Genomic DNA, 1153433 nt, shown 5'->3' with positions numbered 1-1153433 from the left:
GGATTCTCCAGGCAAGAACACTGGAGTGGGTTGCCATTTCCTTCTCCAATGCATGAAAGTGAAAAGTGAAAGTGAAGTCGCTTAGTCGTGTCAGACTCTTAGTGACCCCACGGACCGCAGCCAGGCTCCTCCATCCATGAGACTCTCCAGGCAAGAGTACTGGAGTGGGGTGCCATTGCCTTCTCCGTTAAGCACTCTATGAATGCACAAATAGATGGGGAAACAGTGGAAACAGTGGCTGACTTTATTTTTCTGGGCTCCAAAATCACTGCAGATGGTGATTGCAGCCATGAAATTAAAAGACACTTACTCCTTGGAAGGAAAGTAATGACCAATCCAGACAGCATATTAAAAAGCAGAGACATGACTTTGTCAACAAAGGTCCAATTAGTCAAGGCTATGGTTTTTCCTGTGGTCATGTATGGATGTGAGAGTTGGACTATAAAGAAAGCTGAGTGCCGAAGAATTGATGCTTTTGAAGTGTGGTGTTGGAGAAGACTCTTGAGAGTCCCTTGGACTGCCAGGAAATCCAACCAGTCCATCCTAAAGGAGATCAGTCCTGGGTGTTCAATGTAAGGACTGATGTTGAAGCTGAAACTCCAATACTTTGGCCACCTGATGCGAAGAGCTGACTTATTGGAAAAGACTCTGGTGCTGGGAAAGATTGAGGGCATGAGGAGAAGGGGACGACAGAGGATGAGGTGGTTGGATGGCATCATTGACTCAATGGACATGGGTTTGGGTGGACTCCAGGAGTTGGTGATGGGCAGGGAGGCCTGGTGTGCTTGATTCATGGGGTCGCAAAGAGTCGGACATGACTGAATGACTGAACTGAACTGAACTGATGAATGTTATGTTGGCAAGAGCCTACCATATTCGAAAAAAAAAAAAAAAAATCTGCATAAAAAGTGATAAATACCTTCTGATTTTTGTTTTTTTCCTCCCAAAGGTATTGAGTGATGAATCAGGGACAGACATAGCTATAGGCACATAGAACAGAACAGCAAACAAGTTCAGTGAAGACCTAGTCCCAAGGATAATTATCCCAACAGAAGTCATACATAATGACAAACCAAAATAAAACTCTCTCTAGAGCTGAATTCATAGTTTAATAGTCACTTGCCCATGCTCAGTCACTAAGTGGTGTTCGACTCTTTGTTACCCCATGGATTATAGCCCACCAGGCAAGAATACTGGAGTGGGTTTCCTACTGTAGGGGGCCTTCCTGACCAGGAATTGAACCCAAGTCTCCTTCATCTCCTGCATTGGCAGGCAGATTCTTTACCACTGAACCACCTGGGATACCCCTTAAGAGTCACTTACGATTTAAATTCAGTTCACTACTCTTATGGCAGGAGAAGGCAATGGCACCCCACTCCAGTACTCTTGCCTGGAAAATCCCATGGATGGAGGAGCCTGGTAGGTTGCAGTCCATGGGGTCGCTAAGAGTCCGACATGACTGAGCGACTTCACTTTCACTTTTCACTTTCCTGCATTGGAGAAGGAAATGGCAACCCACTCCAGTGTTCTTGCCTGGAGAATCCCAGGGATGGGGGAGCCTGGTGGCTGCCGTCTATGGGGTCACACAGAGTCAGACACAACTGAAGTGACTTAGCAGCAGCAACTCTTATGGCAGAAAGTGAAGAAGAACTAAAGAGCCTCTTGATGAAAGTGAAAGAGGAGAGAGACAAAGTTGGCTTAAAGCTCAACATTCAGAAACCTAAGATTGTGGCGTCCGGTCCTATCAGTTCAGTCCAGTCCCATCACTTCATGGCAAATAGATGGAGAAACAGTGGAAACAGTAGCAGACTTTATTTTTGGGGGGCTCCAAAATCACTGCAGATGGTGACTGCAGCCATGAAATAAAAAGACGCTTACTCCTTGGAAGAAAAGTTATGATCAACCTAAACAGCATGTTATAAAGCAGAGACATTACTTTGCCAACAAAGGTCCATCTAGTCAAGGCTATGGTTTCTGCAGTCCACGGGGTCGCAGAGTCAGACATGACTGAGTGACTGAACTGAACTGAACAATTTAAAAACTCATTGAATTTTAATTTTACTATAGATGGGTTAAAAAGCATTCTATCACAGCTTCTAAATGACCTTTCAAGTGGAAACTTGAAGAGTGTGGTAACAGATACAGAATGAATTCCATTATGGTCTGGTATCTAGTAATTCTGTATTTTATCTACCAAATAAAGAAATTAAATGACCTCAATTAAAGCTAATTAATAGCAAATATAACAAGTTTAGCATTAAACTATTTGAGGATTATAATAAATACATATCTTATCTTCCATCTCACCACCTATTTGTTTAGCCAGAACAGAACATTTCAGTATTTGATTTGAACTCATAAATAGATCTCAATGACTTTGTTACAAATGTGTTGAACTAAATAACTGTCTTCAAAACCTATTTTTGGAGACATCGTGGGTATTTTGGGAGACATCGTGGAAACACTGGGTTGGCAGGGGGAAGAGAGCAGATAAAGAACTAAAAGGTTAATTCATCATTTGAGAATTTTGACAGGTAATGCAAATGAAATGTTGAAACAAGTGAAAAAAATCAGATTTTAAATCAAGGAGAAAGAATAGTTTCAGAAGAAAATTAAGTTGTTGGATTATGAATAAGAAGAAATTTAAACTGTGTCTGAAAATAAAAAGCAAGTTATATAGCAGTTCATCAAAATTTGGCAAAATTTGTTCAGAATTTAAATTTACTTATTTTAACTCAAGCATTATTCTTCTTAGTTGTATAAAGACAGATGATCCACATATCAACTCATGTAAATATGAATGTTTATAAGAGATTTTAAAATGAATATGGTGGGTATTTTAACCAAGAAGCTAAAGCCTTGCAATCTTTGCCATCATCTCCCATTCGTCCACATTGTCTATTATCCCTTAAAGTATACCACTTGAAGGGCTTCCATGGTGGCTCAGATGGTAAAGAATCCACCCCCAATCCAGGAGACTCAGGAGATTCAGGTATGATCCCTGTGCTAGGAAGATCCCCTGGAAAAGAAAATAGCACCACACTCCAGTATTCTTGCCTGGAAATCCCCATGGACAGAGGGGCCCGGCAGGCTACAGTCCATGGGGTCACAAAACAGTCAGGCACTACTTAGCAACTAAACAACAGCGTTTCCCTTGAAAGGGGATCTAATTCATTGAGTTCACCTTCCCCAAAACATATTTATGAAGAACTACTTGACTCATTAAAATATATGCTTGAATAACTTTACAAAACTATTTGACTATGTGCCTGTACAGCTTTAATAAAAACCTAAAAATGAAAACAAACAAATAACTTATTTATGAATGATTAAACATTTCTGATCAAGCCTATGTAAGGCTTTAAGAGATTAACCACAAACAAAGATAAATGAGTATATAATTGTAGTTGAATACACTATAGTTCACATAATGTAATCTTAATGCTATTCATCTTAAACTGAGTCCTTTAAGGGTGAATCACCAATAAATAATGCATCAGTTCAGTTCAGTTCAGTCGCTCAGTCGTGTCCGACTCTTTGCCACCCCATGAATTGCAGCACAGAGTCGGACATGACTGAGCAACTTCGCTTTCACTTTTCACTTTCATGCATTGGAGAGGGAAATGGCAACCCACTCCAGTGTTTTTGCCTGGAGAATCCCAGGGACGGGGAAGACTGGTGGGCTGCTGTCTGTGGGGTCGCACAGAGTCGGACACGACTGTGACTTAGCAGTAGCAGCAGCAGGCCTCCCTGTCCATCACCAACTCCCGGAGTTCACCCAAACTCTTGTCCATCGAGTCAGTGATGCCATCCAGCCATCTCATCCTCTGTCGTCCCCTTCTCATCCTGCCCCCAATCCCTCCCAACATCAGAGTCTTTTCCAATGAGTCAACTCTTCACATGAGGTGGCCAAAGTATTGGAGTTTCAGCTTTAGCATCAGTCCTTCCAATGAACACTCAGGACTGATCTCCTTTAGAATGGACTGGTTGGATCTCCTTGCAGTCCAGGGGACTCTCAAGAGTCTTCTCCAACACCAAATAATGTATAAATGACACTAAAAAAAAGGAAGAACTTGATTTTTTAAAAGTTATTCACCATTTTTTTTTTAAGTTAGATAATTCAGAGAGTGATTTTTCCAGATGTCATCATTTACTGTAGTCTGGTGAGGGGTTTCCCTATACATTTTGACACTAACTCAGAACAATTTTTCTTGTGATGCTCCAGATCAGAGTTGCATATCCCTAATTCCCCAATCTAGAGATATTGACTTCATCATATTTTAATACATTATTCATCCCATCTAATCAGTGGTGTTTGTGACCTGTCTCTTTAGCCTTTCTTTCCTTTTCCCTGCAAATGCTGGCCAGTGTGAAAGTCTAACATCAAAACATAATGAGTGTAATCAAGTGTTGGAGAGAAAAGACATCTGAAAATGATTACCCCTTCTCCCCGCCCCCCACCTAATGTATAGGTTCTTGTGAAAATGTTCCTTCTGTTATTTTTAAGGCTGTCTAATCCTGAAATAGTTTTCTCATTGAACAAGATATGGAAAATAAATACATCCAGGTCACGGTCAACCTGGTCCTTAAAGGCCTCCTAGTTTATTATATTAACTTCAGCCAAAAGATAAATTATATAGTTGTATGAGATCCAAAAGTCACTTTGCTAAAACTGGATATGTGGTGACCTAGAAAACTTTAGACTTTGTCAAATAAGAGTAAATCCCTTTTCTCCCCGTGGTCAATACTCCCTGGATCAAAATAGCCATGATGTTATCCCTGTGCTTCTGTCGGCACTGGCTGCTTTCATTTAATCAGATTCTCCATTGGAACACTATTTTTCCCCCTCTCCAGCTTTGTTTCCTAGAGAGAACTTCTTTTTGGTCTAGATTACTTTGGCATGTATTCTGTCTTTCCATTTGGTAATAGAAGAAACAAAGAGAAATTTAATGGGATGTGCCCAACTCACAGTTCCCATGGTAGTGACTTATAAATATGATGTTTGTTGACACAGTTGAATTCAAATCTAAAGTCACTTTTTTCTAAGATGTGTTGAAGTACTATACAGGAAGTCTAAAATTAAACAAGTTTATGCAATCAGTTTCTTAAGGAGCAACATATTTAATAGTTTTAACCCTATAAGAAGAGTATGCAAATCCGTTAAGCTAAAGGAATGAATCTTTCCTTCATTTAGCCCTTCCTTTTATTTGGCATTATTTCTTTTTATATATATTTTCTTTATTATTTATTATTTCTATATCATTATTATTTATTAGTTTATTTATTATTTATTAATATTATTTCTATATTATTTCTGTATATATATGCTGCTGCTGCTGCTAAGTCACTTCAGTCGTGTCCGACTCTGTGTGACCCCAGAGATGGCAGCCCACCAGGCTCCCCGGTCCCTGGGATTCTCAAGGCAAGAACACTGGAGTGGGTTGCCATTTCCTTCTCCAATGCATGAAAGTGAAAAGTGAAAGTGAAGTCGCTCAGTCGTGTCCGACTCTTCGAGACCCCATGGACTGCAGCCTACCAGGCTCCTCCATCCATGGGATTTTCCAGGCAAGAGTACTGGAGTGGGGTGCCATCGCCTTCTCCGATATATATATATACATATATAAAAAAACATATATTTGCAGTATATGTATATATTTATACATATATATATATTTGCTGTATATGTATTTTTATATATTTGCTGTTTATGTCTTCACTATATATACTTATGTATTTATTTGCTGTGAATACATATATACTTGCTGATAGAGAACAGTGTGGAGTGGAGTTTATTCTCTCACAACTGTGGCCTCCTTGACTCCCTTACAAAGTAGGAAATCCTTACAAAGGGTGTTTATTGTCTCCAGAGGCCCTGTTTATAATAATTTCCATTGTATTAACTTACATCTAATTAGTCCAATCATCAAGGTAAATTCCAAAGCTTCTTTCTAAGTAGATTTAGTTTCTAGACCAATATATCACAACAGAACAATTCATTTTATAAGGGAGTATTTAAGAATTTATGGGCTTCCTTGGTGGCCAGTGGTTAAGAATCCAACTGCCGATTCAGGAGACATGAGCTTGATTGCTTGGTTGGGAAGATTCCCTGGAGAAGGAAATGGCAACCCACTCCAGTATTCTTGCCTGGGAAATCCCATGGACAGATGAGCCTGGTGGGCTATAATCCATGGGGTTGCAAAGAGTCAGACATGACATCATGACTGAAAAACAGCTCTCTAAGAAATTTTTGTGCTATATCATAGGCTTGGCTATCGTTTTGCTCACTAATTTTGTCTTTGTTTCTGTTAGCTATGGATTTAACGATGATTTGGAAGGTGTTGTTGGAGAAATGAATCCTAAGGGATTATTTGAAGTAAGACTAGAAAATTGCGTTTCTGCTTTCTTAAGCCTGGTCAAAATGAAAGAATAAGAATAAAAGAAAAAGTTCAAAAATATTCAATTTTTTCCACTATCCAGAATTAAATATTTGAAAAATATTTGGAATAATGAGAGAATCTATTCCATCCACATATGAACAAGTTGGACTGATGATGATAATCCAATGATTTGCTTGATTTATCGCCTGTGCATCAGCTCTTTAGCAAAAAGACAACGAAAACACTTTGGTCATTGTACTTGATGCAAACAACTCTTGCAAGAGTTACCAGCTGACAGTCTCATGAATACCAACATCATGGAGATATAACGTGTCATAAGCAAGGGTCAACCCGAGGAAAGGGACATCATAAAGTCCACATTTCAGTGAGTGAAGTAATCTTCTGAATTTTCCTCCATAGTCCACAATGTTCTATGAAGTCATTTCTTCCCCTGATATAACTGAAACTTAGGGCACTTTAGAATATATTGTACTCATCAAATCAATTTCTGCACAATGTTTTATTAGCCCTAATGATACTAGTGGAGTGTACATTTAATTGGCATGAGGATTCTGGGAAGTCTAAAGGAAAGGCAGTTCAAAAACACAGAGCTTTTAAAAGGTTTCTCCATAGCATTTTCCTCAGCCATGTGACACCTGGATATAGTAGGTGGTCAATATAGCTTTAAAATAAATCAAAGTGTATTAAATTTGCAACTTAGTGTAAATACAATTGTTTACTTTTTACATGACACCCACTAATAATGAAGTTGAAGTTTCAAAATCTTACATTTAAAAATTTATTCTAAAGGTCCTTTATTGAATGCATTATGGAGAACTTCATAGTGTTTTCCATCAGTGTTCAAGTAGGGGAAAAATCACATGCCCAAGGAAAATGCTACTGAGAAGCCTTTTAAAAGTTCGGTGCTTTTGAGTTGCCTTTCCTTCATAGCTCAGTTGGTAAAGAATCTGCTTGCAATGCCGGAGACCCCGGTTTGATTCCTGGGTCGGGAAGATCTGCTGGAGAAGGGATAGGCTACCCACTCCAGTATTTTTGGGCTCCCCTTGTGGCTCAGCTGATAAAGAATCTGCCTGCAATGCAGGAGACCTGGGTTCAGTCCCTGGGTTGGGAAGATCCCCTGGAGAATGGAAAGGTTACCCACTCCAGTATTCTGGCCTGGAGAATTCCATGGACTATGCAGTCCATTGGGTTGCAAAGAGTCAGACACGACTGAGTGACTTTCATATCCAGGTGCCATGCTAGTACCTGTAAAGGGATAGGTCTGGTACAACTGTCACCCTCCAGGATTTAGGGTTCTGGTGTTTGCTGCTGGAGCCTAAGTCTGCCATTCGACAAATTAAATGCCACACATTTGGTTTAGAGACTCTGGGTACAGAGCTCCTTTGAGGTGCAAAGGATGCTTTGAAATTTGCAAAGTTGTCACATATTTTGAAATTTGAAAGGATGCTTTGAAATTTGCAAAGTTGCCACATATTTATTTGATGTAAATAGTGAAGGATGAGATTTATATGCAGAGAGCTATATAAAACTTCTCAACTGACTTTTAAAGTATTCATCTTGCATAATTTTTCAGTTGAGAACATCAACGATTTGGGAAAACTTCAAGATTACTACTCTACTACTTATGAACAAATAATATTATATTGTTACATTATGAGATAAAATACACCCCAGTGTAAGTCATTTTTTTCATATATTCTTCAGAAAATATCTTCATCTTCTTATGGACAATCTGTTTTACCAGCTTCAATATGATTCAAATTGAGTCAGGTATTTCTCATAAAAGTTCAGGGAATCTCTATCTTTGCATGCAGAGGACAGATGGCCTCTAGGAAATTCATCCATTGTTAGTAATGGGGGTTGAAATACTAACTATGGAAAAGCAACCTTGAAGTAGTCTTCTGTGTGGAGTGCACTATTTCATATGAATCTTCATTCTGAGTGCAAAACTGCAATGGATTTTGGACACTCATTTTTTATATGGGTAAATTTTATTACTCATCCTCTTGATCTTTATAAACTACATAGAGTTTCAAATAAATATGGTTACCATTAACTACTAAATCATAGGAAATTTTTACTTGACTTGATTAAGTGTTAATAACTGGACCTATACATGACTGACGCTGAAGCTCCAGGATTTTGGTCATCTGATGTGAACAACCAACTCATTGGAAAATCCCTGATGCTGGGAAGGATTGAGAGCAGAAGAGGCATCAGAGGATGAGACAGCCGGATGGCATCACCGACTCAATGAACGTGAACTTGAGAGGCCTAGCATGCTGCAGTCTATGGGGTTGCAAAGAGTTGGACACGACTGGGCAACTGAACATACACGGCTTCATTGCATATGTATGCACTGAGGTGGAATTGATCCTCTGAAAAATGGACTGCACAGGTGCCTAAGTCCAATTTTCCTACAATGATGATTCATGCAGTTTTACCATTCCAAAGATCACTGAGGTTTCTGTTAGTGCCTATTTGGGAAAGCTCCTGTTTGGAAGATAACTTGAGGCCAAGTTCTGCCATCATCATATGTTATCAAAAGGGCCTGCAAAAATTTAAACAAGAAGCTGCCCATTCTCCTAAATAGTTTCTCCAAGGGGCTGAAAGAAAACAGCAGTTGAGAAAAAAATCGAAACAAATGTTGGCAATTACAAAAATATATGTAGGTGATTTCAATAAACAAAGACCAAAGGTGAGTATGCTGTTCATCAAACATTTTTATAAAAACAAAAAACCCCCAAAAACCTATATTACTATTTTTCTTAGATGATTTGATCACTTGACTTGTATTCCAACTTCTATATCAAAAAAATTTTTTTTAGTATTTATTTATGTGTTTGTATTGGGTCTTAGTTGCCCCATGGCAGGTGGAATCTTAGTTCCCTGACCAGGGATTGAACCCACGTCCCCTGCATTGGCAGGTGGATTCTAACCATTGGACCACCAGGGAAGTCCCTATATCAAAAAATTTTAACATATTTTTAGTAACTTCCTTTTTTACATTTATCCTTGTATTATGTTATCAGCTATATACATAATATATAGGACATTACAGAGTATCTCATATATAAGTATATGTTATATTTTATATATATCATGCAGTATTCTGTTTATACTCTACAAAAGATATATGTGTATATATATATATATATATATATAAAAAAAATTCAGATAGCTTTACTTTATATGACAATTTCACTGAGTGAGGACCAAATTGTGAACAGGAGACTTGTTTATGATTATCAGAGGCATTAATAACTTGTTAACTTTCCATTATGTCCATGAAATAAGCTGGATTTAGCTTTGCTTACATGGCTGAAATGGTTTTGTCTGCCTGGGAGATTTTCAAGTCTTGTCTCCATTAATACATACATGTATGTAGAGTCATAGGATATATGCTTGGATTCAGACTGCATTTCAAAATATCTCTGTCATCTTCACTAATCATGTCTCTTATCTGATGCTGTTCTTAAGAGCAGAGCTTCAGTGGACAAACACCAAAAGGACCCGTGGTCAGGGTCAGCCCTGGTATTTCCTCACCAGCACATTAGTATGAGAATGCTAGTCTCATCTTTTGCATCAATGTCTTTAAGTATATTTGCAGTTTCTGACATCTGCTGCTGCTGCTGCTATTAAGTCACTTCAGTCATGTCCGACTCTGTGCGACTCCATAGATGGAAGCCCTCCAGGCTCCCCCATCCCTGGGATTCTCCAGGCAAGAACACTGGAGTGGGTTACCATTTCCTTCTCCATCTACCAACTGCCTGATGTTGAAGAGAAAATGATGGCTTTGGCAAAGCTTTTCTTTTCGTTTTTTTTTTTAAATCAAAATAAAATAAACATTCTTTTTATTTGTTTTCTTTAGTATATTCTGCCAATTCTCTGAAGTTCATCAAATATATATTTCCTGCCTGGTTTGACTCTTTCTTGTGTTTCAAACTCTCTGTAGTTGCTTTCACATTCTCTCTTCTAAATATAAATTTTCTAAAAATCTCACTGCTCTTTCAACCTCACTTAATTAGTCATTTTACCTTTCTCTTATGAGCCATAGAGAACTTGTATCAGAGGTTTGCTCAAGAAAAACACATCACAATCAAAGCTGAAGTTCTAAAGCAAAACAAAAAGACCAAAAAAAGAAAAAGAAAAAAAATGAAATGGTGAAATTTGCTAAATAGAGGTGTAGAATAAAGTCATTCTGTGTCTAAATCTTGGATCTGTCACTATGTACGTCAACTTGGGTAAATTACTAAACCAATGAGCCTAAATTTCCTTATCTTTCTTTAGGATCGTAAAAACTATTCTTTCCATCAAGGGATAACCTTGTGAAACTTGCTAAACTATGCTTGGCACCCTACAAGCTGCTTCAGTAAAATTCAATATACATTCTTTTTGTCAAGCACAGTGCCTGACTCTAGCAAAATTAAGGTGAAAAGATACACTGCTATTCTCAAGGAATTTACAATGTTAAATTCCCCCCTTTTCTTCAAATCAGGTACCTTCTCAATGGAATACAGGAATGCCAGTGAGTTCTGCTCTTGAAATCTCATGTTGGAGAAGGTCTTGATGTGAGGTTATTGGATGAAGGTTTATGATTTGGAGAACATTCTATTGCTAGAACTATAAGCACAGATGGCCCAGAGTTCTTTTTAGGGACAGATTTCTGAACCATATCCATGGCAGCTGGTTCATATGACATGGTCTTTACCAGTGGAAGAAGGAATCAGGTGGCCTGGCTGAATTTCAGCTGGGTGGTGCCCCACGGAATTGGACACAATTTAGCATCAATGTCCTGATTTTTGAAACAGATTGTCCTGTGACAAGACTGCCCTTTTCTTCTCAAGAGCAGTTTCATTTGCTACAATGCTGAGCTTGGTTATGTCTTTCTAGCTCAAACTTAACTTCTGTGTGATTTATCGATGCCGTTTGTGTTTCAGATAGATATAAAATTAAAACGGAAATTAAACGCAAATTTTGTTTTAAATATAGCATAATGGGGATGTGGGGCCATGGAGCAAACAAATATTTTAACCCTGCCAGTGCTGCTTGGTTTAAGTTAACGTCGTATTCAACACTGCTGTTTGTCAATTGTTACTGTTGGAGCATACTTAAAGTATGAGAAGCTATAGCTAAATTCATTTCCTGAAGTTTGTTTCTATTTTGTGGGTATATCTAATTCAAGTCTTGATTCATTTAATTCTAGTCTATTCTGTTATAGTTAACATGCCACCCACCCGGCAGTGTGATGAAATTTTTCAGCATTGAATCAAATCTAAATGTCATGTTTTCTATTTCTGACCCTCTTCAATTGAGATCAGTGTGGCCTTTCCTGGATTTTCATCGCTCTCTGTTTCCTTCTTTTGCTAGTTACCATATCAAATCTTATATCATAAACATTTATTCACCTGAAGAAACAGCTCCTTGAGGGCAGGCTCTGGATTCAAGTTGTCTATTTGCAATGCTTAGCACAGGAACACAGGACTCGGCACATAGTGGGGATCAAAAGCATTTACTGAATGAGAGAAGGATGGTGCCAGACTTGGACCTGGAAAAATGAGGAAGTTAAATGATTTCCAGAGGTTTATTTTCTTTTTAGAAAGTAGTGATTTGAAGATTTTTCAAGATTTTATTTGAAAATGTCAGTAAGAAGGAAAATCTTTCTAAAAAGAATTGTTGGTTGTAATAGCAAAAGAAGGAATACGGCAAGAAGACCTATAAAAGTGACAGAGATGAGCCTTTCTAACGGAACACAGGTTTAACTAGGAGGTTGCTGATGGATAAGATTTGGGAATTATTTGACTTAGCAACCAAACAGAGTTCTTTAAAAGAGTGTGCTACCGTATCTTAGTCTCTATAGTGGTTGCTTGTTTTTAGGTCAAAACAAACTAAATCAGCTAGCTTCAGAAATTGACTCCTTAGAAACATTTTTTCAAAATGTTTGAAACACTTTCTTTAAAGAGCTGCTTCAACATTTGATGTGATTGTTCCATTTCAACACAAAGAGACCTAAGTTTCTCAGAGTGCTTAATAAAACCTCAAAAAGCAAAAGACCAATAACACCTGACATTTCTCCCACAGGGCAGTTGATGACTGGGCTCGGACTCTCAGTTTAATGTATTTCTTTTCCTTTTCATCAAGAAAATAGACTAAAGGAAATATTTGTCTTAGTTCCTTCACTTATTTCTCTTTCTTCTATCAGCTCTGGCATGTCATTCTCAAAATGAAGGGGTAAAAACTAAAGCCAAAGGCATCTATTTCCAAGAAAATTAGCCAGCATCAGGAAATTTCTAATGATCATTATTAGCAGCTCTAATGTATTCACCAGTTGGAAGAGTGGGATATGGAAGCTGATTCAACTTTTCAGCAAGATCCCAATGGAATGCCCATTTAAAGAATAAAAAAGTTTTAAAAAATTATTTGTGTACAAAGATCTGGATGTAAAGGGTATAGGTGGTAAAATTTCAAAGTGATGAACTCAACCAATGCCCTATTCCAGTTCTGGACCGTATTTGAATCCTCTTTCCTTTATCAGCCAGGATTCTGTCAAGAAAGAGAAACCACACGAGTTAATTTAATAGGACTTGACATGAAGATCACCAGTCACGTATTAGAGAGGTGAAAAATTCAAATGCATAGGATTATGGATTCACAGAGGGAGTAACTGAAGGAAGTATGTTCACATCCTTGGCTGGGAAAAAAGAGTAAATGACTGGGATTATTAAATTTAGATATGTGGAATCTAGAAAAATGGTGCAGATGAACCTATTTCCATTGCAGGATTAGAGACAAAGAAGGAGAGAATGGACATGTAGACACGGAGGGGAAGGGGAGGGTGGGATGAACTGGAAGAGTAGCATTGACATATGACAGCTAATGGGACCTTTCTTACAGCACAGAGAGCTCAGTTCAGTGCTCTGTGATGACCCAGAGGGGTGGGATTGTGGAGGCAGTGGGAAGGAGGTCTAAGAGAAAGGGGATACATGTGTACATACAGCTGATAGCTGATTCACTTTGCTGTACTGCAGAAAATAACACAATATAGTAAAGCAATTATACCTCAATAAAAAAGAAAAAAATTAGAAGTTAATTGGAGAGCTTTATAGAGTTGGGACCAACACTTAGGAAGAAGAGGGCTTCCTGACTACAACTGGTACCAGCTGGGCACCCAGGGAACTTGGGAGGCCTGAAGGTTACAAGATGAATGAGTTAAAGTCTCAGCTCCTGAGATAACTCACAAGATACTGGGGAAAGTAATCATGTGCATGAAGGCAGCTTGCAAACTACAAAGTACTGCATAAAAGTGAATTTATAATATGGTTGTTTGTGTGCTCAGTCACCTCTGACTCTTTGTGACCCTATGGACTGTAGCCACTAGGCTTCTATGTTCATGGGATTCTCTAGGCAAGAATACTGGGATAAGTTGCCATGTCTTCCTCCAGGGGATCTTCCTGACCCAGGGATCAAACCTAAGCCTCCTGCATCTCAGGCATTGCAGGCAGATTCTTTAGCCACTGAGCCACAAGGGAAGCCCCTTTAATATTGTTATTTCAGTACATTTTAGGTTTGTATTTTTCGTGACTATTCAAATAAGTTATGCTGGGGCAGCCTGAACTTCATGTTTTCTGTCTGTTTTCACACTTCGTGTTAAATGATGGCATTTGAGTTTTGATTTGGAATGTGCAGTAATCAGCTATAATCCTATGCATCACAGTCAGCTTCTAAACCTTCTGACTGGGACCTGGACTTACTAACAGTAATGAAAACATTTCTGAGCCCCTTCCCATCTGTTTTGGTATTCAAGATCCATTTATTCTAACTTTCCTGCTAGAGATTCTGTCCTTGATTCTATGACCTTCTTGGAGAGGAAGCATGGTTGTTTTCATACCTTTTGAGATATTTTAGACTCACTGAGCAGAGACTGAGTCATTGAATATAGGAAAGAAAATACAAGCTGTATTACTCAGTTTCTGATTCTACATTTTCATTTTGTGGGCAAAAATTTGTTTATTACAAACCTGAAGAATCAGAAAACAGTTCATAAAGAGTCTGCAAATTCCCTCTTCTTTCAGGTGGAAAACAGCTTCCTATCGATCCTTCTCAGCTCTTCTTGGACACACAGGTGGCAAAATCATTTGTATTTTGGTTGATTACAAAAGAACGTGAAATTTAAGTATGAAATAATGGACACAGGGAGCACTTCCTCTTAATTTAGAATAACAATCGTTTGCTGCCCCATTTCATCCTAGAAATCAGCTTATTACCATAATGTCACATAATATTCTGCATTTTATCAGAAAAGAAATATTCTACAAATATCTGCAGCCTGGATCTCTCCCTGTAATTAGCTTCTAATTATGCAGCTCACCCTTCTCTCCACTCAAACAGTCCTTGACACTAATTGCATAATATTTCATTGTCAGCAGAATGAGCAACAGTGCTCTCGTCACTGAATAGAAGTTGGATCCTTAATCCAGACCTTTTGTAAAATGAAGTACATTGCCTGGCACCACGGTATTCATAAAGTTTTGGTAGATTTATTGACTATTGTTATAATTAAAATGCAGACATACATTTTAATGATACTGTATATCAAGTATATTTATATGCTTTCTTCTCAACAATTGGTCTCCTGATTGGCCCACTATGTCTCTGGTTTTCTCTTCCTTACATCTTAAAACTATAAATAAATGATGCTAAGATTACTTGTGGAGTTTAATAACTCATCAGAAGCTAAGAATTATAAAGTCTATACTTAAAATATTTATGGTCTTTTTTCAATTATTTTCATCTTCCCCAAAGCAATTCTTTTGATTAATAGTATTAATATTTAATAGTTAACCGTTTTGAATCTTTCCTATATGACAAATAATGTGATAAAATCTTTATGATTATTTCAGTTAATATAACGTGATTATGCCAAAGAATGCTCAAACTACCACACAATTGCACTCATCTCACATGTTAGCAAAGTAATGCTCAAAATTCTCCACGCCAGGCTTCAACAGTACATGAACCATGAACTTCCAGTTAGGTAGAGGAACCAGAGATCAAATTGCCAACATCCGCTGGATCATCAAAAAAGCAAGAGAGTTCCAGAAAAACATATATTTCTGCTTTATTGACTATGCCAAAGCCTTTGACTGTGTGGATCACTACAAACTGTGAAAAATTCTTAAAGAGATGGGAATACCAGACCACCTGACCTATCTCCTGAGAAATCTGTATGCAGGTCAGGAAGCAACAGTTAGAACTGGACATGGAACAATAGACTGGTTCCAAATCAGGAAAGGAGTATGTCAAGGCTGTATACTGTAACCCTGCTTATTTAACTTATACACAGAGTACATCATGAGAAACACTGGGCTGGATGAAGCACAAGCTGGAATCAAGATTGCTGGGAGAAATATCAATAACCTCAGATATGCAGATGACACCACCCTTATGGCAGAAAGTGAAGAAGAACTAAAGAGCCTCTTGATGAAGGTGAAAGAGGAGAGTGAAAAAGCTGGCTTAAAACTCGACATTCAGAATATTAAGATCATGGCATCCAGTCTCATCACTTCATGGGAAATAGATGGAGAAGCAATGGAAACAGTGAGAGACTATGTTTTTGGGCTCCAAAATCACCGCAGATGGTGATGGCAGCCATGAAATTAAAAGACACTTGCTCCTTGGAAGGAAAGTTATGACCAACCTAGACAGCATATTAAAAAGCAGAGACATTACTTTGCCAACAAAGGTCCACCTGGTTAAAGCTATGGTTTTTCCAGTAGTCATGTATGGTTGTGAGAGTTGGACTATAAAGAAAGCTGAGCACCGAAGAACTCATGCTTTTGAACTGTGATGTTGGAGAAGACACTTGAGAGTCCCTTGGACTGCAAGGAGATCCAACAAGTCCATCCTAAAGGAAATCAGTCCTGAACATTCTTTGGAAGGACTGGTGCTGAATCTGAAACTCCAGTACTTTGGCCACTTGATGCGAAGAACTGACTCATTGGAAAAGACCCTGATGCTGAGAAAGATTGAAGGCAGGAGGAGAAGGGGACCACAGAGGATAAGATGGTTGGATGGTATCACTGACTCAATGGACAGGGTTTGAGTAAACTCTTGGAGTTGGTGATGGACAGGGAAGCCTGTCTGCTTCAATCCATGGGGTCACAAAGATTCAGACATGACTGAGACATGAACTGAAGTTCAGACATGAACTGAACTGAATGTGGTTATAATAAGATCCTATTATAATTCCAAATGTTTTCAGCAGTAAACCTGAGTTGGATGTGAAATATAAAATACGACATATGTTAAACAATTGCAAAATAGAGTCTGAAATTCAGAAAAGAAGGAATCATTTGAATAGTCCATTGAGTCAGAATTAGAAACAAAACAAAAACCAAACCAAAAAATCCTTTCAATTTATATTCCTTAGACCTCTGAGGGAATTTTCTTTATTTTCCACCCCTTTGAATTATCTTGCCTTAGGTATTTGTTTGGCTGACTGTCTCTTTCCCACAAGTCCTTGCTCAAATCTTACTTTTGCAAAATGGCTTCCCCTGATCATACAAATATTAAAATTTTGCCAACTCTCCTTCTGTTATTTCTCTGTCCTCTGGTCCTAGTCTTCCTTTCCCTAATAAATCAAGCTCAACTTCTTTATTTACCAGCACTAATTACTTTCTGAAGTTCACATTTAGTAATTATTGTGTTCCTTGTTGGGGCTTCCCTGGTGGCTCAGATGGTAAAGCATTGTTGTCAGCCGGCTGCTCCCACTAGAAGTTAATCTCCTTGAAGCTAAGGATTTGTGTTTGTTGTGCTCCCTTATGTACCCCAAGCATAATATCTGGTAAAATAGTATAATATTATCTATTATCATAATATAATATAATAATATCTAGTATAATTATAATATCTGGAAAACTATATACAGCTAGTAAATATTTGTGGGATGAATAATGGTTTAGCACTGAGTTGGAATTTTAAGGGAGTTTATTGCCAGTGGCTTTTGTGGTTAAGAACCTGCCTACAAATGCAGGAGACATAAGAGATGCAGGTTTGATCCATGGTTTGGGAAGATCTTCTGGAGAAGGAAATGGCAACACACTCCAGTATTCTTGCCTGGAGAATCCCATGGACAGACTAGCCTGGTGGGCTAAAGTCCATGGCATCACAGAGAGTAGGACATGATGGAAGTGACTTAGCAACAGCAACACTGCCAGTAAGTTCCAGCATCTGAAAAGAGAACCATACATGGTCCTAAGCAAAGACAATCATCATCCCTTCAAATATACCAACAGGAAGAGAGGTGCCAAAGCAATGCAGTTTCAGAAAAGGAGTCTTCTCTCTGCTTCCTTCAGGTGTGACAGGAAGGTCCTCAAAATCAGGCTGTCCCCTGAGGACTTCATTCTAATACAGAGCAGGAAATCACTTCTCTTCCTCCCACCGGGATACACACCTCAGACCACTCCACTCTCCATGGCCCTTCCACTTCTCTATCTTTCACATGGACGCTTTTTTGGTGATGGTGCTGTTGTTTATCCTTTACTGTGGCTTTGTGAGCTTGTTGGGATGATCATCTTCATCACTAAGCTAGACCAATGTATCACTTGCTGGACCATAAGGAGCCACATTTGAAACCCACCAAGAGAACTTCACAGCCTCCAGAGATCTTAAACTCAGAGCACATTTCAGCAACTGGACATGACTTTTTGTGTCTTTTTTTGAGACTAGGATAATACATTTTCAGTTGGGCATAGGTATTTGAACAAGAGTAGATGTGCCAGTTTTGAAACTGGATATACAGAAAAAAGAAAGTGTGTGAACGTGGGCACTGGAGAGGGCGCTGGAGAGTAATTGCTTTAAAATAAATTATATTAAAAAATAAATTTTATTGACAGGAAATATAATCAGAAATTTGTAAACAATTTAATATTTATTACTTACCATAAAGTAAATCTCATGTGACCAACACCTAGATCAGGAATTGAAATTACCAGCATTTCAAGCCCCAGTGCTCTATGCCAACTACAGCTTCTTACCAATCCAGCAGTGACCACTCTCATGGCCTCTAATATCATATATTACTTTTGTTTATTTTTGGCTCTAATAAATGGAGCCATGTAGTATGGTTGTTTTTTGTTTTTGTTTTGTTTTGCTTTTGTATCTGGCTTATTTTAAAAAATATTAGGTTTATAAGATTCTTTACATTGTCTCAAATAGAAACAGTTCTTTTCATTGCTGTTTAGCTTTCTATTGAGTGAACATACCATATTTTATTTATCCATTCTACCGTTTATAGATATTTAGACTTTTTTCAAGTTTGAGACTGTGCAAATATTCTTGTTCGTAACTTTTAATGTGCATACACATTTCTACTGGTTGTCTATCAGGAGTGGATTATAGATTTGCTGAGGCATAGGACATGTTGTTGTTTAGTTGTATCCAGCTCTTTTGAGATTCCATGGTCTGTAGCCCACCAGGCTCCTTTATCCATGGGGTTCTCCAGGCAAGAATACTGGAGTGGGTTGCCATTTCCTTTTCCAAGGGATCTTCCTGACCCAGGGATCAAACCTGTGTCTCCTGCTTTGCAGGTAGACCTTTTACCACTGAGCCACCAGGGAAGTCCATAGAATATATACTCCTGTATATATTCAGGTTTGATAGATATGAGTAAACACTTTCTTAAAGGTTGTACCAATTTACACTCCCACCAGCCATGTATGAGAGTTCTATTATTTTACAATGGTTTTGCTAAGCTAAGTTGCTTCAGTTGTGTCCGACTCTGTGCGACCCCATAGATGGCAGCCCACCAGGCTCCCCCGTCCCTGGGATTCTCCAGGCAAGAACACTGGAGTGGGTTGCCATTTCCTTCTCCAATGCATGAAAGTGAAAAGTGAAAGTGAAGTCGCTCAGTCGTGTCCGACTCAGCGACCCCATGGCTACCCTATGGCTCCTCCATCCATGGGATTTTCCAGGCAAGGCTCCTCCATCCATGGGATTTTTTAGCCAGGCAAGAGTCCCCTAAACTGCAAGGTGATCCAACCAGTCCATCCTAAAGGAGATGCCTGAATATTCTTGGAGGAATGATGCAGAAGCTAAACATTTAGAAAAGACACTGATGCTGATTTATTGAAAAACACCATTCTTTCCTCCCATTGATGGACAGGGAGGCCAGGCTCTGCAGTCCATTCAAAGAAAAAGCAACTGAACTGAACTGAGTTTTTTATTGTGATTTTAATTTTCATTTACCTACTGAAAAATAAAGATGAGACCAATTCCTTTTTCCGAGGGGGGATGTCCAACCAGTTAGTCTATTTTGTTTAATTGGTTTGCAAATGTTCTTATATATGCAGATCAGTGCTTTTTTAATATATAAATTGCATATATCTATTCCCAGGCTATAATTTCTCATTTTTAATATTGTTAATTTTAATTATCTTACTAATTTTGTGTTTGATTAAGAAATGTTTGATAACCCCAAGGTCATATATAAATTTTATAATATTTCAACTTTATTTTTTCTTCAGGATGATTTTTGTATTTTATGGAAAATATCTTTTAGTGGTCAAGATATATTTTTTTTCTCAGAATCATATTGATATTTTCCATTAAAATTCCGGCAGCCCACCAAGCTCCCCGTCCCTGGGATTTTGATTGACATTTCCTTCTCAATTTTGAAAGTGAAAAGTGAAAGTTCTCATATTTTAGGTTATTTACCAGGCTCCTCCATCCATGGGATTTTCCAGGCAAAAGTACTGGAGACCTTTATTATTTAATTTAGAACAGCACTATTTATTGAAAAACATTCTTTCCCTATTGCTTTTAACAAAAATCAAGTTTTCATATATCATTTTGTTTAATTGGTCTGACTTTTCATCAGTACTATCTCATTTTAATATTGTTAATTTATTACTACTAATTTTGATTTATGTAGCCCACCAGGCTGATTTTGGCTATTTCCTTTGTCATATTGATAAACTGCAGGTATTGAATTTCTTAGTTTTGATGGGTTATTTATGCCATTATAACGTCTCAGGGATCTTGTTGCTTCAATCATGTCTGACTCTTTGCAACCCATGGACTGTAGCCCACCAGGCTCCTCTGTCACTGAACCCTGGGTGGGTTGCCATTTTCGTCTCTTCCTATACTTTCATATTTCCTGCATTGGCAGGAGGTATCTTTACCACTAGCACCACCTGGGAAGCCAAATTAATTTTTGAAATCTGTCATCTGTGTTTTGACCTTGCTGTTTGTGATTTTTGGCCATATACTTTAAAATTTCAGTTTGGCTCTCAAATTCTTTCAAGAGTTATTCCCCAAGGAAAATATACAACTGTGACTAAAAGAGGCATGTAATCAAGGTACTTCAGTATTATGCTTTACCTTGCTTATTACTTTGTGGAGTCTTCATCTATACATTTAGGTCAGTACAACAGTCTTCATTCAGTGCATCTGGAATGCAGCCTGCACCTCCCAGAAGCATTTGTGAAATCTGTGCAGAGAACACACCACATGGGCAAATAGCTGTGGAGAACTGAAGTAATTTTCATTGTGTACTTAGTTAATTCACTCAAGTAGATAAATATTTTAGAAGATTATTAGCTTGTTTTATTGAATTTTTGTAGCAAATGTGGATGTGTTCTACTATTACATAATATACCTCTTATGAAGGAAGTACTTTAAAGAATATGGTTGAGTCCTTAAGAACTGCACAATGCATTGGATATTCGTGCTTCAAACTATTGAGATGTAAATACAATGTTTATTGCATCAGAACAACTGATTTTTTTCACTCAACGTATAGAGTGGATTTAATGAAACGAGGTTCCTGTGTTATTCTTTTGACAATTCTTATGTATGCATGCTACTGCCTTATCTAAGTAATTCAATACGTTCTTCCCCGTGTTCTTCTCTGCCAATTAATTATCTAAATGCCATTTCAAACTTCAGTTAATATATTAGAACCCTGCACTTCAATTTTTGAATTTCATGTAAAGCACTTAGAACTGTGAGAGAATTGGCATTGAGTAGACAAGTTGATTTAAACTGATCCCAGAAGAATCAGGAGCAATGTGAACTTTATAAAAATTATCTAGAACTTCCTTTTTAATACATGTGTTTCCATTTGGTTACAAAACAAAACCACTGTCATTATAGACATTTTGGAAAAAAAAGAAAAAGATGAAAAAAATCCTTCTGGTTCCAACATATTTAAATACAAAGAGTGTTGACATTTTGATGTAGCTTTCTATCACAGTTGTTTTAGTCGCTAAGTGGTGGTTGACTCTTTGAGACTCTGAGGACTGTGGCCCACCAGGCTCCTCTGTCCATGGATTTCCCAGCCAAGAATTTTTTTTTCTTTTTTTAACTTTTGGATTGAGTTGTCTTTTCCTTCTCCAGGGAATCTTCCCAATCCAGGGCTCGAACTGGAGTCTCCTGCTTGGCAGGTGGACTCCTTACCACTGAGTCACCTGGAAAGCCCCCATATATAGTTACACACATATATATTACTTTATATTTCTCCATTTATAATACAATATCATATTTTATTTCACTAGATGTAAAATAACTTATGTCTATATTTTTTAATATTTTAAACTGAATTCACTTTTTAATTGGATGTAATCTTCTTATTTGAATCTTTAAATAGTTATAGAAGAGAGAAGAGTATAGTTAAAAATTTTAAATCAAATAAGTTAATTAGGAAAATTAACTGCTATATTTTATTTATTTAGGATCATGTGATATTATTAAGAATACAAAATGTAGAAATGAATGGTTGGCATATTTTTCCTTAGTAGTAAATGGTAATGTTTACTTTTCTAGGGTGCATATATTTATACTAGTTCTTAAATCTCAATCATTTTTGTTTATTTCGTATACTTACTAATTCCTTTGTAATTGCATCATTTATTCAAGGATGTATGAAGGATAAGCTATTGTCAAATTCTGCTTATACAGATTTTACCAACTGCCATAATTCAAATTCATATCACCAAGTTTTAATTACAATGATATTCTTCTAATTTGTCTTCACTGATACACTGCACACTCAATTGCCAGATGAATCTTAAAATATACCTTTCATAATAACGTTTGCTGTTATAATTCTTAGAGTTTCCACATTACTTACTGGGTAAAGTCCACTCTGAATCCTGAATATTTTCTGCTCCTGACATCAGTCTAACTTCCTGGATTTCTCCTATATTCATTGTTTCACTACATAATCTCCCATCTGTGCTTCATTTGGCTTGTTACTTAGCAGCTTAGAATGCCCTTTCACTGTTCATTTCTACCTTTGAATACTTAATACCACATAAAAATCTCAATTCTTTTGTGAAGTTTTCTTTATGAGCCTGTAGCATTTGTGAACATGCTTTTACCTCATCCTTAATGGTTTCCCTGATGGCTTGGTGGTAAAGAATCTACCTGCCAAAGAAAGAGACATAGATTCAATCTCTGGGTTGGGAAGATCCCCTGGAGGAGGAAATGGTAACCCTCTCTAGTATTCTTGCCTGGGAAGTCCCATGGACAGAGAGCCTGGAAGGCTATAGTTCTTTGGCTTGCAGAGACAGATATGACTTAGCAACTAAACATCAACGTAATCATATGTAACATTAGGCAACCATATTTGGCAATATCACTTACGATATGAGGATATCACACTTAACCTATAATTGTTCATGTATTTTACATAGTAACCTGAGGGCTATAGAAATATTAAACTGATCCACAATCTTGGTAAATATACCATCTAGACTTTTGAAAAATTCTCTACAAAGTTTCTTTGCCAAGAAAAAGAGATTTGGAACTCTCTAACTCTCAAGGAGTGTCCCTTAAATGGCCAAGGCTGACTGACAGAAGAAGTGGCCACCTTCTACATCTTTATCTACACACTGCAGCTCTTTATCCTTCCCCTGCTTGTAGAAATGGGCATCATGAGCCATTGATAAAGTCTGTCCCATAATCAACTTTAGCCACGGGCACAATGTTTTTGAGTACATAATAGTCCATCCATCACATACACCTAGAAAGTCCTTATTAAGACACAGGCTATTACAGTTTGTGACCAAGTGAAGATTCAGTTCAGTTCAGTCGCTCAGTCATGTCCGACTCTTTGTGACCCCATGAACCTCAGCAGCCAGGCCTCCTTGTCCATCACCAACTCCTGGAGTTTATCCAAACTCATGTCCATTGAGTTAGTGATTATCAGTTGTTAAAACTCAGAATACAAATATATCTCGGTCATAAGAAATGAACGTGATACTCATATTTCAGGGGCAGTTGGCTGGAAGATTTTATACCACATTCTAATTTCTGACAAAGTATAAAATGGCGCTACTTTAGTGGAATGAATAAAACTTTAAATTTATTGTAGCACATTTCTTGTGAAAGTTCAAAGCACTTTTCTGTCTATAATTTCATTCATCTTGACACAAATCCTCTAAGGTGGTAATTGTAATTCCTTCCGTAGCTTCTCAGATTCTTCAATTTAATAGGAAAAGAGCTGACAGGACTGGAAAATAAATAAGGCTTGGTGACTGATATTTGGTAGAAGGAGAAAGAATTCTGAGTCACCAATGGAATTAACAGATATGGAAGCTATGCTAAATAAAAATCCTAGGAGAGATTGACTTTAAAACCAGATGATATTTTATACACATTGGATAATGTATAAATATTGGAAGTATATTTCCAATTTTCTAAAACCTAACATTATGATATAAAATGTCCGTTCATTATTGATTGCAAAGGAAAAAGAAGAAACAATAGTATGGCAGGATTGTGTTGTAAAATATTAATAACCCTGATAAGCACATTCTATAAATACTTAAGTATTTTTGCTACTGTAAGATGAATCTAATTATGATTTTCTAGTGAAACTTTAATTCAATCTGAATGTACAATACAGTTTAAAGATTTTCCCCCTGAAACTTTGACCCTTTATTGCACTCAATTTGACCTACTTTTATGGATTATGGATGAGAAACCTTTCAATGAGGTAGACCTCATGTAAGCATCTTGGATTGGATCAAATTTGTGTCATCAAGTATCAAAAATACATTATTCATTCAATATATACTTGGGGCTTCCCAGGTAGCTCTAGTGGAAAAGAACCCATTTGCCAATGCAGGAGACGAAGGAGACGTGAGTTCGATCCTGGGTTGGGAAGATCCCCTGGAGAAGGGAGTGGCTATCCACTCTAATATTCTTGCCTGGAGAATTTCATGGTGGACTATAGTCAGTGGGGTCACAAAGGATTGGACACAACTGAAAGACTAACATACACATAACATATTTATTAAATGTCTGTCATGTATAACTACCAATTCTTATATAATCTCTTGGAACAAAAACCTCAGTCAGAAATAAAATGACTTGGAGGATTATACTACATGTCTACATCTCCAGACATGTAATATTGGCCCCTGTGAGTACTTTCGTCTGATTAGTAAACTAGGTAGGAAAAGAACTGTGGAGTTTTGCTTTGTTTTTTAACTTAAAGGATTTGTAAAGAACAAGTGAGATAATTCATGTAAAAGTAACTTTGAAATTCTAAAATTATAAATTCTAGTTTTAATTCGCTCTATTTTTTATATTTCATTAGATCATCAAGACAGATGAATTCAGATAGTGATCTCTGTTTTCTTATAGTATTTCTCCATAGAAAATAAACAACCAATAATTTCCCAAGTCTATAGCAAAAAAGAGAAAAGTAATCAAGTGGTAATTTTTGTTTGGCTTCCCAGGTATCTCAATGGTAAAGAATCTGCCAACCAAAGCAGGAGATGCAGATTCAATCTCTGGGTCCAGAAGACGCCCTGGAGGAGGAAATGACAATCCACTCCAGTATTATTGCCTGGAAAATTCCATGGACAGAGGAGCCTGGCGGGCTACAGTCCATAGGGTTACAAAGAGCTGGACATGACTGAATATGCAAGCATGCAATTTTTGTTTTGTTTCACATAATTATTTAAGAAAAGACCTTTTGTCTTACTATATTTCATCCTTTCTGAGGTAAATGTTTGTGTCTTGTTTTTGAATTCTCTTTGCTGTAGTCAAATTCTTGACAGAAAGTAAGTGCTCAGTAAATGTTTTTTAAGTTTAATATATTAAAAAACTCTTAGCAGATGACAGAAACTCTCAGCAATGAGCCAAAGGGTTCTGATAAAAGCCAACTTGACCATAATAGTCATAGATATTAGAAATCATAACTACAATCATGATTTTGCAATAGTGAATATTTTAATAGTATGCTAAAGTTGGTGCAGTCATAATAAATGACAGAAGATACTGGAATGTAGAACAATTAACTGGTGTGCTAAGTGTGCCTGGGAAATTACTAGAAAGCTGAAGAAAGCTGAGCAGTAGAATGCCTCACCCTTCATATCCTTGAAGAATGATATCTTACAGTCTATAAGGCAATGCAGAATTCTTGAGAAATGCAGAGAAACCAAGATAAATGCACTCCATAACAATGAATTCATACATAAACCTAGAGAATTAAAAACATCCTTCAGTTGACAAGCAAATAATACGTTGAATCAGAGGCAGAAGTTTATGTAACTCCATGTGAAGTTCACATGAAAAGTCCAACAAAAATGAAATTCTGAGGTTTTCCCCATGCACATGACATCTGGAAGCTATGTTCAGGTACACAAAGATCTGTGTACAAAAATTTTATCCATGAACTCTGAATATAGGACAGTATCACTGTGGAGTGTGCATGTAAAAATAAGCTGGCAAATTAATTTTGTAATAGATAAATCTTTTTTTTATTTTTTTATATTATTATTATTTTTTTTACTTTACAATATTGTATTTGTTTTGCCATACATCAACATGCATCTGCCACGGGTGTACACGTGTTCCCCATCCTGAACCCCCCTCCCACCTCCTTCCCCATACCATCCCTCTGGGTCATCCCAGTGCACCAGCCCCAAGTTTCCTGTATCCTGCATCGAACCTGGACTGGCGATTCATTTCTTATATGATATTATACATGTTTCAATGACATTCTCCCAAATCATCCCCCCACCACCACAGAGTCCAAAAGACTGTTCTATACATCTGTGTCTCTTTTGCTGTCTCGCATACAGGGTTGTCATTACCATCTTTCTAAATTCCATATATATGCGTTAGTATACTGTATTGGTGTTTTTCTTTCTGGCTTACTTCACTCTGTATAATTGGCTCCAGTTTCATCCACCTCATTAGAACTGATTCAAATGTATTCTTTTTAATGGCTGAGTAATACTCCATTGCGTGTATGTACCACTGGTTTCTTATCCATTCATCTGCTGATGGACATCTAGGTTGCTTCCATGTCCTGGCTATTATAAACAGTGCTACGATGAACATTGGGGTTCTGGTTTCCTCAGTGTGTATGCTCAGCAGTAGGATTGCTGGGTCATAAGGCAGTTCTATTTCCAGTTTTTTAAGGAGTCTCCACACTGTTCTCCATAGTAGCTGTACTAGTTTGCATTCCCACCAACAGTGTAAGAGGGTTCCCTTTTCTCTACATCCTCTCCAGCATTTATTGCTTGTAGACTTTTGGATCACAGCCATTCTGACTGGCGTGAAATGGTACCTCATGGTGGTTTTGATTTGCATTTCTCTGATAATGAGTGATGTTGAGCATCTTTTCATGTGTTTGTTAGCCATCTGTATGTCTTCTTTGGAGAAATGTCTATTTAGTTCTTTGGCCCATTTTTTGATTGGGTCATTTATTTTTCTGGAATTGAGCTGCAGAAGTTGCTTGTATATTTTTGAGATTAGTTGTTTGTCAGTTGCTTCATTTGCTATTATTTTCTCCCATTATGAAGGCTGTCTTTTCACCTTGCTTATAGTTTCTTCTGTTGTGCAGAAGCTTTTAATTTTAATTAGATCCCATTTGTTTATTTTTGCTTTTATTTCCAATATTCTGGGAGGTGGGTCATAGAGGATCCTGATGTGATGTATGTTGGAGAGTGTTTTGCCTATGTTCTCCTCTAGGAGTTGTAGTTTCTGGTCTTACGTTTAGATCTTTAATCCATTTTGAGTTTATTTTTGTGTATGGTGTTAGAAAGTGTTCTAGTTTCATTCTTTTACAAGTGGTTGACCAGTTTTCCCAGCACCACTTGTTAAAGAGATTGTCTTTTCTCCATTGTATATTCTTGCCTCCTTTGTCAAAGATAAGGTGTCCATAGGTGCGTGGATTTATCTCTGGGCTTTCTATTTTGTTCCATTGATCTATATTTCTGTCTTTGTGCCAGTACCATACTGTCTTGATGACTGTGACTTTGTAGTAGAGCCTGAAGTCAGGCAGGTTGATTCCTCCAGTTCCATTCTTCTTTCTCAAGATTGCTTTGGCTATTCGAGGTTTTTTGTATTTCCATACAAATTGTGAAATTATTTGTTCTAGCTCTGTGAAAAATACCACTGGTAGCTTGATAGGGATTGAATTGAATCTATAGATTGCTTTGGGTAGTATACTCATTTTCACTATATTGATTCTTCCAATCCATGAACATGGTATATTTCTCCATCTATTAGTGTCCTCTTTGATTTCTTTCATCAGTGTTTTATAGTTTTAATAGATAAATCTTTTGAAAATAAAAACATTATGTTTATTGTTATGCTTTCAATATTAATTCTGAGATTTCATTTTTCTAAATAACTTGATGCCTAGTTCTATGCAGTAAAATGATGCCTTTTTCAAATGGAAATATATTTCTCCATGTATAAAATAAACAATTACTATTAAATGTTTGACTCCATAACTTCTGACTTACATTTTAAATCTATATGTAGAAATAAGTCCACATTCTCTAGTATGACTTTCAACATCTTCTACAACATACCGCAAGCAGGTATTTCCAGCTCATTTTCCAACACTTACTGCTCTTTTGCCATATTTTTTCTGTCATCCAGAACCGGCTCACAATTTAACAGCTTTAACCAAAGCTCCCTTAACAAAAATGGAAAAACTCAAACAAACAACAACAATAAACAGGATCAGGCACACAACATATGCTATATAAGCTCTTTGACATGACATTTGACTTGTGGTTGCCCTGTATTGGTTTCATACTCTACATTCTGACTTCATTTTGAGTTATAATCAACCATGTTCAGAAGAAACTGACTTGAAGTTGACAAGATACTAAGAAATATCTCTTAGGAAAATTCTCTATAGGATGAAAAATACATCTACAACCAGAGATCAATTCTTCAGTAATAGGAAACAAGTGACATGAGATGCTATGTACAGAATGAGAATGTTACTTACAGGAATCAGATTTAGATAGTTTCAGAGACATTGTGGTGCTAGAAATGATAGGAGTTGGACTCTTGCTTGGTATGGCTATCAGGTTTCTAAGTCTGGGTGACAGGGAGAATTGTATTGCCTTTTATGGAAGTTAGAAATTGAGGAAGAGGAGACCATTTGGTGGAAAGGATTTGACCTGCTGCCTGGACAGTCAGGGAGAAATGGAAGCTGGAGTTTGGGAAAGATGGCATAATTATGTATTTCTAAATCAAAAAGGTTAATCCCCTAAGTGAGTACCAGTTAGCCAGGACCTAAGTTTTGGAACATTCCTTTATCTAAAGGCAACAACAAAATAGAATTACTTCTGGAGGACCCACATTATAAAATACACCCATTAACATTAATAACTGAGAATAGAAGAACCATATATCTTAAGAAAAAATTATAGTTAATGGTTTTAACCTATTCCTAAAAGACTGTAAGAACACTATATAATTACTTTCAAATGGATGAAGACTGAAATTTGTTGTTTTATATTGTGATTTTATTTTGTATTTTCCTAATGAGATTGAGACCCAGGTTTGATCCCTGAATCGGGAAGATCTCCAAGAGAAGGGAGTGGCTACCCACTCCAGTATTTTTGCCTGTAGAATTCCGTGGACAGAGGAGACTGGTGGGATACAGTTTGTGAGTCACAAAGACTAAGACATGACTGAGCAACTGTCATTTTCACAATGAGGTTGAAATGTTCCATCTTCATATGTTCTTATGTGGTTACGAGCAATTCACCTACCTTCTTTTCCTTTTCTTTCTTTTTTATTCCTCCTTCCTTCTTCCTTTCTCTTTCTTTCATCTATTTAAATCTTTTGATCATCTTTGGCTTCCTTCTTTTATAATTAAGTTGTAAGTGAACACACTTTTCAATGGCAAACTCTATAAAAGATTTGTATTCTACTGAGCCCCCATTCAAGGAAGATAATGAAAACATAGTTATTTGGGGGAATTTTCAGCAAAATTAAATTTGAAAAATTTGATGTTTCTCAGGTAACAGGTGTTTAGGGATACTCTGTTGAGAGCTGATGCAAGATCATCCATCAAGGATTGGGCTTCATTTTCATTATGGTGTGGCTCCTGCTTTCAGGCTTGTAATGGCTGATACATCTCTGGGTATCAAACCATATTCCAGGCAGAAAGAAAGGAGAAAATGAAGGACCAAAGGCATGTGACATCCTAATTTGGGTTGCTTTTATCTGGCCATCCTACCCAGTACAAGTCTGCTTATATCTTGTCCAGCACTGGGTCCTGTGACATCCCAAGCTGCTAGAGAATTTCAGGCAGGGCTAGGGTATTTTCAATGCATCTATTGTGGCTCAGGAATCTTTTATTAAAGAACAAGATAGCATCAGGCAGGCAACTGAAGTTGATAGTATTGTATTTATGCAAATATATATCTAAAGGAAGTTCACCACAGAATACTTTGTAATGGAACATTTAATGAGGAAATGGAATTAGCCAATTTTGCAGTGCCTATCACATTGAATTTTATCCTATTAAAATTGCACTTAAAAGATTACTTAATGATTTGGGAAATATTATAATAAATGTAAAATGATACAACAAATAACAAAAATAACCACTATTTTGTTAAAAAATCCCACTTTTTAATGTTTATAAGCAAGTGCGGCAAGTTGTTAATAGTATTTATGACTGTAGAAAAATAAAGTCAAATGGCAATTTTTTCTGATTTTGTTTATTTTCTTATTTTTTCCAATGAACTTAAAATACATTTGTCAGAAAAAAACTCAGTATATAAATTAAACTTAAAGTAGAGACAAAACTAAATATTGGTGGAATGGAGTATACCCTATGGTATCATTGTTAAGTATTAAAAGGAGCAGAGTGGGAAAAAATTTCACATTTGTGTCTTGCCCACTTATTATTTTCTTAGATTTCCATGGCATTTTCAGTTCAGTTCATCACTTAGTTGTGTCTGACTCTTTGTGACCCCATGGACTGCAGCACACAAGACTTCCCTGCCCTTCATCATCTCCTGGAGCTTGCTCAAACTCATATCCATCAAGTTGATGATCCCATCCAACCATCTCACCTTCTGTTGTCCCCTTCTCCTCCAGCCTTCAATCTTTCCCAGCATCAGGGTCTTTTCCAGTGAGTCAGTTCTTCACATCAGGTGGCCAAAATATTGGAGTTTCAGCTTCAACAAATATTGAAATCCTTCCAATGAATATTCAGGGCTGATTTCCTTTAGGACGGACTGGTTGGATCTCCTTGCAGTCCAAGTGACTCTCAAGAGTCTTCTCCAATGCCACAGTACAAAAGTATCAGTTCTTCGGCGCTCAGCTTTCTTTATAGTCCAGCTCTCACATCTATACATGACTACTGGACAAACCATAGCTTTGACTAGACAGACCTTTGTCAGCAAAGTAATGTCTCTGCTTTTTAATATGCTGTCTAGGTTGGTCATAGCTTTTCTTCCAAGAAGCAAGTGTCTTTTAATTTCATGGCTGTAGTCACCATCTGCAGTGATTTTGGAGCCCAAGAAAATAAAGTCTCTCACTGTTTCCATTGTCTCCCCAACTATTTGCCATGAGGTGATGGAACCAGATGCTGTTGAGTTTTTTCTAAATGTTGAGTTTTAAGCCAACTTTTTCACTCTCCTCTTTCACTTTCATCAAGAGGCTTTTTAGTTTATCTTCACTTTCTGCCATCAGGGTGGTACCATCTGCATATCTGAGGGTACTGATATTTCTCCCAGCAATCTTGGTTCCAGCTTGTGCTTTATCCAGCCCAACATTTTACATGATGTACTCTGCATATAAGTTAAATAAGCTGGGTGACAATATACAGCCTTGAAGTACTCCTTTCCCGATTTGGAACCAGTCTGTTGTTCCATGTCCAGTTCTAACTGTTACTTCTTGACCTGCATACAGACTTTTCAAGAGGCAGGTAAGGTGGTCTGGTATTCCCATCTCTTTTAGAATTTTCCACAGTTTATTGTGATCCACACAGTCAAAGGCTTTAGCATAGTCAATAAAGCAGATGTTTTTCTGGAGCTCTCTTGGAAGTTACATGTTCTCAGGAAATAGCAACAAATGGATATGTATTCAACTTGGCTCCAATGCTTATTGACATCCATTATCCAAGGGCTTTAAGATACAGAATGGGTTTGTTTTTCAGGAGGGGTAGAAGTTTGGGAGAGGTGTCACCTCGGCAGGATGCAGTGGGTTTGGTGGCAGAAGGTCAAAAAGGCATAAGGTCATCTAAGACATTTGAATCATTTATGTAGGCAACCATTTATTAGACACCTCTTCATCTTTCTTTTATAACAAATAGTCTAGTATCTGGTATATACTAAGTATTACAAGTGTTTGTTGAATTAATCGATTAATGAGTGAATGTGGGAGGTCCTCTCTAGGATCTGAGGTACATATTTAAGTACAGGACATCAAATGAGGAGAGGCAGAAAAAGCAGATTGAATTGTTCTCATGACAGATGTAGCTAAAAGATCCCTTTATAGGATGCCATATAATTTGGGTATAACAATGGAGCCAACCTTCACTCCAAAGGGTAACAAAGTCATTGGAGAACAACAATCTCTGCCTCAGGGGATGGTGAGTAGATTTTCCATATGACCTGGTTGCCATGGACTCTACCTACTCAGTAGTACAGATTCAACTAGGTATTGAATTAAAGCCAATTTTGCCTGCAAGAGCAAGCTTAAGAGACATCTAGTTTATTTCACAATTTTTACTTGACTCTAAATTACTTTCTCTAAATGAATTTTCTCTCCAACTTTTTCTTAGAGTAGACTTTTACAAATCTATAAATTATTAAGGGAACCACTAATTATTTCATTTGTATGTTAAGGAAAAAAACAAGCATATCTCAGAATCTATTTACTAACTGACTTTTTGGTAGTTCTTATTAATTTCCTTATTTCCCCCATAAACTTTTGCATTAAATAATCTTTTTTGATTCTCAGAATTTATCTTTTTTTAGTTATATTTGCCAGCCTTGAGGCACTCTCACTGACTCTCTTGTTCTTTCTCTGTCTCCTCTTTTAAATTTAATGAAATCGGAAGATATTTAATTACAGATATGTACTAGTCAACTTATACAGAGTTTTACTTATTCTATTATTGGTGGCAAGTAGGAGGCAATCATATACAGAGCACTTTCCACATGGGAAGACTAGAATTCAAGTTCCAAAATTTTCATGAGGATTAATTTGGTTACTCCGGAAAAAAAAAAGTATAAATAGAATGGAACAGAAGTTAAAAGTGGGAGAGAGGAAGAAAGGAAGGAAACTTACGCTTCTGCATTAAGAAAAAGGCTGGACAGAAATATAACGCATGACTAATAAGGAGAGTAACAGAGGAATCCTGAGCTAATGAGAGCGACATGGAGGGGAAGGAGAGGTAAATTCTTTTGGGGAGCTTGACAACTAAATGAAAAAAATCTCAGCCACTATGGCCACTTTTGAACACACTTGATTTAGAAATGGTAATAGCTGTAATGACCCTTTAATTCTATCAGAGATATTTTGGGAGATTGTGAATTCTGTTTCTGCTAACATAGTAACCTATGCTAGGTAGGGTAGAAATACTTTAGACCCAAGAAGAGTCCCAGTGGAAGGTTGGTGTTTGTGCAACATGATGTGCAATAAGGATTAGATGTATTATGAGATTTCCCAAGAAAAAATACTGAACTGTGTTGCCATTTCCTTCTCCAGGGGATCTTCCCAACCCAGGGATCGAACCTGTATCTCCTGCATGTCCTGCATTGGTATGGAGATATTTTACCACTAGAGCCACCTGGGAAGCCATAAAAAAACTTAGGAAAAAAGATAAGTCACCTAAGATAGTTTCCATGTACTGGATTTCCAAGTAAATTTTAACTTTGACTAGATTCAGAACCGTTCCTTGGAATCTTTGGACGTTTACAAGGCATACCCATTATGCCTTCAAACCCAGCACTTTTTTATCCCCTCAAATGAAGGTTTATATATTGGCGATCTTTCATTATGAAATAGGAGTTAGAGTTCTTAGCCTGAGTCATCCTTCTAAAGAGGCAGCTGGTCTCTTTTACCAGCTGATATTACATATTAAATTGTCCCCCAAATATTTCATCAAAATGGCTTGCGGCACACACCCTACATTTACCTCATGTCCCTTTTGTGGCTCATTGTCAATTCACACAATGGGGAAGTCTGGGTGGCAGCTGCAAATTTTCTGGTTTTCAATACACACAGCATGTTTGTCAGCAATTACATCTTAGCCTCTTATTCTGCATTTGTATTCTCAGTACAGAGTACTGATGGCAAATTCATTATTCCAATGATCTGGACTGGGTACTCCCTTCCCTATAATGCACACTGAAGTCCTTCCAATTCACAGATCATTCTAACCATCAGGAAGCAGAGATAAAGAAACTATAGCCTCCATATGTTTTGAAATTCTTTGTGGCTTCCCAAATCTTCTTCCTAAACAGAGCACTTTTTACCTTTAATTTCCAGATAAATTTACTACCTATATTCATTGCCTTCAAAGAGCACTTTTAACATTTTTCGATAGATACATTTAATGGTAGAAGAAAGTAAATACTCATCTATGGGAGACAGAACACAACATAAGATCATGGGAAGGTTGAAAACAATTTAATCCCAAATTTTAGCTTAAAACTATACTAACTTTATGTTCCAACAACAAAAAAAAATAACTTTCCATGTCTTCACAATACTCAAATTACTGCCTAGAGGGTAAAATGATGGTACAAATCTTGTGGGAAATTTATGCCATGAATTTGAGGAGACCTTGGCACATCCTCTCATATGCCTGATGCCTGTGCATTCCAGATTTCTAAAGCAAGGGGAAAGATCCCTCACAAGGAATCAGGACTTATGTTTCTGACTCTTGTGACTCTATGGACTGTAGCCCGCCAGGCTCCTCTGTCCATGGGATTCTCCAGGCAAGAATGTTGGAGTGGGTTGCCATTTCCTTCTCCAGGGGATCTTCCCGACCCAGGAATCAAACCTGAGTCTCCTGCATTGCAGAAAGCAAGGGGAAAGATCCCTTACAAGGAATCATGACTCATGTTGCCTCTCTATATACCCAATAAAATTCCTTTCCTTTTCTATTACCTTCTTGAAAAGCTGCTGCTGCTGCTGTCACTTCAGTTGTGTCCGACTCTGTGCGACCCCATAGATGGCAGCCCACCAGGCTCCCCTGTCCCTGGGATTCTCCAGGCAAGAACACTGGAGTGGGTTGCCATTTCCTTCTCCAATGCGTGAAAGTGAAAAGTGAAAGTGAAGTCTCTCAGTCATGTCCGACTCTTAGCGACCCCATGGACTGCAGCCCACCAGGCTCCTCCATCCATGGGATTTTCCAGGCAAGAGTACTGGAGTGGGGTGCCATTGCCTTCTCCTCTTGAAAAGCTAGCCTTTCTCAATTTGGAGGATATTTGCAACAACCTTGTAAGTTGTTTCTGGTGACCATCTATAGTCTTGTCCCCTAATGACCTTTTAAATTTCAAAATTCCAAATTAATAAAGTGTGTAAATATATATTTAACATAGTTCCTAGGTATGGAGGCTTGAAAGTCAGATGATCCAGATTTGAAACATAGCTCCTTCATTTTCCTGATACATGAATTTGAGTTTCCTAATTAATCTTCAGTTTTCTCACCTATAAAATGGAGGAGAATATCACACCTACCTTTTAGGGTTATTGAAAAATTAAATGAAATCCTATATGCAAAATGCTTAGAATAGTGCCCGGAAATAGTACACAGGATCATTATTATTCCTAGATGAAAAAAAACTGGAAGAAGTTCTAACTACAAGAAAGTTTTTAGTCATTTCCAAAAATTGCAACCACACATACTTGTTTTTAGAACTTTTACATTAATAAATAGTCACTATGTCTTTCCAGATGTCCATCAATTCTGCAAAATGTTGGCACATCTTTCTATATAGCCATTTTCAACAAAAAACCCAAAGCAACATGGTATTGTTGCCATACTCATAGTGAATTCCAAGACAGAAAGCAACATATGCAATGCATAAATTTATTCATTTCTTTCTTCATTCACTCATTCCATACCCATGACCAAGTACCCACAGCAGGTTGCTACATAAGTTGAGTACCACTGAAATTCTATGTATGTGTCCATTTTATTACAACCAACATGGTAATCCCTGGTCTTGGGTTAGAACCTCCGTTTCTACTTTTGGGTACATTTATAAGAGCTAAGCGTTCAAGTCACAACACTGTACTGAATATTTAAGTCATGCTTTGCAAACTTGTCAGCCCTGGTGGCTCAGATGGTAAAGAATATGCCTGCAATGTAGGAAACAAATGTTGGACCCTGCATATGGAAGATCCTCTGGAGAAGGAAATGGCAACCCACTCCAGTATTCTTGCCTGGAGAATTCCATGGACACAGGAGCCTGGTGGGCTATAGTCCATGGGATCACAAAGAGTCAGACACAACTGAGTGACATTAACACTTGCACACTTAGCTGGATCTTTAGTATGCTGAACATTTTTTTCTCTAAGAGTCTGTCTGTTGACTTACCTCCACCGCTCTTCCCAACCTTCCTCTTTTTTAAGCCCTTCAACTCTACTATTATCCCTTTATTCCTTGCCAGTGATTTATCGAGATTTTATGACGTTCAAGGTTATTTACAGTAAACAGTCTCAACAACCTCAAGCCTCTCCTCTCCTTCTCCAAACTGAGTGTATCTGAGTTCATCTTCTCCTCTCAGAGAAGCAGAGGACCCTGTTTGCAAAGGTTAATCCCTTTGCCTAAATTCTTGACCTATTCAAGTTCTTTGTTTCACCAGTTCCTGTGCTTTCTCCCTCTTACCTGGCTTCCTTCCTGGCAAAATCGAACCTTCTTCCCAAATCCTACTGGTCACTAAACCCGATTGCTGTTAGTATCTCAGTAGAAATTTCCTCTTCCAACATCAGTTCAGTTCAGTTCAGTCACTCAGTTGTGCCCGACTCTTTGCAACCCAACGAACCGCAGCATGCCAGGCTTCCCTGCTCATCACCAACTCCTGGAGTCTACCCAAACCCATGTCCATTGAGTCGGTGATGCCATCCAACCATCTCATCTTCTGTCATCTCCTTCTCCTCCTTCCCTCAGTCTTTCCCAGAATCAGGGTCTTTTCAAATGAATCAGCTCTTCGCATCAGGTTGCCAAAGTATTGGAGTTTCAGCTTCAACATCAGTCCTTCCAATGAACACCTAGGACTGACCTCCTTTAGGATGGACTGGTTGAATCTCCTTGCAGTCCAAGGGACTCTCAAGAGTCTTCTCCAACACCACAGTTCAAAAGCATCAGTTCTTCTGCACTCAGCTCTCTTCACAGTCCAACTCTCACATCTATACATGACCACTGGAAAAACCATAGCCTTGACTAGACAGACCTTTGTTGGCAAAGTAAATGTCTCTGCTTTTTAATATGCTGTCTAGGTTGGTCATAACTTTCCTTCCAAGGAGTAAGCATCTTTTTATTTCATGGCTGCAATCACCATCTGCAGTGATTTTGGAGCCCCCCAAAATAGAGTCTGACACTGTTTCCACTGTTTCCCCATCTATTTCCCACTAAGTGATGGGACCAGATGCCATGATCTTAGTTTTCTGAATGTTGAGCTTTAAGCCACATTTTTCACTCTCCTCTTTCACCATATGTTCCTCTTCCAATATAGCCATGTGTTTTCCACCAAAATGATCTAAATATGCAAGTAAAAGAAATTAGAATTATTTTCAAAACACATTTAGCTAGTAATTTCATTACTTAAGTCAATAATTTAGATTATTTTATAATAATTAGATTTAGTTACATGTAGATTTAGCTGTACATCATGGGTAAAATGGCTTTCCTGGTGGCTCAGGTGGTAAAGAATCTGCCTATAATGCAGGAGACCCAGGTTCAATCCTCAGGTTAGGAAGATACCCTGAGAAGGAAATGGCAACCCAATCCAATATTCTTGCCTGGAGAATCCCATGGACACAGGAGCCTAGCAGGCTACAGCCTATGGGATTGCAAATAGTCAGACATGACTGAATGACTAACATATGAGTAAAAATAAAATATTCTGGCTATAAATAATTTCAAAAATCATACAATATTTTCATAACAGTGGTCTGCATAGAAAATAAGGACCAGCTGATTAAGAAGTTTTCATGTTAATCTATTTACTGTGTGCTTTCCTGGGATTTGCATGTGCTAGATATTGTAAAGGATTTATTTTTGTCCTTTAAGAGTTTACCTTTGAAAAATGCTATAAGCTCCTCAGTAGGCCAATGAACTACCATGGAGGAAGTACAAGAAATGGAATTACTTTATAGAGTTATAATTTTCCAGTACTTTAGGCAAGAAAAGAATTGATATTCGATTCTCCCAGGACTCCAGGGAGCAAAAAAAAAAAAAGAGTGTAGAGATGCTGAGGCTACTTGCTTTTAAATATTTAAGTACTATAATCTCCAGGGGATACGAAATGACTCATTAAGTTGGATTTGTTTCAGTTAAATTGTGGTGATTAGATTTCTGAGTCTGTGAATAGCAACTACAGATCCATATATCTCTCTTTCTATTTCATTACTCATTGATAACTTTATTTGATGTTGCTTTGGAATTTATCTCATAAAATGCTATATGTTCTCACGTTGTGTTTTGCTCCTACCACTTGATTCGTGATAACATAGAAAAATGAAGAATCATAGAAAAAATTGTTCTCTCTTTAGGAACATTTCAAATCTACGGACTTTTGAGAGAGAGAAAATGATCATGTTTTAATAAAAACTCTGGTCTCCCATCCAGAATATGCAAAATATTTCTGGTTTCAAAAACATATCTCTAATCTGACAAAGCAGAAAATGATAATTTTAGAAAATTAAATTAATAATATGTTAAAGGAATTCTGCTTGTCAGAATACCTGAAGAAAAAAGAAGAACTTTGAATATAAGATGTTTGAGATATAAAGTGACCTGGCAAATAAAGATATAACATGTAATATAAATTTATAAACCAAATAGGAAACCACTGAGTTGAATAATCTTTCTCAACTGTTAAAAGTATTACTTAATAGAGAAACGAGAACAAGTAGATAAAGCCAAAAAAGAAAAAAAACCCAGAGGTTATGGAATAAAGGCATGTATACCATGGCAATATTTGTCTTTGCTTTTTATACAGAATGATCTAGAGTTTGAGAAGTGTTGCAAATAAAATATGATCGTGAACTAGAGAGAAAATCTTCAAGATTGACATAAAAAGATCTGCTGAACTCAAGGCCTTAGACATGGAGTTATTTTTTAAAACCACAAAAGCTGAGAGGGTGAAGAGTTTTGCAGGAAAGGCTGAGGGAAGGCTGACTGGTTTCCTTCATGTATTCTACCCTCTGTTTAAAAACAACTGGAAGAAAAATATATTTTCTATCTCTAAAAGAAAGATATTATAGTCTTTTATTTTTCTACCTTCAGAAGTTTTCATTTGCTAAGCATTGTAGTTTTCCCTATTGCAAACTGATTGACATTGGGATCACATGATTAAAATGGCACTGCAGAGAAGGCCATGGCACCCCACTCCAGTACTCTTGCCTGGAAAATCCCATGGACGGAGGAGCCTGATGGGCTGCAGTCCATGGGGTCGCACAGAGTTGGACACAACTGAGTGACTTCACTTTCACTTTTCACTTTCATGCACTGGAGAAGGAAATGGCAACCCACTCCAGTATTCTTGCCTGGACAATCCCAGGGACAGGGAAGCCTGGTGGGCAGCCTTCTAGGGGATTGCACAGAGTCGGACACAACGGAAGCGACTTAGCAGCAGCAGCAGCTTTTATAACCTAGACGTCAGCTGGTGCCCTCTTGTTGCTCTCAAAGTCAGGCATCTTCAGATTGTCTTTAGAAGTTCAAAGCCATTCTCTTATTAGCCTCAATTTCTCAGAGTTAGCCCTCTCTTCTGCACCAGACTCCCTCATGCACGTGGCTTGCCTTGTTTTGTTCATGTCAGCCCAGACATAGATCTTAATCTTTTTACATTTTTTCATAGAAAATCAATACATGTAAGGCCTTTTGTGAGGTTAACAGTCCTAACTGAAGATTTAATGATGACAGGAAGGCATCGTGTCTGAGGGTGTGAAGTTTATCTCGAGTCTCTTTCCCATTTTGCCTTTTCTTCTTTTTTAAAAAATTTTATCAAAGTATGGTTTGTTTACAATAAAAGTTACAGGTGTACAATACAGTCATTCAAATTTTTAAAGGTTGTACTCCACTTATAGTTATTATATAATACTATCTATATTCCCTGTTTTATATATCTTTGTAGCTTATTTTATACATAGTAGTTTGTGCCTCTTAATAACCTACCTCTATGGCCCTTTATCCTTCCCTCTTTTGACTTGTAATCACCAGTTTGTTCTCTACATATGTGTATCTGGTTTTTTTTTTTTTTTATTCACTAATTTTGGGGTAATTCACATGTTTGGAGGTAATTAACTAGCCTCTATGTTTTTTCTCTAAGAACTCTATACTCTCCTCCCATAAGAAGGTGTAACAGGAACTGTACATAAACCCCAAGTCAAACTCAGGTTTATATCTCTTAACATTTATCTCCTACCACCAGGTGTAATTCTGACCTATGTTCCCAATTTGTTTGGGAATTAAACATGTCTAGTGCCCAGTGATAAATAATCTGCTTGCAATGCAGGAGACGGGGCTCGATCCCTGGGCTGGAAAGATCCCCTGGAGAAGGAAATGGCTACCCACTCCAGTATTCTTGCCTGGAGAATTTTATGAACAGAGGAGCCTGACAGGCTACAGTACATAGAGTCTCAGAGTCAAACATGACTGAGAACTAACACTTTCACTTTCACTTAGACATATATAGTGGAAAGAGCGTAAGGATGTCCTTTCTGAAATATTTCTTTAATAGGTTATATCATAGACTCATCTTAGTTCTTGAATCAGGAACTTCTAGTTCTTTCTGCTTGTCTTAAATATTTTGTGTTTGTATGTCACAATTTATATCTTTCTCTTGCAATAAGTGCATCTCTGTTAAAATGAATAAGTGAGACCTGTCTAAACATTAAGAAGATCTCCACTTTATAATTGAGCAATCCAAGAAAAGTTGACAAAAAATCCAACTTTAGGTTTAGTTGCCATGGTCCAGAATTTACCTGAGGTTTACCATGCTTAATTCAGAAATGCTGACACTAACATTTTAGAATTTATGATAACCTTGCCTTCACTCAATAGTTAATTGACTATTTTGCCACTGAAATAGATTCTCAATCTAGGATTTTAAGGCTTTATATCTGTCACAGTGTCTACTCTCTTTCCCAGATATAATCATTTTTGTAATAAGGTGTTTTTTTCTTTTAAAATAAATTTTCTTCCGTCCTCCTAGGTACTTCATAATTAAGTCCCAACCTCCTCTACTAGAATAGATTTTAGACATTGAAGCATATAACTCAATTGTGCAATTTAGCATTGATCTCTGGGTTTTGTATGTCTCCAGTAGAATTGCTTAAACTACTTGACATTAAACTATGAAGCCATTCTGTCATTTTTTAGCAATTTCCTGAATAATTTCCAATTTCCAAGCCATTTATACACAGGAAACTGCTGATTAACAAAGGTTGTACCCAATGACGTCAGTAGCTTTTTATCTAATTATGAGCATCCCTTATTATCTTCAATTAAGTATACTGTGACCCTGAAACAACTTTGCATATTTGAAACTAAACTATGGAAAGATGCTAATAGGTATCAGAAGCACGACTCACCTGCCCAACAACTAAGAGTTAAGATTCTGTCAAAATCTCTGCTGCAGAGACATCTGTGGTTAGCAGTGGTTTCTATTTAATAAGAACTGAGGGAGGCTAATACTTTGGCCACATGATGCAAAGAATTGACTCCTTGGAAAAGACCCTGATGCTAGGAAAGATTCAAGGTAGGAGGTAAAGGGGATGACAGAAGATGAGATGGTTGGATGGCATCGCCAACTTGATAGACATGAGTTTGAGCAAGCTCCAGGAATTGGTGATGGACGGGGAGGCCTGGCGTGCTGCAGTCCATGGGGTCACAAACAGTCGGACATGACTGAGTGACTGAACTGAATATATGTTGAAGGAAACATAAATGCAAGAGCGATTATTTGGCAACCACCATGATGGTAACTGTTTCAGGCAAGAAACTTCAGTGGAATCCCAAGCTGGAAGATATAAATTTGATAAGAAACAGGATACTTACATGGTCTTAAAGTGTCTCTTCCCTGTGATACTTCTTAATTACGAAGTAAAAATAGTGACTTTACAGTGAAAAAACCTAACAGATGCCACCATAACCAGGAGATCAAGAGGAACAGTAATGTGGAAAACAGATATAACTTCCACCCTGATGTGATGCACTAAATATACAATCTCACTTTTGTGGTATTGCTTCTCAAAAACACATAAATCTAATCATAAGGAAACATTAGAAAATCACGAAGTGGGCAAAATGCTTTATAATAAATGGCCTGTGTTATTAAGACAGAATGGTCATGAAAGACTAAGGAAAAGATCCCAGATCAAAGGAGACTGAAAATGCATGACAATTAAATTTTTTTATGACAATTAAATTTAAAGGTGAATCTTGGATTAGATTTTGCACACATGCAAAAATACATTTTATCTTTTTTATAAAGAACATTAATAAGAAAATTAGTGAAATTTGAATAAACCCTGTACATGATATCATAGTATTATATCCAAAATTAATTTCCTGATTTTTATCATTGTTAGGCAGTTATATAAGATAGTGTTTTTGCTTTAAGAGAAAACAAATTGAAGAACTGAAGTGTAAAGGGAAATCTCTCCACTCTTAAAAGGTTCTGAACAAATTTATATATGTACATTTTACATATAATATAGAACATATATATAGAGAGAGCCTAAAGCAAACATGGTAAAATGCTAATTTTTGGAAATTTTAGTGAAGATATTATAGAAATCATTTTATGATTTTTTTCAACTTTTTAATAACTGTGAATGTTTTTTGAGTTTGTAAGAATTTCAAGCCTTACATAATCCAGTAAATTTTGCTTTTATTTCTAAGATTTATTAATCAACAGATTTTAGAGAAAAGTTAAGGAATTGAAATGGACAAAACTATGTTTCCAATTCTAGCTGAGCATGGACTAGTAATCTCCTTGAGTTTCAAATATATATAACTGGATTTTTAATATACATGCACTCATTTGTTTCATCGTACTTAATAACTTCACATAGCAAGCATAAGCTGAATCCTGCCTTGTTTTTAAAAGAAAATTGATGGCAAGAAACTGAATAGAGAATGAGTATAATCTCAAACAGCAATTCTTAATCTCAGTTTGGTAACGTACTAATACGGTGCGCTGCAAGTAGTTTATTTCCACAAATATATAGATGCTTACTCCTTGGAGGAAAGTTATGACCAACCTAGACAGCATATTAAAAAGCAGAGACATTACTTTGCCAACAAAGGTCCGTCTAGTCAAGGCTATGGTTTTTCCAGTGGTCATGTATGGATGTGAGAGTTGGACTATAAAGAAACCTGAGCGCAGAAGTATTGATGCCTTTGAACTGTGGTGTTGGAGAAGACTCTTGAGAGTCCCTTGGACTGCAAGGAGATCCAACCAGTCCATCCTAAAGGAGATCAGTCCTGGGTGTTCATTGAAAGGACTGATGTTGAAGCTGAAACTCCAATACTTTGGCCATCTGATGCGAAGAGCTGACTCATTGGAAAAGACCCTGATGTTGGGAAAGATTGAGGGCAGGAGGAGAAGGGGACGACAGAGGATGAGATGGTTGGATGGCATCACCAACTCAATGGACATGGGTTTGGGTGGACTCCGGGAGTTGGTGATGGACAGGGAGGCCTGGCAGGCTGTGGTTCATGGGGTAGCAAAGAGTTGGACACGACTGAGTGACTGAACTGAACTGATAAGGTAAAACTTAATTTGATTATTTTTCTCTGTAGATTAGAGCACAGTTACCAGGGAGTGCTTCCCTGATAGCTCAGGCGGTAAAGAATCCGTCTACAATGCAGGAGACCGGGGTTCCATTTCTGGGTAGAGAAGGCCCCCTGGAGAAGGGAATGGCAACCCACTCCAGTATTCTTGCCTAGAGAATCCCACAGACAGAGGAACCTGGTGGGCTAAGAGTGGGATGTGACTTAGTAACTGAGCATGAGTGCATGCGCCACTCTAGTGATAACACTGATATTTCTGTAAATGTTCCTGAGAGGCCAAGACACTGGAAATTGCATACAATCAGCAGCTGGTCCTCCAATCTGTGATTGACCTATAATTTATCAATCAATAAATATGGCATGTGTGAATCATTGTAGTACTTCATATCTGTGTAAATACTGGTTTTCATAAAAACTTAATAGCATGCATCGGAGGAAGTGTGTCCCATATGTGAACACGGTTTGTCATGTATTTATGAAAAAGATATTTTAAGAATTTCTTGGTTAAAAATACAAATGATTTTTAAAACTATAACTTTGGTTTATAAATATGTCCATAATTTGAATAAGGTTTATGAGGGACATTTCAGTGTTTATAACTTATGTTATTATAAAGTGAGAAATTTATTTTTTATTTACAGATAAAATAATTTTCAGAATGAAAACATTTTAAAGATAATTTGACTACAACATTAACTAGAAGAGATTCTGGGTCATCTCAGTTAATATTCCTGTAATAATTGCAAACAAACTTTGATTTGATGAATACATTATTGCTGCAAAGCTCACACTTAGCTATTTTAAATTAAATGCCTTTGTTTGAATAGAATTGGCTTGGTCAATGGCTACACTATAATGAACTAGATTTCACATTCAAAAGTTAGGATAATCCCTTCAGAACCACAGAGATGATAAAAAAGTTGATTCGTCATCATCAATTATAAATATTGTTGTATAGATACATTTATGTATCAGTCCACTATTTTCCTACTATTTTGTTAGTCATGTTAGCAAACTAAGGTTTGGTTGCTTGCTGCTCACTGGTTGGAAAGGGAAGATGACTTTATTTGGGAAATGGGCAACCTGGAGAGATGACATTCTTATGTCCAAAAACCAACTCCGAAGATTCTGCTCCACTGTGAAAGTTTTAAAAGGGCGTATCAGTTGGGGAGGGGAGTCAGAGTTCTCGGTGGACTTCCGGATGACTCAGCAGATAAATAATCTGCTTGCAATGCAGGAGACACAGGAGACTTGGGTTTGATCCCTGGGTCAGAAAGATCCCCTGGAGGAGGAAAATGGCAACCCACTCAGTGGAGTCCGATTCTTAGTGAGGCTAGGGACTCTAGCCAACCAAGCTCCTCCATCCATGGGGATTTTCTGAAGTGTGTTGCCATTTTCTTCTGCAGGGAATCTTCCCCACCCAGGGACCCATGTCTCTTATGTTTCCTTCATTGCAGGTGGATTCTTTACCACTGGTGCTACCTGGGAAACCAAAGCAATCAGAGTCTTAATTATCTTCCACTGTGTGCAGACTTCCTCCTGATTGTTTGGTGGTGAGGTAACAGAGTGGTGCTCCAGGAATCCTGTGCTCAGCTCAAAATGACCATCCTCCACCTTGGTGAGGACCTCAGTCTCCGCAGGAGAACTCAAAGATGTTTGTATCTTCCTGGAGGAAGAACTGGGATCCTGTCCCAAGACTACACTATTATTTCTTAAGTGCTTCTCCTCTGAAGCATTCCCTCCCTTCCTGGATAAGCAATTGCTTGAATATGCCCTTTGGAGCTCTGGGAAGGTCAAGGAAGTTGAATGAAACTTATTTCCTACAAATAAGAAATGGGAGAAGGTAAGGGAATGTGGGTCCTGAGGGCCCCACAGGGTCCTGCTCGGTTTTATGACTGTGACTCTAGCTTCCTTGCATCTTTGCCTCAACCTTGTGCCCCTCTTCTGTCCTTGGGAACATTCTGCAGTTGCCTGCTGCTCCCTCATTTGCATTGCTGTCATTTTAAGTTCTCATGCTTGAGTGCTGTGAAATTGATGTTGGTTAGTGTTATAAACCTTTTACACAAATTTAATCCAAATAGTAGTCTGTATTGAAAAGTGGTCCAGATTGGCTACTCACTTTCCGATTTTCTAAAATAATTGGAGGGGAGGGATGATTAGGGTCAAGTTTAAAACCTGGAGTTGGGGGTAGGGTGGGGATGGTTATCTAGTAGGAGTAGAGAATTATATACAAGTGGCGATTTCTAAACACCATTGTTTCTCTTGAATCAAATGAGCTTGTAGAAATCAGAGACTCTTAAAGCCAGAATTTCCCCTGATTCTATAAAGGGGAAGATTGAGTACTCTCACAACATCCTAATCACATACACCCTAAACATTGTTTGTTGTAAATATATTTAGTTTCCTTCCATCGCTTTAATACATATATTATGTGTTATTTATTTAACCTTTTAAATTTCTTATAATTTTTAAAGCATTTTATTTTACAGCATACTTGCTATCATGAATTATTATCACGACATTTGAAAGTACATTGTGCAATTAAAAAATGTTAACAACTCAGGGTGATAGGCAAAATATTTCCACTAATGTCATCTCTTTCAATATATTGTCTGTATTACTCACCAGCTGGGCAAATCTGAGTAAACAACTGAAATTTCTATTTCTTAGTTTCCTCACTATAAAATGAGGACATGATTAGTATCCACTTCTAGGGACCCACTGAGTGGACATGTGCAAAGTGCCCAGAACACTGCCTATTGTATAGCAAGTGCCCAAACCAGCAAGTGTTAACCATCATGCTTATCATTATTAATATGCATGGGGTTCTTCACTTGCAAGTACATTCGTCTTCTTTTGTCTAAACTGTTTCTCACGTTGAATAAATTGGGTCATTCTGAATTCAAAACAGAGCTCAATTACTGTATTAATCTTTTCACTTTGTGAAATGAATTAATGAAAGGGGTATCACAACTTACCAAAGAAATTTTTCTCTTTGTTATTGAAGATCAGTAAATTGGGGCTTCCCTGGTGGCTCAAACAGTAAAGAATCCACCTGCAATGCAGGAGACCAGGTTTAATCCCTGGGTGGGGAAGATCCCCTGGAGAAGGGGATGGCAACTCACTCCAATCTTCTTGCTTGGAGAATACCATGGACAGAGGAATATGGCGAGCAGAGTTGAGCATGACTAAGTGACTAACAACACACACATTTTCTAGAGTAGTAGGGTCCTACATATGACAAAGGATTTGTCTTATTAGGAAGTAAAAATAAGGAATATAGAGAGTCAGAATGTTCTTTTTGTTATATTTTCCAGACAGGAATAGATAGGAAAGGCTAATTAAGTGATACTGAAAATACTCATTTAGATAGAGCAGGGACACAAAATCCTAGAGTTCTAAGTGGGTCTTCTCTGACTGGGAAAAAACATTTTATAGTTCTTCAGATTTGGAGATTGGATGAGATGATCTTGTCTTTAGGAAAATGATGGACAAAAATGAAACTTAAATTTGGAACAGCAGAATTCCACTCACTTAGTCATAGAAATTTGACTATCCTGAAAGGATCCTAGAAAATATATAGTTTTATACCTACATCATGTTTTGAGGTGTAATGCCAATCCACATAAGCCCATACCGCTTAGGGTAGACCTTGGTCTTAAAGCTGTGAGTTTTAGCATATCTAAAACTTGTCTTCCATATCAATACCTTTGGGACTGAAATTGTATCAAACTCCTCAGCAGTGAACTTTGTTCCTGATTTCTCACCTGAAAGCAAATGACTTAATTGACCATACCATTTCAGACTTCTTGTTGTTGTTGTTTCAGAGACATTTTGTATATTTATCTTATCCTGACATCTCTTTGGATGAAGCACATAGATAGCTAGTGGAAGGCTGCTATGTAGCGCAGGAAGCTCAGCTCTTTGCTCTGTGATGACCTAGATGGGTGGGAGGGGGGTCCAAGACGGAGGGGATATATGTATACATATAGCTGATTCACTTCATCATACAGTAGAAACTGGCACAATATTGTAAAGCAACTGTACCCCAAGTAAAAAAATATTGAATATGTATATATCCTTCAACCCGGCAGTTTCAGTCCTGGGATTCTGTACTAAATAAATAAAATCATTAGTCCTTAAAAGAAAAGTTATTAATTTGAAGCAAAGGAATTATCTTATCTTTCTCAAAAAGAAATATCTGCATTTGGAAGAGTTATTAGAAGATCTTCTCTCTATCCTTGTGTTATTCTGCCTTTTCACAAACCAAGCATAGAAGGTAAGTTTTTCACCATAATAACAAAGGTAACTACTGTTATTAAGAGCTTCTTACACGTCTATGCACATTGTCTGCTTCGGTTCCTATAATAATCATACAAGTTAGAGATTGTTGTGCCCATTTTATAGAGGAAACAGCTTAGGAAAGTGGCATGACGTGCTCAAGGACACAGTTAGTAAACTGGACCCAGATACTTCTGACTCAAATTTCCATACATTTAATAACTATGCCATAATGCAAAAATCTTCCTTTTTCTAAAAGGCATTTAGAACTAATTTATACACACAACTTTTTAAACTATTTTCTTCACTATTTCTACATGTAAAAAATCTTAATGACTTTTAGTCAGATTGTAAACTTCAAAATAGGAATTCACTCTGATATCTAAAGCCAAGAATTCCTTGTTATAATAATTTTTCTCATTGCTACAAGTAGATTATTGCTTGTCTTTTTAAATTATAGCTTTATTATTTAATATAGATTTAGAGTAAAAATATATGGAGATAGGTAAAAGGAATCTATTCAGTTCTAAGAACAGTATCTGTAAAGTGCAAAAATCAGAAAAAGTTTCTTTTAGCTTTTTCATGATTATCTATGAGGACTTGCAAAAACAAGACTTCCAGGAGAAAGATTAACTCTCCCTTTAGGAATGCTGACTCCAGGAAAGCGGGGAAGGTGGGGGGAGCCTACTACCTGTTTTTGGAGCTTGTGGGTAAGAATGAAGGAGACACAGGTGTTTGATTTTCATTTAAAGATTTCTGAGAATAGCACTTACCTGAAGGATTCATAAGAAGATGGCAAGAAGAGCCCTGCTCTATTGTGCCAGGGGAGAAGATGGAGGCAACCCCATCACTCCCTTGCAGGTCTCCACTGTCCTCAGACATGTGAAAGAGAACTTCAGGATTCCTGTATTCTTATATAGGAACATGAATTTAGGGGAGAAGACAGAACATGTCCCACCTTGGACATTTATGCACTAAGCAAGATAGAGGCTCAATGTGAGTGGGCCTAGCCATTGGTGGTGCTATAAGGAGAGTTTGTGTCTCACTGGGAAGTTTCTACAGATCCTCTAAGAATACCATCCATATGATTAGTAGGGATGCTCCAAGGTGTGGATACCACCAGCAGCCAAAAAAATAGTTTGCACCAGAAGGAGACCCGGGTAACTTGATGGAGCCAACATGGGGCCAGAGTTGCCTCTTCATCACCAATACATGGCCAGGTTAGACAAACGTGAAGATTCTTTGGTTACCCCATTCTCCTTTCTACCACGGCCCCAGAAGAGTTAGATCCCCAAGAGAAAGAAGAAGGTGTGTAACTAATGGAAGTGCGAGTACCTCCACCCTCGTCCACCCCTATGCTATCCACTTCAAGGCCCTGGTAAAGAAGGATGGGAAGAAAGATCAGACTTTGTGTCATCCTCACACCTGTTTTCTCCTTGATCGGAAAGGGGAGTAGCCTTCAACTGTTTGAAACTGAAACCTTAGACATGCCATGATGTCATGGAAAAAGGCTATTACACAGGATTTTGTTAAAGGCAGTGAATGGTGAAAAAGAAAATGTTCATGTTTATATCCTACTGAGCTATTGCCTCAGTAAACCAGGTACAGTCACATGAAATGCAAGTAGCATGGTGTGAATGATTTTACACTGCATTTAGATATTACTAGTAATCTTAGTTAATGATGTATATGCTAAATATTAAATTTAGCAAATTTAATTGATTCAGCCAATGCAATACAATTCAAAGTGTTAAGTAAGATGGAAGGCACAAGTTATATAAGATAAGGCATATCGCTTTCTTTTCAACCTGCTAGGTTTACAATCTGCTGATGCTGGGAAAGATTGAGGGCAAGAGGAGAAGGGGGTGATAGAGAATGAGATGGTTGGTTGGCATCACCAATTCAGTGGACACAATGAGCACACTCAGGCAGATAGTGAAGGACAGGGAAGACTGGCCTACTGGAGCCCATGGGATCGCAAAGAGTCAGACGCGACTTAGTTACTAAACAACAACAACAAGGTAATATATAAGCACTTTTTGAGTTATACAACCAGACAGAAGTCAGTTAACAATACAAATTCAGCCAATATTCATATGAAACAATTTTTCAAATATTACATTTGTGTCACCTTAGGAAAAATTCAATGAATTTCTCATATTTTTTTCAGCTACCTCTTATAATTCTCTTTTGAGTCCATTTTTTGTGTGTTAGATCTGGTGATACCCTTCTGCTAAGTCACTTCAGTCATGTCTGACTCTGTGCGACCCCATAGATGGCAAACCACCAGGCTCCCCTGTCCCTGGGATTCTCCAGGCAAGAACACTGGAGTGGCTTGCCATTTCCTTCTCCAATGCATGAAAGTGAAAAATGAAAGTGAAGTTGCTCAGTCATGTCTGACCCTCAGTGACGCCATGGACTGCAGCCTACCAGGCTCCTCCGTCCATGGGACTTTCCAGGCAAGAGTACTGGAGTGGGGTGCCATTGCCTTCTCCTGATACCCTTCTAGTTATCCCTATTAATAATGTGAGAGTGAACAGAATACCAGTGAAAACAATCAGTATTTGACAGCCTCTTCAAATAGAAAATTTTTCCATCAAGAGCCAAACTGAAAAGGTCAAAATCCTCCTGTTTATTGTTTCTAGAATTTAAACTTGAGACAAAAACTACTCTGATCAATCCTTGCTGATGTGACTATCTGCTTTCATTGTCTTTTTCTCCAGAAGATGCCCTATTAGCCTTGTCCTGGATTTCCTTGATTCTGATGCTTTACCCAGACAACCTCTTACCGCCTTTCATATGTCTTTCTAGTTACTACCCTCTCTCCCAATCAACCTAGACATCTTGTCTTGTCTGAAGCCAGAAATAGTGTCTACTCAGCCTTACTTGATTAAGTTTCTAGGCTTCACTCCTTCTTGGCGGGGACCATGTATAAGAACTTATTGATTTTTTAACAACCTTATAAAGGTATAATTGATATACATAGAATCTTTATTGTTGTTCAGTTGCTAAGTCATGTCCGATTCTTTGCAGCCTCATGAACTGCAGCACACCAGGCTTCCCTGAACTCCATTGTCTCCGGGAGTTTGCTCAAACTCATGTCCATTGAGTCGATGATGCCTTCCAACCATCTCATCCTTTTCGCCTGCTTCTGCCCTCAATCTTTCTAAGCATCAGGGTCTTTCCCAAAGAGTTGGTCTTTCACATCAGATGGCCAACGTATTGGAGCATTAGCTTCAACGTTAGTCCTTCCAATGAATATTCAGTGTTGATTTCCTTTAGGGTTGACTGATTTGATCTCTTGTCTGGAGAATCCCATGGACAGGGAAGCCTGGCAGGCTGTAGTCTGTGGGGTTGCAAAGAGTCAGACATGACTGAGCGACTAACACACACACACACACACACACACATACACAGGGTGAGAAGACAACAAGAGATCTCCTCTCTTAAATTTTGAAGCACACAATACTATATTGTTCTCTCTAGGCTCTATGCTGTGCAGCAGATTTCTAGACGTTACTTACCTAGCATAACTGAAACTTCATACCTATTGAACAATTCTGTAATACTCTCAGTCCACAGATCCTGGCAGCCACTATTGTTTTCTGCTTCTATGCATTTGACTGTTTGAGTTATATAAGTGGAAAGCATGCAGCTTGTTCTTTCATGACTGGCTTGTTTCACTTAACACCCTCAACATCCATCCATGTTGCCACAGATGGCAGGATTTCCTTCCTTTTTAAGGCTGTGTGTGTGTATACAACATTTTATTTGTATATACATAAACCATTTTCTTTATCCATTCTGCCAACAGATACTTGGGTTGTTTCTATATTTTGGCTATTGTGAATATCACTGTAATGCATGCATACAACTCTTACAGATCCTGACTTCTGGAGACACAACCAGAAACAGGATTACTGGGTCACATGGTAGTTCTGCTTTTAATTTTTGATGAATCTCTGCACTGTTTCCCTTAAGTGTTATACCAGAGAGTGAAGGACAGGGAAGCCAGGCACACCACAGGCCACGGGGTCGTAAAGAGTCAGACACGATTCAGTGACTGAACAACAACAGTGTAAGAATCTCTTAACAATCTTACCAACACTTGTTATTTTGTCTATTGTTTGCTTTGATTTGTTTTTCTAAGAATGGCTGTCCTATAAGTGTGATGTAATATTGTACTGTGGTTTTGATTGACATTTTCCTGGTAATGAATGACACTGAGTATTTTTCATATACTCTTGTACCATGTATATGTCTTCTTTGGAGACATGTCATTCAAGTTTAACTAGCAAAAATCCTACCCAGTTTTCCATCTGTGTAGGGCAAAAATCCAGTTCTTCCCTTCTGTGTCTTTCTTTCCTGTGCATCTCTATTTTTACTTACTGACACACTCACACAGGACACTTCACTTCTGACACTTCTAGTTATCAAATCTGAGGTGGTTTTCCCCCCACTCCAGGCAACTCTGTGGCACCTGCCTGGTGTCCTACAATTTGACTCAATATCAATACTGTAGACTTGGAGATAGTGTTAGATTCCACAGGTTAAGTTCTTAGTCCCACAAAACTGCTCCCACCCCATTTAAATGCATTTGTACATAATAGAGTTCCAAGGTTACCCACAACTTTTGTCTGATTTGGCTACAAATCAGAGCTTCCCATAACGCCCTCTTCTGGTTCAATTAATTTGCTAGAGCAACTCACAGAACTCAGAGAAACTTACCTACATTTACTGATTTACTAGTTTATTATAAAGGATATGACAAAGGATATAAATGAAAAATATCACAACATCATTTGTTTATTTTAAAAACTGAATTATTTGCTTTTCTGCTACTGAGCTGTAGAAGTTCAGTATTTTACATGAATAGAAAAAGAAGTCCACAATACATATAGAAACTCAAAAGACCCACAATAGCCAAAGTGATCTTCTGAAAGAACCTAACTAGAGGCATCATACTTCCTGACTTCAAAATAAATTATAAAGCTGCAGTATGATACCAGCATGCTGCTGCTGCTAAGTCACTTTAGTCATGTCCGACTCTGTGTGACCCCATAGATGGCAGCCCACCAGGCTCCCCCATCCCTGGGATTCTCCAGGCAAGAACACTGGAGTGGGTTGCCATTTCCTTCTCCAATGCATGAAAGTGAAAAGTGAAAGTGAAGTCGCTCAAGTCGTGTCTGACCCTCAGCGACCCCATGGACTGCAGCCCACCAGGTCTCTCCATCCATGGGATTTTCCAGGCAGGAGTACTGGAGTGGGGTGCCATTGCCTTCTCCGTGATACCAGCATAAAGATAGATTATATGTGCCAATGGAATGCAATAACAATCCTAGATATAAACCCACAAACACAGTTAACTAATCATTGACAAAGGAGAAAAGAACACACACACAGGGCAGTCTCTTCAACAACCAGTGTTGGTTGAATATCCACCTGCAAAAAGGGGAAGGAAAGAGGAAAGGGAGGAAGGAAGAAAGACGGACCCCTTTTTTTCGTGTGTGTACATCATACACATAAGAACCCCATGAAAGTATGAAAGGGCAAAAAGATAGGACACTGAATGAAAGATGAACTCCTTAAGTCAATAGGTGCCCAATATGCTACTGGAGATCAGTGGAGAAATAACTCCAGAAAGAATGAAGAGATGGAACCAAACAACACACAGTTGTGGATGTGACTGGTGGTGGAAGTAAAGTCTGATGCTGTAAAGAGCAATATTGCATAGGAACCTGGAATGTTAGGTCCACGAATCAAGGCAAATTGGAAGTGGTCAAACAGGAGATGGCAAGAATGAACGTTGACATTTTAGGAATCAGCAAACTAAAATGGACTGGAATGGGTGAATTTAACTCAGATGACCATTATATCTACTACCGTGGGCAAGAATCCCTTAGAAGAAATGGAGTAGCCATCATAGTCAACAAAAAAGTCTGAAATGCAGTACTTGGATGCAATCTCAAAAACAACAGAATGATCTCCATTCGTTTCCAAGGCAAACCATTCAATATCACAGTAATCCAAGACTATGCCTTGACCAGTAATGCTGAATAAGCTGACGTTGAATGGTTCTATGAAGACCTACAAGACCTTCTAGAACTAACACCCAAAAGAGATGTCCTTTTCATAATAGGGGACTGGAATCAAAAGTAGGGAGTCAAGAGATACCTGGAGTAACAGGCAAATTTAGCCTTGGGGTACAGAATGAAGCAGGGCAAAGGCTAATAGAGTCCTGCCAAGAGAATGCACTGGTCATAGCAAACACCCTCTTCTCCAACAACACAAGAGAAGACTCTACACATGGACATCACCAGATGGTCAATACCAGAATCAGATTGATTATATTCTTTGCAGCCAAAGATGGAGAAGCTCTATACAGTCAGCAAAAAAGAAAAGACCAGGAGCTGACTGTGGCTCAGACCATGACCTCCTTATTGCCAAATTCAGACTTAAATTGAAGAAAGTAGGGAAAACCACTAGACCATTTAGGTATGACCTAAATCAAATCCCTTACAAATATACAGTGGAAGTGAGAAACAGATTCAAGAGATTAGATCTGATAGACAGACTGCCTGAAGAGCTATGGAATGAGGTGCGTGACATTGTATAGGAGACAGGGATCAGGACCATCCCCAAAGAAAAGAAATGCAAAAAGGCAAAATGGTTGTCTGAGGAGGACTTACAAATAGCTGTAAATAGAAGAGAAGTGAAGGGCAAAGGAGAAAAGGAAAGATATACCCATTTGAATGCAGAGTTCCAAAGAATAGCAAGGAGAGATAAGCAAGCCTTCCTCAGGGATCAATGCAAAGAAATAGAGGAAAGCAATAGAATGGGAACTGGAGAAAGAAATGGCAACCCACTCCAGTATTCTTGCCTGGAGAATCCCATGGACAGAGGAGCCTGGAGGGCTATAGTCCATGGGATCGCAAGAGTCGGACATGACTTAGTGACTAAACCAAACCAATAGAATGGGAAAGACTAGAGATCTCTTCAAGAAAATTAAAGATACCAAGGGAACATTTCATGCAAAGATGGCCACAAGGAAGGACAGGAATGGGATGCACCTAATGGAAGCAGAAGATATTAAGAAGAGGTGGCAGGAATACACAGAAGAACTGTAAAAAAAAGATCTTCATGACCCAGATAATCACAATGGTGTGATCACTCTCCTAGAGCCAGACATCCTGGAATGTGAAGTCAAGTGGGCCTTACGAAGCATCACTATAAACAAAGCTAGTGGAGGTGATGGAATTCCAGTTGAGCTATTTCAAATCCTAAAAGATGATGCTGTGAAAGTGTTGCACACAATATGCCAGCAAACTTAGAAAACTCAGCAGTGGCCACAGGACTGGAAAAGGTCAGTTTTCATTCCAATCCCAAAGAAAGGCAATGCCAAAGAATGCTCAAACTACCGCACAATTGCACTCATCTTACACGCTAGTAAAGTAACGTGCAAAATTCTCCAAGCCAAGCTTCAACAATACATGAATTGTGAACTTCCAGATGTTCAAGCTGGATTTAGAAAAGGCAAAGGAACCAGGTATCAAATTGCCAACATCTGCTGGATCATCAAAAAAAGCAAGAGAGTTCCAGAAAAACATCTATTTCTGCTTTATTGACTATGCCAAAGCCTTTGACTGTGTGGACCACAACAAACTGGCAAATTCTGAAAGAGATGGGAATACCAGACCACTGACCTGCCTGTTGAGAAATCTATATGCAGGTCAGGAAGCAACAGTTAGAACTGTACAGGGAACAACAGACTGGTTCCAAATTGGGAAAGGAGTACGTCAAGCTGTATATTGTCACCCTGCTTATTTAACTTATATGCAGAGTACATCATGAGAAATGCTGGGCTGGATGAAGCACAAGCTGGAATCAAGATTGCCAGGAGAAATATCAATAACCTCAGATATGCAGATGACACCATCCTTATGGCAGAAAGTGAAGAGGAACTGAAGAGCCTCTTGATGAAAGTGAAAGAGGAGAGTGAAAAAGTTGGCTTAAAGCTCAACATTCAAAAAACTAAGATCATGGCATCCAATCCCATCACTTCATGGCAAATAGATGGGGAAACAGTGGAAACAGTGGGAGACTTTATGTTTTGAGGTTCCAAAATCACTGCAGATGGTGACTGCAGCCATGAAATTAAAAGACACTTGCTCCTTGGAAGAAAAGTTTTGACCAACCTCAGTCACTCAGTCGGGTCCGACTCTTTGCAACCCCATGGACTGCAGCACGCCAGGCCCCCTGTCCATCACCAACTCCCAGAGTTTACTCAAACTCAAGTCCACTGAGTCAGTGATGCCATCCAACCATCTGTTGTCCCTTTTTCCTCCTGCCTTCAACCTAGACAGCATATTAAAAAGCAGAAACATTACTTTGCCAACAAAAGTCCATCTAGTCAAAGCTATGGTTTTTCCAGTAGTCATGTATGGAGTTGGACTATAAAGAAAGCTGGGCACTGAAGAATTGATGCCTTTGAACTGTGGTGTTGGAGAAGACTCTTAGAGTTCCTTGGACTGCAAGGAGATTCAAGTAGTCCATCCTACAGGAAATCAGTCCTGAATATTCCTTGGAAGGGCAGATGCTGAAGCTGAAACTCCAATACTTTGGCCACCTGATGGGAAGAGCTGACTCATTTGAAAAGACCCTGATGCTGGGAAAGATTGAGGGTAGGAGGAGAAGGGGATGACAGAGGGTGAGATGGTTGGATGGCATCACCAACTCAGTGGACATGAGTTTGAGTGAACTCTGGGAGTTGGTGATGGATAGGGAGGCCTGTGCTGCTGCTGTCCATGAGGTCGCAGTGTCAGATAGGACTGAGCAATTGAACTGAACTGAACTGATATATCTGATAAAAGCTTAATTTCTAAAGTATAACCGCTCATTCTGAAACATCTCTCACACATACATATATACATATACACACCACAGAAAAACCTACAAAGTATTTTGAAATCATAGTCATCAATACAGTCTCATATTCACTTGATATAAACAACACTGTAGATTAGAAAATCATATCCAAAATGAAGTCAAGGTATTATTATGTCCAGAAATTGTTATTTAACTCATTTGAGAACATTTTTAAGCTGACGTCAAGCACTGTAATATGATTTTCTTGATGGGAAGGTATAATATGGCAAGCAAAACACTTGAGAATGTTTAGGTATTTTCTCAAATATATTAACATGATGAGATAAAATTTAGTCCTCAAACTGGAAGAGAGCAGTTAAGGTAGCAGGCACTGGCCTGTAATCAAACTAAGGCTTGCTCATTAAATTGTGCTGCAGATAACAATGCAAGTTGATGATGCCCAGCGATCCATGATTGTCACAAATTGCTGTTACTTATGAAACAGAGCAGTAGCTTGAATATTTTCCAGACCAAAGAGAACTGCTTGCATAAGCACATATGCTTACAGGTGTTTGGTGGCTGTTTCTAACTATTTTTAAATGGATATTTTAATACACAGAGCAAACTTTGGATATTTTTTTCCTGCAAATTGACATTGTCAAGTACACCATCACTGACAAGATGGAAACCTGGACTATCATATACATGTGTATGCATGTATTTTGCATCACATTTCCATTGTGGTCATGTATCTCAGTGTAGTAGAATAGGTGTTAGTCACTCAGTCATGTTCGACTCTCTGCGAACCCATGCACTACAGCCCCCCAGGCTTCTCTGACCATGGGATTCTCCAGGCAAGAATACTGGAGTGGGTATTCAATACCAATTAGCAAATGGTACCGAGTTTTAATTCTCAGGATGTAGGTATACCTTAAACCAGTATTCTCCCCACCCTAGTAAAAAATCTTTACCATTCTAAAGAACTCACTAAACATGGGACATGCTGCCTTAAGAGGGATCTTCTCAGCACTTGAAATATTCCTGTATACCCTAAAAATCCACGTAGCTATGATGTTCAATTGCAATTTCAAGCACCAGGTGACGGTTAAGCATGTTTTGGCTGACTCTGAAGTCCCAGTGTTAAAAGCTTAGTCACAGAACACAGCAGCTAGGGGTCTGATTAACTAACCTGTGCCATGCTGGCAAAATTCAGTGTAAATGACAGCTTCTACAGGTTTGCTCGGAACTGGTTTCAAGAGTGCAGAAAAGCAGTCATATGAAACCATGGCTAGAGTGACAACTGGCCTCAGTCTTCAGATTTATATACAGCTGATATTTTCAACACTAGATCACCTGGACAGCAGATCAATCAACTGGTTAGGAGAAATTTCTCTAGCACATACAATATAGTGGACAATCTAGGGAATGGTTCTATGAAGTAGATTTGTGCTATGATTGATGCTCTAACTGATGATAGAGCCTATGAAATGATCATTGCCCTGGTTATATCTTTTTATATAAACTTACACCTCTCCTCAGGCTTCCCTGATAGCTCAGTTGGTAAAGACTCTGCCTGCAGTGCAGGAGACCCCAGTTTGATTCAGATTGGGAAGATCCACAGGAGAAGAGATAGGCTACCCACTCTAGTATTCTTGGGCTTCCCTTATGGCTCAGCTGGTAAAGAATCCACCTGCAATGTGGGAGACCTGGGTTTGATCCTTGGGTTGGGAAGATCCTTTGGAGAAGGGAAAGGCTACCCACTCCAGTATTCTGGGCTGGAGAATTCCACAGAGTATATAGTCCATGGGGTTACAAAGAGTTGGACATGACTGAGCAACAGTCACACTTTCACACACCTCTCCTCAGGAGGCTTATTGTATCTATAAATTTCAGTTTTTTATGTAAATTTTTATTTTATATTGAAATATAGCCAATTAACAATGTTATGATAGTTTCAGGTACATAGCAAAGCAACCCAGCCATTCATATACATGTATCCATTCTCCCCCATAGATTTCACCTTTTAAGTCATCATTTGATGAGTGGCTGAATCCCTTCACTTGACTGAAGCCATGGCAACAGGACTGCTGTTAGTTATCACTCTGCATTGTATATCTAGCACTTAGCAAAGTGTCAGGCACAGCACGAATGCTCAAACATTTACTGAATAAGTAAACTGAATGAATTTAAGTTTTCTGGGCTCCAGTTTCTTTGTATGTATAATAAAGAGAAAGGATTGTGGATTATTCCTTCATGATTCTTACCTTTCAGATGCTTAGCAACTATTTAGAGATAGAAGACATGTGAATGAAACTACTAGAGAAAAAAAAGATACAGTCAAAAGTCAAGTGATTTGGGAGAATAGCACTGAAACATGTACATTACCATATGTAAAACAGATGACCAATGCAAGTTGTATGAAGTGGGGCACCCAAAGCCAATGCTCTGGAACAACCCAGAGGGATAGGGTGGAGACAGAAGTGGGAGGGGCAATTCAGGATTGGGAAGACACATGTCTACCTATGCGGATTCATGTTGATGTATGGCAAAAAACATAACAATATTGTAAACTAATTATCTTCCAATTAAGATAAATTAAAAATTTTTTTAAAAGTCAAGTGTCTCAGGTTACTGACTTCAGAAAATTTTTTTAAATTATGTTAGAAAATAAGATTTTGTAATTTGTATAATGGAACAGATATGGGAAAATATTTCCAGGCTATCAGTAGAGAAATGACAAAAGCAAAGACAGAGGCAAAAATAAAGATGGAGCATGCTGGGGAATGTGAGGAATGTTTTCCATATTTGCATATTTGTTTGATTAAAATCTTAACTTCTTCTATTAATGTTTCTTTCTGTATGTAATTAAATGATGAAGTAAATGTCATAGCCCAGATCTCTGTGATTGGTTTCACCAGAATTATTTAATTGTATTTGCTGGCTCCTGGAAGTTCAGATTACAAACACCACATCTCAAACCTTGGGCAGATCAAATGACAATGCAATACTCTCAGAAGAAAAAAGTGGCCACCTCCATCACTCTGTGTGGAGCAGATTGTGACAACAGAGGTGTTTGCCTCCTTTCAAAGATAAAGGGGAGAGCTATAAGTGCTTGAGAGTCCAAAAGGCCTGCAGATAGTAACAGTTTATAATAGTCTCTGAAATGCCCAGAAGGAGAATTCCAATTGCCTTAAATGATTAGAAGGGAGACTTGAAGCTGGGAAATTCAAAGGCTCTTTATAAAGCCATGGCCCTCAGATTTATTAAAGGATGTATGTGACCCCAGGCACACAATTGTACAAGTAGAGCATCCTTTTTGCTGGTCCACGAGAATATACAGCCACTTGCACAATGCTTTTGACTAACGCTACTAAAAGTAGAAAGGAGGAATCCAAGCGGGAATCAAAGCCAACTAAATACACACACAATAGCAAAGAAGGCTCCATTTGTTTAACATGGAGAGTGAAGTGAGGACTACTCCTTATTTTTAGTTTTTTTTTTTTTTTTTAAAAGGAAAGTCAACAAAGTATTTTTCAACAAGTGAAAGCCCTTGTGTATGTTCCTTAGTTTTGACCAGAGGACTCAACAACAACAACAGGGTACACTTCAGAACAAATTTTAAACTAGAAATGATTAGAAAAGAAAGTACTTTTAGTGAACTTCACACTAATAAATGAACACATTGAACAAGGGTTATAGCAGCTGAGAGCAGAAGGGTGACTGGCATCCCACCCTGAGTGACTGTGGCTTAATGTGGGCTTCGTAGAGTTACTGACATTTTGATGGTTGGAGACGTGGGAGATGGAAAATGGAAAAGACACTGTGAACAAAGATGTGGATGCTGGATGTGGTGGTTTGTTTGGACTACAGAGAGTAGGACAACCTTTTGGGAATGGAAGATGCTTGAGAAAGGTGGAGGGAAAGAAAGATTGATTTAAAAAAAATAAAGATCATGAACAAAATGAGTAAATACCGTAATTTAAAGTCTTCTTCAATATCTGTAGATGTTCTCATTTTTCCTAAATGCTAAGTTTTCCCATCATCTCTAATATCTTGGGGCCCAGTGATTTTCAATCTTGGATTACCTTAAGTTCAGTAATATATCTGACTTTGGCAAAAGCAGACTAATCATGGAGGCTGGCCTAGAGGATCAGAATCGGAAGAGGATTCTGAAAGCAATGCTCTTATTTTACCAGCAAGCCCTCCTTCTCCAGTGGGAAAATCATGTTTGTTTTTAAGTATCATTTTTAGTATCTGCAAATGTCACATACAGATCTTTTGTTTTTACTTCTACAAACCGCACATAGTGTATATTGAGTTAGAAGCCCTTCCAGATTTAAGAGATCTATTTACCCTCCTGCAAAAATATCCTTCATGGATATATGGTATAGACTCACCAAACATCTATCTTCTAATGTAAATATATAAGACAGTGAGTTATTCTCTACATGCTTTTAATATTGATAAAGAAGGCAATTTTTTTCCCCTGTAGCCACTTCTCTTAGAAGTGGCAATATGCACTGTGTCTTCAAACTGAATTTTGACAAATTTAAAAATTTAAATCACACTTTGATATAACATGACAATAACATTGAGTGTTGTTTTTAAGTTCTTTTAATTTTATTTAAGTTTCATGGATAAGTAAAGCATATACCTGTAATTTCACATTATGATGTGCCTTTTTCTATTTATATTTGTTTCTGTGCTGGTTTGTCTATATGCAGTTATAACCCACATACAATTTACCAACTTGCTCTTTCATTTAATGCTGTATTACAAATATTTTTCCATGTTTCTATGGTTTAAAAAATATCTATATTAATGTCAGTAATTAAACTTACTTCATGCACTTTCTAAATGCTTATTTTAAATCTTCCTCTTAGTCATCTTTAAGAATTGACTTTATTCAGTTCAGTTCAGTTCAGTTGCTCAGTCGTGTTCGACTCTTTGTGACCCCATGAATCGCAGCACGCCAGGCCTCCCTGTCCATCACCAGCTCCTGGAGTCCACCCAAACCCATGTCCATCAAGTCGGTGATGCCATCCAATCATCTCATACTCTGTCATCCCCTTCTCCTCCTGCCTTCAATCTCTCCCAGCATCAGAGTCTTTTCAAATGAGTCAGCTCTTCGCATCAGGTGGCCAAAGTATTGGAGTTTCAGCTTCAACATCAGTCCTTCCAAGGAACACCCAAGACTGATCTCCTTTAAGATGGACTAGTTGGATATCCTTGCAGTCCAAGGGACTCTCAAGAGTCTTCTCCAACACCACAGTTCAAAAGCATCAATTCTTCAGTGCTCAGCTTTCTTTATAGTCCAACTCTCACATTCATACACGACCACTAGAAAAACCATAGCCTTGACTAGACGGACCTTTGTTGGCAAAGTAATGTCTCTGCTTTTGAATATGCTGTCTAGATTGGTCATAACTTTCCTTCCAAGGAGTAAGCATCTTTTAATTTCATGGCTACAGTCACCATCTGCAGTGATTTTGGAGCCCAGAAAAATAAAGTCAGCCACTGTTTCCACTGTTTCCCCATCTATTTGCCATGAAGTCATGGGACCAGATGCTATGATGTTAGTTTTCTGAATGTTGAGCTTTAAGCCAACTTTTTCACTCTCCTCTTTTACTTTCATCAAGAGGCTCTTTAGTTTTTCTTCACTTTCTGCCATAAGGGTGGTGTCGTCTGCATATCTGAGGTTATTGATATTTCTCCCAGCAATCTTGATTCCAGCTTGTGCTTCCTCCAGCACAGCATTTCTCATGATGTACTCTGCATATAATTTTTATTTATTTTTGTCTTCATAATGATTAAGTCAAATTCCATTTATTTTTCTAATGACATAATTGTATGTTTATATTTTATCTTTACATTGCTTTCTAATCTCTTCTAAAAAAGATAAGGTGTAAACTCAAAGTCATATGTCTGCTTTTAGTAGAGAAGTTAGTGTTGTCACTCAGTCATATCTGACTCTTTGAGACCTCATGGACTGTAGCCCACCAGGCTCCTCTGTCCATGGAATTCTCTAGGCAAGAATTCTGGAGTGGGTTGCCATTTCCTTCTCCTTGTCTTCTCTTAGGTTATTAGTTAAATTTCAGAATCTGAAACCCTAATTATTTTTATGTTTAAGAAAATTTTGTTTTATTATTTAAACATTTTATTCCAAAATTTTCTCTAGTTATTCAGACTATTCAGTAATACATTTTCTGCTTCTAAGATCATTATTTTACTATTTGAAGCAATAACTATGCACTTTAGTGATTTTGTTCAATAATGAGGACATAATTTCAGTGGTTATCAAAGGCATCCATTTGTTTGTTTGTTTTTAACCTTGGTCCATATCATTTAGGTTTGGAATTTTGGATTAAATGTCTATGTATTTTAGAGAAGGAATTCTTGGGTTCCTATTGCTTTTCCATACCCAGAATACATTGCTGAGTCTCTTGGTTAAGATCTTTTTCCTTTTAGATACCAGACTGTGAACTAACATTGACATTTGCAGTGAAGTCCAACAGGGTCATAATTTTAATGACCTTGAAAGTAAATTTCCTTTGCATGAAAGCTTGAAAAAAGTTTTTTTTAAATCTTTAAAGTTTAAAAATTTCACCAGACTGTAAGTGCTGACTTCTTATGATTGATTTTTCTACAAAGTCAAAAGCACTTTGAATGTTCAATGTTGCTATTTTTTAGTTCACATCATGACCTTGACTATAAAATCTTTTTCATATTCTGTTTTCTTTCTTGGTAATATTTCCCATTAGTTGCATTTTGGCAAAATTAATTGTGATCCCTTGTCACAGCTGTGATACTGTGCTTTATTTCCCTGTAAATGGATAACATTTTTGCTCTGGAATATTGCATTGTGTATACTGGACTTACTTCCAGGGCAAATATTAGTACTGTGATTTTTCATCCTTCTTTCTTTCCTTTTCCCCCAGAATTGTTACATTATTGTAGACAATTTATTTCTCCTTGTTCATGTTTTATTGAAAAATATGACTTCTTCTTAGAGAAAAGGGCAGCGTGGGGCCTTTCTTCAAAATTCTCTTCTTTTGGTCAATTAATAACAGAATATCCTTCCTTCCTATCCCCAAGTTCCTTCTCAGTGTCAGATTCTTTAGTGGTACTTCTGGAGCATAAATTAATAAAATGATTCTAATGAAGAAAGAAGTTGAAAAGTATATCCCTTGAAATCAAGATTGAGAAACACATTTATTTACCTTCTACTGTTACTTATCACAAAGTACTTCTCCATGGTCTTACAGGTTGTTGTTGTTTGGTTACTAAGTCATGTCTGACTTTTTCCGACCCCTTGGACGGCAGCACACCTTGTTCCTCACTATCTCCCGGAGCTTGCTCAAGCTCACGTCCTTTGAGTTGGTGATGCTATCCGACCATCTCATCCTCTGCCACCCTCTTCTCTTTGGTAGAGGTCTTCCATGTGAACAGAGTAAATAGAGGAGTTGATTTTGACCAGCTAAATCACATAGCACTTCCAAATTCAGACACTGGAGATAATTTTGTATTAGAGGGTGGCTTCTAATTAAATTTTTTACTGCATACACTTGCATGTAACTTTATATAAATGGGCCTATACACCTGCTAGAAATGACTGTTGAGTTCAGTTCAGTTCAGTCGCTCAGTCGTGTGTGACTCTTTGCAACCCCATGGACTACAGCATGCCAGGCCTCCCTGCCCATCACCAACTCCTGGAGTTTACTCAAACTCATGTCCATTGAGTCAGTGATGTCATCCAACCGTCTCATCCTCTGTTGTCCCCTTCTCCTCCTGCCTTCAATCCCTCCCAGCATCAGGGTCTTTTCAAATGAGTCAGCTCTTCATATAAGGTGGCCAAAGTGTTGGAGTTTCAGCTTCAACATCAGTCCTTCCAATGAACACTCAGGACTGATCTCCTTTAGAATAGACTGGTTGGATTTCCTTGCAGTCCAAGGGACTCTCAAGAGTCTTCTCCAACACCACAGTTCAAAAGCATCAATTCATCAGTGCTCAGCTTTCTTCACAGGCCAACTCTCACATTCATGCATGACCACTGCAAAAACCATAGCCTTGACTAGACGGACCTTTGTCGACAAAGTAACATCTCTGCTTTTTAATATGCCGTCTAGGTTAGTCATAACTTTCCTTCCAAGGAGTAAGCGTCTTTTAATTTCATGGCTGCAATCACCATCTGCAGTGATTTTTGAGCCCAAGAAAATAAAGTCTGTCACCATTTCCACTGTTTCCCCATCTATTCGCCATGAAGTGATGGGACCAGATGCCATGATCTTAGTTTTCTGAATATTGAACTTTAAGCCAACGTTTTCAATAAGAGGCACATTAGTTCTTCTTTGCTTTCTGCCATAAGGGTGGTGTCATCAGCATATCTGAGGTTATTGATATTTCTCCTGGCAATCTTGACTCCAGCTTGTGCTTCTTGACTGTAGGTGGTCATAAATTTCTCCATTTTCATTTGGCACCCTTTTCCTTTTCTCCTTTCTGTGTCCCACCAACTTTATACTTCCCTGTACAAGTTTTCACTTTTCACTTTCATGCATTGGAGAAGGACATGGCAACCCACTCCAGTGTTCTTGCCTGGAGAATCCCAAGGATGGAGGAGCCTGGTGGGCTGCCGTCTATGGGGTCGCACAGAGTCGGACACGACTGAAGCGACTTAGCAGCAGCAGCAGCAGCAGTACAAGTTTTCATGGTGAAAACCTAGGACACATCCTTCTTTTAAAAAACAGGATGATGTTTTACACACTTATCTGCATCTTTATGCACTCAACACCTCCCAGTGGCAACCTAACCAAGTGGCATGATTTGTTCTTTTTTTGGCTACAAATATTCTACTACTGAGGGCAGGAATCCCTCAGAAGAAATGGAGTGGCCATTATGGTCAACAAAAGAGTCCGAAATGCAGTACTTGGATGCAATCTCAAAAACGACAGAATGATCTCTGTTCGTTTCTAAGGCAAACCATTCAGTATCACAGTAATCCAAGTCTATGCCCCAACCAGTAATGCTGAAGAAGCTGAAGTTGAACGGTTCTATGAAGACCTACAAGACCTTTTAGAACTAACACCCAAAAAGGATGTCCTTTTCATTATAGGGGACTGGAATGCAAAAGTAGGAAGTCAAGAAACACCTAAAGTAACAGGCAAATTTGGCCTTGGAATACGGAATGAAGCAGGGCAAAGACTAATAGAGTTTTGCCAAGAAAATGCACTGGTCATAACAAACACCCTCATCCAACAACACAAGAGAAGACTCTATACATGGACATCACTAGATGGTCAACACCGAAATCAGATTGATTATATTCTTTGCAGCCAAAGATGGAGAAGCTGTATACAGTCAGCAAAAACAAGACCAGGAGCTGACTGTGGCTCAGACCATGAACTCCTTATTGCCAAATTCAGACTTAAGTTGAAGAAAGTAGGGAAAACCACTAGACCATTCAGGTATGACGTAAATCAAATCCCTTATGATTATACAGTAGAAGTGAGAAATAGATTTAAAGGCCTAGATCTGATAGATAGAGTGCCTGATGAACTATGGAATGAGGTTCGTGACATTGTACAGGAGACAGGGATCAAGACCATTCCCATAGAAAAGAAATGCAAAAAAGCAAAATGGCTGTCTGGGGAGGGCTTACAAATAGCTGTGAAAAGAAGAGAAGCGAAAAGCAAAGGAGAAGAAGAAAGATATAAACATCTTTGGAATGCAGAGTTCCAAAGAATAGCAAGAAGAGATAAGAAAGCCTTCTTCAGCGATCAATGCAAAGAAATAGAGGAAAACAACAGAATGGGAAAGACTAGGGATCTCTTCAAGAAAATCAGAGATACCAAAGGAACATTTCATGCAAAGATGTGCTCAATAAAGGACAGAAATGGTATGGACCTAACAGAAGCAGAAGATATTAAGAAGAGGTGGCAAGAATACACAGAAGAAGTGTACAGAAAAGATCTTCACGACCCAGATAATCACGATGGTGTGAACACTGACCTAGAGCCAGACATCTTGGAATGTGAAGTCAAGTGGGCCTTAGAAAGCATCACTACGAACAAAGCTAGTGGAGGTGATGGAATTCCAGTTGAGCTATTCCAAATCCTGAAAGATGATGCTGTGAAAGTGCTGCACTCAATATGCCAGCAAATTTGGAAAACTCAGCAGTGGCCACAGGACTGGAAAAGGTCAGTTTTCATTCCAATCCCAAAGAAAGGCAATGCCAAAGAATGCTCAAACTACCACACAATTGCACTCATCTCACATGCTAGTAAAGTAATGCTCAAAATTCTCCAAGCCAGGCGTCAGCAATATGTGAACCGTGAACTTCCTGATGTTCAAGCTGGTTTTAGAAAAGGCAGAGGAACCAGAGATTAAATTTCCAACATCTGCTGGATCATGGAAAAAGCAAGAGAGTTCCAGAAAAGCATCTATTTCTGCTTTATTGACTGTGCCAAAGCCTTTGACTGTGTGGATCACAATAAACTGGAAAATTCTGAAAGAGATGGGAATACCAGACCACCTGACCTGCCTCTTGAGAAATCTGTATGCAGGTCAGGAAGCGACAGTTAGAACTGGACATGGAACAACAGACTGGTTCCAAATAGGAAAAGGAGTTCGTCAAGGCTGTATATTGTCACCCTGTTTATTTAACTTATATGCAGAGTACGTCATGAGAAATGCTGGACTGGAAGAAACACAAACTGGAATCAAGATTGCTGGGAGAAATATCAATCACCTCAGATATGCAGATGACACCACACTTATGGCAGAAAGTGAAGAGGAACTAAAAAGCCTCTTGATGAAGGTGAAAGTGGAGAGTGAAAAAGTTGGCTTAAAGCTCAACATTCAGAAAACGAAGATCATGGCATCTGGTCCCACCACTTCATGGGAAATAGATGGGGAAATAGTGGAAACAGTGTCAGACTGTATTTTTCTGGGCTCCAAAATCACCACAGATGGTGACTGCAGCCATGAAATTAAAAGACGCTTACTCCTTGGAAGGAAAGTTATGATCAACCTAGATAGCATATTCAAAAGCAGAGACATTACTTTGCCAACAAAGGTCCATCTAGTCAAGGCTATGGTTTTTCCTGTGGTCATGTATGGATGTGAGAGTTGGACTGTGAAGAAGGCTGAGCGCCGAAGAATTGATGCTTTTGAACTGTGGTGTTGGAGAAGACTTTTGAGAGTCCCTTGGACTGCAAGGAGATCCAACCAGGCCATTCTGAAGGAGATCAGCCCTGGGATTTCTTTGGAAGGAATGATACTAAAGCTGAAACTCCAGGGCTTTGGCCACCTCATGCGAAGAGTTGACTCATTGGAAAAGACTCTGATGCTGGGAGGGATTGGGGGCAGGAGGAGAAGGGGACAACAGAGGATGAGATGGCTGGATGGCATCACTGGCTGGATGGCATCACTGACTCGATGGACGTGAGTCTGAGTGAACTCCGGGAGTTGGTGATGGACAGGGAGGCCTGGCGTGCTGCGATTCATGGGGTGGCAAAGAGTCAGACACAACTGAGCGACTGATCTAATCTGATCTGATTCTTGCCTGGGAAATCCCATAGACAGAGGAGCCTGGCATGCTACAGTCCATGGGGTTGCAAATGAGTCAGACACTATTTAACGACTAAACAACAGCAAACAAAACTCATATAAATGGATTCCTTATATTTTTTTTGATCGGCATTTTATCTTGTTTTATAAATTTCTCCAACATTTGAGAGTGTATATAACATACATGTAATAATTTAAATAGCAACAGTAATAAAGACAAAATCTTTGTGTACCCATTAGCACCTTCAAAGCCCTCTCTGGCACCAACACTTCCTGATCACAGCATCCTCTCCCTCTGACCCCATCCAATCTCCAAGGTAACAACTATATTGGGGTTTTGTGTTAAGCACTCCCTTGTTTTTTTATTATTGTATCATACATATATGAATCCCTAAGCAATAGTTTAGTTTTGCTTACCTTTAAGTTTTCTATAAATAGAATTGCATGTATGCTTCTATGAGTTGCTTTTTCTGCCTCACCATTCTATTTGTGAGATTCATCCATTTTCAGGCATGTGGCTTTGTTTATTTGTACTTGAATGATTTAATCCTCTGGCAATTATTTTCCTTTATGGTATGAGGTAGGGACAGAAGAGTAATTGCTTCCCACATTTATTAAATACTCCACCTACCGTTTTGACATTCTACCTTCATTATATATTTGGTTTGTGTATATTTGTCTTACTTTCTCAACTTTATTTCATCAGTCCTTCTATTCTGTTATCAGTATTTCACCATTTTAAGTATGCTGCTCTGTGGTAAATTTCCATTATTCTCTTGAAAAATCTTAGATATGTAGGAATTTTAACCAAAAATAATAGTATTTTGAAATATCATTTTTGTTCTGTGTGGGGGAGCACATTTCTTTTATTTGGGAATCCATTTGTAAAATAAGTGTACAATTTACCTTGAAAACAAGAGTCAAATATGAATATTTGTTTTGAAAGTGAATCTCATATAAAAGTTAAATTTTCATTTAAAAGACTTTTATGGGCTTCTGTGGCATTTGTTTATGTGAAGTGTTACTCAACAAATAATGTACCCTTGTAATTAAATAATAACAAGGAGAGATCATGAATCTAAATGTGATTGAAGTGAACTATTGATAATAATGTCATGAAAAGGTTGAACATGATCTTTGTTGAGAGGTCTGCTTAGTGTCTATGTCTGGCTAGCATCCAGTTCTTGCCAATCATTGGCAATGTTTTTTTATCTGAGCTCATTTAAAAGCACTTCCAAGAGTCCAGACAATAAAGGCTAGATTGCTTAGATGCTATCTCTGTGGTACACAAAAATGAGTCACATTGGATGGTTTCACTCTAGAAAGGCAAGGGTATGTGTGTGTTTGTGCACACATGTGTGTGTGTATGTGTTTGGTCATGTCTGAGTCTGCTACCCCATAGATTATAGTCCGCCAGGCTTCTCTGTCCATAATATTCTCCAGGCAAGAATACTGGAGTGAGTATCATTCTCCTCTCCAGGGGATGTTCCTGAACCAGGGATCAAACCCAGGTCTCCTGCATTGCAGGCAGATTCTTTACCATCTGAACAACTCACTTACAACCCCAAATATTCAGCATTTTTATTTATTCATAGAAATCCAATTATTCTTCATCTTTCTTCTGGATACGTAGGGTATGTCGTTGGCTTTGACGTGAACATAAAATATACAGGTGAAAATGCATAGCAGGACATTAAATATGTGGGTCAGAAGATCCGCAGAGATGTGTAGACCAGGGAATTAAACTGGGGAGTCATTGATTTACTAAAATTTAGTTTACAATAAGGCAGTTGATAACATCAACCAGAGAGAGGCTATAGAATTAAAATAGAAGAGTACAGCATGAAACTCTTCAAGAATATCAAGTTTAGGGTGTGGGTAGTAAAATAGAAACCAATAAAGGAAGCTAAGGAAAAGTTTTCAGAGAAAGAAATATGTGATGAAACCAAGATACAAGAATGCCAAATCTTCAAAATATAAAAATAATTGACTAAAAAAACAGCAGTTAGATTTGAAAATTAGTCAGTCATCTGCTAACTTATCACAAGGCATAGCAGTATGAGGATGTGAAGATAGCAGCTTGAACAGCATAGATGAATGAGTAGAAAGTAAGACATGAAAATATTGCTTTGCTTTCATGGAGGGGACTGGGGGAAGAAGAATGTGACATATAGTACTGTGTGAGGGAGATATGGAGGCAAGAAACACATTTTAAAGGAGTAGAATCTTGAGGAAACATGTAAACGGAGTCAGACGGCATAGAGAGAGAGTGTTAACGACTAATAGAAAAATACAGGACCACTGCTGGAGAAACGGAAGGCACAGTGTTCCATAGCACAGATAGTGAGATTTAAATATGAACAGGAGGAAACATATCTTCACTGTTGAGAATGATTGTGGCTTTAAAAAACATACAATGAGAAGAGCTGGAAGTTGACTACATTTCCCTGTAAAATTCAAAATAAAGTTCTCTGCTGAGACATATAAGGGTGGAGGTAAAATGGACCGCTTCACAATGGTGGTGTAGGTATTATCAGTCACTGAGGACTCTGTGAAAGGAGTTGGGAAGTAACTCAATTTGAGCCAATGATTGTAAATTATGAGATTCCACTTGCACAATCTCAGTGTGTTCTCCAATCATTTTTCATTCATATGAGTGTGGAAGCAGAACTGGTGGAGAGCAGGACTGGCCCAGAGATTGAAATTTGTAGACTAGACAAAGACGGATATCACAGAGATGAACGCATTGCTCAGAGGATGTCCAAGTGCCTGGACATAGGTTAAGTCTGGGGAGGAAGGTATGAAATGGGAAAGATAAGTTGCAGGAACACAGAGAACTGAACGGATAGTAAGGGTCCAGGCAACTGAAGAAGGGGAGAAATAAGAGGATAGGAAGTTTTCACTAAGAGAATGGAATATTGGAATTTAAATTTTCAGATGGTGATAACATGATGGTCATGTAAGAGACTGAGTTTATTAACCATAAAGATGTTTGTAGTTAAAGAGATCAAGAAACTTAAACCATGTCTGTTTCTAGCAGGTTAGCATACTACATATTTCACTAACTCTCCTGCTGAAAGAAATAAACCAGAAAACTCAAATTACTGGATAAAGTATTTTTAAAAAATCATTTGAATACATAAATGAGCTGAAAAACAGTGGTAAATCTCCAAAGGTCAAAAACTAAGTGAAAAAGAAAGTCTGAGAGGTAAAATAAAATGGGGCAGTGAAGTAAGCTTTCCTGGAGGCCACATGCCAACATGGGTTAACGTGAATTTTGGATTCCATGAGTTATGAGACACAGAAATCTGGAGATTAAGCCCAAGAGCAATGAAAATTGATGAAATTCTAAGGAGAATCAGAAGAAGTTATATGTATTACATCTCACTATTATTGTTTTAGTCTGAAGTCATGTTTGACTCTTTGCAACACCATGGGCTGTGACCCACCAGGCTCCTCTGTCCATGGGATTTCCCAGGCAAGAATACTGGAGTGGGTTACCATTTCCTTCCCAACACAGGGATGGAACTCATGTATCCCCTGCATTGGCAGACAGATTCTTTACCATGAAGCCACCAGGGAAACCCCATATATACCTGTATGTGTGTGTGTGTGTATGTGTGTGTATTCTTACAAATAGCTGAGAAAAGAGAAGTGAAAGGCAAAGGAGAAAAGGAAAGATATACCCATTTGAATGTAGAGTTCCAAAGAGTAGCAAGGACAGATAAGAAAGCCATGTTTAGGGATCAATGCAAAGAAATGGAGGAAAACATTAGAATAGGAAAGACTAGAGATCTCTTCAAGAAAATTAGAGATACCAAGGGAAAATTTCATGCAAAGATGGGCACAAGGAAGGACAGAAATGGGATAGACCTAATGGAAGCAGAAGACATTAAGAAGAGGTGGCAAGAATACTCAGAAGAACTATACAAAAAAGATCTTCACGACTCAGATAATCATGATGGTGTTATTACTCACCTAGAGCCAGACATCCTGGAATGTGATGTCAAGTGGGCCTTACAAAGCCTCACTACAAACAAAGCTAGTGGAGGTGATAGAATTCCAGTTGAGCTATTTCAAATCCTAAAATATGATGCTGTGAAAGTGTTGCACTCAATATGCCAGCAAATTTGGAAAACTCAGCAGTGGCCACAGGACTGGAAAAGATCAGTTTTCATTCTAATCCCAAATAAAGGCAATGCCAAAGAATGCTCAAACTGCCACACAATTGCACTCATCTCACACACTAGCAAAGTAATGCTTAAAATTCTCCAAGCTAGGCTTCAACAGTATACTTCCAGATGTTCAAGCTGGATTTAGAAAAGTCAAAGGAACCAGAGATCAAATTGCCAACATCCACTGGGTCATAGAAAAAGCAAGAGAATTCCAGAAAAGCATCTACCTCTGCTTCATTGACTACACTAAAGCCTTTGACTGTGTGGATCACAACAAACTGTGGAAAGTTCTTCAAGAGATGGGAATACCAAACCACATTACCTGCCTCCTGAGAAACCTGTGTGCAGGTCAGGAAGCAACAGTTAGAACTGGACATGGAAAAACAGACTGGTTCCAAATTGGGAAAGGAGTACGTCAAAGCTATATATTGTCACCCTGCTTATTTAACTTATATGCAGAGTACATCATGCAAAATGCCAGGCTGGATGAAGCACAAGCTGGAATCAAGATTGCTGGGGAAAATATAACAACCTCAGATACTCAGATGACACCACCTTACGGCAGAAAGCAAAGAAGAACTTAAGAGCCTCTTGATGAAAGTGAAAGAGGAGAGTGAAAAAATTGGCTTAAAGCTCAACATTCAGAAAACTAACATCATGGCATCTGGTCCCATCACTTCATGGGAAATAGATGGGGAAACAGTGGAAACAGTGACAGACTTTATTTTGGGGGCTCCAAAATCACCATAGATGGTGACTGCAGCCATGAAATTAAAAGACACTTGCTCCTTGGAAGGAAAGTTATGACCAACCTAACAGCATATTAAAAAGCAGAGACATTGCTTTGCCAACAAAGGTCCGTCTAGTCAAAGCTATGGTTTTTCCAGTAGTCATGTATGGATGTAAGAACTGGATCATAAGAAATCTGAGTGCTGAAGAACTGATGCTTTTGAACTGTGGTGTTGGAGAAGACTCTTGAGAGTCCCTTGGTCTGCAAGGAGGTCTAACCAGTCAGTCCTGAAGGAAATCAGTCCTGAATATTCATTGGAAGGACTGATGTTGAAGCTGTGACTCCAATACTTTGGCCACCTGATACGAAGAACTGACTCATTTGAAAAGACCCTGATGCTGGGAAAGATTGAAAGCAGGAGGAGAAGGGGTCAACAGAGGATGAGATGGTTGGATAGCATCACCGAGTCGATGGATATGAGTTTGAGTAAGCTCTGGGAACTGATGATGGACAAGGAAGCCTGGCATGCTGCAGTCCATAGGATCACAAAGACCTGGACACGACTGAGTGATTGAACTGAATTGATATATATATATATATATATATATATTTTATATAAGGACTATTCAAGGACTGAACAGAAGATTTTTGTATTTTAAACAAGAAAACAAAAGAAAAACTAAGAAGCAAGAAACGGCAATAAATTTTCTACAAAGGGAAAGAATAAATTATCTTCAAAGGAATAACGACAAAACAATGGATAATTTCTTAACAGAAGAGTGTAAATCAGATGACAGTGAAGGAAATGCCAAACTCAGAAAAGTTAATTCTTCAGTAACTACTTCCAGATTTCACATAAGACAATTTTCTGTCTTTAAAATGCTTTTAAAGTACCATGTATAATGTTTTGGTTCAGTACTCATGATCATGATTTAAGTTTTATCAATAAGAAAGTTAAAAATGAAAGAAAAGACTTCTATCATCAATTTCATAGATCTAATTCACTGGCAGTAGCTCATAGGGCAATCAGAACTCAGTTTTCTCTTGGCTGTAATGAAATTTTAAATCTGCATATCAAGTCAATGTATAGCATTTTCCTCTAATGAATTAAAATTTTGCTTTTTCCATTGTGGTCTGTTGCAAGGGTCAAGTTGGCCTCTAATTAAGACTATTTTCCTTAGTGTTTTTTTTTTTAATTTTATTTTTAAACTTTACATAATTGTATTAGTTTTGCCAAATATCAAAATGAATCCGCCACAGGTATACATGTGTTCCCCATCCTGAACCCTCCTCCCTCCTCCCTCCCCATACCATCCCTCTGGGTCGTCCCAGTGCACTAGTGTTTTCTTATATTTATAATTGATGAACTAATTCAGTGTTGAAAGTGTTAGTCACATCAGTTGTGTCCAACTCTTTGTGACTCCATGGACTGTAGCCTGCCAGGCTTCTTTGTCTATGGAATTCTCTAGGTAAGATTACTAGAGTGAGTAGCCATACTAACTCAGGGATGATATCAATTCCTTTGTTTTGGTCATCTGATGCACAGAGACAACTCACTGGACTAGTCCCTGATACTGGGAAAGATTGAAGGCAGAAGGAAAAGAGGGCATCAGAGAATGAGATGGCTGGACGGCATCACTGATTCAATGGACATGAACTTGGGCGAACTTCGGGAGATGGTGAGGGACAGGGAGGCTTGCTGTGCTGCAGTCCATGGGGTTGCAAAGAGCTGGACACGACTGGGCGACTGAAAAACAACAAAGCACTAAAAAGTGTTCAGACTTGGTGAATACACTTATTTAGAAAATAATCTGATGATTCTGCTATCATATTAAGAGGTATTTTGTAAACTCTAAAAATTGAATAATTTCCATTGTAAATATTTTCAATTTAACCTAAAGAGATTAGAAAATAGTAGAAATCAAATTCTTTTTTCAAAGTCTTCTGTAGCTTTAGATGTTTTTGTGTTATGATTGAATGGAAAAAATTAAAAGTGGTAATCCTCAGGTTAATGAGAAATAATGAATTAATTTATAAATAAGATGGAGAGAAAAATATTACCTATCCTACCTCATTAGAATTAAATTTTTGGTATCTACAATTCACTAAATAGTGCTCTTATTGTTGAAGTTACATCTTGATTTTCTGAGCCCCCCAAAGGATTGCTTATTCAAAATATTTCCTTCATAAACTTTAATGAAAATAAGCCAACCAATAGAAAAATTTGTGTTTTTTTTAATTTTTGCTTTTCCATTTCATGTAAATTGAAGTTAAAATAGAAATAAATGAACTGAAAAGAAAATATTGACATAACCCTATCTATGACCCAGCTGTTCTTCTTTCCAGGTATTTCCTCGAAACATTTATTGATGTGTAACTGTGGTTTTAGACAGTTGAAATAAGTGCATTTTTTGGTGTGTTTGTGTTGTGATATTATTACTCTGACACACAAACATTAATTATTATGCAAATAAATTAGTGTTTTTCTTTTTTTTCTACTGACTTTCAGAAATGTTAAGCTCATATATCAGTATAAACAGCAGAGGTTGCATAGAACTGGTGGTTAAAAGCATGGCTTCTGGAGACAGACTGCTTGAATTAAATCCTAGATCAGCCACTTGGGCAAGTTATTTAACTTTTGTGTCTGATTTAATTTATTGGTAAGATGGGTATGTTATGTCACCTTCTTCATAGGGTTATTATGAAAATTAAATGAGATGTAAAGTTTAAATTCCTGTAAATTTCTTAGATTAAACTCATGTAAGTCTTCCCTGGAGTAAAGTAAGTAAAAGTATTAGACACTAATATTAATCAGCAGAGAAATGGACCTTTAAATAAAAAGCTGTAAAACATCTGTTGAAATTTTATTAAGGTGCTTGTTCTGACACTGTTTTCTTTCTACAAAAGAGATTGGAAAATAGTAGAAATCAAATTCTTTTATAAAACCATACTATATCTTAGAAAATAATTTCAAGTGTTATTGTTGAATTAAAAAAAAACTAATAATATGTGGTGATGTATTCTCTGTCTGACATCTGGAGAAGAAACAGTATGTATGTGATATTAAATTCACCACAGTCTCCTCCTGCTGAGAGAGACAAGAATAAATGAAACAGAACTTCAGGACTATGTTATTACAGAGTAAATGATCATCAATCAGGAAAGAATTGCTGCTTTAGGGAAAGTTCAGAGATGACCTATCTGGTCCCTTTCAGTCAGAAGATTCTAGGATTCTAATATTCCTTAAGACATGATCCTAGAGTGACTCAATGGCTTTAGGGACAAACATCATTCTCTGATTCACTGTAACCCTTTTGCTGTTTGCCAAACTGGCTGAGCAATCTGTGACTTATTTGTCAAATGAGAGCAGTAAGATTAGCAAAACAGATTCAGTTTGGAAATTATTCAAGCAAAAGAACAAAAAGGCATTCGGAGGAATAATTAAAAAGACAATTCACAGTGGCAGTATAAACTAGGCATTTTAGTGGTATGCTATTTGCGTATTTATATGAATAAGGAATGATGTGGGTAGTAGAGCTCCTTTAAGTTCTTTCCATTCCTAAATGTCTATAGGTTTTTAGATAAACTGGCCGGGACTTGAACTGTATAGACTATGGACTCTTGCTAGGGAAGAAATACTCAGCATATGGTATAGATAAGAGAATGCAGGATTTACATTATTTCTTATTCCACTTTTGCCATTGATTGACTCTGTGACCAGGTACAAGTCACTGAACTTTCATTGATCTGTTTTCATAACTCAAGAATGGGCTACATAATGCTAATTTTCTTTCATTTCTAATTTAACCAATTTTTTAAAATCCACTCCTTTAAAGAATATTAGACACCTATGTTGCTAGCTAGCAACATACCAGACATGATGAATTACGTTGTGATTTATAAGGTATTGTTTCTACCTCAGTTAGGTTAAATTCAAGAGCAAGGCTTCCCTGGTGGCTCATTTGGTAAAGAATCCGCCTGCAGTGCAGGAGACCTGGATTCGATCCCTGAAGGGAACGGCTACCCACTCCAGTATGCTGGCCTGGAGAATTCCATGGACTGTAAAATCCATGGGGTCGCAAAGAGTCAGACACAACTGAGTGACTTTCACTTCCACTTTCAAGAGCAAAGACTGTCCAGAGAGACTAAGAACTAGTAATTTTAGAAATACGAAGACATGAGAGAATGGTGTCTTAGATTTCAAGGAAGTAGGAGATTTGAGAGAATACAGATTATTCAGTGTCATAAGCTGAAGAGTGGCTTGGAAGGTGAGGACGGATCTCCACTAAGAGGTTTGGACTGGATTTCACTTTGGGGCTGTTACTGGGAAATTAGCATAAGAATGATTGTAGTTGGTAAGAAGGGGCAAAACAATACTGGAAAGAGTTAAAGAATAAATGTTCTCAAAGAAAAAGAGAAGGTAGAGATGACTCTTCATAAAAATTAGCCATGTGGGGAGGGAGGAAGGTAAGGTTATTTAAGGAGGAGTTGGGGCTTCTTTGGAGCTTCTTTGGGGCTTCTTTAGGGCTTCCCTGGTGGCTCAGAGGTTTAAAGCATCTGCCTGGAATGTGGGACACCCAGGTTCGATCCCTGGGTCAGGAAGATCCCCTGGGGAAGGAAATGGCAACCCACTCCAGTACTCTTGCCTGGAGAATCCCATGAAGGGAGGAGCCTGGTAGGCTACAGTCCATGGCGTCGCAAAGAGTCGGACACGACTGAGCGACTTCACTCACTCACTCTGGGGCTTCTTTGAAAGCCCTCATTCATAAAATGAATGATTCTATCATTTTACTTAATATTTCCAATTGTCAGTGATTGCTTCCCTCTTTGAGATTTTTACTACCTTTTTTTTTTTTTTAACCAACAACTTAATGAAACAGAGGCATTTTTGTTTTTATATTGAACAATGTTAAAGAATTGTGTCATTGTTACATAGAGAAGTGTGACCATTTTCAAATGACTCTTCAGTAAAAGCATTCTAACAAATGGGACAATATTTGAGGGACCCCTACTTCACCAACTCACAAACGTGCTGAGACTCACAATTATCTACCCTCTGAATTTTCTTATTTTCATTCCCACAATTTTATTTCTCAAATTACACATTAACATATTAACAGATTTATATTGAGAATTTATTTGCTGACTACCAAGTGGGGAGGAAGTAAGTAGGTGAAATTATGAAAGTTCAAGGTGCTCATGTCTACCTCAGAAAATACATCTAAAAAGTCTGTAAGGGCTTCGGAATTTAAAGTATGTAAAACCACCATGTTCAAAAGTAGTATTTGTGTATGCGCAGTTGCCCAGTCACGTCTGACTCTTTGCAAACCATGGACTGCAACCTGCCAGGCTCCTCTGTTCATGAAATTTTCCAGGCAAAACACTGGAGTGGATTCAACCCAGGGATTGAATCTCTTGTATCTCTTGCATTGGCAGGCAGATTCTTTACCACTAGCTCCACCTGGAAAGCCCATGTTCAAAAAAAAGCATTATATTATTTAGCGATAGATTAAACGTCTACAAGCATTTAGGAAAAACAACCAGGAATAAAGATTGCAGCAAATATACGACTAACAGAATAAATACAGCAGCTTTCAGAAAAAGAACCTCATTTCAGAAACAATGTCAGAGAAATGGAAGTGAAAGGCCCAACACATAATATCGAATTAGTATTCCATGGATGCTGTCCCTAGGGCTTCCCTGGTAGCTCAGTTGGTAAAGAATCCACCTGCAATGTAGGAGACCCCTGTTCATTTCCTGGGTCAGGAATATCCCCTGGGAGAAGGGATAGGCTACTCACTCCAGTATTCATGGACTTCCCTGGTGGCTCAGTTGGCAAAGAATCCCCCTGCAATGCGGGAGACCTGGTTCAGTCCCTGGGTTGGGAAGATCCCCTGGAGGAGGGCATGGAAACCTACTCTAGTATTCTTGTCTGGAGAATCCCCATTGACAGAGGAGCCTGGTGGGCTACAGTCCATGGGGTCGCAAAGAATTGGACACGACTGAGCGACTAAGCACACAGTACATGTGATGTCCCTGAGGGTGTTTAAGTGACAAGAGGCACATTCTGTATGGAAATGCAGCTGTTTGATATATGTTAATAATATCAAATATAATATGTTGTTGATTTTCTAAGATAATTGTGTGACAATTTGACCAGAGGGACAGTGGGATGATGAGCTGGTTTTCTCTGAGGATTAAATAGAAGTGGAATCAACACAGAGTAATAATAATTAACAAAAGCATCCTTCATGTACAAATGACAAGGGTTCCTCTTGGCACAGGGTATGTGGTGCAGGTTATAGACTCGCCGGCTCTCTCTCATTAAATTTAAGTGTCGCAGGCAGCACCTCTTGGGGAAAATGTTCCTCGGGGCTGTGGATAAGGAATCTTTCCTTCCTTGCAAAGCAGGGCGAATCCACGTACATATCTTCTGCATACAAGGGAGCATGTGTCTGGGTAAGCGGGCAAAGATGAACACTTTCATAAAATGATCATGTTCTCCAAATGATTTATTTCACATCTCCTCTTGAATTCTTAAGAAAGAAGAATATATATACTGTGTGTTTTTTAAACCTATTTCCCAATGTCATTTGCCAAGTTACCCTAGCAAACAAGTGACACACAACACAGTTGCTTGTGTCCTATTCTGATTTTTGACATTTAGATTTTTAAATCCAAGCTGCTGGTCTTAGACGGTGGCCTGGGTGGGCAACAGGTTAGCTATGTGCAGGCTCAATGAACAACATGCAAGAAAGTAAGCTCCCTAAGACCCTGTAAGTCCAGAGTGAATGCTCAATATAAATGCTTATCCTTTTTGAATCCTGTAGAGAATTGAAGGAATACAATAAGAATCTTCTGTCATTTCTGAATCATTTAAGCCTGAACCCAAATAATACCCCTTAGCTTGAGAATTCTTTTGAATAGGGATCCATCTAACATCTACAAAGGCATCATACTTTTGAGACAAGGGAAAGAATTCTTAGTTTGGGGGACAATATATTTTCTTGCCCCTGAAACATATTCTTGTTAGAGGAGACTAGAACTCACATCTGGATTCCTCTTTGATCAAATAGACACTACTGCTGAGCAGGATCCAGGCTCAAATCCCTGAGGAAATCTCAGAGGGGAGATTCTCTGGGCCAGTGGATGGTGGGTGGAGTGACACTCCTGTTTTCAGCACAAGGCAAACACAAGCCATTTCCCACAATAAGACATAACAAACATAACTGGCAGTCACATGACCACAGATCCTATCACAGAGTCACATGACCACAGATCATCTCAGAAAGTTCCCAAGAAATACTGTGGTCTCTCTGAAAATGTCTAATTCTGCAGAGAAATCTTAAGAAACGTAGGCCTTTCAAGGCTAGCTGCTTATTAAGCAGGACTGAGAGTCTGCACCAAGCATTGGGTTCTTCCAGAGGTTAACAGCCATCTTATAAAAAAAATCCACTGAGAAACAAAAGCTCAAAAACTGTCCTTCAACCCCCACATCCACCTCCAGCTCCCATTTTCCAACTGTGATTCCAACATTCACACCCAAGCATCTTGAAGTTACAACTTGCTTTCACAAGTGCTGAGTATGTGGCCCTATTAGCAACTCTGAGTAAAACAGGCATGTCACTCTCATTGCCTAGCTTTATGCTAGACTTTTAAATCTACTACAAATCCTTTAAAATATATATATATTTTTTGGTGAAAACAGCATATGTTAAAATTTATTAACACGAATAGTTATGATAGGGTAAGAAAAAATTTGCATTTTTAAGGTCAAAGACCAAGAAGTATTATGAATTAAAACTTTGTTTATAAATAAATAAATATTTTTTAATGAAAAAGATTAAAAAAAAAACTTTGTTGGAAATTCCCTGGCGGTCCAAGAGTTAGTGGTAAAGAACCTGTCTGCAATGTAAGAGATGAGAGTTCGATCCCTGGGCCAGGAAGATCCCCCAAAGAAAGGCACGGCAACCCACTCCAGTATTCTTGCCTGGAGAATCCCATGGCAGAGTAGCCTGGTGGGCTACAGTCTGTGGAGTCAGGGTTGCAAAGAATCAGGCATCACTGAAGCAACTTAGCACACACCAACAGTTAGGACTTTCACTGCTGAGGGCCCAGGTTAGGGGAATTAAGACCCTGCAAAAACAGAACACTTTGTTCCTTTAGAACCTAAATTCCTCTATTTTGAGACTCAATTTTTTTACCCTTATTTTTCACTATGAACTGGGGAAGAAGAACCTCATAAAGGGTCATGCTTACATCTCTGTATTTCTGACTTAGCTGGAGCCTGAAAACTAGCATTCATTTATGAGGGAAGTCAGTTACTGCCAGATTAGTTCACTGACATTTGGGACAGGGATGGAGAATTTAAAATGGTTAACCTAACACATTATGAACAGAATCCTTGGAATGAGTCTTAAAGAGCAGAAATGTTATGGTGTTGAGTCAGAGTTTGGAGAAGAATAAAATTTCGTAGTAACAGGTTATGGAATCACTTTTTTCATACAATTTTTCAAAGGTAATTGTGTCTAAAAGCTCCTCCCCACCCCCAACCCAGCCCACTTCATTACATTTTTTTTTTTTTTTTTTTTAGTAGTCATGAAATCAAAAGACACTTGCTCCTTGGCAAAAAAGTTATGACCAACCTAGACAACACATTCAAAACCAGAGACATTACTTTGCCAACAAAGGCCAGTCTAGTCAAAGCTATGGTTTTTTTTTTTTTTTTTTTTTTTTTTTTTTTTTGCATTTTTAATTTTTAATGTCAAGCAAAAGAAAAGTTCCAAAAATAATACAAATAATATCCATATAACCTCTGCCCAGATTTTTCACTTGTTCTTATCATTTCACCCCATTTCTTTATTATTTGTCTGCTCCCACCCAAAAAGTTTTTTCTAAACTCTTGGAAGGCCTGCTGCAGATATCATGGTTTTTATTCTCATGAAGTATCCCACATACTTCAGTACATATTTCTGAATTTCCTAAGAATAGGGATATTCGGTTAATAACTGTAATAGTACAGTTGTCAACTTCAGTAATTTAACATGGATAAAATACTTTTATTAAATCTACTGTCTGTATTCTAATACTGTTAACTGACCCTCAGTGTCCTTTTAGCACTTTTTCCTTCTAGTACAAGATCTAGTCCAGGATCAGATATTGCATTTCATTGTCATGTTGATAAAGTCTCTTTTAATCTGGAACACTTTTTACAGCCTTTCTTTGTTTTTTATGATATTACTTGTTAGGATTTGTCTTACATACTGTGGTGCTCCCATGTTGGGTGGATATATATTTATAATTGTTGTATCTTCTTCTTGGATTGATCCTTTGATCATTATGTAGTGACCTTCTTTGTCTCTTTTCACAGCCTTTGTTTTAAAGTCTAATTTATCTGATACTGAGTATTGTGACTCCTGCTTTCTTTTGGTCCCAATTTGCATGGAAAATCTTTTTCCAGCCCTTCACTTTCAGTCTGTATGTGTCCCCTGTTTTGAGGTGGGTCTCTTGTAGACAACATATGTAGGGTCTTGTTTTTGTATCCATTCAGCCAGTCTTTGTCTTTTGGTTGGGGCATTCAACCCATTTACGTTTAAGGTAATTACTAATAAGTATGATCCCGTTGCCATTTACTTTATTGTTTTGGGTTGAGTTTATACACCATTTTTGTGTTTCCTGTCTAGAGAATATCCTTTAGTATTTGTTGGAGAGCTGGTTTGGCGGTGCAGAATTCTCTCAGCTTTTGCTTGTCTGAAAAGCTTTTGATTTCTCCTTCATACTTGAATGAGATCCTTGCTGGGTACAATAATCTGGGCTGTAGGTTATTTTCTTTCATCATTTTAAGTATGTCTTGCCATTCCTCCTGGCTTGAAGAGTTTCTATTGAAAGATCAGCTGTTATCCTTATGGGAATTCCCTTGTGTGTTATTTGTTGTTTTTCCCTTGATGCTTTTAATATTTGTTCTTTGTGTTTGATCTTTGTTAATTTGATTAATATGTGTCTTGGGGTGTTTCTCCTTGGGTTTATCCTGTCTGGGACTCTCTGGGTTTCTTGGACTTGGGTGATTATTTCCTTCCCAGTTTAGGGAAGTTTTCAACTATTATCTCCTCAAGTATTTTCTCATGGTCTTTCTTTTGTCTTCTTCTTCTGGAACCCCTATGATTCAATGTTGTAGCGTTTAATATTGTCCTGGAGGTCTCTGAGATTGTCCTCATTTCTTTTAATTCATTTTTCTTTTATCCTCTCTGATTCATTTATTTCTACCATTCTATCTTCTAATTCACTAATCCTATCTTCTGCCTCTGTTATTCTACTATTTGTTGGCTCCAGAGTGTTTTTAATTTCATTTATTGCATTATTCATTATATATTGACTCTTTTTATTTCTTCTAGGTCCTTGTTAAACCTTTCTTGCATCTTCTCAATCCTTGTCTCCAGGCTATTTATCTGTGATTCCATTTTAATTTCAAGATTTTGGATCAATTTCACTATCATTATTTGGAATTCTTTATCAGGTAGATTCCCTATCTCTTCCTCTTTTGTTTGGTTTGTTGGGCATTTATCCTGTTCCTTTATCTGCTGGGTATTCCTCTGTCTCTTCATCTTGTTTAAATTGCTGAGTTTGGGAGTCCTTTCTGTATTCTGGCAGTTTGTGGAGTTCTCTTTATTGTATGCGTTTCCTCGCTGTGTGTGGGTATGTAGAGGTGGCTTGTCAAGGTTTCCTGGTTAGGGAAGCTTGTGTCGGTGTTCTGGTGGGTGGAGCTGTATTTCTTCTCTTTGTTCAGTCTCGCTATGGGAGGGAGGAGGGGGATGCTGCAAACAAATGACACTGGCGTGCGCGCCGCAGTGCCTCAGCCACACTGGGTCTGCCCGCTCACGGCGTGTGTAGCCTCCTGCCCACACTGCTCAGGCTCTAGGTTGTTCCGCCGGGAACAATCCGAGGCTGGCCCTGGGTTGCATGCACCTCCCAGGTCCAAGCCGCTCAGGTTCAGGCACTCAGGTAGTCCTCAGAGGCGCAGACTCAGTTGGGGCTGCGTTTTGTGCTCTTCCCAGGTCCGAGCAGCTCAGGTGATGAGGTGTTTGGCGGCGCCAATGCTGCGACTTATCGCCTCCCGCCACTTGGTTATCTGGGTGTAAAACCGCGCACCTTCTCAGGCAGATGTTGACCGTCCAGACCCCAATAAGTTTTAGTTAGCAAAGAAGCCAGTTTTATAGATAATGTCTCTCTGGGGCTGTGATTGCCCCCTTCGGCTCTGGCTGCCTGTCACCGGAGGGGGGGAAGGTTTGCAGCCGGCTACCTCTGTTTAGTCCTTTGTTCCGTGCTTGCGCGGGCTGGCAGTGTCTTAGGTTAGGGCTGGCTTTTCGCATGGTAGATATCCCACAGTCTGGTTTGCTAGCCCAAATTATTTCGCTCAGATAGTGCTCAGGGTATTCAGGCCAGATTCTTACTCTCAGCGATGCAGCCCGCGCGCATCCCCTGCCCAGCCCCGCTTGCTAATGGCGGATGCAGGCGTCTGCGCTGCTTCTCCGCTGGAGGAGTTACCGTAGGGCTGCAATCTGCGAGTTTTAATTGTTTATTTATTTTTTCTCCCTGTTATGTTGTCCTCTGTGCTTCCAAAGCTCGGCACGGATTCGCAGTGAGAAGGTTTCCTGGTGTTTGGAAACTTCTCTCTTTTAAGACTCCTTTCCCGGGACGGAACTCCGTCCCTCCCTCTTTTGTCTCTTTTATTGTCTTTAATATTTTTTCCTACCTCCTTTCGAGGAGTTGGGTTGCTTTTCTGGGTGCCTGATGTCCTCTGCCGGCATTCAGAAGTTGTTTTGTGGAATTTACTCGACGTTTAAATGCTCTTTTGATGAATTTGTGGGGAGAAAGTGTTTTCCCCATCCTACTCCTCCGCCATCTTGGCGCCTTCCCCCTCATTACATTTCTATAAAAGTATTGATTGTGAAAATCACTCCTTGTACTTTTCTTTCAAACTTGTTCATTCCAGGATACTTTTATCAGAAAAAAGCATATCTTCAATGATTTTTAAAATATGCATACATAGAGCTTTACAGTATGGTTTACACAAATTCAATTATATATATTATCTCTTTTTTCCAATTTAAAATATTGCCCAATATATTTAACATAGGTTCTCTATGTTGTAGTATACTGTATATGGATAAATTAATATTTAGATTTGGTTTGTGTGGGGCTTCCCAGGTAGCTCAATAGTAAAGAATCCTCCTGCCAATATGGGGGGTGCAAGAGGCACGGGTTTGATTTCTGGGTTGGGAAGATCCTTGGAGGGGGAAACGGCAGCCCACTCCAGGATTCTCGCCTGGAAAATCCCACAGACAGAAGAGCCTGGTGGGCTACAGTTCATAGGGTTCCAAAGACCCTAAATAACTGGATGACTGAGTACACACACATAGGTTTGTGTATAAATATATAAATATAATGAACAATGTATAATGCACATTATGAGCAGTTTCAGGTATTTCTTTTTTTGAAGAGGAATTTTGACTTAATACTATTTTGACCTTACTTGCTAATTTGAAAAATAATCCTTAAGTAAGATAAGACGCTATTACGAATGTATCCTTGCAATTGGTTTATATACAGTGTCGGTATCAGTGCTACTTTCATAGGAGAGCTTACTCTCTGCTTCTATGCATTTCATTTTTTTATGTTCCAAGTACAAGTGAGATCAAGTAGGTTTTTTCTTTCTGTGTCTGGTTTATTTCACTTAACATAATGTGCTCCAATTCCATTCATATTTTTGCTACAGGCAGAATATTTGTCCTTGTTAAGGCTGAATAATATATCATTGAATATAAATATATATACTTCAATTTCTTTATCTATGTATCCATTGACAGACACTTCGGTGGAATGTCTCCCTTTGAGAAGTCAGGATCTTTGGAAAGAAGATGCTCTTCATTTTACAGCATAACAATGTTCATGTTGAGAGCCTTGAGGGGGCTATAAGGGTGGTAGAATCTATTAAAAAGGATTCACTAGGAGAAGAATTTCAACTCTATTCTATACTTATTTTAGTTATTAGTTAAGGCCTTCCCTGGTGGCTCAGACAATAAAGAATCTGCCTGTGATGCAGGAGACCCAGATTCCATCCCTGGGGCTGGGAAGACCCCTGGAGAAGGGAATGGTTACCCACTCCAGTATTCTTCCCTGGAAAAATGCCATGGACAGAGAAGCCTGGTGGGCTACAGTCCATGGGATTGCAAAGAGTCAGTTTTAAGTGACTGAAAATGAGATAGTCACATGCAGCACATTGACTAAGTATTTGGGTTTGTTATTCTTTTCCAATTAAACACTATTCTCCACCCCCCTCCCATTTTATCCACCTTGAGTGTTCATTTAACAAGATGACAGTTGAAGACTCCCCAGTCTTTGAAATGTAGGTAAAGTTGCCTTGTCTTCTCTTCCGATTGCAATGTATTTCCTTTCAAAGTCCCAATTTCCCCTAAAATTTCTCCTAATTCTGCTGGAGTGTAAGTTGGTAACAGGTAAAATGTGCAGTGAACCAGGGCTTCACTCTCCTGCGCTGCTCAAATCAGTTTCAATTATGAGTCATCTCACCATCTCAGAAGCTCTGACCCTGTTGGGGCAATACATTGAATCAATTATGAAATTTGTCTTAATAGTGCTACATATGACCCCTCCTCCAAACTGTCCCCTGGACCATTAGAAATTGAACAGACATTCTAATAATCCAGTACAAGGTGGTGAATAGTCAACATACCAATACAACTTCAACACAGCCATTCAAGTTCCTAAAAGTCCTCTATTTGACCAACTCAAATTTCTGTTCTGCCTGCTGCTCTCTGAGTACTGCCCAGATTCATTAATTCTTTCTCTCGCTTACATTGCTTCTCTCTTTTTCTCTCTCTCCCAAGCTATCAACTAAAATCAAATCACTCTGTTACAAAACAGTTTGATCATTTTTCCCTTGACTCCTGGTAATGCCCGTGCCCTGGAGGTTTCATCTTTTCCCAAAACTGTTTAAAGCATTCTCCTCCACAAAGAAAAAAAAATTCTTAGGCTAAACATTGAAGTTATAAAATTTTCACCAGCAAATCCTCTTTTCTCCTCTCTTTTCTTATTTAAAGATCAACTCTCTGGATAACATTCAAATTTTCCAAAATAAAATGGTGAGCATACAATTTCACATATCTTTGACTTTGTGAGTTGAATGGACTCTTGTGAGTAGTGAATGGATTGTTAGAAACAGCCAGTTCTAAACATTACCTTGTGAGATGCATGGCTGTTCGTTTCATTTGGATTTAGCAATATATATAGAATGGTAATTATATATGAAGAATTGGCTGAAACAATCTCACTATACATTCCTCATAAACTGCATATACACAGGATTTATTCCTTACTCAATATAGATGCAGTGTTCTTGCCTGGAGAATCCCAGAGATAGGGGAGCTTGGTGGGCTGCCATCTATGGGGTCGCACAGTTGGACACGACTGAAATGACTTAGCAGCAGCAGCAATATAGATAGATGATATTTACCAAGCCTATTTTCAATTATGACTCTGCCTCATGGAAAGAGACAATTCTTCATACTCATATTATTTTCCCCCAGTCTATGACTATTTTTTAAAATGAACTTCAGCTCATTGCTGCTTTGCAGTTCAAATTAGAACATTCATACAGACAAACCTATGAGAACTTTTCTTACCTTTATACATACAAAATGGCATTTTAATGTGAGTGTTTTGTTACCATTGATAAGCACTCAAGAAATATCCACTTGTGTTTTTCTGTTCAGTTATAATAAACTTCACTAGTGATTAAAAAGCTATGAAAGAAAGGACAGAAAGCCAGAACACAGATAAAAGGGAGGAAGGGATAGTTGGGGAGTTTGGGAGCAACATGTACACATTGCTATATTTAGAATGGATAACCAACAAAGACCCACTGTATAGAAGGGTGAACTCTGCTCAATGCTGTGCAGCAGCCTGGGTGGGAGGGCAGTTTGGGGTAGAGTGGATCCATGTATATGTATGGCTTAGTCCGTTTGCTATTCAAATGAAACTATCACAACATTGTTAATCAGCTGTACTCCATATAAAATAAAAAGGCTTTTTAAAAAAGCGCCAATAAAAAAGAGGGTGTGGCTATGAAAGATGACACAAAAGAAATGACTGAAATTATAGGAACAACTGGAGAAGAAAATGGCAACCATTTTCTTGGTTGTATTCTTGCCTGGAGAATCCCATGGACAGAGAAGCCTGGTGGGCTACAATCCATGGGGTCACAAAAGAGTGGGACATGACTCAGTGGCTAAACAACAGCAACAGAGGCACAATAAAACAACTTGACCAAAGTAAAATTTAAAAGCACAACTTGGAGAGGGTGGGAAGATTCGGGAGAATGGCATTGAAGCACGTATAATATCATGTGTGAAACGAGTCGCCAGTCCAGGTTCGATGCATGATACTGGATGCTTGGGGCTGGTGCACTGCGAGGACCCAGAGGGATGGTATGGGGAGGGAGGAGGGAGGAGGGTTCAGGATGGGGAACACATGTATACCTGTGGCGGATTCATTTCGATATTTGGCAAAACTAACACAATATTGTAAAGTTTAAAAGTAAAATAAAATTTAAATGTCAAAAAAATAAATAAATAAAAGCACAACTTGGGGGAGGGCTGCTTGGGTTTGCCCTCTGACTGAAAGGTACTAAGCAGGCTTATTTGGGGCAGTTTAACTTATCCCTCAGTGGTTCAGTTCCTTCACCTCTAAAATAGGCACAAAAATAAGACCTTCCTTATAGATGAAGTAACACAAAATGTTAAGCACGGATTTGGAACAAAAAAGAGCTCAAAAATACTATTCTTCTGGTGCCAATAATAAAAATGTAGCTAGATTATATAAGTATGCAAGTTATGAAGTATAGTTTTGTTTTTTATTAAGAAGAATGCAATTAGCCACAGAATAACCCATGGTTTCACATAGCTGTCTCAGAAACTATAAAGTAAACACTATCATTGTTCAGATACCAAAGCCTTTGACTGTGTGGATTACAACAAACTGTGGAAAATTCTTCAAGAGATGGAAACACCAGCCCACCTGACCTGCCTCCTGAGAAATCTGTATGCAGGTCAAGAAGCAACAGTTAGAACTGGGCATGGAGCAACAGACTGGTTCCAAATCAAAAAAGGAGTATGTCAAGGCTGTATATTGTCACCCTGCTTATTAAACTTATATGCAGAATACATCATGCAAAATGCCAGGCTGGATGAAGCACAAGCTGGAATCAAGATTGCTGGGAGAAATATCAATAACCTCAGATATGCAGATGACACTACCCTTATGGCAGAAAGCAAAGAACTAAAGAGTTTCTTGATAAAAGTGAAAGAGGAGAGTGAAAAAGTTGAGTTAAAGCTCAACACTCAGAAAACTAAGATCATGGCATCTGGTTCCATCACTCCATGATAAATAGATGGGGAAACAGTGGAAATGGTGACAGACTTTATTTTCTTGGGCTCCAAAATCACCATAGATGGTGATTGCAGCCATGAAATTCAAAGACACTTGCTCAATGGGAGAAAAGCTATGACCAACCTAGGCAGCATATTAAAAAGCAGAGACATTGCTTTGCCAATAAAGATCCATCTAGTCAAAGCCATGGTTTTTCCAGTAGTCATGTACGGATGTGAGAGTTGGACTATAAAGAAAGCTGAGTGCCAAAGAATTGATGCTTTTGAACTGTGGTGTTGGAGAAGACTCTTGAGAGTCCCTTGGACTGCAAGGAGATCAAACCAGTCTGTCTTAAAGGAAATCAGTCCTGAATATTCATTGGAAGGACTGATGCTGAAGCTGCAACTCCAATCCTTTGGCCACCTGATTCGAAGAACTGATTCATTTGAAAAGACCCTGATGCTGGGAAAGATTGAAGGCAGGAGGAGAAGGGGACGACAGAGGACGAGATGGTTGGATGGCATCACCAACTCAATGGCCCTGAGTTTGATTAAGCTCCATGAGTTGGTGATGGACAGGGAGGCCTGGTTGCAGTCCATGGGTTGCAGTCCATGGGGTTGCAAAGGGTCAGACATGACTGAGTGACTGAACTGAACTGATCATTGTTCAAATGAAGTAGCTGTTAACGGGAAACATTTTTAAAGTGTAGAAAAACATATAAGCCACAGAACATTGTACCAGAATAGAGCTCATATGCAATCTAACAGAGACATTAATTTCCCTGTGAAATTTAGCTTCCTTTATTGGTTAATTTGCTTCCTTGGCTGCCTTAGAAGAGAATCTCTCTCGGGAAAGACTGCTCTTACGGTTCCTGTCAACATGTGCAGGTGAGGTTCTGTGTCTTCTTTTGCAAGCCCATCACTGCCCAGTAGGGGCAGGTGGATATTCTACCAACCCTGGTTTCTTACCTGGTGCGCGTGGAAGGGCAGATCCACAGTAAGACAACCATTGATTATCCTGTGCAGTGTTTTCTTTAAGATCTCTGCATTGTTTTCAATAAAAGGCTCAAGAGGAAACAGGAAAGTCAAGATCCTTAAGAGTAACCTCATCACAAGCCTCAAATCTCTGTTCTTCTCTGTTAGAGTGGAGCTTTGGTTTGGAAGAACAGTCTAGGTTCAGAATTAGGTCTTGGAAAATGTGTCTTTCTTCCAATGAAATCAAGTATCTGGTATCCAGCTCTGTGTGCTGCCTGTCTACAGGAGATGAGAGTTTCCATCATTGCATCTCAAGATGCTCCCAATGCTCATATTTTTTTCTGTATTGATGCCCTCTTCAATGCATCAGTGGCATTTATTAAGAGCCATCCAGTTCTACAGCCTTGAGTTACTTCTCTCTTGAAGTTCTGAAATGCTAGAGACATTTGACCAACTAGTGTACAGCCTTCCATCTACTTCCTACCCCATTTAACCACTGGTGGAAGTGTTAGCAATCCCTCTGCTATAGCATGCTAGCACTCTCAAAGTCTGCCTTCCACCAGGAACAATGCCCTGACTGCCTTCTGGCCAGGAATTGGTCGGCCTCCAGATTTCATTCTTAGAGCTTGCTTCCCAGGTTCGCTTCTGATACCAGTTATCTTTGGTAGAGTTTCTTCAAATCAAACCTCGTGAGAGGGATTCCTGTGAGGGTGATGTGCCAAGGAGAGCTCTAGGGGAAGGGGTTGAGGAAAGCAGAATGGGAAGAAAGCTAAACAAGGTGGTCAGCTTGGCTGGAAATGGGCCTCATTCTACCTGCTCTCATGAGGGGCTCTAACACAGAAATGATAACCCAGCATTTGTTGCTCCTTAAGACAAAGAAGGTGGCTTTTTGTCTTCTTGGATCAATCAGTCATTAACCTCTGACCTCTATCAGAAGTCATTTACCTCTATCTCAGAGGTTAATCAGTCATTAACATCTGAAATACCAAAGGAACATTTCATGCAAAGATGGGCTGGACAAAGGACAGAAATGGTATGGACCTAACAGAAGCAGAAGATATTAAGAAGAAGTGGCAAGAATACACAGAAGAACTGTACAAAAAAGATCTTCATGACCAAGATAACCACGATGGTGTGATCACTCAGCGAGAGCCAGACATCCTGGATGTGAAGTCAAGTGGGCCTTAGGAAGCATCACTATGAACAAAGCTAGTTGGAGGTGATGGAATTCCAGTTGTGCTATCTCAAATCCTAAAAGATGATGCTGTGAAAGTGCTGCACTCAATATGCCAGCAAATTTGGAAAACTCAGCAGTGGCCACAGGACTGGAAAAGGTCAGTTTTCATACCAATCCCAAAGAAAGGCAGTGATCAAACTACTGCATGATTGCCCTCATCTCACACGCTAGCAAAGTAATGCTCAAAATTCTCCAAGCCAGGCTTCAGCAGTACATGAACTGTGAACTTCCAGATGTTCAAGCTGGATTTAAAAAAGGCAAAGGAACCAGAGATCAAATTGCCAGCATCCGATGGATCAGTGAAAAAACAAAAGATTTCCAGAAAAACATCTATATCTGCTTTATTGATTACACCAAAGCCTTAGACTGTATATCACAACAAACTTTGGAAAATTCTTCAAGAGATGAGAATACCAGGCCACCTTACTTGCCTCCTGAGAAATCTTTATGCAGGTCAAAAAGCAACAGTTAGAATTGGATATGGAACAACAGACTGGTTCCAAATAGGGAAAGGAGTATGTCAAGGCTGTATATTGTTACCCTGCTTATTTAACTTTTATGCAGAGTACATCATGTGAAATGCTGGGATGGAAGCAAAAACTGGAATCAAGATTGCCAAGAGAAATATCAATAACCTTAGATACACAGATGACACCACCCTTATGGCAGAAAGTGAAGAGGAACTGAAGAGCCTCTTGATGAAAGTGCAAGAGGAGAGTGAAAAAGTTGGTTTAAAACTTAACATTTAGAAAACTAAGATCATAGCATCTGGTCCCATCACTTCATGGGAAATAGATGGGGAAGCAATGGAAACAGTGAGAGACTTTATTTTCTTGGGCTCCAAAATCGCTGTAGATGGTTACTGCAGCCATGAAATAAAAAGAGGCTTGCCCCTTGGGAGAAAAGCTATGACCAACCTAGACAGCATATTAGAAAGCAGAGACATTACTTTGCCAACAAAGGCCTATGTAGTAAAAGCTATGGTTTTTCCAGTAGTCATGTATGGATGTGAGGGTTGGACTATACAGAAAGCTGATTGCCTAAAATTGATGCTTTTGAACTGGGGTGTTGAAGAAGACTCTTAAGAGTCCCTTGGACTGCAAGGAAATCAAACCAGTCAGTGCTAAAGGAAATCAGTCCTGAATATTCATTGGAAGGACTGATGCTGAAACTGAAGCTCCAATACTTTGGCCACCTGATGCAAAGAAGTGGTTCATTGGAAAAGACCCTGATGCTGGGAAAGATTGAAGGCAGGAGGAGAAGGGGATGACAGAGGATGAGATGGTTGGATAGTATCACTGACTCGATGGACATGAGTTTTAGCAAGCTCGGGGAGCTGGTGATGGACAGGGAAGCCTGCTGTGCTGCAGTCCATGGGGTCGCAAAGAGTTGGACATGACTGGACTGAACCTCTGACTTTCCTTTAAGAACTGGACTTTAAGAGGCAGCACCCATTCAACCAAGGGCAATTATCAGACAAAAGGTACAACTGTAAGGTCAGAAGTCAACCCTCACAGTGACTGGGCAGTGGGTGACTGTGGTGATCAGGGTGGGTCCTCGTAACATTGGTACCAATTCCACATTGCCAACACCAGGCTACTTCAATCTTCGTTGGTTTCCCCCAGCTCATAATTCCCTCACACCTACAGTTTGTTCTTCGCAGGGGATTGAATTGGGGCATTTCAATATGCTTATCAATAATTTTATATACGATAATTTGTCTGCTCAACTCTGTCTTGGCACTTGAAAGGTAAGAGTTGATTTTTCTCATGCTTTAAGTCATGGTGTTGGACTCTTGCCTGAAAATAATGAGCACGAGGTGATTAATGGAGTTGCAGTCTATGGAGTATTCAGTTCAGTTCAGTTGCTCAGTCATGTCTGACTTTGCGACCCCATGAATCGCAGCACACCAGGCCTCCCTGTCCATCACCAACTCACAGATTTCACTCAGACTCATGTCCATCGAGTCGGTGATGCCATCCAGCCATCTCATCCTCTGTCATCCCCTTCTCTTCCTGCCCTCAATCTCTCCCAGCATCAGGTCTTTTCCAATGAGTCAACTCTTCACATCTATGGAGTATTACTTACTATTAATACTATACTTCTAAGTTTATAATAAATACTTTACTGGTCAAAGACCAACAGAAACTGAATGAAATTGAAAAAATTGAAAATTAAAAATCAATAGGAAAATAAGAATGAATAATGGAAATTCTCTACTGATGGTGAAAGTGAAAGTTGCTCAGTCATGTCCAACTCTGTGCAACCCCATGCATGGACTATACAGTCTATGGAATTCTCTAGGCCAGAATACTGGAGTGCATAGCCGTTCCCTTCTCCAGGGGATCTACCCAACCCCTGGAATGAATCCAGATCTCCCGCATTGCAGGCAGATTCTTTACCAGTTGAGCCACAAAGAACAATCAATAATTTCAGGCAGAAGTTAAAACATTTGAACAAGTGACACAGAAAACCATCTGACGTTCTCTACTAGGCAAACTGTGAGAGATAAAGAATATGAGATTTTGTATTTTAAAAAAATCTAAAAATATCATAAAGACTTCCCTGGTGGTCCAGTGGTTAAGAATTGGCTTTGCAAGGTGAGACACGGGTTGGATCTCTGATAGGTCCCACATGCCACTGCATAGATCCTTACAGCCACAGCTAAGACCTGACACAGCCAACTAGATAAAGAAACAAATATTAAACAAAAATAAACACACTGTACATTTTACAATTGCTTAAATTTGTGTAGTACAACAACCATAAAATGGATTGTTTTTCTTGCATGGAACAAAAGATAGGAAAGTAATCAGAAGTGATTAATTATACTTTTATAGAAAGCAAATAAACTGGATGATGATCTAGAATATATGAGGCAATTGGGATAGAGAATGCAATGTTCCAGACGACTCTGACTGACACACCTGGAAACTAAAAGGAGTGACTATTATTCAGTATCATAGAAGAGGAAAGATTCCAAATACAATCACGTAATTCATGAGTGTTTCCCTCCTGACCTTTTAAACAGCTAAATATTTTAGACAGTGACGCAAATATTCAGTGAGACTCAAATGCATTATTTAGGTGAGCAGGTGTTTGTTTCTGTAATCATTTCAAAACCTCTCAGTGTACGATCAAAGAAAACAAGTTTAGTTCACAAAGAACAGTTTTAATTACCGGGACCACAGTGTAATGACATAAACTTTTATTTAATTATTGTTTCTCCAAGGCCCAGCTCCCATGGATTCCTGTCTCAGTCCTCTAGACAAGAAATTTAAGTGAAAATAGCAAGTGTTATTTTCTTTAAGTATCTCTAAGATACTGGGCAAAGAAGCAGCACCCCTCTTAAATCCACATAGCAAACAGCACTGTCAGTAAAATTACACCCCTGTTGGCAAAGAACACAGCATAGCTTCAATAATTAAGGTCACAGGAGATCAGAGGAGCCATCTTTGACACATAAAGAGCTTAGCTGAGCAGTAGAGGTCAGCTTTAGGAGGCAGTGGGACCCATCACCCCCAAGGTACCACCTTCGAGGTACTTTGAAAGCATTGAGTGGTGAGCACATAGGAGATACTTCCCAGGGTTTCCACGAAAATGCTGGAGGCAAGATGCTGCACACAATCCTTAGAGACCCAGAGATCTCACAGGCAGAGGGCACACCATTTAGGGTTTTCTGCCTGGGAACTACACACAGCAGCTCATGTGATTCAACAGAAAAGAAACTCACTGGAGCAATCAGCACAGGGGTAGGGAGGGAGTGAGGGCCCCCATATTCAAGAGGGAAACAGGAGATCTGGGCAAGAACCAGGGTAGCTGTGGGCACCTGTAGATAGTCTGGTCTCAGACTTGCTGCCTCTATACTTTTCAGCTCTACCTTCAATCCTCTTCTCAATCTGTTAGTGATACAAATTCCAGGAAGCACAACTAATCAGTCTAACTTCAGTCACTTGCTCACTCTTTGGCTAAGGAACAGCCAAGTACCTTGACTGACAGACTGCATTTAGTAAGACAAAAAATAGACTGTATTCAATGGAGTAAAGATACTTCTCCCAAAGGGAAATCAGAGTGTTGTTCTAATATCAGGCATATTTCGGTATGTGGGAGAGGAAAGGTGTTAGAACCACTGAAGTTTAGTTGATTATTAGTACACATAAATTGGCATGGGAGACCAAAGGGAAAAAGTGATAGGAGACTAGAGTCCTCAGTGACCAGTGTGGGAAAGGAGGTCAAGGTCAAAGAAAGAGGAGAGGGAGGGCAAAACAAATTGTGAGTGGAAGAAAAAGATGAACTAGAAACCAATTTTTGTAAGTTCCTGAATGCAAATGTGAAATGTTTCAGGACAGAGACTATGTTTTATTTATATTTATTTTCACAGTTTACCACCCACCCCGCCAATTATATGGTAGATAGATGTTCCAAAAAGGTTTGCTGAATTAATGGTGAACAAGTGAGTAAGTGATTAAATATATGAGCAAATGGATGGACAGATGGATAAATTGAAGATTGGTGGAATAATAATGCTAATTTAGAGAAATTAAAGAATCTACCAATAGACACAGACAGGTATTAAGCTAGGTTGCTCCTGCTAGAACAGAGATTCAATACCTAAGGTAAGACCATTAGGTGAGTTTCAAGGCTTCTTATGACCCACAACTAAATTCCTAAAAATTCTGTAGGTTCAATTCTCTTCAATTCTGTGCATTCAGGGAGCACAGTTGGTCAGTCTCAAGCAACCTGTGTTGCAGAAGATTCGTGATTTTCATGCCACAACTTTGGGAAATGGCCCAAAATACACTTGAATCCTTTCATTTTCTAAAATCATCTATACTTAGTATCTAGCTACTCTGTTTGCTGTTTTCCCCAGGAGGTTTTCTAGAATGAGAGCTAGAATGACCATAGCAGTTCAGTTAAGTCCCTCGCTCGTGTCCCACTCTTTGCGACCATATGGACTGCAGCACACCAGGCCTCCCTGTCCATCACCAAACTCATGTCCATTGAGTTGGTAATGCCATCCAACCATCTCATCTTCTGTAATCCTCTTCTCCTCCTGCCCCTAATCCCTCCCAGCATCAGAGTCTTTTCCAATGAGTCAACTCTTTGCATGAGGTGGTCCAAGTACTGGAGTTTCAGCTTTAGCATCATTCCTTCCAAAGGAATCCCAGGACTGATCTCCTTTAGAATGGACTGATTGGATCTCCTTGCAGTCCAAGGGACTCTCAAGAGTCTTCTCCAACACCACAGCTCAAAAGCATCAATTCTTCTGCACTCAGCTTTCTTTATAGTCCAACTCTCATATCCATACATGACCACTGGAAAAACCATAGCTTTGACTAGGCAGAACTTTGTTGGCAAAGTAATGTCTCTGCTTTTTAATATGCTGTCTATGATCAACCTAGCTTTTCTTCCAAGGAGCAAGTATCTTTTAATTTCATAGCTGCAGTTATCATCTGCAGTGATTTTAGAGTCCAAGTAAATAAAGTCTGTCACTGTTTCCACTTTTTCCCCATCTATTTGCCATGAAGTGATGGGACAGGATGCCATGATCTTAGTATTCTGAATGTTGAGTTTTAAACCAACTTTTCACCCTCCTCTTTCACTTTTATCAAGAGGCTGTAGTTCTTCTTTGCTTTCTGCCATAAGGGTGGTATCATCTGAATATCTGAGGTTATTGATATTTCTCCTGGCAATCTTGATTCCAGCTTGTGCTTCATCCAGCCCAGCATTTTGCATGATGTGCTCTGCATAGAAGTTAAATAAGCAGGGTGACAATATACAGCCTTGACTGATACTCCTTTCCCAATCTGAAACCAGTCTATGTTCCATGTCCAGTTCTAACTGTTGCTTCTTGACCTGCATACAGATTTCTCAGGAGGCAGGTGAGGTGGTTTGGTATTCCCACCTCTTGAAGAATTTTCCACAGATCACTGTTGTGATTGATCCACACAGTCAAAGGCTTTGGCATAGTCAATAAAGCAGAAGCATTTGTTTTTCTGGAGCTCTCTTGCTTTTTCGATGAATGTTTTCAAATTGTACCTGAATCTTGATTGAAAGTGGGAAATAATAAGTTGATCCAACTCCACAGAAATCTTGGTAAAATTGCCACAACTCAGCAAGGATCATGATTATATATTAAAGGTTCTAGACTTCCTATTTCAGGAAAGGAAAAGGGAAAGACTGTGTTTCTCTGATGGCTTAGATGGTAAAGAATCTGCCTACAATTCAGGAGACCTGGGTTCAAACCCTGTATTGGGAAGATCCCCTGGAGGAGATCATGGCAACCCACTCCAGTATTCTTGCCTGGAAAATCCCATGGACAGAAGAGCCTGGTGGGCTACAGTGCATGGAGTCACAAAGAGTAAGCCAGCGCTGAGCTACTTTTCTCAGTAACCTAATCCCATGTAATCAAAACCTGGGGAGTGAGTTTATATGAGTTTTAGTCTTGGAGCAAAGTTTTGCTTGTTACCCTATGGACATTTTTATCTCCTCAGCTTGTGGTGCTTACTTAATATGATATTTTCAGACAGACCAGCTAGAAGTTTGGTATGTTTTCAACAGAATGTACATCTTTCACTTGTCTTCAGAAAAATTTTACATCTGACTTTTAAGTAAGGTTAAGGGGAATACTGTGAGCATTAAGATCACAGTTAACAAAAACGATAATGATAAAAAAGCTACCATTATTGCATGCCCATTATATATCAGGAGCTGTGTTAAGTGCTCTACATAAAGACTGAGGCTCAGCAAAACTCTTTCAGTTCTTGAGGCTCCTATGTTCCAAGCATCAGTCTGTAATCTAGAAAAGGTGACTGAATAATTGCTCGAAATATTTGTATTTCTTTGTATTATTGCATGCTTTGGTTCAGCACATGTTATGGGTCACATGTATACCATTGCAAGAACCTCACCATGCTTTTGAAAAATATAACTTGAAATCATCTTCTTGACATGAAGTAATGGACTAGGCTTAACATTTCAGTATTGGTAATCTGCCTTTTAGGAGTGTCAGAAAGCCAGATCATGTAGATGCAACAGGATGGAAGAGATGCCTCAGAGCCAAAGCAGAAAATGGAAACTAGAGGAGAATGTCTGACTGTGATTTATGCAAAAGTGCACATCCCCGGTTAGGAACTTAACTTTGCCACGTGTGTGATAATAATTTAGCCTTTTAAGGCTGACATTACTCTCTCTCTGATTATTTTTGTTGTTGTATGCTGTAGCATACAGGGAACTGTATGTATGTATAAGATTTGCATATTTGTGTGTATACAATCTGTGTCCCCTGCAGTGGAAGTTTTAACCACTGGACTGCCACGGAAGTCCCTCTATCTATTAGTGAGACATTTTGGAGAGGTTTTATAAGAGAGCAAAGCAAGTTGAATGGCATCCTGTTGCTAGAGAGATAGAGAAGTTGGTTCTAGGTGTGGATGCTCTGAACTGCACCTCTGGATAACAGATGAAGCCGCAGAACATGGGAGATCCTTTGTTATTGGGTCTTGGCATTCTTTGACCACAGTAAATCCTTAACAAATGGAGCGACAGCTATTAGTGCTGCTCACAGGCCTCTGTCTCATTTCCTCTTGGGCTGTGTTTGCTGACAATGTCTTCTGCAGCCACCTTGGACTTGTTTTCTTCTCCTTTTATTCCTCTTTCCCAGCCCTCCTCCAGCTCTGTTCTCAGAGCCTTTCCAGTGGTCCATGATTCGTCCTGGATTTCTGTCCTTTCTCACTGAGTCTTACTTGTCCTTCTGGTCTCAGCTCAAATATCACACACTGAGGGAATTCTTCTTTGCCACCGAGACTACGTGCAATCCCCCTGTTACAGATTCCCAGAGCACAATATGTCTTTATGGATGGAAATTGCCTTACTTATAACTTACATTTATATGCATGATTATCTCTTGTCTGTTTTCTCCCTGTACCTCAAGCCCATGTTCCCCATTCTCTACACAGGCTCAAGGCATAGGATAGGTATTTAAGGAAAAATTGTTCAGTGAATGAATGATCAATCACACATCTCTCAGAAGGGTGATTTCTTGGCTTCCCTTGTGGCTCAGATGGTAAAGAATCTGCCTGCAATGAGGGAGACCTGGATTTGATCCCTGGGTTGGGAAGATCCCCCGGAGAAGGGCATGACAACCCACTCCAGTATTCTTACCTGGATAATTCCTACGGACAGAGGTGCCTGGTGGGCTACGGTCCATTGTGTCTCAAAGAATCGGACATGAATGAATGACTAAGCACAAGCACAGCACACAGAACAGTGAAGAGAAATGAAGAGACAGGAGGGCTTTATATAAGTTATTTGTGATTACTAACTGACTGAGACAACCTTAATGTTTTTTCAGTATGACTAAATTTCAGACAGATTTCTTCCTGACTGTGCACTCTAAAAGTCCCTTTCCTCAGTTTTCATTTCAAATTATCTGTGTTGCCTTCTGCCTCCACCACTTTAAAATGTAGACAGATCTTTTAGCCTCTGACCAGTTTTACAACCCAGGAATGGGTTTAAACCTAAAGCTTAATAAGGACCTGGGAGTCATTCCTTTGCAATGCCATCATGGAAGGACACAGTGCCTCCGTTTCCCAATCTCAGTGGAAAAGTAGGAGCCGAACTTCGATGAGCATCTATTAGCAAACATAGATGGCCTACTCACATTGATCAATCTCCTGAAGTCCTGCAGTCTTTTTCCACCAGCTCACTTCAGTGCTGAAGAACTCTCTCACTTTATGTTTCAGCAGAGTTCAGTCTCTCTCCCCTATTGCCACGGTCTTAAATAAAGTCTCCCAGGCCTGTTTAATTCTATTTTGTGCAGTTTTTCTTTGACATGATACAATTGAGCATCATTTTGGCAGTATCCTCGGCAGAAGATAATATTCTGTTTTGCATGCCAAAAGAATGAATGTGTGCCATTAGCTTTGTAGACTTTCTATGACCAAAGCTGAGAAGTTGGCCAAACTACCTTCCATCCACCCCTTAAACATGAAAGATCTTCAAATGCTAGGGTTGTTTAAAGGATGGCTCTGCTTATAAAAAGACAAACAAAAGACTAATTCACTAAATTTACATCTAAAAATACAATTTTCTGATTTTTAAAAGTGTTTTACTCTCTTAAATATTTTTGGGTTTAGCTGTGTCCTACTACCTATGGCCTTTCCTTGTTCTCCAAATGCTCTTAGATTGCTTGGAATTTTAACATCTATAACTAATTTCACCGAAATGTTTAACTAAATGGGTCAATCACTTAGTCCATCTTAATGAAATGTTAAATTGCTTGTCTTCACTGGAGCATATTTTTCAAAATGGCTTGGTTAGCAGGACAAATCTAATGCTTGACTCATCCTTGTTAGATAACTGGATACTGGAAGTGCTTTTTAAAAATGGGAAGCCAGATCTTCCAAGAGAAGGACAAGTCATTTGGGAAAGTTTTAACTGTAGAAATTAGGAAGTTTGGGCAGAGAACTGAAGCACTGGAGGTGGGCAACCAGACAGATCAGTGGAAGGGCTAAGTAGGTGGGTGGTTTGCATTAAAGAAATTTATTAATACGTGTATTTTGCTCCTTTCGTCCCTTCCCTTCCTTTCTTCTTTCTTTTCTCTCACAAGAGTATTTACTGAACAACTATGCCAGATACTTTTCTAGGCCCTGGGGATACAAAGTGAGCAAAACAGATTAAACAAGAAACTCTACTATCATAAAGCTTACATTTTAATGTAACAATCCTTCTTTCTTTTCTAGAATCTGATTTCAGAGACAGAATCAAAGCTTTTCGTGGGTCTGACAATTCAATTTAATTTTCAGGAATGAGTTTAAACCCAGGATTTAATAAGGACCTGGGAACCCTTCCTTTGAAATGTAATCATGGAGGGAAACAGTGCCTCAATTTCCCAATCTCTGTAGAAAGGTAGGGGTCAAAAACACCAATATAGTATACTACGCATATATATGGAATTTAGAAAGATGGTAACAATAACCCTGTATCAGATCAGATCAGATCAGATCAGTCGCTCAGTCGTGTCCGACTCTTTGCGACCCCATGAATCTCAGCACGCCAGGCCTCCCTGTCCATCACCAACTCCTGGAGTTCACCGAGACTCACGTACATCAAGTCAGTGATGCCATCCAGCCATCTATCCTCTGTCATCCCCTTCTCCTCCTGCCCCCAAACCCTCCCAGCATCAGAGTCTTTTCCAATGAGTCAACTCTTCACATGAGGTGGCCAAAGTACTGGAGTTTCAGCTTTAGCATCATTCCTTCCAAAGAAATCCCAGGGCTGATCTCCTTCAGAATGGACTGGTTGAAAGCATCAATTCTTCGGTGCTCAGCCTTCTTCACAGTCCAACTCTCACATCCATATATGACCACAGGAAAAACCATAGCCTTGACTAGACGAACCTTTGTTGGCAAAGTAATGTCTCTGCTTTTGAATATGTTATCTAGGTTGGTCATAACTTTCCTTCCAAGGAGTAAGCGTCTTTTAATTTCATGGCTGCAGTCACCATCTGCAGTGATTTTGAAGCCCCCCAAAATAAAGTCTGACACTTTTTCCACTGTTTCCCCATCTATTTCCCATGAAGTGATGGGACTGGATGCCATGATCTTCGTTTTCTGAATGTTGAGCTTTAAGCCAACTTTTTCACTCTCCTCTTTCACTTTCATCAAGAGGCTTTTTAGTTCCTCTTTGCTTTCTGCCATAAGGGTGGTGTCATCTGCATATATGAGGTGATTGATATTTCTTCCGGCAATCTTGATTCCAGCTTGTGTTTCTTCCAGTCCAGCGTTTCTCATGATGTACTCTGCATATAAGTTAAATAATCAGGGTGACAATATACAGCCTTGACGTACTCCTTTTCCTATTTTGAGGAGACAGGGATCAAGACCATCCCCATGGAAAAGAAATGCAAAAAAGCAAAATGGCTGTCTGGGGAGGCCTTACAAATAGCTGTGAAAAGAAGAGAAGCGAAAAGCAAAGGAGAAAAGGAAAGATATAAACATCTGAATGCAGAGTTTCAAAGAATAGCAAGAAGAGATAAGAAAGCCTTCTTCAGCAATCAGTGCAAAGAAATAGAAGAAAACAACAGAATGGGAAAGACTAGGGATCTCTTCAAGAAAATCAGAGATACCAAAGGAACATTTCATGCAAAGATGGACTTGATAAAGGACATAAATGGTATGGACCTAACAGAAGCAGAAGATATTAAGAAGAGATGGCAAGAATACACAGAAGAACTGTACAAAAAGATCTTCACGACCCAGATAATCACGATGGTGTGATCACTGACCTAGAGCCATACATCCTGGAATATGAAGTCAGGTGGGCCTTAGAAAGCATCACTACGAACAAAGCTAGTGGAGGTGATGGAATTCCAGTTGACCTATTCCAAATCCTGAAAGATGATGCTGCAAAAGTGTTGCACTCAATATGCCAACAAATTTGGAAAACTCAGCAGTGGCCACAGGACTGGAAAAGGTCAGTTTTCATTCCAATCCCAAAGAAAGGCAATGCCAAAGAATGCTCAAACTACCACACAATTGCACTCATCTCACACACTAGTAAAGTAATGCTCAAAATTCTCCAAGCCAGGCTTCAGCAATATGTAAACCGTGAACTTCCTGATGTTCAAGCTGGTTTTAGAAAAGGCAGAGGAACCAGAGATCAAATTGCCAACATCCGCTGGATCATGGAAAAAGCAAGAGAAAAACATCTATTTCTGCTTTATTGACTATACCAAAGCCTTTGACTGTGTGGATCACAATCAACTGTGGAAAATTCTGAAAGAGATGGGAATACCAGACCACCTGATCTGCCTCTTGAGAAATTTGTATGCAGGTCAGGAAGCAACAGTTAGAACTGGATATGGAACAACAGACTGGTTCCAAATAGGAAAAGGAGTACGTCAAGGCTGTATAACCCTGTATACGAGACAGCAAAAGAGACACCGATATATAGAACAGTCTTTTGGACTCTGTGGGAGAGGGAGAGGGTGGGATGATTTGGGAAAATGGCATTGAAACATGTATAATATCATGTGTAGGGCAAGTTGCCAGTCCAGGTTCGATGCATGGTGCTGGATGCTTGGGGCTGGTGCACTGGGATGACCTGGAGGGATGGTATGGGGCGGGGCGGGGAGGAGGGTTCAGGATGGGGAGCACATGTGTACCTGTGGCAGGTTCATTTTGATGTGTGGTGGAACCGGTACAATGTTGTAAAGTTGAAAAATAAAATAAAATTTAAAAAAAAAGAAAGGTAGGAGTCTAGCGGATCTTCCCAACTCTAGGATTGAACCTGTGTCTCCTGTGTTTCCTGCATTGCAGGCAGATTCTTTCCTGCTGAGCCACTGGGAAGATTTAATTTAGTTCCAGACCAAATAAAAAACAAATGACATCAGTGTATCAGCTCAGTGCTGGGCCTGAAGACTTCCATTAAATTTCCACAGATTTTATGTAAGCATTCATTATCACTCATGAAGACATAGCTCTAACTCCTAGGGATGAATTAAGAGATTATATTTAAAAATATGATAGTGTTTCAGATCATGGGATTTTAAGTAGAGTTCAAAATTATCCCTATTACATTCTGCCCTGTGACCCAGAAGAGAAAGATTGCCCCTGCTAGGGCAACTCTACGAAGAACCTAACATTCAATTGCTTCACAATTTAAATTGTGGTTTCAGCTTGGCTTGTGCTACCCACTGAAAATCAAAACCATCCCAAGAGCATTCTGTTTTCTTATCTTCTTGGACTCTGTACCATATCTCAATTGTACATGAATTACATGAAGCCTTCCTACAGTAAGTCAACTAAAATCACATAAGTTCCTAACATTAAATTTTTATGTTGGAAACATTATAATTGTTTGCTGGCATGGAGGGTGTATTGGAAATTTTAGTGAGTGCATTGCTAGGCATGAATGTGATAAACCAATTCCATGAGCATTTGAGAGTATAATTACTTATGATCTGCAATATTTATTCTCCTCGTAGGGATCATTATGTTTTCCTTTGTGAGCAACTTTATAAATTGTGTATCTGTAAAGGACGAAAGATATTCAAGTAAGTTTATACTTAATTCCATTCAAAATATCTATATTATATTCATTCTCAACTTTACAAAGATACAGATGAGGATTATGTGAAACTAAACACCAGCACAAAAAAAACATTAAGTCTAAACATTTAAAAATTAGTTTGACTTCAAATGATACATGATAGTTTTCCAAGCATAAACTATAAAATATATATGTTACATAAAATGTGAAAATACTAACTTTTCTATAGGTAATTATTACTGCTATTCATTCACTAATTTGCTATTTATTTTTAAAAAATATTTTAGAATGTATTGATTTTGGGGCTAAGCACTGTGCATTCCCAAAAGAAATAATCTCTCCTTTTCAAACAAGGAAGATAACATAATTTGTACGCAGCCAGAAGAGTAGATTAATGAGTATATGTGGAATCTAGGAAAAAGGCACAGATGAACCTATTTGTAGGGCAGGAATTGAGATGCAAACATAGAGAATGGATGTGTGGACACATTGTGGGGGGAGAAGGGGCGAGATAATTTGGGAGATTGGCATTGATTCACGTGCACTCATATATAACATCGATGGCTCGCGGGAACCTGCCGTATAGTGCAGGGAGCTTGGCTTGGTGCTCCGTGATGACCTAGAGAGGTAGAAAAGGCGCAAGGGGAAGGGAGGCTCAGGAGGGAGGGGATATATGTATGCATATAGCAGATTCACGTCATTGTACAGCAGAAACTAAAACATTGTAAAGCAACTGTACCCCGATTTTTTTAAGTAGATTTAAATATACAAGGATTCTAAGGAAGTAAAGTTAAAGAGTATCTGAACTTAATGTGTATCATTATTAGTTCTTTCCAGCTGAAACTATTACAAACAGTGCTGCTCTACATTCATGTACAAATGTGTAGCTGGACATGTATAAGAGTTTATTTTTATTGTCTTTTTTGTTCTAAGGCCTACAATATGAAGTTGAATAAAAACAATGATTTTGAACATCTCTAATATGTTCCTAATTTAAAAAGAGGTTATTCTAATGCTTTGCCATTGAGAATGATGTAGTGTAGGCTTGGGGTATATAACCTTCATCAAGTTATATGTTTCTATTTTGCTAAATTAAAAAAAATCATAAATAGGTACTGGAACTTATCAAATGTTTATAGTTGCCGCTTATTATATGGTTTTAGCTGCTTTAACTTGTTAATGTGGTGAATAGCACCCTCAGGTTAATATTAAAACATTCTTACATTTCTGGGATAAACCCAGCTTAATTGATTTGTGTTATCTTCTTAAACACAAATGAATGTGTTTTGCTAGTATTTGGTTTGGGGTTTTTCATCTGTATTCAAACATGGCCTGTAGTGTTCCCTTTTCCATGTGTGTTGTTTTTGTTTTTGCTTTTTTTTTAAATCTAGTTTTGTTATCAAAAGCTATGACTTCATAGAATAAGTTTAATAGTGGATCATTTTTAAATTTTCTGGAAATTGGTTTAAGATTGGACTGATCTGTCTCTTGAAACTTTGATTGAATTCAAATATGTAAGACACTGGGTCTGGGGTTTCCTTTATGAAGTTATGTTTGTCTAACTCATCTGGGCCTGCCACAACAAATACCAGAGAACAGGTGGCTTAAACAACAGGAACGTATTTCATTACAGGTCTCTAGACTAGAAATCCAAATCAACTGGCCCACACGTCCAGCGAGCACCTGGCTTGTACGTGACCTTCTTGCTGGGTCCTCACATGGCAGGGAAAGAGAGAGAGCAATCTTTCTGTATTTCTTCTTAAAAGGTCACTAATCCCATCATGAAGCCACCAAACCTCACAACCCCATGTAACCCCAGTTTCCTATGAAGGATCCCATCTCCAAATATCACCACACTGGGAACTAGGGCTTCAACATGAATTTGAATGTGACACACTCAGTCCACAGCAATGTTAACTTTTAAAAAATTTATTTAATAGTTGCAAAAGTTATTTATTCTTCTAATCTTACCTAAATATATTTTGATAAAATCATATTTTTGTAGAAGTGTGTCCATTGCACTTATAATTTCAAATTTATTGACATAGAAGTTGCTCTCCCTATTTTATTCTTTTATTTTTAATCACTTTTCTATACACAATTTTCATGCCTAATATTTTGTATGTGACTTTGATCTTATTTCTTCTTTTCTGGATTAGCACAATTAGAGGTTTCTTAAAATTTCATTAATATTTTCAAATAACAAGAAAGATTACACAGCTCTTATAGTCCTTTATTATTTTCTTATTTTCTACTTTATTGACTTCTGCTACTGCCTTTATTTTTTTCCAATATAGTTTATTCTAAGGATATTTTTCAAACATTATGAATAAAACATAAAAGATTCATTGAAAGAGACATTAAGTAAATTTTCCTATCATTTTTATTGGTTTTCTTACTTTCACATGAATTTAGAAGAGAATAGAAAGATGATGACTCTCTCCTGGGTGAATACCTGTACTAGTTGTGAATTTCTTGCCTTTCAATTCCAAAAGCAGTGTGTATTGCTCTGCTTGAGATACTGGAGTTGGAGGGCACTGGAGGGAACACTGCAGAAGGAAGGTATTTTTTCCCTGGATGGGGTGTGGTTTCTTTCCTTTGGTCATTGCAGTGTTAGGCTAAGCCAGTATGATACCCAGTGGAGTTCACCCCCAGCCAGTTTCAGCAACATCCCCTGTGGGCATTTCCCAGCATCCCCAGTAGGTTACTTCCCAGGATTTCTTGTGGGCATTTCTCAGTGTCCCTGTGAATGACTTCTCAGTGAGTCCTGCATGTACTCCAGCCTGACTTCCAAGAAAGTGAACTTCCAAGTCAGAGGTTCATAAGCTTCACTTACAGCCGGCTAATCTGAGATAACAAGTCAAACCTCTTGTATGTGGGAAGGTAGCCATTCCATTCAAACTGTTGAGATCACTCTAGGAACAGTGGGATCAGTTGATCTATGTCAGGGTACAGTAAGAATCTAGGCAGTAAGCTGTGATCCCCACAACTTTCCCATTCCCACAAACCCCTGCCCATCTGAGCCATGCCCAATTCCACCTCTTCTTGGCTATGAAGACCCAGAAATTTGGCTATAGTTTGTAGACTATGACCTTTTGAGTCAACAGATGTGGGAAATAGTTTACATAATCCAATACTCTCGAGAAGTGTCTCAGAGTATTAAGGACATGTAGAGAGACTAGCAGTGGCTCCGAGAATCCAATTATCACCACAATTTTCCCAAACCCTTTAAGTTTTCTAATTTCCCTTCTTGTTGGACCACAAGTTTTACGATTTTGTTGTTTTGTTTTGTTTTTTTTTAAGACTGTCATTAAATGTCTGAGAAGATCAACAAAGGAAAAGTTTTTATAGTAGCAATACAAATAGAAACGCAGTTCTAAACATATAAAGTTAACTAATTTCTACTTTATTTCTCTGGAGTAGGGAATTTGGAATTTGTTTTGCCTCTGGTATGCTATGCTACTACTGAGAACACTGGGTTTTGACTATAATAAAGCATATATTTAGAACATTTAATATTCTATTCATTACATATATCTAATAACATTTCTTTATTTTAATTTTGGCTCTAGTAATAATTTATGAATTAAAATAATCTCATTAAAATGATTTAGAGCAGGATTAGCTCATATTGAATAATCTCAAATTCTGAAACTATTTTCTGTGCTCTGACTCACAGTTAGAATTGGGATTGGATTTCTTTTATCTGAAATGAATTATGTTTCACACATGAATCACTTTCACTAATAATTTTATTTTCCCTAAATCCTATTCTATGAAATCTTCACCAGCATTTTGAGCATAAGTGAGGAATAGCTAAAGAAATATGGGAAATGGAAGCACGGAATAGAGATCTATTTGTGCGGACTCTTGTAGCTGTGTTTCAGAAAAAAATAAACACTGAGAGTCAATATTCCCTGTGTTTTAGTTAAACTGAAACAGGAAGAGCTATTTCTGGTTCTGTTGGCCTGTGGGTAGAAATAGTTAGCAAAGAATCTTTGCAAGTTGTCATGGGAGCAGGAGTAAATTGTTGACCAGAGTTGAAGGTCGGCTCTTGGGGCCATTCAACCTTCTTCTGAGCAGAAGTGCCAGCCTGGTGCTGGCAAATGGACCAGAGAAAGGTCACTGGGCCAAGAGAGACCAAATACAAGCCCTGAGCCAGGCAGCTCTTGAGCTTCAGAGCAGCCCTTGGGAAGAAGCCCTATGCAAACAGTCTCCCACCTTAGACCCCTCAGTGCTTGATTCCTGGAAAAGTTTATCTTGCTTCTCAGCTTGCCTGCAGAGGTAGATGTGCATGACAGTTCCTGAGCATTCATTTCAATATCCTGAAGCTAAAATTATTTTTAGGAATCCAGATGATATCCTCAGGACTCCTTGAGTCTGTGAGGTAAGCTGGACTCTGATCTTTCTTATAGGAACTCAAAACTTTAAAGTGGATATAGTGAAGTGTGCTTCATTGCTCAGTTGTGTCTGACTCTTTGCGACCTCACAGAGTGTAGCCCACCAGGCTACATTCCATGGGGACTCTCCAGGCAAGAACAGTGGCGTGGATTGTCATGCCCTCCTCTTGGGGATCTTCCCAACCCAGAGATCAAACTCAGGTCTCCAGCATTGCAGGTGGATTCTTTACTGTCTGAGCCACAGGGAAGCCCAAATAATAAAGTAGGCAGTTTATTATTATTTATGCAGCAACCCCTGATTCACATGCTCAGTTTCAGTGTGGGCACTTAGGTTGCTCTGGTGTGAAGTTCACTATGATTCTATAACAGGCTCTGGCTCTTAGTTACATTCTGATACTCTTCTTTTTCATAGTCATAGACCAACGCTTCATTGTCAGACCCAAGAATGAGTTCCTGGGTGCCAATGAGGATGTATAGTGATATCAGAAGTTATAGAGAAGAGAGGTCCCTAAAACAGCCACCCAAACACGTGGACTAGTATTTACCCTGCTGGAAAACCAGGACATGTTATTTGCTAGTCACCCATCTCTTCAGAGTCATGTTTTCTTTCTCATAATATGGACTCAAGAAGTGGCATTAATCAGCAATTTTGCTAATCACAAACACATGAGTGATGACACTGACTTCCTGGTTTATTCAAGCTAATGTGTGGAAAGTGTTGGTCACCTGTCTTGATGAACATTATCCATTAAGACAAGTCTCTCCTATTTAGCCTCTGTCATGAGTACCCCACTGAGAGCCATGGGATGCTGCACAAATATGCTGCTTCTGCTCTACTGTTTGTTCAAATACATCTATTACCATCGATATGTGTGCATTACTCCCCAAAAGAAAGTGGGAAGCATGACATAAACGCAAATTTACCTTTTCACCTACGATTCATTAAATGAATATGATCCATGTAAAATTTGGGAAATAAGATACTCATATTTCACTTTAAAAAAACATTATGTAGTAGCATCATAATGCTTTAAAATAAGATTACTATAGTAGCCCCTTCATGGAAGCCAACTTTTGCTATTACCTTTTATTTACCATTTTTCTTCTACTTTGCAGGTATATATATATTTAATTTATCTATTTTAACTGGAGGATAATTTCTTTACAATGTTGTGTTGATACAGGTATATTTTCTTACCAGCTGCTTAACAGGAACTGAGATCTTAAAACAGGAATTTTCTCAGTTGTATTCATTGCCCTTATTTTCACTACCTGCACACAATTTCAAACTTACTCATCTCTGATAAATTCTCTTTTTTGAGAATATGTTTGCTCCTCCAAACCTCTATCCCATTCTCTACTCATCTATAAAGACACAGCTGAGGTTCTTCATCTATGTAAAGTGTCAAGGTAAGAAGGAAATGTCTTCCAGATATAAATAAAAACTAAGAATAATGACATAGTTATTTCCCCAGGAGTAAATTATAACCTTATATGCAAATGCAACTTCTAGCTTGAAGATGCTATATTTTTTAACTGGAAAGATAAATAGAATATAAATTAGGAAATCTATTTTAATAAGTGTCACCTGTGTGTAAGGTCCAATGGAAAGAAAAACTAAGAGACAAAACGAAATCTTGGGAGAGTTTTGTTAATATTCTGTTACTGGAACAAATGAGATTAATGTGTAGGTAAGGCAAGCAGGAGGAGCTTCCCTGGTGCCTCAGCAGTAAAGAATCTGCAGGCAATCCAGAAGACGCAGGTTTGATCCCTGGGTGAGGAAGATCCCCTGGAGGAGGGCATGGCAACCCACTGCAATATTCTTGCCTCGAGAATACCATGGACAGAGAAAACTGGTGGGCCACACTCCATAGGGTCGCAAAGAGTCAGACACAACTGAAGCAATTGAGCACACACGCATGCTCGCAAGGCAAGCAGGAGAGCAAGATGCCCAAGTAAATGAATCCACAAGTCTATAGAGAACAGAAGGGCAAAGCGAAAAGGGACAAAATTATGAAACCAGGGCGAATTTCCAAGAAAGAAGAAAAAAAGAAAAAGCACAATTGTGTGGCGGAAAAATGAAAAATGTTAAAGTATAAAAGGAGATGAATCTTGCAAGCGACTTGCAATTACAGAAGGCAAAAGAGAAAGACACAGGAAATGTTTTCTCTCTCACAGACAGGGAGAGAAAGCTGTTAACAAAGGACAGTCAAAAGGCAGATGCTTTTTATGTGTCTTTCCCTCTCTCTCCTTTTAAACAATTGCAGCTGCTATCGGTTAACCCGAGGGGGTACCATCTGAGTGTGGAGCATCAGACAAGAATAGGCAAATAAATAATTGGAGTGTCTTTTTCTAAAAGTTTAGTTCTACTAAAATTTGCAGCTCCAAATGTTCTCAGGAATTCATAGATATTATTATAGACATTTTAGTCCTTATGTCCTTGAGATATCCTGTTAGCATAGTTTCTAAAACCCAGAAACAGAATGTGCATGTTTGTGCTATTATTATTACTATAGAGTATTTTACATACAATAGTATGTAGTAATGTAACAGTAATTAATGTTATACTGTTTTAATATTGATAGTATAGTATATACTATGGTATATAGTAATATAAGGGCATCCCCGGTGGCTCAGCTGGTAAAGAATCTGCCTGCAATGCAGAAGACCTGGGTTTGATACCTGGGTTGGGAAGATACCCTGGAGAAGGGAAAGGCTACCCACTCTAGTATTCTGGCTTGGAGAATTCCATGGGCTTAATAGTCAATGGGGTTACAAAGAGTCAGACATGACTGAGTGGCTTTTGCTTTCACTTTCATAGTAATATAATAGTAATGTATACTTTTTTACATAAAAATTTATGGAAGAAAATAAGTAACCTTGCTTACTGCTGCTGCTACTGCTAAGTCACTTCAGTAGTGTCCAACTCTGTGCGACCCCATGAACTGCAGCACACCAGCCCTCCCTGTCCATCACCAACTCCCGGAGTCCACCCAAACCCATGTCCATTGAGTCTGTGATGCTATCCAACCATCTCATCCTCTGTCGTCCCTTTCTCCTCCTGCCCTCAATCTTTCCCAGCATCAGGGTCTTTTCAAATGAGTCAACCCTTCACATCAGATGGCCAAAGTATTGGAGTTTCAGCTTCAACATCAGTCCTTCCAATGAACACTCAGGACTGATCTCCTTTAGGATGGACTGGTTGGATCTAGACTATAGAGTCACTTTAACTCTTACAGGGTTTTAGAAAACTAGATATTTGAAATTTATCATACCCAGAAATTATAATATAATATATATAAATGTATATATATATGTTATAAACATATGTCTGAATTGAGTTGCTGTGAGTGGATGAAGCTCTTTGAAGGCAGGTTTCTTTCCAGGCTGAGCTGAGCAGGATGCAACTCTGAGTGGCCCAGAAGAAACAAGACTTAATTCTGGGGCATCATCTCCCACATTAACCATCCTAGTTCTCCCCAGACAGTTTTTATTTTCCATTTTTTTAAAGCGAAAAACCCACAGATTTTCTTCCTTCAAGGCATCTAGGTGTTTCAGTGTTCTGTAGCAAGTATATGTTGGAGTAGGAAATGGCATCCCACTCCAGTATTTTTGCCTGGGAAATTCCGTGGACAGAGGAGCCTGGCGGGCTACTATCCATGGGGTCGCAAAGAGTCAGACATGACTGAGCATGCATGCATGCAGCAAGCGTGGGTGGTCAGCAATCCTGTGTGTAAACCTCCTATATATGTGCATTGGTGCCAGTCCATGCACAATTTTGCCCTCAGTTGTAATGTTTCCAAATTTCTGAAGATATTAATCTTTCATGTGCAGGAAAGATCAACTAGAATTGGACAGGAATTCTTTAAGAAATTCCCAAATTGTAAGTTGTTTCTTATTTTTCAAAATATTTAGACATTTCTAAAATAATAATAAATAATCATAAAAACAAAAGTGAAGATTTTTCTAGGATAAGATCACACTAAAAGTTTCAGAGGTTTTCTATAACAAAGACAACATAATAATAAAGACACAGTTTGTTATTATTATATGCTGATACATTGTGACAAACTGATATGTTTCAATCATATTGAAGATTGTTTTTTTTCCTAATACAGACATTTGGTTATAGAAAACATTATAAGAAAGGCACTCCACAGTGTTTCCTGCTCTTGCTTTCGACTTGCCAATAATGGTGTTATGGATTCAATTATGTTCCCCTAACCAGTCCTGGGTGTTCATTGGAAGGACTGATGCTGAGGCTGAAACTCCAATACTTTGGCCACCTCATGTTTTTAATTGTGCATTAGCAACATTAATTTATAAATGTAAGCCAGGACAAAAGTGAAAGTTTCTCTGCTCCCCAAGTCAGTCACCAGCTTCAAAGCCATGTTAAGGATTCCATGCAAAGACCAAGCACTGAATTCAGTGTTGTTTAATATACTGAAAGTCCTTTTTAAGTCAAGAGATAACTTCTTTAGAGATTGTCTTCTTAGAAACGTTTGCAATAAAAACTATTTGTATCATTTCAAGAGCAATAAACTGGTATGTTCAATGATAGGCATTTTCCACCCTGGCCTATCTTTTGAAACACAGCATAACCCAGAACCCCCAGAGATTTCAACTATATGTGACTACTCAGGAAAGTATTAGTTTGCAATAGTAAAGAACATGCAGGGAACAGAGAGAGAAGGAAGGGAAGGAACAATTGGAAAGTGAGAATTGAATAGAGAAATAAAATAACATAAGCTGCTTGGAATGGGACTAGTGATCGCTGATGAAATCCTTGTGACCTGTAGCAAGTTCTGTCCAAGTCCAGAAAGAGATCAAGTACCAAAGAGAGAGCTGGAATACCAAAGGGAAAAGGAAGGCAAAGGTGAAGTTCTCAGATAAGGCCCATCTGAGACATTATCATATCGTCCACGTGTAGAAGATGAGATAAGCAAGAGTACAGGGCAGTTCCAGGAACGTTTCAGCAAAGAACTAGCTGAGGCTGGATTGCAGGGCCAGGCTTCTGAAAGGCTAGAGATGAGGAAAATCTGAGTATGCACGAGGCACCAGCAGGGTGGGACCATAAAGGGAGACAGTGCTCCACCCTCACGGAAAAGCTGCAATTCAGCACGGCTGCTAAAACGTAGAGGGGTCGGGTATCCTCCATGCTTCTTGAGCAAAAGAGAAGCAGAATATACCATGTCTGGAAAAGCCTCACTGGTGAGGTGAGCTCTCTGGCCTCTTACCTGTCTGGCCTCTGAGATCCTTTAGGAGGGCAGGGCAGCCTCTACAGAGATGGGACTGAGACTGCAGGGGCCTTTAAGGGAATCCATGTACTATGCATTGAATTTTGCCAATTTCAGTACTGGGTGTGAAAGAGTAAAATGAAGAAAGCATCTGAGGTCTAGTCCCTGCTCTGCCACTAAATAATTATGGTATATTGGAAAAGTCATTTAGTCTTTCTGGGGTCTTAAATAAGACCCATTAGAGGGTCAGTGTTTCAGAGGGTTTCTATAACAAAAAAACAACATAATAGTAATGACCCATTAGGGGACTGCATGGAATACTTCCACATGAGCTTCCAGGGCTAAGAGTCTGCTTCTCCTTTGTGTTTTAGCTCCCTTATCTAAAAAAAATGGGTTGAAGATACATGCCTTCTAGACTTGATATGATTTAACAATGTGAAGTCCTTAGAAAAGGCCCTGCTGTTAGCTATCTCTATCATTTCCTTTTGTTTCTCATTACTACCAGTCTAGCTCAAATCCTTATCATCTCTCTGTCGGATAACTTTAATGGGGCCTCCCCGATGGCGCTAGTGGTAACGAATCCGCCTGCCAATGCAAGAGATGCAAGAGACAAGAGTTCAATCACTGGGTCAGAAAGATCCCCTGGAGTAGGGAGTGGCAACCCACTCCAGTATTCTTGCCTGGAAAATTGCATACAGAGAGGAACATGGAGAGTTATAGTCTATGGGGCTGCAAAGAGTCAGACATGACTGAGCACAATAACGATTATCTCCATACCATTTCCCCATTTGCAGTGACTCCAACCAGGACTCAACAACTACAGTGGGGCTTCTTAAAGACCAATCAAGGAGCCTCCTAAAATTCCATGTGTGGACCTGTAACATTCAGGGAATTCTCTGAATGCACACAAAGAGTGTGTATTTCTGAGAAAAGCTCTTTAACTTTTATTAAACTTTCAAAATAATTTCAAAACAAGAGAAGTTACTGCAATGACAAACCTACACACTGCAACTAGAGTATAGCCCTGGCTCATTGCAACCAGCAATGAGGACCCAATGCAACCGAAGTAAATATAAAAATTTTTAAAGAAAATTATTTGACCTCTTTTTTTCCCCCACCAAGTTTCTCCTCTTTTCTTTGCTCCTCTACTCAGGAAAACAACTCTAGGAGTTATAGATATTCACAGTATAGACCCTTCCTCCATATTCTCTTGGGCCCTTTCTGACCTGACTTTCACCTTCATCAGTGGACCAGGACTATTATTGTGAAGGTCACTGGTGACAGTTCCCTAATGGCTTCTCATCTCATCCAAAATAAAAGCCAAAGTTTTGCAATGACCTATAGTGTCCTCTGTGGCCTGGTTCCTCGTAACGACTCTGTTTCTTCCATCCTCTCTTAACCATTCTGTCCACTTCTGCCAAATTGGCCTCCTGTCTGTTCCTCACTGTATTAGGATTGCTCTTCATGCCAGGGCTTTTGCACCTGAAATTCCCTCCTCTAGGAATCCTCAAACTACCACACAATTGCACTCATCTCACATGCTAGCAAAATAACGCTCAAAATTCTCCAAGCCAGGCTTCAGCAATATGTGAACCGTGAACTTCCAGATGTTCAAGCTGGTTTTAGAAAAGGCAGAGGAACCAGAGAAATTGCCAACATCCGATGGATCATTGGAAAAGCAAGAGAATTCCAGAAAAACATCTATTTCTGCTTTATTGACTATGCCAAAGCCTTTGACCGTATGGACCACAGCAAACTGTGGAAAAGTCTTAAAGATATGGGGATACCAGACCACCTGACTTGCCTCTTGAGAAATCTGTATGCAGGTCAGGAAGCAACAGTTAGAACTGGACATGGAACAACAGACTGGTTCCAAACGGAAAAAGGAGTACGTCAAGACTGTATATTGTCACCCTGCCTATTTAACTTATATGCGGAGTACAGCATGAGACACACTGGGCTGAAAGAAGCACAAGCTGGAATTAAGATTGCCGGGAGAAATATCAATCACCTCAGATATGCAGATGACACCACCCTTATGGCAGAAAATGAAGAAGAACTAAAGAGCCTCTTGATGAAAGTGAAAGAGGAGAGTGAAAAAGTTGGCTTAAAACTCAACATTCAGAAAACTAAGATCATAGCATCTGGTCCCATCACTTCATGGGAAATAGATGGGGAAACAATGACAGACTTTACTTTGGGGGGCTCCAAAATCACAGCAGATGTTGATTGCAGCCATGAAATTAAAAGACCCTTACTCCTTGGAAGGAAAGTTATAACCAACCTAGACAGCGTATTAAAAAGCAGAGACATCACTTTGCCAACAAAGGTCTGTCTCGTCAATGCTATGGTTTTTCCAGTAGTCATATATGGATGTGAGAGATGGACTATAAAGAAAGCTGAGTGCCGAAGAATTGATGCTTTTGAACTGTGGTGTTGGAGAAGACTCTTGAGAGTCCCTTGGATTGCAAGGAGATCCAGCCAGTCCATCCTAAAGGAGATCAGTCCTGAGTGTTCATTGGAAGGACTGATGTTGAAGCTGAAACTCCAATACTTTGGCCACCTGATGAAAATAACTGACTCATTTGAAAAGACCCTGATTCTGGGAAAGATTGAAGGCAGGAGGAGAAGGGGATGACAGAGGATGAGATGGTTGGATGGCATCACCGACTCAATGGACATGAGTTTGAGTAAGCTCCAGGAGTTGGTAATGGACAGGGAGACCTGGCGTGCTGTGGTCCATGGGGTCACTAAGAGTTGGACACGACTGAGAAACTGAACTGAACTGAACTGAGGATGATCTTCTCATAGAAACTCACAGCTGATTTCCTCACTTCTCTAAGTGTATCTCAAATTTACCTTTCTGTAAGAATTTCTCTGGGAATCTCAAGAGAAATTTTAAACTTCTTCTTGAACACTTCTTATTCTCTTTCCTTGCATTACTTTTTTCTCCTCAGCATATATCATTTTCTAACATAATATGTATTTTACTTATCTATTTGATTTATCAGATCTTTTGCTTAATAGAATGTAAGCTCCATGGGGGCAAGAATTTATGTCTGTTTTTTTCGCTGATAAATCATCAGAATCAAGAACAGTGGTGGGCACGTAGCAGATTCCTTAGATATACTTGCATAAGAAATCAATAAATGAATCTTATTTTACATAATAACGGCATTTAAATCTGTTAAGGGTGCTTTCTTCCTTGAACCATTTTCTTCACTTGTTTTCCAGAATTACTCTGTTCTTTTTCCTATTTTACTAGTGTTACCGAAAGGTATGTGTGGGTTCAGTTACTCCCCGCTCAAAAGCCAATAAATATGCCAGTTGGAGGGAAGGAAAGTTTGCTTATTTCAGATGCTGGCAATTGGTGGGGGAGGGTGGCAGATATCTGTTCAAAGGCTGACTCCCCCACAATGACAAGCAGGGAGTGAGAGCTTTAACAGACAGACTGGGGAAGAGGCTCTACATGCAGAAACAGCACAAGCATCTCTAAGTCATCTTTGAATTGATCATCAGTGGTCTTACCAGCATCAGCATGGCTGTTTTAGGTACAGCTAATCTTCACTGCGATTCATGGGGTTGCAAAGAGTTGGACATGACTGAGAGACTGAGCTGAACTGAACTGAATCTTCCCTCCCAGGATCCATTTGTTCCCATTTCTTTGCAGCCAGTTCTCGGAATGGTGGCAGCTCATGTCCTGGTATAGTCTGATCATCATGTAGTTAACTTCTCCACCTGGTGTATTAGTATCTATAAGACAGCTCTCAGGATATGGCTCAGAATATTATCCACAGCTCTTGAGAAAGGACTAAAGGTCCTTGACTATGCTTCATGACTACATTATTATTAATTAGTCTCCTTTGACTGTTTTCCTTTGTTTCCACATTTCTCACTTCTCTGATTAAACTTATTCTTTGACTAAAGTTTTCCACAAACAAAAGACAGACAGGAGACATGATCTGTGTGTGGTGGGAGCAAGAACCATATGGTCCGTTTCACTAGCTTTTCTTTTTAGTCCTTTTTACCCCATTTATTTCAAATCCTGAAAGATGATGCTGTGAAAGTGCTGCACTCAATATGCCAGCAAATTTGGAAAACTCAGCAGTGGCCACAGGACTGGAAAAGGTCAGTTTTCATTCCAATTCCAAAGAAAGGCAATGCCAAAGAATGCTCAAACTACCACACAGTTGCACTCATCTCACACGCTAGTAAAGTAATGCTCAAAATTCTCCAAGCCAGGCTTCAACAATATGTGAACTGTGAACTTCCAGTTGTTCAAGCTGGTTTTAGAAAAGGCAGAGGAACCAGAGATCAAATTGCCAACATTTACTGGATCATCAAAAAAGCAAGAGAGTTCCAGAAAAACATCTATTTCTGCTTTATTGATTATGCCAAAGCCTTTGACTATGTGGATCACAATAAACCGTGGAAAATTCTGAAAGAGATGGGAATATCAGACCACCTGACCTGCCTTTTGAGAAATTTGTATGTAGGTCAGTAAGCAACAGTTAGAACTGGACATGGAACAACAGACTGGTTCCAAATAGGAAAAGGAGTACGTCAAGCTGTATATTGTCACCCTGCTTATTTAACTTATATGCAGAGTACATCATGAGAAATGCTGGGCTGGAAAAAGCACAAGCTGAAATCAAGATTGCCGGAAGAAATATCAATCACCTCATATATGCAGATGACACCACCCTTATGGCAGAAACTGAAGAGGAACTAAAAAGCTTCTTGATGAAAGTGAAAGAGGAGAGTGAAAAAGTTGGCTTAAAGCTCAACATTCAGAAAATGAAGATCATGACATCTGGTCTCATCACTTCATGGGAAACAGATGGGGAAACAGTGGAAACAGTGTCAGACTTTGTTTTTCTGGGCTCCAAAATCACGCAGATGCTGATTTCAGCCATGAAATTAAAAGACGCTTACTCCTTGGAAGAAAAGTTATGACCAACCTAGATAGCATATTGAAAAGCAGAGACATTACTTTGCCAGCAAAGGTCCATCTAGTCAAGGCTATGGTTTTTCCTGTGGTCATGTATGGATGTGAGAGTTGGACTGTGAAGAAAGCTGAGTGCCAAAGAATTGATGCTTTTGAACTGTGGTGTTGGAGAAGACTCTTGAGAGTCCCTTGGACTGCAAGGAGATCCAACCAGTCCATTCTGAAGGAGATCAGCCCTGGGATTTCTTTGGAAGGAATGATGCTAAAGCTGAAACTCCAGTACTTTGGCCACCTCATGTGAAGAGTTGACTCATTGGAAAAGACTCTGATGCTGGGAGGGATTGGGGCAGGAGGAGAAGGGGATGACGGAGCATGAGATGGCTGGATGGCATCACTGACTCGATGGACATGAGTCTGAGTGAACTCCAGGAGTTGGTGATGGACAGGGAGGCCTGGCGTGCTGCGATTCATGGGGTCGCAAAGAGTCAGACACGACTGAGCGACTGAATTGAACTGAACCCCATTTATTCCTCAATAACCCAAACTATTAATGTTGGCAAGTCTCAGTGCTATGGTTCAATTGTTGTGTGTTCAGTCATGTCTGACTGTGACCCCATGGACTGTAGCCTGCCAGGCTCCTCTGTCTATGAAATTCTCCAGGCAAGAATACTGGAGCTGGTTGCCATTTCCTACTCCAGGGGATCTTCCCAACCCAGGGATCGAACCCGCATATCCCACAGCTCCTGCAGTGGCAGGCAGATTCTTCACCACTGAGCCACCTGGGAAGCCCATGGGTTCAATTGTGTCCCCCAAATCCATATGTTGCAGTCCTAATCACCAGAGCCTCAGAAAGTGAACTTCCTCAGAGACTGGTTTTTATAGAAGTAGCCAAATTAAAGTGAGTTCATTGGGAAGGATTCTGATCCCATATGACTGGTGTCCTCATTTAAAAAAAAAAAAAAAAAGGGAAATTTGAAGACACACAACACACAGGGAGAACCCCATGAGAAGATTAAGCCAGAGATTGAGGTAACACTTCCACAAGCAGAGACTGTCAGGAAACCACCAGAAGCCAGGAAAGAGGATTCAGTTCTCCATCACCGTGCTTAGAAGGAACCAACCCCACTAACAGCTTGACCCCTGACTTCTAACCTCCGGAAACAATACACTTCTTCTGCTTGAGGCTCCCTATGGGGTGCTTTGTGATGCCAGCCCCAGTGAATGAATACACTCAGGGGTTTCAGGTGTCAAGATTCTTCTCTAGCCACATTCAGTCCCTGGGTGATCTCACTCTTTTGTGTCTTTAAATCCCATCTACACACTGAAGTCTCTCAGTAATTTATCTCCAACCCAGTGTCTCCTCAACTCCTCACAGTTCTCCCCAACTCTACACAACATCAGATTTAACCCATCAAAACAGACCTCATCTTCTCCAGGAACCCCCTTACCCACAGTGTTCTTCATCTCACTTAATGAAAACCTCATCCTTCAAGTTGCTCAAGTTGTTTACCTTGGAATCATTCTGGACTTTTCTCTTTCATATCTTCCATTTATCAGCGAAAAGCTTGATTCTCCTTTTGAAATGTGTTCAGACCACTTCTCACCACCTGCACTACTGGTGCCCTGGTAGCCATATTGTCTCTCCCACAGTTCATAGCAGCAGTCTCCTCATGTGTCTCCATCTTCCATCCTTAGCCCCCTTTCTCCCGCTTCCCAGTACAGCAGTCAGATTGATTGTGACAACATGCATTTCAGAAAATCCGAAATTCTGCATTGTCTCTTCCTCTCACTCCTCAAGCCCTTAACAGTAGCCTGTGAGGCCTCACAAGTTCTGTGCTGTGTACTTAGTCGCTCAGTCATGTCCACACCATGGACTGTACTCTCGAAGGCTCCTCTGTCCTTGGGGATTCTCCAGGCAAGAGTACTGGCGTAGGTTGCCATTCTCTCCTCCAGGAGATCTTCCCAACTCAGGGATCGAATCCAGGTCTCCCACATTGCAGGCAGATTCTTTACCGACTGAGCCACCAAGGAAGCATCACAAGTTCTAGTCCTTGGTAAAATCTTTGACCTTGTCTCCTCCTCAGTCCTTGTCCAGCTCATACTGTTTGGGGCATCCTGCCTTCCTTGCTGTTCAGATGTGCCAGACTATTCCCTCACTTGCTCTTGATCTTGCTTCTGCCTAGAACACTCATCTCCCAGATATCCTCCTGGTACATCACAGTCATTGATGTCTCTTGAAGGAATAGGGAGTCAATTGAGAAGGAATGGGGGTGTCTCTTGAAGGAATAGGGAGTCAATTGAGAATATTCATATTAATGAGATAAAATCAAAACTCTTTAGGGAATTCCCTGGCAGCCCAGTGTTTAGGACTCCACGTTTTCACTGCCAAGGGCCTGGGTTTGATCCCTGGTCAGTGAACTAAGATCCCACATGCTGTGTGGCATGGCCAAGAAAATACATAAATAAAATAAAACTCTAGATTCACATTCAAATTGCACTTTAATGATGCCCAACTTTGATCTTTATAAGCTTCTTGTGTGCAAATAGCATCTAGAATTTTCTGTTTTCACTGCAGTGAGCGTTTTGCATAGATAAGTCACTTAATAAAGATCTATAATTTGTGAAATCAGATATGAAGGAAAGGTACAGTTAGTCCAATTCATTTCAATTTGTATAAACTATTTTCCAATTACTAGTAATTCTAGACTAGTCTCTCCTCATGTAGCCATTTGTTCTAATTGTAGCAAATGAAACTGAGCAAGGTTTTGCCTGTAATGATGATGATTCTTCATTAATAGTTAGGAGCTACCTGATTCTACTTAACCTGATTTTCCTTGTCATTTCTTTAAGTCTTTTTGGTGAGAATTTAAGATGCGTAGCCTGGGATTTTAAAAAATCCCTGCATGGACCTATTCATTTTTTTAAATCATTTTTTTGGGTTTTTATATTTATTGTTGTTGTTGCTGTTTAGTAGCTCAGTCATGTCTGACTCTTTGCAACCCCATGGACTATAACCCACCAGCTTCCCTGTCCACGGAATTCTCCAGGCAAGAATACTGGAGTGGATTGCCATGCCCTCCTCCAAGGAGGAGGAGTTCTAGTTTTAGAGTTTATAGAGTTATAGAGGAGGGATTTATAGTTATAGAACCTTGGTTTTTTCACTGAGCACATGATCTTCCAGAAAAAAAAAAATTCCCAGCGTCTTTTGCAAATAACTCTGACTATAACACTATGTTCTACTCAGGGAATGTTAATGTAAGATATCGGTTTAAGAGAGAATCAGCATGCACTCTTTTTTCCCTTTTCTTCAATGCCTCTTCGTCCGTCCTGCTGCCTAAAATGCAAGTGTGATGGCTGGAACCCTAGCTGCAATTTTGGATAATGAGGAAAAGGGCTATGTCCTAGAAAATGAGGGGTGAGCTAGAAGGGGTTTAGCTTACTGAGGGACTCATGGAGCAGAACCATCATGCTAACCCTTGACATTTTACTTCTGGCCTTGTATTAGAAAGAAATTTCTCTCTTACTTAAGTCATAGTTATTTTAGAACACACTCAAAGTCAAATATAATTCTACCCTAAACATCACAAGAACTATTTAGTTCCTGGAACTTTGGAGCTACAACAAATTGCTGCAAAGAATCAAAACAGTATAAAGAATCAAAACAACAGAAAGTGCCTGCAATGATAATCAAAGGTCTTTATTTTCTATATTTAATTTCTTACAATCATTTTGGAAAAATAGTTGTTTCTCCAAATGTACTTTCACTGAAGAAAGCTGATATGACCTAAGCATTATCTGAGAGACAATGGAAAAAATATTTATCACTGAAAAACAAGTGTTCTATTCAGTTTACACGTTACACATACTTAACACAAGCATAAAGGAAAAGTTCAGTGTCAGAAATAGAGGCCATTCTCCTTAACTGAAGCATTCAATCAGAAGAGTATTTGGCAATTAGACATTCAAATTTGAAAGATTTAAAAATCTCATTCAAAATGAATGCTGCCTAAGAACATGGAAACACACAACATTTTCTGAAAATCTTTTTTTAAAATAATTTTTTTATCTTTGCTTTTGGCATTCTCTTAAATACTCTGAAGTTTATTTAACACAGCATTCTATCTGCTCAACATTCAAATTTAGATGTGCTAATTATCAGCTCCACTCTTCTGCATAGTTAAGTATGTCCTATAAATAAACACATCAATTTTGCTCGATTACTATCCTTCCAAAAAGCCTCATATAATTGGAATTAACCTAGTATTTACTTATCATTAAATATATTTTTATTAGAAAGGATACACAGCACATGAAATCACAGAATTCTCATGAGTTAAAGACAAATTTCAGAACTCACAAATAATATTTACAATGTAAACATCACAGTTATTACATCAGAGTAAAATAAATCACAACATTCACAACACAATGTATTTTATTTGGTTTTGATATTGAAGTAGTTTTCTTGAATTACTTATGTAGAACTCAAAATAAAATTACTTCACTTATTGTTTTCCTTCAAGAATTCTGAAAAAGAAAGAATTGGTGTTTTAAGCATAAAATCATTTTTATTTACAGCCTCTGACTTTCATTTACTGATCCACTCATTTAATAAATATTTATCTTTGCACTTGATCAGCAGCTTTTGAGAGGGGATCACATTTTGGAATATCAAGAGGAACTCTTCCAGAAGAACTTATTGTTGGGAAGGGAGCCGGAATGTGAAGGGGTTCTTTAACTAGTCATAAATAATTACTTATTTGTAATTTTCACAATTGGCTGACCAGCAAAACTTCCTGTTAAAAGAATTTGTCCAATGTCACCCATTCAAAATAGCAAAAAATGGAGGATGGAATCTCTTAAAGGGACAGAGTAATGAATCCTCTGTTATATTTCAGTGCCTATTGTATTTCTTAATTTAATGGAAAAGTCTTATTTGATAAACTTCTTTGAGAATCTGTATGTTACTCTCTTTTTTGAGCATTCGAGGAGTTTGTTTCTCTGAAATGTCTGTGCATGATGAGGAAAGGGCACCTGCAACACCCTTGACCACATATCTCTCTTACAGGGATTTTTCATGCTACAGTAGCAGAGTTGAACAGATGTTACAGAAACTGTAGAATACACAAAACCAAAAGTTTGTCCTCAAAGTCCTTTAGAGAAAAATTGTGACAACTTGATATAGTGATGCTACGAAATTTCTTCAAAGACTTGCCAAGCATTATAAAAATATTTTATGAGCTACTGTAAACATTAATGTCACTCAGGAAAGAAATATGCCTTGTGTCCATGTTCACACAAAAACAATTTTGATGACAACCTTGTCAACTTAGCAAAGGAAAAAAAAATCTATTTGTGTTTTCTCTACTCCAAAAAGGTTTTACAGTGGATATTACTAGAGTCGTAGTATCTGCACTCACTTTATAGATAAAATAAGCTAAATTTGACTTTTACTCCATGAAGTTTATTATGTTTCAAGAACTACAATATCTGCTGTTCACCTGAAGCTATCACAACTTTGTTAATTGGCTATACCCCAATGTAAAATAAAAAGTTTAAAAAAAAAGAAATATAATGAGACCCAGGGTGTCTTGTTATTTTCACAGTAACAAGCCACACTTTAATTTGGTAGTATTTCCTTATACTTAAATGAGATGCTAACAGTCAATTGTGAGACTGGACTTTAATAACAGCAACATGGCTTTACTATCAAAGAGAAAGCCAGTTTTTCTCAGTAGTATGATTCAGTCTCTTTTTTCAATATTTCTTCAAAATGACAGGAATGAGTCTGAGCAAGTAGGAGGTACTGAACTGTTTACTCATTGTGAACTGTCTCTTTCACGCTATCAGAACACTGTATGAATGGTTTCAAGCTCTACTAAGCTGTGATCCACTTAGGTAGAAGCGTCCTTCTTAGATAAGGTCTCACTGGGAGAACATTATGATGTTTTTTACCAAGTGAGTCCTACCTACTTAAATACTGAGATGATTCCTACTAGCATATAAGAACACACAGATATACTCACCACTGGGAAGTTGTCAGCAGCTTTGCTCCAAAGAGCTTTCTCATCATTTTTCTAACTCTTCAAGAAAGTCAGGAGACTCTCCTTCACTGCTGCAGACCAGAAAGAGAGAATTGTGCTTGTGAAGGCTCTTGGATGAGAAAGCTTCTAAAGAAAAGGTGAGGAATGGCCTAGACTGTACAAGGTACTCAGTTAAGTGCTCTGGGGGCTAAACACTTCTGTTTCAGGTGAGTCATTACCTTTGACTGGCTCTTCAGTCTTAAATTGTCTAAAAGCTTTCCTAAAGAATTATAATCTGGTGGGCAAAGAGATCCATCTTGCTTGATCTCACCCAAACAGAATTGTCTTGCATACTCCCCATCTAAATAAAAATAACTGGAATAAAAGAGAGAAAAGATCGTATTTCCTATAAATTGTGTTCCAATATTTACATACCATGGAAAGACAGGTTTTACTGAATCCGAGAAGACAAAATAATTCATGGTTTAATTTGGTAAAATACAGATAATTGAATTTTCAGGTAAAAAGGGAATTCCATGTGGTAACAAATTGCCAGTTAACTGTCCTTCACATGTTTTAAAAAGCAGCACTTTTGATAAAACCTTTTCTTAGACCCAGACTAGATGTCTCTACAGTCATCATTTTTAACCCTGGAGGCACATTAGCATCAACTGGGGAACTCAAAAAATACCAGTGTCCACAGCCACATGCCTAGGGACACTAATTTCCTGGCAATTGGTTTTGGGTTAGGGTCAGACATCAGTATTTTTTATATTCTCCAGGGTAATCTAATGTTAGCTAAGGTTGAGAATTACTGCTTCAAAGGTAGAGAGGGAGATATGTCTCCATATGCAACTACTATTTGGAAAGTCCGTTATAATTTCCCATGTTAGCAAGTTCTCATTTCTTTACCTTCGCTTTCCATTTAGAATTGAGTTCAGGTATTTCTTCACAGCCATTTGTTTTCGAAGGCGTGTGTAGTTGTCAGTGAAGACAGCATCTGAGTGGCGTTTGATTGGTCCCTGGTCTTCTGAGATGCTATTGCTAAGAAACATGAGGATAAGGAAGTCAAACAATAATTTCTTGGAGTCAGATAAAAAGGAATTCCAACACCCAGCTCATTTTCTATCACCAAAAAACTGAAAGAAAAAAGCCTCTAAGCCTAAGGATGGGGGAGCATGGAATAATCCAATGTACTTTGACCTTCACTAGGGTGCCTTTAGACGTTCTGTCCTAACTGAGCAAATAATTTATAAAAAAAAATGAGGGACTAATTGAAATTGTGTTCTTCCATTGGAAGAAAGAGTTCTTTAAAAGTAAACACTTCTTAAAGACACGAATGAATTCTTCTTCATGAAGAGATGCCAATTTAAGTCATGCCATATAAAATTCAGTTATTAACCATTTAAAGACAAAATCTTCCAATGCTTAGCTTGAGCAGGAAGTAAAATACAAACGCTATAGCTGGTCTTACAATTTGCTTCAGTTTAGAATACGTCTTATTTTGTTTTTACTGTGTCTAGTTCAGTTTGTTTGCCAATTTATAAATGATTATTATTTAAGAAAAATAAGTGTGTCTGGAGCCTATGAATATGATATTACTAGGAAACCTTATTTTCTTAATCTATGGGTCTAGTATATTTTATTGAAGCATATAAATTATTTTATAATGAAATTAAACATTATTGAGTTATCAGTTTTGAATAAAATAAATAAGTTGCTTACAGTGAAGATATAATTGTCTAATTTAATAACCATAACATGCTTTTTAATAGTAATAAATTCTCTTTACCTAACTCGTTTTCCAATAAGGGACTCAAGGTACTTTTTGGCAGAAAGTTGACCCAAGAGTCTACTATAGTCACTGGTAAAAACTCCATCAGCATGTCTGACATTTCTGAAACAAGGAAAAAATGATAGTCATTATTTTGTAAATAGTTTGCTAAAAGATTATTTTGGCTCATTAAATAAAAAGGAAACATCAACTTATTTGATAGCTTCTCATTCACACTTAAGTCCAAAAGGAAGTTTCTAAACAACTGAATAAATAATATATTCTAGTGACTTATTTCCAGCCCCAAATTTTGAAAAATTGAAGAAGTTAGCTTTTTAAGGAACATATCTCAATATTAGTGCTTCCTGATAGAATCTGTAAAACTAATTCTTTTCTAAAAAATATTGGTGGGAAGATATATTTATTTTCTATTTATTCATGGTGATTTATTTCTTCTACTCTGAATAAAGATATATGCAAGGGGAAATTATTTTGATTTTAGCAAACCTTATTATCCCTTTTGCTATTTCTTCTGCCAAAAGGTTGTAAACAAAATCTCTTAAGATAGACTCTAAAAATCTATAAACCAAATTTTCCATCCAAATGAATTATACTTCATGCTTTGCCTTCTGGATAGAGTTACTCTGTCTATACTGGAATGTTGCTCTGGACAATATTCTATGAAATGAATAGCTTTTATTATTAGACACCCTTTCTTTGCATAGAAGTGAAACTCTAGCCTTAGAACTTTTTCCATCATGGAATCTCAAATGTTGTAGTTTTACTACTGTTGACATAATTTCTGATGTTAAAAATGTATGCAACAGAATATAGGTGGATGACTTGCTTAGCTTGGCCTGTTACAATCTCTACAAGTACAAATCATGCAAGCATTAAGAGTTTCAATAAATCAGGCTGCATGAAGCCACGACATATGGAAACTCATAGTGCAATGCTATGAGAATAGCTTCATGGTGACACAAAAATAAAATGTTTAGATTTCAAGAAAGTATTTGCTAAAATAAAACTCAGTAAAAATGAACTCACCTGGATACATCATAATAAGGTGTGTCATTTTCAGCCAGCGCATCTTGTAAAATGTCAGTGTCTGCTTTTAATGAAACTTGATCAGGTTCATTTGCTCCTTCAAATGGTATTCTGTCCCCCATCCTGGTAGGAAAGGGTACAGTAAAGTAAAATACAATCTTTTCTCAGAAGCTGGTGCTTACAGTTTTATAGTCATTTGAGATAAGATACTCAAAATCTTAGGAAATATCACCCACTCATAATATGTGGATGGCAAAATTGAATTAATGACTTCTATAGTTTATGAAAGTGTAAATAGTAAAATTCTTATTTATTCTATAAAACAGATGCCATACAACTTTTACAAGCTGTATATAACAGAAGTTAGAGCTACTTAGTTCAGAATTTCAGAACATTAAGCAAAGTATACTTCCTTGGCAATAAGTAGCTTCACTTTGCAAAGTACACAGGTGGAAAGATCTTACACAAAATAGAAACTTTGGAAATTTCTTTATATTCAATATGAAAATTGCAAGCAATTCACATATTTCTTGATGGCCAATATCATGTGTCTCAACATTTCTCAAGATCTGAGTATTAACTATTTTTCTTTCTCTGAGTCCATAAATTTTATTTCAAAGATTCACTTTGGTGTGGTGCATTTCTATATATTGACCAAGTCCAAAGACTCTCTCTGTCTCTGAATAGTCATTCAAACTCAGTGAATTTTGTTTTCAATGTTATGTAATAGCACAATTTTAATGAAGGCTATCCAATGCTTTACTGGAAGGCCGAGAATAGTCCTGCCTATGCATGGACTATGTGGGTCCGTGCACATTTTGAACACCAGCACACTGTTAAAATCATGCGTGTGCATGTTTTCACTGTTACCCTATTAAGACTGTGTTGGCTGCTGGGCACTTGTGTATCTTTGGGTGAGGCAGTTCTTGGTAGTCAGGAGCAAGCAGCCCTCTTTAAGAATGAAGTTTTAGCAATTAATGTAAGCTTCAGCATTCTTGAGATTATTCATCTCTTAACTATTCCGACAGACTAGTTCTATTTAATTATCAAAGCAACATACAATCTGACTTTAAGCAAATTTCACAGAAAACCACTAACAGCTAAGAGATTATTCATTCTATTGAGCATATGCCTACCTTGAACAAAGAATTGGAAATGAGAAAATAAGCAAAGACATGTAAACTGGAAAGAAAAATAAAGCTAATGTAGTTTCCTTTTACTGTTTCCTTCTTTAGCATAAATTTATTTCAAATAAAGCTTTAGAGGTGAGTTGTATTATATGAATTTGAAATATGAAATGCAATGTAGAGAGCAGTAAAACGAAGAATTTGTGGTAAAAACTAAGTACCTTAAAATTCACTCATTGGGGAAGGGTAACTCAGTAGATTAATTATCTCACAATTTTTAACATTGACAAATTGATTCTGCCTAGATAGTCTGTCCAACATGATTTTATACATATTCCACTAATCAACTGTTCATGATTATTTGCTGATTGATCTTGAAAAATGAACTCAAATGAAGTGGGCAGCTAGACACATATTTTTCTATCAGAAACTGAACTGAACTGAGGTGACAATGAGAACAGCTAATTACTCAACTGAAACTGGTTTGAATGAAAGGAAATCCAAGTCCTCTTTCTGCCTTGCTTGGAAATGTGATCCCTCTTACCTATAAAACTAGTCATCAACACTGTCTTTCTGGCCCTGAGAGTGAATTCCAAAACTCAGAACAATCATGTTGCCCTGAAGTTGAAAAAACTTGCTTAACAAGTCAACCAACAGATTTTAATAAAAATACATAGTTTACAAAATTGAGCTGTCTGAAATAACATATCAGAAATTCCCATTTACATGGAGGAAGAATGTTCAACTGTCTGAATTGAAAGAAAGCCTACCTCAGAGCCGAAGGTGCTCCAAAAAGAGGCCACGCCAAGGTCTGGGAGAAGAGCACGCTGAACAGCGTCAGGAACACAAGAAGCTGGGGCTTACTTCTTGTTTCCATTGCAGGACCTGGAAGGGGAGACAATCACAGCTGTAAGTTTTTCCAACCACAGCTGTGCCTGAAAGCTAACTCTGTGTGTCTAGCAGTAATTCCTGAGGACTCATGAAGAGTTTAGAAAAAGCAATTTATATCTTACAGGAAGTGTTTAACTGCAGTATGATTACTTTTTAAATTAAGAAGGTTTTTGGGTGTGTGAACAGTGCTTAGATAAAGATTAGGATCCCTTCAACTTCTGCCTCTCTCTCACTAGGCACAAGATTGAATGCAATACTTTTATAGTACTGGAAACAACCATAATGGCAATTTTCTTATAACAGAGTTGTAACATCCATGTTTAATATATTTTCTAACTATGAAGCAGCTTCAAGAAACTGACATTTCTTCTTCTACTCTAAGTTTTTAGTGCCTGAGTAATGGAAAAGTGGAGTGTCACCTATTTAATAATTTGTGTATATAGGTACATGTATACCAATACATAGATACAGATCAGTAAAATTATTTTGTGTATACATTTTTCCTCTTTTAATTATAAATTTTACTGGGAGCTTAATCTCCTTAAGGAGTTTGGGTCTGAACAAACTAATTCAATTAATAGTGTAAATTAATACCAAAAAATCACTGAGGTTCATATTACCACCAAAATAATTTCTGCCATAGGAGGAAAAATATAACAAATGCAAAGCTTGTATATTTTTACATCTAATTGACTTACACATTTCATTTGTAAATAGGGTGCAGATAGAAACTTCAGAGTTTGATGCCTGTTTCTTGTGCTGTTTGTAAGACTCACAGCATTTAAACTCAGAAGAAAATAAATGTTTTGTAAGTTCACATAATTAACAAATGAAATGGAAAGAACAGCACTAAGTAACAAGTTGAAACTTTCAATACATATGTACCCACTGAACTTTCAGTTAAAAATTTATAAACAAGCCAAAAAAAAAACCCTACTTGAAGGCATTATTTTAAAGTTGGCATTGAGTAAAAAAACAGAGTAAAGCATTTCCAACTAAAGAATTCAGAAAACCCATTCATATGTGAGAAGTTGAGGCATTTCTATACTTAACCAGATGACTTGAGAAACTTGCATTTTTATTGTTGTAAAGAAGGAACACTGTAAAGTTATTTTTCAAGAGAAATAAAAACTCAATATATCCCGAGAAAAGTTCCAGAGTAAGGGGGAGAAAAAAAGAAGAAAAGTAAAGTTTTCACTTACTTTGCCGAATAGTGTTCTTTGAGAGCTTTCTGTTGAGATTATGAGAGCTGTCTCAGGTGTTGAAGTCCTGGGAGTCGACAGTCTTCACGAGTTCTCTTGCCCTTACAGCTGAACCAGAACTTGGTGCTGGCTGAGGTTGGCTACTATTGCCAGCAACTGCTTCTCACTCTACCCTGACCAGCATTTCAAGCCCATCATTTTATAGGGCTTATGCGTTGGGCTGAGCAATCACACAGCTCTCGGAAAGACGTCACAGTAGTACTCTCATGGGATGAATAGGACTTGAAATTCTTATTAAATTGTCATTATGCTTGATTTATATAAATTTAGAGTGAGTAACTTCAAGATGTAAGATATAAAGAGGAAATTTACTTTTCTTTAAACAGAAAAGGGTACTGAGCTTCATGTGAAATATTTTAATCTCTAATTAGTAGTAATGAAATAAAAGACTGATTAGTATTATGCCCAGGGCCACTGGGAATGCCTTTAGAAAATAAGAATTTTATGTGTAGGAACAGATGCAGAAAGCAACAAATACTTAGGCTCATGGGCTTACCAATGTATAATTCTCCTTTATTACAAGTCATCAATTGCCCTAAAGCCTTTTTATTTTTATACTATTCATATAGACTCTGACTTAATCTTTTCTGAGATCTATCTTAATTGTAAAAGCACCAGAAATAGATTTCCATATTCTTTCTATTATTACATTTTCCTTATATTGAGACTAATCCCTGGATAAATTTTCAAAAAGCCTCTAAGACAGTGTGATATGGACACTATTGCATAGAATAGTAGCAGTACTGCTGTTTCATATTGGTAGAAAATGTCATCATTCCTAATGTATTTTCACATACATGATCTCAAATGATCCAAAAAAACTTAATAAATTATCATATTAGATAGCTTCAAAGGGTCATTTTTTTCTTTCTTTTTAAAAGTCATGCTCATCAATTTTTTAAGTTCTTGCCCCATGTGGAATTTTATGTATCCCTGGACATATACCAACATCCATAGAGTTTATAACATTTCCAACTCGTCACTTGACAGGTGATTTCAAAGAACTGGTTGGAAAGCCTTTATGGAGTACTTTGACAGATACTTAATTTCTATTTGTGGGTTTCTAATTCAAAGTAGCCTAGCATACATTCAATCAGAGTTTAACGTAAAAAATACAGAAGCCTGAACAACTTCATGGACAACAAAGTAAAATGCTATCCTTCCTTTTACTTAAAAAAATGGCCGGGATATGTATTTTTACATTTTTCTTTGTAAGTTCCTGAGGGAAGGGGTAACAGCTCTTAAGCCCCCTTTCCTTCTACTTTATGATTTCAGTATCTATTTGCTTCATTCAAATCCAGTAAAAGAATATCCTGCTATGCTTCATCATATTTTCTAACCCAGTTACAAGAAAAATTAAATGAATTAAATTTCAAAATGTCTGGAAATTTGTTTCCCAGTTGACAGCTCTGACTTAAGCCAGAGTTCCTGTGGCTTAATTCCAGGAAATCTTTTTTTACCTGATGGTTACAAGCTAGAGGTTGACATTATTCTCATATGGAATTTTTTTATCTTTAGCTTTTCGTCACCTAATTCCCAGGGAAGCAATTTTATTTAAGAACAGCAACAGCAAAATATGTTTATTGAGAGTCACAGGAAATCCAATGCTGAAGGTAAGCAGAAAAAAACTAAAAGTAAGACATAAAAGTTTGTTTATTACTTGGTCTAAGCGAGCACTTAGCATTCACAGAGTACCCACAGTGGTTTTCCAATGGTGAAGACAGTCTCTCCAATTATAACAATAAATTATAATAATAAAACACAAAATAAAATTAATTCAACCTTAATACCTCTGAATAAAAGTAAACTAAATCAAAGAATTGCATTTTCTCCTATGAATTCAAACTAATAGAAAGCAGAACTGAATTTCAAAATGGGATCATAGCACCATCTGCAGGTTCATAAGTCTTAAATCACAGATTAGATTTTTTTTAAATGTGTGGTGTTTTTTTTTTTCTCTCTCTTTTCTTGAAGGAAATAGATGTAAACCAGAGGTCTTTTATCCAGCTAAATTATGGAATTTTCCAGAAAAATAACCATGTGAAAAAATACTGTAGCTGAGTTTATCCTGAACACTTTGTTACTATAAAATTCAGTAAACACAAAACTATAAATACGAATTTACTGTTTAAATCTGCTTTCCCCCCTACTTTGGCATATCTTTCCACAATGTTCCCACATCTCTAGCAGAACTTATTTCCTACCTAAGACTTTTCATGAAAATGATATTATGAAAAGAACAACAGGCACACACAGACTCATTTCAGTGCCTGAAAGTACATTTTTAAAAGGCTGAAAAATATTCAAAGAAGAAAAATGCTTTGTTACATTTGAAAATTATATGAAACAAAATTTCAGTGCTCATCAATGAAGTTTTATTGGAACACGGAAATGCTTGTCAAATATGTATTATCTGAGGCTGCTTTTGTGATACAGTGGCCAAGCTGCATAGTTGTGACAGAGACCGTATAGCCTGCAAGACCTAAAATGTTTACTATTTGACCCTTCACAACCAAGCTTTGTGGACATCTGGCCTAGAGCCTCCTGTTAAGGAAGATATTTAAGAAGTTGTGTTAAACTTAGCATTCTTAAATCCTTTACATTTCAGTAATTTTACTGGGAAATATATGCATGTGTATATATGTGTGTGTATATACATATATATATATACTTTTAATATACATTATGGATAATATGGCTTCCCTGGTGGCTCAGATGGTAAAGAATCTGCCTGTAATGCAGGAGACCTGGGTTTGATCCCTGGATTGGAAAGATCCCCCGAGAAGGGAATAGTTACCCACTCCAGGATTCTGGCCTGGAGAATTCCATGGACAGAGGAGCCTGGCAGGCTACGGTCCATGGGTTGCAAAGAGTCACACACAACTGAGTGACTTTCACTTTCACTTTCTTGGATAATATGTTTGTATGTAAATGCATATGTGTTATATGCATAATGTATGCATATATCGAACGCCTCCCTCTACTGAATACTCTCCAGTTGCCCCTTTGCATCTGTTCTCTGCTCTACTATGCTCTGTGGTCCTCTGGCTTCTGGTTGGACTTAGCCAAAGGGAGGCACTAGTAGAAAACTAAGGGACTGAAGATTAGAGAAAGAAATGTTCTGAATATTTATTCTCCATAAGCCATGGTTTGGAAGAGACTACATTCCTCTCTCAAGACCCAGAATCTGCACAGTGGCCCCTCTCCTGCAGCCCTACAGGTGCCAAAAGCTCAGGGGCTGAGGCTATTCCATGGGTCCTTTGCCACCTCATTAGTTCTCAACGTATTTACTAAATTCTCCTCAATCCTTATTAAACTCTAATATCTTCATGAAACTCTGTTCATCTAACCTTTGGAGAGAGCCATGTGTGTCCTGCTCAGACCGTATCTCAACGTCACGCTTCAAAGAGTAACTGGAGACACTGAAATTTAGGATTCAATAGCTGCAGGAAATAAGATCTGTCACTGTTTCCACTTTTTCAGTGACATATTTTATTTCCTTGGACTCCAAAATCACTGTAGATGGTGAGTGCAGCCCCAAAGCTAAAAGATGCTTGCTCCTTGGAAAAAAAGCTATGACAAATCTAGACAGCATATTAAAAAGCAGAGACTTTTACTTGGTCAACAAAGGTCTGTATAGTCAAAGCTGTGGTTTTTCCAGTAGTCATGTACAGATGTGAGAGTTGGACTATAAAGAAGACTGAGTGTCAAAGAATAGAGACTTTCAAACTGTGGTGCTAGAGAAGACTCTTGAGAGTCCCTGGATAGCAAGGAGATCAAACCAGTCAATCCGAAAAGAAATCAATCCTGACTATTCATCGGAAAGACTGATGCTGAAGCTGAAGCTCCAATACTTTGGCCACATGATGGAAAAGCTAACTCATTGGAAAAGACCCTGATGCTGGGTAAGATGGAGGGTCAGAGGATAAGTGGGCAACAGAGGATGAGATGGTTGGATGGGATCACTGACTCAATGGACATGAGTTTAAGCAAACTCCAGGAGATAGTGAAAGACACGGAAGCCTGGTGTGCTGCAGTCCATGGGGTCACAAAGAGTTGGATTATAACTGAGCAACTGAACAACAACAACAACAAAACTTTAGAAAGCTTTCTTGTTTTTAAAGTTCTAATATATTAAATTTAAGTTGAGAGAATCCTTGGAATAATCATTGTGGAAGCTCATAGAAAGGTCACTCTAGCCCTGAGCATGTCTGCCGGACTGGTGAACAATTAGTTTTTGAAGGTTGTGAAACAGAGATAAACAAGAAGCCCTTTCAGACCCTTGCTGTTACTCAGGTCCCTCCAGGAAAAGAGGCTGGATCTATTGTGACACATATCAGGAAGAAAGGTCATTGTACTGCCAGAAGCCAAACACCAAACCCTGGTGGGGTCTCTGTGGTGAGCAGTGCAGTGGTCCTGGGAAGGACATCTGAGGCCATCACAGCCTCCACCTCCCAGGGCTCCTGGCGCCTGGTCCTCAGGAAATAGACTCTCACTGTCTAGGAAGCAGGAGATGTGGCTATTTGATAAACTTTATTTTTTAGTTAATCATCATTCTAATATCCTGTATCTGTAGTCATTTCTCTGTACTTCCCAGGCTGAGAGACTGATGTTCTAATTTCTGACTCATAAAACCATAATTTTTAGGTAAAAAGAATGTAAGATAGTGCTGTATCTTATCTGCCAGTTTGTTGTGAGAGATTGTCGGGCTTCGATATCCAAAAGAGGCCTCAGTTTCTATTTCATTTAGGGACACAGAGTTGAAAAGCCAAACTCTGTTTCCTATCTTAGCTCTCAAGGGGAGCAAAGATCAGTGGAAAATAGAGACACTGAGTACATAATTATAAGGTTTATGAAAGGCAGAGCAGGTATTTCTGAGAGCATGATATCAAAGCAGAGATTTATTGAGGGCATGTGCTTTGGCTTAAAAACTAATGGAGAAAAAGAGGGACAAATATTCCATGTATAAAAATAAAACAATAATACATTTTAGAAGAGCTGGAGGTATGACATACATGAGAAATTGGTATGGAACTTCATCTTATGGAAAAGGAGCACCAGTAGGTAGGGGATGATATGAGCTTCTATTTGCTTTGTCTGCTATAACAGATAACTTACTGGGTATAGAAAGACCAGAATGTCAGTCTGCTGAAACTAGTGTTCTAGTTCCAGAGGATACTAAAGCAGATTTCCTGTCCAAAAGAAGAAAGGAAAAAAACAGAGTCCTTGGGATCCAATAAGGAGAGAAACTGCTCTAATCATTTATAAAAATAAGAGTTAGAAATTGGATGCTCTCATCAATTGTAGCTTCTTCTAAGAGATAGTAGGTTTCAAATGTATAAGGACTTCTGTCTTTACAAAGATTCCCCCAAAGTCAATTCATCCAGAAATTGTAATTTAGAGTATAAAAATGGCCAGGGTCTCTCAAAAATCTCCCTCTCAACATTGTTATGTGACATAATAGACATGAGTTTGCGCAAACACCAGGAGATAGCGAAAGACAGAGAAACCTGTCATGCTGCAGTCCATGGGGTCGAAAAGAGTTGGACACGACTTACTAACTGAACAACAAACAACTTTTGTTAATCCAAGTGGCATCAGTCAAATAGCTGGCTTAAGTTACTAAACTAATATGGGTATGGAGAAACTAAATGCTTTATAAAGCCAAATTGAGAAAAATACATCTTCAGATCAGATCAGTCCCTCAGTCATGTCCAACTCTTTGCACCCCCATGAATTGCAGCACGCCAGGCCTCCCTGTCCATCACCAACTCCTGGAGTTCACTCAGACTCATGTCCATCGAGTCAGTGATGCCATCCAGCCATCTCATCCTCTGTTGTCCCTTTCTCCTCTTGCCCCCAATCCCTCCCAGCATCAGTCTTTTCCAATGAGTCAACTCTTTGCATGAGGTGGCCAAAGTACTGGAGTTTCAGCTTCAGCATCATTCCTTCCAAAGAAATCCCAGGACTGATCTCCTTCAGAATGGACTGGTTGGATCTCCTTGCAGTCTAAGGGACTCTCAAGAGTCTTCTCCAACACCACAGTTCAAAAGCATCAATTCTTCGGCGCTCAGCCTTCTTCACAGTTCAACTCTCATATCCATACAAGACCACAGGAAAAACCATAGCCTTGACTAGACAAACATTTGTTGGCAGAGTAATATCTCTGCTTTTGAATATGCTATCTAGGTTGGTCATAACTTTCCTTCCAAGGAGGAAGTGTCTTTTAATTTCATGGCTGCAGTCACCATCTGCAGTGATTTTGGAGCCCAGAAAAATAAAGTCTGACACTGTTTCCACTGTTTCCCCATCTATTTCCCATGAAGTGATGGGACTGGATGCCATGATCTTCGTTTTCTGAATGTTGAGTTTTAAGCCAATTTTTTCACTCTCCACTTTCACTTTCATCAAGAGGCTTTTTAGTTCCTCTTCACTTTCTGCCATAAGGGTGGTGTCATCTGCATATCTGAGGTGATTGATATTTCTCCCTGCAATCTTGATTCCAGCTTGTGTTTCTTCCAGTCCAGCGTTTCCCATGATGTACTCTGCATATAAGTTAAATAAACAGGGTGATAATATACAGCCTTGATGTAGTCCTTTTCCTATTTAGAACCAGTCTGTTGGTTGGTTTCCTATTTGGAACCATGTCCAGTTCTAACTGTTGCTTCCTGACCTGCATACAAAGTTCTCAAGAGGCAGATCAGGTGGTCTGGTATTCCCATCTCTTTCAGAATTTCCCACAGTTTTTTGTGATCCACACAGTTAAAAGCTTTGGCATAGTCCATAAAGCAGAAATAGATGTTTTTCTGGAACTCTTTTGCTTTTCCCATGATCCAGCGGATGTTGGCAATGTGATTTCTGGTTCCTCTGCCTTTTCTAAAACCAGCTTGAACATCTGGAAGTTCACGGTTCACATTTTGCTGAAGCCTGGCTTGGAGAATTTTGAGCATTACTTTACTAGCGTTTGAGATGAGTGCAATTGTGCAGTAGTTTGAGCATTCTTTGGCATTGCCTTTCTTTGGGATTGGAATGAAAACTGACCTTTTCCAGTCCTGTGGCCACTGGTGAGTTTTCCAAATTTGCTGGCATATTGAGTGCAGCACTTTCGCAGCATCATCTTTCAGGATTTGGAATAGCTCAACTGGAATTCCATCACCTCCACTAGCTTTGTTCATAGTGATGCTTTCTAAGGCCCACTTGACTTCACATTCCAGGATGTCTGGCTCTATCTTAGCTTTGCCTAAATAGCTTTAATATTGCATATTTCCCTCATTCTTAGAAACCAATTTGGAGGACCTAGAAAATGTCAGTAGTTTGTAAAATAGTAATTAAATAAACAGCAAGATAAATAATTGGAATAAATTAAACAAGACAGTCACTAAATGTGGAGAATCTTAAACTAGAGAAATATCAAGTGTATCACAAAAACTATACAATATTAGATAGTCTAAAGGTAGTGCCTCTGAGTTGGAGGATAATTGCCTGCTTGCTTGTCTCCTTTTCTGGGGTAAGAGAGGTGAAAGTGAAGATGGTGGGTGGCTTATTAGAAAAGAAAGATATAGGAAATAGAAAATCTTTAAAAAACAATTTTTTTTAACCCTCCTGACAGCCTTAACCTATAAAGAGCTTTTCAAAATTAACCTTGCATCCCTAAAACTTTTCTTCTAAAAAAGGTGTTTATGGCTAATGGAAAAATATATCTGTAAATCAAATATGACTAAATATGCTTTCATTTTTATATAAAGTACTAGCTTTTCAAAGATGAAGAATATTTGTCGTTTTGTTCTTCCTTCCCAATAAGACACCTCACTCTGAAAATGATTTCCTCTGAGAGAAGCCCACTTGTTTAAAATGACTAAACTTCAGCTTCTTTTGAAGCAGAGTAGTTTACTTAAATGTCTCACACATTAGTGCAAAATGCTAAACACTTCATAAAATGGTAACTGAATTTGCCTCTTTCTTTCTCTCTTTTGTTTGTTTTTGGTTGCTCTGGGTCTTCATTATGGTGTGGGAGACTTTCTAGCTGTGGCATGCTATGGGACATGTAGAATCTTAGTTCCCTGACCAGGGATCAAACCAACATCCCCTGCATTGGAAGGCGGTGGATTCTCAGTCACTGGACCACCAGGGAAGTCCCTGCTTATTAGTTTCTTTTTGTTTTGTTTTGTTTTTTAAACATATACTGTGTAGTGGGCTTCCCTGGCATCTCAGACAGTAAAGAATCTGCCTGCAATGCAGGAGACCTGGGTTTGATCCCTGGGTTGGGAAGATTCCCCTGGAGGAGGGCATGGCAACCTATGCCAGTATTCTTGCCTGGAGAATCCCCATGGACAGAGGAGCCTGGCAGGCAACAGTCCATGAGGTCACAGAGTTGGACATGACTGAGCAATTAAGCACAACACAGCACATACAGTCTAATAGGAGACATTGTATTAAGTACAGTATCATTTGATCCAAACAATACTATGAGCTAAGTGTTATTTTCTCCATCTTCAGCAGGGAAAAGAAAATGCCATCTAGAGGAATTAATTAATTGGCACAATATTGTCCTACTAATGAGTGGAGGACCTAGTATTTAAAAGATAGGAAGTCCATTAGTGACTAATGAAATCCTCAAAAACTCTAATGAAAACCCTGGAATTTGTCAAGGAATTTTCAAATATTTATGAAATAAAAATCACAAGATTAAGGAAAGAATGAAAAATATTTATAATCCCATTACACAATGACTATTTCCATTTCTTTCACGTTTTTATACATATATGTTTTTAGTTGTTGAATGTATAACAGTTGTTAAGTATATGTCTATATCTTAGTATTTTGCTATCCTTTCTTGATGCTTAGTCAGATGTTTTCATGATTTTACAAATTTTTATAACTTCATAATATTTTTATAATATTGCACTTTGTGGATATGGTGGCACTAGTGGTAAAGAATCCACCTGCCAATGCAGGAGATGCAAGAGATGCAGGTTTGATCCCTGAGTTGGGAAGATCCCCTGGAGGAGGAAATGGCAGCCACCTCCAGTATTCTTGTCTGGAAAATTCCATGGACGGGGCTATAGTCCATGGGGTCTCAGAGTCAGACACAACTAAGCAACTGGGCGTACACAGACATCCCCCTTAATACAGCATCTCTGGGAGGTGGGAGAGGTGGGTTCTTCCCAATATTTTCTTATATTCTCTTATAAAGAAAGACATGCTGGATATCTTCATGAACGTATATAGCTCTTTTGCTTTCCTTAAATAGCTTCACTGGGATAAAACCCTGGAGTAGAATTGCTGTGTCAACTCTGGTGTAAACAGTCATACAGCTGGCTGGAGAAATTTGAAAGGATGAAGAATAAAACATTTAAGTGGATGCTCTTAATTACATACAAATGCAACAATACTTAAACAGTAGCTGACTAACAGGAGATGTCCAGCTATTCTGCTAGCAGCTCTCAACTTCTCTCAGCTGTGCAACCTTAAATAGAATGATCACCATACAAATGCTCTTGAAGAACATGCTTGTGTGCTCAGTCGTGTCCAACTCTTCGTGACCCCATGGACTGTGGCTTGCCAGGCCCCTCTGTCCATGGAATTTTCCACACAAGAATACTGGAGTGGGTTGCTATTTGCTGCTCCAGGGGATTTTCCCTATTATCTTGTTCTTTAATAATTGAATAGCATTTTGAGTGCAATAGATATGTTGCTCCTCATCTAGACACACACAGTGGAAAGGCATATTCTTTTAAAGTATTTGTCTCTTGTATCACGTCTCTCGTGTCTCCTGTATTGACAGGAGGGTTATTTTACCACTAGTGCCACCTGAGAAGTCCCATATATTTTGTATATTTTATGTATTAAGAAAAATATATTAGAATATGAAAGTGAAAGTGAAGTCATTTCCGACTCTTTGCAACCCCATGGACTGTAGCCTACCAGGCTCTTCTGTCCATAGGATTTTCCAGGCAATAGTATTGGAATGGATTGCCATTTCCTTCTCCAGGGGATCTTCCCAACCCAGGGATCGAACCCAGGTCTCCCACATTATAGACAGATGCTTTACCGTCTGAGCCACCAGGGAAGTCCATATTAGAATATACACACATATTTATATACTTTCATACTATGCTTATATAATATATAAATTATATAAACATAATATATATTATTTATATTAAATATATATGAATTATATTTTATATTAAGAAAAATATTAAGACTATATTTATATAGCTTTAATATATATACAGTCTTAAGGTCTTGGCTAGATTACAAATATAAAAATTTATTATGCATCTTTTGTGTGTGAGTACAGCTTAAGATTTAATATATATTTTATATATAAATATACATAAATGAAAATATGTATTGACTATATATCTTTTATCAGGGTTCCCTGGTGGCTCAGAGAGTAAAAAGTCTGTCTGCAATGTGGGAGACCCAGATTCTGTCCCTGGGTTGGGAAGATCCCCTGGAGAAGGAAATGGCAACCCACTCCAGTATTCTTGCCTGGAAAATCCCATGGATGGAGGAGCCTAGCAGTCTATAGTTCATGGGGTCGAAAAGAGTCAGACATGACTGAGCGACTTCACTATCACTATATATCTTTACAACTACTTAATATATAAAATATGTATGAAAATTTAAGTTGTATCCACACACAAAATACACAATAAATATTTATACTTATGATTGAAACAAGATCTTAGGAAACTTCTGGCCTGACTGGCTATTGCTAGAAACAAAACTTTTAATTTCTTTAAAGCTAACAATACCGTTCGGCAAGGTATCTCATTCATTTGCAGAAGAATACATTTTGCAAGCAATTTCCGTTAGTATATTGTTCCAGGAAACTGCATCACTCAAAGCCAGACTGTCTATGGGTGATTTATTCAACATTTCTTTTGTAATGTTCAAGATAAGCTCCTGATTACACTGGCTTTGAAAATATTCATGTTATGCTTATCAACACACTGACTGAACTTTTTTTCATTTCATTTGGAGTATACGCAAAATTATTTTCTATAAAAATCTTTATCTTTCTTGAAAATACACTTGGCCTTACCTCTGAGCATATATGAAGCGGATTTCTCTTCCAATCAGTTCTAAATCAGCGCCTCAGATTTTATAAGGGGTCCAGTCAGTGGTGCTAGTGGCAAAGAATTCACTTGCCAATACAGGAGACATAAGAGGCATGAGTTCGATCCCTGGGTCAGGAAGATTCCCCTGAAGGAAAGACTGGCAATCCACTCCAGTATTCTTGCCTGGAGAATCCCATGTGCAGAGAACCCTGGCAGACTACAGTCTATATGGTTGCAAAGAGTCGGACATGACTGAAGCAACTTAGCATGCACGCACAAGTCTGCTCTATTGAACTGACTCATGGGACATATGTTTTCTTTTTTTAGGGGACATGCTGAATTTTTTTCATTCTGAGAAGTAGAGAGCACAATCTCCAAACCCATTATCATATATATTTTTGAAAAGCTTATTAATAAAAAGGTATCCATGGACTTCTTTGGTGGTCGAGTGGCTAAGAGTCTGCCTTCTAATGCAGGAAACATGGGTTTAATCCCTGGTCAGAGAACTAAGATCCCATATACTTCTGGGCAACTAAGCCCACACATCACAGCTACTGAGCCTGCATGCCTCAAGTTAGATTCAACCTATTCAAAAATAAGAAAATAAATAAATTTTTTTTTAAAGAAAAAGATATCCATAATGGATTTGCAGTTTCTTTACTTCTGTAAATCAGTGCTTCTCAGTCTTTCCTGGAGCAAAGATCCTTCTGATAAAAGTTACAAATCCTGTCCTCAGAAAAATGCATTAATGCCCACTCACACCTGCTTATGTACACAACTTACAGGATCCCTACAACTTTTCTTTTAATGTTTATTGATCAACTCCCTTTGGGCTTTTGAAACTGTTTAAAAAGATTTGTTCCAGATACTCCAACATCTCTCAAGATCTCTAAAGTGAAGTGAGTGAAGTCGCTCAGTCGTGTCCGACCCTCAGCGACGCCATGGACTGCAGCCTTCCAGGCTCCTCCATCCATGGGATTTTCCAGGCAAGAGTACTGGAGTGGGGTGCCATTGCCTTCCAAGATCTCTAAGATGCCATTTATCTGGATGATACTATGGCATTTCCCCTATGGTTTTATTTTAAGTGATTATTTTTTGTTATAAGGACAATTGCCTAAATTAAGATACATTCTCATAAAACTCTGCAGTAGCTATCCTAAGCATATTGCTTAAGGCTTTGTTCATTTCATCACATAGATCCTGTTTAGGATAAACTTCAAATCAGAAATTACTGTGCCTCTTCTTTGTGAATAATTTGCCTTTATTTTATGAGCACTCTGAATGATATGACTACTTATGTTTCTGTTTTTAAATGTTCATCTATAAAGCTAAAAACCAAATCCATGGCCCTTTGCTGGTAAGTGTTTAGGATGTAAGGCTTTCTCATTTGAGCACTAATCTCATTACTGGCTCTATTTTACTTCTTTTTAGCCCTAACATTGTCATATACTTCTTATCTATGTTACCTTGTTTAAAACCTTTTATAAAAATTTTATGACAGTAGAAAGAAGGAAGAAAAAAGACAGAACAAAGGAAAATGTAGAAAAGTTTTCTTAAATTAACTGTTATGTCCCTTTATTTGCAATTTCCTTCAAAACATGCAATTAATCAAATATTTAATTCTGATTTATATTTTAGTTTTAAAAGGCTTTAGAAAATTTAGGGAAAAAACAAAAAAATGGTAATAAGATGTTGATTTACATGTTGCAAAATCTCAATTGCTAAAACATTTTTTAGTTAAGGAACATGTTTTAAATTTTTATTATTGAAACAATCAAATGTATAGATGAGTAGAGAAAATAGTATCATGAACACTCTTTTATATATCCATTGCCTAGATTTTAAAATTTTGCCATATTTGCTTCTTTAGTTTTCTTCTATTAAAAGTATTTTAGAGTCATTAACATACAAAACACATAAAGACTCTTCATTCTACACAAAGTCAGTATGAAAAGACATACAGACAAGCTTTATGTCAGACAGAAAACAGAGAAATTCATACTAAATAACGTATCAAAAACAATGGCTCTAACACACCCAGGAGATACACATGTATCTGTAGGAAGCAGAAGAGTTTTCTGTAGAGAAACCAGTTTCAGGAGATGATTAGGTAGACTTAGGTTTTGTTCTTATATCTGTCACTTGGCAAATGAGAGACCATCTTCAGGACATCTTATGTCATCCATCTTATATATTGGAGATGATGCGATTGCAAATATAGTCTCGTCATTACTGAAGACAACTGATTCATGCTGAAGGGGTATCTATGGACCCGATGTATTTACAAATCCATCAGAACCACCCATGGCAAGTACATTGTTGATGTTGTTAAAACGAATGGCATTGACTGGATAAATCTGCTCGGTATTCTTTTCTTTCAGCCTTGGATACTTGAAAACAAGCTTCAACTGTACCTCAGGGCTCAGCAGGAGGTATTCAACAGCCACTCTTCAAAAGAGCTAAATACATAATTCTGCTTATTTGAAAATGCTCAAAGCAGTGAGCCTGGTACTTCGGGTTGGACATCTAGCACTGTCACATGGAATCCATGTTCTGGGAGCCCACGTTAATACTTTACTGCCCATCTTGCTCACAGTCAGCCATCTTCAGACAGAGAGAAGGTTCTAGCACTGCAAGGAGTTCTGGGGTTCCACAGATTAACTGTCTGATCCCAATGCCCAGTGACCACCACCGTCATTTCTGGACAGAATTCACTGCATCTGATGGGGCATCATGTGTTCCAACAAGATTTTCTTGATCAGTGTTGGAATCATGCATTTTCAGTCGAGGGTTTAGTCCTCCACTCAAAGTGTGTTTTGGATCGTTGAATGCAGGGAGCGAGCTCCGCCCGTGGCAAAGGTCATGAGGAAGGAGGCTTGGCATATGCAAAGGCGGGTTCGAGCCTCAGGAGTCCCCTTGGAAATTCTCGAGCATCTACCCCCAAAACCAGAGTCTGCCTACTTTCTGCTTTGTGCTCTCACCTACACCTCTGACTTTACGGGGGGCTGTCCCCCACTACCTCTCTCTGAAAAAAGAGTTAGCTTACAGCTCCAGTTAACAATTCCTGGGTGTGACAGTGTTTCAACCTACAAACTCCTTTGGAAGTCCTCTAGCCTGCCTGAATAGGTTTTTCCGGCCACATGTGATTGTTCAGAGCCTCCCAACTGTGAGAGGCAGGAGATGTTCTAAACTGTCTAAACACAGATTCCTTTGAGTAGTTAAAAGATTGATTAGAAATTGTATTGGTGGAGGGTTTTTCCCTTATTGGGCCAATGTTTGCTGCTAAGTCTCCATACCCCTTACCTACTGTGTCCTTGGCAGTGTATTGATTGATATAATGGGTGTATAGAAATGGAAGTAGTAGCCTCAATGTTTGTAACCTTGGACCCTTGAGTTAATTCTTTTCTTGATTGAGCCCACCTCACCTTTGCCCTATAGGAATGCAACTCTATCCAATGCTTTTTGGAGGCTGGCGCCTGACTTTAGAATAATCACCTTTACAGAAAAATAAGTTGCTTAAAATGTTAACAGGCCTCCGGGCCAGAAGGTGATGTAAATCACCTAAACTTTTGCATATGATAAGTTTGCAGGAAGAAAGCCTGGCTTACTGCATGACTCTACCCCTTCCCCCTTTATCCTCTATGCATAACTTAAGGTATAAAAACTACTTTGGAAAATAAAGTGTGGGCCTTGTTCACCGAAACTTGGTCTCCTCATGTCATTCTTTCTCTTACCTTCTGGCTGAATTATTCAGCCTCTTTTCTTCACTGAATTTTCCTACTGAGCTATCCTTATTTCAGCCTCTTTTCTCCATTGAATTTCCTCACTGAGCTATCCTCATTCTATTACTTTTTATATCCTTAATTAACGTTTTATTAAGCAGTTGTTTCCTGATCCTCGCCATCTCTCCTTCGAATACCCTGGATCAGCTGGGGCTGGACCCCGGCAGGTGGCGCCCGAGACAGGCTATTCGAAGGTAAGCTCCCAGCAATTAGGGTCATCAGCCCTATTGCCCCCTCTTATCGGAACAGTCTGGGTTATCAGCCCTCTTGTTCCCCCTCGGAACAGTTTGGGTCATCAGCCCTACTGCTCCTCCCTCGGAACAATCTGGGTCACCAGCCCTATTGTTCTTCCAGTGTTCGGGACGGCTAGGACCCCACTCAGGGTGCCACGGACCCCCCTGTAGAATAGACAGGGCAAGAGGAGTGGGAAGTGTTGAAAGTGTTAAAGAGTTAGACTTAGAGAGAGAAAACGGTTTCTGAAGTTAAAAGGCCAAAGGAAAACCTGATCTTTTAAAAGCTAAAAGCTTTATCTTCTATTATACTTAATTTTCTGACATGGGTAACACTGAATCTAAGAATGGCAACTCTTTATACAAGTAATCTTGAAACTGTTAAAGAGGCTACTGTTAATTTAGATACTTGGGTGAAGGTAAAAAACAACTAAAAACTTATCCTATAAATATGATTAAAAATGTTCTGGACCCTCATCATGAGGCTGTGGGATAGCCTATGGGAGAGGCTATAGCAGTGGATGGTAGTGGGTCTCCACCTTCTGCGCAGATCATATTTTCTGCCCTTGACGAAGGAAAGGAGGGAGACTGTGCTCTACCTCCCGAGGAAGGAGAGGGCTTACAGGACGCAGCGGCCAGGCGCCCTGACGAGCCTCCTCCCCCTCTACACAAACCTTTAAAAATTTATCCAACAATTTCTGATTTAAGGCAACTACCCCACCTCCACTTGCATCTCCCAGGGCCTAGGAATCCCCCAGTTTACATCCAAAGCCTCCCAGAGCATTGCCTAAGGCTGGAAAAGATTTTTTAAAAAAATTCTTTTAAACAAAGGGGCTTTTAAAGAATACACAATATACAGAGCCCGCTCCTTGCAGAAAAACCCCTCAGGGGGGCCTCACCCAAGCAAAAAAAAAAAAAAGAGAGAGAGAAAAATAAAAAGAAAAAAGTGAAAAAGAAAAAAGGAAAGAAAAATAATCGTAATAGAAAAGGATTCTACAAATAAGAAGTGTTTCTCTTATGACCAAGCAGAACGGTAAGGGGATTTAGCAACAGTATTAACCCCTGACGTGCTGGTTGCTCCGATTCCAATGGGAGTGGCTGGCCCCCTACCTGAAGGCATTGTAGGACTTGTGCTAGGGCATAGCTCGCTTTCTTTTCAAGACACTTCGGTGGTGTATGATGTAGTAGATTCTGATTATATTGGAGAAATTAAAGTTTTGATCTCGCCGCCTACCAAAACTGTGCAAATTAATAAAGGTCAAAGAATAACACAGTTTTTGCTTTTACCTTATCAGAAAGGAAAAACCTTGACTTCTCAAGCTAAGAGCCACAGAACGTTTAGATCTAGTGATCTAGCCTTTTGGGTACAGGACATTACAGCTTCTAGGCCTTTAAATTTTTTTTTTTAATTCAAGAAAATAAAATGTCAGGGCTATTAGACACAGGAACAGACGTCTCTTAACATTTCCGGGAAAGACTGACCCAGCTCCTGGCCAACACATACTACTGAAAATGAGTTGGTGGGATTAGAGAAAGTGGTATGCAGGGTGGGAATGCTGTAGAGGAAAAGGTGAGGGAGAGTTTAAAACCTTGAAGAATAGTGAGTTCCCCATTGCTGGAAGTATTCAAGCAAAGATTAGATGGTTGCTTGTCATCTAAAAAGCTATAGACCAGATTTAGGTTACAAAACAATAACTGGAGAAGCTTATAAAGATGTTGTGCGACACCTCTTTACTTGCTTCTCATATTTAGGTCTGCCAAAAGTTTTAAAAACTGATAATGCCCCTTTGAAGCTGCGGAGAGATTGTTTACTAACTTTAAATGATTTCCAAAAATTATTAGGGGACATTAATTGGATATGCCACATTTAAAACTGACTACTGCAGATTTAAAGCCTTTATTTGATTGCTTTAAAAGCGATCCTAATTCCAGTTCTAAGAGAAAGTTGACTAATGAGACAGAGTTGGCTCTTGTTAAAGTAGATGAGACTTTAAATGATCAGTTAATTAGGATTAATATTACCAAAAGATGAGATTAAATTATTCTTGCCATAAAACATACACCTACAGGGTGCTTGTGACAAAAAGGCCCATTGGTTCCATCTACCAGTGACCCCAAGAAAAATAGTTTTATCTTATCCCAGCTTGGTGGCACAATTAATTATAAAAGGAGGAAAAAAGAAGTGTGGAACTTTTTAGAAAAGAAGTAGCAAATATAATAATTTCACTCAATAAGGATCAACTGCAAGTCTTTTACAAAATAGTGATAATTGGCAAGTTGCCCTGATAGATTTCAGGGGTCAAATTTTGTTTCATTTGCCCTCAAGCCCCCACAGTAGTTAAAAGTTCAAAAATGTTAGATTGGCAGTTTGAGGATACCTGTGGAACTTTCCAACCCTATGTAGTTCCTACCCTCCCCTTTACCCTATGGGGGAGGGACGTGCTGTCTCAAATAGGAGATACTCAGAGAAGGGTTTTCTCAATTTCTTAGTTATCAACAGGAGGTACAATTAACAATACTTTATATATTGTTATAAATACATAATATAAATATATTTGCCTAATTACAGTTTGCCTAATTAGGTATGGGTATAAATAAAACATAACAAAGGTATACCTAATTCTATTTATAGATCTATACTTAATTAATTTGTATACAAATTAATATGTATACTATATATGCATATTATATATATACTCTATAATTAAATATATATTGCAGTAATATAATTGTGTGGCTGATATTAATTGGCATGGATTGATGTGCTGTGATGATATATGTTCTATATACTGTATGATTATATTATATATGAGTGACATGTATTATTACAGTACGTTGGTTTGTGTTGGTTGGTATTAGCTGTGTACATGTTGTATTGCTGTAATATATATTAATTAATGTATTAGTTGTAAAGATTAATTCAAGTATATTGATTATGTCAATAAGTTTATACTTGTTGCCATATATAAATACAAATATAAATACATTTTGCATTTAGGTATATCTGTATATCAAAATGAGATAAGGAGGTTATACATTTATTATTTAAATTTATACAGAGACCTAAACTAAACATTAGATCTAAATTAACATATCTCTAAATTTATGTTGTTAAAATGTAAATTTAAAAACATTTTAAAAAATTAATTTGACAACTGCTTGACAATTCCTTTGCCATAAAACCCCCATAGGTGTAATTGGGGTGGCCAGACAAAAAATTGGTTTTATGGCAAAATGGCCCCCTAGAGTGGGTCCATCTTCCCGCTCAAACTAAAAAAGTAGTGGCTTCTTATCCAGGATTGACAGCTACTTTGATATTAAAGGAAAAAAGCGGAGCATTGAATTATTTGGTAAAGAGACATCAGAAATTGTAATTCCATATAATAAGGAACAACTTGATGCTCTTCTAGTGTTTGAAAATTGGCAGATTGCTACAGGAAACTATTCTGGTCAAATTTTTGCATCATTTACCTTCACATGTTTTGCTGAATTTTATATCCAGACATCCAGTTATTTTTCCTGTCACATGTAAACAATCTCCTATTCCAAATGCTCATATGGTTTTTACTGACGGGTCAGCAAACGGTAAAGCCTCCATAGTTACTAAAAATCACCAAAAGGTTTTAGAAACACAGGAAACTTCAGCTCAAAGAGCTGAAATAACAGCAGTCATAGAGGCTTTTGCTATGTTTGCAGATGAGGAATTTAACCTTTATTTGGATTCTCAGTATATTGTCAGGTTGTTTCCACATATTGAAACTGTGGTTTTGCCTGAAAATAAAACTACCATATTTCATTTGTTAACTAAATTACAGCAACAAATTTGGAAAAGAAATAAATATTTTTAATTGGACACATTTGGGCTCATTCCAGATTGCCCGGCCCTTAAAATGCCTTTAATGATTTGGCTGACTTGTTAACCAGAAATACAGTGGTACTGTGATTGAGGAGGCCAAAGCCTCTCACTTACTTCATCATCAATATGCTACTGCTTTAAGATATCAATTCCAGATTCCCAGAGAGACTGCCCGAGAGATAGTGTATTCTTGCCTACACTGCCCCACTGTTTATGATAGTCTACCTATGGGAGTTAATCCTCACGGTCTCAAACCTAATGTACTCTGGCAAATGGATGTAACTCATGTCTCTTCATTTGGAAAACGGTCCTTTGTTCATGTAACTGTAGATACCTTTTCTCACGTTATTATTGCAAGTGCTCGTACCGGAGAGGCGGTTAAAGATGTGATACAACATCTCTTTACTTGTTTTTCATATTTGGGCCTGCCAAAAGCTTTGAAAACTGACAATACTCCTGCTTACACTTCTAAGTCTTTTCAGGAATTTTGTATTAAGTTTCAAATTAAACATAATACTGTCATCCCTTATAATCCCCAGGGACAGGCCATTGTTGAAAGAGCGCATCAAACATTAAAAATCCAAATTCAAAAACTAAAAGAAGGGGAGTTTAAGTATAGTTCTCCCCATCAAATCTTTCAACATGGTCTTTTCATAATAAATATTTTAAATACAGATTTCAGCCGGAACTACTGCAATGCTTCGCCATTGGTGCCCAGAGCAATTGAATGCAAAACCATTAGTCAAATGGAAGGACCTCCTCTCAGGACAATGGAAGGGTCCTGACCCATTATTAACTAGCGGTGGAGGATGTGCTTGTATTTTTCCACAGGATGCAGATTCTCCAATTTAGATCCGGGACAGGCTGATTCGCCATGTTGCAGACCCCCAGACATCCAGTTCCCCCATTGCTTCGATCACAAAAGAGGAGCCTGCAGGAAGGGGAGGCAAGATAAACATCGAGATCCCAGTGAGACTGATGAGGCTGTTGCAGCGCAAACTCCAACCAGAAAATAATTCTATTTATTCTGTTTTGGCTTGTCTACCCTCTCCTTAAGTTTTTCTCTTTACCAAAGATTCTGGAAAACTTAATGTACATATGACTTTCACTGGTGGACCTAATATAGTAACTTGTGAACAATGTGTGCTTTCATCTTGTTTGACCCCTCAATATAATGTTTGCTCTTTTGTGGTGTTACAACGCCCACCCTATCTCATGATACCTGTGACAGTGACTAGCCACTGGTATGACAATTACGGCCTTGCCGTGTTACAAGTACAAGATTTAATGCAACAATGGCGATTTGTGGGCTTACTTATTTTAGGAATATCAGCTTTGATAGCAGCAATTACTTCTGTTACTGCAGCAGCAATATCATTGACTCAACAAGTGCATACTGCCCAATATGTTGATACCATGTCTAAAAATGTTTCTCTAACTCTAGCAACACAGGAATCTATAGATAGGAAATTAGAGATGAGAGTAGATGCCTTGGAAGAGGCAATAATGCATATTGGGACAGAGTTACAGGCTTTAAAAGTGAAAATGACTCTGTCATGCCACGCTGATTACCGATGGATATGCGTGACATCTTTAAAGGTAAACGAGACAGATTATGAATGGGAAAAAATCAAAAATCATATCTCAGGTGTTTGGAACAGCTCTGACATTGGCCTGGACTTAGGGAAACTTCATAATCAAATACAGACCCTGGAACACTCTCGACTGGATTTTACCACCACTGGACCAGCTAATGACTTTTTTCACACTTTCTCTAACTTCATTTCAGGAAAAAACATTCTGTCTAATATCCTTGGATACATCGCTGCTGGTGCTTTAATTTTGCTTCTCATAATCATTCTTCCTTGTATTGTCAGGATTCTTCGGCAGAACATTCAGAAGCTCGCGACTGAGCTGCATCTGGCTGTTTTAAGAAATAAAAAAGGGGGAGATGCGGGGAGCTAGCTCCACCCGTGGCAAAGGTCATGAGGAAGGAGGCTTGGCATATGCAAAGGCAGGATTGAGCCTCAGGAGTCCCCTTGGAAATTCTCGAGCATCTACCCCCAAAACCAGAGTCTGCCTACTTTCTGCTTTGTGCTCTCACCTACACCTCTGACTTTACGGGGGCTGTCCCCCACTACCTCTCTCTGAAAAAAGAGTTAGCTTACAGCTCCAGTTAACAATTCCTGGGTGTGACAGTGTTTCAACCTACAAACTCCTTTGGAAGTCCTCTAGCCTGCCTGAATAGGTTTTTCCGGCCACATGTGATTGTTTAGAGCCTCCCAACTGTGAGAGGCAGGAGATGTTCTAAACTGTCTAAACACAGATTCCTTTGAGTAGTTAAAAGATTGATTAGAAATTGTATTGGTGGAGGGTTTTTCCCTTATTGGGCCAATGTTTGCTGCTAAGTCTCCATACCCCCTTACCTACTGTGTCCTTGGCAGTGTATTGATTGATATAATGGGTGTATAGAAATGGAAGTAGTAGCCTCAATGTTTGTAACCTTGGACCCTTGAGTTAATTCTTTTCTTGATTGAGCCCACCTCACCTTTGCCCTATAGGAATGCAACTCTATCCAATGCTTTTTGGAGGCTGGCGCCTGACTTTAGAATAATCACCTTTACAGAAAAATAAGTTGCTTAAAATGTTAACAGGCCTCCGGGCCAGAAGGTGATGTAAATCACCTAAACTTTTGCATATGATAAGTTTGCAGGAAGAAAGCCTGGCTTACTGCATGACTCTACCCTTTCCCCCTTTATCCTCTATGCATAACTTAAGGTATAAAAACTACTTTGGAAAATAAAGTGCGGGCCTTGTTCACCAAAACTTGGTCTCCCCATGTCGTTCTTTCTCTTACCTTCTGGCGAATTATTCAGCCTCTTTTCTTCACTTGAGCTATCCTTATTTCCCACTGAATTTCCTCACTGAGCTATCCTCATTCTATTACTTTTTATATCCTTAATTAACGTTTAATCAAGCAGTTGTTTCCTGATCCTCGCCGATGCCGTCTCTCCTTCGAATACCCTGGATCAGCTGGGGCTGGACCCTGGCAGTTGAACACACATCCCAGACAGCCCTGGATGCTGGTACTTGAGCCGAACAACCAGAACATCGCAGAGATGCATCGCTGAATTCCGGGAGGAGACGAGCAGAAGCTGGTCCTGGGACTGAACTTCACCAAGGAGACATCATCCTTAGCGGGTGGTTCAGACTGAACTCATGGGCTTCTCTCAGAAGTGACTTCACCGCCATCTCCTCCTGACTTCCCTCAGACGTTACAGTTTTCACCTTTTAGCGTGCATCTCTGAAATGCAAACATCCGTTTCTACAAAATCACGATAACATTTTCACACCTATTAAAATTTACAATAATCTCCTAGTGTCACACTAAAACTAATGTCACCAAACGTGTGTATGTGTATCCGTGTGTTAGTCGCTCAGTCATGTCTGACTCTTTCTGACCCCATGGACTGTAGCCTGCCAGACTCCTGTGTCCATGGAATGCTCCAGACAAGAATACTGGAGTAGGTTGCCATTCCCTTCTCCAGGGGATCTTCCTGACCCAGGGATCGAACCCAGGTCTCCTGCATTGCAGACAGTTTCTTTATCTTCTGAGCCACCAGGGACATCCATATAGACTCTATATTCAAATTACCGAGTTATCCAAATACCTTTTATAACTGCCCCAAATTCTTAATATTAGTCTATATGAGGTAAGCTACTCAAAGTTCCTCTTCACTTCCATTTAACCATTTTGTTCTCCTCTAAATGCCAATATATCTGGGTATCTCTAAATGGTTAAGAAAAACAAAATGATGAAATTGATTGTATTGTGGTCCCATTCAACAATAAGAATTAGCTCAAGACTCTTTAAGTCATTAATAAAAATTATCCTCTAGGAAAATTTCAATTTTCAATATTACTACAAAATAAGATGTCATTTATTACGAATTTTCCAAAGGTTCTAAATATTAATTAAAATCGATATGCATTGGCTTTTAAATATAGGCTAAATGTACCAAAAACCTTACTTATGTATAGCATTTTTAACTTTGGAAATAAAGAGAAACTTCTCTGTCAGTTTTTTTAACACTGCTAAATATTGTCAGCCCTTTAACATTTGATAATGCTCTCTGACTCCCTTTTAAAAAACCAGATTCGATCATAATAACTCATACTGTTCCTTGTATATTTTCTGTTCCTATTGAACATAGTCATACTCTTCATGCATTTTAAAAATGTTAGATATAAATTTTGTTTTAAAAATTTCTTTGAGGAACATTATCTCATAAGCGTTGCCTAATTTTATAAAGCAGCTGTAGATCAGGGATCTGGCCTGTGTTGTTTTATTTTTAAAAGCAAATTTCCAGTAAATGCAGTTTTCAGTTTACACTTATGAAGTAAAAATGTCAAGATGACTCAAAAACAATACGTTAAATTGCAAGTGAACTTTACAGATTTGATTTGGTAAAGATAGCACGAGATTCAGTGAGGCCAGACCCTGCATCTACAATACAACAGGCCTGAGTGAGCAGTCAGAGATCATTCAGGAAGATAACGTCAAAAGGCCAGACCCACACCGCTTATGCAAATACCTTCGGGGCGAATTAACCTAATAGGATGAAACATTTGCCTCAGAAAAAAAAAAAAAAAAGATGTCAAAGCATGTGGGGAATGTTACTAAAGTTGTCTCATCTAATGAGAAATTCAGAGAGGAAAAAAACAATGGAAAAGCACACACTTCAAGGTAGAACTCAGAATAAAAAAAAAATCCCTGCACACAAGTCTCATCACCTACTTCCGCCACTGGATGGCTGTGCTTCCTTCCAGTGAGGTGAACAGAAGTGTCTAAACATAAAGACTGAAATTATCTCAAGCAGCACCTTTGATCTTGATGTTGATTGCACATGAACATCTCCTCATTCAAAGACCTTTGGGGAAAGGGATTGAACTATAGAATTCTATAGTTGTCCAGAAGAAATAGGTTAAATGAAATTGTGGATTTAGCAGAAAAGTTGGAGGACTGAAAGAGAACCTTGGGAAAATGGTCCAGATTTTGAAACTGCAATACAATGTGAAGTGTCTTTTAGCCAACAATTGGCATTGCATATTCTTTTTTTTTTTAATTTATTTTTTATTGTGGTGAAAGTTTCATAATGCTTTATACTAAAGAATCTGCCTGCAATGCAGAAGTCCCCGGTTTGATTCCTGGGAAAATCCTCTGGAGAAGGAATAGGCTGTCCACTCCAGTATTCTTGGACTTGCCCGATGACTCAGCTGGTAAAGAATCTGCCTGCAATGTGTGAGACCTGGGTTTGATCCCTGGGTTGGGAAGATCCCCTACAGGTGGGAAAGGCTACCCATTCCATTAGTCTGGCCTGGAGAATCCCATGGACTGTATAGTCAATGGGGTTGCAAAGAGTCAGACACGATTGAGTGACTTTCACTCACTCACTCCCTCAACCGTATTTAACTGCACAGTTCAGTGGAACTGCGTATATCCACACTGTGGTGCAGCTCTCACCATCATTCATCTCCTGAATTTTTCATTTCCTAAACTGAAACTCTGTTCCCATTCAACATTAACTCCCCATTCTGTTTTTTTTTTTTAATTTATTGATTTTAATTGAAGGCTAATTACTTCACAATCTTGTGGTGGTTTTTGCCATACGTTGACATGAATCATATGTCCCCCTGTCCTGAACCCCTCTCCCACCTCCCTCCCCATCCCATCCCTCTGGGTTGTCCCAGTGCACTGGCTTTGAGTGTCCTGCATCATGTATCGATCTTGGACTCGTCATCAGTTTCACACATGGTAACATACAGGTTTCAATGCTATTCTCTCAAATCATCCCACCCTTGCCTTCTCCCACAGAGTCCGAAAGTTTGTTCTTTAAATCTGTGTCTCTTTTGCTGTCTTGCATATAGGATCGTCGCTACCATCTTTCTAAATTCCATATATACATGACAATACACAGTATTGGTGTTTTTCTTTCTAACTTACTTCATTAGAAACAAACGCCATTCTGTTTCAACTCACAAGAGATTCATGGCTGAGAAAGGGTTGCCATTAAAATCAGCCAACTACTCCCAAAGGATGGTTAACTCTCACCTATCCTTTCATATCATAAGAAAAGCAGAGGCAGGGACATCACTACAGAATTTGGGTGAAGAAATGATAGGCTGTTTCTAATTTTTAGAACCTATGACCTTAGATTTTTACAGCACTATTGTCTAAATTCCAAGATAAGCAGAAGCATTTTTGAAGTGAATGGAATGAAGACCTCTGAAAATTTTCTCCTTCATAAAAACGAAGAGGACACTGATCAAAATTACGAACTTTTTCAATACTCTGGAAATTGGGCTAAATACTTGCAACAACTCAAGGAGTATTTATTCAGGAAAAACAGCACAATCTTGGTAAGAACACTGAACTGTGTGGCATTTTTAACTTACCTACTCCCGTCTCCTTCTTGCCAGTTCTGTCGTAGCTTGAACATCAGCAGCCTTTGCAATCACACTAGCAATGAAGATCAATAGCCTAACAGTCCCTGGAGAAGTCAAAGTGGGTTTTGTCAAAGAGTAATGGATGTGAGTCTCAGTGAACTCCGGGAGTTGGTGATGGACAGGGAGGCCTGGTGTGCTGCGATTCATGGGGTCACAAGGAGTTGGACACGACTGAGCGACTGATCTGATCTGAAACAGAGCTGGACAGTAAAGTGGTAACAGAAAATTTTATTCAGAAAAGCTATTAGCATAGGGGAGAAGAGACCTCACTGGAGAACTAGGCTCAACGCTGAATATAATAACGAATACTCACAATTTATAGTCAAGGAACAGTGTAGGATTCAGTGGGTGGAAAATTACTAGAGGAAACATCATAGTTATGAGGGGAAACTGGCTAGATTGGCCTATTGAGATTCTTAGTTAAGACAGGCCAGAAGACCAAACATTACCTGGGGGGTGGTGGAGGAGGAGGAACCTGATTAGGTACCAACAGTGATCGAATATCGAGAGTGGAGGAATACGGGTAAACTGCCTTAGCAGAAGTCTTGCTAAATTTGGACTATGCAGAGACAAAAACGGAAGCCCAAAAGTCAGTCTATTTGAGAAGAGCAGTGGGGGGAGCCTGAGTAGAATTTAGGCAAGGAGAGAATCTTTGTCCATTTAGAGTTCGACAAAGCCCAATTTGACCTGACTGGCAGCTAACTCCCTGCCAGGGAAAAAGCCCATCTACAAGGCATACCTTTATATTGCCTCATTCAGAGTACACTTTACTCTAACCCTAGTGTTAGTGGCTCAGTCGTGTCTGACTCTCAGTGACCATATAGACAATAGACCACCAGGCTTCTCTGTTCATGTAATTCTCCAGGCAAGAATACTGGAGTGGATTGCCATTCCATTCTCCAGGGGATCTTCCTGACCCAGGGATCGAACCTGGGTCTCCTGCACTGCAGGCAGATTCGTTACCAACTGAGCCACTAGGGAAGCTCAACCCTAACCCTAGCCCTAACCCTAACCACTGTCTAACCCTTTGCTTCAATTAGGGACCCCACTGAAGGACCATGCTAGTTCTGTCCATAAGACTAGCTGAGATTTGTATTGGAAAACCCACTCCTTTTCTTTCTACCGTCTCCTGCTTCCCTGGCTCATTTATATGTTTCCTGAGATCTCCCATTCCAAATTTTTCATACAGATCAGTATTTGAGTCTAATTTCCAATGATCTCAATTTAATTTGGAAGTATTAATGCCAGAAAGACAAGGAGTACTTGAAACAGTGAAATTATTAAGAAGGAAAGAGGGAATTAAACTAAAAGCACTAGTCAAATATTGATTTAAAGAGGGACATTTTCTCCACTTTTTTTTTTATAAGATCTATTTGATGTGGACCATTTTTTAAAGGTCCTTGTTGAATTTTTATAGTACTGCTTCTGTATTATGTTTTGTTTTTTTGGCCATGAAGCATATGAGATCTTAGTTTCCTGACCAGGGGTGGAACCTGCAACCTCTGCCTTGAGAGATGAAATCTTAACCACTGGACACCATGGAAGTACCTTCATTTTGGTAAGCAGGGTGGAGGGCATAGGGACAGGTGGGATATGATAACTGAGAGTTATCATAAGGCCATGTAAAATGAAGAATGGTTCCTCTAAGAAAATTAGGTAAGCAAAAAGGGACACATATGTTAGCCAAGCAAGTGAAACACTTGTCCAGTACAGGTGGAACTCAAGACCACAAAATAAATCTCAGAAAGAGCTGGAAACCAGAGGACTAGAGAGCTGTGGGGAAAACAGGAAGGATTCCCGTTTTCTCTTGTCTTCCCACTTCAGTCATGTTTCTCTGGTAGTCTGCTTTCCTTTTTCTCCTTCCACTTTGTTTATTCACCCTGGTCAGATTTACACAGGCTTCCCAGGTGGCGCTAGTGGTAAAGAACCCGCCTGCCAATGCAAGAGACACAGGAGATGTGGGTTCAATCTCTGGGTTAGGAAGATCCCCTGGAGAAGGTAATGGCAACCCACTCTAGTGTTCTTGCCTGAAGAATCCCATGGACAGAGGAGCCTGGCAGGCTATAGTCCTTGGGGTCACATAGAATCAGACACGACTGAATAACCAACACTAACAGATTTATACTATCCACTTCATCTTTTACTTCTCCATGACCTCTGATTCTAGGTCCTGCAATTTATTTTTAATCCCTGTTTAATACCTATTTTGCTGTAGGACACCAGGCTTTTCTGCTTGAGCATTTGCAGAACGTGACCTGTATCTGAGTTCAGAGATTTGGGTTTATTTTCCCAGTACAGTATACATTGTACAGTGTGCAGTGAGAATTTTAACTTTCACTCACTTCCTCTCTGACTGTAAATTCAAATCCCAGCTCATCTCACTAGTTAAATGATGACTGAGGAACCTCTAGGTCAAGAGCACATTTTTAGTTCAGTGGAGATGTAAGTGGGCTTGGATTTGGGAAAGGGGCTTGTTTTTATGGACTTCCCTGATGGCTCAGAGGGTAAAGTGTCTGGTCTGCAATGCAGAATACCCAAGTTTGATCCCTGGGTCCGGAAGATCCCCTGGAGAAGGAAATGGCCACCCACTCCAGTACTATTGCCTGGAAAATCCCAGGGATGGAGGAGCCTGGTAAGCTACAGTCCATGGTGTCGCAAAAAGTCGGACACAACTGAGCAACTTCACTTTCACTTTCTTGTTTTTATGCTGTCTAGTCAGTGGAGGCTTTAGTTTAATAATCATCAGGTCTTTGAGGAAGTAAATTACAACATAAAATTTTATAATAGCTAGGATTACTTTTCTAGGGCAAACGATTGTCTAATCCTCAAAGAGTATTTATATGGCCAAAGTCCACTCCAGAAAAGTAAATTTCAAGGCCATTTTAGCCATTTTTATATCTTTATTTTGCAAAAGATCTGATCCATTGTGCATTTTTTACTAAGGTATTATTTTTCTAAATTAAACAGTAGAACATTCAATCCATACTAAAGCTCTTACTCACAGTTCATAATTTGTCTTTTAATAGGGTTTAAGAGCATCCTCTACTCAGGTAATGTTTAATCTTTTTTTAATTTTCTTAAAAAAAGGTTTTCAGAGATTTCCACCTCCAGTCAAAATAGATAAAAGGCATAAGATTAATCTTCTGACAACAAACAAGCTATAAAATTGAGCATACTTGGCTACAGGCAGTTTTTAAACATATGAGGGAAGCCTGACAATCACTCCTATTTTTTTTGGAAGATGTATTGCAGAGCAGGAAGAAGGAATGCTAAGCACAGCACACTGGTCTCACCAAGTTGAGGAGAGAGTTCATGGTTCAGGGGTGTCAAGGCAACTACAGGGCTCGGCACAGTTATTACACAGTAGGAACAAACTAGGTCAGAGATCTTTCTGACTTCAGGGTGGATGTGTGTGAGCTCAGCTGTTCAGTCTTGGCCAGCTCTTTGTGATCCCATGGACTATAGCCCACCACGTTCCTCTGTCCATGGGGCTTTCCAGGCAAGAATACTGGAGTGGGTTGCCATTTCCTCTTCCAGGGGATCTTCTCGACACAGAGATTAAACCCCCATCTCCTGCAGCTCCTGCATTGTCAGGAGGATTCTTTAGTGCTGCGCCACCAGGGAAGCCATAAATGCTGACTAGGCTAGCAAATAAACAAGTCATAGTATATGCATTCAATGGAATATTATTCATCTATTAAATAACGAATCCCTAAAAAAAGTAAAAAAAAAATTAAAAATGAATCTTTGAAATATACAACAACATGGATAAATTTCAAATACTTACCTTGAAAGAAAGAAACCAGAGGCAAAATAGCACCTATTGTCTGATTTCATTTGTAGAGAACTTGGAGACAAATAAACCTAATCCATAATGATAGGAAGTACATCTAAGTATGTTTAAGTGTTGGTTGCTCAGTCATGTCTGACTCATTATGATCCCATAGACTGTAGCCCACCAGGCTTTTCTGTTCATGGGATTTTCCAGGCAAAATACTGGAGTGGGTTGCCATTCCCTTCTCCAGGGGATCTTTCCAACACAGGGCTAGAATCCAGGTCTCCTGCATTGCAGGCTGATGCTTTACCATCTGAGCCACCAGGGAAGCCGACGTATGTTAAAAGGTGGTATTAGAAAATGAAGATTGATTGGGAAGGAGTATAAGGGAACATTTTGTGATGATGGAGCTGTTTTCTCTCTTTTTTTTTCTTCCTTTTGGCCAAGCCATGCATCATGTGGAACTTGAGCTTCCCGACAGACCAGAGATCGATCTGGTGCCCCCTACAGTGGAAGCACAGAGCCCTAACCACTGACCTCCAGGGAATTCCCAGTGTTACGTATCCTGAATATTGTGACGATGATGTGAGTGTCTGTGTTGTGTGTGTGCTTAGTTGCTCAGTTGTGTCCAACTCTTTGTGACCCCATGGACTGTAGCCCACCAGGCTCCTCTGTCCATGGGGATTCTCCAGGCAAGAATACTGGAGTGGGTTGTCATGCCCTCCTCCAGGGAATCTTCCCAACCCAGGGATCGAACTCAGGTCTCACACATTGCAGGAAGAGTCTTTACCATCTGAGCCACCAGGGAAGCCTAAGAATGCTGGAGTGGGTAGCCTATTTCTTCTCCATCGGATCTTCCTGACCCAGGAATTGAACAGGGGTCTCTTGCATTGCAGGCAGATTCTTTACCAGCTGAACTACCAGGTAAGCCCTTAACATGGGTGTCTACCTATTTCAAAATGGATCAGATTCAGCACTTAAAATGCAATGAATCTAACTATATATGAATTAAATCTCATAAAGTTAACTCCAAGTATAAATTGTAAATAGAAAGATTTATTTTAAAAAATTTAACTTCAAAATTTTAAAATAAATCTGATTACCCACTGTCCAAACTCACTCAGAAAAATTATTTCCATGTAAATATTTTTTAAAATATTTTTCTATTTTTATTATACACCTTTATTTTAATGGTTACATTTATTATTCATTTTAAACTTATTTTAAGATACATGAGAGAGATATTTTTCTCTTTCACCATCTAGTTTTCCCCAAAACATTTGTGAATCAGTTTTTTCATTTATTAGAAATTCTACCCTCAACTTAAGTAATTTTCCATACCTACTTTGTTCTATTTCTGTATCATTTATTGTATTAAGTTGATTTGTACATTAATTTTCTTCCAAATTTTTTGTTGAATGATTGCTTAAGCTTTAAGAGTATTTTAATATCTAACAGCCCAAATTCTTTCTCATTACTCTTCTTTGTCAGAGTCTTGATGACTTTGTCTCAAGTTTTATTTCCAACATGACTTCCATCTTCATCTAAGTTAAAATACAAACAAAAGCAGATACAAAAAGCAAAGCATAAACCCTTACAGAAGGATTCTGACTGAAATAGGTTGAATGTATAAATTAATTTAGGTATAAAATATCTTAAAATATTGAGGCTTCCTAGCTATAATTAAGGCATGTCCCTCACATATATTCAAATACTTCTTTATATCCCTCAGTGTGTTTTTAGTTTGCTTTATGAAGACATTTCTGGTAGTTTGCTATTAATACTTGCTACCTAAGTTTCAAGATAATTTATATCCTCATTGGGATTATAGTTTTTAATGTTATGAAGTGATACTCTTTATTCTATTCACATAACTTTTTCTGATGTTGATAATAGGTATACTGTATTATATTTTTGCCTTTACCTTTTGTGTATGTGTGTGTGCTGGGTCTTCATTTCAGCACCCTCTTCATTGTGGCATCCGTGGGCTCTCTCTAGCCTTGTGGCCGCAAAACTCTAAGCGTGGACTCAGTAGTTGAGCCACGTGGGCTTAGCTGCCCCAGAGCATGTGGGATCTCAGTTCCCCAATCAGGGACAGAAGCTGTGTCCCCTGCATTGGAAGGTAAATTCTTAACCACTGGACCACCAGGGAAGTCCCTGTCTTTACTTTCAGTTTTTCTGAATCACTTCATTTTAGGCAAGATTTACAATTGGCTTACAGATGGAATTTTTTGATCCAATTGAAGCTATTATTTTGTGTATTTATCTCATTTGTGTTAATTTTGAAGAGAATAGATTTTAATAATATTTATGTCGATTTATTAAATTCATTTTGTTGATATTTTATTTTAAATCTGATATCTGACACTTTCACTTTTCATTATTTCCTTTGTTTTCTATCATTTATCTGTTCTTTGCCTATTTTTCTAAAATAGATACTCTAATTTTACCAGCAGCTGCTAATAAAATTTCTCATAATACACTTATGCCCATATTTCTTAATTTATCAGCTTCAGAAATAAAGCAGTATATATTAAATTTCTGTTTTGTTAGAAACCTTTTCAGCGAGTGATTGTAGTCTAACTCAATTTGATCTATAGAAAAATGAGAATTTGCTAGAAAGCTATTATAGTATTCAGTTAAATCCAGGAAAGACTTCATTACTCTTGCCTTATGAAGGCAAGGAATGTGTCCAGCCTTCAGGAGCTACAAAAACTAAAGATTTCAGATCCGTTGACTATGCCATTTTTTAATTTCTCTCTGTGGATCAGTTTAATTTCTTTCCTATCACATGATAGGAAAAAAGCTTTTACATCTTACTTCTTACAATGTTAACCATCTAAGAGATACTGATCTCTCTCAGGACCCCTACCACAAAATCTTTTGCAAAGGACCACAGGATTGGTTTGATCAGATGCCTTCAAGACCAGTCAATGAGGTTACATTGGATGTGGTGATAGTTCCTGCTATAATCACATGGGTAGGTAGTCAGGGAAAGGAATTTGGTTTTCAGACTAGTAGAGAATTTGCCAGCCAAAAGAGCATGTCCTGCACTCTCACTATGAAAGATAGGCAATCTATCCCTTCTTTTGTTCCCGACACCCAGTAGCTAGTTAATTTTGGTAATTTCTAACTTGATTTTTTTTTTCTTATGTGTAAATCAGATACTATCTGCACTAAAATTAGACACTTTTGTAGCTCTGCAGTTGTTTCTTTTTCTTGTGATTTTCATGCATTACTAGGGTTCTTTTTCTTAATTTCAGAAAGTTTATTTCTAGTTGTTTCAAGACTAGGCAATATATACATTAGGCAAAATTCCAAATAAACCAATAAGACTGTCTACTGGTATCAGAGAACAGAGAGCCAGACATGGTGGGGAGGGAAGTGGAGATCAAAAGGGTGAAGCTTGTCAAAAAAGGCATAAACATCTAGTTGTGAAATAAACAAACCCTGGATATGTAATGTACCACATTGTGACTATAGTTAATTGTACCGTATTGTATATTTGAAAGTTGCTGAAAATAGATCATATACATTATAAAGATGGATATACCCAACCAGTCAATCCTAAAGGAAGTCAGTCCTGAATATTCATTGGAAGGACTGATGCTGAAGCTGAAACTCCAATACTTTGGCCACCTGATACGAAGAACCAACTCATTGGAAAAGACCCTGATGCTGGGAAAGTTAGAAGGGGAGTGGAGAAGGGGATGACAGAGATTGAGATGGTTGGATGACATTACTGACAGAATGGACAGGAGTTTGAGTAAGCTCCGGGAGTTGGTGATGGACAGGGAGGCCTGGTGTGCTGCTGTCCATGGGGTCGCAAAGAGTCAGACACGACTGAGCGACTGAACTGAACTGAACTGAGAGTAGATCCTCAAAGTTCTCATCACAAGTAACTAAATGTGGCTGCAGATGTTAATTAGAGTGGACTATGGTGATCGTTTTGCAGTACATACATATATAAAATCCTTATGTTGTACACTTAAAACTAACATAATGTTAAAAGTAAATTATATCTCAAAAAGTTTATTCTCTAAAAAAATTAATTAAACAATTCTGGAATTGTTTATCTAGTAAGATAAGAATCTAAATTCATGTTTTTAACAACTTATTGTTCATCTATATTAATTCATTAAAAATTCTGTTTTTTTCTTTGTGATCATACCCCTTTTGTGTTACACATTATTAGATAAAACAAGGTTGTGTCTCTAAAATAGTTTATAAAGAATGATTTTTTTCCCCATTTTTTAAAGAATGATCTTGATTGAGTTAAAATACCAAATAAATAGGAAACAGTCACAGGCTATTCAATAAATAAACTGAATCAAAATTGACATCAGTTTAATTTTATTTCATAATCAACTAAATATTTCAAATAAAATAATTACATTAAGAAAAAGCCTCCAGTTTTTGTTTTAATTTCATGTTTTATACATTGCACGTTTACAACATACTCATTTTGATTATTTCATAACTTGGTGAGGGAAGAGGTAATAATTCTTTCAGATGGTTAAATACACCAGAGGATTTCTGCTCTCATTTTCGTTATTTGAGAGAGATGAAGCAGTTTTTAGTCTCAACAAATTCTACACAAAAACCATATACTTTGCTTACCTCGCATATTAGACATTAAAAATGGCATACAAGCAAAGATAGAATTGAATGGCATCACTGACTCTACGGACATGATTTCCAGCAAACTCCAGGAGATAGTGAGGGACAGGGAGGCCTGGTATGCTGTAGTCCATGGGGTCCCACAGACTTGGACACAACTTAGCGACTGAACAGCAACAAGCACAGATCTCTTAAAATTTTATGTGGCTATAACTAAGTTTTTATAAAAAAAAAAACTTACAACAAATTTGCTATCTTTTGAGCTTTTTTTCTCTTTCCTTCCTTCCTTCCTCTATCCCTCCCTTCCCTCCTCCTTCCTCCTTTCAGGTATATTGCATTAGAAAGCATCTATTTATAGACATTTACTATAGACATCATTAAGTATAACTGTCCTTGAGGAACAGTGCAAAATGTAAGCTAAAAAAAAAAAATAAAGAAAATACTATACAGAATCTTTTATTGTGTAAATATCTATTACAGTATTGAGTCATATTCAGACACCATTAGCTGGGACTGCTGCATTGCAGAAACTATCATGAGATCATTTTTCTTCACAGAAAATCCCAATGTTCAGAGAAGAAATAGCAACATAAGCTAAATATTCACTATATCAGAAACAAACTCCAGGTCTTTTGAGTAATAATTCTGGGAACTCATGTCCTTAAATGAAAAAGACCAGCCAGTCATCTCTGGCCACTGAAGCTCTCCCTTTAAAAGGGTGGCTTCTTGTGGAGATGGACTCCTTAAATAATTGTCTGCACCAAAGACCGGTTGGCACAGTTTCATCTGTACAAAGACTCTTCACAGAAGCTGAGGTTCCATAGAGAAGTAAATAAAAGATGATGACTGATGGGTCCATCCAGGAAGGAAGATTCTTCGTGGCTGTAACATCTAATTTGGATAAACAGACTTTCTCTCTACTAGCCCTCCTTTATTTGTCTTTGAAGTTACAGAAAATCCTTAGGTAACAAGCTTTCCCCATTGCTAGATTTAAATGTAAGAAATAAAGTTTATCCCTTAAGAAAAATGTAAACTCGGTACTAGAGTTTGTTTTTAGATCAAATGAATTGGATTTGCTATTGTTTTTATAATACAATGAAAACAGTAAAGAAAGGTCAAATCATCAAGTGAGTAAATCCAAGGATTTTGCCTCAGTGAAGAGGATAACTATTCTTGGGAAAAGAACAAAAGGAGTTGGGGGAAAAATAAGTGTCAGAATTGCACTATTCTGTAACACTCACTGAGTTCAGCTTCCTTTGCTTGATTTCCTCACTTGTCACAAATGAGTGAAATCAAGGAACTTTAGAATCTCCTATGTTCCATCATTTTATGTCCATAAAATCACTAAAAATCCAAGATTGTCAAATGATTCACTTGTCTTTCTAAAGAAAGTTAAATTAAAATCCCTTAAGACAGGAATTTTTTTAAGTTACACAGTAATTTTTCCCACCTTTATAGTCACATTGGACATTGAGTGAAGATTGTAAACCACAAAAATCCAAAGTTTTTGTTTTAGTCTAAAAGACATATATACTGTATCAGTTGATTCTTAGCCAAGAATCACTATCTTTCAAAATTCCCATGTTGAATACAAAATACATAAATATATAACTATTTGGAAAAATATTATTTTTTCGTGTGAGACAAAAAAAAAAAAAAAATCTGTTTTACATTGTGATGTCCAAATTGTGTGTGCATATTTCAGCTTGGAAACTCATTAGGCATTTGGGCCATGTCCTCAAAATTCTGTTTTGCCTATTTGTAATTTCCCTTCAAACAAAACAAGAAAAGAAAAACAAAAACAGAAGCACCCTACTCAGGAGTCCGAGAAAGCCTTTATGATGGACTCATAGGCAGGTGGGGGTGGTGTTGAAACGCCAAGCCGAAGACTGTTACTGGACCAGTGGAAATCCGGACGGCCCAGGCTGTGGGAAGTGTTGATGCTGGAGGAGGTAGTGGATGAAGGGAAAGTCACCAGCTGACTCTCAGTTTCCACAGGAAGTGGTGGGCATTGCAGAAAGGGGTGGAAAGTTGAGCCCCTGAAGCTTGATTTTCTTGGAAAGGAATTGGCTTGTTCCAGGGAAGCTTGTCGCTGGAAAGTGAGGCTTGCCAAGCTGAGATTGCTTCGACGTTCACAGCCACTGTGGCGGTAAAATCCATTTCTGTTGAGGCCGTGGGTATATGAAGATCTGGATCGCCGGCTTGAACTCCACTGCGAGATGGGGGCGCTGGCCCTTCTTCGAGACAGACAGACAGACAAAGCCCAAATAAATCCTCCGATTACAAGTACCGTTGCCACGGATACCGTGAAGGACATTATCACATCCTCTAAAACAAAGAAAACAAATAGGTGATATGATTTACAGATAGGTGTTCAACTAAATATACAGGCAAAATGCAAATGAGGACTATGGAATATTTGATTAACTTAGATTTTGCATTTGGGAGATAGAAGATGGTGTTGGGTGGGTATAAATAAATGAAGCTGATAGGCTTCCATTTATCAAAGAAAAACAATAAAGGATGTAAAATGACATCTTTTTAGCTGTAGCATTCCACATTGCTTACAATATTTTATTATCTTTAAGAAATTAGTAATTAAAAAGTCTCATATTTTGAAAAAAGTCTCTTCTTTATTTAGCTCATAAATTTTTATAGTTGCAAATATAATCCAAAGATTACTTCCTTTTGAATTACAGTAGTAACCAATGTGCCAAAAATCGATAAAGAATTTCATAGTCACATTGACTTTGTCTTTTCCTCTGTCTGCTTTCAAATCCCCCACCAGTGTATCCCACCCTGAAGGCTGCATGATGCCTCACATCCGTTCTCATTCTGAGACAGGAAGTGCTGGGCTAGAACCATCTGGGGGGCTGACTGATTTATGTCTTATTTCCAGAACTCCTGGACTGTCACCTTTATCTTTGACTCATTGATGACATGAGCTATACAGACTGCTGAGCTCTTTCTTGGTCCCCAAGCAGGTTCATGCTCTTATCGTGCCCTTGTGATCACGAAATTCCTATCCCCTGAACCTCCATAGAATCTCTGCTATATACCAGTATCCTCCAATTCACAGAACTTGTCCAGATTTCCTGTTGTAAGGAGGGAAAAATGCCTTTCCCAGATACCTTATTGCTTCTTTTTGTGAACTAAAAACATATTCTTGAATAAAACTGGGTAGCAGAGCCCTGCATTAACTGGAAAGACATGCTGAATATTAGAAGACCCCTCCACCCTTATCATCCACCACACACAGACACACACACCCATGATCTAACCCACAACTCATATTGATTTTCACACTATCCTAAAATCTGTTGTTCTCACGCAAATTCCATACATTTCAGTATATTTTCCCCTGATACCTGGATATAATTTTACAATTTTCTATTTGGAAAACTCAGTATGTGCTGAATTTTAAATACAGTCAACCTACCAACTGAGTATGGTTCATGAAAAAAGACCAGCAGAAAATCCATCAAGCTGACCCCAGCCCAAGTTGCCCACCCACAGAATTGTGAGCTAAGTAAATGGGGTGGATTGTTACACAGAAAAAGCTAATTGATTCAGGGTTCCAAACTCAGCTCTATTCCTAACATTCTGTGTGATTTTTATAAAAATTTATTTAGACTCACTTATTTTATTACTTTCTTCAAATGAAGGAGTTAGATTTTATGATAACTAAAGTTCTCTCCAGTTTGTTAATATGGTCTATGACAGTATGCACCAAATCTATAATATAGAAATAACAAAACAAGCCCATATTAATAATTAAAAAAGGATATTCATTGTTCCTTAATTTTTGGATCTATTTTAGCATCTTTCTATCTTATATTGTCATGTTTTTCTCCTGTAGAAAGACCATATTTGTTATGTCCAATGTTTACAGTTATCACAAATGCTTGTATCAAAATGTCTAAAGCAACTCTTTATGTCAAATCTAGGCAATGAATTCTTTATAACAGGAAGATGACTTCTGAAATACAAGATGATTTATGACAGATCTTCTAGACTCAGGATTGTTCTTCAAAATTGTCTCTCGTCTAATATTGAGTCATGGCCTTAAAGTGAAATCTCTTGAGAATGGAGTTTTATAGAGTTAGGCTTTATCTGGAAAAAGCAATAAGCACAGTCAGAACCTAAGATTAGCCTTATTAATAATACAGTGAAATTCCAAATTAACTTGTAACTATCAGTGCCCCCAAATACTTGGAACTCAAAAAGGGAATTATAGAAAATCTGGGCTGCCAACACAAAAAGGCCATGTAAATCAGGATTTTCCAAAGTTTCTTCTGAAAAACAATAGAGGACAACAAGATGACCAAATAAAAATATACAAAACCATGCCTTCAGCATAATTAGAAGACAACAAATATCCAAACTTCAATTTATCTAAAAAATAAATGATGGAAACTAGAAATCAATAAATTATCTCCTATACTTCCACCACGTTGTCATGGAGAAGAAGGGCAATTCTGGAAATACTATAAAAATAAAATGAAAAGGTATTTTGGTCCATGAGCATGCTGACCAGGAAAGGGACTTATAGGAATGGGAAGAGGCAGTCTTGGAAAGTAATCCTTGCCGTGAGGAAGAGTCCTATCACAAAAGGATCACGCATTTTATGATTCTACTCACAGGAAATGTCCAGAAGACACAAACTACATAGAAAGAAAGTAGATTGGTGATGGTCTAAGGCAAGGGGGTAAGTGGAAGGGAATGGGAGGGACCTCTAAGTAGGGACAGGGTTTCTTTTTGAAGGACAGAAGTGAAGGTGAAAGTTGCTCAGCTGTGTCCAACTCTTTGAGACCCCATGGACTATACAGTCCATGGAATTCTCCAGGTCAGAATTCTGGAGTGGGTAGCCTTTTGCTTCTCCAAGGGATCTTCCCAACCCAGGGATCGAACCCAGGTCTCCTGCATTGTAGGCAGATTCTTTACCAACTGAGCCACAGAGGAAGCCTAAGAATACTGGAGTGGGCAGCCTAGCCCTTCTCCATCAGGGAAGCGCTTTTTTGAAGGACAAAATCTTCTTAAATCTGATGCTGTGGTGGTCACACAACTCCTATAACAAAACCATTTAATTGTATGCTCTAATTGACTATATCTCAATAAAGTTGTTTAAAAAAAAGAAAGAAAAAGGTGCTTTTTGGAAACCACACAATGAAGGAGGAAGGAGGCAAGACTGAAGGGAAACTGGAGGATCCTTCAAAACAAAAGAAAATTTAAAACAAAGGACATGCAATTCCTCCCAACTCCACTCTCTAAAAATTAAAGTCAACCAGCAAAAAGCAACCAACCAAACACACACACACATGCACACATGCACACACAGTCAACCAGTAAAAACACCACATTTTGCTACCCTGAGGGAAGGATGAACCTAGAATGACTCTCAGGCTCTGGTGTGGGCAAATGGGGGTGGACAGGTGCTTACTAGTACCGTTTGTCCAAATAGGGAAGTAATGTGAGACTGCAGAACTGGGGCTGGAACTGATAGTAGGAAGATGTTGAGTTTGCATGTCCCTGGAGTGTGTATTAGGGAATTCAGGGTTAAATAAATATGGAGTTTAAAAGGATGCAAAATTCGGAATCTTCATGCTGCAAGAGAGTTCAACTATCCAAGAAACGTACTTCTACTAAAAGAAACAAATGTGTTTATAGAAGAGAGTTGAGAACAAACTTCCAGGAAAACCAGAATTTAACAGGTGGTGGAGGTCAACACCGGGGAAACACAGAAGGGCTAATTAGGATGGCCCACAGAGATAAGAAAGGTTACTAGCACTGAATCAAAGTGAGAAGAGACTTTTAGGGAGAAGTGATTAGCAACCAGGAGCCCCAGAGAAATTTATCAATTCATTTGTTCACGTATAAAGCACCCACTAGATACCAAGTACTGCTAAGTACAGAGAGAGCTGGGAAGAAAATAGTCTGTAGCAGAGTTAACATTCTAGAAGACTTAAAGTAAGAAAAAGGCCCTTTAGATGGGACAGTGAGTGGGTCATTGGCCACTTTACGCACAGTAGGTTGGGGGTCAGATGATGGAAGGCCCTGAGTACTTCTCCAAGAAGTTCAACCTCTTCCCTGTGGGCAAAGAAGAGGCTTGAGCAGTTACCCATAGGAAGGATAAAGATGGAGCTGGTGTTGATATCTGCAGTAGACTGAAAACAAATAAGCAGGGAGGAGAGGGAAACAGTGATTCGAACATACAACAACAATGGCTTAATCTGGGAAGCTATAGTAAGAATAAGAAAGAATCTGATCGTGGGAGTCTCAAAGTGAAAAGAATATAAAAATTATTCCATAGTATCATACCATCTAATGTCCTAGAGATAAGACATTGAGCAGCATAATGGTGATAAACTGAGGCTTAGAAGCTCTTGCTCCTAAAATCTAAATAATAATGTTATTTTATAGTAGTAATTTGATAATCAGATCAAATTTTAATGTTTTAGAAATTCTATCATCTGCTTACTTTATATTTACTTGCCTTTGCCATTTTATGCAACAGTAGTTTATCAGAGAATAGATTTACTAGATAAAATTTTAATTTGTATTATAATCATTACATCTTTCCTTGAAGTTTTGTGTTGTTTATAATAGCTATCTAAATTCTGGATTTCACTGAAAAATGTTTTAATTGTTCTTGTAAGAGTACTAAGTAAAAATCATAAACTACTCAAATACTTCATAAAACCCAGTCCTTTGTCTTCTTCCAAATAAGTATGTGAATCCAGAAATTTTACTAAATTCGGTTCTTTTGTTAAGAAAAATACCTAATTTTACTATATTTCAGTGAGGTTTAGCAATCTTTGTTTTTGTGAGGTGTATTGCACATCATTTGAATAATTTATTGTGCATTATTAAGTGGTCAGTTGTCTCTGGAAGAGTTTATGCATTAAGTAGTTTATGCTCCAGAGGATCCATAAGTGGATTACCATGATAAACACTTTAATCAAAGACTATGAATAAAGTCACTCAGAAATTCTGTCCTTCTATTTAGAATAGATGAATGAGAGATATACTATGATTCATTTTAATGTTATTGTGTCTTTGAGTAGAAAAATAATGCATTAAGTTGAGACTTAGTTGGTAAACTGTAAGCTCCTTCTAAATATGAACTTCTATCATTCTAAGTTAGAAAGGTTTCACTAAAACTAAGATTAAGAAAATTTTGATGTTGGAATGAATACAGTTTATAAAATGCAACCCTATTTTTATTTCATTATTTTGGTAAACAGTAATATGCATTTCTAATTTGATTAATTTAATATAGGGTCTTGGACACTACTAAGTCTATTACATCCCTTAATTGTCAAACAACCTCAATTAGGGAAAAGCTCTTTATCTTTGGTGTGTTGTAAGAAAATATTAATCTGAAATGAAAATTTTGAAATGCATAAGATTGTATTGATTTAATGCCAGATTTGGTAGCCAGTTACAGATAAAAATACTTGGAGGAAATGTGGTAAAGCAGTGTTATGTATTCTGCAATTACATTTCTGAATCAACAACCTCCACTGGAGAATTTTAAATATCAACAACTTCAGATATAGAATCAGAGATATAATGTTTCAACTAAAACGAACTCTTGCCTCAGCTCAAACTCTTAGTTTTTTTATATTGAAACAGAGTCGTGCTTTCGAATTGTGGTGCTGAAGAAGACTCTTGAGAGTCCCTTGGACAGCAAGGAGATCAAACCACTCAATCCTAAAGGAAATCAACCCTGAATATTCATTGGAAGGACTGATGCTTAAGCTGAAGCTCCAATAAATACTTTGGCCACCTGACATGAACAGCCAACTCACTGGAAAAGACCCTGATGCTGGGAAAGACTGAGGACAGGAGAAGGGAGTGACAAAGGATGAGATGGTTGGATGGCTTCACCAACTAAATGGACACGAGTTTGAGCAGATCTTGGGAGATGGTGAAGGACAGGGAAATCTGGTGTGCTGCAGTTCATGGGGTCACAAAGAGTCAGACATGACTTAGCAACTGAACAAGATTTATGCTATAGATGTGTGTGTCTGTTAGTCGCTCAGCCGTGTCCGATTTTGTGATCCCATGGACTATAGCCCACCAGACTCCTCTGTCCATGGGCTTCTCCAGGCAAGAATACTGGAGTGACTTCACATATCCTCCTCCAGGGGATCTTCCCAACCCAGGGATTAAACCCAGGTCTCCCACATTGCAAGCAAATTCTTTACCATCTGAGCCACCCACTGCACATAAATAAAATATTTATTTTATTTTAATAATTGAATATTGACAACCAACACCAGTCAGGGGACTGTTGCAGTCACTTAGGTATGACATAAAGTGAGAAAATAAATATTAAAGTCTGCAAAGTATTGGGTTGGCCAAAAAGTTCATTTGAGTTTTTCCATAAGATATTACAGAAAACCCAAGCAAACTTTTTGACCAAGCATGCTCTTGCTTTAGGGTCTAAACCTGTGTAACCACTAGAGTCTGACAGAGGATTCTGAATATCTCAGTATATAAGCATGTATAATAGATGAGATTAGACATACTTACTTTATTTCCACTAAATGAAGCTAAAATCTTAAAATCCCATAAAAGCATTTAAAGTTTACAAGAGTTCCTTTACATCGTCTCCGTGCATATGCCCTGTGAGCCCTTCCACCACAGCCTCTTCAGACAACGTGTTCTAAAAGATTAATCTATAGCCAAAATTAGCATAAACTTCATTTCAAGAAGAAATTAGAAACTTTGAAAATGTAAAATCAAGGGGAAACAATTTTACATCAAGTAACAACAATTATAATGCAACTAAAAAGAACAAATGATTGCTTTAAAAATGACAGATCTCCCTTTAAAGGAAAAAAGGAACAAACTCTAACATTAGTAAAGCATGGCATATAACTTAAGTGTTATCCTATTTTATAACTTATGTCTATATACCTACTAAGGGGCTGGCACATTGGTCCTCAAAGAACGACAGCTATTATTACTAATGGATGTATAGCTTTCCTGTGTCATTTGACTCTTCCTAGCCTAATAATAATGGTCACGATAGTGCCTTTCAATTCTAAGATTCTAATATTGAATCTGGTTTTCGATAAATCTAATCCGTACCTAAAATTCTGGCCACTACTATCAAAATTTAGTAAACGTCACCACCTAGTGGCCTTGAGTTGAATTGTTCTAATATCTGAAAAGTGATTTTATCTTTGACAATAAAACATTGATCAATTCACAAAATCCTTTGCAATCTTAAGAATCATTAAGCTTAGCTATTAGACTGCTAGTAGACTCTGCTGTTCTTGGTACCCTAGAGAATATAGCAGGATTGTTCAGACAATAAGATTTTGGCAAAAATTGTTAATTTAAACAACAGCAAGCATTTCCTATGTGTATCTCATCTCCCAGAAAATCCTATTGGGTCTATTGTCAGAACATATCCAGAATTCAGCTTCTCATTATCTGCTCTGCTACCTTCCTGATCCAAGTCACCATCATCTGTGACCTGGACCATTACTATAGCCTTCTCTCTGGTTCCTGCTTCTCTCCTTGCTCAGTTCTCAGTACAGTAGCCAGAGTGAGCCTTCTAAAGTGTTAGTCAAATCACATCACTCTTTTGCTCTAAACCATTCATTTCTCCCAGAGTATAATAAACTCTCCCAAATCACCTTGAAGTTCCACCTTGATCTGTTCCCTGTCATCTGTCCTCCTTCCTACTCTTCCACTGGCTCATTCATCTCCATCCACACTGCCCTCTTTGCCATTCCTTAAACACATCATCTGTGCTCCTGATTTAGAGCCTTGTGCAAATTGTAACCTATTCCTGAAACTCTACTCAGCTGTTTACACGGGTGACTTCAGGTCTTCACCCACATGTCACCTTCTCATTGAGAGCTACCCTAACCACCCTATTTAAGGGTCATCCTGTCCCACCTCTGATGTCTAACTGCCCCCGTTGGTTTTCTTTTTTTCTTTCTAAGTTACTAGAAACTAGACTAACGGGATTGTGAGACAAATGAAAAATCTGGGAGATTTGGAAATAGATTTGGTCAAAAGAATAAAGCATAAGTCATACTATGAATATAATTATTCAACAGTACTGTTAGAGTAGTAGGTAAGTTAAACTATGTTCAAAAGGAACAGGGTAGACCAACAGTTAACCCTTGAATAACACAGGTTTGAACTGCACAGGTCCACTTATACATGGATATTTTTTCAATGAATACATACTAGTGATTTCCTCTGGGGATGATGTAAACAGGGTTGACTAAGAAGTGTCATTATCATTAGGGAACTTTTCAGGTTGGAGATAACGTTCTATATCTTTACTGGGCTTTGGGTTACTCAGGTGTGTATGTCTTTATCAAAATTCAGCAAATATTCAGTTATGATCCGTGCACTTCATTTTTGATCATTTACACATTTTATTGATGTACATTTGACTTTCAAAGAAAAAAAAAAAAAATATTAAATTCTTGTTAATACTATAAATGCTAAATTAACTAGGGGGAAGCATACTGATATCTTCAATTTTCTTGGAAATATAAACTAAGATTGGTTGATAAAATGAATATTATACAAATGTTAATAGTATAATCTAGGAGTAGGTATATGGATATTCACTGCAAAATTCTTCAATTTTTTTCTGTATATTTCTTTCATAATAAATATTAGAAAAGTATATGAGAGAAGGTCATAAACAACTTTAAGGCAACACATTTAGAAATTTAATTCAAATGGGAAAATTCCTACAAGACACAAACTGCCCTAAAGTAATCAAATGATCAGTAGGAAATCTGAATTATCCAATATTGTTAAACACATTGACTTTTCACTTAAAACCTTCTTATTAAAAATACTACAGATAATTACACTGGTGAATTCTTTCAAACATTTAAACAATAAACAATGCCACGCTTACACAACTTTTTCCAAATAATAGAACTTTTTCACTTCCTAACCTGTTTTAGGAAACCTGCCTAACATTGATACCAGAATCTGACAAGGCTATTGTAAGAAAAGACTACTATAAGCAAATTTCTATCATTAACATAAATGCAGAAGTTCTAAAGTCAGGAACCTATTAAAAATTATATTCTTCTAGGCTCTGCCTCATCCTACTGAGCCAATCTCTGAGCATGGAGTTCAGTGAGAGATGAATCATGAAACTTCTGTCTGTGGAACTGATATACAGCAGTTTTAAAGACAAGAATTTATAAACCCTTGTCAATCAAACTTCCTAGGTAACTGATATAAAGCAAGTAATTATCAGGCTGTTAATATGAAATGTTGCATAGATGTCCAAGAGTTTTTAAAATACAAATTAAAAATACACATTTGAAACATAGTATTTGTTTACTATTTGGGAAGAGGGAATATAAAGAACATTGTTGGGGAGCATGCCCAGCCCATAAGCTTTCTCCCTCCTCAACCTCTCTGGAAACAACCTTCTTCCATCTCCTGGGGTAGATCCCTAAGTGACATATTTTTCTCAGGTTATGAAATAAAGTTTTCAGCTATTAACCAAGGTTTGCTGCCCTTGACAGCACTTGATTGCCCAAGAAATCAATTAACAATCCTCCATCTCTTCAGTTATCTTGGAGAGGATTAGCGCTGTTATCAAAGATGCACAGAAAAAAAAGAAAAAAACTGGTGCTCAGAATTACTAACAGGATTATTAAATACTTAGAATAGAAGATAGCCTTGAAAACAAATTGTTTTGCTCCAATCAGTAGACATTGTAAAAGACACAAGAGTGTTTTGGGTTTTCTGTTTGTTTGTTGCAATTTCAAAATACTGAGCGCCTAAAAGACTGAAGAACATACCTTTCATCTATTTCTGCTTTATTGACTATGCCAAAGCCTTTGACTGTGTGGATCACAATAAACTGTGGACAATTCTTCAAGAGATGGGAATACCAGGCCACCTGACCTGCCTCTTGAGAAATCTGCATGCAGGTCAGGAAGCAACAGTTAGAACTGGACATGGAACAACAGACTGGTTCCAAATAGGAAAAGGAGTTCGTCAAGGCTGTATATTGTCACCCTGCTTATTTAACTTGTATGCAGAGTACATCATGAAATACGCTGGACTGGAAGAAACACAAGCTGGAATCAAGATTGCTGGGAGAAATGTCAATCACCTCAGATATGCAGATGACACCACCCTTATGGCAGAAAGTGAAGAGGAACTAAAAAGCCTCTTGATGAAAGTGAAAGTGGAGAGTGAAAAAGTGGGCTTAAAGCGCAACATTCAGAAAACGAAGATCATGGCATCCGATCCCACCACTTCATGGGAAATAGATGGGGAAACGGTGGAAACAGTATCAGACTTTATTTTTCTGGGCTCCAAAATCACTGCAGATGGTGACTGCAGCCATGAAATTAAAAGACGCTTCCGAGATCAGACGAGATCGGGCGCCTTCAGGATGAAACTGGAGCCTATTATACAGAGTGAAGTAAGCCAGAAGGAAAAACATAAATACAGTATACTAACGCACATATATGGAATTTAGAAAGATGGTAACAATAACCCGGTGTACGAGACAGCAAAAGAGACACTGATGTATAGAACAGTCTTATGGACTCTGTGGGAGAGGGAGAGGGTGGGAAGATTTGGGAGAATGGCAATGAAACATGTAAAATATCATGTAGGAAACGAGTTGCCAGTCCAGGTTCGATGCATGATGCTGGATGCTTGGGGCTGGTGCACTGGGACGGCCCAGAGGGATGGTATGGGGAGGGAGGAGGGAGGAGGGTTCGGGATGGGGAACACATGTATACCTGTGGTGGATTCATTTTGATATTTGGCAAAACTAATACAATTATGTAAAGTTTAAAAATAAAATAAAATTGGAAGAATAAAAAAAAAAAAAAAGACGCTTACTCCTTGGAAGGAAAGTTATGACCAACCTAGATAGTATATTCAAAAGCAGAGACATTACTTTGCCAACAAAGGTCCGTCTAGTCAAGGCTATGGTTTTTCCTGTGGTCATGTATGGATGTGAGAGTTGGACTGTGAAGAAGGCTGAGAGCCAAAGAATTGATGCTTTTGAAGCGTGGTGTTGGAGAAGACTCTTGAGAGTCCCTTGGACTGCGAGGAGATCCAACCAGTCCATTCTGAAGGAGATCAGCCCTGGGATTTCTTTGGAAGGAATGATGCTAAAGCTGAAACTCCAGTACTTTGGCCACCTCATGCGAAGAGTTGACTCATTGGAAAAGACTCTGATGCTGGGAGGGACTGGGGGCAAGAGGAGAAGGGGACGACAGAGGATGAGATGGCTGGATGGCATCACTGACTGGATGGATGTGAGTCTCAGTGAACTCCGGGAGTTGGTGATGGACAAGGAGGCCTGGCGTGCTTCGATTCATGGGGTCGCAAAGAGTCGGACACGACTGATCTGATCTGATAATGAACAGTGCTGGAAAAATAAACTGTGGTCCATGAGTCATGCCCAGGTCAACTTGGGCTGCTGTTTAAATACCACAGACTGGGTGGCTTCAACAACAGACATTTATTTCTCACAGTTCTGGGAACCAGGATGCCCAGCATCCAGGTGCCAGCATGACCAGGTTCTGGTGAGAGCCCACACCCTCATCTCAGTGCTAGCACACAGATGGGAAAGAACAGTTATCTCTTTCTCCTCTTATAAAGCCATTAACCCCATCATGGGGGACCCACCTTCTAATTTGATCCCAATTACGCCTCAAAGGCCTTATCTCCAAATAACATTGCATTAGGGGGTTAAGGATTCAACACTGAATGGGGGAGGGGACTTAAATATTCAACCCCAACAAGTAAATTTTCAGAAGCAGTGTGAAGAGGAGAAGTTTTGGAGACCGAAAAAGGGCTATGCATACATGTGACCAGTGAGAGTCCTGAATAAGGGGCCATTACTCCATTTCTGCCTGTGAATGAGCTACAGATTCATTTAGGGAATCCCAGAGAAATTGGTATCCATTTTCAACTTCTTAGGATCCAGATCGGAAAGATGATAAACCCCTCTGAGAAACTCTCGGTCCCTGAAAAGCAGAGTAGGGATGAGGAAGTATTGACTTAGTATATCCAGATCTAAGGGTCTTATATACAGCCCAAATGCCCTCAGGTCCAAGGTTACGGGAGAGCATTCAACATTGTTCTATGCCAGCTGAGACAGATGGAAAAGAGCCAATAGACCAGAAAGGAAAAATCGTGCCATTAGCAAATGTTGCACAGATCATCAGATTTTATGGTAATAATCTTCAGCAGTAAAGGCAAGAAAAAAGGGCAATGCCCCTAAAGCAGATGAGAAATATACATCAGTAGAGTCAACAGAGACCAGAACTTGACCAAGAACCAATAGCCCTCTTGTTCCAACACACTCGGTAGTGTAGAGTTCCCAGTCCTGTCTCATCCCCTTTCCAGCTGTAGAGGAAAGTAAAGGGGGAAGTGGGGAAGCTTGAAGTAGCTAAATTAAAAATAATTAGGTTAAATCAGATCTCCTGCATTACAGAAAGATTCTTTACTTCTGAGCCACTAGGGAAGGTCAAGGTTAATCAGGTCTCTGTACATGGAATTCTCCAGGCAAACTTTTACAGTATACTATAATACTGGAGTGGGTAGCCATTCCCTTCTCCCGGCTAAACTTTTACAGTAACAGCCAAAACTACACAAATCTCTTTCAAGTCATTCAGTTCTCTGCAAACTCTGCTTGCGTATTTTTAACTTCTGTATATTTGCTGATAAGATTTTTTCCTGAATTTCCTGAAATTCTCCAACCATGCCATATTTATCTCACAAACACTAGGCACATTGTCTAATATATAAAGAGTGGTCAGTCAGTGCTTCTGAGTAAACTAATGAACTGGATAGATAAACAGATGAAAGAATGATTTAATAAGATACTGTAAGAAATATGAATGACTACAATGTTCTTCCTAGAATTGTCTCCCTATGTGAACCTTGTCTGATTTATAGAAACAGGTAAGGCCTCACTTTTTTTTTCTAAAAAGGATTTAGGGATCAGGTGGTTCAGACAGCAAAGAATCTGCCTGCAATGCAGGAGACCTGGATTCAATCCCTGGGTCAGGAAGATCCCCTGGAGAAGGGAATGGCTACCCACTCTAGTATTCTTGCCATGGTAAGAGGAGTCTGGCAGACTATAGTCCATGGCATCACAAAGAGTTGGACACAACTTAGGGACTAACACTTTCATTTTTCTAACTCATTCATTGCCATTTTACTGAATATCATCTTGCGTTATTCCATAGCAATATAGACATATGTTGTATACATATGTTTGCATATGTATGAGCACATAATCTCCTCCAAAAGTGTAATCTTCTTTAGGACAGATATAGATTTGATGAAGATTAAATCAGGTGAATAAAGGCAAATTCCTAAACCCATAAATTCTCTAATTTTTCACAATCCTAGCCAAAACCACACATGGTAAGGCAAGAAGTATAACCAAATAGTCTTATTTAGAACTATAAATACGAAAAGACTAACCAAGTTTAATGACACTTGTCTACAATTTCATTAAAGCAGAGTGCAGCAAACTTTAACAGGTTATGTTGCCTGTTTCTTTCATTGGTACTGTTTATAGGGAAGGGAAATGCATCAAAGAAGGCAAAAGTGGGAAATGCAAGTCTTCAGCTGTGTTGTCAGGCCAATTTTATCAATCGCCTTTGCATTAATTACTGTCATGTTTGTACAACATTTAGTAAATTTTATAGGTGATTATCAATAAAATGTAAACTATCATTATTGGTAATAACCTGGTATCTTTATCGAATTTTTCAATATTCTTTAAAGTAAACCAGGGAAATTACATTTGGAAAGCAATTTTTTATGCAGCCTTAGCATAAGTCTGGGAAATTTGTATGGTTTGATGTATAAGTTTTGCTTTTCTAAACTGTTCTTTCCCTATCTTCTGAATTCAAAATGCCAACAAGCAGACAATTGATTTTGGAAGCAATAGACAATGCATTGCACTGCACTTTACCGGATTTTCAAATAACATTTTTTGTGGAGACAGTGGACACGATAGATATCAATTTAGACAGAAAAGGGAGATAAAAATTTTAAAGGTCAACATTTATATTTTAGAAAATGTTTACATTTCATAGATCCACATTTTTGCATTTTACACTTAATATATATATATATATATTTTTTTTACCCCAGAAGAAATAATGGGATCTTCTATATATTTTCCCCACATCATCAAACATTATAATATTATATCTGCATAACATATCTGTTTAGCTTGGTTAATGCTTATCAATGTAACACTCCCTTTCCTGGTTTTCATTATATCCATCTATTTTCCATTGTATTCACCAAGTAAGATAAAGAAACACTCAGAACTATCTTTGGAACAATAAGTTTGAATTCTTTCTCAAGCATAGATTTCTATACTAAAAAAGTATTATCGTAAGATTGGCAAATTGCCACTAAATATTTTGTTTTTCACTGGGGTCATTTTATGATTATGCTCCACGTTTTAATCAGTGGATAATTATTTTTTCCCTTAAACATTTACATAGTCTTGAAAATTTGACTTTGATCTGAAAAAAACATTGATTTGGTAATTTTGCAGGAAGAATTACTTTTCAATAATTTATATATCATTTTTGCAATGATGAATTTAGTGTAAACACATTCTCACTATTTTTTAGCATCTGTTTGGTACATTCACTTTCTCTATAAAGGAGGACAGCAAACTGTATTGTAAGAAACCCATATTACTAACACTCTCACAATTCAGACTTGTCTTTTGGTGTAAAGTACAATAACATTACCAAAAGCATTCTTTACAATATGCAAGTATAATTTACTTTCTTTTTCTTAATTCTTTGAGAATTACAATAGGATAACTACTAATATCTCTCATTTTCAGACATGAAATGAACATAAATGTTGATGGTAAAAAGAGAATTCATTCCCTCCATGAAAGTTTCTGTGATGGTGGAAAACCAGGTAGGTGGTTAGGGGCAGGCAGCACCCCTGCCCATCTTTCACCTGAGAGCTCCCCAAACATACTTTGGAATCACAGCAGAAAGTGTTAAATAGTTCGCGTGGGGAAGTGATCTCTTCACAAACTCCATTATCTCCTTTAAATTTGTTTTCTGGATTTAACCCGACTTCTCCCTTTATTTTTTAAATTTCCCTAAACCCAAGTACCTGCAACAATTTCATGTCTCAGCCCTTCTTCCCTGAGTCTGCAGCCTTGGAAGACATGGATCTTACCTCAGCTCCGTTCTGTTGCAGCTGATTGACTAGAAGTTGTGTCTGAACCCAGCCAAAAACTACTTTTGTACTGTTCCCTTTTTCCCTGTGATAAACTTTCTTTATGGCTGGATGGCATCACTGACTCGATGGACGTGAGTCTGAGTGAACTCCGGGAGTTGGTGATGGACAGGGAGGCCTGGCATGCTGCGATTCATGGGGTCGCAAAGAGTCGGACACGACTGAGTGACTGAACTGAACTGAAGCTTTCTTTATAATGTTATTTGTGATGTTATTTCCACTTAACTTGTTCTGTTACAGTTTTTCCCTCTAATTTCATAATATGATTTTTTTTTATTTGATCATGTCATTACATTCCTTCAGTACATTTATTATTTAGATTCACTTTGGAAATTAAAGAGTATAACACTGACAAGGTAAGTTAAAATTAATCTCTGTAGAAATTCTTAGTTTCATTAAATAAGATACATAATCTGTATAAACATAAGACAAAACAATTTTCCAACAAAATCCACATTAGTATTTTCCAAACAGCAATGACTTTCATTTTTTTTCATTTTATTCTTATTTTCTAATTATCATTTCCTATTATTTTTTTATTATTTTGTAACACCAGCCAAAATCTTGTTGCCCAGATCCTACTTGAATGATTTCACAGCCCACATTACAGACATTTTACATGAACAAATCTTTTTGTACTAAATCTATGAAAACATTAGGTTGTCAATTTAGAGTAAGCAAAATGGCTCAGGGATTTCCAAGGTTTTAATCACCTCTAGGCAGTACATTTCTCCACATTCTAATTTTAAATTAAAAACAGCTAAAGAAAATCTTACCCCAAAAGTTTTCTGGCCATGGGCTCCCTAAACTTGTTGTGTTATTAGCCATAATATCCACAAAGAAGAGAAGAGAGAAGAAAAGCCAGTGTGTCCAGAAGAACTTTGAATCTGTGTCTTTGTAGTTTGGCAGGAGAAAAATAATTTTCACACAACCTCTCATATACTTGTGTTTGCATGAAAGGAAATAAATGTTTCATGTTTCCTGCTTTTATACTCAAATTAGCAACTGTTTTTCTTATCTTGGAATTCCACACAGTTCCTGAGACACAAAACAATTTCCTTCTCGTCATTTCCTCAGCTCAGTTGCTAAGTACCCACCTTTCCCCCACCTCCAAACTGCTTTGGGGACATGAGACTCCTTTTCTGTCCTTTCCTCATCTCCTACTGACATGTGGAGGATGATTTTAAACTCTCAGCTACAACACTTTGGGTTAAATTTGTGTTGAATAAAGAAATAGACTGAAAAAAAATAAGACTGCCTTCCAATGTTTAAACACTATAATATAGTTTAAAAACTATATTTATATAGTAAGTTGGGAGTGGGGGGAACTCTTCAGAAATCCATAGTCTGTTCCAAAGCAATTAATTTTATCCAATACCTATTTTTTATAATTCTCACTTACTAAAATTCCAATTCTTTGGCTCTATTTTGCATATTGATTTTGAAAAGAGAATTCTTTTTTTCATAAATACCTCTAAAATGTAATCTATATTTAATTTTTTAATTTAAAGTGGTGTGTAAGTATGAGAAAAAAAAAACCTTTCTATATTGATGGGCCCTATTTAAAACCAATTAGGGGAAACCTAAATGTAAACATTTAATTACAACGGAATGTTAAGCATTACTTTGTGAGGAGTACGAGGATAACTATGTTTTTCTTCATGATGAAGTGATGACTTTGGTACTGTGTATGACGGTATGAAAATAATTGTACCAATTGGAGAAAGAATAAGACAGAAAGCAACATCAACAAAGAGAGGAGTTATGACAACACTGTGGCTATTCTGGATATCACTATCCAGAAAGTGGGTAAGTGGGCTTTGAGAAAGAATTACATGAGACATCTCAGGAAACATAAGTTAGTTAAAATTTCAAGAGTCTTCGCAAGTTTTACTACTTAAACTGGGTTCTCTGAGCATTGGGAAGGCATTGGAAGAAGGAATAACAGTGCCATACCACTTATAACCACTAAACTGTTAAGAATCTGGTTTCCTCCATCTTTGATCAACTCTAGCATTAACTCTTGTATAATTCTCATTCATCCCAATTGTCATCACAATATGATTTAGTGTGAAGCAATAATCATCTCCATGAAAACTGTCATATATTCCTAAGTAGCTCTAGGAAAATCTGAAAAACCATAATATGAAGTTGATCCCGTATAAATTTTTACAGTCCTGATTCTCTAAAATTAGGTTGTTTCTGCTCATCAAAACCAGTACAATATTGTAAAGTAATTAACCTCTGATTAAAATAAATAAATTTATATTTTTAAAAAAAAAAAAGTAACTAGAAAAAAAAATTTTTATATATTTGCATCAGTTTTAAATGCATTTGAAATTAAAATATAGCCACCTAAAGGAGAATAATGGAATGTTATAGAAAATTTAGAGACTCCACTGTGCAAATATGAAAAGTCATCATTTCTATAATATTCTTGCTAAGGTTTATTTCCATATAATTGAATAAGTAAGATACTCATCTTTTTGCTTAGGAAAAACAAAAAAAAAGGGACTCACATTTTAATAGTTACCTTTACTTTTCAATATTTTTGACAGAATTTATAAAAACATAAAATTAAAAAATTATTTCTGGAAAAACATAATCAGGATGAAAATATGTTGAAATACTTCTGAATTCTAAATTCTTATGGGATTTGTCAATCGTTAGTTTTTTAAAGTATTTATTTATTTGATCTCTAGTTACAGCATGCAAACTCTTAATTGTGACATGTGTGATCTACTTCCCTGACCAGGGATTGAACCCAGGTCCCCCTGCATTGGGAGCATGTAGGCTTAGCCTTAGCCACTGGACCACCAGGGAAGTCCCTTCATTATTTTTAAGTGCACATGTTGTATTATAGGCTACCTGATTCAATACACACTAATTACAAACATGGATATATTTTTGTAAAGAGTTATATAGACTGCATTTGATCTAAAACAACAAACCAGATGAGTGGAGTAGATGAGTCTGGTTTGGTGGAAATGCCTTCTGTGCGGAAGCTGGGCTCACTCCATCTCAAGGCTGGGATACAGTTTGAGACTTCCTTTCATTGTTTCATGTTTAATTATCTAGATTTTCTCCCAGTTTTCACTTTTGCAGATGTTCAGAAGCCAGTCAAAACTCTGAAGGAAAAAAAAAAAAACTCTGAAGAAATTTATTTTCTAGCACTTTATGACCTAGGAATATTTTTCTTTTCTGTAAACAGATGTGTGTAACTTTTGCTCTTATCTGTGCATATAATTTGCTTCGTAAAAGATTCATATTTTTCTTGGCAGAGATCTACAGAAGTGAGTATTTATGTCTATGCCATTTTCAAATATCATGGCTTGTAATGACAAAACAGGAAATTGTTTTTTATCTATAAAAAAATTGTTAAGTCTTTTCTTCTACTGTTTGTTATTTCATAAGATCAGTCTTTAGATCTGGATTCCCCAGTAGTCGTACAACACATTTGGAAGCTTGTTCTTCCTTACAGAGGTGGCTGAGACTGTAAAGAATGTGCCTGTAATGCAAGAGACACAGGAGACACAGATTTGATCCCTGGGTGAGGATGATCCCCTGGAGAAGGAAATGGCACCCCACTCCAGTATTCTTGCCTGGAGAATCCCTAGGACAGAGGAGCCTGGTGGGCTACAGTCCATGGGGTTGCGAAGAGTCAGACATGACTGAGCATACACACTTATTATGTTGTATATGTATACACACATACAATGTTATTAAGAGCACAACAGGCTTAATAACAGGCTCATATTAAATATTTGTTTAATAAGGGAATGAAATAATTCCAAGGAATCCGAAGATGAAAGTGTTACTAAACCAGGCTTGTCTGATGTGCAGCAAGCCAAATGCACAGCAAAGGTTTTTTCAAGAGGCAGCCAAGCAAGTAGATGGGAAAACAAACTTCAAATCCACCTCCCCAAAGGTGAGGGGCTCGGGATATTTACAGGCAGAGTACAGAGTAGTCAGAGGTTCAGGGGAAGGTGACTGAAGGCAGGAAAAAGTGAAGTAATTGCTGCTCTCTACAAGTCTATCTACATTACCTAGGATGCAACATGTTCAGAAAATAGCAGCATTAATGTAACCCGAGGGTGGAGTTTTTGGCCCTCTGACATTATCCATTGGACATTTACATAGGTCCAGTTGAATGGTGAGTGGTCTAGATTAACTTGAGCTGGGCTAGAACTAGTTCCAAGTTGCTGAAAAACAACTTAGGCAATCAGTATTCTGGCCCACACATTAGAGGTGTTATCTATCTGGGACAGTTAAAGGACTCTTGTGACATACTCTCTAAGAAGCTGTGTGAAGCTGGATGGTATACAGTTTGCAAGAACAATTAAGGTGAGCTTGGTTAGTGAGGGTAGGTTATAATTTACTGTTTATTAGACAAGCAAGTTATAGTTTAATGAATCTAATCCTCAGTTTCAAAAGTATTTTGGACAGCCCAGTGGAAACCAGAAACAATGAAATAATATCTTCAAGAGATATTTCAAGAGAAAAAATAACCTGTGTACCCAAGCAACTGATATACTGTGAACCCATTTTTCAAAGATAGAATTAAACTACAGATAGTTTAAAACAGAAATTGAGTGGTTTTATTATTCTAAGAATTACCAAAGAATAAAGATCAGAAAGAAAGAAAATCATTCTAGAGAGCAAATTTGATATAAAAACTGGCAAATATGTGGGTCAACCCAAATGTTTATATTATGAAAATAATAACAATAAGTTCTAAATTATTGAATTATTGGGATAAAAATCAAGACAGAACTAAAAGTCTGTAGGAAAACATAGTCTCTAAGTAAAAGGTACAAAATGAGCTAAAATATTCAGATGACTCACTTGTCCAAAAAAGGGATAAAGATATTGATGACATAGTCTAAAGAAAAGAAAGAAACTCATTTTAACTTTAAATGTAGTATGAACTAAGAAAAAATTCAGTTAGAATTATGAAGAAATACTAAAGCACACCCTTTATAATTCCTTTAAAACATTCCCTTTAGAAACAAGACGAATCTGATCACTATCAATATTTGCATTCAACATTGGACTGCACAGACTTGCCAATACCATAAGAAAAAGAAATATATGATGTAAGAGAACTGGAAAGATAGAAATGAAACTATATTTTTATATAGATTGTATGATTGTCTACATTACCACAAACTAAAAAACTAAAACTGCAAAAGACAAGTTATTAATAGCAACAAAATGCAGAAAAGAAAAACAATTGTGAAAAATTTATATGAAAAATGATAGCATTTATTGAAGGATGTGAAGGAAAACTTTTAAAATGTGGTGATACAACATATTCATAGATGGAGTAATCAATACGGAAACGATGTTAATTTTCAACATACATGTATTTTTCAGACATGTTTTTTAATTCCTTAAAAATTCCTAAGGGCATTCTTTAATAAATATGGCAAATTTATTCTAAAATATATATGAAGGACCAAAGGGCTAAAAACAGCCAAGACACTTAAGAAGAAAAATTAGCTTAGGGGACATATAAAGATATTATGATAGACTTCCTCTGTGGTCCAGTGCTTAAGATTACCTTCCTCCTCCTTCTGCATTATAGGAGTTGCAGGTTTGATCTCTGGTCAGGGAAATCAGATCCCACATGCCATGGGTGTGACCAGAATTTTAAATAAATAAATAATAGCTAATATTTTTTTAAAAGATACTGTGGCTCATTATAATGTGCTGTATTCAGTACAGTAAAATTTTGATTTGAGGGTAGAATGTTGTTGTGGTTGTTAGTAGCTCAGTCGTGTCAGGGTCTTTTCTAATGAGTCAGTTCTTCACATCAGGTGGCCTAAGTACTGGAGCTTCAGCTTCAGCATCAGTCCTTCCAATGAATATTCAGGACTGATTTCCTTTAGGATGGACTGGTTGGATCTCCTTGTAGTCCAAGGGACTCTCAAGAGTCTTCTCCAACACCACAGTTGAAAAGCATCAGTTCTTCAGTGTTCAGCCTTTCTTATGGTCCAACTGTCACATCCATGCAGGAGTAGAATAGCAAACCTATTATGCAGAATAGAGAATTCAGAAATGGATCCTTGATGGATGACAGATCTTGGATCGATACAATCACTGTTAATATTGAAGGTCTTACAACCTGGACATATTTTAATAATAAAACTAATTTAACATGGCATGACTTGCTTTTATTGCAATAATACAGACTCCTGCAATTATCAGTGTTCATTCTTGAGCAATGCCATCATTCAAAAACTCATTCTAAAACTTTTAGGATTGATGGCAAAATTTATCTTAAATTTTAGAAACCAATTTCTTTCTTATTAAAACTAAAAATTTTCCTATTCTCCATGGCTCTCTAAACTTACATTTAATAAGTTGATGCTCAAATTCCCAGTATGTTAGAAACCAGCAAAAAGGGGGAACAAATCATTGCAACATGCAGGTTGGATGAATCTTGAGGGAATCGCAAAGGAATAAGCACACACACACTCACACTCACACATACACACACTCACATACACATGAATGCATGTAAAACTGGGAACATCTAAATAAGATCAATGGATTGTATTAATGTTAATATCCTGATTATAATGCTCTACCATTGGGAAATACTTGGTAAAGTGTACATGGGATCCTTCTTTATGATTTCTTACAACTGCGTTTGAGTCTACAACGATCCAAAAAGAAGGGAAAAGAATTTCCAAACTTTGTGAAAGATTGAAATGAACTATGAAGTGGTTGCTAATGAAATAGGACAGAAATACTAGATGAGGCCTCCAGGAATCAAGTTTCTGTCTCATCAAACCTCAGAGAATCTTGGGATGTAAAAATGCTTGGTTTGAGTAAAAATACAAGCGATGTGGGAATCAAAATAAGTTGATTGACTGTAAATACATTTTTGCAGTTCAATACCAATTTCCCAACAAGTCCCCCAACCTAAGAATACCTGAAAACCAGATAAGCAGGTTCTACCACCTCCCAACTCCTACTCCACCACTACTCCCCTACTCCTCCATCCTGCAAAAAGGGCTGTTCTTTTCTAAAGTGATTCTATATAGTTTCTGGGGAAAACTAGAGCACCTAGTCTGGGAGTCTGTGTTCCAGAGCAAAGCTGATGAATTCTAGCATTTACAGGATTTCACAGAGCTACAGCCGTCTTGTCACCTAAAAACTGGGTTTACCCCTTGGTCAGGCCACAAGATATAACCAAGCCAAAGAGCAGGAAAAGGAAGGATTTATTACTTCCAGCAACTAAGGAGAACACAGGGGATCTTCCCTAAAGCAGTGTCTCCCTGAACAGCAAAACTGGGGAAATTTTGTGCTAATGGTACATGCATATTCATGAACAGGCTTGGACACTGAAGTTAGGAGGGCTAAAGCCAACATCATCCTCCCTTAGATGACAGCTGTTCTGGTGATTGAGTGCTTCAGATAAATCTTTATCATTGAGACATCTCTGGGAGCCTTTACAACTGATTCATTATCTTTGCTTTAGTTACTTCTCTTGTATGCTGCTGCTAAGCTGCTTAAGTCATGTCCGACTCTTTGCGACCCTATTGACTGTTGCCCGCCAGGCTCCTCTGTCCATGGGATTCTCCAGGCAAGAATACTGGAGTGGGTTGCCATTTCCTCCTCCAGGGGATCTCTCTGACCCAGGAATTAGGATGGAACCAGATCTCCTGTGTCTCCTGCATTGCAGGTGGATTCTTTACCTGTTGAGCCATTAAATAAGAGAATGGATATGAATGTAACTTCAAGAAATGTTGACAGGCTATGCAAAATTTGGTTAGTAAAAGAAAAACCTATAACTTTACAAAGTATGATATGCCATGTGCATTTGGCAAATAAAAATGCAAGATTTTATTAATAATAATATTGTTAAATCTGTTAATGTAACAAGGAAAAATCCCCTCTATTATACTGAGAGGATTTTAATGCCATAGTAATTTTTACAAAAAGGCTGACCACTAAAGAATTGATGCTTTCATACTGTGGTGCTGGAGACTCTTGAGAGTCCCTTGGACTGCAAGGAGATCAAGCCAGTCAATCCTAAAGGAAATCAACCCTGAATATTCACTGGAAGGACTGATGCTGGAGCTCCAAAATTTTGGCCACCAGATGCAAAGAGCTAACTCACTGGAAAAGACTCTGATCCTGGGAAAGATTGAAAGTAAAAGGGAACAGCAGAGAATGAAATGGTTAGATAGTGTCACCAACTCAATGGGCACGAATCTGAGCAGACTCTGTGAGATAATGGAGAACAGAGGAGCTGCGTGCTGCAGTCCATGGGGTCCCAAGTGGACATGATTTAGTGACCGAACAACCACCACATACTTAAACTTTGTTTGCTCTATACATTTATTTTACATGAAAATCAGTTGTCTGAGACCAAAAAGGTTTTATAATGGAATACTCAGAAAGCAAGAGAGCTTCAATTTTATCTTTCAAATCATTTTTAATCATAATTAGAAATTTAATTTCTTCTTGCTTATCATGCATAACAGATGTTTACCTCTCTTGTTTTTGCCTATTGATTTCTTTCTTTCATTTAGGTCTCTGAAGTTGAATTTCCTTGTATATTAATTGAGGTGATTATAATATTCATCCTAGAACTGACAAGTGATTTAATGAAAGGCCTTGTTTAAAACGTTCAGATCCCAAGGTCAATGTATGGTAACTATAATTAGTGCCTGACCTATACAAATTCTATTTTTAATGTCTTATAAAATGACTTGTATTAGAAAATCTCTAAGAACTATTCTAGTTCTTATTTTAGCTAATTTTATGGTGATAATTTCCTAATTATAGTGACTTATTATACTGAGTTCTCTGTCAGGCTATTTATCAAGGAGATAAAAAAGTTAAAATGAAACAGTAGTAGTGGACTTCAAGAGTACCAAAATAGGTCTTTGTGACCCCCATGGGATATAGCCCACCAGACACCAGGCAAGAATACTGGAGTGGGTAGGCATTTCCTTCTCAAGGGGATTTCTAACGACTCAGTGATCGAACCCAGGTCTCCTGCATTACAGGCAGATTCTTTATCATCTGAGCCACCAGGGAAGCCTCAAATGGGTCTCCTCAATATCTAAATACACATTTTAGTAGAAATTATTTTATATACAGTGACAAAACAAATACATGTCTTGTAGAAATGGAAAACAATGGTAGTATTTTTTGGTGAATATTAAATCTTGAACATAATTTGCTGTTGTTTCTTACATGTGACAGTAGCATGATTTTATAATTTTGAATAATTTAAAATAAATTTTACTTGAAGATAATGTACTTACGCAAAAAAGGAGAAAGATAGTTGGTGTTATCCCACATGTGGGTAAAATACCTCTATCACATTTACCTGTTCGAGGAGAATTCATGACACATAGAAGCTTATGGCTAACCAGCTTGAATGAATTGTCCAGCAGAAAGTATTCTCAGCAGCATTCTCTACAAAATGTACTTTTTGGTTATAAATAAAGTGTGTCTAAGCTTTGAAATGGTGCTATTAAATTAAGAGAAATATAATACTCTAAATAACTATTATTTTTCCTCTGACATTTGCTTCACCACCTCTTCCCCCTATCTTTTATAGGTCATGAAATTTTTGAAAACAAAAAGCGAGCTGGAACTGGAGTAGTTGTTTTTAAGTTTTATTAAAGGCTCATTTCCTCTTACTTGGTTCACACCCTAAGGGAAGAATTCCAGGGGAGGAAACAGTGGAGAAATGTCCTTGAAAAATCTATGTGTAATCAGTAGAATTGTATGTCCCTGAAAGTGATTTTTTTTAAAATTATGCACAGCTTACATTAGTGGACAACAAATGCCTATACATTCAAAGTTCTCAATGCCCAGAGACTTTCATTTTGTAGCTGAGATTGTGTTATACACTCCCAAGTATAAACTTTTCCTTGAAACAACTCTGGTTTGCTCGTTACTATATCCCAAATTGGCCCTTATCAAAATAATTTCAGATGTATTATATGTAGGCAATGGATATACTCCACAAATATTATATAATCTCTTTTTAATAAAACATGGGAGTTCATTATTAAAGGAGCCTTTAGAGGATTACTTTTGGTGAGATAATGATTTATAATACAAAAAAATCAAACAATAAATGTTATTGTAAAAATAAGATGGATACATACTATATGGGTCCACATTACATCTTTACATAATTTTGTTTTTATGTACTACAAACAGATTTCATTGTGTGTTTTGGTTTGTTAGGCAGATATAAATATATAAATATATATGTACCCACACACATGCACAGATACATGTATCAAGGAAGTTCCCAAGCAGATATGTTTTGTGAACAGCTTCTTTTAAAAAATGTGTGTGAATAACATCTTACTCCCAATTCATTTTGAGTTTTTCTTTAATGTTTTGATATATAAATTGCATGGCATAGAGATGATATCCACTGTGTAGAGTACATAACCTCAGCCTTTTTCAGCTTTAAATACTAAATGCATGAGTACAAAGCATAAAGAGAGCAAGAGATGATGCCATGGAGTAAAAAAAAGAGAAAAAAAACCTGCCATGAATTAGTAGTGTTAAAGAAAACCTTTACATTACACATTGAAGCAAATTAAGTCTCAATTAAAGACAAAAGTGTTAAGTTATTAACATTCATTGTAAAGAAGCTAGGCAAGAGCAAAGATGTATTGTGATGACATAGTATTGTTCTTAGGAATTAAAATTTAAACATAATTTCCACTAATACCCATGACCATGATTATAATCAAAGACTCTAATAATTTATTTTGCCCTTCTACAGTGATTTCAAAGTGGCTAAAAGGAACAGGAAGATCTAAAAGTGGGAAAACAATGCTGTAAAACTACTACAATAGGAAACAACTGTAGGAAAGCTTGTATATCCTATAGCTACCCTATCTAATGTGGTAGTCACATTTGGCTCTTTAAAACTAAATATAAATGATTTAAGATTAAGTTATAAATTCAGCTTATCAGTTATACAAGCCACATTTCTTTGTTTAATTTTAATTTTTATATTGGATTATAATTGATTAACAGTGTTGAATGAGGTTCAGGTATACAGCTAAGTGATTCAGTTATAACATATGTGTATCCATTCTTTTTCAAACTACATTCCCATTTAGGTCATTACAGAACATTGAGCAGAGTTCTCTGTGTTATACAATAAGCCTTTGTTGGTTATCTCTTTTCAATATAGCAGTGTGTGTATGTTAACCCCAAACTCCTAGTCTATCTCCCCTCCAGTCACACACCCCCCCTCTTAACCATAAATTCGTTATCTAAGTCCATGACTTAGTTAGTCTGTTAGTCTGTTTCTGTTTTGTAAATAAGTTCATTTGTATTCTTTTTTTTTTTAATTTCACATATAAGCATATGATATTTGTCTTTCTCTGTCTATCTCACTTAGTATGATAATCTCCAGGTCCATCCACGTTGCTGGAAACGCCATTATTTCATTCTTTTCAGTGGCTGATATATACCAGTGGCTGGTATATATATGTACCACATCTTCTTTATCCATTCATCTGTCAGTGGACATTTAGGTTGCTTCCATGTCTTGGCTATTGTAAACAGCTCTGTAATTAACAATGAGGTACATGTATCCTTTTGAACCATATTTTTCTCTGGATGTCTGCCCAGATATTACTGGATCATAGGATAGGTTTATTTTTAAAGGAACCTCCATACTGTTCTCCATAGTGGCCACACCAGTTTACATTTCCACCAACAATGTTAGGAAGGTTCCCTTTTCTCGACAAACTCTCCAGCATTAATTGTTTGTAGACTTCTTGATGGTGGCTATTCTGACTGGTGTTTTTTTAACACTGAGCTGCACGATTAATCCCTTGTCAGTTGCATCAGCATACTAGTCACATTTCACGTGCTCAAGCTACATGTGGCTAGCAGATGCCACATTGGACACCATGGATATAGATGTCCATCATCACAGAAGGCTTTATTGGACTGTGTTGGCCTACAGTTCAGAAGAAAGTTTCCATGAAACTTGTACTATTTTTAAATGTCTTTGAGGTTATTCAAGTTTTATAAAGAAGTGATGAGATAGAAATATGCTTCTACCATTTAGGTTCCTAAAAACCTAGTTTTAAAGATTATATAATCTCATGAGACGAACACAAAACTTGGTGTCAGATAATTCTGAGTTCTAATATTACCTCTGCTGAGTGATCTTGGATATATTATTGTTACTGTTTGAACCTTTCATCCTTTATGTGCACAACATAATCTTATCGAGTAAAAAGTTTGAAAATATTAGAAATAATGTATGGAAAGTGATTAAACAGTACCTGACATATCAGTTCAGTTCAGTCGCTAAGTCGTGTCCAACTCTTTGCGACCCCATGTACTGAGTCGTCAGGCTTCCCCATCCATCACCAACTCCCAGAGTTTACTCAAACTCAAGTCCATTGAGTCGGTGATGCCATCCAGCCATCTCATCCTCTGTTGTCCCCTTCTTCCTCCTGCCCCCAATCCCTCCCAGCATCAGGGTCTTTTCTAATGAGTCAGTTCTTTGCATCAGGTGGTCAAAGCATTGGACTTTCAGCTTCAGCATCAGTCCTTCCAATGAATATCCAGTGAAGAGAAAAAGTTAAATTTTACATAACCTTCTCCTTCTGTCTCTGTAACTCAGCTTGCCCCTTGCAAAGTCTAGATCACTTAGGTCACATAATCTCAGAAAGTGGGGACTTGGAATACTAGGAACTGGAGTTTATCTCACTCACTCTTGTTCTGCTCTTTGCAATCATCTGGCCCCTGTGAACTTGCTTAATTATGGCTGTCTGTATAAAGGCCAGGCATCTCTCTCCCCATCTTGACTGCTGTTCCTGAGCACGCAAAAACCCTTAGTTTAAACCAGCCTATTAACATCTAGTGTTGCCCACTACAGTCTGTCTATAAAAACCCTGTAATACCTTTGTTCCAGGCTCAGAGCTTGGGGTGTTAACTCCTCTGGGCCCACCGGCATAATAAATCTGAGATCTCCAACTCTCTGAGTGTGTGCTTGGTGTCTAGAGTACTGGTTTCTGCAACATCAGGACTGATTTCCTTTAGGATGGACTGGTTGGATCTCCTTGCAGTCCAAAGGACTCTCAAGAGTCTTCTCCAACACCACAGTTCAAAAGCATCAATTCTTCGGTGCTCAGCTTTCTTTATAGTCCAATTCTCAAATCCATACATGACTACCGGAAAAACCATAGCTTTGATTAGATGGACCTTTGTTGGCAAAGTAATGTCTCTGCTTTTTAATAGGTTGTCTAAGTTGGTCATAACTTTTCTTCCAAGGAGTAAGCATCTTTTAATTTCATGGCTGAAGTCACTATCTGCAGTGATTTTGGAGCCCCCCAAAATAAAGTCTCTCACTGTTTCCACTTTTCCCCATCTATTTGCTATGAAGTGATGAGGAGCAATGGCTGCGCTTTGCTGGAGCAGCCGTGAAGAGATACCCTACGCCCAAGGTAAGAGAAACCCAAGTAAGATGGTAGGTATTGCAAGAGGGCATCAGAGGGCAAACACACTGAAATCATACTCACAGAAAACTAGTCAATCTAATCACAATAGGACCACAGCCTTGTCTAACTCAATGAAACTAAGCCATGCCCATGGGGCAACCCACGGGCGGGTCATGGTGGAGAGATCTGACAGAATGTGGTCCACTGGAGAAGGGAATGGAAAACCACTTCAGTATTCTTGCCTTGAGAACCCCATGAACAGTATGAAAAGGCAAAATGATAGAGTACTGAAAGAGAAACCCCAGGTCAGTAGGTGCCCAATATGCTACTGGAGATCAGTGGAGAAATAACCCCAGAAAGAATGAAGGGATGGAGTCAAAGCAAAAAGAATACCCAGCTGTGGATATGACTGGTGATAGAAGCAAGGTCCAATGCTGTAAAGAGCAATATTGCATAGGAACCTGGAATGTCAGGTCCATGAATCAAGGCAAATTGGGAGTGGTTAAACAAGAGATGGCAAGAGTGAACGTCGGCATTCTAGGAATCAGTGAACTGGAATAGACTGAAATGGGTGAATTTAACTCAGATGACCATTATATCTACTACTGTGGGCAGGAATCCCTCAGAAGAAATGGAGTGGCCATCATGGTCAACAAAAGAGTCTGAAATGCAGTACTTGGATGCAATCTCAAAAACGACAGAATGATCTCTGTTCATTTCCAAGGCAAACCATTCAATATCACAGTAATCCAAGTCTATGCCCCAACCAATAACGCTGAAGAAGCTGAAGTTGAACGGTTCTATGAAGACCTACAAGACCTTTTAGAACTAACACCCAAAAAGGATGTCCTTTTCATTATAGGGGACTGGAATGCAAAAGTAGGAAGTCAAGAAACACCTGGAGTAACAGGCAAATTTGGCCTTGGAATACGGAATGAAGCAGGGCAAAGACTAATAGAGTTTTGCCAAGAAAATGTACTGGTCATAACAAACACCCTCATCCAACAACACAAGAGAAGACTCTACACATGGACATCACCAGATGGTCATCACCGAAATCAGATTGATTATATTCTTTGCAGCCAAAGATGGAGAAGCTCTATAGAGTCAGCAAAAACAAGACCAGGAGCTGACTGTGGCTCAGACCATGAACTCCTTATTGCCAAATTCAGACTTAAAGTGAAGAAAGTAGGGAAAACCACTAGACCATTCAGGTATGACCTAAATCAAATCCCTTATGATTATACAGTAGAAGTGAGAAATAGACTTAAGGGCCTAGATCTGATAGATAGAGTGCCTGATGAACTATGGAATGAGGTTCGTGACATTGTACAGGAGACAGGGATCAAGAACATCCCCATGGAAAAGAAATGCAAAAAAGCAAAATGGCTGTCTGGGGAGGCCTTACAAATAGCTGTGAAAAGAAGACAAGCAAAAAGGAAAGGAGAAAAGGAAAGATATAAACATCTGAATGCAGAGTTCCAAAGAATAGCAAGAAGAGATAAGAAAGCCTTCTTCAATGATCAATGCAAAGAAATAGAGGAAAACAACAGAATGGGAAAGATTAAGGATCTCTTCAAGAAAATCAGAGATACCAAAGGAACATTTCATGCAAAGATGGGCTCGATAAAGGACATAAATGGTATGGACCTAACAAATGCAGAAGATATTAAGAAGAGGTGGCAAGAATTCACAGAAGAACTGTACAAAAAAGATCTTCACGACCCAGATAATCACGATGGTGTGATCGCTGACCTAGAGCCAGACATTCTGGAATGTGAAGTCAAGTGGGCCTTAGAAAGCATCACTACAAACAAAGCTAGTGGAGGTGACGGAATTCCAGTTGAGCTATTCCAAATCTTGAAAGATGATGCTGTGAAAGTGCTGCACTCAATATGCTAGCAAATTTGGAAAACTCAGCAGTGGCCACAGGACTGGAAAAGGTCAGTTTTCATTCCAATCCCAAAGAAAGGCAATGCCAAAGAATGCTCAAACTACTGCACAATTGCACTCATTTCACACGCTAGTAAAGTAATGCTCAAAATTCTCCAAGCCAGGCTTCAGCAATATGTGAACCGTGAACTTCCAGATGTTCAAGCTGGTTTTAGAAAAGGCAGAGGAACCAGAGATCAGATTGCCAACATCCACTGGATCATGGAAAAAGCAAAAGAGTTCCAGAAAAGCATCTATTTCTGCTTTATTGACTATGCCAAAGCCTTTGACTGTGTGGATCACAATAAACTGTGGAAAATTCTGAAAGACATGGGAATACCAGACCACCTGATCTGCCTCTTGAGAAATTTGTATGCAGGTCAGGAAGCAACAGTTAGAACTGGACATGGAACAATAGACTGATTCCAAATAGGAAAAGGAGTTCGTCAAGACTGTATATTGTCACCCTGCTTATTTAACTTATATGCGGAGTACATCATGAGAAACGCTGGGCTGGAAGAAACACAAGCTGGAATCAAGATTGCTGGGAGAAATATCAATATGCAGATATGCAGATATGCAGATGACACCACCCTTATGGCAGAAAGTGAAGAGGAACTAAAAAGCCTCTTGATGAAAGTGAAAGTGGAGAGTGAAAAAGTGGGCTTAAAGCGCAACATTCAGAAAACGAAGATCATGGCATCCGATCCCACCACTTCATGGGAAATAGATGGGGAAACAGTGGAAACAGTGTCAGACTTGATTTTTCTGGGCTCCAAAATCACTGCAGATGGTGACTGCAGCCATGAAATTAAAAGACGCTTACTCCTTGGAAGGAAAGTTATGACCAACCTAGATAGCATATTCAAAAGCAGAGACATTACTTTGCCAACAAAGGTTCGTCTAGTCAAGGCTATGGTTTTTCCTGTGGTCATGTATGGATGTGAGAGCTGGTCTGTGAAGAAGGCTGAGCACCGAAGAATTGATGCTTTTGAACTATGGTGTTGGAGAAGACTCTTGAGAGTCCCTTGGACTGCAAGGAGATCCAACCAGTCCATTCTGAAGGAGATCAGCCCTGGGATTTCTTTGGAAGGAATGATGGTAAAGCTGAAACTCCAGGACTTTGGCCACCTCATGCGAAGAGTTGACTCATTGGAAAAGACTCTGATGCTGGGAGGGATTGGGGGCAAGAGGAGAAGGGGACGACAGAGGATGAGATGGCTGGATGGCATCACTGACTTGATGGACGTGAGTCTGGGTGAACTCTGGGAGCTGGTGATGGACAGGGAGGCCTGGCATGCTGCCATTCATGGGGTCGCAAAGAGTCGGACACGACTGAGCAACTGAACTGAACTGAACTGATGTACTCCTTTTCCTATTTGGAACCAGTCTGTTGTTCCACGTCCAGTTCTAACTGTTGCTTCCTTACCTGCTTACAGATTTCTCAGAAGCAGTTCAGGTGGTCTGGTATTCCCATCTTGTGAAGAATTTTCCACAGTTGTTGTGATCCACACAGTCAAAGGCTTTGGCATAGTCAATAAAACAGAAATAGATGTTTTTATGGAACTCTCTTGCCTATTCAATGATCCAGCAGATGCTGGCAATTTGATCTCTGGTTCTTCTGCCTTGTCTAAAACCAGCTTGAACATCTGGAAGTTCATGGTTCACATATTGTTGAAACCTGGCTTGGAGAATTTTGAGCATTACTTTACTAGCATGTGAGCTGAGTACAATTGCGTGGTAGTTTGAACATTCTTTGACATTGCTTTTCTTAGCGATTGGAATGAAAACTGACCTTTTCCAGTCCTGTGGCCACTGCTGAGTTTTCCAAATTTGCTGGCATATTGAGTGCAGCACTTTCAGCATCATCTTTTAGGATGTGAAATAGCTCAACTGGAATTCCATCACCTACACTAGCTTTGTTCATAATGATGCTTCCTAAGGCCCACTTGACTTCACATTCCAGAATGTCTGGCTCTAGGTGAGTGATCACACCATGATGATTATCTTGGTCATGAAGATCTTTTTTGTACAGTTCTTCTGTGTATGCTTGCCACCTCTTCTTAATATCTTCTGCTTCTGTTAGGTCCATACCATTTCTGTCCTTTATCGAGCCCATCTGTGCTTGAAATGTTTCCTTGGTATCTCTAATTTTCTTGAAGAGATATCTAGTCTTTCCCATTCTATTGTTTTCCTCCATTTCTTTGCATTGATCACTGAGGAAGGCTTAGGGACTTAATTATGGTAGTTATCATTGTTTTCAATTAAGAATTGGGAAGAGAGCAAAGTTGTTAATAGTTATACACAAAAATCACACCTTTGAATAAAGTGTGAGGTTTTATTTGCTAGAAAAAGTGTCTTAAAAGGCCTCAGTTCATATCAGAATCTTCATACCAAAAATGTTTAGGTTCGTGGTAATCACAGGATAGGAGGGAAATGACCAAGCTAGGACAGGAAAATATATAAGCACAAAAGAATCAGTGAGTCAGGAAGAGGATAATGAGAATACGAACTGGTATGAAATGGAAAAAGGAGAGAGGGTAAACGAGAAAGGATACAGACATACCGGGTAGAAAAGGGAAAAATAGTTCCTCTTGGAAATGTACCAGAAAGGAGTGTGAAGCATGATGACATAATCATATAAGGAAGGAAAAATCATCTCTCACTACATGACTGGGAGGAAACAGCTTTTCTATAAAATTATTTTTCTTGCGCTAGAGAAGCCCATATATCTAAAAGATTCAAGAGAAAAAAAGTGGCAAAATTGGTGAAGAATATCTTCTCCTGGTGTCCTTTCAGCCTTAAACAAATCACTCTACACTGATGTGCTGCTGTTTTGTGAAAAACAAAATGCATTCGGTAAACTGATACTTAATCCCTCCAGATTCACTATGTAGTACATATGGAGAGTAGTTTAGCTCTGACAACCAAAATGTGCATCCTCTGAGATCCTTCATCAGAAAGAGGCAACCCAGAAAAGACACAAGTTCCAACTGCAAGAGGAGCATGCATGAAGACTAACACAGTAATGGAGAACAGAACTGTCACAGGTCACTATGGTCAAATGTTTTAAATAGAAAACGAACAAATCAAAAAGATAAAATATCACCACGAGGGAAAGATCTCAGGCATTGTCCATGTATTATTCCATGGGGATAACATTAAGTGCTTGAAATTAAGCAGGATTTTGGAAGAGGAAGCAAGTCACCTCTTTCATAGCATACTGGGGTTTAACAGCCAGAAGTAATAGAAATCAGATCAGATCAGATCAGTCGTTCAGTCATGTCCGACTCTTTGCGACCCTATGAATCGCAGCACGCCAGGCCTCCCTGTCCATCACCAACTCCCGGAGTTCACTGAGTAATAGAAATATGTTGGATAAAAAAAGAAACAAGGTGAGGAGCTTAGAAAATTGTGAGATAGCCCAGAGGCTTCAGACTCAGGAATCAATTTCCATTTGATTCTAAAGAGCCTAAAGTCAGACTATATAAGGCAATAATAAAACCTATTATTATTGTGTATATATACTGAATACCCAGATTGTACCATAAACAGTGCTAGGTATTGAAGATGCAGTGATGAACAAAACAATCACAACCCCAGGCCTTTGACACTTAAAAGCAGTCTGTGTCTAAAAGTAGGTAATTCTATTGGAATTCCTTGGTGGTCCAGTGGTCAGGACTTTGGGCTTCCACTGCTGGTGACCCAGGTTTGATCCTTGGTTAGGGAACTAAGATCCCATAAGTGGAGTTAAGATCCAAGCCAAGTGGCATGATCAAAAAAAAAAAAAAAAAAAATCCTAAAAATAAATAATTGTCTTTCAGGTATATTTTACTTTGTTAGCTTAATAAATTCATATATTCATATTGATAAGGACATTAATTAGGAAAGTCAGCCATGTTAAGGTTCTATTGTGAAATCTATCCACCATCCGATTAAGTACTACAAATATGATATGAAAGTGAAGTTGCTCAGTTGTGTCCAACTCTTTGCGACCCCATGGACTGTCGCCTACCAGGCTCCTCAGTCCATGGAATTTTCCAGGCAACAGTACTGGAGTGGGTTGCCATTTCCTTCTCCAGGGGATCTTCCCATCCCAGGGATCAAATCCCAGTCTCCCACATTGCAGGCAGATGCTTTACTGTCTGAGCCATATACCTACAAAAATATACCTATGATGAAAAAATTTTCCTATTCTTAAGTATTTACCCAAGAGTAAAGCAAAAAGCAAGGGAGAAAGGGAAAGATATAACCAACTGAATGCAGAATTCCAGAAAATAGCAGGGAGAGATAAGAAGGCCTTCTTTAGTGAAGAATGCCAAGAATTAGAAGAAAGCAATTGAAAGACTAGAGATCTCTTAAAGAAAACAAGCAGAAGAGATTAAGAAGAGGTGGCAAGAATACACGGAAATACTATACAAAAAAGGTCTTAATGACCCAGATAAGATTCTCCAGGCAAGAACACTGGAGTGGGTATCCAGGACATCTTCCCAACACAGGGATAGAACCCAGGTCTCCTGCACTGCGGGCAGATTCTTTAATGTCTTAGCCACCAGGGAAGCAACATATTCATATACTAGCATGATAATTAGAAATATAAAGTAATAAATTATTGATAAAAGCAACAATATGAATGAATTGTAGAATCACTATGCTTTGTTTGCTTTGTAAAAGAAGCCAGGCACTAAAGGATGCATATCATATGATTTCATTTCTACAAAATTCTACAAGATGCCAACAAATTTGTAATAACTGAAAGTAAAACAGTGGTTGCCTGGGGAGGGAAAGATGGATTACCAAGGGACACAGGAGTTTGTAGGGCATAATTAAACTATTTTTTAACTTGATCATAAAAAATGTCTTTACATAGGCATTTGTCAAAAGCGATAAAAATGAACAGTTTAAATGTTTATCATATTTGGACAAAGTGTTAAAAAATAAACAATAAAACTAGAAATAAACAACACACAAGATATCAAAGTACCTGTCCGTGTGACACTTTGAATACTCTCTCAAACAATGATTCTTTCAGAGAAAAAAACCTTCGTGACAATTACAGAAATTGAGAGAAAAATAGTTTTTACAGAAACAAGTTGATAACGACCACTGGAGGTTAATCAGAGCATGAAGATTTTTCTCTGAAAATTGGAAACTCAGAGAAAATAACTATTTGTTTTGTGTTTCCTGAATGAACTATATATCTGGGTAACTCCAATTGAGCAAGCAAAGGCTTTCTTACAGAAGAACCCCAGCTATGAAATGTAAAAGAAATGATCAAGTGTTTTTTTTTTTTAAAGCACCATTTTGCAATGCTTAGTGAAAAAATAAATGTCATCATTGAGTAAACCCATCAAAAGAGAGATTAAAATGAAATATTACTGTAAAAGTATCAGGTTTTGTCATCTGAGCCCACCAATCATTTTTCCCCCCAGGTTATTAGAATTAGGTTTTATTGGTAAAAGCAGAGAATTATCAAACCTTAAATACACGAGTGTAATTTTCCATCAAATAAAATGCAGCAGAGGCAGGTTGCCAGAGGTGATAGGATGGGCTTACAGCATCTGGTGTTTCCAACTTTTCTATTTTATTATTGTCAGTGCCAGCTTTCTGCCTGAAACCCCCACCAGTCATTTTTAACTTCACAAAAGGACAGCCAGACATCATGTGTCTCCATACATGAGGGGATGTCAAGCACACAACAGCACTGATGAAAAATTTGTAACCTGAAAGTGTTTCTGAACTTAAAACTTTGGACCCAATTTCCACTTGCATGAACTACGACACTACAAAGAAGTAAAGAGATAAACCCAGGATGCCAGGCATGATGCAAGATAGTTGACCTAGTTTCGGTAAGAAATAATGGCAGGAGAAATCAAGAGGGAGGAGCAGGGCAGTTGCTCCAGATAGAAATCGACTTAAGCAATTCAATAATTAAATACATTGTGTAGATCGTGTTTGAATCCTGAGTCTAAAAAAGATAAAAGGAAATCAGCGCAAGGGGCCCAGATTGGATCCTTGTGTGGGAAACTGTATCCCTCATGCAGAACTAATGATCCCACATGGAGGAACGAAGGTCCCACGTGCCACAGCTAAGACCCGCTGCAGCCAAGTAAATAAATAAAATATTTTTAAAAAATTTAAGAGATGGATACTGAAGTATGGAAGGATGAAACAATTCAATACCTAAGATTTGCTTTAAAATACTTTATCAAAGTATTTTTAGACATGTTAAAAGTTTGGATAAAGCAAAATCTTAAAGATTCTTAAAATCATGTGGTGGGTATATTGGGAGTTCCTTGCTTTTATATTTGTTTGAAATTTTTTCATAACAAAATGTATCAAACCACACATAGAATCTTGTTAATATAACATGAAAAGAAGCATCTGGTTCAAGACAGCAAGTAGCGCACTTATTTGCCTCTCATCCATTTGGCACTCCAATGAAATTAAAAAATAAAGCATGAAAAAGGAATAACTACAAAATGAGACAGATAATAAGGGAGAGTATCTTTAATATAAGAGAGATTCCAACACATTTCTGGAAGACTGAAGGGTGATGGATGGACTCAAACTGACTCAGGTTTTATCAGATTTCTCTTTTATGACCTCAGAGTCTACAAGAAACCAGTTTCAAAATTCTTTGGGAAAATGACATACAGAATGAACAAGTTTCTATAGGAAGAAAAATTTAGGTGTAATTTGGCAGAAACAGAATTCAAATGGCCAATGTGGATATTCACAGCCTCTTAATTAATTTTCACACCCAAACCACTTTACAAAGAGAGTTTAGATTGAAGGGGTTTCTTTGAGAAAGGGTCATATAAATTGACCACAGATGAAAACTGTGACTCTGCCTGAGGTTTCTTCAGAGACTCAAGGCTGTTTAGCAGGATTACTGGAGACAGGGGAATAGCCAGACCTTCCACAAGCAATCGGATTCTGTCCTGATTCTGGGTGACCGCCAAATACCTAGTACATTTTCAGATAAGGGACTTGCAGAGTCTGTAATGGTCTTGTCCATGTCTGTCTTCTAGACTTGGGACAGGCATATGGTACTTCTCTCTCCTGTATATGTTCAAGACATTTCCTAATGACATATTTAAACCTACAAATATTATCTCATAGTTATTTTCTTAGTCCTAAAATGTCCAGTGGAAACAGATAAAATTAATACCAGATAGATATTTTAACTCCCTGATGCATGGAGAAAAGTTCATTCTGGAAGAAAAGGCAGACTGGAAACCCCTAGAACTGAATTGCTTCCCCTTCTCCTCCACCTTCCTCCAAGAGAGTGAACAATACACAATGTCACATACCTGAGGAATTGTCGAGGCAAATGTCTCCATCAGAGACTTGAGAGATGAAAGGCTAGTGATTCTTCCATATCCTCATTTAACATATGAGCAAAAGCCAGATGGGTTACAGAGAATAACAGTAGATTACAGCAACTTTAATCAAACAGTGAAACCAATTACAGCTGCATTTCCAGATGTGGTATCTCTGCTGGAGCTGATAAAAAAGCCTTTTGGTACTTATGAAGTTACTGACCTGGCAATCATTCTTGTTTTCAAGGGAAATTGAAAGCAATTTGCATTTATATGCCAGAGGCCAAAGTATACTTTTCATTACTATTATTTCTTTGTTTTCCACATATAGGATCTTTAGTTGCAGCTTGTAAACTCTTAGTTGCCACATGTGGGATCTAGTTCCCTGACCAGGGATCAAACATGGGCCCCCCTGCATTGGGAGTGTGGAGTCTTAGCTACTGGATTACCAGGGAAGTTCCCCAAAGTATACTTTTAATGGATTATATCCATTGTCCAGCTATCATAATATAGTCCAGGGGAGCATCAATCATTTCAACATTCCACAGAATATCAGGAAGACCCATTACTCTCCTAATATTATTCTAATCTGCCTTGGTGAGCAGGAAGCTATAAGTAATCTAAATTCCCAAGTAATATGCACTAATTACGCACACAAGGCAGATAAATGTTCTAGATGTTCAAGAACTTGCCTCACTGGTAAAGTGTCTAGAAGCCCAGTGATAGGAGGCATATCAAAACATCTCTTCCAGAGAGAGATGCTGCTGCTTCTAGCCCAGCCTACCATGGGGCAGGTTGTGCAATAGTGAGTCTCCTCGGTTATTTTGTTAAGCTAATGAATGAATTTAACGAGGCTGATGGGAATCTTGTTTCCTGTTGCTGGAGAGAGGATTTACACACCTGGGGAGACAGGACACGGAAATGAATGTGAGAGTGTTATCAGTGGGTAAGTGGCCTGGGGCAGCTATAACAAAATATCCCAAACTGGGGGTTTAAACAACAGACATTCATCCTCCCCCAGTTGAGAGGATCCCCTGGAGTAGGAAATAGCAATCCCCTCCAGTACTCTTGCCTGGAAAATTCCATGGACAGAGGAGCCTGGCAGGCTACAGTCCATGGGGTTGCAAAGGGTTGGACACGACTGAGTGGCTGAGCACTAGTACTAGTTCTGGAGAACAGAAGTCTGAGCTCAAGGTCAGTGTCCTGCTTCCTCAAGAGGCTCCAGGGGAGAATCCTTCCTGCCTCTTCTAGCTTCTGGGGGCTCCCAGCATCCCTAGGCTTGTGGCCACATCCCTCCAATCTCTGCCTCCATCTTCATGTGGCTTCTTTTCTGTGCCTGTGTCTCTCCTCTTCTGAGTGCAGGCTGAGGTTTTTGCATCTCCTGTAAGTGGGGGTGGAGATGCCATTCTCTGAGCCTCCCCCAAAGAAAACACTTGTTTCTGTGCTCAGAGCACCTCTGAGGGGGTGTAGTTTCCACAGGGTGAGTTTCTCCAGTTCTGTGTGGACAGCAGAGGTGTCCCAGCATATAATGAAGTCCTCCATGAAGATAATGCTTAGTATGTCAAAATCAAGAAGCGGCATTATAAACACATCATTTAAAGATACGGAGATAAATACAAATTAAGTATAGCTGTAAGTGTTTCAACTTGATGGTTCTGGGGAGGGAAAAATAAAAGGAAGTAATACTTCAGAGGATTTGAATTTCTTTCTGTTTTGCTTTAAATAACAAGGGAGGAGATGTGTACCTTCAGATTGTAGGGTGATTTGGGAGGTTACCTTCAATGGAATCAGATATCCTGGCTGAATCATGTGCAGTATAAGAATAATTATTTGGATTACTCTTTATAGATGCTTGACACAGAAAATTTTCTTTTAATAACACAATATTCATTTACACATTTAGTTTTTAATTTGCTAAGTGTTAATAGGTTGGCATATATTTTTGTGCAATTAGGAAAGTTAAAATTATTTGTAAGATTTATTATCAATGAAAGTGAAAATTAGTCTCACAGTCATGTCCTATTCTTTGCGATCCTAAGGAGTGTAGTCTGCCAGGCTCCTCTGTCCATGGAATTCTCCAGGTAAGAATACTGGAGTGGGTAGCCTTTCCCTTCTCCAGGGGATCTTCCCAACCCAGAGATAAAACCCAGGTGTCCTGCATTGCAGGCAGATTCTTTACCAACCAAGCCACTAGGGAAGCCTGCTAAGTGAAAGTGAAAGTCGCTCAATCGTGTCAAACTCTTTGCAACCCCCTGGGCTATACAGTCCATGAAATTCTCCAGGCTAGAATACTGGAGTGGGCAGCCTTTCCCTTCTCCGGGGCATCTTCCCAACCCAAGGATTAAACCCAGATCTCCCGTATTGCAGGGGGATTTGTTACCAGCTGAGCCACTAGGGAAGCCCAAGAATATTGGAATGGGTAGCCTTTGCCTTCTCCAGAGGATCTTCCCAACCTAGGTATCAAACCCAGGTCTCCTACACTGCAGGCAGATTCTTTACCAGCTGAGCTACCAGGGAAGCCTTATTATTAACAGTAATTTCTAATTTAAATTCCTATATAATAGAGGTAGAAGTGGTTTGATTGCCTTAGAGATGAAGTTGAAGCTTATTTATTGATTTATTTTATCTTCAGCACCTGACATACAGTATATAAGCTAAGAAGTAGTTCCATCTGTCTACTGTGATCAGTGTTTTCTAAATATAACGAGAAGGTATTTTTACCCAGATGCAGCAGCTTTTTAGGTTTTGTTGTCTTGTTTCCATTTAGGGGCAGGGATTTCATCTTTCACTGTATTATCATGACATTTCTTTCCTAGAGTTGCCTGTAGATTGTTCCATTTTGTGGACTTCAAATAGCAAAGTCAACAGAATATCTTATCAGCCATTTTTTGTAAGAAGAAATTACAGTAGTTTCTAAACTTGTCATATCAAAGCCAGCATTGATGTACCTGAACCAGTATTCAGGTCTTATGTCAGACACCAGAGGATAGTCGTTCTTCTCTCAAATTGGCTCTGAACCTGGCTATGCGTCCAGACTTGCTGAATTTATGTAAAGCATTAATTTTCATGCCTTATCTTAGATCTAGAAAATCAAAATGTAGGAGGCTGGGAGTCCAATAAAACCCCATACTTTTAGTAAGATCCTAAGATTATTCAGATATAATAATATTTGGAAAACATTACTATTATATACATCTCAAAAACTTAGAAAAATACCTTCAAGGAAAATAATTTCCATTGTAATCTATTTTCTAACAACTTTTCACAAATTTTTCTAAGCTTTCATTCTTATAATATCCTGTCTGAGTTTCCTCATTTCTGACTTTGTACTAACCTATTCATATTTTGCCTGGAGAGTCCCATGGATGGAGGAGCCTGGTGGGCTGCAGTCCATGGGGTCGCTGAGAGTCGGACACGACTGAGTGACTTCGCTTTCACTTTTCACTTTCGTGCATTGGAGAAGGAAATGGCAACCCACTCCACTGTTCTTGCCTGGAGAATCCCAGGGACGGCAGAGCCTGGTGGGCTGCCGTCTATGGGGTCGCACAGAGTCGGACACGACTGAAGTGACTTAGCAGCATTCATATTTCAGTCAGCATCACTTCGGAAAATTTAGCTCCAAAAGTACAATTTATACTTTATAAAAGAATGCTTCTTTATTTGCATTATGTTTCTCTCCTTTCAAATGATTTCTTTACATGGACACTATGATCACTTTACAAGCAATAGCTTGGACAGAATGATTCTCGAGGACAGTAACTGAAAGCTAATAAGAAATGACAGCAGAGATGGAAGGGAAGAAGATTAACCAAGAAAAAGAGATGAACTTGTAAACAAGCAAAGCAATCAAGAAACAACTGCAATGCCTGAAAATGTAGGAAGAGGGGCAGGAAAGAGACAGGTAGAAGCGACATGAAGGATTTGTTTCCTGGCATTGTCAAGGAAGATTAACCTCATAGGGAATGTCAGAATTTCTGCTGCTGTAGTCAATTTGAGGAGATGGGAAGCAGAGAAAGATAATGGGGTGGAGGTGGTTTCTAGAGAAAATAACAGAAGGACAAAGTGAAAGAGGAAAATACACGTTTTAATATAAAGAGGCTGTGTTTTTGCTTAAGGACATTATCATTCTCCTTGTCACAGAGCCTCAACACTTGTGATTTATCATTGATTCCCCTCTCTTGGTCTCTATAGCCAATCAATTGCTTAGTCATTGTAGCCTTTATCTATGAAATGACTTTCCTATCCATCTTCTTTTCCTTTCCACTATGATTATTTTGGTTCAGATCCCAATTTCCTCCCACTTTTGAACTTCGGTGCTGGAGACGACTCTTGAGAGTCCCTTGGACAGCAAAGAAGTCAAGCTAGTCAATCTTAAAGGAAATCAATCTTGAATACTCATTGGAAGGACTGATGCTGAAGCATCAATATTTTGGGCACCTGATGCAAACAGCTGACTCACTGGAAAAAACCCTGATGCTGGGAAAGATTGAAGGCAGAAGTAACAGAGGATGAGATAGTTGGATGGCATCATTGATGTACTGGACATGAACTTGGGCAACTTTGGGAGATGGTGAGGGGCAGGGAAGTCTGACATGCTGCAGTTTATGGGGTCATGAAGAGTTGGACACTACTTGAAGACTGAACAAACAGCAAGAAACTTACAACACTATTCTTCTCTCTGGAGAAGGAAGTGGCAACCCACTCCTGTTTTCTTGCCTGGAGAATCCCATGGACAGAGGAGCTTGGCAAGCTACACTCCATGGAGTTGCAAAGAGTCAGACACAATGAAGCAGCTAACACATGTCCTTGCCTCTGTTTTCATAATCCTCTATTATGGACTGAATTGTATCACCCCAAAGTTCATATATTGAAGCCCTAAACAATGGGACTATATTTGGAAATATGACCTTTAAAGAAGCAATGAAGGTTAAATGAGGTTGTAAGTGTCCTTATAAGAAGAGAAAGAGCCACCAAGGATGAGTGTGCATGTGGGGACACAGCAAGAAGACAACTGTCTGCAAACCAAGGAAAGAGGTTTCAGTAGAATGGGGTCGCTAAGAGTTGGACTGAGCGACTTCGCTTTCACTTTTCACTTTCACGCCTTGGAGAAGGAAATGGCAACCCACTCCAGTGTTCTTGCCTGGAGAATCCCAGGGACGGGGGAGCCTGATGGGCTGCCATCTATGGGGTCGCACAGAGTCGGACACGACTGAAGTGACTTAGCATAGCATAGCATAGAAACCAGCCCTGCGGGCACATTAATCTTGGAAATGCTCTCTGCTGTTTAAGCCATGCAGTCTGTGGTGTTTTGTTAATGCTTTTTAAACTGCAGCACTCATACTGTTACTCTCTTCCTCGCAAAGAGCTAATGACACCCCATAGGGATTTCTCACCTTGGTTTTCAAAGGCATTCTTCCTGGATTCACCTTTCACTGTCCCCTTGTTTCAGTGAAGTATCATTCCTCACCATTTCTTCACAGGTCAAATAAGTTTTTACTTCCACAGCTTTCACAGTCTGTGCTCCTCTATGAGGAAATGTACTTCTTTTCTCCAATCTCAGTAACAGTCAGGGGTAGGAGGAACCCTACCCAGAGAAGTCCCAGGGAGCCACTTCCATGATATACATGATGACCAGACTGAGTGCACCAGCAGAAAGTCATGGGAACAGCAGCCAAAGCAGCAGAAGGACAAAAATCCTTCTGTAGTTTATCCCTGACCTTCCAGTCCTGCTAACACTTGAGTCTTTGAGAGCGATAAGCCTCTGGTTTTTAACTTGCTTGGCTTCCAGTCATGACATCTGCTTTACTCTCCAGTTGGATTTATCCCAACATCAGCCCTGGCTCAGCAGAGACAATACAAAGAGCATTAGGACAAGAGCTCAATATCTAAGCATCACCTTGGGTATAATGTTGCTCCAGCTCCAGCCTGGGTTGTCCTCGTGATGTGTTTGATTCTCTGTACCTAGATCTCTTTCAGAACCAATAAATTGCTTCCTTGTTTTATGATGATCAAGGTACTGCCCAATACTCAGAGTCCTGTTGTTGTTTAGGTGCCCAGTCATGTCCGACTCTTTGCGACCCATGGACTGTAGCCCACCAGGCTCCTCTGTCCATGGGATTTTCCAGGCAAGAATCCTGGAGTGGGTTGCCATTTCCTTCTCCAACTCAGTCTATTGAAGCCAAAATGACCACGGTTCACATTTCTAGGCATCTCTCAAGCCTCTCTGCCTAAGCCTGTGTTGGTCACCTGGTGTAGACCTGCCAATTGCTTTTTCCCAGACATTCCGGCCTCACCTTAATTCACTTTCAATCTCATCCTGGATTAAGAAATTTTGCTATTCCATCCATCCCAATTGGCCCAGAGTTTTGCTTGTTTATTGTTCCAGGAGAATGGCCCGCTTTCAATTTCAGGCCTGTAAGAATTCATGTTTTTTACAGAATCCTTTGGAAACTTTGGAAACACTCTGCTGGTCTTTTTTTTTTTTTTTTTTTAATAATTTTATTTATTTTTGGCCATGCTGGGTCTTTGTTGCTCTATGCAGGGCTTTTCTAGTTGCGGTAAGTGGGGCTGGGGGCTACTCTTTATAGCAGGGGCTACTCTGCATTGTGGAGCACAGGCTCTAGGCACGTGGGCTTCCGTAGTTGCAGCACACAGGCTTGGTAGTTACAGCTCACAGACTCTAAAGTTAGGGCTCAGTAGTTGTGGGGCATGGGCTTATTTCCTCCACCACATGTGGAATCTTCCTGGACCAGGGATGGGCCCCATGTCCCCTTTGCTGGCAGGCAGATTCTCATCCACTGCACCACCAGGGAAGTCCCACACTCTGCTACTTTTAATGTCTTAATGACTTTTCTCTCATGAGCTATAGCCAGTCTGTGAATAAATTTCAAAATCTTTCCCTTCAAAATACGTTCAGAATCTAATCACTTCTCACCACTCACACTGTCACCATGCTGATGCAGGCAACAACATCTCTCACTTCTTCTAATTCAATGGCCTCCTGATTGGCTTTTCTGCTTTTGCCTTTGATAACACAGTAGCCAGAGTTTTCCTAAAATACAAGTTATATCGTGCTATTCTTATACTCTGGTGGTTCGGACGGTAAAGAATCTGTCTGTAGTGCAAGAGACTTGGGTTCAATCCCTGGGTCAAGAAGATCCCCTGGAGAAGGGAATGGCAACCCACTCCAGCATTCTTGCTGGGAGAATTCCATGGACAGAGGAGGGTGGGGGGCTACAGTCCATGTGGTCCCCAAGAGTCAGACATGACTGAGTGACTAACACTTTCACTTTCATTCTTATGCTCAGAGCTCTCCAGTGAATTTCCACATTGCTCAGAGTAACAGCAAAATCCCTGAAATGACTAACCAGGACTAAAGGATCCTCCACTAAATGGAGGCTCAATCCTCCACCACTGCTCACTGTTTCTCTGGCCTCCTCTCCCATGGCTCTCCCTTTCATTCTCAGCACTCTGAAAACTCCAGCTTCCTACCTATCCCTGGAACAGAACAACAAGTTTTAACCTCGGGGCCTTTGCACTTGCTCTCTGCTCTCCTTGGCATGCTTTTCCCAGTTATGCAATCACTTCTTGATTCGCTTCTTTCAGGACTTTTCTCACAAGTTACACTTTAAAGCTCTCTTTCTTGACCACCCTAACTAAAATTTCAGCCATTTTACTGAGTACAATTTTTATCTTTTCTATTTCATATTTTTCTCCATTATATTTATCATTATACAATACTGCATATATTTTTGTGCATATTTTTTGTCTCCTTCCCCATCTAGAAGATAACTGTTGTATAAAAGAAAAAACGCTTTCTGTTTTGTTCACTGCTCTAATCAGCACAAGGAACATTGCCTGGCCTGTACATAGTAGGCACTTAGTAAATATTGAAAGAAGGAATGTTCTGGGCCCTAACTGCTTATCTTCCCACATTTTGAGCCCTGCCTTTTCTGATCTTACCTCTCATTCTATGCTCATGTCCCTGTCACGCCACGTGAAGGCTGGAAAGAAATCTGACGGCCCTGCTAGGCATTGCAATGCCTTGGCCACCTGAATTTCTTATGGCCAATATAGACAGAGATGGAAATATAATCCACTGGTCCAACAACCGTCACAGTAATAGTCACCCTGGGACACCTTGTAGCTCTGCCTGGAAAGGAAAATTAAATTTATATCCATTTGTAGGCCCTGTTGGCTGCCAGGTTTATCTTAAACCGTAGGCAGAGGAATCACAAAACTGTGCTCAAAAAAAATTCAGGGGCAAAAACTTCAAGATTTAACAGATCCTACTGTCAAAAGTTCTTCCTCTATTTAATCTAAATATTTCATGCTAAAAGTAAATTCATTTCCTCTTATTTTATGTTCACAAAAGATAGGTAATAGAAGGTCTCTCTCATCCACACGATAATCTTTCATGTGCCAAATACTTTTGTCTAGAAAACTTTCCTAAAAGTCATGCAATATGTCTCAGTTCAGTTCAGTTCAGTCACTCAGGCGTGTTTGACTCTTTGCGACCCCATGAACCGCAGCACTCCAGGCCTCCCTGTCCATCACCAACTCCTGGAGCTTATGCAAACTCATGTCCATCGAGTTGGTGATGCCATACAGCCATCTCATCCTCTGTCATCCCCTTTTCCTCCTACCTTAAATCCTTCCGAGCATCAGGGTCTTTTCCATTGAGTCAGTTCTTTGCATCACATGGCCAAAGTATTGGAGTTTCAGCTTCAACATCAATCTTTCCAATGAACACTCAGGACTGATCTCCTTTAGGATGGACTGGTTGGATCTCCTCGCAGTCCAAGGGACTCTCAAGAGCCTTCTCTTATACCACAGTTCAAAAGCATCAATTCTTCAGCTCTCAGCTTTCTTTATAGTCCAACTCTCACACCCATACATGACTACTGGAAAAAACATAGCCTTGACTAGATGGACCTTTGTTGACAAAGTAATGTCTCTGCTTTTTAATATGCTGTTTAGGTTGGTCATAACTTTCCTTCCAAGGAGTAAGCGTCTTTTAATTTCATGGCTGCAATCACCATCTACAGTGATTTTGAAGCCCAAAGAAATAAAGTCTCTCACTGTTTCCACTGTTTCCCCATCTATCTACCATGAAGTAATGGGACCAGATGCCTTGATCTTAGTTTTTTGGATGTTGAGCTTTAAGCTAAAATTTCACTCTCCTCTTTCACTTTCATCAAGAGGCTCTTTAGTTCTGCTTCACTTTCTGCCATAGGGGTGGTGTCATCTGCATATCTGAGGTGATTGATATTTCTCCCAGCAATCTTGATTCCAGCTTGTGCTTCTTCCAGCCCAGCGTTTCTTATGATGTACTCTGCAGGGTAAATAAGCAGGGTAACAATATACAGCCTTGACGTACTCCTTTTCCTATTTGGAACCAATCTGTTGTTCCATGTCCAGTTCTAACTGTTGCTTCTTGGCGTGCATACAGGTTTCTCAAGAGGCATGTCAGGTGGTCATATCTCTTTCAGAATTTTCCACAGTTTATTGTGATCCACACAGTCAAAGGCTTTGGCATAATCAATAAAGCAGAAATAGATGTTTTTCTGGAACTCTCTTGCTTTTTCCATGATCCAGCAGATGCTGGCAATTTGATCTCTGGTTCCTCTGCCTTGTCTAAAACCAGCTTGAACATCTGGAAGTTCACGGTTCATGTATTGCTGAAGCCTGGCTTGGAGAATTTTGAGCATTACTTTACTAGCATGTGAGATGAGTGCAACTGTGCAGTAGTTTGAGCATTCTTTGGCATTGCCTGTCTTTGTGATTGGAATGAAAACTGACCTTTTCCAGTCCTGTGGCCACTGCTGAGTTTTCCAAATTTGCTGGCATATTGAGTGCAGCACTTTCACAGCATCATCTTTCAGGACTTGAAATAGCTCAACTGGAATTCCATCACCTGCACTAGCTTTCTTCTTAGTGATGCTTCCTAAGGCCCACTTGACTTTGCATTCCAGGATGTCTGGCTCTAGGTGAGTGATCACACCATTGTGATTATCTAGGTCATGAAGATCTTTTTTGTATGGTTTTTCTGTGTATTCTTGCCACCTCTTCTTAATATCTTCTGCTTCTGTTAGGTCCATACCATTTCTGTCCTTTATTGTGCCCATCTTTGCATGAAATGTTCCCTTGGAATCTCTAATTTTCCTGAAGAGATCTCTAGTCTTTCCCATTCTATTGTTTTCCTCTATTTCTTTGCACTGATCACTGAGGAACACTCTTATTTCTTCTTGCTATTCTTTGGAACTCTGCATTCAAATGAGTATATGTTTCCTTGTCTCCTTTGCTTTTGGCTTCTCTTCTTTCACAGCTATTTGTAAGGCCTCCTCTGATAGCCATTTTGCTTTTTTGCATTTCTTTTCCATGGGGATGGTCTTGATCTTTGTCTTCTGTACAATGTCACGAACCTCCATCCATAGTTCATCAGGCACTCTATCTATCAGATCTAGTCCCTTAAATCTATTTCTCACTTCCACTGTATAATCATAAGGGATTTGATTTAGGTCATACCTGAATGGTCTAGTGGTTTTCCCCACTTTCTTCAATTTAAGTCTGAATTTGGCAATAAGGAGTTCATGATCTGAGCCACAGTCAGCTCCCGGTCTTGTTTTTGCTGACTGCATAGAGCTTCTCCATCTTTGGCTGCAAAGAATATAATCAATCTGATTTCAATGTTGACCTTCTGGTGATATCCATGTGTAGAGTCTTCTCTTGTATATCTCATCAATTAGCTAATATTCTTTCTGTAGTTGTTGATACTATGATGACAACATGGTGGGGGGGGGGCGGGAAGTAGCTCAGTTGTGTCCAACTCTTTGTGACCCATGGACTATACAGTCCATGGAATTCTCCAGGCCTGGAGTGGGTAGACTTTTCCTCTCCAGGGGATCTTCCCAACCCAGGGATCAAACCTGGGTCTCCCTCATTGCAGGTGGATTCTTTACCAGCTGAACCACAAGGGAAGACCATGATGACAATAAATGCGATTAATTAGGAAAAGTAGTTGGTCCACCGGAGAAGGCAATGGCACCCCACTCCAGTACTCTTGCCTGGAAACTCCCATGGACGGAGGAGCCTGGTAGGCTGCAGTCCGTGGAGTCGCTAAGAGTCGGACCCGACTGAGCGACTTCACTTTCACTTTTCACTTTCATGCATTGGAGAAGGAAATGGCAACCCACTCCGGTGCTCTTGCCTGGAGAATCCCAGGGATGGCAGAGCTGGTCTGGTTTGGACAATGGGAAGCCCCAGCAGAAACAGGAAAACACAAGAATACTGGAGCCTTAGTTCCCCTTACTCCCTCTCCACTTCCTCTGAAGTTACGTGTGCTCCTAACCGCTTACTATTCCTTTCAACACACTGTCTTCCACAAGATCCTCCTTCCACGTTCCCTCCCCTCTTTCTTTGGCTTCAGGATCAGTAATGGCTCTGCGGTTGCTCTCCCCAAATTTCTGTGGGAGGCCTTACGGTTCTACTGCACAGCTTCATTATCTAGCCTTTTGAATTGAAAACAAAAACCAATATATCTCACCTCAAATTATCCTAATCTAATGTGTGACTTCTGATCCTCGTACGGACTCTGACAAATGCAGATATCTACAGTTTGTTCATGTAGACCACTGGCTTTGGGAAAATATTTTGTCACTTTTAATACCCAGTATGGGTCCTCGTTGGTGAAATGAGAACATTTTATTCTTCTTGGCCACAGAAGTTGGTTGGGATGAGAATGTTAGGCATATAACCTAAGCCAGCCCATTTGGAGAAGGAAATGGCAACCCACTCCAGTGTTCTTGCCTGGAGAATCCCATGGACGGAGAAGCCTGGTAGGCTGCAGTCCATGGGGCCGCACAGAGTCGGACACGACTGAAGCGACTTAGCAGCAGCAGCAGCAGCCCATTTGGGGTGGGTTTTAGAAACTTCGCCTCAAACGTTTAGACAGACATAAGTGTGTTATTTTCTAATGGATGAACCAAGATGTATGTAGTCCAAGATTTTGTTAGAGGTAGTCTACAACCCTCCGGGGGATCAGCCTTAGGGTGAAGACAACATGTGGGCAGCAGAAGACAGGAAAGGAAACCAAATCCTTGATGGAAACTTTGGGTGAATCCTGAAACCCATTTTTCAGACTTTTAGGAGCTAGTAAATCTTCTTTATGGGTTTTGTCAGTTTCAGCTTGGTTTTCTGCTGCTTGCATCATAATGTGAAACATGATCACATGGAGACTTGATTTTGATGATTTCTCACAAATTTTTCAGTTGTAAATGGGCATGGATAGTGAAATAAACCAGGAAGAAGAAATTCACAAGTAATTCTCTCTGTTCCTTTCTCCAAGGCTCCTTGAAGTATTTCCAAGAAGCCAATAAAACTGTGTGTAACAGTGAGCTCATTCAGCCATTCTGGAACACTCTTTGTAGGAATCCAATTAAGAAGTTCTTCAATCCACATAATCTTTCCCCACTGCAAACCCATCTACAACCTGATGTCATTACTGGCACAGTTATCTTGTAAACAAAAGCTCCATTCAAAACAGTGCTTAGGAAAGTCACTATCAAAGTGAGAAAGAATGGGGGCCGCCTATGAAATTATTTTTTAACGTATCCAGAAAATGTTAATACTTTTTTGAAAAAGAAGGGAATAAGGACAAAAATAGATGATCTTAATATAAGACATGGGGGTTTCCCTCATAACTCAGTTGGTAAAGAATCTGCCTGCAATGCAGATCTGGGTTCAATTCCTGGGTTGGGAAGATCCCCTGGAGAAGGAAACGGCAACCCACTCCAGTATTCTTGCCTGGAAAATCCCATGGACAGAGGAGCCTGGCGGGCTACAGTCCATGGGGTCACAAGAGTCAGACACGACTTAGCGACTAAACCATCACAGTATAAGACAAAGAAAAGACTCCAATATGACTAGACCTTGACAGAAACCCAAGGGAAATATGAAAAAAAGCACAAAATTGAAGTGAATTTATCAGGGGATTTCAGAGATGTCTACTTATCAGGAGCCATGGCAGGCATAAAACTATATATCCAAACAGAGCCAAATGTACAGTGACCAGAGTGCTTTGGAGTAGCACTTTTTGTTCTACTTCAAAAAAGAAAAGAAAAATGGAATGGAGGGTTGAAAAGAAAGAAAATCAACATTTGAAACATGAGGTTATTCTGTGCTGATGGCCCACTGAAGACCTAGATACCCTGGAGGTTTGGGTAACAATTTTCCAAATGTAAACTGATAATATTTTAACAGTATAGTTGATGATTTGTAGAATTTCATAATGTATAGTGAGATTGATATATTATTCATTTATTTATTCTGCAAATACTTACTGAGCTACCTTTTATTCATCTGTTTTAAAAGCTAGGAATTAATAGACAAAATTTATGCCTTTGTAGCAGTTAGACAGAAAATAAACTAGATAAGTAAGGGAATATACACACAATGTTGGTGTTAAGTGCTGGAAGAAAAAAATAAAGTGGAAAGAAGGATAGAAAGTTCAAGGTAGAGTGATAAATGTTTAAAATCTTACATAGAAAAGAAGTGATTAGTAAACCAGATAAGGTAGGTAACTCACAGCAAGTTGGGGGAGAGAATTGGCCAACAGTGAGCACAGCCAACCCTTGAAAATAAAGAAATGGGTAGTATTTAGAGTTCAAATGGTAATCAAGAGGGGTTTTTTTGTCCTTTGTTTTTTTAGTATGAGATAAATAGCAGCATGTTTCCATATTGATGAGAAAGAACAAGTAAAGAAAAAAAATGATTCTGGGAAGAGAGGAAAGTATTGTTGGCAAGAAGGATGGATTGAGTATGTAAGTGGAGGAACTGCATTATTGAGGAGCTTGAAGAACTCTTGTGTAACAATAGCAGAGAAGTTTGAATATTATATAAGTCACTGATGCAAATAGTGCAGATGTCAGTGGAAGCTATGGAAATTCTCTGGATTGCTTAAGATGTTCAAGAGAAAGAAGAAGAAAGGTTGACAGTTAAAACTTAGGTGTGGGGAAGACTGTTGGAAGTCTGTGGAAATGGGAAATGCATGAAATTTGTATAGGGAAGTGAGAGAATGTGTTGATCAGAGAAGCAGAGTAGTCAGGGGTATGTGGTTCTGTGATCATAAATGCATAGAACAGTTAGTATGACTGGATTTTTCTCCAGCCATACTCAGCACTCTGAGTGCTGGCACCAAACAGGCAGAGGTGCATGGTTCAGCCAAGCGAGTAGGAGAAAATGAGAGGAAAGGTAGTTAAGGATAAATGGAAGGAAAATAAGAAATTGAAATTATTTTAAGAGGGATAAACATAAAAGGGGTGGACAACGAAAAAAAATGGTAGGATCAATAGTCACAAGCTACCACATATGACTAACTGGATGCTATTCATATTTGAAATATTATTTGTATATTTATTATAATAATTATCTGGCAGATGGTACTCAAATGTCTTGCTTTGTTTAAAAAGTGTCTTTTATGACATTTGTCATTTTCTTTCTAGTTTTTCAAGCAATATATGCTCATTTCTGATAACTGCATGCTAAGTTGCTTCACATCAACACTTTGTGACCCTATGGACTGTATTCCACCAGACTCCTCTGTCCATGGGATCCTCTGGGCAAGAATACTGGAGTGGGTTGCCATGTCCTCCTCCAGGAGATCTTCCTGACCCAGGGATCAAACCCAAGTCTCTTACATCTCCGGCATTGACACGCAGGTTCTTTACCACCAGTGCCACCTGGGAAGCCCTTCTGATAACTAAAAACACATACAAAATAAAGTGAAAACAACAACAACAACAGTCACCCATAATCCCTACTCCTCACGTATAACCATAATTGGCATTTTGATTCATTGCTTCCCAGTGTTTACGAATTTATTTATTTATTTTTACTGTTTTAGATTTATTTTTATTTTTGGCTGCACTGGGTCTTTTTTCTCCGTGTGCACTTTCTCTAGTTGCGGTGAGTAGGGGCTACTCTCTAGTCACGGTGCTTGGCTTCTCATTGTGGTGCTTCTCTTGTTGCAGATCACAGGCTCTCGTGTGGACGGACTCAGCAGTTGTGGTGCATGGACTTACTTGCCCTGTGGCACGTGGAATCTTCCTACAACAGGGATCAAACCCATGTCCCCTGCATCGGCAGGCTGATTCCTAGCCACTGAACCAGCAGGGAAGTCCTATATACTTTTAAAAAATTGAAATAAAATTATCTACAGCACTATGTAAGTTTCAGGTACACAGCATAATGATTCGATATTTCTATGCATTACAAAATGATCACTTCAATATGTTTAGTTACCCTATGCTGCTGCTGCTAAGTTGCTTCAGTCGTGTCCGACTCTGTGCGACCCCATAGACGGCAGCCCACCAGACTCCCCCGTCCCTGGGATTCTCCAGGCAAGAACACTGAAGTGGGTTGCCATTTCCTTCTCCAAGTTACCCTATTTGCTAAGTTTTGCTACCCTCCACAAAGATATTACAATAAAATTGACTATATGCCTCCAGCCGTACCTCTCATCCTTGTGACTCATTCATTTTGTAGCTGAAAGTCTGTACTTCTTAATCTCCTTCCCCTATTTTCGCTCATCCTCTAACCTCCCTTTCCTCTAGCAACCATTTGTTTGTTCTCTGTTGAGTCTACTCTGCTTTGCTATGTTTATTCCTTTGTTTCGGTATTTTAGGTTCTGCATACAAGTGAAATCATACAGCATTTGTTTTTCTTCGTCTGACTTATTTCACTTAGGTTAATACCTTCTAGGTCCATTCATGCTGTTTCTAATGGCAGGATTTCTTTCTTTTCTATGACTGAATAATCGTGTGTGTATGTATTTTATATTTACAAATATATATTTATATATTTATCTATCCACAGACACTTAGGTTGCTTCCATATCTTGGTTACTGTAAATCACGCTGCAAGTATCTTCTCTCATCCGGTAGACAAGCTTTTTGCTTTGTTGACAGTTTCCTTCCCTGTGCAAATGCTTTTTAGTTAAATGCAGCCCCATTTATTTTTGCTTTTGTTCCTCTTGCCTGAGGAGAGGTATCTTCGAAAATACGACGAAGGGAAATGTCAAAGAGCTTACTGCTTCTTTTTCTTTTAGAAGTTTTATGGTTTCGGGTCTTACATTTAGGTCTTCAACCCATTTTGAGTTTATTTTTGTATAGGATGTGCAAATGGCATTCCAGTTTGATTCTTTGGCATGTAACTGGCTCTAATAGTGTTTTGGTGGTCTCTTCAGGATTTTCTATCTATCGTATCATGTCATCTGCAGACAGTAATGGTATTACTTCTTACCAAATGGCCTATTATAACAGTCTACAAAAGAATGACCTGAAACATCTTGAGGAAGGCTCCCTCTCTAACACAAAGTCATCATAAGGACTGGCAGTGGCCTTATCAGGGGCAATAAGTCCTATTTAGCTGAGAAACTCCTGGAATTGAAGCAGAAAAATAAATGGGCTGAAAACAAAAGAGGAAGCAGTCAGAGAGTGGAGTGTTAACATTGAGATTATCAGTATCAAATGATTGTTATTGTTGATAGTGACAAAATCAAGGCCATGATCCTGGGAGTGTACGGTTAAAGCAGGGGAAAGACAACACTGGTTTAAGAAGAACAGCTCTTGAAGGAACAATGGGGAGAAAGTGACAAGCTTACACTGGGTAGATGTCATCTTAAAATTCATCAGATATGCTATTTTTTGTGTTCTTTTAAAAAAACAGTCTTAAAATTGTAGCTCTTGAAATTCTAAAATACTATCAATATGAGAGTTAACAGATTTAAAAGACTCAGTGTTTTAAACTGGAGTTCCTATGAGTTATAATTTAAATATAAGTTTGCTTTTCTTTCCGAGTCTGTGTTTGTACTGAATATTGTTTGTTGGAAAACAATCTTTGCTGTCTATTCTATGCACTCGCCCTGCATCTCAGAGGTTGGAAGTATGGGGATTACATTTCCCAGGCTCTTTCCTGGGGAAGGGTGGGGTGGATGAAACATACATTCTGCCCATGCTCTCACATGAGACTTGGAAGGCAAATGGAACGTGGAGAAATTGGCCCTCCAGCAGCTATGACAGTAGTTCTACAGTGACTGACACCAAGCTCCACCACCAGGAGTCAGAGCAGAGGCAGTTGTGATGCCGCTAGCCATTTGCTGCAGCACCTTGACCTCTAGGTGGCAGCAGTGAGTCACCGAGGTCTTTCATGGCAGGTGCAATGAAAGACAAAGCAAGAAGGAAATGGCAAGCCACTCTGGTACTCTTGCCTGGAAAATTCTATGGACAGAGGAGCCTGGTAGGCTACAGTCCATGGGATCACAAAGAGTCAGACACGACTGAGCAACTTCACCTCACCCAGCCTTAGCAAAAATTTTGAACAACTAAATCCCTGTTTCAAAACCTCAAGCTGCTTTGACTTTACTTTAATGAATCCTGGCTGACATACTATTTCATGCCATGCCATGGTCCAGACCTTCAAAGATGAGAATCTCAGACTGATTAGTTGACCTGCCTGGGTTCACATACAGGGATGAAGGATGATATGATTCCACTGCACAAAAGAATTCTAAAGAGACATCACAAGGAGGGGGGAAGAAGTTTACATTCGAAATTAAGGGCCTACTGAAGATAAGAATTTGGAGACCAATATGGCTACTGTTGTGGAATATTATAGTAGGAAAGAGAATTAGGAGAACCATGGGATGGGTCAGTTACTTCTGACAATGAAGACCATAAAGAAAAGAAAAAGATAAGTTTAGAAACTTTACAATCTTAGATCGAGGCATGGTCAGAGGCCAGGTAGCTTCTAGAACTCTTACCCTTGCAGCTATTACAATGCTGGGAGAGCAAAGAATCAGACAGACTTAAATTTGCTGCAGCTTGCAGATTTATAATGTAAAGTGAGTTCAAAGGCTTGCTGGGCCTCTCAAGCGAAAGTGAAGGCCCTGTTGAGAACTGCAGAAGGGACATTTTGGCGGATTTGGTTGAATCCTAGTTCTTTGAACCCCACATCCTTCTGAGCTTTCCTTCAGGTAAACCCCTTCCTCCTTCCCTGTCTGCCCTTCCCCTCTCCTTAGCAGACTCCACGGAGTCTAACTCTTAGACTAACTCCACAGAGGCAGTTACCACTGAGGAGCTCCCTAAGCCAAGCAGACCATTACTGACGGCGTCAAGACAAGGCAAAGCCCCTTTACCTCTAAGAAGCAAGAGCCATTTTGTTTAGTGTTTCCCTGCACTGTGCATAGAAGTTTGTTTCGAAGGGACTTGAGACCATTGGAAGCAGGTGGAAGAAGAGGCCCGCTTACTGAATTTCACTTGTGCAGATCTCTGAAAGATGCACCTCTGGTAAGACCCTGGGTTGCTGCTTTCAATAAATCGACAACACATTTAATTGTGGTAAATCTTTGCCATGGTATTAACACAATTACATAAAAGGGAAAGGATAGCCATATAAAGGATTCACTGTTTATTTCATATGGCCATTGGGGTTTATTTTACAAATACAGGGAACACAGTGATGCGCCCATTGGGATAATGCTGAACTGAAACCAGTTGGCACTTTTTTGCTGTTCTTTTCCACCTCCTATTAATGCAGAGAAGAGATATAGTTGGTCCTGTTGCCATGATGCTTAGGAGTAAGATTCTGTGTAAACTTGGAGGGTCTGAAGAATAGACAGATGAAGAGGACAGACCTTGAGCTCCATGGAGGAGGAAATCAGGTTGCTATTCAGACTGCTGTCTCTCAGCCTGTGATGGCCCCATGGGTTCTATTTTGCTGCTCTCAGAAACTGGTGTTCTAGTTGCAATCAGTTCAATCAGCCTGTTGTAAAGCAGAGTCGGTATTTTCTTTATTTGCCAACTTTAGAAACATCTAAATGTTTAGAATCATGGCAATAATAACTATAACTATAAAAATGACATTAGCTATACTGTACTTTCTGATCGCACCAGGCTCTGAACTATGAAATCTTGCCAATATTAGCTCATTTACTCCCCACAACAGCCCTATGAATGAGATACGCTGTTATAATCCTGATTATGAGTTTGTAAAATCTGAGCTTGTGAGAGGTTAAATTACTAGCTAAAATTCACACAGGTAGTTAATGACGGAGTTGAGACTTAAGCTTAGGCCTTTCTTGTTTCAAAATCCAAGACTTTATACTATTATGATTTCCTTCTGCCACAGACGACCTTATGTCTCACGCTCTTTTTATCCATTAAACATCCCTTGAACCCATGCACTTTCACCACCACCATCACCGTAATGATGAGGGCTATGATCTTTTTAAAAGATTACTATACAACTTCCTAACTGGTCCACCTTTACGCATTTTGGCCCCACTTCTAATCTGTTTTCCATATTGTAGCCAAAGGAAAAGCTTCAAGACTTAAGTGTTATCACATTGCACCACTTCGAGCACTGTAAAGACTTCCCCTAATGATCCATCTCTTTGGGCTGGTTTTTAAGACGTCCACAATCTGCCCTTCGCTTTGTTTTGAGTCTCAGGGGGCCCATTTTCCACTGAAGCTCCTGTTCCCTCCCTTGCTTTCTCTTCTGCAGTCCCATGGGTTTTCACTTCTTCAAAAGCACCATGTGCTTTTCTTCCATGGATCCTTTGCCCTGGAGTGTTACTCTAGACCCCAGTCTATCTGCCTTCCTCTTAGTCCAAGTTTCTTTTCCTGCAGCTCACAGTTCAAAAGTCACTTCCTTAGCAAAGTCTTCCTATTCTTTAAACTAAATTGATTCCTTTCATTGGAGGCTCTCAAAGTATTTGCCTTCTTTTGGAAGCTGGGGTTTTATAATTATTTGCATGTTTTTTTGATCAATGTCTCTCTTCCTGATTATACTGGAAGCTCAGTGAAGGCAGGAGCCAGGTTTGGTTTTGTTCACCATTGTGGCTCCAACAGTTAGGACAATATTCAGGATATGGTAGGTGTTTGAACAATACAGTCGAATAATGAAGCTACAACACACTTCCCTGGGGTTTATGAAAAAAGACAAGCCTTTCCCAAAAGTCGATGATGTGCTTAAGTCCTTCGGTGGAGGATAAAAATGAGCTGAGAGTGGACATTCAGTTCATCAGGCAACCAATGCCAGCCAGAAAGCCCTAGGCTCCTGCCTGTCTGCTCCTGGGAGAAGAGCAGCTAAGTCTAGGGAAGGAGTTTCAGTTGGTGAGTGAGTTGGTTAGATGAAAGCACAGACTGCAAGGAAGAGCTCAGCTGCCCTCTCACCCTCTCCTCCTGAGTGACAGGTCTGCAGCTTGGATCTCAGTCCAGTCATATGCAGGCAGAGGGTGGTAACTGTATGACTAGGCTATGGTGGGTCACCTCGACAAGGTATTCTAGGCAGCCATGCGGAGTGTCACCCTGAGGCAGAGGATATGTTCAGAGTGACCCCCAACACCACCCTCTCCAGGCCCGACTCCCTGCCACAACCAGTTTCTGCAATTAGAGATTCATTCCTTGGTCTCTAAAATATGTAAACACAAGGAAACACATCAGATTAACTCACTAGATTCATTTCAGATATTATTATTTTGTTAGAATCCAGAAAGAAAGGCCTTTGAAGAAAATGCAAAGCTAAAGAGTGGCGTGTTGGCAGTGAGCTAGGGAAAGGCAGACGGCAGAGAAAAACTTTGTCCACTGAAAAGCTCCAGCCTCCCATTCTGCAAACGTAGCTAATGGAAAAAACGATTTGTTCAGATTGAAAATTTGAGAGTAATTATTAATATTCTTGCAACATAGCTGTAATTATTTGTTGCCTGCAGTCCTCTTGGACCTGGGCTTCCTTGTTGGTAAAGAGAGGCTGTGTTTGACTTTGCTTGGAGACCATAAAACCACAACAAAATACATTCTTCAGGAGGCTACCCGGCAACCCCAGATCTCCTCGACACCTTGAGAAGGACTTGTGATGACAGACTCGCCGAGAGCGCGAGGGAAGAACCTGAAGGCAGTTCTCCAGCGTCATCTTGACGAATAACCAAGAAGAAATATCAAGAGGTCGGATGTCTCCTCCGGAAATCGAAGCTTTATAAACCACAAGAACAAAAGCCTATATAGTCTGACCCGTCTCCTTAAATTGCATGCTGCGGAAGAGGTCAGCCGTTAGGATCTTTTTCGAAAGTTGATTGAAAAGGAGCCAGAGAAATGTCCCCAGTGAACCGCATCACTTCCTTCCTGGGACCATCAGCGAACCTCCCCAGCCTTTCAAGATAGGTTCTGCCCTGAAAGGTCAGCCGGGCGGTGGAAATCCCAGGCAAAAGTTAGCAGCTGGGGCAGAGCATCTCCTTCCCGGCGCTCTCGGCCATTTCTTTCCTCCTCGACCCCCCGGGAGGTGGACCTGGTGGAAAGGCTCCCCGAGGAAGAGAGCCGCGGAAAGCCTTTGCCGCTGCAGCAAGACGCTGGAGGCGGCCGAGCATCTCCAGGAGGTAGGGGAAGCCGGGGAGAGAGCCTGGGCGCCTGCCCCCAGCGGTGCCGGGGACCAGCGCATCCCGGGCGCCGGGCGCCGGGCGCGGGGAGGGGCGTGGCGGCGCACGGGCCGCGTCGGGAACCTCCCCGACCTTCCCTAGCCGAACCCCAGTGCGGGGGCGGTGTTGGGGGGTGGCGGGTCTTGGGGAGAGGCCTGAACCCCCCCTCCTCGGGTGCACCCGGAAGGAGGACCCGCTCGCCGAGGGAGGGCAGAGTCGCCGAGCGGCTGGGCGCAGGAGTGAGTGAGCGTGCGAGCGGCCCGGGAGCGCGGCGGCGGGCGATCCGCCACCGGCCCGGGAGCTGGCCCCCGGCGTGCTGTCCTCGGTCACCGGGGCCGCCCGGCGCCCCGCAAAGCCCCGCAGCCGCGCGCTCCGGCTCCCGCCACCGCCGCCGGCCCCCAGCGCGCCCGGCCGCCGCGGGTTCGCTCGCTGCGCTGCCCGGCACCTGGACGAGCCCGAGAGAGAGAAGGTAAGAGAGAGGCTTTGGGTGCCAGCCGAACAAATTGCAGACAGATTGTAAGCAAGTTTGCACTTGCAGGTTCGGGTCGTGCGTGCTTAACGGGAGGGAGAAGGTGGTGATGGTGGCGGTGGTGTGTGTACGTGTGTGGTACTCAGGGAGATACGGAGGTGGGGGGCGTACTGCCAGCATCTCCTACGTACATATCCCTATGAATATCCGCCCCCCAACCCCGACTTGACATTTCCGCTTGTGGCACTTCTCCCGGGGTCCAGAGACGCAGAAGCAAAAGGCAGCCGCCCTCTTGTTGCGATGGTCGGGGCTGCTGCTACTATCAGATGGGAGATGTAGGGCGTTGAACAAATTCCAGGAGCCTCCCTTCCTCCACTGACTATTTTAGGAAGGGCTGGGGGAGGGGACATGGGTAGTGCAGCCCCGAGGGCTTGAAGAACCAAGGAGGCCGGGGCTTCAGACTACTCCAGCTGTCGCCTGCGATGGCAGGCAGGCGGAGCCTACACTAGAGGGCAAGATAACTTTCATCTCCTTTCCAGAAAGACACGTTTCAGACAGATTTTTTGCATCACTGCCAGAGGGAGTTCTGTGAAATGGTGGTTCGCCGAGTGGCAGGTGTATGGCAAAGGGCACGAAAATAATGTAAAATAAAGCAGCTAGTAGCCATCAGGGAAAGAAAGCCGGTTGAGAAACGGGGTTTGGAGGGCTATCTGGGATAACAGATCTGAAGGGCTTCAAGTTCAGGCCCTTTTTCATAAATAGAGTCAGGTTCAGCAGGGGTGCCGGCTGAGGGGGGTGGACTGGAGGGGTGAGGGCGTTCGGGGCAGTGGGGAGACACCAGCTGTGAGGTTTAGCATCCCAGAATGTTCATTTCTGAGCTTTTCGGTTGGGGGTAGAAAACCTGTATGCATCTGAAATTTTTCTGTGCGTGTTAAGAAAGTTCAAAATGAATGATTTTTTTTCCCTCCCTCTTCCTTAATGCTTGTCTATTTTTGTCTTCATCTGAGATCCACTTTTCCAAAGAAAGCATTTGTATGCAAGAGCCAGACTTGTGCAAGAGAAAGTATGATAATTTTCGACTAAGCAAAGGTTGTTAATATGACCCCCATCTGTATAAAATGCTGACTTAACCATGAGTCATGAGGATTCTTCTTGGAGAGGCTTGCTGTTCTCCATGAGGAAAAAGATTAATAGGATGGATAAAAAGTTCCTGACATCACCAGAAAGATGTCATAAAACAACATTGCTATTTTGTCTTGCATTTTTGAGTCTGTTTATTACTTTGTGGCAAATTGAGAACAAAAGTGCCCAATCAATGCTAACTGAATATATTTATTTCACACAGAAGATAAAAGCCACAGTCTCAGACTGACTCAGATAATAATATTGCTAGCCTTTGGAAATACTTGCTCAGTTATTACATTAGAGCTTCACTTTTATCTGTCTTAACTAATGATTTCTTCATAAAATGGTTTATTTCTTTTTTGTTGTAACATTTTTTTTCCCCCACTTGATTCTTCTCTGCAAAGGAGTAAGGATTGGGAAAAGGTAGTTTGCTGTTTAAAAATGTTCAAACATTGCTGTGTTTAGTGGGGAGGGTGCTGCTGTAGGACCTGATTTCTGATAATTATGCAGCCCACACAGCTACTTGGAGGTGAAGGGAGGTGTCACTGAAACCGGATGTGAGAAGCCCATGACTGGGCAAGGTTGGTGACAACTTCTCCTGCAGGGCAGGCGGCACCAGCCTAGAGACTGCAGCCGCACCCTGTGGTCTGAACCCAAGACGCCTCTTTGAGGAAATCTGCTTATCTTCTCTTAAGTGAAGTGAGTGAAATCGATCAGTCGTGTCCGACTCTTTGCAACCTCATGGACAGTAGCCTGCACCAGGCTCCTCGGTCCATGGGATTTTCTAGGCAAGAGTACTGGAGTGGGTTGCCATTTCCTTCTCCAGGGAATCTTCCTGACCCAGGGATTGAACCCAGGTCTCCCCCATTGTTAGACAGATGCTTTACCATCTGAGCCACCAGGGAAGTCCATATCTTCTCTTAAAAGTGTTAAATGTGTCCTTCCTTGTGGTCTAAACCAGTGAGAACTTTTGTTTGGCACAGAGTGCAGTCTAGACTCTAGCCAAGCTGGGGAGGAAGGGGAGCAGATATCTCTGGGCAGGATTTACACTCCAGGCGAACCGAAGAAAGTTCAATTACGATACAGTATCTGTCATGCACGTTTGTTCTTCCAAGGACAGGACCAATTTTTGTTTGTTACCCTGTAACATTCATGAATTGTGGGTGCTTGGTCACGTCTGATTCTTTGCAACTTAATGGACTCCTCTGTCCATGGGATTCTCCAGGCAAGAATAGTGGAGTGGGTTGCCATTTCCTTCTCCAGAGATCTTCCCAACCCAGGGATCAAACCCACCTCTCCTGATATTGGCAGGTGGATTCTTTTGGGGGGAGGTGTAATGTTCATAACAGTGAATAATTACCAGCACTACACACTGATAGCCAGTACACAGATGTTGTAATATATTTGTAGTGACTACAGGATATCCCTCTTTTCCCCAGCCATTTAGCTGTCTTGGTATGCATTAATTAGTACCATAACTAAAGGATGCATAGAGAAAAACAATAATTAAATGTAAAATTAGACACTATGTGACTCACTCCGGCTAAGGACTGATAGAAGGGGGTGTTGAAATGTATTTATTAGGTTTCAAAATTTTTTAATAGTGGATTTTAACAAGAATGAAAGTGAAGTTGCTCAGTCGTGTGCAACTCTCTGCAACCCCATGGACTGTAGCCTACCAGGCTCCTCTGTCCATGGAATTTTCCAGGCAATAGTACTGAAGTGGACTGCCATTTCCTTCTCCAGGGGATCTTCCCAACCCAGGGATCGAACCCGGGTCTCCTGCGTTGTAGACAGACGCTTTACCATCTGAGCCACCAGGGAAGTATTAACAGGAGTGCTGTTGTACATATTGAGACAGCTAATGAAGTGCTACATACAGATGTGAATCTGTGTATGTTTTATGGTCTCAGTTCATCTTCTTTGCCTAGAAATGAGCCATATCATTTCTGGTTGTTTCAGAGGTTGTAACTTTCTGCTGTAGTTTCCTAATACTTAAAAACTTGTTACATTTTCTAAAGATATAGTCTTGTGGCTTAGCAGTGTTTCTTCTAGTGTTGTTGTTCAGTCACCGTCGTGCTCGACTCTTTGTGACGCCATGAATTTCAGCAGGCCAGGCTCCCCTGTCCTTGTCTGTCTCCCCGAGTTTGATCAAATTCACATCCACTGAGTTGGTGATGCTATCTAGCCATCTCATCCTCTGCATACCCCCTTCTCTTTTTGCCTTTAATCTTTCCCAGCATCAGGGTCTTTTCTAATGAGCTGGCTTGTCTTATCAGATGGCCAAAGTATTGGAACTTCAGCTTCAGCATCAGTCCTTCCAGTGGATATTCAGGGATGATACGGAATTCTTTTTTAAGAGCACCAACAGGAGACTGCTTTAGCAGTCAGTTGTCCATTCTGCTTAGAATGGACAGAAAAGTCCATTCCACTCTGTTTGACTGGAAAAGTCAGGTTGTGATGATTCACTCCTGTGCTTTTCACAGGTCTCAGGGTTAAGAAGAGCCCATTGTTCAGACAGGAGGATCCCAGACAGTAGATCGTCTAAATTCCCTCTGCAGCCCACACGATAAATGCAGCAGATGGTATTGATTGGATGTTCTCTTTGCTCCCACAGTACCCTGCATTTTTCCATTACAATACATGACCTACTTTGTTATAATGCTGTTTATATCATCTTTCCCTCTGGTACACAAACTCTAAGGGGGCTTATCTATCTTGTTTACTGATGTTTACCCAGTAGCAGTGTGTCCTTTACATGTGAATTCTCAATGCATTTCTGTATGAAATAATCAATACAGGAATCTCACCTCTCTGCTAGGTGTAGTGGATGTTGCTTGCCACTTTGTAATCTTAGTTCCTTCTCTGGAGAGGATTTGGAGACGGTCTCAGGACTATTAATTGGTCCATGACCCATCGATGTCTCTCTAATTCTCTCTTCCAGTCCCTTTCCACCTCTTCCTCCTCCAACCGCTACAGTATATTGCACCCAATTAAAAACTGTTAATTACCCTGGGGGTAGTGAGCTCACTGATGGTGCCGGACCTTCCTCTGATGTTCTGGTTCTGTAGGTCATGCCCACATGGGCAGGAAGAGGCAGAATTAAGAGTCACTTCCATGTCTTTTTAGTCCAGAGTCTGTGCCTTTCTGCGGACCATCCTCCACATGTCAGGGGGTTGTTGAGGACATTGCTGAGAACCTCCCCACACAGAACCGGCTCAGAATCATCCTGATTGTCAGAACAAAGTGTTAAGTCACTCAATTGTTCCCGACTCTATGCGATCCCATGGATTGTTTCCTCTGTCCCAGAAATTCTCCAGGCAAGAATACTGGATAGGTTGCCATTCTCTTCTCCAGGGGATCTTCCCAACCCAGAGACAGAACCCAGGTCTGCTGCCTTGCAGGCAGACTCTTTACAGTCAGCCACCAGGGAAGCCCAATCAGAGCAAAGCTAAGTTTAAACTCACATCTTCTAACCTCCCGAGCACATATCTTGTAAAACCTCCTTTTATGATCATTGTTTGATTCATTTGAAATTTCTTATCAAATTAAAGGGGCATATTTTCCTCTTTAAATTTAAGTATCAGTAAAAAGCAAGAATATCAGAATTTCACAAAGTAGGAAATAATGTGTGTACATGAATGATGAAAGCAAAATATTTAATCTCATGCCTAAAAAGGGAAGGATGTTGCATCAACATCTTTTACTGTAGGGAGGAACGAGTTTTCTGGGGGTTGCCCTGCAGAGGTAAAGTAATGTGAACATTGTTCAATAAAACAGAAATATGTTTTAGGGGCTAGGATGTGTTCAGGGATGTAGTTGATATCAATGGTTAGGATGTCAAAGCAATAATAGTTGTGATCTCTGTGCCTGCAAAAGGTTCACAGCCTGGTTAGAGGGAGATGAGACTCATTGGTGAGGGATATAAGATGAATCGCTCTTATCAGAGTGTGGATTGTTGATGCAGAAGAAATGGAGGGAGTTGCTGAAAGTGTGCTGCGTCTAGGTGTGGCTTCACACGCAGTGTGGGTCCTGGGTCCAGGAAGCCTTTGGGTTACATTAGCTGAGAGTGTGAAGGAGTCATCAAGAAACTGCTTAGCAAGAATGTGAGGGTATGAAAGGCAGAGTTTGGGGAAATAATAACTTGCACAGCCACTCTAGTGCTGAACTCAGCCCATGGCCCACACAGAATCTCAAGTCAGAACCCTGAGAGTCCTCAAGATCCCCTGAGGACCCCACTTCCCACTTCCCGTCTCCCCTCCCCCACCAATCACCAAGTCCTGCATATCCTGCCTTCTTAAGATGTTTTGGATTTTACTCTCTATTCATTCACTATCCTGTACAGTCTCTCATATGTTTCAGCTGGGTCCCTAAGATGCTTTCCTAACTGATCTTCCTGGAGCTTTATGTTGTTAACCTCAAATACACCCTTTAAAAATGTAGCTAGAATAATCTAAATTGCACATGATCACTTCCAGCTTGGCGTTTCCTGTTGCCTCCTGGGGACTCAGAACCTACTTCTGAGCAGAACACTCAGCCATCTGGCTGCTCCCTCCTTCTCCAGCTTCAGCCCCAGAATGTCACCTGGTCGAGTCCCTCACTATCTGTCTGTTGGTCAAGCTGTTTCATGTGTCCGTGCCTTTGCTCAAGTTATTCATTCTGCCTGGAATGCATCCCATGTTTTTCACCTGATTAACTCTAACACCTTTACCAGGCTCAGGGCAGAAGCTGTTCCCTCCCAGGACACTCTCAGAACCTGCAAATTGGTATACTGCCTATGCTTTATATCCCTTATTTCTGTATTTGCACTTAGCCATGATTTTTTGTTGAATTATCTTTTCTATATTCTAAGCTTCTCAAACAATAGGTTACGTGTTGTATTCATCCTGTTTATCTAGCACTGAACTCTGGCACTCAGAATGTATTAGTTATACTGTGGAAATAACACCAGGTACATGAACTAAAGATGGACTCAAACAGAGAAATTCTGAGCTTAATGTTGTTGTTCAGTTGCTAAGTCATGTCCAACTCTTTGTGACCCTACGAACTGCAGCATGCCAGGCTTCCTTGTCTTTCCCTATCTCCTGGAGTTTGCTCAAAGTAATGTCCATTGAATCAGTGATGCCATCCAACCATCTCATCCTCTGTCATCCCCTTCTCCTCTTGCTCTCAGTCTTTCCCAGCATCAGGGTCTTTTCCATTGAGTCAGTTCTTTGCATCAGGTGGCCAAAGTATTGGAGCTTCAACTTCAGCATCAGTCTTTCCAATGAATATTCAGAGTCGATTTTCTTTAGGATGGACTGGTTGGATCTCCTTGCAGTCCAAGGGACTCCCAAGAGTCTTCTCCAACACCACAGTTCAAAAGCATCAATTCTTCATCACTCAGCCTTCTTTATGGTCCAACTCTCACATGCCTACATGACTACCAGAGAAACCATAGCTTTGACTATATGGACCTTTGTTGGCAAAGTGATGTCTCTGCTTTTTAATACACTGTCTAGGTTTGTCATAGCTTTTCTTCCAAGGAGCAAGCGTCTTTTAATTTCATGGCTGCAGTCATGGTCCACTGTGATTTTGGAGCCCAGGAAAAGAAAGTCTGTCACTGTTTCCACTTTTTCCCCTTCTGTTTGTCAAGAAGTGATGGGACTGGATGCCATGATCTTAGTTTTTTGAATGTTGAGTTTTAAGCCAGCTTTTTCACTCTCCTCTTTCACCTCATCAAGAGGCTCTTTAGTTCCTCTTCGCTTTAAACTTTGCTTTGAGTTCAATGTGGCATCAAAATAAAGACAGAGACAGAAAGAGGGAGGGAGGGAGAGAGGGAACTATTTCAGTATTACTCCACTGAGAAGATGAACATGATTTAGAAGAGCTAGGAGCATGGTGATCTGTAAGGCAATGGCATGAAGGAATCCCTTTTAATTCTCTAATTCTTGATTGATGGTAGGGGCCTTGTCTTAATCATCTGTGAAATCCAGTGCTGAGCAGGGTCTGGCATTGGGTAGCTAAATTAAAATGAATTTCTTCCCTCATTTCTACCTAGTATATCTGTAGCTAGCTAGCTAGACTTCAGAAAGTTATGATCTTGTATTTGGAGAACCTTAATTTGTAACAGTTTAGGAAAGCCATTTGTAAGATCCTTCAGGCATTGCTCACTGTCCATCAGTCTTCAAATTAAGGTAGCTTTGGTATGTGGGCTTGTGGAGTGCTTTTCCCTAGGACATGGAGGCTACTAATGGGCACACAGCTCCAGCAGGACTAAGATCTTGATGGATGAGGGCTGGCTGGTAGTAATTATTTCTTCTCTAAGAATCCCTGGGGGAGCTGCCCACACACAGGTACCTCTCTAGCTCAGAAGCTGTCAAATATTGGGTCCTACTTCCAGTATCTTTGCAAGTAGCCAAGAGAAATCTGTCTTTACCTTCTTACGAGGCAATGCTGTTCACTGCATCGCAGCCCCCGAACTTGTTAAGGGGCCAGTACACTCTTTCTGGCCCCAGAAATGTGCAAGGTAGCAGCAGGTAGGGTGTTTTATATCCTTTTTAAGGTGGTAGTCTAAAAACGATGCTCTCAGCTTATTCATACAATTCAGCCAGGTACCAGTATATGCTGGTATTAATGCTATTTTAAAAATCTGTTGTAATCTGTAATTACAGTGTATTACTTAACCAATTCTTCATAAATATTGCTGGTTTTATGACCACACATTCATGTTATGATGTTTGATTGCCCTCACAGACTCTTCCTATTTTCTTGCTAAAAGTGGACTGCCCCACACAGAGGAACTGTTTTCTTTACAGTTTTGCTATTGCCCTTCTCCCCTGACTCACCCTATTTCCTTTCTTCACCTTCATCATCACAGCCCAGAGATGAGTATGAATTGTAAAAGTGTCATGCTCACATCGGCCCCCTTGGTTTGGCGTCTTAGTTAAATTTCTTTCTCTGTGTACATTTTTCATGCTCCTTCTCTTTCTGTCATTAATTGTCCTATTCATGGCAAGACCTCTTCTTCTGTCAACCCTAGGGTTAGGAAGGGAGAAGGAAATGGCAACCCACTCCAGTATTCTTACCTGGAAAATCCTGTGGACAGAGGAGCCTGGTGGGCTGCTGTCCATAGGGTTGCACGGAGTCAGACACGACTGAAGCGACTTAGCATGCATGCATGCGTTGGAGAAGGAAATGGCAACTTGCTCCAGTATTCTTGACTGGAAAATCCCAGGGACAAGGGAGCCCGGTGGGCTGCTGTCTCTGGGATCTCACAGAGTCGGACACGACTGACGCAACTTAGCAGCAGCAGCAACAGGGTGAGGAAATCCTTGTTCAAAGCACGTGTCTCAATGTCAAGATTTCATCAGCTGCTCTCCTACTTCTGTTTTGCTTCCCCAGTCCAACATGATGAATTAGACTTGACCAAAGCAGAGAATTCAGGAAGAGGTTAGAAGAAAAATGTCCTCTCTTGCTTAGCCCTCAACCCCACCACGGCCTTACAGTTTACTTTAGAATCTTTCTATGGGGAGGAAAAAACGAAATCAAACCCGTTTGTCTCTTTAAATGACAGAGTCTCAAACTCAACAGGGAGGCCTGGAGTGCTGCAGTTCACAGGGTCACAAAGAATCAGACAGGACTTAGCAATTGAACAGGAAATTTTATATTTATCCTGTTTCAGTTCATCAAATTTTAGGAGCTAAGATCTGATCTCATTCCTGAAAAGTGTACAGACAAAACAGAGCAGAGTAGGCGTGCAAAACCGGCTAAAACAACCCAGATAAGAGAACTTGTGAATATTGAGAAATGCTTGGTGTTTTGGGTAAAAGTACTTTTATTTTCATAGGTTGGTGAAAAAAAGACTAGTTTAAAAAGAAAACATAGAAAAACGTGAACACTTCTCCTTTTAGCAGACAAATTTATTGTGTATGTTTCAAGTGTTTGTTTATTTTATCAAGCATCATGGGAATTTCTCACATTTGGCCTGTGCTATGCTGTGCTCAGTAGGGTTCAACTCTTTGAGACCCCATGGACTGTAGCTTGCCAGACTCCTCTGTTTATGGAATTTTCCTGGCAAGAATACTGGAGTGGCTTGCCATTTCCTACTCCAGGGGATCGTCCCAACTCAGGGATTGAACCTGCGCCTCTTGCATCTCCTGCATTGGCAAGATTCTTTAGCCCCGAGCCACCTGGGAAGCCCTCATATTTGCCTACCACTTTATAGATTTTTAAGTATTTTTACATTAGTCATTTCACTTGGTAATGAATCATCTCTTCAAATTAAATAAGCATAGTTCTACTTTTTGCACTTGTGTGACCTATATTGATATTTTGAAAAATATTGAACCTTTTTTTTTTCTATTTGGTTTTCAGAATCCTGAGTTCATCCTGAGAAGACAGTCTTAAAGCAAGAGAAGAAAAAGAAGTGGTTGGATCTCTGGGAGATTTCTTCCTGGACTGCTGTGAGTGCCTGGGACTTGGCAATCGTCTGTCACTTGAAAGAACCGGAGAACTTCAAGTATGTTTTCTGGAGTGGTCTAGGGACACACCCGGCCGGACACAGAGTCTCCCGTGGTGGTTCCGCCCTCAGGGGCAGCCATGGCCGCCTCCAGGGCAGCCTCGCGGGCCCCTCGGGACATCGCCAACGTGATGCAGAGGCTGCAAGGTAAAAAAACGCTTCGAGGGTTTTTTGTTTTATTTTATTAGAGGCTCTAAATTTGCAATACTGACTTATCTCAGATTCTTTCCAAATCTGCTTGCCTTTTTATTCAGTTTTATGAAACTACAGCAAGGGGATAACAATGATGGCTTTTATCCTAATGTTTTCAAACTAGTATCCACGCTATTTTAAGATGCTGTCTTCTTTAAGTAGAAAAAAAGACAAAGCTCCTGTTTTGGTTTTGTGTCTGGGTGAGCGTGACCTTAATGGCTCTTAATCCAGTGTCCATATGGGAATTCCGAGTTATAGGCAACCTATCCTTCAATAAGAGATGAAGACGCAGCGGCATGACAAGGCCCTGATAAGGATATCATGACAGTGGTGAGCAGATAACTGTGTGCCGTAGTCAAGTGGTTCCCTTATCCCAGGGAGAAAGCTCTTAGATATTTAGAAAGTCTGTCAGTAAAAAGAGACAAAGAGATCCAGAGGGGTCGTGTGATGAGATGAGGTCAGTGACTAGTAGCCTGGATGGACTGGAACCATGTCCCTTACCTGTGTTCTTCTCCGACAGCGAACTGTTTTATAGAAGAGAGTTAGCAGTGAAATGTTATGGAAGCTGATAGATGAATTTCTAATTCTGAATTTTCTTTAATACGTGTATTCCTGGAATCATAAAAAAAATCATGGACGCATATATAAAAATATTGCTTCTTTGTCACAGTCATCTCTTCTCTCAGGCTTCTTCACGTGGCTATTTTCAGGATATAAAAATATCCATACTTAGCACGGTTTTGCTCTAATCTTTGTCAAGGGAGCTTGAACATAATGCAGTAGCTTGGCTTTTAGGTTTCCTAGTGTCTCCAGCCAGTGAGCATGTGGCTTGGCACCATAGCCATCACATTAAGTGGGAAAGCCCGACTTTCCTTGCTTATAATGCATTTAATGTGCATTGTGGTTATTTCCAGTTGGGCACTTTTGACTTTCAAATACAGACTGAACTACTACATCTGGGTGTTCATGACCTGGTACACGCTTCCAGTTATAGAAAATCAGGTGATCAGTGGAGCTGAATGTTGTTCTTGCCTGAACAGAGATGGGCAATCTGACTGAAGCAGTCAGATGCAGTTGTGTGGCCCCCACCCGCATTTGTCTGCCTGGGCTGATTTGTGCTGCGTCAGTGCAGGTGGTACTTGTTTCACATTGATTATTGAAAAATCCCACTTGTCCTGCTGGAAAGAACCTGGGTGGATGAAGGACTGATCATTGCTTAGTATGTGCAGAAACCTCCTCCACAGGCTGAAAAAAACCTCCAATTGGGTCTGTCCAGTGCCAAGGATCTGCAGTTTAAGTTGTGTATCTTTTCTTGGGCGGATGGGACACTGAACTTGGAGTTCCAGTCCACTGTCTATGTCTGCCTGTGTGCAAAGGACTGAACCATTTTGTGCCTCAGTAACCTCAGCTTCAAAATGATGGATTGATAAGCAAAAGTGTGAGGAAGATAATTAGGTAATAAAGCAGATTATCCTTTGAGTGATTAAATGTGAAATTTCTCTGGATAAGATACATACTGACAACAGTGGAAAGTTGTAGACAGTAAATTTCAAAACACTTAATTCAGAATTAGATCATGGTCCTATGAACATGCTTCTCTTTATACTTTGGTTTGAATGAAAGTTCTTTTATTAAGGTAGTGGTTGGGGATGAGAGGAGAGAAAAATACATGCCTCAGTGTTTTATTTTATTTACTTTTTGTAGTACAGCAATAAGAATGAACTTAGAGGGCATTATGCTAAGTGAAATAAATCACACAGAGAAAGACAAATGCTATAGGATATTACTTACATGTGGGATCTAAAAAAACTACAACAGACTATGAATATAACAAAAAAGAAGCAGACTCATAGATACAGAGAGCAAACTAGTGGTTACCAGTGGGGAGAAGGCAGAGGGGAGGGGCAGTATAGGGCCAGGAGAGTAAAAGGTACAAACTTATGTATAAAATAAGTAATCTACAAGGATGTATTGTAGCCCACCCGGAAATTAGCCAGTGTTTTATGATAGCTATCGATGGAGTCGACAGTTGGCTGCCACGGGGGTCAGGGGCATGGCAGCAGTGGTCTTGGGAGGCGTGGCGTGTTGGCATAAGTCCTCTTGAAGGAGATCACCATTAGCCCTACCATAGAGTCTGCAGGGATTTCCCTGGTAGCTCAGATGGTAAAGCATCTGCCTGCAATGCAGGAGACCTGGGTTCGATCCCTGGGTCAGGAAGATCCCCTGGAAAACGAAATGGCAACCCACTCCAGTATTCTTGCCTGGAGAATTGCATGGGCAGAGGAGCCTGGTAGGCTACAGTCCATGGGATCTCAAAGAGTCGGACAAGATTGAGCGACTTCACTTCAGAGTCTGCAGACTGCAGAACTGGACTGCCTCAGGCCAAACTACAGGGAGAGAGCACAGCCCCACCCAGCAGCAGAAAATTGGATTTACAGAGCATGGCCCTGCCCACCTGAGCAAGACCCAGTTTTCCCCATAGCCAGTCCCTCCCATCAGGAAGATGTAGTATCACCTTTAAAAATTGTGAGTCACTATATTATGTACATATAATATATAATATTGTATAGTGACTGTGCTTCAGTAAAAATATTTAATTAAGGTAATGTTAGGGGTGAGAGGAGAGAGAAGGGTACTGATGCCTCAGTGTTTTGTTTGTTCTTGTGGGTGGGGACCTAAGTGGTTTTTTTTGAGAGGTGAGTGAAGTATGGGAAAGTCCTGGAGCCCCACCCTCACCCCACCTTAGGCCTGTGATGATAAATGTCCTAATTCACATCTGAGTTTAGGGAACCCCACTTGCAAAAGGTGGACTGTTTTTACCTTGCTTAGCTCTCTCAAGATTGTTGTCAAGCTCAGTGAGATAACAGACAAAAAGTGCTTTTAAAACTGCGAACTCTGTCACATGACAAACTGTCCCATTAGTCACGGAAGAAAATTGGATGAGAAGATGTGAGCCTAGCGGTTTGTCACACATTGGGCTCATCATGCAAATTTGGGGAGGAATGTTAACTTTTTAATATATTCTATACTGTATAAAGCTAGTCATTTTATTACATAATGGACTGTACTTGCTGTATAATTTTTTTTCTTTGTAGTATAAGAGTTATAACATGTCTTAAGGGTACCTGACACATTTAGCACAGTAAATCTTACAATTCAGGAGAGAAAATTCCTTTGCACTAGGTATCATTAACTGTTAGCATCAAGTGCTTCATAAAATAGGTGAATTGGCGACAGGGAAATGTAAGGTCTGCTCAGCTACAAGATGCTACCCATCGAACCTGCATTAGCGGAAGCCAAACGGCAGAGGTGGAAGGAAAGTTGATCAGGAGGACTTCTCTGCTAACCTACGGATCTCCTGGGTTAATTCTGCTGATTCAGCCAGGGAGGTTTCCTCCTCAGCTTAGCTCTCACTTTTTCCTACTGTTGCTCTGAGCCCAGAGAAGAGTCAGCCTCCTCTGATGGAGGAGACCTGTCTTCTGCCAAGGGTATTGAGTAACTGTTCTTGCCTGTTAGAATCTCCAAACCAATGACCAAGATCCTAATACACGAGGGGCCGCCATTATTGCCCAGATAATTAAGACAAATGAGTGAAATTTCTTTGAGAAAAAGTAAATTTCTATTGGGCTTCTCTGGTGTCTCAGATGGTAAAGCATCTGCCTGCAATGTGGGAGGCCCTGGTTCAATCCCTGGGTTAGGAAGATCCCCCGGAGAAGAGAATGGCTACCCACTTCAATATTCTTGCCTGGAGAATCCCATGGGCAGAAGAGCCTGGCGGGCTGCAGTTCATGGGATTGCAAAGAGTGCGACACGACTCTTTTATTATATACTCTTTTATTTCTATTAACTTAAATAGAATCAGAGTTACTATTAATATTTTCAAAGTTCAGTTCCATAAGAACATTCTTCTAGAATCCTCATTACTTTGCCTGGATAGATAATCCACATAACTAAGCGTTTTTTTTCCCCCCCTTCTCGGATTTTATTGTCATATCAGCTCCATAAATAACGAATAAAAAGTATGGAGATTTGAATAATGACACCTTGGCTTTTCTCTCTTACTTATTTAGTTTACATTTATAATTGTTGTCTGTTTTTTTTGTCTTAGTATTTGTTTCCAGTGCTAGGAAATTAAAGCGCATGCACAGATTGTGACATAATAATTTATGATCCTACTGTAGCAGTTCAATATTTCACCTTTGCCAATATTTGTGCTTGTTTGGGCTTAATGTTTTAGGCTGGGATCCTGAATTATGGATAAGCAGACAGACTGCAATGCAGAGTTTCATTTGCTGTTAAGAAAAATGAATGTTTATGTAACTTTCATCAATTTAAATATAAGCATTTTAATATTTAAATAAAAGAAAATAGTAGACACTGGCATAGTATAGGGCATTAAATTTTAATTGCGCATAATATGTACATACATTTTCTGCTCTTAAAAGACTTACTGTGTTGTTTAGTTGCTAAGTCATGTCTGACTCTTTGCAATCCCATGGACTATGGCATGCCAGGTTCCTCTGTCCATGGGATTTCCCAGGCAAGAATACTGGAGTGGGTTGCCATTTAGTTCTCCAGGGGATCTTCCTGACCCAGGGATTGAACCCATGTCTCCTGCATTGGCAGGAGGATTCTTTACCACTGAACCTCCCGGGAAGCCTAAAGGCTGACCAAGGGAATCTGTTTAACAGGTGGCTCATGGAGTCACTTTAGTTTGTGGTGGTGGGTTAGTTGCTAAGTCATTTCTGACTCTTGTGACTGCATAGATTGTAGCCTGCCAGACTCCTCTGTCCATTGGATTCTCCAGGCAAGAATACTGGAGTTTTTTGCCATTTCCTTCTCCAGAGGATCTTCCCAATGCAGGAATCAAACCCGGGTCTCCTGCATTGCAGGCAGATTCTTTACCGACTGAGCTACAAGGGAAGCCCGATCTTCCCAACTCAGGGATTGAACCTGCGTCTCTTACATCTCTTGCATTGGCAGGTGGGTTCTTTACCACTAGTGCCACCTGGGAAGCTACTTTAGTTTATAATCACATCTGAAAAAGTAAATGTTGAACTGTTCAGATCATAAATTTCTTTAAGAGAGTGACAAGAGGTTAAGGCTTTTGTCATTTTCTCTAGGGCTTCTGCATAATGTTTGCTTTAAAAGGGTTTGTTGACTGACTTTTATCAATTACATTGTTTTCATTTGAAGATCATCTAGAAAGATTTTTATATAAAGTATCAGTGTTGATTATTTCAAGGCAGGATAGCATTCATGCAACTTGGAAGAGCAAGAGGTAAATGCCAGAGAAGACCAGATGGGCATGCTAGAGTGTCACACGGAGATCAATTAAAAAGAAGGATTCTTGATTGTAAGGTTAAACTTTGATTTTTTTTGGCTATGCTGGGTCTTTTTTGTCACGAGGGCTTTTCTCTAGTTTTGGAGCGTGGGTACTGCTCTCTTGTTGCAGAGCATGGGGTTCTCATCGCAGTGGCTTCTCTTGTAGAGCACGGGCTCTAGGGTGCGAGGGTTTCAGTAGCTGCTGCCCGCGGACTCAGTCGTTGCACTTCCTGGGGTCTGGAACACAAGCTCGATGGTTGTGGTGCACAGGCTTATTAGGTGCTCCACGAAATGTGGGATCTTTCCAGACCAGAGATCAAACCTCAAACCCATGTCTCCTGCATTGGCAGGTGGACTCCACCGCTGAGCCACAGGGAAGACCCTAAGCTTTGATTTTTAAACATTGTGAATAAATTCAAAGAGAAACAAATAAGAAAGGGAGTAAACACATACTCTTGGAGATGTAGCTCTGAAATTCACTAACTGTTCAAAAAACATAATCATGACCTTCCCCTAAAATTGTTTTTAGGAGCAATGTTAAACTTTTTTGGCTACATATAGTATTTCCTACAGATACTGTTTTTGTTCATTTTACTGTTAAAAATAAAAGACCTCAGACTTAAAAAAAGAAGATGACTGAAAAGTAGAATAACTGATTTTCTTTTGACAACATTAAACATTGGGTAGAGTGTAAAAGTTTGTCATCTTGTAACGATTCTGATTTTTTATAGTGCCTTGAAGATTAAGTTTTATACTTTGTTACTCTGACTTAATGACTCTTCTTATTAAAGTACAAAGTAGTGTCAAAGATCCATTTATCACATCTAGGTTGAACTTCTCCTTTTAATCTTTTTCTTCCTATAATGGATATTATATGGTAGCATCTCAAATTTAAATATAACACAAAACTTGTCACAAAACAGGGATATATCGGAACATATTAGTTCAATAACTATTTGATGAATGAATAGATAAATCATGATCTCTAAATTAAAGAACTGAAAATGAAATTAGTCAAAACATATGTTAAAACAAAGGAAGAAACCATTTAAATTGGATCCTACTTTATTTGCCTCCTTTTAAAAAATCTTTTTTCTGAGTTTTAATCAGAATTGGGTTTTGACCATAAAATCATTTTAAGGACACATGTCCAGCCTGAGTGGGTGACTATATTGACTCCTCAGATACGTACATGGTTTTTGTAACTATAGTGCTTTAAACACATTTCTCCTTCCTAAAGGTATATTACACCCTCCTATTACTTTTAAATGTATCAAAGTGTTTACATTTGTATAATGCCCTGTCCTGAAAGCCTTTCCTTTTGCAGAGCCTTTTTATCCACTATGTATTATGGTGAAAGTGCCTGGGGCCTTCAGGATTTTTAAAGGCTTGTAAAAATATTGACTCTCAAATAGAAAAAGTAAACTGCTAAGTCAAAATTAGCAAGGATTTCAGTTCAGTTCAGTTCAGTCGCTGTCGTGTCCGACTCTTTGCAACTCATCGCAGCATGCCAGGCCTCCCTGTCCATCACCAACTCCCAGAGTTCACCTAAACTCATGTGCATCAAGTCAGTGATACCATCCAGCCATCTCATCCTCTGTCATCCCCTTCTCCTGCCCCCAATCCCTCCCAGCATCAGGGTCTTTTCCAATGAGTCAACTCTTCGTATGAGATGGCCAAAGTATTGGAGTTCCAGCCTCAGCATCAGTCCTTCCAATGAACACGCAGGACTGATCTCCTTTAGAATGGACTGGTTGGATTTCCTTGCAGTCCAAGGGACTCGCAACACAGTCTTCTCCAACACCACAGTTCAAAAGCATCAATTCTTCAACGCTCAGCTTTCTTCACAGTCCAACTCTCACATCCATACATGACCACTGGAAATGCTAAAATTATGTGAACTAGTCAAATGTAAATCCAGCCAATTCAAACATTATTTATGTATAAAGTGTATTTGACATGGGGTATGGGTGCACTTTCTTGCTATTGATACAGTGTGTGGCAGGCCTTTAAACATAAGGGTTTCTAAGGCTTACCAATAAAACATAAAATATTCCTACACTTTGCCTCCAAATTAATTCTCGTTAACATACTACTAATTTCGTTACATTCATGATGAAATTCTTCCTAGACTCTTGGTCTCCCTATCAAATCCCAACTTCTTGGCTTGGCATCCTATTCTAATTCCATCTTAACTGTCTGGCATTTGTCCCCTCTGAATCCCTACCTGGCCCCAGATGTCTGTCAGATGACACTAGCAGTGCTCTCAAGATGTATGATTTTTCTGTCTCCAGCTGGGACAGCGTTGGAAAAGACTACACTGAAAACTCCACTTATCTTCAAGGCCCAATCTAAATACAGTGTCCGCAATGAAGACCTTACTGCCAATACAATCGGAAACTCTCTCCCCTCTTTCTAAATACCTTGTTGCACTCTTATGTCCATTGTTGGTACTCCTTTGCATTATGGCACGTGTCGTGTCTAATCCACCCACTCAGAGGATAAATACCTTGAAGGCAGAAATTAGGTCAAATTCCTGCCAGTGCCCGATACGTTGATTAGCACAGAGCACTTCATAATATGGATGCTTTGTAAGTATTGTTTGAGAGCATATAATACGAATACTTAACATCATACTGATTTTCAGTAGTGGAAGCAGGGCGACCTGGAGGGTCAACTCTCGTAAGTCAGAAGAGATAAGAATGGTTTCGCCTAGATATTAAACAGTGGATAGAGAAGTGGTGAAAATCTAGATATAGTTTGAAAGTAAAGCAGAAAGATTTTGCTGATGGATTGGAGGTAGTCTGTGAGAGAGAAGAGTGCAGGGTAGCCCCTTTGTTTTTCATTTGGAAATGAGGAAAGGCATAAGACTGTTGGGAAGAAGGCTGAGAAAGAACATCAAGAAAGTCACATGTAGTGTCTAATCCACGCACTCAGAGGACAAACCACCTTGAAGGCAGAAATTAGGTCAAATTCATGCCAGTGAATCAATCTAAAATAAAACATTTTAGATGGCTGGTGGACATTCAGGACATTAATTGAGTGTTGATGACTGTAGAGATCAAGAGTGAAGACACAGCTGGGAAAAAAACATTTGGAAATCATAGACACCCATAGGTTTTAAAGCTGTGAGATGGGCTGATACCACCCAGGGAGCAAGAACAGATAGAAAAGAGGTTAGAGAAATAGAACATCCAGCATTGGGGGTTGAGGAAAGCCCCACATATGAGACGGAGAGCTGCAGCCTATGTGATCAGAAGAAAGAAGACAGAAGCCTAAAGGAGAGAGTTCAAGGAGGGAGTGATCAACCGTGTTCTCACCATTAAAGTTCTTAGCATGTGCAGGATTCATTGTTTATAGAATATAAAAAGATTGTGTGTTTTTTATACATAAATATCGAGCCCGAGGTGGTGCAAGGACATATGCATACAGTTTCAAAATCTGTTCTGGAAGAATAAGAGAATGGTCCTGTGTGTTGCCCATAGTTGCTGCTGCTGCTGCTGCTAAGTTGCTTCAGTCGTGTCTGACTCTGTGCGACCCTATAAACGGCAGCCCACCAGGCTCTGCCGTCCCTGGGATTGTCCAGGCAAGAACACTGGAGTGGGTTGCCATTTCCTTCTCCAGTGCATGAAAGTGAAAAGTGAAAGTGAAGTCAGGATACGAGCAATTCCTTAAGTATTAAGGAAATCTAATTCTGTATTGATGTTGAGCCCAATTAAAATTGCATCCTAAGGATAAAATAGCTCTCACTCAGACTCTAGTCAGCTCTCCATCCTCGTGGAGTTGGCGGCCCTGCTGTAAACTGAAGGATTGTCCTCGTGAGAATGGTGCACCCACTGATGCCGTTTTGGATGCCTGTGTGTGACTCTCATGTCTCAGCACGCCTCCTCCACTCCTAATCTCCACTTGCCTCCCTTGGCATTATCTGTCTAGATTCCTTCCACATAACAAAACTAATAGCATTCCCCTCATGTTTTGGAGAAAGTCTTTATGGATTTGGTGTCATCTCTTTTCATTGCTTTGGTCATGGTTGAGTTAGCTCCTCTAGGACTTAGTGAAAATATGATTTTAGGGGTGTTTGCATTATTTGAAACACTGTTATGGTTCTGGGATTTTCCACCAAGACTGAGGTGGTAGGTTGTTGTTATTTAGTTGCTAAGTCTTGCCGTCTTGCCCCACTTCCCCAAGGCAAAGGCAAAGAGAACTTGCATAGCTGTTTCATTCAATAGTGGTCTGTTGTTGTTATTTGATCACTAAGTCATGTCTAACTCTGCGACTCCGTGGACTGTAGCTCACCAGGCTCCTCTGTCCATGGGATTTTCCAGGCAAGAATACTGGAGTGGGTTGCCATTTCCTTCTCGAGGGGATCTTCCTGACTCAGGGATTGAACCCTTGTCTCCTGCTTGGCAGGCAACTTCTTTACCACTGAGCCACTTGGGAAGCCCTTCCCCCAAATGCTGTAACTGAATTTGGGAAACCCATGTTTGCATTTAGAGAAATTCTTTCAGCACTGTGCTGGTAGCTATTTAACCCTTCCTGTGTCGAGTCAGACCTGGGGTCGTGTGTTGCCCTCTGTAAGAAAAGTTCAGATGTCCTTGAACTGAAAACTTTTATGAATGTATAATTTAGGTAATAGATACTGATAAAGGGAAAAATGCTAGACTTTAAATGTCATGTGATAAGTTCCTCGTATATCCTAAGAGCCTTACAAAAATAATTCACACACCCTAGGTTATTATTTTTCTCTTATATTTTCCTTCTAATTGGAGCTAATGGAAATGTTGACATATTTTTTTATGTTATTCACACCTAAATACATATTTCCTGATCTTTGCATGGCATTTTGTAATTTAATTAAGCAACTGTTAATCATAGGATTCAGTTAATCAAGCATTTATTTAGTTTAGAAGTTATATGTAAGAATCTATTTAGTTTTGCCGTGATTCTAAGGAAAGGCAAATAGTAATTTTCTGTTTGTCTTACTCAAATCAATGAATGTAAATAACAGGGAAATGAAGGAATTGACATCTGCCTCAAGCAGGGTCAAAGACAAATGTTTTATGCAATGTTTTTAATTCCTTGGATGTAGTGAAGTCTGCTTTAGTATTTTTTAAATGGTTTCTAGGGTAACCTGTGTTCTTTCCCCCCCCCATTGTTTGTAATGACCTCTTGGAGTAAAAACAAACAACTTCCTTCCTCTACTGATATTAATCTCTCATGTTTAGTAAACATTGGTCTCCACCCATGTTTTTAAAAAATCACTCAGCTTCAACTATACAGTTGTTCTCCATTCTTTTGCTTCCCTTCTCCTCACATGTGTCACCAACATTGTTCACATGACATTTTGAATCTCTTTTATCTGTTTATTCTTTATTATACTGATGACTTGTTTTCAGGACTTATCTTGTGAGTTTTTTGTTGTTGTTGTTACTGATGCTATTACTTTATGAGCCATGGTGTTCATGTTGCCAAGAATTACACTAATTACATACTCATGGTCAGATTTTCATCTTCTTTACTTCTTTGAGAGTTCTCAAAAATTATCTCATTTTATCCCATTGTGGTTGATATGAGCATTCATTGCTCTAGTATTGAACAGAATAATATAGAATTCTTACCCAGAAATCTGGGAGCTAAACTCCACTGTACCCTAGATATTTTGATGACAGAGATCATTCAAAGTACAACTCCAAGTGGGTCTTTTGCCCTGTTTAAAAGCCTACAGTGACTTTGGACTTCCCGGGTGGTCCAGCGGTTAAGACTTTGCTTTCCAGTGCAAGGGCTGTGAGTTTGATCCTTGGTTAGGGAGCGAAGATCCCACGTGCCTCTGGGGCCAAAAAACCAGAACATAAACAGCGGAGGCAATGTTATAACAAATTCAACAACGACTTAAAGAAATACTTGGTAAAAAAAATACAGATAAAAGCCTACACTTTATTATTCAAAATGGATCTCCATATGTGGCTCCTTTTCACTTCTCTTTGTTTCCACTCTCCATTGATGATGTCGTTTCCATCGCCCTGAACCACTTCTAGTTCTCCTCATGTGCCTTCCATCTCACTTCCCTGTCTTTGCATGTTCTCTTTCTCTGTCTGTCTCTTCCCTTTTTCTTTTTTATTTATCTAGACTCTGCTCAGGCTCCATGATTCAGCTCACATGCTGTCTCCTCTGTGACACCTCTTCCAGTACCACCAGCCAAAGTGAAAGGACTCCTCCTTGTCCTCTACTTTCAATATGTTTCTGTTAAATTATCGATTATATCAGGTTGTCATGGTTTGTTTCTTTCTCTCTGTGTCCCATTAGAATAGTCCTGAGATTAGGGATCTTGTCTTAGTCAATTTTGGATCTCCAGCACTGACCATAAAACTTGACATGTAGTAAATCCTCAGTTGTTCATGCCTGCATTTAACAAATAGTTTTTGAGCATCTGCTATGTCCAAGTCCTCTGACAACAGATGTGAATATAACATGGGGGTCCTGTCTTCATGGGGCTAGAGTCTACTGAAGTGACATGATAATTAACAAGGAATTTATAAACTGGGTGATAGATATGATGGGTGAGTATATGTTTGATAAAATAATGAATGACTAAATTAAATTTCCACAAAACGCTCAGATGTAATTAAGTATGTTGACCAGACTAGCAGACCATTTAACGGTCTGAATTATTTTCATGTAATCTTTTGCTCTGCATGTTGACAACACCTTATCCTTGCAAGCTCAGGTCCTTAGATTTATATAGAACTGGTGTGGTTGTTTCGAGAAGGGACCTAGCATTTATAATTTGATGTACTTATTCTACAGATGAAATAACAGAGTTCTTAAGCATGGACTGTGCTGTTGGAGAAGACTCTTGCGAGCCCCTTGGACTGCAAAGAGATCCAACCAGTCCATTCTAAAGGAGATCAGTCCTGGGTGTTCTTTGGAAGGAATGATGCTAAAGCTGAAACTCCAGTACTTTGGCCACCTCATGCGAAGAGTTAACTCATTGGAAAAGACCCTGATGCTGGGAGGGATTGGGGGCAGGAGGAGAAGGGGACGACAGAGGATGAGATGGCTGGATGGGATCACCGACTCAATGGACGTGAGTTTGAGTGAACTCTGGGAGTTGGTGATGGACAGGGAGGCCTGGTGTGGTGCAATTCATGGGGTCGCAAAGAATCGAACACGACTGAGTGACTGAACTGAACTGAACTGAAGCATGGAAAGGGTAAGCTAAGGTCATAAGTAGATATTTGAGCAACTCCAGTGTCTGAGAAAATTGAGGGGTAAGCTGCTTTTCATACATTAGTGCGTATTCCTTCAAGATTATTCTTTTGCATAGTTGCTAATGATCACTGCATCCTTATGGACAGGAGACAAGACTGGCTACTTAATTTTTGGTTTTGTTTTGGTCTATTATAAATAAAAATGTGGGACCCTCATTCAACAGTTATTAAGAATAGCTAATATGCAGCAGAGCTTTAAGTCATGTGTGGGGCCGTCTGAGTGCAGGACCCCAAAGAGTACTCAGTCCACCCCCATGAGGCCAGCACTGGTAGGAGACCGGACGTGGGACCCTTAGGATATTAGGGCCATTGCGAAGTAAAATTAAGAGGTGGAAGAGGGTCAAGAGAAGAGGAAAGAAAAAGTCAAAGACATCCTTTAGCTATCTCAAAATTGTATTTGGAACAGCCTGTAAAAGGAGGACTCTTTCTCTCATCCTCATCTCAACTCTCCCTTGACCAGAACACCAAGCTGGTCCTTGAGCACGAGAGACAGTCAGTCAACTGATCTGTGAGTTAAACATACCGGGGTTAAACATAACTCACAGTTAAACATCTGTGAGTTAAACATACTTCCCATCACTTACAATCTTATCTTTCTGGGTTCAAAATAACTTATCAAAAAGATGATTCATGACCACTTAGTGAACTGATGCTTGCTGATATATTTCCTCAAAAGGAAAGATTGTTTTGGTTATTAATTATTTTAATATCCAGTTTTCTACCAGAAACATTTGGGTTGTCCTGAATAATCATGATGAGAAACTAGCAATAAATTTCTTGTTTCTAGATATTTTCGTGCTAATTATATCCCTTTAATTTCTCTGTTCTACAGTTAGTAGCACTACAGTGAGATTTGTAAGAAATGGGATATAGGGTGTGTAGAAAGATTTGGTGAAAATTTCTTGTCTCTTGACTTCATCTTATTCAGTAAAGTTGTGAAAATTCCCTAACAAGTGCATGGCTCTTGTGTTTACAAGTCAAAAGGCGTGAAAACATGTTGTTTGAAAGCATTGCCAAATTCATAGATCTCATGCAGTGAGAGTAAGATATTCTGAGATAATTTCATGTTCTGATGTTGTGATACTTCTTTATTTTCATAATTGTGGTGGGAAAATACCTATGTATAACTAGTGAATTTAATAAATTAGTGTAAAACATATCTAAATCAGACTGGAGACACATTGTAAACAAATAACACTCTTTTTTAAAAAATTATTTTCCATATTCTTTTCCATTATGGTTTATTGCAGGATACTGAATATAGTTCCTTGTGCTATACAGTAGGGCCTTGTCATTTATTCATTCTGTATACAATAGTTTGCATCTGCTAATCCCAAACTCCCAATCCATCCCTCCCCGACTCCCCTGGGAAACCATAAGTCTGTTCTTTATATCTGTGAGTCTGTTTCTGTTTCATTAGATACATTCATTTGTATCATAGTTTAGATTCCACACATAAGTGATATCATATGGTGCTTATCTTTCTCTTTCGGACTTAGTTCACTTAGAATGATGATCTCTAGATCCATCCATGTTGCTGCAAATGGCATTATTTCATTCTTTTTTGATGGCTGAGTTTATTCCACTGTGTATTAATAATCCAAATGATGTTTCCTTTTGAGGAAATGTGTCAGCAAGCTTTAATTCACTAAGTGGCCATGAATCATTTTTTGATAAGCTGTTTTGAACCCAGAAAGATAAGATTGTAAGTGATGGGAAGGCTCCCAGGTCCCCAGTGTATTTAACCCTTAGACCCATTATTTCTCCATTCATCTGTTGAGGGACATTTAGGTTGTTCCCATGTTTGGGCTGTTGTAAACAGTGCTGCTATGAATATAGGTGCGCATGTATTTTTTTTTTCAAATTGTAGTTTTATCTAGATATATGCCCAGGAATGGGATTGCTGGATCGTATGTAGCTCTGTTTTTAGTTTTTTGAGGAAGCTCCATTTCCATAGTGGCTACACCAATTTACATTCCCACCAACAGTGTAGGAGGGTTCCTTTATCTCTACACCCTCCTCAGCATTTGTTATTTGTAGACTTTTTAATGATGGCTCTTCTGACCAGTGTGAATTAGTACCTCACTGTAGTTTTGATTTGTAATTCTCTAATAATAGTTAACGATGGACATCTTTTCATGTGCCAGTTAGCCATCTGTATGTCTTCTTTGGAGAAATGTCTATTTAGATCTTTTGCCCATTTACATATAGCACTTGTTAAGATTTTCTATTTGGTTTTATAATGTCTATTTTCTATGAAATACATGTGTCTCATCTTTGTGATAAAATGGCTCCTTTTCAAAATAATAGCTCACCACCTCAACAATAATCAGACAGACAAAAAAAGAACGGTATTTCTGATAAATTTTAAACCTTGTATATTTTCTTCTTTTGAAACTTTATAATTTTAGAAAGAATAGTTTCATGACAGCATTCAGTCTTGGTGATACTTTTTGAGTTTAACATGATGATAGCAATGACCACATAAGTATCTATAAATATTTGGAAGATGACCAGTTATATTAAAAATATCACTTTGTTCATTTAACATTGCCTATAAAAAAAATCTTCATTTTTAAAGATTTTCTAGGTGACACTCAAGATTGAAAGCTAAATATCCTGAAAGGGTTATAAAATTTTTGAGGGAAAAATCTTAAAAGATCTTGTCTACCTCTAATTTTTAAAGATAAGTAACTGAGATTCCTAAAGATTAAGTGATTTGTACAAAATCATGCATTTAGTTAAGACAAAATAGGACTTGAACCTTAGATTATCTGACTGTCTCCAGAATTATGAAATTTTATGAATTTTCTTCTCATGATAAAATCATATGACCCATTAATAAGCATTGTCTCTTTAGCTTTGTTCTGAGTTGAAAAGCAAAGCTGATATTTAGTGTGTGTTTACTTCACATAAAACCATGCACTGTATATTTACCTCTAATTAGAGCACTTTTTACAAATACTTGGTGCTGTTGGGGGCATAACTAATGTCTTTCTCAGCTTTGCAAAATATAGTAAATGTTCACCAAGCATCTGCTGAATGGATGTTACATTAGTAAATTCACCTCCTCTCCAGTGAGCCTTTGAAGAGAGAGACATAGAGTCAGAGGGACAGAAAGAGAGGTCTTTAGCTCATCACTTGATTTTAAACTATTGTTTCTATAAGGCTGTTGCAATAGATTCCTCTGTGGGTACTACTGACTTGAACTAGCAAATATTAACTATGGGCTGTAGTTTTGAAAGTAATGTTACTCTCAAGAATGCTTTTTCTTCTGAAAGCTTTGTCATACTAGTTGCTTTGCATTTGTGTGATCTTTTGTTTGTAAAATGCAGTAAAGGATGGCCATTCAGCAGATATTCCATTCCTATGGCAAACGTAATTCAGTACTTCCTGTGTTCCAGATCCTTTGTTAAGCATAGAGGATCTTACTGTGAAATTGACATCCGTATCCTGGCCCTTCCAGGATGCAAAGCTAGTGACCTGCTTGTAATCACAACTGGCACAAGTCACTCTGGACAGGGGACAGAGCACCCCTTGGAAGTTGGTTGAGATTCCTCCTGGGCTGATGCCAGGCATGGGCCCCAGGAGTCTCCCTAGCTACCGCGGTTCTTGTGCTCCGTCTTGGGTACTGGTCCTTCCTCATGTTAATTCTCATGCCAGGTTTTGGGAACTAGGCCACAGTCTGACAGAACTGCCAATGAGTGCCCCTTCTTGCCACGCTCCAGATGGAATGTTGGTTTGTGGAAAACAAACTGTGGCTCCTTCCCTCCAGGAACTGCCAAGTCACAGACGGGGAGGACGGAGGGGTGAAGGATGCTCGCTTCCTTCCCCACACGCATCTGCAGTGCATTTATGCCACAGACTTGTAACATTGCCTTAGTCCTCATTCTACCAGGGAAAGCTGGCTGTGGTTCCACGTCCAAGACTTATAGGAATAGTAATTGTTAATCATTACTTTCCCGAACTTATGGGGAAGGTATGGACTAGTTGAATGGCATACTCTGCCCATTTTATTTAAAAAACCAAGCATTACTCTAAAAAATGCGTATAGCTCCAAGAATGATCTAAGCTGCTGCTAAGTCACTTCAGTCGTGTCCGACTCTGTGCGACCCCTAAGACGGCAGCCCACCAGGCTCCCCCGTCCCTGGGATTCTCCAGGCAAGAACACTGGAGTGGGTTGCCATTTCCTTCTCCAATGCATGAAAGTGAAAAGTGAAAGTGAAGTCGCTCAGTCGTGTCCGACTCTGAGCGACCCCATAGACTGCAACCTACCAGGCTCTTCTGTCCATGGGATTTTCCAGGCAAGAGTACTGGAGTGGGGTGCCATTGCCTTCTCCAAGAATGATCTAAAATACTTTTTAAATAAGTAAAAAGCTCCAAGCCTTAATCGTAACTATAAAAATGTCTTTAAACATCTGCATTTAGAAAAGCAGAATTGTTCCTATGCTCCAAAGTATAAAGAAAGCCTTTCTACCCATAAAGCTATGTGTGGTTCCAACCTGATGTTGGTTTTAATTGGCTTAGTTATTGATGCCTAAGAAAGGGAGTTTTACAAGGGAAAAGTCCAATCAGCCTTAAGTTCAAACCACTGCATTCGCGTGTTGTAATGCAGTTCTTCTTGGCACTAATGTTTCATAACCAGCTACACATTAATGAGGGCTTTTATGTGTTTGTTAAAGATAAATATTTCCCGTTATCTCAAATGGCTTCTATGTGGGTCACATTATCAATGCCTTTACATTTCAAGAGCAATTAGTGCTTTGAAAATAGCCAGTGGCTTTTGTTTCTGGTTTGAGAGAGGAAACATGAGTCTATTTTTCAAAAACATCTTCACTGCTGGTTGGCTACTTAATAACTTATCATAGAAAAATGTGATGTCTAGAAAATACAGAGATCTTATCACTACTTTTTTAGCCACGTGAGCTGAAAGAAATAAGTCCAAGTGGAAAGCTAGTAAGATTGCTGTACTCTAAAAAAAAAATTCTTCATCAGCTACAGTGATTGTTTTCAGCATTTTATCAGTGAGATTAAAACAAAAATTAGATAGGCCTATAATATTTTTCCAAAATTTAGATAGCTTAACTTTCTCAGATTATACAAATAATATGTTTGTTAAGATTCAACCAGCATAGAAAAATATAAACAACAAAGTGATAATATCTCCAGTACACCCAGGTAGATGAGTAGATGCCTGATAGAAGATGACAGCTAGATGTGTCCAAGTGTTCTGGTAGGTCTCCTTCTAAATGTTTGTCAGTGCACACACCCTATAAATGACGACAAATGGCTAAACGCTATGAATACTCTTTATTCTTTGTAGTTTTTTTTAATGGAGCAATATATTGTATATTTCTCCACACATCAATAAGTATATGTCTACATTGACACTGAATAGCTAAATAATATTCCATTTTATTTTTTATTTTAAATTTATTTTTAATGGGAAGATGATTGCTCTACAAGACTGTGTTGGATCCTGCCGTACACCAGCATGCACCAACCATAGGTATATATCTGTCCCCTCCCTCTTGAACCTCTCTCCCACCTCCCGCCAATATTCCATTTTAGATGTGTGCCATTGCTGGTTCAACTCATCCTCTGTTGGTGTCTCGCTTTTCACTATTGTAGGTAAGAATAATAATCCTTTAACATACGACGCTATTCTTTCTGTATTGGATTTTACTTTACAAAACATAGACTAGAGGCTTCCCTGGTGGTCCAATGGTTAAAACTCCACGCTTCCAATGCAGGAGACGTGGGTTTGATCCCTGGTCGGGGAGCTGAGATCCTGTATACCTGGCAGAATGAAAAAGAAGCATGGACTAAATGTGAGACAGTTTTATGCCTTTTAAGAATCAGTTGTATAATTATTTTAGTGAACAAGTTTTCCAACGAATAAGGTGGTAAAAATCTAATGATCATTATCAGTGAATTAAAGTTTGAATATAAGTTGGTGTAATACCCCATTACTGTGAAATATTTTCACATGATGTTCCCAAACATTTTTCTTCAGATATAATCAAACTGCCTAACCCAGAAGAAGAGTTTTGCTCTTCTGGTATCCGCATCTAACTTAAATGGGTGCTTCTGAAAGGAGATTTATGTCAGGAGCTGATGTATCCTTTCCTTTGATCAGACTGATTCCCATAAGGTGAAGGTCAGTGCCATCAGCAGCATTTTATTCAAAATAATACAAATGTGTGCAAAGCAGCACTACCTGTCTTATAATAACACTGAATTTAGTCCCGATATTGCAGAATATAACCTTGAAACTAAGGATGCAGGGCGGAAAAAAAAAAAAAAATCTCCAACTGAGGTAGTGGAGTTTTATTTTCCTTTGCCTTAAATCACCCAGACAACTGCTCAGCTCTCAGTTTTATGCTGTGAGTGGGAAGAAGAAGCTGTGAGAAGTCAGGAAAACGATCAGGGCCGAGATGCTGCAGTCTTGCCTTGTATTCCTTCCAGGGCTCATTTCACCTGCAGGGCAGTTCCTTTAGTCTGACATACACAGATCGTCGTCCCCGGCTGGCCCCGGCCACTGCTTCTCTGTTCTGTCCTGTCTCACAATTGCTCCTGTTTTGTTCTTCAGCTCATGGTTAGTGGCCCCAAAAAGGGGTGCCTCTCTCTCCAAGTTAGCTCCTATGGTAGGACTCATTAAGCCTCTTCCTGGCCTCCCTCACTTCTCTATATCTATCTCTGAATAGTAGCTACTTAAAACTTGATAGATATTAACCAAAAAAAGGAAGCACCTCTGAATCTGGTTTCAGATTCAGAAACAAAATAAATAAACAAAAAAAAAATTTGTTTATTTATATTCTGTTTGTCCCAGAAAGAACTGAAAATAACAGAAGTGCGCACAACCAGTTGCAGTATGTTTTTAAAGGAGAAAGCAAGTCACTGAGAGCCATGGAAAGTACTAATTAACATTGCCTTCCTTCTTCACTTCATGCAGAGCGTCCAAGTTTTTCTCCCGCTGAGGGTTGAAGGAGTCAGGCTGGTGGGAGTGGAGGGTGGAGATGATGCACTGAGTGTCTTATTTCCTGGTTGCTGAGCACCAGACTTTGGCATCAACTGAAGGAACATAATATGAGTGGACAATTGGGGGTCAGGACAACCCAGGACAAAGAACATCTGGATAAACAGAGTGGCTGGGGAACCCTGGGGGTGAATTTACAAAGCCTCTGTAGCCTTTTGCATACACCCTGTGACTGATTGTCAGGATGGAATCAGTAAGGAATATGTACCCCACCCACCTCCCCACCAGCCTCACTCTTTGTTTAGATATTCTCAATTGCCCAGAGCTTAGACCTCATCATATGAGCCGTTTCTGTCAGTGCTGTTTCATTTTTATCCCTACCGGAACTGTTGCTAAATCTAGTGACTTTAGGAGAAGGCAATGGCAACCCACTCCAGTACTTTTGCCTGGCAAATCCCACGGACGGAGGAGCCTGGTAGGCTGCAGTCCATGGGGTCACGAAGAGTCGGACACGACTGAGAGACTTCACTTTCACTTTTCACTTTCACGCATTGGAGAAGGAAATGGCAACACACTCCAGTGTTCTTGCCTGGAGAATCCCAGGGACGGGGGAGCCTGGTGGGCTGCCGTCTATGGGGTCGTACAGAGTCGGACACGACTGAAGCGATTTAACAACAGCAGCAGCAGTGACTTTCAAATCATTTCAGATCATGACTTGTCATCTTGTCCACAGGGGTTCAGGGTGCCCTCGGCCTGTGGCCTGAAGGTCATTGTTACTCTTTAGGTATTCAGCAGAGCCAGATCCTACCAGGATCCTCTGTTCTTTGGAAAAGAAAACCATCTGCATCCTTATCAAGCTGTGGTTTCTCATCTGCCTTAGGCTGATGTCTTTCATCTGCTTCACTTGCTCCTACCATTTGCTTCTCAGTGGCATTGCTTGTTGAAAGTTGACCTTAACATGTTGCTTCTTCTTTGGTTTACCTCAAATGTATTGATCAGCCCAAGGTTAAGGATGAATGCCCAATTTAGGTGAGCCTTGGTTTCTTCAATTAAGTTAACCCTGTACCCAGCTAGGTCTACTATTGTTCAAGGTTCTGACAACTAGCACTATCATCCATAAATTCTCTCAACTGTTAGCAGAGGCTTCTCTTCTTCCTATTTTTAAGCATATAACTGCCTGTTGAACTTCTACCAATGTTCCCACTTTTTGGTATAAGTAAGTGCTTCCTTACTTGGTTCTAAATCATTAGAATATACCCTGTACTCAGTTGAATGAATGAAGCTTCCTCATGTCAGAATAACAGTGTTTTTCTCATTCTTAGGTTCTCTTTGGTGCCTCCTTAGATTTGGAAGGTGACCTTCCCCAAATATCTAATTTTAGGTTTGCAACTTGAAGGCAGTATAATTACAGTGTAAAGTGAAAGCATAGTTTCCATCAAGAAAAGAAGAAAATTATTTGTTCCTGCCCTCACTGGACATTTAGTTATGGACTGAAATCTCATTTTTAGCGTAGCTACCTTTAAGTAAGAGCTTTTTAATTTCATGGTGCATAGATTCATACTCAGACTATCTGAGAACTTCACGATTACTTTTTTCCCTCATGAAATAAAGAGCTATCTAGAGAAAAACTTTTCTCCAGTGCCAATTCTGCCCCATCTCTCAATTTCTATGAGAAATTGAGAATTTAGACTGCCTGAGGTCAAGGCCAAGAAAAAAGGAAAAAACCGATCATGGTAGATAGAGTGTCATTAGTCAGCAGGAAAATGCAGAGACAGATTTTCAGCACATCTATTTGCTGCTTTAAAAAAATAAATAAATAAATAAAACCCCAAAAAACTATTGCCAGCACATAAACACTTCCACTACAAGGGAGAAAAGTCCACAGTTTCACTAATCCTAAAATTTTGCCTCTTATTTTTCAGAGAAGATAGAGGAGACTGAAAAAAGGTTTCTGTTTGGGGGGTTTTTTGTTTTTGTTTTTAACTAGGAAACTAGAAGAAAAAAACAACAAAAAAACCCACACAATTATTGCCATTTACTAGCCACTTACATACAAATTTTTATTTGGATAGTACACTTTATTGTCCTGTGTCTAAAAGAAAACTATGCAAAGGTGAGATTTGTTTGGATGATCAGTCCCTTGTCGCTGCAGTGGTGGCAGCTGCTCCTTGTAGCCTCTCGCCATCTGTTGTCTTGCTTTGTCATCTTTTCAAAGGTTTTTTTTTTGCCACATCAGAGCTGTCCTTTTATGGTTCAACTCTTCACCTCTGTTCCTATATGCCAATTTCAGGGCTTGTCAACTGCTACTACACTTAATATAATGATCAGTCCCAACGTGACTGAGCTTTGCTGGCTCTTGCTGCCACTAAGAGAGACATTTCAAATAGTTGACTGAATCTTTTCAAGTCCCACATTATTTTGAGGTTCAATTCAAGTAGCGTTCTTCATTATCCCAGTAGTTCTTATGTGTCCACTTATGTTATCTTTTACTTTTAACCTACCTGATATCATTCCAGGTATTTAATACTCATCTGTTGACTTCTAGCATCTGACTAGAGTACCTGTGACTAACCTTCAAGGCTATAGAACAAATAGACAAGTTAATGCTTGTCATTGCTTTCTTAGGATGAGTAAGCAATAGAAGACCTATTGGTATGAATCAAATAACATCTGTGAATACACTTGACTCAAGTGAACCCGACAAATGGATTTTAATTCTTGCCCTAGACCAGCAGTAGAAACTCAGTTGTATAAATGATCAGTTTTATAATCAATAGTTTGAAGATTTTTACCGAAGGAATTGACCAAGGTTTTAGGCAATGTTTTTGCAGTTTATTCATCTTTATCTGCAAAGTAAGAGAGAAAACACTGATGTATCTGGCCACGGTAGATAATGTCTACAGCCCTGATTCCAAGATGCATATCTATTTTATGTTTAAAAATAAATTTACCTCTATATTCTTAATGGGAAAGCGTGTTCAATTCTAATGTCTGTTGGTTTACTAACATATCTAGAGCCTCCCAGAGAGGTGCATTTCAATGAGATCCACCATTTCATATTGACATTAAGAACATTAAGAACAAAGTTATTTTTAGTTCTTTGATCTGAAAGTGTTACCCATGTAGGATTGCTCAGTATGTCAATAGAGGGAAGTGGGAGGCGTTCTGGAAAGGTGTGGATGTGCGATAACCTAATGCCATCAGATAAGAAGATCCAAATAGGATTTTAGAACAAATCCTTCCTCTGTGTTTCAAGCACTTATTAGAACAAGTCACAATGATGTTTTCTTTGGCAGGCTTGTAGAGCATTTATCAGCCAGTGGGTTCTCCACTCTAAAATTTATGATGCTTTGAGAGACTCACAAAAGCCTGTACTTAGAGCTTTAAATAAAGTCAAAATGATAGTTTTTCTGCCCTATGAATTTTCATTATTGAAATTATTAAAGGAGCAGTAAACTTTCCTGCTTTTTCCCACAGTTTCCAGCAAACTGTGTTGGTTCTTTATCTCATGTGATGGTTGAAAATCAAATCCCCTGTTTGTTCTCAGTTTGTTTTCTGAATAATGTGGACAACATAGATGAGGCCTCTGACCTCTTACAAAAGAGAATGACATCACTTGAAGTTACTAACTATTCTGCTTCTCTCTGGGACAACACATGTGAACAGCAACAAAACGTCTGGGTTAGCAAGGAAGAGCAGCTAGATGAAGAACAGTACCATTACTTATGTCATAAAATACCCTTGTTGGTCAGTGGAGCAGGACAAGCGATTCTGGACCCAAAAGTGTTGGTGCCTGGAAGCTGCTCTGGCCTAGGGGGATGTCGTGGAGTAAAGGAGGGGCATGTGTCTTTAAATAATGCGTTCACAAAAAAAAAAAAAACCAACATGTTATGAGTATATGTGTACATATTATTGATGCTCTGTCTACCTGATTCTTTTTCTGCATAAAAATAATAGATTCATCTAGACTCTTACAGGCTGTTATTAGCTGTCAACAGTCATGAGTAATTGCTACATTGCCCCTTCCTCTTGTGTTCTACAAGTAGTAAGCTTTCTTTTAACCTTGAAAATTAGGAGTATACCATGATGTTATTTTGAAAATCCTGAAGCTGAAACCGTATTTATTTCAGGAGATATTGCTAAGAGACCATGGGGCTTGTGGGGAAAAAAAAAAAAAGGCAAATGTGAGTTAATTAATGTAATTATTTTAAAAAGAATGATTTTAATATTCTAATGTATGTATTCAGTTTCTGAGTTTGAGTTTCCAAACCTCAGCTTTTTACTCCCTAAGCCCCTGGAAACACTTTCTCTCTCTTACCTTGTTTAAGTACAATAAAAAGGAAGTGTATTTGCTACCACTTCATTAGCTCAGTGACTCTGCTACCAAATTAGTGGGAATTCATGGATTAATTCCTAGTCTCAAAGAAAAATGAATTAATATATATATGAAAGAATTGGGCTTCGCTGGTGACTCAGATGGTAAAGAACTCACCTGCCAATGCAGGAGACATAAGAGATGTGGGTTAGATCCCTGGGTCGGTCGGGAAGATCCCCTGGAGAAGGAAATGCAGCCCGCTCCAGTATTCTTGCCTGGAGAATCCCATGGACAGCAGAGCCTGGCGGGCTACAGTCCACGGGGTTGCAGAGAGCTGAAACACAGCAGGACGGCTAACACACACAAAAGAACTGGGGCTTCTCAGGTGGTGCTAGTGATGAAGTATCTGCCTGCCAGTGCAGGAGGCCGCAAGAGATCTCCGGGTTTTATCCTTGGGTCAGGAAGATCCCCTGGAGTAGGAAACGGCAACCTGCTCCAGTATTGCCTGCAAAAGTTACATGGATAGAGGAACCTTGTGGGCTACAGATCACAGGGTCCCAAAGAGTTGGACACGACTGAGCAACTGAGCACACACACAAACGTAAAAGAATCTTTATCATTTTCAAAGTAAATGATCCTCAATACCATAGCTGTCACAGGGACTATGAAAGAAAAAGGGAGTTTTTCTAAAGGAGGAAAAAACCTTCCATTTGACTGCGATGTGTACTACGTATTCAAGCATGTATTTTGATCTTTTTCTTATGAATATATTCATAATATTTACAGTGAAAGAAAGAATTCCTCACCTGTGGCTATTTTCTCATTAGACATACGCTCTACAATTGGATGATAGTCAATAATATGGTCTTTAGAGCTTATACTCACTCAGTCCTAGCATCACAGGTATCTGGACTGGGCAATCAGATCCAATTCAGCGAGTATTTATCTTGCACTTGCTAAAACACATTTCATAAGGTGTAAAGTTTGAGGCAAAAAGGAAAAGGCTTTACAGAGTTTTAGTTACTGTTAAGATACACGTCTATTTGACATTTAAAGGTAAATTTGCCTACCTATGCTTGGTGGGAAAACATCATTTTGCAAAAAATTTAAATGTCTGTTGGTTTACTAAAAGATCATCCAGATTAGTGCATGAAAACAAAAATCCACCATTCCACATTCAATTTAAGAAAAGCCATCTAGGGGATTCCCTATCAGTCCAGTGGTTGGGACTCCACACTTTCACTGCAGAGGGCCTGGGTTCAATGCCTGGTTAGAGAACTAAGACCCCACAAGCTAGGCAGCATGACCAAAAAAGGAAAAAATTCCATATTATTAAATAAATATCTGTGATTTAGGAATATGGTAAGAATAGTTTTATTGAACTTTATTTCATCTACCAGTTTGACATCCACATTTCCTTGGGCATATGAAGCAGTCATGTTCCTGGCATAGATTCTGAGCAGTCTTTGCCTGTTCCTTTGTCTGCACCTTTATAGAGAACCAGTTTGTTATGAAATAAAGCAGTATTCCTGTATATTAGAAAGTCTGTAATGCCAACTTTACTTAAGGTTGTTAAATTCAACAGGAAGGGAAGATAATAGGAAGGAATATCTCTTTTCCAATTAATTTTTGAAAACTTTGTTTTATACATCCCATAGTTAAGATGATGTCCATGAAACAATCCTATAAAAAGCATGCTTCCTGTAGCCTTTCCTTTCACTCTGCTTACATTTGCCTTGAGTATAGTGGTGGTTTAATCATTAAGTCTTGTCTGACTCTTTGGGGTCTGGACTGTAGCCAGTCAGGCTCCTTTGTCCATGGGATTTTCCAGGCAGAATACTGGAGTGGGTTGACATTTCCTACTCCAGGGGATCTTCCTGACCTAGGAATCGAACCTACGGCTCATCTGTCTTCTGCTTTGTAGGTGGATTCTTTTCTCACTGAGCCACCGGGGAAACCCTTTGAGTATAATTCAACAGTATTAACTTGCAGTATTAATACTTGCAGTTACCAAATGTATTCTAATTTAAATAATTAGAATTCTAGACAGAGAATCAAGTTAAAACAATACTATAAGATTTTTAAAATGAGAAAATAATTGAAAAATATCCCATCATGTCAAGTTGGCCTTAGACAATTCATTCTTCTCTAGGGAAGTTCTGGCCAAAGAAGCACAGATCGAAGGGGGCCATCTTTTTTTATTTTCTGGTTTTGATTGTCATTTGCTCTAGGTACACCTTTCACACCTTTTTGAGAGAGAAGTGCAAGGAATAGTGAAGAAGATCAACTTCAGCCTTCTACCTGTGATGGTCTTGATTAGAGCACTGGGCTCAGCCTTCATCTCATTCCCATGTACAGATGTGTGTCAGGCCAACATCCCCGATTACTTACTTAGGACACAGGGTATTTGAAACGTGAAAGCATAGAATTTTAGAACTGGATGGGGCTGTAAAGAGCGTAGACCCAACAGCGACATCTTTATAGATGAGGCAGCTGTGGCCTTGAAGTCTCAGGCTTTGTTGAAACCTCGACTCTGGGTTAGCGGCTGCCGTCACACCCTCTTTATTGAGTTTCCAGAGTTCCCTGTAGGGGCAGATAAAGAGCCAAGTAGATTTTCCCACAACAGCTCTGTTAACAGATTTCTGTTCCTGTGTTTCCAAATTCGAGAAAGAATATATAGTTTCTGGCAAGGCATTTTGGAATAGCTAGTGGCAGCATTTTTAAGTATTATGATAAAAAGAGATCAGTGATTGCTCATTTATTCATTCACTAACCATTTAATAAACTTATGCAACACTTTTTCAACTAGGGTTGCCAGCAAAGCCATGTGTAAGGGATAACATTTGATCAGAGACCCAAACAAGAGGGATGGAGTCTTGGAATGAGGACGGCATTCCAGGTCATATAAGCCCAAATATAAAGCACCATGGAACAAATGTGTTCAGTGTGTCTGGGATTTAGAAGATGAGGCATGAGGAATTCCCTTGCAGTTTAGTGGTCAAGACTCAGCACTTTCACTGCCATGGGCCTGGATTTGATCCCTGTTTAAGGAAATAAGTTCCTGCAAGCCATGTGGTGTGGCCAAAAATAAGAAAAATAATTATGTCTAAAAAAAGAAAAAACTGAAAATTATATCCCACTATAAACATCTCCCATTGTGAAGATGGGGAGTAGGGGCAGATCATGGACAAAAGTCATCTCTATAGTCTTGAGTGGAAGGTATTGATCTGGCAGAGCCAGGAGCATGGCAATGGCATATGAACTGGATTTGCACACAGGTGATAGTATTTTCAATAGGAATAAATAATAATTAAAAAAAGAAGAAGAGGTATGGAATCAAGTGCTATGCCTTAGAACTGTTCACGGTGAGATGTTGGGAGATCCAGTGGAGAAGTCTATAAAGCAGTTTTACCAAACAGGCTGGAACTTGGGGGAGAATTCAAGGCTGGGGATGGATGTTGATGATTCAGGAGCATATGGATGATGTCTTGCTGGATGAGAGCTACTGAAAGAAGAATGTCAGGGGAGAATGAAGTGATCACTGCTCAGATGGTCCTCTCCAATATTTGAAGTTCAGCCCCCTGCAGTGGGTGCACAGAGTCATGACCCCTGGACCACCAGGGAATTCCCATGTTTGCTAGGTTATATGTTGTGTGGCATCAGATGAAAAGAAGTTCCCTAAATGTTTCATAAATTTTATAAATTTTCAGGAGGAGACAGCGGTGGAAACTGGAAAGGCAAGTAAGGGAAAAAAAACAACAACAACTAAACAATCAAGAGAAGAGGATGACTTGGAATTTAAGCCTGATAGAGTTTTAAGACTAGGGGGGTACCTAGCAATGCCTGTGTGCTGAGACATCATGTAATCTGAATGAATTGCTGGGCTTGGTAAGGTGTAGATGTGGCTCTGACAAGAGTGTTTTCATTGAATAAAAGTTTGACTGGATTAGGCTTGAGAGAGACTGAGAAGGAAGTGGAGGTTGATGTATTAAAAATTCCTTGGAAGAGTTTTTTTTTTTTTTTTTTAAGCACAAGACACTATAGAAATTGATGGTAATAGATGGAGACATGACATCTAAAGGGGTATTTATGTAGTGACTCTTTTTTAGAGGATTTTCAGTAAATTTGCTATGGAATTCAGTAATGTAAAATAATAACTGTTTCTGCTCTGTGTGTGTGTCTGTGTGTGTGTGTGTATATATATGTAGGCCATGCCAGGCAGCATGCAGGATCTTAGTTCTCTGACCAGGGATTGAACTCATGCCCTCTGAAGTGGATGCACAGAGTCCTAATCCCTGGACCACCAGGGAATTCCCGTGTTTGCTATGTTATATATTGTGTGGCATCAGACGAAAAGAAGTTCCCTAAATGTTTCATAGATTTATTTAATATCAGTGTTAAAATAAATTCTAAAGGTAGAATAATCTAACCTCTTCCCAGACCAGTATCCCTTCCTGTAAGGCAGCACATTGCATCTTTGTACAGACCAAAGAGTCCAAAACAAGTTCTTTATTTGTACCAAAGAGAAATCTATCTGGTAACCTTTTGGATGTCCTAGTTTTATCCCACTGGGCCACACCTTGTCCAGCTGCACCTGCTGAACCTGAGGTGACCCTGGTGTCCTTGGCACCTCTTTTACAGCCCGGCACTCCCATCCCCCATCCACTCTTTGCATAATATCATTTTAAATCCCTTCACCAGTCTGACAGCCAATCCTTTCTAATGGCCCAGGTCCCACATACAACGGGCGTAACCATCAGATCTCCTCTATGGATCTTTGTCTCTTCTGAAAAATCCCAGTATTCAGTCACATAAGTCTCTCTGGAATCCAAATAAATAGGAATTGAACAGAATGGGAATGGGGGGAGGAAATGCATGTGTTTCTGATCTGAAATGTTGGTTAAAAAAAAGTGAATGACAAGGTGAGTGGGTGCTTCTTGGTGGGGAGTTTGGCTTATGGACCCAGCGCAGTTGCCTTCTGACCTTCGTGTTTGAGGAACCCTATGTTATATGTGCTGTGAACACATCCAGGTGCTCACAGAGCAATCAAATATAAGTTTCGCCACTCCAGAAGCAGGCGTTTCTAATCCCTGCTTAATAAAGAAGAAAATAAAAGCCCAGAAACTCTAGATAGATTGTTCAAAATCACGTGTTTTGCAAGTGGCAGCATTGACATTTAAATCAAAGTCTGTCCGGCTTCAGAGACTCTCTTAGACTTGACCTGAGTTCTTGGCAATGTGCTTGGATCATAGTCTTGGGGCACCTTGGATGTTTTCTTTTCTCTGTGGGTCTTCAAAGTGTATAATTTCTTTTTAATTTTAAAAAAAATTGAAGTATAGTTGATATACTATATGTGTTTCGTGTGTACAGGAAAGTGACTCAGATTCTTTTCCATTATACGTTGTTGAAGTAGAAGTGAAGTGAAGTCGCTCAGTCATGTCGACTCTTTGCGATCGCTACCAGGCTCCTCCAGGCAAGAGTACTGGAGTGGGTTGCCATTTCCTTCTCCAGGGGATCTTCCCTACCCAGGGATCGAACCCAGGTCTCCTGCATTCCAGGCAGACGCTTTAACCTCTAAGCCACCAGGGAAGCCCCATTATACGTTATTACAAGATATTATATATAGTTCCCTGGGCTAAGCAGTAGGTCTTGTTGCTTATCTGTTTTGTGTATAATAGTGTGTATTTGTGAATCCCAGATTTCAAATTTATCCCACTCCCTTTCCTCTTGGTAACCATAAGTTTGTTTTCTGTCTGTGAGTCTATTTCTGTTTTGTAAATAAGTTTGTTTGTATCTTTTTTTTGATTCCACATATAAGTGATTAAGATGTGTCATTTCTTAGCATGTTTCGTTATATTATACTTTTTATTATGGTATGCTCTTCATGATACTATTTTAATCAGATGTTTTATTTTCTAAGATGTTACATTATATTATTCTGTTGACACCTTCTCTGGGTCCAACTCTATTCAAGGTAGAAGATGCTAAGACAGGAAAAACTCAGTCCCTGACCCTCAGAGGTTGATGAGTCTGTGGAAAAGATAACCCAAATACTTATATAAAGCAAAGCAGGGTGGATGATCGTGAAGAGAGGCACAAATGAGTGCTCTCGCCTCTAGAACTGTATGGGGGTGGGGCGGCCGTGATCAAGTGGGAGACCTTAACATTCTTCATGAAAAAGTTAGAATGTGAGCTGAGTTTGAAAGGATGAAGGAATGCGATTGTTCAGGGGGAGGTGGGGCGTAGCCACAGCTCGAGAACAGCGTGGACAGTGGGAAACTTTAAGATAAGCTAGGAGGCGTCTAGTGATTGAGCTGGAGGAAAAGATGCACATTAGAGATAAATGATAGACAGCTCATCAACAGGAAAGACAGGACCATACTGGCAAAGGTATGACTGTTATGCACCTGGTAACAGGAAACCTTACAGGATTTATTTTTAGGAAAAGTTGTGACTGTAGTATGTATAGGAGGCTCATGACTTTTTGGATTTAGGACTTTTTTGTGTTGTTAAGAGAAGTTACATCTTTAATTATAGTGAAAGTGTTAGTTGCTCAGTCGTGTCTGACTCTTAGTGGCCCTGTGGACTCCCGCCAGGCTTCTCTGTCCATGGGATTCTCCAGACAAGAATTCTGGGGTGGGTTGCCATTTCCTCCTCCAGGGTATTTTCCCGACCCAGGGATTGAACCCAGGTCTCCCACGTTGCAGGCAGATCCTTTACCGTTTGAGCCGCCATTTAACATGTCAGAATAGGTCATGTGCTATGACCTATTTGGAACTGATGGATTTGCCCCATCAGTTTCTTGAGTTTTCTTGCAATCTTAGATCTTGCTTGTTATATCTTCAGGTGACTATTTTAAAATGAACACAATTTGCAAATTTACTGGTGATAAAAAATAAAATTTATTAGTTCTCATTCCCATGGTAAGTGAAACATACTTTTATATATAAAGACTGTAGGTTCAAACTAGCAAGCAAACTGTTTAAATATGAAAGATTGTACAAGGGAAAAAATAATGGATTCAATTAAGATTTGCTAAGCCCTTTATTCTATTTTGAGTTAATGTTCCAGGTGAATAACTGTACTTCATGTTTAGTTAGAAAAACCACACTGGATTGTCACACTGGCCCTTTGCTGTCCCCCTGACATCCCTTAGTGTTGGGAACATGATTCTTGTTTGACTCAAAGCTGTCAAAAATTAATAGCAATCTGAATTGGTGGATAAAATGTTGACTGCAGACTTCTCCGACAAAAAGTCCCCCTTCAGTTCTATTTTTGTACCTTTCAAATTATAATTTATATCATGCACCTCTGTCTGTTTAGATCCATTTGATACCCAAATTCATTTCTGTGATTGATTTTCTAGTAAGAGGATGAAAAGTTTTCGTATTAATGGGTTTTTATTTAAAGCCCATAAAAGCTAAGAATTTGAAATCAGCTAGATTTATATTAAATTTCCTGATAGGAAATGGTTTTCTGAGATTACTAGTTGCCTTTTTTTAGAATACTAAAGCTATTAATAAACCATCTCTTTATTACATCTTCCTTCAATAACACCACAGAATGGCTATAAAATATTCCAAATATCTCTTAAAAAGGACTGAAATTGAAACATTTAAAAACTCTGGGCTTTCCCAGTTTTGCTTTCGCTGTCTATTAGAATAGCTGAGTAACTCTGTTTACTATGTGGCTGTAGAAGGATGTCGGCCGTCTCAGATGTTCTTAAAGGTGGCCACCCTTCCAGGGGCCCAGCTGGAGGAATCTTTCCAGGACAATGCCCCCCACCCTGCCCCAGGCCTATGTGGATGCAGAGTAGGGAGGGAGCTTGTTTAAAACTTGCCTGCGTATCTCCCCTGACCCCCCTAAAATTTACCAGAACTGCAGCAGGAGGAAGCCAAGGCCCGCATGTTGTCCAGGAGCTCGGCTGATACTCTGGTCTGTCTGCTATAACCCACTCTCCCCATCATCTGTAATGACCCCCTGAGAGGATGCTTTTTCCTTCCTCAAGTCTCATCTTGACCTTGCTTGCCCTCCAACCCTGTCAACCACTGGTCAGGATTCTTATTGGCGGTCCAATTTGTATCAACTCAGAGAATGAAGCCATAAAGCAATTCAAACAAGAGAACCTATAGAATAACTCCCGGTTTTCTGTGTGATACTACGCCATAGATAATTTCAATTTTAGAATATTTTATGTATTGCAAATAGTCATCATATATGGAAGTGATCTATTTAATCTGGTACAGTGGTGCTTATGCTAAGTCCCTTCAGTCGTGTCTGACTCTTTGCCACGCTATGGACTGTAGCCCGCCAGGCTTCTCTGTCCGTGGGCTTCTTCAGGTGAGACTACTTGAGTGGGCTGCCGTCTCCTCCTGCAGGGGATCTTCCCAACCCAGGGATCGAACCTGCATCTCTTATGTCTCTTGCATTGTCAGGCAGGTTCTTTACCACTAGCGCCAGCAGTGGAAGGCTCTTCAAGGAACAGATCATGTGATACATTTCTTTGCTTTTATTTCTCAGTGCAGAGTCTCAACATAGCAGTTATTGAAAAGTTCCTGTGATTTGTATTGCTGAAACTGATGTTTTCTTCTCTGCTCTCTGCCTTTAGCACTCAATCTGGCTCGAAGCATCTGTATCTAGAGCAGTGGGTGGATAGTTGGAGTCACAGAGTCTTGACAGCCAACTAGACTGGTTGTCTGTAGGTCGTTAAAGGATTAAAGTGAAGCATTTAAAAATTGTTGTGGCATTTGCATTTCCAGCCCATCCTAAAGGAGATCAGTCCTGAGTGTTCATTGGAAAGACTGATGTTGAAGCTGAAACTCCAATACTTTGGCCACCTGATGCAAAGAGCTGACTCATTTGAAAAGACCCTGATGCTGGGAAAGATTAAAGGCAGGAGGAGAAGTGGATGACAGAGGATGAGATGGTTGGATGGCATCACTGACTCAATGGACATGAGTTTGGGTAAACTCTGGGAGTTGGTGATGGACAGGGAAGCCTGGCGTGCTGTGGTCCATGGGGTCGCAAAGAGTCAGACACAACTGAGTGACTGAACTGAACTGAACTTGCATTTAAGATAGGCGACCAGTAAAATGTTGCTATCGTTGTTGTTGTTCAGTCACCCAGGCGTGTCCGACCCTTTGCAACCCCATGGACTGCAGCACACCATGCCTCTCTGTCTCTTGCCATCTCGCGAGGTTAGCCCAAGTTTACATCCATTGCATTGGTGATGCCATCCAGCCATCTCGTCCTCTGATGCCCTCTTTCCTTCTGCCTTCAATCTTTCCCAGCATCAGGGACTTTTCCAATGAGTCAGCTGTTCACACCAGATGACCAAAACACTGGAGCTTCAGCTTCAGCATCAGTCCTTCCAATGAGTATTCAGGGTTGATTTCCCTTAAGACTGACTGGTTGCTATCATTAGTCCTAAACAAAACAACACAGGCAAACCCAAATTAGTTTGCTTCTTTTATTCAGGGTAACTCTAAATTGCTGCAGTGTCCCCATAATCATAATTTATGGGAGCTGAGCTCCATGTGGCATAAAAGGAATTTCTTCCAGATGGTAAATCTAACCTAAAAAACATTTCTGTAATTGCTAATGGAGCCCTGGTAACTTAGCATATTACACGTTGATTGAGAGAGGCGTTCTAATCTCTCACAGCAATATTGCCACAGCAGATCTTGTATGAGAGAGGATGTGGGGAGGAAAAAAGAAGAAGATATTAAACAAGAGGAACTTGCCCAAGGGATAAAGTTCCCTTTATGCTCCTTTCTGCCTGAATAGCTTACCCCTTAAAAGTAGCACCAGTTAGTACCTTTTTCATTATCTTTCAGGCATCCTCTGCTTTTCTGCCAGTCTTTATTTGGTGTAACTGAATTGGAGCTTCTCTCATCCTGGTCTTTTGAAATGCTCCTTCTTTTCAATGATATCTATCACCGTGAAAATTTGAAACAACCTAAATATCTTATAAAATATAGCCATTCAATGCAACATTGGGCAGCCTTGAGAATAATAGTGTAGGTGTTCTGGTAAAAGACTGTGAAGAAGGATTCTTTTTTATATCTCTCCCTGAGACTTATCAAAGGCAACAAAAAAGAATGTAAAACCGATGGGAAAAATGTTAACTTTAATAACCTTGAAAATACTAGTCATAATCCAACCCTACCCCCACCCTCCAAAAATATCCACCAGAATAGTGACATTTGGATCATTGAGAAGGACTTTGAGAACCAACACACACTTATGCAGAGCTCAAGCAAGGCATGGGCCTCTTAAGAAGTAGGCATTGGGCTCCCTGGTGGTCTACTGGTTAAGAATCCACTTGCCAATGCAAGGGATAGGGGTTCAGTCCCTGGTCCAGGAAGATTCTACCTACTATGGAGCAACTAAGCCTGTCGGATGCAGCTGCTGAGCCCGGGTGCCTCGAGTTTATGCTCCACAACAAGAGAAGCCGCTGCAATGAGAAGTCCAGGCACCACACTGGAGAGTCATCCCCACTGAGAGAGCCAGAGAAAGCCTGTGCATAGCAAGAAGAAGCAGCACAGCCAAAATTAATAAATCTTAAAAAAATTTTTTAAAGTAAGCATCTTTTATAAAAGTAAGTGATGAGGCCTTCCTGCTGGCTCAGTGGTGAATAATCCACTTGCCAATGCAGGAGTCACAGATTCAATCCCAGGTCTGGGAAGATCCCACGTGCCGAGGAACAGCTAAACCTGTGTGCTGCAACTACTGAGCTTGTGCTCTAGAGTCTGGGAGCTGCAACTCTTGAGCCCAGGTGTCGCAACTACTGAAGCTTGCACGACCCAGAGCCTGTGCTCTGCAACATGAGAAGCCTCCGCAATGAGAAGCCCACATACCGCAAACTAAACAGTAGCCCCTGCTTGCTGCATTAGAGAGAAGACTGCGCGACAACGAAGACCCAGCGCAGCCATAAATAAATAAAATTGTCAATTAAAAACAGAAAAGAAATATCCGCACTTAGGCAACACACCTCCAAGTAAAGATGTGTTAAAACATCTAATCAGCAATTTTGCTTCTAGGATTTCATCCCCTGGATCTACACATACTTGTATGCAAAGCTATATTACAGAACTGATGATTATGGAATTTTTGCTATATATATATATCCTAATATACATGTGTCCTAATATATACATTTATACATCCTAATTTCTCCCATAGGGAGCTCCTAATAAATAGTAAAATGTATCCATACCATGAAATATCATGAATCTATTTTAAAAATGAGGAAGATTTGTTTTGATGTAATGTGAAGTTGTGAAAGTGTATGTACTTTTATCCCCAAAGTAATCTCTACATATGTTAAGAGTGTGTGAGCATATATAAATATTGAAAGAAAGTAAAAGTGTTAGTTGCTCAGTCGTGTCCAACTTTTTGCAATCCCGTGGGCTATAGCCCTCTAGACTCCTCTGCTTATGGGATTCTTCAGGTAAGAATACCGGAATGCTTAGCCATTCTCTTCTCCAGGGGATATTCCCAACCCAGGGATTGAACCTAGGTTTCCTGCATTGCAGGCAGATTCTTTACCATCTGAGCCACCAGGGAAGCCCATATAAATATTACATTGTGGTGGCACTAGTGGTAAAGAACCCACCTACCAATGTAAGAGACACAAGAGATGTGGGTTCAATCCCTGGGTTGGGAAGATCCCCTTGAAGAGGGCATGGCAACCCATTCCAGTATTCTTGCCTGGAGAATCCCATGGACAGAGGAGCCTGGTGGGCTACAGTCCATTGGATCACAAAGAGTTGGATACAACTGAAGCAACTTAGCACCCATATTTAACAGTTTATTAAAATTGTGAGGCTAACCAAGAAGCTGTTAATATTCATTGGCATCAAGATAAATTAAGTAGAAAAAGTTAGGTCAAGTATAATATGATTTTATCCGTGGTCTCATTTTCCTTCCTCTCTCTCACTGCCTTTATTGAAACTTCGTACCAAGCACTGTTGTAAGTGCCTCATATGGGTAATCTTATTTAAATCTCACAACAACCTTAAAACCACCCAAATAAAACTTTTATTAACACATTCCCAGTTTAGCCATGAGGATATTGAGGTATAATAGAGTTTAATAATTTGCCAAAAATCTGAAAACTAGTGAATGCCAGAGCCAGAATTTGAAACCAGGCAGTCTGGCTTTAGAGCTTATGTTCATAACTCTTAGGCAGTCATGCTGTCCTATACACATGTACATCCATCACACAGCTTCACACAGAAAAAGCGGTTGGCAGAATGTAGCTTTAGGGCATTTTAATAGAGTGCTTTTATTTGTACTTCTGTATGTCAGTTACACAGTCTGTGGCCGTTATACGATTGTACTGTATTACTCCTGTTTGTTTGTTTGTTTGAATCAGGCCTAGTTCCCTATTATGTACTACAAAAAATCTAAAGCACACGGGCCTGCCTTGTCCTCTGGTGGAGAAATCTAGCGTGTTATCTGTGGGATTTTAAATTTATACTTTCACTGAGAAAATGGCTCTGTGGGCCTCCTGCTGGAACGTGATTCTCTCCTCTGCATCCTAGCTGTGCAACCTTGTACCAGTTACGTAACTTCTCTCTATCTTTGTTTGCTCCTGTATAATATGTGTATCATGAAAAGGATAGGCTTCTTGATTTATTGTAAGGATTAAATGTTTATCAAGTGTCAACTGCCCAGAATAGCAATCAGCATGTTCAGTAAACATCAGCTATTGCATTAGATGGGCACCTAAGTAAGTTAACCTGAATTTACGTTGAACCTGAAAGGATTGGGAGAAAGAGAATGAACGTTGGTCCGGATGGTCCTGGTGGCTCTGCCAGGCTTTCCTGGCTCAGGACTGAGTCTGGGAAGAATGAGATGGGAGTCCAGAGCCTGTGCTTCTCTCAGTCCGTCTCAGTGTCCACTTACCTCTTAGTGTGGGCATCTCACCTCCTAGGATGACTCTAGGCCTAAAGAGATGCAATTTTCATAGGAGATGGCTAGCACAGGCTAAGTATATCAGCCTATGAAGTTGCCTTCATTTGACTGTTTTAGATCCACAAAATTAGCAATTTCACCTGGTTCAGCCTAACAAGTTATCAGTTGCTCAGCTGGAACATTCGTGGGTTTTGCTTTTACTGAGAAAGATAAGACATTAGGTGTTCTTTCTTTCTTTCTTTCTTTCTTTTCATCCCTGCTTTTATTCCCCTACACAGAGCATGTTTTCTGTTTTTCTCCTTCGTTAAGTGGTCATGTCTATTTTCAAGGAAGTTTTGAGTAGTGGAAACATGTTCTTGATGACACCTGACCTCCAATCCATTCCTGTGTCTTCACTCTTTGCCCCAGGGCTCATACATTGTCTAATCCATCCATGTCTGCTCTCAGGAAAGAACCTCATAAATTCAGTCACGGAGAGGAACAAATGGCGAATAGGACCTAGTGCTCTCCTGCAAGAGCTGTGCAGGTTTCAATAACCACCATCTTCCATGAGAAGAGCACAAATCACGGATTCTAGACTGGAAGGCTCTCTGTGTCCTAGGGTTGGAGGCTGGTAGTTGGGATTTGAAAGAAGAAAATTTCTGGAACCTGTAAAAATAGATATAGCCTGTTTCTTAGCCTCTGAGGTCCAGAATTCCCTGGTTCCCCAATTTTTCTGATATAGGCTTTAAGACCACATATTGGGATTGTTGTAGATAAAGTATATAATACTTATAGATTTTATATTATTTTACACAACCCTCACAATAACCTTAGGAAGCTGGGGGGTACTATTATTATCATCATTTTAGAATTAAGGAAATGGAGACTTATAGCAGTTAGGGAATTTGCTCAAGGTCATTCAACTAATAATGGTAGAAAGTCCCTTGGACAGCAAGGAGATCAAACCAGTCAATCTTAAAGGAAATCAACCCTGAATATTTATTGGGAGGACTGATGCTGAAGCTGAAGCTCCAATACTTTGGCCACTGATGCAAAGAGACCACTCATTGGAAAAGACCCTGATGCTGGGAAAGATTGAGGGTGGGAGGAGAAGGGGGTGACAGAGGATGAGATGGTTGTATGGCATCATTGACTCAATGGACATGAGTTTGAGCAAACTCCAGGAGATGGTGAAGGACAGGGAAGCCTGGTGTGCTGCAGTCCATGGAGTCCCAAAGAGTCAGACACAGCTTAGCAACTGAAAAACAAAGAAATGTCACAAGTCTCTATCTATGGCTTGGGGCCATGAGAAATAATGTCAGTTGTGATGGTCCTACAGACTCATCCCCTCTAAGCTTCCTTGATTCTAGGATATGACCATGAGACCATGATGTACTGGAAGCCCTGGCTCATTCTGGTTCTCTACTGAGGACCACTATTTAGAATTTAAGTACAGATAATTCATAATAAATGTTAATATATTCCTTTTTAGTGAAAAATAACTTTTAGATTGGTAAATGCGTTACTAGCATTCATGTGTAGTCACTCAGTCATGTCTGACTCTTTGTGACTCTTTGGATTGTAGCCCACCAAGCTCCTCAGTCCATGGGATTTCCCAGGCAAGAATACATGAGTAGCTTATCATTTCTTCATCTGGCAAGTCTTCCCAACCAGAGATCCAACCCACGTCTCCTGCATTGCAGACGGAGTCTTTATCCACTGAGCCACTGGGGCACGACTTATTTATTGTTATCAATAAAATAGTTATAAAATGTATGATAAGATTTGTAACACTTCAAAAGTCTTCTACTCTAATGAAAGTACTAATTAAATTTTTATAGCCCTCCATGATTTTGTCCATATTTATAGCAAAACAAATCTAGATACAATGATCTGGTTAAAAACATTTAAAATATTGAATGATTCCACCTCCCACAAAGTGTTTGGAAATAATGAAATACATTTGCACTGCAGAATTATGACTGTCAGCAAATGTTGAAAAGGCAGCAATATAAGTGGCCAGTCGTGTTTGAAGTGCAAAGAACCGATGTAGGCATACTTGTGCAGAAAGGAAAGTATAACCTTTGTATTTGGGGTTATTAAGTATTTATATGATGAGTCATAGTTTGTCAAGAAAAGAAGTATAATTTTCTAGAAATTAATAAATAAAAGTATCTTTTTAGACTGATTCCAACTTTAAATTACATTTTGTGCTATATGATTTATATTATTTATGAGTCAAGATAGCCATTTACATTTCAAAAGCCCTTTGAAGCTAGACATTAATAGAATAAATCATCACAAGGTGATATAACATGATTTCCTTTTGAATTTCCTGCTGAGATAACTTCATATTTGCAGCTGTCAGGACCATCATAAATTATAAATTTGATCTTTCTTTTTAAATTTAGCAGTCTCTCTGTGTGTGTCTGTACACACACACACATATACACACGCAAAGATCTTTAAACACTTCTATGGAGTGAGCAGGGCTAGCTAATGTGGAAGAATAGGTTAGTGTTGATGTTATTAATACAAAGAAGGATGTGAGACCTACTATGAAAGTATTTAAGACAAGGGGCTACAGATTTTGAGAGAAAGGAAAGAGAATGCCCAGGTGTGGTATCATGGGAGAGCTTGCCTTTGAACTTGGAGCTGAAGAAGAGGAGTTTTACCAGGTGCAACAGAGAAGCTGGAGGTGTCCAAAGTGGCAGAGCCAACTTGAAAAAAGATAGAGTCAGCAGGCAGCCAGAAAGACAAGCCCAGTCTGTATTCAGAAAGTGTGGAGCGGGTACAGATTGGCAGAAGGAAGCCGCAGTGCAGTGCAACCAGCTCTATGTGGGTTATTGGTGACCTGACCAGAAAGTAGGTTGAGGCCAGGTTGGAAAAAGCTTTGAGTCCTGGGATATGAAGTACAAACCCTGCTAAGCAGTGGTAACCCATTTTAAGGTGGCAGGGGAATGATGTTGTCAAGAGATATGCTCTGAAAAATTAATCTTGTGTTAGTGAGTAGTGTGACGCAGACAGCAAAAACGGGGAATCAGGGAAGACTGGAAGAGATACATGAGAATCAGCTGCAGCATCTGTGCATATCTACACCCAGGCAGTGATTCTGATTCGGTGAGTCTGAAGTGGCCCTGTGGTCTTGATATCCACAGGGACCCCAAATGAGGCTTAGGCTGGTGGACACTGTGCCCTGTTAAGAAACATCGAGAGAAAGTGAGGAGGTGTTTGAACTACAAATGAAATGGGAGTGGCCTGCGGACAGAAGGAATGAAAGCTGTCAAAGGTGACTGAATTTGAGAACTGGGGCCGGGAGAGAGGCTTAGTTTTGGGACTCATCACGCCATACCCGTGTGTTTACACGATCATCTCCTGCCCTGAAGTTGCCCTAGCTCCTCTTAAGATGCAGTGAGCACTCAGAAGTGTTTGTGGAATGGCACGATCCCTTGTAGGCTCAGAGATGCCTGCAGCGATCTAGCCTCTCTCGTGGAGGACCGACTGGGAATTCAGTCAGCTGGAGGCACTGGTTGAACATGGTCGCTCATGGAAGAGCCCTCTCAGACTCTCACCACCCTGTCCCTGTGTGCCCAAAAGTGCTACATCACTAGGCCCATCTGCAGCTAGCCAGGAATTCAATTCATCACGAGCGCCACTTGGGGGACAGTCTCAGGCAGGCAATTCTTTGCACCCTTGGGTTCACCCATCAGTGGCTCCTGAGGCCTCCTGGGACAGCTTTTCAAACACTTACTTTGTGACTGGCTTTGCAAGGGTAGATTTTAGTCAAGTTTACCAAGTGAAGAGAAACTGGTCAGTGAAGAAAGTGACACATTGTTTAAACAGCTAAGAGAAAAGTGACATAGATGTTAATGCATGCCCTGAGTTAGGTGCCAAATAGCCTTTCGCACATTCTGAATGCTACACACACGGGCATCCTAGTTATCCGTGGCTCTGTAACAGGCTACAGAAGCTTCGTAGCAGAGAACATTATGCCCAGGCACTTGGTCGATTAGGAATTTGGACAGGCCTTGGGAGGGATGGCCAGTCTCTCCTTCACCATGTCTGGGTCCTCAGCCAGAAGACTTGAAACCTGGAGGTTGGACCCATCACGAAGCTCTCTGAGCACATCTGGCAGCTGGTTGGCTCTTGGCTGAGACTTTAGCTGGAGCACCTGCCTGTGGCTTCTGCATGTGGCCTGATCAACCTCTGAATATAGGGTCCGGGTTCCAAGGGCAGGAGAGAGAGAGAGAGCCAGGGAAAAACCTTTTTGCCTCTAAGACCCAGACTCAGAAGTCACAGGGCATCACTCCAGATACATCCTGTTTGTCACTGGATGTTTGTCCCTCCTCCAGGGGATCTTCCTGACCCAGGGATCGAACCCAGGTCTCCTGTATTGCAGGCAGATTCTTCACTGTCTAAGCCACCAGGGAAGCCCTCCTCTTTGTCAGAGCAGGTCCTATAGGCCCACCCACTGTCCCGGGGAGGAAAAGTACTCTTTACCTCCTCATGGAGTAGTAGTAGCAAGGTTCTGCAAGAGCATGGAGGATTAGAAATACTGTTGTCTTATTCAGAAGATGCAGTCTTCCTCAAAATGGTGAAAAAAGAGAATATTCTTATGTTTCTAAATTTCAACTGATGGAGCCTATTTAGTGAGAAGCGGCCATGAAGCATCGTTATATTTGTAGATTTACATTTCTCAGTTTTAGGCGTGTGCAGTCAAATGTCTTCTGAAACAAATCAGAATATTAAATAATACCCATTTCTAAAGACTTCAGAGGTTTTTAAGTGGATAACCTAGAAATAAAATGTGCCTCTTACTGTTTAAAAATGTTTGTGCAATTAGTAGTGACAGTGACATAAAATATTGTTTTATGAATAATACATACATTTTATAGAAGAGATGTATTCATACTGCTTAGAGGTCAAAATTATTCATTTTGAAAATTAGTCGGAAAGCAAGGCTATAGACTTCTCAGGGCTGACCAGCCTCAAACCTTCAAAGTAGGGAACCATGAAATCAAAGTCAGAATATTGGAAGTGAAGACTAAAAACTCTGGGACTTCCCTAACCATCCAGTGGTTAAGACGCTGCCCTTCCACTGCAGAGGACATGGGTTCAATCCCTGGTTGGGAAACTAAAATTCCACATGCTGTGCAGCATGGCCAGAAAAGGGAAATATGATAAAATAAGTATTAATAAAATGTTTGCTATGGTTTTGCTGCTGATGATAGCAAATAACTGTTTCTGCTGTCTATGTGTAATAGAAAGGATGACACTTTACAAATACACAGGCATACACAGACACACATATGTGTACCCACAGCCACACCAACCCTGTTTTACATTATAGTTAGTATATTCAGGGAAGGAAAATGCAAGAAGTAAAAGAAAAAGTGGGGCTTATTCCAAGAACTGTTTGTTTCAGTCATTTGCTGTCTATGTGAGGCCTTCTAGTCTTCTTGGAAGTGGATACTGTACAGTGTTAAAAATAAATAAGTTTTATATATATATATTATTGCCCTATTGCTTTGTAAAGCCAAAAAAAAAAAAAAGCCACTCACATCTGTAAGAATGAGATGTGATACCAGGGACTGGAGTTCTTCACTCTAAAGCTGGTCTGAAAAATTGTTATAATGAAACATTTCAGTGTTAGAAAATGATTGTGATCTAAAATATCACAACCATATCATTTTTAGAGTCAGCCATTTTCATGGATCTTGATGAATTTTCTTTACCAGCAGCAGCATACACCGCCTTTCTCAAAATGTGTGTGGTTGTGCCCCTGTTTCTGCCTGCAGACATGGCATTCTAGCTTAGCTGTGTGACTTTTCTAACATTCCTTACAGCTCCCAAGAAAATCCTTCCTATTATTGAACATATACATTACCATATGTAAAATAGATAGCCAGTGGATATTTGATGTATGACTCAGGGAGCTCAAACCAGTACTTTGTGACAACCTAGAGAGGTGGGATGGGGTGGGAGGTGGGAAGGAGGTCCAAGAGGGAGGGGACATATGTATGGCTGATTCATGTTGATGAATGGCAGAAACCAACACAAATTGCAAAGCTGTTATCTTCCAATTAAAAATAAATACATGAAAGAAAAAATCCTTCCTATTGTTGAACCACTTGCAACAGGTTTTATTCTCAAAAAAAAAAAAAAAAAAAAGCATTTCATTATCCCCTGTGATTGTGAATAGCCATCTTAGTCAAGTGAAAGTTAAAGTGAAGTCGCTCAGTCTTGCCCGACTCTTTGTGACCCCATGGACAGCAGCCTGCATCAAGCTCCTCTGTCCATGGGATTTTCTAGGCAAGAGTACTGGAGTGGGTTGCCATTTTCTTCTCCAATCTTAGTCAATGCTTGATTTACTTTAAAGACAAGAGAATACTTTTTTAATGTATGGAAAGTGATGATTGACAGTTTAAAGCTGGCATTTTATGTATCCTCAATTTGTTTTTAAAAGCCCTTTTTGTATGAAAATGATTAGTATAAAACATATTTGCATTGCTCACAATCTGTTTGCCATAGATCTTTTGTTAATGCTCAATTATTAAGTTAAATTGTATCTCCATTTCCTCTGCTTGCTTTGAGTGTTATCCATTAGTCTTTAATATAATTGGACTAAATAGGAATTAGATTTGGGGAATCCCAGAGACAAACCCAGATTTTCTCACTGATTATTTGACGGTCAGCTTTGGAAGACAATAAGATAATTTCTGCAGTTCCTCTAGTTCATTTGGATAGGAAGGTCAAGAATCTGACTATCTATTTTTATACCTGTTATGATCCAAAGTATCCAATCAAAGTTTTTTTTAGACATTTATTTAATTTTATTTATTCATTTGGCTGCACCAGAGCTTAGGTATGGCATGTGAGATCTAGTTCCCTGACTAGGGATTGAACCTGGGCCCCTCCGCATTGGAAACTTGGAGTTTTAGCCACTGGACCACCAGGGAGGTCCCTCTATTTGAAGTTTTGAAAGCTCTTTGGTCTGTTTGTCACTGTGTACTTGGAAATACCTGTGTTTTTTGGGGATAACCTCCATTTTGTAGTAATGATTCTTTAGTTAGCTCTGACAAATTTAAATACCTTTGAAGTTATTTTTATGGAGAAATGACTAGGTGTAGAAGCATGAGCATACCAAGTTACAAAGGATTAGTCATCAAGAACTTAGTATATAATGAACTCTTAGAAATTAATTGATTGAAACAAACAAAAATAACATAATCTATAGAAAAGTGTTGTCCTCTGCCTAACAGAACTCAAAAATCAAGACTAGTGTATGTGCTAATATTTCTGCCATTCAGTTCAGTTCAGTTGCTCAGTCGTGTCCGACTCTTTGTGACCCCATGAATCACAGCACGCCAGGCCTCCCTGTCTATCACCAACTCCTGGAGTTCACCCAAACTCATGTCCATCAAGTCAGTGATGCTATCCAGCCATCTCATCCTCTGTCATCCCCTTCTCCTGCCCCCAATCCCTCCCAGCATCAGGGTCTTTTCCAATGAGTCAACTCTTCACATGAGGTGGCCAAAGTATTGGAGTTTCAGTTTCAGCATCAGTCCTTCCAAAGAACACCCAGGACTGATCTCCTTTAGAATGGACTGGTTGGATCTCCTTGCAGTCCAAGGGACTCTCAAGAGTCTCTCCAACACCACAGTTCAAAAGCATCAATTCTTCAGTGCTCAGCTTTCTTCACAGTCCAACTCTTACATCTATACATGACCACTGGCAAAACCATAGCCTTGACTAGACGGACATTTGTTGGCAAAGTAATGTCTCTGCTTTTTAATATGCTGTCTAGATTGGTCATAACTTTCCTTCCAAGGAGTAAGCGTGTTTTAATTTCATGGCTGCAGTCACCATCTGTAGTGATTTTGGAGCCCCAAAAAACAAAGTCTGACACTGTTGACACTGTTTCCCCATCTATTTCTCATGAAGTGATGGGATCAGATGCCATGATCTTCATTTTCTGAATGTTGAGCCAACTTTTTCACTCTCCCCTTTCACTTTCATCAAGAGGCTTTTGAGTTCCTCTTCACTTTCTGCCATAAGGGTGGTGTCATCTGCATATCTGAGGTTATTGATATTTCTCCCGGCAATCTTGATTCCAGCTTGTGCTTCTTCCAGCCCAGCGTTTCTCATGATGTACTCTGCATATAAGTTAAATAAGCAGGGTGACAATATACAGCCTTGACGTACTCCTTTTCCTATTTGGAACCAGTCTGTTGTTCCATGTCCAGTTCTAACTGTTCCTTCCTGACCTGCATGTAGGTTTCTCTTAAATGCCTCCTAATCAGTTATTCTGTGTCTGTGGTGTGTGTGAGCTGGGGCACCCTAACTTGTGGCCTGATGTGGACCACCTGAGAATCCTCATATGCATAACAATTTTTATTTATTTTGGGTATTTCCTAAAGCTATAGAATAGAAATACATACTGCAAACTGCACACAGCAAGCAGATTAGATTTAACATTAGTGAAGAAAGATGGGTTGGTACACATTTAAAAAAGAAAGGAAAAAGAAATCACAGAAGGAACAATTACATAGCTGACTGACTGGCTACCAGAAAGGCATGCACAGGCATGTTTGTGGATTAGTCAAGGTCCACTTTGTTCTTATTTGGTGGATTATGCAAAAGTTGTTTCTCAGAACACTGCTGATAGTGCTGCAGGACTTATAAGAGAAATTTTGTCTAAACTGGGTATTTTTAAAGAGATTAAACTAACATCAGGTTGCTCACATGTAGGGTAATAATAATAATAATGTTTACCATAGATTAAGTACTCATTGTATTCCAGGCACTTTGCTGTTTGATTTACTCACATGTTGCTCTCTGCCACCCTGTGAGGTAGCTGTTGCTACTTCCTCCATTTTAAAGCTAAGGAAACTGATGCCCAGATAGGTTAAGAAACTTGCTCTGGTCACACAGCTCATAAATGGTGGGAAACCTACATGGTTCTGATTCCAAAGATCATGCTTGTTCCCATGACATTGGACTCTAAAAATGGAGAGACATTTTAGATCATGGCTGATCTATGTGTGGTTATGTGCTCAGTCCTGGCCGACTCTGCAACCCCATGGACTGTAGCCTGCCAGGCTCCTCTGTCCATGGGATTTCCCAGGCAAGAATACTGGAGTGGGTTGCCATTTTCTCCTCCAGGGAATTCTGAACCTGTGTCTCCTGCGTCTCCTACATTGGCAGGCGGATTCTTTACCACTGAGCCAGTTGGGATAAAATATCACTGCTCTCTTGACTATTACTAGCAATTAACATAATGACATAATTATACAGATATTTTAAGAATCTAATGCACTGGATTTTAAACTTCATTTGGATAAGAGTCAAATGAGGAGTGTGGCTAAGCCTCACCTGAGCTGTTCTCAAGCAAGACTGAGAGCTTGGGGACACCACACATTTTTTTTGACACTCTCCAATGTCATCAACAAATATACATATGTGTGTATATATATATATATGATATAGAAGATGTATGTAACTATGACATATAAAACATAGTAGATTTGTCCCTCTTTTTCATTCTTCCCCTGTTTTGTGGCTCAGGTTGTAGTTATAAACTGGTATCCATGTCCACTTTTGCAGGTCATAATCAGGAGATTCTTGCATGCCTGGACCTTCTTGTCATTTGTTACTGAGAAGCTGTAACTGGTAAAGAGATGACTCAGAGCTTGAATAAATATTGTTAAAGTTTTACCTTGGTGTATGTGTGTAAATTTAAAATAATCTGTGGTTCCGTTAGGGGAAACGGAGCTTCAGTGCTAGTCTGAAAACATGTTTGAAAATGAACCCATTCTGTTTCTTAGTAATAGAAGTTAGCCTTCTGGGATAAATGTTATTTTAGGATAAGTGGGTGCTATTATCACAATTAGTTTGCTAATCTTAATCAGTTGTTTTTTTTTTAATGATTGACCTGACTTTCAAACACATGTATTAGAGCACTAGGATAATGAGTTTTTATAGGTAAATCCTCAGCAAATTCATAAAGAGAAATTATTATTTGTGAAAATCCCAAGATTACGTGCTTAACATTTTTTGAGAATGAGCTTTCTAAAAACTTCCCAAAGATTTATTTTCATGTTCAAAATTGGACAATGAGAGTTCAGGCCTATGCAAGGGAAGGGGATCTGTGAGAAATAGATTCCCACCTTTTTCATCCTCTCTCTCTAGTTTAGGTACCTAAAACACCTCTAAGTGCCTCACCCTTAGAAAACTATTCCTGTCTTTTTCCCCATCCCTTATTTCTCATTGCCAGAGGCTACTGAGCAAGGTGTTGTCTAATTAGAGCAATTGACAGTGAGGTGTGAATGACAAAATGCCTACCCTTCCCAGGAGGTGTTTTCATCCCTGAAGTGTTTATTAGACCAAAGACATCCTCCTGCTTCAGAATCTGTGGCTGAGATAGGTTTCACTGGTGTACTTCCTGCCTACCCTAGGAAGCCAGGTGACCTGGAAGACATACAGAATCCAGTTAACACAAAACACCAATGAGCAAATATCATAGAATCAGTTTTAGTTTATAATTTTGGGCGTTTCATTACTCGATTCTCTTTACCTCTGCTCTGCTCCTTTTTTAAGTGAACTCCTCTACGCCTGACAGAAAGCGAGCTGTCCTTCAGTTTTCAGTTCAGTTGCTCAGTCGTGTCCGATTCTTTGTGACCCCATGGACTGCAGCATGCCAGGCTTCCCTGTCCATCACCAACTCCTGGATCTTGCTTAAGCTCATCTCCATCGAGTTGGTGATGCGATCCAACCATCTCATCCTTTGTCATCCCCTTCTCCTCCTGCCTTCAATCTTTCCCAGCATCAGGGTCTTTGCCAGAGAGTCAGTTCTTTGCAACAGGTGGCCAAAGTATTGGAGTTTCAGCTTCAACATCAGATCACATCAGTCGCTCAGTTGTGTCCGACTCTTTGCAACCCCATGAATCGCAGCACGCCAGGCCTCCCTGTCCATCACCAACTCCCGGAGTTCACTGAGACTCATGTCCATCGAGTCAGTGATGCCATCCATCCATCTCATCCTCTGTTGTCCCCTTCTCCTCCTGCCCCCAATCCCTCCCGGCATCAGTCTTTTCCAATGAGTCAACTCTTCGCATGAGGTGGCCAAAGTCCTGGAGTTTCAGCTTTACCATCATTCCTTCCAAAGAAATCCCAGGGCTGATCTCCTTCAGAATGGACTGGTTGGATCTCCTTGCAGTCCAGGGGACTCTCAAGAGTCTTCTCCAACACCACAGTTCAAAAGCATCAATTCTTCAGTGCTCAGCCTTCTTCACAGTCCAACTCTCACATCCATACATGACCACAGGAAAAACCATAGCCTTGACTAGCCGGACCTTTGTTGGCAAAGTAATGTCTCTGCTTTTGAACATGCTATCTAGGTTGGTCATAACTTTCCTTCCAAGGAGTAAGCGTCTTTTAATTTCATGGCTGCAATCACCATCTGCAGTGATTTTGGAGCCCAGAAAAATCAAGTCTGATACTGTTTCCACTGTTTCCCCATCTATTTCCCATGAAGTGATGGGATCGGATGCCATGATCTTCGTTTTCTGAATGTTGAGCTTTAAGCCAACTTTTTCACTCTCCACTTTCACTTTCATCAAGAGGCTTTTTAGTTCCTCTTCACTTTCTGCCATAAGGGTGGTGTCATCTGCATATCTGAGGTGATTGATATTTCTCCCGGCAATCTTGATTACAGCTTATGCTTCTTCCAGCCCAGCATTTCTCACGATGTACTCTGCATATAAGTTAAATAAACAGGGTGACAATATACAGCCTTGATGTACTCCTTTTCCTATTTGGAATCAGTCTATTGTTCCATGTCCAGTTCTAACTGTTGCTTCCTGACCTGCATACAGATTTCTCAAGAGGCAGGTCAGGTGATCTGGTATTCCCATCTCTTTCAGAATTTCCCACAGTTGATTGTGATCCACACAGTCAAAGGCTTTGGCATAGTCAATAAAGCAGAAATAGATGTTTTTCTGGAACTCTCTTGCTTTTTTGATGATCCAGCGGATGTTGGCAATTTGATCTCTGGTTCCTCTGCCTTTTCTAAAACCAGCTTGAACATCAGGAAGTTCACGGTTCACATATTGCTGAAGCCTGGCTTGGAGAATTTTGAGCACTACTTTACTAGTGTGTGAGATGAGTGCAATTGTGCAGTAGGCATTGCCTTTCTTTGGGATTGTCAACATCAGTCCTTCCAATGAATATTCAGGACAGATTTCCTTTGGGATCTCCTTGTAATCCAAGGGACTCTCAAGAGTCTTCTCCAACACCACAGTTCCAAAGCATCAATTCTTCAGTGCTCAGCTTTCTTTATAGTCCCACTCTCACATCCATACATGACTACTGGATAAACCATAGCTTTGACTAGATGGACCTTTGTTGGCAAAACAATGTCTCTGCTTTTTAATATGTTTAATATGCTTTGTAATAAGCTGTTCTTAGGGAAAGACTTTTCCTTCGGCTCATGTTTCTGACTGTAGAGGAAAGAGCTCTGGGGTATCAGTCAGTGAAGAGCATCATCTCTGACTCTCTGTGGCTAACTGGTTCTGTGACTCTGGGCAGGTCACAGACATGAGCTAACTCATACACAGTGCTCGATTCTAGAATTCTTTTATTCTAGCAGTTCTCTCATTCTGTTTATTTGTTTTTAAGCCATTCCTGTCTGAGCAATTCCTCTTGTAAAGGCATATGAAATAAATTGTTTTACAAGAAACAAGTCATCTGCAACTGAACTGAATTGTTCTAACAGCTAGGTAGATCACTGTGTGTTGTGGATATGTATAATTAATGGACCTCACCTTTAACCGGGAAATGAGAAGAAGGGATCATCAATTGACAAAATTGGCAAAAATATGAACAAACACTGGCTTGTAGAAATTTCATTTTATGTTAGTGTTAGTTGCTGATTCGTGTCTGACTCTTTGTGACCCCATGGACTATAGCCTGCCAGGCTCCTCTGTCCATAGAATTCTCCAGAGAATACTGGAGTGGGTAGCCATTCCCTTCTCCAGGGATTGAACCTGGGTCTCCTGTGTTGCAGGCAGATTCTTTACCATCTGAGCCACCAGGGAAGCCCCTTATGTTAGTAAAAATAGACCTTAATTGTTATATCTATTACAGTAAAATCCTAAGTATTGTAATGACAATGGAAATATCACTCAGACACTTTTAAAGAATGTCACTTAGGATGTAGACATTTTATTTTTAAAAATATCGATTTCTGTTTACCTTCTCAGATGCTTAAAGCAAAAAGCCAGTCCAAGATTGTGATTTTGAGGGTACCCTCCGTCCCCATCCTGCCTTATTCAGGAAGTTACTGAGGAGAGTTTTGTGACTGTACCTACAAATATGATAGCCTTTTCACAAGGGCATTGTGAAAAATCTGTTATGAAGAAAAGCCTAGCATTGAATATTTTTTTCAAAAATCCATTAAAAATAACAAGTCAATTGCACCTAGCAAGTAAGGAGGAAACAAATTTAAAAGTGACTAGGATCACAGGTTATGTTTTCCTTTTTTCATTATTTAAGAAAATAAAGCACTGATATTCTCTCTACCAGAGAAAATACCCTTCTGTCATAGTAATTGGTCCAAGACAGATATGGATATAATCAGACAGTTGTATGTCCAAGAACTGTTTCCCTTCTTCCCTCCTGTGGACGCATCACAGTCCCAAATTTTGCAAATAAGTTAGATCACACTGTTTTTCATAAGAAGGGAACACGCATGCTTCGTTCTTTTGTTAGAGTAAAAAAGTATATACATATGAAAATTAAATACATATTGTTCCCTTATACTGCAGCTCTTATGAAATGCCTCCAAAGGACTTTATGTGTACAGCGTTTAACCTCTGAGATGCTGCACACACACGTGTATATGATCCGTTCTTTAAGAAATCTCGGGCCTTTTTTGTTTCTTCATGATGTGTTTTTCTTTCTTCTTTTGGTTTGCTTTTCTAAAATGCCATTTCTAACCTGGAGTTTATTGCCCAGGCTATTAAAAAAGCAAAAATAGTAATGACTACTTTGTTTCCCATTCTTAAGCAATCTCAGAAGACAAGAAAACACATTTCCATTAGTATCTTGGGTTAAGAGGAACCCCCAAACTGAACACATTGTAAGGTAACACTTGCTGGCTAAATTCATTGCAACTAGGTAGCTGAGATAAGGGCTTCCCAGGTGGCACTAGTGGTAAAGAACCCATCTGCCAGTGCAGAAGATGTAAGAGACACGGGTTTGAGTTTGATCCCTGGCTCAGGAAAATCCCCATTCCTGTATTCTTGCCTGGGAAATCCCATGATCAGAGGAGCCTGGTGGGCTACAGTCCATGTGTCACAAAGACTCAGACATGACTGAGCTTCTGAGCACATAGTTGAGATAAATTGTCAGTTGAAAAAAAGAAAAAACAAAAAAACTCTGTATTCCTACATGGTTCCAAAAAGTCCAGATTAAGAAGCAGATTAAAGAAACAATTTGATTTCTGAGTGAGACCCTTCGCGTCTCCTAGTTTACAAACCAAAGGGACAAAAATCCCCTTGTTCATCCCTTCCTGAGACTGGGCAGAGAGATCACACTCAAATCCCTCCAGATCCGGGCCTGATTGTGGGGAGGATCCTGGGAGGCTCTTATACTGCTGTGGGGAGGGAGTTGGTTTGTTTTCCTTTTTAGGGATGTGGGCACCACTGGCAAGGTTTCTTTCCTTGCTACTAGGGACTGAAATATCCTAGACAGTTCTTTATAAATGTGTAGTGTTACCACATAGGGGGAGTCGAAGAGGACCCTTCCTCGTGGGCCTTGGTTCTTGGTAAGGACATAAAAATGAATCTGAGGTCTTACCTGTAGCAAAACAAGTTTATTGAAGAAAGAACAGAAAGAACACCTCAAGGGAGTGGTGGGCCACGCCAAGAGAAGCGCTGGGCCCAGAATGTTGAGTACACAGGGCTTCAAGACAGGGCTTTTACATATTTGTCTACGTGAGTGTGGACTGAGGGTTTTCACGGACAGTTCCCAGTTATGTAACAATAGGCTCTATTGCGCATGTCTTTCCCATAATTCAGTCTGTTATAATCAGATGCATGCAGGTATAGAATATTTATGAACCCTTCATAGGCTCCTGGCTGCCTGAGGTCACTGAGGACACAGCTGTGCGTCACCAGCACATATGCAGGAGCTGGAGAAGTCCCTCTGGCTAGTTTGTATCCACTGTGCCTAGGACGCAGAATCTCTGTGGTTATTTTGTAATGCAGCTCTCATGAGCCACATTGGGGCATGTTTGGTATGGGGTTTAAGAGATCAGTTTGAATCTTTTTCCGGTGGCCGCGCCTCTTTGCTTTGCCTAACTTCCTACCTAACAGCAGGAGGAAATGAATTCCATCTTTTTCAGTTGTCTCTGACTGAAGGAACAATTATAGTCTGGGAGTCTGATCTGGTGGGAGCAGATGGAACACACCTGCCCATCCCGAACATGTTAGCCTTGAAGGAAGAAAAGGACCTGGGGCTATTTCTTTTACTGTGAGGAAACACTCAAGATTCAATATGGTGTCAATCCATTTCCTAGTGATGCTAAGGTTGGTTTCCCCAAGAGGTTCAAATTGACAACTTCATTCTTCCACAATCTTGTTTTTCATGGGCCCTCATGACTCCCTCATCTACTTGACCCCAAATGCACAGGTAACTAGCTCCCTGATTAATCTGTTCTTATGAAAGGAGCTAAAAAAAAAAAAAATTATACACAGAGATGGAAGAGCAGACATTTGAAATCTGAGAGAGTCAACATTTTATAGGCAAGTATTCAAAAGATTTTTGAAAGCATAACAAAAAACATTTTAACATTTTAAAAAATCAAATACCTGCACAATACAGAGAAAGTAATAAATAATACTTGAATTTTTATTTCATTTAGTCTTGAGCAAGAGTGGCTAAAACTAGAAACTGCAAGACTGTATTTTCCACTTATTTTGCTGTGACTTCATGAAAACTTATTTAGTTATTGTTAACAACAAAATAATTGAAGAATTTAGTGGAGTTGTCAGACAGGGTCTAGACAACACTGAAGCAATTACTAGACTTACACTTTTTGTTTTTAAATTATTTCAGTAACAAAATGGTAAATCAGAAGAGTGACAATTAATAGACTGAACTCACTAAAAACACATTTTGATGACAGGCTCAGATCATATTTGCCTCACTTATAAATTAATAAAGGGTTATTTATCTTTCAAAGTAGGGCTTCAAGCCATGTCTCCAACGGCTGCTTTATTAGCATAGAAAACAAAGCGAGCACAATCTTTGCTATCATCATAATGAGTTTTCTATTCCCAAATTGTTGAGCATAAGAATTTGCACTGCTAGGCTTACCTCTAAGAAGTTCCTTGAATTACGTGTGGCTCAAATACTGTCAGAGTATATGAGAATATTCTGGATGCAGCCTGTGTATATTCTTTCTTGTCTCCTATTCTTTTCATTCCTGACTTCTCTTACTAACCTACATTTCTATTATAGATATACAGTTTAGTGTCATTTTTGATAGTGTAATTATGATTTTAAAAAACCTTGAATGTGATCTTTTCCCTTTTAGAAGTTATTTGTTTTTAAATTTTTATTTGACAATATGGCTAGACTATGCCAAGCACTGTTTTGTATCCTTTGGGTACTGTGCTGGGGGCTTCCCAGGTGGTGCTAGTGGTAAAGAACCTGCCTGCCAATGCGGGCGAGATATGAGAGATCTGGTTCAATCCCTGCATCGGGAAGTTCCCTTGGAAGAGGACATGGCAACCCACCAGGTTGCTGATCTGATTCTATAGGTCTGGGTTACAGCTGGACTGTGTATTTCCAACAAGTTCCTAGGTGATGCTGCCTGGGAAAATCCCATGGATGGAGGAGCCTGGTACGTTGCAGTCCATGGGGTCGGTAAGAGTTGGACACGACTTCACTTTCACTTTCACTTTTCACTTTCCTGCATTGGAGAAGGAAATGGCAACCCACTCCAGTGTTCTTGCCTGGAGAGTCCCATGGACGGAGGAGCCTGGTGGGCTGCAGTCCATGGGGTCGCGAAGAGTCAGACACGACTGAGCGACTTCACTTTCACTTTTCACTTTCCTGCATTGGAGAAAGAAATGGCAACCCACTCCAGTGTTCTTGCCTGGAGAATCCCAGGGACGGGGAGCCTGGTGGGGTGCCGTCTATGGGGTCGCACAGAGTCAAACACGACTGAAGCGACATAGCAGCAGCAGCAGCAGGTGATGCTGTGAAGGCACTTTGAGAACCACTGATCTCCCATAATACTGAGACTATGGGAAATAAATAGCTAATTTATTAATGTTGCTTAAGCTTTATTATAATAATTGAAAATATTAGCTTTCAAAAATAGGAACTCTTTGCAACTCAAGATCTTCCTGTTTAAAAATTACCCCTGGAATTCATGCTTATCTCACTGTTGTAATCTCTACTTTTCAAGTAATCGCAAACCTTATTTCACATAGTTTAAAAGCCACTTTGTGAATTGCTGGTTTATGTGAAGTCAAAGTTGATCAGTTGTGTCGGACTCTTTGTGACCCCATGGACTATACAGTCCATAGAATTTCCAGGTCAGGATACTGGAGTGGGTAGCCTTTCCCTTCTCCAGGGGATCTTCCCAACATAGGGATTGAATCCAGGTCTCCTGCATTGCAGGCAGATTCTTTACCACCTGAGCCACAAGGGAAGCCCAAGAATAGCTGGTTCATATCTTTGCTTAACAGCATAATAGGATTTAAAGTTTTTTTCCATTGATTTTATTTAAAATTTTTGCTATTATATTTTTGGCAAATATTTCCGCATATACTCTTTACTTTTAATTATGGTTATGCTTTCTCGAGTATCCAATTTTTGTTTTTATGCAATGAAATCTCTCCCTCTTCTTTTAGTCCTAGAATATCTTTACTTTTTTTAGATATTTAGACCTAGAATATCATTACTTTTGGGCCTAGAATATGTTTCTTCATTTGGTAAACATAGATATTGATAGGTAATTGTTATAGTTATTTTATTTTCTTTAATTCCCTAACCTATTTGTAAATTTCTGGGGGCAAAGTGAGGCTGTAAGTGGATTTTTCTGTTTAATTTGCCCTCTACTTTTCCCTTAACCTAAGTAATCATTCCTGAAGGCTAAGTCATTATTCTCATTTTCAAATGAGCCTAGAGTGTCTTTCAGGATTATGTATTCCATTCCATTCTGTGGTTTGTTCCTTATCTGGTATCACAATATTTTAATTAATTTAGCTATTTATTTTATTTTAATAATTGGTAAGATGAATCTTTTGGTTTCCTCATCAATATGTTTCTTTTCTATAACCAAGGTTATCTTTGTAAAGGAGTCAGATCTCCCTCCTTTTTTTTTTTGTTCCCAGAAAGCAGGAAGGAAGCTATTTCTTGACCATTCAGTAAAGACATCTAAAGTCTTGGATTTTGCAGAAATATCTATATATTCAAGGCGACTGTTATAATAACTGTTTGACACTGGGATAACAGGAGATTTCAGACTAAAGATCATGACCAATGAAAAAATATTCTTTTATTCTTCTCTGTTGCTTCTGCTTCGAGGAATGGTAAAAAGGGAGACAAAGAATTCAACAGAAGCATTCAAAGTACCTGTTGTATATACTTCACTAAGGCTTGTAGAACAATCCACTGATAAAGGTCCTCGGTATTAAAGAAAACCATGAGTTTCAGGACAACAAAAGAATGTACACTTTTATCTTATTATAAAAGAAAGGGAAAATCTGTTCCATTGATGAAGAGTTAACATTTTTGTTCCGTCGCTCAGTCGTGTCCGACTCTTTGCAGTCCCTTGAACTGCAGCACGCCAGGCTTCCCTGTCCTTCACTATCTCCCGGAGTTTGCTCAGATTCGTGTCCATGAACACAATGAACACAATGAAAAGGCAAAAAGAATTAGCATGGTTTGGTTAATATTTAAAATAATGTGTAGTAAACCACAGGTTACTTTACAGTGCCACAAAAATCCAAGAGATTGGTTTTCTACCACTGAGATTATAACCTTAGATGACGAAGAGTCTCTCTTATAGCTGCATTTGTTTGTGAAATTAATATTTGAGTCAGGCCAAGCTCTACGTGATGCGATGCTGTAAGGACACCTTGCTGAAAATGAGCCTGTGGTTTCTCTTCCTGCCTGATGTCCATTTGGCATCCACACTCTTGATAATTCCACTAAGCCTTATCCTAGAGTGTCGTGAATTGGAAATGTACTGCCAAAAATGCTGTTTCAACCATGTTTTTAATATAATTTGAAAGGTGGTGGATTGGACTCAAATTACCTCTGAATCTATATTTTCCTGCTCTGTGTTCCTCTGACCCTTTCTCACCTCCTTCCTATCACAACTTCTTTATTGTTGCTATTTTTTAATGTGGATATTTTTTTTTCTCCATGTTGATATTGTTTCTTCCTGAAAAGAAGTAAAATTGCCCTTGACAGTGCGAACTTACAATAGAAAGGAAGGTCATGCTCCTTGCTTGCTCCAGAGTGAGCAGAGGGAACACATTATTCTCAAACAAACCAGCATCTTTATCTTGTCCACAGCTTTGACTGTTGCTTTTTCCCTGTTAAATAATTTTTTAGAAATCTAAGCGTAGTTGATATACAATATCATATAAGTTACAGGTGTACAATGTAGTGATTCATAATTTTAAAGGTTGCACTACATTTATAGTTATTCTATAATATTGGCTATAATCCCTGTGTGGTACAATGTATCTTTGTAGCTCACTTTCTACCTAATAGTTTGTTCCTTTTACTCCCCTACTCCTCTACTGACCCTCCCTCCTTCCCTCTCCCCTGTGTGTGTGTGTGTGCTGAGTTGCTTCATTTGTGTCCAGCTCTTTGAGACCCCATGGACTGTAGCCTGCTAGTCTCCTACTCTTTATCCATTTATTTTCAGATGGACCCTTAGGTTGTAGCAACTGAAGTGCCTTTTCGCTCTTATCTCAGTGGTCTTAGTGGTAAACTGTCTTTCCACCTGCCCCACAGATTCAAGCTTTTCGAGCAATAAACTAAACGGAGGTTACTATGTATGCATGATGTTCTTCCCCTTACATACATGCCCATGCACACAGACACAGCCATGCTGTTGGGAGGGGGAAATACTTTTACGGGATATGAAGGGGCTAAGTTTACAAGTTCTCCTTGGCTACCTTTGCCTCACCTTCACCTCCCAAATCACTAATAAACCTAGTCATTGCCTTGCACATAATTTGTGTACAATAAATCATGTGTGCAGTCAAATCATTACAGTGATTCTGTGGGGTTTGTGTTACTCTTTTTATCCCCATTTTACGTATGAGTCAGGACTTCCCTGGTGGCTCAGACAGTAAAGAATCTGCCTGCCATGCGCGAGGCCTGGGTTCATTCCCTGGCTTGGGAAGATCCCCTGGAGAAGGGAATGGTCACCCGTTCCAGTATTCTTGCCTGGAGAATTCCATGGATAGGGGAGCCTGGCAAGTTACAGTCCATGGGGTCACAAAGAGTCAGACACAACTGAGCAACTAACACACATAAGTCAACTGAGGCATAAATTGGCCGAGTCACCTTTTTAAGGTCTCACAGTAAATGTGGATGTTAGGATTCCAAATCAAGTCTGTTTCACTTCCAGAGTCCAAAGTTGACTTCTGGGGAAAATAATTATTCCATTTTGCCACTACTGAACTGCAAGGATTTTTTTTCTATAAGTCATGGAAAGAGTCAGCATTCTATATAAACAAATTTTGGGGATTAAGTTTTATCTCACAGTAAACATTGCTTACTCTAAACAAGACAGAAACATGAAGACAGTGTTATTATTAATAATTTTGTAGTGTTGTTTAATGGGCATGAGTATGGCTGCAGCTGATTCTATTTTGCCTTGAAATCCTTGGCCAAAGAATTATTTTAATTTAGCCTGTAGAGATGCATAAGTCTGTAAACATTTATTGCTTGGGGGTCTAATTGCCTTAGGAAGCATAACATGGAATTTTAAAAATACTCTTTGTGGATTCTTGCACTTACATATTGTATAGTTTTTTTTTCTGGATTGGCTTTTTCTTTAACTGATATTTATGTAAGATAATGTAAAATCTCTCCAATATTATTTGCATATATATATTTTTTAAAAACAGTGTGATTCCCTTGGTAATTGGCTATAAAGTATATTTCTAATATAGTAATTATAACTTTTAATATGTGTCCCACAATGGCACTTGGAAAAATCCAGCAAATTCAAAGAACAAATTAGAAATAAACCAGATTATATGCTGTGTAAATATGAATATGAGAAATTAAATGCCAGTGTATTATTGGTCTACAAATTTCTTTCTCTCAAATTCTGAAATTAAAACTTTACATATATATCTAAGGTTAAAACTGGGGACTTTGAATGCATTGAATTATTTTTTTTTCAACATAAGAATGCCTGAATTCTAAACACAGACTGAAAAAGGTGTCATTTTTTTCCCCTTGAAAATGCATCTGAAGCACTTTTTATTAATCAATGTGAAAACTGTCTTTGTTGAAATGTTGGCATTAGGGAGTGGTGCATTTGGTCAGTAAGCAGGGGGTGAGGCTAAAGAATGAGAGGAGAATAATATGCTTTTATAGAGGGGTTGCTATAGGGATACTTGAGGGGAGAGCTTCTGGGGGAGCTGAAAGTTCCCTTGGTGAAAGATGTGTTTAGTTTAGATACTGATTGAATTAGGACAACTCCCAAAAGCCACCATAAAAGGTGGAATATGATAAAAACAACCTTCAAGACTCCTGGTGTGATAAAAGGTACTTTTTGTTGTTGTTGTCTTTCTGTGTGTGTGTGTGTGTATGTGTGTGCACGCTATCTTCTAATAATATTTCAGTCTGAATCCTTGGTAGAGAATATTGGGGTTATGTAAAGTAGATTTTAAAGCAACTCTAAATTAAGCATTGTTTTCTTCCTATCTTATCTGAACCTGAAAATCAAAGAAGTAAAATGAATACTACTGACTTATGCTCATGATTTTGGAAAACCTAAAACCACTATTTATAGTGAAAGCCTGAACTGTGCAATTTTTCTAGGAGTACTAAGATACAAGCCAAATTTTAAAATAGAAATATAGATGATTCATAGGTAAGTATTTTTATGCTTGAAAGTTAAGACATCAGTGTCATAAGTGCCATTTATGACAGAGCTAAATATCTTTCTCAAATTCATGAACAAAAGTTATTCTTGAAGCCTTAATTTCAGGTCAAAAATTTGTCATAGTCTGTTATGACTTAATTTTTTTTTAATTTCCAGTTATTGTCTTTTAATTCTAAGTTTTAAAGTCCCTGACATTTCATGTTTTTATGTGAACCTAATGGAGTTTTTTCATCTTATTTTTTTTTCTTTTTTTTTTCATCTTATTTTTAATTTTATTGTTTTCAGACTTCTTATAAAATATGAGGATGACTCAAAATTCACCTCCTTTCCATTGTGTATAGATACTCGAGGATGATAACCAAATATGCGTCCAACTTTGCTTCTGGACTCCCAACAACTGTTCCTACGTGGTGACCCTCAAAAACATTCTTAGATAGCTGAGCCATTTTCCTTACTAGGAAACAAATGTAGATACAATGTCAAGTCTTATGCTAATACTTGGCTACATGAAATATACCAATTAATTGCTGTTTATATGTGCTTTGGTGATTTCCAAACTTTTTATATAAAACGTACCAGGATGTTTTATAGCTGATTGAAACTTGGGATCTGGTGCTTGGTTATATATAAAAACACCAAAATCTTAGACTTTATATACAGTTATCAAAATATACATTTCCTGTATTTATATCTTTACATTTCTAACAAATAACTTTTATTTAGTTCTGATTGCTCTGAGTTTCCTTGAAATAGTTCAGTTGAAATAGTAAACTTATTTAAATTTATACTAATTTAAAATACTGGATGGTGGGGTAGAAAAAGTGAACCGAAATCTCTTCTACTTTCCCCAAGAATATAATTAAAATAACCATATCAGAAAATTGCAATAGCCTCTTTTTAAATTGGGAGAGTCTTTGTTCTGCTTATTACCTCTTCCTGTGATTTCTCATCGGATTCCCTCCTTACCTCCCTTCCCATCTGTGAATATATGGAAGTCAAGTCTTTCTCTTTTCTACATGTTTTAAACTCATTTACCTTCAGGTGATTTGAGATGTGGCTGGTTTAAGGAAATCTAGAGTAATGGATCTATGGGAAACTAGGAAATGTTAAGTCACACCTAAAAAATATTCAAATTAAAATGTTTTCTTAGAATGTTGCTGGTGAAAGAAAGCCCATTTTCAGCCCAGATTCTTGCCCACATGCCACTATTTGGCAACTTCTTTTTTTAAGAACTTGAAATATAATAAACTTACAATGTGTTAGTTTCAGGTATACAGAAAAGTGGTTAAGATATATATACATACATGTATATTCTTTTTCAGATTCTTTTCCCTTATAGCTTATTATAAAATATTGATTATAGTTCCTTGTGCTATATAGCAAGTCCTTTTTGGTCATCTATATATAGTAGTCTATATATTTTAATCCCAAACTACTAATTTATCCCCCACCCCCACCTTTCCCCTTTCGTAACCATAAGTTTGTTTTCTATGTCTGTGAGTCTGTTTCTATTTTGTATGCAAGTTCATTTGTATCACTTATTTTTTTAGATTCCACATATAAGTGACATCATATGACACTTGTCTTTATCTGGCTTACTTCACTGAGTGTGACAGGGAATCTTTAGGTTCATCCCTGCTGCTGCAAATGGCATTATTTCATTCTTCTTTATGGCTGAATAATATTCCATTATATGTATGTACCACATCTTCTTTACCCAGTCACCTGGTTCCTGGTCAGTGCTGGGTTTAAGAGCTGGGAGAGAGATTATCTGTGGAAGAAGAAATCAGACAGTTGGACAGTGATATGGAGCCAGACAGAGGGCAGGGCTAGTTGTTGGAGTTGTCTGGTCGGAGAAGTAGAAAAGGTACCTAGGCAGGCAGGCAGACTTAGAGGGGAGAAAGGCGGATCCAGCCTTGATTGGTTAGCTAGAGAAACCATTGGGATCATTGAGCAACCATTCAAACTGTTAGAAAAACAGACATCTGAGATGGTTTGGAGACCTCCATGTAATTAGCTGTCTCATGAGAGGTGTGGCCCTTTGCCAGTCTTCGCACGGTTCTCATTGCTGCCACACTGCTAATTCAGTCCTTAGAAAGGTTCCACAGTGGGACTTGGAAATGATGTTCATTTAGAGACAAATAGAGAAAGCAGTATCTCATAGCGATAAAGGGTTTGACTCTGGTGTCAAACAGATATGAAAGCAAATGTTGCCTCCCTCTGTATTCATTGTGTCTGCCATGAAACACAACTGATGGGAGCTTTATTCTCTTTGTTGTTTGAAAGCAGAGGTTCTGGAAACTTAGTAGCTAACAGTGTAGCTGATATATTAATAGCACAAGCTGGCAGGAGCAGCCCGGGCGCTGCTCTTCAGTTCTGGGGCCCTGATTCCCCCAGCTGCCCAGAGTGCTACCCACTGAAGGCTCAGTCCTCAGGAAGGATGTGTCCTCAGTCCCAGGGATTTGCCTCAACTGAGTTGTGCCCCTGCGCAGGGCAGCTCACGCCCAGCCAACGGGTACAGGGTCACGGCCCTTGCCTCCATGTAGGGCACCCCTGAAGCACTACCTCAGCTCTCTGCATCTCAGGTCAGCATCTCTCGCTGCCCAATCCTGCTTCCCCCACACCTTCAAAGTGTTGTTTTTGAGAGCACATCCCCCAAAGCACTTTCTACTGACAAAAATCCTTCTAGAGCCTGTTTTCCCTGTTATCCGGACCCTGATAAATGATGATATTGCAGCAGATACACATATACAGATGGGGAAGGGAAATCATTTGTAGGATCAGGGTCTTTTCTAGTAAGCTGGCTCTTTGCATCAAGTGGCCAAAGTATTGGAACTTCAGCTTCAGTATCAGTCCTTCCAATGAATATTCACAGTTGATTTCCTTTAAGATTGACTGGTTTGATCTCCTTGCAGTCCAAGGGACTCTCAAGAGTCTTTTCTAGCACCACAGTTCGAAAGCATCAATTCTTCCATGCTCAGCCTTCTTTATGGCCCATCTCTCACATGTGTACATGACTAAAGCCATAGCTTGCTGTAAAAATAAACTTGAGGTTTTTTTATATAGTGAGGTTGGGCTGACACCCAGAACCCGCTTGTGACACTCACCAGCTGCTGTCTCACATAGACGCCCCTGCTGCTGGCAGGGTGGTCACAGGTTCCGTGATGGGGAATCTTCCTTTACGGTGAAGGTCACTGGTGTCGCCCTGGTCCAGAAGCAACAGAAAGTTCCAGCACCATCTGGTGTCTGTGTGTGACTTGAACACTGAATGCACGTCTTCCCAAGGGCTCATTGAATGTTATGTGGGGGCTGAATTTCTAGCATCTGCTCCTTAAACTCTGTGCTTTGATCTTCTTTTTCAATTTTACTCTTTTCAGCTCCTATTTTAAATCATTTCATCTCCTTTTCATGTTTAGGGATTTTCACATTAAAATTGTGGGAGAAGGCAATGGCACCCCACTCAGTACTGTTGCCTGGAAAATCCCTACAGAGGAGCCTGGTAGGCTGCACGGCTTCTTAAGAAGACGTGCAGTATAAAGTAGAAGATAAACACAGTTGTGTCAAATGTTTGTGTCTGTGTTTGGCTTGAAAATAAAAGAAAAGGACAATTTAGATCACAGGATGAAAAGAGAAAATAAAGTTAGTAGTGTTTAAAATAAAAGTCCCAAAGTATGTGATTGTAACCCTAAACCCGTTTAAAATGAAGTAATTTAATGGAAAACAAACAAGCAGACTTTGAAGGCACTATCTTGGGGAAAAGTCATATATATTTGGGAGAGCGATATGTTTTTTAAAAGCCTAGACTAAGTATTAGATGTAAAATATATGAGCACTTTGGTCAACTACTATTCCCTACTCAGAATTAAAAACTGTGTTTTTTTTTGAAACAGTAGTACAATTTAATGTTAAAGTAAAGTGGAGAATCCCAGGGACAGAGGAGCCTGGTGGGCTGCCGTCTATGGGGTCGCACAGAGTCAGACATGACTGATGCGACTTAGCAGCAGCAGCAGCAAAGTGTTTGTCTGAAGATAATACTTCAGGACATTTTTTAATATTCACTTTTCTCCTACTGTGCTGGTGTTGCTAAGTGCTCACAACAGGATACAATTTCAAAGTTATGGTAACGTTCTTCCAAAACCAGGAGACAGGCCCCTTTTTACAATGGGGAGTTCATCCAGGGCCAACTTGAAGGTCTTTTCACAGTTCCTGTGCTAATTGGATATAAGGCTTCATCGTGATCACTTGTCCTTACTTTGCTTTGTCACTTTCCTTTATATTTCACTTATCAGGAAACATCTTAGATATAGAAGCAGAATTTTCCCATTAGATGCAAACTGTAAGGACTGGCTTTTATTTTTTTCCACATTCATGTTGCCTTTAATTTCCTTCACTGTGGTCTTTTTTTATCCACTCGCATATTCCATGCCCCTGTTCTTACTTTGCGCTGCATGTACAGAACTTGGGCTATGATGTACTTCCTTTTGAATCTTGTCCTCCTTACTGGACCGTAAGGAACCACAGCGACATCCATCCTCTCTGATTGAACCCATAGTTGGTCAGAGGTGGATGCTGGTACACAAGAGGGGCATACTGACATTTATTAAATTCATGAACCAAACAATCAGTGAATGGATCGAAATTAGGAGTCAGTCTTCCTAAACTCTGGCCATGCTTCTATAACTTTCTTACCCACATTCTAGGTTCTAGATTTCCAGCATATTTCTTAACCCCACCATGCTTCAATGCCTTAATTCCATCTGGACTAATGATACCTCCTCTGTCTGTGTGGCCAGGCTACTTGTGTGAATTTAAATGAGAAGTATACACGAAGACAAGAGTAAATTCAGGTTGTAAAAATATAAGGTATGTTTATTAATTTGCCATGTGATTATCTTCTTTTGCAATGTTTATACCCACAAACAGAGGAATAAAAATAGTAGAGAAAGGCACCAAATTTCTGCCAGAACTATTCACATTTATTGTCTTTGTTTGGAACTAGAAGATATTGAAAGAAGCCCCAGGACGGATGGCCATATGAACTTTGTTGTTTTCGATCTCTTATTATATCTACTGCTTATGTTCTCTTTAGTACTATCATTACTCCTCTGTAGGACACATCTCTATCATGGTACAGTCCTTTGTGCAGAAGTCTAAGCTTCGTTGTTTTCAAATTCAGAATCTTTTGGGGTTTAGAAATACAATCTGGTAGGCATGCTACTCGGTGTGTATCATCCCCAATCAGGGACGGTGACAGCACTTTGTAATCAGAGACATTAATATTTATGCAAAGAAAAGTATGAATTTTAACATTAAGTAGGATAAAGAAAGATTATAAACAGCCTTTCTCTATGGATTTTTCTTCCCCACCAAGTGATTTTTACTAAAAAATATTTGAAACGGAGGCCTCTTTAAGGTTCAGAGCTGATGTATCTGTTACCTTCTCTCCATCACACCCCCATACATACCTAATTAAAATTCCTCATGATAAGAATGCATTTCCTTTCCCCATTGCTTGTCCTTAGAGACTAACCCACAGCCTTGGGCTACTTCCTGGCATACTGTCTGATCTAGGGGTCCTTAGAAAACTTATTTAACTGCCTCTCAAACAAATATATGAAAATTCTCTAAATATTTAAACGTTTTTCTAATTGCTGACTGACATATGCTATGAGTTTCCTTGCCTGACAGTGATAAAATTAAAATGTTATAATGAATGTTTCAGACTATATTTTTAACTAACAAAAACCAACTGAAGCTGAAAAATTACCTTCCTTTTTGTGTTATTTTCTACAATTCTGAAAAAAAAAAAAAATTAAAAAGGTTTAGAAAAGTTAAATAAATCAAACACAATATCAGGATATATACACACCCACTCCCATCACATATGACCAGATTTTCCAGATTTGAATGATAGTACTGCAGACATAGTAGGATATTGTATTCATATTGGAAAAATCATGTAATCCTTTTAGCAAATATGCTAGATTTACTGCATTCTGCCATTTCTTAAATATATCTCAGGCTTAATTTTTGTCTAAATAAATGTATAAACTGTGGGAATAACCCAATATGATCCTGACTTTTGGGTGTAGTTAATTGGACAATAATAATTCAATTGAAACCAATATAAAATTTTCAAATGTTCATATCACTTCATACACATAAATGCAAAGGACACAGCTTAGGCCAGTGATTCTCTGGGGTAATTTTTCCCCAGTAGAGTTTTGACAATGTGAAGATGTTTTTTATTGTCACAACTTGTTGGGTGGAGAGAGAGAGGAGTGCTCTTGGCAGCTAATGAGTAGAGCCAAAGGATGCTGCTAAACATCCTATAATACATGGGACAGCCTCTCAGAACAAGTACTTATCCTGCCCCAACTGTCAATAGTGAAGAGGCTGAGGAATTTCTAATTTGGGAACCAAGATAATTATATTTTTCTCATCCCTTGTGCCTTAGATTTAAACTCAGATGATACTAAATTTTGCAAATGTAACTTTAATAAAACTGGGCTCTTTTAATCTAGTCACTGCTTTTACATATGTGTGACATACAGCTCCACTTCCAGAAATCTTCAGATCAGTTTATCTTTACCAACATGTGCTCGAAAAAAATTGAAGCAGTGATTAGAGCACTCAGTATAAGCAAAGATCCTTAAAAATTCCCGGTACTCATCTTTTTCCTCAATCTCACTCTTTCATTAGCTCTCTTCTCCTCTCCTTCTCTGTCCCCTTTTGTCTATGCTGAACTTGTGTAGAGTAACTTTGGATGCCCTTGTTCCTTGCCACTTTTCTCTGCATGGCTCATCTGATCAGAAAACCAAAGACCCAGCAGATGGAGCCAATGAAGCAAGTCTAGAAGACAGAAGGGTCTTTTATTACAGAAGACAGAAGGGTCTTCTGAAGGAGGTGTGTGTGTGTGTGTGTATCTGTCACACAAGTAAATGCTTTTGCTATGTTAGAAACCACTCCAAAACTTTGAGGCTTGAACAGTCATAATTCATCATTTCTCATGATCTGTGGGTTGGCTGGTTAGTTTATAGTTTAAAAATGAATGGTTTTCTGAGGAGTGCATACATGAGACAATGTGCCAGGCAGTGGGTTACTTTCTAGGGATATAGTGATGGGGGAAACGCTTTCGTCCCAGGATGAATTTGTAAGCAGGTTTATTTGGGGGTGTGGGAAGGAGGAGTTAACAGATGCATCAACTCTGAAGCCTTAGATAGGTCTCAGTTTGCTGGTTTTACCTGGCCTGTGTTCATCTGCAGGGTTGGCCAAACTAGGAGGTCCAAGACGGCTTCACCCCACGTCTGGCAGTTGGTTCTGCTATTGGATAGGGCATTTCAGTTGTTCTCCACCTGGACTCTCATCCTGCCATATAGACCACTTGCTTTGCTTGGTGACTTTAGGACAGAGATACAAGACAGCTAAAATAAAACTATAAGACTTCTTAAGCCCTAGAATCATATGACATAAAGTCATTTATGCTGCATTATTGATCAAAGTCAATACAATGCAAGATCAGATTCAAGGAGAGAGGAAATCAATTCTGCCCTTGAAGGGAGGAAGGACAAAGTCACATTGCAAAAGAGGATGTATTTTGGAACTGGAGACGTTTGTGTCCATAATTTAAAATCTGTGCTCTAGTCACTATGATTTATATTCTTTCTACATCAGAATGCACTCACCCCCTCTCAAGAAATAAAAAATGTCATCCAATTATGTCAGCAAGCTCCAACTCCAGTGTCATGTGATCTTCATCTGGTCCAGACACAGGTGAGCCTCCTCAGATGCAATTCCTCTCAATCCCTAGGCCTGGAAACTAAAAAGAGAGGTTGCTGCTGCTGCTGCTGCTGCTAAGTCACTTCAGTCATGTCCGACTCTGTGCGACCCCATAGATGGCAGCCCATCAGGCTCCCCCATCCCTGGGATTCTCCAGGCAAGAACATTGGAATGGGTTGCCTTTTCCTTCTCCAATGCATGAAAGTGAAAAGTGAAAGTGAAGTCGCTCAGTCGTGTCTCTTAGCGACCCCATAGACTGCAGCCTTCCAGGCTCCTCCATCCGTGGGATTTTCCAGGCAAGAGTACCCGAGTGGGGTGCCATTTCCTTCTCTGAAAAGAGAGGTTACTGCTTCCCATTCATCCGACATGCAGTCTTGAGACAGGGAGGGACCATTGCAACAGATGCTTCTGTTCAGAAAAGAGAAGAATGGAAAGGAGATGGTAGTCATGCTCTGAAGTTATCCTGAAATCCAGCCAGACACAGGTGGCCCGTCCCTTTCATTCAAGAACAAGGGTCATTCCCTGTCTTTTTGATAAGAAGTGGCTTATGTTTGTGGCTGATAGTCTTCTCAGCTTCTTCTTAGCCATATAAATTTGTGGTTCCAAAATCTTCTCTTCATTTTGAATTATCCGGTCCCTTTAGTTCCAACGGGTCGCATTTTTGCTTAACAGATTTGTTGGCTTTCCCTAAATCTGCTTGGAGTTTATCCTGTGCCCTCCAAACCCAAAGTCTGAATTAAACTTTGCATCACGGGCCACTGCAGTTGGCAGTGCCCTTAAGTTTCTCAGAAGCTGGTTTGTCTGGTTGGGATCATCAACCAAGCACTGCCTTAAATCTTTCCAAGTTCTTCACAATGGTCTTACAGTCACATTCTTGATTTACTGTTATCCTGAAGCTATTTTTTGCTTTGCAAATCTTTTTCCACGAGAGACTGACAATGACAGAACAATAATTTTTTCCACTGCACCATATCAAAGGCTTTCTATGTTTCCTCTAAATTCTGTTTGCAAACTTAATAATTTCTTCTTTGGTTCATCTCCCTTTCTTCCAGGACCTTATCGGTTCAGTTCAGTTGCTCAGTCACGTCTGATTCTTTGCGACCCCAGGACCTTATAATGTGCAGTTAAAAAAAGCCAGTTAACAGCTTTCTATAGGAAAATCCCCCTAGCCAGTTGCAAAAGTTCAAGTTACTTCCAATGACAGAATATAAATGCATAAAATATGTGTAGTTCTCCTTCCAGTCCCAGTTGGCAGTTTCCTCACTGTTCTTTCAGCCTTGACCAAGAGTCTCTTTGTGACCTTCAGCCTCCTTCCCCACCTCATCCCAAGGCCAAGGCCACATGTTTTAGATTTCTTTTAAAGCACCACTGACCTCCAGCAACAATTTCTGTTTCAATTAGCCTTTGCTAAACCACCATCGGGATTTAGAGAGTTAACGCAATAATACATATGGTTTCCGCTGGTCCCGTGGGTGGGCTGGGCATTTCCTCTATTGACTGTGCCTGGAAACATTCACTTGGCTACGTTTAGCGGGAAAATCAGCAGGGCTGGCAAGTCCCCTTGTTCACGTGTCTGGCAGTTGGTTCTGGCTGTCACCCTGGGTGCTTTAGGTGTCCTCCAAGTGTCTTTGTTCCTCTAGGTTGCTGTATCACCACCAGGACAGAGTTCATAGAGAGCCATGATGGAGCTTCAAGACCTTTTAAAGCCCAGCCTCTGAAGTTGAATGAAATCACTTTAGCCATGTTATTGATCAAAGCAAGTCTGAAGGCCCAGCCTAGACTCTGTTGTTGTTGTTGAGTTGCTCGTGTCTGACTCTTTTGTGACACCGTGGACTGTAGCCCACCAGACTTCTCTGTTCATGGGATTTCCCAGGCAAGAATACTGGAATTCGTTGCCATTTCCTTCTCCAGGGGATCTTCTTGACCTAGGGATCAGTCCCACATCTCCTCATTGGTAGGTGGGTTCTTTACCACTGAGCCACCAGGGAAGCCCAGCCAGACTCGCTCAGGGTGGGGAAGCTTTCTCTCTATCCTGATAGGAGGAACAGCAAAACCACGTTGCAAAGGGTGTGCTGACCAGAGTGGCAGGAATTTGTGGACATATTTGGTAATCAGCTATAGCCTGGTCATAGCAAACACCTTTGTCCAACAACACAAGAGAAGACTCTACACATGGACATCACCAGATGGTCAACACCATAATCAGATTGATTATATTCTTTGCAGCCAAAGATGGAGAAGCTCTATACAGTCAGCAAAAACAAGACCGGGAGCTGACTGTGGCTCAGAACATAAACTCCTTAATGCCAAATTCAGACTTAAATTGAAGAAAGTAGGGAAAACCACTAGACCATTCAGGTATGACCTAAATCAAATCCCTTATGATTATACAGTGGAAGTGAGAAATAGATTTAAGGGCCTAGATCTGATAGAAAGAGTGCCTGATGAACTATGGACGGAGGTTCGTGACATTGTACAGGAGACAGGGATCAAGACCATCCCCATGGAAAAGAAATGCAAAAAAGCAAAATGGCTGTCTGAGGAGGCCTTACAAGTAGCTGTGAAAGAAGAGAAGCAAAAAGCAAAGGAGAAAAGGAAAGATATAAGCATTTGAATGCAGAGTTCAAAAAATAGCAAGGAGAGATAGCAAAGCCTTCCTCAGCAATCAATGCAAAGAAACACAGGAGAATAGAATGGGAAAGACCAGAGATCTCTTCAAGAAAATTAGATACCAAGGGAACATTTCGTGCAAAGATGGGCACAAGGAAGGACAGAAATGGGATGCACCTAATGGAAGCAGAAGATATTAAGAAGAGGTGGCAAGAATACACAGAAGAACTATACAAAAAAGATCTTCCTGACCAAGATAATCACGATGGTGTGATCACTCACTTAGAGCCAGACATCCTGGAATGTAAAGTCAAATGGGCCTTAGAACTACTAAGAACAAACTACAAACAAAGCTAGTGGAGGTGATGGAATTCCAGTTGAGCTATTTCAAATCCTGAAAGATGATGCTGTGAAAGTGCTGCACTCAATATGCCAGCAAATTTGGAAAACTCAGCAGTGGCCACAGGACTGGAAAAGGTCAGTTTTCATTCCAATCCCAAAGAAAGGCAATGCCAAAGAATGCTCAAACTACCGCACAATTGCACTCATCTCACATGCTAGTAAAGTAATGCTCAAAATTCTTCAAGCCAGGCTTCAGCAATATGTGAACCATGAACTTCCTGATGTTCAAGCTGGTTTTAGGAAAGGCAGAAGAACCAGAGATCAAATTGCCAACATCCGCTGGATCATCAAAAAAGCAAGAGAGCTCCAGAAAAACATGTATTTCTGCTTTATTGACTATGCCAAAGCCTTTGACTGTGTGGATCACAATAAACTGTGGAAAATTCTTCAAGAGATGGGAATACCAGACCACCTGACCTGCCTCTTGAGAAACCTGTATGCAGGTCAGGAAGCAACAGTTAGAAGTGGACATGGAACAACAGACTGGTTCCAAATAGGAAAAGGAGTACATCAAGGCTGTATATTGTCATCCTGCTTATTTAATTTAATGCAGAGTACATCATGAGAAACGCTGGACTGGAAGAAGCACAAGCTGGAATCAAGATTGCTGGGAGAAATATCAATCACCTCAGATATGCAGATGACACCACCCTTATGGCAGAAAGTGAAGAGGAACTAAAGAGCCTCTTGATGAAAGTGAAAGAGGAGAGTGGCTTAAAGCTCAACATTCAGAAAACGAAGATCATGGCATCTGGTCCTATTACTTCATGGGAAATAGATGGGGAAACAGTGGAAACAGTGTCAGACTTTATTTTTGGGGGCTCCAAAATCACTGCAGATGGTGATTTCAGCCATGAAATTAAAAGACGCTTACTCCTTGGAAGGAAAGTTATGACTAACCTAGACAGCATATTGAAAAGCAGAGACATTACTTTGTCAACAAAGGTCTGTCTAGTCAAGGCTATTGTTTTTCCAGTCGTCATGTATGGATGTGAGATTTGGACTGTGAAGAAAGCTGAGTGCCAAAGAATTGATGCTTTTGAACTGTGGTGTTGGAGAAGACTCTTGAAAGTCCCTTGGACTGCAAGGAGATCCAACCAGTCCATCCTAAAGGAAATCAGTCCTGAATATTCACTGGAAGGACTGATGCTGAAGCTGAAACTCTAATACTTTGGCCATCTCATGCGAAGAGTTGACTCATTGGGAAAGACCCTTATGTTGGGAGGGATTGGGGGCAGGAGGAGAAGGGGACAACAGAGGATGAGATGGCTGGATAGCATCAACGACTTGATGGACATGAGTTTGGGTGAACTCCGGGAGTTGGTGATGGACAGGGGGCCTGGCATGCTGTGATTCATGGGGTCGCAAAGAGTCGGACACGACTGAGCAACTGAACTGAACTGATAGCGTGGTCCCGTAATTTTTTTCATGTATAAGTGAAAGTGAAGTGAAGGTCACTCAGTCATGTCCAACTCTTTACGACCCATGGAGTATACAGTCTATGAAATTTTCCAGGTTAGAATACTGGAGTGTGTAGCCATTCCCGTCTCCAGTGGATCTTCCCAGGCAGGAATCGAACTGGGGTCTCCTGTATTTCAGGCAGATTCTTTCCCAGCTGAGCTACCAGGGAAGCCCCTTTTCATGTGTATGTTTAATTTAAAATCTAAACATTGGGTAATTTTAAACTTTTTCATTCTGTTGAAATATTCGATATAACTTAGACCGTACCCATATTATATAACAAAACTAGTGATAATTTTATTAACTATAAATCAATAATTTGGATCATGTAATTTTGATCCCAAAACAACTAAAATTTTAATTTAGATCACTGAATTGAGGCTTTTATTAAATGATTAATGGTTATGTTGCCATCATATCTTTTTGTTGTTTTTTCCTTTGTAGCCATATTGATTGTGTTGAGAAATTCAACCTGCTTATTTCTATTTATAAATTGCTTTCCAACTTTGTTGAGGTGAATATATCTGCATCAGAAATGATGAAAACACTTTATTAGTTGCAATTAGGAACAATATTATTTTAAATATTTGGTTTGTTTTAAATTAACATCTTTACTCTTAGGAGACTTAGACATCATTGTCCTTAAAGCATCCAAAGAGTATAATTAGAGCCTGCAAAAACTAAAAAAGTTAATCATAACTTATTACAAACTGTGAATGTATTAATATATGATACCCTAATGTTTTTGTCAGAGATGGCAGTGTCAGACTTAACAACTGTATCAATTCAAACAGTCTTTCTTCTTGGTATTTCTATATTAAAGATGACATTGATTAAGAATGGATATACCTAGAAATCCAGTATTTTGCTGTTTATGATTGTTCATAACTGTGATAAAAATGTTCATCTTTATGTGCATACCCATGAATGCAATGCTGTGTATCTCAGAAATAAATTCTGATGGACAAATTTGTTATATATACTGAAATATGCTAATTTTAATTACTGTTAACATTTTAAAAGATACCATCTGTTAAGAGGATATTGGCATTTATGTTAATTTTTTTTAAATTTGGTAATGCTAGTTAACAGCTGCTGATGGTTGGGTTCTGTGTACAGTTTTACATAACATATTTATATAGAATAAATTTATTAATATGGTAAAATGAAAATACAGTTAACATACTTCTAGGCAGCAAATTTTTCGTGATTGATTGCAAAGTCTCTCAGTAACCCAGGTCACCTTTTTCTGTGGTCTCTGAGCTTCCAGCTTCATGTGTAAGTCACTTAGGACAAACCATGGTTGTGAGAAATCAGCCAGTCTTTGTTACTATGACTCATCAGGAAAAAAGCTATTGACTATAGTCAGGTGACAGTTTCTGAATAGTCAGATGTAATCACCTTTGCTGCATTAGGCCCATGTCTGCACGTGTCATGATCTTGCCCTGAAACAGCCTAGTACTGAGGAAATATATAGATGGGGCCAAGAAATACAGAAATTGAATATCAGAGCTAGCTCTCTTTATTTTTCACTCATTTTTTAGAGAGGGATATTGCCATGGGATTTGGGGATTATCACACATAACAACATTACCCAGGGCCGTGTGCAGCCAGCAGGTGTCCTAGGTAGACATCTCTCTAACTCCTGAGGACCAGCTGTTATTGAAACAGAGGCAGTGATGGAAGCCACAGGGTTGAAGGACCTAGAGAATTTTCATAACTAGTTTTGTGGTTTTTTTTTTAATCCTCACCGTGTGGCTTTTAGAAAGGAATCAAGTTCAAGCCCTAGGAGAGGGGATTTGGAGCTGCATCTGCTCAGTAACACTCACCTAGACCAAAAGCTGGTCCTGAATCAGAGCGCAGTGCATGTTCCTATCGGGGGGCACCCACCTCCTAACCTGGCTTCTCATCTCATCTCTCCTCTGTGCTGATGCTGCTATTCCATCCAGATATTTCATGATGCATTTGCAGTGGGCGTGAATTCTCATAATCTTCCCTCTCAAACCTGCTACTTTTATCTTCCCTCCTTCCTCCCTTCCCTCCCTCCCTTCTTTTTTCTTTTTATTTCAGAAACTTGTGGCGTCTGAAACTTGGCACTGCCACTGAGTGACCTTGCTGAAAATGCTTAACCTCTGTGTACTTTGGTTTTCTTTCTTTTTGGTTTTTGGTCACGCCAGCGGCTTGCAGACCTGTGCTCCCTGTCGTGGAAGTGTGGATTTTTAACCACTGGAGCATCAGGGAATTCCCCCAGTTTTCTTATTTGTAAAATGGACATTAAAGTAGTTCCTCTTGTAGATTTGTTATAAGAATTCAAAGAGTTAATAAATATTTATTACACAAGACATAATAATTAATTTAAATATAATATGATATATAAATAGATAGGGAAACAAGTACCTGATACATAGGAAGACTTAACCATTATTATTATTTGGGTTTGTTTCCGGTAGGTACTTGAAAGTTAAAAGTGCATGTTTAATGTGATTACAAATAGTGGTTTCTTTAAATTTTATGAATATATCCATATTTTCTCTAAATTTAAAGACTGCTTTGTATTTTCTTTATTCATTCAGTAGGATTTATATGTCACATTTGTGGGCATTGGGAACAAAGGTAATGTCCTCAGGGGTTTATATTCTACCAGGCAGTCCAGGATTCTGACCTGAAGCCCAGGAGAGGTCAGCTCCAGAGATGAAATCTACCTTTCTAGCTAGTTGATATTACATTTCTTTGAGCATCACCTTTAAAAGGTAAGGAATTGAGGTGATATCTTTTTCATCTGTTTTCCTTACAACAATCAGTTTATAACAAACAGTTGACACTCAATAGATGTTGGTGTAGAGAATAAAATTCACCTTTTCCTTGAAAGCGGTTATGCCATTTCAATCATTTAAAAACTATTTTATCTATTTTATTTAGTATTTAGGGCTGCTTCAGGTCTTAGCTGCGGCATCTCTCATTGCAGCCCAAGGCCTCCAGAGCACGTGGGCTCTGTGATTGAGGTGCATGGGTTCAGTTGCCACTGGCATGGGGGATCCTAGTTCCCCAAGCAGGAAATGAACCCATGCCTCCTTTATTGGAATGCAGACTCCCAACCAGTGGACCACGAGGGAAGTCCCCTGGCACTCATCTCCATATATCTCTAATTAAAAAGCCTTCTTGAAGCAGACCTGTTTTTATTTGTATATTAGTTTTCCCTTATTGCATAACAAGTTACCAAACTCAGCAGTTTAAAACGATGTTCATTTATTATCTCCAGATTCTTATGGGTCAGGAGTCTGTGCAGATAGCTGTGCCATCTGCTCATGGTCTCATGAGTCCGCAGTCAGGGTGCTAGGTGGGCCGCACTCTCGTCCGGAGCCTGAATAAGGAAGAATCCACTTTCAAACCCATCCAGAATTCATTTCCTTGTGTGTGATGGAGCTTCTTCTGGGCTCTTGGCTGGAGGCTGCCGCCCTCACCCACTGCTTCCAGAGGCAGCCTGCAGTTCTCTGCTCCAGGACCCTCTCCAGGGATTGGTCACATCTGGGCTGTTTGGTTGTTTACGCCAAAAGGAGAGTCTCTCGCTCCAGTCAGCTCAGAAGGAGTCTTACATGAAGTAACACGTTCATGGGTGTGGCATGCCATCCCCTTTGCTGTCTTCTGTTGATTAGAAGCAGTTCACAGGTTCTGGCTGCAGTTGTTCACACAAAGGTTATGGACTCTAGGATGTGGGAGTTCTTGGAGGTTACCCTATAGTATGTTCACCACACTCCCCATGGGATGGAGTCCCCGAAATGCTTCTATCTTGGTACATTACTGTACCCTTCACTATATACTTTCCTTTTCTTGTTTCTCTCCACCTCTAAATATTTACTTTTATTATAATTTTTTTTTTTCTATTTTGACTTGCCTACCTTTTTCTTCCAGTTTTATTGAGATATAATGGACATGAAGCGCCATACGAGTTTAAGGTGTAGAGTGTAATGGTTTGACTTACACACACCATGAAATGATTATCACAGTAAGTTTAGTGAATATCCCTCATGTCATAGAGATACAAAGTTAAAGAAATTGAAAAAAAAATTATTTTCCTTGTGATGAGAACTCTTAGGATTTATGGTCTTCAAACCACTTTCATATATAACATATAGCAGTGTCAATTGTATTTATCATGTTGTATATTACTGTAGTGCATTGTTCATTGCATTGTAGCAACAATAAAGTACTTAATTTATCTTTTAACTGGAAGTCGCACCTTTTGACCACCTTCATACAGTTCCCCTCCTCCACCACCACTTCTGCTAACCACAAATCTGATTTCTTTTTCTATGACTTTGCAGTCATCTCACATGCTAGTAAAGTAATGCTTAAAATTCTCCAAGCCAGGCTTCAGCAATATGTGAACCATGAACTTCCTGATGTTCAAGCTGGTTTCAGAAAAGGCAGAGGAACCAGAGATCAAATTGCCAACATCCGCTGGATCATCAAAAAAGCAAGAGAGTTCCAGAAAAACATCTATTTCTGCTTTATTGACTATGCCAAAGCCTTTGACTATGTGGATCACAATCAACTGTGGAAAATTCTGAAAGAGATGGGAATACCAGATCACCTGACCTGCCTCTTGAGAAATCTGTATGCAGGTCAGGAGCAACAGTTAGAACTGGACATGGAACAACACACTGGTTCCAAATAGGAAAAGGAGTACATCAAGGCTGTATATTGTCACCCTGTTTATTTAACTTCTATGCAGAGTACATCATGAGAAACGCTGGACTGGAAGAAATACAAGCTGGAATCAAGATTGCCGGAACAAATATCAATCACCTCAGATATGCAGATGACACCACCCTTATGGCAGAAAGTGAAGAGGAACTAAAAAGCCTCTTGATGAAGGTGAAAGTGGAGAGTGAAAAAGTTGGCTTAAAGCTCAACATTCAGAAAACGAAGATCATGGCATCCAGTCCCATCACTTCATGGGAAATAGATGGGGAAACAGTGGAAACAGTATCAGACTTGATTTTTCTGGGCTCCAAAATCACTGCACATGGTGACTGCAGCCATGAAATTAAAAGACGCTTACTCCTTGGAAGGAAAGTTATGACCAACCTAGATAGCATGTTCAAAAGCAGAGACATTACTTTGCCAACAAAGGTTTGTCTAGTCAAGGCTATGGGTTTTCCTGTGGTCATGTATGGATGTGAGAGTTGGACTGTGAAGAAGTCTGAGCGCCGAAGAATTGATGCTTTTGAACTGTGGTGTTGGAGAAGACTCTTGAGAGTCCCCTGGACTGCAAGGAGATCCAACCAGTCCATTGTGAAGGAGATCAGCCCTGGGATTTCTTTGGAAGGAATGATGCTAAAGCTGAAACTCCAGTACTTTGGCCACCTCATGTGAAGAGTTGACTCATTGGAAAAGACTCTGATGCCGGGAGGGATTGGGGGCAGGAGGAGAAGGAGACAACAGAGGATGAGATGGCTGGATGGCATCATCGACTCGATGGACGTGAGTTTGAGTGAACTCCGGGAGTTGGTGATGGACAGGGAGGCCTGGCGTGCTGCGATTCATGGGGTCGCAAAGAGTCGGACACGACTGAGCGACTGATCTGATCTGATCTGATCTGATGGCTTTGTTTGTTTTTGAAGTATAGTTGAAAAGAATAAGTACTATGCTAGTTCCTGTTACACAACACAGTGATTCACTATTTTCATACATTTCGAAGTGATCACCACAATAAGTCTAGTTACCAACTGTCTCCATACAAAGATATTACATAGTAATTAACTATATTCCCCACCCTGTACATTTCATACCTGTGACTCATAATTTTGCAGCTGAAAGTTTGTACCTCTTAATCTCACTCTCCTATTTCTTTCCTCCCCTCAATGCCTCTAAGCAATCACCTGTTTGTTCTCTGTATCTATGATTTGTTTTTAATTCTTAGATTTCACATATAAGTAAATCATACAGTATTTATCTTTTTTTTTCTCACTTATTTCATTTAGCATAATACCTTCTAGATTCATCCACATTGTTGCAAATGGCAAGAAATCATTCTTTTTAATGGCTGACTAATATAAATATGGGTTTATACCACATCATGTTCTTTGTTTTTTATCCATTCATCTATTGATGAGCACTTAGCTTGTTTCCATAGCTTGGGTATTGTAAATGATGCTACAGTGAATATAAGGGTGCATATATCTTTTCTAAATAGTGATATTTTCTAACTATCCAGGAGCAGAATTGCTGGATTGTATGGTAGTTCTGTTTTTAAATTCTTTGAGGAATTTCTATATTGTTTTCCATAGTAGCTGCACTAATTTATATTCCTTCCAATAGTGCGTAGAGTTTCATTTTCTCTACATCCTTGTTATTTTCTCCAATGCTTCTTATTTGTTGTTTTTTTGTAATAATAGGTGTGAGATAATATCTCATTGTGGTTTGATTTGCATTTCCCTGATAATTAGTGATGTTGAGCATCTTGTCACATACCTGTTGGCCATGCATATGTCTTCTTTGGAAAAATATGTATTCAGATCCTCGGCCCACTTTTCAGCTGGATTTTTTTTTTTGATGTTGAGTGATATGAGTTCTTTGTATATTTTGGATATTAACATCTTACGGGATACATCATTTGCAAATATCTTCTCCCATTCTGTAGGCAGCCTTTCTGTTTTGTTGATAGTTTCCTTCACTGTGTAAAAACTCTGCAGTTTGATATAGTCCCATTTGTTCGCTTTTGCTTTTGTTTCCCTTGCCTGAGAATGAGTATTAAAAATATGTTACTAAGACCAGTGCCAAAGAGCATACTGCCCATGTTGTCTTCTGGATATTTACCTTTAGAGTCATTGTGGTAGAGACCATGTCCTGTTTATCTGTCTGCATCCCATAGAAGTTAATTGGTCTCTGTGAAATTTTTTTAACAGCTTATTGAGTTTAATTATTCAATGAGTTTTCAGTAAGTAAATGAAAATAAAGTGAGTGAAAAGTGAAGTCGCTCAGTCGTGTCCGACTCATTGTGACCCCGTGGACTATAGCCCACTAGGCTCCTCCATCCATGAGATTCTCCAGGCAAGAATACTGGAGTGGGTTGCCATTTCCTTCTCCAGAGGATCTTCCCGACCCAGGGATTGAACCCAGGTCTCCCGCATTGCAGGCAGACGCTTTAACATCTGAGTAAACATATGGCTAAAATTTCCCAAATTTTAAAGTATTTGCTGATGATTTTTTTTAAAAAATAGTCAAATTCCTTAATATATTTGGAGCCTTATTGATTTTTCCTTCAAGATAATAATTGGCAAGATGAATTACAAGATAAAATAATCTATATATATTATTATAGATAATTAGGGCTTCCCTGATAGCTCAGTTGATAAAGAATCTGCCTTATATATAGCATATATATTATATATAATAATCATTTCTAGAATTGTGTGACTATGAATTTTTTCATGATACAACTTTCTGACTTGTTATCTAACCAGATAAATTCTTTTTCTTCTAGATGAGCAAGAGATAGTACAAAAACGTACTTTCACAAAATGGATCAACTCTCATCTGGCCAAGGTAAATAAAACTCCCCAGAGTTCTATGTTTATTTAGTTTGAGCCAATAAATTATTAAATTCACAGCATAAAATAGCACTACCACGATCGTTGTCACTCTTAACTAGTCAGTGTTGGCAGTCCTATGAATTTGATTGTCACCTACGTGTGGCATTTGCTAACCTTGCCTTTAGATAATCAACAGATAACCAGAGTAAAGAGCAGTTACTTCATGTCATTTCCATGAATCCTGATGGAATATTTCATCCACTTCTTTCTTCTGTACTAACCTGTGTGCCATACCAGAAAGAGAATTCATGCTAGATTTTTGTTTGTATTTGTTTCTGTTTGGAACAGAAAGAAACAATGAGTGGTCTACCCTGAGCAGAGAATTTTATCTGAAGAGATTGTAATGGTGTCTAGACTCCCCTCTCAAGTGCTTTTATAGAAAAGTAATTATGGGGTCAGGACACTACAAAGACTAATCATTCTGAGATTATGCATACTGATGTTGGATGGTGTCGGGCGACTATGTATTCATTCATTGTGATTATTTTGAACATAAATACTAATGTAAAAGAAATTCCCAGGTAGGTACATTACAATAAAATTAATCTCTTATAATGTTGATGAACAACTGTGTGAACCAAAAAACATTGCATTTGTAAAAATAATGTCGATGATACAATGATTTTCTGTGTTCAGTTAGAGGATCTTTGCTGAGGTGCTACCTGTAGTGTTCAAGGTATAATCCTATTAATATGAGCAATTTTTGACTGGGGACTTCCCCCAAAGCTTTTATCGTTCAGAAGCAAAACATGACAACTAATTTCAGTGGTATGGTACACATTTACTGCTTACTCTGTGTCTTTGCTAGGCTTTGGAGACAGGAAAGAAGATTGCAAAACACTTTCCCAGGCCTTGGGAAGCTCACAGTCCAGCAAAAACTGGAGACTAGCATAACATGTCTAGATACAGGATTCAATAGGCTTGTCTTTTCTAGGATCTCTCTCCAAAAACCTCTTGGTAAGATGGGAATTCTCTGGCCCAGTGGCTGCACCCAGAACCTGCCCTGTGACAAGGCACTGAAGAACTTTGGGGCCCATTTTCTCAGGCTTAGGAGGGTGCCATCTCTCCATGGTCATTACTTACACTAGAGACTGGTCATCTTTTGCAAAATTCTTGCTTTTCCAAACTAAAAATAGAGTTATTGTTTTTTCATATTGTGAAATGGTTATGTGCTTGTTGTAAATCATTTTGATAATAGTCCTTAGAAAAATGTAATGAAAGTACGTGAAAGTGTTAGTCATTCAGTCATGTCTGAATCTTTGCAACCCCATGGACTCCTATCAGGCTCTTCTTTCCATGGATCCATGGACCCTTGTCAGGCTCTTCTGTCCATGGAATTCTCCAGGCAAGAATACTGGAATGGGTAGCCATTCCCTTCTCCAGGGGACCTTCCCAACCCAGTGATCGAACCTGAGTCTCCTGGACTGCTGGTGAACTCTTTACCATCTGAGCTACCAGGGAAGCCCAATGAAAGTAAAAATCACCTTAAATCCCACAATCCTGATGCAACCATTACTGAAGCATTGATCACTGTTTCCCTTCACATGGACATGCATAATTTCATGTAAATGCCTCTAGAGGATACTGTTCTGGATGCCTGACTTCACTCAGCACATCCTCCCATGTCAATAGATACAGAGTCATAGAAACATTTTAATGGCTGAATAACATTTTTATTATAAATATAATAAAATTATAATTACAAACTAGCTATAATAGTTGCCTATTAATGATCACTTAGGTTGTTGCCAATTGGTTAATATTATATAAAATACCACACTAAAAGTCCTTGGGCATGTATATATCTGTACACTTGTGTTATTTTTTTCTACTTTCTAGAATAAATTTCTAGAAATAGGTGGATAGTCCACAAGTATACACATTTATGGGCTTCCCTGGTAGCTCAGCTGGTGAAGAATCTGCCTGCCATGCAGGAGACCCTTATTCAATTCCTGGATTGGGAAGATCCCCTGGAGAAGGGATGGGCTCCCCACTCTAGTAATCATGGGCATCCCTCATGGCTCAGACAGTAAAGAATCCGCCTGCAGTGTGGGAGAACTGGGTTTGATAACTGTGTTGGGAAGGTCCCTTGGAGAAGGGGTGGGCTCCCCACTGCAGTATTCATGGGCATCCCTTGTGGCTCAGGTGGTAAAGAATCTGCCTGCAGTGTGGGAGAACTGGGTTCGATACCTGGGTTGGGAAGATCCCTCGGAGGAGGGCATGGCAACCCACTCCAATATTCTTACCTGGAGAATCTCCATGGACAGAGGAGCCTGGAGGGCCACAGTCCATGGTGTTGCAAAGAATCTGACATGACTGAGTAGAGCACAGCACGTGCACATTTATAAATTTAATAAATAACCAAGAACTTATGAGAATGCCTCTTTCCTCACACTATTAATCACCTTTAAGATTAGCAGTATTTTTAAATCTGAGTGGTGAAAAAGTTTTTAATTATTTTCATACTTATTTTTTAATGGAGTTGAATATCTTTGTGGGAGATTTTAAAGCAGAATTCCTGGGATATACTTATTTACATACTGAATTCTTAAAAAGAAGTTAAAATGAGAATGTGTGCCACGGCACACAGTATACAAAGGGCCTTTGCAGAGAGATTGTAGGCCAGGAGCTCATTTTCTACTTTACTTTTATCACCATTTTTTCATGGTTTCAAATTGCTTTGCATATTTTTGTGCTAAATGGGTATTGGAATACCAGTGTGTATCCTTTTCCATTCTTTTTCTTAGTCCTGCTAGGAGACCTTGCTCCTACTATTTCCTGTCTAAATATCTAAGTCCTACCTTTAATGTTTAGTGCAAAGCTTTCTCATTCGTGAAGTCATTTTTGACCACGTGTGAAACAGTGAGGTGGGCCTCAGCAAATGCTCCAGAATATAAGTAGTTTCCCTGGCAACCATCTCCCAGCACCATCCCTGTGTCCTCTCTGCTATACCTGCCTCTGGTTTGGTGGAATCTGAAATCTCAGCACTCCTCCAGAACCTGCAGCAGGTGGAGAAGTTCAGTGTGTCTTAAGTGATTTAATACTATTTCATATCTCACCTTCCCAACAATGCTGTGAAATCTCTAAGATGTGCTAATTATTGGAATTCACAGTGGAGTATTACTTAGCCATAAAAAGAAACACATTTAGGTCATTGGTAGAGGGGTGGATGGACCTAGAGTATACAGGTTATACAGAATAAGTCAGAAAGAGAAAAATAAATATTATATATTAATGCGTGTATGTGGAATCTAGAAAAATGGTGCAGATGAACCCATTTGCAGGGCAGGAATAGAAATGTGGACGGAGGAGTCTGGTGGGCTGCAGTCCACGGGGTCACTAGGATTGGACACGGCTGAGCGACTTCACTTTCACTTTCATGCATTGGAGAAGGAGATGGCAACCCACTCCAGTATTCTTGCCTGGAGAATCCCAGGGATGGGGGAGCGTGGTGGGCTGCCATCTGTGGGGTCACACAGAGTCGGACACGACTGAAGCGACTTAGTAGTAGTATAGAAAACAGACATGTGGACACGGGGAAGGGGCGGAGGGGTGGGGTGAACTGGGAGGTTGGAATTCACACATATACACTATCACATGTAAGTAAATAGCTGGTGGGAAGCTGCCATATAGCCCAGGGAGCTCAACTCGGTGCTCAGTGGTGACCTAGAGGGATGGCGTGAGGGTGAGGTGGGAGGGAGGTTCAAGAAGGAGGGGACATATGTATACACATAGCTGATACACTTCGTTGTACAGCAGAAGCTAACACAACATTGTAAAGCAACTTACTCAAATTAAAAAAAGAAACCGCAATAGCTCTGGGCACAACACTAAGCACCGTTTGCTTAATAAAACAGCAACAGCAAAGAGTCGTTATCTTTCCTTACTTTATGAGACTAGTAAAGACATCAATCACATGAGGAAAAATAACAATTAATTTCTGGCACTGTGCTAGGTGCTTAACCCAGGTTATTTTATAGTGAACTTCATCATACACCTGGTCGTTGGTGCTGCTGAGGTTTTAATGCAGATGTAAGCCTGAAATCCACTTGGTTTCCCTACTTTACACCATTTTATGTTGATGGTATCATTTGGAAAGACCCAGAAAATTGCTATCTCCACAACTGCTCCATTAGAAACTTACTGCCATAGAAATTTTGTTGTTGTTTTCTCCTCTGTATTTGTTATTTGTTTTCCTGTCTCTTGACAACTGAAACAGTGATGCCCATACTTGTTATCCAGAACTTATCTATAGTGACAGCATAGTATCTTGCCAAAACCACAACTTCTTTGGAAAATATTTTCCTTTTTCTGATTCACTCATAGTCGGAAAACATTTTGAAAATCAAATCTGACCCCATGACCCTGCTTTGACACTTCAGAGTTTTAGGAGGGCTGCAGAGTGCATGTTTACGTCTGTGACTGTCTTGGCAGCTGATCCCATGGTTGCTTGTTCACCCCTCTCTGTTGTCCCCACCCTCTGCTCACCTTTATCCCTATCTGAGTTTCCTCCTATCTGAGTTTCCTGTTCCAGGCTTGTTTCTCGCTCATTCTCCCTCCCACCCTGCTCCCATTCCTGTGTCACCTCCATCTCTCCCACCCTATCTCCTCCTCCATCGCACCTCCACCCAACTCCCTTCCATCTGTATCTCAATCCCCGGTCCCTGTTTTATCCCCATTTCCATCTCTATTTCTCTCTGTATCCCTTCTCTGTAAGAAAAATTATGCAACCTAGGCTTTACAGTATGGTTGAAATCACATTTACATATCCACCCAAATTTAAATGGAAGCACATTCTTCCCTCCCCAATGCCATGTGCTCACTTGCTTCTGAGACTAATGCCTTTCTTGCAACAGAAGCAAGATCAGGTTCATATCTTTGATCTGGCCTCTGGACATTGTAGGGCTTCCCTGGTGGCTCAGCCAGTAAAGAATCTGCCTGCAATGTGGGAGACCTGGGTTTGATCCTTGGGTTGGGAAGATCCCCTGGAGAAGAGAAAGGCTACCCACTCCAGTATTCTGGCCTGGAGAATTCCATGGACTGTATAGTCCTTGGGGTCGCAAAGAGTCGGACATGACTGAGCGACTTTCACTTTCACTTTCTTGACACTGTGTCACTTTGCCTGTTGTCTCTGTGACATTGTGTGATGCTGGAGTGTGTCCATCAGTCTGTCACCCCAGATGTGGACAACATGCACCTGTACAGACACACAGACACACACACCTTAGTTACCTGGGTTCCACAGAAGCATGTATTATGCCCAGAGTCTTATTAAGTCTCTTGGGAAAGCAGCTTCTTAGATTTTTGGTCCTCAGCTCCTACTTACCCTTTTGTTTCCCCCCTTATTTTATTTTTTAAAATTAGGGTATAGTTGCTTTACAGTGTTGTGCTAATTTCTGCTATACAATGAAGTGAATCAACCATATGTTTACATAGACCCTCCTCCCTTGAATCTCCTCCCCTACTCCTCACACCCCATCCGCCTAGGTCACAGAGCACTGGGCTGATCTCCCTTTGCTATATGGCAGGTTCCCATAGCTATCTGTTTTACCTTTTAATGATACACAGATATCTTCCCTAGCCTCTGGTTTTCAGTCATAGAGCAGGCCTCAAACCATACTTAGAATAAAAATGCTTCTCATTAGAGAAGGCACCACAGAGAGGCAATTTGATCTGCCTCGAGGTCTTTTCTTACCCTCTAGAGATTCAGGAGCCAACTTTTCTTCTTCCTTCTTGCTTATTAAATACCAAAGGCCAGTGGTTTGTCCTGTAACTGACAGTCTGCTCCAAGGATGGAGCCCTAATCGCTGTCAGCCTTGAAACAACCTGGTGTTTTGTAATTTGCTGGGTCAGATTGAGTCCGGTTTGGTGTACTGTTTGTGTTCATTTACTTTGTCCAGTAAATATGCAGCCGGCTTAGACCCGCTGTTAGTCAACTGTGGCCATAGACTATGTGGCTTAAACCAGGAAAATGTATTTCTTGAAATTCTGGAGACTGGGAAGTTCAAGATCAGTGTGTTGACTGATTCAGTTCCCAGTTCTCTAAAAAATGAGAAAGGACAAAGATGCTAAATTGGCAGGAAAAAGAAAAGTTTCAACTTTTTTCTAGAATGCAAGTTGTAAATATTTTGCAGGATCTTTATTGCCTGAGAGATTGTATATAAGTCATGAGGATTTTTATGGATTTAAACTAGGATGGTAAACCATCTCACCCTAAAATCTGTGATAATGTCTTACTACTATAGTTCCTTCTTTAAAAGGCAAAGTTTCATAGTTTGTTTAAGCAAACTAAACAAAAATAAATAAAGCTTTTATTTTAAAAAACAATTTACAAGACTTCTTATTTAGAAAGAAAGCTTTGTGTGTCAATTATATTTCAGTAAATTGGAAAAAAACGATTGTATCTGTTTTCTCAAAATCTTTTTTGGAAATTGACCTTTTCCTAAAACAGGTGGTGACAGGTTTAAGAGCTGTAATGTTGAATTGAGAAGCAAGAAAATTTCCTCTTCTGTCCTATGGTCATTTAGTCTTGGCTACATGGGAGATGTTCAAAAGATGCTTCATGGACATGAATTTGAGGAGGCTTTTTATTTCAGTTTTGTTCTAGGCTGCTTTTCTCAGTTGCAAATAAGTAAAGTAATTACTGCTAATTAAATAAAAGAATAAACTCTTTCATGGATGACATTTTATTCGATTGCAACAATTCTTTATAAATATTTTGACAAGAGTATAAAGTGATAGGGTACAAATGAGAGAGCAATCTGTTTTCAAAAAACATGCTTTTCTCAAAACAAAACTTTTATTAAAAGTAAGAAAAAAACCTGATAATTTTCAGTAGATTGTTCAAACTTGTGGATACAGTTATCAGTTTTTTAAAAATATTCGCTGTTTTCAAATTGAACACTTTATGCTTCTGTGATTATGCTAAGCATTGTGAGTCACAAATTGTCGATACAGTGTGATATAACATTAGCAAATGTTAGTGAATTCTGTTTATTTCATATACCTGGTAATTCCTTTCAGGAAGGGAGTTTCACATTTAAACATGGACCCTATAATTTTCTTCCTTTTTAAGAAGAAACCTGACTCTTTCTGTTCTGTCTGCTCTGTCAGTGAAAGAAGGTAGGGTATTTGTTTTTTAATTAGCCCAATATCAATCCATGTAATAGTTTTTCAAAGTTAGATCTTGATTCGGTGCTAGCTATCACCACTCATTGCTAAATATCTTTCTAAATTCCAGGGCCGCTGTTCATTGAACTCTTATCCATGTGCCAGTTACTGTGCCTTTGCTACTTTATCTTTTATTTAAATCTCACATCAATAATCAAATATAAGTATTATTTTCACCACGTTATAGATTGTGAACCCAAAACTTAAAGTTAGTTAATAAGCTCAAGGTCATATAACAAGTAGGTGGAAAACTAGATTTCAGTCCCAGGACTACAAAGTTTGGGCACTAATCACTGTGTTATATGCCCATGCTTCATTTGATGAACAATTCATGTAGCAAATACTTTTCAAGCACCGCTTATGTGCTACAGATTGTGGGTACTATGGTAAACAAAGGCAGTGGCACCCCACTCCAGTACTCTTGCCTGGAAAATCCCATGGATGGAGGAGCCTGGTAGGCTGCAGTCCATGGGGTCGCTAGGAGTTGGACACGACTGAGTGACTTCACTTTCACTTTTCAGTTTCATGCATTGGAGAAGGAAATGGCAACCCACTCCAGTGTTTTTGCCTGGAGAATCCCAGGGACAGGGGAGCCTGGTGGGCTGCCATCTCTGGGGTCGCAGAGTCGGACACGACTGAAGCAACTTAGCAGCAGCAGCATGGTGAACAAAAACAGCTATAATCCATGCTATCATGGAACTGATATGTAGCAGAAGAGACAGCAATTACAGGTGTGTGTGTGTGAGTGAAATCCCATGAGTGGGGAAGTCAAGGGTGTTAGGGAGCACAGGGCAATTGCAACCAACCACTCAAGTAACCCAATGGAGGGCCTTAGGTTTTCAGAGGAAGAAACATCTGGAACCTGAGAAATGTCTTGAGATTGGATAGGTAAAGGAGCTAATGTTTTCAAAAGTTTAGAGTAAGAAAGAGCTTGGTACAGTAAAGGAAATGGAGGAAGCTCAGAATACCTGCAAATACAGGTTTCAGAGATGGGCTGGCGACAGAGAGAACTGAAACTCAATTGAAGGTCAGTCGTTAAACGGGTTCGGATGCTGTGTTATGGGCACTGGGACACATTAAAGAATCTTAGGAAAAACAAATGGTCACTCTGGGCTAAACCCCTCTTTCAGTATCGTTCTCTCTGTCTTTCTCCCTCCCTCCCTCCTTTCTTCTCCCGCTCATCTCTCTCTCCCGCCCCCTCTCTCATTTCCCCACACCCTCTCATATAAACAAGTAAAAGTGAAGTTGGAGTGAACTTGCAGTAAGTCAGATGAGATACGCTGGACTGAAACAGTGCTGGGGGGATGGAGAAAAGTGGATACATTGAAAAGTGTTATCCAGGGGTGGATTTAATACTATTGAGTCATTCCTGGGAAGGTTGGGGGAGAAGGAGTGAAGAATGACTTCTAAATTTCTGTCTTGAACAAATGATTAGGATCATTTACAAAGAGAATATAAGAGACTTTGGGGAAAAGCTAATGGGTTCAACTACAGATGGAGAAATTAACTTGGTAGAGATGGACCCATTTGATTTGGCAATTCGGAAGTCATTAGCCATCACTGGGAGTGACCAAGTCATGGCATAAACCCAACTCTAGCAAATTGATGAGTAAACGAGAGGGGAAGATGTTAGGATCTGAGTGTGTTTTACATGTTCAGGAGTATTAGCTAAAATAGAACATAGGATCGGGTAAGAGCTGTTTCGATAAAGAGTGGTCCTAAGTGTGTGTTTATGGAAGGGAAAGCTCAAGAACTGGTGGAAAGGGATAGGCTGATAAAGAAAGAAGACAAGATTATTTTAAGACACAAGTCTCCTGAGGAGGCATGGTGGGGAGAAAATCTGGAGCACAAGTAGAGGGTGGATATTTCTACAGAGATAAAGAATACTTCCACCAAAGTCCCCATCTCTGAGGCCAGAGTGGTGATGGGAAGGAGGGTGTGGATGTGCCCAAGTTTGAGATGGGGGAGAGAGAAGCACAGAGTGGGGTGGACTTGAATTTGAGGGGATTCCCACCTGAAGACTGCATGCAGGTTTTTTAGGTCTAACACAATAGTCTACCTTTCTGAGCAGACGAATTTATGAAAAACATTTTTTAAACCGACAGTTAAAATGTGCTATACAGAGTGAAGTAAGTCAGAAAAAGAAAAACAGATACCGTATATTAATGCATGTATACAGAATCTACAAAAATTGTACTGATGAACCTATTTGCAGAAGGGGAATAGAGACACAGATGCAGAGAACAGACTTTGGACACAGCGGGGGAAGGAGAGGATGGGAAGAATTGAGAGAGTAGCACTGAAGCATATACATCGTCATATACATATGCATTACCTTACATTACATGTACATTATCGTATGAATTGGGAAGTTGCTGTATAGCAGGGAACTCGACTTGGTGCTCTATGACAGCCTGGAAGGGCGGAATGGGATAGGGAGGAGGGGGAGGTTTAAAAGGGAAGGGGCGCATGTAAACTTACGGCTGATTCGTGTTAATGTATGGCAGAAGCCAGCACAATATTGTAAAGCAGTTATCTTCCAATGAAAAAGAAATTTAAAAAAAGAACTAAATAAATGTGTTCTTTCACATTTTAAAATGTATCTATCATGGTGAATTTCTAAATTTTAAGCAAGATTCAAAAGCTATTGTATAGTGTCACATTGGCCCCCAAAGATGCCAGTTTAAAGATGTGTTTTCCAAAAATATCTCCCCCGAAGTTTTACTTTTAATTAGAAAAAGATATATAAATAATCTTAAAATTAACATTGGCTACACTCTGTCATCAAATGGTTATAGTTTCACTTTTCTGTAAATTTGTCAAATGGAATAGAATATCTATATTTAAATACCTTGGATTCATTCTTTATAATATATGGCTTTGAAATAAATATATGGTTTGACACTAAGTCCTTTGGGAAAAAAGATAGGTCTGAAACAGCCATTGTTTCGTGTTTCTATAAAAGGAGCATCTCTTTCAGGATGCAATAAACAACCCACTCCACATCTGCCAGCCTTAGATCTAAGGAGCTGTGAAGGATAAGAACTGAACACTCTAAGTACCAACTCTCGGATGACCTCAGTCACGAGCATCTCCTTGCTTTTTAGATGAGCTGGGAAAAAAGCACCATTAACATTATTTACATTCTGTGTGAGTTTGCCATAACAAAGTGCAACCTACTGGGTACCTTCAAATGAGAAATTTATTATCTCACCGCCCTCAAGGTTAGGCAGCCATGCCACCCTCTGAGACTCTGGGCAGAATTCTTTGACTCTTCCTCGCCTCAGGTGGTGGCCTGGGGTATATGGGATTCCTTAGTTTGCAGCTGCATTAGTCCAATCTTTGCCCCTGTGCCTGTGTGACTGTCCAAATTTCCCCTTTATATAAGGACATTGGTCATATTGGATTAGGACCCCTCCCCACCATGACCTCATTTTATCTTGATCACTTCTCTGAAGATCCCACTTCCAAATAAAACCACATCCCCAGGTACCTGGGGTTTAGACTTCCATGTATCATGGAGGGAGCACACAGTTCAACCCATAATAGGTTCAATTAAGAGCACATTTTGAGACCAAGTCAAATACATGGACTCCTTTTAAAGGAACACTTTTGACATGCTTTCCATGCTTTTCAATAATCCATACTAGTAATGACTTTGATCGACATCCTCACAGACATAAAATATCACCTCAGTGGCTGCTTTTGTTCTTCTTCAGTTGTCTTTCCATCACTGGTATTAAAAGATAATATGGAAATGTTCAAAATTGAAATTTGATCCTTCGGTTTCTTGTACTCACTTTGGTGGGACTATTAATGAACTAAGATGAGATTAAAAAGACAAAGAGGAAAAAGTAAATGTAATAATACACCCCAGAAACAATTCTTTAGTTGATTTTGTAAAACTAGTTTGGTAATCCTAAACATACTAATGAATTGTTTCCAAATATGCAACTAAAAGATTAAAAAGAAAATTGTCATTTCAAAATAAATGGCATTTATTAAGAGTTGGATATGACTGAGCAACCAACGTTTTGGGCTTCCCTGGTGGCTCAGACAGTAAAGAATGTGTCCGCAATGTGGAAGCCCAGGGTTCTGTCCCTGGGTTGGGAAGATCCCCTGAAGAAGGGAATGGCAACCCACTCCAATATTCTTGCTTGGAGAATTCCATGGACAGAGGAGCCTGGAGGGCTACAGTCCATGGGATTGCAAAGCATCGGACATGACCGAGAAACTAACATTAACATTAATTTGTTAATAACAGAGATGTAGACATAGCAAAGTTTATGCAGATTGCCAAACGTTTTGATAATGTTTATCAAAGTTCCCTCTTTTAGAAATATTTTTTCTTAATACATTTATTCGATAAATATTTTAAAATGTTATTTGATATGCTTAGCGAGATTCTAGATACTGAGACTGCAACAGTGAACAAAACAAGAGGAGTAACCCTTTCACTGTGATGCTTTTATCACATTTGGGGAGAAGGACGGGAGAGAAAGAAAATAGGTCTTCTGTTGAGAATAGACTGAAGAAGACACAGGATGAAGGAAGGAGATAAGGTAGGAGATTGTTGGGTCATTCGGGTGAGAGAGGACTGGCTTGGACCAAGGTCATTGCTGTGGAGGTGGTAAGAAATGGCTGGATTCTGGGTGAATTTTGAAAATAAAGTCAACAATTTGTTGATGAATCAGCTATGGAGTATGAACAGAGATGGGTAAAGGGTAAATCCAGCTTCATCCTGAATAAAACAAATAACTTGAGGAGTATGCTTCTTTTAAACTATATAATGAAAAAGAAAGATTACACATGAAAGTTGTTAAGAGCAGTTTTTCAAGCAGATTTAAAGTTGAGCCGGAGGGCAAAGTTACTGCCTTTGGGATATTTATTCCAAATCGAATTAAATAATTAAGGAAATGGAAATATTTATGCTATCTGTCATAGGAAGCAGTAAAGAATGGGAACCATCTTCTCATTTTTGCCAAACAGAGGTGGAAAATAATCACAATAGTACTGTTATAAAGGGAGAGAAGGATAAACAGATTATGCATAACTTTTTTTTAATTACTTCACTTTGTTTCTGGAGATATTGGTAATGTCTAATTAGATTTTCTGAATAAGATGACAGAACCTTTTAGATGTTGAATGAATTTTCTCTGGCTCTTGTCAGTGGTTATAATCACAGTTTTACTCATCTAGTCCAGCTGTTTCTGCATTTTTAGACAGTTTTGTGTGGTGGGCTTCTTGCCAACCATTGGGGGGTAACTTGCTCCATATCTGCAGGTCAACCTCACTTCCCTTCCCACTCTCCTCTCTGTTCCTGTTGTTGAGTTTATTGTCCCTGCCCATCAGATAACCGGCAGAGCATGTGAACATGCTCAACTGGTCCTGGGATGGGATGTCTCCCCATGCCCTGTTTCTCAGCCTGTCATATAGCTCCCACCTGGAACTCATGTAAACCAGAGGCGGGAGTGATTCATCTCACTCGCTGTAGAAGTGAGAAGCCTTTGTGTAAACAGAAGTGTCGAGGTACACAGAATACACCTTGAGATCCAGCCTTTGCTTTCAGACGTCTTTATATACTGCACAGAAGGCCATCTGGGGAATATCTCAGGCCGTCATTACACATCATGGTCAGCAAGCCTGATCGTGCCCGGCAGCATGTGTGTTTCAACTGGAGCAAAGCATTATCTGTGCTCCAGACTTTTCGTTTAGGTCTTTTCCAGTTCAGTTTTATTGGTATCGCTAGATATGTAGAAATCACAAATTTTAAAGCCTGAGATATGTATTTAGGAGTTTAAAGTAAAATGCTATAAGTTTTATATTATTAAATGCACAGACATGGCCACAGGGGGACATGGTGTGAGTGGGGCTGATTTGTGTCTATTCCAGTGTATATGTATACACATATGCCTCAGTATTTCTATACATTTCAAAATGGTCACTGCAATAATCTAGTTATTGTTACCATAAAAAGACATTATACAGTTATCAACTATTTTCCTCACACTGTACATTTCACACCTATGACTCATTTATTTTGTAAATAGAAGTTTGTACCTCTTATGCTCCCTCACCTATTTTTCTCCTTCCAAAAACCCCCTTCCCTCTTGCAGCCACCTGTTTGTTCTGTATATCTATGAATCTGTTTCTGTTTTGTTATGTTTGTTCATTTGTTTTTGTTTTTTTGTTTTTTGTTTAGATTTCACTTATAAGTGAAATCATACAGTATCTGTCTTTCTCTATCCGATTTACTTCACTCAACATAATACTCTCTGGATCCATCCATGTTGTCCTAATGGGAAAAAAAATCATTATTTTTTATGGCTGAGTAATATTCCATTGTATATTTACCATATCTTAATTCATCTCTTGATGGGCACAAACTAGAATAAATAATTCTAAGATGTATATTGAAATACAAAAGACTCTGAATAGTCCAAACAATCCTGAGAAAGAACAAAACTGGAGGCATCATGCTCTCTGATTTCAAACTATACTGCAAAGCTGCTGCTGCTGCTGCTGCTGCTAAGTCGCTTCAGTCCTGTCTGACTCTGTGCGACCCCATAGACGGCAGCCCATCAGGCTCCGCTGTCCCTGGGATTCTCCAGGCAAGATCACTGGAGTGGGTTGCCATTGCCTTCTCCAATGCATGACAGTGAAAAGTGAAAGTGAAGTCACTCAGTCGTGTCCGACTCTTAGAGACCCCATGGACTGCAGCCTACCAGGCTCCTCCATCCATGGGATTTTCCAGGCAAAAGTACTGGAGTGGGGTGCCATTGCCTTCTACAGTAATCAAAACAGTATGGTACTGGCACAAAAACACACGCATAGATTAACAGAACAGAATAGACAGCCCATGAATTTGAGCAAACTCTGGGAGACAGTGAAGGACAGGGGAGGCTGGCATGCTGCAAGAGTTGGACGTGACCTAGCAATTGAACACATACACACACACAGAGCCCATAAATGAATGCACATTTCTATAGGAAATTAAACTATGATAAAGGAGGTAAGGATATACAATGGAAGAATGACAGCTACTTCAATAAATAGTTTTGAGAAAACTGGACAGCTACATGCAACAAAATCAAATTGGACTACTTTTTCATGTCATACACGAAAATAAATCCAAAATGGATTAAAAGCCTAAATGTAAAACTTGAAATCATAAGATTTCTAGAAGAAAACATAGGCAATCCACTCACTGACATCATTCTTAGTAGGTTTTTTCTTTTTTTTTTGCTTTGTCTCCTTGGACAAGGGAGACAAAAGCAAAAATAAACAAATTGGACTATCAGTTCAGCTCAGTTCAGTCGCTCAGTCGTGTCCGACTCTTTGCAACCCCATGAATCTCAGCACGCCAGGCCTCCCTGTCCATCACCAACTCCCAGAGTTCACTCAAACTCACGTCCATCGAGTCAGTGATGCCATCCAGCCATCTCATCCTCTGTCGTCCCCTTCTCCTCCTGCCCCCAATTCCTCCCAGCATTAAGGTCTTTTCCAATGAGTCAACTCTTTGCATGAGGTGGCCAAGGTACTGGAGTTTCAGCTTTAGCATCATTCCTTCCAAAGAAATCCCAGGGCTGATCTCCTTCAGAATGGACTGGTTGGATCTCCTTGCAGTCCAGGGGACTCTCAAGAGTCTTCTCCAACACCACAGTTCAAAAGCATCCATTCTTCGGCCCTCAGCCTTCTTCACAGTCCAACTCTCACATCCATACATGGCCACAGGAAAAACCATAGCCTTGACTAGACGGACTTTTGTTGGCAAAGTAATGTCTCTGCTTTTGAATATGCTATCTAGGTTGGTCATAACTTTCCTTCCAAGGAGTAAGTGTCTTTTCATTTCATGGCTGCAGTCACCATCTGCAGTGATTTTGGAGCCCCAAAAAATAAAGTCTGACACTGTTTCCACTGTTTCCCCATCTATTTCCCATGAAGTGATGGGACTGGATGCCATGATCTTCGTTTTCTGAATGTTGAGCTTTAAGCCAACTTTTTCACTCTCCTCTTTCAGTTTCATCAGGAGGCTTTTTAGTTCCTCTTCACTTTCTGCCATAAGGGTGGTGTCATCTGCATATCTAAGGTTATTGATATTTCTCTCGGCAATCTTGTTTCCAGCTTGTGTTTCTTCCAGCCCAGCGTTTCTCATGATGTACTCTGCATATAAGTTAAATATCAAACTAAAAATCTTTTGTATAGTGAAGGAAATGATCAACAAAGTGAAAAGATCAACTACTGAGTGGGAGAAGATACTTGCAAATGACATTTCTGAGACGGGGTTAATATCCAAAATATACAAAGAACTCATACAACTCAATATCCAAAAAACAACATGATTGAAAAATGGGCAGAGGATCTGAATAGATGTTTCCCAAAGAAGACATACACATTGCCAGCAAGCATGTGACAAAATGCTCAAGATCGCTAATCAAGAAAATGCAAATCAAAACCATGATGAAATATCACCTCATACCTGTCACGATGGCAATTATGATTTCTATATAGTTTTAAAAATGTGAGAATTCCTTAAATTTTCATTTCATAACAAGTAGTTATGACTTTTTTCCTCAAAATTATTCTCATATTCCTTTTTCTCTTCAGTATTGCAGCTTAATGAAAGTGAAAGTCGCTCAGTCATGTCTGACTCTGCAACCCCATGGACTATGCAATACATGGAATTCTCCAGGCCAGAATACTGGAATGGTAGCCTTTCCCTTCTCCAGGGGATCTTCCCAACCCAGGGATCGAACCCAAGGCAATTTTCTAGGGACATAAAATCAACATGTGGCATAGCAAATATGATCTTCCTATATGAGTGAAAATATGAAAGTAATGGTCGATAAGGATTAAACATGTACTAGAAGGCAATGGCACCCCACTCCAGTACTCTTGCCTGGAGAGTCCCATGGATGGAGGAGCCTGGTAGACTGCGGTCCATGGGGTCGCTATGAGTTGGACACGACTGAGCGACTTCACTTTCACTTTCCACTTTCATGCATTGGAGAAGGCAATGGCAACCCACTCCAGTGTTCTTGCCTGGAGAATCCCAGGGACGGGGGAGCCTGGTGGGCTGCCGCCTATGGGGTCGCACAGAGTCGGACATGACTGACGGGACAGCAGCAGCAGCAGCAGCACTTACAGACTAGTAAACGATCACAAGTCATTCTCATATACACAGTGACAGAGAGTCGATTATTTTTCCCCAATATAGGAATGCTCAGTAAAAGTTATGCCAAAGATCCCTGTGTTCTCTCAGATCTCATAAAGTTGAAGGAGAAATATTTGGTTTCCTTTCTTTAAGTTCTAAGAGTAAAGGAATAGATCTCATTGTATGCATTAAAGGGGCCACAAAAATAAAGGAGGAGGAGGAAAAAATTAGAGAAAAATACTCTGTGAGGTCTGTTCCACTCATGAGTTAGCTACTGAGGGCACAGCCAGGATGTGCCTTTTCCCTGAGTTTCAGAGACTTTAGGCAATCCTCTGACAGCCAAAACTTAGGGCTTAAGCCTAGTTTGAGGAGAGCTTCTAGAAGGGAGTAGCCACAGAAGCCAAGTACCTCTTTCTCTTTTTTTGTTTTCTCCATCTCCCTCTCCCCTCAGTCAGTACATTCCATTCTTTGAGATTCATCATGAATCTCAGATTCATCATGAGTATCTGTAGATTATCTAAATGTGATTTCCAGAGCAAAGTGTATAGTATTTCCAATCACTATACAAAACTAAGAGCTTATTGTAATTTTATCTTAATAAAAAATAGATAGCTATGGTCTTAAAATGTGCCTGGTAGATTTCTGTCTAGTGCTTGAAACTGTACATTGTCAAGCCGTCGGAACAAACCACATTATCTCTGTTTTCCATTAATTCAGGCTCCAGTGAATTACCCTCATTTCTATCTCTTCTTTTTGGCCTCTAGCACCATGACCTGAATCCTACAAAGAAATCAGATTGATGCTGTTAATACTTATATATATGACAAGAGAGGCATTTTAGGTGAGAGGTTTCCTATTAAAAGTTTGTTTCAAAAAGTAAATGCACTGTTGTCACGATAGTAAAGGTCCCCATTCGCTATAGATAAATGGTACTTCATACAAAATGGGAGAGCAAAATTTGTCCAATAATTGCTAGGACTTCTTATTCTAGTATAATCTTTGGTAACATCTTTTGATAAATAAAGTGATCTTACACAGCATGTACATTATGTAAAATTGGATAGAACTTGTAGAAATATGGAGATCATTTTCTGGGATTCATTTTTGTGAGCTCTTTGCAGTCAAAGGTTTGTTTGTTTCCTCTTTTACTGGTTGAGGTATTAAGTCAAGAATTTATTACATACTAGGTTCTATAATTCTGTGTATTGAAAATATAATAGTCGAATATTATGAATAACATAAACATTTTTATTTTAAAGAAAAATATTTTGTCCAGTTTCTAATTAGTCTGCTAATAGTCATCAGACTGCATCTCTTTACTTTGCGTAAGAAGATATTGGTGAAAAAATTTTCAGAAGCGACTCATACATCCTATAGAAGAAGAACATTTTGCTTCATGTCCTTATTTTGCTTCATATTGTTCTCTCTCCAAGATTCCAAAAGGTAACTTGCAGATAAGCATCACATATCTCTGTTGAGGTATCTATCTATCTATCTAACAAGAGGCACTGTTCTTGTTATTATGTATATAAACATATATTCAACTTCCTTGTCCTCCAGAAGTCCATGATCTGAATTCCTGAGGACACAGACTTGTGAATAACTAACTGTAATGTAGTTCGATTATTATAATCTGAACCATTCACTAACACAAAAGAAGTGATTTAATCCCAGTTGGAAAACTGGAAAAGATAATGTAAGACTGACTGTGTCATATAACTGACCAGGAATTTGCTAAATGGGAAAGTAGGAAAGTGAGAGTATTCTAGGTATCTATGTTCTTGAGATAAAAACCACCTGCCGTTTTTCTTTTTTTTTTTTTTCCCATGTACAGGCTAGAAACTTCATTCATTTCTTCAACAAGTTTTTAATGAGTTCCTACTGTGAATAAAATGCTCAGAAACAAGATGCTTCTATGCATTCATTGTAGTCTTGGATTGCCAAGAAGCTGGAGATAATTTTTCTTTACTCATCATATATGCACCTCATTTTGAGAACCATTAGTATGGGCATAGGGCAAAGATCATTTTTTTAAGAAAACTTTATTCATTCATTCATTCAGTCAGCCAGCAATATTTGTTGAGTGCCTGCCTTGTGCTCGACAGTGTTTAGTAGAGAACACTTACCTGGAAAGAAGGATTCAAGAATCATGTCTGTCCAGACAATTTTTTAAACAACAGAGGAGTTGGGATTGGGTTTGGTGAATGGCCACAGTCAGGAAGAAAGGAGAGCGAGAGAGAAGTAGAAGAGGCCTGTGAACCAGGCAGGCTGATCAAAAGGGCTTGGGGAGAAGCAGCTCAAGGAGAGGCCAATAAGGCCTCAACCACCGCCACTGCTGGTGCCAACAAGGCCCAGTGCGGTGGGATGAGGGGTCACTGATTGTTCAGAGGTCAGTGCTGGTCTGGAGGCTGCTTCTAGGAGTGGCAAAAGGGGCAGGGAGCATGTGGAGGACAGGTAGGGATGCAGGAGAACACAAATGAGGGGCAGAGGTGGGATGAAGACAAAGTGTTCTTCAGGGACTTCCCTGGGGGTTCAGTGGTTAGGACTCCGCACATCCACTACAGGGGCCCGAGTTCAAATCCTAGTTGGGGAACTAAGATCTTACATGTCTTGTGACATGGCAAAAAAAGGAAATGTTCTTCAAAGTAACAGAAAGTGAAGTCGCTCAATTGTGTCCGACTCTTTGCGACCCAATGGACTGTAGCCCACCAGGCTCCTCTATCCATGTAATTTTCTAGGCAAGAGTACTGGAGTGGGTTGCCATTTCCTTCTCCAGGGGATCTTCCCATCCAGGGATTGAACCCAGGTCTCCCGCATTGCAGGTAGATGCATTACCGCCTGAGCCACCACCTGTGTATGTTTAAAGGCATAATGGATGGATGCAATTTCTTTTATTTTTGGTGTCCAACTTCTTGGAATCTTTATTATTTCATGAAAATTCCCTGCCTTGTTTAATTTTTAAAGTATGTTTGCAGTTAACACAATATATGAAAACCCTCATTTGTATTTGCTTGCAGAATGTATCATGTGTTTATTAACTTTTCCCCTCGTTATTTCACTGTTATTATTAGGATACAGATGGACATTTTAAAAGACAAATACATATTTTTAATGATGATATATTAGTTCAGTTCAGTTCAGTCACTCAGTCGTGTCCAACTCTTTGTGACCCCATGAACCACAGCACGCCAGGCTTCCCTGTCCATCACCAACTCCACAATTTTGACTGTTATCATATTGAATATTTTTCATTAAGAAAGGCTCATTTTATTCCTAATAATTTTATTTAAGTGCTTAGCATATAAAGTCACTATTACGTTTTTGCTGTATAAATAGTAAGCAGTGTGAATAGTGGAACTTAAAAGACAAAGCTTGACAGTGAAAACTCTGTTATTTTTGAACATGTATTTCACAGCATGAGAACATAATGTATTCAGCTATTCATTTTATAAGAGAAAAATGCATTTAAAATTAGAATTGTACCATTCAGAGCCAGTAATTCATGCAGTCATAAGAGAAATATAAATGTGCCATTATCAGTGGGTAGAGAAAAAATCATGTTTCAATAAAACATTTGGTGATTAAATATCTCTGAAAAAATCTTTCTAGAAAAGAAAGAAAGACAATTGACAGTCAGGTATACAGCATTAGGCTTTTAACATGATCAGGGAGAATTAGAAAATTACAGAGCATGAATCAGCTATAGACTTCTTTGAAATTCATCTTCTGTGAGAAATCTGAGGTCACCTAACTTCTGTTGACCATCAACCTTAAGCATCACTTTTTTGCTTCCTTCTGAGCCAAAAGATACCTTAATCCAAGATTTCATAAACTCTAGTATATGTGTATGTGCTAAATCACTTCAGTTGTGTCCAACTCTTTGCGACCCTGTGGACTGAAGCCCTCCAGACTCCTCTGTCCATGAGATTCTCCAGGCAAGAATACTGGAATGAGTTGCCATGCCCTCCTTCAGGAGATCTTCTTGACTCGGGGATCAAACCTAGGTCTCCTGCATTGCAGGCAGATTCTTTACCATCTGAGCCATCAGGGAAGCCCAGGTATTACGATAACCTTTGTAAAATAATAAAAATTCCCTGTGAATTAAGTATGGGCTTATTTTTCCAGTAGTGGTGTAGATTTGCCCTGATCAGCCTGTACTCTTGAGCTTACAATCCTTTGGGTTCAGTGCCACACAGTGAGAGAGGATTTGCAGGATTTGCCAGCTTGTGAAACAGAACGGTTGTGTCCAGCTAACCCACAGGAGAGTCAATCTGCCACTCTGGCTGAGCTAACAGTGTCCCCCCAGCAGGTCCCTGAGCTAACGAGGTTACATTGGAGAGAATATTCGTAGAAACTTGGCACCTGCCTCAGTCCAGCAGTGTTCTCACTCAGGCAAGGAGGCTGCTCCAGTTTATCTGGGGTACCTCCTGTTCCCTGCTTACATCCTGTTTTAACCCCTCTCTTATCTTTTATGTTAATAGCACCCTCTTTTCCTCCTGTATCCCACACCATCTCTCTCTTGTCAACACTCCCTCTCTATGGACTTCCCATGGTGGTCCAGTGGTTAAGAATCCACCTGCCAATGCAGGGGAGACAGGTCTGATCCCTGGTGTTGGAAGATTCCATGTGGTGCAGAGCAGCTAAGCCCATGGGCCACAACTGCTGAAGCCCGAGCACCCTAGAGCCCTGCTCTGCAACAAGAGAAGCCATCACAGTTAGAAGCCCAGCACCAGAACTAGAGAGTAGCCCCTGCTCGCCATAACTAGAAAAAGCCCAGGGAGTAGCAACCAAGCTCTGGAGCAGCCAAAAATAAATAAAGAATGAAAGGAAGAAAATTTTAAAAAACACTCCCTTTCTAAACAACATTGGTGTGTATATAAAAACCCAAACAGGAGGCTTTTTTAATGTTAAGTTTATCTCCAAAGGTCATTTTTCTCTTTGCTTCTATCAAAATTGTTTGCCAATCACATCCTTAATAAAGGACTTGGACATTTAGACACTTTTCACCAGATTTCACCGCAGTGAGTACCAAATGTCTGCCAAAAAGTGAGAGAAGCATTTTTTGCATTAACTCATTTTTTAAATTTTATAGCGGAAACCCCCAATGGTGGTAGATGATCTTTTTGAAGACATGAAAGATGGTGTGAAGCTACTTGCTCTGCTGGAAGTCCTGTCTGGGCAGAAACTGGTAAGGATGTTTTCTGTGACCAGATTTGTCAAATTATTCCCATTTGGAATTTGGGGAGTGTAGATTGGGGAGCGTAAAGGATGTTACCCATGTAAAAGTTTTTCTCTTTTGTAGTTGGTAATACATAGGAAACACTAGTCTATCGGTCACTTATGGGAGCAAGGAATAAATTTTCTTTCTTGTTCCCGGACACCTGTAGTGGCTTTAAAACATTATGTATAGTAGTAGCAACTTACAAGTAAAGGTAAAGAGGCTTCATCAATAATCAGTTCCGGTTAACTGCGGCATCTGTACGGTATCCAGGAAGATAAGTTGGAAATTAATATCTAACACATTTTAAGTGCTTACTTTCCATTTGGAAAGGATTGTTGGTCCAGTTGTTTCCATAGTATTGAAAATTAAGCTTGAAAGCAACACGGCATTTTTCATCCATTGGTGGCCATTCTCCATCATCAGTCGTTTGTAATGGGAACAGCGTGTTCAGAACCATTTGATTTTATGTTCAGCAGAACTAGCAGAGTGAAAAACAAATTGCCACTGACCTATAAAATGTCTTTTTCTGCATTACTAAAATAATAAAATATTTAGTTCTTTCTGGCTTATGGTTTTTTTTTTTTCATTTTGGAATAGTAGAGAAGTAGTTTGCAAACATAAATTATTTATGTGACATTTCCCATAATTTTTAAAAGGAGCTCAGGAAATAATCTTCAGAATATTGTATAACACACTAGACATAGTGTCCAAAATTAGAGGTACTCATTTTTTCTTAATCTGTTGCATCTTTACAAAGAGCTGCTCGATCATCGTTTCTTGGATAATTGAGGTTTTTAAAGTGTTTTTGCCTGGTCATAAATTTCCAGTTAATTTCATGTAGGAGTCTTCAGCATAGCTTTTATAAATGTAAGATAGTTGTTTGTTGAAAAATACAAACTGATGATTTTTGTGTAAGTCATTATCTACTTGCATTCATATTACAGCAGAGGCTTCTGGTGAGCCATCTCAGCTCACCTCTGATTTAGCCCCGGCAGACCCACACCCTCCATCAGCATCTCAGCTCAAGCTCTGGCAACACCTGTCTGAATTTCTGCCCCCAGGGCTTTTATCAAAGCCACAGATTGCACAAGGCAACCCCGAAGTGTGGGAAAGTTAATGGTTTCAAGGGGATGGGAGTCTGTGAATAAAAACTCCAGCCTGCCATTTGTAGGAGGGACAATTTCAAGGCTTATTTCACACATCAGGGAGTGCTCCATTGGATCCTCAGCAGAGCTGAGCCCCAGTTGCCCACTGAGGAGACCCTCAACAGCACACCGAACTATTATAGATTATTGTTAATTAATTTTTCCTCCTTCCTTCTCTCACTCTCCATGCATCCTCACTCTTGCTACCTGGGATCATCTCAAACAAGACACATGTGACAATCCAATTTGGAATCAACAGATGTATGCATGAGCTAAATAAGCTGGATTAGCATTAGGATGTGAGAGTCATTGAACTGAAACATTTACCTCTTGATGGTCAGGTGTAACTAGCCATCTTTATGTGTCCTCCTGAATTAAGCTATTTACTTATATGAAGGAAACTTCATTATAATTCAAACAAGATTTAAGAAGTGTCTCATTCAAAGTATCATTATAATTGTGCCACTCTACTTGACCAACAGTATACAGAAACCTTGATGGGCATTAACTGCCAAGCTAAATGAATCTAGAGAAAGTATACATTTTGACATAATAATTCTACTTCTGTTTAAGTGCCCTGGTAAGTGCCATGGTAAGAATTTTAGAATCTTGAAGCTAGAAGCAATTTCAGAAAGAATCTCAGCGTTCTTATTTAACATAGAGGAAACTGGGACATAGAAATACAGTTTCTGGTTTAAATTTCAACATTCAAAAAAAGATCATAGCATCTAGTCTTATCACTTTATGGCAGATAGATGGGGAAAATGTGGAAACAGTGTCACATTTCCTTTTCCTGGACTCTAAAATCACTGCAGGCAGTGACTGCAGCCATGAAATTAAAAAGTCACTTGTTCCTTGGAACAATAGCTGTGACAAACCTTGACAGTGTATTAAAAAGCAGACACATCACTTTGACGACAAAGGTCCATCTAGTCAAAGCTATAGTTTTTCATGTATGGGTATGAGAGTTGGACAGTAAAGAAGGCTGAGTGCCGAACAATTGATGCTTTCAAACTGTGCTGCTAGAGAAGACTCTTGAGAGTCCCTGGGACTGCAAGGAGATCAAACCAGTCAATCCTAAAGGAAATCAACCCTGAATTTTCATTGGAAGGACTGTTGCAGAAGCTGAAGCTCCAATGCTTTGGCCACCTGATGCAAAGAGCCAAATTATTGGAAAAGACCCTGTTGTTGGGAAAGATTGAGAGCAAGAGGAGAAGGGGACAACAGAGGATGAGATGGTTGGATGGCACCCCTGACTCTATGGGCATGAGTCTGAGCAAACTCTAGGAGATGATAGTGAGGGACAGGGAAGCCTGGCATGCTGCAGGTCATGGGGTTGCAAAGAGTCGGACATGACTTAGTGACTGAACAAAAACAAAATTAATTAATTTATTTATTTGGCTGTGCCATGCAGCATGCAGGATTTTAGATCCCAGACTAGGGATCAAATCCATGTCCCTGGCAGTAGAAGCATGGTGTCTTAACCACTGGACTTCCAGGGAAGTCCCTTTCATTATTTATTTTTATTAAGCCCTTCAAAATTCTGAATTGCATAAAAGGAAATTACTCTGAAATTATAAATAAATCTTGGTGATCATTATTTAAATTTTGTACAGGTGGGCATTTTGATCCTGGACCACATTAAGATGAAAAGCATCATTTAAGGGGCTGAGTATCTGAGGCATTCTTGTAGAGCTTTCAAAAGGAGAATGTGAACAAAAGCATTTCCCTCAGGAGTGTTAGCAGAATTCAGGAACTCTATAATTATCTCATACGAAGAGCTCTATTAAGAACACTATACTTAACATCATGATTCAGATAGCCTAGGACTCTGGCTTTGACCATGATCTTCTGGGAAATGCAGCCAAATACTTTAATATTCTCTTATCATCAGCATCTCAATGTAAGAGAAAAATCTCAATATCTTAGTTTCTTTTAATAACCTACTGTGACTCTCTTATCTGTGATTTTATTTCAGGTACTAGGGAATTTAAGTTTTTTGGAATTATTATCCTTGGATTTCTCTACATCACTTAATTATTATTTTAGAACATTTACTCTTTGAATGGATCCATGATTATATATCTTTAATCACACATAAAGATAGGAATACTAAATTTAATTTTATACTCAGGTTTTTTTAAAGAATGTGAAGAATTGCCATTGAAAAATTTTAAATAGTAAAAGCAATATGAATAAAGCTTAAGGACTGCAGAGAAATTTATTTCTTATCTATTTTGTTAATCTTCTGTATAGTGCTTTTAAAGACTCCTTAACACTCTGCATTCAAGAAGAGTCTAAAAAGCCACTTAAAAGTACACAGTGGGCATTCTTAGGAAATTGGGATCATCACCTGTGTCCGTCAGATGACTTTGTTAAGCATCAATCGTATATTTATAGTAGAACTTGTGTAACTGGGTTTAGCATTATCTATTGACTGTCCAGCTAACATATCTGGAGTCGCTATTATGGATAAAGCACTGCCTTTTGCCCTCTAAGGAGAACAAAGATAAATGAGGTATGGTTGGTGCCCTCAAAGAGCTTGTAGCCTGGTAGGGAGGATCATTGTGTTAGTTAATGGCAGGTCAATTGTGTTAAAATTGATGCAAATATGAGATAGTTGCCATGGTGTAGGAAGGCAGGAGGATGAGATGAAGGGTTATGTTGAGGGATCTGGCATTCGTTCTTAATTTCTGGGTCCTGACTTGGCTTTAGTTGTAGGTTCCTAGATGCTTTTTATATTTTAAAAGATAATTAATTAAATAACTAAGTGGGCCATGCAAGAAAAGACTAAATTTTTTTAAAAAGTTAAGTATATTTTCTATTTAAATATTTGTTTAAAATCATATCATAGAAATCACCTGTTATGTTACTAACTGGAAATGAAAAGATACTTGGTTTTGAGCTCTAACTGGAAATTGTTTATAGAGTTTTGGTGTCACGGAGAAGAGACCAGTCTATCAGCTCTGCAATCATGGACTTTGTTATCCTCTCAGGCCCTGTAAATGTAATGCTACTAACTTCAATGAAATTATTTTGAGTTTTAAAATGAACAGTGTGGCACATAGAAGTCACTTATTATTTTATCATATTTACTAAACTATGTATTAACTTATTACATTTTGCTAAGTTAAATGCAAGTAACTTCGTATCCTTGTACCAGATCATACTGTTTTGTGCAGAACGTTTTCTTTCTCACATCCCTTCTTTTTAACCTTGGCTCATATAAGGCATGTGGGCTTCCCAGGTGGCACTAGTGGTAAAGAACCCGCCTGCCAGTGCCGGAGACACAAGAGACGTGGGCTCGATTCCTGGGTTGGGAAGATCCCCTAGAGTAGGAAATGGCAACTCAGTCCAGTATTCTTTCATGCAGAATCCCATGGACAGAGGAGCCTGGCAAGCTATAGTCCGCAGGGTTGCAAAGAGTCAGGCCTGACTGAGGTGACTTGGCATGCATGCATATGCACCAGGCATTTGGTTGTTCATACCGAGAAATATCACTGTCAGTGACTTTCATGTTGATATGACTGAAAGAAAATGTGAGTTGACCAACAGTACTTTTCTCAAGACTTTATTTTTCAAAGCAGTTTTAGGTTTATGACAAAATTGAGAAGAAAGGAGAGAGATTTCCCATGTTTCTCCTGCCCCCTTACATGCACCAAGAGGACTTTTCATAAAAATGCTTCCTAACTTAGAGGGGGAACAGTCTCAATAGACAGCATAGGAATTTTGTGAATTTCTAACCTTAGGCATACAGAAACCTTAAGGGTAAGTGCATTCATAAGCTGAGAATGAATGTTTTTTAATTATACACCTTCTAAGTGCTATGGGGATAATGCTCCTGTAGGTATTGGCTAACCTTTATAGAAATTGAGTAATGTTGGCTGTTCTCAAATATTCTTCAAGTATGTTTTGAATCCACTTAAATAGCTTTTTATAACTATCATTTGAATGTGTGCATTTTTATTTATTCTTGTCTTTCTCCCTTTCATAGCCATGTGAACAAGGGCGCCGGATGAAGAGAATTCATGCCGTGGCAAACATTGGCACAGCACTGAAGTTCCTTGAAGGAAGGAAGGTAAGAGAAACAGAGACAAAAGAAGAAGGCGTGGGCATACTAATATTTTCAATGTTGATTTTGGGGGTAGAAATACTGCATGCAATCTATATAACATAAAAGTGTGGTATTATTGTAAAATCATTTTAGACTTGCAGAAGTAGCAAAAAAAAGGCACAGAGATGTCATGTCTGTACTTTGGTCAGCTTTCTCTGATGTGAAAAACTTATTTATATACATGGTACATATATGTAGGGCTTCCCAGGTGTTGCTTGAGTAAAGAATTGGCCTGCCAGTGCAAGAGAATCAAGAGATTCGGGTTCAATCCCTGGGTCAGGAAGATCCCCTGGAGGAGGAAATGGCAACCCACTCCAGTATTCTTGCCTGGAAAAACTCCATGGACAAGAAGAGCCTAGCAGGGACATGAAGAGTTCTTGGAGTCTCAAAGAGTCAAACGTGACTGAGCACACACACACGCAGTACATAGGAAACACTAGTCTATTGGTCACGTATGCATTTGTATAATATGCATAACATATATGTAGCATATATAGCATATACGTAACAGTAAAGCTATCAAATAAGAAAATTAAAATTGATATGATACTGTCAAGTAAAGCATAGAAACTAATCTCACTTCATCATTTTTTTCTCCAGTGTCTTATTTCTATTCCGGGTACAATCCAGTAACACAGCTTGTGTTCAGCTGTGGCTCCTTTGTCTTTTCCATTCTACCACTTGTGTTTCTGTGTCTCTCATGATCTTGATGATAACTGCAAGGCAGTTATTTTTCAGAATGTCTCTCAGTTTGGTTTGTATGATATTTTCTCATGATTAGATTGAGATTATTCACTTTTGACAAGAATTCCAAGGAAATGATATATTCTTCTCAGTATATCATATTAGAAGGGACAGGATTCTATCATGGCTTATTGCTGGTGATCCTACCCTCAACTACTTGATAAAGTCACAGACTGAGTTTTTTTATGGTAAACCCACTACTTTTCCATTTATAATTGAGAAATAACTTAGGGAAGATAATTGAGATTATGCTAATATTCTGCTTCTCCTCAAACTTTTGCTCACTGATTTTAGTATCAGCTGCCTTCAGTAATACTTCTGTGCTGTTTACCTGATGATGATTTTGTTTTCCCCTCATTTCTTTTATACTTATTAATTGGAATTGTTAGGTAAGAAAAAGACAACCTTTCTTCTTCCCCATTTATTTATTCAATTGCTTATTTACTTCATTGTGGACTCATATATATTTATTTTATGCTATAGTTTTAATCCAATATGAGTACTATTATTGTTGTTGTTATTATTATTTTTTGCTCAAATTTTTCTACCTTTGGCCATTAGGAGTTCCTTCATGCTGACTCCTGTACTCTTTTGACATGGGCCCATTCTTTTATAAGCATTTCCTTATTTTCTAGAACTAAAGCTTTTCCAGGTTTATCTTATATTTCCCCTACCCCCGTCCTGGAATCAACCACTTCCTAATGCGGCTTTGTTCCTTTCATTAGTGAATAGCATTTAGAAATCAAGATTTAGGTGCCGTGTGTGCTCATTGCTACTGAGGTTTCATTGCCCCAGGCCCACATACAGATCTAGAGATATGTATGTTTACTGATCTGGGTATACACAGATATCTATGTTTCTCTCTCTCTCTCTCTGTTTAGTTTGTCCTGTTATAGGTGTGTGTAAACCATTACTTCAAACTGACACTTCTGATTTCAGTCCAACACCTCAAGATCCATTTCATGCTGATTCTTTTCTGTTTTCTCTTACAACGAGAAACCTGGCTCTCATCTACAATATATTCTTTTCTTTTTCACCCCTAATATATATACACAAAGTAGATTCAGAGCTACTTTTATTAACCCAAATTGTATAAATAACAGATCTGTATAATAACTAACTGGGTACTAACTGAAGAACAGTATTTGTGTACAGTTCTTTGCATCTTCGGCATTACAATATCCAGTCAAAAGACTGTTGTCCAAATTTCCTTAGATTACTTCTGTTCTCCACATCCCTTTCAGTGTGATTATGTTATTAATTTGTAATAGAATTATGTAATAGAGTTATGCTTCCCTAGTGGCTCGGCTGGTAAAGAATCCGCCTGCAATGTGGGAGACCTGGGTTCAATTCCTGGATTGGGAAAATCCCCTGGAGAAGGGAACAGCAATCCACTCCAGTATTCTGGCCTGGAGAATTCCATGGACTATATAGTCCACGGGGACACAAAGAGTCGGACATGACTGAGCAACTTCCACTTCACTAATAGAGTTATATTCCACTTTGGGTAACCACCATGCACATGCCATAGTTGACTTTTTTATTTTAGAGAATGAGACATTACTATGATTCAAGGTAAAAGTTATACTTAGAGAAGTGGCATTTCGTCCTCATCCCTACTTCTCCATACCCACTCCCCTTCCTTTCACTTCTTTTCTCATCTCTTGTTCACCAGTCTCTCTAGTTTCTGATTTATCTTTTCTATATTTCTTTTGTGAGAATGAGCAGATATATTTTCATATACCACCTTCTTCCTTACATGAAGGTAGCATTCTAGAGATAAACCAATTGTACTTTACCATTTTTGTTTTCCATTATGCCATGGAAATCGCTCAAATCAATTCATAGAGATTGTCCTCATTCATTTTCACATACTATTCCATTGTCTGGATATGGCAGAGTTCATTCAACCACTCTTTTATGAATGAGCATTTAGCTTGTTTCTAGCATTTTTCAAACAGAATCAATGATGCTGTTAATAACTGTGCATAAGTACTTTCATATTATTGGAAGTGCATCTTCTGGGTAAATTTTTAGAAATATGATTGCTGGATCAAAACATAAGTGTATCCTTTGTTTTGTTAGGTGTTGACATATTTCCCTCCAAAAGGGTTGCACTACTCCTTTTAGATTTAGTCTTTTCTAACTTGTGGAAATTCAAGAAGTCTGTGTTTGGCAGTACCAAAATCAGCTTTATGAATGATATCCAGATACTTCTGGAAAAAAGAATAATTCAATTATTTACTTCTTTATGCACTAAATTAATTCATTTACTCCACAAGTGCATAACTGAATACTTTTTGTAAAATAGGAACTCTGGAAAAATAAAAAATTAAAGAAAACTATATTCTGGCTCTTAAATAATCTACATTTTGATGAGTCGATAGTGCAGTGAGTCAGGATAAAGCTCAGTCAGGTGTGCTGACTTCACGCCAAACAGAGAGTCTAGGCACTGCGATGTGCAAAAAAACAATCTTAGTTTCTTGTTGGAAACTTGCTGGAAACATTGTTTCCAGGTCACTCTAACATCATCCTAATGGAGTGTTTCTCTTCTTCCTTCTCTTGCTCAACGAGTTTTTCATGGAAAGCTGGTCGAAGCCTCAGTTAACGGAATAGTTAGAGTTTTCCAAATCATTCTGACGTCTATTTTACTGATATAACAATAGTGTCCTTCTTTGTTCTGGTATGTATTCATCGACAGGGCGAGCATGTCCGCTCTTCTCGTTCTGATGTATATTCTTTGACTAGAAGGCGGAACAAAATTCTTTTTACTAATTAATGGCTTGGAGAAAAATGCAGTAGACCCTGGTTCGATTCCTGGGTCAGTGAAGATCCACTGGAGAAGGGATAGGCCACCCACTCCAGTATTCTTGGGCTCCCCTTGTGGCTCAGCAGATTAAAGAATCTGCCTACAATGTGGGAGACCTGGGTTCGATCCTTGGGTTGGGAAGATCCCCTGGAGAAAGGAAAGGCTACCTACTCCAATATTCTGGCCTGGAGAATTCCATGGACTACAGTCCATGGGGCTGCAGAGTCCAACGTGACTGAGCGACTTTCCCTTTCAATATGAAAGGCATCATTTATAAAGAAAACCAAAAAGTCTTATTTTCACAGAAAACTTCTTTGTACCATCTCCATTTTCACAGAACAAACCTAAGTAAATTTTAGAAAGTAGAGAATTCAGATTTTGAATATTATATTTGTTAAGGGCAAAAAGTAATACATTTGAGTATTAGGACAAAAATCCCAAGTATTTTTTGTCTCCACAAATCTCAAAACCTGTTTTAATTTTAATTTTTATTTATTTTTTTGTTTTAATTTTTAAAAATCTTCCTGAAATACATGGTTTGGGCTTCTTTTTTGTTGTATTTATTTACCCCATTGGCTCACAAAATAATTGACTATGGGATAGAAGGAGTTTTTGAAAATTATTTGGTTCCCTCCCTCTTACTGTTTATTTTTGTTCTTTATAATTTAAGAACTTATATCTCAAACATATTTTCAAGAATTTTTCTTTAATGTTTATATTTGCTTTGTTCCCCATTTAGATTTTTTCTTTACATGATAAATTTTTTTAGTACTTGGGTTCTAGCTTGATTTACAGAATAACAAAGACACTCTTCAAGTTTTTTTTGAAGAAAACCCTACCGTTCTGTTTATTTTCCACTAGTTTACATAAAAAGGGATATGTTAGTATTTAATAAGACTTGTATGACTGAGGAATAGATTCATCACTACTTTCCATGAGTTTTTCTCCATTGAGGGGTCATTTGTGTGATTCATCCTTTCTGGTCTCTGGAATTCTTTAGTCTCTTTGGATGTCTCTCTGTTGCCTGTCCTACAATCTTAGATTATTAAGTTTATTGTACATTTCGTAGGATTTTTCAAGGTAGAGGAGGTAAAACAAACATAAAACCTGTGCTCCTCAAACCCATTATGGAACGGTTTTTAAGAGAAAAAAAATAATTTTGAAAAACATTCTTTCTTCACAAGTTGAGCAAAAGATCTTTAGATTCTATAGTAAGCTGAATATGTAAATGTCATAGTATAATTGGAACTGGGTTGAGGTAGGAAATACAACTTATATATTCAATTGCATTTTAAAAAGAATAATATGTAAGGAAAAAGAAAAAATTTGTCTTCTGTTAAATGCATTAATCTTGTGGTTATTAGCATATGTTATAAATTTGTGGCCCACAGATACTAAAATGGATGTGGAGAAAATTCTGGAGAGGGTGTAAAACAAAACAATTAAAATGAATATAAGAGATTGCAATAGGTTCTGCCATAAAAGATTAAAGAAATATTATTTATAGTTTAATCTTTTATTATTATTAATACAATAAAAAAGTACTACATATCTTATGTGCTAGGTTTTAAAGAAATAAACACCTATGCTTGTAATCTATGGGAATTCTCCTTTTTCTTTATTTTCTTTCTGAACTTGATGAATGAACTTCACTAGTGAAGCAAAATCCCATGGGTATGTCTCAAATTATTTACAGTGACTTTTGTGCTAGCCTTTACCTTACTCTTCTTATACCTAACTAATAACTTTAATTAGTCAAGAGTAAAGTATTTGTGGGATATTTTTGCTTCTGATAATTTAAGAAGATAAACCATTTACAAACTCCTGAATTTTATCATTAATAGCACACCTTATTAAATCCTGCTGAGAATTATTGAACTGGAATCTAAGGAGTACTTTATTTTTTTCTAATTTGTTCAGTGGTTGTGAAGAGGATGAGGAGCAGTTGTCAGTTCTATTCTGTAGACTGACTAAGCTGGGCCTACCATACGAGTCCATTTTCCCGAGACTTAGGAAGTCACATTTCTCATAGTTGGGAAGTCATTAAAATGAATAAGTGAGGACAACTGTAAGCAGATTAATCCTAAATGCTTTTCGGTTGTCAGTGCCCCAAAGCAGGGAACTGAGCCCCACAATCACTTTCTGCTTTACTCTTTCTTGGCTTTCCTTTGTCTTTAAAATGTATTCTGCAAATTATGCTCTGCCTTCACCACCTACATTTTTTACCCACTCTGAACAAATAACGTGGATTTTGAAAGACTATTTATGTATATGTATCATCTTCTCCCTTTGTTTTTCATGTCAGTCCATGTACAGAGGATCACCGGTTAGTACAAATTTTAGAATTTTTAACTCCTGACTTTTATAGGTAAAAGAGAACATAAGTTTCATGCAATTTGGTAACAAACTTCAAAGTAAGTGCATCTTCTTAAAATACCCCTCACAGTTTCTTTTACGTTCCAGTCAACCTCTGAATGTAAAGAATAACCCTTTTTTTTTTCCCTGTCTGGTATTTTGTTAGTAATTCCTTGCATGATGTCATATTTTTTTTTCAACTTCAAACTAGTTTTTGAAATTCATTCTGTAGTTGTGTTGATTGTGTGCACCTAATGAATGCTTGTGGAATTTCCACTGAAACCATATGCTTGTTTGTTTTTTATGTCTCACCTTACTTACTCTTGTGTACCACTGCACAGGCATTGCCAGATGTTGTTGATGTCTAATAAAGTGCTCCTTATTGCATAATGAAACGGTCTGTAATCTTCTAGTACATTACTAGTACACTTTTTCTTTTTGAACAGATTAAATTAGTCAACATTAACTCCACTGATATAGCTGATGGTCGACCCTCCATTGTTCTCGGATTGATGTGGACCATTATCCTGTATTTCCAGGTACTGTCCTTCATCTCCCTTTTCAGTTAATAGAATGTCATGGATGGAGATAGTGGTGCATTTCCATAATGAAGATGCCCTCATTTTCCATACTTCTGTGGTTAATCCTCAAGTTACCAGAAATGTGACCTTCACATGTATATTATTTTTTTTGCGAGCAGGAAAAGGTCCTTTATCCTCTGTTAAAGTGTTATAGATGGAAGTCCCTAAAGACCTCTGGCCTAGATACCCAATCTGAAAAGTGGTCAGGACATGATGGAGATGAAATATTGGTGTAGAAAGACTTCAGGAAATTTTACGTTGTCCTCTGGAAGGAAGAGGTTCTATACTCCTTTTAAATATTGAAGGGAGAAATTAACATGCTAATCTATCCAGGATAATTCTTTTAGCCAATAGATTAGTTTTTAAAGAAAAATATTTTTTAGAGTAGTTTTAGGTTCACAGAAAAATTGAGCAAAGAGGACAGAGATTTCCCTTGTACCCCCTACACCCACAACATGCATAAATAGCCTCCGCCTTAACAAGCACCCGTCTTCAGAGTGGTATAATACTTTTATACCACTATACAGAGGTATACAACTCTACAGAGAATAGTTGCTTTACAATGTTGTGTTAGTTTTGCTGCACAATGAAGCGGATCAGCCATATGTATACATATGTCCCCTCCCTTTTGGGCTTTCCTCTCAGTCCCATATCCCGCCCATTCAGGTCATCACAGGACACCGAACTGAGCTCCCTGCACTACACAGCAGCCTCCCACTAGCTAGCTATTTTGCACTTAACATTGCATATACTTCAATCTAAAACAACAGAGTTCACTCTTGATGTGTACATTCTATGAGTCTGGAAAACCATTAGGTTTTGTTTTTATTCATTCATGCATGTATTTGACAACTGTTCATTACTGGGTCCAAGGTCCCATTTTAGATGTGGTAGGAAGTGGACAGAGGAGTAAGGCATCAGTCGTGTCCTTTAAGAGCCTACATGGTCAGGGGTGTTAAGGATGTTAAGACCCATCAAGCTGGAAAAGTAAAACATCCGATGAGAGAACTGGGATAATGCTGATGTTTTGCTGACTTGCACACGCAGATCGAGGAGTTGACCAGCAACCTGCCTCAGCTGCAGGCTCTGTCCAGCAGCACGTCCTCCGTGGACAGCATGGTCAGCTCTGAGACCGCCAGCCCCCAAGCAAACGGAAGGTGGCCACCAAGATCCAAGGAAACGCTAAGAAGGCGCTACTGAACTGGGTCCAGTACATAGTCACCAAGTAAGTTCCTAGCAGGGGTTTGTTTAAAGAAACCCTTGAAAAACTGAAGTTAGTTTATGACTGAGTACTCATTGCAGTGGTTGCAAAATTTGTGGAGACATATGAATGACTGGCTTGGCTTCAGGTCTCCTTTCATTCTCGTCTTGAGTTAAAATGTAGACAGAAAGCACCCCTGATACTCTAGAAAAATGCTCTAATAAAGCTAATTCCTTCTTCACTCGTGTGATGGGACCCGATTAAGTTGTTTAATCCCTACACTCTGATTAGCATGAGGACTAATTCTATTTAGGTCATTGTTTGGATTTTCTGCTGCTATTGAATAATCTTTCCACAAATAAATTAGAGGTTTAAACGTGATTATCTCTTCATGAGACTACTACGTGCTATTCAGTAATATTATGAACTAAAGTCCACATTCTGAAATAATTATAATTTGTTTTTATGTCCTGAAACTTGCCAGCAATTTTATTTTTCAATGTTTCCTTTGATCTCATCTTTTGTCTGGAATGTAGATTATTTTGTCAACTCCAGCTTATGGACGGGGAATTTGCTTCTAGTTTTGTTTGCCTCAGAGCATAATAAATTTACGTGTGTGTGCATATATGGGATAATGTTGTTATTGTTTAGTCACTAAGTTATGTCCAGTTCTTTGGTGACCCCATGGACTGTAGCCCCCCAGCCTCCTCTGTCCATGGGATTTCACAGTCAAGAATACTGGCATGAATAGCTATTTCCTTCTCTAGGGATCAGACCTGCATCTTCTGCATTGCAGGAAGATTCTTTTCCACTGAGCTACCAGGAAGGCCATATGCATTAACACTGGATATAAAATTCCTACTCTCACAAAGTACCGTCTGATAGCAGTTTCAGTAGAGTTTTCAATTGATCATACCAACATTTTGCAGTCAGATGTGGTCAGTAATAAGATCTATTCACATAGAAGTTGTGTTTTTGTAAGATTTTCCTAATGAAATATAAAGTTGACTCACTTTCTATTTTGCTTTTCATGCCTAAATCTAATCTGAATTTTATGCTCTACTTCTGGAAAATAGTTGTAAACAAGTACTTATCATTATGAAACACTGAGGCACTAAACATAGGGAGTTCTATTTTTAAAGCGTTTGAAAGCAAAAATAAGGAGCGAAAAAAATAAACATAGAGAAGATATAATTAGTGTTACTAGTTTATATAGTTTTGTTTAACTTTTCAAGTGTGTTGGTTGTTTTCTAATTGGGGGTATATTTTGATGATTCAAGTTGCAATCAAAAATATTTCTGAAAGCAAAGCTTTGGCTCTTGGGACTGTAGTAGGGATGAAATGGAAAGCCCTTCCTACATTGCTGGCGTGCTCTTTACATTCCATCCAGAGTGGGCATCACTGATCTATTTTAAGCTTAATGGAGTAGGGAGAAGAGATGTCCTGAGTAGGAGAGGATGGTGATCACGTATATGATGTGACATATATCACGATGCTATCATGATAAAACTTTGCAGTAATGTCAGTATGATAGTCTGTTGTCTGTTGATCCACATGGCATTTAATTATGCAAGCTGAGTGTGTGCTGGCAAAACAAGATTTTAAGCGAACTCTTAAGTTTGCAGAGAAAAAAATTTAAGGGCATTTACCAACTTTTTAGGCTTCCCTGGTGGCTCAGAGTTTAAAGCGTCTGCCTGCAATGCAGGAGACCCGGGTTTGATCCCTGGGTCGGGAAGATCCCCTGGAGAAGGAAATGGCAACCCACTCCAGTATTCTTGTTTTGAGAATCCCATGGATGGAGGAGCCTGATGGGCTGCAGTCCACGGGGTCGCAAAGAGTCGAACACAACTGAGCGACTTCACTTTCACTTTCACTTTACCAACTTTTTATATTAATCAATGTTTCAGTAAGATATATGGTATTTTATAGTTTGTGGAAATTTTAAGAATATAGTAAATAAAAAGAATTGAGTGGTATTATTTCTGCTTTATTTTAGAAACAACTCTAATTAGGCTAATTTTCTAAAAAGAAATTACCAGAGTATTTATCTATTGAATGTTACCTAATTCACCGATCACCTTTCCTCTGCTGCTAAGCTGTTAAGTCACTTCAGTCGTGTCCGACTCTGTGCGACCCCATAGACGGCAGCCCACCAGGCTCCCCCATCCCTGGGCTTCTCCAGGCAAGAACACTGGAGTGGGTTGCCATTTCCTTCTCCAATGCATGAAAGTGAAAAGTGAAAGTGAAGTTGCTCAGTCGTGTCCGACTCTTAGCAACTCCATGGACTGCAGCCTACCAGGCTCCTCCGCCCTCGGGATTTTCCAGGCAAGAGTACTGGAGTGGGGTGCCATTAAACACTCTAGACTTAATCAAAAATGTTGTTCAAAGACATATGTGCAACACTTTTGAAACTGCCTTTATAGTTGATAAGTTACATGAAGAAAAAAAATTATTCATTGTGAACTTGCCTCGCTTCTGTTTTCAACAACAAAATATTACCACCAACTTGAATCTCTTCTTAATTATAGTAATTGGCTTTGAATTAAACCCACTATGAAAGAGCAAAGATTTGTCACCAGTGCTTTGCCCTCAAGGCAATTCTAAAAAGAAGAATTTAAAACACAGTTTGATCAAACAGTTTGATTGGTAGGGTAAATTAATCTTGCTGGTACTTGTGTGGAGTGTAGGCTTTTTTGTGGCTAATTTAGAGAGATGACCACATCCCTCTGCATTTTGTTCATTCTACCACATTTAATGTGGTTCAACCACATTATATTTGTCTGATATGATCTGTGCATTTAAACACAAGCTGCTTGTCATTGTCATTAGAAATGTGTTAGAGGCTTCTTAAAAAAATACACAGAGGTGAATTATTATCAATTGGGGTGTTTTTAAAATGTTCCTTTTTTTTTCCTTTGTTAGGTATTTTTTCTCTCAGTTGAAAAATGTGCTTTACATTGAGGCTTTCAAACGCCTGAAAGCTCTAATCCAGAAAACTCTTAAGTATAGGACCAGAATTTCTACTTCTTAACTCGTTTCCGGTGAGGCAGTCCATGGGGTTGCAAAGAGTTGGACACGTTAGCGACTGAACACACACACATCTTGTTATCCGCTAAAAATTTTGATTATTTTTTTTTCAAAACCAGTTAACTGATACAGAGCTATATCAGAAATCAGAAAACTCTTAAATATGGAACCAGAATTTTCCGCTAAAATTTTTGTTTTGCTTATTTTTCCTGAAGACCAGGTAACTGCTATCGCTGATCGTACATCACCCATTGTGGAGGAGGTTGGATTGAGTCTTTGAGGAAGCGTGCATTACCTGTTTAGAAAGTGACGTTATCATTTTTTTTTAAAGGCAGAGTGGAATAGAAGTAAAAGACTTCGGCCGGAGTTGGAGAAGTGGAGTGGCCTTTCATTCTGTCATCCACGCTGTTCGGCCGGAGCTAGTGGACCTGCAGAAGGTGAAAGGAAGGCCTAACCGAGAAAACCTGGAGGAGGCTTTCACCATTGCTGAAACGGAGCTGGGGATCCCCCGGCTCCTGGACCCTGAAGGCATGTAGAGGGACTCTGGCATTTATGTCCCTCAACTCGGGAGGGCTGCATCCTAAACCCAGAAATGATAGATGCGTCCGAGAGCTCAGAAAACCTTGGAAAGTGAGAAAGAACGGTATCTTTCTGCACAGATTTTCTTTTGGAGAAATATGTGCCGCTGTGCCGGGGTCCAGCCCTGGTGGATCCAGGGAATTCGAAGGGGAGATGGCATCGGCGATCAGGAAACAACAGCTTATTTAAATGTTAATTAAAGATATAAAGAGTGGTTAAATAAGGATAGTTCAGTGAGAAAATTTAGTGGAGAAAAGAGGCTGAATAATTCAGCCAGAAGGTGAGAGAAAGAACGACATGGGGAGACCAAGCTTCGGTGAACAAGGCTCGCACTTTATTTTCCAAAGTAGTTTTTATACCTTAAGTTATGCATAGAGGATAATGGGGGAAGGGGTAGAGTCATGCAGTAAGCCAGGCTTTCTTCCTGCAAACTTATCATATGCAAAAGTTTAGGTGATTTGCATCATCTCCTGGCCCGGAGGCCTGTTAACATTTTAAGACCCTTTCTTCAGAAAACTTATTTTTCTCTAAAGGTGAATAGTCAGGCGCCACCCTCCAAAAGCATTAGATAAAGTTGCATTTCTACAGAGCAAAGGTGTGGTGGGCTATAACAAGAAAGAGAATTAACTCAAGGGTCCAAGGTTACAAACGTTAAAGCTACTACTTACACCAATTATATTAATCAATACACTGCCAGGGACACAGCAGGTAAGGGATATGGAGACTTAGCTGCAAACATTGGCCCAACAAGTGAAAAACCCTTCACCAACACAATTTCTAATCAATCTTTTAACTACTCAAAGGAATCTGTGTTTAGACAGTTTAGAACATCTCATGCCTCTCACAGTTGGGAGGCTCTGAGCAATCACATGTGGCCGGAAAAACCTATTCAGGCAGGCTAGAGGACTTCCAAAGGAGTTTGTAGGTTGAAACACTGTCACACCCAGGAATTATTAACTGGAGCTGTAAGTTAACTCTTTTTTCAGAGAGAGGTAGTGGGGGGCAGCCCCCTGTAAAGTCAGAGGTGTAGGTGAGAGCACAAAGCAGAAAGTAGGCAGACTCTGGTTTTGGGGGTAGGTGCTCGAGGATTTCCAGGGGGACTCCTGCGGCTTGATCCCGCCTTTGCGTCTGCCGAGCCTCCTTCCTCATGACCTTTGCCACGGGCGGAGCTCCTGCTCCCAGCACCGCTGCGTCCTTGTGTCCAGCTCTTTACAACCCCGTGGACTACAGCCCACCAGGCTCCTCTGTCCTTGGGACTTCCTGGGCATTCATACTGGAGTGGGTTGCCTTTCCCTTCTCCAGGGGATCTTCCTGACCCAGGGATCGAACTGAGGCCTCCTGCATTGGCAGGCGGATTCTTGATTTCGGAATGAATATTTCTGGCTCTCAAAACACCGTCTGCCTTCTTGGCTTCCATGTGATGATGGCCAGCATGGAGATCCCTTGTCATTTTCGTGACCCTGTTTCCCCTTCTTGCCTGCTCCTCTACCCAGTTTCATTAGGGTTGCCAAGGGCTCTCCACCTTGTTTCTGTACACACACACACACACACACACACATGTGCCAAGCCACTAGTATCCAGGACACACCTCAGTTCAAGGGGAAAGACCACAAACATCCTAACCCTCAGCTTCAGAGAATACATCAGAGCTGAACTTTTTCCTATAGTGGAATAGGAGAAGGTATAAATGGTTCTTTCAGATTCACTAGGCCAGAGGATCTTAATATTTTCTTTGATGATCAGAAATTGAGTTTGCCCAAATGCAAGCCTAACCCATATATAAAGTAATTATTTTCCTAATGAGAACTCCCCCCTCCCAAATTTTTAGCCAATTTGAATGTATAAACTTGTAGGAATATAGATTAAATAGACCAAATATCAGTATCAATCAATAACGATTGTTTTATGATTTAGTCCCATGTATACTAAAAGCAGGTACTGTAGTAAATCATGTATTAAATGTTGTTTTCTTTCCACTTTTACACTTTATGAAAGTTTTACTCTTCACATGCATTCTCCACATCAATGATCTTATTATTTCTAAAATCCCCTTTGAATCATCTCATGAATTCCAGAATACATTATCTTTGTTTATTTTTAAGTCTTTTGAGTTGTACTACTTCTTAAATCCTACACTGATAATCCCTATAAATTATATTTCAAATCACAAGAAAGAATACAAAATATTAGGGAAGTTTTATATTTTGATTTTCATGGTTTCTGGTTGTTCAGTTTTTTTTGTTGTTGTTGCTCTATAAGTGTATATATCGTATTTGAAATCTCCAAATGTATCCAATCTTACCCTGATTTTGTAATTATTAAATCTGTATAAATATCCTTGTTTGATTTTTACTGATATTTTAGATAAACATCTATATACTTAAAAATGACAATGACTGAGATCTTTTCAGCTCTCAAATTAAGTACTTAAAGAGTACTTAATTGTTCAATGTACAGTGGCTTAGACAGAAGGCTTCACAATGGAGAAGCTGTGTAAGGACTTGGACATAAGGCATCTCCCTCTTTTCTGAAATAAATTAATGCGTGATCATGTATAGTATACAAACTATATAGTCATTTATTGTTCAGTGCTGTGCCTGTAACTTGTTTTACTACCCATTTAGTCTGATTCTGTAATGTACATATTATTGGTATTTTAGTAACTAGACAAAATCTATGCATAATTATATATATATATCTCATATTTCTGATGAGTGTTGAAATTATTTAAACGAAACACATACTACTTTCCCAACAGCTCTTGGCTAAAATGTGTCAGCTTTCTGAGTCATAAAATTTCCACTGTATATTATCCAGACTAAACTGGTTTTCCCTCTCTCCATCTCTAAATAGTATTCTGTCTTTCTTCTGCATTTAGAACACTGTATTTTGGTATATTAGCTAGATTTCAAAGTTTATATTCTTAATATCTTTTAAAATGTTTATTAATTTCTCATATTTGGGTTTGATTTTTTTAGATGTTGACGTGGATAAACCAGATGAGAAGTCTATTATGACCTATGTGGCCCAGTTTCTGAAGCAGTATCCTGACATCCACAGTACAGGCTCTGATGGGCAAGAGAATGATGTAAGTATTTGGTTTTCTGTGAGCATTGATAGCACACTAGATTGATATCACCCACACTTGGGAGGAAATTAGAGGGAAAAATTTATCTGATGTGTTGGCTGAATCAGAGAAAGCATTATTAATAATAACTGCTGGATGTATAATACATATAATATGAATTGAAATCTATGAAAGATAAGAGTGTTGAAAAACTTTATTTTAGCAATTTGACCACTGAATTATTTTTGTATCATCATATTATCTATGCATTTACATCCTGAGTTTCCTTCTTCTGTTCAATCTGATAAAACCCAATTTTGACTTTTAGATTTATTATGTAAGTTGCTTGGAGAAGGGAATGGCAACCCACTCCAGTATTCTTGCCTGGAGAGTTCCATGGGCAGAGGAGCCTGGTGGGCTACAGTCCATGGGATCGCAAAGAGTGGGACATGACTTAGTGACTAAACCACCACCACCATGTAAGTTGCTACTCATTGTAAACATATGGAAGTCAAGCAGACTTATGAAAGTTCTAATTATTCACTGTGCTTAGATTTTTCAGCCACTCAGTGGTTTGAATAACATATTTTTCATAGTGCTCAAATGACATATATTTGTTGTCGTAAATAAAGAAAAACAAAAATTGGGGGGGAAAGGAAAAGAAAATTGTTTGTACCTAACCTTCTGTAGAGAATCTATTCTTAAAAAAATTAATACTTTGGTGTGAGTTCCCTGTATATGTAGACATATAATATATTTAACAAAAATAGAATCCTGGGGCTTTCCTGGTAGCTCAGTGATAAAGAATCTGCCAGCCAATGCAAGGGACCAGGTTCAATCCCTGGTCTGAGGAGATCCCACATGTGACTTCCGTATGTTCACAATGAGTAGCAGCTTACCAGGTGGTGGTAAGCCCATGCGCCACCACTATCGAGTCTGCGCTGTAGAGTCTGGGAAACCGAAACTACTGAGCCCTCACGCCACAACTACCGAAGCCGGGCTTCCCTAGAGCCTGTGCTCCGCAGCAAGAGACGTCACCACGATGAGAAGCCCACACATCGCCACCAGAGAGGAGTCCTACTCTCCACAGCTAAAGAAAAGCCCGCACGGCAGTGAAGACCCAGTACAGTCAAAAACAAGTAAATAAATAAAATTTTAGAACATAGAATCATAGTACACATATAATTTTATTTCCTCAGTGATACAACACCTTTCTCATGCCATTCTCTCTAGAACTTCATAAAGGTGGACGGTAATTTATTCAATATTGATTGTTGAAAATTTCTGGTTTTTTGCTATTATATAAATACTTCCATAAGAACTGTTCTACAACTCTTTCTTAAAGAGGAATTCCTAGACTAAAGAGCATGCAGAGTTTTGTCAAATCCTCTCAGGAGGATGTCTCATTTTACACTCTAGCCAGCACACCAGAATGCCTATATTCTGTCCTTAACAACAATGCATGTTACATTCTCCTATTTTTTAAAAGTACTCTATTAGGTTTTGGGGTTTTTGTTTTTTTAGAGAGAGGTGGATTTACTACTGAATTTAAAACTATTTATTAGGCAAAATGACATCAGGGAAAGTAATAAATGAACTTTCAAGACACGTTAAAAAACAATCTCTCATCTTTACCATTCAGGTCTCAACTAGGATTTACTGTTCAAGTCTTAGCTAGGGTTTTCAGAGAGGTTTAAGATTATAATGAACAGAAACAAGGAAAACAAACAAACGAAAAAATGCACTGTGTTTCTTAGAAACAGATCTAAGGAAGGAAAAGATCAGAGGAACATACCCCAAAGTTTTCAAGTAGGAAAAGGTTTTGCAGTAATAGAAATCTTTGTAAAAGAATTAAATGAAACAGCAGTAACTGGTATTTCCTAGGTAACTTGGGTGAAGTTAATCTGGTATTTGATAGAACTATGTTAGTTATTTTAAAACCTGTGGTTTCAAGAAACTGTTTTCTTTGTTCCTTGCCAAGCTTGGAAGGAACAAATATTGATCACCAGAGTAACTTATTCTACAATAGGCAAAATAATGTTCCTAAGAAGCACCTCTAAACACGAAAGGCTCTCCTTGCAAACTCCAGTGTGGACTGAGTCGTGTGCGTGGTATTCATTTGGTGTTTTCTGAGTTTTGAGAATGTGATTGGGTATGGATGGTGCTCTGTGAATAAGAAGCTGTACGGAGGTCTATTAGAACTCCCTCACAGGGCCCAGAGAAAATCAGTTTTCCATCTGATTGTCATATCTAAAGTTCTTATATTGGCCAGTTGGATTTATTTCTGACCAGATGTCTAAGCTTGTACTGTTTTAATTTCTCTAACATTAATCATCTCTCCAGATCAGTAAACACAGTGGCTGGTAATGTCTGAGAAATAAAGGGAGATACTTATGTTAATGCTCATGAGCAAGGATTTAATGTAAAAATCCTCAGAGATTTGAAATACACTCCTGCTTTAAACTTGTTAATATACTTGACTAAAGAGCTTTATTGTTAAGCAATTAATCTCATTCTCTAGAAGAAAAATTCTGATTTTTCTTTTAAAAACTTCCATCTCTTTCCTAAAACAGAGATGCTTCAAGAGAGTTTCAAAAAATAATTTTGAGGAAAGCGTGTTATAAGTGTTACCCTTTTTTAAATGATGGGTAATGTAGAGTATGAACATCTAAATATGAATATTTTAAATAGAAAATCATTATTTTTTATGATGTATGACTTACTTTTGTTTAATGCAACTTAGTGGCCCTCTCATTCTGTCTAATGAACCTTGAAGATTTTATAGACTATACACATTAGGGTTGATGTCACCCCTTGAAGTCCACACTACTTTTGTACTCAAGTTTTAGTAAATCGTTTTTAAAATTCATTTTAAAAAATACTGGCATCAACATATCTATCAGGCTTTCATTTTCCCTTCTTTTTGATTCTTATATCCCCTTTATGAATGTATTTAAATTAGTTATTTTATAGATACTATTTTAAATCTGATTTTCTGATTGGAAATAGTGCCATGTTTTTCTTACTTCAGTCAGTAAAATTGATAAAGAACTTTTTCCTTAAAAGTATTCCTTGGATAATTAGTGCTAAATTATTAATAAATGCAATAGACCCACTGGTTTATCGCTCTCATTTCTCAAACTTTCAATTATTTATTCACTCATTCCTTCCCCAGTCTCAACAAATGTCACTGACTGTTTTCAGAACCACAGCTCAGCTTAGTTGTGTAGGAATACACAGACGTATATCATGACAATACAGAGAAAAATGTGAATCCATATACCTTTTCTTTACATTGTTCTCCCTTCAAAATATTTACCATTTTAAGACATATGTATAGTATATATATAGTCACATATGACTATTAAAAATTAAAGCAAAACCACCAAATGCCAGAATTCTTCATTGCCTTATTTGATTCAAACAGTTTGATACTATCAAAAGTTGTGAAAATGTCTTAAAATAACTATACCCTTCAAATTGTTGCCTATTTATTTATAGACAGATGCCTCTTCATTTTTTGTGTTTCCTATATAATTTTTGTCCATGATTTATGTTATTTTTCTATATGTTATCTTTTCATGTTGTTAGGAAATACTTCCAAGTTTCCCATCTTTTACAAATTCTATCCAAATTCTTAAGGTAAGATTTAAGTCATCTTGAATTAGTGACTTCTTTCAAACATTCTGCATTCTATATAGCTTGTTAGCCATCCCTTTGCATGTATTTATCTTTTTATATACATTTATTTTAATACCTTAATTCTGTTATTTTCTTTTCCTTTCTAGTAGAAAAATAATATGTGTGTTCTTAAATATTAGTTACAATCTAAGCTACTCCATGGACTTTCCCACTAATCTCTAATTATAAGATGGCATTAATTTCTTTTTAATAATAATAGCACTAACAAAAGGAAAAATTAAAATAATTATTATTTACTTATGTGTGACATGGAAAATAAAAATTAAGTTAAAGCTTTATTTTTTTCATTTTAAAGTATTAATAGGAAATAATTAATTGAAAAAGGTAAGTGTTCAGTTAGCTTGTAACCCTGAGTTTCATCACAACCCTTCTGCTCAATATTGAGTAACATGGTGTAGTAAAGTTCATGGAACACAGTGAGTGCTCAAAAAATATTTGTGGAATTCATGACTAAGAATTCTTTCCCATGTCGAAGTTACTTCCATTTTTCTACCTAGGCCTGAAGTTAAAGATTTATCAACACAACAGACTTTGTGCCAACACTGGGATAAAAAAATGAGAAGTAAAAATTTTTATTTCCTGCTTCATGAAGCATGATTTTAAGTATATATAAGTACACTACCAAACATATAATGCATGCATCTGAGTGAGTGAGTGAGAGAGAAAAGCAAAAGTAGTGAGAATGCTAACAGTTTGGTTATTTGGCGCTTAGATGGTCTCTAGGCAGATAGACCTCCATGTCTTTGAATGTGTGTGGGAGTTACCAATTGAAGAAAACCCACTAAACCAAATGAGTTTTGAAATCTAAATCTAAATGTTTCATTTTCCTTTAAAAGGAGAATGCTAAGTGTATACAGAGCTGCATCCTTTTTACCTTATTGCAATTTGCACTTCCACACCAGAAGAAAAAGTCATTTGTTGAACATACTCTAGTAAAGTTATTTTAAGAACATATTTTTTTCCTCTCAGATGATTTTGTGAAATAATTTCAGTTGGTGAGGAAAAGCTTATGATGAGCCTGTCTTTGGAGAGTCAAAGTCCCATGCTCACTTTGGTGAGCTCCACCAGTGGTCATATTGAGCTCAGGTTCCTTGAAGGTAGAACAAGAGCTTTGTGTTCCTCTGAGCTCAGAAAATATGTCATTAGTGCTGTTGTGGGCATGAAAGTCAACCAATAACAGAACATGCGCCTTGATACCATTCCCTTGTTCATTCAGAAGAGCCATCATGGAAGTGCGGAGACTTTGGAATCCTCCTATTCCATTTTGTCCTCTAACTATGTTACCAATCAGTCATTTATTCCACAATTATCTATCAAGTGACACCAGGTGCCAGACTGCTATGTTAGTCTGGAGAAAAAAAGATACATATGTGTTTTGAAATGCTGGATGGAGGAGGGAGGTGAGACAATGAAATATAATGTATTTTGGGTGAATATTTGAGCTCAGGTTGTTGCAAGATCATAGAAAAATGTTCTCAACCTGTGGTCCCTAAGCCAGTAGCATCAGGTTCACCTGGGAACTTGTAATAAATATACATTCTCAAGATACACTAAGCCAGAAAACCTGATGGTGTGCCCAGGCATCTCCTTCACAAGCTCTCCAGGTGATTCTGCTGCTGCTGCTGCTGCTAAGTCGCTTCAGTCGTGTCCGACTCTGTGCGACCCCATAGACGGCAGCCCACCAGGCTCCCCTGTCCCTGGGATTCTCCAGGCAAGAACACTGGAGTGGGTTGCCATTTCCTTCTCCAATACATGAAAGTAAAAAGTGAAAGTGAAGTTGCTCAGTCGTGTCCGACTCTTCACGACCCCATGGACTGCAGCCCACCAGGCTCCTCCGTCCATGGGATTTTCCAGGCAAGAGTACTGGAGTGGGGTGCCATTGCCTTCTCCAGGTGATTCTAGTGTTCACTAAAGTTTGAGCACCACTGGCAAAAGAGAAACTCATAACTCAGACCTGTGGATCAGAAAAAAGCTTCTTAGAGAAGGGTGCACCTGAGCTGAGCTCTGAGGAAGTCATCACCCAGGGGAAACTGTTCCAGGCAGAAGACGGTTGTCTTTGTAACGCCAGGAAGAGAAAGAGGACACAGACCACGATAGCACTCGTGGTAACCTCTGCTCTGGAGGTGCTGACAAAGAATCTCTGATTCTCCTCAAAACCATGTAAAGGGGGTGCCGTGACCACCCAGATGATGGTACAACAGAAGAGAGGATTTTAAAACATTGCATCTGAATTCACAGAGCTAATACACGACAGGACCAGAGTTTGAAACCAGTTTCGCCTGCCTCCATAGCCAGCACTTTCTCCTCTGCCATTTCACCTGTCTGCAGACAGCCATTTCAACCTGTCATAGGGCTGTGATCCTCAGATGAGATGTTGTAATGGAAAGTTAAGTGCCAAAGAGTCATGTTAAATGTGTCTGTGATTATTCTGGCATTCTTACCTGATAAGAAGTCTTAATGACAGTTTAGGATGTTTTCACTACATCAGTGCTAGAATAGCTCTTACTATTTGTGGAAACACGTATGTAACTCTCCAGTTCTTTTTCATTTTTGAGATGTGAATGGTAGCTTGTATGAATTCATTCAGCAGATGATCTGGTACATATCGTATAGGTTTCATGTTGCCAGGGTTTGGCAATGCCATATTGAGCAAGATAAATGTGCTTTCTGCCCTCATGGGGCTTATGTTATATTATCGCATAATGTTTTTAAACATAATGTACACAAGTAATCCAATGTTACTCTGACTGTAGCTCCTTTAATTCAGTCAAAATTAATCTTATCTTGATCAGTCCTCAGGGTTATCAGTGACCTTGGGTTAAGACGCAACCACAGATCTATTTCCACTCCCATTCCAAGCCACTGCTTTTTCTGAGTATTTTTGTGCTTAGCACATTTCCTCGGGAGCATATTTTCTTAATTAAATTAATGTTTCTTGAGAAGAACAACGGAGGTAGATAATTTCGGTATTCAGTATGATAATTAAGATTTTTTATAGAATTAATTTCTGCTTCTTATTCTCTGGAAAAGGTGAGGGCAGGGAAGGAGAAAGTTTTTCAGAGACATTTGGAGCTTATTAAATATTCAGTGTATCCTAGGATCAGTCAGGCATTAATCAGCAATTAAGTAAATGCACAGTTACTAATAAAATTGTAATGTCTTGTGGTTTCTAGAGAGAAGACAGGCTAATTTTGAAGGAGATGAAAGTTTGGATAGAACAATTTGAAAGAGATTTGACAAGGGCACAGATGACAGACTCAAGTTTGCAGGATAAATATCAGGTAATGTATGGAAGAGATATTTCACTTTTCTTAAAAGCCTTTCATGAGTAAGAGCCACATATGTCATTTAATCTATGTTTAATCTTTCAAGTGATGTTAATGAGAAATATCTTTTAAAAATAATATGCATTATCTTAAGTTTACATATAATTTTTAATCATGTTTCTATGTAAATAGGTAGTTTTTAAAATTTAATGCATTTATATATTGTAATATGTTTGCCATTGTAACAATAATTAGCACCTCTAACATGTGACATTATTATCATTTACTTTTAGTGGGTGAGATGTTTAAGTTCCAGTCTCTTAGCAATTTTGATGATTGTAATGCAATACTATTGTCCATATTCACTTTACTGTGCATTTGGAACTAGGACTTATGTACCCTAAACTTTTCCAGTTTGTATACTTAAATATCCACCCTGTCCCCTCCACCCTCTACCCCCTGGTAACCATCCTTTTGCTCTCTGTTTTTAGGAGTTTGACTTTTTAGATTCCATATATAAATGATATTATACAGTCTTTGTTTTTCTCTACCTTATCTTGCTTAGTGCAGCATCTTTAAGTTTCACCCATGTTGCCCCTTATGGCAGGCTGTCCGTTTTTCTCAGGGCTGAATAATATGCCATTATATATACACACCACATCTTCTTTGCCAATTCTTCCCTTAATGGGCACTTAAATTGTTTCTATCAATTGACTGTGGTGACAATGCTGCAATAAACATGAGGGTGCGTGTCTATCTCTTTGATACGTTGTTTTCATTTGCTTCGGATATACACCCAGAGCTGGAGTTGGTAGTTTTAAATTGTATGTGTCACGTTATATAGAGTTGTGAGGCTTCATCACTTTCCCAGAACTCAGTCTTGTAGACGATCCAAAACACAAAAATCTGGCCACTGTTTTTATGTAACACATGACCTTACAGATGTTACCTCACAAGCAATTCCACCAAAATATGACTTCAGTGGCAAATTGAAATTTTCTATAGGATAAGCTGAATTAAATAAAAATTGCAGCATGAAGAGTTGGCGTAGGTCCCTTAGTAAGATCAGTTTCTCCTGCTACCTGCCTCACTCAGCACTGCTGCGTTCAGGTTGAGTTCAGTGTTGCTGCTGTTGCGGTTGCTCTTTCTCCCAGTTTCATCACACTGTCATCAATTAGATTTCAGCTTCCAATTTCCACTTCCAAAATCCTTTAACAAGTTTTTTTTTTTTTTTCATTGAATTGTGACTTACTCTGCGTAGCACTGACATTTTCTCCTGCTTAAAATATCATTGCATTTCGGTGGCAGAACTGTGGTATATTCTAATCTACAATGTATTTTGACAATTTTTGCTACAAAAAAAAAGGTGAATGATGTAAGAGATGTGAAACGGCAGATGATAAAAGATTTAGCTGTTGGAATTAGTGTGTGACTTTATATAATCATATCTATAAAGTGTGCCTGAATTTAGATGGATGGTTTCATCAATATTATATTTGATGGACTTGGAAATGCAATAAATACATTCTTATATATGTGTTCCTTTTGCTGAAGCTCATTATAATTTTTTTCCCTCAAAAGATAATTTTCTGGGAACATTAAAATGATTAGATCAGTAAATTGAGGCTATAAATGCAAGAACAGAATGAATGTCCTTATTTAGTCCATTAGTGAGCTTCAGTTTTAGCATAAATTATCAAAAAATAAATTCCAAGTTATAAAGTTACCATGGTACAGAAGTTAATTTATAAGAGGAAATCTAAGTATCAGAAAAGTACAAAACAGAAGCATCCCTTTCAGATCAGTCTCTTAAATAGGGTTAGACCACATAGGGAATGTTTTCTTTCATTTTATGTTTATTATGTAATCAGAATCTAATGTTTGTACTTATCAATTAATAGTGCATTTTCCAGTTTTTCTGTATGTAGAATTCTGTAGAATAAAATTTAAGACTGATTATATGTTTTGGTACTTTAAAATTGCCTTAAGTTATAGTGAATGGTAGGTAAAGTTTGTGGTAAATATGTATTCACCATCTCCCCCAAGTGTTCTTCATGTGAATTTACATGTTTGTGTACTTAGTGACTTAGAAGTTCTTTCAAATGTGCTATCTGTTAGATTCTATGGGGGCTATCCTCATGTTCCTTATTATTTTTAATGTTAAAGACATTAAATGCACATTCAGTGACATTTTCAATTCATATGTAGACTTTGAAACATATTTTAGAGTGGGTTAATGTAATGTACAGAGAAGGCGATGGCACCCCACTCCAGTACTCTTGCCTGGAAAATCCCATGGACGGAGGAGCCTGGTGGGCTGCAGTCCATGGGGTCGCGAAGAGTTGGACACAACTGAAGTGACTTAGCAGCAGCAGCGGTGTAATGTAAAATGTAGGGCTTTCATTAAAATCACTAACCTTTCTTAGGTTATATTAATATTAGACTTACAGTTAAGTCTACCTGTTACAAATTTATGTTAACCATACTGTGACAAAAGAAAGATACAATATTTAGTATTTTAACATCATAAAATTAAAGCAAAAGGTTATTACATAAAGTAAACCTCTTTATACAAATTTACTTAAATATAAATTAGGATACCACTAATTCTGGTTTTTTTTGTTGTTGTTGTTGGATGTATACAATTTCTACTTGTAAACTGGTACTTTAAAACAATTTTGATTATGAACATAGATTTATACTCTTGTTTATTATTTCATCATGAGCAGGGACTGGCTTGTAGATTATTTACCTAGGAATGAGAAATCCTGGCCTTGAGTGCTGTCTCTACTACTTGTGTCTGCCAAGTCGCCTCTGGGCTTACTGTGGTAGTAATAACGGGCTTGTCTAAGTTGTAGCATGATGGGAAGCCAGAGACGCTAATGTGCAGAAGGCACTGAGCAAGGGGCCAGGGTCATCATCAGGGCTGGATGAATGCTGGCTGTATCACGATTGTCATTATTATTATCAGCAACATTTACTGAACATTATCCAAATATAAAGGATTGTTATTTAGGAAACATGGTTTCCTTTGCTTTTGCTTTTTTTGACTGACTGCCCTGTTCTTGCTATTTTTCCTCTCTTAGTCATTTAAGCATTTCAGAGTTCAATATGAAATGAAGAGGAAACAGATTGAACACTTATTGCAACCGTTACATAGAGATGGTAAATTGTCACTTGACCAAGCATTGGTAAAACAGGCCTGGGATAGAGTGTCCTCCAGGGTAAGTCCTCTGATAATTCATTTCATCAGGACTTAAGTTAGTTGGGAATACTTTCTATCATCTCTTTCTTCACAACGATGTTACACCAGGTCCTCATGCCTCTGTCTGTGGTCGGAGGTTTTACCAGTGGGATGGTCTTTGTCCTCTTGTCAAGTTTTCCTCTAAGTTAGTGGAAGTGCCTGTTTAACAACTCTTTCCCTGCTTAGCCTGTCTTATTGTAATATCACCATAGACCAGACAACCCACTGAAATCCTGGAAGACCACCTGGGTTACTTCTCCTTTTCTACAATTTAATCCTGGGTTTTTAGAAGTAACTCCCCAAGAATGAGGCCTCACCTTCTCCAAATTCCATAACCAGATTTCATCAACAGTCAATTATCTTCCTGTATTCACCTTTATTTTTATATTCTTTAATTTAAGCTTATCTGCTTACCTGGTCTTGAACTTGAAGGAACATCGCTCTGTAGCTTTCATTTTAATCTTTTGCAAACATTAAGTCCGAGATTTCAAAACCTCTGAAACTTCTATCCCTCATGGGAATATTTGCCTTATACTTATTCCATTTTCACTTTTATAATCCAACTTTTCCCATTAAGCTCTATGAAAGAATAAGTTAGATCCCAACCCATCCCCCCATCATTCCAAGAAGCTGTGAAGCAGTACCTGAGAACCAGATAAGTGGGAGAAATGATGAAATCATTAGAGAATTACATTATTGTAGAAAGAATCCTAATTCTCATTTTCCTCCCGAGATGTCTAGATGACTCTGATTTTTCTGGACCTGTTCTCATTATGTGGGAGATTTTGAAGGAAAGTAGCTGTGTTCTGAACTTTTTCAAAACATTAGATTAGGACACAGATATTTTCTTACTTGATATTTATTAAATTAACCCAAAATTAATAACTTACAGCATTTTGTAGGCTTTAAAATCATTTGGGGGAGTTTTAGGAATTGTCTTTTTCTGTGTTGAGACACTGTCCTTCTACTTTGTATTTCAGCTCTTCGATTGGCATATACAACTTGACAAGTCTCTTCCTGCACCTCTGGGTACCATAGGGGCCTGGTTATACAGAGCAGAGGTGGCCCTAAGAGAGGAAATAACCATTCAGCAGGTTCACGAGGAAACAGCCAACACAATACAACGGAAACGTGAGCAACACAAGGTAAATACTCTGGCTGGAAAACCTTCCAGCGTAACGGTCCTAGTGTTACCAAATCAGGTTTGTTTGCCCATTACTCAGCGAGCCAAAGGCTGAGACACTAAGATTTGCAGCAGAGAAAGGGTTTATTCACAAGGCAGCCAATTGAGGAGAGAGAGAACAAATTTCAGTCCATCTCCCTGAAGGTGAGGGGTTCTGAGTATTTATGGGATAAAGCTGAACATGGGAAAGGTCACTGGAGATAAGAAACGGGTGAGGTGATCCTCATTCTGTGCAGATGTAACTAAGCCACAGACCTCTTCATGGGCTCCATGTTCCGAAAATGTGGCATCAGTGTGATCAGAGGGTGGAGTTTAGGGCCCTCTGACATCAAAAGGTCACTATGCGGACACTCACCCATGGTCAGATGGAGGGTCAGTGGACCTAACCAGTCTTAACCAGCTGGAGCTCAAACTGGACACAGCTGACTCCAAGTTCCTAAATTCAGCTTGGCCAACATCTCTTTGTTAAGGTTGTGTGATAGTTGGAGGACCTACAAATATTATTAAAGCAAACCTGATCAGTGAAGGTAGCTTGCTGTTGATCAGTTGCTAAGTCGTGTCTGACTCTTTGTGACTCCACTGTCTACAGCATGCCAGGCTTCCCTGTCCTTCACCATTTCCTGGAGCTTGCTCAAACTCATGTCCATTGAATCAATGATGCCATCCAATCATCTTATCCTCTGTCACCCCCTTCTCTTACCCTCAATCTTTCGCAGTATCAGGATCTTTTCCAGTGAGTCAGCTCTTTGCATCAGGTGGTCAAGGTATTGGAGCTTCAGCAGGTTACAATTTATTATTTATTAATAGCTAACTGATAATACCCTTGTTTCACTAGTATAGTCTGGGACTTGCGCTGACTCAGGTCTCCCAGGCACCCATTCATTCTGGTTTGGAGATGTCCCCATTTTCCTAGAAATTCTTTGATTTGCATTTCCCTCTTCTGTACTTGTTATGACAATCCCAGTAGATTCATTTCCCGAGTTGTTTTCCAGTAGCTCTGTGTTATTTTTTCATCTGCACTTACTTTTGTTATTTCTCGTGCTGTATTGTTGTCTTTGAAAATATAAGGCCATAGACAGTGTGTATTTACATAATAGTGTAATTGGCCATTGGCTCCAGACCTCATTTCCTCCTCCATTCTCACAGGAAGGCAAACCAAGTCACCAAGTTCTTACGTCCTGGTGCGTAAGAAGTAAGGAGAGGGAGAGGGTGGGATGCTTTGGGAGAATGGCATTGAAACATGTATAATATCATATATGAAATGAGTGGCCAGTCCAGGTTTGATGCACGATACTGGATGCTTGGGGCTGGTGCACTGGGACGACCCAGAGGGATGGTACGGGGAGGGAGGAGGGAGAACAGGATACACGTGTTCAGGTTGGGGAACACGTGTATACCTGTGGCGGATTCATGTTGATATATGGCAAAACCAATACAATATTGTAAAGTTAAAAAGTAAAATTAAATTAAATTTTAAAAAAAGTGAGGATCAGGGTGGGGGGAGGGGTTACTAGTGGCCTTAGAAAGTGGTGGGATTAGGCCTTGATCTCTCAGCCATTTGCGACTTTATTTTCTCATTGCATGTTTTGTGCTTTGCGTAAGTTCTAATACTCTTCCTCTGTGTCTTGTAATAGTACAGTCCTAACTTAAAATGCTGTATTTTTCACTAACATCTCGTTAATGCAACCCTGCATTTTGTGCAATTGAATTTGTGTATCTCATTTACTGAGTCATGGTGGGGGTTAACTGTATATGTGGAAGATAAACCAACAACCAGGTCTCACTTTGTTCTTCTCTCCTGGTTAAACAAGAAAAAGTGAAAGTGTTAGTTGCTCAGTCACGTCCAACTCTTTGCAACCCCATGGACTATAGCCCATCAGGCTCCTCTGTCCATGGAATTCTCTGGGCAGGAATATTGGAGTGGGTTTTCATTCCCTTCTCCAGGGGATTTCCTGAGCCAGGGATTGAACCCAGGTTTCCTGCATTGCAGGCAGATTCTTTACCATCTGATCCACCAGGTGACTTTTTGGTTAAAGCCAGCTCTCAGCCCAACTCCTGCCTACGTTCATGCAGTTGACTGTGGTTGGAGATAAACACACCCCCAGGCACGCTGACTAACCCAAGTGGGCCTTTAATGCTCCCCGGCACTCCAAAGGCATTTTTGGACTCTCTTCCCTCTGCATTTCTGGGACAACTATTTTATACCTTTTCTCCTCAAACCTTCCACACCTCCTCCTTCATCCTTACTCTTAGCTGATGACACCGCTTCCTATTTCTCTGAGAAAATAGAAGCAGTCAAAAAAGAATTTCCGCAAGCTCCCACGACCACATCAACCCACCTACACGCATCTGTGACCGAATACTCCGTCTCCTCTCCTGTTACTATGGATGAACCATCTGTGCTCCGAGCTAAGGCCAGCCCCTCCACATGTACAGTGGATCCTATCCTCCCAGCTCTGTTCCAGAAGATAATTCCTGTAGTACTTTGCTTCTTTATTTTTTCTCTCTCTTTCTCTGCTGGATTTTTCCCACCCACATGAAATATAGTGTCATTATTCTTAATACCCTCTTTCTTAACCGTACCCCTCCTTTCAGCTATTGTCCATTTAAAAAAAATTTTATTGGGGTATAGTTGCTTTACAATGTTGTGTTAGTTTCTGTACAGCAAAGTGGATCCGCTATACATATGCATGTATCCCCTCTTCTTTAGATTTCCTTCCCACTCGGGTCATCACAGACCAATGGATACAATTCCCTGTGCTATACAGTAGGTTCTCATTAGTTACCAATCTTATGCAGAGGCTCAATAGTGTATATATGTCAATCACAATCTCCCAATTCATCCCATTCCTTCCCTTCCCCCTTGGTATCTATATGTTTGCTCTTTACATCTGTATCTCTATTTTCTGCTTTGTAGATAAGATCATCTATCCCAATTTTTTCAGATTCTACATATATGCATGAATATAAGGTATTTGTTTTTCTCTTTTTGGCTTTCTTCACTCTGTATGACAGTCTTTAGGTCCCTCTACATCTCTACAAATGACCCAGTTTTGTTCCTTTTCACAGCAGAGGCAGAGAGTAAATCCCATCGTATATATGCACTGCATCTTTATCGATTCCTCTGTTGATGAACATTCAGGTTGCTCCCATATCCTGGATAATGTATATAGTGAACTACTGTCCATTGTTTTCTTTCTTTTACAAAGTGAAGTTCTTTGAAAGTACTATCTGAAATCTCATCCTTTCTAGAACCCATTCCAATCGTGTTGTCCCTTGCCCATCTAGCCATGGCAGGTTCATGAGGGTGCTTTTTGTTCCTCACTCAGTGGTCAGTTTTCAGTCCTCATTTTACCTTTACCGGAAGCATTTTAGACTCTGAACTACTTTATCCATTTGGTTTCTTAATTTTTTTTCCTGTTCTTTCCAGTGTTTTCAGTTAGCCCACATTTGGTCCAAAATGTCCATGAGTGTATTTGGTTCATGGAACAAATAGTTTAGGACAGGGCCAAATATCAAGGACCTTTTGATGTGGACCAAATGTCTCTATGGACATTTTGGATAGGACCAGATATGACCAGTTATCAAGGACCTTTTGGCATAAACCAGATATTTTATGGTAATTTTGAACAGGACCATATGGTCCTAAAATGGTCTTTCCTTCTCTTTCAACAAATATTTATTGAACTCTTTCTATGTGTAAAGTAGTGTTCTAGGCATTTGTGATATACCCATAAGTAAAACAGACAAAACTTCTACCCTAATATAACTTGCTTTTTCATAGGAGGAGGCAATTAAGAAATAATAAATATGATAAATAAAGGCATTTTATATTAGAATAAAAGATAGAAGGACAAGGAAGGTAAGGTGGTGTTGCAATTTTAAGCAGGGGAGTCTGTGAAACCACACTGAAAAGAGAACCTTGAACATGCAAGTGTGTTCCTACTCAAAGGCCTTTGCCCTTGCCAGCATTTCTGGAATGTTCTTGTCTCTTTGCCTGATATTTTCCAGGCATTCTTCCTCATCTCCTTGGGCCTTTACTGAAAGGTCACCTTTTAGTCAATCCTTTCTTGGCCACCTCTTTGAAAGGACAACATCCTTTTCCCATTCCCTATTCAGTTTTTCTCTTTAGCATTATCTTCATCTCAAATGCTAATTTCATTATTTATCTTATTTATTGCTTGATCTCCTACAGTGTAATCTCAACTCTGTAAGAGCAATGATTATTGTTTGTTTTTTACTCTTGTTAAAAAAAAAGCCTCTAAAAATGGTTTTATAAATATTCAGGCTTTCAAAATTGTAATTGGGTCAATAATGCTAATCATACTTTCTGAGAATTTGTTCCTTGGACTAAGTTTTCAAAATTATTGACACAAAATTATTCAAAATATTCTTGTGCCTGTAGTTAAGCCTCCATTTCCCCCAGTTTTATTTCTATGCACTTTGTCACATTCCTTAAATGCACTTTGAGCATCCTTAATTTTCTCTGTTATATCCTAATGATCTTTTCCCATCTACTTTCTTACCAGAGAAATGACAGAATCACTCTTTTAACAGCAGCATTCTGGTGCTGTGTGAGGATATGACTAGTCAAAGAGGGGAGAAGTGAGAGAAACAATTTCAATGATCCAGGTAGAGTGGCTTGAACAAAGGTCATAGCTATATAGATGGTAAGAAATAGATTCTGAGTATATTTCAAGGGCAGAACAAAGAGAATTTTTAGCATTAGATATTGATTATGAAGGAAGGGGAGTCATAAATGACACTATGATTTTTCAACCAAGCAGTTGGAAAAGTGGAGTTTCCATCAGTTGAGATGGAAAGGCAATGAAGCAGGTTTGGGAGGAAAGATGGAGTTCAGTCTGGGGGAAGGTAAGTGTGAGACTGTTTCCCGCCCCAGTAAATATGCGGAGTGGGTAGCAGGAGATAAGAGACAGGAGGGGGCCAAATAGTCAGAGTCCTTGATATATAAAGGGATGTTAAAAGCTTGGAGACTTAGATTAAATAAATAAGTACAGACAGAAAATTAGTCAAGAGCTGAGCCCTGAGGGAACCCAGTACTAAGTAAGCTTCAGTGCTTATACTTATTGTTGTTCAGTCACCAAGTCATGTCCGACTCTCTGTGACCACATAAACCGCAGCACGGCAGGCTTCCCTGTCCTTCACTATCTCCCAGAGTTTGCTCAAACTCGTGTCCATTGGGTCAGTGATGCTATCCAACCATCTTATCCTCTGTTGCCCCTATCTCCCCTTGCCCTCTATCTTTCCTAGCATCAGGGTCTTTTCCAGTAAATCAACTCTTCACATAAGGTGGCCAAAGTATGGGAGCTTCACTTTCAGCATCAGTCCTTCCAATGAATATTCAGCACTGATATCCTTTAAGATTGACTAGTTTGATCTCCTTGCAATCCAAGAGACTCTCAAAATTATTATCCAGCAACACAGATGGAAAGCATCAGTTCTTTGTTTCTCAGCCTTCTTGATGTTTCAGGTCTCACATCCACACATGAGTACTGAAAAACCCATAGATTTGACTATATGGACCTTTGTCAGTAAAGTGATATCTCTGCTTTTTAATACACTGTTTAGGTTTGTCATAGCTTTTCTTCCAACAAGCAAACATCTTTTAATTTCATGGCTGCAGTCACCATCTGCAGAAAAGAAAAGAAAAGAAAACCTGTCAGTTTCCACTTTTCCCCATCTATTTGCTATGAAGTGATGGGAACTTAACAGTATCTAGATTAGCAATATAAAGAAGCATAGTGGGATGCTCTTCTGTGGGAATGATCTCTGTTCATTTCTAAGGCAAACCATTCAATATCAGTAATCCAAGTCTATGCCCTGACTGATAATGCTGAAGATGCTGAAGTTGAATGGTTCTGTGAAGACCTACAAGACCTTCTAGAACTAACACCCAAAAAGATGTCCTTTTCATTATAGGGGACTGGAATGCAAAAGTAGTAAGTCAAGAAATACCTGGAGTAATGTGCAAGTTTGGCCTTGGAGTACAGTATGAAGCAGGACAAAGGCTAACAGAGTTTTGCCAAGAGATTGCACTGGTCATAGCAAATACCCTCTTCCAACAACATATGAGAAGACTCTACATATGGACATCACCAGATGGTCAACACCATAATCAGATTGATTATATTCTTTACAGCCAAAGATGGAGAAACTCTATACAGTCAGCAAAAACAAGACCAGGAGCTGACTGTGGCTCAGATCATGAACCCCTTATTGCCAAATTCAGACTTAAATTGAAGAAAGTAGGGAAAACCACTAGATCATTCAGGTATGATCTAAATCAAATCCATTATGACTATACAGTGGAAGTGACAAATAGATTGAAGGATTAGATCTGATAGACAAGAGTGCCTGAAGATCTATGGATGAAGGTTCATGATATTGTACAGGAGGCAGTGATCAAGACCATCCCCATGAAACAGAAATGCAAAAAGGCAAAATGGCTGTCTGAGGAGGCCTTACAAACAGCTATGAAAGAAGAAAAGCGAAAGACAAAGGAGAAAAGGGAAGATACACCCATTTGAATGCAGAGTTCCAAAGACTATCAAGGAGAGTTAAGAAAGCCTTTGTCAGCGATCAATGCAAAGAAATAGAGGAAAACAACAGAATGGGAAAGACTAGAGATCTCTTCAAGAAAATTAGAGATACCAAGGGAACATTTCATGCAAAGATGGGCACAATAAAGGACAGAAATGGTATGGACCTAACAGAAGCAGAAGATATTAAGAAGAGGTGGCAAGAATACACATACAAAAAAGATCTTCACGACACAGATAATCACGATGGTGTGATCACTCACCTAGAGCCAGACATCCTGGAATGTGAAGTCAAGTGGGCCTTAGAAAGCATCACTATGAACAAAGCTAGTGGAGGTGATGGAATTCCAGTTTAGCTATTTCCAATCCTAAAAGATGATGCTGAAAGTTCTGCACTCAATATGCCAGCAAATTTGGAAAACTCAGCAGTTGGCCACAGGCCTGGAAAAGGTCAGTTTTCATTCCAATCCCAAAGAAAGGCAATGCCAAAGAATGCTCAAACTACCCCATAATTGCACTCATCTCACACAGTAGTTAAGTCATGCTCAAAATTCTCCAAGCCAGGCTTCAACAGTACATGAACCGTGAACTTCCACATGTTCAAGCTGGATTTATAAAAGGCAGAGGAACCAGAGATCAAATTGCCAACATCTGCTGGATCATAGAAAAAGCAAAAGAGTTCCAGAAAAACATCTACTTCTGCTTACTGACTATGCCAAATCTTTTGACTGTGTGGATCACAACAAACTGGAAAATTCTGAAAGAGATGGGAATAACAGATCACCTGACCTGCCTCCTGAGAAATCTGTATGCAGGTCAAGAAACAACAGTTAGAACTGGACATGGAACAACAGACTGGTTCCAAATCAGGAAAGGAGTACGTCAAGGCTGTATATTGTCACCCTGCTTATTTAACTTATATGCAGAGTACATCATAAGAAACTCTGGGCTGGATGAAGCACAAGCTGGAATGAAGATTGCTGGGAGAAATATCAATAACCTTAGATATGCAGATGACATCACCCTTATGGCAGAAAGCAAAGAAGAACTAAAGAGCCTCTTGTTGAAAGTGAAAGAGGAGAGTGAAAAAGCTGGCTTAAAGCTCAACATTCAGAAAACCAATGATCATGGCATCTGGTCCCATCACTTCATGGCAAATAGCTGGTGGAACAGTAGAAACAGTGACAGACTTTATTTTTTGGGCTCCAAAATCACTGCAGATGGTGACTACAGCCATGAAATTAAAAGATGCTTGCTCCTTGGAAGAAAAACTATGACCAACCTAGACAGCTTATTAAAAAGCAGAGACATTACTTTGCCAACAAATGTCCGTCTAGTCAAAGCTAATGGTTTTTCCAGTGGTCATGTATGGATGTGAGAGTTGAACTATAAAAAGAGCTGAGTGCTTTCTTTTTTTATTTCTTCTGTGATTTGTTGGTTATTCAGCAGGGTGTTGTTCATCCTCCATATGTTGGAATTTTTAGTAGTTTTTCTCCTGTAATTGAGATCTAATCTTACTGCATTGTGGTCAGAAAAGATGCTTGGAATGATTTCTATTTTTTTGAATTTAGCAAGGCTAGCTTTATGGCCCAGGATGTGATCTATCCTGGAGAAGGTTCCACGTGCGCTTGAGAAAAAGGTGAAATTCACTGTTTTGGGATGAAATGTCCTATAGATATCAATTAGGTCTAACTGGTCTATTGTATCGTTTAAGGTTTGTGTTTCCTTGTTAATTTTCTGTTTAGTTGATCTATCCATAGGTGTGAGTGGGTATTCTTCACAGAGCTAGAACAAATAATTTCACAATTTGTATGGAAATACAAAAAACCTCGAATAGCCAAAGCTATCTTGAGAAAGAAGAATGGAACTGGAGGAATCAACCTGCCTGACTTCAGGCTCTATTACAAAGCCACAGTTATCAAGACAGTATGGTACTGGCACAAAGACAGAAATATAGATCAATGGAACAAAATAGAAAGCCCAGAGATAAATCCACGCACATATGGACACCTTATCTTTGACAAAGGAGGCAAGAATATACAATGGATTAAAGACAATCTCTTTAACAAGTGGTGCTGGGAAATCTGGTCAACCACTTGTAAAAGAATGAAACTAGACCACTTTCTAACACCATACACAAAAATAAACTCAAAATGGATTAAAGATCTCAATGTAAGACCAGAAACTATAAAACTCCTAGAGGAGAACATAGGCAAAACACTCTCCGACATACATCACAGCAGGATCCTCTATGACCCACCTCCCAGAATATTGGAAATAAAAGCAAAAATAAACAAATGGGACCTAATTAAACTTAAAAGCTTCTGCACAACAAAGGAAACTATTAGCAAGGTGAAAAGGCAGCCTTCAGAATGGGAGAAAATAATAGCAAATGAAGCAACTGACAAACAACTAATCTCAAAAATATACAAGCAACTCCTACAGCTCAACTCCAGAAAAATAAATGACCCAATCAAAAAATGGGCCAAAGAACTAAATAGACATTTCTCCAAAGAAGACATACAGATGGCTAACAAACACATGAAAAGATGCTCAACATCACTCATTATCAGAGAAATGCAAATCAAAACCACTATGAGGTACCATTTCACGCCAGTCAGAATGGCTGCAATCCATAAGTCTACAAGCAATAAATGCTGGAGAGGGTGTGAAGAGAAGGGAACTCTCTTGCACTGTTGGTGGGAATGCAAACTAGTACAGCCACTATGGAGAACAGTGTGGAGATTCCTTAAAAAACTGGAAATAGAACTGCCTTATGATCCAGCAATCCCACTGCTGGGCATACACACTGAGGAAACCAGAAGGGAAAGAGACACATGTACCCCAATGTTCATCGCAGCACTGTTTATAATAGCCAGGACATGGAAGCAACCTAGATGCCCATCAGCAGATGAATGGATAAGAAAGCTGTGGTACATATACACAATGGAGTATTAGCCATTAAAAAGAATACATTTGAATCAGTTCTAATGAGGTGGATGAAACTGGAACCTATTATACAGAGTGAAGTAAGCCAGAAAGAAAAATACCAATACAGTATACTAATGCATATATATGGAATTTAGAAAGATGGAAACAATAACCCTGTGTACGAGACAGCAAAAGAGACACTGATGTATAGAACAGTCTTATGGACTCTGTGGGAGAGGGAGAGGGTGGGAACATTTGGGAAAATAGCATTGAAACATGTATAATATCATGTATGAAACGAGTCACCAGTCCAGGCTCAGTGCACGGTACTGGATGCTTGGGGCTGGTGCACTGGGATGACCCAGAGGGAGGGGAGGGGAGGGAGGAGGGTGGAGGGTTCAGGATGGGGAACGCGGGTATACCTGTGGCAGATTCATTTCGATATTTGGCAAAACTAATACAATATTGTAAAGTTTAAAAATAAAAAAAAAATTTAAAAAAAAGAGCTGAGTGCTGAAGAATTGATGCTTTTGAAGTGTGGTGTTGGAGAAGACTCTTGAGAGTCCCTTGGACTGCAAGGAGACCCAACCAGTCCATTCTAAAAGACATCGCCCTCGGTGTTCTTTGGAAGGAATGACGCTAAAGCTGAAACTCCAGTACTTTGGCCACCTGATGGGAAGAACTGACTCATTTGAAAAGACCCTGACGCTTACTCCTTGGAAGAAATAGATAGCATATTGAAAAGCAGAGACATTACTTTGCCAACAAAGGTCCGTTTAGTCAAGGCTATGGTTTTTCCAATGGTCACGTATGGATGCGAGAGTTGGACTATGAAGAAAGCTGAGCGCCAAAAAATTGATTTGACTCATTGGAAAAGACTCTGATGCTGGGAGGGATTGGGGGCAGGAGGAAAAGGGGATGACAGAGGATGAGATGGCTGGATGGCATCACTGACTCTATGGACATGAGTTTGAGTAAACTCCAGGAGATGGTGATGGACAGGGAGGCCTGGCGTGCTACAATTCATGGGGTCACAAAGAGTCGGACATGACTGAGCAACTGAACTGAACTGAACTGATGCTGGGAAAGGTTGAAGGCTGGAGGAGAAGGAGATAACAGAGGATGATATGGTTGGATGGCATCACTGACTCAATGGACATGAGTTTGAGTAAACTCTGGGAATTGGTGATGGACAGGGAGGCCTGGCGTGCTGCAGTCCATGGGGTCACAAAGAGTCAGACACGACTGAGCAACTGAACTGAACTGAACTGCATGGGATGATCAAATTTTCAATAGATTTATGGGAAGTCTAGTTTTATTCAATAGATACTTGTTAGGATATACAATTAATTCTCAAACAAAATTCTAGGATATACAATTAATTTTAGAGCAAAATTGTTGGCTCTGCTTTTTAATATGTTGTCTAGGTTTGTCATAGCTTTTCTTCCAAGTAGGAAGCATCTTTTAATTTCATGGCTGCAGTCACCATCCACAGTGATTTTGGAGCCCAAGAAAACAATAATTAATTAAGCAGTTAATAACTTGTAAAGACTTCTGTTCTGGAGTCTATTTGTCTGATATTGATGCACACATATGAGACTTCTTTTATTAGAATTTGCCTGGCTTGTTGTTTTCTGTTGTATTAATTTCAACCTATCCTTGTTCTTAGTGTTCAGGAACATCTCTTTTAAAAAGCAGATAGTTCTGTTTGTCTAATCTGACAATCTCTCACTTTCCATAAGCAAATATGTATTCAATTCACATTTATTTATTTATTTTCAGCTTTTATTTTTTTATTTTTATTTTTTATTTTATTTTATTTTTAAACTTTACATAATTGTATTAGTTTTGCCAAATATCAAAATGCATCCGCCACAGGTATACATGTGTTCCCCATCCTGAACCCTCCTCCCTCCTCCCTCCCCATACCATCCCTCTGGGTCGTCCCAGTGCACTAGCCCCAAGCATCCAGTATCGTGCATCAAACCTGGACTGGCAACTCGTTTCTTACATGATATTTTACATGTTTCAATGCCATTCTCCCAAATCTTCCCACCCTCTCCCTCTCCCACAGAGTCCATAAGACTGTTCTATACATCAGTGTCTCTTTTGCTGTCTCGTACACTGGGTTATTGTTACCATCTTTCTAAATTCCATATATATGCGTTAGTATACTGTATTGATGTTTTTCCTTCTGGCTTACTTCACTCTGTATAATAGGCTCCAGTTTCATCCACCTCATTAGAACTGATTCAAATGTATTCTTTTTAATGGCTGAGTAATACTCCATTGTGTATATGTACCAAAAGTCTACAAATAATAAATGCTGGAGAGGGTGTGGAGAAAAGGGAACCCTCTTACACTGTTGGTGGGAATGCAAACTAGTACAGCCACTATGGAGAACAGTGTGGAGATTCCTTAAAAAACTGGAAATAGAACTGCCTTATGATCCATTCACATTTATTTATAATTACTGATATATCTGAATTTGTTTCTACCATTTCCTTCTATTTGCGCTACTTTTTCTTTCTTTTTCCCCTGCATTCTTCCTGTTTATAAGTTGATGGAAGGAATTTTTAAAAAAATTTTTTAATTAGAGGAAAATTGCTTTAAAATGTTTGATTGAGGGGTTTTGTTGTCGTTGTTGATTTGCTTGCCTATTTTTCTTATACCATGTTTTCCCTCAAACTGTCTTCAAGTTATAAACTGTAGTTGTGTAACGTGATTGTCCTTGAAATTATACCATAGATACCTAATGAAATTGAAAATCAATGTCTTGACCTCCTTTTAATCCATATAAGGAATTAAGAACACTTTAACCGGGTCCTACTCTTCTAACTTGCAAACTGTTATTGTCAAGTGTTAAATTACTCACATTTTTCTACCACTGTGAATGTATTGTTTCTGCTGCTTCTCACTCATGGTAGCGTGTCTCCTGTGTTTGGCGATATTTGCATTCTTCCTTTCGTGTTTGCATTTGCTGTCAACCAGGGACACATCAGCTCTCTTCGAGGGTTCTGGCTAAATGTTGAGTTCTCACCTTCAATATTTCTCACATTATTCAAGTTCCAAGACTTGCACAGTGTTGATATTTGTCCAGGACAATCAGCTTTTTATATATATATAAATTTATTTATTTTAATAGGAGGCTAATTACTTTACAATGTTGTATTGGTTTTGCCATACATCAACATGAATCTGCCACGGGTGTACATGTGTTCCCCAACCTGAACCCCTTCCACCTCCCTCCCCATACCATCCCTCTGGGTCATCCCAGTGCACCAGCTGTGGTACATATACACAATGGAGTATTACTCAGCCATTAAAAAGAATACATTTGAATCAGTTCTAATGAGGTGGACAATCAGCTTTTTCAATGATTTTGTTCATAGGTCTGTGATTCAGTTTTGGGTCATGTTTTACTGAAAATGGGAGACTTAAAGGTTTCACTTACTTCCTGTGAGCCCACTAGTGAACTAAAGTCATACGCTGTGCTCAGCATCTGGTTGCTTTGTAGTGAGACAGCCTTTCAGAGGACCCAGCAGCATCACAGCATCCGTATTCTTTTGTCACATGTAAAAATGTTTTTGTTTGTTTTGATTTCTTGTCAAGATTTTTTTCAAGTCATTAGATATAGAAAACTACAACAGGGAAAGCTTCTTGGAAGACAACTGGACATTTGGAAATTCCAATAGAGTCACAGACTCCCACCCATACATTAACATGTAGTCACACAGAACAAATAAGAGGTGGGAGTGGTGGTGGCTCTAAACTTGCCCTGAAGTCATTTGGGGGAGTTTTGGTCAAGATATAAGCTATAGAACTGTGTCTACAGGTTAAGAAGGAGGCAGACAAGTGATTGAAATACTCAAGGCAATAGCTACTCTAGGATGGTCCGCTGTTCTCTGTGATCAGCTCTTAGATGTCTGTGGTGCCCTCCCACTGGGAACAGGGAACTTGTGAATATCTGTGCCATTACCTACAGACTCAAAGCATCTCAGAAGGTGATAATAGCAAGTACATATCAAGATAGAAATAGTTTGGGGCTGGAATTTTTTTTTACAGTGTAACAAATAACATCCTCTGAACGAAAAGAAAATTAATCCTTTATGTTAACAAACACGTATGAGTTTAGCATCTTAATTTATATATGAAAGCATTCATTTGTACCTATCAAGTGTCTTATGTTTTAGGCTGTTTTCTTGCTTCTATTTTCTCTGATTAATCTACTAAATCTTAGTGTGAAACACTATTAGTTAATTAATTAAAAAAATATATATATATGTTTTTATTTGGCACATCAGGTCTTAGTTGCAGCACATAGGATCTTTGGTCTCTGGTGTGATATGCAGGACCTTTAGTTGTTGCAATAGGGATTTAGTTCTCTGACCAAAGATTGAACCCAGGCCCCCTGCATTGGGTGTGCAGAGTCTTAGCCAGCAGGGAAGTCCCAAAAGAGTGTTGATTTTTCTAATTCATTCTGGTAGGTTAACGTATCTTATTTTTTAGTGAGTGACAATCTGTTGGCTATTTACTCTGCTATTGAGAAACCACCTAAGCTCTAGAAAATATGGCATGAATCTGCTTTCACCTCTCTCCTTCTTTGCTTTTATGTGAGAAATTAGCTAGGAATTGTGAAGGATATGTGAATCTTCATATAAATATATCTTCTGACAATGAAAAACTCAGAAAACAAATCTAAATACATTATGAAAAGTTTTTGGAGTTCTGTACAATCTAGACAGAATCTTTATAAACATCACATTTACTCTTCCCACTGTGATATCTATGGGACAGTCCCTGTGCTTGTTTGAAATCTTCTAACCATAAGAGTGTTTTCATAATATGTTGTAATGCAATTGATTTACTTTAAGATGGCAAGCAAGCATGACTTTAGGGTAGCCTGCACACACTCAGAATAAAATAGAGAATTTAACATTTTTAGTTTTACCTTTAAAGGGTTAAACTAGTTGTACCTAGTTTTAAGCTTTGGAAAACCAATAGATTCAAAATCAGGGAAAGAGAAAAATGCTAACATTTATCGTTTATAGCACTAACTACATCTTCCTTTGGACCATGTGCCTTTAAAATGTCTGAATGCATTGCTGTGCAAGTGTCATGTGTGTTTAAAAGATGCCATAATTATTAGCTACGGCTCTAGCACAGGGCCTTATGGACAAGCACCCAGGCTCCTGTACAAGGTAAAAGCCTGTGCTCTGCAGCAAGCCGCGTATGGCTGTGGCAGCACCATCAAATTGTTGAATACATTGACTCATCCGTGCAGGCTGAAAATTATGCTTCTTAGCTTCCTGTGAACATGTTTCTTCATTTTTTATTTTTTTTAAAAAATTGTGTCTTAGGATCTGCTTCAAAACACAGATGCCCACAAAAGAGCATTCCATGAAATCTACCGGACCAGGTCTGTGAACGGGATCCCAGTGCCGCCTGATCAATTAGAGGACATGGCCGAGAGGTAAGAGAATGTCTAATTTTGAATGAAGTGTAGTTAAAAGGCTTGGTGGATGCTTTTTTTCCATGTCTTTTCTTTCTGAGTTAATTTTTTTTTTTTTTTTTTTGTACCTAGATGCTTGCATTTGGTACATAAAAACTGGGTTCCCATAGCATATGCTGAGAATGCCAACGTTCTAATACATGATTAGTTAAAAAGAGTAAACCAGCATGTACCCACAGCCTGAAAAATCACAGAAATGGTTTCTTCAGAGGCTGTATTTTTATTCAGTACTGTGAGGAACATTATGTAATATTGCAAAAACAGCTTCTAAAAGAAACAGATGAGAGCGATCTTGGCAGGAGAAAGAACTAAATCAAAGACTTCAATCAATCGTGATTTGCCTTTAAACCCAGAGCTAGAAACCAAACCAGCTTTCCTGAGAGTAATTGATCAGCCAGAGTTTAGAAGACCTTGTGCCTGCATTTTATTTAATACTGACGTGTAACAGGTTAAGTAAGCCCCATTCTGTTACTATTAGTTACATTCTGTAAATTCTCTGGTGTTTTGTTTCTAGGTTTCATTTTGTTTCCTCCACATCAGAGCTACACTTAATGAAAATGGAATTTCTAGAATTAAAGTACCGTCTGCTCTCACTGCTGGTTCTTGCAGAGTCAAAGCTGAAGTCTTGGATCATCAAGTATGGGGGGAGAGATTCAGTGGAGCTACTTCTGCAAAACTACATCGTAAGTCTCCCTGCGGCTCTGACAGAGGTCAGAGGTCCCCTGGGTTTAGTATCTAATACCTTCCAGTTTATTGGACATTGTTACTTTTATCTTGAATTTAAACCTTAAGTTACCAGTGTGTAAAATGGGTTTAGTGTAAATCTGTGAGCTTTTCACAGCAATCTGAAATATACACCTGTATTCTTTGGAGTATAAAATGTTTTGCAGCTTTAATCATGTTGAACCAATTTTGATGAGCTTTCTTGATTAAAAAAAGAAAGTTTTTGTATTGCATACAACTGATTGTGAGCTCACTACTGAAGCTGACTTAAAATACTTAAACATTTTAAGCTTTCTAAAATCCAATCATGAGTAGTTTAGGACAATTCTCAATTGTTCAGTGGGAACTAATTTTTTTTTTTTTAAGATTAGTTCAAGCATGCCTTGTTTATGGCCATGCTGTGAGTTTCATTACTTCCTGTGTGCGCCTAGGAAAAGTAAAATTTTGTCTGTGAGCCTGTAAGAACTTAATTTTTGAAGAGTATTTTCTACTTTGGGCTATCAGTATAGATAATCCTGTATGTACATAGACGAGTAGCCCTGCATTAATGAGGGAAGTAGGCCCTACTGTAGTTTCCATTTACATGTAATCAGAGAATTAGAATTATTAACAGGAGTTTATTTCTCTTCAAGATGCTCCTCAATTAATTAGCAACACAGATATGCTCACAAAATCAATAGAACATCTCAGTCCTTTGTTTCATTTGTATATATTTAGAAGTTCTAACCGATAAATTAATTCATTTAAAATATAAGCCCATTTCTAACCTGACTAGTCTCAGTGGTTCTGTTACCAACATGACTGAATATTTATTGAATCACATTTTTACTGAAGTATGCTAGAACCATAATATATTTTGCTACATTTTAATGTTATTTTCTACATGCTAAATGAATAACATGCATTTAAAAAATTTTAACAAGTTTGCAATAAAAATATTTCTCTAGATTTACTATAATTTTCTAGGAAACATTTGTCCAAAAATGTGAAATATGTGACAATATGTTGTTCCCTTATTCATTTTGAATGATTTTGGAAAGTAATGAGAAATCTGATTTTCTTTTTAACTTTGAGCATTTACATTAGTCCTACAAATATTAAATACAGATATACATGTATATTTTCTGGTTTAGTCATGTCAAATGATATACTCTGAGCTCAGTAGATAATTATTCAGGATCCATCTTTGTTCTCGCTATTTAAGGACAGCCGATTAGATTGAAATGCCTAATGAGACTGTTTCACCAGGTTAATGTTCCAACACAAAGATGTTAATAATTCTCTTTGAACTTCTCACATGAAGCATATGTAGCTAAAGAATTATGATTAATGATAAAAAATCAGTACTTTCTACCTACTTCATAAATAGACATTCACTGAGCTGATAATTTTAAACTGTTTTGTAATGTGACTCGCAAAATTATTTGTAAGATTGCTAATAATTCTATAAATATAGCGGGCTTTAATGAATACTTCCTGATATTCTTGTTCCCTGATGAAAGATATGTATTTATCACCTAAGCTATTCCAAAAGAGGTTTAAGATATTCATAGTTCAGTAGTTTTAATAATTAGAGGATGTTGGATATTTTCCACGTGCCAAGTGCTTTACATGTGTCATCTTCCATCTCAAAGATGACCCTATGGGCTCGGTGTTCTCACATTGTTTCATTGATGAAATGGGACTTTTGAATGTTCAAGTCTCATGCTCCAAGTGGCATAGTTAATAAAAAGTGGAATCTGGATTTGAATCCACATCTTTCTGCATCAAAAGCCTTTGTGTTTATGAATTTTATGAGAATTCCCAGGTGACACTAGTGGGAAAGAATGCGCCTGCCAATGCAAGAGACATCAGAGGTGTGGGTTCAAGCCCTGAGTCAGGAAGATCCCCTGGAGGAGGGCATGGCAACCCACTCTAGTATTCTTGCCCGGAGAATCCCACAGACAGAGGAGCCTGGTTGACTATAGTCCTTAGGGTCACAAAGAGTCAGACATGACTGAAGTGACTTAGCATGCACTGAACTTTACTTTCTAACAAATTGGCTGGGAAAAAAAATTTTTTTAAAAGCTGGAAAGTCCAAATAATTGAAATGATATTCTGTAGCTCAGTGAACTAAAGAATGTCATTCACATAAACATCAGTTCCATTTAACGTTGGTCTGTAATTGACAACATTTAACATTTCCATGCTGAAGCCTGTTAGTTACTCTTATACTATAATAGGCAGCATGGTATTGAGGCAGGGTGTGGTTGGATTCTTGGGGAGATTTTTGGGACACACTGGATTATTCAATGTGGCCACCAGTGACATAGGATTGTGTTGGATCAGGACTCAGCTCCTCACTACCTATGTGACCTTATACATAACTTAATGTCTAGAAGACATACTCTTTTCCAAAATTTTAACAATAACAAGAATTCTTCTAAGGAACAAAGACTGACACTTCATTTTTTCCCTTCTATCTCACACGCCACAGAGCTTCTCTCATTCTTCTGGAGTTTTCGGGAAAATCATTCTCTTTAGAAGAGACTGTTTCAAAGTGCATGAAGATTTAGAAAAAAAAAAACATAAAATCGGTTTCTTAAATATAATCCTTTACTTGGTTTCTAAAAAAACATTATTGTAATGAGCCATATGCCGCTACATCATCAAATAAGCAAAGTAATATTTGGGATATAAGATTTCCATAGTTATCTTTTCCTTCATCTGAATTCTCAATTCTATTCTATTTATCTGCAAGAAAAAAAGATACTTTTTTTAAGAGTTGGGAAACTAAAGAATGTGTTTCCTCCTTTAAAAAGTGCCTCTTTCAAGAGGCACTTAGGTACACAGCCCCTAAATGCTCAAAGAATTCTTAGAAAATATTAATACTTCACGAATGCTTGTTGACTAAATTAGGCCACAGGATCCTGGTAAGAGATTACATACTGTAATATAATAAGAAGATGATTGGTTTGGTTCGTGATGTCAGAACTGTTCATGACATAACTGTGTTACTTTACACACGCTCCAATTTTATACTGAAAGAAATGAGACAGTATTTCATTCTTTCACATAGAAGAAAAGCTCTTGGAAGTGTAGATAAAGTGAATGCAGCCTATGCAATATGAACATTTAGTCTAATATTTGTAATGATTTTATTAAAGTCAATAAGCAGTTCTAATGAAAGTACTTCTCACATCTCAGTTGATTTTTTAAAACCTTAAACTGTCTGGTTTAGCTCTCTTTGAGTGAAATTCATGAGCTTTGTAGTTATTATATTTCTCTTTTCATAGTAGAAATTTACTCCCTTCCAATTCTTTGAATTTTGCAGCATAAAGAAATAGCTTCCTTTTCTTGAAGTGCCATCAACTTTAAAAGTCCTTTGACCAACACAGCTTATTTGTTGAACTTGATTTCCAAATGTAAGCTGTATTAAAAAAAATAATAAACTAACCCCATCACTGGTATTTTAAACACACATTTGTGCTTAATTTGGCATTCTTCTGAAGACTTTGTCTAGATGGCTCACAGCGAAAAAGGGAGTTAGCAGTCCTCCTGCTGAAGTGATTCTAATAGACAAAGTAATTCATGTTACTAAGTGGAGTTACTCAGGACTCAGAAAGAAAGGGCAGAAGTAAGTGAAACAATTTTAAAACTAAAATAACAAATAAGGCTTCCTCCTCAAAAATTTATTATTTAGTTTTCCTCCTAGTTGTTCAGTAGCTAAGTCATGTCCAACTCTTTGCAACCCCATGGACTGCAGCATGCCAGGCTTCTCTGTCCTTCACTGTCTCCCAGAGCTTGCTTAAACTCATGTCCATTGAGTCGGTGATGCTATCTAACCATCTCATCCCCTGCTGCCCCCTTCTCCTCCTGCCTTCAGTCTTTCCCAGCATCAGGGTTTTTTCCCAGTTAATTGACTCTTCGCATCAGGTGGCTGAAGTGTTGGAGCTTCAACTTCAGCATCAGTCCTTCCAGTGAATATTCAGGGTTGATTTCCTTTAGGATTGACTGATGTGATCTCCTTGCAGTCCAAGGGATTCTCAAGAGTCTTTGAAAGCATTAATTTGTCACTGCTCAGCCTTCTTTATGGTCAAATTCTCACATCCGTACATGACTACTGGAAAGACTATAGCTTTGACCACATGACCTTTGTCAGCAAAGTGATGTCTTTGTCCTTAAGGAAAACTCAAAAGTACTTTAATGAATTTCTACATTTATAATATTCTTAAAACATTCTTCTCCCCACCCATACCAAAAATTAAACTGGAAATAACTTTTCTCTCTTATTCATTTATAATGAATTTGTAAATCACTCTAGCAAAAGCATGTGTATGTTTTACTGTCCGATGTAGGCACTGCTTTCCGTTTATTTGACACTTTGAGCAATTGTTTTCCCATTAGCTCCTTGAAATTGGGTCCAAACTAAATGGAGACTATTTTTTAAAACTTTGCTGAATATATTTGTTTCTTCAGTTTCTTACCAGGTCTTGAAAATTAGGTGTAATCATCCATGTTTGATGAAATCAGGACCTACTTATTTGTGAAATTATTCAAAGTTTAAATTCCATTAAATTACTCTTTCTCCATTTGGGGAGCAGGCAGAGGTTAAGGGAATAGGACATAAGGCTAAATAATGAGCTAACCAATTCTCAACAAAAACAAGAAAGCCTATTTCACTTATTGGGTAAGGTATTCATCAGGGAATCCCTCATTCCAGATAATTCGCAGCTTTATTCAATATACCCATGAAGAATAGTTACTATGTAGTAAATTCAAACATAAAATGGTATGAAATGTATTATATGTAACTTTTTAAATATAGTCGTGAAATGCTATAAATTTCTATGAATAAAATCTAGGGATGCCTATGAAATTGTTGTATGAATAGTTTTGCATCTGCTCACAAGCATTTTGCATCTTCACATTAAGCATTCATCAGCATCCTATTCAGAACTTCAGCTAGTTTTTGAAGACCAATTTTATATTCTATAGTAGTGACACAAAGTATTTTACTGAGTTTAAATCATAGGAACTAATTACACTATTAAAAGGAATTAAGAAGCCTTTGGTAATATGTTGTTATCTATAATTGCTTTAATTTTCTACTTTTAGAAAAGTAGGAATGATTTTTGAAACAGGAATTATTTCATATTTCCTGGAGTTAGCAATAATAAAAATCACCTGTGTGTCCTCCATTAGTCTCCATTTGCTTATAGTAACTCTAATGCATACGTAAATTGCATACAGATGTTTTAGATATAAGGGCTCCCTGGTAGCTCAGCAGTAAAGAATCCACCTGCAATGCAGGAGACGTGGGTTCAGTCCCTGGGTTGGGAACATCCTCAGAGAAGGAAATGGCAGTCCACTCCAGGATTCTTGACTGGAGAATCCCATGGACAGAGGAGCCTAGCGGGCTAGTCCACAGGGTTGCAAGAGTTGAACATGACTTAGCAACTAAACCACCACTGTATTAGATATAGATGTATCTTATCTTTAATTTTTCTGCTGAGGCTTCCCTGGTGGCTCAGAGGTCAAAAAGCATCTGCCTGCAATGCAGGAGACCCGGGTTTGATCCCTGGGTCGGGAAGATCCCCTGGAGAAGGATTAATAAAAATATGAGAAGATGGATAACATGGATAGGATGTATGATTATTTAGCAATTTTCTACTTGGAAGTATTTTTGTATTTACTTTTCAAGAAAGTGTGCCTTGTGCCAGTTATTTATACTCTGAGATACCTCAGAATCATCATCCACCAGAATTATTGTTCAAAGAGCAACAGAATCCCACAGCTAAGACCCAGTGGGACACTTTCAAATGTTGTTCCAAATTTAGTGCTTTCTAAATGTTAGCCCCACATACTCTGGAGAAGCTTCTGTCTCTTCTAAAAACAAACCCTTGGGTGGAGAAGAAGTGTACACTTTTTCTCAATCTCAATATTTTCTCAATCTAGGGGTGAATTAGAAGCAAAAGTGGGGAATAAAGTTATATTCTCAGGAATAATCAGGTTATTTATTTATGGCAGTTGAATTAAGTCGATGTTTTGAAGAAAAGTGAGGTTGGTAAATTTGGGTAACATAGCCACATACCTGCACTGCAGAAGACTGAATTTGGCATGTCTGCATAAGCCTATATTAGTTATCACCTAACCATTCCCTCTTTTTTCCAGTCTTTTATAGAAAATAGCAAGTTCTTTGAACAATATGAAGTGACATACCAGATCTTGAAACAGACAGCTGAGATGTATGTCAAAGCTGATGGTTCAGGTAAAACACAGAATTTGTTGTAGTATTGAATACAGTAGAATTAGAACCTACGTGTATCTGTACGATTAAACCAGTTTTTCTCTGCAGAATCGTTGTGTGACCATGCCATTGGCCTGAAAAGTCATATTGGATTCAGTTCCCTTGACTTTGTGTTATGCCTTTCCTGTGTGTGTGTGTGTGTGTGTGTGATTTTCTAAGAGAAAGGAAAATAAGTTTTCACTTTCTAAATTGTAATGGTCAAACCTATTTTAAATTCCAATTGTTAAAGGCAAAATTGGACCAACCTGAATATTATAATAAAATGAATGAAAACTTAAGTTTGTGGAAAGACACAATTGTAAAATATGTCTGTTTCATTTTGCAGATATATTTCTCATATTTGCTGAAAATGAACTATAGCATTTATGATTGTACTATATATGTGTCTATCTGAATGCATATAAAATGCAAACAAATCTATGCCATCTATTATTAATATATACCATTTATCAGAAATTTTAAATATTCATTGTCTTTAATTTTTATAAATATCTATGAATAAGATATAAGGTATCCCCAACATTAGCTGAATGTGATTCTAACATTACATCTGTTAAATTTAAAATCCTAAGAAGAATCATGAATGCCCTCCAAATAGACCCTAGAAAAAAGGTGTGGTGGATTTAAAATATAAAACAGGGATTATAACTTATCTGTTTCAGTGGAAGAAGCTGAGAATGTGATGAAATTCATGAATGAAACCACTGCCCAGTGGAGGAACCTCTCCGTGGAAGTCAGGAGTGTGCGAAGCATGCTAGAGGAAGTCATCGCCAACTGGGACCGATACGGCAATACCGTGGCTAGTCTTCAGGCTTGGCTCGAGGATGCTGAAAAAATGCTAAATCAGTCAGAACATGCCAAAAAGGTAAGACTGCTACTTACAACTAACAAGCACAGGCGAATTTGGAAATAGGTGACTTTCACAGCAAACTGCTCTAGGGAGTGTTGTGTGTTTGCATACATGTCACACAAATCCTGACTTTGCCTTAAACGCTGCACTTTCAGGTTAGTAAATTATTTTAGACCAAGAAATGTTCTGCTTTTAAAGCTTAACATTAAGACAGTATTGGACTTTTGCATTCAGAGAGCCGTAACTGATGGAGGGGCAGCCAAACCCAGTGGGCAGCAGAGGGCGCTATACGCACAATAAGGTCTATGACTTAAAGGGCGCAGCCTCTGGATTTCCTAATTTAAGAGAGGATGAAAACAACTTTGGGCTTCCCAGGAATTCACCTGCTAACGCAGGAGACGCAGGAGACCCGGGTTCGATCCCTGGGTCAGGAAGATCCTCTAGCGAAAGAAATGGCAACCCATTCCAGTATTCTTTCCTGGAAAATTCCATGGACAGAGGAGCCTGGTGGGCTACAGTCCATGGGGTCGGAAAGAGTTGGATAAGACTGAGCGACTGAATGCTGATCATTTAAAACAATTTTGGCTAACGTAGCCCTAAATCTGTGTGATGGCATTATACAGATTCAACAGATGGGTCACCACATGTTTGTCTCTCTGGAAGTTTGTTTTTGGATTTTATCAACTGTCATTCAAGGTCTTCTTCTGGGTAGGAGTGATTTTCTTTCCTCCAGTTACAGGTGTGTGCAAGAATTGCTGTCTTTAATATCACTTACATTAAAATATCACATGAAATGGACTGATTTCCGTATATATACTTCTCAATGGGAGTCTGGTATTTTCTCATGGAAAAACAACTTTTATGTAAAACATTAAAATGCCAGACCTCCATTGAGAGGTATAGCACTTATATTAGAATTACTGCTTGCCATTCAAGTTTGGTTCTTTGATTATTATGTTATACAAGCAGATGTATAATTTTTATATGTTTCCCATTCTATATTTCATATAGATTAAGTGCTTTCGTGTACCTGACCAACTGTAACCCACACAGATTTTGGCTTTTCTGATTAGACTGGCAGTGCCCTAGCAGATGTCATATGTGATAATTTCATCCAAGGGTGTTCTCACTGGTTTATGTAGGAAGTCCTCCCACACATGACTTGTGAAATCGATTTTGAATTATGGTGTTCTTGGTTTTCACCATGGTGCATATGTGTGTGTGTGCACACGCACACAATTTGAAATCCAGTGGAAGCTGCTCCATCGTCAAATGTGTAACCCTAAATAAGGAAGGATGTCATTATATTATGTATTCTTGGCCCAGATAATGACTTTTTAAAAATTTTCCTTGAAGAGTTTATCTTCATGATTGTTAATTATCTTCATGGACTGTATTCAGATTTTAAAATTTGATTTTAATATTAAAAGTAATCAGTAAAATCTTTCTTGAGAAAGATATATATATATATATTCCCTAAAGCTATATATTCCCTAAAATATTATACCTTTTATATGACTCTGGCACTGGTATTTACTAGCCTGAAGAATAGAGGCACAAGTCCCTTACATTCACAGAAATTCAGCTTTTTCATCTGCAAAATAGGAATAACAGAATGTGGTCATCATGTTGTTTTGTTTTCAGCAAAATATGTGGCACACATGTTCTTGTGAAAAGGCACAATTTCTAGTTCACATTTTTTAACTTTTTTGTTAAAAATTTCCGTTTTGAAAGAGAGTTAAAATTCACCTTAAAATTTGCACAAATTCTAGAACCAAGGGATTTCTCATGGTCTGGTTACTTTCATATCATCTACTAACCTTTGGTTTATGATTTACACGAGTGTGCATTGTTTCTTGTTTAGGATTTTTTCCGAAATTTGCCTCATTGGATACAGCAGCACACGGCCATGAATGATGCTGGCAATTTTTTAATCGAAACGTGTGATGAGATGGTTTCCCGTGATCTCAAACAGCAATTACTACTGCTAAATGGGCGATGGAGGGAGTTGTTTATGGAAGTCAAGCAAGTATGTTTTTCAAATATGTTTCTGCCTAGAACATGGATGGGTGTGTCATAAATGTCGTGATAAACAGTCTGTTTAGAGACTCTTTACTGTTATAGCATGGGCTTATTAAGGCAGAGTACAGATGTGTTTAGAACTGTTATGTTTCTATCTGGTCCTTTATTCTTTCCAATTTGTAATGAAGGAACATAACAGAAATGTATAGTTTGATTAAGGATTATATTGACATATGGAGCTTACTTACATGGAATGATTCATGCTTTAAATCATAATTCGTTGCTTCTAGGCTAGTTCCTTTCTTCTTTTCACAGTAATTTGACTAACTTCAAGTATATCTAAAATAAGAATCAGGAATCAGAGTCTTTCCTACCACCTAAAAATTCCAGATAGTATGTAGAAATGAAAGTTAAACAAGCTTCCTGAGTCTTGGCTTAATGGTTTTCTGTGTTGCCCCACTCCCTTTTCTGAACAGTATGCTCGAGCTGATGAGTTGGACAGAATGAAGAAAGAATACAACGATTGTGTTACTATCTTGTCTGATTTTGCAACTGAAGCCCATAGGAAACTTTCAGAGCCCTTAGAAGTCTCTTTTATGAATGTCAAGTTATTAATTCAAGACTTGGAGGTGAGCTGGTTTTCTGGAACATAAAGTGAAAAACCTATTCTATTGTGTAAAGAAAGATCAGTGAAGCTACTTAGGTCATTACAAGAACTGTTTCTGTGTCTCCTTGGCATCACTGTGACATGTATGCATATCCTGATTTCTGGTCTCATAAAAAAGCTATCTAAGTTTTTTAAGATGTGTATTGACCATAGAGTAACTTCAAAATAGTTTTTTAATAGAAATTTTCATTTTCTACAACTGAATTTTAGAGTACTAGGGAAAAACAGGTGTCTGGAGATACCTCTACGTAAATGCCTCCAACAATAAAGGATTTACTAAATGAATTGTGCTGTTTATATATTTTGAATACCCTGCAGCTCTCAGAAATGAAGCGGTGGAAGAATATTTAATGATCTGGAAAGACTTTTCCAATATATCATTAAGTAAGAAAAGCAAAACAAAGCGTCATCCTTTTTTGTAAAAATAAAAATAGGTGTAAATACACACAGGAAAAATATTAATTTTGTTTAAGTAATTTTAGCAGAGCCTTGTGGTGGTAGGGGTGTTGGCTCTGGTGTGAGAAGACTATTAAGTTTTCATTATTATCTCTAATTTATAAATTTTTGCAATGTTACTTATTTTAAAGAAGTAAGTTGTTTCATTTTTAAAATCAGAATTGCCCCAAATTGTTAACATGCATTTACCTGATATAATGTTTACAGATTACATTAATATGTATCTTGAAAGTGTAAAGATCACTTCTGCTTATCTTTATGTTAACCTAAGGATTTATGGTGATATTTAAGGAAATTTATTTGTTAAATTCTATTCATTTTATGTATTTTCTTATATTTATTTCTATTTATTTTCTTATATCAATATATCATATATTAGTAATGAAGGAAAGTAATCATTGGACTCTCCAGAAGATTATTACAAGTATAGAGTTTTATTCAGTACATATTGATCTGTATCCATTTGTCAAATCTTGAAATTAAGAGTAAATGCATCATGTGTTAACATAGCTGTTTCAATGATTCATGTAGGATATTGAACAGAGGGTGCCTGTGATGGATGCTCAGTATAAGATGATAACAAAGACAGCGCACCTCATTACCAAAGAGATCTCTCAAGAAGAAGCTAATGAAATGTTTTCAACCATGTCTGGGCTCAAAGAACAACTAACCAAGGTGGGAAAATATTTTTAAAGCATGAAACTCCATTCAGGACCAACATCACTTTCTGCTCGTCTTACTTTTCTGTCACTGCAGACAACTCATTCACTTGTTAGCAGATCCTGTGTTTATTTCTTATTGGGATTCTTCGTCTAGTAACTTTGTCGTGAGCTTTAAAAAATGAAACTATGGAGATGATAACTGAAGCCTTGCCTCTTTCATGTAGAAGTACTAGTACGTGTATTTTAATAGGAAGATAAGCCTCCTCTGGAAGATCAGAGGACCAGTGAGAAGTGATGAAATGGGACACAAGGGGAGAAGAAGAGGAGGAGGAAGACATCATATATTTAAGTGAGAAAGAATTCCAGCATCCTCTTGTATTGGGGTGTATTGATATTGGACATACTTACACGGTCTTTATTACACCATTTCTTTTCACTTGCACAGCCACAAAATAGTGAAATTCTTCCCTCTTCATCTCACAGAGTTCACTTTGGACTTAGGATACATACATTTATGCCACTTCTGTGCAGGAAACTCAAAGAATATGAAATGACCCATAAGTCATTTCTATTCTATTGAGGGGTTTTCCTTAACAGCTTTGAAAGTTTCATTAGGATTTTTATCTATCTGAAGTTGCATTTTATAAAGATGATATTGTTCTCAAAGTCCATTTAAACTGGGTAATTAATACCTGGTTTTTTCCTTAAAAAAAAAAAAAAGGAGTGATTATGTAAGTGAAGAGAAAATTTTGTAATGAAGAATTGGAAAACAAAGGGAAATAAGACAGAAAACCCTATTAATTAGAAAAGGAAATTTAGAAAGAGAAAGACCAATATGAAAATATGAAATCAACTGTGGAGAATTCATTTTAAAAAGGAATAAATGAGACAGGTAGAAATAGGAAGAATCAAGGCCATAGAAAGAAGAGAAAATTTTGTCAAACTGGTATATACTAGAATGGTAATTTTAAATCCTTTCAAATATTCAAGATTATTTATAAGGATTTGGTACAATTTGGAGTCAACATTATCAATTAGATAACCTTCAAGCAGCCTTTAGAGCTGTGTCTTGGGCTGGCACATCTCAGCCTAGCTTGGGTTTAGTGATTTAGGGCAACTTCTGAGAAAGCAAATTGCTCCTTTAGACACAGGTAAGTCATCACACTTTCTTAACTGCTGTTAGATATAGCATCTTGGTAAGATTCCTTTTGTGTCCTGAGAAGATTTAGAATGTATACCAATTATTACACATGTCAGCAGATTCTCTTTATTTTGTTCACTAATTTTAACAGAGTCCTGTGGCAACAGGACAGTGGCTTGCTTTCTATGAGTTTCTCCTTCATTTGGTATATCCAAGAGCATGAGAATAATTACAAGGTAAAGAAAAAAATAAATGATCTACTAACAGATACTTAATTTCCTTTCCTTGGTTTCCAAAAGCATTGGGTTGACCAAAAAGTCCATTCGGGTTTTTTCATACCACCTTAGGGAAAATGCAAATTGTATTTTGGTCAACCATAATACTTTGGGAGCAACTCTAAATAAAACGAGGGGGGCATGAAGTTCTTGCAAGATTGTATGAGTTCCTGGATTTCAACAAATATGACAAAGCAGACATTTGATGGAGATCATCTTCAGGAGCTCATCATGAAGATAAAGACAATGCAGGTGTATGAATTAATAACATTTTAAAAAAAGAGAAGTAACAGATGAGAGCTAGGCCAATTCAGATGAGGGAGAACCAGCCTGAGAACCTTTGTGAATAAATTTGTATATGACAGGAGTGCTTGGTGTGAGTGGGATATCACTGGGGAAAGAGAGGCTAAGCATGGAGCTTGAAGGAGGTTAGGAGAGGCACAGGACCTCCCTGGGAGGAACGCATCAACAATTTTGTAAGTTTGTCTAGAGTTAAGGGGTCAAGTAGTGGAGTTCTTAGAAATGAAGTTGGAAAGTCCAAGTCGGCTTAGATAATGGTCATTCACGACTGTCTTAGGTCAGATTTTGAGCCCAATGTGAAGATGGGTTGCAGAGTTCATAAAATGGAATTTGATGCCATCTGGCTCACTGACATAATTTACATAAGCAAGACCTATCCAAATGAGCAAATACATCCTATAGATGTATTTTCATGAGAAAGCTCCGTAGCATTTACTTGTCTCAGTGGTACAATAGTAGCGCTTTTTTTTACATCAAAATTTAACAATACACAGGAAATATCATTAAAGAGTATCTCCGGAGATCTGTAAGCACAAAACGACCTCATAATGAAGAAAACATTCCTGAGAGCTATGAATAGTGCCCTGAGCTTATGGTCTTTCATGGCCTTCGATGCAATTTGTGGCTTTGTTTTTTTAAAGGTCAAAGACTGTTACTCCCCACTCCTTTCTGAGTCTCAGCAGCTGTTGGTACCGTTGGAGGAATTAGAAAAGCAGATGACGGCCTTTTATGACTCACTTGGGAAAATCGATGAAATTATGACAGTTCTTGAACATGAGGCACAATCTAGTCCTCTTTTTAAACAGAAACATCAGGTAAGGAAATTTTTCTTTCAGGAGACCTAGTTAATTGAATGCATAGGTAGTAACACTGAGGTGCATATAATGATAGAAATTCAGTGATAAGAGAAGAAAACTTTTAATAGAATAGTACTGGCAACTCAAAACAAAATCGCATGGCCAAAGATGAAAAGCCTATGCACTATAGATAGAATAAAAAATGTTATATCTCTCTATATATTTATATATAGGTATATTTACATAGGGGCTTCCCTGGTGGCTCAGTGGTAAAGAATCCGTCTGCCAATGCAGAAGCCAAGGAGATGTGGGTTCGATCCCTGGGCTGGGAAGATCCCCTGGAGGAGGGCATGGCAACCCACTCCAGTATTCTTGCCTGGAGAATTCCATGTACAGAGGAGCCTGGCAGACTACAATCCATGGGTCACAGAGGGTCAGACATGACTGAAGCGACTTAGGCATACCTGCATATTTATGTAGATAAAAACTGTATAGATAAATTTTAAATTGTATATATTTAGGTATGTACAGAAATAAATAATTGCATTCCATTTCTGTCCAGTGTCTATCATCTGTCTTATGGGATCTTTTCACGGCTCTAGGATTAGACCGATCGACATGACCATAGCATTCTGGAAATGTATTTGGAGTGAGAATCGTTCTTCTTTGTCTCAGTTTTAGCAAGCAAATCTGTATGCAGAACAGCCTCCTACTGAGTGTGACAGTTAATTGGCTTATTTAGTTGGTTTATTATAAATGAACTTCAGCAACAGAGGGTGAAACTGATGGGCAAAAGGTTTGCCACTGTATTCATCAAAATAGACTCATGGAAGGCAGGCAGCATCACTTAGCAGAAGGAGCAGAGAACATCTGAAGTGAGTCAGACAGGTATTCAGATCTGATACAGCAAATTACAAAGCCTTGATTAGCTTTATTTTCTCACGTTGAAATGGGAGTGGTGGTACCTAAGTTGAGAACTTGCTGTAGAGATTACATTAAATATTCTGTAATAGGACTAACACATTAGGGCACATACTCTATAACTGGTAGCAATTAACATTATTAGTAGTAGTAATGATAAGTCACAGTGATGATGCCAATGCAGGAGATGCAAGAGATGTGGGTTCAATCCTTGGTCCAGGAAGATTCCCCTGGAGATGGAAATGGCAACCCATTCCAGTGTTCTTGCCTGGAAAGTTACATGGACAGAGAAGCCTGGTGGGCTGCATTCCATGGGGTTGCAGAGTCGGACACGACTGAGTGACTGAGCACACACGCAATGATTATACCACCAAACCCTATTCTAATGGGTTCTCATTGGTTAAAGATTGTCTTTCATTTTGAAATCATAGTGCCATTTCATGTGTTCCCAAATTGCTATATGTCTCCATCAAATAATCCTTTCACAATTAAAATTGTGTTTACTATTTTTAATGATAAAATATGAGTAAGATTTTTCTAGGGCTTGCCTGATAGCTCACTTGGTAAAGAATCCACCTGTAATGCAGGAGACCCCAGTTTGATTCCTGGGTCAGGAAGATCTGCTGGAGAAGGGACAGGCTACCCACTCTGGTATTCTTGGGCTTCCCTGGTGGCTCACCTAGTAAAGAATCTATCTGCAATGTGGGAGACCTGGGTTTGATCCCTGGGTTGGGAAGATCCCCTGGAGAAGGGAAAGGCTACCCACTCCAGTATTCTGGCCTGGAGAATTCCATTGACTGTATAGACTACGGGGTCACAAAGAGTCAAATACAACTGCTCAACTTTCACTTTCACTTCAAGATTTTTCTAACATATGTTACTCTCTTACTTCCTAAATGTTCAAAATGAACAAGTATATCCTTACTCTGTCTTCCCCAAATAAAACAGAAATCTTGCTCTTAATATTTGCATCTAAGTTACCCAAACTGGTATCCATATTACCAGTTTGAACTATTTCTTCAAAGTAATCAAGGATGCTGAAGTGCAAATGGTGTAGATTCAAGTCAAAAAAATGACTGCTTGCCATGGAGCTGAATAATTTCCATGCTGTCTAAGGCAGAAATTGCCAGGATCCCAGGATATAGTCAGGTGAAAAGGCCTATGAGTCACCATTGCTTCTCATCTGCAAATGTGTGACAACTGCCAAGTATTCCCAGGCCCACTAGTCTGCTGTCTTTTGTGTTAGAATCTGGGGTCCACTTGGTAGCTCAGTTGGTAAAGAATCCACCTGTAATGCAAGAATCTGCCTACAATGCAGGAGACCTGGGTTCGACCCCTGGGTTGAGAAGATGCCTTGGAGAAGGAAACAGCAACCCACTCCAGTATTCTTGCCTGGGAAATCCCATGGACAGAGGAGCCTGGTAGGCTACAGTCCATGCAAGAGTCAGACATAATTTAGCAACTAATCCACCAACCAACCTGGGGTCCACCATTTTATTAATGAGGTTGATAGTTTGTGGACCTTAAGAATTCAAATGTTGTATATTTTAGGATATACAAATTATATATACTGCTTCAACTAACTCTGTAAAGTATAATATGCACTGGTATTAAATTTATTGAGGCAGATTATAGCCTGATATGTAGATTGATTTCATTATTGTTTTGTATAATAAATTATGGACCTGTTGGTTGGTAGAAGGAAGGCATGCACCAGGCAGATAACAATTTTGATGCTCTGTCATCCTCTTGATATTAATAAGGTAGGCATGAAATGTAAAAGATTTAAGAAACCTCAGCGTGACATTTAAATGCCTTATATAAAAGGCACTGACTTCAGTGATTGCTTAAAATTGTGCTCTTCTGAAAAGCACCACCTCTCCATACTTTTGGTTTTACTTATTGCTGATTAAAAGCCTAAAAGCTATATAATGCTGTTAATGTTTTGTAATGGTTACTGTCATTCTTTCTTGCCCTTTTAAATACTATTGTTGTGAGTTCCCTTTTCTTGTAGGACCTGTTGGCTTGTCAAGAAAGCTGTAAGAAAGCCATGACTCAAATTGAGAAAGGCAGTCAGAGTGTTCAGAAGTTTGTGAACCTGAGCAACGTGTTAAAGCATTTTGACCAGACGAAGCTGCAGAGAAAGATTGCAGATACGCACGTTGCTTTTCAGGTAGGTTCACTGCCTGCCTTAGAGACGTGGATGAGGAAAATTCCAACATGACTTTAATTACCCCATTTCACGTCTTCACTCTTGACAAACAGCTCATCTACTGAGGTTGGAAACCAATCATTTTACTTCTTTCTCTGTTATTAATTAATATTTAGAAGGATTGATTATTCTCATCATAATGACATATATTCCCTCCAAGTGTTTTTTGAAAGAAACAGTATACTTTAACACATGACTTTTTCAACGACTAGAAATCAATATCCCATTATGATGATGATTATTTTTTAATCAAGAATATGGTAAAGAAAACTGGAGATTGGAAGAAACATGTGGAAACCAACAGCCGCTTGATGAAGAAGTTTGAGGAGTCTCGAGCCGAGTTGGAGAAGGTGCTCAGGGTCGCTCAGGAGGGCCTGGAGGAAAAGGGGGACCCGGAAGACCTGCTGAAGAGACACACCGTGAGTCCATCCCACGCGGGCCCTTGAGGACGTGAGGACATGAGCAGGCCATCTTGGATGAAAACTAAAAAGAGCGTAATGTTCTAATACAGAGAAGGAGAGAGAGACCGGAAGAGAGAGACAGCGAGAGAGGGAAGAAAAAGAAAATGGAGGGGGAGGAGGAGGAAGGGAAGAAGGAAGGGGAGAAAGGGAGGGTAGAGGGGAAATGAGCCAGGAGAAGGAACTTGTTAGATACGAGACCTGAAGAAATGACAGCAAAAAGAACCTCAGAAGCAGTTGATAAGCTGCCCTATAATTGGCCATTCTTGAGCCCCTGGAGTAGCAGATAACCATGGGAGAGATAATTCAGACTCTCCAAACTACTAATTCATTATTTAGCTGAAACACTCTTTCATGACCAACATATGCTTTCTAAGAAAGAAGTTTAGGGGGATGGCTAAGTCTTTGTGCTTATATCATAATTCTGCCATCTCACACATGGAATAGGTACCATGTCACTTGAAGTTTGATAGCTGATCTACAACTTGAGCCTGTATTGTGAAGCCATCTCCCTGTTAATCATACTCATTTAAATTATATCAGTATTGAGAATATGAGTAATCTCTTAAATGGTGTATGGAGATGATTCCCTCTCACAATATATACTTTTTTCCTGAAATTTCAGTGGATATTTATGCAAGCCACACTCTCAAATGATGAATGCAATGCATTTGTGATGCAGCTGATGGATTTAGGTTTGATGTCTATGACCATCCAACATCTCATTCAAATTTATACACCCCTACTTTGCTGTTCTTTCTTTTGAATCACTGCAGCTTCCCAGCATACATAATCCTAAGACTTTATGAGACTTAGCCATGTATATTGGTGCAGGTGTTGTATTCATCTGCCCAGGCTACCATAAAAAAATAAATAAATAAAGACAGGTTGAGTGGCTTAAGCAATAGGAATTTATTTTCTTAGTTCTGAAAACTAAGTCTGAGATAAGGGTAGTAACCTGGCTGGGTTCTGGCGAGGACTCTTCCTGATATGCAGTTGGTTACCTCACTGTGTCCTCACATGGCAGAGATAGGTAAAGGGGAAGATCTTCAATGTCTCACCTTGAAAAAGGGCACTGATTCCTTCATGAGAGGCCCACCCTCAGATATCATCACACCGCAGGTTAGGGCTTCAACATATGACTTTGATGGGATGGGACGGTGAAGAGGGGGCAACACAATTCAGTCCACAGTTTGTGTGCTTGATGTGAATGCAGAAATGGCTCATAATGAACCAGCAAGGCCTGGAACACACTGCAGTGAGGGAGTGAGGGATTGTGAGGTTTAGCCCTGGCTTCCACTCCGCTCTTCTGACTTTTACCAAAGAGGAACTAAAACTCTGTCCCTGTGGGATCAAGTTTTTAGGATCTCCCATTGACTTTCTAGAATATTCTATCAAATTTAAAAACTGGAAAGACTTTTTTCTAAAAAATAAAAAAGTCCTAGTTGAATTTCAGATTCAATGGCTTCTGATTCATCACTGTGGATAATTTTAGTCTGTTCCTGAAAACAAAATGGTAGTCACCCAGAAGGTTTGAAGAGGGCAGCAGCTGGCTAACAGGCTTGTTTAGAAGCGTGACTACTTCACTGGTGTCTGATGCTGCCTTTTATTCTGCCTGACACTCATGACCACTCTGCCCCTTCTCCATGCCAGGAGTTTTTCAGTCAGCTGGACCAGAGGGTGCTCAATGCTTTCCTGAAAGCGTGTGACGAGCTCACTGACATTCTGCCTGAGCAGGAGCAGCGGGGCCTGCAGGAAGCCGTCAGAAAGCTCCACAAACAGTGGAAGGTGAGTTGGGACCACACGGGAAGGTCGTGTATCATGGACGAGGGAAGAGAACATGAGGGCGTGAGGGTTCAATGGTCAGAGAAATTTAGAAACCAGGGAAAGTTATCATAGCTTTTAATACCTTTCCCATTGAAAAAGCTGAGCTTGAATAAAACAGGAATATGATAGAATTTTGCTTTTCCTGTTTTCTTAAAGATTTTTTTTAAATTTTCTTTTGTCTCTGCTTTTAAAAAATTTTTTAATATAAATGTATTTATTTTAATTGGAGGCTAATTACTTTACAATATTGTATTGGTTTTGCCATACATCGACATGAATCCACCATGGGTGTACACGCGTTCCCCATCCTGAACCCTCTCCGCCACCTCCCTCCCCATACCATCCCTCTGGGTCATCCCAGTGCACCAGCCCCAAGCATCCTGTATCATGCATCAAACCTAGACTGGCGATTCGTTTCACATATGATAACATATATGTTTCAATGCCATTCTCCCAAATCATCCCACCCTCACCCTTTCCCACAGAGTGCAAAAGACTGTTCTATACATGTGTGTCTCTTTTGCTGTCTCGCATACAGGGTTATCATTACCATCTTTCTAAATTCCATATATATGCATTAGTATACCGTATTGGTGTTTTTCTTTCTGGCTTACTTCACTCTGTATAATAGGCTCCAGTTTCATCCACCTCATTAGAACTGATTCAAATGTATTCTTTTTAATGGCTGAGTAATACTCCATTGTGTATATGTACCACAGCTTTAAAGATTTTTTTTAAATTTACTTTACGTGTGGTTGCACTGGATCTTCTTTGCTGCATGTGGGCTTTCCCAAGTTGCGGTGAGCAGGCGCTACTCTCTAGTTGGCAGTGCACTCACTTCTCACTGCAGCGGCTTCTCTTGTTGAAGTGCTCAGGCACTAGGGCCCTCTGGCTCAGTAATTGTGGCACACGAGCTTATTGCCTAGTGACACAGGGGATCCTCTGGACCAGGGCTTGAACCCATATCCCCTGCATTGGCAGGCAAAGTCTTTAACCACTGGAGCACCACGGAAGTCCCGCTTTTCCTATTTTTAAGTATTATCAATGTCATTATATTACATAAGAGTATGCTTTCTTTTCCTGATTATTTTTGGGGATGGGAACATCAAGGCATTTAACTTTTTTAGCGACATTTCATAAACTCTTCCCATCTTAGTTATGTTAGATACACTATTGAAATGACAAGAAATGTTTCTTACAATTTCAGTAGCATGGTGTATGAAGTACATCATACATATATGAAATATATATTCTGTATTCATATTTCATATGAAAACATCATATATATACATTATGTATGAAAGTGTGAAAGTGTTTAGTTGCTCACTCGTGTCTGACTCTTGTGACCTCATGGACTGTAGCCCACCAGGCTCCTCTGTCCATGGAATTCTCCAGGCAAGAATACTGGAATGGGTAGTCACTTCCTTCTCCAGGGGATCTTCCTGAGCCAGGGATAGAACCCAGGTCTCCTGCATTGCAGGCAGATTCTTTACCATCTGAGCCACCAGTGAAGTCCTATATATTATATATATTTGTATATAAAGTCTGCAATTATGTACTATATATAGATAGGTATATACATATATGGTCATGTATGGATGTGAGAGTTGGACTGTGGAGAAGGCTGAGCACCGAAGAATTGATGCTTTTGAACTGTGGTGTTGGAGAAGACTCTTGAGAGTCCCTTGGACTGCAAGGAGATCCAACCAGTCCATTCTGAAGGAGATCAGCCCTGGGATTTCTTTGGAAGGAATGATGCTAAAGCTGAAACTCCAGTACTTTGGCCACCTCATGCAAAGAGTTGACTCATTGGAAAAGACCCTGATGCTGGGAGGGATTGGGGGCAAGAGGAGAAGGGGACGACAGAGGATGAGATGGCTGGATGGCATCACTGACTCGATGGACGTGAGTCTGAGTGAACTCCGGGAGTTGGTGATGGACAGGGAGGCCTGGCGTGCTGCGATTCATGGGGTCGCAAAGAGTCGGACACGACTGAGCGACTGATCTGATCTGATCTGATATATACATATAGATGTGTGTGTGTGTATATATATACACACACGTATATGTTGGAGGTGTTCAAGGATTTTGCCATCTGGTTTAGTTTTTTATTATCTGAAACATATAAATGAAAACAATTTATTGGTTAAGGATTCAGTGATGAACAAACCATAATCCTTTCCCCCAGAGAGCTTAGAGTCCAGTAAGGAAGATAATTAGTTGCAAAATAATAAAAGTACAATATATAATAAGTTCCAAAAAGTGTAAGTAATACATTGAGGAAAGCTTTGAAAGAGAGAAGTGGACCACTTGGACAGCAGACAAGAATAAGGCAGGTAATTAGTTTTGAGCTAGGGCCTTAAAAAGCGGCAGAGATCTGGGGGCAGCAGGGAGGAAGAAAGCAAGCTGGAGGGTGTGCCAGGGGCACGCGGGTTCCACTGGGCTCAGTGTGACTGGAGCGTCTTGCGTGGGCTTGTCGCGTGGAAGCCGACTTCAGAATCTGCACGTCAGGGGAAGCAGCTGTAGGTGACGGGACCCTTTGAAGGTGTCATCCTTGGGGCAGACTGGAGGAAGCTATGCTAGCAGCAGACTCACAAGTGATGCTCTAAGGAAATACTGAGTGGTGAATTTCATATGTGTTAGCTGAAGGAGTCATGAGATCTAGACTGGATCACTCTCCATCAGGTTGTGTCACTTTCTGGATTTTGTTTTCTAACCTCAGTAACATAGGCTAAAAATTTCAGCCCTTTGCATAAGAAAAACACAATTAAAGAAATACCTTTTAAAATAGATAACCAACAAGAACCTTCTATATAGTACAAGGAACTATAATCAATACTTTGTACTAACCCATAAGGGAAATAATCTGAACATATATATATGTGTATATATTTATATATATATATGTATTATAATTGAATCACTTTGCTGTACACCTGACATTGTAAATCAGTTCAGTTCAGTTCAGTCGCTCAGTCGTGTCCGACTCTTTGCGACCCCTTGAATCGCAGCACGCCAGGCCTCCCTGTCCATCACCAACTCCCGGAGTTCACTCAGACTCATGTCCATCAAGTCAATGATGCCATCCAGCCATCTCATCCTCTGTCGTCCCCTTGTCCTCCTGCCCCCAATCCCTCCCAGCATCAGAGTCTTTTCCAATGAGTCAACTCTTCGCATGAGGTGGCCAAAGTACTGGAGTTTCAGCTTTAGCATCATTCCTTCCAAAGAAATCCCAGGGCTGATCTCCTTCAGAATGGACTGGTTGGATCTCCTTGCAATCCAAAGGACTGTCAAGAGTCTTTTCCAACACCACAGTTCAAAAGCATCAATTCTTTGGTGCTCAGCCTTCTTCATATTTCAACTCTCACATCCATACATGACCACAGGAAAAAACCATAGCCTTGACTAGATGGACCTTTGTTGGCAAAGTAATGTCTCTGCTTTTGAATATGCTATCTAGTTTGGTCATAACTTTCCATCCAAGGAGTAAGCGTCTTTTAATTTCATGGCTGCAGTCACCATCTGCAGTGATTTTGGAGCCCCAGAAAATAAAGTCTGACACTGTTTCCATTGTTTCCCCATATATTTCCCATGAAGTAAATCAGTTATGCTTCAATAAAAATAAAAAAGAAATAAATACCTTTTTACTTGCTAAATTTGAATTTTTTAAAATAGATGCTTACAGAAATCCAAGCTTTTAAAGATGTCTTTGAGGTTTAACATTATCAAAAATGTACTGTGGAACAGAGACTATAATTGAAGGCTGTATTTTATTTTACATAGACACACACACACATACATTCAACTCTCTGAGATATAATCTGTCCTAGTCTTACCAAAGCCTTAACTCATTTCTCTCATCAGTTATTTCAGTGTTTTATGTTAATCTTTTAAATGCCATAGGAGACAAGTAGGCTAAAAATAAATTGTACAACTAAAGGGAATGATGAAGCTTATACTTGTATTAAAGAAGAATGTAAAACATTTCCCATTGTCAGGGTGCCATTGTTCGTGTGCTGGCTGGCTTGTGTTTTCTTAGTGTATGCTCCACGGAAAAGAGGAGATGATAGGTGGTCAGAGCCGTGGGCTGCTTAATCCTAGCTTTTTCACTAATAAGGTTTCCTTGCGCACCCCCTCAACCCCTGTGTAGTGAACATAATATCTGTCCTTCCTACCACATAGGGCTGTTGACAAAATTTAAAAGGACACATGCCAGGGAGAGGGAATATGGAATCAGTATGTGATTTAGAATCAAATCCAGCTTTTCTACTTAACCTTGAGCCTCAAGGGTCTGATCTTTAAAATAGGAATATTAATACCATATAGGGCTATTAAAGTTAAATAGGATAATCACTGTGGAAACACCCAACTCACAGCAGGCTGAAAAGCTTGGCTGTGGTCCTGGTACTTGGAAAAGTACAAAGCACAGAGTCTCAATGCTGATGATAAGGGATTAAGTCACATTTGTGCTAAGCTATCCAGGTGTCTCAGTGGTTAAGGATATGCCTGCCAATGAAGGAAAGGTCAGAGAGACAGGTTCAATCCCTGGGTTGGGAAGATCCCCTGGAAGAGGAACTATCTCATATTTTCTGCCACTTCAGTGGGAAAGGTACATGATCAGGAATGGTATCCTATTTTCCGGATTCTTCCTATGGCATGCAGGATCTTCAAGCAGAGGCTCCATATCATTTGCTTCATCTGAAGATTGAGGTGGAGAAGAACAGGTTCTTAGCTTCTGTGGAAGAGTGCAGAGCTGAGCTGGACCGAGAGACCAAGCTGGTGCCCCAGGAAGGCAGCGAAAAAATCATCAAAGAGCACAGGGTATGTCCCAGGGAGTCCCGGTGTCCCTTCAAGTATATCACTGATGCTTCCATTTGGGTCTGAAAACACTCAGTAGCGTATATACTTTATACTGCTAGACTAGATGGGAATCAGCCATGAAAATATGGCAGTATTGTGTGGATTCTCACAGAGATCATATAAATGTTTATTGCTCACTAGATCTTCTTCAGTGACAAGGGCCCTCACCATCTCTGTGAGAAAAGGTTACAGCTCATTGAAGAACTGTGTCTGAAACTTCCAGTCCGGGATGCAGTCCGGAACACACCTGAGACCTGTCACGTGACCCTCAAGGAGCTCAGAGCTGCTATTGACCGCACCTACGTGAAGCTGGTGGGAGACCCAGACAAGTGGAAGGATTACACGAGCAGGTAGTTGTGGGTGGCTCCCCCGAAGGACGTGGTCTTTCATAATTATTTTAATTCCGACATCGTTGCAAAACAAGTCATGAAATATGTTTCGTCTTATGCAATGAAGAAAATCAGATGGTATGGATTGTGTACATGCTCTTGTACAAAAATGCTTCATTGAATTTAAAGAACGAGTTGCAGTTAGAAAACTGAAACGGGGCTTCCCTGGTCACTCAGCTGGCAAAGAATCTGCCTGCAATGCAGGAGACCCCATTTTGATTCCTGAGTCAGGAAGTTCCCCTGGAGAAGGGATAGGCTACCCACTCCAGTATTCTTGGGCTTCCCTTGTGGTTCCGCTGGTAGAGAATCCACCTGCAATGTGGGAGACCTGGGTTCGATCCCTGGGTTGGGAAGATCCCCTGGAGAAGGGAACGGCTACCCACTCCAGTATTCTGGCCTGGAGAATTCCATGGACTATACAGTCCATGGGGTTGTAAAGAGTCAGACACGACTGACTTTCCCTTTCCCTTTCAGTCAGAAACAAGAGTGAAACACATTACTTCCAGGTGACCCAGATGTTGTCTCTTTGAATCAGAATTAGGCAATCTCTTTCACTCTCATTTCCTCATGTCCCCGCCAAAGGGACTTCTGCCTCTTTGGGTTTCTGTCTCTAGTGGAGACACATGAGGACAGACTTCAGGTGTACCTTCCTCACTTCCATGTGCCCAGACTCTGAGATGCATTTTCCTCCACCGCTGAGCTCCATCTGCTCTGCTTCCCCTTTGGTTCAAGTGACTGAGCCCAGGGGTAGCCTCTCCTGCCTTGAGCTTCATGTGGCAGGAACCATTGCCAGGAAATTTGTTAATCAGTTTGCTAATGAGTTGAAAGAAATGTGTTAACCCATTTTCTCATCAGTTGATTATCAAATGTCCATGCATAAACTCAAAATAGAAAATGTATTCTAACCCTGGGGATATTTTCTCCCTTTAATAAGAAAATATCTGTTATTTCAGAATTTCTGAGTTCTCCTCTTGGATATCTGCAAAGGAGACCCAGTTAAAGGGGATTAAGAATGAGACCATTGATACTGCTAATCAAGGAGAAGTTAAACGTGCTCTGGAGGTAAGTTCTGGGCCACTTTTTTTGTTACTAGAAAATAACTATTAATAAAAAAAAATAATGGCAACAGTCCAACTGATGTCTTGTTTTCTTTCTATAAAACGATTGACTTCCTGAAAATTGTCTTAAAATAAGTCTCCCCCTGTTACTGTGGAGAGCTGTAGGTAGGGGTGTTCTCTATGGAATCATTGTTAGCTCTGAGATTTAGTCATGCTCAGTGGTGCTTCTAATGCCTCTTTAGCTAATGGGGAATCTTGCAAGGAAAATTGTATGCGTGGGCATACAACACAGTGGAGATCAAGAACAGTCATGGAAAACAAGAACACTGCAGGTTTTTGTACATTTTCAGCCACTCAAAAGCTGGGTTACGGAAGATGAGAGAACTGGGCATGGTCTCTAAGCATCGCTTCTATGTCACTGGCATCCTGGGTTGGATCAGTCCCTGTGAGCATGGGTACCGCCTGATAAACCTAGCCAGGGTGACAGAACCTCAGGCCTGAATCCAGTTTGCAGTCTATGAATGGCACACAGCAACCCTCTCCCTCTTATCTTGGCTCTTGGCTTTGTAGACACATGCTGTTGTCCATGCTCTTTATCTTTCGGTATTTCAAACCACTGCAAGTCACAGAGGTGTTCATGAGAATATGTTGTGTTGTTTAGTCACTGAGTCTTGCGACCCCATGGACCTTAGACCACCAAGCTTCTATATCCATGGGATTTCCCAGGCAAGAATACTGGAGTGGGTTGCCATTTCCTTCTCCAAGGAATCTTCCCCACCCAGGAATTGAACCTGAGTCTCCTGCATTGGCAGGTGGGTTCTTTACTGCTGAGCCACCAGTGAAGCCCTGATAAGAATGCATTTCCCTTCTATTCCCATCCTCTGATTTTCATTTTTTCCCTATTAAATTTATAATCCCTTGACATGCTAAAAGTACTCAACAATACCATGTCCGTCTGTAGACAGATGTCTATGTTTGCTCTTGGTTGCTGTTATAGTACCAAAAAGTTCACATCTCGGAATGAAGAAAGCATTTGCTTCTAAAACCAACTATTTCCTCTCTAGGTACTGGCCCTGTAAGACCCTCTTGTAGCAACACAAGCAGTCAGAGTCCACAGCTCTCAGCTACACAAAGCAGGTGCAGGAGGGAGAGGCAGCCCCAGGCACCATTCCCCTGGTCCCCAGTCCTACAAATGCTGATGCCTAGGGTCTTTCTGGTATCATCTTAGCCAGTCAGTCTTCTCTTCCTGGTTTAGAGCTGAGCTCCTGTTTGTGCACCTTACTACTTCCAAAAACCAACCAAAGTAAAACATAAAATATGAGCTAATGAAGTTAAAATAAATCTTTGTGCTCAGCTGCTCAGTCGTGTCTGACTCTGCGGCGCCATGGACTGTATCCCACCAGGGTTCTCTGTCTGTGGCACTTTTCAGGCAAAAATACTGGAGTGGGGTGCCATTTCCTACTCCAGGGAGCCTTGCTGATCCAGGGATCAAACCTGCATCTCTTGTGTCTCCTGCACTGGCAAGTGGATTCTTTACCACTAATACCATAAATCTTTAGAGCATCCATAATAATATTCACCAAATAAATTCTTCAATAAAAGAAACCCACTAATTTAAAAAAGGACTCTGTCACTTTCTTTTTTTTTTTTTTTTTTTTAAATACACTGTTCCTTCCAGCTCACAGAAAATAAGGTGAAAAAGTATATGTTATAATTTCCAGTTCTGGTGTCACATATTCTACAGTACTTTTGGAAGCATCTTTGTTGTGATCAAGGAAATATCTGTAAATATGTAGATAGTTACGGAGGGAATTTTTTGGTGTACAGAACACTGATTTTACACATCGGGTTTTGGCATTGGGGAAACAGCTCCTTCTAGCATTCATAGACTTCGGTTAAAGACGTGAACAAAAAGTGAAATAAGTAGGCACTGTGTTGGTGAATGAATTTCTGGCTTCTCTGCCTCCGTGTTACAAACCTTCTTAGGTTGAGTTCTTTTGTGCTGGAAAGTTATGATTCACAGTTTTATTTTGCCCATCAAAAGTGTTCTTTCATTCCAGGAGATCAGAAGTGGTATTACCAAAAAAGGGGAGACTCTCAGCTGGCTGAAATCCAGGCTTAAAATTCTGATTGAAGTTTCTTCTGAGGATGAAGCCCAAAAGCAAGGAGATGAGCTGGCAAAATTATCTAGTTCTTTCAAGGCTCTCGGGACTTTGTTGTCAGAGGTAAGCTATTTATTCACACGCTAACAGAAGCTCTGGCTGAAGAGTCTGGAAGGTTCCTTTGGGTTTCAGTTTAACAAATAATTTTATTTAAAATGTGTATTAATTGTTTAAACCAAATGGTTATAACAAACACTTATGTATATGAAGATTGGTGGGGAAGATGAGCAGAATCTTTGCTTTGGTAGTCTGTGCCATTACTGGATATGTTATTAATAGTTCAGGTTCACCGTCTATGTTTAAAGTGCAAAGCTTCTAAATCCATACTTTTACTAGAAGCATTATTTCATGGTCAGTTTCAGGTAAATTACAGAGGTTAAGAACCCAGGTTTGAGAGTCAGACAAGCCCACTGGTAGAGTTTAACTCTGATACCCCATTTCCTACTTAACCATGAGCTTAAAATGGATAAAAATACCCCAAAAGTTAACTTCAAGAATTGAATGCAATACTGTATGTAAAGCACTTAGTACAGTGCCTGAAGTGAAGTGAAAGTCGCTCAGTCATGTCCGACTATGCAACCCCATGGATTATATAGTCCCTGAAATTCTCCGGGCCAGAATACTGGAGTTTTGGGTAGCCTTTCCCTTCTCCAGGGGATCTTCCCAACCCAGGGATAGGACCCAGGTTTCCTGATTGCTGGCAGATTGCTTACCAGCTGAGCCACAAAGGAAGCCTGTACAGTGCCTGGAACAGAGTAAATAACTGATGCTGTGCTGTGCTCGGTTATCTCCAACTCTTTGGGACCCCATGGACTGTAGCCCGCCAGGCTCCTCTGTCCAGGGAATTTTCCAGACAAGAATACTTGAGTAGGTTTCCGTTTCCTATTCCAAGGGATCTTCTTGTCCCAGGGATTGAAACTGCATCTCTTGCATCTCCTGCACTGTCAGGAGGATTCTTTTACCACTGAGCCACCTGGGAAGCCCAAGTAACTGATAGCTAACAATAGCAACACGTTCATGTTGAGCCAGCAGGCTAGTAAAGTCTCTTTTAGGCAAGATCTACTCACTTTAAACTTCTTTATATACATTTCAATGTTTATAGTCCTTTGTATACTATACAAGACCATCTATTTCATTTCTAGTAAGGCCACATTTGGCTTCCCTGGTGGCTCAGCAGTAAAGAATCCTCCGGCAATGCAGAAGCTTCGGGAGATGAGGGTTTGATCCCCAAATCAGGAAGATTCCCTGGAGGAGGGCATGGCAACCCACTCCAGAATTCTTCCCTGGAAAATCCCATGTACAGTGGAGCCTGGCAGGGTACAGTCCATAGGGTCGCAGAGTTGGACACGACTGAAGCAACTTAGCATGCACGCACAAGGCCACATTTACCCTTAGCAATAATATTTTTACTGACCAAGTTGTCCTACGAATCTGATGACTTTGTATTTGGGAAGATAATGTAAGAATGTAAAGTACAGCAAATAGGTATCAGGATTTCTTGAAATTGTTTATAAACTTGCATAGAAAAAATAATCATTTGGCTGACATAGTTCCCTGATTCTGAAAGATCTGAAATTCTCTATCCTAATCTAACAGTTTGATTGATTTTCATGAAAATCTAGGTTGAAAAGATGTTAAGCAACTTTGGAGACTGTGTCCAGTACAAAGAAATAGTCAAAAGTTCCCTGGAAGAGTTAATCACTGGCTCTAAAGAAGTCCAGGAAGAAGCCGAGAAGATCTTGGACACTGAAAATTTGTTTGAAGCACAACAACTACTCCTTCATCACCAGGTAGAATGCCTTTTTACTCTGGGGCATTTATGCAAAGTCGATTAGTTACTGAGAACCAGACAGATAAAGAGTAAGGCTCTCCACTGACTTGAGCGGGGAAGATGGGGAGCTTGGGAAGGAACTCAGTCGAATAGTTAAAAGAACTTGGCACCTCTGTTCTCTTTATTAAATAGTAAATATTTCAGAATATCTTGCAAGAAAAATTCTTAGCCAGTGTGATTTGATGATACCAAAATGCTCAAGGAATATTGTGGAAGGAAAATTGATTTAGCTATGAAAACTTTCATAAAACACTAAATTATCCTTTTCTTAATAGAGAAGGAAAGCATAAACAAACTGTCTCATATTTGAGATGACTATTTATTATGTTACAATCTTTGATCTTCAGTTTACAACTTTGAATACATCCTGCTTTGGGAAATTATAACTAACATGAAGTACCAGTCCTTTCTAAAGAGTGTGCTCCCACAAAGGATTAAAACTGAAGCTAAAGAAGCTCTGGTACATGTATTGATATTTAACAATTTTAATCAGCTTTACTTGTCAAATTCAACAGAAGTGAAAGTATGATTCAAATTAATCTAATGGCAGAATTTTAGCTAACTTAATGTATAGGAAAATGTTAAGTAGTTGTCTATGTAACAATATATCGAAATGGAAGTTGCATTGAAGTAGTTGTAAAAGAGCAGCCTTTAGACTTCAAAAAAGTGCTTAGTGCCATATTGTTCTCAATCTCTGGTGAAAGTGTTGTTTGGGTTTCAGTTTACTTTAAATCAGAGAAATATGAAATTATAGATATTCACAGTAATATGTTAATATTAAAACTCTTCATTTCTTGAACCAACTGCTTGGTTATACGGTGTGTTTACTCTGTGAAAATTCAAAGTTGTATTTTGAGATCTGTGTACCATTTTTGTACATCATACCTCAATAAAATATTTATTTTAAAACACATCTTTCCTCAGATATCTTAGCATATTAATAATACTGAATATACCTTGGGCTTAAATCTCTTCATATTAGCATTTGTAGAACATGATTGATTTTTAAAAATTGGAATTGGGGCCTTGTGTTTTTAGGCAGAATATAGTTCTTCAAGGAGAATTATGTCAAATGAATAGTTTTGCCAGATTCCATCTGGGGTATTGCACGAAATATTACATGTTATCTAAATCTGCACACAAAACACTCAGGCCAAATTAATTATGTTGTTTCCCATTAAAAAATATAAAATATTTATAAATAATGCCCATCTTTGACTATCACAGAGCCTTCATTACCATCTTAACTATCCGTCTTACGTTTAAAATGCAGTTTAGGTTCCTGCTCAGGAGATTTTACCTTTCTGTACCTCCATTATAGCGTGGGTGTTTATGTCCCTACTTAGTTGCTTAAGAGAGTTAACATTTCTATCCATCTGTTGAACAAATGGTTCCAGCAAAAGACAAAGAGAATCAATGCAAAGAAGAAGGACGTGCAACAACAGATCACGCAGGCTCAGAAGGGAGAAGGTGGGCTGCCTGGGCGAGTCCAAGAGGAGCTGCAGAAGCTGGAGAGCACCCTGGACAGTGTGGAGCACAGTCGGGAGAAACAGGACCGCCGCATCCAGGTAGGAGACCGGAAGTTACATTATAGGCTGCATTAACTTCCGGGTCATAAGTTACCTCTCCTACTAGCGGGAGCAAACATTTATATTTCCTGCCTCTGATGGGCCAACGTTCTGTTAAACACTTCCATGAGTGATCTCTTTTAATCATAGCATCAGCTTTGTGAGATGGGTACTGTAATTAACACATTTTTCAAGAGTGGATGCTTAAAAATAGAGAATTTGAGGATCTTCCCTGAAAATCAATAATAAAGCTAGGGTTTGAATCCACTCTTGTCTGAATCCAGAAATTTGTTGCTGGATAATTTCACTTTTCTGGACAGTCCAACAGTCACATCTTTATGATTTGTTGTGCCCTTAACACATACAAGTTAATGTGTTCTTGGATTTTTACTTCCACCTATTGACTGCCCACTACTATTTCCGTGTCTCTTCTTTCTCCCTCCTTCCTTCTCTCTCTCCCTTCTCTCTTCTATCTTCCCTTTATCCTTTATTTTCTTGAGACACATTGAAGAGTTTCTTTCCTTTGTCCCATACCTACATTAAGTAATATCCTTGGATTCATAGGGCTTTGTAGCAGATAGAAAATTTCGAGTCCTGGGCCACATATCCTTTTTGTAGGTAAACTGAGACTCAAGAAGGGAAATTCTTACAGAAGATGTAAGGATGATCTTTAGTCAGTGTAGTCGTTTGACAGTGGAACTGAGAGTTAACTGGAAGTTCACAGCCTAACAAATGAATGAAAATGTGACTGTATTTTGTGAGGCATTCTGATAATTCATAACATGATATATTGTTATTTTTTCAAATTCAGGTCACATTAAGAAAATGGGAGAGATTTGAAACAAACAAAGAGACAGTGGTCAGATACCTTTTTCAAACAGGTTCCAGCCATGAGCGCTTCTTGAGTTTTAGCAGTTTGGAAAGCTTATCTTCAGAATTGGAACAGACAAAGGTATATTGGCAAGACCATATAGTCCTTTGGTACCCTTAATTCCCATGAAAAGCTGTTTCTGCTTCATCATGTCATTAATTATTGTAATTATTCATTTAGTCAATTCTTATTCTTTGTGGTTCACTCTTCAATACATTGGTCAAGTCACTCTGGGGAATGAAAACATAAATAAGATTTAAACATCAAGATGTAAGAGAAAGTTTTCATTCAAGTGGAAAATTATTAGGTTCCTAGTAGATGGAGAAAGTTCTAAAACCTCTTTCTGAAGGCAGTGATATTTTTAACTGAACTTTGAGGGGCAGAGAAGATACAGAAAAGCAGAGTTTGGGGCAGAAAACCAGCATTCCTGTAACAGGAAACACCATGAAGTATTAAAGAGTGAGAAATGGGAATTCGCTGTTGTAAAGTAGAAACAGAGAAGTGAAGTTTTAAAGGAAATTTGCACTGCATCACAAAGATTATTGAAGGTCTCTAGCATTACTCTCTACCCTTAAAGTTTTGTAAGAAAGAGTCACATGACCAGAAGAGCTATACTTTAGGGAGATGAGTTTTTAATCTGGTGTAGAACTTTGAAAGGGTATAAGTCTGCAGTCATGGGTTCTAATTATAAAGTCATCCATTGCTTGTGTACATGAATAGGAACATGAATTAGGGTAATGGGGATGGCAATGGATATATAAGGACAGATATAAAAGGAACAGAGTGAAAGAAGAGAGGATGATACCCAAGGTTCTGAGCCTGACAGAGATAATGGTAGCAAGACAGGAAATTGGGTTAGCTGTTAGTAGAAGAAGATGAACAAGTCACATTTACTATTTGCTGATCTAATTAGTTGATGGCTATCATTTTCTTTAATCACCACAACAGTCCTTAGAGATAGGTACCATTATTAATCACATTGTATAAATGAGAAGATACAGGGTACAAAATTGTTACTGAATTTATCCTAGTTCTTGGAATTACTAATTGGTGAGGCTGGGATTCAAGCTCAAGAGCTCTGAGTCTAGAGCCCATAACCTCATATATAACTGTATCATATTTTCATTAAAAAAACTGATCTGCTTTACTGGTTGTTTCTATATGCTGCTGCACACGCATATGACAGCTGGAATGATTGTTCTCTGTTTCTTTGTTTACTTGTTAATACAGCTTTCATACCTATTGTAATCCTTGAGTGGCTATACTGAGGAACTTGAGGGTTTTCTGTCTGCCACGTGTTTATAGCAATATCGTGTTTAGTCTTCATAACAAGGTTTTACTGATGAGGAAATGGGAATTCAGAGTTATGTGGCTCAAACACCTAGGAGTTATATGGCTGAAGACCTAGCTGATGTCAGAATCCATTCTCTCCTGGTGCTTCCTGCCACCACTCATGTCTTCTTGGGATTTAGAGATAAAGCCTTATGAGAGTATTCTAGTTTTATTTAACTTGGTTTTTATCAGCATCCTTCTGTGCTCCGGATTCCTCTGCACTGTGCTTTCCCCATGTGTAGCTCCCACAGAATGCTCTTAGATTGAATGTGTATTTTTGTTGTTGTTCAGTTGCTAAGTCCTATCTGACTCTTTGAAACCCCATGGACTGCAGCATGCCAGTCTCCTCTGTCTTTTACTGTCTCCCAGAATTTGCTCAAATTTATGTCTACTGAGTTCATGATGTTGTCTAACCATCTCATCCTTTGCCACTCTCTTCTCCTTTTGCCTTCAATCTTTCCCAACATCATGGTCTTTTCCAATGAATTAGCTCTTTGCATCAGGTGGCCAAAATATTCAAGCTTCAGCTTCAGCATCAGTCCTTCCAATGAATATTCAGAGTTGATTTCCTTTAAGATTGACTGGTTTGATCTCCTTGCAGTCCAAGGGACTCTCAAAAGTCTTCAGCACCACAAGTTGAAAGCATCAATTCTTTGGAATGTATATAAGCATTTTCAAACATAACTCTGCCTTCTCCATTTTTTTCTGGGTTCTGAAAAACACCAGGAGGAAAAAACACTATTTTACACTTCTGATTTTATTCATGGGGTTCTGCTGTTATTCACAGTTTCACAGTTGAATCTGCAATGACTCTGAGTTTACATATAGTGATAGCATTTAATAATTTAATAAATGCTTATAACCACAGAATTTAATGTTGTGATAGTACATACTGTATTTTAGGATATTATAAATCTCTCTGTCATAAGCAAGCTGTACTTACTGATCTTTTATTCTTTCAAATTGCAGGGTACTTCTCTGAAGTAATGTTGATAATTTCTATGAGGACGTTAAATCTTTCAAACATGAAGATGCAATAGTATTATGTAGTAACTATCATATATTGCATTTTGTAATAATTCTGAGAGATGCTATGTAAGAAAAGGCAGCTATCATAAGTTTTATTTTACAAAATCATTTACATTACCTATTTAAGAGAGAGGAGTTTATGATCAAAATGTAAACCTTCTCTGATATAATCCAGGAGAAGAAATGAGATGCTAAGTTACTCAAAATTGTCTCTGGGATTACCTTTCCTAATTCAGTATTCAATACATTTACCTGGCAAAATTGAGACAACTAAAATTTACTGATACCTCAAATATATTAAGTTAATTTTTGAATTAAGGCGGTTCACTATTATTGAAAATCAGTGTGTGAACTTCATAAATGGTTTTGTCCTCAATTTTATGTGATGGACATTAAAAAAATGATAATAGGTGCCTGTCAGAGTGCCAGGTACTTAAAAATGAAGTTGCTAGTGAAATGCTAACAGTGACCTTAGTGAGAACAGTTTACTATCTGCATTTTATATAAAAGAGCCTGAAAAATAATTTGTCAAAGTCAAACAACTAGTAATTAGCAAATCCAGAATCCTAGTTCAGGTTTGACTGGTTCAAAATTTTTCTTCTTTCCCTTGTGTAGTATGTGGATATATGGTAGATAAGATTTAACAGCATCAAGATCAGTTTATAGCTCTTTTCAGAAAGCTAGTTAACAAAATGTTTCTTTAAAGATCAATGATACTCTGTAATGACCAAAATATTCTTCAGTTAAACAAACAAGTACTTATAGGCAGTGGTCTAGAGGTCTGTTATCTTTATGACTGAAAAAAAAAAAGCAATCACTGTTGCTGCTGCTGCTGCTGCTGCTAAGTCGCTTCAGTTGTGTCCAACTCTGTGCGACCCCATAGACATCAGCCCACCAGGCTCCCCCATCCCTGGGATTGTCCAGGCAAGAACACTGGAGTGGGTTGCCATTTCCTTCTCCAATGCATGAAAGTGAAAAGTGAAAGTGAAGTCACTAAGTCATGTCTGACTCTTAGCGACCCTATGGACTGCAGCCCACCAGGCTCCTCCGTCCATGGGATTTTCCAGGCAAGAGTACTGGAGTGGGTTGCCATTGCCTTCTCCAGTCACTGTTGACCATGGCCTAACTAGCCTGCAATAAGCTGATATAGGCATGCACAAGTTAATTATTATCATGCAGCTAAGAATTTTAAACAGTAAACACAAACCAGGTGACCATTGAGTCAACGTTTTTTGGGGAATTGTTGGATAAATATGAAAGTCGTTCTCTAACTATGAAGGTCTGGTTGTGGTTTCACTTATATAAAAAGAAAATAATTTAACAAAATGTCTATTTTGGCCATAATGAAAATGTCTGTTTTATTGCTGAAAGTATCATATGCCATTATTCATACATGTTTGAATCTATCTATTCATCTCTCCATCTATTCTGGTGAGACTGTATGTTCAGTTTATTTGAGGGCAGAGTTTAACAGAAGAGGCTGCCTTTACAATTATAATATCTTTTTTTAGGAGTTTTCTAAACGAACAGAAGGTATTGCAGTCCAGGCTGAGAATCTTGTGAAGGAAGCTTCAGAGATCCCACTTGGGCCCAAGAATAAGCAGCTGCTTCAGCAGCAGGCCAAGTCAATCAAGGAGCAAGTTAAAAAATTAGAAGACACCCTTGAAGAAGAGTATGTGCTTGACAAGTCCTAGACTTTCTTCTCTGAGATTGTTTCATAACGCTCTTTCCTGTATATTGTATTCAAAACATTCTTTTAAAATCAAAGTGTTTGTGTATTTCAGCATGTTTTGAGGAAGCAACTTGCAGTTCAAAAGAAAGCATCGGCAATAGAGAATCCAGCATCTATAAGTGAGGGACGTGGTTTTTGCATTGTAAACTGATTCTGTTCATGAGAAAGCCATATCTATAAAATTCAAGTGGCCTTCATACACTGGAAAGGAGAATCTCAAAAAAGAACCAATATTTAAAATAATTTTTTTTACTGTGTTATTCTGCTCTCATAAGTTAGAGGGAAGGGTAGATTTTTGGTTGTGTAGATTCTAGGTCTAAACACATAGACCAAGCATCTCCAACTCCAAGAAGCTCACAGAGTTTACTTACAGTGCCTCAATATTCAAATTGTCACTGATTGTATGCTATTTCCAAAAATTAACTTCAAAAATATATTTTATTTTTAAAGATTTAATGTTTAAATATCTAAAAGAAATTATAGTTTGGCCTGTGGTATCCTGTTATGTACAAAACAGACACACACACAAATTTGGAGGGGATAAACATATGGCCAATAACCAAAATAATATGGCTTAACAGTTCTACTTGAAAGGTTATTTAGTGGCATATCACCAACACATATTGTTTTTAAGGTATAGGGCATAATTTCTAAGATGGGCTTTAAAATGCAAAATTTGTTTTTAATACTATGAATATCTTAATATTTTACATTTATCTAAACTTTAAAATTTGTTAAATAATTTACTTAAAACAAATTGTGACTTAAAACTTTAAATATTATCTATTGGGTAGAAATAGTAAAACAGTTTATTAGAAAGGAAGCTACATCTATCTATATTAGAAATATCCTTTTGAATCTGTATTTCATTAAAAAGTTGCAATATATATAGCTTGCATTACCTGTGCTGATGAGAACATAGGTATATCCAGGGTATACATTTGAGATTGCAATATTATTGAATTTGACAATCATTGATGCCGTTGTATTTTCCTGATGTCTTCAAGTGCCTTTTGGTAAACAGGGAAATTCTTTTTTTTAACCCAAGGACTTAATAGTTGAATGATATCCTCTTATTCTAGTCTTTTTCTAAACTGAAAGCCATAATCTCTTGCTTAGATATGTATAATTACCACATGGTTATATATACATAATTAATATAAACTGGGAACCTATAGCTGGAATTTTATTCACTAGATTTATTACAAATAAAGCCCAAGTTGTCTAAAAGCAGTTAGGGTGCTCATGTACAAGAATTTATAAAGTCTTTTGGAATCAAGATCATCCAGACTCTAAGAATAGCTGAAATTGTGATAGATAGTAGATTGCAGGCTTCACTCTAATAATAGAAACAGTTCCTGCATGACAGCATGAGATTCAGACTACAAGCTCTATCTTGATTCATAGAGATGTATTTTAGAAAGATCTTTGAGTATAAAGCATCACTAAACATCTCTCCTCTAAGAGCAAAAGGACCATATTGACAAAAGTGGGACTGTTAAAAACCTTATGTGCTCTGTAATCAAGGCGGGCAATTTACTAAAATAAATAAAATAAGCTTTGGCTTATTTTACTAAATAAGCCTTGGCAACTACTTGTCACATGCAGTGTTTAACTAGATTATTCCTGGATTCAAACCGTTTGAACCCAGCAGTATTTTCTTCAAAGCACAGTTCCGTTCGTAATACAGAGTAGTGCTACCTCATTCTCAGAGGAGACAGGAAGACTTGAGGACTGACTAATTCACATCAAAGGTGCATTTTTTTCCCCTGTTCTAATAGTTTCAGCTTCGATGTGGTCACAGATGTCTTCACTATCCTTTCACTTGGTGATTTAAAGGGAGATGTATTTTTCTCTATTAAAATACTGCATTTTATTTACTTAATTTGGTTAATTTTAGTATTAAAACCATGGAAATGGTGAAAAACAAGTGGGATCATTTTGGCACTAACTTTGAGACCCTGTCCGTCTGGATAACTGAGAAAGAAAAAGAACTCAATGCCTTGGAGACGTCATCATCTGCCATGGATACACAAATCAACCAAATTAAGGTGACCTGCTCACAAGTTACATTTATAATCCATCTCTAGCTTTTAAGAGCACCTTTCTTATGTTTCGTCAAATGCTATCTGACCCCAGGACAAATCATTCATTGCTATGTGACTCTATTAAAATTAAATTTACACAAAATGCTGAGCTAAGAGGTCTTGACTGATACTGGGCAATGCTTAATAGATGGAATTATGTATTAATACTGACTGACTTATGCATTCAAAGTCATTCTTGTGTGCAATATCATTAAAATGTTTTTATGGTTACATTATTCTTTTCCTTGATTTTGAATTAGCGCCATTAGAGTCCCCTGTTGATGGGTTTATATGCCATGAAATATATTCATCATCTACAACCTTACTATGTAAGAACAAGTCTAAATGTCTAGCTTAAGTATTGGTAGCATTTACCCTCACCAACCACAAAGAAGGGTTCAAGAAATTGCTTTCTTTAGGTGAAGCAATCAGATTCCATTGCTTTAACGCTGGCATTTATGACGCCTTTGGGGGCATGGACCAAGATGATCTGAATGCTGTCCCACAGTTCTCAGATAACCACGTGTATAAGCTATCATCATCCACTTCATTCAAATAGCGTACCAAAAAAAAATGAGCTGAAAGAAATGAATTCTGAGTGTTCATTTCTCTTTCTTTTGTGCTATTTTTACACAACACATTTTCAAACTCCAGCCACTTCTTTTTCTGTCTCAGCTCATTTTTTTGGAATGGGAAAACCCTCTGCCATTTCATTCGATTAAATATAGTAAAATGAATAACAAGGTGAGGGAACGTTTCACATTATGACTCAGAAGAAGTCATTGCCATGTGCATGGTGGGAGGTGCAATATGGTTTAGCTAAGATTACATGCCGGACAGACTGCCTGTCAAACACCTTCTGCAGTCAAGGGCATACGGAGTTTGGTGTCTGCAGTCTAGCTTATGTCCTGCGTGATACACCAGGAAAAACAGATACCCAGCCATTAAAGAATATCCAAGAAATATGTTTAATTTTTAAAACTGTTTGTAAAGATGCCATTTAATCATTTCCACTAAATTCTAAGAAAACAAACAATAGTCCATTTAAATAGTTTCATCTCAAAATTTTTCTTTCAAAAAACTTTGACATAAACCCTTTTAACTAGTTTATCCTTTCTCTAAATTCACTTTTCTATTTTTGAAACCTTAATTCCACAACTTCTGAAATACATCAGTAATCAAAAGTATCACATTGTTACTCTTTAAGAAACAAAATAATCATGTATTTTAAAGTGTATAAGCATTCATTTGTGGATTGCCATGCCATCAAGCTAGAAATACATTTTAATATTCTGATATGGCACTTTGAAAACTATCTAAAAATGAATACGAATAACAGGAAAAAATATATTTGCTAGAAATAAGCAAAGATAGAGTTGAATTCATTGTACAGTGGAATCGTAAGTTCATGCTCTATTTCCAAACAGAAGACTGGCTTATAGGAAATATTCAAAATATGTTAACACTTGTCATAGTATTTTCACTTTAAAACAGTTTTAGGATTAAAATTAATAATGCATTTGCATGTTACCATGAAGATACCTATAATCTCATTTTTGTTCTTTATTACATGCTGTTCCAGATTGACTAATTTCTTATTCATTCCTAATTGATAACTCTAAAATGATAAGAACATTCAGTGGGTTCATCTTCCATCTTCTCTTCTTGGACTGGAATTTTTTCTGCCACAACCCAGCAGCATTATTATATAGTTAGCATCTATGAATTTGTTAATGGCATGTGTTATGCTGAAAACCAAAAATTTTGATCTTTACTAAGATTATTTCACTAAGGTGTTGGAAGAGCCTACTACAACTATTAGCACATAAAAAATTCAAAGTATATTTGTTGAATTTTTGAGTAACTTTTCCAGAAAAATCATCTTAAAAGACAGCAAAACAAAGATTGTATCAATGCTCAAACAACAAGCGTCCATTAGCTATATCACTTTAGTCACAAACATAAAAATACAAACAAATAAATGATGTATCCCTGGCATTAATCTGATGCCAGTTATTTCTGACTGTCTTCTCTAGACAGAAGTTATTCTTACTCTGTTGCTTCACCTGGACAGAAGTCATATATTTTTCTGGGATAACAGTATTTTCTATTTAAATTATTTGGATTGAAACTTGTCAAATTATTTGGCTTTATTTTGATTGAATTATTTGGATTTTTTCTCAGAGAAATAGTTTTTCTCTTATACATAAATAAACATTTATGTTTATAAGAAACTTCTGTCCCCAACACACACACACACATACACACACTGAGTTCTTTCGCAATTCTCAGTACTCTTTCTGTATTGGCTAATAGATAAAATGTCCTCCTGCCCCAAACAGAAATCATAGTCTGTAGGTTCTTGACTGTCAAGTCCCTAGCTAGTGAATAAAGCAGTGATTCCCAGAGTGGATTCCCTGGGTCAGCAGCAGTGTATCACCCCAGAAGTTGTACAGCTGCAAAGTGGGCCTCACCTTAGACCCAGCGAGTCTGAGTCCCTGAGGATGGGGCCAGGTGACCCTAATATATTCCGAATTTGGACATTATTGGCATAAAGATTAGTTGATAAACTTTAAAAGACTGGGTTGAAGCAGAAGCAGAAAAATTTTTTAGCTTGGTAAAATATGAAAAACTAAACTACATTCTAGGAAAATTAAATGTATGTCAATGTTAGCATTCCTATGAGTTTGGGAACATACTGCTTCCCAGGCCAATTGGTCAAAATTCTCAACTCACAGAATAAGAAAAGAACTTTCTGAATCTTCAAACAGACAGTAAGAGTTCCTGGGACACATTCCTGCTGCTTTCACTTCAATCAGGGTGGGTGTTTCTCCTTACTCTCCAGCCAGAGAGCGCACCCACTATCAGCGTGTGTCTTTCCGACTTTGTCTGCCTATCCTTTCCAAACTAGGTCAGGGAACCCATGGTGTGTGTTTGTAGCTGCTCTACAATGGCGCAAATATGTTGCAATGCCAGTTAAGGAAAATTCTGCTGATTTTCTCTCTGCAGATGATTGTATCATTTCAGGAAGGCAAGCTTGCTCAGCCTACCTTGTCATTTTTCTTGTTTTAAATATTAGGTCATGATTAAGGAAATAGAAAGTAAGATCAGCAGCATTACAGGACTAGAAGAAGAAGCTCAGTCTTTTGCTCAGTTTGTTACCACTGGAGAATCTGCTCGCATCAAAGCCAAGTTAACACAAATAAGAAGATACTGGGAAGAGCTCCGAGAGCATGCACAGAGTCTGCAAGGAATAATCCTGGGACATTTATCTCAGCAGCAGAAGTTTGAAGAGAATCTTAAAAAGGTAAGAATTGGCCCATGCATGCTAAAGTTACCTATTTCACATTGCATTTTATAAATCACCCAGAAATAATGGAATGAGGGAAAAAGACACAATTTGCCAGTTCCTTACCAAGTTGTCAGTGATGCTTGAGTGTATAATTTGTATGTAACCTTTTTGGGGAGAATATAAAAATGTCATTATATATTGTGTTCAGAAAGATCTTATGGCTTAATTAGATTTCTTTCATATAGTGGGATACATTGATTTGGGTTTTTTTTTTTTAATTTATTTTATCATCACATTGAAAGTTATCCCAAAAAGATAAGCATGCTGTTTCCCCAGCAACCTTTTCTGCCTTGAAGTATGTCTTACCCACCATATTTTCATATTTTACCAATGTTTTAGATCCAGCAGTCTGTGTCTGAATTTGAAGATAAACTTGCTGATCCAGTTAAAATATGTTCTTCAGCTACAGAAACATACAAAGTTCTCCAAGAACATATGGTAATAGCATGTTTCAACATTTCTTCTTATTTGTCTGCTCAGAAATGTGATGATTCCTGTTTGAAAAGAAAACAGTAAATATTTCTATGACAGTTAAATTGGAAAAAAAATTGTATATTACTTGAGAAATAATATGATCAAATATATTCACTTCATATACTACAAGAAATATAACTATACAAATAAGTTTTCATTAAAAATGTTTGTTAAAAAGTAGTCATTTAAGATATATTTTTCTCATAATTAAAACATGTAACTTTTTCAGATTCATAGCTTTAATAAATCCTGTTACCTTTTGCCAACATTATAAAAAATGAAATGTACAGAAAATATGCATATATTTGCATAGCAGATTTCAGATTTTAACCCAATACACTCAGATATGCAAAGACTATGTACTCACTGATCTTTTCCTCAATGGCTAGCTTTTTTGGTCTGGTCCCTGAACTGGTAATCACTGTGAAAGTGAAGTCGCTCAGTCATGTCTGACTCTTTGCAACCCCACAGGCTATAGCCTCCCAGGCTCCTCCATTCATGGGATTTCCCAGGCAAGAATACTGGAGTGGGTTGCCATTTCCTTCTCCAGGGGAATCTTCCCGACCCAGGGATCAAACCCAGGTCTCCTGCATTGCAGGCAGATTCTTTATGGTCTGAGCCACCGGGGAATCCCCCCACTGTGAGATATGTCGCAAAGCAACAGATGCTTCTGGCAGAATTTAGGGGAAGGAGCAAAGCAAGGGAACATGGCAAAGAAATACTCGAAAGAAGCGTGCTCGTTAACACAAAAAATATGCTGCTGTTGTTTAGTCGCTAAGTACGTCTGACTGTGACCTCATGGACTGCAGCACCCCAGGCTCTTCTGTCCTTCACTGTCTCCCAGACTTTGCTCAAATTCATGTCCAACAAATATATATATGTGTGTATGTATGTGTAGCACATTTATGTATACATACAGTCCTTATCATGTGTGCATGCATGAAAACATATATGTAAACGCAGAGAAGGGGATATAGTAATAACAAACAGTTGACAAAAACACAGCTGGAATGGCAAGTGGAATTTATATCATTTGAATTTTTATGGTAAGAAGTACATTATTTTGTTACTTATACAATTTCTTAAGAAATAACCCCCAAATGAGGAAAAGTAGGAAAATCGGATTTGATGGAATTGTTTTAATAGATAACTAAATTAACAGTTGGAGTACCAGAGAGAATAATGCATTTTTTTTTTTAACCATTTGGATTTCCTAAACCAAGTTGTTTTTCTCTGTCTTGACGTTTTGACCTATAAAATGGGGCTAATGAAAGAGCATACCTCTTAGGGTTCTTCTGAAGAGTAAATGAGTTAACGTACGTAATGTGCATAACACATCTGCCACATTCTCAGTTACCTTAATTGTTGTTATCATGGATTCTTGACGTCAGCTATGTCAGTCATAACTTCCCATAGATATTTTTAAAGAAAATTACAGCATGTTGCATGTACCTCTTAGTAAAGCAGGAATAGTGTTTTTAAATACTTGTGCTGTATCATGAATAACAATTTTCACATATTACCTAAATCCTTAAGGGAAAGTTAAAATTATCCCAATAGACAGGGACAATTTCTTATTTGGGGAATAGTTTCCAATCTCATCTTTGACTTCTGCATTTATGAAGTAATTGTCACTCTGTCTTGCTGTAAATCACACACAGAGACATTTTTTAGTACCACAACTGTTTATTGTGACATTGGGGAAATGTTTGGTGATAACTGGTCTCAAGGGAAAATATGGGTCTCCTTCCTTGATGCTGGGACTTTATTGCACTCTTTCGCCCTCGCGTCAGGATCTCTGTCAGGCCCTGGAATCACTGACCAGCACGGTCGCTGCCCTGTCAGCCAGCGCTCGGAAGGTATCCAACAGAGACGCCTCCATCCAGGAGGCTGCAACCGTGCAACGGAGCTATGAGGGTTTGCTGGGTCGGGCAAAGGAGAGACAGACAGAGCTGGAGAAGCTGCTGGCCCGCTGGCAGAGGTGAGCAGCCTTCCTTCTCCCGTTGGCAGCCAGGGTATCAATAGCTACTCTTTAGTGGAAAATTCTGAACTTTGAGGGATGAAAACAATCATCCCACACGTAAAACTCCTCAACTCATGTGCCTACCATGGGAAGACACCGATCTTCATTATAAGATGAAGTCCCCTAGTTGTGGAAAGGATGCATGTCTGTCTTTACACACAGCACAGATATAAGCACATGAGCAAGTTCATACGCAAATACAAAAGGAGGGGTTTTTGGACTTTCACACCCAGAAAAAATCAACCAACACTGTGGTATTTATCATAGTTACTGAACTCCCCGACTTCAGAAAGGTTTAGTTTTCAAGTATGATAATTTTGCAAGACTTTGTTTCTTATCTGCACTTTCCATAGGCTAGAGAAAGAACTGTCGACCTTTTTGACTTGGTTAGAGCGGTGTGAAGCTATAGCCAGTTCACCAGAAGCCGACATTTCTGCAGACAGAGTCAAGGTGGAGAGTGAACTTCAGTCAATACAGGCAAGTTCAAGGAAGTGTGAGGAGAATGAAATGCTGTTTGTCATGGTTGCATTGTAAAAACAAAATCAAGAACCAAACCCTGTCTCCAACTTAGCTTCTTGTTTTTATTTCGTGATCCTGAAGAGAAGAACAGCCCTGACCTGAAGGACAAATTCATGGTGAACTTTGTGATGACCAATTTCCACAGTATACTAGAAAATCCTGTAGCATAATGTCTGGCACTTGAATATAAATTATCTGGCAGGGGAGTTGAAGGAGAAGTGGGTGGAAACATAGATGAAACAAAGTTGATTCTCAGTGAGTAATTTTTTTTTGGCTGCACTGAACTGCATGTGGGATCTTAATTCCCCAGCCAGGGATCAAACTCATGCCCCCTGCAATGGAAACACAGAGTCCTAACCAGGGAAATCCCTCAGTGAATAGTTTTTGAAGTTGGATAATAGCTATATTCTTTATACTTTTGTATTTGTATAAATTTGGGATAAGTTTAAAAAAAAGAGAGAGAAGTAATACAATGTAGAAAGAAGTCACAGTAGTGATTATTTTCAAGCAAGACACCAAAAAGTGAATAACCAAAGTACAGGAAATAGAAAGACAAAGAATTCTAGCTTATTACATCTTTTAAGAAGCCAACTTTTTAAACTTTAAAGAATCTCTCAGTATTATGGAAACTACAGACAATGCTACTGATTTCTGGAGATTAATAACTTGCTTTAAGTGATGCTATCTGTGCCAGAAAATTCAACAAGCAAAATTGCTTCAACAAAGAGATTTATTGTGTAACAAATTTGCACCCCAACTTTCTCCCTTCCCCTTTTATAAAACACTTAAGAGGAAAATGGATTCTTTTACTTTTCGTAATTTCTCCTCTAAAAATTCCATCAGTGCACGTCTGTAGCTTCTGGTCCTATTCCCCCAACTTCAGATGTTCTCCTACTTTGACTTTGAGGGTTTCCCATGCTCTTGGTTCTCTTGCCTTTCTAGTTTATTAAACTCAGTTTATTAATGCAGGCAGTAGTTCTGCACTAATCTCTCCAAAAGTCCCTGTTCAGAAGTCTCTGGTGACTGTCCTGTCTGGGTAATCCACAATCCACAATCTGGTGTTTATCTTCTTACAATTAGAGTGTGGGGAAATCTAAGAGGGAAAGTCATTGCTCCTGTTCATAAAATTATCTGCCCATATCAAAATGTATTCTTACGTGTCTCTAAATGGAAAACAGGTCTATTCAAGTTAAAGACCTACAAAAGGGGCTGCAGGCCCACATACAGGAACTGTGTCAACTAAGCTGCTCCCTGCCCCAGTCTGAACCTTCCTTGTACATTCCAACCTCCTGGCCTCATGTCCTTCAACTTACTCAGATTCTGCTTTATTATCTTTCCTGGCTTCTGTAGACAGTCCTTCCTCTGATACCTTTAGCAATTTTTCTTTTATCACACATGTGACCTCCCTACAAAGCGGAAAGAGCATCATCTGTGTGCCACGCTACAGCTGTCCATATAGTGCCTCCTGTTCTGTTGTATGAAAATAAAATGAAGAGCCTTTAAGCTCCCTGCTTTGGCCTAATGTCATCTCTAAACCCAGAGACTCACCGTGTTCCCAGTTCCTAGACTTGCACCTCTGTCACTGTTAGATATGCATTGTTTCTCCTCAGCAGTAGTTATTCTTTGATTCTTTTCACCTACTCAGTTTCTTTATTCTGAAAGAAATTCTACAGCTTCTAAATTTGCCTAACTTAATATAACTCAGACTGTTGGAAAACTAATTCGGGTTTCAGAAGCATTTTTAACATTGCATTAGAGGTTGTGCTGTGTGCTCAGTAGCTGAGTCATGTCCGATTCTTTGGGGCCCCATGGACTGTAGTCCTCTGTCCATGGGATTTTCCAGGCAAGAATGCTGGAGTAGGTTGCCATATCCTTCTCCAAGGGATTTTTCCCAACCCGGGGATCGAACCCTTGTCTCTGGTGTCTCCTGCATTGGCACATAGATTCTTTACCCCTGAGCTACCTGGGAAGCCTTGCATTAGAGGTTAAGTGGATCCAATTCTAAATCAAGGGATAAAAACTCTTCTTAGCCTGGTCCTAATGACCTCCATTTTTCAAGAACACAAAGCCTTTGGACAACAACTACCTGTATCATGTGGTCCTTCCTGGTCAGTCTTCTTAGGATGAAATCTGTAATCCACTATTTTTTTCTCAGGTGCTGCAAAATGAAGTTGTGTCCCAGGCTTCCATCTATAGCAACCTATTGCAGCTAAAGGAATCCCTCTTCTCAGTGGCCTCCAAAGATGATGTGAAAATGATGAAACTACAATTGGACCAGTTGGATGAGAGATGGAGAGATTTGCCCCAGATAATTAGCAAAAGGTTGGGGTTCAAACAAACTTCTAGTATTGCTCATTTTTTTAAAACAGTGAGCATATAAATTAAGAAAGCTTAGTTTTGTTTACTTTTACTTAACCCCATTATTTGAGCATAAAGAGAAGAAAACTAATCATAATTTATAAATCAAAGTGCTTAAAACTAGTATTTCAGATGACCCTCAATTCAAAATTTTAGTCTTGCAATCAAGGCAAATGATCAAATTAGTTGAACAATATTAAAGAGAGTAGGATTACTCATGTTTTAATTATTATTGCTCAAGTTGTTTATATATATAGGAAAAAAATGGTAAATAAAATTTTACCTCACATGATATTTCTCAACAGAGGATATGTATTTTTCCCATTCCATTCCAGTATTATAGAGAACAGGAAAATTATTATTATCATATTAAAAGGAGACAACATGGATTAAATCTTAACTGACTGGATGGTTAACAATTGACATCTACATATTTCTAATATGCCAAAAAACAAGTTTTTGTCTTAAATTGGTATTGATTACCCATGTAATGTGGAAAAAAGCAGTTAACCTTTTTAGTCAATTTTTAATTTATTTTTTCAGCAAATATTTACTGGGTTTTAATGAGTAGCACACTCTTCCATGTGCTGAGGTTAGCAATGTAAACAGAGTTCCGCTCTTTAACTCTGTGGAGCTTGTATTTGTTCTGTTGTCTATTCATTCATATATTCAGTTAGCAAATGTTTATTGCATACCTGTTGAGTATGAGACAACCTATCAGACACTGAAACCATAAAAATCAGTAAAACCTGAGGGCAAGTATTATAGATCAGTGTGGGAATAACAAGAAACCCAATGGGAGGGGAGCACAGGATATTACAGAAGCCAAGAGAAAGGACATTTGAATGGGTTCATGAAAGGCTGACAGAAGGTTTTTGGTGCCAAACTCTTGAAAGATGAGTAACTTTCTACAAAATAGAGGAGGATCTGCCCTCCCCAGCCCTCCCAGAAGAAAAGTAAAAGGATTTTACAAATGATACAAATGTATGAAAGCATTCAAAATATACTCTATGCATGTAAAGATAACATGTAGAAGATTTTGTAAGGATTAAAGCATGAAAGTCTATTTAAAGAGTTGAACTTTGGATATGAGCCATCATAACAAGTATATTTTATTAAAGTGTTATTCTTTTTTAATATTAGTTAATTGCCTAATCTTGGTTGTGCTGGTTGTTCTTTGCTGCATGAAGGCTTTTCTCTAGTTACAGTGAGCTAGGGCTACTCTCTAGATACCGTGTGCAGTCTTCTCATTGCGGTGGCTTCTCTTATTGCGGCTCTTGGGCTCTTGAGCTCAGGCTCAGTTAATTGTGGTGCACAGATTTAGTTGCTTCACAGCAGATGGAATTATCTTGGACCAGGGATCAAAAGCATGTCCCCCGCATTGGCAGGCAAATTCTTATCCACTGTACCATTATGGAAGTCCTAAGGTTATCCTTAATGCCAGCCTTGGGCTCTGAAGTCAGATCGCCTATTGTTTGTTGACCTAATTCATTCATTACACAAGCAATGATTGATCCCTGATCCTATCCCAGGTACTTTTCTAGGTACTGAGTTTATAGCAGTAAGCAAAGCAAGACCTATGTCTTATTGGGTGAGGGGGAAGATAAATAGATCATTAATCAAAAGAATGAACAAGACCATTTCAAGTGGTGTTCAGTAATATGAAGACAACAAAATAGGATGACATGGGAGGGGCTGTAGATTGGGTGGCCAAGCAAAGCCTCTCAGGGGACTTGACATCAGATTAAGATCTGAATACTATGTACAAAGCATGTTCGCGGTACTTTGGGGACAAAGCGTACAGGCAGAGGGAGCAAAAAAGGGCAGAGGCTCTTAGACAGTAATGAGCTGGGATACTGAGGAAACAGAGGTGAGTGAAGCATGGGGCAGTGCTGTATCACATGAGGTCAGAGAAGTTGATTACCTGGGATCCCTTGCAGACCACAGTAAGGAGCCTTGGAGTTTTGCCTTCTTGTATGCAACAGGAAATTGCCCCCATGTTTAAGCTTGGCAGGGATGTTCTGATTATATTAAGATAATTTCTGGTTGTTACCTACAAAGTGGATAGTAGGGAGGCCATGGTGGCAGGAAGGACGCTGGTGTGGGAGGCTGGTAGAGGCAAGAGATGAAGAGATTTAGGCCAGGGTGTAGAAATGGAGAGAAGAGCACAGAACATACCGTGACGGGGTGCTGGCAAGATCAACACAGATCAGACGTGGTAGTAAAGACAAGGGGATGAAGACTGACCCGTAGAATCATCTGGGTGGATGGTGAAGACGTCAACTGAGATGGGGAAAATTGGGAGAGAAATGGGGCTTGAGAAGTAGAAAACGTCAAGAGTTCTGGTCTGGCCATGTATGACAGCATTGCTTTTGCCCTTGATTAGAAACATGTCATTTTTTCTGTCCAGATGCGGGGCATTTTAACATTAACACTTTTCTGTACATAGGATTAACTTCCTTCAGTCTGTGGTCGCCGAACACCAGCAATTTGATGAACTGCTGCTTTCCTTTTCTGTCTGGATTAAGCTGTTCCTCAGTGAATTACAAACTGCTTCTGAGATAAGCATAATGGACCATCAAGCAGCTCTTACACGGCACAAGGTAAAGTTTGTTAAGATTGAAGAAGAATTTATTCATAAAACAGAGTTCTTGAATTATAAAGGGATGCAACATTAAAGAACACTGGCAACAATTTAGCTTCTTATTAATATGCAAATGTTTTAATAATTGAGTATATGGTCCCAGGCAACATGTTATGCAGACAAATTAAACACATAAAGCCACTTCAGATAAAATAGGCAACCACCTTAAGAGACTGCTCCTTCAAAGTAGAGCAAATGATTTCTAGAGTGAATGATATGAGAATGTTCATTTTTAAGCTTCTACTTTGCTTTGTTACAGTCCTGAAAACTAATACTGAATTCTGATGCTTTAATGATAGAGTTTTTCTGAATTACCCTTTAGCTTGAAAGTTATTTAAAATTCATGATTTATTTTCCATGTAAAACAGCTGTTGAGGCATCAAAAAATAAAATATTTAATAAGATTCTGACCATCGAGCATTGGGATAGTTGGATATAAGCTATACAATAAGTTTATAACAACATTTAGTAATAAAACATTTAATATTTGTTGAGTGCTAACTCTATGGTCGGAGAAGGCAATGGCACCCCACTCCAGTATTCTTGCCTGGAGAATCCCAGGGACAGGGGAGCCTGGTGGGCTGCCGTCTGTGGGGTCGCACAGAGTCAGACACGACTGAAGCGACTTAGCAGCAGCGGCAGCAGCAGCAACTCTATGGTGGGTTTGCTAATTGGTTTTACCCAAAGGAAAAGTACTTTATCTTACCTTCCTGTTACAAGACAGGGGTGCTATCTTCCTCAATGATTTACATTTCAAAGAAATGGCTCCCCCAGTCCCTGAGAAAGATATTCTGAGTTGAAAAATTGGCCAGAGGCTTTAAAAATATTTATCTCACAAAGGGGCAGAGAGGGAATTTGTACATTTTCTAGTGTAAATGCTCAAAAAAGCCCTCGAAAGTTTAGTAGTCAAGCTAAGGAGAACAGGCCTTAATGTTCATCTATTCCTATACTCCTTCCCTATAAATTGTTGATATTAGCTTTTATTATAATTATAAATACTATAATTTGTATATAAGTATATTACTATTATATGTAAAATGTAAATATATGTGTTATATATAATAGAGCTTAGCTCTAATACATAAACATTATAATTTGCATATAAGTGAATTATTATAATATATAAAATGTAAATTTAAAGTGTTGGCCAAAAAGTTCATTATGAAAAAACCTGAATGAACTTTTTGGCCAACTTAATATAATATGAATCATAGATCATAGAGCTAATTCCATAAATTAGTAATTCTAAATAAAATCTAATGAATTAGTTCTAAAGTAGAGCTAATTCTGTAAATATTTTAGTTATATTCTGCATGTATGTATAGGTAAATAGCTTCCCAGGTGGTGACAGTGGTAAAGAACCCACGTGCCAATGCAGGAGACCTAAAAGGCGTGGGTTCAATCCCTGGGTCAGGAAGACCCCTTGGAAGAGGGCATGGCACCCACTCCAGTATTCTTGTCTGAAGAATCCCATGGACAGAGAAATCTGGCAGGCTACAGTCCATGGGGTCGCAAAGAGTCAGATACAGCTGAAGTGACTTAGCATGCAGCGTGCACATATAGTTTAAAAAAAATTGAAAATTTGGATGATTTTAAAAGTATATAGGTATGATGTATTTATATACACACACATATATATTTGTTGTTGTTTAGTCGCTAAGTCATGTAGGACTTTTTTGTGACCCCCATGGACTGTAGCCCACCAGGCTCCTCTGTTCATGGTATTTCCCAGGCAAGAATACTGGAGAGGTTTGACATTTCCTTCTCCAGGGGATCTTCCCTACTCTGGGATTGAACCCATGACTCCTGCATTGACAGGCAGATTCTTTACCACTGAACTACCTGGGAAATCCATATATAATTCCTTCTAACTGTTTCTATCCATGGAGTAATTATTTTCTGTGGAATGAATTATTTCCAAATGAGAGTTGTGTTTTATGTGAAATATATAGATAAACAAAACAGGAGAAATTTTAAGAATGTTTCTACAAGATTCACCGTAGTTGACCTTTAAGTACTGTGCCATCCGTTGCATTTAAAATGTATCTTGACATCACAAATTTGTATCTGTATGAGTCAAGCACACTGCATCTGGGAAATTACTAACTCTCTCTGCTCTTTCAGGACCACGCGGCGGAAGTAGAGAGCAAAAAGGGAGAACTGCAGAGTCTGCAGGGTCACCTGGCAAAGCTGGGAGCCCTGGGCCGTGCCGAGGACCTTCATCTTCTCCAGGGCAAGGCGGAGGACTGCTTGCAGCTGTTTGAGGAGGCCAGCCAGGTCGTGGAGAGGCGGCAGCATGCCCTGTCCCAGCTGGCCGAATTCCTACAGAGCCACGCCTCTCTGTCAGAGAGTCTCCACCAACTGAGGCAAACAGTGGAAGCAACCCACAGTATGAATAAGAAACAGTCTGACTTATTAGAAAGGGACCTAAACGATGCTATTCGAAATGTGAAAACACTAGAATCTGCTGCCATCAGTCTCGACGGCCTTCTTACCAAAGCCCAGTACCATCTCAAAAGTGGAGGTTCTGAGCAGAGAACATCCTGCAGAGCCACCTCAGATCACCTCAGCGTGGAATTAGAGAGGATCCAGAACCTTCTGGGAACCAAGCAGAGTGAGGCAGATGCCCTGGCAGTATTGAAGAAGGCCTTCCGAGATCAGAAAGAGGAGCTGCTGAAAAGCATCGAGGACATTGAAGAAAGGACTGACAAAGAGAGGCTGAAAGATCTAACCCGACAAGCACTTCAACAGAGGTGAATGGCAACTGCCTGGAAGTCGATTGCCAAGAGTTAATTCCTTTGCTTTTCGTTTGTTCTGGAATTAAATCTTGTGCAAAACTGTAATAGTACTATGTTTAGTTACTTGTTTTTAAAATATTTTGAGGGGACTTCCCCGGTGGTCCAGTGGTTAAGACTCCACACTTCCACTGCAGGGGACACAGATTTGATCCCTGATCAGGGAACTAAGATTCCCACATGCCACAGGGCTTGTATATATGTGAATGAGTGAATGAAAGTTGCTCAGTCGTGTCTGACTCTTTGCAACCCCCTGGACTGTAGCCTGACAGGCTTCTCTGTCCACGGAATTTTTCAGGCAAGAATACTGGAGTGGGTAGCCGTTCCCTTCTCCAGAGGATCTTCCCAACCCAGGGATCGAACCCAGGTCTCTTGATTCGCATGTGGATTCTTTACTGGCTTAGCCACCGTAGGATAAAATTAATGACTATTTTAGCACTTAAGAAGTACTAAAATGTCTTTGTTTTCCTTAAAGACTTTCCTAAAATGGCAACCCACTCCAGTGTTCTTGCCTGGAGAATCCCAGGGACGGGGGAGCCTGGTGGACTGCCGTCTATGGGGTCGCACAGAGTTGGACACGACTGAAGTGACAGGAGCAGCAGCAGCAAGAGCTATATATAAGCCATTTTGAGATCTTATTTACAACAGAGTATATTGATCATATTATCTATTTTTAAGCAGTTTTTAGCTGATAGAAGAAGTGACCCATCTTCTTTAGCAAGAATGACAAGCTGAGGAGAAAGGAAGTGAAGTGGATTTGTATTTTGGTGGTAAAATACGAGGGAATTTTTCCCAGTGGCTTCTAGCCTATGAGAAAGTACTGGAGTGAATTCGTTGGTTGACAGTGAGTGAGAGGAAACTGTGGGTAGAAAATGCAGCAAGAAATGGAGAGGAAGCCTCTGGCACTTGGTAAGTGATACGCTGCCATTTGAGATTTATATTCGTTCACTTAAAGTGGAACCAATCAGCCTGGCAGAGTGGTTCTCCCCAACTACTTTTAACAGTTTGCTTATAAGTATGGAGAAGGCAGAGAAGTAGATTTAAGCAAAGCTGGTTGTTTTGTCAGGAAAGTTTAATAGAGAAGCTAAGAGGTCAAAGGTATTTTTTATAGTAAATTTTCTAAGTAATATTTTACTGTAGGCTTCCTTGCAATCCTATTTTCCCTTCTTACTAGAACTTCTCCCCACTCGTCTCAGCATCACTTTCTCTTCCATTTTTTCAGGGGGCAAAGAAACAGCAGGGATGAGTCATACCAAGACATCCATAATTGATAAGGATTAGATTTAACCCTGTCAAGATCATTGCCATTTGCTTCCTTTTAACCAGAATCAAACATTAAGCTAAAGGCATTGGTTAGGTGATAATGACTACTGAGGTTGTATTCCTCATGGGCAATAAGCTATCTGACTAGTTTAACAACAAATTTACAAAAGGAAATAAGATTTGGAAAGGAAAAATGGCCTCCAGAGTAGGGATAGAAGGAAGAGCCATGTGTGACAAAGGAGCAAAGAATTCACCCAGGAAATGTGCAATAGGATTGGTGCTGCATGGCCCGCCCTAGCCTGCTCAGGCCAAGCTGACCAGGAGATCCTAAAATTGCTCAAGTTGCCCTGGGTTGGTTTCCAGGGCCACTTCAGTACACACAACGCCGAAGTTGTACAGAGGCTACGGAAAATGTTGCCTGGACTAGATCATTTTTTAAATACCAGTCATACCATGCCTAGGTATTACTGGGTGACCTTGAACAAATCGGCTGTCTTATGAAATGGAACTATTGATAATGCCTGTTCCTAGCCACTTTGTTCACCCCACTCCAGTACTCTTGCCTGGAAAATCCCATGGATGGAGGAGGCTGGTAGGCTGCAGTCCATGAGGTCACTAAGAGTCGGACACGACTGAGCAACTTCACTTTCACTTTTCACTTTCCTGCATTGGAGAAGGAAATGGCAACCCGCTCCAGTGTTCTTGCCTGGAGAATCCCAGGGACGGGGGAGCCTGGTGGGCTGCCATCTATGGGGTCGCACAGAGTCGGACACGACTGAAGCGACTTAGCAGCAGCAGCAGCCACTTTGTTTGGGGAATTAAATGGGATAATGCACACAATCATCTCTATACCAAACTGCAAAAATTAAGAGAGTCAATGGCTGCCTCTATGTGGCCACTGTTTACAAATACTCAAATATTAAGGACCCAAAAAACCCTTTCTAGTTGTAATCTTTAAAAAAAAAAAAAAGGTAAAGTTTTAAAAACATACTTATTGTAGAGCTCAGTAAAACTTATTTTTATTTTGAGTGAAATGACTGTGATTTTTAAATATTACTTTAATATGAATCAAACCTCACAGCATGGAAGAATTTCTTACCAATGACCTTGTGATAAGTACTCAACTACTTTACCTCAAATGTTGGCCCTGGTCTTGAAATTCTTATATCATTAAAAGAAAATAGAAAATGAATACAAACTTAATAGAAGTTTGAAGGTCAATGGTAAAAATGACTTCAAATGTTTTCTAAGTTAAAGTCTGAATTATGCAAAATTAACTGTAAAAGCATCTTTATTCATTGATATACATAAATTGCTGTGTTAAAAGCTTTTCTAGCTATTGATATGCATGCTTTATTTATGGAAGTGAAAGTCACTCAGTTGTGTCCGACTCTTTGTAACTCTATGGACTTAGCCTGCGAGGCTCCTCTGTCCTTGGAATTCTCCAGACCAGAACGCTGGAGTGGGTAGCCTATCCCTTCTCCAGGGGATCTTCCCAACCCAGGGATCAAACCCAGGTATCCCGCACTGCAAGCGGATTCTTTACTGTCTGAGTCACCAGGGAAGCCCTTATTTAAAGAAAGGAAATAGTAGTTCAACACTTGTAGTAATCTAATAGTAAAATAACATTTTAATTTGCAGGTTGAGAGTCTTCAATCAGTTAGAAGATGAATTGAATTCTCATGAGCATGAATTATGTTGGTTGAAAGATAAAGCTAAGCAAATTGCTCAGAAAGATGTAGCCTTTGCACCTGAGGTTGACAAGGAGATAAACCGCTTAGAGGTCACCTGGAATGATACCAAAAAACTAATTCATGAAAAGTAAGTAAAAAACTTCTCAGTTTTTATTTCTAACTTCCTATTTATTTTGTGATTGGGCCACTGCCCATTGATTTGAGTTGGTCTGATCAAGAGTTTAATATCTTTTGCCATCTTAGGTATTTGCTGTCTCTTTAATAACATTAAAAATTTAGTCCTACAGAATTTTATTGAGGACGTTTTCTTGAGACAGCAATTACATGTGAAATTCGATACTTGGAAGTAAGAATCGTCAACATTTACAGGGTACCAGTAGGAGAGTCTTAACCACTGATTTTCTTTTTTTGTTTTGTTATATTTGTTTATAATTGAGGTATGATTTACATACAGTAAAATTCACCCTAAGTGTATACCCTTAAACTACAGGAGTTTAACAAACTCATATAGTTGTATAAATATCACAACTATCAAATGGTAGGAGTTACAACACCTGAAATATGCCCACATGTCTCATTGTAATCAATCCCTTCCTCACTTCCAACCCCTGGCAACTGTTGATCAGATTTCTGTCTCTGTAGTGTCTTCTTTCTTAGAATCACACATAAATGGATTCTTTCCAGTTTGAATGATTATAAATAAAGCATCTCTAAACACTCATGCTCACTTTTCGTGTGTACATCAGTTTTTACTACACTTGTTTAAATACCTTCTTTTACTTAGCACAAGTACATTGTGATGTGTATCCATAAAGTGCATTCTTTTTTTTAACAGCTGAATGATATTCCATTTACTAAGTGTACTGAAGTTGATTTTTTCACCAGTTGATAGATATTTAGGATCTTCCCAGTTTGAATTACTACAAAAGCATCTGTAGATGTTTATTTTTTATGTGTACATAATTTTTTATTATACTGTAGACTATTAATGTAGACTTTAAAAAATATAATCCTGCTGCACAAACTATTCTGTGTTATTAAACATTCTCTAAATTGTGATTTGGTAGAGGTTGCATGGTATTCAATTACAAGAGTGTATCACAATTTATTCAGTTATTGGCCCATTTTTAACTTTGGGGTTATTTCTAATTTTTCTCCTATTATAAATAATGGTTTAAAGAATAGAATTGAACCCAAATCTTAGTGCACACCTTTTCCTTTGGAAAAATACCTGGATTAAAAATTGTTTGCTCAAAGGCATTTTAGTCTTTTAAACAAAAACTATTTCATATTTTAGCCATTCTCAGGGGACTCATAGTCAATGAAAATTTGCATAATTTAAATGGAAAAGAAAATCTCATGTGAACTTTAATTATTGGGAAGTATTTTTTCTTTGTTTTGTGTTTTGTCTTTTTCTGTCGCAGGGAGGCAGGTGGGTTTTCTTCCCTACAACATATAACTAGGAAGTAATTAAATCCTAGAAAAAAATTTTTTTAATTAGCAAATTTTTTTTTACTTTTTGGAATTATTTTATTGATGTCTGAGTTCCTTACTAGACTATAAGCTTTTTTCAAACCTAAATATTTTTATTTCATACTGGGGCATAGCAGATTAACAATGTTGTGATAGTTTCAGGTGAACAGTGTAGGGACTCAGCCGTACATACACATGTATCCATTCTCCCCCAAACCCCTTCCCATCCAGGCTGCCACACAACATCGAGTAGAGTCCCATGTGCTATAGTAGAGTTCCTTGCTGGTTATCGATTTTGAATATAGCAGCGTGTACATGACCTTCCCAGACACCCTAACTATCCCTTCCCCCAGCAACCTTAAATTTGTTTTCTGTGAGTTTCTTTCTGTTTTGTAAGTAAGTTCATTTGAAGAAAATTTTTTTAATTTAGCAGACTTTGTTTTAATGGCTGTGGCTAATGGCTGTGTGGATTCTTCATTCGTGGAGAACATTTTGGACACTAGAGTTGTCAGACTGACCAGAATGCTTTTGGCCTCAGTTCAGTAAAAATATGGTTTTCCCTTCATTCCAGCATTTATCAGAATACAGCTATACAGTTATGTATCAGGTCAATCACAGGGAACTCTTCTCGATACTGATATGTGACAATAAATGATGTATTTTCTTAATTGTTATAGCCAGGGTCAATGCTGTGGACTTATTGATTTAATGAGAGAGTATCAGAATTTGAAGTCAGCCATAACAAAAGTCCTAGAAAATGCCAGCAATGTGATTGCAACCAGAACTACTGTAAAAGATCAGGAAGACCTTAAGTGGGCTTTATCAAAGGTAATAATTCATAATATATTTATTTTTTAGAATTTTTAGTAGATTTGTTTTTTACTCATAATGCATTCTCTTTTCGACTCTTGAAAGTATATTTAGAGATAGCTAATTCATGCTGACAAGCTCAACCTTTATTTTTTATGAGTACTTATATCCTAGGATCCTAGCAATTCGAGAAAATTATATATTTTTTTCATTATTATCACTGGTTTCTGCATAAGGTCAACCACAAATTAAATTTCTTAAAGGCAAATGATTCTAAATTCTTGACTTATTACTGGCTGTTTTATTAACTAAGGAAACATTTATGTCCACAGCATGAAGCTGCCAAGAATGAAATGTGTAATAAACAGAAAGATTTGGATAACTTTACCAGTAAAGGAAAACAGTTGCTGTCTGAGCTGAAAAAAATTCACAGTGGTGATTTCATCGTGGTGAAAACAGACATGGAAAGCACAGTGGACAAATGGCTAGATGTAAGCTCATCCCCTCGATTCTATGAATAGTTTGCGTGTGTGGTCATTTCAGTCGTGTCCAGCTCTATGACCCTATGCATTGTAGCCCTCCAGGCTCCTCTGGCCATGGGATTCACCAGGCAAGAATACTGGAGTGGGTTGCCATGCTTTCCTCCAGAGGATCTTCCCAACCCAGGGATTGAAGCCGGGACTCCTGCATTGCAGGCAGATTCTTTACTGCTGAGCCACCGGGGGAAGATGAATAATTTAAATATTTACATTTTTCAATCACATTTTTTGGGCAAAGGATTATTTAGAAATGTGACTTTCATTGTTAACTTTTAATACTAAATTCAAAATCATGCCCTAAAGGAAAATAGTTTACATAGAATTTATACATCGTTAAAAATTTGTTTTGTTAAAACTTATTGGCAGATTTTCTAGAATTTCACATAATAGCTTCAATCATAACATATTAATAACTTTGTCTTTCTTTTACACACTCTGGGGTCATGGATAAAATAGAAGAATAATTTATAAACATCTTTCAGGATATTAAACCATAATAAAATAAAGTAATAAGACTGTGATTGTGCATGAAAAACACTGGAATTTACGTCCTTGGCTTTTAGTTCTTGCTGTCGTTTGTTAGCCGTGTGCCTGTGCTATACGAGAAGATACTTGATTTCTCTGGAGCTCTACATCAATCTATACATGTTTTACATTGCTTTCCAGCACATAAATCCTGTGATTCTGTTACCCCTGCCCTGTTATTTTAGTATCTAGGTTCATAAGTTTAAGCTACAGTGGGTTCCCTCACTTAAGCTAAATTACTGAGGTTAGATATTGATATTTGCATATTATAATGAGATAATTTAGGGACTTGGGAAAACTTTATCTGCCTACACTTTTAAAAAATGGCATTCTTAGGACTTCCCTCGTGGTCCCAGGGTTAAGACTCTGCACTTCCAATACAAGGGGCATGGGTTTTATCACTATAGAGAACTAAGATCCTGTATGTCACATGGCACGGCCAAAAAATAAAAAATAAAATGGCATTCTTAGTATAACAAGAATCGTTAAATTGTCAAACAGTAATAGTTTAACCATGCAGAGTGTGTTGCTCTCTTACGTATTTACTTATTCTATAAATATATCCAAGTCTAATTATGCACACTTTTATATCTCAGCATTGCAAGTAACAACAACAACAACAACAAATTTTCACAAACCTTTGTTTTTCTGTCAGAATAGGAATGAAGCACAGACGTATTTATTACTTCAGTGACCAGAGAGCGTCTTAAAGCTTTGGATTTAATGATAAGGTCTTTCTTTTCTATCCCAGATATCAGAGAAGATTGAGGAGAACATGGACAGGTTGAGGGTGAGCCTGTCTATCTGGGATGACATACTTACAAGTAAAGATGAGATCGACGGATGGTCAAACCATTCTGTTCCACAGCTGACCGAAAGCATCAGCAACCTGAATGACAGCCTTAGAGCAGAAGAATTCCTGAAAGAATTTGAGGTAAAATGATTACAACCTTCCTATGTGAGCTCATGGTACATCATTGACCAGAATATGAAAACAACTGTCTTTTGTAATTGCTTTCAGGACACCTACTATATTCAATATTTTGTAATAACCTATATGAGAAAGTAATCTTAAAAATAGATACATATGAATGTACAACTGAATCACTGCTGTACACTTGAAACTAACACGACATTGTAAATCAACTGTACTTCAGTTTTTAAAAAAAGAAAACAGACCACTGGGGAGAAAAAGTTAATTCTTCCTTTCAAGACAGATATGAGTGTAATAAAACTGTTAATTATCATTTGCTGTTTCCTTGAATGTTGAATAGACTACTGATACGAGAGGGGTTTTCTTTTGTGTGTCTTTACCATTTCTTAATTGGGGCTCTTTTACTTAAAGTATTAATAGACTAGTAAAGATTCATAGAATCTATATTTTGTCCCATTCTTCTGAGATTATGGCACCTTCCTATCAGAGAATCAGATGGAAAGTGTTTGTAACCTAATAATATTTATTATGTATTCTTTCTTCATTCAAACAAAATGTTAACTGAACAGTCACCACGCCCCGATCACTTACGTTAGGTGCTAGATTCTTCCACTGGCTTTTCAGAAATAGAAGAAAAGTGGAGACTGGAGTGTCACAGGCTTCCACGGAAAGTAGGCTTCTAAAGTTCTGGTCATCAATTTAATAACTCATTTTATTCCCATTTCCTGCATTCATGTATTCATCCCTTCATCAGATTCCCAATGAGTGCCTAAAATATGACAGGCACTGTTTTAGACATTAAGAATTTACTACTAAAACAAAGTTACTGCCCTCACGGTATTCACAGTATTTGCATTACGACACATATCTTATGTAAACTGTCAAGAAGTAACTGGGCCATGATGAAAAATGAAGCAAGGTAAAAGGAAATAGAGTAATCAGAGGTAACCTGCCTCACAAAGCATGGGACTGACTGTGCCCTTGGTGAGAGAAGAGAAGTCCACATTCTGTCCTCAGGACTGCAGCCCAGGGCCTGGCACATGCTTGGACCTTGACAGACACATGAAAAGTGACTGCAGTCTGAATGAAATGTAGTTGAATCATCTGTATGTCCTAAGTTATCACCTGTCTTTGACCCCAAGAACATTTTATAGATTATCCCTATTTCTAAAACCAAACAAATAGAAGAAATGATTCAGACTAAAAGTACAGTCAGGAGAGGGATCGCACAGCCTGTTTAGGTGTTATCTTCGATGTTAAATTAATGCAACAGCTCAAACAGTGGTGTGTGCTAGAGTACAGCTTGCACCAGCTCACAAAAGTCAACTGTTACATTTTCAGGAATTTTGCAAGCCAGTGCTAAACACAATCATTATTTAAAATTAAGATGTAGGGACTTCTCTGCTGGTCCAGTAGTTAAGGTTCTGCCTTGCAATGCAGGAGACATAGGTTTGATCCCTAATCGGAGAACTATTATAAGATCCCAAATGCTTCGGAGCAGCTAAGCCCAAGAGCCAGAACTACTGAGCCTGAGTGTTCTGGAGCCCATATGCTGCCACTGGTGAGCCTTCAGGCCACAACTAGAGAGTCCATGCACTGCAAGGAAGGATTCTACATGACTCAACAAAGATCCCATGTGCAGCAATTAAGGCGCCCGTGCTGCCAAGTAACTAAATATAAAAAAGTTAAATTGTAAATAGCTATATCAACCTCAGATACACAGATGACACCACCTTTATGGCAGACAGTGAAGAACTAAAGAGCTTCTTCATGAAAGTGAAAGAGGAGAGTGAAAAAGTTGGCTTAAAACTCAGCATTCAGAAAACAAAGATCATAGCATCCGGTCCCATCACTTCATGGCAAATAGATGGGGAAACAATGGAATCAGTGAGAGACTTTCTTTTCTTGGGCTCCAAATTCACTTCAGATGGTGACTGCAGCCATGAAATTAACAGACACTTGCTCCTTGGAAGAAAAGTTATGACCAACCTAGACAGCATGTTAAAAAGCAGAGACATTACTTTACCAACAAAGGTCCATGTAGTCAAAGCTATGGTTTTTCCAGTAGTCATGTATGGACTATAAAGAAAGCTGAGCACTGAAGAATTGATGCTTTTGAACTGCGGTGTTGGAGAAGACTCTTGAGAGTCCCTTGGACAGCAAGGAGACCCAACCAGTCCATCCTAAAGGAAATCAGTCCTGAATGTTCATTGGAAGGACTGATGCTGAAGCTGAAACTCCTATACTTTGGCCACCTGATGCAAAGAACTGACTCATTGCAAAAGACCCTGATGCTGGGAAAGATTGAGGGCAGGAGGAGAAGGGGACGACAGAAGATGAGATGCTTGGATGGCATCACCGACACAATGGACATGAGTTTAAGTAGGCTTCGGTGGTTAGTGATGGACAGGGAAGCCTGGCATGCTGCAGTCCATGGGGTCACAAAGAGTTAGACACAACTGAGCGACTGAACTGAACTGATATTAGTAAAGAACTGTATTAAAAGTGAAAGCAATAAATTCTTAAAACTTATCACTTCCTCATTACTTTTCAGCAATTATCTCAGTTCTGAAGTAACTGACATTCATTATATAATGAAAATACTGTAGAATATGTGGAACTACATGGTACTTCCAGCTCCTTGTGCTATGGCATCATGTTGTAGCTCAAAATGGTGGTAAATGCTGTAAATCAGGGCCAGTTGTTCAACGAGTCTGGAGGACGCTCCTGCTGCTCACCTCTGGGATACAGGGAGCCAGTGGGCGTCAGCCACATTCACAGTGTCAGATCTGGTCACTCACAGAGATCAGCTTTTTATGTTACTCTCTGTGGTGCACCAGTTAATAAGATTAGTGAACTGGATTCAGCTCGGTGCCTAACAGTTTCGTTGCTGCAGTGCAGGAAATGAAGGGGAGGTATGTGTGTGTGACCCCTTCATTGCCCAGGCTGCTCCTGGGGAAGGCCAGTGGGCCTGACAGGAAATTTCTTCCTGGGTGAAAAAACTGCTTTCTAGATTGAAGACATCAGGAGGTTTGTTAGTGTCTACAAAGCACCACAACACCACATTTCAGTTGAAAGGGACACTTTACTATATGTTCCTTCAGGGGTCCATTGCCTGGAGGAATTCCATGGAGAGTGGCGCCTGACAGGCTACAGTCCATGGGATTGCAAAGAGTCGGACACGACTGAGCAGATAATACTTTCACTTTCGTGGGTCCAGATAAATAATGAAGTTTCCAAGCATCTAATTTGTTCCATGATCATCTCTGGTTATTCTTTCTTCTTCTTGTGTTAGTGTTGACGGGAGGAAAAAAAAGAAGGCAAAAGGCAAAATGTTAGATGTCAATTCCTAATTAACCTGAATTCTGTTTTAACACCCTTGAAATTTCTAATTGAAGCATTTCTTCAATTACTGTAGACTGTATTACATATATTATACATATTATATTACATATATATTACATTATCGGAGAAGACAGTGGCACCCCACTCCAGTACTCTTGCCTGGAAAATCCTATGGATGGAGGAGCCTGGTAGGCTGCAGTCCGTGGGGTCACTAAGAGTCGGACACGACTGAGCGACTTGATATATATGTAATACATACTATATTACATATAGTCTACAGTAATGAAGAGGCACTCCTGAAATGCTTCTCTAAGACTTAAATGCTGCCATAGTAGCCAATGATATTAATGCTAATAAGTAAACGACAGTTAGTCTGCTGAAAATTCCCTCTGACTCAAGACTTTCGGTTAGTGTTTCATTTTTTCCAGAAGTTTTTATTTTCCCCAATAAAAGAGGGTGGGAAGAAAGTTCCGCATACTCCCTCACATTCCCAGTGAAAGTTAATGGTGATATTTTTCCACATTCACAAATAATGAGAATCCTCAGAAAATGGAGCAGAATTTTGGTTTTTGTTTTGTTTTTACCCTGGGTTAAAGTTGGGTCTTTTTGACAGAGTTAATGCTTGAAATCATGAAATGCCAAGTAAAACATGTCATTCATTGTATGACATGTAATTAGTTGATAAGTTATGTTTTTCCCCTTTGTCTTTTACCTGGCAGTCTGAAGTTAAAAAGAAAGCTTTGAGATTGGAAGAACTTCATTCTAAAGTTAATGATCTTAAAGAATTAACTAAAAATCCAGAAACACCTCCAGACCTTCAGGTAAGCACTCCATCAAGTTTGTAATAACTCTATATGCTATTAATATAAATTCTCAAAAAAGTGCATGTATATGTGTGTGTACATTCTTATTGTTATCACTGTCATAATTCCAAGCAGACACATAGACCTTATCAGACATGAGAGTTAAAATATAGCATCTTTAGAATTCCTAGTGCTAGTTCCAACCCAAATATTATAATAAGATTAGTTCTTTTTTTCCTTACTAAATTTTGGAAGTCATAGCATTCAGCTTTCCTCAAGGACCATTTTAAGTCTAGACAGAAACAGAAACCATGTTTATGAATATTGATATCCTAATTCATATTTTTCTAATCCTTCTTACTGAATAATTGCATTTGGAGGGATTACCATCACAATGTCTCCCTTCATTCCTCAAGGCTCTTTAGATGGCATAAATCCACAGGTACTGGAGGCAGGCCAGGCAGACGGGGTTTGACCAGGAACCAGGGATGCTTCAGTGAGGGAGCTTGGGCACAGCCAGCACCAGTTCTCAGGGCCAGCGGTTCTAACTCATTACTCTAAGCTATTTGTTGCTGCTTTCATTTTCTCTACATTTTCTCTCTTCCTATATTGCCTTTCTCCTTTTTCTACTGTTCCTTACTAACCCATCAACCTTGTTTGATCACCTGTACTTTTGCTCTGGCCCAAGACCATTTTATCTATCAGTTAGTTATATCGGTGGATGATATACTTGTACCAGAAGGTTAGATGCTTCACCTGAAGCAAGAATAGGCAAAAGGGGTGCTGATAACCAGCAAAATTAAATCGGAGAGCTTGTGCTTATCAAGGGCATAAACGGACAACAGTTGGATTTTGGCAGAGTGAAGATGGAGGCAGGGTTTTGAGAGAGAGCTACTGTTGTGCTCTGTTTTCTCTCTTTCACACACACATGCACACACACACACTCCTACCCATGCCCATGGAGGAGATGTGGAGGTCCCTGCACCTTACCTCAAAATGGAAAGGATTTCACTGATACTGTCTGGAGAGCATGACATGTGCCCTGTGCAGTTGGCAGACACAGGAGACTAGTATCTAATCCCCCACAAAAAACCTTAAGGGCGGGAGACAGGCTGGCTGACTGCTGATGTGTTTGCCAAGGATACATGATTGTTTTGAGTGGCCTACATCTCAGAGTCACCTGGGGTGAAATGCCAGTGTGTGACCTCTGGCCCGGAAGTGAATGATGAAAGAGAAGAGCTTCAGTGTGGGCATCTCAGGGTCCTGCAGAGAATTTCTGCAGGCTTAAGAGGCTTTCTGGATGATGAACAGGCCTCAGCAGCAGGGAGTTAGAGATCCTAAGGCTGCATAAGGAGGAAGTACAGAACCTGAGAGGAATGTGTTGCCTGTCTCTGGGGAACTTCAGCAGGAGGGGGCAGCAGTGAGGGGAGCCTCAGAAAGCCCCATATGAGGCCTGTGACAGGAGTGAATGTGAACTCACCCAGCCCAGAAAGCAGAGAGGCCAGCTCCCAGCGGTGGTCACCACTGTCCTGCCTGTCCCAGCCTGCAGGTGTCAAAGGCTGTTCAAAGTGGAGGAGTAGGGAAGAAAGACAAAAAAAGGCACCTGGCCCCTTTTTCTGCTGGAGGCTTCATGTTTGCAACATGTCTGAATAGAGGATAAGAAAAAAATCTCTAAGTTTACCTTCAAAGTTTTGATTATTAAATCAGCCTGATGTTCTCAGTGTGGAGTTGAAACTGCTTTGCAGTTGACCAGGATTATAAACCCTTTTATTGTTATGTGTGGGAAAGTCCAGGGCTTCCCAAAATCAGTCATCCAGGGAGGAGAGAAGAATTAACTTCAGTGAATATTTTAAACGGGAGAGGACATGGCTTCATGATAGAATCCCAAAGTGGTGTTTGTTCAAACTACCTCAGGGTGAAAAATATGTGTTTCCCTGGGAGAATGAAGAGCAGGTTTTTGGTCACCAACTTGGTAGCTCTGTGTAGGTCTAGTTCTGTTTTGAAATGAGATCTTGTGGATTTCCTGGAATCTCAGTCAAAACTTCCACTTTAAAAACCCAGTATTAACTATAATCCTCACTGTTTCCATTTCCCCATTACTCAAGATATTTGGCAACTTGAAACCACTGATTTTCCTCTTAAAAAAGTTGAATTAGCATCCTTGGTGAGGCTTCTGTGATTTTTACTGTTAAGCTGCGCATGAACAGAATCCCTACTGAACAAGGGCTCTGGTCTTTACAGATTTTAATGAAATCTCACTTTATGTTTTAGTTTATAGAAGCTGACTTAAGGCAGAAACTGGAGCATGCCAAAGAAATTACTGAAGAAGCAAAAGGAACCTTGAAAGAATTCACTGCTCAGAGTGCACAAGTGGAGAAGTTTATTAATGACACGGCAACTTGGCTGACAAAATTAGAAGAATCGTTGATGAACTGTGCCCAAACGGAGACTTGTGAAGGGCTGAAAAAAGTGAAGGTAAGTCATAAACTATCACTAAGTCTTTACCTTTCAATAGTAATATTAATTCTCCTGCTTTTCAGTGACTATAATATAAATGTAACCTCTGTTATGTTACCCATATTAGCACCAAACCAACTAATTCATAATATAGGAGACAGCAAAGTAACAGATGGAGAATTGAATGCAGGTGGTAAGAAACTAAACACGAATATTCTAAAAATGGAAAGCATGCATTGCTATAGGGCCTGCTCAAAGATTGTACTTGTTAATATATAATACATATTTTTTAGTAAAAAGGTGGGAGCCTATAGAAGAACTGTTTGAATTTCTACAAATTTTCAAACTTGAATGCCTAATAGTTTTTCATCACTTAATTATTTTTATTGGTCAGCATGACTGCTTTCGTACTGAGAAGGATCTATGTTTTAAAAATGGTTGAGAAAATGATATATGTAGTTTGTGCTCTTTTAGCATATTTTCTTACTGTTCTTGAGACTAAGGACATATACTTCTAAAATTTGCTACTGGTGCTTTTGGTATGGCCTGTGATCCTAAAACAAAGGCCAAGTAACCCAGGGAAAAATGTGAATGCAGGAGGCTGACTCTATTAATAGTTTCTAATCAACCAACTAAACCCAAGATTCTGGGCTGGAATCCACAGAAGATCTTTTCAGTTTGTTTTAAATCCTAGACTATAACCCAAATCCTACCTATCTCTCAACAGCTGTTTACAGGTGTAGACAAAATTGTATACATTATTGACTGGATTTCAACAACGTCACTTTCCAAAAAACATTCCAGAGTGTGGTAGATGAGATATTTCTCTTGAATGTAATGAATATCCTTCATGGCATACTTTTATTCTTAGGACATACAAAAAGAACTTCAGAGTCAGCAAAGCAACATCAGTATGACCCAGGAAAATCTCAATAGCTTGTGCCGCAAGTACCACTCAGTGGAGCTGGGGAGCCTGGGCAGTGCAATGACGGGGCTGATAAAGAGACACGAGGCTGTGAGCCAGTCCTGCTCCAAGACACAGGCCAGCCTTCAGGATTCTCTGGAAAAACACTTCAATGGTGAGTTCCGACAGGCCCTAGCATGAGTAGTTTGTTTACAAGACATAGTCCAAACCAAATGCTGCCTAGAAACGGCCAGAAAACTTTCCACAAGAGTAGCATTTTAAATGTGTGTCTGCATTGAGATTTGAGCAAGAAAATTATTGTGGTTGGGCTCTCACTGTTGGCAGGATTCTTCTTCTTTATCCCTAAGAAAGTAGGAGTCTGCCATCTTGATGAATCTGAACTTCATGTGGATTTTCTAAGTAGAGCTCCTTTGTGTGGAAAATGACTCCCACTGCTCTGAGGAAATGACACAGTAAGCTTGGATATTAGGAGAGCCTATAAAACAGCAGGACTGTAATTCAGGGAACTGTTGGTCATTTATGTCCCTGATTGGCCTCCAGCACTGCTGTGCCTCTGCTTTGGTGTCGATGTGTGACGCTCTAAGTCAGCATGGTGGGCAGGGCAGATGGTTCCTCCCTTTGCCGTAGAAATGGCTTTAACACCTCAAGAGCACTGCTTACTCTTACATAGTCAGGCAATTATCTTTCTTCACCAAGAGAAAAAAAACACACAATGGGAAATCAAATATGTCAGGAATACAAATTTCTTTTCAGTCTTACGTCTCAGGTAATTTCTCAGTTCTACCATGAGACATCACGGTTGTAGGTCATACTGTATTATATTCTATACTATTATTAATATTGTTTTCTTTCTGGAACGTGTTGTAAGGCAGGATGTAATGGGCTGATCACCAGAAGTAATTCATTGTGGTCATCCTGGAAGCTCTTTGAATGTTTTCTATGTGTTCCTTATTTTTGTTACTTTCCATAGAGTCTATGCAGTTATTCCAAGAATGGTTTTCTGGAATAAAGGCAGCAGCAAAGGAATCATCAGATAGAACTGGGGACAGCAAGGTTCTGGAGGCAAAGCTCCGTGATCTTCAGGTATGCAAGCTGGTGCTACTTTTTCCTAAATTGCCTTCAAGTGCCTTCAGGTCAGACCTAAACCATCTATTTCCCCAAACCTTCTTTTCTTCTCACTTTTCTTCTTCCCTAACAGAATTAGATTTCTTGGGTCAAAAAGAGATAGGAAGTATGAAAAGTAAGTTGATAAAAATGTTAGAATTTCATTCATGTTGATGTAAGGCAGAAATCAAACCAATATTGTAAAGCAATTATCCCTTGATAATATATAAAATATTGAAATATGTTGAAAATGTATAAATTTTTTAAAAAGTTAAAATTTCAGAATTTCTAGATCCCATTCCTCTCTTTGTTAGTCTATTACTCAGTCTTCGGCAGTCATTCAGAACTACACCTAATTTTAGTTTTTATGGCAGTAAAAGCATAAATAATTGTATCTATTTTACATCATTGTCATGAAGAAGTTTTAAACAGAAGACATGGCTTGTGTTTTTTTTAATAACCTAGCATCTGAATTTGGAGCTAGGATATATTCAAATAAAAGCAATAGATATTGTAGGTTTTAAAGGTGTGACAGACAATGAAAAATGTATAAATTTTGGTAAGGGAGGGCCACTGTGCAGCAACATTAAGAATGATTGTCAGGAGCCTAAGTTCAAATTAAGTTTTGGCCAAGTTTTTCAAATGGTTAATTTGAGCAAAGCACTGTGTTAAGTATTATAAAAATATTTTTTTAAAATTAATGGGGGAAAACATTAATGAGGAATATAAGGATTTTGTGGTTTAATGGGTGATGTGATGGGAATTATGTAGATAACTCATTAGCAGCCAGGGAGGAAGATCATTGTAATACAGGAAGCTGGTTTTGCTGGAGGCATGGTGAATTCAGATGTGGAGCTGGGTTCTTTAAAGCTTGAAATGCAGAGGATCTCCATGAAGCAAAGTCTGAGTGACAGTCACAAATACCTCTGTGGAGCTCAGAGTGGAGGCAAGACCAGCATAGTGGTTCTGGACTTTTTTTGCTCAGTTGAAGCCATGCCCATGTATATGATCTTCCAAGGAAGAGGTGCATACCAAGAAAAGCAGGGATCTGAGCACAGGATTTTGTGTGCAGTGTGAGTCAGACAAGGAGGCAGGGTGGAGACAATTAACCAATTGAAAGATGTCACATTAACCGTTTGAAGGAGTGGAGGCTGGACCAGGTTGAGATGGTGAGAATGGAGAGGGACTGACTGAGAGCAGACCTTGATGAGAGCATCCTTCTTTCCTGCTCGATGTTGCTTGCAGTTGGTCCTCAGCGGTTCCAGTGACTGGCTGGCACCATCCTCCATTCTCAGTCTTGACTGTATCCAATTATATACATCATTCTCACTGAAGCTTATTAAAAGCCTTCTTCCTTTGAGCTGTTTTTCTTCTCTTGCTTTACTTTCTCAGGTCAGAGTTGTAATTAATCCTCCTATGCAGTAGGATCTTTGAATAATAGCAAATGCTTTGTATTACCTTTGTTTCCCGAAACAGAACATTCTGGACTCGGTCAGTGATGGACAGAGCAAGCTTGATGCGGTGACCCGAGAAGGACAAACTTTGTATGCACATTTATCTAAACAAATTGTCAGTAGCATTCAGGAACAAGTTACAAAAGCTAATGAAGAGTTTCAGGCATTTCTGAAACAGTGCCTGAAAGACAGACAGGCGCTACAAGACTGTGCTTTGGAACTTGGGAGGTAAGTTTTTTCAACAGGTATAGATTTCATCATGCACGGACTATTTCTTCAGTGATTTAAAGTAAAGAGGCATTGGGAATAAACAAAAAATATTTTAAATTGTGAGTTTAAATTATAATGTTTTGACTTTAAGTACGTGTTCATACTAGGACAGTAACTGATTGTTCAAACTCTGATGGTATCATTTGGCTTTATTTTCTATACAGAAAAAGAAAGGAATTATATTCACTAATGATTATGAATGACATAAATGTATGTACTTTTTGTCTGTTTGGCTAACTCTAGATATTAGAATTTTGACACCCAAATTTTTGATTATCCAAGTCCTTTCCTCACTGTGTCTACTTCAGTGAGGTTGGAATTATGGCAGAAAACACTTATTATATTTCTCTGAATCAAGATTCCAATCAGGAAGCTATATCAACAGGGCTGGATATAAAATTAGAAAAAATATTCTGTTGCTAAGAAAGGAAAGATGTCAGTATAATCAAAATGCCTTTTTTTGGTTGGAGGTATTTGCCTGACTTTTGTCAAGGTTTCTTAGAGAATTTACAGTGTTTTTTTAAAACTTAAGAACCCTAGAGTCTTGTGCCATATTCAAATCCCTGTAAGATACAAAGACCCAGAGATGACTTTCCTTCCTGTTCCAAGGGCTTCCACGGCCCCATTTTTCCACTGGCCCCAATTCAGGGTCTTTGTAGTAAGATGTAAAGTTAAGTGCACACAGGCATGGAAATGTAATCTTAATTACCAGCTATAATTATCAAGATAGAGTGCTTCTTTTTCTGCTTGGATCTCAAGAAAAATGTCCAGAATTTGTCATTTTGTTACTGAAATAAGTGATTATTTGAATGGGATTATTGTCAAATTTTCTACTCTGCTTGAAAATCCATGAGATCTTAATTGCCATAGACATTGTTGACCTCAATATTATAATTTATTTATTATAATGAACATATAAGAATTTCTCTAACGTGTTTTGTTCTTTTCTTTAGTTTTGAAGATCAGCACAGAAAACTGAACTTATGGATCCATGAAATGGAAGAAAGATTAAGTACAGAAAACTTAGGAGAGAGCAAGCAACACATTCCTGAGAAGAAAAACGAAGTCCATAAAATTGAAATGTTTCTGGGAGAACTGTTGGCTGCAAGGTAGGATGCGGAAGTGGAATAGATGCTTTTCTTACTAGCAAATGTTTGCTTGTCTGGTTGGTTGGTTGGTTGGTTGGTTATTCGGGTTGGTTGTTGGCTGGTTAGATGGTTAGTTGGGGTGGTGATGTTTCTATACCTAGTACACAAATGATTGTATAGTGTTTCCATGGCAGTGTGGTGATCTGGAGAGAGTATTGGGTTGGAGGTAAAGAGCTGAGCTCCACTGCAGTTATATCTCCCTTTGTTCAACAAATTGGACAGGCCACTCATTTCCTGTATTTCTTGATATTAGCTTTTAAACATTGAGAATAATAATAAATACATTTTCCTCCCAGAGGTTATTATAAGGATATAAGGTGATTATAAAAATACCCTTCATTTACAAAATAACACTATAGACCCCAAATTCCATATATTTCTCACAGACTTCAGCCTCCAAGATTATTTCCAATCCACCATATCCTCATAATATTGTTAGTAAAGCAAAAGGTATTGTCATGAAGTCTGACTGCCCTAGAGATTCATTTTCTTCACTGCAGTATTTGTCTTCTCATTGCTTGTCAACTGAGCAAATGTTTCCGGTTCCTTCTCAGGCAGTTCTCTGGCCTGTGCTTTGGACTCCACTTTCATGGCTTTGCTCCCTCAATTCACACTGCACCACTGGCATTTTCAGTTGCTTCATTGAAATTGTTGCACTGGAAGATAGAACACTTTTCACTAGGGGAGGGAAGCTTGGCCCAAAACTCTGTCTGACTGTTGCTTTGGTCCTACCTCTGTGAACCTTTTGGAGAAGGCGATGGCACCCGACTCCAGTACTCTTGCCTGGAAAATCCCGTGGACGGAGGAGCCTGGTAGGCTTCAGTCCATGGGGTCACGAAGAGTTGGACACGACTGAGCGACTTCACTTTTACTTTTCACTTTCATGCATTGGAGAAGGAAATGGCAACCCACTCCAGTGTTCTTGCCTGGAGAATCCCAGGGATGGCAGAGCTTGGTGGGCTGCCATCTACGGGGTCGCACAGAGTCAGACACGACTGAAGTGACTTAGCAGCAGCTGTGAACCTTTACCATGGGGCAAACACGTTGTTGATTTTGTTACTGAATTCAGGTTAAGCTGCTCATACTCAAGAATCTAAGAACGAGAGACAAGTATTGAATAAAAGGAAAGATGGCTTTATTGAGGCACCTGGAAATTCTGGCAAGAAGGTGGACTCATGTCCCAAAGAGCCAATCCCCACTGCTGATTATAGAACAGATTTTAAAGGAAAACTTGAAGGGTGGGCAGGCAGAGACTACAAGCAGAACAAAACAGTTAGCTTTGAGAATCATCTTGAAACTGGTCATTTAGTGGTCTGGTCAGCATCATCTTGATTGTTTTAAGCACAGTTAATCTTCAGTTCTAAGGTCAGTTTGTTATCAGTACCTTGAAGTCAGTTCCTGGAATTGTGCAAGCCACATATTCAGTATTGCTCAAGACAGAGCATCTTATGTCATGACTACAGTCTGGTCATCATGTGCTGTGCTTAGGTGCTCAGCCGTGTGCAACTCTGCGACCCCATGGACTGTAGCCCACCAGGCTCCTCTGTCCATGGGGATTCTCTAGGCAAGAATTCTGGAGTGGGTTGCCATTTTCTTCTCCAGGGGATCTTCCCAATGCAGAGATCAAACCCCGGTTTCCTGCACTGCAGGAGGATTCTTTCCATCTTAGCCACCAGGGAGGCCCAGGAATACTGGAGTGGGTAGCCTATTCCTTTGCCAGGGGAATTTCCCAGCCCAGGAAACAAACTGGGGTCTCCTGCATCACAGGCAGATTCTTTAACAGCTGAGCTACCCGGGCAGTTAGCTTTTTCCCTCTGGTGGCCATTTTAGTGTCTGCAAAACAACTCAAGAATGTGAATCAGACTTTGTTATTTATATCCTTCAGGGAGAAGCTAAATATTCTGTGACTGTTGTCCTAATTGTTAACCGTTTGAGTCTGCTTTTTTGCAACTCAGGGGAGACCTGGGAGACTACAGCTTTTCTACAAACAAGAGACAAGGGACACAGAAGGGCTTTAGTATCTGGGAAGGCCTCACAGAGTCCTGCTCAATTTCAATTTTTTATAAATTGAACCCAATAGTGATTCAATTATAAATTGAAACTCACCCCAACCCAATGGTGAATTTAAATATTGACTCTTGTCTAGGTACAATATAACACGGCCAGACCTATTTCTGTCCTCCTTTTAAACATTTGATATTCTTCTTGAGCTGTTACTCTGATATTCCAGGACCAGATGCTTGGACACTAGGTGTATTTGCTCCCATCTGCTTTCCACCTGGCAGCTTCTCTAGACAGTCCTAATGTGCTCCGCTGGTATCCCAGCTTCTCCAGCTGAGTCACCTGACTTCTTTCACTTGCTGGCCACTTGCTCTTCCCAGTCCTTTGGATTTTTTTTTCATCATAATATTCTGCAAGTACTTTGCATATCTTAGGGGAATGCCCTGTATTTTTAAAAAGAACCTCAGACTTAAGAATCATTGATTTTTATTGTCTATTAAGCAGTTCTTCTTGTGGTAACATGTGATATCTGTCCTCTTGAATTATTATTTAACTAAAGTCATTGTTTAAACCATCTTCATGTCTTACCTTCATGTCTCATGCAGATTACAAGTATCAGTTCAGTTCAGTCACTTAGTTGTGTCTGACTCTTTGCAACCCATGAACTGCAGCATGCCAGGCTTCCCTGTCCATCACCAACTCCCGGAGCTTACTCAAACTAGTGTCCACTGAGTCAGTGATGCCATCCAACCATCTCATCCTCTGTTGTCCCCTTCTCCTCCCACCTCCAATTTTTCCCAGTATTACAAGTATAAGAGATGTACTTTAAAGTATATGTAATGTTGTCTAAGTCTTATATATCTCATTGAAGCACACAGGATTCTGTTTAGATAATAGCTGCTCAAGCAAAAGAAAAAGACAAGGTAGGAAATGGGTTTCCTGTCCTTTTCTGACATTCACAACAGCTTGTGTGACAGCATCAACAGTCTCCCTTCTGATATCCCAGGCATTTCCTGAGAGATATGCTGATTCAGAAATCTGTAAAACAGCATAAAGCCGACCTAGCCATAGAAGATCATGTTTTCCGTTGACTTAATTAACATAACCTCAAACTGAGATGAGCAGAGTTCCCAAGATACAACAAAGAAACCCATAAGTATTCATAAGATGGCCTTTTGAAAGAAGCTTTCTTTGGCACTTTATCTCTGCCAAACATTGTGCTGGATGCTGGGGATATGAGATGAATGTAATTACCATGGCTTCTAGAAGGTGAAAGCCTTGTGGATGGAGACAGACAGGGTGTATGAGGTGAGAGAAAGGCGGAAAGAGGGCACCAGAAGGGGAGTCAGCATCATGCTTCCTGGGGATGTAAGGCCTGCACTGAGATTTGAAGGGCCTCTTAGAAAAGAAATTGAAGAGTGGTTATGAAGGAGGAGTCTTCGTGTGTATACAGCAGGGTGGAGTGCTTAGGGAATTTCAGGGAACTGTTTATGATTAGAGCATTAACTAGGAATGAAGAAAAGTCAGAGATCAGCCCGGAGAGACAGGCCTGGGCCATTTCCTGAAGTGAATCCCTGACAATACACAGGGCTGGGATCCAGGCATAGATAGCACAGACTGAATGAGATCCCTCGATGGGAAGTGACTGCATTCAGATAAACCACAGAGAGCCAGGTAGCCAGGCCTCTGAGGGTACCCAGCACCATCACTGAAAGGCATGTCAGCTGTGCGCTCTGGTCTGGTGGCTGCTCCAATGTCAACAATCATGTGTCACTCCCCTGTGCTCCTGACAGAATTCATTTTTTTTTTTTCCCTGTTTTCTTTAGAGAGTCTCTGGACAAGCTGTCCCAGAGAGGGCAGCTTCTCAGTGAAGAAGGCCACGGTGCTGGGAAAGAAAGCCGCCTGTGTTCCCAGCTCCTCACAAGCTATCAGAACTTACTCCGGATGACCAAGGAGAAGCTCCGGAGCTGCCAGGTGGCCCTGCAGGAGCACGAGGCCCTGGAGGAGGCGCTGCAGAGCATGTGGTCCTGGGTGAAGGACATGCAGGACAGACTGGCCAGTGCAGAGAGCACTGTGGGGAGCAAAGACGCCTTGGAGAGACGGCTGTTACAAGTGCAGGTACGTGGGGCGCCAGCCTGAGGCCTTCCGAAAACTGTTGGATTAGACTCACAGGTGTTTGGGGTGTCCCTGGTGGCTCAGACTATAAAGAATCTGCCTGCAATGCAAGAGACCTGGATTTAACCCCTGGGTGGGGAAGATCCCCTGGAGAAGGGAATGGCTACCCACTCCAGTAGTTTTGTCTGGGAAATCCCATGGATAGAGGAGCCTGGTGGGCTACAGTCTGTAGGGTCACAAAGAGTCGGACATGACTGAGTAATTAACACACACACACACACACACACACACACACACATACACACAGGTGTTTGAGTTAGGTCCTCATCGTTCAACTGTGAGCCTCCTCAGGATTACGTGGGCAAAATGAAGAAAATGGGCAAAAAAAGGATTTGGAGGGATTGTTTTCCTCTTCTGTCAAGGAATATTTTTGTTCTGATAGCTTTAAAATATTTTTTTTTTAAATTTTAGTAAACATTTTTCGCAAATATTATGAATACCTACTCTACTCCAAGCACCATGCAAGTTGATTGGAATATAGAGACAAAAATTAGTTCTTGCTTTCCAGGAGTTCCCAGTTAGTGGAAGAGATCAACCTGTAAATTATTAAATTATTACTTTCAGTACAGCCTGTATGGAGGGGCCCTGATGAAGTATGGAGGAGGCCACAGACTAGCCTGCAGTCCATGAAGTTTCCTTTGAAAGGCAGAAATTACCCAGGCAATAGAAATAGGGATCTGTCAAGTTTTGGACAAGAGTGTCTTTGTTTTCAAAATGACTTCTCTTTACTCTGATGCAAAATTCAATAAAGTTCCACTTCTAGGCTTGTGGTCCAGAGTTTTCCAGAAACTTAAATCAGAGTTGGTCTCTGACTTCCAGACTCCCGGACTTCTAATATTTAAGTAAGGTGTTATAGGGCCATAGGGTCCAGAGTTTGATATTGTTGTTGTTGTTCCATTTTAAGGTAAGGTATGCCTTAGCTTGATTCTCATGGGAAACAACACATCAGAAGGTTTTAGTAATCCTGCTGATGATTATTCATTCTTCCTTCACAGGAAATTCTCCTGATGAAAGGTGAAGGGGAAGTTAAATTGAACATGGCCATTGGCAAAGGGGAACAGGCCTTGAGAAGTAGCAACAAGGAGGGTCAGAAGGTGATCCAGACTCAGCTACAGACCCTTAAAGACGTGTGGGCTAACATCGTGGACTCCTCCGTCCATGCCCAGAGGTACAGAGCCCATTTTTAGTGTGTCTTTGCCTGAGTCAAACCCAGTGACTTAGTAAAATGATGGAGTAGAGCTGAAGGTATCCTGTAAGAGAGTTACCAAGCGTGTTATTTTAGATGGTTGTATGGATGCCTGTATCTGCCTGATTGAATTTTCTATAACTGCAATGGCTGGTTTTGTTTGCTTGCTTGCTTTGTGTGTGTGTGTGTGTGTGTGTGTAATATTTACATCTCCCATAACATCTCTCATGGATTCTGGCACACATGGGCTTAATCAGATACCGCCTCTAAATTCATCAAAGAAAGAATACGTCTTTAATAACTTTAACAACTTTAATAACTTTTTGCTTTTTAAGGAAAGTTAAGTCATTGGCAACTTTTGAGCTTACATACAAATCTTTTTCTCAACTGAAGTAATATCCCTAACAGTGGGCTTACAGAGATGTTGGGAGAGTATGTGATCACCCCACTCTATCCTGACATTTAGAGTAAGGCCAGGGGACCAACCTCCTGCTATGTGTGAACACCTTCACATGGGCAACAGCCAGACCACACGACCCCATTGCATCAGATGCTGATGAGAAAACAGAGAAGATTCTAATTGTTACACAAGGTTTTGTTGTTGTGTTATATTTATGATTCAAAGACTTTCATCTTCCTCCCTCTTCTCAGAGGATCTACAAATAATCTGACTGGCTGGTTGGACAAATGACTTTCAGCAGTATTATACTAATACATATTCCAGAAGTCACATTCTAAAGGTTATATGTACTGTTCAATCACGGAAGAAGTGTGTGCTCAAAATCATCTTCATAAATAGATGAACAGAAGATTAGAGCTCATCACAAAACAAAATAACACTCCAGTTACTCACTGCAGTGTAAACAGTGAACCACGGTGACAGCTAAAAACATGCTTTGTTTACTTTGCATATGGAGGGTAGGTGGTAACTCCACAGAGTCAGCAGGATTTTGAATCTTCATCACAACTCATAATGGTCAGCAAAGAAAAAAAAAATCAGATTCAATAGTTCTATTATTCTATAGATCAGACTGCTGGGGCATGAACTAAACTCCCCAATGCTTGGTAACAGGCCAACTTCATAAAAGTGAATAGCAATACGGGTGAATATTTTCCGGATGTTAGAATAAGATGTTAAATACAGGAAGCGGATTTAAATCCTTGATTCTTCTCTTTCAGCAAGGAATTCACTTTGGAAACTGCATTTTGAGCTGTAGCAGTGCTCAAATTATTGTGCTAAAATAATGAAACAAAGTAGTTTTTGCTCTCTCAGTGCTCAAAAGCTAGGGTAGGATATATTCCAAAATAAATAAATAAATAAAACAACCAAGCCTCTGACTCAGATTGTGTTCCTAAGATGCTGTGGACTGTGGAAAAGAGTAGGGCTTGGATGGCTTCTGGAGAAGTGAGATGGATTTGGACTTTCCAGAAAATTATTTGCAGAAAGAATAGGGCTTTAAGGCATATATGATAAGGTATATATTGGTGCAAAGGGGAGATTTTGAGCAAAAGAAACAATTTGGAAGTACATTCACCACAGATATAACTTCAGGGTCATAGAATTATATGCAAGGGAGAGTGGGAGGGGTCACTGAAGATGAGTTAGAATAGTTTGTAAAGCTAAATGTTGGAGGTATTTTAAAAATGCCAGTCTAGAGAGCCTTTTAGTTGACTATTGGGAGAGCTATTGACTTGACTATTAACTTAGGTGACTATATTTCTAATACTATTAGCATACTGAGCCTTCATCCCTTCACACATTCAACACAGAAGCACTAAACATTATATATTATATCTGCAAGTGAAAAAATCAATCTAATTATGTCATTTACCCAAAAGAATACTTCACATTTTGAATTCCATTATCTTTAATAGGATAAACCAAATCCAAGAAAATACAGAATTAATGTATATTAAATAAAATTTAACTGGTGCCCCCTGGCTGATGTTTTGACAATGTAACATGTATATGTGTCTATTCATTTAGGGCAATTAGCATCTGGAAGACAAATCTCCAGATGCATATGCGACTAAGACATCTTCAAATTTGGGGATAAATTTATTTTTATTTGGAAGAAGCTGTGTTGTAGGTCAGAAGAGTAATGTTTTCCCCTTCACTTGAAAACACTGTTTTCATCACTTACAATACCATTCGGTAAAAGAGCTTACATGGGTGCAATGCCCTCATGGTTGGTTTTTAGTAGAGATGTGATGATAACTTACTTTTGTAATATGTGACATTGGTTCTAGCACTTTAGAATCTGTGATTAGCCAGTGGAATGACTATCTAGAGTGGAAAAACCAGTTGGAGCAGTGGATGGAATCGGTGGATCAAAAAGTAGAACATCCCTTGCAACCACAGCCTGGTCTGAAAGAGAAGTTTTCCCTCCTGGATCACTTTCAGTCCATTGTATCAGAGGCAGAAGACCATGCCGGAGCGCTGCAGCGACTCACAGCAAAGGCCAGGGAGCTCTACCAGAAGACTGAGGATGAGGCTTTCACGGATATGGCTCAAGAGGAACTGAAAACACAGTTTAATGACATACTGACCGTTTCCAAGGTTAGTGCTTTATAGCAAAGGAAAAACGTCAAGGTTCAGGTAAAGAATACACTGTAGGTTAAATTTTAGGGGAATTGGTGTGGAGGTTGTGAGGGAGGCTGAAGAGGGAGGGGATATATATAATATATACATTATGTATATATGTACACGTTATGTGTATATATGTATATATACACACATATATATACAGCTTATTCGCTTTGTTGTATAGCAGAAACCAACATAACATTGTAAAGCCATTATCCTCCAATTAAAAATTTTAAAAATAGAAATAAAAAATGAAACTATATCTTTAGTGAACAGGTATATTACATAAAGGGTCATTTCTCACCAATGGATGCCCATGAATTTTTCTCTCTATGCAATTTTGGGATTATTGTTTATTTGTTCTTCATCCTTCTCCACTCAGAATGTTAATCAACCCATTTCTTTTCTTTGTAAGACTCTCTGAGACTCAGTTGTCAGTTTTGAGTTCTTTTGCTTTTGCTGCCACTTATATTTGTTACGTTAGGTGCAAGTCTATTTACCTCCCAGATTTAAGTCATGTACCAAGTATTCTATTTCTCATTTTAGTAAAACCCTCATTTTTCTGTTCTCCAAGAAATTGGCTCCTTCGTGTAATATGAAGATTTTCTCTCAATTCTATCTCTGAATCATTACTTTCCTCCATGACTTTTCTATTGCATATATGTGAGAATGTTAAAGAAAATAAGGGAGAAGATTTTTTCCTTCTCTTGGCTTCCTTTAGGGAACTCTTGTATTATTAGTACTACAGTTTTTAACATATGTGTTCAGTTCAGTTCAGTTCAGTCGCTCAGTCATGTCCGACTCTTTGCAACCCCATGAATCCCAGCACGCCAGGCCTCCCTGTCCATCACCAACTCCCAGAGTTCACTGAGACTCATGTCCATCGAGTCAGTGATGCCATCCAGCCATCTCATCCTCTGTCGTCCCCTTCTCCTCCTGTCCCCAATCCCTCCCAGCATCAGAGTCTTTTCCAATGAGTCAACTCTTCACATGAGGTGGCCAAAGTACTGGAGTTTCAGCTTCACCATCATTCCTTCCAAAGAAATCCCAGGGCTGATCTCCTTTAGAACGGACTGGTTGGATCTCCTTGCAGTCCAAGGGACTCTGAAGAGTCTTCTCCAACACCACAGTTTAAAAACATCAATTCTATACATCAGTGTCTCTTTTGCTGTCTCGTACACAGGGTTATCGTTACCATCTTTCTAAATTCCATATACATGCGTTAGTATACTGTATTTATGTTTTTCCTTCTGGCTTACTTCACTCTGTATAATAGTCTCCAGACACTGATGTATAGAACAGTCTTATGGACTCTGTGGGAGAGGGTGGGAAGATTTGGGAGAATGTCATTGAAACATGTGAAATGTCATGTATGAAACCCAGTCCAGGTTCAGTGCACGATGCTGGATGCTTGGGGCTGGTGTGCTGGGAAGGCCCAGGGGGATGGTATGGGGAGGTTGGGAGGAGGAGGGTTCAGGATGGGGAGCATGTGATTTTTTTTTTTAAAAATAAAATTTAAAAAAAAAAAAAAGAAAAATTAAAAAAAAAAAAAAAATCAATTCTTCGGTGCTCAGCTTTCTTCACAGTCCAACTCTCACATCCATACATGAACACTGGAAAAACCATAGCCTTGACTAGACGGACCTTTGTTGGCAAAGTAATATCTCTGCTTTTCAGTATGCTATCTAGGTTGGTCATAACTTTTCTTCCAAGGAGTAAGCGTCTTTTAATTTCATGGCTGCAGTCACCATCTGCAGTGATTTTGTAGCCTAGAAAAATAAAGTCTGACACTGTTTCCACTGTTTGCCCATCTATTTCCCATGAAGTGATGGGACCAGATGCCATGATCTTCGTTTTCTGAATGTTGAGCTTTAAGCCAACTTTTTCACTCTCTTCTTTCACTCTCATCAATAGGCTTTTTAATTCCTCTTCACTTTCTGCCATAAGGGTGGTGTCATCTGCATATCTGAGGTGATTGATATTTCTCCCGGCAATCTTGATTCCAACTTGTGCTTCTTCCAGCCCAAAGTTTCTCATGATGTACTCTGCATATAAGTTAAATAAGCAGGGTGACAATATACAGCCTTGATGTACTCTTTTTCCTATTTGGAACCAGTCTGTTGTTCCATGTTCAGTTCCAACTGTTGCTTCCTGACCTGCATATAGGTTTCTCAAGAGGCAGGTCAGTTGTTAGTTTATCTTAATTTTTATTTTGGTAATGATTAAGAGCTATGACTTCAGTTAAAAAGACCTAGAAATTTGAATTCTGGCTTTGACGCTTTTTCGGATGTATGACTTTGGGCATGTTACTTAACTTCTGTAACCTCTAAAGGTCCTTTCTCATAATACAGTTAAATAATATTATCTACATCACATAGCTGTCATGAGGATTAAATGAGCAAATTTATTTTAAGTGCTGAGCAGAATACTGTACACAAAGGCAACACAAATAATTTCTTGAACAATAAGAACAGTTATAATAATAGTAATAATTAAGTGGATTATTAGTGAGGGATGTTAGTCAACATTCATTAAGCATAGATTTTTATTCTAAGCTAGACCAAGTAAAACTTAAAGGAAAATGATTGCTTCTTCACAGTCTTTCAGTAGAATTAAGATTTGATTTTTTTCATTTTGAGATATTAGACATAGAGAAAATTCAAAAATAAGAAAAGAATCTTTTAAGATCATTAAGACACCTGCTGCCTTGTCTGAATAATGATTCGGGTTCTGAATAATGATTACTGTTAAAGTACTCTTCTTTCTCTACCAGGAGAAAATGAGGAAAGTAGAAGAGATTGTGAAAGACCATCTCATGTATTTAGACGCAGTCCAAGAATTCACGGATTGGCTCCATTCAGCAAAGGAAGAACTTCATCGGTGGTCAGATATGTCAGGAGATTCACCAGCCACCCAGAAAAAATTATCTAAAATTAAGGTCAGAAAATAGATGGATGGTATAACTGCATTGGTTCTTGGGTATCACATTTCTGTGATGAAGATTCTGTGGATAAGATTATTTAAAATATTTTATTCCTGTTTTCTATTTGTTGGCATTTATTACCTTGTACCTCATGAATCAAAAATATAGGTAGGAGAAAAAAGGAAATTCAAAACATGGTACACTTGTGAGGAAAATGGACCACTGTCCATGGATGCTTCTGTGTGCAAATGTGCTTATTATTACTGTAGCATCAAGGCCTACAAAATATGCACCAGATTGGTGGGCTGACAAAACCAGATACCATTTTCTAGCACAGTGAAAGAAAAGTTTATAAAGTAACTTGGTTAAAAGTATTTGAATAATTCACTTGTTTTATTCTGCTTTCTTAGCCAACAGTATGACAACATAGTAGAAAACAGCAATTTTAAGGGCATTAAAATAGGTTCCTGTTTATAAGGTCTACTTTAAAAAAAAAAAAAAGAAGTTCACATATCTGAGGGAGCTGGAACAAATATATTTCTATTTACTTGAATATTAAATTGCATTCATTTCCTCTATGTGGAAGTAATAGATTTTAATCTGAGAACCAGGAAATGGTGATATTTTCAATTGTTTAATTGTACATGAGGAAACATTGAAATACGTAGTATAAATGTGGTCAGGAATACAAGACTGGGATTGTGTTCTGACACCTGGAAATCAGAACATAAAAATACTCGTTGATGACAGCAACAATAACTACATTTTGAAAGTTTACTCTTAAATGTTCAGAAAGTATTATCTTATTTAAATCTTACTACAACTGCACAGGTTTTAAATGAGATAACCACAGAAAGCCACTTCTAAAATTCTTATTACCTGTGTGATTCCATAAAATGCTTTGCTGTATTCTTCACTAATATTTTGATTTGTTCCTCCATTCATTCACCCATTCATCCATTTATTCAATGAAGGTTGTACAACCCTCAAGGAACTTGACGTGTGGGAGGGAATGAGGATGCACAAACTGATGCTTATAAAATCATACAGCAAATCTAACCCTAGCTCACGAGTTCAGGCTCTAGAATCGGACCCTGACGCTACACCTTATCCCTGCTGCTTTTCTTAGGGCAAGTTACTTGATGTCCTCAAGCCTCAACCTCTTTCTTCATCAGTAAAAATCAGAGTAACAATAGTACCTGCCTCACAGAGTCATTTTGAGGACTAAATTAGATCATGTGCCTAAAGCATTATCCAGGAGCTAAGTCATAAATTTGTATTAAAATTAACAAAAATAATGGATACATAAATATATAAACATCAGAATAGATTCTGTAGAGAAATCTATTCTTAGCAAGAAATACCACTATTTTACCTAATTAGCAATACATAAGTTTATCTTGTTATCTTTTGGGGTATTTGTGTGCTTTAAGCCTAAAAGTTGCAGTTAAATTGTTGAATTTCTAGTGAGGTTCTCAAAAGTAAAAAGAATAGTAATAAATCAATACTGTGTAAAGGTTGTTTTGAGCTTTCAGCTTAAGTATGTCTGTGAATGATTTATTTTAGTTACTATAAAAATATTTAGTTAACATGCTGAAAGTGAAAGTAAAAGTGAAAGTTGCTCTGCTGCTGCTGCTGCTGCTGCTGCTGCTAAGTCACTTCAGTCCTGTCCGACTCTGTGCGACCCCGTAGACAGCAGCCCACCAGGCTCCCCCGTCCCTGGGATTCTCCAGGCAAGAACTGGAGTGGGAAAGTCGCTCAGCTGTGTCCAGTTCTCTGGGACCCCATGGACTATACAGTTAATGGAAATCTCCAGGCCAGAAAACTGGAGTGGGTAGCTGTTTCCTTCTCCAGGAGATCTTCCCAACCCAGGGATTGAACCAAGGTGTCCTGGATTGCAGGCGGATTCTTTACCAACTGAGCTATCAGGGAAACCTGCATACTGAACTATTTCATACTTAAAATATGTCATATGAAAATATTAAGATACTGAAGTATTTGAAATTGAGGAGGGCTTATTCTTTTGTTGTGATGAGTTAGCTTGATTCCTAGTGGAAGAGAAGTGTCGTTTAAGCCACCACCTCGGGGAAGAAGATGGAAATGGGGTAGAGACAAGCAGAGGACAGAACAAGAACAAGAACAAGGGCAATCCTTGTTCACTTGTCTTGATGTCAACTTAGGGAAAAATAAGATTCACTCATTTATCTGAGTAATACGCCACAGGCAAACATTCAAATCACTATCAAAATAGTTTCACATATTCCAACAACGCCGGATTTCAGGGTTCCCCTTTAGTCTGTTTCAGGATGTTGCAGATTCCTCAGTTTACTTCACCACAAACCTTGACGCTCACAATGATAATTTTCTACTATAATAACTTAGGAGTGGGCGGATGAATTGAATCCGGTTCCTTGTGGCACACTTGCTAAAACTTCCTAGCAGGACAGGGTCCCCCTCTGTACACATTTGGAAACTTGAAGGCCAAGTGACTCAGAGCCTCCTCAGTTGCCATGGTGATATTCCATTACAGGAGCTGATGGATTCCAGAGAGATTGGTGCAAGCCGCCTAAGCAGAGTGGAGTCTCTGGCCCCTGCCGTGAAACGGAACACGACTGCCAGTGGCTGTGAGCTCTTGGACACGGAGATGCAGGCCCTGCGTGCGGACTGGAAGCAGTGGGAAGACAGCGTTTTCCAAACGCAGACCAGTTTGGAGAACCTGGTTAGCCAAATGGCCCTTTCGGAGCAGGAGTTCTCAGGCCAAGTGGCTCAGCTGGAGCAGGCCCTTGAACAGTTCAGTGCCCTCCTGACAAGCTGGACTCAGCAGTTAGCCCTCCTGGAAGGCAAGAACACAGATAAGGAGCTGGTGGAATGCTGGCAGAAGGGCCGGGTAAGTTGGCTCCCTGTGTCTGCTGGGGGGTTATGCTGAAATGTTTGTTTGCCTTTCTTTATTGCTAAACAACAACAACAAAAAATTCCTTGCTAACTAAAAACATGCAACATTCATACTTGGAAAAATAAGTATGAGTCTAATTAAATTTGTAAAGCTGCTCCATTTCCTTTTTTCATAAATCAAAGTACTGTAAAAATATAGACATAAGGGAGAAAGAGGTTTTCTTTCTTTTTACCATAAGAAGCGTTTATGGATAGTGGGAATATTTTACTTTCATTCTTATGATGTAAGAGTTTGTAATGTTGTTTTCAGCTACTCAGTCTGAAAAAAGTGGCCTGTGGGTAGAGGCATAAATAGAGAGTCAGAGCTGTTTTCCTGCCAGGGAATTACTTCCAACAATTAAATGATTGAATTCATAGCTTTGAAAAAAATTTTGGTAATCTCCTAAAATACAGCTAATAGTTTTCACCCTGATTAGCTCTCCTGTGTGTGGATTTGACAGCTGTGTTTGAATTAATCCGTTAACAGAACTCCTAGTCATGCTCACCAGTTGCCTTGTGGACTTTTTTTTTTTAACTAATAGCTGTCCTTTCAGAATGTGAGGAAGGAAAGCATAAAAGGAAGAGTGAAAAATGGGCAGAAGCTTGAAATCTTCTTTCTTTCTTTTACTGTTAAATAATATCTCAGAAAGCCTTTCGATATGTGCAGTTTTAGAGTGCTCTGAATCATGGATGTCCTTAAAAGGAAGTTTAGTAAACTTCTCTGTTTCTATTTATGTTATTGATTTCAAAATATCTCCAGCCAGTAAGAAAGTCTTGCAGTATTTCCAACACTGTATCTGAAACAAATATAGCACCCACAAAATAAAACTTCATAATCATCTCTTATACTATTTAATTTATAATGTTTCTAGGATTTTGTTTTCTCGCGTTTCCTATCCTTTAGGCTTAAGCTCCAGAATAAAGCACAGAAAGTTCTGTAAAACAGGGAGAAGGAAGTCAGTACGTTGTCCCATGTGGTCAATATTATTCACTCTGGTATAAAACAATGAATTATTATGCTTTAGTTCTTTTGTGTTCCTTTTCTTTCTCTTCCATTAATATGATGAATTTTTTTTAACAGAAAGATTTGGTTATATTTAGATTGAATTACTGTTTTGAGCTATCATTTTTTTATTCATACTACTAATGAAAGTAATAGGTGAAACCTATAAAAAACGCACATGATAATGTAAAGAGAATATGGACTTTTTTTTTTTGCTTTAGAAGTCCAGTTACCTTGAAGTTTGTTTAAACAAAGAGAAAAAGGTCATAATGTTTTCATGCAATACATACGTTGTTCTTTAAGTAACACTTGTGACAAACAGAAATAACTAAGGAATGCTGCACTTGTGATCTGTACAAAACACCAACATTTTGGGTTGTACATAATTTAAAGAAATATCCCAATCACTTTTCAAAATATTGTAGTAGCCAATACATAGAGATATGCCTTAGGTGGTCATAGGAATGTAATTCAGAAAATTAAGAAAAAAAAAAGAACATACTGGAACTACTGAATTTATTCAGAATCACTGAGGAAGAAAAACAACCTCGAACTTCCATACTGATTTTACATAACTTGTATATAGTACCTTGACTTAAATTCAAGAGGAAAAGTTAAGACTCTCCTCTTCTATTTTTGGTAGACAGGTGCATGGTAAACTAAGATAACATTTCTCCCTGATTTTACCTGAGAGTGGCCTTTTAAATTTTCTATTTAAAAGAGGACAGGTTTGGCACATTTATACTAATGTTAAAACATTATTAGCATTTCTTGGAATCTCAAGAAGACAATATAGATTATTATTTGTGCTGGTAATCCAAAATTGCCAGCCCTTCGCTTAAATCTCCTTCCAGATTTGGCTCCAAAGTTCATACTTTAGATGATAATACTATATCACCTCCCAATATTCAGATTTCCTTTTATTTTTAATAATGATGTTTTAATATCAAAACAGATAACATTACGCTGTATACCTTAAACTTATACAGTGCTATATGTCAATTATATCCCAATAAAACCAGGAAAAAATAAAAGATAAAAACAGATAATAAATTTTCTCACCACACACAAAAATGGAAATGGTAATTATGTGATGGGATGGAGGTGTGAGCTAATGATCTAGTGATAATCATTTACAATATATAAATGTACCTTATCAACATGTTGTACACCTAAAATTTATACAATGTTGCTTATCGATTGCATTTCAATAAAGCTAAGAAAAGCTTTTAATTTTAAAAAATAATGATAATATTTCCATGACGATGGATGCATAGGACATTTTACAAAATAATGGATTTGCCAGGGTTCTTTGACATTGTTTTGCTGTTTGTTGGAGGCGGGGTTTGTCACTGTTGAAAATCACAGTAATAGACATAAAATTCCACAAGTGTTTATTCTCTATTCCACAATTAAATGATGAGACTCAAGAGATCTTTAAAAAATAAAAATGGATCATCATCTATAGACTATGTTAAATCATGTTGCAAAGTATCTTATTCACTATGTTTGCAAAACTCATATTTTTTTTTAATTTCCAAGGTTATTAACCTTATAGATTTAACAATTTTATTAACCTATAGAACCTCTAAGGGGGAAAAAATACATTTTAAGACTTTACTGAAACAGAATTATACAACCTGATATTTATAAAATGAAAGACTGCCAAAATGCTTTAATTTATGTTAAGTTTAGTGTAGTCAAGTTGCTCAGTCATGTCCGACTCTTTGTGACCCCATGGACTGTAGCCTACAAGGCTTCTCTGTCCATGGAATTTTCCAGGCAAGAATACTGGAATGGGTTGCCATTTCCTTCTCCAGGGGATCTTCCCAACATGGGGATAGAACCCAGGTCTCCCGCATTGCAGGTAGACGCTTTACCTTCTGAGCCACCAGGGGAGATGATTTTTTTTTTTTTTAGTATAAGTTTTTAGTCAAAAGCTTTTCACTTTTCATATCATCTAATTTATAAATGACTGTTTTGAATCTCTGGTTCTTTTTACTTTTTTGGTATGTGGTAAATTTCTTTAGTTCTTATAACATTTTCCCTTAAATAAAAGGTTTAATGTGGTATAAAATAGTAGTTACTAGTGTTTGGAGTTTTGGAGAGAAACTTTCTAATTATTTGTGAATTTCATAAATAAAAACATCGTATACTCCTCTGAAGTCCAGCCACTGACCTAGAAAGAATTTTCTAACCAAGGGAACTTCATCCTTCCTCTGAGAATCATGGTCTAGGTGGAAAAGCCAAGAAGTTCAAGACTAGTGGGGACGCTGGCTGGTGATGAGTGCAGACACAGTGCTGTGTGTCCTCAAGATGATCCCCTAAGAGGTGGGACAGAGAGCAGAGAATCCTTAGAGGAGCCCTGATTTGAGCTGAGTGTTAAGGCTTGATTACAAATTGACCAGATGAGAAAGGTGGAGGAACAGTATCAAGATCCAGAATTACTAAGGAATGAGAAAACACAGGCAACAATTGGAGAACGGGATTCAAAATCAGAGAACACTGTGCCATTCGAGAGTAGACGGGGCGCTGAGAGTCAAGAAGCAGAGGGAAAGAGAGCTGATTAAGAGTTAAGACATACAATAGATCAGACCTCGTTCATCTTGTGTGGAGTGAGAAGTTTTCTGATTCAGATCAGTGGGAGGACAGTGGTGCCATTTTCTAGGACGAGAAATACAACACAGACCTACTTTGTTGAGAGGCCTGGTTTTCCTACAAATCTAGGCCGTGTCTTGATAAATATCTCTGAGAACAGTAATAGTAACAGCAACAGCTATTTGAGTAGTTACTCATCTTCTTGCCCCTCCTCTTTAATATTTTTTTTTAACTTGGAGATAATATTATCTACATAGTCCCACTTAAATAGCCTGCTGTCTTTACTAATTAGGCACTTGATGTGCCAGGAACTGTGCTAAGGATTTGACACTGAAGATCTCACGTGTTCCTTGTGACAATGCTATAAGAAAACTCTGATTGCAAAGCACCTTGTGTAACTCAGTAGACCATGTGGTTTCAGAGGTGTCCTTGTCAAGTCCCAACATTTTGTTTTGGATTTCAGATTTATAATATTGTGATTAATCACGTCTCTCTCTCATCTATTAAATTGTGAGCTCTTCAAGTACAAAAATCACACCTTTAGTTGTTTTGAGAGTGCCAGAATCCAGCAAAATGATTGATAGATACCAGATATTTAGCAGATATTTGATGACTAGGTGAATGAAACTATGAAAGGAATAAATTATTAGTTAAATTAGACCTCTGATATATAAGAAATTCTTAATGTAAAAGTTAACTGTATATATACTACATAAATTCAGTTGCTACATGTATTTTCTAATCCAAGGTTAGTATTGCTTTGCTTTGAAATGATTTCTCTTCACCTTTAAACAGTATATACCCATGCACATCTTCCAATGGCATAGTCAGAATGTTTTTGAACAATTTAGGCTATTCTTGTTTTTCTGTTCCTCGTTCCACTTTAAGTTACTTGACCACTTGAATCATTTGACTATCGGGCAACGCTGGATACTTGAGAACTTAGCTCTTCCTAGAAAAAGATGCAAAATAACCAAGTGCTATCATCTGCCAGTAGGAATCCTGAAAATAGGCCTCATCTCATTACTGAATCTACTGTGTTGGTTCTCCCTCCACTAATAATTTATTATGTGATTTATGCGTGTATCATACGAGGATGTGGAAATTGCCCAGTTTAAGCACCTGCTCCTCTGCCTGGTTATTTCCTGGTAGGAGATACTGGATGCTCTACAAAAAGCAGAGCCTCAGACGGAAAATCTCAAGTCTCAACTGAATGAACTTTGTCGATTTTCCAGAGACCTGAGTACATACAGCGGAAAAGTTTCTGGCTTGATTAAAGAATATAATTGGTGAGCATAAACCTTACGGGCATTCAAAATATTTTTACACAAATAAGAAGTCAGAGGTTTGTTTAAGTTGTGAGTTCAGTAATAATATAAATTAATCTTTAAATATATTATCAAATGGTGTGAGTGTATATTAAGGGCTGTTGATTTTCTTGAACATTATTTTGATCTACTTTATCACTTTTTTTCTCCCGTTAAATGCTTCAAATCATGGTTCCAGTCTTTGTTTGCAAGCATCCAAGGGCTGTCAGAATAAAGAACAGATTTTACAGCAAAGATTTCTGAGAGCCTTCAAGGATTTCCAACAGTGGTTGGTTAATGCAAAGATCACAACTGCTAAGTGCTTTGACATACCTCAAAATATCAATGAAGTTTCAACGAGTCTTCAGAAAATACAGGTAAGAGTGTGATCAATTAATTCTAATAATGGTGCTGAAAATTCTCTAGTGGTCCAGTGGTTAGGACTCTGTGCTTCTACTACAGGGGACATGCATGGTTCAGTCCATGATCAGGGAACCAAAACTCACAAGCCATATGGTCAAAAAAGAAAACATGTAATCACAGTGTCTCCAGGTGACTCAGAGGTGAAGAATCCACCTGCCAGTGCAGGAGACTCGGTTCAATCCCACAGTCAGGAAGATCCCCTAGAGGAGGTTTTTGGCAACCCACTTCAGTAGTCTTGCCTGGAGAATTCCATGGACAAAGGAGCCTGGTGGTCTACTGTCTGTGGGGTCCCAAAGAGTCGGACATGACTAAGTGACTGAGTATGCATCACTGACTTCTAGATCTTATTATAAGCCTCTTAAAGTTTTGCCTAAGAAACTCAGATTTCAGGTAAATCCCTGCTTGAAACAATTGATGCGTAAGTGAAAAGAAACTAGTCCATTCATCTAAATGCATGCTATTTTTATATATTAATAGGGATTTAGGAGATAATAAAAGCTCTTTGTATGTGAGAAACATTGTGCTTGAGCATGCTAGGCAGATTTTCTCATTAATTTTCACAATACCTATAATAGTTACATAAGATTATTATTAGATACAGTGCATACATAATACACTAATGCCTAAGAATATTATTGTACAAATAGGGTAAAAGAATCTTAATCAATTAATATATGCAACAAAATTGTTTATTTCTTTTCTTTGATTTTGTTGAGAAATAAGTAGGAAATTCATGTGTTTTAATGTATAGAGCTTTTTATTGTACCTAATCTCTTCTTTAAGGAATTTTTCTCAGAAAGTGAAAATGGACAGCACAAGCTAAACACGATGCTTTCTAAAGGAGAACTTTTGTGTACTCTGTTGACCAAAGAGAAAGCTAGCAGCATTCAGGCCAAAATTGCAACTGCAAAAGAAGATTGGAAAAATTTTCATTCGAATCTCCACCAAAAGGAATCAGCTCTGGAGGTATATGATAGCCAACCATGTGGACACGTTCTGTGTTGTTTGTTGTTGTTGTTAAAATCCAGTGTATTATATCCAGTACATCTAGATATCCTTGTCAGAGATTTTGGTCATCCCTCTCTGAATATGATTGGATAACTGGATAACTTTAAGAATCAGCTAGTTGAAGTGTGAGCCTCACTGAGGAATGTAATAGCTTCTTGCATGATAGAGGCAGTTATCACAGGCTTGCCTATGCACCAGCCCATCAGGAACAACTGGTTTTAGTTTTAGGCAATATCATTTAATCTTTACTTGAAGTCCCTCATTTGTGAAAGTTGTTCTAGGAGAACTGAACAGAAATATCCATGCAAGGCTGCAAAATGCTATGGATGAGACAGTGTGTTATAACTAATGCAGATACCAAGTACTGAATAGTAGATTTTACGAGTTCAGTATGCAGAGAGACAAAACAATTTGATTTTACCTAGGGATAACATAACTTGAATTTATTATAATCATAATTACCCCACAATGCAATTATTTTTTTTTCTTGAAATAATCTGTTTTGTGTACCAACTCTTCTCTTAGAGGAAAGTTAAGCATCATGGCAAGTATTTTTTTTCTTCCTTTTAAAATGTTTCCTAGCAGAAGAGAGCCTTAATTTAATTATGGCCATAATCAATGAAGGACGGAAAACTAATAATAGAGAATTAATATCTGGAAAGAGAAAATGCATGTTTCCTCAATTCTTAACTAACCAGAGACCATTGTAGTTCTCGACTGTAATAGTGGCTATCGTTTCATGGCAGGCATCCTCCATGTAATAGAGAGTAATAACCATTTTGCAGAGGCCCAGATGGCTCAAGTGGTAAAGAGTCTGCCTGCAGTGAAGAAGCGACAGGAGATATAGGTTCAATCCGTGGGTTGGGAAGATCCCTTGGAGAAGGAAATGGTAACCCACTCCAATATTCTTGCCTGTAAAATCCCATGGACAGAAGTGCCTGGTAGGCTACAGTCCATGGGGTTGCAAAGAGTTGGACACGGTTGAGCATCTGACACAGATTAGAGAACCATTTTGCAGTGCCTAGAAATTCACTGTCAACCCTGCAGGGATCATTAGTGCAGTGTGGCCTGAGCATCTCCTGTCAAAAGCAGTGCATATAGTATAGATAATGAGGTTACCTAATTCAAGAAATGTCCAGTAGGTCAGGGATTGCTTGCCTTCCTGCTTTTCTTATTTTTCTTCCTTCTTTCTTTCCTTCTCTTCTTCCTTCCTTTCTGCCTATCTCCTTTCCTTCCTTACTGTCTTCCTGCCTTTCTTCCTTCACTTATATTAAGAATACACACAATAACACACATAGTAACACTTATTATGTGCCAAGCACTATGTTAGGAATATGAAAGTGTTAACCTTTTCTTCTCCTTAGGGAGAAACAATATGAAAAGAGATGGTTGCAATATAGGTATACTCAGGATGTGGGAATCACTCAAAGAAGGATGAAGCTGACTCTGTGTGGAGAAATCAAGGAAGGTATCCAGAAAGGTGACATTCTAACTGAATCTGGAAACTAAACATTCTTTGAATTTGCCGAGGCCACTGTGCATTTCAGTTAGAAGGGAGTGAATGTGCAGGGCCAGGGTGTTGTTAAGTGTCAACTGTTAGTAGGAGGCTTTGAGATGTTTGGCATTCAAATGAAATGTGGGAAGAGCAACAAACGTAAGACCAAGGATGAAGATTAGGACCTGATAGTAGAATGTCTTGCGTACTAAACCATTTGACCTTGACTCTTGGATAGGATTCCTTTTCTGAACCTCAGAACAGCACTTATTTTCTCGATTTTCCCAAGGATGCAACATGACCCATACCATTCTAGATGCATAGAAGAGACATTAGCTCATCGGTGGCGGTTTAGTCGCTAAGTTGTGTCCAACTCTTGTGATCCTGTGGACTGTAGCCTGTCAGGCTCCTCTGTCCATGGGATTCTCCAGGCAAGAATATTAGAGTGGGTTGCCATTTCCTTCTCCAGGGGATCTTTCCGACCCAGGAATCGGACCCGGGTCTCCTGCATCACAGGCAGATGATTTACCAACTGAGCTATGAGGGAAGCCCCTTTTAGTTCATTACACACAATGAATGTTTTAGGACACTAGGGCTTAATTCTAAGATTGAAAAAAGCTGAATGAAGAATCTACTGGTCTTTCAGAGACAAATATCTTAACTCTCTGGCCATAGTGTAGACCAGAATGGTAAATAGTAAGTAGCTGGAAGACCAGAGAAAGCTTTTCAAAATGGTCCAGATGAAAGAGACAAGGGCCTGAATTAAAGAATTGATAATGGATGAAGGATTTCTCTCTAAGAGAAAACATGGCAGGATTTGATAACTGATGTAACAAGGGGCTCGAGGAAGAAGAAGTTAAGTTTAAGTCTTTAGTTTCTCATTTGGAAGATAGCTTGAATGATGATGCCATTAGGGGAGTCTTGAATATGGTAGAAGAAGTGGTTGGGGAAGAGAGAAAAATTCATTCAGTTTAATAGATATTAAATTCGATGGGCCTGCAAGATAACCAGTGGGTAATGGCCAGGAAAATAACATCGAACATAAGTGTGATGTTCAAGAGAGAGGCTAGAGCTGCCAAAACAGTGAAGGTGAACATTTATCAGGTGCTGTTGTAAGTGCCCGCTTAGCATGTATTAATGTGTTTAGTCTACATCACCACATTTCTATTTTATGAATGAGGAAATTAAAAGACTCTACACTTACTATTAACATTTTTTTTTTTTTTTGGTCCCTAACACTATCTAAAACCTCATAGAATCTAAAGATCCAAATGAAGGACTTTGAAGTAAGTGCTGAGCCTGTACAGGACTGGCTGAGTAAGACCGAGAAGATGGTTCATGAAAGCACCAATCGCCTGTATGATCTGCCAGCCAAGAGACGAGAACAGCAGAAGCTGCAGGTAATGAACCCCTGGCCGGTCTGATCCTCCTTCAGATCAGAGGCAGGGGGGTACCCTGAAGTTAGATGATGCTGTCTTGAGATTGGGTGCACCCTTTCCTGAGTTCAGAGCTCCCGCTTTCCTTTGAGGTGTAATTTGTCCGGTCCTGGAGCCCTACATTGTGTGTAGCTTGGAAATAATAACGCCTTTGGGCCACGTCTATTACTCTCCAGTGCTTGTTTACGCGGTCTTGGGGCCAAAGCTTTGTCTGCTGTGTGCTCTTCCCCAGCCTCTTAATAGTGACTTGCTTGTGCTTTTCAGTCTGTCCTTGAGGAAATAAACTGCTACGAGCCTCAGCTCCGCAGGCTGAAAGAGAAAGCTCAGCAGCTGTGGGAGGGCCAGGCGGCCAGCAGGAGCTTTATGCACCGGGTGTCACAGCTGTCTTCTCAGTATCTAGCGCTAAGCAATGTAACAAAGGTAACGCCTGCCATGTGCTGTGTGTGAGTGTGCGTCCTGGTGGCAGAGCTGGGGCCCGGGAGTCCCGGGGCCCCGGGGGCAGGGCTCTTGCAACCCTGGCCAAACATGTGTGCTGCGTCATCTCAACGTGCTTGTCTGAAAACAGCGAGGGAGGTTTCAAACATCCAAGAGACTTTCTATCTCTATGGTTACACCAAGTATTCCCTTTAATCCTGAAATGGTTCCCAGAGCTCTTATTTTGAAGACTCAAAGCATAAATAGAAGGCAGACTTCAGCGTACTAGGTCTAAAGAGACACAGATTAAATTACTTTCCAAAAAACAGAAATTCGAAGCTGTTTTTAAATTTTAGTGGACTCAACAAGAGTGAGTTTTAAGGATAGTACTTTTTGTTTTCATTTGTCTCAATTATTTATATTTATTACATAGTCATCAAAGATGCGTTGATTGAGAGCTTCAGTTCAGATTCTGGAGCAGAGCTCAAAATTGGCAGTGATTCCCATCACAGAGGAAAGCTCTTTTCTAACAACTTAGAAAAAAAGTAAATGGGATCCGACAGTGACCTCACTTAGAGCATTCAGCAGACGCATCCTGAATTGTAAAGGGCCAGACCACCTTGAATTTTATGGCCTTGTGACATTTGTTCCCTATATTTCTCTTTTGCATTTCAGATCTGAGAATGTAGGGAACCTGCTGGAACTTGGCTTCACCTGTTTGAGTGTGGGCTTACTCCTGGCCTGCTGTTTGCATCCCCAATAAAACATCATTGAGACAGTCATATAGTATTAGCCTGGGAGTGAAGAGACTATGTTTACACCTATCTTTGTTACTTTTTTTGTTTTTAGAAAATCTGGCATAAATTCAGAAAATCTAGAGTAAATTAAGACCATCTTTATATTGCTTTGTATTTATTTAGGTACCAAAAAATCAACAGATATTCAAATGCTTTATGTGCTAAAAATTAATATTTATAAAATCTTCATTGTGTTGGATGTTAGCTTTAATTAATAAATAAAACCATATTTATGGTCCCAATTTAGGGATATTACAAAATCTCAGATAATTGGTTTTTTTTGAATTGGCTATCATGTAGGTCATGTGGGTATGTGGTATTGACCCAAATATGATGATCTGAAAGCAGAAACTACTTCAGTGGGTTTCCCAGACAAGGTGTGAGGAATAAATTAATGAAATTTCTGAAAAGTATCCCCAGTTGTCATAAAGAAGAGTAGCAAGTAAGTTGAGGGGCAGTAAATTGTCATTGTAATCTTTCTGCTTCTTGACCTGATTATTCTCATATTTTTACTCTTTAGAAAGCTATTTCCCATCTCACAGATTAATACAACCTTTATCGTATCTATGCAGAGTACAAACCTATGGCTGATCACAGTTATTTGGACCAGGGGTTAGCTTTACAGTCTGCATAGCTGTAGGCTGTGAAGCCTCTATGGAAGGGACAGCTGGATGACGGTCTCTGTCACTTCTAGGAGAAAGTGTCAAGACTGGATAGGATTGTTGCGGAACACAATCAGTTCTCCCTGGGAATTAAAGACCTGCAGGACTGGATGACGGACACGATCCACATGTTGGACTCTTACTGCCACCCGACGTCGGACAAGAGTGTGCTGGACAGCAGGATGCTCAAGCTTGAGGTGTGTCTTTTACAGGAAATGTCTCTGATTTACAGAATTTGTTTTTCTCAAAATTTCTCAACTCTCCATCTGCCTGGTGTGATAAGAAGCCCAAGAATGGGGACTTCTCTGCTGGTCCAGTGGTTAGGAATCTGCTTTGCGATGCAGAGGTCACTGGTTGGATTCCTAGTCAGGGAACTAAGATTCCACATGCCGTGGAGCGTCTAAAGGCCCACACACCACAACTAGAGAATATGTGTGCTGTAACGAAACAGTCCACATGCCGCAACTAAGACTCTATGCAGCCAAATAAATGAATATATAATAAAATATTAAAAAGAAAAAAAGAAGTCCAAGAATACTCTGCTGATATGATCCTGTTGACACAGGGAGGCCTTGCCTAAGCATTCCTGAATCATTTGAGCCCAGATAGACTTGCCCATCAATACTTTACAAAAAAAGAAATAACAACCCAAAGGTGGTTACGTGCTTGATATAGCCAGTGAATAGGCTAGATTCAAATGATTTCAGACATATCTATTCTAAGAAGATACTTCAATGAAACATTTTATCAGAAATGTTTATCAGAAACATTTCCCATCTTGTTCAATTAACTTGCCTGCTTGTATCAGTTAGTCCATTCTTCTCCCGTCATAAGAAATTTGTTCAATATGAGTTTACGTTTGTAGTAAGGCAATCATTCTTCATTCATTCACCTGCCATTTATATGCTGAGTGTCTTCTAGGAGACTGGTGCTCTGTCTTGATACCAAGGGTTGAAAAATGAATAAAGTATGTCCTCAGGATTTTATAGTCTGAGGCTAGAGGCTGAGGCACAGGAGACAGTAATAGCAGATGGGGCATGCTGATGGAGCTGTGGGCACATAGAGGACCAGAGCTGGGCAAGGACAGATGGTGTTGAGAGTTGGAGCAGATTTCTCAGAAAACCTGAGACTTGAGGATGGAACCCAATGAGCAAAAGCTGAAGAAAGCCAATGGTGTGGTGTGTGAGTCGCTGCTAGCACTTCCTTTCTGCTGCGGCAGAAGCTGATGGCCAGGAGTGGCTGAAACTGAATCTGCAGAGATGGGCAAGCTCCAGATGAGGGAGAGAGATGAAGTTTTACCTTTTAGGTGATAAACACCAGTTTTATAACTTTGAATTCAAGCATCTTTCTTATATAGAAAAAGAAGAGTGCTTGTGAAGAACTTGAAATGTATAAATTTAATATAGACTATGAATTTATCTATTTCTTTCAGTTTGTTGTATGAGAGACCTTAACATGCATAGAGCTCTTCATCCTGTGACCTTTGAGAATTTAGGAATCCTATTGTTGTCTATTTTTTGTTTATTAAAAAACAGTGAACTTAAACTTCAGTGGAAATCAGGGATTATTCATTCAGAGAATAATAAAGATCTGAAAGGCCAAGGCCACTTGGAGACCAGTGGGTGACTGGTAACTGGTTACTGGTTCCTGATACCACCAGCCAGTGACTCTCCTGGCCTCCTGATCAGCCCAAGAGATCCAGGGCTCAACACGACGGCAGATCATCTGCTATCCACAGGGACTCTGAAATATTTAAAGCTAGCGATGTTAAACATACAGATGACAAAGGACTTCTGTATGGGCTTTTACAGGCTCTGTTATCAGTGAAACAGGAAAAAGAGATCCAGATGAAGATGATAGTGACCAGAGGAGAATCTGTCCTTCAGAACACCTCCCCAGAAGGCATCCCTGCCATTCAGCAGCAGCTGGCGAGTGTGAAGGATATGTGGGCGTCACTTTTGTCTGCAGCAATTCGTTGTAAAAGGTTAGTGAAGCCAAAGGGCTACTGCAAGTCATTGCTAAAATATCTATAGAATAGCTTAGTAACACACTGTACAGGGTTCCCCCTATCCTCTCTTTGTGTCTCTTTCACTCTCTCTATTGCCCTGCTCCCTTATTTTTTGCCTCCTTCCTTCCTTCATTCCCTCCTTCCCTTCTTTTCTTTTTTCTTCTTGGAAGAAAAGAAAGTGGCAGGTGCAACCTTGCATTTACGTTGACTGACAGTACTGTGTCTGTGTTTTTACGTAACTATAACTATATGTTTCTTCATGTTGGTGTTCACTGCTTAGAAAACCACAGGATAAATAAATGTTTAATCATGTGAAGATGTATTAGTTAAAACTAAACTGTTTCCTTGGGAAGTAGCCCCAGAACACACCAGTGGGTGGCGGGAAAGAGCCATGAGGAAAAGAGGGCAGTCCGTAAAGGGAGCTGAAATTTACTCCCCCAAAAGGCACTGCGGGAGCCAGTATAGACAGAGTGTCTCTGAAAATTACCCTTGGAGAAACCATGAGTCAGTTTCCTGTCTTTTATTCCTTTTTTGTTTCTCTCCTCTGATGGAATAAAATATTGATACTCTTATTTTCTTGAGTCTTGGCTCAAGAAAAGCCTTGCTTGGGGCATCTCTCCTTTTGCCTTCAGACCTCTTCCTGTGTCTCACGTGACTTGGTTACTGACTCCAAGTTGTATGCCCTGTCCCACTTCTCCACCTGTCAGCCTGGGCTTCACCATCCTTTGCTTTTCAAAGTTGTGCTTTCCAGAGACCCAGGCTTGGATTTGATAAGCCGTGACCATTCAGTCCCCCTCAAGCCTGCCCTGACCTGATCTATGGGCTTCCTGCCGGGGAAGTGGACAAAGCAGACACATGATAGAGATCAGACAGACTGCATGCAGACGGCTTCTCACTGTAGATTACTGACCTTTCAATTACCTTTCAGTCAACTTGAAGGAGCTCTTTCTAAGTGGACAAGTTACCAGGATGATGTTCGACAGTTTTGCAGTTGGATGGACGGCGTGGAGGCCAGCCTGAACGCGTCCGAGAGGCAGCACGCAGAACTGCGGGAGAAAACAGCAGCTCTCGGGAAGGCCAAGGTGGGGCTGGGTTCCACATTCCATTCGTCCTCTGCCTGTGCTTCGGAATTGCCACGGCTATACAGAAACATTCTGGAGAGGGAAATGGCAACCCACTCCAGTATTCTTGCCTGGAGAATCCCCATGGACAGAGGTGCCTGGGAGGCTACCGTCCATGGGGTCGCAAAGAGTCAGACACGACTGAGCAACTACACGCATACAAAACATGCCCATCTATAGGCTAGGGCCGTCCACACAGGCGAACTCTGTTGGGGGAGTTTACTGTAATTTCTAATGGCTTCTTAAACTGTTGTTTGTGGCTATTTCATTAGTGAGTGAAAATGTCCCTTTCCAGGAAAACTTCATAGACCTATGTTTTATGAACTATTTAAAGTTTGGCACCTTGTAATATGTTTTAATCAGGCTTCCCTAGTGACTCAGTGGTGAAGAATCCACCTGCCAAGGCAGGAGATGTATATTCAATCCCTGGGTTGGGAAGATCCCCTTGAGAAGAAGTGTCAACCCACTCCTGTATTCTTGCTTGGAAAATCCCATGGACAGATGAGCCTGGTGACCTACTCTCCATGGGGACGCAAAAGAGTCAGACATGACTTGGCAGCTAGACAACTACAAATAGCTTTTGATATCTTCATCCTTAGGAAGTAAAACTTTTTTTCTGTCACATCTTCCGTTTTTCACAGAAAACCTTAGCTCTACCCTTGTACCTAGCAACCCTGTACTTAACCTTCTGAATTAGTTCAGAAGCCCCGATCTTTGCTCTGAACCACCACCACTGGAGGCTTAATTAGTTCTTCTGTTCTCTGTCTTTCTCATCTCTTGATGAATTTTATAGACTCTATACTTACACTGCTGTCTCTCTCAGTGGATAAAGTTGCTCAATTTTCTTCTTATCCTATGCATGTGGCTCTCTGACACAGAACAAATGCTGAGTAAAGGTTAGCTGAATAACTAAATGGCCTTGCATGACCTATGCCAAGCCATTTAACATTTCTGGGTCTGCTGTTTGATCTGAAAATTCATATAATTATAATTATTGACTTCATAGTATTATGATGATGATTACTTAATTTATTACATCATTCATCTAGTCAACAAATACTTATGGAGAACTTGTTACACGCAGGCGTTGTGCTTGATTCTAGGTAAATAAAACAGACCAAGGTTTCACTCTGGAGGTTGCACATGGACTCATTCGAGAATGACTGAATAAGTAAATGATTATAACTGGTGATGAGTGATATGAAGAAAACACTGCGAGTGATGAGAGAGAGTCATCGGGATTGGGTTGATAAGGACATCAAGGAGTCGGGGGTGGGGAGGGACAGGAAAGGCCTCTTGAAAGAGGAGATGGAGATGATGCCCTCAGGAATTCAGTGCAGAGAAATCAGGTTGGGGAGGAGGTGGGAAAGGATTTCAGATGGGATAATCCGCATGTCCGTAGTCCCTGGGGAGGAGAGAACCTGGTTTGGATAAAAGGGAACTGCAAGAAAGGCTGGCTGTTCCTGGAGCAGAGACTCAATGAGTGGGTGTCCAGGTGACGTGGTAGAAGTGGCAGGGACCAGATCCCATGCTGTTACAAGGATCCAAGCCTGTGGATTTCACACTTGATCCCCACAGCCTGGGGAAGATAATCAGTGTTTTGAACTGGAGAGCAAAATGATCCCCTTTAGAATCTTAAAACCTTTTATCACTCAAGCTGCTGTGTGGAAGGTGGACAAAGGCACAGTGCAGGAACCGGGGGCAGGGAATCTGCCTAGCGGGTATTACAAATGTCCAAGGAAAAGATGATAGCAGCAGGGGCTAGCGGGCTTGCAGAAGACAGGAGGACACATGTCAGGATACAGTGAAGAGATAGAACTAGCAGGATCTCACCATGGATGGAGGGACAAAGGGTGACTTCAGTGTTCTCAAGTGACCAGCTGGGTGAGAATGGTAGGTAGCATTTACTGTTTGACAAAAAGACCGAGCAGAAGGAGGTTTGGTGGTGGCTGGGGATGGATGGGAATGGAGTAGTGTTCAGGAGCCAATTTTTTGACAAATTAAATTTGAGATTTCCAAGTCCACTCAGATAGAGTTCTGGGCCAGATATCAATTACACACACCATTCATATATCTATATAGAGATAGATGGTGGGTAGAGTGTAGACTGACAGATAGATAACCTGAGATCACTTGTCAGCTATGCAGTTAAAATATACTAATTTTACAAGTTAACATCGATGTGATGATATACGCAGTAATTCCTTTATTTTTTTCTTTTAAAATGTTCTCTAGTTATTAAACGAGGAAGTGCTGAGTCACAGCAACTTACTGGAGACCATTGAAGTGAAAGGGGCTGGCATGACAGAGCACTATGTCACCCAGTTAGAATTCCAGGACCTGCAGGAACGATATGGAGCCATCAGAGAGCGGACCAAGGTACGGCTCACCGTGTTCCACGCAGACTCACTGAAAGAGGGGTGTTTGGAGTTGTGCTTATTAAAGACTTATTAGTTTGGGGGAACGACAGGCTTGTGAAAGCAAATAGGACAAAAAAAGCAAAATGAATTTTAATACTTAGAGTACCCTACTGACAAAGCAAACAAAAATCCTCAACTATTGTTAGTATATTGTTAGTATATGAATAGTTCTCAACTAAAAAGTCCTCCAAATGTACCTACTGAAAAAAAATTGAGGAGAGCTTCATAAGGAAGAATCATAAATATTTTCATGTGTCTGGTGATGAAAACTTTCTAAAGCAGGAAAAAATTGCCAATAATATTTATCATTCTTTGCTTAAATCTCACAAAGAAAATAAAAAGAACTTTACAGAGCACAGCCTACTTTATGAGAGTACATGGAAAATTGAATCTACAGTGAATCCAAATTCTCACTCAAGAAACAATATGAAAACCTCAGTTTTCTTCATTAGCAAAAATGTATTTTTATGACAAATAAATTTAATTCATTTTTTTGAATATCCATTTTACATTTCATAAGAATTCAAAGGTCAAGAAGTTAATTCAACGAAATGATCTTTAAGACCCCTTCTGGTGGCTCAGTTGGTAAAGAATCTGCCTGCATTGCAGGAGACCTGGGTTTGATCTCCTGGTGAAGGAAATGGCAACCCACACCAGTAGTCTTGCCTGGAGAAGTCCATGGACAGTGGAGCCAGACAGGCTACAGTCATGGGATGGCAAAGAGTCAGAAATGACTGTGTGACTTTGACTTTCACTTTTTTACTCACATAATGTTTTTTTCTTTACATAAATCTTGACATTTTATTCTTCTAGGAAATGATTCATGTTTTAATGATTTAACAATCATGCTTTTCTAATATTCCAAAAATGAATTCTTAACAGTCCGTGTAAACTGCAGACTGTAGTAATGTTTTCCCATCTTAATCATCTTAAATGCTAACAACAGGAAGCAGTAACCAAGTCGGAAAAACTAGTTCGCCTGCACCAAGAGTATCAGAGAGACTTGAAGGCATTTGAAGCTTGGCTTGAGAAAGAGCAAGATAAGCTTGATCAGTACTCAGTTCTTGAAGGTGATGCGCACACTCACGAGACGGCCCTGCGGGACCTTCAGGTAAAGTCTGCTTCATCGTAAAACAAAGGACTTTTCGTTCTGAATATGGAACCATTATTTTAAGTGAGAAGTCACTATGACCTTAAAGCCTATAAATAGCTGATATATATTAAGGGGCATCCTAGTAAGGTCTGATCTAGAGTGTTCTGGGACCTCAGTAGAGTATGCTAGTCGAAATCATTTGGTAGGTCGTTCAGACTGAGCAGGACTGGGACTTGAGAACTTTGTCCAGCTATAGGGTGGCCTCTGATAGGAATGGCTAGTGGTCTAATTTATGGTGTTAACAGGCCCACCTGCCTGTTTCTCCCTAAAGGACTGAATTAGATGTGGGACACAGCTGCAGGAGTCAACAACATGTGACGCTTCTCAAATTCAAATCGGTGGCACCATCGTAGGCCCTTTGGTTTTAACCCAAATCACCCACACTGCTGAGGATACAGGCCTAGAGTCAGGGACCTAGAAGAAGGAATTCAAGGAGGTAAGAAAAGTACCAGTACTCGGGCCTGCAGGCTGTGATTCAGGGCGAGATGGCAAACCTCATGGGCTAAGTGGTCCTAACCCACTGATTTATTGCTACTGCAGGTAAAGATAATTAAAATAGTACTCCTGCTTTCAAAAAACTTGCATTCTAAAGAAGTTCAGACCCACTGATGGATCATTACAAACAATATGATGAGGACAATAATAGAATGACTCTATTATTGGGGATCTTATGGAAGCATCAGAAAGAGCCCCTAATCTTACCTGCAGCAATAGGTAGCCATCAGGGTGTTCCCAAGAAGGGGAGACCAGACACATAGTAGAGAATGGAGAGAAAGGCCAACAAGACAGCTCTGTGTTGGAACTTAGCGCTCTCAGCCCTCACTGGAATTGGTTCAGGATTGGGCAAGATCTACCCACTGCTCGAACAAGGTGGAAAAGCAGGACTGAGATGGTCATTGACATATAACATTTCTGCCTATTTCAATGGCTCTCAGGGAGAATTGAATAATGGCAGGAGTGCAGGGTTGGGATTAGGAAGTTCAGACTCCAATTCACGGTGAGACCTGGTCCTGGATGACTTTGGGCAGAGAAGAGCTTCCCTGACTCAGTTTTCTCTATAGCATTGTTCTGAGGAAGGATTAAATGAGATGGGAGAAAAATCTTACTTGAACAGTAGCCCATTCGTGAAATAAATATATAGTAGAAGTTGGAAGGGATAAGGCAATGGCACCCCATTCCAGTACTCCTGCCTGGAAAATCCCATGGACAGAGGAGCCTGGTAGGCTACAGTCCATGGAGTCTGGAAGAGTCAGACACGACTGAGTGACTTCTTTCACTTTTCACTTTGATGCATTGGAGAAGGAAATGGCAACCCACTCCCATGTTCTTGCCTGGAGAATCTCAGGGACAGGGGAGCCTGGTGGGCTGCCGTCTATGGGGTCACACAGAGTCGGACATGACTGAAGCAACTTAGCAGCAGCAGCAGAAGTTGGAAGGCTCACAGTTTCATTAGCTTCTTTAAGGATCTCACCCATTTTATTTTTAATAGTAGCATATCCAGGTCTCTTAGGTTTAGCTGTTATAATTTATCTTAGCCAAATGGGCTTTCTTTTCTGTCTGTGACCTCTCCCAGCATTCACTGCAGACTTTCTTGGCAAGCAGATACCAAGCTCTCCAGACTTCTGTGGAGAAACTGGGCCAAGAAGTCACTTGTCATCAGCAGATATGTCTCCTGTTCCAGAAGAAAATATCTCACTTTAGTGTTATTCTGGCCCAAACCAAAACCAGACTCCAACCCCTCATTTCACCGTGTATTAATTCTTACTGACACTGTCTTATTTTGAGTCACCACAAATTTTATAAAGGAAGGGAGACACTAGAGGCCAAAACAGGTGGTGCAGAACGGTGACATTCCACCTGCACAGCAGAACTCCTTCAGGGTCCTAATGTCCCACAGCTGGCTTAGTGATGGGGGGTCTGCCAGCAGTGTGGACCACATTTAAAATTATTTTGTATTTGGGCTTCCCAGGTGGCACTAGTGGTAAAAAGAACCCTCCTGCCAATGCAGGAGACATAAGAGACATGGGTTCAGTCCCTGAGTCAGGAAGATCCCCTAGAGAAGGAAATAGCAACCCACTCCAGTATTCTTACCTGGAGAATTCCATGGATAGAGGCGCCTAGCAGGCTACAGTCCACCAGGCTCCTTTTGTAGTCACCGACAGTTTAATTTGGATCATAGCACATTGAGCTTTTAAAATATTGAGACCAGATTCTAAACTAGTACCTTTGGGGACTTCCCTGGTGGTCCAGTGGTTAAGACTCCACGCTTCCACTGCAGGGGCTATGGGTTTGATCCCTGGTCAGGGAACTAAGATCCCCCATGCTGCAGAGCACAGCCAAAAAATAAAACTAAATAAATTTAAAATATATATATTGAACCATATTTCCCCCTCAGATAAATCCTTGAAATGTGGGATATATAAGAATTTCTCTAATACAGTAGTGATTTGTAGAATACTGAAAACTGCTATAAAATAGGGAAAGGGTGGTATATTGAGATTAACTAGGGCACAGATCAGAATACTGTATCCCGGAACCTGTTCTTTAAATTGAAACATAGACACACCTGTTCATCTATGTAGCATCTATGGCTACTTTGATGCCACAGATGGCAAGATTACATAGTTAAGTAGCTTCAGCAGAGATTGTGGCCCATAAAGCCTAAAATATTTACTATCCAGCCCTTTACATAAAAAGTTTGTCAACTCCTGAATTAAGGAAAGAGATTGTATAAAATTAGCTTTAATTTTTTATAATTTTGAATAAAATTTGTGGTTATTTTGATTAATATTTTACCATATAAATTGCCCTTCTTTTCCAATTACAACATTTTTGTAGTGATATCATAGCTGAGGAAAGTGCATCTATAATCTGAACTACAGAAGATCACTATTTCTGTAGATAAAAATGGTCAGATATCAGCAATTTCATTAGTATTAAAGATTTTTTAAAAATAATATTGTGTTCTAAATAAATGTGAGAGTGCTTTTAACACTCTTGGTGGGATTTGACCTGGCCCCTTTCAACCTTAGATGATCAGATCAAGTAACACAAGGATATAGTGTTTTGCTAACACCTTTAAGGTTATGATTTTTCTATCAAAAATAGCTGATGCTCTTAAAAACTTGGTTCATACAGAATTTGTAGGGTGCATTTCTGGGACTATGCTTTGATGGAGGGAAATACGTTTGTACCTAGAAGTGCCTGAGGGGTGGGGGCTTCCCAGGGGCTGCTAGTGGTAAAGAACCCTCCTGCCAGTGCAGGACACATAAGAGACATGAATTCCATTCCTGGGTTGGGAAGATCCCCTGAGAGAGGGCATTACAACCCACACTAGTATTCTTGCCTGGAGAATCCCAAGGACAGAAGAGCCTGGTGGGCTGCAGTCTATGGGGTGGCAAAGAGTCAGACACCACTGAAGTGACTTAGCATGCATGCACATAACTGATGGGCAGGTGTGATAATTCAACCTTGCAGGTTTATATGCCCTGTACCCTCCAGGGCCAACTTCTCTTAACCATCACATTCCCTAGAACAGCTTCAACAAAGAATCCCTCCATAGCAGAAAGAAGGTCTATTGTTCTTTTCTCAGCTAAAAGTGGAGCTCTGATCCCATTCAGTATCAAATTCAATGTCAAGCAAGAAGACTTAAGCTCTTTAAACAGATTAGGGGCCACAAAACTCCTAGGTTATTAGACTAAACAATAATCCTTTCATCACAGTGCTTTTGCCTCCAAGCTAAAAAGCCAGATTTCAGAGGTTGTTTCCAACATGACTGAGAAAAATACTTCTCGCTATGTGTGTATCTGTGTGTGTGTGTATCTGTGTGTGTGTGTGTGTGTGTGTGTGTGCAGTTTGACTGTTTTAACTGGAAACATTTCAGAATCTCTCTCTTGACTTGGGAAACAGGGTTCAGTGTTAGGTACACATTTTTTGTCGGAATCAGCTTGTTCTTTCCTACGTGAAGTTCAAAAGGGCGCAGGTGGCTTGAGTGAGACATAGTCACCTGTGTGGGTGTCAAATGTGAACAAGGTGTGACAGTCATGCCTTTCCCCTGCAGGAGCTCCAGGTGCGCTGCGCGGAGGGGCAGGCCCTGCTGAATTCAGCACTGCACGCCAGAGAGGAGGTGATACCGTCAGGCATCCCACAGACAGAGGACCGGGCTCTAGAGTCCCTCCGGCAGGACTGGCAGGCTTACCAGCAGAGGCTGTCGGAGACCCGAACTCAGTTCAATAACGTGGTCAACAAATTGAGACTGGTGGAACAAAAGTTTCAGCAGGTAGATGAGTGGCTGAAAACAATGGAGGAGAAAGTGAGTCTCAGAACGGCACGCCAGTCTAGCCGAGTTGCCAAGGAGATGCAGTTACATCAGATGAAGGTACTATTGGTGTGAATTCCTGATGTTTGTCAGAGTAGCAGTTGCCTTGCATAGTTTGTCTCTTCAACTATTTAATAAGTTTTGGTCCAAGGTTTAGATTTTGCAGAATCTCTTTCTACTTGCAAGAAATTTGATATAAATTACAATGGAGTATTCTTCTGTGAGAAATTATTTATTAGAATCCTAAGGTAGTCTATTTTATTGATAATAGAATATAGTTTAATGAAGTATCGTATATTTTTCCCACACTTTATTACCTTGCTTGGTAAAGATACATGAATGCTAGTGTTGCAATAATTTAAGTTTATGGTTCTGTCTTGAAATTGCTCTAATGTACTACATTTTTAATGCAAATTCAGTGCACATGATCAAAATTACGCTTAGGTCTTTGGAATTCATTTTCCTTATTCATCTGTTTTAAAATTTATCTAAGAACAACAAAAGATATAAAAAATATGTGTAATACAGACAGAAAAGCATTCAAACTCGTGTGCAGTTTTATAATGTTATTATAATTTTTATGAAGGTTATACATGATGTGTTTTCAAAATTATATAGAAATCATTCATAGAAATCATTTTCTAGTAAGAATAAATCATAGAAATCATTTTCTATAAGAATATATATATATATATATTTGTCTCAGGGCTTCCCAGGTGGCTCAGTGGTACCGAATCTGCCTGCCAATGCAGGAGACATGGGTTCAATCCCTAGGTCGGGAAGATCCTTGGAGAAGGAAATGGCAACCCACTCCAATATTCTTGCCTGGAAAATTCCATGACGACCCTGGCTGGCTACAGTCCATGGGGTCATGACTTAGGGACTTAGGGGCTAAACAAAATATTTGTCTTACTTAAGAATCCCTCAGATTGAACTTTCCACTCCTACACGGTGTCATTTCAGAAGTGGCATGAAGAAATCACCGCATACAGAGATGAAGTTGAGGAAGTGGGAGCCAGAGCACAGGAGATCCTGGACGAGAGCCACGTGAGCAGCCGAATGGGCTGCCAGGCCACGCAGCTGACGTCCAAATACCAAGCGCTGCTCCTCCAAGTGCTGGTGAGCGGGCCACCCTGGTTCATTGTAGGCCAGCAGACTTCACAACCCAGACATTCTTCCTTTCACTAACTTCCAGTGAAGACACGTGTTCATCAAGAAAGGCACAGGTACAGGTCTTTGATTCACTTATTCCATGTTGTCTCTTCTTTCAAAGGAACAAATAAAATTCCTGGAAGAGGAGATCCAGAGTTTGGAGGAATCAGAGTTATCCTTAAGTTCCTATTCTGATTGGTACAGCTCTACTCATAAAAACTTCAAGAATGTGGCTGCCAAAATTGATAAAGTAGATAAAGCGATGATGGGGAAAAAGATGAAGACGCTGGAGGTAGGCATGCAAATATCAAAGTTGTCTGCCAACTGTTCATTCTTCTTTCACTGAGAGGTTCCCATTTCCCATGTAGAACTGGGAGCATGTATGTTCATCCCTGCCCAGTATGGTTGGTGATCCCTGGTTCCTCATTTCATTCTAAATTCCAAGTTAAGATCGTTTTAAGCCAAGATTGCCTTCCATTTGCTTATGATGTGATGTTATCCCAATGACTTACACACGACTGTGCACGAAATTCTTAACTAAATTCCAGTTTGACACTAAATATTGAAAAAAAAAATCTCTTAACTCATGACACTGTGCCTTAGTCGTGTTTTAACTCAGAACTCTAGGAGCTCTGTTAAGGATGAGAAAAGCATCAAGTTCTTCCCTAAGTCTCTGATTTGGAAATGATGTGTTAATCGAGATTTTAAAAGACCTATGTTGAAGTAAAGAGGCTTCTCTTTGCTGGTGGGCCAAATCTGATTATAAACTTCAAATCTGATTATAATCTTCCATCCTGATTGCTGGTGGGCCAAATCTGATTATAAACTTCAAAAACATATGGTAAGGGGAAATTGGTGAACTCAAGAATGGGACTTGCAAGACTTTTCTTTAAAGGGAAAGCATAATGCCAACCAATTTGAATTTGTTTGTTTGTTTGTCTGTTTGTATTACATTTATTTCCATTCTTTCTCAGGGTTTGCTGAAAGACATGGAGAAAGGCCAGAGCTTGCTCAAATCAGCCCGAGAGAAAGGCGAGAGGGCTCTTAAATACTTGGAAGATAGTGAGGCAGAGACGTTAAGAAAAGAGATCCACGACCACGTGGAGCGGTTGAAGGAACTGACCAGCACTGTGCGGAAGGAGTACATGACCCTGGAGAAAGGCCTTCATTTGACGAAGGAATTCTCGGATAAATACAAAGCACTAACTCAGTGGATAGCAGAATACCGAGATATTCTACATGGTCCTGAAGAACCCAAAATGGAGTTATATGAGAAAAAAGCTCAGTTATCTAAATACAAGGTAGTGTGTTGTTACTGACAGGTGCATGAGGAGGTCACGTAGGACTGAACTGGAGGCACATGATTTCTGGTGTGTGTCACCCTTAGCGGGTACTGGGAGAGGTCCTTAGCATGCCTGTTCTACTGGTAAGGGGTGTGCAGATTTATAAGGAAGCTGCCTGCCAATGCAGGAGACATAAGCAGCACACATTCAGTCCCTGGGTCGGGAAGATCCCCTGGAGAAGGGCATGACAACCCACTCTAGTAGTCTTGCCTGGAGAATCCCATAGACAGAGGAGCCTGACAGGCTACAGTCCATAGGGTCGCAAAGAGTTGGACACAACTGAAGCGACTAAGCACATACACTACTCCAGACTTATTTGTCCATTCAGGTACTATGTTTGTCTGGTATTCAAAGGTTGTATCAGTGGATGGAGACCTATTTGGACAGTGTGATCCAGGTACATGGATCCTTCAGATAAACTTTCTGGCATCAGGATCTCACACCTGTAGATTTTCTCTGTTTTATCTAGAGTCTCTCCTTCATCTTTTGGTACCAAAAGCCTATAAGCACATCTATGGTAAATTCCAAATGAGACTTCATACTCCTAAGAAAATAAATTCTAATTAACCAACTGTAGGTAAAACATTTTAGAAATTAATTTTTGAAAAAATAAATGGTGATATAGATATTGCTATACATGCTGTAGATACAAACATTTCACCTGCTCAAATTTGTGAAACAATTATTAAAGCTTATACATGGGATAGTCTGCTTTTAAAATTTGACCCAAATTGTTTAGCAATGGTCTTTAAGAATTACAGTGTGATGCCTTACCTCAAAGCTTTTCCTGGTGGAAGCTTTTTCCTCCTCCAGCCAATACGTCTATTTCTGCCCTTGGTTTTTCTGCCAAGCCTGACAGTGTGTCTTTGAAAGTGTAATGTAAGAAGCACAACTGCTTCTCCTTTTTTTCTTCTCCCTGAGTTCTTGATATATTTAAATAGCACTTTAAGGCTGTCACAGCAACATTGCAACTGGAATTTGTCTCCCAAACCTCACATCCAACTCAAGCTACAATTGAGTTTACGATTCAAAATCAAAAGATAACACTTCTCTCCCTTCATATAACATTAAGATTTATTTCTCTGCTGAAAGGAATGAGGTGGAAGCCAGCAATATGCATTATGTTAAATTCACCCAAATACAATTCTTTTCTATACTTTTCTCTGCATGTGTGAGGACTATTCGATGCGTTGCTTTTACTCTGAAAAAAACTGTATTAGCCATAAAAGTCATTTTCTCTTTATTATTTTACATTTATTGATTTATAAAATATATAGTAGATCTTTGTTTGAGATAATCATCTTATATATGGCAATGCATGTGTCTTTATTCTCCTTGATCACATGAATGAGCTGGCTCTTGTTTTTTCCTTTGTAATTCAAGTCACTTCAACAAACAGTGCTGTCCCACGAACCATCAGTAAAATCGGTGAGAGAGAAAGGTGAAGCCCTCTTGGAGCTGGTGCAAGATGTTACTTTAAAGGACAAAATCGATCAGCTTCAAAGCGATTACCAGGATCTCTGCAGTGCAGCAAAGGTATGGAAAGATCAGAAGTAGAATAAAATTGTGGTGTTTGCCACAAAGGGAGTCCTGACTGCATTTTATCTGTCAGAAAATGTAGCACTGGTATGGATCAGTATTTTTCCTTTTCATTCAGGTGGGCATTTTTAAATGGCATAGCAACTCTGTGTGTGTGTGTGTGTGTTTTTTTCTGTCCCTAGTAATTTTCTGATGTGTTAAGTCTACCTACTCTATGAGTTGCCCTGGGATTTTTAAAATGTTAAAGTTTTGAGTAGATTTTTGGCTGGAAAGTCACTTCTAACAGGCACCTGGCTTCACAGGAGCACGTCTGCAGTCTTGAGGCAAAAGTCAGAGACCACGAAGATTACAACAGTGAGCTCCAGGAAGTGGAAAAGTGGCTGCTGCAAATGTCAGGAAGGCTGGTGGCGCCCGACCTCATGGAGACAAGCAGCCTTGAGACAATTACCCAGCAACTGGCCCGCCACAAGGTAGGCTTGATCTCTAAGGAGCTGAAGAACACAGGGTGGCTTTGACAGGCGTGCTGTGTGTGTTTGGGGGCGGGGGTGCCGGGGTCCAGCCCCGGTGGATCCAGGGGTTTCGAAGGGGAGACGGCGTCGGTGAGGATCAGGAAACAATTGCTTAATTAAACGTTAATTAAGGATATACAGAGTGGTTAAATAAGGATAGCTCAGTGAGGAAATTCAGTGGAGAAAAGAGGCTGAATAATTCAGCCAGAAGGTGAGAGAAAGAACGACATGGGGAGACCAAGTTTCGGTGAACAAAGCCTGCACTTTATTTTTCAAAGTAGTTTTTATACCTTAAATTATGCATAGAGGATAATGGGGGAAGGGGTAGAGTCATGCAGTAAGCCAGGCTTTCTTCCTGCAAACTTATCATATGCAAAAGTTTAGGTGATTTGCATCATCTTCTGGCCCAGAGGCCTGTTAACATTTTAAGACTCTTTCTTCAGAAAACTTATTTTTCTCTAAAGGTGATTAGTCAGGCACCACCCTCCAAAAGCATTAGATAAAGTTGCATTCCTACAGAGCAAAGGTGTGATGGGCTATAACAAGACAAAGAATTAACTCAAGAGTCCAAGGTTACAAACACTGCCAGGGACACAGCAGGTAAGGGATATGGAGACTTAGCAGCAAACATTGGCCCAACAAGTGAAAAACCCTTCACCAATACAATTTCTAATCAATCTTTTAACTGCTCAAAGGAATCTGTATTTAGACAGTTTAGAACATCTCATGCCTCTCACAGTTGGGAGGCTCTGAGCAATCACATGTGGCCGGAAAAACCTATTGAGGCAGGCTAGAGGACTTCCAAAGGAGTTTATAGGGTGAAACACTATCACACCCAGGAACTTTAGTAACTGGAGCTGTAAGTTAACTCTTTTTTTTCAGAGAGAGGTAGTGGGGGACAGCCCCCCTGTAAAGTCAGAGGTGTAGGTGAGAGCACAAAGCAGAAAGTAGGCAGACTCTGGTTTTGGGGGTAGATGCTCGAGAATTTCCAGGGGGACTCCTGAGGCTTGATCCCGCCTTTGCATATGCCAAGCCTCCTTCCTCATGACCTTTGCCATGGGCGGAGCTCCTGCTCCCTGCACGGGGGTAATCTCTGGATCATAATGACTGTACTTAAAAGACTCAGGTCTGAGTCCCAAGAATGCCTGATAGTTGAGAACAGCTCAATTTAATATTTAAGTGACTGGACAACAGCTGAATCCTGGCATTCAACTTCTGAACACATTGTAGCATATTTCCCAGCTAATAGTTGTTTTTTTTTAATTTCAGAATATAATCTATATGGAGTAATTTATCAGATAAATTATCTTTATTCTAGAAAAGTACAGCCAAAGATAGGATACAGAAATAGTAGTCAAAGAGTCTAAATTCTAGCCAAAGTCTCTTCTTGCTAGTTAGGGGCACGTAGCCTGTCTGAGCCTCCTTTTTTTCTTCTGTAAAGGATGATAATGACATCAGTCCCGTTACATAGTCACTGTGGTCATCAGAGAAGATAACATATCTGAAAGTCTTTTGTAGACCACAAAGTACAGTACCTATATGGGATGTTCATATCTTTATTAATATGTATTTTTAGTAATCATATGTGCCAAATGACAGATATCATATGCTCACAACTTTATGAAGCTATTTTAGTAAGCTTAATGGGAAACTGAATTTTGGTTGTAATCTGGTCAACATCTACTATTGTGTCCTAGGAAAACCAGTTAACCATTCCAGGTTTCAAGATCGGTAGGAGAAAATTTTATTTAGCAAATGCGAACAGAAAAGTAATGACATGATATAGTGTATTTGGTACTGAGTAAATAGCCTCAGTGACCATATGATGTAGTGGTTCCATTCCAGCTTGAAGATAAATTGGTTCTTTTCAATATGGCATGTATAATAACTGTTAACCCAGCACCACTGAGGAAAAAAGTGGTGAACCCTGCACTGCTGGAGGACCATGGTTTCCCTTAGATATCGATGTGTCAGCCTAGGAAACTTTGTGTTGTAATGTGTCCCTAGTCACTAGCATTGTATTGCAGTAAGGAAGTTGGAACCTGACTTGAAAAAGTTGGGTCCTCCTCTCTAAGTCCCCCTCTCTGAGAAAGCTCACTAGAGAACACAGGCGGGCATAGTGTGTGAACTGGAGTCAGGCAGAGACGGGTCCAAAGCCAAGGCTCTGCCATTTACTACTTGTGTGACCTTGAACAAGTTTTATGATCTCTCTGTGCTTCAGCCTCCTCACCTGTAAAACAATAATAATGATAAATATTTATCAGGGCTTATATACAGTCCCTGGGCTATCAGATCTGATCAGATCAGATCAGTCGCTCAGTCGTGTCCGACTCTTTGTGACCCTATGAATCGCAGCACGCCAGGCCTCCCTGTCCATCACCAACTCCCGGAGTTCACTGAGACTCACGTCCATCCAGTCAGTGATGCCATCCAGCCATCTCATCCTCTGTCGTCCCCTTCTCCTCCTGCCCCCAATCCCTCCCAGCATCAGAGTCTTTTCCAATGAGTCAGCTCTTTGCATGAGGTGGCCAAAGTACTGGAGTTTCAGCTTTAGCATCATTCCTTCCAAAGAAATCCCAAGGCTGATCTCCTTCAGAATGAACTGGTTGGATCTCCTTGCAGTCCAAGGGACTCTCAAGAGTCTTCTCCAACACCACAGTTCAAAAGCATCAATTCTTCAGTGCTCAGCCTTCTTCACAGAGCAACTCTTACATCCATACATGACCACAGGAAAAACCATAGCCTTGACTAGACAAACCTTTGTTGGCAAAGTAGTGTCTCTGCTTTTGAATATGCTATCTAGGTTGTTCATAAGTTTCCTTCCAAGGAGTAAGCGTCTTTTAATTTCATGGCTGCAGTCACCATCTGTAGTGATTTTGGAGCCTAGAAAAATGAAGTCTGACACTGTTTCCACTGTTTCCCCATCTATTTCCCATGAAGTGGTGAGACCGGGTGCCATGATCTTTGTTTTCTGAATGTTGAGCTTTAAGCCAGATTTTTCACTCTCCACTCTCACTTTCATCAAGAGGCTTTTTAGTTCCTCTTCACTTTCTGCCATAAGGGTGGTGTCATCTGCATATCTGAGGTTATTGATATTTCTCCCGGCAATCTTGACTCCAGCTTGTGTTTCTTCCAGTCCAGCGTTTCTCATGATGTACTCTGCATATAAGTCTGTTAAGTGGTAAATGTTTTTACTTTTATCAATATAAATATTAAATGTAAATTAGATCTTACACAGTTTAGACATTAAGCTATTATGTAAATCAGATATCATATTATTAGATAAATTAGACATTAGTTAATTAAATTAAAATATAATTAGGCTATTTTAGACATAAATTAGGGCTTCCCTGGTGATTCAGACAGTAGAGAATCTTCCTGCAATGCTGAAGAACTGGTTTCGATCCCTGGGTTGGGAAAAGCCCCTGGAGGAGGGCATGGCAACCCACTCCAGTATCTTGCCTAGAGAATCCCCATGGACAGAGGAGCTAGCGGGCTGCAAAGCGTCAGACATGACTGAGCGACTAAGCACAACACACAGATATAATTTATACCAGAATTATAATTTTTAGAGTTAAAAAATGTATGGACATCTTTTTCACTGGTAATATTTCCGTGGAGCAGATCTCTAACTGAGGTCAGTCTTGTGAATTCACTCTTAAAGGTCACTTCATCATTCTGTGTAACTTAGTCCATTATTGGGGGAAACCTGAAAGGATACATTTTTTATTTAATTTGTTGATATGAAGACACCGAGACATTTATTTCATCGCGTTGATACCAGGACAAATTGCAAAACTCTTTTAAAAACATATTAAACAGTGAGATAATTGATCTTAAACTTTCTGTTTGGTGAATAGAATATTTAAAGACTAAAAATGGAATAATGAGAACTGCGTATTTGTTTCATTTTTGAAGGCAATGATGGAAGAAATTGCTGGTTTTGAAGACCGTTTGAATGACCTTAAAACTAAAGGTGACAATTTGATCAGCCAATGTGCAGATCACCTTCAAGCGAAACTTAAACAAAATGTACATGCTCACCTGCAGGGCACGAAGGACAGTTACTCAGCCATCTGCAGTACAGCCCAGAGGGTAAGTGCTGCTGGAACATTCGAGAATGATGAAGAATTAGGGAGAAAGGCTGTGCAGGCTGAAGGTTTTTTAAAATAGTTTTTATGCTTCACCCTTTGGATGGATTTCCCAGTCTATGTGTACACAGAAATAAAATATTATATATTTGATTAATGTGATGAAGTAGTGAATTTCAGACATTTGGTTTTACGCAATCTCTTTATTCCATGAATTGATTATGAAAAAAAATTTAATATTTTTTGTTTTTATTTGCACACCATCAATACTTCTAATTTGCCATTTATTCTATAACACCAAAATAAGTTTGTTCTGTAAGTCTCACAATAATTATTTTCTTTTTAACCCTTTGTAACTGAGGTGCTACTCTAAGTCAGTATTTCTGTGTATTCGTATAGAAATTGAGAAAAGAAGCAAGTACCAATTTTGAAGTATACTTCAGTGGGTATTCTTCCAATAAAATGGAATCATTAATGTTATAGATATAAGTCTAAGATACATAAGAATTGCCGTTTTTAACAGCAACTAAGTAAAATTAGTGGGTTACTTTTTATTATTCTAGAATTTATAAATGACACTGAGAAAAGTCCACGTATTTTTGTTGCTGGGCTATTGAGTAAGAACTAGAAAAACATAAGTGACACAGGGAAAATTATTTGTGTTCACTGTGCTAATTAAAAAATGTGGGATATTAGTTGATCCCTAGACTTGGAAAATCACTTTCAAACTGTTTATTTAAAAAAAAAAAGAGGGATAAAGGAATCTAACAATAACTACAGAAGATGACGAAGGGGGAAAGGGGAATGAGACAAGGAAAATGACAGCATGAAACTTTCTGGCGAGCTCATTCATTCACTCACTCAACAGAGATTTATTTAACACCGTCTTTGTAGCAGGCTTTTTTTGTGCATTAGGGATATAGCTCAATTTTTTTTTAAAGGTGGTGAATGTTTGAAAGACAAACATATTTTAGAAATAAAAGTTTAAAAAGCAGATGAAATTCTAAGAACAGAGTCAGAGCCTTAAATTTAAGTTTGAAAAAATGTTAAAGAAAACAAAATACCTTTTTCTTTTTAGTTCTGCTTAAAATAAAAATAAGGGATATTCCCAATAGCAGATAAAATGATTAATTTAATACATGAAAGAGAAAAGCAGAATTCAGTTACTGCTTCTGTTGTCTCAATAACCAAAGAAAAGTCAGTCAACCTCATATTCTTTTCTTTCCTTTTTTTTTTTTTTTTGATGAGTAACTTGCTCAAAAAACCATCATAGGTATATTTACGTTGGTTTCAAGGAAACATGTAAGTTTCTCAACACGTCTTTATGGATAAAATGAAAATTGTTTGGCTGGTTGAGGAACTATTAATTGAAATGACATATTAGAAAATGTTGGATTTTTCTGGGTATATAATTTTGGGTTATTGTTGTCCTGGAATATTGCTTCTGAATGAAATGAAGGCATCAAACTCTTCCCTCCCCTGTGTTATAATTTAGTTCCAATTTACCCTACCCCTAAAGAGGAAGCATTTCAGATGAGAGATATTGGTTATCTTTTCATAAACTGGCAGTTTATTGTTACTTTTAGTTCCTCATTTAAACAAAAAGGGCAATTTTATACAATCAGGAGAAGCTGAAAAAGCTTTTGGTTTAGGTTTGACCAATTTACTTCAAAGATTCTATACATTTTAACACATTTCTACTGTTATAGTAACTCTTCCCACCTTCCCTTTCCATAATCAGGATATTAGTGTTGTAATGCATGGGTTGAGAAGTTAGAAACTGGGGCATGGCCCACATGCTTTGCAATGTTTTGGAACATATGCAAACTCCATCGATGTGTGTCCGATGTCAGGGAGCATGGCGAAGGGGGATCCATTTATGGTGGATTTGTTTCATTTGCTTCTACTGATATTTACAGTAATATAAAACAGCTCTCACAACTGCAGCTTGATCATTCTGTCTCAGGTGTACCAGAGTTTGGAACACGAACTTCAGAAGCACGTTAGTCGACAAGACACCCTTCAGCAGTGCCAGGCCTGGCTTTCTGCGGTTCAGCCAGATTTAAAGCCAGGCGCGAATCCTCCTCTTAGCAGGGCAGAAGCTGTCAAGCAGGTAGTTTGTGATTCCTGAAAGTTTATATTACACTGTGATTCATTCATTTGATGGAAACATGTTAAGTACTTGTTGTGTGCAAATTGTGCTAAATATCAAAATATAAATAAGATCTGAACTTGATCCTAGTCAAGTTCACATTCTAGCCAGGAAGATGAACACACAACTAAGGATCAGTCTGGTAGAATAAATAGAGCATGGGCACTGTGCCCAAAAGGTACCTACTCAGTAGGGTCACCATGGATAAACCATTGAATTTCTCTGTGCCTTAATGTCCTAAGTGATTATAGGACTGAAGGTGATGAAGAAATTCAAATGCCATGCCATAATGTACCCGATTTGAAAGAGAAAAGCAAAATTAGCCTCTTCACCTTCTTTGGCACAGAACAAGTTGCTTGTTAAATAATTATCGAATGAATGCTGAATGAAATATTGTCATGTAAAGGATTCTGTGGCATATTAATTTGACATCTACATGCTTAAAATGTTGCTGCTGAGATTTCATCAGAATATTTGAGATATGTTTTTAAAACTTTTGAACTAAGCAACTTTTCTATGTGGTTCAAAGAAAATATTTCAAAGGTATTTAATTATAAAGGTTATTGCTGCCAGATATGAAATAATAGTAAAAATTCAATTTTTTACCTCAAACTGAGATTAAAATAATATGCTTGTTCATTTAGTCCACAAAGAGAATGTGTTCAGTTTATATCCCTCCAAAATATGCCTTTTGGCTTAAATAATTTACATTATTTAAGTCATGAAATGATTCACAGAAATGCATCTATTATACCTTGTAAAGAATAGAATCTGGACAAATCTGGACAGAATCTGGACAAACAAATCTAGACTTTCTTTGAATCAAGAAATGAATTAAAAATTGTCTGCATTCTGCCTTTTCATTAGATTGTGAGTTTCTTAGGCCATTTATTATCTTATGGCTGTTTGTTTCCAGTCTAGTTTATTCAGAACAATCCAGACAAAGCTTGATTTTTCTCCTTTGTTCCCAAAAAAAGAATTAAAAGAGAGGGGGTAAAATATTATTAATCCAATGAACCTTTCCTAGAACAGGAAGTTTCTACGTCTCCCTGCATTAGCCATGATTGCAGAAAGACACTGATCCTTCTAGGGGCCCAGATTCAATGACTGTACAGTTTGGTTTTTGCTTCCCGCCCTTTCTGCACTATTTCTCAAAATAGGCTGCCCTCTTCAGAAACCAGCCAGAGAAGAGAATGAGAGGTATTGGAAACACCAAATCAACTGCTTCGATGGTCTGCAGTTGACTTTGGTTGTAGTCCCAGACACACTGTGTACCCGCCAGGGCCTCCCACATGGTAAACAGTCAATACATATGTAATGATAACGTAGCCCCCACCACCACTAGTCAATGACACTGATTGGATTCCGTAAGAATGTCATCTGTTTTTATGAGGCATGACATGTGAATTTGGGAGAATAAGAAAAAGTCCTATCAGATTTGGCTTCCCAGGTAGCTCAAATGGTAAAGAATCTTCCTGCAATGTGAGAGACCTGGGTTCAGTCCCTAGGTTAGGAAGATCTCCTGAAGAAGGAAATGGCAACCGACTCCAGTATTCTTACCTGGAGAAATCCATGGACAGGGGAACCTGCCAGGCTAGGTTCTTTTCGTCCACGGGGTCGCAAAGAGTCAGACATGACTGAGCTACTAACACTTTCACTATCAGATTTGCCCTTGAAGTTGATTTTAGCAAAAATCTTCTGAAACTGTTTTGTCATTGATAATCAACAAGTTGCTTCCAATGCTTTTAGAATCAGGCAAACTCTGTAAATTTTAAAATAAATTACTATTCTTTTTTTTTTTTTTTACAATTTCAGTACTGAAATTTATTTATTTATTTTTTTTTTTTTAGAGTAGTATCTTGTTTTAAATTCCTTCAAGCATCTCTGATCTTGTTTGTGGATTTTTTTTTTTTTCCTCTAATTTTATTTTATTTTTAAACTTTACATAATTGTATTAGTTTTGCCAAATATCAAAATGAATCCGCCACAGGTATACATGTGTTCCCCATCCCGAACCCTCCTCCCTCCTCCCTCCCCATACCATCCCTCTGGGCCGTCCCAGTGCACCAGCCCCAAGCATCCAGCATCATGCATCGAACCTGGAGTAAATACATTTATAAAATAAAAATCCTGATATCTTGTTCTCTTCTTATATCCAAAAGCTGTTTGGGACAGATAATGTTCTCTGAGTCACAGGTACATGGTGGGGCGCTTTAGGTTAGCAGCTAATGATGCTAATGGGAAGTGAAATACCAGTCAATTTGTATAACAAATAAAACTTTAGGTGTTGCTTTTAACTTAATGGGAAATTGATCTATGCTTATTACATCTACATGAGAATGATGTACCTGGGCAATCCACACAGCTCAGAGAAAAAGACACTAAGGTAAAGGTCAAAAAATTAGGCTGTCTTATTAACTATGATTTTGGAAAATCACCTAATGTTTCTGCAGGTCTACTTTATCCTATACAAATTGCAGTCTATACCTCCTTCCCCATTTATCACACAGATGTAGTAAGAACCACTTATCACCACTTCTGCTATCCACCACCTTCCATCAGGCCATCATCAATTTTCATCTGACTCCTAAAGTAGCCTAAAAACTGGTTACCTACTTCCACTGCTCCTCTCGCCCTTTACTCCATAGTAAGCATGATTTTTTTAAACCTGTCTTGGAACATTTCTCCAAATACCTTCCAGTCACATGTGTGCATGTTCAGTTGCTTCGATTGTGTCCAACTCTTTGAGACCCTGTGGACTGTAACCCACCAGGCTCCTCTGTCCATGGGATTATCCAGGCAAGAATACTGGAGTAGGTTGCCTTGCCCTTCTCCAGGGGATCTTCCTGACCCAGGAAAGGGTACAAATATAAAACTATTTGAACTTACAACTCCTGCATTGGCAAGCAGATTCTTTACCTACTGAGCCACCTGGGAAGCCCACCTTTCAATCACACTTAGAATAAATTCCAAATTTCTTACTACAGTCAGTGAATACTTTGGTTGAATAATTTGTTTTCCAAAAATGAATATTTGCTACTACAGTCAGTGAATACTTTGGTTGAATAATTTGTTTTCCAAAAATGAATATTTGCTAATAAGGAGGCCACTTTTCATAATTGCAGTTGAGATTAGACTGGTGGTTCTCAACCAAAAAGGAGAGGTGATTTTGTTGCCCAGGGGAAATTTAAAACAGTCTCTGAAGACAGTTTTGGTTGTCATAACTATGACTGGTGGGGATGTTCCTGGTATCAGCCAGGGATGCTGTTGAACATCTTGCCATGCACAGGACAGTCCCACAGCAAAGAATGATTTGTCTTCAGATGTCAGTAGTGCCACAGTTGAGAAGGCATAAAAATATAAACTCTGCAAATTGGGATGTATGGTCAGTGTCCCCGTGAGGTCCTCCATGCTTTGGCCCTTGCCTATCTTTTAAACTCTGCTCCTACCTAGGTCCCTCTGCTTTAGCCTGGAGCTTTGCACTTGCTATTACCCATCACCCCCGACTGCCTGGAACGCTCTTACCCCATGGCATGACTTGCTCCCTCTACAACTCAAGGCTCTTTTTCAGAGAGGTCTTGGGGGTACATTCATCCCAAAGTAACAGTGCTTCTTCATTATATTAATACTTCCCTATCCTTACCTTGGCCACTTGATGTGGAAAGCTGACTCATTTGAAAAGACCCTGATGCTGGGAAAGATTGAGGGCAGGAGAAGGGGACGACAGAGGATGAGATGGTTGGATGGCATCACTGACATAATAGACATGGGTTTGGGTGGACTCCGGGAGTTGGTGATGGACAGGGAGGCCTGGTGTGCTGTGGTTCATGGGGTCACAGAATCGGACATGACTGAGCGACTGAACTGAACTGAACTGGACTGAACCCTTACCTTACTCCATGGTGTTTATTTTATCACTACCAAACATTGCACTGCATATTTGTTTCTGTGTTTATGTATTATCTGTCTTTCTCGTGTAAGCTCCACTGGAGCAGCAGTTTTGTTTTGGAGACTGCTGTATGCTTAGCATCTGAAACAGAACCTGCAGGGCCTCTAAACATCTTCAAAGAAACACATTTCTCTGTGCTTCTGTGTGTAATTCAAGGATTCTCCTGGAGATGCCTTTCTTGGGCTTATGAAAAGGGAAAACACTGTGAATTTTCTGCAGAGAAAAAGAGCCCAGCCATGTGCATTTTCACCAAACTCCAGTGAAACCTACAAATGCACAATAACCTTTTATGTCTACAGAATATGCAAAAACATGTTAAGAAAGAGACCAGAGTAGTCTATTGATTCTCTGAAATTGAAAACAAGCTAGAATGTAAACAGAGAATCTGAAACAATTGTGGATGTTTCTTGGGTGTTCCCCTTTCCCAGAACTTACAGACTAATTAGAATAAGAAATGGCTGGTGGACAAATGGCTCCCTGCCAGTGTGCTTTGAAAGCTTTCTTTTGAGTACTTAAATATATGCCATTTATAACAATGGTGAAAACACTGAGTATACCAAGATTATTTTTGAAATGTCAACAAAATACCGCAAATGTACAAATATTTGCTATCTAAATATAGCATGCCTCTCTTGCACTCTGATAATTTTTTTTTTTTTTTTGAGGTCAAACACTTCAGAGCTTTGCAGGAACAAGCAAGGACCTATCTAGATCTCCTTTGCTCCATGTGTGACCTGTCAAACTCTTCAGTGAAAACCACAGCAAAAGACATTCAACAAACAGAACAAATGGTAAAAAGTTAAAAAAAAAAAAAAGTGACATGGGCTATGTCTGTTTGATCATATTCTCTTGCTTGCATGTTGCTGCTGCTAAATTAGATGTGAAAAAAAATTCTCCTTGAATTATTCTTGCTATAATGCTCCTTCAGGCATTATAATAAGTATGTATTGAATTTCAACTGAGTCACAGAAAAATAGGCACACTGTGATACTGACGCCTCTGAATTAGAACTGAAATATTTAGTCCCACTGAACTGCTGAACATTTGTGCCTCTTTCCTCTTCTCTTTTCTCTTCAATTAGCATTCTTCTTTTTTCTGATCATTTTGTTGTTGTTGTTCTTTTCCATCATTTTTCTTTAGGTCATACTTAGTGTGACCTAAAGAATGTATGAAAGGGACTTCATACATATGTATGAAGGGTCATACTTAGTATGAAAGGGACTCCTGACCCTTGCATTCTCTTAGGATAGCAAACATCTGTCAAGACCCTTCTAAGTCAGCGACAGTGGCTGAGGGTGGTGTTGATAAGGACCCTGAAGCTGTATTTGGGCTTTTTGGACAGGGTTGTGATGAACCAGCAGTACCTGTGCACAGCAGATAGATGGCTCCATAGAGGTCATGTGCCTTCTGCTGCTGCCTTAAATTCTGCAACTCAATGTGTTTGGATTAAAAAAAAAAAAAAAAAAAAAGACCCGGTTTTGGTATTTAATTGATTAAATATTCCAGAAGAGTAAAATATTCTAAAGGAAAAAAGAAATTAAGGTAAATAACTATAATATAAATAATTAAAATAGCTTTTTTTACTTTTATATTTTACTATATTACTAGAGCAAGTATGTTTTTATATCTTTAAGAAAGATGATATAGCTTTTATATTTTTTACAGACATGGTTTATTGAAAAAAGTTGCATGATTTCAAAAACCAGTGAAGCAGATCTAAACATATATCCAAAACATTAATAACTCAGTGTTCTATAAGAGGTATCAGCTAATGTGCAATAGAGAACAATATAAGTCTTTTCTAGTTAACCCCAAGACCACATTGATGAGTCTGTCAAACAGATGTGTCTACTGCAATGCCCAATGTGAGAAACCATCAGGGCAGCTTCTGACCTAAATAATTGATAGAACTTCTAAAGCCTCACAGTATTGATTGAAATCATATGGCATAAGTCTTCGACGCTGAAAGTCTTTAGAAAACAGAAACATAAAATCTGTTTTTCTTGGAGCAAATAATTTGGGGGGGATTTATCACTGTGTGTGTGTGTTTGTGTGTGTACCCAAGTATTGGTCTGCGTACATGGACAGGCTGATTCACTGAACATAAATGTTTCTGCCTGTTGCCGCTGACTTTTGCCTCTGTGTTTTCTCCAGATTGAACAAAGGCTTGCCCAGGCACAGAACCTAACTCAGGGCTGGGAGGAGATCAAGCACATGAAGGCTGAGCTCTGGATTTACCTCCAGGATGCCGATCAGCAGCTGCAGAATATGAAGAGGAGGCACTCAGAACTGGAGCTAAACATCGCACAGAACATGGTGTCTCAAGTAAAGGTAGGAATTCACGTGTCTCCAGGGGAAACAGAGGCAACAGCATGGGTGTGTGTCAGCCAATCCTTACACATAGTTAAAGAATAAGACAGAATTAGAACCACTTTCATTTGGTACCAGACGAGTACAGGTCAGAAAGTCAACATTCAGATATTTTTTTGGAGCTCCCATTGGCTACTTGCTTTGAAGGACATTCACTCTGTAGCTTGTTTATGAACAAAGCAACTATAGTTCAGCTGGCAGAACCAGAAGGCTGTATCATTAAACAAACACAGAGCCTTACTATTTATTAGCTTCTCATCACAAAAATTGCTAAAGCTGTAGGACTGTAAATGTATCAATTTATTAAATGTATATTTAGGCACTTCAGTGGTTAGGATTCAGTGCTTTCACTGCTGGGTCCTGGGTTTAGTCCCTGGTCAGGAAACTAAGATCTTACAAGCCACATTGCACAGCCAATAAATAAATGAATATAATATGTAATATATATGTATTAACATAGCGAACTTAAATGTAATAAAATATTTATATATTTAAAATGCAATAGAAAATTATTAAATTAACCTGAATGGAAATCGTACCAGACTTTTAACAAACTTTAAGATTTATATTTTCCCTGTGATAATCAGTAATTTATATTTTCTGCTGGAATGTTGTCTCCAGCAGAAGATATATCTCCTGGAGATAAATTAGATTTTTTTTGAAAACCATGAACCTTAAAATTGTTTAGAAAACTAAGGATACACTTTAAGATAAAATGTTAACTTTTTCTCTTAGTGACTACAATATTGTTCCACATTTATCAGTTTTTCTTTTTACTTTCTGAAGTAACGCAAGAAGATACCACAGTTTCCCTTTGACTCTTATATACTTGGAAATATGTGTTTATGAGAAAGCGTGATGGCTTTCTTTTTGTCCCTCAGTATACATTCTTCAGTTACTTAAAGTGTTCAGAGGTATTGTATCTGTGCTTCAATCTGTATTTATTTGGGGAGTGGGTTATAATGTATTGTTTATTTTATTGTTGTTATCCTTTAGGATTTTGTTAAGAAGCTACAGTGCAAACAGGCATCGGTGAACACTATTACAGAGAAAGTGGATGAGTTGACCAAGAAGCAAGAGTCCCCTGAACACAAGGAAATAAGTCATTTAAATGACCAGTGGCTGGATCTGTGCCTTCAGTCCAACAATCTGTGCTTGCAAAGAGAAGAAGATCTCCAGAGAACACGAGATTACCACGACCGTATGAATGTTGTCGAAGGGTTCTTAGAAAAATTTACTACAGAATGGGATAACTTAGCCAGGTAACAGCGGTTCTCTAGTGGGTCACCAAAATGCTAAGCCAGAAATTCCTTAATTTCTATAAAAATCAAAAGTATCTTTCTTACATTTTAAACATCCATTTTCTATCATGGATACATAAATCAAATTTAAATACTGATAAAACATTATTAAGAGTCTAGTGTGATCGTATGCACACAGAATCACGATTTTCCTCACCCAATATTACTTTAAGCAGTGGATAAAAGGAAAATGTTTGAAAACAGCACCGATTCTACCTGTGACCTCAAGGAATATTTCAGGGCTATTACACTTTGACTTTAAAGTACATCCCAAGAATATTTCTAGTTTTAATTACCTGATATGGGACTCTGTAAATTGAGGACACGAATCCTTCTTGAAAGAAGTTCCATAGGTTTCTTGCCAGTTCTGTGAAGTAACACATTCTGTGTAATTCAGTCTAGTTTTTTCTTGTACTTGTGGTATTCTAGAACTTAGTGAATAATCTGATGGCTCAGATGGTCAAAAGTCTGCCTGCAATACAGGAGACCTGGGTTTAATCCCTGGGCTGGGAAGATCCCCTGGAGGAGGAAATGGCTACCCACTCCAGTATTCTTGCCTGGGAAATCCACGGACAGAGGAGCCTGGAAAGCTGCAGTCTATAGAATCACAGAATCAGACATGACTAAGCGACTAACACTATTTGATTTTATAGCAACTGAACACCTCTTAACTTTTCTTTGAAAAGGATTCCCTCACCACCCCCCACCCACATACACAGAGTCATATATAGAAATCTTTGTGTAATTCTGATCACTATGATTTATTAAAATCTGTACTTTTTCTGCCCAGATTTAGTAATTTGTAGCAATTAAAACTGAAAACATATTTTAGGTGTAATTCAATCTTGGGTTTTTTGTTTATGTGGATTTCTGTTTTAGGGGAAGTACACTACTTTCTGATGTGTTTACTTTTTCTTGATGCTCAACATTTTATTAGTCTTTGGGATAAATCCAGTGTCAGCAAAAGCCTGTATTTCAGACTGACAGTAGCACCCGGGTCTGGTTAACCCACAAACATGACAGACTTCATATGTCCATGGCAACCCACTCCAGTATTCTTGCCTGGAGAATCCCCATGGACAGAGGAGCCTGGCAGGCTACCGTCCGTAGGGTTGCAAAGTGTCAGACAGAACTGGGTGACTAAGAGCAGTACAATATGTCTCAAATGGAAGTCATCATATACTCTCCCAACACTCTTCCTCATACTTCAGAACTAATATTGTTTTGTAAGTGAAAAAGATTCTAAGATTCAGTTTTTCTCATATGTGTCTTGTAGTCAACAGAATGAGAATTCTTTGCATTTCACACTTACTTTCAAAGCTTCTAATGATATATAAAAAATATCTGAGTTATACCAATGAGCAGCTGTTAGAGTCATTGTTTATAGCTTGCTGCTGCTGCTGCTGCTAAGTCGCCTCAGTCGTGTCCGATCCTGTGCGACCCCATAGACGGCAGCCCACCAGGCTCCCCCGTTCCTGGGATTCTCCAGGCAAGAACATTGGAGTGGGTTGCCATTTCCTTCTCCAATGCATGAAAGTGAAAAGTGAAAGTGAAAGTGAAGTCGTGTCCGACTCGACTATTCCCGACCCCATGGACTGCAGCCTACCAGGCTCCGCTGTCCATGGGATTCCACATGGCATATTGTCTACCACTGATTGCTGGAACTTCTCTCAGGAAAGCACAGAAATCACAGATCACTTAGTGCCTTTCAGTGCCATTGTCACGAATGCAGTAGATCAGTGTTTCTCAGTATTTTGTGTTTCCACAAATCATCAAGGGGTCTTGTTACCATGCAAATGCTGTTCTGTTGATGAGAGCCAGAGGAAGAAGCTATAAGTACATGTCAGATGTGATGAGAGGGCAGCCGTAGCTAAAAGATGAAGAGCAGAGAAGTATCCAGGCAAACTATCTTGGTTCAACTTCTGCTATGGAAATATATGGGTCTTATATTCTATAATGGAGAAGGAAATGGCAACCCACTCCAGTATTCTTGCTTGGAGAATCCCATGAATAGGGGAGCCTTGTGGGCTACAGTCCATGGGGCCACAAAGAGTTGGACACAACTGAGTTACTAACACTATATTTCATAGTAACTACAGAATCTCTGTCAATAAGCCATAAATTGAGTAACTCTAAGCTAAGAACACCCACTTAAAGAAGATGGTAATGTGCAATTTAACATGATACAAACAAGCACAGATATGGACTAAAATTAACTTGACTTTATGTGCTTTAATATAGATCTGATGCAGAGAGTACAGCTGTTCACCTGGAAGCTTTGAAAAAGTTGGCCCTGGCATTGCAGGAGAGAAAGAAGGCCATTGAAGATCTGAAAGAGCAAAAGCAGAAAATGATAGAACATCTGAATTTAGATGACAAAGAATTAGTCAAAGAACAGACGAGTCACCTTGAACAACGCTGGTTTCAGCTAGAGGACCTCGTTAAAAGAAAAATCCAAGTGTCCATCACCAACCTGGAGGAGCTCAGTGTGGTTCGGTCCAGGTTTCAGGAGCTGATGGAGTGGGCAGAAGAGCAACAGCCCAACATCGCTGAGGCCCTTAAGCAGAGCCCCCCACCTGACATGGCTCAGAACCTGCTCATGGATCACCTTGCCATTTGCAGCGAACTGGAGGCCAAACAGATGCTCTTGAAGTCTCTCACGAAGGATGCTGACAGGGTGATGGCTGATCTTGGCCTCAATGAGAGGCAGATAATCCAGAAGGCACTGTCTGATGCACAAAGGCACGTGAGCAGTCTCAGCGACTTAGTGGGCCAAAGACGAAAGTACTTAAACAAGGCTTTGTCCGAGAAAACCCAGTTTCTCATGGCGGTGTTCCAGGCGACCAGCCAGATTCAGCAACACGAGCACAAGATAATGTTCCGTGAACATATCTGCCTGCTACCGGATGACGTGAGCAAACAGGTGAAAACATGTAAGAGTGCACAAGCCAGCCTCAAGACTTACCAAAACGAGGTCACTGGACTTTGGGCCCAGGGTCGCGAGTTAATGAAAGGAGTTACAGAGCAGGAAAAGAGTGAGATACTAGGGAAGCTCCAGGAATTGCAGAGCGTCTATGACACCGTTTTACAAAAGTGCAGCCATCGGCTACAAGAGCTGGAGAAAAATCTGGTTTCTAGGAAGCATTTTAAGGAAGATTTTGATAAAGCCTGTCACTGGCTCAAACAAGCAGATATCATTACTTTTCCTGAGATCAATCTAATGAATGAGACTGCTGAGCTGCACACACAGCTGGCCAAATACCAACACATTCTCGAACAGTCTCCAGAATATGAAAACCTCCTACTTTCCCTTCAGAGAACTGGACAGGCCATCCTGCCCACGCTGAATGAAGTGGACCATTCCTACCTTGACGAAAAGCTCCATGCACTGCCCCTGCAGTTTAATGTGATCGTTGACTTGGCTAAAGACAAGTTCTATAAAGTCCAAGAGGCGATGCTGGCTCGGAAAGAATACGCCTCCTTGATCGAGTTGACAAGCCAGTCTCTGCGTGACCTTGAAGACCAGTTCTCCAGGATGAGCCAAATCCCTGGCCACCTGAGCGTCGAAGAGGCTATGTCTCTTCAGGATGGCTGGCGAGCTCTGGGGGGCGAGGTGGCAGGCCTCACCGAAGCCGTGGATGAACTGAACCAGAAGAAAGAAAGTTTTCGCAGCACCGGGCAGCCATGGCAACCGGACAAGATGCCACAGCTCATCACCCTGTACCACAGGCTGAAGCGACAGACAGAACAGAGGGTGAGCTTCTTAGAAGACACCACCAGTGCTTACCAGGAACACGAGAAGATGTGCCTCCAGCTAGAGAAACAGCTAGAGGCTGTGAGGATGGAGCAGTCCAAGGTGAACGAGGAGACACTGCCCGCAGAGGAGAAGCTCAAAGTGTATCACTCCCTGGCGGGAAGCCTCCAGAACTCCGGGATTCTCCTAAAACGTGTCACCAGGCATCTCGAAGATCTCATTTCACATCTCGACCCCGCAGCTTACGAGAAAGCCAAGCATCAGCTCCAGGCCTGGCAGGAGGAGTTAAAACTGCTCACCTCTGCCATTGGCGCGACAGTGACGGAGTGTGAGAGCCGCATGGTGCAGAGTAGAGACTTGCAGACAGAGCTGAGCCGCTCCCTGGAGTGGCTGCGGAGCGTGGAGGCAGCCCTGAGTGGACCACTGTGCCTGGACCCGAACCTGCGGGACATCCAAGAGGAGATCAGAAAGGTCCAGATCCATCAGGAAGAGGTGCAGTCCAGCCTGAGGATAATGAATGCGCTGAGTAACAAGGAGAAGGAGAAATTCACGAGAGCCAAGGAGCTGATCTCCGCCGACCTACAGCGCACGCTGGCTGAGCTCTCAGAGCTGGATGGGGCCCTGCAGGAAGCTCTCCGCACCAGACAGGTGGGTGCCATGGGGCTTCTGCTCCATTTTTCTCACTTTGCTTCTTTGTAAACAGGTGTGGGGCTTCCCTGGCAGCTCACCTGGTAAAGAATCTGCCTGCAAGGCGGGAGACCTGGGTTTGATCCCTGGGTTGGGAAGATTCCCCTAGAGGAGGGCATGCCAACCCACTTCAGCATTCTTGCCTGGAGAATCCCCATGGACAGAGGAGCCTGGTGGGCTACAGTCCATGGGGCTGCAAAGAGTCAGGCATGAAGAGAGCAACTAAGAATAGTAGCAAACAGGTGTGAGTTTTTATGTTCATGGTATTCATTTCAAGTGATTTCCATGTTAATATGACTTTCGTTTTAACACAGGAACACCTTGGTTCTCCCTCTCCTTTTGGAGAGGTAATAAATAATAAAGTGGGTGCTAAATTGCTTCAGTTATGTCCAACTCTGTACGACCCTACGGACCTTAGCCTGCCCAAAAGTTTACCTGCTTTAATACCTTGGCCCATTTTCCCCACATCTGTTCTCAGTCCTTCTGATTCTATGGAATTTCAACCAGCCAAAATATTCCAAGATGTGTATTTTTTTTTTTAATTCATTCATCTGTGGATGGACACTTAGGTTATTTCTATACCTTGACTGTTGTAAATAGCTCTGGTATGAACATGAAAGTGCAGATTTCTCTTTGAGGTAATGATTTTGTTTTCTTTGGATAGATAGCCAGGAGTGAGATTGCTGGATCATATTGGTGGTTGATTTCTTGAGGAGTTTCCATACTGTTTTCCATAGTGGTTATACCAGCTTACATTCCCACTGGTATTGTTATAGTCCTTCCTACCTGAGGAACTGGGTCTTCCCAGGTGGCACAGAGGTGAAGAATCTGCCTGCCATTGCAAGGAGATGCTAGAGATGTGGGTTCACTCCCTGGATCGGGAAGATTCTGGAGGAGGAAATGGCAACCCACTCCAGTATTCTTGTCTGGAAAATTACATGTGCAGAAGAGCCTGGTGGGCTACAGTCCATGGGAGTGCAAAGAGTCAAATGTGACTGAGAACACACATCCTACCTAAGGCATTATTTCACTTTGGTGAATATTCATTCTGCCACATATTGCTAAGCATTATACTTTTTCTTTAGAGAGAGGACATTTCAGAACCATCATAAATTTCTGTTCTATGATCTTTCTTGTTTATTTTAACTGAGATGATAAAATTATAACAAGAAGAGCTGGAGGGAAAGCAGAGATTAATAAAAAACAAATGTCACCAGCTTATCAATTCACTTGCAGACATACCACCATGAGACTGAGATCTGAAAAGAAATGGAAGGTGTAAACTATTTTCGGGAAACACATCGCAAACGAGCGCTGATTGTGTTTGCTCTTGCTGTTTTTCAGACTACCTTGACTCAAATATACAGTCAGTGTCAAAGGTTCTATCAAGTGTTTCAAGCTGCTAACGACTGGCTTGAGGATGCTCATGAAATGTTACAACTGACAGGCAATGGCCTAGATGTGGAGAGTGCGGAGGAGAGTCTCAAAAGCCACATGGAATTTTTTAGTGCAGAGGATCAGTTCCACAGCAATCTGGAAGAGCTTCAAGGCCTGGTAGCCAACCTGGACCCACTCATCAAGCCGACTGGAAAAGAGGACCTAGCACAGAAAATGGCCTCCCTGGAAGAGAAGAGCCAGACGATAATGCAGGATTCACATGCCCAGTTAGAGCTCTTGCAGAGGTACAGAAATTACTTTGTTTTTTATACTCTAGTGAAATGGGTTTTCACATGGAAAATTTGAATCCATAAAGGATGTACATGGGCTTCCCTGGTGGCTCAAATGGTAAAGAATCTGCCTGCAATGCAGGAGACCTGGGTTTGATCTCTGGGTCGGGAAGATCTCCTGGAGAAGGGAAGGGCTATGCACTCCAGTATTCTTGCCTAGAGAGTTCCATGGACAGAAAAGCCTGCTGGGCTACAGTCTGTGGGGTCACAAGAGTCAGAATGACTGAGCGACTAACACACGAAGGAGGTACACCGGGGTTTCACTGAAGGCTTAGATGGTAAGGAATCTGCCTGCAATGCAGGAGACTGGGGTTTGATCCCTGGGTTGGGAAGATCCTCCGGAGAAGGGAATGGTAACTCACTCCAGTATTCTTGCCTGGGAAATCCCACAGACAGAGGAGCCTGGTGGGTTACAGTCCATGGGGTCACAAAGAGTCAGACATGACTGAGCAACTAAGAAGGAGCAGGAGCCCAAGGATGTAGATTATCATGTAAATTCATTCTCTTGAGTATCCCTAGACATGTTGACCTCAGAGCTCTTGCATAGAAATGTGTGATTTTAAGTTGTCTCTTGACTTTTGTTGGATTTTTTTCAAGATGTGCAGCTCAATGGCAGGATTATCAGAAAGCAAGGGAAGAGGTTATTGAATTGATGAATGAAGCTGAAAAGAAATTGTCTGAGTTTTCTTTATTGAAGACTTCTTCCAGTCACGAAGCAGAAGAAAAATTGTCAGAACATAAGGTTAGTTTGCTGTTGTTGTTTTTAATACTCTTGTCATTGTAGCTGTAACAGGTCTTTGCACTGTGGTAGTTCAAGAAACAAGTCAATAAATCCTGGTTCCCACGAGGGCTTCTTAAACAAAAAAAGGATGTGTTCAACCACATTTCAGAGCAATTTTAACTTAATTAAGTGCTGTCACTCATTTAGCATTCCACTGGAAAAGCATAGCTAGCTTTAAAAAGGTACATTCAGAGAAATTTGCTTCTGATAAGATGTGACACAGTAGATTTCAGTAAATACTTTCTGATGTAACTTAGATTACTTCAATTGAAATTCAAAAGTTAACAACTTGAGTTTCACTCATATATCACAGCAATATAAAGTTGAATGTGACATACTTAAATATTAAATTCTGTTCACTTATACTTTTGCTAATTTTAAAAAATGGGATAATGTCATTCAGATAGATAGCATGTCAACTTTTTAATAAGTATGCACTGTACTGCTTTAGAAAACTCACGCCTAACTCAATTACAAATTAAATGTAAAAGTAAGAATTAACAGAGGAAAATAAATGTATGTAGGAACATTTTCTTTTGCAGGTGATTTTGGACTTTACCAAAATCTGTTGAGTTTTTGAAAAAAATCATCTCTCCCTTCAACTTCTTTTCTCCTGTTCCCACTCCAGGCTTTAGTGTCAGTAATAAACTCTTTCCATGAGAAAATCGTGGCTTTAGAGGGTGAAGCTTCAGAACTGGAAAGAACCGGAAATGATGCCAGCAAAGCAGCCATAAGCAGGTCAACAACAGCTGTCTGGCAGCGTTGGACGCGGCTCCGAGCTGTGGCCCAGGACCAGGAGAAGTTACTGGAAGATGCAGTGGATGAGTGGACGAGCTTTAACAATAAGGTAATCACCATTACTGATGGGCTCAAAGTAGTGTCTCCTCACTGATGAGAATGTATCTTGAAAGCAATGTTTTGTCCCCTTTTTGAAATTGGCTTTATGAAAGTAAAAAACCTTTTTTAAAAAAATCTCTTATCTCCATGACTTGAAAACCAAATCATGAAATAAAATACATAATGCAGTGTGCAATTCGGTCCCAAGTCCAGGCCCATTTATTTTAATAAGAAAGAAAGAAACCAAGCAATTGCATATTGAGAGGAGAGCAACCCGATTTTGCCCCATTTGTGGGGTTCCTAGTGAAATTTTCTTTCCTGGCCCTGAAAAAGCACAAAACACTTTGTCTTTCCATGAAATAAGGAAGAAATTTAACTCATTTCTCAAATCATATTAATATCTTCTATTTTTTAAACAAGGTTCAGTGTTTTAAGCCACATCTTCCTTTGTGACTCAAAGGCACATATTCATGTTAACATAAATATTGAGAAGAGTCTTTCTCTTATCTGTTTAGTAAAAAATAAAATTAAACCCTTTTCTATGTTATGAAGTCCCTGATTGCCCTAACATTATTTTGAGATTAAATCTTGAAACCCAGAATAATAGAAGTGGTCTTTTCTTCCATGTTAAGAGAATTGTTCATGTTTTAGCTTCCCAAGGTTTAGAGTTGACACCGTTGTCTCTACTGTGCATCAGTGTTTTAGTGTCAAATGTGGCATTTGTTGCAATAGTCCTCTCTTTTTCATTTTATTTACTTTTGAACTTCATAGTGTGTGCATTTGTCATCAGGTTAAAAAAGCCTCTGAAGTGATTGATCAGCTGCAAGATAAATTACCGGGAAGCTCAGCAGAGAAGGCCTCAAAAGCAGAACTCGTAACTCTTCTTGAATACCATGACACATTCATCCTGGAGCTGGAACGGCAACAGTCGGCCTTAGGGATGCTGCGGCAGCAAGCGCTGAGCATGCTCCAGGATGGAGTCACACCATCCCCTGGGGGAGAGCCACCCACGGTGCAGGAGATCACAGCCATGCAGGACCGGTGCCTGAAGTAACTATACACCTGCCCTCATTCTCTGTTTCTAAACGTGGCCATGACCCAAAGGGGCAAATGGAGTCTTGGGGGAGCTCCACCATGTCGCCTTAAAGACATGGGGATCTATTCCTATCATCCTTGCTATCTAGCACATATCGAGTCATATTAGAAATGTAGTGATGAAGCACACAGATTCAATCTCTACCTTCAGGCAGTTTGCAGTCAAGCAGCAGAGGTAGACAGCTAAAGATACATTTAGGTGAAGTATTTAAAGGAAGCTAAGTGAAATCAAAGCAGAGGCAATTAACCTAGGAGAGGAGTCAAATCAGGCTTCCCCTCAGAAGGGATATTTAAGTTGAAAACTAAGCAGGTTTGAACCAGCCAGTGAGGTAGGAGGAGAGTTCTGAAGACAAGGAAACAGCAAGTAAGCCAGCTTGGTAGTAAGCACTTTTAAGGAACTCTTGGGTGATGGGGTAATTCATGAGAGATGAAGCTTGAAAGGTTAACAGTTGGGAGATATTGAGATTTGGTTTTGATAAATCTTGATTACTCAGTGGCTAAATTGGATAACAGAGACATTAGAGCAAGGATGATACCAAAGTCCAGGTAAATAAGAGTTATTTACTGATAGTGAATGTAGAGAAAGTTAATCTTAATGATATATAACCAGCTGGATTTACTTACTGGACCAAAGAGGAAATGTCACTGTATAGTTCAACTCCTGAATTGACTAATATTATGTGTGCTTAGTTGCTCAGTCATGTCTGACTCTTTGCGACACCATGGACAGCAGCTCACCAGGCTCCTCTGTCCGTGTGGATTTTCCAGGCAAGAAGACTGAAGGGGGTTGCCAGGCCCTAGTAATATATCACTCATATGTATCCCACATTCACCCCTTCAATTATAGATGAATTCAGGATAATCTGACTCCACTTATTCAGACTTTGCAACCAAATTATGTCAATTCAAATAAAGACTTATAATTTGGATGCTGAGCATTATTAGTCATACAATATCCAAAATTTGATTCTTTATTTAAAGGCTAGTCTCTAATAGGCACAAATATTCCAATTATACATTAATTTTTTAGGGCTGATGATTCTGTACCATATAAGTAGATTTCCAAAGAGGAAATTTAAAAAAATCAGACAATCTCCAGGTTATTTTAGACAGGAAAATGGATTGCAGTGTAGTGGCATGGGAGTATGTCAGCTCTCCATTTTCCAGGAATAAATCATTCACTTCACATTAAGTGTATTCTTGTTGTATTTAAAGTCAGTTTAAATGTTACTGAAAATTATCTGGCAGTTTGGGGGAAGTGTCTTTACTTGGAAAAAAATAGAAGGTTTTACTTTTTAACGTCTGTTTTTGACAATATGATGTCATGTACTGGAGGTTTCCTTTCATTTCAATCCATGTCTGCTTTCTCCCCTTAATGTTTCTAAAGCATACAGGAGAAAGTCAAGAAGAATGGGAAGATAGTAAAGCAAGAGCTCAAGGAACGAGAAGTGGTGGAGACACACATCAGTTCAGTAAAATCTTGGGTTCAGGAAACGAAGGAATACTTGGGGAATCCAACAATAGAAATAGATGCTCAACTTGAAGAACTTAAGGTACAAAATTAATTCCCTAGACTCATCATTTAAAAAAACAATGCTAATTTTAATCAGATATTCTTGTTTATATTCAATGAGATATTAAAGTGAAATCTTTTAGAAATGTTTTACGTGAAAGGCTCTTAGTGTTAGTTCATTGGACATTCTTTTGTTCCATATAAAGTGGACATGCTTCTTATTTAGAGACTAAGGAAATGTTTGTTTTTTGTAAATGTGTTTCTCTAATTTTACACTTAATCCAATTTTGAGGAACCATACATATCCTTGTTTCTGTACGTGTAAAAATCAATTTCCTTATCTGGCTCCTAGAAATTTCCTATGTTGATATTTCCTTCAGATTCTCCTAACAGAAGCCATAAATCACCAACAGAATGTTGAAAAAATGGCTGAAGAACAGAAAAATAAGTACCTTGGTCTTTATACTATATTACCTTCTGAACTCTCCCTTCAGCTAGCTGAAGTGGCTTTGGACTTAGGAACTACCCATGATCAGGTAAGCCTACAGTCAAGAAAGAGTAGCTTTCCATTCTTTATTGTCTCAGTACTCTTGTGTAACAGTGCAGGATTTTCAGTCATGTCTTCATGGAAACAGAGTTAAAAAACAGATCAGTATTAAACAATAATATTAAATTAAAGGTTTTATTCATAGGTGAGAAGCATATGAAATGATATTAAATGTAAACAATAACATCAAACATTAAAGATAATTTATATGATTTCCTTAACCTTTCCCCCCAAAAATAATTACTCAAAGAAACAAAGAAAGCAAGATATATTTCATGTATTCAACAAATATTTATTGAGTACCCAGTCTGCCAGGCACTCTTCTATTTGTTATTTTAGTTCAGTGGTTCAGCACGATGTAGTAGATGAAGATATTTGAATAAAAGGAAAACAGTTAAAAATAAAGTAGAATCAGGAATGAGATTTTTATCCAAAATTCATGCTGTAAGGTCCTGTATTTTATCTAGAGGAAGGTCTGTCAGTCTAACTTCCAAACAATCAAGGAAGGGAATGAAACATAATACATGTATATATATATATATTAAATCTTTTCTTTTTAAGGAAAGTGATACATAGCCATTCATAATACTTAGAACAGGGAGATTTTTATATTAGACCTCATAAGGAGGACACACTTCCATGTATTTCATGAAAATAGCTTCAGTAGCATCTGTATGCAAACATAATGGGTTTTAAGACCTTCTTGGTGGCCCAACGTTAAAGCAATTTAGTTAAAACTGGTCAGTAGAAAAAAGAGAAGATAGTTCTAAACTGCTACACAAAATGGAAAGTAGTATTGCACTATGGAAACTGTAACATCATGCAAGTGTGCTGCGCCTTTTGAACTTGCCAGTGTATGATGCAATGTGTTTAAAAATTCTCATCAAAATCCAATTCTACTGTATCATGCATTTGACCTAAATTAAAATGCTATTTTCTGTTTTAAATATTTAATTTACTTATTTGGTTTTTCTTCTTAGACTTTGGAGGGTTTGTCAGGAAGGATGACTTGTCAAGTTCAGATCTTAAAAAAAGAAGTGCAAATCTCATTTTTTTTTAACCCTCTGGATAAATTTCCCTATTATAAAATTATTCACATGCATTCCATTTATGTTAGCACTCAACTTAAAATAATGAAATTTAAAAAAAGGTATTCATTTCTTGATATATTTCCTTGCTACTGAGGAGATTTTACTTTGGCCACATGATGTGAAGAGCCAACTCACTGGAAAGGACCCTGATGCTAGGAAAGATTGAGGGCAGAAAGAGAAGAGGGCGACAGAGGGTGAGATGGCTGAATGGCGTCACCAACTCGATGGACATGAGTTTGAGCAAGCTCCAGGAGATGATGAATGACAGGGAACCCTGGCGTGATGCAGCCCTTGGGGTCACAAAGAGTCAGACAGGACTTCATAACTGAACAACAACCACAAAGGAGATCTGATTTGACAAAACATCTACTTCTGCCTCATTGACTATGCTAAAGCCTTTGACTGTGTGCATCACAACAAACTGGAGAATTCTTAAAAAGATGGGAATACCAGACCACCTTACCTGCCTTCTGAAAAATCTGTATTCAGGTCAAGAAGCAACAGTTAGAACTGGACAGAGAACAAAAACTGGTTCCGGATTGGGAAAGGAGTACACTTGCTTATTTAACTTATATGCTGAGTACATCATGCGAAAGGGTAGGCTGGATGAAGCAGAAGCTGGAATCAAGATTGCTGGGAAAGACATCAATAACCTTAGATATGCAGATGGTACCACCCTTATGGCAGAAAGAGGAATTAAAGAGCCTCTTGATGAAGGTGAAAGAGGACAGTGAAAAAGCTGGCTTAAAACTCAACATTCAAAAAAACAAAGATCATGGTATCTGGTCCCATCATTTCATGGCAAATAGATGGGGACAAAATAGAAACAGTGAGAGACTTTATTTTCTTGGGCTCCAAAATCACTGCAGATGGTGACTGCAACCATGAAATTAAAAGATGCTTGTTCCTTGGAAGAAAAGCTGAGAGAGTCAATTCTTAGGCAAACTGATAAGAAGTCTGGGGTCCTGGAGGAGGAGAAAGGGGCCTGGGGTTCTCAAGGAGGAGGAGGAAAAGACAAACTTAATTTTTTTTTCTCTACATTCCTTAGTCTTAGTCACATAAAATGTTTTTTTTTCTTCTTCTTCTTTAAGCCTAGAACTGATGATTATACAACAAACAACTCAGTTTATTGTGTACTAGGGATTATACAACAATGTATCCTGCTTGAGGACAGTTTCTCCTTCCTGAAAACCTTCTGACTAATCCTGAAATCTTAAAATGTAAATTATGGGAGTGGGTCTAGTAGGATCTTTCTATTGTTAAGTTCTAATCCTGTTATACTAAAATTTAAATTGTGGGAGTGGGTCTGGTCAAGTTTTAAAACTTGAGGCATTTTTTTAATTTATTGTAATAACTGCAAGGAGATCCAACCAGTCCAACCTAAAGGAGATCAGTCCTGGGTGTTCATTGGAAGGACTGATGCTGAAGCTGAAACTCCAATACTTTGGCCACCTCATGCAAAGAGTTGACTCATTGGAAAAGACCCTGATGTTGGGAGGGATTGAGGGCAGGAGGAGAAGGGGATGAGAGAGGATGAGATGGCTGGATGGCATCACCGACTCGATGGACATGAGTTTGGGTAAACTCTGAGGTTGGTGATGGACAGGGAGGCCTGGCATGCTGTGATTCATGGGCTCTCAAAGAGTCAGACATGACTAAGCAACTGAACTGAACTGAACTGAATAAGTAATTTAAAAAGTATATAACTCCCTTGCTAACACTAGTGAAGGGGGCACTCTCCGTCCCACTTCTGATGTCTATGTCCGAACCTTTCTCTGTCCCTTTTTACTTTAATAAAACTCCGCTACACAAAAGCTCTTGAGTGATCAAGCCTGGTCTCTGGTTCCGAAGTTAATTCTTCTTTGGAGATCAGGAATCCGATACTGTTCACTGTAAGCTATCAAAGCTATGACAACCTAGACAGGATATTAAAAAGCAGAGACATTATTTTGCCAACAAAAGTCCATCTAGTCAAAGCTATGGTTTTTCCAGTAGTCATGTATGGATGTGAGAGTTAGACCATAAAGGAGGCTCAGCGCTGAAGAATCGATGCTTTTATACTGTGGTGTTGGAGAAGACTCTTGAGAGTCCCTTGGACTGCAAGGAGATCCAACCTGTCCATCCTAAAGGAAATCAGTCCTGACTATTCATTGGAAAGACTGATGCTGAAGCTAAAGCTCCAATACTTTGGCCACCTGAGGCGAAGAACTGACTCATTGGAAAAGAACCTGATTCTGAGAAAGATTGAAGGCCACGATGGAGGATGAGATGGTTGGATGGCATCACCAAGTCAATGGACATGAGTTTGAGCAGGCTTCAGGAGTTGGTGAAGGACAGGGAAGCCTGGCGTGCTGCAGTCCATGATGTTGCAAAAAATCAGACACGACTGAGTGACTGAACAACAACAATATATTACAAAATGAGCAGCACAGTAAATCTAGTTAGTATTCAAAACTACATATAGTTGTAAAATTTTTTCATGTGATGAAAACTTTTAAGAACTACTCTCTTAACAACCTTCAAGTATACAACATAGGAATGTTAACTACAATCCCCACGCTACTATATATTACATCCCCAAGACTTAAAGATATTTTTAAAGGCCTTTCATTTATGTAAAGGAAATATTTCTTTACCATCTTCTCTTCAACATTATGAGCAAAATATAAATGTTTGTAATCACATTAAATTAAAGCCATTGGAAATGTATAAATATTAGCTGTTATTTTTTCATTTTCCTTTCCACTGGATGTGCTCAGGGTCACACTATAAGATGGTAATTGGAAGTTAGAAAAAGAGTTAACAGGTCATTAACAGCTACTCATGAAAAGGTGCACAGAAGAAAATATGTGTGCCTCCAGTTATCTGGAAGCGTTTTCCGTTTTATGAAGAAAAAGGCTTAGAAGAGTTTGTGTGTTTAGGATCACACAGTAAATGGAGAAGATAGAATTCAAACTCAGCTATCTACACTGCTATCTGTAAACATTTAATGAGTGAATCATTGTACATGTGTTGCTAGTTCCTTTGCTGAAATAGCAGCAGAAAGCGCAGTGAATACATAAAAATAGCAGGAAGTAAGGCTGCAAGGAACACCATGAGAGCTTGTAACTGCACATGGCTGGTTTGAGGAGTACATGGATACCAAAGCAGCACCGATGACCAATAATGCCTTTCGGCAACATCTGAAAATTGAAGTTATTAGTATTAATTATTCAGTTTTAACCATGATTGGTTTTCCTGTTTTTATTGATTGTTTAGATCCAGGACAAAGTAAAAGAAGTTGAACAGAGCAAGGCCATGAGTCAGGAATTCAGCCAGCAAATTCAGAAGATAGCCAGAGATCTCACAACTATTCTAACCAAGCTGAGAGCAAAGACAGATAATTTAGTTCAAGCTAAAACTGACCAAAAGGTAAGGAAGGGAAAGTGGAAATATAAGGGGTGCTATTCAATGCCTTAAAATATTTTGGGTGCATTAGTTTATTTTGAAGATATTAAAAAATAAATAAAACCTTTCTTATCAGGCTTCATCAAAACCAGACAATAAAGGCAGGCGGTTTATAGCTCAGTTTGTGAAGAATTTGCCTGCAATGCAGGAGACCCCAGTTCAATTCCTGGACTGGGAAGATTTCCTGGAGACCCTTCTGGAGTCTGGATAGGCTACCCCCTCCAGTATTCTTAGGCTTCTCTGGTGTCTCAGTCAGTAAAGAATCCACTTGGCAATGCAGGAGACTTGGGTTTGATCCCTGGGTTGGGAAGGTCCCCTGGGGGAGGGCATGGCAATCCACTCCAGTATTCCTGAAAGAGTTGGACACGACTAAGCGACTAAGCACAGCACAAAGAAATTTTATAAATATAATAGTATAATGTATTATCATAGTAAAACTGAATTCATAAATATGCATGTATATGTAGGTAAGAGGGAAGAGTGTCAAAGCCTAAATGATGGCTGAACTTAAGTACATATATACATTTCAAAATGAAGGATGTTCTTGGTACTTAAATCTGTGTTCTCACTCTGCCAATAAGTGAAGTGACTAATCCTTTTTGGGTGGGACAGAAGGAAAATTTTAGCTCTCTCAACCTCCTAGGAAATAAACACCAGTTACAAAACATCCTGCTCTTCCTTTCCAACCAAAGAAACAGAAATGAGCAGATCATAGTAGAATTTTTCTTTACAGTATTTGGCTTTTACAAAAATCATTTAAAATACAATCCTTCTGATTACAGAAAATCTGGGAAAATTTATTTTCAGTAGTCTAATGTGCTTTCTTTTTGATGACCATCCAGGTGCTAGGAGAGGAATTAGATGGCTGTCACTTAAAATTAATGGAACTGGATAAAGCAGTGCAAAAATTTTCTGAACAGAATGGCCAGCTAGGTAAACCACTGGCCAAGAAGATAGGAAAACTGACTGAACTTCACCAGCAGACCATCAGACAGGCTGAGAACCAGCTCTCCAAGCTCAATCAAGTATGCTCTCCAGACTGGCAATCAACATTCTCTATGGCCGAAATTCAATTTTCTGTTTTTTGCTTTTAAAAATAAGTGAAAAAATAATATCAACAATAAGAGTAATTTAAGTGTAGTTTATCTCATATCATGCCTGTATTCCTAAGATTTATTTATACATGTAAACCTGACTTCATATCAAACCATATTATAAATTCATTCACAAAGGTGTTCATATAAATGGACTTTTTTATGAATATATATATGTTTGTCTTTACTTAATCTTTACTGAATTGGTTCAGGTCACGCTTCATCATAATTGTGAGTATAGACTGAACTTTTGCAAATTGAGTATGTTGTTTTTCTGCAGTCAAATATGAGTTAAATCAGAATTTGCAACCAGTAAATTATGATATTGAAAGTTATAATCCCCACCTACCACCTCCTTACTCAGTGAAGGTAGAGTATGAAAAAGGGGAGAGAGAGCTATACAGAGTAATAAGAGATGAAAGTGGAGATTTTTTTTTAAGACAGATTATTCAAGCATATTAGGAAATTGGACTTCATCCTAACATCACTGGGAAGTCTTTAATAGGTTTTCAATAAGGAAATTATTTTTCATGATACCTTTAGATATCATAGATATTATAATGATCAACTGCCAGGATTGTTGTATCCAAAGAGAAATAGAAGACTGATTTCTAGCTCAAGAAGCAGAGTATCCATTTTTTATCTGACTGGTAATGATTTATTTTTCAGGCAGCATCCCATCTAGAAGAATACAATGAAATACTTGAGTTAATTTTAAGGTGGATTGAGAAAACCAAAATCTTGGTACATGGAAAGATTGCATGGAATTCTGCAAGCCAGCTTCGAGAACAATACATTTCACATCAGGTAACTTTAGCAAAAATAGTTTTCAAAAGGTAACTAAGAGGGTAATTTGATTTAACTGGCTAGATTGACAGAAAATTTGGAAGAATGTGATGAAAAATTATTGAAGATGCCAAGAAAAATGAAAGCCAAGGTAGCTTTAACAACTTGTCCTGGGGATTGACAAAAAAAAAAAAAAAGCTACCCATGAATAAGTAAATAAATATCCTCTATCACCTCTAAATTTTCCATTCCCCAAGACCAAAAATAATCATCCATGTAGTATCTTTTTTTTTTTTTTTTTGCAGCTTCTTTGAAACAATTGTACACAGGGATATGGTGGGAAATTCTACCCTTAGGAAGAGATGCAGGGACAGGTGGAAAGATCACAAGCTCTAGACTCAGACTGATGGGAAAACCAAGTCCTGCCACTTAGGGCTGTGTACTTTGGAGCAAACTACTTTGCTTTTTAGAATCCAGTCTTCTCATCAGTAAGATGGAGATGTAAATAATATGCATATTGCAGAGTTGTCACGAGGATCAAATGGTTTAACATATGTGCAATCATCAAGCACAACGCCTGGCACCTGTGGGCTCGGTCAGAGCCTGAATCTCATGCCTCCTCCTTCCAGCGCTTCCGCCTGGTCACAGGGAACTGACCTCCTGCAGGAAGTAGGGGCCAGCTGGAATAAGTCCACACCACATGGAGGCTGCATGACTTCACTTCCTCTGAAGTTTTCTCTTGGCCATATCATCCAGGAAATTATTTCATCTTTTTAAATTTAGGCTTGAGTTAGATATAGGTATCTTTTAGCCCCGTTATCAGGCCATCAAATACAAAATGGTCCTTGTTTAAGTTACATGGATATCCTCAAGTATGTTAGATTTTCTTTTTTGTTCTGATTTATGTATACTCGTGTCTTTTAAATACATCCCCTTTTCCATTTGTGTTGACAGAGTTCTAGATCAAAACCTCATTTTCCCCTTCTGGGAATGCTTTAACGGGCTCCTAATTAGTCTCCCTGTATTTATCGTTCTTCTCTAATCAATCTTGCACTCTCCTCTCAAGAAGTCTTTCTTAAACAATTGCAGAGTTGTTCTGTTTGAGGATCTGCATTATGCATTAACAGACAAGACGTAAGTTACAACTGGTTGTAGACAATGGAAAAATACTCATTAGAGATCTAGAATGCAAACTTAAAGCATTTTCATTGTCAAGTTAACACCATTATTTAAAAGCTCATATTTAAGGAAGCGAGAGCTCTCAGACACTGTTGGTAACTTGGTAAAATCTCTTTGAAAAACAGTTGGAAAATGTATCATGCTCATCAAAACACTACTGCTCTGTAATCCAAAATGTAGGACATTTTTTATATGAGTATTAATAACTATACTGAAATTTTAAAGAAAACTTAAGTAATGTTAAAAAAGGTTTTCTGAATAAATTTTTGGATTTAATAAGATATAATGTAGACCATGAAGGTTTTAATTGACCATGAAGGTTTTCTTTTTAGTTTTTAAAAATAGCCCCTGTTCTCATTCATTTATTTATTTAATAAACGTTTATAGAGTGCTTTCCAAAGCTAGGAATTTTGTTAGGCATTGGAATACAAAGAATATTCCCTGCCTTGCCCCAGGGAGTTGATAATTGAAGGGAGAAAAGAGATAGAGGGGGTTCCCAGGTGGTAAAGAATCCTCCTGCCAATGTGGGAGACCCAGGAGACACAGATTCACTCCCTGGGTTGGGAGGATCCCCTGGAATAGGAAATGGCACCCAACTCTAGTATTCTTGCCTGGAAAATCTCATGGACAGAGGAGCCTGGTGGGCTACAGTCCAGCGGGCCGCAGAGAGACATGACTGAGTGACTAAGCACCAGGAGACAGGTTAGATTAAGGAAGGAAAGAAACTGGGCATCCCGGGTGGCACTAGTTGGAAAGAACCTACCTGCCAGTGCAGGAGATGCAAGAGATGTGGGCTCAATTGCTGGGTTGGGAAGATTACCTGGAGGAGGGCATGGCAACCCACTCCAGTATTCTTGCCTGGAGAATCCCATGAACAGCAGAGCCTGGCAAGCTACAGTCCTTGGGGGTCACAAAGAGTTGGACACAACTGAAACGACTTAGCAGAGAGCAGCATAAGGAAGGAAAAGGTGACTCTGAGCTGAGTCCTGAAAGACACACAGCCTAAAATGCTCTGGAAAATCCCAGCAGAAAGAGGGAGGGGTGCTCTGCTTGGTGCACTCAGGAGGGGCTTTGCTGAGAGCTGGAAAGAGGCCAGAGAAGAGAAGACAAAGACAGGTCTTGAGAGCCTATGGAGTTCTTGACCTTTCTCCTGAAGTCACTCTAAGCCTTTGACAGACATTCTGCAGGCAAGTGACAAGCTCAGACTTACAGTTTAAGAAAGATGACTTAGAAGCCTGTGGAAGACAGATTGATGAAGGTAAGACAACATAGACAGTGGTTTCAATAACCCAGTAGACAGTGACAAAGTCTCACTTAGGAGGCTGAGAGGACAAAAATCAAGGGGCTTTACCTAGCGAGAATTCTGGACTTGGAGGCTTCTGGATTTGGGTAAAAGAGAGAGGAGCCCAGGATGGTTGGCAGGTTTTTCTGACTTGGGCAGCTGGCTGGGTTGGGTGCATCAAGGGCACAGGGGGACAGAGGTCAGGTGTCGGTGGTGACCTCACACAGATGCTCAGGAGAGAACTCAGCCTATATACAATGTTCCAGGAAGTTCTAGCATGTCTGCCTGCCTTAAGAATTAATGAAAACTGCCTTGAGTTTATCCAAAAACAATGCACAGAAAATGCATGTGTTTTAATGCCAGGCGAAAAAGATAGGAAATTGTAGGTATCTTATGATCTCAATCACCTAAAATTATACCCAAATTGAACAGCAGTTATCCTTTACTTAAAGTCATCCCTGGGGTATGGGATTGCGGAATATTTTATCTTCTTTATTTTTCAATATTTTTAAAGCTTTATTATATATGCTATATAATATGTGTATATGATATTGCAAAAGAAAACAATGTACTTTACTTTTTAAAAAAGGGATCTATTGCGAAAGAGTAATGTCCCACCTCCCGTTTCTCCTCTTTACACATCGCATGCCCCAGGAACTGCATGTTTTGTGCCCACTCACCTCTGTGCCTTTGCTTATGCTGTCCCGTCAGCATAAAAGGTCTTTCCTTTTCCTCTCCATCTGTACAAATACAAACATTCTCTGACTTAGCTCAGATGTGACTTTCCAGGAAGCCTTCTCCCAACCCTCGTACAGGTAATAGCACCTCTCATTTCCGGCATCCTTAACCCTTTCTTCTCTCTCACTCTACTCATACAATGCATATTATATGCTTATTATTCCACTCATATGATTGTTAGTCTCAATAGATGACGCTGCCCTGAATGCCAAGGGCTTTGTTTAATCCCAAATAGTTTCTACCCCTTTGTCTCACTTCAAGCATTTGAGTTTTATTTTCGTATCTTAGATCCATATATGCTTAGAGCTTAGCTATAGAATATGAGAGCTGAAAAGCAGCTCTTTAGTTGAATATGAGAAAAGAGAGGCCAGTGAGCTGATGAAGATACCCAATGCCTCAGAGCATCACCACTGCTAGAATATTCCTGTCCTGAGTAGCTTGGGGTGGCAGACTGAGCACTAGCCTTATGGTTCAACACATATGGCCTCAACAGATTGTTTACAGCTCCTGAACTTTGATTTCTTTTTCTCTGCAAAGGGGGTGACAGGAAGTGGGAAGCGGGCACAGGGCTGTGAAGTTTAAACAGAATAAAATACACAACCTACACAGTGTGCACGGGGAAATGTAAATCAAATCTCCTTATCCCTTTCCCAATCTGACGGTCTTTATACCATACTGTAGATTACCTCTTTACCTACCTATCAATGTCCTGGATGTTGATAATTCACTCTAGACCATGCTAGAAGAATCTGAAGATATTCACAATGATCTGGAAGCAATGACCGAGAAATTACAGTACCTCGATAGTGTGTACCATACAGAAACAATGTCTCAGCAAGTGGCAGACCTGGGACGGGAGACTGAGGAGCTGCGACAGGTGATCAAAATTCGTTTACAGAGTCTCCACGATGCTGCCAAGGTAAAAAAAAGAAAAAAGATTATTTAAATGGAAAAGTCTATCATTATGGGCTTCCCAGGTGGCACAGTGGTAAAGAATTCTCCTGGCAATGCAGGAGACACAAGAGATGCAGTTTCGATCCCTGGGTTGGGAAGATTCCCTGGAATAAGAAGTGGCAACCCACTTCAGTATTCTTGCCTGGAAAATTCTATGGACAGAGGAGCCTGGCAGACTATAGTCCAGGAGGTCGCAAAGAGTCCGACATGACTGGGCGACTGAGCACACACATCATTAAAAACAACAATGGCACATCCTTAGCAGTTCAGTGGTTAAGACTCTGTGCTGCCAATGCAAAGGACATGGGTTTGATCCCTGGCAGGGGAGACAAGATCCCCCTTGCTGTGGGGGGATGTTGTGACCATAAAATAAAATAAAATACATAGATACATTTTTAAAGTAAAAACAAATGGTGGCAGGAAGTGCAGGTAGATGCTCACCTCTAGTGAGCCTTCTTGACTATGAATGTTACCCTCTTATGCCTGATGCATGGTGAGGTCACACAATACCATACGTTGGAGTTTGAAGCAGACAAAGGTTTATTACAGGGCCGCGCAAGGAAGCAGATGGCTCATGTCCCAAAACCCTGTAACATCTCGAAGGGTTTCAGCAAAGCATTGTTAAGGCCAAATGAGGAAGGAGTTTTGAAGCATCTGTGATCAGCTCATGCACAATTCTCTGATTGGCTGATGGTGGGGTGACAGGGTGGTGGCTTAACATTATCAGTCCTTAAGCCCCAGGACGCCTGGGGCTGTGTGCTCTTAGTCATCAAGTAGTTAACACCATCCATTTGGTGGGAGATTTTAACACCTGTAAAACAAGTCAGGGAATTTACATCAGATACTATTATCTGGGTACTTCAAAGAGGAGCTAAAATAGAGGGTATAAGGGGAAGGGTCTGCCCCAGAAGGCCCTATAGGGGGTCATGCTATTCCTGAATCTGAGGTTCTTGGATGTCTTGAGGCAGAAAGAATTGAGTGAGAGATAAAGTTATAGGTAAGAAGTGGATTTATTTAGAGAGAAACACACTACACAGAGCATGGGCCATCTTAGAAGGTGAGAGAGAGCCCTGAAATATTGTGGTTCATTTTTATGGGCTGGGAAGTTTCATAGGCTAATGAGTGGGAGGATTATTCCAATTATTTTGGGGGGAAAGAATGGGGATTTCCAGGAACTGGGCCACCACCCATTTTTTAACTTATGATTGACCTCAAAACTGTTCTGGTGCTGGTGCAGGTGTCATTTAGATGCTAGTGTATTACCAAGAGAACATAACGAGGCTCAAGGGCTACTGGAAGTGAATCTTCTGCCATCTTGGACCTAGTTGGTTCGAATCAGTTTTGTCATGTCCTATGGCTATGTCATTGTTTTAATGGTTGTACCCCTCCCCCTTCCCTCTTGTTTCACTGCCTGTTTACATGATAGTAGTCTCCACCTATGACTTTGGACTTCAAGTGCTTATATGTCAACATTGATGTCACTCTTACTCTGCAGGATATGAAAAAATTTGAAGCAGAGCTCAGAAACTTACAAGTTGCTTTGGAGCAAGCCCAGACAACCCTGACTTCTCCAGAAGTTGGACGTCTAAGTCTCAAGGAGCAACTCTCTCACCGACAGGCAAGCAAAAATAATTCAGGGGAAATGAGGGGGGAGCTATATTTTTGAAAAAGAAAGGATAGTTAGGAAAAGTGATTTCTAAACTTATTGTCTGAGCACTGTATGCAGTATTAAAAAAAAAAATTCCTGGGAAAGTTTTTATAACTTTGGACAGACCTGTAATTTAGTTAATATCTCTTGCTTTTGAAATAAACTATTAAAATGTAAAATTTAAAAATATTTTAGAATATATCTTTTAAATGGGAAAAAAATTTTTTTTTTCTTTTTGGCTGTTCTGGGTCTTTGTTGTGGTGTGTGGGCCTCTCTTGTTATAGAGCACAGACTCCAGAGCACATGGGCTCAGGAGTTGAGGCACACGGGCTTCTCGAGTTGTGGCATGTGGGCACAGTTGCCCCCAGCATGTGGGATCCTGGTTCCCTGACCAGGGATAGAACCTGAGTCCCCTGCATTGGAAGGTGGATTCTTAACCACTGGACCACCCAGGAAAAATGTATATTTTATACCTACATACACCTTATATAAATAAATTGATATCAAATTGTATAAGTATAGAATTTTAAAATTTAGAATGTGAACTTGCACTTTCAGCATTTGCTGTCTGAGATGGAGTCACTCAAGCCAAAAGTCCACGCAGTGCAGGTCCGTCAGAGCGCGCTCCGGATCCCTGAGGACGTGGTCGCCAGCCTGCCGCTCTGCCACGCGGCTCTGCACCTGCAGGAGGAGGCCAGCCGGCTCCAGCACACGGCCATCCAGCAGTGCAACATCATGCAGGCATGTGCAGCCGGGCCAGCCGGCCTCTGCAGGCGGTCCCCACACCGCCGGCAGAGCAGCAGCAAATGAGTCATGGGCTGCTTTTCTTAGCGCTTGCGTGGGCTCAGCCATCAGAACACATCCAGAGTGTTAACTCTGACAGCTTGTTGTGATTATATAAAATAGGGACACGAAATGCTATCATTTAGATCACCCACAAATGCCTGGGGCAAGCTCTATTAAAAATATCTTTTGGTGAAAACTATCTTTAAGCAGCATATATATATATATATATATATATTATGAAAAACAACTTGTAAAGGTTAATTTTATATTCAATCATATATTTTTGTTATTATTCATCTGAAAATCATTTAGAACTTTGTAATAAGATTTTACTGCTAAGGCATACTACAGAGTTCGTTTTTTTTTTTTTTCCTTCATATTTCAGCTTATTCAGCTTATTTTATTGCCTGAGAAGTACACTCAGCTATAACTCTTAGTCCCTTCACCTAAGAGACCGATTATTTACTAGGAAGAAATGAAACTATCGCATATCGAAGAAATGAAACTATCTCATATCTGCTTTCAATTAGTATTTCACCTACTTTATCCAAAAATTGTATACATGCCCTCTCATTAAACCACTAATGGTCTATTTGGTCAACTCTTCTTGCATTATCTTATGATTTGTTAGACAGTAAATTGCTGAGTGTAGAAGTCACACTTTGTTGATTTTTTATATTGTATTGGAGTATAGTTGATTTACAATGTTGTGTTAGTTTTAGTTGTCTAGTAAAGTAATCAGTTATACAATATCCACATGTTTTAGATTCCTTTTCCATGTAGGTCATTATAGAGTATTGAGTGGAGTTCCCTGTGCTATGCAGTAGGTCCTTGTGTGAAAGTGAAAGTGTTAGTTGCTCAGTCATGTCCAACTTTTGTGACCCCAGGGACTTTGGCCCAACAGGCTCCTCTGTCCATGGGATTCTACAGGCAATAATACTGGAGTGGGTAGCCATTCTCTTCTCCAGGGGATCTTCCTGACCCAGGGATCAAACCTGGGTCTCCTGCACTGAAGGGAGATTCTTACCATCCGAGCCACCAAGGAAGCCCCAGGTCCTTATTAGCTATCTATTTTATGCATGGGCTTCCCTGGTGACTCAGATGGTAACGAATCTGCAATCCCAGTCTCCCAGTTTATCCCCCATCTTTCCCTCCTTTGTTTATTTTCTACATTTGTGACTCTCTGCTTTGTGAATAAGTTCATTATTTGTACCATTTTTTTTTAGATTCTAGATATAAGTGATCTCATATAATATTTGTTTTTGTCTGACTTACTTCATTCAGTATGACAACCTCTAGACAATCTCTACCTTTGTTGCTACAAATGACATACTTCATTCATTTTTTCTATCTCCTATTCCAGCACTTAGCTGAGTCCCTCACAGAATTTCCTTCACAGAAAAATGAAGTAATCATGTTTTTTGTACTACTTTTCTACCATGTTCTGGACCATAACATTGTCATCTTTAAGACAATAAAGAGAAGAAGGAGGATCTAACCACTTCAGTTCAGTTTGCTTCAGTTGCTCAGTTGTGTCTGACTCTTTGCCACCCCATGGACTGCAGCATGCCAGACTTCCCTGTCCATCACCAACTCCTGGAGCTTGCTCAAACTCATGTCCATCAAGTTGGTTGTGCCATCCAACCATCTCATCCTCTGTTGTTCCCTTCTCCTCCTGCCTTCAATCTTTCCCAGCTTCAGGGTCTTTTCCAGTGAGTCAGTTCTTCGCATCAGGTGGTCAAAGTATTTGGAGCTTCAGCTTCAGTTTCAGTCCTTCAGATGAATACTCAGGACTGATTTCCTTTGAGATTAACTGGTTTGATCTCCTTGCTGTCCAAGGGACTCTCAAGAGTCTTCTCCAGAACCACTATGTTCGGCCAAAGGTGGCTCAGACAGTAAAGTGTCTGCCTGCAACGCAGGAAACCCGGGTTCGATCCTGGGTTGGGAAGATCCTCTGGAGAAGGAAATGGCAGCCCACTCCAGTACTCTTGCCTGGAAAATTCCATGGACGGAGGAGCCTGGTAGGCTGCAGTCCATAGGGTCGCAAAGAGTCGGACACAACTGAGCGACTTCACTTTCAAGACTCTCAAGAGTCTTCTCCAGCACCACTATGTTCAGTCCATCAATAATCTTGACAAAATGTTTTAGAGAGAAGGCTCTGAAACATCAGCAGAAAATTGGGAATTTGAATCATCTAGGAATTTTCCCCATCATTTTTTTGCTCCCTTGACTCATGGGTAAATAGACATTAACACCAGAGTTTGTCAGAAGCAGCACAGAGGCACACACACAGTTATTGGTATCAACAGATAATCGTCTGTGCTTTTGTTTTTTCCTTCAAAGGAGGCTGTGGTGCAATATGAACAATATGAGCAAGAAATGCAGCACCTCCAGGAACTCATAGAAGGAGCTCACAGAGAGATTGAGGATAAGCCTGTGGCCACCAGCAACATCCAGGAACTGCAAGCCCAGATTTCTCGGCATGAGGTAAGACAAGCCAAGTTCAAGGGCAAGGCCCTGGCGTGATGAGAATATGTGATTGGTTTTTAGCATAACATGTTGGGGCATAATATGTTGGGTTCTTGGAGAGCTTCTTTGGCTGTCTTTGCATTTTGAGTGCTATTTTTGCTGATGTTCTCTAAGACCCAGTAGCATGAGTCCTCCACTTAATTCCAAAACCTCTTGATCCAACATTCATGACATGTCTGTCTCCACCATGACCCACTGACTGCTTCCATCAGAATTCTCACAATTCATACACCAAAACACACTATCCTCCCTGTCTTCTTTCTTTATTTATTTATTCATTTGGCCTCTCCATGCTGCATATGGGATCTTAATTCCCCGACCAGAGATTGAACCTGTGTCTCCTGCACTGGAAGTGTGGAATCTTAACCACTGGACTGCCAGAGAAGTCCCTGTACTCCCTGTGTTTACAGATTATAAGGAACAGCAGCGCTCAAAGCCTTGCTGCTTTGATGGCCCTCATTAAAAAGAAGGGATATTTCATGTTAAAGAGAAAATCATTGCTCTTTCACATATAGGTCATTTCACCTCCTTTTCCCAAAATCAGTGAAAGGCTTATATTGTTGGTTTTGATGATTACTGTGTTATGACTCAGCAGCTTTTTCATTTTCAGATATGCCTCCTTCCTTGTATCTTTGGCATACAAGGTCATAATGAATGACCTTGAGGACTTGAACACCTTTGTGCAAACCTGGTCTCAGAGGTCATATACCTCGAGTGTTTCAGTTCCTTCAGGAGAGCAGTGACTTTCCTTTCCTGACTTGTTAAATCCTGTATAGGTCACAATGACTCTTTCCTTGGTGGCTGATTACAGCATCATGAATTTTGGAAAGTTACTAGAGGAGGGTGTGTCTTCTTTCTCTGTGCCAAGGGTAGACATTTAGCTTATCCTCCCATCTACTCTATTTAAACTGTGTTTTCATAAGAGCCCAAACCAAATATCATAGTAAGGTTCTCATAAGATTCAGTTGTTGAATTTTTCGCAATTGTTGTTAAATAATTGTTGGAAAATCTCACTCCCCCCGCCTTGGCAAATGCAGTTCTTTAACTTCTTGTCACAGCCAATGCATCACATTCATGTATGATTTATAAAATAATGTAAATAAATATCCTACCTCCATTTACTCCTACACTGTAGATAATCATCTATGTTAACTATTCATTTCTCTTCTGTCACTGGTTAAATGAAAAGATGTTTTGCAAATACGTGAAAACTATATATAAGGCATACATTAGACTTCATGCTAAGTCGCTTCAGTCGTGTCCGACTCTGTGTGACCTCATAGACAGCAGCCCACCAGGCTCCTCGGTCCATGGGATTTTCCAGGCAAGAGTACTGGAGTGGGGTGCCATTGCCTTCTCCATTAGACTTCATAATACACATTTATTCTGAAACTACTTTTAATCCCACATCATAAGATCCAGAATTTTGTTGCAACAACTTTTCAACCACAGCAAATACTTTTTTTTAATCTATCTGGAATGACAATAATTATCATTACTATAGATTTTTTGTTGTTTTATGTGTTTTAAGACAGTTTACAGTGTTTTCCAGATTATCTTTCATAAAAACCCGATGAGCTTAAGAATTTGTGTGGGTGTGAATTGTCTTCATTTTACTGATAAGAAAACAAATTAATTTTTTAGAATGACTTCTTAAGTTTCCAGATGTAGTAGCTGATAGAAAACAGATTTTAATTTGGTACATTTTGGGGACTTCCCTGGTGGTCCAGTGGTTAAGACTCAGAGCTTCCACTGCAGGGGGTACAAGTTCAATCCCTGCTCAGGGAGCTAAGACTGAAAAAAAAAAAAAAAGAATGATGGTGTAGGAGAATACATGACTTGCCAGCTCTCAGCAGAGTCAGCCATAGACTGTCCTCTGGCTCCTGTTCAATGATCTGTTCATTTTGTCGCGTCTTCTCCCAGTTCTAAACATTAGTGCAGACCTGTGTTAGTCTTGGCATGTGATTTAGAGTGCATTTGCATGTTTATAATGACAGAGTCCTGCATCAGGCTCATTGTTTGTGTAAAACAAACACAGGAAGGAAAGTGCGGTGGAGGGCAGTCGGGGTGGAGGTGGGGTTGGGGGAGTCGTTGGGGAAGCCCGATTTAGAACAGGGAATTCTGGGAGAATGTTTTTTCCTGTTTTTTTTATGTGTGTGTTTAATGGATTTTCATCTTGAGGTGAGGCTAGTTTCCATATAACTTTAACTCATAAAGATGACTAATCATTTGTTTATTTCTAGGGAATTCACTTTTTTCCCTGTAATTTTTCAAATGTTACATTTAATTAAAAAAAAAAAAAAAGTGATCCTGTCACTTTTAAAGCATAGGAAAGACTCTCAGAGCTGCTTTCCATGTGACACAGAAGGCATGCTCCTGGGCGCAGGTGGTTGCCCAGAGAGCACCTTCCCTCAGAGCAGCCACTGTACCCGAGTTCCCACTTGTACACTCATCCCTTGTCTTGATCTTCAGAAATACTCAGTTAAAACTACACATACATATGCTTCCTGAGTGTGGAGAACTCATTAACCCATCCATGCTCCATTTTAATTTAGCGAATTTGACCCCCAACCCACAAAGCTCCTGGGATACCGGCAGGTCTCTTTTTACAGAAGAAGGTTCTAGAGAACTATTTCTTCAAGGGAGTCTCATGGACTAATGATAAAAGGCAGATTTTCATAGGCCTAATAAATCAAAATCTTTTGGAGCCTAGATCAGAACTGCATTGCTAACAAGCAACTCAGATGAGTTTTATACCCAATAATTTGAGATTTAGAAAACGGGCATTTGCTATCAGTGTGCTAAGCAGGGTACTGCCATAGGGGACGTGACCATCCCTGTGGGCATGAATGGTGGAAGGACTGAGACTAACTCTGTTTCTCACAGAGTCCTCAATTTTACCAGATGGGCAGCCGTGGTATGAAGGCTCAGTGGAGTATATGAGGGAAATTTTCATGAATGCACAAAATTTTAGCTGAAAATATAGAATTCAAGGAGTCCAGTGAGCTGGCAGATGACTTCCAAACATGCATGTTTACTAGTTATTATAGAGTATTCATATGTTAGGCACTAAAGCATATGTGATAAATAGCTATTTAAAAATCTTATTAGGGGAGTTTCTTGGCAGTCTGGTGGCTAGGCCTTGGTGGTTTCAATGCCATGGGCCCGGGTTCAATCCAGGGAACTAATATCCATCAAGCTGTGTGACTAGGCCAAAAAAAAAAAAAATCCTATTAGGTTTAACTAAGTATCTGCAACCCTGAAAGGTAAAGAAGTGATGATTTCTACTTTTTAAATCCTAGATTAAAAAATCCCTGTACTTTCTACTAGAAGTCAAGAGGACAGGCTGCTAGCTGAATTCTGCTGGATTGTTTTCCCTTACACCGACACAGTCGGTTTTGGTTGGGAGGGGAAACACAAAGTGACAACAATCACAAAATGGTGTGTTTGTGTGTTCATATACATATACACACAGAAGGCAATGGCACCCCACTCCAGTACACTTGCCTGGAAAATCCCATGGACAGAGGAGCCTGGTAGGTTACAGTCCATGGGGTCGCAAAGAGTCAGACACGACTGAGTGACTTCGCTTTTCATACATATACACATGTATATATATACACATGTATCATTTTGTTATTGTTATTTTGTTTCTGAACTTCAAGTTCAAAGCTGTAGTTTGAATGTCAGGTTCAAAGCTCTCCTTTGAGTGTATACACACACATTGTAAAGACTCACAAAATGTGTACTGTACAAACACTAAAGACAGCTTTTCAAGTGAAGAAGCCAAATAAAAGGAATAGAAAAAAAAGCAGAGATTTTGTACTTTGAGGATTAATATTTTTGTTAACATGAATGTAAAAAAAAAAAAGAATGCTTACATGTTCATTTTTTAATCTTTGAAGTAAAGAAAGTATAAATTTAACATTTTAGGATTACCATTTTAGATTATTTTAGAAGTTTAATAGTATAATATTTGTTTTTTAAGAGCTATGTGCTATTTAGAATACATTTTCAATTAGCTCCTTGTAAAAATTTTAAAACCTCAAAACAATTTTTTTGACTAACAAAGGAAACCAAAAGACATTATAATGGAACAGAACTTCAAGTTCAAAGCTCTAGTTTGAGGCATCAGAAACATTAGAGGCATAATAGAGTACATGAGGGAAATTTTCATGAATGCACAAAATTTTCTTTGGGGAGGAAAATGCATCAAAAATAAGGATTTCCTAAGTAGTCTTTAGCTTATCTGCAAAAAACAACTCGCCAGGGTCACAGGAATTCAGGAGCAGTTTACTTTATGACTCGTCTGTCACAAATGACTGCTCTGTTTGACATATTCGAGATGGTAAGAACCCAGCATTGCATTTTTGGCAGTTTTAGTCATCACATGACCTAATTTCCATGGCATGAACCATCTGGCAATTTCAGATTCCTCAGGCATTTTAAAGAAAGTTGCCGGTCTTTAACGTTACCCAAATGCCAGGCCAGCCCTGAGCATCTCTGGGATTAGAATCCCTGCCGCCTGGCTCCGTGCCTCCCGCCGCGCGGTCCCCACCGCCCCTCCCGGCCCCGCCGCGCTGTGGTCTGGCTCGGGGCGCGCGGCAGGCAGGCTCCGCGCTCGCACCGTCCACATCCTGCCTCCCCGCCGCTCGGTCTGGCGCGGCTCTGTGATTTCATTGGCCAGCCCCGGAGGAAGATGAACGCTTCTAGCTCTGTTTCCTTCTGATGCTGCTGTGACACCCCAAGGCGGGGGGGAAATGTTTCCTCAGGAGCTGGCTCAGAAAATCAAGGGCTACCAAGAGCAGATCGCCTCTTTGAACTCCAAGTGCAAGATGCTGACCATGAAAGCCAAGCACGCCACCATGCTGCTGACGGTGACCGAGGTGGAGGGGCTGGCGGAGGGGACGGAGGACTTGGACGGGGAGCTCCTCCCCGCGACCTCGGCCCACCCCTCTGTGGTCATGGTGAGTAAGGGTCAAGGCCGGCTTGCCAGTGCGCTCTCTTCCTTCTGTCTCCTGGCTAGTGGCCTGAGCTCCTTTCAGGGGGCTTGGTATTAGAGATCTTGCAGATATGAACTGAGGAACAGTCCCCTTAACTCTCTGACTACATTTGGGCCGAGGCCAGTCTTTGACACTGTAAACAGTGGCAGTTGAAACGAAGCTATTTGAGACTCCTTAATTACTTAATGTGCTGAAGGTCAGCCCTGCATTTGTTTATAATTTAGCAATAATGCTCAGAGGCTCTGAGCGTCAAAAAAATTCCTTTGCACAGTTTTCTAGTTTTCTGGGGGAATGGGAGAATCAGGCTACATATATTTGTGTGTGTATGTTTTTCCTGGTAATGTGCTGGGTGGCTAGGTGTGCTTGCTTATTCTGTTGTATAAATGTTTCATAATATATCGAAGAAAAGCTATTATTAGAAGAATAAGATAATAGAAAATCCAACAGTTATCTTTGGATTAAAATAAATTCCATTCATTTCTATCTGCAATGTTATTTCCCCCATCACTGTGCATCCTAAATGAGTTCATTATCCTCTTAATTCACTGTTTTCCAGCACTTACATTTTCACACATATGTACTGTGTCTTCGGTAGTATATAACCAAACCTGACCTCTTTTTGTGATATATTACTTTGGGTACATTTGTCTCTCTAGAATAGTTGGAATTTGAAATACCTACAAAAGACCAAGCCTTAATTCAGAGACCGTTTTTTCATTTGTATGCTTTGTGATTTTTAATCATTATTTATAAAGATACAGACAATCAAGAAAAGGAACATAAGTTAAAGAAATATTTAATTGGCAATGAAACTGCATAATGTGACATGTATCCCCTACCCACGTGTGTTTACAATGGTCCCTAGTGTCATAGTCACTTGAGGACAAAACTTTCAAATAGTAACACAGAATTTGTAAATTGAGATCTCAGTAACTCTAACTTTTGTTGTATGGTTATCTCTGTTTTAACCCGTGCCTGGTCAGGTGTTTTGTTAATATAACTAACCGATTTTCGTGTCCTTTGGGTCACATTCTATGTGACAGATGACTGCAGGTCGCTGTCACACTTTGCTGTCACCTGTCACTGAGGAGTCTGGGGAGGAGGGAACCAACAGTGAGATCTCCTCTCCGCCTGCTTGCCGCTCCCCTTCACCTGTGGCTAATACAGATGCCTCTGTTAACCAGGTACTGCCCACTTGGCATCCCTCTAGCTCAGATCTCTGAACGGATGCAGGACTCCATTCTCTGTTCTTATTAGACTGTGGGTATGGCTCGTAGACTTTGAGAATCACACCATTAGGTGTAACAGTTGCATAAACTGTGATTATCATGTGAGACCCATGCTGGCTTAACCTACTATCTCTCCTGGGCTACTGAGATGAGATGAGCAAAAATTAGGTCACAGAAACGAGAGCTGCAGAAGGGCCTGTTTTAAGGCATTATGGCTTTAGCATCTAACAGCTGTTTGTAATGGAGTACTGCATCCTAATAGAAAATGAAATGTTCATGTCACCTTTGTAAAATAACATGATTCTATTGCTGTTGTTAACATTCATTGAACAAAGTTTTGACACTTGCCAGCTCGGATTTTGAAGATGGAAAATTTATCTTCATCATATAATATAACAAAGACTTCTTCATTATTTACTAGTTGCCAACCAATTTAAAGGCCATCTGTCAGTATATACATTAGTGCCTAACTAGATCTGTGTTTTGAGTTTTCTTATCTGTCGATAACCTTAAGTTTTATTTTATATAAAATGGGGACAACAGCTTCTCATTATGAGGTGCCTTTTGAGTGTACATTCCATTAAATATAGATCATACTAAATTAAATATCTCAAAAATTTTCATGAAAAATATTGGATAGAAATCAAAAGGATGTTTTTATAATAATCAGAATTGTTTAATGCATATTGAATAATGCTTTCTCTTTTTTACTTTAGCCAAAGAACCAAAAACAATTTTTTAATTGCTTTACTATGAAATTACTTGTGTTCAAAAAAGCTGAAATTTATTATCAAGGGAGAAGCATTGACCAGAGCAAATGTTCTATAAGCTATATTACAAACCAATCATATTATTTTATTTTAAAGCAGAAGCATTCAAAATAGGATTTCTGTGATATAGAGAGCCCACCTCCCTCCAAACAAGGAAAATAAAGCAATGAAATCTTTCGATAAAACAATTCTCGTGGTAAAAATCTATGGAGCTCTAAGAAAAGTATCAGTTCATTCATTATCAGCTAGCTAGCTTGCTTGGCATGAAATCTTGTGCTAGGATCCAGAGATATAATAAAGGATGAAACAGCAGTGGCCCCTGCTTTCAAGCACCTTATAGTTGAGTTAGAAAAATGGCCATAAGTTGAATAATAACAAAAGTGTTAGGGGAAATTTTAAAAAAGGAGAAGTTCACAGTATTCTGGAGGATTTGGGAAACTGTTCTCCAAATTCTGATTTTAAAATATGAATTACTCATTCTTTGACGATGTGTTCTTCCCTGTGGCCGCAGATGTCATTAGAATCATAGAAATATGGCTAGAGTCAGCTTTTTATTGTGTAAGAAAATGTATCCTATACGATGGGTTTAATGTTCTTAAAGTTTCCAAGTTGAACAATGAACACTGACTGTTGGACTAACACTATGGAAAGAATATCCCTCTTCTAAAATAATAAATCTCAGTGCTGCATCTTATGAAGTGTCTTTCCTTGTACAGGTGAAAGTCTTCTGTAAATGATGTTGTATGCAAGCATTTTCATTACAGTTGCTTTAACTGTCAAGCTCAATCAAATCTCCAAATTATGAGCAAAATTATGCTTTGTCTTAATCCCATGTTGACCCCCCTCCCAGATCACAGGAAAACTTTGATTTAAATTTTAATATTAACCTGACATAGTATTGTATAAATTATATAAATTAGGGGAAAAAGATCTTTATTTCTTTCATGTCAGACAACTTTACTCCCAGGAAGTTGTTAGAAAGCAAAAGTGTTATGCTTGGTGTTATTCAAACAAATTGACCCCGTCATTCCAGCCACATGCAATTCTCATCGAGTGATGTAAGTCAGAGGAAAATGAACAAATACTGCAACATGGCCAGTGAGCCTGCATTTACAAAACTTTCTCTTGAAGCTGAGGAAAGCGTTTAGAATTCCCATAAGTTCCAGTTTGCAGACACAAAACACCGCACAGAATGTACACAGCTGTTTCTAGGAAGGGCCAAATATAACTGCTTTATAAAATCGCAGCTGTTAAAAAAAAAAAGACTGTGTGCTTGCTACTCTGTAAGTAGATCTCCATTATATAACTAACTAATCTCCCCACAGTCAGTGTGTTCTGTCTCTGACAGTAGTTATTAGCTGAAATGTGATAGCGGTTTAGTTTACTTGAGGAGAGAAATAATGAGACATCCCCAGACTTTGCTGCAGGATTCTTGATCCTATTAAAAGCAAGCCAAGACTTGGGCTCCTCCTCGGAAGAGTTGAGGAAAGTAGAAGTTTGAAAAGAGCAGTATTGTAGTAAGTAGAATCCCTGTCTCCAGTTTAAAAGCTGGGGATGGATCCCAGCTCTTCTGCTAAGCTGCATGTACCTGGAAAGTCCCTCATTTGTAATGGGAAGAAGTGCTACTTAATTCACCACATTGTGAAAGTTAAATGTGATATGGATTCTGAAAGCACATTTTAGCCTGGAAAAGGAATCAAAATGTAGTAGTTTCCAAATTTAATTCCGTAGGAATCTGCTAGATAATAACTCCTTTAATGTAGACGTGTAACCAACAAGAGATATTTCTAGGGATGATTTCCTCACTATAACAAATATTTAGTAGTTACTTATAGAACTAATCAATTTATTTTATTAAATCTATGTAGTCCTCAAATAGATGCAAATTATTAATCTATAAAAGGTGATATTTTCAAATTATTTTAAGAAATTTGAGACACAGAAGCCAGAAAACAGATTTTTTTTGTAACAAATTTATTTTATTTTATTCTTTTGGGCTTTCATTATTTATAATATTTAAAATTTTTACATCAAAACAACTATTTGCTTTTCCTTGTGGACACTCATAGTACTATTAATACCATCCATGTAAGCAAAATAATAGAGTTTAAAGAAGTCTTTTTAGAGAACGTCCCTGGTGGTCAGTGGTTAACATTCTGCATTTCCAATGTAGAAGATACAGGTTTGATTCCCGGTTGAGAAGGTTAGAAGATCTTAAATGCCATGCAGTGCAGCAAAAAAAAAAAAAAAAAAGTGCTTTTACATATACAGTTTTTTTATGAATGTATATGTTATTGTTGTTTAGTTGCTAAGATATGTCTGGCTCTTCGTGACCGTATGGACTGTGGCCCACCAGGCTCCTCTGTCCATGGGATTCTCCACTGGAGTGGCTTGCCATTTCCTTCTCTAGGGAATCTTCCTGACCCAAGGGTTAAACCCAAGTCTCCTGCATTCCAGGTGGATTCTTTATCACTGAGCCACCAGGGAAGCCCAATGAATGTATATACCTGCCTGTTATTTGCCAAACACTCCATGGTATGCTCAGATTCAGACACTTGCACAGTTTTTAAGGAACTCACAGTCTGTGTGAGAGCAGGCACACGGTGACCATGGAGTGGGACAAGTGCTCTGAGGGTGGGAAGCAGAATGTGAAGGAAGGACGCAGGGTAAGTACCTAAACAAGGCTGGAGTTCAGTGGGTCGAGGACTCCCCCCTTTAGTTTTAAAGTAGTATAAGTCAGGTGCAGTTGGAGTGCTCTAGAGTGAGGACAAGTCTTTCAGGCAGAAAGAAGCACATATAGGAAGTTTTTTCAGGCAGCAGGAAGGAAAACGGCCTAGCAAAGCAACTGCAAATAACATCAGAATAATGGGAGAAGCATAGATTTGGCGAAGGAGATGGGGGGAGAAATGAAGCTGAGGGGGATATAGGAAACACACCCTGATGCCACACGAAAGAATCTGAACTTTGTCCAGGAGCTAATAGTTAACCACTGAAGGAATTTAACTAGAAGCTCTGCACAGAAGTGAGCTTTAGAACAGATTCTTCAGTATCAGTGTAGACAGGAGGATGGTGATGGACAAATCTAGAGCCAGGGAAGTGAGGAGGGACAAAAGTTTACACACTCTGGTGTCTGGTCCAGTTATGCAGACTGATGACTGATCACCAGTCATTTACTGGTGATGTAAATGAAAGAAACAGCCGGGGGACTGTGGGGCCCTGACAGAGCCTCCCCACGTGACGTAGGCAGCCTTTCCTCTCTTAGAATTACCGTGCGCATGTGAATGTGGAATCCTGTCTTACCTGGCTTCCGGTTTGCAGAGGAAGCCATGAATCAGAATTCTTACAAAAGCTCCCTTTCTGGTTGAAGAGAAATTCGAAACAATTTAAAACACTGTATAAGCCAAGCTAAATATATGCAGGCTAGAGGCAACCTTCAGGCTGACAGTTTGCAACCTGAGAGTTACGTAGTTATCCCTATAGCGTGAACGTGAACTTGAACCCAACCTGTGCTGTGGCAAAGGTGTAGAACTTCATCCTTACATGTGCAGTCGTGGTCAGGGAGAGAAGGAATGGAGAATAAATCCCAAGTGAGGTGATTAGAAAGATGGATAAAACTTCATCCATTCACTGAAAGATGGACAAAACGTCATTTTTCCTAAATCCATTTCTTATCCTCCATGTGTTTTTTTGGGTTGGTTTGTTTGTTTTGTTTTTTCAAGTATTGAATTTGAAGAGACAATGGGATCAACTTGTACAACTCATTATGTGAGTCTGGAGCTCATAAATATAGCAGTGTTTAAGAATGAGTGCACGAAACAAAAGAGAAAGACTGAATGACGAGAGAGGTCGGAGGAGAACAGAGAGGGTAAAAGGAAAGTCTTTTCCAAGAAGGGATGATCAGTGGTACTGAATTCCAGTGAGAAACCAGGCAAGAGAAGATTCGAAAAATAATCATTTTATATCACAGAAAACAGCCACTGATGATTATGGCCAGAGCGCTTTTAGTGGCCTCACTAGAATCAAGGCTCAGTTGGGTATTTAGAAGTGGACGGGTGAACATATTAAGTGTAAACTACCATCTTCAGAAACTGAATTATGAAGCAAAAGGGAGAAAATGATGGTTACAAATGTGTGTGCAAATTGTATTTGTGTGTAATGAGTCATTATGTTATGATTTGTATAACTTTTAATATATGATACCCTAAAAGAAAAAAACCAAAGAAGGCTGTGTGTAGGTGTTTGCAGACGGAAAAGATTTATTTATATGCTAAGGGGAAAGTCAGTGGAGATGGAGTAGATATTAATGAACCCAAATCCTTGAGAAAGGGAAGGTGGATGAGGTTGTAGGGGCAGGTAAGAGGATTATCTTTACTCAAGAGGACTAGAAAGAGTGAAATAGAGGTGAGTCTGAATATAGACAGACCTTTGAAAATTTGAGAAGTTGCAGAAATATCCCAGTTTGTGTGTGTGTGTACATGTGTGCACACACACATGCATTCTGTAAGGAAAAGTTGGATTGAGTCATAGTTGGGGTTTTCCAAGTGTTTGAAGCAGAACTTAAAGGGGCAAAGGAAACACAGCTGTTGGCAAGAGAATGGTTTGCATCACTTAGTCAGAAATATACTCAGGGTGAATCAGTTCAGTGATGACAGCCTGTCATGTTCAAGGAGGGCAAGTGGGTGAGGATGGATGGATATAAGGTTGTCAGGGATTTGAAAATACCAAGATGATCTGCTCGAGATGAGTGACAGGGTTAGGGATGAAAAGGAACCAGTCTCCATGCTCCAGTGTCATCAGTAAATGTGGAGGACTTACCTGGAGGCCTCAGCAATAAGAAGATGGTAGAGGGTCTCATGGCCACTCAGATATCACTTTATTTAATCCTCGAATCCACCCAGGGTTGTGCAGATGAGGGAGTCCATGCACAAGATGTGAGTGACTTGCTCCAATTCTATGGTGGTGGTGGTGGTTTAGTTGCTCAGTCCTGTCAGATTCTTGTGACCCCCTGGACTGTAGCCCACCAGGCTCCTCTGTCTATGGGATTCTCCAGGCAAGAATACTGGAGTGGGTTGCCATTTCCTTCTCCAGGGATCTTCCCAACTCAGGAATCGAACCTGGGTGTCCTGCATTGCAGGCAGATGATTTACTAACAGAGCTACGAGGATCCAGTTCTCTAGCTACTTAGAAGGTGAATTTCACCTGGGGTCTCAGGTGTCCTGACTCCTCCAGTGTCAGACTGCTGTCTGAACTCATTCTACTATATGACCCTGCTTCTGCCCTAGTATTGACCCCAAGACACCAGGCTCCTTCCTGCTGTTGCCTTGGTTTTTCCCAGGTATCTGGGGCCTTCAGTACTTTTTACCAAGACATCATCAAAAAGGCTCAGGTTTTTAATCTTAAACAGTACAACTGGGAAGTAGTGAAATTTATAATAGTATTTTCTACAATATAAACAGTACTCCCTTCAATTTCTATAAATATATAGATACACAACCATAAAAACAATTAAAAGCATATGAATTATGTATCTTGATATAGTAAATTCTATTATCAATACTAATAAAACATGTCATGTTACTTATTGCCCAAGATATAAAAAATTCAAAAGCCTCCTGTTTCAGCATCCACTTTGTTTCTTGTGTTCTTCCAGGAATTGAATAGAAGAAAACCTCTTTATTATTTGTTTCTTAGAGTAGTTTTAGCCTCCCCATTACCTTTTCCCTTATTAAATATTAATATATTTATAATTTAATTTTATTTATTAACATGTTTAATTAAGACATTTTAAATAACGTATCTAACATATTTAAATTAATTTCTGTGAATAAAGAACTCAAATGTTGAAAATCTGGCTATACCTGAAAAAAAACTTTTCAGAGATTTAAATGTGTTTAAATCAAAGGTTTTTAAAAGTTGTTCAAAACTGATCAACATATTCATCAACATTTCAGGAAATACATCATTTAGATTCTCCTTTTTTTCTGGTTAATCAGTCTTGAAGTGTGTATACCAGTTAAATTCTTTGTATTTTAATTTTGCCAAATATAAAATAGGAATGAGTTTTGGTAACTTGAAATATTGGTAAATTGCTTTTTATATGAATCAACATTTGAAAGCAACAACAGTGTGCTTTGATATGACCTTCTTATCACAAGAGTTTACTAACTTTGATGGTTGTAGCCCCCAGGGCCAGGTATGAATCCTAAAACTTTCCTCTGCATGACAAGCACAGTGACCTAAGCTTTGTCCTCCTCTTGCATCTAACACTGTACCTTGCTCCCACAGGACATCGCTTATTACCAAGCCTTATCTCCTGAGAGGTTACAGACCGATGCTGCCAAGGTTCCCCCCAGCACGCTGCCACCCCAAGAGCTCTATGAACCGGGACTGGAGCCTTCCGCTACTGCGAAGCTGGACGATCTGCAGCGCTCTTGGGAAACCTTAAAGAATGTGGTAAGTCTGCCAGATGTGGGATTATTTAGCCCACGAGACAGAGGAGCCTGGCGGGCTGCAGTCCTAGGGTCGCAAAGAGTCGGACACAACTGTGCACACACGCAAGACACCAGATTTCCTTAGCGATTGTCTTATGAAATTAGTGCCTAATGCTTACACATCCCATGTACAGTTGAATAGCCTCAGTTGGGTCACAGAGGTAAAGCAGTGAGGAAAGAAATGTCGTAATCTAGAAGATAAGGGGTGGGAAACATTTGGTAATATCCCTTTTCTTCTTTAGATCAGCGAGAAGCAGCGCACACTCTATGAAGCCTTGGAACGCCAGCAGAAGTACCAGGACTCCCTCCAGTCCATCTCCACGAAAATGGAGGCCATCGAGATGAAACTCAGTGAGAGTCTGGAGCAGGGCAGGAGTCCCGAGAGCCAGATGGCCGAACATCAGGTAAGAACAGCCATGACTTCAGCTTCTTGCTTGATCAAACTGGTGCACCCTTATTTATGACTGACTGCTCAAGCCGGTGCATAAGAGAGCAGGCTGGCATGTTTCACTGTATCAACTGTTACAGAGTCAGCAAGATTCCAAGTGGTGGTTTTGTTTCCATCATTGCTTTAGGAAGGGATCCAAGAGGGGAAGAAAGAAATTCAGGCGTTGGTGTTGCTTTTTCACATTTATTATTACATAAACTGTCTTTCCTTATTGTTGCCACATTATTTTTATTTCATTTTGAACTATTATCATAAGAATAAAAGGCACCCCACATCTACCCTCTCTGGGTATTGTTTTTTTTTTTAATTAAATTAATGAATTTATCCTTTTTGGCTGCACTGCCCAGCCTATGGGATCTCAGTTTCCTGACCAGGGGTCAAACCCGTGCCCCCTGCAGTGGAAGCACAGAGTCCTAACCACTGGACTTCTAGTGAGTTGTTTAAAGAAACTTAGCCAGTGTGTCCCTGGAGGAGGGCATGGCAATGCACTTCAGTACTCTTGCTGGAGAATCTTATGGACAGAGAAGCCTGGTGGGCTACAGTCTTTGGGTCACAAAGAGTCAGACATGACTAAGCAACTGAGTGTGTACCCGGTACCTTCTTATCACTTAGAATAGCTCTGAGACTTCAGCGGGCAAAGAAGCAGTTGAAGAAAAAGGGTTTCCAAGTTATAATCCTGTGGTTGTCCCAGACTTAAATCATTTATTAAAAGGTACACTGGGAAAAAAAGGAAAAAGATATATTGGATGATGCTTCAGTTTTAGGTGAGAAACAGAGATGAGATGATTACATTAACCTAGCTCAGATACTGTTAGAAATGCATCACTTTATAATGCATGCTAAGTGCATAGGTTAATAATGCTTTAGCAATATTATCAGATTACTATTAACACTTAACTGAGTCCAAGATACTGAGGGGTATCAATATCTTTACAGTCACCTAAATATTCGATCACCACGGCGCAGGAAAATGCTGCCTGCCCTGACCAGATCTCAGAAGCATAAAACAACCCTATCAAAGGCAGAGGGAAACAGAGATACTTTTAGATGCTAATTTAGAGCTGTGAAAACATGGTATGATATATGTGTCTATCAAATAAAGACTGGGAAATTTGTCAGCTCTAAGAATGAAACTGTGTACTCTGTCTTTACTTAACATGATTATAGTTTTAGAACCCACAGTAACCTTGGCATACATTGCCTGTTTATATGTATAGTCCAAGATAAAATTGTACTATTTTACAATAAAGGGCCTTGAAGTATTAACACAAAAGTGGAAACAATTCATCTAGAGACAGTATTGAGAAATAGCTTCTTAAGATAGACATCAGAGTGTACAGGATCCATTTTTACAGGCCTTGTTTTGGTAAAATGACCGTCTGTGGGTCTTTCTGCTATCTTAAAATCACCCACAGTCCATTTGGCTTGGGGAGGGTGCTATAAAAATACGAAATTAAAACTAACCTTTGTTTGCTTGGATCAAGCCGATCACAAGGACTGTCAGGGACTTAGGTCTCTATTACTACCATGCTGTGTTCCCCTGAGCACCACAGTCCTTTTAACTGATACCTCGGTTTTGTAATTGTCAACATCCACTTCATTGTCACCTGAGGGGCCTCTCTGGGTGGCCCCAGTGTGCTTCCCAGGGCTCTGTCTGCCCCTCACCTCTCCAACCCTTCACTGTACCTGTACTAGCCAGAGAACATCCATGCATTTGATTACAGCTTCTTTTAAGCAACCAAAAAGGATTAGGGAGTTTTCCAGGTGGCGCTAGTGGTAAAGAACCTGATTGACGTAAGAGACATGGATTTCATCCCTGGGTCAGGAAGATCCCTTGGAGGAGGGCACGGCAACCCGTTCTAGTATTCTTGCCTGGAGAATCCCATGGACAGAGGAGCCTGGAAGTCTGCAGTCCGTAGGGTTGCACAGAGTCAGACATGACTGAAGCAACTTATCATGCACGCACAAAAAAGATTGAGGAGAAGTTGTCCAAAGGCTTGATTAGAGTGAATCTAAGTGTCACAGGCTTAGTCAGCGTCCCAGTTTACAAAATTTGACTCTCTCTACTTTCAGGTACTTTCTGATCACTGTGTTTGTTCAGGGCTCATCATTCTTGTGTTCCAGGTGACAGACCACAGCTCCCAAAGACCCTTCACTGGGTCCCACAGCACTTACTAACAGAAAGTAGGATCCTGGTGGTCTGCCTTGACCTTCCAGAGTTCAGAATTAAGATGCAAATTAACTCTCAATCACCAGCATCACCCTGCCTCTCAGGCATTAGTATGAAAACACAAACTGAATGTACAGAATTATTATTTTGTTTAAGGGATCTAATGGCGAAAACTCAAAATTGCACATTAATGCTAAGCATTATAAATTAGAAACTATCCTGTGACTTTTCTTGTCATTAAGGCCAACCACATGATTTTCATCCCTTTCTAAATTGAGAGTGGTGATGCTAACAATTATAGCACTGAGGAGATGTAATTCTAATTCAGTGCTTACCCATCATTTGAACTTAACAAGTATATTAATGCTCTAAGGAGAGGGAAGGAAATATAAATAATGTATAATTTCTTGTATCACCACAAATCTAACATTTTCCATCTGACCTACTTTTGCTAACTTTTGCTGTCTGTACCTAAATTCTGCAAATTCTGGGACAGTGCTGCCTACATGGAAAGCTAATGGTATCATAATACCTAAATTGGTTTTTGGCTTCTGGAATGATACTTTAAAAATCCTAAGATATGATAGAATTACTCTAGTTTTTTTTTTTTTTTTTTGCTGCAAAAACACTTTATCGTTTCCATTTGGTCCAAGGCTTGAGAGAGGGCTCCTGAGTGTTAAAAAGCTGCCTAGTGGCTGCAGAGAGGGGTTTCAGGCAGCCCTGACGTTACGGGGACTTCTCAATGGCCACTGGTCTCCAGAAGTTCCTAGTCGTGCTTGAGGGTGAGCCTTTCAAGACATATTTGCCCAACCCAGCCTGGGGACCAGCCAGCCTGCAGAAGTGGTCAGGTGGTCACCCGTGTTCTTGATGAGTTTCACCTCCTCATCTAGAAAGTGATTCTCCAGCAAGTCACAGATGTGGGGGTCTGCACGGGCAGAACCCAGGCCATGCAGATCCCAAAGGGCCTGGCTCAGGTTCTTCTCTGTGAGAAGGGCAGCTTCCCTAGCATCCTGGGTTTTACCCCACTCATCTTGAGACAGCTTCCACACGTCCAGAAAGAGGTCACGGATGCCATACTGATTTTGCATTTTCAAGAGATGCTTTGCACCCTCGCCCTTCTCCTTGGCCAATTTGCAGAAAAAGGTGGCCCATACCCTCCAGAGCCACATCGTCACGGTCGAAATAGAAGCCCAGAGAAAGGGAGGTGTAGGAGACCCGCAGATGCATGTTAACCAGGCAGTTGACGGCGGCCTCCACCTCAGTGGAATAATTCTGACGAATCTGAGAGCTCATGGTTGATCGTTAATAAGGAGTTAAGCTCAACAAATGGTGGCTGGTCCCGGTGATCGTGGACAGCTGAGTGGCTGATGCTAAAGGTTGCGACTGGAAAAAAGGTTGGAGGGTGGTCTGAGGCTGGGGAAAGGGACAACCCTGGATCTGTTCTGTCCAATCACTGTTGAAGCAAGAGACAGATCTATGGGACTGTTGAGCACACTTTGAGAATTACTCTTTTAAAATAAAGAATGTGGGTAAGAGGGGCCAATATGATTTTCGTACTTTCTAAAGGTTAATAAAAATACTTCAATTTTTTTCTTCTCCCCAACATGCTCTGGGAAGTAATGTTTCTTTAAAGAGCTATTCTAATTCCTATGATTTTCCTCTAAACACCTGTCTAAATCTACCGAATTTGGGTGGAGTCTTGTGCCTTTCCTGGTACCCTCTTGAAATTGAACAATAGGTTTAATTTGGAGACATCAGTGCAGTTCATGAGCTGATTTGTGGCTGTTCTGCGTGTTACGGGACCTTCATATCATGGGCAGCTAACCCTTTGTGGGTGTATGTTATCTTTGCTACCCGAACCCAGTGGTAGTTTGGAGGCAGAGCTCTGAGGTTATTTTGGTTCTGTTTCTTTAATATATGTAACTGCTCAAAGTTTGAGATGGACTGAGCTGGTGTAGACAGTTATGAAAGTCACAATGAAATTCATGTTCTCCTTTCTTGTTGAACCAGACGTGCACTCCGTGTTCTCCCCAGAGTCAGTTTAGAAAAGCCCAAGGTACTTTAAGCCAGACTGGTCATACACATGCCCTCCTTGTAAACACAAGTTAGAAACACAAAGAGGAACATTTCATCTCCTCTCCTTAGTTTTGAGTCAGGTGCTGTAGGAAAGGAAGCAGCTGGCCACCAGTTGAAACGAGTTACAGATCAAAGACATATTCAACTGCTGGATTTTTTTGTTTTTTAGATTGAAGTTCACATCACATGAAATTAACCATTTTAAAGTGTACAGTTCAATGACTTTTAGTTCTTTTACAAGGTTATACAATCGCCCCCCTCTATCTGGTTTCAAAACATTTACATCACCACAAAAGGAAATCCCATCTCCTGGTAAGTTTGCCTAGTGGGTCTTGAAGTTAAAACTTAACAACCTTCCCCAAAATATCCACTCTCCCTTGAGAGTAAACTGAAGCATGGACAGAGAGGCTTGACTCTAACAGTATGGAAATTAGCAGTTCTAGGATTCCTAATTCCTTTATCCCTTACTTCAGGACATTCGGATAGCTGCTTACAACATTGTGAGTTTGAAAAGGAAGTAGTTCACGTCACTCTATACCTTATTGGTAAATCCACTGAGATTAAATGAGGAAGATTTTTTTTTTTGGTTGTTTTATGATTCAGATACCTGTTTTGTCTATAATTAATTGGAATTAATTCAACTAGATATGCAGAGTGCCTACTGTGTTCACAGCTGAAATAGACTTTTTCATGAACATATGATTTAGGGGTGAAGTGAATTACCAGCACGTTATACATAACCCAGTGAGATGATTGTGTGTTACAGTGGTGGGAGGTAAATGAAAGGAGACTCTAACAGATCTGTTGGGAAAACAAGGATTTTGAAAGTTTGGAATAGTAACAGGAGTGGGTAGGAGGCACTATTAAACATGTGAGGAAAGGCATAGAATGAGAGAGTGAGAGTGGATGTGGTGTGCATTAGCAAAGGGGGCTCATCTTGTACAGAGAATCAGTGCAGAAAAAAGGACAATAGGTCAGACAAGTTATAGAGAAGCACTTAAAACAGACCAAATGATATGAATTTTATATTTTTGGCAATCAAATACCAAAAATGATTATAAAATAGGAGAAAATAACTTACTGGATGAAAAGCATTTTGAATGTATAACAAGCAATAATAGTCTGTAAACTTATTACAATCCTATGAAAATATCCTAGCAAGTTCTTTGGTAGAGATTGATAAGATAATTCTAAAATATATTGTAAATGTATGAAAAAATATATATTGAAAATGAAAAGAGTTAAGAACCACCAAGACAGCCTTGAAGAAGATGAATAAAATTGAAAAATGAGAGTGAGACATAAAACTATAATAATTATGAGAGTGTTATGTTAGCAAAAACACCACATGAGTCAGTGGAACAGAACTAGAAGCCAGAAACCCCCTCACACTCCATGCCCGACTCTTTGTGACCCCATGGACAGTAGCCTACCAGGCTCCTCTGTCCAAGGAATTCTCCAGGCAAGAATACCTGAGTGGGCTGCCATTCCCTTCTTCAGGGGATTTTCCCAACCCAAGGATCAAAACCGGGCCTCCTGCATAGCAGGAAGATTCTTTACCATCTGAGCCACCAGGGAAGTCATCAGGGAAATGGATTAAAGCTGTGTGAGATACCACTAGAAAGGCTTAAATGGACAAGACCCTCAAACCAGGAGACAGTGGAATGCAATGCAACCCTGAACAGGGTCATCTCCTTCTGCCTGCATAGTCACAATCGTGGAGGGTGTGAGAGAGGCCAGACACAGGACAGTACATCAGGAGTGACTCTGTTTCTGGAGAGCTCAAAACCAGACAGAAGCATCTATGGCTTTGCAAGGGCGCCCCGTGGTAACCTCTGGAAAGCAGAAAGGCTGTAACAGGATGAAGTCCAAGGGGACTGTAGAGTCCTGGGAATGCTCACTTTCTCAGTCTGGGTGCAGGAGCATGAGGAGCTACAGTTTGTGAGAATTCACAGAACTGCACACTTACTGCCTGCACTTTTCTAGATGTATATACATACTTCAGTATCATAGTTTACTTAAACGGGGATTGGACATGATGACATCCTGATATTAGGGAAAAAAGAGGGTCTGTTTTTTGGTTTTAACATCTCTTGACAGCCCACTCTGAGGAGGCGCTTGGCTCACAGCGAAGTCTGCGGAAGAGATGGGAATCATGCAAGTAGGGGTATACTGCAAACTATGAAATATTGGCAACTATAAAATCAGTGATTCTTCACTTGGGTCATGATTGTCCCTCCTGTGGAGGGGCTTTTTTTTTTTTCTTAATGCATCATTGAAATCCCAAATAAGAATTTCTCCTGTCAAGATTCTAGCTAAGGACTTCCCTGGCATCCCAGTGGTTAGGACTCTGTGATTTCACTGCAGAGAGCACGGGTTCCATCCCTGGTGGGGGAAGCTGCATGGCACAGCCACAAAAATGAAAAAAAAAAAAAAACAAGATTCCAGCTAAAGAGCGAATCATAAAATACAAAAAATGAGAAATACAGTGTATAATTGTGATGACTGTTAAACAGGAAATAAGATGCTATTCAAAGACAGCAATAGAGATTTGTTTTGTTTTGTTTTTAAATGAGTAGTCATGAAGGCAATGGCACCCCACTCCAGTACTCTTGCCTGGAAAATCCCATGGATGGAGGAGCCTGGTAGGCTGCAGTCCATGGGGTCGAGACGAGTCGGACCCAACCAAGTGACTTCACTTTCACTTTTCACTTTCCTGCATTGGAGAAGGAAGTGGCAACCCACTCCAGTGTTCTTGCCTGGAGCATCCCAGGGACGGGAGAGCCTGGTGGGCTGCTGTCTATGGGGTTGCACAGAGTCGGACACGACTGAAGTGACTTAGCAGCAGCAGCAGCAGCAGCAGTCATGAAAGGCCTCTCTGAAAATGAGACAGTTAACCTAAGGCTCCATGGAGGAAGAGACCCATCTCAGGAGAGTGAGGAGAAGAGCATTCCAAACCTTGAGGGAATAGGATGTGCAAAGGCCCTGAGGCAGAAAGCACTGGGGATCTTGGAGTGATTGAAGGCAGGGATGCAGTGAGCAAGAAGGAAGCCCGGTACCGGGGGCAGCCAGGTGTGAGAATGCATGAATACTGTAAGGAGTTTGGATTTTATTTCATAGGCAAGAAGCCACAAAGTATTGTAAAGCAAGGGAGTGAGAGGATCTGATTTATCTTTTTAAAGGGGTTTAAGCAGATACTCCACCTAGTAGATTATGAGAGCAATTCAGATAAGGAAATGGTTGTGACTTAGTTGGGAGCAGAGGAGACAAACAAGATGTTTTGGAGGTGAAGGCAGTTGTGTTGCAGGAAGGGGGACCCCTTCCAGAGTCTGAGAGTGGGCTCTTGTCTAACACAGAAATGAACTGCCCGAGGAGACACCAAGCAAATGCTTGGGAAGCGTGTGTTAGCCGGGCCATTCAGAGACAGAGGGATGCAAACTGGACTCCTTAAATTTCCCTCACCACACCCACTCCTATTCTTTGCAAATGTCTCCGAGATAGATTCTTTAGGTAGTTAGGTCAGAGTTTTTTCCTGAGTCTTTTGGGCCTTCGTTGTTCTCAACTCAAAATAATCTGCATGCCAGAGACCTTTTGAAGTGGGAGATTTTGTTCTTCTACCTAAGTGTCTTATAGTGGGAGAAAGGAATTAAAGCCTTGGCAATGGACAAGGCCTGGGAGAGATTGTGAAGAGAGAAAACAGGGTCTAGAAAGTAGCCCTGAGAAGCTTCAAATTTTAGACCTAGGGAGAGGAGAAAAGTAAGGGGAGGGCAACGGCGTAGAAGCAGGTGACAGATTCTTCCTGCCTGTATGATATGAGTTTGCGATTAAAATGTAGCCTTGTTCCAGACTCAGGGAAATTTGGAGTGGGAGGAGTCACGTTGAGGAAGAAAGTGATGAATTTTATTTTCAACACAGAATTGTGGACTCAGAATTAATTGCACATACCACCCCCCCGCACCCCGTCAGATTACAGACGAGCCTGTTGAAAGCCGGATTAATTGATTTGCCCAGATTAATTAATTTTAAGTTACTGATGCAGATGATCTTAAAGTCAGAAACTTCCTGACTTTCAGTCTGGCAATGTCATTTTGAAACTTAGGTTAGAAGGCCCCCTATTTGTTGGTTAAATGACTTCCAAGTGAGCTTGGCTAAGTGCCATGATTCCTCAGTGCAAAAAACTGCACACAGGAGTGTGATTCCACAGTCTTTCCCTCAGGCTCTGATGGATGAGATCCTCATGCTCCAAGAGGAGATCAGCGAGCTGCAGTCGGCCCTCGCAGACGAGCTGGTGTCTGAGTCCCCGGAGTCCGAGCCGGCAGAGCAGCTGGCCCTGCAGTCCACGCTCACCGTCTTGGCGGAGCGAATGTCCACCATCAAGATGAAGGCATCTGGGAAGCGGCAGCTTCTGGAGGTAACAGGCCACCCTGGGGGTGCCCCTCACGTCCAGATTAACTCCTGAGGTTGGGTTGACAAGTATGTCCAGCTACTTACGTGATGACATGTCTATTGTTTCCCACTCAAAAGAAGCTGGTATATTGTGTGTGCACGGCCTCGTGAATAGAGCCCTGAGTCAGTGTGGAGCCATGAATGTGTCTTTTCACCCGTTTCTGACTCATTTCAGGCCTGCAGAACTGAGGCAGTGGAGAGCCAATACTGGGTAGACATGAGCTTTGTGGGGAATAATTGTAGAAGGTTTGCATAATAGTTTGCTATGTTTAAATAAGACCATTTTTATGAATAGCATTGCTAATGCTGTGAAAAATAAATCCTTAGTCACTGGAAGCCAATTCAAGCATGTTAATTCATGAGAATATTCTGGTTCTCATGTTAACTTTAATACTCAATAGATAAATTTTAGTTACACTACCATACATGTTAAAAATAAGTTATTTTCCTTTTGTTGTTGTTGTTCTCTTACCTTTCCTGGCCTTAAACATGTATGATGTTCATATTGTTGATCCTATGAAGTGTCTGTGTTCTTGTATCTCTGGGGTCTGGCAGCTTCTCTAGCACAAAATCAGTTATTGCTATCCGCTTAACATTATTTTATTTAGCTGCAGATTATACCATAATTCAATTAACCTTTGTCCTATTGGTAGGGACACAGGATATTTCCAGTTTTATCTATTTTAAAGCTGATCAAATCATGTGTCCATATATTTTCCTATTTTGGAGAAATTTTAAATCAATGTTTCTACTCTAATCTCTAAACAATTTAATAAAAATTGATTAAAAATAATGGATTCTTAATAAAATAACTTTTAAAATAAAATACTTTATAGTGTCTTAATAATTAACCTTTTAATTCATTGATATTGTCTCCAGTCACTCTGTGAAACCCATGTGGAGTTGTGAAATGAAGTGATTGGCTTGGATTTTTTAAAAAAATACGGATTATTTGCCATCAGTAAAGAATCCTCAGAGACCTATCCAAATTTTTTGAAGTTTTGCCTTTGCTCTAGAAAGCGACAGCACTGGGCCACTCCTTCCTGTAGGAGATCAGTTGCCTGAAACTGCATGGTTCTACCCTTTTCGATGCACCAAGTATGTTCTTCAGTTGCCATGGTCCCCACTACACCCTACAGTTACCCAAACTTTGAAGTCAAGTTACCTACTGTCTTACACCATTGACCAGTTTCTGTCATCCACATTATCTGCCTTGTTCTGTAGGTGTATTATTTAAGAACAGTAACTCCAGGCATACAGTCATTGTAGGAGTTTTTAAAAAATACCAATCCTGAGGCTCACCTCCTGAAATTCTGATTTACCAGTCTGTACCGCGGTCTAAACACCGGGGATTGTTTTTGAAGTTTCACAGGTGGTTCTGGTGTGCAGTCAAGGCTGGGAACCATTGCTCTGTGTGTTGAGTCCTGGTGATTTTGCCTCGGATGACCTGTGTTCCATCCTACTTAATTCATCAGGAGAAACTCAACGATCAGCTGGAGGAACAGAGACAGGAACAAGCCCTGAACAGGTATCGCTGTGAAGCTGATCAGCTGGACCACTGGCTCTTGAGCACGAAGGCCACTCTGGACATTGCCCTGGGGTCACCCAAGGAGCCCATGGACATGGAGGCCCAGTTAGTGGACTGCCAGGTACAAAAATGGTCTCAAAGGAGTATGCCAACATCATTAGGCAGACTTTTCAAAAATGTATCTGTTATTGGCTGTGTCGAGTCTTAGTTGCAGCATGCAGAATCTTTCGTCGGGGAGTACAGGTTCTCTGGTTGTGGTGCATGGGGTCCGGAACATGTGGGCTGTGTAATTATAGCACATGGCCTTAGTTGCTCCTTAGCACGTGAGATTTTAATTCCCTGACCAGGGATCTCGGGGCTTCCCAAGTAGCTCAGTGGTAAAGAATCTGCCTGCCAATGCCTGAGCGACAGGAGATACAGGGTCGATCCCTAGGTTGGGAAGATCCCCTGGAGGAGAAAATGGCAACTCACTCCAGTATTCTTGCCAGGATAATCCCATGGACAGAGGAGCCTGGCGGGCTACAGTCCATGGGGTTGCAAAGAGTCAGACATGACTGAGTACACATGCACGCACACTTGACCAGGGATCAAACCCACATCCCCTGCATTGCAAGGCTAATTCTTAACTGCTGGCCCACCAGGGAAGGTCCCACAAGACATTTTTTTTAACTACAGAAAAGTATAATGGTAACAAACTGGGGCATGGATATGTGATTTTTCACAATCCATATACTTTACATATTTAGGAGAAAAACAATATCTTATAAAAGCTTAAATTAAATCCAGATGTGGGCTTAGTCTTTTGAAAATTTTACCAACAGTATCTACTCTTTAGAAAATTTTCAGCTTCCTGAAGGACATTTTTGTAAAGATTTGGTGTTTTTCAGTCACTCAGTCGCGTCCGACTCTTCGCGGCCCCATGGACTGCAGCATGCCAGGTTTCCTGTCCTTCACCATCTCTCGGAGCCTGCTCGAACTCATGGCAGATTTATTTATTTATTTTTTTTAATTTTATTTTATTTTTGGAAACTTTACAATATTGTATTAGTTTTGCCAAATATCAAAATGAATCCGCCACAGGTATACATGTGTTCCCCATCCTGAACCCTCCTCCCTCCTCCCTCCCCATACCATCCCTCTGGGTCGTCCCAGTGCACCAGCCCCAAGCATCCAGTATCATGCATCGAACTTGGACTGGAAACTCGTTTCATACATGATATTATACATGTTTCAATGCCATTCTCCCAAATCTTCCCACCCTCTCCCTCTCCAACAGAGTCCATTTCGGTGGCTAGTAAGGAATATAAGTACCTAATGCATAGAATTAGTATCAGTGACTGTGGATAAACAACAGAATAGGTGGGCCGTTGCAATTTTGGTTTTAATTCAGAAATATTATTTGGAAAACTTGGCAAAACTGTAGTTATAGGCAGCCAGACTCAACATGGGAAGGTTGTCTTCTGGGGCAGAGAATTTCCTTCCTCAACGTGCGGTCTTTAGCAATTAATGTAAGAGGTAATGACATCAAAGTTTTTACTGTAATATTATTTTCTTACCTCCTTATGGAAACAATCAAGCACACATATAAAGCATAGAGAATAGATGCTGAACTCCCATGTACCAGTCATTGACTTCAAAGAGTATCATCATAGTAGACTTTACACTATGGGTGGGTGAAGTTTGTTTTAAAAGCTTTTTCATTTAACCAACAAGTCTCTAGAACAGTCTAATCTGCAAGGTTAAATATCAGTGTACATGACTTCATACATGTGGGACTGAAGGAAATATGCACAGCCATTAGTTATGAATGCCATCTCTTTTCTTAATACATAGTATATCATTCTGGTCATCCCTTATGATTGAGATTTTTTAACATTAATTATTATAATTTAGGTTTTTTAATTCTTTTTACAACTTATAATTTTAAACTTTTAAACTATTTTATTTATTTATTTGGCCATGCTGTGTCTTAGTTGCACCATGTGGGATCTAGCTCCCGGATCAAGGATCAAACCTGGGCCCCCTGCATTGGGAGCACAGAGTCTTAGCCCCTGGATCACCAGGGAAGTCTGTGGACAATTTATTTATGTGTCTTCAAAGCATTTCTGCCTTGATGGTAGAGAATAGAGAGCCATGTGCGACTGTTTTCTATTTCTTTTATCATCTTTTCTAAAGTTACTTTTCTGAAAAGAGACACGTATTTTTAGCATTGCCTTCTAGGACTTGAAATTACCACATGTACTAGCATTTCAAAATTATGTTTCATCATTACTCCCACCTCTTCCTTTTTGATATCTCTATTTTTATAGTTATACATAAGATGCATAGCTGAGATAATATATTTCAGGACTCTTACAAAGTATTGAAGTGGTACTTTGGCAGTATTTTTCAAAACTCAGAGCCTGTGAAATCACACAAATGCATGACAGTTCCTCATGCAAATAAATCTGGCATCTGAGCCAGTAGTATAATCATAGCTGTGGCTATTATATGGAATTAGGGTCCTGTTATGACTTTTGGGGCCCAGGGTACTTTGTTTCCATGAACCTCTCTCTTCCACTATAGAAATACTAAAAGTTATATTTGTATTTTGTAACTGCTTTGGGTACAGAGGCTAATATAATCCAGGGTGGTTTATCATGGGTGCATGATAAGTTGCTTCAGTCATGTCCCACTCTTTGCGACCCTGTGGACTGTAGCCCACCAGGCTCTTCTGTCCATGGGATTCTCCAGGCAAGAATACTGGAGGGAGTTGCCATGCCCTCCTCCAGGGGATCTTCCCGAAGCCTGAGGTGATATCATTACATATTAATTATTATCATCATCATTTTTTCCTCTGATTTTAAACGAAAGACATTTTCTTGGGCCCCTTGATGTGTTAGGGGCCTTCAGTTCTGTGATAGCCTTGCCTAATGGAAAAGGCAGTCCTGCACAGAATAATATTAGTTCCTCACAAGTAATCCTCAAGAAATGATCCTTTAAGGCCCATTTCATGAAAAGTTTCACTCTTCCTTTTAGTTCTAGGTTTTGGGATCTCACTTATGTTCTTAGAAGCTGATGGTAGTGATTCTGATTTTGTACAATCTTTTCTTATTAATAAATAATTGAATATAAATTAGAAAGTACATTTCAAAGAGTTCAGACTTAAGGTATAGAAAAACAGAACAGTTTCTGTAGAAAATAATATGGTTGTTATTTGTTTTGGTTGACTTTTTTAGTTTTTCTGTTTTTTGGTTTTTGTTTTAAATCTTACTTGGGAAGTGGGGAGATTATTTTCACTTCTTTCCTGGATTTAGCCTCCATTTTAGGAAAAAAACCTTGTAACACTAGAAAGTGAATGTGAAATTCTTAGGAAAACTTTCAGAAATGTGAAGTTAAAAATGCATTATATAAAAGATAAAAACAGGGGACCTTCCCTGGTGGTCCAGTGGTTGAGAGTCCACCCTTCCAATGGAGGGGGCACATGTTCAGTCCCTGATTGAGTATCTAGGATCCCGCATGCCAGGTGACATGGCCAAAAAAAAAAGACAAAAATAATAAAAAGCAAGTAAAAGAGTGTCTGGGACAACTCCCTTTCAAAACATTTTTCTTTGAAAAAAAAAACAGTCCTTATTAAATTGACACAGAGAGTCGATCATGTGATGTCTTCACTATTATTAGCCACAAGCATAATGTGTGTGCATGCGTTACATACATGCTCAGTCACTCAGTTGTGTCCAACTCTATGACCCCCTGGACTGTAGCCCTCAGGCTCTTGGCTCCCTGGGATTCTCCAGGCAAGAATACTGGAGTGGATTGCCATGTCCTCCTCCAGGGGGGTCTTCCCAAGCCAAGGACTGAACCTGGATCTCCTGCATCTCCTGCATTGGCAGGTGGATTCTTTTACCATGGAGCCACCTCTAACACTAAAATAATAGAACAGTCATAATGGGGTAATGCTAAGGCCTGGTCTTTTCTCCTTATCTGTTGGCTATATAAAATGTGCTTCCCATATTTTTTTTTTTTTAATAATATCTAATCTTAAATAAGAGAAAAATTAGGAGGCTCAAAGAATTGTTAAAACCTATATACACTCTTGAAGGTTGTATGAAAACTAGGGGGAATAAAGACAAGGCTGGAGGCATGTTGTTTTGATGAAAGACTTAATGAAGCAGTGGGTTTCTCTGTGAGACGCGGTCTTTGCAGAGGCGCCCAGGCTGTGTCAGTTTCAACTTCATTTCTGTTGTCCTAGAATATGCTGGTGGAAATAGAGCAGAAGGTGGTGGCCTTATCAGAGCTCTCGGTCCACAATGAAAACCTGCTGCTGGAGGGCAAGGCTCACACAAAGGACGAGGCCGAGCAGCTGGCGGTGAAGCTGAGAACCCTCAAGGGGAGCCTCCTGGAGCTGCAGAGGGCACTGCAGGACAGGCAACTCCACATCCAGGTGAGGCTCCAGCCACGCCATGAGTGTGGCGCTACAGAGAGGCTCATCTTTGCACAAGACTGGTCTGCCCTCTGAGCACGGGACACATGAAGGGGATGGCTGGGAAACAGCACATACTTATGTACGTACCTGCTTCACACACATTCTGGCGTAGTTTTTTGTTTGTTTGTTTTTAATATTTATTCATTTGGCCGCTCTGAGTCTTAACTGTAGCACTCAGGATCTTCAGTCTTCGTTGGGATGTGTAGGGTCTTTAGTTGTGGCATGTGGGACCTAGTTCCCTGACCAGGCATCGAACCCAGGTCCCCTGAATCAGGTGCTCTGAGTCTCAGCCACTGGACCACCAGGGAAGTCCCCGGCATAGGTTTCCAAATAGGCTTTGTAAGAGTTGTTTGAATCCAGAGACCTGGAAATTGCAGCATAGGAAAAGAAAATGAAAATAATTACCAAACGCTAGCAGCTGTATCATTGAAAAGCAAATGTTTAAATATAGATTAAACATAGATTAAATCATAGATTAAGATACCCTGTGGCAGTGTTATATTTCTCCTTTATATCTCCTATGTTCTACTTTTCAGATAGACTATTTTATTTAGTGCCCACAAGTTTAGACTTGGCATGTATTCCAGGCGAATTGAACATTTTTACTATCATGCAGTGTCCTTCATGTTTCCTTATAGTGATTTAGAGCTTTTTTTGGTATAATATTTGCCTGGTATATCTTTCACTTTTCTGTTGATTTAACCCTTTCTGAGTCCTTATTTTTTAGATTTGTTTCATATAAAGAACATTTAGGTGTATTTTGTTGGTTCTAAGCACATCTAATCAGAAAACCTCTGACTTTTAAGGAGCAGGTTTAATCTATTTAAATTCTTTGTGATTATTGATACGTTTGAAATTTTATTCTTGCTTTTTTTTTTTCTATTTGTCCTGCTCTTTCTATTCTTCTTTCTCCATTTTAACTTTCGCTTCTAGGTGGTTGAATGCTTTCCTTTGTTTTTTGTCTCTACTTTTTATCATGCCTACCTAATAAATTCTAAGTTATTATTTTATTCTTGTTCCAGATCAACATAAGAAACTCATAACACATTCACTCAGATTTTTCCCCATGCGCTTTGCATACTAGTAGTGTCTAATATTTTGATTTTGTTTGTTTTTCATCTCTACATATTAGAATTATTATCTTACACAAATATTAAGCAAATGTTTATTGCGAAGCTACTGTGTGCCAGCCACTATTCTATATGTTAGAGTGAAGGAGCAAGGGCAAAATCTATCTGTATATTTATATTTCTATATAGTCCATTTTCAGGGCTTCCCTGGTGGCTCAGACGGTAAAGCATTTGCCTGCAATGTGGGAGACCTGGGTTCGATTCCTGGGTTGGGAAGATCCCCTGGAGAAGGCAATCCACTCCAGCACTCTTGCCTGGAAAATCCCATGGGGACGGAGGAGCCTGATAGGCTACAGTCCATGGGGTTGCAAAGAGTCAGACACGACTGAGTGACTTCACTTTCTATAGTCCATCTTCAAGAGATTATGTTTGGGGGAGACAGATAGTAATATAAAATTAAGGTGTGTTATTATATGCTAAGTTAGAAGATGATAAGAGCTGTAGGTGAAATAGTATAAGGCAGATAATAAAGAAAGTTGGGACTGGGTGGATTTGCAGGTTTAAACAGGGTGACCAGCGAAGCCTCCCTCATCTTACGTTTGAAGGAGTGAGCTGTGTAGACATGGAGGAAGAGAATTCCAGGCTCGGAGAGGGGGAAGCAAGGGCAGAGGCTCCCAGGTGGGCTCCTACCTGGTTTTTCAAGGAACCCAGCAACTGGAGTGGAGTGAACAAGGTGAGAGGCTAGAGGGGTAACAAGGGCCTAGGCTGCAAAGGACCTTGTAGGCACCGTGTGAACTTTGGCTTTTTCTCTGGGGAAAATGAGAAACCACTGGAGTGTTTGGGGACAGAAGCGTGACAAGACCAGATATAACTACATGGGGGACCAGGGTGGAAGCTGAGAGACCGGTTAGGAGGTTAGAGGGGATGAGAACTTATCAGGTTGTGGATAATTAGGAAAATGAAAACTCTCGAGGAACAGAACTTGGGGAAGGAGAACTAATTAGGCCATTGGTTTCGTTTTGGACAGGCTAGGTTTAAGATGCCTATCCAGTGTCAGTCAGCTGTTGGAATTCAGCAGACAGATCTAGACTGAACTGTCAGCCTCTAGAGGTTCTCTGTTGTTGTTCATGCCATAAGTCATGTCTTAGTTCCCCCACCAGGGATCGAACTCATACCCCTGCATTGGGAGCTCCGGGTCTTAACCCCTGGACTGAAGGGAAGTCCCTAGATGGTCTTTAAAGGCATGAGAGCCCATGAGATCACCAAGGGAGTGAGGAGAAATAAAGAGGAGCAAGCCCTGGGGCTTTCCAGTGTGAAAAGTTAGGAAGATGGGGAGGAACCCCCAAAAAAAAGAGTAAGAAGGAAATACCAGTGAGGTGGGAAGAAGACCAAGATTTGGGTTTGGGAGACACTTGAGGGTAAGTGAGGTAAGATGAGAACTGGGAACTGACCACTGGATCTGGCAACACGCAGGTCTTCTATGACCCCAGCTACAACTATTTCAGTGAAATAGTGAGGGCAAAAATCACTCTGAAACGGAAGCGAGAATGGAGAGAGGAGTTAGAGAGGAAGAAGGCAGGAAACAGGGGTTTCGCTGTCATGGGAGCAAAGGAATGGAATAAGCTATAAGAAGCGGGTTAGAAGAAATTCATTCCATTTTAAGATCAGAAGAATAATGACATGTTTACAGGGGGACAGAAACAACTCAGTAGAGGAAAAATTGATGAAAAAGAAGTGAGACTGCAGCAAAAGTCTTCTTGTGTAGAAGGGAGAAAATAAGATCCAAGGGGCAGGGGAATGGTCTTGGAACCAGTGTCAGGAGGGAGGGGAGCAACTGTACTTGAGTAGAGATGCTGGCAGGGGACACAGCACAGACAGTATGGTGAGAGCTTAATGCACATTCACTGTGATTGCTTCTATTTTCTCAGTGTAATGATTTTTTTCTGGATTAAACTATGTATTTTCAGTTATTTGCTAATCATATGATTATATGATCTGGAACATCAAACCTAGCCAACAGAAAACTATTAAAAGCAATGGAATATTTTAAAAAAAAAAAATTATTAAAAAAATTAAAATGGAATTCATAACTTTCCTATATATAAATTAAAAGTTAGAGAAATAATATGCAATACATTTCCATCTAAAACATGAACAAAATATAAAATATATGAAATCTCAACACTTTAAAACCTGAGTGGTACCAAAACAAGTGGAAATATAGAGGTTTTATTTTTAGATAGGCGATTTCAAATTTTCCTCTGTTAAAACATGAATTAAAGTTATTCTCAATTAAAATACTAACTGTATGTTTTTGAAATGTGCCAGAATGATACCAGGTAAACCCGGAATAAGGGGTTTCCCCGGTGGCTCAGTGGTGAAGAATCCACCTGCCAATGTAGGAGACACAAGAGTTGTGGGCTTGATCCCTGTTGAGAAGATTCCCTGCAGTGGGAAATGGCTACCCACTCCAGTATCCTTGCCTGGAAAATTCCATGGGCAGAGGAACCTGGCAGGCTACGGTCCGTGGAGTCACAAAGAGTCGATAGGACAGAGTGACTGAGCACACACACACACACACACACACGAATGCCGTGTATCAGCGAATAATCCACTCCAGCGAACCCCCTCCACCCTGGACCAAAATTGTTTACTTCTCTATCAGTTCAGTCGCTCAGTCGAGTCCAACTCTTTGCGACCCCATGGACTGCAGCGTGTCAGGCTTCCCTGTCCATCACCGACTCCCAGAGCTTGCTCCAACTCATGTCTATCAAGTCGGTGATGCCATCCAACCATCTCATTCTCTGTTGTCCTTCTCTATGACACAGGCCTATAATACCTCTTGAATTACATGATATCTTCATTTGTAATAAATTTGTCATTTTCACACGTTATTGTTCATCCAAGGAGCAGAGAGTTCATCCTATATAAATAACAAAATGCTTTCTAAAGAAGTGTTTTATTTAATGTTTAGCATTCTCCAATCCTCACTAATCTTCCAAGGAATGTTCCTGGCAAAAATGGTTATTCTTCTAGTATTTCCAAAATAAACAGCTTACATAGCCCCACCCAAGCAGGAGCCTGGTGGAAAATAAAAGCCACCCTATTTCCTATTCCCTAGATAGGTCAGAAAACTGTTATCAGACCTCAGAGAGTGTAATTACCATTATTTTATTCCTTAGGTCAGTACCTTCGTATCTCAAGGGGAAAGAGAATGAAATTTGATCTATTCCTTAATCATTTTTTGCTTCCTGTGGTCCAAGGGTTAGGTTTCAAAACAGTGAAATCAACCAGAGAAAAATTCATTAACTGAGAAACCAAACCTAACCACAGAGAAAATACATACTAGTCATATGCTTTTGATGCTGCTAAATTTCCTTTTTTCTAAAGCTATGGATTCAATTAGTCAAATAGGAGTCCCTTTCTTCGAACTTGTTTTAGAATCTAACTATGTGTCTATGCATGTAAATGTGGTTAAGCCGCCCTGTAGACCTGACATTTCAATTATTATTTTCCCAAGTACAATTGGTCTCTTTCCTTGGTATGAGGAATTTGAAATCAGAGTTCTCAGTCAACTGTAGTAAACCTGCAGAGAAGGGTGAGTTAGAGCCCTGAGAAGTTTCCACGGGAGTCTCCAGGCTGGGCTGTGAAAACAAACCTTTACTGAAGGGCAAGGCAGAGAGGAATTCACAGAAGAGAGTCAGCAGGTCATGGCTAAGGCCACTGTTTTGTCACCGGGTCTCTGACTAGGGACACCTTTCAGCTTATCCCACTGACTTCTTTGGGGTCATCCTCTACAGATTCCTTTTGACTTTTGTTTCATCCTTGCCTGGAAAAGCCAGCATATCTCAGAGCTTATTCTGGGTCAATGAAGCATCCTCAGATGGGAAAACTCTGCGTCATGCAGAAATGTGTGGGCTTCGATCCTGGAGGAATGCCCGACCACCCCAAACATCCCGCCTTCAGGAAAATCACTGCTTGCCTGAAAGAGGTGCTCCTGGGAGGGTGGGGAGCCTACTGAACACTTGTCATCTATTCTGAAGATCCTGCAAAATGCAGGTAGCATGTTTTAGACCAACCGCGCTACCATTGTTCTATCTGAAGCACATTCTTCTACTGGGGAGCTGGGTCATCTTCAAGGGAAGAAAGCACCTGTGAGCTGAGGTGGTTCAGAATCCGGGAAGGAACGAAGTATAAATATGAATGGTACCTGTAGGTTTCACTGTTGCCTTCACTGCGCCTCAAGTGCGGATACCAAATGATCTCAAACATTTTAGTTTCACCATGAGATTCTATTAAGTAAGACAGAGGGAAACAGACCCCATCTATTTCTCTGTAAGAGTTAGTGTAAAATTCTGGAAAGAAAAAGAAAGGAAGGGTCCCGTGGGCAGTCAGGCGGGGTGAGCTGTTGTGGCTGAACCCCATGCTGAGGTCAGATTTTTTTTTTTTTTGGCAGAGAACAGAGGCCAGGGGGCAGCGGTTCAGTAGGTGCCTCCATGGAAGCACCCCCAAGAACGTTCCCTTCCTATGTGCCTGCCCCCGGCCCCTCCCTGTGCTCCAATCATACTTGCCCCTCCTCTGCTGTCTCTGAGACACCAAGTTTCTTGCCCCTCTGGCCTTTGCTCCAGTGGTTCCATAGGCCTAGAGGCCCCTACCCCATCTTTCAGTCAGTCAATATCAGCGTTAATTGCTCAGTCGTGTCTGATTCTTTGTGACCCCTGTGGACTGTAGCCCGCCAGACTCCTCTGTCCATGGGATTCTCCAAAAAAGAGTACTGGAGTGGGTTGCCATGCCCTCCTCCAGGGGATTTCTCAACCCAAGAATTGAACCCGGGTTTCCTGCATTGCAAGCAGATTCTTTACCATCTGAGCCAGCAGGGAAGCCCCCGTCTTTGGCAACACACAAAACAGCTGTCACCTCTGAAGATGCCTTGCTACCCAGCCTAAGAAACTGCCCCCTACACTTTCCACCCCGTTCTCTAGTTGCACATTCTTTGTCTTATCACCATCCCAGTTTATCTTATCACCATCCCAGTTTATCTTGTCTATTTATTGTCTGTCATCCCAGCAGGGCCTTTGTCTGGCTTCTGAGCCAAATAAATCCCCTCCAATTCCCACCAGTGCCCCAAACAGTGCTTGACACACAGTGGGTGCTGATAAGCACTTAGTGAATGCGTCTTACCAACAAGGTGTAATTTATCCTTTGGCATATAAATACATGTTAGTAGAAAGGTGCTCACTCAGAACTAATTCCATTCTAATACAAAATATTTTGTTTGTTGTTTAGTCCTGTCCAACTCTTTTGCAACTTATGGACCGTAGCCCACCAGGCTCCTCTGTCCATGAGATTGTCCAGGCAAGAATACCGGAGTGGGTTGCCATCTCCTTTTCTAGGGGATCTGCCTGACCTAGGGATTGATCCCACGTCTCCTACATCTCTTGCATTGGCAGGCAGATTCTTTACCACTGAGCCACCAGGGAAGCCCATGCAGTATTTTAGGGCCTGTTAAATTCCATCGGAATAGTCTAGCAGGAATAATAAACCCCTGCCCAGGTAATAGGTAGTTACTTTGGCTTTCTCCTTTAGCCACACTCTGTCGAAGCCAGAGTGGCAACAGATGGCAGTGGAGTCTAGTCCTGGTGGGGATAGGAAAGGGAGTAAGACCTAGAGTTATATTCTTGTGGAAGAAATTCCAGAATAATGTCTGCTGACCACATCAGTCAGCTAAAAAGCCTAGCCTCGACATGGCAGTTCCCCCCCTCCCTTAATATTTCTGAGTATAATAATCTATTTATTGTTCTCCTTCCTGCAAATGCCATAATAAATTCCATGGGTTTTGTGTTACCATTTTTTTTTTAAAATGTGGTTTCACCTCCAAATGGAGTCACTTTGGTTTTATTATTCAGACCACACTAAAGGAGCCATCACTCTGTTTTGGTTAAGATCTTCCTGTGGGTAGTATGACTCTTGATTTCTCCCTCATTAAAAGCAGGGGACAGCCCAGGAGAAGGAGGAGAGCGATGCTGACCTGGCTGCCACTCAGAGCCCCGGGGTTCAGGAATGGCTGGCTCAAGCTCGGAGCGCGTGGACCCACCAGCGACAGAGCAGCCTCCAGCAACAAAAAGTAACGCACTTCCCGCCTCTTTTGCCTGCAGATCAGCCAAGCATGCACCTTGAGAGAAATGTTTTAGAAGGACAAGTTCCTTCTGTGCTGGAGACAGAGGGCCCTTGTATCTTCATTTTGGACAGAAGCAGAACCTGGCTGTTTCCATTTACTTGTGACCACTGGGAAAACTGGTCATTTTAAAGTCGGTTCTCTAAGAAAAGCTTAGTTTTAAAATAGTGTAACTCAATTATAATCTGCCCTCTATTTCTAGCTTGCCCCAATTTGAGTCTATTATATATAATAGAAGCCCCAAGAAGGCCTCTGAGGATTGGTAAATATGCAAAAAGTTGCATTTTTTTTTTTTATGAAATTTGCTTTCAACTCTCAAGTAGATGCCATCGCAAAACAGGATTGCAAATTACTGCCTATGAAGCAAATGAGCTTTGATTACTCAAAGAATGACATCTTTTGATTACTCAAAGAATGACATCTCATTAGTACCTTCACTTTATGGATACGGCATATTAAAATATTTCTCAAAGAGTAGAGACGTTTTCACCAATAGTGAAAAAATAAAACTGAGTCCAGTGGTGATCCAGTTTATCAAGCAAGTGGGAAATTGAAGAGAGCTGTTGCTCTCTGTATCTCTTTCAGCTTGAACAGGGCAGTATTAGATTTTGAAAAGTGAAAGTGCATTTTGGACCACTTGGGGGCGCCATTGCCAAGCAAAATTTTCTTTTCTCTTTATTTTTACCAGCACCACGCCCCCCCACAAGATTATTTAGACATTATTTTATCAAAGCCAAAGAAAGCTACAGGGGACTTGGAGGCACCTCTGAACAGTTACCTAAGCCGCACCTTTTATGAATGTGCTAACTTAAAAACATACTATTGTACCAAAGTTCTCTGAGGATTTTCTAGACATACAACTGTGTTTGGACACAATAATCATAAAGTAACAAAGATGTTTTTATTTTTCCTTTTCCTTGAGCAGGAGTTGGAACAGGAATTGGCAGAGCAGAAGAGCCTCCTCCAGTCAGTAGCCAGCCTTGGAGAGGAAATTCTAACGCAACACTCAGCTGCAGAGACCTCTGGTGGTGTTGGGTATGTTTCTTTCATTCTTTGGGGTTTTTTTGTTAATTCACCAGTTTGTTTTATTTCTTAGATTCCACATTTAAGTGATATCATACAGTATTTGTCTTTCTCTGTCTGACTTATTTCACTAAGCATAATACCCTCCAAGTCTGTCTGTATTGCTGCAAATAGAAGCATTTTTCATTCTTTTTTATGGCTGAGTAGTTTTCCGTGTGTGTGTGTGTGTGTACACACATCACATCTTCTTTAACTATTCATCTGTTAATGGACACTTAGGTTGCTTTATCTGAACATTAAGGTACATGTATATTTTTTAATTAGAATTTATTTTCTCCAAATATGTACCCAGGAGTGGAATTGCTGAGTCTATTGCAGTTCTGTTTTTAGCTTTTTGAGAAACCTCCATATTGTTTTTCATAGTGGCTACACTAATTTACATTCCCCCCAACAGTGTCCATGATTCTCTTTTCTCCGCATCCTCAGCAACATTTGCTACGTATGGTCTTTTTGATGACAGCTCTTCCAACAGGTGTGAGGTGGTGCCTCACTGTGGTTTTGCTTTACATTTCTCTGATGACAGTCTGCTATTCTCTTCTTACTGCTGTTGTCCTGACATTTGAAAAATGGTCCAGTGGTTAGGACTCCAGCTCTCACTTCCAAGGGCCTGGGTTCAATCCCTGGTCAGGGAACTAAGATCTCACATACCCTGTGGACAAAACAATAATAAAAGTAAACATCTTCCTTAAAATTTTATTTTGAACATCTTTTGAAAAAATTTAATCATTTCATTTTTACTTGTAAAACTTGTGTTTTGAACATTTAGTTGAGCAGCATAACTAGTAATTACAATGGCTGACTTCCATTTCCTTTCTGTAGCATATCTGATCAGGGATGATGCTTATTTAATAGTACATTTTTGAAAGTCAAATAATAAATGCATTATAAAACTAGATCATGATGTTTATGACTGAATGATTTTACCTAACTGCAAAACATTTTCCTTACAAGAGCTTATCTATCTTCCTCTAATATCATTCTGAAAAATAAATATATGTGTCTTGTAAGTATCTTGACTTTTTTTTTTTTAATTTGATGGCACCATGAGGCTTGTGGGATCTTAGTTTCCCAACCAGGGATTGAATTTGGAAAGCCTGAGTGAAAAGCCTGGAGTCCTTTTCACTGGTCCACCAGGGAACTTTTCTTGATGATCTATTTCTATAATTTCTATATATAAAGTCATTGAGCTTTGAGTCCTGGTTTGGAGTGAGACTGAAAGTCTTACATGCAGGAAAGTAAAGTGTTGAAAGAAAATTTAAAGGAAGGGGAGAATTTTCAAATTGAAGAGTCTGGTTTAAAAGGTAGGAAGGAAAGGAAACTGAAGCCGAGTGCAAGTGTGCCTGTGTTGAGGCAGGTCTGGGTTTTATTCTGGTTCTGCATGTGTCACCCTGGAAAAGGAACTCAACCCCGAGACTTCATTTGCTCACCAGTAGGATGAGACTAATAATTGACTGCCATCATCACAGAAAGGCTGTGAACACTGTGAAAGTCAATTGAAAAGATACATAGGAGAACTATCTTTAAAATCTAAAACATTAAAAAAAGTTTCAGCAAAACCTCTGTGTTCGTGCAGTATCAAAGGTTGAAATTTGGTAGTAGCATCCTTTGATAACCATCATGTCTCAAATAGCTTTAATCCCGTGGACTCCAGTGATCTCAGTTCTGAGCATTTGTTTGGAGGAAATGCATATTATAAAGGTGATTTTGGAAATACTATTTATAATACCATATAAAAAGACAGAAATTCCTATTAGTAAAAAAAAAAAAGCCTAAGAAAATATTTTTGCCTATATAATCTTAACAAAAATTACGTAGCAATATCAATAACAGTTTGTGATATCAAGTAAAAAATGTGATATAAAATTGAGTGTATAGTATGTATGGGTAAGACCCAGACTAGATGTAGATGATCAAAAGTAACTTTAGTAAGGTCAGCTGTGGGGAGAGTTTTCTTTCCTTTTCTTTTTTTTTTTTTTAAATTTAATTAATGCTGACATAATGTTGCTGACATATGACAAAAGTGTTGACTATATATGTCTATACATCTAGGAAAGAGGAAGATATTCAAGGGGGGGAAAAGGAATAAAAAATATTGATAACAGCTAATAGATAATCAATTTAAAAGAATAGAGATGAATAAGGTTATAACATCTATAATCAGGAACTCCATAAAAATAACCCTAATACTGTAAAAATTGTCTTAAAATATAATGGAATTTTAAAAATTCTTCTGTTATGGTCACGCTTTAGAAATGCTGAGAAGACCATAGCATGTAGGAGGGAGGAGGGAGGAGGGAGGAGGGTTCAGGATGGGGAACACATGTATACCTGTGGTGGATTCATTTTGATATTTGGCAAAACTAATACAATTTGTAAAGTTTAAAAATAAAATAAAATTAATTAAAAAAAAATCTAAAATGAGGAACTCTGTTTCTTCCATGGTCACTAAGTCGAGACTTGCTGCCACTCTGCCTTTCCTGTTTCTGCTTCTTCTAAGATGTTTACTCACCCCTCATGGTTTTCTGAATATTTTTACCAAACTCTATTTTTACAAAGAACCCGTCCACACGTTGCTTCCTCCTCATACATAGAGTCATGAAAAGCAGCTGTAAGAACCTTCTGCAGCTTTCTTGCCATATTTTTTTTTTTTTTCTTTCCTTGGCCTTTAGCTTTGGAAAGGGCCCAGATGAAAGACAAACAACTATAAATTGCTCTTTCAAATCTAAGACTATTTTAAAGAGAAATCTGCGGTTCAGTACTGGCTCTCTGTGTAAGATTTAGTCTAAAGACTGCTTATAAATTCTTTAATTTTTATGCAAATTCTTTAGAAAAATCTTTAAATCTAGTTGATTACAGTTCAGTCATGCCTTTCAAGCCTCGGGTAAATATACCAAGCAAACAAACAAACATAAATTGAATAATACCCAGAAGCTAAAAGAAAAACATGTATATATTTTTAAAAGAACAGAATAACATTTGTGGAGAAAAGAGTATATATTCAGCCGTCAACTTATTAGCTGATTTTCTAAGACTATCAACTGTGAATTGGTTTATGTAAAAATCCCTTTGGGAGCGGCGTGACTTGCTTCATGGTTACCGATTCATTGAATAAAGAAGTACTTTGTGATGTGGGACTTCCCTGGTGGCTCAGTTGGTAAAGAATCTGCCTGCAATGCAGGAGACCCAGGTTTGTTTCCTGGGTCGGGAAGATCCCCTGGAGAAGAGAATGGCAACCCACTCCAGTACTCTTGCCTGGAGAATCCCATGGGCAGAGGAGCCTGGTGGGCTACAGTCCACGGGGTCGCAAGAGTCGGACACAACTGAGCAAGTAAATCATCTCCACCACCACTTTGTGATGTACTGGAGAATTGAAGGGTACTTCCAAGAGTACTAAGGGAATTCAACTGGAAATTAATCAATAAAAATATCAAAGGAAAGGAAGGATATTTTCTATGAAAAGAAAAGCTTGTTCTAATTTAAAACTGATCTGCTTGTGGCATTTTATGTGTCAGTGATTGAATATAAGACTATATAGATATTAAATATCCTCTGGTTTCAAATACTAAATTGTTATATAAACATGAATGAATTTAAAGTGTTACGATAGTCTACCATCTCAAAAGAACACAATAAAGAAATGTAATTTCAGAAGAATTTTTGAAAGTGATTTTTATTTAATTATTTATTTTTGGCTGTGATGGGTCTCTGTTGCTGCTTGGGCTTTCCTCTAGTTGCAGCAAGCAGGGGCTCCTCTCTAGTTTCTTTGCGTAGGCTTCTCACTGCGGTGGCTTCTCTCGTGGTTCCTGGGCTCTAGAGCAATAGTTGTGGCTCATGGGCTTAGTTGGCCCATGGGCTTAGTTAGTTAGTCCATGGGCTTAGTTAGTCCATGGGCTTAGTTGGCCATGGCATGTGGGATCTTCCCAGACCAAGGATTGAACCCCCGTCTCCTGCATTGGCAGGCGGATTCTTTACCACTGAGCCACCAGGGAAAAGAATTTTAAAGCTTTTTTTATTTTAAAAGATTTTTATAAAGCAGCAAATCCAGAGACTAATATAACCAACAAAATTAGAAGTATCAGTTTTATTTTTTAACTTAGTATTACTTTTTTAGATCAATGCATGTTGATACATATAGATCTAGTTTTTTCATTTTAACTGCTTCAGAGTATTTTATCTTGTGATAATAACAACTCACCTGTTTTTTTCTTGATGGGCCTTTACACTATTGCCTTTTTTTTTTTTTTTTTTTTTGCTTTTCCTGGCATTTTTTATTTTAATTTTTGATCATTTCCTGCGACCTGTTGGACCTTAGTTCCCCCCAGGGATGAAGCCTGCACCCCCTGTAGTGGAAGCACAGAGTCTTAACCACTGGAGTGCCAGGGAAGTCCTTACTAGTACTGCTGAACTTGACTTTCTCGCATCTCTTTAAGTGTGTAGGTGAGAAAGATTCTCTAAGATACATCCTAGAAGTAGAACTCTTGCCTCATAGCCTTATAGATCCTTTTTTAAGGCTTTCTTCAACAAACTTACTTGAAGAAACCATTGCATTCAATACTTAATCTGAAATGAGTTGGCTTTGGTGTAGTGTGTAATATTCTGCCAATAAGGTTTTTATTTTTTTTCTTTCAACTGATCAAAAGTTTCCATCAAAATAACAATTACTCTCTAGCATAATACGGCCTTTGGATGACATGATTCTAGTTAGGACTTCAAAATCCCTACATACAAACTAGGACCTACTGAGTCTAGAGTCTCCCAGGTTCTTATCATTGCCATTACCATCAGCGTCAGGCCCCCCTGATTTAGTGGCTGTTTTTATCAGATAGGGTCAGAGGCATTATTCGTCTCTTCTCTAAATTTAATTTTCATACTTCTGCATGGTAAGTACGACCTTCATTTTAAAGATGAGACAGTTGGGGCTCTGAGAAATGAAGCAAATTGCTCAAAGTTACAGATCTAACATTCTGTAATGGAACCCTGATCTGTCTCACCTCCAAACCCACAGTCATCACAGAGGCCACACTGTTGCCTCTTTAAGGATGATACTGCCGTGCCTTCCTTCCACCTTCTGTGCTCCTGCTCCATGTCCTGAAACCTGGTCTGTAGTATTTTCTTTAGACTCAGGGTAAAAACTCTCAATAGACTAGGCAATATTGTTAGGGTTTTTAAATTTATGGGCTCTTTGTCAAAGGCTACTGCTCTGATCATATGCTATCATATCATATTCTAAAAGTTACAATTATTTTTATCTTTAATGCTGAGCTATTTTCAGTTTTTTTTTTTAAATTTATTGTCCTTATGGTTCAATTTTAAGATCAGTAAGAATATACTTGTTTTACTATTAGTCTCAAGTTTTCCATTTTAATTTATATTTTTAAAGTGTAAGCCAATGTCTGAGATAACCTGGTTCCAATTGTAGAGGCCAGATCTAGTGCATGTAATAAATTACCTAGAACTTATTGCCTTTTTATGCACATTGTAAACTTAGATTATTTATTCTTCTAATAGCGAAAAACCTGATGTGTTATCCCAGGAGTTGGGGATGGAAGGGGAGAAATCACCTGCTGAAGACCAGATGAGAATGAAATGGGAAAGCCTACATCAAGAATTTAGCACCAAGCAGAAACTACTTCAGAATGTTCTGGAGCAGGAACAAGAGCAAATGGTACTGAACATTTTGCTTTTCCATATTAACTAACAGAGAAGATTTGCAGCTTATGCTATGGGAATGAATGTAACTGCAGCAATCCATATTTCATTATCAATTCAAAAAGAAGACAGAAAACAAACAACTCATCCTACACTCTTAACAAGCCTGTTTCACATATCCCTTTATAATTATATATTTATATGTAGACATTTATGTGACTGCTAGATACTGTTCTCAGAGAAGATTAATATCTGATGACTCATTAGCAGAAACCATTAAATATCAATGCCCCGCCTCCGCTTTTGTTTCCCACAGCTTTGAAAACTAAGGATATACACATCCAGGCCAGAAGAAATGTTACAAATCTGTCAGTAAATTATCATGTTATCTTATTTTCCATTGCTACTTCCAGTATTTAATCATTTCAGAAGATCTTAATGGGAAACATACTGGGACCTCTGTGGAGCTAAAGGAAGGGAATTCAGAGTCAGTTACAGTGGTCACCGACCCTCTATAGGCCGGTTCCCAAGATGGGCGGGTCCTTGTGTGATGCTGGACTTGATTCCACCAAGCAAACCAAATCCAGTGGAATTAAGTATAGCAACACAAGGTTCCAGATAGATAACAGCTATTAGTTCACCCTAAGCAGAAGCCAGAGAACAGCAGAGAGTCAGAGGAATCCACCCCTTAAAAATCTAATAGGGGAAGGCTATGATGCTCACCACACCTGTGGTACAGTAGGGTGGTGAAGATAGAAGCCTTGTCCCAGATCCCAGGTCAGCTCTGCACTGGCCACTCCCCAGTGGTGGCATCATCAGAGTACATTCTAGGACCTTTACTGGCAATCTTGGGAGCTGCTGTTGTCACTGATCTGGCCAGGATTAGCTTAGGAGCTGGGAGAGACTGAGCTGGGGAGAGAAAGGCTATCAGTAGTTACAGAGCACAGAAGAGGGGAAGGCAGGAGGTGATGAAGCAGGAACTCGGACGGGTGCACCTTGCTCCATTGACCTGCAGGGGGCCGGTCTAGAGGTCAGAATGTGTCCCCCACATCTGCTGGGAACCCTGTATAAATCCTACAGAGCCATTCATTTCTGTTTCCTTTTACAAAATTTTGGGCATTTCATACCTTCTCACTCCCTGTCCAAGAGTCTTCTTTGCTACCATCTACAGGAATGTCTTGCCTGGAGAATTCCATGTACAGAGGAACCTGATGGGCTACAGTCCATGGGGTCACAAAGAGTCAGACATGACTGAATGACTAACACCTTCACAGGAATGTCACCAGCTCTGGTCCTGGGGAGTAGGAAGCCCTCCCTTCCCAGAGGCCATTGTCCTAGAGACAGACTCCACCTGGCACACAGGTCCCTGTACCTTTTGCCTGGACTTGCTACCTCTCTTTGAAAGAACGCTTCTTCACACCCCCGATCAAACATTGCTCAGACTCATGGCTTGAGTTCCCAGTTTCTGATACAGTTCTCCTGGGCTTTACAGCGCTATGCATGTTGTAGGATTTCCCCTTTCCTTTGTTTATGAGGAACACTACAGTCCTGCATCTGGGACTGCAGCCTTTTCTGATTTTTCTAAGTCAAGTAAAAGTGTTGGTCACTCAGTCGTGTCCAACTCTTTGTGACCCCATGGACTGCAGCCCACCAGGCGCCTCTGCACATGGGATTTTCCAGGCAAGAACACTGAAGTAGATTGTCATAGCCTCCTCTAGAGGTCTTATGGACCTTGGAATTGAACCCATGTCTCCTGCATTGGCAGATAGGTTTTTTACCACTAGCACCAACTGGGAAGCCCAGAATAAAAACCGGGGACCCTGTGGCTGCGTGGGCTGGGAAATGAGACTGGGCATCCTGCATGGCAGGCAAGAATTCTATCACTGAACCACCCATACACCCAAATCTTGGGAAGATTAGAAGATTCCTCAGGGTCTCATGACTAAGAAGAGGCAGATCTGGGATGGGGACATAGGTGTGTTTAACTCCAAACTTCCTCCTTTCTCACATTACCTTGCTGGCAAGTTTGTACACTGGATGGTGTAGTACTATTCTCAATTGTAAAAGCAGGCACTTTTATTTATTTACTTTTTCTGGCCTCATGTAGACTAGGTTGAAAGGCATCTCCCTCTCTCAGAGCATTGTTTCTTTGCTCACCTTCACTGCATTTAGCATCTCTGTGCAGAACACCCCACCTGGCTTCAGGATGAGGTATGACTTCCTGCTCCTAGGTACTGTAACACAACTAAGAAACTGTGTTCTACATTTCTGAAAAATTAAGCAGCCAGGGAGGCTCCATAAGCAGGGATTAAAAAGGAAACAAAATTTATTAAAAAGTGGGAAGCAGCTGTAGGGGTGATGTGGAATTTAAGACAGTGGATTACAGAGAGATGTTGGGTGGTGGGCATTCCAGCCACAGTGGGGAATGAAGCTGGTGTGTTTAGAGGATAATGAGTAATCAAGCTGAAAAGTAAGATGAGGATGCTGCTGCTGCTGCTAAGTCGCTTCAGTCGTGTCCGACTCTGTGCGAACCCTTAGACGGCAACCCACCAGGCTTCTCTGTCCATGGGATTCTCCAGGCAAGAACACTGGAGTGGGTTGCCATTTCCTCCTCCAATGCATGAAAGTGAAAAGTCAAAGTGAAGTCGCTCAGTCATGTCCGACTCTTAGCGACCCCATGGACTGCAGCCTACCATGATCCTCCGTCCATGGGATTTTCCAGGCAAGAGTACTGGAGTGGGGTGCCATTGCCTTCTCCAAGATGAGGATGAGATGATCTAAAAAACTATAGGGCACTGAGTTTGATTGGAAACATCATTTAAGAGTTTGAGTGCTAGGTCATAGCATGGTCCTTACTGGGGAGACATTATGCTCTTTCGCTTCAGTTATGTCCAACTCTTTGTGACTCCATGGACTGTAGCCCACCACGCTCCTCTGTCCATGGGATTATCCTGGCAGGAGTACTGGAATGGGTAGTCATTCCCTTCTCCAGGGCATCTTCCCAACCCAGGGATCATCTGAGCCACCAGGGAAGCAACCTAGAGTTTAGGGGGGAAGTAAAGGAATCATGAGAGCCAAGGGATCAATCTAGTTACAGTACTTCGGGTGGATTCTTTTATCATGCATGTGTGCGTGTGTGCGTGCTGAGTCGCTTCAGTTGTGTCTGACTGTTTATGACCCTATGGACGATAGCACACCAGGCTTCTCTTTCCAAGGAATTCTCCAGGCAATAATACTGGAGTGGGTTGCCATGCCCCTCTCCAGCGGATCTTCCTGACACAGGGATTGAACGCAGCATCTTATGTCTACTGTACTGTCAAATGGGGTTTTTTTAACCACTAGTGCCACCTGGAGAGCCCCTAGTTATCATAAGCAGTGTTAAAACCGGGGCTTCCCAGGTGGCTCAGTGCTAAAGAACCCACCGGCCAATGCAAGAGACCCAGGTTCGATCCCTGGGTCGAGAAGATCCCCTGGAGAAGAGAATGGCAACCCACTCCAGTATTCATGCCTGGAGAATCCGACAGACAGAGGAGTCTGGCAGGCTGCACTCCATCAGGTTGCAAAAGAGTCAGACACAACTGATCCACTAAAACAAGAAGTGTTAAAACCAAGATAAGTTGAGAGGAAGGCTATAATGAGAATTCAGGCAGTTTCCCCACTGTTTTCTTTCCTTTTTTGGTCCGTCACGGGAAACATTGCCACTGCTGAATCTGGTTGCCATGTTGAGTGGACATAGTGTATTGTAGAGGTCGTCTTTCTCTAGCAGAGGTTTCCATAAACACAGTTGTTCCAGCATCTGTTGCAGTGTGCATGTCTAAATGAGAACACCTGGACAGAGTACGTCTGGTCCTAAAGAAGCTCTCCTGTCTGCCTCCAGCTCTACAGCAGGCCCAATCGGCTCCTGTCTGGCGTGCCACTGTACAAAGGCGACGGGCAGGCCCAGGATAAATCTGCGGTGACGTCTTTGCTGGATGGATTGAACCAGGTCTTCGAGGAGGTTTCATCCCAGGTGGGGCTGTGTGCTTGGTGTGTGGATCTGGGACCCCATGAGGTTCCCCATCCCCTGAGCTGAGCTGTTGAGACTGGAAAGGCAGATCCCCTGGACCCCTGCATCTCATCCTGGTATCTTTCTTTGACTCCTCAAAATGCTCTAATGACTTCTTTGTCCTTCCCTTTTGTTTCTCAGGGTGGAGGGACAAAGAAGCAGAACATTGACTTGGAGCAGAAGTTGTATGATGGGGTCTCGGCCACCTCTACCTGGCTGGATGATGTAGAGGAACGGTTATTTGTTGCCACAGCCCTTTTACCAGAAGAGACGGAAACTTGCATCTTTAACCAAGAGGTAAGCGTGGCAGCTTGTGTCTGCGGGTATGTTACAAAGCACTTAAAATGCTGACATTGGATAATTAACGTTATGTATAAAGAAGGTGAAGCATAAAACAGTTCTACTAAGGTACAAATGTGTATTTCCAAGCAGCGTAGAGCAGAAAAGAATTGCCTAAGTAGAACAAGCTCTGAAAGATACTTAGTTTTTGTATTTTTGTTTTTTGATTTACGATTAAATTTTTTTACAGTGTTGTATTGGTTTTTGCCCTACAACAATGCAAATCAATCATAATTATACATATATCCCCTCCCTCGTAGGCTTTGAATCTTTATCCTTTTTTTTGTGTATGTAGGAGGCAGAAAACACTGAAGAGTCTGTAGAAGCCTTGTTCTATATCGCAAATATTCTATGATATAGAAATATATGAATTATATATATAAATATATTTGAAAAACAGACTAAAAATAATAATTATGAATTTCTAAATAGCACTTTAGAAAACTCATATTTTCACCAAATATTAATATTATATTTTATTATTAGTGAATGATATAAAGTTTCTGAGAAAAATCTCTCCAGCAGTAACTTGCCTAATGTTTATAGAAGTGTATGAAAGTGGTCCCATCTTGCCTTGGATATAATTATCACTGAATAGTAAGAGAAATGTAATGGGCTGTCTTTGAAGAAATGACTCATATATAAATTCATAGATCTAAACATTGACATGTACTTTCTTATCAATCCCAGACTCTTGCCAAAGATATTAAGGAAATGTCTGAAGAAATGGATAAGAACAAGAACTTGTTTTCCCAAGCCTTTCCGGAGAATGGTGATAACCGAGATGTTATTGAAGACACTTTGGGTTGTCTCTTGGGCAGGTTATCTTTGCTAGACTCAGTAGTAAATCAGCGATGTCATCAGATGAAGGAAAGACTTCAGCAGATACTAAATTTCCAGGTAAGGCATTATCAAGAGGTGTTTCACCATCTTCCAGCTACATTCAACAATAAACAGGATCTTACTGAGATATGATCTAGACCTACTTTTTTTCAAAGGTACAAAATGCATGACCATTACAGAAAAACAATTCAAGGAATTCAAGATTGAATTCAAGGAACAGAAAACAAAATGTTTTATGCTTTTCATTGAGGAAACTAGCCAATCAGACTGAGGACTGAATAGAACTTTAAATTCAACCAGTAAAAACCATATTTCTGGCACATTATAATGCTAATTTCCAGTTGATGTTCAGTTCTTTTCAGTTCAGTCATTCAGTCGTGTCTGACTCTTGGTGACCCCATGGATTGCAGCATGCCAGGCTTCCCTGTCCATCACCAACTCCCAGAGCTTATTCAAACTCATGTCCGTAGAGTTGGTGATGCCATCCAACCATCTCATAAGACCAAAGAAGCATACAGGAAGTGCTGTAACACAGAATCAACCCTAGATACATAATACCGGTGGGGGCCACTAAAAGTGGCCGTGCCCTGATTACTTCTATCTGTGTTAAAAATGCATTCTGTTACTTCCCAGTCTTCGCTCCATAGACCTACTGTCTTTTAGCCCCAGACTGGAGTTTCACTACCAACTGAGTAATTGTGTGCTTAAGTGACTTTTCTTAGGATTACGAACTTCAACAAATGCAAAAGCCACTGATAAACTTTAGGGTTGATTTTCATTTCTAATAAAAAACATCTTTGAGGAATAATCAAGGCTTAATTGAACTTTATTTTTAGCAAACATAGAAGATTTATAAAATAGATTTATGCAATACATGTATTTAGAGCCAAGCATTTGATGTTAAATTTTGATTTTCAGGAAAAAAAGTACTATAAAATGTCAAGTAAATCTACCATTAGCCAGGAACTGGAATTTTCTAGATATCCATCTAGAGGGACAAATTATCCCTGCCTTCCTGCAGTTTGCCTTCTTAAATCTGTAAACATTTGTAGGCATTTATGTATCATTATTCTATTCACAAAAAAATTTGCATGTGTATTACTGACATAATAATAGTATGATAGTTTTATCACCTGATGCAGTATAACCTTAGCTCCTTCTCTAACTTAACTGTCCTCAACTATTAAATCATGTCCATATTAACTGCCTTTTAGGGCTTTGTGTAGATAAAATGAGTTAAAATGTGTCAAATACTTTGCAAAGTATCTGAAACATAGTAAACACTCAGCATGTTTTATTACTATGTTGCTGTTAATAGTAGTACTTATGATACTAGATACAGATCTGAAACCAATGAAAAAGTTAAATATTTGTCCAAGTTTTTCTGCTGCTAAGTCACTTCAGTTGTGTTCGACTCTGTGTGACCCCATGGATGGCAGTCCACTGGGGTTACCCCCGTCCCTGGGATTCTCCAGGCAAGAACACTGGAGTGGGTTGCCATTTCCTTTTCCAATGCATGGAAGTGAAAAGTGAAAGTGAAGTCACTCAGTTGTGTCCGACTCTTAGTGACCCCATGGACTGCAGCCTACCAGGCTCCTCCGTCCATGGGATTTTCCAGGCAAGAGTACTGGAGTGGGTTGCCATTGCCTCAAGTTTATCTAACCATTGAGAATTAAAACCAGGATTTGACTCAAAGATTATTTGTGTATTTTATATTGTTAGGGTGATGGCAAGGGAGATGGAGAAGAGAAAACCTAGTCAAGATATATTTGGAAGGCAAGATCAGTAGGGGAGCACTTATTGATTGTTTGGATCTGGGGAACATGGGAAAGGGGGACAACTGAGGAACTCCGGGGTTGGGGGAGGGTGGGCACTGGCCAACAGTGAGGACAGGTGGGAGCAGTGCTCTTGACCATTGGGCAGGACTGGGTTGCTGGCAGGACCACTGCTGGGGCAACCCTATCAGGTAGAATGAAGATACTCAGGTGAATCATCTCAAATCTGTGGCTTAGAAAAATGACCTACATTGGATCATTGCATCTGTATCCCTTGTGTTGTATAGTATACAGAGAGGAGGGAACATTTCCCTTGGAATCTGAAAACCTGGCATTGATTCTTTGGGTACTTTGTCTTGAATGCAAGATCTGATTGCATGTACGTGTACACAGTGTATGTCTAAAATCAGCGAAACTGGTGTGCAACTTATAGAAACTTGTTTTATTATTCTAAAATTCCTCTTGCATAAAAGAACGCACTGAGTTTTAACAGCTTTCTAGTCTATTGGCCATGACTGAGGTGGGTTAAAAGTGCAAATGGATATATCCCTAGGGCCCATGTTTCCCTTTTTCAAATTGCATTCACTGTGTCTTTGGTACTTTTAAATAGTTCCTGGTAATCACAGACACAGTAAAAGATGAACTAAGTGAATACTCTGGAACTTATTTTGGGTAGAGGACCAAGAGAAGAACAAGTCATCTTGAAATTCTGTTTCAATCACGTTCTCTATTTTTCTTTTGCCAACGAGTTTCTACTTGTTGGTGGCCAGCTCACAAACAAACACTGGTGTTTCAAAATGTTTGTGCTCCAATTTAATTGGGAGAAAGACTTCGAATGTTAATATAATTAAAAGTCAAGTTGTGCGTGCGTGCTTAGATGCTAAGTCATGTCTAACTCTGAGACCCCATGGACTACAGCTCCTCAGTCCATGGAATTTTCCAGGCAAGAATAATGGAGTGGGTTGCTGTTTCCTTCTCCAGAGGATCCTCCCGATTTGAGGATAGAGTCCACATCCCCTTAATTGGCAGGCAGATTCTTTACCATTGAGCCACATGGGAAGCCAAAAGACCAGTCTCAAGTCATTTTATTTTACTTTGCACTGAGCACCTGATACACTATCACCATTCAGTGCTTATTGGAGCTGTAGCCTTGATTTCCCAGTTAACTTTTGAGCATTAGCTTTTGCAAGACTGCTAGTATTACCTTATACCCAACAGACAATCTGAAAGAATGGGTAGGTGTTATGTAGATATATGTTATCTACAAGTAATCACAGTTATTTATCACCTCTTATATATTTTAAAAGCTTTTTTGTGGACTTAAACCAAAATACATTTTCTGGACACTTTTATAAATGAATATTTCAAGTTAGTTAAAAAGAAAAAATATGAAAAGAATTTCTTATTAAATGATCAGGGCAGTACAAATGCTTTTAAAATTCGAGACTTTCTTTGGATCTGTTTCTTAAACAGCTAGAAGGCTGCCTTTTCATGCTCTCCAAGTAATTCCAGTAACTGTAGGAAAACAATTGTGATGTCTATTATATGTGTAGTATATAGATACCTTAATTACCTGCTATATCACAATTGTAGGGCTTCCCAGGTGGCTCTGTGGTACAGAATCCCCCTACCAATGCAGGAGATGCGGGAGACCATGTTTGATCCTTGGTTCAGGAAGATCCATTGGCATAGGAAATGGCAACCCATTCCAGTATTCTTGTCTGGAAAATTCCATGGAAAGAGGAGATTTGCAGGCTATAGTCCATGCGGCCACAAAGAGTTGAACATGACTGAGCAACTGAACACACATCACAAGTGTGGTATTAAGAAATGGTTAAAGCCTTTGGATTTTTATTTTTAATAAAATATGAACATCCATGTGGCTATAAGCACCTCTTAAAGTCTTTTATTTTTGTAAATAATTATTTTGTATTATAACACAAATTATTTTTCAATCTTAAATAGAATATGTTTATGATCAAACTATTCTATCCAGACAATTTGTTGTTGGTTAGTCACTAATTCATGTCTGACTCTTTTCGACACCATCAACTGTAGCCCTCCAGGCTTCTTTGTCTGCAGCATTCCCCAGGCAAGAATACTGGAGTGGGTTGCCATTTCCTTCTCTTAAAGTCTTTTATTTAGCGACTTCCTTGGTGGTCCAGTGAACAAGACTCCAGACTCCCAATGCAGCAGGCATGGGTTCAGGGAACTAACATCCCACATCCCACATAGCATGGCCCAAAAATAAATAAATAAGATAAAATAAGGTCTTTTATTTAGTAACCTTTAAATCAGCCCTGTTCTCTGCTTTACTGTCTGCTTGGCTAATCTCTTCTAGTAATTATTGCAGCTTTCAGAAATGTGAACTTTCTTCTCTGTTACCTGGAGGAGAATATGTTAGCAAGACAGAAAATATGCTCTTAAAAATGTGAAATTGATGTACAGATAATACAAACACCCTCTTCATTTCTTGACTCATGTTATTTGTACTTATCTTCTCATTTAGAGTAACTGAACTAATGTTTTTCTAACATGCATGTAGATAACAGGAACTTGATTTCTTTTGAATCTGTTCAAGTGAATGAGAACATCTCTTCTTGTGCATGCAAACAGATAACTGTGTCATGGTTCTAATGGCCCATGTGAGCTGGCCCTCAACACTGCTGAATGACACAAGCATTACCATAACTCATAAGCACAACCCTTGTTTCTGGCAGCATTTCTTCAGTGCTTTTGTTACAGTTTCTCATTTAGTCTGCAGCTAGGCTTGCAGATAGGTTTGAGTGTTGGTTTGGGCTTCCTTGATAGCTCATCTGCCTTCAATGCATGAGACCCCAGTTCAATTCCTGGGTCAGGAAGATCCGCTGGAGAAGGGACAGGCTGCCCACTTCAGTATTCTTGGACTTCCCTTGTGACTCAGCTGGTAAAGAATCTGCCTGCAAAGCGGGAAACCTGGGTTCAATCCCTGGGTTGGGAAGATCCCCTGGAGAAGGGAAAGGCTACCCACTCCAGTATTCTGGCCTGGAGAATTCCATGGACTGTATAGTCCATGGGGTCATGAAGAGTCGGACACTGAGCAGCTTTCACTTTGAGATAATTATTGCCTCTTAGGGGTGGGGGAGCCTGGTGGGCTGCCATCTATGGGGTTGCACAGAGTCAGACTTAGCAGGATAGTATAGCTTTTCTCCTCCATTGGAGAAGGAAATGGCAGCCCACTCCAGTTTTCTTGCCTGGAGAATCCCAGGGACGGGGGAGCCTGGTGGGCTGCCGTCTATGGGGTCACACAGAGTCAGACACGACTGAAGTGACTTAGCAGCATAGCTTTTCTCTAAATATCATGTTCAGTTTCTTTACTTTTCTTTCTTTTTTTTTTTAAACTGCATAATTCACCTACTAATTTGCTTTAGCCTTGCATTTTGTATTGTAATGCTTCCATGTATCCTTAAAGACTTTCTTCCTTGATGTGATTATCATTCTCCTGAGACAGAATTTTTGCATCTTGGTGACATATGCACATGCTGTCAGTTCCCAGTGGAGAAAATGTGATGAGCTGAACTTCACACTATGATGAGCAACCAGACCATCAGAGACATTTTTAACTAATAAAAAATAGAATATATTTGTTGATATTTCAGGAGAAAAATGTAAAAATGTATAATTCATATTTTTTTCCAGTTTATTATTCCTTTTAGAACTGAGTGTCAAAATTCTGATAGTTACCTCCTTTCTGTACAAAGTTAACTCAAGATAAGCATATTTGGTCATTTAAATGAGTAATGTTTATGAATAGGCTTAGCTAAGAGCTTTTTGTGTTGTCTTTTCATATGTCTTTGGCCACTGTAAATAATGCATATTTTCTAAACTTTTGGATGGCTTTTAATAGGCTTGTGCAAATTCTTTGAAAATAGGAGGAAGAAGGAAGTGAGGGCAGAGAGGGAAGGAGAGGAAAAAGGAAAAACGGGATCATAATTATTCTTAAGAATAATATTTTTCCCCCAAACAAGAAAACATCTACATGTAGAGGTCTTTAGTGCAATGCTTCTGCTGCCATATTTCTGTGTAAATGTGCTCACTTATTACAGAAATAACAAGATTAAAGTTACCAGTATTATTTTTTATTTGTAAACTTTGTCTTCTTCATCTGTGTTGAGTTGGAAATGCTTTGTAAAATTCTTCAAAAGTCAGTTTCAGCACTTGTATAAATTGTTACCAGTTCCTTTTATCTTCCCATAAGATAATGTTGTTTCTTCTGGAAACAATTCAATTCCTACAGCTATATATTATTTCTGAGAATGTGTGTTATATTTATAACCATTTTAAGTTTCCCATTACTCATATTAAGTCTTCCTATTGCTTTCCTCCTTAGAATGATCTGAAGGTGCTAGTTACATCACTGGCTGACCACAAATACATCATTCTGCAGAAGCTGGCGAAAATGTTTGAACAACCTGTGGCAGAGCAAATAGAGGTATTTACGGCTGCAGCTTTTTCCATAAGAGCAAGCACAATGAGTGTATCTGGTTTACTGTGAAATTCCGTATAGCTGATGGAATATGATGACTTACTGTAGCATTTTTTGTTTGTCATTGGTGTTGTTTTTAAGTACCAGGTTTACATCAGATTACACTGACTCTGCCACTTACTTCTGTGCAGCCAGGAAATGTGAGAGAGGAAAAGGTGTCAGTGACAGATGCTGACCTGAAGGCGTGTGAGACTAGACGTGAACCTCAATGACTTTTGATAGGCAGTCAGACCATCCTGGTAGTGGTACAGATGAAGTGCTGTGGATATTTAGAAGATGGGTGGATTACCTCCAGCCAGCCGTAGGATCAAGGAGAAATTTTGTAAAGGGAAATTCGAACTGGACTTAGAAGTTTGGACACACAGAGTTTGGGAAGAAAGATAGTCTAGCAAAGAGCAGAAGAACAGAGGCATAAATGTTAGATCATTCAGGACACTTTGGGAGAAAAGCAAGTGATCCTGTTTGGCTGACTTAACAATGAACCAAAGTGACTGAGGGGAAGTAAAAATGGGAAGAGAAAATCTGAGGCAACCTGTGGAGCCTATTGAATGTCAGAAAATTGGGGCTTGTTCCACGAATGAATGGTCAGCTTTATTGATTTCCTGCTTCATTGGTTAAAACAATAGGCACACACCACAATGTATGTATATTTACTTATTTATAAATCATAAGTGGGTACTGTGTCATAAAGTATACATGCAAATGATCATTTAAAATGCATGTGGTTGAATATAAATGAAAGACATAGTGTTTCTCTCTCAGACCTTCTTATTCATTTCTGAGTACTTACACCCACCTCAGAGACCACTGGCAGCGGAAAGTCACTTGGGATGTTTATAGGGTGAGGATGAGTGGCAGTGTCACCTCCTGCTTCCAGGTGGTTGGCATGGCAACTCCAGGGTCAGGAAGCAGGGTATCCTCCTGAGGCCTCCCATAGCTGCTCTGAGAAGGAATAAGAATTCAAACTGTCACAGTGGCAGTGAAAACAGGGAGGAGACAAGAAATGGCAAGGATGCCACAAAGAATATCCCATTTCACAAGCTAAGTCATTATGAAAACGTGTGTTTTAATAGAATGGCATACCTTAATTCTAGCAGACTGCTAATGGTTCTACGGGTAGGCCCTAGGAAATCCCCTGAAATAGAAATCACCATTTGTTCAATTAAATAATCAAGAAATATATTTTTATCTTTGGAATTTACATTGGTTATATCTGTCAATAGTAGAAGTGTTAATTGTGATCATACTATCATAAATACATACCATAGAAATCACCCCAAATATTTCTCTATAGGAGATCTCTCTTTTTCTCTTTCACCATTTAAAATAATGTGCAAAATTATGTCTGAATATGTATCTTTCTTTACCATAATTTCACCTGTTTTTCTTTTTAAAGAGATCCCTCATTTTTCCCAAATTGAAAAATAATTCATTCATGTCTTATCTCCTACTTGCTGCTGCTGCTGCTGCTGCTAAGTCGCCTCAGTCGTGTCCGACTCTGTGCGATCCCATAGTCGGCAGCCCACCAGGCTTCCCCGTCCCTGGGAACACTGGAGTAGGTTGCCATTTCCTTCTTCAATGCATGAAAGTGAAAAGTGAAAGTGAAGTGGCTCAGTCATGTCCAACTCTTAGCAACCCCATGGACTGCAGCCCACCAGGCTCCTCTGTCCATGGATTTTCCAGGCAAGAGTACTGGAGTGGGGTGCCAATGCCTTCTCCATCTCCTACTTGAAAGGACCTTAATTTTTATGTTTTGGCTTGTAATGTTACCTGATGTAAAAAAAATTTGAGCAGCCCAAAGAATGCTTTGTTTTGAATTTCTAATGTGAAATTTAGGATAGGTATCATTACAAGTAACACCTGTACTATTGGCCAACATAACCAATGTCAATTTCAAAGATAAAAAATTACTCAGTTATTTCATTGAATAAATGGATTATTATTATAAAACTGTAAAAAGTGCTAATTCCATTCCTACCCTCCTTGGGTTGAGGAGGTAACAGTGGCAGAAGGCAAGGGGATATGTTCGTGTTCTGAGTCATGTCATTCCAACCTAGAACAGACCTGTGTCTGAACCCGGGTGTGCAGCTGTCTCCTGGGATCTCCCTTTTACTGTCGTTCTGAGAATCCCCTTCACCTCTCCCTTCTGTTGGGTCTTGTCTTCCCTGAGTCCAAACCACGTCTTTCTCCTTATTGTCTTGCTTCCTTGTTTTATCAGTGTACATCCTTGCTAAGAATGGATGCATGCTAGATATATTTTTCAATTTTTCCATGTCTCAAAGTGTTCTAGTACTGTACTCACATACTATTGATAACTTGGCTCTTTATAGAATTCTTGGTGGACTCTTTAGAGTTTTGAGGCTTCTCCTGTATTGTTTCTTAGCTTCCAATGTTGGCTTGAGGAATGTAAAATTGTTCTGATTCCCAAAGGTCTCAGTGTTCTGAAATTTCATGATGACATGCCTTGGAGAGAGTCTGTTTTATCCTCTGGGCTGAGAACTCAGTGGGCTCTTTTGATGTGGCAACTTCATCCTTCCATTCTGAAACATTTTATGAGAGTACTGAAATATTTTGCATCCTTCTGTTTTATCTGTCTCCCTTTCTCAAAATCCTTTTAGGCACATGTTGGATGTTCTGGTCCAGTCTTCTAACTTTCTTATCAAGGGATGTTTCTCTCCTTGTTTTTTCGTTCTGCTTTCGGAAGACATTTTCAGTTTCAGCTCCAAACTTTTCTATTGACTTTTTAATTTCTACTCTCATGCATTTCATCTTCCTAGAGCTCTTTTTGGTTCTCCAAATGATGTGTTCTTTGGTAGTAGTATCTTATTCTTTTTTAAATCGATGCATTGTCTTCTGTAATCTCTCTAGGTAAATTAATGATTTGGGAGTTGAAGATATTTTGGGAGACTTTAAGGTTTTTGTTTGTTTGTTTTTCCTGCATAATCTATTTTCCTCAAGGTTGCTTTTATTTGTTTGCTTATTTTAGTTTCTATCTTTCATGTTAGAGGCTTTTCTAGGATACATGAACATGCTGTCTCTTCACATTTAGGATGAGGGAGTAATCAGCTGAATGGGAGCTTCATGAATGGATGGGGCTTGATGATTTTGAGATTTATTGAAGGATGATCTATGTGGGCCATTTGTTGGAGAATCCTTGTCTCAGTTTTTTTCGGATCTTTTCATTTTGTCCCACCCACCCTCTTCTGTCTGGAAAATAGAGACAAGGCTTCAGCACTCTAGGAGTTGCAGGAGATCCACATTCAGCAATCATTGGGCATTTGGTCACTTCATCCCCTTGTTTGCGGTCAAGGACTCAAGCGTCTGGTGCCCCTCAGTCCAGAGACTATCTGTCTTATTGGGTTGGCCAAAAAGTGCATTGTAATGGAAGTACCTGAACAAACTTTTCGAGCAATCCAATACCTTCTTCAGAAAATGGAAAGATCCAATGTGAAGTGAGGAAGAGGGTCTGAGAATCTGAGTATTCTTCAAACATCTTTCCACCAACCCACGAATTATATTTAGTACTCATCCTGCATTTCCCGGAGTTCCTGAGATTCCTTTTGCTTTAATCTGGTGATGAAGAACCCCTGCCAGCTTAGAATTCAGCTTTCTCAGATTCCCTAAGTCAATTCCCGTGTATCCTTCTGATTTTCAGCTTGCAAACTTTTGTTGGTATCATCTTTGTTCCTGTTTCCTTGCTCTTGTAGATTTACTGGGGGGGAAACACACCAGAAAACAAGCAAACAAAATATTGGTGACCCAGGAGATAGAAAATAGGACACATGTGTTTTATCTGCCATCTGGAGTCCCTGTTATTTTCCTCCTTCAAAGGCAGCTGAGGTTGCTTGTCTTCCAAAAGCCTTCCCTGACTGTTCCAGAATTCACTGCCTGCTCCCAAGTCCTCTCATAGGGAGAAGCAGAAGCAAGTTTAGTACCTAACTGTATTCAGCCTTGTTTCATTTTCTTCTCTTTCCTCCAGCTTCCTAAGCAGACTGGAAGCTCCTTGAAGGCCAGGTTGAGGTCTTGTCCTGCTTCAGGAGACCTCACTCTGGGAAGACAAGGCTCAGCTCTAGCGGTCACCTTCATGCTTTATTGCTTGTCCTTCTGCTTTACAATGAGTAAGCTCTCCCTGACCATGCTGTAATGTACTTTCCCCTTTCCTCACTGAATCTCTCTCCAAAGATGCTCAAAACTGCATTTCAGAAAAGCAGAACGTGATCCCCTAGAACATCTTAGGCAAATGCCCTTTTTCTAACTTTGTCTTAAAATCATGCTTCTTCTTCAGGTTGCTGTTCACCATTTCCCTTATTTGTTCAAGGAAGCCGTTGTTCTCTCAACCCTCCACATTAAGCCTTTCCAACCTCCTTACCTTGAAAACATCTAATCTGTAGTATAATAAATTGCCTTCTTCCCTTGTCTAGATAATAGAGCAACATCGTTTTTATGTTGCATGGGAAATGTTTTAGGTGGAGAAGGGAGGAACAAGTAAGAAGCCACGATAATCGTATTATGCATGGGAAATTGTTTATGGGAGTTTTAATGACAAGTCATAAATCCTCCATAGGCAATACAGCAGGCTGAAGATGGGCTAAAGGAATTAGATGCAGGAATCATTGAATTAAAAAGGCGTGCTGACAAGTTGCAGATTGAGCAGCCTTCCATGCAAGAACTCTCCAAACTCCAGGTACGGTTTTCTACTAATGGCATTCAGCTTCAATGGTACATCCTAATTGGAAGTCAAGAAAAAATAAAAACTATTTTCTCCATTTTCGTCAGGTTTTCTGTAAAGTTCATGTCATTTAGGCCCTAATTTTTTCCCAAGTAACTCTTAGAACATTTTCTAAAACATTTATCATAAATATTTAGTACAATAAAATAAATGGACACATTTTTAGATTGACTGAAGGGTAGTCTGTGTGGGCTATTTGTTGGAGAACTTTGTGTCAGATCTTTAGGTCTTTTCTTGTATTTTTCTTGTAGTCATATGCTTCTAAGATTTTTTTGTGTGTTATTATTATTCTGATTGTTAAGCACTTTGGTATAATTTATTTGTGGCCTATTGCTTTCTACTCCAGAAAATTTATTAATTGGCAATCTTATTAGGTATCTAGAAAACCGTGTATTGTACTGTAGCCAAAAACAGGTTTTAAGGAAAAAATATTTAAGCTGATACCTTTTAGAACGTGTATTTTCTCAAGTGTTCAAAATTATAGTTTATATTTCATACATGGTTGAATGGAAAAGAGACATTGTTTCAATTCCAGAACAACAAAAAATTAAACTAGAAGGTAGCTGAAATCCAAACCAACTTCCCCAGCATCTTCCAGGAGAAGAGAATAACACTTTGAATTGGTGTTTTTAAATCTGGCACCTAGGCAGATAGCTGGTATCAGATTGGTAGGAAGATAATGAGATAGTAAAGCCAACAAAGTGTAGCCTCTGATAACACAGGTAATTTATATTAAGAAAAAAATGTGCATGTATTAGTTTTTCTCCACTCTTGAGTCCAATACAGGGTCACAAATTCTTTTGAGAAAATAAAATACCTCTTATTTTAAAAGAACATTTTTATTTCAACTGTCTCATTCCATTATCTAAGATTTCATAATGTGATGAGCCCATGGCCCCCACTCTGTCCTTTTGAGATAGTTTTCCGACAGCACTCAAATGTCAGGTGTAAGAGTCAAGCGTCATAGCTGTAAATAGGCATTAAAGTTGAACTTTTCCAGATTGAGCCATTTTGGCTTACTCAACCTTAATATGATACATTAATCAGGTCCATATGGCTCAAATAAATTTTGTTTTTGGTGTATCATCGTCCGCTAAAATGTCTTTCCAGTTAAATAGTTATTTATTTACTCCACCACATTTGGCAAAAAAAACCCCACCAGAAAACATTGCCTTTTTAAGTTTTAAAGTCTTTCTGCTCACTTGAAACTGATGTTTCTGTAGCTCTTTATTTAAGGAATAGTCTCAGATCTGATTATTACTTAAGCAGACCCAATGTTAAGGATACTTTATTCAGTTACTTCAAAATTAGAAAATTTGAGAGTGTGATTAAAAATTAGAACTGCATTCTCCATGACATGTCCCTTAGCTGCAAGAACAGCTTTTCAGCATTTTAAACCTCCATCAATTATTGACATTCTGTGAGGACAGGTGTCAGATGTACCCCGTGTAGAGTGAGTTTGAATTGAACATGAGTTTTATCTGTTTCTTAGGACATGTATGATGAACTCATGATGACTATTGGCTCCCGGCGGAGCGGGCTGAACCAGAATCTTGCCCTCAAGAGTCAGTACGAAAGAGCCTTGCAGGATCTGGCCGACCTACTGGAAACAGGACGAGAGAAGACGGCAGGAGACCAGAAAATTATCGTGTCTTCCAAAGAGGAAATCCAACAACTACTTGATAAACATAAGGTTATATTAAAAAAAAAAAACAAAAAAAAAAACAGAAAATGTCCTTAAATACGTGCTCTTCTGGTTGCCATAGTCCTCATGAGTTTCCTCCTGGGGACAACAAGTGTTGTTACTACATAACCAAACTTGGTAGCCCTGAGATTGTTCCCCCAGTATGTACGATAACCAATCTCAGGTTAGACCCTGTTCCCTTCATAAAAGATGCTTAGTATGCATGTGTGCCGTCATGTCCAACACTTTGTGACCCCATGGACCATAGACTGTCAGGCTCCTCTGTCCACGGAATGCCTGTTTAATTCAGAAACACAACTTGCATTATTAGTAACATTACAAAAATAAAGGTTTTGCCACTTCAAAGACTCAACTTCCCAGACAGTAGAAATTTCTCATAGGGAAACTTTTAAAATTCCCTTGGATTATAGATGGTTAACATTCTACCTTTATGTAGCTCTTTGGTGACTTATAAAGGTAGATTTAGGTTTGGGGGTGGGGGCAGAGAACTTCACTTCGTGCTATTTTTCCCAGAGGTTTTTGTCCAGAACTTTGTGATTTATTAAAGCCTTATCATTTGGCTTTGAAAACAGTGCTTTAAAGTCAGCAGCTGGTTTTTCTCAAATCTTTGACCATAGCAATAAAATATCATCCTGAGTTATTCCAGAGGGGAAATTGGGATCAATGAGTATAAATAACAAAGAAATAAAGCTCAATAGATGAAGAACTCTAAAAGGATAGGCTGCCATTAAACGGATAGCCCTCCTGGCCAGAAGTCCGTCCAAGGCTGTCGGGGGAGACAGAGTTGTGAAACAAGTATCAGCTTTCTGCGAATGTTGGGCTAAGTGACCTCCAGGTTCTCTTCCAACTTGGAGATTCTATGATATAATAACTGTCCGTTAAAAATAATGGTTCTAGTTCCTCTTGACCAGACCATTTTCTGAGGGAGAGCTCTGCGTGAGTGGCTCAGAGTCTGAAAATGGGAAATTAAAACTACCTATCTCTTAGGGCTGTGATAAGGATTCAACAAGTTACTCACTGGAGTGTTTATATTGTCTAGCACATAGTACACACTCAGCAATAGCTGATGTTTTTAATTCCCAGTCGTAGTTCCATCCTTGGTGCTGGAAACAGGAAATGGGATAGCCCTCTCCTATCCTCTGGGGGAGCTTCCCAGGTGGCACTCATAAAGAACCTGCCTGCCAATACAGGAGGCATAAAAGATGTGAGTTTGATCCCTGGGTCGGGAAGATCCCCTGGAGGAGGGCATGGAAGTCCACTCTAGTATTCTTGCCTGGAGAATCCGATGGACAGAGGAGCCTGGTGGGCTACGGTCCATAGGGTCACAAAGAGTCAGACACAACTGAAGTAATTTAGCACACATCCTCTGGGGACATTTCCGTATAGAAAGTAACATTTTGAAATGCATTTGTAGGGCTGTGCCGGAGAAGGCAATGTCAACCCACTCCAGTACTCTTGCTTGGAGAATCCCATGGGCGGAGGAGCCTGGTAGGCTGCAGTCCATGGGGTTGCTAAGAGTCAGACACGACTGACTGACTTCACTTTCACTTTTCACTTTCATGTACTGGAGGAGGAAATGGCAACCCACTCCAGTGTTCTTGCCTGGAGAATCCCAGGGATGGTGGGGCCTGGTGGGCTGCCGTCTATGGAGTCACACAGAGTCAGACACGACTGAAGCGACTTAGCAGCAGCAGCAGCAGCAGCAAGGCCTACAGTTCTACTGCGTGTAGGCATTTTATGAGGGAAATTTAAATATATTGATGCCAATCAGTGTGTGTCCAGTTAAGCTTGGCATTGAGTATAAAGTACAACAGATGCTCTGAGAATTCAAAAGAACAGAGCTCCAGCCCCACCCTGGAGGAAGGAAAGTCGTGACATTGTCAGGGGTGGGCATTGCAGGAAGCAGAACGTGAGCAGCGGCTGAAGGTGGGGGATAGGCGCTGATGTGTCCCAGGGCCAAGGGAGGCCGGACTGTGTGGTGGCAGAAGCGAGTGTCCACCCAGGTGATATGGGGATTAGGAGCTGAGAGGGCCGATGAGTTTTTTAGCAGCTGCTCATGTGTGATGGGTTCTGTTTGGGGGCCAGAGTACCTGCAGCTCAGCATTGTGTAGGTGCTTTGAGTGAGGGGCCAGGAGAGGCCAGTCAGGAGACTAGAGCTCCCCCGTCCCTGCACACGGCTGTGGGTGCCTGGGTGAGTGGAGGCCATCAGGGGAGGACCACTGTTGCCCAGGGATTGGCTGAGCTCCAGCAGCTTCCGGGTTTGAAGTGGTTTTTATCGTTAGGTAGTAAACGCATGAGTTGCTGACCCCTTTCTATCTGAAAAATTGCAGGAATACTTTCAGGGTCTGGAATCTCACATGATCTTGACAGAAACCCTCTTCAGAAAGATCATCAGCTTTGCAGTCCCACGGGAAACTCAGTTCCACACAGACCTGATGGCGCAGGCTTCCACCGTGCTCAAAGGGGCTCACAAGAGGGGTGTGGAGCTGGAGTACATCCTCGAGGTGAGACCCTCCTCTTCAGCACGCTCCGGCTGCATGGCAGACCCGGCAGGCGAGATGTCCTCATTCCTGCGATTTGTCTCTTATGACCCGGAGACATCACAGACTGGGCATCATATGTTGTGTGTGCCCCTTGTGTTTCCTGTTTACATTTAGGTAAAGGCTGTGCCTTTCTATAAGTTCAGTCAGAAGAAGACTGATTCCAGAACGGGCACGGTAATATTTACAGTCTTGATAGACTTGCCTTTGGTATAAATTATTGAAGAAGACTTCACATGATTAAAAAAATTTTTTTTCCAGTTTTAAATAAAATAATTTTAGAATAAGTGATTTGAAATTTCTTCTTAATAGACTGTCTATACTGTATATTCATATTTCTTAACTGTCTGTGTCAGTTTTTTATCTGCACATGTGAAGTATTTAGTTCACTTACTCTGGGAAGTTAACAAGCTTGTTCCTTTCACTTAAGTCATTGGTTTATCCTCACTGCGAGGAAGGATGAAACCATGCATTTCAGATGCCCACTGTGTTCAGATGTGCTGCATATATTATTCTATTTAAGCCTCACAATGGACAAGACTGTTAGTATCATCACCATTTCTTTTAATGTTGAAAGTGAGGTTCAGAGATGTGCAGTAATTTTCCCAGGTCTTACAGCTGCTTAGCTGCAGATGTGGGAGCTGTGCACGGTGCTTTGCAGGGTGACTTTCTGATGACTTCCTTCAAAGCCATCTTTTGCTTCCCAGAGCAAAGCCCCAATGCAGGCACCTCTGACATGTCTTTGAAGGACTCCGTCAGGTGCGTGTGAGGACACAGAAAGGATGCTGTTCCTTAATGAGGGTCTTCAGCTCACACACTGACGTCGTGTTTCTAGACATGGTCCCAACTGGAGAAGGAGCACTGGGAGCTTAGCCGGCAGCTGGAGGTGGTGGAGAGCAGCACCCCAAGCGTGGGTTTGGTGGAGGAGAGCGAAGACCGGCTTATCGACCGGATCGCACTCTACCAGGTCAGCGTCCAGATGACAGTGTGGTGTAAGAAGTTGCCACATCGCTTTTTGAAGCTTTCCCTTGGTTTTAACAGATCTACTCAAACTTTCAATCCAATATTTTGTTAAGTACTTTGACTTTCAGTGTTTGTTTCATAATAGAACATAAAAAGAGCTTTTTCTTTTTTTAAATGAGAGCCCCTTTTGGAAATGTAGCCTTCAGCAAGTGTTTTCCACTTGTTAGGCTGAAGTCTCACTGTCTTGAAATAATTACAGATGGTTGTTTTATGATAGAGAATCAAAAAGCCCCACACCCTTTTTTCTTAAATTTAATGAGAGAGAGCTCTTTTTGAAAATTCATCCTCCACCAAGCATTACTTTGTATTTTTTTGTTGGTGTTACACTATTCTTAAAATAATGATATGTCAATAGTTTTAAGTACCCCCAAAGTTATATACTTAGATATAGAAACATCATGAAGTAGAAACTTCAGTGTAAATAGTTGAAATCTGACTAATGGGTAAGGGGAACATTATGGAGAAATTATAATCTTTAGGGTGAAAAATTGCATTATCTGAACTTTGACCCAGTATTTTCAATCATTTTAGCATTTGAAATCCAGCCTTAATGAATACCAGCCCAAATTATATCAGGTAATAGATGATGGAAAACGACTTCTGATATCTGTTAGCTGTTCAGATCTGGAAAGCCAGCTCAATCAACTTGGAGAGCACTGGTTAAGTGATACCAACAAAGTGTCTAAGGAACTTCACAGATTGGAAACAATATTGAAACACTGGACCAGGTAATACTTCGGCAAATTTTTAAATTACTGCTGCAGTGTTTATAAGGCTGTTGGGCCTCCGAGTTGAAAAAGATGTGGTCCCTCAAGGAACATACCACAGAGTTTGGAAAAGAAAGGCAAACACAAAGCTTCCAATTAGATTCTTGCGTAATTGTATAAACATGTGCTTAAAAAAGGGTGAGGGAGGCAGGCATTATGCAATACATCTAACCTTTGAGCTGTCATCTCCCCTGCCTATCGATGTACATGGGTGGTCACAGTAAATCTTAGAAGGAGAGAAGGAAGAGAGAGTGTGTTTTGAAAAGATAGAGTTTTCCTTGAGGGCAATAGAAGGTAGTCAAGAGAGGTGGAAGGTTGATTTTATATTATGAAATCCTTATTTTTATGCCACCTTTATGTAAGAACTTTAACAATCATCTAATATTTTCTCAGTAGGTAGCCTCAGTGTGAAAGAGTAGGAGAAAGATATTTTTTTATTTTTAGCTTAGAGATGGAAAAACTGAAATGAAGAGACTGACCTACTTAAGGTATGGATATGAAGAGAAGGGAATTTGAGAGTGTCAGCCCAAGGCATGATTCTCCCAAATCCTGACCTGTCTCCTTGTAAAATTAGCATTGGCGAATAACATAGGTTAGCACAAAGTCGGGATTGGATGTTTACTTAATAGGCTTATTATTATCCTTACAGATATCAAAGTGAATCTGCAGATCTAATCCACTGGTTACAGTCTGCAAAAGACAGGCTGGAATTTTGGACTCAACAATCTGTGACAGTCCCACAAGAACTGGAAATGGTCCGTGATCACCTGAATGGCTTTCTGGTAAGCTTAAGAATCTAAAGCATTTGATTCAGTTTTACTGTTTTCAGGCCTTTAGGTAAAACCTGACTTAACACCAGTAAAAAAAGCAGCTGTCAATGGATGTAGTTCGTAAATCAAGCTATAGAGAACTTGTCATTGTTAACTCTGTGTGTTCAGTAATTCTGCAAAATACTAAGCCTCCACATTGCCTCTTTAGAGTAGTGTCTAAGGGAGGTTGGCTTTCATTCAGGGCAAGGGTCTGTTGCTTTTATTTTCCTCAGAGTGCTTAATCGTTACTCTGCTTCAAAAAGGAAAGAAAAAACTTTATGTAATAAGTTAGCCTCTTTCCGTAAATGTAAGGTCTGGCTACTTCATCCTGATTTGACTGCTGGTACTTCTAGGAGTTTTCCAAAGACGTGGATGCCAAGTCCACGCTAAAATCATCTGTTCTGAGCACTGGAAATCAGCTTCTTCGATTAAAGAAAGTGGACACAGCTGCCTTGCGTTCTGAGCTGTCCCACATTGATGGCCAGTGGAATGACCTGCTGACAAATATTCCAGCCGTACAGGAAAAGCTTCACCAGGTACAAAAATAATCATCAGTTGAATTGTTCATAACTGATGTAAGTGGTATTAGATGGAAAAGTACATTTATCTGCTTTTGCTCACAAATTTAAATCAGCTATATCTTGGACACCCTGTCTTTTATGTCTTCCCTTATATTGCATGTTAATATTGCTATACATAAAATAGATAATCAAAAACTCAGCCATTAAAAAGAATACATTTGAATCAGTTCTAATGAGGTGGATGAAACTGGAGCCTATTATACAGAGTGAAGTAAGCCAGAAGGAAAAACATAAATACAGTATACTAACACATATATATGGAATTTAGAAAGATGGTAACAATAACCTGGTGTATGAGATAGCAAAAGAGACACTGATGTATAGAACAGTCTTATGGACTCTGTGGGAGAGGGAGAGGGTGGGAAGATTTGGGAGAGTGACATTGAAACATGTAGAATATCATGTAAGAAACGAGTTGCCAGTCCAGGTTCGATGCACGATACTGGATGCTTGGGGCTGGTGCACTGGGACCACCCAGAGGGATGGTGTGGGGGGGGAGGAGGGAGGAGGGTTCAGGATGGGGAACACATGTATGCCTGTGGCAGGTTCATTTTGATATTTGGCAAAACTAATACAATTATGTAAAGTTTAAAAATAAAATTTAAAAGAAAAAAAAAAAAAGAACCTATGGTATAAGACAGGGAACCTCACTCAATATTCTGTAATGACCTGTATGGAAAGAATCTAAAAAAGAGTGAATGTGTTATCTGTATAACTGACTCTGCTTTTTAGCCGAAGGTAACACAACATAGTAAATCAATGTGCCCCATGCCCCACAAAAAGAAAAGAGTAAATGATTCTACCAATGCCCAATCTATAAATTCCCTGTCTTCCAATGGCTTCTTTATTGTGTTGTGTGTGTTAGAATCCTTGTCTGTCCATGTTTAAATTATTTGTTTTCTCATATATAAAATGAGGGTGACTATGCCTCTCTCAAAAAGTAAGTAGTTACGAAGATTTAATAATAGTATATGTGAAAGTGAAAGTCGCTCAGTTGTGTCTGACTCTTTGCGACCCCATGGACTATACAGTCCATGGAATTCCTCCAGGCCAGAATACTGGAGTGGATAGCCGTTCCCTTCTTCAGGGATCGAACCCAGGTCTCCCGTACTGCAGGCAGATTCTTTACCAGCTGAGCCAGAAGGGAAGCCCAATAGTATACGTAAAAGACCTATAATCTTACCGACAATAGAGCTGACATGCAACAAATAGAATAAGGAAAAGTAAGCAGTTAACTTATCTGGAAATATGCTTCTTAGCCCTGACCTCCCAGCTATTTTATCTGTATCTCTCTTTGAGATTCATCACTATGTAAGCGGTGTGTTTCATATAAATGTCTCATCCCTCCTAATCAGCGGCTGAACATTTCTAGAGGGCAGGAAACAACTCACATTGACTTCTCTATCTTTCTGCACTGCCTAGAAGTCCATAAATATTTTAAATGATTGCTTTTGTCCCCCCAGTCCTTCTAAGTATTTGCATAAATGTTTGACACGTTAAGGAAGATTCAGGATTCTAAGTATATTTTAGTGAAAGACGGAGGAAATTGGCTATACTCTTCGGAACAAATATCAGAGTGCCAAAAATCTAGAAAATGATAGTTTGTCGTGTGGTGGTATTTTTCTTTCTTCGTTGAACATTCCTGAGTCGTAATACACAGAGATTTTACAAGATAATTAATAAAATACATCTGTTGAATGTTTTGTAGTTACATTTTTTAATACTCATAAAACTAGCTATAAAATAAGAAAAATATTTTCTTCTTGCTGGTGTTTTGATTAATTAGGTAGTGTTTATGCAGTGTTTATAGTATTCGATGTCAAGTGAACATAAGAGGACTTTTACTGTTCAGTGTTCACCTGATGTTTAATTTCCAGCTTCTAACGAGGTTAATATCCAAAAATGTCATTAAGAAGTGTTATTCTGTTGGTACTTTAGGAATTAATAGAATTTTAAGTTAACAGAAATCGGTTTGAATTTTAACATTGTGACTCGTTCTATCTCTGACGTGGGCAGCTCCAAATGGATAAACTACCTTCTCGCCACGCCATTTCCGAAGTCATGACTTGGATTTCTCTTATGGAAAGTGTTATTCAAAAGGATGAAGAGAATATTAAAAATTCCATCGGTTACAAGACAATTCATGAGTACCTTCAGAAATATAAGGTAATTAAACATTCTTGTTTGTTTCTGGCTTCTTGTGCTTTAGGACTGCTTTTTTGGAAGAAACTCAAAAACTCAAGTTATAGAAATCAGGTCTGAAAGCGTATGCTGCATACACAGTGACCAGAGAGGTTTCCAATAGTAAGAAAACTGCCTCCCTCGTTATAGGCATAGGAGCATTGTCTGGTATTAGGACAAAATTGTGAATAAGATTTTGTGTCATATTAAGAAGTCATAAAAATAAATACTATAATTTATATATATTATATAGTAGGATATGTAGTTTGTCCAATTCTACTTACTCTTCCTAAAAAATATCTATATTTATACTCAGGTTTTCCCTGATGGCCTAGATGGTAAAGAATCTGTCTGCAATGTAGGAGACCTGGGTTCAATCCCTGGGTCGGGAATATCCTTTGGAGAAGGGCATGGCAACCCATTTCAGTATTTTCACCTGGAGAATTCCATGGACAGAGGAGCCTGGTAGGCTACAGTCCATGGGGTCGCAAAACGTCAGACACCACTGAGCAACTAACACACACACACATATTTATATTCAGTATATCTATATGTTCCAAATTTTCACAAATTTAAATTCTATATATTTATACACTCAAAATGTATTAAATCAATTTATATTCAGTATATTCATATGTTGCATATTTACATATATATTCAACTTCTGAAAATAATAGACATATTAATATATACAGACTGTGCCATTTGGACTAAAATCATGGAAGTGATAATATTCATCTTAAGCTTGCTTAAGGCTTTCTAACTCCTGGTAAAATATAAAAAAGTGAAAGTCGCATCCAACTCTTTGCAACCACATGGGCTATATGGTCCATGGAGTTCTCGGCCAGAATACTGGAGTGGGTAGCGTTTCCCTTCTCCAGGGGATCTTCCCAACCCAGGGATCAAACCCAGGTCTCCCGCATTGCAGGTGGATTCTTTACCAGCTGAGCCACAAGGGAAGCCCAAGAATACTGAAATGGGTAGCCTATCCCTTCTCCAGCGGATCTTTCCAACCCAGGAATTGAACCAGCGTCTCTTGCATTGCAGGTGGATTCTTTACCAACTGAGCTATCAAGGAAGCTGATATGTATAAAATCATATAAGAAATGTATACATATAACCTTATTTTCTTATTTTCTCCTCTCCCTTTTCAGGGTTTTCAGATCGACATTAACTGTAAGCAGCTGACTGTTGATTTTGTGAATCAGTCTGTGCTACAGATCAGCAGTCAGGATGTGGAAAGTAAACGCAGCGACAAGACTGATTTTGCTGAGCGACTTGGAGCAATGAATAAAAGCTGGCAAATCCTGCAGGGTCTGGTCACTGAGAAGGTGAGCCAAGCGTTCCTGGTTGTCTGTGTTTCATGAAAACTCCAAGAACAGGTATACTCGGTAGAGAAAATTCATTCCACAAAGTAGCATGGCTCCACTGGGCATAGGACTGCTTCTGAAGGAATAGATCCTGGAGGTTCTCATTTTAAGTGTTCTTCAACCTTGTTCATTATTTTGTCCCTGTACTCTCTTCTCTTTGAATATTTCATATCATTTTCCTTTATTTAAGGTCTTAATATCTTTTTCCTTTGCTTCAAAGTTGACTTAAGTTCTTTACTTGTTTACCAATAATAGTCATTGATTTACACTCTTTAACATTCATTCTTAATCACAGATACAATGAACTTTTTTTTTTTTTTTAAGAATTCTTAATCTGGAGGAAACAGTGATCTGCCAGTAATGGGATTCTAAAACAAAATTGCAAATTTTGTTATGTTTGTTCAGATTCAGTTGTTGGAAGGCTTATTGGAATCTTGGTCAGAATATGAAAATAACGTACAATGTCTGAAAACGTGGTTTGAAACCCAGGAAAAGAGAATGAAACAACAACATCGCATTGGAGACCAGGCTTCAGTTCAGAACGCAATGAAAGACTGTCAGGTAACTTGTCTGAGTGGCGGACAAGCACCCTTCACAGTTTGATGGCATATGGCAAATTTGCAAGTCATGACAATTGAGAGTTACATATTAAAAAATGCTGCATTTGGTAACAAATTTCTCTGATTACATGAATTATAATGTTTTGACATCTATTAGATTTTTTTCCACCTGTTTTTATAAATTTGAATTTATGAATAGAGAATGGTTCTAACCCCCCATACTGATCATTCGGGCTTGCCAGGTAGCACAATGGCAAAGAATCCACCTGCCAAGACAGGAGACACAAGAGACACAGATTTGATCCCTGGGTCAGAAGATTCCCCTGGAGTAGGAAGTAGCAACCCACTCTAGTTTTCTTGCTTGGAAAATTCCATGGACAAAGGAGCAGGGCAGGCTACAGTCCTTGGGGTCACAAAGAGTATCGGGTAGGACTGAAGCGACTGAGCACGCACACACACACCTCCTTAAGAAGCTCTTCTCTCACCTGTCTTTCCTGTATAATTGGAAGTCAACATTAGAGGCTTGATTGAATTCTGGCTCAACTCCAGTGAGCCAGTGCTTCCCAGGGGACAGTGTTGCCCCCCTACTGCGTCCCATCAGAAAGACCAGACAGCGCCTGCTTATTCCACAGTTAGTGATAAAGATGTTGGTTCAGGTGGAGTGGGTTAACTAAATGTTTTCCAGTGACTTGGGACTCCTTAATATTTCCTTAGGGGTTCTTGTTTATGTGAAAGAAACGTAAGCTATTACAGTTAATGCTGTAATTAAAAAAAAATTCAGTAATTTATGTGTTACAGATTGGCTATGATGGTTCTCTCTAGTATTTCCTAAGGATAGTTGAAGACTAAACTGTGAAGCAATTCTACAGAAATGCTCCTTACCCCAAATGTGTTTTTCTATTTCAGCTTTCAAAAAGAAAGGCCTTTCCTAATGATCTTCCCTTGAAACAATGTTTTTTTTTTTTTTTCAGGGGGTATATGTAAAGAGATATATTTAAGCTCTCAATCAAAGCCTTTTGGTTCAGAAAAGAGCACGGGCTTTTGTACTGGGCTGACAAGCTAATGAAGTGCAATTTTGAGGGTGCATGAAAATGGCAAAGGAAACTATCATGCAGAGAAATAGTTTGAAAAAAAAAAGAACTTCACATCATTAGATGGGTGTGTAGGGACCTCCTTGGTGGTTCAGTGGTCCCACTGCAGGGGACACTGACTGGTTCAGTCCCTGGTCAAGGAACTAAAATCGCACGTACCTTGTGGCATGCCCCACACCCCCACTCACCCCTCTCCCTGCAAAATAAGGTGGTTGTGTAAAAGATGGAAGACCAGAAACAGGCATTAGCTAGTCTCATTGCCTTTCCAATTTTCCAGGGTCCAGTAGTGTTTTTAACTTAGGCTGTCAATTCCAAAATGTACAAGGAAGCCAGAATTTCAGAATTTTACTTTGAAGAATGACTTCCTCAACTAAAGTGTTTTTATTAAAACTAAAACATAATTTCAGAATGAATATGAGAAAGATGAGTGCTTCCAAGTTCCTGAGGAACTTGACTATGAACAGACTGAAATTATAGGTTAGCTTTCCTTTTCCTTTATTTTTCCTTCTTCCTTCTCCTCGTTTATTTTTTCTTGCTTGCTATTTTTTTGTTCTCCTTAATGTACTTTTCTTCTGCCATTTTCCATTTTCTTTTTATGTAATGTCTTCTGTTTAACAGAGAGAGAGAGGAGATTGCTAGATGGAAAATATAGCAGAAACTTGACCAAGTTTTACTCCTTTTCCAACCCAAATTTTAGTCTCCCAGAGGGTCACACCAGGCAGTGTCAGAAAGAAAGCTTCATGTGTGGTTGAAAGGACTTCACTCCGATGCCAATTTATGATTTCAAATGAAAAGTCATTAAAAAAAATAAAATAGCAACAACAAAATTAAAGTAGCCCACAGTTATTTTGGGGTTTCACAGATAAATCACGATAGCCTAACTGGCAGGTTCCATTTGACAGCACCACAAACCATGGTGAAAATTTATTGTCATTCTTGAGAAATTGTTCCTCTGGACCAAAGTATAGAATTCAAGCCAGCATACTTACATTGGTGACTGGATTCAAGCTTTATTTTGTTTAAAAGGTCTTGGATATTTTTTTACTTTTCCAGGAGTAATTTATGAACTCAAACCAACCTAAAAACTGATATTTCTGAATTAACCCAAGTTAAGAATGATTTATTATAGCAAAAAATGTTAGTTTTGGCTTTTCTCTTCATTGATCAGAAACAGAATCATCTTTTAATTATTATTGGAGAGAAATGAAAACATACCTTTGTTTTGCACAAAATATATATTTCATTCCTGTTTCTCTCCTGGGTTGTGCTTTTATGCCAACATAAATGTGCAGGACACTTTTGAGATGTGTTTCTAAGCAATGCATAATTTATTTAATATTACTCACTTAAAAAACTAACATCTATGGATAAATGAGAATAAGTTTAATTCCAGTGGCTGAATTTTAGAATAATACTAAAGACATGTTGGAAGGATTATTTGGTTATGTAATCCTTTAGAGAAGCAGAGAAAAAAAATCCTTAAATAGTAAAGTTGATTATGTTTTCTTCAGTGTATATAGGACCTGTAACCCTACTGATCATTATGTTCATTCTCAGGTTAATTATCAAAGCTGTCAACAGACTGGCAAAACTATAAATCATAAATAAAGGACCAGTTATTAAAAACAAAAATTATCTCTTTAGGCTACTGACTGCAAGAACTTATAATTAATACATCAAGACAAAAATAGCTTCCTAATAATTAAGGAGAGATAAATAAATAAATTTGCACTGAAGCAAGGCAAAATACCAAATGGCTAAATAAAATAATACTCTTACATTTGCCTAGTTTTTAACAGCTTCAAAAGGATTTCATAGATATATTTATCCAATGTTATCTCTTTGAGGTGAGCCAAATGTATTATTATTCCTATTTTGTACATAAGGTCGAGGGCTTCCCAGGTGACACGGTGCTAAAGAATCCACCTGCCAGTGCAGGAGACATAGGAGACTTAGGTTCAATCCCTGAGTCAGGAATATCCCCTGGAGGAGGGCATGGCAACCTGCTGTAGTAATCTTGCCTGAAAAATTCCATGGACAGGGGAGCCTGGTGGGCTACAGTCCATTGTGAGGTTGCAAAGAGCTGGACGTGACTGAGCAACCGAGCACACACACACAGACACACAGAGAGTGATGAAAGGATTGGACCACACAGAAACAAAAACCAAAGGGACACATTAAAGGAAAACAGAGAGCAGGACGTTACCCTGCCCGTACCCATACCAAGACTGATGGAGTGATCCATGTGTGGATCGTGACAGGGAGGTGGAAATCTTTTTCACAGAATTGAGACATTATCCAAGCTTAAAATATTTTTTGGTTTTCTTCATTCCAAGCCCCAAGGCCTACACATCTGCATACCTAGCTCTGGGGATGTACTTTTGAATATGATCATATACTCCATATACTACAGCTGCTCACCTCACCCCAACATAGGTTTACACCTTCTCCTTGATTCCTGTCCAATGACCCACCTTCAGCACTGGGCTGGGAGTCAGTAGGCTCAAAAGTCTTGGGTTCTAACTCCGCTTCTGGCCTTTCTGTGACCTGAGACAGGTTGTATGACTTAAATCTCTCTTGTTCATCCATAAAATGTTGATAGCAGTCTCAACCAGAGAAGGCAATGGCAACCCACTCCACTCTTGCCTGGAAAATCCCATGGATGGAGGAGCCTGGTAGGCTGCAGTCCATGGGGTCGCTAGTAGTCGGACAGGACTGAGCGACTTCACTTTCACGCATTGGAAAAGGTAATGGCAACCCGCTCCAGTGTTCTTGCCTGGAGAATCCCAGGGATGGGGGAGCCTGGTGGGCTGCCGTCTCTGGGGTCACACAGAGTCAGACAGGACTGAAGCCACTTAGCAGCAGCAGCAGCAATCTCAACCTGTCTCAAGGTGCTTTCAAAATTTTCTAATGAATTTAAAACATGAGTTAGGATTATGGTTAAGTATGATCTCTATATCATCATCTCATTTTTTTTTAGAACATTTCATGGTGGCGGTGGTGGTGATGTGTTAGTCGCTAAGTTGTGTCTGATTCTTGTGAACCCGTGGACTGTAGCCCACCAGGCTCCTCTGTTCATGAAACTTCGCAGGCAAGAATACTGGACTGGGTTGCCATTTCCTTCTCCAGGGGATCTTCCTGACCCAGGGACTGAACCAGGATCTCCTACACTGCAGGCAGTCTCCTACACTGTAGGCCGATTCTTTACCAATTGAGCTACCAGGAAAGCCCGGACATTTCATGCTGGCCATTATAAATGCAAATCCTAAGGAAGATGAGGATTTGACTCATGAAAAAAAGCCCACACAACCTTTCTGAATCACTCGAATCAGAGTATTTTAGGGAGAAAGAGAGGTTAATGGAGACTCTGTTTTTTTTCATATGAAGAAACTGAGACCCTATGGAAGTTTCTCACTTGCACAAAGTGACTCAGCTTAATGGTCACAGAAGTGGGGCTAAATCCCAGATACTGGGGTCCAGAGCACCATTCTATTCCATTTCATTCCAGGGGCTAGGACTGTGAGACTTTTCCAATAGCAAGATAAATGAATTTAAGGATGTAAATCATGTTAAGCATTTCCAACATATATTTCTTTCCTTGTAGCTTGTTGAAAAAAGTTCCACATTGCCATTTCCTTATCTATTATATAATCAAATTTTGTATTTTTTAAGTTACACTCACCTCTCATGGAATGAGAAGAGAATTTTTAAAATTTAAAGGTAGGAAGAAGTATCGTTCTGGCGACCCTCTCCTGAGAACAATAAGCTTTTTGGATTAGTAAAAGGTTTTTTTGGATATGAGACTAGCATGGCTCAATTTCAGTGCACCCCAGAGTTCCATAATAGAATAATTTAAAATGATTATTTCTTCATCTTTCAGGATCTGGAAGACTTGATTAAAGCAAAAGAGAAAGAGGTAGAGAAAATTGAGCAGAATGGACTTGCTTTGGTTCAGAACAAGAAAGAAGAAGTATCTGGCATTGTCAGGAGCACGCTTCAGGAGCTCAACCAAACTTGGGCAAATTTAGACCACATGGTAATGTTGCTTGTGGAGAGTTGGCTCCAAGACCGCACTTACCATCTTGTGTCCAAATGTGAATGTGACATGGGCTTTGATTTTCATAAAGTAACTGAAAAAATAATCGCTGAATCTAAACAGCATGTATTTATACTGTTAAGTCCACTTTGTTAACCTTTCAAAAAGAGTCTAGCTTCAGCTGTTTCCTATAATTAACAGTATTATGGACATTCCTTTCTCAATAATCTTATCTATTCGGGGTCTATCGATACCATTTAGGCACAGGTGGTTCTCAAATGTGTATACTCAGGTTGAACTTCTCCCCTAAACTCAGTCAGAGACAGACACAGAGGGAAGTCCTCTATCAACATCTCCACTCACATGGCCAGTAGACATCTCAAACTTCCTGTGCGAATCAACTCCCATCAGTCCCCCTCAAACGCACACTTTTGCCGTCTCGGTTCATGACAGCTCTACCCTTCCAGCAGCATGGGCTGGAACTCTCTTTCTCTCAGACCCACCTCCAGTCCAGCGGCAATCTTGTCGGCCCCATTTCAGGATAGACTAGAAGCTGACCTCTGTCCCTGTCTGTGAAGCGAACAGCTAGGTCTAAGTCAGCTCTTCAGCCCTCAGTTTCCTCATCTGTAAGATGAGTTAAGATTCCATCTACCTCAAAGGTTGTTACCAGGATAAAATGGGTAATGAATTTAAAACACTCAGTTAATATGTTTCCTAAATGGTGGTACTAAATATATTGATCTTTTATCACATATATATATTATATAAATAATATATATACATATTATAATTATAAATATATACATATATACATATAAATATAAGCTCAGATCATGAACTCCTTATTAGAAAATTCAGACTTAAATTGAAGAAAGTAGGGAAATCCATTAGACCATTCACATGTGATCTAAATCAAATCCCTTATAATTATACAGTGGAAGTGACAAATAGATACAGGGATTAGATCTGATAGAGTGCCTGAAGAACTATGAATGGAGGTTTGTCACATTGTACAGGAGGTGGTGACCAAAACCATCCCCAAGAGAAAAATATACAAAAAGGCAAAATGGTTGTCTGAGGAGGCCTTACAAATAGCTGAGAAAAGACGAGAAGTGAAAGGCAAAGGAGAAAAGGAAAGACACACTCATCTGAATGCAGAGTTCCAAAGAATAGCAAGGAGAGATAAGAAAACCTTCCTCAGTGATCACTGCAAAGATATAGAGGAAAACAATACAATGGGGAAGACTAGAGATCTCTTTAAGAAAATTAGAGATACCAAGGGAACATTTCATGCCAAGATGGGCATAATAAAGACAGAAACAGTATATACCCAACAGAAGCAGAAGATATTAAGACGAGAACTATACAAAGAATACACCTATACAAACCATACAAGAATACACTAAAGAACCATACAAAAAAGATCTTCATGACTCAGGTAACCATGATGGTGTGATCACTCACCTAGACCCAGACATCCTAGAATGTGAATTCAAGTGGGCCTTAGGAGGCATCACTACAAACAAAGCTAGTGGAGGTGATGGAATTCCAGTTGAGCTATTTCAAATCCTAAAAGATGATGCGGTGAAAGTGCTGCACTCAATATGCCAGCAAATTTGGAAACCTCAGCAGTGGCCACAGGACTGGAAAAGGTCAGTTTTCATTCCAATCCCAAAGAAAGGCAATGCCAAAGAATGCTCAAGCTACCACACAATTGCATTCATCTCACACACTAGCCAAGTAATGCTCAAAATTCTCCAAGTGAGGCTTCAACAGTACATGAACTGAGAACTTCCAGATGTTCAAGCTGGTTTTAGAAAAGTCAGAGGAACCAGAGGTCAAATTGCCAACATCCATTGGATCATCGAAAAAGCAAGAGAGTTCCAGAAAAACATCTGCTTTATTGACTACACCAAAGCCTTTGACTGTGCGGATCACTACAAACTGTGGAAAATTCTTCAAGAGATGGGAATATCAGACCACCTTATGTGCCTCCTGAGAAATCTGTATTCAGGTCAAGAAGCAACAGTTAGAACCTGACATGAAACAACAGATTGGTTCCACATCGAAAAAGGAGGACGTCAAGTCTGTATATTGTCACCCTGCTTATTTAATTATGTGCAGAGTACATCATGCCAAAGTGTGGACTGGATGAAGCACAAGCTGGAATTGAGATTGCGGGGAGAAACATGAATAACCTCAGATATGCAGAAGACACCACCCTTATGGCAAAAAGTGAAGAGGAACTAAAGAGCCTCTTAATGAAAGTAAAAGAGGAGAGTGAAAAAGCTGGCTTAAAACTCAGCATTTAGAAAACAAAGATCATGTCATCCAGTCCATCATTTCATGGCAAATAGATTGGAAAACAGTGGAAACAGTGACAAGACTTTATTTCTTGGGCTCCAAAATCACTGCAGATGGTGACTGCAGCCATGAAATTAAAAAACACTTGCTCCTTGGAAGAAAACCTATGACCAACCGAGACGGCATATTAAAAAGCAGACACATTACTTTGCCAACAAAGGTCCATCTAGTCAAAGCTGTCATTTTTCCAATAATCCTGTATGGATGTGAAAGTTGGACCATAAAGAAAGCTGAGCACAAAAGAATTGATGCTTTTGAACTGTGGTGTTGGAGAAGACTCTTGAGAGTCCCTTGGACTGCAAGGAGATCAAACTGGTCAATCCTAAAGGAAATCAGTCCTGAATATTCATTGGAAGGACTGATGCTGAAGCTCCAATACTTTGGCCACCTGACGCAAAGAACTGACTCATTTGAAAAGACCCTGATGTTGGGTAAGATTGAAGGCAGGGGGAAAAGGTAATGACAGAGGATGAGGTGGTTGGATGACAACACCGACTCAATGGACTTGAGTTTAAGCAAGCTCCAGGAGTTGACGATAGACAGGGAAGCCTGGCGTGCTGCAGTCCATGGGGTTGCAAAGAGTCGGACACCACTGAGCAACTGAACTGAACTGATAATATAGGTCAAGGTTATATGAGTAACCTTTTAAGCATTTTAATTTAGACTATGTGATCACACGTATGAAAGGCTTAAATTTCAACATTGCTACATTTTTACTTTAAAAACCTATTTTATAACTTTTTGTTTTAATGTATAATTTTTTAAATTTGAGTTTACTTGCAATGCCTGAAACCCCAGTGAAGTTCTTAAATGTTAATGCCTTTTCCATCAAAGGAATATATATTTTATCATGTAAAATAGTATGCAATTATAAGAAGTCTCTGTCTCTTCTGAAAGGTTGGCCAACTCAAGATCCTGTTGAAATCCGTGCTTGACCAGTGGAGCCACCATAAAGTGGCATTTGATGAGATAAACAGTTGCCTCATGGAGTCCCGATACTCTCTTTCTCGATTCTGTCTACTCACAGGCTCTTTAGAAGCTGTGCAAGTTCAGGTGGACAATCTTCAGGTAAGGAGTGAATTGACCTCATCCGTAGCATTCTTTTTAATTAGAGAAAATTTTTTTAAAAAGTGAACAAATTCAAACATCGTGCTGGAATGTTGGTCTATATTGTTTGCATTTAATTATTTTCAAAATATTCAAAATTAATTTTACTTGCTTTATTTGTTACATAATCAAACTTGCCTGTGGATACCAGATTTTGGAATAGCTGGTATATAACTAAATGAGTTTTTAAATTATATAAATATCCTGATGGATGTATTTTATCAAATGACTTTATTCCCAAATCCATCTTCTGTATCTATTATCACTGCCTTTTATGTCTTCCCTTTCTCTTTTTTTAATCCTGCTTTTCTAAACATATTCTAAGGGATTTAAAAGAACACAGAAAGAAAAATAGCAAAAGAGTAAAATTTTAAACCATTAAGTTATTTTCTTTGCATTCAGCAGAATGTCAGTGGTCTGTGCAACGCGTACACATCATCCCCGTTTTCTAGCACTTGCTGCGTTGTTTCCTGTGTGTCTGTTATCATGTCCTTCATCCAGAAGGACATGGCTGTTGTTGGACTTAAAGAGCACAATCTCACTCAGGCCACTGCCCTCAGTTGATTGCTACCCTCATCCCCTATGTTCCTGGGCACTGGGCACTCTTCACCTGCTACTGATCTTTCTCCCGGGGTGGATAGTGCAGCCAGTGGCATGGGCATGGCAGGCCTAAGGGATGAGGGGTCAGCAAGAGCCCAGCATGGACCCTCCTTACCTTGGCTCACATCCCTCACTTGGCAATCAAAGTCTATATGTTGCTGATCTGAGGTGCAGACTTGCTGAGAGAATGCCCTTTTTTCAGGAGAGGCAGGAGGCAGGAAGGATAAAATGAGTTATATATAGTTATATGAAACCTTAAATAATTATTGTAAATACTAAAAATCATTACAACTTATTTTGAGACTAGTAAGTTTAAAAACACATTTTAAACCCTTGAGGAGAAATACCTTTTAATTTAGCCTACTCTGTGTTTCACCTCTTCTACCTTAAGATATGAAAGGACGCGGGGTCTATTCCTCATGTGTTTTGATTTGATGGCAGCCAGAAAGCAGTGTCAGGTAGGGGTGGATTTTTGCAGCCTGGTTTACCTGAGGAGTTTTACTAAGAACTGTATCTGTTACTTCAGCATTTCCTGGGAAATATCCTTCTTCACCGGTTCTTGGTAGAAGACTCCACCAAGCCTATAACCTTGGCGGTTATAGGCTTACTTTGCAAGGAAGAACACTCAGAGCTAGAACTTAGATGGTACTCAGAAAAGCTATGGGGCTTCCTGGGCAGCTCAGTGGGTAAAGAATTTGCCTGCAATTCTGGTGACACAGGAGACTCGGGTTTGATCCTTGGGTGGAGAAGATCCCCTGGAGTAGGGCATGGCAACCCACTTCAGTATTCTTGCCTGGAGAATCCCACGGACAGAGGAACCTGCCGGACTACAGTCCACAGGGTCGCAAATAGTCAGACTGTCACGACAAAGCAACTGAGCATGCACGCGTGCAGAAAAGCTATGATATCTTAAACTGTCATTATCAGAAGTTTCTGACAGAGCAGCTCTCGGTAAGTGATAGAATATAGATCTGGATTTTTATCTTGAGCAGCAAAGAGAACCACGGTGTGCCAGGTTGCACACCCACCAGCCCCACGGCTTCCTCCTGGATGATGAACAGGGGTTCCCTGTGTGAACTTTCCTGGCAGAATTACCCATCCCACTCTGAGGCTCAATTGTTAAGAGTCCCTCCTCACACCCACAAGAACAAACTCATTAAAAAGGAAAAATGATTATCTAAAGGAAACTTACGAAACATTGGGGCAAAAGTCACAGTTTATGTATTTGTGTGTGCATATTTTCATATTGTATGAAAGCAGCTATATTACTTCAAAATTTGATCATTAGCATTTTTAGACCCTGTCATGTCATCTGTGGCCTTTTCTTTGGGCAGAATCTTCAAGATGATCTAGAAAAACAGGAAAAGAGCTTGCAGAAATTTGGCTCTGTGACCAACCAACTTCTAAAAGAGTGTCACCCACCTGTGACAGAAACTCTTACTAATACACTAAAAGAAGTCAACATGAGGTATGGAATATGCTGGTTTTACACTGTTGCTCATTATTTATATCACAATCTAATTATAAATAATGATACAATTAAACCCTAGCATTTTGAACTTGAGCCTTATAGGCTCTATTCTATTAATGTTTTTATTTTCACAAAATGAATTTAAGGAGAAACAAATGTAGTGAAGATGGGGCTTCTCAGGTGACTCATTGGTAAAAAAAAAAAAATCTGCCTATAGTATGGGAGACCTGGGTTCAATCCCTGGGTCAGGAAGATCCCTTGGAGAAGGAAATGGCAGCCCACTCCAGTATTCTTGCCTGGGAAATTACATGGACATAGGAGCCTGGCGGGCTATGACTGCACACACACACACACACACACACACACACACAAATGCAGTGAAGACATTTGGAAAGGAATTATAACTGCAGTATACCCCAAGATTGACCCCTTTTCTACTATCTACCCTTGAAATATGACTGTGAAATATTACTTTTTATTACATTAAATAGAAATGAGACATCTGCATTATTTCCATATTCACATGAACCAGGATCATGAAAAATAAAATAGCAAATAACAGCATTTGGTGAGAGGTGGGAATCAACCCATGAGTGTTGGCTGTCGTTTCCAGATGGAATAACTTGCTGGAAGAGATTGCCGAGCAGCTGCGTGCCAGCAAGGCCCTACTTCAGCTTTGGCAGAGATACAAGGACTACTTCAAACAGTGTGCTGCTACAGTTCAACAGCAGGAGGGACGAACCAACGAGTTCTTGAAGGCAGCCACCGACAAGGACATCGGTGATGACGAAGTTGCCACCTGGATCCAAGATTGCAATGTATGTTCAAGAACTATCGCGAGTTCTCAACTTGCCAGGCTTAGACTTCTCAAGTTTAACAGGGCGAGTGCTGCTGTGTGTAAGCTTTTGTTATGGCTCTATGTGGGACAGCTTTCCAAAAATAATTGTTTCAAATATCAGAGAGCCTGCTAGGTTTTCAGAACACAGTTGCACATGTATCAGAGTTAAAGAGATCCCCTCCCATTGCTTTCTTTTTAAAGACTCATTTTCCCATTTTTCCTAATGGAATACAGTCCATGTGAAAGACTTAAGGATCTCTGTTTTTACAGAGTTGGTCAATATAAGAAATGACAGTATGAAAAGTAATGTTACATCTTTTAAAAATCCACTGTTAAAAGATATAGTCCAGTTAGGGCCATTATCTCTTATGTAAGCCTCAACACAATAATTTCTTCTAAGAACTTAATGGTAAGAAGAAGTCTTTCTCTCCTGATTTATGAGGAGTATACTTCTTTTTAATAGCTTTTTAATATTTCTCTTTTTCACTGCAGCTGCCAATAACCTACTTAAAGTTTTCAGGAATTATTCTCTTGTTTCACTTATCACATGCCTCTTACTGTTTGCCCCGTTTGTCTTTATTTTAATGAACTTATTTCAAAGACCTTCTTATAAACTTTCCCAAATCAGTTTATTAGAATTAGGCAGGTTATAAAAGACACATAAATAAAAGTTTAACTCGTTCTAAGGCCTTCACACAGAAAATGAATAATCCCTTGAAAGCTAGAGTTTAAGTTTTACCGTAAAGTTAATTCAGTGTTTTTTTTTTTTTTTCTACATAGCTCATCTTTATGAGATTTGTCATTTTCCATATTCAGTCCTCCTGAGTTGAGAGATACTTGTTTTACAGTCAAGGGCGCCAAATGATGGCTGTGAATTTTCTGATCTCTCTGTCAGGATTAAAGTTGCCCTTTGTTTTTCCCCTCTCACTGAAGTCCGCAGGCAGGCTCTGCTCTTTCCATCTATCTGTGAGTCATCAGCAACAGGTAGAAGAACCAGTCAGTTGTCATCCCTAAGTGGTAGATGGAACTGAAACAGGGAATTTCCACCAGCTTATAATTTGGAGTATATACAAGGGTCCCACAAAGCATGGAGGCAAGAGATGCTGCGGAAAAGGATGGAATCCACTCTTGCTGCTGCTCACAGAGCCGTGCCCAGGCTTCTGAGCCCACCGGCCAGGGGTGGGGTACTGTAACCACGGTGGTGTGACCACACATACAGCTTCCCCTTGTGTGTCTAATGCTAAGTCCTAGAAGGTAAAATGTAGCACTGGATTTTCAACTTGATATCAATTACATGAAGAGGCAAGGGAAAAGAAAAGAAAAACTGCCAAAATATTTCTAGTTATGGGCTATACTTGTAGATAATTTTTTTTCTTCTTTATGCAAGTTTTTCTGCATTTCCTCTATGTCTTATAAGGAACCTATGTGGCTTTTATAATCAAAATAGCACTTTTTTATGTTAATACACACGTTTTTAAAAATGGAATTCAATTTTTGATTTTTTTCCCCCCTCTACAGGGGGAAGTTATTTAGTGTAATAATTGAACAAATAAGAATGAGTGTCTGTAATTGTTTACAATAATGAGTACACTTAACCTGTTGTTTCATGATGAGCATATTTTCGTCTTCTGTAGGACCTCCTCAAAGGATTGGGGCCGATTCAGGATTCTCTTGTAGTTCTTCATGAGCTGGGAGGGCAACTCAAGCAACAAGTGGACGCTTCGGCAGCATCAGCCATTCAATCCGATTGGCTCTCTTTGAGGCAACAATTACATGCTCTCGAACAGGCTCTCTGCAAACAGCAGACTGTGTTACAGGTACAGAGCTTATATTCAGCGGGTGTTATGAATTAGGCATCCTGTAAAACCTGGCCATAAATAGGAAAAGGAGAACTCTCATCATCAAACAATGCTTCCTTCAAGATCAAAAAATTTAAAAATAAACAAATTTAAAAGTTCCAGTGGGGTCAAGGAAAGCTGGGAGTCTTGCCCTGTTCTCTACCATGTAATTTTGCCCTAAAATCAGTGATTTTTTCCCTTGGTAAAATATGTTCAATTAATAAATGTTAAGTAACTTTAATGTTAACACTCATGTTTACATAAGCTTTTGTAAGAATCAATATATCTCTCTTGATAATGTATTTTTAAAAAACTTTAATTGGTTAATTAATGGTACATAGAAGTAATTCTAAGCTTTAGGAAAATTACATCAATATAAAGAAGAAAGTGTAAATCATGGCAACCTTGTCTTTTTAGAAATGACATCTGGAGAATGGCAATTTGATGCAAGAATATGAAAAATAATTTTAACATCCACTTGCCCTTTCACTAGATTTCTAAATACCAATTTTCTTTTGTGAAACAAAGGCTGGCGTTCTTGACTATGAAACCTTTACCAAGAGTTTAGAAGCTTTGGAGACCTGGATAGTAGAAGCTGAAGAAATATTACAAGGGCAGGACCCTAGCCACTCCTCTGACCTCTCGACCATCCAGGAAAGGATGGAGGAGCTGAAGGTAAGTGTGTTCAAATCCTCATCCCAGATCTAGCTTCTGCTGCTTCTTCTTTTTTTATTTTGGCCAAGCACATGCATTTTAATTGTTTAAAATTGTACTTCCTCTACCAGGGAATCGAGCCCATGCCCCCTACAGTGAAGTCACAGAGTCTTAATCACTGGTGTGCCAGGAAAGTCCCCCAGGTTTATATGCTCAGAAACTTAAGGGTAACTCAGAACTCCTGACATAGGCCTGCCGTTTGTTCCCAAGAGAATTCTTGCCAGCTCTGCTTTCCTTTTCTCTTGAGAGGAGTGATGTCTGTGACCACAGCCAATGTCATGGCCCGTGATGGGGGACCCCAGGAGCAGTGCTATGTCTATCTCACTCTTCTCCCTCCTCCCTCTGGTCCCTCCTCACACCTAGTCCATGACCTCCGTCCATGTTCTTAAACCTTTCATCGCTGCCTTCATCCGCTCCCAGTCAAGTTGCCAGTCTCTCAGGGGCCAAGACCAAGCTTCAACCTCCACGGGCCTCCTTGAGTCTCCCTCTCTCCCTCCAACCCATAATGCTACAATGGTCTTTTCCTTTTGCAGGGATTCACTTAATTATGAACTATATTAAAGTAAGTAAAATAATACAATAGACATGCCCATTTTTATTATTATATTACCCCTCTGCTTAAACCCTCTATGGGTTCCCATTGCTCTCAGGATAAAGATGTGGTGAAGTATCAAGACCAGAAATACCCAGCTTCCACCCTCCGAAGGAACTCATCTTCACCATTGTCCCTGTCACTCTCCAGCCACTTGGGAGCTGCTGTTTCCCAGCGTCTCTGGGCAAGATGTGCCCTGGCTTCCTTCTTCCTGGAATTCATTCCTTATCCCCACCAACTCCGTGCCCACCAGAAGGAATCAGCTCCTGGTCCTTTTGTTCAATGGTGCTCTCAGAAAGCCTCCCCTTCTGTCTATGACCAGGCTACCCAGCAACACACTGTCAGACCCACTGTTCTTTTTCTTCAGTTTCGTCGTATCTTCTAATGACGCTCACGCGATTAACTGACTACTGTTCTCTCCACTACCAGAATAGTGTCTTACACTCTGTGAGCACCGTGTCAGTTTTGTTCACTGCTGATACGTACCCGTGGAAATTCTGGCATCTAGCAGGTTGCTTTTGGCTTTGACAGTTGGAAAGGTTTATTCCCTCTCAGGGTGATAAGCCTTTTTTCAGAGCACATAAAGTGGAAACACTCACAGCCAAAGGTGGCCTGACCTTTTCTTCTTCCTATAGCCAGTTTCCTCGATGGAGTTAAGAATGCCCACAGGAAAAGGCAGGACAGGCAGCTTTGTCCTGTGTGTGGAGGGACAAAAGAGACCAGAAAGCATAAACTGCTTTCTCAGTTGAGTCTCACCAAGTTTGGGGCTGGGGTCAAGAAACTAAAGCTGAAGCTCTTGAGATGACACATGGTAATTTCAGAGCTTAAGTGAGTTTGTGTTGTATCCAGGGAGAACCCATCAAATGTTGCTTATCTGGCTCTCTCACGAGCTGGGTGGTCTTAAGCAATTTCCTTAAAGGGTCTGTGCCTCATATTTCTTGTTGTAAATCAGGAATAGTAGTGGTTCTTACCTTATGGAATTGTTTTGAGGATAAAATGAGTTATTATCTATAAAGCTCTTGCAACAGTGCTTGGTTTATAAGGGCTCAATAAATGTTAGCTATTACTGCTATAACTATTATTATTATTATGAAATAATAGTGGAGCAGATTAACACAGATAAATGACATATAAAGGGTAGGAAATAAGTTTTTTCAGTCATCAACACAATTTTCATCCTTTATCAGTTCAAGCAAGTATTACTGCTGAGTAAATGAAGGAAGTAAATAACACATATAAACTACTAAGCGTTCAATAAAGGACAGCGAGTAGCCATGCAGCAATAGCAGCAGCAGCACTGAAAGCTGATGGGGAGGTGCCGTTTTGCTTTCTGTGCGACTCTGGAGATGGCAAGTGGGTGCCTAGAAACACCGAGGAGACCAAAGACCAGCTTCTCCCAGAAATCAGAAGTTCACTGTCCACTCTGAAAGTCCTCTGCCTTTTCTGACTGTGGTGCTAAACCTACTTTTGCATCTTGCTTCCAGGGACAGATGCTGAAATTCAGTAGCATGGTCCCAGATTTAGACCGTCTGAATGAGCTTGGATACAGGCTGCCCCTGAACGATAAAGAAATCAAAAGGATGCAGAATCTCAATCGGCACTGGTCTCTGATCTCCTCCCAGACTACGGAAAGATTCAGGTAGAGTAACCCAGAGATGTTTTGGCTACTCTGAAATATCTGTACAGATAGTTCATGATTTGTGTATATTTATACATTCTAGTGGAGAAGGCAATGGCACCCCACTCCAGTACTCTTGCCTGGAAAATCCCATGGACGGAGGAGCCTGGTAGGCTGCAGTCCATGGGGTCGATAAGAGTCGGACACGACTGAGCAACTTCACTTTCACTTTTCTCTTTCATGCATTGGAGAAGGAAATGGCAACCCACTCCAGTGTTCTTGCCTGGAGAATCCCAGGGACGGGGGAGCCTGGTGGGCTGCCGTCTATGGAGTCGCACAGAGTCAGGCACGACTGAAGCGATTTAGCATAGCACAGCATACATTCTAGGTCTTTCCAGTGATAACAAAATTTGAACTAAAAGTGGGCAACTCAAATTGTGATACGGCTTCTCATGTTGAATGTACTGAGGAATGTTTAATCTTGTTTTTATCAAAAAATAAAGCTTTTATATATGCTTTACCCTCTGAGCCACCAGGGAAGCCCTTTATATAAGAATATGTAAAAGATATATAATTTTATCATTAAAACATTTTTCTTCAGTTTTCTTTTTATGTTTTAAAACACTTACTACCTCATGGGAGAGCTTTGTAGAGGTCAAATTAAAACTGGAGGCAGAGAATATTTAATCTAGTTTTATGTGCTACAGGCATAAGAAAAAAGCAGCAACATTGTCATTCTTTTTCTTTCGTTCTGTCAGTAAGTTACAGTCATTTTTGCTACAACATCAGACTTTCTTGGAAAAATGTGAAACATGGATGGAATTCCTAGTTCAAACGGAACAAAAGTTAGCAGTAGAGATTTCAGGCAATTATCAGCATCTTTTGGAGCAGCAGAGAGCACATGAGGTAAGTTATGCCAGTACTGTTTTGGCTGATAAAACAGTTAGGCCTTTGGAAGATGCTGCAAAAAATGCCATGTGGAAGAAAGACCTGTACTGTGCGCCGAGTCTGCTCAAATGCATGCAGTGTTTTTGTCGTCTTTTTTAAGCTTGAAGTTTTGATATCTTAATCCCAAAAATGTGATGGGTTATAAGCATGGGACAGGCTTCAATATCCTGCAAGGTATCATGTCAGAATTATGGTAAGGTAATTTCCAAGTTGAGTTACAGACTACAATAATATTTCTGAGGCTAGTTGCTTAGAGATTACACTTTGGTCAAAAATCTCTAATAAATTAAAATTGTGAGTTCTTTAAAAAGCACATACATGTTTTATACTAGAAAATCAAGCTACCAAACATCTCCCAGTGTACTTCCTGATCAAATTGCATTATAATTCTTTCTCAAGAAACATCTACAGTGAATTAGATCTGGAAAGCAAATTAATAAATTTGCTGTTAGTCTCTATTTTGCTGTTTTCTAGTGTAACTAAGTTGCTCCGTGTGTTTATGAAATACACACAAATGGAGATCCAGGATTCCTAGGGCAGAGAAAAGCTAAAAGCTGGAAACTTGCTAATGAGTATGGAGCTTTGGGAGGGGATTGTGAAAATAGTCTAAAATTGATTGTGGTGATAGTTGTATAACTGTAAATATGAGAAAAATTATTGCACACTTTAATCAGGTGAATTATATGATACAGAATTCTATCTCAATAAACCTGTTTAAAAAACAGTGAAAATTTGAAAGTCTTAGTGGTGAAACAATTTTATTGACTTAGCTAAATTGAAAAACAGTGAGTTTATTAAAAATGGTGGATTTTTTCCATTCTTCAACTTTTTAAAAGGTTTTAGAACTATTCTGTCTAAAAATGGACCGTATTCTGCATATAAAATAAACCAGAATACAAATTATGTATTAACTAACTTTATTGGGTGATTTTGAAAGAAAGAAGGGAAACATAATTATACTTTTAGTCACAGTCTTAGTAAACAAAAACTAAACTGTATCTTTAAGTTTATCTTAACGGATAGTTTTTAAAATGTTCTTACCTTGCAGGATTTTTTATATTAATACAGCCTGATTCATCTGGAAGTGTTTTTCATAGTCTTGCTTAAACCAGAATTTTTGGAAAGTTTTTGGAGAACTGGTCAGTAAAATTAGGAACTCTAAATTATGTTTTTCTTTTTTAAATAACAGTTGTTTCAAGCAGAGATGTTCAGCCGTCAGCAGATTTTGCACTCAATCATTTTTGATGGACAGCACCTTCTAGAACAAGGTCAAGTTGATGACAGGTAGGATCTTTGATATTGTATCATAAAGACAGGTTCCAGTAAATTAGTCATTTTCTTTGAGCAGATTAGAGAACATATGCCTAAAGCAAGTGTCCCACAAAGGACCCTCAGTAATTAGAGGAAGGACTTGTCTGAACCGCTGAAATGACTGAGTATTGAATCTTTTTAAAGAACCTCTGTTGTGTTATATGAAGGACATAGAGTAGTTGGAAGTCACCTAGCCAATCTTTGCTAGTGGTCTGGAGGAGGCTGGAATTAAAATAGATCAGAATGAATTGTGTCAGTGATGTGTCAACAGATGCCGGTAATATTCTCATACAGTTGCAGAAATTTTATTCCTCAGAGGAGCACAGAGGTCACTAGTCCATCTCTTTTACTTACAAATGAAAAATTGAGGCCCAGAAACGTGAACTCATTTGACCAAGGTCACATAACTAAGTAGCAACAGAATCAAGCCTAGCCCTCATGTACCTGGTTTTTACTCAGGAAAAGCCAGGTTTCCCTTACCATGATTTGGAAATGGTTTGCTACCTTAAGTCAGATTACACTCAGTCTGAAACCCTGCTTTCTCTTTATTGCTTAGCAAAGTATCTCTGTATTAAAAATGCAGAGTAAAATCTAGCCCCTTTTTAAATTTATGGTATGTGAATTGGCAGCTTCGTCTTGTGTTACCTTTCTTAGGAACAATATTTACTCTACCCAATCAATTTTCTATGGTGATATTTGGAATACAAACCTCGTTTTTTTAATCACATTTGTATGTCTTTTCCATAATTAGGACCAGTTCAGTTCAGTTCACTTCAGGCGCTCAGTCATGTCTGACTCTTTGCAACCCCATGAATTGCAGCATGCCAGGCCTCCCTGTCCATCACCAACTCCTGGAGTTCACCCAAACTCTTGTCCATTGAGTCGGTGATGCCATCCAGCCATCTCATCCTCTGTCGTCCCCTTTTCCTCCTGCCCCTAATCGCTCCCAGCATCAGAGTCTTTTCCAATGAGTCAGCTCTTTGCATGAGGTGGCCAAAGTATTGGAGTTTCAGCTTTAGCATCAGTCCTTCCAAAGAACACCCAGGACTGATCTCCTTCAGAACAGACTGATTGGATCTCCTTGCAGTCCAACAGACTCTAAAGAGTCTAGTTGTGATTATAATTAACTTAGTTCCCCCCTGCCCCCACAAAATAGAAAATAAGTCATTATTTTGATTAAGAGTGTGTTGGTTTTTTTTTTTCATGTTTTGGAACCAATTTTAGTCTTAAGTGGATATTTCTTTGGAAGTACATGAAAGATTTTCATGGTTAAACTTGGAACAACAAAATTTGATGCCATATTTATTCTAGGGAAGCCAAACTTAAATGTGAGCTTAACTAAGAATTTAAGGCCTTTAGAATAAGACATATTCAAATGCAATCAACTTATCTTTTGCTTTATCCTCCCTTCTCTGTGACAATATTATAAAAGCTCACATCATTAAGTAAAATAAAATTTAAAATTCATGTGCAAGCCAACATCTATTAAATTTTAAATGTTAGCAGAGAAAAACACCAAGGAGATGAAAATATGAGGATTGGACCTGAGGATAATTTTGAACGTTGCTAGTGGGAAAAAAAAAAATTCAGATGAGAGCATGTTGATAAATAAGAGAGGTCCTAGATTACCAATGTATTGTGTTTTAAAGGTTTGTTTATACGTTTGGTTTTGAGAGTTCAGGTTCAGCACTGAGCCCAGTGTCATGTTTTGAGTAGTTCCTCATGCTGTCAGATAGCTCCAGACAGCTTGGTTCTACAAAGTGAAGATGAGGCTCCAGAGAGACCCTGAATGCTAGCTGATAGGGAAACAGTATGTATGGTACTCTTACAGACCATCCTCAAGGCCTGGAGTTAGACATTGTCAGAGATGACGGATGCTTGCATCTTTTAAGGAAGTGTCATGAACCTAATTCATCATATTTGACCTTACAGATACATCCACCTATTCTGATACACTCACTGTTTGCAAACACTGATAGTTTAACTGTTATTACTTTTTAAATTCATCATATTTAGTTCTATTGCAAATAGATTATAAACATCAGAATTTTCCTTCAAAAACAGAAGCACTGAATAACACATTTGGTTCCAAAATCAAAGTTTTTAGTGTGTGTGTTAGTTGCTCAGTCATGTCCAATTCTTTGTGACCCTGTGGACTGTAGCCCTCCAGGCTCCTCTGTCCATGGAGTTCTCCAGGCAAGAATACTGGAGTGCGTAGTCCGTTTTCCACGGGATCATCCCTACCCAGAAATGGAACCCATGTCTCTTAAATCTCCTGCATTGGCTGGCGGGCTCTTTACTGTCTGAGCCATCAGGGAAACCAAAGCTTATAGTAGCCCTAGGTAATATATCAAGAATATAGGAGTCCAGAATAATAAATCTAATTCAGATTAGAACCCATCCGCAAGAGGAAAGAAAAGCAAAATGAGTAAAATAGAGAAAGAGCAAGTAATGTTACACTTTAGTACTAAAATGTGTGACTAGCACTATTATCTACAAAGAAACCCAGTCTATTTGATACTGGACAAACCAGTTCTAGAGCCACAGTTGGCTGCTAAAGAAACATAATTAAAAAAAAAAAAAAAAAACTACCAACATTTTTTAAAGTTAGGAAACACAGAGGTAGGAAGAAGCAACTGAAAGTTCTGAGATTAGTCAGCCTGATATTGAGAAAGCTTAAATAAGATTTAATGTCTCTAAGTATATGGACAACCTTTATTCAAAAATGATGATTAGATAGTTTACATTTTTCTAAGAACAGGTAAAGTGGGCTTAAAATGTAGAAGGGATGGTTTAGAATGTGAATAATTTGCTAAAGATTAGGGCTGTCTATTGTGAGGGAAGAGTGAGAGTTTATGGAGTACAGTTTTTCAAGTATTTTTAAACAACATAATTTTATCTAAGTGGTTTATGATTCTAGCTAAAATAACGCAGTTTTGTTCATCCAAAGTGGTTTATAATTGTAGCTGGGGACAGAGGTTGTAAATAAGCTGGTCTCCTCACTTTCTCCTGCAGTGACATACTTAAGATGCTGCCACGTGCTGCATACGTTGTGCTGGGCGTGTCCAGGGGGTCGTTTCCACTGAAGCTGCTGTCTTATGTTCTATCCCCTCTCATGCACTCAGAGTGAATGACAGTGAGCTTACAGATATGTCCACCTGTTCTGACACACTGACTGTTTGCAAACTAATAAAGTGAAAGTGAAGTCGCTCAGTTGTGTCTGACTCTTTGCAACCCCATGGACTGTAGCCAACCAGGCTCCTCCGTCCATGGGATTTTCCAGGCAAGAGTACTGAAGTGGGTAGCCATTTCCTTCTCCAGGAGATCTTCCCAACCCAGGGATTGAACCCGGGTCTCCCGTATTGTAGGCAGACGCTTTACCATCTGAGCCACCAGGGAAGTCCTGGTGGACTGATAGTTTAACTGCTTATTAATTTTTTAAATTACATTCAGTAGAGCTGACAGTAGATCACAGCATGATATATGAAGACCTCTATCCTAGATAGGGCTTCCCTGGTGGTTCAGATGGTAAAGAATCTGCCTTCCGTGCGAGAGGCCTGGGTTTGATCCCTGAGTCAGGAAGATCCCCTGGAGAAGGGAATGGCTACACACTCCAGTACTCTTGCCTGGAGAATTCCATGGACAGAGGAGCCTGGTGGGCTACAGTCCATGTGGTGGCAAAGAGCTGGACACGACTGAGCAGCTTACACTTTTACAACACTTTCGTCAGGATAACAGTGGTTTTCCTTATGTAATTATTTCTTCACCAGGGATGAGTTCAACCTGAAATTGACCCTCCTCAGTAATCAGTGGCAGGGGGTGATCCGCCGGGCCCAGCAGAGGCGGGGCATCATTGACAGCCAGATCCACCAGTGGCAGCGCTACAGGGAGATGGCGGAAAAGCTCCGTAAATGGCTGGTGGAGGTGTCCTGTCTGCCCGTGAGTGGTCTGGGGAGTGTCCAGATACCACTGCAGCAGGCAAGGGCCCTCTTTGATCAAGTGCAGGTAAGGTGCAAAGCAGGCTATTTTTAAACCTCTTCTGTGTGTTCACTGCATGCTTTACCCTAACCCCGGTTCTTCAGGATTCTAGAGTGACACTGGAATGACAACAAGCATTGTTCTCAAATGTCCGCAGAAATATACAAAATGATCCATTACAGAGTCCATATTTAACAGTGAAAGTCCCAGCTTCTTCAAAGACTGCCTGCACTTCACCCCCAACACCCTCTCAGCAGCTCAGTGAGTCCCAGCGTGGATGGAAATGCAGTGGCAAGGACAGGAAAACCTGGCACTGATAATACATATTTTACTCATGAGCCGTTTAAACATGAACCTTAAATATTCCAGAAAAGGTGAAAGGATCAGCCCTGGGTGGGCTGTTTGTCCATTCCCCTTACTTTCACCACCTAGGAGTTTGGAACTCCAGCCTTTTAAATAGAGACCTCCTCATCCTCTCATCGGTCCCTCCCAGTATATTTCGTGGGCTCCTCTTTCTTAAAGGTCATTCTCTGCTTCCTGTCTCCTCCTCGCTTCGCTGGGAAACCCCATCTCTACACATGGCTTCCACTGCTCCCTACCAGGAAAGAAGGGTCACTTTGGTTCTTCTGGTCACATTCACCTCCTGAGCCTCCAACTCATGCATCCAGCCACCTTTTAGCTTTATCTGCATCACAGACATAATATACTTGGTGGGTTCCAATAGCATCTACGATCCCTGAACCAACCACTCTCTATCAATCCACTCCATGTGTCCAAACCAAGGGAAGGTCATCACTGGTCTATATCCATCAGCAACCCTAGAGTCCTTCTAGAGCTCTACTCTCCTTTTTTCTCATGCTTCTTGCATCTTATATCCCTCAAGTCTTCATTCCCACTGCCACTGCCTTAGATTAGGTGGTCATGATTTCTTCCCTAAATAGGCAAGCGCTTCCTAACCTATCTTTGTTATTGTTGTTTAGTCTCTAAATCATGCTGACTCACTCTCTTGCAACTCCATGTACTGTGGTTCACCAGGCTCCTTTGTCCATAGAATTCTCTAGGCAAGAAAACTGGAGTGGATTGCCATTTCGTTCTCCAGGGGATCTTCCCGACCCAGGGATCAAACCTGCATCTCCTGCATTGGCAGGCACTTTCTTCACCACTGAACCACCAGAGAAACCCTAACGTGTCTTAGGGTATCTGATATATGACCTTCTTCCACTCCATTTTCTACCTGATGGCTTAATACTCTTCCATGAATCTCAGTCACTTTTACTATAAAAATCAGTCTTCTCTTCAAGGTCTGGTCTTGCCTTATCTAACACCACTCACTTATAGACATCCTACATTCTAGCCACTGACAACTGAGTCTAGTGTCCTAACTCCTCATAATTTATCCTGTTGAGTGTGTTTGCCCATCCTTATTTCTCTGTGCGGAAGGTGTTCTCTCCCTGACTCCTGGCCTCATCACACCAGATCCTTCTTCATCTGGTTGTATCCCTGTGTCTTTCAAGACTCATGAAGCTTTTGCCTCTTGAAAAAGCCTCGCTGTGCCCTCCAAGTGGGTCAGACATCCCTCTGTGTCTCTTTGCATTAGCCTCATAGAGAAGTCAACTTCATAGAGAAGTCACCCCACTCCAGTACTCTTGCCTGGAAAATCCCATGGACGGAGGACCCTGGTGGGCTGCAGTCCATGGGGTCGCTAAGAGTCGGACATGACTCTAAGCGACTTCACTTTCACTTTTCACTTTCATGCATTGGAGAAGGAAATGGCAACCCACTCCAATATTCTTGCCCGGAGAATCCCAGGGACAGGGGAGCCTGGTGGGCTGCCGTCTATGGGGTCGCACAGAGTTAGACACGACTGAAGCAACTTAGCAGCAGCAGCAGCATAGAGAAGTCTTCCTGTTGCATCATGACTGTTTAAAAGTTGGCAACAGAAACTAAGCCCTGTCTGTGGAATTCTCATTTATTTATATGTTCCTTCACTTGGGCCCAAAGTATAGGGTCAGTAAAGCTTTGGGGGGAAAAAGGCATGTTATGGATGTAGAAATTTAGGATTATTTAAAAACACTTATAATGGGGATATGGTAAAGAGAAGAATGAGAAAGTCAAAAATCTCCGGTTCCTTTCAGTTCAAAGAAAAAGTGTTCCTGCGGCAACAAGGCAGCTACATCCTCACCGTGGAGGCTGGCAAGCAGCTTCTGCTTTCAGCCGACAGCGGGGCTGAGGCCACCCTGCAGGCCGAACTCGCTGAGATCCAAGAGAAATGGAAGTCAGCAAGTGTGTGTCTGGAGGAGCAGAAGAAAAAACTGGCCGGCTTGCTGCAGGTAAGTTCGGCTCTTCCCTCCTATGGGCCTCATGTGGTTTAAAATGCCCTTGTAGTAGTTGTGCTGCTTCCTCAATGTCATTATCCTGTGACTCAAATAATGCTGATCATTACATCAGACCTTGCAGTGTTTTGTCCCCTGTGTCTCGTTTAAGACTTTGTCCTGTCTTGCCTCAACGGGAAAAGTTTCCCAATCTTCAGCAGTTTGTCTTTCAGGAAAATCCCCCAACAAAGTAGTTTTAAATCTAATAAGACCGTCCAAGTGATGAACTCTTGATTCATGGTCAGTGCTAAGCCAGAAGCCATGAGATAACTTTATAAATCCATACAAGAATGCAAAGAGCAGATTCCACTCCCTAATCTAAGACTCTAAAGTGGTTTTCCAGATTGATATCTCTTCTTTTATTGCAAGGGAAAAACTATCCAAGAAGACACTCTTGATTTGATCTTAGCTTATTCAAGCAAGTTGCTGTAAGATAAAATCTCCAGGAGGTATATTAAGCCTGTAGTTGGATACAGACAGCATGCTGATCATACAGAAAGTTTAGGGGAATGTAGATTTATCAGACCTCCCACAATGTGCTTTTCTCCCTCACTTTCCAATTCTTTGCATAAGACACAATTAAATCAGCAGTTGAATGAAGGTATGGGGCTCTAAACTCAGATAAACCCAAGTTAAAACCATAAGAAACGAGGTAGCCTGGCAAACTCAACCTCTCAAAGCCTCAGTTTCCTAATTTGTAGAGTGGGTATGATCACATCTCTTTCATAAGGTGTTCTGAAGATTTAATGAAATAATGAAAGTGAATTATGTATCAAAATACTTGGTACATACTGAGTACTCAACAAATGATGGTAATTATTGTTGATATTATTAACATTTTGAAACCAAACATGACTAAATACCAAAGTTTAATATACATTGATAATCACCAGCACTTTAATGAGGTCATTTATTAAATTTGGCCTGTCTGTTTTTGGATCAAAGGTAATAATAATAAAGTTAATAAAACACATTTTGCTTTTTTTTTCTCTGAATACTTAATGTTTGCACACTCATTTTTTTTTCTACTGAATCTTATTGAATAATATATTACCTTCTGTGCAGGAAGCAATGAATCAAAAATGCCACCCAACATATGTTAGAGAATCATTATTTGCACACACTGCAATTCATCAGTAATACAATATGCCTAATTCTTTTTTCTTCTTTTTTGGCTTTCAGGAAAGGATTAAAAACATTGTAAATCATTCTGTACAGAGCATGTTAATCATATATTTTTTCTTTATTTGTGATTGACTTTTGGACACATTTCTAAGACTGACTAAAATGAGATGTCTGAGTCATTTCATTTTCTTTGTCTGTTATTCGTTGGCATATAAAATATCTGCTTTGATAAATGTTTGCAGACCATAACATTTAGTTACTTCCTTGTAATTCATTTAGTAAAACTCTTGGTTATAGCTTTAGAATCTAATCCATCTTTGGAAAGGGGAATCCCTATTCTCTTGTTAAAGTTGTATTTTTTATTTTTGGATCATACATTAGATCCTGTTTGCCTGAGAAGGAATTTATGGGGCTGAATTCTAATGTTTATACAGTCTCATTTTACTGTATCTTTTCACCACAGCCATGATGCTTACCTATTTTCACTTTTAACTGAATGCTGAGTAAATACGCCAGAAACACAGTCATCATAGTTCTATGCCTGTGTGTTAACCACCTTCACAATTACCTCTTAATTCCGTTATAAAGGATAAAAGCTGACCTTTTCTCTTTTTAGATCAGTGAACATTCCTTGCCCACATGTTGAGAGATTTCAGCGTGTGAGATGATTTAATTGAGAATGTTGTTCAGCTTAAGCAGAAAGAGAGTCTGTTATCTGCCCTAACTGTGTTTAGCATTGATGAACAAAGCATAGCCTGGGAACACCAAGATATTTTAATAAAGGGGAATTGGAACAATTCTGTCCAAAAACAGACAGCTGGGACTTTTGGGTTTTGTTTTTGTTCTTTCTGGTGAATGGGAAGAAGGAATGTGGTTATATACTCTAGGAAGTTCCCTGAAGGAATTTTTTTTTTAAAAATGAAAAGTTTGGGCCAAACTGTCAGTTCATTTAGAAACCAAAAGACATTATGAGCAAGGAGGTAAGGTGGCCATTATGTCTCAAAGAAGAGAGTTGAAATAGCAACTGTGTGTTGCTGTGGTGAAAATAAGGCATCAGGAGAAAAGATAGAAAGAACTCAGACAGGAAGAGACTGGTGATGAAAGATAGTCCAAAGAATAATGTGAAGAGAAATGTAGCAGGATTTGGCACTAGGCTGATGACTAAAAACAACTCAAGTTGTCTCTGCTGCTGCTGCTGCTAAGTCACTTCAGTCATGTCCAACTCTGTGTGACCCCATAGACGGCAGCCCACCAGGCTCTGCCGTCCATGGGATTCTCCAGGCAAGAACATTGGAGTGGGTTGCCATTTCCTTCTCCAATGCAGGAAAGTGAAAAGTCAAAGTGAAGTCACTCAGTTGTGTCCGACTCTTAGCGACCCCAAGGACTGCAGCCTACCAGGCTCCTCTGTCCATGGGATTTTCCAGGCAAGAGTACTGGAGTGCGGTGCCATTGCCTTCTCTGGAACTCAGTAATTTAAGTTGTGGGAGAGGGAGGGGAGGCCAGGAGTGTAGAGTATCAGACAAACTGAAGGAGATTTGTTGAGTTGAATTTAATTGGCACAGAGACCCCAGATGTGGGCTATTTGTAGATAGGGTGCTGTAAAGAATCAGGTCTCCATCATGGTTGCTCTCTCTCTCTTTTTTTTTACTTTTTTGTTTTCTTTTACTCTCCTTTTTTTTAATTACCCAAGAAGTCATCTGTCTGAAAAAAAATTCAGGTAAGAACTGAAGTACAGAGAATAAAAAAAAACTAAATTTTCCCTACGTGACACTACCACTCAAATCCAAATCCTAGTATCTTTCCTAGAGGTAACCTTTGTTACCTTTGGTGTGTAATATTCTGAAACACAACCATAGCATGTATGCTTTCTTTTGTCAGCACCTAGGAGAAGGCAATGGCACCCCACTCCAGTACCCTTGCCTGGAAAATCCCATGGATGGAGGAGCCTGGTGGGCTGCAGTCCATGGGGTCGCTAAGAGTCGGACACGACTGAGCGACTTCACTTTCACTTTTCACTTTCATGCATTGGAGAAGGAAATGGCAACCCACTCCAGTATTCTTGCCTGGAGAATCCCAGGGACAGGGCAGCCTGGTGGGCTGCCGTTTATGGGGTCACATAGAGTCGGACACGACTGACGCGACTTAGCAGCAGCAGCAACAGTAATCTACCACATTCCTTACCGCCAAGTTCTTACCTGTTTTTTTTTTTTTAATTAATTAATTTATTTGGTTTCTCTGGGTCTTAGTTGCTAGATCTTCAATCTTTGTTACAGCATGTGGATATTTAGCTGTGGCATGCAAGATCTAGTTCCTGACCAGGAATCAAACCTGGGCCCCTTGCATTGGGAATATAGAGTCTTATCCCCTAGACTACCAGGGAAGTCCCAATACTCTACCTCTTTACCTGTTACATTCTCCTTCAGAGTACTGATGCGTACTGACATATAAGGTGTACATTTAAAATTGTTGAATTCAAAAAAAAAATAAAAAATACAATTGTTGAGTTCTCTCTCTTGGTCTACTTTTTTTGCTTTAGTTCATACTGTTTATGTATTGAATTGAATCAGAGCCAGGTTTATATTACCTTTACATTTCATATCACTTCTCTTACCTAATATGTATTTTCACCCTGAAAGAGATTCCATATCCTCTTTTCTACCCCTTATAGTGTGTTGAGATAATAGAGACATGAGTGCAGTTATGGGTGGGCTTAGGAGAGAGGCAAAGTAGTGTGTTTATACTCTTACCTCCGTAGACAGATTTGGATGCAAAAACATTTTCGAAAACTGATAATATTCTGTTTTTGTCCTTGACATCTCGACACCTCTTGTTCCCTTGCATTCTCCCACAGTTTTTGAGAGTTTGTGTTATTTCGGTTTTTGTAAGGAACACTGAGACATAACGCCTCACCTGCTTGAAGCCACGCAGATAATGAGAAAAGTTTAGAACTCAGCTCTTCTGTTACTGATGCCCATGGCTATGGATGTGGACGCCTTTGCAGTACTCATCAGTGTAACTTTAATCCATTGTCTGGGAGTTGAGAAGAGAGTTTTTCTTGTTTCCTAACTCCTTATTCCTTAAAATTTCTTTCTCTGGCCATTCTAGGACTGGGAAAAATGTGAGAACGGAATAGCTGATTCTCTGGAGAAACTACGAACTTTCAAAAAGAGGCTTTCCCAGCCTCTCCCAGATCATCATGAAGAGCTCCATGCGGAGCAGATGTGCTGCAAGGTAAACCACTGGACTAAGCTTTTAACTGTCACCTACCTGTGCTTCTGGGCTTCCCTGGTGGCTCAGATGTTAAAGCATCTGCCTGCAATGCAGGAGACCAGGGTTCGATCCCTGATTTGGGAAGATGCCTTGGAGAAGCAAATGGCTACCCACTCCAGTATTCTTGCCTTGAGGGTTCCATGGACAGAGCCTGGCAGGCTATGATCCATGGGGCCACAAAGAGTTAGACACAACTGAGTGACTAACACTTCCACTTTCTTGTGCTTCTAGTGTGATGCCTTTGAAAGCATAATTCAGTTGAGCTTCTGTAATTGTCTACCTGTAGGTGCAAGTTTCTGGTATCTTGCATTAGGGCAGACAACTCTGGTGAAACTTGCTTATTGATTTATTGCAGTTGATGAAATTATAGACTAGTTTATGGATTACCATGAGTGAGTCAATGAAAATGTAAAACACAACATTAAAAGACAGTTAAAACATAGATTAAGAGCAATAAAGACAATCCTTCTAAACCGTCCACACTGGACAGTCATTCAGCAGAAGAGTCTAGTTCACATGTAGAAGAGTGAGGCTCGGCGACATGGAAATTCTGTAGACCGCGGTCCTTGGAGAAACACAACCTGCCCTCTAGGCTCTTTTCTGTTAGAAAAACCAGGAACTGTGTTAGCTGATTTCACTTACTGCATTGAGTCACACAGTCCTTTGTATCTTCAGGGCCCTATCAATTTAGAGATTGTGATCAACACCTCAAATGGCACTTGGAAGCCAATCAGTAGCTAAAACAGGCTGCTCCCTGCACGGGGCACTCAGTGAGACCAACATGATTTAGTGTCTGTAGGATTTGTTCCATTCACTCCTGAGTAGCTAAGTCAAGTGCCAAGACAGCAGTTCTCTGCTGAGCAATATGCAGATCAAAATAAAGTTATCTTTAAAGATGATTTTTCCCTCCAATGAAACATGTCCTCATGTTCTCCAAGTCATTTGTAAATTACTGCACTGGAGTGACTTTGTTTAAAACTTCACACAGATATAAATGATTTAGAAGCCTTTAAGAAAGATTAATTAAAAAAAGAAAAAAGATTTCTTTTTGGCTGCACCAGATCTTAGTTGCAGCACACAGGATCTCTAGTTGAGGCATGTAGAATCTAGTTCCCTGACCAGGGATCGAACCCAGGTCCCCTGCTTTGAAAGCTCAGAGTCTTAGCCACTGGACCACCAGGGAGGTCCCAAGAAAGATTAATTTTTAGAGAAGTCCAGAAATCATTAAAAGAGTAGATATAAGAATTTTTCTTCAGTATTAAAATGTGAAGATGATCTTTGAAACTGAAAAGAGGCAGATTTAGGAAAAAGAAAGGTAGTGTACTTTATGTCATGGATGATAAGGGAGTGAAATATTATCTAGAGATGTAAAGTCAGTACTATGCAAAGATTAAAAAATATTTAAGTCTTTGACTGTAAATCTATGACAAATGATTAAAGAAAACTTTCAAGAGGCAGGAATGGGCGTTTAGTGGGCCCCTGTGTGCCCATAGCTGGCCAGTGTTATCTCCATTGGCATGAACGCAAGCTCCTAAGGACAGTCTGTTATTTCCCTTCTGCAGATGTGGAAAACGAAGCAGCTAGAAATTTAATAACTTTTCAAAGTTGGTAATTATCAGAGTTTCCTGAATCCAAAGGCTATATTTTTATCACACAAACATCTAAAATGGAGTCCATGAGTCTGTGATAGTTGGGCCCTGGTGCTGGTGTTTCTTTTTTAAACCCATACACCAAATCTGATATTTGAGTTTGGGGTGGAGTTGGAAATTGGTATAAAAAGAAGAAAATCTTTACAGTGATATGGCACTTTAATATGACTACAGATATAAACAGAAATGCTGAATATTTAATACTCCCGGATGGTTTGGTCTTTCAGCCAAACACTGTTACCATGGGACCTTGTGTCCCAAAATACACAGCAGTTACAAACATGCCCTGCTATTAAGTTTGGAGATTAGAAGGATGCATTTCGGTCCAGCTTCCTGCTACTCTTTCCCCCAAACCACCTTAGCAGCAAAACAAAGCAATTACCTAGAAAATTCTGGCTAAAACCTAGTTTGCTTAAATTGCCTGAGAAGTTAGCCTCAGACTATCGTTAATTGCCTTTGCCTTTGGAAACTTGTCTCCTGTTTAATGAGACAAAAGAGAAGGTAAAAGCCATGTGAAATATTCTATTCATGAACAAAATTGGCTGGAATCTAAAAACATCAACAGCTGGCAAAAAGCAAGAGCTATACAAATTTTAAAACTAGTCATCTGTTCAAAGCATTGCAAAAACTGTTGAAAAAACATTCAAATATTATTATATGGATTTTTTTTTCCTGAAATTGTTCCCCGAAAGGACAAAATACGTATTTTACCAGTAGCTGAATGATCTCTTTTCTTCTGCAGTAAACATATTCAGCCCATTATTTTAAATCAAGTAATACCAGCAATACATCTTTTTAGCTACAATGTATCAATAAGTCTGTAGCAATTGATAGTGTTTGAAGATGAGAGTTAAATCTAGTAGTTTGGATTTTTAAAAAGTATTTCACAAACATGATCCGTCACTTGAGACAAAGGTAAAGGATTTTATTAAGCTGATTTAAAAATAAGTAAGATCACGATACTGGATGCTTGGGGCTGGTGCACTGGGACGACCCAGAGGGATGGTATGGGGAGGGAGGAGGGAGGAGGGTTCAGGATGGGGAACACATGTATACCTGTGGCGGATTCATTTCGATATTTGGCAAAACCAATACAATATTGTAAAGTTTAAAAATAAAATAAAATTAAAAAAAAAAAAAGTAAGTAAGATCAATACGGTGATGAAACTTGAACTAGGAAAGACAATCAGAAGTGGTCAGTGAAGTGGAAAATAGATCTCCATTTCCAGTTAGGAAAGATTCTGCAAGCAACCTGGTACTATATCAGAAGAACCTGGCAAATTATCAGATTATGTAGGAAGAAAAGTGTTGAGTTGGCCAAAAAGTTCATTCAGGTTTTTTCATAACATCTGATGGAAAAACCTGAATGAACTTTTTGACCAACCCAATAGATAAACAGTTTGGGTGTTCAAATAGAATGGAATGGAAAGGCAGTGACATCAAGTGCCAGTGACAAGTCACTTTCATTGTGTCCAACTCTTTGCAACCCTATGGACTGTAGCCTGCCAGACTTCTCTGTCCCTGGGATTCTCCAGGCAAGAGTACAGGGTTGATGTGCCCTCCTCCAGGGGATCAAACCCAAGCCTCATATCTGCTGCATTCCCAGATGCCACCTGGAAGCCCAGAGACATTAAGAGGGATTTCAGATACACTTGAGAAATTGGTGATGATAGATGCCCATGAGTATTCAAGTTTTGTGCTTTTCTTTAAAAAAAAAATCTAGGAATTGGAAAACACAGTTGGGAGCTGGACAGATGACTTGGCACAGCTGACACTGCTGAAGAAGGCTCTCTGTGCTTACATCAGTGCAGATGATATCTCCATCCTTAACGAACGCATGGAGCTTCTGCAGAGGCAGTGGGAAGAACTATGCCACCAGGTGAGACAAACTCTAGACACTCAGCATCCGCTCAGAAAGGCTGCAAACTAGAAGATGGTTTGAAATGTCTGTGGCTGTGTCCACATTTGGACCCGTCCCACTTGGATAGAGGAAAACTCTGGGCTTATTATGACAATGCTTCAAATTTAGACAATTATATCCTAACACTCTGTTTTAAATGTATCCAAACTGGATTCTCTTGCTCTTTCTTTTACTGGCTGTCAAAATATTTTGAAAAGGAAGTACAGTTATGTGGTACATGGATGTGGTTTTGCTAGGTAGGTATTGGTGGTCCCTTTCATACTTACAACAGGTAAAAAAGCATGGTTTTATTTGCAGTTTTAGCTGATGCTATGAGTGGTTTGTATGTGTATGCATACTCAGTCACTTCAGTCATGTCCAACTCTTTGCAACCCCATGGATCGTGGTCCACCAGCCTCCTCTGTCCATGGGATTTTCCTGGCAAGAATACTGGAGTGGGTTTCCAGTATTGCCTCCAATATTGCCTTCTCCAGGCAATATTCCTGACCCAGAGATCAAACCCATATCTCCTGCATACAGGAAGGTTCTTTACTGCTGAGCAACTGGGGAAGCTCGGTTTTGTACATTTAACATTGGAAACAGTGTCAGACTTTATTTTGGGGGGCTCCAAAATCACTGCAGATGGTGACTGCAGCCATGAAATTAAAAGACGCTCACATACAAAGGATCATAAGAGACTACTATCAACAATTATATGCCAATAAAATGGACAACGTGGAAGAAATGGACAAATTCTTAGAAAAGTACAACTTTCCAAAATTGGACCAGGAAGAAATAGAAAATCTTAACAGACCCATCACAAGCATGGAAATTGAAACTGTAATCAAAAATCTTCCAGCAAACAAAAGCCCCGGTCCAGACGGCTTCACAGCTGAATTCTACCAAAAATTTAGAGAAGAGCTCACACCTATCCTGCTCAAACTCTTCCAGAAAATTGCAGAGGAAGGTAAACTTCCAAACTCATTCTATGAGGCCACCATCACCCTAATACCAAAACCTGACAAAGATGCCACAAAAAAAAAAACTACAGGCCAATATCACTGATGAACATAGATGCAAAAATCCTTAACAAAATTCTAGCAATCAGAATCCAGCAACACATTAAAAAGATCATACACCATGATCAAGTGGGCTTTATCCCAGGGATGCAAGGATTCTTCAATATCCATAAATCAATCAATGTAATACACCACATTAACAAATTGAAAAATAAAAACCATATGATTATCTCAATAGATGCAGAGAAAGCCTTTGACAAAATTCAACATCCATTTATGATAAAAACTCTCCAGAAAGCAGGAATAGAAGGAACATACCTAAACATAATAAAAGCTATATATGACAAACCCACAGCAAACATTATCCTCAATGGTGAAAAATTGAAAGCATTTCCTCTAAAGTCAGGAACAAGACAAGGGTGCCCACTTTCACCATTACTATTCAACATAGTTTTGGAAGTTTTGGCCACAGCAATCAGAGCAGAAAAAGAAATAAAAGGAATCCAAATTGGAAAAGAAGAAGTAAAACTCTCACTATTTGCAGATGACATGATCCTCTACATAGAAAACCCTAAAGATTCCACCAGAAAATTACTAGAAATAATCAATGACTATAGTAAAGTTGCAGGATATAAAATCAACACACAGAAATCCCTTGCATTCCTATACACTAATAATGAGAAAACAGAAAGAGAAATTAAGGAAACAATTCCATTCACCATTGCAACGGAAAGAATAAAATACTTAGGAATATATCTACCTAAAGAAACTAAAGACCTATATATAGAAAACTATAAAACACTGGTGAAAGAAATCAAAGAGGACACTAATAGATGGAGAAATATACCATGTTCATGGATTGGAAGAATCAATATAGTGAAAATGAGTATACTACCCAAAGCAATTTATACATTCAATGCAATCCCTATCAAGCTACCAACAGTATTCTTCACAGAGCTAGAACAAATAATTTCACAATTTGTATGGAAATACAAAAAACCTCTCGAATAGCCAAAGCGATCTTGAGAAAGAAGAATGGAACTGGAGGAATCAACCTACCTGACTTCAGGCTCTACTACAAAGCCACAGTTATCAAGACAGTATGGTACTGGCACAAAGACAGAAATATTGATCAATGGAATAAAATAGAAAGCCCAGAGATAAATCCACGCACATATGGACACCTTATCTTTGACAAAGGAGGCAAGAATATACAATGGATTAAAGACAATCTCTTTAACAAGTGGTGCTGGGAAATCTGGTCAACCACTTGTAAAAGAATGAAACTGGAACACTTTCTAACACCATACACAAAAAATAAACTCAAAATGGATTAAAGATCTCAACGTAAGACCAGAAACTATAAAACTCCTAGAGGAGAACATAGGCAAAACACTCTCTGACATACATCACACAGCAGGATCCTCTATGACCCACCTCCCAGAATATTGGAAATAAAAGCAAAAATAAACAAATGGGACCTAATTAACCTTAAAAGCTTCTGCACATCAAAGGAAACTATTAGCAAGGTGAAAAGACAGCCTTCAGAATGGGAGAAAATAATAGCAAATGAAGCAACTGACAAACAACTAATCTCAAAAATATACAAGCAACTCCTACAGCTCAACTCCAGAAAAATAAATTACCCAATCAAAAAATGGGCCAAAGAACTAAATAGACATTTCTCCAAAGAAGACATACAGATGGCTAACAAACACATGAAAAGATGCTCAACATCACTCATTATCAGAGAAATGCAAATCAAAAGCACTATGAGGTACCATTTCACACCAGTCAGAATGGCTGCGATCCAAAAGTCTACAAATAATAAATGCTGGAGAGGGTGTGGAGAAAAGGGAACCCTCTTACACTGTTGGTGGGAATGCAACCTAGTACAGCCACTATGGAGAACAGTGTGAGATTCCTTAAAAAACTGGAAATAGAACTGCCTTATGATCCAGCAATCCCACTGCTGGGCATACACACTGAGGAAACCAGAAGGGAAAGAGACACGTGTACCCCAATGTTCATCGCAGCACTGTTTATAATAGCCAGGACATGGAAGCAACCTAGATGTCCATCAGCAGATGAATGGATAAGAAAGCTGTGGTACATATACACAATGGAGTATTACTCAGCCATTAAAAAGAATACATTTGAATCAGTTCTAATGAGGTGGATGAAACTGGAGCCTATTATACAGAGTGAAGTAAGCCAGAAGGAAAAACATCAATACAGTATACTAACGCATATATATGGAATTTAGAAAGATGGTAACAATAACTCTGTATACGAGACAGCAAAAGAGACACTGATGTATAGAACAGTCTTATGGACTCTGTGGGAGAGGGAGAGGGTGGGAAGATTTGGGAGAATGGCATTGAAACATGTAAAACACCATGTAGGAAACGAGTTGCCAGTCCAGGTTCGATGCACGATGCTGGATGCTTGGGGCTGGTGCACTGGGACGGCCCAGAGGGTTGGTATGGGGAGGGAGGAGGGAGGAGGGTTCGGGATGGGGAACACATGTATACCTGTGGCGGATTCATTTTGATATTTGGCAAAACTAATACAATTATGTAAAGATTAAAAATAAAATAAAATTAGAAAAAAAAAAAAAAAAAGACGCTCACTCCTTGGAAGGAAAGTTATGACCAACCTAGATAGCATGTTCAAAAGCAGAGACATTACTTTGCCAACAAAGGTCCGTCTAGTCAAGGCTATGGTTTTTCCTGTGGTCATGTATGGATGTGAGAGTTGGACTGTGAAGAAGGCTGAGTGCCAAAGAATTGATGCTTTTGAACTGTGGTGTTGGAAAAGACTCTTGAGAGTCCCTTGGACTGCAAGGAGATCCAACCAGTCCATTCTGAAGATCAGCCCTGGGATTTCTTTGGAAGGAATGATGCTAAAGCTGAAACTCCAGTACTTTGGCCACCTCATGTGAAGGGTTGACTCATTGGAAAAGACTCTGATGCTGGGAGGGATTGGGGGCAGGAAGAGAAGGGGACGACAGAGGATGAGATGGCTGGATGGCATCACTGACTCTATGGACGTGAGTCTGAGTGAACTCCAGGAGTTGGTGATAGACAGGGAGGCCTGGCGTGCTGCGATTCATGGGGTCGCAAAGAGTCAGACACGACTGAGCGACTGATCTGATCTGATCTGATTGCTCCTGATTTATGATAGTTGTTTCCTCACAATTCATGGGTATATGACATTTTTAGCCATACTTGACTCATTTAGTAAGTGCATTCAAAGTGCATGCAGGGTAAGTTACTTAAGTTGTGTCCAACTCTTTGCAACCCTATGGACTGTAGTTTACCAGGCTCCTCTGTCCATGGAGTTCTCCAGGCAAGAACACTGCAGTGGGCTGCCATGCCCTCCTCCAGGGGATCTTCCTGACCCAGGGATCGAACCTGCATGTACATCATCTGCATTGGCAAGCGGGTTCTTTCCCACTAGTGCCCCTGGGAAGCCCACATTCTGTGTGCACAATACCTTAAAAGAGATCCCAGAATGGGTTTTGGTTTGGAAATGAAAGAGAAAGATTGGTGGAGTGACAAGGAGTGGACACTCAAGGCAAATAGGAATAATAGAGCCCATAAGTGAAGAATGGCTCTGACTTACGGCCTTGAGATCATACATTTCAGGGAGTGGGAACCATGTCTGTAGGGTTCCTTCCTGCACCTTCATTGCCTTGCCTGGCACAAAATAGGTTATGATGCATATTTGTTAAACGAATCAGTCACATTAATTATTGAGAATTTCACAAGCTAGAGTAGATGTCCCTACTGTGTAGTTTATCGTTGAGCTGAGACTAAAATCCGTTAAAAAGAACTTATACAGTGAAGAGGAAAACCAGGTATAAGTAAAACAATATACAAAAATGTAAGCAAACTAAGGACAGTGTGGATCACAGAAGATAAAGGAAGTGCTTATTGAACTGGATGAATCTTGAATTGAGTGCTGAGATCAGAGTGGAAAAGACGGCTTGGTGTAGGGGGAAAAGTGGAGGTGTTAGACAAGTTTGGGGCTTGAAAAAGGTACAGGAATAGAGCAGAAAGAGAACCTGCTCTATTCCAACACTCCTGGCTGGAGAGAAGTAGCTGTGGGAAGGATGAACTGGAGAAAAATTCTGGAGCACACTTGGCAAATGCACACGCACACACGTGTGTGTGTGTGTATGTGCTTTTAAAAGAAAGAATTGTAAGAGATGATTATCGTTAAGCATGTCCATGATTTGCATTCAAAATTCATTTAGTCACTTTTCCCAGGATTGTACATTCTCATTGAACCCAGTGAGGAACTTAAATGGAGTGTGTTGATATTCGTCACACTTTATTCTTTTTTGAGTTTTCAATCCAGAATCTATACCATCTAGTAAATTAGTGTATACTTTTTAATGTAAAGATTGTATCATAGCATATATAAATAAAAGATATTTGGTGGATATAGTCATTCGAGAATGATCACAGCAATGTTAAGTTACCCTTGTGAGCTTTATTCATCCATTTTTCTTAAAACTGAGACAAGTCTAGCACTGCTTGCTGACTCAGTACTTTTTAGTAGATCATGTGAAATGAATTAGACTAGATCCATTTCTCTAGCTAATTGAGGTCTGTGAAGCTTTCAGAGAGAGAACACTTTAAATACCGGCTCCCATCACCTTCCCAAACCTACCATGAAATCCTCTACCCCAAGATCTTGCTCAGGCCATTCTTCTTGCCTAAACTTCCTGCCTAGAGTATTCATTCCTTCTTTTTTGATTTTCTAATCTATCCTCTTCTCTTGAATTCCAACACTCCTGTGATGCCACTGTTTGAGATGCTGAGACCTCTGTATTTTCCTGTTTCTCTGAACTCCCAACTACCTTTTCATCTATGCCATCGTGTGACAGCACACTGTTCCTTTGTTCCTCCCTTCTTCTCATTTTCTTTTTATGTTTGAAATTTGATTTGAAGACTCTGAAGCTCTTGAGGACAAACCTTTTCTTTGCATCTCCAGTACCTAGAACAGCTGAGTGTTCATTTATACTGTTGATTATCAAGATAGGATTTTAGGACATTTATTTTATTTCTTACGTTCCTCTAAATGTAGAATAATGACAAGGTTTCTGAATATTTTGGAGGGTGCGAAGATTATGAGTATGTAATACTTCTTGGCTTAGGAAGACCAGTACTATGTAGGAAAACCATCATGTTTAGAGGATGCTCACTTCCAGTTACAAGCTGAGCAAGTTCCAGGGATTTAATGTCCAGCACGGGGACTATAGTCAACAGACCAGATTATATACTTTAAAGTTGCTAGCAGAGTATATCTTAAGTGTTCTCGGTTCAGTTCAGTTCAGTCGCTTAGTCGTTTCCAACTCTTTGCGACCCCATGAACCGCAGCATGCCAGGCCTCCCTGTCCATCACCAACTCCCGGAGTCTACCCAAACCCATGTCTATTGAGTCGGTGATGCCATCCAACCATCTTATCCTCTGTCATCCCCTTCTCTTCCTGCCTTCAATCTTTCCCAGCATCAGGTCTTTTCAAATGAGTCAGCTCTTTGCATCAGGTGGCCAAAGTATTGGAGTTTCAGCTTCAACATCAGTCCTTCCAATGAATATTCAGACTGATTTCCTTTAAGATTTATATAATCTTAAAACATAAAACATAAAAGTTAGGTTGTAAAATTAACAACATAAAAGTTATGTTGTAAAATTACTCAGCAGACTTACATATAGCTAGGCAACAGTCTGTTTAAAAATACACTTTGAAAGTGCCTGTTGATCATATAACATTCTGTGAAGAGACTAATACCTTGCACCTGTGAGTAGACTAAGACAAGTAAAAAAAAAAAGAGGAAGCAGAAACAGTGTTTCTAGAAACCTTCTATATTGAACATCTTAAGGCCTGAAGCTGAAGCATGCCCTTCTCACATTGCTTCAGTCTAAAGATTCCCTTGTAGCTCAGTCAATAAAGTGTCTACTTGCAATGCAGGAGACCCAGGTTTGATTCTTGGGTTGGGAAGATCCCCTGGAGAAGGAAATGGCTACCCACTCCAGTATTCTTGCCTGGAGAATCCCATGGACAGAGGAGTCTGGCAGCCTAGAGTCTATGGGTTTGCAAGAGTCAGACACGACTGAGTGGCTGAGCACAGCACACAAACAATTAAATCAGCAAAAGTTTAGTCATGTGTATTCATACCAAAGTTGCCAGGATATAGCCGGAAGGAGAAGTGTAGACCAGTTACTACTTCTTGAGTTAGTATTTCCGGAGAACTTCTGTCAAGCATGCAACCACAAAAGGAAATGAGCTTGTGCCTATGTCTCACTTTAAAAAGTTAAAAACTTAAGTGAAGCAAGGCATAATCCCCTTGTTAAAGACCAAGTAGTGTGTTCACATTCCAATGAAAGCAACTGGTGAGAAGTACGATCTGACTGGGGCTCCAGACGAGGAGGAGAGGGCCGCCCTGTGCGTGACCACTGCAGAGTTGAGGTAACGGAAAAGTGTCCTGCCTTCAAGTAGAGCCCCGGAAAGGACTGTTGTGCCTGTGGATAGTCATGGCTTCTGTTTGCTTTCATTCCTGCCTTGGTTTGTAGAGCTGTGTGTAATTCCAGCTGAGATTTAAATATATCATCATTGTCATTGCTTGGTGTTCTTTCAGATTGTCATGGTAAAAATATCTGAAACAGAAGAGGATGTGTTTCCTGTTCAGCTGCCTCCCGCTCTGGAGGTTTTAGCTGGTGTTTGTCAGCTGTTGGCAGTGCAATGTGTTTAAACCCTTGAGAAAACACAAATATGTGCTAAACTGATAAATAAGTTGAGGGCTTCCACTGAGCTCAAAGGAAAAACCAAAAGGAAAATGCTGTCCCCATTATTAATGTAAATCTTTTGAAAAGCTTTTGGCACCAGTTTGTAACCAGTGTTTATGGCCTACCTGTTCCTTCTTTCAACTGCTATTCTGTCTAAGCAAGTAAAATGAAAATAACACTTGCATGGTGTGTGAAAAAACTAGAAACATGTATTCAAGCTGCTTCATGAATACATGCATGTCAAAGAGAAAAAAGTGTTAAAACGCAAATTTCGTATATAGTTGTACTACTAGTAGTAACAGTAGTTAAGTAGACTTAACTTTTGTTGGGCTTCTCTGAGGGCTCACGTGGTAAAGTATCCACCTGCAGTGCAGGAGACACTGGAGTCTTGGGTTCAATCCCAGGATTGGGAAGATCCCCCAGAGGAGGGCATGGCAACCCACTCTAGTATTCTTGCTCGGAAAATCTCATGGACAGAGGAGCTTGGTGGTCTATGATCCATGGTGTTGCAAAGAATTGGACACGACTGAAGTGACTGAGCATTTAACTTTTGTTAGCTCTTTAAGATCTACTGGTCACTTTCTTGAATTATTTTCTTCTTTGAAGAACAGATTCTATTATGAGCCTCCAGTGTTCCAGTACATAAGACATTTCATATAGCAGACACATGTTTACTGCAAACCATAGACATTTAGTGAAATTTGGGACAAATGGAAGATTAATTTACAAACAGTGAAAATAAAGCTTAAGAAAGATGAATAATCTTGCCCTGGTCATAATCTGTAGTAAGTGATAGAGATTGTTTTTGAATCTCATCTGCCTCTGGTATTTGATCATAACATTATATTGCAACATGTATCAAAAACTCAAGCTTTACTGGTCAACGTGGCCCTCACATGTGTCTAACCTCCTCTCTCCCTGTCTCTGAAAAGAGGGTAGGTATTATCCTCTTTTAACCTAATAGCTACCTCTCAAAGAGGTAGATAATATTTTCTGTTGTGTGATTGTCTTCCCTGAAGTGTTGTTGCTAAAAGCCCTAGAATTTATTCTTGCCCATGGCCAGGATATGAGGGAAGACTCAGAGGCACTACACATAGCAGAGCTACACATCGTCTGAAGTCTGAAGGGCAGGGATTTCTAACTTTGTATGGAAAACAGTTCCTTTGGGCATTTTCCACTATGAAAATATAGTTTCAGCTTGGATAGCAGTCAAAGCAAAAATTGTAATATTAGTATGATTCTGATATTCTGTGAATGAAAAAGAAAGTTATATACACCAGAAAGTTCAAAATCTTAGCATTCCAGCAGATGGAAATACACTCTGCTGTCAGAGGTTGAGAGGAAAATGGTGCTGGAGGAATCGTGCTCTTCAGGACTGTCTTGGTAGAACTTGATATAGGTGAAATTTGTGTCTAAAACTTTTAATCTGTGTTTTCTTTTTTCCATTCCCATCAATACCCACAACAAGTAAATGCACTTGTTCTGCCTTGAGGAAAAATTAATGGTAAACTGAATTATACCAATGGGGAAATACTTAATAGATTCATACGTGTCACCTCTACCCAGAGAAATTTTTATTTTAAAATATCATGTTAACTCAAAAGAGTGAATTTCTAATGGTAACATTTCAAAAATTATGGCAGGTTGTGGGGTTTGCTCTCTAGGCAGATCACTAAGTTGGACCTGGCATGAATATCCTGGGCTTATAGTCTAATTTCCAACTTTTTTTTTTTTTTGAGAAAACTTCTTCAGTATCTTTGTTCAACTGTTTTTTAAATGGAAATATAGTTAATTTACAGTGTTGTGTTAGTTTCAGGTTTTCAGGACAGTGATTCAGAATATGTGTGTGTGTGTGTATGTGTGTGTGTGTGTGTATATATAATTTTCAGATTATTTTCCATTATCAGTTATTATAAGATTGAATATAGTTCTGTGTGCTATACAGTAGGGCATTGTCAGTTATCTATTTTCTATATAGTACTGTTTATATGTTAGTTCCCTGCCCTCAGTCACTGTTTCCTTTGGTAACCATAAGTTTGTTTTCTATGTCTGTTAATCTACTTTTGTTCTGTAAATAAAATCATTTATGTTATTTTTTTTTTAGATTCCACATATAAGTGGTATCATATAATATTTTCCTTTCTGTGACTTACTTCACTTAATACGATAATCTCTAAACCCATTCATGTTACTTCAAAGTCATTATTTGATTATCTTTTATGGCTAAGAATAATTCATCTGTTGATGAACACTTAGGTTGCTTCTATGTCTTGGCTATTCTAAATAGTGCTGCTTTGGACATAGGGGTACATTTATCTTTTCGAATTATATCTATGCCCAGAAGTAGAGTTGCAGGATCATACAGCAACTCGGTTTTTAGTTTTGAAAGAACCTCCATACTGTTCTCCATAGTGGCTACACCAATTTACATTCCCACCAGCAGTGTAGGAAGGATCCTTTTCCATACTTTCTCTAGCATTTATTATTTGTGAACTTTTTGATGATAGTCATTCTGACAAGTATGAGTTGTTACCTCATTGCAGTTTTAATTTGCCTTTCTCTAACAATTAGTGATATGGAACATTTTTCATATGCCTGTCAGCCATCTGTATGTCTTCTGTAGAGAAATGTCTATTTAGATCTTCTGCTCATTTGTTGATTGAGTTTCTTTCTTTCTTCTTTTTTTTTTTAATTGAGCTGTGTGAGCTGGTCATATATTTTGGAAATGAATCCCTTGTCAGTTGCCTTGTTTACAAATATTTTCTTCTGTTCTGTAGGTTGCCTTTTCATTTTGTTTATGGTTTTCTTTGCTGTGCAAAAGCTCTTAAGTTTAGTTAGGTCCCATTTGTTTATTTTTGTTTTTATTTCCATTACTCTATGAGATGGATCAAAAAAAATATTGCTGGAATTTATGTCAGTAAGTGTTCCACCTGTGTTTTCCTCCAGGTGTTTTTATAGTATTTAGTTTTACATTTAGGTCTTTAATCCATTTTGAGTTGATTTTTGTAGACAGTGTTAGAGAATGTTCTAATTTCATTCCATGTAGCTGCCCAATTCTCCCATCAACATTTATTGAAAAACTGTCTTTTCTCCACTGTATATTCTTGCATCCTCTGTTGTAGATTAATTGACCATAGGTGCATGGGTTTATTTCTGGGCTTTCATTGAACCATGTGCCTGTTTTTGTGCCAGTACCATACTGTTTTCATTACTGTAGCTTTGTAGTATAGTCTGAAGTCAGACAGCCTGATTCTTTCAGCTTTGTTTTTCTTTCTCAAGATTTCTTTGACTGTTCAGTCTTTTGTGTTTCCATACAAATTTTGAAATTTTTTGTTCCTGCCATTGGTGATTTGATACAGATTACATTGACTCTGTCAATTGTGTTGAATAGTATGGTGATTTTAACAATATTGATTCTTCCAATCCAAGAACACAGTATTTTTTTTGCATCTCTTTGTATAGTCTTCAATCTCCATCAGCATCTTACAATTTTCAGAGTACAGATCTTTTGCTTCCTTATGAAGGTTTATTCCTAGGTATTTTATTATTTTTCATGTAATTAGCTCCCATTCTTTTCTAAGAGACAGAATCAGAGATTTGGGGCTGTAAGGAACCTTGAATATTATTTACCTAATCAATAACAGAGCCAGCCCTCACGGAATTGCTAACTAGGAAGTGTGTAACACCTTAGAAATATTTTCACATTCATTTGAAAAAGAAAATTCATTAAATAATCACTGAAAAGTAAAATAAATCTATGGAAAAATGGCATATAGGTATTAAAGCAAAATGTAGCAAAATGTGAACAGTTTTAGTCTACGGAGTATGTCATAGCTGTTTACCACACAATTCCTTCAACTTTTCTGTATGTCTGATGTTTTTCATAATAAAATGTTAGTGTAAAAAGGAAAATTGAGAGGTAAGTGTTTAATGCAGTGAGATGAATGGCAGAAGTCTAGCATTATCAACTTGACTGTACGGAATGTCTGCAAAAGTGGATCATCTTCTTGCCACTTAAATAACATTGTATTTTACTAACATGCAGTTTAACTCAACTAGAAGCATTCCATAGTATCTTAGCCAGTACTGCAAAGACAAGAGTATTATGAAGTCAGAAAAGTTTAGACTTCTCAAAAGGATCATTCTAGTCCTAGAAATAAGAAAATAAATCCATTGTATCTACAATGTATAAGGAACAAAAAAAAGTCAGTAATAAAAAAAAAAAATTAAGAAATGGGCATGGAATTTGACCAGACAGTTCTCCAAAGAAGTCATACAAATGGTCAAGAATATGAAGATTCTCCATATCATTAGCCTTCAGGGAAATGCAAATCAAAACCACAGTGAAATATCACTTTATATCCACTAGGATGCCTGTAATCCAAAAGACAGATAATAACAGATATTGGTGAGGATGTGAAGAAATTGGAGCCCTACTGAGAGTGGGAATGTAAAATGGTGTAGGCATTTAGAAAACAATCTGTGGTGTTACTGTACAACTCAGCAAGTCTACTTCTGGGTATACACCCCCAAAGAAATGAAATTTATGTCCAGACAAACACTTGCACTCAAATGTTCATAGCAGTGTTATTCATAACAGCCCAAAAGCAGACACAACTCACATGTTCATTGGTAGATGAATTGAAAAATAAAATGTGCTATGTGCTGTGCTTTAGTCACTCAGTCGTGTCCAGCTCTTTGTGACACCATGGACTGTAGCCTGCCAGGCTCCTCTGTCCATGGAGATTCTCCAGACAAGAATACTGGAGTGGGTTGCCATGGCCTCCTCCAGGGGATCTTCCCAACCCATGGATCGAACCCAGGTCTCCTGCATTGCAGGCAGATTCTTTATCATCTGAGCAACAAGGGAATCCCCAAAAATGTGCTATCAGTTCAGTTCAGTTCAGTTCAGTCGCTCAGTCCTGTCTGACTCTTAGCAACCCCATGAATCGCAGCACGCCAGGCCTCCCTGTCCATCACCAACCCCCGGAGTTCACCCAAATTCATGTCCATCGAGTCGGTAATGCCATCCAGCCATCTCATCCTCTGTCATCCCCTTCTCCTCCTGCCCTCAATCCGTCCCAGCATCAGAGCCTTTTCCAATGAGTCAACTCTTCGCGTGAGGTGGCCAAAGTACTGGAGTTTCAGCTTTAGCATCATTCCTTCCAAAGAACACCCAGGGCTGATCTCGTTTAGAATGGACTGGTTGGATCTCCTTGCAGTCCAAGGGACTCTCAAGAGTCTTCTCCAGCACCACAGTTCAAAAGCATCAATTCTTCGGCACTCAGCTTTCTTCACAGTCCAACTCTCACATCCATACATGACCACTGGAAGAACCAACCATAGCCTTGACTAGACAGACCTTTGTTGGCAAAGTAATGTCTCTGCTTTTGAATATGCTATCTAGGTTGGTCATAACTTTCCTTCCAAGGAATAAGCGTCTTTTAATTTCATGGCTGCAGTCACCATCTGCAGTGATTTTGGAGCCCCCAGAAATAAAGTCTGACACTGTTTCCACTGTTTCCCCATCTATTTCCCATGAAGTGATGGGACCAGATGCCATGATCTTCGTTTTCTGAATGTTGAGCTTGAAGCCAACTTTTTCACTCTCCTCTTTCACTTTCATCAAGAGGCTTTTTAGTTCCTCTTCACTTTCTGCCATTAGGGTGGTGTCATCTGTATATCTGAGGTGATTGATATTTCTCCCGGCAATCTTGATTCCAGCTTGTGCTTCTTCCAGCCCAGCGTTTCTCATGATGTACTCTGCATAGAAGTTAAATAAGCAGGGTGACAATATACAGCCTTGACGTACTCCTTTTCCTATTTGGAACCAGTCTGTTGTTCCATGTCCAGTTCTAAGTATTGCTTCCTGACCTGCAAATAGGATTCTCAAGAGGCAGGTCAGGTGGTCTGGTATTCCCATCTCTTTCAAAATTCTCCACAGTTTATTGTGATCCACACAGTCAAAGGCTTTGGCATAGTCAAGAAAGCAGAAATAGATGTTTTTCTGGAACTCTCTTGCTTATTCGATGATCCAGCGGATGTTGGCAATTTGATCTCTGGTTCCTCTGCCTTTTCTAAAACCAGCTTGAACATCTGGAAGTTCATGGTTCACGTATTGCTGAAGCCTGGCTTGGAGAATTTTGAGCATTACTTTTCTAGTGTGTGAGATGAGTGCAATTGTGCGGTAGTTTGAGCGTTCTTTGGGATTGGAATGAAAACTGACCTTTTCCAGTCCTGTGGCCACTGCTGAGTTTTCCAAATTTGCTAGAAAGTAGATTAAGGTTGGGAGGAAGATGCTGGGGTAGGCAAGGGAGTGAATTCTGATGGGTACGGAGTGGGGCAGGGGCCAGGTGTTGTACTGATGACAATCTTACAACATTGATTGTGCTGGTAGTTGTAAAACTCTGTTAATAAACGAAAAAACCACTGAGTTGTACACTTTATAAACAGACAAATTGTATGGTGTGGAAATTACATCTCAGTAAGGCTGTTATATGAAAAAGAAACAAGGATACATAAATAAAAAAGAAAACCAGCAGAGATATAAAAGAATTTGCTCAAAGTAAAGTGATCAGGATAGAGCTGATCAGGAACTGAGCTCTCCCACTGTGTCCCTTGGTCCACCCTCTTTAGACACCTGACGCTCAACTTTCCTTCCTTGCTTTCTTCCCTATTTTTCTTTCTTTTCCCTTTTCCTTCCTTCTTTTGTCTTTTCTTTTTTTCCTGCCCATCCCCTTCCCCCTTTTCTTATTCTTTTCTTGTTTCTTGTTTATATATTTTTTTAGTTAAAGTACATTCAGTAATCCCGTATCATAGCTACAGAACCAACTATAGTGAGAAACTGGATTGTTCAGAACCTTTTATAAGAGAACGGGCATGTGGCTCTTGGGAGGGAAGTAGAGGATTCAGGGTCTCTCACTCATACTTAATAGCAAATCCTGGTTGTGAAACTCACTAGGCTAGAGCAGTGTCCTGGGCCTGAGCCTCCGGGAACAGTGGCCTAAAGAGATGCACGACCAGTGCTTGTCTTAGGCCACCCAACAAACTTCGTTTGCTTCTTCCCTCAGGCTATGAGTTCCACTCTGATTATCCTGTTGCGTTTTCTCCCACTTTGAACTTTTCAGCTCTCCTTAAGGCGACAGCAAGTAAGTGAGAGGCTGAACGAGTGGGCCGTCTTCAGTGAAAAGAACAAGGAGCTTTGCGAATGGCTGACTCAGATGGAAAGCAAGGTCTCTCAGAATGGAGACATTCTCATTGAAGAAATGATTGAGAAGCTCAGGAAGGTAACAGATGTGTGGCTACGTGTGTTTTACTCTTCTAGTGTTTAGGCGTTGGTACGAAGATGGCCTTACTCCTGGTTACTTTCCCGACAAAGCAGCACTCTGTTACAAACACTTCTTGACATAAAATTAATGTGCCTGGAAAGGCTTCTTTGACATATAAATTATATTGAATATTTTCAGTTTGTGATGAAATAGATTGTCTGCTGATAGATAACGCTCAGTTTTTGGATTTTATCTGCCTGTTCAGTAGGAATTATTTATGTGTATTAGTTTTCTTTGTTTTTAATCAGAGTATAATTGATTTATTGTTTGTTTTTAAAGAGGTAAAAATCACTAGAGAGGAACTAAAAGAAAAAATTCCTAGGATCCATTAAACTGGCATTTTCTCTATAAAACATGATTTATAGACAGTTACAGAAATGAGGACTTTTCTGGGCATTTTAGCTTCATATTAATTTCAAGGTATATATGATGATGAGAGTATATTTTTATGTTCAAATGCATCCAGAATGTTTTTAATGTCTATATAGTATTGGTCAGATTTAATAGCATTTTAAAAGGTTTTTGATGGTTCCAGTGGTGTTTCCACACTGCATTTGAACAATTAATCATTTAAATTTTATATTTCTCTTAAGCACATATTGCCATCTGAAATACAGTACATGTTCCTGATTTACTTGTTTGTTATCTGTCTACACTGGAAGCCCCACTGGCCTGTAAGCTTTATGGGAACAGGAACTTCGTCAGTTTTGTTCACTGCTGTAGCTCCTGACTTCTCAGAAGTACTCAGCCATTATTTATTGAATAAATGGACAATAGCTTCACTCATTCTTAAAAAATATATAAATAAGTATTAGGAAAAATTCCCTTTGTCTATGAAGTTATTTATATTATATGTTGTCTTTTGGAATTGTATTTTTTTTTTCTCTATGGGTGTGCACAGGCACATATACAGAAAAACAAAAACTCTGAAGCCAAGATGTGATATTAATAACTTTATAGGTTTACACTTAAAAGTGCAAGTTCTAAGCATCAGCATTTCTATTGGGTCCGAATAGCCCAATAGAACATCTTATGGAAAAACCCAAAAGAACTTTTTGATTAACCCAATGTATTTAATATTGTAAAGCTTTAAAATGTGGACTGAGACAATACATATTTCATTTAAGCATCTGTAACAGTTCTACCCTTTGCTGGTTTATGGGTGTCAGAGAACGTTCTATTAGACATGATTAATGTAATAGGTTTTATAGTGAAAGTTGCTATAGAATAAATTTTGACCAAGCGTATTTATACTCCAGTTGATTTTATCATGAAATTTAAGATCCATGTTTTGAGGGGTATGGAAAAAACCGTCTCTTGAGCAAAATGCAAGCGTAATTTAAAATTTAGAAAAACTGTACCTTGACACATAGATGATTTTGTTATACTGTTTAGTAACCTTTAAAATATGGACTATACCATTTTGTATATATATATATATAATTATGGACTCTAAAAACGTTTTCATGAGCTTGCACTATGTGGTGTCTCTTTTGTAAAGAAAAATAATAGTCTTGGTAATTTTTTCAACTTAGGATAAAGAAATTAATAGACTGTAACTATGATGTGGGTACCTACTGGCCTTAACACTCAGCATTTTGCTTTAAAAAACAACCTAGGCAGATTCTTTTACTATAAATACTGTTCTAGGGTTGGAGTAATTCCATTGAATTAAACGTTTCTCAGTAAAATAATCTCAAATTTGTAATGGCATATTGTAACTATTAATAAGCATTTATTTCATTGGTCTTTGACTCCCACAAGGTTGAAGTAACATAGAAAGGTGAGTGGGTGGGGTACTGAGTCTGAGGACAGCATTCAACCCTGAATAGAATGAAGTTTCACTGGCTCCTCCTGTTCTTTGGGGGCCCTTTTTACTGACTTGAAAAGGTAGCCCTGTTCCCAAGGTAATTTTAGAGCAATAGAAGGCTAAAATACCCATATCCTTATAATACCTGTGTTTGTATATTATTTTCATGAGAAAATATTTGCTGCCTGCCTAACAGAAGCTTAAACCAAAAATGAAAAAGTTGATTCTAAATTTTGGATGCTGTCACTATGGCAAGAAACTCAGAGGACCATTGGTCCAGAGGCTGGGGGGGAGGGAAGAGGGGACAGATAGGGGTCAAGAGGAGATGGCCTTTATCATCCCTTTAATCATACTGTTCAGTGGTCTATCTCAGAGACCTTACTGTAGACCGTACTGAGAGCCTGTCCTTCTTACCTAAAACAGTCTTTCGGAGGAGCTCCTATAGAAACTGGGTAAATGAGGGAGATTTGAGGCCCACTGATCCTCTAAGACTAAAGGTCATTATTCTTGAGACTTATGTCAATGATTTATGGGTTGTAAAATCAGCATTTTACACTGTATAGAAGATAGCTCCTTAAAATGAAAGTAGTAATCTTTTAAAACATTCTGCCAAGTAACAATTGACATTCACACACACGGGCACACACACATATATATTTAGATATACATACATGCAGACACATCTTATAAGCCTCTTGGCAGTTAACTTGTAGGAGGATTGATTCTAAATAGAACATGTGGTTGGTGATTACAGCAGTAAGGTATAACTTCCCAGCATTGAAATTCTTCAAGTTTTGTCTTTTGTTTCTATGTATATACTTATATTTTTTTAATGCCTATTTTAAGTAAAAAGAAAGCCTCCCCCTGCCCCTTAAGAACATCTATTCCCTTTAAAAAGATCTATATAAAAATTCAATCTGGACTTTGCCTATGTACTGAAAATCTGGACTTTGCCTAAATACTGAAAATAGCAGGTACCATTAATTCCTGTGTACTAGGACTCATATTCACATAGTGTTCCCTATGCCCAAACTATTTCCAAGCCGTAGAAAACTGTAATTACCCTGTTTCTAGTAGAGCTAGGCTGAATACATCAAGAACATGCTTTCTGACCTCTGTGATTGCTATTTATTACACAGGATTATCAAGAGGAAATTGCAATTGCCCAAGAGAACAAAATACAGCTCCAGCAAATGGGAGAACGGCTGGCTCGAGCCAGCCATGAAAGCAAAGCGTCTGAGATTGAGTACAAGCTTGGCAAGATCAATGACCGGTGGCAGCACCTTCTGGACCTCATGGCAGCCAGGTAAAAAGGACCCCTGTCAACAGGACACATGTGCAGAATCTCAGCACATTCAGGCCACCTTCCATTGCAGCTGCAAGTCATCTGATAAATCTCTGCGTTCCTCATCCCACCACCTTAGTTCATGCTTGTCTCATAAATGTCACTTTCATTAACTTTAAAATTCCCCTTCTTGCTCATAAATTCAGTGGTGTTTTCATTTCACTAAAAGAGAGAAAGTCATATCCAAACAAAATCTGTCCCTGAGGGAAGAGTCTTTATTCTGAGGCTTCATAGTACTCAACTTCCTATAAGAAAGAGAGTGAAACTGCTGACAAGTATCTGTGGAGGGTGTGTTTGTCTGAAGTGGCAAAAAATATATATACATATATGTATTATATTGTATTATATTATACATACAGTGTGTATTTATATATTATATGTATTTATAAAATATATAAAATTATATTCCTACAATATTTCTTCTTAGTAAGATGTGGGAATGAAGCTAATTATTGTCACTTGCTTAGGTGTAAAAATAACCTGCTGCATTACTGTATTTTGTACTTAGCTTTAGTGATATCTGTAAGTGTCTGCTTCATGTCTGAGAGGAATATTACATCAGTTTTTGTTGTGGAAATGTTACTGAAAGGACGAGGTGGGGTACAGCTGCTCACTGCTCAAAAGGCAATAAACAGGCCAGGTTGGTGAAGAGGAAAGTTTGCTTTATTTCAGATGCCGCCAACTTGGGGAGAGGGGTGGACATCTGTCCAAAGGCCAACTCCCCCCACCACCACCACACACACACGTACACACACACACAGCAACCGGGGGGCAAGAGCTTTTATAGACAGAAGGAGGGGGCTACATGCAGAAACAGCACAGTCAGCTCTGACAGTCATCTTCAGATTGGTCATCGGTGGTCTGACCAGTGTCATTTTGATTGTTTTAGGTACAGTTAATCTTCAGTTCCAAGGTCCATTTGTTCCCATTTCTTTGTGGCCAGTTCTCAGAATTGTGACAACTCATGTTCTGGGTACAGTCTGGTCATCATGTAGTTAACTTTTCCACCTGGTGTTTTGGTATCTATAAGACAGCTCACAGGATATGGCTCAGAATATTATCTATAGCCCTTGAGAAAGGACTAAAGGTCCTTGACTATGCTTAATGACCACATTATTATTATTTAGTCTCCTCTGAGTGTTTTCCTTTGTTTCTATATTTCTTACTTCTCTGATTAAACTTATTCTTTGACTAAGGTTTTCCAAAGACGAAGGCAGGCAGAGGACATGGGTGGGAGGTGGGGGGTGGAAGGACCATAGGGTTCTGCTCCATTTCAGAAGGCAGAGTTCCGCTGCTGCTGCTAAGTCATTTCAGTCGTGTCCGCCTCTGTGCAACCCCATAGACGGCAGCCCACCAGGCTCCCCCATCCCTGGGATTCTCCAGGCAAGAACACTGGAGTGGGTTGCCATTTCCTTCTCCAATGCATGAAAAGTGAAAGTGAAGTCGCTCAGTCATGTCCGACTCTTTGTGACCCCATGGACTGCAGCCTACCAGGTTCCTCCGTCCATGGGATTTTCCAGGCAACCTCTTGAGTGGGGTGCCATTGCCTTCTCTAGAAGGCAGAGTGAGAGAAATATAAAAGTCCAAAAGAAAAAAAAAATCTGAGAAACTTTACTAGCAGTATAAAAATCTGATATGCCTGAATGAACTATTATGTTACTTGACATAAGGGTTATTTGTAAAGGGAAAAGCTGGATAGATGCTTGATTTGAAGTAAACTTTGCTTCGTGTGGGACTATAGCCTCCATGAGGGCAGGCGTCTTTGTCCGTTCTGTTCACTGGCTGTCACTAGCACCAAAAACAGTGCCTGAACACAGTTTGGACTCAGTAAATATTTGCAGGAATGTATGAATGAATATTTGAATGGACAGTCTTCTTTATAGCAGTTAGGAAAGTTAGAATGTCACAAATGCTTCTGATTCACAGTTGTTTTGGAGCCATCCCACAATACACTTTATAAAAAATCTGGATTATTTTCCCTAGCCATGAAGGTAGATGTGAAATAGTGCCTTTTGAATACTGTGCACCCGTAAAGACTGCATATGGGCATGACAATTCCATATGTTGATTTTGAAAACATTTAGTTTAGGCTTTTTTCTATAAGGGAGTTCTCAAAAAGCGTCTAATTTATGAAGCAAATGAGGCTATAGTTTTAGTAATAATATAATAAAAAGGGAACAAGCGTTAACCAGGTTTTAAAATGTTAGACAGTAGGACTCTAATAGCTAACACTGAACCTTTAGCTTGTCCCAGTGACCATGCTACAGGCTTCGTGTGCATCTTCTTGTGTGTTTACAGCATCCTTTGATATGGGTATTATTGTTATACCCATTTTCCAGGTGTGGAATGCTGAGGCTCAGGCTTGCTCCTGGTCGTGCACATACTGAGTGGCAGAGTCTGCATTCTTTGACTCTGCAGCCCATGCCCTGCACAGTTCTGCCTGCCAAGTTTGTGACTTCTTTGTCCCTGTTCCAGAGAATGCAATTAAAAGGAAATTAGGTTGTTATTTATTTCTACAGGCTTTCCTGGTGCCTTAGTGATAAAGAACCCACCTGCCAATGTAGGAGACGTGAGTTCAATCCCTGGGTCAGGAAGATCCCTTGAAGAAGAAGTGGCAATCCACCCCAGTATTCTTGCCTGGGAAATCCCATGGACAGAGGAGCTTGACAGGCTACAGTCCACGGGGTCTCAAGAGTCAGACTGATTTAGTGGCTGAACAATGACAACAATTTATTTCTATAACCGAACTTCCCAGTTCTATTTGTAAAGGACTGATAGTGACCGTGAGAGATTTCAGGGATACAAAGACAGAGGCCCCTTTCTTCAAGTGGGCAAATAGACATACAAAGAAATCAAGTAAAATGACTCACTAAATGCCCTGATAAAAGTATATAAAGAGATGGAAACTTAACGGTTCAGCTTAAACTACTTGAAATATTTAGGCATATTTTAGCCTCACTTCTCAGGCACTGATAACCAAACCTTGTTTCAGAGGGAAGATCTGAAGCCTTTGTGCTAAAAAATACCCTTCTTTGGGAAGCCACCTACTTGGTAAACATCCCTGGATTTTTTTTTGGTCGGATTATGACTCAAAGATTGATTTGCATTGCCATGTAATCCAGTTAAAGTAGTCAATATTCTTTTCCAATTTTTAGTGCTTCAATGCTGTGGAATATGGGGCTGCATGAAATCAAAAATTTTTTTAATATAATTTAATCACAAGCAATTAGTTTAGTGTATGCCCAGCTGTTAGCCAACATTGTTTAAAATGAGCTAGGTGTTTACTCCTCAAAGTCATGCTTATTTATAACTTTTCTGTCTAGTTTTTGTTTGTTCATTTTTGTTTTGGGGGGTATTTTTGGCCATGTGATATGGCCTGTGGGATCTTAGTTCCCCTACCGGGAATTGAACCTTCACCCCTGCGTTAGAAGGGAAGAGTCTTAACCACTGGAGTGCTTAGAAGTCCTCTGTATAGTTTATTCAGTCAAGAATTTTTTAGATATTACTTAGTTTATTCTTCCAAAGACATATTAGTAAATTTGAATCAATTGAATACAGGGTATACGGGCTTCCTAGGTGGCCCAGTAAAGTATCCGCCTGTGATGCAGGAGACTCAAGAGACGTGGGTTCAATCCCTGGGTTGGGAAGATCCCCTAGGGTAGGAAATGGCAACCCACTCCAGTATTCTTGCCTGGAGAACCTCATGGACAGAGGAGCCTGGTGGGCTGCAGTCCATGGGGTTGCTAAGAGTCGGGCATGACTGATACACAGATGTAATACATATTGTCCATTTCTAATTGTCTCTTTCCAACACGGATGGTATGACATACTGACTGTTGGTTTGTCCTGAGGTTTAATGCCACGCTGAATTCATAGTTCTTGGAGTATCTCCTAAATGGCTCTCAGCCATCACATTTGCTTTCTTTCCATTGTTTGGTTTACTGGCATTTCGCTAGTGCACAGGCTAGATGCCCATCTCCCACACCCATCTTCAACCGTGACCTGCCAGTTGAAATACTAAGTTTCTAGGATTCAGTCTCATTCTGTCCGCCTCCCTCTTCCAAAAAAATTTTTTAACATTGATTCATTAAAGCAGAACATAACTTGTCTTTTGATATTTTTATGTTGTTTTGGTGCTTTTTGGGGAATAGAGAAGTTGTTATTGAAGATGATCATATTTTCAGGTGAACAGCTTTCCAGCTAACAGGAAATGGGGGGAAGAAAAGAAAGAAAGAAGATTCATAGATAATAACCTGTTATGTACGAATAGAATCCATAACTTTGAGTCAGCTTCCTATTACTAATTGATTAGCTAGCTTAGACCACTCTAAGTGCACAGTAGATGTGTTTTGCATTGAATTTTTCAACTGTTACCAAGCATTGTCAGCTTTTTAGATAACAAAAATTTTGCAGTTATTTTTAGGGCTCAATGGATAAGGTTCCAGTATGCTTTCTAGTCCTACTCAGTCCAACGTAACAGTGACTGGCTTACATGCTATTTAATGGCTATTTAAATGAGCTGAAATGGAATACAATTCATTTAGAATTTAATTTTAATTATGATCAGTTGCACAGGAACATTTCCAGTGCTCAGAAACCACACGAGGATAGTGGCTACCTTACTGGATACTGCAGACACAGAACATTTTCATCATCCTAGAAAGCTCTGTTGGTCAGTGCTAGCCTAGACAAAAGCATTTCTGAGCTTTCACCTTTAATTAAGAGTCAACATAATTAACAGTCATCAGTGTAACTGATAATTTCTGTAACACTGTCTTCAAGGAGTCTAGCTCTCATTTCTGAACCCTATGCAAAATCCCAAATGGCAGTTTTCCAGAGCCTGGACTGACAGAAAACATCCTGTAGCCTTAGTTGTTCAGAGCTTCTAATAAATAGAAAATGCTTTATTCAGTGTTTCCCATCTTGGTGTCTAGGAAGGTCAGATTCAAGTTGTTTACTCTGTTGTGATGACCTTTCTTTTTTTAGTTAACTGGACTCTCTAATAGAAAGATATTCTTCTTTCCCCACCAAACCTAAAATACTCATTACCAAAACAAAGCACACATTAGTTATGTGTTACTTTAATAATGACATTGTTAGTCCCCCAACTCTTTGAGATCCTATGGACAGTTGCCCTCCAGGCTCCTCTGTCCATGGGATTTCTCAGGCAAGAATACTGGAGTGGCTTGCCATTTCCTATCTGAGGGGATCTTTCCAAGCTAGGGATCAAACCCAGGTCTCCTGCATTGCAGGCGGATTCTTTACCATCCGAGTTACCAGGGAATCCAGTAAAGTTATTATTTTAATAATAGCTTTATTGAGATATAATTCACATACCATACAACTTATCTGTCAAAAGTATTCAATTCAGTGATTTTTTTTCACAGAACTCTGCATTTTCCATCATTGTTGTTGCTCAGTCACTAAGTTGTGTCCAACTCTTTGTGACCCCATGAACTGCAACACACCCGACAGTCCTTCTCTATCTCCGAGTTTGTTCAAATTCACATCCTTTGAGTCGGTGATGCCATCCAACCATCTCATCCTCTGTTGCTCGCTTCTCCTTTTGCCATCAATCTTTCCCAACATCAAGGTCTTTTCCAATGAATTGGCTCTTCGAATCAGGTAGCCAAAGGATTGAAGCTTCAACATCAGTCCTCCCAGTGAATATTCAGGGTTGATTTCATTTAGGATTGATTGGTTTGATTTCCTTGCTGTCGAAGGGACTCTCAAGAGTCTTCTCCAGCACCAAAGTTCCTAAGCATTAAATTCTTCAGCACTCAGCCTTCTTTACTGTCCAACTCTCACATATGTACATCACTACTGAAAAAAATCATAGACTATATGGACCTTTGTTGGCAAAGTAATGTCTCTGCTTTTTAATAGGAAATCTAGGTTTGTCATAGCTTTCCTTCCAAGGAGAAAGTGTCTTTTAATTTCATGCCTGTAGTCACCACCAGCAGTGATTTTAGAGCCCAAGAAAATAAAATCTCTCAGTAGTTCCATCTTTTCCCTTTCTATTTGCCATGAAGTGATGAAACAAGGTGCCATTATCTTAGTTCTTTGAATGATGAGTTTTAAGCCATCTTTTTCACTTCCTCATTCACCCTCAACAAGAGTCTCTTGAGTTCCTTTTCACTTTCTGCCACTAGAGTGGTATCATCTGCATATCTGAGGTTGTTGATATTTCTCCTGGCAATCTTAATTCCATTTTGTGATTCATCCAGCCTAGCATTTCACATGATGTACTCTGCACATAAGTTAAATAAACAGGACAGCAATATACAGCCTTGTCGTACTCCTCTCCCAATTTTGAACCAGTCCATTGTTCCATGTCCAGTTTTAACTGTTGCTTTTTGACCTGCATACAGATTTCTCAGGAGACAGGTGAGGTGGTCTGGTATTCCCATCTCTTTAAGAATTTTCCACAGTTTGTTATGATCCACACCATTAAAGGCTTTAATGTAGTCGATGAAGCAGAAGTAAATGTTTTTCTAGAATTCCCCTGATTTCTCTATGATCCAGCAGATGTTGGCAATTTGACCTCTGTTTCCTCTGCCTTTTCTAAACCCAGCTTGTACATCTGGAAGTTCTCAGTTCACATAATGCTGAAGCCCAGCTTGAAGGATTTTGAGCATAAGCTTACTAGCATGTAAAATGAGCACAATTGTTCGGTAGTTGGAACATTCTTTGGCACTGCCATTCTTTGAGATTAGAATGCAGACTGACCTTTTCCAGTCCTGTGGCCACTCATTCCTGAGTTTTCCAAATTTTCTTACATGTCAAATGCAGCATTTTTACAGCATTCTATTTTAGAAGTTTAAGTAGCGCAGCTGGAATTCCATCACCTCCACTAGCCTTGTTTGTAGTGATGCTTCCTAAGGCCCACTTGACTTCAGACTCCAGGATGTCTGGCTCTAGGTGAGTGACCACACCTTCATGGTTATCTGGGTCATTAAGATCATTTTTGTAAATTTCTTCTGTGTATTCTTACCACCTCTTCTTAAGCTCTTTTGTTTTTGTTAGGTCCATACTGTTTCTGTCCTTTATTGTGCCCATCCGTGCATGAAATGTTCCCTTGATATCTCCAATTTTCTAGAAGAGATCGCTAGTTTCCTTTTCTATTGTTTTCCTCTATTTCTTTGCACTGTTCATTTAAGAAGACCTTCTTATCTCTCCTTGCTGTTCTCTAGGACTCTGCATTCAGTTGGGTATATCTTTCCCTTTCTCCCTTACCTTTTGCTTCTCTTCTTTTTCAGCTATTTGTAAGGCCTCCACTTTGCTTTGCATTTCTTTTTCTTTGCAGTCATTTTGGTCACCTCCTTTACAATGTCATGAACCTCTGTCCATAGTTCTTCAGGCACTCTTTCTATCAGATCTCATCCCTTGAATCTATTTGTTGCCTCCACTGTATAATCATAAGGAATTTGATTTAGGTCATACCTGAATCACGTAGTGGTTTTTCCTACTTTCTTCAATTTAAGCCTGAATTTTACAATAAGGAGCTGAGCCACAGTCAGCTCCGGGTCTTGTTCTTGCTGACTATATAGAATTTCTCCATCTTTAACTGCAAAGAATATAGTCAGTCTCATTTTGGTATTGACCATCTGGTGATGTCCATGTGTAGAGACATCTCTTGTATTATTGGAAGAGGATGTTTGCTATGACCAATGTGTTCTCTTGACAAAACTCTTTGCCCTGCTTCATTTTGTACTCCAAGACCAAACTTGCCTGTTACTCCAGGTATCTTTGACTTCCTACTTTTGCATTCCAATCCCCTATGAAGAAAACGATGTTGTTTTTGGTGTCATTCTAGAAGGTCTTGTAGGTCTTCATAGAACCAGTCAACTTAAGCTTCTTCAGCATTTGTGTTTGGGGTACAGACTTGGATTACTTGTGGTACTGAATGATTTGCCTTGGAACCAAACTAAAATCGTTCTGTTGTTTTTGAGATTGCACCCAAGCACTGAATTTTGCACTCTTTTGTTGACTACGAGGGCCACATCATTTTTTCTAGGTGATTCCTGCCCATAGCAGAGAAGGCAATGGCACCCCACTCCAGTACTTTTGCCTGGAAAATTCCATGGACAGAGGAGCCTGGTAGGCTGCAGTCCATGGGGTCGCGACAAGTCGGACACGGCTGAGCGACTTCACTTTCACTTTTCACTTTCCTGCATTGGAGAAGGAAATGGCAACCTACTCCAGTGTTCTTGCCTGGAGAATCCCAGGGATGGGGGAACCTGGTGCGCTGCCCGTCTATGGGGTCGCACAGAGCTGGACACGACTAAACGACTTAGCAGCAGCAGCAGCTTGCCCATAGTAATAGATGTAATGGTCATCTGAATTAAATTCGCCTGTTCCCATCCATTTTAGTTTACTGATTCCTAAGATGTCGATGTTCACTCTTGCCATCTCCTGCTTGATCATGTCCACTTTATCATAATTCATGGATCTCAAAAACAGGAAAAACAAATACAATTTTTAAAAACTATGGTATGCCCCCTGTATACAAAAGTGTATGAAGTATTAATAGTTCCTCTGCATATTGCTACATGGCAGAAGCTGGCAAACTCTCTCAGGACTGGATTACTAAATGACTAATATTCAAGGCTTTGTGTGCTAAACAGCCTCTGACAAAGCCCTCTGCCAATAAATCCCAAAAGCAGCCTTAGGCAGTGTGTAGAGAAACACAGTAGATTTCAGTAACATCTTATTACCAAAGCAGGTAGCCAGGCATAGTTTCCAGACACCCCTCTGGGGATATAAAGATGAAGAAGAAAATGATTCCCCAAACATAAGAGTGATAAAGCAAGGATACAGGGCTCCTCACCTGAGAGCCTCCCCTCTTCTGTTTCATCTTCCTGCTCTCTCTCTCTCTGGACCGGCCAGCTCCTAATTCTTCATGTTCTTCCTTTTCTCCAGATTAGATCAAGCCCTTCTTATCTAGGCTTTCTGTATACAGTCCGTAGCAGTTCCCTTGTTTATAATAAATATCCCATTTTGAAGATTATTGAAAGTTTCTTTCTTCTGTTGAAATGTCAGTGTATCAAACTTGATGACCACAGTAACCCCAGAACCTAATGTAGTTCTTTGCATATAGTAGTCCCTCCAGTATTTTGTTGAGCTTCTCAGCCTGAGACACAGCATGTGAAAAGTACCCTACATACAGATAGTAATATAGCAGAGCCTGGGCTTGGGGCTTCACTTGCCTGAATTATAAAATGTTTCTGCTTCACCTGCACTGTGATATTTGATGAATTACTCATCCTCTCAGTACTTCAATTATATGGTGTAAAAGGCTATCAGGAGGATTAAATGAGGTGGTACCTGTAAACCACTTAGCACAGTGAAGCGCTCAGTCAATAAATGTCATCTCTCATCCTAGAGGGAGTTTAGAGGGTCATGGAGAATAAGGAGGGCTTTGCAAAGTTGAAGCAGCTGCCCCCACTAGGGATTTCAGTCCAGTGGGAGCTCTGCCCAAACTAGAAGAAGAAGAAAAAGAAAAAATAATTCTTGGAATTTGTGGCTGGTATTACCTCATGGTGATCCATTCAGAAAAGTCAAGCCAGAATCAGAAATGCTTTGATGCAGCAAGCTCAGAAATGACACCATCCTAGTTGGTGGCTCAGAGGTTAAAGCATCTGCCTACAATGTGGGAGACCCGGGTTCGATCCCTGGGTCGGGAAGATCCCCTGGAGAAGGAGATGGCAACACACTCCAGTACCCTTGCCTGGAAAATCCCATGGACGGAGGAGCCTGGTAGGCTACAGTCCATGGGGTCGCAAAGAGTTGGACACGACTGAGCGACTTCACTTTCACTTAGCTTTAGTTCACCTTGCTCTGGCTGTGTGACCTAGGGCTTACTGTATAACCTCTCTGAGTCCCGGATTCCTCATTTTCAAAGTGTTCATTAAAAATAACTGCCACTTCTCCAGTGAGACAACACAGGGGAAAGGATCAGGTATACTATCATATACTATATGTGCCAATCTTATTCTTTTAGATCACTCCATAGTTTTATATAATGTGATTTATCTAATATTTTCCCTACGACGAAAATTTATATTATTGTCATTTTTTGCTACTACAATAACTGTGTCTGTAAAGCCTTGCCTTATATTTAGTTCATTGGAATAAATATATTGTGCTAAGAATAGTGAACATGGAAAAAAAATAACCCATGGAAAAACGCAAATATAGTAAAAGGGAATTAATCAGTTTTTTTTAATGTTGCTAGTAATCAAGAAAAAGCAAATTTACCTTCTATTATTGAATTACAACCAATATTTTCCATCTTGATGAAAATAATATATCAGTGAAGTGATTTTTTTATAAAGAATAAAAATATTATATCTTTAATAGCATTTTAAAAATAATTTTATTTTTAACGAAGTTTTCTGGATTTTTTTAAACATAAAAATTCAGGTTTGTTTCTTTATAGAGAAAATATATTACTATTTTTAAAGCAATCAACTCATATAACCAGAACCAAGTGCTTTGTTTTATATTAGTTAAAATTCATCATATTGGCCTTAAAAAAAAGCTTAGCAAATGTTTATTGCCCATTTATTTATTCATAAGTCATTTGTGCGTATGTACTTTAAAATCCTCAAAGGATTTAAAGCAGGCAGCATTGGTCACGTTTCTTTTTTTAATTATCAGTAATGAATCACTTGGGAGCTTATTTTCTTTAAAAGCTTAAATTATGAAGTTTATATAGAATCAGTGCAGAAAATTTAGAAATTCTTGCAATTCCAACCCCCCCCCAAGTTAACTGAAATTCCACAAAGCAAATGAACATATTTTTTTAATTACCTTAAAATGAACATGTTATTTTTGTCACTTTATATCATTATTTTTAAAAGGACAAAGTTTGAGGTAAGTGGAGAATAGTATTTCTTCATTCCTTTTCCTGCTCAAATTGTCTATTCAAAGGTGAAGACCATTCACTTTTCAGCAGAATTTCTTGCCCATCCCATCTTCCCAAACAACCCCTTAAACTCCTACTTACATCACTTAGCTGGCAAGCAAACTGAAGAAAAATAGAAGTTGCTCCTTTTTGCTACTACAGTTTGCTGTACTTGTGGCGGTTTTGCTTGTTTGTGTTTGGGTCATTTGTCTTTTCAAATATCTTTTCCAAATTAACAGACTGCCTGCTAGAAAAGGGGGAAGGTCCTTCCAGAATGGCGATGTGTCTGCAGCCAGTCTTATTTCTGCTCCCTTCTTTCTTTAGACCTGGAGCCTCCCCCTCCTTCCAGATTACCCTGAGCCTTTCCCCTTCTTACCCTCGTGGCCTACATTCCAGGAGATCAAGCCTGGCACATGTTAATGAATGTAGGTTTTATTTAGAAGCATGACCACTTGTCACTCACTGCTCAGTGTCATATTATCAGGCAGAGACTTACCAACATTTGTCTGGAGGGAGCATTTTCATACTTCCATACACAGACCAGGGAACCTTTCATCCCCGCGCAAGATTCAGCCTTTTGCTCTGCAAAGCTAACTTTTGCAAGTGGATACTTCATGGTGGTGGCGGAAGATTCTTGTGGCCCAAGGATGGCAGACGATGGCTGTGCGGATGCAGACCTCCCGGACTGTAACTGCAATGTCGCAAGGCAGGCACCTCCTTGAGTTTCTTCCCCTGGGCATAGCTTACTTGTTACGTGGGGGCGACAGGATGGATGCTGGCGTTTTAATCCATAATTGTTTTTGCCAGTGTGAAGTGGGGCTGACTGGTGTTAGGAGGTTGTTGGCCATGGACTCCCTAAGAGTTATTTGTTGGTTTTTCTTGTCCCTCTACTGGCCCGTGAAGCTAGGTGGAAAGGTTAATGGGCTTTGTCATGGCTCGGCATCCAGTTGTCTCTGGATTAGAATCGTCACATGAGGGGTATGGTTACAGTAGAGAGTCTGAGACACAGGAACGGGATTCAGAAAAAAGGTCCAGTGGAAAGAGCCTGTCAGTCCGTCATCTGTTATTTAAAGGACGGCTGCTGCTAAAACTAAAATTCAGTCATGGCCAGTTCACAGCTTTGTAACCAAAAGTGTTCCCTTTATGAAATAAAATAATCTCTCATGCTTCAGCAGCCTGGAGGGTTGTGTGTGTGAGAGAAAGTCGTTTGTCTTTAGGTATGTCAGTAGGTTTTGGTCACTGACTAGTATAAAGGTTTTCAAACATATGTGCAAATGGGGAAATGCGTGTCTAAAATGGTAATTTAGTGCATAATGTAGATATTTACCTAATGATTTTTATTCAGTTAGAATAACATTACATCAGGAATTTTCACTTTATTTTTCAACATTTTTTTGGTACCATAACATCCCCCATATAAACCCCTATTGATGAATAGAATTTATTAATGGTACTTTTGGTTCTGATATATTGAGCACATGAATTTTTTGTTGGTTTTGGTGTATGTATTTACTAAATTTGTCTGAAGGAAAGTAGTGAGGTATATATGAAATGTGTATGTATATATGCATATATGTGTGTAGTCATGTGGCAATATTAAGAAGCCGTACAACTGGAATTGGTATTACAACCCTTCTCAAGAAAGATCAAATACTCAGGAAGCACAGGAGACTCTGAAAGAGGAACCAGGTGCAGGGACTTACAGATAGACCAGGTTTGCTAAACTTACCCAGACAAATGACATCTGTAAACACTTATTTTGAATTATAATCCTGGATGCTACCAAAAAGAATGTTGCTCAAACTTCTTACAGTGATAGATAAATAAAACTATTGTTGATACTTTAGTCAAAGTTGCCTTTAAAGAAATAATGGGGAAAAAAAAAGTGGGACATTTCTCTGAAAAAAGAATGATCCCTGTCCCACCAATATCAACTTTAATAGCTCGAAGGTGATATATGGGGACTTTATCCCCCACCTCCTCTCAGCTCACATCAGCACCCCTTCCCCCCTCAACACTTGCACACACAATGTATTTTGCTCTTTGTGGTAAAGTGCACTTTTTTAAAAATGGGAAGGGAGACCCACTTAAGCGTTCACCCTCCCTGACTATACTAAGATTTACACATTCATTTGAAAGAGGAACTTGTCCTTAATGGACTATATGAACAAGCATTTCCATGTCACGATGCCCTTCACATACTGCACCAACTGCTCTGACTACTGGAACTCCTTCAATACTATACAGGATTACTGATCTGTAAATTATTTGGCTACTGTAGGTAATATCCGGTGGAACAGTGTTTATTCATAGCCTTTGTGTCTTGGATCATTTTTGTAAGTGAATTTTGAACCAAGAAAATCAATTAATTTTTGTCCTTAACAAATATATCATTAGCAAATGATCTAGAAGAAAATTTAAGTATACATTTAATGTCAAATAAAATATGTTAACAAAATAAAAATATTTTAGTTAGAATACCAATTATTAATGTTTGCTTGTTTGCTTAGTCACTCATTTGTGTCCAATTCTTTGTGACTGGTTAGACAGTAGCCCACCAGACTCCTCTGTCCATGGGAATTTTCAGGCAAGAATACTAGAATGGGTTGCCATTTCCTTCTCCAGGGGATCTTCCTGACTCAAAGATTGAACCTGTATCTCCTGTGTCTTCCTGCATTTCAGGCAGATTCTTTACCCTCTGAGCCATCAGGGAAAGTAGATATTTAAATAGAACCCAGCTTTGTGCAAGGTACTGAGCTTAGTATGGCAGCCAAAAATGGAAAGAGAACACTCAGAGTGGAAATTCACAGTTCTAGCTTTCCAGAGAATTTCCCATGGGAAGGAAGAACATGGGCATAAATAACAACAGAGAGTTTGAACAAGAGTAAGAAGGAAGCAGGCCCTGAGTGAGGTACTCTCGAAGCCTTTCAGTTCAGTTCAGTCACTCAGTCGTGTCCGACTCTTTGCCACCCCATGAATTGCAGCACGCCAGGCCTCCCTGTCCATCACCAACTCGAAGCCTTTAGCTCCACACAAAAGCCTGATGCTGTTGTAAGTTTATTGTAAAGCCCCATCCCAAAGCATGGTCAGCATTCACATCCTACCAGATCTGAAGACAGGAAGCTGGTCCAGTGGGAGAGGTTCCTGGGAGGACGTTCTTCACTGGGGTAAAACCAGGACAGACATCTCAGATCAATGAGCCACTCTTCAGTCCTATTCCAGTGGCTTTATTGGTTGTAGACTGTCCTTTCCATATGGGACACTGAGGCAGGATGGCCAAGGTCATGTTAAACCCCAAGCCTGTGCCATGATCATTGTTGGTAGGATATGCACCCTGAACTTTATACCCAGTAGCTTCTCTAACTGACCTTCAGGTGAATTTTGTCTGACGTACGAGAGAAATGTGAGTGGGTTGTGTGTAAAAGTCCTTGGAATTATTGTTCAAGGCTAATGTTTTCAAATGCTCTCAAGACAGGTACAAATTATACTTAGAAGGCTAATTAGAGAAAGTCTTATCTTGAATGGAATTATAAGTCATGAGAAATATATTGTAATGCAAGTTTTCTGTTCCCTATCAGTTGAATATATTGCAGAATATGAATATAATTTTTAAATACACATTTTTTTAAACAATGTAAGGTAACATGCCTTTACACACTGAAAATGTTATTCACACATAAGGGGTTTTATTATAATTAATGAAATATAGATACTATCAAGAACTGAGCATAGTGAAAATCCTTTTAAGCATTCTAAAGGAAAAGTGAAGGTGTCATGACTAGATTTTCATTTGCAAGAGAAACATTGATTTACAGAAAATGTTAACAGAAGTGATGATATCTATTCTAAGCAATTAAAAGTGAATAAAAATTCTCAACATAGTTTGGTTATGAGAGTTTCTTCAGAAAGGTGGCTCCTGACTAGAGAAGCCTATCAGATTTATCTGGAGAGTCATGGAAGCGAGGAGGTGGGGAGAGAGTTAGCTTTGGCCTGTGTGGCAGGAAAACACCCTAAGTGACCAATTCTAGCTTGAGAATCTCTTCTTTACCATCTGGGAGTAATACGATAGAGAGATTTGGTCATTCTGAGTGAGGGTTATCCATCTTTGAGAACATTCTGTTGCAGATACCTACCTGAAACATATCACATCCCTAGAGTTGTTGTTGTTGCTGTTCCTTTGTTCTGCTCGGCATGCGGCATCTTAGCTTCCCAACCAGAGATCGAACTTGTGGCCCCTACAGTAGAATCAAGAGAATCTTAACCACTGTACTGCCAGAGAAATCCCTATCACATCTCTAGAGTTTTAAAAGACATACTGCTCTTGACATTTTTTCCAAGCAGATACTTCTTTGGTTGAGCCAGATTGACACCTTGGAAATGAAAGTATTTTGCTTATGGGCCATTTGTTTCTATTATAAGCAGTGTCAGTAAGGTGACCACATTTCCTGAACAAAAAAGTCTACAATATATTTTTTAAAAAGCTTATGGTCTAAAAGCAAAATTGAATTTCAAATAAGGGCTGCATCAGAAATCATTGATCATGTGCTCCCCTTCCCCATCCCCTTTCTTTTCAGAGCATTCCATGTACATACATGCAGCCGTGTCAGCCCATCAACAGGGGCTCAATAATGGTTTTTTGCTGCTATTACTTGATATTAACAGAGTTAAAAAGTACTATCTGTGTTCCTCCCAAACTCCTGCTCACACTCTGCCCTCACTGGGAAATTCCTTTCAAAACTCATTTATCTATCCATGCCCTTTTCCCCTTAACCCTGCTCCTATGCATCCTTGCTCCATCATCTATATTCATGTATCATTTTCTGCCTTTTTCTTCTGTCTTTGGCTCTTATCTCATGAGTTCCTTTTTCTCTGCCTAAAAACATTCTAAAGTGATTCCAGGCCTTCAACTGCATTAAACAGAACAAAAAATCAAATTTTTTCTTTTAGCCAGAGAATTCTACCTGTTTTGTACCATATTTACTCAACTCCCCTGCCTGCTTTCTTAAAATGATTAACAATCCTCTTTTATCATAAGGTATTTCTGAAGCCAGATGCCGCCCGTGTTCTGGTTCCACGGTGCTTGCTAAACTACTCATCTGGGGCCAGCAGACCTCTTCTAAAGGCTCTTTTTAGGCCTCATCATGCTGTCCTGCTCTGCCTTTGACTAAGCAGACCTGTGGTTCCACAATTTAGCAACACCTCAGGCTTGCTTCTTAAAAATGGAAATTCCCTGGCCATATCTCCTGAGGTTCTAGCTCCATAGGACAGTGTTGGGGTCTAGGGAGCTGCACTTTCATGAGGGAAACCGGGTGAACTCTAATGAAGAGGGCCTTTAGATCATATCCTGACCAACAGTTTCTTTTTTTAATTTTTTTCTTTTTTTTTTTTTAATTTTAAGATAACTCTTAGTGACTCTAAAGTAATTTTGTAGCTAGTTTGTGTAACATAAAATTTGGAAACATGCAGACATATCCATTAAGCTGCACACTAATAAATATTTATCATCTTTTAAGATCACTTTACGTGGCACGCTGGGTTTCTAAACACCTGATAACCATGGCATGATACTGCTTTTTGTTTTTTAATTCTTCTTTTTTAATTAGTAAATTTACAATATTATGTTAGTTTCAAGTGTAAAGTGATTCACTTACATGTATATATGACACTACTTAAAAATTATTTCTAATTGAATGTACTTGATATACAACATTGTAATTCTAAGGTGTACAATGTGTTACTTTGATACATCGATAATTTATAAGGTGGCCGTTGTATTTGTCATATTTATCACAGTATGAAATTATAGTATGCTCTTGTTATTTATATTCATTTTACTATGCATTCAATCCATGTGGCTTATTACTGCTTGTGACAACTTTGTACCCTTAAGTACCATCAGTCTTATTCCCCAGTCCACAAGTTCTTTCTTGAAACTTTTCCTGCCTTTAGTTTTTTGCTACACTTACCTGCTTCACCTCCTTCCTTTCTAATTATTTTTTCTTTACCTATGATTCCTCCTCCTTTAACCTTTTAAAGTTCATTCTTCTTAGTCCATCCCCTTTCAGAATGAAACACATCCTTTCATTGAGCTTCAACTCTATGCCACAGTATGTAAATCAGTGCAATACATTCTGTTGTCTTTTCTGAACCTAAGAATTATTATTTCCAGACTCATCATATCCTAAACTTTGTGCCCCATTAATCCCTAGAGCTTGCTCCTCATCATGTATCCTCTGAGGTACCAGCATCCATCTAATCATTCAATTGGAAAAGACATCATTTCTAGCTCTTTCTGTCTCACATCATGAGGATTTGTGAATTTAGCAATCCAGTCCTTGCCTCTAACCCCCGCTGTTTGAAAGTAGGCTTTTGACGTAAACCACTTCAATTACTTTATTTACTTCCTAAACGGACTCTTCCGACAGCCTTGCCTCAAACTTCTGCACTCAAAATCAGAACTGATCTTAACAGTCCACAAATAGATCTTGGAAAAAGTTCTTATTAATCTTTAAAACTACAGACAAATTCATTATCATGTCACCATGGGAGTCTTATAATCTTACTCTCATCCACCCATCAGTCTTGTATCTTAGCACATCTCATCTCTTTTCCTTTTCTTTCCCCGTTCTTTCACCCCTAATCTCCTGGGTGCTGTGACACTCTTCGCCTTCAGAATCTCAAACTTTTCTTCTTTATGTTTCGGAAGCCAGAAGCATTCTGCTTGGCTTGTATCTGCCTCTCAAGATGCAGCTCACATATCATTTCTTCATTTTCTCTTTTTCATCAAAGTCTAAGCTCCTCAATGGCAAGGATGAAACTTTAATTGTCAGTGTTTATATAGCACTATACATGTTTGTAGGAGGAATAAAGAAATGAACAAGTGGTGAATGAATGAATAATTACTGAACATGGCAAGACAGAATTGATCACTCCTTATGTATTAGCCAGAAACCTGGTTCGTTTCTTTTGTTTAATTCTTACCATATTGTTATATTTCATTGCTTCCATGCCAGATTTCTGATCAGATTGTACATTACATTAAGAAAATAATCAAATCATTTATTTTGTCTTTCTGGCACCTTACTTCTAAAGTGTTCACATGTTATTGTTAGAGAAATGGCAATCTTAAAGAAATGAGTTTTTACTCCTTCCTGGAAAGAATGGGAAAACAGCATTTTGTTATGGTTGTTTTTTAGGCATGCCATGTAGTGAATACTGGGCTTCTTGTGGCAAAGCCATAAAGAATCAGGTTCAATCCTTGGGTTGGGAATATCCCCTGGAGTAGGAAGTGGCAACCCACTCCAGTATTCTTGCCTGGAAAATTCCATGGACAGAGGAGCCTGCTGGGCTACAGTCCAAAGGGTCGCAAAGAGTCGGACACAATTGAGCACGCGTGCCATCACTGCCATGGTGAGTAGTGGACCAAATTAGGCTCTGAAGGTAGAAGACTGGATAACAGTAGATCTGGCACCTGCCTTCTGCCATTTGACAATCCAGTAGGCCCTTAGTTACCTTTGACATGATCTGGCATCATGAAAACTCAAATTGCATGCTATGCTAAGTCACTTCAGTCGTGTCCGACTCTGTGTGACCCCAGAGATGGCACCACACCAGGCTCCCCCGTCCCTGGGATTCTCCAGGCAAGAACACTGGAGTGGGTTGCCATTTCCTTCTCCAGTGCATGAAAGTGAAAAATGAAAGTGAGGTCGCTCAGTCGTGTCCGACTCCTAGCGACCCCATGGACTGCAGCCCACCAGGCTCCTCCATCCATGGGATTTTCCAGGCAAGTGTACTGGAGTGGGGTGCCATTGCCTTCTTAAGTGTGTTTTCTTCTTTGAACTAAGTTTCTGCTACAGTGTTGCTGAAACACATCCCAGAGGAGCTGAAGTGATCGGAACCATGGAGATGTGATCTGTTTAGTGACAAATCATTGGAAATGTTAACTTTTTCTCCCAGTTATTCTTGGTAGAAGTATACATTATATTATTTGTGAAAGTACGTAGTATAGATTATATTATTGATGAAGTCACATGAGGTTTCTGTAACTGTTGTATCATTATAGTTGTGTTGAGGATAACCATGGCTAATATTCTTTTTAATGTTTCCCATGTACTGGCACCATCGTTATTCACCTAATTTGAATCTCATAAATACTGTGACTTCTTCTCTATTTTATAGACAAGCAAACAGAGACACAGAAGGGCTATGCCACCGCCCACAATCACACAGACAGTAGGTGGCTGAACCAGGTTGGACTCTGGGTTTAGACCCAGCTCTGGCTTCTGTTCCTGAGGGATGCATGAGTGAGGCCTCTCCCTGAAGTTGACATCTCTCCTTTTCTGCCTACAGGGTAAAGAAGCTGAAGGAGACTCTGGTTGCAGTACAACAGCTGGATAAGAACATGAGCAGTCTGAGGACGTGGTTAGCCCACATCGAGTCAGAGCTGGCCAAACCCATCGTCTACGATTCCTGTGACTCAGAAGAAATACAGAAAAAGCTTAACGAGCAGCAGGTAAAGTGTAAAACAATAGAAGGAAAGAATCAATAGGTTCTTGAAAATTGGTCCTTCTGGGCAGAATAGAGACATGAGTGTGAGATGGTGAATTGGGATGGGAAATCTGGAAGAAGCTGGGCAGGATTGGTGAGAAAGGGGAGGCACTGGCTAGACAGGTGTTTGGGGCAAATACATTCCATCTCCTCACAGAGTTGACTCTTTTTAAAAAAAAAAATATGTATTTACTTGTGCTGGGTCTTAGTTGCAGCATGTGGAACCTTTAGTTGTAACATGTGGGATCTAGTTCCCTGACCAGGGATCGAAGCCAGGCCCCCCTGCACACAGAGTTTTAGCCACTAGAAAACCAGGGAAGTCCTCACAAAGTTGACTCTTAAGTAGATCTACCATCATAGGGTTAATGTCACCGGTCCTCCAAGAAGCCATCCTAAGGTGGAAGCTTGGGTTGAGCTGCAGTGATATATCCAGAACAGTGCTAACAGCTTTGTTTATTTATTTGTGAGTCATTAACCCGCAGCCATAGTCTTAGGAGCCCTTTTCTATGTTCTGCACACAGTGTTTTTGAGAGAGATCACAGTGCATGCTTATCGAGTTTCTAGAGTCTAAATAATTTAATTTTGCAAGGAGGATTGCATGACCTACAGACCACAGACTATAATGTCATCTTCACGTGTGCAGCAAACACAGCACCATACCCAACCCAACAAAGCAAAAGAGGGTAACCCTGAAAAATACATGCAGAACGGATTTTCACTTCCCACTGTCCTTGCTGATTCTTATACAGCATAGTAGACTCCAGCTGTCAGTAATCAACGCCATACATCCCCTATAAGATGTATTGCTATTTCATGCTTTTAAATTATCTTTGAAAATTCTACCGATCTCAGTTATTTCCATTACATTAAGCCATTTTATTCAAGTTCCTTAATTTTACAAAATGTATAAATATACCTATTTCTTCAGTCCTATGAAATGTTTTATGTACTTTATAAACTATTTAAACCAAAGAGAATAGATATTAAAATACAGTTTTTAGGAGTTGGGGTTACTTTGATATTTAAATTAGCATTTCTTTTGTAAGAAATTGTTAGCAGGATATTTTTCACTTGTAAGATTAAAATCCTCTGAAGGACTCTAATGAGTAACCCTGGGGGTTGTGGTTTGCCTCAAGTTTTTCCCACACATTTTCCTGGAGAACATGGTAATGATATAGACAAGTGATAAGAGTTGAAATGCTAATGGCCAGTATTGTGATTTAGCAAATGTGAGAAAACCAAAACAGTATCTAGTTAAAAATGGTAAATTGATGATATGCATTTACAGTTCTACCTGTTACTAAAATCCCCAATAAAGTGATAGCAAAGGGGATAAAAGGTCAAAACCCTAAACAGCAAAAAAAACCAGAAGATAATAGAGCTGACAGGCATCCAAGAGAATTTGGAAGATGGATAGTAGATAAAATAGCGATGGTGCTAGCAGAATGGAGGAGGAAGACAGCTGCTTCCTGCTGCAGACGGAGTTCCCAGAAGTCTCGCTCGGGAAGTGGAACTATCAAGTCTGCAGGGCTTTAAAGGGAAGATTGCTCGAAGGTCAGAAAAAGGAGTGGTTCAGTGAGCAGATCCCGCCTAAGCCCAGCTAGTCAGGCAAACCAGAGGGACCTTTAATTTGATAATACAGGATGCCATCAGTGCTTCAACCACTCTATTAAAAATAGAGGGAATAAGTGGAAGACTGTACCAAATGGTCTGACTCCCACCACACTGCATCCGGTTAAGCCTGCAGCCAGGATTCGTGCAAGAGTTTCAAAATCCAATTCAGTTATGCTGTAAAAGCCCTCTCCCTCTCCCAAATAAAGTGGAAAGGAAGAAATGATCAAAGGAGTAAAGCAGGAAAAAAATTCCCAAAATGAAAACTAAACACTTCTAGAGCACAAACCCTACAAGCGCCCTGGAAAATTAACACAAAGCAAAGCTATTACAAAACTTCAGAAGATGGATAAAGAGATTTTAAGGTTTCCAAGATGAAAAAGTTTGATTTCTCCAAAACCATGATGGCAGCTAGTATACAATGGCAGAATGCCTTCTACAAGTTAGAAGATAGTTTATGATTTAGAATATTATATCTGCCACTTAATATATAAAATAGTTAGCCTTCTCTGCACACATTCACAAGAATCTAATGAAGGATATGCTACGTATAGTGAAATGAGAGGAAAAATAATATTCAGGAGAGAAAGAAGGAAATCCCCAGGGTGATGGTAAAGGAAAGTCCCAGATGACAGTGGTTCTGTCTTCTAGCAAGAACCTGTCCAGACAGGAGTAGGGAGTCTGTGCACCCTAAAAGGGATGTCTCCAAGGAAGAAAACAGCTGAACTAGGGGACCTGATGGACTTAACCATACTGGAAGGAGTTTTTTTTTTTTTTTTATTTTGTATTGGGATATAGCTGATTAACAATGTGATAGTTTCAGATGAACAGCAAAGGGACTCAGCGATACTTATACATGTATTCACTCTCCCCGAAACTCCTCTCCCATCCAAGCTGCCACATAATATTGAGCAGAGTTTCCTGTGCTATCAGTAGGTCCTTGTTGGTTACCCATTTTAAATATAGTAGTATGTACATGTCCATCCCAAACTCCCTACCTCCATCTTCCCATCCTTCCCCCTGGCAACGAGGAATTCTTGGAAGGAGCTTTATTAGCACCATAAGAGAAAGAATGCAATGTAAATTAGCAATACAAATTCTAAAGAGAAAAAGAGAGCAAGGGAGAGAGAGAGAGAGAGAGAGAGAAATGAAGAACTATTGATTTTAGAAAACAAAAAGTTGTGTAAGAAAAGAAATATAACCATAACGTATTTTGTAGCTCAAGTGTGAAAAATATTAAAGAACTGTAATCTTGCAAAGAAATGATTATTGCTTTAGCTATAAGAGGTGCTAAACCAATAATTGGAGCCTGGTGAGTCATGTAGAAGTTTATTCCTTCCCTACTGTAGACTCACTGATAATGTCTAACATTTAAAAATCAAGAAATACTAATATAAACATGTTACTTAGAAAAACAGAAATAAAAACCAGAAAACTGAGCTACAAGAGATGGAAATGGTTATTTCTGGTGAAGAATCTGGTATGAAAAGGGCATTACTTAATTAAAGGATCAGTAGATTTTTAATATATTAATAAATGTTCATATAGACTTCTAAAGTTTAAAGGCAAAAAGATAAACAACTGTACACTAACAGTTAAAAGTAAAGACTTTCTGGATTCAAATATTGGCCTTACCACTTTTTTGTGTGACTTGGAGCAAAGCAATGAACTCTTTTAACCCTCAACTTCCTTACAGATAGGATGCTAAGAATCAGAGTACATGACTCACAGTGTTATTACCGGTTAGCAAGAAAAGCACTTAGCACAATGTCCAGCACAAAGTGGGTGCTTAGCAGATTTTACTTTAATCATATCATATTTACTAGTTTCCTTTATGGAAAATATTTGACCATAGATTTTGTTAAAAAAAAAATGTATATATAGCATATTGGATCCATGCTTTAAAAAAACAGAAAAAGTACTCTGTCTCCAAAGGGGAAAAATTCTGACAAATATTTAAATGAACAGATTTTCTTCCATTTTCCTATGTGGAGTTTCTATATGTCTGTCTTGCCAATGTACTTAATTCTTACTTAATTCTTACTGCCAATGTACTTACAAATTTAATTGGGCAGAAGTATATAAGGCTTGAGGTGGCTTCAGAGGATGTTTTGTCAGATTTCTCTGTGTTATAAATGAAAAATAATGAATCCAGAGACACTGTGGGGCAATTGGAGACCGTTACCAATGGAAGTTAAAGCTGAGACTAAAATTGTGATCTGTGTTTGGTTTCTTATATAATTATAAAATCCCTCAAGCTTTATTTTTTAATGTTGATTTGAACAAAAACTTTTGAGCAGAAGCACATGGAGACTTTTCTCCAATAGTTACTGTGGGAACCTGGCCAAGCACCTGGAAGTAAGTCTCACCAAACTATGGAGGGCCCCCATGACTGGGTCGATGAGAGGTGTCAACGCTGGGCCTCCAGCCATTTGTCAGAGTCTGGGTTTCACACGCCGGTGCTGGATTCCACTCTTGAATCTCTGCTCTGAGATAGACTCAAAAGCATATAGAGGAGTGATGTTATCAAGATGGTGGCCTAAGCCATTCCTGACTCAAGTCCCCATCACAAGAAGACCAACAAGCAGCCATCCATAGACAGAGCACCCCTGTGAGAACCCCAGAACCCAGGCTGAGGCTGTGGCACCCCCTGGACCACAGAGACTGGGAAGGCCCACATTAGAAGATGACAGGAGTGGCTGCACTCTGCCCCCATCACCCTCCCCAGGCTGGCACAGCTCTGTACCAAGGGGACCGCCCAGGCCTGTGGTTTTTCCAGTGGAAAAAGAGAATGTCCCAGGTGGACGTCCAGCTTCCCCAGGACTGTGTGATGCTTCCCAGGAGGCCCAGTGGGGTCTCACTTCACAGGGAAGAAATCTGTAGGGCCCATCTTTAGGGAATCTGATAAGATGGAGAAGGCATGGGGGCTTACAGCACCCACACTCAGGTCTCGGTGGAACTGCATTCCTGCTTGCAGCTGCACCCAAAGAGAGATCCTAGCCAGCACCTCTGCTCATCAGCAGAGCCCAGCCAGTGGCCCTGTCTAGCCTGCAGACCCACTTGGCAGCTTTACCTGATTTGGGTCCCCAGACAACTGGCCTTCATCTTTCTTGGCCTAGGCAGGGAGGCAGATGCCCAGCCCCACCCAACAGCTGAACACTGTCTCCACCCGACCCCACCAGGAAGCCTGGCCAGAGAACCCAGGCAGCCATGGAGCCCATCCAACAGCCCTGCTTGGGCAGGAAGCCAAGCCAGTAGCCCTACCAACTGTTGGGCATAGCCTCTGGCCTTGCATAGCCAGGGAGCCTGAACAGTGACCCTGGACAGCCTCAGCCCACCCTATAATCCCTACTCAGTGGTGGAGTCCAACTGAGGGACTTGTCTGATTGCTCAACACAGCCTGAAACCTAGGCTATGGCCCCACCCAACAAAGGCTTTCTTATCAAGAAAGCCTAGACAACAACCCAGCTTGACCATGAAACACAGTCTCTGGACCCACTCACTGTGGGATTCAGCTGGAGGGCTCTCTTAATCAGAGAGTCTGGCCAGTAATCTTGCCCAACAGGGGAGCACAGCCAGGGGCCTACCTGATGGCAAAGCCTTGTTTATGGGCCTGCCCAATTCCAAGGCCGCAGCTTTGCATCATCACAGAGCACAGCCTGAAGCCTCACCTGAACAGAGTCCCGCCAGCATCACCCTCCAGTCTGGGAGCACAGGCTGAGACCCCATCAAGAGCAATTGCAGAGACCAGCCTATAGCCCTGCCCAGTCATGAGTCCAACCAGTAACACTGCCCTGCCAGTAAACGTAGCTTGTGACCTCATACAATCAGAGCTGATTGTAGGGCCCAACCAGTAGCATACCCTGCCCCACCCCAACCTCAGAGCATGGAACATTTTCCAGGATAGATTATATGTTAGACCACAAAACAAGTCTCAATAAATACAAGAAAGTGTAAATTACATCAAGTGTCTTTCCAACCACAATATGAGATTAGACATCCATGGCTGGTTCAGGTTGATGTATGGCAAAAACCACCACAATATTGTGAAGTAATTTCGCCTCCAATTAAAATTAATTAATTAAAAAATTAATCACAGGAAGAAAGCTAGAAAATTGACAAATACGTGGAAATTAAACAACACACTCTTAACCAGTGGATCAAAGAAAAAATCAAAAGAGAAATTAAAAACATCTGGAGATAAACAAAAAAGGAAACACAACACACCAAAACTTAAGGGATATAGCAAAAGCAGTTCTAGGAGAAAAGTTTGTAGAGATAAACACCTCTATTAAGAAATAAAGATCTCAAATAAACAACCTAACTCAACTCAAGGAACTAGAAAAATAAATACAAGCTAAGCCCAAAGTTGACAGAAAAGAGGAAATAATAAAGAGTAGATCAGAAATAATGAAATAAAGAATAAAAAAACAATACAAAAGAGTAACAAAACTGAGTTGGTTCTCCGGCACTATAAACAAAATTGACAACAAATTTTAGCTAGAATATCTGCTGGATCATCGAAAAAGCAAGAGAGTTTCAGAAAAACATCTATTTCTGCTTTATTGACTATGCCAAAACCTTTGACTGCGTGGATCACAATAAACTGTGGAAAATTCTGAAAGAGATGGGAATACCAGACCACCTGACCTGCCTCTTGAGAAACCTTTATGCAGGTCAGGAAGCAACAGTTAGAACTGGACATGGAACAACAGACTGGTTCCAAATAGGAAAAGGAGTACATCAAGGCTGTATATTGTCACCCTGCTTATTTAACTTCTATGCAAAGTACATCATGAGAAACGCTGGGCTGGAAGAAGCACAAGCTGGAATCAAAATTGCCAGGAGAAGTATCAATCACCTCAGATATACAGATGACACCACCTTTATGGCAGAAAGTGAAGAGGAACTAAAAAGCCTCTTGATGAAAGTGAAAGAGGAGAGGGAAAAAGTTGGCTTAAAGCTCAACATTCAGAAAACGAAGATCATGGCATCTGGTCCCATCACTTCATTGGGAAATAGATGGGGAAACAGTGGAAACAGTGTCAGACTTTATTTTTCTGGGCTCCAAAATCACTGCCGATGGTGATTGCAGCCATGAAATTAAAAGATGCTCACTCCTTGGAAGGAAAGTTATAACCAACCTAGATAGCATGTTAAAAAACAGATATATTACTTTGTCAACAAAGGTCCGTCTAGTCAAGGCTATGGTTTTTCCAGTGGTCATGTATGGATATGAGAGTTGGACTGTGAAGAAAGCTGAGCACCGAAGAATTGATACTTTTGAGCTGTGGTGCTGGAGAAGACTCTTGCGAGTCCCTTGGACTGCAAGGAGATCCAACCAGTCCATCCTAAAGGAAACCAGTCCTGGGTGTTCATTGGAAGGACTGATGCTGAGGCTGAAACTCCAATACTCCAATACTCATGCGAAGAGTTGACTCATTGGAAAAGACCCTGATGCTGGGAGGGATTGAGGACAGGAGGAAAAGGGGATGACAGAGGATGAGATGGCTGGACGGCATCACTGACTCGATGCACATGGGTTTGGGTGAACTCCGGGAGTTGGTGATGGACAGGGAGGCCTGGTGTGCTGTGATTCATGGGGTCGCAAAGAGTCGGACACGACTGAGCGACTGAACTGAACTGAGCTGAACCAAGAAAAAAATATAGGGACCAAAATAAGTTATTTTAAAAATTATAAATGAAAATGGAAACATTACGAGAAATATCAAAGATCATAAAAGATTACTATGAGCAGTTATAAGACAAAAAATTGGACAATCTAGGAAAAATGGCTAATTCCTAGAAGCATACAATCTACCAAGAATGGATCTTGAAGAAATAGAAAATCTAAACAGAGCAATAATGAATAAGGAGGTGGAATCAATAATCAAAAACCTCCCAATAAAGAAATGTCCAAGACTGGACATTTCTATGACCTGGTATCACAAGTGAAATCTACCAGACATTTACAGCCATTTCATCTCACTCTTTCAAAAAATTGAAGGGAAAAGAATGCTCTCAAACTCATGTTATGAGTCCAGCAAATAGCAAAACCAGATAAGGACACCATAGGAAAACTATCAACCAATATGCCTGATGAATATAGATGCAAAAACTCTCAATAAAGTACTGACAAACCAAATTCAGCAGCACTTTAAAAGATTATACACTGTAATTAAGTTGGATTCATTCCTAGAGTGCAAGAATGTTTCAACATATGCAAATCAGTAAATATAATACATTGCATTACTAAAATGAAATAAAAATTGTAGGATCATCACAATAGATGCAGGGAAACCACTGACAACATTCAAATGATAACGCTCAACAAACTGGGTATAGAGAGAATGGACGTCAGCATAATAAAGGGCATGTGTGACATACCCAAAGCTAACATCATACTCAGGGATGAAAGGTGAAAACAAGACAAGGGTGCCCACTCACCAGTTCTATTCAACGTAGCACTGGAAAGCCTTGTCAGAGAAACTGGGCAAGAAAGGAAATAAAAGGCATCCAGATCAGAAAGGAGGGTGTAAAATTGTCTCTGTTTGCATGTGGCATGGTCTTACACATAGAAAAATCCTAAACACTCCTCCAGAAACCTTTTACAACTAATAAATTCAGGAAAGGTGTAGCATACAAATTCAACATACAGAAATCATTGTGTTTCTGAACACTTAACAATGAAGTATCTCTAAAATAAAGAGAAAAATTCCATTTACAATGACATCAAAAACAATGAAATGCTTGAGGAATAAATTCAACTAAGGAGATGAAAGATATGTACTCTGACACTGTAAGACACTGATGAAAGACACTGAATAAGACACAAGCAAATGGAAAGATATCCCATGGATTGGAAGAATTAATATTGCTAAAATGTGCATACAAAGCTATCTGTAGATTAAATGCAATCCTTGTGAAGATTCCAATGGCACTTGTTACAGAAATAGAGAAAAAAAAAAATCCTGAAAGTCATGGAACCAAAAAGATCCCTAATAACCAAAGCAGTCCTGAGTAAGAACAAACCTGGAGGCATCACACTTTAGGATTTCAAGTTAATATTACAAAGCTTTTGTAATAAAAAAAAAGTATGGTACTGGCATTAAAAACAAACACACAGACCAATGGAACAGAATAGAGAGCCCAGAAATAAACCTACATGTGCAGTCCACTAATATTTAACTAATAAGGATACTCAATGGAGAAAAGATAGTTTCTTCAAAAAATTGTGTTGGGAAAACTGGATATTCACATGCAGAAGAGTTAAACTGGACCTCTATCTTACACGACATAGACAAATTAATTTGAAATGGATTAAAGGCTTAAATTTAAGACTTGCAACCCAGAGGAAGACATAGGGAAAAGGCTCCTTAACATTGGTCTTAGCGATGACTTTTGGAAGTTCAGCCAACAAAAGCAATAATGAAACAGGTAAGACTAAATCAAACTCTGAAGCTTCTGCACAGCAAAAGTCATGATCAACCAAATGCAAGGGCAACCTAGGAATGAGAGAAAATATTTTCAAACCACATATCTGATCAAGAGTTAGTATCTAAGATGCACAAGAAACTCGTATATACACCTCAATAGCAAAAAAAAAAAAATTATCCAATTTAAAAATGAGCAAAGGACCTGAACAAGCATTTTTTAAAAGATTATAGTCAAATTGCCAACAGGTACTTGTAAAGATCCTACTAATCATGGTAGAAATGCAAATAAAAAACACAGTGAGATATCACCTCACACCTGTTGGATGGCTATTATCAAAAGACAAGAGATTAAAAAGTACTGGCAAGGATTTAGAGAAAATGGAACCCTTAGGTACTGTTGGTGGGAATGTAAATTGGTGTAGCCACTATGGAAGAGAGTATAGATGTTCCTCAAAAAAGAAAAACTAGATCTACCATGTGTTCTAACGGTTCCACTTTTGGGGTATGTATCTGAAGGAACTAAAATCACTATCTTGAAAAGATATCTCCACTCCCATGTTTATTGCAGCATTGTTTACAAGTGAATGCATGTAAGCATCCTAAGTAGCCATCAACAGATTAATGTTTATCTTTCTTGTTTAAGGCACTGAATTTGCCCAGAGTTCTACCATATCAAGTCTTCCATTCTACCATATTAACTGCACAGAGTGTAACAAAATATACATTATTTTTCTGTTGAGCTTTTAACTCAATTTACTCAAAGTATTCCATTATTACAAAGGAGGCCGACTGGTGCAATGTTTTGCTTGTCCTATTCATTCAGGTCCTCAAGGTATTTTCCTTTTCTCTTATACAGTTCTTGAATTTGCCTAATTTTTTTTCTCTTGATCATTCCTCAACTTATTCAGGTAACTGGGATTTATATTCTTGTATGTAGATTCTTCTTCCTGCTTTTCTCCTTAACACCAGATCCCAATGTCTTCTTCACAAACTGTAGCTTACTGTTGAATGCAATAACAGTGCCATTGATTAACTTTGGAAATTTCATAAACTAGACACAAGAAAATAAATTCAGTCAAATATTTCTATTTCACTAAACTGTTCTTTCAAATCTCTTGCACAACCGCTTTCAGTTATATAGGATTTATCACAGGAATTGCTGGCCCTAAAACATAAAATATTACAGAATTGAACTTTATCATCCTATTTCATATCTTCCTTCTGTCCTACATTTAAATTTGGTCATTGAGGAAGCTGCTGATAATGATGTCATACATGGTAGAAAACCAAGGTCCCTTAAACCATGGTACCTTTTAATGATGGTGGAATTAACTGTTTAAAACAGTTTGCAGATCCTTGGAGATCAAAGTGAGTGCCGGCTCTTAACAGGAGCACACGTACTCCTTTGATTGATCTATGGATTGGAATGGAAGTGATATATCTGTGAAATAAAAACTGGGGCAAGATTCGTTGTTCAGCCACTAAAGAAGCTCATTTTACTCTGCACAGGTGATGTGGTCTTACTTGTTCAGTTGATATTTTGGCATGGGTCACATAGGCCAAATATTTCAAGACTCATTTTCTCATACTTTTGAGCTTGCAGTATTTCATAAAGGAAGTTGAAGCTTCGTGCATTCAAGGAAATGAAATACTTGTCAAGGTTTTGCCTAACCATTTCTGAGTCAGTGAATACAGCTGTAGTTTCTTCCCGTTGGTAAACAAGTGTTTGAATAAAGCACGTCTCCTTCCCCGCAGGAGCTTCAGAGAGACATCGAGAAACACAGCACAGGAGTGGCCTCTGTGCTCAACCTGTGCGAGGTCCTTCTCCATGACTGTGATGCCTGCGCTACAGATGCCGAGTGCGATTCCATCCAGCAGGCTACGCGAAACCTGGACCGCCGATGGAGAAACATCTGTGCCATGTCCATGGAAAGGAGGCTCAAGTAAGTGGGGATGTGCACACAGCTGAAACAGAGGAAGGACAAAAAAATCAATAAATAAATTTATCCAGGGTATCTGCTGTTCACCATTTCCTTTTGGTTGCAATGTCCAAATATAGCCTCAGTTTCCCAAACTTGTCATCTACGTTCAGTTAGAAACATAAGTAGGTATAAAGGTCACTTATAAATATAACAAGCCAAGTGACACCTGACCTAACAGTTTAAATAAAATTAGAAAAATTAAAATATGCCCTTGCTGAACAAGTATTATGTTATATAATCCGTGGTATAAAAAAGTAACTTTCTTTCATTAAAAAGGAAATAATAAAACAAAAGGACTTCTCTTGAAGCCTTTTGAAATTCAAGGTGGTAAAAAATTAGTGATGTGTTAGAAAGTGACCACAATTACTTGAGGCACAGAATCTTCATGCTCTCTGGGGACCTCCTGGAAGCTTAATATTTGTCTTGCCGTCATTGGTTGATTTTGATGAGGATGAATGACGTTCAATGAATTTTCATACCTTAGTTTTAGTCCAGGGAACCTCAGGATGAGTGTGCACTGAGAGCAGAGTGTTACACTTTTAAACTTCCTTGCACATATCCAGAACAGTTCATACCATGTGCTTATCAGATTCAGTTTGACTTGTTCCAAACCCAGAGCTGCAGGACGTGTGTTTAAACACACACACACACACACACACACACACACACACACAGCTGTTTCATTTCAGTCAAACAGTTGTTTCTTTTTCAGTCTGGGCGAATTTGACTCAAGGCACAGTTAGTTACTGCTTGGCACAGCAGCTGCTCGTTTTGGGCACTCTTAATCCTGGTTGCAGGCATCGGACAGGGCTCTGGAGCATAAACAGTCTCAAACAATCAGATTCTGTTCTTTCCTTTCTGTCTCAGAATTGAAGAGACATGGCGATTGTGGCAGAAGTTTCTGGATGACTTTTCTCATTTTGAAGATTGGCTCAAGATCTCAGAAAGGACAGCTGCCTTTCCCAGCTCTTCCGGGGTGCTCTATACAGTTGCCAAGGAGGAACTAAAGAAATTTGAGGTGATTTTCAATGCCAAATATTTCATCTTTATTTTGCTATGAGAGTAGCCAGCTGGTCTCTGGTGTCTCAAGACCCAAACAAACTGTTTGCCCACATACTATTTGTTCAGACAGCTAGGTGATGACTTTCTGGTCATCTTTCTTATTACATCATGATATGTAAAGAAGACGAAGTTTTTACTTTAAAATTATCAAGAATTACAAATAAAGTAGTAATGAAGGGAAACTCTGTTAGAAAACAGGAATCATGATTCCCCAAAAATGATCTTGGCATTCTTTTAACTTCACAGTGCTTTATAATCAAGCTTCTAAGACTCAAATATGATGCCATTCCATACTATAACAACTATAATATGTGTGTGTGTGTTCAATATATTTTCTTGATTTTTTTCACTTAACTGGACTGTGTGTGTATGTATACATATACATGTATATGTGTGTGTTCGTGTGTGTGTGTGTGTAAGTGCATGCTAAGTTGCTTTAGTCATGTCCAACTCTTTGCGACCCTATGGACTGTAGCCCACCAGTCTCCTCTTATCTTTTAATCATTGATAAATGGAATTGACTCCAGAATTGATCAAATATTTTAAATCATAAACCAACTGTAATTATAAATGAGGAACAGCACCATTGAGTCACTAAGATTTTTCAAATTTATAGAGAAAAATAGCAGCAGTATAATCATATTCATCAAGAAAGCAATCATTCAGTAACTGATTCTAGTTCCTTGCCTGTGTGGGCAGTCTCACATCTGCTCTATCACTGTGATAGGAAACCCCAGTTCTCAACTGCCTCTCATTTTCACCGAGGACTGGTCCCTAAAGTTGACCATTTTTTAATTTGAAGTTTCTTTGCCAGTCAATATCCATTGATTGGCAGTTGTGTTCTCATATATATTAACCGTGAACAGTTCCGATGCATGTTATCTTACAAAAATCATTCTTGGTTGCCAAGTCTGCCCCAAGCTCCCGGAGATATTTTAAAATAAGACTAAAAATTCCAACCAAATTCAGCTGGATTCATTTTTACCTTGTAATAGCAATTAACCAGTCTTTTTTTTTTTTTTTGAGACCTGTTATAGTAAATGTGAAGTTTGGTTTTTGTTCTTGTAGGGTTTAAAATCTAAGAGTCATAGATGGACAGCTACACAAGCTATACAAGTGTTCAAATACTTGTGAAATAAACAAGAGTTATTCTGCTGTCTGAATATGGACCTATATATAACTATTCCACTAAATCTCGGGGGAAAAGAATTCCTATCTAAAAGACTTTTCCTTAGTAAAACTCTAGTAAAAAGCCACAATAAACTCTGCAGTAGATTTCAGATTATCCTGGTGTGAACCAGTGCTAGTGGAAATATTCTTGTACTGCATCTTATTACTCACAGCTTCATAAAGGTTAAACCTTCTATAATCGGCTTCCACTACAAAGAAGATTATGTAAGATCTTTTATGATGCTATTTTAGACTCAAGACTTTATGACAAAGGTTAGCCATATAGTTAAGCTTATAATGCTATTTATATAACTAGCTATTCATATAATGCTGTATAAATATAGCATTATATATATATGCTATTTATAAATATAAATGCTATTTATACAACTAGCTAGATATAATGATTGATTCTATTATTTTTCTTTGTAGTTAATTTTCTTAAGAGAAAAATAAATTACAAAAATGAGATTTTGAGGGCAATTTTTGCCTGTTCAGTTTCACAAACATTGGGGACAGATGTAGGGGTGCTGGGGTCCCCACCTGTTATGCCCACCTTCACCTCAGTGAGAACATATATTCTGTGACTTCCAGTAATTGCAAAAGCTGAACTTTCCTTACTATTTCCTTTTCTGGGGAAATAATTTGAAGTTTTATAAAATAGATGGTTGAATTTACTTAGATGACGGCTCTTAAAACGACTCTCAGAAGGAAAGCCATCTCAGAGGCAGGAGTTTGGTAGCATGTAAACAGTGTGATGAGCCAAAGGAAGCAAAAGTTTGGGATTTCGATGAGTGCATTTCAATTAGTCACACAATTTTCTATCCAGTGCCAGAATAAAAGTTGGTCATAAATCACACACCTAAGTTTGAAATGTAAAAGCTTCATTTTATTTTGGCCAAGTGACTCTTATTGCTAGGGTTAGGCTATATTGCAGAGAAAAAGAAGTACTTTACCTGCAGAAACTGTAAGGCGTGCATGGGGTAACCTCCAAAGTACATATACTCTACTCTGTAATACTCTGTAAGGTGTCACATCAGCTTTAAAATGTTTCATACAAACCAAATCATTCGTGGGCACAGCAAAAAACAATAGAGTATGTTCGAAACTTTTTTCTTTGTAATGTTACTTCTGTTTTACTAAGCTGTTGTTCTTAAAAGTCAGTAATAGCTTGCAATTAAAAGACATTCAGACATTCTGCAAAAAGTAGTTTTATTTTTTTTTAAAGAGAACACCAGAATTGAGGCAATTTCTGGATTTCTTAGGAAATAACATATTTTATAAATAAAAGAAGCAGTTTTATGATAGATGTTTTTTTCTCAGTATTGACATCAGAAACTTGGAACATTTTAAACTCACGTTTCAGCATACATTCATATTTTTGTGGGCTTCCCTGGTCGCTCAGTAGTAAAGGACTCGCTTGCTAATGCAGGAACACAGGTTTAATCCCTCAGTTGGGAAGATCCATAGGAGAAGGAAATGGTAACCCACTCCTGTATTCTTGCCTGAGAAATCCCATGGACAGAGGAGCCTGGCGGACTATAGTCCATGAGGTCGCAAGAATAGGACATGACTTAGTGACTAAGCAACAACATATTTTTGTAATGAGTTTGCTTTATGGGAAAGTGTTCTTAGGCTATTATTTTAAAAGCTATATTACATATGTATATCATGTGTGTTATATATGTGAGTGAGTGTGTGATAGGACTTCCCTGGTGGCTCAGACGGTAAAGCTTCTGCCTACAATGCGGGAGACCCGGGTTTGATCCCTGGGTGGGGAAGATCCTCTGGAGAAGGCAGTGGCAACCCACTCCAGTACTCTTGCCTGGGAAATCCCATGGGAGGACGCTGGTAGGCTACAGTCCATGGGGTCGTAAAGAGTCAGACACGACTGAGCGAGAGTGTGTGATAGTCGCTCAGCCGTGTCCAACTCTCTGTGACCCCATGGACTGAATGAAGCCCACCAGGCTCCTCTGTCCATGGAATTCTCCAGGCAAGAATACTGGAGTGGGCTGTCATTTGTATATGCATATATAGGTATGTGTGCACATTTCATATGCACGTATCATATGAATATGTGTATGTTCTACATGTGTATGTTCTACATGTATATGTACATATTCTATATGTGTATCATATACGGATTTGTATTTATACAAATATTTATTACTGGTTGCCATTTTCTTTTGTATTTTTGTTTGATCAACTCCCTTTCTTAAGCCACATGGGTAACATGAGTTTTCTTTAACAAGGGAAAGTTTATGCTGGTTACCAAATGTCTTTTCCTGTTTGAGGGGAAGAGTTAACCTCCCATTCTGTCTAACATCACAATGGGACGCCCAGACACCCTTGCTGAGAGCACTCCTCAGATCTCCCCGGCTGATGTGCTTCTTTGTGGTCATAGGCTTTCCAGCGACAGGTCCATGAGAGCCTGACCCAGCTGGAGCTGATCAACAAGCAGTACCGCCGCCTGGCCAGAGAGAACCGCACGGACGCGGCCGGCAGCCTCAAACAGACGGTTCACAAAGGCAACCAGAGATGGGACAACCTGCAGAAGCGCGTCACCTCCATCCTGCGCAGACTCAAGGTCCATGCTGCGCCTCCTCTGTAGCTTAGAGGCCAGGAGGACAGAGTGGGGCCATTTGAGTAGAGTGTTAGGACATAATCTCAGTGACTTTGTAAGACAGGGATGACAAGACGGGTATCTAGCATATGATTTATTTGGTAAAACATTGTGGTGTTCTCTTCGCCCATTGAGGAAATGACTTCCCAGGAGGAGGCTGGAATTGGCGGTTCCATCTCAGCATGTCTGTGGCTTTTTCACTTGTGTTCTTTTCTCTCCAGCATTTCATTGGCCAGCGGGAGGAGTTCGAGACGGCAAGGGACAGCATTCTGGTGTGGCTGACGGAGATGGATCTGCAGCTCACCAACATCGAGCACTTCTCTGAGTGTGACGTTCAAGCTAAAATAAAGCAGCTCAAGGTAATAGAATAATAGTGATTTTTTTTTCAAATTGGTATGCAGAGAGTCTGAAGAGGAAATGATTTATAGATACTTCTGTGAAGAGCATACTAAAGAACTGTTCTTTTTTAAAACATTTATTTGGTTTTTAATTGAAAGATAATTGCTTTACAGAATTTTGTTGTTTTATGCTAAATATCAGTGTGAATCATCCATAGGTATACATATGTCCCTCTTGAACCTCCCTCCCAGCTCCCTCCCCACCCCACCCCTCTAGGTTGCTACAGAGCCCCTGTTTGAGTTCCTGAGTCATACAGCAAATTCCCATTGGCTATGTATTTTACATATGAGAATCTTTGCTTTTTTAAAACGTAGATCTTCTTGACTGAAAAGAAATTCAGAAAACAGAAAAATATTAAAAATGAAATAAAGAGCATTATCAGGAGATACAACTCCCCTTAACACGTAAACTTTAAGTATGAACTTGATTTGCAAGGCTGTCATTTTCATTTTTGATGGTGGTTTTTTCTGTTGGTTTCAAGCACTTTCAGATAGTTTGACTCCCATGATCCAGACCAGTTCAACTTTCTTATATTGAAACTTCATTCCGCACAGACTGCATTCCTAGGTGCCAAATTAATGTTTAAGTATATTTGATATGTTTCATATATAATTAAAAACCAGTGGTTAGTTAAACATTTTACATCAGTTCAGTTCAGTCGCTCAGTCATGTCCGACTCTTTGCAACCCCATGGAATGAAGCACGGCAGGCTTCCCTGTCCATAACCAAATCCCGGAGCTTGCTCAAACTCATGTCCATTGACTCCGTGATGCCCTCCAACCATCTCATCCTCTGTTATCCCCTTCTCCTGCCTTCAATCTTTCCCAGCATCAGGGTCTTTTCAAATGAATCAGTTCTTCACATCAAGTGGCCAAACTATTGGAGTTTCAGCTTCAGCGTCAGTCCTTCCAATGAATATTCAGGACTGATTTCCTTTAGGATTGACTGGTTGGATCTTCTTGCAGTCCAAGGGACTCTAAAGAGTCTTCGCCAACACCATAGTTCAAAAGCGTCAATTCTTCGGTGCTCAGCTTTCTTTACAGTCCAACTCTCACATCCATACATGACTACTGGAAAAACCATAGCATTGACTAGATGGACCTTTGTTGGCAAAGTAATGTCTCTGCTTTTTAATATGATGTCTAGGTCGGTCATAGCTTTTCTTCCAAGGAGCAAGCGTCTTTTAATTTCATGGCTACATTCGCCATCTGCAGCAATTCTGGAGCCCAAGAAAAAAAAGTCTGTCACTGTTTCCATTGTTTCCCCATCTATTTGCCATGAAGTGATAGAACCACCCTCTTTCAACAACACAAAAGACTCTACACATGGACATCACCAGATGGTCAACATCGAAATCAGATTGATTATATTCTTTGCAGCCAAAGATGGAGAAGCTGTATATCAGTCAGCAAAAACAAGACTGGGAGCTGACTGTGGCTCAGATCATGAACTCCTTTATTGCCAAATTCAGACTTAAATTGAAGAAAGTAGGGAAAACCACTAGACCATTCAGGTATGACCTAAATCAAATCCCTTATGATTATACAATGGAAGTGAGAAATAGATTTAAGGACCTAGATCTGATAGACAGAGAACCTGTTGAACTATGGATGGAGGTTCATGACACTGTACAGGAGACAGGGATCAAGACCATCCCCATGGAAAAGAAATGGAAAAAAGCAAAATGGCTGTCTGAGGAGGCCTTACAAATAGCTGTGAAAAGAAGAGAAGTGAAAAGCAAAGGAGAAAAGGAAAGATATAAGCATCTGAATGCAGAGTTCCAAAGAATAGCAAGGAGAGATAAGAAAGCCTTCTTCAGGGATCAATGCAACAAAATACAGGAAAACAACAGAATGGGAAAGACTAGAGATCTCTTTAAGAAAATTAGAGATACCAAGGGAACATTTCGTGCAAAGATGGGCTCAATAAAGGACAGAAATGGTATGGACCTAACAGAAGCAGAAGATATTAAGAAGACGTGGCAAGGATACACAGAACTGTACAAAAAACAGCTTCACAACCAAGATAATCACGATGGTGTGATCACTCACCTAGAACCAGACATTTTGGAATGTGAAGTCAAGTGGTCCTTAGAAAGCATCACTACTCAGAAAGCTAGTGGAGGTGATGGAATTCCAGTTGAGCTATTTCAAATCCTGAAAGATGATGCTGTGAAAGTGCTGCACTCAATATGCCAGCAAATTTGGAAAACTCAGCAGTGGCCACAGGACTGGAAAAGGTCAGTTTTCATTCCAATCCCAAAGAAAGGCAATGCCAAAGAATGCTCAAACTACCACACAATTGCACTCATCTCACACGCTAGTAAAGTAATGCTCAAAATTCTCCAAGCCAGGTGCAATACGTGAACCGTGAACTTCCAGATGTTCAAGCTGATTTTAGAAAAGGCAGAGGAACCAGAGATCAAATTGCCAACATCCATTGGATCATCAAATAAGCAAGAGAGTTCCAGAAAAAAACATCTATTTCTGCTTCATTGAGTATGCCAAAGTCTTTGACTATGTGGATAACAATAAACTGTGGAAATTCTTCAAGAGGTGGGAATACCAGACCACCTGACATACCTCTTGAGAAACCTATATGCAGGTCAGGAAGCAACAGTTAGAACTGGACATGGAACAACAGACTGGTTCCAAATAGGAAAAGGAGTATATCAAGGCTGTATATTGTCACCCTGCTTATTTAACTTCTATGCAGAGTACATCATGAGAAACGCTGGGCTGGAAGAAGCACAAGCTGGACTCAAGATTTCCAGGAGAAATATCAGTCACTTCAGATATGCAGATGACACCACCCTTATGGCAGAAAGTGAAGAGGAACTAAAAAGCCTCTTGATGAAAGTGAAAGAGGAGAGGGAAAAAGTTGGCTTAAAAGTCAACATTCAGAAAACTAAGATCATGGCATCTGGTCCCATCACTTCATAGGAAATAGATGGGGAAACAGTGGAAACAGTGTCAGACTCCAAAATCACTGAAGATGGTGACTGCAGGCATGAAATTAAAAGTCTCACTCCTTGGAAGGCAAGTTATGACCAACCTAGATAGCATATTCAAAAGCAGAGACATTACTTTGCCAACAAAGGTCCGTCTGGTCAAGGCTATGGTTTTTCCAGTGGTCATGTATGGATGTGAGAGTTGGACTGTAAAGAAAGCTGAGCACCAAAGAATTGACGCTTTTGAGCTGTGGTGTTGGAGAAGACTCTTGAGAGTCCCTTGGACTGCAAGGAGATCCAACCAGTCCATTCTAAAGGAGATCAGTCCTGGGTGTTCTTTGGAAGGACTGATGCTGCAACTGAAACTCCAATACTTTGGCTACCTCATGCGAAGAGTTGACTCATTGGAAAAGACCCTGATGGTGGGAGGGATTGGGGGCAGGAGGAGAAGGCGACGACAGAGGATGAGATGGCTGGATTGCATCACCGACTCAATGGACATGGGTTTGGGTGAACTCCGGGAGTTGGTGATGGACAGGGAGGCCTGGCTTGCTGCGATTCATGGGGTCGCAAAGAGTCAGACACGACTGAGCGACTGAACTGAACTGACTGATAGGACCAGATGCCATTATCTTAGTTTTTTGAATGTTGATTTTTAGGCCAGCTTTTTCACTCTCCTCTTTCACTAACTTTCACTAACCTGAAATATCAATAACTTCAGATACACTGATGATACCACCCTTATGGCATTAAGTGAAGAGTAACTAAAGAGCCTCTTGATAAAAGTGAAAAAGGAGAGTGAAGCATTTTACATGGGGAGGGTTATATATTAGATATGAGGATTCCCTCAAAGGAAGAATGTTTAATATCTTGAATAATATGCAATGAAGCTTATGAAATTTTCATCCCAAGATAAGAGAATAAGTAGACTTTTTTTATAAGAATAGTCATGTTGCCTTAGAGAAGGAAATGGCAACCCACTCCAGTATTCTTGCCTGGAAAATCCCATGGGCAGAGAGGCCTGGTTGGCTCCAGTGCGTGAGGTCGCAAGAGTCAGACAGGACTTAACAACTAAACTACCACTCATGGTGCCTGTGACTTTAAAGTTGTCATAATAAAGCAAGGAAATTACCTTTACTTCTAGATTCTCAGAATAAAAAAATCATAAAATAGCCCCAGTATTTTATTTAATAGACCAGCCTCTCCATCCTTCCCCTTCACCTCAACTCTCCCAAGTTGTTTCACAGGTAGAAATACCTATTTAAAAGCTTTAGCAGGAAATTTCTACCAAGTGGTAGTTGAATCTTTTCTATCTGGACTCTGGCAGGATCATAGCATTTATAACCGCCCTCTTTCTCCCTTGGCATTCTTTTTATTATTGGGAAATTTCAACTATTCCAGAGTTTATTCTTGTGTTGAATTAAAATTTATCCCTTGAAACATGTTCCCTGAGGCTTATCTGTTTTGAATCATATAAAATAAGTCTAAGGAATCCAGAATTACCTGTTTTTCAAATAATTACAGTTTTTCCTACTTATGTCCTGAAATAGTCAAATCATCTGAGAAGAATTTGTGATATTGTGATTTTGGATGGTTTTTCTTACTCATGTTTGACATCTTGGAAAATCTAAAATTTAAATATTGAATAGAATTCTTTAAAATGCTAAATTAACTCTGGTGGCTCTCTATTGCTTGCCATTACTTTTCATCAGGGACAGCCAGTGCTCTCAACTTTATGATGGGTTTGAATGTTTTTTCCTATGATTCTCTTACCCACACTGTCCATGGTGGTAAATTTTATTAGGCAAAGGCGCCTCTCTGGTCATGGAATTCTAACAATTCCATTTCTGCTTCCTGTTCTGATTTCAAAATTTTATAGCTTACTTTAGAAAGTAATAGCCTCTTGGCTTGTCTTTGTCTATGGTAAACTAAATATCCCCTACATGGTTTTTCTTAATATGTATCTTAGAGTTGCTTCATGTTTATGTGAGTCATGAGAAATTAACATGAGAGGTATGCTCCCTAGGCCTTCCAGCAGGAAATCTCATTGAACCACAATAAGATTGAACAGATAATCGCCCAAGGAGAACAGCTGATAGAGAAGAGTGAGCCCTTGGATGCGGCCGTCATTGAGGAAGAGCTGGATGAGCTCCGACGTTACTGTCAGGAGGTCTTTGGACGCGTGGAAAGATACCATAAGAAACTGATTCGTCTGCCTGTACGTGACACTGTTTTTTCATGGTCATGAAGTCTAAAGAGAATTAATAATGTGAGATCAAGTAGCATCGTTTAGTGGGTACTGGACTCTGGAGCCAGAGTGCTTCATATGGCTTGCCTTAGTTTCGTTAATGTAAACCTGGCTTAATAACTGTACCTATCTCATAGAAAGGATTGCTTTGGGCATGATATGAGTTCATATATAAATATATATATATATTTGTATTTATATATATATATACACATACATGCATATAAAGAGCTTAGAAGAGTACTTGGCACATATCTTCCATGGAAGATCAAGAAGCTTCTAGAGGAAACAAGGGGATAAAGGTGAGCAGTGTTAAACAGTGGCCCAATTGATGTGGTTGTTTAGCTGAATTTATTTTTCTTTTCCTTTTCCCTAATTGCTACCATAATCATAGCTCATTGTCAAGATGTTATTATTAGAATATTTGTCATCTTCTGTGATAAAGTGTATTTTCTATCTGGAATACAAGGTGTAAAAGGCCCAGGGTTTTATGTAAAAAGCTAAGGTGTTATCAGTGATTCCCTTTGGCTCCTGATCTGTGCCATTCAGTACTTACTGTGTTGCAGGTTAGATACTAAGTTATCTTTATTTACAGTATCTTATTTAATCTTCTGTCAATTTTTTGAAGTAGGTCTTAATATTATCTCCATTTTACCAGCAATAAAATTGAGAATTTACTAGATTCACGTATAAGGCATTTTGAAAAGTGCTCAGAAGATACTTATTTATTATTCAATGATAGGAAGTTTAAAATTAACCCTACTAAGACAGGGATGTGGTCCAGCTAGGCTTGCGTGCTGAACATTGATGAGAGGCAGAGCACAGAGTGGGGAGGGGACCAGCTGACCGCTGCAGTAACAGGGCTGTCTTGCCTGCGTTTCTAGCTCCCAGATGATGAGCACGACCTCTCTGACCGGGAGCTGGAACTGGATGAGGCTGGAACTCTGTCAGACCTCCACTGGCGGGACACCTCCACGGACGGCGTGCTCTCCCCGCAGCCTTCCTCCAACCCCTCCCTCTCACTCGCCCAACCCCTCCGGAGTGAGAGGTCTGGACGAGACACCCCCGCCAGTGTGGACTCCATCCCCCTGGAATGGGACCATGACTATGACCTCAGCCGTGACCTGGAGTCCGCCGTGTCCAGAACCCTGCCGTCTGAGGACGAAGAGGGTCCGGAAGATAAAGATTTCTACCTCAGGGGAGCTGTTGGCTTATCAGGTAGGAAAGAGCTCCTCCTATGTGTATGCTAGCTTGAAAGAAAATACGAAGGAATGGATACTGTCCTGAAAACCCATAGCTAAGCAGAATCATCTTCCTTCTCCCATCAAGGGAACTTGGACTCAATGGCGTAATTGGATATTAACATGGTTCACAAATGCAAAATTGATATGACCACTGATTTATCCCACATATGCTTACATTCTTACTACATGACTGGCGCTTTATAAGTACTGGAAATACACAGTTCCTTTTCTTTTCAAAGAGCTTACGTTCTAGGGTGGTAGTGTGGTATAGTGTGGAGGTGGTTCAGTTGCTAAGTCGTGTCCGACTCTTTTTGATCCCATGGACTGGAGCCCACCAGACTCCTCTGTCCATGGGATTCTCCAGGCAAGAATACTGGAGTGGGTTGCCATTTCCTGCTCCAGGGGATTTCCCAATCCAGGGGTCGAATCTGCATCCCCTGTATTGCAGGCAAATTCTTTACTTCTGAGCTACCAAGGAAGCCCTAACACTCTAGGGTGGAACACAGACAAATAAGAAACACCTGTGTGAAATGTTTGGCACTGGAGTAGCAGGGTACACAAGGTGATGTGAAAACAGCCCAGGGGTGGCTGAGCCAGAGCTTTGGAGAAAGGGTTTAGAGAAGAGACCTGTGCTGAGACCTGCAGGATGAATAGAAGTCAGCCAGGAGGATGTGACAGTGTCCAGAGGAAGAAAAGAGAGGACGCCCATCTCAGCTTTATGACCAGCCTCAGCACTTTCAGTCACCTGGAGTTTGTCTAGAATGACAGGGCTGTAGATTGAGAGGTGGAGAGTGAACAAAGAGGAGATGGAAAGACGAACCAGGGCCTGGTCATACAGCAACCTGTTTATCATGAAAAGCAGTTTTACCGTGAAGACCCTAGACAGTCACAGCAGGGCTCTAAGGAGGGAGGCAATGTGATCTGATGTCTGTTTTCAAAGAACCTGTCTCAACAATATCTAGAGAAGGGCACATTGAAAGAAAGTCCAGATGGAATCACTTTACAGTCCAGGACACAGATGTGGTTATGGCCTGAACTAAGGAGGCAGCGCTGGGAATAGATGAAAGCTATGAGAAATCATGAGACGGCTCCTGCGTGACTGATGGCTGATTGATTGGATTGCGGCTGAAGTGATTTTTCTGGTGTGAACATCTTGGTAAAAGAAGCAGGTGGTCCTAGGCTCTGAGGACCATGAGTAGGAGAGAATGTTCTGGGTGGCTGTGGAGCCACCGGGGCAGGGCAGTGAGAGAGCAGGAGGCAGTGAGTTCCTCTGGGCACGTCCTGAACTTGAGATGCTATGGCCTATCCCACAGGAAAAAGCCAGCAATGGATGGCTACATGGGTCAGGAACCAGAAATGTAGACTAGATAGTTATCCACATGTCAGTGGTCCCCAAGGAAAGAAAGGAGACCACACAGGAAGAGTGTACAAAGGGAATCAAGACATATGAAGCCTCAGGAAGCACATATAGTGAAGAGGTGGACAGAGAAAGAGGAGCATTTTAAGAAAGGTGAGTCGACATAGAATAAATAACCAGAGGCCGATTTGTAGCCCTTATAAACGCATCTCACACATTCCCTAAAAGACAATTTCTGCTTTTTCTTTGTGTGATGGTTCACATTTGGATTCCCAAGAGGCTGATGCTGTACAAAAAGAAAATGATTTCTCTCGTTTCTATTTTGTTTTTACAGTACAGCCTAATAACTAAGCATTTTGCATCTAAAGCAGAAATACTCAATATGCAGTCCCTCAGCCACACATGACAGCTGAGCACTGAAATGTGACTGTGCAGATGGATATTTGCTGCACCCAGTGCCCTTACACAAACACATAGAATTCAAAGACTTAGCACAAAGCAAGTGTGTAAAATATTAATAATAGTACTTATGTTGATTACATGTTATACTTTAGATTCATTGATGAAGTAAAATTAAGTATTGAATGTATTTTCATCCCTTGACTTGTCATTGTGGCTCTTAGACTCTTTAAAACAATGTATGTTATTTCTGTTGGACAGCACCGCTCTAGAACCTGTATGGATTGCAATTCCAGTTATGCCGCTACTAGCGGTAGAAACTTGAATGAGTAACAATTCCCCTGAGCCTCAGTTTTTTTCACCAATAAAATGAGAATAACACTTCCACACACCCTGTAGGGTTTCTGTGAGGATAAACGAGTGCCCAGAACATCGCCTGGCTCATAAAACACTCTCCATCAATGAGAGCCTTTATTATGATTTATTTCAGGAACCCTTTGGTGGTCGGACTCAGACTTCTCTGTATGTTCAAGAATTATCGGCCCAGAATGATTAATTTCCTTTTTTCCCTCTAGGAAAGTTATTTTCTTGCCATCAGGGGATCCAGGTTTGCAGACCTTAGCTGTCAACTTAGACTGTGCTCTTTTTGCAGATGTAGTGATCCCTGAAAATCCCGAGGCCTATGTTAAACTCACAGAAAGTGCAATCAGAAATTCCTCTGGTAGGCACCAAAGCCAAAGCAGACCTCCCCTGCTCACCTGTAACCAGCCTTCTCCTCTCCGAGCACCTTTACCCGCCCTTTCACAGCTCTGTGCCACAAGCATGTTAAGGCAGAAACTTCTTCTCTGACTGCCGTCTCAGAAACAAAAACCCAAACCACTTGGTTGATCCACACCAAGAGTAAAACTTCAGTGAAAGTGAAAATGTTGGTCACTCAGTCATGTCCGACTCTTTGTGACCCCATGGCCTATAGCCTGCCAGGCTCCTCTCTCCATGGAATTCTCCAAGCAAGAATACAGGAGTGGGTAGCCATTCCCTCCTCTAGGGGATCTTCCCTGGGTCTTCCCAGGGATTAAACCTGGGTCTCCCACATTGCCGGCAGATTCTTTACTGCCTGAGCCACCAGGGAAGCCCATAGCTCCAGTAATCAAGTGCGGTAAAATAACCATTCAACTTGTGAAATGGTAGTCACTCTCAGTAAGTATGAACTATGATGCCTATTAATGGCAGAAAATAGATGGAAACACTAGTCTTAGCATTGGTGCTCTAGCTCCCTGCTTGGTTGTAACAGCTCTGACTTTATGACTTCAAGGAGGAATTGCAGACCCATCACTGGCTGGGGAGTCAGGGCTCAGGGATTCTGTCCCAAGTTCACTAGCTTATAGGTGGGACCCCAGGCCCACTGTTTATCTTCCTGATCTCTGGGGGCCCATAAAAGACAAAGGATGAGTCAGGTATTCAGCTCCAAAAAATTAGACTCTCGCTGTAGACAAACTGTAGTTCAGAGTCTGTAATCTGGAGGACAATGGAGAGAACAGGGTTGGACCCTGGTGATAGGGTGTTGACTCGTGAGATTATTAGTTTACACTTAACGTTTCTATAAAAAAGCAAAAGGATGAAAAATAAAGTCTCATTGCTAAAATGGTGACTACCTGAGTGATTCCCAGTGAGAGACTTCTTCCAGGTGTATTTAGAAGGCTTTCTTTCCAAAAGAGAATTAATAAAGCTTACTAATGTTTACTGTGCTTTCACCCTGCGCTAGCTTCACTCTGACGATCATATTCTTGTTGAGTTCAAAGACTGTACCGCACACGCACACACAAATTTCCAAAACAACATCACGTCTCTCAAAGGTAAGCCAGGAGTTCTAAGCTCAGAGTGGGAGCACGCCTGGATGGAAATGCTAAAATTTTCACTTTCTCCTGGTTTTGTTTCAAGTTTCAGACAAAATGAAGTCATTGCTAGCGTGGCTCCTCCACACATACCTTTTCTCAGCTCACGTGAAGTCTTGCCTTAAGTGAAGGGTGCAGCCACTTGAGACTTCAGGGGCACCATCTTCTCCTGAGATGCAGAGAGGAAAATAAGATGGTGTGACTTTCTGTTTGATAAGTGACTGCAGAGGGAGCCTGAGACGTAACTGATAACTCCCAGTTATCGGGGAGCAGAAGGGACCACCTGAGGTTTTGAGAATGGCCCTCCCCAACTCACAGCGTGCAGTTTAAGAGGAAGCAGACTCACAGGCTGTGAGAACCTACTGTGTGGCCCCTGGGGCAGCACCCAGTCAGCTTGGACTCCTGGTCAAGCACATTCATCAGTCTAGTCATTTGAACTCCTAACCCACCAGCATGTCAGTACTAAATGTGCCTTATGATCACCCACACACATGCCATCTCTCTGCTGCCCTGCCTGTAGAATTTCTTAACCATCTCCTTGAATGTCAAGCTTATCGAGATTCTCATGGTTGACGCTGCAGGGGACCCTGGTGCCTTGGAGTCACAGATCCAACAGCTGGGCAAAGCCTTGGATGACAGCCGCTTTCAGATGCAGCAAACAGAGAATATCATCCACAGCAAAACGCCCACAGGACCAGAGCTAGACTCCGGCTACAGGGGCTACGTGAGTATCCGGGCCCTTCTTGATCCTCATACGTACCTGGTGATCACAGCTGTGTGACAAAGAACCATCTGTTTGTGGCATGAGGTCTGTGTCCGCTCTCCGCGTACCAAACTGCCCTTGAACTCATAGATGTGTGTGCAAAACAAAGCCCTGTTAGCAGGTTACCTTTGGTGCAAAAGTGGTCTGTGCTCAGCCCCCTGATCTACCTTAAGAACCAGCCTGTTCCTTTACACAGAGAACTGAAAGTGAAAGTGTTAGTCAGTCAGTCGGTCGTGTCAGACTTTTTTTTGACACTGTGGACTGTAGCCCGCCAGGCTCCTCTGTCCATGGGATTCTCCAGGCAAGAATACTGGAGTGGGTAGAAGATCCCTTCTCCAGGGGATCTTCCTGATCCAGGGGATCGAATCCAGATCTCTTGTGAAATCTTTCCACAGATTGCTTTGGCCCTGGAAGGTAACTAGGCATTCTTTCAAATTCAGTTAATGATTTTTCTGACCAAGGTTATGCTCGGAGCAGCTGGTATATTGCTGACATGGAATAGGTTTAGTTCTTTTCCTGGGTGTCTTTTGAGTCACTTGATGACCCTGGGATTTTTGTATTCTCTTGTTTGTTTTCTCATTCTGGGGAAAACAATTCTGACTAACAAGATTTGGAGAGAAGATGGCAAGAGATTGTGTGTATTACCAGTTCCATTTTTAAAGCTCTTTGTAAAGTATGTAATAGCTTTGCTCTGCTCAAGTTACTGACAGAATAACTTCCCAGAGAAATACTCAGAGAATTACCTGTGTTCTTACGCATACTTAAGCAAGAAGATTTGAAAGTAAATCTCTTCAAGGCCTTCTGTCATGTCTCTTCACACCCCTCGTAAAAGGCAAGAAAAATTAATTTCCCTAAGCCTAATGACAATTCACACGTACTGCTTTTTTGAAACCAGGGAAGAGAACTTTTTATGCTGACGTTAACATCCTCACAGTCACAGAAGAGTAATTAATTAATCATGAGTTTACTTCCTGTTCAATTTGGCCTCTTATCCTGACTTCTATTATAGTGAAACCTCCTTTTAAAAAATATAATACAGTTTCACAATGAGCGTGCTGAAATCAACTGAGATTATACTTAACACCAATCAAAAGCAATCAAAGTAACTTAAGAGCAACATGATTTGGTAAAGGCTTTGAAAGAAAACGTTATGATCACGTGTAACAGGCATGCCTTGAAATGATTTGTTCCTTTAGTCTTTGAATATGTGAATATTAAATATGGAGTTGGAAGCTTTTCTTTTGATGTCAGATTTATTCCCTTAGTATCTATTAAGCATTTCTTAGATTTTCTCATGAAACAGCTGGTGTTAATATTGTTTTATTCTTTTAAGCATTTTAATTACTTAATGCAAATAGATGCCCCTGTGAGATTTGTGGTAATATCACTGTTCCCACACTTCAGTTTAAGAAAAAGGGAGCAGCTTGCCAAAGACAATATGTTATATTGCCAGCTGGGAGCTCTGAGTGTTAAATCCCAGATCGATTTAGTCTGTTTTGATTCATAAATTTTAAAAGAAATTGGGAGGACTTGTGTAAAACCATGTGTGCCAAGTATATCTTCAAGGCATTGCTTTGTGTAAATATGAACATGTCACATGTTTTAGAAGCATGTTTTTGAACTTGACTTTTTTGTTTCCAGCAGAGCAGCTTACTCTTTTTTTTTTTTTTTTTTTGGCTGTGCGGGGTCTTCATTGCTGCACAGGCTTTTCTCTAGTTGTGGCAAACGGGGCTACTCTCTAGTGAGGGTGCAAGGGTTTCTCATTGCGGTGGCTTCTCTCATGGAATACAGAGTCTAGAGCACGGGCTTACTTGTGATGCTTGAAGTTTAGTTGCTCCATAGCATGTGGGATCCTCCCAGATCAGAGATGAAACCCATGTCTCCTGAATTGGCAGGCAGATTCTTTACCACTGAGCCATCAGGGAAGCTAAGAGCAGCTTACTCTTTACAGAAAAGTAGCACTTAGCCACTGTCTCTTTTGAGGAACTCCAAAGATATTTTCCCCAGGATCTCTTGCACTCATGACAGCTTGAGAATTTTGTGACAAGGGAGCCTCTTTTCTGTGTCTAAACAGATGAAACTGCTGGGTGAATGCAGTGGCAGCATAGACTCAGTGAAAAGACTGGAGCACAAGCTGACCGAGGAAGAGGACCATTTTCCTGGCTTTGTTAACTTGAATAGCACTGAAACCCAAACAGCTGGTGAGTGTGTTGTGCTCTATTCAGGACAGAGTGAAATAGAAGATCTCAAAACACTCTGATGCCTCTGAGTTCCACTGTGTTGCTTACCTCAATCTATACTATTCTGTCCTGAGAACTTTCCTTCAGGTTACAAGGATCTCTGGGGACAGAACAAGAAGGTGAAAAATATCACAGTGGTTTTTCCCCATGTCCCATTTATTTTAAAGCATCATCTTTGAATCACTAGTCAGGAATCTTCTAGATATATGCCCAGTGCTCTCAGAGCTCTATTGCAGAAAGAAACCAAGAACTGAAAGTTATCTTCACCAACTTTATTGTTGTTGTTGTTTAATATCTCTGTATGTATTTATTTTGGCTACCCCGGGTCTTAGTTGCAGCATGCAGGATCTAGTTCCCTGACCAGGGATCGAACTCAGGCCACCCTGCATTCGGAACAGGGAGTCCTAGCCACTGGACCACCAGGGAAGTCCCGATGTTCACTCACTTTAATGCTATCACTTCATAAATCTCTTTACAGTGTTAAATCTTATGTAGCTGATTTTTTTCTTCCCCATCATTGTTAAAAATGCAGATAAGAAAAATACAGCCACTATCCTGTTACTTACAGCTGACAGCAATGGAAATGCCCAGTGGCATTACTTTCTTTTCTGTTTTAGAGTTAGCGCCCATGTCGGTTTCAAGCATTTCCTAAACATTCCATGTGGAGGAAAGCCCCTCACTCTCGTGTGCATGTCCTGTCTTGCCAGGCGTGATTGACCGCTGGGAACTCATCCAGGCAGAGGCCCTGAGCAAGGAGCTGAGGATGAAACAGAAGCCCCAGAGGAGGCAGCAGTTGGACTCAGATCTGAATAGCGTTCTGACCTGGCTTAGGGAGACGGAGGGCGACCTGGAACAGCTTCAGCGCCTACAGCTCAGCACCGACATCCAGTCCATCGCGCTCCAAATCCAGAAGCTGAAGGTAGCTGCTCTCGGCCTTTTCCATGGTGCCAGACAGAAAGCGGCCATGTGGAATGCCCGGTCAGATGAAAAACACCAGCCCTGGCTGTTACACACTGACATAGCAGTGGGCCAGTGGTTGGTGGAAGTGGACACAGATGTTTCTCCAGCCATCCCGAGTCAGAGTGTTCCTAGGAAGGCTTGGAAGAGTTGAGAGCTGGACTGAATTGCAGACCCAGCCCCATAAAAATGTGTATATGTTTTAGTCGCTCAGTCACATCCAACTCTTTGAGACCCCATGGACTGTAGCCCATAGGCTGCTCTGTCTGTGGAATTTTCCAGAAAAGAATACTGGAGTGGGTAGCCATTCCCTTCTCCAGGGGATTTTCCAGACCCAGGGATCCAATGCATGTCTCTTGCATTGCAAGCGGATTCTTTACCATCTGAGCCACCAGGGAAGCCCCTCATGAAAATAATCATGATTTAATGACCAGTTAAAATTGCATAAAACCTCCAGGTACCTCTGGGACCTAGTTAACCTCTTTTAAGGCAAACACAGCTATGGCCAGGGCCCTACAAGTCTATCTAGAGCTGGAGAGGAAGCCTGTCCTAGATGGTATACATATGAGTTTGTAGAGACCTAAGGAAGCCACTTGTCACCCTGGAATCAGCAGAACTTCTGAACTAGGTTACCATAGTGGCAGAAGCAATTTTCAGTGTAATGAATCCAGCTAAACAAAACCTGCGGAGTAATCCTGCTACAACACCTGACATTTCCATTTGATTTTGACCTTGTTGGATGTAGTACAGAAGATAACCTTCTCTAACTCCCTCTCTAGATCGTAAAAATCCTCTTCAGCCCAGCTATTGAGATGCATTGAGATGCATGTGTGGAGACTTTTGTAAGCATACTATGGATGGAGAGCTCAGTGTCTTCTTAATAGCTCTCTTGGTCCTGCCTTTTTGTTTGGAGAACGTCAAGCTGTGCTTTTCTTCAGATGTAGCTACTGGGCCCTCTAGACTCAAGGATTAAGCAAAACACACTGTCTTTGTGTCTCCCTGGTTTCTGTGTGTGCTGGTTTTCTTTGGGACTGATGTTTTTCTGCCTTGTTTTAGCTGTTATTTTGTTTTAAATTTTCAAACAGTGAAATGAGTCTTCCCGACCACTGCTCAGACTTCTTATACAGTAGCCTCTGTACCAGCTCCATCAATTTCAAGATGAAGCATCAGATGGGAAATGCAATTTATATTCTCTGGATTACTTTTTTTTTTTTTTTAGAGTGCTTAAATTACTTGAGTGTCTTTCCAGGAAAATGTAAGGCAGTGTTGCATTGTAATCAGTTCCTTAAAAGGTTGATGAAGCAAACATTGGCCAGAATCTGAGGCCTAAGTGAGATCAGGATGGAAAAGTTGAGACCTTGAAAGTCAGCCTATGTGATAAGAAAAAGCCACCCTCTTATCCATCCCTCCCCTATCTTTCCTATCTGTTTTCTGAGGATAAATATGTGGAATAACCTAGTACTTTCTACAATATTTGCAGATTTTTGTGCTTTTTTGTGATTGATTCTATATCATGGCATATTAAGAATCCACTTAAAAGTGAAAATTAAGACAAGTTGGAAACATAACAAATGGTGAGAATTATAAGAAAATGTAGCCTGGGTCGATGTGATCTATAGGGTCATTGACTCTACTTTGATCTGGGAACATTTAAACAGTACCAAGATATTCAGTGATTAATGTATAAGCTTGTACTCAAGTTCTTGAAATTTAGTTCTAGATTTTGGGGAAATACACACAGTAACACATCAGTCACCTGTTTGTTTTTGTTCTGTTTTTTGTGAAACCAAGCCAAATTTGTTAGCTGATCAAATACTATTTATTCTCTTTATCATCTCAAAAAGTCTGGCCTGTGGCAGAGGCAGTGTTCTCAGGCTGTGGACCACTGACTGTCGGTGCCTGTGACGTCAGAACAGCTGGAGGCCAGGGCCTAGGAATCTGCTTTCTTACCAAGCCGTGCATTTCATACCTATGCGCACAACTTTGAGTAACATTGTTTTCAGCAGCTAAGTCATGTCTGCTTCTTTACAGAAGCAGACCCCATGGACTGCAGCACTCCAGGCTTCCCCATCCTTCACTATTTCCCAGAGTTTGCTCAAACTCATGTCCATTGAGTCTATGATGCCATCCAGCCGTCTCATCCTCTGTGACCCTCTTCTCCTCCTGCCCTTAATCCTTCTCCTCCTGCCCTTAATCCTTCTCAGTCTTTTCCAGTGAGTTGGCTCTTCACATCAGGTGGCCAAAGTATTGGAGCTTCAACTTCAGCATCAGTCCTTTTAATGAATATTCAGGGTTGATTTCTTTTAGGATTAACTGGTTTGATCTTCTTGCAGTCCAAGGGACTCTCAAGAGTCTTCTCCAGTACCACAATTTGAAAGCATCAGTTCTTTAGCACTCAGACTTCTTTGTGGTCCAACTCTCACATCCAAACAAGACTAACTGGAAAAACCACAGCTTTGACTATATGGACCTTTGTCAGGAAAGTGATATCTCTGCTTTTTAATATGTTGTCTAGGTTTGCTGTAGCTTTCCTTCCAAGGAGCAAGTGTCTTTTAATTTCATGGCTGCAGTCACTGTCCACAGTGATACTGGAGCCCAATGAGTAGCATTAGTCTACTGAAATTGAATTTGTACGCTGGAACTAAGAGCACATTTCCTGCTGCTCAGAACTGTTGGACGATGCTGTGTTTGGTTTGTTTTGGTTGGTTTGTTGTTGGACTCCCATGGTAGGGGCTGACTTCATCCTGCTCTTTAGTTCACTGCCCAGGATCATCTTTGCTTCCTGAAAAGTTCCTTAATTTTATTTATCTATCCCTTTTCTCCCACTGTTTCTTAATCCCCATTCCTCAAACCCATAGCAACCATTCCAAAGTTTTAATCTTCTTTTTTCACATGTATTCCTGAAAAATGTGGATTTGTATGTGCACAATAAATTTTAAATTGCATAAGTGCTGTTTTGTAGCCTATAGCAATCTGTTTATGACTCTTTCACTTACAACTGTATTTTCTTAAGATCCATTTATGTCAGTAAGTCTATATCTGATCCAATTCTTTTAGCTCCAGTGTGGTCCCCAGGGGTGTGTACCTTAGCCATCTTGCTATAAGGCCAGTGTTAATTAATGGATCTTTTTAATTTGGGTGAAGCATTTCCGGAGGTCTCAGACTATATCTCTTTAACGTTTTTATTGTTGTTTTCCTTGTTTGATTGTTCTCCTTTCTCTTTGCAGGAGCTCCAGAAAGCTGTGGACCAGCGCAAAGCCATCATCCTGTCCATCCATCTGTGCAGCTCCGAGTTCACTCAGCCTGGCCGGGAGGAGAGCCAGGATCTTCAGGATCGTTTGTCCCAGATGAACGGGCGGTGGGAACGCGTGTGCTCCCTGCTGGAGGAGTGGCGGGGTCTTCTCCAGGACGCGCTCATGCAGTGCCAGGTCTGTGGGGCTTTGGGCAGGCCACGTTCCAGAATCCAACACTTCCAGTGTGGCTGAGTCTGTAACTCAATTTATCAAGATCACTAGAGGGATGCAGTTACTTCCCAAAGTCAGTATTCATGTGAGGTAACTTTGTGCCCAGTTTTCATTTTACTGGAGAATGTGTACATATGACCCAGAGTTGAAAAACCCCATGTCCTTTAGAATTTGCAAGAGACTATTCCCATCAATTTATCTCAGCCTCACCATTCCTCCTTTGACTCATTCATGTATTCATTCAACAGATATGTTCTGAGCACATTAGGAGACACCCAAGAGAGCATTACAAATGTCTACCCATTCATTCGGACACAGTTACTTGCCCAGTGTTTACACACATGACAGACACCGCACTAAGCAGGCAGGAGACAGCCCAGCCTTTGCTTCTGTTGGGCAAGATGGACAACAAAAATGCAAATAAATGCTTAACCAAGCTACTTCCAGATATGATAAGGGTAACCGAATGAAAGCACTTTGGAATGGTGAGCAGGGAAGTCGTATGAATGTTTGAGCTGACACCGGAAGGATGTTGCCATGAAGGAGGTCAAGCAAGTGGCAAGTCTCAGAAGCAGGAAAGGGCTTAGCATCTTCAAGGACAGAAGGAGGCCAGAGGCCAGAGTGAGGCCAGTGTGATCGGAGACAAATGGCCAAGAAAGATCCAGGAGGTGGTCAGGAGACAGATCATGCAGGGCTTTGTGGGCAGGGCCAGGAGTTTGGGTTATAATCTGAGCAGGATGAGAAGCCTGTATTCCAGGATTGTAGCTGCCCCCAAGAGTAATAGCTGCTTGAAGCAGGTACCCAAGCTGTGGCTTCCCTCATCTCTAGTTTAGCATCTCCCACCATGGAGATCTTCCATAACCATACCTTGATTAAATGAACACATGGATGTGTGGAGAGAAGGGATTGAATTTAGGCCTTCAAAGATGGAAAGATTTGGGGCCATCCCTGGTGGTCCAGTGGCTAAGACCCCGTGCTCCCAGTCCAGGGGTCCCGGGTTCAATCCCTAGTCAATGAGCTAGATCCCATATGCCACAACTAAGACCCAGCACAGCCAAATAAATATATATATATTTTTTAATGTTGGAAAAATTTGAATACAGGAGGAAGAGAGAGGAGGAGAGTTCTTGTCTCCAATCTGTGTTAGAGCCCTAGGAATTCAATATTTGATGCCAGTTTTCCTTATGTCTAATTTTTCCCTAGAGTAATAAATTAGATGTTTTTTGGTAAGAACTTGAACTCAGATAATTACAATAACTTCAGTGCCTTGCTTAGAAAGGAGTTGTGTATAAGATCTGAAAACCAATGGTAGGAATTGTAATGCATGGGTATTTAAGCTGTGAGAGAAAGAAAAATGTCTCATTCAAGACGATTTTATGCTCCATATTTTATTTTTTCCATAGGATTTTCATGAAATGAGTCACGGTTTGCTGCTTATGCTGGAGAACATCGACAGAAGGAAAAATGAAATTGTCCCCATTGATTCTAACCTTGATGCAGAAATACTTCAGGACCATCACAAACAGCTTAAGGTGAGATATGTGGGCTTGGACAGCCTCTGCTTATGTTATAGTTGGTTGTGCTTGTTTACCTTTCATGTTGTAGTCTCTTAGTCTTTTTTACCCCTCATGATTTCTCATCTCTGTGAAGCAAGCATGTGCATAGAAGATGGCATATGCTGGCTTTAGAATCTTGTTCTAAAGCCATTGCTCATCTAAAAATCTGTCTTCATCTTTGTTTTTTTTAAGCTAATTTTTTAGTAGACTTTTGTAAAAAGTTTTTTTTGTGAGACATTTTTTTAAAGTCTTAATTGAATTTGTTACAATCTTGCTTTTGTTTAATGTTTTTGGTTTTTTGGCCACTAGGCATGTGGAATCTTAGCTCCCTGACCAGGAATCAAACCCACATCCCCTGCATTGGAAGGCAAAGTCTTAACTGTTGTACCACCAGGGAAGTCCTCAGATGGTCTTCATCTTAATTAGCCTCATTTTATCAAGGCAGTTCTATTCTTATTTACAATTTATTTCTAATTTAAACTTTATATATTGAATCTATGTCACAATACTATTTCGGATAACTGATAATAAAAGGACATTAAATCTATTAAAATAGAGAATCTATTAAAATAGAGACCATTAAGGATTCTTAAGAAGAATTAAGTATGTAGATTCAACTTCAGTATCAAGTTTTCTGAAATCTAAGACAAGGGAAACATGGTAAGTTAAACGATTTTTATTACCTGACAAAAAGGAAATATACTAGTTTTCAAGGAATAGGAAACTTTTTCTAGTACTAAATTCAAAAGGATATTTGCAAGATTTTTGTGTAGATTCTTATGCAAAGAACTTCGGACAATATAATGTGCCATATACTTAAGTGATTTTATGGAAGATAAGGAAGCATATTTGAGTTCCATTAGGAGAAAATAATTTGCACTTTGTCACTTTCTGTATTTTTAAAATGCTATTTCTTAACATTTAACACTCACAGTGACCTAACCAACAGAATTGGCAGCTTTTAGTTCAGTACTATAAAGGTCTTAGAAACCCAGAGGAAATAGCTATGCAGCTACATTTTCACCAGACTTTTGACCTCAGACATTAAGTTGTGAGTGATGAATCACCCGTATACCTTTTTTAAAAATCTCAAATAGATATCAGAGTATACCTCAACCAAGCTGAGTTTTTCTGCATTTATATGTTAGTTTTACTTTTCTTTTTAAATGATTATTTTATGGATCATTTGCATAATACTTTATATTTTAAATAATTTGACATGTGTTCACCAATATGCAGTGGTGAATATTGGTGAATTGAATAATATGCAGTATTACTCCAATAATACTGTGGACCAGGCAGGAATTAATATCACCATTTTACCTAAAGGAAATCAACCCTGAATACTCATTGGAAGGACTGATGATAAAGCTGAAGCTCAGATATTTTGGCCACCTGATTTGACGAGCCAACTGATTGGAAAAGAGACTGATGCTAGGAAAGACTGAGGGCAGGAGGAGAAGGGGGTGGCAGAAGATGAGACAGTTAGATAGCATCACAGACTCAACAGACGTGTATTTAAACAAACTCCAGGAGATAGTGAAGGACAGGGGGGGCATGTTGCAGTCCGTGAGGGTCACAAAGAGTTGAACTTAGTGACTGAAAAAAAAACCACCACCAAACGAGAAAACAGATCAGAAAGGTTCAAGGATTTTATAGGATGCTTTTTGGGAGAGGTAGGATTAGAACATATGTCCCTGATTCCCAAAGGTCATGGCTGCTATATCCTTCCTTGTGTGATGCTTAGGTATAATTGTCCACTGAGTTAAAGTGATGTCATCCTGCACATAGGCACTTTCTCCAAGTATCAGAAATTCTCAGAAAAATATTTTTTATTATATTCTTAGCAAATAAGACATGAGCTGTTGGAATCTCAACTCAAAGTGGCCTCACTGCAAGACATGTCTTGCCAACTGTTGGTGAATGCTGAAGGCACAGACTGTTTAGAAGCCAAAGAAAAAGTCCACGTGATTGGAAATCGACTCAAACTTCTCTTGAAGGAGGTCAGTCGTCATATCAAGGAGCTGGAGAAGTTATTAGACATGTCAAGCAGTCAGCAGGTAAGCTCTCAACAGACATCATTGTGTCGAATTTCCTGCAGGAGACCAAACAAGCACCATCTTTATCCATTTCAGAAAGACTCTGAATGGAGTACTTGTCAGAATAGAGTGTCTTTTCTTTCAACCACTGCTCTTACAAATCTGGCTCAAAATAAAAAAGCGACTCGAAAACTTTCGTTAACAGGACACTACTTTTGATTCTGTTACATCCGAAAATCCTCTTGTAACCATTACTGCTGACCCTGTTAGCACCACAATTGTGGCATTTTATTTTGCCCAGTTTATTTAAGAATGCATGTGCTTTCAGTAACACAGCTAGAGGAGGTCACAAGCCACTGGCACACATGAGTTTCGTATTCAGACCTTAGAAGGCAGGAATTCTCCTGACATAGATGACAGTTAAGTCATAAGAAGTGTTCTCTATTAGCTTTTATTTATCTATTTACTTGTTTGTTTCTCTCTTTATTTATTGGTAAATCTACTGCATCGTAGTAATATTGTTGGTTTTAAGAAATGCTTTTGCAGGTAAGACTTCAGACATTCACTTGTGAAATCCTGTCATGAACACACAAACACGCTGTAGGCGAAAGAAATATCTACTCCCAGTAACAGCAGGTGCCAGAAACAGTACAGTTTCTCTGATGCTAAAAAGGGTGGCTGTTGGATGACCAATGTGCTGTCTCTCCAGCCTGAATATCCTGCAGCTCTAAGGCAGATTCCATCACCCACTTCATGTCAGTCCATTCCCGTTACTGAGAAATGATAAAGCTTCAGTTCAGTTCAGTCACTCAGTCGTGTCCAACTCTTTGCGACCCCATGAATCGGAGCGCGCCAGGCCTCCCTGTCCATCACCAACTCCCGGAGTTCACTCAGACTCACTTCCATCGAGTCAGTGATGCCATCCAGCCATCTCATCCTCTGTCATCCCCTTCTTTGCCTGCCCCCAATCCCTCCCAGCATCAGGGTCTTTTCCAATGAGTCAATTCTTCTCATGAGGTGGCTAAAGTATTGGAGTTTCAGCTTCAGCATCAGTCCTTCCAATGAACACCCAGGACCAATCTCCTTTAGTGTGGACTGGTTGGATCTCCTTGCAGTCCAAGGGACTCTCAAGAGTCTTCTCCAACATCACAGTTCAAAAGCATCAATTCTTTGGCACTCAGCTTTCTTCACAGTCCAACTCTCACATCCATACATGACCACTGGAAAAACCATAGCCTTGACTAGATGGACCTTTGTTGGCAAAGTAATGTCTCTGCTTTTTACTATGCTGTCTAGGTTGGTCATAACTTTCCTTCCAAGGAGTAAGCGTCTTTTAATTTCATGGCTGCAATCACCATCGGCAGTGATTTTGGAGCCCAAAAAAATAAAGTCTGACACTGTTTCCACTGTTTCCCCATCTATTTCCCAATGAAGTGATGGGACCAGATGCCATGATCTTCGTTTTCTGAATGTTGAGCTTTAAGCCAACTTTTTCCCTCTCCTCTTTCACTTTTCATCAAGAGGCTTTTTAGTTCCTCTTCACTTTCTGCCACAAGGGTGGTGTCATCTGCATATCTGAGGTGATTGATATTTCTCCCAGCAATCTTGATTCCAGCTTGTGCTTCTTCCAGCCCAGCATTTCTCATGATGTACTCTGCATATAAGTTAAATAAGTAGGGTAACAAATATACAGCCTTGACGGACTCCTTTTCCTATTTGGAACCAGTCTGTTCCATGTCCAGATCTAACTGTTGCTTCCTGACCTGCATATAGGTTTCTCAAGAGGCAGGTCAGGTGCTCTGATATTCCCATCTCTTTTAAAATTTTCCACAGTTTATTGTGATCCACACAGTCAAAGGCTTTGGCATAGTCAAGAAAGCAGAAATAGATGTTTTTCTGGAACTCTCTTGCTTTTTTGATGATCCAGCGGATGTTGGCAATTTGATCTCTGGTTCCTCTGCCTTTTCTAAAACCAGCTTGAACATCTGGAAGTTCATGGTTCATGTATTGCTGAAGCCTGGCTTGGAGAATTTTGAGCATTACTTTACTAGCGTGTGAGATGACAAAGCTTCAAGTGACCCAGTAATGACAGAGCTCTTAAATACCTAGCTATTAAAACATAGCTATTAAATAAATAAATACCTCTATTTTCTGGAAAGCCCAAACTACAACCAGGAAAGCCCAACACAGTAGAAGAATTAGGTTCTGCTTTTACTGCAACTGTCTGATTCTATTTTTTGTTTGTTTTTTAAACTGGGGTATAGTTGCTTTACAGTGTTGTTAGTTTCTGCTGTCCGACTAAATGAATCAGCTATACGTGTACATACATCCCCTCGTTCGGGGACCTCCCTCCCACTCTCCACCCCCACCCCACTCCTCTGGGTCACCACAGAGCGCTGAGCTGAGCTCCCTGTGCTATAAGGCAGAGTCCCACTAGCTCTGTTTTACACATGGTCATGTATTTATGTCAATCCTAATCTCCCAGTTCATCCATTGTGGCCCCCACTCCCCGCCATGTCCACACATGTCTTCTCTACGTCTGCATTTCTATTCCTCCCCTTCTCTTTTTCCCAAAGATGGGGATGGGGTGGGAAATACTTTGCAGATCGCAAAGCCACCATGGCTCTGGGACGTGACATCATTAAGAGCATCTGTTTCTCACGTAGGATCTGTCTTCCTGGTCTTCTGCTGACGAACTGGACACCTCAGGATCTGTGAGTCCTACCTCGGGAAGAAGTACCCCAAACAGACAGAAAACGGTAACTTCCCACGGGTTACTTTCAGTTGGCCCAAGGGAGGGAACACGGGGGCGCGACGGCCTTTGTACCTGACGCAGGGTCCAAGGGCTCTCCCCTTGCAGAGCAGGGGTCCTCAGGCAGCGTGGGGTTGTCACTCTGTGACACGGAAGAGCTCCATTTCCTCAGTCCTGCCTTGAACCCTCTCCACAAGCACTCAGGAGCGAAAAGAACAGTTCCGTTTTTCAGAAGAATCAGGGTTCAACGTTGCAGTTCATAAGCAGGGAGACAAATTATTTTTCTTGCTCCAAGGGCCATTTCTAATACAACGGTGCCCCTTGTCCCTTTGGCGGCCCCTCCCTTCAAACCACCACCGCCATAGTCCACCTCAGAAAGGTCGGCTCCACATAGAGGGGCGCCTCAGGCAGAGGTGGACAAAACCGAGTATCTCACGAGACCATTGAGTTTATAAGACCAACGGGGGTTCTGCTGACTCTCAAGCAGAGAAGCTCCTGAAGGTGGTCTTGAAGGTTTTCTGTGACTGTATTGCCCCCAGAGTGGCACCAGCTCAAGATAACTCACGCACAAGGCCTGTTATGGGGCTGTCTCCCTGGCACACAATGAGGAAGAAAAGACCAGTTTTGGCCCCTGCTACCCTCTCTACCTTGATTTCTCTGTGTAATTAGAGGCTCGTTTTTCGTTTTGTTTTTTTCTTTTTTTTTTGGTCTGGCTTTATGATTATATTCATTTTGATTATCATTCCATTTCTTTACTTTTTAGAAATATTGATTTCATTTGTATTTTTTGTTATAAACACTTAAATTCTATGCTGATAAATGTTATTATCTTTTTAGAATTTTTTTTTTATTTTTACTACATTCACTAGTTTCCTGTAGATCCTAGTTTAAGAATGTGAAGGAATACTGGCTTTTCAAGTCAAATTTTAGCCTTTATTTGAGTATTTAACTTATTGAGTCTTCATCACTATACACAGAACAGTCTCACTTCATCATTATTTTTGACCTACCTGCCAAGAATTGTAATATTGTTCCAGTGTACTGGAAGATGAAAAAATATGTAAAGTATATTTGAAGTCCGTAACGTAACATATTGCAGTTTATATTCATTGTAATTAAATATGCAGAGATCTTTCGGTGGTGTAGTCATTTATGTTTTTACCACAAAAAGGGGGGAAATGTACCCTCTGTGATATGCATGCCAAACCACCATCCATGTTTCTTCAGTGATGAGTAATATAGATGTTCATTGATTTTGCTTCTTCAACCAAAGAAAAGCCAGTTTCCTTGATTCGTGGGTACTGATCATTGCATTTGGTTTATATTTCCTTTGCTGCACTTTTAGTTTTCATCAGTAGCTCGTCTTTATTTGCCTGGACTGAACATTCTTCTTTCTTTACCCCTGTTCATTGCAAACAGCCACGAGGCAAATGTAGTCTCTCACAGCCTGGACCCTCTGTCAACAGTCCACATAGCAGGTACCTTATTCTCCTGGTTTCCACACTGTTCTAGAACTCCAAGAGGATGATGAAAATTGTCCATGATTTAGTCAGGCCTCTATTTGGTCTGCCTCAGGGTAGTTGAGAAACTACTCTTTTCAGTCCACACCCTTTCCTAATAAATTGAGAGAGAATTTTCTAAGTGGAAAGTACGAGAAAATCTCAGAGCGTAAAATATTTGGACCCTACCAAAATTTTGTTTAACTATACATAGGCCATCCAGTACTTTTCATCCAATGATGTTTATTCTGTGTCCTCATAAAGATTCGACGTCACTGATGGCACAGTGCCATTTGATTCATGGCAGAATTTTATCATCCTCTTTATTTCTAGATTTTACAATAAGATAGGTATAGATCAATGAATTATTTTACCATCCCCAGAACCCACAAATCTGAATAAAATCTACTAACACCCCCAGCTTTTTATTTTATTTTCGTGTTTTATCCAGATGGTGGGTTTTGGAGTCTCAACATGGCAAGTCCTAATCTGATATCACTTAAAATTTATAGGCACCTTCTCTCTTCTGCTTCTCCTAAAACTCCTCTTCAGCCAGCACACACACTTACCTTCCTGACCCTCGGCCAGCTCTTTCCCTCCGGAAACGAGCAGTCAGTCTCCCCCCCGCCCGGGGACCTCCAGATAGCCTCCTCACAGCTGCCGCTCTGCTTTACGCCTGGCTTCCAACAGTCCCTGTCTCTGCAGTTAGTGATGCTTTGCCTTCTTCGTTGTCGGTGTGACGTCTGTGCCCCCGGCCCTTTCACTAATCAGTTCACATTTCCCCAGACAACTTTTTGAAAATACTGTCCGTGGAAGCTGACTCTTCATTCCAGTCGCCAGAAGTTCACTTTTAAAAGTGGTTTGTCTCACCACTGAGCTGGAATCTCAGTTCCTGGAAGGAGGGTGGGGGATGAGGAAGCGCAAACAGGCCCTGAGTCAGAGTGTTAGCTTTCCAGCTGTGTGCTAAAGGGACCAGCCTTTGCTTCTAGTCGTTTTCACTCAGCTGTGTAGTATAGAACAGATCATGATCTGCTTTCTGGTTTTAAGCTTCCCTTCACTATGTTTTGCTTTTTTTTTTTCTTTCCCTTTGGTTTGGTTTGATGACAGTTTTGTGGGGCTTTTTTTTGGGGGGGTGTGGTCTGTAACAAAATATCAATAATAAAACATGAATGGAGAAAAACTCATGGGGATTTTTGAAGATCACGATGGGCTTCTCCAGGTGTGCTGATGTTTTCTTAGCCCCCTATAAAAAAGACATCATGTACTGTAGAGAGATCACTGTTTCATGAAGTCCATCTTCTCGCCACAAATTACTGATGTGTCATGGACAGAGACGGGGCATCCTGTCCCCACAGTTCCTTTAAGGATACCAGAGACACACTCTGTAGTTGACGTAAATGATGGTGATGAGAAGGGGAAAAGCTCTTATGTTATTAGTAGTATCCATACTGGTAGCAACCACCCTTTGGTTCCCAATTTCCCCTGTTCTTTCAGACAGCCACCCGGCCTTATGAAATGTCAAAGGCCTCATTTCTCAGGGCAGCAAGGGCTTCGACACATTTCCTAATGGGGCTTTGCAGCTGGGGCAGCCACGTTCTCAGTGTGACATCCGCAAGGTGCCTTCAGCTCTGCTCTGTCCAGCACTGTTGATTAACATCTTTCTGAGCACACAGCACGGTGTCCACTTTGCTGCTTACAGGACCTGAAATACAAATGATCCTCACCTGAATGGCAAACGTTGGCAAACACCTTGGCAGGCGGATTGTGGTTGAACATTCTTGGATCCTTAACTCCTTGGCACCTCTCTTTGGGGTGCAGCCACGTGGACAATAACATGGAGAGTCTGCTGGGAAAGAATTAACTTCTCTCACAATCCAGGCTGTCACGGTGTTCCTTTACATTGGACTGGAGATTACCTCGCGTTTGATCTTGCACTGGCCCAGCAAACTTCAAAGGTTATTGCCCAAGCACAAACAGTTGAGAACGTTGACCGCAGCCATCTGTGATGGGAAAATTTTCGGCATGTATTCTTTCTGAGAGCAAAGAGGCTGACTTGAAAGAAGCTGGGTATTTGTTTGAAGGGAGGGTTCTTATATTCTTTTTGTGGTTTAAAGTCAGATATTAAGAATATCAGTTGTTTGCCTGCTGTATATTTCAGATTGATTCTAGAGCCATTGTCCTCTGTTCTCTTACATGATATTCTAGGGCTAACAATGGACTGATACCAGTGTTTACCATACACCTACTACATTTAGGCCCAGGACCCACAAAATTAATACAATATGGTTCGTGTCATAAAAGAATAGTGATATGTCAGAATCTAGGGATCCCCTAAATCAAGACTCTTTAATATTCAAAACATTTGAAAGCATACATTCCTAGTAACTATTCAGAATTTTTGAGATTAAACATACTTAAGATGCATGGCTTTTTGAAGCCATGTTTATGATGGCCCAGCTGACACTTTTTCTCCAGTTTTGATGTGAAATTATCTAACCTGAGAGCCAATTAATGTTCAAAATTCTACTATAGATTAGTTGAAGTTCACACCTGGGAAGATTTTACTCCAATTTCCTGCAAGGCAAAGGAAAAACTCCTCCGTAGTCTGCATAGAGGGAAATGATGACTTCATTCCAAAGCTGAGAATTGTAACATGTAAATCTTCCCTGGGCCTCTTTAGTCTTTGGCACCTTTTACACAAAGAGCTGAGACAGAATAAGGGGCGAATGACTGGCTGAAACACTGAAACAGAGGGGAAAAAAGACTTCATTTTAAAATGTGTTCGAGGGAGCATTTAAGCAGGCACAGTGGGGTTTTCACACGTACATGAGGGCCTCACTGTAAACACTTCAGTTTCTTGTGGAATTTTTTTTGCAAGTCTTTTCTGTCCTCCTTTGGGGATTTATTTATTCAAAGCTCTCAAAGGCCTCAGCCTAAAACAACCTTGCCCCCGAGGCGGTCGGACACCCTGGCATAGGACAGTTAGTTATAGGGCAGGCTCCACTGTGTTTCGTGTATATTTTGAGGTCTGCATTCCCAGTGTTTCCCGGGAACAACTAAGACACTTTGGAAAAATATATCACCTCTTTGAAAGTACTGCTATAAATCAGGGCTATTTCCCTGGAAGAAAAGGCTGAATCTAGCAATATCCCTGAGGGTGTGAGTCAGCACACCCTTGCTTTAATCATACAGATAAGAATGATAAGTTGATGACATTTATTTAGCATTTAGTGTATTCTAAGGACCATGCTAAGCGTTATATATCTGTTATCTCATTTCCTTATTTAATCCTCCCAACATGTTCATTCCCAATTTTATAGACAAGGATATCCGGAAATAGAGGCATGAAGATATAGAATTTGAAACCAGGTCTCTCTTACTTTGAATCCTAGCTTGTTAACCACTCCACCCAACTGCAGGCTCTTAATGGGTGTGTGTGTGGGTGTGTGCGTGCGTGTGCATATGTGCTCAGTCACTAAGTCATGTCCGACTCTTTGCAACCCCATGGACTCTATAGCCCACCAGCCTCCTCTGTCCATGGGATTTACCAGACAAGGATACCAGAGTGGGTTGCCATTTTCCTCTCTAAGGGATCTTCCCAATTCAGGGATTAAACCCGCATCTCCTGCATTGGCAGGCGATTCTTTACCAATGCACCACCTCCTGAGAGGCTTACTTGAAACAGCGGTTCCAGGGCTGGGGCTACCGTGGGCTGCCTGAGATAGCTTTGGACCAGCCAGGATATTCATTTTGGAATAAGGGGAGACAAACCCTAAGTTGATTCTGAAAATTTGTCTTCTGAACCACATACCCAGGGAATAAAGATCACTCACACAAGAACAGAAAAGATCACGGACAACCTGATATTTCCTCACAAAATTTTCTATTCCTCTGCTACCGGTGTTTGCTCACAAGTTACAAGATGAGTCGAAAGTGTCTTTTCATTTGTGTTTCAGTGACATATGCACAGAATTAACTCATTTTATTTCCTTGGTGATGTAAAATTTTTGAGATGAGTTGCACCCCACATGCACACTCACTCCTTAGGCTTCTCACAGCCCTTCTGAGACTTTCTTTGCTGTGGTGTGTTCATAGGCATGGGCTTCCCTAGTGGTTCAGCTAATAAAAAATCTGCCTGCCATGCAGGAGACCTGGGTTCGATTCCTGGGTTGGGAGAATCCCCTGGAGAAGGGAAGGGCTGCCCACTCCAGTATTCTGGCCTGGAGAATTCCATGGCCAGAGTGCCCACAACTACACATATTTTGGGAAAGAGATGAAACAATGCCTAGGCAGTTTTTTTACCCTCAAATTTGAATGAGTGAGGGGAGTAAGAAAAATTATAAAATAAATGTTTACTTGTAGAGAATAAGCATGTTTTTGCAGGACAAGGTTACCCGAAATATCTCCATTGATTAAGTTCCTTAAGCGAGCTTACACATTTAGTTTTTCCTCTGTCAACTCAGCCTCCACCACATCTGTTTGTAGAGTAAGGCCCTTGGAGAGGGAGGAGTGAGAGATTTTTGTTCTTCCTCCTGTCAGATTCCCCAAGACTCTTGAAACTTAATTGAATTTAGATTAATAGATTAAATATTAAAAGTACTCACTTACTTGGTATCATTAACCTGCTAGTATTAATACTAGAAGGGACAGGTTCATCCTAAGGAGAGAGAACTTTGGGACTGTTGAAACCTTAGTAATTGCCCCACGCGGGCGGCATTGTTTTCAGTAGACCAACTGGACATTTCCAAGAGCAGTCAAGTGCATGGAAAATCACTAAGCACTGTGTGTTCTCTTTGTCCCCATCTTAGCCCATTATTTCTACCCAGGCTGGCATTCTTCAACATTAGAAAGCTTGCACTAATTAAATGTTGATACAGAATGCTCTGATGCTGTTAAATGTGCCATGTCCTTCAGTAGACTGTGGCATCTGAGCCTGTCATCCAAAGATGGTGACCTTGTCTTGCTTTTCTCAGGAGTGGACTAGTCAATGTGTAGCCCTTGTTTTGATCTCGATCTTTGGCTTAATTGTTCAAAGAAGCTAATAATTGACAAACAGGCTGTTCAGCTCTGTCAGTCAGATTCTTAATGATATGCATGAATCTGCCCATCACTAATGTCCTAAAGTGTCTCCTAAAGAAAAAAGTCAGTTTGAAATCTCCCTCATTTTATTCAGATACTGAATAATAAGAAACATGGAGCTCTCTTTTGTTTTTAAGTCATCAGATAGCTGACAGGTGGAGAGTGTTGTTCACCAGGGCCTATTTTCAGATCATTCAGTCCAGAGCTCATGGGTGACTGTCTCATCCTTCTCCAGACACTTTAAACCACTGAATTCATAGACTGTCAGAACCAAGAAGTTTTTAGGAGATTAATGCACTCTCATCTTTGCAAATGAGAAAACTGAAGGCCAGAGAGATTAAATTACTTGCCCACAGTTGTACAGCTGCCTCAAAATAGAATGTCCCTGTGTCCATATCCTGACTTGGTGGTCTCTGTAAAGCTGTGAGGCTTTATGATTAAAAGCATTTATTCTAGACATGAGGAAACCACTCATCTCCAAGTATTTTAAGATATTGCCTTCTTTGCCTCTACATGGGAGATACCCATGACGTAAATATGACCTGAATGGCCTTCATTCATGCCACCAAACAGCAAAATATTACAGAGACATGCTGTTGGAGCTCTTCCTTTTTTATATTTTTTACTTTTTGGCTGCACCTTAAGGCATGTGGAACCTTAGGTCCCTGACCAGTGATCGAACCTGTGTCCCCTGCATTGGAAGGCAGAGTCTTAACCACTGGATCACCAGGGAAGTCCATACAGCTCCTCCTTTAATTGTCAACTGGGGCACGTGATTTACTCTATTTATAAAGCCTAAGTTCTAAAAGTTAGAATACCAGAGTTGAAGTTTTCATTCTATGCCATGCTAGCTGTGTAACCTCGAGTGGGTTGCCTAACCTCTGTGCCTCCTTTACGTCGGCTATAAAATGAAGGTGGGACAGGAACACCAAGGACTGCTGTGGGGATGAAGTGAGAGACAAATGCTTCTGTTATCCAGCAGTTAGAAGAGTAAATGTGAACTTTTGTTAGTTATTTATCTACAAAATCAGAAGATGGATTACCTACTCTAAGGCTTTATCTCAGGACGAATATTTTACAGTTAGGTAGCTAGAGAAAGTTCTAATTAATAGATATGTGACAGACTTCTTTTATGCCCTGGGTCAGGAAGATCCCCTGGAGAAGGTAATGGCAAGCCAGTCCAGTGTTCTTGTGCCTGGGAAATCCCATGTACAAAGGGGCTTGGTGGGCTACAGTCTATGCGGTCACAAAGAGCCAGAGGAGACTGAGCGTGCACGCACATAGCGCATCTTCACAAAACAGTGTTTCTGAGCATTGGTCCTAGCAGAGGGCAGTTAATCAATTTGACCACTAGATGGTGATTGAACTCTTGTGGCCTCCCAGTTGGTAACCTCTTTACATTCACCAATTACTGGAAGACATAAAGTGCATAAAACATGGAGCTTGCAAGTTGGAAGCCTGTCTAGTCTAATTTGAAGGATTTGAAGAAGAGGTTGTAGCATAGAGGTGAAGTCAGTTGTTCAAGGTTTGTAGACCGGAAAAGAACCCAGTCCCAATTTAGGCCAGGGGTCTGTTTTTTTCAATCACGCTCTGAGAGCTGCTGCTCAGAGCTTCTACGGGGCTGGTCTAGACTGTTTGTTTCACATATTTCTTTGTGAATTTATTGAAAGAGTTTTGAGTAGTCCCTCTGTTCCCTTTTAAGGGGATTACTTCTGTTTTTTATCTTAACATTTTCTTTGGTGCCACTCCTCACTGATACCAGTGTAATCTGGCTTCCGAAATTAGTGGCTAATAAGGTAGCTCTGATAGCTCAGTTGGTAAAGAATCCGCCTGAGATGCAGGAGACCTCGGTTCAATTCCTGGGTCGAGATTTGCTGGATAAAGGATAGGCTACCCACTCCAGTGTTCTTGGGCTTCTCTTGTAGCTCAGCTGGCAAAGAATCTGCCTGCAATGAGGGAGACCTGGGTTCGATCCCTGGGTTGGGGAGATCCCCTAGAGAAGGGAAAGGTTATCCACTGCAGTATTCTGGCCTGGAGAATTCCATGGACTGTATAATCCCTGGGGTCTCAAAGAGTCGGACATGACTGAGCGACTTTCACTTTTCTTTTCAAGGTAGCTGGAGACTGTGTTTTCTCATGAGATAAGCATACAGAGTGACCAATACAGTGTTCGTACCTGTATACCTCTCCTGTGGTCTCACAATCAATGCCCTTACCATCAAACCATTAGAGAATTCAGACTAGGTGTGGGGAATGAGTCTCCTTGGTACATCTGTTCTTTCTGCTTCTGCAATGTTGTGTGTGTGTGTACACAATTCCTCTTGTAAATAACATTGCTTTCCTCCTCTTCTGCACTAGTAACCAAAACATTAATGGATGCTTACAAAGAGAAAGCAGTACCCCCCACCCAGAGCCTATTTCCATATTCAGTGTTTCACAGGCAGTCTTTCTTATGAATTCTGAAGTTCATGCTTCATCTCTAATGCACTGTTTCAAAAGTAGATGGGGAAATTTAAGAAGATAGGAAAATGTGGAACATTGGGTCTAGAAGGAGCTTTCAAGGCACAATCTATCTTCAGAAATAGTGTGTCCGTTTCCCAAATTCATGGAGCCAGTGACAGAAGGATCACCCTGGATTCAGTATCATTCAGCACCTGTGTTGTGTAGACTGACTCCACTGCCACACTTACTCTTACAGCCTTGGAATCCGCTAATATTAGGCCAGTCGCTGACTCAGTGCAAGATGAAACCAGGGTATACTCTAAGGTTAATTCAACTCTGTGGGTCTGTGCAAAATGACTGCAGCTGTCCTTGTCCTTGCTACACGGACTCTGGCACGTCCAGGACAGCTAGACGGGAGGAAGACCTTGTGTCATCCCGACAGCCACTAATTGTGCCTAATGTTGCTCTTGATATTCTTACACCAAAAATGTACTGCATCAAACATCTACATTTTAATTATCCCGGGTCTACTTAATTTATGCTGGTAGAGTGTGTGTAGAGCAATTATCTTTGTTGGAAAAGGTTTTGCCAAATCGAGGGGTGGAATTTGAACCCAGTTAGTTACCTTTAACCGACTAAATGTCTGCTTTCCATCAGTGCAGTTTCCAAACAACTCTTCATTTGGTGGTGGGTAGGTCACCTGGGTTTACTGCAGAAGGCTGGCAGCTAACTGCCAGGTTGGGTTGTGTTCAGCCTAACCAAAGGGGAGGAAGCATACAGCAGCATCCACCCAACACTGGGGATACTTGAGTTATTGATGTCGATTCTTCTCTCAGGTCCATAAGAGGTGGCTCCGATTCCTCCCTTTCTGAGCCTCGGCCAGCCCGGTCCGGCCGAGCCTTCCTGTTCAGAGTCCTCCGAGCGGCTCTTCCTCTTCAGCTCCTCCTGCTGCTTCTCATTGGGCTGGCCTGCCTAGTCCCCATGTCAGAGGAAGACTACAGTTGTGCCCTCTCCAACAATTTTGCCCGATCATTCCACCCCATGCTCAGATACACCAACGGCCCTCCTCCTCTCTGAACCAAGCAGATGCTCTCTGCAGCTTGCTGTTGGTCGCCTAAGGAGGAATTTGGCCCAGGGCAATCCCAAAAGAGCAAAGAGAGGACGTGAGTCTTGGCGGACGCCCTCGTTACGGCAGCTGACGCCCACCTCCCCCTCCCATGTGTGCAAATCGCAGCTTCGGAGGCGACGGTAAATGGTGATGGGGGAGGGCACATAGAGGACAGAAGCTGGGAAGAAATTCTGGTTGAGCCTCAGCACTCAAGAGAGTCAAGATTTCCACCGCTCCCTGGACACGTGAACTCTGGGCCCTTGGCCCATCCTGTGTGTGCCCAGGGACTTCCGGAGACCATCTGGGCAGCTTTCCCACAGTGCTGCTCCATCCGTTCAACAAGTGATGCTGCCTGAGCACCATGTTGGCATCGAACAATCTACCAGCCAACCAGTGCTGAAGAGATTTGAAGACCCTGTAACATACAGTTTTTAAGAGCTTATATGGCAGCTTCCTTTTTACCTTGTTTTCTTTGGGGGCATGATGTTCTAACCTTGCATTAGAAGCACAAGCTGTAAATCTAAAAGGCACTTTTTTTTAAAGGTATAAAGAAACATTGGATGTAATAAATAAAAATCATGGAAGGCTTTATGTGAAAAAAAAGTTGAATGTTATAGTAAAAGAAATGATATTTATGTATGTACAGTTTGCTAAAGCCAAGTTTTGTTTGTATCAATTTATTTGCATTTATTACAGATACTATGAAATATTTTGTCTGTGCTTTTTTTTCCTTCCGAAAGAAATGACTCTGAATTTCCCTATTAAGCAGGCACTTCTAAGAATGCAACTTGCTGCTGCTGCTGCTAAGTCACTTCAGTCGTGTCCAACTCTGTGCGACCCCATAGACGGCAGCCCACCAGGCTTCCCCATCCCTGGGATTCTCCAGGCAAGAATACTGGAGTGGGTTGCCATTTCCTTCTCCAATGCATGAAAGTGAAGTCACTCAGTCACGTCCGACTCCTAGTGACCCTATGGACTGCAGCCTACCAGGCTCCTCCATCCATGGGATTTTCCAGGCAAGAATACTGGAGTGGGTTGCCATTGCCTTCTCCAGAATGCAACCTGAGTTATCTTTCTTTTGTAGAATAAATGAAGCTGAAACATAAGTGTATGTTAAAAAAAAAAAGGAAAAAAGGATGAACAGAGGTAGTACATATTTAGACAGAACTCTGGATAACTTCTCCCTTCTCCTTCCACAGCCAGTCACATCTCCCAGCTGTCTCCCAGGTGCCTCCCAGCATCTTTCATACCTTTCCTATTCTCCTTTCTTTTCTGTTCTCCCTGCACAATTGGAGGAACCACCTGTAATCTCCTGACTGAGGCCCCTTCTCCATTCTATCCCAAGGTTTACCAAAAAAAACACGGGAATATCCCTGAAGCACATTTCCATTCAGACCCCTTCTTTGCTCCAGAATCTTGTTTTCATCATCTAGCGGAGGAAATATAATTTTAGTTTATCATTCAAGTCCTCAGATTTTATTCTGTCCATCTCATCTTGCCAACTCATGGCTCTCATGGAGCTGTTTGGTGCTCGTGGTCATTTAATCCACCGTTGAATAATCAAAGGAGGAAGATTTATTTAAAATCCAAGTTTCTGGCTTCTCTTGCAAGTGGAAAGCTCACATGTCCTGGACACATATTCCCACATGACAGTAATGGCTGGAGTGACATGACCACTTCCTTTGAAGAACAAGAGGAGACAGTTATTACACTTGCGCAAATGGCCTGTGAGCCTCCCTCATTACCTGTACCAGCCTAACTCCCACAGTTATTTAGTTTACAAATCCTGCTCTACACTGGGAATTTAAACCCGACTGAGGCACTCAGAATTACCTGGAATTTCCTTCCATAGTTTTCATATTGTTCATAGCCTGAGTACCTTCTTACCTAGGGGTTCAGAGGTTTTTTTTAGGCTTTCTGATTTCTGGGCTCACAGCAGACCTTCTAATGAAGTCTCTGGGGGGTCCAGCCTGGGAGCTGACAGAAGCCTGAGATGGTTTTTAATCCTGTGAAGTGAAAGTCGCTCAGTCGTGTCCAACTATTTGCGAACCCATGGACTATACAGTCCTTGGGGTTCTCCAGGCCAGAATACTGGAGTGGGTAGCCGTGCCCTGCTCCAGGGGATCTTCCCAACCCAGGGATTAAACCCAGGCCTCCTGCATTGCAGGCAGATTCTTTACCAGCTGAGCTATGAAAGAAGCCCATTTTTTTGTTGTTGTTGTTGTTGGTTTTTTTTTAAAGTCCTACTAACTGTTGAAAAGCACTCCTCTATACCATCTTAGCTCCAACATTTTGTTCTCTCTACTCATTCTTTCCTGCCTCACAAGACTCGGCTCACAAGCCACCTCCCTGTTGCCTTTGCAGATCACTGTTAGACTGACTTCCCTGGACTGAACTTACCTCCCATGGTGTACTCCTGCTCTATATTGTCAAGTTATTCCTTCTTTCCTGCTTAGGGAACAGATCAGAGGTGAGATGTTCTTTTCTGAAGAAGACACACACCTGTGTGTCACGATTTCTGTCTTTCTGCTTCTGGGAAGGCTGTGAGCAGTGGTGGACACTGGAGTTGAAGGATGCTCTGTGCCCTCATCTGAGGTGGTTCCTCTTCAGTTGGGCTCTTCCCTCACTTCCCAGTCACCCCGGCTCCGGGTACCTGGAGGCCCTGGGCTGGTTTCTAGAGCAGTCTGGGCTTTGAAGAGACATGTGTCGCCAGCTATGGAAATCACCACACAAGGACGCATCAGTCATGGTGGAGGCCAGCCCAAGCCTTCAGAGTCACTTCTCCACATGGCAGTTAACTGACTTAACTACTCATTCCCCATCACCGAAGGGTCAGATGCTAAATGTGGCTGGGAAAGTGATGTAGCTTTGACTAAGACAAGTCTTCAAGTCCCATTTCTGCCTTTCTAAAACCCCTGTGAAACACTGAATGGAAGGCATCATGAGCATTTCTATTAAATATTTTCAAGACTTAGAGGAAAGGACATTGGAAAAGGACAGAAGTGGGAATCCCCTGTGAAAGTAAACTTTAAAACCATGAAGTGCTGTCTTCCCCCAGATGGCAACATGACCCGTCTAGCAAGGACCAAGCCAGCCACAGATAAGACTAGGATTTCTGTCTAGAGCTCACGCGGTCTCCATGCCTAATGAAGGAGAGGACACAGGGTACCATTTGGAGCATCCTCGCCTGTCCCAGCAGCTTCCCTGGCAGCAGAGAGAGAGATGGTCACCAAAGGCTTTGTGGATGAGAAAGGGGCTTTGGAAGAATATTAAGGGACTAAAAGAACACTGTTGGCTGTTAAAGAGGCTCTGACTTCCAGAGTAGGGATTGTCCAGAGCCCTGCTGTGGCCCAGAGGCAGGGAGTCATGTCCCCCTACCCAAGTGGTGAGTGAGGAAGGGCCGGGTGAAGAGATGAAGAGTAGGATTAATATCTTGGTAATGAAGTTTGCACAAATGGAAAATGTTAGAAAAACTGAGGGAAGAGAAAACCCATAAACCTAGGATGAAGAGGAGGAAAAATAAAGAGTTAGAAAGTAAAAGTAGTGACTCACTGAAAGGTTTTTGTGGAAACTGTGCCCAGGGAGCAGGAATGTTGCCTCCTGGAAATGGGGCAGCTCAGCTCCCCTTGTTTTTGTAAGAACTGAGAAGAGACGCCTTCAGAAGTCTTGGATGGGCAGTTCAGCAAGCTGAGGGCCGAGATTTACTGTCAAAAGACAGGTGGGGGCAGACAGATTTATAGCCTGTGCCCTAGGGCCAAATATTAAGAAATTAGAGCTACAAAACTTTATTGGCAAGCCACTTAAGAGATCATAAAGCAAAGAAAGGTGGAGGGAATAGATTTATGAGAGCCGATAGAAAAGACTAGAAAAGCAGGGTCTCTAGCTGCTCTGGATGGACCAGAGAGCAGTCCCAATAGCTGGGTTCCCTGCCCCCGCCCACCAGTCCACCATCACCAAATATGCCCCTAGGGAGTTAGACAGAAATAAAACTTTCTCAGAAGATATGCTGAATAGAACCCCAAATCCCCAGGCATAGCAACACACACTCACATCACAAGTATGTATTAAATGCCCGGTGTGGGTGGCAAAGATGCTTCAAACTCTTCCGGAGTCAAGTTGCAGCTGAGCCCTCATCCCTTCCTGTTTCATTACCCATTAAAATGCCATCCCTGGGCCTTTGACATACAAGAGAATCTGTATTTTCCTCCACTGATTCTGTCCTGAAATTTGGGATAAAGGATAAATGAGGACACTAGAAGGGAACCAAACAGAAGCAATCTCTAATTTGGAAGAGAAAAGGGAAATTAAGTCTGGTTCGGTCTGTCTTCAGGTTCTGGCATACAGTTTCCTCTCCTCTGTCATCTCTGTCTCCTGGGTGATGTTATAGAGCGGTATTTTTTGAAAGAGTCCATGGACGTGGAGGCAGCGTGGTTTGCAAGCACACAGAGGCAATTTTCGGCTTAGTCCGATGCAGCACCAAGATGTTAATTTGGGTGGCGAGAGAAGGTGCTTCACCCAGCATGGCCATTTCAATTTTAGATTTAATAATATATTGTGATAATTGTGACCGATTGTTGTACCTCAAGTAACCCAGAGATGATGAAACCTAAAAGGAATGACTTTTATTCTTCAGTTTCTGGCTACTCACTGACCTGCCCCTCAGAGTTTTAAAATATCCACCAGAAATCTATTTGGGACTATCACAGAGGGGCATAAACTCGCGGAGAACCCTCCTCATTCAGATGAGCAAGTGAAGGAACTGGGAACATTGGTGGGGGCACTTCTGGGAGCCTGTTCTCTGCAGGGCAGCTGAAGGCTTCTCAGACAGAGGGGGAGTTCTGTCTGCTATTGGGTAGAAGGTGGGAAGCAGAGGAATTCACTTGAACTCTGTTGTCAGGCAGGAGCATCTTGGAATGCTAAGAAAGTTGGAAAGTTGAAAATTGGCTAATGAAAAACAGGGCGATATGCCGTAACACAGGCCGAACAACGAGGAACCAAGGATGCCAGTGGGACTTGGACATAATCTTTCTAAAATATGGTCATGGTAAAAGGACTCAGATGCAATTTTGTTTTCTCTTTTTTACCTGTTACCTAATACAGAAGCAGGATCATAATAGAATGTAGAAGGCCCAGTTGTATCAGGAGAAGAAAGTCCTGGGTCAGCTGCACAGATGCCTGCATCTGATGCCATAGGTGGTCTAGAAGAAATCCGAATCTCCCAGAGGAATCCTCACATCAGGGCCTCACAGATGCATGTTCCCAGCCCAAGCTTACATCCTGCTGGACACATTCTTGAGGCAGTGAGTGGTTGGACACAGAAAGTGAAGCTGCCAAACAGCTGCCGACACCGAGGACAGGTCCAGACCGTTACCCCAACCCCAAACCACTGGGCACAGCACACTCCCACCCCCAATGCCATGCCTCCTTGTGGGGTTTACAGGTTGACCAGAAACAGTAGGGATGCATCATGCTACAAGCAGTCTGTCCAGGCCAGTGGTGTTTCCAGTGTGGTCCAGGTCAGCAAGACTTCCCTGTAGCTCAAATGGTAAAGAATCTGCCTGCAATGCAGGAGACCTGGGTTCAATCCCTGGGTCAGGAAGATCCCTGGAGAAGAGAATGGCAACCCACTCCAGTGTTCTTGCCAGGAGAATCCCATGGACAGAGAAGCCTGGTGGGCTACAATCCATGGGGTTGCAAAGAGTCGGACACGACTGAGTGTTATATGCCAGATCAGCAGCATCAGAGTCACCTGGAAACTTCTGCCCACTGTTGACTCTAGAGCTGGGCTTCCAAGCCACCACTGCCCTGGATTTCCTTGTCTTGGGACCCTTTAACTCTTGCCAGCTGCCACAACACCACGCTATGTAAACAACCTCTCCCACTGACTTGTAATGTCAACTTCATCCAATAATAGGTTTCTGTATAAAACTGGATTTTTTAATTCTGGACTCTGTCTTGTGATCTTGATCTACTTTTCCATTGCAGTCTTAATTATATTAGCAGTATGTAGTTAATTGTATTAGCAGCATATAGTTATATTAAGAGCAGTATATAGTATAACTGAATGTAGTAATAATGTATATATGTAACTATATATAAATATAAGATATATAATAATATTAATAATGATATAATAGTATAAATATTAATTCATTATTAAGTATAGTAGAATATACTAGTTTGTTATAAGTTTTAATACATCTTAGAATACATCCCATTTCTGTCTCTTTTTTATATGTATCTATTTTAAAGGCTGTTTTAAAAGAGCAACTATTTGAATGACGAAAGATTCTTTTGTTTTCCAAAGGAAAGTTTACTCTCTCCCTCTTAATCATCTCCCAGCTTGATGTGACTTTTCTATGTCTTTTGATTTTCTCATTCAAACAGCATACACATATGTTTTTTAAAACTGTCAGAGAGTGTTTTGCCTATGTTCTCCTCTAGGAGTTTTATAGTTTCTGGTCTTACGTTTAGATCTTTAATCCATTTTGAGTTGACCCACCTCCCAGAATATTGGAAATAAAAGCAAAAATAAACAAATGGGACCTAATTAACCTTAAAAGCTTCTGCACATCAAAGGAAACTATTAGCAAGGTGAAAAGACAGCCTTCAGAATGGGAGAAAATAATAGCAAATGAAGCAACTGACAAACAACTAATCTCAAAAATATACAAGCAACTCCTACAGCTCAACTCCAGAAAAATAAATGACCCAATCAAAAAATGGGCCAAAGAACTAAATAGACATTTCTCCAAAGAAGACATACAGAAGGCTAACAAACACATGAAAAGATGCTCAACATCACTCATTATCAGAGAAATGCAAATCAAAACCACTATGAGGTACCATTTCACACCAGTCAGAATGGCTGCAATCCAAAAGTCTATAAATAATAAATGCTGGAGAGGGTGTGGAGAAAAGGGAACCCTCTTACACTGTTGGTGGGAATGCAAACTAGTACAGCCACTATGGAGAACGGTGTGGAGATTCCTTTAAAAACTGGAAATAGAACTGCCTTATGATCCAGCAATCCCACTGCTGGGCATACACACTGAGGAAACCAGAAGGGAAAGAGACACGTGTACCCCAATGTTCATCGCAGCACTGTTTATAATAGCCAGGACATGGAAGCAACCTAGATGCCCATCAGCAGATGAATGGATAAGAAAGCTGTGGTACATATACACAATGGAGTATTACTCAGCCATTAAAAAGAAAACATTTGAATCAGTTCTAATGAGGTGGATGAAACTGGAGCCTATTATACAGAATGAAGTAAGCCAGAAGGAAAAACACCAATACAGTATACTAACGCATATATATGGAATTTAGAAAGATGGTAACAATAACCCTGTGTACGAGACAGCAAAAGAGACACTGATGTATAGAACAGTCTTATGGACTCTGTGGGACAGGGAGAGGGTGGGAAGATTTGGGAGAATGGCATTGAAACATGTAAAATATCATGTATGAAACGAGATGCCAGTCCAGGTTCGATGCACGATACTGGATGCTTGGGGCTAGTGCACTGGGACGACTCAGAGGGATGGTATGGGGAGGGAGGAGGGAGGAGAGTTCAGGATGGGGAACACATGTATACCTGTGGCGGATTCATTTTGATATTTGGCAAAACTAATACAATTATGTACAGTTTAAAAATAAAATAAAAAAAAACTGGATCTATTTTTATTGTTCTGTGACTTGCATTTTTCACTTACCAATATTCCACAGACATATCAATACATATGTATCTATTTTCTCTGCATTGGACCTCTCAGAGTCTTTTTTTTCAACTGTTGTTTCCTTTCAGATTTTTGCTGTTTAACAATGCTGCGGTAATCATGCTTGCAGGTATATGCATCCTCTCTTTTGTATAATGCTGCTTTTATTTCCCCAAGATGTACTGTTCAAGGTGGAATTACTGAATCAAATCAAATTCTAAACTTTAATAAATTTTAATAAATTCTGCCAGATTATGTTCTGAAAAGTGGTAATGATTTTCAATCCCACCCAAATTAGAGAAGAGGACCCTTTTTAGAGATCCTCTCTAAATCTAGAGCGGTGTCTTCCAAATTATGGGAATTCACTCCAAATTATTAATGTTCAGAATCTGCTCAATTCAGTTCAGTTCAGTCACTCAGTCATGTCCGACTCTTTGAGACCCCATGAATTGCAGCACGCCAGGCCTCCCTGTCCATCACCAACTCCCGGAGTTCACTCAAACTCATGTCTATCGAGTCGGTGATGCCATCCAGCCATCTCATCCTCTGTCGTCCCCTTCTTCGCCTGCCCCCAATCCCTCCCAGCATCAGAGTTTTTTCCAATGAGTCAACTCTTCGCATGAGGTGGCCAAAGTACTGGAGTTTCAGCTTTAGCATCATTCCTTCCAAAGAACACCCAGGACTGATCTCCTTTAGAATGGACTGGTTGGATCTCCTTGGAGTCCAAGGGACTCTCAAGAGTCTTCTCCAACACCACAGTTCAAAAGCATCAATTCTTGTACATTATACTTTTTGAGGGAACTTTTACAATGTAGAACCCCAGGCATCACCCCAAACCAGTTAAATCATGGGTCTCCAGCTATCAGTGTCTGTCTGAAGCTCTCTGGGTGATTCCCTTGTGTAAACAAGTTCTGAAGATCTGGACTAGATGTTATCCGTTTTCTAAAATATTGCATGATTGAGGCAGCATTAGCTCTTTTCTTCTTTATTATTATTTCACTCTTCTTTTTTGGCAGTGCCCTGTGGCATGTGGAATCTTAGTTCTCCAACCAGGGACTGAACCCATGTTCCCTGTCTTGGTAATTTGAAGTCTTAACCACGGGATTGCCAGGGAAGTCTCAGCTTGCTGTTTGTAAAGTGTGCATTTTCATGACCAGGTTGTATGACTGACCATTGTTCCAGTTTATTCTCTGTTTCTCTGCTGCTTTTTTTAAAAAACTTTTTAATACTATTTCCAAGGAACTCTTTGCATATTAGAAAATTAGCCCTGTAATTCATATCATTTATACGTACAGTTCCTTTAGTCACACAGGAAGTATCAATTTTTATGTCATCAAATCTGACATGTTCTTCTTCCTTCCAAGATTCTGGCTATTGTATATTAAGATGGCCTTTTCCACTGTGAGATTATGCAGATTTTTGCATGTATTCTCTAAAAGTAGGTCTCTAATCTATCTGGAATTATTTTTGTAGTTGCTGTGAAGCAAAGAACCACTTTGTTATTTTCCAGATAAATAGATAATTGTCCCAGTGCCGGTCAGGAACAAGAACTAGTCTATTATCACTAGTTTTTAGCAACTAAACGTCAGTCAGCATGGGGTTTGTTGAATAAATTATAGCGCATACATAAAGTGTTGACTATAATGCAACTACTTTTTTCAATGAGATCAATCTATATTTGTTAGGGAAGATGTCTAAGCATTTATTATTATTTTTTAAATTTGTATTTATTTATTTTTGGCTGCACTGGGCCTTTGTGGGGCTTTCTGCAGTTGCGGAACAGGGCCTGCTTTCCAGTTGCGGTATGAAGCTTCTCACTGAGGTGGATTCTTTTGTTGCAGAGCACGGGCTCTAGGGCACGTGGGCTTCGGTAGCTACAGTGGGTGGGCTTAGATGCTTCCAGACATGTGGGACCTTTCCGGACCAGGGATTGAATCTGTGTTCTCTACATTGGCAGACATATTCTTATCCTTTGGACCACCATGGAAGTCTTGTCATATATTCTTAAATTAAAAAAAAAAAAAAAAGATATAGAATGGTTTCTTTAATATCCCCATTGAAAAATTTTTTTTAATTTTATATTTGAGTATATTTGATTAACAATGTTGTATAAGTTTCAGGTATACAGCAAACTGATTCAGTTATACATACACAGGTATCTATTCTTTTTCAAATTATTTTCCCAGTTAGGTTGTTACAGAATATTGAGTTCCCTGTTCTGTATAGTATATTCTTGTTGGTTGTCTATTTTAAATATAGCAGTGTGTACTCATCAGTCCCAAACTCCCAATCTAATCCCTACCCGCCCTTACCCCCTGAGGAGGGTGGTGCATAAATTCACTCTGTAAGTCTACAAGTCTATTTCTGTTTTGTAAATAAGTTCATTTGTATCATTCAGTTTTTCGATTCCACATACAAGCAATATCATATGATATTTGTCTTTTTCAGACTTACTTCACTTAGTATGATAATATCCAGGTCCTTCCATGTTACTACAGATGAACATGCCCCTACTTTAGTAGAAAGAGAACTGATAATTTTTAAAGGCAAGGGAAAAGTTTAGAAAGTTATATATAAAATTCAAAACTTAACATTGTGAATAGAGTCTTAGGGGAAGAAACAATTTTCAACACATTATTTAACTTGTGACAAAGAGCGTGATTTGTTTTTGAGATTCAAAATTGCTGCACTAATAATAATTTTAAAAGACAAGAAAAAGGTAATTCTGTTCTTTCATGATGAGACATTGATTTGCTTTTTAATTAAATTTTTTTTGATACGCCCAAAATAAATTGTGACAGGTCATGTATCAAAAGCGGCAGAATCTTAATGGCTGACTCCACTCCAGGTGGTCATCCTGGATTTATTCTTGGTTCCAGGACTCATGAGCAGAGGTGGTGCAAGCCCCTGATTTGAGATGAGGAGGCTCCCAGACCGGGAGACTTGCTGAATCCTCGGAGAAGAGCCTTCTCGGGAGAGATGTCCTCCAAATGGTACTCTTGTTCAGGACAAACCTCCACTTCCTAAATTTACTCCACCTGCAGAAGTCACCTTGCTTGCAGGTGAATCCATCTGGGGCAGCCTGATCACAGAAGGAATGGAGGCAGAAGCCCCGGAAGTCACAGGCAGCGTCTACCAGCGCAGGTGCCACGGATTCACCCTGCTCTCCTTGTTCCTTGCAATCTGCTCCTACTCTCCTGACAGATTCTGCCACTGAAAACCAGGTTTGAGTGAAGCTCAGCCCCTCGTCTTCTTCCCCCACCCCCATTGAGTCTGTGATCAGAATAAGAAATTGATAATAAAACACAAACCCCTTCCTAGAAAGGGTCTACCTGTAGCAGAGACTCCAGAGCCAAAATACCTGGGCTCAACCCACAGTTCAGCAGTTTCCTAGCCCTGTAACCTGAGGAAGTTACTTAACCTTTCTGTTCCTTAGTTTCTTCCTCTGTAAGATGGGATAATAATAGTACCCACTGCCTGGGGTTTGTTACGACGATTATCTACAGCAATGTAAGGGCTGCGCACTGCAAGGCAAGTACTAAGGAACGATAATGCTGGACAGTTCATTGTTGTTTATTCCAGCTTCTAATTGATTTCAGAAATGGTTTTTGAGAAGAGCTTTCCATATTTTCTTCCCACACTCATTTTTAACCTTTTTTGGAAGGAGAAGGACTCTTAGGAACTTGAAAGCCCTGCTGATACCCGGGAATCAATAAGCAGGAAGATGAGCATCTCCTGGGTTTGCATTTCTGAGCTGTCATCCCCACCCCTGCTGCCTCACCAGGGGTAGTTCCCTCAGGACCTCACCTCCCCAGACTCTTGCCATCTTCCTAGCTGGATGGGGGTGAGGGGACCTGGACCCTGAAGATGCCTGACAAAGGTCACAACCTATAGACCAAGGCAAACTGGTTGGCCGCTTACAGGTTGTGGCCTGTTTTTGTAGGCCCTTGACCTAAGAATGGGGGTCCATTGTTTTAACTTTTTTTTTTTTTTTGACCACACCGCAAGTTCCCTGTGTTAGTTGCTTGAAGAGAGATCAAACCTACGCCCCCTGTATTGGAAGGGCGGAGTCTTAACCGTCGGAGCACTAGGGAAGCCCTGGGTTTCATATTTTTTAAGGGTTGTAAAATGAAAAAAGACACATGAAAACTTTGCCAGCCTCATTAAGTAAGACACTTACTCTCTGGCCGTTTACAAAAAGAGTTTTGTTCCTTGAGACAAACACCGTTGTGGTGGAGTTGTCAGTGAGAGGGCGGCACTAAAGCGCCACCCAGAGATTTTCAGACTCCTTCTCCTGACAGGACTTCTCTGAAGGACGTCTCCACCGACTCAGCTCAGCACTAGATCCCTCCCCTCAGTCTGGCTGCCCCTGGGGAATTCTGCTGAAACCACTTCCGTGGCAGCCATGAAGAAATCTTTCGTTTTCTCCCTCAAAATTTTTTTTGTTGGATTTTGTGGGGGGTGAGGTGGGGCCAGCGCTTTCATGTTCGTCTTTGGAATGAAAATGGCATCTTTGTTTCATGAGTAATAGGCACAGAGGGTTCTGCAAATCCTTTGGCCTCTCAGAAATTGCATGTTCAAAGTCCTAGTTGGGGCGCCTGCCAGGTCAACGGTCCTCGCTGTTCCCTCAGCTGTGGGTGCCGACGTGAGAAATTGAGGCTTCGGGCCCCTCTGCAGAGCTTGTTTCTCAGGGCTGGGTACTTCCCGTTGGCAGAGAGAGTGCATACGTGGCTTCCCAGAGCTCAGCAGGGATGAAGTATGGGAAGTATGGTACCAGGATGGTGACATAGTTTAACAGGTGATAAACTTTGTGTGTTCAGCGTTTTTAGCTCCTCTTTATTGGCTCATTGAGCACCTGGCATCGTTTCCCTGGGGACTGTACCAAGCAGTGTCTTCTTTTGATGGTCCTTGTGTTACCCAGAGGTCTATACTGCCCTGGCAACTGTTGTGAACTTGTGTCTCCAAGGTCACAGAGAGGTTGGGGTGGGGGGTCAGGGAATAAAAAGACTCACCTTTCAGAACACTTTATCTGAAACCGGACTCAGGATGTTTGTAAGGCTATTTCTTTTATCTTTCTGCCTCTAAGCAATCATAGAAAATAAATGGGGAGATCTCCATATAGCTTTAAACTCTGATACAGGCTCCCCTTCACTTTTTTAAACCAAGGCCAAGACCAAGGCTCAGCAGCTTTTCCCATAGGACTAAGCCTGGATTCACCTACCTTTTCAGGGTCCAGGTCTTTATACTTCATGAACTCTGGTTCTGTGATCCTTGGCTAGAAGCAGTTGGTACCTGCTTCTACACTGCTAAATACTGAAAACCGGTTTCTCTATCTATCTATCTATCTTCTCTATCTATCCTGTGTTTTCATAAACTTGCTTTTCCTTACATACTGTTTTTTGTTTGGTTCGTTTTTTGCATTCTTTGGCTTGTAAGGATTGTTAAGGACTGTTTCTGAATATTTAATAATAAATTCAAAGATGAATGAATGGGTCATTAGCTCTAGATTTTAGTCCCATCTTCGTGAAGCATCTAGCAGCCCCAGGTTGGCACCTTCAGCCCTTCCCTTGTTTTGAACAAAGTGGCACCTTAGCCTGGTTGAGCCGCGGAGACCCACCTGCACCTGGTGTCCTCAAGGGCCTGGGAGGGCCCGCAGAGCAGCTCCCAGAGGCCATGGCATGATGCCCCCGATGACCATGTTGTCCCCTTGTCCCACCCTTCTCCCCTCCAGCCTGTGGTCTGGGGCCCTGGGAGCTGACACATGGGTTTTCTGGTTGTAAATCTGGGAATACGCAGGAATCTGGACAGCGTACACCCCATTGAGCCTGAATTCCTGCAGCCCATAAAATGTTTACCAGCTCACAAAGCTTTCATGGGCCTTCCCCACACTCATTGACTTCTCAGCAAGAAGGCATCTGCTGACAGGTTGTAGAGCTGCCTAGGGGCCTCTCGGAGAGTTGAGTCTGGAAGGCGCTCAGAACGCTGTCTGCCCTGGGGCCTTCTGGGAGACTGGCTCTCAACCAAGAAGGGTCCAGAGCCAGCTGGCAGCTTTGGAGTGCCTTTGGAGTCCCTTCCTCTGCTCCTCTGGCCCCTTGAGGACATCCCACCCTGATTCAAAATCACTTTTTAAAATGTTTACTCTCAGTGTTTCCCTGCTCCAGTTTTTTTGTTGTTGTTGTTCTTTGTTCATTTTGTTTCCGTTCTTCCCCTGCCTCAATTTCATCTAGTTGGGATGAAAGTGCCTATTTTTGTCAGTTCTATGCAGAAACCAAGTGCCTAGGCCAGAGCCCGTGATCCCATTCCCAGGCTGTGAGCTAGAAGCTGCTCTGGGGACAGGAGAAGGGGATGAGCCTGGCCCAGGTACCGTCACCCTGAAACAGGGTTTGCTGCCAGTGAGGGTGCCTCTGCCTCCAACTTCAACATCTCGGGTCATCAGCTAGATAGAGCCTTTCCTGGTGCCAAGGGACAGAGGAACATCACTCTTCAGCTCACCGGCAGAAAACGGGGGCAGGAAGGGTACCTGGATGACCTCAGAGACCAGGAACACTCACACTGAGTTCCGGGGGCATGAGCAGAAGAAATGATTGCCACACTGTCCTACTCAAGGGCCACCTATTAGTCAGAGAGGAGGACATGTCTTGCCAGAACTTGAAGGACAGGACATGAAGCATCCTGTCCAAAGTGCCATATTGCTAAGAGTCACATTTGCCTTAAAATTCCATGGGAATTTTTCTTTCTATTCATCAGATACAGAATAAGCAATGGAGGCCAGGAGGCAGTGGAATGATATAGTCAACATACTGGAAGCAAAACTGATGACCAGGAATTCTACATTCAGAAAAATCATCTTTCAAATATGAAGGTGAAATAAATACATTGCCAGACAAACAGTGAATTCATTACTAGTAGACTTGCCCTAGAAGAAATACTCTTAAGAATTCCTTCAGGCTGAGAAAAAATGATACCAGACATGTGACTCAAATCTGCGGGAAGAAATGAAGAGTGCTGAAAATGGTGAATATATGGATTAATATTTTAAAAAGTGCTCAGTCATGTCTGACTCTTGCAATCCCATGAACTGTAGCCTACCAGGTCCTCTATCCATGGGATTCTCCAGGCAAGAATACTGGAGTGGGTTGCTATTTCCTCCTCCAGGGGAACTTCCCGACCCAAAAATTGAACCCAGGTCTCCCACACTGCAGACAGATGCTTTACCAACTTAGCTACATGGGAAGCCCTTGGATTAATATTAGAAAGCCTATAAATATATATATATTTTTCTCATTTTTGTCTTAGCTTCTTTAAAAGATATAAAGTTGTACAAGCCAATAAATATAACATTACTGGGTTTATAATATCTAGATACATATGACAATAATAATATGAAGAAGGGAGAGAATGGAGCTACAGTATGTTGAAGCAAAGATTTTCATTTTATCAAATTTAAGTTAGTATTAATCTAAAATAGACTGTGAAAAGTTACAATGCATGCTATAAAAGCAACCACTAAGAAAATAACTTTAGTAAAAAAAAAAAAAATCAACAGATAAATATAAATGATACCCTAAAGATATTTATTTCACCAAAACAAAGGAAGGGCCAGTAAGGAGGAATAGAGCAATGAAAAAGACAGGAGACATAGTCAAAGCAATAACAAAGTGGTAAATGTAAATCTAAACCTATCAATGATCCCACTAAATGTAAATGCTCACAGAGCATAATAACAGTTACATAATTATGCCTAACATGTATTGAGAGCTTACTATGGGCAGGTCCTATACCAACACTTGAGACATTTATCTCTTTTGATCTTCATAATAGCCCTGTCCTGAAGATTCACTGCAAGGACTGATGTTGAAGCCGAAGCTCCAATACTTCAGCCACCTGATGCGAAGAACGGACTCATTAGAAAAGACCCTGATGCTGGGAAAGATTGAAAGCAGGAGGGGAAGGGGATGACAGATGAGATGGTTGGATGCCATCACCAGCTTGATGGACATGAGTTTGAGCAAGCTCCGGGAGTTGATGATGGACAGAGAAGCCTGGTGTGCTGCAGTCCATGGGGTCGCAAAGAGTTGGACACAACTGAGCGATTGAACTGCACTGAATAGCCCTGTAGAATGGGTATTGTTCTTATTTATATTTTAGATATAAGGAAGCCAATGAAAATCAGGATTGAAGAACTTGCCCAGGGATGACAGAACACAAGCTTTTTGGAATCCAAATGACAAACAATGTGAAAAATTATACTCATCCTAATAAAGAGGTGAGCGCAGACACGCAGTTGGAGAAGATTCGGGAAAGGGGGAAGAAGCAATGCCAGCTGCTATCCTTTAGTGTTCTCTGTGAATTAACCCATGTAGTCTTCTCAGCAACACTTCCAGGCAAGTGGTACTATTGTCCGTCTTTACAGATGAAGAAGCTGAGGCACGGGGAAATTACCTTGCCCAAGTTGGCATCATAAATAGCAGAGCAAGGTTTCCAATGGACTAACCCAGCTGCAGACCCCCGTGTGCAGCTCTCCCCAGTTCACCAGTTAAATCACAGAAACAATGGGGAAAAGAGAACATGCAGGTAGCTCTTCAAAGGGAAGAAGGTCCTGAAATGGAAACCAGAGGTGGGATGGGGTTGGGGTGAACCAGTCCTCTGCTTTGGGTGCATGATGGGGGCGAGGCTTCTGAACAATTATGTAAGTTTCAGATGCATTCACGCAGTGCTCAGTCACATCCAACTCTGTAGCCCCACGGATTGTAGCCCACCAGGCTCCTCTGTCTATGGGATTCTCCAGGCAAAAATACTGGAATGGGCTGCCATCTCCTTCTCCAGGGGATCTTCCCTACCCAGAGATCAAACCTGTAGCGGGCAAGCTCTCTACCACTAGCGCCACATGGGAACCCCCTCGTAACTACTCTGAAGCCTTCTCCTTCCCCACATGGAAGGGGTTGGGATTAGGCCTTAGAAAATAACTACCAGTTTTAAAAATTAATTTATTTATTTTAATTGGAGGCTAATTACTTTACAATATTGTAGTGGGTTTTGCCATACATTGACATGAATCAGCCATGGGTGCACATGTGTCAACATAGTTAAGAAAAAAAAGAACTACTATTTTCATGAGCATCTCATATAATCTTCACAATTGTCTGTGAATTAGGTGTTACTGTTATCACTTTGCTGATGAGGAAGCAGAGGCTCTGAAAATTCATGACCAATGGTCATAAAACTTGTATGTGCCGGAGCCAAGAAGTGCGGCCAGGTCTGCCTGACTCCAAGGACCACACGTTCCCTTCTGTGCCTGGGGTGGGAGGTCAGTGGGGGTTGAAGGGGAGCCTGGCATCAGACTGATCACCTGAATTCACTGCACTCTGACGATGCATGTCACCACTCTGATCTTGGGCAGCCAGCGCTAAACCACCAGCAAGAAGGGGGCTGACACAAAAACAAACAAAAGGCTTTCATTTAATTCTTTATTTGAACATCAAATAGGTAGAGAAAATTGTTTAAGGTGCTTGAGCATCCCACTGGATTCATTTTTTTTAAGGTGCAAAAGAGGTTTACAAGTGTGTTTCATTAAACAAAGCGAAGCTGCAACAAAACAGAATCACATCAATAATAGTATGCATCGGCGTATTAATCCATCAAACACAATTTGGCATTTGAGCTTTTCCCCGAAAAAACAAGAGCTCTACACTGAAAAATACGTAGTGCACAAAAAGCGCTGTTTATAAACCGTGAGAGAACATAAACTGGCATAATGTCACTTATTAATTCAAGTCTCTATGACCAATGACCTCTCTGTGAATGCAAAGGGGTCTGTGCCTCAGGCACCTGTTCATGGGGCTGTATGTGGTTTCCAGGGTACACAGCTCTGTAAAAACACACTGAAGATGGGTTTGAAACATGGCAGCATTTACACATTTTAAAAGTTCAGGCACATTTGGATGCAAAAAAAAAAAAAAGAATAGAAATTTTTCTTGAATCTCTGAAAGACAGTGCAAACTTGAAGTGCCATAATAGAGGCAGCAGTTACTTAGAAAACAATTTTCAGTGACTTAGAAGGAGGCCACATTCACTTTAATCCAAATGGAAAGGAACTGCAGTTAAAAACAGAGAAATAACACTAATGAAAAGGTGGATGTGTGGGACGGCACTTAAAGTCATTTGCTCCAGTTGACAGTAAGTTTTCAGGGAGTTCACCCAGGAACTGTGCAGTGTCATCTGGGTCATCATCCCAAGACTTGAACCCAAGAGAATCACGGTTATCTCAGAAGCTACATATGACTCTACATGTGTTTCTAACAACTAGTTTCCGGAAGCAAATCTGCCTGTGAATATCAGACGTTAACTATGGTCCTAGTGATGACTCCCAGTACCCACAGTCCATCTCAGAGGTGGGGAGTGTGACTAGGAAGGGATTTGGGATTAGTTTCATGTAGGGATAGTCTAAACCAGTGGCCTAAACCAATAGCCATTTCAGCGTATAAAGATTTTAAAGCAAGAATATTGTAATGGGATCAGAAGTTGGATTATCAGTTAGCCCCTTATTTGTTCAGCCCTCAAAAGGCATGGGCTATGGCATGGTTAAACATAGTTGCAAGGCTAATAGGGAAATTGAATCAATGACTACACTTCCTCAAGGGCTGGGTTTTGCAACCTACCTAGGGTCTTCTCTTTGGATGAACTAACCTCTCTGATGGTTGCGTGACAGCATTACAGAATCATTACTGCAAGCCTGGAGCTAGGCAATGGCTAAAAGAAACACAGACCACTAGCTATTTCTTGGACTGTACTGCACGTGCCTCTAGTTCTGCCCCGGAACTCAAGCTGCCGTTATAGGATCAGCTGTCACATACAGCTAGTTATTCGTGGTTAACAGAACACAAGTGAAATACTGAGTCCTGGTGCATGCCCCAAGTGCCAGTGCTGATCTGCCTCAGAATGCTTTCAGGACTCTTATCACGATATTTTTCATTCTTAAAATGCCCAAACCCATTTCCCCACTCTATTCTAACCCATCCACTCCCTCTCTGACCATGTCTTTCAAACTTTAAACTGTATCAGAGTAGGGGGGAAAAATATAGCATATTCCCTACATCCGAGTAACATCAGCTGCAAAGTATCAGCTCTCCATTAGTGGCACTTCATATAAGAACAAGAGATTTCTAAAATTACTTGAAACTCCCAGGCTAACATACCAACCATCTGGTGCTCTCTGCCCATTTCAAATGTAATAGTGTCTTTACATGAATACAAACATCTTATGTGAATAATGTAAAACCCTCCGCTGGATTATTGTTTGGATTTAGCTGGTATTACATCATCTAGAATCCTAGATTTTTTTTGTTTGTTTTTATTTTTTTAAAAGAAAATCTAAGTATAAACATTAAAAAGAACCCACTGACCCATTAGCTACTGTCCAAAAATATTACTACTTATATTTTGGTAAAGCAAAATTAGCTGCCCTGAATAATTTTCCTTTTCAGGCATAATCTCTGCTACATATGATTGTCTATCATTCAATATCCAACAATAGGCATCTGGATTAGTGCTATTTCATCTACTGTGGATATAAAAGTTGATATGAAAATGTGATCATCATTTAAATGAATAATCACCAGGCCTTAGGCATCAATGACTACATGACAAGGTAGTAATACAAAAAAAGTAAACATATTTTTTGTTGGCTTTGAATGTGTTAACCCAGTCAAATTAAATCCAAAACAGAATCACTACATTCAGTTGTCTGATAAACAAGCATTGCAATTTCAAAAAAATATATATTATACTATATAAGGTGCTTCTTAAACAAAAACAACAAAAGAATTATGTTCTAAACATTCTTACTGCAGACACATAAAATCGGCCCCAAATTTAGATGCACTTGTGAAAAAACTTTTTTTTTGGCCTTCCCAGGTTCCCGGCCCTTTGGTGATCACTTACTGGGTAATCAGATGAGTGAAATCCACTTTTGAAACAGGCATCCCAAGAGAAGCCCTAGAAGCTTGGCTGGGTTTGTTGACTAACCCATTGCCTATCAACAGGGTTCGAGTTACAGACTATGTGGTCACCAGAGGAAACCAAACTTTCTTTATAGCTGAGAAGGGGAACTAATTCATAATTGCTTTAGAGAAGCAAAGACCCAGGGAAGTCTGCCCTGTGATTGGAGTGAGCTTTTCTTGTTTAGCCTATAGGTCCAATGGATTCCTTTGGCCCAATTCTAGTCTTTCTCTCTTGGCTTAGGAAGTTCAATGAAATAGAGTCTGGAGAAGTTTTGTTCCCCTCCCCCAACCCTCGAGGCTAAACCCTGATTTTTGCATGAGCTGCATACAACCAAGGGCAGGTGTGGTCTGACCAGGCCCCAGGCAGCCTGAGTTCAGAAAGCTCCAATCCTGACCCTCCTCCCCCAGGGAGCACTTGCCACCAACCAGGGTCACTGGGAGCACCGAAGGGAGGAGGAGGAGGACAGCCCTCCATGGACCCCAGGGCAGCCCCGTACTACACTGTGGGGTCAGCCTGTAGCACTCCTAAGTGGCTGCAGCCTGTGGCAGGGCCACCCTGAGCCTCACAGTTTTATCCAGTTTCTGCCCTGTTTACCTCTTTGGTCTCTAGCCCCTACGAGAATCATGCACGTTTACTATTAAGCCCAGTGCCCCGGGGCTAAACGTGTTACCAGAGTGCCTGCTCCTTTGCCCTTGGTCGCAGCCTGAAAGTGAAAGTGAAGTCGCTCAGTCGTGTCTGACTCTTTGCGACCCCATGGTCTGTGGCCTACCAGGCTCCCCATGGTCTGTGGCCTACCAGGCTCCTCAGTCTATGGGATTTTCCAGGCCGGATTTTCGCAGCCTAGGCACTAGGAATTCACCTTGAAAGCGACACACCAGGAAGAGCCACGTAGAGCGCCCTCTGCTGGTAGGAGTGAGATCACACTAGAACAGGTCCTGAAGCCCATTTACTGCAAGTCCTGGGGTTGGAGGGGGGTGGGGAGGTGGGGGGGAAGCAGGGGGAGGTGAGGCTTTCTTTTATAAAATGAAAATGAAAACAAAAGACAAGTATCTATCTAAACTGGTGGATGTGGAGCTTATTTAACTGGGATCAACTTTGCTGCTTTCCATGGATCCATGGGAAGCCAGAATTAATTGGAACCCATGACGTATATATATTTAGTGCTCTCAATGGTAAAGCATTTAGCAAATTTGAAGGTGCAGTGTACTAAGCTGACAAAGTCTTGACAATTAGGGGCCTTCCTTCCCTGTGTGCATCTTGTATTCCTATAGGGAAGTAGGTGGACAATCACTGAATATTCTGCTACAGCTATACAACAGAGCAAAAGCTTTAATAAAATGATATGGACCTATAGGAATACAAGAGGACATTATAATGAACCCTGGGCCTCACTTTCTCCAAGTCAGCAATTAAAGGAGCCACTTTCAGTTCTTTCCTGTGGCTGATGCTCAGATCCATTAAAAAGTGCTTCACGTTCACGGAGGTGAAATGTCCACTCTCCAGGCCCGGGTCACAAATAGCTAAAGTGCACAGTCATCTGAACCCAGCTGGGAGACCGAGCTCAGTCATGAAGCGCTAGGTGAATCCTCGTGCTGAGTAAGGTAGCAAAGGCAGAGAGAGAGAGAGAACGGTAACAAAGAAATGAGCCCTGGAATCCCTTTGGCTGTTCCCAAAACAAGGCGTGCCACGTAGAACTGAGTGAGCGAATGAATGGCCATCCACATCAGAAAGCCCGTGGTGGGTGCATGCCAAGAGTGTGTGCAGGGGCAGAATTCGGCTAGAGTGATGCATGATGTGGGTAAAGTGCAACAGGGATTCTCAGAACCTTGGCGGGGAGCGGGGGAACTCTCAGACTGTGCTGGGGAAATTCTCTGCCTCCCCAGTGATGTAATATGTTTGCAAGGAATGCGATGAAGTGCAGCCAGTGGGGGCCAGCTGGCTCTGATTCACGTCCTCCGGAGGTGCGCTCCCAAAGTTGGCTGGGGCGTGCAGGCGGTGGGCATCCAGCATCTCCAGCAGCAGGTCGTAGAGAGGCACCACGTTCTTGCACTTCATGCTGTATAGATGCTCCATGCCTTTGTTGCTGCAGGAGGGGAGACACAGACAGGACCGCTCAGACCAGCCTCAGACTCAGGACGGCTGAAACGCTGAGGAAGGGCAACTATGAAAAGTCCCAGGACACTGATATGCCAACCTTTCTTCCTGCTTCAAGAGCCAGTTTAGGGTTCACTACACAGGTGGCTTTCTCTCCTCTATCACCGCTACATCTAAAAAGAGAAGCTGTGTTTGTTGTTGTCATTTAGTCGCTAAGTCGTGTGACTCTTTGCAACCCCATGGACTGTAGCTTGCCAGGCTCCTCTGTCCATGGGATTTCTCAGGCAAGAATACTGGAGTGGGTTGCCAGCCACCAAGCAGGAAAAAGGTTTTTTTAATGGGGGCGGGGTGGGCGCACATCGCTTGGCATGTGGGATCTTAGTACCCCGACCAGAGATTAAACCCAGGCCCCCTGCATTGGAACCGTGGAGTCTTAAACACTAAGACTGCCAAGAAGGTCCAGGAAGGAACTTCTCAAATACGCAAAACAGTTCAAGAAATTCCCTTGCTCACAACTGTCCAGCTGCTTCTCATTTAACTCAGAATAAAATCTAAATTTTTGGCTGTGCTGTGCAAGGCTCGACTGACATGCCTTCCACCCACCTCTCAGACTTTGTCCCTCCTCCCTAACCCATACCTTGAGCCAGCCAAGTTTTCATGCTGCCCCTTAAAGGCACCAAGTTCTTTATGCTTAGACTCAGGGTACCTGCACTGGTTCTTCCCCGCCCCCTCCTGGAGGCACTTCTCCCAGATCTCTGGGTGTCACCCGTTCTGAGAGACCTGCCAAGACCCCAAGGGCAGGGGGCTCAAGGCCCTGCGGCTTTAGCCATCCTCTTTCAACCTCACTCCGTTTACCTGCCAGCGCGCATATCAACCTGAAACCCTTCTATGTATGTATTTATGAACATATGTATTTTTATTCTTTTTAAAACACCTTTACTTGTCTGCCTTGGGTCTTAGTTGCGGCATGCAGATCTTTGGTTCTGGTGTGCAGACTCTCTAGTTGTGGCACACGGGCTCAGTAGCTTCGCGGCATGAGGGATCTTAGTTCCCTGACTGGGATTCGAACCCTTGTCCCCTGCACTGCAAGGCAGATTCTTAACCACTGGACCACCAGGGAAGTCCCTGTATTTTAATTCTTGTTCCCTAAGCACAAGCACAGACACACAAGCACATACACACGCAGACCTAACACACACAGTGCAAGTTCCATGAGGGGTAGCAGTTTGTCCACCCTGTTAGGCCTAGGACAGTGGCAAGAACACGGTAGATCCTCGGAAAATACGGGATAGACAGGGAAATGCAGGCAAATGGCATTTCTCCTTTGACCACTCTCCCCTACTGTCCTGCTCCACCAGCCACACTTCTGCCTGTCTCCTCCACCATACCACCAGCAGGAGAAAAAAAAAAAAAAAAACCCCAAACACTATTATCTAGCTTGAAATTTCTTTTAGAAGAATCATGTATCGTAAGCAGGCAGACCAAGAGCCTCCTAAAAATGACTTGCATTTTCAGTCAGGGGAAAGTCAACCCTTCTTGGAGACGTGCCATGAAAACAATCAGGCTTCAGAGCAATTCGGGCCGTATAACAGCCACCAAAATTACATTTTTTAAGTGGGATTCTGTGGGTTTGTTTTTTTTTTTTTTCTGGTTTGTTTGTTTTAATTTAAAATGCTGTTAAAGTTAAATGCCCCTGGATCTGACACTGTCTTTCTCTTGCAACCCGATGAATCACATTTACCGTGAGATGAAATCTGGTGTTAAATGCTCTGCATGACAGCATATGGTCGGGGCCAAGCTTAACACAACAGAGTTCTGTAATTTAGATTGGCTGTAATGAGGCACCACAATATTGTTGTCAGTGTTGGTGTGTGTGTGTGTGTGTGTGTGTGTGTGTGAGAGAGAGAGAGAGAGAGAGAGAGAGGGAGTCTGCAAGCCAGCTCAAAGCTTGCAACAGAACAGCAACTTCTCTTCAGCCCTTCACACAATTCAAACAGAAACTCCCACTGCCATTGCACTTGGCCACCTGTTGCCAGTAAAACTAGCAAGGCTTGTATATTCAGTGCAAATATACTTTGGTATTAACTAATGAGGCTTCCTGATGCTGACAAGCAGTTAATGGATCTGAAAATTCAGCAATTCCAACCACCACCACCAACAAAAAAATCCTTCATCTGTGATACACAGTTTCTCCATCGAATTCCTAGCTCAGAGTAAAGCTAATATATTTTCTTCACGGGGAAGGCTACTTTCTCAGCCAGGAAATTTGGTAGAGGCTTATGTTATTCTGATCCATCCCCCTCTCCCCTCTGTGTAATATTCATCAAAAGAAATGAACGGGAAAGGACTGAAAATGTATACTCCAAATGCAGTATTCTCGGGGACCCCTGGGAACACAGACTGCAGTCACTTTGACAAGTGAGAGCCATCATTTTTGAATTTCAAATTCACGGGGAAAACCTCACGTAATTTGTCTGTTCCTTCATGAGTGACAACTCCTTCACTCAGTAATGAAGTTATGTGCATATACCGCATCTAAGACTTCATACATGGCACTGAGTGGGTTACAACAAAAGAAAGATACATTTATTTTCTCAAGAAGCGAACAACTTGTGGAGTTAGCTCCAGAAAAGGAGCCACCTGGGACTCTGATGGGATGAACTTCTCGCCACCTGACTCACAGTTTTTCAAGGTTTGAAGACCCCTTAAAAAATTAATCTCTTTCCAGACACTGAGAAACAGAATCTCTTTTTCATTCCTGGAGGCCTGAAGTAAGCCCAAGGTCATAGGGACGTCATCATGCAGGTGTATCATCACTTTATTGTTGTGGTCTTTCTGGAGTAAAGAATCTAATACTTTCTTCATCTGTTCCCTGAGGGATAAGTTCTGCTCAAGGGAACAGTACCCACTAAGTCCCTGGCCAGCCATTTAGAATAGAAACAAGGCCATTTTCGCCTTGTGGTGCAGAAAGCCTCTATTTCCTCTGCTATCAACCTTCCTTATCTCCTATAGAAAATATTTATTGAATAGTTACTCCGTGCCAAGCCCCATGCTTCGGGGTACTGGGTCCACAGAGTAAGCAAAACAGGTTGTGAGAACTGTCTCACAGAGTTTACATTTGTAGTCTAATGGTACTGAAAGATAATAAAATGGGCAATAACAATCTGGAAGAACAGGCTGTAAATCCCATCTACATGTTAAGGGTCAGGAGATGCTTCCTGCAAGGAATCGTATCTAAGCTACGATAGGCTAGCTTACTGTCCAGGAAGATTCACTCTCTGTGCCCTGTGTTCATGATCCTTGACTTTGGGTGTTACTCTATGACTTGCTCGCCCAATGGGATGTTCGTGGACATGGACTGAACTAAAAGATTAAAATGTGCTTCACCAAACTGACTCGCCCTCTGGTGCCTCTGCCATGAGTATGAGAAGAACATGTCCCAGCTCTCCTGTTGGTACAAGGAGGACAAAAGGCACTCGGGTTAGTCACCCAGCTGACCTTCAGGCCTGCAGCTTGGTGCAGAGCCTCCAGCTGTGCCCAGCTTCCATCACCTGACCTTCAGGTGTGTGAGTCCAGAGGAACTAAAATAGCTGTGCAGCCAACCCGCAGCCTGCAGCACCTCCCCGTTGACTCAGAGAACAGCTGATCAGAGCCAGAGCCTAGACTCCCAGGAAGTCCTACAAGTAAGGCTACAATATAAGAGGGGCTTCCCAGGCGGCTCAGTGGTAAAGAATCTGCCTGCCAAGAAGGAGTCTTAGGTTTCATCCCTGGGCCAGGAAGATCTCCTAGAGAAGGCAATGGCACCCCAGTCTAGTATTCTTGCCTGGGAAATCCCATGGACTGAGGAGCCTGGTAGGCTGCAGTCCATGGGGTCGCTAAGAGTCGGACACAACTGAGCGACTTCACTTTCACTTTCATGCATTGGAGAAGGAAATGGCAACCCACTCCAGTATTCTTGCCTGGGAAATCTCATGGACAGAGGAGGCTGGTGGGCTACAGTCCCTGGAGTTGCAAAGAGTTGGAGACGACTTAACAACTAAAGAATAGTAGCAGCAGCAGCAGAGGATAAGAAGTAATGGAAGCAAAATAAATGGATTTATATTTTCATCTAAAAGCAATGGGAAGCCATTTCAAGGCTTTAAGTAGGAAAACAGTGCGATCAGATTTGGTATCAGAATGATCACACTGGCTCTACCGTGGAGAGTCGATCAGAAAGGCTGTTAATGGATCTGAAATTAAATCTGGAGAGATAGGTTAGGCAGCTGGGACAGACATCTAGGAGGAAATGATGGGGGCTCGGACTTGGATCATGGCAAAGGGGGCGACAAAAATGGTTTGAGAGGGCTAGAAGAGTCGAGGTTGACCATCCATGAGGGTTTGGACCCAGAGTGTCTCATTTAGAATTCACACCTGTAAGTAAGAAGAGTGTGACACAGGAGCTGTAACAGATGTGCCCAGTGCCTTCTGAGGACAAGTGTGCTCACAGACTGCCCATGACTGGCACGGACAAAGTGAACAACCAAAGAACAGCCCTTCCCCTGACCTGCACGCTGCACACTGTGCCCCCCGCGTAAGATGCTGCATGGGCTCCAAACTGAGCATGAGTTAGCACTTCCCCTGCGAAGCCTTCTCTGACGCCCGCCCACACCCCAGACAGATTCGGGGCCTCTCTCCTCCATCCTCCCATGGTGTTCACGCTCGTCGTGGGCCCAGAACTGCCCCAAGTGTGTTATCTGTACGCAGGCGTCAGCCCTTCCTGGGCCTGCTGCCACACAGGGTTGGGGGCTGGATTCCCTTACATCTTTGCTGCGAGAGAAACCCAAGGAGGCCTCACCTCATGTGCCTGAAGTGAGAGAGGATGAGGAGGAGTTGGGCCAGACGCCGGTGCTGCTGCTGCAGAGTCAGGCCTGCTTTAGCCATCAGATGGATCAAGGTGTCTGTGATCTTGTCCAGGACGCGGTGGATGTGGTCCTTCTCTTCCAGAGACCTCAGAGTGCTGGACAGAAATGTGTACACTCCTGAATGTGCAGAGAAAGAGAGAGAGAAACTCAAAGAGGATAAGGGGTGATACTGAGACAGTGCCCCTCTGAAGCCCCCACCCTCCACGCCCAACCACTGAGAAGTGGAGGATCTGTTTGGTCCAGGCAACTATGCAAACTCCTCATGAATATACATGGCTGAGAGCATGTGTCTAGGAAACTCATGTCACCTCCTGTGTGTGAGCCAGTTTCCAGGGTTTGTCATCAAGATTTCCTAGAAAGGCTCTGCTTGCTCTGGGGCCGTGACAGTCATACCAGCCATCTCTTCTCTGACAGGCCTTTCGCCAGTGCTAACTATCCTGTTAACGCTGATGACAGCTCCAGGAAGGCAGCATTATCGCTCCATTTCACACGAAGAAACCAAAGTGCAAAAAAACTGTATTAACTTGTGGAGTGAACTCAACGGGACAGAGCAGAGTTGAGAATAACCCCAATGTGCCGACTCCACATCCAGTCTTATAATGGAAACTCTCAGAAGACACATGACACCCTAGGTGAGATGCACAGAGTGAGTAAAAGGGATTTACTAAGTGATTGACAGGTAACATTTGCAGGTAGGACTTAATCTGCTGCTACACTTCAGGTCAGGCTTGGAGCCTTCGTACTTTTCAGGCTCAGCTGAAAGGTTTATGATAGGAAGGGCGAAAGGACCCTGGGAAGTGCTGTTTTTCATCGCCAAGTGTGCCCTCTTGCCTTTCTTCTGGTAGTAAACCCCTGCTCTTGGAGCCACAGGTAGTCTTCAGACTAAAATTAGACAATCGGGTCACTCGATTCCTTTGGATAGCATTAGCCTCGCACTGGAAAATCAGAGCTTTTTCTGAGCTTGTATATGGCTTCCTTGGTTAAGATGGTGAAGAATCTGCCTGCAATGTCGGAGACGCAGGTTTGATCCCTAGGTGGGGAAGATCCCCTGGAGAAGGGCATGGCAACCCACTCCAGTGGTCTTGCCTGGAGAATTCCATGGACTGAAGAGCCTGGTGGGCTACAGTCCACAGGGTTGCCAAGAGTTGGATGCAACTAAGCACAACAACAACAACAAATACGGAAGCTGTGGATGCAAATTCCTTCCTCTAGGGGGGAGGTGCTTGGAGGATGAGGATATGGGGCTTGTAAGTGCCACCTTCCCAGTAGGAGAGGCTCCCCCTGCTGAGTGGAGCCAAAAAACAACCGGCAGAGGTGATAGTTCCGTGGATGGGGGAGGGGGCGGGGAGGGAGGGGAGAAATCTCGGTTCCCCTCATAAGGTCCTCGTCCCTACTTCTTCCATCTGACCTTAAAGCTTCCATCATATCCTTTTAAACACACAGATCCATAAATTTCCTGTTTGCTTAAGATAGTGTGAGTTGGATTTCTGTGACTTGCAACTGAAAGAATCCAGACGCTTCAAGTTGGGAGTTCAGGAGACAAGGAAGGTGAGTGATAAGAGGTGAGAAGTATTGAAAGCAAACGGAAGGCGGATGGAGCAGTCTTGTCTCGAGACTGCAGCGATGGATGCTCTATCAAGTGAGCACTGCAGAAGCCAACTTGTCCTGCTCAAAGCACAGCCCCTTGAAGGGAGCAGATGACGAAGGCAATGGCACCCCACTCCAATATTCTTGCCTGGAAAATCCCGTGGACAGAGGAGCCTGGTGGGCTGCAGTCCATGGGGTCGATAAGAGTCGGACACGACTGAGTGACTACACTTTCACTTTTCACTTTCATGCACTGGAGAAGGAAATGGCAACCCACTCCAGTGTTCTTGCCTGGAGAATCCCAGGGACGGGGGAGCCTGGTGGGCTGCCGTCTATGGGGTCGCACAGAGTTGGACACAACTGAAGTGACTTAGCATACATCTATTTAACAACATTATTTTCGGTCTTATTAGTCCACTGGCCCTCCCATAAATATATTTCTTCTTCTCCCCTCCCCCCATCCTCACTGGGTATTTTCAAGTTAAAGGCCCCCCAGTTTATGAATCCCTGACTCTGTGCTGGTGGCGCAGTGATGAGTTACTGCTCACGCCACAGCCTGTAGGATGAAAATGGGGAAAACGCCCACACAGAGGAACTCATAGTAAACACAGTTGTAACTGCCCAGAATGGGAAACAGCTAATATTCAAAACAAATACAGCAACAACAAAACCAGAACGGCCAGGCTCCTGGCTTACAGGCTGTAGAATAATGTAGCTTTTGGTACCCGGAGGCGTTCTTGTCCAAAGGAAACAGAGCCCAGCATAAGTAAGCAGTGGACAGGCAGTGGGACGAGAAAGAAATTGCTGGATTACTTATGTTCCCTGTGGGCTTCTGATAGAGAAAGGTTGTGCTCATTAGAAAAAAGGGCACATGTCCAGTGCCTTGGGGTGGACCCGGAGGTAACGGGTGGCCAGGGAGGTGTGCACCAGTGGGTTGGGGGGCCCGGGACAGCCCCTGCTGAGCCCCACGGCCCTGCCTCTCCCTGCCCTTATGTCATCACACACACATTCTAGCCTGGTGTCTCTCAGAAGCCCTGCCGTCTGGCTGGAATACCCTGGGAACCTGCCCAGGCCACAGAGCTGACTGAATCCAACTTGGATGATGCATTTTCTACCAATTTCCTTTTTTTTTTGTTGTTACCACCCAGGATGCTGGCCTCACTCACCAATCATCCCATTCTTGTTCAAGGAAACCACAGGACGGAGGAGCTTCCACGCCTCTGCACCTGCTCGTCCTGCTTGTGCGCCCGGGGTGAGAGCAGCTGGTACAGAGCTGCAGACGTGTTGAGACCCCGCGTGGCACCCTCCCCTCGCCAGTGGAGGCCAGAGCCTTGGCACGCAGGCTCCTGGAAGTGCAGCCCACCTCCCACTGCTGGTTCCCCCTCCTGTACTCGTCCTCCCTCCAGCCTGCTCTCCCTGAGAAGTGTGCGTGCACTGTGCTAGGAGACAGGGATTCCAAGCCTTCTCTTAGGTGTTAATGTCGTAAGAGCAGCTACTGCCTGTGGAGGGTTGCTTTTCTTAACTGACTTTCCGGATACCTGCCATTCTCAGAACAAGCTTGTTTTTCTAGTCCTGTTTTGGCACCAACACAGCTTATCATCTCATCCTTGTCAGCAGATGCTTCCTAGCTGTGCGAATATACTTAGAAATAAACATACAGTCCTGCTGGAATGCCAATAATCGACAACAGCAGCCATCTTCTTTCTGGGCTTTTCTGGCAAGGAAAAAAAAAAAAAAAAGTGGTCCCAGTTTGTTATCTATTGCTCCTAAGGGGCCAGTGGAGAGAAACAACAGAAATCCTAATTCCCAGAAGGCTTCAGGTGCTCTGGCAAGAGCCAAACTAGGGCTTCTGGTAATTTTCTTACCCCAGGTGGTCCCTGCCACCCTGGACAGCTGTGCCACTGTTCCCAGCAGCACAGAGCCAGTGATCAGACAGTGCGGGCCTTCAGAAAGTCTTACAACAAGGCAGGCTTTTGCAACTCCCCAGGCTGCTCCAAATCCCCAAGATGGAAAAAACAATCTGTATGTCATTATCCAGGCTCGAAGCGCTGTTGGCAAATCCGAGCTTCTATGTATTCTGAATCCTGCGGCCAAACACTGGGAGTCTCGGGAAGACTCTATGGAGAAAAATCTGGTGGTAGAAAGGAAGGGGGAGCAGAAGCACCTGGACACCCGGTAGAGAAGAGAGCTCAGCCTTTCTCTGGCTCTCACTGCCTTGAGCTTCTGCGCTCTCCTTCCTCCTCTTGCTCTGCTCAGACACTCCCTTCCTTCCTTCCTTCCTCTTTTCCACTCCGTCCCGCAGGAACACCCTTGTTGCCCCTTCATCACTTTCCCAGATGGTGCAGTCTTCTCTTCGGGAAGCTGGAAGAATGCAGATATGGAGACGGCGGTGCACACCTGCACGTGGCTGTATCCAGAGGAAACACGAGCAGGACCCGGGGCCACACGCCCGGGCGCTGACCTCCACGGGGTGGGGGGCGCATCCAGCTGTTCTCGGAGAAGTGAGGAAGGAAGACGCTGATGCTTCAGAGCAAAGTCTTCAAGTAAGGCCACTTTTTTTTTACTTTTCTTTTCCAGAAGGACGAATATGACAGTGGACCCTGGGAGGGTCCTTGTGTCCACAGCAGCTCGACCAGAAAAGCAAAGGGAACAGCTCAAAGGAAAAAAGAAACCCCCAGCTGTAAGTGGTCTAGACCTGAAAGCTGCTGCTCTGCTGGAATTAAAAAGGAACTTTTGGGGGGACTCGGCACATGAAGGACTCAGTGACTCGTCCGCAGATCAGACTCTTAGGTGTGCTGCTGGGCATGGCTCCCACAGTCAAACTGGTATGTTTGCTCTTAAGTGCCTTCTCAGTGGACAGTTTCACCAGTGCCACATTCGTTTTAGGCATCACGTCTGATGGCTGCTCCTCCTCCTGGCACTGTGGGTCCTGTAGGATGTTGGATGGCTCGTGGTGGCTGAAGCTAGTTAGTGAGAAGGGCTGTGCTGGATATTCTACAATATGTGGGACAGTCCCACAGAATGAAGGACTTCTTTTCTCTTTCTTTTTTAAAGGGCAGATAATTTCATACTTAAAGTTAGAAATTCACTTCACCAAAATAGATACCATCCATCATTACAGATGCATTAACCATTGAAGATTTTGAGTTCCAGTTTCTTTGTGTGTGTGTATGTGAGTGTGTGTGTATGTTCTGTGGCCGAGTTTTCCTTTTTTAACATTTCTGATTAGAGGATAATTACTTTACACAACTGAGCACACACATGCACACATGCATAAAAGTGAAAGTGTTAGTCACTCAGACGTCTCCCACTCTCTGTGACCCCATGGACTATAGCCCACCAGGCTCCTCTGTCCATGGGATTCTCTAGGCAAGAATACTGGAGTGGGTTGCCATGCCCTCCTCCAGGGCATCTTCCTGACTCAGGGATCGGACCTATATCTCTTATGTCTCAGGCATTGGCAGGCAGTTTCTTTACCACTGGTGCCACCTGGGAAGCCCATGCATTATAAATACATGTAAGCATTTTACTACTTTATCAGTTTTTGTACTGTAGTCAAGCCTGGGCATCTGCATTGAAATATACAGCATTTTATTTTAAATTAGTTTAATATTATCCCTCCTTTATGACTATTTCAAAATTATCTGAAATTATATTTTTTAAAAAAGATATACATGTATAGACTATTATTTATTTCATTCTAGGCTAGTCAAAGGAATATGCATGTTTTATTGGACTGGTGTTGGTTCCTGGCAATTCTTTTTTTTTTTTCCCTGCATTCAAGCTTAATTGTATATTTAATGGCTTTTTCCTTAAGCACAGTTTTATTTTATTTTTAAATTAATTTTTATTAGCGTATAGTTGCTTTACAATGTTGTATTAGTTTCTGCTGTACAGCAAAGTGAAACAGATATACATACATCCCTTCTGTTTTGGGTTTCCTTCCCAGTTTCAGTCACCACAGAGCACTGCGCAGAGTTCCCTGTGCTATATAATAGGTTTTCATTTGAAGTTCCTGGCAATTCTAAGAGATTTATCTCCAGAGTTTGTGATTCCCAAGCATGGCTGTCTCTCAGTCTCTTCTGTGGGGTTTTCCAAGATGTGGCTGTTCAGGTTCCAGCCAAATCTGCTGACCAAAAGCTGGAATTCGAGCTCTTGTATCTGTGCTTCTTAAAAACTCCCCACTGAGGAGTCTGATGCCTAGCTAGGATTAAGAATCACATGATTACCATGATTTGCTCTTTTATGGCCACTACTATGTAAGCTCTTAGAAACACGGACTATATCTTCAGTGAAAAGTGTCTTATCCCAATGCTGAAACTACTTTGAGAATTTCCTTTCCAACTTCCTCGCCATGTTGTGGTCCCCTATGCTTCTTTCCCCTTTCTGGCTGGGTTGATTAGAATGGAGATAACTCTTAGGATGACCATGGAAGTCACCCAATTAATATTGCAGAGTCCTTGTACAACCACATGGAAGAAGGCTCTGGCACTAACCTATTCAAGCACCCAGTGATATTAAGTAAACAAGAACAAACCTTCATGTGTTTGCAACATTATACATTTTGGAGACTATTTGTTATAGTTGTTCTACTCTAAGGCAAGATGAGAAGTATTTTATGACTTACTGACTGTATCAATGAATAAACTGTATAAATCAGACAAAGTCCAAGTGATGCTTGGTACACCTCCTTTTGTTGCCATTTTCTGCATTCCTAAGGCCTTAGGTTGCATGAAACTGAAAGTGTTAGTCACTCAGTCAGGTCTGACTCTTTGCGATCCCGTGGACTGTAGCCCACCAGACTCCTTTGTCCATGGGATTCTCCAGGCAGGAATACTGGAGTGGGTTGCCATTTCCTTCTCTAGTGGATCTTCCCGACCCAGGAATCGAACCTGGGTCTCCTACATTGCAGGCAGATTCTTTACTGACTGAGCCACCAGGGAAGTCCTTAGGTTGCATAGTTATAAATTATAACAAAATGTGGCAATATAAATCATTTCTCTTCCCAAATGCCAATATTGCCACATTTTGTCATAGAAAGAATGATGTAGATTCTAGAACCACCTTATCATCTCCTGTCATGCTAACCATTCCTTCTGAATACTAACATAATTCATAGCAACCAATAAGTTCAAAGAATCAAGAGGGAAGCCCAGGATGTCAGAATGTTTAGTCATCATTCAAAGATGCTGCTCCCAACATTATTAAGGTTTCAAAGACTGCAGAGTACCATGCAGGAACTGACTTCTCATTTCATGAACTGAACAAAAAGAGTATTGCCTTGAGCAATATTTGTCCAGAGGCAGGAAACATCCATCCTTCTAGCACTGTGTGATTATTTACTAAAAGGTGAAGAACTTTTCATAACTCCCAGTCCTTGAGCAAATGTTCACTATTACTCTAGTCTTTGTAAGATCACACACTCCTCCAATCATCTTCTAAGTGGTCTCATAGTGAGGTCTCACAGTGAAGATAAGTATTCTCGTCACAGCACAACAGGGACCACAGCAGTCCTTTCATTTTGGCATCACTATAACACCCACAAGTAGTCCCGTGGCACGGATGACTATAAATTCAGTCACGAATGATTCAGTGACATTTATCAATTTAGCGTAATTTTTAGTGAAATCTAATAGACATCCACTTATATGCCTTCAAGCTGACTCAAAGGACAAACCTCTAAATGATTTCAGGTGGTGAAACTGATGACTTGATTTAATTGACCTGAAAAGAAATCTCAAAAGTGTATTTAAAAAAAAATTTTTTTTTAGGACTTTCCTGGTGGTCCAGTGGTTAAGAATTCACCATTGCAGGGAACATGGGTTCAATCCCTGATCCGGGAAGATCCTGCATGCCTCAGGGCAACTACACCTGTGCACCACAACAGTTGAGCCTATGCTCCAGAGCCCATGAGTCGTAACTACTGAGTCGATGTGCCGCAAGCACTAAAGCCCTCGCCTAGAGCCTGTGCTCCTATGCACAGCAACGAAGACCTAGCACAGCCAAAATAAATACAATGTTAAAAGAAAAATAAAATAATTTTACTGGTATCCACGTGTCTCACTCCTATACATAAAATCACCGTCTTTACTTTTTGTAATAAATAGCCCCCTAGCTTTATACCTTTTAGGATGAAGCCATTATGAATCTATATTGCTGACCCAAGGATCAAAGCCCTGTCTCTTGCATTTCAGGCAGATTCTTTAGCATCTGAGCCATCAAGGAAGCCCTATGTTGCTTAGGGGCCTCCTTTTTGTTAGTTATGTCTGTAATATATGAAGAAACAGCCAGGTTTCTGATTTTCCTATTCCTCAGTCAATTACTACCTTTGTGAGATCAAGAAGAAGACAGTCAGAAGAGATAACTTGATGGAAAACGGGTGGCCTGTCTAATACAATGGAGTTTGTTCACCGGTTCCATGTGGAACTCCTAGTCCAGGTGAGCTGGCCTGGTCTCAAAAGGTCTTGAGGGTTTCTTTTTTTTCCCCCAGAAAACGTAGGTTAAAGCAGTCTGGGTGGATTTGTTTCCCTGCATCTCACCTTTTCTCACTTGCCATTTCAAAGACAATGGAGCAATAGCACAGAGCTGCAAGCAGCTCTTTACACACATGGGGGCAGATTTATTTTCCAAAAATGATCACAATGATATCTCCCATCCAACATGGGTTTCCAGAATGTGATCTTGGCACTCCTGTCATGGAGATGTGTGAGTTATGCCCCTCCCTGGAGGCTGGGTGGACCCATGACTTGCTTGCAATCAATAGAATGGGATAGATGACAGTGCGTGGCTTCCAAGGTACAATATGCTTGTCATATAAGGCATACAGCTTCTGCCTGTCCACTGACACTTGCTTCTGGAGCCCTCACTGCCTTCCTTGTAAGAGGCACAGTGCAACAGGCCACGAAGAAGCCAAGGCCACAGATAAGCACCACAGCTGACTGTTGGCTGACGCGCCAGCCAACAGCCAGCATCAGTAGGCAGCATGTGAGCAAAGACCTTTAAGATGTCTCTAGCCAATGACTATCAAATTACTGTTAGTGGATGACCCTCACCTGAGGCCCCAGACATGATGAAGAAGGAACAGTGCATGCCCTCTGTGCTCTATCCAAATCCATGATTGAGACAATCCAAACCCTTTTTTCTCTTCTCTTAGCCATTAAATTTTGAGGTGATTTATTCCACTGCAGCAGAGCACAGAGCACACCTGGGTGTCTGCACGAGACAGGCAAAGTAGAGACTAGACTCCTGATCTGGTACATCATGAAATGAGCCAGCATTTGAGTACTTCCGGCTCCACATGTGGAATCCTCCCAACTCCCGTTGCCTCAACCCTGCCCTGAATCTCCACTCTGGTTAGTATAATGGTCAGGGCTTGAGCTCATCCTATCAGACGCTATGCACAGTTAACAAATTTCATAGGAGGTATTTACCCCTAACAACTGCCCAGCTGATGATCAAAATAAATGGATCTTCCCCTAATTGGCAACCTCATATATATCGGCACCCTACTTTCTTATCAGAGGAATTCCCAGGTGATGCTAGTGGTAAAGAATCCATCTACCAATGCAGGAGACATAAGAGACGTGGGTTCGATCCCTGGGTCAGGACGATCCTCTGGAGGAGAGCATGGCAAGAGAAGAGGACACTCAAATTCTCAGCTGCAGCATCCTTATCAGGTTGTAATAAATAGACCTTGTAGAGATTTGCCTAAAGGAGGGTTTTTACATTGAACAACTAGTCTATTTTATTTTATTTTTATTAAAAGCCGGTAGACCTTATAATGGAATGTGTTCTCTCTGCTTTGGCCCAGCAAAGAAGCTGAGAGCCAAATTTGTGGCCCACTCCTAGGAACTGTACAGATGGACTGCTGTGTGCTAATCTGACTCCTGAATTTATTATTTTCTTCACATTATTTCCCCTTTTTTCAGATTGTGTCAATTACTGCCTTCCTCATTTTGCATCACATGAAATTCAGTAGGCCATTTCAAATCCTTTGTGGAACAAAGGCAATACATAAACAAAATAAAGAACATGCCGCCCTCCTCTGTCAAAGCAATAAACAGGGTTAGCATGAATACAAATGTTTATAAAACATCATTAAACATTCATCTGACTTAACCGCAAAGCCAAAAAAAAGACGATATATGATCTAAGAATATACAGCACGTTGAATGCACATGTTCTTGTCATTCTGAGTTGAACAGCGCTGTTTAAAAATCCTGTGATGATCTACGCTGGTCACTGTGAAGTGACACCTTCTTGTGTGATTGTAAAGGCCACCCCTTCTGGTTTGGGTTTGCATGTTTATCTTCAGAGCCACAGAGATGCAGATATATTCTCTCCCCTTTTCCTAGATAGAGAATGAAAATGGTGAAATGGCTGACACTTCTCACTGATTATTTTGAAAAAGATAATTACTGTCCAAAATTACTGTTTCAGAAAGATAAGTGGACATGTAGATGATACCTATTCTTCAGATGTATCAGTTCCATCATTTCAAGAGAGCTCTGCATTAGATGAAAATTGTGTTGAAAAAGTGTCACATGACTGTGACAGGTCTGTCTCGTTTCTCCTTAACAGAGCCTTGTGAGAGGATGTATTACATCGTAAAAAAGGAGACACAGAATTCTAGAATTGTGGATTTAACTTAAGTTTCATGGTTTTTCGCACCATTTGGAGGAACAAAATCCTTTTAAAAGAGTGAACTTCCTGTGAAACCTTCACATATAAACTGAATGAAGTCAAATCTCTCTGATTAAAGCAGAAGAAATGGGAAAGTAGAGACTAGAGGTTGGTCCCTCAGCCTCTCCCTCTCTGATTCACGCCCCGATCCTTTGATGACCGGAGGCTCCTTCTGACACAAAGGGCTCGAGCAGAAGGTTTACAAACCACTGATCTCAGGACCATGAGAAGACAAGCCACAGACTGGGAGAAAATATTTGCAAAAGACACATCTACTAGAGGACTCTTAGCAAAATAAATAAGAACTTGAAACTCAAGAAAGAGAAAATCAATGACCCAATTAAAAACTGGGCAAAAGACCTGGACAGAGACCTCACCAAAGAAGAGATAGAAGATAGGCCAATAAAAAGATCCTTCACATCATATGTCAATTGTTGTTGCTGTCGTTCAGTCGCTCAGTTGTGTCCGACACTTTGCAACCCCATGAACTGCAGCATGCCAGGCTTCCCTGTCCTTCACTATCTCCAAGAGGTTGCTCAAACTCATGTCCATTGAGTCGGTGATGCCATCCAACCATCTCATGCTCTGTTGCCCCCCTTCTCTTCTTGCCCTCAATCTTTCCCAGCATCAGGGTCTTTTCCAATGAGTCAGCTCTTCGCATCAGGTAGAGAATTGATGAGAACAACAGGGAGATGCACCTACACACCTGTTAGAAGGACCAAAATCTAAATGCCGACACAGCAAATGCTGGCGAGGATGCGGAGTAGCAGAAACTCTCACTCATGGCTGGAAGAGATGAAAAATGGTGTAGCCACTTTGGAAGACAATTTGGCCAATTTTTACTAAACATACTCTTTGTATATAAGCCATCAATCATGCTCCTTGATAGTTACCAAAATGAGTTGAACATTTATGTCTACACAAAACCTTCATGTGGACATTTATGGCACCATTACCCGTAACTGCCAAAGCTTGGAGGCAAGATGTCATATAGTAGGTAAGTGGATTTGAAAGTGAAGTCCCTCAGTCATGTCCGACTCTTTGTGACCCCATGGACTGTAGTCTACCAGGCTCCTCCCTCCATGGGATTCTCCAGGCAAGAATACTGGAGTGGGTTGTCATTTCCTTCTCCAGGGGATCTTCCTGACCCAGGGATCGAACCCGCGTCTCCCACATTCCAGGCAGACACTTTAACCTCTGAGCCACCAGGGAAGGTAAGTGGATAAACTGTGGTAAATCCAGACAATGGAAGATTATTCAGGGCTATAAAGAAATGAGCTATCAAGGCATCAAAAGACATGGAAGAATCTTAAATTCATATTACTACGTGTAAGAAGATAATCTGAAAAGACTACATAATGTATGATTCCAACTATATGACATTCTGCAAAAGATGAAACTAAGAAGACAGTAAAAGATATCAGTGGTTTATAGGAGTTATGGAAATGGGTGGGATGAATAGAGCACAGAGGATTTTTAGGGCAGAATGTCCTCAATGTCTTAAATATCATACAATATGGAGACCACTCCGTACATTACTGTACTGAAGGATACATGTCATTTTACATTTTTCAAAACCCACAGAATGCAGAACACCAAGCACGTGCATGTGAAAGGGACCCTTAAATTAAACTACAAGCTTTAGATGATAAAGGTATGTAAACATAAGTTTATCAATTCAAACAAATCATTGATACATCTCTGGTACGGGATTTTGATAGTGAAGGCAGCTGGGGGTGGGGTGGGGATGGGGTTACATGGGGAATCTGTACCTTCCCCCGGCTTTGCTATGAACCGAAAACTGCTCTAAAAAATAAATTTTACAAAAAAATATTTTTATTAATTTTTTAAAATTGAAGTATAGTTGATTTATAATGTTATGCCAATCTCTGCTGCACAGCAAAGTGACTCAGGTAAACACATATAGACATTCTTTAAATAAAGAAATATTTTTATTAATTTTTAAAATTGAAGTATAGTTGATTTACAATGTTATGCCAATCTCTGCTGCACAGCAAATTGACTCAGGTAAACAAATATAGACGTTCTTTAAATATTTTTTCTTTTCTTTCTATATTTTTTTCTTGGTCTGCACTGCATAGCATGTGGGATCTTAGTTCCCTGATCAGAGATGGAACCCATGACCTTTGTGTTGGAAGCGGGAAGTCTTAACCACTGGACGACCAAAAAGAAATTATTTTTAATGTAAAAAGGCCCCCTACTGATCTACTCATTATTTTACTTGCTGGGAAACAAAGGTTCAGAGAGCTGGGGCTGGTGGATGCTGTTGCTGGGGGGGTTTTCAGATAGAACATAAGGCTGGACTTGCCAGAGGTCACCCTGTGGGTATAAATGGCAAAGCTGGAACTAACACTCCAATACTCCTCATTCCCGGCCAGTGGTCAAAGGCCACACAAAGAATTTCCTAACTTCCAGTTTGTGAAAAACTGGAAATGACTGCCAACAACAGTTTCGCCTCCAGAGACATTTGAGAAAACTAACAATTCCCCTGGGATGATTTAGGAGCACTCCAGAATTTCAAAACATTAGGTGCAAGATGGCTGAGCAGAGGTGCTGATGGACTGAGGCCTCTGCCTCTTTAATTACGAATGTTTATCAAGATGTTACCAACGGTCACCTTTGTGTGGTGAAACGGATTACTTGGGAGATTATTTTTCTTGGTGGCTTTTCTGTGTTTTCCAAGTTCCCTGCCTTGGGCATGCCTGCCTTTCATAATCTGGTGAAAGAAAATGCTATTGCAAATACAAAATCAAAGTGTCTTTCACTTCCATTATTTCCCAAGCTTTGCCAACGCCTGGACTGATGGGAGGGAAACCCAAGCTGACGAATGGATCTCCCAAGGACTAAGGAGCTTGCTGTAGAGACATTCCTTGTTACTATTTTCATAATATTTCTATCATCGGTAAGGCTGTTCACGTTTCTGAAACTTCTAAGTTTGCCATTTTGGCAGAAAATGGAACTAACAAATTTGTTACTAAAGCTTCTGAGAAAAATTTTCTTAGTTGGAAATACCTCCAACATGTCATCAGTAACCTGAGTTACTTATCTAAGTACAAAAAAAGATTAGCCTCAAAAGACTGGTAGCCCATCTTCCTCCAGGATTGGCAAGCTAAATTGCAAAGGAAGCAGAGCATTAAGGTCTTACTAGAAGGAGCTGAGTGCCTGGCTTTCACTGAGTGTGAAGGTTATATTCTCCCACTTAAAGAGTAACATCTGCTCTACCAAAATAAGTAAGAGCAGATGCTTCGCCATCTAGATGAAGATGAATTTTGCATTCTGGATTGAATTTATCAGTACTGTTGCTGCCAATTTTAAAGACTAAACAAATTGTTGCTGCCAGTGCCCCCTCCTGCAGTCATGCTTAGCTCCTTGGTCCAACAGCCCATTATCTGACTGCTTCCAGTTGTAAGAACTGGAGACTAGATTACACTTAGTCCTTGGGATCCATGAGATTAGACAGGGCATTCCTGGAACCAGCAGTTTCTTGATCACTAGAGAAGGGCACAGCTAGAGGGGCTTTCCTGGTGGCCTAGATGGTAAACAAACTGCCTGCAATGCGGGAGACCTGGGTTTGATCCCTGGGTTGGGAAGATCCCCTGGAGGAGGGCATGGCAACCCACTCTGTATTCTTACTTGGAGAATCTCCATAGACAGAGGAGCCTGGCAGGCTACAGTCCATGGAGTTGCAAAGAGTCGGACACAACTGAGCAACTAAGCACAGAGCAGCCGCGGGGTCACATGGTAAGGTGTTCGTCCGAGCTGGTTATTGACAAGGAAAAGTCATGTCAATCACACAAACCCAGAACCCAGAGCACATGAAAGCTTTGGGAGACCAGGTTCTCCTTCCAGAGATGAGATTTTAAAGGGAGGTTAAACTTACAGCCATTCAACCTCTTGGCTCTCTGTTTGTAAATATCCCTCAATAAAAACAGTGGCAAAGGGATCAAAGACAGAAGGTAAGAAACTAAATGCCAGCCCTCTGTGCATCCTGACTGCCTGGAATAAGAGCAGTTCACCAGCACAGTGTCTGTGCAAGTCATAAAATTGAAAAATGATGTAACAAACAACTACATACATAATAGATCGTAAAATATGACCACATTCTCTGATACGATAAATTGCTTCAAAAGGAGTGAGCTTGGGGTGTTTGCAATATGACGTTTGTAATATGCTCTGTGTAGAAACTCCTGCCTGGGGGTTTTCACAGCTGAGGGCAGTAGCTTGAGGGGAGCAAGCTGTCTACTGTCTTTGCTGTTCCAGGAGATACCCCACTTCTGTCTTCTGCATACATGATAAGGTTACATTTATATAAATGTGTAATTTAATAAAGCTTTCTGGGCAGTAGGCAATATGTATGAAAAGATTTAATGAACCTTATACTCTTCTACTAATGCCAAAGAAGCTGAATGGTTCTATGAAGATCTACAAGACCTTCCAGAACTAATACCAAAAAAGATGTCCTTTTCATCATAGAGGACTGGAATGCAAAAGTAGGAAGTCAAGAGGTACCTGGTATAACAGGGAAGTTTGGCCTTGGAGAACAAAATGAAGAAGGGAGGCTAACAGAGTTTGGCCAAGAGAACGCATTGGTCATAGTGAACACCCTCTTCCAACAACACAAGAGAAGACTCTACACATGGCCATCACCAGATGGTCAATACCGGAATCAGACTGGTCATGTTCTTTGTAGCCAAAGATGGAGAAGCTCTATACAGTCAGCCAAAACAAGATCTGGAGCTTTCTGTAGCTCAGATCTTGAACTCCTTATGGTCAAATTCAGACTTAAGTTGAAGAAAGTAGGGAAAACCACTAGACCATTCAGGTATGACCTAAATAAAATCCCTTCCAATTATACAGTGGAAGTGACAAATAGATTCAAGGGATTATTAGATCTGAAAGACAGAGTGCCTGAAGAATTATGGACAGAGGTTCGTGACATTGTACAGGAGACAGGGATCAAGACCACCCCCAAGAAAAAGAAAGGCAAAAAGGCAAATGGATTGTCTGAGGAGGCCTTACAAATAGCCAAGAAAAGAAGAGAAGCTAAAGGCAAAGGAAAAAAGGAAAGATATACCTAGCCATCTGAATGCAGAGTTCCAAAGAATAGCAAGCAGACATAAGAAAGCCTTCCTCATCAATTAATGCAAAGAAATAGAGGAAAACAATAGAATGGGAAAGACTAGAGATCTCTTCAAGAAAATTAGAGATACCAAGGGAATGTGTCATGCAAAGATGGGCTCGATACAGGACAGAAATGGTATGGACCCAACAGAAGTAGAAGATATTAAGAAGAGGTGGCAAGAATACACAGAAGAACTATACAAAAAAGATCTTCATGACCCAGATAATCATAATCACCTAAAGCCAGACATCCTGGAATGTAATGTTAAGTAGGCCTTAGGAAGCATCACTACTCAGAAAGCTAGCAGAGGTGATGGAATTCCAGTTGAGCTCTTTCAAATCCTAAAAGATGATGCTGTGAAAGTGCTGCACTCAATATGCCAGCAAATTTGGAAAACTCAGCAGTGGCCACAGGACTGAAAAAGCTCAGTTTTCATTCCAATCCCAAAGAAAGGCAATGCCAAAGAATGCTCAAACTACCGCACAATTGCACTCATCTCACACGCTAGTAAAGTAATGCTCAAAATTCTCCAACCCAGGCTTCAACAGATACATGAACCATGAACTTCCAGATGTTCAAGCTGGATTTAGAAAAGGCAAAGGAACCAGAGATCAAATTGTCAACATCTGTTGGATCACAGAAAATGAAAGCAAGCTCTAGAAAAACATCTATTTCTGCTTTATTGACTATGCCAAAGCCTTTGACTATGTGGATCACAACAAACTGTGGAAAATTCTTAAAGAGATGGGAATATCAGACCACCTGACCTGCCTCAAGAAATCTTTATGCAGATCAAGAAGCAACAGTTAGAACCAGACATCATACAACAGACTAGTTCCAAATATGGAAAGGAGTACATCAAGGCTGTATATTGTCACCCTGCTTATTTAACTCATATGCAGAGTACATCATGTGAAATGCCAGGCTGGATGAAGCACAAGCTGGAATGAAGATTGCCAGGAGAAATATCAGTAACCTCAGATACGCAGATGACACCACCCTTATGGCAGAAAGTGAAGAAAAACTAAAGAGCCTCTTGATGAGAGTGAAAAAGCTGGCTTAAACTCAACATTCAAAATACTAAGATCATGGCATCTGGTCCCATCACTTCATGGCAAATATATGAGGAAACAGTGGAAACGGTGACAAATTTTACTTTCTTTTGGGCTCCAAAATCACTGCATATGGTGACCACAGCCATGAAACTAAAAGAAGCTTGCTCCTTGGAAGAAAAGCTATGACCAACCTAGACAGCATATTAAAAAGCAGAGACATTACTTTGCTAACAAAGGTCCATCTAGTCAAAACTAGGGTTTCTCCAGTAGTCATGTATTGTGAAAGTTGGACCATAAAGAAAGCTAAGCAGTGTAGAATTGATGCTTTTGACCTGTGGTGTTGCAGAAGACTCTTGAGAGTTCCTTGGACTACAAAGGAGATAAAACCAGTCATCCTGAAGAAAACCAGTCCTGAATATTCATTGGAAGGACTGATGCTGAAGCTGAAGTTCCTTCACTTTGGCCATGGGGTGTGAAGAACTGACTCAATGGAAAAGACCCTGATGCTGGGAAAGACTGAAGGCAGAAGGATAAGGGGACAAGAGAGGAAGAGATGGCTGGATGGCATCACTGACTCGATGGACATGAGTTTGAGCAAGTTCTGGGAGTTGGTGATGGGCAGGGAAGCCTGGTGTGCTGCAGTCCATGGGCTTGCAAAGAGTCCGACACGCCTCAGCGGCTAAACTGAATTGAAGGGGTCTTCCTCACGTACGGATTGAACCTTCATTTCCTGCATTGGCAGGAAGGTTGTTTACCGCTTATCTACCAGAGAAACGCAAGCTAGTATATGTGTGGTGCTGTCACTTCAGTTGTGTCCGATTCTGTGCCTCTGTGCGACTGACCCTAAGGACTATAGCCTGCCAGGCTCCTCTGTCCATGAAGTTCTCCAGGCAAAAATGCTGGAATGAGTTGCCATGCCCTCCTCCAAAGGATCTTCCCAACCCAGGAATCGAAACCACATCTCTTACTTCTCCTGCATTGGCAGGCAGATTCTTTACCACTAGTGCCATCTGGGCAGACCCTAATATATAGTAGCTTATAAATCAATGAAAGTGAACGTGTTAGTCTCTCAGCCATGTATGACTCTTTGGGACCCCGTGGACTGTAGCCTGCCATGCTGCTCTGTCCATGGAATTCCCTAGGCAAGAATACTAGAGTTGGTTGCCATTTCCATCTCCAGGAGATCTCTGTCTTTATTTCATTAGAAGAAAAATGGAAAGAAAAGTAGATATAAAGTTAAAAACTCAGAGAAATTAGAACTGAGGCAACCCTCAAGCTACCCCAACATACAAAAGTAGCCATCCACTCCCTGCAGGAAAGAGTAACCATCCACTTCCTTCAGGAAAGAGTAGCCACCCACTCCCTGCAGGAAATCACTGAAGAAAGCTGAGGCTGATGCAGTGTTCAAGGACCAGGACTCCAAAGAAGAGCAGAGAGTTTGTTTTTCCATCTTTCTTTCAAATCAAGTGAAGCAGGTGGATGTAACCCATGCATGAACGTCAAGGCCCAGAGGTAGGTCTTCCAACTAAGTGTAGGGATGTCTGGTTTAGACTGAAAACTTTATAGTCTGGATTTCCATAGAAAGATTTAAGGAAACATATATATTCCATTTTGGCTTTTACTTGTTCAGTGAGTAACATGTAGGGAAAGAAAACTCTACTAAAAAACAATACTGCATTTTCCTTCTGAGCTCAATAAATGAGTAGGGGTTTATTGTTGTTTCCTCATGGTTTCCCTCAGTTCAAGTGTTGACACACTTTTAGATTTACAGTTCAGTGTTCCAGGCATGAGGGCAGACAGAGGACACTTAAGGCCCTTCCAAATATAGGGCCTGAGTGTAATTCTCATCCTATGATTAGAACAGGGAGATCCTGAACACCAAAATCCCTGTACAGTATTAGGTTACATAATGTTTTCCCTATTAAAAGTAACAGACTGTATTAGTAATGATGATATTAGCTCATGTTTTAAAGCTATCTTGTTATATCATAACAAACCTATAGGGTTAATAGGACTGTTTAGAATTTTTATGCCTTTTTAAAAATATTTATTTATTTGGCTGCACTGGGTCTTATTTGAAGCATGCTAACTCTCAGTTGCAGCATGTAGGATCTAGGTCTCTGACCAGGGGTCAAACCTGGGCCCTCTGCATTGGGAGTGCAGGGTCTTAGCCACTGGACCACCAGGGAAGCTCCTGGAATTATTATACATATTTTATAGTTGAGGCAACCAGGGAAGAGCAGTCCAGTGGCTTCATGTTAGTTTAATGATGCAGCCGGAAGTCCCCCCAACCCCATGCCTTTCTTCTGCCTCTAGCCAAGTCCAACTCAACCTAAAGCTGAAGCCTCCTTCTTAGGTAAGGACCCTGCTATCTGTCTCTGCATCACTCTGCTTCCTTTCATCATGACATCCCCTTATCTCCTGACATGGAAATGATCTGTTAACTGCCTGTGTCCCCTGCCCAAACCAGCCTGTGAAAGACAGGCCCACAATTTCTGTCCCCAGTGCTAAGCACCCTTTTGAGCAGTTTTCCCTCATGGTTTGCAAACTGGTTCATTTTAAAATATACCAGAGAACCAGTTTAATTAGGTAACATTTTTTATCTATAGCAGTAGTTTTCAAACTAATTTCCACACACCTCTGAGAATTAAATGTGGATTCTCAAAGGTACTAAATTGCCTCTTAGCCTTTTAAAATTGTGTCCGATTAGAGACACCAAGGGAACATTTCATGAAAAGATGGGCACAATAAAGGAGAGAAACGGTATGGTCCTAACAGAAGTAGAAGATATTAAGAAGAGGTGACAAGAAAACACAGAAAAAATACACAAATGACCTAGATAAGCATGATGACGTGATCACTCACCTAGAGACAGACATCCTGGAATGTAAAGTCAAGTGGGCTTTAGTAAGCATCACTACAAACAAAGCTAATGGAAGTGATGGAATTCCAGTTGAGCTATTTCAAATCCTAAAAGATGATGCTGTGAAAGTGCTACACTCAATATGCCAGCAAATTTGGAAAACTCAGCAGTGGCCACAGGACTGAAAAAGCTCAGTTTTCATTCCAATCCCAAAGAAAGGCAATGCCAAAGAATGCTCAAACTACCGCACAATTGCACTCATCTCACACAGTAGCAAAGTAATGCTCAAAATTCTCCAAGCCAGGCTTCAACAGTACATGAACTGAGAACTTCCAGATGTTCAAGCTGGATTTAGAAAAGGAAGAGGAACCAGAGATCAAATTGCCAACATCCGTTGGATCATAGAAAAGGCAAAAGAATTCCAGAAAAACATCTATTTCTACAAATGCCAAAGCCTTTGACTGTGTGGATCACAACAAACTGGAAAATTCTTCAAGAGACAGGAATACCAGACCACCTTATGTGCCTCTGGAGAAATCTGTATACAGGTCAAGAAGCAACAGTTAGAACTGGACATAGACTGGTTCCAAATTGGGAGAGGAGTATGTCAAGATGTATATTGTCACCCTGCTTCTTTAACTTATATGCAGAATACATCATGCGAAATGCCGGGCTGGATGAAACACAAGCTGGAATCAAGATTGTCGGGAGAAATATCCATAACCTCAGATATGCAGATGACACCACCCTTATGGCAGAAAGTGAAGAGGAAGTGAGTCTCCTGATGAAAGTAAAAGAGGAGAGTGAAAAAGCTGGCTTGAAACTCAACATTTAAAAAAACTAAGATCATGGCATCCGGTCCTATCACTTCATGGCAAATAGATGGAGAAAAAAAATGGAAACAATGACAGACTATTTTCTTGGGCTCCAAAATCACTGCAGATGGTGACTGAGTCATGAAATTAAAAGACACTTGCTCCTTGGAAGAAAAGCTATGACCAACCTAGACAGCATATTAAAAAGCAGAGACATTACTTTGTCAATAAAGGTCCATCTAGTCAAAGCTAGGGCTTTTCCAGTAGTCATGTATTGATGTGAAAGTTGGACCATAAAGAAAGCTGAGTGCCAAAGAATTGATGCTTTTGAACTGTGGTGTTGCAGAAGACTCTTGAGAGTCCCTTGGACTGCAAGGAGATCAAACCAGTCAATCCTGAAGAAAATCAGTCCTGAATATTCATTGGAAGTACTGATGCTGAAGCTCCAACACTTTGGCCACAGGATGTGAAGAACTGACTCATTTGAAAAGACCCTGATGCTGAGAAAGATTGAATGCAGGAGGAGAAGGGGACAAGAGAGGATGAGATGGTTGGATGGCATCACCAACTCGATGGACATGAGTTTGAGCTTGCACCAGGCATTGGTGATGAATAGGGAAGCTTGGTATGCTGCAGTCCATTAGGTTGCAAAGAGTCAGACACAAATGAATGGCTGAACTGAAGAACAACATGGTTACAGTTTTTGTATTTGGCGAGTCTACAAACTGACCTATGATGTGCCAGGCGGGCATAGTTTCAATAGTCACAGCACTCCCGTCTGTTCAGTTCAGTTCAGTCGCTCAGTCGTGTCCGACTCTTTGCGACCCCATGAATGGCAGCACGCCAGGCCTCCCTGTCCATCACCAACTCCTGGAGTTCACTCAGACTCACGTCCATCGAGTCAGTGATGCCATCCAGCCATCTCATCCTCTGTCGTCCCCTTCTCCTCCTGCCCCCAATCCCTCCCAGCATCAGAGTCTTTTCCAATGAGTCAACTCTTCGCATGAGGTGGCCAAAGTACTGGAGTTTCAGCTTTAGCATCATTCCTTCCAAAGAAAGCCCAGGGCTGACCTCCTTCAGAATGGACTGGTTGGATCTCCTTGCAGTCCAAGGGACTTTCAAGAGTCTTCTCCAACACTACAGTTCAAAGGCATCAATTCTTCAGCGCTCAGCCTTCTTCACAGTCCAACTCTCACATCCATACATGACCACAGGAAAAAACCATAGCCTTGACTAGACGAACCTTTGTTGGCAAAGTAATGTCTCTGCTTTTGAATATGCTATCTAGGTTGGACATAACTTTCCTTCCAAGGAGTAAGTGTCTTTTAATTTCATGGCTGTAGTCACCATCTGCAGTGATTTTGGAGCCCCCAAAAAATGAAGTCTGACACTGTTTCCACTGTTTCCCCATCTATTTCCCATGAAGTGATGGGACCCGATGCCATGATCTTCGTTTTCTGAACGTTGATTTTTTTTTTGGTTTTATTTTTTTAATTTTTTATTATTTTTTAAATTTTATTTTATTTTTAAACTTTACATAATCGTATTAGTTTTGCCAAATATCAAAATGAATCCACCACAGGTATACATGTGTTCCCCATCCTGAACCCTCCTCCCTCCTCCCTCCCCATACCCTCCCTCTGGATCGTCCCAGTGCACCAGCCCCAAGCATCCAGTATCGTGCATCGAACCTGGATTGGCATCTCGTTTCATACATGATATTTTACATGTTTCAATGCCATTCTCCCAAATCTTCCCACCCTCTCCCTCTCCCATAGAGTCCATAAGACTGTTCTTAAGCCAACTTTTTCACTCTCCACTTTCACTTTCATCAAGAGGCTTTTTAGTTCCTCTTCACTTTCTGCCATAAGGGTGGTATCATCTGCATATCTGAGGTGATTGATATTTCTCCCGGCAATCTTGATTCCAGCTTGTGTTTCTTCCAGTCCAGCGTTTCTCATGATGTACTCTGCATAGAAGTTAAATAAGCAGGGTGACAATATACAGCCTTGACGTACTCCTTTTCCTATTTGGAACCAGTCTGTTGATCCATGTCTAGTTCTAACTGTTGCTTCCTGACCTGCATACAAATTTCTCAAGAGGCAGATCAGGTGGTCTGGTATTCCCATATCTTTCAGTATTTTCCACAGTTTATTGTGATCCACACAGTCAAAGGCTTTGGCATAGTCAATAAAGCAGAAATAGATGTTTTTCTGGAACTCTCTTGCTTTTTCCATGATCCAGCGGATATTGGCAATTTGATCTCTGGTTCCTCTGCCTTTTCTAAAACCAGCCTGAACATCAGGAAGTTCACGGTTTACGTATTGCTGAAGCCTGGCTTGGAGAATTTTGAGCATTACTTTACTAGCATGTGAGATGAGTGCAATTGTGCAGTAGTTTGAGCAATCTTTGGCATTGCCTTTCTTTGGGATTGGAATGAAAACTGACCTTTTCCAGTCCTGTGGCCACTGCTGAGTTTTCCACATTTGCTGGCATATTGAGTGCAGCACTTTCATAGCATCATCTTTCAGGATTTGAAAGAGCTCAATTGGAATTCCATCACCTCCACTAGCTTTGTTCATAGTGATGCTTTCTAAGGCCCACTTGACTTCACATTCCAGGATGTCTGGCTCTAGGTCGGTGATCACACCGTCGTGATTATCTGGGGCGTGAAGATCTCTTTTGTACAGTTCTTCTGTGTAGTCTTGCCATCTCTTCTTAATATCTTCTGCTTCTGTTAGGTCCATACCATTTCTGTCCTTTATTGTGCCCATCTTTGCATGAAATGTTCCCTTGGTATCTCTAATTTTCTTGAAGAGATCTCTAGTCTTTCCCATTCTGTTGTTTTCCTCTATTTTTTTGCATTGATCACTGAAGAAGGCTTTCTTATCTTTTCTTGCTATTCTTTGGAACTCTGCATTCAGATGCTTATATCTTTCCTTTGCTCCTTTGCTTTTCGCTTCTCTTCTTTTCACAGCTATTCGTAAGGCCTCCGCAGACAGCCATTTTGCTTTTTTGCATTTCTTTTCCATGGGGATGGTCTTGATCCCTGTCTCCTGTACAATGTCACGAACCTCAGTCCATAGTTCATCAGGCACTCTATCTATCAGATCTAGGCCCTTAAATCTATTTCTCACTTCCACTGTATAATCATAAGGGATTTGATTTAGGTCATACCTGAATGGTCTAGTGGTTTTCCCTACTTTCTTCAATTTAAGTCTGAATTTGTTAGAATAATTCAATTTGTCTGAATAATGATACCTACCTGTCTGTTAGGTATCATTATATCCATTGTACAGATATGTCTCAGGGAAGTGGCTTATGAAATGGCATCCCTTATCTGCTAAGTGGCAGTGTTGCTTCTCTTGAATGACTGGCCTTTCTAAGACAAAGTCCATGGCACACCAAGTGTTCAAGAAATTAATGAAGGCAAGGACTTCCCTGGTGGCCCAGTGGATAAGACTCATGCTCGCAATGTAGGGGACCCAGGTTCCATCCCTGATCCGGGAACTAGATCCTACATGTTGCAACTAAGCATCTGCATGCTGAAGATCTTACAGGATGCAACTAAAGCCCTGTGTAGCCAAATAAATAAATATAAATAAACAGTAAAAAAAAAAAAAAAAAAAAGAAAGAAAGAAATTAACCGAGACCATGAGGCTTAAGGCCACACCAGAAGGTGGGAGCAAGGAAAGGCTCAAGAGTTGAATCTACTGCCAACAGAATCCATCAGCCAGCAAGAAGACAGTGAACAACTTAATAACTATAAAGAGCCATTTATCTCAAAATTACGACAAGACAATAGGCAGGCTCCCTGGACAGGAAGTTTGGCATTACAAAGAACTCAAGAGACAATATAATCGAATCTTCTCCACTGTGGCAGCCATTGGCATACTGACAATGCGTCTATATGAGATTCCAAGGCTTGTTCCTATCGGAGAACTTAAACAGTTAAAGAAATAATGATCCTTAATATTTACAGCCAGTATGTTTCTTAAGTGTCCTAATGTCTAATAAGTAACAGAAGGAGTGCAAAGTATTCGGGTCTGGAAAGACGAAATATTCTGTGAGATGGGAGCCTGTTGTAATTAATCATGATTATAAACGCTTCTTTGAGCAGAGCGCAGCCTCTGGTGAACATACACAAAGCAGATGTCATCACCTTCAGCACCAGATGTTTCATCAAGTCATCAAGACGACAAGGTGTGCCACATTAACAAAGAGCTGAGTGACGCACAGGAGCTGGCACCATTTTTATGCTTATGCTTAACATATACGCACTTGTGTGATATTCCACACCCTTTTTTCTTTAGACGAACACCAAGATACACACTTTAGAGATGTTGTCATAATTCTTCCTTTTCGGCTTTTCACTTTCCTTTTATTTTTTGCTTTGGGTTTTAAGTCCCTATGGTTTTGGCTCTTTTCTGCTCTCTAATATTCCATCAATTGAAAGAGAAATGTCTGAAGATCAATTTTGGATGAACAGGTAATGAAGGGTATGTTTCTATAACAGGAGATTGTCCAGGAGTAACCAACAGGCCTGCCAAAGATACCACGGGGATCCAGCAGACACAGAATTGGAGTAACTAGAGTTAGTTCGTGCATCAGGAGAGGAAAAGAGATCCACTGTAACACAGAGAAGGCAGAGGAGCTGGAGTCAGGGGTCTGACAGGCTCTCCAGGGAGCCAGCTGGATAAAATTACCAGGGAGAAAAGTAGGTGAGGTTCTTCAGAATTATTGAGACATATAAAGAATGGTGGTCAGAAGAAAGTTAAGAAAATGGATAGAAATAATTATTAAATTGAATTTGCAAGCCAAATCCAACATTTATCAGGGACTGTAGATTTATACATATTGAGCTTTGACTCTTGAATTTTTCCAAGTCTTGAAAAATTCCCTAAAAAGGTGGTGTTCTGAATGGGAGTGGGTTCTGAAGGCTTTGTGAGGATCACATATGTGGGGAGAGAGGATGCAAAGAAGCAGTCAACCGACACGGAATAGGGACACCACCAGTTTTCATTAAGGTTAGCCAAAATTAAATAACAATCCATTATTATCTATCAGATAAATCTTGCTCTAAATTTTCTCTAAATAAAATTAAATAGCACAAGTAACAAAGCCTCAGAACAGCTGCAAACTCTATTGTTATTACCCTCCTGTCCTTGCATATTTTTTTAAGCCTAGTGAGAGGGAGGCTTTTAAACTAAAAGCACTTCTGCATGCTAAGTCACTTCAGTCGTGTCTCTTTGCAATGCTATGTACTGTAGCCCACCAGGTGCCTCTATCCATGGGATTGTCTAGGCAACAATACTGGAGTGGTTGGCCAAGCCCTCCTCCAGGGGATCTTCCCAACCCAGCGATCGCATTCTTGTTTCTTATGTCTCCTGCATTGGCAGGTGGGTTCTTTACCACTGGTGCCACCTGGGAAGCCCCAAAGAACTTAATTATGTTGAAAACAGGCATGAGCTGACTCCTTTTAAGTCGGAGATTCTCATAAGTGATGATGACAATTCTCACTGACTGAGGACCTACTATGTTCCAGGAAGTGCATTACACACTTTTTATTTATTTAGGCTATGCTGGGTCTTCGCTGCTGCACACGGGCTTCTCTAGTTGTGGCATGGACTTAGCTGCTCTGCAGCATGTAGAATCCTAGTTCCCCCACCAGGGATCGAACCTGTGTCCCCTGCATTGGAAGGTGGGCTCTCAACTACCAGACCACCAGGGAAGTCCCTGCATTACACACTTTATACACAGTTTCCCCTAGATCTCACAAAAACCTGAGGAGACAGACATTATTTTTCCCATTATCTAGATCTTTAATAAACTGAAAAGGATGACATGTTTCATCATGGTGGGCACAGCACAGGAAAAATGGGAACTTTTTAGGTCCCTCTGGTCACACCCAGCAAACAAGCATCTATTAAGTGACTTGACAGTATAATACTTATTGGCAGTTTACAGGCTCTGAGGAATACAAAAAGGCATTAATGATTTATAGAGAAATTAGTACACATGCGTGAAGACTCCACCTGGGTTAAAAAAAAACAACTGGAAAACCAAAAGCAAAAAACCATGTCATCCATTTTCATTTGGTGGTGGTGTAGTTGCTAAGTCCTGTCCAACTCTTGTGATCCCAGAGACTGTGGCCCACCAGGCTCCTCTGTCCATGGGATTCTCCAGGCAAGAACATTGGAGTGGGTTGCCATTCCCTCCTCTAGGGGATCTTCCCAACCCAGGGAATCAAACCCCATCTACTGCATTGCAGGCAGATCCTTTACCAACTGAGCTACCAGAGAAGCCCTATACATCTTCGTATACTTGGTGTAAAGTTCACAGTGGGAATTCCATCACTGATGAGCTCTTGAATGAATGAATGAAATGACTGAATCAATGAATGAAATCAGCCAACCAACTGACTAAATGCTAGATGTGAGGTATTAGCTCTAAGAACTAAAACAGTCTAGGGAAGAAAAACTCATTACGGACGGGGTCATAGCAAGATTTCCTGAATGAAGTAAGATCTGAACTGGGCTTGAAGAATTTGAAATACTGGAATTACAAAAAAGAACTAAAGTCCCACAGGATAGCAAGAATACTGTAAATGGGCCCAGAGCCTCCTCCCCGATGTAGCTCCAGCTCCGTCCTCCTCTTCCACTGCTGCTCCCTCAACAGCCTTTTACCCTGAGTTCATCTGCCCTATTTGCCTTTGTCCCACCTTGAACCCTGTCCAGCTGGCTCTCAGAATCCCTTGACGCTAATACTGATTGGGCGAAGACATCTTCAGATTAACCAGAAAGGCCTCTGTCCTTTGGTGGAGAGTGGAAAAACTGCTTGTCCTGTGGATGACTGGAGACTTTTGCAAGCAAAGGAATAAATTCTTCTGTCGCAGAAATGATGAAAATCTCCCACTCCCAAATAGCTGTGAGGAGGCCTTCTCATGGAAACGTTGGCACCTGGGAGACCTTGTCAAGGCTTCCAGAAACACATTCCTAGCAGGTCCTCATAACAACCATTCAACTCCCCCTGTGCCTCTGTGCCAAAGTCAAGGCCAATGTAAACACACCCTTCTCAGACTTTAGTGACAGGGGCTCAACACGAAACGCCAGGTTTCTCTACACACTGAGGTTTTGTTTCCCAAGTATCAAGAAAGCATCTTCTAGCGCAGTTGTCCTGAATCATTTCTAGCTTGCCTTCTGTCAGAGAGTCCAGGAATTAGCGTCACTTCGTAGTTTGTCTCACAACAGGTGAAGAATGGCCCCTGATCCGAGCTATGGCGTGGTTGGGTTTTAAGAAAAGCCCACACCTCCGGTAGCTGGAAAAAGGTGTTGATCTTGGTGACCCTCGTATCACTGATCACTGCTCTGAAAAAGGCCCGGAGCGCCACACCCCTGTGTTTTGCAGTCAAGTCCTTTTCGATTCTGTTTTTTTCAGGAACAATGTGAGACGTCGGGAGCTGTGCTCAGCAGGCAGATCCACTTTTCCAAAACAGAAATCACTCTGGGGGTGGAAAGAGTGATTTCACTTTTCCCAGGTTGAGAGACAGCTTCTGTTTTGCTACAGCCCATGAGCCAGCAGTACTGCTCTTGAGAGAAAAGATGAGCTACTGGCGTCTCACAAAAAAGACAACCATAAACTGTCACTGAGATGGTGCCTTGTTTCTCCAAAATAGCATTCCAGCCCTCCCGGTGCAAGGCAGCTCACAGAATATCCTGAGAAAGAGCTGAAGGAACAAGGATGGAGGCGGCAAGTTTAACTGGTGTCAGGAGGCAGCAGGTGAAGGTCCAAATTCTGTGGCAAGAAGTACTGTTTTTGAGATGCCAGTGCCAGTCTTTTCATAAAAGACTTTCTTGTGAGAGCTGAAAGTTTTTCCCTCTGGGATTTAAAAGACTCAGGCCTATAAATCCAATATTTTGATGGCAAAAGTTCCCCCTTTTCTATTATATAATATGAAAAAAAAATACACCCTCTCACAGGCACAGACCAGTAATGCAGGAAAATAAGATACACATCTGAAGGAAATATTTTTGATCATCAAGGTCAGAGCATCTACTTCCATTGATTATATGACTCTGGTTAATTTCACTTCCTGTCCAGGGTATTATTTCCTGGTAAAAGTAGGGAAAAACGTCCCAGCACTTTATAGGCCTGCCTTCCCTGAAATTAACAGATCGTCCACACGAGAGCCGTTGGCGCGTGCCAGCCCTCCAGCGAAGAAGGAGCAGGTTCGGGACCTGGCACGGTGCAGCCGAGTGGCACTGCTCCCAGAACTCTCCTCCAATAAAGAGCCATTGTGGGCTCTGGACCCTTCAACCAACAGGACAAATGACTCAAATGAAAAGCACAATGCATGTGAGTGGAAACTGAAACTTGAATGCCGTGGTAATCACTTCCTTAGTAGAGACGCCATTATTTTTCACACAACTTCATCCTGCAATTCAGTCCTTGCCTAGTGTAACGGTACAGATTTCCATTTATCAGTTGATAAGGGAGAATGATTACTATCAGAACCATTAAGCAATACAGGTTACAAGCACTGGTGGGGAGAAGTGGAAAATTGTCAGGGGAGGTGGGAAGGGATTGACATTCATCAGCAAAACACCTCAAAAGACAAGCAAGTGCCAATTCTCCCCAAATGGGGATCAACAAAGACTCTAGTTCAGCTACTGGGAAATTTGAGACCATATCGAAGGGTGTAAGAAGCTAAATCTAAAATCAGGTCCAGGGCTTCAAGGTAGCTGTGATTTCTGTGTGAGAATGAGGTCTCCAGCAGGAGGCAGGTCTGGGGCTAGGGGGCTAAGGTCAAGGTTAAGGGCATCTAAACTGTGCAGCTGACACCCCATTGTCAAGCATCAGGTGTTATAGGCTGGAGATCAAGTGCTTAGATTTGACTGCTGAAGAGGCTGGGACGAGTCAGGGTGCTAATTCAGGCTGAGCCATAGTTTCCATCTGGATGACCTGGAGTGACTCATTATGCAACAGCCAACCTCACTAGCGAAAAAAAAAAAAAAAAAAAAAGGATGCCACTCTCAGCTAAGATTTCTCAAATGAATAAATAGGAAAGGACAGTTGAACTGGATACCATGGATCAAATGAAAACCACTCTTTTAGCTGGACCAACATACCAAATTCCATGTTCCTTGGTTTTAGAATTAGGTTTTTCTATCTCTGAGTCAATGGTATTTTTCAGCTAATCAGTTTTGACCAGAAACACAGTCTGTCTCAAATAAGTCTCTTTCCTTATGATCTGAAGCTTGGAACTGGTCACAGTATCCTAACAGGGTCAACCACTCTACTTACTTTCTGACACATACAACTAACAACAGACTTATGTCCATATACATGTGTCACTTTAATAAAATATAAATAAATAAACTCATATCTGTGGAAGGATGCTACTATTTCAACAAGGCCACCTGATTCAATGTTGAATTTTTGCTTTCATTCATCTTATTTGATCAGCATGGTTTTGCCTCCATAAGTCATCTACAAAGAAGATGTGTCCATGCTCACCTGTGCCAGCCTCTTTGCGACCCCATGGACTCTAGCCCACTAGGCTCCTCTGTCCTTGGGATTTTCCAGACAATCCTGGAGTGGATTGCCATTTCCCCCTCCAGGAGATCTTCCTGACAGAGGAATCAAAATTGCATCTCTTGCACCTCCTGCATTGGCAGGCAGATTTTTTATCCCTAGTGCCAAAAAGATAGCTAATTTAAATGTACATCAGTTGCTGTTTTCAATTTGTGATTATGCCTTTGTAATAGGTAGCTTGTATCTGGTTGAAAAATACAAATAAATGTTTCTTCCAGTAACTTGGCATTAAATTTTCCCATGTGATTCACTCACCAGAATTAAGCAAGATGATGGATTTGAGGCACACAAACTCTTCTCCCTGGAGATTCATCATACGGAACCGAGACGAAGTAGCCAGCAACATGTCAAAGATCTCCACCATGCCTTCCACACATTTTCCCTGGTTCCTATGAAAACACACACAGACAAAAATATTAAAGCACAAAAAAATTCCAGAAGACATGATAAGGTTCACATTCATAAAAATCTACTGATTCCAAATCTGTAACAAAAAACCACAGCCCATTCTCTTCATGGAGCATGAACATTCACTTGAATTCTAGAAGGCAAGATGGAAAAAGATTTTCCATCCATAAAAAGACTTCCATTTCAAATTCTTAGAAAAGATGTCTGATTCAGTCCCCAAATCTGTTATGTTAAATATGAAGTTCTTCAACCTATGGATAATTAAACATGATTTTAATTCAGGTAAAAACATTTTTTCTAATAAATATTTATCAATCGCCTATGATATTCTAGTTGTTGTGATAATAATAAGAATAAAAATAGGGCTTCTAATATCAATATGCTCATGACCTTGAGATAATACAATTTGTATTAATAAATGTATTAAAGTGATTTGGAGATACAGGACCAACTATGAAAACCATGAGCTGTAGCTGTGTGGAAACCATTAATGTTGCCTAGGATGACAGGTGAAGATGTCATTTATCTTTAATGAGTGGACATTGAGTGGACACTTTAAGAAAACGTAGGACCTCACTGGGTTGAGGTATGAAAGCATCAGTGCAAGAGCTCCCAAACGTGGAAAGGAGGAGCAGTGTGAAAAAATCTGGCGGGAGGAGGAGACAGGGCAGTGGTCTAGGAAAGAAGATGAAAGACATCTTACATCATTGTAAGAAGTTTAAGCATCTTCCCTGTACAACAAAGCTTTGGTGTCACGGATCTAACATTTGTAGTTGTAACTATTAAATAAGCAAACCCAAAGGGAAGTTCCCTGGCAGCCCAGACAGTAAAGTGTCTGCCTACAATGTGGGAGACCTGGGTTCGATCCCTGGGTCAGGAAGATCCTCTGGAGAAGGAGACGGCAACCCACTCCAATACTCTTGCCTGGAAAATCCTATGGATGGAGGAGCCTGGCGGGCTACAGTCCGTGGGGACGCAAAGAGTCAGACATGACTGACCGACTTCACTTTCATTTTTCACTTTCAAAGGTTCAAAACATGCAATATCTTCAACAGAAAGTATTAGTATATTTTTCAATAGGATTGGTACAGAAACTAAATGCAGAGATGATACATCTGAAAGGAATGCATTCATCTAGTTATTCATTAACTGAATTGGGGGCATGATGAGCTTGGGGCATAGGAAGAAGCTAAGATACTTTATGCATATGCAAACCTATGTTTGTAACATATATAAAAATTTAAAACATGAACAGTTAACACCTTGTCCAGCACTTTATTTTGTTTTTAATGGATATACTTTAGAGTTCTTCATCAATTGTTTTTAACAGCGTCACAGTTTTTTCACCAAACAAAATGGTTTTATTTCTTTAATCAGTTTTTTGTTGTTTGACTTTTAGTTTGATTTCAAGTACTGTGCTGTTACAAACATTTCATGCAATGTCTATACTTATGTTTATGTCTAGACACATTCAAAATGACTTATTGAGGGCCCATTATATATGAGGCTTTGTGTTAACATTAGGGTACAGGGAGGAAAACCATGGACCTTGTTAATATAGAGATTGGGATGGAGGGGGTGAGATAAATTAGAAGTTTGGGATTAGCAGATACATACTACTATATATACAATAAAAACCCAGATCTTACTGTATAGCACAGTAGAGTATAAAAACATTCAATATCCTGCAATAAACTATAATGGAAAATAATCTGAAAATGAATATATATGTGTATATATATAACTGGATCACTTGCTGTACACCAGAAACTAATGCAATATTGTATATCAACTTTACTTCAATATAAATTTTAAATAAAGAGATTCAAAACAGAGTCAAGACAGACAAGGAAAAAGATGAGTGCAATACAGGGTATAATCCCCAGAAGAGGTGTATTACATCGAATAACAGTCTCTCCGAATTTAACCCACACCAATATTGAAGCAATTGTCATAAAGTTCTCAGTTAAAGGTAAATGAGTTTTTATGTAAAGTACTTAAATGGCATGTAGCACACCACAGGGGCCATATTTAAGTCTTAGCTACAGACAATGATAAATAGGTAGAGTCATAGATATCAGGGTAGAGCCTGGCCTTTTTACCTGAAGTATCCAAGAAACAATTCCCAAAGTGCCTTCTGCTTTGTGGAAATCTGGGTGCGTGAGAGCTCGACATTAGCAGAGGGGAATCTTGAAAAGATATATTGCTCCACGGGAGGAATGAGCTGGTGTTACCCCAAAAGGTGAGTGGGCCTCAAGCCCAAGTGAGCCTTAAACCTAAAGTGGCCTTAATCTACAAGTGAGCTTTCCTGTCCTGTAGCTGATTTTTTTTTTTTCTTTCTAGTGAAAAAATAAACAAGGAGAGGGGGACATGTTTGGAGGCTAAACTTTAAAAATAACAACTCATAGCCAAAATAGAGAAATGTTCCTTTCTCAGTATAAAGTCTTTGTTTACTTAACAGACTGCACACCGGCAGGGGACGGCTTCTCAGTGTGGGAGGGAGCCTGTGTTTGCCTGCTGTGAGCAAAAGTTCAGTTCAGAAACGGAGATAGTGGAGTCTTAACAATCCTCTTTCCTTCTCATCCCCTTACAACAGTCTCCTACATTTTCTCATGAGGAGTTTGTTCTTCACTCTGCCAGTGAGAGTGTATTCTTTTCAGCCTCTTCTCATCGGATGCTATCCTGGCATTTCTAAGCAGCAGTTATTACCTGGCCACAGCACAATGCTGGCACTTCAGCACACTTTAGGACCAAGCCCTCAGCCATGGCGCACACCCACGACTCTCACTTCAGTTCTTAATGTGTATCTGTGTGTGTGTATTTGCACGTGTTTGCATGTACATGCACATTTTCTTTTAGAGGACATGGAGGGAGCATACACTAAATATAAATCACTGAGACAATTTGATAGAAGGACCCTGGGTCTAACCTTCCAAGCAAACAGAAGTGCTTCATGTGGGCTGGTGTGAGTGTCAACTCTGAGGCTCCTGGGGGAACATTCATTGCAGTGAAGCTGCAGTTTTCTAAGCCGTGCTCTAAGAGTCTGGAAAAACTTGACGTTGATGTCTCCATAAGAATGAACCCACTGTCTTTCAGTGGAAAAACTTCATTTGGTTTAAAAGCTTTAGCCAATCCTTTATTTGTGTAATAAATAAAAAGCATGTACTCTGAGAGCCCTGATGATATTTTCAGTGAATCACTAGAATGTCAGCTGCATGGAAATGACTGATTACATGGTATGTGAGGGTCTCCCATCGGCATTGCCACCAGGTGAAAAGGTTTGCTGAGTGAGCTAGTGAACAGCTGATTTCTCACCCTAAGATCAGGTACAAATCCACATGGATTTGGAAGGTTAACAGACGCTCGTCACCTGCCTGACACAAAGGTATCATTTACTATCCACTGAGGTCATGACACATTGGGGTCGGTGATTCATTTTCAAACCCTCACGACACACCCTGCACTAACTTTGAGGAGCCAATTAGACTAGCACAGTTAACTCAATATCAGAGGAACAGATGAGTCAATGGTGCAGCGATGGGGTGATTGCTAAGAATCTGGAGGTAACCTGACTACAATAAGACAGGATTAGTTGAAATCCCTGAGGTATGCCTAAGCCTGAGAGACATGTGGGCTTTTAAAGAACAAGATATATTTTTTTAAAGGAGCCCAGCTTCAGGCATAGATCACGAGTAGTTTACCAAGCAGACCAGCCCATGACTCCCACTTTGAGACACATCAGCCTGCAGTGACGAACTCTCCTCGTCACACAGTCTGCTGTTCAGAGCACCTCAGAATTGCCTTGATGGAAAACCTCATTCTTCTCCTTACCCTCTCCCAATGCAGTCCATGTGCACTTAAGTTATGGGGAAAGAAACAGGTTTGGAAAGCGCATTTGTTCATGGGAGGTTCTCCTCTACAGAAATGAATGCCCGTTTTATGGAAGCCCTTAAGTACTCATTCCTCCACAGGTGAAATAAAGAGCTCTAATGAGGATATACAGCTCAAACCTGCACTTGCATATCTTCAAAAGTAATCTTAAAATGTAAAGCTATCCCTTGGACTTTGTTGTTATTGTTGTTTAGTTGCTAAGTCATGTCTGACTCTTGTGCGACTCCTTGGACTGTAGCCCATCAGGCTCCTGTATCCATGGGATTTCTCAGGCAAGAACACTGGAATGGATTGGAATTTCCTTCTCCAAGGGTTATTCTCGACCCAGGGATTGAACCCTCGTCTTTTGCATTGGCAGGCAGATTCGTTACCACTGAGCCACTAGGGAAGCCCACCCTGTAGCCTCTCTGTATAAATGAACACTGATAGATGGAGACAGAAAACCCAGGAGATCAACATAAGACATTCAATTTAGCTATCCTGAAAAATTACAACATGGTTAGAAAAAGGCTACAAATTAAGATGCTGCTGAATATCAAAAGGTCCCCTAGTCAAGGCTATGGTTTTTCCAGTAGTCATGTATGGATATGAGAGTTGGACTGTGAAGAAAGCTGAGCGCTGAAGAATTGATGCTTTTGAACTGTGGTGTTGGAGAAAACTCTTGAGAGTCCCTTGGACTTCAAGGAGATCCAACCAGTCCATCTAAAGGAGATCAGTCCTGGGTGTTCTTTGGAATGAATGATGCTACAGCTGAAACTCCCATACTTTGGCCACCTCATGCGAAGAGCTGACTCACTGGAAAAGACTCTGATGCTGGGAGGGATTGGAGGCAGGAGGAGAAGGGGATGACAGAGGATGAGATGGTTGGATGGCATCACCAACTCAATGGGCATGAGTTTGGGTGAACTCCAGGAGATGGTGATGGACAGGGAGGCCTGGCGTGCTGCAATTCATGGGGTCGCAAAGAGTCGGACACGACTGAGCAACTGAACTGAACTTATATATGTAGAATCTAGAAAGACGGCACAGATGAACCTACCTCTAGCACAGGAATAGAGATGCAGACGTAGAGAAGGAACATGTGGGCATAGTAGGGGAAAGAGGGTGGGACGAACTGGGAGATTAGGGTTGACATGTATACATTACCACGTGTAAGATGGCTAGTGGGAACCTGCTGTAAAGCAAAGAGAGCTCAGCCTGGTGCTCTGTGATGACCTAGATGGGTGGGGGTGGTGGGGTAGGAGGGAGCTCCAACAGGGAGGGGATATATGTTCACTTCATTGTACAGCAGATGCTAACACAACATTGTAAAGCAATTATACTCCAATAACAAAATAAAGAGTTTCTGTATCTTTGATGCCACAAAATCTCTCAGCACATGCTCTGACATGCTATGACTCCATAAATATTTGTATGATCAAGAGGTTTGCATATACAACGCTTTGATGTATGGAACACAATACTGAAGATGGCAAATTGTAAGGTATCTTGAGAGATACAACATTTGAATGGCCATATCTTAAAGCTGATTACTTGAGAGGAAAGTGGCTAAGACTGTGGAATCTGACTGCCAGGTCCAAATCTTGAGACCATTATTTACCAATTATGTCACCTTGAACCAGTTACTTAAATTCTGTGTGCCTGAATGAGTATATACTCACAGTGGACTGTAGGTTGAATAAGAAATAGTAAGTCATTAATATATTATTGTTTGATATAGTGGTTGGTTTCTGAGGATCAATAATGAAATTGGCCCTGGAAGTGAGGTATAGATATAGAAATATTTACCCCCTTGATCTGAGAAGGCAATGGCACCCCACTCCAGTACTCTTGCTTGGAAAATCCCATGGACAGTGGAGCCTGTTAGGCTGCAATCCATGGGGTTGCTAAGAGTCAGACACAACTGAGCGACTTCACTTTCACTTTTCACTTTCATGCATTAGAGAAGGAAATGGCAGCCCACTCCAGTGTTCTTGCCTGGAGAATCCCAGGGACGGGGGAGCCTGGTGGCCTGCCGTCTATGGGGTCGCACAGAGTCAGACACGACTGAAGTGACTTAGCATAGCATAGCATAGCATCCCCTTGATACTGAGTAATAAGAAACAGATAGAGCAAGCTAGAGAGCCCTGTCAGCAAATTATCAGGTAAAACCATGGTCTGAAAGAACTTGGAAGGCAGACCACTCACCTGGAGAAGTGGATAGAGGGAGTCCAAGTAATGGTATATGGCTGTCCATACAAAAAAGAAGTGAACTCAGGCAAGAATGAAGTGGTTCTGAAGCAGAAACTGAAGGAAATGGGGAAATCCCAATGATAAACAGTCTTACAAATTTGGAAAAACCAAATGTTCCTGGCTATGAAATATTAAAGAGGCGAAGTCAAAAAGCATTCTGTATTTGGAAGGCCCTGTAAGACTTTTTGATTTACAAGGTTTAGATTTTAGAGTGTTTAAAGCACCTCAGGTGGTAAAGGGTGACATCAAGTGGGTCTTACCTCTTTATCCAAGCCTGTGGTTTCAAATAGCCTCAAGGCTGTCACCAGTAAATCATGAGAGGCCAAAGGACAAAGAAGCAAATGAGAACATCAGACTTGAGAAATGTGTTGAGGAAAGACTTCGGGTGTGGTTACAAGCAGATGAAACTGACAAGGGCAAATGGAACAGAAGCCTACTCTTCTTCTTCTTCTTTTTTTTTAAGACAACTGTACTACCAAAGAAATCACAAGTCTGAACTAATAAACAAAAGCCTTTGATCGTTCAAGTCTCTAACCCTAAAATTTAGGCTGCTCAACACAATAGAAGTGCATTCCCGTCTCAGGTCATTGTCCAATGTAAGCATCTTCCTTGGTAAACGAACTTCCCATGCAGGGGCTCAGGATCCCTCTAACCTCTAGCTCTGCCCTGTAGAGGTCCTTGAAGTGCTCTTCATTCAGACAGGAGATGGAGAAAGGACTCAGGAAGACTCGGAACACGTGCCAACAGGATGTGCTATGAACAGGGCAGAGCACACTGGAAGGAGAAGCAGTCCCGCGCTCATTCAGCTGTAGCCAGTGTGGAGGATGGAAAGAAAGAACCTCCCAGAAGGTGAAGTCAGGGTTCTCGAAGAATGGAAAGTTCCTTCTCCCCAGATAGCAAATTTAGGAACTAATTAAAGAAACTCCTTGCAGGCTCCTCAGAGTAGAAACCTCCACATTCTGTCTAGTGGGCTTCCCAGGTGGCACTGGTGGTAAAGAACCATCTGCCAGTGCAGGAGGACCTAAGAGACATGGGCTTGATCAAAGGGTCAAGAAGATTCCCTGGAGGAGGGCATGGCAATCCACTCCAGTATTGCTGCCTGGAGAATCCCACGGACAGAGGAGCCTGGTACACTATAGCCCATAGCGTTACAAAGAGTCAGACACGACTGAAGTGACTTAGTATGCATACACATTCTATCCAGTACGATGTTATGACTGGTATGAAAGAGTATGTGACAAGAAAATCAAAATGGAGCCAGTATTGCTAAGAGACCAATGGAGCCAGGAGGCCACTAAGGAAGTGGAACTTGAGCACATCTCAGCCTGGATGGAACCTGACATTTGACTACTCACTATCCTAAGGAAGATATCCAGAACCTTTGCCAGAAACTCAAAATGTTTATCAGATTCTTATTCTGAAGCAACTCATGACAGCCTATCCCTTAAAAATAAATACTTCTTTTCTTGTGACTTCTGCCTTTAGAAATTCCTGACTCTCTTTCCCAGAACGCTCTCCCCTTTATCTGAATCCGTATCTCCTGAATTGCAGTTCTTAAGATGTGAAATAAAGCTCTTGGTTTTTTGCAGTCTCGGTATCGACTATTGTCTGACAAATGACACAGGATATTCCTACTTCTTTGTTTCTCAATTGACTTTTTATTGCTGTTCTTTCGCCCCTACTGCACCATGCGATAATGAATATATTTGTGGATCAAGGTTACCAAACCAGGATAAGCCATATCTGTGCTGGACAGAGGGGACCACACATTCCTGAGAAATCAGTGTGCAGGACTGACTTGGAACCAAGCACGTGGCTGGAGGCAGCTCTGAATTCTCTCTCTTGGAGAGGAACAGTGTGAATTTTGGGTATGGGGGAGTAGATATTTGGTGACCAGAAGTGAAAGATTGCTGAATTGATCACAACACATTTCCTTTCCCTCCTGGGCTTCCTCCTAGACATACAAACATTTCCCAATGTTCCCTGGAAGTTAAAGTGGACATGGGACTGGGTTTTGGCTGGTGAAAAGTGTGGGGAAGCAACTGGGACCACTTCTGTGATAAAGTGGAGAGAAAAGAAACAGACATGCCTCTCCAGTCCCTGTCCCACCTACTGCCTGAATACAGAGCAGTCCACAGACCTAGTAGAGGGCAGAGCCTGAGGTCAGAAAGGCCCTGGGGCCTTGAGTTGGAAGGTCACCCGCCAAGGAAGATGCCTGCATTGATGGCAACCTGAGTAAGAAACAGATTTTCACTGTGTTGAACAGCAGACATTTTAGGGAGAACCGTGACAATATTTAGCCTCTACCCCATGACACAGAATAGATGCACAGATGCATCCTCTGTGCTCCAAGCCACTCGGGACACAACCACTGACACACAAATACTTAGGATGCAAAGATGTGCTCTTCTGAGACACGGCGACTACTAATAACTGACCAAAGGGATATAAAGAGTGCATCTCTGTGACATCTTGCTTTAGCGAAACCAGACACTTCTAGCTGGTATCGTTAGGAAAGAGGTTGATGAGTATGTGGCATAAGGGATGGAGAAATTTGAGGCTCCAGGGGCTGTATTCCTGGAGAGGGAGCCTCCAAAATATGATACTGCTGGTGACATCCACTCAAGGAGTGAAGAAACCAAATAACTGAAATGTAGAATCTTACAAGGACTTCCCAGGTGGCTCAGTGGTAGAGAATCTGCCTGTCAAGCAGGAGACTTGGGTTTAATCCCTGGATCAGGAAGATCCCCCGGAGAAGGAAATGGCAACCCATTGCAGAATTCTTGCCTGGGAAATCCCATGAACAGAGGAGCCTAGTGGGCTAAAGTCCATGGAATCTCAAAGAATCAGACACAGCTTAGCAAACTAAACAACAACAACAAGAATCTTATGAACACTGAGATCAGGGTTCCTATCGTTATAACAAAGCCCAGTATTAAGTGACTGGTCACTGGTCAATTAGAGTTGACCAAAGGTCTGAGTGTTTTGAAAAATTACCCAGGACTCATTTGTTTCTGACTTTTCAAAGACCTCCTTGGTTTGAAGGCTTTTCTTCTGAAAATGATTCTGAACAAAAGCAATGATCTGATGTCTGCAAGGATGTGCTGAACAAACTCACTAGAAGGAGAGCATATCTCTCTCAGGGCTCAGCCACCCCTCTGTGCACCTGAGAACATGTAACCCACGTGGCTTTGGATCAAAGTCCATGCTTTATATGTGAGTGTACTTTACCGATCACAGGCTATATGTCAAGGCAAATAAGCTAAGAACACATAATGATAACTAGCAAAAACGTCATTCCTCTTAGAAAGGACAGTGTTTAGGCAGAGAAATGAAAAGTGGAATAGAATAAAAACCAATAGGGGAAATTTTAAGAATATGGCCAATACATCATCTTCTTAGAGTTACTCTGAGAAAACAAAGATAAAAACTATGTTCTATGACTCATTTGAAAGAACTGGATTTCAAGTGGTCCATTACCTTGAGGAGAGTTGCTATGAGACTGAAAGCCAGTGCTGTCTTCATGGAGAGGTGGAGGATTAAATGCATGGGACAATTTGGGAACATCCTAGAAACGTAAAGTTCTCAGAAGGCGCATTGCAAGTAGACCTTCCTGAAGAAGCAGGAGAGGTTAACAGTAGGAAGAAGGTTTTCAGGACTCTGCTTTTCTCAGTTTCAATCCATATTAAGCTTTGCTGCTATTGCTGATTTCCTCAGAAACATACAGGATCTACTAAGAGAAGCCAGTCAACCTTGGTGCCCAGTAAATGGACTTCCAATAAATTGGGAAAAATGCCAAAAAGATTCTTTCAGCATAAGGAAGTCCACGCTCATTAAAATCAATGAGGCTTTCTTTCAAGCAGTGTCCGGAGGATACATTCAGCTCAAGAAAAAAATAATTCTTTAGGATCTCCCTTGTGGTCCAGTGGTTAAGAATCCACCTTCCAATGCAGGGGATGCAGGTTCGACCCCTGGTTGGGGAACTAAGATCCCATATGCTACGGAGAAACCAAGCCCATGAGCTCCGGAGCCCTTTGTGCCACAACAAAGATTCCATGTGCTGCAATTAAGATCCCATGCAGTCAAATAAATAAATATTTTTAAAAAGAGAAAAGTCATTGTCATTCAGAGACTTGCCTTGCTGAGACATTAACTCATTGATGACTGAAGTCTTAGAATGACTGGCCAGCCACACATATCTAACCATATATCCAATCTTTTACAGAAGGAAGACTCTACCCATGCTCCTCACCCCACCCCACCCCCAACATCATGCCCTGACACAAGGCCAAGAGGACTCTCCTCTCCCTTCATTTCAGTCATTAAGGGGGGACTTCAGCCTCAAAAGAGTCACTGTGAGCCTTCCTCTAATCCTGGAAACAGAGTACAGATAATTGACATGCCTATTACTCACCCAGAAAGATCCAGACCCTTTCTATTCATACTGGTGCAAATGGTAGTCATGAAAATTACACAGGGAACATTATAATGGCCTATCTGAAAGATGTGTCTGTATATTAGCGTCACACACTTAGTCATCTAATATCCAATTATCTTTATTAAGCCACCTCTCACACAGGAGTAAGACTCTATGGAATTCGTTGCTTATTTACTTTTCTCACATTAGTAGGTTGATAGTCAAAAGAGTTTTGAAGCCAAGAGATGTTTTCTAATAAACAGAAAAAGCCTTAACGTGCACTCTTTTCATATACTTTTGGGTACTAACATAGCAAGAAAGAAGGTTACACTTGGCTATTATAGGTGCTTCTGTCAGAATGTGTAAAACACACTTCTGGGTTTGAATGGTTTCCCAAAGGGAGATGGAATTCTGTACTTCTATAGATAATGATCCACTTGAGTTTGCTTGTTCAGTGTATACAGTTTAAGAGCTAAAGTAAGTTCCTAGAAGAAAATTCTCTAATGGTTGTGTCTATTCAAATATCCTATTGAAAAGAGAGTCGATCAATCTTTTAAATCTTTTAAGACGTCCACATCAAGTATGTAAAACATCGGGAAGAATTCCCTGGTTATCCACTTTTCATTTGGAACCGCTGTAATTACACAAAGAAGTTCGGTAGTTTTTCTTGCATGTACTTCAATGAACAGATTTATTTAATTGAAATGAAGGCAAACAAATTAACAGAGAACATGTGGTTTGTCTGAGAGCAGGGTTTCTATTTTTGATAAACCAATAATTGTTTCTTTGTGTATGATAAACACTTCTTCATTAACTTGATTTTAGTTATACACTATTTTTTAAGTCTATTATATATGTCGGATTCAGTGCTAGGAACTCAAAGATCAAATGTATTCATTCCTTTATTCATTCAGTGAATATTTACTACATCAGAATCTACTATGCTCCGTGCACTGAGCTGAGTGTTGAGGGTTTAACAATAAGCGAAACATTGTGCTTCTGCAGTGTACAATTTAGTAAGGTAGACAGGTATTAAGTGCATACACACACACAACTACAACAGCAACAACAAAATAAAACTAGTAATTGCAATCAGTTCCAAGAAGGAAGAGCATAGGGTCTTATGAGAGAGCGACAAGAGGACTGACTGCCTTAACTCAGAGGAAAGGTGGGTCTCAGAGAAGACCTTTTTGAAGAGGTAACACTTAATCTGAAACCTACAGAACTTGGAATTAGTCAGGAAAAACTTTGGGAAGAGTGAATCAAAGACAGAGAAGTGTACATAGGTTTAGGAAGCGAAAACAAAGTGCTTGATGAGTTTGAGACACTAGAAAGAAGGTCAGCACTTTGGAATGCTGGACTCACTGTGATCTCAAGCACAGTGGTCCTGAGGAGACTAAAGAGGCAGCCATAGAAACAAGGCCTTCAGGCTTCGAGCAGGAGGGTGATCTTCAGCCCCAGGCCAAGAGAGGCCATTGCAGTTTTAAGAGAATTCCGAGGATAACTTAAGAGAAGAGTGTTTTTCAAAGACCAGACTCACGGGGGTATTATTTCCTCAAGTCTCTATGAAAAGAAAGTGAAAGTGTTATTGCTCAGCCATGTCTGATTCTTTATGACTCCACGGACTGTAGCCCACCAGTCTCCTCTTTCCATGGGATTTTCCAGGCAAGAATACTGGTGTGAGTAGCCATTCCCTTCTCCAGGGGAGCTTCCTGAGCCAGGGATCAAACCCAGGTCTCCTGCATTGCAGGCACAGTCTTTACCAGCCAAGCCACCAGAGAAGCCCCAAGTCTCTATGAAGTGAAAGTGAAAGTTGCTCTACTGCTGCTACTGCTAAGTCGCTTCAGTCATGTCCGACTCTGTGCGACCCCATAGACGGAAGTCCACCAGGTTCCCCGATCCCTGGGATTCTCCAGGCAGGAACACTGGAGTGGGTTGCCATTTCCTTCTCCAATGCATGAAAGTGAAAAGTGAAAGGGAAGTCGCTCAGTCCTGTCCGACTCTTAGCGACCCCATGGACTACAGCCTACCAGGCTCCTCCATCCATGGGATTTTCCAGGCAAGAGTACTGGAGTGGGGTGCCATTGCCTTCTCAATCATGTCTAATTCTTTGTGACCCCATGGGCTATACAGTCCATGGAATTCTCTAGGCCAGAATACTGGAGTGAGTAGCCTTTCCCTTCTCCCGGGGATCTTCCCAACCCTGGGATTGAACCCAGGTCTCCCACATTGCAGGTGGATTCCTTACTGGCTGAGCCACAAGGGAAGCCCAAGAATACTGGAGTGGGATGCCTATCCTTCTCCAGCAGATCTTCCCGAGCCAGGAATCGAACCGAGGTCTCCTGAATTGCAGCAGATTCTTGGCAAGAAGAATATAAAATTCATATTTCTTATCCTCACCATTCTAATTGCAGCACACACACACACACACAAAAAACCAAACCAAATGCACCACAAATGCTGCTTTATGGTGCAGAAATTAAATGCAACATAATCGGCCATTGAAATGTCCGAAGAAAAAGCAATTCCTTTCTTATCCTGTCTTTTACTCGCAACTCCTGGTTTACAAAACCAGTGCTCTAATCCCTGAGCTATAGGGCCTCGCCTTTCTTATATGGAAAACCTTAATCTGTTCACTATCCTTTAAGACAAATGACACATATTCAATACACAAGCCAAGAACTAAACTAATGACCTAGGAATTCTCATGGGGATTCTGGAGTCATTTCATTAGGATTTATCAAGCTCTTACTTAGATCCCAGGCACTCTGCAAGTTAGTCAAAGTCCCCACTTTCCAAGAGCTTCCATTCACATGGTAAAGGCAGATAAAGAGAAGTAAATAATGGGCAGGATAATTCCAACTGTGAGAAGTGCCTTCACAGGAACTAAACCAGGGAACAGTGGGATAGTATAGCAGAGGGCCACCTCCAGCTAGCTTGTTCTCCAGGCGGTGACATCTGGACTGAGGCCCAAGTGACAAGATGTTTTGAGATAACCCAGACTCTAATTTTAGAAGAGAAAATTTTCAAGTGTTTTTCATCAGGATAAGAATTAAGGTAGTCATTTTAATGGTTGTTTTTAAGGCTAGGAAAAAGTATTCTGGCTTTGCAACCCAATAAGGCAGATCTACACAGACCAAGCACTGTGCCAAATAATCCAAGAAACTGGAATTGAAAAAGGAGAATCAGAGGTGGCCAGAACACTGCCTTCCTCTTAGAAGTTCCAGTCTTTTTCACGCTAAAATTGAACCTACAACTGTTAGGAGAACAATGGTTTTCCCTGGTAGCCAGTTCACAAACTCAGCCCATGAACAGTCTACAGCAGGTGGCGGTGGTACTTCTTAGCCCACATTGGAACCAATCCTGTTTGATACAATTCATCTTTCTTTAATGTTGACAACTCACTTGGAGCTCTTTGGTTTACTTCAATTTTAAAAATTTTATCTTTTCTTTTATTACGGATGATCTTTGCCTTGACTTCACCATATACTTTCTACTTTCTAACTTCATTTCATGTATTTCAATCTAAGGTTTAGCCAAATAAAAATACAGATAGAAAACATTAATTTGAAGAAGGGTAATGGACTGCAAGGAGATCCAACCAGTCCATTCTGAAGGAGATCAGCCCTGGGATTTCTTTGGAAGGAATGATGCTAAAGCTGAAACTCCAGTACTTTGGCCACCTCATGTGAAAAGTTGACTCATTGGAAAAGACTCTAATGCTGGGAGGGATTGGGGGCAGGAGGAGAAGGGGACGACAGAGGATGAGACGGCTGGATGGCATTGCTGACTCGATGGACGTGAGTCTCAGTGAACTCTGGGAGTTGGTGATGGACAGGGAGGCCTGGCGTGCTGCGATTCATGGGCTCACAAAGAGTAGGACACGACTGAGCAACTGATCTGATCTGATCTGATCTGAATGGACCCTGAACTCATGTGGTTCAGTAGTAAAGAATCTGCCTGCCAAGGCAGGAGATGCAGGTTTGATCCCTGGCTTGAGAAGATCCCATGGAGAAGGAAATGGCAACTCAATCCTGTATTCTTGTCTGGGGAATCCCATGGACAGAGGAGCCTGGCAGGCTACAGTTCTTGGGTCACAAAGAGTCGGATGCAGCTGAGTGACTGAACAACAACAACAAATTGACACTGAGAGCTGTTTCCAGTGTGCTGGGATATGTATGCGTGGAGTTAAATGCTAGTTTTTGAAAAAACATTTTGGCCATGCCACGTGGCATATAGCATCTTAGTTCCTCCACCAGTGATTGAACCCATGCCCCTGGCAGTAGAAGCGCAGAGTCTTAACCACTGGACTACCAGGGAAGTCCTAATACTAACGCCCTCTTGACTGGAGTTGTTTTGTGTAGCTCTTACATATAGGTGCTGATTTCTTTTTGAAGTTTTCTTTTGATTACGCAGTAGGTAGCATTATATAACTAATGACAAGCACGGTACCAGAAAGAGTGGCCTTGTGTTTCTGGCCACCCTCTGGCAGTAGCTGGCTGTATAACCTTAGGCAAATGGTAACCCACTCCAGTATTCTGGCCTGGGAAATCCCATGACAGAGGACCCTGGTAGGCCACAGTCCATGGGGTCACAAAGAGTCGGACGTGACTGAGCGACTTCACTTTAAACAAGGAGGCTGGAGTGAATCAATAGTATTCAAACTTCTTATATGAAATACTATGTGGAACTTCAATTATAAGGCAGAACAAAGTGCATCTTCTTTGGAAGAACTCTAGGGTGCCCTGGAGACCACATCTTCTTCCTTCCTCCAAGGCAAATTCTTAGTTACCTCCTTGGAAAGACCCACAGAGGGCAATTTGAAAAGCAGTGCCCTAGGTCTTAAATGTTACTTCAGTTCCAAATGCAAACAAGATAAGTCTCCAAAATCATACTTCACAGAATCAACCTTTTGTACACTTACTAACCTCTATGAGAAAGTAAAAGGGTTCACTCAGCCCTTTAATTATAATACTAAGCTTCACTTCTGGTGATGAAACGTCTTAAAATACAGCTACTCTTGGCGCCAATGAAGTCTCCTAGGTTGGACCACGTTGTAACTTACCTCAACTACGAGTCCTAACAATCACATTCTCACCATGTGATAAAAAATCGTGGTCTAAAAACTTGGCATTCCCACCTTGAATCCTTATAAAACTCCATGGACGGCTTCCCTAAGTGGTCTAGCGGTTAAGAGTTTACCTTGCAACACAGAGGTACCAGTTCAATCCCCGTTCCAGGAAGACACTACATGCCGCAGAGCAACTAAGCCCATGAGCCACAACTACCAAAGCCCACGTGCCTAGAGCCCATGCTCTGCAACAAGAGAAGCCACTGCAATGAGGAACCCGTGTACGGCAACTAGAGAGCAGTCCCCACTCACCACAACCAGAGAAAGCCCGAGTGCAGCAACCAAGACCCAGTGCAGCCAAAATAAACAAACAAGTAAATGAATAAATCTAAAAAAAAAAAAAAATCAAAAACTCCATGGAAAGAAACTGAGGCACAGAGAAGTTAAGTGACTACCCAAAGTCACAGTTGGTGGGTGGTCAACCTGCAACCTAGCTCCAGAGCCTGGGCTCTCAAACAGCACACTGAATAGCAACCCCACCCCACCCCCGACCATCCCCTTCTCCAGTTAGGCTCACTTTTACATGCCTTTATCTCTGCTGCACCCCTGCCCACATCCAACCCTTCCCAGAGGGACCTCCCTTTCTGTGACTCCCCTCGAACCAATGTATCTGAACATGAGCCTGGAGAAGCTTCTGTTGCTCTGAAACTTCACGAATTCCTACAACTCTCTTTTCAACAGGTTCCAAAGGTTTGTTCAGTGTCAAGGACATCATGTCAGCTCTGGGACTAAGACGCGGGAGCTTGGCACCAAATTCGTGGACCGAAGGTTCCACTGCACTTCCATCTTCTTCCTGTTCCTGGGGAGTGAACCATGCATCTTCCTACAGCAACTATCCCTTCTGCTTCTCCATCTACCACTCCCCACTAGCGGTTCTCTCAAGATGAATTCTGAACTAAGTGTATACCCATAGGCAGCACTTACCTCCTCTATGAGTTGGTAGCTGTTCCCTTCTCCAGGGGATCCAGGGGATTCTCCTAACTCAGGCTTCGGGGAGGTTTCTCACACTTTCCACCTATAGGCCAGTTTACATACCAGAAGGGACTCCCTGGGTTGCCTGCATTGCAGGCAGATTCTTTACCGGCTGAGCCACCAGGGAAGCCTCATTTGGCACTTAGCTACTTGTTACTGACTCATGTTAAGCCATATATATTCATGTAACTGTCCTACTACACCCCACACCTCTAATAGATTATACGCTATCAGAGGACAGGGTTGTATCTTATATTTCTAATTCCCAGGTAAATGTTGATCTTATTAATCTAGATCATTAATGGTAGAGTGAAAAAACATTCTGGCACCATATGATGCTACAGAAGACTCTTGAGAATCCCTTGGACAGCAAGGAGATCAAACCAGTCAATCCTAAAGGAAATCAACCCTGAAAATACATCGGAAAGCCTAATGCTGAAGCTGAAGCTCCAATACTTTGGCCACCTGATATGAAGAGTTGACTCACTGGAAAAGACCCTGATGCTAAGAAAGATTGAGGGCAAGAGGAGAAGGGGGTGACAGAAGATGAGATGGTTGGATGGAATCATCAACTCAATGGACATAAGTTTGAGCAAACTCCGGGAAATGGCGAAGGACAGGGAAGCCTGGCATGCTGCAGTTCGTGGGGTCACAAAGAATCAGACACGACTGAGCGACTGAACAACAACCAAAAAACACTGACGCTGGAGTAAGGAGTTTTGATTCCTGCCACTAGAGAGCCTTACAACGGTAAGTAGATACACTAACAGCTATAAACCTCATTTTCCCAGAGGAAAGGTGAACATTATAATGCCTATCTTAATATCCTCAAAGAGCTATTTCAGGGATAATGAGAGAATGTGGAGGTTAGCACATTAGAAACCACAAGTATGACACACTGTAGAATTATAATTATTACTTAAAACATAACCTTATTTTCTAGAAGCATGGTTCTAAGGATTTTTTTTGAAGCATGCAATCTAGGAGATGGAAAGGTTATAGCTCATGAATGCTTATTAGAAACTGAAATAAAAATTAAGAATAATTCACAAAGTTTCATTAACAGCAAGGCACAACATCATCAGTGTGACCTCAAAGGCCAGATGAACCTATTCTACTCCAACCAGAGCAATGTGTGCTAGCATTCTCAGGAGAGAAATGAAAAATTATCTACATGTCCTTTACGGATAAGTGCGTCTTTCTCAGCATCCTTACCATAAAGGGCAAGGTTTTGTTTCTTATTCTGTTGTTCATTTGTTTTTATGATCCTTTCTTTTTTGCTGCCTCTCTCCCCTTATTAAATATTCCCAGGGCTGCAGAATATGTAGAAATTATATTTAGACAGAATAGCCTAAATCAGGCCAATGGCATTGCTCTAATTTACCAGAAACTTCTTGAAGAAACTAAAGTAGGGGTCTAAGTATCATTTCATCAGTGACTGGCACTACAACACATTGTTCTGGGAATAACTGGTCCACAAAACTGCAGCCCGTCTCGGGGCTTTTCAAAAACCATTTTCATCTTTTCTTTCCTGGCCTGGTGTATTCCCAAGGACTCCGTGCTGCACTCTGACCCCCAGGGCCTCAGTGATGGTTAAAATTGATTCTGAACCAAGGTAAACAGGGTTCCTCCCCATAGCCTGGAGAGCTCCAGTCGGCAGAAGCTAATGAAGCCCTAGAAGTAGGCTGCTTCTCTTCCACCCACCCTTTATAGAAGCTGCTTTTGAGTCTTATTGTGTTGTAATTACATACTATAGGAAATTCAACCATCATCTATTTCAAGGATTGAGCCCATGACTCTTACTAAAACATTTCAATTCCATTTTCTGAACATACATTTCTAAATGCATCTGTGAGGGTCCTTCACAAGGATTTCCATTTCACATTTCAGAAAACTGAAGAGTGGCGCAGGTTCCTGACTGAGCTGGTGATGGATGTAAAGGGGTGCTCATTCTGGGCTGTTAGGTTATTCTCTGTTTCCTGACTTCATTTTCAGCCTAATATTTGATTCAGACAACAGAATTTTGATCATATATGTTTGGTAAAACATATTAAAAAAATAAATACCCATTTCTCCAGCAACCCACCTTATTTTTATTTTCTTTTTAAAGTTGCTCATTTTAGAGAGATCAACATTGCAATATTTCTTCCAGCAATAGTAGTTTTTGTGCCCTGCTTAGACAGAACACTTAGGACTGTCCTTCTTGAGTTCTCAAGTTCACTCTCAAATCTGAAATAGATATTTTCCTACATTTTCCTAGAAAACTTTAAATGTTATCTCTCAATTAAATCCTTCATTCATCTGGAATTCTTTTGTTCACATGCTATGAAATCAAATCAGATTTCCTTCTTTTTTTTTTTCCTGTGTAAATGACCAATTGTCTCAGAACAATTAATGCTTTCTTGCTTTCCCTCCCAATCTCAATGCTCTATCTGATGTCAATTTTTCATAAATGTCAGTTTCTGAACACCCTTTTCTATTTCATTAGTCAGTGTGCTTATTTTCATGCCAGTACCACATTGTCTTAATTATAATAGCTTTATGACTTTGTAACTCAATTATTATAATTTTTAACCCAATCTCCCCACCTTAATTCAGTCTTCAGAAACATTTAGCTATACTTGGTCTTTGACCTCTACCATATAAATTTTAGAAGTAACTTGAAATTTTGATTATAAATTCACTTAATTAATAACTTAGTTAATAATAATAATAATAATTTGTGGAGAACTGGTATATTTTCAATAATGGATCTTCCTAGCCATAAACATGGTATATTGTTTCAATGCTTTATGTTTTCAGTATATTTCAACAGAATTTTCTAATTATGTCTATAAAACTCCTGAAATCTCTCAATGAAATTTATTCCAAAATACATTAAACATCCTATTATTACTGTAAAAAGTATATATAATTATATTAAATGCTTATATAATTATATATCTATATAATTATATTTTATATTTATTGCTGGTATATGCAAATTGACTTGGGTTTTTCATATTGATTAACTAAACTGTGGTGCTGGAGAAGACTTTTGAAAGTACCTCGGACTCCAAGGAGGTCAAATCAGTCAATCCTAAAGGAAATCAGTCCTGAATATTCATTGGAAGGACTGATGCTGAGGCTGAAGCTGCAATCCTTTGGCCCCAGGTGTGAAGAACTGACTCATTAGAAAAGATGCTGATGCTGGGAAAGATTGAAGGCAGGAGGAGAAGGGGATGACAGAGGATGAGATTGTTGGATGGCATCACTGACTCGATGGACATGAGTTTGAGCAAGCTCTGGGAGTCAGTGATGGACAGGGAAGCCTGATGTGCTGCAGTCCATAGGGTAACAAAGAGTTGGACAGGACTGAGTGACTGAACTGAACTAAACCTTCTTGTAAACATTCTGATGGGATTGAACAGCAGAAAGATAGCATGGGAAGTTCTTATCTAGGGATGTTTTAAACCAGATAAATCAAGTCTGTCTAAATTTCTCATGGCTAAACAAAAAATCTGGAATTTTCAATTTTATGTGAGGCAGCTACTAGAGAATAGAAGTTAATCTCATAGGCTTTCTATCTGCCTAAAAAAATATAAAAACCGAGTAACCTGAAATCTAAATGACTTCTCCTGAGTGAACTTCTACCACGCATATAGCAATCATCTATTGCTCCAAAATTTACAACACATTTTAGAAAAGAAAAAGGGTCTTTTGAAAGCTCCATCTGATGGTTCAGAGTCCTTCTAATGAAGGATGATGATATGTTTGTTTAATGCCCATTTTTAACATGCATCTTTGCTGCTGCTGCTCTTGCGAAGTCACTTCAGTCATGTCCGACTCTGTGCGACCCCATAGACGGCAGCCCACCAGGCTCCCCCGTCCCTGGGATTCTCCAGGCAAGAACACTGGAGTGGGTTGCCGTTTCCTTCTCTGATACATGAAAGTGAAAAGGGAAAGTGAAGTCGCTCAGTCGTATCTGACTCGTAGCGACCCCATGGACTGCAGCCCACCAGGCTCCTCTGTCCATGGGATTTTCCAGGCAAGAGTACCAGAGCGGGGTGCCATTGCCTTCTCCGTGTATCTTTGCTAGTTGTTAGTAAAAACTTGGTGTGATTGAGATCTACGATTCATTGGGGTCTGCTTTGACAATTCAGCACATTTAGGTACTGGTATCCACAAAGCAGATGAAAACTATAGCCTAATCTTTAAGGATAAATTAAAACTACTGGAGACAATAATCAAAGCTTTGGAAGAGTTGCACATTTCAGAAACAGAAAATGCAGAAATGATAGAATCAGGCAACAGAAAAAAAATAAACAAGAACTGAGACATTTTGGAAATAAATTTTAAAATAAAAGAAAAACATTCAGAAAGATAGACTAAATTAAGGAGGGTATAACAGGAAATAGACACCATGGACAGCACAGTGAGGGGAATAAAGGATGGAAAGATAAAGAGTAAAAAAAAAGAATAAAAATATTTAGAATAAAGTCTTAATTATAGAGTACAGTAAAGGATCCCCATTGTATGTATAAATGAGCCCCTGAAAAAGCAATATAGCAAAAGTTACTCAAAACTATAAATCAAGAGTTGAGAAGTAAAATAAGATTTCAATCAATGTATTCAAAAAGACATACCATGTACCTGGGATAAGTAACTTAAAATGGTCAACACAGAGACCATTAAGAGGCTGTATCTTAATAAAACTTAATAAATATATCTTAATAAGTACTACTGAAATTTAAGTCTATGAAAAAACAAACTTTATCTAAGCATTCAGATAAAAGTCCAAATCCCTAATAAAGGAAAGTAAGTCAGACTGCCACCCAACTTCTTGACAACAGCATTTCCACACACAAAAAAATTAAGAAGAAATTATTTAAAAGTTACTTAAGAAAAATGTGAGTAAGTATATCAGAATCTATACATAATTAAGGCAAAACTAGAGCTCTGGGAAAATTCTTTGCATTAATTACCTATATTATGAAATGAAAATAAATGAGTTAAATATCAACTCAAAGAGCTAGAGAAAGAATTACAAGGTTAACTGACTGGAAGCAAAAGGAAGGTCTCAGTAATCTAAAAATATAACTGAATTAGAAAGTAGAAAACCAGTAGAACTAATAAAAAAAAAAAATAAGGGGAAAAGAATTGACAAAATGGGGAAACCACTAGCTGACCTAAGTTCTAAAAAAAGATAAATATACAAAATAAATTATAAGGTGGAAGTAACCATCAACCTAGAGAAAAAAATTTTCTAAATCATCAGAAACTACTTTGTCCAACTCAATGCAATAAATTTAAAAACCTTTTTGGAAAGCTATCCTTCCCTTGGAATCAGAGACTTTGGGCTCCTACCTCTAAAACAACTCTGCTTCAAACCCCAGGCTAGGATTCTTTTTCGCTTATAACTCTTAAAGCTGAGCATTTTAAGAAGTCTTTCCTCAACCTTTTGGATACTACTTTCTCCAGTATTTTGCCTACTTGTCTCATGCATTCCACACTTTCAACTAAGGAGATGATTCAAATCTTTTATCTCCAGCTTTTAATCTCCATCTCTATTCTGAGCTCCAATTTTCTGAAGGACACAGCCTTCAGTATACCCTCCCTGTATCTTAAGTCCAACATATATAAGGAAAAATTCATCAGATTTCTCCAACACCTATTCTTTTTCAGTCTTATATCAACAGCATAGCCACCCTTTCAATTCCTAGGACCACATATGTTGAAACTTTCTTCATTCCCCAAAATTCCCACCACACCCACACTAAATTAAGCTCTCCCTCAGGCTTTGCTCTCTTCAAAGGCTAAGAGGGACCAGGCACTGGCTCCACTTCACACAGTATTAAGTTTGTCCTATCAAACCTGGAGATGCAGAAGAAGCCCCTTTCTTATCAGGGATTTGAGTAACCTTTCCTTATTATCGTAACATGTCCGTGGCATCATATTTTCCAATGATGAAGTCATGATCGATCTTAGAATCTGTCCCAGTGGAGAGTGGTCAATATTGCTGCGGTGTTTGTCGCCAGTCATGTCTGACTCTTTGCGACCCCATCAGGCTTCTCTGTTCATGCGCTTCTCCAAGAGAGAAGACTGGAGTGGGTGTAGGCATTCCCTTCAGGGGAACTTCCCGACCCAGGGGTCGAACTAGGGTCTCCTGCATTGCAGGCAGATTTTTTTTTACCATCTGAACCACCAGGGAAGCCCACAATATATAACAGATTAAGCAACTGATGCTCTACCGTGGCAAAAGACCAAAGAAAATACTGACAGTGAGCTTTTCATCTCTCTTGTGTTTGATAAAATAGAAACACAGGTAAAAATAATGAATAAGAATATAAAATGATTTAGAAGTGTCTCTTGAAGAATCACAAGAGAAATACAACCCTTAATCTTTGGATTAGGAGCCCATAGGGAGAAGTCAATAATACCAAAGAAGAGACTGGAACTCAATTATAGATCATAAGGGCATATAACCATGACACTAATGATAAAAACAATTACAACTTTAAGAAATGGAAATAGGCATACTAACTTCATTTGCTTTGAAGTAAAATTCTAAATCCTTAGCCAGTCATAAAACTAAAAGCTGTAATCATAGAAAAATATCCTAGCAGTATGAATACCTTGTCATAAGTAATATTTCAAAAATGTGTAAATTGTGATTATCAAGCACAGAAACTTGACAAATCTCTGCTAAAACCACATGTTGCCCTCCTACCAGTCCCAAAGGACAAATATATGGAATGATCTTTTAGAGCTATCTATATTAGGATGCATTTTTAGGCAAGATAAATGTAAAATGAGTAGAGTTATGATGGCATGGAAATGTCAAGAATGAATCAGTTTATAAATGTAAGTGCAAATCAGGGTTTGATTTTCCCCTTAGAATTCATAGTTGTTAGGCAGTGATAGAGGTACAACTGATACAACAGATAAACGGAGAATCATAAGAGATTACTGTGGACAATTACATGCCAACAAGTAGGACAATCTGGAAGAAATGGATAAACTCCTAGAAGTATACAGTGTACCAACATTGAATCATGAAGAAATAGTAAATCTGAGCAAATTAATTACTACTAAGGAGAATAAATCAGTAATCAAAAACATCCCAACAGAGGGATGGGACCAGATGGCTTCACTGGTGAATTCTACCAAGCATTTAAAGACAGATTGATACCAAATTCTCACAAACTCTTTCAAAAAATATAAGAGGAGGGAATAATTCCAAATTCACTTTATAAGACCAGTTTCATTCTGGTACCAAAACCAAAGACACTCAAGAAAAGAAAATTACAAGGCTAGATCTCTGATGAACAGAGATGCAAAAGTCCTCAGCAAAATGTTAGCAAACCAAGTTCAATAACATATTAAAAGAATCATATACCATGATCAAGTGAGATTTATTCCAGGGATGCAAGAACGGTTCAACATTCACAAAGCAAGATACTGGATGCTTGGGGCTGGTGCACAGGGACGACCCAGAGGGATGGTATGGGGAGGGAGGAGGGAGGAGGGTTCAGGATGGGGAACACGTGTATACCTGTGGCGGAGTCATGTTGATATATGGCAAAACCAATACAATATTGTAAAGTTAAAAAATAAAATAATAAAAAAATGAAGGACACAAATTACATGATCGTCTCAATAAATGCAGGAAAAGCTTTTGATAAAATTCAATATTCATTTATGATTAAACCTCTCAACAAAGTAGGTGCAGTATCTCAGCATAGTAAAGGCCACCCATAATAAGCCCACAGCTAAAATCATACCCAATGGTGAAAAAGTGGAAGCTTTTCCTCTAGGATCAGTAATAAGAAAAGGATGCTTTCGTCACTTTTATACAAGGTAGTATTGGAAGTCCTTGCCAGAGCAATTAGACAAGGAAAAGAAATAAAAAGTATTCAAATCAGGAAGGAAGAAGTAAGAATAACACTATTTTCAGATTACATGATAATCCCGAAGAATACTGGAGTGGGTAGCCATTCCCTTCTCCAGGGGATCTTCCTGACCCAGGGGTCGAACCCGGGTCTCCCACACTGTAGGCAGATTCTTTATCATCTGAGCCACTAGGGAAGCCTGATATTATATTTAGAAGACCCTAAAGACCAAAAAACTGTTAGAATAAATGAACTCTGTAAAGTTGCAATCTTCAAACTCAATATATCAGTTGAGCTTCTATGTTGACTTAAACTATTTAGAAAGAGATATTAAGAAAATAATTCCATTTACAATTGCAACAAAAACAATAAAATATCTATGACTAAATTTAGCCAAGGAAGTGAAGGACTGAAAATTATGACACTGATGAATAAAACTGAAGATGACACAAATAAGTTGAAACGTATCCATGCTCATGGATTGGAAGAATTAATACTGTTAAAATGTCCATAATACCTAAAGCAATCCACAGATGCAATGAAATCCCTATAAAAGTTCCAATGGCATTTTTCACAGAAAGAGAACAAACAGTCCAAAAATTTGTATTGAACCACAAAAAAATCCCAAGCAGCCAAAACAATCTTGAGAAAGAACAAAGCTGGAGGCATCATGTTTCCTGATTTAAAACTATACTATAAACCCATAGTAACCAAGATAGTACGGTATTGGCATAAAAACAGACACATAGATGAAGGGAACAGAAGAGACAGTGCAGAAGCAAACCCACACGTATGCAGGCAATTAATCTGACAAAGGAGCCAACAACACACAATAGGAAAAGGACACTCTTTAATCAATGGTGTTAAGAAAACTGAACAACCACATGCTAAAGAATTAAACTGGACCACTACCTTATACCATACACAAAAATTAATTCAAAATGGATTAAAGACTTGAACATAAGACCTGAAAGTACAAACATAGGTGGTAAGCTCCTTGATATTGGTCTTGGCAATATTTTTTTTTGGATTTGACACCAGAGCAAAGGCAGCAAAAGCAAAACTAAACAAGAGAGACTGGGCCAACTTAAAAAGCTTTCATACAGCAATGAAAACCATTAACGAAATGAAAAAGCAACCTACCAAACAGCAGAAAATATTTGCATATCACATATCTGATATGGAGTTAATATCCAAAATGTGTAAACAACTCATACGATTCAATAGCAAAAAAACAAATCTGATTAAAAAATAGGAAGAAGATCTAAATAGACATTTTCTCAAAGAAGATATCCCAACACGTGTATGAAAAGGTGCTCAAACACCATGAACCGACAGGGAAATACAAATCAGAACCTGGAGCTACCATCTCACACCTGTCAGAACGGCTATTATTCAAAAGAGAAGGAATAACAAGTGTTGGTGAGGCTGTGGAGAAAAGAGAACCCTCTTGTGCACTGTTAGTGAGAATGTAAATTGGTGCAGCCACTATGGAACACAGGATGGAGTTTCCTCAGAAATTTAAAAATGGAACTACCATATGATCAACTAATTCCTCTTCTGGGCATTTATCCAAAGAAAATGAAAACACCACTTTGAAAAGATATCTGCACCTCCATGTTCATTGTAGCATTATTTACAATAGCCAAAATACAGAAGTAACTACGTGTCCATCAATGGATGAATAGATAAAGAAAAAGTGTGTGTGTGTGTGTGTGTGTGTGTGTGTGTGTGTGTGTGTATATAATGAAATATTATTTAGCCACAAAAAGGAGGAAATCCAATTCCACCATTTGTGATAACATGGATGGACTTTGAGGGCATTATGCTAAATGAAATAAGTCAGACAGTGAGAGACACATCACAGTGGAATCTTATTAAAAAAAAAAAAAAAATCCGCCAAGCTCAACAATACAGAGAACAAATCAGTATTTGCCAGAAGTGGGGAGTGGGCAAATTGAGTGAAGACAGTAAAAGGTACAAACTTTTAGTTATAAGATAAATAAGTTCTGGGGATGGTAATGTACAGCATTCCATCCCTGAGCTTCCCTGATGGTTCAGATGTTAAAGAATCCGCCTGTAATATGGGAGACCTGGGTTCCATCCCTCGGTTGGAAAGATCCCTGGAGGAGGGCATGGCAACCCACTCCAGTATTCTTACCTGGAGAATCTCATGGACAGAAGAGCCATGTGGGCTACAGTCTATGGGGTCGCAAAGAGTCAGACACTACTGAGTGACTAAGCACAGCGATGTACAGTATGGTGACTATCGTTAATAAAACTTTATTGTATAGTTGAAAGTTGGTAAGAGAGTAGAACGTAAAATTTCTCATCATAGGAAAAAAACTGTAACTATTTGTGGTGATGGAATGTTAACTAGACTTATTATGGTGAACATTTTATAATATATACATATATCAAATCATATGTTGTATGCATATGCTATACAATGCAATGTCATGTCACTTATCTCTCAGTTGAAAAGAGAAAGTGATGAAGGAGGATAAACTAGACAGGGATGATGTGGGATGTGGTGGAGGTTTGCTTACAACGTCTTGCTTTTGCTTGTATTCATTTGTACACCAATATTACTCCTCCACCAGAGAGTGAATTCCTTGAGGCCAGATCTGCCTCTTACACATTTTTTCCATACCCTCCAGTGTCAGACAGAACCCTAGAGACATGGTCAAACTCAACAAGTATCTACTGAGTTGACTTAAACTGACTCCTAACTAACAGAGTTGAAGCTGTGTTATCTCTTTTTGTCACTGGATTTTAACTGCATTCATTCAAACAAATGAGGATCTTTTCAATGCCAACTATAGAAAGGCAGCTGAGATTAAAACAGATATGATAGGGGGATTACATGATTACCTCTAAGAAGCATGTGTGACTTAAATAACATCAAGATATTTTAGAACTAAACTGTCAAAAACATTATGCTGATCACATTTTAGATCAATCAGCAATGGTTAACTGTTAACAACATATGGCAAATACAAAAACAATGTGGTAGGTAAACACATAAGAGAAGTCAAAGCAAGCCTCTTACACAGGATTAATTCTTTGGCTGGAATTTTGCCTTTTCCTCTGTAGAGATTTTATATTAAACAGATCTTTGCTCTTTTTAGGTTTATTCCTCTTGAGGAGTTAAAGACTTGTGGCTTAGCAGGCTTATAACACTGTTCTGTTCAAGTGCTTTTGTTTTTAAGGAGCAATCATGATTTGAATATTCTGTTTTTCACCTTTCTCCAGTAGAACCCCTACCATGTGCTCTCATGACTGAAGGTCCTGTTGGAAAAATTGATTTTTTCTAAAACTCCAATATGTGTGTTTGTTTAATATTTTTATTGATATAACTCACATATCACATAATTGACCCACCTAAAGTGTATAATGCAACTGAGATTTAGTCCAATAGATATTTTGATTCCTTTCTAATTTCTCTCTTCTTTTGGCCTCCATTTTTCTCTCTGCAGTTTACAGTTTCATATTTCCAGAGTTTGTCAGAATGCTACGCCAAAGGCTTTTACAAGTCAACCTGGTGGCATCTGCTGTTGAATAAATGAAGGACTCATAACTGGAAAGAACCAATGGATACAGAGCCAGAATATAAACCGGTAAAAACCCTTGCTCCCTGTATTCTCATATCATGAACAAACTACAATATAAAAGATAACCAGACACACTACTGTACAGATTAAAGAAGTTACATAAATGTTGGCTTCCTTTCTTTCTTCATCCAATTCTACAAGGTAGAGCAAAAAAAAAAAAATTTATGAACTAAGTCCTTGAGATCTGAATGGGCCAAACAGGCATGCAAACCACTGCACACCTGGAAAGTTATGAGGGAATCCAGCAAAGCCACTGGAGTAACCAAAACCCTAACCCAGGACTCACTTTGCTGCTAAGTCGACCACTCCGCCATCCCCACCCACTTGCTACCTCTGCTACTACAACATCTCCCTTCAGTAGAGGACACATTTTTCAGAGAAGAGAAATCTTAAAACAGGAGTATAAAGAGAGGTCCTCCTCTTTATACCCAAGAAACCTTTAAACAAGTTACATTCTGAATTTATCAGCTTATTCCAGAACTTTCTTTTTTCACTCTTCCAAGTTTAAAAAAAAAAAATCTGCAAAGAATTTACATCAAGTTTTACACAGGAAAAAATTTTAAAAGGCCAAAAAAAAAAAAAAAAAAAAAAGTTGCTGGGAGCACTGTTTCATTTGCATGCTTTGTTTTCTGAAATATTGACAATAAATAACTCGAGCATGTTCTTGCTTCTAGAAATGGCTTGTTTTTCTATTTAAAATGAATTTATGGTCTGAAAACAGTCAGCTATTTAGTAGAAGAAGCAAAATATCCTCTCCCAGGGCAGCAACCTGTTTTTCTCTTAAGGAAGAGAACTTATTCCTATTCCATGCCTACAAGTCAAAGAACTTTCTGTTGTCCAGTATTATTTCCTACAGGCAGAGCCTCTTGATTCAGGAGTGATGGAAACAGCCAGATCAACAACCTTCTGGCCAGACACTTGGTAGAATATTCTGCTTGTCGGATTAAACTCTGCTTTTTAAATGGATGAATAGGGTTGTTTTTTTTTTTTTTTTTTCCCTGAGAGTGAATAGGAATTGAAAGAGAGTGCTTTGGCCTCCCTGAGAAATCCACAAATATTTCTCAGAATTTGTTAGCACGGATGGCGCCAGCAAAACAGAATTAGACAGTGCTCTGCAAACTGGATGGTCTTACTGAACTGGCAATTCACATTGTTTCCTCTAACATCACATCTGTCTTCCAGCGATAGTAAACTTTGCTCCTGCGAAAACAAAGAGATCCCACAAGGAATGACATATCTTGAAGCTTTTGCTTCTGTTTTTGGTCTCTATTTTTCCAGGTTGAGCGCTCAAACAGGACTCAATGAGGAGGCGCATTCCTAGTTGACACAGAGGACATATTTTGTGTTTTCTGGTGCCAAAACACACCAAAGGATTAGGTGCTAGAATGGAAAATGAGTTTTCTCCATTTCCTGATGACTTTCACAGGCGTTCTTATTATCTTTAACTCTCCTCTTGTAAAACACACATACACACACACACACACACACACACACAAAGAGAGAGATTACTGGGTTCTCTATTAATACCTTATAATAAGCTTTATTTCTTAGTTTTCGCAGAAAGAGATGACTGCATTAAGTGTTTGGAACTCACTCCTGCAGACTATGGGGGAAGAACTGGAAATTGTGGATAGGCTAAGCATGGCAAGGATAAAATTAGCCTTCGAGCATATGACTACCAGGAAAGTTACAAACTACCAGAATCAAGATATCATGGCCTGTCATCAGGAAGTAAATCAAGCAATAACTCTTTAAATGGATGCAAGACAGGAAATACGTCCTCTGCTCACAAACATGAGATGACAACCCAGCAGATTTTTATACTCCTATAATCACTAATCCCCACTTACCAGTGCTAACATTGGAGTAATATAAGGAAAGACTGGGGTACATTCTACCCTCTTGATAGCCTTGGAAAGCACAAATGCCTGGATTTGCAAAGAAGGTTTGAGAAAACAGGACATCAATACGATCTATGGCAGATAAATCCCTGTCTCCAGTTAGCAACGCTGGTAATCCAAGGGTGACGAGACTCCCTGGGACTTCTGGCTTTCACTTGTCCCTGTGTCTGTGAAGATGTAAGCACCCAAGGAAGATTGACTTTGCAAAGGTGGTATCACCAAGCTTGAGAGAAAACAAAAATGATGAAGCTAACACTCATCTTAGCTGAAACTCCAGTACTTTGGCCACCTCATGCGAAGAGCTGACTCATTGGAAAAGACTCTGATGCTGGGAGGGATTGGGGGCAGGAGGAGAAGGGGACGACAGAGGAGGAGATGGCTGGATGGCATCACTGACTCAATGGATGTGAGTCTGAGTGAACTCCAGGAATTGGTGATGGACAGGGAGGCCTGGCGTGCTGCAATTCATGGGGTCGCAAAGAGTCGGGCATGACTGAGCGACTGAACTGAACTGAACTGAACACTCATCACTTATCAGCTCTCGAACACTTGGTTTTGAAACTCATGGATTTCTACAGCTTGTTACCAAGAAGTGTTTACAATGTGCGAAAGGATTGGAAAAGGACAAAAGGGAGATCAGGATGACTGAGGCTAATCAGAGAGCTGAATGTTATCAGAGGGGTTGGGAGCCTGCAAGTCAAAAACATAAACAGTGTTCTCAGCTTTCACTCAAAAGCCATCTTCCAGATGTATAAAATTTGAAGTGAGTTACTGGTTACAATATTGTTTACTGTTATGACTATATCAATGTCATCAAAAGGAGTTATCTTCTAATACCAAGGGAATAATTTAATAATATTGAAATTTTTTTCATATTTAGGTACATGATAAATAGAAAAGTATAGAAAATTTTATACTATAGGCCATAATTTTTAACATATTTAGTACTAATTATTTATATAACTCATGAGGCTTCCCAGGGGGTGGCGCAGTGGTAAAGAATCCACCTGCCAATGTAGAAAACACAGGAGACTTAGATTCAATCCCTGGGTCAGGAAGATCTCCTGGAGTAGGAAATGACAACCTGCTCCAGTATTCTTGCCTGGAAAATTCCATGGACAGAGGAGCCTGGTGGGCTACAGTCCATGGGGTCTCAAAGAGTCTCAGTCACAACTGAGCAACTGAGCACATGTGCACATATAATTTATATTTACTTATATATTTTTCTAGTCACTAACATATATGTAAATGTATGTAGATCTTGAGGATTTTACTCGATAGTGGGTCTAGTGATGGCAGAAAAGTAAGATCCTTTTTTTATCCTCATTCAGAATTTAACAGGTCTGCGGAATAAAAGCAGAAGTGTAAGCATGAACCAAATCATTTAGTAATTTTAAAAATCCTCTCAAAACATATGTATCTTAATTTCTTCAAAGTCTAGGAGGGACTAAGCCAGGAATTGCTGAGTAGCTCTGAACAAGAGGTGAGCGAGTATGATGACGTGAACGGTCGAAACGACCATCAGAAGATGTGGTTTCTCCTGACTCTGACATGAGCCACCCGAGGGGCCTTGGCCAGTGAAATTAACAGATACTTATTGGGGATCATGAAGATTTTATTCACTGGAGGGAGCAAAAAAGACAAACAAGATCTGGTTCCTGCCCACAAGCAGTTCATGAGCTTGAAGAGAAGTTAAGACATATGATCACAACTTACAGGCAGAAGGAGAAGAAGAGGAGCAGAAATCAAACCTAGTGAGAACTTAAGACAAAGGAAAGGCTACTTTCTGGCTGAAGAGGAGAGACTCTAAAGGAAGGTTTCTCCAGAAGAGTGGCAACTAAAGAGAGCCTTAAAGAAGGTCCCAAGATTCTGACAATTCTAAAGGCCCAGGGCCTTTCAGAAGCAGTGGAAAAAAATACTTGAAGAGTGAAATTAAGTTCATGGCTCTCAGGCTGAAGTCAGGGTCCAGGTGTTTTCAGCCTGGACAAGAGCTCACCTGGCTCACTTAAATCCCCAGAACTCCTTTTCGGACTCATAATCACTGGCTTTCCCCATTACGTCACTGGCCCGGCTCTGCAGATGTTCGTGTCTGTGACACTTGCAACAGGAATTCATGATTACCAAGGTAAAAAGTCTAGAGAGTACTTTCTAAAGAAGAGAGAAAGCCAATGAAAGCTGAGTCAGGAAGCATCAGGATCGCAGCTGTGCCTTACAAAGAAGTGTCTGGCAGCCCTCTGGGAAGAGACTGAAGGAAAGAGGGCTGATGGCTGAGAAAGAGACATAGTGGTGGCCAGGCCACACTTCAGGGAGGGCTGATTTGGACCTGTGCTAGTGGAGGTATGGAGACAAAGGGGAGTGTGGATTTCAGAAACAGAGAAGGAAAGACTTGACAATTAACTGGATAATCTGGTGGGGGTTGGGGGAGTGGAATCCATGGTTAATTTGAACTTGACAACTTCAGTGTCTAGGTGAATGTTGATGCCACTAATAGAAAGCAATAAAGAATAGGAGCAAGCTTATAAGGACGATTCAGGGAGAGTTCTTGTGAGTCTGAAGAGTTTAAAGGATATTGAAATGGGAAAATCTAGAGTAGTGGTTCTCAACCAGGGACAATTCTGTGCCTCCTCTCCTGCCACACACAGGGGACATTTAGAAATGTCTAGATGGGCTTCCCAGGTGGCACGAGTGGCAAAGAAACCACCTGCCAATGCAGGAGACATAAGAGACAAGGGTTCAATCCCTGGGTTGGGGAGAGCTCTTGAAGAAGGAAACAAAAACCCACTCCAGTATTCTTGCCTGGGAAATCACATGGACAGAGGAGCCTGGTAGGCTGTGGTCCGTGGGGTCCAAAGAGTCAGACACGACTGAGCAACTTAGCACGCATGCAGAGACGTTTGGGGCTGTTATCTCCAGGGAAAGGAATGCTGCTATGACAGCAACTAGCAGGTCAAGTCCAGGGATGCGCCTAAACATCCTAAAACACACAGGATAGTTCCTCACAAGAGAGAACAATCCAACCAAAAATGTCAATAGTGCAGAAGCTGAGAAATCCTGGTCTAGAGGTGGTAGGAACCGCACATCTGGAAAGAGAAAGTAGGAGTGGAGAGAGATGAGAACTCTTAGTCACTCACACTGCAATCAGAGACAGGGGAGAAAATTAACCACAGTGAGAATATGCAGAAAAGAGAGATAAGCAGGTGCATGATAAAACTAGGCATATCACCTCATGGCAAAGTGAGTTCATTGGGATGAAGTGATGTCAAAAACACTTTCACACCTAAAATGCAACAATTGATGATTGCTTTTAGGAAGTGTGTACCCAAGAAGATAAACACGGACGAGGTAGTCACCATGAAATCATGAGGCAGATCACTTCAGTCATGAATGTCCCCCAAATCCTCAACCTTCAAGATACCTTCCAGTCTATAGCGGGGAGACATTATACGCGGTCTGTGATTTGCATTTGCAAATTTATTATAATTCAGTCACAGAACCACATGACTGTAACAGGTGAAAAAAAAACTTTTTTAAGAGTAGAAGAAGAAGGAGGAAGAGGAGGAGGGAGAAAAGAAGGAAGAGAGAGGTGAAAAAATAAGGTAAGAGGAAAGCAAAGGAAGAAGGAGAAAAGAAGTGGAACGGAGACTTGAGAAGAGAAGAGAAGGGAAAGGAAAGAAAAGGAAGATGGGAGAAGTGAGAAGCACTGCAGAGACATCCTTTAAGGTAGACAGACACTGCATGAGGAGCTCTATGGAACAGGACCAGTGGCCATCCTCAGTCATTCCAAAAAATTGTGATATGGGATTATATTCAATGGAAAGAGCGAGTTGCTTCTTGAATAGCATCATCACTGTTTTTCAAAAGCTATAATAATACAAAATGATGAAATGGTAACCAATACTTATGCAATTCTCCAGAGTTAAATCAATGTTGCCAGAAGTCTGCTCCAGGGGGTTTGGCAGGTATAAGGAAGGAAGCTGGAGCATGACAGGAGATGGGAGGCAGTCTGGTTCCCCGAAAGGAAGGAAAGCACAGAGATGCATTGAGAGCAACCTGGCGACCTTGGACTGCTGAGCAGAGGCATACAAAGTCAGTAAGAAACTTTAGAAAATGGCTCTTTCCCATTCACATGTTTATGGCATCCATAAAGACAAGGTATACCTGGAAAGAAAAGGTCACAGCATCAGACCAAAGATGGCATCACTGATGAGGAGGGAATGTGAAGAACACGTGGCAACGTGTTATGCCAGAGCCAGACAGATCCTGAATTCCAATCCTGGCTCCACCATCAGCTCGTTCCATGCTTTCCCAAGTAACAGAATGTGTCTGAAACTTAGCTTCCTTTCTGGTAAAATGGGAGTGATAAGGCTTCCCAGGAGTGCCGTGATGATCACATGAGATTATGTTTGTAAAGCCGTCAGCACAGCAGTTGGTGCTGGGTAGGAACTCTGTCAGGGGTAGCTGCTGTTAAATAATGCCTAAATCCAATTACTCTAAGTAATGACTGCGTAAGAACAATATGACTCACATTCCGAGTCAACCCAAATAAAACACATAAAACAAGGTAGCACATTTGAAAACTGAATTCTCCGTTTTCAAATTTAAGCAAGTTAACTTTTATGAATTCATAAAACTGGAAGTGGCCTTTGGAACTATGATCAAATTTCCTCATTTAATGATGGAAAAATTGGAAGAGGAAATGAAAAGACTATTGTGGTTTGGATGTACATGAACCAAAAAAAGATTTTAATTACAGGAAAGTTACTCATCATTTTTTAATATAACACAAGGTGAAGACGGAGTTAGAAAATGACAGTTCATAATGTTATGTGCATGCGCGCTAAGTCACTTCAGTCGTGTCTGACTCTGTGCGACGCTATGGACTGCAGCCTACCAGGCTCCTCTGTCCATGAGATTCTCCAGGCAAGAATACTGGAGTGGGTTGCCATGCCATGCCATCTCCAGGGCGTCTTCCCAACCCAGGGATTGAACTCATGTCTGTTAGGCCTTCTGCACTTGTAGGCGGGTTCTTTACCTAGCAGCCCCTGAGAAGCCCTCATAATGTTATAAATACAAGCAAATACATGTGTATACGTAAATCCATATATGTATATTATAAACACATATACAATATCCATATGTCTATGTTAGAAATGATAAAGCTAACCTGCAGAGGCATCAGGCAGACAGTTAACCTTAGCTATCTGCGAACTCAATTACCCTACCTCACTCGAATTCACCCATTTGTAAACATATCTGATAAAGTTCTTGGAAGTTTCATGGAATGCTGAATAAACAAGTATTCAGTATAAAACTGGTGATTCTCAGGGATGTACTTTCCCCAAGCTACAGCTAGGTCACTCACCTGTCCAGGAGAAGGTTAGGAGCAAATAGGAGCTTCCCTGGATGCTCCATGGAGCGCCAGACAAGACCAATCATGAGGATCTCTAGCCAGGCACATTCCAAAAGGTGGACTTGATCATGGAGGGCCAGATCCACAAATCCTGAAATGAGACAAGAAATCTCCCCTGACTCAAATGAAAAGGAATTGCTGGTGAAATGAATGCAACCAGGGATTTGAATGGTTAGGGTCTATTTTTCATAAGATGTTAAAACATAAACTAGAAGCACACTTAGGAAAATCAAACAACTATTTTTTAAGCATTGTATATCAATGAACATTAATGTGGCATTTTCTTAGTGTTACCTTTACAAAAATATACTAACTTATGTAACCAACCTAGATAGCATATTCAAAAGCAGAGACATTACTTTGCCAACAAAGGTTCGTCTAGTCAAGGCTATGGTTTTTCCTGTGGTCATGTATGGATGTGAGAGTTGGACTGTGAAGAAGGCTGAGCACCGAAGAATTGATGCTTTTGAACTGTGGTGTTGGAGAAGACTCTTGAGAGTCCCTTGGACTGCAAGGAGATCCAACCAGTCCATTCTGAAGGAGATCAGCCCTGGGATTTCTTTGGAAGGAATGATGCTAAAGCTGAAACTCCAGTACTTTGGCCACCTCATGCGAAGAGCTGACTCATTGGAAAAGACTCTGATGCTGGGAGGGATTAGGGGCAGGAGGAGAAGGGGACGACAGAGGATGAGATGGCTGGATGGCATCACTGACTCAATGGACGTGAGTCTGAGTGAAGTCCGGGAGTTGGTGATGGACAGGGAGGCCTGGCGTGCTGCGATTCATGGGGTCGCAAAGAGTCAGACACAACTGAGCGACTGATCTGATCTGATCTGATGTAACCCACTTAGCTTTCTATAAAGTTCTGAACTTAAATGGTATTTACATATGTATGCTTTTTACTTAGGCATTTCTAATAGCCTTATGTGATTATTATACTTCATTTCTGTTTTAGTTGAAGATATTTAGGTGTAAGAAATTTAAATTACTTGCACTAAACCAAATAGGTATTGAAGAACAGGCAGGACCAAAGTCACTCAATTTCTACTTCTTTGCTGCATCACTAAGTCATGCTCTTTTTTTCACACCATGTAAAAGAAAGACTAATAAAATAGCATATGTACATAAATCACTTGGGAGAGAAAGAATCAGATGAAAAAAAAAAAAAGGAAATTCTGATTTCTTGTTTTCTAATGGCTTATTGGAGAGTAAAGCTTTTTCCAATCATCACTGACAATATGGTGGATGCCTACTAATAATGAGAAAAAGGAGGAGGAGAAGGAGAAGAGGGAGAAAGAAGAGGAAGATTAATTCATTGAACCTCCACTATGGGTTAGAAGCAATGCTAAGTACCACCACGCCAATTTTTAAAAGTATTTACTAATACAATAATTTCTAGAGATAGGAACCCACGGGGATACCATTTTACAGATAGGAAACAAACGTTCAGAGAGCTTAGATACCTGTTGAGGTCAGAGACAGGAATAGTCTCCAGAACCTTTGTCCTTGACCACAAGGGCCACCACATCTTGTGAGCTGCAAGTGATTATAGACTTTGGATCAAGTGGCTAAATAAACCTAACCACACACATTAAGACATGCCAGAGTGAGTGACCGGGGCATTGCATAAACGAGATGTCCATAAAGTCTGCTGCTTTCCAAATCAGTTCCCTATGCTTTTGCCCGGGGACATCCCATCACATTTCTTTCCTCTCCCTCTCTGCCCTCAGCTCTTTTGTTCTCTCTCATCCATGAGACTGGGTCTAGGATTTCCATTTTTCTTTGTCTTCTTTATTCTTTTCTCACTAATATTATACTTCTATTAGTCATCTATGCTTGTATTTACTAAAAAGCCAAAGTGTAACTCATTTTCTTTAAGCAGCAGTATTGATGTTTTGCCTACTCAATGTTTCCTCTTGGGGATGTTAGTTAAAAGAATCAGCACTCAACAATTAACTCACCATTTCTTTCATACTTAAGTATTCTCTTTCATGAAATCCTTACCACTAAATAGATGATGCTCCATAGAGAAAAACCCAAACTAGAGAAAGACCCTCTAGCCACTATTCCATAACCAAGCCTCATAAATTTTATCTTTCAAATAACGATAAAATTCTTTTTCTCCAATCTATATGTCCACCACTACTCTATCTATCTAATTCCCAAGAGGCTCTCACCTTTTTGCCTGACTTCTTTAACTCAGCATGATTGTTTTGAGACTTCCCTATGTTGTTGAATATAGAAGCACTGTAGGTGACTCTCTTCGTTGCTGAATATTTCATTATATGGATACAGCCAATCAGTAAATACAATTTTGTTATCTTTTCATTGGACATTTGGTTTGTTTATTTTGGGTTATTACAAATAAAACTGCCATGAGCAGTCTATGTGCAATTTTTTTGTATGAACGTATGCGTTCATTTCTTCTGGGTAAATATTAAATGCACTATGACTGCAGCATGTAGAAGGTATGGGATAGGTATATGTTTAACTTTTTAAGAAACTGTTAAACTGTTTTCAGAAGCGATTCTTCCATTTTACATCCCCAACAGCAGTGCACGTCCAACTCTGTGCAACCCTATGGACTGTAGTCTGTAGTCTGCCAGGCTCCTCTGTCCATGGGGTTCTCCAGGCAAGAATACTGGAGTGGGTTGCCATGCCCTCCTCCAGGGGATCTTCCCAACCCAGGGATCGAACCCACATCTCTTAGGTTCCTTACCACTAGGGCCGCCTGGGAAGCCTCCCCGCTCCCCCTCCCCCTGCCCCCAGTCAATAGCAATAGATGAGAGTAAGTTACTCTACCTCTTTAGCCAGTAATTGATATGGGCAGTCTTTTTCATTTTAGTCATTCTAGTAGATATACAGAGGTTTCACACTGGCACTATGATTTGAATTAGCATTTCCCTAAAAATTAATGATATTGCGCATCTTTTCATGTGCTTCTAACAGGTCATTATCTTATACTATATTCACATTAATTATGCATATATCTGTAAATTCTGCTAGACCATGTACTCATTGGAAGCACAAAATGCATGATTCTATCAAATTATGCCTTTTTAAAGTCTCCATTTATTACCCCTTCTGCTACATCATTTCAGCCACGCCAAGTCCGAAAACAGTGTAGCATTTACCAGAGAAAGAGTCTTCTCCCTGGAAAAAGTGGGTTTCACTCATTTATGATTTGTAACCAGAGAGAATATGGGCCTTTCTTGTTCATAAGAAAAACTAAAAGATTAAAAAACTGTGACTGGGTTTCAGGACTTTGGGGAACAAACCCCTACACCCGGCAATCTTGCACCCACAGTGTGCACTGGGTCAAAATAGACTAGCCTTGCTAGGAAGAAGCTCTGTCTGGGGCAGCAAGGAATGCTTCTTTTTATCAGTGAAGTCACTCGGTCGTGTCTGACATTTTGCAACCCCGTGGACAGTAGCCAACCAGGCTCCTCCGTCCATGGAATTTTCCAGACAAGAATACTGTTGGCTACTTTTTATCAGTACCCAACATTTAATGGGATAAATGAACTCTAGTGAGCAATGCTTAAAAGGAAAGCTCACATGGAAGTTTTAATTCTTCGAAAGTTCAGCCCAATCTTCTGGGTAAATTCTCGGAGTTTTTTTTTTTTTTTTAATTGAAGGATAATTCCTCTACAGAATTTTGTTGCTTCCTGTCAAACCTCAACATGAATCAGCCATAGGTATACATATATCCCCTCCCTTTTGAACCTCCATCCCACCTCCCTCCCCATCCCACCCCCTCTAGGTTGATACAGAGCCCCTGTTTGGGTTTCCTGAGCCATACAGCAAATTCCCATTGGCTATCTATTTTACATTAAAAAAAAAAAAATTACCCGGTAAATCCAACTCACTTTCAGAAATGTTAACATTCAAAAGGTATTTTCTCTTTTCTCATGACATTCCATAATTGATGTGGGGAAAATAATCATGTGATAATGTCACCCATAATGAAACCCAACCCATGTTATTCGATACCCTCCATGAGCCCCCAGTAATCACACAGGATGAGATTTAGGGGCCATCTCACAAGAGAATGGGAGCCATTGAACCACTCAACTTTGGGAAACCAAAGAAGCATTTTCTGGTATCCAACCTTACAGATTAAACTGAACCATACTTTCTAATTCTCACATCAAAACTTCAGTGCTATTTAAGTCAGACAGTTTTAGTGGCCTTTGGGGAGCCTCAGAAGCTCACCATACCCATTTGTACCACAGAAGTCTGGTGATTATGAAATCTGTCTGAAGTATGTCTGCTAGTAATAGTGTTCAGCCTGAATCCAGCAGAATTGCTGGGTCCTTCTGTTGAAATGATGTAGATCTCTCAAAAAGAAATAGTTGATTTAATTATCTTTCCCAGCTGTGCATATTGCCTGCAGACAAGGGTTACTGTGTCTCTTGCAAAGGATCCTCTGCAAGTTCCAGGGGCAGGGTTGCAGGAAGTGTGCAAGGACTGTCAATTAACCTTCCCAATGAACGTGAGGGATTTCAAAGAGGGTTACTGGATGGAGTGTCTCCTTTCTTCCAATATACTGACCTCAATATTATTTTAACCACACAGAAGCTAAATGTTCTTTTGGTGTAGAATGAATGTCCTTGAGTACTCTAAATTCATATCCAGTGAAGAAAAATAATGTTAATAAATCCCACACAAAATTGTACTGGGCCAACTTATCTAAAGGGGCTTCCCAGGTGGCTCAGGGGTAAAGAATCTGCCTGCCAATGCAGGAAATGCAGGTTCAGTTCCTGGGTTGGAAAAGACCCCCTGGAAAAGGAAATGGAAACCCACTCCAGTATTCTTGTCTGGGAAATCCCATGGACAGAGGAGCCTGGTGGGCTATAGTCCATCAGGGCTCAAAAGAGTTGAACACGACTCAGCGACTAAACAACAACTATCTATAGACATCAAGTTTTGATCCTTTGGCTTGTTTTCCTTATAAAAGGAAGAATAATCTAATATGCAACTTCAGCGAAATCTCCTATCATAACTTAGAGACATCCAACAATGCCTTTTTTTAAAAGTAGTAGAATACCAAGAGCTTTACTGTCGCTTTTTTCAATTTCTTTATTTTGAATTGAAGGATAATTGCTTTAGAGTACTGCATTGGTTTCTATCCCTTTCTTGAACACTCGAAAGTGTTACCAATATGAATGCGAGCTTGTAGCATCTACGGGATATAAACAGAGGAGTCAGTGACAGAGCTCCTTACAGTTGACACTTATGATTCACACCCGTCACTTGGGGACCCTTATCTTAGTGACAGTGACAAGGGCCCCCTGGGGCTATGGAGTCCACACCAGTGGGACAGAATGCACGTGTCAAGAGTAATAACAATGGTTGATTGAGAGCAGGTGAAGTCATATGCAAGGAAATCTCATTTTATGAAATGAAATTTCAAAAGACAGTGAACAAGGGCCTTTTCCTCTAGTCTGCACTCACAGGTCTAGTTGTAGAGTACCCACAGATAGGATATACTGGAAACAGAAATGCCTCAAGTCCCGTTTCCCACTTGCTATGTGGACATAGATCTGATGAAGCTGAGGGAGCCTTCTTTCAGAGGAAAAAAAAACTCTCTCTGTACAGTCAACCAGCTTATTATTTCCAGCCTCATCACCAAGTAAAGATATTCCTGCCTTCTTTCTTGGTTGCAAAGTAACTGTTCTTGCTCCAAGATTTTTAACTGAGTTTTGACTGTGAAAAGAGCTCGTGGCATGTCTCCCCCATCCCCTCCCTTGGGCTTCATAAGATCCTCTTCCCCACTCTGCTAAGGAGTGCCATACTATTTGCTTAATTTGCCTTGGCACACAAGAAACATTTAAAGCCTTACCCACTCTTACCGGGTGTGGCAAGACATTGAAAAGTGTGCTGAGAGCCTAAGGCAAAATGACTAATGTGATATGAATGCCGGTTAAGTTCTGCACTGCGGTTGTATAAAAGATAAACCAGCGTGGCTCTTCAGTAGAGGCATGAGAAAAAAGAAAAAAGAATGCTACAGTAATTGTATTTCTTATTTCCATGGGACACACTCTATTTAGATGCAAAACAAAGTAGAATCTCCCTGAAAGAAAAAAGCAACTTTTTCCTGGGGAGCAGTTCTCTCCAAACTTGAAATCAGGTGGTTGGTTCCCTTAGTAAATCCACTGGAAAAAATATTAGTGTCCTGACCTTCAAAAAATTAATCATGTTCTCAGTCATATGATGACCCCAATGTTCTCCAAAATGTCAGTTATAAAATTGCCCATTGCATTCTTTCTGTATTGCCCTATCTCAATGAAAGAAGATTTAAATAATTCATCTCTTTTCCCCTTGATGCCAAAATAATATAAGGTTAAAAAGAAAGAAAGGAAGTAATGGAACATGAGACTGTAGCACAAAACAGCTCCACATTGAATAAAACAGGATTTCTGGGATAGAACAGATAATATCAGAAGAACCTAGATCCTAGGTCAAACCCTAAGCAGTCTTCACGTCCTTCATTTTGTAATTTTATTTTTCCTTTTCTCCAGAAGATAGTAACTTAATGCCACACTATGAATCATGTACCCCACGGTATCACTGACTATAATCTTCCCCCTCCAAATAAAATTTTGGTTTCTCTTTTATATGTGGCCTCATTATGGAAGGATTCATTAGAATTGTGATCCTCACCCTATATACTTTAAGATGTAAGCATTGAAAAATTCTTTTCAAAGAAAAGAGTTTAAGCCATTTAAGTAATGTCATGTACCACACTTACCAAATATGTACCACGGTTACAAAATAAGAGGTAATCGAGTATCACTTTGATACTGAATCACCGTGCAAGAAATGGGCCTCCTACCGAGCCTGCCCCACTTCCCATCCCATGTGTATTCTGGCTTTCCTCCTCTATAATAAAAACAAGGTGCCCAGGCCTATCTGGCACAATATCATGTATCCAAAGCCCTTATGCAAACACTGTCCTAAACATCCACCTTGCCAATACCAAGTGGCCGCTTTCCAGAGGTTATCCTTATCCTCAGGTCTGGTTATTAGTTATTTCCAAGTCACCTCCCAAGACGGGACTTTCTGGAAGTTATACCTCCTCAATGCTCTGCAACAGAATGAGGAGGACATAACTAATTAAGGGTATAAAGTGAAAAGTCACAGACCTAGCTTAAAATTCTTCCTTGGCGCACAGCCAGTTATTTAAGGTCTCTGAAAGCTCTTCCCAACTGTAAAATGACCACTGGGGGCTACTGTCAATATTAAGGAGTTAGCAGATGTTCCCGAGTACCACAGTTGCTTCTCAATGAACATTTGTTTTCTTCCCTACTTTATCCTGACATTCTGGAACTTCCAATCCAATAGAAGGGAAGACTGCTTTTGCAAAGCACCAAGAAAAGGGATAGGCTCTAAGATATTGTAGATTTAGAACTTTGAAATTCAACTGGGCACTTTGTGTACATCCTAAGTCATGCACATTGTGTTTTTTGTTTATTTTTTTCTGTTTATATGTAAAAAAAAAAAAAAAAAAATAAAAAGAATAAAAGACTTCCTGGACATCAAATGGCTCTTATGAAACAATATTTTCATGATTTAAAAGTGGAGGGAACAAGAGCATGTGGATTATATTTCTCCTAAAATACGTATGTGGAAAAAAATGGGGAAAAAAGCACGTTTGGGGTTTTGTTATATGCAAAGCATTTCAAGATGTTTAGCAAATCCAGAATGCAGCTGTCTTTGTGCACCCCCAAAATAAATGGCTGATGATTTTCTATTGAACTCAGAAAACCACACTGCGCTGCCCCTTATTCACCTTGGGGTAGACAGAATGGATCTTACCCTGCGGTAACTGCCTGCCTTGGGAAATAAGTCGTGTTCTCAAGGCAATGCCAGGCAGTAAAAACCAGTAGGAAGTGAAGAATTGAATGTGACAAAGTTGATATTTTTTAAATATGTCACATTCAGCATAGTTGACAGCCAAATTAATTTGAGTAAAGATTAAAGAATTCAGTCCAGAGATTTTAGGGTAAACAAAGGTACTGCCTTTTCAAACTAGTGCATCCTTCAGACACCCCTTACTCAGATAGATTGCCATACATTGAAAGAATTAGAGATGATGCAAGTCGTGTGCACGCTCAGCCACTTCAGCAATATCTGACTCTTTGTGACCCCATGGACTGCAGCCCACCAGGCTCCTCTGTCCATGCATTCGCCAGGCAAGAATACTGGAGTGGGTTGACATTTCCTCCTGCAGGGGATCCTTCCGACCCAGGGATCGAACTGGCATCTCTTGCATTGCAGGCGGATTCTTTACCACTGAGCCACCAGGGAAGCCTGATGGAAGTCAAGGTATCTATATAAATCCATGAACTTTCCAATTTTGACTCTGCAGCCTGACAAGGGTTCTGTGTTTAAGCTAACATACATGATGAAGACACTATGACATAATTATTACTTCCTCCAGAACAGGACAACAGAGCTGAATGCATCTTACGCTGAGAATTCTTTTTATACGCACAGATTCAAAGCTTCTGTTTATGGTACCTCCAAAAGGAAAACAAACTGTGCTGTTTGTGGTTATTCTATTACACGTCTTCCTCATTTTTATCTAAGTGAAAGAGAACCCACAGAGAGCTCGCTTGGAAGGACCTGAGATATTTCCCAGATGTCTCTCTTACAATGCACACATGAGGGAAAGGCTAAATGCAGAAGATTGTCTTTCCTCTGAAAATATCTTACATACAATGAGTAGATTACCTGAGACAGAATATCCAAAGACAATAATTATCCTTTTTTTTTTATATTTTTAACAATAAGTAAGGTATGTGATGATAAGTTGTTCATCAGGAGAAAAGAATTAATCTCACAACTATATCTGACTCTAGAAAGAAAAATAAGTCAAGACTTTCAGATATGAGGATTATACTTGGGGATCAAAAAAAAAAAAAATGTCCCTCAGAGAAAACAAAGCAGATGGCGGCTCTACCTTGTTACCAATCCCATCTGTATTATACTCGAAGCTTCGGTTCATGAAGAGATGGTTGTCATGACAATAAGCATTTGAGAAGAGTTCTGGAGAAGCTGATGGATTTAAGAGTGTCTCCTAGCTTCCCAATTTTCCCAACACACACAAAAATCCCATCCCCCGCATCCTCCAAGTAAACAATTCTATTACCTCTTGTATTGGCTACAAAACCATATCCTATAGTGATGCCATAAAATTTTGCACTCTCTCATATCGAAATCCTCCTCGGAGGGACAAAACAGCTTTTTACTCTGATACAGCACAGCTTGAAAGTAAACTGGTCTTTTATTTTTATTCAGCCAAGCAATTGTATTAACTACAGCTTAATTTTTTTTTTTCCCTTCCAAGCTCAGAAAGAAATCAATTTCAGCTTAAATGAGAAAGGTGGAGGGGGCGGAGTCAAAGAAATTATTTTCCAGTTTCTGAGAGGAGATGGCAAACTAAAGAAGGAAAAAAATTAATAAACTATAAAGTACTTAAGACTGTCCTTTGACGTGCTTGTCAAATGGACAGGAAGGGCAGCGCTGTGGAGCAATTCTGAGTTCCCTGACAAAGAGCACGGGCTGGCTGCGTTTAAAAGTCAACAAGCACTTGTACCTTGGAACATACATTTTTTTCCTGTCTACCTCGAAGCAGACCTACAGAAGCATTTCAAATACTACTGTCATCAGTCTGAGTTTTCCAGATAACCGTGGGCTCCCAGTAAACACTACAAATGTCATCAATACAAAGACTGAGAGGGAAGAAGACAATCTCCTTTTAAGGGCAAGGCCCCCAAACAAATCAAAAATGATGATTTCCTCCTACATCCACCCTGCTCAAATCCCTCAGTGAAACCCAAATTGACCCTGATCATTGTAGGGGGGTGTTTCCTCATACATATACACACGTACACACTTGATTTAAAAGCTAGAGAAACACCTGTTGTTGCCAATTACCCAAGGACATCTAGTTCTAGAATGAATGAATTAGGAGCAAAAAAAAAAAAAAAAAAAAGGCTTATTCTCCCTTTGCTTTAAGTTGGAAGGTTAGAATGGGAGTTTTGCAAGCCCAAATCCTCAAGAAGTAAAAGAACTGCTGAGTATCAATTCACAGGAGAATACCTCTGCTGAGAAATCAGAGGCCAAGGTCCAGGGCCCCATAACAAGAAGAGGCAGGGCTGCAAGTCTGGCGATGTGGAGGCCTGAGGGTCTCACAAGCATGTGGGGGGGATTTATTTAGACAAGATTGCTCCCTCTCCTCCGGTCTTCTCAAAGTGCCCACAGCCCACATCTTTCCATTATCCTACACAAATTTCAGCCCCAGAGAGAACAAGCAACAAAAAGGGGAAAGAACGGATTTCAGTGTCTTCCACGCCATATCTGAAGTCAATGAACACTGACCTTAGCTACACCAGTGTTCAGAGAGGCCAAAAGGAGACAGAAAGTCAGAGACTATATTCCCTTCATCCACGGTGGATCCTATGGCAAGTGGCATAGCCGTTCTTGCCACTCCATTAAATAATCAGTCTATAAATAAAGTGGGTAACTAAGAAAACCTGAAAGAGATTCTCTAAATACCAGTTACCTTCAAAGCAAGAATGATTTCATGTTTATGCTAACTCAATACAGCCCATGGCTTGGTATTGGGTCTCATCAATAATGTTGACTGCCTAAGGTTTACAACAGGAACTACAATAGTATTTTCCAGTGAAAGTAAAGAGAAGCTGCATTGGTTTTCTAAGGCTGCAATTACACGGTTCCACAAACTGGATGGCTTAAAATCAAAACACAGAAAACTAGAGTTCTGGAAACGAGAAATTGAAATCAAAGTTGCAGCAGGGCTGTGCTCCCTCTGAAGACTCTGGGGCAGCAGTGTTCCATGCCTTTGTCTCAGCTTCTGGTGTCGCTGGCAATCCTTAGCATTCCTTGGCCTGAAGACGGGTCACTCCCATCTTTCCCCCACCATCACATGGTTTTCTCTGTGTGTCTCTGTGTCTTTTTTCTTTTTATAAGGACACCAGTCTTATAAGATTAGGGTCCACATTAATCAAGTAGGACTCCATCCTAACTTGATTCCATCTGAAAATACTATTTTCAAATAAAGTCATATTGACAGGTGCTGGGGGTGAGGACTTTAGCATATCTTTTGGGGAAGATGCAGTTCAACCCACAGCAATAAGAAACTGTAATAGTTTACCTCTTACCTGGTTATGCTCAATATTCACCAAATATTTCTTGAGCATCTCCAATATATATAAACCTGGCAGGAGGCTGGGTACTGTGGGTACAGAGATGGGACAATGTTCTCATTCTCAAAAAGCTCCTAGTCTACAGGGGAAGCAAAGAAAATGAACATGATAATAACAGCAGGTGCCAAGTACTAAAACATAGGAAAATATCTGAGACTCAGACACCTTAATCTCTGGAGGCTGGAGAGAAGGCTACTCCTTGGGCTACTGCATACACTTTCCCCTCCTCCCAGCACACTCTTCCAAGGACTTCAGTGCTCACAGCATCGAGATTAAGTTTTGATTCCTAGGGCTGCTCTTATCTGTGTGAATGCCTGTGCTCTTTAGCATCACTCACCAGAATGGAAACAGATCGAACACAGGGACTATGTCTTGATGACATTTTACCTGCAGTACTTCATGCAGTGTCTGTGAGAAAAGGCCCTTAATAAACATTTCTCCAATGAATCGGAGCGGGGTGGGGAGACAAGTCAATGAATGAGATAACGAGCGGAAGTGAATTGTCTTCCAGGAGTAGGGGTAGCAATCTGAAGGACTTCCTGTAAGAAGGTATCCAGTATCTCAGGGAAGAAGAAGGGGAACTCGTCTCTAGCGGGGAGAAGGAGATGACAAGGTGTCATGGTAGCAAAGGCAGGAGACTGAAATAATTGCTGTGGAATAGGCAGAAAGCAGAGCGGGAGGAATTGTGAGAGAAACAGAGACCGAGACAAAGGGAGAGAACGCGCTAAAGAGACAAGAAGAATACTTGGAGAATTTACCTGTTAGACCTTCCAATCTCTACAAATAAGTCTAAACATGATCATGGATTAAAATAGAAATGTATCAAGGCTTCTATTTAATAAGACTTTATAAGTAGTTTAGTAAGATGAAATAAAATGGCAAGATCAAAGCACACACAGAAACAGATTTCTTGCTATGAAGCATGTAAATTGGGATGATGTAGCTAATGAAAAGTCTTATTTCTTACGTTCTGTAGTTTTGCCTACAGAAAGAAAAATTAAACATTTGATTAATACCAAAAAAAAAAAAATAAATGTATCTTTCCCTTTAATTGGGCAACTGTCCTTTTGAGTACAGTGTTGCTTACGTCTTAAAACATCCATAAAATCTTTGCACAAATCCAATTTTTAAGGAGCAAGAAGTGAAATTTAAATACCCAATCCAACCACTAAAAAAAAAAAAACCACAACAATGCACACTGCACATAGAGTATTTCTGGAGTACTTACAAGCATAAATTATTTACAGAAAAATGAATCTCTTCACTTTTTTGAACATCTACCATGTATCAGGCACAATATTAATGTTATGGACAAAAATTTTAATGTCTTGGTCTCTGACATCAAAGCTAAAAGGAAAGACGGTCCAATTTTTAAAAAGATTGCAATCACTACTATATATAAAATAGATAAACAATAAGGACTTAACTAGGAACTATATTCAATATCGTGTAACAATCTATAATGGAAAAGAATCTGAAAAAGAGTATATATATGCATAAATATTTATACATAAATATATGAATAAAACTGGATCACTTTGCTATTATACACCTGAAACTAATACAACTTTGTAAATTAACTATACCTCAATTATAAAATGGTTAAAAATAAAATACAAAAGTAATATCTAAGATCACATTAGAGGGCTGTCCAGGGTTCACTGGACGCAACAGGACTGGCAGCTAATCCATAGTGGCAAGCCTTCCTCGTATTTCTGATTCAGGTCTTGATGGCATACTTGATAAAGGGGAGGCAAACCTACAGAGGCACTAGAGGGGGTGGAACATTCCTGGAAGTGTCCCTAGACCAGATAAGCCGGGGCACAGAGGAGAGGGCGGTGTGGTCAGAAACGGGGCTGGAGAAGGAAGACAGGGCCACATGGTTGCCACGGAGCTAAGGCTTCACTCTGGTGCAAAGAAGAGCCACTGGAGGATTTTAAAAATAAGAGTCTTCCTCACTCGTTAAGACTTCATTCCACGAGAATGAACTGAAAGAGACCCACTGAGAAGATACTAAGGAAGGTGAATAAAACGAATTAGCAACTGATGAGATGAAAAGAGGGAGAGGAGGGGCCCAGCATCTCCAGAGGATCAAGATAGTGGAGTTGGCCATGTGATGGGCAGACAGAAGGAAGAGGAGGTTCACAGGGGAAGGCAGTAAAGCGCCAGGTGGAACATACTTAGTCTAAGCTTCATAAGGCGCAACCATGTGGAAAAATCTACTGGTGGGCAGTCTCTCAGTTGTGTCTGACTCTTTGTGACCCCATGGACTATAGCCTGCCAGTCTCCATGGGATTGTCCATGGGATTTCTCAGGCAAGAATCCTGGAGTGGGTTGCCATTTCCTCCTCCAAGGGATCTTCCTGACCCAGGGATCGAACTCTGGTCTCCTGCATCTCCTGCATTGCAGGTAGGTTCTTTACTGCTGAGCCACCAGGAAAGGATCAAGTCTAGTGGATTGCTGAAATAAGAGTCTGAGGCTTAGAAGCCTGGTGCAGCCTGAAATCATAAATTTGGGTTTTATTAAAAAGTAGGTGAGAAGTGAAATCATGTGATTGATAGTATTGATTAGAAAGGATGTGCAGAGAAAAGGACACCAAGATGCCATGAAAAATGCCAGTGCATCAAAAAGATAGCTGTTTGTTCCCCTATATTGAAAACAATGACTTGATAACTTTAAAAAAGAAAATAAAAATCAGCATGGGACTGGCATATGCTTTCTTTTCTTTGTACTCACTATATTCAAAGTTGTTAAACAGATGTCCAGAAAGGGAAAAATAAACATCTGTTATTTACTGATTCCGGAAAAAAAAAAAAAAAACTCTGGCCATGCTTTTGACTTTTTATCAAAATACTTTCAATAATACAAATTTGAAAACGGCATAAAATACACTGCTGCCTGGTCGTGGCTGGCTGAGAGGCAACACTTCCATTCACTTTCTCACATTAGGAGATGAGCATGAAAAGATCACACGTGGTCTTTTTCTTTAATCCCAAGGGAATCCTGAGGGCAGACAGGACCCCAGCCTCAAGGAACCACTGCAGCTGTGTTCTCCCTCCCCCAGGACCCTAGGAAAGTCCGCTTAGACTGCAAATGCAGTCCCAGCCTATGCAATCTTGTCACCTCATGCCTCCCAGCAGACCCGGCACCAGCTTCCTCTTTGGGGACAAGAGAGATGGTCTGACCGCCACCAGCCTTGGAGCCATCCACTGCTCATCCCAGAGGGGAGCAGGCAGAGCTGATGGGATGGTTTCTTTCTTACACACCTGGCAACCAAGGTATCAATCTGGAATGATGTTTGAGGAAAATGAAACTCGAAATTGCTTTGTCTATTTTGAATTCTTGGAACTAAACATATTTTGAACATAACTATTTCTTCTTCTTGTGGAGACTGTTGTTTAGTTGCTAAGTCATGTCCGACTCTTTTGTGACCCCATGGACTGCAGCCTGCCAGGCTCCTCTCTCTGTCCATGGGATTGAACCTGTGTCTCCTGCATTACAGGTGTATTCTTTACCACTGAGCCAGCTGGGAAGCACTTTTATGGAGATGTTGTCTTTATTTTTACAAATTAAAATTAAAGAGAATATCCATGCCCACTAAGTCTGGATTAGTCAGATGTCCAATCTATAACCCCTTGTCATAAACCCAAAGAAAGGATTTTTTTTCCCCTTTTCTCTTCCTACCACCTATGAAGCAGTTAGGGTATCCTCTAGGTTATAATGGGCTAAAACTCTTCATCATATTTTCAACTGCTGTTGGTGTCAAGATCAGCTCCTCAAATCAGCCGCCAATACACAAAGAAGAGTTGAGCCAGAGTTGGACAAGAGCATGGAGTGGCTCTTTTGATTCCAAAAAATTGTGTTTATCATCATAAACATGGATAACACTCCACAAGGAAAATATAATCTGTCTTCAAGACTGTAAAATCTCTGGTTCTAACTGTTCCAGATGACAAAGAGAAAATCATGGGATCACTAAAAAATTCAAAACCACTCCTCCATACCTTTCCCTCCCCACCATACACAAACCAATGGCACATGAGCCAAATCAGAGGCAAGGTTTATGACTATTTTGTGAGGCAGAGGAATAGAAAGGTTTTCTTGGATTCATAGACATACAGATACCAACGCTGAAAACGACACACCATTCCGTCTCATGATGACAGACTAGTGATGGTCCTAAAAGAGAATGAGCTTATTCCAACTGCTAATTGGATCTGGTTTGCTCAGGCAATGCTAGAACGAAGAAAAGTATATGCAGAATTACTAATATTCTGCAGGATAATTTAATTATGTTTCGTATTTATACAAAGGAAAAAAATATCTGTTGGCTACTTTCTTAGAGGTCTGTGTGTTTCAATAGGACTTTTTACTTTTCCAAGGCAGAATTAGAACTATGAAGATGCAACGTGAGATGCGGGAGTGGGGGCAATAGGCTTTGTTGAGCTCAGCTTCGCCACTTCCCAGTGATGTGACTTTATGTGAATTATTTCATCCCTGATGCCTAGCATAATGTCTGCTTTTAATGTATTGTTTCAATAACTGAATTGCTCTGGGCTTCACTTAATTCACCTAGAAAATGAGAATGATACTATCCCTACAGTATGTTTTGGTTAAAACTAAAATAATTGACATTGTCTGGAAAATACTGGCCGTTGACAAATAAATAGTAGCTATCATTGCTTTGGTTCCTTTTGAATGATAAAAAATGTGCCACAAATATTATGACATATTTTCTTTTTACACCATGCCCATGCATTCCATCATCTAAATTTGTAGGTTGAAATACATTTATGACAAGATTCTTAAACATTTTGCTCAATTTAGAAGTCTGATGAAGTCCATGGACTCTTCTCAGAATAGAGTTCTAAATACATAAAAGAAGATATTTTAAAAATCACAAAATAAAACCTGTTATACTGAAATTGGGCTTCCCAAGTGGCTCGATGGTAAAGAATTTGCCGGCCAATGCAGGAGAAGTGGGTTTGATCCCTGGGTTAGGAAGCTCCCCTGGAGAAGGCAATGGCAACCCACTCCAGTATTCTTGCCTGGGAAATCCCATGGACAGAGGAGCCTGGCAGGCTACAGTCTGTGGAGTCACAAAAGAGTCAGACACGACTTAAGGACTCAACAACAAAACAATACTGACATTCAGTTCTTTTTAAGAACTCTGTGGGCCCATGGACCCTGGGTTAAGAACCCCTGGTAGGGGAGTGATTGCAGTGAGTCACTTCCCAGATACACAGAGGCTGCTAATAATTTCAAGCACATCACATTACAGCAGGGAAGTTCTCTTTCTTCCTTCACTTTTCTTGGAATGCTCTCAAAACATTATTGAAGAGCAAGATTATAAACTATTGGAATGCTATGTGCATAAGAGACAAAGAGATAAGGAAACAAGTTATAATACAGATGTTGTTTAGTTGCTGTCATATCTGACTCTTTTGCAACCCCATGGACTATAGCCTAACAAGCTCCTCTGTCCATATGGATCTATTAAACACAAAAACAAACTGCTACTTAAAAGCATGTACAGGAATTGGCCTTAATGACTCACATTCAGTGACTTACTTTATATGCTATTAATACTAAGGGAAACCATTTATACACTTACTTAACTAAAGAATGTCTGTGAAAAATTTATCAGGATTTGAAGAGTACAGGTAAATGACAGGTCTTAAAATAAAGAGGCAATTTAGTGAATTATAAAATGACTTTGAGATATCAAAAAGCACATTCTATTTATTTTTAAGAGAGTAAAACTGACCATGAAGTTATACACAAAATAGGCAAAACCTCAAAAATACATGCTCTTCAACTTTCATATCTCTTATAGAGACATCTCAGATATGTGAGCTTTTCTCCAAATGTAACTGGCCAGCTGAGAATTGGCCAGGGGGACAGGACCACCCACTTGGTCATTAACTTTGCCACAACCATTGTAAGGGGTGGCCAGGACAAATGAGGTAAGAAATGGCCACCCAGTCCACTTTGAAGGACTTCTAATATTCTGTCCAAGGCATCTTAGACACCAATAAAATTCAAATTTTAGGACTAGAAACTGAGAGTGAGGCCAAATTATCTGAAACACATGCAGGTGTGTGATAGGATTCTGCTTGAAATACAATGAGAATGTGAAGAATACCTAAACTTCAGAATGTGAGCTGGCAGGAAGCAAACAGTTCTTAGTCATAAAAACATGAAGACATAAAAACAGTTCTCAGTATATGGAGAATTGATTATATTTGGCTAAGTAGACCAATGATGTCATCTTTATCTGAAGTTTGCAAAACTGTGGTGATTAATGACATGCCTTCAGAAAAATGTAACTGATTTTCATTTTACATCAGGTTTTTCATCCTTTCTGTCAGCCTTTGTCCAGTTCTAGAAGATACCACCCCTCTAATGCATGAACTTACTGGAGAGGAAGATACAGGCTCACTCATCTTTGTTTCCCCCAAAGAACCCAGAACAGTGCTTTTCACAAAACTAACATTCTAAAAGATTCTGAGTAAACGTTTGCAAGGGTCTTGTTGCTGTTGTTTGGTCACTAAGTCGTGTCCAACTCTTTGCAACCCCATGGACTGCAGCCTGCCAGGCTCCTCTGTCCATGGGATTTCCCAGGCAAGAATATTGGAGTGGGTTACCATTTCCTTTTCTAGGAGATCTTCCCAACCCAGGGATGGAACTCACATCTTCTGCATTGGCAGGTTGATTTTTTACAACTGAACCACCAGGGAATTCCCCTTGCAAGGGTCTAGGAATCAATTAAAAAACACAGTGCTGATTTTATTGGCAACTATAATATCCTAATGGTACAGTCTCTTGGGCTAGGCCTCAATATCTTTGTGGCTATATGTAAATAGCATGTTTACACATATAATTTGCCTAGCCATTTACTACCTCCCTTTTGGAATGACTCAGAGAAATAACAACGAGAAAAAGAACACTCTTAACTACACAGAAAATATGAAAGCAATAATCTGAAAGCAAATACTCTTCCTAACAACAAAATCCTAGCAAATACCAAGGAGGGCTGGGATCCCCTCAGCACTTACAGAAGACTTCAGGAACACCTCCAAGTGCCCTTTTCCTCCCCCTGGCTTTCAGTGGCCTGTTTGTTAATCTTTTCAGGATGGTGGTAGCATTTCTAAAGTTTTCCCATTCCCTTTTCTTTTATTTCTATGTTTTTCTCTTCTGCTACCCCATCCAATGGACTTCTAGCAAAGTGAGCTTGATTTGAATTTTGAATTCTAACAAAAATTTCAAATCACTTTTGCCCTGCTAAAAGCACAGCCAGTGTCAAGAAGGGGGCAGACAGTGGAACGATAGTTTGTTGAGAAATAACTTAAATTCCTGGATCAATCAGCTTCCAGCAATCATAGGTATTCTGCACATTACTTCTCAGGGGACATTTTTCTTCTGATGCATCAGTATTAGAGCTTGTAATGGGTTATACTTGTCCATTTGAAGTTCTTACGAGCTACAGTGTTAACCCTCTGGGATACTTTATGTCCTCTGTCTCATTGTACAACACTGGAACTAAGACTGAAAAGAAGAAAACAACTTTTTTTTTTTGGATCAGAGTGTAAAAGCATTCTAAGTTTCCTAAGGTTACTAACAAAAAACAATTGTCGAATTTGAGCACGACAGTTTGGGTTTACAGACATTTGATGTCTCAATATCTATTTCTTGAATGGGCTACCACAGATCTTTTCATTTACTGGTTGATTGGTAATTATATGTTAATTGAGTGGGCAAAAAAATAAATGAGTATATTATGAGAAAACTAAGGAACCAAATATATATTAATACTGATTGTCCCCAAAGAATGATCAAATCTAGTCCTATTAACTAAGATTGGGCAAAACAATAAACAGGGAGATGCTCTTCACATTGTCTTCTTGTTTTATGTTACCATCTTGCTCTTCCTTTGGCCGGGACGAGGAAGGGCATTAGGTAGGGAGAAAAAGCGCCTGCTTATGGAAGATTATTTGTTCCATTTGGCTAGCTGGGATCAAGTATTAGAATAAATACCTTCGGATGGGCTGAAAACCTTCTTGTCACTCAAATCTCCTTCGTCTTTACTAAGGAGACAGTGGCTTCCCACCTGTTTAAGATGATTCCAAGGATTAGCTTCTCTGTGCTTTACTCCAACTGTGACACTTATGAGATTTGTTCACAAAAACCAATACAACAAATGTGATTCCCCCAAATATTCACTGACGATCTGTTATGTTCAAGGCATGTATTAGGGACTGAAATTAGTGCACTTTATTTTGCATATTGGGATAGACTCCAAAGTTCTAATTTTGCCTCTACAGACATGTTCATTATTCAACTACTAGAAAGTAAATGATCTATAAAGAGTTATATATGTAACATGGTCTCTTAGGATCAAAATGAGGCACTGCAAGACTTGGTACCCAGTCCTGAGGCACAACCTACAAGCTTAAAGCATTTCGAGGAGAGGAAAAGCAATGGAGAAGGGGTGTACTCAGCGGAGGGGGTTGGTGCAGCCCATCAGATATGATGGAGACGTAAATGAAAATGTGAAGACGCAAATGAAGACAAAGGGGCAGAAGAAGCAACATGGAAACCACACAAGCAGAGACTCGCGCCTGGGCATGAGAGTAACACATTTAGATGACAGAGAGGTGGCTGCTCTGGCTAAAGCAGAGGGTATGTGCTGAGAGAAGGAAGTATTTGTCCAGGGAATGTAATCAAACTGAGAAGCATCTCAATACTGTGCAGAGAAATTTTAATGCAATTCTGTGGTAACCACTGTGGTAACCATGGCCAGCAGTCATGATGCCCTCATTTTTTATAGACAAGTACATTGGTTCAAGCATACTGCAAGGACTAATACGATGAGCTGTTTATGAGAAGATATTAATATGCTTGATAGGCAATGTCTTTCCCCAGAGGAAACTTCAGTAGAGTAGATAATATTCAGTGTGACACAGATGTGAGCACTTAAGAATGTGACCTCTAGAATATTGACTCATCAACTTCATAGTGGAGAAACTTTGAGAGAGCTACTTAACTTTTCCATGCCTCAGTTTCTTCATCTGAAAAAGAAGAAAAAAAAAAAAAAAAGCCTCTTCCTCATAGCGTTGCCATGATGAGGAAACAAGCCAATAAATAGAAAGTGTTTAAATACTGTCCAGTGTCTGGTAATCATTCATTAAGTAGGAGCTTATTAATAGTCTTAGTACTCACTAGGATTCAAGGTGAGAGAATCAGTTTGCCATGCAAGTAATTTTGTTGCGAAGGTATTCAGTTTCCCCTACAATTCTTGCCAGTTAGGTGAAATAAATCCAATAAAGTAACAGTATGGATGATTCAGTTTGTGAAGGTTTGACCAAAAAAATTAAATTAAGAGCACAATATATTTAGAATTTCAATGCTGAACTTCAAAATGCTCTCATCAAATAATAGACATACATTTGAAATCATAACCTTACAGCATTTCCCATTTGAAACTGTCTGTTAATTATGAGCTTATGCACCTAGAAGAGGTGTATACAATTCTCTTGTCTATCTCCTAGGCTCCTTCTGGCACATACTGCTACTGCTGCTCCTAAGTCACTTCAGTCATGTCCGACTCTGTGCGACTCCATAGACGGCAGCCCACCAAGCTCCCCCGTCCCTGAGATTCTCCAGGCAAGAGCACTGGAGTGGGTTGCCATTTCCTTCTCCAATGCATGAAAGTGAAAAGTGAAAGTGAAGTCGCTCAGTCATGTCCGACTCCTAGCAACTCCATGGACTGCAGCCCACAAGGCTCCTCCATCCATGGGATTCTCCAGGCAAGAGCACTCTAGTGGGTTGCCATTGCCTTCTCTGGCACATAAGTGCTCAAAAAATCCTGGATGGATGGATGGATGATAGATGGTCAGAAGGAAGAAAGACAAGCAGTTAGGCTGATCAGTAGGGTAAGAGTTATTTCCTTTTCCAGCACGGGAAGTCAAAAATCCTTTGACAGACTCAGGAGTTAGGTATCTAGAGCAAACACCCCTGCTGCTAAGGGCTAATTTTCATGCAGATGTTGACCTTGAGAATACAGAAGGTGATGCATGAGCACACTGTAGTTTTCGAGTGTGTGCCCATCTGTGCCTTCTCTACTTGTGTATCCCCTCAACAAGACCCCATGCTGGAGTTTGTGAAATGCTGAGGGTATGTGAGGGCACGTGAAAGGCCTAAAGATTTCTTCTTTGCATCTGGGAAAATTACATTATTTAAATAGTATTTATAAAGATTCATTTTAAGTCAAGGTAAGAAACCTGCCTTGGAAAGTGGGGAAATTGATCCTTTCAATGATAAATTCTCAAATAAATGTACCCTAAGCAAAAAATGGGCAGGCTTAATGAATCTGTCTCTCTCCTGTTCTCTCTCTTGCCTCTTTCTCAATGGGCATCTCTCTCCTGGTTACAAAGATTTTTTTAAAATGTGATTTAGTAAGCTTTCCACTACTGGTCACAGTGTACTTTACTGCATAAAGAGAAAACAAGAAAGCCTCTTTACTTATTTTGACATAGTTTCCTGGACTCACTTTTGATGGAGGGCTTTTGAAGCTGCTTGCTGTCGCACATGAGATAATAAGTGGGATGGAGTTTAAAACCCACAGGTCCTGGATCAGCAGCTTGAGGAGTGTGTTAGGACTTTAGCGGGCTCTTGTGCTTTGCTTTCACTTTATTGGGAGGACTATTTTCCATCTTAATTTAACAACTTTTTATTGAGTATATATGTGCCTAGGATTTCTTGTGGGCTTCCTAGGTTGCACTAGTAGTGAAGAATCCTCCTGCCAGTGTAGGAGACATAATGAGACATGGGTTTGATCCCTGGGTCTTGAAGATCCCCTAGAGGAGGACATGGCAACCCACTTCAGTATTCTTGCCTGGAGAATCCCGTGGACAGAGGAGCCTGGCAGGCTACAGTCCACAGGGTTACAAAGAGTCAAACACAACTGAAGCAACTTAGCGTGCGCGCGTGCGCACACACACACACACACACACACACACACGGTTTCTGGTGCTCACCAGAAAATAAAAAGAGGAGACCAGAGATTATATTTGGAGATTCATATATAAATATAAGCATATTCTTTACAACTATCTGAAGTTGGAGCCTTTAATTGTGTTGACCTCACAATTAAACCCAAGTAGCAAGCAAAGAGGGCTTCCCTGGTAGGTTAGCTGGTAAAGAATCCGCCTGCAATGCAGGAGACCCCAATTCGATTCCTGGGTCAGGAAGATACGGAGAAGGCTACCCACTCCAGTATCCTTAGGCTTCCCTGCTGGCCCAGACGGTAAAGAATCAGCCTGTAATGTGGGAGATCTGGGTTCAATCCCTGAGTTGGGAAGATCCCCTGGAGGAGGGCATGGCAATCCACTCTAGTATTCTTGCCTAGAGAATCCCCATGGACAGAAGAGTCTGGCGGGCTACAGTCCATGAGGTCACAAAGAGTCAGACAAGACAGAGTGACCCAGCACAGCACAGCAAGCAAAGAAGATAGTCATTTATTTCGATTCTCCACATTATTTAGGGAAAGAATTACTATATGCATTTATGAGACACCCAAGTAACAAAGAAATAGATGCTTAAAAGACAGATATGGTATAGTTTTTGTAATTAATACTAATAATCCAAGAGCCTATTAAAATGATAATGATATACAGGGGGGGGACATATTCTTAAAAGTGCTGCCAACTGGAGGAATATAACATTAACCAACCAAACACTTTTCACAGATTTCCTGGAAGACAAATGACTGATGGGTGGGATGAGATGAAGCAGGGTAACAGAAGCCTAGCAGAGATCTGAAATCCTTGGGCCACTGCTCACAACAAAGCCCACCAGTATTTAGGCTGAAGGATGAGAAACAATCTTCGAGGAAATGTAAGTGATCTTCCTGGAAAAGGTCAAGGTTTCCAGCATGAGAATCCTTCCCTATAAGGAAGATGGGCAGGCAGCAACTCTGACCTATCTTCTTCCTGAACTATCTTCTAGACAAAATAAACTCAAGAGCAGGCATATAACAAACACACACACACACAAGCTCATGCGCACATACTTGTGCATGAAACAAAAATCGATGGGTGGAGAAAGGGGAAGGGAGAAGGGATAGAATAAATGACCTATATTCTTAATCTTCCAAAGCTGGAAGTCAGCACTCTGAGTTTGTTGGGAAAGACACAAGAAAATCATTTAAAATATGGCCATAACCACTGGGTTACAACCTGGGTTCGATCCTGGGTTGGGAAGATCCCCTAGAGAAAGAAATAACAAAGCACTCCAGTATTCTTGCCTGGAGAATTCCATGGACAGAGGAGCCTGGCAGGCTACAGTCCATGGGGTCCCAAAGAGACACGACTGAGCAATAGACATTTTTACTTTCATAGCTGCCAGGAGAACTGGTGGATTAATTAAGGAGTGAAGAAAAGGTAAGTAGGGACTCTTACATTTCTAAAATATAATACCCACATGCACTTTAATTTTTTGCCTTTTACATTATACCTAACAAGGTATTCAAAAATAGATTTTCTAAAAATAACTACTTAGCCCATGAAATGTGCAATTTATCTATTTTAAATCATTTTTAATCACAGAAACAATACTTGAAAATCATAGCCCCTCAGTGCTCAAATTATTACAACCAAGAGTGGACAACAGGTTCTGAATCTGACTGTCTGCTCAAGCATGGCTGGAGCTTAGCAACAGAGGTCAAAATTACTTTGTGTAAAAAACTTTGCATTTGCCAAAGAACTAAATAGACATTTCTCCAAAGAAGACATACAGATGGCTAACAAACACATGAAAAGATGCTCAACATCACTCATTATCAGAGAAATGCAAATCAAAACCACTATGAGGTACCATTTCACGCCAGTCAGAATGGCTGCGATCCAAAAGTCTACAAGCAATAAATGCTGGAGAGGGTGTGGAGAAAAGGGAACCCTCTTACACTGTTGGTGGGAATGCAAACTAGTACAGCCACTATGGAGAACAGTGTGGAGATTCCTTAAAAAACTGGAAATAGAACTGCCTTATGATCCAGCAATCCCACTGCTGGGCATACACACTGAGGAAACCAGAAGGGAAAGAGACACGTGTACCCCAATGTTCATCGTAGCACTGTTTATAATAGCCAGGACATGGAAGCAACCTAGATGCCCATCAGCAGATGAATGGATAAGAAAGCTGTGGTACATATACACAATGGAGTACTACTCAGCCATTAAAAAGAATTCATTTGAATCAGTTCTAATGAGGTGGATGAAACTGGAGCCTATTATACAGAGAGAAGTAAGCCAGAAAGAAAAACACCAATACAGTATACTAATGCATATATATGGAATTTAGAAAGATGCTAACAATAACCCTGTGTACGAGACAGCAAAAGAGACACTGATGTATAGAACAGTCTTATGGACTCTGTGGGAGAGGGAGAGGGTGGGAAGATTTGGGAGAATGGCATTGAAACATGTATAATATCATGTATGAAACGAGTTGCCAGTCCAGGTTCGATGCACGATACTGGATGCTTGGGGCTGGTGCACTGGGACGACCCAGAGGATGGTATGGGGAGGGAGGAGGGAGGAGGGTTCAGGATGGGGAACACATGTATACCTGTGGCGGATTCATTTTGATATTTTGCAAAACTAATACAATTTGTAAAGTTTAAAAATAAAATAAAATTAAAAAAAAACTTTGCATTTGTACACATAGATGCTATAACTGCTGTCTTTAGCCTAGTTTTCAATGCCAAAATCAATTACCAAATTTGCTATTTCTAGTGTTTTGATTCCCAAATTGAATTCTACTTAGATATTTTAATTTCTCACAGTTGGTTTTGAATGTCATCTCAGCCCATTTCTCAGAAGATAAGAGAGCTCTATTACTGATGGGAAGTAGCCTTATTAAGGCTTATTAAGGGAGAAGGCAATGGCAACCCACTCCAGTACTCTTGCCTGGAAAATCCCATGGACAAGGGAGCCTGGTAGGCTGCTGTCTATGGGGTCCCACAGAGTTGGACACGACTGAAGTGACTTAGCAGTAGCAGCCTTATTAAAGACATCCAATGAGAAAATGGACATACGGATTAGATTTTAGAAAAAGCTTCCTGTAACCAGAAGGATTATGAGATACTGAAAAACATAATCAGGGATGCCATGGAAGTCTCCTTTACTGAATATTCTAAGGAGTAGACAATTATCTTGTAGAAAATAGTTTTTCTTGAGAATCTTTCTAGAATTACCAAGCTGTTTCTTGTCTATTTTGCTGGTGTCTTTGTTTGTTTTGCCGAATGTTCAGGGAAAGTTGAAGACAAAGCAACAGGCAAAATCTACACAGTCAACTGGATAGAAATCTGCAAATTTGAGAGTTGACTTGATCCATACTAAGGACTCAGAGTTGCAAAATTAAGTAATGTGCTGAAGACTCTATGAGGGTCTTCACTAGCAGCAGCAATGATTCATCTGAATCTAAGTCATCTTCTGTTTGTTTCAGGGATAGGTCCAATATCCCAGACACAGCTAACAAAACAGCAACCACTCCCACCACTGCCCAGGTATTAAAAGAGCCAAAGACAGGAATGAGATTTAGCTCAACCCAACAGCTGACAGTTGAAATGCCAACAAGCAAACGACTACTAGAGCTAGATGCCACAGGAAACCTTCAATACAGGCCATACCAATTACAAGCCATAATAAAACAACAACAAAACAGCTTTTTTCACTGGAAATGAATAAGCAAAGTAAATTTGCTTACAGCTCGAAAAAGTCCTATTCATAAGGATCCTTTGAAGGTGATAAGCTAGAAATCTGGGCTACAGAGGCTAGGCATTTTGGTACACCCAAAATGACACCCACATCTATCTCTCTGAAAAACAGGCCCAAGAATCATAGTTAATCTCTAAGCTCTTTAAGCTCAAGGGCCATGTCTAGCTAACTGAAGCCCCGACACCTAGCCCCTGCATCTCACATGATGTGTGTTCGATGACTCGCTGTTAAACGATTAAATGAGTCTACTGTTGCTACTTCACATGTTTCCAAGAGATCAGATCGAAGTGTTCTCCCTCCTCCTCTCTTCTTGGTAAGTTTCTATTGGGTTTTCAAGATCCACTTCACAGATTCCTTCCTTAACTCCCTAGAGCTCTTTGCTCATGCCTCTGCTATAGCACTCATCTTACTGAGTTGTCATGCTTGAACTACACTACCTGGTATGATAGCCACTGGCCCCCTAAGGCTGTTGAGCACTTAAAACATGGTTAGTGTGAATAAGGACCACAATTTTTAACTTAATCTTAATTGGACTCAATTTTAAAACTGATGCTCAATTCAGTTTGCAAAAACCTTTTATTTGGATCTACTTGGGTACATAAATCTACTTTTTTCCACCCTAAAATTTATGAAATCTAAATACAGATTCAAATACCCTCAATGAAAAGTTAACATCCATGCTAAAAGTGTAAAATTCAAAGCATATTTCAAAGACAAAACAAAGAATGCAAACTAGCTGATTCATAATATTTTATACTAATGGCACGTTGAAAAGCTAATATTTTGGACATACTGAATTAAATAAAGGGTTTCCCAGGTGGTACTTGGAGAAGGCAATGGCAACCCACTCCGGTGCTCTTGTCTGGCAAACCCCATGGACAGAGGAGCCTGGTAGGCTGCAGTCCATGGGGTCACTAGGAGTCGGACACGACTGAGCGACTTCACTTTCACTTTTCACTTTCATGCATTGGAGAAGGAAATGGCAACCCACTCCAGTGTTCTTGCCTGGAGAATCCCAGGGACTGGGGAGCCTGGTGGGCTGCCGTCTATGGGGTCACACAGAGTCGGACACGACTGAAGCGACTTAGCAGCAGCAGCAGATGGCACTAGTGGTAAAGAACCCATCTGCCAACACAGAAGACTCAGTCCCTGGGTCAGGAAGATCCCCTGGAGGAGGGCATGGCAACCCACTCCAGTATTCTTGCCTGGAGAACCCAATGGACAGAGGAGCCTGGCAGGCTATGATCCATGGGGTTGCAAAGAGTTGGACATGACTGAATATTTTGGACATAGTGAATTAAATAAAAGATATCATTAAAATTAATTTCACTGATGCCTCTTCACCTTTTTAATGTGGCTACTAGAAAAATTTAAGTTACATATGTGGCTTAGGTTACATTTCTATTGGATAAGCATTGCTCTAGACTATTCTATGAACACTTCCTAAATGCTTTTCACTAAGATAAGCATTTTATATGTAAAGCCTGTTTTACCAATAAGGAAACAGAGGCTCCTAAATAAAAGTCATGTAACATCCCCTGGAGCAAAGTTAGAGTGGGATTTGACCCAGGTCTCCACGGCTTCTGAGTTCCAGCCCTCACCTGCTCTTTGTTTGTGGTGTGTACATGGTCAGTTCAGTTCAGTTCAGTTGCTCAGTTGTGTCCAACTCTTTGCGACCCCATGAACCACAACACACCAGGCCTCCCTGTCCATCACCAACTCCCAGAGTCCACCCAAACCCATGTCCATTGAGTCAGTAATGCCACCAACCATCTCGTCCTTTGTCATCCCCTTCTCCTTCTGCCCTCAATCTTTCCCAGCATCAGGGACTTTTCTTTTCTTTTTTTTTTCCTAAGACCTCCATGTTTATTTATTATTATTTTTTTTTGCTTTAAATCAATTTTTATTGGAGTATAGTTGCTTTACAATGTTGTGTTAGTTTCTGCTGTACAGCAAAGTGAATCAGTTATACATATAAATTTTTATTTTTATTTTTTCCTCTCTTTATTTTATTTTATTTTTTTTAAAAGAAAATCCATCCTGAACCCTCCTCCCTCCTCCCTCCCCATACCATCCCTCTGGGTCGTCCCAGTGCACCAGTCCCAAGCATCCAGCATCGTGCATTGAACCTGGACTGGCATCTCGTTTCATACATGACATGGACTTTTCAAATAAGTCAGCTCTTCGCATCAGGTGGCCAAAGTATTGGAGTTTCAGCTTCACCATCAGTCCTTCCAATGAACACCCAGTACATGTTAGCCTGTCCATTAAGCTGGGAGGTCTTCCAGAGACCCTGCCTTAATCGTATTTCTCTTCCTCAATTTCTACACAGCAGGCAACCAGTGAATGCCTGTTGGCTGAATGAAACACGAAGTGAATGGATTAAATGGGATTATCTATGTAAATATATTAGTATCATATGAAAAGAATCTCCATAATGTTAAACTCAAGTTTAACAGTATATACAGGATGAAGACACATCTGATTTGCCTGGAAACACTGAAGAACTTCTTAGTGTTGATGTTTACATTTGACCAAAGACATACAACCCTTCTGAGGAAAACATGGTCATTATGAACATGAAAGGTTGACCCTAATGCAGATGGATAAGCTGCTGAGAAGCCAAGTTGGGCAAAGGTCTGCCAAGAAAGCAAGAGATACTAAATTTTCACACTAAATTGAATTTTTAAGGTCAATATAGTTGAACCTACTCAAGCTAGAGCAGCAATAACTTTATGTGAACAAAAGAACAATCTTATATTCTTAGGTTTATACTTCACAACATACTTTTAAATAAACATTCAACACATATTTCTCAAGTTCATTCTGTTGGCCTTGATCTGTCACTAAGGAAAGTGTTACATTTAAATGTAGTTTGTTTTACAAGGTAAAGCTCATGATCCAAAAGAAGAAGGATATATAGAAATTTTAGTCTTGATGTTTCCCTTAGATGAAAAGCTTCTGTAATACTATTTTCATTATTGTCGTTTACTCTGTAAAGAATTCAATCCAACCCTACAAAAACTGACCAAATACCTCCTGGGTGCTAGGTATTGATTATTAAGTGAACAAGGCCATGAATAAGAAACTCCTCCAGATCAATAGTTTTATCATTTCTTTCCATTCTTACCCACTCCTGAAAATTTGTCGTTACTTTAGGAACGGCAGTATGGAAGAAAAAATAAAACAAGTTTGTAAAGAAGCAAGGAAAGATAGAATACCTCTAAACCTTAAAATGCAATACAGAGTGAACAGGAAGAGTAGACCCTCGGTACAATTACAAATAGAAACTGCTCAGAACATCCTGTGCAGGACATGAGAGACCAAGCATAACCCTAGAGTTTATGGTCTGGTCATTCTTTCTAATCATTAGAAAATAAAATGAGTCTCCTACTAAGACACCTGCAGCCATTTTAAAACTTCAGATGGCTCCAGTTTGCAAAGCTCATCTATCTGAATTTCTTTTGGGCAAGATAACCTAGACATGTCAGATATTACCAACTGCTGGTCTAATTCTGCCCTTCATGACTATCCCAAAGAGATCTTTTCTAATTGACTAGGCCAAATAGTTATCTGTTTTTTGTCACTTATCTAGCAAAATGCTTTAGGCTATTTAGACAAAAATGATTTTTGTCTCCTGTTTAAGAAAGAACATACATTCTTTCCTTCATTTTTTCTTCCCCTCCTCCAAGACAAGAAATTGTCCTTGACAAATGCAAGACACTGAAAATTATTCAAAGCATTATAGTGACACACCAAAGAGAGAAGAGACCAGGAAATTAATTGCAACAATTTCTTTTGAACACTCTAACAAGTAACTTGTGTGTAGGAGTGTCAAAATCCAAGAATGCAAAAGGGGAGGACTTTTAGAAGAAGAATACAAATTGGAATTTAGCTGACCATTTGAATGTATTTGCTCGTCTAGTAAAATTAGCAAGCAATATATTCTAGGAAACCCATCACTTACCAACCAACCAAAGGGCTATTATTTTTCCTAAGAACCCTTCCAAAATGTGACAACCAAAAATTCACTGCTTGTCTCAATCTTTCAACTGAAGTGAAGTGAAGTCACTCAGTCGTGTCCGACTCTTTGCAACCCCATGGACTGTAGCCTACCAGGCTCCTCCATCCATGGGATTTTCCAGGCAAGAGTACTGGAGTGGGTTGCCATTTCCTTCTCCAGAGGATCTTCCCAACCCAGGGATCGAACCTGGGTCTCTCACACTGTAGGCAGACGCTTTACCGTCTGAGCCACTAGGGAAGTCCTCAATCTTTCAACTACTGACACGCAAATATTGAGTAAAATGGCTGTCATTTAAAAAATCATGTGCAATGAACTAGGCAATAACATTATACAACTTGGGAAATCTGTCCTTCTGATTATTTTTACAGTTCTTAGATGACCCACTCTATTACCCAACAAAGGGCTTCATTGGTGGCTCAGTGGTAAAGAATCTGCCTGGCAAAACAGGAGACATGGGTTTGATCCCTGGGTTGGGAAGATCCCCTGGAGAAAGAAATGGCAACCCACTCCAGTATTCTTGCCTGAAAAATCCCAAGGACAGAGGAACCTGGCGGGCTACCGTCCATGGGGTCACAAAGAGTCAGACAGGACTGAGCAATTAATCCCTTCTCATTATATCACAAAATATTTCTTACCGAAAAACCAGCAGCAAACAGAGATTCTGGATTATGCTTGTTGAAAGTACAGCCCTAAAAGCTCAGTAAGCTTTAATTCCACGTGCAATTTGGTATTTAGAAAGCAAATGTGTCCAAGATTTATGTTCCATTATTTAGAAATAAACCCAGATTAATCAAGAAATGCAATATTGCAAACAATACTGAAGAAGAGGAATATTCACTGTGGTTTAAACAGATTATTATCAAGAAGTTTGGAATTATTAATTAATTTAATTATCAGTTGCTCCTGAAAGGAGGTTTCACAATCTGCTTTCTTAATGTGAGTCACCATACAGGCTTGAAAATAAATTAAAATACTATTTTTCATGATGTTATTCCTTAGAAATGATAGTTTTATAAGACTAAAGTAAGAAGCACATAACTGAGTTATGATTATAAGCCTATTGCTTATTTTCTTGAATTTTAAAAACATGTCTAGTCATTCAGTTCAGTCCAGTTCAGTTGCTCAGTCGTGTCTGACTCTTTGTGACCCCATGAATCGCAGCACGCCAGGCCTCCCTGTCCATCACCAACTTCCAGAGTTCACTCAAACGCATATCCATTGAGTCGGTGATGCCATCCAACCATCTCATCCTCTGTCATCCCCTTCTCCTCCTGCCCTCAATCTCTCCCAGCATCAGGGTCTTTTCAAATGAGTCAGCTCTTCACATCAGGTGGCCAAAGTATTGGAGTTTCAGCTTCAACATCGTTAATAAAATCAAAAAAGAGAACTGACATATTTAATATCCATATTCTCAAAAATCATCTTAGGTTAAATAGCCAAGTTCAATCCTCCAAAATAACTTTGGTCTCTTCCTGTTTCAGAAGATGGGATTTTACTGCAAAAGTTGTGTGGCTACAGGCTGAGAGGTAGCCCTCCCAAAAATCCTATGCTTTAGTCCTGAGCGCAAGTCCTTCAGAGTATGACTACTTTGGGATATAATGCTTTTAAAGTGGTGATTAAGTTAAAATGGGGCCACTAGGATGGGACCTAATCCGATCTGACCCCTCTCCTTATAAGAAGAGGAAACCTGGACATAAAAGAGATACCAGGGACATGGGGTTCATAGACCACTTCAAATCCCATCATTCCAACTTAGATATTATTATGGTTCCATATTTTAGTTATACTTAACCTTCAAATTAGACATTATCATTGCTTAATTAGTCCATGCTTATTTTTATTTACTCAGATCAGATCAGATCAGTCGCTCAGTCATGTCCAACTCTTTGCGACCCCATGAATCGCAGCACGCCAGGCCTCCCTGTCCATCACCAACTCCCGGAGTTCACTGAGATTCACGTCCAATGAGTCAGTGATGCCATACAGCCATCTCATCCTCTGTTGTCCCCTTCTCCTCTTGCCCCCAATCCCTCCCAGCATCAGAGTCTTTTCCAATGAGTCAACTCTTCTTAATATTTTATTTATGATTTCTTCTTGTATATCAAACATTCTTTCTAGAATTTTATTCCTTAAGGTGGCAAACTGTAGGTTTCTGAATCTGAAGATTAGTGATTTTAACATTTCTGGACACTTACCAGCCATTATATTTCTTGAATATTATGTTTCCATTCCCTTCACTATCTCCTCTAATCATTGTTAGAATTTATTACACCTTCATATTCTGTTCTCCATGTCTCTTAAGTTGAAGTTCATACCTGTCATCTATTTATCTCCTTAAATTTCATTCCTGATCAACTATCTGAATGTATTTTTCAGTTCACTAAATGTCTACTATAGCCCTTCTACTGTTTAGCCCATCTAGCAATTATTTCTGGAGAAGGCAATGGCACCCCACTCCAGTACTCTTGCCTGGAAAATCCCATGGACAGAGGAGCCTGGTAGGCTGCAATACATGGGGTCGCTAAGAGTCAGACACGACTGAGCGACTTCACTTTCACTTTTCACTTTCATGCATTGGAGAAGGAAATGGCAACCCACTCCAGTGTTCTTGCCTGGAGAATCCCAGGGACGGAGGAGCCTGGTGGGCTGTCATCTCTGGGGTCGCATAGAGTCGGACATGACTGAAGCGACTTAGCAGCAGCAGCAGCAATTATTTCACTATAATTATTATCTTTATTTCCAAAAGCTATTTTATTCTATTTTAAAATATGCATCATCATTTTTATAACTTCTTACTATTTGCAAATATTTTCAATGCCCCTTTACTTCTTAAACATATATCTTTTGTATTAAGTGTCTAAATCTCCAACATTTGAAGTCTCTGAGTCCAATTCTATTGTCTGTCTTTCTTTTCCCCTGATGGCTTACTCATAGTGGTTTGTTTTTGGCAGGGGTGGGTGTTTGGTGATTTCTGAGTGTGGGTGCATATTCTTTGAAACATTTTAGTGGGAATTCTTTGAGGCCCAACTTGAAATTCCATTCCCCCATGAGGATTTGTGTTTCCTTTTCCCAGTGCCCTGTGGTCACTATCAACCTGGGTCCACATTAAAGAACACAGTCTGTTTGTGGTTCATCTGGACTATAGTCCTAGCTGAACACTCACATGAGGGCCAGCTTGTGGTTATCATTTCACAAGGAAGATATTTTCCTTTCCTCTATCCAGAACCATAGTTGTGCCAGGCAAGTTTTGTTACTGTTCTTTCTGCAGAGAGAGTTGTTTTCTCATGTATCATAATACTGTGTTAAAATGTCCATAGTATCCCCCAAACATCTAGAGAGTCAATGCAATTCCTATCAATGTGCCAACGGCATTTTTTACAAAAACATAGCAAAGAATCCTAAAATTCACATGGAACCACAAAAGAGCCCAAGCAATCCCAAGATATAAGAGCAAAGTTGGAGGCATCATACTTCATGGTTTCAAACCATATTACAAATCTATGGTAATCAAAACGGTAGGGTACTGGCATGAAAACAGACATACAGACCAATGGAATAGCACTGGGAGCCAAGAAATGGATCTATGCATATATGTCAACTAAAATTGACAAGGGAGCCAAGAAAGGATGGTTCTTTGATTAATGGCTCTGGGAAACTGGATTGCCACGTGCAAAAGAATAAAACTGGACCCCTATCTTACACCACTCAGAAGAGTTAACTAAAATGGATTAAATAACATATATTTGTATATATACAAAAATATACCCATATATATGAATACTATTTAGCCAGAAAAAGGGAAAAAACCTACACATCCAACAAACTGGATGGATTTTGAAGGCATTACATTAAATGAAAAAAGTCAGGGAAAGACAAATACTGTATGATTTCACTTACACATGGAATCTGAAAAAGTTGAACTCAGAAACAGAGAATAGAATAATGGCTACCAGGGCTGAGGAGTAGAGGAAATCAAGAAATACTGGTCGAAGAATATTATTTTCCAGTTATAAGATGAATAAGTTCCAAGGAATCTAATGTACAGTATGCTGATTACAGTTAGCAATACTTGAAAGTTGCTAAGACAATAGATCTTAAATGTACTCGCCACAAAAATTGTAATTATGTAAGGCAACAAGTGTTAATTAACCTTATTGTGGTAATTATTTCACAATAGATACATGTATCAAGTCATCACACTATGTATTTTTAACTTACACTATGTTGTATGTCAATTATATCTTAATAAAGCTAGCGGAAAAGATGGGAAAGCTTTAGACTTTTTTGGAGCCATTTAAAAGGGTGGAAATTTCATTCACATAAAAATCACTTGGAACAGTTTCATAATTTTATATCTCAAATTATTGCTTTTTATTTTCCACTCAACTGTACATTTGAAAAGACAAACCTTTAGCTATTACTGTTGGAACTATTATTGTTGGAGTTATGCATGCAGAAATATGCAAAGAGTGCAGAAGGTACAAAATTAAAAGTGAAAACCTCCTAGTTCTATTCTTCAGAGATATTGTATTTGATAATGTCCATTTCTAGTTCTCATGGTTATTCACGCTGCATCCATATTGTTTATTTACCTCAGAAAGGGCACACATTTTAAAAGCTTATTAAAAGCTTGAATTGTGTACAGAATGGTATTGCATATTGTGTTACTTTTACCAGGACCTATTGCCCCCATCATAGCTTTTAGAAGCAGACTTTAATGACATTTTCAGCAGAGAGCTCTTAATGTAAATGTTACCTAACACACCTATGAAGAGCTTCACTGCAACCATTATCAAACAGACATTAAAATATCTATGTAAATTATATTTGAACAAATTTCACACTTTGTAAAAATCTAAAGAATCTTTTAAATTGATGTGGTGTTACATTTCAAGAAACAAATTTGCACTTTGGACCAGATTTATCAGAATTTATAGAGGCTATGTTGTGGCATAAATGAATGCATTATGAATGCATTATAAATGCTGAGGGAACAAAAAGAAAAAAAATCTGTGCTTGTGTGTGTTCAGTCACTCAGTTGTGTCTGACTCTTTGTGACCCCATGGACTGCAGCACGCCAGGCCTCCCTATACATCACCAACTCCCGGAATTTACTCAAACTCATGTCCATTGAGTTGATGATGCCATCCAACCATCTCATCCTCTGTCATCACCTTCTCCTCCCGCCTTAAGAATACTGGAGTGGGGTGCTATTTCCTCCTCCAGGGGCTTCCAAACCCAGGGATCAAACCCACGTCTTCTACATTATATGTGGATTCTTTACACTGAGCCATTGGGAAACCCCTCCCCCACCCCCAAAAAAATCTAAGAATGGGTAAATTCCCATTGGACATCCTGTTACCAGTTTATTATTCTGCAATAACTAGGAAAGCATTTGTTAACATTGTCTCCTCTTATTTTTCAATAAATAATAATAAAAAAAATTTTCAATCAGATCATGCTCTTCCAACTTTATGGTCATTAAAAGAAAGAATTCAGATAAGAGAAAAGAAAGGTTCTATAACTAATTATGGTGCCATAGTTAGCGGTCAATTAAATCAAGTCTCTGTGCAAACATTAATTGTTTGCTTACTGTTGTGTTAAACTCCTCTCATCTATGAAAATGGAACTGGTTGATAAACTTATTATTTTATTTTGAAACTAACATAGACAGTAACTGAACTCGGCCAAGATTTCTCGTAAGCAGAACAGAACAGTATAGGTGAAAACAAAGTTATAATGCTATCAAATAGCAGGCAAGAAGCAGGCACTTCTGTACATTGTCTTTTTTCCCCATTTTTTTTTAAGAGTGAAGTTTTTTCATTGTCCCTGGGTTGGGAAGATCCTCTGGAGAAGGAAATGGCAGCCCGCTCCAGTACTATTGCCTGGAAAATCCCATGGACAGAGGAGCCTGGTAGGCTACAGTCCATGGGGTCGCAAAGAGTTGGACACGACTGAGCGACTCCACTTAAAATTAAGTACAGCAGATTATCCTGGGTAGATTATCCTGGAAGGCCTTTGTCCAATCAGCTAGAGACAAGAGCAAGGTCTTGACAGACGGCATTCTGTCTCAAGACTGCAACCCTCCCTGAGTTTCCACTATGCTGGCCTGCACTACAGGAGTTGCCAGCATCCACAATCCCAAAAGTCAATTATTTAAAAATAAGTATCACTCTGTATATAGGTAGATAGACGATGGATGTGCTTAGTCACTCAGTCTTGTCTGATTTTTTGCAACCCCATTGACTGTAGTAGGACAGACTCCTCTATCCATGGAATTCTCCAAGCAAAAATACTGGAGTGGGTTGCCATGCCCACTTCCAGGGGAACATCCCAACTCAGGGATTGAACCCAAGTCTTCCGCACTGCAGGCAGATTCTTTACCATCTGAGCCACCAGGGAAGCCCATGGATGATGGATCAGTTCAGTTCAGTTCAGTTCAGTCATTCAGTTGTGTCCGACTCTTTGCAACCCCATGAACTGCAGCATGCCAGGCCTCCCTGTCCATCACCAACTCCCGGAGTTCACTCAAACTCACGTCCATCGAGTCGGTGATGCCATCCAGCCATCTCATCCTCTGTCGTCCCCTTCTCCTCCTGCCCCCAATCCCTCCCAGCATCAGAGTCTTTTCCAATGAGTCAAGTCTTCGCATGAGGTGGCCAAAGTACTGGAGTTTCAGCTTTAGCATCATTCCTTCCAAAGAACACCCAGGTCTGATCTCCTTTAGAATGGACTGGTTAGATCTCCTTGTAGTTCAAGGGACTCTCAAGAGTCTTCTCCAACACCACAGTTCAAAAGCATCAATTATTCAGCACTCAGCTTTCTTCACAGTTCAACTCTCACATCCATACATGACCACTGGAAAATCTATAGCCTTGACTAGACAGACCTTTGTTGGCAAAGTAATGTCTCTGGTTTTCAATATACTATCTAGGTTGGTCATAACTTTTCTTCCAAGGAGTAAGCGTCTTTTAATTTCATGGCTGCAATCACCATCTGCAGTGATTTTGGAGCCCAAAAAAATAAAGTCTGACACTGTTTCCACTGTTTCCCCATCTATTTCCCATGAAGTGATGGGACCAGATGCCATGATCTTTGTTTTCTGAATGTTGAGTTTTAAGCCAACTTTTTCACTCTCCTCTTTCACTTTCATCAAGAGGCTCTTTAGTTCCTCTTCACTTTCTGCCATAAGGGTGGTGTCATCTGCATATCTGAGGTGATTGATATTTCTCCCAGCAATCTTGATTCCAGCTTGTGCTTCCTCCAGCCCAGCGTTTCTCATGATGTACTCTGCATATAAGTTAAATAAGCAGGGTGACAATATACAGCCTTGACATACTCCTTTTCCTATTTGGAACCAGTCTGTTGTTCCATGTCCAGTTCTAACTGTTGCTTCCTGACCTGCACACAGGTTTCTCAAGAGGCAGGTCAGGTGGTCTGGTATTCCCATCTCTTGAAGAATTTTCCACAGTTTATTGTGATCCATATAGTCAAAGGCTTTGGCATAGTCAATAAAGCAGAAATAGATGTTTTTCTGGAACTCTCTTGATTTTCCCATGATCCAGCGGATGTTGGCAATTTGATCTCTGGTTCCTCTGCCTTTTCTAAAACCAGCTTGAACATCTGGAAGTTCACGGTTCATGTATTGCTAAAGCCTGGCTTGGAGAATTTTGAGCATTACTTTACTAGCATGTGAGATGAGTGCAATTGTGCGGTAGTTTGAGCATTCTTTGGCATTGCCTTTCTTTGGGATTGGAAAGAAAACTGATCTTTTCCAGTCCTGTGGCCACTGCTGAGCTTTCCACATTTGCTGGCATATTGAGTGCAGCACTTTCACAGCATCATCTTTCAGGATTTGAAATAGCTCAACTGGAATTCCATCAACTCCACTAGCTTTGTTCGTAGTGATGCTTTCTAAGGCCCACTTGACTTCACATTCCAGGATGTCTGGCTCTAGGTGAGTGATCACACCATCGTGATTATCTGGGTCATGAAGATCTTTTTTGTACAGTTCTTCTGTGTATTCTTGCCACCTCTTCTTAATATCTTCTGCTTCTGTTAGGTCCATACAATTTCTGTCCTTTATCGAACCCATCTTTGCATGAAATGTTCCCTTGGTATCTCTAATTTTCCTGAAGAGATCTCTAGTCTTTCCCATTCTGTTGTTTTCCTCTATTTCTTTGCATTGATCGCTGAAGAAGGCTTTCTTATCTCTTCTTGCTATTCTTTGGAACTCTGCATTCAGATGCTTATATCTTTCCTTTTCTCCTTTGCTTTTTTGCTTCTCTTCTTTTCACAGCTATTTGTATGCCCTCCCTAGACAGCCATTTTGCTTTTTTGCATTTCTTTTCCGTGGGGATGGTCTTGATCCCTGTCTCCTGTACAATGTCACGAACCTCAGTCCATAGTTCATCAGGCACTCTATCTATCAGATCTAGTCTCTTAAATCTATTTCTCACTTTCAGTGTATAATCATAAGGGATTTGATTTAGGTCAAACCTGAATGGTCTAGTGGTTTTCCCTACTTTCTTCAATTTAAGTCTGAATTTGGCAATAAGGAGTTCATGATCTGAGCCACAGTCAGCTCCTGGTCTTCTTTTTGCTGACTGTATAGAGCTTCTCCATCTTTGGCTGCAAAGAATATAATCAATCTGATATCAGTGTTGACCATCTGGTGATGTCTGTGTGTAGAATCTTCTCTTGTGTCATTGGAAGAGGGTGTTTGCTATGACCAGTGTGTTCTCTTGGCAAAACTCTATTAGCCTTTGCCCTGCTTCATTCCATATTCCAAGGCCAAATTTGCCTGTTACTCCAGGTGTTTCTTGACTTCCTACTTTTGCATTCCAGTCCCCCATAATGAAAAGGACATCTTTTTTGGGTTGTTAGTTCTAAAAGGTCTTGTAGGTCTTCATAGAACCGTTCAACTTCAGCTTCTTCAGTGTTACTCGTTGGGGCATAGACTTGATTACTGTGATATTGAATGGTTTGCCTTGGAAATGAACAGAGATCATTCTGTCATTTTTGAGATTGCATCCAAGTACTGCATTTTGGACTCTTTTGTTGATCATGATGGCTACTCCATTTCTTCTAAGGGATTCCTGCCCGCAGTAGTAGATATAATGGTCATCTGAGTTAAATTCACCCATTTCAGTCCATTTTAGTTCGCTGATTCCTAGAATGTCGACATTCACTCTTGCCATCTCCTGTTTGACCACTTCCAATTTGCCTTGATTCATGGACCTGACATTCCAGGTTCCTATGCAATATTGCTCTTTACAGCATCGGACCTTGCTTCTATCACCAGTCACATCCACAGCTGGGTATTGTTTTTGCTTTGGCTCCATCCCTTCATTCTTTCTAGAGTTATTTCTCCACTCATCTCCAGTAGCATATAGGGCACCTACTGACCTGGGGAGTTCCTCTTTCAGTATCCCATCATTTTGCCTTTTCATACTGTTCATGCCAGGGGCAGCGGCTGGGAGGAGCCACCCCACACCCAAGGTCAGGGGCGGCAGCTGGGAGCAGCAACCCCACGTCCCAGGAACGGTGGCTGCACGGGCACAGGAGGACCGAGAGGAGCTATTCCACGTTCAAGGTCAGGAGGGTCGGCGGTGAGAAGATACCCCTCATCCAAGGTAAGGAGCAGCAGCTGCGCTTTGCTGGAGCAGCCGTGAAGAGATACCCCATGTCCAAAGTAAGAGAAACCCAAGTAAGACAGTAGGTGTTGCAAGAGGGCATCGGAGGGCAGACACACTGAAACCATAATCACAGAAAACTAGTCAACCTAATCACACTAGGACCACAGCCTTGTCTAACTCAATGAAACTAAGCCATGCCTGTGGGCAACTGAAGATGAGCGGGTCATGGTGGGGAGGTCTGACAGAATGTGGTCCACTGGAGAAGGGAATGGCAAACCACTTCAGTATTCTTGCCTTGAGAACACCATGAACAGTATGAAAAGGCAAAATGATAGGATGATGGATACACAGATAGAAAGATACATAAATCCTATTGGTTCATTTCTCTGGAGCTCCTGCTGCTGCTGCTGCTAAGTTGCTTCAGTCGTGTCCAATTCTGTGCGACCCCATAGACGGCAGCCCACCAGGCTTCCCTGTCCCTGGGATTCTCCAGGCAAGAACACTGGAGTGGGTTGCCATTTCCTTCTCCAATGCATGAAAGTGAAAAGTGAAAGTGAAGTCACTCAGTCGTGTCCGACTCTAGCGACCCCATGGACTGCAGCCTACCAGGCTCCTCTGTCCATGGGATTTTCCAGGCAAGAGTACTGGACTGGGGTGCCATTGCCCTCTCCGATTTCTCTGGAGACTCTTGACTAATACAATAAATTGATACGGACATTTGTTCCATAAAGAGCTGATAAGGGAGCTGAGGAAAACTAAAGGGGGATTTACTAAGCACAATATTGTGAAGGAGTTGCTTGGGTGGGAAAAGGTGTAGCATTTAAGATTATACCAATGATTTTACTTTGTGTGTTTGTTTTTTTTCCAGATGGAGAGATATGTACCATTCCATCCCTGTGAGTCAGGGCTTCTCCGATGGCTCAGATGGTAAAGAATCTTCCTGCAACGTAAGAGACTGGGTTCAATCTCTGGGTCGGGAAGATCCCCTGGAGAAGGAAATGGCAACCCCCTCTAGTATTCTTGCCTGGAGAACTCCATGAACAGAGAAGCCTGGCAGGCTACAGTCCACAGGATCACACAGAGCTGGACATGACTAAAGCAATGTAGCATGCATGCATCCCCATGAGTCAGCTACTAACATCTGGCCAGAGGCTGGAGGAGGGATGGAGGCACTGGGAAAGAGAAGCCTCAGAACTGCATCAGCCAAGACAATCTTTAACAAGACATGGCTATCTGAGAATCACACATTTCAACTCCATAAAAACATAACTATATTTTGTGCCCTTGCACCTCGTTCTTTGCATTCCAGCCTCACTCTACACACCCTGCATCCACCCAGTCTAAGTGATCTAGGAAATGCTCTTTGAAAAAAGTTTAATCTTTCTCAACAGAGAAAAGGAGTGAAAGAATGCACGGTAGAAATAGAGAAACAGATGTAGAGGACAAACGTATGGACACCAAGAGGGGAAGAAGAGGGTGGGATGAACTGGGGGATTGGGACTGACATATCCTCTGGAAAAGGGCATGGCAACCCACTTCAGGATTCTTCCCTGGAGAATCCCATGGACAGAGGAGCCTGGCAGGTTACAGTCCATAGCATCTCACAGAGTAGGACACGACTAAAGCTACTTAGCATGCATAGCATGGATACACACTGCTGCTGCTGCTGCTAAGTCACTTCAGTCATGTCCAACTCTGTGCAACCCCATAGATGGCAGCCCACCAGGCTCCCCCGTCCCTGGAATTCTCCAGGCAAGAACACTGGAGTGGGTTGCCATTTCCTTCTCCAATGCATGAAAGTGAAAAGTGAAAGTGAAGTTGCTCAGTCGTGTCTGACACTACTATGCATAAAAGCAATAACTAATGAGAACCTACTATATAGCACAGGGGACTCTACTCAATGCTCCATGGTGATCTAAATAGGAAGGAAATCCAAAAAAGAGGGGACATATGTACAGAGGATTCACTTTGCTGTACAGCAGAAACTAACACAACATGGTAAAGCAACCGTACTCCAATAAAAATTTTTTTTAAAAAAAGAATGAATGGTACAGCTTTCCTTTACAGCAGAGAGGAGGCTAGATGCATAACCACAGACACCTAGAAAAGGTAAGTGCTCCAGGGCTGGGAGAGATCAAGGAGAAAATCAATGAAGACTGCTTTAGGTGTCAACACCCTGATAACCTTACAGTTCAAGAATTTCACAGCTTTTCTTAAAAACTTTTACTTGCTATTACACATTAAAAAAAAAAAAGGCTAAGATTGTTTTCTATGTCTGTGGGTCTGTTTCTGTTTTGCAAATAAGTACATCTGTACAATTCTTTAGATTCCACATGTAAATGATATCGGATTTGTCTTTCTCTGCAGGGCAGGGTCGGTGGAGGGGGAGGCGGTGGGGGGAGGGAAGGGATAAATTGGGAGTATAGGATTAACAGATGCTTACTATTATATATAAAACAGATAACAAAGATTACTGATTAGCACAGGGAACTATATTCAATATCTTGTAATAAACTATAATGGAAAAGAATCCCCAAAAGAATACAGATATATACATATGTATAACCAAATCACTTTGCTGTACACTTGAAGCTAATATTTCAATAAAAAAGACTAAGAATTATCCAAATAACAGACTAGTAACTAACAATGGTACAGTGTTTACAGTTTATAAAGCACATTCACATACTTTCTTATCCTCCCAGGAGTCTCTAAGGTTAGAAGAACAGTTTCTATTAGTGTTCCCCTTTTATTGGTGGGAAAACCGAGGCTCGGCCCTAACGTAATTTGCCACAGAACAGAGTTGGAATATAAACCCCATTTCCAACGGTTAAGTCCCATGCTTTTCCCTCTCAGTTTAGTATTATTGTTATCTGCATTCAGTTCAGTTCAGTTCAGTCACTCAGTCGTGTCCGACTCTCTGCAACCCCATGAATTGCAGCACGCCAGGCCTCCCTGTCCATCACCAACTCCCGGAGTTCACTCAGACTCACGTCCATTGAGTCAGTGATGCTATCCAGCCATCTCATCCTCTGTCATCCCCTTCTCCTCCTGCCCCCAATCCCTCCCAGCATCAGGGTCTTTTCCAATGAGTCAACTCTTCGCATGAGGTGGCCAAAGTACTGGAGTTTCAGCTTTAGCATCATTCCTTCCAAAGAAATCCCAGGGCTGATCTTCAGAATGGACTGGTTGGACCTCCTTGAAGTCCAAGGGACTCTCAAGAGTCTTCTCCAACACCACAGTTCAAAAGCATCAATTCTTCAGCGCTCAGCCTTCTTCACAGTCCAACTCTCACATCCGTACATGACCACAGGAAAAACCATAGCCTTGATTAGACGGACCTTTGTTGCCAAAGTAATGTCTCTGCTTTTGAATATGCTAGATAGCTTTCCTTCCAAGGAGTAAGTGTCTTTTAATTTCATGGCTGCAATCACCATCTGCAGTGATTTTGGAGCCCAGAAAAATAAAGCCTGACACTGTTTCCACTGTTTCCCCATCTATTTCCCATGAAGTGATGGGACCAGATGCCATGATCTTCGTTTTCTGAGTGTTGAGCTTTAAGCCAACTTTTTGAGTCTCCACTTTCACTTTCATCAAGAGGCTTTTGAGTTCCTCTTCACTTTCTGCCATAAGGGTGGTGTCATCTGCATATCTGAGGTTATTAATATTTCTCCTGGCAATCTTGATTCCAGCTTGTGTTTCTTCCAGTCCAGTGTTTCTTATGATGTACTCTGCATAGAAGTTAAATAAGCAGGGTGACAATACACAGACTTGACATACTCCTTTTCCTATTTGGAACCAGTCTGTTGTTCCATGTCCAGTTCTAACTGTTGCTTCCTGACCTGCATACAGATTCCTGCATTGATGCTCATGAATCCTGTAATCAGACCGCCTCTATCAACAGACTGGCGACATGTAACCCCTGGCAGGCGCTCTGTGACTCAGTTTTCTTGGTTGTGAAAGCAAAAGCAAAGTCGCTCAGTCATGTCCAACTCTTTGCGACCCCATGGACTGTAGCATACCAAGCTCCTCTGTCCATGAGATTTCCCAGGCAAGAGTACTGGAATGGGTTGCCATTTCCTTCTCCAGAGGATCTTCCCAACCCAGGGATCGAACCCAGGTCTCCCACATTGTAGGCAGATGGTTTACCATTTGAGCCACCCAGGCTGCTTATTCTTGGCTGTAAATGAAGACAATAATAGTACTTGCTTTATAAATAATATGAAGCCTGTAAAGTGCTTCACAAAGTGCCTGCCACTAGCAAACACTCAATACGTGTGAGTCGGTATTATCTCAATGATGAAATTAGATAGTTGTGTCATCAATTTAGTTATTTCCTGCATGGTAAATTTTAGAAAAATGCAAAGAAATTTTAGAAAAATGCAAAGAACACAGACTCAAACATGGAAGCATCCCAGAAACACAGCACATTTCAAATTAGGGGTGAAAAAGCCACAACCCAGGCCGATCCCCTCATTTTCCCCAATCAAGTCGGATTTGACCAAGGGCATGCCCCTTGTCCACAGATTGTCTCGGTTGCTTTCCTGTCTGTGGCATAGTTGAGTGGGAGTGACAGAGACTGAACAGCCCACAAAGCTGAAAGCACTTATGATCTGGCCCTTTACAAGAAAAGTTTGCCAACTTCTGCTTTCATTCAATAATGAAAATTCAAACAAAACAAAGCAAGTAAATAACTCTGCTAGGTATCTGACAGGAAATAGAGGGAATTACAAAGATGGGACGGGTCTATGAACCATCTGTGAATCTAGAAAGCCAGGTTTTCCTGTCCTGCCTCACCCTGGTCTCAGATGGTAAAGATTTTGTCTGCAATGCAGGAGACCCATGTTTGATCCCTGGGTTGGGAAGCTCCCCTGGAGAAGGAAATGGCAACCCACTCCAGTATTTTTGCCTGGAGAATTCCATGGACAGAGGAGCCTGGCGGGCTAACAGTCCATGGTGTTGCAAAGAGTCAGACACGACTGAGTGACTAACACTTTCTCTCCCCTGAAAACATTCACGGAGTGTTTACAGTACACGAAGCTTTACTTTCTACCAACAAGACACACTCATTGGCCCTCTGATGAACTTGTGTTTATTTCCAAAAGCATCTGGCAAATTGTGGTAACTTACACGACTTTCTTAACTCCAGCATCTAACACGATGCGTACCCAGGAAATGATGACATACATGGACAGCATAGTAACAGCTTTGGGCATCCCAAACTCTCAGTGCAGAAAGTCACCCGGGGAAAGTCCCCCTTTTTGGCCTCATAGTACGGTGAGCCAAGCTATCAAAATGGGAGTAGACTGAAAATCCAGCTATATTCTTTAGTTTGTTTACAATTCAGACAATAATAAACTAGTGCACACCCAAACACAGAACACAGTGGCTCTACTCTTTCCTACCAGCAGTGTATCCTTGGCAAGTTACTCAACTTCTCCAGGCCTGTTTCCTTTTCAGTAAAATGAAAATAAATACCTACTTCACCAAGTTGTCCTAAGGATTAAATGAGATTTTATTGTTGTTATTACTATCTATTTTTCCATGCATGCTCAGTCGCTTCAGTCATATCCGACTCTTTGTGACCCTATGAACTGTAGCCCTCCAGGCTCCTCTGTCCATGGAATTCTCCGGGCAAGAACACTGGAGTGTGTCACCATGCCCTCCTCCAGGGAATCTTTCTGATCTGGGGGTCGAACCCGGGTCTCTTGTGACTCCTATACTGCAGGCAGATTCTTTACCACTAGTGCCACATGTAGATTACTAGTAACAATTAAAAATTAGCTACAGACATTCTCCTCTGGATTAAAACCTCTACCATCCAGGACAAACAAATGATGCCAATTTAATATAAATCCATTCCACAATATCTACTGTTCATCTATGGTGTAAAAGGTAGTATGCTAGACACTATGGAGAGTACAAAAATGAATGAAATACACTGAGTCTGAAAGAAATAAAGCATATCCACTAAAAATTCTGATAAAATTCTATATTATAATAAAAATGTAAACAAACAACTAGACGGATAAAAGTTTTTTTTATTGGGACAGGGGTGAGGAATGTCATGGAAAAAGTAGCATTTAAGCTTGTTTAGGAGCATCTTATGTGCACTTAATGGCTTCCCTGATGACTCAGTGGATAAAGAATCTGCCTGTCAATGCAGGAGACACAGGTTCGATCCCTGGATTGGGAAGATCCCCTGGAGAAGGAAATGACAACCCACTCCAGTATTCTTGCCTGAAAAATCCCAAGGACAGTGGAGCCTGGCGGGCTACAGTCTAAGAGGTCACAAAGAGTCAGACAAGACTGATAGATTAAACATGCATGCACATGTGCACACTTGAAAGGGAGACGATGGTGTGGAAAAGATATAGGAAAAGGAAAAAGGAGTGAGTTCAGCAGGATAGGAAATCACCCTGCTGTGCAGAACAGAGAGCGTGGATGAGCCATTGCACAAGACTGACCACCTTGCTAAGTGTGACGTTTCATTTCTTCAAGTGCAGAGTTGCCTGGTCAGCCGTCCAGGGTTTCCCCATGTAATCAGTTACTAGCAATAAACTGTGAATGATTCTCTTTAAAATAAAAATTCAAGGAATTCCACAGCAGCCTGAGGTAACATCTTTCGTTATCTCAGCTCTGCTTTCTACAGTAGGAGAGAAAGAAGCCCACTTCAGCTAAGTTCCAAGGCTGGGATTGCTCCATCACTAGGCTTATCTTCAGGAGCCTAGAAAGAAGAAGCCCCAGAGGGATTTGGATCCTTACAGATTTGTGTCTGTTTCTATAAAATAGACATTTGTTCATGAGAGGGCTTCTCATTTATCAGTGTCCTTGGCCAGGCATGTTGTGATAGGAAGATGGAGGTGCAAGGGGCCGGTGGTGAAGAAGGCATAGAGCAGGGATAGCAACAGAAGAATGCACACCCTCATTAATCTCCATCCTGTGCCAGCTCTGTGCCCTTGATCCTCACTAACCTGAATGACTGAAGGCCAAGCATGTGGTAAGCCTGCACGGGATGAAAAGGGTATGGGACAGGGATGTCCTCTTTGCAAAGGGTCTCATCTGGTCATCATCAGAGCCATGAATTAGAAGGGCTTCTGTGGAGGCAAAGACAGAAATCATGGGAAGGAGAAGCAACTAGAAGGCAGAAGGTCAGCAGAGACTAGTGTAAGAGTCCAAGACTACGGGGACTGTGCCATAGCACTGTCTCCAGAAAGGAGGAGATCCACAAGGGTGACAATGAGTAAAGTAAAGTTAGGGAAAACTAGGCTATGTTTCAAAAGGCGAGTCAAGTGGGGAGGGAAAGGACCCCTTACGAAGAGGGATATAACAGGATTTGAGGAGTTGGAAGAGGCCATGAGTTTCATTGCATTTCATGAGTTCCAGCATCCTGAAATAAACTCTCTAAGGCTTTTGTGGCTCCCAGTGGACACAGGCTAAGCAAGTCAACCACAAATGCTTTCATGACTGTTTGGGGGAGTTGTCAGGTGCAAAACAAGAGGTAAGTGGGAGAGAAAGTCATTTCCTGATGACTTGTTACTCCTATTGTCCATACGGCTGGCTCGTGCACAATTCCTACCACACCACTGGCAGTGCAAATGGCAAAGTTACCACCATCAGCCACCCCTCAGTTGCCTGTGCCTCCTGGCAAGGTGAGATAAGAGGAGACATGGAGAAATGGTGGTGGTGGTGTGTGTGTGTGTGTTCACACTTGCATGTACACACTCTTTTGCAGGGACTCATGCCTGCTGTACACCTGAATGACTCATTTAGAAAAACATTCCAAAACATTTTGGAATATACAGAAGAACATCATTTCAGTCTGTTCCTTCCTTCCATAGGAAAATGAAAGCTGATTTTTTAAATTACAGAATTATAAAGGTTTGAATCTGGACCCAAACACTAATAAGCTATAATAGTAAAGTTCATGAATCTGTAAAAATGCAAAATCTTATTTAAAATAGATCAGAAGGGGTTCCAGTTCAGGGGAAGGGACAGAGCCCTCTCTCCAAGGTCAGAAGCAGGTGAGAGGCACTGGAACAGAAATTAGAGCAGAGGTAATGCTTGCTCCTTGGAAGGAAAGTTATGACCAACCTAGACAGCATATTCAAAAGCAGAGACATTACTTTGCCAACAAAGGTCCGTCTAGTCAAGCCTATGGTTTTTCCTGTGGTCATGTATGGATGTGAGAGATGGACTATAAAAAAAGCTGAGGGCAGAAGAATTGATACTTTTGAACTGTGGTGTTGGAGAAGACTCTTGAGAGTCCCTTGGACTGCAAGGAAATCCAACCAGTCCATCCTAAAGGAGATCAGTCCTGGGTGTTCATTGGAAGAACTGATGTTGAAGCTGAAATTCCAATACTTTGGCCACCTGATGGGAAGAACTGACTCATTGGAAAAGACCTTGATGCTGGGAGGGATAGAGGGAAGGAGGTGAAGGGGAAGACAGAGGATGAGATGGTTGGATGGCATCACCGACTCAATGGACATGGGTTTGGGTGGGCTCTGGGAGTTGGTGATGGACAGGGAGGCCTGGCATGCTGTGGTTCATGGGGTCGCAAAGAGTCAGACACGATTGAGCGACTGAACTGAACTGAACTGAACACACCAGAGCTAATGGGGCTCTTGCTGAGAGCTAGAAGTTCACAAATGCTAAGCACCCTGGAGCAATTATCAGAATAGTTCATTAAGAACTGCATTCAGAACATCTTGGAAAACCATATTCTTCTTGCCTCTCACCCAATAAACCTGAGCCTTTAAGCCTCCACCCAAAGACTGAGCTCTGTTTGCTAAATATGTGGGTGATTTGTTTGAAGAACATTCCTGCCAGAGGTTTTGATACCAGAGAAAGACTAAGAAACTAGAGTATCAACTGTAGACAGGAAGAAGAAAAAATAAATCAAGCAGGCAGCTCTGCCTAGGACCATGCATGGAGGAAGTCTTCTCCAACTTGATATTTTTCCAGCCTGTCTCCCTGCTAGGTTCCCATCCATCAGCCTGAAGTATGCCTACAAGAGGAAATGCTCCATCCACTGACCCAGAACCAGATCAGCTTGCCCAGAATGGGGAGAGGTGCAGTGGGGGAACAGATTCCCACAACTGCAGTGAAGTCACTGACCAGCCGCCTGTTCCAATCTTGACTCCAACTAATAAATGGGAACACAACAAACAGACCACCATGGACCACCAGATGTTTGAGGAAAAGCAAGAGCAAAAAAAGAGAGGACCTAAGACAAACAGATGAAATTAATGAGGCATGAAAGAAATAAAATAGAGATGATTCTGGGAATAAAACAGTACTTTTAAAATTGACTTCTCTGTCCTCAGAGAGATCTGAAACAGGTTGCTTCATTCATAAAATGGGCGAAGACTACAGTGAAAAAGGAGTGCAGTGGACTGAATTCATCTCCCTTCATAGTCTCTGTTTTTCTCACCTCACTCTAAATAAGGGAATGCAAAGCAGTACTGACAATGAAGATTTGAGGGAGGAAAGCATCAAACGGAAGTCCACTAGTCCCAGTACAAAGAGTGATGATGGCGAGACAGAGAGAAAAAGAGAGAGAAGGATCTGGAGGGACATGATAACTTTTGGACATTGGTAGGGAAACTAATAAAATGCTTGCCCCATTATATCTGCACTCAGAGTGTACTCTTACTTACCTATGAATAAATCCTTTCCAGATATTGTGGGATATAAAAGCAGGTTTCAGGGAAAATTAGAATACAAGCAACAAATTCTTAGAAATTAAAAATATAGTTAACCACAACTGAAATTAAAAATTCAAAGATAGATTTCTAATAAAATTGACATGACTAAAGATCTAACAGGTGGTATGCCAAGGTGAAAGAGTATTCTGAATGTAGTGTAAAAAGAAAACACAGATATTAAAAATATGAGATAACCTCCAAGACAGAATCCAATATCTATCAAAAAGGCATTCAAAAGAGAAGACAGACAGTAAGGGGAAGAAAAAAAAAACATAATAGAAATTTTTTCCAAGTTGAAGATGAGACCTTATTTCAAAGACCTTTTGAAGATTTACAGAACTTAAACAAAAGAAATACTCATATCTAGAGACAGAAAATTTTCATCATTCAGAGGATAAATAATAGTTTCCTAGAAGGAAAAGTCAAGTGATATAAAAGAAATGACTCAGACTGACATCCAAATTTCTCATTAGCAGCAACAGATTCTAAAACACACTTGGGCAGTATCTTCAAAGTTCTGAGGGAGAAATAATTTGAACCTAGCAAAGTGATAACAAACCTAAACAGCGTATTAAAAAGAAGAGACATCACTTTGCTGACAAAGCTCTGTATAGTCAAAGCTATGGTTTTTCTAGTAGTCATGTATGGATGTGAGAGTTGGGCCATAAAGAAAGCTGAGCACCAAAGAACTGATGCTTTCAAACTGTGGTGCTAGAGAAGACTCTTGAGAGTCACTTGGACAGCAGGAGATCAAACTAGTCAATCCTGAAGAAAATCAACCCTGTATATTCATCAGAAGAACTGATGCTGAAGCTGAAGCTCCAATACTTTGGCCATCTGATGCAGAGAGTTGACTCACTGGAAAAGACCCTGATGCTGGGAAAGATTGAGGGCAGCAGGAAGAGAAGGGGATGACAGAGGATAAGATGGTTGGATAGCATCATCAACTCAATGGACAGGAGTTTGAGCAAGCTCTGGGAGATGGTGACGGACAGGGAAACCTGGCATGTTGCAGTCCGCAGGGTCACAAAGAGTTGGGCATGGCTTAGTGGCTAAACAACAACAACAAAGAAAGAAACAGCTTCCCTGGTGGCTCAGTGGTAAAACATCCACCTGTCAATGCAGGAGACATAGTAGACTCGGGTTCGGTCCCTGGGTTAGAAAGATCCCCTGGAAAGAAAATGGCAACCCACTCCAGTATTTTTGCCTGGGAAACCTCATGGACAGAGGAGCCGGGTTACAGTCCATGGAGTCGCAAAGAGTCACACCATGACTCAGTAACTAAACAGCAACAGAAACAAGAAAAAATAAACAAAGATATAAGTAAGCAATCAATTTACACACACACAAGTATATGAAGATATTAAAAGTCTTAAAAACTATAGCAGTTTAAAAAAATTTAGAGATACAGGCCACGGTTTGGAAAGACAGTCACAGTATATTAAGTGAAAAACAGCAAGTTGCAGATCAGATGGTACATGATCTCAACTGTATAAAAATTAATTAGGTGTGTATATGTGTGAAAATGCATAGAAAATATCTGGAGAGAGTTTCATAACACTATTTAACAATGTTTATCTACTGGAGAGTGGTTTTAGAAAAAACAACACATCTTTTGCTTCTTAATTTATAAACTTTTTCATCACTTAGATTTTCTTCAGCAGGCCAGCGTGTACCACATAATTAAGAAAATAGAGAATAGGATCTATTACTCCTAAACAAAGAAAGTTCTCCATATTAGTATGAAAATTACTACAACAGTGTATGATTTAATTGCTAGGTTAACATCAACCCAGTGATTGGCAAAACAACATTTATTTCTAAATGGATAGCATTGATTGCATGTTATCAAGAGTCCTAACAATTTCATAAGTAAGGAGCTACTCTGTTTAGTATGAAAAAATTAAACTGTATCTGTAAAGTAGTTATCTTCTTTGCAGGGTATTTACACACTTTTTGTCTTATCACATAAAATTACTAATTTAAATTGATATGTGTGTTCAGTGTGTTCAGTTCAGTTCACTTCAGTCGCTCAGTTGTGTCCAACTCTTTGCGACCCCATGAATCACAGCACGCCAGGCCTCCCTGTCCATCACCAACTCCTGGAGTTCACTCAGACTCACATCCATCGAGTCAGTAATGCCATCCGGCTATCTCATCCTCTGTCGTCCCCTTCTCCTCCTGCCCCCAATCCCTCCCAGCATCAGAGTCTTTTCCAATGTTCAGAGTGTTAGAGGCTGCAAGCGAATGTATCTAACTCACATTGCATCCCATAAGAGCTAAAAATGTAGAATCCAGAATACAACACAAACGAACATACCTACAAAAGAGAAACAAATGCACAGATGTAGAGAATAGATTTGTGGTCCCCAGTGGGAGGGGGGTGAGGTAGGGAAGGATTGAGAGTTTGGGATTAGCAGATGCAAACTATTATATATGGGATGGATAAACAAGGTCCTATTATATAGCACAGGGAATTAAACTCCATAGCCTGTGACAAAGGATAATGGAAATGAATATGAAAAAGAATATCTATGTGTTTATTTATGTATAACTGAATCACTTTGCTATACAGAAGAAACTGTGTTACATTTGTAAATCAATCAAACATCAGTAAAATTTTTTAAGAAGAAATATTTCAATACTTTTGACCACCTGATGTGAAGAGCCGACTCATTGGAAAAGATCTTGATGCTGGGAAAGATTGAGGGCAAGAGAAGAGAGTGACAGAGAATGAGATGGTTGGGTGGCATTACCGACTCAATGGACACGAGTCCAAACATGATTTCGAGCAAACTCCAGGAGACGGTGAAGGACAGGAAACCCGGTGTGCTGCAGCCGTGGGGTTACAGAGAGTTGGACACAACTGAGCAACGAACGACAACAAATATTCTCTGTATCACTGTAGCTGGTGATGGCAGGGAAATGGCAAACCAGCAGAAACTTGTTTCTGATGTGTAGTTCCTGAGATGATGGTACCAAACTAAATATATGTATTGTTTCAATCCTTCCAACCCCTTCCAAACCTATAACAGGTATACTAGTACAGATGATAGAAGTTTTGAGAGACTGATTCAAACAAGGTTAATCAGCTATTCAGGAGCACAGATTGATTTTAATCCAGGACCTGTCTAACCAACAAGTTTGAATGCTTCACCACCGAACAACCAGCTTCAGACAGGCTGCTTCTGACCACCTCTGAAAGGACTGTTTCCAAATTCTCTAAAAGCTTTGCCCAAATTCTCTGCTCAAATCTACGGATCATTTGTCCAGTTCCATTTTGATATGCTTCCCAATGTCACATGATTTTGTGATGACAGAGTTCGTCAATAATACAGATATACAGTAAAATTATCTATGCTCATTTTTTTTCCTGTTTAGAGGTAGAATAAGCTCTCTGCATATCTTCTCTTGCAGAAAATTGAAAATCATCATGTAGCTTCATTTAAAACCCTGTCCTTTGCCTGCTAATAATAAATCCTGTAGCCTCAAAGAGTCCCCTGGGTAAAACTTTACTGGTTTGATTTAGTAAAGACAATAAAGTTACATTAGTAGCTGCTTTTGAGCATGCATGCTGCAGAATTTTTATTTATCATAAATGTGAAGTGCTTTGTCTTAAGCATTGACTGGATTATTTCAGGGTTCTTGGCGTTAAAATGTTTTAGGCTTTTTCTTTTGCTTGTTTCAGGTTTCTTTTCTTCTGCCGAGAGGAGCAACCCCATGTTGAAGGAGCAGCGGCTGCGCAGGCGCAAGAGGGCCGAGAGGAGCTACTCCACATTTAAGGTCAGGAGGGACAGTTGTGAGATACCCCTCGTCCAAGGTAAGGAGCAGCGGCTGCACTTTGCTGGAGCAGCCGTGAAGAGATACCCCACATCCAAGGTAAGAAAAACCCAAGTAAGACGGTAGGTGTTGCAAGAGGGCATCAGAGGGCAGACACACTGAAAACATAATCACAGAAAACTAGCCAATCTGATCACATGGACCACAGCCTTGTCTAACTCAATGAAACTAAGCCATGCCATGTGGGGCCACCTAAGACGAGCGGGTCATGGTGGAGAGGTCTGACAGAATGTAGTCCACTGGAGAAGGGAATGACAACCCACTTCAGTATTCTTGCCTTGAGAACACCATAAACAGTATGAAAAGCCAAAATGATAGGATACTGAAAGAGGAACTCCCCGGGTCGATAGGTGCCCAATATGCTACAGGAGATCAGTGGAGAAATAACTCCAGAAAGAATGAAGGGATGGAGCCAAAGCAAAAACAATACCCAGTTGTGGATGTGACTGGTGATAGAAGCAAGGTCCGATGCTGTAAAGAGCAATACTACATAGGAACCTGGAATGTTAGGTCCATGAATCAAGGCAAATTGGAAGTGGTCAAACAAGAGATGGCGAGAGTGAACGTCGACATTCTAGGAATTAGCGAACTAAAATGGACTGGAATGAGTGAATTTAACTCAGATGACCGTTACATCTACTACTGTGGGCAGAAATCCCTTAGAAGAAATGGAGTAGCCATCATGGTCAACAAAAGAGTCCAAAATGCAGTACTTGGATGCAATCTCAAAAATGACAGAATGATCTCTGTTCGTTTCCAAGGCAAACCATTCAATATCATGGTAATCCAAGCCTATGCCTCAACCAGTAACACTGAAGAAGCTCAAGTTGAACGGTTCTATAAAGACCTACAAGACCTTTTAGAACTAACACCCAAAAAAGATGTCCTATTCATCATAGGAGACTGGAATGCAAAAGTAGGAAGTCAAGAAACACCTGGAGTAACAGGTAAATTTAGCCTTGGAGTAAGAATGAAGCAGGGCAAAGGCTAATAGAGTTTTGCCAAGAGAACACACTGGTCATAGCAAACACCCTCTTCCAACAACACAAGGGAAGACTCTACACACAGACATCACCAGATGGTCAACACCGAAATCAGATTGATTATATTCTTTGCAGCCAAAGATGGAGAAGCTCTATAAGGTCAGCAAAACAACAAGACCTGGAGCTGACTGTGGCTCAGATCATGAGTTCCTTATTGCCAAATTCAGACTTAAATTGAAGAAAGTAGGGAAAACCAAGACCATTCAGGTATGACCTAAATCAAATCCCTTATGACTACACAGTGGAAGTGAGAAATAGATTTAAGGGACTAGATCTGATAGATAGAGTGCCTGATGAACTATGGAATGAGGTTCATGACGTTGTACAGGAGACAGGGATCAAGACCATCCCCATGGAAAAGAAATGCAAAAAAGCAAAATGGTTGTCTGGGGAGGCTTTACAAATACCTGTGAAAAGAAGAGAAGCGAAAAGGAAAGATATAAGCATCTGAATGCAGAGTTCCAAAGAATAGCAAGGAGAGATAAGAAAGCCTTCCTCAGCGATCAATGCAAAGAAATAGAGGAAAACAACAGAATGGGAAAGACTAGAGATCTCTTCAAGAAAATCAGAGATACCAAGGGAACATTTCATGTAAAGATGGGCTCAATAAAGGACAGAAATGGTATGGACCTAACAGAAGATATTAAGAAGAGGTGGCAAGAATACACAGAACTGTACAAAAAAGAGCTTCATGATCCAGATAATCACGATGGTGTGATCACTCACCTAGAGCCAGACATCTTGGAATGTGAAGTCAAGTGGGCCTTAGAAAGCATCACTACGAACAAAGCTAGTGAAGGTGATGGAATTCCAGTTGAGCTATTTCAAATCCTGAAAGATGATGCTGTGAAAGTGCTGCACTCAATATGCCAGCAAATTTGGAAAACTCAGCAGTGGCCACAGGACTGGAAAAGGTCAGTTTTCATTCCAAGCCCAAAGAAAGGCAATGCCAAAGAATGCTCAAACTACCGCACAATTGCACTCATCTCACATGCTAGTAAAGTAATGCTCAAAATTCTCCAAGCCAGGCTTCAGCAATACGTGAACTGTGAACTTCCAGATGTTCAAGCTGGTTTTAGAAAGGGCAGAGGAACCAGAGATCAAATTGCCAACATCTGCTGGATCATCGAAAAATCAAGAGAGTTCCAGAAAAACATCTATTTCTGCTTTCTTGACTATGCCAAAGCCTTTGACTATATGGATCACAATAAACTGTGGAAAATTCTTCAAGAGATGGGAATACCAGACCACCTGACCTGCCTCTTGAGAAACCTGTGTGCAGGTCAGGAAGCAACAGTTAGAACTGGACATGGAACAACAGACTGGTTCCAAATAGGAAAAGGAGTACATCAAGGCTGTATATTGTCACCCTGCTTATTTAACTTATATGCAGAGTACATCATGAGAAACGCTGGGCTGGAAGAAGCATAAGCTGTAATCAAGATTGCCGGGAGAAATATCAATCACCTCAGATATGCAGATGACACCACCCTTATGGCAGAAAGTGAAGAGGAACTAAAGAGCCTCTTGATGAAAGTGAAAGAGGAGAGGGAAAAAGTTGGCTAAAAGCTCAACTTTCAGAAAACGAAGATCATGGCATCTGGTCCCATCACTTCATGGGAAATAGATGGGGAAACAGTGGAAACAGTGTCAGACTTTATTTTTTTGGGCTCCAAAATCACTGCAGATGGTGATTGCAGCCATGAAATTAAAAGACGCTTACTCCTTGGAAGAAAAGTTATGACCAACCTAGATAGCATATTGAAAAGCAGAGACATTACTTTGCCAACAAAGGTCCGTCTAGTCAAGGCTATGGTTTTTCCAGTGGTCATGTATGGATGTGAGAGTTGAACTATGAAGAAAGCTGAGTGCGAAAAATTGATGCTTTTGAGCTGTGGTGTTGGAGAAGACTCTTGAGAGTCTCTTGGACTGCAAGGAGATCCAACCAGTCCATCCTAAAGGAGATCAGACCTGGGTGTTCTTTGGAAGGAATGATGCTAAAGCTGAAACTCCAGTACTTTGGCCACCTCATGCGAAGAGTTGACTCATTGGAAAAGACTCTGATGCTGGGAGGGATTGGGGGTTAGGAAGAGAAGGGGACGATAGAGGATGAGATGGCTGGATGGCATCACTGACTCAATGGATATGAGTTTAAGTGAACTCCGTGAGTTGGTGATGGACATGGAGGCCTGGCGTGCTACGATTCATGGGGTCGCAAAAAGTCAGACATGACTGAGCCACTGAACTGAAATGAAGGGAAAGAAAACTCAATCAGTTTAATTCTTGCTAGATTTCTATAGTACAAGATACTATTTGGAAAGTAATTTGATCAACTAAGAGCCCTACATTGCACCTGAAGATAGGTGCTAAAGGTTGCGATCACCTCAATGCAGGAAGAAGGATATCAGAGCAGCAAAGCCATTTCAAGAGGCTGTGGGGTGTCCTCACAGGGAACACAGTACGGATCTGGTATAAGCTGAGGTAGCCCACTTCGGTGTCAAGCAACCACAGAAATTCTGTTCCTGGAGCTTCCCAAGAGGGGGCCTCTCCCTCTCCTCTCTCCTGTTTGCAATTCCTTTCATCCCAGTTTCCATGAACTCACTCCAAGTGGCCTTCACCCCGAGCACTCTATAAAACTCCTGAGAAGACCACCAGTGACCTCCACGTTGCTAATTCCAATGACCAGTTATTGATTCTCTGCCTACTTGACCTAAGAGTGATATAATTGATCACTTCCTGTATTTTCTTCATTTGTCTTCAAGATGCCACAGAGGACTCCATCTCCATGTCCTTGGCCAGGTCCTTCCCTTCACTCTGACCTGCTGTCTGAGTGTCCCGAGGCCTTGGCCTTTGGTGTCCTTTTTTTTTCAACCTTGTTAAAATGATCTTTCTTTTCAACCTTGATGAATCTAGGCAACTAGTGGTAACCAAAACTATTAGGATGAAAGGCTGACAGGAAACTTAATAACAGACAAACTGTTAATATTAGAATTGCTGATTAATATTAACAGCTCTAAAAGTGATGTTTTCAGATCTTATCACCTCCTGATGCAATTTCATTCTTTTCTTATAAATAATACTGAACAAGAATCTAATCAAGCCTTAAGGTCCAATTAAAAGGTAACAGATAATGAAGAAAGTAGAGGAGATTATGCTAAATGTCATAGTAAAGATTCAGCTGACTGCCTCAAAACTGTAGAACACTTTACAGGATATATTTCCTGTTTTTGTTTTTGTTTTTTCGTAAATAAATGGTGAGGAAAAAATTAGAGGATCATACCGACCAAATGCATGGTTTGGACATTGGATCCTGACTGGAACAAAGCAACTGTAAAGGGACATTTTGGGGATGGCTGGCAAAAACTAGGAATTCAATATTAAAAAATTATCATTTTTGCCTGTTAAATATAGTTATGATATAGCACTCTACTTTTAAAAGTCTTTCCCTAGTAGAGATATACACTAAGGTGTTAATATTTATGGGTGCAAAAATATAAGATCTGAAGTTTTATTTTTGTTTTTTTTTTTTAAATACACATATATTCACAAGTGTATTGGAGGGAACCGTACCATTTTCTCCACTTTTTTTCAGATGTTGGAAAATTTCTAGATGTTAAGAAAAAGTGACATAATCTAACAATAGAGTAGATGCATAAGATGAAGATGAAAACGTTAGTCTCCTTCTCTGTTTGTATATTCACACTCTTGGTGACTTCAATCAGCTCTATGCTGAGGACTCATGACATTATATCAAGTCTAGAATCACTTCCAAACCCCAGGACATCTCTGCTTGAACTGTCTGAAAACACCTCAAAACTGAACTGATTTTTTTTCCCCAGAAAATGTCTACCTGTAGACTTCTCCATATCAGTTGCTGGAAACCCCACCTTCCAATTATTCAGGCCAAAATAACTGCACCCATTCTTGACACTGTTCTTTCTCTCACACTCTACAACCAGCCTGAGGAAAATCATGCCACCTCCTCCTTCTGTCTCACTGTCTGCTCCCCTGTCTCCATTTCCTTTGCCCACTGTCACCTTCCACATATAGCTTGTTCACCCTGTTGGGCTTCTTCTGTCTCTCTACTAGACTGTAAGCACCCGGAACAGTGCCGGGCCTGTAGCATACTCAACGACAATTGCTAAACGAACAAAATTATGAGTAAACTAGTAGTTGCCATTTCCAACCTTACTCTGGGTTCATTAGCATTTCTCCACATTTTAAAATGCAGGACTCCACTGGAACATCAGTAGACTTTGAAGACCTATCTGCAATCTGCCTTCCCTAAGCACACACATTAATCTCTTTTTAGTGAGTGTCGATTTACAAAATGCTTAGTAATAAAAATATGCTCAGATCAATAATGTGTAGACCTCTGAGAGCTGCAGGTCTCTCAAAAGCTGGTTCCTAGACAGGAGTCACCCATGGCAAAGCACGGGCCATGACTCTCCTGAGACATGTTGGAGTACAGAGACTGAGAAAGGATGATTAGTGGGGTGGGGTGACAAAAGAAAAGAGGCTGTGACTGTTTAGCAAAAGAAACATTTTTTTTTTAAGTCATGAGAAAAATCAGCTTTTGAGTTTGCATTTGTTCATGAGTAGAAAAAGACGTATGCCACACCAGTGATTCCTAACAATGAAGAGTTTATACTTTCACAGATGACTAAGGGAGCTTTCACTACAGTTGATTACTGGGATGGTTTAAACAAAGATAGAAGAAGAAGCCAAGTTCTACCCCCGAAAAGGTGTGGTCTGAAGAGGGGCATTTCCTGCTGAAAATTTCTGTCCTGGGATGACCAGCTCATACACTGGGGGGTGTTTGCATTCATATAATTAGGTGAGTGGTTCTGGAGCCCAGGGAGATGCCCGTTTTGGCCCCTCCTCACCCTTCTCTCCACTCTGTGCCACTCTACTTTCGAATGGCAGCACTCCTTGCAAATGCCTGAAATTTCTCTAACCATACACACACTCTACAAACACACACACACACACGCAGGTGCAGAAACTTTGCCTCCTCCAATGGAAGAAGTAGAACTCTACTTCAAATGTATCATCTTTGAATCCCAAAGACAAGCAAAAGCAGAAGTGACGCAAAAACTAAAAACTTCAGATGCTGGCTCTCAGCCAGCACTGACGCTGAGCTCTGGGACTCAGCATCCGAGGGCTCAGCATCTTAAGCCCTCTGAGGACAAGGATGTAATATCCGTTCACTATTTGTGCTCAGAACATTCCCTCACATACAGGAAATCTTTCAAGAACCATTCTCTGGGGTAAATGTGAGTGTGTGTATTTTGAACTACTGCCCAGATTTTAAAAAATATGCATAGAGTACAATCACAGGGGTACAGAATCCCAGTAGTCAAATCATTTGAATGGTCAGAATTTCTCACCAGACCATAGAATGATCATCAATGCTCATGACGACCAGTTGCACTGTCCTGAAATACTTCAACATCCTGATTGACAAAATGAAGCAATGGCATTGAAGATATACTGTTAGGAATCGGATTTCCCAAAGCTCTACCACTTCTTAGCTTATGCTGCTTGGAAAAGCTATTTATCATCTTGATGCTTATATTTCTTTTTTTTAACATGGCCACAATCATAGTATGTAACTGATAGGAATATTGTGACAACAGTTTACCCAATGCTTAGGTAAACACTCAGTATTAGCTTTTCCTCAATATGGCTTTCATATGAATTTTGTTTTTTCACATTCTGATTCTTTTTTAAAATGATGATCTGTCTGTGTTACATATTCATGCTCAGCAAGTCAAAATATTCATTAAAGAGGATGTCCAATTCTCAAATTATATGAAGATAACTCATAATAGGGACTGCTGCTACTTGTCTACCAAATATCCACTCAACTCTTACTATTACTAACAGGACTCAGATTTTATTCCAGGCACAATGTGCGTAGCTTAAAGATTACATTTCCCAGTGTCTCTTGCAGGCAGATGGAGCCTAAGTTGCCATCAATATGATCTAAGAGGAAGGGCTGGGTAAGACTTCCAAGACCTCCTTAAAGGGAACTGTTTCAGTGAAGTGTGACATTACTGACTTTTCCCTCTCCCACTTGCCTATGGGGCTTCCCAGGTGGCATAAGTGGTAAAGAATCTGCCTGCCAATGCAGGAGATCCAAGAGACGTGTGGGCCTGGACAGAGGAGCCTAGAGGGCTAGTCCATTGTCACAGAGAGTCGGCACAACTGCAGCTGTGATGGTTGAAGCTCCAGTAGCCACACTGGACTAAGAGTTGACCTTGAATGGAAGCCCTGGGCTAGGCTAGACTAAAAAGAAAGTCAGAAAGAGTTGGGGTAATTTTGACTCTGGAGCTGCCATACTACTGGTAAAGAAGTCCAGATTTATTTTATGTGAGACAAAAATAAGCTTTGTGTATTAGGCCACTATTACCTGGAGGGTTTCTGTTATATGTGGTTGATTCTAATCCTAAAAAGAAAATTATATTTGAAAGGAATTTATTCTAAACTAGATACTATTTTTTTACCCCATAGTCTTTCCAATTTCATGTAAATAATTGCAATATTTCAAGCTTGTAGGATAATTTAACACATTTAAATGTAGCCAAAATCTCAGTTAATATTAACTCAGAAAAATTGGCAGAAGCTGATATAACTCAGGAATTTTTTTTTTTTTTGCTTAATTGTAACATGTAAAAACAAAACAAAGGCAAAGAAAAGTCAAATCTCAATTAGTTTTGATTATATTAATACAAACCCTCTTGATGATATCTATGTCTTAAATAGCAGAAGGGGGAGTAGAAGGTGTTTTTCTTTTAATCTAATAGTGATAAACGGTACAACTTTTTAAAACTGTGTAATCACTTTTTTAGCCTATTCTAAGAATTTCACACAGGAAAGTATTCCAGAATGCTGTTTCCCTAATACTAAACTTTATTTACCTCTCTGTCCCTCAGTTTCCTCTCCTATAAAATGGGGACAATAAATCACTCAGCTTTTAATATCAGTTAACTGCTTAGAACAGAGCCTGACACCTAGTTGGCTACTGTTCTGTAACAGGTAAACTGATAAAGTCAGCTCCACTTCTTCTTCATCTGGAAAATGGGCAAACCATAATAACTGCATTCACATTCCTCATGTGACAGCTAGAAGAGTGAAAGAGAAGCTCTTTGAAAGCAGGGATTTTGTCACTTTAGCTCTCTAGAATATTCCCACACCTAGAACATAGAGGAGGAACTCATTAAATCACTGTAAAACGAATAAAACTGTGCTCTTATTCTAGAAGACTCTATAAGAGCCTAATATATAAACTGTTCCAGTTCACTATTGCACTTCACTTCATTGGTTTATTAATTTATCTTTTTTACAATGTGCTTGTATGATTATTTAAAAACCAAATGCAAAGTTATGAATAAGACAAATGATCTCTGAATTTAGTATCATTTTTCTCTATTACCTTTTTGCCATGCAATGCCTCTTTCCATTTCATATTTCCTACAAAAAGTATTATACCTCTTCTTTTATTGTTGCCGAATATACTCAACATAAAATTTACCACTTATCTATGTTTACGTGTACCGTTCGGTGACATTAAATACACTGCTGTGCAACCATCACCACTACCCATCTTCAGAACCTACATCTTTTATAAAAATGTAGCTTCTAGGATACCGTAAGTTCCATTTACTATAATCAAGACAAATCAGAAAACGATTAACAAGGCTATTGTCCCATGTTACAGTTCTAACAGTCATTTTTACACTAAAGATTCAACCAAAGTGGTCTGTTATTAGGACGGAAAAGTAAAAGACATTTAGGTAGATCATTCTGATTTCATGAGATTGTGTGTCACGTGTTTTGATACACATTTGTTTGACGCTAATTGATTATATAGCTACACATTTGTAAACATTTTAAATCTGAGATCTTTCATCATCAGTCTCAGTGGAGCCTATTACTCTCACAGATCCAATCTAAAGATAGCATTTTTCTGGATCATAGTTTGGGGAACTTCAGATCTACACAAGAAGGGTATACCTCTTCCAGTTTATACCTCTGAATTGTGCTTAACAATAAACTAAAAAAAACCAAAACTGATTATATCCCATTTCTGCCTCATCGATACAAGAAGAAAAACCCCTCCAGATACAACTTAAATGCATATATTCAAGGCCACAGTTCAAGGTCTTGAACAATTTTTCAAGTTCATGGCATTTATCCACTAATTTTCAAAAACGCCTTTCAAATCACCTAAGCAAATTTAGCAAACATCTTGATTGGGTAAAAAAGAACCAAATGTTATTACATGACATGCTATTCTATGAAGATACACTTTTAATACCCTCCAGAGAAAGAAACTGCCCACCATTTTAGTAGATTTCAAGTTTATAAAATGACCACATGATAAACACATGCTGTACCATAAAGAGACAGCTCAGTTCACTCTAAAGAAGAGCACTGCTTCCATTTTATTAGATTTCATTTAGCAAACACACTTCTAATTTTTCATATTATTGTGCTAGGGGTTCTGCCAGGTACAACTAGGTGAAAAATCCTAGACCAAAACCACAAGGCCATTTGTTTTTTGAACTAAATCATGGTGAATTCGACTCAAGAATTTTTAAGCAGAAATTAGATTTTAACACATCAGCAACTGACTTCCAAAGGAGAATGTTCCTCAGAGAAGTATCCATATGAAGTTGAGCAACCTGCATGGAACAGTTGAGTAACCAAGGCAACAGAATCGAACCTCTAAGATTTCCAGGAACCAGGGGTTCCCAACAGGAACAGCTAATTTTGTCACTTATCCTTTGGTAGAAGATGAACTAACACTAAGCTGCTTGTGGTGGCTCAGGTGAGGTTAAAAATCAAATATAAATAAGCCCAAGATTGGATCAACCTTACTATTAATGTTAAAATACCACAAGTAGTAAAAGGACTTTACCACAGCACTTTTGTTAATTTCCACCCTCTGTGAAGAAGGCTGAGTGCCGAAGAATTGATGCTTTTGAACTGTGGTGTTGGAGAAGACTCCTGAGAGTCCCTTGGACTGCGAGGAGATCCAACCAGTCCATCCTAAAGGAGATCAGTCCTGGGTGTTCTTTGGAAGGAATGATGCTAAAGCTGAAACTCCAGTACTTTGGCCACCTCATGCGAAGAGTTGACTCATTGGAAAAGACTCTGATGTGGGAGGGATTGGGGGCAGGAAGAGAAGGGGACGACAGAGGATGAGATGGCTGGATGGCATCACCGACTCAATGGACATGAGTTTGAGTGAACTCCGGGAGTTGGTGATGGACAGGGAGGCCTGGCATGCTGCGATTCATGGGATCGCAAAGAGTCGGACACGACTGAAGGACTGAACTAAACTGAACCGAACCCTCTGCGTAGCAGCAAGGTATAGAGCGAGCATCTGTTTACCTAATGACTATGAATCACCTTAAGAGAACAGTTACACTGCCTTCTCTGGGAAATAAAGTATTTGATTAGAGAAAAGGAACACATTTCTGTATCTGCTGCTGCTTAGTCGTTCAGTCATGTCTGACTCTTTGCGATCCGATAAGACTGTAGCCTGCCAGGCTCCTGTGTTCATGGGATTCTCCAGGCAAGAATACTGAAGCGGGTTGCCATTTCCTTCTCTGGGGAATCTTCCCAACCCAGGGATTGAATCTGGGCCTGCTTGCATTGTAAGCAGATTCTTTACCCTCTGAGTCACCAGGGAAGCCCTCTACCTCCTTAGCAAATACCTCTGTCTAATTCTTGCTTGATATTCAATTCAAACTCCCTACACCCACCAAACTTTCATTCTGGATTCCAGTAGTCCAGAGATCAGCATCAAGCTGTTTCGTCCATGCCAAGACTCTGAAGGTCGTTTGTCGCGTTAGGCATTACTGACAGTCGTTCATTCAGCCCCAAAGTTAAGAGGTCACTAGGTTTTACAACATGCTATAAATAAGTGCTAATATAATATCACTAGATTAATACCAATACTTTCCAACCTACTGCAATGTTTAATCACTTGCCATAGGCACTGAATTTATTTTCACGCTGGCAAGAGAAACGTTTAACATGAATGTTTGAGAGATATGGGTGTGAGGAGATAAGGAGAGAGAGAGAGAATAATTGTGTCCCAAATAATCTGGTTAGACTATAGTCTAACATAAAGACTGCAGCATAAATCTATTGATTAGAGCTCTCTGGTTCCCATGAAATAACAGAGTGGTGGCATGAAACAAATTTCAAATCTACTTATTGAAACATGCCTAGAAATTATTGGTTATATAGAGTTATGTCCTCTCACTGTTGGATGTGACTGTTGGGCTGCTCGACCATTCTGTGCCCTCTGTCGCACGGAGAGACCACTGGGGAAAAAGGGATGCCTTTCTGTCTGCCAGTGACTCTCAGTACTCCCATTCTATAGTAGATAGGCTATGAGTGGGTTCTGTTACATCCCAGGAGTCTCTCTCATACTCAACCCTTGGCTACATTCTCATAAACTGGATACTTTTGACCCTCCGAAAGGCCTGGCTCCAATACAAACGGGGACCCCCAAAATGGCCTCTGAGTGGCACACTAGGTTTTTTCAAAAGAAGGAAAAGGACTCAGAATTTCCTTACGTTCTGTTGCCTCCCTGTCTCCTGTCCCTCTCTGTCCCTCTCCATCAGATTTCCTAGATGACCTCTATGTGACCTTTCATATCTACATGATCTCTAGGAAAGGATTCTGAGGTTCTCTTTGGTCCAGGTCTTTCTTCTTATTCAAAAGCCTGAAGGATCAAAAACTGTCCTAACATTTTAAAGAATCCCTTTCTAAGGAAGCTTATCTCTCAGGTGGAAAGGGAACCAAGCTTCCCTACTCCTGAACATCCTAAAGAATTCCCTTCTGAGTACTCCTGTTTCTCAGGGCTGCCAAGGACCAAGCTTCCCCCAGTCCTGCAAATTCCCTTAACTCTTCAGACCTCACTTCCCACCACAGGGACAGTCCAAAATTTTTATCAGCTGAAATACCCCTGATATCAGAGTCAATTTGAGCATTATTTGGTCTATATTTTAGCTATAAAACTAAGACTACAGAAAGGAAAGATAACTTTTTGACACAGGATGGCCCTGATATTCTTTAGACTCTGGAGAAAACTGGTTAAAATGAAATTTTCTTTTCCTTGGAAACTATAAAACCGGTTCTTTTTGCATATGCATTTTAAAACAACTAGCTTGTTAACAACTAGGTTGGAGAAGGAAATGGCAACCCACTCCAGTATTCTTGCCTGGAGAATCCCAGGGATGGGGGAGCCCGGTGGGCTACCATCTATGGGATGGCACAGAGTCGGACACAACTGAAGCAACTTAGCAGCAGCAGAGTTATGTAGGAAATAGGTGAATTCTTTTAATTCTACTCCCCTACTGCTTCCAAGATTCTCATCATTGCTGATGGCTCCACCTCCTTAGATTTCATTGGAGCCAATACTGATTTTTCTCCCCTTTTTGCAGTTTTCTAGTCTTCAATCCCCTAAAGAAAACTAACATCTTACATCACTGAGGTATAACTTCCACTGGGTAGTAGGGAAGTTGAAACTTTCATTTGGCATGGTGATGCTCAGGGCACAGAGGCTAAGCCCACAGTGGCTCTAAAAACACCCCTGTTAGGAATGAAAAAGGGCAGGGAGCTTCCCAGGTGGCTCAGTAGTAAAGAATCTGCCTGCCAATGCAGGAGACATGGGTTCAATCCCTGGATTGGGAAGATCCCCTGGAGAAGGAAATGGCAGCCCACTCCAGTATTCTTGCCTGGGAACTCCCAAGGACAGAGGAGCCTGGAGGGCTACAGCGCATGGGGTCACAAAGAGGCAAACACGATTTAGCAACTCAAAAACAGCAACAAAGGAATAAATGGATTCTGGGGTTCTAGATAGAGAACCGATTAAGCCAAAAGATAAGTGCTCTCAACCCAGGAAGTTACCGCATGTATCTTGGAGAAGACGTACTGTTTCAGGGTCTTTCTGAGAACACAGCAAATGATCAGAACACTGAGAAATCTCAATTTCTGAAGAAGCGTATTTCAACAAAAAGGAAAATACTTGTCTGTCAAAGGAAGGCTCACTTCACGTATCTGTACCTATAGCCGGTTTTATACAAGTGAGACACACTTCCTACAGTTAAAATATGATTAATTTAATATACATTCATTTTGCACATATACAACCCTTAAAGAACAAGTTCATGGCTTTAGCCAGTCAACCCAGATTGTAAAAATACTTTTCCTCTGACAAAGTTCCCTAGACAAAACGAGACAGTGGCCAACAAAAACTTCAACTTTCCATTTAAAAGAGGAAATCCAACCATAGTATTAAATGAATGATCCAGCCTCAAATCTACTATTAGTGAAATAAGAATACAGTTTAAAAGCTCTTACTGTGCTTTAGACCCTGGTTGATTTAGTTGATGTATATACATCTGACAAGGCACCCTGGACCATGGATTGGTTACCCTGTGATGGCACACTCGATCCGAGATTATGCTGGTTAAGCTAGTTTGAAGTTTCAGAAAGGAAGTAGAAGTTGAAATGTCCCTTTGGGGGGAAAATGAGCATAGAACTGAAACAGACAGAGGGAGACGCAGGTATTCAAGCAGAAGAAAAATAAAATGAATATAACGTGTGGAGCAGAAACTGGCAGGAAGTGTGAGGCAGGGAGATTGGGTTGGAAAGTAGAAATCAAACAAGATGAAAGAGAGCCAGTGGGTCTTCCCAAGGCTCTGTAAAAGATTAACCTGGGATCTGGTGCCCTGAGGCATAGTCTAATTCTGCATTTTAAATTTCAAGGGACACCATCACTTTTCTATTAAAGCCATTATTAAGTTAGACAGTCAAGTCTACTGCCAAATTTTTAATTGAATAGTTGTCTCCCCTGAAACACATATTCACCCAGAACCTATGAATGTGATCTTATTCAAAAATAGTCTTTGCAGATTTAATCAAGTAGGGTGAGATCACACTGGATTAGGGTGGGCCCAGGTGTCCTTATAAGAAGAGGGAAGCTTGGCTACAGACACACGAGAAGAACATCTTGTGACAATCGAGGGACAGAGATTGCAGAGAAGTACTGTAAACAAAGGGATGTCAAGGGTTGCCGGAAGCCTCTAGAAGCCAAGAAGATGCCAGGAAAGAGCTGCCCTGCCTTCAGAGAGAGCACAACACTGTTAACATCTTGATTTCAGACATGCGGCCTCTAGAACTGTGAGAGGATCGATTTCTAGCATTTTAAGCCATCCAGTTTGTGAAACATTGTTATGGCAGCCATTGTGAAACTAACACAGGGAGTGGAGCATTTTGAAATGATGATTTATAGAAATTACTCTGGCAGGGACGAGCAGGAGGAATTGAAGGGAGGAGAGGTTGGAATCAAAAACAGACCAGCTAGGAGGATATGATAGTAATTTGGGCTTGCAAAACAATGGGGATGCGGACCAGGGTGGTGACAGTGGAATGAAAACAGAGCCAAAATCTAGAGATGCTGAGGATGAAGAAGTGATAATCCACAGTGAAGAAGTACCAGACACAAACAGGATTCAAAGTTAGATGGAGAAGAAGGCTGGAGCCCCTGGCAGAAATGGGGAGGATTAAGAGAAACAAATGAGTTTGTTACAAGGGCAGAAAGAGAAAATGACTAGTTTGATTTTATATATATTGGTAGCAATGTGGGCATTTGAAAGTGGGAACTGAATATTTAGGTGTCCCAACCTCCAGAAAGAAATCTGGAATCATGAGCCTAAAAATTAATAGCTGAGGCTCTGAGGAGACTAGCTTTTCAAGTTGGTTAAAAGCAGCAAAGTGCTCAGGGCCCAGTACTGGAGAATCTGGGCAAGACCTTCCCCAGAGAGAAGGGAAGCTTGGTGCAGCCTTCTTTTTCTCTCCTGGGAACAATTTTTCTGTCCTGTGAATATTAAATGATAATTCTATTGATTACCTCTTATCAGCAGTAATCTTTTCTAAATGTGTCACATCTCATGAACTTTTCCTCCTTATTTATAAAATCAATGGAATGTTACAAAATATATCTGCACAAGATACACAAATCACATTATATATTCAGCTAATATAAATTAAGCAAAATTTATAGCTTGTGAATAAGTCCTTTGTTTTTTTAATTTCAGAACTGGGGGAAAAATGATGAAACATGTAAACTAAGGGGTCATATCTATCACTCTAAAAGTGCTTAAAAGATAAGTAATAAAAGCTCTTTAACAAACAGTAAACTTGGAAGGTCAAGAAAAGAAGTCTTAACAATACTTCTGTAGGGGGTGGTTCAATGAATGGAATCGAAACAGCTGTGCGGCCACGTGTAGAAAAATGTTAGAGCACACCTCACAGTGTAAACCAGGACAAATTCAAATGGATCAAAGACATAAATGCAAAAAGGGAAACTACCAAAGGAACAGACGAAAACATTCTTTTGTTGGTTAAAAATTTTTACCAGGCATTTGCCAGGAAGGTGCACAGAACTGTTGAAGCTCTAAACCAACTTCAAGGTCAGAAGTTCAGGGAACCACTTGGACAGGCAAAGGAGAGAATCTACAGAGTAAATGATTAGCCAAGCCTCCATCAGATGAGCCCAACATCCTTTTAAATCAAAAAGTCCTTCTTTCTTTTGCCTTAAAAGTCAGCCTTTTTTATTTTTATATCTGTTGGTGGGCTTCCCTAGTGGCTCAGTGGTAAAGAATCCACCGGCCTATGCAGGAGACATGGGTTCGATCCTTGGTCTGCAAAGATCCCACATGCCGAGGAGCGACTAAGCCCACGTACCGCAGCTACTGAGCCTGTGCTCTAGAGCCCGGGAGCCACAGCTACTGAAGTCCACTTGCCCTGGGGTCCTTGTTCCCTAACAAGAGGAGCCACCACAATGAGAAGCCTGTGGACGGCAAGTAGAGAGTAGCTCCCACTTGTCACAGCTAGAGAAAAAGCCCACGAGCAATGAAGACCCAGCACAGCCAAGAATCAATAAATGTTTGGTAATCAATTGCTAGGACTTTCATACAAACTATAAAATAACAACAGAAATGAGTCTGAAATCAAGGTGACAGGGCGCTGCTCTCTCAGAGGGCTCTAAAGGAGGGTCCTTTCTGACCTCATCTGCCTTTGCTGTTTACGGACAGTCTGTGGTTTTCCTTAGCCTGGAGATGCATCTCTCCAATTACAAGGCCATCTTTTCTCTGTGAGCCTTCACATCACCTTCCCGCTCTGTGTGTCTCTCTCCCAAATTTCCTCTTTTTAAAAGTATTCAGGCTCACTCTAATGAACTCACTTGAATTTTATCTACCCTATAAGACCCTATTTCCAAATAAGAGCACATTCTGAGATAAAGGGGTTAGAATTTCCACACATATTTTGGGGGGATACAATTCCACCTGTTTCAACACATTTCAACAGCATTACATCTGTTTAGCACATATATATGTGTGTATGTGTGTGTGCTAAGTCACTTCAGTCTGCGACCCCACGGGCTGTAGCCTGCAAGGCAGCTCTGTCCAGGGAATTCTCCAGGTAAGAATCCTGGAGTGCAGAGCCATTCCCTTCTCCAGGGGATCTTCCCAACCATAGATACAAAAAAACCCTGACATTCTCCATGCCAAATTTCCCCCAGAAGTAGCAGAGCCAAAGGCCAACAGCTCCCCATAGGGTGGCTTGAGAACCCAGGGGTCCCAGCCCAGACTCAATGAAACAGAACCCTGAGGAGGGCAGGGCAAAGAAGCCCAGATGGAGCGTTTTCCCCATATACTCTCAAGATGAGAAAAGGATTTTAAAGGTTTAACTGCATCTGGGCCAACAAGCTTCTATGGGGTTTCAAAGTTTCAAGCGAAAGAAAAAAATGAAGTAAGTAGCTGCTTTCCTTGGATTTCAACCAGAGCTTCCAGAGGAGCAGTGAAAGCCTGGGCAAGACTGACTTGGAAATGGAACACTCCAGTGAAAGCTCCCAGGGGGCTGCCACCGTTCATGCGGGGGTTTCTAACCCAAATCCTAAGGCTCTTATTATAGAAAGGCTGCAAAATCTAAACCACAAATCTTACCCTTAAACCTAAGTATCTGTTGCCTCTCTGGGACATCACCTATGCTTCCAAGTCACTTCCAAGTTATCATTCATCACTGTGCCACGCTGAAACAGGCTGAAAAACTAGGACAGCTTTAGAGTAGGGTCCACTGGTCTGATTACAGGTTGGGAATCAGAATACAGGGTAGGATTGCCAAGTCCCTGGAATCCACCTCCCAGAATAGAAACGTGTCCCTTAAAGATGCTCCCAATTTCCAGACTGAGGTATTGTGCTCTCCTCTTGGCCATATCCATTTTAAGGTTTAAATTACACTCTCATGAAGTGAAACTACCTTGCTGCTGGCCAAGGAAGCCTGTTAAAGTCCTCAGCCTAAGCTCTGTCCATGCCTGTGGATACTGCTCTTGGCCCTCATGTATACCCATGGCTGATTCATGTCAATGTATGGCAAAAATAACTACAATATTGTAAAATAATTAGCCTCCAATTAAAATAAATACATTAATTTTTTTAAAAAGAAGGGTTGGGAATGAGACTCATGAAGGCAGCTGTGAGAGGACTGTCAGAACAGCAGGTGGTTTCTGAAGGAAGGAAAAAAAGAGTAACACCCTTACCTTAAAAATCGCATCGACTTTGTGGAAAAACTGAATTCTAACAGGGCTTAGAGATTTCTTAAAAATCAGGGGTTTCAAAGAGCATCATTCATTCATTCATTTATTAAGTCACTCAACAAGAATGTCCTGAGCTCAGTTCATTTCTAATTTGAGAGAGGAGGATGAGTTACAGTCCAGGAAGCTAATTACTAGACTCCTAGTAAACACAGGGGCAGACACAGCCTTGAGCCCTGGCACAGCTAAGACAAACTTGCACCCCCAGAGACAATATAAGAAGCTCCTGAGAAACCTGTGGTTGGGGCTCATGGGGGGTGTACCCAGAAAAAGTGAAGCTCTCCCCTCCCCCTGGGACCAAACAGAAGAAGAAAGGAATGCACAGCCAAATGATGGGGAGTCAGGGCTCAGAAGGAAGTGGGGACTCTCTAGTTATTGAGTAGAAAGGGCCTTGGGCAGGAAAGGAGAAGGAGAAAAGTCATCTAGTTTGCCACTGAAAGAAAGAATAAGTGGGTAATGTAATATGTTTCCCATGAAATTGAGCTCAACTGTCGACATATGTCCTTTGTATTATTCTTCCTGGGCCAGCAGCTTCCTCATAACCCTCAGCATCCTCATAACCCTCCCAGATGTCCCTGTGGGTCAGTGAGACTGTCAGGCTTCTACTCATCAGCCTTTAAAAGGCAGTGAAGAGCCCAGGGCTAGATATTTGTCCAAATATCCACTAGACAAAACTAGAACATAAACATGAAGTATGAAATTGCCCTTCAGGTATTCAAAATTATAGTGAATTTTGGAAAATGTATAATTTTTTATAAGTCAAATGAATGGTTTCATGGTGCAAGTCAAGCTTCTGGGGGTAAAAATCAAATGTACTTGATTCACACTGAAACTAAGAATCAGCCAGTCAAAGATGCAAATGAGTGTGACGCAGAAATTAAAAACATAACAACTTTGCAGTCATACTTCTTTTCCTTTTTGACCTTCAGATAATGATGTTGCATTTGCTGACATTTCACCATGTATATGATAATAATAAATTGAGATTTAACAATCTCTTAAAACTAATTCTCCATCCACAGATAGATTATGTAAAGTGCTTCTTGCCTGCATATATGCTAAGTTGCTTCAGTCGGGTCCAACTCTTTGAGACCCTGTGGAGCGCACCCTGCCAGGTTCCTCTGTCCATGGGATTCTCCAGGCAACAATACTGGAGTGGGCTGCCATGCCCTCCTCCAGGGGATCTTCCCGACTCGGGACTGAACCCGCATCTCATTATGCTTCTTGCCTTGCACGTGGGTTCTTTACCACTAGCACCACCTGGGAAACCCAAGTGCTTCTTAAAGATTAACAAATTCAGTGGAAACGATAAAGAGAAAAATCATTCTCTATAGTAAGAGCAGGTATGTAACATGTGTTATGAAAAAACATAACTTGCTGGAGTGCAGTAGGTAGGTAGGTTTTTATCATTCTCCTTGCTGCTGCTTTCTTAAATTGCAGAGAGGAAAAAAATTGATGTCATGATGTGATCTTTAGCTAGGTTAACTATAAGTACTTTACAGATAGGAACTTGTTTATCATCCTTGCATGATGTATCATAATGCTCTTCATATCTTGAGTCTGAGTAGAGAGACATTGCAAGTCAAAAATAAGCCCTAGATATTAAGATAAAGGGAAATTCAACTTAAAATCACCAACATTTGAAAATTCAGACAGTATTTTATTACTAAAGTATACTTCTAGAATAAAATAGTCCAATGAATTGACTGTTTTTTTAATTAAAATTCATCATGCAAAATGAAGTCAACAGGGGGTATGGTCCAAGATGGAGATGTAGGAGACCCTTGAACTCATAACCTCCCATGGACATATCTCCATTACACGCAGAGTGATTTCCCCTAAAAGAAATCCAGAAACTAGTTGAGTGATTCCTTCACTTTGGGTAAATGAAAAAATACTCACATTTAAATGGGTAGGAAAGACTGAGACATACTCTTACCATAAACACACTCAAAATTTGTACAGCACTGTACAATTAGGAGGGAACTCACCACTCCTAGCTTCTCCCTGAGGAGGGAAGGGTTGATCCTAATATCTAGCACCCCAGGGATATGCCCCCAAAACACACTGCTCTGAAAGCCAACAGGGCTTATATCTACCACACTCACAATACTAAAGCAAACAAATTGTTCTTAATGGGTCACTAGGACTCACAATCTTCTCAGGGTCCAGTACAAAAGAAGCAAACAGATACATTCATCTCCGAGTTTTTCCTGAAAAAGGCCCATCTGCATACCTTAAGAGCTGCTATCTGAGAGTCAGGTTTCTAGTTTAGCACCATCTAGAGAATGACTGGGAGAAGGCAATGGCACCCCACTCCAGTACTTTTGCCTGGAAAATCCCATGGATGGAGGAGCCTGGAAGGCTGCAGTCCATGGGGTCGCTAGAGTCGGACACGACTGAGGGACTTCCCTTTCACTTTTCACTTTCATGCATTGGAGAAGGAAATGGCAACCCACTCCAGTGTTCTTGCCTGGAGAATCCCAGGGATGGGGGAGCCTGTTGGACTGTCGTCTCTGGGGTCGCATAGAGTCGGACACAACTGAAGTGACTTAGCAGCAGCAGCAGCAGAGAATAACTGATTCTCCCCCAGAAACCGGGAAGGCATTACATACCATCTCTGCATTCTCCTTGTAACCTGTTCCAAATCACTAATATATCTCTGGAAGGAGCTTGTACATATACTTGGTATGCTAGCTTTTGCAGATGCCACCTAAGGAAAACATAACTTTATCATCTGGCTGTAGTGTCCAGCAGAGCTTGCACTTATCAGCCCCACAGGTCTTTAGCAAACAAAGGGTTCTTAAGAGGTTATCCTTCCAAGGCTCAGCACAGAAGAAGCAAACAAAATCCCACCACTCAGTCTTCCCCTAAAAGAGATCTATTTGTATACATTAAAAGCTGGGACCTGAAGGTCCAGCTCTAATCAGTTTGTATCTACATGCTCACCGAGATCCTTCCCTTTCAGATACTGACAGGTCTTGGCATACTCTCAACTACTGGGAGCCTCTAAAACAAAGAAGTCACCTTGGAAAAATCACAAAGGTCTGAGAGACAACCAAGAGCTCAGGCTGGGCTGATCAGTAAGGTTCATCTCCAACATGAGATCACTCTGTCAAGACTGGGAGAGGTAATTGTTTTATCTAAGGCAAAGAAACCAATGAAGGGAGTCAAGGAAAATGAAAAATCAGAGGAATATGTTCCAAACAAAAGAACAAGATAAAATCTCAGAAACAGACTATAACTAAATGGAGATAAGTGATTTACCTAATAAAGAGTTGAAAGTTATGATCACAAAGATGTGTACCAAGATCAGAAGAACAAGGCAAAAACAAAGTGAGAAATTCAACAAAGACACAGGAAATATAAGTACAAAACAGAAACCACAGTACAAAAGAATACACTATTAATAACTACAGTGAAAAATTCAATAGAAGGGTTCAATATCAGCTAGATCAAGCAGAAGAAAGGATCAGCAAATTAAAAAACAGGGTAGTGGAAGTCATCCAATCAGAAGAGTAAAAAAGAAAAAAAAAACATGAAAAAGAGTGAAGATGGTTTAAGGAATTTATATAAGGACAACATCAAGTAAACCAACATTCACATTACAGAAGTCTCAGAAAAAAAGGAAAGTGAAAAGAGTAGAAAGCTAAAGAAATAATCACTGAAAATTTCCCTAACCTGGAGAAAGAAACAGATATCCAGATCTGGGCTTCTCAAAGAGTTTCAAATAAGATGAGCCCAAGGAAACTCACAGCATGACACATTAAAATTAAAGTATTAAAAGTTAAAAACAAGGAGATAATCTTAAAAGAACCGAGAGAAAAAACAACTTGTTACATACAAGATAGGTAAGACTATCAGCAATATTTCAACAGAAACTTTACAGGGCATCATATATTCAGAGTGTTGAAGAAAAAATAGATCGAGGGCAAGAGAAGAAGGGAACGACAGAGGATGAGATGGTTGGATGGCATCACCGACTCAACAGACATGAGTTTGGGTAAACTACGGAGTTGGTGATGGACAGGGAGGCCTGGCGTGCTGCAGTTCATGGGGTCACAAAGAGTCAGACATGACTGAGCGACTGGACTGAACTGAACTGAAGAAAAAAAAAAAGAACACCAACCAAGAATACTCTACCTAGCCGTTTTCCTTCAGTATTGAAGGAGAGATCAAGAGTTTACCAGATAAGCAAAAATCGAAGGGACTCATCACTAGACTAGCCTTTAAAGAAATGTTAAAGGTATTCCTTAAATGAAAGGATGTTAATTAGTAACAGGAAAACATATCAAAGTATAAATCTAAGAAACAGATAAACAAGGACCTACTGCATAGCACAGGAAACTATATTCAACATAATAACCTATAATGGAAAAGAATCTGACAGATAGGATAGATAGATACACATACACAACTGAATCACATTACACTGGAAACACTGTAAATCAACAATCCTTCAATTAATTATCCTTCAGTTAAAAAAAGAAAATATAAATCTCAATAATAAGGTAAATATAGAGTTAAATTCAGAATACTCCAAATGTGTAACCATGGTAGGTATTTACTAACTTTTAAATCTAGTATGAAAAATGGTAAAAAAGAAACACTATAACTTCAGTAATTTGCTAATGAATACCCAAGGTAAAAATATATAAATTACAACATCAACCATAAAACTGAAGAAGAGTAAAAATATATAGCTTTGGAAGTTGTTAACAACTTAAAATAGGCTTATAAGTTGTTATATAAGTTTCATGGTAACTACAAAGCAAAAACCTGTACTAAATACACAAAAGATCATAAGAAAGAAACCTAAGCACACCATGAAAGAACATCACCAAGACACAAAGGAAAAGAGCACAGGAAGGAAAAAGAAACAGAGAAATTCAAAACAGTCAGAAAAAAATCAACAAAATGGTAATAAGTAAATGTCTGTCAATGATTCCTTTAAATGTAAGTGGACTACCTTTTCCAACGAAAAGACAGACAAAAGGCTGAATGGATCATAAAACAAGATCCAACTATATGCTACTTACAAGTTACTCTCTTCAGGTTTAAGGACACGCAGCTTGAAAGTGAAATGATAAGAAGATGATACGGCATACAAGTGGAAACCAAAAGGAAATGGGACAGCTACACTTATATCAGACAAATATTAATAGAATTCAAGCAAAAGACTTTACAGAGAGACAAAAAATCATTTTAAAATGACAAAGGGGTTAATCCAATAAGATGATATACAATAATATTTGCAAACATTTATGCAACCAACATAGGACCACCTAGACACATAAAACAAATATTAACAGACCTTAAGAAAGTGGGCAGCAATCCACTAACAGTAGGGGGCTTCAATACTCCACTTTAAACAAAGGATAGGTCACCCACACAGAAAATCAATAAGGAAAACACTGGACTTAAACTGTGTAAACTGCATATTAGACCAGATGAACTTCTGGTAGCAGCAGAAAACATTTTTCTCAAGCACACATGGAACATTCTCCAGGATAAATCATATGTTAGACCACAAAACAAGACAATAAATTTAAGAAGACTGAAATATAAAGTATCTTTCCCAACCACAATGATATGAAACTAGAAATTAAGTACAAGAAGAAAACTGTAAAATTCACAAATATTTGGAAATTAAACAACATGCTTCTGAACCACAGATGAGTCAAAGAAAAATCAAAAAAGCAATAAAAAATACTTGGACACAAATAAAAATTGAAATAAAAACCAAAACTTACAAAATGCAGAAGGGCAGTCTAACAAGGAAGTTTACAGCTGCATTAGGAAAAAAAGAAAAGTGCTCATTACATTGAAGAAAAAAATGGTGCTCAAATTAACAACAAATTTAATACTGCAAGGAAGCAGAAAAGAAAAACAAACTAAGTCAAAAGTTAGTAGAAGGAAGGAAATAACAAAGATTAGATTGGAAATATGAAGTCAAGATTAAAAAGTCACCAGAATAGATCACTGAAACTAAGAGACAGTTTTCTTTTAAATATCTACAAAACAGACAAATTTTTAGCTAGACTTACCAAGAAAAAAAAATCAGAAAAGAAAGAATACTATAACTGATAGAACACAAATACAAAGGATCATAAGAAACTACTATGAATCGTTATATGCCAACAAGCTGGACAAACAGGAAAAAAGCTGATAAATTTCTGGAAATATACAAGCTACCAAGACTGAATCATGAAAACAGAAAATTCTAACAGACCATTACTAGTAAGGAGATAGAGTCAGTAATCAAAAACATACCAACAAAGACAAGCTCAGATTGCTTCACTGGTGAATTCTACCAAACACTTAAAGAAGAATTTCAAATTGTTTCAAAAAGTGGAAGAAGAGAAAATATGCCCAAAATCATTTTATAAAGCCATAATTACCCTGATACCAAAACTAGACAAGGACACTACAAGAAAAGAAAATTACAGGCCAATATTCCTGATACACATAGATGCAAAAGCTCTCAACAAAACAGTAGCACACCAAATTCAACAACATATTAAAAGAATCACACACCATGATTAAGTGGGACTTATTTCAGGGATAAAAAGACGGTTTAACATCTGCAAATCAATCAATATAGAACATTAACAAAATGAAGAAGAAAAAGTATATGACCATATAAACAATAGAGAAAAAGCATTTGCAAAATTCAACATCCATTCCTAATAAAAACTCTCAATAAAATGGGTATAGAGAAAACATACCTCAACATAATAAAAGTCATATATAAAAAGTCCACAGCTAGTATCATGCCAAACACTGAGAGACAGAAAGTTTTTCCGTCTAAAATCAGCAACAAGACAAAGGTATCCAGTCTCAAGACTCCTGATTAACATAGTACTTACTGGGAGTCCTAACATAGTAATTAGGCAAGAAAAGGAAATAAATGACATGCAAATTGAAAAAGGAAGAAATAAAATTGTCTCTATTTGCAAAACAACAAAAGCAAAAATAAGTGAGACTTCATCAAATTAAGAAGCTGTTGCATAGCAAAGGAGCCCACCAACAAAACAGAGAGGCAGCCTACCAAATGGGAGAAAATATTTGCACATCATGTTATTGGACAAAAGGTTAATATCCAAAGTATACGAAGAACACATATATCTCAACAGCAAAAGAAAGAAAAAACCCAGTCTCATTAAAAAATGGGCAGAGGAACTGAATAGACCTTTTTTTCCAAAGAAGATATACAATTGCCAACGGATACATGAAAAGGTCCTCAAGCAGTCATCAGGGAAATGAAAATCAAAATCACAATGAGATATCACCTCATACCTATTACACTGGTTATCATCAAACAGACAGCAAATAATAAGTATTGGTAAGGATCTGGAGATGAGGGAATCCTTGTAAACTGTTGGCGAGACTGTAATCTGGTGCAACCACTGTGGAAAACAGTGAAGAGATCCCTACTCCTGCCAAAATAAAACAGAACTACCATATGATCCAGCAATCCCAATTCTAAATATACATCCAAAAGGTTTGAAAACAGAATATCAGAATAAATATTTGTACTCTCATGTATCCAAGATACAGAAACAAACTAAGTGACCATCAACAGATGAATGGAAAAAGATCTGATAAATCTGTATCTACAACGATATACAAAATGGAATGTTATTCAGCCATGACAAAGAAAGAAATCCTGCAATTTGCGACAGTATGAACAGACCTTGAGGGTATTATGATTAAAAACAAGCCAGTGAGAAAAAGATAAATATTGCATGGTATCACTTATACATGGAATCTAAAAACAAAAGTCAAATTCATAGAAAGAGAATATACATGTGGTTGCCAGGGTTTGGAGGATGAGACAAATAAAGATTGATAAGAGTATAACTTCTCAGCTATATAATGAAAAAAGTCTGAGGATCTAGTATAAAACACTGTACTGTATAACTGATTTGCTAAGAAAGAACTTAAGGGTCTCATTAGAGAAAGAAAAGGTAAATTGGTAAAGTGATGGATATTTAGTTAACTAGATGTAGGGAATTCTTTTACAATGTCTATCAAATGACTGTAACATATACTTTAAATATTACATCTGTCAACTATACTCAATTAACGCTGAAAATCTGAAAAATGAAATCACTTCACAATCTGTTATACTGATAGCCGTCTGAGGATATCCACATGTTCCATGCAGGTATCATAGAGCTAATTCCAGGTACCTCTACAATTGGCTTTCCTACTGCTCTTTATACTCAGGCAAAAAGTATATCTATATAAGGTAAATCTATATTAGATTAATATTATTGTTAATCTCAAACTATGACCATATAAACATAGTATTGTCTATATTAGATTTCAGATTTCTCGTGTGAGTTGGCTTTTTTTTTTAATGACAGATGGTATCTGGATGTAAAAAAACTTTTCAAAATGTGACTTTGTCAAATTCTCTGAAAAACTTGACAATCATCTTCAAAGATGATTCCAGAAGACTATTTTTTCCTCATTTTTCATCTTATCACCATAGCATATATATAATTTCATTTTCACCTTTATAATTCTTTTTTTTAAAATCATCAAATAAAAAGACATAGTTTGGCCCAAGGACTTTGGAAACGTTCAGGTCTCCTAAACAAATCAAGTTATAAAGTGGTTTTTCTGTACTTCTCATTACCATAAATGTGTTTAGTTCTGGGGTTTAACAGTGGAATGGCTAAGCATGGACATATTTTCCTTCCCTTGGTTTCCATCTCCATTTTATTCCTAAATACAGAAGATTCTAAAATGTTATAAGAATCTGCCTGCAATGCGGGAGACCCGGGTTCAATCCCTGGGTTGGGAAGATCCCCTAGAGAAGGGAATAGAAATCCACTCCAATATTCTTGTCTGGAGAATTCCATAGACAGAGGAGCATGGTGGGTTACAGACCACAGGGTCTCAAAGAGTTGGACACGTCTGAGTGACTAACACTTTCACTTTCACAGATGATTATTGCCATGAATTCTTCATTCATTAGTAATGTGCATGCGTGCTATTGCTTCAGTCATGTCGGACTCTTTGCAACCCTAGGGATGGTTTCCCACCAGGCTCCTCTGTCCATGGGATTCTCTAGGCAAGAATACTGGTGTGAGTTACCATGCCCTTCTCCCACTGGTTTTGTATTTGAATTTTAATTCCCATTGTTTCTGGAACACATCCTTCTGACAGAATGTGGTCCAATGGAGAAGGGAATGGCAAACCACTTCAGTATTCTTGCCTTGAGAACCCCATGAACAGTATGAAAAGGCAAAATGATAGGATACTGAAAGAGGAACTCCCCAAGTCAGTAGGGGCCCAATATGCTACTGGAGATCAGTGGAGAAATAACCCCAGAAAGAATGAAGGGATGGAGCCAAAGCAAAAACAATACCCAGTAGAGGATGTGACTGGTGACAGAAGCAAGGTCCAATGCTGTAAAGAGCAATATTGCATAGGAACCTGGAATGTCAGGTCCATGAATCAAGGCAAATTGGGAGTGGTTAAACAAGAGATGGCAAGAGTGAATGTCGGCATTCTAGGAATCAGTGAACTAAAATGGACTGGAATGGGTGAATTTAACTCAGATGACCATTATATCTACTACTGCGGGCAGGAATCCCTTAGAAGAAATGGAGTAGCCATCATGGTCAACAAAAGAGTCCAAAATGCAGTACTTGGATGCAATCTCAAAAATGACAGAATGATCTCTGTTCGTTTCCAAGGCAAACCATTCAATATCACAGTAATCCAAGACTATGCCCCAATCAGTAACGCTGAAGAAGCTCAAGTTGAACGGTTCTATAAAGACCTACAAGACATTTTAGAACTAATACCCAAAAAAGATGTCCTTTTCATTATAGGGGACTGGAATGCAAAAGTAGGAAGTCAAGAAACACCTGGCTGCTGCTAAGTCACTTCAGGCGTGTCCAACTCTGTGCGACCCCATAGATGGCAGCCCATCAGGCTCGACCGTCCCTGGGATTCTCCAGGCAAGAACACTGGAGTGGTTTGCCATTTCCTTCTCCAAAGCATGAAAGTGAAAAGTCAAAGTGAAGTTGCTTAGTTGTTCCCAACTCTTAGCAACCCCATGGACTGGAGCCTACCAGGCTCCTCCGTCCATGGATTTTCCAGGCAAGAGTACTGGAGTGGGGTGCCATTGCCTTCTCCGAAGAAACACTGGAGTAACAGGCAAATTTGGTCTTGGAATACGGAATAAAGCAGGGCAAAGACTAATAGAGTTTTGCCAAGAAAATGCACTGGTCATAGCCAACACCCTCTTCCAACAACACAAGAGAAGACTCTACACACGGACATCACCAGACGGTCAACACCGAAATCAGATTGATTATCTTCTTTGCAGTCAAAGATGGAGAAGCTCTATACAGTCAACAAAAAGAAGACCTGGAGCTGACTGTGGCTCAGATCATGAACTCCTTATTGCCAAATTCAGACTTAAAGTGAAGAAAGTAGGGAAAACCACTAGACCATTCAGGTATGACCTAAATCAAATCCCTTATGATTATACAGTGGAAGTGAGAAATAGATTTAAGGGCCTAGATCTGATAGATAGAGTGCCTGATGAACTATGGAATGAGGTTCGTGACATTGTACAGGAGACAGGGATCAAGACCATCCCCATGGAAAAGAAATGCAAAAAAGCAAAATGGCTGTCTGGGGAGGGCATATAAATAGCTGTGAAAAGAAGAGAAGCAAAAAAGCAAAGAAGAAAAGGAAAGATATAAGCATCTGAATGCAGAGTTCCAAAGAATAGCAAGAAGAGATAAGAAAGCCTTTCTCAGTGATCAATGCAAAGAAATAGAGGAAAACAACAGAATGGGAAAGACTAGAGATCTCTTCAAGAAAATTAGAGATACCAAGGGAACATTTCATGCAAAGATGGGCTCGATAAAGGACAGAAATGGTATGGACCCAACAGAAGCAGAAGATATTAAGAAGAGGCAGCAGGAATACACAGAAGAACTGTACAAAAAAGATCTTCATGACCCAGATAATCACGATGGTGTGATCACTCACCTAGAGCCAGACTTCCTGGAATGTGAAGTTGAGTGGGCCTTAGAAAGGGTCACTATGAACAAAGCTAGTGGAGGTGATGGAATTCCAGTTGAGTTCTTTCAAATCCTGAAAGATGATGCTATGAAAGTGCTGCACTCAATATGCCAGCAAATTTGGAAAACTCAGCAGTGGCCACAGGACTGGAAAAGGTCAGTTTTCATTCCAATCCCAAAGAAAGGCAATGCCAAAGAATGCTCAAACTACCGCACAATTGCACTCATCTCACACGCTAGTAAAGTAATGCTCAAAATTCTCCAAGCCAGGCTTCAACAATACGTGAACCATGAACTTCCTGATGTTCAGGCTGGTTTTAGAAAAGGCAGAGGAGCCAGAGATCAAATTGCCAACATCCACTGAATCATCGAAAAAGCAAGAGAGTTCCAGAAAAACATCTATTTCTGCTTTCTTGACTATGCCAAAGCCTTTGACTATGTGGATCACAATAAACTGGAAAATACTGAAAGAGATGGGAATACCAGACCACCTGCCTCTTGAGAAACCTATATGCAGGTCAGGAAGCAACAGTTAGAACTGGACATGGAACAACAGACTAGTTCCAAATAGGAAAAGGAGTCTGTCAAGGCTGTATATTGTCACCCTGCTTATTTAACTTCTATGCAGAGTACATCATGAGAAACACTGGACTGGAAGAAGCACAAGCTGGAATCAAGATTGCCAGGAGAAATATCAATCACCTCAGATATGCAGATGATACCACCCTTATGGAAGAAAGTGAAGAGGAACTAAAAATCTCTTGATGAAAGTGAAAGAGGAGAGTGAAAAAGTTGGCTTAAAAGTCAACTTTCAGAAAACGAAGATCATGGCATCTGGTCCCATCACTTCATGGGAAATAGATGGGAAAACATTGTCAGACTTTATTTTTTTGGGCTCCAAAATCACTGCAGATGGTGATTGCAGCCATGAAATTAAAAGACGCTTACTCCTTAGAAGGAAAGTTATGACCAACCTAGATAACATATTACAAAGCAGAGACATTACTTTGCCAACAAAGGTCCATCTAGTCAAGGCTACGGTTTTTCCAGTAGTCATGTATGGATGTGAGAGTTGGATTGTGAAGAAAGTTGATTGCTGAAGAATTGATGCTTTTGAACTTTTTGTGGTGTTGGAGAAGACTCTTGAGAGTCACTTGGACTGCAAGGAGATCCAACCAGTCCATTCTGAAGGAGATCAGCCCTGGGTGTTCTTTGGAAGGAATGATGCTAAAGCTGAAACTCCAGGATTTTGGCCACCTCATGCGAAGAGTTGACTCATTGGAAAAGACTCTGATGCTTGGAGTGATTGGGGACAGGAGGAGAAGGGGACGACAGAGGATGAGATGGCTGGATGGCATCAATGACTCGATGGATGTGAGTCTGAGTGAACTCCGGGAGTTGGTGATGGACAGGGAGGCCTGGCATGCTGCGCTTCATGGGGTCGCAAAGACTGAGTGACTGAACTGAACTGAACCCATTGTTTCAAGTGTCCTTCAAATTTTTAAATTTATAAAAATGTCAAGATGGAAATCTACTGCTAAGTATGAAAGATATATATTTGACTTCAGCAGTGCTCTGTAACTAACATTACCAAAACTCATTAGCAAAACTACAGGCTTATATACAACAATAAAACTTAAGAGCAACTCAGAGTTGGCTCTCAGGGATATGACCATTAGTTGTTTGTCTGTGTTCTTTTCCTGAAGTACCTTTCTACAAAATGAAAGCAATAATAAATATAAAGAGAAAACCAATAACCACATTACATTTAAATTCCAATATTTACTTTATGGATCTGCCTCACAAAGAAATATTAAGGTAGAGAAGTGCTCATTAAAACTCTTAATTCCAAACATGGCTGGGAGTCTTTATTTGCCAGTTGGACTGACTCAAAATCTAAATATGCCTGTGAATCCCCATGTTTCCATGTAACCCAACCTCTGCCACGTAAATAGATGCCTTCTATCCAGTTTGGATCACAACATTGCTGGCTCCTTATTCAAAGGATGAGATGCTTACATGTTAATAAATGCAAATCTAAGGCCAGATATATATTCACTTGGCCTATAATCTCTAAAATGTAAGTACAAAACTCATTTATTTTGTTTAATAAAAAAAAAAACATGCTTCATAGATAATAAGTTCATGTACTAAAAGAAACCAGTCCATCCTAAAGGAGACCAGTCCTGGGTGTTCATTGGAAGGACTGATGCTGAGGCTGAAACTCCAATACTTTGGCCACCTCATGCAAAGAGTTGACTCATTAGAAAAGACCCTGATGCTGGGAGGGATTGGGGGCAGGAAGAGAAGGGGATGACAGAGGATGAGATGGCTGGATGGCATCACCAACTCGATGAACATGAGTTTGAGTGAACTCTGGGAGTTGGTGATGGACATGGAGGCCTGGCGTGCTGTGATTCATGGGGTCGCAAAGAGTCGGACACGACTGAGTGACTGAACTGAACTGAACTGAACTAAAAGAAAACTCACAAGATAGTCACTATCTAAATTCATTACTTGTTTGATCTATATGCCCAGAAAAGAAGATTTAACTTCCTCTTGCCTTGATTCATCTATGTTAGCTCCTGAATGGATATTATGGGGTATGGAGGAGGTCATTTTTAGTCTTGTTTCCATAATAACTAGAGTTCTTCCGCCTGAACATAGAGCAACAGTCATGTTTTATAAGAACACTAGTTCTGAAAATATCAGCTGAAGAATCAAGTATAACTTCACCCACTGTTATCTTTCCACAAGCTCCCCTCAGGGATGAGAACCTAATTGATTTTTCTATTGCATTACCTTGTTCCTAAAATGTTAATAGATGGTTAAATGAATATTTGGCATTCAGTAAAAAAAAAAAAAAAAAACTTATTATTTCTTTAGCTCATAAATACCTGAAAATAAAATCTTGTAAAGCAAAATTGATGATTCACAATTTAGGTGTTTTGAACAAAAGTCCTCAACATTTAAATTTTATATGACATAGATCATTTAGTGTTAAAATTTTCTGCCACAGTGAACATATAATATTAAATGCATTTATTACGTAGTGTTCACCCCAGATTTGTGGGGTGAATATTGATGGGTTAAAAAAATAATGTCAGATTAAAGACTTTAATCATCTAGATTTTTATTTCAAAACACTATTTCCTAATTTCCAGGAGAATTAAGAGTGTATAGTTACTGAAAATTAATCAGTTCTGATATAACCTTGAAATCAACTAGATAACAAGCTATTGTGTCCCACTATCTCTCCCATGGTACGTATGGCAACCTGTTCATGAATAGTGAATGGCTCTTCAAAATAAAAGTCAAGCTTGGTCTTCTTACCTGGCACCCTCTTTGCCCAGTTGATCATGTGTACCAGCTCCCTGTCTGCAAGGTTGGTCAGCAAGCCCATCATTGAAGCCTCACTGAAAGGTCTGGTAGGGTCATACTCAGAATAGATTATGGGGGGCTCAGCCTCCAGCAAGGCACTGATCATCTGGTCAGCTGTCAGGGACAACACCGGGCTGTTCTTCTTAGTGTGTTTAATCATGATGGGGCTTGGCCAAAGGTTGGCAGCTCTCATGTCTCCGGAGGGCACCGCTTCGTTCCTGCCCTCCCCATCATCTCTCTGGCGCTTGTGCTTCAACATTCTCCCTCCTCTTCGGTCTTTCCGTATCCCTGAGAACACACACACAAAAATAGCTTATTCTTTTGCTCATATAAACTTTCACATGAAAACCATTTTTAATGCTAACAGCCTTTTATTTTATTTAAGGAAATAGTTTGGGACACAGTTGTGCTTCTAAGTGTTTAACAACCAGCTGTCCACGAGAGGGAAAAAAAGGCTTTGATTTGTAGCATTCACCAATTTCCATGGTGTAACGACTCCCACCATGGCAAATTTCAAGCTTCTTGTCTGAGATCAAGCAGTGTACAAAACTCCTACAAATTTAACAATAGGCTTTTGTGAGCCAGTACAAGCTGCTCTTACAAACCATTGTGGGATGTGTGTGTGTGTGTGTGTAACAGATGCTATAAAAAAAGACAACATATTAATTAGCTACTCTTGAAATATGACATATTAAAGATTGCTCCTGCTATGAATATTCTTTCAACAGCAAATTTAAAAAGCATCTTTATAAAATATTTAATAAATGTCCTTATCACCCAAGTAGACCTCTTAATGGAAGACACTAAAGAGGAATGATTTATCCAAAATGTATCTGACAGTCTCAAGCCTCCACAGAGTCAGTCTTTTATTGAGTCAGTCTTTTACTGCTACTAAGCTGTACCTCATCACCTGAGTAATCAACCCAAGAGCCTCAACTTGTTGACTAGGTTCTAAGATGTCACAAATGTCTTTCTATTTTCCTAATATTAAAGTTTTAAAAGAGTTGAAAATAGTCTTCCCCCAAAGATTTACCAGCTGTGGTTCCCTCTAACTAATTAAAGGAGAGAGACTCCAGAGATTCTTTGAGTCTTGGTTCAGCATCTTAACCTAGAAAACACCAGGCTGTAGTACTAAAATGCATCAGCAGAAACAAATATTTTAAAGGACAAAAGTGAACACAAGGGTCCATATTTTCAAAAACTCTTAATCTCTCCAAAATAGACCAGAAAGCAACATTTCTTAGATTTGTATAAAAGAAATAATTATTTTGGTAAAAATCTAACACAATTATTTTTAATATTTAAGACATGAGAAGTAAAATTCTTTGTAACAGATCACCTGTCCTCTGATTCCAAAACAAATGAATAACTAATGTCAGAATTTTGCTCTATTTTGTTCTGTCAAGGAGTTTGGACAAATGTTCACTGGTGAGTTTTTATGCATAGCTTTTATTCTTGTAGATCTAGATTAGATATGTTACATGATATTAAAAATATAATGATGCCACAGACCCTTCCTTATTTGTTCAGTATCAAAATAAGCATTTCTCAGAACTCTTGGAATAAGTAACAATCATAAAAGATTATTATCACTAACATACACTGATCACTCACCATGTGCTTAAACACTTTAAATACACTTTACATGTATGCATTTTACAACTAATTTAGTCCTCACAATAACCTTGTAAGGTAAATGTCAGAAAACTGCTCCTTTAGAAAGATTCATGAACTGGTCCAAGACCATTCTCTATTAAGTATGATCCAAGATCCAAGCTTCTAAATGAAGTTTGTGTTTTTTCCCCAGTTACCAGAGTTTCAAAATTGTATCCCACACAATTGACAAATTTAAGAACATCTACAAGTAAAATGGGCTTCCCTGGTGGCTCAGTGGTAAAGAATCCACCTGCCAATGCAGGAGACATGGGTTCAGTCTCTGGATCAGGAAGATCCCCTGGTGAAGGAAATGGCAACCCACTCCAGTATTCTTGCCTGGGAAATCCCATGGACAGAGGAGCTTGGAGGGCTACAGTCCATGGGGTTGCAAAAGAGTCAGACATCACTTAGTGACTAAACAAACAAAACAAAAAAGAAATAAAATAGGTCAAGTGAGAGTAATCATTGCATTTGGCCAGTTGCTGTCCTTGGTCAATTCTTTTCATCACTAGATGTGCTAATGTGAGTATAATATCTGAATTAAGGAAGCAAAACACAGCCTACTCTCAGCGCATCAGAGCGCACCTAGACTATCACGCAGTGCTGGATGCTGCAGAGACAAGCAAAACAAACCCATTCAGAGTAACGAGGATGCTGAGACGATGCGAAATCAGGTCACACAGAGAACCACTGAGGAACCAAGAGGGGTTAGCCAAAGAGAAAAAAAGACTTAGAGGAAACATGAGTGTCACCTTCACATGGGCTGTACCTTATAAAATGGCATTGTGGTCTGAATGTCTGTTTCCCCTCCAAATCCATATGTTGACATCTAATCCCCAGTGTGATGGTTTTCACACTTTGAATACCATCCCAAAGGTATGAGCCTTTGGGAGGTCATTAGGTCACGAGGGTAGAGCCTTTACGAATGGGATTAGTGTCCTTATATATAGAGGCCAGGGTTCCAACTTGCTCTCTCCACCCTGTAAGGGTATGAGAAGACAGCTGTCTACAAGCCAGAATGCAGGCACTCATCAGACACCAGACCTGCTGGCAAGCTTGGAGTTCCCGAGCTCCAGAACTGTGAGAAATGTCTGCTGTTTAAGCCATGAAGTCTGTGATATTTCTATTCCGGCACCCTAAACTGACTAAGAGAGATGGGTTCAACTTGCTTTTTACGAGTCCAAAGAGTAAAATAGAAGAAATATGTGGAAATCATGAGAAGCCAGAGATCACTACAAAGACTCAACGCTGACAACAAAGATAGAATCTGCTGCCACAGGAAAGGATGTGCTGAATCACTGGAGGTTTCCAAGAATAGGCTAGATGAAGACTTTACAGGGTGTTACCAAAGGCATTCAGTTACCCAGTATTTGTACTACATGACTTTCAATGCACTTTCTCTCCTGAGAGTGTAGGACTCCACGATTTCCCTGTTAGAATGTAAGACCAGTGGCCTTGGATGAAAAACAGGAAAGGAAGATCAAAAGCAAAGAATTCCTAGAGATTCATATTTCTTAGAAACTTTGAGGTCAGACTTTTGAGAGGATGATGCTCATTGTTATTTACCTACTTTGGGTGGCAACTAGGGTGAAAAAATGCTTTGTTCTTCAATATTAGGCAGTGTATGCGTATAACTCAAATACTCTTTGACTTCCTCTCTATAACTTTAGAAAGAGAGAGAGAATGTAAACAGATAGAGAATGTAAACAGATGTAAACAATACAATCTTTTAATATCAGATCTACATGGAAAGATAAAGGCAAGTGATCTGAACAAAGAAGAAATAATTAAAGGTGATTTTGTTCACGCTAAGACGAAACAAAGTTACTTAAGTAATCAAGTTATGACTATACACATGCATTTTACTTTTTAAAAATGAAGTTGATGCTTTCTGTTATCATTGCAATTTATCTTCATTTTAAAATATTTCCAAGATAAAGACAAATAGACACAAGGTAAATTAAGGAAAACAAAACACAGTATTCCCCACACTTTAAAAGGTCCCAGCAGTCATACTACAGACGAATCTGTTTTCTAGAATAATTTTAAACTCAATTTAGCTTCTAAAAGTGACAGTTATTAGAAATTGCTTATTAAAGTATTCATTTTGTGAACATTTGTTCAATACTAACAATGTATATTCACAGATGATGCAATGCTAAACGAAGACAGATTATGTTATCCTCCATGAAGTTTTTGGCTTGGAGGGAGAAAGACATGAATCAAAAGTTCTATTATTTGTGGAATGAATGAATGAACTGCCCAAAACGCAATGGAAGAGAGGAAGTGAAGCTAAGAAGAGGAGACAAAGAAGGTATCTTTAGGAGACAATGTTACATTTGGGCCAATACATGAGATTTCCTTTCTTGGAGAAATTTAGAAGCAGACTCTTCAGATGGTTTAGGTATAGCACTATTACAGCAGTGAGCTGAACCACCACACCTCTTTGAGTCTCAAATATTTGATTCACATTGTTGAACACAAGTCAAAAATGACCACAGACTTGGTATGCAGAACAATTAAACACAACTGGAGAGGTGGAGATGAGAGCTGAATATTTATAAAATTATCAGAGAGTCAAATATGGTAAGGTAGATTCAGTTAGCATTGACAAATATTTTCTTAAATTTACCCCTAGATGCTCTATATTTTTCAAATGTCAAAGGCTCTATAAGATGTACAAACAGAGCAAAATTAGGAAGCTGTACATATTGTGTGCCTGACTACAAAGATCGGATCCCAGGGCGCAAGTCAAAGAGGAAAGCCACCGTGTCTACTTGGAAGCAGTAATGGTCATATTAGCTGTGACACGCCAGTGACAATAATGCATATTTACAGTAGTTTAAAAAATCTCAAACTGGAATTGAGTGCAATAGGTGAAAAATGGACAAATTTCCAGCTCTATTTTAACCTAGGTTAAATGAGAATTGCAGATCACAACCAATAATTACAACCTGTGTCACAATGGAATATACAGCCAGTTCCTAATTACATATAGCGACAGGGTATATGCGTGGCATGCATAACTGAAATCCAAATAAAGTTAAAAAACTCGTTCTATGTTCCCTACCAAGGATTTTTCCAGACAACATAGATTAATAAGTATTTTACTTAAGCTCATTTCCCTTGTCTAAGTTATTTCAACCATTTTGGTATTTTTTAAAAAGTTCACAAAGCAGAGAGGAAAAAAACCAACTAGCTTAGATCGTGCAAATATTAAACAAACTCCTTAACAGTTGAGATGTTTATTTGTAACAGATAGCACTTTGGCTTGTAGCACCATATAAGCAGATGTATTCAGCAGCCCAAAATGTCACTTCCCAGAATGACTGAACAAAATATTTAGCAATGCAATACAGATGTCATGTTAACAGATTTGCTAGTGGACAAACATTATTAGATCTCAAGTTGTGTCACTGATTAGACAAGAGTTATATCACAGCAAATTTCTTTACATTCCTTTAAAAAAATTTTTAACTTGCAAAATTCAAGGATTACCTTCAGGCTTGAGATACAAACTCTCTTGTCCAGCAAGCCCACCATACATGTGAAATGCCACCACTTTGAACTGCATGCCCTTGGGTTAAGCCTTTCTTTAATATCTTTGTTGCACTGTTGTTAAGGATTTCAAAGCCAAGTATAAAACTTTCACATAGCAGTACTTAATGTGAATTTGAGTGATTCTAATCCACAAAGAAGCATTAATTGAAGAGAATTTATTAAACTAATAAGCACAGATTATTGGAATGAAAGGGAGAAAGATGAGGCCCAGGGCACTCTTTAAGATCCCTAAGGATTTTAAGACTGCCCGGGCTTGGGGAAGTTCATCATAAGGCAGTGTAGGGGTAAAGTCCTGGCAGGGAGAAAAGGTCTGAAGACATATTCACTGCTTAAACAATTACGCCCTGGCCCTAAAATAAAAATGTCTGTCCTAATGTGTCTAACTAGGAGTTTTGAAAGGCTTACTTCTAATACTTTAGAGTTTACTCAATCACCCTTTTTTTTTTCATTCTTTAAACTCTTTGGCTTGGCCATTATATCTCAGGAAAATGAATGCTATCTGAATATTCATTACTTAATTGAATTTATTAGGTCATTTGCTTCTAATGCATTCTGCTTTTTAAATTTTCTTTTCCTGAAATGATCTTTTTTCTCCTTAATACCTTCTGCCTCTACAAAAAGCTACTATAACTTCAGTAAAGCTATTTCTCCAATTTCCCAAGACTACTTTAATGTATTATTAAATATTTCAAGCATTTGCATAATCACCTTTCTTTTGTTTCTCAATAATTTCACATTATTCATGAGGTATTAAAAAGCCAGACAGAGAAACACGCTAAAAGCTTTCTAACTCAACATGTTGAAGAAAACAGAAGTGGTGATTAGTTAAGAATTAAATAATGTTAATAACTAATGAAACTTCAGCCAGAGAAACTCCCCTGCATCAATTTGAATGCTTTCCTTTCAAATACTAGGAATGAAGCCTGTAAAGTAGGCACTGTTAGAGTCCCCACTTAACAGAAGAAAGACATTTACAGTAACTATCATGCCCCAAAGTCATACCAAGGGCATCACAGAGATTTCAACCCAGGTGAATTATGCAATTACAGATTATTATTATCATAGCCTCTAAGTGTATCATTGATATATCACCATCAATGATACACTTCAGTTCAGTTCAGTCACTTAGTCATGTCTGACTCTTTTCAATCCCATGGACTGCAACAGACCAGGCTTACCTGTCCATCACCAACTCTCATGAACAGTATGAAAAGACAAAAAGATGATACACATAGAGGCTATGAATTACCTAGTTCATTTAAAGCTGCTTAATGCTATTTCTCTTCCTCTTTTAGTATCCAGCATATCACCCCTACCTGTATTTCCTCACATATCTAACAATGGGGAGAGATATCAGAGTCTCCCAGGTACTCCCTTGGTTCCCACTGCTCAACTGTGGGACTTACAAAGATGCATGCCAACAACGGAAGCAGCCCATTTTGCCTCCATTGACTGAGCTGGACGGTGACTTCTGTTACCCCCCTTCTCTCTGTCTTCACTGCCACCACCCTAGTTCACGCCTTTCTCCTTTTTTGCCTAGATTGATGCAGCAGCTTCTAAATTGTCTCCTTGCCTACCTTCAATCTCCCTTCCAATCAAATCAACTTTAAGTTAATTAATCTCCCTTACACACATACTATATCCTCTTATTGCCCATCGAAAGCTCTCAAAACCTCGAGTGGTTTAACTGTTCTCTGAAAACTCTTGGCAATTCTAAGCAGGTATCAGAGGCAGTGTGGTTGGGCTTCTGGTTGTCCCACTCCCACCATCAGTCTAAAGCAGTTGCTTATATATATGTATGTATGTATATATATATATATATATATATATATATATATATATTCGAGAAGGCAATGGCACCCCACTCCAGTACTCTTGCCTGGAAAATCCCATGGGCAGAGGAGCCTGGTAGGCTTCAGTCCATGGGGTCATGAAGAATCGGACACGACTGAGCGACTTCGCTTTTCATTTTCGTGCACTGGAGAAGGAAATGGCAACCCACTCCAGTGTTCTTGCCTGGAGAATCCCAGGGATGGGGGAGCCTGGTGAGCTGCTGTCTATGGGGTCACACAGAGTCGGACACGACTGAAGCGACTTAGCAACAGCAACAGCATATATGTATATTTGAGAAATAACTTATTTTTAAAGGAGTTTACTGGTTGTATTTTAAATTTAAAAAGCCACTAACCTACAGAATAAAACCAAACATGACACTGACTCATGTATTTCCACAAATAATCCTAAAGCGCTTTTCCAAGCTCTCTTTACAAATCCCCCCACAAACTTTTTATTTTTTTAATGAAATAGGGTTGGGCCATGCCACTGTTATAATACTTTCCAATATCACCACCATGAGCAATTTCTACTCCTCTTACATTGGCCACCAAATCCCAAGTAAAAGCTCATTTCCTCCATAGTCAATCTTGGACCCTACCCCAGCCTACTGGCTCTAGCTCCTTCCTTCTTATAGTTTTTCTTTCCTTTGTCATTCATTGGATAACCATCATGTTTTAATTTCTGTGTTTGATTATACCTGAGTTCCCCCTCCCTGACTACGGCTTTGAATTTCTCTCTAGGTAGGAAGCTGGAGCAGCAGCAGGACTAATCTCATTTATTTCCCTTTCTCATGAAACACTGCCCCACACTGCCTGATATCTAAGGTTTAAAACATATATTATATGTTTCATATATCATATCCATTTTTTAAGATACTTCTTTAGGGAGGCAATAAGGTTAGAGCTGAAAAGCAAAGCAGATAAATCTACTGTTACAGTTGGAAACATCATTATCTCCTTGTCAGTAACTGATTAAGTATGCAGAAAATCAATATGAATGGAATTGACCTCAAAAAGACTATCAATCAACTTGATCTAATAGATATTTATAGAAGACTCCACCAACTAACAAATGAATACACATTATTCTCAAGCTCCAGTGGAATATTCACCAAGGCAGACTATATTCTGGGCCATAAAAATTTCCTTAATTGTTATAACTTTACTAACTAGAGTATGGAATTTATGTATAGCTCCTTTTACCTTTAAATGTTATAACAACTGTGAAACCACTGTTAGGCATATTGGAATTAATGAAGTAAATGAATGGCACAAGGTGAGAGCCAGGTTTCATACTGTTGGAGTAAGAAGTGGAAGGTAAGAGAAGTTTAGAATGATTCATGCTACAATTCATTAGAGTTGGAGACATCAGTGTGTATTCAATGGTGAACTTAATAGATACAGATGTTAAGCTGCATAAAAAACATAAATAAAATATTTATAAATAGGTGTATACACATGGGGCAGTATAAAAACATATATCTCCATACACTGTCAGCTTAGAGGCTCTAGAAATAACAATATTCCCAGGAACAGCAAGTACATCTATTGCCTAGATCTTGGTTCCCAATAAGAGAACCATGTCTCCATGGAAAAATGGCTTATTCTAGGTCTGGAGCAGGAAATATACAAAATGAGTCTGAACCATCTTGTAGTGACAGAGAAGGAAGAACTTGCTCAAAAATAAAAAAAAAATTGCATAATGATGTATATGTCAAAAGAATACTTTTTTTAACTCATAAACTTGCCAGTGCCAAGGCTGGAACAACGTGAGAAGCAAAATAAATGAGGTGGATTACACCCCAAAGCATAAACATCCATGAATCTACACTAACATAAATACATGATTGAATAAATAAATTAATGGAGAATAGATGACTCCACTAATGTTAGTACTCTCTTTTTAAGTTATACCCTTAAGGCATAACCCACGTTCTTTAAGTATGAGCTGTAGATAGGGACTTCCTTCCAAAGCAAAATGTTTGGAAAAGGTGAAGAAAATAATAACTTTACAGTATAGAAAGCCAACAAATCCTGTCTCGAGGCAGATGATCAGTGTCAACATTAACCGCGATAACCCATACTGATTGTGTGTGCCCTTGAAATGATGTGATGGCAATGGCATTTTACATCTGTGGTCTCCCTCCCCAAAACTCATTAACCCCAGTCTAACCATGAGAAAAGCATCAGACAAATCCAAATTGAGAGATATTCCACAAAATATCTGACCAGTGATCCTCAAAACGGGCAGGGTAATCAAAAACAAAGTCTCAGAACATGTCACAGCCAAGGACAGCCTAAGAAAGCACAAATACGAAATACAATGTATCCTGATGGGAGCCCAGAACAGATGAAAAGTATTAGGTAATCACTTAGGAAATCTAAATAATTACAGACTTCAGCTAATGATAAAATATCCATGTTGTTTCTTCATGGTGATAAAAGTACTGTACAGTAACACAAGCCCTCAGTCAAAGAGGAAACGGGGTGTAGAGCATCTGAGCACTCCCTGTGCCATCTTTGCAGGCATTCTGTAAATTTACAACTGATCTAAAGTGGAAAGTTTAGTTTTTAAAAGTCAAGTGCAAAACCCTGAGCAAGAACAGTTTTTATATCATATGAAATTTAATTTTATACTTCCCCTTGATTGTCTGGAATAACGAGTCACTGCCATTCAGATTGCTATGTTAAAGGAGGACAGCTGTATCATCTTACCCAAGAGCTTGAGTCAAAGTATAATTCTGCATTCATGATAGCATTGTACATGCAGAAGACCATGGAGCTGATCAATAGGAAATTTTAAGGCTGTCAGATACACTGGCCTATAAATTAAAACTATGGTGGTATTGATCTGTGTTAATCTGTGTTAATGAGAGTAACTTATTGCCTAGCTTACGAATAAATTCCAGAATATCCAAAAATAAATAAATAAATAAAACTACAAAGATTATATCTTTGCTGCTTAAAAAGTTTTCAGGATGCAGAATAAGCTTTGTAATTGGGCACATAAATTTAACACTGTTGTAGTTTTTATCTGTTTCTAAAATATACATAGGGCTTCCCAGGTGGTTCAGATGGTAAACAGTCTGCCTGCAATGCAGGAGGCCCAGGTTCAATCCTTGGGTTAGGAAGATGCCCTAGAGAAGGGAAGGGCAACCCACTCCAGTATTCTTCCCTGGAGAATTCCACAGACAGAGGAGCCTGGCAGGCTACAGTCCATGAGGTCGCAGAGAATTGGACATGACTGAGCCACTATGCTATGCTATGCTATGCTAAGTCACTTCAGGCCACTACACTTTCACTCTAAAGAGAGAGAGAGAGATGAGAGAGAGAGAGAGTGAGTTAGTTATGTTCAGTGTTAGCACAAGTTAAAATTCTAAGAGTCTCCTGTTAAAGACATATAACCCTCACAACAAAGCAGCAATGATGACTGAATTACAAACCACATGAAGGCAGAGACTGTATCTGTCATTAGAGATAATTATCCACTAGACTTCAATAGATGTGTTGGTGGAATACATAAATGAGTCTTGGCATGACCTAGAATCACATTGAATATGTTAAAAGCACAAGTTTGATATACTAAAACATCTTGGCCACCATCAGTTGTTGCAATTTTATTATAGCAGTTTTAAAAATAGGTCTTTCTATTAAGGCAACTTACTTTCTATAATCGATTTAAGTAACAAAAGTCTTAAATAAATTGCTAAATAAAACAAGTAAGTAGGGATCAGTCTAAGCTCATGACTTGATTCTTCTGTCTCCTCCGCACATTGTTTTTTTTTCATTATCTTATGTAACTTTGGGATAACTCTGTCAGTAGCGGAGAGAGGGTTATGTACATGACTCAGACAAGATTGGTTAATTAGTTCAGTTTTCCTTGAAAGTAGTGAATTCCAACTTTCCCACTATACTACCCTCACCACCACCAGTTAAGCTCAACTGTCCCAAGTGCTGTGCACCAACTCATTTTGTCCTTCTCTTCCAGACCAGGGGCCTATCAACTTAACAAACTGCAGTACTCAGGAGGAATCACAGTATCCCAAGGCGCTGTCTGCCAGCACCCAAATTCAAATAAACTGGCAAGTTCTACTAACAGTAGGCTCCTTTGGGGTGATTAACTATTGTGGGTTAATTGTCCTTGATGAGTAAACTTGTGCACAGATGAGCAGTGTTTCCTCCTGTGGGTGCAAAGAGCATATTTCCCCCCCTTTCCTTCTAAACTAGGACTCCACTTGTACCTGTTCTAATTATTTCATTTGCATAAGAGTAATCAGAGCCCACCATGGTGGTTAATCATGCTACCCCATCCCAGTCTTCACCCTTCTTCCCAGGTCCCATAGAGCGAGGTTCTTCTCTGCTATGACAGTAAGGACTCAGCAATGACGGAAGGGAGCAGCTGCAGCTCTACGATGGAAGAAAACTTAATTAATATGCTGTCAGCCCTGCCTGGTCATGCCTGCTCCATTGCAGAGTGTGTGCCCAGAAGTTTACAACAACACACGTTTTTGCCCTGTTAAGCTGGAGCTGTCTGCCTGAAAAGCACTTCACAAACACCAACGGTAGAAGTACACTGTGATTCTTCTCTGCAATTACCATGTATTTACATTTACAATCTGGAAAACAAAACCCATACATGCTACTGTTTTTACAAGGAATCCTCCTGCAAAGCAAGTGGGGAGAGAGTATGTCTCCCTCTTCACCAAATCATCTTGGAAAACCATAACTGGCTTTGATGATATTTGACAATTTATCAAATTTACTTTGATGAAATTGAACTGAAAAATGGATTGCATTTTTCCTGCTCTGACATGTTGTAGAATTGATTTAAAAATGTCCCTTTTGGAAGCTGGAGTGACCAGAGAGGTAGCCCTCATATAAGAATTGCACTGTTTTGGAATTTTCCCAAAGGTCTAGGCAGAGACTGCCAAGAAAGGGAAGTCAATCAAGGTTGCCATACGTTTCGTTGCACGTCAAATCACGCTGCCTTATCCCAGCCACAAAACCAAGTGTATGGAGAAAGTCCCGATCACATGTGTTCTCAATGACATCCATTTTGACTTAAAAGCATAACGTTCACCCATAAAACTACTGTGTATTTTAATAAAAATGCAGCTAATAAAACCTTGTTTCTAGACAGACAGCTGTGGCAGGCTGTTCTATAAGAATCTGATTTATTAATAACAAAATTTATGGGGTGAGGAGAAAAGCAATACATATTTTTCTTGCCTGGCTTCATTTCCCTGTAATATCTTAGTGATGAGTCTCCTGCTGGCAGGCATTCTGTAGCCAAGAGGAATAAATAAGACACCAAAGTTTAGCCTGTGAAGCTCTTTGCTTTTCTCCCATTTCTTAGCAGGGCTGCTACTCAGACCTGCAGTTTTCCTTCTTCAACTTGTAAAAAGAAACAATTTGTCTCCCCACCTCCCCCATAGGTGTCCTCTGTCTCATGCTGATCTGTGCAGAGCTGGGTACAAGTAGAGTTCCCGTTGTCTTTAATTTGGTCGTGGGGAAGTCTTCCCAGCCTCGCTTGAGTCACCACCACCCAACTACATTCTCTTGGACAAGAAGTGCTTGCCAGTGGGACAGTCATCTTACAACAATCCTACGATTGGATCAACAAACTAGTTCACCCTCACTGGTGATTTCACAAATCCTCCAGTGGGTGCATATCATATTTCCTGAGGCTAAAAAGGGTCTATTCCTTTCTATAAACTCATTTGTGAACTCTATCACCTTAAAAATATTGGAAATCTTTGATACGCCAAACAGCCCAGAGCTGGGCAAACCAGGGGCTCAATAAATATATCGTTATCTCTTCTTGCTATTCTTTGGAACTCTGCATTCAAATGGATATTTCTTTCCTTTTCTCCTTTGCCTTTCACTTATCTCCTTTTCTCAGCTATTTTAAGGCCTCCTCAGACAACCATTTTGCCTTTTTGTATTTCTTTTTCTTGGGATGGTCTTGATCACTGCTTCCTATACAATGTCATGAACCTCCATCCATAGTTCATCAGGCACTCTATCAGATCTAATCCCTTGAATCTATTTGTCACTTCCACTGTATAATCATAAGGGATTTAACTTAGGTCATACCTGAATGGTCTAATGGTTTTCCCTACTTCCTTCCATTTAAGTCTGAATTTGGCAATAAGGAGTTCATGATCTGAGCCATAGCTCAGCTCCTGGTCTTGTTTTTGCCGACTGTATAGAGTTTCTCTATCTTTGGCTGCAAAGAATATAATCAATCTGATTTCAGTATTCACCATCTGGTAATGTCCATGTGTAGAGTCTACTATTGTGTTGTTGAAAGAGAGTATTTGCTATGACCAATGCATTCTTTTGGCAAAACTCTGTTAGCCTTTGCCCTGCTTCATCTGTACTCCAAGGCCAAATTTGCCTGTTACTCTAGGTATCTCTTGACTTTCTACTTTTGCATTCCAGTCCCTTATAATGAAAAGGACATCTTTTTAGGGTGTTAGTTCTAGAAGGTCTTATAGGTCTTCATAGAACTGTTCAACTTCAGCTTCTTCAGCATTACTGGTTGGGCATAGACTGGTGATGCCTTAGGAAGCATCACTATGAACAAAGCTAGTGGAGGCGATAGAGTTCCAGTTGAGCTATTGCAAATCCTAAAATGTGATGCTGTGAAAGTGCTGCACTCAATATGTCAGCAAATTTGGAAAACTCAGCAGTTTCCAGGACCGGAAAACATCAGTTTTCATTCCAATCCCAAAGAAAGGATGCCAAAGAATGCTCAAACCACCTCACAAAGTGAGCTCAAAATTGAGCTAGCAAAGTGATGCTCAAAATTCTCCAAGCCAGGCTTCAACAGTACGTGAACTGTGAACTTCCAGATGTTCAAGCTGGATTTAGAAAAGGCAGAGGAACCAGAGATCAAATTGCCAACATCCACTGGATCATGGTAAAAGCAAGAGAGTTCCAGAAAAACATCTACTTCTGCTTTATTGACTATGCCAAAGCCTTTGACTGTGTGGATCACAATAAACTGTGGAAAATTCTGAAAGAGATGGGAATACCAGACCACCTGACCTGCCTTTTGAGAAATCTGTATGCAGGTCAGGAAGCAACAGTTAGAACTGGACATGGAACAACAGACTGGTTCCAAATAGGAAAAGGAGTCCATCAAGGCTATATATTGTCACCCTGCTTATTTCACTTAAATGCAGAGCACATCATGAGAAATGCCAGAATGGATGAAGCACAAACTGGAATCAAGATTGCTGGGAGAAATATCAATCAATAACTCAGATATGCAGATGACATCACCCTTATAGCAGAAAGTGAAGAACTAAAGAGCCTCTTGATGAGGGTGAAAGAGAAGAGTGAAAAAGTTGGCATAAAACTCAACATTCATCACTTCATGGCAAATATATGGGGAAACAATGTTAACAATGGCAGACTTAATTTTCTTGTGCTCCAAAATCACTGCAGATGCTGACTGCAGCCATGAAATTAAAAGACGCTTGCTCCTTGGAAGGAAAGTTATGACCAACCTAGACAGCATATTCAAAAGCAGAGACATTACTTTGCCAACAAAGGTCTGTATAGTCAAAGCTATGGTTTTTCCAGTAGTGATGTATGGATGTGAGAGTTGGACTATAAAGAAGGCTGAGCACCAAAGAATTGATGCTTTTGAACTGTGCTGTTGGAGAAGACTCTTGAGAGTCCCTTGGACAGCAAGGAAATCCAACCAGTCTATCCTAAAGGAAATCAGTCCTGAATATTCATTGGAAGGATTGATGCTGAAGCTCCAATACTTTGGCCACCTGATTCGAAGAACTGACTCATTTGAAAAGACGCTGATGCTGGGAACAATTGAAGGTGGGAGGAGAAGGGGACGACAGAGGATGCGATGGTTGGATGGCATCACCGACTCAATGGACATGAGTTTGAGTAAACTCCAGGAATTGATGATGGACAGAGAAGCCTGGTGTGCTGCAATCCATGGGGTTGCAAAGAGTCAGACTCGACTGAGTGATTGAACTGAACAAATATATCCTAAATGATGAATTTATTACTTAACCTGGTAACTAACAGATAGCACTTGGGGTCCTTTCCTAAAATATTGATCTGAACAAGTACTAATGTTAGAGGAGGAGACAACAGAATTATCAGCAGCCTTAAGGATCACAAAATTCTACCACCACATTAATAGAGAGCTCAGCAAAAGGACATGAACTGGAAAAAATTCCAGGAGATAGTGAAGGACAGAGGATCTTGGTGTCCTGCAGTCTATGAAGTCATAAAGAATTGGACACAACTTAGTGACTGAACAATAGCAAAAGGAAATATTTATTTCTTATCACTGGTATAACAGGAGCAATTCTTTCTCACCATACTTAAGCCAAAGGAGGTGCTTACTGCCCAAAGCCAGAAGTCTCTCTCTCTGAAACATGCCACAAGTTGAAAGCTTCTTAATGATAAGGACTGTACCTAGTTCTTTGTATTTCCCACCAGACTTAACTCTGTGCCTTGTAAATAAACTAGCTTTCCTAGGTAATGATCAATGAATGTCTCATGTACTGACCCGAACCAAAGCCTTTCAAAGAAGACAACGTTCCACTGAGGGTAGAAGCATCATCCCGGGTCAGGCTCTCCTCTATAGAATCTCCATTTTCCTTTTCTTAGACTGTATTTCAGTATTAGCAACTCTTCATTCAATCCACACTCCAGTACTCTTGCCTGGAAAATCCCCTGGGCAGAGGAGCCTGGTAGGCTGCAGTCCATGGGGTCACAAAGAGTCAGACATGACTGAGCAACTTCACTTGCACTTTTCACTTTCATGCATTGGAGAAGGAAATGGCAACCCACTCCAGTGTTCTTGCCTGGAGAATCCCAGGGACAGGGGAGCCTGGTGGGCTGCTGTCTATGGGGTCGCACAGTCGGACATGACTAAAGTGACAGCAGCAGCAGCATTCAATCCAAACAAAGTAACAAATTTATTTTGCTGTGATTTATTCCTGAATATAAAATACTTTGCCCCATATGATTTGAATTCTATTATTTACTCTCACAAGCTCTTATCCACTTTTCAGGGGAAAAAATTAATGCATCTCGATGCAGGAAGTGTGTTCACATCTGTTTGCTTCACCAAATATCAACTGTATCCTTTGCTTTCAATTGCCAGAGCTGAAATTCTATTGAAAATATCTTAAGCAAGCTTGTTTATCAACTATCAAATGCTAAATATATGCTTCTCCAGAATACTTGTCCTTCAATGGGAAGATACTTAGCAACCTGGCATAACTATTGGTTTCCTACATAACCTAGATTTTCACAGCTGGGAATAGAAGAAGAGAGAGAAAAAGAATGAAGTCCTCAGTTAGAATGCAAAAACTTAGTAGTTGGGATAGTAGAAGAAATTCCAAAATAAGCTGGCCAAAAGACTCTTAAACCCAGATAAGATACATGTGCAAACTTAAAAAAAAAAAAAATCTGTACAAAGAGCTGAAGACTTGGATAATTCATCAAGCATGGTTAACAGAACCATCATAAATCTAACTTGTAGAACGAGGTCCATTTCATCATGTGATTCTTTGAAGTCCTGACACTTTGTGAGGACAGTTAGGCAGTTCCCTGGCCTTGTCCATATTTGCACTTGTATCATTTCTAAACACCAGTCCTTTTGCCCATGGTTAGCACAAATTAAAAGTTTTTATAAAGGATAAAGGGTTGAGCATCAGAATGAAGATTGTAGCCCAAATTGGGGAAAAAAAAAAAAACCCTACTGCTGCAACTTCAGAGAAAAGTTCCTAGGCACTATTTGTAGCTCAAGATACTATAGGTAATCGGGATATATTTCAAAGGAAGATATAGGTGAAAAATTAATAGAAGATTTCCAAGCTTTCTCAGTAAGGAAAGGGCTTCTCCAGAAGCATATTGTCCCTTTCGGAGGGAACACAGGGGGACTTCTGGTCTTTCTCATGAAGGGTAGTGCCACACAGACAATCAACTTCATCAAATTCTTTGATTCTTGACAACTGATAAGTGTATACTTCTTTCAAGCTTACTCTACTTTTGGAAATGGTTATAGTATATGTGAATATATTTTTATTGTGATTCCAGAATTTTCAGTAAACAATCTGAAGTTATCCTATTTAAGCTGGCAGGGCTTTGATTCAGTTAAGAAAGAAGTTATCAAAATTGAACACGTGGACTTTTAGGTCTATCATGGAAATATCATGGCTAGGGCCTCCAGCCTTCCAGAAAAGGCTTACATAATCATTAAGTTCCTTGAAAGGAACTAAGGAAAGCTATGACAAAGCTAGATAGGGTATTAAAAAGTAGAGGTATCACTTAGCCGACAGAGGTATGTATAGTCAAAGCAATGGTTTTCCCTGTAGTCGTGTACAGATGTGAGAGCTGGACCATAAAGAAGGTTGCACTCTGAAGAACTGATGCTTTAGAATTGTGGTGCTGGAGGAGATTAAATCAGTCAATCCTAAAGGAAATCAGTCCTGAATATTCATGGGAAGGATTGATGCTGAAGTTGAAGTTCCAATACTTTGGCCACCTGATGCAAAGAACCGACTCATTGGAAAAGACCCTGACTCTGGGAAAGATTAAAGACAGGAGGAGAAGGGAGCGACAGAGGATGATGATAGTTGGATAACATCACCAGTTCAATAGACATGAGTTTGAGCAAACTCCAGGAGGTAGTGAAGGGAGAACAACAACAAACCATTAAGGTAGAACCAACAACAAACCATTAAGGTAGTGATGACTGCCTGTATGGTCTGACTAGAGAAAAAGTAGAAGAAATTGTTTCAAGTCAGGTGATAGACATGCTTCGTAACTTGAATAAGAGATACTTTTAAAACTAGAAAGAATATTTATTTGAGATTTGATCATATGGGATATTCCATCTAATACTTTCTTAAGAGCTGATACCAAGGCTTTAGCTGGTAGATGAAAGGGAGTGTAGCTACTCCTGTAGTACATTTACACAATGAAAGTCAAAGTGAAGTCGCTCAGTCGTGTCTGTTTGCAACCCCTTGGACTGTAGCCTACCAGGCTCCTCTGTCCATGGGATTTTCCAGGCAAGAATACTGGAGTGGGTTGCCATTTCCTTCTTCAGGAGATCTTCCCAACCCAGGGATTGAACCTGAGTCTCCCGCATTTTACGTAGAAGCTTTACCATCTGAGCCACCAGGGAAGTCATGACAATGAAATGGTTTTATCTAGGCTGAAGTTCACCTATCCTGATTTCGAAACAGAAGTGTCCATTTTCTGGAAGGAAGAGAATTATCATTACAGAGGGCAATTATACTATGTTCTCTGGAGGACATTTTACACAGCACTCAGATACACATTGGAGCATCTGAGATATTAATTCTGATTTTACAAATGAAAGAGCTCAGGGAGGTAATGATGGCTTTACCCAAAGGCACACAATTAGGAACTGACAAAAAATTAGAACTCAAGACTGTTCATCTCAATGTCCATGTCCTTTTACTCACTATTGTTGTTATTTAGTCACTCAGTCATGTCCAACTCTTTGTGATCCCATGGACTGCAGCATGCCAGGCCTCTCTGTGCCTCATCATCTCCCAGAGCTCACTCAAACTCACGTCCATTGAATTGGTAATGCCATCCAACCATCTTGTCCTCTGTCATCCCCTTCTTCTCCTGCCTTCAACCTTTTCCAGCATTAGAGTCTCATTATACCATCCCCAATACTGCTATGATTTGTCAAATGTCATGATGATTTGTCTTATGGGCTTGTTGATTCAGTCCTCAGGATATGCAGATTCCGATGATTTTTTCTTGATAGAATATTCATTATGAGTTATTTTACTTTGACTTCATTGCATATTATGCAATAATATGAATATGCCAGAAAATTCTTTCATGATACACGATGATTTTTTAACTCATATTGGAAGATACACATCCAATATGATTAAGCAGGACAGAAAGTTAATTTTGGTCAATAAGCAGATGAATTTTCAATATGGCAATGTACATATGATGAAGTCCAAAGAAGGTTGAAGGGATTTTTTTAATTAAAAAAAAAGTATACACAAGGAAGGACAAAGGATAATCTGAGAAGCTCAAAGAAATTGTGAGCCCTGAATTGCAGAGAATGGAGCAAAGCAAAAAGTTCCTTAAAGTAGACAGGAAAAAAAGAGAGAAAATTGGCTCTTTGAAAATGATGAGGGAATTGAAGACAGGGATAAGGAAATGACAGTTATTTTTCCCATGATTTTAAAGTGAAGGAATAGAACACAGAGCTCCTGAAACTAAAGATTTTATTTTTTCACAGTGAAAGCACATAAAGACCACATGCAGCAGGAGAAAGAAAAATTTAAGTTTTGATGAAATATCCTAAATGGAAACAAGGAGAATAATGGGCAGATGGGGGGTTTCTAAAGATGCTACTTTGAAAATTACAAGATTATCACAACTTTTAAAAAGGAATCATTTTTGAACTAAGGACCTGATTGTTAAAAGAATTTTCTGGTAATTGAGTGATGCTTATAATTTTTAGCTCAGTAAGTGAAAAGAAGATCTGATATATGTTATTCTTATTCACAGTGTTACAATTTCTAAAATATCACACTGGAAGGACTCAGCCGTCTTTGAGAGAACAAAATTAAAACTGAAGATAAGTGGATAAAAATGGGAAAAAGAGATCACTTAGGTTACCAGGTCCTATCAGAAGAAGCTGTTCATAGGTATTCTAAGAGAATAAACTCCCTCGATTTATTACCTACATACTGTCAGCTACTCATTACAATTATCAAATATAATAACCAGCTTATCCACCAAAAATATGAGTTAAACTGTTATTTTAATAATTCTTCTTTGTACCAGCAAATGTCATTATTTGAAATAGGGTGAAACTTAACAGAATGAACTTGTTAAAAATAAAGTGAATGCATCTCTGCGATCTTAATTATAATTACATAGTCATTTGCGATCATTTCCAAGAGTTCTTGGCAAAGACAAATGAGCATAATGAGCTCCATTAATGGACTGATGTGTTCTGTTTATATGCAAGGAAGGGACTTTTTGAAAGTGTCCGAAACAGCAGGAGGGTATACAAAGTGAAACACAAGATACTGGTGAAAATCTACACAATGGTGTGAATAGAAGCATTGGGTCATGAATAGGATTTCAAGTAATTTGAAATTGGGATTTCAAGTAATCCATCCCTAGATTTCACAAATGTCACAGTACAAGGCAGTGACTGGCACCATATTTTCCTTTGGTGGGATTAGAAACCTTGGGGCTATTTTCACCAGCTTTCAGAGGGGATAACTTCTGTGATTCAACTGTTTCTAAATGACACACGCAACAAAAACTGAGACAGGGATTAACTGAGATGCTGCTAAAAGCACTCCAACAAGGGAGATAAGTTAAACAAAGATAGGCTAAGCAACTGGAATCCCTGGTAGCTCACATGGTAAAGAGTCTGCCTGCAATGCAAGAGACACAGGTTCAATCCCTGGGTCAGGAAAATCCCCCGGAGAAAGAAGGGAATGGATACCCACTCCAGTATTCTTGGCTGGAGAAGTCCATGGACCGAAGAGCCTGGTGAGCCCATAGGGTCGCTAACAGTCAGACACGACCGAGTGACTAAAACTTCCAATTCCAAGGCTAAGCAAATCATAAAAAATCAAACCAGTACTTCACTTAAATTAACTAAAACTCATTTCAACTGAATCTAAAAATTAAGGGATTCATAAACTAAGCTCCAAATGTAGTATAAGATCCAGCATCTACCAACCACCCAGAAAGGTTGGTGTTTCTATTGCATCGTATGCTCCCTCCTTCACTTCTCCAATCTGACATTTCCCAGTTGGTAACTTCACTCAGTGGACTTCTCTGTGATAATGGAAATGTTATGTTGCTGGGCTGGACAATATGGTAGCCACTAGCCACTCATGAATGTGGCTGGTGCAACTGAGGAGTGGTATTTGTAATATTATTTAATTTTAATTCATCAAAGTTTAGATGGCCACAAGTGATTAGTGGGTAACTATTGGGTTCCGCAGTAAACACGTGTGCAAAAACTATGCAATATCTGATGGTGCTTAACAGTGCTAGAGGAAAACAAACAGCATGTATTAGAATCACGTGGGGAGTTTTGAAAACAATTCTGGTAGCCTCTCTCAGAGTGTCTCACCTAATTGGTTTGGAAAGAGGCAGTAGAAGCACAGATTGCTATCTCAAAATCAGAATGATACCTGTGCTTAAGGAAGAAGATGCTCCCAGGACTAGTTTGTGACACTGTATTCATTTTACACCACTTGTGGAGGCAGCTGTGACAGAGGTCCTTTCCAAGTCAGAGCAGGTTATAAAGTGAGATGAAACAATTTTAAAGCCTCTGATTGATTTTCAGATATTGTTAGAGGTCACTATAAAGATACAGGAAATGAAACCTTGGAGAGATACAGACATGGGAAGAAACAGGAAAGTTCACTGAGCATAAAAGAGCTATGAAACTTAAAATAAGTGAATCGGTTAATATTGAAGTGAAAGTCGCTCAGTCGTGTCCAATTATTTCAACCCCATGGACTACACAGTCCACAGAATTCTCCAGGCCAGATTACTAGAGTGGGTAGCCTATCCCTTCTCTAGAGGATCTTCCGGACCCAGGAATCAAACTGGGGTCTCCTGCATTGCAGGTGGATTATTTACCAACTGAGCTATCAGGGAATTGGTTAACAGAGTTATTGAAAAACCTATAAAGAAAAGCTTTCCATAACTATACTTTCCCTGTTACTCTGTTATCAAAATATCTGAGTTTAGGATCCAGCAATATGGATCCTAAACAATATTCAATCATATTGTTTAGCCTCAGGACTAGTTTTGTCTGTAGGATATACTGTTGAGCAGAGAGCTGTGTATTTTTTTGACCACATATCTCTATTAGGAAAAAATACTTGAGCAAGCAGCCCTAATGGATGTATATATTTTAATTACAGAGACACAGAAGATTCGGGTTCGATTCCTGAGTCAGGAAGATCCCTTGGAAGAGGAAATAGCAACTGGTTCCAGTATTCTTGCCTGTGAAATCCCATGGACAGAAAAGCCTGGGGGGCTACAGTCCATGGGATCGCAGAGTTGGACACGACTGAGCAGGCAGGCACATACCACTGTACTAACATATTATGGGACTAAAACATACAAGCTGAAATACAAGTTTCTTAATGAGACCAATTGGACACCAATGGAGAAGGAAATGGCAACCCATTCCAGTATTCTTTCCTGGAGAATCCCAGGGACAGAGAAGCCTGGTGGGCTGCCGTCTATGGGGTCGCACAGAGTCAGACACAACTGAAGCGACTTAGCAGCAGCAGCAATGAGAACAAAAAAAAAACATTATTTTCTTCCTGTACTTGAATAGATTTGAGTTGTCTGCTCCGGAAACTACTTGGAAAATGACTATACCACTGGACAGGAATATCTGGAAATTGATACATTAACTACCTATTGCTTATGATAAATACCAATATGATTTTTAATCACCATATTACAGAAAGACCAACTGTGGTACAATACAGGTCTAGAAAATGAATTCAATACCTTCTCTGTGCAGAATCTCCACAAGATGAATTTGATCACTATAGACAGATGAGTTTACAGTCTAAAAATTTTTTAAATGAATGCTACTTATTTGGGGTTGGGTGCACAGCCAAGGCCAAAGGGAAAGAACCATTTGGGCTTTGCCCTGCTCATTTATTTATAATTATCAGTTTGCTCTTCTAAGTATAGGGTTTGTTACTACTTACCCTAGCATCTAACTCTGCTCTGTCCAATCCAGCAGCCCTAGCTACATGTTGCCCTCTACACTGAACTTGAATTAAAAAGTTCCTCAGTCATGCTAGCAACATTTCAAGTACTCAACAGCTACATTCAGCTGTGTGCTAATGTGTTGCTCACTCAGTTGTGTCTGACTCTTTGCAACCCCATGGACTGTAGCTCGCCAGGCTCCTCTGTCCATGGGATTTCCTAGGCAAAAATACTGGAAAGTGTAGCATTTCCTTCTCCAGGGGATCTTCCCAACCCAGGGATCAAACAGGGGTCTTCTGCATTGCAGGAAGATTCTTTATGGTCTGAGCCACCAGGGAAGCCCCTACATGTAGCTAGTGACTACCAAAATGGACAGAACTGAACATTTCCATCTTTGCAGAAATTTATACCTGAACAGTCTGCATGAAATCCTTTGGGAACTATGTCAGAGATGAAAAGGATGTTACTGCCAATGGAACATTCTCTCCACCTAGTTTCTGCAGTCATGACACCTGGTCACAACCCCTTCTCTTGTCCTCTGTCTCCTCCTCCATAGCATCTCACAGCTGGATTTGTTTGTGGCCCACACCTACAGTTCAGTTTCTCCCTGGCCCCGAGCCAGCCACTGCAGGCAGAGATAGTGCGTCAGAACTTCTACCTGCCAGTCTGGTGAAGCTTGTGGTGAAATCAGGCTCCCAGACACAGAGCAGCATATATTCCACATCCACATCCAAGACCTTAGAAGATAGGTGTATAGTTCACCAAACGTCCTCTATTCCTCACTTACATTACTCCCTGGTGGTTTGATTGATCACATTCTAGATGTCAGGCTTCTGCCCAAGCATTTCAGAAGCGAGCCTCAGCCCTGAACTCAGTGGTGGCTGGGGAAACATTTTTGCCACCTGCCAGCGCATCTTCCAGCATGGACCTTGGCCCTTACCTGCCATGGCTATCTTCCTTACAGGCAGACCTGACATCAGCTTATGCCATGACTCCATCTGAAAACATTCCTGGTGGCTGAACTCACTTTTCTTTGCTTCGCCCACTAAATACAGTGCCTGGACTGACATCCACTTCCTGAAACCTATGTAGCTTTCCTTACCCCTCCACTGTGCCCTGGCCCAAGGCACTCTAGGTCCTATCTTCCAGCCTCAGTTAGTCCTCTTCCCTGATCCCACAACCAGCTTCAACTTGTTCAGTTCAGTCGCTCAGTCGTGTCCAACTCTTTGTGACGCCATGAATCGCAGCATGCCAGGCCTCCCTGTCCATCACCAACTCCCGGACTTCACTCAGACTCACGTCTATTGAGTCGGTGATGCCATCCAGCCATCTCATCCTCTGTCGTCCCCTTTTCCTCCTGCCCCCAACCCCCCCTGCCCCCAGCATCAGAGTCTTTTCCAATGAGTCAACTCTTCGCATGAGGTGGCCAAAGTACTGGAGTCTCAGCTTTAGCGTCATTCCTTCCAAAGGACACCCAGGGCTGATCTCCTTTAGAATGGACTGGTTGGATCTCCTTGCAGTCCAAGGGACTCTCAAGAGTGTTTTCCAACACCACAGCTCAAAAGCATCAATTCTTCGGCACTCAACTTTCTTCACAGTCCAACTCTCACATCCATACATGACCAATGGAAAAACCATAGCCTTGACTAGACGGACAGCAAAGTAATGTCTCTGCTTTTCAATATGCTGTCTAGGTTGGTCATAACTTTCCTTCCAAGGAGTAAGCGTCTTTTAATTTAATGGCTGCAATCACCATCTGCAGTGATTTTGGAGCCCAAAAAAATAAAGTCTGACTCTGTTTCCACTGTTTGCCCATCTATTTCCCATGAAGTGATGGGACCAGATGCCATGATCTTTGTTTTCTGAATGTAGAGCTTTAAGCCAACTTTTTCACTCTCCTTTTTCACTTTCATCAAGAAGCTTTTTAGTTCCTCTTCACTTTCTGCCATAAGGGTGGTGTCATCTGCATATCTGAGGTTATTGATACTTCTCCAGGCAATCTTGATTCCAGAAAGTAGGGAAGACCACTAGACCATTCAGGTATGACCTAAATCAAATCCCTTATGATTATACAGTGGAAGTGAGAAACAGATTTAAGGGACTAGATCTGATAGATAGAGTGCCTGATGAACCATGGATTGAGGTTCGTGACATTGTACAGGAGACAGGGATCAAGACCATCCCCATGGAAAAGAAATGCAAAAAAGACAAATTGCTGTTTGAGGAGGCCTTACAAATAGCTGTGAAAAGAAGACAAGCAAAAAGCAAAGGAGAAAAGGAAAGATATAAGCATCTGAATGCAGAGTTCCAAAGAATAGCAAGAAGAGATAAAGCCTTCTTCAGCGATCAATGCAAAGAAATAGAGGAAAACAACAGAATGGGAAAGACTAGAGATCTCTTCAAGAAAATTAGAGATACCAAGGGAACATTTCATGAAAAGATGGGCTCAATAAAGGACAGAAATGGTATGGACCTAACAGAAGCAGAAGATATTAAGATATTAAGGTGGCAAGAATACACAGAAGAACTGTACAAAAAAGAGTTTCATGACCCAGAAAATCAAGATGGTGTGATCACTCACCTAGAGCCAGACATCCTGGAATGTGAAGTCAAGTGGGCCTTAGAAAGCATCATTACGAACAAAGCTAGTGGAGGTGATGGAATTCCAGTGGAGCTCTTTAAAATCCTGAAAGATGATGCTGTGAAAGTGCTGCACTCAATATGCCAGCAAATTTGGAAAACTCAGCAGTGGCCACAGGACTGGAAAAGGTCAGTTTTCATTCCAATTCCAAAGAAAGGCAATGCCAAGGAATGCTCAAACTACCGCATAATTGCATTTATCTCACATGCTAGTAAAGTAATGCTCAAAATTCTCCAAGCCAGGCTTCAGCAATACGTGAACAGTGAACTTCCAGATGTTCAAGCTGGTTTTAGAAAAGGCAGAGGAACCAGAGATCAAATTGCCAACATCTGCTGGATCATCGAAAAAGCAAGAGAGTTCCAGAAAAACATCTATTTCTGTTTTATTGACTACACCAAAGCCTTTGACTGTATGGATCACAATAAACTGTGGAAAATTCTGAAAGAGATGGGAATACCAGACCACCTGACCTGCCTCTTGAGAAACCTGTGTGCAGGTCAGGAAGCAACAGTTAGAACTGGACATGGAACAACAGACTGGTTCCAAACACGAAAAGGAGTCCGTCAAGGCTATATATTGTCACCCTGCTTATTTAACTTCTATGCAGAGTACATCATGAGAAACGCTGGGCTGGAAGAAGCTTCAAGTTGGAGACTCCCTAAATCATGAAGGGAAAGGCTACCCACTCCAGTATTCGGGCCTAGAGAATTCCATGGACTGTATAGTCCATGGGGTAGCAAAGAGTCGGACACAACTGAGGGACTTAAAAAAAACAATTATGACATGATTAATTAAAAAAAAAATCCACACTCCTTTGCTCCACTCTGAATGGCTAGCAGAGCCCTAAGGAGTCTGTGTCAAGGCAATGGAGCTTTTCCTTTGAGTTTCACCACCCCGTAATGGGATCGAGCCCATAACCTTGGTGTCATTAACACCAAGCTCTCCTCAGATAAGCTAACCCGTCTCTTAGGTTTCAGTGAAAGCTTAAGGTCACACAGATTGGGTTGCCTTTTTCCATTTTATTCTTTGCAGATGGGGTGAATTACCTTGACTGCAGAAGGTTCCCAAATAAACATATTTCAGCGTTGCAATATTTCAGAATGGGGTGTGCTGCTTAGCGAACGTGAAGCAAGCAGCCAGAATGAACTACCAGGTGTCAGTTACAAACCTCTCTGAAAGAAAACCCGATGCTACTGTGATGCCTTGCTGAGAAAAAGATAACTCTCAACATAAAATCATCAAACTGCCAGTAATTGCCTTAAGAAAACACATTCAAATAAAAGGATGGGGCACATGCTATTGTCTCAGAACAACTTTTCTCTCAGTTGTTGGAAAGCTTTTATTGTTCACGAAATCTCTTTGTGTTGTTTACCTTCAAGAGGGATTGAAAACATTCTGATAAGGAATGGAAAAATTAACTTATTTCTCTACAGCTTTATGAAGTACCTCATGAGTGAATCACACTAGTCATTTGTGCTTCAGTTTTAAGCAAAGAGGGGGAAAGAGTAGGCAGCAGTGGATTTCATGTATTCTTTTCACTTGTAATAGTGGCTACCTTTGTAACCAAGAAGCATATTAATATACACATACAAAACAGCCATTGGTCATTGACATTTCAATATTATAATGCTGATGTTGAATGAATTCATTCCATGATACTTCTGAGCTCGCTTAAAATATAGTTAAGTGTCTAATGGGGAATAAAATAATTAGAGTTGTGAAATTTAGCAACTAAAGACAATGATCATAATGTACACGGTTGTTATAGTAATACAGCTGGTCAACCTCATTCTTAAAAGAGCAAAAGAAACACATTTTAAAAATTGCTATGAAGAAAAAAAAATTTCCATGAAGAAAGCCTCTCAAATATTAAAGAAATGAAGGAGAAATATTATTCCACTAAACCTACATGAAGATATCAAAATTTAAAATTATTTTATTTATAAATAATTCATGTGCATTGCTGAAAATAAGAAAGAGAAGAAAAAAGTAGAAAATAAAACCCTGCAAATTCCCTTACCCAAGGCTATTACTAGCTTCTTGTTGAGTACCCTTCCAGAATCATGTATTCATTCACTTATTTACTCTCCTTTTTATTGCTCAATATAAGCATAAGTAAAATAAAATACTTAAATATCATTTATAATCTGCTCTCTTCATGACACAGTCCACATCAATAAATATATTTTATTTTGTAATTCATACCATGTTCTTTTATGTGATATTATGATTTCTGAACCAACACTGCTGGATGATTTTAACTATAACAAAAATCAAAGAAAAAGAGCATACCTTTTAACTCAGCAATTTGAGTCCTAGGAATGAATCCTAAATAAATAATTATTGTGGGGTGCAAAGATTTATCAAGAAAGTTGTTTATAGTCTTGTTTAAAATTGCAAATGTGACACCACCCTTATGGCAGAAAGTGAAGAGGAACTAAAAAGCCTCTTGATGAAAGTGAAAATGGAGAGTGAAAAAGTTGGCTTAAAGCTCAACATTTAGAAAACGAAGATCATGGCATCCAGTTCCATCACTTCATGGGAAACAGATGGGGAAACAGTGGAAACAGTGTCAGACTTTATTTTTTTGGGCTCCAAAATCACTGCAGATGATGACTGCAGCCATGAAATTAAAAGATGCTTACTCCTTGGAAGGAAACTTATGACCAACCTAGATAGCATATTCAAAAGCAGAGACATTACTTTGCCAACAAAGGTCCGTCTAGTCAAGGCTATGGTTTTTCCTGTGGTCTTGTATGGATGTGAGAGTTGGACTGTGAAGAAGGCTAAGCACCAAAGAATTGATGCTTTTGAAATGTGGTGTTGGAGAAGACTCTTGAGAGTCCCTTGGACTACAAGGAGATCCAACCAATCCATTCTGAAGGAGATCAGCCCTGGGATTTCTTTGGAAGGAATGATGCTAAAGCTGAGACTCCAGTACTTTGGCCACCTCATGCGAAGAGATGACTCCTGGGAAAAGACTCTGATGCTGGGAGGGATTGGGGGCAGGAGGAAAAGGGGACGACAGAGGATGAGATGGCTGGATGGCATCACTGACTTGATGGACGTGAGTCTGGGTGAATTCGGGAGTTGGTGATGGAGGGAGGCCTGCCGTGCTGTGATTCATGGGTCACAAGAGTTGGATACGACTGAGCGACTGAACTGAACTGAACTGAGAAACAATGTAAACACCAATAATCAGGGAAATAATTAAATTATAGCATATCTACTTTGGAATATTAATGCAGAGACCCCAAAAATCTTATGTTGAAGGATACTTAATAACATGAGAAATCTTTACATGAATAAGCAATGCAACTCTGAATTTGTAAATTTTTTAAAAATTAATGTCTAAAACAATAAGATAAAGAAAAATGCTTAAAAAGATACATCTTTAAAATATAACTAGCATGAAATAGCTAGGAGTAAATTTTTTTAATATGTAAGATCTTTTGGAGAGAATTTTAAAATTTTATCAAAAATCATTTTAAAATATCTAAAATAAATGGAGAATTAATTATATGTCAATGGGTGAGAAGATTTCATAAAGATGTCAAAATTCCCTAAATTAATTCATAATTATGCGATTTCGTTAAAAGTTGATTTTAAAATTCCTTTGGAAGCAAAAGTGGCCATAAATAGCCAAAACAGTTTTGAAGTAGAACAAAGTTTCTTCAAGAAGAATCAAAAAGTGAAAACAGTTATAAAGTTATAGTTATTAAAACTATCATTTTATTGACAAGCAGAGGAAAGAAATAGCAAAGAGAGCTCAGAATAGATTCTCAGAATCAGAGCAGGATCTTTATATAAAAAGGAAATAGTTTTACAAATCAATGGGGAAATAATGTATTATTCAGTTAGTAGCTCTGGGACAATGTGATTATCCAAATGCAAACAAAATAAAATTGTATTCTTTTGGCTTTTTGGAAATTTCTGAATTTTTTCCCCAAATATTTTTCATCCACAGTTGGTTGAATCTGTGGATGTGGAACCCACGATACAAAGGACTGACTGAATCTTATTCTTTTAATATTCTTAGTATGTTTGAAATTTATCTTACTAGAGTTTAAGTGTTTGGTTTGTCTTGTTATTTGTCTTTGTATCAGTGAAAGTGACAGTCACTCAGTTGTGTCCGACTCTTTGCGACCCCATGGACTATACAGTCCATGGAATTCCCCAGGCCAGAATGTCGGAGTGGGTAGCCTTTCCCTTCTCCAGGAGATCTTCCCAACCCAGGGATAGAACCCCGTCTCCCACATTGCAGGCAGATTCTTTACCAGCTGAGCCACCAGGGAAGCCCAGGAATAGTGGCGTGAGTAGCCTTTCCCTTCTCCAGGGGATCTTCCCGACCCAGGAATAGAACCTGGGTTTCCTGCATTGCAGACGAATTATTTACCAACTAGCTATCAGGGAAATCCATCTTTGTATCAGATGATTCTCTAAGTTTTCTCTTAATTTAAATAAATAAGTCACTGAGTACTTACTTCCCTACCTTCCCAGCGGCTTACATTTCAAAAATGTCAATTATCTGACAGACGTGGATGGGTACTTTTCTGACCCATTACCATTACTAAAAGCCAAAAACTGACATTGCTTTGGGAGTAAACAGCACATCCATTTGAAGGGAATCAGTTCCACATGTGCAACATTTAATTTTGGGAAGGGCTGGAGTAAATAAGTGGTGAACTGAAGCCCTGGAGCAAACATAGCTAAGTTATTCCAAAATCAATTATTATTAAGAAAAGGCTTAAAACTTATTTTTAAAGAAATCTTTCATTTAATGAATTGAAACCATATTGAGAAAGAGAAAGAGAGAGGGAGACAATAAAAATGTGCATAAATATAGTCTGGTTGTTTTTGTTTGTTTGTTTTTTTTAAATATAGTTAACATCTGCCTGCAAGAAAGAATACCTAGAAATCTCATTATGAAGCCAACATACTATAACTAATATTTTATAGAAAATTCCCATGTATAGCAAAATGTATACTTTGAATCCTCAAGGAACAAAATAATGAACATAAAAGTATTGGCTAAAGGAAAAACAGGGATTATCCAACAGTAAAGATGCTATACCTAGAACTTCTAAAGACAAATATCTATAAAAAGTTTCCTGGTGGCTCATCGGTAAAGAATTGGCTTGCAATGCAGAAGACATGGGTTCAACTCCTGGGTTGGGAAGATCCCCTGGAGACGGAAATGACAATCCACTCCAATATTCTTGCCTGGGAATTCCCACGGACAGTGGAGCCTGGTGGCCTACAGTCTATGGGGTCACAACTTGGCAACTAAACAACAATAAAAAGTTTTAACAAGCAACAAAATAGTTCATACCTGTGATACTGAATACTACCAAAATAATCCCATAATGAGGAAATTGTAACTTAATAAACTTGTAACTGGCTTCTTTTTACTTCCTAAAAATTTATTTTCTTTGACTTAATCAATGTATAGTTTTATATATTTGTCATGATAATTTCAAATAAATAATATTTAGTGTCATTATTTTTAATGCCTAAAATTACATAATAATTTTCCACAGGTCTGTGCACTAGGCAAAAAGAGAGAGAGAGAAAGAAGGGGAAGGAGAGGTCCTTATGATTAGTGGTGTTACTTCAGTCATGCTTAGGGATCTGAACAACAGACTAATGCCAAGAGAATGACTTATCTAAGCACTAAGATAAACCACCTCTCCTTTTTCCGTTATCATTAAACTCACCATCAATAACAACTATTTATAAGATGTCACTGTGCTACGAATAACACAAGAATATGACAGTCTCTGCTTCCAGAAATTAAAAAGCCAACTGCATAGATATGCCTGCAATGCAGGAGACCAGGATTCGATTTCTGGGTTGGGAAGATCCCTTGGAGAAGGAAATGGCAACCCACTCCAGTGTTCTTGCCTGGAGAATCCCATGGATAGAGGAGCCTGGCAGGTTACAGTCTATGGGGTCACAAGAGTCGGACACAACTGAGTGACTAAGCACACACATAGATATGAGATGAACGTATTTTTGGCTCAACTCAACCTGGCACCTAGAAGATGAAATCTATATCCTATTCAATTAAGTGTTTAATAAACAAATATACATTAAGTGCAGTGCCAGGCAGCTGGCTGGCTACTGGGGAATAGCACAATCAAAAAGGGTCCAAAGCTAAGGGGCATGGACAGTCTGCCACTCGGGAGAAGATTCCAAGACAGTATTGAGGCCAGGGCTGAGTGGTATGCATAACCATGGCTAAGTGACAGCAAAGTCTAGACATGATTCAAGCAATGAGAAATGATCAGTCAGATAAATGACCTAGTAGTCAAAAATCAAAGCTTTATGTCGATGGGATTATGCCAAAGAGTCAAAATGAAAGTGAGGAGGCAGAAGGTAGACAATGAAGTAAACATATGTTCAAGTCAAAGGCAGTGAGGCCAAGCAGCAGTCAAGTGCCAAGATGGCAGAACCCGGTCTCCTACAGTTGGAACTGACTGCCCACCACTGTATTCAGCTTGTCCTTAGACTGGCAAGGTTCAAGATGTTCAGTACCTGGCTTAACACCAGAATTCTGACAGCAGATCACAGGTGGACGAACATAGAGCCTGTTAGAGGGAAGAAAGTCAGGAAGAGAAAAACAACTATCGTATAATAACATGAAATTAGAAAAATGGTACTGATGAATCTATTTGCAGGGCGGGAATAGAGATGCAGACATAGAGAACAGACTTATGGACACAGTAGGGGAAGGAGAGGATGGAACAAATTGGGAAAATAGCATTGAAATATATAAATTACTGTAAAACAGAAAGCCAGTGGGAAGTTGCTGTACAACACAAGGGGCTCAGCTCAGTGCTCTCTGATGACCAGAGGGGTGGGATGGAGGCGGGTGAGATGGAGACACAAAAGGAGGGGACATATGTATATTTATGGCTAATTCATATTTTCGTAAGGCAGAAACCAACACAGCATTGTAGAGCAATTATTCTCCAAGAAATACATCAAAATAAATTTTAAAAAATAGATGTGATTCAGAAGGTAACCCTTATGGCAGAAAGCTAAGAGGAACTAAAGAACCTCTTGATAAAAGTGAAAGAGGAGAGTGAAAAAGCTGGCTTAAAATTCAACATTCAAAAAACAAAGATCATGGCATCTGGTCCCATCACTTCAAGACAAACATGGGGAAACAATGGAAACAGGGACAGACTTTATTTACTTGGGCTCCAGAATCACTAAAGATGGTGACTGTAGTCATGAAATTAAAAGATGCTTGCTCCTTGGAAGAAAAGCTATGACAAACCTAGACAGCATATTAAAAAGTAGAGACATGACTTTACCAACAAAGGTCTGTATAGTCAAAGCTATGGTTTTTCCAGTAGTCATGTATGGATGTGAGAGTTGGACCATAAAGAAAGCTGAGAGCCAAAGAACTGATGCTTTTTAACCGTGGTGTTGGAGAAGACTCTTGAGAGTCCCTTGGGCTGCAAAGAGATCAAAGAAGTAATCCTAAAGGAAATCAGTCCTGAATATTCATTGGAAGGATTGATGCTGAAGCTGAAACTCCGATACTTTGGCCTCCTGATGCAAAGAACTGATTCATATGAAAAACCCTGATGCTGGGAAAGATTGAGGGCAGGAGGAGAAGGGGATGACAAGAGGTTGAGATGGCTGGATGGCATCACCGACTTGATGGACATGAGTTTGAGCAAACTCCAGGAGTTGGTGCTGTAGTCCTTGGGGTCCACAAAGAGTTGGACATGACTGAGTGACTGAACTGAACGGAGAAGATAAGAGCTCTGAATGCCAAGGTGGACAGGAGGTTAAATTACAGGTTCCTTGGGGTAAGGCAACTACATTTTACATATCACTGATTTTCCAAAGTGAACTAAATACATAATAATTGATTACTAAATAATTCTTAATTATAATAGTATAGTGGAATTGCATTTTATATGGAGATTAGATTAAGTAGATAAGGCAAAAATTGAGTGTACTCTATCTTTTCAACTTCGTTTGAACATTCATTTTAAAATGGCTTTTTGGGAAAATAACATCTTTAGAACAAGGAAAACAATGTTTACAGTTTTCTTTTTGAACTCAAAATATTAACCATTACTTCCCAAGGTCATTAAAAGGGCCAAGTCTGGGAGAAATGCTACATATAAGAAAAGCTTATAATACAGAAACACCATGGCACAAACCATTCCTCTTTATTTCTCTTCCTCATTTGCTCCCCACCCCCTCCCCAAAGAGTGACTTTCAAAGCATCCAATAGGACGTAACATATGCACCTAGGATGGTCAACAGCATTTCTTACACTGACATCACAGTTTGGACAGTGGACTTTGCTAGATGGCATCACCTGGAAAGCCCAGTTAGACGGAGTCCACACAGATACTCAGTGTTGCCTCATCTCTAGAGAACCTAGCACCTGCCAGAAGCCTGTTTCTCATCTTCAAATGCCCTCCAGTGTTCACAGGTAACCTGCATCCTTAAGTCACCTGTGCACAATGGTCACTGGTCCAACCCAGAGGCGTAAGTGATTATATACTATACAATTAATAATTATAAATTGTTGCATTAATATTACTAACTTGTTGATAACTTTCAAACTCTACCATCAAAATCATTAAAGTCACTGAGTTTTCAGAGTAAAGACATGCTATTTCATGTCACATTTTTTTCAGAGGAAGTCAGCTTTATTCCAGCCTCTAGAAGATACTTTGCATTTAGAAGATACTCCAGTGGGAAGGGGAGGTCTATTATAAGTTAAGAGATCAGTTCAGTTCAGTCACTCAGTCAAGTCTGACTCTTTGTGACTGCATGGACTTCAGCATGCCAGGCTTTGAGGAATAAGTGTTAGAAAAGAATATCTTTAAGGTACATCTCTGAAAGTAAACAGGGAGAAAATCAGAAAACAGGACCACTGACCAAAGTGAATCAAGTAGAAATACTAACTGTCCTAAGCTATAAAATATTAAGGATGACACATAGACAATGTATTACAACTTATTAGGTTTTTTTGTTTTAGTGTTTGGACTCAATTGTGGCCTTAGTAGCCTATAACTTTAACATCTTAGGGCATTGCAGTACATAGCACCTCATCTGATTAGGTAGCACAAGACTAGTCAACCTGCCAACACAGAGTAACCATTAGCATCACAGTTGTGGCCATTTGATGTTTTATAATAATGTCAGTCACAAATGTAAAGATACTCAGTATTTTGTGGGGGTTCTCTGATGCAGCTGTGCAAGTTATTATTCAAGAAAAGTCTCCCTGACCAGGCCTAATTAATGACAGACACCAGCTGATGCCACTGTTACAGGTAAGTCAAAACTCTGTCTTCTATTTAGAAAGACAAAGGTAACAAGTCTATGAAGAGTGATTTTCTCTTTTGGGTTAGGGTTAGGTTAACATCCCTACACCTCCACACACATCCCCCCTCTATAACCTGTACCATTATCCATCTGTTCAACATCCTGCTTTGACCCATTTGTATGCACCAAGTAAAAATGGTTTTTAAGGGTTTGCTCAGTGCAGGGCAAGGGGGTGAAAGAGTGGATAAGTGAACAAAGTGACAGAGGGAAAAAAGAAACATTCCAAACTCTTTCTATTTCATGGAATGGCCTTCACAACACCTCTCGGGCTGGAAAAAGAGGTTGATGTAAAGAATTTCATTCTGGTGAAGAAAGACTTGTGTGACTGAGTAAGGCAATTTTTTTGATTTAGCCCCACCCACTAACAGATTTTCCTAAAAATCTGTGGGATAATCAGAGAGGAAGCATATGCCTTCCTTTCCAGATGGGGGCAACGTGACTCCTTCCAGAAGGAAAGTTTACAACATTGACTCCAGAATTGGAAGCCGCCCCACCAGCCATTCTAAAACAGGCAGCTAGAGCAGCACACCCTGGAGCCTGTCAGGTCTCAAGTCCGATGTCTGAAGAGTGTTTTTGTCCATTTCCACTTCAGTGAGGATCAGCGGTGTCCGGTGGCGGCAGTCAGCATTCTATCCTTTGAGAACAGCAATTGGCCTCAGATTAATGGCCTTCTTGTTGACTCCAGGATCATGGCAGGTGTTCACCACTTCTGTCACGCTCGTAGAGAACTCAGGTGCCTCTTCAATGACCAGCCTGGGCGAGCCAACTTGGATTGCAATTCCCACACCTGCCAATTTGTCTAGGACATCCTGGAAATCTAAATTATGTCTTGAATTTGCTTGGGACAATGCAAGGCCCGCTCCATGACAAGTTGTTCTAAAGGTCTCAGTCATGGCCTGCTCAGTGCCAGTAAGAACACAGCTGCAGGCTCCCATGGTGCCACCAATGAGCACTGGTTGTCCAGTGAGGTGGTAATCAACTGCAGTGAGGGGATGGTGAGGAGGGAAGGCTTAGGTGGACCCCTTCCTGTGTACTAACAGAGTCCGCACCTTCCCATCCACTATATGTTGTTCTACTTTGGCAATATTGTGAGAAACATCATAGATCACATGTAGGTCCAAGTCATCAGGGGTTGCATTGAAGACCTTGACAAAAGCCTGACAGTCATGGAAGAGCAGTTGACCCAGGCATGGTTCTTAGTTCAGTTCAGTTGCTCAGTTGTGTCCAACTCTTTGCCCATGGACTGCAGCATGCCAGGCTTCCCTGTCCATCACCACCTCCCAGAGCTTTCTTAAACTCTTGTCCATTGAGTTGGTGATGCCATCCAGCCATCTCATCCTCCGTCATTCCCTTCTCTTCCTGCCTTCAATCTTTCCTAGCATCAGGGTCTTTTCTAAGGAGTCAGCTCTTCACACCAGGTGGCCAAAGTATTGGAGCTTCAGCTTCAGCATCAGTCTTTCCAATGAACACGCAGGACTGATTTTCTTTCTCAGCTGCTGCCATTGCCTTCAGGTAGTCCTGACCCTTTGGGGAAGCAATTTGAGCACAAGCCAACTGATGATCATTGACTATAATCCTCTCTCTCTTCATAGCTTTTCCCATAGCTATGACAGCATCTGTGGCTTAGTGGCCCAAGCTTCTGCTTCCACTTTTGATCATCACACACATCTGTCTCTTATGGCTGATGCTCATTTTCTTAGCAACAGACTCACTGAAAATCTCAGCAACAAGTTGGATTTCTACATAGTGGTTGCCTGCTCCCAGAGTCCCCAACTGGGGAAGGCTTCTTTTCTTAGTCCTCGCTGAGACTTTATTGGGGTCAGCTTGCAGCATCCTTCTGTACTCGTCACAATGCTCCTTGTCCTCCGCCCAGGCATAGCCTTCTCTCAGGAATTAGTCTATACCCATCTCCAAGGCTTCCTCCAAGTCTTTGGCATTCATTGGGATGACACCTTTTGACCCCACCCCAACAGGACTGTGGTCAAAATAGCTTAGACGAGTTTCTCCTTCACAGGCTGAACATCACTTTCGTCTAAATTGGTTCTCAGCAAGCAGACACCACAGTTAACGTCAAATCCAACACCATCTGGAGATACCACTGCTTCAGGGTCATTCATATTAAAGGCTGCCTTATTCCTAATAGCAAACCCATAAGCTGAATGGACATCAGGAAGACCAATGGATCGATGAACAATACCAGGCGGGGCAGCCACAGTGCCAATTTGTTTCATGGCTGGCAGAAAGGTACCAACACCACCATCTCGACAGGCATTCCTTAATTCTTCAAACATTAATTTTTCCAAAGCATCATTCACACAGCAAACTCCTTCAACCTGCATGTTGGGCATGAAGCCCTTCTTGATTCTCTAGCAGTTTTTATTGATCTTTTCTAAGAAGTGCAGCTCATCATTATAACAGCAACTCATGGTGGTGAAAACTCTGACTTTGAGTGTACTCTTATTACTGTTGCAATCAACTTATATGGAGGGCTCACTACAGGCCAGATGCAATAATAAAAGCTACAGATTAATTCTTGCACAACCATCTTAGGTAGGTATTATTATGGTCCGCTGAGGTCTGGAGAGGTTAAGTACCTCATTCATGGTTACTAATTTCCAGGCAGAGCTAAATTTTGAAGCCAGGGAGACTGATTTTAAAAGCTAAAGACATAAACATCATATATGAAAAATAAAAGCTAAACTTTTGTGTACCAACTTTTACTTACCAAAATATAATTCATGCCTTTGATTCTTGGGAGAGCCTGATGACACAGTTAATGGATTCATACAGGAATGTTTTCTGTGAGACTGGGACCCACAAAGAGATGGAAATAAATATAGGATGGACAGGACTTAGCTTGGCAATAGGACATATCCCCATGAATATCAGCCAGAAGTTGAAAACACAAAATACAAAAGGTCAGCCAGCAAACTTGAGCTTGATTCCTGGAAGTACAAAGTATAATAGATATCACTAAGGTTGGAACTGGTGGATAACTGAGACAGCAGGAATATTTAGGCCAACTTAAATTTCAGGTCTTTTGAGGTAAGGAAGAGGGTTGGTCACCTTTTAAGTGAAAGGTCTCTTTGCATCAAAAGGTTGCCTAGACACTGTGTTAAGCGACTGTGTTTTACCCTTGTGTCTCCAAACACCCCCACACGGTAAATGCTCAATAAAGGTTACCCTTATTTTAAATGATTTGGCAAGAAGTTTGGAGTTGGCCTGACATTTGTTATATAAAATTTTCAGTCCAGGTTCAATGCACGATACTGGATGCTTGGGGCTGGTGCACTGGGACGACCCAGAGGGATGGTATGGGGAAGGAGGAGGGAGGAGGGTACAGGATGGGGAACACATGTATACCTGTGGTGGATTCATTTTGATATTTGGCAAAACTAATACAATTATGTAAAGTTTAAAAATAAAATAAAATTAATTAAAAAAGTAAATAAAATATATAAAAAAATTTTCTAAGTAGGACTGCCAAAAATTTAATATAAAATAAATACAACAGTAATTAGTCTTAGCAAACTTTTAAAGATACAAACCCCTAAGTATAATTTTCATATTTCTCACTACTTTTATTTGCTCAGTCAAGCTTAAACTAAACCATGTGTTGTCTCCAGATGTAATCAGAACCTTTCTTTCCACATGTCTCATCACTTTACCTTTAAATCTCTTTTAGGGTTGGCATATATTTTCAAGATTTCTAAGACATCTCATCTCGTGTGTGTTGGTTTATACCTACTAGATAATTTTCCAAGCCAAAATCACCAGACTCATTTGTCTGGTATCTAATCAGGAACTTCTCAAAACACTATCTTTTCAGCTTCTTCCTTTCTCTGTTCCACAAAGCAGGCACTGTAAAGTTTCACCAGCTCTTGGAACTCAAGTCTTAAGCATAACTTTGTTGTTGCTGTTTAGCTGCTCAGTCACGTCTGACTCTTTGTGACCCCATGGTTTATAGCCCACCAGCCTCCTTTTCCATGGGATTTCTCAGCAAGAATACTGGAGTGAGTTGCCATTCTCTTCTCCAGGGGATCTGCCCAACCCAAGGACTGAACCCACCTCTGCATTGGCAGGCAGATTCTTTACCACCAGTGTCACCTGGGAAGCCCAACTACAATTAATACATCTCTAGAGATCAGTCCTGAGTGCTCTTTGGAAGGACTGATGTTGAAGCTGAAACTCCAGTACTTTGGCCACCTGATGCAAAGAGCTGACTTATTTGAAAAGACCCTGATGCTGCGGGAAAGATTGAGGGCAGGAGGAGAATGGGACGACAGAGGATGAGATGGTTGGATGGCATCACCGACTCAATGGACATGATTTGGGGTAAACTCCGGGAGTTGATGATGGACAGGAAGGCCTGGTGTGCTGCAGTCCGTGGGGTCACAGAGTCAGACATGACTGAGCGACTGAACTGAACTGAACTGAATACCAAAAAAAGAGGTTAGTATCTCCTCAAAGCCCTATCTATCTCAACAAACTTTATTCTTGATCTGTTTGATGTAGTGATGTTATAGCCATCTGCGCCTATCACTAGAACATCACACTCATTTTGATGACACTCTTCACTCTGAAGACATTCACTTTTCATGCTAATCAATGAAGAGAATAGCTTTGTCCATTCCAACCGGTTTTTCCAGTTGTTAGCTACTTTGAAAATTTAGCTTGAAATATAAATATTGATATGATAGCTACTTCCCAATATGTTCTTCATAATGGGACACTCGTATACATAACTTTAGCTTTAGATTCTGACTCTGTCTTCATAAAATATAAAATTTAAGGTTCAAAAGATGCTCTAGGGACCACTCAGTGCTAAGCTCCTATTTTTCACAAGTGAAAATTGAGTTCAGAAAAATTAAATGATCTGCCCAAGAGTCCTTGAAAGAACCAGGTTCAGACTGGACCCTTAGCCAGCCCTCCTTTTTACTTGGCAAAATTAACATTTTTTATACTAGAATAGTCTAAATATTTTTAAAAAGAAAACAGATGGGCTTTCAACAAATATTGCCGTTGTTATCTCAAAACAGTGAAAACCCTTGGCCTGAAGGAGAAAATGTCCTTTTAAAATTATATTAAGCAATAGGAAGTAATTAAATATTAAGTAATTCTTTTTCAAATAACCAGCACACTCTCCATATAAATTTATTTTGGTGCTTCTGTTGTGCAATTAAGCCAAATGTGTTAATATTTTTGTTGAAGAAGAACAGGATTTGGGGCCCACAGTAAGGTTTCCTAAGTCATAATTTTGGTCTGTGTAATATTAGTATCTTACTCATGCATGTGTCTTTTTTCATGATGCTCTAAGTCCTCTAGGTCAGCGAGGTAGTGCTAGACAATGAAAAGAGCCATGAACTAGGTGTCAGGAGTCTTGGCTCCAGTCTGAGCAGCTACCTAGCTGTGTAACTTGGATAAGAACAATGAGCTGAAAAACAAAGCGATGGACTAGGTGATCTTTAAGTTCTTTCAGCCCTAAGCACCATTTATTATCCTAATCACAATCACTGAAATAAAAAGTAAACACATGAACATTTATGAGGTTTTAGGTTTACAGAACTTAAAAAGTAGCAATTTATTCATACAATTACTGCCCCCAAAGTTCTGCATCTTGTAAGTTCTATCCACAGAAAGGGTCCTTACATCATCTCCAGAATGATTTGCTTTTGCAAAAGCAAATTATAGGAATATATAAGAATGACCCAGTTCTGGAATTTTTGTAAATATCTGTCAGCATGTCTTTGAATTATGTCTCATTCAAGGTGAGACCGGAGAAGGCAATGGCACCCCACTCCAGTACTTTTGCCTGGAAACTCCCATGGACGGAGAAGCCTGGTAGGCTGCAGTCCATGGGGTCGCTGGAGTCGGACACGACTGAGCGACTTCACTTTCACTTTTCACTTTCATGCACTGGAGAAGGAAATGGCAACCCACTCCAGTGTTCTTGCCTGGAGAATCCCAGGGACGGGAAGCCTGGTGGGCTGCCGTCTATGGGGTCACACAGAGTCGGACACGACTGAAGCGACTTAGCAGCAGCAGCAAGGTGAGACATGGTTATCCTTGAAAAGGTAAATGAAGATCCCTCTTTCTGTCCTTTAAAAACAAAAGTGAAAGTGTTAGTTGCTCAGTCTTGTCTGATTCTTTACAACCCCATGGATGATAGCCTGCCAGCCTCCTCTGTTCACAGAATTTTCCAGAGAGAACACTGGAGTGGGTTGCCATTTCCTTCTCCAGCAGATCTTGCTGACCCAGGGATTGAACCCAGGTCTCCTGCATTGCAGGCAGATTCGTTACCATCTGAGCTACGAGGGAAGTCCAAACCTAGATCTAAATGAATTAGTGAAATATGGCATATATAAAACAAGCCCCTATTTTTCCAGAATTATTGGCTCATATCTACTCCTGCGTTGTTTTTTTTTTTTCCCCTATTGTGTCCACTCATCATGTGTATGGGGTGTGAACACAAAATTGACATCTGCATTCAGCACCCCAACACAGCTGTCAGCAATGCTAGATGAGGGTTCCTACACTGAGTATGGAAGAAGAATAAATGAACCATAGGTCCCTTCCAAGTGTAAGAGTTCGTGATTCTCTATTTTTGAGTCCAAAATCTGAAAAGTTCATATTTCTGGTTGTGATAAGATTACAAAAATGGTTCCAATTTTGTAGCCTTTGCCACACAACTCTGAAAGCCTCTCTCACGAAGCCAAAGACCCAGCCGTCTGACTGGCTTGGGGCCTTGGACATCAATGGATAATGCAAGCAAAAGCTTGGAATGGGCTTGCGGTCTGAGGCTTGTTCTCTTCCATGCCTCAGACCTACCATGAGGACATGCCCGGACAAGCCTGCTGGAGAATGGGAGACATGTGAAGCAAAACTGAGTCATTCCAGGTGCTCCAGCCAAAACAGCCAGCTGACCTCCAGACCTTGGAGGGAACCCAGCCAATGCCAGCATCTAGGCCATGTCCTTGACATGTGAGTAAGAGATGCTTCTTGTTGTACTGCCATTGAGGTACTGAGGTGAGGTTCTGCTTTGCAATAAAAGCTAACTCCTATACAGGTTTTAATTTCCAAGCATATGTTCTTAATTAGAAAAACAGGACTCCTGACACTCAACCTATTCACAGCTCAACACTTAACAATGCACTTTCGGTTGTGCTCGTTCACTCTAATAAGTCGTGTATGCTACAACTATTTCTTGATTGTCTATTAGATGCAGGCACTGACCTAAGTGTTTGAAATGTCATCAGTGAACAAACAAGCATGTTTGATTTGTTTGTAAGCTCCCATCTGGAGCCTGTTTTATAGAGACAGATATCAAATAATAAATCATCTGAAATTAATTATGTGATGTATTAAAAGGTGGAAATGCAGGATGGGGACGTGGGAGAACTGAGAGAACTGCAGGATGTGTGGATGAAACAAACTATCAATACAATGGGCAGGATAAATCTCACTGATAAATTGATAATGCAGCAGAATTTGAGAGAGGTTAGAGTTAGGTGCACAAACATTTGGGGGCATGGCATTCCAGGGAGAAGGAAAAATTAGAGTAAATGCTTCAAGACAGAAGTGCACCTGGCATTTAAGAATGTCCACAAGTTGGAGTGGAGGGAGCAGGATAGAGAGTAATAGGAAAAAAGGTGAAAGAAGTAAGAAGAGGGAGGAGACGGGGTCTTCTGGCCTCTGTAATGACATCAGCTGAGTGAACTGGGAAGCAATGCAAGGTTCTGAGAAGTGCTTGGATTATTTTCCATTTTTAACATATCTTTAGTGGGGGAGGGGGGGAGACTACAGGGAAGCAAGGAAAAAATCAAGTAGGACTTCAGCAATAAAGTGGGAGAAACATGATGTTATTTCAGACCAGAGTGGCAACAATAAAGGTGGGGAGAAGTGGTCAGAGTCCGAAAATATTTGAAGGCAGAGCCACCAGAACTTTCCGAATGTGAGGTATGGGAGAAAGAAAAGAGTTGAGGATAATTCAGTTTGGGGGGTCTGATCAATTCAAAAGATGAAATTATCAGCTAAGATGAGAAGGATCACAGATAAAGTACATTGGAGGATAAAGACAAGAAATTCAGGTTTGAACAAATTGAGTTTGAGATATTTATTAGACACCCAAGTGAGGAACACACATTAGAAACCGTATATAGAAGTCATAAACTTGGGAGAAAGTCTGAGCTAAAGGTATAAACTGGACACGTGTGCATGCTGAGTCTCTTCAGTCGTGTCTGACTCTTCGACCTATGGCCTGAAACCCTCCAGGCTCCTCTCGCCATGGGATTCTCCAGGCAAGAATACTGGAGCGGGTGGCCATCCCCACCTCCAGGGAATCTTCCCAACCCAGGGATCTAACTTACGTCTTTTACATCTCCTGAATTATCAGGCAGATTCTTTACCACTAGCACCACCTGGGAAGCCCATAAACTGGGCAGTCATCAGCATACACATGGTATTTAGAGCCATGGGACTAGGGAATACCAAAATGGAATGAGAACGAACAGAGAACAGAAGTGTTCCCTGGACTGAATCCTGGGCCACTCCAACATTGAGAATCAGGAAAGAAGATGAGAAACACTCAGAGAAGATCTAGAGAAAGAGACAAATCGGGTGGGTGGGGGGGAGTACATTGTCCTGAGAGGTAAGTACAATCAGCACATTAAGGAGAAAATTATCTACTGTGTCCAATGCTGCTAATCTATCAAGCGGAGGACTAAGAATTGACTGCTGGATTTAACAAATTGAAAGTCATTGGTAACTCTGATGGAAGAAATCACTAATAAGTAAGGAAACAGTCTTTGAAATGAGATGATCCCATCATATTCTGCCAAATTTTTAAGAAAGTTGCTCAGCACATTAAAAGATCTGAAGGATGGACACCCTGGGCTGCCTGCTATATTGTTTCATTCACCTGAATTTATTCATCTCTAAGCCAGGCTTCAGCAGTACGTGTACTGTGAACTTCCAGATGTTCAAGCTGGTTTTAGAAAAGGCAGAGGAACCAGAGATCAAATTGCCAACATCCGCTGGATCATGGGAAAAGCAAGAGAGTTCCAGAAAAACATCTATTTCTGCTTTATTAACTATGCCAAAGCCTTTGACTGTGTGGATCACAATAAACTGTGGAAAATTCTGGAAGAGATGGGAATACCAGACCACCTGACCTGCCTCTTGAGAAATCTGTATGCAGGTCAGGAAGCATCAGTTAGAACTGGACATGGAACAACAGACTGGTTCCAAATAGGAAAAGGAGTCCGTCGAGGCTGTACATTGTCACCCTGCTTATTTAACTTATATGCAGAGTACATCATGAGAAACGCTGGGCTGGAAGAACCACAAGCTGGAATCAAGATTGCTGGGAGAAATATCAATAACTTTAGATATGCAGATGACACCACCCTTATGGCAGAAAGTGAAAAGGAACTAAAAAGCCTCTTGATGAAAGTGAAAGAGGAGAGTGAAAAAGTTGGCTTAAAGCTCAACATTCAGAAAACTAAGATCATGGCATCTGGTCCCATCACTTCATGGGAAATAGATGGGTAAACAGTGTCAGACTTTATTTCTGGGAGCTCTAAAATCACTGCAGATGGTGACTGCAGCCACGAAATTAAAAGACACTTACTCCTTGGAAGGAAAGTTATGACCATCCTAGATAGCATATTGAAAAGCAGAGACATTACTTTGCCAACAAAGGTCCATCTAGTCAAGGCTATGGTTTTTCCAATGGTCATGTTATGGATGTGAGAGTTAGACTGTGAAGAAAGCTGAGCGCCAAAGAACTGATGCTTTTAAACTGTGGTGTTGGAGAAGACTCTTGAGAGTCCCTTGGACTGCAAGGAGATCCAACCAGTCCATCCCAAAGGAGATCAGCCCTGGGTGTTCACTGGAAGGACTGATGCTGAAGCTGAAACTCCAATACTTTGGCCACCTGATGTGAAGAACTGACTCATTGGAAAAGACCCTGATGCTGGGAGGGATTGGGGGCAGGAGGAGAAGGGGATGACAGAGGATGAGATGGTTGGATGGCATCACTGACTTGATGGACATGAGTTTGAGTGAACTCTGGGAGTTGGTGATGGACAGGGAGGCCTGGCATGCTGTGATTCATGGGGTCACAAAGAGTCAGACATGACTGAGTGAGTGAACTGAACTTAACTGAAGGTCCTATATGTGATTCAGTGTATGTCTTTGTTTGAAAACGAAAAATGATAATAAGGAAGAAGTTTTGCTTGAATTAATTATTCATAATATAAAATAGTAAAATATATTTTTAATATCATAAATATCTAAGTTGCTTCTTAAAACAACCAGAATCTCCTTAGTCAAGAGCAATTAGCTTTCCCTTAACATTTTTCTTAAATCAATTCCTAAACATGAATTCTCAACCCTGCCTTCTGAAAAAGCTTGGATTCACATGCAGCTACAGTTCTCACAAGAATTGTTGGACTATCCCTAGGGAGAAATTCACATTTACATTTTTAATTCAGTGATTTGGTTCTCTGGTCAGTAACTTTAATAAACACTTGACTATTTTGGTAAAGAAAAATAGCCAGTGTAGGATCAAAAGAAACCTAATTTTCTGGACTGGAAGCCCATCCTATCAATGAAACTAATTATAGTTACTCAGAACTATAATTATTAAGCTCAGAAAAACAGGAAACATTTTATTTTCCAGCTCTTCATTCGGCATCTCAGTTATTTGAAACACATAACATACATTTCTCCATCAATATTATTAGTATCTTATTTCCTCACTTTAAGACTGTACTGTTAGTTAAATTTATTTATTGTTTGGGAGTATTTCTCGAAATTAAACTGCAACATTGTCACCAAAGTAAACAGTTAGTGACAATTATCACTTCATCTTTAATTTCTTCTTAATATGTAAAAAGGAAGTACAACCAGGATGGGCAGTGCATGAGTCTTGCACATCAATTAATTTCGGACGCCAATTTCCTCATCTGAAAAATGAAAACCCTTACACCAACACACTTCTGAGTCTATGTGAGGAATTTTAGCCAGTTTGTGTAAATCTATGGTATCATAAAATGATAAAAAAAACAAATCCCACTCATGAAGATATACTCAGCATATGACACAAAAAGTCAAAAAGAAAAAGCAGATGTAGCTTAGCCAGGGTTCTACTTTCTACAAAAGAATTAGATATTTATACCTAGTACTAGTGATAAAATTGCCATTCTCTTCCTCGCCACCCACCCCCAAAAAAAAAACATCCGTGATAGGGATTATTTTTAGGATGGAAGATACACAGGCATACTTCATCTTGCTATACTTTGAAGATACTGTATTTTTCACAAGTTAAAGACTTGTGGCAACAAAAGCAAGTCTATTAGTGCCATTTTTTCAACAGTATTTTCTCACTTTCTGTCTCTGTGTTCCTTTTTAGTAATTTTCACAATATTTCAAGTTTTTTCTTTAATATTATATTCATCATGGTGAACTGTAATCAATGATCTGCGATGTTACTTTTATGGCTCACTAAAGACTCAGGTCAAATTGCCAACGTCCACTGGATAATAAAAAAGCAAGAGAGTTCTAGAAAAACATCTCCTTCTGCTTTATTGACTATGCCAAAGCCTTTGACTGTGTGGAGCACAACAAACTGTGGAAAATTCTGAAAGAGATGGAAATACCAGACCACCAACCAGCCTCCTGAGAAATATGTATGCAGGTCAAGAAGCAACAGTTAGAACCGGACATGGAACAACAGACTGGTCCCCATTTAGGAAAGGAGTAGTTCAAGGCTGTATATTGTCACCTTGCTTATTTAACTTACATACAGAGTACATCATATGAAATGCTGGGCTGGATGAAGCACAAACTGGAATTAAGATTACTGGGAGAAATATCAATAACCTCAGATATGCAGATGACACCACCCTTATGGCAGAAAGTGAAGAGGAACTAAAAAGCCTCTTGATGAAAGTGAAAGAGGAGAGTGAAAAAGTTGGCTTAAAACTCAACATTCAGAAAACTAAGATCATGGCATCTGGTCCCATCACTTCATGGCAAATAGATGGGGAAACAACGGAAACAGTGAGAGATTTTTTTTTGGGGGGGGGCTCCAAAATCACTGAAGATGGTGATTGCAGCCATGAAATTAAAAGATGCTTGCTCCTTGGAAGAAAAGCTACAACCAACCTAGACAGCATTAAAAAACAGAGACATTACTTTGCCAACAAAGGTCCATCTAGTCAAAGCTATGGTTTTTCTAATAGTCATATATGGATGTGAGAGTTGGACCATGAAGAAAGTTGAGCGCTGAAGAATTGATGCTTTTGAACTGTGGTCTTGGAGAAGACTCCTGAGAGTCCCTTGGACCACCAGATCCAACCAGTCCATCCTAAAGGAAATCAGTCCTGAATATTCATTGGCAGGACTGATGCTGAAGCTGAAGCTCCAATACTTTGGCCACCTGATGCGAAGAAATGACTCATCGGAAAAGACCCTGAGCTGGGAAAGACTGAAGGCAGGAGAAGGAAATGACAGAGGATGAAACAGTTGGATAGCATCAGCAACTCGATGGACATGAGTTTGAGCAAGCTCCGGGAATTGGTGATGGACACGGAAGCCTGGCGTGCTGCAGTCCACGGGGTCACAAAGAGTCAGACATGACTGAGTGACTGAACTGAACTGAACTGAAAGGCTCAGTGGATGGTTAGCTTTGTTTTTGTTTTTTTTTTTTCTTCTTAGCACTAATGTATTTCTTAATTGGGCTTTCCAGGTGACTCAGTGGGTAAAGAATCTGCCTGCAGTGCAGGAGACATGGAGTAGACATCTTGGTCAGGAAGATCCCCTGGACAAAGAAATGGCAACCCACTCCAGTATTCCTGCCTGGGAAATCCCAAGGATGAAGATGCCTGACAGGCTACAGTCTACGGGGTTGCAGAAGAGTCAGACGCAACTTAGTAACTGCTGCTGCTGCTAAGTCGCTTCAGTTGTGCCCGACTCTGTGCGACCCCACAGATGGCAGCCCACCAGGCTCCACTGTCCCTGGGATTCTCCAGGCAAGAAAACTGGAGTGGGTTGCCATTTCCTTCTCCAGTGCATGAAAGTGAAAAGTGAACTCGCTCAGTCGTGTCCGACTCTTAGCGACCCCATGGACTGCAGCCCACCAGGCTCCTCCGTCCATGGGATTTTCCAGGCAAGAGTACTGGAGTGGGGTGCCATTGCCTTCTCCAACTTAGTAACCAGACAACAACAAACATTTCTTAACTAGGTATGCACATTATTTTAGACAAAATAGAGTACAGTGTAGTGTAGACATGTCTTTTACATGCACTGGGAAACCAAAAAAAATTTTTTTCTGTGATTCGTTTTATTGTGATATTTACCTCATCGTAGTGGTCTGGAACCAAGCCTGCAGAGTCTCCGAGGGCTGCCTGTAACCACTAACACTTGTGTGGTACTTTAATAAATACTTCACATAAATTGTGATCTTTACAAGAAACTTGTTAAGTACAAATTGTTTATTTTTATTTTACATCTGAGGATAATGAAACTCAATAAAAATGACTGTAAAAGGATTGCTCAGCAAGTCTGAGGAGAAGCCAGTATTTGGACCAAGAATTCCATCTCTGAAGTTTTCCCCTTTCATTAACCCAAGATAGAAATTCCATGTTCTTGGATAATAATATTCACTTTGGAAGTCAGATGGTCTGAGTAACACTCTGGGTTGAACTAAACCCAGTAGTGACTGGCCAAAGCTCTGAGCTTCCACTGACCAATGGTCTTCCATTCTCATCCTATCTTCCATCCTGGTCTTTAACTTGTCCTAAGGACTTTTAGTTGTCACTTGATGAGCAAACATCCTCTTTGTACAGTGAGGATACTGATGTAAGGGACTGGGTGTTTACTCATCTTTACACTCTCTGTAGTAGCTCACCCCTAAGCAGTCCTAAACTAATAACTATTTAAATGAACTATGCCATTAACTCATGGGGAAGGAAATTCTTGAACACTCACTTTGTGGCTTGTTTAGTGCTAGATCAGTAAACAGGACAGAGAGAGGAGCCCTCACCACTGTGGAGTTCATGGACAGATGTTGAACAATGAACAATAACAGTAATGAGAATTCAGGGAAGAGGTGTCTGCTATGAGAGGGAGAACATAAGGGGCTAATGTAGAGTGAGGCACCAGCGGAAAAAAAGAGTGAAAGTCGCTCAGTCGTGTCCAGCTCTTTGCCACCCCATGGACTATACAGTCCATGGAATTCTCCAGGCCAGAATACTGGAGTGGGTAGCCTTTCCCTACTCCAGGGGGGTCTTCCCAACCCAGGGATCGAATCCAGGTCTCCTGCATTGCAGGCGGATTCTTTACCAGCTGAGCCACAAGGGAAGCCCAAGGCAACAGAGAGGCTCTCCCTAAAGAACAGACGTTTAATCTGCCACTTAAGGTTGAAGAGGAGGGAGACAGATGAAAAGGAAAATGCAAGCTAGGCAGGAAAATGAGGAAACCAGCACTGGTACTAAGATGGGCAAGAGCATCCCCTAAAGCATGTCTTAAATCCTGCATCCGACTGAACCAATTTGCCTCAGGACCAAATCTAACAATGATGTTGGGATTTTCAGGGTACAGCAGGTATCATAAGAGATTAAAATAATTTCTTTGTGTAGATAAACCATGCACTGTTTTGGATCTCTAGAATACTTTAATAAACACATTCAGCCTTGCTGTAAAAGTAAGGGGTAAGTTTGTGGTTCTCTCTCTTTTATCTGAAATGAAACATTTTGTTTCATATGTTGAGATTCAATATTATAATTGGTCTCTAGCCTGGTTCAGAAACTGGATTCTTGTGAAACCGGTAGGAAAACATTGTAAAGATTTATTTAGTCACAGCTGTTCTTTACAAGTAATTTCTGATTTTATAGTTGGTTATAACTGTACTTGCAGCTTTAAATTAAGTCTTTATTGGGTGGGATTTGGGGAGTTGTTACATAAGGTGTTATAAGGTTATGTGTGCTATCCCATAATTTAAATGTAATATAAATTACATTGCTTTATGGCAAGCACTATACACATAATTAAAATGAGATGTTCTCACAGCCTATAGTTTTACAATTTTAAAGCTTGCCATAAAACTTATACACGTGGATAAACTGCCAGAAAGACACATGTTTTCATTTTATGCAGATGGCTACTAACAACTGCTAAGGAATCTTATGGGAAATTGTTATGGACTGAATTGTGTGTCCTCAAAAAAATCAAATTGAAGCCTTAACCCTAGTACTTCAAAACAGTACTAAATTTGGATATAGGCTCTTTAAAGATGTAATAAAGATTAAAAGAGGCCCTAAGGATGGGGTCCTAATCCAACATGACTGGTGTCCTTCAAAGAAGAGAAAATACACACACACACACACCCCCCAGGGATGCACACGCAGAGAAGGCAGAAAGAGAAGGGGACCATCTTCAACTAAGGGGAAAGGTCTAGGGTGAAACTGAACCTCCCAACAGCTTCATCTTAGACTTCCAGTCTTCAGAGCCATGAGATATCAATTTCTACGTTTAAGCCACCAGTCTATAGATTTTGTTATAGCAGGCTCAGAAAACTAATATAGTAGCAGACTAACACAGGTATATATTTTGCAGCCATAAATATACATGTACAAGAATATGCATATGCACTTAGATTGGCTATGTGCAGTAATTATCCAAAGTCCCATTTGGAAACAGTGGGGAGATTTTTATTATGTCTTTGCATGTTAAATTTTTTGTTAGATTAAAAATGAGTATGAATAATATTTATTCAGTCAGACTGTATCTGGATGTTAATTAGGAAAACAGAATTGTTTCTATGAAGTGGGGTCAATGTATGGGTACCCTCAAAGGAAAAAAAAATGTCTTGGACCTATTTACAAGTTGATTATTCCAGCTTTTAGAGAGAATTTAAGAGGCTGGGCTTAATCTACCTGTAATTGCCAAAGAAGAATATCAAACTTGGACTCACTCTTTCAAATTAAACTTTTTACATGTAGCTGTTATATTCCTGTCACTTATCAAGTTACCTTAAGAAGCTTTTTGTGAGTTTAATTAAGCCTGACTAATTCTCCAACAGTACAAAGAAAGATGAATTCCTTAAATATTTAATCCCTTTATGACTCAAAGTGTCATTTTCTGAATGTGACTGTTAAATTCTTGGAATTAATTACCCTTTGAATTAAAGTTGCTTTTTCAGACTCTCAAGACATATAGTCATAGCTCACACAATGTGTAAATTCAACATTTCATCTGTTCATCAAGAGAATTTATTCCAAATGTTGTATTCAAAAATCTCAACCCCCCAAAAAAAAAAAAAATCTCAACCCAGTAGGTTTATTTATGACCACTAACTAAGGAATCTTTGCCTATAAGCTCAATTATATAATCATTAAGCATGATTGCTGGTTTTTCGTCTGCCTCCCACTTTGTCCAAGTATTAATGAGTTAAAGGTTAGCTGCCCTCTATTTACACAATCACTAATCTTTGTCATGGCAACTTTGCTCTCCTTAACTAATCTCAAGCCTCCTCTCCAGAAAGCTTTTCCCCATTATGCTCAGCAGGCAGCACCATCATAGGTCTGTCTCTCTTTGCGCATGCTGTGCTAAGTCGCTCAATCATGTCCGACTCTAAGACCACATGGACTGTAGCCCGCCAGGCTCCTCTGTCCATGGGATTCTCCAGGTGAGAATACTGGAGTGGGTTGCCATTTCCTCCTTCAGGGGATCTTCCCCACCCAGGGATCGAAGCCATGTCTCTTTCATCTCCTGTTTTGGCAGGCGGGCTCTTTACCACCAGTGCCACCTACGAAGCCTTATATTACCCTAAAACACTGGCTGCGCCCATTCCTTTATTTACACATTTCCTCTTTGTTCTCTCCTGGTGTTCTGAAGGCTATTCAAGACTAAAAGTACTCTTCAAAAGTAGATTCCAAAGAATACAAGGAAATCAATGAGGAAACCCTATTTATGGAGCACCTAATACCCCCAGAACAAGACACTGGATTCCTGTACAAGAAAACTGGAAGACTGCATACATGAAGAGACAGAAAGCCATACATATACACACTCACAGCCAGAGAGACACAAGCACACGAGCACAAGTCCCAGCCACCTAGTGATGGCTAGTGCTTGGAAATCACTGCATCGTCCCCAGCACCACGCTAGACACTGAGATCATGGGAGCAGCTGGCTAACTCAGCTTCTAAAGGAGAAAGCTGCCCGTCAATTGAAATTCAAATTTCCTAAGGAATATGAAGGGATTGAAAGATTATAAATTAGCTCTTTAGCTTTTACATATACAAGTCTCAGTGAAGTGAAGGTGTCTTCCCAGATATCATGATCTAGCATTAACAATCTAAAACAGTAACTGAAAAATATTTCTAGAAAAACTCATTGAGCAGTTTTCCTTTTCTTCCACCACCACCTCCCACACATCTTGATTTTAAGCATCATTATGTATATTAAAAATATGAAACACAAAATGGCATGCTCACATTTCTAATTTTTTTAAGGAAATGTGTTATAAAATACTTTCATTGCGAAGAAAAATACGAATAGGAAAAAAATTAATTAGAAGAGAAATCACTCCATTCCCACAGTTACCAGAATGGAAACAGCCAGCAGTGGGTGATGGACAAGGACATCATGGCAGGTGGGAAGGTGGGTGCCCTGGGTCCAAGGTACCTACCGCCTTTCATCATGCCCACTTCATAGCACTTGCGTAGCCGGCAGGCCTGACAGCTCTTCCTCCTGTTTTTATCAATCGTGCACTGGTTGGTGGCCGGACACATGTAGTCATTATGTCCTATGAAAAGCAAGAGGACAGAATTAGTATTATTTCAGGAAATTTAGCTGGTCTGAATCTATAGGGAATCTACAGGGAAGCTGTCTAGAGGAGGTTTTCCATCATCACTTACTTGACTTTCCCTTGTTGCTACCTCAACCCACTGTCCTTTTTGTGTCCTTCTTGAAGTGTTAAAAAAAAAAACAACTCTCCTAGACTGAATTTCCGCCTCTCCCACTTGCTTTGAGAGTTCTTTGCGAAAATCCATTTTGGTTCACAAAGCCTATATTTGGGGGCATAATGTTTTATATGTATTCACAAAGTTAAGCTTTCCTAGTAGATAAACAACAGTTTGTTTGGTTGGTTTCTTTGACGCAGGTCACTTATCAAAATTGTTGTCCCAATACAGTCATTAGAACTTCAGAGTTTCGAAATGCTCTTTCTTAAAATATAATTTAAAGATTCTTTAAGCAGCTCTCCAAATGCAGCACAAAACACCTAAATTTAAGTCAGGGATGGTAGACTGGGGCAGTGGCCAAGTTCATCCTTTAATAAATTTGTCCATCACTTACTAGCTGAAGGATGCTGAACAGGTTAGTTAACATCCCTAAATCACACTTCCCCGCTCTAATCTAGAAAACACAAAGGCACCCATTATATAACGTCATATACATTATAATGTAAGATACATACTATGAGAACACATGTCACAGTTAATTTTTAGCCCAGCGCCCTGGGTCTGGCAAACACTGAATGAATATTTAGTTGTTGTTGCTGCTGTTATTTCACTCTAAATCCTCTTTCTTTTCTCTCTTGTTTACTGAATCTCTCCCACTCAAAGGCTTCTTTCTCATTGGCTTTTATCACATCAGGCAGGTCTGTCCCACAAAAATGTTCCCCCTTAACCCACAACACTCGCCAACTTCTATCAGATATCCTGCCCCTCCTTCCAAGCTCAGCTCCTCACAGATGTCTACACCAGAGGTCTTCTTCCTCCTTTTGCTCCTGCCTGCCTCAGTCACATCAATCTGCTTTCCACTTTTGTTGCTCCACAAACGTAGCTTCCTAGAAACCATCCATGACTTCAGTGGCTGAGTTCAACAGCCACTTTCAGCCCACGCTTGACCCATCAGAAGCGTCTGACAGCTCCTCCTTCCTCTTGAAACATGCTTCCCCCTGGGCTTTTGTAACAAAAAATGCTCCCAGCACTCTCTTTACCTCCCAGGCTGGGGCTTCCCAGACTTTGTAGATTTTCCTCCCTTATATTATTCCTCCTAATAATCCAGAGATACCTGGGGCTCAACATGCAGACCTTTTCTCTTCCTGTGACCCTGAATTCTCCCACCAGAAAATTCTGCCCCACGTCTTTGGCTTCCATCGCCACTAAATGCAGATGACTCACAGACTTAAACTGCCATTCCAGTCCTCTTCTCTGAGTTTTGGGGAAAGATATCCAACTGGCCACATGAAGTTTCTGCTCTAAGATTTGGAAGTCACCTCCATTCCTCTACCCATCAAAAGAAGTCTGGTTGATAATATACAGAATATTAAATTTTACAAATCAAAAAGTATCATTAGCATAGTTTTATAAAGAAGTCCTTTTATATAAGTCTAAAATTCTTATACCTCTTTGGAAAACAACCTGAATTTAGACTAAAAAGGTGATATGTACAGTTTTAAAATGTTTTCCATTCACATAAAAGGTAAGTGTATATGTGACCTTCTAATTCAGATTCTCTGTTTTAAGTTTCTATTTTCTCATTTACTAAGGGCAAGCCAGAACATGTAGTGAAACTACAGACCTCTTTGTCCTTTATTTAATTTAAGGGTCAGTCCAATTAGAGTAGGGTGGAGTGGGGAATTGACAAGAGATACTGGTCTCATAAAACTTGGTTCTCTGTCTTTAGATATACATTATAAAAGCCATTGTATAAACAAGCTTCAGATTAAATTAACATGTGCATTCCTCTATTGCATAATATGAAACAACAAACTAGTCAACAGAGTTGAAATTTCTTAACTTCAGTAAAAGACCACACATTGTCTCAAATACCCATGCATAGTTATTTATCTTTAGAATCTTTCCTATTAACAGGGACAAATTGAAGAAATAATAGATCTAGAAATAAAATTTACCTGGGTAGATGTAAACTCTAACTAAAAGTTTAAAATATTAAAACTCTAATATTCTTCTGACACGTCAAAGAAACTCTTAGTGTTTCATCTCCTATGATGTTTGTGCAGGACATGTTGACTTATTTTAACTCTTAAAAATAAGTTTATATTAAGGCTTAGAAGTCAACAGTCACTTGAATAAAAAAATTACTTTGATTCAGTTTCCCTCCCAAAAGCCAGATGTTTTGCAAGCCAGAAGATGGGAAAACTTGGGTTAGAAGTCACTTGGTTAAATCTTGTTTGGATTGGCCAGCCGTCATAGATGCGTATCTTTATAAAACCAAATGAAGTTCTTGAACTAACATGTTTAATAGACAAAACATGCTGGATTTGTACAATCAAATCCATTCCTTAACAAGAATTAAAATAGAGGCACAATAGAATCATGGTTGTAATGCCAACCTTTTGTGACAAAGCTGGGTTTTCTCCTGCCTAAACTACATTAAAATTTAGACTTGACAAATTGGCAACAAGAGACAATTAATAAGTATGTCTTTGATCTATACATTTAAAACAAAATTTTCTTAACCAAACACCATTAACCACTATTTGTCAGTCTTCAACTTACATCAGAAAAAAGAAAAACAAATAGCTAGAATAAATAATTTCACAATTTGTATGGAAATACAAAAAACCTTGAATAGCCAAAGCTATCTTGAGAAAGAAGAATGGAACTGGAGGAATCAATCTACCTGACTTCAGGCTCTACTACAAAGCCACAGTTATCAAGACAGTATGGTACTGGCACAAAGACAGAAATATAGATCAATGGAACAAAATAGAAAGCCCAGAGATAAATCCATGCACATATGGACACCTTATCTTTGAAAAAGGAGGCAAGAATATACAATGGATTAAAGACAATCTCTTTAACAAGTGGTGCTGGGAAATCTGGTCAACCACTTGTAAAAGAATGAAACTAGAACACTTTCTAACACCATCCACAAAAATAAACTCAAAATGGATTAAAGATCTCAACGTAAGACCAGAAACTATAAAACTCCTAGAGGAGAACATAGGCAAAACACTCTCCGACATACATCACAGCAGGATCCTCTATGACCCACCTCCCAGAATATTGGAAATAAAAGCAAAAATAAACAAATGGGACCTAATTAACCTTAAAAGCTTCTGCACATCAAAGGAAACTATTAGCAAGGTGAAAAGGCAGCCTTCAGAATGGGAGAAAATAATAGCAAATGAAGCAACTGACAAACAACTAATCTCAAAAATATACAAGCAACTCCTACAGTTCAACTCCAGAAAAATAAATGACCCAATCAAAAAATGGGCCAAAGAACTAAATAGACATTTCTCCAAAGAAGACATACAGATGGCTAACAAACACACGAAAAGATGCTCAACATCACTCATTATCAGAGAAATGCAAATCAAAACCACTATGAGGTACCATTTCACGCCAGTCAAAATGGCTGTGATCCAAGTCTACAAGCAATAAATGCTGGAGAGGGTGTGGAGAAAAGGGAACCCTCTTACACTGTTGGTGGGAGTGCAAACTAGTACAGCCACTATGGAGAACAGTGTGGAGATTCCTTTAAAAACTGGAAATAGAACTGCCTTATGATCCAGCAATCTCACTGCTGGGCATACACACTGAGGAAACCAGAAGGGAAAGAGACACGTGTACCCCAATGTTCACTGCAGCACTGTTTATAATAGCCAGGACATGGAAGCAACCTAGATGTCCATCAGCAAATGAATGGATAAGAAAGCTGTGGTACATATACACAATGGAGTATTACTCAGCCATTAAAAAGAATACATTTGAATCAGTTCTAATGAGGTGGATGAAACTGGAGCCTATTATACAGAGTGAAGTAAGCCAGAAAGAAAAACACCAATACAGTATACTAATGCATATATATGGAATTTAGAAAGATGGTAACAATAACCCTGTGTACGAGACAGCAAAAGAGACACTGATGTATAGATCAGTCTTATGGACTCTGTTGGAGAGGGAGAGGGTGGGGAGATTTGGGAGAATAGCATTGAAACATGTATAATATCATGTAGGAAACGAGTTGCCAGTCCAGGTTTGATGCACGATACTGGATGCTTGGGGCTTGTGCACTGGGATGACCCAGAGGGATGGTATGGGGAGGGAGAAGGGAGGAGGGTTCAGGATGGGGAACATATGTATACCTGTGAAGGATTCATTTCGATATTTGGCAAAACTAATACAATATTGTAAAGTTTAAAAATAAAATTAAATTAAAAAAAAATTTTTTTGTTCCCTAGTGAGTATAATTTGGTCAAGGTTCTTAAAAGCAACTTATTTAAGTTTGTTTAAGAAGAAATTTCTGTTTAAAGGCTATTATCCGAGCCTGTGAAAATAATGCAAGAGAAAAATCTTACAGAAACCGAGTTCATTTAATACTCACACCAACTACATTAATGAAACATACAGTGTCTTTGCTGAAGAGACTGAAGAACTCTGTGTACCTATGACCAAATCAGCCCAAAAGTTCCTCTTGCACAGAATATGAAATGCAAAAGGACAAATCCATGATGTGAGCTGCAGGATTTAAGTCATAACCAGAAAACTTTAAATTACATATCAACTCTTATTTTATGATTTTTTTAAATAAATGAGCTCAATAAGATATACACAGTACTCTGGTGGAGAGGTGGGGGGCAATGCATTAAAATCAAGAAGACTCTGATGAGGTCAAGCAAAAACTCAAGTATGGAAGGTAGTGAAAGGTAAGAAATAAGGACTTAACATTTTTTATCTCACATATGAGCATTTAGCTAATTATTCATATTTTTAAGGCATGAAAATGAATTCTCAAATTAAAGACAATCTCCAGTCTTTAAGCAACAACAAATGCAAAAAAGGCGCAAATAAAGCTAATCCTATTTAAAAGCCTCATTGGAAGGTTCCAACAAAATAGTATTTCATTTTCAAAGTCCTGTTCTTTTATACCTGATTAATCCATAAATTTAGCTAACATCTATAAAGCTTAGTTAGCTTTAGAGTCTTTTCATTAAAGGCTTTCACTGGCTATTTGCGTAAAATTAACTAGCATTTATTAAAATCTGAAGTATCCAAGAGCCATACACAAATTAAGGTGCCAAATAAGATGCTAAAATCAGTATTTCTTTCTCCTTCTAAGAATCAACATGCACTTATACAGTTTCAAATTTGATAGGAATCACATAATGTTATACATGTATGGCCCAAAGGAAGCCTCTAACTTTTCATTTTATCAGTGAAAGATGGTATTTTTCTTGAGGTGTTCAGGTACAGAAAACATGTCAAAATACACTTTTGAGATTTTTCACTGGGAAAATAAGAGTTTGACCATGAATTTTCAAAGCACTGAATATAAACAAGCAACCACTTCGACCTGAGAGGGGGCCTCCAGGTACTGCCCCTCCTCACTTTGTTCATTTCACACTCATGCATGAGATCGTCTGATGAAACAGCCTGCTGCTGCTAAGTCGCTTCAGTCGTGTCCGACTCTGTGCGACCCCACAGATGGTAGCCCACCAGGCTCCCCCGTCCCTGGGATTCTCCAGGCAAGAACACTGGAGCGGGTTGCCATTTCCTTCTCCAACGCATGAAAGTGAAAAGTGAAAGTGAAGTCACTCAGTCGTGTCCGACTCTTAGCGACCCCATGGACTGCAGCCTACCAGGCTCCTCCAACCATGGGATTTTCCGGGCAAGAGTACTGGAGTGGGGTGCCATCGCCTTCTCTGGATGAAACAGCCTAGTGACTAAGAAAACTGACCCATTTGGGTACTGACTGGGCTCCCTTGGTGGCTCAGACAGTAAAGAATGCGCCTGCAATGCAGGAGACTGGTATTATGACGCACCAGGCACTGTGTTATACATGGATTAGTTCATTCAATTCCCCAGCAACTCTATGAGGAAGGGATTATATTCATCTCCCTTTTACAGATGCAAAACTATGATAAACGTTATAAAGTCTGTTCAAAACCACACAGCAAGCAAGCAGCACAGACGGGTTTTGAAGCAAAGTATTCCTTATTCCAGAGATTGAACTCATGCATACGTGGAGAGCTCAACATCCCAAAAGGGCAAGATCTTCACTGGGGAACTGTATATCTACTTTCCAGAGGCAATAATGATCGGATTCTCTGCAGTTGGTGGAGCTCTGTGTGTTCTCCTTCTTAGGAAGCTCATGCATGAGAAAGTGAAAAGTGAGGAATTAACAGAACCAATGTTATTGTCTTCTATTTAACGTATCTGCAAAAAAATACTGTGCAAGGCCAAACCAATATTGAATTCTTTTGGCAATAACATTTGACTTAGATGACTCGGATGAAATGAATGGTCCAACTCCCTTGGACATGAGTGTACAGAGGAAGAGAAATCTAACCGTCCCTTACACGCCAAGGAAAATACTGACTTCCTGTATTATCCCCATCTACTCCAACCCTGACTCAGGACTGAAGCTTGATCTCTGCTTAGCAGTCTCCCACACACTCATTTACTGTGACCAAAGGAAAGAAGTGTTACAAGAGTTGCTGGGTAGCACCGAAGAATCAGTCCAAACATTGATGTTGTTGGGATCTACCAGCAAAGGGAAAAAGAAGACTGGCAGGGAATCTGTTGTCAAAATGAGAGTTCAAAAGAGTTTTTCATGAAAACAGGGGTGTATGATTTTCATTAAAAAATGAAGAATTTAAAACTATTCAAAGTTATACCAAGGGAAAAAAATCATACCAAAATATGCACTAATCATCTCTGAGTAGTAAAGTAGATGAAGCAGAGAGAAGAGTGAAGAGGTTTGAAATAGCTTTGCAAATTCTTAGGGCTAAAGAAGAGGAGGAAGAAGTCAAAGATACTCATGGTTTCTGCCAGTATGTCTTGAAATCTATTCTAACTATGAATTAGAAAGAGTATCTGATTTTGGAGGCAGGTGGGAAACAGAGATATAGAACAATTTTAAACACACTGTATTTACGATTTCAGTAGCATACCAATAAACAACTACCAAGCAAGCTATAATAAATGCAGTACTGAAGCTTGGGAGGCAAGTCAAAAGGAAGCTGGAAGTTATGTGATCCAGAAATTCTACTTTCAGGTATGTGCCCAAAAGAAGTAAAAGCAGACTCAAAGAGATATTCGTACATCCATGTTCACAGAAGCATGATTCACTGCAATCGATGAGCAGAAGCAATCCAGAAGTCCATTAATAGACAAATGGATAAACAAAATGTGGTATATGCAGCACTCCTCCCACCATTCGCAGAGGGTAAGTTCCAAGAACCCCAGCGGGTGCCTGAACCACAGATAGTATATACACCATGCTTTTTTTTTTTTACATACATTCAAATCTATGATAAAATTTAATTTATAAACTAGGCTCAGTATGAGAATATCCAAATTGCTAGCACCTATACCCTTGCTCTTTGGTACCATTATTAGGTTCAATTAGAGTTACTCGAATACAAGTACCACAGTACCTGGACAGTCAACCTGATATACCAGATGACTACTGAGCGACTAACAGTGGGATACACTAGATAAAGGGAAGATTCACATCACTGAGCAGGACAAAGCTGGACAGCAAAAGAGTTCATCTCATTACTCATAACTACATACAACTTAAAACTTAGGAACTGTTTATTTCTGGAACTTTCTGTTTAATGTTTCCAGACCAAGGTTAACCACAGAGGTATCTGAAACCAAGGAAAGTAAAATTGCAGATAAGGAGGGACTACTATACATAGAATGGAATTATATTCAAGCTTAAAAAGGAAGACTTCCTTAATTTTTATTTTATAATGGAATATAGTTGATTTATAGTGTTGTTAGTTCGTGGTGTATAGCAAAGTTATTTAGGTATACATATATAAAATTCTATTCCTTTTCAGATTCTTTTTCCATATTACAGAGAATTAAGTAGAGTTCCCTGTGCTATACAGTAGGTCCCTGCTGATTATCAATTTTATATATAGTAGTGTATATATGTTAATCCCAACCTCATAATCTATCCCTGCCTAACACCTTTCCCCTTTACTAACCATAAATTTGTTTTCTAAGTCTATAAGTCTGTTTCCATTTTGTAAATACATTCATCTGTATTATTTTTTTTAAGATTCTATATATAAGCAGTATCATATATTTGTCTTCCTCTATCTGACTTACTTCACTTAGTATGATAATCCCTAGGTACATCTATGTTGCTGCAAATGGCATTATTTCTTTTTATTTTATGGCCAAGTAATAGTTCATTGTTTATATGTACTACATCTTTTTTACCCAATCATTTATTGGACATTTAGGTTGCTCCCATGTCCTGGCTATTGTAAATAGTGCTGCAATGAACATGGAAGTGTATGTCTCTTTTATGATTTTCTCTGGATATATGCCCAGGATTGGGATTGCTAGATCATATTGCAACTCTATTTTTAGTTTTTTTAAGAAACCTCCATATTGTTTTCCATAGTGGCTGCACTAATTTGCATTTCCACCAACAAGGTAGGAGGGTTTCTTTTTCTCCACACCCTCTCCAGCATTTACTGTTTGCAGGTTTTTGATGATGGCCATTCTGACAGGTGTCAGGTGATGCCTCATTATAGTTTTGATTTGCATTTCTATAATTAACAATGTTGAGCATCTTTCCATGTACTTTTTGGCCATCTGTATGTTTTCTATGGAGAAAAGTCTATTTAGATCTTCTGCCTTTTTTTTTTTTTTTCCCGCTTGGGTTTTTTGTTCTTTTTGATATTGAGCTGCATGAGCTGTTTGTGTATTCTGGAAATTAATCCCTTGTCAGTTGCATCATTTGCATATATTTTTTCCCATTCTATGTGTTGTCTTTCCATTTTGTTTATGTTTTCCCTTGTTGTACAAAAGCTTTTGAGTTTAACTCGGTCCAATTTTTTGTTTTTATTTTATATTTTTATTTTCATTACTCTAGGAGGTAGATCCAAAAAGGTATTGCTGCAATTTACATCAAAGATTTCTGCCTATATTTTCCTCTAAGAGTTTTATATAGTATCTGGCCTTATATTTAGATCTTTAATTCATTTTGAGTTTATCTTTGTGTACAGTGTTAGAGAATGTTCTAATTCTTTTACATGTGTCTGTCCAGTTTTTCCAGCACCATTTATTGAAGAGATTGTCTTTTTTCCATTGTATATTCCTGCCTCCTTTGTTGTAGACTAATTACCCATAGGTGTGTGGGTTTGCTTCTGGGCTTTCTAACCTATTCTATTGATCTATAAGCCTGTCATTATGCCAGTACCATAATGTTTTTCTTACTGTAGTTTTATAGTATAGTCAGGGAGCCTGATTCCTCCAACTCTGCTTTTCTTTCTCAAAATTACTTTGGCTATTCTGGCTGTTTTGTGTTTCCATACAAATTTTAATATTTTTTTATTGTACACCTGAAAAAAAAAAGCTATTGGTAATTTGACAGTGATTATATTGAATCTGCACATTGCCTTGAGTAGTATAGTCATTTTGACAATATTGATTCTTCCAAAGCAAGAACATGGCATATCTTTCCATCTGTTGTGTTATCTTCAATTTCTTTCATCAGGCTCTTACAGTTTTCAGAGTACAGGTCTTTTGTCTCCTTATGCAGATTTATTCCTAGGTATTTTTTTTGATACAATGGTAAATGGAACTGTTTCCTTAATTTCTCTTTCTGATATTTCTTTGTTAGTGTACAGAAATTCAACATATCTCTGTGTACTAATTTTGTATCCTGCATTAATGAGCTCTAGTAGTTTTCTGCTATCATCTTTAGGATTTTCAATGTATAGTATCATGTCATCTGCAAACAGTGACAATTTTACTTCTTATTTTCCAGTTTGGATCCCTTTTATTTTTCTTCTCTGACTGCAGTATTATTTATAATAGCCAAGATATGGATACAAGCTAAGTGCCCATTAATGGGTGAATGTATAAAGAAGAGGTGATGTATATATACAATGGAATATTACTCAGCCATAGAAAGATGAAATCTTGCCATTTGTGATAACATGTATAGACCTTGAGGGTATTATGCTAAGTGAAATAATTCAGACAGAAGTACAAATATCACCTGATCTCACCCATATGTGGAGTATATATCCATCCATTAATCAATTAAGCCAAACTAAACTAAAACAAGCACATAAATATAGAGAATAGAGTCGTGGTTACCAGCAGGCAAGTGGGGAAGGGAGAAGGCAAAATGGGTACAAGGAGTCACCAGTTTGGTGGCAGATGGAAACTAAACTTCTGGTGATGAGAACATGCAGTGCGTATGGAAGCTGAAATGTAGTATTGTACACACGCAACGTATATCATGTTGCAGACCAACAAGATAAATAAATAAATGAGAAGTTGGAGGTGTAAAGAGCATCTACATGAGGCAAGCAGGGTAGGAAAAGGAATCAGAGTTGTGTATTTTTAGTTGGCCTTTTCAGATTTCCTTCCGCATGACTGGGCGCAGGACTAGTAGAACCAGCTGTGCTCCCCATGAACCAGGCGCTGTGCTAAGTGACTTCAGCCCTTTATCTCATCTAAGCGTCATAACTGGGGATGTAGGTAAGGCAATTCCCATGTAATAGAAGCAGAAGTTGAGACTCCAAAACACTGGATTACTTACTGAAAGTCACTCAGCTGGTAGCAGGAGGAACCCTGGCTGAAATTCAGGTCTGTGTCATTCACAAATCCTGGTTCCCCAAGTAACACCATAATAGGGTTGGAGAAATGGAAAAAATGCAAGAACTACTGAATCAGAATGCCTATTGTTACAATTGACACTGTAATAAAAATATAATTATCTAATGTAATCATGGTATTACTATTATGCCTTTGGGAGGGCATCTCAGAAGCAGCAATGAAATTAAATAAAATCTGTCATTCCTAATATTTCCACAGATAAAGCTATGCGAGCTTAATCACATGAAATGCATTCATTGATAGGTTATAACACATTACAAAAAAAAATATTTTTGGAAAACCTTTCAGCAGACTCCAGCATAAAATAAAGAGAGAAAGAGAAAGTAGGAAGTCAAGTGTTGAGGAAGTAAATAAAAAATTTACATTCTGTGAAAAAACAACTGAAGTATTGTGTTTGGAACTAAAGCTTGACTCAGATATTAAAGGGAATATTTAGTGATTTACAGCCAATGCAATGAGCCAAACAAAATGGAATAGAACTTGGCTGTCTCAGTGAACACATTCCTAAAAATCCAGTGAGGATATTCACTGTGCCATGATTTGAAAAATTTCACAAACAATATCTGTATGTAATGGCATGCAAATAAAAACAGTATGCCTTCATACGCATCCCCAAATTATATTTTTATAGCTAATGAATTCTAGTATATCTTATCAGTGATAACAACCACCTGCAAATGCCATTTTACTTTTAATTTTTAATGAAAGTATTTTTAAATAAAAGCATTATTTATATCTCAGTCTAGCTTTAAAAGAAACAATTTTTTTTTTTGAAGAAACAATTTTTAAAGGAATTCTAAGATAGATAATTGTCCCGCAACGTTTCTTTTTCTAAATAAAGTAAGGGAAACTCTTCAATCTATTTGCCTTCGTCAGACCCCAACCTTCTAAAAATTTTGGCCAGGGTAGCAACACAACCCATCTCCTTGTCCAGCCTCGCGTATGATGTGCAAAACCACAACTGTTTTAAGCCCTTGGCACAGGATCAAACCAACAGCTGTAATAAAGAAAAACATAATGAAATCAATAACCACCAGCTCACTGTCATAGTCCAGAGACAATGAACCACTTTCCAGAATGCCTCCTAGGGCTCAACACAAAAGCAAGTGTTGTTTCACAGCCCAGAGGAGGACCTTCTGAAATTGCTTCTCCTGGAACAACTGACAAGTATCAAATGAACAGGAGACCAGAGCGACAACTGAAGCAGAGAGTTCCATGCCAGGCTGCCTTCAGCTCACCTCTCCTCTACTTTTCTCTCCTCAGCAAGCCACAGGCCAAGCAATAAACTTAACCACCAGAAACTCACTAGGCTCTGTTCAACTGTTTCCAGAGAGTTCTTTAAGCTTTCTTTCTATTTGCATTCACTTAAAGTCCACACAATGGTGGCCAAAAGCAGTAGAAACAATTTCAAACTGTTCTGGTCTCAAGCTGAAGAGCAAGTAAAATAGACGAGCAATCAGAGCAAGAGGGTGAAACTCAGAGACCCTGAGCAGAGCTGTGCTTCTGGTCCTGGATGTCTTGTTGTTCAGTTGCTAAGTCGTGTCTGAGTCTTTGCAATCCCATGAACTGCAGCACACCAGGCTTCCCTGTCATTAACTAACTCCAGGAGCTTGCTGAAACTCATGTCCATTGAGCCAAGTGATGCTATCCAATCATCTTGTCCTCTGTCACCCCCTTCTCCACTTGCCCTCAATCTTTCCCAGCATCAGGGATGTCTAGAACCGCGAAAAAGTGCACTGTCCTACCCTCCTGTCCCTGGGTCATTGTGGTGCTTTAAGGAGAAAAAGGAAACACTGTGTACTAAGATCTGGTAGGCTGTGGAATAGGAATATCCTTCAAGCTGCCATATCTGAATGTTCCCTTGTAGACATCTGACCATCAAACTGCTAAAGAAGGAGTTTCATCCATCTTCAGGAGGCCTCCAAAATGATTGCCCAGGGGGAAGTTCCTCTCAGGCATCCTGGCAAACATAATCAAAGAAGAAGCAGAAGCTTCTGAATCCATGGTCAGAGGTCTCTTCTAGCATGCTTTCACAGATGAATTCAATCATTTTTTTAAAAAACTGAAGTCCAGTTCAAAAACATGGAAGTAAACCAAAAGACAATCTGTTGGGCTTAGTCTTCTGTCTCAGATCGGGTAACAATTTCTCCTAACAAACAGAAATAAATGGATGTTGCTTTTCATTCACTGTGTTGCCAGTGAACCTTTGCAGGATGGTTATTGGATAAAACAAAACACAACCTACGCGTAAGGAAAATTGTTTTGTACTGAACTGTACTTATTTGCACGGTAAATGTAACCCAAAATAGCACAGATAATCAATCTCATGCATTTTATGGTCCTCGTGATGGGGGAGTTTCTTCACCATATGCTTCAGGAGCCCTGCCGCCTGGCAAAGAGCTATGTGTACATTAGACACTCCATAAATGCATGAGTGGGAAGCAGAAGTGGTATTAAAATGCACATTGCCTGGGCATCCAGATAGTTAAAGTCTACTTGGTCATACTGTCCCGGAGGCAGCATTCTCTTAGACAAATCACCTCATTGTGCTTGTCAAGTTTTCTCATTTCTCAGGGGTCTATTTGCTGTCCATGCCCCATTGTGGCTGATGAGAATGAGAGAGCCTGGAAAAATAAATAATCTCCTTTCCCTCTGCTCTCCAGATCTAGCCTCAGGAAAGGAACTGGCATAGCTGTAGGGTATGAACAAGCTCTCTGATGTCCTGGCCTCAGATCCTCATCTGTATGACGAACGGGCCGAATGTGTTGATCATGGGGGCCCATTCTAGTACTAAACTTTTTATTCTCTTTTGTCACTTTAATGAGGTATGCATTTCCTTGTCTAGCCTTCCCTGATGACTCAGATGGTAAAGAATTTGCCTGCAATGCGGGAGGCCTGGGTTTGATCCCTGGGTTGGGAAGATCCCCTGGAGAAGGAAATGGCAACCCACTGCAATATTTTCGCCTGGGAAATCCCATGGATAGAGGAGCCTGGGAGACTATAATCACAAAGAATTGGACACGACTGAGCAACTAACACTTTTCTTCTTCTACATTTCCTTGTCACCTGGCTTACTGAGGTTCTAGATTGAAGTTTTTTTTTTTTTTTTTACAGCTTCCAAGAGTTGACCTCCACTGGTGGTCATGGAACTAAATGGAAGGAATATGAGCATATTTAGGGAATGTCAAAGTGTTAGGAGCACAGAACTCCTACTTGAGTCCCAGGCACCATGCTATCCTGGGTGAACCTGGCAACCCCTCTGGACCATCTGATACCCTCCCTCATGGCTTCTGTGAGGCCCAGAAAGATAATATATGCAAATGCTTGATCAATCATAAAACTCGGTGCCAGTGGAAGGCACTACTATGGACTAATACACAGCCATTCAAATAAAATGAAACTAGTACATAGTAAGGTGGACAAATCTCCAATATACCTTATGCAGTGAGGAAAACTAGGCACCAAATAATGTGAAGAGTAGAATACCGTTTATGTCAGCAAGGGGCTTCCCAGGCGGTGCAGTGGTTAAGAATCCGCCTGTCAATGCAAGAGGTGCAAGAGGTATGGGTTCGACCCCTGGGCCAGGAAGATCCCCTGGAGAAAGAAATGGCAACCCACTCCAGTATTCTTGCCTGCGAAATCCCATGGACAGAGGAGCCTGGTGGGCTACAGTCCATAGGGTCGCAAAGAGTCAGACACAGCTGAGCACAGACATATGTTACCAAAACATAGTATGTGAGTAAGTGTATGTGTACACACATTTAAGTAATTTTTGGAAGAAGCTGTTAACACAGTGTTTACCTATCAAGAAAGGAAGTATGGATTCTGGAATGGGACCAGAGGAAGACCTTAACTTTTCATCATACACCATGTACTGTGTAACATATACCTATGTGTATTTGTGTATTCATTGGTTTTTTTTTAATAATCAAAAAAGAAAAAATATTTTTTAAATATCTAACCAACATCAGCCTGGCGTCAACAATCTTCATTTCTTTTCTGGTTCTGCTACGATTTCCATCCAGTGGTTACTTCTCTCTACTCAGCAACTCATGCACCAAGCAATAAACTTAACCACCAGAACCTCACTAGGCAAGAGAAAACATCACATCTCTTTTATAAAGAATGGGGAAAAGGCTAATTGTGAGCTGCGTTTTGCTCTTTAGATGCTCCAGCAGAGAATGAGTAGCAGACGCCCAAACCGCAGGCAGACGCTCCTGTTTTGAAGCCATCCTGAGTATCTGTCTCTTCTGCTCCTCCCTGGGGTTAGCACCCCTTGCTTTCTGCTGACATAAACCTTTATCCCGAAAGGGTTTGGGTTCCCTCCCCATATTGAGCATAGCGTCATCGTTCACTTTTATCTTATGCCAGTAGGAAATAAGTAGGCACAGAGGGTGGTCCTCCCTGATGGCTCAGCGGTAAAGAATCTGCCTGCAATGCAGGAGACCTGGGTTTGATCCCTGGGTTGGGAGGATCCCCTGGAAAAGGGAATGGCAACCTAACCCAGTATTCTTGCCTGGAAAACCCCATGGATAGAAGAGCCTGGTGAGCTACAGTCCATGGGGTTGCAAAGAGTCATAACTAATCACACACACAGGCACGCAGATAGAGGCTAGTAATACAGCTCCATTTTTCCCTGGCAAACAGGACTAACACCAGTCAACTCTACCTCGCTTTTCTTACCTGTTAACCTAGTGGGAAAAGAAGCCAGTGATGGTCAGTGACAATCCTCACCTTCAGAATCCCCTTTAGAGTCATTTCTTCCCTTGGGAGATGCACAAGAATACAGTGGCTAATATAACACAATGAGTTCTGCAGTCCCCTAGCTGGGTTCAATGCTGGTTTTGTTTCTTCTACACCTCAGTTTCCTCATCTATAAACAAGAGTAATTTTAGTGTTGATTTCCTAGACTTTTGTGGAGGATTAAATGGGATGATGCGTGTGTTGTGTGTGCTAAGTCGCTCAGTCCTGTCTGACTCTTTGTGACTCCTTGGCCTGTAGCCCACCAGGCTCCTCTGCCCATGGATTCTCCAAGCAAGAATACTGGAGTGGGTTGCCACTTCCTACTCCGGGGAGAGATGATACATATGAAACCCTACAGAATTTGCCTGCAACACAGAAGACCCGGGTTCGACTCCTGGGTCGAGACGATCCCTTGGAGTAGGAAACGGAAACTTTGCCTGGAGAACTCCATGGACAGAGGAGCCTGGTGGGCCACAGTCCGTAGGGTTGCAAAGAGTCGGGCACTATTGAGCAACTAATACTTTGATATGAAACCCTAACATAAAGCCTGGTGCAGGGCAGGTACTCATTAAATATGAACCACCATTCTTATTAAAAACTCAGTCTCCAGACCAGGAGAGCTCAACTTTGTAGGGACAGCATATAAATGACAGTATCTTCAAACCAATTTGTAATAACCTATCATTTCCTAATAGTTAAAAAAAATCTTTTTCACCCTTAAGTAATTCTCTTCACATTATGTAGCATGATAGGCTACATTTATGCAGTCAAGTGTAAATCATCCAGAATCCTTCATCCACTTCATCCTATCCAAAAGTTCACTTCAGCCAGCATAAGGCCAACTGTCAGAGCTGGAAACTATTCTAAGGCTTGAGAAAGCAACTGAAAATGTAAGAGAAATAGCTATTTAGTCGAGCCTCTTAACAAAACACATTCAAATACCTTTTTAAACAACCAAGAATTACAGTCTAACTGTCCAAGAATGCAGAAAAGTCATAACATGTCTCTGAAAAGAACTAAACTCAAAAGTAATTCACCTCTGGACTTGAAAGTGAACATGGCTGCCTCTTCTGTCCAAAAAGGTAAAGGACAAAAGTCATCTAGTTAGTAAGCCCCAAACTACTAAGCCAATCGGTACTCTGATTCCTGATTCTCTGATTCCTGAATTAGCCTCATGGCTTACAAATGAGAACATAGATGAAGGACTACATTTCATTTAACAGAAGATATTTCAAGAAGTGCTAGATTTAGTATAATCACCTTTTTTGAAATCTATTCTTTCTAACTGATTACTAATTTGGTGCCATACCAAATTCCCATTTTGAAGCAGCAATTATTAATACAAAGGTTACTGTGGATTTTTTTTTCCTACTTTAGTGCAAAATGGGGCTTCCTTGGTGGCTCAAGAGGTAAAAAAGTCTGGAATGTGGGAGATCCAGGTTCAATCCTTGGGTTGGAAAGATCCCCTGGAGAAGGAAATGACAACCCACTCCAGTGTTCTTGCCTGGGAAATCCCATGGACAGAGCAGCCTGGTGGGCTAAAGTCCACGGGGTCACAAATAGTCAGACACAACTGAGCAACTGAACATTTTGACTTTAGAGCAAAATGCCTGTTTAGAGGCAGAACTCTTTGGGAATGTGCTCATAGAGGTTATATTCTTTGGTATCACTCTGAGGACATAGTAAGATTTTAAATGGACCATTCCAATTCAACAAATCATAAAAGAAAGTTGATCCCAATAATTTACACATCCAACAAGTATAAATTTGAAAAGTGTTTGCTTCCAATTCCATACTATAGCTTCGTTTCTCTGACCCTTCTGGAGCCACTGCTACATTGGCAGGTATGAGGCAGATAGCCCCATGATGGCTGCACCTGTAAAGATTTTCTTAAAAGAATGCTATTCCAACCTGCTCATTGGCCTTTTCTATAACAGTTCACCCTGCTTAATTGGTCACCAAAACAAAGCCGATTTTGAAGGAACAATTTTCTACTAGTGGGAAATGAATCGACTACAACATCAATCTTTAAAACATTTTTTATTACACATGTAGAGATACTTATTAGAAAAATTAAAATATAGATTAGCAAAAAGATTAAAATGTAGTCATACTTTTCGTGACTCAGAGATAGCCACTGCTAATATTTTGTGGTAAGTACTTCTAAAGTCTGTTAAGTACTTCTGTCCCTCTCTATATATGTGTGCATGTAAATATGTATATTTATGTATATACCTATGTGTATGTACATGAGAGCTTCCCTCGTGGCTCAGTCGGTAAAGAATCTGCCTGCAGTGCAGGAGATCTGGGTCTGATCCCTGGGTCGGGAAGATTCCTGGAAGGAAATGGCAACCCACACCAGTATTCTTACCTGGGAAATCCTATGGACAGAGAAGCCTGGTGGGCTACAGTCCATGGGGTTGCACCAGTCAGACATGACTTAGTGACTAAGCCAGCCAGCCATGTGTATGGACATATGTATGTGAACACACACACATCGCACACACAGACAAAAGGAAGTATTTACAAGAAAGCTCTGATGCCAAGACTTTATCCTGCCTTATATTCAGAAAAAGTGACTCACTAAGAAGCATGGCTGTCTATGGGGTCACACAGAGTCAGACACGACTGACTCAACTTAGCAGCAGCAGCAGCAAGAAGCATTTAATGAATCATGAATGGTCCACAGGGCCCTTAGCAGTACTTGTATTTCTAGGAAAATGGATCCAAAATCAGGGATTGTGACTCTGATGCATTCACTTCGATCAGGAAGGAAATACAAAAGCAAGAAAAAAGAGCAGGGTACCTCAGTCCCAGGGCTGAGCTAGCAGCCAGTCTGCTCCTCCTGTCTTCACGTGGATTGCAGAGTCAGGAAGGAACACAGCAAAGACAGGAGGCAGAGTTTGTTTGTTTGTTTTAAAGCCCATTTCTGGGATCTAAATTTACATATTAATATCATCTCATGTCTTTACATCAGTTGCACCAACAGTACTAATCTTATACAATACTATAAAGTATTGTATAGAAAGAGTGGAGGAGTGAGGAATTGAAATCCTTTAAATGCCCTGTGCAAAACTGATAAAAGGTGACCAAACCATTTTTTTTTCTTCTCTAAGATCTGGTTTACTGTCACAATTTTAAAAATTAAAGGATACATCTTGGAAGTGGTTCACATCATAGGGAAGTTTATGCCAAGGCTTAGAAGTGAAAGTCTTAAAAACACCCTTTCATAAACATCTCATTAAATTCAAACCAGGAAAAAACATAAAGAAGCTTTCAAGCATAAAAATTACAGAATCTAAGTTAAGCCTACTTAAATACATCTTAGCTTGGGACCAATTGTTTTCTTCTACATCAAATATCAAATGCATTTGCCTGTATAATAGCTACGTTATATATTACTACAGAGGAACATCTTCAGATTTTTATTAACATCACTCCCATGTCCAACTTTAAAAGCAAACTGTAATAGCACATTATCCTGGAAATGAGTAAAGTATTATCAACTTCTGAATACATGCCAGACTTACTAGTAATGCCAGCTATACAGATATACACATGGGATATGTTTTTAAAACATGTTACAAATAATAAAAACCCATATGTATGAATGTGTGTGTGTATATATATACGCATATATATATATAAATAACTGAATCAATCTACTGTACACCTGAATCTAATATAAAACTGTAAATCAATTACATTTCAATAAAAATTTTAAAAGTAAACTACAGATAAACTTCGAAAAAGTTTAAAAAATAAAAAGACTCATACTCCCCTAAAATATTATATAATGCTCCCCTAAAATATTATATAATGCTCTTTAGTATTAAATATGCAGACGTGAGCCATGCAATCACAATGTAAATCTATGAAGTAGAACTCAGCCTGATCCTCTGATGCAGAGGACGAATTTAAACACCAAAATGTTTTCAAGTTCACTCCAGTGCAAAGTGCCCATGCCTTCCTCTCAACTCAGAACCTTACCTTCTCAGATACCCCTTTATTTCTTTATACTGCTTTGAGGCATCTCCTGTGGCACTGAGTTTAATGCTTCTGTGGTTTAGTATGTATTATTATAATCTTTCCATTTTTGTACAAACTGAGTTTTTAATTGGATCTAGAGTCTATGGCATTTATACTTTTTAATTGGATCTAGAGTCTATGGCATTTATATTTTTGCATTTTGGGTTAAAATAAAATGGTCATTCAAGAAATACCTGTTGCATAAAAAATCTTGTTCTAAGTGTCTGAGCTCAAAGAGCTAGCCCTCTTGGGTGGAGAAGCTGTGAGAAACTTGGACAGAGAGGTCCGTAGGCTAAGAAAACATGAGCTAAGAAGAGTGCATTAAGGCAAAGCAAGAATTGAGTCTGCTTTGAGAGATGACACTTCTTAGAAGTCAGGTTGGGTGGCAAGAGAGGAGAGAATGGCTTGTACCAGATAACACAGGCGGAGGGAAAACAACTCCCACAAGGGGTTGGTGAAGACATCCACCAAATTAACTTGATAAGAAAGAGGCGAGTACGAAGAATTGCACATGATGAGGTCTGTCCAGAGAGCAGACACGGGGCTGGTCTGCAGGCACTGGTGTGGCAGGAAGAGTGATCAACATGCTAGCAATCAGAAAAACAAAACAGAGAGGAAAACCATCTCCAAGGTGACTGCAATCAACCATCGCGTCACTGGTTAGCACTGGTGGTAAGTGCACTTTTACATAATTTTCAAATGAAATCTCTCATTAGGAATTCTGCTGTGTCAAAGGGACAGAAGAATGATAAACTTTTATTATCTTCAGTTCAGTCACTTAGTCGTGTGACTCTTTGCAACCTCATGGACTGCAGCACGCCAGGCTTCCCTGTCCATCACCAACTCCCAGAGCTTGCTCAGACTCAAGTGCATTGAGTCAGTGATGCCAACGAATTGTAATATCTTCTCTGGTGTATAAGGAAAATATTGTGAAATTCATTAAGTGAATTTCAGTTCACTTAATGAAATGCAGTAAAGTGTATGCAGAATTCTTTTAAATCACTCTGCTTAAATTTGAATCACAAAAAGATGTATATTTATAAATGTAACCTAGCCACTCACTCCTGGGGGGCGATTTAAGAATTTCTTTACTCATTCACTCCACACTTTCTAATACATGATTTTCAAACTGCCAAATGAAGCAGATAAATATGTTTGTTTGGATAAAATTTAAAGTCTACATCCTCTTTCTCAAAGAAAAGAGAGAGAACAGTACCTATGGCAGAGAGAAATTATAATTTAATAACTAAATTGTTTACTTCTTTGTCCCTTTATTTATTAACAACTGGAAAAAATGAAGTCTCTTGTTATTGCAGCTAAAGGAAGACGAAAATGTGAAGAAAATAATAGAAATCCTTCCCCCACTATACTCTTTCTCAAGCAAAGCATTTCCTTTCTTCAAAAACATTAAATCTGCTCTAAAACTTACACATGAGCAGAGAATTAACATAATTGCAAGAAAAAGCTTTACAAAGTGGATGGCAGATCTATGAAATAGATTTTTCTTGAATGTTGTTATTTTTCAGTCAAAAAAGTCAGGCAAGCAGGTTATCGTATAACTTGTATACACAGTTCTGAAATGGAAAAGTATAATATAGAGATCAGAAATGAGCAGACTATATATCTCAAAGTATACTTTTCTCTAAATGAGCATGAGAGAATCAGGCCATTCTCTCTGAAAGGACCTGAAAGGAAATAGCGTTTTAAAGATGTCAACAGCAACTTTGTATGAAGGAGAGGGAAATTCAGGCAGCATTAGGCCATGGACCACCATCAGTAGGAACTATAACAGCAGAGGTAGCACATAATTTTGAGGGCTAGTTAATGCCCTTTGAAAATGTACCTATTAATGGCTATCTATAATTTTAGTGTGAAATCATTGCCTCTCATAAACAAGGCTTTCTACTATATATGGGCATAAAGTCTACTCCTTTAATGGAAACAGTCAATGCCATGACCAGGACAGAACCATTTAGTAGGGAAATTGGAAATTTAATTTCAATCAGATGAACAAAAAGATGAAAAAGAATGCTTGAAGTGGTAGCATAAAAAACACCAGCGATTAAAAACATTTGGAACCTTCGCTTACCTTTCAAAGGCATTTGTTGCCATGGTTTTTAAAGACCTCTGAAAGCTTCAGCTGTGTCCACAAGAGCTGCCAAGAAATAGGGGTTCTATACTGATTTTATTTGTCAAATGCATTTTGTCTTAATTATCTCCAAGATAAAGATTTCTTGGCCGAAGGATATATAAAAAAAAAAATCCAGTGTTATTTCACAGGTAGAAAGACTATGATTTTGCTTTTCTGAGCCAGTCTTCAAATGCATGCGTGCACTTGTGCACGGACCTCTAATTTTCATACTGTAGCATTTAAGAGTAACTAGCACTTAAAACTGGTAATAGGATGGCATTCTCATTGAAGGAGGTTTTTAGGTCTTAAATTTTAGGGCTGTGCCTTCCTTTTTCTCTGTTCAGAACAAGGAGCCAAGCATCTGGCAAATTTATCCATAGCTGGAGGTAAGACTTTTAGAAAGTTTCACTATAAATGCTTTCATTTGAAAATTACATGATAACTCATATGTATACACACTAAAACTCTTTGGCCTTTTGGCCCCAGTAGTTTTAATTCTCTTGCAAAATCTGCATGTTTCTGGGTTTAAAAAAAAAAGATGTCTATGGACTCCCACAGTATTCATAATGTGGGGGAAAACTTGCTTTTTATTTGAACATCATAAAAATGCTTATATTTGTTCCTGCTGTTTACTATTTTTATAGCTAATGTTTTGGTACCAGCATGTTCTCAAACTGGAAGATCCTGGAGAGCAGTATTTAGTCCTATTGGGCTAATTTGTGATTTTTCTACTTAGAAGGGCCTTGAACATAAACTTTTAATAATGAGAATGTTTCTTATAAGGTTTTGGTAAGATCCAGGAACTCATATTATCCTGAGAATCAAGAGGGTGTTTCTGGAGTTGCTTCTTCATTATTAATGGACAACCATGAGGAAGTATTTAAAACATTCATGTCATCAAGTTTCTTTAAAATTTATTGAGGAAATCGATTCCAACTCCCACCAGAAGAGATTACTGCTTCTGTCTCTGTAGCTGCTGGATAATTCTATCCGGATATCCAATTATCATGTCAAATTCAGTATGTCTGGAATGTAACTTTCTCTTGTTTAGTCACTAAGTCACACCCAACTGTTCTTGGGACCCCATGGACTGTAGCTCACCAGGTTCCTCTGTCCATGCGATTTCCCAGGCAAGAATACTGGAGTGGGTTGTATTTCCTTCTGCAGGGGATCTTCTCCACTGACGGATTGATCCCACATCTCCAGCATTGGCAGGCAGGTTCTTTACCACTGTGCCACGAGGGCTAGTTTTTTCTAATCAGCCTTCCTCTTCATCTTCCCAGTTCAGGTAATGACACCATCATTTTCCCTCTGTTTTTTAACTTGTTCAACTTCCTTCTTTTCCAGATATTTCATATTGAATCATCTTAAAATAAGGTTAATTCTTTCACTTATAATATTCTTCATGCTATTCCTTTTCCCATTTCACAATACCAACGTCGAGATTTAGTATGAAGTATGTCTAAGGTTTGTGAATAAGAGCCAAATTCATCCTCATGCTTTTTCAGTCGCTCCCTTCTCTGGTCCCTCTTATATGCCTTTGGCAGATAAATCTTAATTAAAGACTGTTTTGTCATCTCTCTCCCATGATTTAAAAAAATGGAATGGTTTTGTGTTTCCTAATCCTAACCTTCTTTTCATTCTTGTATTTATTCATTGAGTGACTCCTGTAATATGAAGTCTTGATTTGGATCTTGCTTTTGGGAGACTCACAGACAGAGAAAGACACACACACAAACATAAGCAGACCTTGGAGATTTTAAGGGCCAGGTTCCAGACTACTGCAATAAAGTGATCATCACAATAAAAGGAGTCACACAAATGCTTTTGTTTCCCAATACATATAAAAGTTATGTTTATACTATACTGTCATCTATTGTGTACAATAGTATTATGTCTAAAAAATGTACATGCCTCAGTTAAAAAATACTCTATTGTTAGAAAACGCTAACCGTCATCTGAGCCTTCAGCAAGTCACAGTCATTTTGCTGGTGGAGGGTCTTGCCTCAATGTTGATGGCTGATTACTGATCAGGGTAGTGGCTGCTGAAAGTGACAATTTCTTAAGACAACAAAGTTTGCAACATCGATTGAATTTTCCTTCATCTTGAACAATCAGAGGCCACTGCATGGTTATTAATTAGCCTAATTTTAATAGTGTTGTGTCTCAGTTAATAGAGAGACCCAAGCAGAAGGGCAGAGAGTAGGGAACAGGTCATCACTGGAGCAGTCAGAACACATGACATTAATCAATTAAGTCAGTTATCATATATGGATTCAATTGATGATGCCCCCAAAATTACAATAGTAACATCTAAGGCCACTGATCACAGATCACTGTACAAACATAATAAGAATTTAAAAGTTTGAAATATTGTGAGAATTGCCAAAATGTAATAAAGCGAGATAAAGTGAGCAAATGTTGTTCAAAAAATGGCACAGATAAGACACTTGATGTAGGGTTGCCACAAACCTTCAATTTGTAAAAACACAGTATTTGCAAAGAGCACTAAATCAAAGTGCAATAAAACCTGATATGTCTGTACCTGCCATCCTAGGCAATGGGAACAAAATATAATCATCCCAGAGTATCCTTGGGAAATTGGTTACAGGACCCCTTCGGATACCAAAATCTGTTCAAGTGCCTTATATAAAATAGCCATAGCATTTGCATATATGCCACATAAATCCTCCAGTATTTTTTGAATCATCAGCAGATTACTTATCATACCCAATATAATGTAAATGCAAATAGTTGTAAATGCAATGTCAATACTAGGTAAATAGTTAGCTGGCACAAGAAAAATTCAAGTTTTGCTTTTTGGAACTTTCTGGAAATTTTCTTTACTATTTTCAATCTGGAGTTAGTTGAATCCACAGATACAAAGTGTTGACTATAACATGGAGGGTCATAGGAGAGACAGAACTTCTGCATTAACATCAGGGGTTTGATACAAACACTTTTGACAAAAAGAAATTGTACAGGTAGATCTGGAAAGAAAGTCCCAGCACAGAAATGGGATAATTATGTTTGAGTAACAGCAAGTAGCCCAATCTAGACAGTCTACTTCAGAAGTAGAAATGGTGACTTTAAAACAACTAAAAATACAGGCTAGGGCAAGACTGTGGAAATCCTTGAATGCTTGGTTGTCAAAGGATTATTCTGTGGGCCCTAAACATCATTAGAGAATTCTGTGCAAAGTGTTGATATGATTAGTGATTTGCTAATGTTAATAGACTGTGAGTGTGCAGACGGGTTTAGAAGGAGGAAACCAAATGAAGTAAATGAGTTAAATGGAGAAGGCAGAAGAAAAAAATTAAATTACTGCAATGATCATGGTGAAAGTTAATGGGGCAAACTCTGGGTAGTGGGAGCTGAATGGATAGACATTAAAGAGATAGACTCAACAGGATTACACAATGCCTCTGATGGGAACCATCAGGGAAGGAGTGCAAACTGAAAAGATGAGGATAACAAGCTCCATGCTTCTAAGTCTGGACACGTAGGGGACTGTTGAGGGAACTGATATAAAGGCGGTCAGAAGGAGCTAGTGTTGGGGACGCACAGGAGTCACGAAGTAGCAAGGTTGCTAACACAAAATTGTTAAAACAGCATTAAGTGTTACCTCACACTTCTGGAGGCTAACAGTCTGAAATCAAGGTGTCAGCAGAGCCATGCTCCTACTGAAACCTGCAAGAAAAAATTACTTGCCTTCTGGTATTTGCCAGCAATCCTTGATGATCCCATGGCTTGTAGATGCATCACTTCAATATCTCTCTCCATCATCTCTGTCCAAATTTCCTCTTCCAATAAGAACACTAGTCCTCTTGAATTACAGCTCCACCCCACTCTAGTATGGTGGAGCCTCACCTTAACTAATTGTACCTGCAATGACCCTATTTCCAAATAAGGTGACATGCTGAGGTACTGGGGGCTTAGAACTTCAATATATCTTTTGGGGGGACACAATACAACCCATAACACAGCAGCCCTCAACCTTCTGACATCAGGACCATTTTGGTGAAAGACAGTTTTACCATGGACCAGGGGAGGGGGATATTTTCAGAATGATTCAAACCCATTACATTTATTGGGCATTTTATTTCTATTATTATTACATTGGGATGTATAATGAAATAATTATACAGCTCACCATAATGCAAAATCAGTGGGCTCCCTGAACTTTTTTCCTGAGCTCAGATGGTAATGTCAGCGATGGGAAGCGGCTGTTAATACAGATGAAGCTTGGCCGCTCACCCGCCACTCACCTCCTGCAGAGTGGAGTAGTACTGGTCCATAGCCCAGGGGTTGCGGACCCCTACCATAACAGATATATATGACAGTGCTTAGGAAGCTGGGCAGATACACGGATGAGAAGGAGAAAGGAACAGAGGCTGCAAACTCTGGGGAATGCCTGCATGTAGAGAGATGAAGAGGAAAAGCAGAGTCAGGGAGAAGACAAGAGGCCCTTGGTTTTTTCACAGTCGATTTACTCAATTTCCACTGTGCATTTCTTGGTTTATGCTATTTCACCTTTCTGGAATTCTTCTCCAAACTTCTTAATGCCTATGAAAATCCTTCCATTCTTTTCAGGCCTATATCAAACATACCACTTGCATTAACACTTCTCTTGCTAACTTCTCTTAATCAAATAATTCCCTTTTCTGAGGTCTTCCTATAGGTTTTATCTGTCATTCTTTTGACTTCTTGCCATATTCTCTTATTTAACAGATGTGTGCTCAACATGACTATAGTCATGGGAGATATTGCAACAAACAAGGCCGGAAATCAGCTCTCACTGAGCTTCCATCCAAGTGTGGGCAGGAGTATTTGACCATGGCACCTGCTGCACGCATGCGTGCTCAGTTGCTAAGTCATGTCCGACTCTTCTGTGACCCCATGTACTGCAGCCCGCCAGGCTCCTCTGAACATGGGGTTTCCCACGAAAGAATACTGGAGTGGGCAGCCATTCCCTTCTCCAGGGGATCTTCTTGATTTAGGATCGAACCCTCATCATCTCCATTGGCAGGTTGGTTCTTTACCACTGAGCCATCAGGGAAGCCTGGCACTTGTTGCAGACAGATAATCATCAATCAAGTGAATAAATTTTAAAGTTCATTAAGGGTTTAAGGACCTTAAAGAAAAGTACTTTAAAAACAAACAAAAAAAACACTGAAGGCAAAGATTTATAGGGTTATTTTTGGTGACATAATCAGGGGACACTTCTCTGAGAATACGATCTTGGACAGGAATTGAATGATAAGAAGCCAACCAAGTAGAGAGCTGAAAGCGAAGAAAAAAATAAAAGGGAACCGCTTGTGCTGAAGAAGGAACGCATGCGGTGTGTTGGGGAAGAGAAGTATGGCCAACCTGGTTGGATTACAGTGATAGGGAGAGAAGTGAGCAGGGATACAACCATGCAGAGTACTTTAAGTCATGGAAAGGGATCTGGACTTTAACAGCAGTGAGCGTTTGAAGTACAAGAGCATGTGACCTGATTAATGCATCTGAAATATCTCTGCTGCTGTTGTGTGGAGACTAGACTGTGGAGGGGCAAGTGGGGAAATATGGAGACCAAAAATGCAGGAATTTTGTGTGAATGTACTGCCAGAACCAACTCTGAGCCATATCCCTGAAAGGACTCCAGAGATAAGACAGCTCTGTAACAAGAGAGCAGCCTCCACTTCTACCCCATCCTCTGGCCTTTTCTAGACAGGGGTGCACATGTCAAGACAGAAGGCAACTGGAAATGGGAAACTAAACATAAAAACTAAACCATCTTGGGCAAACAACAGTGAGTTCCTAAGGACAAAGGAACTAAGTTATCTTTTCACAGACTAGCTGAACAGGCCTGAAGTTCCGTGGAAAGTCAGTCTCTGCTCACCCCTGCTGCTGAGGGAGCTATCCAGGGTGCTGGACTCTCACCCTGAAGCTTTCTAAGGCCTGATGGGTCAGAATATCTGTTGTCCTTGTGGGACCCGCGCTGTGTTGCAAATTGGTACCATGTCCTTCTGGCCTTAGCTAACCTTTAAGCCCCAATGTGTGCCTGGGCCATGTCCATTTGGTGTCATGTTAAGCATCTTCCATAGATCCCTTAGAAAGAAAAGAGAAAGTGGCAGCACAGCCAGGGGTGTATAATAGGTTTGAGCCTCCACTGTGCCTCATGACCATTTATAATATGGGCCTTTATAACATTTATTTGTAATACTATGACCAAGCAGCAAGTTCTGTGGAGTCCTTTTTCCTCCAAATAATATTCAGATGAAGTACCTGGTTGCTGAAAGTGACAGTGAAAGTGTTAGTCGCTCAGTCATGTCCAACTCTTTGTGACCCCATGGACTGCAGCCCACCAGGCTCCTCTGCACATAGATTCTCCAGGCAAGAATACTGGAGTGGGTTGCCATGCCCTTCTCCAGGGGATCTTCCTGACTTAGGGATCGAACCTGGGTCTTCCACACTGCAGCCACCAGGGAAGCCCTAGTACCTGCCTGCTGAACCTATTTATATATATAATATATTTATTATTTATATATAAATAACATTTGTTATTCATATATTTATATATAATAATAGTTATTAATATTTATTTATATGTATTTAGTTTATTTTATTTATTATTTAGTATATATATCTATATATACATATGAGTTTATACAACTCATCCAAGGGTCTCTGCCTACAACACATCTTAAGGAACACTGCCTCTCTACCTGCAATGATTAATAAATTCACAGAATATCCAATTTCACCCATCTCCCTTAAGTCATGTCCTTGACTTTGCTTTAAAAAAAAAAAGTACGTTTGACTGGAAGCCATTACTAAATGTCTTGAGTGATCAAGCTCACACACTAAGTAGGGGATGAAACTCTGTATGTTTTCAAGTCAAACACTTTACCTCTTCAACTAAACACTTAGAACACTAGAGCAATCTGATGGATACTCATTTCTAGCTCTTTTCTTAAGTAAGAAGAAAAGCAGGGAGAGCTACAGCATCTTCAGAACTTTCTACCTGCATCATGTCAGACCCTTCACTGTCCTTAAATAGGCTTGAGGGCCAGTGTGATTTATAAAGAGTCATAGAAGTTCAGCAAAACTTTTTAGCTCCAAGTTAATAAGACTATGATGAGAAAGACTCTATTGCTCTGGTGTTTTCCTTTTATGTGCACAAACAAATCAAATAGATGGAAATGCCACAAAAGTAAAAAGGAAGTAAATTACTTTGTTTTTACACAGCCTAAGAATAAATACATGGCCCAGGAATGCCTTTGTTTAATCAAATTGTATATTAATTTTGTTAATTTTTATTCATAGAACTCCCCAAACTCTATCTTATCTCCTAGTCTTTGCTCACATACTCAGTTCTATTTTCATATACTCATCCTGCCCTTCTTTTTGCTTACTTGCAAAATCCTCCAGACAATTTTAAAACAGGAAACATTCTTTGAGAGCCTGACTAAACCCCCACCAGGAATGAGTGAAGCTTGGACCCTATAAGACCTGATTTCAACCTGTCTTGGTACTTATTATACTGTAATTTAATTGCTGGTTTATTTGTTCATCTCTTCTACTACCTTTAAGCTCTATGTGGATAAAGACTATGTCTTGCTTATAACTATATCTCCAGGACCTCACATAGTGCTTTGCCTAGTAGGGGCATTCGATAAACAAACTAATCCATTAGGGGACTTCATGACTTATAAGGTTCCCCCATCTTTAACAGTCTTTTTTCTGTTTTCTGTTCTGATGCCTTGATGTCTACAGACAATACTAAGTGCAACATGGCGTTACACGGCACAATCCTAAATGCTGAACCTCTGTGATAAAAAGAACTATGTGAAAATGCTGTCACTGTTCCTTGGAGGAAGGTCATTTCTATCCTCAATCTCAGTCTTTTTACATCTATAACTGCCAATATTTTCCCTATATTCATGTATTGTTTTCCCTATCTGTATCATAGCATAGCTCTTTATACCGACTTTCTAATTCTCTCATGAGAACAAATACCTTTGCCTCCTCCCCAAACAAATTCTAAATTTTGTGGGATTATGGATTATGTCTTACACATATTTTTATTTCTCTCAGAACATCTAGCACAGGTACAGAGTAAGTTCTCAATAAACATGAACAGATAAAACATTAGATTTGGAAATCATCAATTTCTCTTTTCATACATTAAATCAGGAGTCAGCAAATTACGGCCCACAGGCCAGTTGTACTTAGTTACCTGCTTGTGTATATAAAGTTCTGTTGGCACACATCCATTTATTTATATAGCGCCTGTGACTTCTTGCCGCAATGCCAAAGGTGCACAGCTGCTACAGACTGCATGACCTGCAAAGCCGAAATAGTTCCTCTCTGGTTCTTTGCAGAAAACCTTTGCTGACCACTCTTCTAAATCATTTTTATAGATAAGAGAACTCAGTCTCAGATAAATGACTTGCCCAAGTTTGCAGTTGAACCTATCCACTAAATCTGCCTCTGTCAGATGATTTCTCCATGTCAGATTAAATGCCTGATAAAAAATATGATATCTTAGATTATATAAAAGTAAATAAAAAGGAGGACCACAAATGAAGATGGCTGTCAAAAGACCTTTAAGGATTTATACTAACTTAAACCAAAATACAGATATAATTTTCCTAAATGAAATAGTGTCTGCTAGTAAAAATTAAATAGTCTATGTTGATACGTATATTCATATAAAAATTTACTTGCATATATTATAAATTTTAGTAAAATGCTGACAAAAAAAGGTCCAAGCCTTACAGTAGATTTCTAAAAGATGTAGAAAGTAATAGCTGTCCAAAAAGAGTGCTTTGTAAATGGACCAAGTTGACCTCACACACTGCTCTATTAAGATATGAATAGCCTTTTAAAAAATCCATCCACTGGCAATGGAAGGAAAAATAAATAGTGTGTATCATTCCCCAGCTTTCACCCCACATTAGGGCAGTGAAGAGCTACTGCAAAAAGTCTGTGAGAATAGTGATTCATTCTCTATTCAAAAGTGTCTGCAATCAGTACCTCTTAATTTAGTAGAGTCCGGTTTTTAACAAGTTACTTCAGTCTCAGTTTCTATACAGGGAATCACATAAAAACTCCATCGGAAATATTCTTAGTGCTCATATACTAAACTTTGCTTAAGCTGAAAAGGTAAAGGAATAAGAACAGAGAAAAATGGTCCAGTATTAAGACAAAAGATTAATCCAGCTAGACTGCTGTCAGACCTCTGTTCTTCTCAAAGGATCTTTCGCATAGATATTTTAGGTAGTAAAAATGATTGGTGGCCCACCCCCAGGGCATCCCCTGTAGACAATATAGCAAAAGTATAGACACTCCTGGAGTAGAAATGAAATGTAGCTGGCAGTCTATCAGAGAAACTGCACTTGGAAAACGATATACAAGAAAAGGGTCAAAGCAGACACTGCGAATGAAATGAATGAAATGTTACGGGTGCATACTTAATAACTGTTTGGTACAAATAATACATCCCTTATTACTGAGTCTTCTCATTTTAGCAAAAGGTCATGTTCTCCATTGAGACGACAAAGAAGTGGAAGAAGAGCAAGAGAAGAATGAGTTAAATTAGAATTGGTCTGGAGCAGAGATCAGAACACAATGCTTATCTAGGCAAAGCCAAGTTGGAGAAATAACTATGTATGGATAATTAATATCACACAACATCACATAAGTCTAGCTGCCTACAACACACAAAGATCCACTTGCCATCCCCCAATCATGGCACAGACAACGGCTCAGAGAACCAGCTATTGAAATCCTCTTCCTGTAGAGTTGCTCAAGACTGTTGGGATCTTGCCAGATGGAGGAAGCATAATTACTCAGCCACAACTGCCCTGACATTTGCCAACTCCTTCTCCTGGGACCTTATCTCTTCTCCATGTTTCTCTCATAGATGCTAGTGGACTCACTAGGTATTAGCGTTTCCTGATCATATGTCTTCCTCTGTTGCTTCCCCTCTTAGGATTAAAAAATGGGATGAGTTGTTTGCAACACACTATTACCTTGAATACTTCTCTTGAAGAAGGCCTTACAGCCCTCGCAAGACCAAACTCCGTAATGGTAGCCTGAGGCATAGTCATTGCACACTGCACAGTAGCGAGTCTCCTTGGCAGATTCCATGGCCATGCTTCCCTTGTCACTGGTACTGGCCAATCTCTCTCTGCCACCTTGGCGTCGATTATCTGAATTTGGCCTGGGGAAAAAAAATAGGAGAAAAAACAAAACAAAACAAAACAAAAAACCCAGTGAATCCATTAACATTAGAAAAGTAAAACATGCACTATCCTCTAAAGAATAAGAGGCTTGGAAGATGTAGCAGATCCACTTTATTCTGACATTTTGAAATAATGAATCATAATGTAAGCTAATCTTTCATTACCTCTGCAACCGTCTGTTGCAGCAAAAGGTGTTTGCCTATTATATTAACCTTGAGGGGAAATTGTTTATTGCAAATCTGCTTAAAAAATGGACTGCCTACACCAGAATATATTATTCAGAAAATGACAAAATGAAATTAGCTGGTTTCTATTAGATTTATTCATTTTTTTAAGGGTTCACAATGAACTCAGAACCATTAGAGACCAATGCTCATTCCAATTCCAGACCATGCTAAGGGTCTTTAGAAAGTGGAGACAAAGCATAAAAAAGGGGAACATTTGAAACTCAGATGAACCAATGAGCCATGTAGAACAAGTGCAGAAAGATAATTCAGATTTTTATGTCACTGTTATCAGATAACCCTAGGTATCAGTTGTTTAGACTTGGCTATAACTTGAGCATACTAGTCAATGTTCAATATTCCTCTTCAAGAACATGCAGAATGAGAAGAACAGAAGAACACAAGAGATTACACCAGCCTTGAAAATTTTTAGGGAGGAAGCACATCTCAGAAAAGAAACTGAGAAAGTACAAACAAAAGTTCTGGGAGACCCAAGGAAATGGGGAAGCAAAAAGTTTAAAGAAGTAGAAAGCTTTAAAAAGGAGAGACTGATAAAGTGAAGTTGGATTTGACATGAAGAACACTTGGCAAGGAGTCTCAGTAGACAGTACAAGCCAACCCAGTGGCTGGAGAGTGGATGGAATGTAAGGAAATAAAAATAAATGAGGGCCATTTCTTTGAGAACTTGATGCAAACGCGAAGAGAAAGAGATAGGGTTGTCACTGAAGAATATAAAGATGAGAAAGGATTTTCTCCCTGGAGGGAACTTGAGAAGTCACGCAGATTGAATGGGCCAGCAGGCAGGGAAAGGTAGAAGGTACAAGGAAGGGAAAAGAGAATAAAGTCAGGAAGAAAAGTAAAGCAGTCGGGATTAAAGACACAGGTAGAAGGAACAGCCTCACTGAAGATACCTTGAAGAAGACAGGGAGAAACGAGATCAGGAAAGGAGTAGATGAGACTAGGTTTGTATCTCTCATGGAGCCAAGTATAGGAGAGAAATTACCCTGACCCCAGGATTTGCTGGGCATGCACAACAGAATAAAGGTAGAAGGCTGGGGAGCGTGTGGCCGGAGCCCAGCACAGTGCCTGGTATGTGGCTGGCACTCTATACTATCTTGAAATGAAAAGTGTTCCAGGGTATATAGGGGAAAAAAGGAAGTAGAAAACTATTTGAAGGAGAAATGGAATGAAGCCTATGACATTTAAAAAGAAAATAAGATGAGATAAAGTGAACTGAAGATAGAACTTCCAGGGTCTCTTGGTTAAGGAAACTCACACTTCCTGCTTTCCACTGACTGCCCAAATAAACAGACCACCGTGCCCATCACCATTCCTTCCTTTCACAAGCCTTGACCTTCCTTTTAGGGCTTCCCTGGTGACTCAGATGGTAAAGAATCTGGCCGCAATGTGGAAGACCCGGGTTCAAATCACAGGTTGGGAAGATCCCCTGGAGAAGGGAATGGCAACCCACTCCAGTACTCTTGCCTGGAAAATCCCATGGGCAGAGGAGCCTGGAAGGCTACTGTTCTTGGGGTCTCAAAGAGTCAGACACAACTAAACTTAGCACGCATATCTTTCCTTTTAGTTCAAATTTTGCAGTCCTTCCCTGCTCTCCTCACTTATTAATACTGTCCACAATCTTGTGGCAGTGGTTCTCAAACTACATTTGCCATATTCACAAGACAACTAGCTCCTTGGGTTGAGTCAATTTTTTTCCATTCTAAATGACTTAGCTCTTGGGTTGGCAGCCACAAATAGGAGTTCTTTGTTTTTTAATATCCTCAGAAAGCACTGCCTGTAGTTCATTTCTTACCCATCTCTTTCCATTTCATCACCATGCCATCCACACCCCCCTACATAACCTCAAATCTTTTTACTGTTTATTTACTCACATCTCATGCACAAGTCAAGTCAGCAGATACCAGTTGTGAATATTTCACTATAGAAGCTTAGCATCTAGAGAGGGAAGGTGTGGTTAGCAAGGTGACATTCACAAACTTGGTGTCTTATACAGCTTTTTAAGCACTGAAAGTGAAAGTCGCTCAGTCGTGTCCAACTCTTTGCTACCCCATGGACTATACTGTCCATGGAATTCTCCAGGCCAGAATACTGGAGTGGGTAGCCCTTCCCTTCTCCAGGGGATCTTCTCAGCCCAAGGATCGAATCCAGATCTCCTGCACTGCAGGCAGATTTTTACCAGCTGAGCCACAAAGGAAGCCCAACAATACTGGAATTGGTAGCCTATCCCTTCTCCAGCGGATCTTCCCAACCCAGGAATCAAACCGGGATCTCCCACATTGCGGGCAGATTCTTTACCATCTGAGCTATGAGGGAAGCACTTTAAGTATTGAGCCCTATATTAATAACTAGCTTAGCACCTAACACATAGGAAGCATTCAATACACATTTAATGAATTAATGAATGAATAGTATGTGCATGGGCAGAAGTTCCAAGGTATTAAGTACCCTCCACCCATCCCTGCATAATAAGACACTGTATTTTTTTTAAATAGTGGTAAGATACACATAAAATCGATCATCTTAACCATTTTTAAATGTGCTATTCAGCAATAAGTATATTCACATTGGTGTACAACCAATCTCCAGAAATTTTCCATCTCACAAAACTGAAACTCTTTACCCATTAAACAACAACTCCTCATTTCTTCTTCTCCAGCCCCTGGCAATCACCATTCTACATTCTGTCTCTATACATTGGATACTCTACATATTTCACATAAGCAGAATCACACAGTATTTGTCTTTTTGTGACTGGCTTATTTCACTTAGCATGATCTATGCACGAATTCCTCTCTTATCAGCTACCCCTAATCCCCATACACTGGAGGTAATATATCCTTGTTTTGAATTCAATAGCCGGCCTTCATTTCTCTTCTGCTACTTACAACATTATCACTCCTTCAATTGTACATTCTCGTCTTCATTGCTGTCCACTAGGTTCCCTGTGTCTTATTCATCGTTGGAATTCTGAGTGTTCATAGCACAAAGCCTCTTCCAGAATAGGAACTCAATAAATATTGATAGCAAATGAATTAATCAATGGCTGAGTTGATAATATAACAATTTTCAAAACAACATAATAGGCTATGCATATACTGTTTTTAAGAATATTGGTAAAAGATGTAAGAGCAAAAGCCCATTTTTCCCAGACCCAGCACAGTGGTGTGCTGTCAGCAAAGTGCCTTTCATCTACACTTTATCTTTCAGATATCCCTGGAGTACTGAAAATTCACTGTAGACATAGGGTGTGAGATCAGAAGGCTTCGGAGAAGATGAGGGGGATATTACATTGGCCACATCTCCTCTCCATTAAGCAACATTTTTATCCAATTGGGAAACTCATGTGAATAACACTGTCAGTCATCATTTGAGCTCAGCCCTGCTCTACAAAGACTCCCAAGCCAGGGTTTCATGAAAAAAAAAATAATAATATAATCCAGATCAAGTAAAAGGGCAAGTGAGGTCCTCTCACAGGCTGTGAAGCCCTGTCACACCTTAAAATGCAACAGTCAAGGCTGTTGAGTTAAACCAAGCTCATCTGGCCCAACTGCATCCAGATAGAGATCTGTGTCCTCAGAATGCAGATGAACTTGGCCAGGTAAACTGCAGTGGAAAGGCACAGAGTGGGAGGTCCCCGGTCTGGACTCAGACCAAGACACAAGAGTGCGCCAGGCACCAACCCAAGGTGAGAACAGTCTCCAGGGATGAGCTTACTTACGGATCCTGGACTCATCTCTTCTGGCTGTCCTCTGCCTGGTCTTGCCCGACTGCAGCTGTCACAGACCCGGAACTCTTAGCCTCACACCTCGCCAGTAGCAAGTGCTTCTATTACACTTAGGTCAATCTTTCTTCTTCTTCCTCTATCTGCCTTGGGCTTTTTTATTTCCAGAGGACCAATATCAACTACTCTCTTTCATTTCAGTTCAGATCAGTCGCTCAGTCATGTCCAACTCTTTGTGACCCCATGAATTGCAGCACGCCATCACCAACTCCCGGAGTTCACTCAGACTCAACATCCATCGAGTCAGTGATGTCATCCAGCCATCTCATCCTCTGTCGTCCCCTTCTCCTCCTGCCCCCAACCCCTGCCCCCCCCCACCCAGCATCAGAGTCTTTTCCAATGAGTCAACTCTTTGCATGAGGTGGCCAAAGTACTGGAGTTTCAACTTTAGCATCATTCCTTTCAAAGAAATCCCAGGGCTGATCTCCTTCAGAATGGACTGGTTTGATCTCCTTGCAGTCCAAGGGACTCTCAAGAGTCTTCTCCAACACCACAGTTCAAAGGCATCAATTCTTCAGTGCTCAGCTTTCTTCACAGTCCAACTCTCACATCCATACATGACTAGTGGAAAAACCATAGCCTTGACTAGACGGACCTTTGTTGGCAAAGTAATGCCTCTGCTTTTCAATATGCTATCCAGGTTGGTCATAACTTTTCTTCTAAGGAGTAAGCGTCTTTTTATTTCATGGCTGCAGTCACCATCTGCAGTGATTTTGGAGCCCCAAAAAATAAAGTCTGACACTGTTTCCACTGTTTCCCCATCTATTTGCCATAAAGTGATGGGACCAGATGCCATGATCTTCGTTTTCTGAATGTTGAGCTTTAAGCCAACTTTTTCACTCTCCTCTTTCACTTTCATCAAGAGGCTTTTTTTAGTTCCTCTTCACTTTCTGCCATAAGGGTGGTGTCATCTGCATATCTGAGGTGATTGATATTTCTCCCGGTAATCTTGATTCCAGCTTGTGCTTCTTCCAGCCCAGCATTTCTCATGATGTACTCTGCATATAAGTTAAATAAGTAGGATGACAACATACAGCCTTGATGTACTCCTTTTCCTATTTTGAACCAGTCTGTTGTTCCATGTCCAGTTCTAACTATTGCTTCCTGACCTACATACAGATTTCTCAAGAGGCAGGTCAGGGGGTCTGGTATTCCCATCTCTTTCAGAATTTTCGAGTTTGTGGTGATCCACACAGTCAAAGGCTTTGGCATAGTCAATAAAGCAGAAATAGATGTTTTTCTGGAACTCTCTAGCTTTTTCAATGATCCAACGGATGTTGGCAATATGATCTTTGGTTCCTCTGCCTTTCCTAAATCCAGCTTAAACATCTGGACGTTCACAGTTCACATACTGTTGAAGTCCGGCTTGGAGAAGTTTAAGCATTACTTTGCTAGTGTGTTAGATGAGTGCAATTGTGCAGTAGTTTGAGCATTCTTTGGCATTGCCTTTCTTTGGGATTGAAAAGAAAACTGACTTTTTCCAGTCTTGTGGCTGTTCTTTAGCTCTACAGAATACCTTTAAGGATTCTCTGAAAAGAAGTAGGGTAGATGCTTGAGTGAGACATGGAGGGATGTTTCGCATCAGTGACTTAACAAGTTGCAACTCTGATGCACATAAATGACTAAGGAGTGGAATAAAGTAATGGCAGGGGAAAAGCAGAAGCTGGAGAGCATCAGATAACAAAAGACACCACCACTGCAACTATGGAAACTGGGAACCCAACTGATTTAGATTTAGTTCCATTTTTATTACATCAGTTTGACAACCACATGTTGGGTTGGCTAAAAAGTTCAATTTTTTTTCCTTTAGCCAGCTCTAGATGTTTTCTTTAATATCATTTGAAACAATTTTGTTAGACAGTAATGCAACAGCTGTCATATCAGTGAGCATTTTTAAAAAATTTTTATTAGAACTGATGAATTTGGGGGCAGCCATTTTAGATGAAAGAAAAAAAAGCAACATATTCGGCATACGTGTCTTTTGTTTTTACTTAAAAAACCAAAGGAAATAAACGTTTTGGCCAACCTGATATTTCCAAATGGATGCCCCACTGATATTACATATTTGATATGATTTAAGAGAGATGTTGGAAGGCATTCATACTGGGGTCAGAGAGTGCACTTTCTTGGACCAAGTAAAAAACAGAGCCTAATAAAAAGAATTTGCCGGGAAGATTTTCATTAATCAAAGGAAAAGTTTGAAGCTCAATGTAATCAAATACCGTTGATTTTCCAACCATAAATCATGGTACCAGCCATCCAAAAGCTCTATTCCCCTGATTAGCCAAGCACTGAAAGAAAAAAATTTAAAGCCTTGGTTTCTAAAGGAAATATTTTTGCAAAGTTAAATTAAAGGAACCAACAAATACCCACTCTCTAGAAATGTGGGAGTAATTGAGTGCTAGTGGAATAACTTCGTGAGCTTCCCTCACCAAGTTCCCACTGTTGTGAGCCAAGTTCCCTGAACTTTCTTTTCATGGCATTTACCACAATTTCCAGCCCTATGTTTGAGTGATTATTGACAAATATATGCTCCCTGTGAAGGCCATGAAGGTCCATGAAAGTGGGGACCATGTCTCACTTGCTCCCAATTTTAACTGACACACAGTAGGTCCTTAATAAACATTTGCTAAATGTACCTCCTGCATCTAATCCATAATCAAATTTAGTCCATCATTTCTGCAAAACACAAGGCCTATGCCTCTTTGCATTCTGGTTTTCATCATTCTTGCCTGAGAAAACAATACTCCATGTCTCGGTTACTAGAATTTATGTCTGTCTCCCGCTAGCGGCTCAGAAGATAAAAAAATTGCCTGCAATGAAGGAGACTGGAGCTCCATCCCTGGGTCGGGAAGATTCCCTGGAGAGGGAAATGGCAACTCACTCCAATATTCTTGCCTGGGAAATCCCATGGGTAGAGGATCCTGGCAGGCTACAGTTCATGGGGTCGCGAAGAGTCAGACATGCCTGGGCAACTAACAGTCTCAGTTTCAGTTTCCCATCATTCCTCAAACTCACCCTGCCAACCAATGTCCAAAGAACTGTCATAAAAGAAAACATTCATCTCTCAATGACTTCTCATTGCCTACACCCAGAAATAATTACCTTCTGGGGGCTCGTGGACCTGTTTGATCATCTAATGAAAATTCTGAAACTATCTAGAAAACACACACAAACAAATTCTCAAACTTCTACATATAATTTTAGGGGAGTCATAAACCAGCGAAATTCTAGTTAAAAAATCATCAGCAAATAAAATTAAGCCCAAATGCTTGAATTCCCTGCTCCAGTCAGTACTGATCTCTTTGTAGCTTCCTGAGCAAAATTTTATCAAACCCACCTCTGAGAGACTGCTCACACTATGCTCCCCACATAATCACTGCCTATCATATAGACATCTCAGCTATCAGATAAAACCAAGCTTCCTTCCCCACATTCCGTAAGGTTTATTTTATGTATCCCAACTCATATTGGCTTAGCTTTAAATTCTTACAGCAGGTAAAGTCTTCACCACTTCTCTGGACACCAACTTAGATCTCACTGGCGACTACTCCACCACTCTTGATATTTACTATGCATTTCCTTCCCTCACCAGGCTCCTAAATGTCAATATTCCTTGAAGCTCTGCCTCCAGCCCTCACCTTCTCAGCTGACAGCTCTTTGTGGGTATCTCAGCCCTGTGTGTGGCCACACGAAACTGCCTTCTCATACTCTTCTCCTGGACAGCAGACCTAGATGCTAACGACCCACTCTGCAGCTCCTACTGATCTACCCAAAGAAACCTCAACCTTAATGTGTACAAAACTGAAGTCAGGATCTTTCCCCCAAAGGTTGCTCTTACCCTTGCATTCCCAGTCTTGGCCCCTGGGCTAGTAATCCACCTGAGGCATTCAAGCATACTGTTCCCTCTGCCTAGAACAGTCTCTTCCTCACCTGCTGAAGAACTCATATTCATCCTCCAGTTCAAAGTTTAAACTTAACTTCCTCCCCGGGGCTTTGCTGACCCTCATGAGCTAGGTTAGATGGACCCCAAACTCCCCCAATTATAGTAGAGGTCTTCACTTCCTATGATATTGTGATTTTTTAATAAGAAATATATATTTGGTCTGTGCAAGGCCACTGGGCTCCTAAAACCCCAAGTGATGAAAGCAACAAAGATGTCTCTTGTTATGTTAGTGAAGTGACTTTTGCACCCCACCTAAGGAGGGGGGTTGTTTGCCAGGGGAACCAGCCAAGCCTAGAGGGTTGGAAGTTTCAGTTCTACCCACCTGATTCAGGGGGAAGGGGAGGGTCTGGAGGTTGTATATATCACCAGTGGCCAATGATTTAATCAGTTGTGTCTATGTAATGGAGCTTCCATAAAACCCCAAAAGAAGAGGGTTCAGAGCTTCTGGGTAAGTGAACACATGGAGATTTGGGGAGAGTGGGGCAGCTAGAGAGGCATGGGAGCTCTGTGCCCCTTCCCCATGTCTTGCCCTATGCATCGCTTCCTTCTAGCTATTGAGCTAGTGAGTCAAATGTTTATAATAAACCAGTAATTCAGCAAGCAAAAGGTCTCTCTCAGTTCTTGAGCCTTTCTAGCAAATTAATCAAACCCAAGCAGAAACTAGGATTTAAAGCCAGTTGGTCAGAAACACAGGTGATAACCAGGGCTTGTTTCTGACCGGCATTTAAAGTGAGGGGATCTCATGAGATGGAGCCCTTAACCTATGGGATCTGATGTCACCTCCAGGGAACGAGTGTCAAAACTGAGTTCATGGCATCGGTGGTGTGCTAAAACACGTGCACATCCAGGGTGGAGTCAGAATCACACTTTTGAACTGTGGTGTTGGGAGTCCCTTGGACTGCAAGGAGATCCAACCAGTCCATCCTAAAGGAAATCAGTCCTGAATATTCATTGGAAGGACTGATCCTGAAGCTGAAACTCCAATACTTTAGCCACCTGATGCGAAGAACTGACTCATTGGAAAAGACCCTGATGCTGGGAAAGATTGAAGGTGGGAGGAGAAGGGGACGACAGAGGATGAGATGGTTGGATGCCATCACCAACTCTATGGACATGAGTTTGAGTAAACTCCAGGAGTTGTTGATGGACAGGGAGGCCTGGTGTGCTGTAGTCCACAAGGTCGCAAAGAGTCGGACAAGACTGAGCAACTGAACTGAACTGAACTGATTCAAAACCCTCATGGCTTCCCACCACACTGAGAATAAAATTCAAAGGCCCAGCACCGTCTGTCCCCCAGCTGCACTCTCACTGACTCCTCACACTCCTTTTCTCACTCACCAAGTCCTGAAATCACTGCTGCTCCACAAACACCAAGCACATACACGTCTCAGCACTCTTTTCCTGACATACTTCCTCTCTCCAGCAGGGTTTCTCACCTCAGAAAGCCTCTCCTGATCTAACATAAGCCTCCTATTACTGCTCACCCTAATGATGGTTTGCTTTTCTTTACAGCTACCTAATACCAAACCGAATGCTAACATTAACATAATATGTGTCTTCCTTGAACATGAGCTTCCTTTCCCCAAAGCCTTGAAGACAGCCTGGCAAAGAAAGAATTGCTGAATGAACAAGTACATAAATAAATCATTGAGGCAAGGGGCCAACACTTTTGTCGTGCTCTGTTTAATTATCTTTCTTACCCCATACACTGTAACGTCTTCCTTGGCAGAACTGCAGTGACCTCACTCTGTGTGGTTTCTCCCTGCTCACGTTCAGTGCAGTCTGACACACAGGTAAGTGACTGATAAACATCTGTCATCTGAGTTAAGGTGCAGACACGGTGACTTTTCTGGAAAGTTTTCCCAACTTGCTGCCTGTAACCCCCACAACACAACCCTGTCCTCCATATCCTAGCAAAATGGACCTCGATTTGAAATCCATCACATCTCTTCAGCATCTATCATAAGGCTTCTTAACCTTCTTCCTCTGGGTGGACTCCAGGAAAACACCCTTATTTCCAGAAACACAGATTTTGCCTATAATCTTTGGGGTGTTCATGGGCATGCTGAAGTCCATGAAAAATGGAAGTGTTACTTGCTCAGTCTTGTCTTTGCCACCCATGGACTGAAGCCTGCCAGGCTCCTCTGTCTATGGAATTCTCCAGGCAAGAGTACTGAAGTGGGTTGCCATTCCCTTCTCCATGAGAATCTTTCGGATCCAGGGATCGAACCCAGGTCTCCTACATTGCATGGGGATTCTTTACCATCTGAGCCACCAATAGACTCACCAGTAAGTCCATGATCGGTCTTAAAAGACTTTAGACTAACAGTGCCCACCCCAGGTCTATGGGAGAAACGCAGGTTCCTTAGCATCAGCCATTCTGACTTGTCCAGTCTCCCTATTCCTCCCTGAGCTAATTTTAAGTGTCTCACTTCCCCAAACAGACTAGCACACATCTGAGCTTTTGTCCACACTGCTTCCTATCTTGGCCAAATAGCAAAAATATCCTTACTGAAAATTGCCCCTTCTCAGGTAGCAACCACTGAATTTCTCCATAGAATCAACATACACTCCTAGAGTATCACATCCATAACTATTCTGAAATCTTCCTCCTCATTATATGTATTCACTGTGAGTCTCCAGGAAAGAGATCCTAATTGTATCATCCTTGCTTCCTAGTTTCCAGCGTAGTAATGACAACTGCTGCTGCTGCTGCTGCTGCTAAGTCGCTTCAGTCGTGTCTGACTCTGTGCGACCCCATAGATGGCAGCCCACCAGGCTCCCCCATCCCTGGGATTCTCCAGGCAAGAACACTGAAGTGGGTTGTCATTTCCTTCTCCAAGTAATGACAACTAATAGTAAGCATTTGATAGCTGACTGTGAATAAATAGGATTACATGTTTCATATTGTATGTCTTGCCTTCTCAACTAGGCTGTAAGCTTTTCAACAATATGGAAACTATAAGTATTTTCTGTGCTGTGCTGTGCTTAGTCACTCAGTCATGTCCAGCTCTTTGCAACCCCATGGACTGTAGATCATCAGGCTCCTCTGTCCATGGGGATTCTCCAGGCAAGAATACTGGAGTGGGTTGCCATGCCCTCCTCCAGGGCATCTTCCCAACCCAGGGATTGAACACAGGTTTCCCACATTGCAAGTGGATTCTTTACCATCCGAGCCACCAGTGAAGCCCAAGAACACTGGAGTGGGTAGCCTATCCCTTCTCCAGGGGATCTTCCCAACCTAGGACCCAAACTGGGGTCTCCTGCATTGCAGGCAGATTCTTTACCAGTGGGAGCTACCAGGGAAGCCCAAGTATTTTCATCTCCACCTCCCAAAGCACTTGGTATGGTACTTTGCAAGAACGTATCTAACAAAATTTATTGGACAAATTGATCAGTAAAGAATTAAGAAAAATTATGCAAGAGACTGGAGAAGGCAATGGCACCCTACTCCAGTACTCTCGCCTGGAAAATCCCATGGACGGAGGAGCCTGGTAGGCTCCAGTCCATGGGGTCGCTAGAGTTGGACACGACTGAGCGACTTCACTTTCACTTTTCACTTTCATGCATTGGAGAAGGAAATGGCAACCCACTCCAGTGTTCTTGCCTGGAGAATCCCAGGGACGGGAAAGCCTGGTGGGCTGCCGTCTATGGGGTCACACAGAGTCGGACACAACTGAAGCGACTTAGCAGCAGCAGCAGCAGCAGCATGCAAGAGACACAGCTATTGCAGTACCAGAATGCTGTATCAAGAGAACAAGAAGCCAAGTATTGATGCCTGTGTGTGCACCAACATACAAATCAATCAGAACATGGTTTCTTATGTAACTCTCTCTGCTTTAAATATCAGCATAAATGGGTATCAACTAGAGGTGGTTCATGCCTTTGGCCAGAACTTATGGGTATTTCTACTCTCTAGGCAATTTTATATTTGGATTTTAATATGATTTCCATTTCTTTTCCATGGCAGTACATATATGTTCTTGAAAAGAATAGACAAGTCGATGTAAAATGGTAGAGTCTAGAGAACAAAAACCCTGAATCTCATTTTTAGAAAAGCTAGAGTTAAATAAGTCCTAGGTCACATCTGGGCAGCCTAGTAAAATAGCGGGTAGTTATGTTCTAATAGACAAGTAAAGGAGCTTCTCAGGTGGCTCAGTGGTAAGGAACCTGCCTGCCAATCAGGAGCTACAAGAGACATGGGTTTGATCCCTAGAGAAGGAAAGGGCAGCCCACTCCAGTATTCTTGCCTGGGAAATCCCATGGACAGAGGAGCCTGGTGGACTACAGTCCATGGGGTCGCAAAGTGTTGGACACAACTGAGCAACTGACCACATACACACACCAGTTAAAAATTATTTTCTGATGACAAATATAGGTCTTTTCAACTCTGTCAGAAAAAGACTCTAGCTGATTTACACTGCTTATCTAAAAAGTTACTCTATCTCTTGCTGCATATTATCCATTTAATAAGTATAATTTTTATTTGTATTTGTTGTATCTTCTGGTTAATAGAGGCAGATAATGTCCTTCCCTAAACAGTACAAAAGAAAACTCCTTCTAAAAAATGACTAGAGATAAATGCAGTTCACTTCAACACTATGAAATTATCCAGGGAGAGAGTTATAGCTGCTATTTCAGCTTCAGCCAAAAGTTCAGACCACACCCTGGACTTCTGGAAAACCTAGTGTGACCCTTGGTCTAGCAAGACAAGAGGAGCTGGAGGAGTAGGCAAGCAAAATTTCACACAACATTGATAGTTATGGCAGGCACTATGTTAAGTATTTTCATGGAATTAAATAGTTTGGCACTCAAAATTATCCCAAGCAATGCAATTATAACTGCAGTTGTTTTTAAAATGAGGTAACCAAGATACAGAGAGATTAGCTAGCTCAAGTCACCCAATCAGAAAAGGATGGTGTCAAGGACCCAGGCAGTCTGATCCCAGAGCCCCGCTCCCCAAAGAAAAGAGAATCCTTGAGAACTCCACCCCAACTCACCCAAGCCAACAGTGTCACAACTAGGAACAAAGTCATTACCTCATATCTCATCGCTAAACTCAAAAATAGCAATCCCATTAGAAATTGTCCACAATTATTTATTACAAGGCCAGTAACACTTTTTTAAGGGAAAATGCTAATTCAATTTGTAGTGCAAAGGTTGAGAACTCTGTTGAGTTCCATGAAAACAGAGCTAATGGAGCTGACAGTCATACAGAAGAACATCTTGACGAAAGTTTTAATATCTCCTAAAAACACAATTTCAGAAAATGCCTATTTGAACTCACGAACAAAGAAAAAGTGAGGTATTATTAGTGCTCATATACAAGAGTCCTGAAACTCTTTATGCACAAAGAATATTAGCATTTGCCATTCAAAACTTAAGTCTCTCTGTAAAATGTCAAGAGGTTTTCCCACTCACTTAAAAAAAATCTTCACCCCCACAATACAAGCAAGTGTTGATTTTCCACACTAATGGGAAACAAGAAACCTGGCATAAAATTCCCTAAAGAAAACCCATTTAGCCAATATGTTTTTATCTTTTATCAGTTACTAATGTGCCACCCATCGATGTGATCAGAGTTTCATCACCTCTCCCTTCTTTGCTTGTACGAACCAGTTGCAAGTGCTAATGAACAGTAAGGACGAGAAGTCCAAAGAAGAAGCAGGGAACGAGAAACTCGGGTGACACGAAGGAGGTAACTAAGGAGAGAGGTTTGACACCACACCTTCCTAAAACAAGGGCTTCCCTTGTGGCTCAGCTGGTAAAGAATCCACCTGCAATGCGGGAGACCTGGGTTCAATTCCTGGGTTGGGAAGATCCCCTGGAGAAGGGAAAGGCTACCCACTCCAGTATTCTGGCCTGGAGAATTCCATGGACTCTGTAGTCCATGGGGTCTCAAAGAGTTGGACAGGACTGAGCAACTTTCACTCCTTAAAACAAGTCTGACTCCCAGACTAATTTCCACAGAAGACAGGACACTACGTCAGCAGAGGACTAATCTACTCACAGGCAGAAACATTAAGAAATCCATCCATTCATTCATTCATTCATTCAATTGCACTGGGAAAGTGTCTACTTATTACCAGCCACAGAGTATCCTAGGACATAGGACAGATTCAAAAGGAATAAGGAGAGAGGGATAGAAGGAAGAGAAGAAGGATAGGTTTTTTCCTAGGAAAGCAGACCTAGGACTTTTGGGAAAAGGACTCCAGGCACAAAACACCAAAAACAGTCCTGGAGCTCCATCGCTGGCCTCTGGTTTGCTTCTGAATGTGATCCATACTCCATAAATTGTAAACTGATGACCCCATCCAAGAGCTAGAACAATACTATATCATCACATAAAAAGACCACACAAACACGTCTAGAGTTGCACATGGAAAGTTTTCCTTACAAAAATTATTTAGGAATCTGTATGTCATCTGCATGTCATTAGGGATCACAGAGCTGCAAATGTAATAAACTTCAATTAGGGAGGCAGGGTATTGTGGTGGAAAAATTCTACCCTGAGTCAGAACTCTCGGGTTCTAGATAAAAAGCTTCCAGTAACAGCTGCATGGCTTAAGCAAGTCCCCAGCCTCTTTGGGTCTCAGTTTCTTCTCTGTAAAATGAGAAGTCTCAACTGTGTTTTCTGAACTGCTTTCCAGCCTCTACGCTGGGTGACTATGTTTCCAACCAACAATAACATCTGTAAGCAGCTAGGATTTCTTCAGTGGGTCTCGCCAGTACACAGCCCATTTTTCAAAACTCTTTCCCAAGAGTAATAAAATGTGTAAAAGATAAGTTGGTAAGAGGCCCTAGCACTGTATTTAAGCCTGCTCAGTGCTCAGTCCCATGACCGATCAAAGATGACAAACACCCATTCTATCAGAGAGCTGACAGTGATGGCCATTGTGTGTCTAACTATAAAAGTGGCTTGCCCACAGAAATGTCACTTCTCACTAATATGAGGGATGAAAAAACAGGAAGGAAAAAAACTAGAGGGAAAAAAGACAAGAAATAGAGAAACAAAGAAACAGAGGGACATATTCAATACATCTGTATATTTGACATATTCTTATTTCACTGACCTCTATCAATGATTGAGGTGGGAACCTGGGTAGAAGAAAATATAACTGAGCTATCAAGGACAACAGACCGGTTCCAAATAGGAAAAGGAGTCCGTCAAGGCTGTATATTGTCACCCTGCTTATTTAACTTATATGCAGAGTACATCATGAGAAACGCTGTGTTGGAAGAAGCACAAGCTGGAATCAAGATTGCTGGGAGAAATATCAATAACCTCAGATATGCAGATGACACCACCCTTATGGCAGAAAGTGAAGAGGAACTAAAAAAAGCCTCTTGATGAAAGTGAAAGAGGAGAGTGAAAAAGTTGGCTTAAAGTTCAACATTTCGAAAACTAAGATCATGGCATCCGGTCCCATCACTTCTTGCAAACAGATGGGGAAACAGTGGGAACAGTGGCTGACTTTAATTTGGGGGGCTCCAAAATCACTGCAGAAGGTGACTGCAGCCATGAAATTAAAAGACGCTTACTCCTTGGAAGGAAAGTTATGACCAACCTAGACAGCATATTAAAAAGCAGAGACACTATTTTGTCAACAAAGGTCCGTCTAGTCAAGGCTATGGTTTTTCCACTAGTCATGTATGGATGTGAGAGTTGGACTGTGAAGAAAGCTGAGCACAGAAGAATTGATGCTTTTGAACTGTAGGGTTGGAGAAGACTCTTGAGAGTCCCTTGGACTGCAAGGAGATCCAACCAGTCCATCCTAAAGGAGATCAGTCCTGGGTGTTCTTTGGAAGGACTGATGTTGAAGCTGAAACTCCAATCCTTTGGCCACCTGATGTGAAGAGCTGACTCATTTGAAAAGACCTTGATGCTGGGAAAGATTGAGGGCAGGAGGAGAAGGGGACAACAGAGGATGAGATGGTTGGATGGTATCACCAACTCAATGGACATGGGTTTGGTTAGGCTCTGAGAGTTGGTGATGGACAGGGAGGCCTGGCATGGTGCAGTTCATGGGGTCGCAAAGAGTCAGACACAACTGAGCAACTAAACTGAACTAAACTGATCAATGACAAAGGACACATAATTCATCTTCTGGGGCTCTGTTTAGATTAGCACGCATGGCTGGAGAGAGAGTTCCCAAGCAAATGAAACATCCTGGAATAGAAGACAATTCGGATATGGTTTAAAAAGAACAGAGGTTCTCTTGCACAGAACCTTCCTCAATGGCCAAATTGTCCAACATAATCAGTGACCAGAAATGTCAACACCTCTGGGTAGGGACTAAGAATTCACTTAGAAAGGGAAACTAGAAATAAATCTGCAGGGTTACTTTGATTTTTTCCAACCCACTCTACAGGAAGCTTCCCAGGTGGCACTAGAGATAAAGAACCCACCTGCCAATGCAGGTGAGAAACCCAGTTTTGTTCCTTGAATTGGGAAGATCCCCTGGAGTAGGGCATGGCAACCCACTCCAGTATTCTTGCCTGGAGAATCCCACAGACAGAAGAACATGGGGGGCTACAGTTCATAGGGTCAGAAAGAGTGGGACTCAACCGAATCAACTTAGCATGCCCACACTACAGGATGCAAGCTCAACGAGCAGTCTATTCCTTAGCTGTTGATATTTTGCTTACTTCTGAGAAGACGCAGTAGATCACTCTGAGGTGTAGCGGTGACAGCATTTGATGACAGTGTCATCCAAAGACACCAGGAACGCATGGGACACTGACAGAGCCACAGACGACATCGGTCTCGTGGACAAACTCGGACGAGATTGGGCAGGTACACGGGAAACATCCCATCGAGAGCAGTGATTCTGTAACTTGCAGAGAGTTTGGGAGTTTTCAGATGCTGTTGTTACCTCTTTGACTGAGGGCAAAAGATGCAAAGTGCTCTCTGCAAAAGCTTGACCCCTGTCTCCAGACTCATCTCCTGCTGCTCCTTTGCCTATGCGCCAGGTACCGCATACTTCAGCAGCCAACTGCGTGCACTTCCGAACCTGCCATGCCTCCACTCTTCTCATGCCTTTGCTCGTGTTGTTTTCTGCCAAGAATACCCTTGCCCAGCCCCTGCGAGCCAGAAGAACTCCTGATCGCATCCAGACTCACTTCTTCCCTCTGTTATCTCTACACCTGGTATTCTCTCTGCCTCCATTTACACTGATCACAATTACAGTTCCAAGGTTTCACGCCTGTTAGACCTTTAAATCCTTGTAAATGACATCCAGTACATAGGAGGCAGCCAATTAATCTTTTGATTTTCTTTAAATTCAATTTAATAATTCAGCTGAGTTATAATACATGGAACTATATCCATGACAGCTCTTTAAATAATTTAAAATACCATGAGAGATTAGGAAATCTGTCCAAATATATATCTGATTGCCCAAATTTATTCTAGAGAAGAAGAGATAATAGAGCAAAAGAAACTTCAAGTTTGGGTAAGTCATTCCCAGTTTACCAGGATTTTCTAAACCACCATTTAAGGGACTTTAGAATAAGTCACTTAACAAGTGAGCAATTCTGTGCTACTTTTCCACATTTGAAAATAACAATACCAATATTTTCTCTAGCTGAAGAATTGATGGTATTGGATAATATTTACAAAAAGAAACTAAAAATCCTGAAGCCAGATGCTGATGTTAATCTTTAAAGGAAACCAGAATTGAAAGATACACGTACCCCAGTGTTCATTGCAGCACTGTTTACAATAACTAGGACATGGGAGCAACCTAGATGTCCATCGGCAGATGAATGGATAAGAAAATCATGGTACACAGGCACAGTGGAATATTACTCAGCTATTAAAAAGAACACATTTGAGTCAGTTTTAATAAAGTGGATGAAACTGGAGCCTATTATACAGAGTGAAGTCAGAAAGAAAAGCACCAATACAGTATATTAATGCATATATATATATAGAATTTAGAAAGATGGTAACGATGACCCTATATGCGAGACAGCAAAAGAGACACAGATATAGAGAACAGACTTTTGGACTCTGTGGGAGAAGGCGAGGGTGGGATGATTTGAGAAAATAGCATTGAAACATGTATATTACCATTGTGAAATAGATCACCAGTCCAAGTTTGATGCATGAAACAGGACACTCAAAGCCAGTGCCCTGGGACCACCCAGAGGGATGGGATGGGGAGGGAGGTGAAGGGGGTTTGGGATGGGGACACATGTACACCCATGGCTGATTCGTGTTGATGTATGGCAAAAATCACCACAATATTGTAAAGTAATTAGCCTCTAATTAAAATAAATTAAGTTTTAAAAGACCTAGTTTGAAGTACACATATAGTAGCATTCCAATAAATGTATGACACTAAAAAGGATTTTAATTACTATCTAATCCTTGACTCCTCTCTCACAAGCTGCATCAAAGCTGTCAGGAAATCCTATCAGTTTGACTTTCAAAATATAAATCAATTCAAATTCTTGATATTTAAAGAAATATTGTTAACTTTTAAATATGATAATCATAGTATAGTTGTATTTTTACAAAGCAGTCCCCATACTTTAGAAATGCATACAGAAATATTGACAAACTATATTATAATGGCCAAAGCTGGGTGATGAAAACAGGAAGGGTCATTGTGCTTTTCCCTTTTTGTAAAGGTTTTAAAACAGTCACAATAAAAGCTCAGATTAGGTCATTCCACTCTTTGAAATCATCTGATGAATCTCCCACTCATTTGGAGGAAAAGCCAGCATCCCATCAGTGGCCTACAAAGGCCCTGTTCACTCTGAGACCTACACTCCTCTCCATCCTCACCTCCGACCTGGTACTCCACTTCATCATCCCAGCCTCCCTGTCTCATACACAGCAGGCACACTCCTGCCTCGGGGTCTTTTCACTGCTGTGACCTCAGCCTGAAATGCTCTTCCCTGAGATATTCTCCTGCTACCATTCCCTTGCCTATTTCAAATCTTGGCTTATGTGTTGCCTTCATATTGGAACCTTTCCTGGTCGGTCTGATTTGTTCACTGGCCTATTCCCAGTGCCTAGAATAATGCCTGGCATAGGGTAGACGGCCAATAAATACTGACGGAATGAATGAATGGGCAAACTGAGTCAGCCATCCAGTGCACCCAGGTGGAGGTCCTACAGCATCACCAGAGTGAAGTAAGATATGTCAGACAGGCTACATTGGTGACTCTCGATCAGTATAGCAAACAGCGACTTAAATACTCCTTGGACCTATGGCCCAGCGTGGTGCTCAGGAAGTCATCAAAGTTAATAGAGCACAGCTGCCTAGAGCCTGGGTCTCAAGTACCCAGGAGATGGAGATGGGCCTTGCACTCCACCAAGCAGCTGGCCACTGACATCGACTACCTGATCACGTGATGGACACCCTGGGCCTGCAGGCACCCCACACCTTCCAGAACATCCCGACACTCCTGAAGGCCAAACCTGAGGATTACAGACTGGTCACAAAGGGCCTGTCCTGTATCCTCACCACCACAGTGGCTTCCGTGCAGAGTTCAGACTACAGATCCCCAACACCTCCGGCTGAGAAGGTCAGGGCTGGGGCTCTAAGGTGACAACAACTCTCCAGAAGGGATCTGCTCTATACATCTGCTCAGAATTAGGCAGAATTTGCTTTTTAAAGACTTGGTTCATTTGTATAATCAAATAACAGTCATAAATTAGAGGAATATTGTTTATCAGAGAAGAATTTTTGGATGATTTTTAGATGACCTGATCCTGAAAATTGAATTAAGAAACACTATGAGATGAAGAAAAAATAAAACAGCTGCTCTGAAACTCCTGGGAAACATCAGTGCCTCAGGCCTCCCGGCACAGGCTGGTGTGTTCTAGCCTTTGCATTTGCAGTTTCCTCTCATTTCTAGACAGCAGCCTCTTGAGCTTCCTTCAGTTTCTAGACAGTACCCTCTGATGGCTTTTTCTAGAAGGTGCAGTCAGAAGCAATATGACATCTCTGGGGGAAGGGCTCAAATTCCCAGTTTCTACTCCACTTGCTCAATCTTCCTGCAAGACTTGGCATTGGTCAGAGGGAAGTCAATATTACACATCTTTACTACCCTTATAAGTGGTATTTATGACTCGTACTATTTAGCTCTGAAATACTCTTGATTCTTCTGCCATAGTTCTGCAAAGTATAAGCATGCTATGAGACAGAAACAATCAAATGAACCTTCCATTTATTCCCCTCCCATCCCCAGTGCTCTGCTCAAACCTGGCTCACATCCAGTTGGGGCAAAATCACTCAGCTGTTAGCCAGTGGCCTCAGCTGCCACCAGCTCAAGCAACAAGTTTCCCAAGCAGCTGAGAACCTTGCTCCAACTCTCCCCACTCCACCCCACCAACCCCAGCTATGCCTTGGCATGTGCCTCTGGGAGCTATTTAATGTCCTTGAGTTAGGGCAGAGTAAAAGAAAATGTTTCCAAAGGCTTGTGGCTTCTCACTCACACTTTGTTCCCCATGGTCTCACCCAAAAGACTTCAGAGGACTCCCCCCATCCAGAAAATTACGCACATACAATTATCCAGCCATACACAGAAGATGGCTAGATCACTTCCTCAATTCACTGCCTCCCAAGCATCTCTTTTTCCCCCCTTAGCCTTGATTTCTTTACAAGCCCCCTAGTATCCATGCATTTGGAGGTCCCCATGCCACATGCCATCCCGACAAGCTGGTTTGCAGCCATGCATTGAGGTCCCTCATGCAGCAAGCCACCACCACCAAGCTCAAGTTCTGCTAGTGAGTCAGCCACCCCAAAGTGCTAAAAAGTGAAGAAATGGAGAAGAAGGGAGTGCAGATATGTTTAATGCTCTATCTAGATAGAAGCTGTATTTTTTTCTTCTAAATCTTTGACACTCTGGAAAGAATTTCCAAGAATAATTTTTCTAATCCACTGTTTTCTGAAATCAATCATAATGCTGTAAAAACAAGAGAATTCCCTCCAAACAACCAAGAAAAGTTCACTCACTATATTACTCACAAAAGTTATCTAATCAATAATTCTGATGACAGATCTCTTTTTTAAAACTAGGTCCTTATCCTTGGTTTTCTCCTCATGAAGAATTATAATGCTGTAATACTGTATTGTAATATTTTCCCTTGTACTCTATCATTCTGAGTAACAGAATGAACAGCTATGTCATTCTGGGTTTACTGTAAACCTATGTCCTTAATTATGATCAAGAATGATGACAACTATTTAAATGTGCAGATTCCTCATCAGCCTGCCTCCTTTCCTGGTAGGAAAAGACAGGCAGACATCTGTGTACTAGTTGGAAGAGAGAGCCATAAAACATAACCTTCAGGCTTCAAAAATGAAACTCAGTAAACAGTGAGGCAACATGGCCAGGGCTGCCAGATTTACCCAATAAAAATGCAAGACACCCAGTTAAGCTGAATTTCAGATCAACAACAAAGAATCTTTTAGTATAACATCATGTGGGACATAGTTATACTAAAAAAGTTTTTCTGTTTGTTACCTGAAATTCAAATTCACTTGAGCACCCTATATACACCGGACAATCCAAAACACAAAGCTTTTAAGAGCAGGCAGCAGAGATACCCGAGTTTGGCAGCAATGACAGAGTTGAGTTCAGGACAGCGGGAAAGGTTACATCACAGGCTTAACCATGCTTTTCTTGTCAAGAGACAAAAGACTGCTTTAGACAAAATTAGGCAATTTTGAACATGTATTATAACTCTTGAGCCAATGGGATTTCACATTAAATTAATGCTCACTCATTTACTAAAATTATTTAGGAGTTCAAAAGACTAATGCACCATCCGATTCACGTGGATTAGGCCACCGAAGGGGAAGCTCGCTCTGTGCTGAGCACGATCTCGCATCGCACCATGAGGTGTGGCCTCGCATTAATTGATCATTCTCACTTTCCCTCCACCTGCTGCTGTTCTCCTTCATGTAGATCCAATTAGAGAGTTTTAGCGTAGCCCTTGAGAAGATTAAAATGATCATATTCTCGGGAGAAATACTGACTGAGAAACAGTCACCATTGACCTAATCATCCTTTGTATGTAGCATCCCCAGGCTGCGAGGAGCCACCAGAAATCAGAATGCAGGGCCAAAGCTCTCCACAAATCACTATGGAAGCTTTGTCTTCAACTTCTCAGTCAAAGTCTTTTTGCCGTGAGGCTGCTGACAGCATTTTTACAAATGGAAGAAAATACATTGTGGTCTACAATTTTTTACAAAAGAGAGAAGAAAAATGGGAAAGGTAACCTCAAGAAGTCTATAGGAACTACTCTCACCTCAAGCTCTTCTTCTTTCACATGTATAAAAGTCATCCTTTCCATGAAAACAAAAAGTCATTGAATGCTAATGTAAGTATAATTGACAATTTTAACAGTTCTTTAATTAATTTAAAAAATAAATTGAAAAAATATTATAGTTTTGTTTAGCTATAAATTGCAGCCTGAGAAATAGAAATTTCTACAGAATAAGTGGTTTCAAATTATCTTGGTTTAGTATAGTTATAACCCTCAGCCATGCCCTTCTCTTTAACACATTTATCAGGAACATTAATTATACTTGGGACATACAGTTCCATCAATAGCCATTCTTATTAATCTTACATTTCATTTCCTGGAACAATATTAACTACAGGGGGGAAAATTTAATAGTAAACAGAGTATAACCACATTGGGTTTAGCAATTAGTCCCAAAGAAGACACAAGATTTTCAACATGGGACCCTGTTACCAAAATTGTCTATTGTAACAAGGCTGCTGGATCAAGTGCAGATTGAATTATTTTTTAATTTTGCCAATACTGAGGTGAAATATCTATTATGAAATAATTCAAGTTCCATTTTCACTGTGGTAATTATGGAACAAAAATAGCATCCAACTGCTTTAGAAATCTGAAAGGAGTCAGCAGAAGTCTCCAGAGAAGTCCAGTAAGGTAATCTCGAACCTTTAAGCTCGGGAAAAAGAAAAATGGAAAACTAGAAAGGAAATCTTCCATCACAAAGTAACAAGATACGGTTGTCCCTTGACATTCGACCACACGGGATTGATTTGGGGGCACCTCCATGCTGACTCCCACCTAAAATCCATGAATGCTCAAGTCCCTCATATAAAATAGCATAGTATTTGCATGTAACCTACGCACATACTGGAGTGGGTTGTCATTCCCTTCTCCAGCAGATCTTCCTGACCTAGGGATCGAACTTTGGTCTCTTGAATTGTAGGCAGATTCTTTATGGTCTGAGCTACCAAAGACCCTTAAATCATCTCTAGACTATCTATAACACCTAATATAATAAACAGTTGTGAATACGATAAAATGCGAGGAAATACTTACCTGTGCACAGCAAATTCAAGTTATGCTTTTGAGAACTTTCTGGACTTTTTTTCCCCCAATATGTTCCATGGGTGGTTAATTGGATTCAGAACCCGAGGATACAGAGGGCTGATTGTATAATTATTAGAAATGACAGGATGATCTAAATATAAAAGTCTCCCAGATTCTTAAAACTATAGTGTCAAACCAAGAATAAAAATTCTCACAAGGACCAAACACCAATTGAACTGATGGCCTGTCTAGCCAGGGATGGCTGGTACATTCACTTAAGCCATTGTTACAGTTTTGTCATGATCAGCATCAGGCATTCCTTCATTCTACTTTGCTTCAGTTTCTACTCTCCATGAAGGAATTACAAGGAGTAGGGCATGGCCCTGAAGTCCTCAGTGAACAGAAGTTGGTCACACCTCCAGCGGTTAAGCATGAAGTGGTGGGCTGCAGGCAGAAGGCAGACATAGGTTCTCGCCTTGGCTCTGCCCACACTAACTGGGGAACTTAAGGGAAGTCACGTCACATCTCTAGACTTGAATTTCCTCAACTGGAAAATAAAGAGGTGGGAATCCATCACACCTAAAATTCTTCCTAGATTTCAAATACTGTGATTCTATGATTCTAATTACATAAAGAGAGGACTGGACCAAATGAATACTATAATTTTGTCTGGATTTTAAATCCTTGGGTATGTTTCACGTGGAGAAATGCACAAGGTTGCTATCAGGAAGTGTTTGTGGGATTTTATTTAATGGTTCCTTCTGATATCAGAAGGGAAAATACTCCCCTACTAAATGGAAAAAATGTTTAAACACACTTTTAGCAAGCAGCATAAAAATAGTCATTTCCCATAAAACTAAAAGCAGCAGCTCTGGGACATAGTCTAAGATTAAAGCATTGTCACAACTAAATATAAAGACACAACAAATCAACTGCCAAGTAAATCAATCAGTGACAGAAGACATTCTGTCCATTTTTGTGCAAAATAGAACAGGTTAAAACTTGAGTTCCAAAATTCACCTTCTAGATTTGGAATCCTTAATTCTCCTTTGGCTCAGCCCAGGTATTTCAGAGGTAAAAAACCTGCCTACCAATGCAGGAGATACCAGAGACACAAGTTTGATCCTGAGATCGGGAAGATCCTCTAGGGGAGGAAACACCAACCCACTCCAGCGTTCTCACCTGGAGAATCCCAAAGACAAAGGAGTCTGGCAGACTACAGTCCAGAGGGTCACAAAATGTCAGACAGAACTGAGCAACTGAATTCATGTGCTCAGTCGTGTCTGACTCTGCAACCCCATGGATTGTAGCCCACCAGGCTCCTTCGTCCATGAGATTCTCTATGCAAGAATGCTGGAGTGGGTTGCCTTTTCCCCCCCTAGAGGATCTTCCCAATCCAGGGATCAAACCCAGGTCTCCTGCATTGCAGGTGAATGCTTTACCCTCTGAGTTACTAGGGAAGCTAGTACACACAAATTTCTCCATTCTTGGCTATGAGACCCTGGGCAATCACTTTCTTTCTCTTAGTTTCTTCTTCCATAAAATAGAAATAATAGCAGTATCAGCCTCTTATGGTTGGTATAAGGATTCAACAAGATCATCCATTAAAGCTTTCAGCAGGGTGCCTAGTGCACTACAGTCAGAAAAATACTAGCCACTGGTGTAATTAAAGTTATTTCTCCTATTTTTAACAATTTACTTTTTGGTTCCTTCAAGAGATTGGCTTTGTAAATTACTAAGCATTCATTCCATGCAAGGAACCAGGCTGGAACTCTAGGGAGGACCAGCCAACCAGACTCGGCATCTCTTCCCAGCCTCCCCCACCCTCTTTCATTGCCTAAACCCTCCCTCCTTCACACCTTCTTGGATCTCTTCCTCAGGAGACACGAGCCCTCCGTCTGGCCAAGTGCCCCTCCTCAGTACCTCTGGTGGTCCCTCCTCTACCACCATTCTTTCTCCACCGGTTTTTGGTCATCTGGTCACTTGTCATCTCCCTCACTTGACTGTGAGCAACTTAATGACAGATAACATGTCCAATCTCTGTAACTACCATAGGGATTAGTATACAGTTGACACTGGATAAAGCTTGCTGAGTGAGTGAATATACACATTAATTAACTTTATTCAATTACTCTAAATTAATCCATAAAATTTGCCTTGATTCATGGACCTGACATTCCAGGTTCCTAGGAAAATTGGAAGTGGTCAAACAGGAGATGGCAAGAGTGAACGTTGACATTCTAGGAATCAGCGAACTAAAATGGACTGGAATGGGTGAATTTAACTCAGATGACCATTATATCTACTACTGTGGGCAGGAATCCCTTAGAAGAAATGGAGTAGCCATTATGGTCAACAAAAGAGTCCAAAATGCAGTACTTGAATGCAATCTCAAAAATGACAGAATGATCTCTGTTTGTTTCAAGGCAAACCATTCAATATCACAGTAATCCAAGCCTATGCCCCAACCAGTAATACTGAAGAAGCTCAAGTTGAACGGTTCTATGAAGACCTACAAGACCTTTTAGAACTAACACCCAAAAAAGATGTCCTGTTCATTATAGGGGAGTGGAATGCAAAAGTAGGAAGTCAAGAAACACCTGGACTAACAGGAAAATTTGGCCTTGGAGTGTGGAATGAAGCAGGGCAAAAGGTAATAGAGTTTTGCCAAGAGAACACACTGGTCATAGCAAACGCCCTCTTCCAACAACACAAGAGAAGACTCTACACATGGACATCACCAGACGGTCAACACCGAAATCAGATTGATTATATTCTTTGCAGCCAAAGATGAAGAAGCCCTATACAGTCAGCAAAACCAAGACCAGGAGCTGACTGTGGCTCAGATCATGAACTCCTTATTGACAAATTCAGACTTAAAGTGAAGAAAGTTGGGAAAACCACTAGACCATTCAGGTATGACCTAAATCAAATCCCTTATGATTATACAGTGGAAGTGAGAAATAGATTTAAGGGACTAGATCTGACAGAGTGCCTGATGAACTATGGATGGAGGTTCATGACATTGTACAGGAGACAGGGATCAAGACCATCCCCATGGAAAAGAAATGCAAAAAAGCAAAATGGCTGTCTGGGGAGGCCTTACAAATAGCTGTGAAAACAAGAGAAGTGAAAAGCAAAGGAGAAAAGGAAAGATATAAGCATCTGAGTGCAGAGTTCCAAACAATAGCAAGGAGAGATAAGAAAGCCTTCCTCAGCAATCAATGCAAAGAAATAGAGGAAAACAACAGAATGGGAAAGACTAGAGATCTCTTCAAGAAAATTAGAAATACCAAGGGAACATTTCATGCAAAGATGGGCTCGATGAAGGACAGAAATGGTATGGACCTAAGAGAAGCAGAAGATATTAAGAAGAGGTGGCAAGAATACACAGAAGAACTGTACAAAAAAGAGCTTCATGATCCAGATAATCACAATGGTGTGATCACTCACCTAGAGCCAGATATCCTGGAATGTGAAGTCAAGTGGGCCTTAGAAAGCATCACTACGAACAAAGCTAGTGGAGGTGATAGAATTCCAATTGAGCTATTTCAAATCCTGAAAGATGATGCTATGAAAGTGCTGCACTCAATATGCCAGCAAATTTGGAAAACTCAGCAGTGGCCACAGGACTGGAAAAGGTCAGTTTTCATTCCAATCCCAAAGAAAGGCAATGCCAAGGAATGCTCAAACTACCGCACAAATGCACTCATCTCACACACTAGTAAAGTAATGCTCAAAATTCTCCAAGCCAGGCTTCAGCAATACGTGAACCGTGAACTTCCTGATGTTCAAGCTGGTTTTAGAAAAGGCAGAGGAACTGGAGATCAAATTGCCAACATCTGCTGGATCATCGAAAAAGCAAGAGAGTTCCAGAAAAACATCTATTTCTGCTTAATTGACTATGCCAAAGCCTTTGACTGTGTGGATCACAATAAACTGTGGAAAACTCTGAAAGAGATGGAAATACCAGACCACCTGACCTGCCTCTTGAGAAACCTATATGCAGGTCAGGAAGCAACAGTTAGAACTGGACATGGAACAACAGACTGGTTCCAAATAGGAAAAGGAGTCTGTCAAGGCTGTATATTGTCACCCTGCTTATTTAACTTCTATGCAGAGTACATCATGAGAAACACTGGGCTGGAAGAAGCACAAGCTGGAATCAAGATTGCCGGGAGAAATATCAATCACCTCAGATATGCAGATGACAACACCCTTATGGCAGAAAGTGAAGAGGAACTAAAAAGCCTCTTGATGAAAGTGAAAGAGGAGAGTGAAAAAGTTGGCTTAAAGCTCAACATTCAGAAAACTAAGATCGTGGCATCTGGTCCCATCACTTCATGGGAAATAGATGGGGAAACAGTGGAAACAGTGTCAGACTTTATTTTTTTGGGCTCCAAAATCACTGCAGATGGTGATTGCAGCCATGAAATTAAAAGACACTTACTCCTTGGAAGGAGAGTTATGACCAACCTAAATAGCACATTGAAAAGCAGAGATATTACTTTGCCAACAAAGGTCCGTCTAGTCAAGGCTATGGTTTTTCCAGTGGTCATGTATGGATGTGAGTTGGACTGTGAAGAAAGCTGAGCACAGAAGAATTGATGCTTTTGAACTGTGATGTTGGAGAAGACTCTTGAGAGTCCCTTGGACTGCAAGGAGATCCAACCAGTCCATCCTAAAGGAGATCAGTCCTGGGTGTTCATTGGAAGGACTGATGCTGAAGCTGAAACTCTAATACTTTGGCCACCTGATGCGAAGAACTGACTCATTTGAAAAGACCCGGATGCTGGGAGGGATTGGGGGCAGAAGGAGAAGGGGAAAACAGAGGATGAGATGGATGGATCACATCACCGACTTGATGGACATGAGTTTGAGTGAACTCCGGGAGTTGGTGATGGACAGGGAGGCCTGGCATGCTGTGTGATTCATGGGGTCACAAAGAGTCTGACAGGACTGAGTGACTGAACTGAACTGAATCCATAAAATTAACAAAACAATAATTTCATTTTAATAATGACTTAATACTACATGACTGAATATTATTGTCATTTGGGGGGGATATTTAACAGTTTTTTTGATCATCGAAAAAGCAAGAGAGTTCCAGAAAACACCTATTTCTGCTTTCTTGACTATGCCAAAGCCTTTGACTGTGTGGATCACCACAAACTGTGGAAAATCCTGAAAGAGATGGAAATACCAGACCACCTAACCTGCCTTCTGAGAAAATCGTATGCAGGTCAGGAAGCAACAGTTAGAACTGGACATGGAACAACAGACTGGTTCCAAATCAGGAGAGGAGTACATCAAAGCTGTATATTGTCACCCTGCTTATTTAACTTATATGCAGAGTACATTATGAGAACTGCTGGGCTGGATGAAGCACAAGCTGGAATCAAGACTGCCAGGAGAAATATCAATCACCTCAGATATGCAGATGACACCACCCTTATGGCAGAAAGTGAAGAGGAACTAAAGAGCCTCTTGATGAAAGTGAAAAAGTAAAGTAAAAAAGTTGGCTTAAAGCTCAACATTCAGAAAATGAAGATCATGGCATCTGGTCCCATCACCTAATGGCAAATAGAAGGGGAAACAGTGGAAACAGTGGCTGACTTATTTTAGGCAGCTCCAAAATCACTGCAGATGGTGATTGCAGTCATGAAATTCAAAGAGGCTTACTCCTTGGAAGGAAGTTATGACCGACCTAGACAGCATATTAAAAAGCAGAGACATTACTTTGCTGACAAAGGTCCATCTAGTCCAGGCTATGGTTTTTCCAGGGGTCATGTATGAATGTGAGAGTTGGACTATAAAGAAAGCTTAGTTCTGAAGAATTGATGCTTTTGAACTGTGGTGTTGGAGAAGACTCTTAAGAGTCCCCCTTGGACTGCAAGGAGATCCAACCAGTCCATCCTTGGGAAATTAGTCCTGAATATTCATTGGAAGGACTGATGCTGAAGCTGAAACTCCAATACTTTGTCCACCTGAGGTGAAGAACTGACTCATTTGAAAAGACCCTGATGCTCGGAAAGATTGAAGGCAGGAGGAGAAGGGGACAACAGAGGATGAGATGGTTGGATGGCATCACCGACTCAATGGACTTGAATTTGAGCAACCCCTGGGAGTGGGTGATGGACAGTGAGGCCTGGCATGCTGCAGTCCATGGGGTCGCAAACAGTCAGATACAACTGAGTGACTGAGCTGAACTGAACTGAACAGTTTTGTTTTTTTTTTTTTAATTGAAGGATAATCGCTTTACCATGTTGTGTTGATTTCTGCCATATAGTATTACTGTTATTAATAATTAATTCTGAAGTCTGAAATGTTAGTGGCTCAGTCATGTCTGGCTCTTTGCAACCCCATAGACTGTAGCCCACCAGGCTCCTCTGTCCATGAGCTTCTCCAGGTAAGAATGCTGGAGTGTGTTCCAATTTCCTTCTCCAGGGAATCTTCCTGACCCAGGGATTGAACCCAGTTCTCCTGCATTTCAGGCATATTCTTTGCTGCCTAAGCCACCAGGGAAGCCCCTATAATTAACTGGTAACAATTAAATAGATAGGGGAGACAAATCTATCCACGACTATAGTGAAAGGCATTCCATGGTTATTTCCATAATAGAGATACCCAAGAAGGTGCTCCACCTGCACAATAACACTGAAAGAATGCCAAGGGGGAAACTCATCTGGCAAAAGAGGCATTGGAACTGAGCTCTGACTTTTGTGTACCCTCAGTCTAACATAGGTGGGACAAGAAGAAAGAAAGGTACATGAGGGAGATGACTGAACAACAGAAGTGGGAAATGTGCCTGTTCAGACTTGGTTTTGAATAAGAGCTTCATGGAGTGGAGCTGAGCTGAGTGGAGTGGAGGAGATGAGTTGGAATCAAATGACAAGGTCTTTGAACGCTGCGCTACAGAACATGCCTGTGTTCTGTGATGAGGAGAAGCTACTGAAGGCTTTGAAGCAGAGGAAGGACCCAGTCAAATGCATACTTTGGGTAGGAAGCTCGGGTAAACTGGAAAATTTGAGTTTGTAAGCTCAAAATCTGCAAAACCTGGACAGAATTATTACAGCCATAACAGAGAGCTGGTTGAGTGCAGAGAAAGGAGAGAAGGACGTGAAAAGCATTGGAGAAGGAGCGTCTTTGTGTGTTTTCAAGACCTGCAAATGGATGCCTTGTACCACCTTTCTGTGAAATATACAGTTGTCCAACTTTAAAAACACCAGAACCTGTGAATGCTTCCACCAGCCACCTGACATCTTGGCTAGCATTTTCTAATGTCAAACACAGATTCCTCTCATGAGAGTTGGGCTTGTTATGGAAAAGCAACCTTGATCTCACTGATCTCAACTACTGAGCCTCAGACACAAAGAACCAGAGAGCCCTGGGCCTGTGGGCAGATGGTGCTTCATTATGTGGCACCTAGATCATCTTGTGGACATCAGAGGAGCCCTGTGCTCACTTCTAACCTGAGGATCTACAGGTATACATGTTTCTGTGATTTCAAAGGCTTGCTTTCAGCAGATTCCGGGCAGAGTCACACAGGGAAGATTGAGCAATAAGGGAACTTTACCAAGCTGAACCCAAACTGCTGATGTGCCAAGGTCAGGTGCCTGGATGCCCGTTTCCCTCATCAATGAATAAGTCTTCTAATTCTTTCTACAGAAAGAATTCTGCAAACACTTCCCAACAGAAAGGAGTACACAGGGAGAGTTTTAATTAAGCCCTCCACATTAAAATGTTCGAGGAACTTTCCAAAAACACAACTGGAAATCTGGTGCAATCAATCAATTATCCTGATATTGATATTTAGAGGTTATATCAACAATGCTAGAGTCTGGGTGTGTGGCAACGATCAGAAGGACTGAAGAGAAGTGAACCCTACTGAGGGGAAGGTTCAAAGACTTCAGTTACCTTCAACTGTCTAAACCTTTGACAAAAACCCAAATCATGCCCGCTAATCGGCATAGGTACGTACACTTGACTCTTGAACCAACACAGGGATTGTGGGTGCCAATCGACTGCAATTTAATTAAAAATATTCTTAGTATAACTTATAGTCTGCCTCCATATCTGTGGTTCCTTCTGTATGCCTACTTCAGCATCTGTGGATTCAGCCAACAGAAAATTATGTAGCACTATAGAACTTAATGCTGAAACCATCCACCTATGCATGAATATGAGCAGTTCAAACTTGTGTTGCTTGAGGGTCAACTGTATTTACACCCCTGTTTTAGGTCGTTTCCCAACTTCCTCTTCATATCCAGTGGCAAAAGCCTGCAGCCTCATAGTCTTAATGCAACTGCGTGCTTTATACATTATTTTGGAAAGATGAGGAGTAGAAATTAATGTTACTGTCATTTTTCTCTTTGGCATTCCTTTTTTTTTTTCTCTGCTTCTGAAACCTAAGTGGCTCAGGGAAATGGAGACTCGGAAAGCAGGCAGTCCTGGGTCTGAATAGTTCTCCTCAGGGTCAGAACACAGCCTGGGGCCGCTGTGATGGACAGGTCTAGGAAGATTAAATGTGATAAAGCTTTCAGAAATGCTGGGAGACCGTGAATCAGCGGACTACCCAAGAGGAAAGCCCATGGAGTTTTGCTGTTTTGTTTTGTTCTCTTAATTGCTTATTTCCGCTTCACTCCCAGAGCAGACATCAACACTGCTGAGATATGGCCCAGGTCTCTGTAGTTTTTTTAATCATCTGGGTGATTCTGAAATCATCCTTGATCCAAATGTGCAGCCGGGTTGAAAATCAACTTTTCTAGATACTCTGTACATTCTGGCTTCTATCCCTCTTTAGTCTCTGCATCCTTCTTTCCAGATCACAGAGAAAGCCTCTCCTTACCTTATACGTCATAGCTTTCCCATGTTTACCTGAGTTTCAACTACTTCCCTCTCTGGAATTGCTTCAGTCCAGAGTATTTTATGTCTTTCGCTCTTTTTTTTTTTTAAACTGATTTACTTTTTTTTTTTTTTTACTTGGGGTTTACTACAGCTGCTTGGTTTCATTTTGCTCACACAGTAGCTGGCATATACTAAGCATTTCGAAAAATCCTAGCTGCCTGTTTCCTTTAGGTTGGAAAAGTTTAACTTCTAATCGCAACAGGGTGTTAAATCTGGTCCCTTGAAGGCAAAACAAACACACATAGGGAAGTTACAAACACTCCAGACTCTTAAAGAGCTCTCATATTCACCTTCTTCTGTGTAGAGTAGTCAATTCTCCATCAGAGAAGTAATAAAAAATTGTGGCTGGCTATGTGCTGGGCATGTTGAAAGTCCTTGACATCTCTGAACTAGTTTAATCTTCCCAACTACCAAAAGATGTAGGGCCTATTTTGATTGGCATTTTACAGATGAGTAAACTGAGGCACATGGAGTCAGAGATTACAACTAGACAGGGATTGAGAAGGTGCCTGTCTCCCAAACCAGTGCCTTCATCACTCTATTATATACAATCTTATTTTAGTTCTTGCAGTTACCTTCTATCAAGGCACTACAATCGTTGAGTTAGTGGATACTGAATCATCACTCCTAGGGGAAATACAGGGTTAGGTTCTTGAGAGCCTCTAGTTGTAACATTTTCATCAACCAAACAATATACAGCCTTGGTTCGTCTCTGTGTGTGTTTCTGTTTAAAGACATCTTATTTAACATACATGGCTGGTTTGTCGACAATAAAATCATGGCCAACCGCACTATAACCCATGCTGAGCGAAGTTTATCTAACCTGTACTTTCTCCAGAAGGCATGTCACAGCCTTCTTGCACTTAGGAACGCTAGACAGCACTTCAGCACTAGGCTTTCTAAAGAGCAAAATCACTAAATGAAAAGCACAAAAATGCAAACACACACAAAGTGGCAGTAAATAGACCTCAACCAGGACACTTGTTTACAGTCTGAGATCTGAAACAAGCGGGCAGAGCTCGCCTGGTTTGACCTCAGCGGGGAACGCGCATGTCGGATGACTCAAATTTTTCACTACTTTGTGCATGGCCCGTGCTGCTGCGAATGACCGAGAAAGTGCCCGAGAGTACTGACTGATTGGAAGGTGACAAAAAATGTCACTGAGCAGGTGAATTTGTAAATGTGCAATCCATGAATAATGGGAATCAATGAACTTGAAATGCCTGGTGAAGGAAAGGGGATTCTCAAACTCCTCACATTCTTCCAATCCCATCTAAAGATCTCTTCCTGACCGGCCTTTCTCCCTGCAAGAGGCCAGAGGGAATGAGGGTAACTGGTACTTCCCACCCACCACGTTTCTAGGCACTTCATGTGCCATGCACTTTGCTAAGGGCTCAGAGAAATACTGTGATGAATAAGATCGGCTTTCTGTTCGGACCAGAGCTCAGGGGTTCTTCCCATTAGAAATCCAAGAAGCTTCTGGAGGCCTCTCAGGTTTTGTCAGATAACTGAAGAAAATACCTTCTCATTGTAACTAAATTGAATCTTGCATTCAAATTAGAATGCAAGATTAGAATGCACTTCTCTCTCTGAAGTGCCTGAAATAGTCCAGCAGAAACAGAAGGTCTTCAAAAAAAAAAAAAAAGAAGAAGTCAAACTAGCAGCTTCCCAGGTGGCTCAGTGGGTAAAGAACCCACCTGCAATGCATAAGACGCAAAAGACGTAGGTTCAATCCCTGGGTCAGAAAGATCCCTTGGAGAAGGAAATGGCAACCCACTCCAGTATTCTTGCCTAGGAAATCCCATGGACAGAGGAGCCTGACGACTAAAAGTCTATGGGGTCGCAAAGAACAGCTCAGCAACCAAAACAACAAAAACAGCCTTTAAAATCAAGTACTTTTCTGACAATGTTGTACAGCAAAATTTATGCCAAAAAAAAAAAAACTAATACTTAAAAAAACATCAAGTAAAATGAATCATGGATGGATCTATGACTGTTAAAAAAAAAAAGAGTGTTTTTGTTGACAAGTGGGAAATTATAATCGGCTGTATATGGGTAGTGTAAGTTCATGTGGATATAGGCTTCTGAAATGTAGACCGCCAGAAGACAATAGCCAAGGCTGCACTTTCTGTCACCTCCTTGACAAATCCACATGCAGAAGACTGTGGCCCTGGGATTGCAGCCATCCATGCGGTAAGGCTCCTGGCTGCTCCGTGCTAACACTGATGTGTGAACTGCTAGGAATATAAACACACGTTTTATTCCATCTATGCCCCTGGTGAACTTACACACTTTGGAACAAGTGTGTAGTTAGCCAAATGAATGAATGAATGAATAAGCTGCCGGAAGTGAAATTTTTGCCCTGAATTTTTGTTAAGCATCTCTCCTTAGAGACAAGAAAAAAAAATCATTCTTGAAACTATTACTGTTGTTAATGCCACTTTTAACGTCATGACTAGGTTATTAAGGCATATTCTTACACCACCGGCCTTCCTAAGCTAGGGAGGAATTCTGCTGAGCCCTGTTCCAAATTTTATTAAAATAACAGACGACACAGGTCAATAAAGAAATAAACCAGAAAAGATGGAAGGAAAAATCTGGGACTACACAGATGGAGTGACTAAAACAGAAAAGAGAGAAAGAAAGCTGGATAGCGGAAAAGAAGCCAAGAAATGTTTAAAGGGAAGAACGTTAGAAAACAGAGCAAAGAAACAAAATAGGGGAAGGGACTATTAAAACAAAGATCAGTGGAGGAAAGAGAAAGGATGCCAATGCACAAATGGCTATTTCTAACATTATTTGGTTGCAGGGAATCAGAAGAGAATTATCTTTTACTTTCAGGGTCTTAAAAGAAATTCCAAGTCTTTATGTGAGAGAAGTGAGTCGTGAATTGATTTGCCAAGAAAACTGCCCAGGAAGTAGTGCCTCGCAGGCACACACAAGACAGGTGTTGTGTCCCTGCACCCACCACTGCTGGGGACAAGGGGAAAAGAGGGTGAGGGATGCAATCTAGACAGAACCTCAACTACAGAGCAGGAGCCTCTGGCCAGGCAGCTCTGTAGCTGCCAAGCTGAAGTTGCAACTCTGAACATGAAACCCTCAGGGGTCTCTGGCTCCTCTTGGAGGTGATACTTTGGGGGAACCCTCAAAAAGAAGGACCCCCATGTGAAACTTTTGAGGGCTCATTGGGAAATGTCTAGTTCTGAAATTTTCTTAATTAAGTTTCATTGAATGACTCTAATTTTCTCAAGCCTAAACCACCGGAGTTTCAGAAAGCAGAAAATGACAAGACGGAGTTGCCTACTACCCCCTGAAAGATGACACATTTGATTCAAGGAGATGTCATGGGAACATACTAAGGAGGCACCGTGTTCCCCTAAAAGGTTCAGGAGAGAAACAAAGAAAGAAAGCAATCCAGGCTTGTTTGGATTGTTCTTTTTGAATTTCTGTATGGCAATGAGAGGCACTTAATAGATTTAGGATATCCGTGTCATTGACAGTATTATTATGGAAAATTTTGACTATGTATCTAAATTATATCACCATAGAAATGAGCAAAGTACGTTAAAAATGTTTGATTTCTGTCTGGATAGATATCTCCAGGCTACATGATGGACATTCAGAAACACTGCCTACCCAAACTGACATCAGCACCTCATTGCTGCTAACCCACCGCCATCATCTTCACCATCCCCTCCTTCCTCTACCAACACCACCGTCATCGTGGCTTCCACGTCACACCACCGTATCTATTAAGAACCTATTTAAGAATCTCAGAAGCTCAGTAAATTGAAACGATCGAACTAAACTTTGTATAAGATTTATTTTGCATAATATTAAACACCGATTTTGATTAAAATCCTAGTCTTCCTCATTAACCCAGGTGCAAAACAATGACTGACTACAGAATTGTGAAATAATTTTCTTCTAGCATTGAGATCTAAGTCACTGAGAGTTTACAATGGATTAGGCACTATTTTTTTTTTTAAAGTCTGCAGTATTTTGTTTAAGCTTTACAATCATCCTAAATGAAGAGAATTTGATTGTCTCGTTTTTTAAAAAAAGGGAGAAACTGAGGACTGGGCAATTTGGTTGAGCTCTCACAGGTGGCCCACTGTCGAGCTGAGATTGGGTGCCTAGCCGTTTGAGTCCAGAGTCATTGCTCTTAGCTACTACACCTTACTAAATAAATCTTTTACTCAATCATTCTTGATGTCTGTGGAGTCAATCCTAGTGTTTCTGATTAAATTATCACTTTGTTAAAATAGATAAAATTTTGTCAATTGGGACCAAAATAGTTGCCTTTCTAGCCTTTGTATTTTTAACAGGGTCTAAACATATACACATAATTAAAACTGTTGTTGATTTATGTTAAACATCCCCCCCTCATAATGCCTACTAATATTCTCGAAGATGAGAACTCGGCAGTCGTTTCTTCTCTTATGAGGTCAAGAATATCATAAAGGTGTTTGCAGTCACCTCCAGCCCAGTTCAATCCTTAGATTTCAGATGACACTGTGAGAATATGTTTTAGAGATAGAGTATGGGAAGCTCAGACACACTTCTTAAAAACTGACTTTACAGGTTAACTCATCAGCAGAGTTTAAAATGTAAAATAAAACTACTCGATGATTTTGGTGGACTGCCTCCGTTTCATAAAATTCTCTACACTTTCACTTTAGCTGGTTTGTGTTCAAGTGGCTGAATTCTGGGGACTTACATAGCACTTCCTTTGGAGTATGAATTTTGGTTCTAAACAGTTACGGCACTGTTTTCCTTTCTTCGATAAGCAAACTGGGACTTGGAATTAAACAAAATAAGTAATTTGCTTTTACCCATTCAATGTAACCTAGAGAAGAAGGGAACATACTTAGACCGCTGCCTTCTCTACTGGGTCCTTCTAAAGTTACATTAAAAATAATACTGAAGTCATTGGAAGGATTTAGATTTATTATTTTTTTGCTGAGTACACATTTTAGAAAAAATATAATTCATATACTTCCTTATATAAAACTATTTTCACATAATCAGGGTTTTGACTTTTTAAAAAATGTATGTATAAGATAGATGTTCTTTATGAAAACCCAGACTGCAAACAAATGTTGCAGATGGTAATAAAGATTTTATTTAAATTTGGCTTCCACAGAAAATGAGTTTATATTATCATCAATCTATATTTGTAGTGAAACTCCTGACCATTTAAGTCAGTTCTTTCCTACAGTATTTTTTGAGCTTATAAAAGCACCAGAACAAATATTAACATGTGAATAAAATCGCTTGTATAGCTTATGCATTGCTTTTACATATACTAGCTCACTTGACAAAAGTACTACTATCTTACCCTTATTGAAAAGTTTGATATCTTTTATAGTTTTTCCTGTATCTACGGTTCTTGCCATGGTCAGTTTCTTACCCCTGTCTTTCATATCCTTAAAATTTATAAGAAACCAAAATGCTGAACCTGAATTTTCCTAAATTATGAATTTTACATCTTAAATACATTCACAAAAGCAATTCAGAGATCCAAATTAGCTGAGTGTGAGAAAGACTAGAATAAGTGACAATTATCTTTCAGGGGCTTTCTACCAAACAGGTACAAGCCACATAGAGTAGGTGAAAATGAAATGGGGTTTTAAGATGTGATCCTGTTTCAATCTAAAATATATTCATTCTTGAAGCAATATGTGGCTCCTTAAACTACTCGTAGATCCACATAATCAGGTACACAGTAACAATTTAAATAACTGAAAAAAAGTAAGACCAGGAAAAAAGGGTGCTAAGATAGTACCTAACTACAAAGAAACAATTACTGAAAACTTGAAACTTAACCATTCAAACCTCTCTCTAGAAGTGAGCCTTGCTTAAAGTTGAAAAATAGTTTAAATGTTCACCGATGCACAAACTAGGCACTGACAATATGCATACAGCCAGAAGACAAATTTCTAGGGCTTTGGCTTTGATGTAAAAGTTTGGATATTGGTCAATTTTTTGCAAAAGAGGGCAATATTTCACCTCTAAGAATACTGATAAGACTGAAACCAGCATGGAGTATTATATACCTCACTTGAATTTTTAAAACATAATGGATATAATTAATTTTCTTCTTCAGTTTTATTCAAACCTTCTAAGATGTTTAAACATGCTAAGGAACCCAGGATAAGGTAACTCCCACTTGCCTTCATCATGAAATTTTAGCTAAGACATATTTTGCAGGTCACCGCTTGCCTATTTACAAATTCATTCCCTTTCAATAACAATTCGTTGGGATATATAACCATCTTTCTCCCATTACTATATGCCCAGGGCAGTCTTATCTGTTACATTTCTTCATATGTAGATATGGCTGCATATTATGGCCAACAGAAGAAACCACCCGTAGCATCTTAATGATAAAATGATGTGAACTTCACATAAATTCTTTGAACATCCCAGTGGGACATTTAGCTGGACAATCCACACAATAGCATTTTACAAATGGAAAAGTTAAGAATAAACTTAAGTAATAAAGGGTAACCTAACTGACCTAAAGTCACCAGCTGATTTGTAAGCAAAAAATAAAATAGAAACAATCAAAACTGTTTTTTTGGTTTGTGTCTATAAAACAACCAGGCACTTACCTGGTTTCTACTGACCACAACATTTTAGGTCAGTAGCTTTCAAACTTCTTTACCTCAAACCAGAGTAAGAAATACATTTTAATCACAGCCAGCACACTTAAGCATGGATAATTAAAATAGTCAGGGAACAAAATCTGCTCTTATTAGACATTACCCACTTGAGTATTTTCTATTTTTTTTAATATTTCATTCCTTTAAAAAAATGTTCTAGACTCACTAAACTAATCTCATGATCCTCTGGATCATGACAAGCCATCTAAAAACACTTGCTTTCGGCCCCAAAACTTTTGATAACTATTGAAGAAAACTAAGGGTTCCTAAAAGAATCTAACCAGCTCTTTTCTTTTCACCCAGTCATTCAAACAGTAAAATTGAGAGGGGGAGAATATTACGTGACGTCTGTCTATTTAAAATAATTCTATTTCATAGAGTCTTCTTTTCCTCCATGGGTAATAAAAGGCAAAATTCAAACATCAAAAAAAGGATGTTATGGAAAATAAATGCCAAAGGAAAAAATTATTCTAAAAATGAATTTCCATCCAGAATCCCATACAGAGTTTTTTATCTTTATTATTTTTGAAAGTTCCCTTTTTCTTTTTTTAAAAGTACAAGAATATTATCTAATGCAAAAAGTTTAAGATGGGGCATATTATAGGGATATTATTTGCCACTGGGATGATGAACAATTTTGAATAAAATGTGATCCCCTCTTCATTTGACCATGCTCACTTTGTAATTACTGGCAAGGCAGTAAATAATCCACTGAGAAGCAGTCTCATTAGTGCCCATTGAAATTCAGTGGCATTAATTTGCAATAAAAGAACTGAAAATTAAATGGAAAAGAAAATAGTTTCTGGAGTCTACCAGGAGGTTATGGAACTCACATCATACCAATGCCTTCCTTCACATCAAGGAGTTTAAAAGGTGTGAATCAGACTTAATCGTTAGATTTTGTTCTAACACTTAAAAAAAAAAAAAAAAAAAAAGCAGGCAGAATAAATTCTTTTTCATTTTCCATTTTAACCCTGAATTAAAACAAGTTAAATGAATTTGACAGACACCAACTTGTGAAAGTTTTGTTCATCCTAGTGAGTCTTCTAAGGAATAACTCAGGCTGGACCTTCCTGGCTGTGGGGTGTTCTAAAGTCTTTTGAGGGGCTAAAGGATGTGGGGTGTGCTCAGATAGCCCATGATCCCCCCTTCAAATTTTCTGGGGCCACCTGGCACCTTCCTCCTACTGCTTCTACTATAAATCTCTCTGGAAATAGAACACTGAATGGAAAATCATCCCAGCTTGCAATATAGAAGGGTCTGGGTTAAGGATGACAGGCAGGTCCAGACACCAGTGTACAATCAGGCAGTGCCTAACTCAGTGCCCAGCCACGTGGGTACCCTGAGGTCTCTCAAACCCACTCCAGGGCACCCCTGTCCAGCAGCACCTAGAGCACTGGTATTCCCCAGGACCACCTGCCTAAGCCCTTTTGGAGTCCACCAGGAAAAGAAGGGAGAAATTGTCAAAGGGAAAATGAGAGCAAGAAGGGAGAAGGAAAGTGTCATCTCTACGAAAAAGAAAAGAAAAAAAAGAAAAAAAACGAAGGCACAACATATTTGCCTCTAAGTCACGAAAGTGTCCCTGTGTGCCCTGAACCATCTGCTTCTTCCCCTGAAGGAAAAGCACAGAACCGGGCTGAACTCGGGCACAGCACTCCCGGGGGCATTCTGTGCCCCGTAGGCCAGAAATGAAACTTAGCTGGCAGGAAAGTATTTCAAAACACTCATGCTTCGATGTGGCATGTTTCAAACTCACAGGACACTTATAAATCTCGGGATGTCAGAAGTCTTCTGCCAGCACTGGGCTCTGACATGGACTCAGCCCGGGAAACTCAGAAATCAGAAAACTCCTTAAGACCCATCCAACTCTAGGGTCTTCCGAGGGGCGCTTTTCAGCCCCGCAGCCCTCCTAGGTGGGACGCGGGAAAGACTTGCGAGGAATCGCTCCCCGAGGAAATTACCTTTGCCACCACCACAGTCACCATTCTCAGAGCGCGCGTATTTCCAACCCGAAAGTCGAGCAGCAGGGAAATTTGGCACGCACAGTAAAACAAAATTGTTAAATACTACTACTAATATAAATAAATAACATTCTGAGCTCAGCGAGTCCCAAACACCTCTAGCCTTAAGTACCAAAGCGGGACCTTTTCTAGGGACTCAAAGCACCTTACGTGTATTGGCTCTGGGGTGGCCCCCTCCCCAACTAAAAAAACCTCTGCTTTGCACGGTTTTCCAATATTTGTTTAATTAGGAAGCACACGGGGTTTCAGATCTGCGTCTCAGGCAGACATGGGGTGGGGTGGGGCGGTGGAGAAGGAAAAAAATTAAAAATTTAAAAAAAAATTTTTTTTTTTTTTTAAGCTTCTGGGCCAGAGAACTTGACTCTCGAGAACACGAGATGCACCCGAGATCCCAGGCCGGGCGGCGCGCTAGCCCTCGGGTCGCGCGGCCCCGGCTCGGGCTGCGGCTGCGGCCGGGCGCCCAGCCCCGCGGCCTGCGGGCCCCCCTCCCTCCGCGCCTCGCGGCCCCTCGCCCCCGCTCCCTCCCGCCGCCGGGCGCGCGGCGACCACCCCGACGGGGCGCGGCGGGCGGCGCGGGTTACCTGTAGTAGGCGGGAGGGCCGGCTTCGCGCACCGCATAGCCGCTCGACTCGTTCTCCAGGTAATAGGGCACCTGTTGGCCGTGCGGGTGCAGGAAGGGCGAGAGGGGCTGCGGAGGCGGGTGTAGCAGCACCAGCGGGCTCGGAGACACGCTGTTGAGCGGCGGGAAGGCCCCCAGGCCGTTGGCGCCGAACGCCGCCGCCTCGGACCCGGGGCCGTAGGGGAGGCCCGACTGGCCGTAGACGGGCGCGGAGGCGGGGGCCGCGGCGTTGAAGTCGTACGCGGCGCCCTCGGGGTAGTTGTACACGGCGGGCTTGCTGCTGTCCACGTACACCTCGCCCAGGGGCCGCTCCAGGGGGATCTTGAGCTGCGGGCGGTTCAGGGGCTCCAGCTCGTTGGCTTGGATCTGGTGCAGCAGGGCCATGCCGGACGCTTTGGTGTGCAGGGTCATGGTCATGATGAGCGGCCGCGGGCCGGCCGCAGACCGTCTCCCCCCGCGGCAGAGGGCTCAGCAGCCGGCCGGCCACCTGGAAGAAGAGCACAGCCCGCGGTTAGAGGCGGCGCAGCGCATGTCCCGCCGCGACGCGAGCGCCGGCTGGGCCCCAGCGAGCCGTCCCCGTCCCGAGGAGCGCGGCGGCGGCCGGAGGCGAGCAAGTGCAGCCCTGCGCGAGCGCGCTCTGCCAACTCGCGGGCTCGGGTCTCCAACTTTAAGTACCGCTCTCCCGAGCTCAAAGGCATGACAAAGGTGCTGGCCCCCGGCCAGGGGCTGCTGCCTGGCCCTGACGTTGCCTTCAACATCACTCCAGGCGCGCAACTCGTTTTGGAGCGATCCCAAAGAGCAGCTTCCCTGAACTTTACTTTACTTGCCGCTGCTGGATAGAGGCTGGATTTCACGGCAGGAGGGCGGGGGCGCCGAGGGATCTCCTAAAGGTGGCCCGGAGAAGACGGGTTTCAAACCAACTCGGAAGACTCATCCCGGGGCCAGCTTTCTCTAACGTGCTACCTTATGTGCCCCGTGCCAGGCTCCAATCTATCTCTGTTTGTCTCCCGTGCTGTTTGATTCACGCTCCTCGTTGGCTGGAAATACGTAGTGTGTACATAGAATGACCCTGGGGAGGACCACTCTGTAACTGAGATATGGTAGATAGAGTAGGGTGTGCGGTTGCCCGTGCAGACAGCTATATTTAGCAGCTGCAGAGACTGATCGCAGGCATCCGGGGAAAGAGGGCGGAGATTCAAGGTGTACGTATAGGAAGAGCCGAGTTTCGCCTTCAGGAGAGTGCTACCTGACCTCAGTTTCCCTCGTCTAAAAAATTCTCCCGAAGTGGTCGCCTCCAGCCGGGATCTTCCGAGATTCTCCCAGCCCGCTTTGTCTGTGTTGCACCACAGTACTGTACTTGTGTCCATTAGGAATTCTAATGTGAATGACGATTTACCAAAACCTTTCCGTTAGGAGGACATGGGTCTTCATGCTTTCCACGGACTATGCAACCAGAACTTCAGAAAACTGAATATGAAATGTGACACTTCCATAAAAAAAAAAACAGAACCTCAGGTCATTAACCACATCTTTAGCAATTATGTTGTACTGATGATCTCAGCAACAAATTTTGAAAGTCAGTGATACCTTTCTGTTCCTTTGGACTAGGATATGCAGATTCAAATATCCAGATTGAAAAAGAAACAGGAAAAAGTTTGGTACTGCATTAAAAGTTAAACCTGCTCAAGTACATTATATATGTATATATAATATATTAGAATAAATTATATAATATATAATGTGTGTATATATATAATGTATGTGTATAAATATATATTTAAAAATTATGGTAAATACATTTGTGCACCTATAATCATGGACAGTTTATACTTTTTAATAAACTTCCTTGTCCCCAGTCTAATAAACTCTGATACAACTGCTACTTGGCTTTAATTGCTATCCCAAACACCTGACGGAATACCTGACAAAATTTCTGTGTCATATATAAATGCCAAAGATGCCATCACTGACAGTAATATCTGGGGATATCTTTATACTAATAAGTACATGGTTACCTAATTCTTATAAGAACAGACAGAGCATTTGGGGATAATATGCAGATATAGCTGATTTACTATGAAGCCAAAACTGAGCTCAGCATCCATAAGTATAACTAGAATTATAAGCAAAGAAAGGGTTAAAAACACATTAGATGAATCACAGATATTTCTCTTTATGGCCAGCAACCATTACTTTCCAAAGCAATCTTTTTACAGATGACTTCGTTTCCGTAAATCACACTTTCAATTTTCAAACATCTTAAGAAAAAAAAAAAAAAAACACCATGCACAAGCACTTCAGAGGACTCTGAAAAATCTGAACCTGCCGAATTCTATGCAAATTACACAAAGAACCCTACGGGTCCTGAAAGCAGAAGGAGATGCACACACAAACCCAGGGAAAACAGCAAATCCTTATCTCCCTGCTTGGATACAGACACTGGTCAGAAAGGTGAGTTGCTTTCTCAAAATGCTAAAGCTGCAAAGAGAAATCAAAACAGTCCTACCCTGCTGGATCAAGAGCGTCTTTCCAGAAATGTTCCATGGGCTTGTAGAAGTCAAGGGCTGAGACAGTTAGAAGGAAGGGAAGACTGCGCTCCCATGTGCCTGTGGCTCCGGGTGTGAGCAAGGCAGAGCGTGTGGGGATGTGTTTGCATGTGGGATGGCAGGGAATCGGGAAGCAGCCAGTAGGCAGGGCACTTGGCAGCCCCTCCCGGCAGACAGAGCAGCTGGGCTGCCGCACAGAGCTGGATGAATGGCAGTGGAGAGTAAGGAGAGGCTTGCTGTCTGCTCACGGGGAGCAGGGTGGCACACTCAAGTCAGCGTTATTGGATGGAACCAACACTCCCAAGCCTTTCTGCTCTTTCTACCTGAAGCCTAGCAAGTGTGCCACGCTTTCTGCTGCCATCCAAGGCAAGAGGGAAAGCAGGCTTGCTGGAAATCACAGGCTTATGGCTAAAATAGAATGCCAGTCAAAAGTGCGTGGATATCAAGTTTACAAAATGTGACACGGGTGGTTTTTCCTGAAGAATATAATTTAACAATAAAAGCCTTCTGGGATCCACTTGGATCAGATGCCTTGCTGGCCCCAGCCCGCCCTGTCCCTCCTCACCATCCCCCTGTCTCTGAACAGACACACTGTTGCCGTGCCTCCCATTGCACTAGGAAACCAGACTTTGGAATAAATGTTTTGGCATTCTAGGGATGTGTTTCCAACTGAAATGTAATATTCCTCCACCTCGTTAACCAAACCCACAAACCTTTCCACGAATAGCTCAGTTGACTGCTTTCAGTAAACATGAAAAAAAATATATCATTAAAGTCCCAGAGTAGGAAGATAAGACAAAGGTAGGTACCTTTGTGTGGCACTGACTTTAGGCTTTCTGGTTGTAGAGGCATTGAGCATGGGTAGAGAGTCTATTTCCCAATGATGCCCACATAGAGCCTCCAGGTTCTCAACGTTTCTCTTGACCATGGTACTAACACACAGGGAAAGAGCTCCTAGTGGCCCTCACCCAGTGTCTAAGGACATGTGACGCCTACTGGAGCCTTTGTTGCCAGACATTAGTCACTGCCTTGGGTATTAAATGGTTCTAATCACAATGCCAGGAGTGGCCAGTCTCTCGCCCTGGTACCTCATGCAGTTAGGGAGAGATTTATGAGTGGCTCTTAAGACCAGTACAAAGGAAGAAGTAAAAAGTTATTTTTAAAAAAGTTACCAAAATGTTAATAATGTCATAATACACATAGTATTTTGTGCTTTGAAAGTCCCCAAATATTGCAATATTAGAGCACAGAACCCTTTGCTGTCGATGGCTGTGAATATTAACTCCTCCTTTAGGCCAACCATGGCCATGCATGCACTAGTCCAGTCCAAAAAAAACCAAGAATGTGCAAAGAATGGAGAGGAAAGGAAAAGAAGGGGGAGGACGGAGAGGAAAAAAGGGAACGAAGAAAGAAAGGAGAGAAAGAGGGAGGAAAGAACTTTGCAACTGTTCTCCTTGAACATAGGAAGGATAAGAAGTCTCATTATCTCTTCACAGACTTTGATTATTCTACAACTAGCCATCAAAGTTAGTCCCAGATGTCCGATAAAGTCAGTTTTCCAGAACACTCTCTTGCCCATATTCTCTTCCTATTCCTGGTAAGAATCATCACCCAGGCTTGATGATGGTGGGTGGGAAAGGACAGCTAACCTTGCCAGTTTTCTTCTAGTGCTTCTGGCAAACAACCTTGCAGCCTGGTTCCCTCCTCTCCCCTCCCGAGCTGCACAGGCTCACACTCCCATCCTTGACTTCCTGGCATTTGCTGGGGAATTAGGGTCAAGTCTATTTCTGTAGCTCCACCATCGAGAGCATCTCCAGACCACTTTGCCAACAGTCTCCTGGGCATTGCCTGCTCGTTGAAAATGTGAGTCATCATTCTCCCTTCCCCCAGACATGGGGCTCCTCTCCAACCCCCCAGTCTGTGACTAGCATCATTATCCCTGCAGTCGCCTAGGGCACTCCTGTAGGCTTTCTGTAGCCTTTGGCATGCCTGAGCATTCTAGCTTTGCCATTTATCCCTTCCCCCGACACTCCTGTGCCCCGCCTGCATTACCTCACCTGGCAAAACGACCTCCTAGGGACATCTGCCCCTGCACACTTCTTCCTAGATCTTGCTGCTTTATATTTTGTTGGTTTTTACGGTTTTGAGATCCATTTTCTCATGATCGGCTCCATTCTTCACCCAGATTACAGCTTCCTCCAGAGTTCAGGCCTTCCTTTCTTCCCATAATATCTTGTCTAGTGTATCTCCCCCTGATGTGTAACCTGTGCTTCAGTCAAAGTTAAAAAAAAAAAAAAAAACTTGAGGCTCCAAGCACTCAAAGCTTTCCTGATGACATCCCCTCTGCCTAGAACCCCACTTTGCTGGCTTGTTGGGGAAGGTCTTTTTTAAAATTCAGCCTAAATGCTATCACAACAAAAGTGCCTTCCTTTATTCTTTATTCAAAGGTAATTTCCTCTCCTCTGAACACCAGGGATATTTCTCATGCATGTGTTACATTCTTCCTTGTGTTAATATATAGATTATATATCCCCTCCTGCTCAGAAGTTCCTTGAGGACAAGGTCTGCAAAGAGTTATTTGGGTATTTTCTGAGTCCCTAGCACTGTGCCTAGTCATATTAGGTCACCAAATATTGGCTAATTTATTCATCCAGATACTTAAAAGGATAAAATAATATTATACTTATCTGGATAAACCCTCTCTAAAAGCTAACTTTCCATGTAACGTTCTACCATCTTCAAACTGTTTTTCCTAAATGATTATCTTGGTATACTCATACTGACTGAGGCCATAAAGTCAAAATTTAAATTCATACAATCTTGAGGATTAAGCCTGCAATTCTTGGCAGCATAATTCACGAGAAAGCTCTGAATTTTTAGTTCGTAACCAGATAATACTGTGACCAAACAAAGTTTCTTCTCTAGCTCCATTAAAAGCTTTTTACATTTACAAAAACATTATTCCTCCAACAGAAACATGAAAGAAACTAAATGTGGAAATATTTCCAAAATAACTTCCACTCCTAGAAATGGTTCCTTCAGTCTGAGATGTGGGGCTCCAGCTCTGCTCAAACTGATCATTATTTTGATGATAAAAATGCTCTGTTTGGGAGGTTTTTCTGCACATTTATTTGACACCATTTATTTTTTTCTAAAGTAGAAGAAAAAGCATTTCCTGTTAGGTTTCCACCTTTAAAAATGGTTCATACTATTTAAGGACTTTTTATTAGCTCCTAGATTTTTTTTTTCAACTGACATTTGATTTTTGTCTTATGAGGTAAATTTGATATGCAGGGAAATGCACATATCTTGTGTGTTCAATCTTGATGAGTTTGGACACGCGCACATGACAACCGTCTCCATGAAATCTTATGGTATTTCCATAACTCAGGAAATTTCACTTGACGCCTTGTTCAAGCCAACATGCAACCCCTCCAGGCAACCACTGCTATGATTGCTATCATCATAGATTTATTTTACCTTCTGGCCCAAAATGTGGACCGTGACCTCTTTCATACCGGAGCACATAATATACCCCGTTTCCATCCACTGGCACAACAGCGTGATGCCGGGCACACAGCATTGTAAGGGCATCAAGGTACATAGCTATCCTCTCAGTCAGACCCCTCTGCCTGGGATCAGCTCCCTCAAAACCCCAGAATTTTACTTACACTCTATTCAGGGACCTTTTTAACTATAACAGGCTTTCCTTGATCAGGTGTTACATAAGCCTGCCAAGATACGAGTTAATGATGAGGAGCCAAATGAAATTAGGATTCTTTACCATGTTCTTAAACAGACCATCTACATTTTTTTTTAATTTAATAATTTTTAAGCCTAGAATCAAACCCCAAATCCTAATTCTCATGAAAGTCAGGACCTCAGATACAATTCCCTGTCTTTCTACCCAAAACTCAATGGGGTAGTTTGGATTTTTGGTTGTTAGGCAGAATGGCTACTCTTTATTGTGAATCAGTGAGTGGTTCAGATTTAATTCACCAGCTTAAAAAAATTTAGTAACTTTTCATGTTATATTTTTTTAGAAAACCGTTAATGTAATTTAACTATAAGACATGTAGCATAAGACAGTTAAGAAAGTACTTTCTCTATAAGTGCCATGAGTGATGAAAGAATTCCAATTATTCCAATTATTATTACACTGTGCCCCTCTCTCTCCCTTTATCTATTGTTTACTTGAGGAATCTCATTGCCAGAGTAGGGTATTACTTCTCTGTGGAGAGAAGTATTCAGATTGTGCCTAAATTCAAGTTGATTCAAATAGTATCATGCACTGTTAAGGATGACCTTTATAGACACACACACACACACACATCAAGTAACCAACCAGAAACCTGGCAAAATTTCAGAACCAGCCTTAGTCAAGTGGTTTTTTAAAAGGGGGGGTGATTTTTGCATTTTGAATCTTTTCAGGTCTTTCTTCCTATTTTGTTACCACACTCATCCAGATAACCAGCTCCCTCAGGTCCCAGGATCCCAGGCTACCCATGGCTATAACCAGTGGACTCTCTCCCCCATCTCTCAAGACCCTCAATTACAATCCTACTGTCTCAAAGGAGCGATATATTTATTGAACATGCCAAAGAGTAACTCATTTATTCAGTTCACTCAAAAAATACTGATTACCTACTATTTATCAGGACCATTGCTAGATGTTGGGTCCTGTCTTGGACAGCTCAGGCTGCTGTAACAAAAGACCATAGACCTTATGGCTTAAACAACAGAAGTTAATTTTCGCACGGGACTGGTCACCAGAAGTCCAATATCAGAATGCCACCTTCATCGAGTCTATTGAAGACCCACTTTCTGGCTTTCTGCCCTGGTGGGCAGAGCTCTCTCTTCTCAGAAAGCGACAGTCCTGTTGGATGAGGGTTCCACCCATGACCTCATTTAACCTTAATTACTCCCTGAAGATTCTGTCTCTAGATACCATCACAGGGGAGGTTAGGGTTTCACCATAGGAATGTAGGGAAGACAACATTAAGTCCACAGCCACCACCCAAACATAAACAACAAATGTCTGTGCCCTCAAAGAGCTTACTTCTAGGGCCTTTGTATTTAGTCCTGCAGTAACGGCCCCTCCTACTCAGCCTCCCATAGAAGAATCCCTGCCTCTGTCCGCCCACAGTTGTTGATATTCCTCTGGGTTCAGCTCCAGGCCCCCTTGGCCCCTCTGTTCTTCTCCCTTTCGAGGGTCTCCACCACTCCCAGAGTTCTAAGTTTCACCTGTACATTGAAGACTTTAAAATAGAAATCTCCAACCAAAAGGTCTCTGCTGGCCAGGAGCCATTCCAGATACCTCTTAGACATTTTTACTTGCATGTTCATTCATTCAATAAAGACTTCTTGAGCACCTACTATGTGCTTGCCATTAGCAGCTCACTTTGTTCAAAATTACTGTTTCTTTTCCCCAGACCTATTCCTCCCTCTGTTTCCTGTCTCAGCAGACAGCATTGCTATTCGTGTAATTGTGCAAGCCACAAACATCCAGCCTTCAGCCTTGACCTGCCTGTGTTTAATCTCTCACAAATCTTTTTTATTTCTGTCTCCTTGATCTCTTTTGAGTCAATTGCATTTTCTTGCTGTTATTATTTTCAGGCCACTATCTTCTCTCCCAAGATATGCCTCCAGACTTTTTCTACCACTGTCCATTCACCATACTATGGAAAGAGTAATCTATCTCAAGAGCAATGGAACTTGAATTATTATTCTCCTTTCTCCAGAGTTCTCTCCCACAGATATTGCGCTCCTGCCATACTGAATTATTTTCCAGTTTTTCAGACTCTCTCAACTCTGTCTGAATCTAAATATTCATATTTTTGATTCATTCTACCTGGAATCTTCCTCCTATTCCTTTTCATCTGACTTACTCCTATGCATCCTTTAAGTCTCCCTTCAGATATCACAGCCACCAGGAAGTCTTCCTTGATTTTCTACCGTGTGCCTGACCGTGAATGCCCATTGCTCCCTAAAAATCCCTGGTCATTGCTCTTATCATGCTGTTGGAATTTCCTGTGTATTCCTCTGTATCCTCCCACTGACCTATAAATTTTTAAAAGGCACACAGGGACTGTCTTTTTCCAAATCATGAGCCCATTGCTTAGTAAATTTCTGATGAATATTTGGCCCCAATAAATACTATTTTAATAATGAATGTTTAAACCTCTCCCTGATATCACATTTGCTTTGCCAGCTCAATTCCTCAATAACTTAATTCCAAAGAACTGATTTTAAGGGCTAGAATTCAGAACTAGAGCTTAGAGAAGAATCTGGAAAAAGATTCATATTTTCTAGAACAACTCAGATTTCTTATCTTATACAAATAGGCTATTAGAATTAATGGCCCCTTTATGGGTTGTCAAGTCCAAACCTGAATTGTCTCCATAAAGAAAGATCATTTTTGTTGAATGTCTAGTCCAGAACACCTGAACTAGAATCTGGATCTCCAAATTTAGGGTGTATCACCCATCCTACCCCACCCCTATTCTCTTCATGTTGATAGTGCCTTCTTTCTTTTTATGTGGGCTGTGATCTGCATAATCAAATTAAGATGTAATTTAGTGGTTCAGTGGGCTATTCTTAGAGTCTTAAAATCTTCCAACTCTGGAAAACACAGCAAGATTGCTTCACATTCTCAAAACACTGATAAAGAAATGGGGAGAAGGGGTTTGAGAATGTAAGCTTAAAATATTGAAACAACTTGTGTTCAGAGAAATAACTTGCCTTGTGAAACATAAAGAAATGACTTCTCATGCATTACTCTTAGAATAGAGTTTATTAAGGTCTGACCCTGATACCTATTAATATATCTATCATTTGAATCAAACTGGAGAAAAACTGGAGCTGGAGAAAAACTTTATATCCTTTCTGTATCATGTAAATTGTACAAACTTGCAAATAGAGCATCCCTAACCTAAAAAATGCTTCACTGTATTTGACACATTCCAATTTCCAAGAGAATCTAATTTGAAAGACACTCAAGTACCTTTCCATTTTGCTGTCATACTCATCAGGGGAATTACATTATGATCCAAAAGTGCTCACCTTCCTAAAAACCAAAGCTTCTTAAAAGAACTGGAAAAATTGTTGGGTATAACATTATAAACACTGGATTCAGAAAAATATAGTGGCAAACTTTTCGTTGATTCTCAAATAAAGACATTATTTTTTGTGACACTTTCCAGCAACTTTTGTACATAAATGTGAAGAAAAAAATAATTCCACAAACTTCTATGCCAAATGCTAATGAACGGCTAAAATGTACAAATTATCTTTTTCTTCCCGTGTTCTCCATCCTGCCCTTCTCAATTTTCTGTCCTTAAAACATCTACCTCTTCCCTATCTGCTATCAAGGCTGCCTCTTCTCTGAGACCAGCCCTAATCAACATAGATCACCCCAGTGAGACCCAGAATTTTAATCAGAATTCAGAAAAAAAAATAATCCTGCCCAGTCATTCTTTTCTCTCCCACATGTGATGTGTGGCCTCAACTCCCTTGCCTCCCCTTTCAACAGTCCCAGTCACAACACTCCTTCAACACAAGCTTCTCAGACCTTGATTTGGAGCAGGGTGCCCAGAGTTCAAGTTGTACAACTGTCCACTCTCCCAACCCCATCTCATCCAAATTCTAGCTTGTTCAAAGTCTTAACTTCAGCCTGTAGTTTACAGGAATGTATCTGATTGAACTAATTTCCACTCTCACTTCACATGCAGGTATTTGAATTTTTTTAAATGGTAAATCTTATTAAACTAGAGAAATCTCTACTTGTAGAATTGCAAAAGGGCCTGGGAGGAGCTATCTGTAAGTAAAGCATATCCTGCCCTTTTCTTTCTCAAGGATTTCAAAAATTCCAAACTATCTCTTGGTTAACCCCCAGGGTGCCTGAATGAACTGTTCTTCACATTTCAACAGGGATATGTCCTTATTCTCACCTGGATGGTCTTTGTTTTTGTGTAAGCAACTAATGATCTGTAATAAACAAGCCCACACAGTGCCTGGGAGCAAAGTTGTGGCTTTCATAGGATATGTTTCATTGCAGTTACTTCCCAAAGGAAAACTGAAGGTGAATCTATTCCAAATACCTAAAATTTACTCCCTCAGTACATTGAGATGCTAGAGGCAGAAGACCATAAAAAGCAATAAGGTCATTTTCTGAGTGCTTGTGTAAAACATGGAAAAATTTAGGTCTAACAGTCCCTTTCCCATTGGTTTCTCTTTCATGTAAAATGTGATCTTTGACTCTGACGTGGTAATTTAGCTTTTTCAGAATGGGCGTAAGAAAAATTAAACTAAATATAGCTCTTGCTCATGAATCTGGACATGCTTATTCTTGAAAATAAATGCTGCATTCATTCAGATGAATGTTTCCCAATCAGCCCAAATTCACCCTTCACTCTATACTTAACATACTTTTCCATCTCTGCCCACCAGCCCGATTACCATTTTGGGTAATCTAGCATTTGCTGACTGGTCAGTTGCAACTCCAGTTTCAAACTCTTCACATTGTTTAAAGAAGTTTTTGTAGAAACTCAACCAGAATCTCATGACTCTGAGCCTGTAGTTGCCTCACAATGGCTATAATAGCTTTGTGTATATTCTTGGAAGTTTCATCATCTGCCACCCCACACCCCTCCCCCGGCTTTGTCTGTATGTGGGGGGAAAGAGGTTGGCAAAAGAAATCAGATTGCCTTAGCCTTTCTATAAGCTCGGCTGTTGGGGGGGTGGGGGTGGGGATTATTTCTGTTCACAGTGGGCTAGTGCAGCATGAGCTAATACTCAGTTTTGGAGACTTTTCTTTTGGATTGGTTTGACTACAATGAAGATATCCCAAAACAGCCTTTCTCTAGAGTTGATTTCTTTATTGATATCTTACTAGAAGCCTAAGGTAAAGCCTGATGACTGTTCATTGAGAATCTAGCATGTGCTTTACAGGTATTATTTTATTTAAAATTTGTTTTTCCTTCATTTTTGAGTACATAATGGAGTCAGTGTTTTAATCTTCAATAGATATTTCCATAACCATTTTGACAGAATCTCCTCCCAACCCTGTGTGCCACCTGCCAATTTCCCCTTTCTAGAGGCAACAGGTGTTACCTGTTTTTAAAAGACTCCTTCCAAAGATATTCCATACATATAGAACACACACATTTCCACATCCTTTTTTAAAAATAGTAACACATACTCCATTTTGTATCATGTTTGTTTTCATTAACAATATATCTCCCTGTTTTGCTATGTAAATATATCCCTCATTTTTATGGCTGCATAATATTCCATTGTTTAAAAGAATCATAATTTATTTTGCCAGTTCCCCATTCAGGGCAATTAATTTGTCCCCAGTCTTTTGCAATTGTCAACAATGCTACAATTAATAATCTTGTACATAAGTCAATTCTTATAGGATTAATATGCGCATTATTCATCTTAGCTTGTGTGTGCTTAGTTGCTAAGTCATGTACAACCTCTGGCAATTCCATGGACTGTACCCCACAAGCTCTTCTGTCCATGGGATTTCCCAGGCAAGAATACTGGAGCAGGCTGCTATTCCCCTCTCCAGGGGATCATCCCAACCCAGGAATAAAACCCACATCTCCAGAATTGGCAGGCAGATTCTTTACCACTGAGCCACCTGGGAAGCCTGGAAGCAACATTTTAGTAGGTGTTGCCTAAATGCCCTCTGTATAAGTGGTTGAACTCCTACACCCTCACATATATGATGGATCTTTGAACTTTTGATATTTCTCAAAATATCTCTGTTCAGTTTTAATTTGTACTTTTTTTACTATGAGTGAGGATGAGCATCTTTTCATATGTTTTAGTCTGAATATTAGGTTGACCACTCAGAGGCTGAGTGAATTTGGACAAATTAAAGTTTTTGAGATCAAAGAATCGTTGCAAGATTAAATGCAATGATGTAGGAAATGCATGTTCTTCTTGCCAGCTTCCACCATTATTTTTCCAGTAGTTGACAATTACAGGGGCCCCAGAAATAAAAGCTAATGATGTATTAAAAGTAATAGAAAGCATGATAAAAGCCAGGGTCGTGGTACCAGAAGGTTTTAGATGAAATAAAGAGTTGTTGTTGCAGCCTTCCTTGCTTATTGCCATTCCAAAATGACAGTTTGCTTAGCACAACCTCATTGAAATTGGGCGCAAATCAGGACTGCTTCTCTGAGGATGAAAAATAACTCTGCATAGTGGCACCTTAGGTGTGGAATAGAGCATTAACACCAGAAGCAAGCTATGTAAACTTGAAAAACAGAGACTCACTTATGAATCCAGTGTGTTTGAGGAATGAATTGTTGAAATGCCAGTTTTAACTATTTTACAATGTTTTCAGACTCATTGCTGAAACCACCTTCTACGGCTCCCCCGGAGGCATTGTACAGACAAGTAAATACTCCTCATCAAATTTTAAACCTCTGTAAATAAGTGGTAGATTGTTGACAAAATCTTGGCTGCCATGACAGGAAAAGGACTGTGGCTTTCACAAAAATAAGAAGAAATATTTTGAAGTACTGTAAGTATCAGGTATGAAGATGCTTTGATATACAGCTAAAATGCTTGCGACTCAAATGGCAAATGTGTCCACAGTCTAATTTGAAATCCCTTTATGTACAGATTATCAATTAAGTTCAAACCACAAACCACCCATTTTTTAAACCATGTTTTAGTCTTGCCAGTTATGTTCTATCAATAAATACAACCAGTGAATCTGAAGAATGTGGGTACCAATAAAAGACAGGAATACATTGTGACCTTCAATGTATTTTTAATGGAAAAAAAAGAGGTTTTATATTTATGACTAATTTTTAATTTTTGCAAAAGAAGCCAAATAGTTATTTTTACATTAGAAGAAAACTCTATTGCTATGTATTCATAAGCTTTCTGATCCATCACATAAATGTCAAAGGAGATTTGATATGACTTCTTTCCATAGTCAAATACATTCTATTCCCAATTTTTAGAAATCAATTAAAAGACAATTAAACAACCTAACATTAAAGATAACATTGTATTCCCCTAATATTTTTTAAATGTTTTTATCTCACAAGTACATGATCTAAAATTAACATCTGAACCAGATCTAATTGTTCATGGGGAGTAGGTAGGTGACCTGCTATTACAGGATTTGTCACTTTGAATTACACATATTGTTTCTGTTTTGTGTTTCTTACTAGATGTTGAGAAGCTTGTGAGTCCTTTGCTTACCACCTGGCACATATTTGCTCCTCATTATATATATTGGAAAAGAATACATGAATGAATGAATTAATTAACTCAACCTTCAAAAAACTAGGTTCATGGGATCTGATCATGGCAAATAGGTGGGGAAGCAATGGAAACAGTGACAGACTTTATTTTCTTAGGCTCCAAAATCACTGTGATCAGTGACTGCATTCATGAAATTGAAAGATGCTTGCTCCTTGGAAGAAAAGCTATGACAAACCTAGACAGCAAAGACATTCCATCTACAGAGAAATGGATAAAGAAGATGTGGTACATACACACAATGCAGACTCAGCCATTAAAAAGCATGAAATAATGCTGTTTGCAGCAACATGGATGTGTCTGGAGATTGTTATACTAAGTGAAGTAAGTCAGAGAAAGACAAATATCATATAATATCGCTTATTTGTGGATCCAAAAAAAAAATGATGCGAATGAACTTATTTATAAAACACAAACTGACAGACATAGAAAATGAATTTTTGGTTAGCGGGAATGAAGGGTTGGGGTGGGAAGAATAGACTGGGAGTTTGGGATTGACGCATACACACTAATAGATAATCAACAAGGAACTATTAAATAGCATATAGCACAGGGAGCTGCTTAATATTCTCTAATAACCTAAATAGAAAAAGAATTTGGAAAAGAATAGATATGTGTATAACTGAATCACTTTGCAGCACATTTGAAACTAACACAACATTGTAGATGAACTATATAGTCCAATATAAAGCAAAAATTTTTCTTATAAAAAAACAGAGACATCACTTTGCCAACAAGGGTTCACAGAGTCAAAGCTATGGTTTTTCCAGTAGTCATGTATGGATGGAGAAGGAAATAGCAACCCACTCCAGTTTTCTTGCCTGGAGAATCCCATGGACAGAGGAGCCTGGCAGGCTTCAGTCTTTGGATGGCAGGAGTCGAACACAACTGAGCAACTGAGCACATTTATGCATGTTGAGAGTTGGACCATAAAGAAGGCTGAGTGCCGAAGAATTGATGCTTTTAAACTGTGGTGTTGAATAAGACTCTTGAGAGTCCCTTGGATTGCAAGGAGATCAAATCAGAGATCAAACCTTAAAGAAATCAAGCCTGAATATTCATTTAAAGGACCGATGCTGAAGCTGAAGCTCCAATATTTTGGCCACCCGATGTCAAGAGCTGACTCAGTGGAAAAGACCCTAATGCTGGGAAAGATTGAAGGCAGGAGGAAGAGGGAACAACAGAGGACGAGATGGTTGGATGGCATCACTGACTCAATGGACATGAATTCAAGCAAACTCCAGGAGATGGTGAAGGACAGGGAAGCCTGATGTGCTGCAGTCCATGGGGTTGTGAAGAGTCAGACACAACTGAGTGACTGCATAACAACAACAAGCCTGTTGTTTTGAGTTATACAGCATTGTTGTTATTGTTCAGCTGCTAAGTTGTGTCTGACTCTTTGGGACTCTATGGACTGCAGCACGCCAGGCTTTCCTGTCCTTCACCATCTCCTGGAGTTTGCTCAAACTTATGTCCATTGAGTTGATAATGCAATCCAACCATCTTGTCCTCTGTCACCCCCTTCTCCTCCTGCCTTCAATCGTTCCCAATCAGGGTCTTTTCCAATGAGTCAGCTCTTGACATCAGGTAGCCAAAGTATTGGAGCTTCAGCTTCAGCATCAGTCCTTCCAATCAATATTCAGGGTTGATTTTCCTTAGGATTGACTGGTTTGATCTCCTCGCAGTCCAAGGGACTCTCAAGAGTCTTCTCCAGTACCACAGTTCAAAAGCATCAATTCTTTGGCACTCAGCCTTTTTTGTGGCCCAACTCTCACATCTGTACATGACTGCAGAAAAAACCACAGCTTTGACTATATAGCATTGACCAGATGTTTATTACTATCTGAAATATGGAATATCTCTGCCTCAAGAAGTATAGGGTGAGAAGAGATGTTCTGATCGACAGATGCCCTGGGAACCACATGTCTTCAAGTGTCCCCACCCTGCCTTACAGCTCAGGAAAGGCTCTTTGTGGTAGCTGCACTGAGTCACCTCTGAGATCTTTGCATCTCAGCTCAGTCCACCATGGCCTTCTCTCAATGACCTTTAGGATATCTGTAACAATGTGGCCCAGTGACCCCAGGTCTACCACACTGCTGACAAAGTCAAGAGGAATGAACAGAATGCCTCTGAGGCCGCCCAGTACAGTATACACAGCAGCAGACCAGCTGGCTTTCTCTGTGCATAACCAGAAGCAACTGTTTTACTCAATCACCATAAATCCCCATGATCATAAATAGCAGTTATTATTAATGGTCCTTTTGGGAAATCTCATGATATCCAACTCTATACTGTCTTTCATTCGAGTCCAGAAACTCCAACTATAAGGCCAATTTTGCCAAACAATGTTAGATATTCCTTGAAGGTGGAGATTAAGTTCAGAAATCAAGTCAGGATGACACGATGGAGACTCCTGGTGGACAATGTTTGACCTCATTAATTCAGTCTCTTTATTAACTGAATTAAGTGATTGGATGGTCAGTAGGAAAAAACCGCCCCATGTTCATTTGGTTAAATGTATCTGGTTTCCCTTGTAGTTCAGCTGGTAAAGAATCTGTCTGCATATGGGAGACCTGGGTTGGATCCCTGGATTGGGAAGATCCCCTGGAGAAGGAAAAGGCTACCCACTCCACTATTCTGGCCTGGAGAATTCCATGGACTGTATAGTCCCTGGGGTCGCAAAGAGTCGGACATGACTGAGCAACTTTCACTTTCAGTTTTCACTTTTATGCATATATCTACAAACAAAATGTTAAAATGGAGCTGTTTAGTCCCAGAGTTGAGCCAAGCTCCGTGAATAATAGATGGCTCAATCCAACAGCAAGTTTAAGTCACCAAGCAGTGTTTGGAAAAACAAAGCAGTTAGCAAAGAGGATTTTACTCTTTCCTATCACACATCAAGATATGAAAGGAGTCAAGAAAAGGGAGAATTTGGGGAGAAAGTGGTTTGCTGTGCCTCTCCCTAAACTGGAAGAGGCAGAATGTGTCCACCCTCACCTTAAGCCCAGGGAAAGCAGCCTTAACACACCTTTAGAAGATTCAACAAACCACTTCCCTGGTTGTCCAGTGGTTAAGGCTTTGCTTTCCATTAGCGCCTGGTCAGGAAGCTAAGATGCTACATGCCTCCTGGCCCCCAAACCAAAACATAAAACAGAAGCAATATTGTAACAAATTCAATAAAGACTTTAAAAATGGCCCACATCAGAAAAACCTTTAAAAAAAAATAAAAAAGATTAGATAAGTATCTCTTGAGAACTGGCAGACACAATGGCCTCATGTGTCTGATCCACTGGAAATCTTAGGGACAAAAGACCTTGGCTCACTGCTCTGATAGCAAGCAAGGAAAGCGGGCTATGTTGGGACTGGGCTGTGCTCCCAAAGTCTATGGAGGCAAAGGATGGAGCTAATATGGGCAACAGGCAGGAGAGAACCACTTGCAGCTTCAATTTGTATCTAGCCCACAAGAAATGCCTAAAGTGGAGAGGTAACCTCAGAAACAAGAGCAATGTTGATTCCCAAGGCTGAGGGGGAACCATCTGTTACCAGCCAGAGAATGTGACCTTACCTGCATGGAGGGATCCACAGTTGAGAGGTCCCCAGAACTGGGGTACAGGGTGTTAATCAGAAGCACCATACACGAGCTTCAAACACCTGCCAGATCCAGAAATCACAACACCAGCTCACCACAGTACTTCCTGGCCCTTTCCTCTGCTTCTAACCCACCCCTCTCAACCCTGAAAGTGGGAGTGTTAGCTGCTCAGTCGTGTCTGACTCTTTGCAACCCCATGGACTTGTAGCCCACCAAGCTCTTCTGTCCATGGAATTCTCCAAGCAAGAATACTGGAGTGGGTTTCCAGTCCCTTCTCCAGGGGGTCTTCCCAACCCAGGGTTCAAACCTGGGTCTCCTGCATTGTGGGCAGATTCTTCACTATCTGAGCCACTAGGGAAGCCCTTCAATCCTCGAGAGATCAGAAATTCAACTGGCAAGCGGCACAAAGTAATGTAAGGAAGGAAAAAGAAGCCAACTGCCCTTTATCCCACTGCACATAGCAAACTTATTCGAGCATGAACTGGGGAAAGACAGGAGATGGAATATTATGTGAAACTCACATGATTTGACATTCACACGGGAGTCTTTCTCAACAGTTAGCGAGAACCAAAGCATATCAAGTACCTCAACAGATTTACCATGACTTGTGTGTTCTTCCTTGCCAATTACAGTTAAGTAATTGATGAGGTTTTTCAAATACGAATATTGATATTAACAAAGTGAATAAATGAGAGCATGGGCAGTCTTAACCATCAGTTGAAAATTACCCCTGTAAAACACTATTCTCAGCAATATGTATATGTGTGTGTGTTTAGTCGCTCAGTCATATCCAGCTCTTTGCGACGCCATGGACTCTAGCCTGCCAGGCTCCTCCGTCCACTAAATTCTTCAGGCAAGAATACTAGAGTGGGTTGCCATTTCCTTCTCCAGGGGATCTTCCTGACCCAGGGATTGAACCCAGGTCTCCTGCATTGCAGGCAGATTCATCAGGGAAGCCCCTCACATGGGACTGGGTATATTAACTGGTGAGTAGTCGCACAGAGTCGGACACAACTGAAGTGACTCAGCAGCAGCAGCAGAGGTCCTCTATTACTTGAAGTAATCAGAAAGTCTTGAGATTTGCTTCACATTTCATCCAAAGAAACAACTGGCCTACAAATTTGAAGTCACAGTGAATACTCTCTTATTCCATGAGACCTGCTTTTCAGCATAATGGTAACATTTATTTTCCTTTAAGGAACTGAAGCTTCTCATGCACTCTGCCCCGCACTGCTTTAATAAATACAAAAAAAAAAAAAAGGCTCCCATAACAGTTGAGACTAACAAGAGTGAAATTTGCTGATCCAGGTAAGTCAACATATCTACTATTTCTTTTCAAGGACACACTTGATGCCTACCAGGATAAAATGTCTTAATAACTGTTCATATGTCAAATTACAGATTTTTAAAACAAGTCAACAAAAGGCTTTCTGAGAGGTTCAGTTTATACCCTTGAATAAAGAGGTTTAGCCCTTGTAAAATATCAAATGTCTCCTTCAGCAACATTTGTGTATATAAATGGTTGTTTGTTGTTGATGTTTTAAAAACAGAATTAGGAGAAAATGGGCATGTTCTTTCATTAACTGCTCTCTAAAACAAGTCCAGTGCGGATGAGATGAAGAAAGGTTGTATTCAGTTAAAAGAGCCCCAGACTTCTCCAGGTCTCAAGCTCCTGGGACCTCCACCCTCCAGCCCAGCTTCCTGACCTGCAGCTCACGTGGAACTGTGTCAAGGCCATGAAAGGCAACTTTTGGCTGCGCAGTGGATGGGAGAGTCAGGCGCATGGGGTTTGCAAAGAACATCTGACTTTGGAGATTGATCCTGGCTCCAGAGAATCAGGAACATTCTCTCAGGAAATGGACCACTCCCAGCCACTTCTCTGTAGCAGCTGTGCTCTGGACCAGTCTCGTGACTTTAATGATAAAACTAGGTCAAAATCAAGAGCATTGTAAGCAGGCTATAGGGACAAGCCAGGATGTAAGGGCTGGACAAGATCTTAGAGGTCACCTACGTTAATGCACCACAATCTCTTCCCTGCTGCCAACCCACATGAAGGAAGAGACTGAAAAGCTTGAATGTCTGTCCAATCCTAGGTTCTCTGCAACCCTTGTTGCACCAAGACTTTTCTCCAATATAAGAAGACTTGATGGCTGATTTGCATTGTTGTATAGCAAAAACCAACACAACATTGTAAAGCAATTTTCCTCCAATTAAAAAATAAAGTGCTATGCAACACACCACTCTAAAAAAAAAAAACTTGAGAATTAAAAGGACATTAATATGGGAATAACCTCTTCTTTGCACAAAACACATATACACTATTTGATAACAAAGGACCTGAATCACACCTCCCAATCAATCTCACTACACAGAATTTCACCCCAGTGCATTTCAGACTTGCTTGCCCATTATAACCTCTTCTTTGTATTGATTGGGAACTGAGTTCCTACAGGGTTAAGTCGCTTACCCAGAGTGATAACCTAGAATCATAGTCTCATAACTCATTAAAAGTGGATGGAACTTGTGTTTCTTTTCATTTCCAAGAAAGCCAGTCCTTACCTATTGTTGTTGTTTAGTCACTCAGTCATGTCCAATTCTTCTGAGACCCCATGGACTGTAGCCTGCCAAGCTCCTCTGTGCATGGGATTTCCCAGACAAGAATGCTGGAGTGGGTAGCCACTTCCTTCTCCAGGGGATCTTCCTGACCCAGGGATCGAACCAGTGTCTCCTGCTTAGCAGGTGAATTCTTTACCATTGAGCCACCAGGGAAGCCTGGTCCTTATCTGCAGCAGCCCTTTATTTTTTCTGACAGCAGCCCTAGCAGTCCTGGGATCTTTCAAAACTTCCTTCTCAAGATTTCACCTCCTCAAACAAAACTCTCAGGGCATGTGAGGAAGGCATTTCGAGGAAAAACATTCTGCAATGTTAAGGGATCTTCCCAGGATTAACTGCATAATGTAAGAAGTGAACTCTTAAAACCCGTGGTTCTCAAAGTGTGGTCCCCAAGGTAACCTCATCAATATCATCTAGGAATTTGTACAAATACAAATTCCTCTTCCTTCCTTACTTTTCCATCTCTTGGCTCAGACATCACCCACCCCCCATGAACATGCCAATTAAAATGCATCCTCCATTCCCTCTTCCCCATTCCAGCCTCTCACTGAACCATAATTAGGATGTTTTTCCACTCATTGTACTTTTCTGTCTCAGTCCCTGTAATGGTTGATCTTACTTGTCCACGTGTCTGTTAGTTACAGTTCCCAGTGATTGAATCTGACACTAGCCTAGGTGTTTCTGTGAAGGTATTCTGTAGGTATGATTAACATCTATAGTCAGGTGACTTAAAATTGCCTTTCATCATGTGGGTAGGTCTCGCCCAATCAGTTGAAGGTCAAAAGAGCAAAAACTGGCGTTTCCTGGAGAAGAAATTTTACCTGAAGATAACAGCATTGACTCCTGTCTGAGTTTCCAGACTGCTAGCCTGCTCCATAAATTTAAGACTTTCTAGCCACCACAACTGTGTGAGCCAACTGATAAATATTACTGAAAATCTGTGCAAAAGGCATGGCTTTGGGATAGGAGACGTTTTTAAAAAGAGAGAGAGAGAGAAATGAGTATATGCCAAAGTTTTTTCATGGGAATGATAATATGATAAAGGAACTTTAAAAAGCCCTAGCAACTGGAACCCAGTGAGGGAGGTGACAGTGGCCATATCACATAGCCCAAGAATAACCGTGTTGAGAGTGTTACCTTTATCCCAAGAGCCACAGGGTCACCACGGAGATTTAGAGAGAGGCCTGGGGAAGGTACTGCTTATCACATTGAGTCACATATTGCCTACCTCATCCTTGAAAACTTGTCATGTGTTCTCTGATCTTAGCACATTAGAAAACAAACACTAATCTTTATATTATAAGCAATCAAAATTTTATTTGCTAGAGAATGGTATAAATGAGACCAGTTAAGGGGAAAAAATTTTTCTCCTATTACTGAAGTTGACTTAGTTCTTTGATAGAGTGTTTTTATATTTAAAAATATATCTTCCTCTGAAGTTGGAACAATTTGAGCAACAAAATAAGTAATGTAGTAGTGAATTATAACCCAAAACATAAAATAAATATCCATGAATCCATACTGATATACATGATTGAAAAAATAAATGGGGGAGAATAGACAAACTTCCCATGCTGAAGAATTTCCAATAATTTACATACATATCCTGCCCTCCAGAAGCAGAGGTTAACTCCCAACTCCCTAAGAATGAGTTGTGCATAGTGATTTTCTTCCCAAGAATACAGTATTGAAAAATGATAACTTTATAGTGAAGAAACCTGACAAAAACCACCTCAGCCTGATGGTCAAGGTCAATGTCAAGTCATAAGTAACATAAATGTTGATGGTATATACTCTTGATGAGATGTAAGGCGAATAACATCTCACCTCTGTGATCTTCTTTCCTCCAAAACCTGTAACCCCCCTTTAGGCATGAGAAAAACACCAGAAAAATTCCAAATGAGGAACATTCTTACAAAATACCTGGCCAGTAAGCCCCCAAACTGTCAAGAATACCGAAACAAGGAAAATCTGAGAAACTCTCACAGCTAAGACATAACAACAAATGTAATATGGCAACCTGGATATTGAAATAGAGAGAGGATATTGGGAAACAATTATGAAAATTGTTATAAAGTATGGAGTTTAGTTAATAATAATGTATCAGTATTGCCTCTTTAACCATAGTAAATTGACCGTATTAATGTAAGATCTTACTAATAAAGGAACCTGAGCGTAGGGTATACAGGAAAGCCCTACTAGCTTATTCTGTGACTCAAAAACTGTTTAAATACACACACAGTCACAGATACCTTCTATAAAAAGTAAAACATGGAGATATGAAATTACTTTCTAAACAGACATGTACAGAATTGCTAACACCACTTTCTGTTTGGCAATTCTGGAATCATTCCATTTTGGTTGTTGTCTACACTCAGGGTTTACGAGGTTCTTGAAGCCCCGAGAGGGTTTCCTCTGCCTGATTGCCCTGCAAAGGCCAGTGGCATTTAAGAACTTGGCTCCTGGCAACAAAATGCCCTTCCTGTTCCAGCCAGAAAAACAACCAGCATCTCCCCAGGAAAGGGAGCAATGGGCAAGGAGCTGCCAGCTCCTTTGCAGAAACTGGCAGAATGTGCCTCTTCTTCCAGGCACACACAGCCTGGTGCAAAGGTGTTTCGGTTTGGGTTGCAGATGACGGCTGGATGTCAGCCACCCTCTGCTCTTTCCCCCAGCCCGCATCTTTGTGGTGGCCTTGGGGGACTCAGGGTGACACGTAGGCTGCTATTGGGTGACTAATGAAGGCCATGGCACTGGAGCAGAAGCCAGTTTACATGGTTTGTTACATGGTTTGTTAAAACCACTAGCTCAGAAATCTCAAGTGTCATACAAAATAAGATTAAATTTTATTTCAAATGTCAGTGAGTGGATATTGGGAGGAACATGGACAGGGTGGTGAAACTAGAGGCATATTGAAAATCCAGTTGACTTGGATTTACATTTAATACTTTTCCACATTTGGTCAGGACTTAATTGTTCATTCACACATATACTTCTTGTGTTTAAATAATTAGATTACAGGAAGAGAGTCATAGCAGCTGGGTAGCTTGACTTCTAGAAGGCAAACAGAATAATAGAGAGTGGTGAAATTGGCAACTCCACACACTTAAATTCGTGTGTGCATTTCTAGAAGGAAATCTGGAAGTATTTATCAAGAGCTGTATATATATTTATACTTTACTTTAAAAATTATTTGTCTTAAGGAACTAATCTAAAATATGCACTACAATAACAAACAGATATTAAAAACTTATAAGTTGACTAAAAAAAGAAATCTGTTAATGAGGAGCTGGCTAAATAAATCATTATCCCTAAGTACAAAATTATAAATTGAATTATAATACTTTTCTTAAAAATAATTTGTTCAAAAATAGATTTGCAATCTTAATGTAAAATGAAGAAATTAGACTATAAAAATGCACATGATACTTGCCTCTTTATAATCTTTAATATTTTCTAAATTCATATTTCTACACAAACATATATTACTTTTATAATAAAAGGAAAACAGTGACTGATAAATTCCTTCCTTCCATTTTTTCATATCCTAAACAAGAAGGATGGAGAATTGATTTAAACTCCAGTTCCAATAGGTTGTTGACTGACCTTCAGTCAAGGAAATTTTGAAGTCCTCATTTTTAAAACAAAGGGTTTGAACACAATAATACAAGTCCTCAGTTTTTTTATGATTTACATGACTATAATATACATTTCTATAGCATATTACAGTTCTATAGCATATTACAGTTAATGATATAGCATATAATATCATTTATATAGCATATTACAATCTGCCCATGTGTATCTAATCTTTTAGGATTTTAGTTGTTATTATTTCTTCAATACTACTCACCTCTGCTTCAGACTCTCACAGAAAAGCAGAGTAACAATAAAATCAGTTATATCAGCTCCTCTTAAGAGTTCTGCTGTTTCCACTAAAATTTTATTTGGAAAACTAAATTCTATCCTGAATATGTATCTCTTGCACAATACTTTTTAAACAAATATTTGCCACCATTTATTAGAAAAACATTTTATTTTCTCCACTAAAATAAAAAAATCCTAAAGTTGTTCTGACCTGTCTACACAATTTGTGCAGATATCAATTAGTAAATATATGTTGAAATAGATGAAAACAAAGGACTGCAAACAACGGAAAGACAGGGTATCGGAGGAAGAACATTCTCGACTGGGGACCAGCACGTCGGGGCTCTGGCGTAGTGACTGTGTGCCCGAGAGAAATCATTTCGGCTCTTGGGCTCTCAGTCTCTTCCTCTATAAATTTAAGAGGTTATATTAAAATAATCTTCAAGGATTTGTTCACCTATATAATTCTACTTCAAAGGAAGTTTGAAAGAAAATGTCTAGCTTTAAAAGCAAAAATAAATTTAAGAATACAAAGACTTAGCTTTGCTAGTATTTGCTTCCTACAGCAATGACAAGCAAAATCTGAATATTTATGACCCACTTATATTTAAGAACTCTCTTATTAGATTTTGATTAAAAATCACATTAAAAAGTGAGACAGTATCCAGTTGGAAATGTCCACTACACTATGATTATATACACAAAGTAGCAAAAACACTTTTAGGACTGTTAAGTGTTACATGCTGACCGGGGGGTCAGTGGTTTTGTCTCAAGATTTTGATGGCAAATGCCCTCCTGGAAGGCACTGGGTGGACTGAGCATGAACAGTAAATGGCACCAAATGCCAGCCTAATCATCTGACTTCTGCCCAAGTCTGGGCTTCCCCTTTTCAGAAGAACAGAAAACTTGAAAGTCCAGTGGCTTTCAATCCTGGCTACACCTTAGAATCATGACAGGAGATGTTTAATCATTTTCCTGGCCAGAACCCACCTCTTAGGAATGAAGTCAGAATCTTGGGGAGTCGCCTGTATGCATTGTCTTTAGAATCAGAGTGATTCCAATGTACTGCCAGTTGAGAATCACTGGGTTAAACAATGAATCGTATGAGGAAAAGGAAGGAATGAGAACTGTCAAAACTCAAAAAAGAAAAAGAATAGGTTTTTCTCAGCAATGTACTGGGTTGCACTGGTTGTGTTTGCTTTTTTATAAACTGTGCACAAAGAAAGGAAAAAAAAAATGGGAACCTGCATGACAAAAAAAGTAGAATTCAAGAATGACAGTTGTCCATGAATTTTAGAGGAAAGTGGAAACTATTTTTAAAAATTAGACCAGGAATGAATCCTGTCTTGGGGAGCTGAATGCCAACACGTGGGTTTCCTGATTTTACATAATCTATGCTTAGTCACTCAGTCGTGTCCGACTCTTTGAGACCCCGTGGACTGTAGCCCACCAGGCTCCTCTGTCCATGGGGATTTTCCAGGCAAGAATACTGGAGTGGGTTGCCATGCCCTCCTCCAGGGAATCTTCTCAACCCAGGGATCAAACATGGGTCTCCTGCATTACAGGCAGACTTTACCATCTGAGGCACCAGGGAAGCCCTTTGCATAAGCTACTATGCATTTTAAGCAGACACGGTCACCCATCACTCTGGCCTCTGTTTATCAGAGGGATTCCTGATCTTCACATGCCCATTCTCATATTAACACCATTCTGACCACAACCTCTTGCTCTTCACATCAGGGCTGGTTTCACCTCTTCTTCACGGTTTCCACACCTCTCATCCTCACCAACACGGTTAGTTGAGATAAAAGGGAAAAACAAACACAAAGCTCAGAGCTGCACATGATTTTCTCTGGGTTTTCATACCCCAAACTAGCTTCCCCACAAGCCTAGATTAACCTTTCTGAGATGCCACTCTCATCCTCAAAAAAAAAAAAAAAAAATTTTATACCTGTTTTGCCTCTCATATAAAACCCAAATACTTACCTGCTAGCCCATCCATCATCCCGACTCCCTATTTCTCCCTGTATACAGTTCCTTCTCCAGCCAAGCCCACTCGGTGGTCAGAACACATTTTCCCCTCCATCTGTGTAAGTGAGAACTCATTGCTGTTGCTCCTGCAGTTAATAGCCACCAGCACCCACAGCTCTATGGTTTGCCTTAGCTGCCAAATAATCCTGCCAGTCTGTTCATAGGAAGGACAAAGAACAGACAAGACTCTGTTTTGGTATTTCTCATCGTAAAATTGCTGCAGTAACCATTGGTATTGCCCCTACTAATCCTTTCCACCCTAAACTGAATTCCCAGGGCTCCTTTTCCTAATATTTCAGTAGGGGTTTCAACTACTCGTGCTGGCTTCTGTCAGCCAGGGCACTGCCTATTTCCCCAAACTAGTCTCCAGTCCTCCCCTATGTTCTCCAGGCATCCTACTAATAATGGATCTGATTCCTGCTGCCAAATCCACTTTGACCCAGCTTCCTTCCTTGAATTTGCATCACCTGTTCGTCCCTGCCACCAAAGTCTAGAACCCTTCTGTGAAAGTTGCTCTGTCGTGTCTGACTCTTTGCGACCCCAGGGACTACACAGTCCATTTAATTCTCCAGGCCAGAATACTGGAGTGGGTAGCCTTTCCCTTCTGCAGAGGATCTTCCCAACCCAGGGATCGAATCCAGGTCTCCCAAACTGCAGGCGGATTCTTTACCAGCTGAGCCACAAGGGAAGGCCAGAGCCCCTCTACTTACAACTAAAAATGCCCATCCATCCCTTATCCTCTTCATTTGGCCTCCTTTTTGGAATTTAAGGGCCTTACATATCCTTTCTTAAGTGACTGACTCCCTGCCCCCACCCTTGCTCTCCAAATCATAAAAATTTAGCACATCTTCAGGGTGGACCAGATGCCTGGGACTGACTTCCCTTGGCCTGCCTAGTGCTGGTGTCATTTGAGACTTTAAGCCAACAGGCCTTGAATATCCATCTCTTGCAGGAGATTTTGTTCCTCCCTTGCCAGGTGCTCTACGTTGTAACCTCCAGGGCTATTTTAACTTGCTAGCACTTTTCTCCACCGATAAGCAGTTCTGTTGTTTTCGGGTATGTCTGCTCTGTATGAGAGATTGCATTCTTTTTAATGTCTACTTTTTGTAGACATTGACTTTTCCTTTTACCTCTCCTGACACTTCAGGCCTTGTCCAGTGACAGAAATGGATGCCTAGAGAGTAGTCATGCAGGTAACATTTTGAGGTTTGACGTTCCCTGAAGTCAGTGGGATAACATTGGACTAGATGTTGGCTCAAGATCCACCCTAATTATTTCACTTATTTCCCTGTGTTAAGATGAAGGAAAAGTCAATTTAAATGACATTAAAATGAAGTCAGTGACAAACCAAGAAAAAAGCAGTTTGGGTCAATCTATAGTCATTTAATGGTTACCAGTGACTTCACTGAGGCTCAGGTTTTTTTCTACCCATCTAATCAGCTAACTATGTTAATGTACCAGTAAATGTCTAAAGAGACATTGGTTTCTTTTGGTTACACCTGAAAATATTAAACACCTGAAAATATGTAGATAGGAAGACATTTTTCCTAAATACAGACAGACTCAACTGATCATCTCTAACCTCTATAATCATCACAGACTCCAAAGATGGTCCTTAGTGGTAAAAAGCAAAGACAATCCAGCCTTCCTAATACTGTGCAAACACTAAGCTGGGAGTCCATCACAAGCAGCCTACGGTTTTAGAAACTGAAGGAAGACCACCATGCAGTGCCGCCACTCCGCAGCCATGACCCCCAGTGATCCAGAAACTATTACCAATTCTTGGCATATGATGCTTTATTCAGAGGCAGAGAAGCTCAAACAGCACAACTTAACTTCAAACAAAATGTCAGTTATTCATTATTGCAGAACAGCCCTTTGTTCTCACCATCCCCACCAACCCCGACTTCATTGTTTCCTCTGAGATGCTGTGCTTCTGAAAATGGCACCATTCGGAGTGACCAAAGCAACCTCACGGAAGTAAAACAAGAGCAAGTGAGTGGAAGTCTCTACCTCTTGATGCTAATAAATTTTACCGGCTAGTGAAATGGTTTCAACACAACGCCATTGCAACATGACCATGCAAAACTGACCAAACCTTTCCAGAAACTTACTTTAACTCCCTAATGACAATGTTCCTTATAATAGCCCTGCTTAATTCACTTATTCCAACTCCACAAATAGCTATTAGATACATGGAATTTTTCAGGCAAGAATATTGGAGGGAGTTGCCATTTCCACTCCAGGGGATCTTCCCAATCCAGGGATTGAACCCGTCTCCTGTATTTCCTGCATTGAAGGCAGATTCTTTACCCACTGAGCCATCCAATAAGATACCTACTTTGTGCAAAGCATTGTGTTTAAATCAGTTCCTCGTTCTTATTGTGGAAAGCTTTCTCTTTACCAGCGATGTTATGTATGTTTATTTGAAAACCATAACACCATATGGAGAATGGCGTGGCAACATACTCCAATATTCTTGCCTGGAGAATCCCATAGACAGAGGAGACTGGCAGGCTACAGTCCATAGCGTCGCAAAGACTCAGACACAACTGAAGCAACTTAGCACACATGCACACACGACACCATAACACTACTGATAACAACCCCAAAATCAGCTCACCCTTTGGACTTGACCCAGGGATCAGTTTTCCAACTAGAACCTCCACAGCCCAATAATTTGCCAACAGAGAAAATAACAGGTGGCTGTTGTTCAGTTGCCCAGTTGTGTCCAACTCTTTGCAACGCCATGGACTGCAGCACACCAGGCATCCCTGTAGCTTTTTTTAAAAGACAATTGGACTCTATCTGAAAACTCTGTTCTTGGCTTTACAAGCAAGATCTCCCCCTAAACCAGTGAAAAGGAGAAAATGCCTCACTTTCTGTTTGTGCAAGATCCATGAAGCAAGGAAACAACCCTAGCTTTCCAGAGTCACCTGGTTGCTGCCCAGTAGCGGCCTTCAAACATACTCTTGAGCAAAGGTAATTCATCTTCATCAAAAGACTTTCTGCTACTATAGAAGAATGAGAAAGGATTGTTCCAGAGAATGAGTGTCATCACAGGGGAGAAAGTATATTCGTTTTCCAGGCCCATCATAATGAAGCACCACAAACTGAGTGACTTTACAATCACTGGGCATTAAGACTGTCCATCTGATGAGAATACAAAGTTGGCAGTCATTGATTTACAAATCTGAATTTTCAAGTTGGCAGAACTGTTTTGAATCTTGCCTGTATGAAGATTATCATGGGGCAATCATCACTTTTCACCCTTTTGTCTCTCTGGCTTCATTGCTCTCCCAACTCCCTCAAAGGGGGCCTCTACTGTAAATCCCCTGCAAAGCAGATACTGTCTGTTAGGCAAATAGTTGGAGAATCGGCCACATATTTTGCTAAGTGAAGTGAAAGTGTTAGTCACTCAGTCATCTCCATGAACTGTAGCCCTCTAGGCTCTTCTGTCCATGGAATTCTGTAGTCAAGAATACTGGAGTGGGTAGCCATTCTCTTCTCCAAGGGATCTTCCCAACCCAGGTCTCCTCCATTGCAGGCAGATTCTTAACCATCTGAGCCACCAGGAAAGCCTGTATTTTGCTAAACCTGGTCTTTTAAAGTTAAAACCAAAAAGAGATCAGCCTCTAGCTTTCTGTTTGGTTGTTTGTTTTGCACATGGCCACACAAGATACAACCCATCCTTTCTATATAATGTAAAAGTTACTACAAAAGTTCATAACAACTAATTTGTCCTTATTAATTTGGGGTACAGTTAAGATTAGACTGGCGCATAAGCTCAAAGAGCCACTCTTCCATGATTTGTGGGTGCATGTCACAGTGCCCGGTACAGCTAAGCAGTTGGGACTCCTACTGAGACTTTGCTTCCTGTTGCCCCACATCTCCCTTCTTGCTCCAGTCTGATAAAGCAGCAGTTACAAAATGGTTTCCCATTGACTCTGGTGGTGTGCACTGCCCTGTTGAACACCCACGTTCCTTGATTTACCTTCAAAAAAAATCTGCATGGAGGATTTGTCACTAACAAAACCAAAATGAGGAATTTAGGCTGGAGGTGGGAAGGTTGAGCTGTTCATTTAATTAGAAAGATTTACCTTCCTTTTAAAAGCAACCTCCTGAGAAAAGCAGGGGAGTTTTGATTTAGTAAGAGAAAATAATAGTCAAGCGGTATTGACAAATTAATTATTTAAACAAATTCCATTCCAAGTAATTTCTTACTCCCTGGAGTTTTTTTGTCAGTTGTTTTGGTTTTAATGACAACATAACACTTGCTCATTTTAAAAAATTCAAAAAATACAAAAGCAAATAAAGTAAAAAGTATAATGTAAAAAGTGAAAATCTTTCCTTATGTTTCCTCATCTCACTCCCCAGAGGTAATCACTCTCTAATTAAGCAAACCTCTGAACATATATACTTAAATGTTTTGTATAGAGTTGCTTGCTCAAAAAAATAGAGTTTATTCAACTTTTGCACTATGAGTTGCTTTTTCTCACTTTACAATATAGTCTGGATTTTCTTCATGTCATTCCATGTTTCTTTTCAAAGAATGTCATTTTATTTTTTGATCAGTGGTGAAATAGCAACCAAAGGTGTAACTACGTGAACGTGGACAGCTAGCCTGCCACAAGAAATTCCAGCTTTATTTCTTTACAGGACTAAATTTTCAACAGGTTATACTGGGAAAAAGTGGAAACTTTAGAACAAAGCTGAGTGAATAGTATTTCCTGGGCTGTTGTCAAAGGTGGGGGATTTCATTACTTCCAAATGCCCAATTTTTCTACTAAGAGAGGATAACTGCTTTCAATTACATGAATTCCCATCAGGCAGACAACAATAGCATGGACATGATTCTATAGCTCTTGAGCAATAAAAAGTATATCACAGATGGAGAATGGGACAAAGAGAAACAGCTCTGCCTCTGTAATAAGGTAGAGAGTGAGGATCATTACCTGCAAAATACTCCAAAGGTACATTAACTGAAAATTTTAAGCAAATAAGTTGTACACTATTTCTCAGTGATTTACAAGACTTTCGTAGAAAATTCTAGTATAATCCATGCTGCTTGTGCATATCTGGCATCTTTAACTGATCCAGATGCTTCCTTTGTATTTCTTCTTTTATTTTCCCCTTCAAACTTTTCCCCCTTTGATCTGAACACTGTTCCTTTTTTCTTTCTTTAAGCCCAGAGAAACAACTAAAATAGGCAAGTTAATCATCTTCAGATCTAATTTGAGGTGCAAAGAGACTTTTAGAGCTTTATCTCTCTAACCTTTTTTTGCCTCCCACTACGGCGAAATCTTGGATTTCCCCAGTGGCTCAGATGGTAAAGAGTCCATCTGCAATGCAGGAGACCTGGGTTTGATCCCCAGGTCAGGAAGATCCCTTGGAGAAGGGCATGGCTACCCACTCCAGCATTCTTGTCTGGAGAAATCCATGGAGAGAGAAACCTGGTGGGCCACAACCCATGGGGTGACCCAGAGTCAGACATGACTGAGCAACTAACACTTCCACTTTTCATGGCAGAATCTTTGTGAAAAAAATAGATTTGATCTAATTTATAATAGCAAAATTATATACTAACTAATCAATAATATAAAAAACACTGCCTGAGATGATCTATATTGGTTTAATTCTTCTTTGTTTTGTACATATTAATCTCATATCATCATCACTTCTTAGAAAGAACTGGTCAGTTTTAAAACTCTTCAGATAGTTTACTTTTAACATTTTTTACTTATCAATTATATTTCATCACATTTATATTAAATTAAATGTTATAGTTAAATGAAATATTAGTTACAGTTATCAATTATATTTAACAACTGGACTGTTATAATACAGTCACAATTCTGCCTTTGTTAGTGATAATTAAATTTTTAATGCTGCATAATAAATATTTCCAGAGCATTATACTCTAATTTAATAAATAATTATAATGAAATTTCTTCCAAGCAAAACAGATTTTTTTTTCCATTTTAATTGCATTAACACTCTCATTTCAGCTCTTAGAAAAGGATAGCAAATGTGTAATATTTTATTACTTTGTCATTTAGTTGCTCAATCGTGTCTTATTCTTTGTAACCCCATGGACTGTAAGCACACCAGGTTTCCCTGTACTTAACCATCTCCCAGAGCTTGTTCAGACTCATGTCCATTAAGTCCATGATGCTATTTCATTTTTATTACTTATAAAGGAAAAATTAAGACCATAGCATGTTGAAGTCACTTTTCCTAGATCTATTAGAATGTCACCACACAATTTAGGTTCACAAACCATCAGAGTTTGTTGCTGAGGTAAAGAATTTCCATCTTAACTCAGCTATCACGCCCCTGTCCTTATACCCTTCTATTTTATCCAGGCACCTATCTTCAGTGTTTTTCTTTAAAACTTTTCATAGCCAATTATGCCACCATATCTTATTCAGATCTTATTTTTCTGTTGTTTGAAGGAGTCTTAAAAGCTCATTTTCTCTGAAGCCTATTGATTAATGGGAATGTAGACAAAAATAGCCAACTCCTCATTTGACATCTTCACATGTACATTTTATAGAAACCTTGTTACAAAAAAAAAAGGAAAGAAACCTTGTTACAGACTGAATGTTCCTGAAAGTTCATCTTTTGAAGTCTTACCTGGCAATGTGATGACATTTGGAAGTGGGGCCTTTGGGAAGTTAAGGTCATAAGTGTGGTGTCCTCATGAAGGGATCAGTGCCCTTATAAGAAGAGGAAGAACACAGAGAGGTCATGTGAAGACAGAGAAAGTTGGTCGCCATCAGCAATCCAGGAAGAGGGCTTCACCAAGAACCAAATCTGCCAGAACCTTGACCTTGGACTTCCTGGTCTCCAGAACCATCCAACAAATGTCTGTGTTTAAGCCACCCAGTCTGTGGGATTTTGCTACAGGCACTCCTGAGGTGACAAAGACAAACCTCGAACTTGGCACATCCCGGACTGAATTCATAATCTACCTTCGGCCTATCTCAGTCTGTTTTCCCTTCAGGATTCTCTGTTTTCACATGCCCTCCCCCACTTTCAATTGTTTTCAAAGTAGAAACTCACAGTCCATTCAATCAGTCACCACGCCTGTCAATTATAGATCTAATCTACATGCTCCCCACTATTCCATTACTCACAATTTCAACTGCCATTATGACAACCCATGGAGAAATAAAGACAGTTCTGTGCAACAGTCTATGTTACAAACTATCCATTGATGAGGCTATTATTAGTATCAGGTTTACCAAGTGAAAGTCACTCAGTAGTGTCTGGCTCTTTGCGACCCCATGGGCTATACAGTCCATGGAATTCTCCAGGCCAGAATACTGGAGTGGGTAGCTTGTCCCTTCCCTAGGGGATCTTCCCAACCAAGGGTTCAAACCCAGGTCTCCTGCATTGCAGGAGGATTCTTTACCAGCTGAGCCACCAGGAAAGACCAAAAATACTGGAGCAGGTAGCCTAGCCCTTCTCCAGTGGATCTTTACAACCCAGGAATTGAACCAGGGTCTCCTGCATTGCAGGTGGATTCTTTACCTGCTGAAATACCCATAAGTGCAGCTAAATGAATTAACTTGTAGGCTTAGACTGTTGGGCATTGTTCATTTAAATGTTGGGGAACGTCTACCCCAAACTAAGAGTTTAAGTCTGGGTAATTTGTGCTGAACTGTTCCTTCTGATAACAATTAGCTAGAGTTCAACCACCTCTTGGCAAAATACCTAGCCAAGACAAACAAATTTATACCACTAGTGCCCAAAACACAGGCTTGTCTCTACTTCCTGTAACAAGATGGAATGTGCCATCTGCATGGCAGTAAGGGGAAATGGCACCCCACTCCAGTATTCTTGCCTGGAGAATCCCATGGACAGAGGAACCTGGTAGGCTACAGTCCATGGGGTCACAAAGAGTTAGACACAACACTTAAACTTTTTATTACTATAACTAGAGTGTTCAAGCATAAGCTTAAGAAGAAGTCAGTAGAATGCTGTCTGATACCACTGAAAATAGGAACTTATTGGTCCACTAGACTATACATTTTGAAATACCAAAGACCCTGACTTGTTGCCCATTGCATCATTAGCAGTTAACACCAAGCATAGCATGTAATTACAGTTTAGTAAATATTTTTTGAATGCATGCAAGCACAGCTCCATTGTCTCTTCATTTTATGGTTATATTGTGATGCAAACTCCAAAGGATCATTAATGATTCTAAATCAAGGTAATAGTTTGAATCATAATTATTTCTAGCAATGAAATCAAAAGCCATTGGAAAAAAATCAATGGGCATTGAGAATAGCTTTAAGTTTTCTGGACAAAATTTTCAAGTCAATAAATTCCACATAACATGGCAAATAGTGATTAATGTGTCCAAAATGTATGTTTTCTTTGCAGTGAAAACTGCTGATGCCAAGTCAAAATCCTTTTCCTTCAGTTTAAAGGAGTCACAATTTAAATTATGTATTCCCCCACCCTTAGCACCAACAATCCCAGCTTCAGAGGTAGATTCTAATTAATCCAAGCCAATCCATTGGTTCAGGGGTGAGTTGCTTAAATTGAAGGGAACAACTAACATTCCATGCTTTTATAAAGAGTTTTTCTCTGTCCCCTTATTGAAGTGAATTTGAAAACATTATTCCATAGGCTTGTGACCTCAATTTTTTGGCCACTATGGAGAACAGTATGGAGTTTCCTTTAAAAACTAAATATAGAGTTACCATATGACCCTGCAATTCCACTCCTGGGAATATAACTGGAGAAAAACATGATCCGAAAGGATACATGTACCCCAGTGTTCATTGCAGTACAGTTTACAACAGCCAAGACATAGAAGCAACCTAAACATCCACTGACAAAGGAATGGATAAAGAAGATGTGGTAACAGATACAGTGGAATATTGCTCAGCCATTAAAAAGAATGAAATACTGCTATTTGAAGCAACATGGATGGACCTAGACAGTGTTATTCTGAGTGAAGTAAGTCAGACAGAGAAGGAGAAATATTGTATGACATCCCTTATATGTAGAATCTAAAAAGAAATGATGGAAATGAACTTATTTTACAAAACAGAAAGAGACTCACAGACTTTTAAAATGAACTTATGATTGCCAGGGGAAACGGATAGTTTTAGGGAGTTTGGGAATGTACGTATTGTACATGCTGCTGTATTTTAAATGGATAACCAACAAGGACCTATAGTACAGCACAAGGTACTCTGCTCAATGTTTTGTGGTAGCCTGGATGGTAGAGGGATTTGGAGGAGAATGGATACATACATACGTATGGCTAAGTCCCTTCGCGGTCCACCTGAAGCTATCACTTTCTTATTTGGCTACACTCCAGTACAAAATAAAAAGTTCAAAAGAAAATAAAGATGGTGTGATTTTGCATGGGTTTAAATTCTTTTTCCTTTAGTGTTGTTTATAGTTAAACTTATTTCGTTTATATGAGATCTACTATTGCAAATATATTGTATTTTTTTGCAAACAGATTTTAAAAACAATTTGAAGGTCAAACCATTTCCTTGAAACATTTTTAAGTTGCTAGTAACTAGCTGATCACATCTTAGCTTCGAAATATAATTGGCTTTCATCAAAGGAACCCCCAGTAGGCTACAGAGTTCAATCAATATTCATCAATAGAAATTTATATCTTTATAATTCCTTTTGAAATAACACCTGAGAACAAGTATATTAAAACAGTCTTGAGCACTGCATCGAAGAAATAAACCTGAAACTTTTCAAGGGCATTTATTTTAATACATGTTTTGAACAGACAAATGATTTATATGAGGATCTAACCTTAATAAGGTTCACATAGCTTCAACTTGATTTTATTTTGCTTTGGAGCCTTGACAAATATATGAGGGTTTTTTAGTTAGGGATGTCTCTTTTCCTACGACACAGCACCTGATTTCTAAGGCAAATGACAGTCAGACTGGTTCCAACAAATCTAACACCTGGAGACATCAAAATGATCTTTTAAAATTATAGGAATCTTTACTCCACTTTAATCTCTTCATTACTGTAACCTCACTGTGTGTGTATGTGTATGTGTGTGAGTGTGTGTGTAAACACAGTGGGTACATGCACACAGTCAGTCAAGACCAGTGATACTAAGGATCAGAATTACTTTAATAGTAATCATCACTTTCAGAACATGTTAAACGATTAAAATGGTAGTCATTTACTTTCAGGAAATGAAAGTAGATACTTCCTCCCAGAGGCTCCATTCAGTACTATAAGCTCTTGTTAGTAAACTAATTTGATCAGATCTTTTCTTCTGTGGTTCAAGAAAACATGCTTGGAGAGATGCCTCGTGCAAGTCAACTTGCAAGACCAGATTTTCCAATGACGTTTTGGAAAACCATTGACAATTTGGACATTCAAATCTACCCAAACGTGTAAGAGGATAGCAAGATAATAAAATGTTTCAGAATCTGCAGGATTGGGATGCAAATTAATAGACAGTATGCATGCATTAGGGGATATCCAGGTGACACTAGCAGTAAAGAACTTGCCTGCCAACATGGGTTCAGTCCCTGAGTCAGAAAGATCCCCTGGAGGAGAGCATGACAACCCACTGCAGTTTTCTTGCCTGGAGAATCCCAATGGACAGAAGACCCTGACAGGTTATATGGTCCACAGGGTCGTAAAGAGTCAGCCATGACTGAAGCGACATAGCATGCATGCACACACATCCGTACTTTAAAGCACAACAGTGTTCTCTTCTTAGCAAAAAGGGATCAAAATATGCAGAACTATATTCTTTCCACTTGGCTCAGAAACTCCTAGACTTATACTCTGATGTTAACTAAAATACCAGTGGCCAACCTGGCTTGCCACTACATAAAGTCCTTTAATAAACAGAAAAGCACAAGGCAAACGAAAGTTTGGACCTTTCTTCTTGGTTTTATAGGAATAAGGTCTAAACAATATTTTCACTTTGAAATTATTTCAGATTTTAAGTAAAATTTCGCAAAAATATAAAATATTCCCATGTATGATTTACCTAGATTCCTCAAATGTTAACAATTTATCAGACTTACTTTTTCATCCTATCACCTATCTGCTATCATTCTGTCATCTGTCTACCTATCTACTTATTTATTCTTTTTTCCTGAGACATTTGGGAGCAAGTTGTCAACATCAGGATGTACATACCCCCAAAAATGTTTATTTTATTTTACTTAACCACAGTACTCTGATCAAAATCAGTAAGAGGAGGCCCATAGGCATCACCAATCTGTTAAAGGGCTTCAAGACCTAAAATGGGCAGGACAGGACTGATCTCTGAGTCACCACTTGGTGAGGAGCCACAGGACAGCAGGTGGGGAATATTTGCATTAAAACTTGTGTGTGAGAGAAACAAGCCACCGAGATTTATGATGCTATTTGTTCAGCAATTATCCTATTCTGACTAGAAAGAATGAAATCCCAAATTTGGAAATTAATATGCATAGAAAGAGAGTTGAAGCCATGGGGCTGGACATGGTAAGTGAAGAAGAAAAATGAAGAAGAAACTAAGTGCTGAACTTGGGTAATTATTACATTTTGAAAAAGATGAAAAACTGTTAAGGAAGCAGACGGAATAGGAGAAATGGAATAGTAGAAAGATAATCAGAAATATATGATGACATAAATTATGTAAATGATACCATGTTTTAATTCCTCAGATGTCTTCATAGGGAATAAGTCTGTATATGTGGTCTCAGCTAAAAAGATAAGAAAGGTAACTATTTCAGCAGGTTTTCTGAACTATACCTAGAGATTTGCTAAATGACAGGTGTGGTACTTCTCCAAGTCTAGTTTCTTTACCCATAAAAAACTGCTATTCAGATTAAAGAAGGTAATATAAGCAAACACATGCAAACGAATCTTTCACATCTTCTGACATGCACCTATCACTAAATAAAGTTGCCTTTTCCTGTCCTCTTGCTTTCTTCTCTATTCTACCATTTCACAGGCTATGTTAGAATTTGAGAATTAAAGAGCATATTTAAAAAATGATAAAAATTTTAATCAAAAGTATAGATATTACATGCATTATATTAGTTACACTACAGATATTCTACCTATAAAGCTAATTCAAACCATACTTTGATATTCCCTTTGAGAAATAGACCGAGTAATAATTACAGAAAATAGAGGCTATGATTTTTAAATGCCACTCAAAGAGAATCAAAAAACATACCACAACTTGCTGGGCTTTTGTACCAGGAGATTCTCATGAGCTATACAAAAATGCACACCAGTCCTTAGAAACTCAAGTTGAATGTCTCCAACCCCTCTTATCTCGTGGTCCATTATCACGAACACATTGTGAAAAGGAGGAGAGGGAGGCTAAAATGTTAAACCATGAACTTTAAACAGATATATATATAACTTTATCTAAATGGTATTTGTTAAGTTCTTTTAATAGTAGATGTGAATGTCTTCCATAGAAAAGAAATATGAAATGTATGCATTCCAAAAAAAAAAAAAATAGATTAACATTACCAACAGTCTGTAAAACAAAATCTACCTCTCGTCTGCTTAGAAAAGTCTTATTAAGCGGCACTTGGAACCACCATTTCTGAAATTTGATTTCAGAATGGATTTGAGCAAATGAAAGCATTTTGATAAAAGTCCCGTAATTGCATCTCTTTCTCCTTTCACCTTCAAGCTGCTTTTCTCTTTCCTCAGCTTGAGGAATGTACAATTTTCTAGATTAGAGGCTAAGAGACTGTTTTCATAATCAGCAGCCATCTATGCAGAATGACAATAGAGCTGAAAAGAGTCTAACCTATGCCACCAAGGAATTTTCCAAAGAACTTACTCTTTCTATGAAAAATGCCAGAATCTGAGTGATAGGTCCTAGCAACTCCTCCCCCTTAGAGTTTTGGGAAGAAAGTGCTGCCATCTACAGGAAGTACGTGGAATTAAACCTTACAAAAAAGATGGAGAAAGTCTTTTGGCTTTTATAGCTGTAAACAGCTAAAAAGGGCGGGGCGGGGCGGCGGGGGAGGGGGGGCGAAAGCATAACAATGGAGAGTAATAAAACGTCCCCACTTTCCAATTCTTTTACTAAATATATTCTCCTCCTTTGCTGTCCAGTAGAGCAGCTTCTAGCCATTTGGGGCTAGGAAGCACTTGAAATGTAGCTGCTGTGACTTGAGGAACAAAGGGTGTTTTTGTTTTTGTTTTGTTTTTCATTTTAATTAACTCAAGTGACTTTAGTTCTAAAACTGACATTCAAGTCAATCATTGGAAAACTTTTAAGTATGCTTGTGACTACTTAGGTATATTAATCTACCTTTTCAACTGTGTAAATTTTAAGATATTTATATACAGGTAAAATATTTCTGATAAAAATTTAGCATTTGAATTGAGATGTGCTGTAAGTGAAAAACGCACACCAAATTTTGAAGACTTGGTACAAAGTAAAAGAATGTAATCTATCTCATTAATAATTTTTAGATCGATAACAGTTTGAAATTATGACATTTTAGAAATGTTAGATTAAAAGTGTCAAAGTTAATTTCATTGGTTTCTTTTTACTTTTTAGTTTGATAACTAGAAAATTTTAAGTGACACATATGACTCATATTATACTGCTACTGCACAGCATTGTTCTGATTTACAGATGGAAATTTTTAAAAAAGTAAATGTGTTCAGAATTACATGAAATGCTGTATTTTAAAATATTTTTAGGTCCTAAGTGTTTAATTCTTGTCTGGCCCTGAGATTAATAAAAAGCATGCAGTAGACACTGATACTTGTATGTATGAATAGAACACGACTTTGGGGGAATTTACCTAACATCACTTTCAATGACCCTCACTGTGAGTGATAAATATCTTAACATGGCAGACACTGTAGACTTTGATGAGTATAATTACAGAACCGTCTCTACCATGGTGAAAGAACTGATGACCGAAACCACACATTTTTAAAGAAATTTCAGTGAAGTTTGTCCTCTGTTCCATTTCTTCCATTAACTGTCTCCTGTGTATACATTCCAAGCACTGGTCCACAGCAACCTTCTACTGTTCCTCCTTCTCAGACGTGTAGGGCACAGACTGTTCTCCATGGTCCCTCTCTTTGTCCTTAGCTGGGAAGTAGTCCCCCGTAGCCTAACCCTATCCTTCATGGAGGATATCTTCTTCCCAGCCACAAAAATCATACCTCCCCTCTCTTTCTTTTCCATGCCCTATCTTTAACATGTTCTTCTGTTACTCGGAAGACAAAAACAAAACAACAGGTACATGATTCAGCTGGCAGATACCCACACAGAGATACGGAGCTCAATCTTCCTGATATGCAAAGCCTGTCCCATTTTAGTATTGAAAGTCTCACCTTGCTGGAAACCAGGTCGGTTGGTCACCCTACTTGCCAATCTGACCTGTTGACAGCAAAGCAAGAAAGAGGGAAGCGTCAGCTTTGTGCACCAGGAATACGCCACTGCCTGTGTTTCCTGCAGTTTCTCGCCTCTCCTTAACCATACAGTCACCTTTCTCCTTACCAGTCTCTTAACTGGCCTGATTTCTGTTAATCTTCCAGGCAATCACTTCTCTTCCAAATTCTTTACCTATTCCTCCAGGCTGAGGCAAATTGTTAACATTATATTTTAATCCTCTGTCTCATCCCCTGGGGCCTTCATAAGCTGTGAGCTGCTTGAAGTCAGAACCAAGATATGACATTCATTTGTGTCTTCTCTTCACCCTGTAGCCGAATTTGTGAGTGGATGAAGGTTGGTGTGTTTTAGAAAGGGACCTGAGCTTTGGGTAATTTATTTTTCTTGAATGTTTATTGGAGTATAGTTGATTTACAATGTTTTATTAGTTTCAGGTATACATCAAAGTGAATCCGTTATACATAAACATATATCCACTCTTTTTTTAGATTCTTTTCCCATATAGACCATTACAGAGTATTAAGGAGAGTTCCCTGTGCTCTACAGTATGTCTTTAATAGTTATCTATTTTATATACTGTGTATATGTCAGTCTCAATCATCCCATCTATCCCTTCACCTCCCCTACCCCTTGGTAACCATACATTTGTTTTCTAGATCTGTAACTTTATTTCCAGACATGGAACAACAGACTGGTTCCAAATTGGGAAAGGAGTACGTCAAGGGTGTATACTGTCACCCTGCTTATTTAATTTCTCTGCAGAGTGCATCATGCAAAATTCTGGGCTGGTTGAAGCACAAGCTGGAATCAAGATTGCTGCAAGAAATATCAATAACCTCACATACACAGATGACACCACCCTTATAGCAGAAAAAGAAGAGGAACTGAAGAGCCTCTTGATGAAAGTGAAAGAGGAGAGTGAAAAAGGTGGCTGAAAACTCAACATTCAAAAAACAAAGATCATAGCATCCAGTCTTGTCACTTCATGGCAAATAGATATGGAAACACTGACAGACTTTATTTTCTTGGGCTCCAAAATCACTGCAGATGCTGACTGCAGCCATGAAATTAAAAGACGCTTGCTCCTTGGAAGAAAAGATATGACCAACCTAGACAGCATATTAGAAAGCAGAGACGTTACTTTGCCAACAAAGGTCCATCTAGTCAAAGCTATGGTTTTTCCAGTAGTCATGCATGGATGTGAGAGTTGGACTATAGAGGAAGCTGAGCACCAAAGAATTGATGCTTTTGAACTGTGGTGATGGAGAAGACTCTTGAGAGTCCCTTGGACAGCAAGGAGATCAAACCAGTCAATCCTAAAGGAAATCAGTCCTGAATAGTCATTGGAAGGACTGATGTTGAAGATGAAACTCCAATACTTTGGCCAGCTGATGCGAAGAGCTGACTCATTTGAAAAGACACTGATGCTGAGAAAAATTGAAGGTGGGAGGAGAAGGGGATGACAGAGGATGAGATGGTTGGATGGCATCACCAACTCAATGGACATGAGTTTGAATAAGCTCCGGGAGTTGGTGATGGATAGGGAGGCCTGGCGTACTGCAGTCCATGGGGTCGCAAAGAGTCAGATATGACCGAGCAACTGAACTGAACTGAACTGAACCAAAGTACTATATATAACACTTAAGGAAATAAATTGCTTTTAGAAATACACAAAAAAATTAAATACATAAATAACTTATATGCTAAATATATGTTAATGTATTATTTTGTGATGTACTTTAACATATCCATTTTAATATAGTAAAATCAAATTTGCATACCTTTATATATAGCAACATTTCAAAATGTATTTAAATACATTTTAAACAGGTTTTAAAACACTAGATTATCAGTGCTCATTTTTGAGTGCTAATCTTTTCTATTCTCTTTTTTATTTTTTAAATTTTGAAAGTATGATAACACATTTACAGGAGACTTCAAAAATACAGAACTAAGTTACATATAGTTCCACAATATATTGCAATACTTTTTAAGTGGATAAATTAAGATTTTTAGTTGGAGTTTTAATATTAAACCCTCAAAAATTAGTAGAATGAATAGACAGAAAAGTAGAGGGATACTAGACCTGAAAAGCACTATGAACCAATTCAACATAATAATATTTTTACAATTTTCACACAACAGCAGGATACAAATTCTATTCAAGTTCCAATACTCTATAAACCAGGAGACACTGGAACATATCCAGGGACATATAACATGATGCAAAAATTTCATGGTCTAAAGGTATTGAAATCATAAAGCATCTGTTCTATCACTGGAATTATGTTAGAAATCAATATCAAAAGTATTTGAAAATAACCCACATATTTTCAAGTGCAAATGTAACATTTACCAAGAGAGATCTTTGACTTAGTCATTGTAAGCTTCAACAGAGTTAAAAGACTGAAAAACACAGAGAGTGATTGCAGAGAAGAAAGCATTTAAATGAGAAATTAATACCAAAATGAGAAACCAATATCAAACATATTTTTAAAACTCCATGTTATTTGGAAAGTAAATGTTGTTGAGTGCTAATTACGTAAATAACTTTAGCTGTATAAATCTCAAAACCCTGTGAAGTTAGTTTTATAATTATCCCAATTACAGAGAAAACTGGCGCAAAGTACGGACATTAGTCCAAGGTCATAGAATTTGTAAATGGAAGAGCTGGGACTTGAGATTTATCACACTTTAAAAGCTATAGCCCATTTGCAACCACATGGATGGACCTAGAGATGATCATATTAAATGAAGTGATATAAATAAATTTATTTATAAAACAGATATAGACTCACAGACATAGAAAACAAATTTACCAAAGGGAGAAAGAGGTGGGGGAGATAAATTAGGAGTTTGGGGTTAACATGTACACACTACTATATGTAAAACAGATAAACAACAAGGACTTACTATATAGTACAGGGAACTGTATTAAATATCTTGTAATAACCTACAATGGAAAAAATCCAGAAAAAGAATACAAATATATAAAATATATACATGTATATGTATAACTGAATCACTTTGCTGTATACCTGAAACTAACACAACATTGTTAATCAATTATACTTCAATTTAAAAATGTTTATAAAAATTATTTTTAATAAATTGGTAGAATTCACCATTTTTTTAAAAAATGTGATAGCAACCCCCTGGATTGCAAAGAAAGATGTCCACATTACTCCCCCAAAATCAAGTAACATATCAGCAAAACTAACTTATAAAATAATGTATGAAAATCTATGCAGTCCAGTACTCTTGCCTGGAAAATCCCAGGGACAGAGGAGCCTGGTAGGCTGCAGTCCATGGGGTCTCTAAGAGTTGGACACGATTGAGCGACTTCACTTTCACTTTTCACTTTCATGCATTGGAGAAGGAAATGGCAACCCACTCCAGTGTTCTTGCCTGGAGAATTCCAGGGACGGGGAGCCTGGTGGGCTGCCATCTATGGGGTCACACAGAGTCAGACACGGCTGAAGTGACTTAGCAGCAGCAGCAGCATGCAGTCCAAAGCAATATTTCAGCAAATACCATGCTGTTTTGGCACAAGATGCACAACATATGTCCCAATGGATTCTCCAAAGATAAATTAAAAAATGGTTATTTCTGGAGGAATAAACCCATCCATGGAAGAGTAAAGAATAGAGTCTTTATGACAGATTTATTTCTTATTCCTTTAAGTTAGAATTATAATCATTTTTGCCTTGGAAGTCACCTTAGAAGTGGTTTTCAGCCTTGACTGCTCATTATAAGAAACTTGGGAACTTTAAAAACTAATAAGATTTGATTATCACCTGCAGAGATTGTAATTTAATTGGTCTGGGGTCCACTATTTGAAAATGACATTATGCTATCCACAGAACACCATAAAGACACCACCCCCCCAAAAAAAACAAAAAAAACTGTTAAAACTAATAAATGAATTCAGTAATGTCATGGGATACAAAATCAATATAAAGAAACTTGTGGTGTTCCTGTACACTAATAATGAAATAACAAAAAGAGAAAAAATTTTAAAATCTCATTTACAATTGCATCAGAAAGAATAAAGTACCTGGAAATAAATCTAATCAAGGAGGGAAAAGATTTGTATACTAAAAATAAGAAGACTCTGATGAAAGAAATTAAAGAAGACATAAATAAATGGAAAGAAATTTCATTTTCATGGATTAGAAGAATTTATATTGTTAAAATGTCTATGCTACACAAAGAAATCTAGAAATTCAATGCAATTCCTATCAAAATTTCGAAGGTATGTTTCACAGAACTAAAACTAAAATTTATGTGGCACCTCAAATGATTTTGAATAGACAAAATAATATCTAGAAAGAACAAAGGTGAAGGTATCATATATCCTGATTTTTAACTATACTATACAGTTATAGTTGGGCTTCCCTGGTGACATAGTAATCAAAACAGTATAATGTTAGCACAAAACAGACTCATAGCCTAATGGAACAGAATAGAGAGCCCAGAAATAAACCCACACATATGTGGACAATTGTTGTTGTTAAGTTGCTCAGTCATGTCCGACTCTTTGCAGTCCCATGGACTGCAGAATGCTAGGCTTCCCTGTCCTTCACCATCTCCTAGAGCTTGCTCAAACCCTTGTCCATTGAGTCAGTGATGCCAGCCAACCATCTCATCCTCTGTTGTCCCCTTCTCTTGGCCTTCAATCTTTCCCAGCATCAGGGTCTTTACCAATGGGTCAGCTCTTCACATCAGCTGGCCAAAATATTGGAGCTTCAACTTCAGCATCAGTCCTTCCAATGAATATTCAGGACTGATTTCCTTCAGGATTGACTGGTTTCATCTCCTTGCTGTCCAAGGGACCCTCAAGAGTCTTCTCCAACATCACAGTTCAAAAGCATCAGTCCTTCAGTGCTCAGCCTTCTTCATGGTCCAACTCTCACATCCATACATGACTATTGGAAAAACCATAGCTTTGACTAGACAGACCTTTGTTAGCAAAGTAATGTCTCTGCTTTTTAATATGCTGTCTAGGTTGGTCATAGATTTTCTTCCAAGGAGCAAGCATCTTTTAATATGGACAATTAATTTACAATAAATGAATAAAGAATGTACAATAGAGAAAGAATACTCTCTTCAATTGCTGATGTTAGGAAGATTGGACTGCCACAAGCAAAGAGTCTGCCACAAGCAAACTAGACCACTATGTTGCACCATACACAAAATTAACTCAAAATGAATTAATGACTTTGAACCATAAACTTCCTTAATGAAAACACAGGAAAGAACCTCACTGGCATAAGTCCTGGTGATGTTTCATGGATCTGGCTCCATATGCAAAGGAAACAAAAGCAGGAAAAAAAAAGTAGGCTTTACATCAAAGTAAAAAGCTTTTGCATAGCAAAGAACACCATCATCAAAGTAAAAAAGAAATGTACTAAATGAGAGAAAATATTTGAAACCCAAAGGAGGTTTATTTAAAGATGTAGAAGTTAGGCAATTAAAAGAATAAGACCCAGATTTAAAATACAGCAGTTCATTTTCCCTTTGCCACATGGAGCCAAAACATTCATCAATTCTAAATGAAGCAGGACTAAAATTAACACCAGGACTATGAAATTTGGGGGGGGGGGCTGTATATTAATTGTAGTCATGTATATTTGTGTAAAATCACTTATTTACATATTTATTTATAAAATCTTAACAAGTGGCACCTTGTAGAAGGAAAATTTTCTTCACTTAAAAAAATAACTCAATGGCATATTGGGTTGTTTTGCTTTTTTAAATGCATAGACTCAAGCAAGACCAGGAAGCAGAAAACAAACCAAATGATGAGCTGGAATATTTTCATAAAATAACAATCCCAAACACAATATTACAGAGGTTGGAATTGTTCTCAAGATGGAAATAAGGAGAAAAGAAGATAGGAAAGCTGAGAGCACCAGGAATGTTGAAGTCTGAATTGCTCAAGAACTTCTTAAGAAGAGGGATACTTAATATTCTATTCTATTTCAAGATGCTTGTTTATTGTGCTGTAAACTTTTTCTTTGGTAAAATCTGGCATTAACTACAAGGTCTTGCCTGGGTGGCCTTTTGTAGAAATCAAAGGAAGAGAATAAATTCTCCATCTGACTCTACTCAGTGGACAAGAGGTGCAGGAAGTACAATGATCTGCAGGGAATGAAGTAATTGAACAAGATTTCTGGGAATATGTGTCTGTTGAACACATAGGGAAATTAGTCTTTACAAACTGAGAGTTGTGCCAATCTTTCCTAGATGGTACATGGTGCGATGAACCCTGATCACAGCTTAGTTTACACATAGGCATATATGCTTCAGTTACAGCTTTTTGTAAACTCTACATGGCTTGACTTGTAGCATAGATTCAGACACATTTGATTAAACTTTTATTGATTTTATAATTTTCAGATTTACACCAACCTTTTCCAGTTCTGATAAAGAAAGATCCCAGAAGGACCCAGCATCCTAATGATGGGAGGAATGAGGTTGCACGTCACTGAGAAGGATCCTTGAGTAAGGACCATTCCTACCTAGGTATGTCACCTGATTCACATCATCAAAAACATTTACCAAGTGGAACCACATGTTGTGCCATTTTTATCAAAAATGGGTCCCAAGATATCCATTGTTTAGATCCAGCCACTGGGTGGTATTCTGCAGAGCAAAGCTCCATAGCTTGGTGCTCAGGCCTGGCCATGCCAAGGAAATATTTGAATATTTAAATACAATAAAAAGAATCTAACTTGTAAATAGATTTTTAATGTATTATATTAATAGAATCATACTATCTCATGCAATGGAAATCATAGGAATATTCTGGCTTTATTTTGAGTTTTCATTGTTGCTATTGTTACTCCAAAGTACATAATAATTTTTATTTTTCCATATGATCAAAAAATACAGAAAGGCTACTTTGAGAGGTAACCTTATGTTATTTTTTTTTCATTTTGAAAAATTACCTCTTTGTGATTTAATATTGAGAACAGCTGAGAAATTAGTATAGACAGCTTTTATAACGCCCAATTCTGCCAGTAGTTCAGTGTAAGACCTTGGGTGAGTCAACCCCTTCCCCCATCTTCCCTTTTCTTCCTCTATAATATAAAGGATTGGGCTAGACTTTCTCTTAAGCCCCCTGGAGCTTAAGCATACTGTCATTTTATGATTCTGAATGAACGATTATTATTGTTTCTGTTCAATTATTATGGAATAATTTATGAAGAACAAACAGGTTGAAGACTACTAAAGAAATGCATAAAAAAGAACTGAAGAGATAAGACTGTTTTTGAGCTCCACTGATGAAAGAAGGCCCTGTGAGGCATACATAGTAATGAAAGTAGCTTGCTTCTCAGCATCTATTTTGCTACCTCTATCATGGAAACAAACCAGCCCATAACTAACAAAACTGTCCAAAAATTCCTGCCCTATTTTTATCATGCAGGTGTCTCGGCTTCTGCTGCTGCTGCTAAGTTGCTTCAGTCGTGTCCGACTCTGTGCGACCCCATAGACGGCAGCCTACCAGGCTCCCCCGTCCCTGGGATTCTCCAGGCATCTCTACAGAATGCTAAATAGCCAAGACATGAAACTACAAATAATTCACATAGCATGACCCCCTACTTTCATAGCAGCACTGTTTCCAATAGCCAAGAAATGGAAACAATCTAAATGGATAAAGAAGATGTAATATGTATATACAATGGAATATTACTCAGCCATAAAAAAGAATGAATTTGAGTCTGTTCTAGTGAGGTAGATGAGCCTAGAGCCTATGATACAGAGTGAATTAAGTCAGAAAGAGAAAAACTAATGTTGCATATTAATGCATATATATGAAATCTAGAAAAATAGTATCAGTGAACCCATTTGTAGGGAAGGAATAGAGATGAAGACATAGAGAACAGACTTGTGGCCTGTGGGGGAAGGAGAGAGTGAGACAAATGGAGAAAAATAGCATCAACATATATACACTACCATACGTGAAATAGATAGCTGGTGAAAAGTTGCTATATAACACAGGGAGCTCAGCCTGATGCTCTGTGATGACCTAGAGGGCTGGGATGAGGGGAGGGGAGGGAGGGGATATATGTATAATTATGGCTGATTCACTTTGTTATATGGCAGAAACCAATGACACATTGTAAAGCAGTTTCCCTCCAATTAAAAAATAAATTTAAAAAAAGAGAGATAAATGGGGGGGAAAAGGATGTGGTACATATATACAAAAGAATACTGCTAAGCCATAAATAAGAATGAAATACTGCCATTTAAAGCAACATGAGGAACTTAGAGATTCTCACACTAAGTGAAGTAAGTCATAAAGAGAGAGACATGCCATATGATACCGTTTATATGTGGAATCTAAAACATGACTCAAATTAGCTGTCTATGAAACAGACTCACAGACATAGAGACAGACTTGTGGTTGCCAAGGGAGAAGATGGGTTGGGGAGAGATGGACTGAGAGTTTAGGATTAGCAGATGCCAGTTATTATATATAATAGAATGGATAAACAGCAAAGTCCTACTGTATAGCACAAAGAACTATATTCAATATCTCTGATAAACCAGAATAAAAAGAATATGAAAAATGTATATATAGGTATAAATGGATTCACTGTGCTATACGGCAGAAATTAATACAATATTATAAACCAACAATACTTTGGTAAAAGAAATTTTTTGAAGAAGAATTCACAGGGAGTGAACATTGAACTTCAAAACTCTCCATGATTTCAGAGATGGCATACAGCTTTCTATTCCTAAGGTTTTATAAGCTTCCTTAAAGTTTATAAACTGCCTTGTTTCCAAATAGAATTGAGGGTAAAAACCACCCTACATCTAGCCCTAGAAGTGGCCTCTGTGTTTTGAAGCAGACTTTAATAGGTTCCTCAAGGTCAGACCATTGCCTTATTATAGGAAAGTTATTACAAGATGATGTCATTTCTGGCTTTCAGTTTGTCTAGAAAACTACCTACTTTCTCAGTTTAATACACCACACTCCAGCGTATCTCTTTTTTTGCTTCCTTAGTGTGGCACCTGATCTCAGAACCAAAACTTTCATCTTTGATCTAGCCAGACATAGAGAAACATGTGGGAGAAGACACAAACAAGAGAAGCTTCCAGATGAGAACTTCTCCTTCTGGGGAAACAGCAGCTTAGTGAGTTCTTGGTAATAACGTGAGCTCACTCTGTTCAAGAGTAACAACTTGAGTAGCTGACCTGAGGGCAGGATCCAAGGTTCTAGGCCAGCTTCACCCCCATCTGCTCTGACCACAGCACACTTCCTCCAGACTCTCGGGGTCTTGCTTTCAACCATCTGGGTGCATTGAAGAAAGATGAGAAGCAAAGCAAGAGACAAGAGGGATGGAAACTTTTTAATATGTCCCTAAAAGCCTCTTTATAGAGATGAGTAATAAAAAAGATCGAGGCCAGCAAACATATTCAACCTTTCCACATTTTCTCTAAACAGTTGTAAAACTGAGAGTCTTCTAAGGTCAGAGTTAAAGTAATACAGCCATGTTTTTGTATTTTAAATGGTTTTTAGTGGAATGCTAAAATAGCCTCAGCACTAGTAAAAGGCCTAGTCAAGAGTCTTTTTGATTTGACTCAGGAGGAGAAAATAGGACCCACCAAATAGGGAGGTTAGATCACTTTGATGTGAACTCTTACCTTGAAGCCAAGTAGGCTCTGTGCATCTTCATCCACACACCCCCAACTTCTCCTCTAATCAAGGCACACTATACTGTGAGATCACTAGCTGATTCTGCCCAATAATAATTTATTATTCTTGATTCTTTCAAAACACATTAATTGAATGCCTACGATGTATCTGACACTGTGCTAAGTACTAGGGATACAGCAATGGACAGAACATGAAACCCTGCCCTCCCAGAACTTACAGTCTAGTGTAGGGAGACAGGAAAATAAATCAGTAAAGTACACAGTAGGTTTGAAGGTGATACAGAGAGAAAATAAAGTAAGGAGGAGAGTGCACTACATGCAGAAAAGAGGAGGAAGTCAGAGAGGGCCGCAGTGTCAAATAGGGTGGTCAGGGAAGGCCTTTCCCCAAGAGAAATTTGGATAATGTCCTCAAGAAAATGAAGAGTGAGCCATGTGATTGAGGAAACAGCAAATGCCAAAGTTCTAGATCTTTCAAGGAATACTGACCTCAGTATGCCTGAAGGAGAATAAGCAAGAGTTAGAAGTCAAAGAGGTAAGGATGGATGGGACACAAATTTGGCTTTTACTAAGTGTAAATGGAAATTATTGGGAGCTTTTGAACAAAGTCATGACCTTATGTTACTTCTGTTTTAAGTTGTAGGACTGACAGATTATGAGCAGAAAAGAAAAAAGCAGGGAAATGAGTTACCAGGCTGCTCCAACACTCCAGATAAGAATGGTGGTAGATAGACCCAAGGCAATGGGCATGAAAGTGATAGGAAGTGGTTATATTTCAGAAATGCTTTTATCCTAAACCCAAAAGGACATCAAGCCAGTCAATCCTAAAGGAAATTAACCCTGAATATTCACCGGAAGGACTGATGCTGAAGCTGAAGCGCCAGTATATTGGCCACCTGATGCAAAGAGCCAACTCATTGGAAATGACCCTGATGCTGGGAAAGATTGAAGGCAGGAGGAGAAGGGGGTGACAGAGGATGAAATGGTTGGATGGCATCACCGACTCAATGGACACGAGTTTGAGTAAACTCTGGGAGATAGTGAAGGACAAGGAAGCCTGGAGTGTTGCCATTCATGGGATCGTAATGAGTTGGACACAACTGAGTGACTGAACAACAGCAACAGGATTCTCGGGTGTTTAGACTGAGAGCGTGGAAGAGGGGAGTTAAGTATTACTCCGTGATATTTGGCACAGGATCAGAAGGAAGAATTTGCTCTAAGTTAAGACAGGACACACTGTGAGATGAGTAGCCTTAGGTGTGTTTGTTTTTAGACATGATAAGTTTGAGCAACCTCTTAGGCATGCAGGTGGAGTGGTCAAGTAGGCAGGGACAAGTCTAGAGTTCAAGGGGAGAGAAGGTGATAGATGGTATTTAAAGCCATGACACCAAATGTGATTGACACCAAGAAGAGAAGTCCAAGAACCAGACCCTGGGGAGCTGCAACTTTGAGAGACTAGAAATTAGGAGCAACAAGCCAAGGATACTAAGAAAGAGCAGTCAGTTTAGAAGGAAAAAAATTTGGACAGTGGAGTATACTGGAGTGAAGGGAAGTCTCCAGATGAAGGGGATGATTAACTGGGTGAAGTTCCGCTGACAAGTCAAATAAATAAGGACTGAAAATGGATACTGGGTTTAGCAACTGTGCCAAGTCAGGTCAAGGAGGACTGAGTGCTGTTGTAATATGGCCACTAGCCTGAACAAAAGAAATCGATCAAGTTTTTGGCTTATTAATTAGACTTCAGGGGAAAAACCCTTATCATCTTCAGTGGCCCTTTGTTTCATAAATATTACTTAAGAAGGAGAGCTTTATTCTCTCTACAGTGACAGTCAGACTTAATCATAGAACTGCCTAGCTCACAATGGATGGTTTCATTTCACATGAAGTACAGATTTTTTTTTTGCCTCCTAGACTTTGGAAATCACAGATGGCTTTCTTCCTTAATTGCCATTTTTTCCAAATCATACCTGGAATGAAACAAAATGTATATTTCCTTTGACTGTTTTGATTTGAGGGATTTTTTTTTCCATTTTTCTCTTCTTCCAGGTAATTCTGAAGGTTTGTGAGCATCTCAGATTTCTCCCCTTTCTCATCCCTTCCCAATCTCTGATTCCTCTGCACTATCAAAATCAATTTAATCTTGAGCATCATAAAATTCTGCATATTCTCAGAGCAGCAGATTGATGTCACTGACAGTATATGATAATTCAAAGAACAGGACAGCAAGAAGAAAGGCAGATGAGGGGAAAACGAATAAGAGCAAAAGAGAGAAGAAACTGGAGGAGGTGGGCTAAACTGACCACATGCTTTCATTATTTCCCACAAAAACTGGTTAAACCAGAAACTGCAAGATTTAGAAATTCCATGTTGATAAAGTCCAACCACACATACACAAACTAAATAATTGCATACTTTTAAAAATAAACACTATGGCAATATCTAGGGCTTCCCAGGCAGCACTAGTGGTAAAGAACCCATCCGCCAATGCAGGAGACATGAGAGACGTGGGTTCAATCCCCAGGTCAGGAAGATCTGCTGGAGAAGGGTATGGCAGCGCACTCCAGTATTCTTGCCTGGAGAATCTCATGGACAGAGGAACCTGCCGGGCTCCAGTCCGTAGGCTCCAGAGTTGGACATGACTAAAGCGATTTAAACATGCATGCATGCATGACAATATCTATGCACCTCAAATAATGATATTGTTTGGCAACTAACATAAAAATTCACTCAAATAATCGATTTTGAAAAACACTTCCTATTTGCATAATTTTTTCAAACTGATTTATGTAAAATTGCCTCATTCTCAGGGGTTGGCAGTACAAACCAAAATAATGAGTCTGTAGAATGGCACCCCACTCCAGTACTCTTGCCTGGAAAATCCCATGGACGGAGGAGCCTAGTAGGCTGCAGACCATGGGGTCGCGAAGAGTCGGACACGACTGAGCGACTTCACTTTTTCCCTTTCGTGCATTGGAGAAGGAAATGGCAACCCACTCCAGTGTTCTTGCCTGGAGAGTCCCAGGGACAGGGGAGCCTGGTGGGCCGCCGTCTGTGGGGTTGCACAGAGTCGGACACGACTGAAGCGACTTAGCAGTAGCAGTAGCAGGATCTTCTTGCCATGTTGCTGCTGCTGCTGCTGCTAAGTCGCTTCAGTCATGTCCGACTCTGTGTGACCCCATAGACGGCAGCTCACCAGGCTCCCCCTTCCCTGGTATTCTCCAGGCAAGAACACTGGAATGGGTTGCCATTTCCTTCTTGCCATGTTATTGCAATCCTAAACCTTAAAGCGCATCAGCAGTTGAAGATGTCAAGTAGTTAATGAGTATGTTACAAAGGTACAAGTTTAACATTCTCATTTATTCATTATGGTCAATCTCATAGTATGAGCAGCAAATAAAAATTACCATGCCCTACATTAGATTTGATTACTTTGGTGTTCTTGGCACTGTCAAAAGAATTAAGAAAATAAAGGAAAGGTACACCCTCCAGTTGCAACGAATTAATTACTTTATTAGTCCATTAGTCTTACTAGAATCTAGCAGTTCCAGAAAATGCTGAACTCAACAGATGTTTTTTTCCTATGATACCCTTTAAAAAAGAGACAGCAGGGAAGCACACAGAAGAAACATTATACTGTTAGAACTTGCAGAAATATTTTCTGAATGTAAACAAACATTTTCAGGAAAAAAGGAGGGATATCAAATGTTCAAAGAAATAAATGCTGAAAACATTTTAAAGTACCATGTTTAAAATAGCTTTTTAATAGTATATTGTTGTCTTTTCCACTGCAGTGAATTTGACACCTTGAAAAGAAATTGAACATCTTTTTTTTTTTCCTGTCTTTGCAATTTGAAACTGTTATTTTTATTATCCTGGTGACAATATTTTGGAAACATGCATGGGGGACCTGCAACAACATTATAAATTTCTAAGGAAACAACTGCAGTATTAATATGAAGAGGAAATTCAAAATTTGGAAGTAATCTTTAGGAAAACAATATTTTAAAGCAAAGCAGCTTGGAAAATATCATTATCTGTACATTTCCCTCTATATTCTAAATCAATAATAACATTTTTAGATTGCTTCCGTTTTGCCACTGCTGATTTTTCTTTATTCTCCCAGAGAGTAAGGTTTTTGTTGTTAAAAAAATAAAGCTATATTAAGATTCAGCCTCTGGAGAGGCTGAATTCCTAGTAACTGCAGGTGTATGGCACTTACTGCTAATTGGATGTGGCTGCTTTTAGCAAATCTGGTAGCTGCTAAAAGCTACTGTTGCCGTAGTGCTGCCTCATCAACACCATCCCTCTCTCCTCTGCCAACGCTGCATATCGGCAAAATCTGCCTACCAAAATGTCGAGCCAACTCCTTCGTTTGAATGCATAGAGACAGAAATCATAAAGAGCCACCTACAAGGGTACTGCAAGAACATGTGAACCTCTTAATGCACATTACACATTCCTATTAAAACAGTATTACAGTAAATTATCTCCTTGTTATGATACGCTTTTTCAAGTCTCATGCCTTGTAGAGTGGGCTACAAAAGGAAATGCTATTAGTATTTTCTTAAGTATCTTCCCTCTAGTGTGCTGTACCAACTGGCTGGTAGACTTGAGTTCTGGAAAATATTGTGAAGTTATACCTGTGTCTCATATCATCGTTTGTGTATACGTAGGATGCTTGCTCTGAGAAGACTAAAATTACTTTGTTAAATATTGAACCGCAGGTTCAAGAGGGAGGGGATATATGTATCAGTTCAGTTCAGTTGCTCAGTCGTGTCCGACTCTTTGCGACCCCATGAATCGAAGCACGCCAGGCCTCCCTGTCCATCACCAACTCCCGGAGTTCACTCAGACTCACGTCCATCGAGTCCGTGATGCCATCCAGCCATCTCATCCTCTGTAGTCCCCTTCTCCTCCTGCCCCCAATCCCTCCCAGCATCAGAGTCTTTTCCAATGAGTCAACTCTTTGCATGAGGTGGCCAAAGTACTGGAGTTTCAGCTTTAGCATCATTCCTTCCAAAGAATACCCAGGGCTGATCTCCTTCAGAATGGACTGGTTGGATCTCCTTGCAGTCCAAGGGACTCTCAAGAGTCTTCTCCAACACCACAGTTCAAAAGCATCAATTCTTCAGCACTCAGCTTTCTTCACAGTCCAACTCTCACATCCATACATGACTACTGCAAAAACCATAGCCTTGACTAGACAGACCTTTGTTGGCAAAGTAATGTCTCTGCTTTTTAATATGCTATCTAGGTTGGTCATAACTTTCCTTCCAAGGAGTAAGCGTCTTTTTTTTTTTTTTTTAAACTTTACATAATTGCACTAGTTTTGCCAAATATCAAAATGAATCCGCCACAGGCATACATGTGTTCCCCATCCTGAACCCTCCTCCCTCCTCCCTCCCCACACCATCCCTCTGGGTCGTCCCAGTGCACCAGCCCCAAGCATCCAGTATCGCGCATCGAACCTGGACTGGCAACTCGTTTCTTACATGATATTCTACATGTTTCAATGTCACTCTCCCAAATCTTCCCACCCTCTCCCTCTCCCACAGAGTCCATAAGACTGTTCTATACATCAGTGTCTCTTTTGCTATCTCGTACACCAGGTTATTGTTACCATCTTTCTAAATCCCATATATATGCGTTAGTATACTGTATTTATGTTTTTCCTTCTGGTTTACTTCACTCTGTATAATAGGCTCCAGTTTCATCCACCTCATTAGAACTGATTCAAATGTATTCTTTTTAATGGCTGAGTAATACTCCATTGTGTATATGTACCACAGCTTTCTTATCCATTCATCTGCTGATGGACATCTAGGTTGCTTCCATGTCCTGGCTATTATAAACAGTGCTGCGATGAACATTGGGGTACATGTGTCTCTTTCCCTTCTGGTTTCCTCAGTGTGTATGCCCAGCAGTGGAATTGCTGGATCATAAGGCAGTTCTATTTCCAGTTTTTTAAGGAATCTCCACACTGTTCTCCATAGTGGCTGTACTAGTTTGCATTCCCACCAACAGTGTAAGAGGGTTCCCTTTTCTCCACACCCTCTCCAGCATTTATTATTTGTAGACTTTTGGATCGCAGCCATTCTGACTGGTGTGAAATGGTACCTCATAGTGGTTTTGATTTGCATTTCTCTGATAATGAGTGATGTGAAAAATTGAAAGCATTTCCTCTAAAGTCAGGAACAAGACAAGGGTGCCCACTTTCACCATTACTATTCAACATAGTTTTGGAAGTTTTGGCCACAGCAATCAGAGCAGAAAAAGAAATAAAAGGAATCCAAATTGGAAAAGAAGAAGTAAAACTCTCACTATTTGCAGATGACATGATCCTCTACATAGAAAACCCTAAAGACTCCACCAGAAAATTACTAGAACTAATCAATGACTATAGTAAAGTTGCAGGATATAAAATCAACACACAGAAATCCCTTGCATTCCTATACACTAATAATGAGAAAACAGAGAGAGAAATTAAGGAAACAATTCCATTCACCATTGCAACGGAAAGAATAAAATACTTAGGAATATATCTACCTAAAGAAACTAAAGACCTATATATAGAAAACTATAAAACACTGGTGAAAGAAATCAAAGAGGACACTAATAGATGGAGAAATATACCATGTTCATGGATTGGTAGAATCAATATAGTGAAAATGAGTATACTACCCAAAGTAATTTATAGATTCAACGCAATCCCTATCAAGCTACCAACAGTATTCTTCACAGAGCTAGAACAAATAATTTCACAATTTGTATGGAAAACAAAAAAAACCTCGAATAGCCAAAGCGATCTTGAGAAAGAAGAATGGAACTGGAGGAATCAACCTACCTGACTTCAGGCTCTACTACAAAGCCACAGTTATCAAGACAGTATGGTACTGGCACAAAGACAGAAATATTGATCAATGGAATAAAATAGAAAGCCCAGAGATAAATCCACGCACATATGGACACCTTATCTTTGACAAAGGAGGCAAGAATATACAATGGATTAAAGACAATCTCTTTAACAAGTGGTGCTGGGAAATCTGGTCAACCACTTGTAAAAGAATGAAACTAGACCACTTTCTAACACCATACACAAAAATAAACTCAAAATGGATTAAAGATCTAAACCTAAGACCAGAAACTATAAAACTCCTAGAGGAGAACATAGGCAAAACACTCTCTGACATACATCACAGCAGGATCCTCTATGACCCACCTCCCTGAATATTGGAAATAAAAGCAAAAATAAACAAATGGGACCTAATTAACCTTAAAAGCTTCTGCACATCAAAGGAAACTATTAGCAAGGTGAAAAGACAGCCTTCAGAATGGGAGAAAATAATTGCAAATGAAGCAACTGACAAACAACTAATCTCAAAACTATACAAGCAACTCCTACAGCTCAACTCCAGAAAAATAAATGACCCAATCAAAAAATGGGCCAAAGAACTGAATAGACATTTCTCCAAAGAAGACATACAGAGTAAGCATCTTTTAATTTCATGGCTGCAATCACCATCTGCAGTGATTTTGGAGCCCCCAAAAATAAAGTCTGACACTGTTCCAACTGTTTCCTCACCTATTTCCTATGAAGTGATGGGACCAGATGCCATGATCTTCGTTTTCTGAATGTTGAGCTTTAAGCCAACTCTTTCACTCTCCTCTTTCACTTTCATCAAGAGGCTTTTGAGTTCCTCTTCACTTTCTGCCATAAGGGTGATGTCATCTGCATATCTGAGGTGATTGATATTTCTCCCGGCAATCTTGATTCCAGCTTCTGCTTCTTCCAGCCCAGCGTTTCTCGTGATGTACTCTGCATACAAGTTAAATAAGCAGGGTGACAATATACAGCCTTGACGTACTCCTTTTCCTATTTGGAACCAGTCTGTTGTTCCATGTCCAGTTCTAACTGTTGCTTCCTGACCCGCATACAGATTTCTCAAGAGGCAGGTCAGGTGGTCTGGTATTCCCATCTCTTTCAGAATTGCCCACAGTTTATTGTGATCCACACAGTCAAAGGCGTTGGCATAGTCAATAAAGCAGAAATACATGTTTTTCTGGAACTCTCTTTTTTTTTCCATGATCCAGCGGATGTTGGCAATTTGATCTCTGGCTCCTCTGCCTTTTCTAAAACCAGCTTGAACATCTGGAAGTTCATGGTTCCCGTATTCCTGAAGCCTGGTTTAGAGAATTTTGAGCATTACTTTACTAGCGTGTGAGAGGAGTGCAATTGTGCGGTAGTTTGAGCATTCTTTGGCATTGCCTTTCTTTGGGCTTGGAATGAAAACTGACCTTTTCCAGTCCTGTGGCCACTGCTGAGTTTTCCACATTTGCTGGCATATTGAGTGTAGCACTTTCACAGCATCATCTTTCAGGATTTGGAATAGCTCAACTGGAATTCCACCACCTCCACCAGCTTTGTTTGTAGTGATGCTTTCTAAGGCCCACTTGACTTCACATTCCAGGATGTCTGGCTCTAGGTAAGTGGTCACACTATCATGATTATCTTGGTCGTGAAGATCTTTTTTGTACAGTTCTTCTGTGTATTCCTGCCACCTCTTCTTAATAATATATGTATACTTATGGCTATTTCACATTGTTTGACAGAAACCAACACAACACTGTAAAGGAATTATCTTCCAATTAAAAATAAATTTTGAAAATTGGACCACATTTACCAGTACCACATAAATTTCCTGGGTTAAATATTAATGCTTTACATTTTTTTTCTAAATTTACACCTTCAGTACATTCTACCAGTTCTGCTATCCAATAATAATTTCATGAAACATCAAGGTCAGATAAAAATACCCTATGTACATCATCATTCTTTTATTCCAAGACTCTCTTTGTCTTACTGTCTACATTAGACACAGTCTATAGGGATAAACTGAGTTATTGGAAGTGAATAAGTGAAGAGAGAAAAATCCAGGAGTAGTGACTTTAAAATAATCAGACTTTAACTCTCAGATGGCCAGTATGATTTGGACCAAACACATACAAATATTACACAAATAAATATTATGCTTCTTCCTGCTTCATACCTGGGACCCCATAGATCATGACTCACAAGAAATTCCAACCCTCTGCCTAAAGTAGTTAGCATCATCATTTCAAGCAAATTTGCCCACGGTCATATGGTGAAGTCAGGGTTGGCCAAAAATTGAGCTCATTAATGTTGACTCCTTGGTGGCTCAGATGGTAAAGAATCTGCCTGCAGTGTGGGAGACCCAGGCTCTATCCCTGGGTCGGGAAGATCCCCTGGAGAAGGAAATAGCAACCTATTCCAGTATTCTTACCTGGAGAATTCCATGGACAGAGGAGCCTGGCGAGCTACAGTCCATGGGGTCACAAAGAATCAGGTATGATGAATGACTAATAACTTTCATTGCTGACACCTAAGCAGATTATCCTGCTTCCTTAAAAACTTAATTGCCTATTGGACCTTGTTTTAAGTGTCTGAAGACTGGTATTGAGACCATTTATACTAATATATTGCAGTTCATCTAGATTGCCTGTTTCTACTGCAAATTTTTTTCTCCACTTGGGTTCGTTTTCCAGATTTCTTCTCAAAATTTCTTGGGTTCCTGGAACGCATCTTGGTTCCATCCGGCCTAGAGGCAGGATGAACAGTTTGAACTCTGACTTTTGCTTTCCAACTGAGAGAATGTGATTTAAAAAAAAAAAAGTAGTCCTAAAATTTAGCCCTGATTTCCAGACCAGAGCTGACCTGCTTCACTGGCTTCTCAAATCCCATGTCTTCTAATCTGATGCCAAAATAAAGCACCTGTCAGAGAGGTCTTGCTTTTAGGGTTAGAGTTCCAAAGGAAGGGCTTCTACTTCAAGAAGGTAAGATGGTTGTCTCTTAACTCTGAGGGAAAAGCCCTTTGAAAAGCTTGGTAAAATTACAGCTGATCATAAAAAAAGTTTTCAGTGGAAACCCAGAAAAAGTTCTTCATCTGAGACATCTTTCTGCTGGTTCTAAAGGAAAATGACAAAATATCCCTTTTAAAATACCTAGAAGTAGAGCAAGTCCACCTATAAAACTGAAAGCTCTATGTTCATCAGGGTTATTAGAGAACATTGGCCCAAACCTGGGAAGGAGGTAAAGAGAAGAAACCCACAGCACCTTGCCCCCATCCCATCACTTTCTTCAATTAAAAAAATATTTTCACCACTTCATATTAGTTGTGATGGCTAAAATGCAGAAGATAGACAATAGCAAGTGTTGATCAGGATGTGGATAAATTGGAATCGTCATACAGTAGGAATGTAAAATTCTGCAACCATCTGGCAGTTCCTCAAAATGCTGAGCACAGAGCTACCACATGACTCAGCAATTTCATTCTTAGGTACATACCCAGGAGAATCAAAAACATATACCCACACAAAAAGCTTGTACAAAAACATTCATAGTGGCATTATTTACAATAGCCAAAAAGTGGAAACCCAAACATCTATCAGCTGACAAGTAGAAAACCAAAATGTACTCTATCCATACAATGGAATATTATTTGTCAATATAATGAAGTACTGATACATGCTATACCATGAATGACCCTTGGAAACATTATGGTAAGTGAAATAAGATACAAAAGATCAGATATTATACTGTTTCATTTATATAAAATGTCCAGAATAAAACTCTACAGAAAAATAAAGGAATTGAAAATGTGCTAAGATTAGATTGTGGATGTGCTAGGTGGTGCCATAAAACATGGAATATACTAAAAACTCCTGAACTGTATGTACTTTAAATGGGTAAATTTTATACTATGTGAAATACAATAAAAATTATGTGAAATATGCATAAATTATATAAATATAATATAAATCTCTATAAAGCTGTGAAAAAAATTTTAACGCATTATCACATACATTATCACATTGGATCTTCAAATGCATCCTCAGAAACAATGGCTATAAAGACCAGATGAGATACTGTATACAACAAAACACAGAAAAGAAAAACAGCAACTACTTTTAAAATGTAAAGTCTGTAGTCATGAATAGTAGTCTGGGTATTTACCACTCAGAAATATTTCTGTAGTAAAAGAAAAAAGTTACTAGGGGTTTGCCTCCCACAGCCCATCTGCCTGTTCAGTGATTCATTCATTAAAGACTCTTGCAGTCACCCAGAATATATCTGTGATGCGCTTGCTGACTCTCCTAGCACATCCACCATCTAAGAGCTTTCAGGGAACAAAATGTTCCATCCATCACTCTTTCAATTTATGCACTACTAATTGACTAAAAGGATTAGACCTTTGGTTGGTCTACATTTTACAGCCATTCAGTAAAGAGAAAAACTTTTTTTTATTTTTTACAGATGACAACATTGATGCCTGAGATATGAGGAATGTTGAACAACCTAAGAATTTGTGGCCAATGCTAGAAAATCAATAGCAAAATCTGACATAGCACTTCCTCCATAACGCATAGATCTAGAAAGTTGCATATATTAATTCCAATAAATGTCACAACAACCCATTATTAACTGTAGTTCACACACGAGAATTCAAGGCTCTGAGTAGCTTGCTCAGTGTCACACAGCTCACAAGTGGGGCAGAGACTGGATCAGCACCAAACACTCAGACTCCAGAAACTGTGTCCTTGACCTAGTCTACCCACTCCTCATCTAAATACAGGTTTGATATAGAAAAGATCTGCCACATATTGTGCTTTCTCTAATAATGTTTTTAGTCAAAATAAAACTGAAAATCAAATTCATATAGTAACCCAAATTTGTACTTTTCATCACCTTGAGTCTTCCTCAACCAGATTCATGTACGTAGAATGTAGCACTTGAGTTGAGTTACCATATCAGTTCAGTGTTTGTTATAAAACACAACACTGTATTGCTGGAGAAGACCATTGAGAGTCCCTTGGACTGCAAGGAGATCAAACCAGTCAATCCTGGAGAAAATCAACCCTGGATGTTCACTGGAAGGCGTGATACTGCAGCTGAAGCTCCAACACTTTGGCCACCTGATGTGAAGAGCCAACTCATTGGAAAAGATGCAGATGCTGGGAAAGATTGAGAGCAGGAGGAGAAGGGGACGACAGAGGATGAGATGGTTGGATGGCATCACTGACTCAATGGGCAGAATTTGAGCAAACTCCGGAAGACAGTGAAGGGAGGGAAGTCTGGCATGTTGCAGTCCATGGGGTCACAAAGAGTCAGACACGACATAGTGACTGAACAACAACAGTAAAACACAAAACCATCATGAACCATTTAATAATTGATTGGAACCTGTATATGGATAGTTGTTACAGGGACAATTTTTTTTAATTTAAAAAAATTAAATTTTTGGCCACACAGCGTAGCATGTGGAATCTCAGTTCTCCTACCAGGGATCGAATCCTCACCCCCTGCACTGGAAGTGTGGAGTCTTAACCACTGGACCACCAGGGAAGTACAGTGACAATTTTAAATTATCATCCTCTTTGTAGACTATGTCTACCATCATACAAATCTCACAAAGTTTAAAAGGCAAAAAATAAATCAATCAGACATTGCATCTACGTACTTCTCAAGAGAAAAGAAAGGGAGAGGGGATCATTGTTCCCTTTTCATCAAAATAATATATATTTTTTTAACTGAATAATGTGTTCTGGAGTAATAAAGAATTAGCCAATAGCCTATCAGCAAGAACAGCAATTGATCTACTTGTATTTGGAGGGCCACAAGTTTGATTAACTTCAGCACTTCCACCGTTTAAAAAAGAAAGCACAGGCAGGAATTCAAGTAGAATCAATAATTTGTTCATGATTATCCTAATGGAATATGTCTAAAAGGAAGCAAAATATATAGAATTAGTATATGATCCAGCAATCCCACTCTAGGTATGTATCCAAAAGAATTGAAAGCAGGGTCTCATAGAGATACCAGCATACCCATGTTCATACTTGCATTCCCCACAATAACCAAGAGATAGAAGCAACCCAAATATCTATAGACAGGTAAGTGATGCATTCACGCAGTACTCAATTACTGTCTTATGTCCTTTCTGTATTCCCAGTCTGTGAGACCTGAAGGAAAGAAATAAGGACTTATATTTCTTTGTATCTATAACACCCAGCACATTCATGCATTTACACAACAATATTGATTGAATGCCTACATCCTTGGCCCTGCTGCTGCTGCTGCTGCTGCTAAGTTGCTTCAGTCGTGTCCGACTCTGTGTGACCCCATAGACGACAGCCCACCAGGCTCCCCCGTCCCTGGGATTCTCCAGGCAAGAACACTGGAGTGGGTTGCCATTTCCTTCTCCAATGCATGAAAGTGAAAAGTCAAAGTGAAGTCGCTCAGTCGTATCCGACTCTTTGCGACCCCATGGACTGCAGCCTACCAGGCTCCTCCACCCATGGGATTTTCCAGGCAAGAGTACTGGAGTGGCGTGCCATCGTCTTCTCCACATCCTTGGCCCTATTCTAGGTGTAATGATCACCAGCATACAACAAAGATACCGTCACTAAATACATGACTGGTGAACTTGATTATAATGATTCTATTAAACTGAATTGAACACACAGTCAGTCAGTTCAGTCACTCAGTCGTATCCGACTCTTTGCAACCCCATGAACTGCAGCACGCCAGGCCTCCCTGTCCATCACCAACTCCTGGAGTCCACCCAAACCTATGTCCATTGAGTCGGTGGTGCCATCCAATCATCTCATCCTCTGTAGTTCCCTTCTCCTCCTGCCTTCAATCTTTCCCAGCATTAGGGTCTTTTCAAATGAGTCAGCCCTTTGCATCAGATGGCCAAAGTATTGGAGTTTCAGCTTCAACATCAGTCCTTCCAATGAACGACCAGGACTGATCTTTAGGATGGACTGGTTGGATCTCCTTGCAGTCCAAGGGACTCTCAAGAGTCTTCTCCAACACCACAGTTCAAAAGCATCAATTCTTTGGCGCTCAGCTTTCTTTATAGTCCAACTCTCACATCCATACATGGCCACTGGAAAAATCATAGCCTTGACTAGACGGACCTTTGTTGACAAAATAATGTCTCTGCTTTTTAATATGCTGTCTAGGTTGGTCATAACTTTCCTTCCAAGGAGTACGTGTCTTTTAATTTAATGGCTGCAATCACCATCTGCAGTGATTTTGGAGCCCCGAAAAATAAAGTCTGACACTGTTTCCCCATCTATTTGCCATGAAGTGATGGGACCAGATGCCATGATCTTCGTTTTCTGAATGTTGAGCTTTAAGCCAACTTCTTCACTCTCCTCTTTCACTTTCATCAAGAGGCTCTGTACAGCAGGAACTACTCTAAGCATCACTATTATTGTCTCCAGTTTGTAAGTCAAGAAACTGAGGCACAGAGAAGTTAAACAATTTGCCCAAGATTACACAGTTAAGAACTGGCAGGGATAAGATGTCAATTTCCGCAGGCTTGTTCCAAAGTCAGTGCTTATAACTACTCTATCTGCTCAGCATGACTACTCAGCTAAGTTTAAGGGAAATGATATTAATAATACCCCACATTTAGCCTGAATGGGGGAGCAGCGTAGAGAGAGAGCTATAATATGAAATGATAAGTGCTATACCAGAGAGGTAAGTGTCAGAGCACAGAAGAGGATTCAATGAATTTTATTCTAAAAATGGGAAGGCTTTAGAGTGAGATACATTGAAGGTAAGCTTTGATAAAGGCCCCGGGAGGAAAAGGAGTAAGAAGAGAAAAAGGAAGAGAAAAAGGAAGAGAAAGGGACGAGGAGGAGGAAATGACTGTGATAATGGAAAGATTACCACCAGGGCACAGAGGAGAGAAAATTGACATTGCTGTGGATTGCTAGGGAACAGCGGTGAGCGACAGACCACCTCTCATGCCCCTATCAGAAATGGAACACTTTTCTCCCAATAAAGAGACCCGGCTCGCTGGAGGAAAACGCAGCCACAGCCAGGCAAATCCATAGCAGCAGCCGCATGCCTGCTGCCAGTGGCCTCTAGGGATGTGACAGGTGGTCAAAGTGGGCAGAGGAGAGGAAAGCCTTACCCGCTGCTGCACCTTGAGCCATATTCACCCACCTGAAAGCAGAACACAGACCTCGATATTTTCAAAATAAAGCCTAGGCTTTCAGGAAAAGACGTAGAAATGCTAAGTAAATGATTGAAGAGAAATTTTCAGGGTGAACCAAATTCTGAGTGTTTGGGCATCCAATTACAAAAGAACTGTTCACTCAGCTACAACCGTGCACAGTCCAGAAACAAGTTCCGGTGACACTTTGCTTCATTTTAAAAATAGAAAATTATCAAAATTTATTCCTTTATAACTAAGGAGGCCATACGAAATATGAAGAATAGTTGCTGGAGAATAAGAGGGAAGTTCAAGAGAGAGGTGAAGGCCGAGGTGAGAGCGTTTAGAGGTAGGCGACCATCTTATCAGCTCTGAGACAGTACAGGGGATTAGGGGCCTGGGGAGTGGCACAAATACACAGCCTGTCCATACGAGGCAGAAAATAGATCTATCTTCAGAGAATATTTGTTTCAACAAGTACAAGGAGACCTAGTGAAACATGCATGCATGCTAATATTACTTCCATCGTGTCCAACTCTTTGCAATGCTATGGGCTGTAGCCTGCCAGTTTATTCTGTCCATGGGATTTCCCAGGCAAGAATACTAGAGTGGGTTGCCATGCCCTTCTCCAGGGGATCTTCCCAACCCAGGGAAGGAACCCATGTCTTCTGCATCTCTGGCATTAAAGGCAGATTGTTTATTGCTGAGCTGCAGGGGAAGCCCAATCTAGTGATAATGTGGCCATAAATTTCAACTGACCTGTTAGATCTGCAGTGAGAGAACCAGCAAAGACTGTACCCAGGTCCACATCTTAAGGAGAACAGTGCTTTGCACCGAGCAGCTTCTCAACAATAATGTGTGAATGGAGAACGGAGAAAGCGGGGGTAAAGAGAGGGATGAAGGGAAAGAAGGAGAAAGGGAGGGAAGAGACAGCTAATGAGGACCACGTCATGGGGGATTATGGTAGATTGTTAACAGATGAAATGAAAGGATAAGGAGGAAAGGATTTCTGCCACAAGAAATTGAACTATGGTGCCTATAAAGATAGACGTTCAAAAATCAAGTCAGTGCATGAACAACAAGGTGAAATAAATAATTTACTTTAATCTGTGGCATGGCCATATTTTGATCTCATGGCCAATGAGATCAAAGAGGTTTGGGATTATAGTCTATAAGGACATCTTATCATTTGAGAATAAATGAAAGTGTCTCAGTGAAAAATCCTTGAGATACATCACATAGGGCAACACTGAAGACTTTTATAATCCTGACTCTGCTGACGAAACAGCTCTTACTCACTTTGTTTGACAATATGCAGTTAAAACTGGACTGGGGATCCCTTCATGTTCATGAGAAGCAAGAAAGAAAAAGCTTCTACACAGAAGATAAATAGAAGATATCCTACCTAGCAAAATTACCCTAAAGAAAGAGACACTTCATGGTTGTGGACCTTTATCTTGAGAATAAAGGCTGACTGGCCTTAACAATAAGGTTACAAGATACAGGAAACATCAACAGTCATTCTGTTTATGTAAAACTTACATGCCAAGGACTTTGCTAAATGCTTTCCATGTTTTATCTCTCTGTGAGGACTCACTTTATCTCACGACTCTGTGAATAAGGTACAAGTATCTTTATCCTTATTTAGAAGGTTAAAAAAATTTAACAATTACCAAGATTGAGAAACCTGACTCCCAATCACCTAGTCCTCAGGTCAAGACAGTTAAGCCAGGACTCAGTGAAACCTCAGCTTACAAATAAGATAAAACATGAAATACTAGACGGGATTGAGGATAGAGAAAGCTCTACCAACAGTCTTTATTCCTTGATTTTGAAAATGGTGGGACGTGTCCTGCTGCTCAAAGCTAGGAAATACCTGCTGAGTGCTGAAAGCAGTACTAATATTCCAACTTAACGGAGGTAGGAGGTAAATCAGGTTTCAACATCGCCCCAGGACCTTCTTCAGCCACCACCAACTCCCAAGTCAATATGAAGCTTATGTCATTTCATCTTAATCAACTCCAATTCAAATCAAGCCCACTTTGACCACAGACACTGAACTTTAGTTTCTGCACATATAAATTATTGTATAAGTGAGGCATATATAAAGTAAAACTAACCCATAAAAGACAAAAGTCCTCCAACAATATATGTTCATGGACCCATTCTAATTTATGATACTGTTTTTATGAAATACATGAAATTGGAGAACTGCTAGTTGAACACTATTAAAAAAAAAAAGATTCTGATAGATGTGTTATGTTCAAAACAATTGCTTCTCACATCTGCTATGATGATTATTATCCAAAAAGCCAGAAAATATCAAGTATTGGTGAGATACTGGAACCTTTAGTCACCATTGGTGCGATTGTAAAACGATGTAACTTCTGTAGAAAATAGAATGGTAGTTGTTCAAAAAAGTTAGAATTACTATATGATCTAGAAATCCTACTTCTGAGTACATATCCAAAGTAATTGAAAGCAGGATCTCAAAGGGATATTTGCACACCCATGTTCATAGCAGCATTATTCACAATAGCCAAGAGGTAGAAGCAATCTGAGTATCCTTTCACATGCAATGGAATAAACAAAATGTAGTGTCGACAGAAAGAGAAGGCAATGGCACCCCACTCCAGTACTCTTGCCTGGAAAATCCCATGGGTGGAGGAGCCTGGTAGGCTCCAGTCCATGGGGTTGCTAAGAGTCGGGAACGACTAAGCGACTTCACTTTGACTTTTCACTTTCATGCATTGGAGAAGGAAATGGCAACCCACTCCAGTGTTCTTGCCTGGAGAATCCCAGGGGCGGTGGAGCCTGATGGGCTGCCATCTATGGGGTCGCACAGAGTCGGACATGACTGAAGCGACTTAGCAGCAGCAGCAGCAGCAGCAGTGTCGACAGACAATGACATATTCAGTTCAGTTCAGTTCAGTCACTCAGTCATGTCTGACTCTCTGCGACCCCATGAATCCCAGCACGCCAGGCCTCCCTGTCCATCACCAACTTCCGGAGTTCACTCAGACTCACGGCCATCGAGTCAGTGATGCCATCCAGCCATCTCATCCTCTGTAGTCCCCTTCTCCTCCCGCCCCCAATCCCTCCCAGTATCAGAGTCTTTTCCAGTGAGTCAACTCTTCACATGAGGTGGCCAAAGTACTGGAGTTTCAGCTTTAGCATCATTCCTTCCAAAGAAATCCCCGGGCTGATCTCCTTCAGAATGGACTGGTTGGATCTCCTTGCAGTCCAAGGGACTCTCAAGAGTCTTCTCCAACACCACAATTCAAAGGCATCAATTCTTCGGCGCTCAGCCTTCTTCACAGTCCAACTCTCACATCCATACATGACCACTGGAAAAACCATAGCCTTGACTAGACGAACCTTTGTTGGCAAAGTAATGTCTCTGCTTTTTAATATGCTATCTAGGTTGGTCATAACTTTCCTTCCAAGGAGTAAGCGTCTTTTAATTTCATGGCTGCAGTCACCATCTGCAATGATTTTGGAGCCCCCAAAAATAAAGTCTGACACTGTTTCCACTGTTTCCCCATCTATTTCCCATGAAGTGATGGGAACGGATGCCATGATCTTCATTTACTGAATGTTGAGCTTTAAGCCAACTTTTTCACTCTCCTCTTTCACTTTCATCAAGAGGCTTTTTAGTTCCTCTTCACTTTCTGCCATAAGGGTGGTATCATCTGCATATCTGAGGTGATTGATATTTCTCCCAGCAATCTTGATTCCAGCTTATGTTTCTTCCAGTCCAGCGTTTCTCATGATGTACTCTGAATATAAGTTAAATAAGCAGTGTGACAATATACAGCCTTGACAGACTCCTTTTCCTATTTGGAACCAGTCTGTTGTTCCATGTCCAGTTCTAACTGTTGCTTCCTGACCTGCATACAAATTTCTCAAAAGGCAGGTCAGGTGGTCTGGTATTCCCATCTCTTTCAGTATTTTCCGCAGTTTATTGTGATTCACACAGTCAAAGGCTTTGGCATAGTCAATAAAGCAGAAATACATGTTTTTCTGGAACTCTCTTGCTTTTTCCATGATCCAGCAGATGTTGGCAATTTGATCTCTGGTTCCTCTGCCTTTTCTAAAACCAGCTTGAACATCAGGAAGTTCACGGTTCACATATTGCTGAAGCCTGGCTTGGAGAATTTTGAGCATTACTTTACTAGTGTGTGAGATGAGTGCAATTGTGCGGTAGTTTGAGCATTCTTTGGCATTGCCTTTCTTTGGGATTGGAATGAAAACTGACCTTTTCCAGTCCTGTGGCCACTGCTGAGTTTTCCAAATTTGCTGGCATATTGAGTGCAGCACTTTCACAGCATCATCTTTCAGGATTTGGAATAGCTCAACTGGAATTCCATCACCTCCACTAGCTTTGTTTGTAGTGATGCTTTCTAAGGCCCATTTGAGTTCACATTCCAGGATGTCTGGCTCTAGGTCAGTGATCACACCAGTGATTATCTTGGTCGTGAAGATCTTTTTTGTACAGTTCTTCTGTGTATTCTTGCCATCTCTTCTTAATATCTTCTGCTTCTGTTAGGTCCATACCATTTCTGTCCTTTATCGAGCCCATCTTTGCATGAAATGTTCCTTTGGTATCTCTGATTTTCTTAAAGAGATCCCTAGTCTTTCCCATTCTGTTGTTTTCCTCTGTTTCTTTGCATTGATCATTGAAGAAGGCTTTCTTATCTCTTCTTTCTATTCTTTGGAACTCTGCATTCATATGTTTATATCTTTCCTTTTCTCCTTTGCTTTTCGCTTCTCTTCTTTTCACAGCTATTTGTAAGGCCTCCCCAGAGAGCCATTTTGCTTTTTTGCATTTCTTTTCCATGGGGATGGTCTTGATCCCTGTCTCTTGTACAATGTCACGAACCTCATTCCATAGTTCATCAGGCACTCTATCTATCAGATCTAGGCCCTTAAATCTATTTCTCACTTCCACTGTATAATCATAAGGGATTTGGTTTAGGTCATACCTGAATGGTCTAGTGGTTTTCCCTACTTTCTTCAATTTAAGTCTGAATTTGGCAATAAGGAGTTCATGATCTGAGCCACAGTCAGCTCCCCCGGTCTTGTTTTTGCTGACTGTATAGAGCTTCTCCATCTTTGGCTGCAAAGAATATAATCAGTCTGATTTTGGTGTTGACCATCTGGTGATGTCCATGTGTTGAGTCTTCTCTTGTGTTGTTGGAAGAGGGTGTTTGTTATGATCAGTGCATTCTCTTGGCAAAACTCTATTAGTTTTTGCCCTGCTTCTTTCCGTATTCCAAGGCCAAATTTTCCTGTTACTCCAGGTGTTTCTTGACTTCCTACTTTTGCATTCCAGTCCCCTATAATGAAAAGGACATATTTTCTGGGTGTTAGTTCTAAAAGGTCTTGTAGGTCTTCATAGAACCGTTCAACTTCAGCTTCTTCAGTGTTACTGGTTGGGGCATAGACTTGGATTACTGTGATATTGAATGGTTTGCCTTGGAAACGAACAGAGATCATTCTGTCGTTTTGGAGATTGCATCCAAGTACTGCATTTTGGACTCTTTTGTTGACCATGATGGCCACTCCATTTCTTCTAAGGGATTCCTGCCCACAGTAGTAGATATAATGGTCATCTGAGTTCAATTCACCCATTCCAGTCCATTTTAGTTCCCTGATTCCTAGAATGTCGACATTCACTCTTGCCATCTCTTGTTTGACCACTTCCAATTTGCCTTGATTCATGGACCTGACATTCCAGTTCCTATGCAATATTGCTCTTTACAGCATCGGACCTTGCTTCTATCACCAGTCACATCCACAGCTGGGTATTGTTTTTGCTTTGGCTCCATCCCTTCATTCTTTCTGGAGTTATTTCTCCACTGATCTCCAGTAGCATATTGGGCACCTACTGACCTATTATGTGACCTCAGAAAAGATGGAAATTCTGTCACATGCTACTACACAGATGAACCTTGAAGGCATTATGCTAAGTGAAATAAACCAATCATAAAATTTAAAAACTGTATGAGTCTACTTACATTATGTGTCCAAAGGAGTCATATTCATAGAAACAGAAAGTAGAATGATAGTTGCCAAGGGTTGAGTGGAGGGGGGAAAGGTAAGTTGTTTAATGTGCACAGAGTTTCTGCTTTACAAGATGATAAAATTTTAGAGATCTGCTTCACAACAATGTGAATGCCCTTAAAACCAGCAAACTGAACACTTAATAATTGTTAAGATGGTAAAAACTCACATATACATTATCATAAGGTAATCCTTCCATACCATTTGGAGTTTTTTTCTTATAGCATTATCTTGCAGATTTTAAACAATACACCTAAAATATGGATTCTTTAAAAATAATAAAAAGGAATAAATTATAAGAAAATGATAAAATGACTATATGTAGAAGAGAAAATAAATCTGTTTTGTGTTTATTAAGACAAAATTAGACAAAAGATTCAAGGAGAGACCTTAAAACTTTATTCAATAAAGAGTTTTATGAGAGCTGGCCAGTGGAATGTGTTTTGTTAGGTGGTAAGTTTGGGGTCACTGATTCATTCAAGCATAGAAAGACCTTTATCTCTCAGTATTGCTCTGGGGCTTTTTGCATTGACTGGAAATTTTTCCTCCATCACCTCTTAGGTCTTTCTCGTTCAAATCCTATGATACTATGTCAAAAGAATTCAAGTAAACCAAGGGACAGTGGGAGGTTTTGATCACCCAGGAAATTATTCACAAACAAAACCAAAAAGATTGATAGATTTGATTATATAAAAACAATTCTCTCTATCCACACCAAAACAAAAAACAAAACAAACTATAAAAAAACCCATAATCATAAAATGAAACTGAAAGGCCAACAATGAAATGTGAAATAAAATTTGCATCATTTGGTGAAAATGGACTGGTAATCATATTACGCATGGAAGTTTTACAAATCATTAGCAATAACCAAAATAATAAAACTACAATAACAGAAGCCTCCAAAAATATTGACAGGCAATTGCAAAAGAAGAAATGCCTATAGACAATTTTTAAAATGTTAATATTTGCAGCTCTTTCCTTATAGTGCAATAGTATATAGACATTGAAAGTAGTAAGGCAGTTCTTCACTTACTAATATGGAAAAATCTCCAAGATATTATGCTAAGTGAAAAAAAAACAAGGAAAAAAACAATGTGTAGGGTATGTGCTTCTGTCTGTGGAGGAAAACATAGGCACACATATATACGTACACATGTGTTTGCTCTCATGTTCGTTTCCTGGTGGTTGTTGTTGTTTAGTCACTAAGTCATGTCTGACTCTTTGCGATCCCGTGGACTGTAGCCCGCCAGGCTCCTCTGTCCATGGAATTTCCCAGGCAAGAGTACTGAAGTGGATTGCCATTTCCTTCTCCAGGGCATCTTCCTGACCTTCCTGCGTCTCCAGGGCATCTTCCTGACCTTCCTGCGTCTCCAGCTTGGTAGGCAGATTCTATACTACTGAGCCACCTGCGAAGCCCCCCTTTCCTTATATGTGAGTAATAATTTTGGGGAGGCCACTCAAGAAAATGCTAGAGTGGCTGCCCCTTGAGAGGGTTACTGATGGATGTCTGGAAAGCAGGTGTTGTAGGTACACAATCTGCATAATAATCTTTGTTTCTTTAACACTTGAACCATGTATATTTGTTCAAGGGATAAATAATGTTTGTTCATTTTTGTACTTTCTGCAAATCAAAAAAATACACACTGAAATGAGAAATTTTTTTCTTTTCTTTTTTTTTTTGTCTATTAAATAAGAAGAATAGGGAGAATAATAGCCTAGAAGTATCCAGTGTCCAGGCAAATATGCTCTCTTGTTGGCTGCTAGGATTAATGTAATTTGAGACGATCTTTCTGGAGGGTAATTGACAATACAAATCAAGAAACTTAAAATGTGCCTATCCTGAGGTTTGGCAAAGACAACAGAGTAGAAAGACCCTAAGCTTACTTCCTCCCACAGGTATGTTGAAATTAAAAATACTTACAGAACAACTGCCTATGAGAATGACCTGAAGACTAGCAGAAAAGATTTTCTGCTACTAAAGATATAAGAAGGATCCACAATGAAATGGGTAGGAGGGGCAGAGTTGCAGAATAGTCAAGACCCACACCTCCAGCCATAAAAGGGGAAGATGATTACAACTGCAGAGGTTTGTCCCAAGAAGCAAGAGGTTAGAGCCAGACATTGGGCTCCCCAGCCCACAGGTCCACAGGTCCTACACTGGGGAGACAAGCCCCTAAATGACTGGCTTTGAGGCCAGTGGGACTTGAATATGGGAAAGCCAAGGGACTGTAGGAAAGAGAGACTCCATTCTGTAAGGACACACAAAAAACCTCACACACACACACACACACACATTCTGTGTCCCAGTGCAGAGGCTAATTTGAAAGAAACTTGAGTCAGACCTACCTGCTTGTCTCAGAGAATATCCAGACAGTCAGGAGGTAACTGGGACTTTCCCTGGTGACACAGAAGCTGGAAGCAGCCATTTTGGGGGCTCATTCTACCGCGAGGACATTTGTGCTAACAGCCACCATATTGGAGTCTTCCCTCTAGCACCGGGGCTGCCCCTCCTCCCACCAGCAAGCCAACACCAGTCTTGCCCACCCACCCAGTCATGCCTGGACTCAGTCTTGCCCACCACCAGGCCAGTAACAGTCCTAGGATTTCCCAAGCCATGCAAACAGCCATGCTGGGACTCAGCCTCACTTACCAGCAGTCCAGCAGGCACCACATGATGTAGGGCCTGACAGCCAACAAGTGCTCCCACAGCAGGCAGCCCAACCACAACAGAAGGACCCCTGCAGTGCACACAGGGACACCCCTAGAGCATATAGCTTTGGTGACTAGAGGGATGTGTGCTGCTGAACCTGACAGGATGTCTCCTACATAAGACCATTTCCACGAAATCAGGTACTGTTAACTGACATACATATTACATAGAAATAAACACAGAGAATTAGTGTAAAGGAGGAGATAGAGGAATGTGTCCTAAACACAGGAATGAAACAAAAACTCAGAGAAGAACTAGGTGAAGTGGAGACAAGCAATCTACCCAATATATAATTTAAGGTACTAATCATAAAGATGCTCAACAAACTCAGGAGAATGAATGAATGCCATGAGAGGTTTAACCAAGAGTTAGAAAACACAGGGGCTTCCCTGGGGGCTCAGTGGCAAAGACTCCACCTGCCAATGCAGGAGACTCAGGTTCAATCCCTGGGTCAGGAAGATCCCCAGGAGAAGGAAATGGCAACCCACTCCAATATTCTTGCCTGGGAAATCCCATGGACAGTGGAGCCTGGCAGGCTACAGTCTGCCTGGGGGTCTCCATGGGGGTCTCAAAAGAGCCAGACACGACTTGGTGACTAAACAACAAAGAAAATGCAGAAAAGAACTGAACAGAGCTAAAAAAAAAAATACATTAACTGAAATTAAAGATGCACAAGAAGAAGTCAGTAGTAAATTGGATGATACAAAAGAACAGATCAATGAACTGAAAGAGTACTGGAAATCACCCAAGCTTAAAAGCAAAAAGAATTTTTAAAAATGAAGATAGCTTAAGCGACCTCTGGGACAACATCAAGCATACTAATGTTCACATTTGTGTCCCACAAGGAGAAGAGAGAAAGGCTCAAAGACCTTACTGGAAGAAATAATAGCTATAAACTTCACTAACCTGGGAAAAGAAACAGACTTTGTTCAGGAAGCACAAGGACTCCCAAAAAAGATGAACCCAAAGAGGACCATACCAAGATACATTATAATTAAAATGGCAAAATTAAATATAAAGAATCTTAAAAGCAGCAAGGGAAAAGCAACCAATCATATGAAAAGGAACTCCCATAAGACTATCACCTGGCTTGGCAGCAAACATTGCGTCAGGGAGCAGTGGCACAATACATTCAAAGTGATAAAAGGAAAACATGTATTGCCAAGAATGCTCTACCCAACAAAGCTATCACTCAGATTTGAAAGAGGAATATAGAGTTTACAGACAAGCAAAAGCTAAAGCAGTTCAGTATGACTGAGCTAGCTTTATAAGAAATTTGCAATAGCTAGGACATGGAATTAACCTAGATGTCCATCAATAGATGAATGGATAAAGAAGTTATGGTACATATAAACCCTGGAATATTGTGGCGGAATTGGGTAGGAAGTGGGAGGGACGTTTAAGAGGGAGGGGATATATGTATGCGTGTGACTGATTCATGTTGATATATGACAGAAAGTGAAAGTGTTAGTTGCTCAGTTGTGTTTGACTCTTTGCCACCCCATGACTGTAGCCCACCAGGCTCCTCTGTCCATGGAATTCTCCAGGCAAAAATACTGGAGTGGGTTGCCATGCCCTTGTCCAGAGGATCTTCCTGACCCAGGGATCAAACCTGGGTCTCCCGCACTCTGGGCAGATTCTTTACTGTCTGAGCCATCAGGGAAGCCAGGGCAGAAACCAATACAATATCGTAAAGCAATTATCTTCCAGCTAAAAATAAACAGATGTTTTTAAAAAGAAAGTTAAAGGGACTTCTCTTAGAACAAAAAGACCACAAGTAGAGTTGGGAAAATTAAGAAAGGGAAATATTCATTGATCAAGGCAACCATACAGTAAAAGTAATGTATTAATCCCTTATAAAGCTAGCAGGAAGGTTAAAAAGACAAAAATAGTAAAATCATCAATAAGTAGCTAAGGGAACACAAAACAAAAAGATGTAAATATTATGGCAAAAACATTAAATTTGGGATAGGCAGAGGAAAAAAGCAGAGTTGTTAGAATGTGTTCAAACTTGAGATCATCAATTTTTAAAAAAATCTTTATATTTATAGATGTTGTTTATATATGAACCTCATGGAAACCACAAACCTATAATAGATACACTCACAAAAAAAACAGAAAGGGTCACTGAAGAAATAGCACAAATGTTTTTAATACGAAATTTAATTATGCAAATTATTATATAAGTTAAGTATATGTCTTTTAATAAGAAATTTAATTATGCAAATTATTATATAAGTTAAGTATATGTCTTTTAATAAGAAATTTAATTATGCAAATTATGTACTTACATAAAATGGAGCATTATGTAGCAAAATTTCAGAGTCAAGAAGAATGATTTTTGACATGGAGAGGTATGGGTGGGGTACAAAACTGTATGTGCAAATAAACTCTTTTTTAAAGTTATATGCACATAAAAATTCAGAAAGCAAATGTAGCTCCGTCTTTTACCAGCTTTATTGAGATATAATTGACCACAATGTGCAAGTTCACTGTATACAACATGGTGGTTTCATACATGTATCTATAGCTAAGCTTTAATTGTTTCCATTCCCTGGTGGCTCAGATGGTAGAAAATCCTCCTGCCACGCCTGAGACCTGTGTTCAATCTCTAGGTCAAGAAGATCCCCTGGAGAAGGGAATGGCAACCCACTCCAGAATTCTTGCCTGGAGAATCCCGTGGACAGAGGAGCCTGGCGGGCAACAGTCTATGGGGTTACAGAGTCAGACTCAACTGAGTGACTTTCAGTCTCACCAGATCTATAAATGGTGGTGAAATGGGCAGTTTTTTCAAGCTTTTGAAGTTCTCCGCTTTAAACACAGATCAGTTGTTAGCAACGTGGGCTAATAATTAACTTCCCAGGATTCAGATGCCCAGTGTTACTTGTGTTGAGATTTTGAGCCTAACGTCTCTGTACTTCAGTGTCCTTCACTTTTCTGTCTATAAAATGGAGATAATAATAGTTACCACAGCAAAACATTATTGGGACTTCAGTGAGCTAATAGAAGTGAACTGCTTTCTAAGCTTTTAATAGTGTTGTTTCTACTGGAAAGTGGAACATAATTTTAATATTGTTTCTACTTTTAGAATTAGGGGGAAATCTTTCAAAAACTCATTCTGTATGATTTAGTATACATTTCAACTTTCACTTGATTACATGTTGCTGAGAAATATATATATATATATATATATATATATATATAAATTTGAGGGACAATGAATAAAAAATAATCAGAAAATTCTTGGAATGGAACAGACTACTATTAATTTGGCCTCCCCAATTTTAAAAGGTTAAAAGCTTTTCTATTATTCATATCCTTATAGAAAATCAACTCCCAAAACAAATGAACCAGCAAAAACCAGCTCCCCACTAAGGCAGTGTTGTCGCCGAGGAGAAGGCCATCTAGTTTTGACACATGATTGTAGATTCACAAGCAAGTTATATTTTTCTGCTAAATTGGTGGGAGAGCAGGCTCAACAAAATATGCTCTAGGGATGCTCTGTGAGTGCTAGGAAGCAGCACAAAACTTTTACCAACCTGTGGGAGGCTGGTGATCAAGATGATCCTACTTAAATGAAAAATCCGTTGCTAGGATTCCAATGCCTCAGAAATCTGTGGGACACCAGGGGACTGATAAAATAGGCCTGGCAAAAAAGAATTAGAGACCATGAGCATCACAACACATTATGCTAAGAAACCTAGTCCAGAACTCTAAAAAAAAAAAAAAAAAAATCCTGTAGATGTTACATTGGTTCTATTAGCTATCAGTAATCCCAAAAATAACACAATCATGGAAACTAGGATTCTCCCCTCTAAAGAAATAATGGCCAAAAGTAATAATGTGTCTGTTCACAGTCTGCCTTATACATTTTTATTTTAGGCAATTTTTGTTATATCCTCCCAAGGCCTATAGAACTAGACTTCATTTCAGTTTACACTTTTCTTTTTTTTTTTTTTTTATTTTTTTTAGGACTTGGCTTTGTCCCTAAATAGAGAGCAGCAAGCTGCCAAAAGTGCAGCAAAAAGCCCCAGACCTTCTCATCCAGCTTGAGGTCCTCCCCTGGCAGGGCAGGAGTGATAGACTGCTTCAGACACCAGGGGAGCGTCAAGCTGCTGGTGGGACTTGGTGAGCTAGAGGCAAGGCAATTCCTTTTCAGTTCTCATAGGTTAACCTTGTTATAGCAGCTGAGGTGGTCACAACTTGGCATCTGAAGTCATTTCAGGGGAAAATGCCTTTCAGTGGCCCTTGGAGTCCTAGCTGCCACTCTGGACCACAAAGAAGATGGAACTTGACTTTGGATTGTGCCTACTTCTTTTTCTGCATCTCTCTTGTACGTGATCACCCCTCTCATAAGCAGTCAGGTTTCTTACATGGCCAACTGGCTGTCCAAGGAAGCCCAAGGAAATGCTTCGTTATTTAAATACCAGTTTGTCTTTTTTAAAGTACGCCCACGCTCCAAAATAACTTCTTAATCCTACAACCAGTGAAAATTTGCATTTCTGCACTGATTTAAACTAGGGTGTTACAAGCAAAACAGTCTAACTGAAAAGTTCCATATTAAGTAGGAAACTAAACTGCTCTAAAGTTTTTAAAATAGAAGGGATAACCAGCTATCTCAAGTGAATATGTAATCAACAGAATGTGTGGAAGAAAATAATTGTGTAAGGTGGAAGAATCCAGAGGACAGAAGGATCATGAGTCCAAGAAAGCCAGGGTGAACACCCTCGCCCATACCTTGAGGGACACAGCTACACATGATCTGAGTGCTCTAGAATCTAACACAAGTAAGGAAGAAATCCTAAAACCTGGGGAAGCAAAACTTGTCACATTGTTGACTTTTTTCTTACCTATTCAGTTCCTTTTTAATTTTCTTAATTTATTGAGTATATAATGTACGATGGTTAAGGGAAAGAATTCTGGAACTCACCAGAGGGGTCTTAAACTCCTATTTCTGCCACTTCCTAAAGGCAAAGTCTTTTCAACAATAAAATAGGGATAAGATGAACCTCATTATGATCATTGTGAAAGTTAAATCTAATTTATGTGAAGTGTGCCTGACACATAAATGTGCCTAATAAGTGGTAGATGAAGAGGATGACAATGATGACAATAATTAATGTTATAGGGCAGCTACTATGTGTGTGACTCCAGGTACTGGAAATGGTGCCTATTCTTCATCATAAGTAGCAACAATTAAGCAAAGAGATCAACATGCTGCTGGCTAATTATGCCATGATGGTGCTATATATTTGATGTGAGTTCAAGGTGCACGATAGTGTGGTGACCAACAACATGGGTTCTTCCGTTATACTCCTGGGTACAAGTCCTGGCTCCACTACTTGCTAACCATGTGATCTTGGACAAACTGTCTAGTCCCTTAAGGCCCCAACTCCCTCAACTGTAAAATGGGGTATGACTAGAACCTCTATCACTGGGTTATTGTGAAGATTACAAGAATCGGTATGTATCAAGGACCTGGAACACCTCACAATATACAGTGTGCTTCAGAAGTGAATGTCCTCTGCTGTTTTTATCTAGGCTTTTCACAGGTCCAGAGGAGATGAGACTGCCAAGATGAAGGAATGAGAGAAACAAAGGGTGTCGTTCACAGGAGGAGGGAGGTGGACTGGGGCACAGGGCACGTGGGCAGACAGCCTTGGGAGATGGGGCTGGAACGTCAGACTCACAAGGTCAAAAACTTGTAGCTCTTCTCTTATCCAAAGGCAGTCATCCCTTTCAAACTCAGTGTCATGTTTAATACTGTCCATCACAGGTCATGCTTAGAGTAGCCACAGTCTGCAAAATTGGGTCTGATGCCTTTAAAAAAAAAAATCCTTTTCCCAAAATATGCCCCCTGCTAACCTCCGTGAAAACCCAAGTCTTTTTTTATCATTGGAGTTAATTTTCTGGGTTAAGGCACTACGAAAAAATTCTCTTTAAATGCAAGAAGCAGACCGAAAAGATAACCAAATTGAATTAACACTCACTAGGGAGCCGTCTATGGGGTCGCACAGAGTCGGACACAACTGAAGCGACTTAGCAACAGCAGCAGCATAAAAGCATGAGTTGTATATATCCTGTATAATTATCTACACACCAGAAAAATCAAGGGAGCCCTATTTACCCTTAAGAAAATCTTGAAAGTGAAAAATCCTTTTATTTTCATCAGAGACACAGCCAGGGTTTCTTGATCATAACCAGAATAACTTCAATTAGCAAATATAAGTAAGTTCTTACTTCTTTGGAATTTTATTGGCAAGGCTGTGAAACCACTTTTAACCTCTCTGACAAAAGGTATCACATACAATATGTAACAAGGAGATATCAGTTACTTTTTAAATTTAGGTTAATGATTCATATATTTTTACAATGTAAATCAACTGCCTGATGAGACTGATTACCTATGAGCTTGACTGGCTGTTTAGAGTGACAATTATAATTGAAATAAAAATGTTATCTTAGAAAAGCGTAGTTTTCTAAAACTCTGCTCTAAAATGTTACCATATATAAACATTTTCAGATTTTATCTTTCTAAAAAGAAATTGTGAAAAAGCTCAAAGTAAACAATCTGCAATGCAGGAGGCCCAGGCTCAATTCCTGGGTCTCGAAGCTCCCCTGAAGAAGGGAATGGCTACCCACTCCAGTGTTCTTGCCTGGAGGATCCCATGGACAGAGGAACCTGGGGGACTACGGTCCATGAGGTTGCAAAGAGTCGGACAAGGCTGAGCGACTAACACTTTCGCTTTCAAAGTAAACAGCAGCCCGGTTGATAACACTGGTCTAATGATTGGATAAAGGGGGTGGTTCTCTCTCATTGCTCAAAATTCCACATAACCAGTCTGCTTCCTGTCTTCTAGTTCACAGAGGGCCCATTTCACTAGGACTGGTGATTTCTTTTTCCGATGAGTGGGAAAACAGCATCTTCCACAGATACCCACTATAGCCTATCAAAGCACAACTGTAGATTTAACTTCTATCCCATCCTTAAAGTTGCATGATGGCAGTGGTAATACAGACACCTTATGTTATCTCCCTGATAAAGGAAGAAGGAAGATGATGAAGATTATTAAAAGCCAAAGACCGTGCAAGTCGATCTCACAGTGATTATTGACTAGTATCCCATGTGTGCCTGTATTCAGTGTCCAGCTGTTTGCAACCCCATGGACTGTGGCCCGCCAGGCTCCTCTGTCCATGGGATTCTCCAGGAAAGAATACTGGAGTGGGTTGCCATTTCCTTCTGCAGGGGATCCTCCCAACCCAGGAGTTGAGCCTGTGTCTCCTGCGTCTTCTGCACTGGCAGGCAGGTTTTTTACCTCTGCGCCACCTGGGAAGCCCAGCATCCCATGAAGTCCAGCTAAAATATAGTCAGTATTCCATCATGGCTAAGTCCTAACTGAGGCGCTGGTCCTGAGTAAACTCCCCGAGAGTTTATACAAAGACTGTGATGGTGGAGGCGGGTGGGAGGGGAGAGGGGGTGTTGTAGTGGACAGGGGGCAGGAATCACTGCCTCCAAGATGCAGAGACCTGGCGACATTGCAAACCACCTCTGGTGTGACTCTGTGCTAGGCTGTCATGTGCATGCTGCCAAGAGCTGTTCCATTTCCACATAGTTCCAGGTGCCAGCCAAGCCCAATTCTTTCTTAAAAAAAAAAAAAAAATTAAAAACCACATCTACACCCACAGTTGTGTCTGCTAATCAATTTCCCTGGAACAGAGAAAGAAGAAAAGGGGCACAAAGCAAAAATGTGCCCCTCGCTAATGGGTGACATGCAGACACCCTTCTAGAGAAAAGAGGCAGGCAAAATGTCTTTCATTATTAGTTTTATACAGAGATTCTTCTATTTGTAGTTTGGCTAGACAGAGAAAATTGAATCTATTTAATTTAATGACCTATTAAAAATGTGTAAAAGTGGTCTCAGAGATAAAAGAAAAGATTAGGATGAACATTTCACCAGGGAAGACAAGTAGGAATGTTTTAAGTACCACACGTTATTCTAATAAACATCATATTATCACATGTCCATGAAACACAGGGATCCTGGTTCCTATTGGTGAGGTCAAGTCATTCAATATGAGCTATTATTTCCTTGTAATCCACTAGACTGAACTCCAAATTGGAAGTGATTAGTTGTGGAGACACATATTTATTTGTTAATGATCCATGCAGTAAGTCCAAATCTAGATCAAGAAAGGCGAGAAATACCAAAAAGGAAGTAGTGATGATTTCAGATGATGTACATGAGACAGGCGCCAGCTACAGGACTTGAAGAAGCTGGAACTTGAGTCCCTCTGAGAAGGTAGACCTTGAGGACAGATCAGCTGTGGATGATTAAAGGCTGGATCAGAATAAAAGGAGATGATCAGAGAGAGCAGGACCTGGGAACAGGCCAGAACAGGCCAATAAAACAAGGAAGGGAGTTCCTGTCAAGAGTGATGAGCAGGCAGAATCTGAGAGGCAGAGCAAGGAAAGAAGCAGGAGTCAGGGCAGAACCAGCAGATGGTTAGCATCAAGGCTCCAAGGGAGCAGGAAAAGAAGCTCCAGTGACAGAGTTGGGGACCAGCATGCCTGGCCCTGGCTCTAGGAAAAAGAACAGGGAGAAGGCAGGAGCCCAATGTCTGGGTCCTCAAAAACTCAGGATGTAAAAACTAGACTAGCAGGAAAGCAGAGGATCAAGAAGGAATTCATTACAAAGACACGGAAATAACCTAAATGTCTACTAACAGATAAGTGGATAAAGAAGTATAAATAGTATATATATATATATATATACATATATATACACCCATACACACACACACACACAATGGAATATTACTCAGCCATTAAAAAGAATGAAATAGCACCATTTTCAGCAACATGTATGCATCTACAGATTATTATACTAAATGAAGTAGCTCAGAAAGACAAAGACAAATGCCATATGATATCATTTATAAGTGGACTCTAAAATATAACACAAATGAACCCATCTATGAACAGAGACAAAAGCAGGGACACGGAGAATAGACTGACAGTTACCAAGAGGGTGTGGGGTGGGAGAGGATAGAAGTCAGAGTCTGAGATTAGCAGATGCAAACTGGTACATCTAGAATGAATAAACAACAAGGTTCTACTGTATGACACAGGGAACTATATTCAATATCCTTTATTCAATATGATAAACCATAATTGAAAAGAATATGAAATATATATATATGTAGAACCGTTACTTTGCTGTATAGCAGTATTAACACAGCAATATAATTCAACTATCAGTTCAGTTCAGTTTGGTCGCTCAGTTGTGTCTGACTCTTTGCGACCCCATGAATCACAGCACGCTAGGCCTCCCTGTCCAACACCAACTCCCGGAGTTCACTCAAACTCACATCCATCGAGTTGGTGATGCCATCCAGCCATCTCATCCTCTGTTGTCCTCTTTTCCTCCTGCCCCCAATCTCTCCCAGCATCAGACTCTTTTCCAATGAGTCAACTCTTCGCATGAGGTGGCCAAAGTACTGGAGTTTCAGCCTCAGCATCATGCCTTCCAAAGAAATCCCAGGGCTGATCTCCTTCAGAATGGACTGGTTGGATCTCCTTGCAGTCCAAGGGACTCTCAAGAGTCTTCTCCAACACCACAGTTCAAAAGCATCAGTTCTTCGGTGTTCAGCCTTCTTCACAGTCCAACTCTTACATCCATACATGACCTCTGGAAAAACCATAGCCTTGACTAGACGGACCTTTGTTGGCAAAGTAATGTCTCTACTTTTGAATATGCTATTTAGGTTGGTCATAACTTTCCTTCCAAGAAGTAAGCGTCTTTTAATTTCATGGCTGCAATCACCATCTGCAGTGATTTTGGAGTCCAAAAAAATAAAGTCTGACACTGTTTCCCCATCTATTTGCCATGAAGTGATGGGACCAGATGCCATGATCGTTTTCTGAACGTTGAGCTTTAAGTCAACTTTTTCAGTCTCCTCTTTCACTTTCATCAATTCAACTATACCTCAATAAAAATAAATTTTAAAAGGATTTAAAAGATTTTAAATCTTCTAGTTTATAGAAAACTATTCAAATTGTAAATATTAAAGAGAGATTAAATGAGACCTAAATAAATGATTTGTTACTGTTCAGTCACTGAGTAGTATCCAGCTCTTTGCAACCCCATGGACTGCAGCACACCAGGCTTCCCTGTCCTTCAGTATCTTCCGAAGTTTGCTCAAACTCATGTCCATTGAATCAATGATGCCATCCAATGATCTTATCCTCTCTTGCCCCCAGTCTTTCCCAGCATCAGAGTTTTTTCCAATGAGTCAGCTCTTCACATCAGGTGGCCAAAGTATTGGAGCTTCAGCTTCAGCATCAGTCCTTCCAGTGAATACTCAGGGTTGATTTCCTTAAGTATTGATTGGTTTGATCTTCTTGCTGTGCAAGGGACTCTCAAGAGTCTTCTCTGACACCACAATTCAAAAGCATCAGTTTTTCAGTGCTCAGCCTTCTTTAGATGTATCATTTTCATGAGTTGGAAGGTCCAGTATTGTAAATTACTTTTCTGCCCAAGTGAGTCAGATTTGGTTTCAGCTTCTTAAGACACAAGCACCCTGAAGGGTCCAGAAGGTTGGGATTGAGTGTGCCCCTCCAGCATATACCTGACTTCCTTGCCCTCTGTTCTTCAAATATACTGCAAGGGTTTCCACCTCTTTATTTTTACTCCACCCTTCCTTCCCCTGCTACCCAAATCCACTCCTCCAACACAGTTACATGCTTTCATAAGTTTCTCTTTATGCAACTCAATTTAAGTTCATTTCTCTTGCCTTGAATTCTATAATATTTTTGACATATAATTAGTCAATAATGCTTGCCAACTGTGTGTATTATGTAAATATTTGTTATTTTACTTTTCACAACTCATATCCCCAATTAGAACACTCACTCTAAGACAACAAATACTCATAATTTATATTTCTTTGCTTTTCTCTTTATAATGCCTTCCACATAGGAAATGCTAGATGCACATGTAAAACTGTGATTTGTTTTATACACGACATGTTGCCACAATTAGTGGATAAGAAATAGACAAGTAGAGGCAATAACCCAAGGTCTTAGAAATCTAAGATTTATATAACTTTTCCCCTGTTAATTGGAAAAGTATAATAAAGAGTAGTCTTGGGAGTCTTACCAACTCCCAAGAATTTACCCAGGAAACTAAGAACTAGAGACTTTACCCAGAAATTCTATAGTCCCAAATCAAAGGATATAACCATAAGGTTTCCTGGCAAAGCAAACAAAAAGACTCAAGACTTTTGAATAAATTCTGTGTTCTTGGAGTTTTATAATACTAGAGGGATCCAATTAAGTGTACCACCTCCACGTGACCCCAAAACACACGAATGGTGGTATAGCAATATTGTTCAGCAAAGAATTGTCATGGAGAAGAGCCTACAATTCCTTAATCAGTGGCCAGAAGTGGGAAATTGCCATAAATTTATGGCAGAAAGCCTTCCATGGGCTCACACACACAAAATGAAAGCTCATCCTTCTAAATCCTTCATTCTGAATATGATCCGTTACGCAAATGCTCAGAATAACAATGATAAAGTTTGAGGCAAATGCGTAGGATGACAGCCAATGTGTTCTCTCATTTCGTTTGTTGACAACACAGAATAAAATACTTAAAATCAGAACATTTCGTTTTTAGCATAACAAAATAAATGCCTTCTCCTAGGTTTTATGGGATTCCTGGAAAATGGATTACAAAAACATCCATAGATTTGTTCCAGGTGTTACCACCCATAACAACTCTGGATTTAAATCTAAAGATGAGAAGGAGCCAGGTACAGAGACCAAGAGGAAACCAGTCCAAGCACTGATGCTGCTCAAACCAACCAGATTTTCTCTGCCTCACAAAGCTCTGTCTTACAGTTAGCTTGGCCACAAACATGCAACCATTCCTCTGGGCATAGAGTAGCTCAAGAAAGATACAAGACTTTATTCATCCTACATAGTTCTTCCAACAGAACTGGAGTATGTGTGTGCATGTGTGTGTATGTACTTATTTGTGTATTTGGGTGTCTATCTCTCATGTTACCAGTGTTGTCTGGTGTTCCTTGATTATCCAAGTCATATTCCTACATGTGCATCTCTAATCAGGTGGGACCTCACCATTTCATAGAAACTCAATGTCAGTTTCCAAGGGTCCTTTCTCTTGATGTCGGTTTCTGAGGGTCCTTTCTTTTAGACTGTTTCCTCAGAGACAGCTCCTACAAACTGTTGCCTGGATGGCACAAGCCTTGCTGTCAGTACTGAGATGCAAGGGGTGGAGGGTCTCACATTCAGTGTGACAGCCTTCACTCTATTTTCAGGAAGACTTTTACCTTCTCCACTAAACTGTAAATGATTCAGAAATTGGAAGGGCATCTGTGGCTCTCATTTCTCCTTTTGAAGATTTTCAGTGAGTTCTATTTTCAGCCCCATCCCAACCCTCATCTTCAGGGAGAATGGCTGCCTCCAAATCCAATCCCTTTCTGGGTTACCAGTCATCTACCAGCTTTCGCATCCTAGAATTTCATGTATCACTCCAGCTTGCTGTTATCTCCTCTCTTGTAATCTTTGTTCTTATGGATTTGTGCCTTTTTCTCAGTCCTCTGTTGTCATTTTAGCAGTTTCTCAAGAAGTGGATTTTCTGAATTGAGCCAAAAACTCCTAGTTACATTTTATGTAATCTAAAGGGCTTCTCTCTAAACAGCTCCATATGCCCAACCTCATCCCCTTCCTAATCCATAGATCAAAAATGTATGATATTGGCAAGATGCAAAAAAGCACTTTTCTTTGTCTCCCAGGTAACTCAGTGGTAAAGAATCCGCCTACCAATGCAGGAGATGCAGGAAATATGGATTCGATCACTGTGTTGGGAAGATCCCCTGGAGAAGGGAATGGCTACCCACTCCAGTATTCTTGCCTGGAGAATCCCATGGACAGAGGAGACTGGCAGGCTACAGTCCATGGAGTTGCAAAGAGTCAGACACGACTGAGTGACTGAGCATGCACACATGCATAGTTCTTTATCACCGAGAGCCTGGAACGATCTAACCTTTAACACTTTGTAGATGTTCCTACACTAGTGTGACATGTAGCTTATATTACTGCCACATTTATATGAGCTTTCCAGGGTAGAGAATGGCCTATAATAAATGTCATGCAACGTACATTGCTAAAAGTCCTAACACTCTGCCTCCCAAGCTTCCTTTACATCAACTATAAAGTGACATGTCACTCAGATAACGAATTCATTTTCAACAGGATTTTGGCTCAGTGGTTTCATGCAAAGATACACAATGCCTGTAAGAGATATTACTGCTTTATGGAAAGGTGATGGGTTTAGAGAATTCTAGGTTTGCATTTCAATACAGCAAGACTCTGAAGTTGCTCAAGCCCAGAAAGCGATTTACAGACACTTGGGCGTGTTAGTGCCGGAGCTATTACTGGAGGAGGGTCTACAGTGCTTCATCTGAATGCACTTCCCTCTCAGCCATGCTCGTTCAAATGTCCTCTCTCTTTTCCACCAAAGGCTTTCCCAACTCACAGAGCTTTGCTCTTTCTTCTGTCTTCATCCACATCTGTCTCTTTCTCTGCATCGTCCCTGCCTTCTCCTGAGGCCCGGCTCTTTCTAATCTAATCCTCCCTATATCTGGGGACTACTCAGTGGAAATCCTGGCTCTTAGGCATGTCACTTTCTTGTTTGAGGAGCGCTAATGACTGTCTGTCACCTACAGAGGAAGTCAACACGTCTTAGCAGGCAGGTCTGTCAAAGTTTCCACAGTCAGAGCCCATGTACTTGCTCCAGAACAAGCCCTCACTCCTCGCGGCCCTCCTAGCATCCTACACCCTCTGTGCTCACCCCAAAGCTACTCATCTCCTGCTCAAGAGCTGTCACCATCCTCTCAGATATACCCCTCCTCTGCCGCAGTTATTCCCAATTATTTCCCAAGGTCCTCACTATAATCAATCTCCCAAACAAGACTCTCCCAATGCCACCAGGGCAGGCCAATCTCTTAGGAAACAAATGTGTCACTGTCTTTTGGAAAGCAAATCAGACTTTGCCTGGAATTATACTTGACTAGTTTACATCTGTGACTCACTTCAAATAAAGTGAAACATCACTGGCATATACAGCTAGCTCCTTGAAAACCTACCGCAGTGCCACGTACATTTATCTAACGAACACTCGTTGGAGGAATGAATCGCTTTTGAATAAGAGTGCATTCCTGTTATCATGGATACACCAAAAGCCCGTATTTCCAACTCTAAACCACTGAGTCTGCTGAACTGGGGTTCTATGAAGGAGGAGTCGGAATCCAGCATTTTCCACATTGACTTGTACTCGGAGCACTGGGCAGCCACCTAGGTCTGAGCAGAGACACTCAATGCATAGACGATAAACAAGTTAATAATCTGACTTCTTTTCCAAACATTTTAGCTTCATCATTTCCAAAGGGTTGGTATGTCTGTCCCAGTTTTGCTGCCGAAAATTCTGTTTTAAAATATCCACAGAACTTAAATGGTCCAATCTCTCCTGTCCCCTCAAGAATCTCACTCCATCAATTATCCACTCCCTCACGCTCATACTCCAGGTGGAGTGCTCTTTCTAGACTTGTATCTGATTTTTCTTAATTTGAGTTTTGGTAACCTCCTGGGTCATCACAAGCCCCCGAGTGATCAGCTTCCTCCCAGTCTGTCCACAGAACCCTGAGCTCCAGCTGTGATGAACCACTTGCCCCCTCATCATGCCAAATCCTACACTGTTACTCAGACATGCTTCCTGTTGCCTCTTCTCTGGTATGTTACCCTGGTCCTCCTGCTGGACATGTGTGCATCCGTGCTCTCTTCTGTACTCTTATCAACCACTAGATTCTGACCTTATATTCTCCCTGAAAGCTACCAGTTGAGTCATGAAACTAGCTGAGTCACATTTCTAAACAATCATTAGGTCCTGTACTTCTACCCCCTCAAACATTAAAGAGAAATACAGAACAAAACTCAGTGATAACTGGAACATATTTTTATCTGAACTGCTCTAGGAGAACACAGCTTTGGTTTTTCGTGACTCCCTTACAATTCTCTCTATTGGTAAATAAAAACGGAAGAGAAATTTACAAAACAAAGTTTACCTGGAGCTTTGTTGTCGCTGTTCAGTTGCTAAATTGTGTCTGACTCTTTGTGACCCCATGGACTGAAGCACTCCAGGCTTCTCTGTCCTTCACTAGCTCCTGGAATTTGCTCAAACTCATGTCCATCGAGTCAGTGATGCCAACCATCTCATCCTCTGTCGCCTCCTTCTCCTGCCTTCATTCTTTCCCAGCATCAGGATCTTTTCCAGTGAGTCAGCTCTTCACATCAGGTGGCCCAAGTATTGGAGCTTCAGCTTCAACATCAGTCCTTCCAATGAATACACAGGACTGATTTCCTTTACGGTTGACTGGTTGGATCTCCTTGCAGTCCAAGGAACTCTCAAGAGTCTTCTCCAACACCACAATTCAAAAGCATCAATTCTTTCTTGGCCTTCTTTATGGCTCAACTCTCACAACCATTCATGACTAATGGAAAAAGCTTTAACTATACAGACCTTTGTCAGCAAAGTGATGTCTCTGCTTTTTAATGTGCTGTCTAGGTTTATCATAGCTTTCTTCCAAAGAGCAAAGGTCTTTTAAATTTGTGCCTGCAGTCACTGTCCTCAGGGATTTTGGAGCCCAAGAAAATAAAACCTGTCACTGTTTCCACTTTCCCCCCATCTAGTTGCCATGAAGTGATGGGACCAGATGCCATGATCTTCGTTTTTTGAATGTTGAGTTTTAAGCCAGATTTTCACTCTCCTCTTTCACCTTCATCAAGAGGAGCTCTGAGGAAATGTCAACCACCTAGCCATCTACTTGCTAACCAAGTTTTTACATGAAAGTATGTTTTATAGATAATGTGAAAATAAATTTAAGAAAGCTTTTCTTTAAATTTATCCAAAGCATTACTCTTTCCACTCCCCAGTTGAAAAGCAGTTTACCTACCCCATCCCCTCCTGCCTCCTTTGACCTTCTCTCCCCTAATGGGCTCCAAGCCCACTGGCCTCCGATGAAGAATGTTACTCCTCAAGGCTTAGCACCAGCTCTTCCCTCTGCCTGGGAAGTTCTTCCCTGGATACTCATTATCTTACTTCCTTATCTCATCCATGTCTTTGTCCAAATGCTCCCTTCTCAGTGAAGTTTACCTTAACCAACTTGCCACATCCTGCCTCCACACCCACCTAGCCCCTCCACTCTCTACCTTCCTTTTTTGCTCTTTGCCAGAGTACTTACCACCTCTGATGTCTATACCCACTTGTCAAGCTTATTGTTTATCATCTGCCTCCCTCTGCCATAAAATGTAAGCTCCATAAAAGCAAGATCTTTGTCTATGTTGCTCGCTCCTGAAGCTGAGCTTCCAAAACACCGCCTGGCACAGTAGGAGCTCAATACTTACTGAATGCAAGATTGAATACTATAAACTGGATTGTCTGAGACTGTAGATAAAGGCAGAGCTTGATTAAAAGGAGGTGACACAGGGAAGAATGAAGAACTAGCAAGTTTAGGGTTCTTTTCTCTTTTTCCCACCTCATCCTGATTCAGGCTGCTTCTTCACCCTTCCAAAAATGAGGAACAAGAAAAGAAGCTTGAAGATAAGGAAGAAGGGGGAAGCAAAATGGTAGAATGAGAAAGAGAAAAGGAAAAACTGCAAAGAGCACTCATCTGGAGAGAGGTGGAATGAAGTTGAAATCTTCCAACAAAATAGTGAGCCGCAATCCACCTTCCTCAGCTCATCTCTTGTCCTGATGAGAACGAAACTGAAAGATATTTTTAAGGCCCAATAAAACCATGTGTTTTAAACAGACACTACTAACTGTCAGCAAGCAACAAAAATGTCTTTGGGGCACCATAACCTATTTTTCAGTCATTTAGATAGTAAAACCACTCCATCACCTCCACATTCAACCCACTGGCAAGGACAGATGAGGACTTTTTATCCCAGTCCTTGAATAATACTTCTCACTAGTATAATATATTAGTAATAGATAGAAACCTCATGAATGTTTTTTAAATGAGAAGCCTAATAATTGGAGAAGGAAATGGCAACCCATTCCAGTATTCTTGCCTGGAAAATCCTATAGACAGAGGAGCCTGGTGGGCTACAGTCCATGGGGTCGCAAAGAGTCAGACATGACTGAGCGACTAAGCAGCAACCTAATAATGCTCAGTTCTTTGCTCACCAAAAACAATCCAATATTTTTAATTACTCTGCTAGTACTCCATAAGCCCTTATTAAGTGCTGGTCTCTGTGTTAGGTGTTGTAGCAGTAAGATGATGAGATGTGACTTTTAGTTGCAATTCAAAGTTGTGTTTCTCATCTTTTGAATAAAGAGATCAATATCATGCTTCCTCTCCAGATAGAACCCTCTGGAAAGAATTGGCCTCCTCTATACATCTTATTACTGATTCATAGAAGTGGAGATGTATCTTTGTATATTCTCACCACCACCAAGACATTTTTGTTGAATTTCATTTTCTCTTTTCATACTGTGAAACCAATACATTTTCATTTCTTCTGCAAATGCGGTGTTACATTTTGTTATAATGTTTTATAAAATTCATTCATTCACCAAATATTCAGAGTGCTTCTAGATACCTGTTAGATGCTACGGTTAAGATGGTGAATGATAAGGAAAATGTTTTCTTCAGTTCAATTCAGTTCAGTCGCTCAGTCGTGTCTGACTCTTTGCGACCCCATGAATCACAGCGTGCCAGGCCTCCCTGTCCATCACCAACTCCCGGAGTTCACTCAGACTCACGTCCATCGAGTCAGTGATGCCATCCAGCCATCTCATCCCCTTTCGTTCCCTTCTCCTCCTGCCCTCAATCCCTCCCAGCATCAGAGTCTTTTCCAATGAGTCAACTCTTCGCATGAGGTGGCCAAAGTATTGGAGTTTCAGCTTTAGCATCAGTCCTTCCAAAGAACACCCAGGGCTGATCTCCTTTAGAATGGACTGGTTGGATCTCCTTGCAGTCCAAGGGACTCTCAAGAGTCTTCTCCAACACCACACTTCAAATGCATCAATTCTTCGGAGCTCAGCTTTCTTAACAGTCCAACTCTCACATCCACACATGACCACAGGAAAACCATAGCCTTGACTAGATGGACCTTTGTTGGCAAAGTAATGTCTCTGCTTTTGAATATGCTATCTAGGTTGGTCACAACTTTCCTTCCAAGGAGTAAGCGTCTTTTAATTTCATGGCTGCAGTCATCATCTACAGTGATTTTGGAGCCCAAAAAAATAAAGTCTGACACTGTTTCCACTGTTTCCCCATCTATTTCCCATGAAGTGATGGGACCAGATGCCATGATCTTCGTTTTCTGAATGTTGAGCTTTAAGCCAACTTTTTCACTCTCCTCTTTCACTTTCATCAAGAGGCTCTTTAGTTCCTCTTTATTTTCTGCCATAAGGGTGGTGTCATCTTCTCCCAGAAATCTTGATTCCAGCTTGTAAAACTCTTTCTAACAAAGAGATTTTTCCAAGACACTATTATTCCAATTCCTTTCAAAAAATAAATTTTATTGACTTCTTACCATTATGAAAATAACGCATGATTAACACGGAAAAGTTGGGAAATAAAAGTGGAAGAAGCTAAAATTATTCATCCTAGTCCACCAGGATCAACTAATGTCAATGGTTTGATACATTTCCTTCCAGTTTTATTCCTCTTACTGGATTACTTTTATTCTAAAAGTAAATATAACAAGAAAGATATGAGGCCAAACCTTTATAAAGAAATTAATCCTGTCAAAGAAACTAACACAAGATCTAAACAAATGTAAAGACCACAAAATCACTGAAAATTAGAACACATATTTAAGTTAATTATAACCATAAAACCAGTATGCTTTGCTTTTATTTGATTATTTTTAATAAAATTCCTTTAAAATGCATATGGAACTATATATATATATATATATATATATATATATATATATATATATGAATTCTAAGTGTTGAAAACTAGACCAAATTAAGAAGAAGAAGAATATAGGGAGAGGCTTTAACCTGACAGATATTAAAACATATTACACAAAGCAGTTATATACAAAGCAATCAAAGGCCTGGCAATAGATAAACAGAGAAAAAACTTTAAACAGATATTAGTATATGTGAAAATTTAATTTACTAGAGAAAAGACAGTTCACTGGCTATGTGGTGCTTAAACAACTGGCTATCCATCTAAAAGAAAATACAGTTAGAACTGCAAGCTTTATAGAAAAATAAATTCCAAATGGGAAAATACTAAAATATTTAAAAATAGAAAAAATAGAATTTAGAATTTAAATTAGAAGAAAATTTAAGAAAATTGGTGGGAAGATCTTGTAAAGTAAGATAGGCAATCCAGATTCTGTAAAGAGAGAGAGATAAATGTGATATCAAAGATTTTTTAAAATTCTGTGGAGGAATAAAATTAAAAAATAAAATCAAAGAACAAATTGTTGAAGGGGAAAGATCTAACTAACATAATCTTCAAAATCTATAATATTCGAGAGGCTTTAAAAATTAATAAGTAAAATAGCAACCATATAAGGGGCCAAGGATATACACAGGTAATTGATAGATAAGGATATCCATAGGAATCATAATAATATAAATAGATGCTCAACCTCATTAGAAAATTTAAATTAATAAGGCCTACTCCTTAGACTAGCAAAAATTAGGAAGTAGAGAAATAGGAGAGTTGGTGGAAATGTGAGGAAAATTATATTCTCAAACATTGCTAATGGGAATGTGATTTGCTGTTATATTTTTAGAAAATAATATGGGAAAACCCATTAAAATTTAAAAATACACATATCCTTTGAACCAGTAATTTTACTTCTGGGAATTAGACCATAAAAATAAAACCACCAAGAGCTAAGAATATGTATCTATAGATACTTGTAGTAAAAACATTTTTTATGTGTTGAACACTATTCACAACAGAATGTCCATTAATAGCAGAATACCTGAGTAAATTTTAGCAAATTTGTACATCATACAACTGTGGAAAAGAATAAGGGATCTTTCTCAGACTCAGAATTTCCAAGATGTATTTCAGAGTGAGAAAACCAAGACAGAGTAATACACACACACATATACACTCATGCATGTATAGCCTGACCCACATTTTAAGATAAGTAGGAACCATTCCCTTGTACAATAGTGTATATTATAGTGTGTGACCATGGAGAAATACATAGAACACACCAAGCTGTATTCACTGGTTTCTCTGAAGGAGTGTAGGCAAAGCAAAAAAGAAGGAAAAAAGGAAGAAGAAAGACAAAAAATAATAGAAGCTACACATGACAGAACAACAGAAGAAAATATAGGAAATAAAACTCTATCTATTATCTTAATAGAAACAATGAATAACAGGGTAAGTTCGTGGACAGGGACCAGGAGTGATGTGACCGAATAGAATAATAATTTGGTTTCTAGGTGGGATTAAGACAATTTTTGCTTGGAGTTTTTAAGGAGAGTTTCTGAAATATAATATTTCAGAAGGAAATAAGAGAAATCTGGCAGTACCCTTTCAAGAACCTTAAAAGTAGCTTTGACTTTGGACACTATATTTTCACCTTTAGAAATTATTTTTAAGGAGAGAAATAGAGTTGTAGATAAAATGCGTGTTGCAACACCTGATTAATTTAATAAATTCTACAAGATAAAACATAATTTCAATTTGCAAAATCCATACTGTGCATATGTGTATATACATATGTGTGCAGATTTTGTATATATGCTATCGGATCAGATCAGTTGCTCAGTTGTGTCCAACTCTTTGTGACCCCATGAATCACAGCACGCCAGGCCTCCCTGTCCATCACCAACTCCCGGAGTTCACTCAGACTCACGTCCATCAATTCGGTGATGCCATCCAGCCATCTCATCCTCTTTTGTCCCCTTCTCCTCCTGCCCTCAATCCTTCCCAGCATCAGAGTCCTTTCCAATAAGTCAACTCTTCACATGAGGTGGCCAAAGTATTGGAGTTTCAGCTTTAGCATCAGTCCTTCCAAAGAACACCCAGGGCTGATCTCCTTTAGAATGGACTGATTGGATCTCCTTGCAGTCCAAGGGACTCTCAAGAGTCTTCTCCAACACCACACTTCAAAAGCATCAATTCTTCGGAGCTCAGCTTTCTTCACAGTCCAACTCACATCCATATATGACCACAGGAAAAACATAGACTTAACTAGATGAACCTTTATTGGCAAAGTAATGTCTCTGCTTTTGAATATGCTATCTAGGTTGGTCATAACTTTCCTTCCAAGGAGTAAGCATCTATTAATTTCATGGCTGCAGTCACCATCTGCAGTGATTTTGGAGCCCGAAAAATAAAGTGTGACACTGTTTCCACTGTTTCCCCATCTATTTCCGGTGAAGTGATGGGACCAGTTGCCATGATCTTCGTTTTATGAATGTTGAGCTTTAAGCCAACTTTTTCACTATCCACTTTCACTTTCATCAAGAGGCTTTTTAGTTCCTCTTTATTTTCTGCCATAAGGGTGGTGTCATCTGCATATCTGAGGTGATTGATATTTCTCCTGGCAATCTTGATTTCAGCTTGTGTTTCTTCCAGTCCAGCGTTTCTCATGATGTACTCTGCATATAAGTTAAATAAGCAGTGTGACAATATACAGCCTTGATGTACTCCTTTTCCTATTTGGAACCAGTCTGTTGTTCCATGTCCAGTTCTAACTGTTGCTTCCTGACTTGCATACAAATTTCTCACAAATACTATACAAATATTTTAATCCAAATCCAAGATACAACATAATTTTAATCCATAAAAGATATACTTTCTGTGTGTACATGTAATAAGTATGCTTTTTGCAAATGGAAATTTGTGTTATATTTTAGGGTTTTGTTAACATTATGCGGCTTCCCAGGTGGCCCTGGTGGTAAAGAACCTGCTTGCCAATGCAGGAAGACAAAACAGAGGCTGGCTCAATCCCTAGGTTGGAAAGATCCCCTGGAGGAGGGCACAGCAACCCACTCCAGTATTACTGCCTGGAGAATCCTATGGATAGAGAAGTCTGGCAGGCTAAAGTACCTAGGGTTGCACAGAGTCAAATGTAACTGAAGCAACTTAGCACACACACATTAGCCCAGCATCTCCTAGATTAACAACTTGTCCCTCAAATAGCATCTATAGGATTTGAGAATACTACACATGCTCAAATTTTGAGGATGAATCACACACATAGCCAGTGCCCAGAGATACTACATAGAAAGCCTTCCTATGAAAACCAGCAAAGTCATTTTTTAACACTACCCTTACTGAACTTCTCACCTCTCTGCCTTTTGGCTAAGATAAAATGTAGTACGGGGGCTTCCCTGGTCGCTCAGTGGTAAAGAATCCACCTGCTGGAGCAGGAGCTGCAAGAGAGGTGGGTTCGATCTCCAAGGAGCCTGGTGGGCTACAGTCCATGGGGTCACAAAGAGTTGGACAGGACTGGGCACTAGTGAATAACATTCATAGTTTATTTCTTCAGATTTCCAGTTAGAGCAGATATCTCTAGTTCGATCTGAGCTCTCAAAATTGGAAACACTTCCTCTGTTCTTTCTCCATTGGTTTTCCTCCTGGGTAGAAAGATTTCAGCTGAATCATAAGGGGAAGGCACTGGTGTTAAGACAAACAGGCCTGTAGCAAAGGGAGCTAGTGAGGTCTCATGGCACGGCAAGGACAACCAGTAACAGGTTTTCTGTTCTTATCCCAGAAAACCTTCCCTAACAGGCCAACAAGGTAAACATCAACCCAAGACACTGACAAAGATTCCAGGCTACATCTTGTCCCCATGGTCCAGTGGGATTGAAGAAAGATTAACAGAAACACAGGTGGATTTCTTTAAAATACACCAGCCAATCTCTTCCATTGCCAAAGCAATTGGAAGAACTGTGTTCGACATACTTGTGTTGAGCAAAATTCAAGAAACTCTTAAAAATCTTTTTAGTATTCAACTAGTAGCAAAATCCTCTTCGTGGATCACTGCCTTGTCATGGTAAAGAGGCTTGTGTAACTCAGCTGAAGCTATGAGCCATGCTGTGCAGGGCCACCCAAGATACACAGGTCATACTGGAGAGTTCTGACAAAGCGTGGTTCACTGGAAGAAGAAATGGCAAACCACTCCAGTATTCTTTCTGGGAGAACCCCATGAACAGTATGAAAAGGCAGAAAGATACAACACCAGAAGATGAGCCCCCTAGTCTGGAAGGTGTCCAGTATGCTACTGAGAAAGTGTGGAGGGCGATTGGTAATAGCTCCCGAAGGAATGAAGTGGCTGGGCCAAAGCAGAAACAGCGCTCAGTTGCAGAGTGTCTAGTGGTGAAAGTAAAGTCTGATGCTGTAAAGAAAAACGTTGCCTAGGAACCTGGAATGTTAGGTCCATGAATCAAGATAAATTGGATGTAGTCAAGCTGGAGATGGCAGGAGTGAACATCAACATCTTAGGAATCAGCTAATGGGATCACAGAGTTGGACACAACTTAACAACTGAACGACAAAGCACCAAACTATTTACACTTTCGTGTGCAATAGCATCACTAAAAAAAAAAAAAAAGTGTTAGTCGCTCAGTCATGTCCAACTCTTTGCCACCCCATGGACTGAGCCCACAAGGCTCCTCTGTCCGTGGAATTCTCTAGGCAAGCATATGGGTGTGAGTAACCATTCATTTCTCCGGGGGAACTTAAATAGATGCCCAAACAATGGCTACATGTTTTAATGGGAAGAAAATGTGGAAATGAATATTTCCTCAGCTGATTCTAGCTCCCAGCATCTGGCTGTCTTTGGTATCATAGAACCCAAACTTCCATATGACTAAGATTTTCACTTCTTATGAGAACATGTTGCTGTTGTATACATATAGCTTCATACTGGATAGAAAATTCTAATCCATCTTGCTACTGTGTGTCAGGTCAACAATATGAATAGAAAACTACTATAATTAGCTGTGTAAGATTGTAATGTAGACAGGTCAAAATGAATTGAATGAACCAAATTGAATCTTTTAGACTTAACCAACCATAATCAAAGTGTGTATTCAGGGCTCTTGTTAGCACATATCCAGACAGATAAATTAATAAAAGAAGTCCCTTCTCTTTGCTCCTGGCATAAAGCCAGGAATTACAATAAATGATACTAGAGTATATTTACTGGGTTGCAATTTACTTAGAGACAAGATTAAAGCCAAAAGATAGAGTCAAAACCAGGAGAAATCATAGCAAATAGATACCAGTAAGAATGAAATAGAGCAGAAAAGTAATTTGACCCAAATGGAGAGTGAAGAGAGGATAAAGGTAGCTTATTTGATAGTGAAAATGAGCACATATTGTTATATTGTATTCAATTCTTGGTTATTCATGTGTGATTTACCAATTTTTTGGATTATCCTTCCCTTTGCCAGTCTTCATACATGCATCTGAGTAATCTCCTGCCATCTTTAATTCATATGTGTCCAGGGAACCCCAAAATAATGTTTACCATTAACCTACTTCAAACTCACTTAGCAAAGCAAACTTGATGGTATGGCTGTGGTTTATTGACCAAAGACCCCCTTCACCTCTCTAGAAATCAAATCTGATGACACATGTTCACTCATGAGAGAGAAGTCAGAATGGGAATTGAACTTGGTAAATGAGAATACCAGTCAACTAATCCTCGCCTATTGTCTTTTTGCTAAGTTAAATTGACCCAGATACAATCAGTCAACTCCATTAAGTGTTATTTACAGGAAGGAAAGCATACTGATGGTTGATGAAAACCAGAAAAGTCACTGCCCAAAGTCTGTAAAGGCTCACACTCAGAGCTCTTGACTTGAGTGGATGGGTTCTAAACAAAAAAAAAAAAAAAAAAAAAAAAGGAATCATAAGAATTTTTTCCAGGCAATAGGGAAACAGATATTTTACAGTGCAAATTTGAGCTCCTCATTTCAGTGGATTATAAGGTTCTCAAGGGAAGGGACTTTTTAAAATACTGCCTCTGTACTTCCTTCAGTATTGAAGCCCTTTGCCTGCAAGCATCATCTGAAAATTCATGTTTATAGTGGCCAAGATCTGAAGTTACTTTTCCAAGTTCAAGTCTTGTTAATAACTGGGTGACCCTCAGCAAATCACTTGATTACTGAGTGAGCCCTCCCTAGAAATTGGGGGTAATGATACCCATTCCTAGAGATGTTGTAATGACTAAGTAAGGTATTCTCTGTAAGGTGCAAACACTATGATGGGCAGAAAAAGGGATCAATCCATGAATGGGTAGTATTGCTGTCAATATTACCATTACCTGATTGACTGACCCCAGGGATGAGCAAAGAAGATCATAAAAGAAACAATCCTTTAAAGAATTGATTATTTAAATTAGAGAGTTGGATCTTTAAGAAAAAGAAAGAAGACTTCCCTGGTGGTCCAATGGTTAGAAATTTGCCTGCCAATGCAGGGGACACAGATTCAGTCTCTGGTCCAGGAAGATTCCACATACAGCAGAGCAACGAAGCCTGAGCACCACAACTACCGAAGCCCATATGCCTTAGAGCCTGTGGTCAGCAACGAGAGGCCACTGCAATGAGAAGCCGGAGCACTGCAGCTAGAGAAAACCCACACACAGCAACAAATACCCAGCACAGCCAAAAATAAAGAAAGAAAAAGTTTAAATTTCTAAAAATGAAAGAAACAATGGTAGCAGACAACCCCACGTGTGGGCACTACACTAACCTATTAACATATTTTATGCATTTTATTCTTAGGCTTTAGATTCTTTCAAGACCAACATTTACTGTTCATAAAGCCAAATAACTTTCAGAGAGGGAGAAACACTGATGCTCTGTGTTATTTACAACTAGAAAGGCAATAAAAATTGGGGAGGAGTGATTTTGGTGTTATTACCCAAGAGACACAAGATATAAGAATAACAAGCCCCAGGTTCATGGCCTGTAGAACCTCAGTGGTTTTGTTCAGACCTCTTTCATAGACCCAGCAAAAGCACACTCTCAGGACTTTTCAGGATAATCAGCTTCTGATCCAGGACCTCAAAGAGTGAAGAGAAATTCAAGATCATTCCGAGAATGACAAGTGTATAGAAACCCAACAGTTGAGGAAAGGAGTGTGTGTGTGTGTGTTGGTCACTAAGTCATGTCCAATTCTTTGCAACCCCATGGACTGTAGCTGTCCAGGCTTTTCTGTCCATGGAGTTCTCCAGGCAAGAATACTGGAGTGGGTTGCCATTTGCTTCTACAGGAGATCTTCCCCACCCAGGGACTGAACCCAGGTCTTCTGCATTGTGGGCAAATTCTTTAACATCTGAGCCACCAGGGAAGATCTGGAAAATTATGGGAGGGAAGGAGTAATAGCCTTGAAAATTGTGTAGGAACCAAATACCCAATGGTTTGCATTAGCTCTACTTTCTTCAGTCCCAGCTGAGTAGAGGATTCATTTTTTGGTTAAAAACCTTTTTCTTTCTTCCTCCTCATTGTCTATCTCCTTGTTCTCCAAACTAGATGTCTGCACTAGGCTGGTGAGTAGCTATGAGCACTGTCTCATTGGAAGTAAGAGACTCCAGCTGTTCATCCTGTTCTCAGTTCTCTGATTCACATGAGAGTTCCTTCATAGGTGCTCAGACTCTTAATACAGGATTAGAACTAGAGCTGTCTAGAATTCCAAAGCCAGAGGAGGTTTTGCAGGGCTTCTAAATAGGCAGTGGACTTCCCAGGTGGGGCTAGTGGTAAAGAATCTGCCTGCCAATGCAGGTGACGCAGGAGACTCGGGTTTGATCCCTGGGTCAGGAAGATCCCCTGGAGGAGGAAATGGCACTCCACTATTCTTGCCAGGAGAATCCTATGGACAGAGGAGCCTGGAGAGCTACAGTCCATGAGGTCGCAGAAAGTTGACATAATTGAGTGTCTGAGCAGCAGCACCTAACAGCCAGCCCCTTGCATTCAGGCTCGGTAGGTTCCATGGACCCAGGAACAATAATGCACCCCCACTCTCAGAAGACTGACCCGACCAGTCCCGCTGCACTTCTGAGGACAGTGGCCAAGCCTGGCATTGGTGATGTTAACATTTTGGTTAGTCACAAAATAAAGAAACCTTCATTTCCTATAAATAAAGAAACCATTTCCTATACAGCCGGTCTAATGGAAAATTTTCCTGAAATACGTCATTAAAGCAGGCCAGTTCTACAATGAAGAAGTGACCTCACTGAGTAGTTATATGCCAGTTTGATCCTTGGAGAAATCAGGGTTTACTCCACTGGCATCTCTAGCTGATTTTCAGACAAACCTAGGTTCTGCCCCCCAACCCTCCCTTGTAATTTGGGCAGGTTACATAAAAATAAACCTTCCAGTATTACTCCATTGACTCAGACTTCCTGTGGTTTTAAACATTTTGAAGGATAGCATGGTATTTACAGACCTGAAGAGCTTTAATCTTTTATATCACATGCTAGTACTGGATTAGAGTTCCAGAAAAACATCTATTTCTGCTTTATTGACTATGCCAAAGCCTTTGACTGTGTGGAACACAACAAACTGTGGAAAATTCTAGAAGAGATGGGAATACCAGACCATCTGACCAAGCTCTTGAGAAATCTGTATGCTGGTCAGGAAGCAACAGTTAGAACTGGACGTGGAACAACAGACTGGTTCCAAATAGGAAAAGGAGTACGTCAAGACTGTATATTATCACCCTGCTTATTTAACGTCTATGCAGAGTACATCATGAGAAATGCAGGGCTGGAAGAAGCACAAGCTGGAATCAAGATTGCCAGGAGAAATATCAATCACCTCAGATATGCAGATGACACCACGCTTATGGCAGAAAATAAAGAGGAACTAAAGAGCCTCTTGATGAAAGTGAAAGAGGAGACTGAAAAAGTTGGCTTAAAGCTCAACATTCAGAACACTAAGACCATGGCATCTGGTCCCATCACTTCATGGGAAATAGATTGGGAAACAGTGGTAACAGTGTCAGACTTTACTTTTGGGGGCTCCAAAATCACTGCAGATGGTGATTGCAGCCATGAAATTAAAAGACGCTTCCTCCTTGGAAGGTAAGTTATGACCAACCTAGATAGCATATTAAAAAGCAGAGACATTACTTTGCCAACAAGGTCCATTTAGTCAAGGCTATGGTTTTTCCAGTGGTCATGTATGGATGTGAGAGTTGGACTGTGAAGAAAGCTGAGCTCCGAAGAATTGATGCTTTTGAACTGTGGTGTTGGAGAAGACTCTTGAGAGTCCCTTGGACTGCAAGGAAATCCAACCAGTCCATCCTAAAGGAGATCTGTCCTGGGTGTTCATTGGAAGGACTGATGTTGAAGCTGAAGCTCCAATACTTTGGCCACCTCATGCGAAGAGTTGACTCATTGGAAAAGACCCTGATGCTGGGAGGGATTAGGGGAAGGAGGAGAAGGGGACGACAGAGGATGAGATTGTTGGATGGCATCGCCGACTCAATGGACATGAGTTTGAGTAAACTCCAGAAGTTGGTGTTGGACAGGGAGGCCTGGTGTGCTGCAGTCCATGGGGTTGCAAAAAGTCAGATGTGACTGAGCGACTGAACTGAACTGAACTGGATTCACAAACTGCTAAATAAATAGCCTCTCAGATTGGTTTCTAGGCAATGGTGGCAATTTGTATTTTCACTGTAATGTATGCACAGCTTTTCAAGAGTTTTGCTAACTAGTTTAGAAATGTTCCATGGAAAAAATGAGGAATGGACTGGAAAGCCAGTAATTTTCTCTTTTAAATTTTAAGAAAAAACAATGCAATTACTTGGTGATCACAAATAAAGTGAAATGGTTTCTTGTCCACCTAATATTAGCTTTTTTTCCCCTTATGAACTTGCCAATTGACACTTTGAATAACTGTATTCAATAGAAAGGATTCTCAATGACTGAGAATATAAGAATCATGTCTCTGTTTTGAGGTAGGTAATTGAATAAATGAAGGTTATATTTGGAAGATGTTCTCCTATTTTAGGGTTAAGTTAAACACACACACTGACCCACAGACATGGAAAACAAAACTATGGTTACCAACAGGGAAAGGGTATGGTATAAATTAGGAGTTTCAGAGTATCATATACATACCACTATATATAAAACAGATAATCAATGAGGACCTACTGTATAACACAGGGAACTAAACTCAGTATTTTGTAATAACCTATAAGGGAAAAGAACCTGAAAAAGAATATATATATAATAGATGGTGAAACAGTGGAAACAGTGGCAGACTTTATTTTTCTAGGCTACAAAATCACTGCAGATCGTGACTGCAGCCATGAAATTAATAGACGCTTACTCCTTGGAAGGAAAGTTATGACCAGCCTAGACAGCATATTGAAAACCAGAGACATTACTTTGCCAACAAAGGTCCATCTAGTCAAGGCTATGGTTTTTCCAGTGGTCATGTATGGATGTGAGAGTTGGACTGTGAAGAAAGCTGAGTGCCGAAGAATTGATGCATTTGAAGCGTGGTGTTGGAGAAGACTCTTGAGAGTCCCTTGGACTGCAAGGAAATCCAACCAGTCCATTCTGAAGGAGATCAGCCCTGGGATTTCTTTGGAAGGAATGATGCTAAAGTTGAAACTCCAGGACTTTGGCCACCTCATTCGAAGAGTTGACTCATAGGAAAAGACTCTGATGCTGGGAGGGATTGGGGGCAGGAGGAGAAGGGGACAACAGAGGATGAGATGGCTGGATGGCATCACCGACTCAACGGATGTGAGTCTGAGTGAACTCCCGGAGTTGGTGATGGACAGGGAGGCCTGGCGTGCTGCGATTCATGGGGTCACAAAGAGTCGGACACGACTGAGCGACTGAACTGAACTGAACTGATGTATATATTTGCATGTATAACTGGATCGTTCTCTATACACCTGAAACAACACAAAATTGTAAATGTTTTATCCTTCTATAAAACACTTAAGCACACACACATTTTGCTTCCTATTAGCACAAGTGGCAAAAGAAAAAGGAGGTTGTGAAATTCAAATAAGGAAATGTTCTTACTTACTAGTAGCTATGGTAGAGCTCTGAGGGGGAGAAGAGTAAAATAAAAGAGCTTTAAAAAAAAAAGTTTGGGCTTTCTGTATGTGAAGTGGACTACTGAGCATTGTAGATACATTGGTTAACATCCCTGATCACACATAAAGAAACTTGGATCGCACCGTGCATACAGAGGATGTAGCTTACAGACTGTGTCCTGAACCTGATCTCAAGAAACACATCAATTACCCTGATCAGTTACTGCTCCGCCCCTGGCAAAACACATTTGATAATCAGAGAAACTAAATGAAAAACCCTCCTTCAAACCGAATGGCTGAATTAGGTCTAACGTATTTACGGAAGAAGACAGGAGAGAAAAAAAAAAAGAAAGAAAACTAAAATATTCACATATGTCTCAGTGGTGATTCCAAATCCAGATTAATATCTACATCCTTTCTCAAAAAGAGCTTGCTAAGATGTGGTGCTACAATCCTAGACAATGAGAAGAAGTTTGTATGCTTAAGTCTCCTAGTTTGCATCCTCGTTTTGTTTCTAACGGTGAGGGAAAGGCTTGTGTGGGTGGTTTCTAGACATTTTCATAATTAAAAGTGGTTTGATTATTTGCATAAATTAAACAAGGTGGTTGAAGATAAAGCAGTCTCAATTATCAATAAGTTTTGGTGAATCGATGTTTCATGTAACTGTTCAGCTCAAAATTTCCTGGTCGTTGTTGTTCTTCAGTTGCTCAGTCGTGTCTGACTCTTTGCGACCCCAAGGACTGCAGTGTAGGACACCAGGCTTCCCTGTCCATCACCAACTCCTAGAGCTTGCTCAAACTCATGTCCATCGAGTCAGTGGTGCCATCCAACCATCTGCTGTCCTCTGTCATCCCCTTTTCCTCCTTCCTTCAATCTTTCCAGCATCAGGTTCTTTTCCAGTGAGTTGGCTCTTCACATCAGGTGGCCAAAGTACTAGAGCTTCAGCTTCAGCATCAGTCCTTCCAATGAATATTCAGAGTTGGTTCTTTTAGGATTGACTGGTTTGATCTCCTTGCTGTTTAAGGGACCCTCAAGAGTCTTCTCCAACACCACAGTTCGAAAGTATCAATTCTTTGGTGCTCAGCCTTCTTTACGGACCAGCTCTCACATCTGCACATGACTCCCTGATCATAGTCTTTTACAAAGCTAAGGAAGGCATAAGATATTTACCATGGATGCCGTGAGCAAGCAATCACGCGAAATTCATAGACCACCACCCACCCTACCAACTCAGGTCCATAGGATGAATTCTGTTTTTGTAGATCAATTTTGCTATTAGAGCAAAAAATGCTGGCCCACAGCATCTCCAAACATGAGTTCACCAGAAGCTGACTTGAACCTCTGGTGGCTGTGTTATATGGATATATCACAGAGATTCAGACATTGCTCTATGACAGGAAAAGCAGTCCCTACACAGAGTGAGTGAGAAATTTAACAATGCCACTTAATACACACATTCATATTATTTACAAAACAACTTTCTTAATCCTTACTTCATGCAAAATTCTTCTTGAATTTTTACTTTATATAAGGTTTCCAATGGTCTCCCTAGCAGTACTTCAAGAATATTCCATGGGCAATTTTCACTGTGAATTTCAAACATCAGCCTGAGCTATTGAAAAAAGGCCCTGGGTTATTTTTTGGGTGTTTTTTTTTCCCAAATGCTGTATACGATGGCTTTCAAAGTACAAGACATGATAGAGTGAAAAAATATTAACTTCATAACTTGTTTTTCTCTCTGTAATACTAGCCTGACTGTGTTTTTTCTTAATTCTAAGCAACAGGGAATCTAATTTATGAACTTTTTCTCAATAAAAAAACAACAAATGGAAAGTTTAATGTTGAATTAAGGAGTTTTCAAGATTAGCAGGTACACAATGACAGATTTATAGGGGTCAAGGAATGACAACTATATTTTAGGTCTAGGAAACATCTGCTCAGAGTAAGTAGTTTATGGTTTCCATTTCAAATAGAAGAAAAAAATGACATTGATCTAAGACTTTGGTAGTTTTATTTTTTATCTTTTAACCAAAGATAATACAAACCCTATTCCAGTGGGTTTGTACTATTCCTTGATAAATTCTATGGACATCAAGGAGATACAGAAATTACCACATAAGGAAATGATAAAGGTAAGGGAGAATCAAAGTTTTCAATGGAAAGTTCGTAAGCCTATGCTGTAGGTGGAAAAGGTTAATTAAATATAACGTTCAATTCATCTAAAATGTATTCTCCATGTAAGACAATAGAGTGCTTGGGCTTCCTCAGTCACCTCGACATACTAATCTAAAATAGTAAAATCCCTGGGACTACTCAAAAATCAGCATGTCACAGATAGTAATTCAGATACAGAGAAATTTTGCACAAATACACAACAACCTTGGTAATGAATTCATCTTTTTTTTAACTCTAGTCTTTATACTCATTCTAGATAATTACATGAAGCCAGGAATTGGCTGTTATCCAGTGACTGTGGACTGTGGACACTGACCAAACTGTTTGACATTTTACCCCCTTCCCTTCTATTTTCAGTCCACATTTTCCCTCCATGGTGACTTTCTGGTTATGTATTATCTGGTTTTGGCAGTCTTTACTGCCCACTTCAGATAATTGCTCAACTCTCAACTTGGCTTCTTGCTGGGTAGGCTTGACCTAAGAGAATGGATGAAGAGAGAGCCAGCATTTTCCTTTGATCTCACAGAGCTCAGGATTCTATTATATAATCTGCCATAAATCCTGGCAACAGAGATTGACATCAACATCCAACCTTGCCATAATATGACAGTCCTCATTGATTCATTATTAAATCCTGACATTTCTTAATTAACATGAACTCAGTACTTCAGTTCATCAGTGATAAGACTTTTTTTAAGTTGCCTTCTCAATATTTTTAAGGGTTTCCTTGATTAATTTTTCTCTTCTGCAATCTAAGCCTTAAATGCCAAATGTTCTAATTGGCTATCTGCCTCTAAGGTTTAAGCTCACAGATGTTTCCTTGTGGCCCTAGCAAATACCACTCCTCTGAGAATAAGTTTGATAAACAAAATTGGCAATAAATTTAGAACTGAAGAGCTGGATAAGAAATTTAAGGACAGCCCTTGTTAGTTACACTTTCGTAAATCTACAAACTTGTCTAGAGTACTCAATTCTCAAATATCGGTGTTGGTGAATTCTAGAAATCCCATCAACAAATTGGAGCCTTAAGCAATCCAAAAACTTTCTTCGACTTAACAGTATAAACCCCTTCCCCTACTGAGCTTTTCACCATGGCTGTTATCAAGTGGAAAATTGGTGCACTTCAGTTTCGCTTCTCTTCCAAGTGCCGAGGGAGGAGTCAAATGGACAGACCCCAGATGGTGAGAAGAAAGTGAAGCAAGGGCCCTGTGTAATCTGAACATAGATAATTTGTGAGCTGCTCTGAATGATTAATACTCAACTCTATTAATATTGCTTATGCAACATGAATGCCATAGTAAGCAGGAGACTTTGCTTTCTGCTTTTTCATTTCCTAGAAAACAACATTCTTCTACGAAACCTTTCCCTCACAAACTAAATTTGGAAATACCTCTTGGCTTGATTTGTGAAGCCTAAATAATCTGGAGGGGTAGGCCCACAGACCAATGTGAGCAATGTTCCTCATGCTGAATGTTATGATGTCACCCTGTCCCTGTACTTTTCTGCTTAAAATAAAATGCCCCAACATTGCCCACCAGGGAGCATCCTCAGGAGTGGAGTATTATCACTTGAGATTTATTGTAACTGAAATCAAATTATTTAGTGTGCTTGGCCTTCCCCCCGCCAACTCCCAACCCTGAACAAGTCTTTGCCTTTTCTTTTTTTTTTTTTTTTTTTTAATTGGTATCCTTGCCTCCGAGAGGAGCTACCCACATCCAAGGTCAGGGGTGGCGTGCGGGAGGAGCTACCCCACGCCCAAGGCCAGGGGCGGCAGCCGAGAGGAGCAACCCCACATCCAAGGAGCGGTGGCTGCGCAGGTAAAGGAGGGCCTAGAGGAGCTATTCCATGTTCAAGGTCAGGAGGGGTGTCAGTGAGGAGATACCCCTCGTCCAAGGTAAGGAGCAGCGGCTGCGCTTTGCTGGAGCAGCCGTGAAGAGATACCCCACATCCAAGGTAAGAGAAACCCAAGTAAGACTGTAGGTGTTGCAAGAGGGCATCACAGGGCAGACACACTGAAACCATAATCACAGAAAACTAGTCAACCTAATCACACTAGGACCACAGCCTTGTCTAACTCAATGAAACTAAGCCATGCCCTGTGGGGCCACCCAAGACAGGCAGGTCATGGTGGAGAGGTCTGACAGAATGAGGTCCACTGGAGAAGGGAATGGCAAACCACTTCAGTATTCTTGCCTTGAGAACCCCATGAACAGTATGAAAAGGCAAAATGATAGGATACTGAAGGAGGAAATCCCCAGGTCAGTAGGTGCCCAATATGCTACTAGAGATCAATAGAGAAATAACTCCAGAAAGAATGAAGGGATGGAGCCAAAGCAAAAACAATACCCAGCTGTGGATGTGACTGGTGATAGAAGCAAGGTCCGGATGCTGTAAAGAGCAATATTGCATAGGAACCTGGAATGTCAGGTCCATGAATCAGGACAAATTGGAAGTGGTCAAACAGGAGATGGCAAGAGTGAATGTCGACATTCCAGGAATCAGCGAACTCAAATGGACTGGAATGGGTGAATTGAACTCAGATGACCATTATATCTACTACTGCGGGCAGGAATCCCTTAGAAGAAATGGAGTAGCCATCATGGTCAACAAAAGAGTCCAAAATGCAGTACTTGGATGCAATCTCCAAAACGACAGAATGATCTGTTTGTTTCCAAGGCAAACCATTCAATATCACAGTAATCCAAGTCTATGCCCCAACCAGGAATGCTGAAGAAGTTGAAGTTGAACGGTTCTATGAAGACCTACAAGACCTTTTAGAACTAACACCCAAAAAAGATGTCCTTTTCATTATAGGGGACTGGAATGCAAAAGTAGGAAGTCAAGAAACACCTGGAGTAACAGGAAAATTTGGCCTTGGAATACGGAATGAAGCAGGGCGAAGGCTAATAGAGTTTGGCCAAGAGAATGCACTGATCATAACAAACACCCTCTTCCAACAACACAAGAGAAGACTCTACACATGGACATCACCAGATGGTCAACACCGAAATCAGACTGATTATATTCTTTGCAGCCAAAGATGGAGAAGCTCTATACAGTCAGCAAAAACAAGACCGGGAACTGACTGTGGCTCAGATCATGAACTCCTTATTGACAAATTCAGACTTAAATTGAAGAAAGTGGGGAAAACCACTAGACCATTCAGGTATGACCTAAATCAAATCCCTTATGATTATACAGTGGAAGTGAGAAATAGATTTAAGGGCCTAGATCTGATAGATAGAGTGCCTGATGAACTATGGAATGAGGTTCGTGACATTGTACAGGAGACAGGATCAAGACCATCCCCATGGAAAAGAAATGCAAAAGAGTAAAATGGCTGTCTGGGGAGGCCTTACAAATAGCTGTGAAAAGAAGAGAAATGAAAAGCAAAGAAGAAAAGGAAAGATATAAGCATCTGAATGCAGAGTTCCAAAGAATAGCAAGAAGAGATAAGAAAGCCTTCCTCAGCAATCAATGCAAAGAAATAGAGGAAAACAACAGAATGGGAAAGGCTAGAGATCTCCTCAAGAAAATTAGAGATACCAAGGGAATATTTCATGCAAAGATGGGCTTGATAAAGGACAGAAATGGTATGGACCTATCAGAAGCAGAAGCTATTAAGAAGAGGTGGCAAGAATACACAGAAGAACTGTACAAAAAAGATCTTCACGACCAAGATAATCATGATGGTATGATCACTGACCTAGAGCCAGACATCCTGGAATGTGAACTCAAGTGGGCCTTAGAAAGCATCACTACAAACAAAGCTCGTGGAGGTGATGGAATTCCAGTTGAGCTATTTCAAATCCTGAAAGATGATGCTGTGAAAGTGCTGCACTCAATATGCCAGCAAATTTGGAAAACTCAGCAGTGGCCACAGGACTGGAAAAGGTCAGTTTTCATTCCAAGCCCAAAGAAAGGCCATGCCAAAGAATGCTCAGACTACTGCACAATTGCACTCATCTCACACGCTAATAATGCTCAAAATTCTCCAAGCCAGGCTCAGGAATACGTGAACTGTGAACTTCCAGATGTTCAAGCTGGTTTTAGAAAAGGCAGAGGAACCAGAGATCAAATTGCCAACATCCACTGGATCATTGAAAAAACAAGAGAGTTCCAGAAAAAAAACATCTATTTCTGCTTTATTGACTATGCCAAAGCCTTTGACTGTGTGGATCACAATAAACTGTGGAAAATTCTGAAAGAGATGGGAATACCAGACCACCTGATCGGCCTCTTGAGAAACCTATATGCAGGTCAGGAAGCAACAGTTAGAACTGGACATGGAACAACAGACTGGTTCCAAATAGGAAAAGGAGTACGTCAAGGCTGTATATTGTCACCTTGCTTATTTAACTTATGTGTAGAGTACATCATGAGAAACGCTGGGCTGGAGGAAGCATAAGCTGGAATCAAGATTGCCAGGAAAAATATCAATAACCTCAGATATGCAGATGACACCCCCTTATGGCAGAAAGTGAAGAGGAACTAAAGAGCCTCTTGATGAAAGTGAAAGAGGAGAGTGAAAAAGTTGGCTTAAAGCTCAACATTCAGAACACTAAGATCATGGCATCTGGTCCCATCACTTCATGGCAAATAGATGGGGAAACAGTGGTAACAGTGTCAGACTTTATTTTTTGGGGCTCCAAAATCACTGCAGATGGTGATTGCAGCCATGAAATTAAAAGATGCTTACTCCTTGGAAGAAACGTTATGACCAACCTAGATCAAATCAGATCAGTCGCTCAGTTGTGTCCGACTCTTTGTGACCCCATGAATCGCAGCACCCTAGGCCTCTCTGTCCATCACCAACCCCCAGAGTTCACTCAGACTCACGTCCATCGAGTCAGTGATGCCATCCAGCCATCTCATCCTCTGTCGTCCCCTTCTCCGCCTGCCCTCAATCCCTCCCAGTATCAGAGTCTTTTCCAATGAGTCAGCTCTTCTCATGAGGTGGCCAAAGTACTGGAGTTTCAGCTTTAGTATCATTCCTTCCAAAGAAATCCCAGGGCTGATCTCCTTCAGAATGGACTGGTTGGATCTCCTTGCAGTCCAAGGGACTCTCAAGAGTCTTCTCCAACACCACAGTTCTCAATTCTTCAGCGCTCAGCCTTCTTCACACTCCAGCTCTCACATCCATACATGACCACAGGAAAAACCATAGCCTTGACTAGACGAACCTATGTTGGCAAAGTAATGTCTCTGCTTTTGAATATGCTATCTAGGTTGGTCATAACTTTCCTTCCAAGGAGTAAGCATCTTTTAATTTCATGGCTGCAATAACCATCTGCCGTGATTTTGGAGCCCCCAAAAATATAGTCTGACACTGTTTCCACTGTTTCCCCATCTATTTCCCATGAAGTGATGGGACCGGATGCCATGATCATTGTTTTCTGAATGTTGACCTTTAAGCCAACTTTTTCACTATCCACTTTCACTTTCATCAAGAGGCTTTTTAGTTCCTCCTCACTTTCTGCCATAAGGGTGGTGTCATCTGCATATCTGAGGTGATTGATATTTCTCCCAGCAATCTTGATTCCAGCTTGTGTTTCTTCTAGTCCAGCATTTCTCATGATGTACTCTACATATAAATAAATAAGCAGCGTGACAAATACAGCCTTGATGGACTCCTTTTCCTATTTGGAACCAGTCTGTTGTTCCATGTCCAGTTCTAACTGTTGCTTCCTGACCTGCATACAAATTTCTCAAGAGGCAGATCAGCTGGTCTGGTATTTCCATCTCTTTCAGAATTTTCCACAGTTTATTGTGATCCACACAGTCAAAGGCTTTGGCAGAGTCAATAAAGCAGAAATAGATGTTTTTTTTCTGGAACTCTCTTGTTTTTTCAATGATCCAGTGGATATTGGCAATTTGATCTCAGGTTCCTCTGTCTTTTCTAAAACCAGCCTGAACATCAGGAAGTTCACGGTTCACATATTGCTGAAGCCTGGCTTGGAGAATTTTGAGCATTACTTTACTAGCGTATGAAATGAGTGCAATTGTGCAGTAGTTTGAGCATTCTTTGGCATTGCCTTTCTCTGGGCTTGGAATGAAAACTGACCTTTTCCAGTCCTGTGGCCACTGCTGAGTTTTCAAATTTGCTGGCATATTGAGTGCAGCACTTTCACAGCATCATCTTTCAGGATTTGGAATAGCTCAACTGGAATTCTATCACCTCCACTAGCATATTCAAAAGCAGAAACATTACTTTGCCAACAAAGATCCATCTAATTAAGGCATGGTTTTTCCAGTGGTCATGTATGGATGTGGGAGTTGGATTGTGAAGAAAGCTGAGTGCCAAAGAAGTGATGCTTTTGAACTGTGGTATTGGAGAAGACTCTTGAGAGTCCCTTGGACTGCAAGGAGATCCAACCAGTCCATTCTAAAGGAGATCATTCCTGGTATTCTTTGGAAGGAATGATGCTAAAGCTGAAACTCCAGTACTTCACCTCATGCGGAGAGTTGACTCATTGGAGAAGACTCTGATGCTTGGAGGGATTGGGGGCAGGAGGAAAAGAGGACAACAGAGGATGAGATGGCTGGATGGCATCACCGACTTGATAGACATGAGTTTGAGTGAACTCCAGGAGTTGGTGATGGACAGGGAGGCCTGGCGTGCTGTGATTCATGGGGTCCAAAGAGTTGGACATGACTGAGAGACTGAACTGAACTGAACTGAGAGATCTGTTGTCTGACTTTACTTATCTGGGCTCAAAAATCACTGTAGATGGTGATTGCAGCCATGAAATTAAGATGCTTACTTCTTGGAAGGAAAGTTATGACCAACCTAGACAGCATATTAAAAAGCAAAGACATTACTTTGTCAACAAGGCCCATCTAGTCAAGGCTGTGGTTTTTCCAGTGGTTATGTATGGATGTGAGAGGTGGACTATAAAGAAAGTTGAGCGCTGAAAAATTGATGCTTTTGAACTGTGGTGCTGGAAAAGACTCTTGAAAGTCCCTTGGACTGCAAGGAGATCCAACCAGTCCATCCCAAAGCAGATCAGTCCTGGGTGTTAATTGGAAGGACTGATGTTGAAGCTGAAACTCCAATCCTTTGGCCAGCTGATGCAAAGAAGTGACTCATTTGAAAAGACCCTGATGCTGGGAAAGATTGAGGGCAGGAGGAGAAGGGGACGACAGAGGATAAGATGGTTGGATGGCATCACTGACTTAAGGAAGATGGGTTTGGGTGGACTCCAGGAGTTGGTGATGGACAGGGAGTCCTGGCATGCTGCGGTTCATGGGGTCGCAAAGAGTTGGACACGACTGAGTGACTGAACAAATGAACTGAACTGAGAGATCTATTGAACAACATCTATAGTTAACAACAGTTTTTTAATTAATTTCTTAGCTTTCTGTTTTGTATTGGGGTATAGCCAATTAACCATGCTGGGATAGTTTCAGGTGAACAGTGAAGGGATTCAGCCATACGTATGGATACGTGTGTATGTACGGCTAATCAATTTTTTTGAAGTAGAGTTGCTTTACCACATTGTGTTAGTTTCTACTGTACAGCAAAGTAAATCAGCCATATATATACATATATCCCTCCCTTTTGGGCTTCCTTCCATTTGTTAAGAAAATAGAGCTCATGTTAAGTGTTCTTACCACAATAAAATATTTTTTTAAAAACTATTCAGCATCTAGTACAAAGTACGTATTTAATAACTACAAACAAATTAAAACAACCTTAATCTAATCTAATAGAAACATGTACTCTTCTAATTCTACATTTTGTTTAAATAAAATAATTGCACTAGAAAAATATTCCAAGTTAATAGCATTTTACACATATATGAGTAACACATATATATATAACTTTTCAAGTTCTGTCACTTAATCTTTGTTGCATCACTAGGAGCATCTTTAATCAGTGTTTGGTAGTTGTTATGCCCATTTTACAGTTGGGAAAACAGAGCCTTGACCATGCAAGTTATTTGCTGAGATTATTCAGCACATCAGTGGCAGAGTTATATCTTCTGAATCCTAACCTACTTCTTTTTATGCTAGTTATTTTGGGAACAAAAATATTCTTTACAACCATAAACAATCAAGACTTTTTAAATTGTGTCACACCTGTCTTGAACTGGGGCTTTCCTGGTAAAGAAACCGCCTACAATGCAGGAGACCCCCGTTTGATTCCTGGGTTGGGAAGATCCCCTGGAGAAGGGATAGGCTACCCACTCCAGTGTTCTGGCCTAGAGAATTCCATGGGATATACAGTCCATGGGGTCACAAAGAGTCAGACACAACTGAGTCACTTTCACTTTTCACTTTCTCTTGAACTAGTTTAATCACCTCCAGAGTGACACGCTCACTCTTCATCTGAGAATTACAATTTACACAGCATTTTCCTAAGGTTAAGTTTTCATTTCATTTCAACCCTACTCTAGAGTATCTACACCATCAGTCCAGAAGTCTGACAGTTAACTCTCAATTACAAAATAATCTCACACCATTCCCCTGCACTCTTCTCATCCATGTTTCCACAAGCTGGCTAATGAGTCCTCAGATCTTTTATCCCCATGCTTTACTTATGTTCTTGTCTTTCCTTAAATCTTCCTAGGTAAACATCACCCATCCATTAGGGCCATGGGCAAATGTTACTTCCTATGTGAAACCATCTCTAACCATCTCCTCCCTCTCCATCCCTCCTTCCCATCACCCCTCCCCCAGAAATAGATTCCCTTCCTTGCTTCCACACCACATGTTGACTTTTCATGAAGCACTCATCACATTCCACTTCGCCATATTGTAATATGTGACATGATGGTCACTGTGTAATAATCACATATCCTACCATGTGCCTTAGTGACCATAACTGATAGTGAATGCCCCAGGATCGAGGAACAGGTCAGGCTCTATCACACACAGTTGTGCCCCCAACACCCAGGGCAGGGCTTCCCAAGTGACTCAGTGGTGAAGAATCTGCTTGCCAACACAGAAGATGCAGGTTGGATCCCTGGACTGGGAATATCCCCTAGAGAAGGAAATAGCAACCCACTCCGGTATTCTTGCCTGGAGAATCCCCTTGGACAGAGAAGCCTGGCAGGCTACTGTCCACGGGGTAGCAAAGAGTCAGACACCACTGAGTAACTAAACAACAATATCCAGTGCATCCCAGTCCCCCCGCGGCACTAGAGTGAGGCAGGCACAAACCCGTCATTGTACTTAAGACACTTTCAGTCCGGTTGGGAGCAGAGACTCTGGACAGACGTTAATAAACCACAGCAGGGCCTTTGTAAATATTACTCATTCCTTAAATAAAATCAGGAAAAAAAAAAACTGAACAGTGTGTGTTAAATTGAACTATATTGGATTCTAAGTAATCTCTAAATATCCTTTAGTAAAATTTGGTGCAGGGAAGCCTGGGGCAGGGCAGGGGTAGAGACTTTGGGGAAGGGCTTTGTGTTTCTTGCTAAAAAGGTGCAGAGGCAGCAGTGTGTGTCCTTTTGTCTTGAGTGCCACCAATTTCACATGGTGACTGTAGAAACAAAAATAAGCAAAAAAAAAAAAAAATGATGTAAGTAGAATTTTCAAAATTTCAAAGAAATCTATATTTGTCACATAGTTTTAAGGTGAAATATAGTCAAATGGATTGTCATATATGATGTGATCATCTCTTACTTTACAGCACATGGTTTTAAGGAAGTGAATGTTGACAGATGACTGGCTATAGTAAGTGTATGTTAGTCGCTCAGTCGTGTCCAGCTCCTTGCAACCCCATGGATTGTAGCCCACCAAGCTCCCCTGTCCATGGGATTATCCAGGCAAGAATACTGGAGTGGGTAGCCATTCCCTTCTCCAAGGGATCTTCCCGACCCAGGGATCGAATCCAGGTCTCCTGCACTGCAGACAGATTCTTTACCGTCTGAGCCACCAGGGAAGCCCCAATGGTAAGTAAAGATGAGAGTATAAAAGACAGCTTTCTGTGAGATAAACTCAAAGTTTCTTGTGGATTTCTTCGTGCCTTTTTCGAACTTCTGAAAAGGAAATACCCCGCTGAGACTATTTCTATGAACAGCAGAGGGAAGAAGGGTCTCAGAAATGTAGTTCATCCATTTGCAAAAGGGCTTTCAGGTCTTCTGAACCAATCTAGGGGAATAAGCGTGTTTAGAGAGCTCAGCTGCTGGTTATTTGGTCAGAGTACAGTTTGATGGGATCCGAGGAAAAAGAAGGAGAAGGCAATGCCAACCCACTCCAGTACTCTTGCCTGGAAAATCCCATGGATGGAGGAGCCTGGTAGGCTGCAGTCCATGTGGTCGAGAAGAGTCAGACACGACTGAGCGACTTCACTTTCACTTTTCACTTTCCTGCATTGGAGAAGGAAATGGCAACCCACTCCAGTGCTCTCGCCTGGAGAATCCAGAGACAGCGGAGCCTGGTGGGCTGCCGTCTATGGGGTCGCACAGAGTCGGACACAACTGAAGCAACTTAGCAGCAGCAGCAGCAGCAGCAGAGAAAAAAGAAATGCCAAAACCCCACTGGCAATCTACTGTCCCAGCAAAGGACAGGGACCCAGACCAGGGGCCGTGAGTGCATAGACTTGTCCATTTCCCTAGGTGGTCCTTTTGTCAGGGCCTGTCTCTCCCCGCTCATGACTGCCAGTTCCCACCCGGGGCTGTGCGTTGTCTTCACGGTAGTGAGAAAGGGAAGCTGGAGGGCTGTGCCTCCATCTGCATTCATTCGTAGCAGGAAACCTCAAAGAACTGAGAGTTGCTGATGACTATAAATAGAAGAGAGAAGCCAATTCAAGCTCCTGATGGCCGGGCTTAGTAAAATGAAGTGCCAGGTGTGCAGCTGAACCAGTGTTTGTGGTTTTTTACAACAGAACTGCGAGGGCAGCTCCTGGCCGCTTGTCTTCTCAGACAAGTCATAGCGCATCCCAAGGACTACTGGGATGCCCCAGGGACAGGATTACAGAGAGGGAGCTGGCTGACTCCCAGCCTGTCTGCCACTACCCCGCCAAAGCCCCACCCCTCTGCCTGCCCTACTTACAACCTTTCCCACCTGCCTCGGGGCCCAAGCCTCTCCGCCCACACCTCCACCACTGCACACACTCTCAGGCCTTTAGAGCACAAATGAACCCACCTTTCATCCCCATTTCATAGCATCACACAAGAGCCACTCTCACTCATGTGGTGACATGTAACTAAATCATTATTTATGCATTCTGCATCTAACACCTATGTTTCAAAAGGCTGAACTTTTTGCAAAGTTCTTTTACTTACATTATTCAATTTAATCCCCATGAAGAGCCATAAAGCTTCTATGAGTCAGATAATATCATTCCCAGTTTACAGATGAAGATACTGAGACCCTGAGGGTGTATGCTTTTATCTCTTTTTTTTTTAATTTTTTTTCCTTTTTTTTAAATTTTTTCAACTTTATAATATTGTATTGGTTTTGCCATGTATCAAAATGAATCTGCCAGGTATACATGTGTTCCCCATCCTGAACCCTTCTCCCTCCCCATACCATTCCTCTGGGTCGTCCCAGTGCACCAGCCCCAAGCATCCAGTATCGTGCATCGAACCTGGACTGGCGACTCATTTCATATATGATATTATACATGTTTCAATGCCATTCTCCCAAATCATCCCACCCTCTCCCTCTCCCACAGAGTCCAAAAGACTGTTCTCTTATCTCTTATCAGCCTAGATGCTCAGCTTGCTCCTCCAAGGCAAGGATCAATTCAGTTCAGTTCAGTCACTCAGTCGTGTCTGACTCTTTGTGACCCCATGGACTGTAGCACTCCAGGCCTCCCTGTCCATCACTAACCATGTCCATTGAGTCCGTGATGCCATCCAACCATCTCATCCTCTGTCATCCCCTTCTCCTCTCGCCTTCAATCTTTCCCAGCATCAGGGTCTTTTCCAATGAGTCAGCTCTTCGCATCAGGTGACCAAAGTATTGGAGTTTCAGCTTCAACATCAGTCCTTCCAATGAACATTCAGGACTGATTTCCTTTAGGATGGACTGGTTAGATCTCCTCGGCAAGGATCATATGGATCCAAAACTTTAGAGATGAGTGTTCTATCAAGGAATGGCTGGAAGTGGGGGCTTGGGAAACAGAGAAGCTTATCTTCAAGTCTTAGAACTGTCCTTTGTAAAGACATCTAACATTGGGCACATGACCTAAGTTTGCAAAGCCTTGGTGTCCTCATTTGTAAAACTGGAACCATACTGTTGTTTACCATGTGGAGTGGTTGTAAGGATTAAATGTGATCATGCTTATAAAAAGCTTGGTACAAAATCAGAGCTCCCTAAAAGGGAAATACTAATACGATTGCTGTTCCTACTGCCTCGTGGGCATTAAGTGTTTGTTATAGAGCCAGAGGGTGAAATCACCCCAGGTCTCTGGCATCACGTTGAATGAGAAATCAGGGTACAACTGTACACAAGTACAGACTCAGGCTTGGCCCAACCGCCAAACCGAACACTTCTCCGGACAGCAAAATGAATGGGAAGCATTTGTACCAAGTTTCATTCATCCTTGTCTCAGCAAGAATTTGCCCATTTTCTTTCCTACTCCTCTTATCACAAATGGATGTAACTACCCTTAGGGTCACAAAGGAGAAGTCATAATGGAGGGTAGGATGTTAGGGATTTCTGTACCTTCTCTTCCAATACTTTATGCTTATTACAGACACAGCAGCATTGCACCCATGGCAGGCTCAGCTGACTGCTTTTGTTCTTTTTTTTCAGGTCAAGTTCCCTGTTTGGTCCAATGGATGCAAACTCCTAGTGGCTGTGATACTGACCATGAGGTTTAGTCATTTATTCCACCAACATTTACTATCAGGCAGTGTAACTAGGCTTGGAATAAAAATGACTTCATCCTATGGAGTTTCTAACATGTGAAGACTACAAGTGGTTTATTAAGTAGTTTAATCTCATTTACTCCACACAATTAAATCCAGGGGCCACTCCTATTATCCCTACTTTACAGATGAGGAATTTGAGGCCAGAGGTTAAATCATACAACTAGAAAGTGATGGGCATGCTGGTTTGGACTCAGCCATCTCCTGTGGTTTTGAATCAAAATTGCTGAACATCTGAATCCTCACCAAAGAGGTCTGCTAGGGGAGACCCGAGCAGAAGCAGATGCTTTCCAGCAACATATTTTTAGGGGCAAATGGATAATGCAAGGATCTTCCTAGGTGGCGCTAGTGGTAAAGAATCTGTCTACCAATGCAGGAGATGGAAGAGATGCAGGTTCAATCCCTGGGTCAATCTACCAATGCAGGAGATATAAGAGATGCAGGTTCAATCCCTGGGCCAGGAAGACCCCCTGAGGAACGGCATGGCAACCTACTCAAATATTCTTGCCTGGAGAATCCCATGGACAGAGGAGCCTGGTGGGCCACAGTCCATAGAGTCTCATAGAGTCGGACACAACTGAAGCGACTTAGCACGCACACAGGGATAATGCAAGCCTCTGCATTCTGACTCTGTCTCAGAGTGAGAAAGAAAAAAAATTTACACTCCTTAGAAAGAATGATAAACTCACTGATGTGCAAGGTTTTGTCAGGGTCCAGTGGGAACGATCCAGAGGAAGTCGACTGAATTGGTGCCTAGAAGGCAAGATCACCTTCCTCACCATCACCTTCATCAAAAGCCACCTGCTAAGACTTCCCTATAGCTCAAACGGTAAAGAATCTTCCCGCAGTGCAGGAGGCCAGGGTTCAGTCCCTGCCTTGGGAAGATCCTCTGGAGAAGGGTATGGCAATCCACTGCAGTATTCTTGCCTGGAGAATCCCACGGACAAAGGAGCCTGGCGGGCTACCATCCATGGGGGTCACAAAGACTGAGCAACTAACACATACAAGTACCTTGCTCTAAAACTAGCAGTTTATTACACTCTGTGCAGGGAGCCCAACACGGGGATTAAGGACAGACACAGCCATGATGGACATGAATGGGCAGGGCCATTTCTCAACCACTATGAGGGAAACTTATGCTATGAACATTTTACAACCAATATGGATGATCTACTCAGAGCTGGGTCACTCTCATTCTTGCCTTATCTTTGGCAATTATTTGCCTAATCTTTGTAGCCAACCTGCAACCATGAACCAGTGCTGTTCTCTGTTTTGGGCAAACTAAAGCCTAGGTACCAGGCCCTGAGTCTCAGCGGTTGTACTGATCAACTGGACTAAATGAATATGGACAAATACTGAGCGAAGCCACAGAAAACCACATGAAAATGTTTAGCAGACCTGAAGTGCAAATATTTACATTGTACAGAGGTTGAGAGTGGGTGTTAGCAAAAAGGAAGAGAGTCGATAACTCTAAATCCTAAACTGAATGAAAGATACAGAGTTAATTGAAATGAAAGATAATTGTTTGACTCCGTTCTTGCTGCAAGTTTGAGAACATAAACTTTAATCCCTTTCCTCGACTGTCATTGCCATAAAATAAAACAAATACCTCCAAGAGTCTAAGAAATAATATCTGCTAGGATATATGGCACTTACATGCATATTCAAAATTTTTGCTTTTTTTCCCTCCATGTTGTTGTCTCTGATGATTATGTTATTTTTATTCCTAATTTCTTTGAAACCTAATACCCTGTAAGTGTTATATCTAACCACTAGAATAGTATAGTCACATGCATTAAATCCTAGGGGGCAATCTTCATAGGATATTAACAAAATTGGAGCAAACATTTGCTTTGGAGAAAGAGGAAAGGATTATATAGAGTAGAAACAGGTTCTGAAGCCTACATCTCATAAGGATTCATCTAATTTCATTTCTTTTGTCTCTCAGTGTATTTTAAGATAAAATTCAAACACTGCAACCTCATATTCATAAGTTCACTTTCAACATTAATATATATATCATATATACATCATAGATGTGAAATAAACATATATATATATATATACCTACATATGTATGTAAATATATGTGTGTATATATATAATATTCAAAACCAGGTGAGTTTCCTAGCAATCTTGTGCATGGAGTAACTTTGCAAGTCTGTTATATCTGGCCCAGAAAGCCAATAAAAATCTGGCATCTTTGAACAGAAATCAGTGCCATGATCCCAAGTCCTGATAAAGCTCAATACTTACATTAAGATTTTTTTTTTTAATTATGTTGGCTACTATGGGCATGTCTGGGAGAGCGAAGACTGGTTACCCTCTTAACACAGCACAGAACTTAGAACGTAACACGCATTTCCTGAAACATGTGGCATGCCTTTAACCAAAATGAAAGTATGCTGCCCTGTCTTTTGTGACTGCCACATCATTATTTAAGTAGCACTCTGTGGTGCAGGGAGACACTTACGTACACGCCAACCCCCTGTAAAAAGTGCCCAGGAGTGTCTTCCACAGGAGAGCAAACTGAGGCAGAAAGACCCAAGAGAACTTGCTCTGAAATCACAGGCAATTTAAAGACAGGGTGGCTGACTTTTGGATTGCTAGATGGCGTAGCTTTTCAGAAAACTTGACTGCCTTCAGGAAACAAGTAATGGCTTATTCAGATTGCTTAGTTTCAACTCACAGAAGTTACGGCACCCAAAGATGACGAAAACAGGTAGCATGTTCACGCTAGCCCGTGATCAGTCCAATTAATAATTTTTGAAATTCTGCCACATTTCGATAATCCAAAACCTTCTAGCTAGAGCTGGATCAAATAAATAGGCGTTATCTGGAGCAAGCAGACAGCCTGTCAGTGAGTGCTAAGAAAAGGGTAGTCGAGTTGCCCTCTGACTCAGCTGAATATCATTTAAAAAGTGGATTTTCACTGTACCAAGTTTAGACTTAACATTTCAATGTCATACTAATACTTGCCAGAAACTTTGCAAAATATCCCTGGAGCATTAAGAGAAAAATGAACATCTTTTCACAGGAGAGGGAAGCTGTAAAGTTACATCACGTTTGTAAATAGTAGCACATATAACAAAAAGAAAAAGAGTATATATATATACATATATACTGAGAAGAAGAAATAGGAGTACCTGCTTGAGGAGAAGAATGTCACTGAAAGACTGTCTTCGTATGCTATAGAAGGGCAAGGGAAAGGAACATTAACCTTTCGAGTCCGTTAGGGAACTTCTGAGCATGGAGCCCTTATTTTCAGTTTTGGTGAAATCCGTTCTGAGGCAGTAGACAAGAGGCTGTTATGACCATGAAATTAGGAAATGCAGAAACTCAAAACTAAAGAACTAGCACCACCATTTGACTAGGAGTGGAAAAGTCTTCTGTACAAAACAGAGGAGGGGGTGGCCTTTCTTTCTCCACACCAGGCCTAATTCTCACTGTCCTAGCACTTGGGTCAAGACAGACATTTCACAAGGGTATAAGTCATCTGTTAATCTGCCTGAATTTTTTTTTTTTTTAATGAATACCAGCTCACTTTCTCTTCACTACTAATAAAGGTTAAAGTCT

The 1153433-nt window shown here is 39.9% G+C and overlaps 4 protein-coding genes, 1 non-coding gene and 2 pseudogenes across 12 annotated transcripts; 1 reads left to right on the top strand and 6 right to left on the bottom strand.

The window, feature by feature from the left end:
* Positions 1–123363: 123363 nt before the first annotated feature.
* Positions 123364–131712, bottom strand: VIP (vasoactive intestinal peptide). Its single transcript, XM_005891543.3, has 7 exons — positions 131629–131712; positions 130306–130420; positions 128409–128531; positions 127380–127484; positions 126500–126631; positions 125591–125679; positions 123364–124091 (listed from the first exon to the last, which is right to left on the bottom strand). Exons 2-6 carry the CDS (start codon positions 130410–130412, stop codon positions 125634–125636), a joined length of 513 nt encoding a protein of 170 aa, XP_005891605.2. The 5' UTR covers positions 130413–130420; positions 131629–131712; the 3' UTR covers positions 123364–124091; positions 125591–125633.
* A 13151-nt stretch (positions 131713–144863) lies between these two features.
* LOC138989153 (mitotic checkpoint protein BUB3-like) lies at positions 144864–158686 on the bottom strand (annotated as a pseudogene).
* Positions 158687–165243: 6557 nt separating this feature from the next.
* MYCT1 (MYC target 1) lies at positions 165244–183759 on the bottom strand. The gene is given in 3 exon segments (XM_005911682.3): positions 165244–167855; positions 183581–183657; positions 183659–183759. Coding segments are annotated over 3 exon segments (690 nt in total). The 3' UTR covers positions 165244–167343.
* Positions 183760–226457: 42698 nt separating this feature from the next.
* Positions 226458–727864, top strand: SYNE1 (spectrin repeat containing nuclear envelope protein 1). Its single transcript, XM_070376885.1, is given in 147 exon segments — positions 226458–226951; positions 236940–237231; positions 315964–316025; positions 337489–337584; positions 342757–342840; positions 349231–349323; positions 350413–350497; positions 350500–350590; positions 353925–354121; positions 357151–357260; positions 360831–360881; positions 364115–364222; positions 367294–367431; positions 368432–368596; positions 383486–383598; positions 384152–384320; positions 390514–390610; positions 391312–391514; positions 393364–393528; positions 393998–394150; positions 395176–395319; positions 397664–397837; positions 400755–400913; positions 401207–401371; positions 403064–403198; positions 407900–408058; positions 408239–408447; positions 409440–409548; positions 411605–411769; positions 413329–413496; positions 414935–415105; positions 415917–416057; positions 419849–420009; positions 421970–422120; positions 425236–425463; positions 425848–425946; positions 427776–427963; positions 428359–428482; positions 430680–430846; positions 433332–433485; positions 435651–436279; positions 439226–439405; positions 441429–441579; positions 441894–442052; positions 443377–443559; positions 447624–447725; positions 449979–450182; positions 451036–451243; positions 452060–452172; positions 453670–453875; positions 454871–455026; positions 458893–459184; positions 460237–460409; positions 462678–462987; positions 465788–465952; positions 468468–468824; positions 473622–473758; positions 473976–474153; positions 474983–475165; positions 477959–478102; positions 478403–478558; positions 480044–480208; positions 481823–481995; positions 482948–483101; positions 485376–485519; positions 486507–486671; positions 490774–491091; positions 491995–492150; positions 492305–492475; positions 493158–493484; positions 494910–495062; positions 495368–495535; positions 499493–499669; positions 501632–501778; positions 506432–506557; positions 507921–508097; positions 509133–509398; positions 511679–513839; positions 515223–515560; positions 516203–516347; positions 517015–517233; positions 518014–518273; positions 519706–519871; positions 520212–520367; positions 524728–524880; positions 525759–525941; positions 526680–526817; positions 530729–530914; positions 532445–532567; positions 533156–533338; positions 535727–535870; positions 540685–540879; positions 541959–542099; positions 549200–549367; positions 549648–549809; positions 558316–558510; positions 560021–560194; positions 564305–564496; positions 571601–571732; positions 572709–572818; positions 578375–578531; positions 582393–582524; positions 582702–582857; positions 583590–583799; positions 589887–589988; positions 594607–594726; positions 596264–596464; positions 598807–598980; positions 599852–599983; positions 600571–600767; positions 601456–601588; positions 601969–602151; positions 604213–604362; positions 605532–605708; positions 606153–606308; positions 611279–611434; positions 614696–614866; positions 616840–616973; positions 617590–617794; positions 619449–619631; positions 620181–620327; positions 622443–622597; positions 623335–623482; positions 624714–624808; positions 628606–628840; positions 630949–631143; positions 635416–635541; positions 638953–639108; positions 654074–654232; positions 657224–657390; positions 676688–676850; positions 687688–687875; positions 688782–688932; positions 692551–692733; positions 692991–693128; positions 698145–698336; positions 699251–699584; positions 702019–702087; positions 703840–703982; positions 706096–706222; positions 706969–707180; positions 710446–710646; positions 712086–712214; positions 714086–714298; positions 716944–717036; positions 718449–718507; positions 726886–727864. Coding segments are annotated over 146 exon segments (26463 nt in total). The 5' UTR covers positions 226458–226951; positions 236940–237164; the 3' UTR covers positions 727127–727864.
* TRNAS-GGA (transfer RNA serine (anticodon GGA)) lies at positions 266681–266752 on the bottom strand. Its single transcript has one exon. It is a non-coding gene; the product is annotated as a tRNA-Ser (tRNA).
* Positions 727865–744331: 16467 nt separating the features above from the next.
* ESR1 (estrogen receptor 1) lies at positions 744332–1153140 on the bottom strand. Of its 8 annotated transcripts, none has more exons than XM_070376880.1 (10): positions 1153004–1153131; positions 1108296–1108402; positions 1030918–1031442; positions 989240–989430; positions 957370–957486; positions 904806–905141; positions 819412–819550; positions 783868–784001; positions 753807–753990; positions 744332–748961 (listed from the first exon to the last, which is right to left on the bottom strand). In XM_070376880.1, exons 3-10 carry the CDS (start codon positions 1031370–1031372, stop codon positions 748727–748729), a joined length of 1791 nt encoding a protein of 596 aa, XP_070232981.1. In that variant the 5' UTR covers positions 1031373–1031442; positions 1108296–1108402; positions 1153004–1153131; the 3' UTR covers positions 744332–748726. The 8 variants fall into 8 exon arrangements, with proteins under 8 accessions (XP_070232981.1, XP_070232984.1, XP_070232983.1 ...); XM_070376883.1 differs by lacking the exon at positions 1108296–1108402 and adding an exon at positions 1035559–1035765 and having other exon boundaries at positions 1153004–1153110; XM_070376882.1 differs by lacking the exon at positions 1108296–1108402 and adding an exon at positions 1071225–1071270 and having other exon boundaries at positions 1153004–1153080.
* Positions 940304–942100, bottom strand: LOC102285500 (RNA-splicing ligase RtcB homolog; annotated as a pseudogene).
* Positions 1153141–1153433: the final 293 nt, after the last annotated feature.

This window comes from Bos mutus, chromosome 9 (assembly GCF_027580195.1).
Source record: "Bos mutus isolate GX-2022 chromosome 9, NWIPB_WYAK_1.1, whole genome shotgun sequence".
NCBI lineage: Eukaryota > Metazoa > Chordata > Mammalia > Artiodactyla > Bovidae > Bos > Bos mutus.
Note: the sequence above shows the minus strand (reverse complement) of the source record. Positions and strands in the feature narration are given on the sequence as shown.

Bases quoted from the DNA above. Each gene is read 5' to 3' on its own strand.
- VIP (XM_005891543.3), bottom strand. From the start codon at position 130,412: ATGGAAACAAGAAGTAAGCCCCAGCTTCTTGTGTTCCTGACGCTGTTC. The intron at 127,485-128,408 runs GTGAGTTCATTT...TCCTTGTTTCAG, and splicing joins CCTTATTATGATGTATCCAG to AAATGTCAGACATGCTGATG. The intron at 125,680-126,499 runs GTAAAGAAATGA...TCTGGTCTGCAG, and splicing joins ATTCTAAATGGAAAGCGAAG to CAGTGAAGGAGAGTCTCCTG.
- ESR1 (XM_070376878.1), bottom strand. From the start codon at position 1,031,372: ATGACCATGACCCTGCACACCAAAGCGTCCGGCATGGCCCTGCTGCAC. The intron at 957,487-989,239 runs GTAATAGTGTGT...TGCTTTTCATAG, and splicing joins CTTCAAGAGAAGTATTCAAG to GACATAATGACTACATGTGT. The intron at 905,142-957,369 runs GTAGGTACCTTG...GTGTGTTCTCAG, and splicing joins AGTGGGCATGATGAAAGGCG to GGATACGGAAAGACCGAAGA.